Below are 1,032,495 nucleotides of genomic sequence, written 5' to 3' on the forward strand. Positions count from 1 at the left end.
AACATAATAGATTGAGTGGCACTGATAAAAAGAAGGCTCTAGCCAAATACTGAGATGTGGGGAAACTAGAAGTTGGAGTGAGGAGCCTGTAGACAAAATATTCACAAGTATTGGACAAGTAACTGAAATCAGAAGGATAGCTACAATTAAAGATAATGACAGAATACAAAAATTTTGAATATATCTAAGCAGGTATAAAGAGAAATGGATAAGATCAGTGATAAAATATTAGAAGAGGAATAACTCATAAACTGGGGGGTGGGTAAAGATGAGAGATACTAGTATGATTTAAATTGAAAGTAGAGATGTAAAATGGTAAAACTAATGTAAAGATTTAAGAACTGTATTGTTTCTCTCATATGTCTGATGGTTAGTGTGTGGGAATCTTAATACTTGTATGATGCCTTAAATACAGAAAACTTCAGAGTCTGAAGAAACTGTAAACTTCATTTATATGGTAATGAAAGTTTAATGTGCTGTTTTAAATAAATTATTTCTGAAAAGTAGACAGTAAATATTTAAGCAGTTTCATTATAGGGTTTTAGTTAGTTATTTTAAAATTTGTCCATGGTCTTTGCTGTCTGTGCATCTCTACACCAAAGTAACACAAATAATTTCATTTAAAATATATTAAATTGTCATCATCATCATGTGATTTTTCCAGGCCACAGGAACTCGAATTGGAGTAATCTTACAGTCAACTTCAACCCTCATAATTGGAATTACAATGTCACTGGTATACTCTTGGAAAGTGACCCTTGTGTCTGCAGTAATGGTTCCAGTTGTGTTTGCAGGAGTATATTTGGAAGCAAAATTCACACTTACGCATGGACTACAAGAGAAAGCTGCAGTTGAGGCAGCAACAAAGGTATTACCAACTTAATTAGATATGGAATTGTTTTTCTATACTTGATAAGAAAGCAAAAATTATGATCATGGTACATGTACCAGCAATATTTTTATTGTTATTATGTTTAATGCTGGTGAAAATGGTAATAATAAACTTAATACTGTTATTATATTATTATTATATGGTATTATATTAGTCATTGTATTGATCAAATGTTTGCAGAATTCATCCAAGCAGGAGGTGAAACATCCATGAAATTGTTAATTCTGTTTGGAATAAGGAAAAATTGTCAGACCAATGGAAGGAATCTGTTATTGTACCTCTTCATAAGAAGGGCAGTTGTAAAGGAATATGACTGTTGTCAACTACATACAAAATTTTGTACAACATTCATCTGTGGAGTTTAACTTCAGTTGGTTTCAGATAATTGGGCACTGAAAGGATCAAATTTTATGAACAGTAACATATAAGAGTTCTTTTTTAAGGCTCTGGGGTGGAAAATTATTTTTTTGTTTGGCTGGTAGGATTTCACATAATTTTTAAAGCCCGCATAATAACTCTTACTACTACTACATTAAACATTTTATATATGTAATTAACTAATAATATTAATAACAACACTAATATTATAATTGTAGTAATGTTGGGGGTCATTTCTGGGTTCTTTAAATAAAAATTGTATTCTTAGCCCAGAATGACTTCATTCCTTTAGAAAACATCAGTTTACATGCTTAAGATGACAAATGGAGATTATGTTCAGATTGCAGTGGAAGCCATTGGGAACATCCGAACAGTGGCAAGCCTGTGTGGTGAGCAGCTCTTCTTAGATAGGTACATGGTTGAACTGCGTTTGGCACAGCAGGCTGCCCGACGTAAGACAGGACTCCGCGGTGCTGTTTTCTCTCTTGGACAAACAGCATGGTTCTTTGGTTACGGACTGAGTCTCTACTATGGTGGATACTTGGTAGCCACTGACAGTCTGCCTTACAAGGATATAATCAAGCAAGTATATACCATTTAAAGGATAGATGACCATCGACTGTAAAAGGCATTGGGCATAATGACCTCATTGCACTACAAAGGAATTTAGACACAGTGAAGAAATTAAATATAAAACCAGTCAAAAAATTAATAAAAAATTGCAGACCTAACTGGAAAAAGCACATTACTCCAGTGCCTTGCTCAGAATTCCATTCCACACTCTCTGTTACCAATCAAATGGTTGAAAATCTTTGGAGAGAGCATACAAACAGTGGCACGAAACCATTATTGGTCTATGATGTGGAAGGCTTATGATGCTGGACTCACTTGTAGATCTGACAATATGATTATTAGTTACAGGCCGCTAATACACCACGTTAGTTACATTTCAGTAACAGGCAATATAATACAATTAATTTCTTCTGTTAATGGTATAAAAACTTTTTCCAGTTCTTCAAAAGGAGCACTATTATGTCAACTCTGACTGAACACTTTTGGTATTTAAAAAGAAACACTTTTATCCATAAATAGGATATCAGAAGCCCTCATATTTGGTGCTTGGATGTTGGGCCAAACACTTGCATTTGCTCCGAACTATAATGCTGCCAAGATGGCAGCTGGACGACTGTTTTATCTTGTGGACAGGAAACCTCGTATTCCATCACCAGATGAGAATGCAAATGAATGGGTAAGTATATTTGTATCAACATTCATATAGATTATAGGTAAGCATCTTGTTATGGTTTCACGTATAAATACGAATAATTCTTTTCATCTAGACACAACATTTCCTTGCCTATAGCCAGAAAATGACAGCTTTCTGCTTATTGTCATTGGTTTAAAATTGCTTATCAGCCAAGTGTTCCTTCAGGGATCCAAAAATATGGAAATCTCTTGACATTTGTTCACATCTGCATGACAGGTGGTCCAGAATCTCCTACTCATGTGACATGCAATGTGCTGTTACATTAGTTTTTTTAAACACCTTCATAACAGTACTACTGGTGTTACTGTAAGAAATAGTTTTGTTTAGATGGAAGGTATTGTCCATATAAATAATATTTGTATTATTTATTGACATTGTTCTTCTGCGTTGTGATACCATGTGAATTTGTAGGTAGATGCCAATATTTCAGAGAAATGTGATAATGTGTTATCTATCTATAAGGCCACATGTCTTCATAACCCAGAAAAACATTGGTATATTCAATGTCATGAGAAACTAAATTCTCACATTTATATTATCATATGTGTATAAATAAATACAGTTGCCATATAGCATTTGTGCTTAAGAATTTCAGTAATAATTGAAAGGACATACTTTTCACTTTCAAACCAATTGTATGTAGTATAATATTATAGAATTCAGGTGGTGGGCTTTAGTGTTGTCAATCTTGGACCTGCAGGTTCTGCTACCAGGGAGTTACTTATAATATTATAGAATATGTCTCTATGTTGTTCATCCAGGAAGCTGCAGGCAGCATAGAATATTCAAAAGTCAAGTTCCAATATCCAACAAGACCTGAAGTGTCAGTCTTGCGAGGACTGGACCTCCTGATACATCCAGGACAGATGGTTGCTCTTGTGGGACCAAGTGGATGTGGCAAGTCAACTTGCATTCAGTTGCTACAGAGATTTTATGAACCATCCCGTGGAACTGTGGTGTGTAATCAGCTATTTCTAAAGAGCATTTGAGTTTGATTGTGAAGTATAGGAAACATCTAAGAGTGTATTCATGATAATTTGGGTCTGTGATGTCTATAGTTATTGTAAGATGTTATCCCCCATAAGACAACACATTGCATACTGCTGAATTGTTTTCAAGTTTGTTATTGGGTGAATTATATTGTTGCGGGAAAGCTAATACATTTAAGTATGAGGGAAGAGTATGGATTCAGGGTATCTCAGAAAAAAGTTGAGTAACCTATTTGGGCCTTGGAGTGATGAAGTAACAAAACAGACAAAATTACAAAATATTGAGCTTTATAATTTACTCTCTTTGTACAGATTAGGTTCATTAAATCAGAAAGGAGATGATGGGTGGTTATGTGGTATGCACGGGGATTATGCAAAATGTATATCAGATTTCTTTATAAGAATCTTTAAAGTAAGAACCTGTATGAAAGATGCATGGAATATAATACATTCCTCAAAAACTTTGGTAACCACCAACAAGAACATAATGGATTCTACCAGCTGATGTAAGGAGATGCCGTGTCACAGAACTGGTAAATTCTTTTAGCAATGATGAGATAAATCATTGCCTTTTAACATATTTTATTGGTTTCAATCAATATCCTGTATCTAAAATTGTTTGAAGATGTGATTCATGTACATTTTTAGAATATTCATGAGAAGAATATAGACTCAGTACCACCCGATCTTCTGCGGGCAGAAATGGGTATTGTGTCACAGGAACCAGTTCTCTTTGATCGCACAGTTGCTGAGAATATTTCTTATGGAGACAACAGCCGTGAGGTTCCAATGGAAGAGATCATTGAGGCTGCTAAGAAAGCCAACATTCATAGCTTTATTTCTTCCCTTCCCTTGGTAAGACATGTTACTCAGTGATGTTTCAGAATAGGATTAAACAAAAACATAAATTTAATGTTAATAATGGCAAGTGAGATGTAACTGCTGAATATTATAATTTAATTAACATCATAAAGTTTATCATAATTTATATTAAATTCTTTGTACTTCCAATTCTTTATGATTATCCTTCAGATAGTTATGAGATTTCTTTCTTTTAAGGGATATGAAACAAGGTTGGGCTCAAAGGGCACACAGTTGTCTGGAGGCCAGAAACAGAGGATTGCCATTGCAAGGGCACTGGTGAGGAACCCCAGAGTGTTGCTGCTGGATGAGGCAACATCTGCACTAGACACTCACAGTGAAAAGGTAAAAAGAGGATTTCAGGAACTCAGAAAATATCCACATTGGCTTTGCCACGGACTAGGTCCCTGATGTACTTCACCCTGACTAGCCTTCTCCTATTTGGATATTTTCCTCCTCCTGCAATGTAGACCTAAAGTTGGACTTGAGGAGACAAATAGACAAACAATAATATGATGATGTCAAGGGCATTATGCTGGAAAGGCATATCAACAAAATTACTGGCTCAATTTTGAAGACTGAAGGTGGAGATTCAGTATTTTGCCTCTATTACAATGTAAAATTAGATTTTCTTTAGAAAACCTTCACCCCTCTGGTTAACATCAGCACCTCCTATAAGCATTTATGAGGTAGTTATAGAGCACAGAGGGTACATTTACCTTTTTTAGAATATTGACATCACTGGAACAACTTGGTGTGTTTAAACCTTTTGATAAATGAGACATCCCTTACATGATCAAACACTTGATGTACAATGTTAATAGGTGGTGCAGGCAGCTCTAGACCAGGCAAGAGAGGGACGCACCTGCATCACTATTGCACACCGCCTGGCAACCGTTCAGCAAGCGGATGTTATCTGTGTGTTGAATCAGGGAGTTGTAGCAGAGATGGGATCTCATTCTGAGCTGCTAGAGAAGCAGGGACTGTATTGCCAACTGTTGCGACAAGCAGCCAGCAACAGTGAACAGTAATCATCATAATTACCTGTCAAATACTATCTGAACAAACACAGTTGTTCCCTAGGAACTAAGGCTACCTTCCTTGGAAGCTGCAAAGGACTTTTTGGAGGGCATTGGGCCACTATAAAAGAACTGTGTTTCTGATAGTTTTGTGACATGTCACAAATAACTTTATGATCAGTCACTCATATGACCAAGATATTATGCCAAATATGTATACATACATATGTTGTTTCAGGATTAATTCTGAATCGGATCAGAGGGCCTAATCCATGACAGCTAAATAAGTATAAGATAACTTTCAAAATTAGTAATTATTGACTGTTATTAGACTGATAAACATGTCACACAAGTTTTTAAAAGTTTTTGTTAGTATTACTGTTTTGTTTTTGTTTGCTTTTTTATTTTGCTAAATTAGTTGGAAAATGTATGCCATTTCTGACATAGGATTAAGGTCACTTATTCTATGTTTACAGTTATGTAAAATTAATTAACCATCTCCACGATCCTCAAAACATAAGTGTGGGATATTAAATTACAGTAACAGATAATGAAACCGCATATAGCATTCTGCTGTTCTGTATTGTCATGTATCTTAAGACTAGCTTACATTTATCAGTATTAGAGTGAATAGAATTCTTAAATTTTCTTTTTATAAAATTCACATTACAACTAAATCATTCTTATACAAATATTCTGTAAAATATTGTGCCTTTCAACCAAGTTCAGCAGTTGTAAATTGTAAGAATAAAATCATACTGCTTTGAAATTGTCCATGATCAAAAATGCACATATAGGCACATAAACAAAGCTTTCATAACATAATTTTTGTTTCTTTTATAAGCTTTGTATTAAAGGAACTGTTGCTAATTACTAAAACAACATAAGCTCCAGCTTTATTTAAGTAATAAAATGTGACAATAATTAGTATATGCAGGATTCAAGTTTTTTGGGGTGGTCTGAATATAGATGATGTTCTTCTGGGTTGTTGCCTCATGCCCCATGTACTCTTTTGGCTGTATCATAATATTTCAGAAGAATATACTGCCTCCACCTCTGTCATCTTCATGCATCTGTTGTTGCCCTGCTGGCTGGTGGTGTGAAGAACACCATAGATATTTCAGTGTACTCCATAGAGTGCATCTGTCCAGTCTTGAAAAGTTTGAAGCAGCAAGTCAGTATCTGAATGCATCATTGGACCTCTAGTACCAATTTATGCAATCACCAATCAAAATATTTTTGCTGATGTCAACATTAGTACTTACAGACTGGAATTAAATATTTTAATAATTTAATTCTTAATAGACATCCCTGAAATATTAATTTTATAGAATCTTAATTTTGGTATAGTTTTCAGTTGATCATAAAAATCTAAACTCTTAAGAGATGTTCACATAATCTATGCATCTCTTAAAATCATAATTGAAAAACACTAAGCATATTAATGGATTGTAGGTGTAAATTTGCTTTTTGATCATTCTGCATCATACAAGGTTAAAGATACATTAGTAAACCTAGTCATGTTTCAATCTGCTCATTTAATTATTCATATAGAAGCACATTAAGTCTTATAATAAAATATGGTTCATAGTGTTCCAAATGTTTTATAATTGTGACTAAGAATTCTTATATATCTTTAGAATTACAGTAATTTTTTTAGCTCCAAACAAGTTGTTTTGTAATGAGGATATACATTGTCATTTTTGTGATTGAGCATGAAAAGTTTCTTTGCAGTTGACTGTGGTAATTTGTAGTCTGTTATATTAGATTTGATTTAATTTTAATTCTTTTGTGTACATTAAATCTGCTAATACATTTACATATGTGTAAAGGACTGAATAGAATGCATCCAAGTATAATTGTGATATTTTTTCTTAATTCCATTTATCCTAATTGAAACAGTACATCTAAGTGCCCAACAATCATGCTTAAGTGACTGTAGAACTGCAGAACTAAGACTACCATAACAGGATTTAGAGGTCTAAAATGGGAAGGAATAGTGATTCATAAGTACATGAACATAAGGTAAAAGAAGGTTATCCTGTTTCTAGAGGATGAGTGATGAAGATGAAAACAGTGATGATTAAGAATTTGTCATTCATATTGCACACTACTTTGAGAGTGAATGAAGTGTTCTACATATTTTATATAGTTTTTACAATTCTTCACTGTGTTTGTATAGATGATGATGAGGATGATAGAGTAGTGGAATTCAACGGCAGAATATGTACAGTATATTATAAAGGTCACATTTATTTTTCCATTGGGGTTATTTTGACCCCATACTACTACCTATGAACATATTTCATCCCACTATTTGGGGGTTGATTTCAAAATTTAACTGTGGACATATGGATCTCCCTGTCATGCGTTTATTTTATTCTCCTTGTGAAAATATTGCATCACAAACATTAAAGATGTCATGCAAACGAGCATCATGGAAACAATTTTTTAAACTTGGCAAAGTCCTTATCATTCACAGAAGTTTCACACAGCTAATGGTTCCGCCGATTTTGGACCTGCGGAAGAGCACCCATGTGGCAGTATTTCACGAGCAGCAAATGGTTATTACATCCACAAAGACGGAAAAGTGAAGCTCTGACATATATAACCTATAATCTAATGCATAGTTTCGCCATTTTGCGAAAACATCTTGCGAGACTTCTACACCTGAACATATGATGTGATCGATAGATCGATTCTCGTTTCGAAATATGTAATGTGAGTTTGGAAGAGAGTGAACTGCAATTATATGTTTAATGTTGGCGATAGGTGTAAGTAATACCGTGCATTTTAATTTCGTTGTATGAGTTTGAAGAAAGAAGATGCCCAAAAAGAAGACAGGTCAGCGTAAAAAGGCTGAGAAGCAGAAGCTACGACAAAAGGAGATTAGAACGGCCAAGGATAATTTGACCTTAGCCAAGTACCCGTGCAATGCACCTATGGTATAAAATATCTTAAATGACTCTAATATTGTTACTGTTGTTACAATTAACTAAGTAATAATAAAATGCTATTTTGTTTGTTTTCAGGAATGTGAAAAATGTCGTAGGTACGTATGTATCAGGTAGTAAATTAAGAGATTGATCGTTGCAATATGTCTTCCAGAAGTAATTTGATTATGTAGCAGAATTGGCCTTTACTGTCAGTAAGCATTGTTTTGACTCCGCGACACCTATTTATTAGTAGAATTTTTACATATTCTACAGAAGTGCTAAATAACTAACCAAGCTGTACAATATGCCCTTAGTCCTACATTTGAATGTGCGTCTCCAATGTAGCACTTCGTTGGTCTTAGAGAAAAGGTTGGGTAGTTTTAATCCTAGAAAAATGGGTGATTCTTCTTCATATTTCAACACTCTTATGTATATTGACACCATAATTTTTACTTGCTGCCTTTTTTTAACAAAAAATTACCTGAAATTTGATTATAGTAATTGTATTGTTTGGGGACCTGTTTCATTTCCACTTCATTTCATTCATTAATTCAGAAGCTATATTGTAAACTAGTTGAGACAGCTCCGTTTTGAGAGTGCTGGATATCCAGTATGAACTGAAATATAAAACTGCTCAAAGTATAACTTTGTTTTATGCTGCCTGTAAGTACAGAAGTGCTAATGTGTTTGATTTTACAGGAAGCAAAAGAATCGTGCATTCTGTTACTTTTGCCAAAGTGTCCAGCGACTTCCTCAGTGTGCACATTGTGGGAAAATTAAGTGTATGCTAAAGACTGGAGACTGTGTGATAAGGCATCCAGGTATTTTCACAACAGGCTTTGGCATGGTGGTAAGATATTGTTAAAGTCAAATTAATTGTCTTAGTTCCTGCAGACCACAAAATAGACCATGCTCACTTCCTTCCACAGCTTTTGAATTCATTATTTACAATCGTTTATTTACTACTGTATAACTTGTGAAGATGAGAAACCGCTATAAACCCATTTGCATATACATGCACACACACACACACACACATTCCCTTTTGCTCCAGGCTAATGTCAGCACAGTTGTACTTGTATAAAATGCAGATTGCTTGAAGTGGTTAATTCTGCAATCTGTGAATGATATAGTATTACTTTGTGGTTTAATGATATTTTTTAGCCTGCAAGTGGCATCTGTATATCAGAGAAAATGAGAAATCTTGATAACAGTTCTTGTTTAACTTACAATACCAATTTTGTCTGTTGAAAATAAAGTATGCTTTAATGAGACTGATCTCTGCAGGGAGCCATTTGTGACTACTGTGAAGCATGGGTGTGTCATGGTCGTCGGTGCCTCACCACACATGCTTGCACATGCCCTCTGCAGGATGCCATATGTGCTGAATGTGAGCGCCAAGTGTGGGATCATGGTGGGCGCATCTTTCGTTGTTCATTTTGTACAAGCTTCTTGTGTGAAGATGATCAGTTTGAACATCAGGCATCTTGTCAGGTCTTGGAATCTGAAACTTTTAAATGTAAGTGATGATTTATTATGATGAAATGAATGGTATGGTGTGGCCTAGTTATAATGTGAATATCAGAGTCTCTATTACAGTATGGCAATGTAATGAGAACCTTTGATAAGAGTTTAATCAGACAGATTTTGCAGTCCAGTCCATGTTATGCAGAGGTCTGTGAGGTGTGTATTTTTTTGAGCCATGCCAACTGGGTGCTATTGCCACAGCATGATGCATCCTTAGGTTGTGAGTGGAGAAGAAGGCTTCCAGATGTGGAGGATAGCTGCAAATATTTGGAATAATCAGTCATGAACAGCCAACAAAAGGTAGTGCTCAAGGTTTGGGGTTGGGTGGGTGGCATGTTATAAATTTTCAGTCAGAAAAGCATGAATACAATATTCAATAAGTTAACCTACTGCTTTACTTCTGATTTTTGTATTATATAAAAACAACAGTACTCGTATGTCCTTACAGTATTGGATTTATGTATTGTATTGGTATTCTGTCAGTATTGGAAGCTGAAAGGATTGCACATTGTAAACTGTAGGAAACATTGATGTCTGTATAACTGTCAAATTTCAGATGTATTTGTGAATTATAATGATAAATGTTAACATTTCAGGTCAGTCATGTAACAAATTAGGACAGTATTCTTGTCTACGCTGCAAGACTTGTTACTGTGAAGATCATGTTCGCCGACGGGGTTTTAAGTATGAAAAGAACAAACCGATTCCCTGTCCGAAGTGTGGATATGAGACTTCACAAACAAAGGATCTTAGCATGTCCAGTATGTTATATAATATATGTTGAATTTCTTTCATGTTTTTCTTCAAAGTCATGTTTTGTTGCTGATCATGGTAAAGCTATGAGAATATAAATATGAATATCTGTGTAATTATTTTATGGACATAAAAATATAATTTGTAAATGTGCACCTCTGTGAAACCTATTTATAAGATTTATTTCCTGTATGTTCCTACTTATAAATTATTTACTTACTTCAGCTCGAAGCCACAAATTTGGTCGTCAGGGTCAGGCAGACTTGGATGAAGATGACGGTGATGATGATGATGGAGGAGGAGGGTTCTCTGGAGGGTACAATGGATATGCAGAAGGAACAGGAGACCTGGCAGGTAAGAATGTTTTTGACGTAAATACGTCTATATTTTAGGGTCAGTGTCATTCGGCAAAAAGTGGAACGAAAAAGTGTAACTTCATTGTTATGTTACCTAGAAAACGTCCAACTTCATTGTTATGTTACCTTGGAAACATCATCAGTTTACTCAGCATTGTTGTTACCTAGCAAACATCATTTGTTTACTCGGCATTATTGTTACCTAGGAAACGTAATCTGTTTACTTGGCATTATTGTTACCTAGGAAACGTCATCTGTTTACTTAGTATTGTTGTTACCTATAAAACATTACCTTACCTTACATTACATTCAGCTACTACAGACCCATTTCAAGCGTAACTAATTCAAGTTAAATAAGCAATGTCTTAATCAAACTTACCTCAATTGTAAAGCATGTATAAAGGAAATATTTAGATTAATGCCAATATATAAACTTCCTTTCCGTATAGACATATTTACGTCAAATTCTCCGGAACCATGGTTCCACTATCACTTTTTTTGATATACATCAATCAAAGATATGATTTTAAGTGGATTAACCAGCAATATGATAATTCAGGGCAAATTAAGAATTGAAGATTCATGCTTATATTGTGGTTCAGTGCTAATTAGATTCAGAGTTATCTTCCATTTAGATGAATATATAGCCTACTAAGTGAAAAAAAAACCCAAAAAATTGGAAATCTTTAGAAGTCAATAATATAATGCATAATTCTCCACATTTGTTTTTAATCAGATTCTGGTTCTGACGATGATGATGATGATGATGATTATGAGGAGTCTGAAGAAGAGTCGGATGAAGAAGGTGATGCGGCTGAAGAAGAAACAGCAACATAGTACAGAGTTTTGCCAGAGAACTTTCACAGTGACTTTCTGCACTTGAGTTTTGTGCTCAGCAAGTGGGCTGGCTTTTCTGTTTATGCTTTTATGTACTGCTCTCTTGCTTGTTTGGCTTATGGGGAGAATAGTGAACATAGGCTTTGGTTCACACACAGCAGCTGTGACCACTTAATACCAAGAAAAATAATAATACTTGTGAATTATGAGCATGGTTAAACCCCACATTTCACAAAACTGAAGGCTTATTTCTTGTCTGTTCAATTGGTTGTATTTCTTAAGTTAAAAATTGAACTATAGAAATTAGTTTGAAGCTCTGTGATGTCTAAATTACTCATATTTTTGTTGCTTATATTATGTTGTTTATTTTCAGAGTTTGTATATAGCAGAAGCATTGACAAGAAAAGTTCTGATGTTGCTGAAATTGAAGGATTGAGCAAAAAATAATTAAATAAATACAATTTATTATATCATATTGATGTGACTTTTTTGAACACTGTCTCCTTCCTTTCATGATCTTTCTTCTTCTTAAGATGTTTCCACTTTGTGTGGATCATCTAACAGTCGATCCTTTCTGTCTGTCTCTCTCCACTCCTTCCTTTACTCTTCTATCCTGTTTGACACCTTTCCTAATCTGTTCTTCCCATCTTGATTGCAGTCTCCCCTATTGGGTGTGTTCCACCTTGTGAGATTTGAGGTTCTCACAGCTGGCTTCTAGGTTGTTGTGTTGTGTAAACTGGTAGAAGTTTACCAACGTTTCAGCATTATTTGCTGCATCCATCATCGGGTAAATGAGTGGAATGTAAGACTTTGTGTTGGTCACTGCATCATAGTAGGAAGGAGGCTTTTTTCAATTGAAGGCTTTTGAATCTTAGAATATGGCAAAGAGTACTCTTGCCATTGATGTAATATACAGAGAAAGCACAATTGGTATATGCACAGTGAGGTACAAAGTGGTGAATGAACAGTTTCTTTTGGTCCAGTTACTTGAGTTGGGATATAGTTTCATTTTCATAAACTTACAGCTGCACTGGATACAATATCAGATTGCAAACTTCTTACATTTTTTGCCCTGTCACACAGCAAAACTTCTATTGTATCCCACTGTGTTGTATCTTAACCATCTATGCTGACAGTAAAAATAATACCGATTATTATTATTACTGCTACTGTAATGTTATTCTATAACACTATGGCATAGCAGCATACCTTTCACTAAAATAATATAAAACAAGAATCCAATAAAAGTGAGGGAATAACAGAAAATGAAATAAGGTTAAAGTTTTGTTTTCATTCAAGTTTATAGGTCATTTTTTTTCCCTCAGAAAACGAAATATAGTACTTCGGAGTACCAATCCTATGATGTAGATTATGTGATGCATATAGATCTGGCTTTGCACTCCATGACATAGTACATGTACAGTAAGAAGTTTAAAATACAAATTTATTAAGAAATAGTGAAACGTCTTCAGAATTCAATAATTTTCCCCTTATAAAGAATAAACAGTCATGTTAAACTTCATTCTATTTTGAAAACGGAGTAAAACTTTTCACACAAATTTCCCGATAACCTTTAAGTTGGTCATCCCGAATAAAACGCCTTACGATAGTGTTTTGTTTCATTCTGCACTACACATGTTTCGGGATTTGTTGCATTAACGTAAAGAATAGGTAGTCATTTAGAAAAGTTTTGCAATGGAATCTTCATTATCAAGTGGACAGTTATCAGGCCAACAGAAAGATGATTTAATGGATCAAGTAAAACAGCAAATTGCAGTTGCTAACGCACAAGAGCTACTTACGGTATATTGTCTGATTTAGAATTTGTGGTATTCGGTGCTCATGGGGATGGTGTCTAGACAAACCATATTCAACGTTTGTATTATCTATTAAAGTAAAAATATTTTTTCAGAAAATGACGGAAAAATGTTTCAAGAAATGTATAATTAAACCTGGCACATCGCTGGATAGTTCAGAACAGGTATTATGTTTAATGTAGATAGTACGTTTAAGGATAATGTTTACAAATCGTTTGTAACCTAAAGCCTTGAAAATTGTGGAAACCTTATTAAGCTTCCTTTCCTCAAAATCCTTAGTGATATTGTGACATTTTTTGTGGGGGTTTCACTGTTATATTTACATTATTAGAGCTACAGATACTATTTCTTATGTTTTTAATTGATTTGCTATTTAATGTTGAATAGTTACTTTTAATAGTTGACTATTCAATTATATATCCTTACATTTTGTAATGAAACTCATGGTATGATGTAATGATTTTTATCATCCTGTATGTGTACTATCATGTAGGAGGTGGCACCAAGCTGCACAACACTTTCAAAATTATATGTCCAAATTGAAAAGTGAACCAACTATGTAGGATATCCTCAGCATTAGTACACTTTTTACACTTCAACATCTGGGTCTAACTATTTATCTGTTTACATAAGGTTTGCCACTGAAATGTGTGGTCCATTCATTTCTCCTGTGTGTTTAATGTTAGCTCCTTAATTTAAAAACTGTTACAGTACTTGCTGAATAGTGCAGTCCATAAAACTCATTCCATAATGTTCTCCATTCTTGTTTGTTCACCTTTGTTAGATCTATATATTTTCCTTATTCCGTTTCTCATACATGCACCCTTTGTGTTCAGAAATAAACTTCAGATCTAACCTGTTTCAAGTTTTATATGGTAATTTAAATGTTCGGTTATATAATTTTTAAAAATTACATTATTTCTGCAATCAACATATTTAATTTGTTTTCCTTGCAGAAATGTGTTGCGATGTGTATGGATCGGTATATGGATGCTTGGAATTTAGTTTCAAAAGCATACAGTAACAGGCTGCAACGAGAAAGACATCGCATGTAGAAGGATATAAGTGTTACTAGTGCTGTTTAGTGATTCAGACATTCAGGTGATGTACTGTGACAAGCTACAGCTTAAAATACAGTTTACCATATTCTTTTGTACAAGCTGAAATTGCTGGGAAAAAGTGTAACCTTTTACAGTGATTAGTTTTACATTTCAAATTAAAAGTTGTGTATAAAATATTGTAAAATTAATTTCATTGGCAGAAAGAAATTATATTTTAATTAATCTTAAAAATACAAACATTTTCACAAAAGTAAGAACATTAATTACATAGTCAAACTGTAATTATTGGTTACAAAGTTCAGAAATATAGGCAACAACTTTTGGTACAGCACATTAAAATATATAATTGAATATCTTGATGTTAAACTATGCACACATAGTTTCAGCAAGAAAACATTATATCATCAGACATCCAATCTTACATAACATCTTCCATGTAATCTGCAACACCGGTCAGGTTTGAGAGTGTAGCATCTGCCGTCATGTCATCCAGCTGTAGAAGAAGGAAAGTGGTGTTAACTTTGGTCCATTTGAAGTTTATGATGGCTTAAGTTTTGTTTGTAAATATAAATTAAATCAAAGCTTAACTGACTAGTTCGTGTAACTCAGACCTATTCTATGTGCACAGCTTACTCATCACCCTCGTGACAGAGGCACCATGGACCTCTGATATGTCACTAACTTTTCTACCAGATTACATGGCACTACAACCCAGAAGACAGCCATCCCATTCAGAATGGCTGTTTTGTGTGTGTGAAGGGGAGAGATTTCTCTCCTACTCCCCTCCCTTTAAACTAATGTCACGGTAGTAGTTGATGAAAACTTACCACCACCCATTTTCTGTCATATCAGACCAATTTTCAATTCACGGCTGTCTCTTGTTTCTCTTTTAGCAGTACATAACCGAATAATGTTGGAATGCGCCTTTAGGAAACATGATGTGGATTGGATTCATATAGCTCTGGATAAAGACCAGTGGTAAACTCTCGTAAACACAGTAATAAACCTCCTGGTTCCATGAAAGGTGAGACATTTTTAATGAGCTGAGTGACTATAAGCTTGGACGATTTGAGGTTTTCATGGCGGTGAGTCTGAAGATTGCCATCTTTTGGGTTGTTGCACCATGGACATTACCAGACTACATGGCGCATCAACCCAGAAGACAGCAATCTTCTGACTATAAGCTTCTCAAGATAAACTATGAAGTTAATAGTATATAACCTCTACAGCACTGTTAAATAAACCAAGGAACATATAATGATTCATAAATTATAAATACTGAATTGCAGTTTTAAAAACCAGTGTGATACAATTTTCATATAAGATTCAAAATGTTCATATATTCATGCATGTGTGTGTTATGACTAAACCCTGCAGGATGAATACAAGTTTCTGACTGCAGGTGTTGTCAGAGCATCATGTGAAAATAAACAGGAAGATCACTATTCTTTCTAAAGAAGGTGTAGTCCCTTTATCTGACAAGAAATTGGGAAAACCAAGAAACATTCATACACAGGATAGCTTGAACCACCAAAGATTTGGACCGGATACCTCTCGAATACAAGTGCTTTACTGGACAGCTGTGTGCTAGTAAATTATATTAAATTATCCTCAAGATAACGTTGCATGGTGTGTGTATATGAACTCACCACTGAATTTGAACTTAGTATATCTTCAACCCCAGATCCTAATTCTTCTTCAATTTCGGTGTCTGTAGCTTGATTGGCAGGATCGTCCTTAGCACTAACACTCGCTGATGAGTTGAAGTCTTCATCATAATTATCTTGAGATTCTGAATAGCAGATAACAAAAACATCATTCACATTTAAACTTCATGCTAAATCAGCATTAAACAGGACGTAACAATGGCCTTAGACACATTTTTAAATAGGCATCACTAATGTTATTGCCAACTTGGGGTGGTAGAAATGCATACATCATTTGTACAATTTACTACAGAGACATTATCCTTCCTATACAAATCAAAAATGTCTACAATGACTTCATTATAAACTGGATAGATCATGCACTGAATTCATGTGGCATACATACCCAATCCTAAATCAATCATTGATTTAATTTTATGCATGTCCTTTGAGTGACTGATCCCAGGAAGGGATCCGGTGGTTTGTTTCATGGGAAGATTAACTCCAAATAAAGGTGGTAAATTACTTAAAGATGACAGTGTAGTGGTTCCAGCTCTTGTGATGCATTCCACATTTGACTTATTGATTTGCTGAGGCTTGTTCTTCTTACTATCAGACTTGCTACTACTCTTTTGTATAGAGTCAGAATTTGGAGCAGCCTGTGGATACAAATTCAAGAATATGAATTGTCATTTATCCAGGTTTTTAAATGTCAGATATAAGAAAAAATTTACATATCCATTGCACGGAATGTACTTAAAGGTTTCTCAATACAACTGCCATATCCCTTTAGTTGGTGGAGAAGAGGTGTCCCCACAATCTGACCATCTGATATTTACACCAGGATATACACAAAGATTTCTACAGGTGAAACTATAATACTATACTAATAACTGGAATTTACCAGTCCTAATTTTGAATATTTATATATTATTTTTTGTCTCTGTTAAGATACATATATAAAATATCATTCTCAAGTACATAACGTTATATCAAAGTAAGCATTTCATTCAGACTTACTAATCCCGATATTTTTTCATTCTTGTTACAACACACAATAAGAACTAGTAAAACATGGCACCAAAGAGGACATATAAAGTGCAGTAAATTTTCTTCCAGAATCACTTTATCCATACCTGTGTCTCAGGTTTACTTTGGGTCAGTGACTGCTCTAGAGTTGGGGAGTTATGAGGTGTGGTTTCTGATGACACTGTCTTGCTTTTACTTGCATTTTTACTGCTGTGATTTGCATGTTCAGAATCTGAAACTGAGGTTGATCTCGGAGACATCTGCTCTAATACTGCAGGCAGTGGAATATCCTTCAATCTGAGGACTTTATATATGTCTGTTGATAGTTTTGATGTTTCTGCTGTGAAAGTAATAGATTTAGTTTCAGCTGACACATTACTAGAACTAGCTTTGGTTGTTGTAACTTCACTTTGTGACAAACCAACGTTTCGCTGGGCTGAGGTTCTCTCCCCAATAGCGCTGTTTGGAGTGTTACTATCCAATAAGGCACCACTATGAGCTATTTGATTACCCAATGCAGAGGATATGTTCATACCAATGTTTGGTTCAGTTCCTTCCTGAAAGAAAAAGTGCAATATGTCTTTCATTCTTCCAAATAAATACTTTCATAAATTCAAAACAAGCATTAATCAGTACATGCCAATGTAACGATTATGTGGTCCCAAAGACTGCCTTAATATTCAGCATTACAGGTGCAAGAGCATATATTTATACCATGTCACAATGTTTTGCCAAAATATTTCATTTTGTTACCTTGGTGTTATATTGCTCACATTTCAAACTACAGTCAGGAAATGACATAACTGGATATAATCAAAGGACCACTTTGGTTTACTCTGAATCTGTGGTTTCCCAACCAATTTTGAATTTTCTCATTTTATGTACAAAAAACTCAAAGTAATGTACAGTATAAGTTACCTGCTTGACACCAGAATAATCCACATTTTGGCTAAGGGCAATATGTAGTAACTGGACTAATAATGGTCCCTTTTTACCTGTAAATAAATATATTTGGAACAATGGAAAAGAATTTTTAAACATGCCAATTTATAACATTCACATTTTAGCAAAAAGTGTCATACATACCATTAAGATTCTGTATCTGTAAATCATTAATTAATTTTGATCTGCCACCATAATTATAATATTTTCCTTGAGCTGTTTCTGGGTCAAATACAGATAAAGTAAAGTCCAACTGAAAGAATTCCAGAAATTCGCGAACCAAACATGCAACAAGTGAACCTTCATCAGTGCTCAGAAACGTTCTTAGAGGTTTGTTTGTAAACTGAGGAGTATCCTGAAAAGAAAACTAAATTCACTAACTGCTCCAAAATTAATGTGGTTTACAATAGACGTCAACCTATGGTGCTCACTTACCGTAAGAGATTCCTGTTCTTCTAGTGCTAAAAACACACTTGCTCGTAATTCAGCCTGTAAACCGTACATTTAGCATCAGTAGTTTTCATAATTTTCAGAGGTTAGGGATAATGTAAACACGCAATACAAAAGCAGCATTTATATTTCAAATCTAAGGACATAATTGGTTAAGGATTATTATTGTATGTTTAATATATCGGATTTATGTTCACGATAAAACACCTTGGAAGACAACAAATACAAGTTTCAGATACTTTAAAACTTTCCCTCTTGAAAGTTCCTCTGAATGAAATACCACACTTTTAACATAACAGAAATTACAGTGAACTGTTTGATACTTCATTGCATTATTACATATAAATACTACGTAATATCATAAAACTCTTCTTATATACCCTAATTTTTGATAATACTCCATTATTTTCTAAAGTCTGTGCCACTAAATCCCGTAATTCAGTTTCTTCCTCAGACATTTCTCTAAATGTTTACTCTACTCACAATTGTTGGTACCACTGAAAGAATTGACTACACACATCAACATCCTGTATGAGAAATTCAGTCAGAAGGTGGTGAAGTACAAATTTTAAAGCCTATGCTGAACATTTCATTTATTGCATTTTACATGCATTACAATTATTTCATGTCAATATTAATATCATAGTTTGCATAACAGTAAAACTCGTTAGCTAAATTGTTTTTGTGGCGTGGCTCAAATTTACATTTTCTGACATTCAACAACCTCTGGGCCAACTCTTCCATTTTTGCACCTGGAAAATAAAGTATTAAAATTGTAGTAATTACCTTTCCCTTTGCCACTAATATATTTATATAATCGATAATACATTTTTGAGTTCTTGTTCATTAAAAGATTTTCATATATAAAAAGCAGAGAAATCTACCACTTCCATTTACCCTCTTCAAACTAAGTATTACAGCTATTAAAATTGATATTTGGTATCTGATAAAAATTATGAACATTAAATGCCACAGAAATACACACCTGTGCACAAAATAATTTTGTGCTTCGCAAGATACTTTACAGTCACTGCAGTTTTAGTTAGACATTCCTCAGACAGAAATGGAGGATCTGCTACTACAACATCGAAGTTTCCAGTGAAGTGGTGAGGAATATCTAAAGGAGCATTATAATCATATAAAATGAAGTCTTCTCCATAAACAGCAAACCTCTTGTCAAATTCAAAGAGAGTCACTGAAAAAAGATGTGTTTAATTTAAGAGATGAACATCCAACCACAAACAATTAACTAAACATAAATTCCAAACTGTTAATTACCCTGGCGATTATGTGCCTCTGGTTTCAGTTTCTTATAAAGTGTTGGACAGGATACCAACGCTATCCTTCCTGCAGGACCCGCAGCACTAAGTGCTTCTCTTGAAAGATAAGCTGCTGTTTCATCATCATACCAAAACTGGCTGAGTTGCTGAAATTAATCATTTATATATATTTATTTACTTTTTATGCATTATTTTAACCATGTGGGGTTATTTCAACTTAACAGAACACCACTTTGCTGTTAATATGAAGTTTAGTGGGTTTCCATCTTTGGGAAGTATTTTCGAATATAGAATTTGTTTCATTCTAAACCTAGGAGCCCCATGGTATGCACAGTTCTGAAAACAGTAGCAGACTATAAAAGTGAACTATATGAAAAAATTATATGATTAATAACATTTTTTATGAAAATGCTTTAAAAAACAGTTTATTAAAGCTGATTGTACTGTTTGCAACTTACTACACAGTGAGTTTTACAAGACAATTTTCAGGATAGTCACAAAATACTATAAACATACCCAGTCTTCCTCAAACTCGATATTTTGCTGTGAAATTTCTTTTCCTTCAAGGATCCAACAACATTTTTCGTCCTTTTCGGCTTGCTGAGCGTAAAATTCTTGAAGGGCTACCAATGCCTCAGTTGATAATCGTGGAGAATCATCTTCACTATCAGACATGTGTCTTTTGTCAATACCGCATAAGAACCAAATGTTATCATTCACACTGTACCAACATTAGGTGACATCAGCCCGTTTGTATAGTTAAATTCTCATACAATCGACAAATGAAAATCGAGACCGTATGTAAAGAAACACCGCGTTGCAGACGATAGCTTCATAGTCAAAATTTTAAAAATGGCAGATTTTAGTTTTGTACCTTAGGATGGGTGCGGCTTAATATACTATTTTTAACTGGAATGTCCATGGTACTGCAAGGTTCTGAGATAGCCTGCTGGACCATTGGTCTGGCTTACCATGGGAACGTGTTTAAGCCACTGCTTTAACATCAAAAACACCAAGTAAGAACTGTGATACACCTATTCTCCCGTCGTTGATGCCAATTAGTAGTGTGTGCATGGTATAATGTGAATGTTTATCGTAGACGATAGAACTGAAGTATCATTATTGATGGAGTTCATTTTTTTGCAGACCGTATCGCTCACAGCGAACTATGTACTCTCAAGGAGATGATAATGTTGAGGTAATAGTTTAATTTGTTATTTCCTGAAGCCCGTTAAACTTTATTAGTGTTTACCACTCTTTGTCACAGTTGAATTTATAATAACGCAGTAAATCAAACTTAAAATAGAGTTGTCTTCCACAAAATCTGGTAGTTATATTTCCTTCCTGCTAAATCTAATGGATGTATTGCAGGATTTTAGATGGTTGATAAGAAATGCTAAATTTGGTAGAAATTGTGTTTGATTTTATCCTTTCTTACTGAGCACTGAAAATATCTCACTTTGTATGTGGGAATATGAGGATAATGTACAAGTATAGGAATTGAGAGGTATAGGCAATTCCTTGCATTCCTATTAGATTAGAATTTACAGCTGTTGTATGTGAGCTGCCTGCCTGTTATGAAAACAATTTTGGGCAAACTAAAGACCTCAGGCTTCAATCACAAAATGTATTCGTATAGTATGATGGCTTTGTTTCTTGTGATAAAAATGCCAGATTCTGGTCTCTTTATTGGTGTCATTGATTTTAGTATCTAAAAGTACTATAACTTGTAAGATATGTACATGACGATGTTATTCTTGGTTTTGATACCATATGGACCTGTAGGTATATACCAACATTTCAGAGAAACACATGGTTGAAGATGGAGACAGTTTGTTTCTCTGAAATGTTGATATCTGCCTACAGGTTCACATGGTTTCACAACCCAGAAGAAAGACATTGTCATTTTTACCACCCTGAGAACCTCAAATCTTATATATTTTGTGAAACTATAAAAGTAAAACAGTATAATTTGTAACTAGTGTATGTCAGTGTTGAGTATGTGGAACTGTCTGTGGCACTGCCACTGAACTGCATAAGATTAATGAGAATGAGAATTCCAAGTTTGAATTCTTTATTGAATGTTTTATTAGTTTCATTTTTTGAGTGGGTATATTCAAAACAAATACATTTATCAGTATTATTTAACATATTCCATGGTTGTATGTTGTTTAAGGGTTGTAGTCCTACGTATAATTAGTGCTCTTCTGAACTATGTATCAGGAATTAAATCTCATGGAACCTGTGTGGGAAGTGCTAATCTACATAATATAATATAACGAAATACAATATGTATGCATCAGCATTGAGTTTTTATTATCAGTAAAACTTAAAGTTGTAAGTAGAAAGTAGCATATAAATAATTCCTCCTTTTCAGTGGATCACTTAATATATTCACTCCTAATGTTACAACTTTGTTTTTTCAGTTTGACTTCCTAGTGGATGACATTGTGGTAAGGTTTCACAGTTGTACCAAGGTTCTAACTTTTATTTTCATTTTTGATGGGTTGAAGTAAATGTATTCTATTGGTTGTAACCGAATCAGTATGTTTAAATGCTTTGGGCAAGTGTGAGTGCAGTATGAGGCCAGTTACTTTCTGTAAAATGAAACATTCACTTTTCCCATATTAGGTCATTTTCATAGTGGTAAAAAACTGTAATAGTAAAGTCCAGTATGGCAGATAAATATCAGAAAATAGATATTTGTTAAAGCTTCTATTTGCTGTTTTGTGAACAATATTATTTGTGATAAACACACAGGGAAATTTGGATGAAGAAATCTGAACCAAATATACACCAAAAAATTAAATGTGAAATTAGGCAAGTTAAATGTAAATGCAAGTAGCTTGACTAAGTTAACTGCTGATAGCAGTGTTTTGGGGTTACCCCAGCCAACCTTCTCCGTGCACAAGGGTTCATGACAGTGTGATACAGTGTTCGAGTATGTTTTATTTTATTTTTGTCAGAGTAGCAATCATAACTGAAGTTTTGTTCAGATAATAATTCAGAGAACAGTTTATGCAGATGCACTGGTTTGAGACTATCTCAACCAACCCAACTCAGCATAGGTTTTTGTGTTTTCCCTTTTTACATAGTATCCAACTTCCAAAACAGCAATCATATAATATCTAGATGATTGACAAAGTCCAAATGAATAATTTAATAATAAGATTTATTTGTAAATCTCATTTAAATCTTAGACAAATAGGTGTCACAAAATAAATTTTTCAGTATACTGGAACAATTAATGAAAATTCCATATCTCAAATTCTGGGACATCTGGTCATTGTAATCTACTTATTAATTAAAAATAATGTATAATGAAGTTTTTTATGTTTCAGCAATCACCGTCTGAAGGATTTAGATCATCAAGAGGGTAAGATAATTAATTTTTCATCACTCATTTTCTGAAATTTTCCTTCTATGTTGTTAATAACAATTCCATTAAGTATGACCAATAATATGTAACTTCATGTACAATGTCATGTACGACTGAGTGAGCTAAGATTGATGAACATTTTCGCGTGCTTTAAAATGAATTTTAAGTGTGTTTTCTCTTGTTTTAATGCTTTCATGGACCATAGCATATCATATTTATTTTCTTTGAGAAGGAAGAAGGTTGGTAAAAGCTTTGTCTTTACAGCGCATGTATGTGAAAGGTATCCTTAGTTTAAATGTGTATATAAAAATGTATGTGTTAGTTCTCTGTAATAAGATTTAGTTATTTGCAAATTTTTGAGAATTTCACGTCTAGGGAAGAAACTTTATGTCAGTTAAGAGAACTGTCGATGATTTTATTTCTTGTACAGATCATTTATGTATTACAGACTCCCCAAGAGGTGACACTGGACCTGACAGATGATACTTGGCCAAGAAGGGATGAAAATTCACAGACAGTGGCCATGAAACATCAGTTATCTGGGTACATGCTCATTTAGATAAAAGTGATATACTGTGTTAGGTTTAATATATTGATATATTTTAATTGGCATTATTGCCCATGTTACAGTCCAGCAGTTGTAGATGTACCACTGCAGCCTTTGGATGCTCGCTCCTTATTGGCTGCTCGAGCTGTGTTACAAACAACCAATCAAAGAGAGAAAAGTATTGCTTCTTCCACGCCACCCAGTTCACTTGACCTTGAATGGGAACATGAAGGTTTGCTTCCATTTTTGTTTCCATCATATCAGGCTGTTTGGTGAAGTGGTAATGCTCTGGACCTATCAGGATTACAACCCAGTAGACCAACTTCACCATACTAAGTTTATCATCTTTATTTTCATGATTTACACATACACTCAAATGAGAAGTAAGTAACTCACCAGTAGGGGGTCTTTTGCAAGCACTTAATAATTATGTGGCTTTCAAGAAATTTTTTCAGTTATTATGAAACCTGAAGGTTCATCACCTTCACCAAACAAGCCTGTCACAGAACTGCATGTTTTATACAAAGCAGCAGGAAAGTGCCATATCATGCTTCGATACTTGTCACATGTTAATGCTTCCAACATTTTAAAATGAATTCCTTGGCTAATATAAAGGATATTTATTACTTTCCCATTCCTATATGGCATTATTGGTAGAAATGACTGCTTGTCACATTTAATACCAGCAATTTGAAGATGCTAATAAATCGCTAAGAAAATAAGACTCGGTGTTTTGCGTTTAGGACTTACATCTACACAAATGTTATTGGCTAAGGCAGTTTGTTTAAACATGAAACTAAATGTCATAAATAGGTTGTCTTCCCATTCAACCACTACATTATGCTGGAGTAACAGAAGATGATGGCTGTGAGTCTGCAGCAACTAATGGTCAGAATGGTGTCAGTGCAGCTGGTAGCACAGCTTGGTCACGTGTCTCTACTCCTGATTCTCTAGAGTGGGATCCTGCAGAAGCACCCCTTACTGCAGCCAGTGAGAGGTCAGTCGAAGAGCTGGATGCAGAGACTGAACAGTTACTTAGCGAGATTGAACGTCTCACCTCTAGAGCTTTAAGAGAAACTGGAGACTGGAGCAGCTGATCTCCATTACTGCCCTCAGTTACTATTGGGTGGGTGCCCAGATATGAGCTTTAAAGATTTGAATAACGTGTGTTGAATTTGTAATTTTAAAGTTGTTGAGCAGATGTTGTGAGCTAATAGGCAAGTGTGATATTGCAAGGAACAGATGTCCAGCAGTTTTTCCAAATATTCATAAACAAGATTGTTTTGTTCATATTTTAATTCATGGAAAAAAGATAACTTCACCAGTACAGGTACATCCAGGTTTGTTCTTTTTTCTCCTTTGCAGATATCAGTTTGACCTTTTCTATCCAAGTGCCCCATTACATGGTGTTTCACAACTGATATGCCTCTGTAAAGAAAGGAAGGTGGTGCAGCTATGCATTCCAACAAAATTGAAACAGACTTCAAAAATATAATTTTTCTACAAGTAAATAGAATGCCACTACCTGAAAGGCTGTATATATAGTTATAACAAATAATTTGCCATCATGCATTTATTTTTTGGTAAAATACCCCCTAAACATTTCTTGAACCCATAAGGTATATCCAGAACATAGTTTGGAGACCAGTTCCTTGGGTTGCTTTGTATTCAACAGGAATTTATGACTTTCTATAATCACATCCAAAGTTGGCCTACTGTGACAGATTCAGTGCGCTGGTAGCATAATTATAGTTGTATTTTCATTTTCTTAAAATTGGTTAACATGATTTTGGCACCGTGTCTTTATAACTGCTTTGACTATCTGCTTATTCCATTGAATTATACATACATCATATTTTCTGTATTGTGTTCTAACATATCAACAGGGTAGCTTAAGATGAAGTTGATCACCCATTGAACTAGAAGGTATAAGCCTTCAGGTAGCAGTACTGATATGATGTATGATAGAATTAAGTTGAATTATGTAGCATTTGTTTAATATCCAAGAACTTAATTAATTGCAGAATGTAATCTGAATTGTTGTCTCCTGGATTATGTCACCTTTTAATCTTTTGGATGGTTACCAAAGTTTTTAATTAACATATTACCTCCATCTCCTACATGACAGTGAAGGTGCTATGTTCCACCAAAATGTTGGTAACAATCTACAAGAGAACACAGCATCATATACTAGAAGACCACAATCCAAATTTGTACTGCCCAGAAAAACCTCATGTCTTATACAAAATAAGTAATTGTTGGCAATATTGTTAGTATGATGAGAAGTCAATAAACTGAATATATTTGGATCTACCATATTATATAAATAAAAAGTTGCCAATTTACTTATGGCAGTATGTTAGAAATTTATATGTAGCCACACTTGAAGTTGATATATTATGGTTGTGAATAAATAAGAGCAAGAGTAGATGTTAGTATGCATGTGGGTAAAAGTAGCATTAACATGAACGGCACTAGGTTAAATGAAGGACAATACTAATGAAATAAAATATAGACTGATTGCTTGCTAATGTACTGAAAACTCCAAATACAGTAACACTTGATTATTGTGCTATCGAAGTAGTGTTTATTGTTAATCTTGATTAGTAAAATCTTGATTACTTGACTCCTTATATTTGAAACCTCTTCACAGTCACAGTACAACTGTTTTCATCTTGGTAGGTGTTTCCCACGGGTAACAGAACTTGTATTTGAAAAAATTCCAGGTGTCAGTACATATTTGGAAGAAAATAAGTCTGGAAATGTATGTGAGACATAAATTCTGGCATGTTTTAAAAATTTTACCTTTGTGAACGATCAAGGAAACGCTGGGTGGCATTCCCTGCTAAATAACTTTTGTAAGAAAAATGTAGGTCTTCATGTAAAATGCCTGTTCTTGTTGTCCAGTTCTTAACCTAAATTGGTATGTATTGACATAGTTTTAGGAAAAATCCCCAATATAAAACTTCCCAAGTTGTGACGTATATACAGATGAATGGAGAGAGCAGTTTTAATAGGCACTCAGTGGAGTTATGAATGCACCTAAACACTGCTGTAACATAGTTACTGAGTGAAGGATCTGAACAGGAATGTATAGTTATGAGAGTACCGAATGTGATGATAGAACATATCCTGAACAATATTACTTATGAATATCATTAATCTTTTTTTCCAAACTGAACCACATGATCGTGAGAAATTTGACAGACAGATATACTATTATGCTAGGTTTTGATGAAAATTTAGATGTTTTTTGGACAAAGATTGTGCTCATAGTGCACTGAGAAATATTTAAAAAGTGCCATATACAATTTCGCTGTTGGTTTTGTACCCAGAAGACTACAAGGAACATGAATCACGTTGGAAGTCTCATGTCTTGCTGATATTGATGTGGTTTGAAATTTGTATTGTGATGTAATTTAAAATAGTATATCTGACTTATTTCCTCATAAGACAGTAAAGAAATTTTGGGCATTGATGCTCCTTCATGATGTTATGGTGTAGAATTAACCCTCTTACCTATTTTAAAGTTTTTCTGTGTTACATCATGTAAGTTGTTTAGAGTGTGTTGTCTATGTATATCAAAAGTTTGTTCATTCCAACAACCACTAAACAAAAAGCACTGTTAAGTTTTATGTGATAATAGGGTATAAATATAAAAGGTGGAGAATTTCTTGACTCTGCGGATGACAGCTTCTAAATAAAGATGGGCTTTGCTCCATGGAATTTAATAGAATATAAATATACACATGCCTGTTATTGTTTTAATTACTGGTGTATGAGAACTGGTGACAACTGGGACCTCAGGTCTCAGGTTAAAGTGCCATCATATTTTGGCTTTTTAATAAATGAATATGATATGCTTTCCATTTATTTTTGCATATTCAGTGAGAGGTGGTGCACTTTGCATTCAGTAGTTTACATTTGTTATTTATATATGTATATATATATATATAGGTCTTTAATATTTAAGTACTTATGTCTCATAGTTGTAGTGAGTATTTGAATCTTCCAGGTCTCTTGACTGCCATTTGTGCCTGACCAAAAGATGGCCATTTGTTTATTTATATTTATCATCAGTCTTTTAAACAGTACCTTTATTGGTAGTATGAAAATCTCCAAACACAAAACATTTTAATTTTTTTGAACTTAGATTATAAGCTCAGGGTGTGCCTTACAATTGAGTAATAGAATGAAATACACTAACATTAGTTGCATCAAGTCATTCATATTCCTAACAGAATGTATTGAAAGCGGGTTCAGTTCTTTTTCACGCTGCTTCAGCTCATTATGTTAGATACTGACTCATCCACTCAAAAATTCCTGGTTGCATTTTGTTTCAGAATAGATTAGAACAGAGTAACTTTTGACACACTATGTCTGTATGGAAGTAAAATCAAGCCAATGTTTGTATGGAGTTGCTTTCACCCTGTGTTTGTGTAAACATGTATGTGTATGTTTTTCGTATTAATTGTGTTATGTTTTAATTGCATTAAATGCCAAATTATTAATATCTCTGAAGGTCATGTTTCTTACCATGCTATGATGCATTGAGGAGAATTGGTATCTAATAGATCAGTAAAATATGTATCTGACACATTTTTGTGGGATAAGTCAGAAAGACACACAGTAGAGTAAGTCTTACATAATAAACTCCAAAATAGTTTGAGTCATATGGTTAGAGGGTTAATCAGCATTTCATAACATGTATTATATGTATAAAAGAGTTTATCGAATGCTACTGTATATTAAGAAAGCATAATTAGTAGAACATAAACCAAACAAGATGCCTTCTTGAGAGACAGGAATATCTGTTTGATTAACTATTCAATTTTATATTTTGTCTCAGGTTGTGAGTGGTGTTATGAATTTTTAAAAGCTGGTGGGTACTACTTAAATAAATTACATTTTATCAAGTTGGCTTTTGTGAGAATGCTAAAAGAAATTTAAAAATTTTTAAAATGATGTTGGGACCAAGTTGTGAGAAGTTTATTGATAAAAATGCTAATGCATTAAAGATATGTAGTTTTTTGTTACACTTATTTTAATGTAAGAAGAGAAGAATGGTTCATACATAATACTTCGGTAAGAAATTGGAAAGTGTATAAATTTTATTTTTTCCTAGATATCTGGTATTGCTGAATATGACATTGTGCAGTATGGGAATCAGTATTAAAGAGTGCCTGAAAGGGATAATATGATGTGAATGAAATCCACCTACTGAGAAATTAATATACATAGCTTCTTATCAAGGACCTTATATCAGAAGTGTTCTGTGTTACAGAGACTCCAAAGATGCAAGTGTTTTGATTTTAAGTTTGTGATGGAATAATGTTCAATTTATATATGATTGCACATATAAAATATAAATGTTCGTGGAGAAGGTAAATAATTTACACTAATTGAAAACTCAAAAGTTTTCAAAGTGTTTAAAAGTTATATGAACACTGAAGACAGCTTTTCATGTAATTTATATTGTGGTATGGCAAATTAAAAGGATGAAAAGATTTACCTAATATTTACTATTTGTGGTATATGTCTTTCCCAGTAATACATATTGCGATTCTAGGACATTCTTTCTTTGTAACATGATTCAACCATGATAATGAATTGGTGAGTTTGAAAGTTTAGTTTGATAAAAATACCTGTTTTTAGTAGTTTTCCATTATATTTGTGTAATGAGTAAAGTCCTGGTAAGTCAAAGTCAAAAGCACTTAGTTCTTGTTATATACTGTAGTTGTTGTCTTACAGAATTCATTAAGTAGTAAGGAAAAATAATTTATCCATGTTTACTGTTAAAAATAATTTTTGTTCCATTTGTCATGAGAAATTCATTTTTATGGGACTTGCATGAGTTCAGTTGGGATTACCTGCTCCAAATGGTACAATGAGTAGTTAATTGAGCTTGGGGGGAAGGGGTGAGAGGAATGTTAGTACTATTCTATATAGGTTCCTGAAATGTGTATGACAGAGTATAACTTAAAATTGTGCATCGTTTATTGAGGTCAGTTTTGTGTAAAATGGAAGGTAGTAATTAATGCCTGCACAAAATGTTTGCAGTTATTATGACTAATTAATCAGTTGGCCAAATATGTGTAATTTGGTGCAAAGAGTAATAACAAATGTGTCCACAAATTTATATGTAACATCTTTTATGTGCTGAAAAGTCCCAACATGATAAGAGTGCAGTTTATGATATTACATTTTATGTTAGGTTGTGTTACATTTGATCTGTCTTTAGCCATCTCTTTATATAAGTATAAAATGAGTGATAATACAGGATGGACATTGTGAATATTATTTTCCTTATTAATGTTTTAGTCTTTCCCAGATGAATTATAGGACTGTAATTTGATCATATCATAAAGTGATGAGCAGATAAAATTCAGGAATGCTTACTGCCATTCACTTCAAATTCTCTCTGCTTCCTTTCTCCTATCCAGTAATGTAAACATCAAACTATACAACTCTATAATTTTACCTTAAACATGATATTCTGGACTTTGTCCATTGTCATAAGTTCTTTCAGATGCAACACTTTGGGAGCTGTATGTTTCCATCAGTGTAATGAATATGAACCTTTCTCCCCTGATAGCAGATTTTGAAAACAATTTTAAAAAACACCATGATTAGAGAATCTTATGGTGGACAAAGTGCAAAAAAATTATGTTTTTGACAACACTACATTATCAGAAACCATTTCATCTTTGCAGTAATTGCACTTATGGTTTTGTATGGGTCAGTGTCATACTACGGGATGAATATAAATTGGGAATATTTGAGATTACGATGCTTAATCTGAGAAGTAACAGGAGAGTGGAAGAAAAACTACATAATGAGCTTCGTAATTCATACTTTTTGCCAAATAATATGGTGATGAAATCATGAAAATGAGAATTTTTGTCAAATGCTGACGGAAGACCACTTGGGAGAGTTAGATGTAGATTGGAGGACTATTAAAATTTATCATAAACAGGATTTGAGGATGAATACCCGTCTTCAATTGATGTCAGAATTATTTTATATTTGTGTAGATTTTTCAGTAAATTTGATTTGTAAGGACTTCTGAATATTGCTTCGTTTCCTGAGTATTAAAATTTGCGATATTCTGTATGAAATTATATTGACAAGGTTTTGATAAGCCTGTACTCCTGTGCTTTGTACCGCACCTGGTGGCAATATTTGGAACAAGGGCTTGTAACATCTGCTCCAGCCGGAGACAGGGAAAAAGGTGTTATCTCGTTGTGCTATTCGTTGCAGTTGATGTTTGTGTGAATAGTGTTGCGTATTACACCTTCAGTTTGTTTTATTCGTACATTTTACTTCTTTATTTAAAGCTAGAATCATACAAAATGCCTCGTATAATGATAAAAGGTGGAGTGTGGAGGAACACGGAGGTGAGTAGATATGCACACTCCGAGTTGTTTTGAGTTGAGGTTATGCATATTTTGATTGAATTGAATTTTTTTGCATTTTCTTATATGAAATGTCATTATATACACCAGGATGAGATCTTGAAGGCAGCAGTAATGAAATATGGGAAGAACCAATGGTCCCGTATTGCATCTCTGCTACATAGGAAATCAGCAAAGCAATGCAAAGCTCGTTGGTATGAGTGGTTGGATCCAAGTATCAAGAAAACAGAATGGAGTCGTGAAGAAGATGAAAAACTATTACATCTAGCCAAACTGATGCCAACCCAGTGGCGAACCATTGCACCTATTATTGGACGGACAGCAGCACAGTGTTTGGAGCGTTATGAATACCTGCTGTAAGTCTTTGTGAAAAGTAGAGTTGGTGTTTAGAATGTAGTAATTTGAGCTGAAGTTTAGACCATAACTTCCACAAGGTTGGTTCAGAAAGTTCCAGTTATGATAAGGGATTTGTCATCAGCTGATGATGCAAATTTGGGGTTGCACAACACTGCTGTCAGAATATTGCCCCAGGACAACTACACACTTTTTCCCAATGCCTATAGAGTTCTTAGAAGCACTGCTGGAAATTATTTTCCAGAATACCCTTCAGAGCATCCTGATGGAGGTAGCATGCATCTCTGAAGGGAAGGTGCTTCAGCAGAATGGATGAGATTAAAGATATAACAACAGAGATGCATGCTACCTCCATCAGGATGATTGAGGCAGTAAGTGCCTCTGAAATTTTGGTAAACATCTTCCAGACTATACAGTGTAACAGCCCAGAAGACAGTTATTTTCATACGTTTCGCTATGAGAACCTCAAATCTCACAAAAGTTACCATGTACCCATTTATCGACTATCACAGCTGTAACTTAGTTCCTTTTTTTGAAATTTTTACAGAGATCAGGCACAGAAAAAGGAGGATGGAGAAGATACTGCAGATGACCCACGCAAGTTGAAGCCAGGGGAAATTGACCCCAATCCAGAGACAAAACCTGCTCGTCCTGATCCTAAGGATATGGATGAAGATGGTAAAAAATAGCAATATTACACCACGTTTCTTCATTTCTCTGTGGTTTAATAGTACAGAAAAGTAAAACGTTTTTTGTACGTATTATACGAGGTGCGATCGGAAAGTTTCCAAACTGCGCGTATAAAAACCCATACACTTATCTCAGGTATTAAATTCATCCATCACCCTCGAAGTAGTTCCCCTGGGAGTGAACACAACGATCCCAGCACCGCTGCCAAGCCTGGAAGCATCCCTGGAAATCTTTCTTTGTCAGCCTGTCAAGCACCACCTGCGATTCTGCCTGAATCTCTTCTATCGTCTCAAATCTCCTTCCCTTTAGCTGAATTTTCATCTTTGGGAAGAGGAAGAAGTCACACGGAGCTAAATCCGGCGATCCGGCAAGATCTTTGAGCTCCTGACAAACGAGAATTCGATTCTGCTTCTGGTCCTCAGACAGGAGCCTTGGCACAAACTTGGCTGCGATGCGTCGCATGTGGAGTTCTTCCTTTAGAATCAGCTGACAGGTCCCATAGCCTATCCCAACAATGTCGCACAAGTCGTTGATGGTACGACGTCGATCTTCGTGAATGGCCTGCCGAATCTTCGTAACATTTTCGGGCGTTGTGCTCGAAGATGGTCGTCCAGAACGCTCGTCATCATCGACAGAGGTTCAGCCATTTTTAAAACGTGAATGCCACACAAAAGTTTGTGCACGACCCATTGCGGACTCCCCAAATGCTTGCTTTAGCATTTCATAGGTTTCCGTAGCCGTTTTGGCGAGTCTTTGGCAGAAGCTCGTACTACATCCGGTTCGCCCTCTATTGACACAGTCTAGAAACTTTCCGATCGCACCTCGTATATTATATAAACCAAAGACATTATCGACATTGGAAATGAGACAGCGAGCTACAAAATACTGCCGCTGGGAAATAATAATGTTTATTGTGTGGACAGTATATGCTTTCTTATATCCTAACCCATCTACCCCTTAATCCCTGTGCCTTTCACTTCAAACGGATCTGGAACGCAAAGCTTCGTCCCGACTACAGCACGTAAGAGCACAATTAATTTTTCCTGCAAAATATATGTTGAAAAAAAAATTACAAGCAGCTGACGAACTTAAATAACATATTCCAAACGGCTGTCCAAAGGAACTTACCTCCTCCACAGGAATGTAGCTGCTGGGGCCATGGATGGTCGGATGTGGGATGGGCATTCCTCTCTCCTGCCAACAGAAACGATAAGGTTTGTTACAAAACCGCTTAGGCCAATCTCCACATCACATTTCGATTAAAACATTTTAACGTCATGATCTATTTTGGACAAACCAATTATACAACATACGTAGCCAACGACGTTGAAAGTCAACCTGTAACAGGGGTTTATAAACCATTCCCTTTCCAAACGATATAGTCGTTGGATTTCGCCAGGTACCAAAGTCAACAACGACTTTTAATTCTATAGAAAGACACATTAACTAACTAACTTCATGGAGCGGATCAGACAGTAACAGAATCCACTTCACATCCCAAACCCAACTTACCACAGACCAATTTTAATATTATTTTCCTATCTACGCCTAGCTCATCCGAATTGTGTCTTTCCATCAGGAGTGTGTTAGATTCGTCTTTCACGTGTACCTTTAATAAAATGCACAAATAATGCGAACAAAATAATAAAACACTAAATTAAATACGAACTCGTTACGTTCCCATTGAAACAGATTCAATACCTGTTACTGACATTCTCACTTCACCATGCTCGTGTGTTGCTGACAGTAAAGAGAACTACTCAAATGGCACTGTCGAGTGTCATAAAATACCATCGAAGGCTTTCACACTGGTTTCTTCAGTAATGTATCCGATAAATTTAAATGAAAATGTTTATAAAGGAAAGCAGGCACCATAAGCACCTCGTATATGCATTTGTCGAAAAGAGGTTGTGTCAGATGTAAATAATTGCTTTTGTTACAGAACTGGAAATGTTGTCTGAAGCACGCGCCCGACTTGCCAATACTCAGGGAAAGAAAGCAAAGCGTAAAGCTAGGGAGAAGCAGCTAGAAGAAGCACGCAGGTTGGCAGCTCTGCAGAAACGGAGGGAGTTGCGAGCAGCTGGAATTGAGTTAGCACCTAGGAAGAAAAAGAAGCGTGGAGTAGACTATAATGCAGAAATACCATTCGAAAAACGCCCTCAACCAGGATTTCATGATACTAGCAAAGAGATACTTGATCCTTCAGCACCTGATTTTAGCCGACTCAGGCAGCAGCACCTTGATGGAGAACTGCGAACAGAGAAGGAAGAGGTTGGTTTCCAAACATTTTCTTGTTTTTTATCCATAGAGATGTTTTGATATTATTATTATTGCTTACTTTAATTTTTGTGGCTGTCAAAGTTAACTGTAATTAGATGCCACATAGGTTCTTTTCATTGCCTCTTTGTCTGATATCACATTTTTGTTTTATTTTTGTCATATGTGTGGATGAAATGAAAATACCTCTTGCTCTACAGTATTGAAGAAAGGAAGATAAAGTCAAACCAGTAACTTACGAACTTATGAGACGTATTTCCATGACTGTTGTACTAACATATTGTCAATTTTCTGATTGAGAAAAACAAGAAGTTGATGGAATATGCATTTTTCCTTCAATATCAATATAGGACTTGTTATAGTTACATAATTTATTATGTAAGGATTTGCCTTGAAGATCTGCTCTAGATAACTGTTTGTAATAATGTGCATTTGCTGTACTTGTTGTAGCGTGAGCGTCGTAAGGACAAGCTGAAACTGAAGCAGCGCAAGGAGAATGATATTCCCATGGCTATGCTGCAGAATCAAGAGCCGGCAAAGAAGCGCAGCAAGTTGGTGCTACCAGAACCTCAGATTTCAGACCAGGTAATTGTGGAGTCAGTAAATATACTAAGTATTGATTTCTGTCAATTTTTGTAAACAGTGTGTTTATCAAAACCTTAAATGTTCCCGAAATATGAGATGTTTAAGAATGAAAGAAAAGGAGAATTACTCTCTTTCTCCAAATACCATGTTCATGTTTGTAGCTTCCTAAACAGAAGACATGTGTCAGATGATAAAAATTATTAAAACTACTTTTTGTTTGTCTCTTTTTCTTTGGTTTTAGGTGCTGTGATGTGATAAGAAATAAATATTTCTTAGTTTTAAAGGGACTTGTCTGAGAGTTAAGCTCATTTTGGATGATTTGCCATACAGGAGCTGCAGCAGGTGGTGAAACTGGGACGTGCAAGTGAGGCAGCCAGAGAAGTTGCGACTGAGGGTGGACAGCAACCTTCAGATACACTCTTGGCTGATTATTCTCTGACCACTACTGGAGGCATTCGAACGCCTCGTACTCCAGCACCCACAACTGACAGGATCCTGCAGGAGGCCCAGAATATGATGGCTCTCACTCATGTAGACACACCCCTGAAAGGAGGATTGAACACACCTTTGCAAAACTCAGATTTTTCTGGCATGACTCCACAACGGGATATTGTCACCACACCAAATACTGTACTTGCAACTCCATTCAGAAGCCAGCGTAGTGATGGTTGGTATTTCACTGCATATTTTTTTCTTCACAAGTGTTATAACTTTTAAGAGACAGTTTTCAAAATTCCTCTACAAAGGACAGTCTTTGCTTACTAAAAGTGAAGAATCAATTGGTTAGTTTTGGAAATGTAACTTACAGGCCAAAATATTGCCGTCTTCTGGGTTTTTGCACCGTGTAGTCTGGTAGTCATCACCCTAATGATGGAGGCAGCATGGACCTCGGAAATGGAATTTTAAGCATGTTCGCGACTGAAAGTTGTGAAAATTGCTTATTAATTCTGCCATGGGTGTCTGTTCTCATAAAAAATCCATACATGCGCATGAAGGTCCCCTACACCCCCTCACCGGAGGACACCTCCCGTGCTTCATTTGTTTGCGTGGGAAAAATTAAAGTCCAATACATTTTGAACAGACCTCATACATTTCTGGACATAAAAGTGATTGGATGAGAAATTATTAGGCTACTGTAGTTAGCATTGTTACCTTATTTCTTGTGTGTAGGATTTTGCATTATTTATAGCTGAAAGTAAATATTGCTGTAGCCAAACGTTTTTTGTTAACTTTTCTCCAGCACCTCGTACTCCAGCAGGTGGAGGTTTCCATACACCAAGCCTAGATGGCAGCAGGGGAGCTGTCACTCCTACTCCTATTCGTGACAAACTAAGCATTAATCCAGAGGAGGGACTAGATGTGGGAGACACCCCTCAAGCTATGCATAATTATCAGCGCCAGGTAAATATGGTACAATTATGTAACATCAACATGACAACTGCAGAATTGGGAAGTGGGGTTGACATGATTTCTGCTACTAGCATAATGTCATGAAATCTTCAAAATATTTATGGGTTTGTGACTGCATTTTGCCCAGAACTTCTTGTTTTTGTATGCGTTAACAAGTAATTTCATGCATATTTGATACACAGTAAAGGTATAAAATATTTCATGTCAGAAGATTTTTGTTTTATTTTAAACAAAATCTTTTAATCAGTTAGTTGTATGCTAATGTTATTTTCCAGTTAAAAGAGCAGCTTCGTTCTGGGCTGAACTCTTTACCTGCCCCAAGGAATGATTATGAGATAGTTGTCCCAGATTCTGAGGATGAGACGATGGCACCAGTAGAAGCGGCGAACAATACAGAGGACCAAGCAGATGTGGACGCTAGATACCTTGCTGAATTGAAGGCCAAACGTAAGCAAACCCATTTAGTATTATAATTTTGTCATAATGAAGATGCATGTTAATTTCTTACATTAGAGTGTTTTTAAGAGTATTTAATGAGGATACTGGGAACAACCCATTCTTCAAGTGCCTGAGCACTGCTGGTCCCAACTTTTCGTTGGCTTGATCTGTAGACGTTCGGTAGGACTCCTTGGACGAGGGATAGGCCCGTCGCAAGGCCTCTACCTGTACACAGGACAGCACAACACAGAAAAACGCGGACAAACATCCATGGCTTGAGTGGGATTCGAACCCATGGTCCCAGCGACCAAGCGGCACAAGGCCAACGCCTCAGACCACGCGGCCACTGCGGGTAACAAAAAATGGATTCCGGGGAAGTGTTACATAATGGCCATTGCAGCAATTTGATATGTTTATAATGTTACAGTTGATGTTATATCTTGTGTCAGGCGAATTGGAGATGCGAAGTCGTTCGCAGCCAGTTCAGCGGGACTTGCCTCGACCAGTAGAGGTCAACATGGCAGTATTGCGTCCACCACACACAGACCCCCCACTCACAGAACTGCAGAAGGTCAGTTATCAGTTCTAAAGAATTGGTATATTACATTTAGATTAGATCACTATAATACAAAATGACATTAATGCAAAAATGACATTCAGAAATACTGGTAAATATGAAAAATATAACATTACTTCTTCTTTTTCTCCCCCCCCCCTCCCACCCGCAAATGTTCTCCCCAGTGGCCTCCATAAGTATTTTACTAGAGCGTTGAACCACTCTGTATATGAAGAGATATTACAGTTATTTGAAGTAGGCTATGCCTGATTTACTTTTCATCCTTCTTAATTTAATGCTATATAAAGTGAGAAAGCAAAATTAGACAAATAAGCCTCAGTCCAGAATCCATTAAATGTAATGTGATGCAGAGATAGTGACTAGGAATTAGGATTGGAGAAATAAGGTTGCAGTGACTGGATTGAATCTGGGAATTTACTGGAATGAAATAGAGGTTTGCAGATTTCTACATGATTGCAAGATCTCGGAATTATTCTTTCAGGCTGAAGAATTGATCAAAAAGGAAATGGTAACAATGCTTCATTATGATGCAGTCTATTCACCGCCCATTATACCAGCTGATACTAAGAAGCGTGGTCAAGTGACGAGCCAGGCGCAGCATTTAGCATACCTTGAGCAACATCCATATGAATCCTACGGCCAGGAACAGTTAGCACAGGTTTGTAATGTCTTCTCTGAAACCATACAACATAGTTACACTGTGAATTCTCCTTTGTTTTAGATATTTTTAATGGACATGGTATTTCGTGAGTTGGATCTGCTCTCTAATAATGTAATTCTCTGTTATTTCATTATAATGATACATCAATATACTGTACTTTCTTCATGTTCAAGCTACCCTGAAGATCATGATCTTGTTTGTTACACAACTGATATGCTGGGACTTGACTCTGGTAACTGGTTTGGCCATGAGTTATTGCAGGTTAGAGGTAGGAAAGTTAGTGTTACTAATGCTTCATAGAGGGCACTGTTATTTTTTTGCAGGCACATGCAGTGTTGCGGCAAGAGATGGAAGTGGTAAAGCAAGGCATGGGTCATGGAGACTTGTCCCTTGACTCTTACACCCAAGTGTGGGAGGAGTGTCTTGCACAGGTTCTTATCATTTAATAATTTTCATGTGATGTGGAACATTTAGAGCCATTCTGTTGGTATAATTTTGGCAGGACTGAACTGATTAATGTTGGATTATTTTCTTTTGGTTGGTAACCCAGCATTACATCAGCTTTAAGATATATTTTCAGTAATAGACTCAGAAACAGTAATTTATAGTTGGCAGAGGTAAATTACTTTTCCATTTAATATATGTATTTCCAACATAAATTAAAAAGATCAGTTTTTATTTTAAACTTCAGGGTACTTGATACAGGATGCTCTGGATAATGTTTGGACCTAAGAGAGAGGAAGTAATAGGAGGATGGAGGAAATGCTAGTACCTGGAAGATATAAGTTATCAGAGTGAGTGTGGTGGACAGTTATAGTCTGAGGTGACTAATATGTTATTTGTTTATTCATGAACATAGGTGCTGTTTCTGCCAAGTCAAAATCGGTACACACGTGCCAACCTGGCCAGCAAGAAGGATCGTCTTGAGTCACAAGAAAAGCGCTTGGAACAGAACAGAGGGCATATGACACGTGAGGCAAAGAGAGCTGCCAAGATGGAAAAGAAACTGAAAATCCTTACAGGAGGATACCAGGTTCTCTTTAATTTTAGATTTATAATGCTGTGGTAGGAGCCAGGATAGCATAATCAGTATGGGGATTTTTTACCCAGAAATGGCAAGGAATTGCTCATGGCAATTGAAATTACACTTTGTATCCTGTTAGTCAGAATAGGAATGGATAGAAAGGTTTCATACCATTAGTCAGCATAATGTTAAAATGAGTTCACATCACTATGATGATGGAGCAGCAAGCACCTCTGAAATGTTGATAAACTTCTGCCAGACTACATGGTGAAAGAACTCAGAAAACAATCTTAAAAAGTAATGATTCGTCCAAGTATTGGCATAAATATGTATTGATATATAACCAGTGAATGTATTATCTGGTTTCAGTCACGAGCACAGGCACTTATGAAGCAGCTGCATGACTTATATGAGCAGATAGAACAAGCACAGCTAGAACTATCAACATTCAACTTCCTTCAGCGCCAAGAAATGGCTGCGATACCCCGAAGACTTGAGGTATGTTGTGCACATCTTTCATAGGCACTCATATCAACATCCAGGTTTAATGCTCTACCATTATGTGGTGCTTGAGTGTTTATGTGTCACTCCCGCAGAACATTCTAGCAGATGCAGGTCAAAACTGTTTTTCTTGCTTGGTTAAATAAAACACTTGTAACTAATATGTGGAGTGCGCCGTTTCATGATAATTTGTATCTGTGCAACAAATTATCATACGAGGGTCGCTCATTAAGTAATGCCCCACATTTTTTTCCTCAGAATATATTTATTCAAGATGGCTGAAATTTAGTGACAATATAAATCAATGTTTCCTTTACACATACTATTTTTCCACATAGTCCCCATGAACTTGTACGGTTTTACGCCAGCGTGGAACAAGTGCATGCATGCCTTGCCGGTACCAGCTCTTGTCCTGTGCACGTAGCCATGTCCTCACTGCTTGAATCACGCTCTCGTCATCTTCAAACCTTGTTCCGCGGATAGCATCTTTAAGTGGCCCAAAGAGATGGAGTCGGAGGGTGGATGGGGCAGCACCGTTCAACCAAATTTGGTGATTTCTTTCCGGGTTCTCGGACTTGTGTAAGGGCGTGCATTGTCATGCAGGAGCAAAATTTCTGCTGGATGCTTGTGAGGCCGAACTCGTCGGAAACGCTTCTTGAGGGTTTCCAGGGTCATAATGTACGCGTCTGAATTGATGGTCGCACCTCTTGGCATCACATCCACAAGAATGACCCCATCACTGTCCCAAAAGACAGTCATCATGACTTTTCCGGCGGAGGGAGTTGACTTGAATTTCTTCTTTCTCGGTGATAGAGGATGATGCCACTCCATTGACTGCCTTTTTGTCTCCGGCTCAAAGTGGTGTATCCAGGTTTCGTCACCTGTAATGATCCGGGACAGAAAGATCTCTCCCTCAGCATCAAAACGCTCCAACAATTCAGAAGAAATCATTTTCCTTTGAATCCTGTGGTCTGCTGTGAGACTTCGTGGAACCCATCTTGCGCACACCTTCGAATATGCAAGAGCCCGGATAATTGCAATTACACTTCCATTACTGACTGAAAGCTGTTGGGCCAATTGTCGAGTTGTGATGCGCCGATCCTCACGAATAATGGCATCCGCGCGGTTCAACATGTCTGGAGTGGTGGCTGTGGCAGGACGCCCAGAGCGCGGCAGATCACGGAGCTCGGTTTCTTCACTTCCTGAAGCTTTAACTCTCTTAGCCCAGCGACCAACGGTGCTCCTATCGACTGCACAGCTTCCATACACAGCACACAAACGTTTATGAATGTTCACCACCGTTTCTTTTTCAGCAACAAGGAATTCAATTACAGCTCGTTGCTTGTAACGAGAGTCGTTCACAGACGCCATTTTAACAGTTCACTACAGCTCCGCTATCGGTTGGAATCATTTGAAACTCCGTACACGAACGCGGGAAACATCAAATCTCAAGCATGTAAAAGTACACTTTTCTATCTTCATTATTGGCTGAGAAAAAAAATGTGGGGCATTACTTAATGAGCGACCCTCGTATGTTTGGCGTTTGTATGACCCATGTGTTATGGCAAACCATATTCCTGTAAAAACAATATTTCCATCAGGCTATCATCTTAGCTTTGTTAAGTAGCATACTTTGTTGATATATGAGCCGGGATAGCTCAGTCAGTATAGTGACTAGCTACGGGCTGGACGGCCGGGGTTTGATCCCTGATGGGGGCAGAGGATTTTCCCTCTAGCCTCTGCGTCCAGACCGGCTCTGGGGCCCACCCAGCCTCCTCTACAATGGGTACCGGGGTCCTTTCCTGGGAGTAAAAGCATGGCTGGGGCATGATGCTGACCACTCACCCCTATGTAGTGCCGAGGTCAAGAAAGAGAGGAGCTATATCTCCACTCACCCCAAGCGCCTGTACGGCACGTAGCGGGACAAACTTTACTTTACTTATTCTTTGTTGATACATATTAAAATATCAGTGCTGCAATGGGATTTGTTGTACATGTTTCTTAAATCTTTTTCTCTATCTATAACTGTGCACTCTGATAGCCATCTAAATCTGTTATAAACTAACTGAAAAAATTATAGTCCCTGGACCATACTGGAAATTTCAGTCTGCAGGCATTTAATAAAGGAGAAGTCACATAAAAAGATTCAGATGTGGGTCTGAATGTGTTGAAATAGGTGCAACATTTTATTGTGTTTTTTCTAGTCACTCACAGAGGATGTTACTAGGCAGACTGAACGAGAGAAGACGTTACAGGCCAAGTTCGCAGAGCTTCAAGAAACAGCAGAACAGTTACAGCACTGAATGCTCTCGCTAGGAAGCAGCAAGATTTGTATTTGAGGCACCTAACTGTGCTTCTCCCTTCCCAAACAGCATTATGTATGTGGCCACTGCAAAGTTTATCTTTGTACCTACCTACATTTTAAAGTAACCTTGGCCTAGCCAGTAACATGCCTTGAAATATTATAATTGGATGTGCTTGTTAATTTGCTTGTAAGTGTGTGTATTTCCAAGTTCTGATCTGTCACGCTTTATGCAGTGTTCTTCAATACAGGATTTTATATTATTCATTGTGTAATTTCTCAATATTACATTCCCTCCATACTTTTAATTCTTGAATCTATTGTTCTATAGAGAAACAATGAATGGGAATTTCACTGTATATGTGAAAGTAATAGAATTAAAAGGTAATTTTAATTAACTCATTCCTCCAATACCATTCACTCCATGACATTATGAACTACTTCTTTAAGTAATCTTTTCTGTAGGGGGACAAATTGTGATGTAAGTAAGGAAGCTGTTTGTGCCGTGAAATTGGAGGGAGATGTTTTGAATTGTGTATTAATAATTTTTGCATGTTTGTCATGAGTGAAAATAAATAAAAATTCCATTATTTATGAAAAATAAATCACTAACACATATAGGAAAGCAGTGTAGTGTTATTTTGGAGAGGGTTATTGGTTGATTTACCAGTTATCTTAATTACTGTAATTGTAAGTTTAAGACAGTATCTCCTTTTTTCAGAAAATTATAAGGGTATTTTCTTTTTCAGTTACTCTCTTGTTGAACTTCTTAATATCACAATAGGGCAACTTTTCATAGATTGCCATTATAAGCTCTGGCTTATCTTTTTAAAATAATTTCCATGAACATGACTGTGAAGTATAGGATTTGAGGTTTTCACAGTGGTGAATACAAAGATGAAGATGGCTGTCTTCTGGGTTGTACTGCCATGTAGCCTTTTAGAAGTTTACCAACATTTTATAGGTCTACTATCTCCATCATCAGAGTGATGTGTATGCTGCATGCAGAGAATTTGTTCTGCTGGCCAGACTGTGACATCCCCCCCCCCCCCCTGGTTCCCTGGCATGGTGTAGTCATTCAGGTGTACCATATGCAAGATTATGAGGTGTCACAACCCAGAAGACCACAATCATTATGAATATAAAGGAAAATGGCAAATCCAGTAATTTTTTGACGTAAATACGTCTATACAGAAGGGTCATTTGGCAAAACAGCGTTAGGAAAATGTGTAAGATCCATACCAATAATGTGTAAATATGGACTGACAATGGTCAGCTTTTATATGAACCCCTGCATGCATAACAGTGCTTTACTCCTTTACCTAAGAAACTAATTGTTATGTCATCTGTTTATTCGGCATTGTAGTGTTACATATATTTTTTTATTGAAGTGTATGGATGACTTGAATGTGTACAAAAAGTTGAGAGAAATACACAACATAAACTACAATGAAATTTCATTATATTTTTCTTTGCATTTCCAAATATTTCCTGAAAGAATGTGATTTAAGGCAAAAAAAAATTGTTCTTGTGAGGATTGTGTTTTCATGTAGACATGTATTGTAATACCCAGCTGAAACCCACATATGTAATGTTATGATCTATCAATTGTAAATACTTCATTGTGTCATGTAGTTCACTATCATATGCATCATTTTCTGTGTTTGTAGAATAAATAAAAAACATTTAATTCAGAATAATTATATATTACATATTTTATGAAATGTAGAGCGTAAATCTGTTTTTTATTCCAAGCACTTTGTGTTATGTTCTTATGTACAAGAAATGTTGTTTTTCTTGCCTGATTATGTATATTTGCATCACCATGATGTTATCTACAACCTGTATTTAATATAGAATGTTTCTGGTCATGATATTTGTGAAGGATCAAAGTACAATTGTGCAAATAAAATGGTTGATACTGAGAAACAATTCATCTAACTGGATGACATGATTATGCATGCAGAGGATCATGAGTAATGGCATCCTCATTGGCCCACTTAATGACTTTGAGTATTACTGATGGGAGGAATCTAAAAAGTATGAGTTTTGAGTAGTGCCCAGTGGTATAACATACAGAAGCATGATTTGTTTGGGTGAATTATACAATAGACAGACATGAATGCTCCCATAAGGTGTTCTTTGCTTAAGTTAACATGTAAAGAACACCTAAAAGTATAATAGTCTAACAAAACATAACTCAGCCAATCATAAATGAAGGATCCTGCCCCAATCTCCCTCTCCAGTAACTCTAGTTTTCTGTTATCATAGGTATCAGTGGAAGTGGCAATTTCTATCCAAGATTGGGTAATGCCTATGCAATATAAATGTAAGTCTAAATGTTTCTGTTGATGGTGCATTACAGGGAGCTTGACTTATTTTGGACATCATCATTCATATTAGTTATTGGAGACTGCATCTGCCTCCATCATCAAGTGAAGGTAAGAGAGATGTGTGCATATTCGGGTGGGTCCCTTGAAAAGAGCAAACCCAGTGATAGGGGCTTTGTAGAACTTTTGACCTCACCCATGGGCAACACTAATGGAGTTGTTACTGGTAGTAGAATTTAAGAATAGTAGTTTCTGTTGGGTGTGTTGTAATATTGTGAACTTTAAGCAATGAATCACATTATAATGTAAGTTTACGTTTCCAGCATATCTATACTATAAAAATTTGTGATTCCTCGTTGTCTTCAATAAATTACGTCATCAACAATGTCAACAGATATTTGTTTACTCGGCATTGTTGTGGACCACAACAATGCCGATTACAACACAACAATGCCGAGTAAACAAATAACGCTTCACTACCAAGCCAGTCGCATTATCACTGCTCCAGAAGCAGCACGTTGCATTATTAAAAATTGACTGACAGTTGGCCTAAAACATCAGAAAAGTGAAAAAAGAAGTTACCAACTATTTGAAGTACCAAATCCAACAACTGCAACAAGGTAAAGTGATACTAATAATACTACTCATATACTCTATATATTACGATTACGAAAACTATTATGATCGATTTTAAGACGAAGATTTGCAAGGGTGGGGCTGGACGTAGAAAGTTTACTGACCAAGAACAGTTGGCCTCTGAACAGCGACGTAAAGAACTACTACATCAGACCTATTTAAGAAAGAATACTTACAATGATAGACGAGACCATATTAACGACACACGTAGAAAAACTTATTCGGTAAGAACAGAGGAGAAAAAAAAACAAGACGCTGAAAAAGAAGGGGAGGTTGGTCAAGTGTTTTAACCCCCATTGGGGGGGGTAGCTTAGTTTCTTACTCAAGGGTTAAAACACTTGAATGAGACACTAAACTAACCCCCCCAAAGGTGGGGTTGGTTTAGTGTGTTACTTAAGATTTTAAAACGCAGCGAACTTTTAGAACACTTGAAACTAACCCCCCCGAAGGGGGGGTTGCTTGCGTTTTAAACACTTGACCAACCCAACGGAAGGGAGGGTTGGTCAAGTGTTTTAACCCTCCATTCGGGGGGTTAATTTAGTTTCTTACACAAGGTTGGTTGCATTTTACAAACTTGACCAACCCCCCCTTGGAGCTCCGAAAGGAGCGCTCTGCTCTATCTTATTACTATAAAAATTTGTGATTCCTCGTTGTCATCAATAAATTACGTCATCAACAATGTCAACTATAAACAAACTCGGCATTGTTGTGGAACACAACAATGCCGAGTACAACACAACAATGCCGAGTAAACAAATAACGCTTCACTACCGAGCCAGTCGCATTATCACTGCTCCAGAAGAAGCACGTGGAATCGCATTATTGATAATTTTCTGACAGTTGTCCTAAAACATCAGGAAAGTGAAAGAAGACGTTATCAAGTATTTGAAGTACCTACTCCAACAAGGTAAAGTGGTTAACTGATACGCATTCGATATATTACGATTACGAAAACTATTATGAAAACTGACTTTATGATCGATTTTAAGACGAAGATTTGCTAGGGTGGGGCTGGACGTAAAAAGTGGACTGAACAAGAACTGTTGACTTCTGAACAGCGACGTAAAGAACTACAACATCAGACATATTTAAGAAATAAAGAAAAGCGAAAAAAGACTTACGTTGATAAACGAGACCATATTAACGACACACGTAGAAAAACAGACGAAGATTTGCAAGGGTGGGATTGGACGTAGAAAGTTGTCTGACCAAAAACAGTTTGCCTCTGAACAGCGACGTAAAAACTCAAACATCAGACATATTTAACAAATTTAACAAATAAAGAAAAGCGAAGGAAGACTTACATTGATAAACTTAGAAAAACGTATTCAATAAGAACAGAAGAGCAGAAGAAAACAAAAGAAGACTTGCAAGGGTGGGATTGGGCGTAGAAAGTTGACTGACCAAGAACAGTTGACCTCTGAATAACGACGTAAAGAATTAAAACATCAGACCTACTTAACGAGTAAAGAAAAGCGAAGGGAGATTTACATTGATAAACATAGAAAAACTTATTTAACAAGAACATAAGAGCAGAAGTAAACAAAAGAAGACTTGCAAGGGTGGGGTTGGACGTAAAACGTTGTCTGACCAAAAACAGTTGGCCTCTGAACATCGATGTAAAGAATTAAAACATCAGAACTACTTAACGAGTAAAGAAAAGCGAAGGGAGATTTACATTGATAAACGCAGAAAAACTTATTCAACAAAAACAGAAGAGCAGAAGAAAACAAAAGAAGACTTGGAAGGGTGGGATTGGAAGTAGATAGTTGACTAACCATGAACAGGTGGCCTCTGAAAAGCGATGTAAAGAACTAAGACATCAGATCTATTTAACAAATAAAGAAAGACGAAAGAAGACTTATATTGTTAAACGAGACCATATTAACAACACACGTAGAAAAACAGACGAAGATTTGCTAGGGTGTTGTTGGACGTAGAAAGTTGACTAACCAAGAACTGTTGGCCTCTGATCAGCGACGTAAAGAACTAATCCATCAGACCTATTTAACAAATAAAGAAAGACGAAGGGAGAGTTACATTGATAAATATAGAAAAAAGTATACAACAAGAACAGAAGAGAAAAAGAAAGAAAAAGAAAAAAAACAGACGAAGATTAGCAATGGAGTTGCTGGACGTAGAATGTTGACTGATCAAGAACAGATGGCCTCTGAACAGCGACGTAAAGAACTAAAACATCAGAACTATTCAACAAAAAACAGAAGAGGAAATAAAAAAGAAGACTTGCAAGGGTGGGGTTGGACGTAGAAAGTTGACTAACCAAGAACTGTTGGCCTCTGATCAGCGACGTATAGAAGTAAAATATCAGATTACAGGAAGCGCTTCGAAAGGATTTGTAGTCGTTGTCGTCAAAAAATGACGTCATCAACAATATAACCTTATATTTGTTTATACACGGGGGTTAGTTTAGCGTCTTACTCAAGATTTTAAAACGCAAAAAACCCACTTCGGGTTGTTGGTCAAGTGTTTAAACCCCCCATGAGGTGGTTAGTTTAGTTTCTTACTCAGGGGTTAAAACACTTGAATGAGACACTAAACTAACTCCCCTTCGGGACTAACCAAGGTTGGTTGCGTTTTACAAACTTGACACACACACCCCTAGGAGCTCCGAAAGGAGCGCCTTGCCCTAGTATGCTTAAAATCTAATAACATGAATGATTCAATTTTCCCGGAATATGTACGAAATCGAAGTTGGAAACTATAAATATGAAGTGCATGTCGATAGCTTATATATTACTACTAAATTATATATTTACATTTTATGTACTCTATAACAAGTTCCTAATTTCTAATAATTCTTACTTTTTGTAGGATGACCTATTAATAACATCAGCAGCTAGATTGACTCTTTATGGGTGTCTCCTTCCGTTTGGTATGACAGAAATTTTTCTGCCGTTTTCACTGAAAAGCATCTTTGCCTGTGTAATTGTATTGGAAAGTAACTAGTAAAGACCTCTGAGAGATGCCAAAAAATAAAGGTAAGTTGTGTACGTGAATGCTAGATAGAAATTTTAAAAGGGACTGAACATATTTTGTGCCCGTGATGATCACAGATTTCATGACGGCCATTTCGCCTGTGAACGTTTTGCATAAGAACAGTATGAAAAATGGCAACATTTCATGTCCGTGAACGACGAAAAGTAATTGCCTTCAGTTTTATTTTAATAACGACGAAATTATACAATATATGTAGCTACAGAAAAAGAGGCGGACAGTAGCATCTTGTCTTATAACCTATCAAAGGCAGCATGTTTCATTTCCAGGAAAGGGAGGTAAAAATAGAAGGAGAGGAAAGAATGAAAATGAAACGGAGAAGAGAGAACTGGTCTTCAAAGAAGATGGTCAAGGTACGTGGTAAATTTATTAATAAAGTTATTTCGATTTGGCTTTTGACTAAATGGTGGACATTCATGAATGTGTTGGATTGTTGCCTAAATGGTCGAGACAGCAAGGACCTCTGAAACTTTGGTAAACTTATACCAAACTACGGCACTACGTCAGGAACTACGTATATAGTGGATTCAGTTCTTGACAGGGATGGAGGGTTTTTCTCTTTTCCACCATATCCAGATGGAACTGTGGCCTGTCCTCTCAGTGACAGAAGCCATTTTCTTGGGGATAAAGTGGGTGAAGCTAATCATTCACATCAAGCTGTTGTTAAGGTTGAGAATTCATTGATCTAAACCTATGCTCTGCTATGTGTCTTCATGGTGTGATGCTTCATTAAGCAGCAGGGACAATTTTCTGATTTTACTGAGAACCCATTATGAATCTTTGTTCTTATACTGACTTTTGACTGAGGTTTTCTCGTGTATTTCAGTCCCTCCATATTCATTCCACTTCACTGTTCATAATCAACCTCTATCTCATAATAATACACAACTTCTTGTTAGTCATGTTGCCTGTATTTTCACAGGTATACCATAGGTTTGTGCATCTGGTATCTCTCATGTTTACATAAAAACAGTATGTTAGTCTGTTGTGGAATATGGTAAAGGTGACAGTTATAGCAGAAGTAGTAGCTTGATCTTCACGAAGACCTACAACAGTAAATCATAGTAGTGGGGTGGTGACAGCCTTCAACTGAAGTCTGGGTAGAAATTCTTTTGTGGTTCCCAGGGGAATTCCCACCTTGTCATGAAACCACATGGGGAATCCCTGTGAAGACAACATCTCAGTTTCTGATACTCTACCCAAGCAAAGGTCATTGACTCCAGAGAACTTTGATGTCACTGGTGTCATTTGAAAATGTCAAATTGTGGTGAATGTACCAGAATTGTTATATTTTGTGTCCATTGCCTAACTTGCTTATATCCTATGAAAACTGTGGGAAGGAACCTGTTTAGTAAGACACCTGACTGTGAAAGGGATACTTAAACTACCTGTGAATAAAAACTTGATCAACTAAACAGAACTCGTTAGTTTGATACTTTGCAATATTAATTGTGTCACTTATGTTTCAGAATATGCTCAAGTAACTAAGATGCTAGGAAATGGTAGGCTTGAAGCAATGTGTTTTGATGGTGTGAAGAGATTGTGTCACATCCGTGGCAAGTTACGAAAGAAGGTAAGTGCAGTAGTGAATTCTCTATATTGATAATATGGATTTAGCAGATCTCTGTCAAGTTTTTTGATTTGTTTAACCATGTAGCCTTAATATAACTACTGTTTACTGTTTTAAAGGTGTGGATTAATCAGGGGGATATCATACTTATTGGGTTACGTGATTACCAAGATGCAAAAGCAGATGTTATCTTGAAATATACTCCAGATGAGGCTAGGAACTTGAAGACATATGGAGAATTCCCAGAAACAGGTAAGAGCCATGTGAATTTTAGTTATGATTTTGATACAGTGATCGCCCATTCTTCATATTTGAAAGATACAGTCCCTGAAGCTAGCTTTCAGGATTGAAAATGGTTCTAGTGTTACAAAAGCTTTGAAACTTTTGTAAGAATAGCAGAAAATGGAGATAATGTAGAATAGTATGAGAAAATAGTTCCCGGAATGTATACAAAATTGTTTATGTTACAGTTCGTATTAATGACACTGTCACATTTGTGGAGGATGGCTTTGATGAAGATATTGAATTTGGTGATGAGGTGAGCGACGAAGGTGAAGGTGATCCTGTGGATAATGTAAGTATCGTACTGCAGAGCTTTGTACCTTGTGTTGGTTTGGTCATTTAATTTATTATTGGAAAGTTTGCCAATCCTGCACACCATTTTCTTTGTTACAAATTAGTATTGTTAAAGATACTGATGTGGAATATGAATGTGTGTGTGTGGCCTGAGGATGGATATTAATTGAATTTTTCTGAGATTTTTATGTGCATTCATATTGTTTATATAGTGTAGTAATCTTTGTTAGTCTGCAGTATTTATAACTTTGTTGTTATGTCTTACACATGCACACTTATACATACACTCTTTTCCACAAACTGTATCATATATTCTCAACACTTCTTGAAAAATCTAAGATAGATCCCATTTTAAGCGGTGGCTTATCTACTTCTCCCACCAGAATATTGTGTGCTGTTTCTCCACCACAATTTTATGTGCGTTTCTTGTCTCTATCTTCATAGGTAGAGACAAGAAACACGCATTATGGGCAGGTGAATTTTACCTTCTACACAATATAGTATAATTTTTTTCATGAAATTGTGTAAGTTTAATACTGTATGGAGAGGAAAAAAATATTTAACACCCAAGAATAAATCATGTAATGGCCTGATCATGATTGACTCTGGTTTTTCAGATCTGATGTTGGGAGCAGACAGCTGTTTGTTTTCATTACTCCACTACAAGGGAGAAACAACTCTCCGGAATGAGTAGACAGTGTATAATGCACTTACTCCATAGATTCTTGTTACTAAAATTCATACAGTCCTTAAACATTCTTCCTCCCATCATATACCTAACTTGATGTATATTATACTGGTTTATGTCTGTTTTATTCGTAATAAACAGGACTTCCTAGACTGTGTCATCTAACTGCTAAGAGTTTCGGTTCTTTTAACCGTAACCTATGCAATGGATTTATTGTATAGTGGGAATGTTGATTGTTTTAAATCTTAAATTATTAACCATTCCGGAAGGTATCCAAACTCTTCTTGGCTAGTTGACATAGCTCTACACTTTAGAATAAGAAATGTTTGTTGTGAAAGTAATTCCAAATGTTTTCAGTAACAAAAGCTAGTTCATATTTATACCTCAGTAAAAAAAATTTTTATTGCAGTGTAATCCAAACATGGTTTATTTTATATAGGGAATAATTAAATTGTATCATTATATCCAGAATTACATTAATTGAAGTAGGGTAAAATAAATTTAATATAATGTTAATATTGACATTTGTAAGATCTTGAGCTTGCTGTGGAAAGATAGTGACCTGTGTGTGACTTCCTCTGCTTTTGTTTTTATTACTCATATTGTTTACAGATATTTAGCATCAGACAGTAAATGTAATTTGCACATAATTTATTTTTATGTAATTTGTGTATATATTGCATTTTGTATTGTTTTTCAGAAGATGCTGCAAATAAAGGTAAAGGGTTATACTGTTTATATGAATATTTTTTTAGTTTTCTTTTTATTAGGAATTTTCATGTAATCTGTGAAAAACAAAAATAAATCAGTCCTACAATATTTATATTTCACTACTGCCATTTGTGAAGCCTGTTACAAATTTGTGGACTTTGGAATCTGAATATTTAAAATTGGTATACTTCAAGAGATGAATCCTGAGGGGAATCATTTTGTAAATTAAATTCCAAATGCAATCAAATATAAATTTAATTCCTGCATATTCAGTCTCTTCTGCACTGCTTCAAATATGGTGATGCTTATAACAAGATCTTTCTTGAATGTATGTACTATAATTAAGACAAAGCAGGGAAGCATACCCATTCAGAGCAGCACGAAGGTGCATGGCATGTTTTTTTAACAAAAATGAGTTGTCAGTAATGTACATATATGCAGATAAGAATGGAAAATCCCTGCATTCTAGTATTTGTTTTGTATTGACTTTGAAACTTAGTTCTGAATGAGAGATGTAAAGCTTGTATTCAACTGTTCTGATTAATCATACTTTGTGAAAACTAATGAGAAGTTCTGGGGGAAAAAATTGTTTTGTCTGCTTTCTTTCAAGTGTGTATATTAGAGCTAGCATTGGCTGGGTAATTTTGTCTCGGAGGAATTCACACACATAGTTAGGTGTCTAGCTGAGAGTTCTTCACCAGTCACTTCCACATGCAGATATGTTATTGTTAATCATTTTTAACCAGAATTGTAATGTGTCAAAATAAAATTGTAAAAAAATCACTTTTTAGTTGTTACATATGAACAGGCAGACAGCCATATCATTTTTATAACTTTTATTTATGAACAAGTCTAAGCAGACAAGTGAAGTAATTTATTTCAGCTTACTAAATTGTGAGAAATTTGACATACCTATACTAGTTTAAGGCTACCTTTCTTGAATAACTCATATGAAAACCTTTTCAAGTGCGTAATGGCATCTTTGACTATGTTATTGCTGAAAAATGAATTTGTTTTTTTCATATCTCAGAAGACTTAAAGACACTACAGTGGTTTCATAGCAATAGTATGGCTACTATAAGCTTGTAGACTAGCTAATTTAGTTTTCATCGTCCAAGCTACAAAGGCATTGATCAAATAAAGTTATTCAGCAATTTAATAGTTCTTGCCTTCACTTCATTCAAAGTCAGATAAGATTTGAGTCATTTGTTACCAGTAAAGCCGTGGTTGCAGATTTTAAAAATATGGAATCTCATTATTCCTTAAGTATTTTGTTTGAAGTTGCCACCATTTAAATGGGAAGAAAGGCATTATGACTTTGACTATTACGTTTGCAAAATAAGTACCATCCAATCTGCGAAATATATAATTAAGTGGATAGGAACGATAGTGAAATTACGAAATTATCCGATTTTGTTTCGTAAATCTGATTTTGAAAACGCGCGTAAACACCATTTTAGTTTGGGAACTATCTGGTAGGGCAATGTGTAACATCGGTTGGTAATAACCTACAATTATGACGGACGCTTGAACGAAGTGCGAAAGTAATTTTAATACCCGTGTTTTTAGACGCTGAAAGAGATGTATTAATGCTTGCTTTTCTTCTGATTATATGTGAGTGAGTTGTGATTTCAAAAAATGTAATACGGTTTCTTTTGGTTCTGTGCACAGTAACTTTAAAGCGCAAATTGTAAATTGTACTTCACTGCAGTGACGTTAGGGTTACTGGGATAGCCGAAACTAATGTAATTGACAGTTCCTGAAATTCAGAAAACAATAACGTGGACCATGAAAATGGAGCATTCACGCCTGGCCCCACCAGATGATCTCTATTCTGGTTACAATGAGTATCCCTCAGTTCTCAGCACTAAAGATTTATTAGAAGACGAAATATTCCAAGAAGCCATTCGGACCAGTTATGGGAGGAGACCAGTGGTAAGTTTCAGACCTTCTTAAAACAGTTCTTCTGAGTAGTTACAGAATTTTATTGTAGTGTATAGTTACTGCAGTACGAATGCAAGAGTGTTGTTTTTGTAATACCTTACTTTTACTTTATAGCGCACATCAAAACCCGGCACAGCCATACGATTAGGTACAGCAACAAGGGTTAGTAATTTTTATTCTTTAATTACATATTATCTTTCTGTGCCTTGGAGATATGGAACATAAGTTATCTTCAATGTTGAATGATAGTGTGCACTTCTGTTTCCATTTCCAGCACCGTGAAGATGAAGTTGAAAGGCTAATGACAGCAAGGCCAATGACAGCTGTGAGAGGTGCAGGGTACACTTCATCTGCAGGTCAGCGCCAGTTTGACCCTCTAAATCAAGCTGCAAAAGTTCCCACAACACCACAGCTGGAAGCAAAACGAGAAGATTCGTAAGTTTTTTAATCATAATTTTTAATGTGTTGTAAATTAACATGTGGAAAAGTAGTAAAGTTCAGCCATAAAGAGACCTGTCAGTTGAAATGAGGTTAAAAATGTATAGTCAACAAGGTAAAATATCATCCATATCACACCAGGGTGGTAAGCTAAAATGTAATATTAATATTAAAAGAAACAGCAATGACACAGCAGTCTGTCGGTACAATGATTTGACAGCAGGTCTGGGGTTAGAAATGTACACAATGCACATATATTATCTTATTATTGTTGTTACATTTTAGCCTGCCATCCTTGTGGGCTAAATATGAATGTGTGTGTTGGGGTATAGTTCTTTTTTAACTTTTAGTGGATACAAGTGCAAAAAACCTATGTATTATTCATGTTTGGAAAGTAACATATTATTTTAAATTGGCATTTGGACGGTGAACTCTTAGTTAATTGATCGTATATTCTAGTATTTTTTCAATCATATTAATAAGTATGATTCAGTGATATTGCATTATTAATTACCTCTTTTCAATTTTGATTTATATTATTTCAGACCAGAAGAGAAGATACGAAAATTAGAGCACAGAATTACAGAGCTGATTGAAGAATCTTGTTTGGCAAGTAGTCGAGGAGAACAGAAGTTGGCACTGGATAGAGCTAAGGATGCCTCTAGCAAAGAACGCAGTCTCATTCGCATGCAGGAACAAGCAGGCCTCAGTGAAACACACAATCTCGATCTCACGTTCTCGGTACTTCAGGATTTTACATCATCTGTTAGAAATGTGGCAAATCTTTACATTATTTTTTATTCTAATAGCACATGAATAAATAATTGTAAGTAATTGTATGTTACATGATGTATGATTTGAGGTTTTCACAGCGGTGAGTATGAAGATTTCTGTCTTCTGGGTTGTTGCGCTGTGTAGTATGGTAGATGTTAACTAACGTTTCAGAGGTCATACTGCCCCCTGTCATCAGCACAGTTTCATCAGTTTTCCTTGTAGGGTTTATTCTTTTATATGGGTGCACAGCAAATTTCCATTCCAGTTTCAAATCTGTCAAATATGAGAATAAAACAGTTGATGTGGTGGTATGTGGTAAATAATATTCTCATTTGCAGGTACTCTTCAACCTGGCAAACCAGTATGCCAACAGTGAGATGTACTCTGAAGCTCTTAACACTTACCAAGTCATCACAAGGAACAGGATGTTTAACAACGCAGACAGACTCAAAATAAATATGGGGAACATTTATCTGAAGCTGGGACAGTTCAGTCGTGCACTTAAGATGTATAACATGGCTCTGGATCATGTTCCTGCAATACACAAAGATCTCAGGTTGGTTATTCTAAGATGAAACCTGTCATTATTCAGGTGTGCCTGCTAGAAAGTGTTAAATTCATGGGAATCAAATAGTTTAATTTTGTTTTTTATTAGTATACATAATATTATTTATGGGCGCATGTTACAGCATAAACGTGTGCATTTGTTTGTGTGTTGGCAGCATAAAAAAACGTGGTATTACTGTTGTTGTTGTTGTTCTTCTTCTTCTATGGCTCTCTGGTCCTTATTCAGTACATGGCCTCCTCAATTCTCCTCTTCTATTCAGTCCTTTGTTAGGTCTGTCTGTCCGAGACTTTGATTGAGGTTTTGAAACATCTTCCTTTTTACGGTGCAAGGTTGTTAGCCTTGCGACAAACCCCCAATCTGGAGGACCAGGGTACCTGTCTTAGTCTGACCTCTCCCCCACGACCAATCTAGCTAGGGAGGCCCTACCAGTAGCTATGCTACCGCCTAGCTCTTGGGGTCACTGAAGTACTCAAGCCCCACCACCACGACAAGGTGCAGGTACCATTAAGTGGGGGTGGTATTACTGTTAGAAAGGTATTTTTCTCTAGTGAGGTTCAAGTTTTGTGTACACTATGCTCATGTCTTTATCAATCTTCAGAATGTTACACCTTTATATTGCAGATTGAAGATAAAACACAACATAGGCATTGCATTTGTGAAGATGGGACAGTTTAGTGAAGCGTGTTCCAAATTTGAGGACATTATGCAAGAAAGGCCAGATTATGCCTCAGGTAAGGTCCCCAATTCTTTGTACAGTCAAACCTTGGTTCACGAACTTAATTCGTTCCTGAAGGTCGTTCGTAAACCGAAACTATTTTCCCCATAGGAATTAATGTAAAATGGATTAATCCGTTAATGGATTCCAGATGATTGCTTATTTCAAATTTTACAACAGTACTTTGTGCACAAGTTCTTAACACAAAATCAATGGAAACCATTAAATCTATCACAAAAAAGATAAACACAACACTAAGCAGATCAAATATAGACGAAAACTTAATTTAGTTTTACCGTACCTGTATGGAGGAGAGTTGACGGCGTAAGTGGAAGGTGGTGAGGAAGTAGAATGTCATTGTTTGGAAGGGAATTCTTTTTCTTTTTTCTGTCTCTTGCCACCACTCGACTCTGCATCAGACTCACTGGGCCTCTGTCTCACTAAAATGTTGTCCAGCGTGATTTGTTTTTGTCTACATTTTAAAATGTTTCTAAAGTGACACATGGCATTATCATTGAAAATGTTTATGCTGCGGCTTGCTACTGCTTTATCGGGGTGATATCGTTCCACAAAACTTTGCACCTCACCCCATTTTGCACAAATTTCACGGATCAAAGAAGTAGCAAGATCAGAGACACGAACACCATTTTCATGTTTGGCTATGATTTCTTTCTTAACATCTATTATGATATTGGTATTTTTTCTTTTCACTTTGCTTCTATCATCGTCTTTCTTTGGCCCCATGCTGGATCATTCTTCTACGAATACTGCCGACGCTGATACTCCCAGCTTATCGCTCCACGATGTTGACGGCTTGCGTGTTCGTAACTCGAGACACAGTACGTAATCCGAGACGCTTTGTGTTTGGAAAATTTGTTCGTAAACTGAATTGTTTGTGATCCGAGGCGTTCGTGAACCGAGGTTTGACTGTATTTCTTTTCTTCGCAGAAATTTTGTTTACGTGTGTTAACTGTAAAATAAAAATATACCTTTGTTACAGGTCTTCACATGATCTTATGCTACTATGCACTGGGCGAAAGAGATAAGATGAAACGCGGATTTCAAATGCTGCTGGAGTGTCCCCTTAACATTGATGATGATGAAAAATACAATGCTACATCAGTAAGTACTCCGTAAAACTTTTATAATCTCTACCATGAGAACCTGAACTCTCAAATTAGAGAAACTTTACCTATACCATATGGAGCTGCCAAAGGATGAATATAATACAGTATATATATATGCCAAATTGGGTTGTTTGACTGAAGTAGCTGTTGTATTTTCTTGTAATTGGTTGATCCAGGATGACCCTGCATCTAACCTCATTCTGGAGGCGATAAAGACGGACTCTTTACGGAAGCTGGAGCAAAGCATGAGGCAGGAGGCAGAACGGAGCATCCTGACAGCAGCAAAACTCATCTCACCTGTCATAGAACATTCTTTTACTGCGGGTATAACCACTAGATGTGCTTAGTCTAAAAATATTATATTAGTTCTTAATAGAGGTAACTTATAGTTCTGCAGTACAAATTTCTAAGTTTATTAAGTGCTGTAATGAAACCAAGAGGTTTAAATGCTTTTTCTGGCCTATTTCTAAATAACTTAATGGAGCAGAGCCCTTATTCAGAAGCTGATTGTCACTCGGTTACTCAAGAAATTCCGTCACTTTGGGAATCTATTAGGGAGTGGCCTGGGGTGGACTATACCACTGCTACCCACCGGTTTGTTATGGAATGGGTAGATGACAGAGTTTGAACCCTGCCACTTGTCCACACTTGTAGTGTCGTGGCCAGTTGCATGAGTCTCACTGCTGCCACTTCTACATTTACATGACCGGTTGAGGGAGAGTCAAACTCTGCAGTTCCAGCTTCCGAGCTTCCCATCATGGGTAGCACTACCAACTCGGGAGGGGAAATCTTTATGAAAAATACTTTACTAATGATAGCATCACCTGTCTTCAGGCTTGGGTAAGGCTAGGGAAAGATCACAGGATTTTTCTTCTTCTATGGCTCTCCGGTCCGTATTCGGTCCATGGCCTCCTCAATTCTCCTCTTCCACTCAGTCATCTGTTAGGTCCGTCTGCCCGAGGCTTTGATTGAGGTTTCAAAACATCTTCCTTTTTATGGTGCAAGGATGTTAGCCTTGCAACCTGGAGGACCAGGGTACCTGTATTACTGAATGAAATTCCTGACTTTATTATAGAACTGAATTTCTACATCTTTGCCGTGTGAGTATCGTGTGGCTTATTTCCCATGGTTTCCTACCCAGTTTTAAATCCTTAACATGGGTATTTTGTAACTATTTTTCATTGGATTATGCTTCTTAGTGAACTGGCTCTGACAACTAAAGAAACCTCATTTTGGTTAGGAAGTTGGGTCTCAAACAGAGTACATTTTAAATGTGACTGCTGTGTTGACCAGTTCAGAAACAATGATGTAGTTTAAATGGAGGAAAATTTTATATCATGAAGGATTTCATAACTAATCATGTCTTTTTGTAGGGTATAACTGGTGTGTGGAAGCAATCAAGGTCTCCAGTCATTCGTTGCTTGCTAGTGATCTTGAAATAAACAAGGCTGTAATGTACCTCAAACAGAAGGAATTCTCTCAAGCTGTTGATACTCTTCGAGCATTTGAGAAGAAAGAGAGTAAAGTAGCTAGTGCAGCTGCTACCAATCTTGCCTTCATCTATTTCCTGGTAAGTTAGGAACTGAGGAAAAACCCTGTCTCATTTAAGCCATTTGATTTGATTCATGATTCAACATGTATTTGTGTTATTTTTTAAGGACAAAATTTATTTTTGTTGCATGAACTGAAATACATTGCTAAGGTAGAACCTGAAATAAGTCTTTAAATATTTGAGGAAAAAGGAAATTCACAGTAACACATTGTGGATTTGTAGTCATGAAAATGGGACTTGTGTGCAAGAAAGGTTGGCATTTTGGTTTAGTGAAAAGATGCTCTTTGATGAAGGTAGAGATATTATTCTGTTCCTAGATAACATGAAATTTTTGATTTGAACCAAATGATATCACTTAGCACTTAAACGACCCATTCTTCAACTCGATTTGCCCAGGTCCCAGCATCTCCTGCATTCCTCTCTATCCCGTGCTTGGGTGGACCAGTGTCTGGTGGTATGGCCACGTAAATTCCTGATGTTATACTCGACGGCAAGAGAGTCTGCCCAATGAGCAGGGGTCTGACTCAGCGGACGCTTCCTTTCTCGTGATATCACAACATGAAGAATACATTTCTATTACATTATGCAATTTTTAATTATGGACTTGTTGCAGCAAGGTGATATAAATCAGGCAGAAAAATATGGAGAAATGGCTCGGCAAGCAGACGGCTACAATTCTGCTGCATTTGTCAACTTGGGAAACTGCAGCCTAGCCCGAAATGATGTTGAGAAAGCCAAGGAACTGTTTGCTTGTGCTCTGGATAGTGATGCCTCATGTGTGGAGGCTCTTTACAATCTAGGTTAGGATGTGCTAAATTTTTATCAAATCAAGGAGGATTAGGTATAGTACACATCTGAGGTACAAGAATTGCCTTCATCTTCAGGACTGATGTGATACAGTATATGGATCTGCCCTTTTAAAGTATGGTTCTTTTATGCATAGATAATAAATTGACGTTGAATTGTGTTTTATGTTAGGTATTGTGAACAAACGACTGGGGCTATATGAGGAAGCCTTGGAATGCTTTCTAAAGCTGCACGCTATTGTGCGCCATCATCCAGAGGTGCACTACCAATTGGCAAACATCTATGAGCTGCTTGGGGATGTGGACCAGGCATCAGAATGGTGATTATATATATTTATGATTATCTTGGTAGCAGTATAGTGTATCCACAAAGTCCTTTCGGGGTTTTGAAAAATTGTGGCGCGCAAACAAATTGAGCTAGCCACATGTGGTTTGTGGCTGATTACAATTTTTTTACTGACCTCAGTAGACCTTGTTGTGAGCTCCCTTGTTTGTGCCAGCTTCTTTCATATTTGTTATGAGTCTCTGGATTGGTGAATGATCGCCTTGTAACAAGGTCTCTACCTGCACAGAACAGCATAACATGAATGCAGACACACATTCATGCCATGAGTAGGATTTCAATACACAGTCCCCATGTTACAGTGACAAAGACCTGCACCTTAGATCACATGGCCATTGCAATTGGCTATATTAAAAATTGACATAAGTTGGAAAACTGTACGAAATTTATTTTTACATGTGTAGAAGATTACAAGTACACTTCCCCAGATATTTTCTCTGAGGTCAGACATATTTTGTCTGAATTCAGATTGATAATTTTCATTTATAAAATCTGTGTTTAATGCTGTCCATTCTAGAAGATGCTTTAAAAAAGTTTTTTCTCTTGTTGTTGTTTTGTGTACAGTAATTGATTCTTCCCATTTCTGTAGCAAATCTTCCACGTTCAGTAATAACTGTTTTTCTTTCAGGTACCTTCAGCTTCTTGGACTTGTGCCTACTGACCCAGAAGTTCTGCATAAGATGGCAGAAATATATGATAATGATGGAGACAAACAGCAGGCATATCAGTATCATTGTGACGTAAGTGCTTCAGAAAACTAAAAACTGGTTCTTTTATTATTACCTGTTGCCTCACAGTTTTATTTTTTCCTGAGAGAAGTCCGTAGTAATCCTTCTGTTTGTAAATTTCATCTCTGAAACTTCTGAATTGATGTGAACAAAATTTTATTTTTATGTAAGTAGTGTCTCTGCTAATAATTTTTGAGTGACCCTTTCACATTTAAACCTTCCACCACCATCTTTTTTCTTCCATGTCATGATTGTATTTGTTACGTACTTTCTTTGACTTCTCTTGTAGTAGTCCTTATACGGGAGTAACAGTTGGCAGGAGTGTATTATAGTACTTCAAAATATTTTTTGTCATAGTGCATAATTATGTATTGGATTTGAAGCTAAATTGTTATGAAAACCTAGCTTTGTTAGATTTAATAAGACCCTTGAACTAAGTAAATGCGTTAATTTCAGTCATTCCGGTATTACCCTTCGAACTTGACGGTGTTGGACTGGTTAGGGTCCTATTTCATTGAGCATCAAGTGCCTGAAAAGGCATTAGACTACTTTGAACGGGCGGCTCTTATGCAGCCCAATGAGGTGAAGTGGCAACTGATGGGTGCTTCCTGTCATCGAAGAAGTGGAAATTATCACCAGGCACTACAAGCTTATAAAGACATTCATGCCCGTTTCCCAGAGAATATAGAATGTGAGTATTATTTCACATCAGATATGACACATTCTGATATTAGATTTATATTCAGTCCCTGTAGGAAAATTTTAGTGAAGTACCTTAAAATAGGCCACAGCTACTTCCACAGCATTCTGAATTTGTAATTCATTATATTTCTCCCTGTGTAATTTAAAAATTATTGTTATATAATGGAGAAATAAAGCAAATGGTAATCTTTATTTAATCCTCTGATTGCCACACTGGGTAGGTTGGGATGTCCTGGGTTGTGATCTATACAGTTCTCTGTCTCCTGATTTTCATATGAAGTCTGTACAGTCAGTGACATATTATGCATACTTTGCTACAGACTTCTTCCAACATACGAGAGTCAAGAGGTAAGGAATACTCAGCAATCTCTCGTATTTTATTATCCAGTTTCTTATTAAGGATTTTAAAATACAGAATATTTGCTTGAAATCATTATGCTAATTTGTGTGGAATCTTGCTGTACAAAAAACTTCAGTCTGATTATTTAATTCTCAAAGTAGAACTTACGTGAGGGTTGAAAAGAATTGAGAAGACTTTATCATAAGGTGACCCAAATATGTTGATAATGTTTGTGGATGAGGATGATGTTGCATATCTGAAAAGTTTTAAAGTGAAAATTTAGATTACGTATTGTTGTAATAACCATCCATACAATGTTGGTGTTACATTTGCATATATGTAGAATGTGTGTACATAAGCTATGTCATGTCTGTTCTGGGGTGAGAGAATTGTATTAAAATGGATCGTAAGCAAACAGGTTTTTATTGTCAGGATTGGACTGCGATATCATAGGTCACATCCAGAGGAGGGCTTTGACTGTTTCTGTGGCAAATTGTAATATTCTTGATAGGGATTAGCTCTATCTAGTGGGCCCAACTGTGTAGGAACCTGAAGACGGAGATAGAGTCCCATCTCCGAAACGTCGTTTTACGTTTTATATTTACTATACGATGGATAATATCCAAGAAAATTTTTATTCAATTGACTCTTCACCATCGTCAAGAAGTTTTAGATTTGATATGTAATATTCTTAATACCCTCAGGGAAATTATTAAGTAGACATATGTAGACAGGTACTGTTTTCTTTCTGACAGGTTTGAAGTTTCTTATCCGTCTCTGCAGTGATTTAGGTCTTAAGGAGGCAACAGAATATGCACTTGAGTTGAAAAAAGCAGAGAAAGCCAAGGAAGTTCGTGAGAGAATTGGTAGCAGCAGGCCAGGTGAGTTTAATGCACCGTTACCTGTTTTTTCTTTGGTGGAAAGACACAGGTTCTAAATGGGTGAATGAACCATGATGTATTATTTGATGTATTAGTTACTGAATGTTGCTTCATATTTTGTCGTTCCATGAATTAGGAATGAGTATATTGTTTAATTTTTAATATAAAAGTGAAGCTATTATTGATGAGAGAAGCCTCATATTATGATAGATGCTTGTTTATTTCATCCTCAAACTGTGTGCAAGGTTGTTCTAGCACTTTTATTTTTTAAATTATGCCCTTGGCCATATTCTATACTTTTTAAGTATGCAGGTGGATATCATATAAGAATTTTAAAGACAGACAAATAAGTATCTTTATAAATTAAGATTTCGCTGATACAGAATTTACATATTGGTATGAATCTTCTGTACAGGATCACTGCGGAGTGGAAGTGGTCGCTCATCTCGTGGAGGACTCAACAGCCCTCTGAGTGACTCATCCCAGCTGTCTGCAGGTACTCATCGTAGTCCACCTGTGCCTTCTCAAGTTTCACGGCTGCATAAGATGGCACTCCTTGAGACCAATGAATCTTATAGCGTCACCATTCAGCATAGAGATATTGGTGAGTTTATTGTTTTCTTTTGGAATATGTAGCTGGTTTCTAGTATAATGTACAAGGAATTACATCACCATCACCACATTGTCATCATAATTAACATAATATACTGTTGTGTTATATAGTAAAACATTTCTTTTACATTTCTCTAGTTTTAGTGGTTTGACAGTGCATTATTAGCCAGGCTAGAGCATTTACCGCTGTAAGTCAGTCTGTCATTTAATGTGTTTGGAACAGTACAATTTATGCAAGAGTCAAATGATTATTCTATTAACATTCCTTAAAATTTGCCAGCCGTGCACTACGTTAAATCCCCTTTTCCCGTATGATAAAGGTTAATGTGACATGTTCACAGATGCTAGCTACAGTGATCCATTGGGTCCTCTTGCAGAGAGACCTCGCACATCAGCGGGCCGCAAACCTCTGAACCAGCTTGAGGATGAGTTTGGTGATGAGGAGTTAGGAGAGGATCTACTGCCTGAATAGGATCCCTGTCCTATAACTGTACTGATTCATCTGACTCGCACCTGTCCGTCAGGAACCGCAACATTCGCACTCTGCATGCCGTGTGTCGCACTTGCACCTGTGTATGTATTAAACACTCCTACTTACTTTAAGCTTGTGTAATTGTATCCAGTCATTGTCATCGCGTGTGCACTCGAGAGTAGAACATTTACGCTAGTTTATAAAACATCAAAATATTCTAACACTGACATGCTCAAGGATTATGGTTAAATTTTATGTTGACAAATCTAGTTAAAATTTCTGACGTTGGATAAAACCAGACTTATGTCCTGTTGCCGAAACATTTGTTTGTTATTGCAAGAATTTTGATAAGAAAAAGTATTCACTTTTTAGTTCACAGCACATATCTGGATTTTTTGAAGTATAACTAAATTCTACAGCACATCATGGGCTTTTCATTGCTGGAACTTATTCTAGATCTGCAGACACATTTTGCCATTGAAAGCATAATTAAATTCATTGATCACATTAAAAAGTAGAGGCTGAAATCAATTATATGAATATATTACATTTGTTTCCTAAGTACCTTCACAGACCCACTGGTTTTAGTTTAAAAAATATATGGTTTCCGTCACACAGAAGTAATTCTACTCCATGTTGTACTTAAGTCTCATGAAACCAAAACACCTCATTCCAGATTACTTTTTGGATCTACGTACAGATCGTTTTACCATCTAGCATTGCTACTGAGAATTTTTCATGTCAGCTGTATTATATTTTAAATTATATGCCATGTCTTTTCTGCTTTGTCCACATCAATTTAAATATCTTCTGTGGGTACATGATTTGAAAACGTCGAAGCAAACCAAATTTGCATTTATCTATCCGTGGCTTTATTTTGATTATCATACGCATCCGTATATGGTTTAACAATAATAATAATATCCTTATTATTAAATGTCATGGCGAAATTGTTGCAAGAGATTGGCTATCCTGAGGTTTCTCCTCAGTGTCTACAGGCCGTCACGAGGATAGTCCCTTAAATTACATCATGATTTCTTCCTTCCATCTCATTTGCAATTCATTACTCATTAATTATCTTATCATTTAACACTATATAGTCTTAGGTATTGGCAGGATTGTTAAATCGTAAAGTAATTGCCATATTCAAAATTCACAATTATAAGAGAGTTTGACTAGTTTGAAGCTGTGGACCTTTTCTACTTAATTGAACAAAAACTCAAATATACATTTCTTGAGGCAAGTATGAAAGATCCCATTATGTTAAGGTAAATATTTACAAATATATTTCTTGGAAATGAAATGCGGCACCACACTTTGAGAAAGTTGTCGATGTCAGCTTCTGTCTAGTATTGTTGCAACTTGATTACTTCAATCACATTCTTATCCCCTCTTATATTTTAGGGCATAAAATTTTAAATAACATTGCACAAAGATGTCTGACACAATTCTTGTCTTCATATTTGTGTGTTGTCCGTCCGCGTCTGCGTACCGGATGTCGTCTGAATCCGCCTCTCCCCAAATGTATGTTTGAATTGAAGTCGTTATGCAAAAACATAATACTTCTTGTATCATGTGTTGTTGTCATTGGCACTTCTAATTGATTTGCGCGCGTATCGTGGATTTGCCGTCTGTCTTTGTGGTATCACATTCCCACATCACTCTTTTCCTCTCCCACTGCTGCAGCTCTGGCTCATGCAACTCAACAGAACCTTGTTAAAGGTAAGTGTCTACATCCTTCCCTCGCAGCTGTCTGCCTCTGTCCCTTCATGTCTGGTCTGGCCCAGTGTAAGTGATACAACCTCTACGGAATGTTTAACGAGCTTCACGTATGTGGATTTTTAGGCGTGTTTCGTACCAAAACTAACATGTTCATTTTGCTGTCATCGTCCGTTCCGTTCTTACATAGGTGACATTGACATTCGTTTTCACATACTTTTGTCAATGCGTCAGGAAATATCCAAAATTGGTACTCAAAATAATTCTTTGGACCATTATAGAGCTGATAATTTTTACTTTTTTTTAAATATTGTTCTAAATATTTATGTATGTTGAAAATTATTTAAACAATTATTTTTAATAGTATAAATTCTATCAAAAAATTCCCATATATATACTAAGAGTTTTATATCGTCATCGCGTTTGTAATTGTTGACATACGAAATAAGTTTTATATAAAATTTGTTTGGATATTTATGATCTGTTAACGCAGAACATTAATTTGTGTAGCCAAGTGTATATTTTCTGTCGCAACTTTTTTTTTACGTAGTGTTCAAAAAAATTCTTTTTTTAGTACCAATGTCAAGATCCTTCTGTAGATGACTTTATTGTTTGCGTTGTATAAATTAAAATTTAATAGCTTTGTGTTTAGTCTAGTGAAAGGTTCTTATTTTGATTACAATAAAATGTGACATCCCGTTCTCAGTGAAGGGATTCGGCTCCTAACAAGGGTTAACTGAGAAGAAGAGCCGTCCAATCATTAACCTTGTTACAAGCTGACTGACGGGTTCAGCGTTACACCATGCTTAGGAATGTGAAACATGATTTAATATGGCTTGGTCATGTACGGCTGATTCCCGAGGCTGGAGGACGTTGGTACGTCTGTGGTCGACAGAGTTGCCAAAATGTTTTGCAGAAAAAGTGAAATGTCTCGCTGGATACTGGAAATTATCTCCCCTTGAGGAAACTGAGTGAAGTGATGTATCTGATAATTGTTGTTAGAAGTACTTCACATTGTAGTTGTACAGTTAAATGTTGCGGGTGTTTTGTAGCGTATTATTTTATTTGTCGAGTTACAAATATAATTATTTTTAAAGTAATGCTGTTTTTAAGATTCATGTATTTATTATCGTGAAAAATTGAAATATAGGTGAGTGAACGTGTTGTAGTAGTTACAGAGAATTTGATTGTGTGGATGTGAACTAGTTGCAGTTACTGTTATACTAGCGTTTATTTAAAAGTTATTTTCCCAGACGTGTTTCAGCCCCATGGGTCTGTTCTCGTCGGCTAAGACAGCCATCATCAGTATTATAGGCTCACTCTACTTTGTGTCCTGTTGTGTACATAAATATTAGTACACACATTAAAAGTTTAATTATGTGCATCAACATTAGGCCTGTACGAACTAATTAACATTAAGTGCATTGTTCTGGTCATTGAAAAGTACGCACCTTTTATCGGAAGATATAATGAAAAGTTAAAACATGGTGACTGCATAATAATGATAATTAATTAACACGTTAATTGAAACTCGGCACGTAAAATACATTTCACTACCGGTTATCGATACCAGAAACAGCGATATTAGTGGTATTGAATCTCGTATTTGTTATATTGTTTACTTGTAGGTTAAAGGTTTAGTGGCGTAGATTAAAGCCTACAAGTTTTTATGCGTTGCAACACCAAAATCGACACATCAACGACGAACGAATTAAGACTGATAATCGAAGCTGATTTGTGTAAACAAGTAGGTCCTAGTGTGTACTCTGTGTGCGGCCTTCAGACCGTTGGCCCACGAACGACCTCGAAACGGACGTAATTGAATGTAACATCGGGAATACACACGTTAATGGCATTGGACATTTTTTTTTTCTCCTTCGACGCTACGTGCCAGCCAATGAAATTGCAGATTTTAAAGGCGTGGACAACCGAGCCTTCTGGTTCTGTGAAGGCAAGGACCAGAACTACAAGTGGCTGTCCAGGGAATCGGGTCCGGTCATTTTGTACTCGGAGCGGAAAGTTACGTTTTCATTCGCGCATTTCGGGTTTTTTTCTTCTTACACTTTTAAGCCAAAGATTATTTTGCTGCATTTCATCGGTAATTTTAAGAAGTCGTTAATACATGGACACGTTTTTAACCCAGTACCTGTCGTATAGAACCGAAAAATAATTTTGAAAAATACCAGGACACTGGTTTCTGTCTTGAAATCCACGCCCAGAACATCGTCGACATAGAATTCGCCTGTTTTTCGTACTGCAGAATTTAAATTTGTGGTCACCACAAGCTGTTTCCGAGGCTCGGCCTCTTATTACGAATGGCCTTGATTCAATCCATAATGCCTATCGTGATGCATGTGGCCTCTGACCTATACTTTGGACGGCCCTTCTGCATTGCAACACGCGTTACGTGTGAAGGGGGTCTTCCTGTAGTGAGACGAGGAGAAATGTCAACTTTGCTAATGATTATATTTTGCGCCATGTTTTCATTTGTATCGATCTGAATAAAGTAGCTTATGTTTAGGTTATGTTGTTTAGCGTAGAATAGGATAAGAGGATGTTTAACTGGACAGAGTATCTAGCAGTCACTCAGATGGTGTTTTACGGAACATGATGGCTGCCTTGTTGGATGTTGCGCCGTGTAGTCTCGTAGAAGTTGACCGACGTTTCAGAGGTGCTTATTCCCTCCACCATCAGATCGATGAGGCAGGAAATATCTCGGATTAACTTTCTTTTGTGGATTGTGTCCCGAATAAACCTATGATGATTTGGTCGAGAGAGCAGTCACATGTTTCGATTACTAGCTCCTCGTTTGCCTGCCAGACTGGAGAATACTTTTCTCTCTTGCCAATTTCGGTGTTTTTCTGTAACGTAACTCCCACGATTGCAGAAATTTTATTATGAAATACAACGCATTAACTGCCATATCTTGCAGGATTATGTATAATATTCGACCTCTGTACTATAATTATTTTGAATAACATTGACCGAATGGGTTACAATGCGACCGTCTTATCGAGTATCTCCCGGGTCACTTGGGTTTTATCCAGATAACCGAGTCAAAGGTCATAGTTAAGTAACCATGGAATAATAACCATGATACCAGTGATAAACACATTTACCCTTTGTATATTCCTTACGAAAATAACCTAACACTATATTAACATTTTATGGCTCGTGTACCTATTTTTAACGTCGAACTCTTCTGTTAGTGTTAAAAGTTCGATTTTTGTGTGCAAGAGTATCTCGTAGTGCACCAATATGGACCAAATTTGAAGTTGGCAGACGACGCTTGTCAGATTTAATTGACATCAATCAAGCGATTTTGAATGTGAGTGATTTGTTCTATAAAAGGCGAGGCATTTCTGGAATAGTTACGTAGTTATGAACTTGCCTAGGGTTTCCTTCCATAGAGATGGTTAGGCAAAGAGATAATGTATAATTTCAGTGTACCAAAACTGAATTCAGATTTAAATTTTAGTAACTTGTCACGTCGTTTTTTTCTAGAACTTAATATCAGTGAACCAATGAATTAATTTTTGAACTGTCGATTAGAAGAGATGCTCAAATTTCTCCATACTTGGGACCACATTCACCCAGTCGGGCCGCAAGATTGTGAAGACTTGCAAATCTATGGAAATTTGTTGAAAATGCTACTAATCTGGGTATTTTACATTGATTTAGATTCAACACTGCGATTCGCCTGTGAGACGAGTCCTACTTCTGGATTTGACGTCGTTAAACTGAACACTTGCGCACAGCGACAGAGACTGTCGAATGCTGACCACATGTTTTATAACAGTTACAAATAATGTAGCTGTGGGTCGCGAGTTCAGAATCCCGAGCCTAGATTCTTTTTCGCGGGTGCGCATTTCGTCTGTTCGGTGTTCATTTAAGTCTAGAAGGCGCTAGAGGAACGCGTCCAGTAGTACAACATTGACCTTAGCTGGCGGTTCGTTCGTTCCATTGCGACCGGCGTGTGCGTGTGTTTGTCCAACGTCTGCTGAATGGCTTCCTACTAGCGACTATAATTGCTCTAGTCAAGTGTAGCCAAGAAGACAGCGAGTGGAAAGGAAACAATTAAAAGACGTCTTACGAACGTCGAATACGAGAAATCTCACATCAGGTTCGTTTTATCGCAGTTAGAATTTTTCCTTTATTTTTACGAATTTGAGTGTGAGTGTATGTTCCACATCAGTACACGTGCGTTTGGGTAATGTTTTTTTTTTTTTTGTATAATATTAAGCATATCTAAAGGAGACATATGCCAGTCATGCTGTTTTATACCTGTGGCGGTGTGTAATTTTATTCATAATATTCTTTGGTTTATTTTATATTCTGTTACGTAATTATAATTTTTGTGAACTTTTAAAAGTGGTGAATGATATTAAGTCGATGGTTTTTGAGAACTGAGATGTGATGACCATAAATTGTGCCGTAGTATCAGGGGCTTAGGCATTTTCTACCCTTTAATCCACATATTATATCGATCCAAAAAAACCTTACGCGAGTCGCATTACGATTTTGATGTCGCGCGGGGGGGGGGAGTAGGATTGTTTTTTTCTAATGTTTGTAATTTGTAAACCAGGGGCTTTGTCCTGCGGCCCATTCCTCCCCTGCATTGACCACCGGCCCTGCCCTGGACAGCCCTGTGTTTCCACCATCCTGGTTTCAGAATGTCATAGGTCATAGTTGGCACACATTTTTGCGTAACTGTGGCCTCGGATCACATTAGTGAAACAATGACCTATGAGATGTGATATGAAAAACACATTTTGAATGTTAGTGTAATCCAGAGTTCGTCTCTTCATTTATATTATTATTATAATTATTAAATTAGTAAGAGTGACAACACAATTTTAGGAAGATAACACTTTATAAATTTTAAACGTGTTTTCTGGAAGCTGCTGTGCAATAAGTCTTGGGAAATGTTATATAATAAATCACGGACAAGTACCCTAATAATAATAGCGCCTGACATAGTGCAGTTTAGCGACTAGGGTACGGGCTGAGCAACTGAGGTTCAGTTCCCGGCAGACGCAGACAATCCTTATTTTAGGTACCGTGTCCGGACTGGCTCTGAGACCTATCCAGCCTCCTACCCAACGCGTACCGCAATTGGAAAGATATTTACATTTTATAGAAAGAAACCGAATAACGAATACTGTATTATATAAACCAACTCATTACTATTTTTCCCGCCATAAGTCCCGCATTGAATGCCTTGGGATTGAACCCGGGCCTCTGCGATGGAAAGCTATCGACTGAAACTTTCCGAAATCCATTAGAGGCTTCCTTTATACATTGGTGTCGCTTTTCACGATAAAATCTGTAAATTAACGAGTGAGGTACTCTAATGGAACCCTGGATGCAAAAGCTGGAATTTGTGCTTTAGTTTTGTTGGTTGGATACCTGATTTAATGAAACGTTTATAGACGACAATGATTGTGAAGTTACAGTCAACAGTTTTGTAAAATCGTAGAGAAATTTCGCCGGAGTGACTGGAGGAAGTATAAAATCAGTGTAGTTTCAGATCTAGGACGTTCTGGATGCGCATCTGAATCATACACGTAGATTCAAATGATTATTTGCGATGGGGATGAGCATTGAATGATTGAATAATGAGTTTCAAGTCGTCTCATTTTCACTCGTCACTATTACCACCACCGTCCAATAGTCTAATGCAGCGTTTCCTAAAGTGGGGGTCGCGAGTATCATGAGGCCTTAAAATTACCCTGAGGAGCCTAATAATCTAATTATAATACATGTCAATTTATGAGAGGCAAGGCAACATTAAATCTTGAGCATATAATTTAGTAGAAAAAAGGTTACGGTGGTCTAGCGGTTAGAACGCTGACCTTGTAATCCTGGGGTCTCGGGTTCGATTCCCGGCGTTGCCCGAATTTATAACTTGTGTTGGGCAAGGCCGTGGTCTAGGCAACACGGAGTTTTCCTCCGTGGCATCCAAACAATTACTCCATTCACACACAGAAGAAGGCAATGGCAAACCACTTCTGGATCATCTGCCAAGAACGTATATGAACAGGTCCCAGTCCGAGAAAAGGATGGAAGGATCCTGTTCATATGGACCTGTCGTCAGACAGAACACTAATAATAATAATAATAATAATAATAATGAAAAGGCGAAGTTGTGTTTCGTAAAATGAGTTTCGAAGTACGAGTAGTTAACTGTAGGGCAAACCTCTGGAGCTGAGTTTTCGAAATAAATAAGGCCTTCAGTGCATCGGGTCCCTTGTTGTCCTGGAGGCATCTGAAAGTATGTAAGCACTGTTATTGCTGTCGGAAAAACCCGCACCGAAGCTTCGGTACGTCTCGCTTTTCCTGTAACTAACTGACAAGTAACTCAAGGTCGAATACTGTCAGGAAGTTACCACTCACCTAATAACCGAAGTGAATGTCGGTTAATACCTACATAGCAGCGAATGAAAATAATTAACTTATTGGAGCAGAATCCTACTTGAGTATCTCGTGGTTACCCGGATACTTAAGAATATTCGTGTTTGTAAGATTCGTTATCATGTTCAGAATCCCTCATCTCTGGTCCAGATCTTCAGAGAGGGAATTAAACCTTCTTTCAGCTTGGTAAGATTTCAGATTACCATGGTGACGAGTAATTGTCTTCTGTGATCTAGAGCTATGCCGACATTTCAGAAGTACTAACTGCCTCAGTCCTGATGATGGAGGCAGTACACAGTTCAATATCCAAGAAGACAACCAGCTTCTTATTTCCAACTTACTGCTTTAAAAGTTCCTGGACTACGTTTCTTCTAATTGGCCTTCACATCCTTAACTGTCCTTTCTCTTCTCCTGAGGTTGGTGTTTGCATTTTGAAGTGTTTGTGGATGTGTGCGCGGTAGTAATAGTTTTATACTTGGAACTCAGTGTCAGAATTACAAGATACTTTTAGCAGCGACGGATTTTGTGGACAGAAAAAGCAGCTGAGATGATAATCTTTTTTTTCAATGAAGTCTTCACGGGTCAGATGTCCGTAAAAAGAAATCGGCTTTTCGAGAGTCGTCTCGATCGCCATCAGATCCCTCATGACGAGAATCGAGACGGTCTTATGCGTTTTAAACCACCGGGGCTTCATATCTGTTTAGCGATACTTGAATAGCTATACGTCTCGTTTAATTGTGATAGGCAATGCGACAGATGTCCTTTAGTAGAAGGCCGTTTGTTAATCACTTGATGTCTATCAGCGGCAGGTTAGATGACATGGGCTGCCAGTTCATATGAAGGCTTAAATTAGTTATTAGATATACCGCTATTTAAAAAAATATTTAGCGTATCGAAAAATGTATCAGATGGAAACTATAACCACTGATAGTATTAATATTTAATGGTGTGTACAGTTACTTCTTAGTCGTCGCCTTTATCAAATTGTCTTTTGTTCCGCCGATCCGGCCACATTTCTCTAGTAGACTCTTCAAACATTCGTCCTTGGTTCCAACTCTTTTGTCCCTCAGTTTCTCCCCCTTCAAGTTTATTGATAAGTAGCGTGCTTATGAAACCTGTGTCTTCAAGCCTCCCATATTCGCTTGTGCTTAGAATTTTCTTTATTGCTTATGCAATGGTTATACAGCCACGACTAGGTTTCCAGAGCATCATCTGTAAAAAAAGGTGTTGATTTAAAGAAGAAGCTTAATTTTGGAAATCCTGCCCCCTTTCTTTCATAAGATAGTGTATTTTGTTTAATTTTAACCGTCTAATCACAATAAAATATTTTATTAAATATTAGAATATTATTATTACAATTAACATTTAATATTTAAAATATATTAAAATGATGCTCTTTCTATCGAAATGTTCGATTTACAATTAGAGCATCATCTTTTTCACGACATGTTTCGGTTTTCAATGAACCATCTTCAGGTGTATAATCGATATAAATTTAAATGTAATATTCTAAATGCAATCCTTCGTCAGATGTCCATTAAATATCGGAAAGTTATCCTCTTCTAGATCAATTGCACTTTGTTATCACATTCAATGTTGTTTCGTAAATGTATGTCGCGTATAGCGTGATCTTGCGTGGGTGAAATGTTTGTAGTGGTTTTTTATAATCGGCTTGTAAATTAAATAATATTATAAAGATTAAATGGATATTAGAGATAGAAAACAAAATAATATATTGAGGAATTTTAATTTTAAAAACATACCAGATATGAAGAGTGGAGGAGGTCCGTCTAGAAGTAATGTAATATATTTTAATTTATTTTAAATATTTTAAATATTAAATGTTAATTATAATAATAATATTTTAATATTTAATAAAATATTTTATTGTGATTAGACGGTTAAAATTAAACAATTATAATCATCACAATATGACGCAACATTATCATCTCATAGTGTATTTTATACAAAAAGAAATTCCGTGTATTCGAGGCCACGGTGGAAGCTGCCCCAAACGCCCACTGAGTTGCTAGCAGATTTTTACTGACTCCTCCCATATTTTTGACTCCCGAGGACTACAAATAAAGGCCTATCACGGTGTATCAGTCGTAAAATCCACGGGTACTTACATGTTTCCTGTTTTACGCGATTTCGATTTGCAGGAACGCGGCTCCCGCTTATAACGAGAGTCATCTGTATAATTTTAGCATATGAGAATGAATGTAGGTAGCATATTTGTGGCAGGCTGTATGTTTAGCTCAACGCCCCACTTTTTCTTAATACGCCTATACGGAGGAGGAGGAGAGCCTGTTTAAAGTTTAAATTGTGTTCAGCCGAATCCTCGTTAATTATAAACAACTTTTTTATTATTGAGACTGCAATAATGTCGGAATCCAGAATAGTTCACTTGTTTTCAGTTATCTGATGATTCTATTAATTTGGAAATTCCTGCCATAAACTCATTTTTCGACTCTCAGTAACTTCGTTAGATGACACATGGCCATATGATCACAACTTTTTACTTAAACCCCGTGTTTAAGATTCTCCCATCTATGCGTGGGTCTTCCGAGACGTTTCCCGACAAAAATTTCTTTATAAATTTCTTATCTTTCATGATTCGATAAACCTAACAACATTTGACAAAGAGTGTAAATTATGAAGCTCCTTTCTCAGAAACTACGCCTTAAAATGTTCTTTGTGTCTGCAGTTGTACGGAGTGAGGGGATAAAATGGCATGTCCCACTTCGCGCCCAGAGCACGCCCTTTCTTGGCTGGACAATGCTATCCGTGTGGGACCTTTGCAACTCTCCAACACCTGGAGGAGGCAGCAGGTACGAATACTGAATAAACCTTAGTTTGTGTGTCTTCGTAACCACGTTTTTCTGTTGTAGATAAGCTCTTCTGTATAAACCCAAAACTTTCAAAACTGTTGAACCCATATTTCCAACTAGAAATACTGTCATATACTTTTAAAAGTATTTATTTATCCATTGGTTTCTTTACTTACTCTGTTTTAATTAGAATCCAGATTCCCTGAATAGAAAAGGATTTCTTTCGTAACATCAATTTTTCAGAGAGGAACCACGAATATAAGACAGCAGATTTTTTTTTCGCATGGCTAACGCGGCTAATATAGACGCTCCACCCTTTGCAAACAAACACGATCATATGTTCTTGAAGTAATTACATTTACAGACGCATTTTTAGTCTGGAATGTGAGGCAGACCGGGAACTGGTCCGTACGCGGATTACCGCTGCTATTTTACAGGTCCTTGAATCAACGAAGGCTGCCAACCGCTGTAATTGTAAGATGAATGGATAATCAATTTTCTTTCGTGCAGTGTCTGTGATGACAAGTATATTTTGTGTAAACATCTGAAGCACGTCATACGACCTTGTGTACGCTTGGTTGTCTTTAGTGGGGCAGTCCACGAGATTAGCTCTACTCTTTAGGCCTTTGTGTAACGTAGCGAGTAGCCGGATTAAAGATGATATACCCATAGAACACAGACAGAACTTGGAATTTCTCACAGGTCTTTTAAAATAATTTATTTTGTAGTTTTACTTAGAATGCCGGAATATTATCTACGTATAGGTCATGATGGACTCCTTTTAAATATGCCAACTACTCACTGTTTTATTATTTATTATTTATTTAGTGTTCTGTCTGACGACAGGTCCAGGTCCATATGAACAGGATCCTTCCATCCTTTTCTCGGACTGGGACCTGTTCATATACGTTCTTGGCAGATGATCCAGAAGTGGTTTGCCATTGCCTTCTTCTGTGTGTGAATGGAGTAATTGTTGGGATGCCACGGAGGAAAACTCCGTGTTGCCTAGACCACGGCCTTGCCCAACACAAGTTATAAATTTCGGGCACCGCCGGGAATCGAACCCGAGACCCCAGGATTACAAGGCCAGCGTTCTAACCGATAGACCACCGTGGCTATCACTGTTTTATATCTCATTTTAAGCTGAGTCACTTCTGCGGTTTATTTAGAGAAGTTTAATAACAAAAGAAGTAAAATAAAATAAACAGGCGAGTTTCGTATTTGTACAAAAACAAAATTTTTAAAAATGTAGGTTTTTTAATGTTCGATTTCCTGGGCAGAATTTACGATACGTAAACTTTACAACTTAAAAGATGTGTAGCGTTTACAGTAGTTTAGGGTGTTTGAGCACAGGGTGCAGAGGAGAGTATTTGGATCTTTGAGGGGTGGAGTGACAGGGGAGCGGGAGAAAGTGCGCTTCTAAGTTTCACTAAATTTTATTAGGATCAAATCAAGTCGTTGAGGGGAGAAATTTGTGCACAAACAAATATAACTCCGTTGTTTTCTACAAGTTATTTTTATCCAAAAGTAATCGATATTCGAGATGTTGTTGTTGAAACACCGAGTTGCTTGCATACCCAGCCGTATGAAACTCTGGCCGTCGAATACGATATTTTTGATATTATAATACTATTAAGTACAGCAAGGGTACAAACTTGGGTTATCGATTTCTCAGCCTTTCGTTACTCAAACATCGTTATTATTGCGAGTAAATTTGGGTTCCTTAATTGCAAAATTAATGTGAAAGTGGGAAATTTCGTCAAATTCTATCCACTTCGTTCGATACGCCTTTTATCTTACCTCTGAGACAGAAGTAACGCTTTTGAATCTCACTTATGAGCTATCCGGCCGTAATTCGCTGTACTGACTGCAGTAAGTCCCTGGAAGTAAATTGCGTGATTTTACCAGGTCAGTACAACCGGTAATGCAGAGAATACTGGAACCGAGTATTTCACATGTTAGGATTCTACTAGTTGCGTAGTTAATTAATGGTTTAACTTTGTTTTGTATGAAGTAGGATCTTCAACACGTTTAATCCAAAGTACAGCGTCCAATCAATTTTTAATTAAATCCTAAATGATGATTTTATGAAGCGAGCTATGCTATGCGTTTTGAAATTTTCAATTAATATTTATGGATGTCAGGACTGGTCAGTGTATGTGGAGGCGATATATAGACCTTTCATGTCACAAAAAATAAATTAGATGGGCCTAACTCCGTGATGACAGTCCTTTTGATAAGCTGATAGCCGCTTTGCTAGTCAGTAAATCCCCCGGCGTCCATAGAATCTTAGATGTCCATAACTGCGTTCAGAAGTAACTAAGTACGTAATAAGTTCTTCCCAGCGAATAAAAACGAAAAATTATTAGTTTTCTCTTGTTACATTTATGTCACCAAAGCTTACAAATACTGTTGTAGTTGGGATTGCTTTTCAAATGAAACACTGTTTTTTTTTTCCTTAATATGTAACCTTTGTGAAGATAATTCTTCCACAAAATTTAAAATATATTTTTTAATTGTGCGAAACATTAACTGAAAAAAAATAGTGTATTAAATTTAGTATAATAGAAACATGTAATTGTATTCAGAAATCTTGAATGGAACGTAATATATGAGTTGAAAAGTTATAAGTTTTGCAGCTGATATAATTCGAATAATTTAGGTTGTAAAAATAGTATTAAAATATATTAAAATTGTCCGTCAATCACAATAAAGTATTATAAGATAATTATGTTTCATATGTAAATCGAGTACTCGATACGGAACAAAGGATAATATTTTAACCATTTAATTATCTTATAATACTTTATTGTGATTGACGGACAATTTTAATATATTTTAATACTATTTTTAAATAAAATCACAATATGACGCACCTACAATATCTTATAATTTAGGTTGTACTTTCATGGTCTAATACATCAGTTTTCCTGGCTGGATCTGTTAATCAACACTAATTTAAAATATTATTACTTAAAATATAAAATACAATTTTCATCTCATGCTGCCATTATGTTTGTACAATTCTTATTGTATTTATCAAAGTTTATTTCTGTGTTCTGTTTGTCTCGCGTTACTTAAATAACAGCTATTGCGTTTTGCCTTTTGTGATCTGCTTGTCAACGATCTATTGAACGTCAAAGTTACTATTAGTTTGTTTTCTGTTTTTCGCTGTGTTATTGCACTTTTGTTTTGTCTTTATTGTTATTCTCCTGCGTCCTTGGCTGCCGTTGGGCCGTAATATGCTTTGTTATTGATGTATGTAGGCTATACGAGCAGACGTTCGGTAGTTCAACAGTGAGAAGAATTATGCGCCGTGCAAGTACAGCAACTTCTCCGACACTACTATGCTGCATGTAGTCGAATTGCAATACTGCAGGCGTTACGTAATCAGGGCGTATACAGAGTAGTTGAGATCGTAAAATCCGTAGTCCTCACGACTCTGAAGACTTCTGTAACACCACATGGCCATGTAAATGGGTACCAGCATTCTGAGGAACATACGAGGTGCGATCGGAAGGTTTCCAGACTGCGCGTATAAAAACCCGTACACTTATCTCAGGTATTAAATTCATCCATCACCCTCTTAGTAGTTCCCCTGGGAGTGAACACAACGATCCCAGCGCCGCTGCCAAGCCTGGAAGCATCCCTGGAAATCTTTCTTTGTCAGCCTGTCAAGCACCATCTGCGATTCTGCCTGAATCTCTTGCCAAAGACTCGCCAAAACGGCTACGGAAACCTATGAAATGCTAAAGCAAGCATTTGGGGAGTCCGCAATGGGTCGTGCACAAACTTTTGTGTGGCATTCACGTTTTAAAAATGGCCGAACCTCTGTCGATGATGACGAGCGTTCTGGACGACCATCTTCGAGCACAACGCCCGAAAATGTTACGAAGATTCGGCAGGCCATTCACGAAGATCGACGTCGTACCATCAACGACTTGTGCGACATTGTTGGGATAGGCTATGGGACCTGTCAGCTGATTCTAAAGGAAGAACTCCACATGCGACGCATCATGACAACGCGCCAGCGCACACCGCCCTCAAAGTTCGCCAGTTTTTGGCCTCAAACACCATGGCCGTCATCCCGCACCCTCCTTATTCGCCGTGTGACTTCTTCCTCTTCCCAAAGATGAAAATTCAGCTAAAGGGAAGGAGATTTGAGACGATAGAAGAGATTCAGGCAGAATCGCAGATGGTGCTTGACAGGCTGACAAAGAAAGATTTCCAGGGATGCTTCCAGGCTTGGCAGCGGCGCTGGGATCGTTGTGTTCACTCCCAGGGGAACTACTTCGAGGGTGATGGATGAATTAATTTAATACCTGAGATAAGTGTACGGGTTTTTATACACGCAGTCTTGAAACTTTCCGATCGCACCTCGTACTACCTTCTTCTTCAGGGATGTGTAGCTTCTTCAAGCAGAAAAGACGCTAATTTACTACGAATATTTAAGCATCTTGTCCAATTAGAATTCGTACAATGGCGGCTCGTGACATTCTCCAATAATAAGAAGTATCGTTAAGATATACAAAGCGTTACTTAACGTTACTTAATCATTCGGTAAAAGCTGTTTCTAGCGCTTGTTTCTTTTCTGCTGTATTTTACTTACTGTTAATGATGCATTTCATAGTACTCTGTGGTGGGTGGATAGACCCATCGCGAGACTTGTGCTTACACAGGGCATCAAAGAAAAGCTCAGGACTCCCCCCCCCCCCCTAATATTAAGATTCATGCCTCTTATCTGTCCAAGATCTCCACGACATAGACCGGAATTAGATCAATTACATTTTTATATAGAAGTTTATTTCTTTGTTAGTTCTTTGGTTTTTATATTTCGCTGTTATATCGAAGTCGATCACACCTTTTGGTTACCCCTGCCACACTGACACTTTTATGACGAGTTACCTCCGCGTTTAAACACTTTTTCCGCAAGAACATTCTAACATGAATTATTTGCTTTAGACTTCAACATGGAGGCAGTATGTTTCACCGAAACGTTAGCTTCTACGTAATGTTTACGCGGCGTTTAACCCAACAGGCATTCTCTGACTAAACACGTACTTCGTCGTTCTCCTCAAAATAATGAGAGAGGAAATGACTTTCAGCGTTCAGTAACAACAGCAATGTGGTTAAAATCCGTGGTAGTTGGTACTTAACACTGTTTTGCAACACGCTGGACCATCGTTTCTCAGACACGTCGTGTGTATTTTGTGTGATATAAATGTATGCACGTCAACTAACTTTGCAGTAAACGATTTTAAAGTTGTGAAATTTGAGGTTCTCGCTGCGATAAAAATGTCAATATTGTTGCTCTGGGTTTCGACGTCGTATAGATACCAACGTTTCAGAGAAACATACAGCCTCCATCTTTATCTCCATTGTCGATTTTAAACTCCGCTCCTACATACAATTCCGCCATTAGATTATATCCCAAGGGCGAATCACCAGAGAATCGAGCGCTCACACGAGCTACGTAACCATTGGCTCAACTGCAAACGGACCCTTGTGTCGTTGTCGCAGTACAAAAATGTGAAATAGAAGGTCAGGCAATGTCCTTGCCTTTAGGATGAACATCGGGTGGGACAAGGTCAGTTGAGACATCAGCGGAAAACGGGCTATAGACACCGGGGGGGGGGGGGGGGGGGAGGACATAAGCCAACGTCATAGCAAGACTACAGAGGACAGATTGTTTCGAAAATATATTTGCCTGAATATCTCAGTTTTCATAAAGGTTTCTTCATCTAATTGGAGTATAGTTTGTATTAATCTGTAAGATAGTCAAACAGTATTTGGCAGTATAATACGCGAGCAATAAATATATTTTAATTAGAAAAACCAACACTAATAACATAACTCGGTATATTCAACTCTACTGACACCGAAGCACACCATTAGAAATACGAGGTGCGATCGGAAAGTTTCAAGACTGCGCGTATAAAAACCCGTACACTTATCTCAGGTATTAAATTCATCCATCACCCTCGAAGTAGTTCCCCTGGGAGTGAACACAACGATCCCAGCGCCGCTGCCAAGCCTGGAAGCATCCCTGAAAATCTTTCTTTGTCAGTCAGGGTGATGGATGAATTTAATACCTGAGATAAGTGTACGGGTTTTTATACGCACAGTCTGGAAACTTTACGATCGCACCTCGTATCCTCAGAACATCTTAATGTTGTATCCCATCTCTTTCTTGGCTCTGCAAATGACCTTCGTCAAAATTAAGGAAACTTATTAATCATAATTATATGTAACAGAAGTATTTTGACATTGATGTTTTCTTGTTCAACCACTGTGAGGACATGTCTATATGCTCATTGCAGCCTAGAGATTGATTTTGTATTCTGGTAATCTCACAGGCGGAGGAGGCAGTGCATAAGATACAGCTGACTGGAGCCAAAGTTTTGCGCATCAAGGATGTATTCCACAGTGAGATGGAGCGCGGCATCCACGAGCAGCCGTCATCTTTACAGATGGAGAACACGTATATTCCAGAATTGCCTGATGGAACAGGTAAATGTACATTTTAAATAATAATTAAAAACAGGAAGATAATCACATGAAGAACAGGTTATTGAGACATCAACATATATCACGGATAAAATATGAATATTTATCCGTGAAACTTCCAAGTAGTCTTGTATAACCATTGGCAAATTACTTGGCACGTGAGCAATTGTCATGTATGGGTTGTGAGTTTGTGGTGGAAATCTTGGCTACCCGTTGCTGCAAATATTTGTCTCAGGATTTATTTATGAATAGAAGTTCAAATCATGCATTTGAGTCCACATTTACAGTTTTCAGTTACTTGTAGAATAGCTATCAATTTCCTAGAACTGTGATGTCACCCACAATCCAACTACGTTAATAATTATTTAATTTTGTTACTGACAAATTGATGTCAAGTGAATTCACTACATCCTGACGCTGTCAAGCGAGTCATATTAAATTGTCTGTATATATTTTTTTTAAATATAAAATTTAACATGGGATAATTCATTTTACTATGTTCAGTATGAAAAGGAGTTACATGTTTCTTTGGAGATTTGAAGTTCTCGCTGCGGTGACGACGTCGATGGTAGTCTTCTGGGTTGTGATGTTGTGTGGTATTGTAGGTGGTTAGCAACACAGCAGGGGAACATATCACCTCTGTCTTCAGCCTGAAGATTGAAGCTATATAATTCTCACAAATCTTTGTAACGACCTAAAATATCTTATGGTGTTACAATCCAGAAGCCCACCATCATACGAGGGTGAGTCAAATGAAAACCGTAATTTTTTTTTTAAATTTAATTTATTGAGTGAAAGCGGTACACAACTATATCATTTTTCTACATAGTCTCCATTTCGTTCAATACAGGCCCTCCAGCGTTTACGAAGTGTATGGATTCCTCTAGAAAAAAATTCTTGTGGTTGTCTGCGCAACCACTCATGCACCGCCTGCTGTACCTCTTCGTCAGAACGGAACTTCTTTCCTCCCATCGCCTCTTTGAGTGGCCCAAACATGTGGTAATCACTTGGGGCTAGGTCTAGTGAGTATGGCGGATGTGGAAGACACTCAAAGTGCAAGTCTTGGATTGTTGCAACTGTTGCACGGGCAATATGGGGCCGAGCATTGTCATGTCGCAAAAGGACACCTCTAGTCAAAAGTCCACGTCGCTTTGATCTGACTGCAGGTCGAAGATGATTCTTTAAGATTCTTCACTGATCAAAAAACGAATTACAGAACGTTGTTCTTCTTTCGTGCACATAACTAGTGGAGCAGCCATTTTCAAATTGGCACTGTGATGGCGATATGTTTGTCTGCATTATACTACCACCTATAGGATACTCTTTATAGCATTGGTAACATGTCTGCCAACTTATAGGACAATGGCGCGATATTTCGAATTTTTATCTCAGTTTTACGGTTTTCATTTGACTCACCCTCGTACTTACGTCTACGTCAATAGTTATGCGGTATTTCTGTTGGTACAAAATGATGTTCTGTGTGCCTAGAGGAAGGTATGTTCCTTGCATTGGATTTGGGTGGGACCAACTTCCGAGTGATCCTTTTGGAGCTGTCAAATGGCGCCCTTATCCGAGAAAAGGTTAAACACTACCACATAGGAGAGGAGTTGAGGCTCGGCTGTGGAGAGAGACTCTTCGATTTTTTGGCAGAATGTGTCAGTGATTTTGTACGAAGTCATGATCTCACTGGCATTAGGTTGCCATTAGGTAAGGATTGTTCCAGAAGCACGAATAAGGTATTTGATCTGATGGTAACTTTAGACATGTTTGCTTAAGTATAATAACAGTTTGTGAGCTTAGTGGCTTAAGAGTAATTTTTTGATACATATAAAAAGCATATGGGGGTCATGTTTATGCTCTGTATGTCAAAATTTCTTTGAAACTTTTCTGTGTTGTCCACATTGAATGACAGTAATGATAAGAATTCACTCACAAGCGGAAGTAAATTAAATTCCTTAAATAGTTGTCTACAAGAGAGACTTTTTAACACCTGCCATTATTCTATTGATTTTCTTTTGGGTGTGAAATACTTGTTAGATGTCTGTCAGTTTCTGCCAGAAGATAACTGCATATGACATGATGAAATAGAAATAAGAAAAGTAAACTAAATTGAATTACTTGAATGAGTAGAAAATTATACCGAACTTAATATGTCAATTGTTTTATTACCATAACCTATATTTAAATTAATAGATGTTTTGTAATTAGTAGTCAGTTTTATGAAGTTTGTTTTGTTAAACTTTAATGCACGTTTGTTGGCATTAAACCATTTGTTCAAGCTAGCAAAAATATCATTAACAGAATTTTGAACGTAATCACTTTCAGATGATAAATAATAATACTAGTATAATCAGTGAACAACCATCTCACTGTTTGGAACAGTTCTTCAGAATCCTGTTTTGTTTTTGTTTTTGTTTTTTTCCCCTCACAGATGTCTGAATTACACAATGTTGTTCTGCTCCAGGTTTTACCTTCTCATTTCCTATGATCCAGAAAGGTCTGGATGTTGGTATTCTTGTGACATGGACCAAGTCGTTCAACTGCCCATCTGTTGTTGGTCGTGATGCAGTTCAGATGTTAAGAGAAGCCATCAACAGACGTGGTGACACACACGTAGAAGTTCTGGCAGTGCTCAATGATACTACTGGTAAATATATCTTGGTTTATGAATCAGGATATTAAAATTAAATTAAGATGGCTGTCTTCTGGGATGTTGTGCCACGCAGTCTCATAGAAACTAACCAGCGTTTTAGAGATTCTTACTGTCTCAGTCATCATTGCTCTGATGAAATGGCAATCAGTTTGTACACCATGGATCAAACTATGTGTGTAATTATACGCACATACTGTGTAAAAACAGCATTGCACGAAGTTGGAGTAAATCGCTGTCGATACATATTTCACTGCAAAATCAGATGTGCAAACTTGTCTGTATTTTTGTCAGGCACACTGATACAGGGCGCTGTGCTTGACAGGAGGACTGTAATTGGACTGATACTGGGAACAGGAAGCAATGCCTGCTACATGGAACGGGCTGACAGAGTGCAGCACTGGGAAGGGCAACGGCATGGGGAGAAACAGGTGATTCGTGGCAGTTCCCCTGTAAATTATTATATACATCTAACACTAGCTTTTTTGCAGTTTGAACCTCTTATATAATTATTTAAAATCTGCAGTTTTTCATTGCATGTTTTACAGTGGCAACACAAATTTTAGTTAGTAATTTCAGTAATAATTATGCCACTACAATGTTCAGTGAAGTCAATCTTCAGATCTACTGATCCAAGAAAGTCAGATTTATCTCCGCTGTCAGTTAATTTACATGAAGCCTTTCATTTTCTTTTAAAGATTACCGTCTAAAATAGTGTGTTAATGAAAGGTAAGTTAAGAATGATGATGTTTACTTGATTACAGGTTATAATTGACATTGAATGGGGAGCATTTGGAGATAATGGTGTTCTGGATTTTATCAAAACAGACTATGATCGCAAGGTTGATGATAACTCCCTCATTACAAACTCCTTTACGTGAGTTCTCTTGAATTACTGATTCTTGTAGTTAAAATTATCATAAAACTATTTTATGTTAGAACAAAATATTTGGTTTCCTTTACTGTTTTAAATACTGATTATGTACTACCAATATAAAAAGGTATGAGATTTCTTATTAGGCAAAATTTATATTACAACTTTCCAAAGAAGAATGTAATATGTGATTTATTTACATTGTTTTTCATCCTTCATTATGCTGCTTGCGATTGAAAAACTTAAACATGTAGGTGCATCAAGAAGAAAATAGTTGTAGCTTACAAGTATTTCTATAATATAACAAATTTGTGTGGATTATAAAAACACTGAAATTTAGTAAAATCTATCTGTGATCTATGATTCCAAAAGAAATGATACTGAAATCTGAGATTTTGAAATGCAAGACAGACAGACATACCAAGTAGGTTGTTGCACCCTACAGAATTTGTTTTTTGTAGCGTGTCTGTTGTTTTTCGGAGATCTGAAGACATCTGGCTAGTATTTTATATTTATTCAATAATTTTTCTGTTCATTATATTTTCACATCTCTTTTGTAATCAGAAAAATAATGATCAAAATGTAGAAGAAGCACTTGCAAAGGAAATAAATATCAGATTACTGTGCAGAGGTTATGCGTACAAATCCTAGCTTGTTTTACATAGGTACAGTATGTATAAATGCATGTTTATTAAGACAGCGAAGAATAGACATTAAATATTGCAAAGAGTTTGTGATGTTTACTTAACCTCAAAAGCTTCAACTTTGATGTCATATATTTTGCAGATTCGAAAAATATATCAGCGGTAAGTATCTGGGCGAAATTGTTCGTGTGATTCTTGTGAAGCTTGTTGAAGACTGCGTTCTGTTTGGAGGTACAGCATCCGACATGCTTCTTACTTCTGGAGCCTTCACCACTAGCTTTGTATCACTCGTAGAACAGTAAGTTCTTACAAACTCTGTAATGTGACAGTAGTAATGGTGTGTCGAATATTTAGTCTATTTTACAAATGAGAAGAAAGTGCTTGCAGTTTGAACTTTATCATACAGAAATAGACCGATGAAGGTTAAGCAAGGTTTGCAAATGTGTTTATTACATATGTATAATTTTATGCTGCTTAATTCTAGATTATTGTCTGAGTCAGTGCAGGAATCTTTATGAACTGTTATGTGGCCGCGCGGTCTGAGGCGTGGGTCTTGTGCCGCTTGGTCGCAGGGACCGTGGGTTCGAATCCCACTCAAGCCATGGATGTTTTTCTGTGTTGTGCTGTCCTGTGTACAGGTAGAGGCCTTGCGACGGACCGATCCCTCGTCCAAGGAGTCCTACCGAATTTCCATAGATCAAGCCAACGAAAAGTTGGGACCCGCAGTGCTCAGGCACTTGAACGGGTCGTTCCCAGTATCCCCAGTATTTTCATACATTGATAAACTTGTTAACAGGGACACAGTGGATGACAGTTGTGACAGCACATCAGAGATTTTTGATAAGCTGGGCCTTTCATATGATCCTGATGATATTACTATTGTCAAGTATGTTTGTGAAACGGTGTCAAACCGAGCTGCATTGTTAGTGTCAATATGTAAGTTGTTATTACTTCTTTTATGATTTATCTCACTTATAATTATTATCATAATTTGTAATAATATGTTATTGGTAAGTAAAAGAAGGGCTGTCAGAAGTGGAGAGTGTGAACAGAGGGGGCAAGTACCCCCTAAATTAAAGTTAGGTTGAATTAACACGTTGACATGTGTGCGTACTAGGTACAGCAACATTGCTGGAGAGGTTAGATTGCCCAGACACCACTATTGCTGTAGATGGCTCTCTATACAAGTATCATCCTCGCCTCAAAAGTTGGATGAACAAGTATATTCGTCTGCTCGCTCCAGGGAAAAAGGTATTTATACAGTCCCAGTTCATTTGTATGTAACACTTTACATTACAAAGTGTAGCCAGCCAGATATTTTTTGTTACATAAATCTTGTCTCTTTCATGGTAACTGCATTTAAATGTTATGAAATATTAATTTCACCAAGACTTAACAGGAAATGTGACTGTCAGAATTTAAAAATGGACTGTGCTCCATGGAGTTAGTCAGTCGGTCAGTAAGTGAGTTAGTTGTGTAATATAACTTCATCCTACATATGCATTCATATGCAGCAACAAGATATCTGATAAGTCACAACTACGCTGCATTTCTTATTGCCCAGAAGTGTGTAGCGTGCTGCCACAGCCTTGGGTCTCATTTGGGGCTACACCTCTGACTTGTCACTTGGCTCATCATAGTAAATAAATTAACTTCAACTTTCATTGTCTGACAGTGGATAAGATAAACCATAAAATGGCTTCCATATTCAATGTTTTTTTGAGAATGGTACTTAGATATACGATTTTTTTCAGTTCCGGCTCTTATTAGCGGAGGATGGGAGCGGTAAAGGGGCAGGACTTGTTGCAGCTATTGCTCTCAGATTAAAGCAGCGTTTCTCAGATACATGACCTTCCATCCACCGATTAGCTGTACAAGTGATGTGACTTTTGCTGTACTCAGTAACAACAGCATTCAAAATTATGGCCGTATTATCTAAGCAGATGTTATCATAACCTCCGTAAAGTCAACGTGTTTTTAAGGAACTGATAAAGTAAAATTTAAATGTGTCTGACTGCAGTTCAGGGATAAATCTGTATCCATCATCTCTCTTTCAGAAACATTTTTTAAACAAAATCTGTAAGGGACTGGGTGTTGCATTTTATCCTCCAGGTAGGAAAATGGAAAACCTTATTTTGTTCAGACATAAAAGCTATATCCATCATATAATTTATTTCATGTGCATTTTTTAAACAAGTGAAAGGAGCTAGGTGTGTATTTTAGTTTATTCTTTTGGATAGATAAAATTAAATCCTTTTTCTGCATCTTTTCTTACTTAAAACTATAAATTATAAGAAATATTTGTGGGTCATTATGTATGGGTTTAATACTTTCCTGAGCAAAGGCAAGAGTATCATAAAAGCCCAATTAAACCAGTTTAGAAATGTGTATGCTGGGATACTGGGAACGACCCGTTCTTCAAGTGCCTGATCACTTCGGGTCCCAACTTTTCGTTGGCTTTGATCTATAGCAGGTTGGGCCAACCCAAATGATCTTTCGGGCCACTTTGGAAATGCATCATAACTCCGCGGGCCACATATAAAATTATATATCCCCATATTAGATTTAGATACACTATAGACATTTTTTTGGAGTGAAAAATTGAAACATAATGAGTTATTATTATTGTGTTTACTATTATTTTTACATGTAAACATAGATAATATAATAATAATGATACTAAGCGTACATTGTAAAGAAATATATAGCACTAAAAATTAAATATAAATATATTTTGTAAAAGTGTGATGAATCTCGCGGGTCGGAAAAATGTTCAAGGCGGGCCACATGCGGGCCGCGGGTTGGCCACCCCTGATCTATAGACATTCGGTAGGACTCCTTGGACGAGGGATCGGCTTGTTGCAAGGCCTCTATCTGTACACAGGACAGCACAACACAGAAGAACGCGGACAGACATCTATGGCTTAAATGGGATTCGAACCCACGGTCCCAGCGACTAAGCGGCACAAGGCCCACACCTGTGTACAGGTAGAGGCCTTGCGACGGGCCGATCCCTCGTCCAAGGAGTCCTACCAAATGTCTATAGATCGAGCCAACGAAAAGTTGGGACCTGCAGTGCTCAGGCACTTGAAGAATGGGTTGTTCCCAGTAACCCAGTATCCCAGTTTGTAAATATGTAACAAATAATGAAAGAATATATTTTACAAGGTCTATTAGAATATACATATAGTGTAAGGTGCTAGAATAACACCATTAACTAGTTTGATATGAGCAGTCTAAAAACAGATGTTTTAAACATTGTTTTTCATGAACATCACTAAGATGGAAAGGAAGATAATACGGATAAAAATGTATATTTTTATACTTACAAGATTGCTCCATGTGGAAAAAAATGTATCTTCTAAAACATGAAAATGGCAGGGAACAAATATGCCTACCTCTACATGCAGTTACATAAAAGGTAGGAAATTGGGTGAATTCATATTAGAATCAGTTTGCTTCAGATTTGTTTACATTGTGCATTCACAAGAAATTTGTCTTCTAAAATGTAAGGGATAAAAATATATACAAGAAATTTGAAGTTTAACAAGCTGTTTATTAGTGTTAAACTATCTGAGTAAGAATGCTGTAAAAGTTTATGGCCATTGTCTTCAACTACAAACTGACATTTTGTGAACTATATCAACAGTATGGAAAATATTATACTCAGAAATTGTTTGTCTTTCAATATTGCCTTGGTATGTCTGATTCTAATATTTTGAGGTTATGTTCTTGGAATGACTTTGCTCATTACGATTATATTTCTCAGTCCGTAAGTGATGTGGGCACTTGTAAATGGGATATGACATTTACACTGACTGTACAAAATGATTATTGCTGTAAAATTGTTTGTATTTTCTTATATAAATACAAGAACATTGTCATTTCATAACTTCTTCAGCTGCACTACTGTCAGAAACAATGCTTTAACCAGAGATTAAGCTGTTTTTGGATTCACTAGGGTAGGTCATTGCACTGTATGGCATTTTAATTGTGTAATAAGCCTGTTTAAAACTATAAGATGCCTGTCTGACATGTAATATGCATCCAAGAAGATTTCGGTTAATTTTGTTTTAACTTACCTTTGATAATCACGAAAATAACAATGCACTTATGCTGGTTCAGAAAATAAGTATACCATCCCGGAAGTGATATATAACTGCTTGAAGCATAGGTTCAGTTGTATTGGTGCTACTTGGTGCAGGGTTCAAAACTAGAGGGTATGGCTTACCTAAGAGTTTCAGAAAAGATAAAACTTGAGTAGCAAGGAACCATTTCTCCCTTAGCCCTGATTTTAAGTACTTTAAAAAGTCTGCTACATTTATTTTTCTTCGCAAAATACAAGAGCCATTGAAAGGGTGCATTTATTAAAATTTCATTTTGGCACAAAACTGAATAAGCCACTGTGTAAAAAGTAAAGTTGCCATTGTGTGCGTGCATCTAGCTGTGGATGCACATATGGAGGAATGGAGGTAAAGCTCTAAGTATTCTTAATCTCAGTAATAGGTTCAGGTGAGTGGTCAGCTTCATCCTTCAATTTCCCTGTATTTCGTACCGGAATATACGTAATATCTTTGTGTATGAGGTGCTGCATTCTGGTGGCCAAAGTGGAACCTATCGAACATGACATTTAATACCTTCAAATGCACTTTGCAAAGAAATACTTCCCCCATTCGAATTTTATGATCACCACTCGTAGAGTATTCAAGATACGATTTTGAGACCGTGCAGAATAGCACAATCTCCGCATCAAATTTCGCGAGTTAATCGCATGGACGGATGAGCGGACAGGTAGGAGCAGCCCATAATGAGTTCTCGCGATGCAAAGAACACATATTAACCAGAGGGAACTTTTGGCGAAGAAGTTTCTTAAAGAAATTAATTCAAGAGATATTGGCATTTAAGCATACTTATTATGCAAATGTTGGCCTTTCCACAAAAAAGCGCGAAAAGTTTAATAATGCTACATATTCATAGTAAGGAAATTGAAATGAGGGAACAGGAAACTCGAACGTTATTTTTATGGATTTTAGTTAAGTGGAATAATTTTATTTTGGCTCTAATACCTCGAAGTTTTTTGCAAGGCCCAATGAGTTAACAGAAAATGCAGTATGTGACGGGTTCCTTGACCAGAAACGAATTGAAAATAACTGCCATAGCGGGAATAATATCAAAAGCGCAAAATTAATTAATTTAAACAATTGGTACCAATGGCATTTCAGATAAGATAACATCTGTTCAGTTTTGTAGGCAATCTTTATAACACGGTGACGAGATGCGTTACGTTTGAATGGTTTGTACTAGTCAGGGCCGGATTAAGGCTTGATAGCTATCACCTCTGATAAAGGAGGCAATGTGTTTCTCCACACGATGCCAGAACCCAAAATCAAGATCAACATTGATTTTTTATTGTATATGAGGTTGACATTTTAATAACATTGACTTTAAAAATTGTAACCCGTATCTAGATTATTTGTTCTTCTTCAATCCAGAACAAACCATGCATCTGACATTTCCACGTCAAAATGTGCTTTTGTGTTTTGTGGGCATATTTCTGCATAAAGAAATATAATCTTGCAATAGTACGACTGTAAGTACCGCCACGCGATGAGCGCTGTTGTCGCATTGTTCATGAATTTGCCGCTAGGGAGCATGGACATCACTCATCTGTCAAACGATTTGAGCACAGACGAGATATGTGGTTTGTAAAAATTCATTAATATACTTAATATTGCAAGTGTATAGTGCAATGCGTGAGTAAAACGAGTGTTATTACATATATTAACTTTCATCTTCAACAAGTAGGTGATTATTTTAGTCTATTTTTAAACGTAAAGTGACTTAACAAAAGTCTATTTGGGGAAAGGGAACGCTCGATAAGGGGCCGCTAGCAACAGAACGCACCTACCGGCCCGAAACCAGCTGACAGGACGGCAGCTGGAAGTTTCCACGGACTGTGGGTAGGAAGCCGGTGAGTAGCTGTCAAATGCCTTTTTAAAATGTGTATAATAAAATTAATGCTTTATGACTGTTATGTAATTCGTATTCTGAAGTGGATGCAAATGACTTGTTGAAACTGCTATTTTATAATTTTTCTTAGAATGACAAGTTTTTAGAATATTTCTTTGTATGTGAAATCAGTGTAGGCCTGTATGATTTTTCGATTTATTTTTATTCTTGTAACTACCGTTTATTACAAACTATGGTGTCTCTGTTTTTCATTTCAGGTGCAGCTTGCTGAAAACAGGATGGACACTTATTAGCTGTATAAACTTCATTTATTAATTTGTTACAGTATTTACACAGTATTATAGTGAAACGTTAATAAAATTATATCGTGTAGGTCTGATAAAGTATTTCCAAGTTCAGTGCAAATTAAATTCTTCATAGTTCGGGAGTGAAACCTTTTTTCCTACTCACATCCTCAGCATATCATGTTTCTGCAAACTCCAGAACTGAAGAGGGCAACAAATAACAGTGTTACCAATAACAATGCAACTCCAACCATCGCTATTGATATTGAAAGTCGCTTCCATGGCCAAAGTAACGAGGTATGTGGAAATGACGTTGCTGAAGAAGTGGACCTCATTAACCGTTTCTGTATGCCAGTGTGTACCAGGGACCATGCCGCTCGTTCGATGGGACTTGAAGTCATCGAGAAAACAGTCATGGGTTGGTTGGATGGTTATGGTAGTCCTAAGCATTCGAGATTGCCCTCTAATGTCACCCCAGTTGGTAACAATGTTGGTATTAATAACGCTGCTACCAATGGTCATTGTTGCGCAGACAAGAACAATGCAGAGTACATATCTCTCGTGACCCTGCACATGCCTACCATCCTGAGACTCTCTGTCAACTGCCCCTTCATGGATGTTCGTCAAAGTTTTGCCAGCATCCTGGATCTTGTACAGGTAAGTTGACGACTAACTTGTGCTATTGTAGTTTAAATACTTGTAAAATTTTGAACGTTAACTGATGTATTCCTTATTTTCTAGTTTACTGTGTCAGTTGTAGTCACAGTGATGGAGGCAATTGTGATGTTGGTACACAAATTAATTGTTACATGGAAAAGATGCATTTGTGTTATTAATTTAAGATAGTCTTATGATTTACCTGGGTTCACTGAATAAAACCATGAAGGACCTTACTCAGGCCTAGGTTTAGCAGGACCAAATAGGAGTCGAAGGAGGCTGGATTTTGTTGGCCCAGGACAGGGACCGGTGGAGGGCTTTGGTTAATTCGGTCATGAACCTTCAGGTTTGGTAAGCCATCTAGTTAGTTAGTTAGTACATGCCTGGCCATAATGTTTAGTAGGAAAGTTTAAGTAGTCTTAAACTGGGGATTTGAAGTTCTTGTGGTGGTCAAGATTTTGATTTTGGTCTTGTGGATTATGATGCCAGGAAGTCTTGCAGATGGATGTCAACATTTTGGAGGAACCCCAGAAACAACAATAAAGATTAAGATTCTCTCTTCTTGGCAGCAATGAGGAGAACCGTGAAAGAACATGAACTCTGTGGATGTGAGACCTTGAGGGGCTTGTAGTCACTCAGGCAGTGAAGGAATGCCCTGCCTTTTATGAAATCTGAATGTGCTTTATCATCGCCTTCACAGAAGCCTGCGACTGGACCCTGGCCTAAGCCAGCTGAATCCAGTCCAGATGTTTACATAATATTTATTTAAGACTTAGTACAGTGGAGATAGGATATGTGCCTAATGATATTTATAAAATTTAATCCCTTTGAGTTTTCTAACCAAAATGTTGTATGTATTTCTGACTTCATGTGTTGGGTGCCACACCCATGTCACTGTTCTTGATTTGATTACCCTAATAATGATTTTCATCTTTTATGGAACCTGAGGGTGCATTAATGTGTTCACAAGGGTCAGATGATTCCAATCCACAACCCCTCACCCTGTGTCCCTAACATACATTTTAATATTATCTTTCCACGTGTGCCTAGGTCTCCCAAGTGGTTTCTTCCTTTCAGGTTTTCTGACTAAAATTTTGCATGTGTATTATGTAACTGGATAAACAAATTTTTAAATTTGTTGGCTTGAAGAGAAACTTTTTGTCTACTGTTGTTTCATAGGACTGGTTGTTTGTTGTGGTAGTATCACTTTCTGCATTACCATATTTTCTCTCAGTTCCTATGAAACAGTCTGGTTAAGAATTCTTGACTAGGCGTGAAGGTGTTTGAACTAAAGCTGTGACAAATGGCAAGAGGGCGTGGGGTCAGTACTTTAAAAGTTTCTTTGATAACCATATTCCTTTTTTTAGAAACGTGAACAAAGAAATTACAAAGAAGATGGCTGTCTTCTAGGTTATAACTACAACCCAGAAGACAGCCATCTTTGTACTAACTTCTGTAAGAACCTCAAATCATACAAAGAAACTGCATTTCATAAGAAATCAACATCTATCTAGATTTGTGAGCCTCTTTTTTGTGTTTTGGGAATTGATATGATATAGCCTTTCTGTCAATAAGCAGTTTCCAGTTTTTTCTGTTTTTGAATGCTGAAAATAGTGTGTCTGATTTGTGGCTTTGAAAGTGTCGTTATAATTCGAACGTGACTAGCTCAAAATCCTTATACCTCATCTGTAATTTAACAAGTTTTCGTGTAATTTATGATGTTCTAAGCCTCACTTGAGCTTGCCATAATTGGGTTTGACATTGCCCTGTGCGCTAAAAATGTTGTATTTCCTTTTATCTGAAAAATTTGAGTTTTAATTTGCGTACGTTTATTTATTTTGTTGCAAGTGTGTCGAAAGGAGAATTTAAAAATCATTCTGACAGGTAATTTTTATTATAATGACACGTGGTGGTGGTATGTTTGAAGTCTCGTAGAACTTGGTGAAATTTCAACTGCTCACAGCAGCTAGTGTGAAGATGATTGTCTTCTGGGATGTTTCAGTGTGTAGTCTGGCAGAAGTTTATTGGCATTTCTGAGGTACTTAATTGCCACCATCATCAGGGCTGAAGATAAAGATAGTATATTTATCTGAAACAGCGGTATCTACCTATGAATCCACGTGACATCATTGACGTTCTCACTGCAGTGAGAACCTCACATCTCACAATTTGCTGCTTTGTCCAGGGTTTTTTTTTTTTAGTTTTGGGCTCGTGTTTCACCTTGTGTGAATATGTTATTGTAAGATATAAATGTACTTTGCAATTTCAATTGTAAGCTAACTGATTAGGTTTGAAACATTTCAACATTTTTATCAATGTTGATTGTGTTTCAGGTTTTTTCTTTACTGTGCCTCTGTTTCGTTTATAGCACATTCATGTATGTTTTGCTGTTTTCGTGAATTTTCTTTTAGAGGCTGTAATTCTGGTTTGACTTTTGTTTTCGTTGGCCAGTTTTAAGTTCCGTATAGAAGTCGTTAAAGCTTGGGTATTGTAAATCTTTATTTTAGTGACTCTTTGGCCCTTTGATGGTTGTTAACATTTTTTTCCACGTATTTGGCTTCAGAAAACCTGACCATGAACAATACAGGCCATTTCTTTTCCAGCACGATATTTTAAAAATCATAGGTTTATCATCAGAATCCAACTCGTTATTCCAGGCCTTTCTAGAATGTATGTTGCTTGTCTGATGTTTAATATTTTGCAAATCATTCTTAGCAGTGATGTGTGGATGGGTCACTATCTGCTCAGAACTTTGCAAGTCATCGTCTATTACGTAGTTGATTGGCAACCTCATACAGAAGAACTGATTCAAATTAGCCAAATTCATGTGACATGCCATGTTTATAACGGATATGCGCTTGGAACTTTTACATATAATGATAGCAATAATAATATTTAATTATCCAGTGGTTTTGTTCTGACGTATTGGTTTTGATTTCAAAATACAGCTAAGCCAATTAACCGACCTAATAGGGACAGATTGTCATTTTTTGTTGTTAATCAGACAATATTGCAATCGAATAATTAATTAATTATGTACACAGTACAGTGGAAACATGCATTACAGCTTCCATAGGCGTTTTTAACTGTGAAATAAAGCTTTAGTGGTTTACGAAAAAACATCTTATAAAAAATGCTTTCATGAAGCCTCCTATAGTGCGTATAGTTTTTATTGTCATTACTAGGAAACAGACCGTCAAAGATGACGGGAAAACCTAAGTAGTATCTAAAACGTATTTTAATTGTAATAAAGTGGTGCATAAAAATTGAAATCATTACTTATCTATGCTTAATTACGAAAACTGCAAATCATTTATACGTAAACATCTGTTTTTGCTACGTTGTGTAGCTAGTCTCGTAAATCAAATCTTGTGCCTAGTGACAATAAGACTGCCCCCCCGACCAATTAAAAATTGATATGAAGTATTTGATATCACATCCATCATCACGATGATTATTACATTATTTTATGATATTGATTGTTATGATTTTAGAAAAAAAATATGATTAAGTACTTGATACCACACCCATAGGATATGGCGTAAAGAACGCCTTTTGAACGTATGTGTACTCCACGGAGTACACCTTTCCTTTGTAATGCAGCCCGCAACGTGCGAAGTAGGCAGTGGCTTCTAACAGACTTTATTACTGTTTTTTTTATTTTATTGATTTCTAGATGGCAGCAGTGTCATTAGTTTATTATCTAGCATTTGCTGTGTGTTTCTTGGTCGGTGTTCTTTTCAACTACGGCGTTTATGCTATTTTTGATTCCAATTCCCCCCCCCCCTTTCAAATTCCGCCAAATCCTACAGGCCTCTAAAAATGAGAGCCCACTTTGTCCGCCATTTATGATATTTGGCTACACTCGCCCATTTGCAAGGAAGAAGGGGCTTATCACCGTGGACGTATGTGATCGGAGACTGAAATTTCACGACTTTTTTCAGTTTCTGAAGTCACGATCACCGGAGATAACGTATACGTTCAATCGACTTGTTTGTTTTCCATCATAGGTGTTCTGAATGTAAAAAGAAAATGTGACGTCAGTATTATTACCCGAGTTACGACTTTGTATTTTCCACTCAGCATCATAGGAACTCCAGACAAAAGGAGATTTAATACGCTCTTAAATTTGTATAAACTGTGTGACATGCTACGACGTCATCAAATAAGAAATGTTCTTGTTTCTCCTCCGATCTTTACGAGAATATTATTTCCGTTTTAAATCCATTCGTCCATTATTCCCGATACTTTTGGGCATAGCAGGGATATTATTTCGGTTGTCCGTAATTTGGTATTGGTGGAAATGATTTACGTCACTCATAGGCGGCAGAACGTATGTCTTCTTTTATTTCCCCAAGCGTTCAGCGTGAAAGCTTTAATTTATATATTTGTTAAATTTTATCAGTCTAATCACAATAAAATATTATTATTAAATATTAAAATATTACTACAATTAACATTTAAATATTTAAAAATATATTAAAATGATGCTCTCTATCGAAATGTTCGATTTACATTAGAGCATCATCTTTTACACTACATGTTTCGGTTCTAAATGAACCATCCTCAGGTGTATAATCCATATAAACTCAAATGTAATATCCTAAGTGCAATCCTTCGTCAGATGTCCATCAAATATGGATTATACACCTGAGGATGGTTCATTTAGAACCGAAACATGTAGTGTAAAAGATGATGCTCTAATGTAAATCGAACATTTCGATAGAGAGCATCATTTTAATATATTTTTAAATATTTAAATGTTAATTGTAGTAATATTTTAATATTTAATAATAATATTTTATTGTGATTAGACTGATAAAATTGAACAAGTGTATATTCAACACAATATGACGCAACATTATCATCTCAGCTTTAATTTAATTAATGAAACTTGATCTTAGAGTGTGAAGATGTAGGTAGACTGGAATCGTGTTGCTCGGAATGACTGCGGGATCTGGTTAACACGGTAGTGAATCTTTCGTTTCTATAAAAGTTTGGTAATCTCTTGAATAACTGAGCTACTGTTGACTTAGTAGGATTTGAGGTTTTCACGGCGATGAGATGGCTGTCTTCTGGGTTGTAGCGTCGTATAATCTGGTAGAAGTTTACCGACGTTTCAGAGGTCCTTGCTGCGGCAGACAGGAAGGACAACGCGGTGCAACCCAGAGGACAGCCATCTACTGTTTGGTTTGTTACGAAGGACAGTCCACGGAGTTATTTGTTGGAATTTCTCTATAAAACTGTAACATGCGCGACTCTTATGTCGACTGACGGGCATGTATCGCGTTCTAATGAAGTGGGAGAGGTGGAGGTCCTGCTGTGTGCGGTGCTTCCACACATTTATTTCAATTGCATTTATTGAAACGGATGAATTACAACTTGTGTGGACTTCTGCCTGTGGTTTTTATTACGTGCCCTGATGTTGACGAGGTGGGAGGGAAATTCTGTTGCATCCAGTGGCTCTATAAACAGAATAGGCAAACAGGGTGGCTTTGTCTTGGGGATGTGTGAGGGTGGTAAAGCTCAGAGGCTCTACCTCGTTAGTGTTGATGTGATGTAACGTGTACGCGCTATCTCTTGTGATTTTAGATCGGAAGGTTATGTATCAAAGAGCATTGGGATGGGATAAACTGTAACGTACGTAGTCAATTGAATAAAAATTTACTTGGATATTATCCATCGTCTAGTAAATATAAAACGTAAAACGACGTTTCGGAGATGGGACTCTATCTCCGTCTTCAGGTTCCTACACAGTTGGGCCCACTAGATAGAGCTAAACGTCGTTTTACGTTTTATATTTACTAGACGATGGATAATATCCAAGTAAATTTTTATTCAATTGACTCTTCACCATCGTCAAGAAGTTTTAGATTTGATATGTATCGTACGTAGCTTTTAAACTGATTTTGTGTTATAAAAATATCTGAGTATAAATATATGATTTATAACTATATAACCTTTCTCTAAGAAATGAATAGTAACTTGGTCCACCAGAGATCACACCTAGACTGCCATAGTTTTGGACCGTGGCCATTTTGGATATAAAATGAACTCGATATTTTTCTAGCAGTGCAAAGTTTTTCTTCATGTTTAAATTCTACATTAATGATGTCCTAGCTGTGGCTCCCATGAGGGTCAATTATATGTCACCTGAGAATAGATGTCGGTACCGCGAAAGGCACAGGACAGCGTCGTTTGTTGGTGGCTCGGTATTCGTGGAGTGAAATAATGTTTTTCTAACACCACAGCTGGGACACGAAAGAGCATGAGATTTGTGAGCGTCTCTGGAGTGTCACGCCCTTCATGCAGTAAAGGTTCTGAATATTCTTCACCAGTGTAGGTTAAGGGTTGCCGGAACGAAATTTATCCCCGGCAAACATCTCTTGGGAACAAACGTGTTAAATCTCTCACAGACGCAGGATATGTATAATTGAAATGGAGGAAACAACAGATACATAATTTTTTTTTTACTTAAAATCTCCTTGGAAGGATATCACTTGAGAGACGTAGGTATTTATACCAGAATAATATTAAAACGGATATGAAATTAGTAGACTTGTGAACTATATTGAATTTCATTGCTAATTCCGTCAGTTGTCATCACCATTGTGATATATTATACCCATTTAACTTAATCACCCTCAAAGGAGAGTAAATTAACGTTCCCTTGGATCTGTCAGTGGGAGGCGGCAAGTGTGTTTCGTATCAGCGATGCGCTGTATTCCCATGATATTAATAAAACAGGTTTTTGGGAAGACTGATACAAGTACGGTCCGTTTTAGGCGGTGCTAACACTGGGATTGTATTTCGAGTCCCGCCTGGGGCATCCGTCTCATCACCCTCTGCCAAAGGCCACTTCCTCCTTCGAGGAGGTGCAGTAGACTTACGCGTCCTTATAAAATATTCCAAGAACTGTTACGGTCTGGATGTAGGGCCTCAGTCCCTCATGCGATTGTCGGGTATAAAAGAAATGAGGTCAGTATCTTGGCACTTTCCTAAATTGCTTATGAAATCCGCAGTCAGGAATAATCTTTTTCAGAGATTACAAATATAATTGGGCCGCCTTATCGCTGAGCTAGCTTGATTGGTACGTTTATTAATAAAGAAATAAGAGTGATGGAGAAAACGGATCTGGTCCATCAGAGTGATCTTTTGACATTCGCTTGAAATGACTAAGGTTGAAACTCGTTTAATTCGGTACGTGATTTATAATACCTTGGATCTCTGTATTCTTGTTCTTCGAGTTGTCTTATTCCCACGATTTCCGGATTTATATTTTTCTGTGGCTTTCACGATTCCTTCCGTCTTTACAGTGAAATCAATATCTGTGATCTGAGAGAAAGAATTTTCCATTGGTTGACCTTTACCGTTGGTTTCGCTGTGTTCCTTTCGTCGTCGCGTTATGCTATTTAATCAACCATTTCCATCGTTGTAGGTGGGTTCTCGTTACACCGTGTCCAGAGGCTGGTTCATTAAGCACCCCCGCTACCAACTAAGCACCACCCAGCATTCACTTTCCTTCATTTACCATCTCTCCCCCAGGGCATTAAAACCGTTCTGAGGAGTCATGCCCGGGCCCTGTTAACAATCTTTTTACAATCCTTCCTACGTTGTCGCCAGTCAATGTTGGCAAACAGTTTGCAGACGTAGGATTTGAGGTCCTCACTGCAGTGAAGACGAAGCTGGCGGTCTTCTGGGTTGTAGCGTCGTGTAGTCTAGTAGCAGCTTACCAAAGTTTCAGAGGTCCTTGCGACCTCCATTATCAGGGCTATCATCGCCCTGGTGATGGATTCAGCAAGGGCCTCTGAAACGTTGGTACACTTCTGACAGTGTACACAACTCTACAGCCCAGAAGATAGCCATCTTACTTTGCAGACGAGTTTCGTCTATGTTTGCAAACAGTCCACAAACAAATGTTCAGTCAATCTGACAAAATTTCTGCAGCCAGCTCCCATCTTGTATTTTCAAATCTGCAGGAAGATTATCTCCATACCTCGTTCCGTTTTTGAGGAAGTGCCTAGTCTACCAGAGCGTACAATTTCTTCGTTTCGCAGAATCCAAAGTAAAATTCCATCCTGTCGAAATGTTATATTGCCGATGTTTCGGAAATGCAGTCGTGGAACTGTCTGCAAATGTTGTTTGCCGATAGGTACGATATCTATAAGCCACACTTAATATCTTTTTTATTGAAGATCACTTTTATTTTGTATTGCCTTGTTTATGTCTTAGCTATCTTATCTTTAATTCGGTCATCCTAAAGGCTTGTACACGAATGGACAACAGATTCAGATGTGTGTTACTTTGGGATTGGTTTTGAAAGTTTGAGACAGGTCAGGTCGGTCATCAGGTTGTGGCCAAGGCCGAAGGGGTGTATTCTCTTTCCCAGGGTCTCAGCTGGTGGAGGCGTCCCGCAGTGTCACGGCCAGGCAGTGAGCCACGTGACGCAATAATGAGGGGTGTCACCCCCTTCGCCCGATCAATAGACTGCGGGTGGTGGTGGGCGAAATGTTTCGATGGTGGTGGAACTTCAGCTGATTTCCCACGCGGTTCTAATTATGGGATGGAATGGGCAGACATCAACACTCTCTAGCTATTTCTGGATGTATAACCTTGCTTTACTTATATCTCCTTTTTCTAAAGAAGATTCAGTCGATAATGCATGAGCTTGTCTGCAAAACTCTCTTTTCATGCGGCGTGCGCTGTGAATAAAAGGGAGTGGAGGTCTCATCTTGGCGTTTGTGGATTTCCAATACTTTGCATTGATTTAAATCTTGCCCTGTGACTGGAACATCTTCTAAATTTACTTCGTGGGCAGACGGAACAGACGCAGTGGACCTTTTTTTTTGTGTGCATTTCTACATTCGACCTGTTTCAATGTGGTATAATTTCGTTAAACATTAATTTATTTATTATTCATATTTTCGAAAAACCTAAATGTTAAAACATGGTAAAAAATTTGCGTACGAGGGAATTTGTCTAGTATTACAAGGGTGAACAAATGAAGGAAGACGAAATTGGTAGGGAATGTAGCATGCGTGGATACATAAAGAAATGCATTTTTTTAAATCTAAATGGAAGAGGTAATATTAATGCGGATCTTGGAGAAATATGGTGTGAAATTAATTTAGTGGCTGACTTTGGTGAACGCTGTAATGGATCTTAGGATTATGTAAAAGCGGTGTATATCTTGATCAGATAACGGAGAGGAAGTTCGTTTTCATTGAATACAGAACTGCTGAATCGATCAACAGTTTAAAACTTGATCTTAGTAAGATTTGAAGTTTTCGCTGCGACGAGTATGATGATGGCTGTCTCTTCTGGGTTGTAGCGCCTTGTAATCTGGCAGAAGATGTTTACCGACGTTGCAGAGGTGCTTGTGTAAGGTGGAAGCCACAAATATCTCTGAAACACCGTTAAACTTTTACCAGACTACAGTGCTCTGTATACTTAGAGTGATTCAGTGGTTCAGTTTTAAGTTTATAGAGTTCCAGTATGTAGTGTCTCACGTTACTCTGGCCGACAGGGTGATGATACGTGAACCAGTAGAGAACATGACCTGTGTCATAGGTCAATGAGATTATTATTGTTCTGGATCATTGGGCAAAGGGCTGGGGGAGTGCAGTAATTGAGTGTAAAGGGGAATCTCATTTAAGAGGGTGTACTACTCATCATGCTAGGTTAAGTGGGCCCCTTTCCACAGCCGAATGGCTCGTCGTGCGTGAGGCTACCTACGGATGAGACGATCTTCAGATATGTAGGGTAGCTGTAAATATAACCGACAAAGGTTGGTCTTACTTCTTGGGAGTTATGCAGAGGAGGTGAATCTGCATTTTCGAAAAGTTACACAGGTTTTTTTAAATAAAAATTTGTGATTATCTCGTCTGTTGCTTTACGTACAATGGTAATAAGTCCTACTGACTTATTACCATCCCGTAAAATGTAATTTTTTTCAGGTAAAAATTGTGTCTGATGCAAACTGTTGCAGGTTAACTTCGAAATAATATGTAACTCCATAGTAGTTTGTGCGTATTTCAGTATAATTTATATTTAAGCATTTGTACTATGGTAATTTGTCATTTCTGAATAAGTATTTTAATGATAACAAAATTGGTTGTTAGTTCTAAAAAAATAGTGCCAGAAGGATTTTTAATATATATATATATGGGTGAATGAGCAGAGATGCACGAGGACCTTACCTCTGTTTTAAAGATGAATAAAAATATCAACTCGTCAAAACTTTAACTAGGGATCAGACCGATGAGATGAGAAAACATAGCTGAGCAATATCTCACTGCTATTACCATACTTTGCGCATTTTTCTTAAATGACGTTGCGACGGTACTCTCATTGAGAACCAATGTCCACCGTCACTAAGCCCGAGATTGCGTTTTCCTCCCACCACATGCATCCATACCGCGATGTAGTCACTGATTCGTGCTGCATAGACAATGATGCTTCTACTGAAGACGATACCTATCACAAAAGGTCTTAACCCACGCAACAACTGGCAAAGGCCTTTGTTTCAGTACTTTGATGGCAATATTAAAAAAAAAAAAGCTTTGCTGTATGAACATTTCAGTCATTTGGAGCTTCCACATTATTATATTCAGATATAATTTGTTTATGTGGTCGTGTCCTCAGAGTTGTCCCTCAGAAAGGTTTGTAATCCTCTTAGACGAGCTACAGAGCTGAGAATATACAGATTGTATTATGTCTACTTTGCAACAGTTCTGTTAGTTTGAATATCCATTGTCTCACAATTTGCTTTGTTGTCTGTTCGTAATTAATGGGCAGTTTGTTTCACAAAGACATGTTTATTCTGATGACGGGTATAATTAGGGAATACGAAGACGAACCTCGCCTTGGTATAGACGACGCTTTCATATCCAAGGCAGGTCTGAGGTTAGATCAACCAGAGGTCAACAGTAGGTTCGATGTTCTTCTCTCCCCATGTTTACCTGATGACGAAAGCAGAATCCGGCTTTCGAAACGTCGTCATTTTATAATTGTATCTTAGTAGTATTGGCGAAGGAAGAGGAGGAATTACAGAACATGATGGACAAGTTAGTGGAAACAGGTAGAGAGTATGGAATGGAAATCAACATTGAAAAATCAAAGGTAATGAGGATAGCACCGAGAGCAGAACCATTGAACGTTGTAATTGGAAACCAACAGCTGGAGAATGTGGAGCATTTCAAGTACTTGGGAAGCATATTCACGGCGGACGCCCTATGCACCAAGGAAGTAAAAGCAAGGATAGCCATGGCCAAGGCAGCTTTCGTCAAGAAGAGGATACTTCTCACTAGCAAGTTGGGCTTGGAGATGAAGAAGAAACTAGTGAAGTGTTACGTATGGAGCAGAGACTTGGACACTCAGGAAGAAGGAACGGAAATACCTGGAGAGTTTCGAAATGTGGTGTTGGAGAATAATAGAGAAGATCAGGTGGACGGATCGAGTGACCAACGAAGAAGTATTGAGGAGAGTCAACGAGCAAAGAAGCATTCTGCAGGCGATTACACGAAGGAAAGCTAACTGGCTGGGACATATTATGAGAAGGAATGGGTTACTGAGTTATATCACCGAAGGCCAGGTTGAAGGAAAGAGAGGACTAGGAAGAAGATTGATACAGCTAACCGACGACCTTAAACAAGGAAAGAAGATGACGTTCCAGGAATTAAAGCGAGAAGCCGAGAATAGGGACAACTGGAGAGCTCTTTTTGGGCAGAGCAATGGACCTGTCGTAAGACAGAACACTTAATAATAATAATAATTGAAATGAAGGACAAGTCGAAGAGAGCAGTTTAACACAAGGTTTTCTTCTTTTGTTGGGAGCCTGGGTGATTGTAATGGGTGTAACGTTAGTTAAAAGGGGTTATTCTAGCTCCAGAAGAATTGGTATGTGCGGTGATCAACAACATGTTTAACCGCGAACGTTTATTACACACATGGCCGACGCTAAAGTGATTAGTTAGGGGTGGTAAAGCGTATTACTAGGGGGTTTATCGAACTGTAGAGAAAGAATTGCTAGCTGGTTTTAGCCTTTATTGAACGGGGAGTTTGTATTTTTGGTAGATTATTTTTAATAGATCCTTCAGCTTAGTTATGCATTAACCGGCGCTCCTCTGCGTCTTAGATGAGAGGGTTCGAGGGTTTTTGAGAAACGATTAACTAAGATTTTTCTCGCTTGCAACTGTAATCAGGTCGACGTGGCCATGTTACATAACTCGTAGTGTTAATTTTTTTTAGTATAAAACAAAACGTTTACTAATACAGTCGACGACTGTAATCTTGAGACTCGCAAGGAATGCAGGAAGTCCGTGGCGTTAAAGTCCTTCCTCCTTCACCCCGCAAGTCTCAAGATTACAGTCGTGGACTGTAATCATATTTGTTTACAAACCTATTCGAAATGATACTTTCTAACTTGTAAGTATTTCTCAACAGTAAACTAGTGTCATAAATTCGTGTTACATACCTAGGCAAAAAATTACCATATTGCCAATCTCTGCATGTTGTAGACTTTCAACTACGTTTGAAATGTTTAGAGACTTTTTAACAGCATGTACAATGAAAATGTGTGTGTACATATGCGTATATAGACCCATGTGTGTTGTGTTAACCTCGAGTGTGATGCACCTGTCTTTAGAGTGATTTTTCTGGCATTCAGCATTGAAAGTGTTGAATCACAAGGATCTGTAGAACTCAAAGCCCGCAAGGCGCACTATTGTAATTGTATTTCAAGCTTTATTTTCGCGAACCGTTGAGGTGGAACGCCTTGCAGGCTCTCGCTGCCATGTTTGTGTTTCTCTCCTTCATTTATCTATTATCAGGGCTGCCAATGCTGTGTAATTATTTGCTATTCTTTTCACGTAATAACGTAATTTAATTAAGGGTTTAAAAGTTGCGAGAAAATCGGACTGTCACTTTTATTTTCAATGAGTTTCTCTTGTTCACCTGAAACTGCAGCCTAGAACTTCTTAAAATGAAACAGACCTATGTGAACGTTGTAAATGAACATTTATCGTATCTTGTTCTGTACTGATTACAATAACATGTTTTGATCTGAGGTTTCTTCCAGAAGTTGCTTACTGAACGTAGTTCTTACATGAAAATATTTACCTTTTATGTTTAAACAAAACTTGTGTGTAAGAATGGGCCTACGTATACGAGGTGCGATCGGAAAGTTTCCAGACTGCGCGTATTAAAAAAAAAAACCGTACACTTATCTCAGGTATTAAATTCATCCATCACCCTCGAAGTAGTTCCCCTGGGAGTGAACACAACGATCCCAGCGCTGCTGCCAAGCCTGGAACCATCCCTGGAAATCTTTCTTTGTCAGCCTGTCAAGCACCAATCTGCGATTTCCAGGGATGCTTCCAGGCTTGGCAGTGGCGCTGGGATCGTTGTGTTCACTCCCAGGGGAACTACTTCGAGGGTGATGGATGAATTTAATACCTGAGATAAGTGTACGGGTTTTTATACGCGCAGTCTGGAAACCTTCCGATCGCACCTCGTATACGGCATATAGACGTAAACACTTGTTAGCTCGATTTGGTTCCATACGCCGGACATAGATGTTCTCTGCAGAAGTCGATGTTCTGTAACGCCACATAGAATTTCTGAGAAACATACTGTTTCCATTTTCAGGGCAGTGTCTATGTTTCCATTCCTCCATAATTTTCAGTGTTAATCCTTTCGTCTGTACTGTAGTTCAGTGTTCCTCAGAATTTTCAACGCCACGGGACCCCTCCCAAAAATTCTTCATAAATTCTGATTAAATTAAATATAGACTAAGCAACAAATAAAGAAAGAATTGTAAGTTTTTTTGTTTTGTTCTTACTTCAGTGTGGAAGTAACAAATTGGATGGAAAAATCTCAAAAAGTTTCAGAAATACACTCAACTCGCGAACCTCTGAGGCACAACTTACGGACCCCCTGTTGAGAAACACTGCTGCAGTTGTTACATGCAGATAGAAACAAGGTAAATGAGATAGTATAGTTGCGTCATATTGTGATATTAATTAAAATAATTATTATATTTGTTTACCGTCAAATCACAATAAAATAGTAAGATAAGATGATTAAAATGATTAAAATATCATCATCAAATATAATAATTATTTTAAACATGGTAAAGTTAAAATGCGAATTTTTGCAACTTGTAGTTACGAAACTCATTCAAGTCGACATTCACAGTCCCTCAGTGTGTGAAGTGTCTTCTGTTACGTTACGCGGTCCTTCTGAAACATGCTGATTTTATGTCTTGCACTCCGTCAGAATCCTATCCGTCGTATTAACATGCGGTATGTCAGCAATGTGGTTCATATTTAGACCACGTGCTTCTGAATAACTTCAAGTAAACATCGGACTACTTCAATCCTGCACAAGAAGGTCTCCTGCAAGCTGAGAGATTATTGTGTTTGGTTTTTTTCCTATGTCTGACGAAGCTGTTCTTAGCTTGGAATACGAGTTGGTAATAAAAGATCACATTGCAAACTACCAACGGATGTAATGAACTCCAGGGCAAGTACCTGATGCATTGACTGGCACGTTTTTCTCTGACTTAGCATCTTTGATCTTGATCGTGGTGGAAAAGATTTACACAGAAAAATTATTGGCAACAGTCAGCATTTAACTAATTATAAACTATTCAGAGGACTTGATCAGAAAAGTAGGTCTATGTATAATGCGTTTTATGGCAGGCTAGCGAACAGAAGTGTAACGTCGCAGATTTGACAAACGAATGTGCAGGTTAGGTTAGGTTAGGTACGAGGTGCGATCGGAAAGTTTCCAGACTGCGCGTATAAAAACCCGTACACTTATCTCAGGTATTAAATTCATCCATCACCCTCTTAGTAGTTCCCCTGGGAGTGAACACAACGATCCCAGCGCCGCTGCCAAGCCTGGAAGCATCCCTGGAAATCTTTCTTTGTCAGCCTGTCAAGCACCATCTGCGATTCTGCCTGAATCTCTTGCCAAAGACTCGCCAAAACGGCTACGGAAACCTATGAAATGCTAAAGCAAGCATTTGGGGAGTCCGCAATGGGTCGTGCACAAACTTTTGTGTGGCATTCACGTTTTAAAAATGGCCGAACCTCTGTCGATGATGACGAGCGTTCTGGACGACCATCTTCGAGCACAACGCCCGAAAATGTTACGAAGATTCGGCAGGCCATTCACGAAGATCGACGTCGTACCATCAACGACTTGTGCGACATTGTTGGGATAGGCTATGGGACCTGTCAGCTGATTCTAAAGGAAGAACTCCACATGCGACGCATCATGACAACGCGCCAGCGCACACCGCCCTCAAAGTTCGCCAGTTTTTGGCCTCAAACACCATGGCCATCATCCCGCACCCTCCTTATTCGCCGTGTGACTTCTTCCTCTTCCCAAAGATGAAAATTCAGCTAAAGGGAAGGAGATTTGAGACGATAGAAGAGATTCAGGCAGAATCGCAGGTGGTGCTTGACAGGCTGACAAAGAAAGATTTCCAGGAATGCTTCCAGGCTTGGCAGCGGCGCTGGGATCGTTGTGTTCACTCCCAGGGGAACTACTTCGAGGGTGATGGATGAATTAATTTAATACCTGAGATAAGTGTACGGGTTTTTATACGCGCAGTCTGGAAACTTTCCGATCGCACCTCGTATAGAACAATCAGTATCCGAGCGCTATATAAGGAAATGATCGTTGTTTACTCTGAGAATCATGCAAACTTCATAAATACACTGTGTGCAAAATGCATAATTTATTCATATTAAAGCATGCGATGCATATAGCTCTAAAGTGTTTAAATGGATTAAGAATTAGGAACGCAGGTGTTTCGTTGTCGTGTGTAATGGCGCTGAGATAATCAGGGCGAACCTTGAAATGTGCCTTACAGATCCTTGCCAGTGTAGGCCTATCATTCACGATCATCTTGTTATTCGGCAGTTGATGAAGCGATGTTAAATAAAGAACCAAACGCAAGTGTTCAGCAGGCTGATGAGCTTTTTGAGATTAACATAGATTTTGAGAAGTTATATAAAAATGTGATAGTGTTGGTCCTTGAGATGTGGAATTTCGAAGCATTACATGAACATTTTGATACACGAGGGTGGTACTTATTTTTTTTCTTAATCTTAATATTAGTAGTTATATAGCAAAACAGTATTACGGTCTGTTTTTGAGGTATTTTTCTGCTTCGTTCAAAACATTTGTTCCAGTGTTTTGAACATTTTTGTTTTCTAATTCCTGGCAACACCCACTCCCGCCCGGACTTCATTTCTTGTGTCCTGGGTACTTCTGTATTACTAACTGGAGGGTTCATCATATTCGCTCAGATTTCCCATATGTGGACAGGCATTGATTGTTGTGTATAAAACCACGTTTGAACATTAAACCTGGTTGCTTCTTCCTTAGAACTGGTTTCAGATGGTTTTCGTACCAAGCTGGGGTACTAGTCAAGCATTACATATTGTTCATGTTCCTAGAAATCTTAATGAATTATGCGTTTACCATCCAGAAATAAGGTGGTCATCACTTTGCTGACGTCACGGTCCTTAATTTTTTGTTGTATGAACCCATGTGTCATTCCGAGTTTCGATACTGCGATGCGAATCATAATGTCGTTCCAATTTCTTGTCGTATCATCGAGACAGAAGTTATTGAAAATTGAACATGTCTCCTTTATTTCTGGCGATAAATGTTTGGACACCCATGCTGCTTTGGCTGTACCGAATTCCAAATTATTATTAATAGATTATTAGTAGGCCTATCAGTGCTACCAACGGTAAAGATTAGACTCTAATTTGCACACCATTATTCTTCTTTTCGTAACCTCGCGGTTGTCACATCATTAATTCAGTTGCTGGAATTGACTGTGTGCTTTGTTATTCACTCTCTGGCGGCCCTCCTTGAATGAATTGCGCCAATCAGACAGTAAGGATCGTGACAGGCAATATTTATCACACTGTGCTGAAGTCCCTAATGGATTTGAGATCTTTTAACACCTTCGTTACAGACAAATTTAGTAATAACAGTTTGTTCCACTGAACTAGAAGCGCGCAGATTCCTTCTTGTCTCTTACTTAAATGGGTTGCTGTGGCAGACTTAAAGCCGATACAGTTTGCGGGAGATAACACTTAGTAGATGTGGGCTGTGTTGCTGACGTTTCGGAGATCCACCCTGTCTTCATCTTCTCCGAAACTTTGGCATCACGTCCTGTATTCTTACAATGCCATCACCCAGAAACAGGAACCACAGAGAAAAATGGTCTTTTTACAATTATTCATTACAGAGCTTACGTCGTAAAAAAGTAAAGTTTGTCCCACTATACGCCATACAGGCGCTTGGGGGGAGAGGAGGTATAGCTCCTCTCTTCCTTGACCTCGGCACTAGATGGGGGTGAGTGGTCAGCATCACGCCCCGGCCGGCTTTACCCCCGGGAAAGGACCCCGGTACCCATTGTAGAGGAGGCTGGGTGGGCCCCAGAGCCGGTCTGGACGCAGAGGCTAGAGGAAAAATCCTCTGTCCCCGTCGGGGATCGAACCCCGGTCGTCCAGCCAGAGCTTACGTCGTACCAGTAATAAATAAGACAGTCGAATCGAAACATTTTGGTTGGAAGACCTGAAATATCGAGACAGTTTGGAGCACATAGGCATAGATGGGAAGTGGGAGGGTGTGGATGGGATTAATATGGCTCAGGATAGGGACCATTGGCTGACTATTGTGAAAGCAGTAATGGACCTTCAGTTTCCAGAAAAAGGTTTAGAATTTATTGATTGGCTGAGTGACTATTGGAAATCAAATCGAGAAAATCAAATATGTCCAGGTCAAATTTAAACACTGTTTTTGTTTCAGGAATTCTTTGGTGTCCTAAATGTTGTTCACCACTGATTTGTTCTCCCCAACTTCCTATTCTGTTACATGACAGTCTGTTTCGTTTTGATTAAAATATAGCATATTCAGTTTACCTCTCTGAAAATACATCCTGTTAAGAGTCATTTTAAAATATTTCTCCCCCTGCGTTGTTGAGAGTGTCAGCATGTTTTTTGGAGGTGGTGGGTTGTTTGTTATGTCCTTTGTTTACTCTGGCCTCCCACTTTTTACGCGAGGTTATAACTGAGAGTGCGGACTATTACTCAGGACATCCAGTGTTGGTGTTTCTCCCATGTGGAGCCTGTGTATTAGGAAAGAAGTAAGCTGTTTGCGTAGACTTGGTCAACAGGATCATGTGTATTAACACACACCACAATAACCTTAGTGAAATTCGTTAGTTTGCATTCTGTTTAGATCGTGTTTCCTGGGAAATGTTACTGTTTGTAGTTTTTCACGTGGTTCTCTAACTTATTTCCATACGCCACTGTTCAAGGCCAATTTATTATCTTCCACTTTCTTCTGGGTTGTTGCGCCCTGTAGTCTGGTAGAAGTCCAGAAGTCAGAGGTCCATGCTGCTTTCATCATCAGGGCGATCCGGTAAACATCTACCAGACTACACGGCGCAACAACCCAGAAGACAGAAATCTTCATACTCTGATGACGGAGGCAGTATGACCTCTGAAACGTTGGTTAACATCGACCAGACTACACAGCGCAACAACCCAGAAGACAGAAATCTTCATACTCTGATGACGGAGGCAGTATGACCTCTGAAACGTTGGTTAACATCGACCAGACTACACAGCGCAACAACCCAGAAGACAGAAATCTTCATACTCATCGCCCTGATGACGGAGGCAGTATGACCTCTGAAACGTTGGTAAACATCAACCAGACTACACAGCGCAACAACCCAGAAGACAGAAATCTTCATACTCACCGCCGTGAAAACCTCAAATGCTACAGACATGGAGTTTGCATATGCATTTTTTCGTGCACATTGTATGAAGAACGGATAATAATAACTCGGAAGAAGTGTCTTGCGTATGAAGTCGTGACGTTTATATCGATACCCAACCTCGGTGTTGGTAGTAACCATGGTAACGGTTCAACGTTTAATTCCATCAAGTGTACAAAGCAGAACGAGGGGTTTTCTACTACCCTCCAACAAGCAGTCAATGAAAAGTAAGCTGATGGGTTCGGCGTGTCATGCCCGAGAGACAAGGGAAGCTGCCATGTAGAAAATGATCTTAAAAACAGTCACTTATTTCTGACTCTGCGGTGGAAATGCGAAAATGGAGTAGTGTTCAATGCCAGTTTCATTTGCTGTGAGAATATCGCTACAAGAAATACAAAAAAAAAAAAAAAGATAAATGTTATTAGGATGATCAGTGGTGAATAGTTGTTGCACAAAATGAGTATATTTTTTAACTGAAGACTGGAACACAGTCTCCGAAGCTTAGCAAATTTTAGAATTGTATTATAAACACAAAAATTTAATATTGTCCTACCAGAGCAATGCTAGTTTACCACTGTAAAGTATCTTTAAAATTAGGACACACAGAATGCTTTCCATATATTTGTGGATTAGACTCTGTTATAACCTTAAGATGGTTGTCTTCTGGATTGTCTGGTAAACTTTTGCCGACGTTTCAGAGGTCCTTGCTGCTTCCATCTTTAAGATCAACTACCCCGATGATGGACTACTTCTGAAATGTCTGTAAACCCAGGGCTCACCGCCGTGAAGGCATGATATGTCACCATTTCCAGAAACCTTTAGAGAATTATATGCCTTCATATCGTGCTTAGAGCTGCATAAAGTGCGCTGTGCTATGTACTGGTCGGTATTGTATCTTCCTTCCTGTGCCTACAGCAGACGTGCACTTAGTATTCGTGTACTGGGTTGGGTCATCAAGGTGACCTGTGTGTGTGTCTCCACCCAAGGGCGATCTGAATTGAAAATACCTGCCGGTGAAATGGTGCCTCCACCCACGTCATGCTGTGCCGATTCTTGATTGCTTCAGTATTGTCTTTGCAATGCGGGAAAGGTGGAGGTTTAAGCTTCTTTAAAAGAGGTATACTGTTTTATTACCGTGCCACGGTGGTCTAGCGGTTAGAACGCTGGCCTTGGAATCCTGGGGTCTGGGGTTCGATTCCCAACGGTGCCCGAATTTATAACTTGTGTTGGGCAAGGCCGTGGTCTAGGCAACACGGAGTTTTCGTCCGGGGGCTTCTTCCCCGGTTTCTCCGTGGCATCCCAACAATTACTCCATTCACACACAGAAGAAGGCAATGGCAAACCACTTCTGGATCATCTGCCAAGAACGTATATGAACAGGTCCCAGTCCGAGAAAAGGATGGAAGGATCCTGTTCATATGGACCTGTCGTCAGACAGAACACTACAAATAAAAAAATCCGTTTTATTGAACTGTTAAATTTACATTGCTACTCTGTGTGTCAGCATATTCGGAAACCTGAATCAGTTCATTATCAAAAGTTGGACTTTGGTTCATTTTGTTAGAATAAGATTTATTATGACAGTTTCCTACTTAATCTTTAAGATATTTGCTCCTGCATTTTCTTACAGCTGATAATCTGTTATTTATAATATATTAAGTTTTTAGTTTAATTAATCAAATGGCTAATTAGTGAGAATTAACGCTGTCTTGTCACGAAATATAGTAATCAATAATACTTTTAATATTATCGATTGTCACTACAGCAAGGCCTGTACCGGTCCATCCGACCACCCACCTCATAAAGGATCGAATGTTAAATTCATGTACATTTTAGTACTGCATAAGTATCGCGTTTTCTTTGCCGTCCGGACTGAATTGAAACTTTAACTCACATGATTTTCTCTAAAGTGGCCCTAATGATTTTTTTTGGTTATTTACAGTAGATTTTCTTGATATCTGGTACGAAAAGTGTTTATATGCCACTCAGATACCTCATGAAATGTATTTAATAAATTAAGAATTATTTATTTACACTGATGTTGATACACGATGCGTTCTCTCCAAAGCTGCTATAGCCACTGAAGGTGATTTACTTATAGAACAGCTCTGTTGAAGCAGCTTATAGCCAGACCTCTACAGGCCTCTGGTATTCAAAAGCCTTCACTTCCCGACTGTATTGAGAAGAGTCGATTGTATTGCACTGATCAACTGAATTACTTGGATTCCATGAACATTGCCCTTGCTAATTGGTTACCGCGAGACCAATATTGGATTAGCATTCATAACTGAATAGGTTGTTAATTTAGGGACAATGACTAAACACAAATCAAAAACAGAAACGACTGTGGAAAGTCGACAGTCGCTCAGCTGATCAAACATTTCCCTGCTTTTAACGAGTTCTAATGTTTCTTCTCGCCTTCGCAAAAGGTCGCCATTGAAATCATTTATGATCCATAGGCTTATCCAACAATTTCTTTCTTCACGACCTAGTTCTGTGTTGGGATCAGTTTTAATATTATCCCCACAGGCATTAAGCACTTCCTGAAACGTAGGTTAACATCTAGGAGACTACAAGGCGCAATTTCTAAGAAGGCTGTGATCTTCATATATAATCTTACCAAAATTTGGCTCGTTTATTTTGTTACAACGGGAGCCAGACGAAATGGTTTTTTATACAAAACTAATTTGGCGGGATTGCAGTGAATGGGTTTTACTGCTTAGCCGAACCAGAGTTTGGTAAACTGTATCGCCGATTAGTATCAGCAGGAAATGTGACGTTCATTTGTAAAAGCAAAAGAACTTGATACTTCTGGCGACCGTCAGTCACTCTGTTTGGAAACTTCTAGGCGCCATCTCAGAGACTTGGAATATAGGGCACTGTTTTTTATCCTCTGCTGGAAGTCTGTTTTTCCCACTACGCGTACTTATATTCCTAGTGCAGTGTAGCTCGTAACAGTAAAGCCAGTCACTGTTAAGAGCACTTTCAGATCAATTCTTCCCTGGCTTTTGATGGTCGCACAGAAACATCCTCATATAGGGGACAAACGACAGTTTTACCAGGCACTTTTGTGTGTTTGGGACGTCCTGGGTTAAAATCTTGAATATGTTTTCCTCGGTCTACACAAGCAAATACATAGATTGTATCTTAAATTAGGCCACAACCACTTCCTTCCATATTCGTTCCAATTAATTTTCTTGTTCATTAATCGTCGTATTATTCTTCTACGCTAAGTAGTTTGAGCTCCTTTGTTGAATTAATGACAAAGGCAGAAAATACGGCAAACTTTTGTCTTATTTTGAGGTTTTCACGGCGGTAAATAGGCTGTATCAATTGTGGCCTTCCGCGATAAGTCACCGTGCACTAGGGATATTTTGGAATTCAATAAAATTAATTGAAAACATCTATTCCTTAGAGAAATAATGTAACGTGATATCTGATCCCCTATCAACTTCTAATGTCTAACATTCTGTATTTGGAAACTAAATAGTACGAAATGGCCGCTTGGTCGCTGGGACCGTGGGTTCGAATCCCACTCAAGCCATGAATGTCTGTCCTCTACCATTTTCTGTGTTGTGCTGTCCTGTGTACAGGTAGAGGCCTTGCGACGGGCCGATCCCTCATCCAAGGAGTGCTACCAAAATGTCTATAGATCGAATCAACGAAAAGTTGGGACCCGCAGTGCTCAGGCACTTGAAGAACGGGTCGTTCCGAGTATCCAAGTAATTATAGTACGAAATACAGTGGAATTTCACAAGGTAAACTGGTGATTACACGATAATGCATAACTAGAATTTACTTATCTATAAACCTCGCGATATATTGTTAGGGCGGTTAAATAATTTACGGTGAATTGGACGTGTAGAACCTACGGGAGAAATAAGAAATATGTAAAGAATTTTGAGGAAGAAAGTTTTTGTATTTCATTAATGGTTTGAATCCTTTAATTCACAGACCAATATACGCAGCATTAACATCACTCCGACAATACGATTGTATCAATGATATATAATACAACAACAAATGTTGATACAATGTGAAAAATTGAAGAAATGATACGAAAATTAAAAATTAGTAATTGAATTAAGAGTTTATAACATACACCTGATGACGGCTCTATGAAAGCCGAAACATGTCGAGAATGTTCCATATGTAAATCGAGTACTCGATACGGAACAAAGGATAATATTTTAACCATTTAATTATCTTATATTACTTTATTGTGATTGACGAACAATTTTAATATATTTTAATAATATTTTTAAATAAAATCACAATATGACGCACCTACAATATCTTAAAATTACCACTTCGAAGACCTAGTAGAAGATGGTCTGATATTAAAATTGCTCTTATTCTCGTAGGGCTTGATGTCATGAATTGAATTGTAGTGTCTCAATTTAGATCTTATGTCTTAGCTATGTTGACACTCCGGTTTCTTTTATAAAGAGAAGAATTTAGTTACGGCCTGTTATTAATATAAATTTTATTCGGATGATAATCAGAGTGGTGATAAACAATGACCGAACCAGTGATTGTAATGCCAGTAAGTTCAAGAACGGAGTGCGTACATCCATGGAGTTGCATCTCCCTGTTACCGAGGCATTGTATGGAATACAAAATTGAATGTAACCGCACCTAAGTGGCCTTGGATTCACATGAGACGTCAATGCGCGAATGTATGATGATGCTTTTTTTTTTTGCGAATTTTTCATTAGAAATTCTGTTGCTTGCCGATAACAGAACTGGCCGATATTTAATCGCTTGAACTCTTATCGTGGCTTCGATAGTCGCTTATGGCATGGGCGTGTATATGCTATCGATGGACCCTTGTGCATAGAATCTTGGCAAATGTTCAGAAAGATGAAATTAAAAATATAAATCTGAATGGACAACTATGGGTTCAACAACGGAATATCTAGTTCCATTTTTGCAGAAAATCGACAGGAAGACAGACTTGGATGCGCCCAGAAGATGTTGCTCGTTCTGGCAATTAGCGTGAAGAACACGTAATAAACATTTAAAGGAGTAAATACATAAATCGATGTTGAATGAATAAACAGTAATTTGCATAGCCTCAGTATCGCGTTCTGTTTCGTGAACTCTGGATTACAAATAACTCCTGTATCTTCGTCCAAAATCCTCAACTTCTTTTAATCTAGTAACAGTTGGAGATATTACAGCAAGATAACTTCATCTCCCTCTTGGCTGTTGCCAGCGCAGTCTCTGGCTGCTGGAATGGAGGCCATAACTTTAACATCGACTTGACAGCAGCAACGGGGCTGATCGTACGCCGTGAAACAGCTGGCTTGGGCGTCGGAAGTCAAGTTGAGAGGTTCATTTTCTGTAACTCATATCTGAAGCAAAGGAATCACGACAAGCCTGTAATAATGGCGGGTTCGTGATTATGGTTATTTGAGTTGATTTACTAGAAGGTGGAAGGAGTTGGGAGAACTGATTAATGGTCTAATGAGGCGACTGCACTACCCACACTTTTCTGTCCTCCTCGTTCGCTGAATTAAGAAGCCACTTGTTTCATGATGAGACTAATTTTAAACCTCTAGCTGAAGTTCGGAGGAAAGTGGGTGGAAGGAGAAACACCGCCATAGACGATGCAAAAAGAAGAAGAAGAAGAAGAGACGTCACCTGTTTTATTTTTAACGGTGGACTCTGTTATCGGGATTTAGGTTATGTAACTGCTCTTGGAAATTGGTCAGGTCGCAGAGTGTTTTATAACGGCTTTATCAGTTCAAAATCGCTAGACGTCATCGTAATTTTGTCCCGGTATTGATGGAGCACAAAACTGATTCGATTTACGAATTTTTACTACAACGAAAAATATTGGGTGATTTTTCCTGGGAGTCCTGAATCAGTCAGAATTTTATACATTGAAATTAACGAGAATTAAATTTTCGATTTACGCGTTTTTTACCTTATGAACAGTTTTTATCGAACGAATTACGTTCGTAATACGAAGGATGGGCATATGAAATTATCAACTGTACCTTCACTGAATTGGTAAAACATCTGGTTGAATGAATGTTTGATTTGTTGAAATTTAATATAATCAAGAATCATCGTTTTGTGGTTAGCATTTTTGATGCTTCTCTTATGATGTCATATACGAACATTTGCTGTGATTTATTCCGTGTTTTGTTTATATTTAAGGATTCAACTACACAATAGTTGAAGTGAATCAGTTTTGCTTCTTAGGAATAAGTTATCTATTTAAAAAAAAACGACTTATTCGTTGCTAGTGCCAGGATAAGGAGTGTATAAGTCTCAAATTTCGAGAAATAATATTTAGAAGAGTCTTCAGAAATTTTTATTGATTTGGTCAAAGATTTATGGAAACATGGTAATACAGTGTCGATATTAAATTAAGACTGAACCTTAAGATGGCTTTCGTTCACCGAAGCTCGAACTCAGGGCCTCTTTTACGGAGTTTTGATCCCCTGGTCCCAGCGAACAAGAATGACACGTTTGGTACAAATTGGTTTATGCTTCAATTTTATATACAAGCCTTAGCGTATTTCTTGCTGGTTGTTAAGCGATGTGCTACCGAAAAGTTCAGGGAATTTGCCCATAAAAAATTGCTTATCATAACTCGTAGTTTCAACCGTCTCCTTCGAAGTAGTCCCCTTGGGCATGGATACAGCGATCCCATGCATCCCTGGAAGTCTTCAAGTGTGAGTGTTTAAAAGCACCTCTGCGATTCTGACTGGAACTCCTCAATTGTGTCAAAACGACGGCCTTTCAATCGAAATTTCATTTTGGGGATCAGGAAAACGTCGCAGGCGGCGAGGTCAGGCGAATAGGGTGGGTGGGGAATCACTGTCGTGTTTTCGGAAGCCAAAAACTGCCGAACAACGAGCGATGTGTGGACGGGCGCGTTGTCGTGGTGGAGAACCCAGCATGCTGTGGGTTTGTACAGCAGTTCGAGTGTTCCAAGACCTTATACACCTCAGGATTATACACTCATCTTGATTTATTCACCCAAATAACAGGTGAAGAATAAAATACTTTATAAGGAATAACCATGTTTATGTCATAGAATTACTTAGGTCTCCTTGGAATTGATATTTTATAAGCCCACAAATAGAATAATTCGACCTAAATTTTAAAATAGAAATATTGGCGCAACACATCATCTAAAATTGGCCCGATTAATACTTTGAATCGAAACGTGTAGCCGGCAATGAGATAGAAGTTTTATAGTTGTGTTGAGAATAATAAAAAAAGTACATCGATAAAATTCATGAAGCTCATCATTGTGCAATGTTATTTATTCTTTCTCAGGACCACACATTGTAGTCAGCACTTCAGTTTTAAACACACTCACTGAACAGAAAATGTGTGCGTCGAATTTATAAAGTGGGATGTCGTAATAATGTATACCACGTATATGCGTATTCTACGTTCCCTTTACACGATGAGAAATTAGGCAATACGTGTTACTAGCATTCTATAAGCTAACACCTTTTGCTCGATTCGAAGGAACGGTAACTCCGTCCCTCTGATTTATTTTATTATTTATTATTTATTTAGTGTTCTGTCTGACGACAGGTCCATATGAACAGGATCCTTCCATCCTTTTCTCGGACTGGGACCTGTTCATATACGTTCTTGGCAGATGATCCAGAAGTGGTTTGCCATTGCCTTCTTCTGTGTGTGAATGGAGTAATTGTTGTGATGCCACGGAGAAACCGGGGAAGCCCCCGGAGGAAACCTCCGTGTTGCCTAGACCATGGCCTTGCCCAACACAAGTTATAAATTCGGGCACCGCCGGGAATCGAACCCGAGACCCCAGGATTCCAAGGCCAGCGTTCTAACCGCTAGACCACCTCATCTTATTATTATTTAGTGTTCTGTCTGACGACAGGTCCATATGAACAGGATCCTTCCATCCTTTTCTCGGACTGGGACCTGTTCATATACGTTCTTGGCAGATGATCCAGAAGTGGTTTGCCATTGCCTTCTTCTGTGTGTGAATGGAGTAATTTTTGGGATGCCACGGAGGAAAACTCCGTGTTGCCTAGACCACGGCCTTGCCCAACACAAGTTATAAATTCGGGCACCGCCGGAAATCGAACCCGAGACCCCAGGATTACAAGGCCAGCGTTCTAACCGCTAGACCACCGTGGCGGTAATCCCTCTGATTTATGCAGACTTTATAAGATTATTTCAGTTATACAACAGTTGAAATAATACAATGAGTTCACTGATAAAGTTGAACGCGACGGTCACTTCCCGGCTCCCGGCAGGAACGGCTGTGATGGAGGTTACTTGATTTTATTATTATGGCGCGATACTTGTATCGGGGAAAGCGTTGTAGCGCTTGGCGATGAGTCATACAGTTCCGGCCGGGAGCCCGTAAGTGGAATTTGCGTTCAACTTTATCAGTGAACTCACTATATGAACAGTAAGCAAACATTTCTGGAATATTTGGCAAACTTTGTGGTTTGGGCGTTTTGTTATGATCCTCGTTTTTGTAACACGTGGGTCTGTTTGGAATTTAAGAGGACGAGCTCCATGCAGGGAAATGCCTCCGTGCTTGGTGGCACCTCTCCAGTTTGTGTGTTGAAACTTGTCACTGTGGACTGTTTCTCTCTGCCCTTCGATGTATTTTTTTTTTTTTACCGTGTGTAGTGGCCTGGTAATGTTGACTTCGTTTTAAAGGGGAAGGCGATTTGTGAGGTGCTTCTGCCCATAGGCATTTTGCCCAGTACCTTGACAGAAACTAAAAAAAAGAAGAAGAAGAAGACAAACATCGCCATAGTTCCCTTTCCCCTTCTCTCACAGTCACAACCCTCCTTTAAATCTTTCCTCCTCATCTCATTCCACCTAGATCTTTCCCAAAGTAGTTCGTGGTACATGGTTCCAAGTTGCTTCAGTGCGTGTCTCGTTTTGAAGCGTTAATTGTTACTGCCCACTTGCCCGTGTAGTGTGATGTTTTAATGAATTTCTGCAGTTTAGAATACTCGATGTTTATATATTCAGTGTAATCCTGTGTTAAATTTAAATGAACTGTCCGCTGTTATTCTTTTATATGTTGCCCGGAGACGTGTTTAGTTTGTGAGTGGATGTTTTTATTACATTTATGTGGAGTTGCTCATAATATATGCGTTTCATTCTGGCGAGCTGAGTTCTAAACTTTGTCGTGAAAATATGAAGAGTCCTTAAAAAAAAAAAAGGTAGTGTGGAGTGAGCAACCATTGTGATATTCCTAGGCGGACAGAGTTCAGTGAATTACTTTCCTAACACGTGGAGTTGGTCATTGACATGTTGTTACGCTGAACTATGTTTGCTATGTCATCGGCCATCTTATTGAAACCGGATTCAAAGGGGCTTCCTCACAGTTTTTTATTGCTAAATCCTTACCTGTTTCCCATTTACATAACTAAATTCATTCTTTTGTATCACCTCCAACCAATTGCGTACCGTCCTGAAAATATAATTCCGCATTCTTCATATTGTCATGTCAGTTGACATGTGCAGACCCATATACATACGGGTTCACGTACTTTAATGGTTTGTGGCTCGTTATTTCCTCGGACTTTATACCATTTACGCGTACATTTTTATTATATAATACATTCTTATAGAAGGGTGACGTCAGTTTTTAAAAGAGTTGTTACTGTCTTCATATAGAAAATTATCCTCGGTTTCTCTGCTCATATTTTACGAGACATTCATCATTCTTTTATTTTTTAACTTCTCATACTGCCGTGGTCCCAAACAGCTACTCCTACTGCGCAACGTGTGTTATTTCTATCTCTTCAGCCATTCGACAAGAATCTTAACATACAGCCGGGTCGAGCCTTTCTGTTAGCGGAGGTGACTGTCATTCTGGCACCGCGGAAGGCAGATCCTGTCTCCTGTATCTCTTCTGGCGGACATGTCAATGCCACCTGTCATTCAGGACGTAACTTTACCTTCCATAAAAGGCGATATCAACATGTTTCCTGTGACGATAAGTAGCGTCGTAGACACCTTCGAGGGTCAACTACCTCATCCACACGATTCTCCACCACGTAAAGATTTACATCTAAAGGGAAGTAACCCCTTTGTCGATTCATCTTCAGACGATGGTACACAGCCTTTCCATCACCTTCACACCAAAGACAACAGAAATGCATCAACAGATTCCCATGTAGAACATTCTAAATCACCCCACAGTGACAATGTTCGTTCTGATTCGCGCAAAGAGGCTCTCAGTGGTAATAACCGAACTTCTTGTCCGGATATCAGTAATCTCGCCGCAGTACCTCAATTGGCTACACCCAGGTGGAGGAAAAGGCATCACAGGGGACGTCATCGTCGCCATCATTCTGATAACGTAATGGTTACTCAGTCGTCGCCCGAAGACCTCAGACTTTACTCCCCGTCTCCCAGGACGACTGCCATTGGCTCTAGTGCCATGCCTTCCGCTTCGTCATTACAATGTTCATATTTTGACGATGTCTCCAAGTCTGCTCCATGTGATACCTGGGACTTTATGAGTATTGTCAATGACTCCATGTCAGGGGACCCTGAATTTAGTTGCACAGAAAATGCCACACCGACGTCCCACGGGACTTTCGATTCCCCTCCCTTCAGGGTTGGTTCCTCTTCCTCTCCAGACCCAACCCCTTCAAAGGACCAACGCAGATCGACAAATAGATCGTGGTACAGTCAAGCACTTCCCTTCTTCTCGGTCAGCCTCGGTGGAGACGATGACATCACAGAGGTACTTGATTTCTTTTGTTTTATCTGTCGGCATTAAGGTGTTCTCTGCGCAGTATAGTTCGGATTTCGATAGTCTGATGTTTTCCACACTTCTTCGGGCGGATGTCGGATTAGTACGTCGAAGCGCGCCGAGACAGCTCCGTACCCAATCCTTTCCATTTCGTCAGACAATCCTCTGTTCGTTGCAACGTCTTTAACCAATCAATATATGCAGTAAATTAATGCATTTGTGTGTCGTTTTGAGTAAATTTTGTTATAAACTACGGCATAAATATAACACTCCCTCGGTTTTCGCGAGGGTTACGGTCTTTAATCCCCCCCCTCTCCCCGCAAAATCTAAAACTGTCATGCCCGAAGTTAAGACCTTGCGGGAAAAATGGGGTTAGGGGACAAAGTCACGCGAAATGAGATGTTTAATATGTATAATCAATAATCATGGAAAACATTAATATTGGTGTTTATTGTGACCACGTCGGCATTCACAGAGTGTGACCTAAACGCTTTTTCGTGGAAAGGAGCTGTTTATGACGTGAAGACTCTGGTTCTGAATTGTTATCGAAACCTCGGAAATTGCAAAGTAATGTATCGATTCAGAGATACAAACTTAAAGCTTCAAGTGTTCTTCGTGAGGTTTTCACAAATATGAATTATGTTAAGCCTTGAAGCGGGAGTTACGAAGTGTGCTTGGTTTTGGAATCAAGCCAGAATATTTGATAGCGAACTTTCAAGTTATGGGAGGTTAAGGCTGACAACAGGTGTCCAGTGGCGTGCTCTATCGGTGCGAGCAGTACACTCCACAACTGTGTATGATGGAATAATGTTATGCCAGCTTCATAAATAAAATTTCAGATACGGAATATTTTCTTGTCAGTCTTATGAGTGGGATTCCAGATTCGTCGTAGCCTTTTGAAAGGGGTTTGGAACATCCGGTGAACCTTGTGAGTAGGATTTTAGATTTGGAATGTCGTTTCTGCATTATGAATGAAATTCCGTATTTGGAATACCCTGTCAGCTTTGTGAACGGGCATTTTTTTTTAAATATTTTGTCAGCCGCGTGAATGTGACTTAGATTTGGAATATCCTGTTTCTTATTTTTGTGAATTTGGCTGCATATTTTGAGTATTCTATCAGTTGAGTGAATGAGATATAAAATTGTAATATTTTCTCAGCCTTGTGAATGGGATTTTAGATTAGGGATATACTTTTTGGGGCCTAGCCCTCATCGATTGTTGCTCCAGGGGCTTTGCCCCACGGGGGCATCTGTCTACCTCCTTAACACAACAATGTCCTTAGATCACATTTGTTCAAAACCCACGTGATGTGGAATTGAAAGCCCGGTTGGAATATCAGTGTACTCCAAACAGTACACCTTTCTAATCTTTTGGATGAGTATTGATTGTTCAGTAAAGACAATCTGCCGTGATTAGTTGTCATTCTTCTGCTTAATTCATAACTTCGAAAGTTTCAGCTCAGAATATTATTTATACCAACACCGAGTGACCTTATTATTTTATACTAAGTTTATACGAATATATTCCGAAAACGTTCCAGGGTACAATGAATGTCAATTAATCTTTATAGACAGTGCACACTTTAGCTAGCTAATTGACAGAATTCATATGGCGACCGAATGTTTAATGTAGAGACGATAATTTGTTTCAGAAACAGCTGGCTCCTTGAGGTTTTTTTACATCTTTTGTCCTGTCAGTTTATGCGCTCGTCCTAACTCTTTAAACCAGTGGTATCAACCTTTTTTGTTCGCGTACCCCCAGATATAATTTCTCTTCAACTTTGTACCCCCCAAAGTTGTTGGTGTATAATTCAAGTTATACACAGTATATAATCTACATCCAAAATAAATTAAATAAATTACATTACTGATTATTCAGTGTTTATCATAAAATAATTTTTTTTTAAATTTCACGTACCCCATAAGATGTCTTCGCGTACCCCCAGATATAATTTATCTACAACTTTGTACCCCCAAAGTTGTTGGTGTATAATTCAAGTTATACGTAGTATATAATCTACATCTAAAATAAATTAAATAAATTACATTACCGATTATTCAGTGTTTATCATAAAATAATATTTTTTTTTTAAATTTCACGTACCCCCTAAGATGTCTTCGCGTACCCCCAGATATAATTTATCTTCAACTTTGTACCCCCAAAGTTGTTGGTGTATAATTCAAGTTATACGTAGTATATAATCTACATCTAAAATAATTTAAATAAATTACATTACTGATTATTCAGTGTTTATCATAAAATAATACTTTTTTTTAAATTTCACGTACCCCCTAAGATGTCTTCGCGTACCCCCGGGGGTACGCGTACCCCAGGTTGAATACCAATGCTTTAAACGATGCAAGCCACAACATACATACGTACGTCACAGAGGCCTTGGTTCTTCTTAAGACGATTTTTAGAATGATTTGATGGTCTGAAAATATTTATATTAAGAGGTTGCCAAGGGAAAAATAATTGAAATCAGTTTCTTAGAATGTGGTGCAGGTTTTCAGGTACCGGCTTCGTGCTAGCGTTGCTATGGTTTAGGCGTATAGCAACGGCAGACTGTAGTGTATTTACCAATTTTGTTCTTTATTGGTAAAGTTTGATATAACTTCGAGGGCAATGACATTTCGGCTTCTTGCTTATTTCCCCATATTTCGTAATGCAATTTGTATGAGGAGCTTATGGTGCCTGCTTTCCTTTATAAACATTTTCATTTAAATTTATCGGATACATTACTGAAGAAACCAGTGTGAAAGGCTTCGATGGTATTTTATGACACTCGACAGTGCCATTTGAGTAGTTCTCTTTACTGTCAGCAACACACGAGCATGGTGAAGTGAGAATGTCAGTAACAGGTATTGAATCTGTTTCAATGGGAACGTAACGAGTTCGTATTTAATTTAGTGTTTTATTATTTTGTTCGCATTATTTGTGCATTTTATTAAAGGTACACGTGAAAGACGAATCTAACACACTCCTGATGGAAAGACACAATTCGGATGAGCTAGGCGTAGATAGGAAAATAATATTAAAATTGGTCTGTGGTAAGTTGGGTTTGGATGTGAAGTGGATTCTATTACTGTCTGATCCGCTCCATGAAGTTAGTTAGTTAGTGTGTCTTTCTATAGAATTAAAAGTCGTTGTTGACTTTGGTACCTGGCGAAATCCAACGACTATATCGTTTGGAAAGGGAGTGGTTTATAAACCCCTGTTACAGGTTGACTTTCAACGTCGTTGGCTACGTATGTTGTATAATTGGTTTGTCCAAAATAGATCATGACGTTAAAATGTTTTAATCGAAATGTGATGTGGAGATTGGCCTAAGCGGTTTTGTAACAAACCTTATCGTTTCTGTTGGCAGGAGAGAGGAATGCCCATCCCACATCCGACCATCCATGGCCCCAGCAGCTACATTCCTGTGGAGGAGGTAAGTTCCTTTGGACAGCCGTTTGGAATATGTTATTTAAGTTCGTCAGCTGCTTGTAATTTTTTTTTCAACATATATTTTGCAGGAAAAATTAATTGTGCTCTTACGTGCTGTAGTCGGGACGAAGCTTTGCGTTCCAGATCCGTTTGAAGTGAAAGGCACAGGGATTAAGGGGTGGATGGGTTAGGATATAAGAAAGCATATACTGTTCACACAATAAACATTATTATTTCCCAGCGGCAGTATTTTGTAGCTCGCTGTCTCATTTCCATTGTCGATAATGTCTTTGGTTTATATAATATACGAGGTGCGATCGGAAAGTTTCAAGACTGTGTCAATAGAGGGCGAACCGGATGTAGTACGAGCTTCTGCCGCTAGGGGGTGCGGCCTACATTCATAGTGAATCAGTGTGCCAGCCGGCATCATCGAATTAGCATTTGTTTCTTAGTTACGGGCGTTTTGGTAGTGCATTACACCGACCCTCCTGCGATTTCGGAATGGCGGATTTTCATGAACAAATCAAATTTTGCCAAAGACTCGCCAAAACGGCTACTGATACCTATGAAATGCTAAAGCAAGCATTTGGGGAGTCCACAATGGGTCGTGCGCAAACTTTTGTGTGGCATTCACGTTTTAAAAATGGCCGAACCTCTGTCGATGATGACGAGCGTTCTGGACGACCATCTTCGAGCACAACGCCCGAAAATGTTACGAAGATTCGGCAGGCCATTCACGAAGATCGACGTCGTACCATCAACGACTTGTGCGACATTGTTTGGATAGGCTATGGGACCTGTCAGCTGATTCTAAAGGAAGAACTCCACATGCGACGCATCATGACAACGCGCCAGCGCACACCGCCCTCAAAGTTCGGCAGTTTTTGGCCTCAAACACCATGGCCGTCATCCCGCACCCTCCTTATTCGCCGTGTGACTTCTTCCTCTTCCCAAAGATGAAAATTCAGCTAAAGGGAAGGAGATTTGAGACGATAGAAGAGATTCAGGCAGAATCGCAGATGGTGCTTGACAGGCTGACAAAGAAGTATTTCCAGGGATGCTTCCAGGCTTGGCAGCGGCGCTGGGATTTTGTGTTCACTCCCAGGGGAACTACTTCGAGGGTGATGGATGAATTTAATACCTGAGATAAGTGTACGGGTTTTTATAGGCGCAGTCTAGAAACTTTCCGATCTCACCTCGTATGTGTTTGTTTTTATTCTACTCACAAACTAGTGACGTAGGCAAAACGCACGGATTCGCTAAGCCTTTTTATGAATAGCGCAGTTTTTATTGAGGCACTTTAAATACAGCGTAATGAGCTTCATTTCGAGCATATTCATTGCTGTTGTTGGGTGTACTTCAAGCTTTACCTTAGAGCCAGTCCACGTCGTTGGGCTTTTGTCACATTGTTACAACAATGACTATTATTTACTTTGATAGTGTTCTTGCACTTGTTATTTGCTTCGTTGTACTGCTGACGTCATCGCCCGTAATGTGCTACAAAGAACGCCTTTGGAATGTTAGTGTACGCCAAAGAGAACACATTTTGAGATTTTGTTTATTTTCATTTTTTTTTTTTTAAACAGGAGAAGAGTCTTTAGCTCTCTGCTGTTGATTCTTTCCGATTTCTGTTTTGCGTTTTTAAACGCTCAAATATTATAGTTGTACGACTGTTTATTTTAACATCATTTGACTCATTAAGAGAAGGTTGCACTGATAATGTCCTGATAGCGGCTGAAACGTGTCTTCTTATATATTTCGGCAACTAGTGTGAATAAAAGTTTGTCGGTATATGAGAAATATATTTTTATCAGAAATTTGCACAGTATAAAAGGATATAAGATCCTCTTTAAGGGATTTATATTAGTGTAACCTATTATTTTACCACATTGCATCGTCTCCAGAGATTGTTTAGTAATAGTTGATGCTATATTTGTTTATACGAGGCGCGTCCTCAAAGTAAGTTTCCCACTCGTCCCACAGCTAGCAAACCTTATATTGCGCGAAGCGACTGTGCGTACGTGATAGAGCAATGACGTAGCATGGCGCATGCACTAACGGCACCTCCCGCGTTCTCACAGTAGCATCGTTGCAGCTGTTGAAGATGGAGGTTCTTATTCCAGCTCCCGCCGACTGTGAAGTGCGGTCACACACGGCTCGACGGACAGCAAGTCTCCTGCAGGAGTTCAGCTGGGAGGTGTTTAATCATTCACCCTACAGCCCGGACCTCGCTCCCAGTGATTTCCATCTTTTCCTACACCTCAAGAAATTCCTGTCCGGTCAGCGTCAGCGTTTTGAGAATGACAGAGAGGCGGAGATGGTTGTCACACAGTGGTTCCAATCCCAGGCGGCAGACTTCTACGACACAGGTATTCAAAAGTTGGTCCCACGGTATGACCAATGTCTCAATTCCGGTGGCGAATATGTTGAAAAATAGCTGGACACTTGCTGTATCTGTTGCAATAAATATTTCCATGAAATTGTGTTTTGTTTCTGTAAACGGCCCCAGGGAAACTTACTTTGAGGACGCGCCTCGTATGAATGTGACTGATTGAATATTAAGATACGTGGAAGCTTCAGTAGACGAAAGGAGATCCATCCTTTTACACGTTTTTTTTAGATTAAACTGATGATAGATAAAATCGAGAAGAAAATATAAAAAAATTATTATCTTTCTGATGTTAAGTTAAACAGTGTTCAAAATTCAACCCTATTTTCTGTCTGTTTTGTGCGTGCAGTTATTTGATTTTAAATTTTTTAGAATGTCCTACTTTTTACACCAAGAATTCTCTGTTGCGTAAAAACTCTTGAAATTAGTTGCCCGGGCGTTAATCTCTTAGCGAGTTTTTGTTCTCTCCCTTTTTATGGGTCGTTAACATTCTTCATTGCGTTTGGAGAGCACCCATGAGTCATTGGGGAGAGCATTTTCTTCCCACCAATAATATGGAGTGCTTGGCAATGTTTACTGGTCTCTATTTGTGTCGAGTGTGAGGATTCTTGGTTTGCAAATAACGTTACAAGTGCTGGAAAATACATTTCTGGCAGTGGAAATTAATCTATTTTTTTACGTGCAGTTTTTGCAGTTTTGTAGTCAGAAGACAGATTATGACAGTCAGATATATTCTTTTAACTTTGTGTTTAAACTGTTATGGAATTAGAAACAGTTTTCCATTTTTAAACACGCCTTATACTGATTTCATCTATATAAAGATATTTCAGATAATAGACTCCCAAATTACAAATTAATTTATAAAATCTGTTGTAAAGGTTAGAACGTTTGGAATGATACACTACGAAACTTATTAAGATAAATCAGTTGTTCCTAAAACCTGAAATATATGACAACAGATCGTTATTACTATCTGATGGAATCCTTTTTTAAAGAATAGTTGGCGTGTATTTTATTAAATTTTGTATAAAATCCTTTCTGTCGTTAGTAAATCTTTAAAAATGTAAGTAATGCATGTTTGTAAATAAACTTACGTATTTGTTGCAAATTTTCTCATTTTTTCTTAGAATTATCCGGGAAAATATATTTCCCAACCAGCAATGATAATCGGGAGTCCACTGTATTGTAAATTGATCTGTTTGTCTAATGTAGCCGAATATTTATTCCCTCTACTAGAAGGACATAACCACGAAATGTTTCTCGTTTATTTTCTATTTGTTGTATTGCAAAATTTGTAGTTACGGCTGTAACCGGCCTTCGTATTAAATTCCTCATTCTTTGGTGCATCGATTTATTATTTAATGTCATGAAGCGGGTAGAAGGGAGAGTACGAAGGAGTAAGGAAACTTACGAAGCATTGGTAAAGCTCACCTGGGTAATTAATGACAGTGGTCTTAATGTTCACGTTAGTTATAAACCCGTGGGGAACGCTGGATATTCACTGAAAGCAGACTATGCGGAATAATTAATTATGTACGTAAAGACTATTTTAAAGCTTTTTAAACTGCTGTAGAAGTAATTTGCAGTGATAGATGGAACGTTACCATTTTAACCTTGCCACGTATTTAGGTCTAAATAATTTGCATTGGACGTAAATTTTGATTTGTAAGATATCAAGACGTTAGCGCGTTACAGAATGAATCTAACTGTTGCGAAGAAATTTTTTGTTCCATTAAAGCGAGTTTCGTAATGCGGGTGGCTGTATTTGATATCCTCCATCGGCGAGATATTTCAATGGTAAAATTCTGCTACTTTTTGAGTCTCCTTGTTTGTGCTGTGTGAAATAACACGGACCGCAATAGTATCGAGGTAGATGTTATGTCATAGCTCGAAACAAATTGACTTTCTGAACGATGAGTTGTGTTTTAGCTCTTTGCCTAGCTCTCAGCCGTGTTGTTGACCCCTTCTTTATCCGCTGTCAGCAGCTCAGTCAGCGTGTTCTCAGGTGTCCTCCGTACCTTTGGTCCGTCTCTTTTATCCGCAGTCGAAGGTCGCGTCCCTGCCGTAGTGGCAAGGGATCTGCTATCATTATCATCATCATCAGGACATGAAAAATTTGGTCGCTCGTTCGCGCAAGGTGTGAGAATCTCTGAGACATAAAATGTCTGACAACGAAAATCATAATTATATTCTTTATTGTCAGGTATTAATTTTTTTTGTATTAGATATCGTGAAGTTCATTGATAACAGAATACCCATTCAGTATTTGCACAGAATTGTTACACTGTGCTTGCATTGCCTAAATTTGTTCCCACGTGGTGCAAATATCAACGAAATACGTGTAATTTTTGACAGTGCATTGTGGAATTTGATACAGCTTTTCGTGGTGACATTAATCGAACACGAACGTGATAAACTCAAAGAGCCCCTTTTATGTATACTAAAAATCTGGGTGCGCCATTCAACTTTTATTGTTGCATAACGTGTATTATTAAGTCTTTTTTTCGAGCTTTCTATTTTCCATTATTACGAGAGAGAATAGAAATTTTTCAGAATCGCCGCTAGTGAATACAATATCGTATTATTAATAATGTCGATGAATGTAAACTTCAGCAGTTCGCCTGGTGGTTCTTTGTAGAATTGGTATTTCGATAATGGTATGAAATCCAATAGCCCAGCACGTAAAACCGTCTATTATGTCGTCTACTCATGTAACAAACATTATTTGAATCAATTTTAATCACAATTTTTGTTGTTGTTGTTGTTGTAGAAATGGTATAACGTTGCTAGTGGGTTAGAGATCTCGATGATCCGTTGGGTTGTGATTTGTATTTTCGTCATAGCACACACTGCATTTGCATCAAATATACCAGTGGTATTCAACCTTTTTTTGTTCGCGTACCCCCAGATATAATTTCTCTTCAACTTCGTACCCCCAAAGTTGTTGGTGTATAATTCAAGTTATACATAGTATATAATCTACATCTAAAATAAATTAAATAAATTACATTACTGATTATTCAGTGTTTATCATAAAATAATTTTTTTTAAATTTCACGTACCCCTTAAGATGTCTTCGCGTACCCCCAGATATAATTTCTCTTCAACTTCGTACCCCCAAAGTTGTTGGTGTATAATTCAAGTTATACATAGTATATAATCTACATCTAAAATAAATTAAATACATTAAATTACTGATTATTCAGTGTTTATCATAAAATAATATATTTTTTAAAATTTCACGTACCCCCTAAGATGTCTTCGCGTACCCCCGGGGGTACGCGTACCCCAGATTTAATACCACTGAAATATACGATATATTCAACTTTGTGCCTTTTCAGTGCTTGGCTGTAACTGATTTTTTGTTTTGCTGTTGTCGAACACGTTAGTAAAGAAATTAAGTTATCTATAGGATTGTCGGTAATTACGACGAGTCGCTTCTAAGCTTGCATTAATCCGTGTTCTCTTGATACATCCACACTTGCCGATTTAATACGCCAAGGCATCGTAGTTCATAATGAAAACATTTGATAAAGACAGACTCAGCTGACACACCGCATCTGAGAGGCTTAGTCTTCTGTGATTTTTATTCGGAGTGGAAGGGTTGTTGTTTGACGTATTTGTCACTGTAGACTTCTGTAGTTTTGTAGACTAAATTGATTACGAGCAGTTGGTTTACTGATGTTGGGATAATTCGCGTGTCCTAAGAGACTGCCTCTCTCCCTCGTGCGAGGCTTGAAGGTCTGTCTCGTAATTGCCCCAATAAAAGTCTCGCTAAATGGGATCGACCTTGTGGACCATTACTGCTAATCATTGTGATCCAAGAACAGCTTCTCTTTCTCGCTTTCGTTACCGCGGTAACCAAATACATTGGGGGGGGGGCTTCCAGTGACTCCCCCTGTTTACCGGCTAGGTTTGAGGGACAAAACGAAAGCGTTTGATATTTGAATGTTGAATTTTAATCATTTGAATTCAGGCCGGAGATGAGGTGAACAGGATCGTTTTTGTTGTTTGATCCTAGGCTGTGGGAAATTATTATCTCAGGACTTCCGGGAGCCTGTAAGCTCGATCTTCCCACCCCTGTTTTCATTTCGACTCTTGTGCCCGCCGTCCTCCAGCGTATATCGGATTCAAACGCTACTGGCGTCGCTTTCAGTCTTCTCGAACAGACTCTACGCTTTATTGCAACAGGAAATTGAAAGGCTTTGTTGATGTTTCCATGTGAACCAGTGAGTTCTTTTATGTGACTGTTCGCATTTAATTAATTTGGTCCATAATCGTGCGTGTACGCTTTCCCTGTTTAAAATGAGAGACTACCATAAACAATTAAAATAGTCGTAATGTGTTTGTTATCAACTTTCTTTTACCCTCTTAAGCCCAAACTCTTCTAAATAATACATATTAATTAAGTCCGTACCTCAAACAAAACACGAAGTGGATTAACTTGTTAACGCAGTTTAACGAAATAATTCATTTTTGCAATCAGAATCATATGAAACCCATGAAAACAAAATGAAGAGTTATCAGTTGTTAAAATAGGCGGTATAGGCCATAGCGCCACGGTGGTCTAGCGGTTAGAACGCTGGCCTTGTAATCCTGGGGTCTCGGGTTCGATTCCCAGCGGTGCCCGAATTTATAACTTGTGTTGGGCAAGGCCGTGGTCTAGGCAACACGGAGTTTTCCTACGGGCATCCCAACAATTACTCCATTCACACACAGAAGAAGGCAATGGCAAACCACTTCTGGATCATCTGCCAAGAACGTATATGAACAGGTCCCAGTCCGAGAAAAGGATGGAAGTATCCTGTTCATATGGACCTGTCTTCAGACAGAACACTAAATAAATAATTGATGGCCACGGTGATCTAGCGGTTAGAACGCTGGCCTTGTAATCCTGGGGTCTCGGGTTCGATTCCCGGCGGTGCCCGAATTTATAACTTGTGTTGGGCAAGGCCGTGGTCTAGGCAACACGGAGTTTTCCTCCGGGGGCTTCCCCGGTTTCTCCGTGGCATCCCATTCACACACAGAAGAAGGCAATGGCAAACCACTTCTGGATCATCTGCCAAGAACGTATATGAACAGGTCCCAGTCCGAGAAAAGGATCGAAGGATCCTGTTCATATGGACCTGTCGTCAGACAGAACACTAAATAAATAAATAAATACAGGCCTATATTATTACCACTTGGATTTGAAGGGTTAATCGAGGAGCTACATGAATTGTATGGGTCACCTAGCATAGTGAGGATAGTGAAATCTAGGAGTCTTCTGTGGGCTGGACATGTAGGGGTGGCGAGAGGTGCATACAGGATTTTGGTAGGGAATCCTTCTGGAAAACGACCACTGGGCAGACCAAGAAGGAGGTGGGAGGATAACATCAAGATGGATCTTAGGGAGGGGGGCTGTGAGGATGGCAAATGGATGGAGTTGGCTCAGGATCGTGGCCGGTGGCGGACTTTGGTGTTGTCCCTGCGGGTTCTGCTACCAGGGAGTTAGTTTGTTTGAAGGGCTAATATTCGTTACCATAAATCGTCCATGATTTTCAAGTGAGCTGTTAAGGCAGTTAGTCGCCGGCTGTGGTTCGGTTCACTTCAGGATTAGTCCTCGTGGGATTTTTGGTGGACAGAGTGGCACTGGGAAAGGTTTCTCTCAGAATCCTTCGGCTTTCTTCTGTCAGAATCATTCCACCGCTGTTCTGTATTCAGTCTGGAGGATGGACAATGGATCCGTTAGCGGCCGCAGTTCGTAGAGACACAGACTCATCTCATTGTGACAAGGAAAGTACTTACAAGACCTGTTGTTGCCTGTACTTTGAGGGGATTTTGGTCTGTTCCGAATTGCCACGCGAAGTGACAGAACAGACAGTCTGCATGTTGGAATTCGCCCCTGTCCCGAGATGAATTTAAACTTGCGATTTCATCGGTTTCCCAGTCCAAGATGGTTTATGTGAAATATATGAAGAAGTCTCTTAATTTTAATTAACTCCTACTTACCAGATGTCATGATTCTATCATTTTATGTGCATCGCATTAGGACTCTGCATGCCACGGTGGTCTGGTTAGAACGCTGGCCTTGTAATCCTGGGGTCTCGGCTTCGATTCCCGGCGGTGCCCGAATTTATAACTTGTGTTGGGCAAGGCCGTGGTCTAGGCAACACGGAGTTTTCCTCCGTGGCATCCCAACAATTACTCCATTCACACACAGAAGAAGGCAATGGCAAACCACTTCTGGATCATCTGCCAAGAACGTATAGGAACAGGTCCCAGTCCGAGAAAAGGATGGAAGGATCCTGTTCATATGGACCTGTCGTCAGACAGAACACTAAATAAATATATAATATAAAATGCATTATTAAGCCTGTCGGTCACTGATAATTGAGTAGTCTTCCTACTAATTGTTTATTTTCCTGTGTCAAAATAATATTAATAGTCGGAAACCCTACTCAATAGATGAGCTGGGATGCCTTGACACTGGATGAATTGATTGCCCGTGCATTGTTCTGAGTGATAAGTTATGACGCAACCAGTTACTGCTTTACTGTACCATTGTGGTATGGCTTGGTTGTTATGTATGAAGATAGAAAGGAGACGATAAGATATGCTCTAGTCATGAATTGATGTGTTTCGAGCACATTTCCTGTTGCTAACCGATTTCCTATTCAAAATGTGGTCAGGTAATTGCTTTTTGTGACTCATGTTTTGTGCTCATAATACACATTTATAATACAGTAGAAATTTTACCGTCAAGAGTGACGGTAAAATCTAAAATAATTCTTAAAAAGTACATTTTCAATTAAAAGTGTTCCAAAGCAGCGTTTAAAAATTAAAATTAAGTAATGTTTTATAACAATAGAGTGAAAATCATTACTAATCTTTGCTTAATTCTATAATAATATAATAATACTGCAATGCAGAACATTATCCTATATCGATGTCAGAACTGTGGTACGTTGTAGGACGTGTAAATAGTAGGCGATCGCCCTGATGATGGATACTGCAAGGACCACTGAAACGTCGGTAAACTTCTACTGGACTACGCGTCTCAACATCCCAGAAGACCGTTGTCTTTATATATTATCAGATTTTAATTACGAGTTAAAATTTATTGGTGTCTGATTTCTTTTCTCTCTACTTATTCGACCAACGCAAAAGCCGGTCACAGAATCTTCATTTACTTAACTACGCGGTTGTCAGCTGTATAATTCTTGTTCTAATGCTCATGTTTCAGTCTACGAAGATAGGCCATCACCCTGAAATTGTCGTGTTTCTTCAGTATCGAAGGCAAACACCAGATTCAGATTCCTCAAAAAGTAGAATAAAAGTTATGCTCGTGTCTGTTGATAAATGCAAGAAATAAACATTGAGAATTAATGATTGGAAGAGATCTGCTTCATATGCTCACAGCTGTGTGGTATTCTTTCAGCAAAACATAAAAAGAGATAGGAAAGCAGACATCTCTGCTGCCAGATGTAGAGTCTCGTACGTCCTCGGGAGAATGCTTTTGAACATATCCCATAAATACACTTCTCTGTGCTGCTAAATTTGAAAGGCTCATGGTCATGGCAAACTGTTCCATCTCGTCTTCGGCGATGCATATGGACACTTCATTATTCTTATCAAGACAGATGATCTTGATCTCTGACCATCTTTGTCAAGGAGTTGCCTGATTCTAGACCAGGGATCTCAAGACATGGTTTCCAAGGCTTTGAGGCGGTGTCCAGGAAAATCTCATGGCCCATACGTCTTATATAAACGAATATAATTTTGACGTTTTCTTAAAAGACGAACTTGATTATTGACTATCCAGGTCGTTGTCTTATTTCTAAAAACCTGAAGATTAAAATATACAAAGCAATAATTTTGCCTGTTGTTTTGTATGGGTGCGAAACATGGTCTCTCACTCTGTGGGAGGAACACAGATTGCAGGTGTTTGAGAATCGGGTGTTGAGGAGGATATTTGGGCCTAGGAGAGAAGACGATGGGGCGTGGAGAAAACTGTATAATGATGAGCTTAAAAATCTGTACTCCTCCCCCAATATTGTCAGGGTGATTAAGTCGAGAAGAATGAGATGGACTGGGCATGTAGCGCGCATGGATGGGACAAGAGGTGTGCACCGGGTATTGGTCAGGAGGCCTGAGGGTAAGAGACCTCTGGGGAGATCTAGACGTAGATGGGAGGATAATCTCAGACGTGATCTATGGGAGATAGGAGTTGAAGGAGACTGGATTTTGTTGGCCCAGGACAGGGTCCGGTGGAGGGCTTTGGTTAATTCGGTGATGAACCTTCGGGTTCTGCAAGCCATCTTGTTAGTTAGTTAGTTTGGTGACAGAGAAATCAGCAATTCTGTGGAGCCATTGTTGACTTCTAAGTCAACGCAGTAATTTTTAGTTCATAGTATTTTCAGGACACTCCCACAAATGAAACCTTGTACAAGGCACTGTCAACAGTTAACACTTGTTGGACAGTGTCACGAGTTTTGAGACCCCTGCACTAACCTTTCCATGACGAGAGTTGCAGCCAAATCTCGCGGATCAGGTGACGACATGCCGACGAGGACAGTGTCCTGGTGCGATGCAGGGTTTCAAACTCTTGTCCGGAATTGTATTTGAAGGGCAGATTTCCTTGATGTGCCAAAACAACTCCCTTCTTTGAAAAGGTAAAAAAGGGACTTTTGCGCTCCACCATAGACTCGGGGCTGTCTTGACACGTTTGTAATCGTTCAGCTTTTGTCGATGTTCTGCCGTTTGCCCTGTTCGTGGTTTCAATAATTACTGTCTTAATATTTTGAAACTTGGCGATTTAAACAGATCTTCAGGTAATTCAGTCTGGGAAACTATGATAGGTTGGTCGTGTAGCTTGGATATTGTGGACAGGAAATGCATTCAGGTTGTTGTTGGGTAAACCTATTGAAAAATAGCCACTTAGACCAACCCCTGCAGCCTATAAATATTCTCAGAAGCGCAAAACTTGTCTCTCCTACCCCCTTAACTAGTTAAAATCTTAAGATAGTGTAGTTGCGTCATATTGTGATTTATAAAATTAAATTATTTGGTTATTCCGTCAAATCACAATGTATTTAAAATAAGATAATTAAAATAATTAAAATATCATTCTGTGTTCCATATCGAATAATCGATTTACAATTGGAACAGTTACAGCATGTTTCGGTTTTATTAAACCATCATCGATATGGAACACAGAATGATATTTTAATTATTTTAATTATCTTATTTTAAATAAATTGTGATTTGACGGAATAACCAAATAATTTAATTTTAGTTAAAATCTGTTTGTCCCCAAGAAACACCACTTCAGATAAGCAAAGCACTGGTTGCATTCAAGTAAATAATTTAATAAAACAATACTGAAGATGGAGACGGTTTGTATTACCGAAACGTTGGCACCTACCGAGGAGTCTACACGACGCCAGAACCCATAACATCTCCTACTCGTCTCGTCGTTGTTTGCAAATAGCCTTGAAGTAAGACAACGAGACTTTGCGCTGTTTAAATAAGCGATGTTATTTGAGGTCCTGAACCTGTCATAAAAGTCATACGATTTTTTACGTATCGACACGTTCGTTTGTTAGTTGAATCGCTGAAGGATCGTATCAGGATAGACCGCAGACACTCGTGCTTCGTACTGTTGTACGACGCTTTTTGAGCGATTTCCAAGTATCTAAAAAGCCTCTGATGATACTGTGGTTGTTGAGGCTAGAATAAAACGCTTTTGTTAAATTCTAAATCGATTGTTAGTAACAAAACCAGGTCAGAAACACTTTCCACTTAAAAAGACAGAAATGTATAATGAAATTACTGTGTTAATTGGCTATCGGAGCGACCGGAGGTCATTTTCGTTTCAAGCACTTCTATGTTTATAAACACCACTGTGGCTGCTTCAGTATCCACAGAGACACGAGAGTGAAATATGACGATGATACAAGCTTATGAGATGGTAAAGTTGCGTCATATTGTGATATAATAAATATATATTAAATCTTGTCCGTCTAATCACAATAAATTCTTATTAAATATTAAAATATTACAATAATTAACATTTAAAATATTTAAAATATCAAAATCTGATAAAAATGTACGCTAAAATAATATGATAAAAATGTGATAAAAATGTACGCTAAAATAATATATAGAAATTGTATTTAAGTTATTATTGATTTGAATCTTTATATAATTATATACACCTGAAGATAGTTCTTTTAGGAACTGAAACATGTCGTGAAAAATGATGGTCTAATGTAAATCGAATATTTCGATAAAGAACATCATTTGATATTTTAAATATTTTAAATGTTAATTATTGTAATATTTTAATATTTAATAAGAATTTATTGTGATTAGACGGACAAGATTTAATATATAGATACTACCTTAATCAATTTAAATCCAGGTCTTGACAGAACAGCATCGCTAATCTAGCTTCTGTTCATTACACTGCCGTCACTATCTTCGGCTTACTAATTCAGCGATTGACAAGCTGAAGTGACACTACTGTATTATATACATAGTTGGTTTCCCATAAACAGATTGTACCTACCTGATAAATAGAATTCTCTGTCATGAAACAACAGAAAGTAATTCATTTTCGACGTTTATCAAGTTGGAAGCCACTTCAGTCAATTTCACTTTTTCTCAAATTATATAAATCCGTTTTAATATTATACTTTCGTTTGTACGCAAACTATATAATTGGCCTCAGCCGTTCTGGGTTTCGGAATGAAAATTATAAATTATTTGTATTGTAATAGTTTTATTGTCCAAGTTGAAAGGATTCTGAAGGCAGTGTAAAGGGCTCATATTTTTTCGTTTCGGAAATTGATGTAACTTCCTTCATCCGGTGATAGGATGAGATGCTGGGCTGGGCTCCAAGGTAGAACTAGTCTCAGACTGTCAAACCCTAGCAATGCAGCTGCGCCTAGGAGCCGATTGGAATAGTATTTTCTCCTTATCGTGTCACCTGATGAAGGAAATCGAGCCAATTTCCTATGCGTTGGACTTCAAAAAACTGGAACGATAAACCTAATCCGAAAGATTAGCCATAAATTGTATACATTTTTTCCACACATACATTTCTGACAAACTGTAGATGTTATATTTGAACGTGTGCAAAGTGTAACGGGAGGTATACGCTTCAACGTTCCCACTCAGGGTCTTATTTTCAAAACGCAAGTCTGTAAAAGCTCAGGAAAGTTTTGATGGTTATGTATCGTGTTCCGTCTTTTATCCTTTTCGTTGTTTGCCGCATTGTAACGTGATCTGATATCGAAGGATAAATATATTTGCGGTATACGTAGCCTGTAGCACACGACCGCTTCTGTCCTAACACTTTTCAAATTGCATAGTTGCAAAAGCTTTAATAAAATAAGGATCAATTTCTTGCAAAGACTGTGATAAACCCTTTTAGAAGGAAATGTGATTTCGGACCGATCTGAAGATGAGTTATGGTACGACATGAACATTTCTGGGAAACACGCCCTTCTCTATCAGTAGAGAACAGTGGCTGGTTTTTTTCCGCTGCAAAGATTATTCAGTGACTGAATTACCTGTCATTTCAGTTCTCATTCCAACATGATAACCGTGTTTATTCCTAGAAAAAGTTTTTCCTGTATGTCGTGTCTCGGCCATAATTCAATTCCTGAGAATCGTAAATGATCAAGTCTGTTACAAGTAAATGAACATTTGAGACAAGAAGCACAAATTATTCTTCGGGTGCAATTTCGTAATTGCAAGGAGCGTGATGTATTCTAATAAGTCTTTCCACTTAGGGCATAGGGCGTACTTTCTCGTCAGAGAGATCCATTGACTCTAAAGCAAGAAAGCACATCATGGGAATGATTGATGGGATTTATTTGGTAGTTATTTCGAGTATGGAAATCTGTTGCAGACTTTGTATTCATGATTAATCTTCACGTCACTGAACGAACGAGGGAAGAAGAAAGGTTTATACGTAGTACAAGAGGACTCCCCCGCTCTCTTAACCTCCTTTGTACTGGGAATTCCCGTATTTCGAACAAAAAATAATTATTTATAAACCCGACATATTTAGTTAGTACTGTTTCAGACCAAGCCACGGTGGTCTAACGGTTAGAACGTTGGACTTGTAATCCTGGGGTCTCGGGTTCGATTCCCGGCGGTGCCCGAATTTATAACTTGTGTTGGGCAAGGCCGTGGTCTAGGCAACACGGAGTTTTCCTCCGTGGCATCCCAACAATTACTCCATTCACACACAGAAGAAGGCAATGGCAAACCACTTCTGGATCATCTGCCAAGAACGTATATGAACAGGTCCAGTCCGAGAAAAGGATGGAAGGATCCTGTTCATATGGACCTGTCGTCAGACAGAACACTAAATAAATAATAATAATAATAATAATACTGTTTCAGACAGCCACCATTGTACTTCGTTTTCGGGTTGTGTAGTTAATGTTTAATTTTTAAGGTATTCTCTGCATCTCTGCCATATTCATTTAACCCTTTAATTGACAAAAATAATTCGTATAATTTTTAAATGTGTGGTTCTTACGTACGAGAAAACACACTACATCATCGTTACAATTTAAAAGTATATTAATGATCTTCATAAAATTAGCGTTATTCATTCTAGGAACAAAGTGAAACCTAAATAAACTCCATAAACGCAAGTGGTGTGCATCCTTACCATTGACCTATAAAGAGAGTTGCCTCGAATCGTTCTGTCGTAATTCCATGGTTCACCTTGAAGAGGTAGTACTCACTCGCTTGGCCAAGAAGCATTTTTTTTATTGAAACCCGAGGTCCAGTACCGTCTTTAAAAAGACCTTCTACTGGGTCGTGTCATGAGGTAACTAAATGCAGTCACCACCTCCAGATCTCGTTTCTCAAAAAACCTTTTTAATATTATCCTTGCACTTAAGAATGTTTTCCAGTGGGTCTCCTCTGATAAGGTTTTCCAATAAAAATGTGTGTACATATCTCGCCCAGGTGTTTCTCTTTTGTTTAAGTATTTAAATTCCATTTTTGTTTGACGTTTTGTATGGTTCTCAGAATAAACCGCGGTATTTTCCTAAACATTTACCTATCAGTCTGTTAGTTTTAGGTGAAGTGTATGAATTGTTAGCTCTTTATTACACCGGCCAAGTGGTTTCGATCCACTTGTTACATATTTCCAAACATTCTCCGTAACACGCACGTATTTTAATCTGGTGTTCGCTTCTAACAATCCTTGTTTTGAAATATGCATCGTACCAGACTTTTAGTCTCACTGACATTACTTTGTATCGATCAACCACCACAACTTCACCTTGCCTCGATCTGTCATTCATTTCGTGAAATATTTACCGAAAATAAACATTAAATTTACTATACAGCACATAAAAGATACAGTCTGTGGCGAAATTTGTGCCAGCCTTTGACTAAATTAACCCTTTTAAAGCCTAGTGGAAAATGTATGTACATGGAGAGACTAAATAATCCCACGAAACCCGTCAGTCAAAATAGACTGTACTTGAACCTGGAACTTCCGGTTGCTACGTTTTATACGTGCTAATTCACTGGACACAAACACAAATACCATTAAGAGGTCAGATTTACACTCCAGCTGCTTTACTCCCGACTCTGAGTTTGGCCCAGGGTCAGTATTTATGTCGAATCTTAGTCTCCCACTCTGTTTATTCATTAGTCTAAAGCAGTGGTATTCAACCTGGGGTACGCGTACCCCTGGGGGTACGTGAAATTTTAAAAAAAATTGTTTTATGACAAACACTGAATAATCAGTAATGTAATTTATTTAATTTATTTTAGATGTAGATTATATACTACGTATAACTTGAATTATACACCAACAACTTTGGGGGTACAAAGTTGAAGAGAAATTATATCAGGGGGTACGCGAAGACATCTTAGGGGGTACGTGAAATTTAAAAAAAAATGTTTAATGATAAACACTGAATAATCAGTAATGTAATTTATTTAATTTATTTTAGATGTAGATTATATACTACGTATAACTTGAATTATACACCAAAAACTTTGGGGGTACAAAGTTGGAAGAGAAATTATATCAGGGGGTACGCGAAGACATCTTAAGGGGTACGTGAAATTTAAAAAATATATTATTTTATGATAAACACTGAATAATCAGTAATGTAATTTATTTAATGAATTTTAGATGTAGATTATATACTACGTATAACTTGAATTATACACCAACAACTTTGGGGGTACAAAGTTGAAGAGAAATTATATCAGGGGGTACGCGAAGACATCTTAGGGGGTACGTGAAATTTAAAAAAAAATGTTTTATGATAAACACTGAATAATCAGTAATGTAATGTAATTTAATTTATTTTAGATGTAGATTATATACTACGTATAACTTGAATTATACACCAACAACTTTGGGGGTACGAAGTTGAAGAGAAATTATATCAGGGGGTACGCGAAGACATCTTAGGGGGTACGTGAAATTTAAAAAAAAATGTTTTATGATAAACACTGAATAATCAGTACTGTAATGTAATTTAATTTATTTTAGATGTAGATTATATACTACGTATAACTTGAATTATACACCAACAACTTTGGGGGTACAAAGTTGAAGAGAAATTATATCAGGGGGTACGTGAAATTTAAAAAAAAATGTTTTATGATAAACACTGAATAATCAGTAATGTAATGTAATTTAATTTATTTTAGATGTAGATTATATACTACGTATAACTTGAATTATACACCAACAACTTTGGGGGTACAAAGTTGGAAGAGAAATTATATCTGGGGGTAGGCGAACAAAAAAGGTTGAATACCACTGGTCTAAAGGACATGCTGAATGTACTATACTTAAGTCCATATTAAATCCATGTGCTCTGTGTTTGCTGAGCAGGGAACAGATGTCTCAAGAATCTGCAATAGCAGCGCCATCTGTGAATAGATTTATGTATTAATAACCGTGAATATATTAATCTGACTCTCGCCGATAACCTTTCGCATATGCGCCGGCTGTCATCGGACTAGACGAGGTTATTTGAGGCGGATGACGCATTCTAGATGGAATTCGTAGATAATTTAAGTACGATTGGAAAGGTGTATGAAGAACACGAACATTCAGTCGCGTTTATTGCAGATTTTCATTGCTCCGTGGTCGTTATGTTTGTTTATAAGAGACGCATATCATCGTGACGATCAAAGATCCTGTTGTTGGAATATTATTGGGCGACGCTGGGAACAGTGGGTCATTGTGGAACAACAGCATTGAAGTCGGGTGACATTAGTGCAACAGTGGCCTGCGTGTGTGGTATCAAGAACGCCTTTGGAATGTTAGAAAACTCCAAAGGGCACACATTTCCAATCTTATTCTTTTCGCTTTCTTGATTTTATACTTTTGTATGAATATGCAAGGCGGCTTCATTAGAATCGGATTGGAATCATTTGGGTGTGTGTGTTTATATATGGCCACGCACAACCTAATGTTCAGCATCCGATGTGTCTGACTTCGGTAACATGAAATGTGTAACTCACTGGTACTGAGAACGCCATATTGATCTGAGCAGAGTGCATCATCTGCCGTTGGTGGTGGCGCGACCATCGGGGTCATCCGCGATCCGGAGGGAAATTTCCACTCTCGCTGTTCACTCTCTCTCTCTTCTCTCCCTGATTTTCCCTTCTCTACTTTCACCTCTCGTTCTCCACCATTTTCCCTCTTTCATTTTCACTCTTTTCTGCGTCCTTTGTTTCCGTATTCTCACTCTCTCGTTCTATCCCCGTTTCTGATTTACGTACGTCGGTTTATGCCTCTTCCATGTTCTGCCCCCTCCCCCGCCAGCAAGCGTTCTGCCTCTGTTCACATTCCTCCCCTTTTCTGTTCGTTTATCCACAACTCTGCCTGTATATTTGCATATTCTCTCCGATCGGATTCGATGTTGTCATCGTCCGTGTTCCCAGCTGGTTCCTCCTAACTCATGGAGTACTTTTGTCGTCCGGAAACAACCCATCTCTCGTGTTCCGTTCTACCCCGTTCCACCCCCTCGTTCTTCTTCAGTACCCTGGTGTTCCTTAGTGATCTCGAATCCCCCATTTTACTTATTGAGTTTTTCTGTTAGACATTCGATGTATGCAGAATTAACCGTATTTAATGTATGTGGCTGAATGTTTTAATCCTTCGGAATCCTTTGTTTATTGCATTGCACCCCGGTTTGTCCATCACAATTGATAATGACCTTTCCAGAATTGGTTTTATATAAAATATATATTAAATTTTGCCCGTCTAATCAGAATAAATTCTTATTAAATATTAAAATATTACAATAATTAACATTTAAAATATTTAAAATATTAAATGATGTTCTTTATCGAAATATTCGATTTACATTAGACCATCATTTTTCATGTTTCACGACATGTTTCAGTTCCTAAAAGAACCATCTTTATATAATTATATACACCTGAGGATGGTTCTTTTAGGAACTGAAACATGTCTTGAAACATGAAAAATGATGGTCTAATGTAAATCGAATATTTCGATAAAGAACATCATTTAATATTTTAAATATTTTAAATGTTAATTATTGTAATATTTTAATATTAATAAGAATTTATTGTTATTAGACGGACAAGATTTAATATATATTTAATATATCACAATATGACGCAACTTTACCATCTTAAGAATTGGTTTTGCGTAGTATTTTACACCGAACATCGTAGGCGAGTGGTTATCACTTCGTGTTTGCGAGGTTCCGGCTTCAAATCTGTCTGGAGACCTCGCCGACCTCAGGGTTATGGTAACGTCACGCCAGTTTATTAAGCTTCGCACTGCCTTGGTATACTCGATTATATCCGGTTGTCGTGCTCGTATGACAGTTATAAGCCAAACGTTCATCTCGGTTAACGCGTCTCATTCGTTTCGAATATTGGAATAATAATTTGAAATAAATCAAGGCCTTTTTCTTCTAGTATAGTTTATAACTCGTTATGTTTTTGTTCTTTGGTATGTTTTTCGTGTACCTTAGCGTCTCATACGTCTTTGCTTTCTTTCTACAATTTCCCATTTTAAAGCTCCTGTGAGGAATCTGTAGTTATTTCGATGTAAAATACAGAATGCCCCCATTTAAAACCCATCGCAACAAACACTTGCTATGGAACACAGATGAAAGGAATTGCGAATGAGACAAAACACCGACTGGTAACAACATTTCGGGACACGGGACAAGATTTCGAGTATGAAGGTGAATTTAAAATGTGGCGACGAAACCGCTTTGAAAACGGTTACTGGGAAGACGATTACAAATATGTAATGTAGCTTGGAAAAAATAAGTTATGGGGATTAGAATCCGATTAAACTGAACTGGTCAGTGTCCAGAACGTGCTGTAGTCTTACTTACGTTCCTTATACACCTTCATTTACATGTATTTTGATATCGTTGTACGTCATTGCATAGGCGTGTCTTGACACAAGCCAGGCATTCGATATCAGTAATCGTGAAGTGTCCACTACTCGTCCCTTTTGTATCGCGTACCAATCAGTCTCTAATTTAGCCAATTCACGGTTAAGCGTGTGGTCTGGGGTTTAACGCAGTTTAGTCTGTTAGAAGTTAATCGACGTTTCAGATAACTTGTTGCTTCTGTCGTTCTGAATATGGAGGCAGTAGGTCCTCTGAAACGTAGGTAACGTTTTTTTTTCCAGACTACACAGTGCTACAACCCGCAAGAAATTATATCACGTTTGCAAATTTGTCTAGGTTACTTAACGAGTTATGTTGTTGAAGTATCGTCAAATTTTAAATCGGATTGTATTCATCTACAGATAGGGTATATAGCATGAGTAATTTTTTAGAATTCTTTGTTGGTTTTGACACGATTAGTCACAAAACAAATTTTTGTCCTCGAATTACAACTACGTTTTCCTCCTTGCACATGCTGCTAACGCGAGCCGTGATTCGCGGTCTGTCGGATGTTCTGGGGCGGGTTCTCACTTTCCCCGTCATCTACAGAATGTGCCATTTAAAACACGTTAGCTACAAAAAAAATTACATAATTACTACTATACAAAAGTGAGGTCAGGAGGAGGTCTACCGCCGCGTAATGTATGATATTATGGCCGTACCGATTTCGAGCAGTGCATCAGCAATAACTCGATATTGTCTTTGGTTTCGTCGTTTTGCGTGTGAAGGGGTCTATGTGTAAAAGCTGGGGTTGCGTCTTAGATGGAACGTGATGTAGTTTTTCGACCAAGCGATATTTTCCGTGGCTTGTTAAGACCGTCCGGTTTGATCCATGCATCCCCCAAGGGAAGCATGGCTCCAGACTCTGGGGTACATATCCCATTGATACCACGACAATATTGTAGTTTAATGCATAAGAAACTACGTTGGTAAAGGCGTCTCTCATCCTTGACAGTCGCAGAATCTCGAAATGTGATTACAAGTATTTTCGGAAAACCCCGAACGAACGCTGAACGCTGGATGTGGTACGGCATTGAAGATAATTTGAGTGGGTTGCTCAAACTGCCAACTGTTCCGTATAGATCTCTCAACTGATGTGTGAACAGGATATTCAACGCATGGAGTGCAATGTGTTATTTACTTACGTCAACATCAGGGAACGTCAAGTTAGTTTTGTTTCCTGGCCTCCGAGTGTGGTTTGATGACAACTCATATGATAGTGAGTCGTCCTTCGTTACAGCTGTATCGCTAACACTGACGTATTGTGTGTGATGTTTCTCAATATGTGATTCGCTCTTTCCTTCCTGGTGTTGACACATTTTAAAGATGAGGTTTGAAAATAGATAAAGCCGCTCTGACCTTAACAGCCACGTCATCAGTCGTACTGAAGTCAGCGAAGTGAAATGTTGCAGCAACAATTAGAAGAGAACATTACAGATCAAGGTAAGGACTTAATTGTGAAACTAAGTTGCATGCTTTTTCGCTTAAGGTTCTTAAAGTATGTAGAAACAATGCAATGCAACACAATTTCTTTTCTTTTTATTAATAACCCGACTGGTTTCAATCAATCCGGTCCACTTCAGGGGTTTAATTCTTCTGTTCTGAAGAAAATGTGTTACCAAAGTAATAATACTGCAATATTTCAGATTATAAAACTCGTAATTATATAAATCCGATCCTGATATGATAAACAAATGAGATGATTAAGCTAACAAGTGAACAGATTAAATTTGAACGGGTCACTAAAGTTTCCGGTAATTAATAAATTGAATCTCGTTTAAGACACGTCTTTCCCTTATGTTCGTGAGGTTGCTGGTATATTTTCATCTTTCGGAGTGGTACAGTCGGCCCCCTGATTTGCGAAAGTTTCCGTGACGAAATTTCACTCTTACAAACTTCCTTAATGACGTTTATACCCTTCGCGTGGCTCGTGAAATTTTCTAACGAAAACGCGAACATGTTGCTTGTATGTTTCGTTCCAGACAATACAATTGATTTATAATTTATTTTGATGCATTGCGCTTGTAGGAGTGATTCGCTTTACGAACTCTCAGGAACCCAAAGTGTTTCTAGGAGCGGGGTCTACTTGTACGGGATTGTTTTCTTAGAGGTAGGGACTGAATTCCTAAATATTATTTAGACGAGCTTCGGTTTCAGAGACTTGATATTCCTTTAACACAAGTCTTGTGCAAAGAAGATGGCTGTCTCTTGGATTGTTGCACCATGTAGTGTTTTTGTTTACAAACGTTTCATAGGCACTTATCGCCATGATGACTCAGACAGTAAACATCCACCAGACTACAAGGCGCAACAACCCAGAAGACAGTGATATTCATGCTCGTGAGGACCTGAAATCTCAATTGGTCTTGTGATACACACGAAGTCCGCCCAAACTAGTTTGTCCTAGGCAAAACTATCGAAACCTAACCAAACTCCTAATAGGGACAGGAGTTTCTAGTTTACCTTAGGAAGAATCAGTTTGAACGGATTTCGGGTGTAACAGGAAAAACATACGTGAACCAGTTTGGTTGCTGTAATACCTGTTGACTATCTCTGCTTGGCTGCTCGTATGCATTGCCAACTTGTATTACCCTTATCACCCAGAAACCCAGTTTCACCTGAAATTTTAGGTGTAGTTTTGAAATAAGTCGTGTGGTGAAGATAAGTCTTCCATATCTTAGCTTTTAAAATGTGCTGCTGTGTCGGAATATTGCCTTGTACGGTTACACCTTTGGCCTTAGTGGAACTTGGTTCTAGTGACTGAGGTGGAGTTGGCCTACGAGAGTGATCGAACCAACACGCTTTTAATTCAGTCTTCTCACTGAACAAGGTACTGTATTCGGGAAGAATCTGTGCGCCCAAGGACCGTTAAATGTAAATGATAGGTTTGACAGAGGGGTGCCATAAGAGGAATCGTGTACTGTCCGTGCTATTAACATTGTTTCCCAGCGGCAGTATTTTGTAGCTCGTTGTCTTATTTCCATTGTCGATAATGTCTTTGGTTTATATAGTATATGTGTTTGTTTTCATTCTACTCACAAACTTGTATCGAATGCAAAGCCCACATTTGGCCATGAGTGCAAAGGCCACGTTGTCCTTTTCAGTGGCTGTTGGCAGGAAGTGGGCCAAGTTTAGTGTAAATCAGTATTTTCTAAACTAATTTGGCCACGGAGCCCTTTTGGGCTCTTATATATTTCATATAATTTTGTCTCGAAACAAGAGAACGGAAAGAATGTGAGATGTGGTTTGTATTTTTGTAGGAGAAATTTACCGGGCCGTTGTGACAAGCTGTTAATTTTTGCATATTCTTTAAGTGTATGACTGATACATAGTTTAAAGGAGTAATGCAAACATTAGAACCTAACTTACTCCGTGGAACAGAGTAATCCTTGTTATTCTTGGCTACGGCTTTGTGGGTTCTTCTTTGCCTGCTTGTTCGGTGCTGAAGTCCTTAGCTCTTTGTTTTCCTCGTCATGTACGTATTTTCTTCGCAGTAATATCTGAGTTGTAATCGTATACTGAGTATGAAGTTCAAAGTTTAAACGTTTGTGCACTTTGAATCGGAGTACAATTTTGCAATCCACAGACGCAGAAAGAGTTAAGTATGTCGAGAAAATCTCGTACGTCGACCTCGCCCTTCTGAATAATTGCCACTAAATTTGATAATTGGCAGTGATTAGGTCGTTGCACTTGCCTATTGTCCATTAACATATATACAGTACTGTTAAAAGTAATGTGTACATAATTTATTTGTATATTGTTTGGTAACGCCACGGTGGTATAGCGGTCAGAACCCTGGCCTTGTAATCCTGGGGTCTCGGGTTCGATTCCCGGCGGTGCCCGAATTTGTAACTTGTGTTGGGCAAGGCCGTGGTCTAGGCAACACGGAGTTTTCCTCCGTGGCATCCCAACAATTACTCCATTCACACACAGAAGAAGGCAATGGCAAACCACTTCTGGATCATCTGCCAAGAACGTATATGAACAGGTCCCAGTCCGAGAAAAGGATGGAAGGATCCTGTTTATATGGACCTGTCGTCAGACAGAACACTAAATAATAATAAGATGAGGTGGTCTATCGGTTAGAACGCTGGCCTTGTAATCCTGGGGTCTCGGGTTCGATTCCCGGCGGTGCCCGAATTTATAACTTGTGTTGGGCAAGGCCGTGGTCTAGGCAACACGGAGTTTTCCTCCGTGGCATCCCAACAATTACTCCATTCACACACAGAAGAAGGCAATGGCAAACCACTTCTGGATCATCTGTCAAGAACGTATATGAACAGGTCCCAGTCCGAGAAAAGGATGGAAGGATCCTGTTCATATGGACCTGTCGTCAGACAGAACACTAAATAATAATAAGATGAGGTGGTCTATCGGTTAGAACGCTGGCATTGTAATCCTGGGGTCTCGGGTTCGATTCCCGGCGGTGCCCGAATTTATAACTTGTGTTGGGCAAGGCCGTGGTCTAGGCAACACGGATTTTTCCTCCGTGGCATCCCAACAATTACTCCATTCACACACAGAAGAAGGCAATGGCAAACCACTTCTGGATCATCTGTCAAGAACGTATATGAACAGGTCCCAGTCCGAGAAAAGGATGGAAGGATCCTGTTCATATGGACCTGTCGTCAGACAGAACACTAATAATAAAAAAAATTGCTTGGTACTTATGGTTAAACCCTCAGTGGTTTCAAAGGATCAGATAAAATGTTTCGGTATCTTCTTGAAATTCGCCAATCCTCATATACTTCCATACAGAATGAGTTTTAAAACGTAAATACATTATTTAATATATATATATATATATATATATATATATATATATAAAAAGTCATTGACTAGGAAGTAAATGGTTTAGTTTTTCTGCCTGCACTGCATATCTGTAATTCTCTCTCCCGTAATCCAATCTGTTATATTCAGAACGGTTCTACTAAATTCCCATGTCGATGTACGGAGAGATTTTTCAGTGTCTTCTAATTTTTTCATGTTATTTAGTCCCGAACAACCTATTAAAGTATTCTTGTGGTGCTGCTGTTTCAAGCGCTTGGTATGATGGAAATAAAGATGTACTTTAATGTACGCTGTGCGTTAACCAAGTAAGAGCCAGTTGATGGTTTGATAGTATATAGCCTTTGTAAAAAAAAGTATGGAATACAGTCACGTTCAGAAAAGAAAGGATGGAATAATGTACATACCGAAGCAAATAAATTAAAAAAAGAGAAGAAATAACACGTGCTGTAATGGGAAATAAGAATTGATGTTTTAATGTACGAGTGTATAACGGTTGTGCGGGATTGCATAACAGGCATTCTAAGGTATTGGACATTCATCCTGTATAAAATGACGCAATAAATATTCGTAAAAATGTAGAAGGCCGTGCCGAGTAGTTGCGTGTAATTATGTCAGCGAGCTTAGGTATAGAGTTTGTGGCCTGAGTTAAGTGTCGGAAAATTGAAATATTTCGGATTGTCTATCTAAATCCAAACTAAAATTGAAGAAAAAAAGTGATAGTGGAACCACGGTTCCGGAGAATTTGACGTAAATACGTCTATACGGAAAGGAAGTTTATATATTGGCTTTATTCTAAATATTTCCTTTATACATGCTTTACAATTGAGTAAAGTTTGATTAAGACTTTGCTTATTCAACTTGAATTAGTTACGCTTAAGATGGGTCTGTGGTAGCTGAATGTAATGAAAAGTAATGTAATGTATTATAGGTAACAACAATGCCGAGTAAACAGATGACGTTTCCTACGTAATAACGAAAGCGGATTGTTGACGGCAGTAATGTAACACAACAATGTCGAGTAAACAGATGACGTTTCCTACGTAATAACGAAAGCGGATTGTTGACGGCAGTAATGTAACACAACAATGTCGAGTAAACAGATGACGTTTCCCTGGTAACATAACAATGAAGTTACACTTTTTCGTAACACTTTTTCATAACACATTTTTGCCGAATGACCCTTCCTTATAGACGTATTTACGTCAAAAACTACTTCAGTCTGTATCATTCTTACACATTTTATGTTGTCAATCTCGGCTGTAGGCCTCGTGTTCCTTTGACAGCAGTTCAGCTGCTCACAAAAGCACGTCACTGTACCATATCCTAAGCCAGATGAATCAAGTCTAGTCATCATTGTCTGATTTCCCTCCTTCGTACATCGAAGTCACCTAGCCCAATCCTTTCTGTAATTGACAAGACGAAATTTGGCCTCTTTAACCAATTTTTTTTGGGGGGGTTGCAATGAAAGAAGCAATTTTGTTACAAATAAGATTTCAGGTTCTCACGGCGACTAGTATGAAGATGACTGCTGTACTATAGTGTGATAGAAGTTTACCGACGTTTCAGAGGTGCTTGCTACTTCTGTCATCAGTAAACGTCTGTCAAACTACACGGCTCGACAACCCAGACGACAGCCATGTTTAATTTTTGACGTAAATACGTCTATATTTTCGGGTCAGTGTCATTCGGCAAAAAGTGTAACGAAAAAGTGTAACTGCATTGTTATGTTACCTTGGAAACATCAATTGTTTACTCGGCATTGTTGTTACCAAGGAAACGTCATCTGTTTACTCGGCATTATTGTTACCTAGGAAACGTCAATTGTTTACTCGGCATTGTTGTTACCTAAGAAACTAATTGTTATGTTACCTGTTTATTCGACATTGTTGTGTTTCATTACTTCCGTCAACAATCCCCTTTTCGTTATTGCGGAAAGAGCTGAGCTGTGAATCGCTTGTAGAAAAAGTGCATCGTAGAGTAGATAATATTGTGCTGTTAAAAACGTTTTAGAATATCACAGGTACTTATCTTATATAAGAATTATTACATTACATTTCATTACAGAGACGTATTTACGTCCAATTCTCCGGAACCGTGGTTCCACTGTAACTTTTTTGACGTAAATACGTCTATACGGAAGTGTCATTGGGCAAAAAAGTGAAAGGAAAACGTGTAAGATCCATATCAACAATGTGTAAATATGGACCGACAACAATGGTCAGCTTTTATATGAACTGCTGCGTGCATTATTATGTTACCTAAGAAACTAATTGTTATGTCATCTGTTTATTCGACATTGTCGTGTTGCATTACTGCCGTCAACAATCCCCTTTTCGTTATTGCGGAAAGAGCTGAGCTGTGAATCGCTTGTAGAAAAAGTGCGTCGTAGAGTAGATACATTTGTGCTGTTAAAAACGCTTTAGAATATCACAGGTACTTATCTTATATAAGAATTATTACATTACATTTCATTACAGAGACGTATTTACGTCAGATTCACCGGAACCGTGGTTCCACTGTCAACTTTTTATTACCATTTATAACTGGTTAAAGTCCTAGCTTCCCATTTGAAAGACTCTTGAAGTATTATTAACAACTTCTGTTTTTTTCTAACGTTGTTGCTGGTAGCGCGTAGTTGTGGTGAAAGGATTATTATTATAGAGGCTTTCAGGAACTTGCAGTTCAGGTTTCAGTCGTTGGGTAGAGGTCGCGCGCTAGCCATGTTCTTTTTGTTTTCTCGGTGGAAGTACAAGCAGCGCTAGGAGGAGGTGTGGAGTCGCTGGCGAGTAACTAACTACATGACTGAACGGCGAACCACAACGACTTACCCAGTCATGCTCAGTTGTAATAGTTCCTGCCAAGTAGTGGAACTCACTTCTGTGGCTTCTTAATTATTAAGTTTTGGTGACAAGATCTGTCGTATGGGTGTGAATTACTTAGTCAGCTATTGTGTAAAAATATAAATATTTGTTACGTGTGGTTACGTTGATTATCGCTGCATTAATTCGTGATTCCAACATGACGCGCTAAAAGGTGAGATGGTTTGTAAAAAAAAAATGATTGTTATTAGTAAAAACTGCACAGATATTGTTTGAGATCAGAACTTTTATGCATTAGCTTGTGATCTTTGATCTAATGACAGTTAAGACGGTTGTCTGTGACGTGTCAGAATGGATAGTGACGTAACACTTAAAAAACACTGCTGATAGGAGTATTCTGTAAGTACGAATCTAGAATTCGCCTGAGGGGATGAAGAAACGTGAGAAATTCCAAGATAATTTGCTCCATCCTTGTTTAAAATGCGATTAAATTATAACTGCATGGAGTTGGACCTGACTTATTAACAGCCCGTTTGCGTTTTGGAAACGTTACCGTAGATTTGAGATTTGAAGTTCTCACGGTGGCGAGTAAGATGATTTGTTTTCATCGCCCTGATGATAGGGGTAGCAGGTACCTCTGAGACGTCGGTCATCTTGTACCAAACTACGCAGCGAAACAACCCAGAAGGCAGCCATCTTAATTACATAAGATTTTGGCTTATTCGCTGTTTGAATTCATATGTGTATTTGCCAACAGCAGTCCTCGTCTCAAATTTGGGTTTCGATTGAGGGAAGTAGATTTGTGAGTGATGTTAAGAATGTTATTTTACATCAAATCGTTTAATGCTGAATAGTGCCTGTAAGTCGAGATGGCGCTTTACGGTAAATTTAGTGTGAACACCGAAAATGGCTGGGGACCATTGACACAGATTCATCTGATCGGAGCGAGTGGGGGGAAGCCATTAACCTGCATTCCATACATTCAATGTTCTGAACTTCATTTCTTTTACTTAGAACGTGTTTCTCGTAATCTTAAGTGTTAATGGGATGTTGTGTATTGTAATCAGAAGAGTTTGCCAAGTGATTTGTTTTTCATGTTAGCATATTATTGTCAATAACCTACGGCATGAGAATTCAAAATCTACATCTCTCTTTAGCTCTGTTAGCTACAGCGTGTCTATGGGTTTAACTGTAGTTGAGAAACCATAAACGAAGAATGAAAAGGTGAGCTTTGAGGTTCTCACGGCGTTGAAGATGTCGATGTTGGTCTTCTGGGTTGTGACGCTGTGTGCACTTGTAGAAAGATATCTACATTTATGAGAAACGATACTGCCTGCCTCAGTTTATTAAGAAGGGCTCTGCTTCGTGGAGTTAGTTTATTTGCGTTTGTAACTCCTATATTGAACATGAAACTCAAATCTAACGTGATCTGTTTTTTTGACAGAAAAGCTCATCATACAAATAGATAAAATGTGGACTAATTAAAATATAAAACTCTTAGAGCATCTGTAACATTTTTCAATGTGATTGGGCCAAATAATTAAATACATTTATGGAACAATACTTACGATTTCTGACAGCGTGCATATTTGTATCTGTATTTGCTTTGAATGAAATTGAGGCCAATGGAGGCATTCGATATTTAAAAAGCAATCTTTTTCGATAACTTTACGTATGTACACATTCTCATTCTGATAGTACTGGCCGCTGTCGGTATGTATCAATGTGCCCTGATCCTTGCAGAATAAGTTAAGTGTGCTAGTACCTTGTGGCATTGATGTTTTATAAAGGAAGTCCCCTGTGTCACCTTCAGATATTCTTCCAACTATCACGTCTAACATGGAAAGTCCTGGAAACTAGCCAGCTCATTGGTAAAGTAAAGACATTCTTTCTTTACCCTTACAGACTTTGCCAAATCAGGAACAGAATTGCCACTTGCTTATTCTGTACTGTCATGGCATCTTCCATTGTTTCTTATTTCATATATCGACGCTTTATCGGCTGTGAATTTTATTTAAGACTTGGATGGGAAACGATTATTAACGATGAAAAGTATTTGAGCTTGTCTGAGAACAAAATTCTCGTTGAAGAATTTACGTGGTTTTACTCGGTCCTAGAGTAAATTCTGAGTTCTTACCCAAATCTGACATTGCACTGCATGCTTCACATCCAGCATTCCCTATATTTATGTCGAAATGTTATCCTGAACTAGCCAACCCTCCCAATGTTAAGATGAAAATTTCATCAAATTCTGCCCTTTCAAGGTTGATGTAACATTTAAAAATTCCGATTGAATCCAGTTAGATCCTCTTCAACTCCTCTACCTTACTCCACTTCTCATTACTTCACTTCTACTTCTAAACGCCTTACCGTCTTTTTAAACCCGTCTTTATCAGCTGGACGAGCGGGCACTGCCTGGGAACCTTCATAGCCGGAAATTTTTTCCTTTTCCTTCGTTAAATGTATCAATTCACTGTTCTCTCTCTGTTTTAAGTTCTCTCTTATATATCATTTATTAGGCTTCAAATTCTTAATCTCGTGTTATGTAGCTGTGTACTTAATTAAACTTGATCGCTAAATCTGAGGATTTAACCATTGGAACCCGAAGAGAGAGAGAGCGAGAGAGAGAGAGAGAGAGAGAGAGAAGGAGGAAATTGGTGGGGGAGAAGTGAGAGACACTTCGATATCTGGGGGGGAGAAAGAGCATCTTATAGCTAGAAGGTCCCCAGGCAATGCCCGCTCGTCCTTCTGTTAAGGATAAAGTAAGAGTGAAGGCGTTAGTGTGATGATTGGCATAAAAGACGGAATTTTGAAATTTTGTATTAGCGAAAGCTGAGACTATTAATTTGGAAGTTTAATACGTAATTTAGAAGTTCCTACTGAGGGGAGGGGGGTAAATTTTGATTAATTTAAATCGGGAGGGCTGCATGAGAAGCTTGCAGAGGCAACTTGGAACTTGGGAACCATCTCAGCATTTGCTTGAAGACAGAGGAAAACCTGTGTCGAGATGGCTTGGAACCCGAAGCTCATCTAAATAACACTTCACAATTCGGCGCGTACTGCGAAGAAAACACCACATTTCACCATTCTGAAGGTCACTTGGTTTGCTTTTTGAGAAAATAATCGCTGTTTATAGTGAGAATCGTACGAAAACACACACAGAATGAGGATTTACTGATTGCTGAAGTAGGTGGGACATACAGTTAGAATTGGGCTCTAAAGGATATAGTGACAGAGGTCGGTAATCAGATATTAGTGATTATGCTTTTGTTCTCTTTTAGTGCTCTGAAATGTGCGTGTCAGTTTAATATCGACTCACGACTTCAGGCAATGCCAGTCAAAGTTACACGATATGGGTGAAATACTTCATACTGCGTGGGTATGTTATGCGGGCAGAGTCTCATACTGACCTACAATTTTCAAGGCCTACTCACTGACCAATATCACGTGAATGTCAGCACAAAATTTCATAAAAATAACTACAGACTAGAGATGAGAAGCTACAGAAGTTGGTGTTCTGATGCCCTGGGGATAAGTTCTTATTATTTTAATCTACCTTACTATTAGCGGACAGAACGCTGGCCTTGTAATCCTGGGGTCTCGGGTTCGATTCCCGGCGGTGCCCGAATTTATAACTTGTGTTGGGCAAGGCCGTGGTCTAGGCAACACGGAGTTTTCCTCCGTGACATCCCAACAATTACTCCATTCACACACAGAAGAAGGCAATGGCAAACCACTTCTGGATCATCTGCCAAGAACGTATATGAACAGGTCCCAGTCCGAGAAAAGGATGGAAGGATCCTGTTCATATGGACCTGTCGTCAGACAGAACACTAAATAATAATAATATAATAATACCTTACTATATGAACTTCGTATCTATAGCAAGTTAGAGCGTTTTGCTGGTACTTGAAAGAGATGGACCGATGAAACAATATAATAGATGATATGTGTGTGTTGCATTGTTTGTAAATAATATTATAGATCAAAGTCCATGTATCTGCTCTTCTTTAGCAATAGTTTCATGTTGGCATCATCTAAGACAACTCTTTTAGTACAGCGCTTTGTACTGTACCATATTTTCATGCTAGTAATAATTTACGTCACTAATATAATTATCGCTGTTCGTAGTCACTGCATAATATGTACAGTGATATGTTTCCAGAACGAAATAAATTAGTCAGTTACAGCATGTAGCGTTTTTGTTCTCAAGATTATATTAAGACAGTTGTTTCTAATATGTTTATTTTGACATATATTCCAACATCGTTCATGTATTTCCTTGGAAATTGTATATACGGAAGTTCTTTATGATTATTCTGAGGTTAATTGAATCAGCTGCCAGATAGGAGGCTGCGGTTAATTGCAAATCTCACGACTGTTTTAATTTTTCAGGTTACATCTCAGATTACCATTGACAATTCCGACCTCGAGAAACATTAATGCTCATTGAATGAATAAAGATGTCGTCAAAGGACATGATATTGAAGCAGTTGGACCTCGTTCGGTCTGAGACCGTGTCTCACCACCTCCAAAGACCCGTCGATAAAATTAGCAGTTCTTCCATAACACTGACCCTGAAGTCAGAAGAATACTCCGTCGAAGACTCTGACCTTTTCATTAATGGAACAACCGAAACTCAACGCAAAGACAACGTGCTTCGGAATGGAACTATCGATAACTGCAAATTGGAACGCGCCGTTAGGACGATAGAGGCTGTAAGCTTCCTCAGTGATTTCGATGCTCCTGCAGACCTGGAAGCAACTTCTTGCACGTCACACAAGCATTTGCACGATGAACCTATCAAAGTGCTTGGTACATCGTCAGATTGTCACATGTCATCGGATCCCATCCAAAGTTCCTGTCCGCTAGGCACGTCATCAGACAAGCTTCGTTCTACGAGTGGACCAAATGTGTCCCGTGTACTCCATGTGGCGGACGAACCTTCGGACATACCCACGTCGCTTGATCAAGATGGTCTGTTAGACCCTGTTCCTGTCCAATCCCAACTTATTCCGTGTGCTCCCACTCATAACAGAAGTTTGTCACAAACGACATCTCAGTTGACGAACCTGAAAGAAAGCACCAAATCTGAGAATTTTGAAGACATCTGCGTGAGTAATTTGTTGCAAGGGTCGCGTGATACATACCCTGTAAATATATCAGGAAATAAGAATCTGTCCGATGCTCCCAGTTTGGGGAGCTTAGTTGTAGACAAGCCACAGATCAGTTTATCTGACATTTGTGACTTGAAGACCGTGCAGGACCCCAGAAGCCCGACTGAAGAAAGTGTTGGGTCAGATGGCTCACACGCGAGTGAGGAAACTGACCTTGAGAGTTTTCCCGACCAATCCCAGTGTCCCAGCTTGGAATCTGAAGTTGATTTACCACATTTAACACACTCGCCTTATCCTGACTGGAAGTTGGATCGTCGTGAATCAGGCCACCTCTACTGGCGTAGAGATTCTGCAACATTAAACGGCACTGATCCAAGTAGTCGTGTCAAATTTCGTTATGACATTGAAATACACGAGTTCGAATCTCGTAGTAGTGGAGCTGAGGATTTCGCTGAGGAAGATGATGACGCATGTTATGATAGTTATGATGATTATGATGACGATGACATTGGAGTCCGGAAGGTAGACAAGCTTTGTGAACCAAAATCGCAGACTCCCGCCTGCAGGAAAGATGAATCCTCGTCACTAGGTTCGACAGCAGTCTTGTGTGTTGTTGCTGTTACTGGAATAATTGTGATGGCTTCATACCGGTGGTTTTTGGGCATTCTGTCGCTCATTTGATTGTGTAACACCAGAAGACGTAAGGAAATAACTTTAAGAACATGTATTGTAACAGTTGTTAATTTTTAAACCACTCTATTTGTTCCATATTTGTTACCTGGTTGAGAAAATTTTGTGTATATATCGTGCAAGTATGTAACAAACCCTGTCTTGATGTTGATAACGACTGCTTTAATTATTTCTTACTAGCTTAAACCAGGGATGTGCTACAGGGGACTCGGAGGGGATCCTCGGAGCCCATTTTTAATTGGTATCTAATTGTCCTAGCCCTTTGTTTCGGCACACAAAATACACGGGTGACACACCAATATCGAAATATCGATGTACACACTTCCATTTTTCGATAGATCATGCCCATCTCTAATTTCAAGTTCTGGAACGAAATATAAACCCGAACTTTCTCACGCGAGCTCTTGCTAACAAATTGACAGCACGCCTCTGTTTTAAACAGCTGTCAATACATCACATAATATCAGTATATATTTATTTATTATTTCAGTCTATACACAAACTTAATTTTAATTTTTAAATGTTGTTGTTAAAATTAAAATTTAGCGCTTTTCATCGTTATTACGATGTTACATTTCAGCGCTTATTATTTTACGACATGTTTCGATGCTATTGCATCATCCTCAGGTTTTTTATTGTTATTGTTATTTAATTTTAACAACAACATTTAAAAATTAAAATTAAGTTTGTGTATAGACTGAAATAATAAATAAATATATACTGAATTTCAACACAAACATGACGCATCTAAACTACAAACATCACATAATACATATGGGACATTTTGACATCTGTGTTTCTTTTACCATGCTTCTTAACTCCATTGAAAGCTGCTTTCTTAATAATCTGATAATCACTGACTGGGCTAATCAAGAAATCACACGTCTTGTGTGGAACCCGGAGGTTGACCGCCATGCTCTGTCTTGAGCGAGATGAATGCAGTCAAATCCACCCTCAATATTCTCCATGCAGCAGCATCCCTTCAGATTATTCGACTGAAGGTTTCTTGTACGCGTATCTCTGAACTGCTCATAGCTGCTACATACCTCATAGCCCATTCTCCTGAATTTGATTGTCCTAATGTTTGTTATTTGGCAAAGAATGCCAATTGTGAAGCTCATTACGCAGTATCCCCCCCCCCCCCCCCAGATTGAACTGTTCTTACTTCGTGGTGATTTTAGTGGAATCAAATACTTAACAACACTATATAAGCTATTTGACGGATTGTATTAGCAGAGTTGGATCAAGTAATGCTAATGACGAGATGTTTACTGATCTCGATTACTGATGATTTTTGATACTTGCTAGGATGTTAGTAGCTCATAATTATCGGATAATCGTTAAAATGTAGACCTCCAAATTCACAGACTTGTTTCCATGTCAGTAGCTTAAGAAACCGCTAGAATCAATAATATTAAAATGAATCTTAAAATTAGTATGAGGATGTGTACTGGATTTATCAGCTCAGGACGGGGGCTAGTGGCTGGTCCAGTGTGAATACGGTGAAGGAAATTTTGGGTTTCATAAAAGACGTATTGTTAGCTTCTGAACGAAGACTATTGTTGAAATAGGAACTAAAAAGTCCGATACGAAATCTTTTAAGTCGTGTGGTCGGTACTTACTATGCAAATTTAGCTTTCGTCTGATTGCTTACTCTGTCAATTGGCCACGGCATCAGGATTCTCTCTAGTAGCGCGTTGCGTACGTTCTTCACTTTTCACAGAAGAAGATACAAATGGGTTCTGGTCCATGGCTACATTTATAACATTGTAAGAATTAATTTTTATATAAATAACTGCACAGAGGTAAGTCCTTTTTGAGAAGTTAACAACCCTTCAGGTGATACAGATATTACATGCGCACTTATGGAACCTGACGACTTATCTCGGTCTTCACAAGAGCCTGCCACTGTAACGTGTCCGAACCCCATGGAACATAGTCGTCCTTGAGAAAATAAAAATCCCTCAGGAAAGAAATTCCCTACTATTTGTGGAACCTGAGGGTTCATTATTGTGTCCACAAGGTTCCACCACTGGATCTATTCTATCCATGGAGCAGAGTCCTTGTTGAGAAGACAATATTATTTCATCCGGTCAAAAATTCCTTGCATATTTATGGGACCTCGAAATTTATTCCTGTGTTCACAAGAGCCCACCACCTGTCCTTATCCTAAGCTAATTGGATCCAGTCCAAATTCTAATACCCTGTTTCTTAAGTCTGAAAGTGTCAATATATTGAAATTCGAGACGCATTTCCACCACTGAACGTGTAAAGGAAAAAATGGATTCTTCTACTGTACAAACATTTCACGTTCGTGCTGTTACCTCATCGCTTCGTTCTGTTGCTAGGCTGTTTTTTTTTGTGAAGGTAAATGCAGCATATTAGAAATAATATCACGAAACTTGCTGCATCCATTTGACGCTTTGCATTCATGTTGCCGTGGCTTACGGTAATTTCGTATTCTAAACGTAAGACTTTACGTAATCGATAGAATTGCTTGAATTTGTTTGGAACGTAAGTGTCAGCCATATTATTTTCATTAATCTTGTTAAGTCGTCAATGATGTATGTTTCATCGATTAACAATTTCAGTTTAATACTTCTGTCCTTCACTTCAGAATTTTGTATTTTGTATTGCAAACGTATTTTTATTTGAGCTTTTCATGAAAAAACGACTTTGTTAATTTTGAAAATTAGGTGAAGGTCCCACCAATATGGGCAGAGACGAAAAAGTTGTCTGTAAAGTTAACTGGTAGCATTTTTACGTGTTTCTGCACGGAATACAGAAAATGAACTCGGTATATAAAGGTTATGTCCCTCCTATGGAATGACATTTCAGAACATTTTTGATTAAATTTGATATTGAAGGTATGCACTAAGTATTTTAAGACTCATATAATTTTAGGTAGTACCAGTTTAATTTAACATCCGTCTTGCATTAAATGAAAAATCATTGTTAATGAGTATTTTCTAGAACTGCTCATCACTCAAACATTGGTACACCACATAAAACGAATCTCAGTATGTGAGTTACTTTTCAATGTAGTGCACCCGATTTTTTAACTAAAACAAGACTAAAATAATTCCCGACTGTGCAGAGTGGAATCTTTAGTATTAATATGGATTTGCTTCTATAGTAAATTAATTTTTAACCACTGAGATATGTAATATTACATATAATACATTTGGAATGTGTGAATTAGTCTCGAAGAGTTTGGTGTGAATGTTTCTTATGTGATCGTCTTGTCAGTCTGTCCGTTTTTGGCCTGGTGTTGACTTCGATATTAAGGCTTTGACCGGGATGTTCTTTTGATAAATCTTATGTGGTACCGCCTGATTCGACTTCTAATGGTTAAGTGAAGTGTTTTCTTCGCGGTACGGTCTGGATTCGTAAATAATATTCAGACGAGCTTCGGCTTCAAAGGGTTAATCAGCTGATTTTCGTAATGGTGAGGTGTAGTGTTTTCTTCGCGGTACGGACTGAATTCATAAAAAATATTCAGACGATCTTCGGCTTCAAAGGGTTAATAGAATAGTTATTGTATTTTGCTGAGAACTCGCTGAAATGGAAGTGTAGTCTGAAATACTTTCGGTTCGTTAAGTTTGCTGTTTGAGTGTGTAAATAAACAGTTGTTTATTGTCTTAAACATTTAAACTGTTTCACGAAACTTATCGCTGTTACCAGTGAATTTCCTGACGTAATTTTCAACTGAAACTGATTACATAATACAAATAATACACGGAAGTGTATATGAGTGTGTACACACATTCATATACGGTATTATGCAGTTCCTCACAGCCTGTTAAAAGTCCCTTGTGTTGGTCTTCTTCCAAGCGCTTGGTAATATCAGAAATTTTAAGGTAGTGAACATTCAGTATGTGTGTATGTTTTATATAAACAGTAAAATGTTTGTATTTTGTCTGGGCAATGGGGGTTATCTTGTACTCATTATGGCTGAATAATTGTAGTCTGATCTGCTAGTAACTAAATTTTCTGAATTTTAAATGAATCTATAATTGTTTGAGATGTTAATATTTATTTAATACTAAAAGAAACTGTACACATTTTTCTTCCGTTTTGATATAATAACTGAAATATATGCAGTATGATTTTAATAGTAAAGAGTGTTTATATATGAATGTTTTTCCGAGTCAGTTGTCACATAGAACTTAATAGAGGTTATTTGACCTTGAAACGGTTTATTTAGTAATTTCAACATTATACGTGAAAAGTCAAGGTAGGTTCTGTAAATATCAACGTTTCATATTATTGGCTCCTGAACATACATTTGTTCAAGTCCTTACTGTACAAATTAATTTTTCATCACACCGTAGTACCAAGCTGTTTGAATTATACTGAACAAATATGCCGATCTCTGAGTTTGAGTCTAAGCCTAAGCCTAAGATAATTCTTTTTAGAATTTTATTTTTTCCACAAGAAAGAGACGCGTCTCCAAGAAAAGTGCATGGAGGAAGAAATAGGAGGAAAACTAAGTTTAATATTAAATACATCCCATTTTTATTTCTTCAGGTATCCATCAGTCCGTATAGTTGTAGTTGTTTAAAAGAGAAATCTCTGTTTGAAAATGAGTGGTCGTTGTCTCTGTTCGGTGTACTCACAGATTTTAAAAACCTTATGCTGTTTTATAATATGCTAATCTACATTATCCTTTTAATATTAATAAGGCTGTAGACGTCTTGGTTGTAATCTGGATGATCTACTTTGCCAGTAAATGCGTACTTTCACAAATTTGTGTGATGTTTTACAAGAACCGTTTTTCTGCCCAGTAACTGCTATGATGTGTTCTGATCCAACGACCGGCCAGGTCTGCCCTCGGTTTCAGTTGTTTTTCCTCACACTTTGATTAGGCCGACACACCAAGAACCAGTATGTCGATTAATGTGATTAAGTAGGTCTAGTTAGTTGCGGTGTACCGGAATTGGAGCACACACGTGTACACCACCTGTTGAAGCTCTATACATCTATATGTTTACCAACGTTTCAGAGGTCATACTGCCTCCGTCATCAGGGCGATTCTTAGTATGAAGATTTCTGTCTTCTGGGTTGTTGCGCTGTGTAGTCTGGTCGATGTTTACCAACGTTTCAGAGGTCGTACTGCCTCCATCATCAGGGCGATGAGTATGAAGATTTCTGTCTTCTGGGTTGTTGCGCCGTGTAGTCTGGTCGATGTTTACCAACGTTTCAGAGGTCATACTGCCTCCGTCATCAGAGTATGAAGATTTCTGTCTTCTGGGTTGTTGCGCTGTGTAGTCTGGTCGATGTTAACCAACGTTTCAGAGGTCATACTGCCTCCATCATCAGGACGATGAGTATGAAGATTTCTGTCTTCTGGGTTGTTGCGCCGTGTAGTCTGGTCGATGTTTACCAACGTTTCAGAGGTCATACTGCCTCCGTCATCAGGGCGATGAAGATTTCTGTCTTCTGGGTTGTTGTGCTGTGTAGTCTGGTTGATGTTTACCGACGTTTCAGAGGTCACACTGTCTCCGTCATCAGGACGATGAGTATGAAGATTTCTGTCTTCTGAGTTGTTGAGCTGTGTAGTCTGGTAGATGTTAACCAACGTTCCAGAGGTCATACTGCCTCCGTAATCAGAGTATGAAGATTTCTGTCTTCTGGGTTGTAGCTCTGTTTAGTCTGGTCGATGTTTACCAACGTTTCAGAGGTCATACTGCCTCCGTCATCAGGGCTTTTATTTTTCCTTATTTTACCAAATTTTAGATTTCTCCTGTGGTCCTGGATTTATGGGACACTGCATATATGGTACAAATATGAATTAGAGTTACACTTATTATTTGTATAGATTTTTAGGAGGTACAAGAAATATTTATGTATTCTCTTACGTAATGTCTCATTACGAAGCAGAATTCATTTCATCCCATAAATTTACTTATTAAGACGTGTATAGAATTTGGCATTGATATTTTTGCTTTCTGCGCACATCTGTGACTGATGCAATCATGTATGCTTTGTCAAGTCTACAGTACTTTGGAATCCGAAGGAAACTTTTATACCACGTGTTGGAATAATTTTCAAAGGCTGCATTCCGATCCCGATGAACCATATCCACACATAAACTTGTTTGTGTGCCTGTTTCATGAGGTAATCAATCAACTGGGCATTTTTTGAGTTTCAAGGTCACTCATTCTTATATGGTATTATACTGGTTTAGTACACTGATTATAAGAAGTAAGTTAGTTGCTTACGTATTACGAGTTTAACAAAATTAGTATATGACGTGAACATTTCGCTCTGCCGCCATGTTTTAAGTTTAAACATCTACGTGTCATACACAACTGCGTATGTATACGAAATTTAACTGGCGTATTTGTGATGGTTCATAACCCTTCATCGTGAATTCACCTGTAATTTTCCTTTTTCCCTTCACACTACATGAAAGACTTCCACACGTTTCTGTAAGTATCTCGAGCGAAATTGGTTAAATATTTGTCCGGGACGAAATATACTCGTATTCAGAACAAAGGTTTTATAGGAAAATTAAAGACATTTTATACTTAAGATGCTTTTCCCATAAGTCGTACTGTTTCCTGTATTTTTGAACAAAATGGGTTTTTATACTGTGCTGTGCTTACATATTTATTTTTATATTAATTCATCCCTTGCCAGTCTTTTTTATTCAATATCCTGACCTGCACAATAGTGCATTGGGGTCCAAAGGCGATGGACTTTGTCAGACATAAATCTGTCATGAGTCAACTGCAGATGTTCAGATGTTATTTCCCGCGTTTTGTGACCGATCGGAAACACAAAATAAATAAATAAATTAAATGACCTATCGATGTAATGATTGCCAATTAAGGCCGCCTGCACACAAAAGTGGATCCAGCCACTGAAACGCTCCGCCGAAATACGTCAAACTTTTGACGGTGTCTGTAATCGTGTCGTGCGGAGATGATGCTGTCATTTCCCGGAAACTACCTTACAAGCTAGTCTTACGACCAGGACAGTTTCCCCTCGTCTCCTCAAGTCTGCAGTCCTCAGAGGGTTAACAGCCCTGCACGCGAAGTGAATTTTCGCCCTTGCCCCAAGAACGAAACATCATTTTATGCTTCCAGTTTCTGAGCATGTAGGTCGAAGTCAGTTGCCTGTGAGTTTCGTAAAAGCATGAAAATCTTAGACTGATGTATTTCGTCATTTATGTAGTCATTTAAGGCGTAGCACTGTCTACAGTTTGTGGTATTTTCTCTTTTCTTGAATTCACTAAATTAGTGAGTGTTAGATGTCCAGAATTGGAAAGAATTGCATATTTCCCATGGTTTTTTTTACAAGATTACATCCCAAAATCGGGTTCTGTCCTGTATGATATTTGAACAGAATGTCTGCAATACAAGCATTGCTGTTCATTCTCGATCAGAGATGAAAGAATTCTTCGATGCTAATGCAGGAGTGTTTATGCCGACAAATTCACGACGATTACAAACCATATAAGAAAGGCATCTGTCAAGTTTATACCGACAAATTTACGACGATTACAAAGCATATAAGAAAGGCATCTGTCAAGTTTATGCCGACAAATTCACGACGATTACAAACCATATAAGAAAGGCATCTGTCAAGTTTATGCCGACAAATTCACGACGATTACAAACCATATAAGAAAGGCATCTGTCAAGTTTATGCCGACAAATTCACGACGATTACAAAGCATATAAGAAAGGCATCTGTCAAGTTTATGCCGACAAATTCACGACGATTACAAACCATATAAGAAAGGCATCTGTCAAGTTTATGCCGACAAATTCACGACGATTACAAAGCATATAAGAAAGGCATCTGTCAAGTTTATGCCGACAAATTCACGACGATTACAAAGCATATAAGAAATGCATCTGTCAAGTTTATGCCGACAAATTCACGACGATTACAAAGCATATAAGAAAGGCATCTGTCAAGTTTATGCCGACAAATTCACGACGATTACAAAGCATATAAGAAATGCATCTGTCAAGTTTATGCCGACAAATTCACGACGATTACAAACCATATAAGAAAGGCATCTGTCAAGTTTATGCCGACAAATTCACGACGATTACAAACCATATAAGAAAGGCATCTGTCAAGTTGGTCCACACGCGAGTAACTGTTACAAATATAATTCACCGAAACCTTTGAAATATATGTATTTGTCTCATACACACACTGAATAAACACTGCTGTAGAAAAATAAGTAATCTTACTCGGTTGTTATCATTTGTTTGTTTCCTCGTTTTATTTCTCTCTCTCTACACACCATTCGCCTGTTATCTGTTTAGTTAACTTGGGCGACGAAAACAGGAAACAAGTCTTCTGCGTATCAGCAGGCGATTGGTTATTTTTATTTTCTTGTCCTTCGTCACTTGAAGCATTTTCATTGTCGTTTCTAGAGCGTCATTCCAGTGGTTTGACATCGGATCTGCCACTAAAAATGTTAAACGTTCTGTAGGGGCATTTCTGTAATGAAAGTCTTTCATGTAAAAATTATATAAAAACAACAACAAAAACAATACAAATATGTTGGTATGTCATGTTTGCAGTTAAAGCAACTTCAGAAATGTTGTGGTTGAAAAACACCTGTACGATGGATAAAATCCAAAAAGAATAGTTTAAAATAAGATCTTAAGTACTTAGCGTTACTATCATATATCACGTCTAATTTATTAGAAGTGAGGAGATACTTAAATACATTAATGAAAAAAATGGGATTAACATTTGAAGATACGGTTGAACTTAGACAGTGCTTAAACACGATGGTGACACATTGGGTGGGCTTAGTTACACGACTTCTAACTTAAATATTTATTACTAGTCAAACAAAGAAGGCAAGGAATGCAGGAAGTGGCGAAACAGTCCACATGCGACAGAAACGCTTAAACATTTTCTTTTTAAATTCGAATTAATGGTTAAACTTGGCCGTGGAATGATTTAGTGGTAAGAGATTAATCTTGTCACATGAGTCATTTTGTCTTTCTAGTGGGCATCATTAGTTACGGAATAATAGTGTGGGTACAAATAGATTTCAGTCTTGGCAGCGTAAAATGAATAAAAATGTAACCCTATTTTAAAATACTCTTGAAATTTTACATGAGTCCGCACTTTGACAGATTTATGTTTGTATGTTGAGATGCATGTGTTGTTAAGATCCGTGTGATGAAGTGTAAGGAAGAGGCCATCTGCTCTTTATTCGTCCAGTTTTCAAAAGAATAAGAAGAAAACTTTGTCAACTTAAATTGTCACCACGAATGTTCTACGAAGTCGCCATAAGCTTTGAATTGTTTGCCACTTCCGGTTTATAACCAGGTTTTTGGAATGGTTGTTATTGTTAGTATTCCAAATGTAAAAACTAGCAATAACTCAATTTTGTCATCTTACGAGTTAATGACCGCCACGGTGGTCTAGCGGTTAGAACGCTGGCCTTGTAATCCTGGGGTCTCGGGTTCGATTCCCGGCGGTGCCCGAATTTATAACTTGTGTTGGGCAAGGCCGTGGTCTAGGCAACACGGAGTTTTCCTCCGTGGCATCCCAACAATTACTCCATTCACACACAGAAGAAGGCAATGGCAAAGCACTTCTGGATCATCTGCCAAGAACGTATATGAACAGGTCCCAGTCCGAGAAAAGGATGGAAGGATCCTGTTCATATGGACCTGTCGTCAGACAGAACACTAAATAAATAAATAAATAAATGATGGCCACGGTGGTCTAGCGGTTAGAACGCTGGCCTTGTAATCCTGGTGTCTCGGGTTCGATTCCCGGCGGTGCCCGAATTTATAACTTGTGTTGGGCAAGGCCGTGGTCTAGACAACACGGAGTTTTCCTCCGGGGGCTTCCCCGGTTTCTCCGTGGCATCCCAACAATTACTCCATTCACACACAGAAGAAGGCAATGGCAAACCACTTCTGGATCATCTGCCAAGAACGTATATGAACAGGTCCCAGTCCAAGAAAAGGATGGAAGGATCCTGTTCATATGGACCTGTCCTCAGACAGAACACTACAAATAAAAAAAAAACGAGTTAATGCTGGGGAAGAACTGAAGAATACAGGTTTATTGCCGTGTTTACGTGGGCAGTAGATTGCTTTATAAGTGTTGTACATAATGAAAGAGAATTTTAAAGGAACGGTTTTACATTAGTCCTTTCGATGCTTTTGTTAAGAGTACTTAAATTATATTTAAGTTTACATAATTTTATACACCTGAAGATGGTTCTTTTAGAACTGAAACATGTCGTGTAAAAAAGTGATGATCTAATGTAAATCGAACATTTCGATAGAGAACATCATTTAATATATTTTAAATATTTATATGTTAATTATTGTAATATTTTAATATTTAATAGGAATTTTATTGTGATTAGACTGACAAGACTTAAACAAATACTTATACTCTCTTATTTTAATACTTGTCTTTACAAAGCGGCCTGGTGTACCGACAGTGTTTTAGACATGCGTGCCAAGGATGGACGATTAGAATCTCGAGAGAATTGCCGATTATTCTGAATTTTTGTTGTTGTTTTTTCCTCAGTATTTCGGGATGAATGCTAGGATTATACACAGATTCTGGACGCTAATTCTGCTTTCCGCTTCTTGGTCGTTTTTCATTATCTACCGATCTCATTTGGCACTGTTTAATTCTAACCTCTGTTGTAGATACAGAGTCGTTACATACCCAAGAATGGAATTCTTTCGTTAAATGTGGTTTTATGTTTCTGCATTATTTTTAAAACTTTCCTAAAACCTACGGATTTTGTACATTACTGGTACGTATTTTGATGTTAAGTGAGATTACATAGTGTGATCTACTGAAAGTGTCGTTTAGTAAATAAAAAATTAAAATAATTATATGTATAAGAATAGAAGTATGTTTTATACGAGGCGCGTCCTCAAAGTAAGTTTCCCTGGGGCCGTTTACAGAAACAAAACACAATTTCATGGAAATATTTATTGCAACAGATACAGCAAGTGTCCAGCTATTTTTCAACATATTCGCCACCGGAATTGAGACATTGGTCATACCGTGGGACCAACTTTTGAATACCTGTGTCGTAGAAGTCTGCCGCCTGGGATTGGAACCACTGTGTGACAACCATCTCCGCCTCTCTGTCATTCTCAAAACGCTGACGCTGACCGGACAGGAATTTCTTGAGGTGTAGGAAAAGATGGAAATCACTGGGAGCGAGGTCCGGGCTGTAGGGTGAATGATTAAACACCTCCCAGCTGAACTCCTGCAGGAGACTTGCTGTCCGTCGAGCCGTGTGCGGCCTAGCGTTATCACTGACCGCACTTCACAGTCGGCGGGAGCTGGAATAAGAACCTCCATCTTCAACAGCTGCAACGATGCTACTGTGAGAACGCGGGAAGTGCCGTTAGTGCATGCGCCATGCTACGTCATTGCTCTATCACGTACGCACAGTCGCTTCGCGCAATATAAGGTTTGCTAGCTGTGGGACGAGTGGGAAACTTACTTTGAGGACGCGCCTCGTATATGAAATTCAGTAGTTTTGTGTTTTAACGACACATTTCGTACGCTTATAACCGTGTTCTGTTTTATTTCGGTATCATGTACGAGATTGTTTGTCTTTTTGCTGTCAGCGTTTTTCAAATTTGAGGAACGCTGGTTTCATTAATAGACAACCATAGTCCATGGCATAAACCCGTGTATATGGTTAGCCACCGAGATCCAAGACCAGATTTATGTTTTGTTTGCTTAAGATGGATTTATTTCTAAACGAGAATAGAAACGTTCTTAAGTTGGCGCTGGTGTATGATGCTGCTTTAGTGTGTATCTCTCGTCTGAAATACAGCTCCAGGATTAATATTTTAAAATGTTTATTTTCTGAACTTATTTCCAAGTCTGTAATTTATCATGTGAAGGTACCGTAATCTAGAAACACATTTTAAATGGCCCGTACTTTATGTTTGGTGACTGAACGTCACGGCTTAGTGGTTAAAATTCCAGCTTCGCATTGAGGAGGTTCCGGGTTTAAATCTCGGCTTAGAAATTAGGTACTCTGACTGAGGCTTTTCGTGGTTTCTCTCAGTCCCTTTAGGTAAATACTGGAATAGTAGCCCTGTCTTAAATTAGGCCACGACTGCTTCTTTCCAACTGGTTTCTAAATCATCATTCATTTTTTATTATTAATCTCCCCTTCATTTGACTCTATATAGTCTCAACTGCCTACAGCGTCGTTAAATAACCCACAGACGAATACATAAATAAAAATTAGGTTTTATAGTTCATAAAAGTTTTACATAAAATAATTTCAGTAATTCAAATGTTAATGTCTTTTGAATGTGGTAAGTTGATTACTAATAACTGTGTTGTCTTATATTTTAATGGACAGCCTTTTTTCGATGCGTAAATAAAGATGCAATGATATAAAACGAATTAATTTGTTTGAAAATATAATATAATAATATTGTATTGTGATAGGAAATTGGAGTGAGCTAGGAAAGAATACACACGCTAAATCTGTAAAACTCGTGTCAATTGGTGAGACTGTCTCCACGAACTGCGGTCGCTAACGGGTTCATTGTCCATCCTCCAGAGTAGCGGCGGAACGATTCTGGCAGAGAAAAGCCGAAGGACTCGGTGAGAAACCTCTCCCAGTGCCTGTCCTCCAAAAATCCCACATGGACTGACCCTGAAGTGAATCGAACCTCGGTCGTTAGTATCCGGCGACTAACCGCCTGTCTTATGGCACGGCCCATATGAGAATCATGCAGAATCCATAAACGAATTCTGTGGTTAAGAACCAGTTATTTTATTTATTTATTTTTATTTAGTGTTCTGTCTGACGACAGGTCCATATAAACAGGATCCTTCCATCCTTTTCTCGGACTGGGACCTGTTCATATACGTTCTTGGCAGATGATCCAGAAGTGGTTTGCCATTGCCTTCTTCTGTGTGTGAATGGAGTAATTGTTGGGATGCCACGGAGGAAAACTCCGTGTTGCCTAGACCACGGCCTTGCCCAACACAAGTTATAAATTCGGGCACCGCCGGGAATCGAACCCGAGACCCCAGGATTACAAGGCCAGCCTTCTAACCGCTAGACCAGTGTTAAAAGGGATGGTACATGTATGTTACCACTTGTATCACAGAGTTAGCGGGGTCTGATAGATTAGGAATTTACTCTACTTCCTTAATTTTCTCCCTGAAGAAGGAGCCTCTAAATGCTGTAGACATAATCGTCATATCATTGGACTAGAATTGATTTGTGATAATAGAGTCTACAGGTTGCCACGTTCCGTCCTCTGCTTTCAGCCTGTGCAAACAACGAATACAGTTCTTATGGCTTGTCCATTCGCTGTATAAAGGTCGAAAGTGTTGGGTTTTTGCTTGTATTTGGCGGTCGGCGATAAGATTTTCCTTCTGGCCTCGCCGCTTGTTTGTAACGCCTCATAACCGGAATTTTTTCCAGCCTAATTATCAGTCAGTTAGAAATAATTTGGCAGCTAATTAATTTTATACGTCCTTGAACAATGTTTGTTTTTTCCTGTTGTTATATCGCTAAGTGTTTTATATACAATGTTCGCATGATGGCAGTATAAGGCATACGATTATGGTCACATATTAGTGTTAGCTGTTGCCGCTAGATGGTGCATGGATGTGAATTAAAATATTTTGGTATATTTTCGTTTTCCTGCGATGTATGAAACTGCTTCATGGAACCGATTTCAACATTGATTTTTTTCTCTTGTTACAGCTCCCGTCGCTGGGGACTTTCAACGAACAGGTAGGGAAATTTTGCAAAGCAATTAACGGACATTGTACATAAATTAGCAATGTCTGCCTCACCTCCAAACTCTGGTACAATTCGCCATTTTCCACGGAACTTTCCATATTGCCGTTTCTCCTATCGTAATTCTTAGGTCGGTCCATCGAAATTTTGATTTCGAGAATATAAAGTGAAAACTAATACAGACTGTTATCAAAAAGAAGGACAAATAAAGATTTCACTGATAAATTTCTTTTGAATATTTAGTTCTTTGTTTAGTAAATTTGGTCAATATTGGCCTTTCTCGAATTTGTCTGACAGGGAACATTCATATGACAAATGGGACGTTGACTAATCATTTCCAATACATCTACGAAGGAAAGGAAGTAAAACAGACAGGGAAATATTAAAAGAAAATGAAAAACAGAAAATAATTGGCGAAAAATAAATAAAAATGTTGGAATTAATGAAAAAGATAAGAAAACAGCAAATCGGTACTGTTCTGATTTGTGATTTAGGTTATAAATTCATGTGATTTACTGTGCATTGAGAAGTAAAATATATTCAGCTATTTGTGTTTCGTGAAGATCTGCCTGAAACATAAGTATGTACAGTTCCCTTCATATTTTGTGTACACAGGTTTTTGTAAATTACGATCTGGAGTCAGAGTCGTATGTCCTGTTATCTGTGAGACGATTTCCGAAGTACCTTTTTGCTAGTTTTCTGTTTCTCGTTGTTTGTACGAATAACACAATCAACCAGCGTGTTCGCAACGGAAATATACAAAAATGGCCATATTAAACGACGTCGTACCTATTTATCCTTCCGTCTGTCTGCAAGTAACAACTCCAAAACCGCTGAACGAATTATTATTTTTATTTTTATTGGGAGTGTTATTAAAATTCGTCAACATATTCCAGTTTTGGTTAAATTCGGTTACCAATAACGATCACAGACCTACGTGAACTCTTAATTGTCGAAATGTTTATCGGAAATACAAATGTTTCGAACAAATTTAGAAAACACTTTTAAGAAACGCTTTCTGTACAGCGTATCATCAGATATTTCGGATTAGACCTTTTGACCTGTTCCAATTTATAATTGTTTTTGAAATTATGGATCAGTTTAGACAGTTTGACGGCCATAAGTCCGTCGCTCGGACTGTACCTGCACAGTACAACACAAATACCAGGACAAACATCCATGCCCTGAGCGGAACTCGAACCCGCGATCCAATTTATTCAATATATGTAAAATGAAAATTAAGTCGTTAGAAATCCATAGAATAGATTATTCAATTCATCCAGGGACTTGATAAACCGCGTAATGTTCCATGTGTGGACATTGTGATTTGGAAGTGCATTTTGGAAACCTGTTACCGTAGGCGTAGATTTCCTTTTCCATCTAAGCGTTGGTCTTGCCTTTAAGCTTTTAAGAATGTGCCAATTTTGTTTTATTATTTTTGTAAGGGAGTTGTTTGCCAGGACGAGCCACGAAGGCCCTCTGGGTCGTACGTGGAGTGAGAGTTTCTTCCATGACCTACGACGACCTCTGTTCAACGCCGCGCCCCTCCACACAAATGCTCTTCTCAATTCCTGAAGGTCAGGGTGTGTATCAGAGGTGTTAAAACAGTGAGATCCGTGATTGCTTGATTATTTTTCGAAGCTTTGGTTGTCTAACGACGCTTTTTCAAATACATCGGTTAAATCGTTGAATGGATAGATGATTGTAAAGAATAAAATTGAGACAACTCTAAGACTGATCGAGATGTATTTCAAGGTGCTTTCCTGCAAATTTTCTGAAGGAACTGAGGAAAATTACGAAAAACCTCCGGATATCCGGTCTGAGTGCTGAGATTCGAACCTCAGTCCTCCCAAATACGAAGTGATAGTGCGACGTCCAGACCCTAGACACCCACAGGACACTCGGTTTGAGGTTCAGACTGCTTTGAAGATGTCGGTGTTGGGTCTTCTGGGTTGTAACGTCATGTGGACTTGTCGTTATATACAAGCGGAAACACATACTGCCTTCATCTTCAGGGCTGAAGGCATCCACCTACAAAATGGTACCGGGGAATTTTTACCCCCCCTCCAAATCTTTGTGTCGTAGGGCTTAATTAAGCATCGGGAAAAACTTCACCATTTTCCTCATATCTTTTATAAGTAATTCTGAAAGTTGCCTAATAGAAACAGCACTTGCCGTCGTCTAGCGCCGTTACTGAGAACTTGGTCGGTCGTGCGTGACGTACACATTGTCCTGTCATATGCTGCAAACACTCGACGTGTTTCCGAGCATTAGCAGAGAAATCGTAAATAGTCTTTGTTCGAGCGGGTGCGTGGTGTGATAGGTTTTTGTTTCATCTGAGCTCTAACCAGGCTTTACCTATTTCGGTGTTGTGCCAATAGAATATTTCACCGCCCAAACTATTCAGTGTTGACATCCGATTCTTTCGTTTCGAAAGGCAGCTTTTATTGTGAATGGTTATGCGCGTTGTTCAATACGTCTTCTGTACTTATAGACGCTACTTGCTTGCAAAATTTCTACTAAAACCTGTATCCTGAACAATTAGAAGAAAAATATCGTTCTTTGTGCCACCCACGTATGATGAAAAAATTTATATTCTTGAATTAACCCATTTCTTGGAAACACGTTTCCTTTGTTGAGATCTTCTGTTTTCTTGCGAAATGTTGACAAAGGACCGTGACAACATAAACCTCATTTCTGAAGTTTCCGAAAACAGTCTCTTTTTTTGTTTTCTTAGTTTCTTGAAATTTCGGAACTTGTACGTCTTTACCCTTTATTGTTGTTAACCACCGTTGCATGTGGAGGATTTTCGACGATATATTTCAGGGCGAGTGTCTGAACACATGTCCAAGGTTCACAGAATCCACACGTAATAATTCAGCTTCAGATAAGCAGAATTATTTATTTAAATACGACGTTTGAAATTTTCGTTAACATTTCAGCAGGGATAGCTCAGTCGGTATAGTGACTAGCTACGGGCTGGACGACCGGGGTTCGATCCCCGACGGGGGCAGAGGATTTTTCCTCTAGCCTCTGCGTCCAGACCGGCTCTGGGACCCACCCAGCCTCCTCTACAATGGGTACCGGGGTCCTTTCCCGGGGGTAAAGCCGGCCGGGGCGTGATGCTGACCACTCACCCCCATCTAGTGCCGAGGTCAAGGAAGAGAGGAGCTATAACTCCTCTCACCCCAAACGCCTACATGGCGTATAGTGGGACAAACTTTACTTTACTTCAGCAAAAGATTGTATAGAACTAAGAAACGGATTACCATGTGAATTAACCGATTTAGCTCAGTGTTCTCGTGCTAGATTCTGGACATATATTTCCACTTTTTACACGGGTTCTCGATACAATTCGTGAGGCTAGTCTTGAAGTTGATCGCGTTTAAGCCAACACTTCACAGTAATCCTGTCATCGACTTGTAGTAATTTTAAGCTTTTCACGCGAAGTCGGTAAATAAACCAGTCACGTCATTAACATGTGAGATATTGATGGAAATAACAGTGACCTTCTTCAGTGATATTTTAATTAGGAATGCTAATATATATGGAATTCAGTATCTGTATTGCATACTTTTATATCGATATCGAATTATATTATCGGTATTGTATTTCTGAATCGATAAAGTATCTTATTAGTCCGGTGTTGAAAATTGTATTGCTTCAATTTTCATTTACGCAACTGTCATGGCTGACACGTGAATTGGATCGTGTGGTACATTTCTATCTTCTTAGCATCTAACTGAAATATCTGCAGTGTGTGAAGTTCCGTATAATTTTTTTTATAATTTTCGAATGCTTAAAAGTATTTTATGATGCCAAGAAATAACGAAATATATCGATATCAAATATGTACTTATCTCGTATCATATCGATTTATCGTTGTTAACTGTCATCACTGATTCTTTTGTATCATGGCAAATATCGAGGCCGAGAGGAGACGCGAGTGATAATATGCATTGGCAAAGAAAGGAACAGCCTGAGTTAGTAGAGTGGGGATACATTGTGGCATTATAAAGTTCTGGTAAAGCGTTGTGGACTCGTGTAACAAAATCTGGCAAGGATAACGGCGTCGTGGGATGAACAGGGCCATAAGTATTTCGTAACAGATCTGTATCGATGATGAAATGGAATAGGATGGAAATTCGAAAGTATGCTGAAACAATTATGTACCGGGCTCTGTTTTTCGCAGAGTTCATTTTAGCTGCAGTGGTTGGTGTAACAGCCAAGTATTCACAGGGCTCTTGCCATTAATATTATTATTATTTATTATTATTTAGTGTTCTGTCTGACGACAGGTCCATATGAACAGGATCCTTCCATCCTTTTCTCGGACTGGGACCTGTTCATATACGTTCTTGGCAGATGATCCAGAAGTGGTTTGCCATTGCCTTCTTCTGTGTGTGAATGGAGTAATTGTTGGGATGCCACGGAGGAAAACTCCGTGTTGCCTAGACCACGGCCTTGCCCAACACAAGTTATAAATTCGGGCACCGCCGGGAATCGAACCCGAGACCCCAGGATTAGAAGGCCAGCGTTCTAACCGCTAGACCACCGTGGCTTATCCATTAATATTATTAGAACAAAATTAATTATATAAAAATGGTTAGTATGATAACCAGTCCAATAAAGCTGACTCTCAAAAATGTTGTAAGCGCCTGTATCAGATATACCTCAGATAAAACACAATGTCCATTATAATCTATCTACTTCGAAAATTATAGCCAATGTTCGTCACGCTTGACTGGATCAGTCCGCCTTTAGTGCGATGCGAAAAAATAGTTCTGACGGCGGCAACTCTGGTAGCAAGAAGTGCGAACGAGGCTGTGGTGGCGCTCGCGTAACGGAATCAGAACCATCGTCTGGAAATATGATGCCGCAGCAAATCGTATTTCTGGCCCCAAAAAAAGTTTTGTTCTCGTGAACTTTCAACGGGCCATACGTACGACTTGTATTGGTACAGTGACGTAACCATTGTCACAGAATTTTAGATTGCTGTATGTAAAATAGCGTGTGATGGATTAACCGGGTTCATTTCTCGGTTCGGATTTATCTTCATCTCTGTAAATAACTTCTCCTGTAAGAAAAGCAATAGACGGGTGTGGGCATTTGTATGGAGATACTAAAAACTGGTGTTATCCTTTGTTAATAATGCCTATACGACCGCAGTTCACTTTTCTCGGACGTTTTCAGTTACTGGGTGAGTGTCTTACAGCTTCGCCTATTCTTCTAGAGCATATTTAACGCTGGCCTTGTAATCCTGGGGTCTCGGGTTCGATTCCCGGCGGTGCCCGAATTTATAACTTGTGTTGGGCAAGGCCGTGGTCTAGGCAACACGGGGGCTTCCCCGGTTTTTCCGTGGCATCCCAACAATTACTCCATTCACACACAGAAGAAGGCAATGGCAAACCACTTCTGGATCATCTGCCAAGAACGTATATGAACAGGTCCCAGTCCGAGAAAAGGATGGAAGGATCCTGTTCATATGGACCTGTTGTCAGACAGAACACTAAATAATAATAAGATGAGGTGGTCTAGCGGTTTGAACGCTGGCCTTGTAATCCTGGGGTCTCGGGTTCGATTCCCGGCGGTGCCCGAATTTATAACTTGTATTGGGCAAGGCCGTGGTCTAGGCAACACGGAGTTTTCCTCCGTGGCATCCCAACAAATTCCTCCATTCACACACAGAAGAAGGCAATGGCAAACCACTTCTGGATCATCTGCCAAGAACGTATATGAACAGGTCCCAGTCCGAGAAAAGGATGCAAGGATCCTGTTCATATGGACCTGTTGTCAGACAGAACACTAAATAATAATAAGATGAGGTGGTCTAGCGGTTTGAACGCTGGCCTTGTAATCCTGGGGTCAAGGGTTCGATTCCCGGCGGTGCCCGAATTTATAACTTGTGTTGGGCAAGGCCGTGGTCTAGGCAACACGGAGTTTTCCTCCGTGGCATCCCCGGTTTCTCCGTGGCATCCCCGGTTTCTCCGTGGCATCCCAACAAATTCCTCCATTCACACTCACACAGAAGAAGGCAATGGCAAACCACTTCTGGATCATCTGCCAAGAACGTATATGAACAGGTCCCAGTCCGAGAAAAGGATGGAAGGATCCTGTTCATATGGACCTGTTGTCAGACAGAACACTAAATAATAATAAGATGAGGTGGTCTAGCGGTTTGAACGCTGGCCTTGTAATCCTGGGGTCTCGGGTTCGATTCCCGGCGGTGCCCGAATTTATAACTTGTATTGGGCAAGGCCGTGGTCTAGGCAACACGGAGTTTTCCTCCGTGGCATCCCCGGTTTCTCCGTGGCATCCCAAAAAATTCCTCCATTCACACACAGAAGAAGGCAATGGCAAACCACTTCTGGATCATCTGCCAAGAACGTATATGAACAGGTCCCAGTCCGAGAAAAGGATGCAAGGATCCTGTTCATATGTCGCCAACCTCCTGTAAAGGAGACGGCGTAATCAAGAAGAATATTTAATGGATTCTTATTTAGACAGTTAGTGAGTCTCCGCTTCTGTCGGTCATGTTCCTTGACCATTATTTTGCTGCCACACTCTGGCTGGAATTTGAAAGTATCTCTTTGCTTATACTCTTAATTTTAATCTAATTTTCTTTGAACTTGTGAACAATTTATCCCATTTTTGATAAAATTTTGTTATAAACGTCATGCCACCGGCGGTCACCCAAACCTTGTACTTTTTAACTTCCTTTAGTCAAGAATTAACGTGATTGCATGAATTAGTGAGGTCGAAACGACACCAACACCACTTCATATATGTCATAACAACATTTAAGAAGCTTAAAATGACCATTTCGGCTTTATAGCCGAATAATTTGTGTGTTTGGTCTCACTTAAACGGTTCCCGTGCGTTCGAGCGATCTGCCCTCTCTGTTATTTTGCAATTCATTGCTGAGGGTGAACAGAAAAGACGATTCTGGGGTGTCCCAAGCCCGTGTTACTTCTGTGAGACTGCAGGTAGCTGCATTGACGACGCTGCTGCTGCGTTGTCACGGTTGGAAGCTCTCGTTCCCCTCTCCCCTCTTAACCCACTCTGCTAGATAATGAGGGAGGTGAAGGCTAGATGTATAATGGAGTGGACCCACCGTCTGAGTGCAGAATGGAAATTGTTGTTCTGCAAGCAATAACACAACACGTAGGAAAAGGTCACTGGGCGATGGTCGGATAGTCAGTCAGATACTATCTCTTGCAAATTGGGTCACTGGATCTCAGTGACAACACGCTTGATGATATGGTGATGGTGGTGCTAAACACTGTCGGCCTGAGGCAAATTAATTTCTCCTGAGGTAAAAATTTAAACTTAAAAACGGAGCAGAGCACAGCGGTAATGTGTCTGATTTCATTGTCCCACAGTCACGTGTTCCCCAGGCGCGTCACATGTCGATGTTTTGACGTAAAATGTACCTGATGATTTTGTAGTAGAGAAAAATATCATTCGATATTAAAGACCCTTTGCAAAGGGTTGTATATGCGCCGTACAATTTTATTTCGAAAGATCCGAATACATTTGATATGCAAATTACATTGATTGCATAATTCTTATGTGACTTCATGAAGGATTTCTGTAGTCCATTCAGTATTACCTGCTGTTAGCTACGAAAAACACTGAAATAGCCAGCCAGCGAAGCGTGCAAATAGGTTAAACTACCGGCGAAACTGACAAGGAAATCTAGTGTTGACCTTCGGTTAAGTTGGACTTTCTGTTCCAGCGTTGTTAACTTTAGAATCTGTCACGAATGTGGGACGAATGCCATGTCTTTAGCCTCCATTCAGCACTTCACAAGAGAAGTGACATCGTCCGAGCAGGTCCCTGTTTGCGTGTGTCCTTTAAATAATACCGTATATTTTGAACTGCGGGTTGCCCAAAATTTAATAAATATGGGACGTATCTGTTTATGTTGAGTAGCCAGGCTGTGGGCAGTCGGGCTTCAAGAATCAGATACTTGTTAGTATCCTTTCGCAGCAGAAATAAGTTCGTTTGCGAATCTGATTGAATTCCGGTACTACCAAATGAGCGCATCCAATGAGATGTCCAATTCAATTAATTTATTTACGTGTTTGCCAACAGCAAGAAGCCAATAACAGGCAAACACTGATAATTCAATTCAATTCAATTCATAATACATACAATAATAATGAAATAATAATAAAAAATATTTTACAAACAAATTAACTAAACTTATACAGTATTAAATATACTGCAAATAATAATAATAATAATAATAATAAATCATTCGAAAGACACTGATGTAAAATATATAGTCATGCATCACAATATATCTATATAATACATGTAATACATATTAAAAACAAAAAGTATTTCAGAAATAGCTGTTGCACTAAGTACCTTAGGGTCAAGGTTTGTCTCGGGTACATAGAAGTAAATACCCTGTAAAACAGTGAGTAGATGTAATAATAATAAATTGTTTAAATTTTATAACACTTTATTCCAAACGTCGACGTCTGGGTGCTCTTCACTTCTTATGAATGCTTTAAGGACAAAATAAATTGTCATTTGATCAGGGACTCTGTTAGTCTGTGTGCCTTCAATAGAATTATCTACTTTGAGCGTGTGCAGTGCGCTACGACATAGTCCTTCAGCTAGGTGACTAGTTAGTGCAGATTTTTGGACATGTTTAACAAAAAAATGTGTCTCTTTAGAGGACACTTTCTCTGGAAGGGAAAGTGTCTAGACTGTTTTAGTTTTAATTTTGTTTTATCCTGCGTCGTTTTATTGTATTTTTATTAGTGTTTGCCTGTTATAGGCTCTTTGCTGTTGGCAAGCACTCTAATAAATGAATTGAATTGAAGAATTGAATTGAATTGAATTATTCGAGACGAAAATTGTCACACTTCTTCACATTTTATAATAGTATAATTTACTTAATTGAATTAAAGTAGTTTTACAAATATCCTAATATAGTTAGTAGTAATTTTTAGTATATTTATTTTTTCCGTATCAATGTATTTTATATATTGCTTGTTTTATCTTTTATGTTTTTATTGTGTTCGTGAGCTCATCTCTGTGCTGTATCTGTAATTGGCCATCAGGCTGTTGATACAGCACACAAATAATAAAGAATTGAATTGAAGAATTGAATTATTCTTACAAGTTTTTTCTGTTTTGTTTTATTTAGTATTTTTAATTGAATTATATTACTTAGGTATATTTAGTTCATTTACTTATTATTATTTTGTAATAAATTAACACTGTACATTTATATATTTTAGTTTATTGTTTGTTTGTTTTTGTATTGTAATGTTTGTATTGTTAGTGCTTGGCTGTTATTGGCCTTTTTGGCTGTTGTTAAGCACTTTAATAAATGAATTGAATTGAATTGAATTGAATTACTTTAACAACTCCAAGGAATCTTTTATGGAAGCAGAATCAATTTTAATATTCTTGTTACTGTTAGGTTAATCATTCAATACAGTCTAAAGATGAATATTATAATCGATGGTGACTGTCTTCTGAGTTGTTGCGTATAAATTGTAGAGTTTTATTTCTGCCTCAATGATCAGGGCAATGATCATCTTTTGTGTTGCCGTGAGAACGTGGTATCTCACCATGATTAAAATCCACATACGTGAGACTACATATATCCGTGCATCATTTAACCTAGTAGGCCACATAAGGTTTATTGTACGTTGATATGGCATTCAGATGCTTTTACTCAATAGTGGAACGTGTTACTGCTATTTAATTTGTTCAAACCGTATCCTACTAATGTATTCTAGTTTTGTAATGCGGTGCTTCACACAGCGTTAAATTACAACCATTGTATTGTCCGCCTCTGAGTGGGGTGGCGTAATGTCATGATTGTGTCACGACTGTCACTCAGCTGGTCGAGACACAGAACAGGGTCAGAGACCCCTTTACACGTTTGTATCTATGGTTAGATGGAGTCTCAGGTCCACAACAAAGCATGACTCTCGAAGGGCCTTCAGTGTTCCACTAGCTTTAACATTCAGTAACACTGCGTGGTTTGTAGAATGAACGGTCTGGACACGAAGGCGAAGATAAGTGTACCTGCCGCTACCAGGAATCGAACCCCAGTAGTTCAGCGCATGCAGTCTGAGAAAAATGGCTGAACAGATGAAACTTTTGAAACATCTGTTGCTCTCGTGTTACGTAAGTGATGTCCTTAACGTGATGAAACTGCTATTTTATTCCACAGTCTCACAATTAAAGAACCGAAACAACACAGCACATTCAGATGGCCTTGCTTGTAATGGGATACATAAATTTGTCGCCAGTATTATTGCTTTCATTTTTCCTATTCCTTTGTCTGTATACTGTACACTGAGGTTTTAGCTTAGATGTGTAGGCCTGCCTGTGACCCTTATATACGTCCATGTCAGCATGTATTCGCCTGCTGCGTAATTCGGAATCCATGTCAAACCCAGAGAATCATAAAACGCTGTAATTAAACCGACAATTTAAACGCAGAGGTAAAATACAGTCCTAAAACATTAACAAAAGCCTTCTAGACGTGCGCATTCCGTAAGGTTCGCAATACTAGTTAGTAACATGTTACAGTGAGAGGTTAGGTTAGAAAAGTCCTTCCATAAATTGCACGCCAATTGGTTAAAAGCTTTGGGATGGAGGGGAATGAAACATTCAGTACAGTTCTGTGAGATGTCGGTGTTCTGCAATCTTGCGCCATGTAGTCTCGTATAAGTCTTTCAGTGGTACTTGCTGCCTCCATCATCAGGGCGACTCGTTGCGGGTCTCTTTTGCAGGTAATTTGCGATTTTGTAAACTTTTCGGTCTTTGGGTTCATTGCTTAGGTAAAAGTCTATTGTAAAAATGACACTGAACACAGCCAGACATGTTTTAATGAATATCGGGATGTGTGCAATCAGGATTTGGATTTCCGCGATTTATATGGAGCAGAATTCTTCCCGAGTCGCTCAGATAGTAGGAAAAAAACACTCATCTACTTTCATGCAACCGAAAGGTGCTTTATCGTTCGAGGTTCGGAAACTTTTTTATTCACGCTAATGTTATGCCCCATTCTGTATCTACTTCCTGCAAGTATATCCTTTTGGGTTTCCGACTAAAATGTTTGCATGCATTTCTAAAATCTCCGATGCGTGCTGCTTGTAAGACTAAGTCAAACGTGGTTTAAATATTGTGGAGTGGATTGAAATGGAACAGAATAGCATCCATAGACACTTAATTTCGGTGATGTAATGAAACTACCTTTAAAAGACAAGATAAACCATTATTTCCCCAGTTTATTGATTCTTCCTCCAGATTTGTGTTTTTTATTTTATTTAGTGTTCTGTCTGACGGCAGGTCCATATGAACAGGATCTTTCCATCCTTTTCTCGGACTGGGACCTGTTCATATACGTTCTTGGCAGATGATCCAGAAGTGGTTTGCCATTGCCTTCTTCTGTGTGTGAATGGAGTAATTGTTGGGATGCCACGGAGGAAAACTCCGTGTTGCCTAGACCACGGCCTTGCCCAACACAAGTTATAAATTCGGGCACCGCCGGGAATCGAACCCGAGACCCCAGGATTACAAGGCCAGCTTTCTAACCGCTAGACCACCGTGGCGGTTCAGATTTGTGTATCGAGGAAAAAATATAGATTACTAAGCAGCAGTCTGTGTGTAACAATTGATTTTGGGAGTTCCGGGGTGACGTTAGTTCTGTGTGTCGATGTTCTTCTGGGCAGTAACGCCGTGCGGACTTGTAGATGGATACCAACGTTTCCGATAAACACACTTCATCCATCTTCTGCAAGACTTACAACAACAGCCTTTGATTCTGGTAACCCTGAACACCGAACAAACAATGAATGGTGCAATCACAAGTGAGGTGATCTGATTGTTATCACCAATAGACTCCATCATTCACAAAGCCAACAGCAGTTCCCCTGCCTTTCTGCAGCGTGTCGAAGGCCAATCGTGTCGTTTTACACAATGTCTAATTGTTTTGAATTCTTCATTCTTTTATTTTTAATCGTGAATGGACACTTGCTGTACGCAACGTCCTCTGGGGTTCCGCTGTTCTGTTTATCGATAGTAATACGATAATACAGAATGGTTTTCAAATTGTAAGACGCGTACCCCACAAGCGTTTTCCGCTTGGTCAGATGAATCTAAACAAGGGCGGATTTGGTGTGTCGTCATTACTTATATTGAGGATGTTTGAGAAGACTGTACTGAGGGGAATTTATGGACTTTTAAGAATGGAGTGTCACAAGAGTGGGGATAATTGTGAAGCTCTTCTGGACAATATTTTAAATCCACTTCCTACTCAAAAAAAAAAAAAACAACAACAAAACTCCGTTACACAGTTGACTAATTCTGTTTAGGCAAATATTCGCTGTTTACTCTCAGGAGAATCATATGAAATTCAAATACACTCAGTGGGTAAAATTTAGAGTTATTGAATGTTAAATTGTAATGGAAACAGTTTGAAAGTTTCTGCCCGAAGATACTGAAGATAAGTACGAAAACATCTGTCAGTATAACGATGGCAGTATTCTGGGTTGCTGTTGAGCCATATAGTCTGTTAGAACTTTACCATAGTTTCATGGATGTTGTTACCTCCGTCATCATTGTCCAGATGAAACGTCGGTAGACATCTACCAGGCTGTAGGCTACAACAAACCAGAAGACAAACATCTTCAAACCTCCATGGTAGGCGTTGCCCTGACGAGATGTGAACCGAGTACTACAGAACACAGGACAAGATCATTACCACGAGGTCTACGCGGATCTGCTACGTGATATTTCTCAGAGGCATCGGTCGCTTTGTGTACCCCTGTCGTGTAAATACGATACGGAGTTTTCGTATATCCCTGCTGCCTCGTTCGGAGAGAAAGCTGTCGCGGTCGAGCCAGTCAGTGACACTGGATTCTGACCACTCTGAATGCACGTAATGTTTCCAACAAACTATGTCACGTATCAAATTTGTAGGTAGATTCACTCCTTTGGCTGACCGTGAGACGCTTACAGAACAGTCCGATGTTTGTCGCCGTCTATAGACTTGTTACAAAAGTTGTCTTGAACGCTTTCCACGCTTCCACGTTGTGCCACTGCCGTAGTTATAATTTATAGACGCTAACCTGATTTACTCCTCCGTTGCGTGAGCAACTGATAAGTAACTGTCTTTTAAAAAAACTTGACCTGACATTTTGAAACCGTGAGGATGCAGGAGTTGAGTCTACCTTACTTTGAGCGTGTCGATGTGCCTCGGTATCGCAAATGGTCTTTTTATAAGGTTTCAAATATAAATTGCGTGTGCTTAACTTGTTTCTTCGGCCGTGCTACATATTTATTGATTTTTAAATTTAATTATTATAAGTCTATATCTTAAATTTAATTTGTTTTTAATTGAGTATTTACATTTTACGTTGCCACTAACGGAGATAAGCAGTAAGGGACGTGTGGTAATACAAATAGGCGATCAGTCTAGGATTATGAATGAGTTACGTTTTATTTTTCCCGTACAGTAAGCACAACCATTTAACATTTCGTGACATGCTGATTCTTTTACGGTGGGAAGTTGTTAGTTCCCCGCCCAGCACACAACTTGGATGACCACCCTTTGTCGGGTGTCCTGGAATGTTCAAGAAATCCTGGATGACTCAACAGCTACTAGAGCTAGTTTCAGTAAATAAAATAAAAAACAAGGAATAGAAAGAACAAAATTATAAATAATAATAATAATAATAATGTGTGTCAATATAATGATAGTAATTAAAATTAATTATTTGGTTTTTCCGTCAAATCACAATGTATTTAAAATAAGATAATTAAAATAATTAAAATATCATTCTGTGTTCCATATCGAATAATCGATTTACAATTGGAACAGTTACAACACAACACTACGAAAAAATTGTAAAAAATTGTAATTGAGTTTTAAATTTAATATAATTTTACACCTGATGATGGTTTAATAAAACCGAAACATGTTGTAACTGTTCCAATTGTAAATCGATTTTTCGATATGGAACACAGAATGATATTTTAATTATCTTATTTTAAATACATTGTGATTTGACGGAAAAATTAAATAATTAATTTTAATTAATAAGTCACAATATGACGCAACTACACTATCTTATAATGATAGTAATTCACCCAAAATCGGGAGTGGAGCCAAGTCCTGGAACGTGTTTATCAGATACACCCATATCTGAGGCAGCAGGCAGTGTGATATAATTACTTTAGTATATTATGTTTCTATTCCAACAGCTGTGTTTTATAATGAACCTATCATGTTCCATGTCCTAAATACAAGGTCTATCAGAACGTCCATTCTGTCTCTCTGATTTGAAGCTTTGCGCAACAGTATTTGGCACACTGACTTTGTGCATTCACACCCACCTGTTACCGACAGAAGGCGGATTTTAACAACTGTTTCCTTTTGCCAGTTGGCGTATTCCTTGCAGCTTACTTTGCAGTATAGTCGCTTTTCTAACTGAAGACAGAACTCACCACACGCCATAGGATTTATTGTCGCCATTAGTGTCAATAATATTTCTGTACAAATTTGAAGCTAAAATTCGCGTTCTAAGTTCCAATACGAATGGAAACGCGTAGTCCACACCAATGAAATACACATATATTTCAATTACATTCTTTTATAATAGTTAATGTTTCATTTATTCCCAGTTACAGCAAGTAACAAACTATGGGTTTTTATATTTGAATCTTTACGTTTTGTTTGTATTTTGTCGTTTGTTTCTACCGGATATGCACCTGTTGCTGCAAACTTGTACGTATAACAGGTCACATTGCAAGAGAAGGAAATTTCTCTGTGTATTTTCCTAAACATTCAGCATATCGGCTTAAAATTTGAAGACCGTAATAACATATTTTTTATGTTGTGTTCGGTGCCAGTTGTTTTTACGATGAACTGTTATGGAGAAATGTATAAATTTTTATTTGAACCACGCTGTGTAGGGAAAATTTTGTTTTATTTGGACCATACAAATAGGTTTACTAGGGTTGTGCGTTTCCATGACGCCTGTAAACCCTTGTATCGGCTACATGCATAACAGGCGTGTTGGAGAAGTTGCCGCAGGATACAGTTGTGTCTTATAAACTGTAAACAGAGCATGAAGATAGCTGTCTTTTCGGTTGTTGCGTCATATAGTATGGTGGAAGGAAACCGACGTTTCAGAGGTGCTTGCTGCCTGTATCATCAGGGCAGATTCCGGGGGTTAAGGAACATCAATACTAAATTCTGCTTGTAATAAGGATGTGTTCGAAGGTACATTCTAGTCCAGAATACCAGAAGAAAATGGGCGGAAATGAAGTTATATACGATTGAATGTTTTTGTTTTCGCATAAATGTTTTGTTATAGCCTTTAAATTTTTATAGATTTTTCAACCATAACGTGAAAGGTATTTGGTGTTTTCGCTGCGGTTACGGAAATCAGAAATTGATATAATTTGTGGACATGTTGAGAATCTCCTTTCATGTAATGTTTCTTTGTCTCGCTTTAATGACAGCTAGCAAGTTAATGTAGCAAACGCGTTAGACTTGTATTCTGGAGGTACCCGGTTGGAATACACGCCAGGCCACTGAGTATCCTGATTTTTTGTTGTTGTGATTTTTCAGTCTGTGCAGGCGACTGGTGTGATAATACCTTCAGATGGACCCAAGCAATTCATTTCAAATGGTTCATTGCCAGTTTTATATCAGTAACGACTGAAGTATAAATGGCATCGTTAAAGAATTTAATAACCTAGTAACGCCCTCGGTAACAATATAGAAGATGCAGGAAAATCGGTTTGGAGAAATGTCAAAATGTGCCAGAGAAAGTGTTATGGAACAGAACGAATTAAAGTGTTTTTAACAACTTGCGAAGTCTGTCGGTTCAGGCATACGAGGTGCGATCGGAACGTTTCCAGACTGCGCGTATAAAAACCCGTACACTTATCTCAGGTATTAAATTCATCCATCACCCTCGAAGTAGTTCCCCTGGGAGTGAACACAACGATCCCAGCGCCGCTGCCAAGCCTGGAAGCATCCCTGGAAATCTTTCTTTGTCAGCCTGTCAAGCACCATCTGCGATTCTGCCTGAATCTCTTCTATCGTCTCAAATCTCCTTCCCTTTAGCTGAATTTTCATCTTTGGGAAGAGGAAGAAGTCACACGGAGCTTAGAAAGGAAGTTGGGGTCGGTTCTTGCAGAGACAGAGGTTCGGCCATTTTTAAAACGTGAATGCCACACAAAAGTTTGTGCACGACCCATTGCGGACTCCCCAAATGCTTGCTTTAGCATTTCATAGGTTTCCGTAGCCGTTTTGGCGAGTCTTTGGCAAAATTTGATGCACACGCCATTCCGAAATCGCAGGAGGGTCGGTGTAATGCACTACCAAAACGCCCGTAACTAAGAAACAAATGCTAATTCGATGATGCCGGCTGGCACACTGATTCACTATGAATGTAGGCCGCACCCCCTAGCGGCAGAAGCTCGTACTACATCCGGTTCGCCCTCTATTGACACAGTCTGGAAACTTTCCGATCGCACCTCGTATATCAGATTCCTCTGAATCTGGAATTAGGTTTTGTATTTGTTACTCGATGCGGGTGCGGGCGGACATTCTGTAGGGCTATTTTTGCGTGTTTGTTTGAGCGGCAGCAGGTGGTAACAACTTATCAAGAACGTACTTTAGTCATTTGCCATTACGTAACACCCCCCCCCCCCCCGCCCTCCAGTTCTGTGAAGGTCGAGATTCACTGATACGGAACGCTGTTATGTAATATGGCCGTCGCAGTCTCTTGAGACTGCTTGGTGATATGTGTTGACTGACATCCTGACATATAAGCCAACTTCCGGTCTTCGGATCGAGTCCCTGTTAATAGCGTATGCCGGATTTAATTTCGCGAGGAAGAATCAGTAAGTTTCCACTAGTCATTACACAGTCACACATCTACTGTTCTGTTAAGTAGATGTCGTTGTGGACTCGTATTTGGATGTACCCGGTTCGAATCTCGGCCGGTATTGACTGACCTGTAGTTTTCTCCGTGCATATCCTGTTTCCGACGTCTCTGTAAAGATAGTACTTTGAACTAGATCACGCCCATTTTTACAAATCCTGCCTTCGCATCATCCACGATCATCACAACAACTTGAAATTAGAACTGTTTAAAAGCTAACAAACAAATTTACAATGAACTGAATTGTGTGGAGAAATGTGGTTATTTTTTTTCATGTGAACGCCAGCTGTAACCTTTTGATTTAAAGAAATACGCTTACTGTCCACGATTTTGTTAATTCTTACTGAAGCTGTCGACAAAGATATGAATAACCAATGCAGCCCCGCGGTAACGCAAAGGTTACTGACCCCTGGTTCCGATAACCTCACAGAGGGTCAGTAGAAGTGGTCCAAGAATGACAGAGACGTTGCCATAACTGTACATTGGCTCAGGCGGCCAGAAGCAGGTTTCTTACCGCAGAGACCTGGATTCAATGCCAGGCGACTTCACTTCAAGTGGACGAAGTGGCACTGAAGCTGATTTCTCTCTCGAGTTCTTCTGTTTTCTCTTGTTCATCATCACTTCACCATTGCCCCACGAGGTGTGCGAGGCTCTGACCAAACAGTATATTATCACACCCTCGGTGTGAACTTAGGGGCTTCGTCTCTTGGCTTCTCCGACAGAAAGTAGTTCGTATGACTTACAAGAGGGAAAAAAGAACTCTTGCCAATGTAGAAACGTTTTATTGAGATATCGCATAGAATCTGATAATTTCCAAGACGGAGAAAGAAGTTAAATATTATTTGAATGTAACTGGGTTTTGGCAAAATGTCTTTTGGTGAAGTGTGTTCAGCTTCTGAACATCAGGATCAAGGACAGTGGAATTTTTGTTTTGGTTTATGGGTGTTGAATTTTCGTATTCGGTAGCAGAACATTGTCCCCATGTTAAGGCTTTCATTTTACACCCTTCGTTCTGATTAGAAGGTTCGCAAAAATAAATAGGCCTACTGCATAATTGCATCTTCATCTGTAACTGCCGAAACATTCAACCTTTCTCGTCCACGATTGAACTCCGGCCGCGAGAATCTGAGGACAGAGCTGTTGCAAATTTGTTTTTTTCGTTTTTTGTTTTTTCGAAGTATAAGCCAATGAAACAAATTTAATTGTCTTTTAACTCCTGAAATATGTCTCATTAAACTAAGAAAATAAACTTCTGTTTCCGTCGTCACCAATCACTGACACCATTAACTTGTTTAAACACAGAGTTTCTAGAAATAAACTCGGGCCTTCGCTGTTGTATGCCATAAAGACAATGATGGAGCACGGTCTGGCATCTTTTCTTACGTCAGACGCAGAGGGGAATGTATATGTATATATGTTTATGAAAGGCCTTGAGAGTGTTATAGACGAAGGAAAACACCTTGGAATTTGCATTGTGAATATCTTGCTTCTAAACAGGTTAAGACAACACAGATTGTCATCACTATAACACTGCCGTAATGACGGGTCGCAAAACCATCCAGTGTTACTTTGAGGACATCCAGCATTTCGCATGATTAACATATTATTTTTGTTTAGAGAGTGACTGGTATCACGCAGTTTCGATAATTGTAGTTCACTTCTTACTTTCATCCTAAAATGTTGCTAGTTCGATGCTCGGCAGATTTATCGACTGCCTTGTATGAGTTTCTCATGATTTTTGTTGGTGTTTCCAAGGGATTGCCGGTACATTCAAGCAGAAGGGAGGCGTTCTTTGCGGTAACGTCTCTGATTCGTATTCAGTAGGTACTGAGTGAATCTCAACAAATGTAGAAAACATTTTAAGTTGTTTAATTTTAACCGTCTAATCACATTAAAATATTTTATTAAATATTAAAATATTATTACTATAATTAACATTTAAAATATTTAAAATATATTAAAATGATGCTCTGATGTTAATTGTAGTAATAATATTTTAATATTTAATAAAATATTTTATTGTGATTAGACGGTTAAAATTAAACAATTATAATCATCACAATATGACGCAACATTATCATCTCACATTTTAAGTTGTTTGGCCATGATTTTCATAATTTCGCCTTTCCCCGTGATGGACGAGTGATAATTCAATTCAATTCAATTAATTTATTTACGTGTTTGCCAATAGCAAGAAGCCAATAACAGGCAAACACTGATAATACATACAATAATAATGAAATAATAATGAAAAATAGTACACAAACAGATTAACTAAACTTATACATGTACAGTTGAATAGCTGATGACCGTCTGTAAAGGCCTATTCAGTAAAATAAAATCAGAGACAGTTTTAAACCCAACATAACCTAAAGAAATTAAAAAAAATACATTTTAATTTTGTCGGTATAGTTAATTTGTAACTAAAAAATTGTCTCTTTTCTTAATAATCCTAATGTACGTTTCTAGGGGCTAAGAAATTCCACGTTTTTGTTGTCACTGTAACAGTTTGCCATGCCACCCGTTCTTTTGTTAATTCCTAGCGTCATGCTCATATATCTTCCTTACAAACAATGCAGTCTCAATATTTAATCCCACCGTAACAGTTCTTGTTGCGTGCGCTGTACTACAATACCACAGGCAAGAGCCAAGTTCATGATTAAAATACCAAGTCCTGCTTTAACTTGAACCTAAATAGAATTTAACAAGACTAGAATAGTGTATTCCTTACCTGAGTACACACATGGGTTCTTTGCAGATGCTGAATTGTCATTACAAAATTGTAAATTACCTAACTTTGGACAAATTTAATTTCTAACTTTCCAAATCACGTAGATGGATGTCTTCTGAGTTGTTGTGCTGTGTAGTCTGGTCGATCTTAACCAACGTTTCAGAGGTCATACTGCCTCCGTCATCAGGGCGATGAGTATGAAGATTTCTGTCTTCTGGGTTGTTGCGCTGTGTAGTCTGGTCGATGTTAACCAACGTTTCAGAGGTCATACTGCCTCCATCATCAGGGCGATGAAGATTTCTGTCTTCTGGGTTGTTGCGCTGTGTAGTCTGGTCGATGTTAACCAACGTTTCAGAGGTCATACTGCCTCCGTCATCAGAGTATGAAGATTTCTGTCTTCTGGGTTGTTGCGCTGTGTAGTCTGGTCGATGTTAACCAACGTTTCAGAGGTCATACTGCCTCCGTCATCAGAGTATGAAGATTTCTGTCTTCTGGGTTGTTGCGCTGTGTAGTCTGGTCGATGTTTACCAACGTTGCAGAGGTCATACTGCCTCCGTCATCAGAGTATGAAGATTTCTGTCTTCTGGGTTGTTGCGCTGTGTAGTCTGGTCGATGTTAACCAACGTTTCAGAGGTCATACTGCCTCCGTCATCAGAGTATGAAGATTTCTGTCTTCTGGGTTGTTGCGCTGTGTAGTCTGGTCGATGTTAACCAACGTTTCAGAGGTCATACTGCCTCCATCATCAGGGCGATGAAGATTTCTGTCTTCTGGGTTGTTGCGCTGTGTAGTCTGGTCGATGTTAACCAACGTTTCAGAGGTCATACTGCCTCCGTCATCAGAGTATGAAGATTTCTGTCTTCTGGGTTGTTGCGCTGTGTAGTCTGGTCGATGTTTACCAACGTTTCAGAGGTCATACTGCCTCCGTCATCAGGGCGATGAAGATTTCTGCCTTCTGGGTTGTTGCGCCGTGAAGTCTGATAGATGTTTACCAACGTTTCAGAGGTCACTGCTGCCTCCATTATCAGGGCGATGAGTTGTTGGTAAAGTTCTACCATACTACGCAGATCTTCGTACTCGCTGCCGTGAGGACCTGAAATATCACTTTTAAGACAAACTGAAATATGTCTTTGATTTTGAATTTCCCTCCTACTTGTAGATTGTAAGGGTCCGTGACTTTACCGAATTACTTTCTAAGGGGCAGAGTGTATCGGCGGATTGTAGGCAGTGGAAAGCCAGTCGTTCGACTCCACCTGGAAGTGCATTGAACTGTGGATACGGGATAATAAGATAATTACTTTAACCTCGTCTTCTCATCAAACTGTGTGGGTGCTGACCTGTGTTACCGCTTTGTGCTTAAAGTATCCGGAAGACAATGTGGTAACCCACATTTTCCTAAGAATGTCCGTACTCTGTACAAACAATGTTTTGAATTATTTGGTTAGCAGATGTTTAACCAGGCTGTTTTATGAGTAACTTTGATAATATAGTTCCGCACCTTGAGACAAAAATGTCGTCATGACCTGTAAGAATGATTGCAAAATTCTCGAGCAATTCCACTGAATAATGCAGACATCAAAGCCCTCCGATCCACTGATATCGAACGATCACTACAGAAAAACGTTCTGTGAGAGATGTGTTCTCCTTTAAACATTTACGATCACAGTATCTTTACTGTGTAGATCGTGGGTGTTGGCCACTTCGAAACTGGGGTCTCGGGTTTGAATCCTGCTCAAATTGTGTATATTTCTCTTCTTCTTATTCTTATTTTGTGTGTTGTGCTGTCGTGTGTGGGCAAAGACCTTACGTCGAGCTCATATGTCTAAGCTGATTCAGAATTCCAGAAGTAATCCTGAGTCTGAACTGATCACAGGGCCCATTCCGCAAGAATTTATGGTGATGGTGTACGCGGTGTATGAAGAGATTGTCTGAAATTACAGGCTGTAATTAACATTTTAACAAATTAGTGGACGTGAAACCTGATCTCTCGCGTTAAGGGAAGAACACAGATTAATAGTATTTGAGAACAGGGTGGTGTGGAGAATATTTGGACCTAAGACGGATGAAATGACCGCGTGTTATAAGGGTCATCAGATCAAGGATAGGATGGATGGAGCATGTAGCATGCATGAATAAAGTATAAATGGGTACAGAATTTTTAGTTGAGCGAGACTGCTTGGAATTGGATGATCGAGGGAGTAATATTAAAATTAATTTTAAGGAAGTTTTGGTGTTTGCTAGGGACGCTAAATATTTATTATAAATTGCCTTCATATGTTTCTAGTTGTTCCAGTAATTGTCATTGTCACTCTCGCCTTCGTGTATCACATGCGCTGCATTTCGATCGGTATATATTGTTGTCGTCCTTATTTTTATAATATGCAGGACAGATATCAGCGCCCGACTCCCATCAATCAGGGCGTGTCCAGAAACCGCCACTGTAGGCTACTTGACAAGTGATTAATTGCTTAAAGTCAAGAACTGACGTTTCTTTAGCGCTCATTTAAATGGCACGCTTGCAGAATCATCCACATCATTGAGGACGGTAGCGGTCGGAATTACTATCGCTTAAAACGAAAAAAAAAAAACCTAAATACGCAGAGTAAATTAGTGACTCAGAAATAAATTATTGATGTCATATATAGGCTAAGAGTTCCTGGCAGTTTCATGTCTCTTTAAACACGGCAGCACTGTCGCATTTCGAACATACGGAGTGTTCAAAACACGGACTGGGAGATGCATACGACAGCCTCTGATTGTAGATTTGCCAGGCTACTAAAGAATTTCCTAATTATTTACATAATCATCCAGGTTCTTAAAACGTGTGTTGTGGGATCCGATGTTAATTACCATCATTGCCATGAATGTTTTCTTGGATTCTGTCCTAAGCTAGTTTAACCCAGTTCGCAAATCCAGGACATATTTAAGTAAGTTTCTATTTTAAAACAGCTGCATGTTTATGTCTTGGTCTCTCGAATGGCATTTTCTTCGGAATATACAAACTTTGTGCGCGTGTCTTGTTCTTTCATGAGCGTCTCACGTCCTCCCGATATTCTGCTATTTTGATACGACAATATTAAATATAAGTGAATATATTCCGCTACTTCTTCCTATATTGTGCCGGTCAGATTCAATCCACGTCCTCATTTCTTGCAGTCGCACGGAGCAGCATCGAAAATTGCTGATGTAATTCCCAGCCTGAAAAGGATTCGAACTTGCGACTCGGGTGTTTTAAAACTGCCGGCTCCATACATGTCACGTCCACTTTGGCGGCCTGGTCGTGTTCTGCAACCTGTGTGCCGCGAACATTTATAAGAAACTGTATATTCACACGATATTTTATCTTTCGTAATTGGAATTTGTAACACACAGTTTTTTATCATTTATAGTTTTATTAAATGTGTTTTGTTTCCATATGTCTGCTTTCTTAGAGGTCAAGGTGTTATATGTAGATACATACGAGGTGACTGTGTCAATAGAGGGTGAACCGGATGTAGTACGAGCTTCTGCCGCTAGGGGGTGCGGCCTACATTCATAGTGAATCAGTGTGCCAGCCGGCATCATCGAATTAGCATTTGTTTCTTAGTTACGGGCGTTTTGGTAGTGCATTACACCGACCCTCCTGCGATTTCGGAATGGCGTGTGCATCAAATTTTGCCAAAGACTCGCCAAAACGGCTACGGAAACCTATGAAATGCTAAAGCAAGCATTTGGGGAGTCCGCAATGGGTCGTGCACAAACTTTTGTGTGGCATTCACGTTTTAAAAATGGCCGAACCTCTGTCGATGATGACGAGCGTTCTGGACGACCATCTTCGAGCACAACGCCCGAAAATGTTACGAAGATTCGGCAAGCCATTCACGAAGATCGACGTCGTACCATCAACGACTTGTGCGACATTGTTGGGATAGGCTATGGGACCTGTCAGCTGATTCTAAAGGAAGAACTCCACATGCGACGCATCATGACAACGCGCCAGCGCACACCGCCCTCAAAGTTCGGCAGTTTTTGGCCTCAAACATCATGGCCGTCATCCCGCACCCTCCTTATTCGCCGTGTGACTTCTTCCTCTTCCCAAAGATGAAAATTCAGCTAAAGGGAAGGAGATTTGAGACGATAGAAGAGATTCAGGCAGAATCGCAGGTGGTGCTTGACAGGCTGACAAAGAAAGATTTCCAGGGATGCTTCCAGGCTTGGCAGCGGCGCTGGGATCGTTGTGTTCACTCCCAGGGGAACTACTTCGAGGGTGATGGATGAATTTAATACCTGAGATAAGTGTACGGGTTTTTATACGCGCAGTCTTGAAACTTTCCAATCGCACCTCGTATAATGGACATGTATAGTTTCGTACGTCCTTTTCGTGAGGCGAAATTCTGTGGTGTGACAAATTAGGATGCCCCGCGATGAGGAACAGGAAAATATAAAGACAAACATGTGCCCTCGGCGTGTCAGAAAGAGAATATAACGCCGTTGTATTAAATTTTGACCTGACTCCGTGGTATAATGGAAAAGATAGCTTATTTGTATACTAGGCCTGTCTTGTTACAAGATGAATAGTCGGTCGGTGGGAGACAGATATTTGCAGTCGTAAATATAAGTGTAGGGTTCACTAGTGTAATCTCGACTCAGTATTGCATCAGCTTTGCTGCACAGAGCAACCGAGTAGCTGGAAATCGATGTTTCTAAAGCGTGGCTTTGCTCTAAACGAAGAAGTAAGTAGTTCTTCTGGTTTAAATTTTAATTAATTTCACATATCACTTTAAGTGATCTTTTGACCTCGCCTTGCCGACTGGAGACATACTGTAAGCCGGCAGTGTTATGCTAGATAGTTATTCAGATTATGCTGTAGTCAGATAATGCTTCAGTGCGTTAGTACGAATACATGAAGGAAATAGACCACTTGGGAGACCTAGATGTAGGTGGGACAGGAGAATAGGGTGTGGACCGAATTTATCTGGCTCAGGTTAGGTTTCAGTGGCGGGCTGTTGTGAACAAGGTAATGAACTTTCGTTTTGCGTAAAAGGTTGAAAATTTCTTTATCAACGGAGGTACTGTGAGATTCTTAATAATTGTTCTGCTGTGTGGACGTGTCAGTGGTTGAGTTAGTAACAGCGATCGTTAACGGAATGGACGATCGGGTATCGATATCCGATGCCACGAGTCCGACACTGGGATTGAAACACGTTCTTAACCAACGCATACCGTGGATAAAGGAGTCGGCCAGAGTGTGAAACTGATCGTTCACCTCCGTCCGGCAAGTGCCGAGGTTGAGAATGTGTCTTGCTTTGTTTCCACCGCGGAAGGCCCGCTGTGAACTCAAGCGTGCCCTAGAACCTAATGTCCGTAGGCCTCCTGTCTCCTCACTGTTCCTATTTTTGTCGCAGAGGTCACCGAACTATTTGGTGATTCTGTTCCATTCTTTGTTCTGCGAGTGCATCACAAGTTCCTGTGTGTTGACAGAGCATGACTGATTCGTACACAGTGCCGCTGTTTCACAAAGAAAATGTGTCATTTCCTGCAAACAGCACGCGCTCTGGAGCGCTTCCTACTAATTTGTAACACATGCGTTATCTTCCTATTCACTAAGTTCAGCTGGTTTAGTTTAATTTAGTTTAACTTGCTATTTTAAGTCTATATCCATGTGATCTATTCAAAAAGTGTTAAATGCGGAAGGTTTCGGCTCTAGGTAATCTCTACAGTTGATAGATCGTCGTAAATAACTTAAAAATAATCATACAATGCGACAGGTTATGAGGTTGGTGGTACTGGAACTTATGATTTAATAAAATATCCCCTGTTGTAGCTTTAGGCTTTTCTGTCTGTCCGTCCGTCTGAATGTAACAGAGAACGGCCGAATAGATTTTCACGAAATCTGATGTTGGCCGAACTTTACCTGAAATGTGTCGACATTCAAGTTTTGCTTAAAATTGGACAAAATCTGTCGCTTTCCTGGGGGCCTTTTTTTTTTAGTGTTCTGTCTGACGACAGGTCCATATGAACAGGATCCTTCGATCCTTTTCTCGGACTGGGACCTGTTCATATACGTTCTTGGCAGATGATCCAGAAGTGGTTTGCCATTGCCTTCTTCTGTGTGTGAATGGATGCGACGGAGAAACCGGGGAAGCCCCCGGAGGAAAACTCCGTGTTGCGTAGACCACGGCCTTGCCCAACACAAGTTATAAATTCGGGCACCGCCGGGAATCGAACCCGAGACCCCCAGGATTGCAAGGCCAGCGTTCTAACCGCTAGACCACCGTGGCTATATCCTGGGGGCCTACACGCGTTAAACTCTCCGAACAGACTGAGTGAGGAATTTGCAACCAACATAACGTAACCATGTGAGGGTATCCTTAGGGGAATCCTCCGCTGTTACGTTTTCGCCCAGGTAGACAGTCGCGTGACACCCAGCCCACGCAGAGGTCACTGACCCCATTCACAAAGGTCGACGTTGCACCTGTATTAGTCGATTATACTATGCGCACATTTCTGAACTTGTTTGATCTTATCGAGTTTTTAAGCCACGCCAAACCACAAAGTCGTGGTCGTTTCTTAGATCTGAAGCAAATCAGTTGTGACTGAGTGAATCGATTCGGATCATCGAGTCATATGAGTGAATAGCTCGGGTCTTTGAATACCTACGTATATGTAGCGAACTGAATGAAATGACATTATTTAAAAATGTTTGCGTCTCATCTCATGCTGGTTATCAGGTCTTCCACTCCTTGCGCATTGTCCTGCTGTAGAGTCTAGACGTAGCTCGCAGCCTAAAGCGTTCAGTTTTCTCTGTGGTTGACCAGTTAGCGGTTCTATAGGATTTCAAATCCATTGGAATTTTGTGACAGCTGACCAGATAAGATACACGATTTTTTAATTCTTTGGAGCAGAGAAAATAAATAAGCTAATACTGTTTTAATAAGAAATTTTAAAAAAAAATAATTTCATAGGCATTTTTACAAGTGGTCTAGGGTTTGACGTGACCCGCAGAGTTTCACCACGCTGATGTATGGTAAAATGAAATTATTGCATTTTAGTGTAGGTGGTATTGTAAGCCACGGTGGTCTAGCGGTTAGAACGCTGGCCTTGTAATCCTGGGGTCTCGGGTTCGATTCCCGGCGGTGCCCGAATTTATAACTTGTGTTGGGCAAGGCCGTGGTCTAGGCAACACGGAGTTTTCCTCCGTGGCATCCCAACAATTACTCCATTCACACACAGAAGAAGGCAATGGCAAACCACTTCTGGATCATCTGCCAAGAACGTATATGAACAGGTCCCAGTCCGAGAAAAGGATGGAAGGATCCTGTTCATATGGACCTGTCGTCAGACAGAACACTAAATAAATAAATAAATAGTGTAGGTGGTACATGTGGTTACCACTTCGCGATATAGAATAAATACATACGTAATGATGTCCGAAACGAATATCCTGACACTCCGTTGATCGATCGGTCGATTACCTGTGAATTGTTAGTTATTTTCATTCCAGTATCGGGTATATCAAGGTATTGGCAAGCCTGCCTTGTACCATTGTGTGTCTGCATTCATTGTGCGATGCTCCAATTATAAGCAGTGTATTGACATGCAGAAGTTCGCTGTTGAGAGAACAATGTGTTGTTATGTATTCGACCTAAATTCTTTAACAACAAAAGATGAATCGATTTTTGTGATATTATGAGGAAAGAAGTGAGATGATGTGTTCCCCATTTGTCCCATCGTCGCGTGACTAGCTGTAGCCGGTTCCTGACGTCTCAATCACCTATTCTATTGCTATTCTCCTTTTCTCCTACGCCCACCTGTTTACATATGAATGCGTGCTAAAACGACACATGTCACGTCAGGGTTTAAAGTAACACGGTGTAACCTGTTCCATTTCGGTGGAGTGTGGCAATGTCAATGCGACCTGTCCAACTGGTTCATTGACCACTTTTAGACATTCAGTGATTTTCTTAATTTGTACGTGTTGTTTGCGGGAAATGTGTCATGTGAACGCATAATAGGGACGTATACCCGCGTACCATCTCCGAAACTATTCATCGGGTTTTTATGGCGTTTAGGAAAAGTGGAAAAATTATCTGATGGAATTTTAGTTTATATCAGCAAAATGTAAGTTCAGCTTTTCACGAGGTTGGAACGGAACTTCTGTAACTAAGAAAAATTGCCCATGGTATTGAAAGAAAGCTAGAGAGCAGAGTTTTGAATTTGTGTAGTATTAACACAGGAATAGCTAAGAGTAATTTTGATTTTGAAATCAACGAAGCTGTGTGATTCCTAAATGGGACGTCCAGAAACGAAGCTATAACAAGGCGTAGTCTTGCTTATGGCAATTTATTTACCACTCCTGTTAGGTGTATGAGTCGAATCGATTCTTAAAGATTTTTTTATTTACTCGATCAAGTAATTCACATTAAGGCGTATGATAATTCAGCGGGTTTTGGATTTATTACGTGCATAATGGGCACATGTTCACTGTTTCGCAGTCTGCGTCTGCCAATAGAATAGAAAGTATGATTACAAATAGATTAATATTTGCAATTAATTGTTTGATCTTTCTGTAGAAGGATAATTTGCCATGGAATTAATGAAGTGTACAGTTTAATCTCGGCCTGCGAGTGAACGCGAAGTTAATACTTCGTTATCAGGTTGAATGAAGTGTGTCCCATACAAGATGTTGTCAAAATCCACTGAGGTTTTGTGTCTGATGTTGCTCGAAGTCATGCGCATAATTTTGTGTGTTTCAGAAATTGTTTAAATGATTCCAACTAAATTTGGGAACAGGATTGAACATTAGAGGTTGTCGAGTGAATTGAATTTTTGTTTAAAACTTTAAAATGTCTTCCCGTGTAAAAATGTATACATGCCATGATATTTAAGACTTAGTTAGGATTTATAATTCTTATTTGAAGCATTTTAGATTGTGCCTCCGAAACGTCGATATTCAACCACAACGGTACACTTCTTTTACCTGTTAGGTCTTAAGTAAGGTCCTTTGTCATAATGTTGTAGAATTTCTCTGACTACCCTAGATTTGTTTATAGCTTCACACTTATTATACGTTTTGTTTAATGTTGTTTAACCGCGGCTGTTTTGTTGGCACATTGACCTAACACTCTGAATAAAATAGAGTGCATTATACAAGACTGATGTCCCCAGAATTCGCACCTTAAACCCCTTTTCTTCAGACGTACTTTACTTGCATCTGTCATGGCCCCTGGTGGTGCCTGCAGAAACATGTGCCAACAGTACAAAGTTCAACGGCCTCCTTATTCCTCCAACACCCCTCCCCTTTACAAATAAATCCTTCTTATTGGATCCTTTGTTGGAGTCGCGCCTTTTCTTATCTTTTGATCTGTTTTCTAGATTACACACTGTTCCAATTGTCTATCATTAAGAAGCTGAAAAGATCCCTACAAGTTGCACAAAAACGTGGTCCTCAACATCAGAAAGCCACACGGTTCCCATTACAGTTCTTTATTTTTTCCACAATTCATAAATGATTTGTGACTTCTTTGGTTTTTATTCTGTTTTACGCTGCCCATGATGGACCCGTGGTAGCTCAGGGTAGGTTACAAGTTGGATGACCAGGCTTAGCTTCCCGGAAGAGCATGATTTTTCTTTTCGTCACCACGTCCAGTCCGTCTCTGGGATCCACCCAGCGTTGTATACGAGGTGCGATCGGAAAGTTTCAAGACTGTGTCAATAGAGGGCGAACCGGATGTAGTACGAGCTTCTGCCGCTAGGGGGTGCGGCCTACATTCATAGTGAATCAGTGTGCCAGCCGGCATCATCGAATTAGCATTTGTTTCTTAGTTACGGGCGTTTTGGTAGTGCATTACACCGACCCTCCTGCGATTTCGGAATGGCGTGTGCATCAAATTGTGCCAAAGACTCGCCAAAACGGCTACGGAAAGCTATGAAATGCTAAAGCAAGCATTTTGGGAGTCCGCAGTGGGTTGTGCACACACTTTTGTGTGGCATTCACGTTTTAAAAATGGCCGAACCTCTGTCGATGATGACGAGCGTTCTGGACGACCATCTTCGAGCACAACGCCCGAAAATGTTACGAAGATTCGGCAGGCTATTCACGAAGATCGACGTCGTACCATCAACGACTTGTGCGACATTGTTGGGATAGGCTATGGGACCTGACAGCTGATTCTAAAGGAAGAACTCCACATGCGACGCATCGTGTCTGAGGACCAGCGCACACCGCCCTCAAAGTTCGGCAGTTTTTGGCCTCAAACACCATGGCCGTCATCCCGCACCCTCCTTATTCGCCGGATTTAACTCCGTGTGACTTCTTCCTCTTCCCAAAGATGAAAATTCAGCTAAAGGGAAGGAGATTTGAGACGATAGAAGAGATTCAGGCAGAATCGCAGATGGTGCTTGACAGGCTGACAAAGAAAGATTTCCAGGGATGCTTCCAGGCTTGGCAGCGGCGCTGGGATCGTTGTGTTCACTCCCAGGGGAACTACTTCGAGGGTGATGGGTGAATTTAATACCTGAGATAAGTGTACGAGTTTTTATAGGCGCAGTCTAGAAACTTTCCGATCGCACCTCGTACAATGGGTTCTGAGATCTCTTTCCCAAGGGTTAATGTGACCAACCGTGAAGATAATCTCTTGTACGTTGCTAGGTTAGGTTCTGTATTACGTATGACTGGCCGTTTTTGAAAGAATTTGGATACGTATTTGTTTTGAATTCCATTTATGCCAAAAAAAAAAGTTTAACCGACAAAACTCATAACCCCGAATCTTTTCTTGTCGATTACCAGTACAGAATTTAGTCAAGATCCGTTAAGTATTTTTGGGTATAAAGCATACTTCAGACATTTATTTTACGTGTTATAAATGCACGTGATTACAATAAAAATATATCGTAAAACATTCATACTTTGCCTATACGCTCTTTAAAACTCATTGGTAATTATATGTACCACCGACTTTAACTCTTAATTTTTCCCACACAATGTATTTAAAGTTTCGTATGATACTGAGAATAAACGAACAAAAACCGTTTTATGTTTGTAATGGTTACGCACTGACTTTTCTACGAGGTAGAAACTTAAATTTTAAATGAGATAGTATAGTTGCGTCATATTGTGATATTAATTAAAATAATTATTATATTTGTTTACCGTCAAATCACAATAAAATAGTAAGTTAAGATAATTAAAATGATTAAAATATCATCTTATGTTCCATATCGAGCATTCGATTTACATCGGAACAAATATAATAATTATTTTAAATTTTAAATGTTATTTTACGTGGGTATCGTGCCTCAGAGTGTTAAGATAAACACGCAACATAGAAATAATAAATAACTTAATCCTTCACGTTGTGTGACATAATTTGAGGCACCCAGTTGGACCAGCTTAATGTCCGTGGCAGTTACTTGCACTAACAGAGCGTTTCCGGAGATAATGATGAGGGTGGAGGACCTGTCTTTTGTCATCAGCTGCCAAATGAACTGTTTTTATTACCTTCCAACTTCTCGCTACGCTTATTTTAATGGAAATAGGTCAAGCGTGGACATTGTGTTCAGACACCATCACCACCGTCATCTGACTGTTGGCATTCAGTGTCCAATTTGCTTGTATAAATTTGACGGTCGTACATCGATGGTGCTCAACTGTTCGCAGGCCAAAAATATATTGTGCCACTGAGTCGTGTAAAAATTATTCTCAAAATATGAGAAAACAGATTTTGTTTTGTCTTGAAAAGTATTCATTTCCCATTTTTAAATCACGATGTGTCATGCTTTGGTCTACATTCATTTATAAATGACAGTGAAGTATGTCTTGATGATTGTGAGTGTGAATTGTATGAGGTGGTGACGCATTTTTCGTCTGACCGTCCACGTATAAAGAAAGCAGGAGAAGTTCATCTCATACTGAAATAACATCGAATGTCGGAAGCTCCTAACGAAAGATACAGCGTTAATATTATTGTCTTTTAGGTGTAAATGTAGACTTTAAAGGTAAATTTATTCTCCAGTCTTCAGAATCACGCCATAACTGCTTGTGAGAGAAAAGTACACACGTTTTTAACCTGTGGTCAACCTCGAATACAAAAGTATAAAACGTAAAACGACGTTTCGGAGATGGGACTCTATCTCCGTCTTCAGGTTCCTACACAGTTGGGCCCACTAGATAGAGCTAATCCCTATCTCCTGCGATTTCGGAATGGCGTGTGCATCAAATTTTGCCAAAGACTCGCCAAAACGGCTACGGAAACCTATGAAATGCTAAAGCAAGCATTTGGGGAGTCCGCAATGGGTCTTGCACAAACTTTTGTGTGGCATTCACGTTTTAAAAATGGCCGAACCTCTTCCAGGCTTGGCAGCGGCGCTGGGATCGTTGTGTTCACTCCCAGGGGAACTACTTCGAGGGTGATGGATGAATTTAATACCTGAGATAAGTGTACGGGTTTTTATACGCGCAGTCTGTAAACCTTTCGATCGCACCTCGTACTCAAATATTAATTCATTGTTTGGGCCGGTTTATTTATTAATACGTACGCATTTGAAGGAAAGTAAATGTTCGTATCTTTTTGTTTGTGGTTGCTTCAGGTCACATGTTTCAGCAAGTGATTGTCAGCTTACATTTGCACCGCAGGAAACGTAGTCTACTACTCAGACGCATGGTATTTTTTTGTATGGGTGACGGGTCCATTGTATTGATATCGGGCAAACAAGTTGAAATGGGGTCAGATACCCCATACCCCCCTCCTCATCATCTTTAAGTTGATTGTGTCTTCCGGGTCCAAGTTTCATTCTGACTCGTTTTCAGCTCCAGTTGATATCCCATATCTGCTCTGAACGCCCTTCCTAAATCCTTATGCAACACACTGATGTAACTCGGGGGGACAGAGTTCATTTGACCAGTGGCGTACCGAATATTGACGTGTGGGTTAGTGTTCCAGAGGTGCACGGTTCGAACCTTGTCTAAAATTCTGTCAGCCTATATCTTCTTCATATCTGTTTTTTTTCATCAAACTTCTGACTTGAAAGGAAACTGGAGAATTGTGCTCTGATGAAGTATGTATTATTTTTAAAAGCGTCATTTCGTATTTTACATACATACGAGGTGCGATCGGAAAGTTTCAAGACTGCGCATATAAAAACCCGTACACTTATCTCAGGTATTAAATTCATCCATCACCCTCGAAGTAGTTCCCCTGGGAGTGAACACAACGATCCCAGCGCCGCTACCAAGCCTGGAAGCATCCCTGGAAATCTTTCTTTGTCAGCCTGTCAAGCACCATCTGCGATTCTGCCTGAATCTCTTCTATCGTCTCAAATCTCCTTCCCTTTAGCTGAATTTTCATCTTTGGGAAGAGGAAGAAGTCACATGGAGCTAAGGAGGGTGCGGGATGACGGCCATGGTGTTTGAGGCCAAAAAATGCCGAACATCAAAGCTATGTACGTAATGTTTGAGATTTGAGAATATAACGGCTCTGAGGATGACGATTAACATTGTTCATTGTCCGGATAATACAAATGTACTACGTTTATTAGGCTGGCTGTCACCCAGACCCCAAACACAGAGACAGCAGGCCTTCGAAACGTCGAAAATTGTTATGTTTATTCAGACAGAGGACAGTGACCGAATAAAATGTAAGTAGTATTTTTTGTGTGATGTTATTTGTTCTGTTTGTTGCAGGTAGGAGTTAAATCTTCTCGCGCTGCAGTTTACGAGTGGCGAAGTGGTCATCCAAATCACGTTCTGAAGGCAAGGTTATTTATTTTATGTAAAGATATTCCTCTTCTTCATGTACCAAAGCACAGTACCATTTCTGCGACGGTAACTATCTATAATGGGAGTGATTCTGGTTGTCAAAACACAGGTTTCCGGATTACTGAAGGAGCATGAAAATGAAATCAGCCCACCTTTTAACTGTATTCTGTAATTTACATTTTGAACAGTTTCCAAATACCTCGGGTTACTCTGTGTTTGCAGTAGGATTCTGTAATCGTATTGGAGAGAAATATTGGTTGGAGGTCAATACATGTCTGGAGGTTGGTAGAACTGAAGGTGAACTGGCGTCCCTACCGTCGCGACGATGGTATTTACTGGCGTCTCGCGATCCGCTGTTTGTGTGTCAACTGTTGTTCCTACTGCACTGGTGTCCGTGGATGAGCTCCTCCTTATGGTGAAATTTTATTTTTATTTGTAGTGTTCTGTCTGACGACAGGTCCATATGAACAGGATCCTTCCATCCTTTTCTCGGACTGGGACCTGTTCATATACGTTCTTGGCAGATGATCCAGAAGTGGTTTGCCATTGCCTTCTTCTGTGTGTGAGTGGAGTAATTGTTGGGATACCACGGAGAAACCGGGGAAGCCCCCGGAGGAAAACTCCGTGATGCCTAGACCACGGCCTTGCCCAACACAAGTTATAAATTCGAGCACCGCCGGGAATCGAACCCGAGACCCCAGGATTACAAGGCCAGCCTTCTAACCGCTAGACCACCGTGGCGGTTATGGTGGAATACCATCTCTTAATGAAGTCGACTGTCTTCCGGGTTGTTGCACGGTGTAATCTTTAAGAAATTCTCCGCGTTTTAAACCCGACGGTTCATTACCGTTCTCACAACAGCCCGCCACTGGTCCCCGCCTTTAGCTAGATGAATACAATCCACACCCTCCAATCTTTTTGCCTCATCTATTTTAATATTGTCCTTCATTTACTCCTAGGTTTTCCGAATGGTCTCTCGTCATCTAGCTTTCGAACCCAAACTTGTTAAGCATTTCTCATGTCCCTTGCGTGCTACATGCGCCGCTCATCTCCTCGATTCGATTATCTTAATAATATTTGGTGAATTGTGTAAATTACAGAGAGCTCTCACTTCATCTCTCTCGGGTCAAAATACTCTCCTGAAACATGTGTAAGCAAATCCATGGATCATATGTAAATACGCTGTTAACTGAGTGGTACATATTGACAGTCTTCTTTATTTCCTTACTTAGTTTTTTTGTGGGGGGGGGGGTATCGTATTCCATTTAAGTATTTTGTCCATATTTGGGTTTAATTCTTTCCTGTTTGTGACAGGAATGTTCTGTGTCACCAACCATATAATTCTCGGAAACAACAGTACCGTTTAAACGTATATGAACAGAATAACAAATATTCAAACATATGAGTACTGTTTTCCGTGAAATTATTATTCTGCCACCCACCCCAGTCCTTTTGGCGTGAAAAACGTTTTACGTGATAGGCCCCTAGATACAGAATTACATTTTTTTTTTTTTTTTTTTTTTTTTTCCGTTTTTGATTCTCAGAACTGTATAAATAATCCCATAAATGTAGTTTCCGATACTTTCATCCGTATACCAGGAACTTGATAAGGTGAAATCACAAACCCGCACAATTCATTATTCACTTTTCATTCACCTGTGCCAGCTGTGTTCAGCTATTTCATCATATCTTACACTTATTTACACTTGTGTCAACATTGCGTTGTCAGTTCTGTGTGTAACTGTAAGGATCTTCTGGTGGTTACTCGATGTGAGGGTCGAAATGATAGAACATGAGAGAGAATGAGAAAAAAAAAACAGTAAGAAAAAGTCTCCTGTGTCTAAGCACAACACCATGGCGGTATATAGGAGACGTGGTGACAAAGCCCCTTTGATTCTAGACATCGGCAAGCAACTTCGCGGATGAAAGGCACACAAACGATGTTTAAATTTTTCGAGGAATATCAGATGGGCGGAATATGTGGTAGTGTTGGGGAGATGAGAAATGCGCACAAAATTTTGTTTTGTACATCTGAAGGGAAAGTCCTACTCGTGAGACCTAGCTTATCCAGGGGATTCCCCGTCCTGTTATTTATTCCCTTAAAGTGTTTGTTATTGTCTGGTTTTAACCAAAATTGGAATCTGTCGACAAACCTTAGTAAAACTCCCCAAAATCAACTTTTATGAAAATCCGTTCGGATGTTTTCGAGTTGGTACAGACATTTGGAACTTACTTGGATACGAAAGGACATTTCGAAATTATGGCTTCTGTTCAGATATATTCCGACATGTGTGTACGTTACGAATATTTTGGTACTCCTTTGAGTGCGCTGCGAACCGCGTTTAAGCTTCCCGTTGTATGCTATTACTCACGAACCCCACAGTGCAGTGACAGCATGAACGAGGTGAGGTTTTATTTTCAGAACCATTATTATTCTGTATTTGTTTTCTTTCTTCGTAACATGACGGTCCTCCTCATGCGTGGGTTATAGCAAAGATAGCTGGCATTAGACCATAAGGTCATCGAACTAACTTCGTTCGCAAAGTTCCGCGTTCAGTCCCTCTTTCTGACAAACATAAACAAAATTCCAGAAATAAGCTATCGGCGCCTTCTTCTGTTTACGTGTTTTAGTCTGAATAAAGAAAGCAGTCGACGTAATAAATTATAATTGTATAGGCATATCTCATCCATAGAATCTATGTAGCTAAATAGATGTTCTCTTTTTCTAGAGGTTTTTGACGAAGACGTCGTCAAACTGAAGCATATTTTCGTACATTTCCCTTGTCTATATTTAAAAGTTACATTACGTTTCGGAAGCTGTGTTTGCTTCCTTCATCAGGTGAGCAACCTAATACGAGGTGCGATCGGAAAGTTTAAAGTCTGTGTCAATAGAGGGCGAACCGGATGTAGTACGAGCTTCTGCTGCTAGGGGGTGCGGCCTACATTCATAGTGAATCAGTGTGCCAGCCGGCATCATCGAATTAGCATTTGTTTCTTAGTTACGGGCGTTTTGGTAGTGCATTACACCGACCCTCCTGCGATTTCGGAATGGCGTGTGCATCAAATTTTGCCAAAGACTCGCCAAAACGGCTACGGAAACCTATGAAATGCTAAAGCAAGCATTTGGGGAGTCCGCAATGGGTCGTGCACAAACTTTTGTGTGGCATTCACGTTTTAAAAATGGCCGAACCTCTGTCGATGATGACGAGCGTTCTGGACGACCATCTTCGAGCACAACGCCCGAAAATGTTACGAAGATTCGGCAGGCCATTCACGAAGATCGACGTCGTACCATCAACGACTTGTGCGACATTGTTGGGATAGGCTATGGGACCTGTCAGCTGATTCTAAAGGAAGAACTCCACATGCGACGCATCCTGTCTGAGGACCAGAAGCAGAATCGACTTCTCGTTTGTCAGGAGCTCAAAGATCTTGCAAGAACCGACCCCAACTTTCTTTCTAAGCTCCGTGCGACTTCTTCCTCTTCCCAAAGATGAAAATTCAGCTAAAGGGAAGGAGATTTGAGACGATAGAAGAGATTCAGGCAGAATCGCAGATGGTGCTTGACAGGCTGACAAAGAAAGATTTCCAGGGATTTTTCCAGGCTTGGCAGCGGCGCTGGGATCGTTGTGTTCACTCCCAGGGGAACTACTTCGAGGGTGATGGATGAATTTAATACCTGAGATAAGTGTACGGGTTTTTATACGCGCAGTCTGGAAACGTTTCGAACGCACCTCGTATGTATCAGTTGGTCCGGGGATTGAGCTTGGCGCTTACCAGTGGACCTAACTGGTACGTTTCCTACCGAGTGACGAAACCAGAACCAGATTTTAATAGACTTTTATTGTGTGGTTTATAGAAGAAGATAAATGTCCTGATGTGAATCAATTTTACGTCTGTTCGAATTTACCTCAGATATCGGCACTTAAATTACGCACACAGCTGCAAGAAATATGCTTTATACGAGGTTTGTGTTTAGGTTATGATCGTCACCCTGATGATGGAGGCAATAAGTGCCTCTGAAACGTCTCAGTCCGTACCATACTCCATGGCGCAACATCTCATACATTCATCAAATATGTCTGTGTCATCTACATTGTTTGTTGGTTGATTTAATGACGTTTTGGCAACTGTGTTGGTTGTTTGGTGTCAAATGATGATTTGACAAGGATTTAATAGAGTGACGTCGACTATTTTAAGCTACTATCTCAGCATTAGGTTGGCGAAGTTTCGTATGAAAACAATTAAAACTTCCCTTTCGAGGTTCGAACCGAAGATCTCCGGATTATAAAGCAGAATTTTAACCGTTAGTCTGATACTTTCTGACTTCAAAATTTCCCAATTTGCGTACTCTTATTTTCCTTCATTATGCTTCCCTGTCCTCTAGGATATAAAAGAGCTATTTTAATAGTTATTTCGCCCGCCTCGAGTAAATATTTATAATTTTTGTTATTGTAAACGCGCTCAGTGTAAAAAGTTCGTTTTTGCGGTTGAATAAAAAGAAAGGCGATTTTTTTGGTCTTGTTATTTAACAGGTACGGGTTCTGAGAAATGAAAATGTGGTCTGAAATTATAAAAGTTTCTACTGAATGGCTTTAATGTATGTTGCACAAGGAGAACAGCATTGCTTCTTTGTTTTGAATTATACTCCTTCATGCTCCATACTCGTAGTGTGTTTGAAGTACCACCTACTGACGCTTGGGATAGAGCATTACAGTTGCAGTTGTCCTTCTGAACAGTTTAATTATAAGAGTGTTTATGTTCTCAGTGATTACAAATTGAGCTTTGAAAATCTCGAAGGACATCACATATTTAATGTAAATCCTTACTTTTATATCCAAACATAAATCTGGTTGTTTTAAGAGAAGTCGTCGCTGATATTTGTAAATCTTTATATATATATATATATATATATATATATTCGTTGAGAACCGGTCCTTCCAGCCTATCTATATTCATAGACTGCAGCAAAGACTCAGAAGCGTTTTCCAAACTAACGAGTTGTTATGCATCTTACGTAATCATTTACCTTCAAACTCTCCCTCCACTCGCCTCTGCAGCCTTCGCTTGTTCGTACAACGTGAAATTTGTAAACAACATGCCGTTGGCTTGTGTTTGTTTCACATTTATCATCAGATTGCAGCACCTGAGACGTACAAGGACATTATTATTGTTAATATTAATATTATTATTATTATTGTAAAGAATTGAATTGTAGCGTGGTGAATTGGAAAGGATTTAGAAGGAAGAGTTCGTGGTATGTTTAAGCTATCCCAAGATTTGACTGTAGGGACTTCAGAAAATCAAGGAAACGTATTATGATTCTTCTCCGGCATTCGAACCTGAGCCTATCCCAACACGAAACATCGGTTTTAATAGTTCAGCCGGTGAAATTTGGAGTAATAATCGTGAACTGAGAAAATTACGTACCTGTACTGTAAATGTTCAACTATTTCAACAAGTATTTTAGGATGAATAAAACGAAGGAGGTTTTGGCGTGGTGGAAACAGTAAGTGCTCATAAAATTGTTATTGAATTCCAAGGAAATGGACCTCTTTGGACACCAAAACATAGGTAGAGAATAATATTAAAATCGGGTTTAGGGAAAATATATTTTGTGAATCGGATTCGAGGTTATACCTGTCCAAAAACTGTTTTTTTTTTGTAAACCTTGTTTATTATCCGCATTGAATGTCTTGAATATCTTCATAACAATTTGCTGCTTGGGAAGTTAGTAATTCAGTCAAAATCATTTATTGAATTAAATTATAAACGGAGTAATCGATGCGAGTTGCATAAAAGTACAGAGTAAGAGGTAAGGATTAAAAAGTGACTAAAAATTCACAAAAATAAAACGATAAATCTAAATAACAGGAGAACAGTAAAGAAATTTTAGATTTTGACCAAAAGAAAAGTTGTAGTAAGTAATTAGTTAAATTCCAACTAGAAAATTCGGTGTTCCTGAAAGTTTTTTTATCAACCGAAGCACGCCAGAATGAGGGACAGAACTTCAAATGATGATGTACAAATAAGTACATAAAAAACTGACTCGTTCACCTTGTGTCTGTTCATGCACTAATAGAATCCGGTAGGAGCAACCAATTTTGTTAGCTGAGCGCGGAGGGGGAATGAAGATGCCTTCTCTGGTAATGAAGTTTTGAAATATTTCATCGAAAATTTCTTAATAATATTAAAATAATAATACATTTCCGTAATTAGAGTGCCAGTGGCAACGGCCAAACAGTAATGAAATATACATTAAACGAAGTAAAAGCCAAAACTTTAAAACGAGAAGTAACAATTATGGGTCTTATTATTCCTGCCCTGTTTATCTTAATTAAAGTGATATTGTCAATTTCTCGGCCTACGACCTGATGAGCGTAGCATCCGTTCGGTCCAGAACTCATCTCTTACGTGTTCCGATGTTATTTTCTTGCACGACGTGCTGCTATAAATGGATAGGATGAAGATCTTACATCCATCTCTGACGCAACAAGTAACACGCATACACCTCGTGCCGCCATTACCTGTTGGTCGCCGTGATGATTGTGATGATAGCCCACCTCGGTAAACACGTACTGCAGGAGACATTGCCGCAGAATTTCAATATGTTACTTGATAAGGACAGTGTCCGATTACGGACTGGACAGGGTTCGAACTCCGGCAGGGGCAAAGGATTTTTCCTTCTGACATCCGCGTTTACATTGGCTCTGGGGCACACCGAGTCTCCTGTCCAGTTGGTACGGGGGGTCCTCCCCCCCCCGGGGGGGGGGGGGGTAAAGGACGGCCGAGGGTAATGTTTTAAATGTTGAACTCGTTACAATTTTATAGTACTCTTTTTTATTTCCCATTATTTGTCAGACTGTTGCTTTAAAAGAAATTATGTACGAGGTGCGATCAGAAAGTTTCAAGACTGTGTCAATAGGGAGCGAACCGGATGTAGTACGAGCTTCTGCCGCTAAGTGGTTGGGCCTACATTCATAGTGAATCAGTGTGCCAGCCGGCATCATCGAATTAGCATTTGTTTCTTAGTTACGGGCGTTTTGGTAGTGCATTACACCGACCCTCCTGCGATTTCGGAATGGCGTGTGCATCAAATTCCTTTCCTTTCCTTTCTAAGCTCCGTATGGGACCTGTCAGCTGATTCTAAAGGAAGAACTCCACATGCGACGCATCCTGTCTGAGGACCAGAAGCAGAATCGACTTCTCGTTTGTCAGGAGCTCAAAGATCTTGCAAGAACCGACCCCAACTTCCTTTCTAAGCTCCGTGTGACTTCTTCCTCTTCCCAAAGATGAAAATTCAGCTAAAGGGAAGGAGATTTGAGACAATAGAAGAGATTCAGGCAGAATCGCAGATGGTGCTTGACAGGCTGACAAAGAAAGATTTCCAGGGATGCTTCCAGGCTTGGCAGCGGCGCTGGGATCGTTGTGTTCACTCCCAGGGGAACTACTTCGAGGGTGATGGATGAATTTAATACCTGAGATAAGTGTACGGGTTTTTATACGCGCAGTCTGGAAACTTTCTGATCGCACCTCGTATATGTAAGGGCGTGTTTTGGTCTCCTTCAGCAAATTGCACGTTGCTTTTACAGCGCAGGTTTGTAATGTTGCATGGTTCGCGCATTGCAAATAAACGATGCTGATAATAAAAATCTATGGCTTGACAGACATGTAAGACCTGTAAAAACACGCGTCTTGTGACAGGACGAGGTTTGTTTTCACTACAGAAATTAGAGTGTTTATGTATATTATGTGGATGATTTTCAGTTTATTTTACGACACTATATCGACTGATGAAGAGTTTTGCAAGGTGGATGTTGACAGTGATTATAAATGGCGAACCGGATTTGTTGAGGCGTTTGCTCTCTCCTCGCCCTGATGATGGTGGCAGCAGGAACCATTGGCACATTGTAAATTTCTACCAGAATACACAGCGTTACAACCAAGAAACACCGCCATGAAAACTTCAAATCTTTTATTAAAATTAAATTATTTGGTTATTCCGTCAAATCACAATGTATTTAAATAAGATAATTAAAATAATTAAAATATCATTCTGTGTTCCATATCGAATAATCGATTTACAATTGGAACAGTATTTTAATTATCTTATTTAAATACATTATGATTTTACGGAATAACCAAATAATTTAATTTTAATTTAATAAGTCACAATATTACGCAACTACACTATCTTTCAAATCTTTCTTAAAATACGATTTGCTAGCTTCGCCATATCTGCCTGTCTGTCTGTCTGTGTCTAACAGCTTGCAACATTTAGTAAGTGACTGAAAGGATTTTAATGAAATTTAATATTGAGGTGGAAACATCTTTGGCAGTTATAGAAACCGGATCTTTTCAGTCAGTCATAAGCAACAAACATTTTATTTGTGCAATATCTTAAATTGCTCACTTACGTCATTCTTATTAAGTCCAAATACTTTCATGGACATTGTTTCTTTCGCTCGTAATCCACATTCTTTCCCCAAAGTAAGAGACCATGTTTCACACCCACACGCAAGGAAATAGCGAAGTTGTTTCGTACATCCTGGATCTTCAACTTTATATTTTGACATGTCTGAACAAGAACTGTGAGTTTCAACTCCAAGTCAAGGACAGTCGGAAACAGTTTCTGCCAAATTTTGACATAATTTTTTTAATTCAGGACCACGTGTTTCGTTCGAATTTCCTTTTCGAAAAGTTCGATTTGTTATCGTTCAATATTCACTGCTGGTCGTTTTCCACGAAATTTTCTTTCGGCTCGGCGTGCCCCATGCTGCTAGTTCACCCCCCCCCCCCCCCCCCCCAGCAGCTATTTAACCCATACGAGAAGTTCACAGGTACTCCTCAATATTTATACGTGTGTGAGACGTTGGCTTCTGTGTAAACCTACAGGAAAAAAAGTCAAGCGTCTGCAGAAGAATTGGAGACTTAGTTTCGGGCCGACGCCTTGCTTTGCTGGAGGGTTTGGCTTTCCAGATTTCAGCCTTCTGGTAACTCGTAAAGCGCGCGGATGGTTACCACAGTCTTCCCGGGCGCAGGCTGGCGTAGTACCAGCGTCTTATAACAGGTTGCGCGGTTTTTTCAGCGTTCTTTTTGTTTTACGACATTCAAAGGTCACAGCTTTGGATAACAATTGCAATTGTTACTATAGTTAAACGATTATTTTTTTATTATTAGTGTTCTGTCTGACGACAGGTCCATATGAACAGGATCCTTCCATCCTTTTCTCGGACTGGGACCTGTTCTTATACGTTCTTGGCAGATGATCCAGAAGTGGTTTGCCATTGCCTTCTTCTGTGTGTGAATGGAGTAATTATTGGGATGCCACGGAGAAACCGGGGAAGCCTCCGGAGGAAAACTCCGTGTTTCCTAGACCACGGCCTTGCCCAACACAAGTTATAAATTCGGGCACCGCCGGGAATCGAACCCGAGACCCCAGGATTACAATGCCAGCGTTCTAACCGATAGACCACCTCATCTTATTATTATTATTTAGTGTTCTGTCTGACGACAGGTCCATATGAACAGGATCCTTCCATCCTTTTCTCGGACTGGGACCTGTTCATATACATTCTTGGCAGATGATCCAGAAGTGGTTTGCCATTGCCTTCTTCTGTGTGTGAATGGAGTAATTGTTGGGATGCCACGGAGGAAAACTCCGTGTTGCCTAGACCACGGCCTTGCCGAACACAAGTTATAAATTCGGGCACCGCCGGGAATCGAACCCGAGACCCCAGGATTACAAGGCCAGCGTTCTAACCGCTAGACAACCTCATCTTATTTATTTTTAGTGTTCTGTCTGCCGACAGGTCCATATGAACAGGATCCTTCCCTCCTTTTCTCGGACTGGGACTGGGACTGGGACCTGTTCATATACGTTCTTGGCAGATGATCCAGAAGTGGTTTGCCATTGCCTTCTTCTGTGTGTTAATGGAGTAATTGTTGGGATGCCACGGAGGAAAACTCCGTGTTGCCTAGACCACGGCCTTGCCGAACACAAGTTATAAATTCGGGCACCGCCGGGAATCGAACCCGAGACCCCCAGGATTACAAGGCCTGCGTTCTAACCGCTAGACCACCGTGGCTCTAGTTAAACGAGTAGTCTCTTAATCATTAAAGTTAACAGAGGATTAAGTGGTTTCTTGTTCGGTACTTTCCCTTTTCTAGAAACGAATCCCTGACGTAAATTAGAATCAGTGCCGATGTTTACGTGTTCTAACCTTGGAAGCAAACAATACTTCTCTGTGCTTCAAACGAAAACAAAGTTTAATCATGTTTTGTGATATTTATTTTCCAATTTAACTTTTGTTTTATTCAAAAGAAACCCATGATTAACAAATAGTTTAGTTTTATTTGTGTTGAGGTGAAGTAAATAGTGTGGTTTGAACCGAGTGATAACGTCAAATGTAGTTCTCTCCCAACACCAGTAAATTGGCCTTTAAAAATGTATTCGTTTGGCCAAGATGAAGAAATTTAGGGCAGAACAAATCTGATCAATGTTTGGTTCTACACACAGTTCAGATTATTTTGCGTTTCTCTGTGGTGTCTAAAATCGTAAATATTAAAACATGATTTATCTCTTGTATTGGTCTGAAACTTGGACATGACTACGTCAGTAGTAATACAGGTGACTCTCGTTATACGCGGGGGTTGCGTTCTTGCTATTCGCCACGAAAATATAAAACTCGTAAAACGAGAATCGTATAAATGCCCGTAAATTTTCTGAGTGATACTCCAAAACAGGCCATTATTTTTAATCTCCGGTGTGAAAATGGTGGTGCGAGTCTGTGAAACCGCGCGCGCATTTCAGTGGGACTACGCCACAACTTCTACCGTGGCCACTGATAGGATACTGATGTTCTTCATCGCGCTGAAATAAAACCGCGGATAACGACAGAGTGTTCTTTGATACCAGAAAGCATCTTCCACTCTTTCGAGCTCAGTCATTAATTCTCGGAGGTGGAGGGGTTCTGGTTGTATTCAGAATAGAAACTTCTTCGATATGGCCATTCACGTGTCACGGTATTCATAGTACACTGCCCTGTTTTATAAATATAACATTTACTTCTGAACGATTTTACCAGGAAAGAATTAGAGCGTGCTGTCTAAATTTCTAATAAAGTTCATTGCACCATTTACTTATATAACTTTATGGCCTCAATAATGAATGATTAACTCCACATATAAGTTTATTTGCCTTGGAACAAGTTAGTTGCCATAACATGAAGTTGGCAGGCCTGTCTAGTGTACTGGAGGCTGCAGGAGGAGGGTTGCAAGTCAAAGATTGTTTCCCTAAATATTAATATGTCGTTTATTGATGTATTGCCCTAAGACACAGCTTTTTAGCCTTGTTTATGTACATCAGAAGGGAAGAGAGGCTTAATGAGACATAAGTTTCTCACTGCGGTGTAGATTACGACGTTGGTGTTCATTTGAGGAACATACTGCTTCCATATTGAGTCCTGAAGATGGACATATTTCTCTGAAACGTTGGTATCCACCGATGAGTCCACGCGTCGTCATAAAACAGAATAACAACTTCGTAAATTAAAAGTATTTCATTGACTAGACGAATTCCGTCAAACTCCGTTGAGATTTGAGGTTATGAGAGAATCGATAGTGAAGATGATCGTCTTTTGTCAGTTGCGCCGTGTAGTCTGATAACTTGTATGCATTTACATGAGAGAGTGCACGTCATCACGACCCAGAACAGCAAACAACGTCAGTTTTTAAGACACGTTACGACACATGCCTTGAGTGATTTTCTGATTTGAGAGTTTATTTTAATACAGCTGTGATAAAAAGAGACTGCATTGCTAAACAGACATTTCCAGATGAAACCAGTTTAGTTCTTGATAAACCTTGTTAGGAGTTCTTCGGTGTATGTGTTATTAGAGACAGAGTGATACGGATGGAGTGGGAACAATAACATTCATGATTAGGAAAGCTGAGTATCAGGTTGTGAAACTGGATTTATCCGCTTGTGGTTCCCAGGGATAAACAGCAGGTGTCGCGTGTGGCGCCAGCCACTACAGCGCAGTTGGCTTCACCCGAGGCTACAAATTATTGTTACCCAGAAACATCAGTAGAACTCGATTAGGGGCCCACTTCCTATTTTTAGCCTGAAAAATTTGATCTTGTCATTTCCGAGGAAAAGTATGTTTTCGACACTTTAGTTCGAAAAAAAAGTTAATCTAATTAGATCTAATATCGTGTGTTTTTGTTAACTTATGTACCGAGACGTGTTTGTGTAGGCTGTAAGTAATGTGTTTATGTACGGAAATGGGGTTGGGTGATATGGATTGGAATTTCTTAACAAATCGTTCAGCTAGTCATCTGAAGAAGCATAGCTCCATGACTTGGTAGGTTAGAAACTGCGTGATCTATGAGGGCAGAGTCTAAGGCAATGTCCTACGTAAGCGATAAGAGGCGTGTCGCGCCAGTGGGTCCCTAGCCCAAGAGAAAAAAATGTACAAAATTCGTCATCACCCGATTGTATGCTTCAAAGTCGTAAGACGTCACTTCTCGACCAGCGTTGCGCAGGCGAGTGAAGACAGCTCAGGACTCGCAGCAAAGCAATTCTGCTTAGCAGCGCAGTATTGGCGAGTTAGAACTGCGCGGAGTGGGGGGAGGAAGTTCTTCTGTCGCCTTGAAGCACGCTGTTTGGTGACGGCTACTGTAGGAGGCTGGAGATTAGAAACAAGATGAATATCTAATAATTTCTGCTCTTCGCCAAGTGTTATTTTCAAGTCAAAAATGATGAGATGGACGGGGTAGGTACTCGTGGTGGGGATGAAAATTGCATGCAAATGTTGGATCGTAAATCGTTAACGGAGGACAACTTGGAAGAGTTAAATGCGGATGAGAGGATCATATTAAAATATAAAAGTAAAGTTTGTCCCACTATACGCCATGTAGGCGTTTGGGGGGAGTGGAGGTATAGCTCCTCTCTTCCTTGACCTCGGCACTAGATGGGGGTGAGTGGTCAGCATCACGCCCCGGCCGGCTTTACCCCCGGGAAAGGACCCCGGTACCCATTGCCACACAGAGCCGGTCTGGACGCAAAGGATAGAGGAAAAATCCTCTGCCCCCGTCGGGGATCGAACCCCGGTCGTCCACTATACTGACTGAGCTATCCCGGCTCATACATATTAAAATATATCTTTAAGAAGTAGGGTTTGAGGGTGTGGATTCGATCCACTGCTTGATGTCGATGTTCATCGTCTGGGTGGTAACACCTGCAGGCCCACTCGGCGTTACTACCAGGAAGACAAACATGGTTCGAGTAGCAAAGATTAGTGTTCATATTTTGGATCTTTTGACCTAGATAACGAAATTTCGGAGTCGAGAGAAGGCAGGGGTCCCTTAATGCCGGCTTCTCAAGGATGTAGCTCCGTAGCGAAGATAAGTTTGTTAAAGAGTATGGATGATTATGTGTGTGAAGATGTACATGTGCTTTCGTGAGAATGTTCGTTTGTATGTATATTTGTTATTACGTTAGTAAAGGACGCTGTATCGTCAGTATGGCTGCATTGCGTGGTATAAAATTATTTCCTCCGAACTTGTCTTTTGATAGGAAATGCTGTTGGTGATGACTGTCTTCTGGGATGTTTACGCCATGTAGTCTGGTAGGAACTGGTGGGCGTTTCAGAGGTTTTCACTGCCTCCATCATAGCCCTGATGATGGAGGCAGCAAACACCTCCGAACCGTCCTTCATGGCGCATCATCGCAGAAGACAGACGTCTTTGTATTTGCCAGATCTCACGAAATGCTATTTGTTTGTTTGTTAATTAAGTGTGAAGAAGAGTAACAAATCTTTCATGAACTGTTTGGCAGATAATTCTTATCGATGAGTGACAGTTTGCGTGGATAGCCATTGACAACCTGTCAGGCCGAAAACCTGTTCCTCTCTATTTTGGTAAGTTTTATTTTAAGGGTCTAACGGTATCAGGTAACTTCGCTCACACCCCAGACCGCTTTCAAGACAGACATGTCCAGTTACATTTTCCGAGTTCTAACATTAACTTGTTTTAGACATAAAATTGACTTTAACCCTTTTGGAACCCAAATGAGGGGTGAAGAGAATGTGGTCAGAGTAGTGAGAGACACTGCATTTTCGACTATGAAGGTTCCCAGGCAGTGCCCGCTCGTCCATGTTGTGAAGTGATGTTTGTAATATTTAACAGATGCAGTCCTTGCGTCTTTGTTATAAAGGCCACTTGGTTAATGTTTTTTGAGGAGATAATCGCTATTTATTGTGGGACCCGTGCGAAGCGTGTACATTCCACGGACAAAATGCAGAATTACTGACAATTGAAGGTTTCCGATTAACAGTTTTATTCATGCCTACAGTGTTGAATTCTATTGAAATTTCTACTTCCAGAGATGATTCTTGCAAAGTCGGTCTGACTAAGACAATATCCATGTTGTGTGTTAGTTTTGTTTAAGTTACTCTGCTCAAACTGCACACGAAAAATACTTGCTCTATGCCACAGGAAATATTTCTTGAGAGTGGGGACAAACAATGGAGAACTTGAAGAATTCCGTCTTCTGGGTTGTTGCGCTGTGTAGTCTGGTCGATGTTAACCAACGTTTCAGAGGTCATCGCCCTGATGACGGAGGCAGTATGACCTCTGAAACGTTGGTTAACATCGACCAGACTACACAGCGCAACAACAGAGAAGACAGAAATCTTCATACTCATCGCCCTGATGACGGAGGCAGTATGACCTCTGAAACGTTGGTTAACATCGACCAGACTACACAGCGCAACAACCCAGAAGACAGAAATCTTCATACTCATCGCCCTGATGACGGAGGCAGTATGACCTCTGAAACGTTGGTTAACATCGACCAGACTACACAGCGCAACAACCCAGAAGACAGAAATCTTCATACTCATCGCCCTGATGACGGAGGCAGTATGACCTCTGAAACGTTGGTTAACATCGACCAGACTACACAGCGCAACAACAGAGAAGACAGAAATCTTCATACTCATCGCCCTGATGACGGAGGCAGTATGACCTCTGAAACGTTGGTTAACATCGACCAGACTACACAGCGCAACAACCCAGAAGACAGAAATCTTCATACTCATCGCCCTGATGACGGAGGCAGTATGACCTCTGAAACGTTGGTTAACATCGACCAGACTACACAGCGCAACAACCCAGAAGACAGAAATCTTCATACTCATCGCCCTGATGACGGAGGCAGTATGACCTCTGAAACGTTGGTTAACATCGACCAGACTACACAGCGCAACAACCCAGAAGACAGAAATCTTCATACTCATCGCCCTGATGACGGAGGCAGTATGACCTCTGAAACGTTGGTTAACATCGACCAGACTACACAGCGCAACAACAGAGAAGACAGAAATCTTCATACTCATCGCCCTGATGACGGAGGCAGTATGACCTCTGAAACGTTGGTAAACATCTACCAGACTACACAGCGCAAGAACCCAGAAGACGGAAATCTTCATACTCATAGCCCTGATGATGGAGGCAGTACGACCTCTGAAACGTTGGTAAACATCTACCAGACTACACAGCGCAACAACCCAGAAGACAGAAATCTTCATACTCACCGCTGTGAAAACCTCAAATCTTGTAAATGGAGAACTTGACTTTTTCCGACTGAATTTCAGTACAATGTTCCACTGCACTAATACGATTAAATAAAGGCGGTCACAGCCCTTTTAAAGGGGGGTCAAAATGTCCCGAATTCGCTTTCACAACCAACCACAGTTACTTTAAATGGTCAATGGACATTGCTGCAAAAATATAATAAAAAGAGCCGGTGAGATTTTAGGTTCTCACGGCGAAGAGCAGAAGTGTATCACAGTCAGGAAGACTCTTAACAGACGTTTCAGAGACGCTTGCGGTCTGCGTCAGACATCATTAGTTCTTACTCGACTAGCCAATGTGATGTGATGGCGACTTGAACATCTTTTGTTTTGTTTTGTTTCACCTAAATGCTTATATTAGCGCGCTTTATCTTTCAACCATTTCTCTTCTCCACGTTAATTAATTCTTTCTTGTGAGCGAAATTCGTGTTTTTGTCTGATTTCCTGAAAGGTCTGCACGTGTTAGTTCCCCGCCTCACTTGTTTGTCGTCTCCCGCCATCTCTTAGACACAGGACAGTCCAGAAATAAACAAGTTCGTAGCTTAGCTCTTGGCTCACGTACTTATTTTTCGGTCAGATGTTAATACTGATTGTTTTCAAGCTAACAAGGCAATGGTCCGTTGCCTATTTTTCATAATCACCGTCTTATCATGTATCTTATTAAGCTGCTTCAGTTACATGAGTCATCTCGCATTTGTGAGCTGAGATGTTCACGTAAGTGGAATAGGTAGAGATTTGGAAGGACGCGGGTTTGGCGTGTTTGAAGGCCTTGAAGAGATTGAAATTCTGCTTTCGAATACTCGGCTGCTTAACCGAGATCGACCAACGTGTTCCATTATACCATAGGTTAGGTTAGGTTAGGTTAGGTTAGGTTAGGTTAGGATAGGTTAGGTTAGGTTATGTTAGGATAGGTTAGGTTAGGATAGGATAGGTTAGGTTAGGTTAGGATAGGTTAGGTTGCGATAGGTTAGGTTAGGATAGGTTAGATTAGGTTAGGTTAGGCTACGTTAGGTTAGGTTAGGTTAGGCTACGTTAGGTTAGGTTAGGTTAGGTTAGATATGTAGCGTCAACAAGTGAGTGAAAATAAAAGGTTTTGGGTGTTATGAGTCTTCATTTATGTGATGCGTATAAGCCCTTGGATGGAAAACAGCTGTCAGCATCGAAGTTAAAATGACTGGCGTGTAATTCTATGAATTCGTCGTTAAATTAAAACTTGTGGGGTAGAAAAATTGTAATTCCATTTCTACATCTCGGATTAAAAGCTCGCAGGGGGTTATTTTGGTCATTGACAAAAAAAAAGTACACTGTTCTTTTTTACGCAATTCGAAGCATGCCATTCCAAATTATTTTCCAATATTTACATCCTGACCAAATGAGAATTTTAGTCTTTTTTCCAGAAATTGCCTGGGCAACAATTTTACCCATTTCTGCTTTAGATGATGGCTTAGTGTTTTCAGTTGAAATTCCCCTGGGATCATTCAGTACGTATGTACATTACACGAACTCTCTCGTGTAGGCGTACTTGAATGCAATTGACATGCCTGTATTTAAAATCACAGAATCGGAATAAAACATTTAGATAATGCGAGTACTCAACCTTTTTAAACGTGTTAATTAGTGGCACTGTTTTCGAAAATGTTAAGCGAAGTGTGTCATTTGCCGACGTTTCGGTCAATTAAGGCCATCCTATTGTGACATGATGTAGATGAGAAGCTTCGACGCAGGTATAAGTGTCTCGTAGTAAACAGGCAGACTGAGTCTGCAGAAATAGTACACAGAACGAAAATAAAATAACTTGCCTGTGTGCAAGAGCGACCTTAGTGTATCGTCTTTTTGAGAAGGTCGGGACAAACAGCTGCGTCTACTTCTGTACATTCGTAGCCCATAATTTACATTGATCAGTTTTTCACATAGGTTTTTCTGCAATTAATTAATAATTAATTAAAATATTTGCATCTAAGTGAGGTATCATTAAGGCCCCGAAGGAAACGGCGTCTTAAATCTTAAGCCTAGGTTTAACAAAATATTATAAGGGTGATCAAAGTAAGGGAACTAATAAAGATTCGATCGGAGGTTCATGTAGCACGAATAGGAGAGACGGCATTCTAAAAAATGGATTGTGAGAATGCGTTCATCTGGCTAAGGGTAGAATCCAGTGGCGGGCTGTTGTGAGCATTGTAAATGTTCCATAACAGGCAGCGATTTCCTTGATAAGCTAAGCGACTGTTAGATTTTCAACTGGTGCTTCTCATTTTCGTTTAACAAACGTCTTTTAATAAGGTTATTTTCTTAAGCTGAGGAGTGTTGGTCCATCACAGTATCTTATATAGTACGTGGCGCTTTGATGTTCAGAAGCACTTTTCAATTCTGGTACATCTCCTCCTACAATTCAAGGCGATCTTCCTTTGGTGTTTACAGTCGTAGACAATTTAATGTTATCGCCGTTTGACACGATATGTGGTTTGAATCAATTAAAGAAAAAAAAAATAATTTGAAAATTATCTAGATTGTTCTCTGTCATTGTAATTCTATTCATGAGGCCAGCATGTTCAAGGCAAGTTCCAAGGTTTAGGACAGGAAGCAAACAGAAAGGCTTTTGTTGTGTGTGTGAACAGTTTTTTTCGTTTCATGTTGCTACACTTGTAAAAATGTGAGTATTTTAACTGAACTATGTGAAACTAACGGTTGATCAGCTGATTAAGAGATACCTCGCCTTTTATGGAACCAGAAGGTTCATTACATTGTTCTGAAAGGCCATTGACGGGACTGTATTCTGAGCCATTTGAATTCTGTCCACATAGCCGTACTCCATCTTAAAATCCGTTTTAATATTGTCCTCCGTTCGGCAGAAAAATAAGACTTCTCCCATACTCGCCTTATAGCCTCAAAAGAGTGTTTTGTACGAAAGCTGGTTTATCTGATCCTCTGCTACTCTCGTGCTGTGTTCTGATATTGAAGTGCCTATCGCTACTACATCCTAGTCTGGACGTCCTGGGTTCGATTTTCAAACCACAGGCTAGCTGCTGCAACTGGTCTTTTTCTCTCTCGTGGTTTACCGCAGTTCGATAATGGGCTGTCTTAAATGTAGGTCACGAACGCGTCTTTCGAAGATCTTCTTCAATCATTCTTCCACTGCAGGGACCGTCAGAAAAGTTTTATCTTCATATAATTTCAGTTAGTCTGTCAGAAAACTGTCACGGTGGTCTAGCGGTTAGAACGCTGGACTTGTAATCCTGGGGTCTCGGCTTCGATTCCCGGCGGTGCCCGAATTTATAACTTGTGTTGGGCAAGGCCGTGGTCTAGGCAACACGGAGTTTTCCTCCGTGGCATCCCAACAATTACTCCATTCACACACAGAAGAAGGCAATGGCAAACCACTTCTGGATCATCTGCCAAGAACGTATATGAACAGGTCCCAGTCCGAGAAAAGGATGGAAGGATCCTGTTCATATGGACCTGTCGTCAGACAGAACACTAAATAATAATAATAAGATGAGGTGGTCTAGCGGTTAGAACGCAGGCCTTGTAATCCTGGGGTCTCGGGTTCGATTCCCGGCGGTGCCCGAATTTATAACTTGTGTTGGGCAAGGCCGTGGTCTAGGCAACACGGAGTTTTCCTCCGTGGCATCCCAACAATTACTCCATTCACACACAGAAGAAGGCAATGGCAAACCACTTCTGGATCATCTGCCAAGAACGTATATGAACAGGTCCCAGTCCGAGAAAAGGATGGAAGGATCCTGTTCATATGGACCTGTCGTCAGACAGAACACTAAATAAAAAACAAAAAAAAAGTCTGTCAGAGTAAGAAAATGTTTTACCTTGGGAGGGACGTTGGGGGTGGTTGCTCCAGGTACAGAAAAGGCCTAGGACCTGTCGACCAAGGTTTAAAAACTCCCTTAGACTAATAAGCACAACTGTATGCTGTCAGTGCAAAAACGGAGTATGAAACGCTGCCTTCGGACTGGGCGAACCGAGTATGATGCTCGCTGCTTGGTTGAATATCTAAAAAGCGCATACAAATGACGAAGATTTGCTCTCACAATTGTTCGGTCGCTGGGTAGAATTGTTTTAAGAGCAGTCGTAAAACCCGTAAAGCAAAGTAGAGGATTGCTATTTCTCAGTAGTCAGTTGAAATGTGTCTCGTGCTATATGTTCGCAGTGATCGAGTTTCTCTGGAGCCAAGTTTGCACTTTTATTATCTCTGACTTTGTAGTAAGCACTTGTTTTGACTGTGTGTAGAACAGGGGTGGTCAGAATACGATCCGTGATTGCCGGATGCATGAAGAAGGCGTTATTTTTAATGAAGTGGAATTTGTAGAGTTATAATTACTCAATTTGTTTTTTGGATGTGAAAAAATCTCCTGGGTTCGTCTTAATTCATGTTCTTGAAGTATATTAAAATGACAATGATGTAATGTTTTCGTTGTACAATCAGCAACACTTCTGAGAGCTTGTCGTGCTGTAGCTCAAAGTCAGACAGTGACGTGCTGCGAGTGTGGTTCAGTTGTAGTTCATTCTTGCCGAGTATGCAGTATGACCTTGGGCTGCAGTATGATCACGCCTCGGCACTGCTGCCAATTATACAATGAAAATATCCCAATATTACCATTGTTTTTAATTTGCCTCGTATACGAGGTGCGATCAGAAAGTTTCCAGACTGTGTCAATAGAGGGCGAACCGGAAGTAGGACGAGCTTCTGCCGCTAGGGGGTGCGGCCTACATTCATAGCGAATCAGTGTGCCAACCGGTATCATCTAATTAGCATTTGTTTCTTAGTTACGGGCGTTTTGGTAGTGCATTACACCGACCCTCCTGCGATTTCGGAATGGCGTGTGCATCAAATTTTGCCAAAGACTCGCCAAAACGGCTACGGAAACCTATGAAATGCTAAAGCAAGCATTTGGGGAGTCCGCAATGGGTCGTGCACAAACTTTTGTGTGGCATTCACGTTTTAAAAATGGCCGAACCTCTGTCGATGATGACGAGCGTTCTGGACGACCATCTTCGAGCACAACGCCCGAAAATGTTACGAAGATTCGGCAGGCCATTCACGAAGATCGACGTCGTACAATCAACGACTTGTGCGACATTGTTGGGATAGGCTATGGGACCTGTCAGCTGATTCTAAAGGAAGAACTCCACATGCGACGCATCCTGTCTGAGGACCAGAAGCAGAATCGACTTCTGGTTTGTCAGGAGCTCAAAGATCTTGCAAGAACCGACCCCAACTTCCTTTCTAAGCTCCGTGTGACTTCTTCCTCTTCCCAAAGATGAAAATTCAGCTAAAGGGAAGGAGATTTGAGACGATAGAAGAGATTCAGGCAGAATCGCAGATGGTGCTTGACAGGCTGACAAAGAAAGATTTTCAGGGATGCTTCCAGGATTGGCAGCGGCGCTGGGATCGTTGTGTTCACTCCCAGGGGAACTACTTCGAGGGTGATGGATGAATTTAATACCTGAGATAAGTGTACGGGTTTTTATAGGCGCAGTCTTGAAACTTTCTGATCGCACCTCGTATGTAGTTACGTCTTTTAATAAAATTCCATTATTCTTCTCACAAGTCTGTAGCCAACTCGCTATAATTCAACCCGTTATTAAAAATAATTATCAGCCCTGGTTAACCAAATTCTCTTCTTGACCTTTCCATGCCTGGATAAGAACAGTCTTTGCTCTTAAACAACTAGTGTGTTCCCCTGTTCAAAATGTCCTGAGTCAGCGCAGTTTTGTTGATTATGTGTCTTCAGCCTTCGGTAATTAATCATCGCCCCACAGTGAAACAACTAAACAACAGTGTTCCCCCTGAATTGTTTGTTTAGGCAATACGTCCTGCACTTATGTGACATAAAGCAGTCTCAGCAGTTGGTTGCTATGCCGTGGTGATAATTTTGATCACAGCGTGACCTCAATTTATACAGCGAAGCTAATAATTTCATTATTTTCTTAGATCTGACGTCACTTATTACTCCAATGAATAACTCCTCATGGCTTTTTAATAACTTGTCTACAGCTTGTATCACGCACACGGCAAACTTCTAGGCAGAAAAATTCAGGAAATCAGATCACACAATGAGCAAATAAAAAAAATGACATCATCTCAAACGTCACAGGTGACGTCAGCAATGTTTTTGTGCTCATGTTACGTATGCTAATATTTGTAACTTCTTTGTAGATGATACTTCTGTGGGGTACAATGAACGCACGTGTTCAACTGTATTGTAATTTTGGTGGGTCTCTTTGAAATTTTTATACAAATGTTTTTCGTGATTATTATTTCCCTCCCTCGGGAACGTTTCCCAACTTGTGTTAATTTAATTATTTGGTTTTGTCCGTCTAATCACAATTATATTTAAAATTTAAAATTTACAAATAAGATAATTAAAATATCATTTTATGTTCCACATCGAATAATCGATTTATATTTGGAACATTTTTACAACATGTTTCGGTTTCATCGAACCATCTTCAGGTGTAAAATCATATCAATAAACTTAAAACTCAATTACAATTTCTGTTGTGTAGCTTCTAGACATCTCCAGACACATCAACGTGTCTACTCTCTCATCTTTGACCGATGTAGAACATCAAAAGCATTCACTCCAAACAATACATTCGCTCCAATATGTGAAAATAATATGGATATGAACATCACCAAAAAAAGCTACACAACAGAAATTGTAGTTGAGTTTTAAGTTTATTGATATAATTTTACACCTGAAGATGGTTCGATGAAACCGAAACATTTTGTAAAAATGTTCCAAATGTAAATCAATTATTCGATATGGAACATAAAATGATAATTTAATTATCTTATTTGTAAATTTTAAATTTTAAATATAATTGTGATTAGACGGACAAAACCGAATAATTAATTTAATATTTGATTCACAATATGACGCAATTATACTATCTTGTGTTAATTTATTTGTCGATTCCCGTCAATACCAACTGGAAATAAAAATTAAGAACTTTCTCTTTTTAAAATTTTTTCAGTTCCATTACTTTCTCTCTCTCTCTCTCATGAGAAATATTTCTTCCGCTCTTAGATATAAAATTCCATTCATTTTATATCTGTTCTTATCTCGATAAGAGACCGGTCCACGTTCATACGAAACAAGATGGTGCCACAACCCGAAAGCAGGCTCAAAATCACACTTGCAGTAGCCGGGGACAAACTATGCGCTTCGCTTACGTCACCACGTTTCGTGTACAAGAAAAACAGACGCGTATACAGCGTAATCCAACGCCATTACTAATACAGGAACTGAGACAGCGATCTACAAAGATAATGCCACTGGGAATTAATGTTTGCAGGATGGACTTATATGCTTCCTTATCTGATTCCCCCCCCCCCCCCGGCTCTTAAATTCTTCTCAATTCAGGCGTCATTAAATGAACCAATAATCAGTTGTTCAGTTAGAGAAATTAGTGTTTTGGAGTTCGTGCCTGCGATCTGCATGGAACACTGATTTCTTTCAAATAGGATTTGAGGTTTTCACGGCGATGAGATGGCTGTCTTCTGGGTTGTAGTGTCGTATAGTCTGGTAGATACTTACCGACGTTTCAGAGGCCCTTGCTGCCTGGCAGCCATCTTATGATTTGAAGATTTCCGTCTTCTGGGTTTTTGCGCTGTGTAGTCTGGTCGATGTTAACCAACGTTTTAGAGGTCATACTGCCTCCGTCATCAGAGTATGAAGATATCCGTCTTCTGGGTTGTTGCGCTGTGTAGTCTGGTCGATGTTTACCAATGTTTCGGAGGCCATACTGCCTCCGTCATCAGGGCGATGAGTATGAAGATTTCTGTCTTCTGGGTTGTTGCGCTGTGTAGTCTGGTCGATGTTAACCAACGTTTCAGAGGTCATACTGCCTCCGTCATCAGAGTATGAAGATATCCGTCTTCTGGGTTGTTGCGCTGTGTAGTCTGGTCGATGTTAACCAACGTTTCAGAGGTCATACTGCCTCCGTCATCAGGGCGATGAGTATGAAGATTTCTGTCTTCTCTGTTGTTGCGCTGTGTAGTCTGGTCGATGTTAACCAACGTTTCAGAGGTCATACTGCCTCCGTCATCAGGGCGATGAGTATGAAGATTTCTGTCTTCTGGGTTGTTGCGCTGTGTAGTCTGGTCGATGTTAACCAACGTTTCAGAGGTCATACTGCCTCCGTCATCAGAGTATGAAGATATCCGTCTTCTGGGTTGTTGCGCTGTGTAGTCTGGTCGATGTTTACCAATGTTTCGGAGGCCATACTGCCTCCGTCATCAGGGCGATGAGTATGAAGATTTCTGTCTTCTGGGTTGTTGCGCTGTGTAGTCTGGTCGATGTTAACCAACGTTTCAGAGGTCATACTGCCTCCGTCATCAGAGTATGAAGATATCCGTCTTCTGGGTTGTTGCGCTGTGTAGTCTGGTCGATGTTTACCAATGTTTCGGAGGCCATACTGCCTCCGTCATCAGGGCGATGAGTATGAAGATTTCTGTCTTCTGGGTTGTTGCGCTGTGTAGTCTGGTCGATGTTAACCAACGTTTCAGAGGTCATACTGCCTCCGTCATCAGGGCCCTGATGACGGAAATCTTCATACTCACCGCTGTGAGAACCTCAGTCTTACATCTTATGATTTGTTCTGTTCTGAACCGATGCGTGCTGGGACATAAGAACAGTCTAGCTAAACCACTTTCAATTACTTCTCTAATTATAAATTTTTTTAGACTTGAGTTGATTGGTGGGTGTACAGGAGTGTGACGGCGTAGATGATGTAACATATAACGGGACAATGACGCCATCTGCTAAGTGAGTGTATCTATGTGATCGGACGAAACGTGACTTAAGAGAGTGAGCAGTGCCTACAATAATGTTGTGTAGAAATAAATTTAATTACAGGCAGCCTTGAAGTTCTTTTCACACTGAAAGACTCTAATTTAATATACCTAAAGTTTAACATATTAGGTTTACAAATGTAATCTACCGTGAACAATCAGCTGTAAAGAAATTTTTGAAACTCATGATGCCAACGTCATGTGAAATTCTTTCATCACTATCCTGAGGCTAATAAGCTTTCTGTTTGCTCAGCGTTGAGATTTCCCTCTGTGTGTTTTTCGCTAGTAAATGTTTCCGGTACCTGAAAGTTACCAGATTCTATATCAAAGTTTTGCGTAACTCTTTTGCTTGTAATATCTAACACACGAACTTAGTTTCAGGCAACCTTTTTGGAAAGATACGGTTATACATAAAAACAACGAATACGACGACATTAACAATAACAAAAGTTGCCATTGTGGTGCTGTTGGGGGGGGGGGGGGTTGATAAACGAAATTGCGTTTCCGCGCGACCTGGCTTTTCTTGTAGACCGGGAGTCGCCACTGTGTGTTGTGGGTCTGACATGTTGATCATCCCTAGTTTTGGGAAACCCTCAGTGAAGTTATCACGAGAGGGGGACAGTGGCGGTTGATGGATTATCCACCTCTCTAAAGTAAAGTAAGGTTTGTCCCACTATACGCCATGTAGACGCTTGGGGTGAGTGGAGGTATAGCTCCTTGACCTCGGCACTAGATTGGGGTGAGTGGTCAGCATCACGCCCCGGCCGGCTTTACCCCCGGGAAAGGACCCCGTTACCCATTGTAGAGGAGGCTGGGTGGGCCCCAGAGCCGGTCTGGACGCAGAGGCTAGAGAAAAAAATCCTCTGCCCCCGTCGGGGATCGAACCCCGGTCGTCCACTATACTGACTGAGCTATCCCGGCTCTCTAGCAGAAGAAATGGCGTTCGTACTTTCCTCCGTCTGCTTGGACAAAGCAATTTGCAAGCTCGTTAAATTAGGAATTAAGAAGCGTTCATCTGACTTACTTTCCCAATGACCAGAGGCTCTCGACCTATTACAGTCCTGGTATCACTTTCAGCCTTTTTTTGTAGACTTACGAGCATCAAGGTTTTACATGACATGTGGCGACAGCTTTCTTCATAACGCCATGGCAATTAATTTAAATGCGGCCAAATTAGACACACTGTTGCAAACAGGTTTACACATTGCTTTAATGATTTTCTTTTTAAAAAATCTGTCATTTTCGATATCTGACACAGCTTTTTGCTTGAATAATCTTTCAAGATATCAGATTTAATTTCTGTTGTTTTGATTTCTATGTTAATCGGTAAAACGCGTCATAGTTCTTGATTTGACGTTCGTAATTATGGTTGAACAGTTTCTCACACTGACATTTAGTGCCAAACACTTTGGATATTAACAAACGTGTTTTTTGAAGGCAGGTTCCGAAATTTTGTCATAAAATGTGGCACAGTAGCACAAAAGAATATATGCGGGCCGCACATACTAGCCGGCAACAGGTTAATAACCTTTTTACAGATTCTTTACTATGTAACTGGCATCTGCAACTCCCGGCCCGCGGACCGAATATGGCCCGCCGTCTCATTTATTCCGGCCCCTGTAAAGTTCAGTAATTTTTAAACAATTGTTTAATTCACGTCTGTAACCTCCTTGATGCGTAAAAGATAGATTTGTTTTTATGATTCTAACATTAACAAGTCATTGTTTGTAATCATTACACAGGCCTTGATTTTGGATTCAATTTCTTCAGTTACTGGCGCTAACTTAATACCAATGCTTAATGCTAATGCCATGGTCTGCGGCCACAATGTGAAAACTAAATCTGACTCAAGGCTACCTAAAGGTTGCAGTGCCTCCTGTATGACCGTCAGAATTCAAACCCGGTGGGTCAGGTATAAAGACAGATAAAAACTCTTCTTGAATACAGGGTGATTCATTTATTATCTAATGTTATAAAATTATCATGCTCATGCTATTACTGAAAGCTAAAACATGAAAATTCCACAAATATTTGTGCACACAAGATAAAATTATATCGTAAAATAAAACACGTTCAGTATGACGTCTTTGAAACTCAATATATTTATAGAAACAATGAAATTGGGCATAATTGTAGGAATACGTTAAAATTAAGAAAATTCAAGTTCTAGTGTTCTTCGCCACCGCAATTCACCTGGTGCCAGACCGAAGAATGCGTAAAGGTGTGACGTTACACCCCCATACATTTTTGTGGTATAATATATTGATACGTAACCCGCCGCTGTCACTTATATTACCACTTACAAGAAGGAACAACTTTCATAGTGTTCAATGCGACCTCTAATTATGCTATCCGACATGTAATTTAATTACGATACAGTAATCCATCCCCGCTTATTACAGAAATCCAATCATCTAATATGTATATATATATATATATATATATGAAACCTGCCACTCCAACATATAATCGATAAGTAGTGAACAGATAATAATACACTCCGAAACAAAAAAGCGTTAATCATTACAACATGGCAAAGGTACTTGCTAAACTACAATTTGTATGTGTTGGCAAATAGTCCGTCCGCATATTTGATATCCAAAACTACTCACTGGATTTCTATTAAATTTCGTATTGTGTTAAACTCTAAAGCATACAGAATTTTGGTGGAAAATCCTTCTGGAAAAGACTACTGGGCAGACCAAGGAGGAGATGGGATGGTAATATCAACATGGATCTTGGGGAGGTGGGCTGTGGCCCTACGATACGCCACTGAAGAAGAATACGAAGTAAACTCCATTTTTACTCACCTCTGGTTAGCAACATTATTAGTTTCCAGATCGTTGGCTCCAGATAGTTGTTAAAAATACTTTCGGATTGTTTTCGGAAACAATAAGATAATTGTTATCATGTCTTCTGGTAGGTCCTGTCATTTCTTAACTCTCCATATCTGACGGCAGTTCCTCAGTATTGGAGCAGTTTATTTTGAGAGAAAATACACATTGAGCAGAATGCAATTATTGAATGTTAAAATTGGTGGTACATGTATGCCATTACACTTTGAAGAATCGCGCGTATGCTTTGGTCGACTGTCTGTATCTGAAATTCAATCGCAGGACGACGGACACATGAAAGCTCCACAAATTTGGTTTCGAAGAAAGAATCCCGTTCCTTCGGAACACTAAAACTCGGAGCTTTGAACCGCACTCTTGACTGGTTTGTTGGCGTGAGGACGTCGGTTTGTGGTCCTTGGGTTTCAGGGCCATGTCACGTTCCTTCCTGCAGGCGAGTTGCCAGCCAGGAGATTCCATTTCGGGAGCTGTCGTACGGACATATTGCGCATGTGTAGTCTCGCCAGCACTTATGTCTGTATTATGCGTCTGCATTATGTAACACTCACCTGGGACGTTCACGAATCTGATCCTGAAGGCAAATTGAAGATGAAATGTGTCATTCGCGTGGCGCTGAAATTTAATAATAATTTTATACGAGAGATCGTCAGATCGTTACTATAGCAACCGATGATTTATTTTTATTTTACCTAAGTTATGACGTACGGTAGGTTACCACCGGAAGATCCCTGAGGAACGAACAAATTTTTAACAAGTGATCATGAATAGTTTTATTCTTGTGAATGCCAATTTAGGTTCATTATCTTATCGGTGAAGATGTGTTGAGTTGAAAAAAGTGTAGCTGTTATCACCATCCGTCTTTCAGTGCTTTGTGAAGTGCAATTAGCCTTCTGATTGGTAATGAAGGGATCCAAATTTGTGTCCTTTAGTACACGTGTCTTTTTATCATGACGGAAGCAGATATCTGCAGCGACACGAAATTCCTTAACTACGACACTGCAATTCAAATAAAAACGCCTGCCTTAGGCAGGGTACGAGGTGCGATCGGAAAGTTTCAAGACTGTGTCAATAGAGGGCGATCCGGATGTAGTACGAGCTTCTGCCGCTAGGGGGTGCGGCCTACATTCATAATGAATCAGTGTGCCAGCCGGCATCATCGAATTAGCATTTGTTTCTTAGTTACGGGCGTTTTGGTAGTGCATTACACCGAACCTCCTGCGATTTCGGAATGGCATGTGCATCAAATTTTGCCAAAGACTCGCCAAAACGGCTACGGAAACCTATGAAATGCTAAAGCAAGCATTTGGGGAGTCCGCAATGGGTCGTGCACAAACTTTTGTGTGACATTCACGTTTTAAAAATGGCCGAACCTCTGTCTCTGCAAGAACCGACCCCAACTTCCTTTCTAAGCTCCGTGTGACTTCTTCCCCTTCCCAAAGATGAAAATTCAGCTAAAGGGAAGAAGATTTGAGACGATAGAAGATATTCAGGCAGAATCGCAGATGGTGCTTGACAGGCTGACAAAGAAAGATTTCCAGGGATGCTTCCAGGCTTGGCAGCGGCGCTGGGATCGTTGTGTTCACTCCCAGGGGAACTACTTCGAGGGTGATGGATGAATTTAATACGTGAGATAAGTGTACGGGTTTTTTTTAATTAAATAGGCGCAGTCTTGAAACTTTCCGATCGCACCTCGTATATCAGGAGAAGCTGATGACGTTAATTTTTATGACGAAAACATTAGTTGTATAAGTAAGGCAGGAATTATTTATAACCCAGGAAATAAATTATTCTGGAAGTAAATAGGTAAAAACTATGTGAATATATCACGAAAGCAAAATCTGTTACGGAGTCTTAACGATAGATTGCAAATCATTTTAAAATGTGTGAGACATTAAGTACTGGTACCCAAAACGACAATAACTTATAGACTTGAAGTTTGTTGTGAAAGTTAAAGAAGAATACATTTTGTAAAGGTTACTAGAAGTTAAGTCTCAGTTCAGAAACTGTATGTACAATAACTTTGTGCAAATGCATGGGGAAATCGTGCATTGATGGCGAAGGACTTCTTCGTCGGTGTAAAATGTCCATAGCATGAAAGAAATTGACCACTCGTCTCGATCTTGTTCCGAGGTCTAGGATGCGTGGATCTTTACCTCACAATCCATTCGTGATGTGGAACTTAGGCTCAAATTCAATTTTCAAGGGAAGTCGCAATTAAAATTTGCAAAAATAAACCTATTAGGAAGATGGCCGTCTTCTGGGTTGTAGCGCCGTGTAGTGTAGTAGAACTTTACCGACGTTTCAGAGGTCGTTGTTGCCTCCATTATGACCTTGACGGACTGACCTTCTTATTAACCTCTGCGGTCATTTTATTTTGTATCCAAAGAACGCATAGAAAATGTATGCAGACGTACGAGGTGCGATCGGAAAGTTTCAAGTCTGTGTCAATAGAGGGCGAACCGGATGTAGTACGAGCTTCTGCCGCTAGGGGGTGCGGCCTACATTCATAGTGAATCAGTGTGCCAGCCGGCATCATCGAATTAGCATTTATTTCTTAGTTACGGGCGTTTTGGTAGTGCATTACACCGGCCCTCCTGCGATTTCGGAATGGCGTGTGCATCAAATTGTGCCAAAGACTCGCCAAAACGGCTACGGAAACCTATGAAATGCTAAAGAAAGCGTTTGGGGAGTCCGCAATGGGTCGTGCACAAACTTTTGTGTGGCATTCACGTTTTAAAAATGGCCGAACCTCTGTCGATGATGACGAGCGTTCTGGACGACCATCTTCGAGCATAACGCCCGAAAATGTTACGAAGATTCGGCAGGCCATTCACGAAGATCGACGTCGTACCATCAACGACTTGTGCGACATTGTTGGGATAGGCTATGGGACCTGTCAGCTGATTCTAAAGGAAGAACTCCACATGCGACGCATCATGACAACGTGCCAGCGCACACCGCCCTCAAAGTTCGGCAGTTTTTGGCCTCAAACACCATGGCCGTCATCCCGCACCCTCCTTATTCGCCGTGTGACTTCTTCCTCTTCCCAAAGATGAAAATTCAGCTAAAGGGAAGGATATTTGAGACGATAGAAGAGATTCAGGCAGAATCGCAGATGGTGCTTGACAGGCTGACAAAGAAAGATTTCCAGGGATGCTTCCAGGCTTGGCAGCGGCGCTGGGATCGTTGTGTTCACTCCCATGGGAACTACTTCGAGGGTGATAGATGAATTTAATACCTGAGATAAGTGTACGGGTTTTTATAGGCGCAGTCTTTAAACTTTCCGATCGCACCTCGTATTTTATGCCAGTTTATTTTATTGCTGAAAGTTGTATCAGACAGCACCAACTTTCGTCTCTTGCCACGCCAAAGTTAAACGTGTACGCTTGGCATTTTCTTTAAATTGATATACTTAAGAAATGCTTATTCACTTAACTTCTGACCTTCGCTGTATTACTAAGCACGTTTCACCATTTCAATTATGATTCATGACCTATTTTTTATGCTTCCTACAGTTGACCTGCTGCAGATTTGAATAGGCCTTCTATAAAAGCATCACAATGTTTTATTATCTTGTTTGTTCGCAATGTGAAAGGATGTTTCAATGTCTGTGGGAAGCTTTCGTATTCATTGAAAATGTATTTATGTCGTCTGTGAATATTTACTCTTATCACGCCACAAGAAATAGAAGTTGGAAGGAAAAGACGTTTAACTTCGCGCTGGGTCGTACCGATTTGCATTCCTACTTTGTTTTTCTAAGATTCTTACTCGTTCGAATCCTTTCTACTGTCTTACTGAATTTCCTTAGTATATTTTGGTAACCAGAAATGGAAACTTAGATGGGTGTGCCTTTGTGCATAGGAAAATCGCTGTTAGTTTGAACGTAGCCTTGAACTTGTGCGCACGCAAGGTCGCGTGTTTTCCTACGCCGATATTCCTCTACATTTAAATGGAATTACAAAGGCTTTCCACCATATTAAGTTTTCTGCGGTCAACTGCGTGAAGCAGAGTTCACGAGAATACTTTGTTCTGTGTCCTGAGGCAGGTGAATCCGTCGACTCTCATCCTGTTTAATTATTTTTCGATTTGACATTATCCTTCCATCTTTTCCTAGGTCTTTCAGGTGGTTTCTTCCCTTCACGCTTTCGAACCAGAATGATTGTGTATTTTGTTCTCTCTTCCATAAATAATGCATGCACCGCTCTTTAAATTTTTTCCGCATTACAAAATGACAAGATTATTGAATACATTTCGAATTTTAAATAAATTTGGCTTAGAATATGTAAACAATTAAATGTAATATAAAATAAATAAGTTTCTCTTCAGTCATTACTCTGCGTCTGGAAACAAGATGAAAACAGTTCGATTGTCAGCCTCGAAAATGTCTAGTCTCGACTGTGATATTGCGAGATTAATTTCGCTTTCGTATCTGGCGTCCTCAGTGCCCGCTCATAACCCGATCGCCTTGGTAGAATTCACTGAATGTAGGAAGACGTCACGCGATGGGACTTCCTCCTGTGAACAGACGTTCAGTACAAAGCAAACAATTCAAATTCTGTGGTACTGCAGTAAAGGAGGTTGTGTTAACAAAATTAGGCAAAATGACAAGTGAATCACGTAAAATTCCCCTTATTAAAACAATCAAATGCAAGCCGAGTTACGCCATTAAAGCACTCTATTTCCCATTCAGCGACATAATGAAATGTTGAGTTAAGTAAATTACTGCATAGACGTCGGAGTTGTTTCTTATTATCCCGAAGCCGATATTTAGTGACTTAATCCACTTTTCTATAACACCACAGAATTAAGCCGTGAGTCCCATTGTTATTAGTATGTAATTGACTGTCGTCGAGGTCATAATATGAGTGTTAGTCACATTTAAGCATGTGTTTGGCATAGCAAAGCCTGGAGACTTGATATTCAGATGATAAGAGTACGTATAATTTTTTTTTTGTTTTAAATTGAGACCACAAGAGAAAAGAATACACCTTTCAGAACCTGTGATATGTTCTGTATGCCGTAAAACCTTGCTTCGTATAAAGGATTCCCGAAGAACTGGATTTTTTTCCTGTTTTAGACGTGTTTGCGCTTAACACAGGCACTTGTGTGATGATGGAAAGAAAATTTCACATTACGCCAACATGCTGCCTGAAATTCTGGTTAAAAGAATTCCCCACTATCAGAATTAACATAACTCGTCAATACGAAGTTTTGCTAAAATTTCCCAGGATCTATTTTTTTACGTAACTCCCCAGTATAAAATTTAACTAAATATTCCCTATATAGAATTTTAGTAAAACTCTCCAATATCAAATATATGCGGACAGACAATATTTTCGCACTATCAGTGAACAGTAAAATATTAACTGCTATTCAAAATTACTTCTGGGAAGAAGAAAAAAACATTTAGACATCGGTAATCCTGGGGTCTCGGGTTCGATTCCCGGCGGTGCCCGAATTTATAACTTGTGTTGGGCAAGGCCGTGGTCTAGGCAACACGGAGTTTTCCTCCGGGGGCTTCCCCGGTTTCTCCGTGGCATCCCAACAATTACTCCATTAACACACAGAAGAAGGCAATGGCAAACCACTTCTGGATCATCTGCCAAGAACGTATATGAACAGGTCCCAGTCCGAGAAAAGGATGGAAGGATCCTGTTCATATGGACCTGTCGTCAGACAGAACACTAAATAATAATAAGATGAGGTGGTCTAGCGGTTAGAACGCTGGCCTTGTAATCCTGGGGTCTCTGGTTCGATTCCCGGCGGTGCCGGAATTTATAACTTGTGTTGGGCAAGGCCGTGGTCTAGGCAACACGGAGTTTTCCTCCTGGGGCTTCGCCGGTTTCTCCGTGGCATCCCAACAATTACTCCATTCACACACAGAAGAAGGCAATGGCAAACCACTTCTGGATCATCTGCCAAGAACGTGTATGAACAGGTCCCAGTCCGAGAAAAGGATGGAAGGATCCTGTTCATATGGACCTGTCGTCAGACAGAACACTCAAATAAAATAAAATAGTAACTCTTACGACCGAGGGATCCACCTACATAGAACACAAAATAACACTGTAAACGACAACGTACAGGCATGCCCCAGAGCTGATTTGAATCAATGTCGCAGCTACGCAAAACCATACGCATATTAGACCACTTGGTCCCTGTAATAACATTACTTGTTGTCAGTATTTGAATTCTCGTCCTATCATGCGGAAATTTCATTTGCGAATACCTGTACGGTCAAACATGATATTACACGTAAAATATTTACTTCATAAGAGATGTCATGTTAACGTTCACGCGTGGTATGACGTAGAAAGTGTGTGCGGACCTTTACGTTTCAAAATTTTTACTAACGAGGCCATTCGTACCAACACGTGGCATGTTGTAACCTTTGGTGTTAAACACGAGTTATTGCCTGGTTTGAATGCAGGTTAGCAACGCTCATATTCGTGTTGACACTTCTCATATACTGTTCTTGCATAAAACAAGTGGTCAGATAATAACAGGTATCTCACAGTTTGTGAAATCTTAATGGACACACGAGGTCGTCTTCATTTGCACCTTATTTTACATTGAATAATTTTAAATGTTATTTTCTGCGATATTTAAGCTGTTGGAAAATGGGATCGTCAGTTGCACTATGTAGTATTCTATTGTCCTCAGAAACAATAGTGGGAAGATATATTTCACGTTAGATAGAATACATAATATATTTTTTCAGCTGTATTTTTATTTGCGGTATTGCATACCTTACTGACCTATTTGCTCATTATAGTAACAGATATACATTTTTCAAAGCTAATCACGTTACTAATATTGTTGGCGTCAGATTACTTGCCAACTTTTCTGGCTCGATTCGTCACGGCTTGGTTTGTGCAACGGGACGGCACGCTTTGATATTTTGTGCACAACCGAGACAATTTGTTCTGAATACAATTTTGTACAAACTATGCCCAGGGCATGTTATGGCGTCCTGTTAGAAGTCATGATAAATGACGTGGAAAGTGTCACATTGCACGCTCAGAAATTATATTTTCATGGTTCCAATGGAAAGTTGACCATGTGCAAACATTTTTGAAATTAACGTTGTGGACCGTAATGTGCCAATATTTTTACCGCGAGCTGTTTTTGAGAAGGTTATATAGGGCGATTTAATAGTCTATTACAGCAATATTCTACGAACTAAAATTAAATTCTCTTTGTATATTATAGTGTTGCCTTCACATTACCAGATTTCATTCAAAATGTGCATCGAGATGAAAATACAGCGTGTTTTCCACATTTTGAATAAAAAAAATACTGAATATAAAATTAATTGAATGTAGGCGAACTTCAGAACTATGTTCCAAGTAACAATATTGATACAACTGCGTTTCAAAGAACCTCGAGATTCACAGGAATTTTTCTGCTATTGATCGTATGGGTTGTAACAGTGAACAAACACTCACATTTTTATAACGTAAGGTCTTCAATTCGACGACGTTACTGAGAGGATAATATTAAAGCCACGTATATCACGATTAATATATTATTTATGTATCTCTATAACTGATCGTTTTTAACGCCGATGTCAGGGTAAACACGTGTAACTCATAAGAGATCAGGATACGAAAAACATTTTTCGGAAACTTCTCACAAATTACGTTCATAGATTTTTCGAAAAATGTACATGAATGTGGTTATACAATTCACATATAAACTGAAGTTATAGCTGTGCTAAATTGCTTATATCAAATCTAAAACTTCTTGACGATGGTGAAGAGTCAATTGAATAAAAATTTTCTTGGATATTATCCATCGTCTAGTAAATATAAAACGTAAAACGACGTTTCGGAGATGGGACTCTATCTCCGTCTTCAGGTTCTGAAGAGTCATTTGAATAAAAATTTCCTTGGATATTATCCATCGTCTAGTAAATATAAAACGTAAAACGACGTTTCGGAGATGGGACTCTATCTCCGTCTTCAGGTTCTGAAGAGTCATTTGAATAAAAATTTCCTTGGATATTATCCATCGTCTAGTAAATATAAAACGTAAAACGACGTTTCGGAGATGGGACTCTATCTCCGTCTTCAGGTTCTGAAGAGTCATTTGAATAAAAATTTCCTTGGATATTATCCATCGTCTAGTAAATATAAAACGTAAAACGACGTTTCGGAGATGGGACTCTATCTCCGTCTTCAGGTTCCTACTCAGTTGGGCCCACTAGATAGAGCTAATCCCTATCTCCGGACCAGCTTATGTTTTGAAATATAGGCTGTAAAGTATTGTTTGGAGTTATAATTTCTGTAAAAAGTTGTCTTATGTGTAGTGATTCCAAAAACATCAGCGGAACCCGTGAGAATCCCCCACTGAAGACAGTAGATCAGTGGAGAAGCGTTTGTTAACCCTGTTTAATATCATAGGCGATCTTCCATTAGCAGTTTGATTAACTCTGAAGGACGCTATTAGTTTGTATAACATCGTTAAGTAACATGTTAATTTCTGCTCTAGTCGTGCTTTCTCCTATCCGATATCTGCAGCTTTTCAGCAAGCGCTTGACTCAGCGCGGAAGTATGTCTGCCAACCATAAATCACTCAAATAGGAAGTAAACAGATGCCTGTCATGCGCTTGATGTTGCTTAGTAGCTGTTTTTCTGGCAGACCAAATGATATCGAGGCTGGATGTCATGTTCGTGTACAAGGTCTCTCTTAAACTAGATGAAAGGATAAATTAGCAGATTCCCTCCCTTTTTCCAAATTCCTGGTCTTTACTAACCGCCTCTCCGAGTCTAGATAAATTCCGGGTCAAAGGCGAAATCCAAATAAGGGCAGAGTTCGTTTGGTATATCGCAGAAGCCAGATCCGTTCATAGGTTAGTTGGGACATTGAAGAAATTATGACATACAACGAGAAACAAATGATCTGGAAAAAACGTGTATAACTGAACACGTCGTATGTAGTAAAACTCATTAATTCTGATTTATTTGGCGATGTTATCATTGAAAATCGCGTCACAGGTCCCAGGTTCAAACTTCAGTTGGAGGCCGGTTATCCTAAATAACGTTCTTCGTGATTTTTCTCACTTAATGAACTAAGTCTACTTTTTTCCAAATTTAAACTATTTATATAATTTTATTAGACGTTATTTTATTCTCTATTATTTATCCTGTGATGCATTCATCTTTACGAAAGCGTAACATAACCAGCAGCACACCGAAGTAATAGAATTTAAACCAAGATTAATTAATGATTCTCTTAACTGCGATGATCCAGATAATCAGTGAAAGGTATATTTCAGGGAGCAGGTCATATGGAAGCCACAACAAGATCGGCCCAATAGTTTTCGAAATACAGGTTTTTAAAATTTCTCAAGGTCATATATTTTCACGCTCATTTCTGCCAAACCGTAAATACCTGGTTGACCATACTCATGTCAATATGAGGCCACGCATAGGTCAAGGTCATATGAAAGTCACAACAAGATCGGCCCAATAATTTGCTACATATCGGTTTTTAAAATTCTCAAGGTCATATCTTTTCACGCTTATTTCTGCCAAACCGTAAATACCTGGTTGACCATACTCATGTCAAAATGAGGCCACGTAGAGGACAAGGTCATATGGATGTCACAACAAGATCGGCCGAATAGTTTGTCAGATACAGGTCTTTAAAATTTTCAAGGTCATATATTTTCACGCCTATTTCACCCAAACCGAAAATACCTGGTTGACTATACTCATCATGTTAAAATGAGGTCACGGATAGGTCAAGTTCATGTCAAGACCACGACAAGATCACGCAAACTGTTTAAGAATAAGAGACGCACAAAATAGACCACTGAGAAATTTAGTTGTGTCGTCTTATCCATTACAAATTTATAAACGCTGTGGAGTGTCTCTGAACTCAACTGTTGTCGTACTTGATGGTCCTTGAAAAGCCACCAACGACGTTGCCAGAATTTTGCCTTGTAATCCAGAACGAGTGTTCCAAATTTCTGTTATCGGGTCATACTGCGTTTCCAGAGCATTGACCAGTTTAAATAAGATTTTTTGTAAGATTTTTTTTACATACAAAGTGCACATTAGAGTTAGCCTAGCTTTATTTTATTATAAATCGATTTGCTTTCATTATATTTCTTGACTCTAATCAGATCACGAATGTCCGCTTTCGTGTTAGAGGACGTAATTCTGATTTTATTTTGCAAATGTCTGCCCTGCAGTTTAATCCACAGTTTTGATTCCGAATGATTTTTAATGTCGATATCTCAGTAAAATGATGTAACACCACCTTCTTTCGTAAAGGTCGAATTTGCATACGCATTAATGAAATCCCTAACCTCTGGTTTATATCTATCAAGAGATTCAGCATGAACACAAGAACTGAGGCTGTTCAAACAATTCTTAAAGATCGCCAGGGATCGCTTTATAAACACGATTCGTGATTCGTGGGATGCACGTCGAGAGATTATCTCTGCTGATAGAGTGGTTTTTGTGGAAGGTTTTCTGCGATAGTAAGAATATCTTTCAAGTATTGTGACTGCCCACAAACATTGATAACACTGATGAATCTGATACGACAATTCGTCTGATTTTTAAAAGAAAACTATTGATTCCCAAAGAGATGTATCATCGAGGTCGTCGTAATTACAGCCCGATTTATGGTCCACTACGTGACGAATTTCATTTTAAAAACGTGTTTTACTCAAATGCTGTTTGTACGCTTATTTAAATGAATCTGAGTTTTCCAAAATAAAACTGCATGATGACTACGTGCCTTCTAGTAGCAGCCTAAAGCCTAACTCAAACCGCCTGGTTAGAGTTTGAAGTTTTCTGACGTGTTTTTCTTTATTTTGCGCTCACAGGCGCGTAAAAGTTTTGAAAGTGTTGCAAACATTAGGCAGCTTTTAGAAGCAATTCTAACATGAGTGACGAAAATGTTGAAATAATGTAATCCGATCTAAAACTTCTTGACGATGGTGAAGAGTCAATTGAATAAAATGTTTTTTGGATATTATCCATCGTCTAGTAATATAAAACGTAAAAAACGACGTTTCGGAGATGGGACTCTATCTCCGTCTTCAGGTTCCTACTCAGTTGGGCCCACTAGATAGAGCTAATCCCTATCTCCGGAGATAGGGACCTGAAGACGGAGATAGAGTCCCATCTCCGAAACGTCGTTTTACGTTTTATATTTACTAGACGATGGATAATATCCAAAAAAAAATTTATTCAATTAATGTAATCTGATTGATAATTTTTCATTGTTGTTTACGATTTGAGAAGGATGGGAAGACGATTGCATGAGAAAAGCGGGAAGGAGATAAAGATACGAAAGAGATAATGGAATTGGTGATGGCTCAAGAAACTAAATAAATCTTTCCTCGTGGAATTTCAACGGGGCTTGGCCAGGTGTCGTTGTTTATCTGTTGATTTGTAGTGTTTTATGAACTGACGTGTTTACGTAGCGTCCAAAGAGAGACGATATAAATATTTTGAATGATGATTCATAAATTAGTATTTTAAGGTAAGCACTATTCCTCTGTTTCTTAATTTGTTTGAGGAGCATCGCCAAATGATTCAGTCGTGATAGCCGGTCTCTGACGGAGGTTCAAACCGTGTTCCCATTAATACGTCACTGCTGTTTCAAACCGCATCGATCAGGAAAAAGCCACTTTAAATGAGTGACTAGTTTGTCATTGTAATTAGTCTTCCACCAGACATGTGCGACATTGCATTACAGAATTACAGAGTCATCTTATCCAAGTCGGTCCTTTCTCCGATCTCGTATATGCAGAAGAAAGAAGTATTAGTGTTTTATTTTTGTTTTTGGGCAGATCTGTACTTTTGACGTACAAACTTGTTGTGTCTATTGAGGTTAGTCTATTTCTGAAACGTCTGTAATCTGTGTGAGGGACTCGTAGTAGGTAACACAAATTCCAAACAAGCGACTATTTTTATCCATCGTTTCCTCTTGAATCCGTTCTGTTTCCTTTTAGTTAACATTACTTTATTTCTATAAGTCAAGAATATAAGCAGAACCGACATATTTCTGCATCAAAAATGGGAAATTGAGTTTAGTCCATGTTCCATTATTTGCAACTTTTGATTTGCATATTCCATGTTGTTTTGATCCATAAACAGTTGAATGATTCAGGAGCGAGGATGTTATTTTGGCACCACGTCTCTTCCACGGTTCCCCTGTAACAGGGGTGGACAAAATACTGGCCACCAAAGAATCTTAAATGACTCTTGGCTGTGGTCAGATTTATGACACCGCCTTTTATAAGACTCTTGTCTTCAGATACGTTTTGTGAAGCATTTTGTTAATAAATAAATAAATCAGAATCTAGTTAAAGTTTCAAGGTCCCTGATTGGAATTTACTGAATCTGCCTGAATCGGATTATGATAAATCTATTAGAGATCACTGGCGATTTGGTTTAATGCACATGCTAACGCCGTGGACAACATCGCTTGGGATTTAAAATTCCCTGTTTGAATCTATTTTATGCAAATTTTTATTCATCTCGGTCAAGCACCGAGGTTTAATGTCATATACCTACCTGTTCATGGCGTTGATCATAACTTAGCATTAGAGATTATTTTACCAGTGCATTTAAACTCTGTGCCACGGTGGTCTAGCGGTTAGAACGCTGGACTTGTAATCCTGGGGTCTCGGGTTCGATTCCCGGCGGTGCCCGAATTTATAACTTGTGTTGGGCAAGGCCGTGGTCTAGGCAACACGGAGTTTTCCTCCGGGGGCTTACCCGGTTTCTCCGTGGCCTCCCCACAATTACTCCATTCACACACAGAAGAAGGCAATGGCAAACCACTTCTGGATCATCTGCCAAGAACGTATATGAACAGGTCCCAGTCCGAGAAAAGGATGGAAGGATCCTGTTCATATGGACCTGTCCTCAGACAGAACACTAAATAATAATAATAATTTAAACTCTACAGCGGATAGTGATTTCAGCTGAGAAATTATAGTTATAAATGAACCATAATAATGTTTAACCGCCTTCAGAATGAATGCCTTTTCCAATATAGAATTTTCTTACATCCTTTGAGAATGTTGTTATCACGTTTTAAGATTATGTGTGTTTTTGTGGCATCTCTGATATCTATAATTCGTAGTATAAAAATAGCCTTATTATTATTTTGGGTCACAGAGTATTCCTCACCCTGAAAACATTTCTTTGAAAAATTACCGTTAGCTAGCTGATACATCACTCACTATAAGTACAATTAATCAGAAGATTTTAATCATCCGATGTTTGACGTCACTCGAAATGTTTTCTGCAAGAATTACAAAGTACGATTTTTCTGCAATTGGCTATTAATAGAAAACTGTTCTTGAAGGTCTTGTTGATGTTATTGGGATGACGATAATAATTATGTGATTTATTTTACGTATCAGCCGCTAGCCTGTTACGTCAGAGGGATTTTATAATGTTGTTTTTATAACAACTTAAGTGGGGAGGAAGGGACTATTTTCAAACATTACATTAACTCCAGCGGATTTATATTGTCTTCGCTCGCGTCTACCATAAACGTAGCACAGTTCAGAGTTTATACAAATCACAGTGATTCCCAATTGAATGTAACAAATGAAAGGCAACTTGGATGATCTAGACATCGATGGGAGAGTATTAAGATGGATCGGAACGGAAATAGTGTGGGAGGATGTGGGCTGAAACTGTGATAACTACAGTTTTAAAAACATTAAAAGTATTGTTTCCAGTAATACTTCTAGATGTCTTCCGCCAGACACGTCATGTCTCTATCAACTCATCACCGACTAATATTGAACATCAGATGAACCACGCCATATAAAAAACAATACCTTCGTTCTAATATATAAGAGTAATCTGATAAGAACATTTCAATAAACTGCATAACATTGTAAAGGAATGTAATTCGAGTTTTAAATTTTACTAATCTAATTTATACCTGAGGACGGTTAAATATAACCGAAACATGTCGTAAGAGACGTTCCAATTTGTAAATCGATCATTCGATGCAGAACGTGAAATGATATTTTAAATATTTTATATTTTATTATCTTATTAAAATTGTGATTTGACGGAAAATATTAAAATATTAACCTAATTCACAATATGACGCAAATATACTACCTTAAGTAAATCCGTGGGGGCAGAGTTCTTCTTGAGAACGTGGTTGAGCTGTTTCACCGTAAGAAAACACATGATTTTGTGCGCGCGAAATTCAAGGTCATGTGTCTTACGTGTATTCGCTCAGGTCAAGAAATGCCTTGTCTTGTATGAAACCCGAAGGCTCGTTGCTATTTTCACAAGAGCCTGTCACTAGTCTATATCGTTAACCTGATGAATCCAATCAGAACACTGACTCCATATTTATTGAAGATCACGTTGACTTGTCAATTCTTCTGCCACTCAAGCAGTCTCTTCTCTTCAGATGTTCCGAATAAAACCTAGTATTAATATCGTATTTCCCTGATGTGTGCTACATGTTTCACCCATCGTATCCTTCTTTAAGCTATTCTAATAGCAAGTGATAAAGTATGGAGCTCCTGAAGATGGTTGTCTTCTGGGTTGTTGCTGGTGGAAGTTTGCCGACGTTTCAGAGGTGCGTACTGCCTCCGTCATCAATGCGATGAAACGACGGTGAATTTCAGATTGCACGGGGCAGCAATCAATAAAACAACCATCTTCATACGCGCCGCTGTGAGAACCTGAAATCTCTTCTAAGGAGCTCCTCATCGTGTAATGTACTCAAGACTCTGTACTTCCTGTCCCTCGGGTCATAAAACTAATACTCAGACAGGATATAGCAGAGTTCCGCGTTTAATTTTCTTATTTAAGTGCTGATTAGATCTTGTGCTCACTATCGGATCTTGGAAGGTCGGATGGTTCATTCGAACGGACTCACTATATACGGAAGTGGTTAAATGTTATTGCCTCTTACCGACCGTAAGCTCTAGTCTGTGACGTCATTGTGGTTTGTAGGTGGTTACCAACGAACCTCAAATTTCAAATCCTTATTGCACGTTATTAATTCGTTTTCCTTTGGAATCGTTCGGAGACTTTTGGGTTGGTATATATTTTCTGAAATCCTACATATTTTCTTGTTATTCAATGTTAAAGGACGATATTTTTTTCTGAAAAAATGATAACGTTCTTGGTGTTGAATATCTTAAATAATTAATACTTTTCTATTTATTTATTCAAATTCATTGTCAGATCCGATTCTCAAATGATGAATTTACAGTGATCTGGAAGGAAGGTTGATTTCTTGGAGATACGGAGGAAAACCACGAATATGACTCGTCGTCAGAGACGAGAACCAATCTTTGAACCTCCAAAACATGAAACAGGGCTTTTAAAGACTATCTTTGAGGGTATAAAAAGAAACCTTCAGCATCTTATCCGTTGCTGTACCGATTATCCCTTTAAGGCCCAGTAGTAGATCTTCGTGTGTCTCTTCCTAAGTGCGAAGTCCATCACATGGACGCAGCGTCCGAACGGGCTGTTAGTCAGTCGTAACGTGCGCCCTGTGGCTTTGCTGCTGTCTTGAGATCAAGGTCAAACTGGTTACTGGGAGAGGTTGTAGTAGTCTTCGGCACGTGTGCGTCGTGAGGCCAGTGTGTGTTTACCTTTTGACGTTTTGCACAGTGGGGCTCTGTTGGGATACTGCCCGTTCCCCTCAAACACGACAACTTCTTCAACACGTCAGTAGGGCGTGTAATCTAAACGATATTCTGCAGGCGCACATTCCGGAAATATAAACATGCAGTACACAGAAGATGGACATATTTTGAATGGTTTCTAAAAAAAAAAAAAAAACCGTTTTTGTCTAATAACTTTTGAAAATCCTGACCGATTTGTATTAAACTTGCTAAGAAATCTTTGAAGGCCATTCATTCGTTCTGTTTTGCGTTGGGGAGAGACAGCGTCTCTGTGGAACTGAGGCCGTTAACGGGTCCATTGTCCACGCCCCAGATGATATATGAGTGAATATAGAACAGGGGTGGAATGATAATGACGCTATAAAACGGAAGGTTTTGAGGTAAAACCTGTCCCAGTGACAATTTGTCCATAGCATATACCAGTTGCACTGACCTGGATGGCACCCACGGACCTTAACGGTGAGAGACTACACACCTGAGATATAGCATGTTTATCCGTAAAGGTCACGCTAAACTGATTTTGGACACCCCTGTTTTAATTTTTTTAATGGCACATTGGAGTGAGAAGGCACTGACTGACTGCAAGACCGGCCTCTGAAAGCAGGTGTATTTATTTTCATCATCACATCTAGAAGTGCTGTGGGACCCACCTAGTGGGTAGATTCTAGAATCTATCCCCCCCCCCCCTCTAAGGAATAGCCATCATCAATGAACTCCATTACGTACAAAGATAGCCCTTTTCCTTCGAGCCTTCAAAAATCAAATAAAAATATTTCCATTTAGGATAAACTTTATTGAATTTTAATTATTTAGGAATGAGTTACGACCTTCTCTGGTGTGTGGTTTGGCCCCAACCACCAAGGGGCAGGTGCGTGTACAAATGCATCTCTGGACACGGACCCAGATCGATGTGTCTCGCGCTCTTCATGTACGAGTAGCTGTAGAAAGTAACAAGATTTTCATTTGTTTTACGTAGCGACGTTTGTATGACGAGACACCTTAGGAATGACAATTCAGTTTGAGTCCTTCCGTTAACATGAAGGACAACGTTCCATAATAGTACAGGACGTCAGGTAACATTTTAGTTCCTGTGCGTCTTAGCTTCATCTTTTTTAAGTAGCAGGCAAGGAGATAAAAGATAGTGATCTGCATGCGAGAAAGCATTTATCGAATTAATTTTGTTCAGAGAACTCGTAAGATGGATTTGCAAACCAGAAAACATCTGAACGTGGTGTATTTAAAAGTCTTGAACCTCCAGCTTAAAATGTATGCAACATTTGGCTCTAGAATTTATAATTTTGATATATAAAGTTTCTTTTTAATGACCGTTCACAATGAGTTCGTCCTTAAAATATTAATCCGCGGAACGTAAAAGCCGTTTGCAGAAGTCTTCATGTTCCACTGAATATAATTTGTAAACCTCATTTTGAAATTAAAATAACCCGCGTTTATAGTGACGGATAAATCTTAAAATATCTGAGAACCTACCTTGTCTACTTCTGTAATTTTTCCATCAGTATCAGGAACATAATCCTTGTTTGATTCGTTGTGTATCCGTCCTCATATTTGTCCCACAAAATAATGTTTGTTTAGCATTCTGTTAACGGAACAATGAAACAGCAATGAACAATTGCAGGTGATTTTTATGTGTAACTGATATGCATTTGTTTGTTCCCTTTGTGTGTGACACGCTTATTGTGTAGAGGAAGTCTTGTTTGACGCCTTATCTTCCTTTGCAAAGGACTGAAGGAGCTATCTTTAGATACGCCAATTATGTGTATTTGTATATGCAAGGCCATCCGCCGAGTCCCTCTAACACGTAACGACGTTAACAGGGAGTGTTTTTATGTTTATTTTCAGTTAATTTTGCCACTACAATTTAAAAAAGAATATATATGTATTGGCGAAAGTTATGGGGAGGGAGGGGGGGGGGTTGCGAAATGTTCATAGGAATCTTAATGTTAGGTGAAGATACTATCTTAGATTTGAATTTTTCACAGCGGTGAGTATGCTGATTATGATGATGATGTCGTGGGTTGTGGCGTCGTGTAGACACGTCGGTAGGTGCCATCTTTTCGGAGGAACACACTGTCTCCATGTTTAGGCTTGTAGATGGCTGCAGTAACTTCTCCTAAACGTTGGCATCTACTGATGAGTCTACACGGCGCTAACTTCCCCCACCCCTCCCAGAAAAAAGAACGCCATCGAAGATAATACTTGCTCGGTGAATGCTTTATGTAACGTAGTTACACACTCACCAAAATGTTATTTACAAGCGAACGACGCTTAACATGTCACAGAATGCTTTGTCATTCGATTCAAATTTGATAAAACAATCAACCACGTCATGTTTTTGCAAGTAGAACGCGTTTAATGAGCTATGAAGGTTGACTACGTGATACATTAAGTAGTTAGTAGGCATTTAATTAGTTAAAATGAAATTCAGTATCAAAGGAATAAGTCGTGTCACTCAAGTTCATCTGCCACTGTTCCTGGAACCGCAAATGAATAACACAGCTCATAACTTTTCACTCAACTCGTTATTGTCCCCCCTCCCCTCCACTCCACTCCCCGCCCGGTAAATAACTGTTCTTCATTCGTGGAGTTTGCCAGGGTTGCTCTGAGGTTATACATCGCTCTGCGCATGGCAGGAAAGCAGGTTGCACTGTTGCTAGGCGCCAGCTGTAATGCACATGGAGCAGTGGAAAATCCCCAACATCCCTTAGCTTCAACCCCCATTTACTCTCTTCATCCCTCGTCTTCTGGATGATGGTGTATTCCCTCGGGGAATGAATCCCAGAGCATTCTCTTAAATACAGCCAAGAAACTGTTAGAATATCGTCCTTTTTTTAAACATTTTGTTTTAACTCTTTGAAGCCAGAAGCTCATCTGAATTATATGTAAAAACTTCAGTGAAAATGCACTCCTCCATTACGAAGATTAGTTAGTCAATGATTTTTAAGGAAATAATCACCATTTACTTTGTGATACGTATGAAATCAATAAATACACTCTGTGGACAAAGCGCAGAATTTCTGAGTATTGATACAGTTTGTATTTGTAGTCACCACTCGGAATTAAGTATGAAGTGGATTTGCTAGGGGGTCATAGAGAGTTGAATTAAATTTTATTTTCGTACAGACAGATTTATTGGTACGCTGTGATCAGAATTCCGGTTAAAATTTAAACCACCTTTATAGGTCCATAAAAAATGATGTTATATCTGGATATCCCATGTAAAGTAGATTTTCTTTTCTGCTTTGACACATACTCCTTGAAGGTCTAAGTAATCAGGAGTATATGTGGGTTGTTTCGCCGACGTTTCAGAGCTGCTTGCTTCCTCTATCATCAGAGTGATGCGTGGAGTGATTAATACAGCAAGAACCATTGAAACGTCTGTAAATGTCTACCAAACCACACGGCGAAACAACCCACAAGACAGCCATCTTCAGACTCACCACCGTGAAAACCTGAAATATCACGAAAAATAAAGTCTCCTGCCTTGCTCTCTTGGATCCTTTGGTCTTCATATCGTGAGTGGAACACACCGTAATCGATTATATAAAAGGCATCGTTAACCATCTGCAGCCACGTGCTGTTAGCCAGCTGGTTGAGGCTTGTTGGATGAAGCTGGCTAACGAAGCATTTGATCTTTTTGTTTCTACTGTGTTTCAGTGTATGTAGTGCCATTGAACCACGAAAATAAGGCAGAAAACTTCTTCTCAGTGTCTTGTGTAATTGATGTGACAGTTTAATGAATATCACGATTCAAGTTTCCTCGCATCAGTTAATATTCAGCTTAGAACTCTGGGCCCTGCTTCATTTATCAAACATTACAGTAGTCGGAAGTAAAACAAACCAGCTGAGTTACGGACCGGATGTTTATGATCAAATGTGCCTCTATTTTCTCCCCTACGAAATGAAATAGAGGAGTGTATTAAAATATAGGGCCTTGATGGTGTCTGAAATCCGATTGTATGTTTAATATGGCACGTGGCAACAATTATTTTTGTACTTACCGCAGACTCCAGTAATGCAGCATATTAAAAGCATCGAGAATGGGGATTTGCAAATCTTCTCCCCCTAAAAGTCTTCGTTTCCAAGTAAACAACACACAATTAAAACAGACATTCAACATGAGAACAATTAAAATAATTATTATATTTGTTTACCGTCAAATCAGAATAACGAACCTCGTTCCGAGATGGTAACACTTCTGGATCTCTCTCCTCTGAACACATCTGAACCGATTGCTATTTCATATATGACTGATATAAACATCAAAAACACCACCTCAACAATAATGTTATATTAATAATATCTAGACACAATTCCGGTAAATATACTGAGAAAGATGATAAAATTATAAAATTGTAAAAAACTATAAATAATTGTAATTTGAGTTTAAAAGTTTATAATTTACACCTGATGACGGTTTGATAAACCGAAACATGTTGTGAATGTTCCGATGTAAATCGAATGCTCGATATGGAACATAAGATGATATTTTAATCATTTTAATTATCTTAACTTACTATTTTATTGTGATTTGACGGTAAACAAATATAATAATTATTTTAATTAATATCACAATATGACGCAGCTATACTATCTCATGAGAACAATTTTAAAAAAATACGTCATTTACAAAACTGTATTATTTGCTTTAAAAACTCTTACCTTTAAAGCGACTTAATATATTTTACTTACTGTTAAGAATACATTTCTGGATTCATTTAAATCCGCTGCCCTCTAACGCTGTCTAAGTAATGTTCTGTAGCCAATGTATTTTATTACATTAAGCGCGGCAGGGGATACTTATTTTCACTACGTTCTAGAGCTTTAGCCCCCGCAGGACGTCAAAGGATGAAGATTTCTTGATTGAAGGACAAACACACGTCAGTTCCATAATTTCCATTCTTTGTAATAAAGAATTCTTTCTGTTCTGTGATATTCCATTCCTTACGCGCAGGTTCAACATGGAATCCCTTGGACAATCAACGACTAGAGTCATTCTGTTATTGATGACTCCTGTCACTTATTCTGTTCGATGATTCGTGTGTGTGAATTGATCCACTCACCAGCGTCCCTAACCTTTAGTGTAGCCACAGTAGCAGATGGTCCTGACCATCAGATTCGTGTTTGCCGTGGTAAGCCTTCGTCTGCCTGATACAGATTTGTAGGCGCAATGGTCATTCGCTAAGGTAGTAGGTTTGGTTGGGTTAGGGTAGGTCGAGTCGAATTAGGTTATGTTAATTCATGTGAATCCATATCAGTCCACGTTAATCGAGCTTAATCCGCTTTGATCCACGTTAAACTATGTAGGTTGGGTTAGGTTAGGTAGGGTTAGGTTAGGTTAGGTAAGGTTAGGTTAGGTTATGTAAGGTTAGGTTAGGTAAGGTTAGGTTAGGTTAGGTAGGGTTAGGTTAGGTTAGGTTAATATCGCACATGAGCAGACGATTATGCGCAGTGATCCGTCACGCTCTAAAAGAGGGCACACATTTTGCTGTCGTCTCCACTTAGACGGAGGCGTTTAAAATATGAAACTGCTGGTACTTGGCCAGCTGTGAAGTGCATTGTGATTGATGGCAGGAATAACAACTAATTTCTGCACGCTGAGCTGGCAGTGGAGGTATTGTTCAGTTGTCCGAGGTCGCGCCAGCAGTTTCCCGAGGTCAACACTTCGTTTTGCCCCTGACTAGTATCCTTTCATCTGGATATTTTCCAACAGGAACGCGCATCGAAGTAGTTGACACCAATGGTCATTAGTATTTTCGTTATAATTATAGAAGTTTATTGTCTGTGTAAATTTAAAGTCAGAAGTGGGAAATAACTTTTATTCGCAGTTTGGATGGAGCTGTTTCGTACTGACTGAACGTACTTTATATAAAATTTTAACAAATGACATAAAGGTAAACATGTCTGTAGTTATTTCGGATACGATATCCTTAATTATTGATTAGTGTTATGAAGGTGATAAGATGTCTGTCTTCTGGGATATTTTCTCCACTTACACTCTGCTGGTGGAAGTAGTAAGCTGCTCTGAAACGTCGATAGGTGCAACGTCAAAGAAGACAAATCATCTTTGTATTGGCTGCAGTGAAGAATCTTAAGTCCTACCGAGTTAAGTCTTTCATTAAATCGAAACTGTAGTCAGTCCCATTAGATTTTATCATAGACATTTGTAAGTACGGTTATGTTTATAGTAAATAACTTGTATTACGTAGATACACCAAACTTGCATTTCGCGATCTCATTTTTATTTTATTCATAACATATATCGGGAATTTTTTTTAATATTTTATTATCTTTAATGCGACACTTCGTTAATTTTACGTTCATGAAGTGAGGTGGTAATATTATTAGTGATCCCTTTATTGTGTATTCAAGGGAAGGGAAGAGGAAATGGAGCCTAAAGGAATTTTGTTGGCAAGTTCTCTTGTTTATTTCAATTCGCGTGCGAGGTTAAGTTGGAAACTAAAGATGACCTCTCTTTCTCTCTTATTGAGTGGTTTAGTGGGACAGATTGTATTCGTACTTCAACTTTATATGAGACTGTCAGTGCAAATGAACATACATGCGTGATTAATGCAGGGCGCAGAGTGTGGAGGTTCGTATAAACACTGAGTAGGCTGGTTTTAAAATTGGCTTTCCTGTGACCTCCAGATTGTTTTAAACCAGGAATGTCCAACGTTTTTAGAGCTCGAGCCATTTTCAAATATTCATTCCGAGTGCCAAGCGACATTCGATCAAATAGTTGTGTAATTTATTTGAAGTCGATTAATTTATCTCCCTTCTTGAGAGGCAAACACCAATAAATATATTAATAAAACAAAAACAAATGAGGAACAAAGATTAAAAAAACAAAAATCTCGTAATTTTAAGGAAGGATGGAAGGACAAAATTGAAAACCATTTTAAAAAACAAACAAAAGGATCTAAGTGGTGTCTCCTGGTGGCAGAGATATGGAATTTACCACTCTACACAAACCGTCTCTGTTACTACATAATTCACCTATTACAATGCGTACTGAAAGACCAGCCCATAGTTGCGATTTTAAGAAATATCCCTATGCGTTCAAATAACGCTGTCCTCTCTTCAAGGACACTCAAATTTGACTGACTAAACTAACTAAAATCCATATGAGTCACAGTGCAGTTAGTACAATTAGCTAGTGTATGTCTGTATCTGACGACATTGAGAAAGTTGTGTACTTATATTTAGTTCAGGTTAGAGCCAGTTCATTGTAACGGTGCCCAGCCCCTAATCTGCAATTAAATTTCGTACGAATGAGTATTCATCATTGGCGGGGCGTGACTTGTACAAAAATATTAACCAAATTCCGAAGTAGAGGTCGTCAAAATATTGGCAATTGAGTAAACACATGGAACGTTATCTTATGTGATACGCAATCAAGTCACAAAACCTTACACAAAATTAAATTCTTGAGAATGAGATGCTTTAAATATGCTGTACAAATTGTGGTGAAAACCAGGGGAAAAGAATTCTCTTTCGTATCCCGAACGAGGCTCGAACCAGAGACATTTCCAGTATGAAGCAGTAGTAACCACTGCAATTAGGCATTTCGTTCAATACAGTCACATAAATGATTTTAAAACATTACTCTCTAATTGATTTGGACAGAAACTTCACTTAGTTGAATATAAACGTTTTAATCCTTTCAAATTGTGTGTTTCCTGGCGTTTTCTCTAGGGAACACTAAATAAGATCTAGGTCTAATTTAAGACCATCTGGACTTGAGTGTGTTTGGCTTTCTAGAATAGTATAATCAACATGTCATTTCGGTAAAATATATTTAAGTGACGGATCGAGGCCACGAGATCAAATTAACTTTTCGGAACAAGAAGTATCTCAAGATACACGTGAACACGTACTTAGGTACACGCGAATGAAGAGAGGCATTTGCTGTCACGTATAATTTGTGGCCACCTAATTATATACATAGGATGAAATGTGTAACGACTAGAATTTGTAACACAGGTTTTGGATAAGTTGAACAGATCAGTTAAACTACCGTATTCTTTATAAGTTTTTGGTTTTTTTGTGATGGACTTCCAAATCATCAGCCTGTTGCAGCTTTGATTATACAAATGCAAAACTCGATCGAAATGATAACTTTAGTACGAAGGCAGTAGAGATATAATTGTAAAGCCACAAAGCTGAATGTAAAAGAACGGATAGGATTAGAAATTTCAAAACACTAATACCCTAAAATGAATTAACATCATAGAAGGTCCTCTGATAATTGGGAATCTGTTTTGTAAAGGAAGAATGTTAGTTGGTTTATTGGTTTAGAAGTTACTGCTGAATGTGGGGAACATAGACACTTGTTTGTGTGGATGATATCATACGAGGTGCGATCGGAAAGTTTCCAGACTGCGCGTATAAAAACCCGTACACTTATCTCAGGTATTAAATTCATCCATCACCCTCGAAGTAGTTCCCCTGGGAGTGAACACAACGATCCCAGCGCCGCTGCCAAGCCTGGAAGCATCCTTGGAAATCTTTCTTTGTCAGCCTGTCAAGCACCATCTGCGATTCTGCCTGAATCTCTTCTATCGTCTCAAATCTCCTTCCCTTTAGCTGAATTTTCATCTTTGGGAAGAGGAAGAAGTCACACAGCGAATAAGGAGGGTGCGGGATGACAGCCATGGTGTTTGAGGCCAAAAACTGCCGAACTTTGAGGGCGGTGTGCGCTGGCGCGTTGTCATGATGCGTCGCATGTGGAGTTCTTCCTTTAGAATCAGCTGACAGGTCCCATAGCCTATCCCAACAATGTCGCACAAGTCGTTGATGGTACGACGTCGATCTTCGTGAATGGCCTACCGAATCTTCGTAACATTTTTGGGCGTTGTGCTCGAAGATGGTCGTCCAGAACGCTCATCATCATCGACAGAGGTTCGGCCATTTTTAAAACGTGAATGCCACACAAAGGTTTGTGCACGACCCATTGCGGACTCTCCAAATTCTTGCTTTAGCATTTCATAGGTTTCCGTAGCCGTTTTGGCGAGTCTTTGGCAAGAGATTCAGGCAGAATCGCAGATGGTGCTTGACAGGCTGACAAAGAAAGATTTCCAGGGATGCTTCCAGGCTTGGCAGCGGCGCTGGGATTGTTGTGTTCACTCCCAGGGGAACTACTTCGAGGGTGATGGATGAATTTAATACCTGATATAAGTGTACGGGTTTTTATACGCGCAGTCTGGAAACCTTCCGATCGCACCTCGTATAAGCCGTAGTTTCTATATCACATGCGACAATCTGGATGAAAGCTTTCTAATACATGCATGGATCTAATTCCATACAGAACGTTCCGCACAGCTTGCCCCAACTCGTTATGTCACAAAGGATTTGTTGGTTCTTAGCCTGTTTGACGACACTGTAAAGGTATCAAAGGTTTTTATTATCGTCGAATTAGATGAGTGTGTGCTTTAACTTACGTGCGGTAAAGTATTAAGAATCATGGAGGAAGATAGTGCTGTTTCGGCCTTCGCCCAGGCTGAGGAAAACCAAGAGATGCATAAAGTTCAGGATAACCGGTGTTTCGGCCATATTTAGAACCGACTTGGGCTAATAGTGTTTCGATTTTTAGTCAGAGAAGCATTGTCACTTGAGATAACTTTCTCGGCTGTTATGAAAGTGTATTAGCTTTGTTTTTTCAGATTCTAGAATCCTATGCAAATATGTAATGAGTTATAAAATTACAAACAACCGCTACAAGTGTGACAAAGTACATTCAAGTAAGTAGCTCATGTAAATGCTGTTATTTTGCAATTGTTTGTACAGGACTAAAGGACCTTGGGAACGTTTGAGGTGTCGTTAAGTTAGCGGCAGAGGTGTATTTGACTTCACGGCATATAAATTAGAAATGCACTGTGCCCTCAGGTATTACAGTCTGTTATGAAAATTAATTGGTATGTGTGCGAGTGATGTAGTATAGTGATATTATTTATATGTCCATTTAATGTGTGTTTATAAGAATATGGATAAGTACATGTTAGCATCTCGTCATCAGAAGACAGGCGGGCAAAATTATCTTAGGGTGGCCAATAAATCCTTTGAAAGGGTTACAAAGTTAAAATATTTGGGAACAACAATAACAAATCAAAATGATACTCGTGAGGAAGTTAGGAGGAGACTAAATTCTGGAAACGCTTGCTACTTCTCAGTTCAAAATATTTTGTCTTCCCGTCTGATTTCTAGGAACCTGAAAATTAAAGTATACAAAACAATAATCTTGCCTGTTGTTTTGTATGGGTGCGAAACATGGTCTCTCACTCAGAGGGAGGAACACAGATTGCAGGTGTTTGAGAATCGGGTGTTGAGGAGGATATTTGGGTCTAAGAGGGAAGACGATGGGGCGTGGAGAAAACTGCACAATGACGAGCTTAAAAATCTGTACTGCTCCCCCAATATTGTCAGGGTGATTAAGTCGAGAAGATTGAGATGGGCCGGGCATGTAGCGCGCATGGATGGGACAAGAGGTGTTCACCGGGTACTGGTTGGGAAACCTGAAGGGAAGAGACCGCTGGGGAGACCTAGACGTAGATGGGAGGATAATCTCAGGCGGGATCTATGGGAGATAGGAGTTGAAGGAGACTGGATTTCGTTGGCTCAGGACAGGGTCCGGTGGAGGGCTTTGGTTAATTCGGTGATGAACCTTAAGGTTCCGTAAGCCATCTAGTTAGTTAGTTATAAGAATATGGATCCCTCAGTAATGTCTGAACTATAGTGGGCGCACTAGTTTTTGGCCGGTGGAGAAGCTGGCGGACGGGCCTAGTCCGTGTACCTGAGATGGCACTGTCAGTGCGTTTCTTTTGTTTGGGCATTCAGTCCGATAAGCTCCTCGGTGCAGTCAGCACAAGAGACTCGCTCCTTGCCTTCCCCTTGAAAATTCAACCGGCCAAAAACTACTGCGCCGACTGTAGCTGTTGGGAACATGAAACACCCAGCCTCGATACAGCGCCCAATAACCAAAATTTCGTTGCTTTGTTTCCGGTTCAGCTTGTATTGATATTGCTTATTGACTCAATTCGCAGAGTGTGACATCATATTCAAGGACTCTTTTTCATACCACGTTGCTTGAATAATTACCACCAGACGGCCTCACTAGAAATTCCGCATTTGTTTTTACTCGTTATTTTTATCTCTTAGTTGTTGTCTTCTTCTTCTTCTTCTTCTTCGTGCATGCTTGGGACAGCCATTTCCCATCCTCACATTGAACCTCGCCAAGTGTTGTGCAGTTGTTTTTGCAACTTTCGGCCATTTTGTTGCTCGTTCGGGATCAGACAACATTTTATTTTATTTCTTACAGCTGCTTCTTACTTTCTTCCCCTCTCTTTTTCATGGAAACTGCGGTACAGTACGCGGAAGTCAAAGATGTGACTTTGTTCTGTTTTAAAGACTATAGATTATTCTATGTCATAAGTTAATTTCCGGTAATTTCTTCTTAATTTGTATTTAATTATTATTATGACTGTGGACTGGATTTTTTACCCCTGGATAGGGACTGGTCAATTATTATTATTATTATTCAGTGTTCTGTCTTACGACAGGTCCATTGCTCTGCCCCAAAAGAGCTCTCCAGTTGTCCCTATTCTCGGCTTCTCGCTTTAATTCCTGGAACGTCATCTTGTTTCCTTGTTTAAGGTCGTCGGTTAGCTGTATCAGTCTTCTTCCCAGTCCTCTCTCTCCTTCAACCTGGCCTTCGGTGATATCACTCAGTAACCCATTCCTTCTCATAATATGTCCCAGCCAGTTAGCTTTCCTTCGTGTAATCGCCTGCAGAATGCTTCTTTGCTCGTTGACTCTCCTCAATACTTCTTCGTTGGTCACTCGATCCGTCCACCTGATCTTCTCTATTCTTCTCCAACACCACATTTCGAAACTCTCCAGGTATTTCCGTTCCTTCTTCCTGAGTGTCCAAGTCTCTGCTCCATACAGCGCGACACTCCATACGTAACACTTGGAAATTAATTATCAGGTTCCATAAAAGACTGGTAAACTTTTTGGTTAGATAAACGACTGTTAGCTTTAGATGTTAGATGGGCATTATACCATGTAGTCGGTCAGTTAGCTTAAACACAGGAATCTGTATATAATCTTTTGTTTTATGTTGGGTGAGAATTTCTTTTCCTTTGTGATGTACGAAGCAAGTCCGTGTGTATTACTGGTTTGTCTAGACTTGTCCTTGAGATATGCAGAACGCATTGTAAACAACAATAAGTGACAAGTGGAACTTCATCGCCTGAATAATGAGTGGGGGGGGGGCGCTCAAATATAATGCTCGTAAATTACCCTTGAAGGTCACACCACTCCTAAGCCGTCCGTCCGAACATGTCAATTAAGATGGCACCGAGCCGTGTCCATGTGACGTTCCCACTCCTCAGACTGCGATATAAATAAGATATCCCAGAGGGACCCTCCTGATGGAATCTTTCGCAGTATCGCCATATGCAATCCCTTCTGCTTCGGAAATTGACGAATTGGAATGTATCTGCATTGTGTTCGATACTCAGACACACATCGGCAAAGTTTTAAGGCGTGTGACTCGTATAATCGGAAGATACTTGGGTTCGAATCTCGTAAAGGAAAACTCTGTTATATTAGAGATTTTCTTCGGTTACTCCAAATTATTGCAGTGGTAGTGCCTTTTAAAAAGGGCCGCGACGGTTTCCTGCACAATCTTTGCTTGTTCTCGTATGTATCTTACACATGGGCCCATGTGTTTGAAAAAATGTTGAATTTGGGTTATTTGAACCTATCGCTTTAATGTACCTTATTTGAAATGTGCATCGTGTATTTTGTTGTTGCAGTATTTACATGTTAATTGGCATAGTCCACTATTGTCGTTGTCTTGCGCAAATGGTCTGTGGACTATTTTCATATCGATGGGTTTTAAAAAGTTCAGTTATTCGCGTTTCTTTTCACGTGAACTTGAAGGTGGCCATCTTTTTTATTTGTCTTGCTTTCGGCTTTTGTATCTTAATTTTTAGCTGTATTATTGTTGATGTTATTACGAAGTATCTGTTATTTATATTGAAGGCTCGTTAAGAAGTGGAAAATCCGAAGTAAACACACTTAGTTATAAATAGTATCCCATAAGGCCACTAGTTCTTTAATAGGAAATGATTACCGAGGTTCTGACATTAAAGGTGCATTTGGACTGACAGACACGGCTTCTTCGTTATGCGTTTCGTGCAGAGAACGCACGTTTCGTGCATCAGAAGAGAACAATAGTTCTAGCTGTGCGTTGGTGTTACGCAACTTCTGTGTCCGCTTCGAAGACGGTGCTACATCGAGCGTGGAAGAGATAACAGTATCGTCTGTCCACTGCTGGAAACATCCGTTTAGCTACTCCCTACTTCTTATGCAATTCAGTTTCCACTTATCTTTTCTCGCAGTTTTCGTTAAATTTTCCGCCATCATCTACCGTACATGAAACATTCCCGATTTCTTTTTCGAGGAAGCTTTGCATTTCTAACCGAAATATGCTTATTCCTTCTCCTGCCTTACGCACGGTCCGTAATATCCTCTGTTTCTCCGTATCTGGTCGCTTTATATTTGTAGTTTATTCATTAACGGTGACAGTAATGTACTCTGTGTAGCGCCAAATGATAGGCTGATGATTGCATTATGAGTTTGAAAGGATATGGAAGGAAGCGGTCATGGCTTAATCTGAGGTACCGATTACTATCCCTGTATTTTTCTGTAAATACTGACGAAACTCATGAAAGTATTCGACCAAGATAGACGGCCTCCGGGCGCGGATTTGACCCTGGATCTCACGAATTGGAAGTGTTCCGTTGCTTCGAAACCGTTTAATGCATTAAGAGATCACTTTGGGTACCGTTGGCTGTAAATATTAGAATTATGATCAACAGTAATGTTCATAAATATGTGACGATATATATAAAAAAATTCATTATTTCAGTGCACTTTAATGTAAGAAAACCCCGGGCTTGGAACAAGCGGTTTTGCATGCGAAATATATACTAAGAAGCATTGTTCTTTATTTATAATTCCGTAGCGGTGATGTCTCGCAAGATATCTGCAGTACAGTGCTCCAGTGACAAAATAATTGAATTTTTGTTCACTCTGTGGAACCCGTTCCGTGTCGTAACTCGCTCATGAAAATTAATTTTATTTCTTTTTCTGTACATGTCCGAAAGTATTACACTTATAATTGCATTACATTTGCATATAACATCAAGATATTTGCTAGGGTAATGTCTGGCATTTGCGTGAGATTCGTTGGCCTCTGTACAAGTTTCTTCTGCCTGTCATATATTTCCATCGGTGATCAGTCTCGTCTGTCCTATCCCCTGCAGGGATAGACAGGACCTCTGTCTAGTTACTATGTTAATCACAGCCTCTCGAATCCTTAGCCATGATTCGGAACTTTTCCTCGTCTCAGTACCTTGAAATGTGACTTGTCTCTTTCATTGGCCCCTTAGACATTTAATTACAATTTTCACATTCATTATCCCACATTTTGTAACCTGAGTAACTGGTACGGTGTCATTAAATACTGTACAAATCTGGGAAGATTCCGCAACGCTCAGTTGGCTTACGTGACCGTAATGCAGTCGTCATTATATTTCTATAAAGTATATGAAGTTTATGGACAATAGAAAACAAAGTTTAAAAAGTGCACAGAACTTAATTAATTGGTACAGTTATTAAATATCTTTAGACATGCAAGCAAATCGTAAGATTGAATTAGCTCATTTGACATAAGAACGACTTGAAAATATTCCCACGAATCCCATGTGTTTAGAGCTACCGAAAAAAGTGGAACGTTACCATTAATTTTGATTGTAAACTAAAACAAGATTTTTAATTATCCATTGTACACTTAACAGGCACGTATGGCAGTGGGAATTATAAATGCGGTTATGACTGTTTGGTTGTTTGAAGGTACCGTCCTGGTGAGACAGAAAAGTACGTCAAATCCGTCATGGTTCCCTGTCTTCTGGTCGAGAATCGAGTTCGAAACATTTCGATTACACAGTGCTAACCATTCAGTCGTTACGTTCTGTTTTTCACGTATTAAGATGTGCTGAATAATAGAAAGAAATTTCTACAAAATGAACCGAAGTCCGGACCTCTGCTCTCTTGCCCCTGTTGTGGAGAGAGGCTGTTTGTACTCAGTTACATTTGAAATTAGCTTAGTCAGGACTGAAAAACAAAACAAAAGAACAAGAGTATAATTGCTGTGTTCCGGCCGTGGACCTATTAGCATAAGAAGAAACACCACAAAACATCGCGACAGGTGGTAGCTTTCATGATTTAAGAATGAAGATGGATAAGTTGTTCTGAATTACCCTAAATTTAAAGTCTTTTGTCATATTTCTGAGTAGCTTTATACACCAGATGAACTCAGGCGAGAACCATTGATAAGGACTGCAGTTTAAATAACCAGCAAAATTTCTTATTTTTAAACTATCTAACTCGGAAAAAAATGTTTAAGAATTTAGTCCGTACCTCAAAGAAAACATTGCACTTCGCCATTACAAAGATCAACTGGCTAACGTGAGAATCATAAATAAAAAATTGAGAGTTACTGATTGTTAAAGTAGGTGGTGCATGTAGTTCGCATTGGGCTTTTAAAGGGTTAAAATACAGGAAAAAGTCCATTAATGTATGATTTGAGGTTTTCACACTGGTGGGTATGAAGATTTCTGTCTTCTGGGTTGTTGCGCTGTGTAGTCTGGTCGATGTTAACCAACGTTTCAGAGGTCAAACTGCCTCCATCATCAGGGCGATGAGTATGAATATTTCCGTCTTCTGGGTTGTTGCGCTGTGTAGTCTGGTCGATGTTAACCAACGTTTCAGAGGTCATACTGCCTCCGTCATCAGGGCGATGAGTATGAAGACTTCTGTCTTCTGGGTTGTTGCGCTGTGTAGTCTGGTTGATGTTTACCAACGTTTCAGAGGTCATACTGCCTCCATCATCAGGGCGATGAGTATGAAGATTTCTGTCTTCTGGGTTGTTGCGCTGTGTAGTCTGGTCGATGTTTACCAACGTTTCAGAGGTCATGCTGCCTCCGTCATCAGGGCGATGAGTATGAAGATTTCTGTCTTCTGGGTTGTTGCGCTGTGTAGTCTGGTCGATGTTAACCAACGTTTCAGAGGTCATACTGCCTCCGTCATCAGGGCGATGAGTATAAAGATTTCTGTCTTCTGGGTTGTTGCGCTGTGTAGTCTGGTCGATGTTTACCAACGTTTCAGAGGTCAAACTGCCTCCATCATCAGGGCGATGAATATTCATTGACTACAAAGCGCAACAACCGAGAAGACGGAAATCTTCATACTCTGATGACGGAGGCAGTATGACCTCTGAAACGTTGGTAAACATCGACCAGACTACACAGCGCAACAACCCAGAAGACGGATATCTTCATACTCATCGCCCTGATGATGGAGGCAGTATGACCTCTGAAACGTTGGTTAACATCGACCAGACTACACAGCGCAACAACCCAGAAGACAGAAATCTTCAAATCCATTAATTTTTCCTGTTTTAATTTACACACGGCTAATGTGTGTTGCTGGCAAATAACAGTCAAAGGTTTTATGGCGTATTCTTATGTTACTCGCTGTACTACTTCGCCCACTACCGCATTACGTGATCCATCAAGTAAATGTACACTGCTTCTACCTGTTGTATTCAAGACAACACATCGGGACTTCATAGTGATAGGTTACACCCTGAAGACCTTTCTCACTCCTCGTCTCCCGTGTTACCGCTGCTTCTAAAATAAGACAAGAATTGTAAAAAAAGTAGTACATCTTACTCCAAAGAAATTTGTACAAATGAGATTTTGAGGTTCTCACGGCGGCGAGTATAAAGATGGCTGGCTGTCTTCAGGGTTGTTGCACCGTGTTGTCTGGTAGACAGACATTTGCTGTTTTCATCATCAGGGCGATGAGTCATCACCCTGATGATGGAGGCAGCACGCACCTGTGAAAGATCAGTAAACGTTTCTCAGACTACAACGGACAAAAGATGGCAACGTACAAATGTTGTGAAAACTATTAAATTGAAGCTTATCTAAATAATATTTAAAAATCTCGCCTCAACGAACTATTTGATGCTATTCAGGAAAATAATCGTAGTTTTATCTTAGAATAATACAAAACCCATAACGCAGAGTTACGTAATGTTGAGGTGATGATGTTCGTTTACTTTATATACACATCCGGGGTCTGACAGCTATCACACTACACTGGAGATCGAGAAGTTATGTATTCTTGGATTATTTGTTTTTTTTTAAGGCTCGTATTCGTCTGTGATTATTTTACCCGAAGACATTTTAATTTTCAAACAATGCTTGTCTTGTAGTCTTGTTACAGATCGCTCTGATATGAATATAGTAAACACCTCTGAAACGTCGACCAGTTTCTACCATACTACAACTCAGAAGATAGTCGTCTTCATGATTTCATAGATGCTATCACAGAGTACTGTAATTTCCACTGGCAATAATATCCCATGCTAGAGAAATTTAACAGTTTTGTACAGACGCTAGGAGACGTCGGCGGCTACAATATTTTTGTTCTTATTTTCCTTTGAAGACCTCGTTGTCTTTCGAGACTGCGGTTAATATTTAAAAAACAGCGCTGCGGAGTTAATCCAGAAATAATTTTTTTACGAATAGTACGTCTATGTATGATTTTACTGTGGTGAGAAATAATTTTTCTCTCTCTTGGTTCAAGGTCCCGCCCATGGGTGTTAATAAATCTTCAAATATTTGTTGTGTGCAGTGTTGCATTCGTGACATCTGGGAGAGACGAAGGTGCGGGAGACGGGAATGTGACCTTGAAGATATGATAATATATAGGCCTATTTGCCGCTCTGGAACAGAGAGTGAAAAATTGTTCGTGTGCTTTGAGTATCCTGTGGTTGAGCATTGTAGTCTTGTGGTTGTATGCCAGGGGTGGGAAATTGTTTTATCGTGGGTCGAATGGGGCTATTTCAAAATGACCGCGGGCCGGAAGGCTTCACGAGAAAATTTAGAACAGTAATAAGTCTTCAAGAGCGTATGGGTTGTACGTGCCGATGGAACACATCTGTGTATTAAACAAATTTTGATTGGTAGTTTGGTTCGTTATTATTTGCAGTTATGGGATTTTGGCCCTTATGGCATAATACTCTTATTTATGAATGCGTGTGTTATATTTAGATATATTACATTATTTCAATGGATATATTCATATTTTCGTTCTAGAATCTCAAAGGGAATGAAAATATTTTGTTTGGAAATTGAAAATTGTTCATTAAGCTAACGACGTTATTCGTAGAGTACGTTTCGATTCATGTAGTCTCTTATCCAAAGATTTGATTTGAAAATATTGGGATAAGTGATAGAGAGGTTATCGAGAATATGGGTTAAGGAATTTTTTGTTTTCCCTAATAGGCAGTTATCAGTAACGCTGTAAATGATCATCGGAAACGCTGGGATTTTATGAGTGATTGTTAGCTCTTAAAGAAGTTAGAATTACTCGGTTGGAACGGCATTTCGTCAGTTCTTAACTTCTTTTATCCATTTTTGGGTAGGTGTATGCCCCTCCCTCATTTTGATAACTCCTGCATCTGAAAGAGGAACGATGGGTACATCTGTTTTACTTAGTGATGAGTGAATATGCAGCTGGATCTTAAGCTGCATTTACACATCCGAGGACAATGAATACAGTGTTGTCTTCCGCTGATATGGTGTGATATCACGCTGTTTGCAGGGCACGAAAGCTATAACAGTACATTTTCATCTCTGCAGATACCGATGGGCCCACTCATGTAAAATACAGACATTTATTTTTTATTTATTATTTATTTGACTGCAAATGGGTTTTTACCCGGTGGCAGTGGTCCTACAATAAGACACAAAACAATAAGACACAACAAAACATAAGACAACAAAAACAATGAGACAGAACAAAACAGTAAGACACAACAAAACATAAGACAACAAAAACAATAAGAAACAACAGAACAATGAGACAGAACAAAACAGTAAGACACAACAAAACATAAGACAACAAAAACAATAAGAAACAACAGAACAATGAGACAGAACAAAACAGTAAGACACAACAAAACATAAGACAACAAAAACGATAAGAAACAACAGAACAATGAGACAGAACAAAACAGTAAGACACAACAAAACATAAGACAACAAAAACAATAAGAAACAACAGAACAATGAGACAGAACAAAACAGTAAAACACAACAAAACATAAGACAACAAAAACGATAAGAAACAACAGAACAATGAGACAGAACAAAACAGTAAGACACAACAAAACATAAGACAACAAAAACAATAAGAAACAACAGAACAATGAGACAGAACAAAACAGTAAAACACAACAAAACATAAGACAACAAAAACAATAAGACACAACAAAACAATGAGATACAACAAAACAGTAAGACACAACAAAACATAACAAAAACAATAAGAAACAACAGAACAATGAGACAGAACAAAACAGTAAAACACAACAAAACATAAGACAACAAAAACAATAAGACACAACAAAAGAATGAGATACAACAAAACAGTAAGACACAACAAAACATAACAAAAACAATAAGAAACAACAGAACAATGAGACAGAACAAAACAGTAAAACACAACAAAACATAAGACAACAAAAACAATAAGACACAACAAAACAATGAGATACAACAAAACAACACACCACACTCAAAATAAAACAACTCATAATATTACAAAACCATATAACCTAAAGTACATAACTTAAAAATTAATACCAACTAGACATAAGACAGTAACAGTAATGAATCACACGTTTCATCAGGACCTTCTCTCCACTTCACTACACTTATGAAGCCTTCCCATTCTCACCCCAATTTACCCCCCTTCACTGCACCCACCCATCAGGTATGCGTGTCGCAAGATATCTCCCGAGCTTCGTTAATCGTTACAAATACACGCGTTAGTGGCCAGCTAGCCGAAGTGCGTCATACTTGCGTCTTTCACAGAACAAGTTAGGAAACGTATGCATCATTTGACAGTTGTAGTGCGTTCACCAAGATTTTGATCTCTTCACATGATGTACTGGAAAATCAATGTTCGTGGCTTAGTTGTTTTGACTTCTTTTGCGATAATCAGCTTGAAGAATTGAAGCATTGCAAATGAAGCAGGCGACGTCAGGGTTGTCTGATGTCGAGATTATGGTGCGTGTCTGGTTAGTTTCTGACGCCTTTATCCGCGATGACGTCATCGAGGAGGTTCACGGATGATGATGATGCAAAATCCTCAGAGATGTCGTCGTCACTGAACCCAAACCGCAGAAACGCTTGATGTGAAATTTCCGTTGCTGTTGTACAAATGCAGCCAAAATTGAAATGGCTCTGCAGTTTTTCGGAAGTTTAAAAGAAAACATGAAAATCCTTCCAGCCGTTCTTGGGTTTTCGTACACGTAGAGACGGGCGGACAAGGCGAGGTTAATAGTCTCTTCGCAGATTTCTGGGAAAGCGCGTGTACTCTGGAACAAATATAATCGACGGCGTACTCCTGTGATGTCGCTTATCTTTTAAAATAGACAACTGAAAGCAGATATATCTGGTAACCTTGAAGTAGTGGTGACATTGTAACGTGCTCCGAAATACGAGGTGCGATCGGAAAGTTTCAAGACTGTGTCAATAGAGGGCGAACCGGATGTAGTACGAGCTTCTGCCTTTAGGGGGTGCGGCCTACATTCATAGTGAATCAGTGTGCCAGCCGGCATCATCGAATTAGCATTTGTTTCTTAGTTACGGGCGTTTTGGTAGTGCATTACACCGACCCTCCTGCGATTTCGGAATGGCGTGTGCATCAAATTTTGCCAAAGACTCGCCAAAACTGCTACGGAAACCTATGAAATGCTAAAGCAAGCATTTGGGGAGTCCGCAATGGGTCGTGCACAAAGTTTTGTGTGGCATTCACGTTTTAAAAATGGCCGAACCTCTGTCGATGATGACGAGCGTTCTGGACGACCATCTTCGAGCACAACGCCCGAAAATGTTACGAAGATTCGGCAGGCCATTCACGAAGATCGACGTCGTACCATGAACGACTTGTGCGACATTGTTGGGATAGGCTATGGGACCTGTCAGCTGATTCTAAAGGAAGAACTCCACATGCGACGCATCATGACAACGCGCCAGCGCACACCGCCCTCAAAGTTCGGCAGTTTTTGGCCTCAAACAGCATGGCCGTCATCCCGCACCCTCCTTATTCGCCGCATTTAGCTCCGTGTGACTTCTTCCTCTTCCCAAAGATGAAAATTCAGCTAAAGGGAAGGAGATTTGAGACGATAGAAGAGATTCAGGCAGAATCGCAGATGGTGCTTGACAGGCTGACAAAGAAAGATTTCCAGGGATGCTTCCAGGTTTGGCAGCGGCGCTGGGATCGTTGTGTTCACTCCCAGGGGAACTACTTCGAGGGTGATGGATGAATATAATACCTGAGATAAGTGTACGGGTTTTTATATGCGCAGTCTTGAAACTTTCCGATCGCACCTCGTAAAATATGCTTTTTTGTGTCGATATTTTTTTAAAGTGTGTTTAAAACATGTAATTAACGAACAAGAAATGCATTATCGTATTTTGGCATTGAATGTATCTAAATCACAGTGAGATAAACCCCGTTGAAGCTTCTATACTACTTACATTTCTGTCACAAAATAACTTCTTAAAAATTAAATACCACCGAAATCGAATACTTTACTTATCACGATGAGGTGAATTGCAAAATGTTCTCCAGAAACGAAATATATTTTGTCAAAATGTCGCAGGTACCCACTTAAAGTCGCAAGGATCCGTTACATAATCACACATAAATTGGAATGTGTTCTGTGATGTGCGGGTGTAGGCTCACGAGTGACTCCCGAAGGTAAACGTGGCGGGTCGTATCAACCGGTTTGGTGCGGGGAGACCAGCTCCTGACGAGCGTTACAAACGCCGTTACACTACATAGATAGGCATATCTCACGTCCAAACATGCATCAGCACGGCAGTTCGTCTCGCATCCAGAGAATGTAGCCACCGTGGAACAATAAACGAATATAAACCAGAAAATCTGGTTAGGGTCCAAGTTTGGAGGGTCCCGTTGCAAGAGGTTATTTCCAGTGGCGTGTTCTGGGAAATCAACTGTATGTGACAGTGGACTGATCTCCAGACAAAGACTTCATTGCATTCAGTCACCGTGAAAGCTTCGATTCAATTCGTATGTGAGATCTGAAAGGCTGCAATGAAGATGTTGGTTTTCGAGGTTTTAATGCCGTGTGGACTCGTAGGTATATACCAACGCTTCGGAGGCTTGAAGATGGAGACAGTGTGTTCTTCCGAAACATTGGTATCTACTTGAAAGTCCACATGTCGTTGAAACTAGGAAGACCAACATCGACATCTTAATCGCGGTGAGAATCTCAAATCTCGTATGGAACGATTTGGTTCAGGATAGATGCCGTTAGAGGGCTGTTCTGAACACGAAATGTTTTGACCGGCTGAACGTCGTTGAACTTTTCAAAAAAGTCTGTGATGAATTTGGATGGCGAGTTCCGAAACGTTATCTACTAGAACCCAACGACTGAATCATTGAAACGTTTCGCCTTCTTAACTGCCGTCTCACTACGAAGTTGTTAGTTATTTCATATGCCTTGTTGCTTCTCAAGGCCCCTTATATCTCGCGTCCAGCCTTGGAATCTCTCCTTCTGCTCTGCTCGTGACAGCATGAAGGTCTTAACTCCATTTGCTTTGTGTTCATTCAAAAACAGATTATGTTCCTTCTTCCGGTAATCCTTAAGACATTATTATGAAAGGTCTCTAATGTTGACTTATTAATACTTTCGTATATATTTTTTTAACGCAGGGGAATGAATATTTATTTAATAAAGTATGCTTATTTGTATTTTAGCCACGGTGGTCTAGCGGTTAGAACGCTGGCCGGCCTTGTAATCCTGGGGTCTCGAGTTCGAATCCCGGCGGTGCCCGAATTTATAACTTGTGTTGGGCAAGACCGTGGTCTAGGCAACACGGAGTTTTCCTCCGGGGGCTTCCCCGGTTTCTCCGTGGCATCCCATTCACAGAAGAAGGCAATGGCAAACCACTTCTGGATCATCTGCCAAAAACGTATATGAACAGGTCCCAGTCCGAGAAAAGGATGGAAGGATCCTGTTCATATGGACCTGTCGTCAGACAGAAAACTAAATAATAATAAGATGAGGTGGTCTAGCGGTTAGAACGCTGGCTTTGTAATCCTGGGGTCTCGGGTTCGATTTCCGGCGGTGCCCGAATTTATAACTTGTGTTGGACAAGGCCGTGGTCTAGGCAACACGGAGGTTTCCTCCGGGGGCTTCCCCGGTTTCTCCGTGGCATCCCATTCACACACAGAAGGCAATGGCAAACCACTTCTGGATCATCTGCCAAGAACGTATATGAACAGGTCACAGTCCGAGAAAAGGATTGGACCTGTATTTTGTGTCATCACATGTGATGATTAGGCTAACTTACTTTTGTAGTAAGAGATTTGCGCTGCATGAAGCACTCATAGGTGAGGTGAGTAGTGCTTACCAAATTCTTTGTCGGAGTACCACTTGGGTGACCTAGGCATAGATGGGGGATCATGTTAGAAGTGATCTTAAAAGAGATACGGGGTAGGGGGTGGACTGGATTCATCTGGTTCTTGTGAACACAGCAATAGTTGTATAAAGGAGGGAAATTTGTTGACCAGGTGAGTGACTGCTCGCTTCTCAAGAGGAACTGTGCTCAATGGTGTTAATGTGGTTGTCCTTTGTGCACCGGGATCGTGTCCTTGAGATCGTTATCAGAGAAAAAGAGTAGAATTTGAGGTTCTCACGGCGGTTAAGGACGATGATAGTTGAAGAAAAGTGGTCACAATTACGTGTTCTTAGTAAATTTATATACAGTACTACTATTTTGTGGTAGCCCTTGGGCAGCGCAATAGGGGAAGGGGGGGTAGTGACAGAGTAGCTACAGATCTTATGGAAAATGTTGGCCTTTATTTACCGTAACACACAGTACTATTACGCGGAATTTTTTTTTCGCTTTTCCATCAGACTTTTGAGTGCAGCAATTATTTATATTTCAATTGTATTTATTGTACGTAAAAGGCCATATCAATAATTGATATTTTTATACTTTGTAATATGACTGTGCTAAATCTCGAAAACTCGATTTCTTTTACCTGCAAACTGACGATACACGTACCAAGTTCACGGCCCAGCCCAGTAGGCATCATAAGGTGACGATAGATATGCAGTTACGTTTGATTGTTTGGTTACATTCTGTTGCGTTCAAGTGGCTGGAAAGGTGGTTCAGGCAGTTAATTCAGACGTTTCGTGGTCTCGTTTAAATATAATTTCTGATTTTTCACACATCGCCTGAGTCATGGCCACAACCGCGTTATTGCAAACCATATAATACGCTGATTAAATTTTTCTTCGTATAAAAAACGAAATGAATTATTATCTCATATCTTTAAAATATTATTAATATTTATTCTTTTGATAATTTGATGAAAGTATGAGGTTTTAAGTGAACGGTTACAAATACTTCCTTGGTTTAGTATTCCATTAATTTAATCGCTGGCCTCATGTGTCCTCCGTTTTCAGATATGAAAGTTTAAAGTTACCTTTTTGTCTATACATCGCGTCATGATACTCTCCAATATTTCTAGATGGTGGATGGTCAGGTTCTACCCCTGGGGGAAAAATCATCTGGTGAGCCCCAGAGCCAGTCTGAACTTAATGTTGTAAGTTGTAATGGTAAAAGTGTGAAGGAAATGTATCTGGTGCTTAGCAATACTATCGCCGCGATCTGCAGACCTGCCGAGTGCTCCAAGCTTGCGACTGTGCCTTTCGACGTTTCGAGTTCGAATGAGCTGATAGCAACGCCAGCGCTATATTCTTCCGTCAGGACCTTTAAGGACCACGCTATGCAGGCTTAAAAGAGGATGGAGGTTTTGCTCTAAGTATTCTCAATTCTTAACCTAGACACTAGAGGATGGTGAGCTCTCAGCTTCACGTCCCCCGAGATAATTCGCTGACCCTTCTGTGGAATTGCACTGTTATTATTGAAAACTGTTCCAAGTCACTTTATTAAACTGATGATAACTGGTTTGTAAGTGTTGGCGAAATGTTAAATTTCCTTGTGTGCTTAAAGGATAATATGACCGATAACAGGTCACTGGTACCTGTTGGGAAGGAGTTGTGCAATCACATGCAGCAACTGTTGAAAGAGAATCTCATTTGGCCGATAAATAACGGTCTATAAATAGAATCACCTGATAAAGGAATAATAAGGATTTCAGTCACCGCGTTCCTCCTGAAGTCAACAGGATTTGAAAAGAATTTCCGGATGTGGAGAAACAATGGCAGAAATATGATCGTACAATTATCTTCTCCCTCCCTTGTGTCCTACATTCGTATATGAATAGTCGACGAGGAACGGCCAAATTTAAAATGTCAGCTGTTCAGTTTATCGTCTACGCTGCTACGTGATTATATTCAATATCAGCTGCGAAGAAGTTTGGAATCTTGATTGTGCATGTTGTATTCTCACCACTATGGAGGTAATTACTTGTTTCTGAACATACAAGGCTGTAATTTGTATATACAGGTATCTGAGTGGGAACATAGGAACTAAAATGACACGTCCTGGGATCGAATGGCGCGTACTTCAGATGTTTTTGTATGGCGATGCTAGAAAGAACTGTAAATTAATCGGCCTGGTACAATTTTATCGTTTCCACTGGTGACATTCAGACTGTGTTAATTTTGTCAAATATAATCTCATGTATATGAGATAAACTTTATTCTTGATAGCAACGTCAGTGGAAGTCTTTCAAACGCTCCCCGGGCACCTGTTCCGACAGGGACTTCCAAGGTTTCTTTCAGGCTTTGGTGTCGCAGTGGATAATGTGGTAAGACTCTGTTACAGTCAGGGGAGTGAATTCCAGTTTCAGGGATTACTTTACAGCTTTGCTGTCCGGTTGCTTTTATCCTGAGTGGGAGGTCTGTGGTACGTGTTGCTTAGGAAGCTGATTGGGTTCCAGGCCCTTTCTTGTTATTATTGTGAAGAAAAACTTCCCAATTCCTATGACAGGAATCGAGCTTGGAGACAATTGTTAATCTGCATAGTTTTAGACCGTACATTAGTTTAAAAGTCGTTTAGTATGGAGTGGCCCATTTGTTTTGAAACTCGCATTTCTATATTAGCCGGTTAGCGGGTCATCGCATTATCGCTGACTCGTTTTTCAGCATGACTTGCCACTTCCGTGCTGTCGAGCTCGGTGTCACGATAAAACGGACAATCAGTATATTTACCTTAATTCGTTTATTCATTCTCTCTTAGAGAAATTAGATATAATTTTAGATGTACTTTAAAGCAGAGTTTCGTAGTTCACTTTTGTTTCCAAGATAACATAAACCTAATGTGTACGGTAGCAGAATTCTATTGACTGCGTCATTGCGTAGCGATGTGCAAGTGTTTCATTGGCCGAGAAGCGACCAAGGATATACGCATTCAGCTTCTAGATCAAGAAATCTGCGGAAGGGGCATTTGGGATTCCAGTCAGGTGTCGACTGGTCCATTGTGCCTGTTTTGTGGTCAGATCAACATCACTTCCGTATTCCGTCACTGTACACTTCCCGTTCTGGAATGTGGTGTTTCTCTTATTTATAGGACGTCTTCAGAAAAAAAAAGTGTTTTGCTGGACTACTGCTGTTTGTGTTTTAGGCTGTGTCCTATTTTGGTAACGCGTGTGAACGCTGTTACCCCTGACACATTTAATTTAAAATGGGTGGCTCTTTTTTATATCAAATTCTACAGCTCGGCCATTGAAATAATTGGCTGCGGACTTAGGAATTGCATTCCGAGAAAGAGAATCCTGATTTTTCTCCTTACCACATTGGTCTATAGGACTGCTAAATATTTGTAACGAGAGAAAGGTTTTGGGTGATTTTTTTTGGGGGGGGGGATAGGCGAATGCTTGTTTAAACACACCCCCTCTCTCCCCAACAAATGTATGGTACGACTTGGATTCCTGGGCCCCTTTCCCTGCCCCCCGGCAAGATTTATTTTGAAAAGAGTTGGTGTTAAAATCCCCAACATTTGTTTCAACGACAGAGTTAATTTTGAATGCAGACCTGTGAGGTAAAAAGTGGCTTATATTTTTAAAATACCGTTGTAAATTAATCCCTGTCTACGCTATTCAAACTGGACTCTATTTTTAAAAAAAATTAATGTGAGAATACAGGATAGCCATTTTGAAACAATGAAGGATGAGACAAATATCAACATGCAAACATTCTTACAATATAGAACTCTTTCATTTTTACCATTTATCAGTGGGGGTTATGGTGAATGTTTAACGAAACACAATGCAAATAATTTTGATTCTCTTTCCCCATATATATTGTAGAGTAAACTTTGTGAAATCGCAAAGAATGCGATTGTAAAACACGTGTAACGCTTCTCAATAGACCTCTACTATTGTTACATAAAGCAGCTTCTTTATTGCGCGAAGACGATTTAGTGATGAATCACCGGTTGCAAATGTTTTCTTTTCGGTCCGCTTCGAAATTGTTGCTGTGTACCATAACAAAGAGGTGACGCAAATGAGGCCAAAGACTGAAATTTCATATTGGTAAGGTTTTCTCATCTGTTCTGTTTGTAATTTGTTTTAAGTCTTGCTTTGTATAATGCGGTAAAATAATCTCAGTACATACAATTCCGGTTTGGGCCGGTTTGGGCCTTACCTTATGCGTTCCGCGACCACTCACATTCTTTGGTTGAAAAGAGGGTGGTACTGTTGTTGACTCTAATCAGGATAGCCACTCAGCTTTGATTTCACCGCGTTCAGTGACCTTTCTGGATATCTCTTCATATTAAGCACTTTAGATACTTTCTTCTAGATAAGTCACACTGCAGCTGATCTTGGGCTTTGCTTAGAACTGTGGGAGGCTGAATTTGAAGCCGGCCCAAATGTCATAGACAGACAATAGAACTCACAATTTAAGTAAGGGTTAAAATATAAAAGTAAAGTTTGTCTCACTATACGCCATGTAGGCGCTTGGGGGGAGTGGAGGTATAGCTCCTCTCTTCCTTGACCTCGGCACTAGATGGGGGTGAGTGGTCAGCATCACGCTCCGGCCGGCTTTACCCCCGGGAAAGGACCCCGGTACCCATTGTAGAGGAGGCTGCGTGGGCCCCAGAGCCGGTCTGGACGCAGAGGCTAGAGGAAAAATCCTCTGCCCCCGTCGGGGATCGAACCCCGTAGCTAGTCACTATACTGACTGAGCTATCCCGGCTCATTTAAGTAAGGGTTACTTTATTATAATTATAATCTCCGGACCGGAGATAGGGATTAGCTCTATCTAGTGGGCCCAACTGAGTAGGAACCTGAAGACGGAGATAGAGTCCCATCTCCGAAACGTCGTTTTACGTTTTATATTTACTAGACGATGGATAATATCCAAGAAAAATTTTATTCAATTGACTCTTCACCATCGTCAAGAAGTTTTAGATTTGATATTTAAATTTTTAGCTTAACGCATTATGATTAATAACCGTAAATTTGCAATCTAAGCAATTAATTCTGCAGCCATATTAAAATTAAGTACCATCCAAATGTGTAAGAACAGGTGGACCTATGTTTCTGTGTTTTGGTAAGAGATATTTAAAGATTCCCTGCAAAAATATAAGACTTTTGAAGTTTGTTTAAAAAATAAAAAAATTTCATGGACTAAAGACTGTGTAGAATGACCAAAACCGAACATTTTGTAAGAAGAGAAATATATTATTGGTACCATAAATTTTAATGTTGTTCAGCTCATAACATTTGTCTTTTCCTTGCTCTGTTGTTCTCCCCTGTCCCCCCCCACTGTTCTGTTATGATGGAATGTTACTTTGTTTGTGTGTGCTGGCAAAGTGTGTGGTGTGCGCGTGTATTTTTAACAAAAACTGAGGCTAAAGGGAGTGATGGTTGAATGGCTTCGAAGCCAACACATGTATTTTGGACTCATGATTAGACAGACGTAGTTACTTGGAGCCACATGCTGTGTACGGGCGTCTGTCCAAATATTTCTAATGTTCGTTCACGCGAAGACAGCTTCTGCGTGTCTCCTGTTTATGCTTCTTTAATTATTGCGGAAGTTTCAGATTTGGTCAGCGATGAGCGTACGATCTTCTTAGTCTCTGCTGCCGAAGCTAATAGTCGCTCATGCAGTCAAATTTCACACGATTATGGAAGCCAAGGGTTCATTATCTTGTACATAATATCCCACTACTGAACCTTATCTCCTGCCACATCTCATTCTGTAAGTTTCGTGTTTGGCTTTCAGGTAAAAAAATATCTGGGGGCGTTTCTGTGTCGCTTTGTATTCTACGTATCTTGAAAATCTTCTCGTTTACGTTGTCATAAAATAATGTTTGGTGAAACGTAGTTCCTCATTATGAATTTTTCGTAATTCTCCCCTTGGTTGCAAATAATATTCTCAATACGATACAAAATATTAGTCTTGAAAATGTTAAATTTTTTTAAAGACGTTGAGATTTACAGGTATCTTTCGTAAGGAATCTACTTCTTCTTCTTCTTCTTCTTATAGCGTTATAACCCTGTGTGGGTCTTAGCTTGTTCGATGAACTTTTTCCATTCAGTCCTATCATTCACGATTCTTCTCCATCCCCCTAACTCCCATCGTCCTCACATCCTCCTCCACGTCGTCTATCCATCGTTTCCGTGGTCTCCCTCTCATCCTTCTTCCCATCGGTCTCCATTCCATCACTCTTCTAATTACCCTATTTCCTTCCATTCTTCCAACATGGCCAAGCCTCACGATATCTGCTCCCTGTATGATACAATCTAGTTCATGATTCATCCTAATTCTCCAGGAGCCATCACTATTCTGTATTGGACCATAGATTTTCCGTAATATTTTGCTTTCAAATATTCTAAGTTGTTGCTCATCAAAGCTAGTTAATGTCCAGGCTTCACATCCATATGTGACTACTGGTCTTATCAGAACTTTATAGATTCTCAGTTTAAGTTCCCTCCCCAATATTCTAGACTTCATTAAATTCTGATAGGCATAATAACATCTATTACCATTCACAATACGTGCTTTAATTTCATTAGTTACTGAATTTATAATATTAATCTGTGAACCCAGGTAATTAAAATTCTGCACCTGTTCAAAATTATAATGTCCTATTCTCAATTTATTTGTAACTTTCATATATTTTGTTTTCGATTCATTTACTTTTAGCCCCCTTAATTGTGTTTCTTCTATCAATTTTATTCCTGCTAATAATAGCTATATCATCTGCATACGCACTCACTTGTATTGATTTTATGTCTATATGTCCTGAGATCTCCAGTTTTCAAATAGATGCTTCCAGCGTCAGGTTAAAAAGAATTGTTGAGAGAGCATCTCCTTGTCTAACTCCCATATTGACATTAAATGGTTTAGTTAGCTCACCATCTACTCTTACTACTGCCTTGGAGTTTGTAAGGAATCATTTCCCTTAATTCATTGTGTTTTTAAGTCGACTTTCTAGATAATCTATCAGCCTCCAGCGCTCAACTTCACCCGAGCAAGTAGGTGACCGGTGGGTGAGAGGCTCTCGTTGAAACGTGCTTTAAGATACCGATGCCTAGCTGAGGGTATTATATTTGTCATGGTCCAAGTAATGCATCTAGAACAGCCGTGAGCTATGAACGTCCTACTCTTATGGTTGTGTTGCTGGTTAGTAACCGCCTCGAGTGAAATAGAAGTGGAACGCTCTGCTTTTAAACCATCTTAATTTTGTACTGATCTTGTAAGATAACAATGAGGTTTAATTCCCATGACTACCAACTACTGTAGCTCTAATTTTATGTGCATTTCAGTTTACAAAGCTATCTCCGGGGAGATGGATAAACACTGTATTCTCTACACTGGTCATCGCCCACGGGTAAAATGCTAAAACCGCAGACTCTTTAAGAATTCGTAACCGGAGAGAAATTGTAGTTTAACAAAAGAATTATATGTGGATAGATTTATTTCGCTTGGAGTGTCGGTAATTTTCCACGATGCAGTGTGGTTCTTCCATCGCCCTCCTCGGCTACAAGAAAACTCCCGTTTCTTTGTCAGTGTGACCTGTTCAGAGTAACAGATGTTAAGAAAAAGAGTCCAATGGCTGTCTCGATACGTTAGTCATTACGAAGAAGTGAATCACTTTATATGCTCCGGTAATCGAATCTGAACCGATTCAGTACAGGAAAATGAATTGATTAAGTGGATTGACGGACTCGCTACTCTAGAACGAGGCTTCCCTGTAAAGTAAAGTTTGTCCCACTATACGCCATGTAGGCGCTTGGGGGGAGTGGAGGTATAGCTCCTCTCTTCCTTGACCTCGGCACTAGATGGGGGTGAGTGGTCGGCATCACGCCCCGGCCGGCTTTACCCCCGGGAAAGGACCCCGGTACCCATTGTAGAGGAGGCTGGGTGGGCCCCAGAGCCGGTCTGGACGCAGAGGCTAGAGGAAAAATCCTCTGCCCCCGTCGGGGATCGAACCCCGGTCGTCCACTATACTGACTGAGCTATCCCGGCTAGGTTTTTCGATTAAAACATCAATGATTATCTACGACAGGCCCTGCCTGTCCGATAAGTTGAATCCATTTACTTCAAAAGAAAGGAAGGGAGAGCAACGAGTCATAACTTGTTCTGGCCCTGCTCCGATGTTCATGTTTCGAAATATTAAAAATCTTTTTCATGTTGCCAGCGCGCACTTCCGCCTTGCTTCTGGTAATCCTGTGATTGTCTGAAAGTTGATTAATGCCCTTCCAGAACTCCGGTATGGCCAAAGGTCACGTTATTTGTTTCATTTTCTGCGGCGAGGTGGTCATGTGAGGAACCTAAAGCAAGTAGAACATTTGCCTGTCTCCCTGCGTTTTCTTACGAGATGGAAATTCTTTTCGTCAGAACCTGACCCAGCCAGCGGCCGAAAGAGCAGTTGCTGCACTAACCTGTTCTAATTGCATTGTTTTTGTGCGTGCAGTTGAAATCGTCTTTTCTCTCCCCCCCCCCCCCCCCCCCCAATTTATATTATGCCCATCAGCAAGTCGCTAACGTTCGGTTTTTGCTTCGAGGTTGTAAAAGGCGTTCTCTGATCTCGTATTCAAGAAGTTGAGAACTTGTGAAAAGTGGCTTAACTCGTATTTAACCGCGTTGCTAGTGGTGTCTTCGTGGCTGCAGTGTTTTAAATTTTAAAAATGTGTTAATAAAAGAACTGTAGAATATGAATATGGCTATCTTCTGGGTTGTGGCGTCATCTTCATTAATGTGCTCAGTTAAGAACTGGGGACAACTTTGTTTATACGCATTAGTAGCGATGTGCCGGTTCACAGATTCTAGTTTGCATTGTGTTTTTACGCTTTGCCACAGACGGAAATAAACGTGCTCTTTTACAACTTGCTATTTATTCTTTGTTTTATTTTAGGGGCTAAATATTTTGTGATAACATTAATATTTTTTCTCTGTGTTAATGTTATGACTGGATTCCTATCACTTGGGAGGTCAGGGCGTAGATGGAAATATGCTACTGAAGTTTATTATAGAAATGTGATGTTATAAGCTGAATTATTTGATTCAAGATAGTAACCAGTAGCCAATTGTGAACTCACTGATGACCCTTTGAGTACCATGAGAGGCAAATCCATCTTGTCCCGCTTCGGCGGCTGTCAGCTTGTCAAAAATGTTTCTGTTCCGTGGAGAAAGTTGTGTTTTATTTCATTACTGAAAATATTTATATTATTATTATTATCGACCTCGACCTTTTGGCTTTTGCAATGCAATTGTCGAAACATACTGAGTTGCGCAGCTGTAGATACTCCTGACTCTGACGAAGGTCATGGATGGAAGGCCTTGTGACCTAGCCCTGTCTGATAAAACAATGTTATTATTATTATTGTTGTAATTATTATTTGTCTATTTTTGGGCCGACCTACAAATTACCCTGTTCCGTTAAGTTCTTATGTAACATACGTTTCATGAAATTTTTAGAGCCCTCTAGTAGTCTGACACGTGTAACCTGGAAAGGTTATTCTTATTTGATGCGATGTATACCTACTAGTAACATCGAAACTTACAAACTTACGTCGTGCTTCGAGTGATTGAAATAAATTTTGTTTATGACAGTCGCTGGTTCTTCTGGATGTAATTCTTTGACCACATTCGTTTTATTTCATTTTTGTTATTTTTTTATTTATTTAGTGTTCTGTCTGGCGACAGGTCCATATGAACAGGATCCTTCCATCCTTTTCTCGGACTGGGACCTGTTCATATACGTTCTTGGCAGATGATCCAGAAGTGGTTTGCCATTGCCTTCTTCTGTGTGTGAATGGAGTAATTGTTGGGATGCCACGGAGGAAAACTCCGTGTTGCCTAGACCACGGCCTTGCCCAACACAAGTTATAAATTCGGGCACCGCCGGGAATCGAACCCGAGACCCCAGGATTAGAAGGCCAGCGTTCTAACCGCTTGTGTGCTTTAGGCCTGTATTTTACCCATCTGCAAGTTGTTGTACGCGACGTTCAACACAAAACAAATACCCCATTAAAGAACCTTAACGTTTGTCATTTGTTTTACTCCAATGTCATGATTAAACCGCCATGGCTCGATGGTCGGTGTCTCGTTTATAAAAGGCGGGAGAACCGTATCGATGTTTTATCATGCGCAGACTTAATTGCGATTGGGGTTTTTATGTTTTTATTCATTAAATTTTCATCATTATTATTAGCTCCTTTGGAAGGCCATATTTGGCCTCGCCAATTTGAAAGCCCTGAATCAAAGTGTTACGTTTGCTTTAAGAAGCCATATGGCTGCTTAGAGAGAGCCATCTTTGTTGTTTGTCTCCTTATCATGGAATAAATAGTAAAATGTAAAAATAGTGTTGACTCTACAGCATCGCATGGCTCTGTGGTACTTTGCTCGCAATCGCTACGAGAGAGCCAATATTTTATCTGCTTCGTATAGCATATTTATCTGCACAAGAGAATCCACAGCTTCTTGCAAGCTAGTTATATGATGTTTACACATTGACCTAGTTCTTTTATGGGGGCTATGAAATGAGACCGCACTTCTGATACAGTTGCTAGCGGGAAACAGCGAACTTAGGTAAGGTTAGTGTCTCGGTTCATCCATCCTTATTTGGTTTAACCTCCCTTGATTAACCTTTCAACAAAAGTTCATTGTATCCCACGTGAAAGGTGTAGGCTGGTTTCTGAGAAAATCTTCTGAAGGCGAAATACTACTACAAAATTTCATTCAGTTTCGATTAGGATGTACCAAATTGTGTCAGATTCTGTCCGTTATTTTTTGAGATTAAACGTGTAGGCGGACGTCTGCATTGACTTCGTACGAAAGTATGTATTATTATTATTATTATTATTTTGTTACAGAACTCGGTCGTTTGACGTCTTGAACACAAACCTCGTTTTGCACTCCGCTGACCTCTGTCCGCGTTCAGGCGTCAGCCTAAAACAATGCCGATGCCAGTGGCCCCTAGTCCGAGATCACAGGAATGCGATGAGACGCTGGGGCTTTGACCTCAGTTGCTTTGCGCTCGTTTGCTTAAAATATTTAAAGCGTTACTTCTTTGTGCTCGTAGGCCTGCATCTGGTCCACTAGTCTATTCCCAGCGCACTTAAAGCAAAGGCATCGTAAATTATTCCCAAAACCTTTTTTTTTCTTTTGATGTGATAACAGCTCCTTGTAAGTAATGAAGTTAAATATTCGAAACCCGTTGGTAATTATAGGTCTATGTATCACATACTTTGACATTCAGTAACATTTAGCCCACATAGTGTATTCATGGGTTTCTTATGATTCTCAGAGTGATGGAGGTATGTGTTTTCTTGGGGTAAAAACTGAATCCTTAAATATTGTTTAGACAATCTGACATAACCCCACTGCGTGTCGTGATCCACTGGTTGAGGAACAGTAGCTACAACAGAGAGTGACGTTTTAATTCCAAATAGAAAGTGGCAGGGGAAATCTCTCTTCACTCTTCCACGGCGGTAGCAAGGATTGTCTCAGTTGAACCACTCTCGCAACAAAAGTAAGATGAATTTAATTATTTCAGCTGGAAGCATGAACTTAAAACTGTTTTCTACTAGCTGCCGCCGAGTGCCTCGGCCCATCGAGGTTTTGTTTCCTATCTGAGCGTGCAGTCACTGCACAGAGGCCAGAGCTGTTGGCTGGTCCTCGTGTTCTTTGTGCACACCCGCTAGAAATCTTAAGTGCGAGTTTATGTCTGTCGCGATAATGAGGCTGACTGCTCTTCAGATAATTACAGATTAAGTAACTTCAAGGAGCAGAGTACATTGGGAGCTAACAGTCGATCAGATGTTCAACAATTTTATATCATTTTTTTTGGAAATCGGAGGTTCATTGTCGTGTTCACAGGAGGTAGCCACTGGTCCCTGTTCAGAGCCAGATTAATTTAGTCCATGCCCTCAAAATATTTTCTTTAAGATTCATTTTAATATTATCGTACCGTCTGCGCCTTAGTCTTCCAAGTGTCTCGTCCCTTTAGGCTTTCCAACCAAAATTTTCTGTTTTACTCTAATTTGTTTTGTAAGTGCTACATGCCTCGTCTGTCATCTGTGTCTGGACATCGAAATCATATTTCGAGATTACAAATTGTGGAGCTCTTCATCATGAAATTTGTATTAGCCTCTCATCACTTCTAAACCAAAAGTAGACAACTATTTAAAACATCAAATAAAATCATCACTCAGTGGGACAAAACGTAATGGATTTTGAGAATTATAAATAAATTTGCTAAGAATTTATTAACCACTGTTTTATTATGATTTTGTCCTGTAGTCTGGTGACGAGACGTGAATATATATACAGTTTTCTCTTCATATATTTCTCGACCAACTTCCTTACTGTGAGATATTTGTTTTTTCACAGATGGTAAACATCTTGAGCTTAAACCAGAAGTCGGCGTGCCCCATCCAATGTAATACTGTATTACGGATTAGGCGGTCTAATCCGTTCCTACTCTAAATTAATTCTAGATCACCTCGACACGCTCTTAGTGTCTTAGGAAGGAGAATCAAACAGTAGCAATGCCTCTGTTGTCACAAGACGACACAAAACACGCTGATTAGACGCTTCGGTCTGTCCCTACACCGAATTAATTCTGACATCCCGTTATCGAATCTTTACGCCATAGCAAGACCTACTATTCCTTTTCAACACAAAATACGCTGATGGACTTCTATTCCCCTCCCAGCGGGCATGTCAAATGTTTTTCAGTGTAGCATGAGACCTCGCGATGGATAGATTATTTTCAAAAACCGTACAGAATGCTTAAGAAACATTCACCTAGAATTCTGAATCAGAAGAGGTCAGAGGATGGCGTCTCGTTGGGTCCTTGTGACTCTGTGGAAGTTACGAGGTGCGATCGGAAAGTTTCAAGACTGTGTCAATAGAGGGCGAACCGGATGTAGTACGAGCTTCTGCCGCTAGGGGGTGCGGCCTACATTCATAGTGAATCAGTGTGCCAGCCGGCATCATCGAATTAGCATTTGTTTCTTAGTTACGGGCGTTTTGGTAGTTCATTACACCGACCCTCCTGCGATTTCGGAATGGCGTGTGCATCAAATTTTGCCAAAGACTCGCCAAAACGGCTACGGAAACCTATGAAATGCTAAAGCAAGCATTTGGGGAGTCCGCAATGGGTCGTGCACAAACTTTTGTGTGGCATTCACGTTTTAAAAATGGCCGAACCTCTGTCGATGATGACGAGCGTTCTGGACGACCATCTTCGAGCACAACGCCCGAAAATGTTACGAAGATCGACGTCGTACCATCAACGACTTGTGCGACATTGTTGGGATAGGCTATGGGACCTGTCAGCTGATTCTAAAGGAAGAACTCCACATGCGACGCATCCTGTCTGAGGACCAGAAGCAGAATCGACTTCTCGTTTGTCAGGAGCTCAAAGATCTTGCAAGAACCGACCCCAACTTCCTTTCTAAGCTCCGTGTGACTTCTTCCTCTTCCCAAAGATGAAAATTCAGCTAAAGGGAAGGAGATTTGAGACGATAGAAGAGATTCAGGCAGAATCGCAGATGGTGCTTGACAGGCTGACAAAGAAAGATTTCCAGGGATGCTTCCAGGCTTGGCAGCGGCGCTGGGATCGTTGTGTTCACTCCCAGGGGAACTACTTAGAGGGTGATGGATGAATTTAATACCTGAGATAAGTGTACGGGTTTTTATACGCGCAGTATTGAAACTTTCCGATCGCACCTCGTATATTCCTTGTCGTCGGCCCCATCTAAACCTGGTGATTCTACCAGGATCTGTAAGTTATCCAGGGAATGTGAGTGGATGTTGATTGATTATCATCCCCTTTGTGAAGATCCAGGGTTAAAGGCTGTTGGCGGCTGGGATTTGACTTGTGACATAGCCCAGAAATGAAGGCAGCTATGAAACTACAAAGAAACTAGTTTCGTCCCTCCTCCAAACTGTCTTTATCAGGCAAGCTGTCGTGACAAGACCTCAGTCCAACTGTGGCATTCTGTTTCTTGCTATTTCGTGATTAATATTTATTATTTTCACGTCGTGTTGCAAAGTGTCTATCAGTGAGCCAGGTCAATCCTTGTCACTGAGACTCATCACGCAGTGGCTGCTGGAAACTTTCAAATTAATACATAGTTAATGAAATTCTACTTTAAGATCCTCATAATGACGTGTACTGTTCCCAGAAGGGCGTTCGTCGTTTTATGTGTATCCACGCTCCACTGCTCATCAGGGATGTAATCTGAATGTATTTTAAATGATAGTGATAAGCTTCGAGTAATTACAGACATCTTTTTTAACGTAACTTTCCTCATACGACGTAAGTCAAAAGGTCTTTGTATTCTGATGACTGTTGTGCTTCTTATTATTATTAAGTGTTCTGTCTTACGACAGGTCCATTGCTCTGCCCAAAAAGAGCTCTCCAGTTGTCCCTATTCTCGGCTTCTCGCTTTAATTCCTGGAACGTCATCTTCTTTCCTTGTTTAAGGTCGTCGGTTAGCTGTATCAATCTTCTTCCTAGTCCTCGCTTTCCTTCAACCTGGCCTTCGGTGATATCACTCAGTAACCCATTCCTTCTCATAATATGTCCCAGCCAGTTAGCTTTCCTTCGTGTAATCGCCTGCAGAATGCTTCTTTGCTCGTTGACTCTCCTCAATACTTCTTCGTTGGTCACTCGATCCGTCCACCTGATCTTCTCTATTCTCCTCCAACACCACATTTCAAAACTCTCCAGGTATTTCCGTTCCTTCTTCCTGAGTGTCCAAGTCTCTGCTCCATACGTAACACTTCACTAGTCTCTTCTTCATCTCCAAGCCCAACTTGCTAGTGAGAAGTATCCTCTTCTTGACGAAAGCTGCCTTGGCCATGGGTTGTGCTTCTACGCTACGTTTTTTATCAGTTGGTAGAGCAACGGGAATTTGTAAAAATTTTAATTTTCCGTCTCGAAGTATGATGTCGGTTTTGTCTATTGTAATTTGTTTGTTCCATTATGGGGAAAGGTAATTTGAATTAACTTGAATTTTCTGAGTTGGTTTTTGGTACGTGTTCTTAGAGTTTGTTCTTGTAGCTTTAAATCTCACTCGAATATATGTTGTTATATGTTCTTGTTATTGTCACATAAAATTGGTTAATTACTGTTTTTTTTATAAAGAAAATTCTTTGCGTTAATCGCCCAATCGTAAATAGTTACCATATTAAAATAATTATCACGTGTAACATTTGTGTTTATTCGTACATATTTGATGTTATAATTATTGTAACACATTAAGTACGGCTTGAGGTTCTCAAGGCGGTGATTAAAAAGAGGATTGTGTACACGTTCTTTTCGAAAATGTATGTGTCTGAACCTGACTCCATCTAGCAGAGTACTTTTATAGATGCTGACAGTGTCCTAGCTGGTTAAGAATTTTCCACCTTGTATGTCTATGTTTATTATATATAAAAGCTGTTTAACCTGTTACTTTTCTCTTGTTCCAGGTAAGCCTTCCTCTACTTACGTGACTCCATAATTTCTCAGACTACAGTTATTGAAGAAGATGGATTGCCAGCTTCACGTTCTGTTTGCCTTTACTTTGGCTGAGTGCAGCGCTTGGTAAAGGGATGCTGCCAGGCCTATACCGAGGATGAAACGTTGTTTCAGGTACAGAATCTGTAATCATCGGTTCTGTCCATTTGTAGTGACTTTTGAAAATTTATGTGGTGTGTGTAATAAGGAAATTTCAGAAATGATGCGGTTTGCTGAAAAGAACTGAATGCTGTCTGTCTGCAGCATCGAGATGATGCAGCAAATTTAATTTTTTACGCAGTGATTTATGCCTCATTATCGCAGTTAATCAATTAGCGATGACTGAACGAAAGTTCACTTCTGACTCTCCAGTCCCGATAAACAGAGTTTGTTTGCTAACAAATTAGGCTTCTGTGCCAGTATCAGGCCGGAAACATATTTTTACGCCTACTCTTCTTAGGATATTAACTTCCGCGTCTTATTTTGACTGTAAAAATTAGGTCATGAGATACTGCAATTTCCTTTCAATGCAACGTCACATTTCATTCGAAAGCCTTCTTGTAATAAGTAGATGACTGTTTTCTGAGGCATTGCGCAGTGTTTCAGGGTAGCTTACTGCCTCCATCATCAGGGCTTCGAAGATGGAAGTGATATGTTTCTTCAGGGCTGAAATTGGAGGGTAAATGTTTCTTTGAAACGTTTGAATCCATGTATACATTTATTTTAATTCCTTAAGATGGAGTCAGTTTCTCTAAAACGTTGGAAACTACAACCTAGAAGTCCATCATCGCCACGAAGAAATATGTTTCTATTACGGTGAAGTTGTCTTTAAATTTTGGGTTGTAACGCCATGTGGGCACGTTGGTAGATACCACGGAGATGGAGAAAGTATGTTTGTCCGAAACGTTAAAATGTACCAAAAAGTCCACACGACGTCACAACCGAGAAGAACGATGTTGACAGGTTTCGAGAAGAGCTTTCGGTTGTTTCATCAGATAATGCGTCAGAACTTAAAGTAAATTATTTTTTTTACTATTGTCATGAACCGTTGTCTGAATCACAAACCGTTTTCGTGTAATTTTGTCAGTTGCTATTATTCCGCTAGACGACAGATTAAACTGTGGGAATCGAAACATCCTAAGTGGATTCTAAATGGAGCGGACACAATCGAAAGACAAAAACTTTAAAGCGAACGCTAAGTAGCGGTCCTGTCATTTACCATGCCCTGCTTAGGGTACAGAATAAAAATATATTGAATTTATTTTTATTTAATCCTCTAGGATTTTGCGGAATTCTGTGGTGTATTGACTGACACCCGAGGACCATGAACCTGCTCGAGTTATTTTCCTGAATTACTTTATTATGTTTCCTTAAAATACTCCATAAACTGATCTTCTATAATTAAAAACTGTGTTATTTTAACAACATAACCTAATTTCATGCAGCAAAGTTATTGGGAAGCTAATAGTCGCTCAGCTATCCAATAAATTCCTCGCTTTTGTGTGACCCAAAAGTCTGATACTATCCAAATTTCTCTTCAGGTTTTGCAGCTAAAATTTTGTACCAAGTTCCAGTCTTCCTTTTGCGTGCTACATGTTCCTCCATCTCATTCTCATTTATTTTATAATCCTCTTCGTATGAGGTGAAGAATATAAATTACGGAGCTGCTTATTGTGTAGTTTTGTCTGGATGGTTTCATCTGACAGCTTCCGTGCCACTAGGAGCAGCAATGCATTGAATTCCGCGTCCTTTCTCCATAATAAATTACAGTTCTAAAAGTACGTTTATATTTTTCATCCATTATCTTTTCTTATGTAGTGTCTGAGACTGCAGCTCAGTGAATATGTAGATAGTTAGCAGTTCCAATGTAAAATAATGCAGTGATTTATTTAGTGTGTTTCCGTAACGTTTTCCCACGAGTGTGTCCGAATAATCGAAACGAATTATCCTATTATCGTAATCAGATACATCTAATTGGTTAAGGGACTTGTTATTATTTGTTTTTCCTATTAACTTGCAGTGGCGTTACGGGTTTATACATTTGTTTAGATATTTTTCTGAAGTTCTCAAACGTCATAATTGTTATTTTGTATGTGATTTATAGTGAAATAGGTTTAGATACACATTATGAAATTTATCCGCAGACCCAACATCATTTTTATGGGGGAAAAAAACATTTACAAAAACGTGTACTTGTAAGACAAGCAACGAAACGTGACAATAATACTGGGTTAAGACGAATCTTAGGTAGGTATGATGGTTGGAGATGCAGTATACTGTTTCAGACTTGTGCCCAGTGAGATTACAATTACGGATTTAGTACTGCAGAGAATTATTCCTCGAGAAACGTTTATCGTTTATACCTAAAAATGTCACGGCTGCGTCTTAGCGTATCTTTTCCAATTCATTAATCAGCTTGTCATTCGACGCTGTTATTCTGAGCTACTGAACGTGTCGTTAAATAACCCACAGTTTACATATTAACATTTGAACGGTGTACTCTGGGAGAGTTCTCAAGATATCATATAGTTTACATGGCCATTACCAGATGGCAGCGCTAATAGTTCTATTGTAACTGGTAGATAGCAGCACGATCTATTGGCTGAAAAAATATGAAAGATACGGACAGGACACACGCACAATGGGTTCTTCGCAAGCACTAAAGCGTAAAGAACGCCTGAATCACTGTCGATAAAATTATGAATGTTTTGTCACATGTATATTCAAACTTCCTCTAGTACTGACTCGGTCTGTGGAAATAAAATTATTAATTTTTTAGCAGTCAATAAGTAACTCATGCAGTCGGCCTAAGCTTGAGGAGGGGAGAAAATTAGTTCAGATGACGTGACGCGGTTACCGTTTCTTGATATGTGGGACAGAAAGCCGGCAGTGAAATGTGAGTTTCTCTATTATAAATTGCCGTCATGTCACATGGGTTGTGGTTTCTGTACACTCCTGACTCCCCTCGCAACTATACCCCGCGGGATGAAAATACCACGAGAATTTTATCTGTCTGGCTATTTCCTCGCATTCGCAAACTTGAAAGCGACGATTTATGGTGGAGTTTCTGTATTTTCTTTCTCCTTTATCCCCATATAGCAGAGCCCTTTAGAAAATAAAATCACTTTGCTTTTCAAGAGTTTCCCCCGCATAAGATCCCGACAGGTTACGCTGTAACAACCTGTTTATCGAAGATCCGTTTTAATATTGTCGTCCCATTTACATCTAGGTCTACCAAGTAGTCTATTACATTCGGGTTTTCCTGTCTGTTTTTGTTTGCATTTACCTTCGTCATTCACATATCCTCGACACCCTCTGACCTTATCGTCGCTGGTTTAAAATCTAATGATTTTAAGTGATGAGGACAAACTATGAAGCTCCTCATTGCGAAGTTAAGCATTTAAGATGGCTCTTTCAGTACAGTGACAGAGGTTACCATTTGGGTGACCGGGGTTCGATTCTCGGTAGGATACAATTTACCTCGTTGCCACTACGTCTGTACCGGGTCTGAGGCCCATGGGCTCTGGAACAAAGCGGCAAGGATACTTAGGTAGAGAATTCCTGGAGTTATACGTCCACTCCCCCCATACGTCTTTCAGTTTTGGTGCTTCGTTGGCCGCCAGAGACGACTTTACTGTTCGCTTCCCGTTGGGTGGAAATATTCTCGAGCAAAGTTCATTCGTCGTGAGATCGTGTATGTCGCAAGGCAGCACAGCGAAAAACGTGTTCATATCCCGCGGACAATAGATTGGAGAGCCGTTGAATGCCACTGGTATTCATTTTGCATTGACTTATTCCTTTCAGTTGTGAAGACGTGTTTTTATCGAATCTCTGCGTCGCTTTGAACCCCGTTAAATCCACCTGTGCCCTCGTTGTTACGTCGTGCGCGTAATTTTTTTTTTTTTTAAGTAACGAAAGTTGAGGATATTTTGTTTTGTTCTGTTTCTTATATCACCGCGTTAAAATTTGAGTGGAACTCCGTAATTGGAGGAAAAGGAAATTGTTCGTCCCGTCTTAAGAAGATAAGAAATGAGTCGATTCTCTGCGCTTCCTTCATCCGTTCTTGGAAAGCCGTTTGTTGAGTCTTCACGCCCGCTTTGTCAGATGGCGGTGGTAATTTTCCGCTGAGCGCCAAGCAGTCTCTCCCTGTACTGATCCCACCAACTCCAGTCAAATACAAACCCTGCAGTCATATTTCAAGGATATGACATAACGTGTAATTAACTTGGCTTGTACCACTGACAACCCTCTTTTTTGTATGTGTGTGTTGTACCTCATTATTCCGGGCAACGTGACTGGTTGGTAACTCCTGTTGCAGGTAATTGCTCACCACTGGAGTCAATTATATTCCCCCTGTCCCCTCCTTCCTGTACCCCACCCGTTTAGTTGTCTTCATGCCGCATAGCAACAGTGATCATGCTTACTACTCGTCAGTGGCGGTTTTGTATTACGTGTAGTTGGAATCAGTGCTGGTCGCTCGTGCTATCTTTGTAAATGATGGTATAGTACAATGGTATTCAACCTGGGATACGCGTACCCCCGGGGGTACGTGAAATTTAAAAAAAATATTATTTTATGATAAACACTGAATAATCAGTAATGTAATTTATTTAATTTATTTTAGATGTAGATTATATAGTATGTATAACTTGAATTATACACCAAAAACGTTGGGGGTACGAAGTTGAAGAGAAATTATATCAGGGGGTACGCGAAGACATCTTAGGGGGTACGTGAAATTTAAAAAAATATACATATTATTTTATAAGATGGTAAAGTTGCGTCATATTGTGATATAATAAGTATATATTAAATCTTGTCCGTCTAATCACAATAAATTCTTATTAAATATTAAAATATTATAATAATTAACATTTAAAATATTTAAAATATTAAATGATGTTCTTTATCGAAATATTCGATTTACATTAGACCATCATTTTTCATGTTTCACGACATGTTTCAGTTCCTAAAAGAACCATCTTTATGTAATTATATAAAGCTTCAAAACAATAAATAATTCAAATACAATTTTTATATATTATGCTAGCGTGCATTTTTATCAGATTTTTACCAGTTATCAAACGATGTTCTTTTTCAGATTTTTATTCTATTTTTAATAACACACTCGATGTTGTTCTGTATATATACATCATGCTCAATGTGACTTTAGTGTGGGTGAACGTTTTGTTGTTTTTTGTATCAGTCAGATATTTTATGATAAACACTGAATAATCAGTAATGTAATTTATTTTAGATGTAGATTATATATTATGTATAACGAATTATACACCAACAACTTTGGGGGTACAAAGTTGAAGATAAATTATATCTGGGGGTACACGAACAAAAACGTTTGAATACCACTGGTATAGTAGACTTCCGGTACCCAAACAAAGCCGAATGACGGTCGGATAATCGAAAATATCAGATAATACGGAAAACTAATGAAAAACACGAGGTTAAATATCAACACAATTTATGATAATGATAATTACGAAGGAAATGTAAATTTCGCAAACAGAAACAGTATAATAATATATTTGTAAATGGAAGAGTTTGTTTTAAAAAAAGTTGAAAATGGGTAAGTTGACCGTTGATAAAATGGTTCGTTCCGACACGGCACGTAGACTAAGGTCGTATAATCGGGACTCTACTCGAATTCAATTTTACGAAAGTGACATAACACGCGGTGACACGCCACTGGTCCTGTGGGTGGTAGAATACAATGGACCGCTACATTTATTACGGGGATTGAGGTAATGACCCACAGACGTGTCATATATATATTTCAATGACCGTGAACTGCGTGACTCAAACTAGCATTAGTTTAAAATCACCTTAAAGGGCATTACATACACTTACACGTACAAGAAATAGAGAGTTTTAAAATATGATGCATGCAAATCTGTGAAGGTGCGTTCATAGCAGGATTAAGTAGAGTTTTGTCATAAGAAGACGGCACAGTCGGTAGCAAATTCTTTGATCTGGCTAACCAAGCGCTATCAAACCATTAAATTTGGCGGAATGTAAAAGAGAAAAAATACATATTTCTATTCGATTTAACTCAGTTCTTTATTTTAAAGTTCTAACTCGAAGAGCTTGCTATAGAGTCAGCACAAATAATAATTGCTTGTGTGCAATAATTTCCCGTAACCACGGAGGTTTCATCACGACGTCCTGTTCTATTCTGTTCATAAGGTTTGCGCCGGAAATCAATGTTTTAGAAGATTTCCGTCTTCTGGGTTGTTGCGCTGTGTAGTCTGGTAGATGTTTACCAACGTTTCAGAGGTCATACTGCCTCCATCATCAGGGCGATGAGTATGAAGATTTCTGTCTTCTGGGTTGTTGCGCTGTGTAGTCTGGTCGATGTTAACCAACGTTTCAGAGGTCATACTGCCTCCGTCATCAGGGCGATGAGTATGAAGATTTCTGTCTTCTGGGTTGTTGCGCTGTGTAGTCTGGTCGATGTTAACCAACGATTCAGAGGTCATACTGCCTCCGTCATCAGGGCGATGAGTATGAAGATTTCTGTCTTCTGGGTTGTTGCGCTGTGTAGTCTGGTCGATGTTAACCAACGATTCAGAGGTCATACTGCCTCCGTCATCAGGGCGATGAGTATGAAGATTTCTGTCTTCTGGGTTGTTGCGCTGTGTAGTCTGGTCGATGTGTACCAACGTTTCAGAGGTCATACTGCCTCCGTCATCAGGGCGATGAGTATGAAGATTTCTGTCTTCTGGGTTGTTGCGCTGTGTAGTCTGGTCGATGTTAACCAACGTTTCAGAGGTCATACTGCCTCCATCATCAGGGCGATGAGTATGAAGATTTCTGTCTTCTGGGTTGTTGCGCTGTGTAGTCTGGTCGATGTGTACCAACGTTTCAGAGGTCATACTGCCTCCGTCATCAGGGCGATGAGTATGAAGATTTCTGTCTTCTGGGTTGTTGCGCCGTGTATTCTGGTAGAAGGTTATCGACCTGATGATGGAGGCAGCAAGGATTTCTGAAACATTTGTAAACTTCTACCAGACTACACGGTGCAGCATCCCAAAAGATAGTAATTTTCATTATACGTAGATCATGTTTGGGGGGGGGGGGGGAGTTCTGTTTTAAACATTTTTCGATATGGCGAAATTTAACGAAATAAAAATAATTACTTTCGGTTATTCTTCTATCATGAGCCCGCTATCAGCAACGTGGTCATCTGTTAACCCAATGTACTACGTGCTTAATATTCTGTCTGTACTTAAAATACCTCAGTCTCTTCTTTTATCCGGTCAAATTACTGAAATGGCTACGTTTTAATGACCCCTGACCCCCTGATTACCCTGGCATAATTCATGCAACTGAAGCAAGCTGAATTACTATACGCAGGCTTCAGTTAATCAAAGTGATGAATATCTAGAATTTGAGGTTTTCACGGGGTGAGTCTGAAAATGGCGTTGTTGAAGTTTGCCGACGTTTCAGGCGTCCTTGCTGCCTCCATCATCATCAGTATGTAATATGGTAGTTTTTAATTTTTGAACAAGTGTTGTCAAAGATAAAGCACGTTGGGCCATTCGTCTTAAGACGTAGTACCGGGAGGAGTTTCTTGGATCTTGGCCCGAGGGAAGAAGAACGATGGACCACTCTGCTGTACAGCGTGAGATCGCCTCTCGTAAGCTTGGGGATACCGATGATGATGACCAGAGCTTTCCGGGAGCGAGAACATTTAATATATGTCTACTCTCAAATGGAAACCGGTTGTGACCTTCATTAGTGTAATTTAAGGTAGTTCTTCCGTGTGTGTTTTTCTTTATTTATTTAATTCTTCGTCTATTTTCTATCTTTGTTTGCCTCCTCTGATATTCCTGTAAAGGCCACACATTTGCCCAACCCAGCGTCTACACATTCATTCAACTGGTTTGTGTCTTCGTTTATTTACTGACGCTGTCTCAACTACGTAGACCTATAGATGGATAAAATAAGTAAGGGGGTGGTCCTCGTTATTTACAACAGACCTGATATAATTTATCTGTTGTTTTGTATGGACACAGAACTTGATCCGTCGTCGTAACGGAATAACACAGAATGAGATTGTCTGAGAACGAGGCGCTGTGGAGGTATTAAACTGCGTAATAAGGAACTTTGTAATTTCTGATATTCAACAGATAAACCTATTGTTAACATCGGTGACATCAAGGAGGATGATGAACGGGCGAGACAGAGAAGTGTTACTCAAGAAACCGGCTGGATGATGCCACCTATTTATTTATTTAGTGTTCTGTCTGACGACAGGTCCATATGAACAGGATCCTTCCATCCTTTTCTCGGACTGGGACCTGTTCATATACGTTCTTGGCAGATGATCCAGAAGTGGTTTGCCATTGCCTTCTTCTGTGTGTGTGAATGGAGTAATTGTTGGGATGCCACGGAGGAAAACTCCGTGTTGCCTAGACCACGGCCTTGCCCAACACAAGTTACAAATTCGGGCACCGCCGGGAATCGAACCCGAGACCCCAGGATTACAATGCCAGCGTTCTAACCGCTAGACCACCGTGGCTAAAACAGATTTTTATTATTTATTTAGTGTTCTGTCTGACGACAGGTCCATATGAACAGGATCCTTCCATCCTTTTCTCGGACTGGGACCTGTTCATATACGTTCTTGGCAGATGATCCAGAAGTGGTTTGCCATTGCCTTCTTCTGTGTGTGAATGGAGTAATTGTTGGGATGCCACGGAGAAACCGGGGAAGCCCCCGGTGGAAAACTCCGTGTTGCCTAGACCACGGCCTTGCCCAAGACAAGTTATAAATTCGGGCACCGCCGGGAATCGAACCCGAGACCCCAGGATTACAAGGCCAGCGTTCTAACCGCTAGACGTAATATATGACGTTTTGTACTGGACTTGTCCGGCAGATGTCTCTTGTGAACACGATAAGTGAACTTTGTGTTTTATAAAAAGGCGGGGAATTTATTGACCAACTGAGCGACTGTTAGCGTCTTAAGAATAACTCCGTTCCATGGGTTTGTTTCATTACTCGCCATTGATTTAATTTTTATCTTAGTTAGTATCTCTTATTCGTTCCGTTTTCTCTTTACTTCGCCTGTAACTTACGTTTATCCTTCGTGTTATGGGATTTTAGTTCGGAGTTACTCAAAAGTAGTAAAGTACAGTATTTATTCTAGACTTATTTTATGTACTGCACGTTACCTTCAGCTTATAGCCGTGTTAGTGAGGACGTCTTGTTAGTCATACTCATTTATCTACAGTAATACCGCTTAGAGTATTGTGTCGTGCGATATTTGTTCCCATCAAAATCGTGCGCAATCACTTCGTGAGTCATTTCTGTGTCATTGACAGCCTTTGTTCACCTACATTTATATTTGCTATTGTGTGTTTATGTGCTGTACATATCTGCATTAACGAAGCGTAGGTAATGTGGTGTTAGCCTTTCTGATTCATACTCCAGAGGTCAGAAGTTCGAAAGTCAGCAGAATTACTGGAAGTTCTGACTTATTATTCTCGTCCTCCTCAGTTCCGTCGGGAAAATACTTTAATATTAATTTAAAAACTTTAGTAACTTCATTATTTTTACTTTTTGAACTCAGGACATTTTCTGTTCCTGACTTCCCGATTCTACGCTACTCAATCTGCTCAGTTCAGAAAGCGTCTTTGAATAAATCAGTACTGAAGTAACGTAAAAGTAAGCAATAAGCTGTTAAACTGAGAAACGTTTACTTATCACAGTTTTCTTTGTATCTACTCAGGACAACTTTTCTGTTGTTTCTTTACAGATTCTTAGTTTATTTACTAATACTTCTTTAATTATATACGTTACGTACCTTTTAATTAAATTGGAGAAAAGATTATGAAGAATGAGTACTGTACGTACAAAATTAGAAGGAAGCAGCCATTACCTATTTTAAACTACACTGAAGGTATTCACCGAGATCTTATCCGGTACATAAATGCAATAAATATAGATACAAATATAAATGTATAATTACAAGTTAAAATTCGATCACTAGTGACCGTAAGATATTAATTTCCAACTGTTCTTTTCCCTGTCCCAAAAATTTTTGTGTTAGAATATTGAAAAATATGCTTGCAAACGTTGATAACCAACCACCTGGAAGATTACGCCGGACAGAAAAGTAGGTGGGCGTTTGAGCAAGTCTGAACGTGGTTTAAAATCTTTTGCCCACATAATACATCCCATCCAAGGCAAATGGTTATGTGGTTGGAAATGGAAATGTTGATTCGTGGCATCTGTCTTCTATTTGCCACAGAATTCAGGGTCATCTCAGTCTGGACAGCCAATGGTCTTTACCGTAGTGTATCTGTTTCAGTAAATGACTGCACTTCTAATTGGGCTTCTGTTCAATTGTAATAGAAGTATAGCCATAGTTCTTAGAAGTTTCGCTTTAAAATGCTTGTAGGAAGTAATGAATTTCTGTAATCCCCCCCCCCCCCCCCCCCCCCCGGAGTGGTCTGAGGAAGTTCATGGAAATCCTTGTCAGGTTCCGATGGTTGTTTCGCTAACCTTGGCGTGTCACTCCAGATAACCATTGCGTCATATGGAGGACCGCACCTGGTAGATATGTGTAACGCGGTGAAGAATTGCTTTCCTTAATGATATTGCGTTTAGTTTCTTGAGCTTACACATTTTTCAGCCAACATTTCGTCATAGCGTTCTTCCCCATTCTGTACGTCACTTATAAATCATCCAGGGACGGATATGATACGATACTTGAATCATAATTCCACTGAAAAATGCATTGCTTTTTTCGTCTCGTCTGCCTTATGCTTGGACTATATGATACATGAACCAACGTTTTACCAGTTGGTTGGTTGTTATGACCCTAAATAGGAGCTTCCACTTTATAACACTTTATTCGTCTTGCGAGTTATGAAGTGTAGCATTAAGGCTCCAGACTTGTGCCTGTATTGTTTTTCCGTAGTTTTCCTCGCACCTCACAGGCGAGTGTAGGACAGCTTCTTAAAATAGGCTACGCCCACTTCCTTTCTCGTGAATTATTCAAAATACTCTCTCTAAGGCATTCAACTCCAAACATGTTCAGATTACATCTCGTTAAATAACCTAAGAATAAGATGGTAAAGTTGCGTCATATTGTGATATAATAAATATATATTGTTTAAATCTTGTCCGTCTAATCACAATAAATTCATATTAAATATTAAAATATTACATTAATTAACATTTAAAATATTTAAAATATTATTAAATGATGTTCTTTATCGAAATATTCGATGGTCTAATGTAAATCGAATATTTCGATAAAGAACATCATTTAATAATATTTTAAATATTTTAAATGTTAATTAATGTAATATTTTAATATTTAATAAGAATTTATTGTGATTAGACGGACATGATTTAAACAATATAAACCTAAGAATAAATCAAAAATCAGTTTTATTTTATTTTTGATGATGATGATGGTAATGATGATGATAATAATAATAATAACAATAATAATAATAATGTTCAAGCAAAAATAATTCCAATAATTATAGGAGCGACAGGAACTGTCTCCAGGTCGCTCAGGAAATATTTGGCCTATATCCCAGGCGAACACGACATCAGGGAACTGCAGAAGACCGGCATTTTGGGAACTTCAAACATCCGAAAGACGCTTTCATAAAATAAAATTATATAATACATGTAGCACTTGCTAAAAACAATATGGATCCCGGAAATAGCTGCTGCCCTATGTACCTTAGGGACAAGGTCTGTCTCGGGTACATGGAAGTACATACCCTATAAAGTGGTGAAGAGATGGGATAATAATGTTACTTACATTGTATCTGAAAATGGAAGCAATGAGTTTTCCCAAAGCATTTTGAAGTTCATACGTATAATATTTGTTTATTTCTCGTTGGTTGTTGTCAGTGAGGGGCGTATTAAACCGGTTGATAATTCTAGTGCTATTCTTGAAGACATCGCATGATTTCTTGTCAAAACATGTGACACTGTTTGACAAGATCCGACTTGCTCATTTGTGGTTAAAAAAACTTAAGAAATAGTGGTTTTTCTTTGTTACATTTATCATAAACATATAAATACAGGATTTCCAGGCCGCAAGATGGTGGAGTGGGGGGGGGGGGGCCTTATCAGTACACAGAGCGGTTCGTTGTCTTTCTCATGATGACTTTCCAGACACGTGGCATCCAGACACCCGCCCACTTCTGTGATAATGTAAGCCACGAAAGCTTCAAGGACTTTCTAAGTAAACCTGATCCGACAATGTCTACAGCAGTGAAATCGGTCTCCCAGCTTTATGTCACATGATTTTGTGATCTGAACTTCCAGGTATTAGTTTTTGTTCCAACTTCATGCTCTGGAGCTCATCTTGGATAAATTATTATACAAAAAAAAAAAAAATGACATCGCACTTTAACTTGGAGAGGCGAAGCCCACTGACAGCGACTTGTTTTCTTTGCATAACAGTAGTGATGAATCATTTACCGACCTGTTTTAACTGCTTAAATTATAGCTTTGAATGAGTTGAAGAAATTACAGTGAACGCTGTGTAGATAAGAATGTTAGTCCTATTTGAAGGTTGAGTCTTGGCTGACAATTTTGACAGAGAAAAATTACGAAAATTATCAAGATCGTTCTTTGCTTTTCTTACGGTGGGGTAAAACTATGTCTTCGTGAAAACTTGGCTTCCAAAGGGCTCTATGTCCATCAGCCGGATAAATACTTCAGGATAAGCCGTAGCCGGATTGAGATTCAAACTGGATACCTCTCATAACACAAGCCCAGACGTCGCTGTCAGCACTGTTTCATCGAATGCAGACGGTACGGGGCTCAAATCTCGGCCCGGAGGAGCTTTTCAGTCTGTTCCTGAGGTCATAAAATTACCGGAACAGTATTAAGTAGGCTTCGGCCAGTTTCCTTCACGTCTTTTCCACTTCGTCAGCCATAAATGATTCGTATTTTCGAGAGCTATATCAACATACAAAACTTTGTCGCTGCTTACTTAGCGTATCCAGTTGATAGGGCGTTGTTAAATAGACTAAGAACAGACCAACTCAGAACTAAGAATTGTGTTTCAGTGATGGGTGTCCATGATGTGGTGTTGATTAATGAAGATTTCCTGTATGCACATATCTTATTATCAGTAGAGAAAACATAATTTCCTGTTTATTATCTGCAGGGTAGACGAACTCTAATTGAATTGGGTCTTGGAAGAATCTGATTTAATTTCACTTATAGCTCACACCTGCCGTTGATGTCGAAAGTCGCTTTGTTCTGTATTATTTTACGATCTAGCAGCGATACATTTTTCGGTTTTTGAAAACTGCAACATACCCTCGTCTCCATAAGCCTTTTCGGAAAAAAATAAGTCGCGGAATGTAACAAAGAATGTTGCAAGTATTTTAAGTCTGGTAAGAAAAGAAAATGAAAGGTAACTCTGTGTGTTACCTGGGGGTGAAAAATTACCAACCCCTACTTATATCCGTTGACATGGCAATTTTTCATTAACCTGTTTCTTCTGCTCTGCCGAAAGTGAGTGATGAAAAGAATGTCGGATGCAACGACATCATAAAGCCATTTTGTGTAAAGTGGGTTTGTGTGTCTCCAGATTCGCCATGTCTTCTCTGGGGGTTCTCGCTTCTCATTGGTTCAACAGGCCCTGTCCCCTCTTGCTGTTAAGGCGAAATGCGAAGACTGTTATTTTCTATTACCCACGTATCTTCATTCTGTTTTTTTAATTATCTCTTCCCCTCCCTTTGTTATTATTTTATTTTGTATCTCCTCGCTTTCTTATGTTATTTCTTTATTCCTGTGTTTAATAATAACAATACTGCATCTATTACAATTTTTTGACGTAAATACGTCTATATTTTAGGGTCAGTGTCATTCGGCAAAAAAGTGTTACGAAAAATTGTTACGAAAAAGTAAAACGAAAAAGTGTAACTTCATTGTTATGTTACCTTGGAAACGTCATCTGTTTATCAACAAATAAACAACAATGGTTACCTACATAGTTACCTTACATTACCTTACCTTACATTACATTTATAATAATATTTAGATTAAAGCCAATATATAAACTTCCTTTCCGTATAGACATATTTACGTCAAATTCTCCGGAACCTTGGTTCCACTGACAACTTTTTCATAATGTTTGTAACTAATTCTTCTTCTTCTTCGTCTGTTTGCGCTACAGTCGTTGGTGGACTCTGGCCTCCTTGACAAAGGAATGATTCCAACTTGAAATTGGCATTGTAATATTTATTTATCCTTTCTATGTCTTTCATTTGGAACCCTAAATAGCACCATGTCAATGGCATTAATTTTTTATTTTTTATTTAGTGTTCTGTCTGACGCCAGGTCCATATGAACAGGATCCTTCCATCCTTTTCTCGGACTGGGACCTGTTCATATAAGTTCTTGGCAGATGATCCAGAAGTGGTTTGCCATTGCCTTCTTCTGTGTGTGAATGGAGTAATTGTTGGGATGCCACGGAGGAAAACTCCGTGTTGCCTAGACCACGGTCTTGCCCAATACAAGTTATAAATTCGGGCACCGCCGGGAATCGAACCCGAGACCCCAGGATTACAAGGCAGGATTATTAATGCACTCCGTGTGGATTCAGTGACCAGAGGCGGATTCTTGTGAACACAGTAATGATCGTTCGGGTTCCATAAAAGCCAGATCTTCTCAAGAATAGGGCTTCGCTTTTCGTGAACGGGTTTGCAAGGTTGAAGGTCACATCCTGGTAGCATAGTTGTTGTATTCAACGTTTATTGTCGTGTTTCGTCGTTGTCATGTGCTCCTTTTCAGTGCAATCACGAGCATCATTGCCCTGACACAAACTCTCTGCTGAGAACTCAGAAGACCGGTCGATCAGTGGCAACGGCTTGTATTCAGGTTTCTGGTTCGAAGCCCTACGGTCCGAGGTTTGTTTCCTCCCAGATCGTATGTCACCGTTCCTAGGTTCCTATTGACAATTCTCTGTTCGATTACTTAGTTATTTCTTGTAGTGCCTGTGTCTGATTCACTACTGATTCTACTCTGAAAAGACATCCTTCTTTCGCTTTCATTTCAGAGTGGCAAGATGGCCGTAACTTTTTATTGAATATAATATAAAGAGTGTAGCGCCTTAACGGCTCGACATAGGCAACAAATTGTAACATTTGAGAGTGGAAACGCGTGATTTGCAACATTTCCCTTGTTACATTTTTACGTATTTTGTCAAATAACAGCGTTCTCCTGTGGTGTCGAACTTCTGGGACACTCTGTATAGCCTGTGTTTCTAGGAACATAACTGAATTCGATGTACATGTTGTTTCCATTTTTAAGCAGTGTCTTTATATTTGTAGTATTTATTATGCAACTTATTTCTTCATTATGTAATGTGTCTCAAGGTTACTCACATTGACGATAAAAGAAGTTTAATGTTCAGTTCCTGTTCTTTTGTCATTTATTCATTCCTCAATTCCTCCTTGTATCTCGTGGTTCACTTCTAAAACACAAAATCCATTTGAATATCCTTAAAATTAGACACGAAGTACGACTACAAATATTCTCATATATTTATTTTAAGGGACTTCTAAATGTTACTAATAAAAAAATTAAAGAATTCAGACATATAATAAAAGAACGCTTTATCCTTGGAGAATTTTGTTTGATAAGTATTTGGGAAAACGGTTACTTGTAAAATCGAGAAATTTGTCGATTGTCTGATACGATATTCGTTTCATTAAAACTGTTCACATTTATCCTTCATTTGATTTCATGCAAATTTATCCTAGCTGAGATACGAAATGCTAACGAAATTTTTATTTGAAAGCTAGACGGGAAAGAAACAGCTTAGATGGGAGGATAATATTAAAGAATTGTGGGAAAATAGGTTTGGACGGTATGGATTGGATTCATCTAACTCATGACAGAGACCAATTGCGTGCTGTTGTGAACGCGGTAATGAACCGTCATGCTCTATTAAAGAGGAGGATTTATTGACTAGCTGGGCGACTATCAGCTTATTAAGAAGGACTTTGCTGTAACGTAGTCAGTTATTTTCTCTTGAATTTCACGTGGTCCGTAGTGGTTTTCTTCTCTCACTTATCTTGTGTCACTGTGTTTTTCGTACCCATGTAGAAGATGTTAGTACATTATCACTTCATTCTGACCCTGATTATGTAAGTGGTCTTCTCGATGCAAATGACAAACCCGTTTTTCGTGTGCTTTAGGTGTAGGCGTAAAAATAATAATTATTTAGACACGTGTTTTTTTGTATGGGCGGAGTGACCTTGAGGCGTTGATATACATATATTATATTGTCATTAGTGAATGCTAATTGAACCACCATCCCTGTGAGAAACTAGGGTCTCTTCAAGGACACTAGAAGGAGAATTTAATGAATATAGGATAATATGTTTTTTTATAGGATATATTGTAAGTCTATAAATGCCATGTATTACATGTATTATCCTGTCCGCTCAGAAGTTTATTGCACTTTTGCGTTTACGGACACGGTTATTTTAGGTTGATTTATTTTACGATGCTTCACCAATTGCTGTGATTACGTGGTGTCTGATGAGATGTGGCAGAATGGTTGTGAATGAATCGGGAGGGATGTGGAAGGCATTGTGCTTCGTTTTTATTCGAGAAATCGAAAGATTAATACAACAAAATTATTATTTTTTAAAAAAAAAGACTCTTGTGTTTAGTATTAATGCGCACCGAAGCTGGAATAATTCATGCACTAGGCTTGTATATGAACTACTAGACCAAGTGTATTCTATTCCGAGGTTTGAAGGAGGGACTTTCTGAAGTGGATTAGACTGATTGTGCCAGTCCGCCGCGTCAAAGGTTTCCTTACAAGATTATTGCCTTCAGGTATGTTGAGTCGTGTAGTCTGGTATAAATTGACCGGTCGTCCTGATGATGTAGGCAGTAAGTTCCTCCGAAATTTCGGTCAGACTACACGGCTGGACATTCGAGAAGGCAGTCTTCTTCATATTCGTTGCCGTGAGCCCCTGGAAGCTCAGGTTTATTTAGCTTGAAATTTAACGTCATAAGGGTTTCCAGATTTTATATGATCGTCGGTAATGATTTTCGGTTGTAATCACTCTTATAGAAGCCCTGTCATTCTTGGTTATGTAAATATGCAGTTGATACAGCTTCTTTAAATAATCCCAAAATTAATTATTTAAACCATCGCATCTTTGCTTTGTAGAAAATTATCATTCCATGTGCCCGAATTTATAACTTGTGTTGGGCAAGGCCGTGGTCTAGGCAACACGGAGTTTTCCTCCGTGGCATCCCAACAATTACTCCATTCACACACACAGAAGAAGGCAATGGCAAACCACTTCTGGATCATCTGCCAAGAACGTATATGAACAGGTCCCAGTCCGAGAAAAGGACGGAACGATCCTGTTCATATGGACCTGTCGCCAGACAGAACACTAAATAAAATAAATAGTTTCTCGTTGCTATACTTTAGCTCACAATAATAATAACATTATCAAAGTTGGTCTTGTGGGTTTCAGTATGAACTTCATATCCCAATTACAGACGTTTTTGTGACATTTTCTTTGTTTAACATTCCAGTTTTAACGTACACAGTTTACTGACGAAATGCTATCATCAATTTGAAATGGCGCCTAAGAACGCCATCTCTATGACTGACACTTTTACAAGGAAACAATGCTTCACGTGAATTATGAAGCCTCCCAGATAAAGAGAACCTTATTGTAACCTGAAGATGAAAGCTGTACTTGCCTTTGAAACGTTTTTACCACCAATAAATTTTCATGGAGACGCAACCCAACTGTCCTTGTTTTACTTCAGTGAAAACCTCAAACCTCGTACATTATGACGTGACTTCCTTCTGGGTTCTGGCGCCGTGTAGACTCGCCAGTAGATGCCAACGTTTCGAGGAAGCTTTCCGTCTCCATCTTCATATTCTCTGACGACTTACAAACAGAAAATAAAACTTTTATCGATTAATTGCCTGTCATATTTCCCATGCGTGTTACATGTCCGTTTCATCTCATTCTCCTAGACGTAATAACCTCGGCAATAAAGGTGAATAGTACAAATTATGAATTAATTATTCGGTTTTGTCCGTCTAATCACAATTATATTTAAAATTTAAAATTTACAAATAAGATAATTAAATTATCATTTTATGTTCCATATCGAATAATCGATTTACATTTGGAACATTTTTACAACATGTTTCGGTTTCATCGAACCATCTTCAGGTGTAAAATCATATCAATAAACTTAAAACTCAACTACAATTTCTGTTGTGTAGCTTCTAGACATCTCCAGACACATCAACGTGTATACTCTCTCATCTTTGACCGATGTAGAACATCAAAAGCATTCACTCCAAACAATACATTCGCTCCAATATATGAAAATAATATGGATATGAACATCACCAAAAAAAGCTACACAACAGAAATTGTAGTTGAGTTTTAAGTTTATTGATATAATTTTACACCTGAAGATGGTTCGATGAAACCGAAACATGTTGTAAAAATGTTCCAAATGTAAATCGATTATTCGATATGGAACATAAAATGATAATTTAATTATCTTATTTGTAAATTTTAAATTTTAAATATAATTGTGATTAGACGGACAAAACCGAATAATTAATTTAATATTTGATTCACAATATGACGCAATTATACTATCTTACAAATTATGAAGCTCATTACTGTGTAATTTCTTCCGTGCCCCTGTTATGTCCTTTTTTTGGGGGGGGGGGGGGCTCGAGTTTTTTTTTCTCTTATGAGGCAAAGAAACATATGGGACGAGAGAATTGTGGCATATGACACAACGTGGTGTAATTCAGTAATCTGATAAAGCGGTGACTCGTAGTTGAGGAAGTCTCGGGAAAAACGTCCTTGCAGAGACCTTTTTCGTCTATTTACGGATCATTACCACACAGTTCGCCTTGCTGCCATGTTTATCCTTCGGTGTTGCACTGTCCTGCCGTTTAAGGGCGAACTCTTGAATGGATGTTAAGCGCGAAAAACGTCATGCCATTGTGTGTGCTTAATTCTGGGTCCCATTTTGTTCCCGCCTCGTTTCTTGATCCTTTGCGTGGACAAAATAAGTATGCAGACTGTAAGCTGTTGCAAGAATGGTTCCTCATCACGGTCATAGTGATGACAAGAAGGTAGTATGGCACGCTCTGCGTGTCCGCTGCTAAGTATTACGGTCTAAAAATAATATTCTTTCGTTGTATGCACTCTGTGAGCAGTGGAGCGAACACCACCGCACAGAATGTTATTTGATCGGTTAATACATGCCTTGCCGTCCCGTTGCATAAACCGAGCCGTGACGAGCCAAGCACAAAATCAATAGTGTGGAGAACAGACGCCAAGTAAACTGACGCGTACAATAATACACGCCAACGTCGATATTACTGTTTCTACAAACATTGTTGTAGAATGAATATTTCTGGGTTGTTGCGTCGTGTTGTCTGATAGAAGTTTGCCGACGTTTCAGAGGCGCTGCATCCATAATCTACGGTGGAGGTAGCAAGTATTAGGTAATCATTTTCATACTCGCTGCCGTGAGAATCTCAAATCTTAATTGTTTTAGAATATTTAACGAATTACAAGGAAAATAATTTCAGATTCCATGCAGTGATAAGCCCGTGTGTGTGTGTGCATATCTTTGGTGTTTTGATGTCCGTGAAAATAGATTTTTCTGTCTGCTATTGACACTTGAACTGTAGTTTTGCTAAATGAAGTTATAAACTACCACTGAAACCACTCATAAACGAAGGCATTTATTTTACAAATCTAACTCAGACTTGTTTGCCAATGTATTTGTGTAGTAACGTACAATTTCTGTTCTTGAAAATACATTTAAATTGTTTTAATTATTGGCTCATGGCGAGAGCCTTTTCTGGTATACTTAATTATCTGAAATATCAAACAAAGTCAAATCGGACGACCGCCATGTTTTTATGTAGGTAGTTATCTAGTACGTGGTTGAAAGTAATTGCATTGTCTTCCTACCGTCTTCTTAATTGTCATTTTATTAAAACTTTTAGCGGGTAGATAGACACGTGAACATCGTATATTTCCTTAAGGAAACCTGCATAAAGTAGCTTAGGATTTCTTGCAAACCGCAGGGATTTGTGTATTATTGCACCAAAGAAATTCCCTCTGAAAGAAAGCCTCAGTTAACAAAAGATTCATTGTTTCCTTTTCAAGAACCCCTTAAAAAAAAGAAATGTCCCCTCAGATGCGAATGTTACAGCTAGGAGGATGGATTTTTCCGTCTTTGACGTTTTATAAACTCATTTTTCACCTCAAAACCGTTATAACGAAGTAAAATTCTTTGCAGGATGTGAACATCGCGTTTTATTCTAGCGGTTTGACGTGCGTAAAAGATTAGTCAGAATAAGTTGATCTCTTTTGTCTGCCGAATTTGAATTTTGCTTTGGATATCGTAATGTTTTTGCTCTGTCAAAGAAAACTTATGTCATATGTTGATTTCTATTCATGAAGGCCTGTGCAGAACAAAAATAAATGTTATGGAATGTAGATTGTTGAATATGAAATTTTATTTGAATAGAATCACCATTAAGACAAATTTACGGTTTTTAAAATAATGTACTTCATTTTTCAAAGCTTGTATCAGGCCTATCCTGACGTATCTTCTGTTTGAAGATATCCGTCTTCTGGGTTGTTGCGCTGTGTAGTCTGGTCGATGTTAACCAACGTTTCAGAGGTCATACTGCCTCCGTCATCAGGGCGATGAGTATGAAGATTTCTGTCTTCTGGGTTGTTGCGCTGTGTAGTCTGGTCGATGTTAACCAACGTTTCAGAGGTCATACTGCCTCCATCATCAGGGCGATGAGTATGAAGATTTCTGTCTTCTGGGTTGTTGCGCTCTGTAGTCTGGTCGATGTGTACCAACGTTTCAGAGGTCATACTGCCTCCGTCATCAGGGCGATGAGTATGAAGATTTCTGTCTTCTGGGTTGTTGCGCTGTGTAGTCTGGTCGATGTGTACCAACGTTTCAGAGGTCATACTGCCTCCGTCATCAGGGCGATGAGTATGAAGATTTCCGTCTTCTCGGTTGTTGCGCTTTGTAGTCAATGAATATTCATCGCCCTGATGACGGAGGCAGTATGACCTCTGAAACGTTGGTAAACATCTACCAGACTACACAGCGCAACAACCCAGAAGACGGATATCTTCATACTCACCGCTGTGAGAACCTCAAGTCTTACGTATCTTCTGTTTGTCTGTGTTAATACGAGTCGAAGGTTTAGCGCCTCTGTGAAGAGTGTCTTTGGATTCTAGAGTCATATAAATTCAGTTTACTTCCCAATAAATTGTTCATCTCATCTTACTTTCCCGAGAGATCTCATTTATTTACCATTTCTTAAGAAACGTTGCATTTATTTTCATCATCCACTCAGAGTCTTCTGTTACGTTGGCAGTGTTCTGGTGCATGTAGTGAAGACTTTTTCAGTGCAGTTTTATCAGTACTTATATAGAAAATGTGTATCAAAGTTCCATACTTCGTCTTCCTCTTGATGAGATAAGAGGATTTCACAGTAATCTTTACCTGATACCTGGAACTCTCCATCCCAACAGCTTTCTCTATCAGACCTGTCTGTTGAAGGGGCTTAACTCCAAGGTTGTTCTGTTATTATTTGTTTCTTTGCATCTCGCCTCAATTTTCTGATAATGCTGCGTTGAAATATTGATTTCACGAAAGAAAGACATTCCGGTATTATTCTGAAAGGACTTGGGTTTGTTATCCGGTCTGTGCAGAGGAAACACGCGTTCTCTGACCGCCAAATCAACGAATTGTGTCTGTTCGAGTTCTCGCGGTGATGAAGATTTAGGTTATGGACTTCTCTGTGTTGTGGCACCATGTTGTCTTAATGGTAGTTACCGTCATTTTGGAGGAACTTTGTACCTCACCTTGAAGATGGAGGATATACGCCCTTCCGAAACGTTATTAACCACTTATAAGGACGCACGGCGTTACAGCTCAGAAATTCACGATCGATAAATGTAATGTTGGTCATATCGATTAAATAAATCCTTACTATAAGTTGAAGTTGAAGTCAAATTTTATTAACTTTCTGTACATCGTACAAAATGTGCCTGGTGGAAAATGTGTTTGTCGTTAAGGTCTACAACTTTTTATTTGAAAATGTTTTCGATATTGTGTATTTTGTAGTGCGCTTTGCCATAGTAGTTCACTAGAAAATGGACAGACTAAATAAACAGTGCACGAGGAATCCGAATCCACAAATAAGGCATTCGAAATAATGTTTGTTACTCACGAGAAAATATTTGACCTTGGCATTGCAGACCTATGTAGACTTTTGATGGCGATAAATCTGTGGTTATAACGTCATTTGTTCATCCACTCTGCCAATATTTAAGATTTTCTCGTGAGTAACATTAATTTATTCTTATCTGGAAGGCACTTTTCTATCTTGCAATCTGCAGTTAGTTGGCCGCTCGTGAACCAGGTATGTTCATGGGTCGCAGGAGAAAACTATGAGTTTGTATTATTCAATTCTTCAATTCAATTCAATTCTTTATTATTTGTGTGCTGTATCAACAGCCTGATGGCCATTTACAGATACAGCACAGAGATGAGCTCACAAACACAATAAAACATAAAAGATAAAACAAGCAGAATATAAAATACATTGATACGGAGGACATAAATACACAAGAAAATTGCAACTAATATATCAGGATATTTGTAAACATAATTTGAATCAATTAAGTAAATTATACTATTATAGAATGTGAAGAAGTGTGACAGTTTTCGTCTCGAATATGTCCAAATCCCTGCAGACAACATTAGCAGCTGATGCGCATCTAGCAGAAGGACTGTTTTTGATCAAAGGGCTAACACTGAACATAGAAAAATCTCTCAGATTCCGAGCAGGGATGCGGAGACCGACAGCTTCCAGAAGGGAAGGACAGCGTTTAAAACCGCGATAAACCTGCACAAGGATCAGTGCATCACTACACTGCCCTCTCTTACGCAGGGTCTGGAGTTTTAAATACTCTAAAGCATCAGCGTAGTTGTAATGCACTTGGGGGAGGAGACGATATTAGCAAAGGGCTGCAAACTTCTGCTGGATACGTTCCAGTTTGTTGGCATCAGTAGTCGTAATAGAATTCCAAACGACCGAGGCGTACTCGAGCTTGGATCTAACTAAGGTTACATATAACATAAAGGCAATCGAGAGAAGAGAGCTAAAAGGTTAATGTGCGAACAAGACCCAGTAACTTAATACAATGTGAAAATATGTGGTCAACATGGTTATGAAATCGGAGCTTGGAGTCGAAAAATATTCCCAGGTCTTTAATGGTATCGGTACGTGTTATGGAGGACTGAAAAAGTTTGTAATCAAAGATCAAAGTAGTGGTTTTCCTGGAGAAGGGAATTACTGTAGTTTTACTAATATTGAGTTTCATGAAGTTAGCAGTGCACCAACCTTGTACCGAGTCAATGTCAGTTTGAAGTTCATTGCAGTCGTTGGGAGATTTAATGGCACGAAAAAGTTTGATGTCATCAGCGAAAAGAAGGCATTTAGAATGATTAATTACTTGGCATATGTCATCAATAAACAAGTTTAAAAGTAAAGGACCCAAAACAGATCCCTGTGGAACACCAGAGAGGACCACAAAAGGAGACGAAAGAGTTTCAGAGACACGAACCTGGGATTGTCTGTTGGTTAAGTAACTACGAAACCAGTTTACGTAACCATCAGAGAGTACAAAAGCACTGAGCTTGTTGAATAATAGATTATGATGGACAAGATCAAATGCACTGCTAAGATCAAAATAAACAGTATCAGCTTGACCCTGATGATAATATTAAAATGGATTTTCTAAAAATTCGTTAAATTTAGAAAATGTGACCTGGAGTGAACTCGCTAAGGAAAGCTTTTGTAATGACAACGTTGAACTTTGGGATTTGTTGAGTAAAGCGTTGTATCAATTACTGAAGGTTTAGTCAGATAAGGCGACATTAATATTTGAATGATAGCTGGGAATTCTGGTAGGACGATGAGTTATGTAGAGGCGCTGCGAGCAAGCTTTCTGTTATGAATGACGACAGTCTTTGTCATTAGCGTCTAATGACTACAATATGCGATACCATAACGTAGATAAGATGATAGTTGCAAGTCAGTTTTTCGAAAGCCAGGTGCACGGAACGTTTGTGAAAAAAAAAAAAAGATGGAAACGAACGGAACTACACGTATTTCGAAACGCTTTCTTTACCTGTTTGCTTTCTTGTAAGACGACGATTAGAATCAGCGAAGAATTACTAAATACACGAATCTGCTCTATTCCTCTGCAGCATAATTAAAAGAGAAAGGTATTGACCTTGGACAGACAGTGAAGTGCTTCATACTGCGGTCTAGATTTGTTCTGTCTGTACATCGGAATTATGACGAGGGGGGGGGGGCTTAAGAAATTTGACTTACGCGTGTCCTGCCTACGTATCCATTATGGTACAGTGTACAGCTTGTTTAGATGAGACCCCGCTTGGTAATTATGTTTAACAGGGCCCTGTTAATAGCGTCATTGTATTCGCGGGGAGGACGGAGTTGATGTCCGCTTGTCAACAGCGAGAAAAAGCCAGAGACTCAAGTTCCTACCGTCCATCGCAGTGAGACTGACAGACTTTCTTGGTCCATTTGTAAGCCGCTTGGCCTCTGGCTACGGTGAGTCTTTTTAATGATAATTCTTTTTTAAAAGTTAATTTAACTTCTTAACTTGATATATCTAGTTCTTATCCCATTTCTTTACTTAATATGTTTCCGACTTCATTGTGTTCTTTTTGTTATACACTGTAATTGATCTGACCCAATCCTTTTTATTGTTAAAAACCATAAAAACTTTTGAAACGTTCCAGACTTTTGGTTTTATCACTTTCCTTTTTATTGGAGTCGTGCGCTCTCTTTCTCCTAATTAGGGTGTCCAAACACAGCACAACGATTTGCGTCACTAGCTTCTAAATGTCCTGTCACCGCACCAGACCCCTACTGCTCAGATCCTACTTCTTCATTGTTCGTTATATCCCTTATAGTGTTTGTCTTTAATATAATATTTACAGCTTAACTATCAACTTAAATTCATGTAATAAGTTTAAACTACATAACACCCGTTGATGGCTAAATTATAGCCGAAACTAGTCGTGTAAGTTTCCAATGTAATCGAGTACTCGATAGGAAACGTTAAATGATGTTTTAATCTTTTAACAATATTATATTTGTGATTGACGGCAAAAGTTTTTAATAAATATTTTAATAATTAACTATCTTTATAAAATCGTTAAACAATCGATCAATTTACGTGGCCCATTTGCGCCTCTATAAATCTTCACATTCAACGCCACAAAACATTTTCAGTTTTAATTTGGAAGATTCTGGTTGAATACGTATCTCAGCCGTGCGATTGGAACAGAAACTCCCGACAACCGCATATCAGCACTTGTGTTCGTGAGTGCTCGCCAAGCGAATTTACCTTAAGATAATAATTATTTTAAAATTTGAGTTTTTTCTCAGTAAATTCTTTTAACCACAAAGCTCAGAGCAGTTAATGAACGAAATTTGTGTACTTAATTCGATGTTTCTGATAAGACTGAAATTTTTCTCGAGTTACGACTCTCTATGAGAGTATTTTGGACCCAACATGGCGGCATAGCGTCATATCATACAAGAAGACTTCGGGTAGATCGGCTATGAACTTCGTGCATTTGGGAGGAAACTTGTAAGCTGCAGTATCCTGACGTCGCAAGATATTTAAACCAAAGTACTTTACAGTAATACTTGTTGAATAACACCCAGGAGTTTGAAATATTAGCAGACGTAGCTGACAGAGCCGTCCAATGGGATTCAGAGAGCTGCTTTAAATACTCCAGCACACAAAGGAGTCCCAACAGCATTGCATACAGAAACGAATTCCCGAACCTGCATTATATCAGTTTATTTATATTATGTATTGGTAGTTCGTCCGTAACTGCCTAGTTCTGAAAAGCCATTTTCCACCCCTGAACAAAATCAAGAAGACTGCATTTGCGACTTATAATTTTTCTTAAAACCTTATCGCGTTATTGGACTAAAATTTCAGTAGTTTCCGGTTGAGTGAACGTTTTGCTTCAGGCTTCTAAACACAATGATGTCCTATAAAAAAATGAAGGTACGTGTATACAAAAGTGTTTTATACTTTATGCTCAGTCGGTACTTTCATGTTACGGTATTCAATGGCGTCCATATGTTCGTGCGAATGGAGAGCACTAAAATAAACGAACTGGAAAATGTCTGAACCACTGAATGTAATTGCTACCGTTTCTACTTTCAAAATGACAGGCGCCCGTGTAAGGTCTGATTTTTGTGGATGTGTCTCGTATCCTGTCAAGACAGCGTTTCTATTACGAAGATCAGTTGGTTAATGCTGTTTGTTCTGAGAATCGTACGAAACCCATATTCTTTGAACACAATTCAGAGTTATTGATCGTTAAAGCAGGTGGTACAAGTGGTTACCATTGAGTTTGAAGACGTCAAACAGCGAAACCAGCTATTTGTATTTTTGTACCGCCACGGTGGTCTAGCGGTTAGAACGCTGGCCTTGTAATCCTGGGGTCTCGGGTTCGATTCCCGGCGGTGCCCGAATTTATAACTTGTGTTGGGCAAGGCCGTGGTCTAGGCAACACGGAGTTTTCCTCCGTGGCATCCCAACAATTACTCTATTCACACACAGAAGAAGGCAATGGCAAACCACTTCTGGATCATCTGTCAAGAACGTATATGAACAGGTCCCAGTCCGAGAAAAGGATGGAAGGATCCTGTTCATATGGACCTGTCGTCAGACAGAACACTAAATAAAAATAAAAATTTGTATTTTATACAGATCGAGCGTTGTTATTAGCATAATTGTAATTATTTAATCTTTATGAGTTTATCTTGGTGGACTGATTTGGCGTGCGAACTCTCCTGGAAGACAATTGTACCCGAAAGAGCGTCCTACATTTTGGCTAGTTTCTCGCAGTGGGTTTCCTAAGTTTAAGAATGATCTAATGTTTATTATAATGTTCTTTTTTCTCGTGATTGCAGTATTTAACATGACCCGTCGAATTCAACGGGATCTTCTTGTAACACCTGGGCGTTGAATAATACCGGAAGATGGTAAAATGAGATCATGCAACCTTTGCGATGAACGTCCTGACTGAAAATCTAATAAACATTTCAGGTTTGCGAGTGGATGGACTTGATGAATATGTTTAAAAGCCGTATGGGCAAAGAGTAATATTAAATTAGCACGTAATGGACCCGTATTTCATCTGTTCGGTCAGAGAAAGGAAACAGGTATTGCAACACACGTAATAAGGATGTATTGCCCCGGGCACCCAGACGGAGGTGGGGGGGGGGTCATGCACCTGATGTTTCCTCTAGTCAGCGCCCACACCCAGACAAAAACCAGTGGTTAGCCTCGTTTCACGCAAGAAAGAAGACCCACCAAACATTTTCCAGATTTCTATGGAAAGTCTTAGAAACGAACTGAATTATATGAGGATGTTGTTTATGGATTGTATTCACTTCCTCCTGAGCCAATGAAGTTCGCTGAACGCCTGCTCAAATGTTAACGGGCATGTGGTTTCTGGAACATGTTCTTTGTATGACGTCTGTAATGACCAATCATTGAACGGAAGGTAGTTTCTTTGACTCATTCTGTGCACATCTGTAGACTTGAGTTTACTTAGCACCGTACGTCGCAGTTTTCAGTTCAAAGGTCCCTGATTTTTGTGAGTCAACACCAGTACAGTTATATTAGAACATCATACAGTCGGCAATTCTTTGTGACAGGAAGCAGGGTGCATTACCATCTGTTCATTATGGAGCTAACAGTGCTTGTCTAAATCATTCTGCTAAAAGGAAAACCTTGCATCTATTTGCTTAATGGGAAGGGGGAATTTCAACCGACATCCAAAAAGACAGTAAGTAGTTCTTCATTTGTTAGAAATTCTTTGCAGAAACTGAATGAGTACGTTTAGTAATGGCGTGCATTGTGTCTGCGTGTCTCTTGCAGTGTGATTAAACCAACTCCATGAAGTCCTTCTTTAGAATCTTGTAGTCACTCAGCTGGTCAGATTTTTCCTTATCCCCTTTAATGAAACCCGAATGTTCATTACCGTGTTCACAACAGCCCGCCACGTCATCATTAAAAATAATCAAAATGCTTGTCAGCATGCCGACAGTGACAACTAATTTGCTGAAGACGGGATTAGATGAAAGTATTGAATCTACAGTTGACAGTTTTTAGCATTATTTCAGTTCTCTGAATCAGCTGCTGTCTTCAGAGAACTGTTTCGGAAACGAAAATCCCTTCATCATGTCCAGTCACATCCGATCTGCTTGTATCCTCGTAATTATGCGGTGAAGCGATGAGGAACGCGTGGTACTGGGGACTTGGAGTTGACCGCCATCGTCATCATCATTGAGTGTCATCGAGAGGAAATAGGGTAACTGTTACGAACACATGAGTGCTGGCACGGCACTTGCGTGATGTAGGGGAAATCTGTGTACTTCATGAAAGATATCCGGTCAAATGTGACGGTAGAATTACGACATACAGAATTCTAATAGTCCTGCGTTTTGTCGCTCATTGCAGGAAGTTGATGTGAGATAGGAAATGCAGACACCTGCTTTGCCATCCACAGATCCTTTCCTGTGACACAACTACGATCCGCTCTGTATTGTTTGAAATGGTTCCGTTTGAAGAATGTCTTTATTCGAAGATTTAACATTTTAACTCTCGTACGTATGAAAACGTAACTCACACTGGAAAAAAAAAAAAAAACACCACATACAACAGAATCATTGCAGAAATGCTGATAGTTTCTCATATTATAAACAGATTTATCATCTTGTATCATTAACGTTATCATAAGATCTCTCCAACGATCCATGTCACGAGGCCACAACCTAATACCATATTTCTTTTAAACCCATTTTAATATTATCCTCGCATATACGCCTAATTCCCCGACATGGTTTCCTTCCTTCAGGATTACCGATTAAATCCATGTGCGTATTCCTTATGGACACGTTGTTTGGATAATTTTAGAAAATTGCTTATTCAAATAAATGCAGTTGTAATAATATGATTGGCTGTTTCCAGCGAGCTCTGCTCTGCTTTCTCATCGAATGTTAAGCACAAAACTCCTCACAAGAAAAGGACGATATTGATTTATGGGCACAATAGATAACGCATTAATGCATTAAAGCAAAGTGGTAACTGTTGTAACCTATTTTAAAATTCAGCGACTCTTTACTGTACGTTGCCCGTCGAGTGCATTGATGTTTCACGTGTTTCTCAGAATAAACAACAATTATTTCCCTGAATTAACCAATTGATCTTTGTATTGGAGAATCGTGTTTTCTTTGAGGTAGGAACTGAGTTTTTTTAAATATTATATAGACTGGTTTCGGTGTCACGGGGTTAGTACCATGGAGAGATAGAGATTTGTTAATGTAACGCATTTCAAGAAAATTTGTGAAATGTAATCTTTCATCGTGTGATCTGAACCTTTCACGGCGACTAAGTATAATGATTTCTTCTGGGGCCACCAGCCGTGTCAGGTGCTTGAGAGGCGAAGACACGAACTTTTCGAGAACCGTCTTCGTCCTCTCTCCATTCTTTTGCTGTGAGACGAACGCAGATTCTGAACGTCTTTGGCTTTCATACTTCTGTATATCCCAAGAGCGTTCTTTCGTGTCCATGGGTTGTGTTGTGGTGCGCGGGGGAGAGCCGAGGTCGTGATGTAACACTCACCCTAGTGCTTCGAGTTGAGGGGCGGAGGGGGGTGACAATCAGAGGTCTTATTTTTATTTCTTTCATTGCATCTCTTCTCTTTCATTGTGTTTCCTTTTTGTTCTTCTCTGTTGTTAACTGCCTTCACAGTGTAATTCCACCAGTCGCCTCTGCAGACGATGTTGGTCTTTTCCTTCGTATTGACGACTTCAGGAACCTATTTTATTTTCGCTGCATAAGAACCATATTCTTTCTTATCGCCGGAGGTATCGAGTTTTTTGTTGGAAATAATTAATATGGAATATGCTCGAAATTATTATGGAAAATGTTATATTATGTAGGTCGTAGTGGACTAGGGCCATGTTTGGCCCGAGGAACTAATCGTTGAAAACTCCTTGTTTTAGATAAGTTCTCGAAACATATTCCTTTATTGAAAACTTACTTGTGTCGTTCTTATCGTGTTTCAAACCTTATTCCCTTCTGCATAAGAAATATACTGTGACAGATGGCGTATCATTTCCATTCTCTGTTAAACTTTCCCTACGTCCAAACGTTATACCTACCATCTTCAGTTTCACATCTCAAGATGGAAGTCTGCACATGATTTATACATGTTCGTAAACTGAGTGTTAAGAATTCCAATTCAAATGCTCTGACTGCAGCAGAGATATTCGGTTGTCACCAAGGGCGTAATTTTCGTGTTAACCGTGTTAGCCTGGCTAACACTTTGAACGGCCGAATATAAAGTTATATAATTCAGCGGTATTCCATACACTAGAACAGTGGTATTCAACCTTTTTTGTTCGCGTACCCCCAGATATAATCTCTCTTCAACTTTGTACCCCCAAAGTTGTTGGTGTATAATTCAAGTTATACATAGTATATAATCTACATCCAAAATAAATTAAATAAGTATATATTAAATTTTGTGCGTCTAATCACAATAATTCTTATTAAATATTCGATAAAGAACATCATTTAATATTTTAAATATTTTAAATGTTAATTATTGTAATATTTTAATATTTAATAAGAATTATTGTGATTAGACGGACAAAATTCAATATATACTTATTATATCACAATATGACGCAACTTTACCATCTTATAAATTAAATAAATTACATTACTGATTATTCAATGTTTATCATAAAATAATATGTATATTTTTTTAAATTTCACGTACCCCTTAAGATGTCTTCGCGTACCCCACGTTGAATACCACTGCACTAGACCACACCATAAAATGCATCTTTAGCCAGCTCAAACCAGCCAGGCATTATTAGCCAGATATAAGAGGAATTATATTTCAATAAGAAACTACTTGATTCTGACAAAATAAATGGTCACTTTGTTCAAAGGACGTTCATTTACAGAGTAAAACGTTTCTTGTCAGTTGGAAAATAAAGTGAAATTTATAATTGCTCATTTATTATTACATATTGATAATTTAGTTTAATTAGTGTCCGGCCTGACTGAGCATCTGTCAGGGTAATTAACAAACCAAACAAGCAACATTGTTTCAACTGCGCATGTTACATAGTTGACCCATACCTGCGTCCATGATGTAATCATTGTCTAACATTATTACTCGAAGATTATGCTCCAGCATGTAATGGAACAATGTACGTGAAGGTTAAATGTGAAACTTTACAGTTCTTTCTTATACGTCCAATCAACGCGTAGACTGTGCTGCTTAGAACGTGAAACGACGTTTCGGAGATGAGACTTCAGGTTCTGAAGAGTCATTTGAATAAAAATTTCCTTGGCTATTATCCGTCGTATAGTAAATATAAAACGTAAAACGACGTTTCGGAGATGTTACTCTATCTTCGTCTTCAGGTTCTGAAGAGTCATTTGAATAAAAATTTCCTTGGATATTATCTGTCTTCTAGTAAATATAAAACGTAAAACGACGTTTCGGAGATGGGACTCTATCTCCGTCTTCAGGTTCTGAAGAGTCATTTGAATAAAAATTTCCTTGGATATTATCCATCGTCTAGTAAATATAAAACGTAAAACGACGTTTCGGAGATGTTACTCTATCTTCGTCTTCAGGTTCTGAAGAGTCATTTGAATAAAAATTTCCTTGGATATTATCTGTCTTCTAGTAAATATAAAACGTAAAACGACGTTTCGGAGATGGGACTCTATCTCCGTCTTCAGGTTCTGAAGAGTCATTTGAATAAAAATTTCCTTGGATATTATCCATCGTCTAGTAAATATAAAACGTAAAACGACTTTTCGGAGATGGGACTCTATCTCCGTCTTCAGGTTCTGAAGAGTCATTTGAATAAAAATTTCCTTGGCTATTATCCGTCGTATAGTAAATATAAAACGTAAAACGACGTTTCGGAGATGTTACTCTATCTTCGTCTTCAGGTTCTGAAGAGTCATTTGAATAAAAATTTCCTTGGATATTATCTGTCTTCTAGTAAATATAAAACGTAAAACGACGTTTCGGAGATGGGACTCTATCTCCGTCTTCAGGTTCTGAAGAGTCATTTGAATAAAAATTTCCTTGGATATTATCCATCGTCTAGTAAATATAAAACGTAAAACGACTTTTCGGAGATGTTACTCTATCTTCGTCTTCAGGTTCTGAAGAGTCATTTGAATAAAAATTTCCTTGGATATTATCCATCGTCTAGTAAATATAAAACGTAAAACGACGTTTCGGAGATGTTACTCTATCTTCGTCTTCAGGTTCTGAAGAGTCATTTGAATAAAAATTTCCTTGGATATTATCTGTCTTCTAGTAAATATAAAACGTAAAACGACGTTTCGGAGATGGGACTCTATCTCCGTCTTCAGGTTCTGAAGAGTCATTTGAATAAAAATTTCCTTGGATATTATCCATCGTCTAGTAAATATAAAACGTAAAACGACTTTTCGGAGATGGGACTCTATCTCCGTCTTCAGGTTCTGAAGAGTCATTTGAATAAAAATTTCCTTGGATATTATCCGTCGTATAGTAAATATAAAACGTAAAACGACGTTTCGGAGATGTTACTCTATCTTCGTCTTCAGGTTCTGAAGAGTCATTTGAATAAAAATTTCCTTGGATATTATCTGTCTTCTAGTAAATATAAAACGTAAAACGACGTTTCGGAGATGGGACTCTATCTCCGTCTTCAGGTTCTGAAGAGTCATTTGAATAAAAATTTCCTTGGATATTATCCATCGTCTAGTAAATATAAAACGTAAAACGACGTTTCGGAGATGTTACTCTATCTTCGTCTTCAGGTTCTGAAGAGTCATTTGAATAAAAATTTCCTTGGATATTATCTGTCTTCTAGTAAATATAAAACGTAAAACGACGTTTCGGAGATGGGACTCTATCTCCGTCTTCAGGTTCTGAAGAGTCATTTGAATAAAAATTTCCTTGGATATTATCCATCGTCTAGTAAATATAAAACGTAAAACGACGTTTCGGAGATGTTACTCTATCTTCGTCTTCAGGTTCTGAAGAGTCATTTGAATAAAAATTTCCTTGGATATTATCTGTCTTCTAGTAAATATAAAACGTAAAACGACGTTTCGGAGATGGGACTCTATCTCCGTCTTCAGGTTCTGAAGAGTCATTTGAATAAAAATTTCCTTGGATATTATCCATCGTCTAGTAAATATAAAACGTAAAACGACGTTTCGGAGATGGGACTCTATCTCCGTCTTCAGGTTCTGAAGAGTCATTTGAATAAAAATTTCCTTGGATATTATCCGTCGTCTAGTAAATATAAAATGTAAAACGACGTTTCGGAGATGGGACTCTATCTCCGTCTTCAGGTTCTGAAGAGTCATTTGAATAAAAATTTCCTTGGATATTATCCATCGTCTAGTAAATATAAAACGTAAAATGACGTTTCGGAGATGGGACTCTATCTCCGTCTTCAGGTTCTGAAGAGTCATTTGAATAAAAATTTCCTTAGATATTATCCATCGTATAGTAAATATAAAACGTAAAACGACGTTTCGGAGATGGGACTCTATCTCCGTCTTCAGGTTCTGAAGAGTCATTTGAATAAAAATTTCCTTGGATATTATCCATCGTCTAGTAAATATAAAACGTAAAACGACGTTTCGGAGATGGGACTCTATCTCCGTCTTCAGGTTCTGAAGAGTCATTTGAATAAAAATTTCCTTGGATATTATCCATCGTCTAGTAAATATAAAACGTAAAATGACGTTTCGGAGATGGGACTCTATCTCCGTCTTCAGGTTCTGAAGAGTCATTTGAATAAAAATTTCCTTAGATATTATCCATCGTATAGTAAATATAAAACGTAAAACGACGTTTCGGAGATGGGACTCTATCTCCGTCTTCAGGTTCTGAAGAGTCATTTGAATAAAAATTTCCTTGGATATTATCCATCGTCTAGTAAATATAAAACGTAAAACGACGTTTCGGAGATGGGACTCTATCTCCGTCTTCAGGTTCTGAAGAGTCATTCGAATAAAAATTTCCTTGGATATTATCCATCGTCTAGTAAATATAAAACGTAAAATGACGTTTCGGAGATGGGACTCTATCTCCGTCTTCAGGTTCTGAAGAGTCATTTGAATAAAAATTTCCTTAGATATTATCCATCGTATAGTAAATATAAAACGTAAAACGACGTTTCGGAGATGGGACTCTATCTCCGTCTTCAGGTTCTGAAGAGTCATTTGAATAAAAATTTCCTTGGATATTATCCATCGTCTAGTAAATATAAAACGTAAAACGACGTTTCGGAGATGGGACTCTATCTCCGTCTTCAGGTTCTGAAGAGTCATTTGAATAAAAATTTCCTTGGATATTATCCATCGTCTAGTAAATATAAAACGTAAAACGACGTTTCGGAGATGGGACTCTATCTCCATCTTCAGACGATGAATAATATCCAAGGAAATTTTTATTCAAATGACTCTTCACCATCGTCAAGAAGTTTTAGATTTGATGTTTAAATGATTGTTCTCACAGTGCACATTGATTTTGTTAAGTTATATTTAGAGTCTGCGTTATGGTTGCTGGAATGATCGCTGGTCTACTCAGCAGTAGCGTTTTGAAAGTTAGGTCTCAGCCTTGGTGCTGGGCGAGACCTTTCTAACTTAACACAGCAGGTTACGATATTCTGAAACAATCTATATTTATACCATTAATTACTGTTTACAGGTAATAATGGAATGGACACGTTTAATTTTATTGTTGATGTTTTAAATTCGAGTTGGGTGTGGAAATGAATGTCATGTGGGATGTTGCGTCATATAGTCTCGTAGAAATAGACCGATGTTTCAGAAGTGTTTACTGCCTCCATTGTCAGGGTGATATATAAGTCGCCTTATGCTGATCGCCTTGGTCTTTGAGACAGTAAGCACCTCTGGAAGGCCGGTCAGTTTCTATCACACTGCATGGTTTAACATCCTAGAAGAAAATCTTAATTAAATTGAGTTTTCAGTTAAAACGACAGTACGTGTGGATAATCGCGGTTCGATTCCCGGCCAGGGCAGTTGATTTCGTCTTCCTTATCACTTCCAGTCTTGCGTGGGTTACTCCAAGTTAATTGATACTGGAGCCAGAATCTCCGAATGTGTGGCGCTGACCCTCCACGTTTCCCTACACCCCTTTATGGCGTGTTGTGTAAACAAAAGACTGGCTTTATTTTTGTCTGTTGTTATTCCGCTTAATTTGACGAGAAAATTGGTAAGCACGGGTTAGACGACCGTGTTTCGTTTTCCGGAAAAGGGATGAACTTCTCTCTCCATAACCGTGTGCACACCGGATCTGTGGTACCTGGGGTTGACACCCCGCGTTTAAAACTGTCGAAGCGTCGCCCTAGAGCCGAGGTTAAGATTACGTATTTGGATCAGTTATTATTCTTTCCCATACGTTTTCATGTCGTGATACTTGAGCTAAGGGACAAGTTTAATTTAATATTTTTGTTCTTAGAACAAGTTAATTTTACGATTATCCCTTTCAATCAACCCTCTTTTAAAAGCTGGCTTATCACTTTCTTGGAAGACTTGTAGCCTTATGTATTTTGTCAGTGGGTTTATGTACAACACTGTCTTTGTTAATCTTTTGATTTCCTTGAGAAGCTGATAGTCACACAACTGGTAAAGAAATTTTGCGTCTGTTATAAAACCCGGAAGGTTCATTACCGTATTCAAAATAGACCGCCAATCGAAGAAGAGTCTACAAACCACACTTTCTACATTTTAATATCATCCCAACGAAAATGTATTTCTGTTCTAACCCATCCATGCTACTAGTCCTGCTAAAATTACCCCTCATCGTTTCGCCATCTTTATTTTTTCTAAGATGATAGAGTTGCGTCATATTGTGAAAATATATATTTAATTAATTAATCTTGTCCGTCTAATCACAATTTAAAATTTAATTAAGATAAGTAAAATACCATGGAAGTGAACAAAACTAATAACTGATAAACAACTACAAAAAAGTTGCATATAAGAAATTATGATTAAGTTTTAAGTTTATATAATTGTAATTTTTACACACCTGAAGATGGTTCATCTAAGAACCGAAACATGTAGTGAGAAAGTGATGTTCTAAATGTAAATCGAATGTTTCGATGCATCACATGGTATTTTAACTATCTTAATTTTAAATTTTAAATTGTGATTAGGCGGACAAGATTAATTAATTAAATATATATTTTTTCTTATAAATTTCTTCTTACTTCGTCGTGTTGAAACATTCTCATCGGTCCTCTGTTCTTAAATCCTGATTTTTAGTTATATTTCAGCACATCTGGATGAATGTTAATTGCCCGTTAGTTAATTAAACTTACGTGCATAGATTGTAAAGTTAGCTCAACAAACGATGCTCACAAGTAATGACTTGGAGTTCAAAGTCCATCACTGTGTGTAGGGGGCTGGGACTGGTGTGTGTAGGTAGGAACAGAGTGGAAAATTACCAGAGTTGCTGTTCCAGCATCATCATCTGTAGTAACCGTACCCCACCCCTGACTGGACCAGTCGCAGCATCAGCTGAGTTGCCTCGGAGGAGGAGGAGGAGGGGGGGCGGGGGAATGGAGGCCCCAACAGGTTTTTAAATATATATACTCACACACAGACAAAAAATATGTAGGCAGGGTTGGTGGACGGGAAAGGATGGAAATGCTGTTTTATCCTACGCTGTTCGCTCTTACATTTCTTTACTGGTTTCTTTCAACTATGAAGATTGTGTCTTGTAAATCTCAGCGGGGTTTTGTACAAGTGGATTCATAAAGAATAACATAAGGTTATTCTTACCCCAGCAGTCATCCCATCTCATTAAATCAGCTGTTTTCATGTTCAAAGGCCAGTGCACAAAAACCAGTAAAACAAAATAGGAGGTAACGGAAAGTAAATCAAAGATGGCGAACGCTCACTTGTTCTTTACATGTGCGACTACTCAGCTTTCTTTGAAGGTGACCGAGTCTGATTCGCATTCGTCCCGCGTTCGAACCTCGTGAGTCGGCAATTGTGATTTCATGGTTGTCGATACGGAACTTGTGGTCAAGTCTGTGTCGGATTCGGCTCTGGAAGCGAAACTGACCTTTCCCTCGAAGGTAATGCAGCATCTGAAAATGGTAGCCGGGTTTCGAACATTGGTCTTGTAACACCGTAGATACCAACGTTTCGGGGGGTGGGGGGAATTTTGGTGGGGCTGAAGTTGGCTATTAGTACAGAAATCGTAAATAGTGGCCGGAATCCCTCAGTTGTCTGCAGAAATGTTTTGGTCAGGTCTAAACCAGGTAAAGGGGGACTCTTTTTTGATGGAACAAATTCTGAATTTATGTTTTGGAATAATTTTTAAAGTTTTTTTCTCCATTTTCTATTCCCTGCAACAAAATAAAAAAATCTCATCCTTTAGGGGCATCAAGCAGGGGCGGATGAACCTCCTCATTCCCTCAAACCTAAATTTGGCCTTTCTTTGCGTTACTGATAGTTAGGCACTGACACACCCAAAGCATGCATTTTTATTACCTTGCCTTCTCTCTTATTGTGCCTCAGTCTTTATAGTAAGTTTCTGCTGTCAAAGGAACCAGTATCTGATGGAAAGGCAAACAGCCTTGGAGCTGGACCCTTTTAACACATCCCACCATTAGAATCTCTTTTAACTTCTTTGGCTTGAAAGACCCATGATTTTTTGTGACCAACACTGAGCCATCATCTTCTTCATTCTGACAGGTATTAGGGTCTGTACATATTCTGAAATCTGTACACAAAGCTTTGGCCTTTAACCTGTATACAAATCAAATGGTTTGAGACATGCCGGCAACTCGAATTGCGTTCTGACTTTTACTGCAAAGTACAGACTAAAATATGTGTGAAACGTGGTTCCTTAACTTAAGGGAAGAACGTAGGTTGAAGAGGGATTACGAACAGGGTGCTTGGGAGTATTTTTGGACCTAAGAAAGACGATGTAACAGGACCCTGGAGGAAATTTCACATGAGGAGCTGAAGAATTTGCACTCTTGAAGAATATGATTTAGGCTCTCAAAGACTGAAGACGGTTGAATCGGACATGTGTAGCAGATATGAAAAATCCATGAAAAATTTTAGTGTACACCTCAAAGGAAGTGTCCACTTGGGAGAACTAGGCGTAGATGGGGGATAAAATTAAAATTAATCTTTAGAATATAGAGTGGGAGAGTGTACACTAATTTCAGCTGGGTCAGGATATGGACCATGGTAGGATCTTGAGAACGCCATCATGAATCTGTGGGTTCAGTAATAGGCATTTAATTTAGAAGAATGACGAGATTCTTCTGCTGATGTGAATATATATACATATATATCAATATATTTTTATGCTACCAGTAAAAAAAGTATTATTATTTTCACAAGTGAGAATTGGCAGTTGTGATGGAAACTTTCAAGAAGAGTGGAAATCTATGCGTTACTGTATATTTTGCGTACCTCATTATACGTTACATATAAAATATATTATTAAAAAGTATAAGGGTCAAATTATTTTCCGCACATTTTCTTCAATATTAATAATATCATCATCAACATCAGCTCTTAGGTGTTGAACCTTGTGACATGCTCCAATTCGGAATTACTTCGTAAAGCCTGTATTAAGCGTATTAAATACTTAAACATTGCGTCCTAAAAATGGCCCGTGTTTCCTTTAATGCACAATTTTTTTTCCCGACGAGCTGTCTTTTAAAAGCATTGCTTCGATATCGATTTGAACTTGGAGCCAATACGATCCACAATAAAATTGTCTCTACAAGTTTTAGTTTAGACACATAATACGAAGTTAATTCAAGCCTGTTCATTGTTTAGGAGATGAAATGTATATTGACGGACGAATGCGGCCGATGTTAAAATATTTTCGGATCTGTGCCGTCGCGTATAATGAAGGTAGATCTCTGCTTATGGACCTATTTTAGAGCATAGGTATATGGGGTGACCAATTCTGTTACAGAGCAGCTTTTTGCGGAAGTCCGCGTCTGCATTTGACCGATGCGTCATCAAAGAACAAAGACGTTCCTCGGCACATCCAGGGCCTGTCGTGACCTGGACTCGTTCGGAAATGTCGCTCGCGGTGAACAGGGTGATGCTAGAGACAGCGTGCACTCCGGCATCTCCCCGATGTGGCACGTAACCTCGTACACAGCTTCGGAGATGCATGCGTCCTGATCTCGCCACAGCTGTTTTTGGAACACCTACTGACCAACTTCTTAGTTTATTTAATGGTGGCTTCCAAATCTCGTCACTGGATTGAGACGAGTGGTTACTTTAACGTTTCGGCTGCTTTACCTCAGATCAAGTTTTGGAATCGAGGTTGGAGCGGTCCAGAAACGGAAGTTCCAGCTTCCAGTATATATCCTTCCACTCTGCTCACTTATCCTGGCGTATGTATATTTACATAATGCCGTATGAGTAGAGGTCATCTTGGTTGGCCAGGCCTCTGCGCATGCCAGTTGCGCAAAAGCTGTGTAAGTGCGATCATGGTGTATTCACAAGCAGATCGTGTGTTCGTTCTCGAAATCGTTTACTGCTGTTCATGAAGCATTTAGAAGAGCGTAGACCCTATCCTGACGTGGATGCTTGTGTATATTTAGTGATAACTGTTGTGTAGGCTGATGTCTTATACTTCGTCTTATGCATTCGTCTCCGTTAATCGAACATTTCAAAGGCCTGCAAAAGGAACTTCTGTCGTTTTTGCGTAGGCCTTAAGTAGATGTGCTCATACGGAGTACCGAAGGGCTTTTAAGGCACTGTCCTGACACATGTCTTCTGTATTTGAGTCGTATGTCGAATCCGTTCTCTTTTAATATTATAAACCTTCAAGTTTAAATTGCATAAAGGATTGTTGCTTTCCGAGTTGGACGCTGTGAAAATTAGGGTCGCATTGAGTTAGAAAATTCGTAACTTACTCGATTCGAGAAGGTTCCCCGGGTCCAGTCGACAGTTCCTGGTATGAAAAATGTTTATTTGATTTATCTTGGTTCTTCGTCCTTATGTTACTAAGAAACGGACCCCCTCCGTTGGGAGGATTTCCTCATTCCGGGGGGTCTGAGCCCCTTCCCCCCAACTTCTTGGTAACTCAGCCACTTTTTTGTAGTTACTCAACAAGCTGTCACTTTGTGCGAGTTGTGAATCTGAAAGCAATGGTTCACAATTTCCCCACCCCATCCCATCCCACTTTCTGACGTCTTGAATCCCGTTTATTTCCATTTTGTTCAAGAACCGTTACACTACTGCATAATCTATTCCAAGAGCAAACCGTTTCACTCACTCACGAATAAACTTCGTAGGCTATAGAATTGTGGAATATTCCATTATATCTTGAACCCCTTTCTAGGATCAACCTCTCCGTATACACATTCGTTAATACTGGATGTTGAGGTTCTACTTTTCATTCCAGTGATCACAACTGGCATGTGGTTTTCCGCAGAATTCACACTGACATCACAAAGCACTTTTACAGTAGACTGCTGAAAACCTGATAGTCGCTTAGTTCGTCAAATGCCACGTATCTTATGGAACCCGATGTCTCATTATTGTGTCCACAGGAGCCCGCCATCTGTCACATGAACCAGATGACACTTCTTCACTCTTAAGCCCAAATATTCTGTTCAAAACCCTGTTGTCAAACACCCAATAAAACAGCACTTATTTGTTTTATTTGTAGTGTTCTGTCTGACGACAGGTCCATATGAACAGGATCCTTCCATCCTTTTCTCGGACTGGGACCTGTTCATATACGTTCTTGGCAGATGATCCAGAAGTGGTTTGCCATTGCCTTCTTCTGTGTGTGAATGGAGTAATTGTTGGGATGCCACGGAGAAACCGGGGAAGAAGCCCCCGGACGAAAACTCCGTGTTGCCTAGACCACGGCCTTGCCCAACACAAGTTATAAATTTGAGCACCACCGGGAATTGAACCCGGGACCCCAGGCTTACAAGGCCAGCGTTCTAACCGCTAGACCAACGTGGCGGTAAAACAGCACTAGAATATGAAATTTTTAAAACGTACATTATGTTGCATGTATTCAAACAAAGTGTAGTTGGAAATGGCTGTCGTCTGGGACGGTGAACCATCTGGTAGGTATTGACCGACGTTTCAGATGACCTTACTGTCTCCATCATCAAGGCGCCCTGATGCTGTAGGCGGTAAGGTGCTGTGAAACGTCGGCCATTGTTTAGCAGACTACGTGGCGGAACACCCCATAAGAAAGCCATCTTCATAATCGTCGGCGTGAGATTCTGAAATCTCACGAAATGCAGCTGATACATAACTACATAGTTTTAAAATTGTAGTGAATACAAATGACGTCAATGGTGGTCTTTAATCTTAAGAACTCGGGTCATAATTTAGCACAATATGAAGGTCAATTTTTTTTTATTCCCATAGTTTTGCTGCGATAAAGACAACATGAAAAAGAAACAAAAGATGGTGCCCTATGAATTTACATGGATGAATATTGCTTGCCAGGTTGTAAGGTTTCGACATGCCCAAATATCGACATTTTTAAACCTCGACAGATGTTAATGCTGTCGAATTTTGACAGCGTCTGAAATTGATTACACTTTCTTGTGTGTTTCTTCTGTATTACCGTATTCATAAGCTATTACGTACGTGCAAGTTGTGGATTGTGTAATAATATCCGAAGAAACAACACTGACAATGAGCGAACCAAAACCGAGGTTGATTTGTTAGAATCATACTTCATATTTTAGTGGTTTCGGGTTTGATTCTCTGCTCGAGGGTCGAAAATCTTGATTTTTCATATGAATAATTCAGGATCATGCTTACATTTGACATTATAGACTGAAGGTAGACTTTCCAACCAAAATTTTGTTCCATCCATCTCATTTTCCATGATTTAATTATCTTAATAATAACTATTGAAGAGTGCAGTTCTGAAGCTCCACCCTGCTGTCACTAAATCCCTCTTGAATCCAAACTTTCCCCTCAGCACCCTGATCTCAGATGGCTTGGCAATTTCGAGACACAGGTACAGTCGATAAATTAGCGACAGATTTTTGGTCAACGATATTTTTATATTACACAGCCCCACATTTTAGCCAGTTGGAAGCGCTCTTAGGTTGATTCAGCAAGTCAGCGATCTTAACTGCTTGCCTCTCGGTGTTTGATGTGCGTTGTTTATCTTGGAACGAAGGAACCCTTTAAATTGTATTTCCCATAATCGATTAACAGTCATTTCAGTTAACGATGGTTTTCGCCCAAGCAATTAATATCGTTAACTTAGGGACCACTTTAGAGAAAGTTGTGGACACGGTGAGGTTTGTATCAGGTTAACCTGTTTCCCAGAGGTTTTTAATGGAAAAGTACAGGGTAACGGTCACGTCAGCTACCAGGCCATTATGATAGGGGAGGAACATACATTCTTTGAGGCAACACTCATCCATGAACCATGGTTCAACCTTGGTAACCTTCTTGGACAATGTACATAATCCTATACAGAGTGAGTCATTGCCAGCCTAACAATCAGTCCTTGGTGCACAATTGAATTCTCTGAAATCTTGCTGCAGGTGTGCGGTGTTTCAATGAGGAATCTATAACAAGGATTTTGCTCAGGAAGCAATTTCTTTCCTTTCCTGTCTACTCTTTTCTCTTATGTATTTTGTCCGCGTCACTTGGCAGTCACTTCTGTTAGGTCCGCATGTTTTACCATTTACTGTTTTTCAAACACGGAAGGTTTATATGAAGTCATGCGATGTCGAATGAGACACAAGAAAATAAATGTTCTGAACTTGAAAAAACATTTTTGTTACTTGTGGTCTCTGGCTTCGCCACATACATACATTCTAGGAAGAATTTCGCTTCGTATGTTTAAAATCAGTGTTTTTAAATCTCGAGGTAATTAACTCATGAGTACATTTCAGGGGTTAATGAGCTGGTGAGCTATTTAATTCTGATAAAAAGAGTAAAATCAAAAGTGGCTTTTGACCTCTTTGGCATATAAACATTTGTTTGAAAAGGGGGCGGGGGTATTTTTTTTATTAAGCTTCAGGGGTAACATTGACAAAGAGGTTATGAACCACTGCTTCTCTTTTAAGAAAGAGATAATGAACGTGTGTACTCATTTCAAGTTCCACGCCATTATTATAATGAACAGTTTGCGAAATTGTCTGGGAAGTATTACTCAGACAATGTATTAACCAATTCAATTCCAAATGCTTCTGACGATGGTCGATTACACTAAAATTATTCACTATCTGGAATTTTTCCATCGTCCTTGATTAAAAAGAAGAAATCACGATATTTCGGAAACTGACTCTGTTTCCGTCTTCAGGGGAAAGGTACCAACTTAATTGGGTCCATCAGATAGAGCTAGTCTCCATCACTGATGGACCCAGCTGAGTAGGCACCTCTCGCCTGAAGACGGAAACAGAGACAAGGAAGCTGTGTTCTTATTCTTCCCAGTTTATGTGGTGATATTCACATTTATAAATGTCTTAAATTTTACTAAAAATGTAGTTAAGGAACTAACTATTACCGTAGAGTAAAATCCTTACTGGGAAGTTAAGAGTCGCTTAGCTGGAAAAAATTCCCCGCACTTTATTAAATCAGAAGGTTCATTACCGTGTTCCCAAAAGTCCGTCAGCGATTATTATGAAAACTGACTTTATGATCGATTTTAAGACGAAGATTTGCAAGGGTGGCGGGGGGGGGGGGTAGTTTAGTTTCTTACTCAAGGGTTAAAACACTTGAATGAGACACTAAACCCGAAGGGGGGGGTTAGTTTAGTGTGTTACTTAAGATTTTAAAACGCAACCAACCCCACCGAAGGGCGGTTGGTCAGTTGTTTTAACCCCAATTCGGGGGGGTAGTTTAGTTTTTTACTCAAGGTTTAAAGCACTTAATGAGACACTAAACTAACCCCACCGAAGGGGGGTTGGTCAATTGTTTTAAGCCTCCATTCGGGGGGGGGGGGTTGTTTAGTTTCTTACACAAGGTTGGTTGCGTTTTAAAAATTTGACCCCCCCCCCCCCCCCCCAGGAGCTCCGAAAGGAGCGTTCTGCTCTAGTACAGTCTAAAATTCTGTATGCGTTTCTGACGAAATATATACTAAAGTCTAAATGTTAAGTCGTTTAGGGAAGACAGATGTTTCTCTTTATGAACTGTAGACGGTGGTTAATGGCCAGTATCTCGCCGTGGTAGTTTTCTAAATGTAAATTTATACTTGACAATAAATGAACATGATTACCAGTGAATTACGGAAAATCCCACGTGTTTATTGCCCTGTGTATACTCCATTTGAGTACTTTACCTTCCCACTCATGTCTCAGTCATTGACGTCATCCCGGTTAGATCTGTGGGTCAAACATCACATACTTGCCTTCCTCTTTTTCTACTTCCGTATTGTTCGTGCCAATTTTATTACATTCTATGTGAAATTTATTATCAAATACAAGGAGATGGGTGAGTTTCGTTTTAACTTTTATTGTCCTGAAGTCCCTGAACACGTCGTTTAGACGAGACTGAAATTAAGGAAGTACAACACGCGAAGGAATTTATTTCTTCAAAATGGTCCAAAGTCCAAAGTTCATATGATTTTTGTCTCCACCTCAGACACAACGACAAACATTCGTGTCTGCTTGCTCTTTTCGTATCGGATTGAAAAAGTCTTACATTGGCTGCCTGTGTATTTGTATCTGTATGGATATGAGTTTCATGAGTGATCTGTTGTTACAGACATCATAAATGGTCCAGTGTCGGGTGTATAATAAGTACATGATATTCCATTTAAAACTCAACCCTACTAAAATATTATTTTTAAACTCTGATGACATTAATGTAACAAGACAAACGACTTTTTTTAAAAAATATATCAGTTTTGAAGAACGTACAGAACACCTTTACAGCAGATGTTGAAAATGTCCACCGCCTTCTCGAAGACAAGCTATGCGTCTAAAATGTTATCTGTCAACGTACAATTGCCTTATTCCGTGCTTCACGTCTGAATACGCGTTGGTAAATGCTTCACGAACATCAGCAAACGATTTCGATGCGAAGTAATGGAAATGGAAATTGTACGTTATAGTGCGATGTTAAACTGGGAGATTCAAAAGACTTTCCATTTCGTCGAAACAACTGTCCTTTCCCGCAACTCGGGACACTAAATATTAAAAAAAATATATATATAACTGTTGCGTCAGTCAAAACTTTTCCTGCAACCATGACGAAACTTAGTAGATCGAGCACAAACACGTTTTGTACGTAAGAGAAAATACTTTCAAATGGAAGAAAGTCCATTTTGTTTTCTACGTTCTTGTCAACACTTATATGCTATACTTCCTTGCTTCAGGTTCAAGTTGTGGTGATTTTAGTTTAACAAAATATTTGCCAAGGTTTTTCCTTATGTTAAACTCAATATGCTTCGTGGTAGAAGTAATTGAAGATTTTATTAATGTTGCTACATTTGTTTGTTTACAGGATGTTACCTAAAATTAGACCATGACCGCTTCCTGCCATATCCTTTCTCTAATTCATTAATCGTCCTATCATACGACTCTTTACAAGTTTACTCTGAGTTAGACACAGCGTTGTTAAGTAGCCATTAAATAAACACAAAAGTCGATGGTGATGACCTTTCAGACGTCATTTATGTTTGTGATGTCAACTGCAGTAACTTGTCCAAATAATTGTCCATATTTTTTGGCATATGCAAACCGCTTACTAGTCTTGTAGTAGTACGAAGCACAATCTGATATAATGTTTACGTAGTGTCAACAATCTTCTGCCAGCCATAATGTTTTTCTTACGTACACTTGAAATAACAGTCAACCGTGAGTTAACCGACGGACAGTACTTTAACGACCTCGTCTGAGTTGCTTAGTTGAAGGCCCCATCCACTGTGCTTATAAAAGGAAATGTTCTCTTTTACCCTGTTGCAGTGTTTTTAGGACCTGCTGCTAGCGATAACCGTGATTTGTAACGGGTCTGAACCTGCTCTGACGTTAAAGAAGAATGTAAAACTTTGTAGTCTCTAGTGGAAAATATTTTTCAAATGACATATTAGGTTCTCACGTCGACGACAGTGAAGATGAATGTCTTCTTGGATTTTTTTTGCATTATCGCTCTGACGATGGAGGCAGTAAGCACCTCTGAAATGTCGGTAGATTTCTATCATACTACACGGCTCAATATTTGTGTTTCTATGTTAGCAGATATTAGTTTGTCGCTTGTCATATGTAAGGAAGATACGTACTGTATTTATTTTATTTATTTAGTGTTCTGTCTGACGACAGGTCCATATGAACAGGATCCTTCCATCCTTTTCTCGGACTGGGACCTGTTCATATACGTTCTTGGCAGATGATCCAGAAGTGGTTTGCCATTGCCTTCTTCTGTGTGTGAATGCCACGGAGAAACCGGGGAAGCCCCCGGAGGAAAACTCCGTGTTGCCTAAACCACGGCCTTGCCCAACACAAGTTATAAATTCGGGCACCGCCGGCAATCGAACCCGAGACCCCAGGATTACAGGGCCAGCGTTCTAACCGCTAGACCACCGTACGCGACAGTTAATACGTGTAACAGGCGACCTGTTGTGCGCATGCGCAACCCTCTTATACCAGAATGGAGAACATTGGTCTTCAGTACAAAGAAATTTCGTATACGTCTTCTCCGCTGTTCGTAGTATCGTTATTCATTTATTTGTTTTGTCATTGCTGAATATCTTATAACTTCCAGGGTCATAAAGTATTGCCGGTAAAGTTTACATAATATTAGTAGCTAATGACTTTATTTTGTGTAAAAATAAAAGTCGATGTTATTTCAAACCTTTTATTGAACCTGTCAGTATAGTAGGTCATGAGTTAACCTTATTAGATTAGGACGGTACCAGAAAATTCCAGTAGGGTGGAGATTAATAGAGATCCGAAACTCGGGTTCTAAGCGTCATTTGGCCATTGTGTCTATTTGATAATGACCTTGATAAACTCTGCGAAGTACGTACTAATAATAAGTAAAGAATAATCTGTCTTTTAACCCCTCTTGGATGTGCAGGTAGGATCTCCGTTCTTTGAGTATCTGATAGGAATATGGTTAAAAGATTGCCGTGGTTACTGAGGTTGGTATATGCTTCGTAGAGATGAAGGGGCAGGTCGTATTTAGAGCAAAGGTGTGAAATTTGGGGTAGAGGAGGTTTGTGTAGCGCGGATGCCCTAGATTCGCATTGAAATCTTTGATCGGTTACCGAATATCCCGACAACTGATGTTTTGTGGTTAAATAACTCCTCCCGAGTTTTTTTCCAAGAACCCATCCACTGTGGAAGTCAGCAATAGGTGTGTGTGAGCATGTAATTTCAGAAACCAGTGTTAAAATAATAAACATTTTTATGATTTGTGAGGTCAGATTCACCAAGAAGTATGTTTTTGTTACAATTTCAGTTGATTTCACATGTGTCTGTACACATAATATATTGTCTCGAAGTGGCGTGACGTGTTTGAACGTAATATACCGCATCATTTGTGTGACTTAAATCATCATTAGCATAGGCTGTGTCGAATACGTGCCTTAAACCACGTCTAGAACAGGAACGCTAAACCTGTCTGACTCGATACGTGTTTTGTTCGTACTGTATTCAGGTTTATTATCAACATAAATTTATCGGTTTAAGCCCTATAATCACAAGAGAGGATTATATTATACGGATTTTAAATGGGAGGGATGGTCAGGACTTGTAGCACGCAAGGGGAGATGCATGTAACATTTTGATATGGAGATTCCAAAGGAAGAGACCGTTTGATAGATCTAGGCGTAGTGGGAAGTACGAGGTGTAATCGGAAAGTTTAAAGACTGTGTCAATAGAGGGCGAACCGGATGTAGTACGAGCTTCTGCCGCTAGGGGGTGCGGCCTACATTCATAGTGAATCAGTGTGCCAGCCGGCATCATCGAATTAGCATTTGTTTCTTAGTTACGGGCGTTTTGGTAGTGCATTACAACACCGACCCTCCTGCGATTTCGGAATGGCGTGTGCATCAAATTTTGCCAAAGACTCGCCAAAACGGCTACGGAAACCTATGAAATGCTAAAGCAAGCATTTGGGGAGTCCGCAATGGGTCGTGCACAAACTTTTGTGTGGCATTCACGTTTTAAAAATGGCCGAACCTCTGTCGATGATGACGAGCGTTCTGGACGACCATCTTCGAGCACAACGCCCGAAAATGTTACGAAGATTCGGCAGGCCATTCACGAAGATCGACGTCGTACCATCAACGACTTGTGCGACATTGTTGGGATAGGCTATGGGACCTGTCAGCTGATTCTAAAGGAAGAACTCCACATGCGACGCATCATGACAACGCGCCAGCGCACACCGCCCTCAAAGTTCGGCAGTTTTTGGCCTCAAACACAATGGCCGTCATCCCGCACCCTCCTTATTCGCCGTGTGACTTCTTCCTCTTCCCAAAGATGAAAATTCAGCTAAAGGGAAGGAGATTTGAGACGATAGAAGAGATTCAGGCAGAATCGCAGATGGTGCTTGACAGGCTGACAAAGAAAGATTTCCAGGGATGCTTCCAGGCTTGGCAGCGGCGCTGGGATCGTTGTGGTCACTCCCAGGGGAACTACTTCGAGGGTGATGGATGAATTTAATACCTGAGATAAGTGTACGGGTTTTTATAGGCGCAGTCTTGAAACTTTCCGATCGCACCTCGTATGTCATAAGATCTAAAATTATGGACTCCATTCATCTGTCCTAGGATAGCGACAAGAGTGAATTATTGTGAACATGGTCATAAAAGGCGTGTAGTGTCTTGTTTGTCTGAGAGACTTTTGGTTTCTCAAGACGAATCTGGACGGTCATTTCCAGGAGGTTTTCCAACAAAACGTTCTCTTGTATTTCAGTTTCTCCCGTGCGGTACGTGACTGACCTATTTTCATTATCCTTTGATTTAATGACAGTCTAAAGACGGAATAAATAACACCTTCTCGTTGTGTGGCCTATCCACTTTTTGGTCAACCCTTCGTATTTTAAAATCTGAAATATTTTTTGCTAAGAATGAGACTGCATGTTTGGAATTGATTCGAGATTTACATGAAAAGAAAGCTGACGGATGACGGAGATTCAACAGTAACAACGCACTACTTCGTCTGTTACGGAGATAAACCAGATTTAAGTTAAACTTGTGTTATAAAGCAATTCCCTTCTTCGTTATTCCTGAGCTGTATCTGTTGACTAAACCTTTATTGTCTTGTTTATGGGTTTTTTTATTTGTTTCAAAACTGTGTTTGTTTAATTTTCATAAGTTGATATAATTGCGTCATATTGTGAATTAAAATTTAATTATTCGTGTTTTTTTTCCGTCTAATCACAATTGTATATAAATAAAATTTATACGTAAGATATTAAAATATCATTTACATATCAACATATCTTTTATTTTTATTTTTACCTTATTACATTTAGTCTTCTATACTCGTTCTTTCAAGTTCAGTAATATTAAAAAATATTTTAAATTATTTACGTTACAGGCCAATGTTGAACCACTTCAAAATATACCCTCACTCCAATGAATTTGGATGTAAACATCATCAGAAGTTACACAACAACAGTAATTAAGTTTTAGTTTATAAGATTATAATTTTTAACTTTTAACTTTACACCTGAAGGTTGTTCAATGTAACCGAAACAGTTAGTAAAAATATGTACCAAATATGTAAATGATATTTTAATATCTTATGTATAAATTTTATTTATATACAATTGTGATTAGACGGAAAAAACACGAATAATTAATTTTCATATTAGATTAATAGTAATTGACAGAAAAAAATACGTGATCGTAATTTATTTTATTTAAATTGAAATCCCGTTATTTTGCGCCTCGCCTTGAGCTGGCACCTAAGATAAACGTTACGAGGCGTACCTTGATTGTTACACCAATAGTTCAGTAAATCATAACTAATTGCTTGGAGCAGAGTCCTGCTTGAGAAACAAACAGACTTCCAGCTGATCAGGAACTTACTACCGTTGTCACAAGAGCCCACCATTAGTTCCATTCATGTGTCAGATTAATCCACTCTACGCTCACATGGCATTTGAGACCCTTTTCATACATTATACTCTCATTTAAGTCTACATATCCCAAGTCTTTATTTCCCTTCGTATTTTCGAGCTAAAACTTTGAAGCTAATAATATTTGGTGTGGAGCACAAATTATGAATTGAATTGAATTCAGTTATGCAGTTATATCCTGTCTTGTGTTCCTTCTTCTTTAAATCCAGACATTCTCCTCTGACGGGAGAAAATACAGTTAGACTCCCGATACCCATTTGAGGATTAACCGGGGTCTATCTGGTTTAAACGAAAAGTAGAAATTGATTGGGGAAATCTGTTGTGAAGTTAGAACGTTTAGAAATAAAGGAATAAATACAGTAATCACATATTATTTATCGTATGGGTATAAATAAATCGTTGCTAAAACCTGAAGTTTACAATGCAACGTTATTACTATTTGTTGGTATCCTTTAAAAAAATAGTTGTTATGTACTGTATTAAATTTTATTTGAATTCGTTTCTGTTTTCGTAAATCCTTAAAAATGTAAGTAGTCTGTAAATAAACTTACGTGTTTTTATTTTATTTTTGCGGATTATCCGGGAAATATATTTCCCAACAAACCCGTATAATCGGGAGTCCATTGCAGATTGAGGATTTCCTACAAGATGCTGTCAATATTTTGAATCTAGAAGCTCGTTTAATTTTTTTTTTTTAAAAATTCAGTCCATACCGCAAAGATAACACAGAACTCAAACAATTGGATAACGCTGGTTAAAGAAATAATCACTGTTTCATTTGAGAATCATATGAATCCTATAAATGTACTGTATGTTCAAAATGCAGTAAAGTTAAACACTAATTTTGGTGGTGTACGTTGAACAGATGTTGAGGACTTAGCAGTTACTCGGTGTGAATCCTATTTATTTAGTGTAATTATATGTCGATGAAGAAGTGTCCTTGTGAGGTTGCATCAGACCTTGGGGCTCTGTTACAAGTGTTTCAGAGGGCTTCACCTTTCGCTACGCCTTGGGAAGCACGTCTTCAGCTCAAAGTAAATATTTTCTATTTTGGCGTTCGGGTACATTAAGATATTATTATCACCTTTTATGTACGAATAATATATGACATTTGCCCTACATATAGAGACATTTTACATGAATTATGGTATATAAATATTGACTTCTTTACGTGTTTTTGACAATATTTATTGTTATTACAGATTATTATATTAAAAATTTTCTTTAATTTTTGGATCATCTGCCAAGAACGTATATGAACAGGTCCCAGTCCGAGAAAAGGATCGAAGGATCCTGTTCATATGGACCTGTCGTCAGAGAGAACACTACAAATAAAATAAATAAAAATAGGTGTGAAACAGTAATAAATAGTGCAAATTGTATTATTTTAGATTGGAGTTTTAAAATAACCGAGTAAATTAATGTAACAGCTGATAGTTGCTCAGCTTTCAACAAGTTCCTTGCCGTTCTTGCTGAGTCTTTCACCCTTCTCTGCTCAGAGGGGTAGAACAGACATGAAATAGTGATGGGAAAACTTTTGTAAAAAATTTATAAATGGGAGAAGAAATGACTTCAGGATGGAAACATGAAATTGATATGAGGAAAAGTGGGGAAGAATAAATTATGGATTAAGATACGAAAGAAAAATTGTTTATTTTCCACTCCTGTTCGTTTCGGAACCAGCCTCAAAATTGTGACGTGCCCAACATGAAGATTACCCAATCTGTGTATCTTTGGTTCCTACTCACCAGGGTTATTTAGCGCGTACCTCACAAACTGAGTTGTTCAAATGCTGATGCTGGCTGGGACATTAGCAGCATCTTAACCTCTTCCTTACATTCCAAGTAGGTCTACAGAGAACATGTTAAAGTGTAGACCATCTCATTTTCGTATACGTGGGAGATGACAAAAAGGTTATAACCAATTTGAGGTGAGTTGTGGACCGAGAAACGGTACTGTTCGTTCATCAAAGCGTCCTGTGTGACGTCACCGTTCTGTTTACTAGCCAGTGACTTCAGCTCTCTCTCACAGGTTGGACAACCACTGGTCCTTGTCGGATTATACCTGCCAAATGTGACTTGTTGATTATGTCATTTCATTGTCATCGAATTTTGGTTTGATTGTTAATTTTTACCACTAATATTGTTTCTGAAACAGATATTTTACATGACATTTGATTAAAAATTTTCGTGGGTGGGTTTAAGTCCCTGTCGATATAGTTTAACCCTTTGCAGCCTAATTAATATTTAAGAACTCAGTACGTACCGCAGAGAAAACACTTCATATTCCAGTTTTGTTTTCGTGCAAGTAATGTGGCGTTATTTTTTTATTGAAATTCGCAAAATTGTATACTTGGTTAATTTAATTGGAAACTTTAGCAGCTGCATTTAGTGGTCTGTGAAAAACCACAGTGACGCAGTGCACAGTTATGAATTAGGTAATTGGCTTTAGTTTCCTTTGGTTACCACCGTAAATTCTCTGCTGTTTCCGGAAATTGCAGTAAAAATAATAGGTTTGTGACGGGACTTGGTTTATTGGGCATAACAAACCCTGTCAGGGAGAGCAGAAATGCCCATATAATTTGCATTATTTAGTGAAACGAGTTGTGTTGCCTGTACATTTAAATCAGCTGCGGAAATTTGAATGTTACAGATTCATGCATTCACTTTTAAACGGTCCTTGGTTTTACAAAATGGTACATGGTTCTTGCTGTCCTACTGAAATGAAGAGTGTAATTATTACGGAGGGTGAATTATAGTGTCATTATTCTGCTCACATTCATCAGAAACGTATGAAAATATTAATATTATCCTTCCATCTCTGTCTAGGTTTTCCGAGTGGTCTCTTCTCTTCAGTTTTCCAACATTTTTAATTCATTCCTTATCTACATTCGGCAATGAACGAACATAAGGAACACGATCCCTCGCGAAGGACTCGTGTGAAATGTTTAATGTTTCAGAATACAATTTTCAATTGTTGCAGATCATTTGATCTAATGTGTAACTGAATAAAAGTGAGTGATTATGTTCATCTATCAACATATCAGGAAATTCTTACAGAATAGCCTACGAAATTTGATTACAGTTATGTGATTCCATTGGATTTTAAATATTTTTACCACAATTTTAATAAAATTTCGCGTTCATCCGGTTTGCGAATTAGTGCCTTTAAAGAAGCCTGAGTATTAATACTTTGCTTTTCTTCTAAGGTTGAGAATTTCTACGGTAGTTTAATACCTTTTAACTTCTCGATGATTCCACTCCATGGAATTGGTTAACAATGGATCTAACCCAGTATTACAAAAACATCAGGAAACTTCAGCCAGCTGTTTGCGTGTTCATTTCAGTCGGCCATTAAATGCGAAAGGAAATACTTTCAAGTCGAGACAAAGATCGATATAAATAAGGAAATAGCTTCCCTTGTGAAGAGTAATGTCGACGGATGAAGGTTATAGCGACCTCTGCTTCTGTGTTGTGCCTTCAAGGTTCAGTGACCCTTCAAGGGGAACACGATCTGATCTGTCACTAGCAAGGAGGTTGCCAATTGTATGACGATTATATTCTTCAGCTATCAAGGATTCGGCCCTCGATTCAGAATTTTTTTCATGGTTACTTACAGGCGTAGGCTGCTTGAGATGTGGAGGTTCAGTTGACCCTGTGTTACCGACTCGCGGGCCGCCGGGTTATAAACGAGGACAACTTTGCTCTTCTGGGTTATGGCGCCATGTAGACTCGTAAGTAAATACCTTCGTTTCGGAGAAGTACGAGGTGCGATCGGAAGGTTTCCAGACTGCGCGTATAAAAACCCGTACACTTATCTCAGGTATTAAATTCATCCATCACCCTCGAAGTAGTTCCCCTGGGAGTGAACACAACGATCCCAGCGCCGCTGCCAAGCCTGGAAGCATCCCTGGAAATCTTTCTTTGTCAGCCTGTCAAGCACCATCTGCGATTCTGCCTGAATCTCTTGCCAAAGACTCGCCAAAACGGCTACGGAAACCTATGAAATGCTAAAGCAAGCATTTGGGGAGTCCGCAATGGGTCGTGCACAAACTTTTGTGTGGCATTCACGTTTTAAAAATGGCCGAACCTCTGTCGATGATGACGAGCGTTCTGGACGACCATCTTCGAGCACAACGCCCGAAAATGTTACGAAGATTCGGCAGGCCATTCACGAAGATCGACGTCGTACCATCAACGACTTGTGCGACATTGTTGGGATAGGCTATGGGACCTGTCAGCTGATTCTAAAGGAAGAACTCCACATGCGACGCATCATGACAACGCGCCAGCGCACACCGCCCTCGAAGTTCGGCAGTTTTTGGCCCCAAACACCATGGCCGTCATCCCGCACCCTCCTTATTCGCCGTGTGACTTCTTCCTCTTCCCAAAGATGAAAATTCAGCTAAAGGGAAGGAGATTTGAGACGATAGAAGAGATTCAGGCAGAATCTCAGATGGTGCTTGACAGGCTGACAAAGAAAGATTTCCAGGGATGCTTCCAGGCTTGGCAGCGGCGCTGGGATCGTTGTGTTCACTCCCAGGGGAACTACTTCGAGGGTGATGGATGAATTTAATACCTGAGATAAGTGTACGGGTTTTTATACGCGCAGTCTGGAATCTTTCCGATCGCACCTCGTATAGTGTCTACATCTTCAGAACTAAATTAAGTTGCTCGCAGCGATAAGCAGACCTACTGTCTCGAACGGCGATCGGCGAGGGTGTATCGCATTGAAAATCTCATCACGGCAGAAAAGGATTTGCGTGAATTGTGGTCGTTGTACCGATGTTCGGCGACAAATTTCAATTCGCGTTTGATATGAGTCGTAGATGTGCGTGGAAGTTCCGGAAACGATTATCGATATTAGTGGAAGATGTGGGTTTCGTCACTGCCCTGAGGACAGAATTTGTAACTGATCTCCGATTTCAATAAATTCTGAAATCAGCCTCTGTCTGCAGACGGTCATCTACCCCAAGTTCTGACCCCGGTCATGGACATCACACGTTCCTGAAAAGTAGACGTGGCGCCGAGATGTGTCAGGTCAAATGAATATTACAAAAAGAATCTGTTCTCGCGTAAAAGAAATCTCTCATACGTCCGATTTCTGATCTGTAAGAGATAAGTTTGGCAGTTTGACGCACGTTCTGTTTTCATATGCACATCCATTCCTTGCTATGGGATTTTTATATTTAATAATATAAAACTGATGCATTGGTTTGTTCGTTTCACTCATGTTAAATGTAAGCATTTTCTCTCTGACGGCAGTGATATTCTGTACATGGCAAACAACGCACTCCGATTTTCGTTGATTCATCAAACAGTATGACCATTTATGTAACCAGTCATTTTACTGATGATTACATATGAAGTCTGTAAATGAATTATTTGTATATTTTTATTTTAAACAAGATACAGGCACGAAGGCAAGAACCCCCAAAATGTCGAAAAGTCTGTTTTTGTAATAGGGTACTTCAGATGGCTTTCAAGATGTGTGTTGGCCGTGTTAGAAGATTGAGCTAGTTAAGATGGAGAATAATGATGCTTAAAAGTGATTAACCCTCAAAGCCCACTGGTAACTATGTATACCACGTATTTCAAAGTTCAATAACTCTTCATTTTCCCACGTAGTTCATGTATGTATTTCGTATATTTCTTAGGATTACATAGCGATTATTTATTGAACATTAAGAAATTTATCTATGTAATGGGATTGAGTTGTGTTTTGTTTATCGTAAAATCTGAACTTTTAAATGTTATTCAGATGAATTTCATCTTCGAAGGTTTGACCAAAGCTGCGCTGTTTTTCTCCCCTCCACCGGAAGATATGTAGCCTAAACGTATGTTCCAATCCTAATTTCACGTTGTGACGGGTGTTGACGGGCGTTGTGGAATGGAAACCTCATCACACAAGGGGAGCCATGGTTTAGTTTACCACTTCCTGTTACATTCTCTGTAATCTCTGGAATATTTGCCAGACACACGAACGGCGAAGAATTCAATTAGTATTACTTTTTCTGAGATTCTGTATACTGCAACTCACGTACATATACATTAATATGCATTCGGAACGGTATTGTATTCGTTCATCAAACTTTGCGTTTTCTGACTTGTCTCAGGTGGCCAGGAAATTTTTTTCCCTAAACCTGAAGATCATTACACGAAGATTCATTCGTCGTTGCCGTGTTCACAAGCATATAATAAACTTCTAATAAGTAACTCAATGTTGTTCTGAAACCTTCTTAAAGTGTGAAATAACGTTGTTTATGAAGCTTCTTTAAAATAATGAACATGTTTTCTGAAACATCGATTCATCTCTTGTTACTGATGTGTTAAGAAGTAAATAATCACTTGAGTTAGCATGTATTATGTAACTGGTGCTGCAAATCAACATACAAATATACATATGGAAGGTCTCTTCACGACAGTTTAGCTTTAACATGCTATAGGGAGTAGGATTTATTCTTTCGTATCATTATGAAGCGACATACCAGATCTCTTCATTCCATTGATTGACTGTCAGTTCCATCACGTTTTGTAATCTGACCATTTCACATTCTAGTTGGTTCCAAGTTATAATGCGAAGAACTGGCAGTTTTTATTGGTCTGCTTAAATGTAAATCGAATATTTCGATAAAGAACATCATTTAATATTTTAAATATTTTAAATGTTAATTATTGTGATATTTTAATATTTAATAAGAATTTATTGTGATTAGACGGACAAGATTTAATATATACTTATTATATCACAATATGACGCAACTTTACCATCTTACTAATAACTTATTTTTAAATACTTAGTGCAAGTTTAATTTGGTTCATACGAATTCAATAGAACCTCACATTTATATATAAATTAAGTCGAAGTTTATCGATGTTTTTGAGGTGGTACATTAAAGAATCGTGGCATTGAAATAACGTAGCTCTTGTAATTGGCAGGCAACCTGTCTGTCGTAAATTAGAATATCTGTGGTGTAATCCTTCAGAATCCTAAAGTGCACTATTTCAGAAGCAAATATTTTCAGTAGTGCTGTTTTTATTGAACTGAAGAGTTGTGAAATGTTCGCTTCTTCTTTGCTTGTGTTGCAAGTCTAATTATTTGTTATTATTCCTACATATTAACCATTTTCAAAGCAGTGGTATATGTGGATCTTAATTTTGTAAGTTCTGCGTGATTTCTCACATGTAGATGCGTGGAACACGTGTTATGCTTCAAATAGCAACACAAATAATGGATATATAGGAAGCGTAAATAATGGCACAGCATCCACTGAGGTGAGTAATTTTCAGTAAATATGCTTCTAAAAGTATCACGTCCGAACAGTAAGCTTGACGTACAATGTTTGTTTATTAAGTTTGTGTTTAAAATACTTTTTTTTTCTTCAAAATTCTGATAAGGTCCACAACAACTATATCGTATTTGGGTGTTAATCGACTGACGGAGATCGACTCACGTGGCCGAGACTTGGTTTCTTACAGGTAATTACTGGGTTATTACTTTAAGACAAGTCTCGACAGCTCCCTTCTGTGTGCCTGTCAATAGACCATCAATACTAATCCCGTTAAATAATTTAAGAAACATAAGGAAAATAAGAACTTTAATCAGGCTAATAATTTGGTAACATAATTCGTAAGTGTCACTGTGCGCTTAGTAAAGTATAAAACAGGGTTCTTTTTGCAAGGACAGTCCAAAAAGAATATTATGAAATGTTAATTATGTATATTATTATATTGGTGTTGCTATGTTACGCTACGTATCTTTTGAACTTTGTGTTGGAAACTGATTATCAAATTATGTTTTATAACTTGTGTTGGGCAAGGCCGTGGTCTAGGCAACACGGAGTTTTCCTCCGTGGCATCCCAACAATTACTCCATTTACACACAGAAGAAGGCAATGGCAAACCACTTCTGGATCATCTGCCAAGAACGTATATGAACAGGTCCCAGTCCGAGAAAAGGATGGAAGGATCCTGTTCATATGGACCTGTCGTCAGACAGAACACTAAATAAATAAATAAAAATAAATCCATTATATTCATTATTTTATTTTATAAATTTTATTAAATTTTGGTTTCCGTTATTTACGGTGTCTATCATAAATCGGAAAATAATAGGATTTGTTTAAGCACACTGAATATGATAAATTATATAAGATATACCAGTATAATTATTTAATATTATTACAGGATTTATTATAATCTTTTTATGAAACATATTTGATCAATAAAAGATGTATTGAAATTAATTAAAATGTGTTTATATCTACTTTACTCCATTAAAATTTAGTTATGTCGCTAATGTTATTAAGTGACACTCATGTTTATGAAAATGATAACTGCTTTATGCGAATCCCTGCTAATGTGGACGGACAGACACAGTGAGACAGCTCGAGGAAAAATAGAAACAGATGCATGGATACAGTGTTTAAGGACGCCGTGACGTTAAGCTAGTAGTACGGTTAGAGGTACAGTGGTAATCTTATTAGCACATTGCGTTAGTTATATCTAATTGATAGTTTTGATCTCGCATACAAAAACAAGTTACCTCGCTGTTGGAAAGACAGCAGCAAGCATATATTTAATTATTTTTTTTATTTATTTGTAATTTATTTAACAACGATGTCAGTAGCTCATACTAAATGGCATCCTCCATGTGTGTACTGTGTTTCGATTTATGTTAAAATATGTGACAGATTTCTCTTTAAAACTATTTTATTCGTGAGCAAAATTGAAATTAAGTAACTCGAATAGGCAGAGTCCTTCTTGAGATATAGCAGCTCGGCAAGTTAAGAAATTTTTTGCCTTTTATGGAATCAGATGGTTTATTACCTTGTTCACAAGAGCCCGCCACCAGTCCCTGTCCAGAGTCGGATGGATTAAGTCTACATCGTCACGTTTCTTAAAGATTCATTTCAATGTTAATCTTCCGTGTACATCTGGGTATTGGTCTCCTTCCATCACGTGTATAAAGCAGAATTAGTAAAACAGGCGAGAGTCGAACACGGTGGGAAAAGGTAAAATTCAAACTTTCATTTATGTAAGATTTGAAGTTAGGTTAGGTTATGTTAGGTTATGTTAGGTTAGGTTAGGTTATGTTAGGTTAGGTTAGGTTAGGTTAGATTAGGTTAGGTTAGGTTGGTTCTATTCCGCTTAATCTGGCGTTAGTAGAATTGACGTATCTGCATTGAATACATTTTAAGTTGTTTTTGTTTTGATATTTTTTTCCACATTGTAACCACCTTGGAGATCATAATCCATCCATCTTTGATGTGATCGTTAAGGCACAACCTCTCATTTTCTTTTTTGAAGAAGGTTAATCTTTTTCGAAACACAAGACTTAAGGAAGATGGCTGTGAAGGAAGAAAGATTTTATATTTCCAAATATTTTTTTTTAAAAATCGAGTCCCAGAAATTTTGTTTGCATCAAATCATAATAAAAACTACTGCAGATTATAATTCAAACATAGATCATAACAAATAGTTTATTCATGTAACATTCCTGTAGATTTGCGGTTTCAGTGCGCTATTATTGCAGGCAATCATGATGGGATCGCTGTGCTTAGTTCAGAAGTACGTAATATAACTTCTTTTTCCTTTCTTTTTCCAATTACTGGAACAGGCCATTTCTGTTACTTACTGATGAGTCATTGTCGATATGCTAGTTCCAGTGGCTAAGAGCATTAAGTTTACAGCCTGAACATGAAAAGGTACGTGCAGAATGAATGTATTGAAACAGTTGAAAGCGTTACAAATGACGTATGATCTCTCGACTGGCGTTTTCTCTTCGAGTGAAACAATTCATCTGAAACAAAGCAGCTTATGGTTGTGGAGAGCTTTGCTACTGTTTCATATGTTTCTGCTGTTGCAACAGGTAGCCCTCTATTATTTACACTTTCAGAAGAATCACGTATTCGTAAAATGCGCTTACGAAGGTTTTCTTGTCTTACGTCATAAAGAAGGCGAAGGACCGATTATATGTGATTAAATTTGTATTTATTAACGTTAAATATATTAAAACGTATTGCTTAAAATCGTGTTATATTCTTGTTATGTTAGATTTGAATTCTTTTGTATAATTTTATTTTGAATTATTTTCATAAAACTTTCTTTTTCTTATATTTGTTTAAATCTTGTCAGTCTAATCACAATAAAATTCCTATCAAGTATTAAAATATTACCATAATTAACATTTAAATATTTAAAATATATTAAATGATGTTCTCTATCGAAATGTTCGATTTACATTAGAACATCACTTTTTACACGACATGTTTCAGTTATAAAAGAACCATCTTCAGGTGTATAAAATTATATAAACTTAAATATAATTTCTTAAATGCAACTTTTAGTCAGATGTTTATCAGATTTCAAATGATGTTTTTCTTCCAGATTTTATTGTATTTTTAATATCGTATTCGAAGTTGTTCTGGATATGTACGTCGTGCTTAACATGTTTTGGACTTAACGCTAAGTTAACATTTGCTGCTGGATTATGAAGATTCACTTTGCTTCTTGAAATGAACTGATTATAAAATATTTACGTAAAGTTATGTTCTGTAATTTAGGTTTTCCACTGCTTAAGTCTACTATTAGTTCGAATTAGTGACGTCTGACTGTTGTAACAGTTTTCTCAATATCACATTCTTAGTAAGCAGCGATACGTTACGTTAATGTAGAAATGAAATGAGGAGAAATGCACGTTACGATAATAGTCAGATGAAATATGGTAGCCCATTAGAAATATCTGTTCTGGTTATCAGTAAAATTAGCATTTCGTTAGATTCTCACCTGTCAGCGTTAATATCTCTCAGTCGTAAACAAACACATTTCTTTTCTTTGGTATCGCAAAGGGTTAGCCATACCCTGCAATTTTTAAGTGTGCCTATTTCCTGAAACGTCGTAAATATCGTTCAGCGTCTATCAGGAAGTTGAAACATATGGGGACTATTCTTCCTTCCACTTTTGTCTTCATTTCCCGTGGTTCATTGAACTGAAGTGAGTGCATTTCAATTTTTGTTTGTTTGTTTCTTGTTTTGTTAAAAACCTTGGTGGCATCAGACCATAATTATATGCCGATTTATCAGTCAATGCAGAGACGTCGACTGTCGCTTTGAGAGACCAGAATTATTTACCTGTGGCACGTACTCATCCAGTCGGCCAGTCTGCATCAGAACGTTGGCTGACGAGTGGGACGATATATTTCATTTGCGAGTTGTACTTTTCAGGCATAATGACACTGGCTAAAGGGAGGAGCTGTGGCTATGAGGTTTGTAAGGAGTGCCCAACGTTTGAAAACTGAGGCCATAAGTAACCTTTCCTGTTCACTAAGATATTTATGATTGAACTGTGGTTCAGATTTTACACTACAAACTACCGGGTATTGGGAAGTCGAAGACGATATTTATTGGGAATTAACCCAGTCACATGCATTGGGCACCTTTTTTAAATATAAAACTAGCTGGATTTTACATTTGATTAGATAGAGGGGTACACTTATCATGCTTTTTATTTTTTTATTTGTAGTGTTCTGTCTGGCGACAGGTCCATATGAACAGGATCCTTCCATCCTTTTCTCGGACTGGGACCTGTTCATATACGTTCTTGGCAGATGATCCAGAAGTGGTTTGCCATTGCCTTCTTCTGTGTGTGAATGGAGTAATTGTTGGGATGCCACGGAGAAACCGGGGAAGCCCCCGGAGGAAAACTCCGTGATTCCTAGACGACGGCCTTGCCCAACACAAGTTATAAATTCGGGCACCGCCGGGAATTGAACCCGGGACCCCAGGCTTACAAGGCTAGTGTTCTGACCGCTAGACCACCGTGGCGGTCATCATGCTATATGAAATTATAAATCATTGGGGGTGATGATAATTAACCTAATCGCTAAGTAATTAGATTCTATTATTTAACTTCAGAAATTGTTTGTTAAGTTTTAGGTTCTTACTTTGGTGAAGAAGTCGACGTTTTGTCTTCTGGGTTGTAACTCCATGTAAACTTGAAGGTAGGTACCAGCTTTTCAGAGGAACATACCACCTCAATCTCCCTGAAGAAGGGACAGTAGTTTCTGAAACGACAGTAATTACCTTAACGTCCACAGGCATTAAAAACCAAGAAGACGAGTATCGACCCTAAAAAAATCTTTGTTACATTCATCCACTTCACGTCAATATAAGAACACTTGAATTGTAAACGTTGGCGCCCAGAATATTCTTTCATTTACGTCACTGCAAAGTGGGCTCGTAGCTTAGCATCGAACTTCAGTGTCCCATCTGACCTCTTTTACTCCAGACTGTGAAGGCAAAACTTTCAGCTTGGCCTTCCAGCGTCCAGCCGGTGAGATTACAGATTACTTACCTAAGGTTGTTTGTGGTTGCAGAGGCTTAAGATAAAACGTTTGCTAGGAGCAAATGATTGATTCTATGGAGGCTTCTCTGGACAGCAATGATCAGGTTCATCTTCTGTCACATGGCTGTCGAGAGCATTCACCTGGTTCATGATACAAGGGGTCGTAGCCTTGGACGGGGCATCGGTTTGGGGCAGAAAAAAAAAGTCAGGTCGCAGACAGGAAGTGGATGGGGAGTTTGAACTTTTGAACCTGCGTTCGTCTCGGAATATGACTGTGTCGACTGTTCCTGAGTTTGATATTTAATTTCTGTTTCATTCCATAGTTCAACGCCCCAAAAGTTGAGAGCACTAACAATATAATACATAATATTATTTGCGATCGGTTTCTTTCGTAATGATATGTCGGAATTTTTAATAGTTTATTCAGTGATTCTGCCTCAACCAAAGTTAGAATATATTATACTGACGATTACATATGTATATATGAGGGGCACTCGCATTTTTACGAGGGGGGGATATGAGTTGAAAGGTGTATTGCAGTTCAAAATACCCGATTTTCAAATGTCTTCGTAGTGACTTTGTAAGTTATCAGCCATTGATCTAGACGTAGTCATAAGTTTCGTAGTCATAAGTTATTTTGACTTGAAGCTTTCGCAACGACTAAATGCGGGCAACCGGACGCATAAGTTATGAACAAAAAATTCAAATATAGGCTGCTGGTCGCCTGACAAGATTCTATAACGCAAGTTATTTTGTTGACGAAGTTAATGACCAAAAGTCCTGATTGAGGTTACAACCTCTTCCTTCAGATCCACCGAAGTACATTATTGAAAGTGACCCTTCCATTCGACTCTGTTAATTGGTTATGGAGTTGAGAAACTGTCATTAAATAAACAGAAAACAATGATACAACTAATTATTGCAAAATATGATATCTGTCTATACAATAAGCAAGTCTTGATTGGTTGCTTAGAAGGCGCCGTCTTGTGCATTAGTGACTTGGTGGTGTTCAAGAACATTGATCTTTTGAACCCACCTGTCCAGTGGGTACCGGGAGTCCCTTCCCCGTGGGGACATGATACTGGGTAGGAGCTGTACGACTCTCCCCCCCAAGCGCCTACATGGCGTATGGCGGGACAGATTTACTTTTTTTCACTCTTAGATTCCTAATATGTGAACAGTTTCAAATATTCGGAATGTGATAAACTGCTCAACATTCCGATATCTGTTTATCTTTTTTATAATTTTAAATATGGGTTTGACGCAATCCTTTGCTGCAAGACAAATATGCTGGCAGATTGAAGATAATGAGCTTCAAAATGTGAGAATGATTGATTCTGATTTGTTCTGATTGGAGATGCTGCATTGGGAGGTGATAGATTACACGATGGCGGTGCTTTGGGAACAGAAAGTAAGGTAGAAGCAATCACTTTAACGGGCCTGGGCCTGAATATTCTCGCTACAAGAAATGGTCTTGTGTCGTCGTGGGGAGTTCCGGGGGGGGGGGGGGGGTTTACTGAGGAATGAAAACTGTTTTTTTGGTGCTGATTTTTGATCCCGAATCTGGGAAAATAGGAAATAATTTTTGTATCACACATCTTCCCAGCATTTATTAAACCAACGGAGCGACACGGTGTGTGAGCTCGCGGGTTCGAGCAGAGCGGCAGGAACCAACCCCTGAGGCAACTTCCGAAACAGCATATTTCTTGGAGGCGTCGTTCATCTGTCGTGCATAGTTTCCCAATTACAGAAACCACACTCACTGGGATTTGAAACCCTGCACAATTTTTGCCTTCGATTCTTTCTAAAATCTCTTAATGGTTTTAAGAAAAGAGCTTACCGAGTTCTGGGCAAGTTCGTTTATCCTTCATGAGCTGTCAGTTCAATTGGATTTTCTTTGTATATTGTTAAATTAGAGGCTACTGATGGCTCGTTGGAAGCCTACGGGTCTTCCTGAGGCCGTTCGCAGGGAAACTATAGACGGTTTTGTCTAAACGGCACAAACCTATAATATCTTGGAAACTAGATGCAAGTATATGGCACATTTCGAACTATATAATGTAAAGGAATGCTTAATTACTCTCTTTATGTCCAGCGGTAGGCGTACTTGAAAGTCGAGGACAGGATTGAAACGTTTAGGTCAACGAGATTTTATCTAGAACCGATAGAATGTAAACATTTTCCTGTTAATATTATAATAAAGTCTTTACCTCTTTCACATTTTTATCGTCTGATTCCTCTACGTGTGTTTTAACATATAACAACGCCATAGATAATAAAGAAACGTGTCCAAGACAGGAAATTTGCTTAAATTAAAGAGGATATAATCTTTAAATGTTTCCAGTGTAAAATGAACCACGAAAATCAGAACGAAGTAAGAGGGTTAACTCTTAATGGTCTGTACGCGTCTCTCTTAATTATAATGTCTTTAAATATTGTAACTTTTTCTTTCTGGTAGCGTATTTGTTTCTTGACTTTACTTAAGCGCTGGAGTGGCATAATTATTTTTAATTTCCCAGGCTCAGAAGTGAGGGATTCCGATTTTAGAGAAGATGGTACGTCCAATACGACCGGAAAGCAGTTTCGTGTCTTCAGCGAAATGTCTCCAGCACACGCTCATTCGAAATATATATAAACGCCGGTCTCAGATAAGATTATCGCCGCATTGATAGGAAACCATGTGTAAAGTTTGTTTAGACATATTTCATGATTCACTGCGGGTTCAATAGGTCATCGAGATGTTGGTCAATTTTGGGGGCCCCTGGACATTGTTTGTTGTATAACCATTACCCGAGTCTGAGAGGGAATAATGTAGATAAAAGTGGAGGACACTGCATGAAGACGAACTTCGTGGTGAGATTTCTGATTCTCACGGCGGCCAGTAGTTTGGTAGAAGTTTACTGACGTTTCAGATGTGGATGTTTCTTCCGTTATCAAGGCGATGATAATCGAGACAGCAAACACCTCTGAAACGTCTGTCAGCTTGAGCGAGACTACGTAGGATTAAAGAAGAAAGTTATCCTCATTTGGAAATGGCAAGTATGTTCCATATCTGCATTCGAAAGTTTTTAAAATTTTAGTTTTTTTTTAAATGTGTAAGAGACGTTCTAGGAGAAAAATTCGTGTCGATATTTCTGCATGTAATGTAATATGAAGACCAGTAATTAGTGAAATTAAATTCAAACCATTGTGTCTAATTGTATATAATTTATTGATTTGACTTCATAGCCCTACGTTAATATAAAATAAATGTTTTAAATTAACCAAACTGATATCACGTTGGAACCTCGTCACAAACCTTTTACATTGCTGCTTTTTTGATTTTAGCTTTTCCAAATTTTGTACACTCTCGTTCATGCGAAAATTGATAATAGTGAATTAATGTTTAATTCTTTTCCGACATTACTTAGTCAACGAGGCTTTTGGCAGACCCACAATATGAGTTGGGACGCCGTGTAAGTGGTTTTTAACTATTCTTGGACCTGAACATGGAGGCGATATTTGCCTCCGAACATGTAGGCTGCGTACTCCAGTGGAGTACAGTTTTCCACTCCTGTAATGGATTGTTTAGTTGATTCTTTTTTTGGTCATTACCATGTTATGCGTGGCCTTGTAGCTGAGTAGTCAACCTAACACTCAGCACCCTATAATGCAGGTGAGTGTTTCTGCAACTCTGTCATATGTCCCCTCCCATAAGCTTAAAGATAAAAAGAGATAGACGAACTGGAATCGATATTTCCTTCGGTGTACCCTGATAAACGTAATGTAGTTCAAGTGTTCATTCAATGAGTACATACGCGCTAGCAATCGAGAACGTCAATGAGACAATCCACAGCACAAGGTCACCATGAGTCCCAGTTTTCATGTAAGTACAGAGGCAAGTGTTCCTGTTTCAGATTCTGGAGACGCCCGGTTAAAATCGTAGTTTCGTTCCCGAATACTTATCTAAGATTTTCGTGGATTTCCTCATTCTCTGTAGTTTTCTGGCCAGAGAGTATCAGAGTCTTTCCTCATGGAGTGGACTTTGCTGCGTTGAGTTGTCTTTTACTGGGCCCTGGCCTGTCTGTTAGGCTTGTATGGTTTAATTGGACTCAGAAGGGTACTTAAATACATTAAGTGATCTCCCGTGTAGTGAATATAATTGTCGCTTTCTCCCACACACTCTTTATGTGACCTGCTGTAGTAGTGTCTGGACGCCACGGTGGTCTAGCGGTTAGAACGCTGGCCTTGTAATCCTGGGGTCTCGGGTTCGATTCCCGGCGGTGCCCGAATTTATAACTTGTGTTGGGCAAGACCGTGGTCTAGGCAACACGGAGTTTTCCTCCGTGGCATCCCAACAATTACTCCATTCACACACAGAAGAAGGCAATGGCAAACCACTTCTGGATCATCTGCCAAGAACGTATATGAACAGGTCCCAGTCCGAGAAAAGGATGGAAGGATCCTGTTCATATGGACCTGTCGTCAGGCAGAACACTAAATAAATATAAATAATAGTATTGCCTGAGCCTGACGCTCTAGTAGGTTAATTTATTACCATTTTTCTCACGTCTTGTGCCAAGGTTAAGAATATATGGAGTTATACCTCAACCCCTCCCCATTTATCTTCATGGTGTGGTGCTTAGTTAAATATCAGGGACTAATTTCCGTTTTACTTCATCCACTACTTTTTTATTTTACCTCAAGATGAAGACAGAAACCACCGAAACGTCGTATATCATTTTTATGTTAAAAAACGTACACCTGTTTGATGATGTTTGACGGTCATTTTAAATGAGAGTTTTTGTGATCGGTTTAAAAGTGGAAACCGATTAAAAACTGTTATACCTCAGTGTACCTAGGATTTAATTTCGGGCTATGCATTGAAAAATCTATTGGTGATGACTGCATTCTATTATATTTACAAAATAATTGTTTGTTAACGTAGGTGTTGATTCCCGGGCACACAGCTGAGCGTTTTTACTATTTTAACTCAGACTGCAGAAATTGTACTACATTACAGTAAAGGTAATCTGTTCTTCCATTAACTGTTTGCGTTGCATCTCTCTTTTACGCATTAGAAAGCGATGGTGGTGTTTTACGCCACCAGTACTATGAAGAGGAGAGCAGGCCTGATTAATTCTGTCGTGGTTTGGAAGATGTAAATGTCGATACCGCATTCAAGTATTTGACAACCTTCCAACTGCCACCCTCCAGTGGAAGCCGTTAACCAATTGTCTGGCGACCCATTCTCACCGGTTGCAAATTCGTCCTATGGCTTTATAGCCTTCGTTGTAAAACGGAATGCCTGTCGTGAAACGAGAATTCTCACAGTTTTTTATGGCAAGATACTGCGTGGTTTTATCCTGGTCGCACCGCAGTATGAAACTCGTCGTCTCAGTTTCTGGAACTTGGAGGAAGAGGGCGCTTTTCTTTGAACTTGTATCGGAAGATAAATGATTGTTTCCTCCCCTGCGCGTATGTTAGAGAATCACGTTACGTCTTTCATTAAAGTCACTGGCTACCGACTAGACCTCTTTTGTTGATTTAAGAACGCTGTAACTGATGTAGAGGAGATGAAATGTCAAAATTATTTTGAATGCGGAATCCGGAAGAACAATGGGCACAGTAGACCTTTTTAAAGTCGCGTGATTCTGCGTGTACCGCATTCAGAGTTAAAAACACTGGCTCGTCTCGTGTATTGAGAATAAAAATTAGAAGATAAGAATTTGGCCAATTGGCAGTAGATGCTCCATTACTGGGATCGTGGGTTCGAATACCACTCTACGTGTGGATATGTGTCCGCGTCTTTCTTTGTGATGCTTTCGTGTGTTGATAGAAGCCTTGCGACTGTCGTCCACCAGTTAAAGTAGTAGTACCAACTGTCGTAAAGATGTGAGAAACCTGGAAGATAAACTCTCCGGAAGAGGCGAAGACTTCTAAGTTGGTAAAAGTGGATAAAAACACAGTTAAAAAACATTAATTTTCGTGAAGATTTCTGTCTTCTGGGTTGTGGCGCCGTGTAGTCTGGTCGATGTTTACCAACGTTTCAGAGGTCATACTGCCTCCGTCATCAGAGTATGAAGATTTCTGTCTTCTGAGTTGTTGCGCTGTGTAGTATGGTCGATATTAACCAACGTTTCAGAGGTCATACTGCCTCCGTCATCAGGGCGATGAGTATGAAGATTTCTGTCTTCTGGGTTGTTGCGCTGTGTAGTCTGGTCGATGTTAACCAACGTTCCAGAGGTCATACTGCCTCCGTCATCAGGGCGATGAGTATGAAGATTTCTGTCTTCTGGGTTGTGGCGCTGTGTAGTATGGTCGATATTAACCAACGTTTCAGAGGTCATACTGCCTCCGTCATCAGGGCGATGAGTATGAAGATTTCTGTCTTCTGGGTTGTTGCGCTGTGTAGTCTGGTCGATGTTAACCAACGTTCCAGAGGTCATACTGCCTCCGTCATCAGGGCGATGAGTATGAATATTTCTGTCTTCTGGGTTGTGGCGCTGTGTAGTCTGGTCGATGTTAAACCCAGAAGACAGAAATCTTCATTCTCACCGCTGTGAAAACCTCAAATCTTACATTAATTTTCGTGTTTTTTTTTCGGAATTCATTGCGTCCCTCACCATTCCTACCTACCCTTGGCAGTACGTGGTACAGATGTCCCGGAGGAAATCAATAGTGGGACCTACCACACCGGTCGCGGTAGGAGCGTTGCCTCGACCGACAACGGGTGCTTGTATTCCTGTGTGGTCCGTACTACACCCAGAAGTGGAGCGCGTCTCCTTCCCGTTCAACTTTCACAACTTAAATTAATGGCCTATAAGCTGGAAGCTAACCTTCGCTCCAACTTCTTGGAAAGCTCAAAGTTCATGATCATTCCCTTCTTAATTCAACGCTTCGTTGAATAACACAAGACTCCATCAATAATTATCTGTTTTTTTTGTAATCCTTATCTTTTTGATTTATTATTTTTATTTTGTTGTCTTATATTTCTTCCTTGTTCGTTTCCTCTATTTCCATTCTATTCCTTCTACTTATCTCTCTGTTTATTTGTTTCTTCGTTGCCATCTTTCTTATAGGGGTCGCGGTCTGAGGCGTGGGTCTTGTGTCGCTTGGTCACTGGGACCGTGGGTTCGAATCCCACTCAAGCCATGAATGTCTGTCCTCTACCATTTTCTGTGTTGTGCTGTCCTGTGTACAGGTAGAGGCCTTGCGACGGGCCGATCCCTCATCCAAGGAGTCCTACCGATTGTCTATAGATCGAACCAACGAAGAGTTGGGACCCGCAGTGCTCAGGCACTTGAAGAACGGGTCGTCCAAGTATCCCAGTATCTTTCTTATGCTCCTTCCTCGTTTACTTATATTCTCTCTTCCTTCCATCTTGAACTTCTCTGTTTCCAGTCAGTTATTTCTGTGTCTCTGAGAATGGTTTGTGCAGTCTCGTCTCGTTATGAGCTGCTTCGCGTTTTGTGGGACTGACTGGTGCTTGTTTTTAAGGCAACATGTTTCTTGGGTGGGATAATGACGGAGCTGTGGCTTGGGTCAACTCAGCTCAGCTCCATCTTACGTCACTGTCTGCCTCACCTTCGTATAGAACTGGTCAGACGGGAAGAAGTCCATCCGGCTTCCTTTATCTCATTTCGATCATGTGTGGTGTAAGCTGGAAATTGAAGTGTTTCGTCTGATTTGAGAAGACATTTCTGTTCATGATGTAGCAAAGCTGACCGCATGACGACTTAATGTTCGGTTATGGAAGAATTAATAAAATTTTATGAAATTACAGGAAACGTTGTAAATAACTAGGATTTCCTCTCCTTATTCAGCTATTGACAGTCGGACATGATAATAAATATTGCCCACAAATTATTTTATTTATATTGTTTCAGTATTGTAATTAACGTGATAGACGTAGAAACGCTGTCAAGTTCCACCAGAGCGTGTCTTCTGTGTGCGTGTAATCCTGTTTATTTTAAATCGAACTCGACATGTAACACATGTGATTTTTGTAGGTTTGTCGCCTGCACATTTGGTTTACAACTGAAAAGGGCGCGTTATTCGAAACAGAGCTTCCGGCCTTGAAAGGAGCGTTTGGTTTTATCGCCAGACTTCAGTTCCATTAACTGTTTACGAGCACAAAAGTTCTTGTTGGTTCGTAAGTGCTGAAGAGTGTATTTTCTTATCATCTCTTTGACATTTTCTTTACTCAAGAATCACGAAAAGAGATATCTCACGTTTCGGTAACGCTAATGGTAGAGACTGTTAAAAATGTTAATAAAGTCTAATAAATGCCGCGTTTTAGTTACCGGTATGTGGAAATTTCTCACGAGACATAGGGAGAAATCGATTAGTCATTACTTTGGGACTGATGATGTCATTTCATGATTTCTGGCTTTTCTTGATGGATTGTTTTGTACAGTTTTCAGTTAACGGCGAAGACAAACAAAGGAAGAAAGCAATGATGGAACGAGAAAAGGAAATGATGAATTAAGAAATGAAACCGGCGAAGAAAGGCACAAAGAGAAATGGATATATGAAAAAGAAGGACTCAAGTAAGAAATAAAACAAGAAAATATTTCGTATTTGTATAATTTATCAGTTAAAGTGTAAGTGCAACACAAACATTTCTCCTTGTGTGTGAACTTCTGTGATATCAAGAGTGAACATGATCGTAGAGTCAGGCTGTATTCGACTTTTCCACTCGACTTCTGAGTTAGGTACGTACGAGGCGCGTCCTTAAAGTAAGTTTCCCTGGGGCCGTTTACAGAAACAAAACACAATTTCATGGAAATATTTATTGCAACAGATACAGCAAGTGTCCAGCTATTTTTCAACATATTCGCCACCGGAATTGAGACATTTGTCATACCGTGGGACCAACTTTTGAATACCTGTGTCGTAGAAGTCTGCCGCCTGGGATTGGAACCACTGTGTGACAACCATCTCCGCCTCTCTGTCATTCTCAAAACGCTGACGCTGACCGGACAGGAATTTCTTGAGGTGTAGGAAAAGATGGAAATCACTGGGAGCGAGGTCCGGGCTGTAGGGTGAATGATTAAACACCTGCCAGCTGAACTCCTGCAGGAGACTTGCTGTCCGTCGAGCCGTGTGCGGCCTAGCGTTATCACTGACCGCACTTCACAGTCGGCGGGAGCTGGAATAAGAACCTCCATCTTCAACAGCTGCAACGATGCTACTGTGAGAACGCGGGAAGTACCGTTAGTGCATGCGCCATGCTACGTCATTGCTCTATCACGTACGCACAGTCGCTTCGCGCAATATAAGGTCTGCTAGCTGTGGGACGAGTGGGAAACTTACTTTTGGGACGCGCCTCGTATTTCCTTAATAAAATCTTCTCGGACTATCAGCCGTGTTAGACGTTGATTAATCGCCGACGTTTCGAGGACCATCTCTGTCCTCATACAGATAATTTAGATTTGTCTGTGATGGTTACTTCCTATTCGAATCGCAAAGATATTCTTTTATTCTAGCCGTGATCTGGATAGTCTGAAAACGATACATTTCAGCATTACAAACATCAACTGGCTACACTGTTTAAGTGATTAATGGCTGTTTACATTGAGAAACATACGAAGACGCTCTGCAGACAGAATTCAGAGGTGCTAAATCTTAAAAGTATGTGGTACGTAACGTTACCACTGAGCTTTTTAGGGTTTCCTGAACATCTTTCAGTTTCTTCGAAAGCCGTGTGCAGTGGAAGTGCGGACTGGTTTTCAGCCCTCTGGGGCTATGGTGAACGAGGTCTGAGGGCAACTACCTTGTTAACTCTCCGAAATTGAAATAATGGCACACATAAATAAGCTTGGTGCCTGTACAGAATTGTATTTCGTTACAGTGTGTTCGTATAATCGCGTTCAGCTGTTGGTAGAATCTCTGGTCCAACTACAGAGGGTATAAATAAGATGAAATGGTTGTGCTGGAATTGTCAGAAGAGCGATATTATGAGTGGGTAGGTACGTGGGGGGGGGGGATAGAGAGAGGATAGGCACATCACTCACGTCAAATTTCCCTTCCCCTCTCGAGGCCAACATGCGTGAGTGCGTTTCTTTGTTCCTGATTCCTGCAGAGATGCGTACGCTTGTCATTATGTACTACACGATCTGATAACATTTACTGCGTGGTACTGATCTTCGTGAAAACTTAAAACCCGTAATTGTATGTAAAGTTTTAAATAGAACTAATGTTTAAAGCACATTTTCCTGGTTTGGTGTGGTTAGGGATTCAAAAGGAAAATGACTTGTAGTTGTAATTTTTAAGATGGACGATATTAAAATGCATAAGTGTCACTGTCGATTGTATCATTCTTTTCGAAATGGCCGCTACAGCTTTCTGGTAGTATAGACGGAAATTATATCGGCAGTAGTGGGAAATATACACGTTTCATTCCTGAACAGTTAATGAAAAATAAAAGAAAGGAGGGAAAATAAAAAAAAATCCAGTGAAAATTATTGAACACATTGTGTAAGGACTAACGAGCAATTAATCAACACGCGAATTTCGCTAGGTCCATTTTCAGATCCGTTAAAAGATCGGACGACATGATATTGGGTTCCACCAAAGCGGTGTTATCCCAGCCATGTAAATGACATGGCGGTATTCACAAAAGGAAGTCTTGTTCCTGTCAGTGATGAATAAATCCTGGAAAGAAATCGAGAAAATTAGAGATCCCGATAACACTCATTCCACTGCTGCCAACTTCTGTCAGTTTGCTGTGCAGTGCCTTGAACCCGGATCCGTTTGGCGAGAGGACTAAAACTGTTGTGACCTATTTTAAGCATGTGTGATGCGGAAATGCATAGGTGAAATTGAGTTTGACTGAACTGCATCTCATATTGCATTGCCGTCTTTTGTTGCGTCATATATCTCTCTCTCTTTAGATCTGCACAGCCACAGACGAGTCTGTGTGCGGCCAGAGATAGATTAATTTTCAATCTATTCATTGCCTTATACGGAAACAGGGTAGTATGGTTCAATGACTACCTGAATGAGATAAGCTTTAGGCTACTTTACTTAAATTTATGGCATTATTAGGCCAATGTCCTTGGCTGTGTGTGTGTGTGTCCCCCTAATAAAGTTTGCCCGAATAGATTTCCATTAAACTTGGTTTGGACGTTGTGCTGTTAGAGAGCAAGGTACCTACGTATTTTATAATCTCACATCATCAATAGTGTCCATGTGAACTTCTGAGGTGTGAGCTATTTGATATTTTGAAGCATACGAGGTGCGATCGGAAAGTTTCAAGACTGTGTTAATAGAGGGCGAACCGGATGTAGTACGAGCTTCTGCCGCTAGGGGGTGCGGCCTACATTCATAGTGAATCAGTGTGCCAGCCGGCATCATCGAATTAGCATTTGTTTCTTAGTTACGGGCGTTTTGGTAGTGCATTACATCACCGACCCTCCTGCGATTTCGGAATGGCGTGTGCATCAAATTTTGCCAAAGACTCGCCAAAACGGCTACGGAAACCTATGAAATGCTAAAGCAAGCATTTGGGGAGTCCGCAATGGGTCGTGCACAAACTTTTGTGTGGCATTCACGTTTTAAAAATGGCCGAACCTCTGTCGATGATGACGAGCGTTCTGGACGACCATCTTCGAGCACAACGCCCGAAAATGTTACGAAGATTCGGCAGGCCATTCACGAAGATCGACGTCGTACCATCAACGACTTGTGCGACATTGTTGGGATAGGCTATGGGACCTGTCAGCTGATTCTAAAGGAAGAACTCCACATGCGACGCATCCTGTCTGAGGACCAGAAGCAGAATCGACTTCTCGTTTGTCAGGAGCTCAAAGATCTTGCAAGAACCGACCCCAACTTCCTTCCTAAGCTCCGTGTGACTTCTTCCTCTTCCCAAAGATGAAAATTCAGCTAAAGGGAAGGAGATTTGAGACGATAGAAGAGATTCAGGCAGAATCGCAGATGGTGCTTGACAGGCTGACAAAGAAAGATTTCCAGGGATGCTTCCAGGCTTGGCAGCGGCGCTGGGATCGTTGTGTTCACTCCCAGGGGAACTACTTCGAGGGTGATGGATGAATTTAATACCTGAGATAAGTGTACGGGTTTTTATACGCGCAGTCTAGAAACTTTCCGATCGCACCTCGTATGTTTTCTTTGACGTAGGAACTGAAACTTAATGTCACGTAGAAAAACTTCGTGTCTCGATTACAAAGCTCAGATGGTTCATGCTATTTGAGTAAATGATATTTGCGTTAAAGTAGCTACCTTTTCCTGCCTTCTCTATTAATGGGTCCTTGTGTTTGTTCTTTAAGTAAGTGGTTGGCAGTCCTGTTACGTATTTAGGTAGGAGGCCCCTAGTTCAAATCTCAGCCCAGAGACCGGTGACTTGTGGTTTGCTTAGTCCTTCCAGACAAATGCGAGGATTAATACTTTAATTTACGTCACTAACTCTTCCTTGTGTATCCTTTCCACTTAATTAATCATTAATCATTCTGTTATCCAGCGCTGTATAGTGTGATTTACTGATAGCGTTGTTACGTTAACTATATAAAGCGTCAGTGTTTGTTAGTTTGGCGGGATTTTTACCCCTGTCCACAGACGGGTTACTTGTGGAAGGTTTATGAGGTTTTCCTGCAGCCTTCCAGGCAAATACCGAGATAATACCTTAAAATAGGCCACGGTATCTTGCTTCCTCCTTCCGAATTCATATATGTGATTGAGCGTCATTGAAGAACATATGAATGTTTTTGCCTTCTGAGGTCTTGCGTGATATCGGCCTTATAATTGTCACTAAGTTTCCCGTTTGTCCTCCTCCCTTCCTTTCAGCTACGTGATGTCTTATCTAAAATCATAAGTGCCTTTTCCTAGCTGACGACATAAAGCGTCATGTAACATGTCTTATTAAATGTCATATTATAAATCTAATGGCTGACTACAGAAACCTATATTACACACCTAACTAATAACATTCTCTCATATTGTGTGTGATGGGGACAGTTTGTTCCCGAAACGTCGGTTTACTACGATAACCAGTTAACGCGGATGTTTGGCAGAGAAGATTTTATTGAATGTACTCGCCGCGAAAGTCTCAAATCCTGTATTAATTATCACCTTTATCTATATACTAGCCATTTGCCTAACCTCGTTCATTTTAAGTTCGTACTGTGTGGGATCGTTTTTGGTAGGGTGGAGTGGAAGAGGAACTACGGTGCATAACAAAGTAGCTACTCTACAATCAAGATGACCGGAAGATAATGTGTACTGAAGCGTTTATTCCATCGTCTTTTCCCTTAGTACGTACGAAACATAAGCTGTGGTTAGTATGAGATAAAGTTCTCCATGTACTTATTAAGGGTTCCCTAACCTCGGGTTCTGTGTATTTAATGTTGAAAGGTACTTATTTATTCTGGGAAACGTCTTGAAGGGAATAAATTACGGATAGGTTTTCTTTGAATTTGGGTAGCCAACGTAATGTAGAGCCACTGCTGTTTAGATGCTGTTATGTTACTGTATATAATTATAAAAATAGAACATATTTCTAAACAAGATGTCTTGCTACAATAAACTAAGTTTCATGTTCCCATTTTGATAATAATGAAAGGAAAACAAAGAATTCTGTGATCCTCAGGGTACGAAGAAATGAATGGAACGGCATTAAATGTAATGGTCTTCTTAAAGGTTTGCTACGGTGCTGTTAATATTACCTAATAGTGCAGATGCTTCAATAGTCATTATTTTTGTCTATTGTCGACGTATGGCCACGGTGGTCTAGCGGTTAGAACGCTGGCCTTGTAATCCAGGGATCTCGGGTTCGATTCCCGGCGGTGCCCGAATTTATAACTTGTGTTGGGCAAGGCCGTGGTCTAGGCAACACGGAGTTTTCCTCCGGGGCTTCCCCGGGTTCTGCGTGGCATCCCAACAATTACTCCATTCACACACAGAAGAAGGCAATGGCAAACCACTTCTGGATCATCTGCCAAGAACGTATATGAACAGGTCCCAGTCCGAGAAAAGGATGGAAGGATCCTGTTCATATGGACCTGTCGTCAGACAGAACACTAAATAAATAAATAGTCTAGCGGTTAGAACGCTGGCCTTGTAATCCTGGGCTCTCGGGTTCGATTCCCGGCGGTGCCCAGATTTATAACTTGTGTTGGGCAAGGCCGTGGTCTAGGCAACACGGAGTTTTCCTCCGGGAGCTTCCCCGGTTTCTCCGTGGCATCCCAACAATTACTCCACTCACACACAGAAGAAGGCAATAGCAAACCACTTCTGGATCATCTGCCAAGAACGTATATGAACAGGTCCCAGTCCGAGAAAAGGATGGAAGGATCCTGTTTATATGGACCTGTCCTCAGACAGAACACTACAAATAAATAATAATATTTAAATAATATTGTCGACGTAACGGCACTGCTGTGAAGTATTACTTCGCAGATCAGGGGAGATTTCTCTGGCTTGGGTTGTGCATCAAATATGCCATCTGCAGTCAATGATAAGTGTTAACAGGGTTTAGAGATCTCTTTTGTGTCCTGTACATGTCTTTGAGTCTAGACTTCGTTGGCTGTTGTCAATCAGGAAGGCTGATGAGAAGATGGTTGTGAATTTTGTAAAAAATATTTTCGTGGGACTAGTCAGTTAAGATATTTATAAGATATTGTAGGTGCGTCATATTGTGATTTTATTTAAAAATAGTATTAAAATATATTAAAATTGTCCGTCAATCACAATAAAGTAATATAAGATAATTAGATGGCTAAAATATTATCCTTTGTTCCGCATCGAGTACTCGATTTACATATGGAACATTTTCGACATGTTTCGGCTTTCATAGAGCCGTCATCAGGTGTATGTTATAAACTCTTAATTCAATTACTAATTTAATTGATGAAAAGACAGAACCTCATGATAATTGCCTTCGAGCCCTGAACCTCTGATCTTCCGTGGACGTTGATAGCCTACCAGCCGTGGTACGGGGTCATGCTCCTTCCTTTACCATCTACTGTGATGTTGCTCAGGCTCGTAGATATTTTGAGTCAGTTTTTTTTTAATTGAGAGCGGAATTAGCGGAGAATGATAAAATATTCTTGTCTTTCTTGAAACAATTGTTATTGCTGCCTGCTATCACAATTGCACGTGAAGTAAAGTAATTGGCTACAGAAAAAGTTCTGAAAGCGATAGACAGTTAACTTTTTCCCATGCAGTATAATCCTCTAGCCTGTCAATCAATCACAATGCACTTTATGAAAGGATAATTTCTTATCATATCGAGGCCAAGATACTACGTGATGAATGATTTGTTTTTCTTCCGTGCTTGGTGACTCACACCCGTTTCTCTTTCAGAAGGTCTCGGATCGACCACCGAGACTAACTTTCCATGGTTCCACGAGAGAGTTTAATTCTAAATCAGAAAAATGTTTATGCCGGAGAGACTCGGATGAATTTTGACCGCTGTATCGAACTGCTCTGTCACGTGGTTCCAGTTAATCGTGCTCGCGAAACCGTTCACACTTACTGACGAACACGAGACCGAGCACGAACAGTTTGGCGGAATCTTAAAAATGACAAGATCGCCTGATGCTAGGTCGTCATCAGTAAAGTCGATCTATGAGTCTTGCGGTAACGCGAACCCGAACTCGATGTTGGCCTTGTGGCTCGTAATGCCGTGCCGACGTTTAGGTAGATACCAGAGCCTCATTGCCGCTTTGTCCTGCACGAGGATATCGGGGGGTTGAACCCGCGTCTCTCGTGTAAGAAGTCAGCGTCTAGCAGTCAGAGTTATGGTACGGTCTTGTATAGAACTAGTCAAAAAAAAACAAACATTGACTATGAAATTAAATCCGAGAACTTAGTCTGCGACATGACTTTTTAATAAATTGTAAAATTTTGACTAGAATTTAAAACGTTTCAAGAAGGTTAAAACAAGTTTTATTTGTGTCGGTAAACAAAAATTGTAACTGGTTTTACAGACTTGATACAGTATGACAACAAAGTGAGTTGCATTGTTTGCCCTCTGCGTGCTGTTGAATACACAATTCTAGAACTAGGAAAACGAGAAACTCGCACCGTAACACATATTTGATGGCTAATGGGGAAAAGACTATTTGTGCAAAACCGTGCATGGCTATTATAAACCTCATATTAATATAAAGTAAATGTATTACTGATCGGAACCATGATTTAATTACGCGAGTCGCCAGCTTCGAATATTGCGACTTCCGAGTTCAGCTTCCGGAGTGCGTGCGTGTGTGCATTGTTTAATTAATATTTTAGTAGAGTCTGCCCCCCATAGGTCGCCGTTTACTTGGTGATATGAAGCTGTAATTTTATCGTGTTGCTAGCCAGAGTCAAGCTTCCCCTCTACCAGAGGATCAGCTGATGCAACCAGCTCTATGGTTGCCTCAGGAGCCAATCAGAAGCCGAGAAACTCCCCTCCCTACACTCGACCTCAAACAGATGATCGCCAGCGTTGTCTCTTTGCTCTTTTTCCTTTGTTCTGTGTAGTTTTTGTCAGTGTGGTTTTGGGAACGGTACGGAGTAGATGTGAAGTGAAAGCTCCATCGTGTTGCAAGGGACGATGTGTATTGGTGATTGTTACCGTTGCCAGACCAACAACGAGTTGTTGTGCAGTGCCAGTTAAAGACGGGCGCAAATAAAAATATCTAAGTTATTTTTGTGTGATGAACAGTTATTATAATATAATTTATAATAATACTAACGGTATAACTTGCATATTACGGGCACTCAGTTGTTGCGGGTGTTGTGGAGATTGCTATTGCTGTGAGGACGTTTCGTTAGGACGTCAAGATTCCCGTCGCAGAGCCCACTGTAGGCGGAGCTGCTGCCAGCGTCACAGCGGCTGCAGCGACTAGTACACCGGAAAGCATGGGGCAAATTGGACGAGACGTGAGTTTAATCAGTGCATGGTGGTATTTTTTTATTGAATTTTGGACTGTGTTAATATTGCTCATGATTTGTTTTCGCCCGAGTGACCAAATTTAATAATGTGGCTTTAAACATCTTGTGTTACCGTTCGTAGTTTCTTTTTAAATAATTTTTGGTTAATTTGCTTGGCACCGTTTTCGTATCGCACGAAAATAAAACTTCACAAAAAATTATTCAGTAACAGTTATTGAATGTGTGGCCATTTTAATGCTGATACAGCAATCTTTCTTGATTTTGGATACTTTGGATGTATATGTAATCGAAAACTGAAGTATTTGTCACATGTTTCGTACCGGCAGCAAGTATAAGCATGATGTAAGCCCCATTGGAATGTCTGCAAGAACATGCTCGAACATGTTTCATGCCGGCCGGCTTCCAAGCCTCGTGGGTATGACGCGTTCACGGCGAGACGTTCCTACGAGTTCCGTCATGTAGTATCTGAATAAGTTGACCTCGTAAAAGGCTTAAGTCATCGTCAACACGGATCACCTACAGTGCTAAGCTTTATCGCACTCCGCCATGACAGCGGTGACTATGATGATAATGGTTATCGCTTCACGTACGAGTAGGAGATGACTAAGAATGAATTCTTGATAATAATGAATGCCCTTTGAAGACAGAACCTTTGAGCAGTTGAGAAACAGAAGTGTGACATGCACGAGATAATTCAGCAGGAAGAGACGGAAGGAAGAATTTTGTTGTTGTTCAAAGATGGCCCATTGCGAAAACAATCCTCGTATTTTGTGGGAGGTGTGTTTCTCACTGTTTCTTGGCTTCAGATTATTTCTCAGTGTTTTAATACCCTGTCTAATACAGAATACTTCTATTCCTGAACAACGGTGAAGAGGCAAGTCGATACAAAATTATTTCAGTAATACGGAAGTGTAATGCCTGTGAACTATATTTTGTTTTAGTTATGGAGAGACGGTAATTGTATAAGTCCGCCGGATTGTTTGATAACTTCAGGTCTGTGGAACATCCATTTATCAGAATGTGACTGTCGTTTAGCTGGTTAAGAATTCCCCAACATTTTATGGGCTCCGGTAATACATTATTGTTTTCACAGGAAGTCGTTGATGGATCCTTAGATGAATCGAGTTTACACCCTTTCGCCCATCGACTATTTCATGCGAGGCAAAAGTAATCGATTAGTTCATCCCAAGCGAAACTTGGAGAAATTCAATTATTTCAAACGAGTCGAAATTAATCGATTATTTCATAAGAGCTTCTTGGCTGGAATTTGGAAACTTACATGGCTCATTAATAAATTCTTCATTTTATAGAGCCAACAAACGTATATTAAATGCTCCAACTGATGAAGTTAAAGGTCCATTAAGCATTGTTTGGTTATTTATAGCATATTCTATCTTCCTTCATCTGATTATGGGTATTAACACCTAAAGATGACCTCTCCACTCACTCGAGCTGCCCTCACGGTCGCCAAGTTTTATTCGTTTCTCAGAATTAAATATGTTATATTTAGCTGCTGTTATTTTAAGTCAGATGACAGACCACGTGCGTGTTGAAAGGATTGATAACATATAACAACTTGCAGTGTAATTTGTGGTTTTACGTAATCTGTTAAATCGCCATTTGTCTGAGTGTACACGTGTCTCAAGTAATTGCATACTCTTGTAAATGTACGTAGCATAGAGTGGATGTTGATTTGGCTTAAGTTATGAAGTCAGAACGCATCTTGTAAAAGTGTTTCTGAGTTGAAATAGCCCACGGTCAGTTGATCAGTCAAGTATTTGATCGTTCATTTAACCAGCTCGTCGGTCCTTGTTAAAATGAATTTTAATGTATTTTTGTTGAGGTGGCATCATCTTGGCAATTTCTTACATGGTGCCAAATGCTCTTCTCCTCCCGTTCTTGAAATTCTGGCTGACGTCCATGCTTTTAAGATATTTTTTTTCAGCGCAAGAGAGTAGCAAGATGTGCGCTGAATTCCATTTCTACAGCGGGTAAAGAAACCTTGAAGAGTTTAAAAATTACATTGCAAGGTTAAGTTAAAATGGCAGAGTCTTGTTATGAGAACGACATACCAACTAAGTTCGTGGAGTGAAAGAGTTCTTGAGAGGCTCATCTCATCTAAAGTGTCCGGCATGAGGACGTGTGGCGCAGGGATACATATAAAAATGCCATTGAAGTAATTGAATACTTTATACACCAACTCTCAGAAGCTGATTGGCTCCCGAGGGCACGTGACAGGGGATGCGCGGAAAAAGCCCAAATCCGAGCCGACACCGTCTCGGTCACCTTAGACACCTCCCCGCTAAAGAACCCGAAGGTTCATAACGTGCTCACAAGAGCACGCCACTAGCTAGTCTCTGTTCTGAACCGCATGAATTCAGGCCGCTGTCTTCTCAGATGTTGCGCCACGTAGTCTGGAATTTTACCGACGTTTCAGAAGTCAGGGCATGAATTCAGTCCACAACTTACCACCCTGTTTTTATGATGTGCTTTAGTTCTCGAAGCTTCCGTGCGTTTCACCCATGCTGTCCTGTACCAACCTTCTTTATTTCATCACGATAATTAGTAAACAGTACAAGTTGTGAAACTTCTTATCGTGTGACTTTCTCCATTCTTCTGTTACTTCATTTCAAGTACAAACATTCCCCTAAACACCCTCTTCTCACCTCCGTGTGTCCTTCCCATAATGTGAGAGACCAAATTTCACGCACATTCAAAACAACGTGTAAAATTACAGTTTGGTATATTTTAATATTTAGGTCATTGGTCGGCAGACAGGAAGGCGAGAATTTCGGCCAAAGTTAAAGCCCAGTTCACGTAAGGATTTTCAAATCTAATGATAGTTAGCGTCCCCAAAATTTTATCTGCTTTAAATTTCTTTACGAGTGTATTGTAATTTTAAATTATTATTTTTAATTTCAAAATATTTTAACTCTCTCACATTTTCGAAGGATTTATAAGCCGTCTTTTGAAATGAGTCTGTCCTGATGACAGGGCATGAACATCTAATTAGTAGAAAAATACCTTCCGGTGTAAATTATTTATGATTATGTAGTGAAAGAAATCAACAGAAGGGCGTGGAGGTCATTGACTATAGCAGTAGCCTTTATTCTTGTTTGTTAACTGGATGTAGTTTTATTATCGCTCGATCTGATAGGCCTTAGGAATTCTTTCATTGATTTCATTTGTGGGGTGTTTACTATTTTGAAACTGAAGGTCATTTGAAGTAATACCTGAAAAATCAATTTACCCTTAAATAAAACCGCGTATCAATTATAAAGATGTTGAGGGAGTAATGCTCTCTGTGGGCGAACGGAAGAGTTATTGACGATTTAAGGTCCAAACTGTTAAGAACAAAAAGTAACAGGCGTTGACGGTTAATTTGGAGCAGGAAGCGATGGCGATCGTGAGTTGAGTTGCAGTTGTTGTTTTTTTTTTGGCTGAGTCAGCTGATGGAACTTCCTATGCTCAAGGACACGCATAGCCCATGGGCGCTCTTCTGCTTGTTAAAGTCTCTTGAAGCCCCGAAGGCATTCGCTGTTTACACAGCCACGTCTCCATCACTGGTGTACCGTGCTCTGAAGGTACATAGTAAGTTGTGAGGTTTAACACGAGAACCATTCTGACCTCTTTTTAAATCAGCCGCGGTACTTAAATGACTGATTAACAACTGGATGACCGGGATTAAAAATTCCCTTGAGGTATTTTCATTTTCGACACCTCGTCTGTCCAATGGTGTAGTTCCATTTCCGCGTTTGTAGGTCGTAGATTGATGGAAACACTGAATTTGTTTCATGAATCTGTCTTTTTTTTTTGTGAAGCTAATTCAGGATGTGCCATTGTTCGTTGCTAAATACTTCACGAACAGCAGCAAACGATTTCGAGAATGAGCACACGACCTGCTCGTGGCCGCGCCGTGTTAGCACCTTTGCGCAACTGGTGTCGGCAGCGGCCTAGTAACCAGGGCGACCTTAACTCGAAGATGACGGGGGGATTGAACCACTGCTCTTCGTGATTGTTGTTGGGTTGATTTTTAAACGTTGCTCTCTGTATATTAATATTTTAGTTTCTTAAGAAGGATTTTCCTTCCTGAGTTACTTGGTAAGTTGCTGTGTGTCTAGTGACTTGCAGATTTTCCGGATAAACTCAGAATCATTGTCAGTGTATTTGCTTTGTACTGCTTCGAAGTGATCTGAATGTGTCACGTTTTTCAGCACGGGGATCATGAGTTGCGAAATATGTGGAAATGAATCCGGTTCGTACGACAGATTTTCGTGAATGATACTAAAAACGATTTCCTAATAATTATTTTAACATTTTATTTTATATACCTGATATTTTAAAAAAATTTCTTGCGATATTGTTGTTACTGATTAAAGAAGTCTAGATGAATCTGGTTGTTGTTCAAAGAGGTACTTAAGATTGGCAGTAGGGAAGTGGATTGTGAGGTCACTTGGACTCGAACTGGTTCTGAAGAGCCATGAAGACCGCTTGTTTTGCTGGCGGTGACGAAACTTCTGCCAGATGGTTTAGCACGTAATCTTCAGAGGGCAAAGAAAAATGATTTCATTCAACAGCTGAAAATGCAGCATATGAAATGTAACATTGTAACTGATCTGTGGCAGAAATGATGATAAACTACGAATTTTAGCCTTTGAGTCGGATGTTTTAATGACTTAAGTTGTCGTCATTGCGAATTGATGGTTACTAGTCTACACGAATAAAAAGATAAACTTGTTTTTTTTTATATTCATTCGATAAAATTATTACGAGTCATTATATAAGACGGAAGGATGACTTGTTATAAAATGAATGGTAACTTTGCGGTTAACTAGGCGAATTCTAGATTCTCGTCCTTTAAAATACAACGCATAGAAGAAATATGAAGCGTTTTGAAACGAGTACGTTCACAAAACGCTATCCATAGAGCTAGGTCACGTCTAGCTGTCGGTGTTTTACTGTGTCCTTCGGAGTGACGTACGTCATGGCTTCAGGTGAGGTGATTGACACTTCAAGAAGCTTTCAGTACCGGTGTTTTGCAACATTGTCAAAACAAAAACGTGTAAGTAATGATTGAAGGACAGGCCACGCATCCGCTAAAGGATGCCACATTTAATCGAAATCCGTTCAGTAGTTTCGCACATAAAACTTTCATCCAAATGGTTGGACACAACCACCAAATTGTGCGTAGGTTTTATGAAGTCCTTAACTCGTTGTCATATACGACACACGTAAAACTCTTTCGTATTCGTCTCGTAAACCGGGGGTTCTCAACGTTCTCAAGATCTGAATCCACATTCATTTATCAACTAGCGGGCCGCAAGTTTATAAATGAGTGATCTTTATTGAAACGCCATCATAGTTTGTCAAAAATGATAAATAGATCGGGTACACTGTTTCAAACGTCTTACTCAGTTGTGTCTAACGAAGTCAGTTATTAATGAGATACTTGGTACTGGGTTCGTACCAAGTTTAATTTCTGTCGCAGTTCTCATGTATCCCTCGTAATTGTTCGTTAGTGAGACGCATCTTAATTCTTGATTTGACTTTCTTAATTAAACTTAACATTTTCTTAGGTTATAGCACCGAGACAGTCTACACCGCCCTGAAAACTAAATTTATTGTTGTGAGATTTGGAAAAGGAAATGGGAAATTTCGTGTGCATATGTTTGGGTGCCTGCAACGAACGTTCCCAGGGATCATAGCGCTGCACGTGTCTTACAGCCAACTGAAAATTAAAGAAAGAGAAATGTTTTATGGAAAAAAAGTAGGGTTAAGTAACAAGTTATGTCGATAGTGACATGGACTGTGATGTTTTATGGCGTCCGGCACTATGTAACTGTTAAATGATGTGACTGCAGTGGGCAACAGCGATGTATAAAGGCCCTCCATCTCTTCCAGATGTGATATCTTTTATCTGTTGACCCACTAGATCTCGTTTCTCGGAGGGGAAATGAACAATGTTGTTGTGATACAAAGCTGCAGCTGATAACTTGTGTTTAAAGTACAAGCATACAACCATAGTATGATATGTTATGAATGATATTTTCATAACAAATTCCTTGGCACCAAAACCCGGAGAGACTGTGTGTTTGAAATTGATTGGCAACACGTCTTATTCTTAAGCACGGGGAGGGGTCTTCGATTCCAGACATGGCTTTTACAACGCTTAGTTTTTCGTCGATTTTCAGAGGACCTCCAAGAAAATACAGTTATGGTGTCTTGACTTAGGGTCCCGACTCCTCTTTTCAAACATTAATTACTCCGCCATTGCTGCCTGCTTAATCCTTAGGATTTCTGGAACCAGAATGTTTATTGCTGTGTTCACTAAGTCCCTTGTTTGGTTTCTTATTCAGAACAAATTGAATTCCGTCCGGAATCTTATACCTTGTTTCCAAAGATTTATTTTAATATCATGTTCCAAGTGGCCGCTTCATTTTGAGTTGAAATTTTGTGAGCATTTCTCGTCCCATGTTTGCCAGTCCAAATCCAATCTGAACGTAAAGCTTCAATAACAAGGGAAGAGTGTGAAACTTAGTTATGTAAAATATTCCACCCTCTTGTTATTTCGTGTTTATTCTGCAGTTTGTTCTAAAACTGCGTCATTCTCAGTAACGTGAACGTCATAATAAGGCTTCTGGATGCCTACCTGTCGTGCTGGAGCTGTTTGTACCACTGTTGCGTTCAAGGACATCCTTTAGCCTGTCCGGTCGAGTAACCAATTGCTGCTGTTATTTATGGTAGTGCCGGAAATGTAATGGCTCTCTGGGGGTAGTGTATGCATATGAATGAGCAGTCCGTAAGTGTGAGAATGCTGTCGAAACCATTATAACAGCTCAAAGAACCTAGCGCCTACTTTGTCAATCCGACGTCCTGCAGTGTCTTTTATTGACGTATGGATAAGACGGTCGATTTAATCCTAATGTCTGAAGAAAAATGGGATCTCTGTTCCTCACTTCAAAGAATACGTTAGAATATTGATCTGTATTCAAATCTGTCATTGATTAGGTTTGTTTTTCAAGTCAGCCACAAGCGATAGCATTTGACTGATAGTCACCCACACTGTTATCCATCAAATTACTAATCATGTGTCGTTCAGTTCGTTGTAAGTTAAGTTATTCTGTTGTAATATTCGTTTCTTAATGATCACACAGAAGTTGGGTAATGCCTTAGAGTTCGATGACCATTTTTCGCAGTTCATCTGCCATCAGTCTTAAGCTAATGTGTAATTTAGTTTTATACTAATAAGAATAACCGCCACGGTGGTCTAGCGGTTAGAACGCTGGCCTTGTAATCCTGGGGTCTCGGGTTCGATTCCCGGCGGTGCCCGAATTTATAACTTGTGTTGGGTAAGGCCGTGGTCTAGGCAACACGGAGTTTTCCTCCGTGGCACCTCAACAATTACTCCATTCACACACAGAAGAAGGCAATGGCAAACCACTTCTGGATCATCTGCCAAGAACGTATATGAACAGGTCCCAGTCCGAGAAAAGGATGGAAGGATCCTGTTCATATGGACCTGTCGTCAGACAGAACACTAAATAATAAATACCTTACCTTACCTTACATTACATTCAGCTACCACAAACCCATCTTAGCGTAACTAATTCAAGTTAAATAAGCAATGTCTTAATCAAATTTATCTCAATTGTAAAGCATGTATAAAGGAAATATTTAGAATAAAGCCAATATATAAACTTCCTTTCCGTATAGACGCATTTACGTCAAATTCTCCGGAACCTTGGTTCCACTGACAACTTTTTATTTTGATACAGTGGCAACGGTTTGTATCGAACACCGGATCTTTTGTATACCGGTACTACACTAGTACGTTACCCACTAGACCGTTGACAATACTAACAAAAGAAAAGTTATAGAAATTCTGTCAGCTGAATACGGGAGTAGAATCTGCTCCCGAAACATCACGTCAAGCAATGGATAATGCCCAGCGTGGCTTTATAAAAGGAATTAATTAACCATTGTCATAAACCTACACTTAAAAGAATCAAGACAACTCTAAGTAATACGGAATCCTGTAGGTAGATTGTGAACCGATTTCCAGATTAGATTACAGCGCATAATGGCAAGCTAGTAAACATAATTACGAGTATAATCAGTAAGATTATCTCATTTATCAGACATAAACATACAAATTTACTTGGTATAAAGAACATTTTCATGAGCATTATAAAATCTTGCGTTTTCTTAGAAGACATGGAGGTCCAATAAGGACGCGTATAGATTGCTCGTTCTAATGCTTGTGTCTTCGTAAATGTGGACGGTTTCACTAGCACGAATCCATGCAGCGCGATTAAATGTAGCCGTATGCTCGAGCTGTTTGCCATTGCCGGTACACACCGGCAACATTCTCTCCGAGTCTGTGGAACACAAACGAGTGACGTATTTTTAACAGAACCAGAAAAGGAGAAGGGGAATATTGCTTGCTTTCGGTTAGATTACAGTGTTTCAGCTCTACACTGAATCTTAAAATCTACTAGCATGTTGTATACATGACAGCGACTGATCTTATGTCTCGAGTTTCATTTTTGAAACAACACATCCGAGGAACCCCTAGTTTCGCCACAGGAACTGTTTTGCGAATGAACCCCCTTGTAAGTAGTCAATACTCGAGGCTTATATTGCTGTTGTGATGGAAAAGTCGTAAAAGATAGGTTTTTCCAGGAAACGAAGTGCAGATTTCGAAGAATATGGATGTCTTCCGGGTTCCTGCGTCATGTGGTCTGACCGACGTTTCTGAGGTGCTTGTTGTATCATCATCACGGTGATTTTCCTTAACTACACTACATGACGCAATAACCCAGAAGACAGCTTCGCCGTCCTGAGAACCTGAAATCTCAATCTTCGAAGAATTCCCACAAACCAGTTTATTTTCTTCTTCAAACATTTATGCAGACTTGATTTCGAAGTTTAGGTGTCTACTAAAGTTTGAAGTGCTACCTGTTTTGCCAGTTTACCGGTAGAAAAATATGAAGCAGCTGTCATAATTCGGTTTTTTTCTCTGGTACCTACATTTAATCCAACATCTTTCAAGTCTTGTTACGATCTCAAGAGTTGGTGAATGACGTTTGCTGACAATTATTAATAAGTACGGGAAAAGGTGTGGTCTTGTATGTGCGTTGCACAATTTCATCGTTTCTGTCTTAACGATCCTTTCGCTTTTGTCATTTCACTCTCTCTTCAAAAGCCAGGGAACTCTCCCCTCCTCCGGTGATAACTGGGAAGGCGGACTTCTCAGAGAACCACTTCATTTATTGACGATGGTGGTGTTCTAGGTTATGACATCGTCGTGTGGACACGTAACTTTATAATTTCATTATTGCTTTCTCTAGAATTCTTATAACGAATCCACAAAATGTAATGTTTGATTTACTAGTGTAATAAACGTTGGGCTCCCTAGAGAGATTCTTGTGTGTCTGTGTGAAAGTGTGTTGATCTGCTGTCAACTTTTTATAATTGTTCCAGCAGTGTTTACTATTGTTGATTGGTTAATCGACTACTTCTGTACTAAGATATCGAAATTGGGAGTAGGTTTCTCATCAAGGTGTCCAATGTTTATCTTAGTCCATTTGGTCAGCTTTGCTGAGGGATGTTTTAAAGTACTGTACTCACGTGTCATGTAATTATTTTATATAATATTACAAATATTTTATGAATTTTCAAAACTGATTTTAATTCTGAAATGGGTGAGTTGGTTTTTTTTTTACTATTTTTCTTTGAAAGATATAAAGAAATAAAAAAAAACAGCCATAAATAGGGAGTACTGCAGGAAGGAAAGGTATAATTTAAAATACGGCAACCAGTCATCTTTGGTAAATTGTTTTCTTCTGTTGGCGTAATAACCGTAAATTAATCCCAAATCCAGGTTGCGTGGCTTAAAATAGTTGTTTATGGTTAGTAACCGCAGGGTCTGTCCGAACTCGAAACCGTTGAATCGCATTCTAAAGCTGTTCCGAAAAAAACCCAATAATAATAACAAAGCCATAAGGTAGAAAGATAGAAATAAATAAATAAATAGGATAACTCCAAAGAAGGAAAAAGAAAATGACGCAGTAGAAGAATGCAGAGAGAGTGGTAGGTGTGAAAACTTGTTTTATTTAGCAATTATTTATTTCAATCCGTCTTATCACAATATTTAAAATTTCTTATAATTAAGATAATAAAATATCATTGATGTTCCATATCGATTGATCGATTTACATTTTGGAACATCCTTTACACAACATGTTTCAGTTTTTATAAAACCATCATGAGGTGTAAATTATTTACGAACTTAAAACTAAATAATTTACACCTGATGATGGTTTTATAAAAACTGAAACATGTTGTGTAAAGGATGTTCCAAAATGTAAATCGATCAATCGTTATGGAACATCAATGATATTTTATTATCTTAATTATAAGAAATTTTAAATATTGTGATAAGACGGATTGAAATAAATAATTGTTAGAATATTCACAATATGACGCAATTACACTATCTTATGTTTTATTTAGCAAATCGTGTATTTTGAAATAGACGAGGAGCCAGCAAGCCCTATGTTAACTGTGCTAATACATTTTGATCTCACAAGTGTTCAGAGGATGTCACGACATAAGTTTACTGAAGACGTATTACTTAAAAGTCGAAAACATCCGGCCCATTGCAATTTGCAGTAACCGGTAACAAGAGACGCTATAGAAACTTCAAATTCCCATGTTAAGCCTTTTAACGGACGCGAACGCACCTGGAAGCCAGCTGTTTCCTTATTCGGTTCCATGTGATAGAATCAGCTGTTCGAGAGGATCGATACCGCTCTCGATACATGACCTACGTGAACAATAGATCCTACAATTTTTGGCACGCGAACCAAAGCCTCTACGTAGCAAAGTTGTCCCTGTGCCTTACCACGGCATCATTAACGTGCATTTGGACTTGGAAGAAGCTAGTTGTAATGGACGATGGTGATGTTCTGATATCAAGATGTTCAAGTTTATTTTGTCCCAGATATTATGGCTGAAATGTATTACAAAGTTTGCTGTTAAAAATCGTTTGTTTGTTAGATATAAAACTGAAACTTTTGTTAGTGGAAATCAGATTCTCTGTTTTGGCTGTCAGTATCTTGTGACTATACGAGGTGCGATCGGAAAGTATCAAGACTGCGCGTATAAAAACCCGTACACTTATCTCAGGTATTAAATTCATCCATCACCCTCGAAGTAGTTCCCCTGGGAGTGAACACAACGATCCCAGCGCCGCTGCCAAGCCTGGAAGCATCCCTGGAAATCTTTCTTTGTCAGCCTGTCAAGCACCATCTGCAATTCTGCCTGAATCTCTTCTATCGTCTCAAATCTCCTTCCCTTTAGCTGAATTTTCATCTTTGGGAAGAGGAAGAAGTCACACGGAGCTTAGAAAGGAAGTTGGGGTCGGTTCTTGCAAGATCTTTGAGCTCCTGACAAACGAGAAGTCGATTCTGCTTCTGGTCCTCAGACAGGATGCGTCGCATGTGGAGTTCTTCCTTTAGAATCAGCTGACAGGTCCCATAGCCTATCCCAACAATGTCGCACAAGTCGTTGATGGTACGACGTCGATCTTCATGAATGGCCTGCCGAATCTTCGTAACATTTTCGGGCGTTATGCTCGAAGATGGTCGTCCAGAACGCTCGTCATCATCGACAGAGGTTCGGCCATTTTTAAAACGTGAATGCCACACAAAAGTTTGTGCACGACCCATTGCGGACACCCCAAATACTTGCTTTAGCATTTCATAGGTTTCCGTAGCCGTTTTGGCGAGTCTTTGGCAAAATTTGATGCACACGCCATTCCGAAATCTCAGGAGGGTCGGTGTAATGCACTACCAAAACGCCCGTAACTAAGAAACAAATGCTAATTCGATGATGCCGGCTGGCACACTGATTCACTATGAATGTAGGCCGCACCCCCTAGCGGCAGAAGCTCGTACTACATCCGGTTCGCCCTCTATTGACACAGTCTTGAAACTTTCCGATCGCACCTCGTAAAGTGGCACATTCTCAGGCTGCAGATGTCAGAGGCGGCCTCCAGAGTGGAAGGTATCTGAGAACGTATTGAATATGCCGTGCAAACAAAGAGTGGTCCAGCTTTGGGGTTGGGCAGGGGAATGACAATTCTTTATCGTAAAACACCAGCATGTTATGACATAACACGCAGGGTCTTGGATTACGTAAAGTTCTTTGTGGGGGAATTTATTATTCTGTTGTTAACCATATTGTGCTTTACAGTTGGCTACATTTCCACCCTTTGCACCATATGTGCCCCCACCAACCCCTCACTCCACAAGGGTTTGGGGTATCCCGTGTTTTGAAGGTCCTTTGTCGGATTGTGTAAAATGTTAATTTGTGTGTGGTGGCGGCAGTGCTGATCGTCGTCATATTGCCAAAACAAAGTATGTACGCACGAAATAAATTCTGGACTCAATCCCTACTCATTTGTTAAAATATTATTGTTACATATGCCGTTTCTTAACCTTAGTGAAATTGTAATTGGGAAAACAGGACTTTTACAAACTTATAAATCCATGTTCTCTGTTACAGACTGTGGTATTTTTAACATTTTGATATCCAGCACAGATTAATACTTGTTTCTGCTTTGTATGTTTCCAGACGCATATGCTGTTTATTGATGCGTTCCTCCAGAACAATCGTCTAGATCACGTGACCCAGGTGATGGGTTATCACCCAACCTACTTAGACATCTTTCTGCGTACGCAGAACTTCATCCTACGCGGTGATGGGCCCCTGCCTTATGATTACCGTCACTTCATTGCAATCATGGTAAGGCTCTTCTGACAGTAAAGATACCTTCGTAAATCTCTAAATCTCTTATGTTTCAACAGAAGTAGCATTGTTCCTCATCAGTGTTGGTCTTTCTGATTGTGACACTGTGTGGACTTGTCAGTCATTCAAGAAGATGGAGGAGGTGTGTTCTTTCAAAACATTGGTATATGCCAAAACAAGTTTATTCAGCATTACAATCTGGAAGACCAACATCAAAATTTTCACTGCTCTGAAAGACGCCTAGGCATAATAAATAGGAGGCTAATATATACAATATCTTAAAGAAATAGGGTCCAAGGATGTGGAATGGATTCGTATGGCTCAGGATAAGAATGCATCTTGAAGGCGATGAATTTCTTGACCAGCCGAGTGACTGTCAATTTCTCACGGCTTTGATGATTGTGGGTGGTTTTAATTCTCTCTGTAATTATCACCAAAGTGGTGGTTACATCCTGGAACATTCTACTGTATAAAATAATTTTAATAATTCTATTTGTGGTTAATAAAATGTAATACGTACAGTGACTCATTGCAAATGGAGAGATCAAAAAGGCAGATTTTGCGCTTATGATTACATTTGAGCGGGTCTTGTTATAGGCGGCAGGACGTCATCAGTGCAGCTACTTGATCAATCTGCAGAAGCAGGAGTTTCTGCTGCAAGGTGGCGACAACACTTGGCTCAAGGGGCTGTCGCGTATCCCCCAGAAGTTACGAGACTTGTACGAGATAAACAAGATCCTTGCGCACAGGCCTTGGCTTCTCAATAAGTCACACATTGAGGTATGTACAATATGTTTAATTCGGTCAGAAACAGACGGTGAATGGTTGGTAGAAAGCCGTGGTGAAGGTGCGTGTCTCTCGAAGGTGTAAAAAATATTTTAAAACAATCAGTTGGTTAAGGCGAGCCACTTGCTCAGACTTCTCAGTTCCCTGACCTAATGCTGATGGACTTTTTATGGGATTTATTAAAGATAAAGATTCAAGCCACCTTTAGAAAGAAATGTGAATGACCTAAAGAATAAGATTATTCAAGTCATAAGACACAATGCATGACATACGCTGCTTGTGTATTCTTATTCTTCTTCTATGGCTCTCGGTATTCGGTCCACGGCCTCCTCAATTCTCCTCTTCCATTCAGTCCTCTGTTAGGTCTGTCTGTCCGAGGCTTTGATCGAGGTTTCGAAACATCTTCCTTTTTACGGTGTAAGGTTGTTAGCCTTGCGACGAACCCCCAACCTGGAGGACCAGGGTACCTGTCTTAGTCTGACCTCTCCTCCGAGGGAGGCCCTACCAGTAGCTATGCTACCGCCAGCATAGCTCTTGGAATATAATAATGGTCGAATATATTATAACTGCATAGCAATTGTTAACATAAATTTAGATAAATTTAAAAACTCCTTACTTAGTGTACTGTCATAAGAACAATAAAAATTGCATGAGTCACTGCCATTGTCATGGAATATATATAAGCAAGGTCAAATTCTGTTACCAGTAGAAGTTTGACCTTGAATTTGAACTGATATATATTGTTTGTGACATGTTTGGTTATGGCCAGTACAGTGTCCTTGAATTACCAACTGAAATTGGTGATAACACCAATATCGGGATACTAGCAGTTCTACTTAACTAATAATAATTCATTTATTTAAGTGCGTGACAACAGCCAATAACAGCCATGCACTAAGAACAATACAATAAATAATAAAAGTAAACATTACAATATAAAAACAAACAAACAATGAACTAAATATATAGTAACAACAATAATAATTTTGTTTATAATATAATAATTATTGTACTGAGTACCATAAAAAATTTTCTCTGATGAGAAATCGTACAGAAGTATGAGAATCACAAAGAGAGTATTTGTACGGAGGAGCGATAGCTCTGAACCAATTCCCTGGATTCTGGTTTTTGCTACAGGTGTTTGCCATCATAATATTCTATCTTTCCCACAGTCTTCTTGTATTTGTCTCCCAAGATGTTTTTGTTCTCTGACTGCTTCTTCCACTTTGTTTTTGGTTTCCTAGTAATTTGCTTTCTTTTCTGAATGTGAGTGCATGATTGTATTAATTGATGTTGCACTTGGAAGAATAAGGATATTTCCATTTTGTGCAGAAGCTGACTAAAGGAAAGGATAGCTGGTCTCTTGCTGAGGTGGTTCACGCCATTGTTCTGTTGGCTCACTTCCATTCACTCTCAAGCTTTGTGTTTGGCTGTGGAGTGAATGAGGAATTGGACCAAGATGGAGGCCACCATAATGGCTCATCTGATTCTGCTCCACCTCTTGGTTCATCACCACGATCTGTACCTAGCCCTACTCCTCCACTTAGCACTGCCCCATCTAGTAGAGATGGTAAGTAATCATGCCTAAATGCAGAGCAGTATGATCTTCTCTTTAAGTTGCGTTATGAACTTGAATTGATTTTTCTGGCAGAAGTTAATGTGTGGAATGAAGATTGATGTATATTCTATGTCGTAGCTGAACCATGGCTAGCCTCAATGTCTCCAGTGGAGCAAGAGGTTGGCGTCGACATGTTGATGCAGCGCATGAAGAGTTTATCGGAGAGGGCAGAGGAATTCTCGCAGGAGGAAAAGACTAAAAGGTTTGAACACGTTGAGAACCAGAGCGTAGAACTGTCGCCAGGTCTTGAGCCTCTAACGCAGCTCAAGGCAGATATTGGCCACTTTGTCGATGACCCCACCTTCTTATACCAAGACTTTGCTCGACGTGGTGAAGTTTCAGACATCCCCACCTTCAGGGTGCAGGTTAGTAACTGCTGCTGTTTCTTTTAATTTTTGTTGCTGTATGGAATAGCGTGGTGTTTGCAAAATGTGTATATGCAGAAAAGATAACGAACCAGTGTAATTCAGTATTAGTGTCTGACTACAGACTGGATGCCCACAGTTTGATCCCTGGCAGGGACAGAGGATTCTATACATTTATTTCATATTAAAAGGCTACAAATGGATATTTGATCTAGAAGATGTCTTTTTTGACTCTTTATGTGTGAAGTATACTCTAGCTACATCATGTTTTATTCAAATGTGGAATATAAAGTATAAAAATATTGAAGATATCCGTCTTCTGGGTTATTGCGCTGTGTAGTCTGGTCGATGTTAACCAACGTTTCAGAGGACATACTGCCACCGTCATCATCGCCCTGATGACGGAGGCAGTATGACCTCTGAAACGTTGGTTAACATCGACCAGACTACACAGCGCAATAACCCAGAAGACGGATATCTTCATACTCACCGCTGTGAGAACCTCAAGTCTTATATAAAAATATTCTCACATGTTTATCAAAATATATGAAAAGGTATTTTTATGTAATTTAACATCTGATGAATGAGTGATCACTTTATGATTATAAATGGGCAAAATGCTTCATTAGGATTAATCATCATACAGGTTCTCCGCTCTTAGTATAGATAGAATTGCTGTCCATAATATGAACAAAGAATGTTGGTAATTTAATTTAAATGCAGCACTACAATAGATAATAATAGTTTTTCTGTAACTTTAATTTTCAAGAAGGGGAGGATCATCTTGTATTTTGGTAAATTTGTATGTGCTGATAATTTTAATATTACAGAAGATAATAACTTTGTTGCCAGTGTACTTTACTGGCTGTAAATGGTCGGTTTATTGCGTGTAACCCAGTTATGTTATTTTTATGACGAGATACAACTATTTGAAATTTCTGTGACTTCTTCTGACTGCTACTTTCTCGTGTTTTCAGGATTACTCATGGGATGACCATGGATACTCACTAGTCAATAGGTTATATACTGATGTTGGTAACTTACTGGATGAAAAATTCAAGACTGCTTTTAACCTTACATATTACACTATGGGCGGACGCAAAGATGTGGATACATCACGTTTTCGACGTGCCATATGGAACTATATCCAGTGCATGTTTGGCATCAGGTATGAGTATGCTTTATTCTCCAGTAGAGTGTTTACCATTCCGTCTTTTCTCTCTGTAATGACAGTGCAGTCGCCACAGAATTATATGTACAATATAATATGATTGTTTCTTGAAGGCATGATGATTATGACTACGGCGAAGTGAACCAGTTGCTGGAACGTTCGCTGAAAGCATTTATCAAGTCTGCGTGCTGTTACCCAGAGAGAGTAACGAAAAAAGACTACGATCGTGTTCTGCGCGAGTTCAGGCACAGCGAGAAGGTAAGGATATGTGTAACATGTTAGTAATTATTATGCAGGCTGAATGGCATGCGAAGATACTGATTATGCAATGTAGTCTGGTAGAAGTTCACTGAAATTTTAGGGCACCGAGACCTGATGATAGAGGCAGCATGCACCTTTGAACTGTTGGTAAACTTTTTCCAGACTGCACATCACAGTGTCCCAAAGGAGCCATTTTTTATTCTTACTGGCTGAGAACCTGATATATCACTCGATTAACATATGGTTTTTACGAAGCAGAACTGTAGCGACATAGAGACTTTGATTCCTCTTCATATTACAGAAACCTGTTACCTGCCAGAAATATGTTAAGCACGGTTCATTTAAAAATAAGAGCAAAGTAGTTTTTTTTGATGAGAGGAAACATGAAGGACGAGAAATGTTCTTGGTATTTATATGGAATCCATGTTTGTAGCCAAGTGATCATACTGATCAAGTAAAGGGATTACCAGGTTATTGAACTGAATAAGTTACATTTCATTATTTTATGTTCCGAGGTTTGAATTATTACAGAAGAAAAACTTTTTGTGAGTCAGTATATTTATTTATTCTTCTGAAGAGGAGCATTTGCTATTGCCAAGGCTTTACTTGGGAATTAATTACACCTGTATAACTGTTTTCCATCGTACCAACCTTCCAAAATTTCTTGTAGTAGCGCTGTTCCCTCATTTTTATTATTTTTTTACCGACAGTCTGCTGTTTTTTTACGAGTACGTTCAGAAGTACCATAATTTATTCCACATTTGCAGGTACATGTTAATCTTATGGTACTGGAGGCACGCATGCAAGCTGAACTTCTCTATGCGCTGCGTGCCATAATGCGCTACATGACGTAGGTGAACCACCAGTGCAGCCAGTGTGGTGCAACCAAAACTTATACTTGCTGGTGTTGATGCAATCATTCTGAATGAGGTGCTCTGGAGGTTTAAGGAGACAAGACAGGCAGAGAGAAACGAGAAACTGAGATGACTCAAAAGATGGAGTAAACAGTTCTACTATCACAATAATAATTAATCAAATTATCATATATAAAATTATTTAGTAAGATGAAAAATGTACATGTTTTATGAAGAGAAAGAGTAAGTATAAAAGCAAAATGTCATCTAGCCACTTAATGTATTCTCCTTTGTCCCATGTAGTTTTGTTAAGGATGGATGCTGAAGCATTGTTAATTGGGGCAGTTGTGTACATAGTAACTCCCCACACAAACCCGCCCACCCACCCCTCTTTCCCAATTACCGTAACTTTTCTCCCGTTTCCCCTTTCTCCTCTCATTCTCATCATATTTACTGCACTGCACAAAAGAAATACATAAATATACACGTGATTGACTGTGATCCGTTCTCAGTAGATGAACTAATTACTTGTGCGTAACTGTTGCACATCCCATTTGAGCCCAGATCTCTCGTTTTTCAGGCACTTTCGAAAAGCTCCCACTGTTTTAGCTCGGGTAGTTTTCTCCAAAAATTGTAGGTATTTATGACTGTACCTATTGGTTACAGGTGCTCTGCAGTGCCGTACTAGCCGATATATTTCTATAGGTGTCAAGAGGTGTTACTTAATGTTAAAGTCAAGTAGTCTTAGATGAGCAGTAAACTTGTATCATTGTATGACTGTATCTGGAATAATCTATGAACTAGAAATTTGGGCTCATATTGGGATAGTTTTGTTTTTGTGAGAAAAAAAATAATTTTTTTTTGTGGATCTGCCAAGTTTTTCAAGGCTTTTTAGGTTAAAGTGGTCTAGCTATTAAGTAATCTTTAAATAACAAAGTTAAAAAGCAAAAGAATTGCGTATAATAGCATCTTGAATGGAAAATAAATTGATTTACATAACACCGTGTTATATTGGAGATAGTAACAATTTAAATATGTAATATTATTGCTTCAGTGAAGCTTTGTATTTGAATATAGTTGAGAGCATTACTACATTGATTAGTACTGTAGCTGGAAAGTGTGAGGGCTTGCTTCTTCTGTCCTAGGAATGCTTGAATCTGAAAGAATGAACAGGAAGTGGACAGAGATGTCATTTCCTTGATTGTTGCGAGCGTTCCGTAGATGGACATGAGATGCATTGAATGTTGAGATTTGATTGCGTTGATGATGATACTGATGATGATGGGTGAATGGATAGATGGAAATGTCTCCTCCCATTTTGGTTCGACATGGAGGAATTTTTATGTAGACTAACCACCAGCTTGTTTTATCTAAGATCTCTGTTGTATGAGTTTTCTTAACCACTCTTACTGTGAAACAAAACCTTAGCTGCATTGTTTCAGTTCTTCTTCACTGTCTAATTTTATGTTGTTAAAATTTTTGAATAATATGTGGGATAATGGATCTCTGTGAAAAAAAAATTCCTGTGAACTTGTTGTAATTGATATATCCTTAGAAGTCTTGAAGTACTATTGCTCTGTCTGATTTCTGTTTGAAGAGTGAGGCTTTTTAGAACATGTTAACAGTAAGATCTTGTTGACCGCGGTTTAGACGACTACCGCTTTCAAAGAATAAACATTCTTTTAAGACTTGTCAGTGTATGTATCTGATATGCATGACTGCGTTAAACACCGTGTGTGTTGTATGTGGTCAAAATTGGATCTCGTATTGCCAGTAAGTTTTACTATTTGATATATGCAGAACTTGTTCATTTACTCCGAAGGCTTAATGATCACTGAGAATATGAAGTTTGTGGCCAAATAAGTTGCTTCATCTCAGAACCTTGGAAGAATTTTGGCTGTATGTTTCAAACATTATTCACATGTAAGAATAATACTTTTAGAAGCAAGTGTTAGAAGATCCTTTTTTGGGAGCGGTAGTATACTTGTTAGCTCTCTATAGTGTTCTTCTCCTTACCCCTTGTGTGATCTCAGTATTACCTTTGGATTCAAATATGATTTATACTATGTAATAATGAAAAATTGTTTTTTTATTATTAACACTGTTTCTTTGATGAATTGTGTAGGCTTAAAATGTGCATGGATATGTTCAATATCAAATTACCTTGGTCACACTAAAACAAAATGTTTGTTACATTTAATTTTTCAACTTTTATTAAGATGCATTTTGAGAATGTATATTAACTTTCTTTATGAGATTTTACACAGGAAATGTTTTCTTTAATTATCTGGCCTACTTGTTTGGAACAGTAATGAGAAAATATTAAATTACTGCATGTGTATATTTTAATACTTCCCAGTTTTAGTGCTGATAAAGGGAAGTGCATACAGTAGGCCCATTGAAAGCTCTTTGGGTGTCTGACAGACTGAATTGCTATATAAGACAAGAACAGGAAAATTGTGATTGTAGTGAGTTTACGAATAATTCATAAAGGTTATTTAATAATCTTTATGCAGTATTCTTGGTTAGTCCTAAGTCACACAAATGATGCTCTTAATTTTATAAAAATTCACTAGAAACCAAGATGTAAAATAATTCACTTAAGAAACTGAGATAAAGGATGGTAAAAAGAAATATTCCTTGAATTACAGGAACAGTGCTTTTAGTGTTGTTTCTAAAAAAGGAAAACTCATAAGCCCATCCCAATATTCAGTGTTGCTATGTTATCTTGCATTTAGTTCTATTTATTTGGGTTCATGTATCAGCTTAGCCCAGGGCCAGCAAGTTGCATTATCATTATTAACATAGCAATGTATGTGTTTCAAGAATAGGTCAATTAACAAGTAAACAATAAAGTTGAAAATTCATTGGGGCTTTTGTTCCTTATCTGCAGGCTTTAATGTTGAAATTATTTAAAAATTCTTAAAAGGTTAAAAAAATACAAAAAAAATCCAGAACAATTTATCGAGCCCACTTTGTGTGGTCATGTATCATTGCTTATATGTTCTGAGCAAGATTGGTACATTTCAAGGTAAGAAGAAGAAGAAAAATTGGGCAGTTTTTGATGCTGCTGATGGTGATGATGAGGCATTCAGTCTTTTTCATTAAGATACGTGTAGTTTTTTGGTATCTGTGATGTTTTCTTATTATAATAGACATTTAGTGAGATATTTTAATTATATGAAAAGAATTATTGCATGCATGCACTTCATGTTTTGTGGTAGAGTCCAGGGACAGATAATCCCATACTGTTGTGTCTTGTCTGGTAATACAGGCAGTGATACTCATTACTGTATGAAGATTTATGTCCTTGTTTGAATGCCCATAATTTCATATGCAAGAAGTACATAAAGGAGTCTGATGCTTGTGTTTAAGCCTGACTAGTCTCATGAAGGCAGAAATAGCAGGTTTGTCATCTGTAAGATAGTAGACAAGGATTTGACATGGTTCAAATTCATGCTTCTTGTGATTTTTGGAAATGTGGAGCATGTGGAGTGCTTCAGAGGAGGAAGGTAGTTATCAAATTATGTGTAATAAATGATGAAAAAAGTCAAGACTTTTTTATGAATAGGCTATTAAAATTATTTTAAATTCATATTTCTGAAGTTTTTAATTGAAAAAGATTCCTTTCTATCATTTCCTTAGCCCAGATCCATAAATATTGACATAACATAACTCACAGGGATGATTGTGATTTCCTATCTGGACATTGCATGTGGACATTTGAGAACTCTTGTTTTAATAATCCTGCAATGTCACACTAATACACCATACATAATAAAGTTCATATTCCTGCAAAATGTCTTCCTATTTGATATTCATTCACAATAAGAAACCTCACTTTAAGAAACAGTACTAGACAGTGTTCAGTAGTCTACAAAAATGTATGGGCTCAGTATATCTCTTCAGAGAGTTTAGCAATAAGTGTGTGTTGTGAATTACACTAATGCAGTTCATGGTGAAAAATTATGTACCCCATTTCATTCCTGCATAGACATTTTGATCTGTTTTGGGTTTTACTAGGTGCATCTGTTTAGTAATTTGATGGTTGTCCAATGATATGAAATTAGCACCGGGGATAATATAAAGATGTGGGTGTGATTATAAATGATGAGTTAGGAAGAATGATATGGTATATTTTATGGTTCTAACCTAGCATTTTGCCCGATGGGAAATTTGGAAGCCATAAAGGCAAAACTTTAAGAACATTTTACCTGTACCTTAACCCCTCCACACACACAAATACAGAAGGTCCTTTAATGAGCAAGAGCATTCTTGCCAGCCATTTCTACAGAATGCTGTGTTTGATTGGAGTACCCATTCTTTCTGGTGGCAGAGAACATTTACTTAGCATAAATGAACTGTGCTTTGCAGTATACTTCGTTCATCAAACAAAACTGTATTGCTGAATTTTGAGGTTGTTACAATGGTAAAGATGTCAATGCTGGTATTTAGCCCAAAAGATGGAGGAAGCAAGTTCTTCAAGAACACTGGTAACCATCACATCCACATGATGTAACAACCCAGAAGACCAATATAATCATAAAATTTGGTTTCACGGTATTGTATGAATGTGGAATGGCGATGTGGAGAGGCCATGAATTGTATGTACACTCAGTGCTACATGAATGGAAAGAGTGATGCTAAATCAGGAAGAGTAATCGTATGCAACAGAAAGAGAAATACAATGCATACCTCTGAGAGGATCCGCAAAAAGGTACCGCTGCACAACAATACACCATATTTCGTAGAATTTCCAAAATCTATTTTGTCTCCCACAATGGTAATAACAAATTTAAACAGTGTTCAACATGGGGATATTTCATGGCAGGATATATTGGCGGCACTGAATGGATGGAAGAGCTATACCGACAAGGCGGTTGAGAGCTGTTAACGCTAGATAATTATAGAAGGATTTGGATAGTTGTGTTTAAACATAATGGAATCGTGGTTTATTTCTCTCCGAAATACTTATTGCAATTATAGTCAATAATTTTATACTTCAGTTCGTGTATTTATTACAAAGATAGAAGTGAAAACGTTTGTTCTCCAGTGTGTATAGAATTTAGGTTAAGTGTAACATGTCGGATAGAGATATTCTCAGGTAAAGAACATTTTAAGAGGTGACATGAAACAGAGATTACAATAATGTTGGAGCATGTCCAGAGACTGTGAACATGGGCGCTATACAGTATTATGAATACGTACAACGAAGCTTATGCAATTAAAATTGTAAAAAATCGTCTTTCAAAGGTTTTGCCAGGCTAACATGGCTATCATCAATGCTCTGCTGCTGTTTCTAATCTTAAGAACTTATTTTGCCATAGCAGTGAATTAAACTTTGGAAAAAATACCAGGAGACAGTGCCTGTGTGTTGAGCAAGACAAGATAACAACGCCACTTCCATAACCTGGGTCTCAATGTGCACCTTGGTCTGTTGTATGCTTCCTATACTAAGTAAAATACAAGGTAAAATTTTGCACAACCAGACAAGAGAGGTAGTGATTAGTTACAGTTCTAGTGGTGCAACAGCAGAAATCCTCCAGCCAGGGTAGTTCAGTCCATATAGTGACTGACTACGGATTAGACGAACGGGGTTTGATCCCCAGCAAGGGCAGAGGATATTTCCTGTAGCCTCTTTGTCTAGACTGTCTCTGGGGCCTACCCACCTCCTGTCTATTGGGTACTGGGGTCATTTCCTGGGGTAACGTGCAGCCAGGACATGATGCTGACCATTCTTCCCGTCTAGTGCTGAACTTAAGAATGGGGAGGAGCTATTCTGCTTCTTCCCCCAAGTGCCTACTTGGCATGTAATTGGACAGCATTATTTTAATAGTAAAAATTATGTGAGTTACTGCATTTAATTTAGTTATAATTAATGGTTAATATTCATTACCAGTTCTGTAGTAATGCTGTCACTATGTCCCTTCTGCTCCAGATATCTTTGCTCATGGCCTTGCATTTCCCATCATTCTTCTCTTTGCTTAAATCTGGCTGTGAACATGCTTTTGGTGAGCGCATTTGTTCTGATGCAATATACATCTGGCACTGAAGATCTTCCTTGTATTTACGAAAACATAAATTTTCCCTGCTGTGTCATGGTTTACTGGTTAATATTGTCTCTGGTAATTACAGGAAATTTTAGGTGTGCAGTTTAAATTTGTGGTCATTTACTTGTTGACAGAAGTGACTCTGAGGCTTCAGCCAAACAAGCAGTTCAGAGTGTTGTTTCAGAAGATCAGAAATCAGATTTTAAAGCTACTGAAATGCAATCAGAAGGTTCCAAAATAGTAGTGCTTGATGACAAGAAGCAAATTAGCAGCAGCAACAACAACAACAACAATAGTAACATTAACAATGGGGCATCAAAACATCAAGTTGAAAGAGAAGGCAATTGTTACTGGTAAGCTGTTGAATGTTTGTTGTTTTGGAATCTATGAAGGCAGTTAGAACATACTATTTTATTTGTAAGAGGTTCTACTGGTACTGAAGTGTTTTATTTCAGAATCTTTACTTTATTATCTTCATATTTTATTCTTAGTTATTCAAACACTTAAATGAGAAGGCAGTCTTAATATTGGTGGAGTCCTTTGACAAAGAAGTATGTTTCTCTTGAGTTAACTATTTGCTGGCAATTTTACATGTGTGTTACAGCTTGAGGTATGTTGAACGTATTAATATAATTTCCAAAATGTGTCCATGTTATGGCATGTCTAATGGTAAGACTACTCTGTTGCTTGTATAGAAACGGCATTGCAACGTGTAGTGGTGTAATTGTGGGTGGTCCAGGTACATTACAGATCATGTGTAGCAAATGTGCAGTCATATTTGGAAACAGACCTATGTCATTGTGTTCTAGATGTAGTATTATATAAACAGACATAAGTAACTTATGTGAACAGTTTATTGCAAGGTCGTTACTTTTTTCATACATCTGAAGCTTTCAGTATGCCTATATCTTCAGCAGTTTTATTCACAATCAGAATTAATATATTTTTCTCAAATTATAGTTTTAGTAACTAAACACTTTCTAAACAGTTTGTTCTCTTCTTTTAATATTATCTTGATCTCTTGCCATTTATTATGGCAAGATGAGTAACATAAACATAAAATTCACTCTGCTGTCTTCAAATTTGGGGAAATTAAAGTGAAAAATAATTGCCCGTGTTGGATCAAGATTGTTGGATAATGCTGTATTCTTGTTGAACACATTATTTGTTATGATAACGATTGTTTCTTGTTTACATACAGTGGCAAGGATCGTAACTTGAACATTGTAGAACTTCTGTGTGCCAGCTGTTTTCGCTGGTACCATGAATCCTGCATTGGCTATCAGCTGGGAAAATTGGTTCCATTTATGATGAATTATTTTTTTGTTTGCAAAAATTGTTCGCCTACTGGCCTCGAAAGCTTCAAAAAGAATCAAGCACGTGAGTATAAATACTTTAATATACTGTATAAAGCTTCCTAAACCAAGCTTTTCATGTAACAAAGAAAACCTCGGGTTGTGCCAAGATACTACACAATGCATTAATATACACTGCTGTTTTGAAGAATGACATTTTTGGCCTTGTAAATTACTCTTCATAGTCCTTGGTCACCCATTTGTCATTTATTTGACATTTTGATGTTTGGTGCTGTTTAAGGAATTAGTGGCCACGCGGTCTGAGGCATGGACCTCGTGCGCCTGGCCGCTGGGACCGTGGGTTCGAGTCCCACTCGAGGCATGGATGTTTGTCTGCGTCCTTTCTCTTCCAGTCTGATGGATAAAGACTGGCCACGGAAGGCAAGTTGAAACGACCGTGGCATCTTCGCAAGTAACAGTCCCGTAATGGGGCTGCAAACCAATCCTAGGATTGCTGACGACGACAAAGAGAGAGAGAGAATCTTATTGTCATTCATGCAAGACAGATGTACATACTGTTGTATGTTTAATTTGACTATTTTCTTTTGTCAAGTGTTTAGTTTGTTGTTTATTGTAGTTCTTTATTTTGTTCACAGCATTCCCCCAAATGTGTGTAACAGCGATTGGAAACTTGATGCAAGCCAGTGTAAAAGAAGGCTCGCCACGCGTCATGTTTTCCAAGGAACGAGATATCATTCCATTCATTGACTCACATTGGGAGGGAATGACCACAATGCCTCGTAGGGTGACTCAGTCATGGCACTCAACAGTGAGTTGTTTGCTGTTTTTTCAGTCTACCTTCTTAAGGGGAAAAAATGTCTAATAAGAATGTGATTATTGATATAATATTTTGCGCTGTTGGTGTTTGGGGAAAAAGGATATAGCAACTGTGACTGCAATCTTGTAATTCAGCTTTATTTACAAAAAAATATCATACTGTTACAAGCATTTTGTTTTTCAGATTCATCGAGCTCTGACAAAGGACGTCGGGACATTATTTGTCTGTGAAGAAGTTGCTAGTGATGGGAACCATCCTTTATTTGGGCTGTTGGCTCCTGACCTAACTCAAATCAAACCAAACTATGAGGCAATGATCCGCGGGGGCCACCTTAAAGTTACCGATATGGGCATTCAGCATGGTATGTGTCATCTGTCATTCATTTAGATTCTAACACCTGAAAATTATGTATACTGGATCCTTTTATGAGAATGAGTGACTCTTATCTCGTCTTAATTGACAATTTATTTTGCCGGAATGGCTACAAACATACACAGTCATATTTTCAAATTAATTTATGTCAAATTACAGTCTGTCTTTGGTGTAATTATACAAGTCTTGTACTTAAAAGTGGAAGATTCGTAGTGTGATGGAGGATGTCAATAACAATTTTATGTATGCAGTAAATTAACACCAAGTCCGTTAGCATGAAAACAGAAGCATTTGGAAAATGTGTATCTCATTGGAATTCATATGTATTATGTTGACTAAAATTAACTGCCATGTAATCAGTCTTCATTTTTTGTACCATTGCTTTTAACATTAATGTATTGATACCATACAAGAAAGATAAGATAGTGTGAATCATACAGATTAAAATCAGAACCAAATATTTTACATAGTGAACTTTGCCAGTTAGAAAATGATATCAGGCAGGTTGTGAAACGAGATATTTTATGCATCTCTTAGAATAAGATGGTTTTTGAAAGCATAAGGATTTTTGAGTAGGATCTGAGGTTTTCACGGCAGCGTGTCCGAAGATGGCCGTCTTCTGGGTTGTAGCACGATGTAGTCTGGCAGAAGTTTATCATCATTTCAGAGGTCTTTGCTGTCTCCGTCTTCAGGGCGACAATTTTGTTGCTACATGGTGCTACAACCCAGAAGACAGTCATCTTATGGATTTTTCTCTGAATTTATTATTTTTTGTCAGGTGGTGTTAAGGGTCGCAGTACTAAGAGAAAGCTGCCGGGTGGTGATCAGGGTCCAGGGGCAGGAAAAAAGGGTCGAGGTGGTGGTGAGGTTACTGCCCCTAAGCTTCCTGCTCATGGGTACCCATTGGAGCATCCTTACAACAAGGATGGTTACCGTTACATCCTGGCTGAACCAGACCCGCACGCACCATTTCGACAAGTGAGCAAACAATCGAGCGTTCAAATGAAATGTTTTCTGATGCTTTGTTGCTATGTCACACTGTTTTCTGTCTGTTCTTCTTATGTGCTTATTACATGACGTGCTCAAAATTAATGTATATGGGGATGATTGTATCTGTTTGTTAATCTGTTTGTGTGCTTGTTTCATCAATGGACAGATCTTGACAAAATTTGGTATGGACACTGTGTCAGTGGAGGCTACCCAAAACTCATACGTCTTAATTTCCTACAATTGGTTATCCCAACATGGTGATGCATGAACATGTGAGGTGGCCATTTTAAGGGAGGGCACAAATGAGCTACTGTGCAGATCACCAGAATATTTTGACGTACTTTGGTAAAAATTGATTGTTTTAGGTGAATGTTACTTGGTGTAAGTTTAATTCTCATTAATGAATAAATATATAAAAACATTTGTATGAGTAAGATTTGAGGTTTTCACAGCGGTGAGTATGAAGATTTCTGTCTTCTGGGTTGTTGCGCTGTGTAGTCTGGTCGATGTTTACCAACGTTTCAGAGGTCAGACTGCCTCCGTCATCAGGGCGGTGAATACGTTGGTTAACATCGACCAGACTACACAGCGTAACAACCCAGAAGACAGAAATCTTCATTTGTATGAGTGTTCTGCGGTGCTGTGTTCAGTTGAATTTTCGTATATGATTAGCGTATTTCTGGAGCCCTGCTTTTTTATGTCTAATGTATCTTAATCACCGTGATTTACTGTGCCTCCGAAAGAAACTGTTGAGACGACTATTTTACGCATACTTTTGTAAATATAATAAAGCACTGTTTCCAACAGGAATTTGATGAAAGTAGTGACTGGGCTGGGAAACCAATACCAGGCTGGCTGTATCGCACCCTGAGTCCGAGCTCGGTCCTCCTGGCCTTGCATGATCGGGCTCCACAACTGCGAATCTCAGAGGACCGCCTTGCTGTGACTGGAGATAAGGGTTACTGTATGGTCAGAGCAACACACGGTGAGCTAAAATGTAAACCACGTGATGTGACAGTAATTTTAAGCATAGTATTGACAATGTTTCAACTTCTGAATGAAGATAAAGATGGCTGTCTTGTGAGTTGTTGTGCTGTTGAGTCTGGTAGAAGTTTATCAATGTTTCAGAGATGCTTGCTGCCTCCATCATCAGGGTGATCCAAAATAAAAAGATGCTTGTGTATGCATGTAATTCCAAGCAGGCAGTGGGTTTTGTAAGAATTCTTTGTAGCATATTACCAGTTTGACACACAGCATGTTGTAAAATTTAAATTTTAGAAACTCTTTTATTTCTCTCTGATCTAATTATAGCAGCTAAAACATGTATACAGGACAGATGGTATGATGACTGGAAAGAATGACTTTTTTGCTGGATTACATTTGGTTCTGTTACTTGTACAAACATTTGAAGAGAAAACTTGTTTGTCGTTACAGCCGTAAGCCGAGGTTCTTGGTACTGGGAGGCCACTGTGGAAGAAATGCCAGAGTCCTCTGCAACACGACTTGGCTGGGCACAGGAATATGCTAATCTGCAAGCCCCTCTTGGTTATGATAAATTTGGATATTCTTGGAGATCTAGGTCAGTTAGTCAACCTCCTCACATGTTCATGCACTCGTGCAATGAATGAATATAATCATTACACTCACTGCAACTGAAACAGCTGCTTATTTTCTTACTTTCTAAGAAGAAAAGTGCTTTATATGAAAATATAAGTTCTCCAAACAGATAAGTTATATTTATTGTAGAACTCATCCACTGGGGATATTATATTTTAATACGACATGTTATTACTTCTAAACCACTATTTACATTTTGTTTAAATTTTGTGTTAGGGTTCTACACTAAATGTTCTTGGGCAGATTTAATATTTGATGATGTTCTCCTGGGGTTTGGTGCCATGTAGAATTGTAGGCGGATGCCAGCATTTTGGAGAAACGTACTGTCTCCATCATCTTTATTATTCTCAGTGACATGACCATATAAATCACTATTTTAATTTATTGGTACATTTAGATTACTGTGGCTATCTGCCCTTCCAGGTGGTATTAATCATTTTGATAGCTGCAAAACATTGCTGGATGTAATTAAAAAATATTTTATTTATAGTGCAAGAAGTATTGTTTGCTTATTGCGAAGTTTAGTCATGATTCTAAGGTATTTATTTTGAATTTTTTTTATTTAATCTCATGTAGATATTTTGATAAGAAATTAAATAAGATGTATACAGTTATATATAAGAGAACTTCTGTTTTTATGTGTCAGGAAGGGCACGCGGTTCCATGAATGTCGAGGAAAGCGTTATAATGCTGGCTATGGAGAAGGGGACACATTGGGCTTTCTCATTATGCTTCCAGAATCACCTCATATTAATTACATCCCTCACACGTATAAAGATAGGGTAAGTTATTTCTTTTTTCACCCTAGTTCCAACACAAAAGGCAGTAAATATGGCAGGGTGGTTGTTAATTTTTTACTTTTGTCAAACTGTATCTATTTGAAGGGGACTGCAGGTCAGAATGCTTAGAAATTGTTAAATGGCTATTGATTATTCCTACTGACAACATATTTTTCATTGCACGATGATGGAATATATTTTGTAAGATGGATGTTTGTCATACTACGGCCTGGTTTGTGGTACTCAGTAGATGGAGCCCCATGCTTCCTCCTCCTCTGTAGTCATGTCAGGGACATCGGTACACTCGTACCCAGTGTTCCATTAGACCAGTGGCTAGTACTTTTTTAGCCTCAATCTAAATGTATTAAAAATGTTTTAAATAAATGATTTCAGATATGAATAGATAATCTGCATTACTTTAGGAGAGAGCAAATTAAAAATATATTATTTTTGTACTTTGATCTTTGCACTTGTCTTAATATCTTTCTGTGCGGTAAAGATATGCTGTGTGAATTGTGGTAATACAAAGCCCCTGCTGGAAGGTGGGTCTGCCAACGGTACAATAAAACATTTATTCTTATCTGAGATTATGGTAGGAATTAGTACAATAAGTATGAATATGGTAGAAGAGAGGTGATAAGAACAATGTCAATATCACTGGTGGTACCAAGAACAGAATACAGCATGCGGAAAATACGAGTTGTAAATTTCTGATTGACTTTTTTCTTTCTTGCAGCCACTAGTGAAGTTCAAAAGCCATTTGTATTATGAAGAGAAAGATCGAGTTGCAGAAAGTCTTAAGGCATTGAAAGTTCTTTCGGGTAGTAAGCTGATTTTCTTCAAGAATGGAGTATGTCAAGGGGTTGCCTTCACTGACATGTATGGTGGACATTACTTCCCTACCCTCTCATTACACAAAAGTGCCACAGTGTCTGTCAATTTTGGCCCCAACTTCAAGTATCCGCCGTCGAACATGTCATTCCGAGGGGTGAGAAAGAAATTGATCACTTAGAATTTAACTTATTTTTAACTCTTTTAAAGAGCTTTACACACTTCTATACCTATCAGTTTTGTTTGTTTTCCTTCTGTTTGCATTTTGGAACTTCTTCTGTGCATGATGTAGATAACTGACTCTACTCTACTAACTAATAAAAATACTGCATGCAGTCTTCTCCCATGGAGAAAAGAATCGAAGCATTCGAAATGTCTTTATATCGACTTATACTATGAATACCCTGGGTGCAAAAAGTCGCTAACATCGAAGTTCTCAATTGCATGAATTAGCAAAAAGAACTACTGCTTGCCGTTAAGGAAAGAAAGGTCCGGTATTTGGGCCACATCATGAGAGGAGTACGCTATGAGATCCTAAGAATGTTCATCGAGGGCAAAATCCAAGGAAAAAGATTCGTCGGTAGACCCCAAAACTCCTGAAGATGGTTCGGATGCACCACAATAGACATCTTTCGAGCGGCAGTCTCGAGGACAATGTTCGCCATGTGGATCACCAACTTTTGTTCGGATGGCGCAATAAGAAGAAGATGCAGTCTTCTTAATTCTTTTTCTTATTTCCTCCTGAATTTTTCTGTTCCTGTCATTGCAAATTAAATAGCAGAAGCATTTACTTTTTCATGTTTTGATTTTCACAGTATACGTGTGTCTGTCTCATTTAACGTACTTTCCGTCTGTTCCAATTATGACACTTCCCTCCAGTCCTATTTTATATATTACTTACTCCTTCTGTTTGTTTGCATGTTTAACATTCTCTTACATCTGCTACAAAGTATAATGTCACATATTAAAACTATTGTTCATTTTATTATAAGGAAAGAAAGTGAAATGAAATGTCTTTTTGTAATTGCTAGATGTGTGAGAAGGCAGAGGAAGCTATCTGTGAGCAGACTATGGCTGACCTTCTGTACCTGACTGAAAACGAGGGAAAGTTACGTCTGGACACATACTGCATGTAGCACTCAGTCTGAATATTACAGGATCTTCAGCCTTGCTGTTTCTTGTACGTATTGATATGTAACACTTTCCGTAGAATATAAGAGTGAAGGAATATGGGGAATCAACAATATCATTCCAAAACTCAGGAATGATTTGAATAGTTTTAAGGGAATATGGCTTCCAGATATGGAGGGTAGCTGCAAATATATTGACTAAGCAGTAGTATATGTTCTTAAACCCTAGAAGAATTTGACCAATTCCTTCATGACTATACAGGTAGCCCTCGATTTGCACCGATTCAGAATAACGCCGATTCTGAAACCAGCAAGTCAAAAAGTGAAGAAAAAAAAATTGACCATTATTTATAACGTTTTACAATGTTTCTCGTACTGATTCTTATACTAAATCGCAATTCTTACGTTGCTGATTTTGAATAAAAATTATAAATACAGTCATCTCTGCAATTAGTATGTTTCGTTAACGCGAATTTGCTCCAATGAGATTGACGAATCGGTAAAAGCTGGTTATGAAATCCAAAACTTTTGCATATGCGAGTTTGCTCTTATGCAATTTCATTCCTGGCGATTTAAACTTTCAAAGGACTAATTTAATCTCTGCGGAGGTACCGGGGTTATTTTTACTACTTGATTTACTATAGGTTGGCGTCTTACATGAATGCGACTATCGCGTAACAGCAGAGATGACTATACACATCAGTCACGTGAAAGAATCGCAGTCAATCGCGGAGACCAACGAATTGCCGATTGTAAGTGTATAAAATATATTTTTTAAATTCCATTTATTTTATTTACATTATTTCAGAGCTTTAAATATAATGCCATTATATTACTCGTCAATGTTTGGGTGCTGGGAACGCATGTTATTGACTTCCCATTGATTTACATTATAAAAGAGTTTCAGTTTATGCCGGTTCATCCAGGAATGCATCCCTGGCGTAAATTGAGGGCTACCTGTATATATTATGAAACCTATTATTACTCAAACTCCATTAGCCAAGATACATGAACTTTGACACACTTTCAAAGGATTTATTAGTCACCCTAATATGATTTTGCCCTGCTGTCTGCTGACTGGACACTAACATGTACTTTGATTTTCTGAATTTACTTCTAGCCCCACCTTTCTACTAGCTTCAAGTAAAACTTGTGTGCTCCTCTTTATTGTATTTATATCATCATCAGCGTATGCCAATAGCTGATGTGTCCCATTCAATTGCAAACCCTCCTGCCTATCTTGGACTTTCCTGATGGCATATTCTAGCGCAAAGTTAAAGAGGAATGGGGACAAAGCATCTCTTTGTGTTAGACCATTCTTCATGGAAGATGAGTACCTATATGAATTTTGCTACAGGTTTCATTTAAGCACATCAATATACTAACCAGAGAAGCATGATTTCCAGCATTTCAGCAAACTTAGCAACTACAAGTTTGTTGAAGTGTTGCCATCTTCATATTCATATTTATAAGAAAGAAAATGAAAACGTGATTTAATACATGTCAGTAGTCAGAATGTAAATAACCTGTCCGCTGTTGCCTACGTTGCAGACTAGTGTCCAGTGTGGAGCTGCAATGTGCAAACAGTGGGTAAGTTGGTACAAACTACAGGGCTACTCAACATACATCTAACCTCTGCTGAATTTCTGTGCGCATCTGAGTTCTGCCTTGTCTAGACATCAACAGGGTGGCATGATATGCAAGATACAAGAAGAAAAAAACCTCCAGCAATTTATAGATACACAAAATGTATGTAAAGAATATAAAATAAAACAAATGCACTGATGTGTTATAAGAAGTGAAGTACCTGTTGTCAGAACAGTAACCGGGTTTATGGTACCAGTGGACCTCCAAATCCCAAATTTTTCCTAATGCAGATACCCATTATTTATTTCTACAACTGGTTAGCGATGATCTGAACATTTATTTCTGTCTAGTGCTGAGATCAAGAAGGTGTGGGTGGATCTTTCCCAATTTCATGAAATGGTGCTCTGGTACAGAGGTAATTTTATAACCACTAAAAGTTTCATAAATGCTATTAGCTTTTGCCACGACTGTCTGTCTATCATACTGGCTTCTATGAGGGTCACTGGTGGGTGTCTTGAGAATAGATTTCAGTACTGCAAAAGGCATTAGTCAGTCACAGGACTAATCTTTTATATGGAGGCCCGGTCATTGTGGAGTGAAATAATATATTTATAACACCACAATAGTGAGAGGAAAGACGAATGAGGTTTGTGGGAGCACTGCAGTACAGGATAAGGGCCACAGCTCACAATCATAGGAACAATAGGATAACTTTTCTGCACTTCCTAATTCCGAAGTTTATAGCATTTCAACAGATAAATTGTGAGCAAGGAATCATTACCAGTACATAGTTTCTATATACATAAGAAAAACTAACTGGAATCACTGTGTACAATGTGGGATTTGCCATTCATTTATTTGTAACTGTAACGTAACCATTAAATCCGATGATACAAATCGCCTGGGACACACAACGGGATTCTTTGTTTGTTTATTTTTTTAAAAAAACCCTTTGCAATGAAGCAAGCACATAGAAGTTGGAATCACAAAGTGGATTGCCTCATCAAGGAAGGAAAAACAACAAGAAAACAATTTGTATAATTTAACAGATCAGTGATGCGGCTATCATTAGTTAATAGTAATGACATCAATTGCTTGGGTTTTATTGAATGTTTAGGTTGCCATGACGTGATTCTTTTTCCATTTATATATTTTTAATTACGAATGTAGCATGAAGCACATTCTGTGGGTAGTTGCGTGTATCATGTCAGACAGTAGTGCCAATCCACCACAAATACACGTTATCCTACAGGTTTATTATTTTGTTTTTATAAATTAATGACTACTATTTATATGTGAGAAATATTAATAGGTATATTTTATTATACTTGAGTATTAGTATTTATAAACAAATTTATTAGTTTTATTTAGTTTGTTTTATTTATGTTAGAGCCTCTGCACGAAGAAAGTGCATTTATCCGCGAGGCATTGGCAGTTCTACAGTACTACGCGAGCTGTATCCGGTGCTTGTGATTGGCTAGCGAGAGTATTGATCCCCTCCCTTTTCCACTTCACCATTCGGTTTGCGGCGGCCAATGTAACAAGACACATTTACGGATGGAGCTTCACTGCAGAGCAAATTGCAAAATCAACTCTCTTATTCATGTGCACTTCATGTCATTGAGGTGAAAGTGGGTGGAAAAATAATACATCTCAGCAGTGTACAAAGTGAAAATAAAACATGCGTGGATGAAGCTGATGCGAGGACGATCGAGGTGATATTAAAAATCTTTCACCACCCCCACAACCCCACATTCGACTAAACGAGAACACGCATTGACATGTCAAACTGCGAGGAGATTACATCGGTGTCTCCACCGGAAGACGACTGCCTTAAGGTCCGGAAATGGTGGTGTTTCCTTTTGTCGAGTATCTTCACATTCTTTGCTGGTCTCACCATCGTCTTACTGTGGAGAGCCTTTGCGTTCCTCTGCTGTCGGAAGGAGCCCGAATTCTCACCAAATGACCCGAAACAGAAGGAGCAGAAAGCTGCCCGGCAGGGCAAACAGGAGTTCGAAGGCACGTTCATGACTGAGGCCAAGGACTGGGCCGGCGAACTCATCTCCGGGCAAACTACCACCGGCAGAATTCTGGTAAGTCCCACTTGACACCTGCCACTTATTTGAAGTTCGTACCGACTTGATATTTTCGCGATTCTTTGGCGTACGTGAGGTCCCACGTTCGAATTCGTGCCCGGAGACCAGTTTTTATTCCAAATTCTTCCCAGTCCTTCCACGTCGATTCTAGAACAGATACTAAAATAGGCTACGTCCGCATTCTTAAACAATAATTCTCAAAGAAAATGCTATTCTAATTCGAGTGTGTGGATAATTTACGATCTTGACGTTAAATAAAACGAATAAAGAAACAAATAGTTACATTATCGTGTTTCTAATCGGGATTAAAGTTACGTATGACTTACACGGAACATGTTTATTACAAAATGTTCTCAGGCGATCAGCGTCGATGGTGAATCAAATAGCAACATTTTGGAGACTCGGTCTGTCTCCATCTTGAGGGTAAGTAAAGATGGAGACAGAGCTAGTCTCTGAAATGTTGGCTTTTGACTCAACATCGACGCTGATCGCCTGAGAACATTTTATACCACAGTTAAGTTGCACTACAAAATAATTGTTTCAGTCGTTCAAAATTTTAAAAAAAAAATCTTATCCGAAAGATTTCTCATAAAAAAGATCGAACATTTCGTTACGATTCGTAACATTTATATTTAATATTTTACATTAACTTTATTATTTATTTGAATAAAAATTTCCTTGGATATCATCCATCGTCTAATAAAATATAAAACGTAAAAAGACGTTTCGGAGATGGGACTCTATCTCCGTCTTGAGGTTCCTACACAGTTGGGCCCACTAGATAGAGCTAATCCCTATATTATTTATCATTCGAAATGGAATTACGAGTGACAGGAAAGATCAACAACAAAATATTTAATAACTTAACTTACTTTACCCCATAATTTGTCACTGACTTAAGGTTTTTTAAGTCACGTATTACACGTAACAAATTTGTAACTAGAACATTCAACTACGTAACTAGTTCTGCTTAACTTAATTAACATTTATTTAATTACAACCAGCGCATAAAGGTTCTGACCCGTAAAATAGCGTTCTTGGACTTATAACGTGATTAAAAATACTATTCAAGATTCAGTCTGTCAGTATGTGATGTTGCATGACAGTTTTTATGACAAACGTAATGTAATAACTTTGAGGAGGTGAGATTGCTAACTTAAGTCGTCACTTGGAAGATGCTGTCTCGAAAATTGGACAGTCGATTGCAAAGTGTTTCACAGTTTTTTTTTACAGGTGATCTGATGTCGATTCTTTAAAATAACACTATATTTGGCTTGATAAAAATTCTCACGCTTTGGTTCCAGAATTTGCATTTATGAAGTTCAGATACACTTGTAAATTTGATTTCCCTCGTATTCGTCCAGCCTCGAAGTTTGTCTACGATTTGAGAGAGGACTATTCAGACGTCTGCGTCAAGGTGGGAGCTTTTGACGTCTCATTACACGACTTTCGTAAGATGTCACAAAAATTAAGCAATTTTTCTTAAATTTTCGTATCAGCGATATCTTTTCTGTTCCCTAAAAGATCGTAAGAGATGAATTTGTCCGACGTGCGATATAAAATACGGCCAGTTTTAAGTCTCTCCTCTGCTTTGACAATATCTTAACAGGTCGTGACTGATTTCTTTCACATTTCATGCAATTGATAATTGTAAAGTAATTTTCCGACCTCTCAGTGATATACGTAGACTTTGTATACTGTACAGTAGTTGAGAAAGCGTTGTTAAATAATTTAAGCTTTTGTTCTACGTTCTTCAGGTGTGCAAATTCTTTGAAACTTAGCCGATTTAACTCTTTCTTGCCGCCAGCAGACTTGTTGGAGTCATAGACGGCCTCTAGCCCCGTCTTTTTCGAGGCCTAGTTTGAATTTTATTAATCGATTTACGCTGTTACAAAGGACAGAAGTTGATGAAAATTAATTTTAGTTAGAATTTACAAATCGAAAAATCATGTTCTCATTATTACGTCTGCGGTCTGAAAGTTCAGGTTAAATGCATCAACAATATGATTTCTCTATTTATATTACGAGAACGGGCCTATATTAACTAATAAAATCCAGTGGTAACTATAAGTACCACCTGATTTAACTGTGCATTCTGATCACGGTGCTTATTTAAATGTTTACGATCCTTTGAATAAATAAAATATTTTCATAAACAACATTAATTAATTGATGTTTATTATGAATAAGCGTTTCTTTTGTGGTGGGAACTGAATAATTAAATGTCCCTTCGACGACCTTCGATTATTTTATTATTTATTTATTTTATTTAGTGTTCTGTCTGAGGACAGGTCCATATGAACAGGATCCTTCCATCCTTTTCTCGGACTGGGACCTGTTCATATACGTTCTTGGCAGATGATCCAGAAGTGGTTTGCCATTGCCTTCTTCTGTGTGTGAATGGAGTAATTGTTGGGATGCCACGGAGGAAAACTCCGTGATTATAACAAAATAAAATAAAAATCAATATGATGTTTCGTGTCTTCTTGGCTATCGCACATTTTCTTCTCGTAAAGTAAGTGCCCACTAGACCTAATAACTGAAACTATCGCTGAATCAGAAATGTCTTACTTTAAAAAAATGTAATCATGAACATTAAAGTTCAAATATATTAAGAAGAAAAGATAAATTTAAACCTGAAATAGATCTACTATGCTATTTACAGAATTTAACCCTTTGGAGCGGAAAGAATGAAAAGAGAAAGTGGACACTTTATTTAAAGGTGGAAAACAAAAACTGGTCTCGTTAATGCGTCTCTCCCGAAATTCATTTATTGATTTGGCTTCACGGCGTATGGCACAGTAGGTCAATTGAATGTACGGAGTGCATGAAGAGAAATGTCCATAGTAGTCCTTGCACTTGATAAAGGAAGCATCAGAATTATTTACGATGATCATACAATATTTAGATGTTCAGTTGTTAACACCGCCACCCACGCAGGTTTAAATCTAGACTTTCTGCATGTGTTGTTGAACTGTAATGTTTATGATTAAGGATTTTGGAGTATAACTCTTCCTGTTTCAGAGATATTTTTAGTTACTACAACTAATGGGCTGTTTCTTTAAGAGACGAAAATGTTTGATGGCAAAGCAGACACGAAGTGTCGTATTTATACACTCTCCAATTTTATATCCGTATTAGAATCATGGATATAGTAACATTTTATAATTCTGAAAGACATAAATTAGTGCGTCATATTCTCGGGCCCGGGAGGGGTGGGGGGGGGGTGGGGGGGCTGAGGAGAAGAACACGTCAGTAGAGTGTCCGGCAGGTTTGTTGTTAGGAGACGGGAGTTCGATTCCAGGCCAGTTACGCTGCATAATTTTCCGTAGTCTCCGTCCGAACGTCGTGGTTGAGTTGGCTAAAAGTACGTTCAGTTATTCAAAAAAATCTCCTTCTGTTACTTCGTTCTGTGTTCGTTAGAGCCGACCACCGGTACCTCTGGATTTTGGGACAGGAAGTTGTCAGCTCTTCGCCCAAAAACCCCCAAGCTGGATCACCCATTTTTATTTGTCCGCGACCGCTTATATTCGCATCTATTAATACCTTTCATATCTGGAAGCTTTCTAATCCATTCGAAACGGAATACATGGCTCCATTCTGGACATAAATCTCAAAATGTGGATTTCGATTATTATTTTATCTATTTATGTACTAGAATTACATCATTTTACCTGTTATTATGTTTGAGAAAGTATTATTAATACCTTAACACTTCCGTGGGCCAGCCTGAGTCGTTTTGCGAGCCTTATTTTGCTTATTTGTAGTCAGAGAAACGAAGATAAGGGAAAACAGAGGAGTCTCGAGGGAAATCACGAAACTAAGAGAAACGTGCTGGCCTTAAAACAGATCTTTTCTGCTGCTAACAGAAAAACAGCCAATATTTACTCTTAATTTTAGGTAGCTTATATTACTACAGAATGAATCAAAAGACCTTGTGCGTCTGTAAGAATAAAAGAGTATTTCTAGTGGTCCAAAGAGTTCACCGTCAACGGTAAAACTTGTTGGCGGAAGGTAGTGGTCAAGACATACAGCCTCATGCAATACCTAGGGCGTGTATATAAAAAGGGACTTTTGAATCACCCTGTATCTCGTATTATTTGCTTATGTCCTGTGACGTCGAATGATGCATCTGGATTAATGTGAATTATGAATTGGTGTTAGGGACGTGACAGGAACTTTTCGTGGCCTGTTTTTTTAGATGTTAGACAAATGTGCTGAGAAATAATCTTTAAATGTCAGTGAATAGAGTAACCTTAGCCGGGTTTCGAACCGGATACCTCATAAATACGAGTCAGGATTTAATTAAACATGATGAAAGGGTTTGAACTGAATACTAGCAAGAACTATAGGTTACGTTTGGCCTAATTAAGGCGCTGGCATAAAGTCAGATGTATCCTTAACCAAGCTGTAGGCTACTCTTCTAACAAAAATGTTTATATGTTGTGGATATTCGTATGAAAATATTCTTTCTGAACGGATTGTAGTCGATTTCTTTCCAATTCCTTGCTTATTTCATTGTTTGATGACCGTGGAACTTATATTTAAAAATTCGTTTCGTACTTCAAAGACAGTATCACACTTCTTCACTATATGGATAACTGGTTAACGCTGTTTTAGAAAATAATCTTCGCTTATTTCGAGAATCATGTGAAACCCAAACGCTGTGGGTTATCTGCAGAATTATACAAGACTGAAGTAGGTGGTACATAGTTACAGGTGTCGCTGAGTTTAGCAGTGTTAAAGAATGTATGTAGGTGATGGTGTACTCCATTGAATAAAATTTTTGGATATTATCCATCGTCTAGTAAATATAAAACGTAAAACGACGTTTCGGAGATGGGACTCTATCTCCGTCTTCAGGTTCTGAAGAGTCATTTGAATAAAAATTTCCTTGGATATTATCCGTCTTCTAGTAAATATAAAACGTAAAACGACGTTTCGGAGATGGGACTCTATCTCCGTCTTCAGGTTCTGAAGAGTCAATTGAATAAAAATTTTCTTGGATATTATCCATCGTCTAGTAAATATAAAACGTAAAACGACGTTTCGGAGATGGGACTCTATCTCCGAAACGTCGTTTTACGTTTTATATTTACTAGACGATGGATAATATCCAAAAATTTTATTAAATTGACTCTTCACCATCGTCAAGAAGTTTTAGATTTGGTGTACTCCATTGTTTTAATAGGACAGTTTAGGTGGTGACTAATACCAGCAAGTACTTGAGCGACGTCGTGCTTGGTGGTGTCCGTAATTCGCCATAGGAATCCTGCCAACATCAGTTGGTTATAGCTCCAAGGTCAGAATCACGAATGCCTAAGCCTGTCTGACATAGGACCTATCCCGAACCAGTTTTATCCACTTTTCAATCTTATAGCCTCTCTCCTTAAGATACGTCCCATCTCTTTAGTGATCTTCAGTTTTCGCCATCTCTCTAACAAAATTTTCCCAGCATTTCTTTGGTTTAAAATCAACGTAACTGTCATGTTTATTCGCAGCTTTTAGCATAGTAACTCAACAGGGCCGGATTCATTTTTGAGAAGCTGGTAGACGGTCAGCTAATCAAAACATCATTCTGCCATTTATGGAACCCTAAGATTTATCAGTGTTTGAACGCGCCAATTGTTACTGTCTTTAGCCAAATGAATCCAGTCCACACCCTTCCTTATGGGCTGTATTTTTGAGTGATACGTTCTTTTGACGATTCACAACAAAAATTTTATAGGAATTTCTCAACTGCTGTGAGTGCTAAATAGAGTGGACAGACAGATGCATGGAAATGCAAACACAGCATTATAAGTCTATTTTTCCTTTGAAATGGCTGTCTTCTGTGTTCTCGCGTGTGGCTTGGTGGAAGTTTACAGACGTTTCAGAGGTACTTGAGTCCTGATGACGCAACAACCCAGAAGACGGCTATATTCATATTCGCCCCCGCGAAAACATGAAATCTCACTATCTTTGTACAAAGGTGTGAAAAGTTTTGTAGTTTATTTTTACTCGACGTCTAACGTCCTAATGTCAGTTACCGAAATGAAAATGTTTCTCATATATTTTAATCATGTACTCGCTCCACCACCCAAACCAGAGTCCTACCTCTCGTGAGAAAGCCCACATGATCGATGCAACCCTTGTTTTTAAGCCACGAAGCCACCCAGCAGACTGGAAGGAAGAAATAAAAGCTTTCAGCTCTGGTAACGTCTTCACTACTTTGGTTCGATGCGTCATCACTCAGAGTACATTGTTTGGAAACAACAGAGTACTCGTTTTAAAAAACACAGTACCTGTTTATAACACAGAAATAGATTTACATTTACGTGTCTCCCGATAGTGATTCGAAACTGAAGGAATTACTCTTCGTGATGTAAGTTCTTAAAAAAAATGTAAGTTTGAACATCATTAAATTTTTTGTAAGTAATACTGATCGATTTACAACACAACAAACAACAGTTGTACTAGATGATATTTAAAAATTTTCACTGTGGTTTAGTGCTATCGTGCATGTTCAAATTTAAAATGAACCTCCGAAATGTCGGCAGTCAGCTCATATCTATACAGTCAGACCATATAAAAGCAGGATCCACATTTTTATTTTATTTATTTAGTGTTCTGTCTGACGACAGGTCCATATGAACAGGATCCTTCCATCCTTTTCTCGGACTGGGACCTGTTCATACGCGTTCTTGGCAGATGATCCAGAAGTGGTTTGCCATTGCCTTCTTCTGTGTAATTGTTGGGATGCCACGGAGAAACCGGGGAAGCCCCTGGAGGAAAATTCCGTGTTGCCTAGACCACGGCCTTGCCCAACACAAGTTATAAATTCGGGCACCGCCGGGAATCGAACCCGAGACCCCAGGATTACAAGGCCAGCGTTCTAACCGCTAGACCACCTCATCTTATTATTATTTAGTGTTCTGTCTTACGACAGGTCCATATGAACAAGATCCTTCCATCCTTTTCTCGGACTGGGACCTGTTCATATACGTTCTTGGCAGATGATCCAGAAGTGGTTTGCCATTGCCTTCTTCTGTGTGTGAATGGGATGCCACGGAGAAACCGGGCAAGCCCCCGGAGGAAAACTCCGTGTTGCCTAGACCACGGCCTTGCCCAACACAAGTTATAAATTTGGGCACCGCCGGGAATCGAACCCGAGACCCCAGGATTACAAGGCCAGCATTCTAGCCGCTAGACCACCGTGGCGTTGATCCATATTATATATTTTATTTGAAGCTTGTACTTCCACAAAACTCTGAATCTGCTCTGGCCACTAACAGTTACGTATCTGCCGAAACATCCGTTTCCTTTAACCCTACTTGAAACTGTTGGTGGCTCGAGGTGATTGTATTTAGGATCTACATTGTTCAGGAAGACACTCTTTACCTCATCCGCTTAGTTTCCGTAGTTCAGTATTCGAACGATCCTAGGCGTACCGGTGCGTGGAAGGTTTATGCAGCGCGTTCACTGAAAAAGTTGAACGCAATTGTCACTTTCCGGCTCCCGGCAGAAACTGCTGTGATGTAGGTAAGATGATTTTATTGATTTTATCGAGCGATGTAGGAAAAACCTTGCAGCGCCTGGGGATGTTACGCGGTTCCAGCCGGGAGCCAGGAAGTGACAGTTGCGTTCAACTTTGTCAGTGAACGCGCCGAATTCAGATACATATTAAATAAATATGATATTGAAGGTAAGGATTGGATTCGTCTGGTTTAGGATAGTGATCAGTGGCAGGTTCAAGTCGTTATTCTACCAAATATTGAGGTTCCGTAAAAGACTGAAAATTGTTGACCATCTGACCGGCTGTCAGCTTATGAAATGGACTGTTTGGTGGAATTAACTTTTATATTTTAATTTTTAAGTTATCTAATTTTCACAGTTCATACTATCAACGAAGAGCACGATATTATCAATTAAGTTTTCTTCTAACCAGTTCACGCGACTTAGTTTTGTGCGTGGGATACTTAAAGAAACGAAAGACGATACCAGAGCCACGGATTAATTTATACAAAGATACGGCAAGTTCATTAGTCGTGGAAATAAGATAAACGTTTGCGATGGAAAAACAAACGATAAGAATTTAGGCAACAGAAATTCAATTTCTCCGGGGAATATAAAATTACTTAATACACATGTTCACCACATGTATTGAGACTTTCAAACCAATCTGAATTAGGCGGGACATGTAGCATGCATTCAAAGTTCGAGCCGGAAAAACTGGAGGAGGGAGACCATTAAATGACCTAGGCGTTGATGGAAGGATGTTAGAGTGGATCTTAATGGTTTTGGACTAGATTCATTTAATGCAGGCAGTCAGGATGGGGTCTATTAACTGACCCTTTTGAAAGCGGTAATGAACCTTTGGGGGTCCATAAAAGGTGGGGGACTTCTAGCTTCTGAAGGACTCTGCTCCACGGAACCAATTATGAGGTATGTGACCGAAGTATTATCGTCAGCTTCCGTTTCCTGGAGCTGTTTCCTCTGCTGCATAGCAAAATGGAAGAAAAACAAATTCTGTTCCTTAAACCGCGTTACCGCCACGGTGGTCTAGCGGTTAGAACGCTGGCCTTGTAATCCTGGGGTCTCGGGTTCGATTCCCGGCGGTGCCCGAATTTATAACTTGTGTTGGGCAAGGCCGTGGTCTAGGCAACACGGAGTTTTCCTCCGTGGCATTCCAACAATTACTCCATTCACACACAGAAGAAGGCAATGGCAAACCACTTCTGGATCATCTGCCAATAACGTATATGAACAGGTCCCAGTCCGAGAAAAGGATGGAAGGATCCTGTTCATATGGACCTGTCGTCAGACAAAATACTAAATAAATAATAAACCGCGTTACTGCTTTGAAGCTAGCGTCTCTTTGTTGCTGAAGCGCAGATCAGATGCACGCAGTGATTTTGGCAAAGCGCGGGTACTGGAACCGTGCCCTTTAGTTCTGTATAACCCACGAAAAGCATCCTAACAAGTAAATGAGAGCATCATGTCAAGGGCGTAATGATGATGCTGCTGTACACAGAGATACAAGCAGTTAAATTTTGGCGTATGAACACTAATAATGAACATTTATCAAAAGAAATAAGGGTAAGAATTTAGTTGTCTTTCTGGCACGGTGCCTTTGATTATAATAATAAAATGATACTTTTTTCACGTTACAGTTTGACCTAATTTCTTTCAACATTATAAGTATGTCACGTTTTAAGGCTGGTTTTCATATAATACGAGGTGCGATCGGAAAATTTCAAGACTGTGTCAATAGAGGGCGAACCGGATGTAGTACGAGCTTCTGCCGCTAGGGGGTGCGGCCTACATTCATAGTGAATCAGTGTGCCAGCCGGCATCATCGAATTAGCATTTGTTTCTTAGTTACGGGCGTTTTGGTAGTGCATTACAACACCGACCCTCCTGCGATTTCGGAATGGCGTGTGCATCAAATTTTGCCAAAGACTCGCCAAAACGGCTACGGAAACCTATGAAATACTAAAGCAAGCATTTGGGGAGTCCGCAATGGGTCGTGCACAAACTTTTGTGTGGCATTCACGTTTTAAAAATGGCCGAACCTCTGTCGATGATGACGAGCGTTCTGGACGACCATCTTCGAGCACAACGCCCGAAAATGTTACGAAGATTCGGCAGGCCATTCACGAAGATCGACGTCGTACCATCAACGACTTGTGCGACATTGTTGGGATAGGCTATGGGACCTGTCAGCTGATTCTAAAGGAAGAACTCCACATGCGACGCATCATGACAACGCGCCAGCGCACACCGCCCTCAAAGTTCGGCAGTTTTTGGCCTCAAACACCATGGCCGTCATCCCGCACCCTCCTTAGCTCCGTGTGACTTCTTCGTCTTCCCAAAGATGAAAATTCAGCTAAAGGGAAGGAGATTTGAGACGATAGAAGAGATTCAGGCAGAATCGCAGATGGTGCTTGACAGGCTGACAAAGAAAGATTTCCAGGGATGCTTCCAGGCTTGGCAGCGGCGCTGGGATCGTTGTGTTCACTCCCAGGGGAACTACTTCGAGGGTGATTGATGAACTTAATACCTGAGATAAGTGTAGGTTTTTTTTTAATAGGCGCAGTCTGGAAACTTTCCGATCGCACCTCGTATATATTCTTAACCTTATTTCTATTGTAATATTTTTCCACAAGGATTCTCTAATGAATTCATTTAGTTTTATTTTTGGGCATTTAATTTAATCCAGCAGTGGTATCCTGTCTGCAAGCCAGTGTACAGACACTTCCTTGTAGCTCTCGGACGCAGATGTCTGAGGGAATTATAGGTGCCGAGGGAAAATTTATTCCTTGTTACAGGGCGAACAGTGGACAAAGTTAGAAACTGTTGTGAGCACTTCAGGCAATTTGGTGGATGGAGTGGTAACGCCACGTCCTTCTAATCAAAGGGACTAACCTGGTACACGTATATTAAACACCGTGTCAACGTTAACTCTGCTGTTATGTAAAGTGAAAGGTTTATTGTCGTGAAACAAGATGAGTGGAAATGTAAACTTCAATTTGAAGTACGAAAGTTTTTCTATCGTCTTATGTGTGATTTTGCTTTCTTTACTGGAACTGCTGTTATCCGCTGCAGTTAAAATTATATTGATTACTGTGGATAGGTGATCTTGTGTTAAACAACATAGAGATATAATATATTTATTTTGTACAGTCTATACACAAACGTTTGAAGTTTATTGGTGTTGTAAAAATTATATAATATTAAAACATTTTGTTTTAATATTATATATTTTTTACAACACCAATAAACTTCAAACGTTTGTGTATAGACTGTACAAAATAAATATATTTAATCAAACACAAACATGACGCATATAAGATACAAATAGAGATATAAGTTATATCTTTTCCTTGCATTTCATTAAATACAAAGAGCTAAAATTAGAAAAAGTTTTGAATAGAATTTTTGGACTCTATTAAGATCAAGGAAATTGAGATGGAGGGGGCATGTAACACGTCAGGGGGAAATGAGAAATGCTTAAAAAAAATTGGTTGGGATGTACGAATGAAACAGCCAAGCGGAAGAAGAAGGATAACATTGAAATGGATATCGAGGAAAAGTGGAGGAATGCGGACTGAATTAATTTGGTTTAGGATAGTGACCAGTGATGGGCTTTTGTGAACACAGTGATGAACCTCCGGGTTTCTAAAAGCGGGGAATTTAATAATAAGCCTCTGTATAAGGTCTATGTGCTGAATGGAGCTGTTTGTCAGTGAGATGGAACATAGTAGTGAAAATCGAGACGCTTGCATTGCCTGCGAAGTGTTTTCCATACAGTTGAGGATTTTCTTATGTGTGCCCCGTGCCTTCGCGGCAACTTCTCCGACTTACTTGTAATGCGAATAGTATCACATCCAGCTGGCGCAACCGGCACAATTCAATCAGCTCGGCTGTTTAAATGCGCGTTCACAGATCTGCTTAGCGTCTATTAAAATTGATTTTCACGTAATAATTCGTGGCTGGACGCTGAAATGAAGGAGGATAATGCAGGCTGGGGTTGTAGTACGAGTCGGTACCAACAACGTAAACATGTAAAAATTAGTCTGGAAAATCATAAGGTTACATGCCATTTTTAAGACTTATGCGTAAAGAGGAGGATAATATTGAAAAGGATCTTAGAAAAATAAGAGTTTGATGGTGTGGGATTGATTCGTCTGCCTCAGGATGTGAAATTGTCCGGATTTTGTGGACAGGATAATGAATGTTTCGGTTCCAGAAGGGTTGTTATGTATTGAGTAGCTGAGAATATATAATTTTTCCAAGAAGTATGTATGATTTTAATAAGTGACATGGTGTCAGTTATACCGTGTAGTGCAGTGGCTATGCACTGTCTCCTACTGTGAATGATTTTTCTCGTGTTCATTTCCATTAGTAGTGAGGATAGATAATTATCTGTTTGTATAAACCAAGGGTTTAATGTCACTAATAACAGACCCTGCATTCGATACTATCTTGAATCAGTTCTGACAGTCTTACTTTCTAACAACTCAGTCTTTGTTATTATGTAATCTCCTTCTCTGTATTATAACTGGGCGTTTTCAAGATGTTATGTAACCAATATTCTGTATGCACTTCGTGTTTCCCCCAATGATATTCACAGGCCCCGCTCATTTAAACCTTCAATGTTAGATGACCCGTATAAATGTAGTGGCTTTTATCCTTGTTTCGGTAATCACGATAACAAAAGACAACATTTCCGTGAGTTGTATTATTATTATTCAGTGTTCTGTCTTACGACAGGTCCATTGCTCTGCCCAAAAAGAGCTCTCCAGTTGTCCCTATTCTCGGCTTCTCGCTTTAATTCCTGGAACGTCATCTTCTTTCCTTGTTTAAGGTCGTCGGTTAGCTGTATCAATCTTCTTCCCAGTCCTCGCTTTCCTTCAACCTGGCCTTCGGTGATATAACTCAGTAACCCATTCCTTCTCATAATATGTCCCAGCCAGTTAGCTTTCCTTCGTGTAATCGCCTGCAGAATGTTTCTTTGCTCGTTGACTCTCCTCAATACTTCTTCGTTGGTCACTCGATCCGTCCACCTGATCTTCTCTATTCTTCTCCAACACCACATTTCGAAACTCTCCAGGTATTTCCGTTCCTTCTTCCTGAGTGTCCAAGTCTCTGCTCCATACGTAACACTTCACTAGTTTCTCCTTCATCTCCAAGCCCAACTTGCTAGTGAGAAGTATCCTCTTCTTGACGAAAGCTGCCTTGGCCATGGCTATCCTTGCTTTTACTTCCTTGGTGCATAGGGCGTCCGCCGTGAATATGCTTCCCAAGTACTTGAAATGCTCCACATTCTCCATCTGTTGGTTTCCAATTACAACGTTCAATGGTTCTGCTCTCGGTGCTATCCTCATTACCTTTGATTTTTCAATGTTGATTTCCATTCCATACTCTCTACCTGTTTCCACTAACTTGTCCATCATGTTCTGTAATTTCTCCTCTTCCTTCGCCAATACTACTAAGTCGTCTGCATACTTTACAGTCTTTATCACTCTTCCGTGAGTTGTAGAAGTTAATTTCTTTTGGAGGTGAGTGTACTGATTCCCACGTCATAGCCGCCCCAATTTATTTTTCATGCCGTCGGTAATCTGATTTATACACAGAAAGCGTTAGTTCATCCCTGCACTTCAAGTCTTGTCAGCGTCGTGAAATCTGACGCTCGGGGTTGCTGAATAGTTGCCACACGTCTGCTTCGCCTTACACCCGAAAGTGAAGCGACACTTGTCACAAAAGGAAATGTCTCTCCCCTGTTTTACTGTAATTGAAAAACAAAACTGAGCGCGTTATAGCCGAAAAGAATTTGATTAGCACTTTTAAGGAATTCGGTTAGAACGACTCCCAGGTTCATTATTATAGTGCCTTTGTATGGGGTCGTGGTTTTACTCGGTTTCTCCAGGAAAGTAGAGATTTAAGTACGAGTCCACCGCAGGCCACGATTAATATTTTACGTAGTATTTTGAGATTCATCATTTTCCAATATAATTTCAATGAAAATGGGTTTACCGGTTTTATAATTGTTTTAGTCGTTCGGGCGGAATAATTTTAATGGCCGCTGTGTTGGGCAGGAAATTCGAACGAAGTCTTTACGATGCAGTAATGGCTGCTTGGATAACAGGGATAAAACTTTGTTATAGATGATAACAAAATGAGCTCAAAAAGTATTTACGCTTTCATGAAAAGTTGTAAGAATTGTCCGTTCTAACGGAAACTGAAATGTAAAATTTACAATACAACATTTAATAAAAGTCAAGTTTTCCTTTTCCGAATTATTTAAAACATATGGTCGGACGGATAGACGGAGTGATTTTATTTAACGTTTAGGATTCTTGCTAACGCATCTGACGAGGAAGATAAGTCAAAACATTTCCCTCGTTTTAAGAGATTAAGTTTCTGTTGATATCTGTGAGTGAATTGGTAGCTTTCTGTAACGTTTCTGAACTTTGAAGTGACTAATGCTTTCAGAACTGAATGCACGACAAAAACTTTCTCGGGAGTGTTATTTAGGAACCGAGGCTACTTCTGTTGTTGTGACAGTCGGTTGTTTTCTCTTCGCAATCAATCATCAAATTCGTGTTCCTGGCTCTCTCGTTATGTCATTAAGCTACTAACAAGTAATGGGCAGAAATATTACTTCAGTGCTTCAGCTCCGAGCTGACTTGCGGCTGTGAGTTCGATCCTCGACACCCGATTACTGGGCATATTATTACTCCTTCTACTGGAATGCCCCAAGAAATTAGTGGGAGAAGGAAAATTAAACCATTTTATTTCTCGATAGAAAAATGACACTTCTGGAAATACTGCATCAAGGCCAGTATATTAATTTGCTTTATTCTCTAACCTACTTTACTTTTACGGATTTATCTTGCTCAAGATAGGGTTCAACGAAGGCTTTTATGAACATGGTAATGAACATTTAGGTTTCACAAAGGGCCTGGAGTTTACTGACAGCTGGATGGCTGCCAACATCTTAACAAAGTCTGTTCTTTATGGACTTAGTTAGTTTGTTTTACCTTTTTTTTGTTCGTGACGTCAGAACAAATACGCATATTATATACGGTACATTGCTACTACAACTCTTTAAGTAATCATATGTTTAATGGCATTTAAAATGCTGTTCTTTAGTACAGGAAACTGTTCGTCTAAAGTCGGTGAACCCTGTTTGAAAATCTTTACTTTAGATCAACACCAAACATTCAAACACGAGCGGATATATTTCTGATTTGGCAATGTAATTTGTCAGAGGGCAGATAAGAGCCTTTTAGTGTGATGATAATAAAATTCCCCAGTCTGCCTCTTTGTTTTATAAACAGTGGGCAGAGCCAGCAGCTTCTCGAATAAACGAAGGCTGCTAAGTGGCAAAGCGCATCTAAACGTCTCATTTTGGGAGTTTTACTTCACTTCTCTCCTCTCTTGATTGTTTCAACAACTCAGGTACTGACGTATAGGATAATGACGTTCGCGTGAAGTCGTCCACTAAATTCCTTGCGCTGCAGAGGTTATAAATACGTGGAGTCATAACTCTGCTCGACCATACGCCTTCATGGCTTGAGGTGGGTAATTAAGTACAGGGATAACTTAACCTTTATAGGGTATTTTACACAGAAAAGAAAACACAAATTGGAAATGTCAGTGATGTATTTGCATTACGTTGCTCAATACACTTGCAGATTTTGCCTAAATTTGACCGCATTACATGCAGTTTGTTGTGCGTTCAATGGTTCTAATGGAATCAGATAGTTCATTGCCGTGTTAACATGATTCAACCACTGGACACTGTCCATGGAATCAGCTGGTTAATTCCTAATGTTAGATTCTGTTGTCAATAATACCAACGTCGCTGTCAAAACAGCAAAGAACTTATTTTAAAAATACAGGCTACATAAAATTAGAATATTTCCAATATTCTTTTTATGTTCGGGCCACTCAAGTTTTAATATTGAGCCTGCAGTGAGATGAACGACGGAAAAGTTTTGATGGTGTACAGTTGAATTATTTAAACGTGGTTGCTAAGCAGTGGGTAAAGGGGAGAGTAGTAGGAGTTGAAATTCTAAATGCAGTGGGTTAGCTAAGTAATTAAATTATTATTATTATTATTATTATTTAGTGTTCTGTCTGACGACAGGTCCATATGAACAGGATCCTTCCATCCTTTTCTCGGACTGGGACCTGTTCATATACGTTCTTGGCAGATGATCTAGAAGTGGTTTGCCATTGCCTTCTTCTGTGTGTGAATGGAGTAATTGTTGGGATGCCACGGAGTAACCGGTGAAGCCCCCGGAGGAAAACTCCGTGTTGCCTAGACCACGGTCTTGCCCAACACAAGTTATAAATTCGGGCACCGCAGGGAATCGAACCCGAGACCCCAGGATTACAAGGCCAGCGTTCTAACCGCTAGACCACCGTGGCGTGTAATTAAATTATAGCTAAACTAATCCACACTCCCCTTTAATTTCTTACAGCTGTTAACTGGACTCGTTCGTGTATCAAGCGGCCACGTCTAAGAAACTGAAATGTACTCTGCATGTAGACCAGCTGGACAGCTGTTCAGATTGGATACGTGTCTGCAATTAACTCTCTCTCTCTCTCTCTCTCTCTCTTTTGGCAATGGAGATCGCCCAGTGCCTTCCTTACCCTGGCTACAGTCTATGAATGGGGCCCTGTAATCTTGCTGGCACTTGCAGAGGTACGACCTGCTCAAGAACCAAGTTGCTTCCCCTATTTCATATTGCCAAATCGCTGTGGTGCTTGCCAAGATCATTCCGAATGGAAGCATTTTATTTTATAAATGTTAAGGAAACCCGGCCTACACTTCTGCTATTTATCATCATCATCGTAAATAACATTAACGAATTATGATTTTCGCCTGTTAAATAATAAGAATTAAAATATATTTATTTTGTACAGTCTATACACAAACGTTTGAAGTTTATTGGTGTTGTAAAAACTATATAATATTAAAACATTTTGTTGTGTAAAATATTATATTAGCGCTATTAATCGTAAATACGATTTTACATTATATTTTTTAGAGCTTTATTAAATAATTAAACATTAATTCCACAGATAAATATAACGTCTGACTACAATAAGCAACTTGCCATGAAAATGGAAAGCTACAAACAGAACTACGGATCATTATAATATATTGCATCAAATATCTAATAGTTTTTAAAATATTTTAAACTGATAAAAACCTGAAGACGACGGTATTACCCGTCGAAACATGTCGTTTTAATAAAAGCGCTAAAAAATATAATGTAAAATCGTATTTACGATTAAGAGCGCTAATGTAATATTTTACACAACAAAATGTTTTAATATTATATAGTTTTTACAACACCAATAAACTTCAAACGTTTGTGTATAGACTGTACAAAATAAATATATTTAATCAAACACAAACATGACGCGTATAAGATACAAAGAATTAAAATGTACCGGACGCCCCTGACATGTTCTGTCTTTTGGTTTACAGAGCGGCTTTTCCCATCAGGCTTTGCAATTGAAATTATATGCGCAATTATTGTTTCTCCCTTTAGTGCCCATACCACGCCCATGGCGTCCTATATGATTTGATTATATTACTACACTGGGTTCAGTATAACTAGAAACATGAGCACAGTTAAAAAACCTCGTATGAGTGAGCGGAGAAATGTGTTCCGCCATTTTAGAAAAATACATATTCAGTTCGTCATGATTTGTGGAGTTAACAGGTAAGTGATAAATATTTTTAGTTCAGGTCATAAACATGCGACCATAGCCAGTAAGCACATTTGCTGTGACGTCACACATGCTTCTAGTTACAGTGAACAAGGTTAGAAAAACCCAAATACATGTACTATGCAAACCAAAGGCATTACCGACGCTTGGAATAAGACAGCGAGAAACAAAGCACTGCCGCTGGGAAATGTTTGTAGTATGGACATTATGATTCCTCTTGCCTTGTAATTCTAAAGGATGTCGAGCGCACAGGTTCGTCCCGACTACAGTATATTCTTAGAAATTAACAGGTAAACTTAGTTTGTGAATTAAAACCTTTTTTTCAGAAATAATTTTTTTTAAATAATTGAATTAATTCAATACGGGCTGGACGGCCGGGGTTCGATCCCCGACGGGGGCAGAGGATTTTTCCTCTAGCCTCTGCGTCCAGACCGGCTCTGGGGCCCACCCAGCCTCCTCTACAATGGGTACCGGGGTCCTTTCCCGGGGGTAAAGCCGGCCGGGGCGTGATGCTGACCACTCACCCCCATCTAGTGCCGAGGTCAAGGAAGAGAGGAGCTATACCTCCAGTCCCCCCAAACGCCTACATGGCGTATAGTGAGACAAACTAAACGCTTAAAATTGATTATCCATAACCATCTAACTGTATAACTCTAGCAGCTGAAAAGCGTTGTTAAATAAAACGGGAATTAGATGAGCCCTGTCAAAAGCTGCTTGTAGCTGAGTGAGATGTTGCTGTTAAGTGTGCTATTACAGGAACGCCATGTTGGATTTAAACCACGGAACAGGTAATTTCCGTTTCCGGAGTGAGTGTCGCGTGCTAGTTGATCACGTGATATGGAAGCAGGTGTTCAGATTGGTCGTGTGATACGACACGTCGTTCATTCTATTGGCATTTTCAGTGCCCAACCCATTGTCAGCTTTGTCGGAATTTTATCAGCAACAACTAGAAATCAAAGGGCGTTAGCGGAATTTGTTATCGTAATGCGTCAGTATTCCTGATTGTTTTAACCAGACGAAGTGCCCAGTTCTCAGCAGCGATCTATGCTGTATATCGTTTTCAGGTCGTAAACAGCACGCCACTTTTTGAATAATCTTTTTTTATTCTGTGCTCCACCTGAAGCCAAAAGGATTTAAATATAGGTCCTGTAAAACTGTCAGTGTACAGTTTCCTGGCAAGTATTGATTTGCTCCCTGCAGTCTGTAGACTTACCATGTTTTCTTTTTGTTTCAGGTAAGTGACGTCATCTGCTTCCTTTGACGCTGTGGTAAGCCACGATTCAAAATACAACGCCATCTCTCTTTTTTATTATTTGCGTCCGAATTTCAAAATATTTTAATTAGAGTCCACGTATCGAAAATTATTTATATGTCCATAAACCTTAGGGTATATACTTTGGAAATGCTGAAACTTTTGATAAATATTAAAAACGGTATGACTACGTCACTCACTCACAAATTCAGTCTCTTTTTCATAAGATGATATAGTTGCGTCATATTGTGAAATTTAATTAATTATTCGGTTTTTGTCCGTCTAATCACAATTCATATTAAATTTACAATTAAGATAATTAAAATATAATTTTATGTTCCTCATCGAATAATCGATTTACAATTGGAACATCTTTTTACAACATGTTTCGGTTTCTATATAAACCATCTTCAGGTGTAAAAGTTAAAATTATAAACTTAAAACTTAATTACAATTTCTAATATGCAACTTTTGGTAATGTTCACTTCCAGATTAATTTTTATATTGGAGTGAATGTTTTGGAGTGAATGTTTTTTGATGTTCTATATCGGCCTGTAATACAAATGATTTAAAGAAATATTAATGAATATGAAAGAATATGAAAGAATATGAAAGAATATAGAAACAAAATAATATATTGGAAAGTAAAATTGAACATACCAAAGATGAGAGTGTAGATACATCTTAATGTGTCCGGAAGCACTAACGTATCTGAACAGATTATCTTAATTGTAAATTTATATATGAATTGTGATTAGACGGACAAAAACCGAATAATCAGTCTCTTTTATAATTTATTTCATATTTCTGGACCCAGTCAAACACTATGCTCCTATGTTACACGAAAACCAAATTTCACATTAATATAAAAGCAGGTAAAATTATAATTGTAATGTTTTTAAACACGACATGTCAAGATAAAACGTTTTTTGACCGAAGTGTAAGACTAAACTTCATTTCTCAATGTCTTATTTATTTAATAAAGAATGTGATTTACATTCGTTATTGAACGCCTTATGAATGCGAATTAAATTTGTAAACACACTGTCGGAGTCGAACCGCATTTATAGATATTTCATAGGCGCGGGGTATTCGGTGGATCTTTGTTTTAGATTTTATTGCATAAAGTCGTGAAGCTACGTTTGCTACCCCTTGGTTGCTATTTTATAAAAGTCAACTACATTGTGCGTTTCAGTCAATTCATGACACTCATTTTGTAGACACGGTCATTATTTTCAGTCTCCCTACACCTGGGTTTAAACAGGAAATATGGATGGATTAAATGTAACTGGTGGCATCCCAATAATTCTTTGCGACTTTATACATTTGGTACCAATACGTAAGTAGACCACTACACTGATAGCCTTGCCTAATATGTTTTTGCGTTTGAGGTAAAGTAAACCGCGTAAGTTCTTCCCAAATTAGTCTCAGTAAATTTCAAATGCCATCATATTTTGACATCATTAATAGAAGTTATTAACGAGTTTGAGTTGAATTTTAGACACGAAATGGGAATAATTATTGTCTCCGAATACATTTCGATTACTTTGTCTTGTAAAAGTATTTTGCTGAACGAATGTAGAACATTTAATGCTTTTCTGAAGCATGTTATTACGTGGTCTTGTGGGGAAATTTGTTTTACGACGTAGGCTTCTACGTTTTCTCCAGTTTCTGTGATTGATACACAATACAATTTATTCTTTTCATGTAAGACTTGAGGTTCTCACAGCGGTGAGTATGAAGATTTCCGTCTTCTGGGTTGTTGCGCTGTGTAGTCTGGTCGATTCATCGCCCTGATGGCGGGGGCAGTATTGTAGTCGACCGACCCTTCGGTCCGACCAACTGTTATATGAAGGTCTCCTTTGTTCACTTGTTTGAGTGTATAACTGTTTAAACTGCGAAAGCCTCTTTGTGTAACCTTTTGGCTTAACTACGAGGTGCTGCAGGTACCCGGGGTTTTTTCGGGAGCCAGGGGTCCCTTGCGTGGGAAGACTTCACTTGACGCTCGTTCTTTGGACACCAAACAAATCGGTGGCAACTGCTCCGCCACAATTTAGTTTTAATATTGGAAATTCTACTAAATTATAAACCCACAAAATTAAAAACAAGCCGTATGCACTAGAAAGTGACACCAATCAAGCGTCCACTGAATCATTGTTAGTCCGGCCGTTACACCAACCTGGGTGTACAGACTGCGTGTTCTGCTGGCTGGAGCTACCCTGGACAACCATCTCTCGTGGACAAGAGGTCCACTGGCGCCCAATAACCAACAAAAATAAAAAAAAGTAAAGGGAGATCGGTTACAGTATGACCTCTGAAACGTTGGTTAACATCGACCAGACTACACAGCGCAACAACCCAGAAGACAGAAACCTTCATACTCATCGCCCTGATGATGGAGGCAGTATGACCTCTGAAACGTTGGTTAACATCGACCAGACTACACAGCGCAACAACCCAGAAGACAGAAATCTTCATACTCATCGCCCTGATGACGGAGGCAGTATGACCTCTGAAACGTTGGTTAACATCGACCAGACTACACAGCGCAACAACCCAGAAGACAGAAATCTTCATACTCATCGCCCTGATGATGGAGGCAGTATGACCTCTGAAACGTTGGTTAACATCGACCAGACTACACAGCGCAACAACCCAGAAGACAGAAATCTTCATATTCATCGCCCTGATGACGGAGGCAGTATGACCTCTGAAACGTTGGTTAACATCGACCAGACTACACAGCGCAACAACCCAGAAGACAGAAATCTTCATATTCATCGCCCTGATGACGGAGGCAGTATGACCTCTGAAACGTTGGTTAACATCGACCAGACTACACAGCGCAACAACCCAGAAGACAGAAATCTTCATATTCATCGCCCTGATGACGGAGGCAGTATGACCTCTGAAACGTTGGTTAACATCGACCAGACTACACAGCGCAACAACCCAGAAGACAGAAATCTTCATATTCATCGCCCTGATGACGGAGGCAGTATGACCTCTGAAACGTTGGTTAACATCGACCAGACTACACAGCGCAACAACCCAGAAGACAGAAATCTTCATATTCATCGCCCTGATGACGGAGGCAGTATGACCTCTGAAACGTTGGTTAACATCGACCAGACTACACAGCGCAACAACCCAGAAGACAGAAATCTTCATACTCATCGCCCTGATGACGGAGGCAGTATGACCTCTGAAACGTTGGTTAGCATCGACCAGACTAAACAGAGCAACAACCCAGAAGACAGAAGTCTTCATACTAAGAATCGCCCTGATGACGGAGGCTGTATGACCTCTGAAACGTTGGTTAACATCGACCAGACTACACAGCGCAACAACCCAGAAGACAGAAATATTCATACTCATCGCCCTGATGACGGAGGCAGTATGACCTCTGAAACGTTGGTTAGCATCGACCAGACTAAACAGAGCAACAACCCAGAAGACAGAAGTCTTCATACTAAGAATCGCCCTGATGACGGAGGCTGTATGACCTCTGAAACGTTGGTTAACATCGACCAGACTACACAGCGCAACAACCCAGAAGACAGAAATATTCATACTCATCGCCCTGATGACGGAGGCAGTATGACCTCTGAAACATTGGTAAAGATCGACCAGACTACACAGCACAACAACCCAGAAGACAGAAATCTTCATACTCATCGCCCTGATGACGGAGGCAGTATGACCTCTGAAACGTTGGTTAACATCGACCAGACTACACAGCGCAACAACCCAGAAGACAGAAATCTTCATATTCATCGCCCTGATGACGGAGGCAGTATGACCTCTGAAACGTTGGTTAACATCGACCAGACTACACAGCGCAACAACCCAGAAGACAGAAATCTTCATACTCATCGCCCTGATGACGGAGGCAGTATGACCTCTGAAACGTTGGTTAGCATCGACCAGACTAAACAGAGCAACAACCCAGAAGACAGAAGTCTTCATACTAAGAATCGCCCTGATGACGGAGGCTGTATGACCTCTGAAACGTTGGTTAACATCGACCAGACTACACAGCGCAACAACCCAGAAGACAGAAATCTTCATACTCATCGCCCTGATGACGGAGGCAGTATGACCTCTGAAACGTTGGTTAGCATCGACCAGACTAAACAGAGCAACAACCCAGAAGACAGAAGTCTTCATACTAAGAATCGCCCTGATGACGGAGGCTGTATGACCTCTGAAACGTTGGTTAACATCGACCAGACTACACAGCGCAACAACCCAGAAGACAGAAATATTCATACTCATCGCCCTGATGACGGAGGCAGTATGACCTCTGAAACATTGGTAAAGATCGACCAGACTACACAGCACAACAACCCAGAAGACAGAAATCTTCATACTCATCGCCCTGATGACGGAGGCAGTATGACCTCTGAAACGTTGGTTAACATCGACCAGACTACACAGCGCAACAACCCAGAAGACAGAAATCTTCATACTCATCGCCCTGATGACGGAGGCAGTATGACCTCTGAAACGTTGGTTAACATCGACCAGACTACACAGCGCAACAACCCAGAAGACAGAAATCTTCATATTCATCGCCCTGATGACGGAGGCAGTATGACCTCTGAAACGTTGGTTAACATCGACCAGACTACACAGCGGAACAACCCAGAAGACTGAAATCTTCATACTCATCGCCCTGATGATGGAGGCAGTATGACCTCTGAAACGTTGGTTAACATCGACCAGACTACACAGCGCAACAACCCAGAAGACAGAAATCTTCATATTCATCGCCCTGATGACGGAGGCAGTATGACCTCTGAAACGTTGGTTAACATCGACCAGACTACACAGCGCAACAACCCAGAAGACAGAAATCTTCATACTCATCGCCCTGATGATGGAGGCAGTATGACCTCTGAAACGTTGGTTAACATCGACCAGACTACACAGCGCAACAACCCAGAAGACAGAAATCTTCATATTCATCGCCCTGATGACGGAGGCAGTATGACCTCTGAAACGTTGGTTAACATCGACCAGACTACACAGCGGAACAACCCAGAAGACTGAAATCTTCATACTCATCGCCCTGATGATGGAGGCAGTATGACCTCTGAAACGTTGGTTAACATCGACCAGACTACACAGCGCAACAACCCAGAAGACAGAAATCTTCATACTCATCGCCCTGATGACGGAGGCAGTATGACCTCTGAAACGTTGGTTAACATCGACCAGACTACACAGCGCAACAACCCAGAAGACAGAAATCTTCATATTCATCGCCCTGATGACGGAGGCAGTATGACCTCTGAAACGTTGGTTAACATCGACCAGACTACACAGCGGAACAACCCAGAAGACTGAAATCTTCATACTCATCGCCCTGATGATGGAGGCAGTATGACCTCTGAAACGTTGGTTAACATCGACCAGACTACACAGCGCAACAACCCAGAAGACGGAAATCTTCTTATTCTTTTCATCTCTGTTACCGGGCGGTCTCTCTCTCCGTTTGTCCCCCGATTCAATTATGTTACTGTCATTATCTGGTTTTCCTAAAATTCTGCATCTCTTTGCACCAAATAGGGACATCCCCTCTCTCAGTATTGTGAACAGCTGATTTCAATTCAAGTCCTGCCTTCCCTGTCGTGTTGACATTGCCACAACTTTTAATTAGTGTTAAATTAAGAACGTAGAGCCATAACGGCTTGTTCTAGGTAAAAATCCCAACTCTTAACGTTGGAAACATCATTTTACAACAACTTTTACGTCTTTATATTTTTCAGAATTTTGCCAAATACCAGTGTTCTCGAATTGCCCCTGGCCTTGTGGACACAGTAGTCTTCTTGTGTTTTTGTGGAGTCACTGCTACTTTATTTCCGAAGCTATACAAACACAAAACAGCAATCCGTAAATCTGACGACTTTTGATCTGTCTCAGATTATTTACACTGCATGTATACTTACAAAACTGCAGGGGTCAGCAACCATAATGATCACAATCTGAACTCGCACGGCCATGAACTTCAATCTTGCTTTGGTCTTCTGTTCTACACGGAAACCATGTTTATATCTACATACAATTATAAATAAAACGATTTAATTTGGAGATTTGTTTAATGTTAATATTTGCATTCTGAATTACCCGAACACTGCTGTATTTTGAAGTAATTTATTTTGAACTTGTATTTTGATTTTTATCTCCGATTCTTACTTACGTGGATACTTTGACGCCCCGTTCTTCAAGTGCCTGAGCACTGCGGGTCCCAACTTTTCGTTGGCTCGATCTATAGACAATCGGTAGGACCCCTTGGATGAGGGATCGGCCCGTCGCAAGGCCTCTACCTGTACATAGGACAGCACAACACAACATCCATGCCTTGAGTGGGATTCGAACCCACAGTCCCAGTGACCAAGCGACCACTGTGACATCTCTCATTCAGGTCATCTTAAATGAATACGTATGTTTTGTCATCACGGGCTTTCAGAGGTATTTTCATAATAACCTGTCTTTCCGCCGATGAATTATTTTTAACACAGTAGAATTACTGGTTAGTATTTCGACGAAGATGTTTATACAATTTTCAAATATCCAGAAGGTAACTCGTAGACTTTATTTACCTGCACACAACGTAAACCTCGTTTTAACGTTGCACTGTTTCTAGAACAAGGGTTTAGGCAAACAGGTTTCTGTGTAGTGAGCCCATAGACAAAGGCGCGTGCGTCTGTGAGTAGAAGCAGGAACTGAAAAGAGCTTTTATATGGATCAATAGCCTGCCCTACAGTTCAGAGTTGAATTGTTAATACCTGCGAAACAAGAGTTCCTGCTGGCTGGGTTACTTTGTGTTTCGGTAAACGCCAGTTTTGATGCTGTACACACAATGTCCTAGTAGCAGTGTAAACTTTAAAAAACGGGATCAATTACGCAGTTAAATTTGTTAACGGAAGAAGTCTGTTCATAAGAATGATGAACATGACTTGTGGTTTATAGTAATTTATTTTTATATTCTGCCAATTTTCGTTCCTGTAAATTCGGCGTCATCAGAAGCAACAGAGATATGATTGGAAAGAATGAAAGGTGAAAAATACTTGAAATTAAACATTAACCTAATACCCACGTATGACCTGATTAAACAATCAATAATTTTGCTTTTTGATCGTAAAATATATTTGTGGATTTCACATGATTTTCATTACAAACAGGGATTATTTCTTTAAAAATCATTACCTGACTAGTATTTGTAATGGCGAATTGTTGTTTTCTTTGCGGTACGGATTGGACTCTTAAATATTATTTACAGTAGCTTAGTCGCAAATGTAAATTTGTTCTCCCGCCCCGTTAAAAAAAGTAATTCCTGTCGCTACTCCCCACTTTATCTCCTTCTCTCGTTCTCTGTCTCGGATTGAAATTGTTCAGTGTATGAACTTAAAATACGAAATTCTTTAATTATTGTAGGTCTCTTCTTTTTCCGTTTTAACAATGTTTGTACATTTTCCGGTATCCTTTACGGGTCCCCAACGTTTTCAGTTGGCTTGATCTATGGACATTCGGTAGGACTCCTTGGACGAGGGATCGGCCAGTCGCAAGGCCTCTACCTGCACACAGGACAACACGACACAGAAAAACATCCATGGCTCGAGTGGGATTCGAACCCACGGTCCCTGCGACCAAGCGGTACAAGATCCACGCCTAAGACCGCGCGTCTCCCCCTCTCTTAAAATAAATTACAATCATTCTTCAAGCTTACGTGCATTTTAGGAAATTTTCCTTAGTGACCCCCAGGGACAAACTAAAGCTACAACCTTTCATTACTTCACTACTTCAGGGAATTAATTGTTATGTCTGCCTAAAATGGAGCTTCATGTGGGCCCAATCAGGCGACTGAGAAAACTTAATTACCTTTAATGACAATTACAATTTGCAGATTTTATAATGGTTTCTAATCACGACTTTTACTTCTGCAATTATTAATAGATTTAACTCAGTCTGTGTGGGAAAGGCTGTCATGTTGATTCCCGACTTTCTATTTCTACGATTAATTAAAATGACCTCATTTCCGAGAAGGCAGTGGACTCATTGATTTTCTACACAATTATTATTATAAGGCAGAGAGAGTGTTGTTTGTGACAGTTCTGTAGATTTTTTCGGTGTGGTACTTCATGTTAATAATAATGCAGTTAACTCGTTAGTACGATAGAGGAAAGTTTCATCCAGCTTGAAGAATAGGTTTATTTTTTCAGCAATAAGAATCTGACGTTCCGAATACACGAGGCTTGATTTAAGTCGCAGATAGCATACACGGGATCTTCCTTGGACCATGGCTAACAATTTCGTAGGGCGTTGGGCTTGGATGAATCTTGGTAAAGATCTGGATCAGTATGTGGACATTTGTGAACATCATGATGCATTTTCTTATTCCATAAACGACGCGGATTCTGGTCTCTGTAGTTAGACAACACAATAGTAATTTATCTGTTTCCTTGAACTAGACAATTGATATTGTCATGTATAATAATTCGTATTTATTGTTTTGTTTGTTAGCTGGAACATATTTCAAATACACGCAAAATAATTAGTGTACCGAACATTAATGTCAATTGTTTACACGAGAATTTTAACAAGCCTTAATTCAACACATGGTGGATGGTTATGTAATGTTTACGTAACTTTTAATTATGAAGCGAAATACATAACGCTCGTCTGTAGCGTCGCGGCCGCTAGAAATGTAGCAGACAGCCATTACGTTATTGGGAAAAGTCATTAAGGGGTCGTGTATGTTCGTCACTGGCGCCATCTGTTAAAGACACAACGTCACAAATATACAAATAGAGAGATATGACACAAAAAATAGATTGTAAACAGGGTTTAAGATGTAAGATTTGAGGTATTCACAGCGGTGAGTATGAAGATTTATGTCTTCTGCGTTGTTGGGCCGTGTAGTCTGGTCGATGTTAACCAACGTTTAAGAGGTCATACTGCCTCCGTCATCAGTGCGATGAGTATGAAGATTTCTGTCTTCTGGGTTGTTGCGCTGTGTAGTCTGGTCGATGTTAACCAACGTTTAAGAGGTCATACTGCCTCCGTCATCAGGGCGATGAGTCTGAAGATTTCTGTCTTCTGGGTTGTTGCGCTGTGTAGTCTGGTCGATGTTAACCAACGTTTCAGAGGTCATACTGCCTCCGTCATCAGGGCGATGAGTATTAAGATTTCTGTCTTCTGGGTTGTTGCGCTGTGTAGTCTGGTCGATGTTAACCAACGTTTCAGAGGTCATACTGCCTCCGTCATCAGGGCGATGAGTATGAAGATTTCTGTCTTCTGGGTTGTTGCGCTGTGTAGTCTGGTCGATGTTAACCAACGTTTCAGAGGTCATACTGCCTCCATCATCAGGGCGATGAGTATGAAGATTTCTGTCTTCTGGGTTGTTGCGCTGTGTAGTCTGGTCGATGTTAACCAACATTTCAGAGGTCATACTGCCTCCGTCATCAGGGCGATGAGTATGAAGATTTCTGTCTTCTGGGTTGTTGCGCTGTGTAGTCTGGTCGATGTTAACCAACATTTCAGAGGTCATACTGCCTCCGTCATCAGGGCGATGAGTATGAAGATTTCTGTCTTCTGGGTTGTTGCGCCGTGTTGTCTGGTCGATGTTTACCAACGTTTCAGAGGTCATACTGCCTCCGTCATCAGAGTATGAAGATTTCTGTCTTCTGGGTTGTTGCGCTGTGTAGTCTGGTCGATGTTAACCAACGTTTCAGAGGTCATACTGCCTCCGTCATCAGAGTATGAAGATTTCTGTCTTCTGAGTTGTTGTGCTGTGTAGTCTACACAGCGCAACAACCCAGAAGACGGAAATCTTCAGCTTTTAAGATATAAGAAACGACCAGTGTTCTTGTATTTGCATTTGTAAATCCTGTTTACACTCCTTGTTTATGGAGGTCATGGGGACATGTTCGCTTTCCTGATGCTGTTATTTTGAAATGACGGAAGTGAAAATTTTGTTGTAATTGAATTGCTCTACAGTTGAAGTTAGTTGTTAACAGAAGTCTATTAAATGCAAGAATTCCCCAATTTATGCTGCAGGTATTTATGTAACACAAACATCCATGTGTCTATTTCATCAAGACTTTTAGAAAAATCTTGAAGAAGACAAAAGACAAGGATAATTTAGTTAGGTAAGTGAAGAAAATAAAATTTTGCTTAGTTAAAAGTTGCAAATGCATTATGCTCATTTGTCGAACGCTGCAGTTATGCTCCAAGATGAAAGCATTGTACAAATGTATCTCAATTGTCTTATACCACTGCATGGTTTAATTTTTTTTGTTATAAATACAATCATCAAGCCACGGTGGTCTAGCGGTTAGAACGCTGGCCTTGTAATCCTGGGGGTTTCGGGTTCGATTCCCGGCGGTGCCTGAATTTATAACTTGTGTTGGGCAAGGCCGTGGTCTAGGCAACACGGAGTTTTCCTCCGGGGGCTTCCCCAGTTTCTCCGTGGCATCCCAACAATTACTCCATTCACACACAGAAGAAGGCAATGGCAAACCACTTCTGGATCATCTGCCAAGAACGTATATGAACAGGTCCCAGTCCCAGTCCGAGAAAAGGATGGAAGGATCCTGTTCATATGGACCTGTCGTCAGACAGAACACTAAATAATAATAATAATAATAAATACAATCATGTATATGTATATTATGTATACACGCCATTTGAAGACCTTCCAGTCCAATTTGTTAATAAAATTTCTATCAAATTTGTTATATATAATCAGTTATTGGACCGATATGAATCTAAATCAAACACTATCACAAATTATTGGTGTACATTTCATAATGAAAATTTTTATGATTTTCCACTCAACAATTTCAGTGCTGTAACATGCTCAGAGAGACTGCATTTCGACAATGAAACGTCTTGCAGAGAACGTACAAAGTGCGTCCAAGTGATTTATGCTCTGATGTGAGGACAATGATCTTCCGGGTTCGACAGTGTGAACGACTCTGTAAGTTAGTGAGCAATGCATGTTTACCATCGCCGTCGTTTATACAGTTTAATTTATATCTCTGCGTTTTATTAGCGGGGGGGGGCACACTGAATCTTTCAGAAGTGTTCCACAACTTTATTGATGTATTGTTACGAGATTTCTTTCTTATACAATTTTTACCTTTAATTGTACGAAGTCGAAGAGAGAAATGAGATACTTTATTTCTGAGTAAGATAGTTATTTTGTCAGAAGCTTCCCCACGAAAAAAAGCTCAGTACATACTACAAATAAAATTCGTCTTTTGCACTGTAATGCTATTTAAGGAAATATTTGATGAAGATTTCTGTCTTCTGGGTTATTGCGCTGTGTAGTCTGGTCGATGTTAACCAACGTTTCAGAGGTCATACTGCCTCCGTCATCAGGGCCCTGATGACGGAGGCAGTATGACCTCTGAAACGTTGGTTAACATCGACCAGACTACACAGCGCAATAACCCAGAAGACAGAAATCTTCATATTCACCGCTGTGAGAACCTCAAGTCGAAATATTTGATATTCATACAGAGAATAATACGAAACCCATACATACACTATATGGACTAAACGAGATGGTACATATTGTTACGACTAAACTTTGAAGTTTTAATACGTTTTACATGACAAAAATGATGAAGATGAACAATATTAGGTGCGTCATTAACATCTTACATTAGTCAGAGTATCTGAATATTGTGTATGATTACGGATTACTGGACGGTATGGGTTCAATCCACGGCAGTGGCAAAGGACTTTTTTTCTGGGTTCTGCGTCCAGACCGGCTCTGGGATCCACGAGTGCCGAACTTGAACGCGGTTTCTTCTGTGACCGAGGTGTATGTGTGTTTTTTGAGTGTGTGTGACGCAAATAGATTTCTGTTTCCTGTAGGTCACTGGTCGCCAAAGCCTGGCATCGTACCAGAACTGTTTTCTGGGGGCCACCGACCAACTGATGACAAGTTTGTATGGTCCAGGTCATTAGAATCCTTTTATCTGTCAGTCCTCTTCTGTTTAGCCTCCTCTTTGAGGCTAATGACAGCGGTGAAAATGCGACGAATCTGAAGAGCTTGAAAATGTGGTCTAGTACCATTAAATTTGGTCGATTTGATAATTCAATTCAATTCAATTCATTTATTTGAGTGCTTGGCAACAGCCAAAAAGGCCAATAACAGCCAAGCACTAACAATACAAAAAATAATAAAAGTAAACATAGCAATACAAAAACAAATAATGAACTAAATATATAAATGTACAATATAATAATGATAATAAATCAATTCATTAATTTATTGAAAAATAATGAACAGTAAATGAGCTAAATAATATGCCTAAAAGTGAAACATTAAAATAAAAAGTCACTCTTAATAATTGCGCTTCAAACGATCATTAGCGATCTGTACTCTGAAATAGAATTTAAAAACTTACATAGTCTTTGTTACGATCGCTCTGTTCAGTTATTGTTGAGAATTGTTTGATTTCTCCCGGATCAAACTTACATTAATTTTAACAAGTTTCCTGTGGAACAAAGCATTGCATTAATACTTCCCGGTCGACTTTGATTTTATTGTTGTTATGTACTTATTAATTATTAAAGCTAGGAGAGATGAAATGAGAAAAACTCTTTTACAAGTTTCTCAGTGACTTTAAAAGTCGTTATGCATTTGTCCGTCTTGCTCTGAATGTTTATGCTTCGTGTAATGAGATCACGACGCTAAGCACATATTAGTCCGTAGTAAAACTGTAGGGCAACTTAAAATGCAAGACATCTCTGAATTACGATGAATAAATTGTTCTTACGAGGAGCGTTAAGTGTAGGAATGGAACTTACAGGCACTGGTAATTAATTTTGTTTAAAGCTGAAGGAATAACAGGGAAAATAATTTACGTTGTCGAACTCTACCAGTGCTAGGCTTTTACCCCACAAAAGACAGCCAGAGGGACAATCAGAATTATGTAACATGGCTCAGTTAATTACTGCTCCTGGAGCAATGCTGCAAGTGGTCGTCTTCCGAACTGGGTATCCCAGATTTCCAGGGATTCATGAAAATTTTCTCCGGGGACTAAAGGCCAAATTATATTGCATATGAATTCTTTGCTATTTTACTTCTTGCGTTCAACGTCTGCAGAAATAAAGTCTTTTCTAAAAGTTTAGTATATTTTTCGGTCATAGAAAGTCACTGATAAAGATGTAATTATTATTCATTTTATACATTGTTAAAATCTCTTTAAGTATAACAACCAATTAGTGTTCCTGAAGAATCCCGTTTTATCGCATAACATTTTCATTCGTAATAAATACGAAATTATGTTTTAAATAATTAATTTCAGTGCTTTATTACGGATATCTTACCTTATAGAATTTTTATTTTATAACAAATAGGCTATTTTACACATTTATTGCATTTTGAGATGGATGAATAAGGACTGAAATATATGTTAAAATATTGGGTACTGGAAGTAGGAGTGTTGAAAAACTTAATACTGAATCGAAATCTGAAAGTACAAAACAAATAGTATTTGTTGCGCATATGGAATGCAACTAGGCATGCTGATAAAATTCATAAGCACAGACTTAGCTGAGCAAGGATCAAGGATAATCCCCAAGGAATCTGTTCGACTTCTTTGTTGCTATGTGATGATGATGATGATAACGTTACGGTGATACTGAGATACGTTTTTGCAGTACCCGTATGTAACATACGACACGACTGAATATGTGCTTGTGATCGTGGGTTGGAAGAATATGTGTGGTAGGAAGGAAAGTTATTAACCTACTTATATCCGGACGTGTACGTATATATTACTGATAGAGCCAGGAATACTCATGTAAAATTTATGGCTCTCTCCATTATCCTGCGTTAAATATTTATATTCTACCAGAAGCACTAAAAAAATATACGTAGGACACCTCCCTTCCCCCGCTCTTAATGTACTATGGACCAACTTTAAGGATGCATATAAGAAGAGTATTTATGTGAAGTTGACACCTCACATGGATAGTGCTCTTGAGAAGTCTTAATCGCCACAGTGTTACATTAGTCAAGCATATTTATTTATTTTATATCAAAGTAGCATAGGTTTGTTATCGTTCTTAAAAAGAGTCCGCTTATCTGTCTGTCCTGAAACACACGTATCGGGTCCATATATTTATATTCTATTACGTTGAGTTACACTTTAATATCATCCTTACATCTATGAATAGGTCTTTCAAGTGATATGTGCTCTTCGGGTTTTCAACCAAATTTTTTTGGACGCATTAATGAATCTCTCATGCGTCCTACATGTCCTGCCCATTGTATTCTTATTGATATTCTTGATAATATTGAGTGAATAACAGAAATTACTTACTTGGGATATATTGGGGCGTCTTCGTTGTGTCTTTTACTCAGAATTAATATAATTTTTCATATACGCAAGAGTTTATTTATGACATTATAACACGCATACTGTAAGAAACCTTAAAATATACAGCACTACATAATCACATTAAGAAATGGATGACGGAGGCAGTGTGACCTCTGAAACGTTGGTTAACATCGACCAGACTACACAGCGCAACAACCCAGAAGACAGAAATCTTCATACTCACCGCTGTGAATACCTCAAATCTTACAATGAGTAACATATTTTGAGGCTCTTCGTTATAAAATCTTTTTATTTTGTTTTAAAATGTTGTCACCATAAACCGATGGGTTGATATCTGCACCACGCATGGCAGAGACCGAAAATGTCAGCACGGCGTTGTGGTAGGTAGGATGTAGGATCCTTTATGCAGAAATAGAAATCGAAAGGAAGACTGACTGTGGAACCTCTGCTTTGTTTGTGATCAGAGTGATGAAGCCAGTGAACTGGAAGAGTGATTTTCTAGTGTAGGCCAGCATACGTAAATAATGGATGGACGTGTTTTGAACACGCCGATCGATCTATCGATCGATATCAAACGCTACCACTTTCTTCCTGAATACTCTCCAACCGATCAAATACATTTAATAAGTAGATATAAATGAATATAAGAGATAAAAAAACCCACGAGAAAGTTAGGTTAGGTTAGCATGTTCTTCATGTTCCTGTAAGACATCAATGGCTTCCATATTATTCATTATTTATCCAGTGAAAATTTCTGATGAGATTAATAGCAGGTTAAAGGCAGAATTTTATCGTTTAGTTCATTACATTATTTTATTATTCTTGAAAAAAAAATTAAAGATTAAATTAGGTGATTGGTGAATTAGATTAGTTGAATAGGCAATACCTTTACATTTTCTTCTTTAATTTTATATGCTCTTGTTTCGAAGAGCGTGTTCCCCTTCAAGCGGATAAATATTAACACTCCGAGCCAATAAGAGTAAACAGGACGGAAACTTATTCATTAGCCTACCTCTGTTACTTGACGTTATTTTCAGACCAGTGTTTTCGGCACATAATCAGCCAGCTGTAATGGGGTTTTCGTCATAGTTTCGTGTTTTCGGCTTCCGATGTCACGGTTGGAAGTTCGTCACTATCAGGTCTTAAAAATTATACGTTCATTTCATTATCTTATTATCATAATCTGTCCCTTCTCGAATTGCTGGATCCGATTTGAGTCTCTGCTGGAGGAGTATCGAGGTAGGCTTCTGTTTTCGTTTCTTTCCTCAGTATCATTTTGTAGCGCAACAACCCAGAAGACGGAAATCTTCATACTCATCGCCCTGATGCCGGAGGAAGTATGACCTCTGAAACGTTGGTTAACATCGACCAGACTACACAGCGCAACAACCCAGAAGACAGAAATCTTCATACTAAGAATCGCCCTGATGACGGAGGCAGTATGACCTCTGAAACGTTGGTAAAAATCTACCAGACTACACAGCGCAACAACCCAGAAGACAGAAATCTTCATACTCATCGCCCTGATGCCGGAGGAAGTATGACCTCTGAAACGTTGGTTAACATCGACCAGACTACACAGCGCAACAACCCAGAAGACAGAAATCTTCATACTAAGAATCGCCCTGATGACGGAGGCAGTATGACCTCTGAAACGTTGGTAAAAATCTACCAGACTACACAGCGCAACAACCCAGAAGACAGAAATCTTCATACTCATCGCCCTGATGATGGAGGCAGTGTGACCTCTGAAACGTTGGTTAACATCGACCAGACTACACAGCGCAACAACCCAGAAGACAGAAATCTTCATACTAAGAATCGCCCTGATGACGGAGGCAGTATGACCTCTGAAACGTTGGTAAAAATCTACCAGACTACACAGCGCAACAACCCAGAAGACAGAAATCTTCATACTCATCGCCCTGATGATGGAGGCAGTGTGACCTCTGAAACGTTGGTTAACATCGACCAGACTACACAGCGCAACAACCCAGAAGACGGAAATCTTCATACTCATCGCCCTGATGCCGGAGGCAGTATGACCTCTAAAACGTTGGTTAACATCGACCAGACTACACAGCGCAACAACCCAGAAGACAGAAATCTTCATACTCATCGCCCTGATGACGGAGGCAGTATGACCTCTGAAACGTTGGTTAACATCGACCAGACTACACAGCGCAACAACCCAGAAGACAGAAATCTTCATACTCATCGCCCTGATGATGGAGGCAGTATGACCTCTGAAACGTTGGTTAACATCGACCAGACTACACAGCGCAACAACCCAGAAGACAGAAATCTTCATACTCATCGCCCTGATGATGGAGGCAGTATGACCTCTGAAACGTTGGTAAACATCAACCAGACTACACAGCACAACAACCCAGAAGACAGAAATCTTCATACTCATCGCCCTGATGACGGAGGCAGTATGACCTCTGAAACATTGGTAAAGATCGACCAGACTACACAGCACAACAACCCAGAAGACGGAAATCTTCATTTTGTATTGCTTGATTCAATATAAAACTGTTATATTTAACATGGGTTTAGACTACTGGAGAATCCATTGTAGTAAAGCTTTCGACCTTGGTGTTCGCACGATTTGAGGCTTGCAGTCTTCGAAACACGAGAAGGGAATTTTTCGCATTTTATGCTCGTTGCCTTTGAATGTAGGGGCTTTGCGGTAGATTGATTCCCCATGTCAGGAGATCTACCGCCCGTCTGAACAGAATTTATAAAACGTATTGATTATATTGGAGAATTGTAACGCTAGATAAAGCATACGAAATGGAGGATGAAGAAAAGGGAATGAAGAAAGAGAGAAAGTTAGGAAAAAGAATAGTCAAAATAATGAGAAGAGATGGAAAAAGACATATGACTATCATTATTATCTCCCGAAAATGTTATTGAACACGTCATGTGGTAAATGCACACTTATTCTCGAAAGTTTACTCAAGAATGATTGAACTACGTAATGTGGTGATCCATAGTAAACGCCAAGCTTGCTTGTTTGTTTACTACATTTTACCCAAGCTATAAAATTGTTTTATTGCTTGGTTAATTTTATGTTCATTTGTGCTCTCAACATGATGGCGCTCGTTGTACACTGCGATGTGATTGAGTTGGCTCGCTTGTCTCAACTTACATATTGAAAAAGAAATTGCTTTAAGCTCTAGTTTAATGTTACAATCGCTGTATTCTTGAAGTCTGTATTGTACTAAAACTTACACGAAGGGCAATGCTGAATTTACAAGTAGGGTTTGCATCCTACGAAGTGAGAGCTTCAAGTCTTACAAATACAAATTAAAATAGTGCGAAGGCGTAAAAATCACGAAAGATAATTTCCCAAAACTTTTGTACTGACGAAACCGCGGGTTCGATTCCCGGCGGTGCCCGAATTTATAACTTGTGTTGGGCGAGGCCGTGGTCTAGGCAACACGGAGTTTTCCTCCGGGGGCTTCCCAACAATTACTCCATTCACACACAGAAGAAGGCAATGGCAAACCACTTCTGGATCATCTGCCAAGAACGTATATGAACAGGTCCCAGTCCGAGAAAAGGATTGAAAGATCCTGTTCATATGGACCTGTCGTCAGACAGAACACTAAATAAATATAAATATACACATAATTCGAAGTATCTGAAAGGAAACGTAGAAAAACTTTTCGAAAAAAAGAAAACTGTAAGAATATCATAGTTTGTGCTCAGCAAACAGTTGTCCTCGTGTTTGAACTGTGGTATTTTGGGTTTAGGCCGAGTAATCTTGTTTGGTGGTTACGGACGTTTTGGAGGAACTTGTGGCCTCCATATTCATGGTGCATGAAAGTTGGACAACTCCGAACAAGGCTACACAGTGCTGTAACCCAGAATACCACATTGAAAATGTTCACTGCCTTGAATATGTCGAATCTTATATTTTTATAATTTCACCCAGCGACGATTAACAGCTATAAAATTAGTGAAGATGACTGTATTATAATATATTGCGCTATGCAGTGTCGTAGAAACTGACCGACGTTTTAGTGGTACTTACTGCCTCCATCATCAGGGCACAGGATTTAAGAAGACGATCATTTTCGTATTCGTCCCCGTGAGAACCTGAATTAGCGTTACCAGAAACAGAAATTCTACAGTCGTCAGAATTTGCCAGTGTGTCATTCTTCGGTATTGGATGTCTTTGATTTTTATGTTTTTTTTAATCTAATAATAAGTTTCTAGACTGCGCCTATAAAAACCCGTACACTTATCTCAGGTATTAAATTCATCCATCACCCTCGAAGTAGTTCCCCTGGGAGTGAACACAACGATCCCAGCGCCGCTGCCAAGCCTGGAAGCATCCCTGGAAATCTTTCTTTGTCAGCCTGTCAAGCACCACCTGCGATTCTGCCTGAATCTCTTCTATCGTCTCAAATCTCCTTCCCTTTAGCTGAATTTTCATCTTTGGGAAGAGGAAGAAGTCACACGGAGCTAAATTCAGCGAATAAGGAGGGTGCGGGATGAAGGCCATGGTGTTTGAAGCCAAAAACTGGCGAACTTTGAGGGCGGTGTGCGCTGGCGCGTTGTCATGATGCGTCGCATGTGGAGTTCTTCCTTTAGAATCAGCTGACAGGTCCCATAGCCTATCCCAACAATGTCGCACAAGTCGTTGATGGTACGACGTCGATCTTCGTGGATGGCCTGCCGAATCTTCGTAACATTTTCGGGCGTTGTGCTCGAAGATGGTCGTCCAGAACGCTCGTCATCATCGACAGAGGTTAGGTCATTTTTAAAACGTGAATGCCACACAAAAGTTTGTGCACGACCCATTGCGGACTCCCCAAATGCTTGCTTTAGCATTTCATAGGTTTCCGTAGCCGTTTTGGCGAGTCTTTGGCAAAATTTGATGCACACGCCATTCCGAAATCGGAGGAGGGTCGGTCTAATGCACTAGCAAAACGCCCGTAACTAAGAAACAAATGCTAATTCGATGATGCCGGCTAGCAAACTGATTCACTATGATGTAGGCCGCACCCCCTAAAGGCAGAAGCTCGTACTACGTCCGGTTCGCCCGCTATTGACACAGTCTTGAAACTTTCCGATCGCACCTCGTATGCTGCTTGTTAAAGGATATATGTGGTTGGTTAAGGGTTCGTTACAGTTTCTTTGTTGCCTACACCCTCAATAATTTTGAGCTTACAACCCACGTAGAAGATATGTGCGGAAATGTTTTTAACCCATCACATCGTCTGTTTTTCAAGCTGTCATTTCCAATAATTGAACTAAATTGTAGAATCTCGTAGTAATGCATTTTGTGTGTAGATATTTGTGTATACTTTGAGTGACATAACACCGTTGGAGCGCACGTGTTATGTACCCAAACATTCTGCAGTAGATGCGTCATTGCTGCATAAGCAGTGGATGGATCAATGGACAATAACTGAAGAAGGAATTGTAGTTTCTTTACAGGAAAGAAAAGAGATCATTATCGGTTTACGTAAATGTAAACTAGTCTTCAGGGAGTCGAAATTATTTTGACTGTGTATAGGCTGAGTTATTTTAGTTTTGTCTAAATGAAATTATATATTTTTTAATTTGAAGTTTGCTTATCGGAACGCGATGTTTCTACGTTATGCTGATATTTTTGAATTCGATTCGAAGAACCCAGATTGTTTGGTGCAAGAATAACAAATAGCTGTAAAGTGGTTCTAGCTAAGAAAGTCTGGCTTCTGTGGAAGCATCTTATTTGAAAATAAACATTGCTCTTCGTTTTGTTATCATGAAATCTAGACTACTTTTATCGACACAAAAATAGTTTCTACAACGCTTTTTTTGAAAGAGAACATGTAAAACTGATTAGAAGTAAGTATGTTAATATTTTGTGTGACGTTAATATATTGGAGAAATGAGAAATGAATAGAGAATTCTAGCTGGGAACCTTAAGAGAAAGTACAACTTGTAAGATCTGGGCTTAAATGTATTGATTACATTAAAACTTGTTTGAGAATGTGGATCTGATTCATCTCGAAGTGGTGATTAGCTTGTGTGAAAAAGTGAGTGAACTTCTGCGTTCTATAAATAACAGGGAATTTCTTGACTAACTGATCGAGCATCAGCAAACGCCTCTGAAACGTCGGTAAACTTCTGCCAGACTACACGGCGCTGTAACCCAGAAGACAGTCATCTTTATAACGCTCGCTTGTGTACGCTCTATTTTAGAAATTGTCCATTCAGTTGTTCGACAAACATTTGCAAAGATAAGTCGGTGGATAGACAGATAGGAGACCGGATAGGGCTGTCACTTGGACTGTTTACGTGTTTTGTGTGGCGTGTTGAAATATCCCACAGCTGTAGTAAGTACGGGGCACTGGTCCTGCCTGGTATCTCTGGTATGGAAGCGGACGCCAGGCGTTGGTATCCGATCCTGACAACGTCGTTTCTGGCAAACAATAAGAACGAAACTAAGCGACCGATGTTTGTGATCCTAAAATTCTTCCAGTAAACGTGTATGAGGGGAAACGTTATAAAACTTTTAAGTGTTCTTTGGGATTGTGTTGAAAACTATTATCCGCAGTGGTGTAGTGATTTGCTTTTGTTGTTATCGGCTAGAATTCCAGCGACTACGACGCCAGTGCCAAGATTTGTCGCCTTAGTCGATTGTTCTGTAGCCTGCGCATACTTGGTGGATCCTTTATTCAGTTCTGCAGATAGTATAAAGGATTTCAGTTGTTTGAAAGTATGAGAAATGTATGTGAACAGGTAACGAGACGAGCTTGCGGCTTCGGTTTGCGAGGCGTCGCTTGGTTATCGATCTATGTTTGCTCGGAGCTCATGTCTGAATTTTTATTGATTTATTTATTTTATTTTTATTTATTATTAAATGAAAATGGGTTTATACCCGGTGGCAATTGTGCTACAATAAGACACAACAAAAAAATGAGACACAACAAAACTATAAGTCACAAAAAACCATACGACACAACAAAACAATGAGACACAACAAAACTATAAGTCACAAAAAACCATAAGACACAACAAAACAATGAGACACAACAAAACTATAAGTCACAAAAAACCATACGACACAACAAAACAATGAGACACAACAAAACTATAAGTCACAAAAAACCATAAGACACAACAAAACAATGAGACACAACAAAACTATAAGTCACAAAAACCATAAGACACAACAAAACCATAGGACACAACAAAACAATACACACCATACTCAAAATAAAACAACTCATAAGATTACAAAACCATAATGCACGAGTATTTAAACACAACAGATAACCTAAAGTAGATAAGTTAAAAATTAATATCAACTATACATAAGACAGTAACAGTAAGTGTGTGTATGTTTGTAGATTTGATGTGGGAAATTACTTTTCAGTCGAATACTTGCAAGTGAATAGATGGGGAATCCCCCCGACTGGGAATTCTTATACCATTTCACAAAGGTCGAATTCTGGCCAACACGCCATAATTGCTAGGTTGTGCGAAAGTTTCCCAGCTTGACGTTATTAAGCCCTGAAGATGGAGAGGGTATGTTTCTTCAAAAGGCTGGAATCCACATACGAGTTTACATGGCTTTAAAACCCAGAATGTCATCATTCTCACTGCCATAAGGAACGTTGAATTTCACATATTTCCTAACTTGTTAAAATTCTATGATGGGCTAAACTGTCATAAGGAGTGGGTTCGTGTTATATTCCAACGTCTGGTACAGACGCCACGTTAACTCGCATGACAGTGGCGTAGAGGCGTCGTGTGACGTTTTGACTTTTGAACGTGAATTATTCGTGTGAAGTTTGAACAAACTTGATTAATGTGTCTCACATTGTTTGTGTCTTTGCCATATTGTTCATACGTTCGGAGACTTGTGACTGTTTTCATCTTACGATGTGTTTGGAACGGAATTCGCTAGAGGCCAGTAATTGAATTGGACAGACGTCTTGTTTGTCTATATCTCTTCTACAATCTAGCTTTAAGGAGGTCTTCTGTTTTATGGGTCTGGAACTCGGAGGGGATATCGAATTGATCTACACTTTGCTGTTTTCAGACTATTCTTGATTTCCTTGTTTATTTAACGATGATATGTCGATTTCGTATATTATATAGTCTCATGTGAAATGCCAAATGCTCTTGCTTAATATAACAGATAGTTTGATTGATGCTCGATTTATTTACTATAGCATATAAGAGACCATTCTTAATTTTTTAAATACCCCTACGTTGTACTTGTCGATTTTTTTTTAAATTCGTAAGCCAGTAGTAGTGTTACAGTATTTAGATGAATATAGTGTAATTGGGGTCAGGCATTCTACACCTTGCCAAATAATGTTCTATTTTTCTTTGAATATAATTAGCTGAAAGCTATTTTAGACGTATTCTTCCAAAGGGCTCTTAATCAAAACAGAAGCTGTATGTCTGAGGAAAACATAGTCTGCATTGTTTACGACGCCCAGTATACAATTGTTTTTTTGCTCATAATTTAATTACATAAACCCGACTTCATGTTTGTCATTATTTAAAATCGTAACTTGGAAAGATTATAAATTTATTTTTATTTTATACTAATTTTAATATGGATTAAGCTGCCTGTGGATTGTTCTGTTGTGAACACAGTAATGAATTTTCGGGTTTCATAGAACGCGGGACATATATTTACCAGGTGATCCAAGAAGCGGTGTCTGCATGCCTCTGTGTTTTACGCTGGTTGTGTTCTGGACACTGCGTCAGCCATGTTGGTATTCTGGAAGCGTCTGTCAGTGCCGTGTTGCCGCCTAACAGAGGTTTGTTTGGTAGTCCGAGCGGAACAACTTGATAAATCAATCCGAGCTGGTGGTGTTGCATGTGGATATTTCGCTTCGAGCTGCTGTTTCCTGATTTTAAAGACGTCCTGTGTTTTCCCGAGAGTTTGTGTCTCCTGAACTGAGATTCGTCAGAATCCGGCGATGGCATATGTGTAAATTTCATCGGTAAAATAACACGTAAATAAGTTGAGATGTAAAAAATTATGATGGAAGTTTAATTATTGGCGTCATTGTGTTAGATTTAAGAGGGTAATTAAAATGTTAGTAATTGTAAGGACGTTTTCATGTTTATCAAAGTACCCACTCTTTTTTTTCAGATTTTAACCAAAACTTTAATGTGTCTGTACATTTTAGTACAACTGCCCAATATCAAATTTGATTAAAATTCGTTCAGGGGTTCTCGAGTTTTTGCGCGAGGATGGTTGGTCATGGCGAAGCCCATTTTTGCAATTTTTATTTGATGAAAATTTTATTGCAAGTCGTTAATTACACATTGGTTAAATATAAGCCTGCCTATTCCTATATGCAATTTCTCTGATTTTTAATGCATTTGTTACAACGGACCACATTTTTTTTTATTGTTATTCAATCATGTTAAAATGTTTACAGTTGAAACTTACTCTGACAATATTTATTGCAGTAATAATTAAAACTGTTGTATGATATCAAACATGACGTCATTTACAATTCAAGTTCTGTCCTCTCTTGTCACGTCCCAATTGGGTTTATTGTCAGCATCAATACTTTTGGGACAGGACTGAAGGTTTACGATGTAGTATCTGAGTTAATTAGTGAGATATGACGATTTTGTGGCGACTAAGTACAGCGAAGACATTCTTAGGCGATCAGCATTGTGATTATGGAAAGACTTTATCTATCTTTATCAGTATTTATTATGTGTAACCTTTCTTCCTTATCTTAGTTATTTTCCTTCCATATCATTTATTTGAAGTGAAGGCTTTCTTACTCCGTAACACATGATTTTGACTGAACTAACTCATTTAGTGCATATATAGTTATAGGTTTATGACTTGATAAATTAATCTTGTCATCGATTTAAGTGTCATCAGTCTATTGTGCAAAGCAGGTCGGAACAAACCCGGACTAAAGTGTAATTTCTTCATTGTTTGATGTAGACGGTGTGAGGATCATTTAAAAGCCCAGATATCAGTGGATCATAGCGTAGAGTTCAACTGAAGCCGACACTCGACTAGTTGTTATTTAAGAATTTATGTCGAATCGCAGAGAAAACGCAACACCTGACTTTTACAAAGATCAACCGGTTAATTTTGTTCATGGAAATAATCTCTCTCTTGATAAAAAAAACCCCTCAGCGTAACTGATTGTTAAATGAGATGATGACACATATAGATGTGCTTGGATTTAAAGAATTAAATTAAATTTCATGTTCTCATGGCGGCGGTGAAGATGAGTGTATTTTGGGATGTTTCGCTACGTACTCTGATAGTTTCACGACGTTTCAGAGGTTTTCACTGCCTCAATCATTAAGGCCCTGGTGTTGGAGGCTGTAAACGCCTCTGAAACGTCGGTAAACTTCTGCCAGACTACACGGCGTGGCATCCCAAAAGACAGTCAACTTGATGTATGTTCTGTCCTAGTTACGTTGACGTTGTGATTGTGAGGAAGGTTTAACGGTCTTATGTATGGTCAAGGGAGTACTCGATCTGATAGCTGTGCAGTACATGAGCTACGGGCTAATGACTTCCTAAAGAGTCTCCCTGTGTCTATACTGAATGAGCGGTGCATAAGTAATACACACGATTTACACAAGCCACATCACCAGGCTATAATTTTGTCTGTTTTTTTGTATGGCTATAAAGCTTAGTCTCTTACAATAAGTGAGGAATGGGATTCTGTGGAGAACGTTTAGACCCGAGAGGAACAAAGTAAGACGGATTAGCGAAAAATACATGGCGAGGACGTTAATAATTCGAATTCGTCATAAAATATTGTTAAGGAGGTAAAATAAAGGTATGCAGCACGCATGGGAAAGACGTGAAATGCTTTCAGAATTATAGTCGGAATATCTGAAAGAAAGAGACAACTTGGGAGACGTACCTGTAGATGGGAGAATAATAATAAAATGGGTCTAAATGTGATATGAAGATGTGGACTGGATTCACGTGGCTTAGTCTAGGGATCAGTGATGAGATCTTTTTAATTACTCTGCTCCGTGAAGTTATTTCTTGGCATGTTTTAAATCTGTAGTAAATGAGTTCGTTCACGGGAAACAGGATTCGACCCTTGGACCCTTCTTAGTGGAATCTTAAACGTTCTTGGAGAAATCTTCTTTCTGAGGATGCGATGCTGTACATAGACCCTTCGCGTTCATTTCAGCGTAAGTTACTTTTTACTGTTCACTGTACTACGACTTTATAATCGTATTTTAACGGAGATTCTGTCAGGAAGACGTCTCTGCTATTTCCGTTCTTGTTCTAAAATTCAAGCAGCGTTTTGTGGAGGGTCGAGAGTCGTTTATACGCTTCATTTATCTTAATCGAAGTTTTGTGAGGTTAGGTTTCTAACTCAGCAGTTTACAGCTCACTGTGGCGTGCAGCCTGTGTAGAAGTTTTATGGTTGCAAAATTTCTGATATTTTCCAATTGCTTTATAGTGAACGCCATATCTGAACAACTCGTAGACGCAGGTATTTAATACAGTTTGTTCTTATTTAAGACTTTGATCAAATTGAATAGAACAAAAACTTAAAAAGTTTAAATCTCATATGGCTGTATTCTGTGTTCTTGTGCCGTGTAGTCTGGTAGAAGTTTATCAACGTTTCAGATGTACTTGCTGCTTCCATCATCAGGGCGATCGCCTTGATGATCGCAACAATCAAGACAGCCATTTTTATATTCGCCACCGCGAGGACATGAAATCTTACTGTATTAACCTAATCTGAAGTCCTACAGTGGCATTTCTTACACGCTAGAAATAATTTATTTACGCCAAGATTCCGTCTTCCTTAATTATAAAGTAAAATTTCTTCCATATCGTGCGATACAGAATTGTAAAGCAATCGAATACATTATTCACAATGCCAAGAATAACATAATTATTTTCCGTTTCGTCTGAGAGATACGCGTAAAGATGACTTGTGAAATTTGTTCAAACCATGAAACCACGAATCAGCGGCAATCAACATACAATTTTTGGTTATGTTCTGTCGTTTTCTAAACCGAAAAGAGACAGGTAAACGCCATATTGAATGTAATGCTTGGCGTTTGCTGTCTTTTTACAGGAAAACTACTAAATAATTTATCGATTGATATTACTGTATACGCCGTAACGTACGTCTAGTACGTACTGTTGTTCACGAAATTTCTCACTCGGAGAAATCTCACGCTGTCTTTTGACCTTAAGAAAGCGAGCCAAATGCAACAGCGATTTCACTCAGTCTCGGTTTATCATAAATACATTAAATGTTAGGTTTATAGCCGATTAAATTGAAATAGTTATTATTCATTGTCAACTTGAGAAACAATTCAAATGAGAAACTTTAACTGTGCTTAAAACAAACCTACTTTCCCATTGTATCTTTATCGCCACTACAGATTTAATTCCTATATCTTAGTCACCGTCTTAAAATTATCTATTTTTATCGAAGATGACTGTCTTAACGGGTTGATGATCGGCCTGATGATGGATGCGGCTAGGACCACTGAAACGTCGGTAAACTTTTACCAGATTACACGTCGCTACAACCCAGAAGATAGCCATCTCCGGACTCACCGTCGTGAAATCCTCAAATCATACAAAGTATTTTTATTCTATAACGCCATTAACGCGTACTCCCTAAGAAGTTAATATTAACAAAGCTAAGACATTCTCCTCTATTTATTCAACCAGAATGTTCATCACCGTGTTAATTAGAATGCGCCAGTAGGCCTCTTGTTGAGGCAGATGAACTTAGTCCACACCTTCAAACCCTGTTTTTTTAATATCCATTTTAATATTATCTACTTAATTATGCTAACGTTCCTCAATGGGTATTTTTCCTTTTTGTATTCCTCGCTCAGTTCTGTATTAATTCCTCATTTGTACCGTGCGTGCTACAGATCCTATCTCGTCCATCTCGATTTAATTGTCATTCTAATATTTGGCGAAGAATAAAAATTATGACTTTCTTCGTCTCGTATTCTTTCCGAATCCTGTTTCCTTTTCCCTCTTAGATAAAAATTTCCCCTCAGGGTCCTGTTTTGAAACATTTGCAACCCATCATCATCCCTTAATGTGAGAGAAAACAGATTAAATTGGAAAAATCTGTATCTGGTGACTGAACATTAATTGAATGCCATATCAAATGCAGTTAACCCATTCCCTGGAGAAATGGTCATTAGCGTGATCTGTTAATGACTCTCACAGACCACGAAGCTGCCCGTTACGGCAAATGGAAGCGTTGAATTCTGTTGATTTGTTTGGCGGGGTGCAGGGGAGGTTAGGAGTTATGTTGACAAGGCGAGATTACGAGATCGATCTATTTAAACAAGCACAGATAACATTACTTTGAGTTACGTAGGTTCTGGGTTCGAGTCGTGGCCAACCGATCGAATGTCCTCGGTGAGGTTTTCTATTGATTTCCTCAACATATCTCAGCATCCAGGGAGAACATTAATACAGGCCACGTTAATGTCAATTCGTGTCCTGACAGGATTTTATCACAGTTTTATTATATTATTCTTAATAAAGAAAATAAATAAGCTTTTAACAAGTAATAACAAAGTAACAAATCATTTCACAAGTCTGGTTATAAGTGGTCTTGATGGTGTGAAATGTAAAGCAAGAGTGTAACTCAAGATTACGTTATCATTATATTACATTCAGTGACCTGATTTCAGATTTTCAGAAAAATAGATATTTTTACTTCAATCCAGGACAGTTAATCCCATGAAAGAACCAAGAACATTTCCAGTGCTTACTCAGCTCGTATCTGCGATATTGAATAGCTAGAAGCCTGGCTACATTTTTATGTGTTCTTATGAAGGAAGTCCATAAAATGAACGCGTTATGGGTAGATTCCGTCCGGCCGCATGTTTCATATAAAATGCAAACTTATTTCTTTTAAATGTTGTAATGGAATCCTGCATTGAAATTTGTCACGCGAATTTATGTTCAAATATGGAACGTACTTATAACGAAGCTCAAATTTAACTTTTATAATGTGAGATTGGTGGTTCTAGCAAAATCGAATAATAAAAATAGAGGAATTCGTTTAAAAATAAGTGTGCTTTATTTTGTGTAAAGAGTTCATAGGTCATTAAAGCAGTCCTTCAAATTACATTCAGAAATAAACAAAACATCTAAATTAAAAGTATATGAATACGATTTTATATGGCTTTAATGTCTAGCTTTGGTTCCAGTCCTTGTGGATATCTTTTGAACGAATTGGCCATATTTAATGGAAGTTTATGTAATACATTTCCTAAATCTTACATATCAAACATGTCTTTAATGTGAACTTAGAGGGTTCGTGAACATTTTTCTAAAGAGGAATTTGAAAATATATGATGTAAGACTTGAGGTTCTCACAGCGGTGAGTATGACGATTTCCGTCTTCTGGGTTGTTGCGCTGTGTAGTCTGGTCGATGTTAACCAATGTTTCAGAGGTCTGCCTCCGTCATCAGGGCGATCGCCCTGATGACGGAGGCAGTATGACCTCTGAAACGTTGGTTAACATCGACCAGACTACACAGCGCAACAACCCAGAAGACGGAAATCTTCAAAATATATGATGTTTGTTGAGTTTATTTCGCCTCAATCTAAAAATAACATGGCAACCACGCGAAGTATGATTTGGTTTCGTGACTTTGATAAAAGAAATCAACGCAGAGAGGCGTGTGGTATGTTGACACGTGTTTATAATTATTGCTATAAGTTTGTGTAGTTTTATCTTTACATTTGAAATTAGAAATGTGTTGACAAACTTTTATCTTTTTATGTCTTATTGTGTAATAAGAAGGGTCATACTTTTTAGCTTTCACGAAATATTATTGGGATGGCCAAATAAAAGCGAATGATATTTGCTAGGAATGTAACTTATGTAAAATTTGATAAATTCTTGCAGAATTTTAGTCAGAAAACCTGAAGGGAAGGGGCACCTTGGGAGACACTGGCGTAGATGGGAGTATACTATTAAAATGGATCTAAAAGATATAGTGTATGAAGATTTGGACTCGGGATAAGGTTTAGTGACTTGATAATGTGGACATGGTAATAAACCTATTAGATTTTTAAAAAGAACTTTACTGTAGGAGATGTTTTACTCAGTAACTGTGAATTAATCATATTTATAATACCATTGATACAATTGCTAAAGAACGAAAATTATTCAATTGTAGTGAATATGTGCTATTTACATTCTAAACGGAATGTGGAGGTTAAGAGATAATATTATTATTATTTATTATTATTTATTATCAACTGCAAATGGGTTTTTACCCGGTTAGACCAGGACTTCCTATAAGGAGTTATAACTACGTAGGCCTATAGAACGCCTAAAAGTTAAGATGGTAAAGTTGCGTCATATTGTGATATAATAAGTATATATTAAATCTTGTCCGTCTAATCACAATGAATTCTTATTAAATATTAAAATATCACAATAATTAACATTTAAAATATTTAAAATATTAAATGATGTTCTTTATCGAAATATTCGATTTACATTAGACCATCATTTTTCATGTTTCACATGATGGTCTAATGAAAAATAAAAAATGATGGTCTAATGTAAATCGAATATTTCGATAAAGAACATCATTTAATATTTTAAATGTTAATTATTGTAATATTTTAATATTTAATAAGAATTTATTGTGATTAGACGGACAAGATTTAATATATGTCTAAAAGTTAAACAAAATTTAGCTTGGTGCTTTGTAAGTCTGGTTGGCTGTATCACATAACCTCACATTGATTTGGAAATGGTAGAACAACTACGTACAAAGCTGTTCGTACGGGTAATCGATGCAACGTATAACCAACGAACTCCGCAACCAACCATTCCGTACTACACAAGCAAGTACCAATGGCGCACTTCGTTTCAGTAATCGCATATATGATTGGAAAACGAGAACCAACAATAACGTGCGAGACAAACCGTCATGAAAACTATTATCAATACACACTCGTGTTTGTCTATGGCTGTGAAACTTTTGTTTTTCCTTTCCTAATCACCATGGCCGTAGAATATAGAGAGTTATATTTACACAGTCTTTGTAATGTCAGATTACACGTTTTCAAATGCGAAAAAGTAAAACAACGCGGACTTTCGCTCAATTGTTATTCTGTAGTTCGACTTACCCTTACGGAACTAACATGGAATGATGTTTTTTTAACTCGTAAAACAATACGATTTAAACTATTTAAAATATTGTTAATACGAACACACGTGTGTAAAATATCGATACTTAATTTTGTTAGTATAATTAAGTGTTTTGTTTCTGGGTGGATGTTTTATGAACGTGAATACGGATGAATGAACAATAAACGGACATTAGGTGTGCAACAGATGCCAGAAATTTATTTTGCTGTTGCAGGAGATGAAATCTTTTACTTCCGTGTAATTTTCTTAACAAAATGTTTTTTTTTTAAATTATAAATATTACTTATGTTATAACCATGATAACGTAATGTAACATACCTCTATCTTATGCTGAAGTCAAAATTACGTGGAGTTTAATCTGCACTCACCTGTAAGTAGACTTATTCATGGTAGTGTGTTTAAAAACGAGAATAACTTGTTCTTATCAGGTGGAAAAATATATGATTCTGAATTGAAAGTTAGAAAGTACTTAATCTGTTGTTAATGTCTACTGTTTTCATTTATTATCGCTGCGTCATTCTCAAATTATCTAACTTTGCCATATTTTTTAAGCTACAATTATTTTATGATCGAACATTTTTAGTATTTCAGTTTATTGCATTGTATTGTACAATCTGACATAAAACAATAATTATTATGGGCGCGCTTTCACACAACAGATTGTTCATAATTAAATACACGCGCAGACTATGACAAGGCCTATGTTTATTTATAAAGAATCTATTGCTTGACGACGGACCAATAATAATTATTATATAATACTGCCGTCATATGCCGTTTCAGTACAATCGTGTATAAAAGAATACGAGGTGCGATCGGAAAGTTTCAAGACTGCGCGTATAAAAACCCGTATACTTATCTCAGGTATTAAATTCATCCATCACACTCGAAGTAGTTCCCCTGGGAGTGCACACAACGATCCCAGCGCCGCTGCCAAGCCTGGAAGCATCCCTGGAAATCTTTCTTTGTCAGCCTGTCAAGCACCATCTGCGATTCTGCCTGAATCTCTTCTATTGTCTCAAATCTCCTTCCCTTTAGCTGAATTTTCATCTTTGGGAAGAGGAAGAAGTCACACGGAGCTTAGAAAGGAAGTTGGGGTCGGTTCTTGCAAGATCTTTGAGCTCCTGACAAACGAGAAGTCGATTCTGCTTCTGGTCCTCAGACAGGATGCGTCGCATGTGGAGTTCTTCCTTTAGAATCAGCTGACAGGTCCCATAGCCTATCCCAACAATGTCGCACAAGTCGTTGATGGTACGACGTCGATCTTCGTGAATGGCCTGCCGAATCTTCGTAACATTTTCGGGCGTTGTGCTCGAAGATGGTCGTCCAGAACGCTCGTCATCATCGACAGAGGTTCGGCCATTTTTAAAACGTGAATACCACACAAACGTTTGTGCACGACCCATTGCAGCCTCCCCAAATGCTTGCTTTAGCATTTCATAGGTTTCCGTAGCCGTTTTGGCGAGTCTTTGGCAAAATTTGATGCACACGCCATTCCGAAATCGCAGGAGGGTCGGTGTAATGCACTACCAAAACGAACGTAACTAAGAAACAAATGCTAATTCGATGATGCCGGCTGGCACACTGATTAACTATGAATGTAGGCCGCACCCCCTAGCGGCAGAAGCTCGTAATACATCCGGTTCGCCCTCTATTGACACAGTCTTGAAACTTTCCGATCGCACCTCGTATAATACTGCTGTCATATGACGATTCAGTACAATCGTGTATAAAAGAATATGCCGTGGGTTCAGACTGGAGAAGTAGATCACACTGATTCAAGGCTCATTGAATTGCTGGTTGATTGTCTGGCGCTGAAGAACGTATGACATACGTAACAACGGGGTTTTCTGAACGGTTGGGCTGGAACACAGAAGCACAGATAAGGACGTTCGTATTCTGATGTCGAGTTATAGGTAAGGGTCTCGTACGAATAAGGTTAACTTATGAAGACAACTGATTGTCTTCTGGGATGTTGTGCCGTGTAGTCTGGTAGAAGTTTACCGACGTATCAGAGGCAGCAAAACTATTATTTTACGACACTGTTTCAGTTAGTATTGTCTAATGCTGCTGTATTGTCTAATCAGGCAGTTTAAAAGGTTTTTATAAACAAAGCATAAGCAGGAATGTTATGGCCTGTTTTGAGATCAGTCTTCTCTAGAATTTGTCTAGAAAGACAAAGGCAAAGGAAAGAAACAACTTAGACTCCGTTTTCGTGTACGTAAGCATTTTAAAGTTATGATACGTTTTCAACAACATCGTATTTGAACAACCTTATTTAGATTCACAGCAGAAACATTCCAAGAAATGAAAATGTAGCTGGGAAATATTCTTATTCTCCCTTTACTGAGAATCTTGTCATTTTATGTCTTGCAGAGAATAATCTTGCTGTGTCGCAGTGGGTCATACTTCGTAGCAGTTCTGAGAATCCCTGGATTAGGTCCTTACTAGCTGTACTTTGTTTGCAGTCTTTCCTTTTTAAATCCCTAGAATTTCTTTAGTACCTTTATGTTATTTTTTACTTAGATATTTTTCTATTTTTGTCTACTGTATAGTACTTTGTAGAGAAACATGGTCTGGTGTTTCAACTGCTTATACGATATATCGCACCTCAGCATGTGCACAAGGAGAACTGATATTCCAATATCGTCGATTAAGTTTTGATTTTACGTAATTAATTTTAAGAAAGCTGTAATTTTCATAAAATATTTGCAAGGTGAATAATTCAAGAACGAGAAAAAAAGAATATGTAACATGCATTGGGAAATAAGAAATGAATACAAATTTTTTTATGGAAACCTGAAGAGAATATTGAGTAACTTTGACGTAGATGAGAAAATAATATACAGTATGTTCTTGTAGAAGTAGAATGTGAGAGTGAGCATTGAATTAGTTTGGCTGGGGGTAGGGTACAATGACTGGATATTTTGAACACGGGATTAAAACCCAAGGTTTCATAAAAAAAGGAATTACATGTAGATTTGAGGTTTCTGAGGTAATGAAGATGTTGACTGTGGTCTTCTGAGTTGTGACATACGCATTTTTAAACATGGTTGCCAGCTTTTCAAGGGAACGTAACTTCTGTATCTTCAGCGTTGAACCGTCAGTAAGACTTAACTTGCACGGTGTCACAACCTAGAAGACCTCGCCGCTTCTGAGGCATTTTGAGGTTATGTCTGGTGAATCTGCTGCAAGGGAAATTATGAACAAAATTACGAATTTACAGTTGCCGCTAGTCTCAGAATATTGATTGAAGAATTGAAAATAAAGTAGTCGCCAGTTCCTAGTAGATTTTCTCGTTTCTTCGAAAGTTCTGTAACTTCTTGACTTTATCGGAGGTACCGTTCTTTAAATAGGCCTGAGACCTCCCAAGGACAGGCACGCAATATCCGGTCGTAATTTAGCAGGCTCATTTGGGCTTCAGATCTGCACAGTAGGAACATGATTACAGTAGTTTTCTTTATCAGACCGAGCGGGCGGCTTTCAGACAAGGAAATGAGGTGTTTCTTTAACCCGTTGACTTAATGTATGCTTTCGTTGTAGTCTTTAAATTTAACTAAGTGCTGGCATGTCGATTATTGACGTTTTACGTTTTAGAATCATATTACTTACAGAACATTGAAGTGTTTGTACGTAATTGATTTGTGTATGAAGTTTCATGTTAAGTACACTTCATAAGGAGAGGAGGATAGGTAAAAGGGATACAAAAAGACAAAGGAGAGAACACACAGGATCATTGGAAGGGAGGACGAAAGAAAAAGGATAAATCCAGACCGGAAGATGTATGTAAAATGTTTTATGATTTTTGTTTATGAAGATAAATGTCTTCCGGGTTGTTCCGCCATGTAGTCTGGTAGATCTTCACCGACGTTTCAGAGGTAATTGCCGCATATACCATCAGTCCGTGCGAGACTTAATCATAGCCCTGATGACTGAGGCAGCAAGCACCTCTGAAACGTCAGAAACTTCTACTACACTACATTGGAGTATAACACAGAAGACAGCCATCTTCATGCTCACCTTCGTAAGAATTCGAAATCTCAATTAATTTTATTATGGATTGGGAAGGCAGTCGTTGCCTAATTTAAGATCTTGTCGACATTTACGTGGAGGAACTGAGGAAAACAATTAGTTCAGTAAGGAAAGCCAGTCTTACAGTTGAAACTTGAACCGGGAATGTTAAGCCCTCGGCTGCGACGTTCTATAATTTTCTGTAAGCCTATTACACGGCTTTTGCGTGACGCTCAGGTGTTGAGCATTGGGATTGTGTTGCCAAGGAGTTTTATGTCCTTTTGGACAGAGTTGGAGACTTCGGTTGACAGCTGTGTGATACGACGTGGTTTCGTCTTTGTGGGTTGGAGTCCCTGTTGTATGGACGTGCTGTTACCTCTCCTCCGGATGCAGTTTCATCTTCCAAAATAGCTTCCGTTCCTTCTGATGCCTGCTCTCCGTTATAACTGCAGCCACTTTGGACTTGACGGTGCATTTGTTCCCAAATGGAACGGCGTAAGTTAGTCGTTTGGTTCAGACGCCAAGAGCTAAACCTCTGCTCTTTTTATAGATTGTGACTACCAAGAACTTGAAGTGAAAGTTATGTCTAGGCTTTCGACAAAACACAAGACGCCAGCGAGAATTTATTGTCAGCTTGTCTTATGTAGTAGAAAGTATTAGGTTGAGGAATAAGAAATTTACATCAGGATGTGTCTCTGAAACGGGAATTATTATCGAGCCAGGGCTAGAATGTGGAGATTGCGAGAGATATCGATCAATCGATTCTGCTTCTGTTTCTTACACTGCAAAAAAATTGAATTGTTTAAAATCGAAATAATTGGTATAAATACAGATAAAATGGCAGATAGGTAAGTAGGTACGTGGGGTATTTGGGCAAATGCAATAAATATAAGGATTCGCAGGTGTGTAGCTGAGTAGGTTAGTAGCAGCTGTTCCCAGACTTGGGCTGTGCATTTATTTGTTGTGTCTGAGAACGAAACTTCTTAAGAGAAGCTAAGAGAATGTCTACCAGGAATTTGTCAGATGCATCCACGAGGGGACAGAGATAAAAATAGCTGTAAGTCCTCAGCTGCGTCAAAATTCTTCCGCAGAAGATTCGCTGGAGTTAGGCTCTGAACGCTAAAATTGTAATTACTGCAAAACGGCTTTTAGTCAACATATTTAAAGTCGGCAAGACTCAGATCCGGGCCATTTATACTAATTTAAAGAAATATGTTACAATATAATGACAGTATTCTGAAGACGGGCGTAGGGTTAATTTCCCGAAACGTCGTGGATAAAATGTACTACAGACGATAGACAGTGTCCAAACTTATTATTGTAAAGTAAAATGTGCATTCACATTAGTTCATAAAGTAACCCAATAATTAACAGTAATTAATATAATACACATCACATCCCATTTGATCGCTTAGTCCAATTTTCTTACACAGATGATTTGAAGAGGTTTTAATTTCGTCGTATATAATGTGAGCGGTTGGCAAACGGTGCTTTTGTACGACATTCTAATATTGCCTTTTAGCAGAAGTGAATGCCGTCGTTTGTTGAAAGTGATATAAGTTCTTCGCTGAGACAGGAAGACTTTTACGTAGCGTCTCGACTCCCGTATGTAAGAAATCCATATAAAAACCTTTCTTTCTTTTTTATTGTGATTTTTATGGGAAGAAGGTAGTTGTGAGCTTTTGTATGTTCATGAAGACGTACTACACACCACTGGAGATTTCCGAGGACGGAGAAGCAGAGAGGTCTCATATAACTTGCCTCACGTCGTCCTCGAATTCCAGGCCATCATAAATATTTCAACGACATTTCTACTTCGTCTGTGATCAGAACAGAATAAGGAGATTGCTCTGTTGGTATGAAATCGAATATATTCAGGCTGATTTTTTTTTTCGCTTGTCTGATGTAGATGAAGAATTCAATGCTTAGCTTGAAGATGGCTGTTTCGCTGTAGTGTCACCGACGTTTCAGAGAAGCTCTCTGTCTCCATTATCAGGGCGATGAGCAAGCAAGCTCCGAGCGAAAATATTCGATTAGGTATAGGAGTATGTTGGACAAAGCGGAGCCCTGGCCGAACCAATGGGAGAGAGGCAGAGAACCCAAGTGGGGGTGGAAGCAAGAGAGAACCAATGGAAAAAGGGCTATGTCGGAAAGGTCACACGGTAGAAAGAGAGCGAGATACATGGAAACAGACAAGAAATACACTATGAAGGATGAAGATAGAGAAGGACAAATCAATATAAGGAAAATAAAAGAATGAAAGCAAATAAGTATAATAAATTAAATTACATTAACTCAAATTATTCCTTTTGGTTCGGCGACGTCTCTGGATTGTATTTCCACGACTTTCTTTTGTAATAAAATTTTTCTGAAGTTTATGATACAAAATAACAACGCTATTTGATAAATTGGCTTCATTTGTAAATTTAAACTGCAGTTTTTCAAGAAAAGGTATTACATTTGCATGAAATACGCATACACTTTTAATTTACTAGGCGGGTGGTATGGCAGTGGTGAAATTAGAAAAGCTTCCATGCGTGCTAAATGTCCTTAATATTCGTTAGTTTGGTCATCCTCATATACGACCCTCATAAAATCTTACGGATTATGCTTTATGGCTTGTTTCAGTTCAGAATTGCTTGTGAAAATTATTAATCACTTTAAACATTTGGAGGGGCTCCTTTGACGAGCCTAACATACGGCAAACATTACCAATTATGAAGCTCCCTATTATGTATTTTTCGCGGTTACTTTTACTTACTCCTTAAATCCAAATAATTTTCTCAGTCTCTTCAATCCGTGTCCATTGGCCTTGTTTCGCTGTTGCGCAACCAATCACCTGCATATGGGAATAAACTCAACTTCAAACATTGTGTTTCTATAACGAATCAGTTGTCACAAAAATTTAGACGATTACTATGACATTTATCTCAATGTTCTATTGAATTCGCAAGTCTGAGTTCGTCTGAATCCATGGAATGTTTGTCAGCTTATGCCGAGTGTTGGAGCGGCGTCGGTTACCTGGGACGCCGTTCCTGGCACCGCGTGTGTCGGTACGACCCTGACCCCATCATAGTACTTCCAGGTGCCTGTCGCATCGGCTCTCTTCCTGATACGCTTGTTCCACTGCGCCAAAGAACAAGAATTCACTTCCGTCTGTGGACGGCAGACTTATTTTTTGGTTCTTTAATAAGTAGCTGAAATGTTCTTTAAAGTTAACATAATTTCGTGTGTCATATTCCGTTATAAGAACGTGATAGTCTCTCGCCTCGCCAGTTCTCAGATTTCTACGCAAGCGGAAGATTTATAAGCTTGTTTACGACAGCCAGCCTTTGGACCTGATGAGTCCAATCCACACTCGATCTCTGATCTAAATCAGTGGATCCAGAACTCTTCTAGTTTCAGGTTTACTTAGTGTGAACAAAACAAGTTTGAGGCCTTTAACCCATAAAATTATCAAAAATTTGTCGCCATTTTCACAAAATAATAAGGAATGCACCTGAATGAAATAACTTTTATTTTAAATTGCGTGCTTGTAATTTAATGTGACTTTGTAATAAAAATGTATATTGTAATTAGACCATAGACCCCGGGGGAATCTTCATAAACCCCTAGAGGAAAGCGGCGTCTACTCGGGGAAACGCCGATGGAAATTGCCGAGCTTTGCGGCATTGAAAACGGAAAGAGAATTAGTTGCTAATTCGGTGCAATGGTTTTTCAATTTTTACGCTCTATAAATCAACACACATTTGTGTGGGCTGCGGGTTTCCACATGGCTGGTAAGAACGGTTTTTGCCTTCACGTCGAGACACCCTCGTGTTCAACTGGTTGCATCTTTGTGACCTACTCCACTACAATTTGTCAAAGACTATTGGGCCATCAGATAAATTGCTGTCCGTAGCAGCTTCAGTCCACCCACTGTACTATACATTAGATGTCCGTCAATTTCCACCTTCCAATGATTTCACAGAAGAAGCAATGATCACCACTTCGTTCGTGTATTGTTTTCTCTGTGTTTGACTAAAGCCGGGGTTTTGCGGACCACAGTCTAACACATTATTTCTAATGGCTTTACACAGGTACACAAAAAGTATTGTTATTATAATTATAAAAAGAGTACCCGTTATCAAATTATATACTGAGCATCAAGACCCTTAAAATATTTTTTTAAAAAACAGCAAATAAAATATTTGGATAATACAGTGCGTTTTATAGACAGCGCAACCGTGAAGCGAACTTACGCGTTATGGGATATGACGGGGGAGTGCTTGACTCCTCTACTTAAGCCTTCGCTCCCAAAGAAAGCTTACTATTCTGGTATTTTTACACCAAACTCGGGTAGAGTCTATGGTTGTTCAGTCTTCTGTCTGTTCATAATTCTTAATTTCGTTCACAGTTTGCCGTACAAAATAATCCTCCAATTTTATTCGATATTGTCCACGCTCTAAAATTAATATATAGTTTAGTAGGGTTAATTTTAATATGTAATAATCCAGATTTTGTTTTGCTCGTCCTAAGTTCTGCATTCAGTCTTAATATGCAAGGCAAGATAGATCCTAACACGTGATTGTGAACTAAGTTTGTGTAGATATAATAAATTGGTATAAGCCGATGCTCGTATCTTATGCAGGGTGCTGTACTGTTTGAATATTGCTTGCACATGCATAGGGATAAAGCATCGTTACCGCCGAAACTTGTTAAAATTCCATTTGCTTTAAACACGAACATTGTACAGATACAACTAACAAATAGCCTTCGTTATCATCAATTATTATTCAAGGCCAGAATTTTTATCTCAAAACCACAAAGTCGACACAGTGTTTGTATCTTGAATAATGCAGAATGATACATCTTGCAGTTAAAGTTTTTTCATCCAGAGTTTGATGCACGAAAAATAACCAATATTTGGAATTAACATTTATAAATATAACGCAGTGGTGCAGAGAATTATTTTAGAAGTTGATAATGATGAAATTGTCGAAGAATTATCTGCCTTTAATGGAATTTGAAGACCCGTTACCATGTTCGTAGATGCTCTCGTGAACCAGATTATATTATTGTTCTTCTTAGATCTATGCTTAGGTCTGACAGGTGGTTTTCTCTTCTTCATAGTTTCGACTAAATTTCTGTGTACATTTCTCATTTCCATTTTTGTTACATGTCCGTCGATTTAATTGTTCTTATAATATTTGACGATGAACACAAATTATGTACCTCATTAAGTATACCTAATGGCAGTTGTCAAGAGTTATTATTATTTAGTGTTCTGTCTGACGACAGGTCCATATGAACAGGATCCTTCCATCCTTTTCTCGGACTGGGACCTGTTCATATACGTTCTTGGCAGATGATCCAGAAGTGGTTTGCCATTGCCTTCTTCTGTGTGTGAATGGAGTAATTGTTGGGATGCCACGGAGGAAAACTCCGTGTTGCCTAGACCACGGCCTTGCCCAACACAAGTTATAAATTCGGGCACCGCCGGGAATCGAACCCGAGACCTCAGGATTACAAGGCCAGCGTTCTAGCCGCTAGACCACCGTGGTTCTCTTGTCAAGAGTAAAAAGAAAGAACACTATCCTCATTATAAAACACTAATGATGTTTAAATTATTGTTGCTTTTTCTGAGAGAAGATTGAAGCATCAAATTACACCATCATCTTGATTACGAGTTAATTACTGTTGAATGAAGCAAGTGATATACAATTACTATAGTGGTTTTAATTCCCACAGACAAATTAATTTAATCCAAATACTTCGGGTAAACTATGCGTGTAGATTGATTTAATATCCAGGTCATATACAAATGTACCAAAATTCATGAAGGAATTTCAGTTGAAACATCACGCAGTCTGCACCAGATAAAAATCACGACAGAAAGATAAACACGCGATTTGTAGCGTTTACATACGGCAGTCTTGGGTGAGGAAACTCCGTACGCTGTTATTACTTTAAATGAGCGATTATTTCCTGACAAAGCCGGCGGATGGCTATGTGGCGAGAGAAGGAACCATTAATTGAAACGAGCGCTTTACTACGCCGTCTCAGCCAGAGACTCCAGCGCCCTCACGCACTAAATAACCACTGGCCTTTGTCGGATTGTAATAACTGTTCTACTTAAAAGACTGTTTGCCTTGTGGTCATGCCTTCCTGCTTTATTTCCTTTCGAAACGATGTCATAGCACAAAACAGAAAACGGTTATTATGAAATTACAGTAAAAAATGTATTAATGCAACAAAACCATTTTTGATGATGTATAAATTTAGAGGGTCTGATTTGTCACATTAACAGTAATTGTATTTTTATTTAGTTATTGTATGAGATGGTAAAGTTGCGTCATATTGTGATATAATAAATATATATTTTAAATCTTGTCCGTCTAATCACAATAAATTCTTATTAAATATTAAAATATTACAATAATTAACATTTAAAATATTTGAAATATATCAAATGATGTTCTTTATCGAAATATTCGATTTACATTAGACCATCATTTTTTCACTATAAAATATTTCGATAAAGAACATCATTTGATATATTTTAAATATTTTAAATGTTAATTATTGTAATATTATAATATTTAATAAGAATTTATTGTGATTAGACGGACAAGATTTAAAATATATATTAGTTATTGTAATATGAGGGATGGCACATCTTAGACTCATCGTGCATATTATTAGTCTGTCTTTAGAATTTGTCAATCACATTTTTGTTTCTTATTAAAACTATTATATTGAATTTCATGTTCTGTTTGTTTTGTAAACGCATTTCGAATCATACCACATTCTACGCCGAAGTTATTACGTGCCTCATTGAAAGAACTTTTCTGGAAGGGACTCATAATTAGATACGGGTATCACTCGTAGCTGAGGTTTAATTAAGTATAAGAAAGAGAAAATAAGAAGCAGACACAATTACTAATTTAGAAGCATGACGTCAGAGAATTATTTTGGGTTCTGGCAATAAAATTTGCATCAAAATGGATCAGAGAGGGAGTCTGATGACCATTCTAGTCATTTGAAGCTAACGGCCATAATTACGTCTTGCAGAATTGAATGAAAACAAGCGAGCTGTCTGGTAAGTATATTAATGCATTCAGCGGGCAGCTACAGTCTGGTTAGCATTCTCCTTCTTGTTTTGCCTCTGTTCCTACTTCTAATTATTCTACTGAGATTGATCGTTATAAAATTCCTTGCATGTCTGTGAGAGATCCCTAATTTAGATTGTTAATACTCTCAGTACGCAAATTAACGTATGCCTACTACAGGAATAATTTTATGGCCGGTCAAGTTCATTGCCTTACTTATTGGTCCATGGGTAAATCTCCCTTATGAAGATGGCAACATTGGAAACAACAGCCCGCAAATTGTGTTAGACCCTTCCTTGAATGCGGATGTTCTAAAGCCTGAAGAGGCTAAACTCGTAGGGAGTACGAAGTCGTATGATATTGAAAAGACAAGAAAGTTACTCCGTACAAGAAGGGGCCATGATAACTGATTCGATGGACGAGATGTGTTTTGGGTCATTCGATTTCCTGTGTGCGGGATTTTGTTGTTGTTGTTGTTGTTGTTGTTGTGTTTTAGGTGTTTTTGCATGTTACATATTTTATTTTGAAAACCGCTCTTCGAATTCAGATTAAAATTGAAATTCGAAGCCGAACAAAAATTGTTCGTCAAATTTAAATGTATAAATTTGCTCGCAAATGGCTCGATCGTGTGATTGAGTGGTTAGAAATCCTGTTTATGAAGTCAAGGGTCCAAGTCCTGAAGGAAACGGGAAAAAAGGTAATTTCTGTGCGAAGTAGTATCTATAGTTTGTTTAGCTTTTTAATAGTATATATTTCTTTGTCTGCGATAATAAAATTTGTTGTCTGTAAGAAATAAATTTAAATACAAGGTAGAAAGCCCCTTCGGCGCTCTAAAGCTTATGGTGGATTTTAGAATCAGTAAGTAAAAATAGCAAACAGCTCGTGTGGAAACTGCACTAATCCCAGTGGTATGCTTTTCAATTATCTTTCTGTTTTGATATAGGAGCTTATAATGTTTCCTATCTCTGTACTTTGATGTTTTAATAATCCTTACAGATACACATTCGTTTACCCACGTGTACACAGCTACACTTCTTATTCAAGCCCGGTTAAAGACAGTACAGTTCTCTACAAAATTCGATGTTACTGTTTCTTTGTCACGTACGTCCATGGCCCCTGGGTATTCGAGCCGTTAATTAAAGTCTTCAGGTGGTGATTGCTATTTGTGACTGTCTTGATGTCTTCGTTTCCGTTGAATCGATTTCAAGGAGGTAGTTGCTACTGGGTCATTGGTCCACGTGTGCAACTCGAAAGCCTCGCTTGCCCTTGTTCGAGTTTCGATCTTCTTCAGAGCGTTACCATGGCAACAGAACTCCCTGCTCTTTTGCCTGTGTATGAATGGGCGCTAACCAAGTATCAGTTAAGCAGAAATGTAGATTCTGGTATGAGTAAAACCCAATTCCATTGAGCGGTGTCCATTTTGATAAACTGGTAGTCACTTACCTAGTCAAAATAGTCATTTATGTAAACACATGGAAGATTATCGCGTTCAAAAGTCACATCTATCTACTAATATATTCAAGACTCAGGTAGATATCAACAAATTATAATATTTTATTATAGTATATTTGTAGGTTTGTGCCACGGTGGTCTAGCGGTTAGAAGGCTGGCCTTGTAATCCTGGGGTCTCGGGTTCGATTCCCGGCGGTGCCCGAATTTATAACTTGTGTTGGGCAAGGCCGTGGTCTAGGCAACACGGAGTTTTCCTCCGGGGGCTTCCCCGGTTTCTCCGTGGCATCCATTCACACACAGAAGAAGGCAATGGCAAACCACTTCTGGATCATCTGCCAAGAACGTATATGAACAGGTTCCAGTCCGAGAAAAGGATGGAAGGATCCTGTTCATATGGACCTGTCGTCAGACAGAACACTACAAATAAAATAAAATATTTGTAGGTTTTGTTTGGTAGCATTTTAAATTATAGATGTTGAAGCGTAATGGAAGTTTCTGAAATCATACGTAACATTATTGTGTAAGAAATCAGATTCTCAAGGCGACAAGTGTGAAGATTACTTACTGTCTTCTGGGAGGTTGTGCCTTATAGTTTGGTAAAAATTGAACGACGTTTAATAGGCTCTTATCAGGACGATGATTCATAGTCCTGATGACGGAGGCAGTAAGCACCTCCGAAACGGGCAAATTTATGTTATAACTTAGGTGCTCTCTTTACTGCTAATGCTCTCTGAGCGCTGGAATGTCAGTTGGTCGTGGGACGATATTATTTTATTTTGTAAAGCCCAGTGGTAAATATATGTACCACTTGATTTAACAATCATTAACGCTGTGTTTGTGGATTTTGTATGATTTATAGTATAAACATAGGCTGTCTCTAAAACGTAGTAGAGGCTTTTCAAAAAAGGCATCCAATCCAAAGTTTGTAAATAATTCGTTAGTGCAAAGGGGAAATTTTAGTTTGCTGTGCATTGTGGTAACACTCCTGCCACTAAGAAAAGTTTCTGGTTCGACACAGTTTCTTTGTATACGTCGCTCATTAGTCAGTTGTTTGTGGAACAGCCATCATTCCGTTTTCAACAGCTCAGTGTGTTTGCTTTTGAACGTTATTTTTGAATTCAGTTGTATGGAGAGTTTAAAAGGGCACATCAGGTTAACGTCAATGATGCTGCTATACAAAATAAGTATATAATTTTTCGATTTGTTAATAAACGGGGCTGCTTTCCACGGACATAACGAAAAGGGTTGAATTTTATTTATACGAAAGGGGGGGAGGTATTTAACGTATTTTGTAATTATTATTATTTAATATTATCTAATATGTGTAATAAATATGGAATTCAACTTTTGTTCGAGCGACTTTTGGGGCATTCCGTATAATCCCAGCCATCCAGAGAATTTTGGAACGTTGCCGACTTATAAACTAAGCTTCTGTACTAAAACAGCTACTGTACAGCGCTTGGTAATCGAAGCAAAGCCCTCATTACACGAAGTGGTCTATAACTACGTTAGTTGGATCAAAAAATCTTTACTGTATCGAAAATATTTTAATGATGTTTTTTTGATAATTGTAGTAACAATTCGTTGGTGCCGGAATAAAATGGATGAAAATTGTTATTAATATTTTATGGTGTATATTTTTGTTACCTGTAATACAACAGGACAATTTTAATGTTTAAATTTGTGTGTAAATTTTGTAAAAATTTTATGTAAACGTTTGGAGAAATTAAAAACTGTGATGTGAGAAAATTTCGAAAAAGTTTTCTTCGTTTTTCGGACTTTCAGGACTTATACTCATTTATCCTCGTAGCGGAGAATCAGTCCTGTGAGTTCTTACATATGTTATATTTGCGAAATGGCATGCATCCATTGATCAAGCGTAGTCGGAATTTTAGATATGTGTAGAATGCTGTTCTGAACGGTCATTGGTTACCTAGTTACAAAACTCACAGCCTGTTATATATAATTTGTAATGTACAGTGAAATATTTAAGGCGGATACGTAACTAGATAAATTGATATTAATACCAGTAGGGTGCAATATAGCTTAAATAAATCTAATTAAACTTGTTAATGTTACTAACAAATATAAATTGCAGTAAAACCTGTCCTCTTTCTGTATGTTTGTTGTGCTGCCATCTCTTGGTATTTTAAGTTAACGATACACGGAAGTTGCTTTCCTGTAAATCGCAGCAAAAACTGCAATGCGTAAAACGCGAAATGTATAACAATCGCCATTTTGATGATAAACTGGTGCCAGAATTCTTTACTACTAAGCCTATGATCTGCATCACATTCCGTTATAAGTCTGGAGAGGGTTCAACGGAGGTAATGGCCTTTAAAATGTGGCCGCGGATAGGATACTGATGCTCTTCATAATGCTCAAATGAAACCATGGACATGCGAAAACGAAGATGGCGAAAGCGCGTATAACTAGAGTCGCCCCTATGTACATTTTAAAGTAATTGATATGTCTAAATTCTTCTGTTTTTTATGTTTCCATCGGTTCTGGCTTCATTCTTACAAGTTGAACAATTATAATCGTGAAGATTTCTGTCTTCTGGGTTGTTGCGCTGTGTAGTCTGGTCGATGTTAACCAACGTTTCAGAGGTCATACTGCCTCCATCATCAGGGCGATGAGTATGAAGATTTCTGTCTTCTGGGTTGTTGCGCTGTGTAGTCTGGTCGATGTTAACCAACGTTTCAGAGGTCATACTGCCTCCGTCATCAGGGCGATGAGTATGAAGATTTCTGTCTTCTGGGTTGTTGCGCTGTGTAGTCTGGTCGATGTTAACCAACGTTTCAGAGGTCATACTGCCTCCATCATTAGGGCAATGAGCATTAAGATTTCTGTCTTCTGGGTTGTTGCGCTGTTTAGTCTGGTCGATGTTAACCAACGTTTCAGAGATCATACTGCCTCCATCATCAGGGCGATGAGTATGAAGATTTCTGTCTTCTGGGTTGTTGCGCTGTGTAGTCTGGTCGATGTTAACCAACGTTTCAGAGGTCATACTGCCTCCATCATTAGGGCAATGAGCATTAAGATTTCTGTCTTCTGGGTTGTTGCGCTGTGTAGTCTGGTCGATGTTAACCAACGTTTCAGAGGTCATACTGCCTCCGTCATCAGGGCGATGAGTATGAAGATTTCTGTCTTCTGGGTTGTTGCGCTGTGTAGTCTGGTCGATGTTAACCAACGTTTCAGAGGTCATACTGCCTCCATCATTAGGGCAATGAGCATTAAGATTTCTGTCTTCTGGGTTGTTGCGCTGTTTAGTCTGGTCGATGTTAACCAACGTTTCAGAGATCATACTGCCTCCATCATCAGGGCGATGAGTATGAAGATTTCTGTCTTCTGGGTTGTTGCGCTGTGTAGTCTGGTCGATGTTAACCAACGTTTCAGAGGTCATACTGCCTCCATCATTAGGGCAATGAGCATTAAGATTTCTGTCTTCTGGGTTGTTGCGCTGTTTAGTCTGGTCGATGTTAACCAACGTTTCAGAGGTCATACTGCCTCCATCATCAGGGCGATGAGTATGAAGATTTCTGTCTTCTGGGTTGTTGCGCTGTGTAGTCTGGTCGATGTTAACCAACGTTTCAGAGGTCATACTGCCTCCATCATTAGGGCAATGAGCATTAAGATTTCTGTCTTCTGGGTTGTTGCGCTGTTTAGTCTGGTCGATGTTAACCAACGTTTCAGAGGTCATACTGCCTCCATCATCAGGGCGATGAGTATGAAGATTTCTGTCTTCTGGGTTGTTGCGCTGTGTAGTCTGGTCGATGTTAACCAACGTTTCAGAGGTCATACTGCCTCCATCATTAGGGCAATGAGCATTAAGATTTCTGTCTTCTGGGTTGTTGCGCTGTTTAGTCTGGTCGATGTTAACCAACGTTTCAGAGGTCATACTGCCTCCGTCATCAGGGCGATGAGTATGAAGATTTCTGTCTTCTGGGTTGTTGCGCTGTTTAGTCTGGTCGATGTTAACCAACGTTTCAGAGATCATACTGCCTCCATCATCAGGGCGATGAGTATGAAGATTTCTGTCTTCTGGGTTGTTGCGCTGTGTAGTCTGGTCGATGTTAACCAACGTTTCAGAGGTCATACTGCCTCCATCATTAGGGCAATGAGCATTAAGATTTCTGTCTTCTGGGTTGTTGCGCTGTTTAGTCTGGTCGATGTTAACCAACGTTTCAGAGGTCATACTGCCTCCATCATCAGGGCGATGAGTATGAAGATTTCTGTCTTCTGGGTTGTTGCGCTGTGTAGTCTGGTCGATGTTAACCAACGTTTCAGAGGTCATACTGCCTCCGTCATCAGGGCGATGAGTATGAAGATTTCTGTCTTCTGGGTTGTTGCGCTGTGTAGTCTGGTCGATGTTAACCAACGTTTCAGAGGTCATACTGCCTCCATCATCAGGGCGATGAGTATGAAGATTTCTGTCTTCTGGGTTGTTGCGCTGTGTAGTCTGGTCGATGTTAACCAACGTTTCAGAGGTCATACTGCCTCCATCATCAGGGCGATGAGTATGAAGATTTCTGTCTTCTGGGTTGTTGCGCTGTTTAGTCTGGTCGATGTTAACCAACGTTTCAGAGGTCATACTGCCTCCATCATCAGGGCGATGAGTATGAAGATTTCTGTCTTCTGGGTTGTTGCGCTGTGTAGTCTGGTCGATGTTAACCAACGTTTCAGAGGTCATACTGCCTCCATCATCAGGGCGATGAGTATGAAGATTTCTGTCTTCTGGGTTGTTGCGCTGTGTAGTCTGGTCGATGTTAACCAACGTTTCAGAGGTCATACTGCCTCCGTCATCAGGGCGATGAGTATGAAGATTTCTGTCTTCTGGGTTGTTGCGCTGTGTAGTCTGGTCGATGTTAACCAACGTTTCAGAGGTCATACTGCCTCCATCATTAGGGCAATGAGCATTAAGATTTCTGTCTTCTGGGTTGTTGCGCTGTTTAGTCTGGTCGATGTTAACCAACGTTTCAGAGATCATACTGCCTCCATCATCAGGGCGATGAGTATGAAGATTTCTGTCTTCTGGGTTGTTGCGCTGTGTAGTCTGGTCGATGTTAACCAACGTTTCAGAGGTCATACTGCCTCCATCATCAGGGCGATGAGTATGAAGATTTCTGTCTTCTGGGTTGTTGCGCTGTTTAGTCTGGTCGATGTTAACCAACGTTTCAGAGGTCATACTGCCTCCGTCATTAGGGCGATGAGTATGAAGATTTCTGTCTTCTGGGTTGTTGCGCTGTGTAGTCTGGTCGATGTTAACCAACGTTTCAGAGGTCATACTGCCTCCGTCATCAGGGCGATGAGTATGAAGATTTCTGTCTTCTGGGTTGTTGCGCTGTGTAGTCTGGTCGATGTTAACCAACGTTTCAGAGGTCATACTGCCTCCATCATTAGGGCAATGAGCATTAAGATTTCTGTCTTCTGGGTTGTTGCGCTGTTTAGTCTGGTCGATGTTAACCAACGTTTCAGAGGTCATACTGCCTCCGTCATCAGGGCGATGAGTATGAAGATTTCTGTCTTCTGGGTTGTTGCGCTGTGTAGTCTGGTCGATGTTAACCAACGTTTCAGAGGTCATACTGCCTCCATCATTAGGGCAATGAGCATTAAGATTTCTGTCTTCTGGGTTGTTGCGCTGTTTAGTCTGGTCGATGTTAACCAACGTTTCAGAGATCATACTGCCTCCATCATCAGGGCGATGAGTATGAAGATTTCTGTCTTCTGGGTTGTTGCGCTGTGTAGTCTGGTCGATGTTAACCAACGTTTCAGAGGTCATACTGCCTCCATCATCAGGGCGATGAGTATGAAGATTTCTGTCTTCTGGGTTGTTGCACTGTGTAGTCTGGTCGATGTTAACCAACGTTTCAGAGGTCATACTGCCTCCATCATCAGGGCGATGAGTATGAAGATTTCTGTCTTCTGGGTTGTTGCGCTGTGTAGTCTGGTCGATGTTAACCAACGTTTCAGAGGTCATACTGCCTCCATCATTAGGGCAATGAGCATTAAGATTTCTGTCTTCTGGGTTGTTGCGCTGTTTAGTCTGGTCGATGTTAACCAACGTTTCAGAGGTCATACTGCCTCCATCATTAGGGCGATGAGTATGAAGATTTCTGTCTTCTGGGTTGTTGCGCTGTTTAGTCTGGTCGATGTTAACCAACGTTTCAGAGGTCATACTGCCTCCGTCATCAGGGCGATGAGTATGAAGATTTCTGTCTTCTGGGTTGTTGCGCTGTGTAGTCTGGTCGATGTTAACCAACGTTTCAGAGGTCATACTGCCTCCATCATTAGGGCAATGAGCATTAAGATTTCTGTCTTCTGGGTTGTTGCGCTGTTTAGTCTGGTCGATGTTAACCAACGTTTCAGAGGTCATACTGCCTCCGTCATTAGGGCGATGAGTATGAAGATTTCTGTCTTCTGGGTTGTTGCGCTGTGTAGTCTGGTCGATGTTAACCAACGTTTCAGAGGTCATACTGCCTCCGTCATCAGGGCGATGAGTATGAAGATTTCTGTCTTCTGGGTTGTTGCGCTGTGTAGTCTGGTCGATGTTAACCAACGTTTCAGAGGTCATACTGCCTCCATCATTAGGGCAATGAGCATTAAGATTTCTGTCTTCTGGGTTGTTGCGCTGTGTAGTCTGGTCGATGTTAACCAACGTTTCAGAGGTCATACTGCCTCCGTCATCAGGGCGATGAGTATGAAGATTTCTGTGTTCTGGGTTGTTGCGCTGTGTAGTCTGGTCGATGTTAACCAACGTTTCAGAGGTCATACTGCCTCCATCATCAGGGCGATTCTTAATATTAAGATTTCTGTCTTCTGGGTTGTTGCGCTGTGTAGTCTGGTCGATGTTAACCAACGTTTCAGAGGTCATACTGCCTCCGTCATCAGGGCGATGAATATTAACATCGACCAGACTACACAGCGCAACAACCCAGAAGACAGAAATCTTCATGTTTACCACTGTGAAAACCTCAAATCTTACAATTATAATCGTTCTAATAATATAATTTTTTCAGGAAATACGACTTAAAACAGAGTCAAGTTTGTTAGATTACTAATTGTAACCTCGAGTGTGTTTCTTCCTCTGTAGTAATGGAACACAAAGTACTAAATTTAGTTTTGTTTTAATTTAAATGTAAACTGAGAGCGTACGTAACGTTGGTATGCGTGTTGCCTGCGAACGAAAATAAGGAGAGAGAATGAGGATAAAGCCTACAAAGGAGAGAGTAAGTAGTTTAACAATTTAGGAAGGGAAGAGAATCACAAAGTAAGGAAGATGTCTGACATCAAAGCGACCCCTAAGAGATACTTAATGTATTCATTAGCTTGAATCGATTTTCTCTGTTGTTCGTTTACAACTCTGCCTTTTTGGTGGAAATTAATATTTAAATTATCTTCTGAAACTCTCTTATCATGATACCGTGAAGTTACCAGATCTCGGCGACTCAAGCTGTAAAGAAGACTTTGAAAGTCTCAGAGATGGAACATAATGTTAACGGAACGATATCGGTTGAAGATTACTATGTGTTTTCATTTCTCTCGACAGTGAATTAGTCTTATAAAATTGCAATGATAATCGTGTATTATCATTGCAATAGTTTATTTGGATATTACATGATCTGTGTTTGCAAATGTTACAATTCAAATTACGGACAATGTGTGTGCCCTAATATTCTTCTTCTGTAACGCCGTGTATAATTTAATTAGACTCTCTGCACTACTCACGTGCCGGAGAAGTTGCCGCATGTGCACGGGGAAGGAACAACTAAAGACCTGATACAAATATCTACCTCGTCCATACTGATTGACTGACTGACTGATTTGGATGACTGTAGGAGCAGAGATATTTCTTTCCGTCACGACGTACAGATCGGCTCTGGAGCCTAAGAAGCCTCGTATCCAGTGAGTACCGTGTTTGTTCCCTGTTGGTAAAGAAGTCGATCATTTACATTGAATCTGATATCGAGATTAGAAATATGTGGAGCTTTTATTCCATTACAAAATATATCCTTCCGGCGTGATGACTCTTGTTTTATCGTAGTACAAGATTCTTACATTAATCAGGTGTTGAAGAAATTTTTTTATCCAATGAAAAATTTAAAACAAAAATTCCGCCATTGTAACCAATCCTTAACTACAGGATTTGAGACTTTCACGGCGAGTGCAATCAATAAAATCTTCTCGGGCAATCAACCGCGTTAACTGGTTACCGTAATAAACCGACGTTTCGGGAACCAACTCTGTCCTCATCATCAGGGTTCTGATGTGACTGGATACCTCAGAAGTCGCCTGTGAGTTACAGTAACCAACAACAGCAAATATTAAAAGCGACGTAATTTGGTGCGATATGCGTATATCTCTGGATTTTTTTTGGGGGGGGGGGGAGGGAAATTATTTCTCCCGTTTTTCTGTATGTCTGAATAAATAAATCCTACGCACAGCTCAACCGGACCCGGGTCGTTATTAAATTTCCGTTCCGAGTTCCACCATGAACGGAACTCGAACTACGTGTGATTTTGTTTTGTATTCGTTAACAAAATGATTTCTGAAAATATAAGTCAGGATGGACATATGAAGCGAAGTCGAGGGATGAGAATGGAAATGATTCATATCTACGCGATGAAACTTGACTGTATAAATGATTCCTAAAGAGCGAATAAAATTGTTTTAATTTGTATCTTATATGCGTCATGTTTGTGTTTGATTAAATATATTTTATTTTGTACAGTCTATACACAAACGTTTGAAGTTTATTGGTGTTGTAAAAAATTATATGATATTAAAACATTTTGTTGTGTAAAATATTATATTAGCGCTCTTAATCGTAAATACGATTTTACATTATATATTTTTTAGCGCTTTTATTAAAACGACATGTTTCGACGGGTAATACCGTCGTCTTCAGGTTTTTATCAATTTAAAATATTTTAAAAACTATTAGATATTTGATGCAATATATTATAATGATCCGTAGTTCTGTTTGTAGCTTTCCATTTTCATGGTAAGTTGCTTATTGTAGTCAGACGTTATATTTATCTGTGGAATTAATGTTTAATTATTTTCTTGGAATGAGTATGAATTGACATAGGAAATAAATAAATAATCGTATAAATATATATTAAAATAGTAAACGAGGAACATACCAAGAGGTGTTGTGTAGAGTAACGTGCATCTGACGGCTGGTGAAGAGAATCTGTGTCTGGTGTATGTATGTTGTTTGAGGGTTATTTATATAACATTTTAAATTGATAAAAACCTGAAGACGACGGTATTACCCGTCGAAACATGTCGTTTTAATAAAAAGCGCTAAAAATATAATGTAAAATCGTATTTACGATTAAGAGCGCTAATATAATATTTTACACAACAAAATGTTTTAATATTATATACTTTTTACAACACCAATAAACTTCAAACGTTTGTGTATAGACTGTACAAAATAAATATATATAAAATTGTTTTATTTAATTAATTGTTTTATTAGGATAGTTGAGAGGTCGAAGGCGTACAGTAGGGTCGTGGTTCCGAATGAAATTACGTGCATTTTAATGTGCCTTTGTTTCTCTGTATTATTTTTTATTGTCTTGTGTAGGCAGACGAATTACGATGATCCGACCCCTTGTTAAAGGAGGTCTACCGGACATGTGAAACGTTTATACCTTCAAAAATAAATTTTAAACGGACCAGTACATTGGAACTAATCCATGACTGAAGAAAAATAAGTTTGGTGTAGATGATCCTCATAGCGAGAAGCGAAAACTTTTATCTGAACCGAAATTAGGCATTCACGTACAGAACTGGCAAATACAGTAACTTGGACTGAAAACATTCCACAAATCAGTACAAACATCCAGGCCTAGTTATCACGTAAGAAGAGCTATTTTAACATTAATATAAACAACACGTCTTTTGAACCATTTGTAAAAGACATTTTTTATATTTTAATGACTGTGAAGTTCTAGTAAGTATTTTTGTTTGTCTTTATCTTTCCATGAAGCAGATTTTATTAATATTCAAATGAGGAAATTGATATGAAGCAATGTGAAGAAGTTTCCTGGTGGAATTCGATTTCCTACACGTCCATAACAGTTTGGGTTCTACCCAGCCTTCTATTCAGTATATTCAGAAGGCTATTTCCCCTTAGTAATGATACCGAAGCATGAAACTGACTATATGTCGACAAAGGCTAGTGGTTATCTACATTAGGGCGCTGATGTCTGTGTCTGTCTATTAAATAGAATGGCGAAGTCACTAGTCCTCCTTCTTGCCACATATCCATTCGACTTGGTTGCGATATACCTGTCAAACTTTCGGCCTAAGTTTAAAAATATATTTTTATTAACGTCCTTTATACTAATAACGACCGCCACGGTGGTCTAGCGGTTAGAACGCTGGCCTTGTAATCCTGGGGTCTCGGGTTCGATTCCCGGCGGTGCCCGAATTTATAACTTGTGTTGGGCAAGGCCGTGGTCTAGGCAACACGGAGTTTCCCCGGTTTCTCCGTGGCATCCCAACAATTACTCCATTCACACATAGAAGAAGGCAATGGCAAACCACTTCTGGATCATCTGCCAAGAACGTATATGAACAGGTCCCAGTCCGAGAAAAGGATGGAAGGATCCTGTTCATATGGACCTGTCGTAAGACAGAACACTAAATAATAATAATAATACTAATAACACATGTAGCTTTTTTGTGTATTTGCGATAATACGAAAATAAACGACTTAAGATGAACCAGTCTTAATTAGCTGAAATGCTTCAAAATTCGTTGTTAAGACAGCATTTGCACACTTTATTTCTCGTAATATGATGACAACTTCTGGGCACCTCTGAAACGTCTATAAACTTCTACCATATTTCTCGGTGCAACATCCCAGAAGAAATATTTGCTGCGATGTAAAAGTGTTTAATAATTTTTGTAAAGCTTGTGTGTATTTTTTGAAATTTAATATTTTTCTAATTGGTGTATGCATTATATTCAGAGGGGCAAACACACGACTCTGTAGATCAAAATCGGCTAAGTGTTGGAGGCTGAGTCAGACACACAGACTTCGACAGACAAAACAAGCCGGACCGGCTCTTAGATGGGTTGGAAGAATATTGGGGAAACAGACGCCCAGGCGTTCTTTGTTGCAGTCATGAGAAGTGCATTGCACTGCGATCAAGCACAGATATGAATAGGCCACGTGGGAACTGTTAGCACGGCTGGCTGGATACACTTTGGCATAGTTCCACATGGGCATGAGTGCTCGTGCACTCGAGTGGTCCAAACGAGGATGCCCAAAGTATTTGTCCCTTGACAGATGTGGCCGTTGGAAACTGTCATCAGCCCATGATCTCCTTACATGACATTTTAGTGGAGCTACAATTAATTTTTATGCATGATTTGTATGCATAAAGTGGACTTGTAATGTGGAAGTATCACCAACATGTAGATGAAGTATAGAGATGGCGGATCTACAACAAAAATTATGAAGTTAATTTTATTTTTATTTGTACTTCTTTTCTAATATAATGCCTGTTTCAAATGGAATTTATTTTGAATATTAACCTTAAAGAAACACGTAGTATAAAATATTTGTGTGACATCCTCTTGTATGAGATCCTCAGATATCGTATGCATTCTAATTAAATATTAATCAGGGATGTAGTGTCCAATTATTAAATGTGAAGCCAGTATTGGTAATATTACTGGCATTTTAATAAATAAATGAATAAATATAAACATATATTCACGGGAGTGTGTGTTTGCGTGTGTATGACATTAGCAACTGGGACATTAGAACAAAGCTGTATATATGTATCATATACTGAATTGCACTTAATTGTTTGCTTTTAATCTTCCAGGTGGTGCTGGTGTTCATTCTCAGTATCGCATCGCTAATCATCTACTTCATCGATGCCTCCAGGTTAGTAGTACATTGGATCACTTGTTTTAAGTATCCTGTTGAAATGCGTAGTCATAATGAAACTTCACTAACAAAGAGCTGCTCTTGAAATGTGTATGCAAGGAGTGTTCACATTTGACCCAGACATTTTTCTTTTTGTACTGTATAGCTGACACAGTTTATTAATATGATGTCTTGTAATGTAGGCTCTATAAAACCATAATCGATTCACTGCCAGTGAAACACTTATCAGTACAAAAGACGACGTCTACACTTCTTTCTAGTGCAGTGGAACAAGGCATTATTACTAAATCTGTCAGGATGCATAACAGACTTAAAGCACATAATACAGAATGGGAAAAGGAGGGTCACTAGTACGTAGTAAATAAAATGAAGCAGGTCAGTAATTGAAGTCAACAATGAATAAGTAAGATCTGAGGTTTTCACAGCGGTGAGTATGAAGATTTCTGTCTTCTGGGTTGTTACGCTGTGTAGTCTGGTAGATGTTTACCAACGTTTCAGAGGTCATACATCGACCAGACTACACAGTGCAACAACCCAGAAGACAGAAATCTTCAACAATGAATAATCTCCCACGTTAATGAGCTCAAAGAAATGACAGAAGAAAATTGCCGAGTGAATTAGTATCGAAACTTATCACAGTGCAGACACCACACACTGTGATAACCTGGACTTTGGTAAAGTTAAAATATGACAGACACCCAAACAGTCATTCTGCAATAAAAACACTAAAAATTAAATTTTAGTAGCTGTGAATCAGTGATGTCGTTGGAAAGGGTTAATTTTTAATATAATATTGTAGGTCACGTACATTATTCTTGTAAGCAAATGCTACAATATGAATTGTATGCACAAAAAATACAACTGTACTAGAAAATTAAAGATTGTTACCAGCAAAGAAGGTGAGGAAAGCTATTTCTTGGGAAGTTAAATTTGTTATTCATATAGATATCCTGGAACAAGGCTGTAAAATTAATTACCAATTTCAAATTTTTTGAAAATTAATGTTGGTTATTACTGTGATCTTAAAAAAAGTCTCTGAAACCACCTCTAAGGAAAAAGGAACAAGGTATTCTGTCCAAAGCAGTTCGTGTTCATCACATCATTCATGACTCATGTGAATGAACACAGTAAATCAGGAAGAACATCCCTGCTTATCCACCCCATGACTACTGCATTTTTGCATCCCTGAAAGGGTGCTTAAGAGAAAACAAATTTATATCAAAATATAAAGCGAAGACTTTAGTCCTGAATGATATCAGCATCAACTGAAAGATAGGAAGTTTTTAAAATGTTCAGTTAATTTTAATCTGAAGAAGAGAAACTACTTAAAATTTGACTGTAATATTTTTTCTGTGTTAACTGTGTGTTTCTTAAAGAGCTAAATTCCAGGTCAAATTTGAACACTTACCACCCCCCCTCGCCCCCCAATTCTGAATCTAAACAGGAGCTTGACATTTTTTTGCTACAAATAATAATTTCTATTTCATGGCACATGTTCATTACTCCTTGATCAGATAATGGTACAGCTCTGAAACTTAATAATGTTAAGAATTAAATTTATGCTATGTGCTGTTCAAAACACATTAAGTTCAAACAGTTTAAAATTATGTTTGAGGTTATGTAATTAGTGCTTTCATATTCAATTCACAGAGAAATTGTTTCTGCCATGAAACTCTTAATATGAATAAATTATAGTAATAGATATGGCACAATATACTGTATACAAGTAATTTTAAATATGATACAATTATTGAAGACTTCTTCTGAAGAAATAAATATCCTGCTTGGATTTCTGTGCAGCTCCACAAATAAAATAAACTACTTTTGTAGACAGAATGGAATCAAATAACATTATTGCAACCAGGGCAGACAGAATTAAAATTTAAATCTTGTCTTAACAAAACCTACTCATATATAGCCTCTCTGCATGCTAAAAGAATATTTTTCAATAGGCATTGAAATTCTCAAAATTAAAAGTCAAACATTAAAATCAAGGAACAAAAATAACATATTCTTCAGTTTTCTGTCCACACGTTACTGCGTGTGAATAACTGTGTAGTTGAAGCACCTTTGAACCTACTGCCAACTAACTGAACCTTACACATGAAAATAAATAATCTGTTCATTAAGTTTTTAATATATTTAGACAGAATCCTTCTTAATCGACCCATTATGAATGACAATGCATACTTATATAGCTCTGGTTGTAACAATGTAAGTCGACTCAGGTTTTCATAATTGGAAACTCTTATTTATATTTAGTTATTTTAAATGTTATGCTTCCAAGAATTTTGCTACATTACCTATTTTTATGTGGGTAAACACAATACGGTTTCCTCTTCATTATAAAAATTTAATTACAGTTAATAATAAAATTGTATTCTCCTCTCTTTTCCTTTAATGTAAATTACACATGTAGGAGAGGCTTGGGACTTACGAAACATCTAAAATATGAAATAAAGCATATATTTTTCTCATTGTGTATTCTCCAATCCCAAAACAATTTAAACCACTCATCCATAGAAGCCCACCATCAATGTTTTATTTTATTCCATTCAAAAGTGTGGTGTGGATTCTAGTGTTTTTAACTTTAACTGGAGAAATGCTGGGTGAATAGTAGGAATGATAGAATGATTATAAGTAAAAACTAATGAAATTTTCTGAAAAATTTGTAATGGAGTGATAGCATCTTTTTTCCTAGCAATAAAAGAATGAATTATTGTTAATTTCAGTTTGTGTTGCAACAAATGTATAGATTGATATACTATATGACAGAATAAATTATAAAAACAGATAAATATTTTCTTATGAAACCCTGCTAAGAACTCTGATTTGGCTGTATAAATATAATGAAAATATTGATTTTAACTTGACTTTAATCCTAGTAATGTACTTCTCATATTATGCAGCATATCGGGCGGGAGTGGTAACTCACATAAAAGGTGTGTATTTTCAAATAGATTCCAGTGCACTGAATTACAACACTAAACAGCACTGTCTTGTGTGACTAGGGTTCAGTTCACACCCGAACTTCCATATGTACAGTTCCACTCTTTGTTGTTTAGCATTTGAAATTGGCAAATATATTTTATACTGTGTAAGACTTGAGGTTCTCACAGCGGTGAGTATGAAGATTTCCATCTTCTGGGTTGTTGCGCTGTGTAGTCTGGTCAATGTTAACCAGCGTTTCAGAGGTCATACTGCCTCCGTCATCAGGGCGATGAAGATTTCTGTCTTTTGGGTTGTTGCGCTGTTGCGCTGTGTAGTCTGGTCAACACTGTGCAACAACCCAGAAAACAGAAATCTTCATAATCATCGCCCTGATGACGGAGGCAGTATGACCTCTGAAACGTTGGTTAACATCGACCATACTACACAGCGCAACAACCCAGAAGACGGAAATCTTCATATTTTATACTGTTATAAATTAAAAAAATTATACAATGCAATTTAGAATGTGTGGTAATAAAGCAGATAATTTGTAAACAAAATTACAGTGCCATCTGTTCCTTACATATGTGTTGTCTGTCCTTGAATTGTTTGCACATATAGATTTACTTCTTGTTTTGGACAATGGTTGAAGAAATATTAATTATTTTGCACAGACTTATGTACAGTCTGTCATATTCAATTTCTGTGAACAGAATTTAGTGGTATATTAAGGGACTGTTTAATTTTGATATGGAGAGGTAGTAACTATAAGTGATAGTTAATTATATCAGTTACAGAAGAAACAGACTGGTAGTTATGAAAGTCCAAGAACTGTCAATTTACATGACATCTTTCTAGGCCTAATAAACACAAGCCTAGACTGTGGTTCATATTATAGTGAGAAATTTGTTATTGGCTTTTAAAATTGGTCTAATGAAATTTGTGTTTATTCTTATAATCACTTCAATTTATATTTTCCTACAGTTTTAATAGTTTAACATCCACTTCATGATCTTAAGTTTTCTAATTCACAATTATTTTGAAAATTAATTAACTGGGTACAAGATGGGAAGGCTGGAATTTGTCATCACAGCCTAACTAATTTAATTGACAGATTAGAGAATTGGATTGGTATTTGACATGTGAAGGGAAAAATGGAATACATTGTAGGTGTTTGTCTCTCTCCACTTCCCTTTGTTTTATCTTTAGATAAATATTTTATAAAATATGCAAGTTTTTATGCCAACAGTTGCCTGTATTTACAAAAGATGCCATTTTGAATCCCCAAAATTAGAGACAGCTGGCTGCAGTCATAAGTGTGTATTTGTTTTCTGTCATTAGTCACCAATCACTTGTTACTAATTAATTAAATAGTCTGATATCAACAGTGATCTTGTTTGAAGAAGTTATAGACAAAAGTCTTCCAAAGATCTGCATATTTTTTTAGTTGCATAAAAAAATTAAAGAATAACTCAGGCCAATTTAACACATCTACAAATTTGTTTTCAGATCCTTATTAGAAAGGAATTTAGTTTAGGTGATTCTAGGATACTGTTAAGTCTTTCTTGTGTAGATGAGTACTGAAGTCAGGAGTAGCTTTTGATATCATAGTTTGTCATATGCATATTTGAGATACACATTTTCTAAGTATAGTAATGTACCCTTTGGAAATTTTGTGCACTGATGCTCCATACTTTTCCATGTATATTAAAATGGGATTTAGTTACAAGAAATCCTCAATTTAATTTTATACAAAACATATATAATTATGTCTAACATATCTGGAAGAGGAAGGTAAGAAGTATTTATCCAAATAATGAAGTAACTAAATAATTAAAATGTTATGTGGCAACATTAAATGTCTCAACACTGTCATGGTTTGAACTGTCATCTTGAAGAATTCTCTACACTGTGTTCTGCTTTCCAATACAAAGCACTGTAAATAGTGTTTCTTTGTTTGATGTAAAAATAGCTACAGTAGACTTGTGTTTGCTTATTGCTGCTGTGTTTAATGTTGGCCACACTGATGCTGACATTTTTCACTATGACATACTCAAAGACAATTTTGCAAAGAGACAAGGCTGCAAGTGTGAGGATGTTTTTGTGCAAGGAATTAATGTCTTTCTTGCAACTAGTGGATGACAAGAGTTTTTCATTCTTAAACACAATTTCACATGCCAGCAAGGTATAGTAATGATACTTATTTTAACTCTTATGTTTTATTTTGAAGCATATTTTTACTTATGTCTCATCTTAAATCTTCAAAATCAGTTGTGTTGCAATGTTCTTTAGGCATCTTTGTGTTAGCAGAGGGAAAGAACATCTTGTAGGTTCATTAAATCTGCCTTTCTCTCTGTCTTGGTTTTCTTCTCATCAGCTTTATGTCAGATTTTGAGAAACTTTTGTTTGGGAGAACATTTCTAAAATGTAGTTATTTAAAATATGAATTTGGGCTAATTAATACTTCAAGGTGGGAGAAACTTGCGTTCAGATTATTTCTGTTGAAACTCAGAAAATACTTAATGCTAATTGAAACTTTGTACTTGTTTTCTTTAACACTATATAGTAACTATTACAATTAATCTAGTCAAATTTGGTATTCCAAAGTAATTAATATATATATATGTATATATATGCACACACACACACAAAAATATGTATGGTGATGGTAGGAACATTTGATATTATGTTTTCTATTTCATGACATGATTCATAGGAGTAGATGATACGGAAAGTTATATTTACAAGTTAATATGTACTTGTGATGCTCGATATATAAAGGATTTACATTCCTTTGAGTTGCTTCATATATCAAAAACACATAGAATATTAAATGTATAAATACCCATAGACTTTCTGAGTGATACACCATGAGAGGGTTTAATTTGTAGTCCCTGGAGTCAAAATTGTGGAGTAGGCCAGTAAAACTTCATGTGAAGCTCAGTGGTCCTGTACAGCTGCTTCTATCTTGGCAATGGATAGGATATTTATGTTCCTCATGATACTGAAATAAAACTGTGGATATGCAAAAATGCAGATAGTGGAAGCGTGTATACCAAGTCACCTATGTCACTATTACTATTCTATTAAAATTTAAAATTTTAGTAGACAGCATAAGAGGAGAGAATGTTGTTCAAAGACTTCTTGGTCATTTCTCAGTCCTAATACCTAAACTAACAGATTGTGAATTATTTATCAGGTATTTCAAACACTAAAAGAGCCAGAGCCTTTTCCCAGGATATTAAGCTGGGAAATCAAAATGTACAACTGGAAAGGAATAACTGTAATGATTTGTAATGAAGGGGTTTAAAGCACAGTTAAGGTGCATGGATAGTGTAGCAAAAGCCTTGAAGCATTCTATGCTATATTAGAACATATAGTTGGTGTAGTTTCTTTTTGTTTTGCTTCTAATTAAAGAGTTCCCATATCAATTTTCTGTTAGAAGCCTTGTGACAGAATCTATATATAACACAGACTACCATTGAAGAATTATTTTTGTAATTAATAGGTTATTAAACAGATTATCAAGTTCCATTTGTACTTTGAATTCCTACCTTGGTAACTCCAATTAAAAATTTTCATTTCTAGAACTCATTTAATTAATATAATATTTGAAACGTGAAATATTATGTCTTAATATTGAAGTCTGTGTTTCTTGACCTTATAGACCATATGAAAGCAAGCTATTGTCATTACTTTGGGATCCCGGAATTCTCTTGCTGCTGAAATTGAATTTATCTGGTTTTAAACATGAACAGTGGAAATAAACCTTTCTCCACCACTTGAAATACTTCATTTCATCACTGAAAATGTTAAAATTAACGTTTTGTCTAAACGCTGCACTTTTTGTGTATTTTTTCTTGTCATCTATTGAAATGTTACAGGACTTAAGAGCACAAATGTAAACTCAGGATAGTGGTTTTTCTTTGTGAAATGACTACTTTATAATTGGTACTGTTTAGGACTATTCAGCAATAATTAACAATGCAATGAAAAGATTAATTAGGCTGTTGCAGTGTATATATTTTGCACTTGAGGATGTAGGACAAGTGTGAAGCAGTCAAATTATCTGCTCAGAATATGACATAAAATTAATTTTTATTAAACATGCAAATTTTGTTTGGTAACAGATAAATTTGCATAATTTCCAGGGTTTTGTTTTAATAAATATATTGAGGACTTTCATTGTTGATGAAAACTAACCTTTATTGTACTATGGGGTGGCTGGCTGGACTTGACTCTGGGGTTAATGGTTTAGCTGTATGCCAATGTGGTGCATGGCTGATGGAGTTTAATACAGTCTGTTGCTGCTATCTTAACCAACAAAGTGAGAATGCCTGTAGCTTGAATGGTTACCTGTTGATGGCAGAGTGTACTTATTTTTCACAATTATTACAAAGCTTTCTTGGAGAGAGAGGGGGGGGGGGAACTAATATTTTAGTTTGTAGGGAGATGCAGTCTTGCAACTTTGCCTTTGGTGTAAAAGTCCATAGGCTCAACACTGACTGTAAACAAGACAGAAAGCTTGGCAAAATAAACTAATCTGAGGATTATCCTGTTCAATTGTAAATACTTATAAACATTCTGAACATTGTCCTGTGACACAGTCAAATGTTGCAACACACGGAATCGTTTGATATGTGATTTAGTGTTCATGGAATTTAGATGTAAATGTCTTCATTTGCCTTCTCAGCACTTGGTATTGACAATTATTTGCACCTCATATGATGTGTTGGAGTGTGAATTAAATTTTAAGTGTAGCACGTCTCTTTCACAAGTTTTGTCAGCACTAAATTGTTCAGTGGCGTGTGAATGAGTATATGATTAATTTCATAAACATATCTTCTTTTTTCATTGAAACAGAGGTACTTTCACTTTGATAATTGTAATTGGTAAACTATTGCAGACCTTCTTAAATTAAAATCAATTTAAAACTTTTTACTCCATTCCATTAACCTTCACTGTTATGAATTGAACAGTTTCACTTGCATAGGAAAGCAGTGATAGACCTTATCTGCCAAGGACAAAGATTACAGAATGCTCAAATATATTTTTTTTTTGAAATTGTAAACATTAATTTTTGAAATCTAAATGATACAAAGTCATGATAAAGACAAAGTGTATTTGTATTTGAAGCAGTGTACTATTGTACAGATATAAGAGTGTTGTAATAGGTGAATACTGATAAAAATATTCCAATGTGACAGTATTTTTTCATGAACAGTGAACTGTGTTACTGTCATGCATTAAGAATAACTTGAATCAAAAAATGATTATTTCATTTGAACTTGTGCAATAGTCATTCAGTCAATGTAAATATGATGCATGATACCTGAAGGTCTTATAACTAGCTGAATGGTCACTGAAATTTCAGTCGAAGGTCTGGCCAGTGGAAGAGTAGACTGTAAAGAAAGATGGTGATGTAATGGACACATGCTGATACACATGAGGGCGGAGATAACATTTTAGAAATGATTTAAAGTAGTATCCTGAATTAATAGATTGATTATAACAGCTTTACCACTTCTTAAAGCTCTTCTGGTAATTTTATTTTGGAATGTGTGAGTGTGTGTGTGTGTGTGTATGTTTCTTTCTCAAACATGGCCCACGAAACTAATTTTGCATTTTCTGAAGTTCTACAACTCCTCTTACTTTGTTCAAATTTTGAATCATGAAGGTACATTGGATTAATCTTCATTACTAGTTATTTCAGCCCAGTAATGAAAATGGTGTTTTATACTTCCATATTGAAATTTTTCATTTATGTTTGTGGTACATGGTGACACAAAAGTAAAGTGCTGTGCTCACATGCCAAAGATTATGGTTCTGAGACTAGATGGATCTAGCATGAAGTTTCCTTGTCATTTCTTCTATCCTCACTGTTAAAATTCTCTGGTGACTGTCATGGCCTTACTTTAGTTCAGAGTCTATTCCAAGCTGTCCATTTCCTTTGCCAAGAGTTGTCTCCTTCATTAACTGAATTGGAGCTGAGGTGTTCTTGAGAAGCTGATAGTCGCTCAGCTAGTCAATAATAAGTTGTCTGTGAAATTCCTTTTATATAAATGCGTAAGTATAATAAAATCTTTGGCACCATCTTAGTAAATTACAAGCCAAAATGTTTATTTTGTATAAACAATAGTAGACATATAAGGAGGTGTATGCTGGCAAAGGTATGTATGTAAAATGTGTGTCAATAAGATCTGAAACTTTCATGCTGTAAAAAAGTAAGTTTTGGGAATTTAAATTTTGGACCTCCCATACATAAGGAACACTCTGTTTTGTAGACATTTCTATCTTGAAGCAATAATCACACTCTGCTTAGAGTCACAGTATGGTCTTTTAGCTAGATGTGCATAACACCTTGTCAGGAAAGCATAAAACTCTGGGTTGAGCTTTTATGATGTTTGTTGAAGACTCTCTGAACAGAGAGTACTGTTTGCTTGTGTAGCTGACAGCAGTTTGCTGTTCCTCCTGCCAACACAGTGGTGGAAAGAGATGGGATAAGTTTCTTGATGTTGCTAATGTCAACAACTCTGTGTGTTACAGTCTGAACCTAAATCACGTATGTTAGAATTTTGATTCTGAAATGTGCGCTTTTATGAAATGTAATTGAAAATTATTTGAACATAAATTAAATTTATTTTGCACGGTCAGAAGGTAGTGAGAAAATTGAGATACGTTTGGTGTGCATTGAATTGGAAGAGTAAGAGGCAGTTTATTTTGTTTCAATTGTGAGAAGAATGAATGAGATGTGGAAGAAATAAACAATTTAAGTTTTATCACTAATTCTTTCTTGTATCTATACTCTCTGTAAACGAATGATTTGTAATGACAATTTTAGGAACTATTTGAATAAAATTACCAATTGTATTTAACTGTGTCTTTGCATAACCATAAGGATAGTACATTAAGTGATGGTGTGTTGGTCTGGAGCACATAATGAGCTGAGAATGCAGTTTACATTTTGGCCTGCTATGAAAAGGAAGGCACTTTCATTTGCAGCCTTGTTGTTTCTTTGTGCCATCAGTTGAGGAGGAAGTAATTTATAAGCACAAAAAGTGGTGAGGTCAGGAAGGGGACTGTAGAGGGAAAGTGTGTGAGATGGGGCACTCTTGGCTGGGATTCTACCTACCTGTCTTAAAAAGAAAGATGTCAGACTAACAGGAAGGAAATAACGTTCAGCCAGTTAGGTACATAAGCACTTCATTAATTCCATTCATTTATAAAAAGTGTTCTGCTATTTTTTAGCATTCATTAAGACCCCTATTAATGTTTATAAATATGCTAGATAACAATTTTAGAAAAGAAAAGTACTTTTAGAATTCACATATTAAAATTGCTTAAAAGTTCTTAGTGATATCAATGATGCTGGAATCCCTAATACTTACATTTGATGATATTAAAAAGTACTAGAATTTGGCAGTTTTATTTTAAATTGTGGTGTATAGATGCCCAACAGAAAATAAGGGCATTAGTATCCACTGTATTTCTTTCATTCTTTCTTGTTTTTCTGTGGTTACTTGTTTTTGTCAAATTATATCATAATATTAAAGATTACATCAAGGTCTTTCAGTGTGATCTAAGCATATCAGTGACAGAGTACACAAATAAAGCAAACCATTTTTATACAACAATTACTTCAAAGCACCGAGCTTGCTATTTTTCTTAATTCAGTCATAAGTTTGTATCCTGCCAAGTTATAAAGGTTATGGATTTCCAGTATCATCTCTGCACTTATTCTATTCCTTTCATACAAAAAATTCTGCTCAGCAACTGGCTACTGGAGAGGACATGTTCAAGTTGTAATCCAGTCAATTGGGAGTCCTATTTAATGTTTGTCTTGGTGAAAAAGGGACTGATTTATAGATAAAATGCCTATTTTTAACATTAAAATGGATTACATTTTTCTGTTGAATGAATCGACCAAAGTGATGAAATATTTTTTCATACATACTTGGGTATGATTTAACAACTTATATGAGCTTCATTTAATCCATAGATGTGTTGAATTTTGCAAGGTTTTTAAATCACTATATTTTGAAACATTCAGATAAGTTTAATTATGAGTACACTTTATTATTTTTTGTTCTTTTTCACTGTTCTAATATATCAGAAGTTTCTCTGTAATCTTTTTGGTTAATTGTGGAGATCTGGCTCACATTTCTGCTCCTATTATTTTTTTGTCTCAGCTTCCCAGAGTCCTTGTCTTACTACTGTACTACAGATTTAATTCCACAAATTAATCTAATATTCAACCAGTGCTACAAATCACTTAATAGATCAGGAAATATTTTTTATGCATTGAATGCATCATACTGAGTGAAGAAATTCAGAAATTAGTGTAAGATTTGTTATGACACTTTGCCCTGCATTATTATTATTTAGAAATTAACATCAGTTTCTGTTGTGTTACAGTGAGGAAGTGGAACGGTGTCAGAAGTGGAGCAGCAACATCACCCAGCAGATAGATTTAGCCTTCAATATATTTTTTATGGTGTACTTTTTTATACGAGTAAGTACAACTAAAATTTATTGCTGTATGGATATATTATTGGTATTTAGAATAATTTAATTTTTATAATATGTTTTACTTTCAGTTTCCTTGACTAAAATCTTTATAATTACAATGATTTCTTGTTAATGAAAATATATTACAAATGCATTAATATAAATTTTAAAAAAATATTTTTTTTTAATTTTCAGTTCCTGTAATCACTATTTTTCTTCAATTGTTGGTTTTTTTATCTTATCAATTATCTGATGTTATAAGACACAATGTTTCAAGGACTGAATCTGTCCTTGTCCTCGGGTTTAGTGAAGGGGGTTCCTACTCTGTATAATATTTCACACTGTTTCTTGTTGCAGTTTATAGCAGCAAGTGACAAACTGTGGTTTATGCTGGAGATGTATTCGTTTGTAGACTACTTCACGATTCCTCCTTCCTTTGTCTCAATATACTTGGATAGAACATGGATAGGTATGCATATTCCCAACATATATGTCATATTGTTATGCATAATTACACCTATTACATTCATTAGTATCAAACGAAGTAACATGAAAGTTTACATATTTGTGCCCTTCTGACAAGGAATTTATTAAAATAAAATATATCCAATCTTTTTGGTGGGGGGGGGGGGGGTCAATTGATACCAGTGTTCAGAGAAACATACTGTCTGTATCTTCTGGGCTGAAGACAGCATATTTACCAATAACATTGGTACCTACCTGTGAATCTATAGGAATTCACAACCTAGGGCAACATTGACATCTTGATTGCAGTGAGAACCTCAAATGTTGTATGGACAAGGTGATACCATAAGTTTGCCTTTGCATATAAAGTAAAGTAGCAGACTGAAAATGCTTTATTGACATACAAATATATGCACCGTACTTACATGAAAATCAGATTATAAAAAGATGCAGTATTTATCCTTTTACATCTCTTGCTCCAAGAATGTATAAAAAGGATTAGCTGTGATACCATTGCAGGCAGTGTTTTTTCACTATTTTTATATCCTTAAAATTGTCATAGAAATGGGATTTAGTGACTAGTTGAACTGAAGAATAAAATTGATTTTTATATCTTAAATTATAAAGATTCTTGCTACTGTACGAAACCAATCCTGAAATAATGTGGAATCATGTTTACCAAATGTTTGTAAGAAAAGCCCAAAATAGAAACAAATGCGTGCTTATATGATTGTTATGTTCTATAAGGCAAAACTTTTAGTAGGTGGAAAGAATTCCTTGAATTTTTTTGGTAGGATTCATGACTGAGAAATTGAATTAATTGTGAACGGTAGTTATCGACATCTACATAAGACTGCTATATAAATTGTTTGCAGTCCTATTGAATGTCCTGATTCTGTCTGAGATCAGCAAGTAATAAAATTCTTATTGTTGCCAGGTTTAAGATTTCTGAGAGCATTACGTTTGATGACAGTGCCAGACATTCTGCAGTACCTCAACATCCTCAAGACTTCGAGCTCAATCCGTCTCGCTCAGCTGGTGTCCATATTCATCTCTGTATGGCTTACAGCTGCTGGTATTATCCATTTAGTAAGTATTTAATAGAAACAGATCAGTCAGAGATGGTGGTCTGTTGGTACATTATACACTTTGATTAACATTGCACTAAAAGAAGTTTTATTCTATTTGTTTAAAATGTGGATACAATAAATTTTAACAATAGAAATTACTTTTTAAGAACTTGTATAGTTTGTGTCAGTAAAATACTTAGCATACAAAGTACTCTTTATTTAAAGGTTTTTGATGGTGTGTCATTAAACTGATGCCAATTCTTGGACACTTTCCTTTATCGTAGTGTAAATGGCACCACAATGTTTTGGAAGATGGCTTTTCTGAAATTGCCAAATGAATAACTTAACCTTTTGGTTCTGCTGAAAGCAGCTACTCCCCAGGGTTTGAGATTAGGTTTTCCAAAATCTTGAGACTGAGAATTATGCTACAGATGTCAGAATGAAAGTGGCTGTCTTCTGGATTGTAGCACTGTGTAGTCTGAGTTGAAAAGGATCTGGAAGATATTATGTGGTGGTCAATCTTAAAGGTATTAATCCCACGTTTTCCTGTATGTTGTGAGGAATATTATGAAAAGCCTCAGTCATGCTAGCGAATGCCCTTCTAAACATAAAACAGTACTCAGTGACATTCAGTCCCACTTCTGGTGTTCAGAATTGTGTGTTCTCTTCCAAAACACACTTTAGTGATTTACTCTTAAGTGAAGTGAAAATGGATAAACTTTTTCTTGCAGCTAGAGAATTCTGGAGATCCATTAGAATTTCAGAATCCACAGCAGTTATCATACTGGACTTGTGTATATTTCCTCATCGTGACTATGTCAACAGTGGGTTATGGTGATGTCTACTGTCAGACTGTTCTAGGACGTACATTCCTTGTATTTTTCCTCCTTGTCGGCTTGGTAAGTACACAAGACTTCTGGTTTTTTATATTATCTTTTTTAATCAGTTTGATTATTCAGTTTTATAACCTATTATCTGTTTAACAGTGATGTGTCAATAAGTAACTTATTTTATATGTACAATATATTACTTAAAATAGATCATAATTGTTATTAAGAAATAGAAGTTCTTGAAAATAAAGATCATAATTATCTTCTGAGTTTTTTGAAAACAGAAAACCATTGCAATAATATGGTAACTGTACCAGCTGGTTGAAACGCTGCATCACATGTAACACTGTTACTCTTAATTCTTCCTTGGTCACAAATTTAGAAACATATCATATCAATGTTCATTGATTAATGTAATTTTTATTACATTGTGTAGTGTAGTAATCTTTATTTTAATAGGATAATACTTAATTGGCACATCACAACCTGTGTAATATATTATGAGCCATTGAAATAGTGAATAAAAGTGTTCATATTGAGACATCTTAGAACAAAAGTTCTGTTCAAGAAATATCTAGTTTTCTGTATAGTTTGAATAGATAAGTCTGGTGCTAGAAATTGGAAATCATAAAAAAAATCTTGCTTAATAAACTAATGCCATAAAATAGTGGACAAGAAAGTATAGACAGGAAATGTAAAATCATTTGTTTGGAGGGAAGAAAATACAATACTAATGTATTAGAAAAAATTTTGTTTATGAAATTTGTGTAACTGATGTCTTCCAGGACTGATTGACTCTTGCTTTCCTGTAACGCAGTTGTAACTATGTTTTTTGTATGCTTGGCCATCACAGCAGGTCACTTCTGGACTGCTGCAATTTTTGTTATTGCCTCTACTTACTTTCCTTCAATGATTTGTATGTGATGGTGTGTTTCTGTGTCTCTAATACTAATCATACTATTCTCACCCAGCATAATGGAATGGCTGCTCTGATTAGAATAATCATGGTTTTTGAGGCTAACTCATTTTGCCATCACTACTGAGAACTTGTGTTTTTAAGTGTGACTGAAAGTATGGATTTGTATGTTCATGATGAGGTTCCACAATCCTGACAGGATATGCAAGAAACATGAAACAAAATTTTATGTTATCTGTTGGTCTGTATGTAAGGAAAGCAATTAATTTAGGTCTGAGCCATGCTTTTTTAACTGAATATGAAGTTCAAGGAATACAAAAGGTTGTGAATTTGAGAAAATGTATGTGTCCTGAAGCAACATAAATCACATCTTGTGAGTTGTTGGTCCTCTGAATAGAAAGTGTGTGTGAGTGCGCATGTGACAAACTAAAAGCATGACTGACTGTGAGAGGAAGTAACTGTGTTAATTATTGTTTGCTTGTTGGCGAAAAGAGGGAGAAGCAGCAACTTCATCAACATTGTTAATCCCTATTCTGTATACATGGTCTGGTAACGATGCTGACATTGATGCAGAGTGTGAAAAACCGTTGATCAACCATTGTGTGTTTGTGTTCATGTCTATTTGTTATGGTAACCCTGTGAAATATCACTCCCTGACAGATATAATAGCAATTCCGAAAGAGCTTGGTCTCTATGAATTTTTTAGATATTCTTTTACTAGGGATGTGTGGACAGTTCACTTTTCAAGTGTGAGTTTGAAATTTAAATTTATTTCTGATTTATTTATTAATGATGTTAGTAACTCAGATTATATAGCGTCAGTTTTAAATTTAAAGAAAACTACTATTATTGCCTGTCTTCATATACACAAAAGATTGGGGAAACTGGTTTTAATGCAATTTAATGTTGGCAGACTTTTTAAAAATACATTGATGAAATTTAGTTTTTGGTTATGTTGGGGAATTTTGTTTTTTTCACTTTACATAAAATTCATAATAAATTAAATTAAAACACAATGATACTTTTGAACCATATTTTAGATTATTTCCCATGTTTATTGCATTTAACAATATAATATGATATTCATAAAAATCTGTACTGGTCTTTTACATGGCATTTCAGAAGTTTCAGAGACATGTATAAACTATTTATTTCATGGGAGGGGGGTTTGTTGCATTAATTTGGTTACCTGCACAGCAAACTTCATATATTTCAATTGAAGTACAGGATAACCATGATTTAAATTAGAAGCAATATTAAAAAAATCAGTAATCAAGGTTCTTATTTACATCTGTCCTGCAAAGGGCAGTTAGCACAGTTTCATTCCATGCTAAATATAACTTGGCATATGCCAAGACACAGAGTTTTAAGGCATTCCCCCCAAAAGTACTTAAATAATTGCACAAAATTGTATAATTTGGTGGTATGCAGATTCAGTTACATTCATATCCATCACAAAGTGGTTTTCAGTTATTTTAATATGATAGGGGCATTATCTATACTTGGAAACAAATGTGTCTTGGCTTTTTAAGATGAAGAGTGCTTGCGGTCAAAATTAAGAGATATGCAAATTTTTTGAACTTTACTGAAAAAAATATTAATTTCAGAATTTTATGTGTAAATATCAGTGGCGTGCCATGCATGTAAGTAAGGGGAGCGTTGCTTTCACAGTTGAGAAACGATAAGAAAATAATTCATACAAGAATAATTCAAGTTGAATCTTCGTAAGAGTTCGTCCCACCCGAAGTATCTATAGGAAGCAATTTCAGGATTGTATTTGTGATCGTATTTTGAAGCATGTTAAACTCCAGAAAGTAAACGATCCGCGTGCAAGGGAACTATTTCCAATCTCGTGGTACAAGTGGCAGGGGAGTGATTAGACTACACGCAAAGCTAAAATGAACGTTGATAGAGAATCTTAATGGACTGTGCAATTGAACGCCTTTTAAAACGGGGCTTTAATAGTAGGGACTTTTCTGAAAAGAAAATAATTTCGAATGAGGACGACCGACATGCGAGTTGCCAGAACTTGAAGCACAAACCAAATCATGTGTGAGGAAATTTAGGTGAGTGCTATGAGGTTATGTTTATTAGATACCACTGTTTCCCTTACCGAAAATAGTGCCGCACGCCACTGGTAAGTATAACATAAAATGTAATTAACACAAATTGATCAATATTAAAATATATTAGTATTGGCACAAACATTTACAGAAGATTGAAAAATTGTATCATAACTAAAGCATAGCCTTACATTTGGTCCCATTACAATTTCAGGACCCTTTAAATAAAAGATGTCTGATTATTTGTCACAATAAAAATTACTTTGACAGTGTGGTATAAAACTGAAAAATAATATGCAGTGAAGGGCATAGGTAACCATTTCATTTTGTGTTATTGTTTCTTGTTTTCTTGTCCATATTTTCTATTTTTAAAATTCTTTGTATTGTTTAAGTAACATATAATTGTGTTACAATATATACAAGCAGATCAGTTTTGTATATAGTTCAATTAGACCCAATAGAGATAAGACTGTCTGTTTTATGTAACAACAGCCCAGACAGCAGAAGAACAGTTATTTTTACCTTGCACTGACATATATTAATTTTTTAAAGTAGTCATATTTTTACTGGACTTTATCATTGAAAGCGTTGGTTTTTAGTCTTTTTGGATTTGTGCAGTAACAAACTTCAATTCTCAGTTTGGAACAAATTTAACTGATCATTGGCAGTTACCTCTGGATTACCTGTGGAGAAACAATGCTTCAAATGACTGTTTAAAAAGCACTATTATAAAATGTAACTCATGGAATTAATATAAAAACTGACAGTTTGAAATTTATAAGCAGTATACTAAAAACGAATTCAAATGATTTACTTTTTTTTCTTTAATCATACATTGTGTGTTTATTTTTTACTTGAGAGAGAATTAGGAAGGGAAATTAATGTATTTAATTTGAGGCTAGTTAGGCCATTCGCCTTGACTTTATCGTAACATTTCCTTATTGCACAGTGTGCAGCATTTTTGAAGCAGCTGTTGTTAGGAGGTGCGGAGTATTCCTCTACATGCCTATAGAGTTAAAGTGATAGTAAAATTTTTATTTTCTTTGTGAAATTTCAGGGTCTCACAGCAATGAGTATGATGATGGCTGATGGCTGTCTTCTGGGATTTTACTCCATGTAGTATAGTAAATGATGACTGATGTTTTCAGAGTAGCTTACTGCTTTCATCATCAAGCTGCTCTGAAATATCAGTCAAAATATACTGGACTACACAGTGGAACTTTCCAGAAAACAGCCATCTTACTTTCCTTCAATTATATTTTTATTATCTTGTAAGAAGATCAGGATGAACAACCTTGGTTCATCTGATACATATATGTGTATATATGAATTTGTTTATTTGTTTATTTATTTATTTACACTGACAAGGAAGTTAGGAAGAGAGTGAGATGAGAGCTAGACATATCTTTCACAAGTTGGGTTATGATATTACCTTGCCTTTGTTTGTGGAGTTGAAAACACAACCAGAAATTGTTGCTGTCTTACGCATTTTCCTCTTTGTGTTTCCCGCTTGTTATTGCGTCGTCAGTATCTTTGTTATTGCTTATTTCCTGCTGCCACTGCTACAGTTACTGCTGTTGAAGCTTGGTATATGCTAAATGGGCCTAGAGATGGGCTGTGGGCCTGATGGGGAGTCACAGCTATGTTCATGACTTGCTTGAAGTTAATTGTAGTTTTCCATTGGCCTGATGTATTGGATTTTGCCTTCTTCCTTTCATGACTGAAGAAAACTTTGAGCCTTGTTATACATATTGTATTTGTATATATTGATATCTGTTAATATCTTTACATTTGTGAATCCAGATTTTTTTAAATTCATCTACTCTAAAATAATAATGTATCAGAATATTTTGCGGTCATGCTGAATCACATGAACCTTGGCGAGCATAATAATTTGGATGTTGTAAAATGTAATCAGTATCTAAATTTTAACTTATTCTAAATATAAATGGCAAAATTTAATGTATGTATCCAACATTTTAAAGGATGAGGGTTTAGTCGTGTCTTTTGCCTTCTACTCCTTACATCCCTGAGAAATGTTTGTTTGGAGAAACTATTTGCCAAATATGGAAACATGGCTCATTGTTATTGCTTTTGTGGAAGTAAGTTAGCTTCTCTTTGCTTACTTTGATTAATTGCTGCAAAGGGCCATATTCAGGGACATTCTTATCAGTCTCAACATCTGTACAATTAATGTTTGCAGCTTTTATTTACACAAGTAGTGAAGTTCATAAACTGTTTGAAAACAATATCATGGGGTACATTTTACTAGTATGAAGTTCCTGAATTTGTCCCCAGAACATTAAAGGGTAAAATGATTGTTTATGGAGGCATCAAACAGTGCCCCCTCTCCTTTCACACACTTTTCCCCTTCAATTCAGATATGGTGAGACTGACACCAGAAAATAGAGATTTGCAGGGGCATGTTAAGCAGTGGACAGAAACATAAATATATTATTTTTCCCTTAGCATAACCCAAGTTCATCTAACCTGTGGTAAAGTATTTTTATTCAAGGGTTGATAGTTGCTTAACCATATGCTTGCATGGCTGTTGGATTTGACATTATTGTCCATCACAGCACATTGGGAGAGGAAATATGTGATGTGAAGGAAGATGATACAGGGTGCCTCTGTAAACTAAAGTTTTACCCATTAAAGAGCTTAAAGGGTATTTTAAATATTCATACAATTAGATAATTGTTAGCACTCTACTGACATTATGAGATAATGTTAATTTATAAAATTGATGAATCAGATTTAGTGTAATAAATGTCTAAAATGAGCACATTTTTATCCTTGCTTAGAGAGCTGAATTTAAACATTTTGCATTAATAAATATATGATTTCACAAATTTTGGACACAAAGTTTTGATATTACTGGAAGATAATAATACTTGTAGTAGAGTATATGGCATTGATCTGTTGGACTAAGAAGATGAGTGGTTTGATTCTCAGCCGTTATACTAATTTTTTGTTGTAGAAAACATGCTAAATAGTTTAAAGGAGTATCACCTTGGTTTTACTTTTATAGATACTTTCTTAAAAGCATACACCTAAATAAATAAATTTATATATTATATATGGCATATACCTCTTATGGAAATAGTGTTTGATATCCAGTATTAACATTGTTGCACAGTAAACAAGAAGGTTATCATTGTGTAAGTTTTAACTTAGTTTTGTGTCATCTTTGGAGCTAATCACTATCTTTCTTCTACTGCTGACATTTGAAATTTAGGGAGTTTATTTCTGTTTTTCCTAAAGGCTGTCATGTTATGTAACATCTCAGTCAAAACTAAGTAACCTTTTTTGAACATATGATTTCACAGTGTGAATAGTTAGAAATTGTAATATGTCAGTAATTTGATGTTTTAACATTAAACTTCAGTTTAATATTTTACTTTTCCTTTGTGATATAAAACAATTCTATCATGTTAGGCACTTTTATTTGGACTGGTAAAAATGCCATGTGATTTTCAAACCTCTAAACATGTTTTTGATAAATGTGCTCATATTTAGTACTGATATATGGATCACTGCTTAGTTGTAGCTTTTAATTCTGTAATATAATTATTTTATTAGTGAATGTAGTTGTAGTATTATAACTTATTTTTAAATAAATTTTGTATGGTATATAATACAAAGCATGTGTTTAAGTTGCTTGAAATATTTTGGTAGTTGGTATGGATATTGGAACTAGCTTAAATTTGTTCACAATATAAAATAGTAGCCACTGTAGCAGACCTTTAACAAAACATATCATCATATATTAAACTAGTGGATAGGATCACAATTTTTATCTGATTTCTCCTGTCAATCATATAACAAATTCCTCCATTTTAACTATCATTATTGCTGATATCATAGTTTGTTAGGCTAGATAACTATACAGAATTATAAGTTTCATTAAACATTAGGAAATGTATACCAGGATGCAAATCTTGCCGTAAGTACTACATAATAAATTTAATCAAACCAATTTCGTAGCTTGTATTAAATATATTATAATCTGCATTTAAAAATTCTTCATCAAGATGTAGGTTTGAGAGGGATTTCTTCTTTGAATTTTTTTTCAGTTAGATAAATCCTTTAACAAATGCACTGAAATAACAGTCATATTGGATTTACCCACATTCACATTCATGCACACACATTTGAAAACACACACACACATGCACATGCATGCATACGTGCACATGCACATTATCATACACATATACAAAGAAGTACAATGTGTGGAGGCTCCATTTGTGTATGCTATATGGACTATCTCACATTTTCATTTCTTCTTTGTACATTGTAATGAAATAAAATGGGATATGAATGCAGCAGACAATTTGACTAATCAGTGCATATTCATTTTTATATCCAGTGTCTCATTACTGTGCTGTAAAATGTTTTGATTTGTTTGTAGTCATTTTGTTTTCCCAACAAACTGGATTGATACATTTTGCTATAAATACAGGATCTCTCATTTATATTAAATGATAAATTCCCTATGTTAATGGATAATAAATTAATGGAAGTGCAAGGTGTATTGATGGAACCTTTTGTGTTTTGTATGGTTATAACTTACATTCATTAGAAATTTGTTACTTTAGTATCTTGTTGACACTAGGACATCCATTAAATGATCGACACTTGAAACTACAAAACCCGTTTTCTACTTTTTTACATTTTGTTCAGTATCATAGGATGAATAGGTGACTTATTAAATTATTGAAAAAGGATATAATCCATTATTGAGCATAGTACAGTATCATACCCTGTTAGTAATGTAGCCACTTTGCTGCTGTGTGGATTGCGATATAACCAGTTGTTCCATATGGAGCCTTTGCATATTCCATTACCCTTAGTAGAGTTATGAATATTGGTGTCCACAAGTAAGTATCGTTGACTAATTTCCATTCACATACAGTGAGTACCATCTAAAGTAAAGCTCCAAGATCATATGTTAAATGAAAAGAGAAAAATCTGTGTGGCACATATAAGATATTCTTTCTCAATATATAAAAATATCTATCTAAAGTGTTTTGTGCTATTTGATTTTCTTCTGGTGTGACTGAAAGTTCATTTGTACTAAAATTAATAGGTACTATTTTGATGAAGGGAATGTAAAGGAGGAATCCACAATTATCTTTCATACGTTAAATCAACTAAGTTGATCTGTTACTATTGGCATTATGCAAAGTTGGAACGTCAGCCATCAGCTTTTTCAACTTCTTAATAGTGTTTCTGTTAGAATTAGGTGAATTTAACCCCCTACCAAAAGATTTGAAGGAAATTGGGTTGCAAATTGCATGCAGTAAAGAACACAAATATGAACACACTCATGTGAGCCAGTATACACTTTTCAACACTGTTTGAAGAATGGTTAGTATTAATGAGATTAAGTGCCTTTCTTTGAACATGTTACTGGACACTCTATGGTGTTGCTAATTTCCTGTGAGCATTTAGAGTATCAACTTGATTTGTAATATGTTTAGTAAGGATCTCGTATTGTTGACTGATAAGTGTGTTTTAAATTAATAAGCAATCAATAACCTTATATTAAATGATAGTTATGTTAAAGCTTTAATTTCTCGAGAATTATTAGTTGCATAACATTGTATAATTTAGTTGTGTAAAATAAATTGTAATCAGTTTAATTCATTGAGCATAATTTAAATTAGATAACTTTACTTCTGTGCAGTGTGATTTTAAGGGTGGGGATGGGTTATTTACCTAACTTTAAAAAGCAGGGCAGTAGAGTTTTCTAACAGTGATGATGATTCAATTCAATTCAATTCATTTATTAAAGTGCTTAACAACAGCCAAAAATGCCAATAAATAATAATAATAATTTGTAAGAATTCAGTTTAATAGAACAATGTAAAGTTGATGTTAAAATTAGAGAGATGCTTTACTATATCAAAATGATTATTGATACAGTTTGCTGGGTGCTTGATGGTAGTTTTGTAATGTTTGTTTTGACCTGTTACCTTTTAGGCAATTTTTGCCAGTAGCATCCCTGAGATAATAGAGCTGGTAGGTACTAGATCCAAGTACGGGGGCGAGTACAAGCGTGAGCATGGAAAGAGGTACATACTGACACAGTGGTAACCACTAGTTGCCATTCGTCACACATTACATACTCATGTATCCTGTAATTATGGGAACACCTTGATAGTGTTGCAGAATCTTGCTTTAAAAATTTACAGACTTGTGAAAATTGTTGAGGTGCTTATTAATGATCAGAATAATAGGTTGTGATGTACAGTTGAAAAAACTGAGTTATTAGGCGAATAATTGTACTCAAGGAATACCAGAACACATAAATAAGTGAACATGTCTATTATTTTTTGTTTCTTTCATCTGTTTACATTTTGGTACCCATGTGTTACATGAATTGTGTTTTAGTTGCGAATAAATGAAAATATAATTTCAACATAAATGAGGTGTATAACCATATAAAATTACACTAACTTTAAGTGATGTGAAATTAAAATTAATTAAACACCTTTATAACACATTATGCAGTACTAACAAAGTCCGATTCCGGATGCTGCTTTGGAGAATATTATTACCAAAATATTACAATGTCTCACTTTATGCTAAAGAAAATATTTCATTGTTTGTTGTGTTTTCAGTACCTTCATTTGGAAGATGAGTGCATGTTATGTGACATTTTATGGATAATGGTACATTAGACTTCATAAAATATTTGATAGACAATTTTTTTGTATGCATTGCGGTATATCTTTAGAACCAAAAGTCTTGTTCCAGATTTTGCTAATAATGTACAAATACAGATCGATAAAGGTAGTGGGTCTTTTGGAACAGTGAATTATGCAAGATTCTGAACATTCAAGGTTTTCAAGCATGGTTTTTTATTATGTTAATGCTGGTGGAAATATTGTGTTAAGTATTATATTAAACAATTTCCATTTTCTTCTAAAAGATAAAATAAAGGAACATTGACAAAATTATGAAAGAATAGGATGATATGGAAGAGAAAATGTCAAGAAGTGTAAATTTTTGTTACTGGCATATCTCATACTTGATATGGAATATATATTTACTTTACATTTACTTTAGATTTGATTTTGTATCTACAGAAATGTGTGTTTATTCATTGATTCTTGACTGAATGATGGTAAGATAAGAATTATAAATTTTTATAAATTAGAATAAGTGTTAAAGTAATATCTTTTAATTTTGTAGTAAAGACAAACACAAGGTAAACACATGGTTTATAAATCAAGTGGACTTACAAGTGGTGAGATGTAGGACAGAAATTCTTGTGTATAATTCATATCTGACACAATTCATAGTTCAGTTTATGACTTCAGCTTTTGGGAATAAGCCACCTCAAATGTTAAAGCTATATATTAAACACAGTTGCAAAACCATAACCCTTAATTCATTTATCATATTTTCAGAAACTTGATGAAATACTAAAAAATAAATAAAAATGATTCCTTTTAATAGGAATGGTCAGCAATAATAGTAGTCCCTATAAAAATGTCAGAACATAACATGTTCACTGCCAGCATTTAAATTTATTCAAGTGTTACAGTCTTGGTCCTTCATTAGTATACTGTTCAGAAAGTAAGTTCAGTGAACATCATACAGTAACTGTAATAATTACAGGGGTGATATAGAGGAAAAATATGCTTTCTGGTAATTTTGGTTTGATAGCCATACTTAATAGAGGCATTTACTACACACATTTGGAATTCATATAGAGAAGAAGTCTTGAAATATAAGGCTTATCAGGTCTCAGGGGACTGCTGATGGCATGGAATTAGATATGATATATTCATGAAGTCCTTTACTAATTGTAAATGGTTTAGCATATAGGGAATTACTACATAGCTGTGACATGACACTTTTGGAATGTAACAGAGCAGAAAAATTATTGATTGAACAGAAGATACATGTGGGGTAAAAAAAAAGATGAGTGTCTTATAAACTATTTTTTAAACGCTGTGCAAAGCATAAATTTAATGGAGCCATATATGCTAGGCAACTGAAATTGGTTTCTCACAACAGTGCTTATTTTGTACCATTTAAAGATATAGATGCCTTTGGATTGTGTTTGTGATTGTCTTCCTTGTGACTCAAGAAGCCAATATTTCCACCACTAACATTTCAATTGATCATAATTAATAAATTGTATTGAACAGCCAATTCTGTTCTTTGTTTAAGATATGTCTGCATATTCAAAATAATTAATTTTTGCTTTCATGCTGAAACTGTAGCACTGTATACACAGCACAGGAATGACAGGCAGGCTTAACTATGGAAAGAATGAATTGGCTGGCTTTATCTTGTTTTGTTTGAAATTCACTCATTTAGATACTAATGACATTGCACCTGAATGGTTAGTTTTTGTGTTATCATTAACATATAATACCATTTTTTAACCACATAACTGTCGGCTGCTCTTTTCTCACAAGACTCTATCTTTCTCTATGTTGTAGAGAAGAATGCAAGTTTATGTATTGAAACAATTTACATTTTTTATTATTTAACAATAATTTGTGCAAGTTCTGTGTTTAAGAATTTAGTCATAGATATATTTCTTATAAATAAAATGTCCAATAATAAAACTGATATAATAGCACAGCATACATCATCACACACTGACACAATAACTAGTAAGTCTGCTGGGGATAATATAAAGACAATAAAATCCATAAAAATCAACATGCTGTTGAATATCTTTTTTATATTAAAAGTAGTTAATAGATAAGTTAATGTTAATAAAACATGTTATGAATTATGGAACTTGCATAATATTTATATTATCAGCAGTTTATCTAAATTAAGCTATGTGATAGTATACTTGATATTTGGAGGTATTTCTGGGAAGTAATAGCTTTACTTGCATAAGAACATCCAGCGTTATGTATATAATACACAAATTTAAAAAATGTATTTTAACAAGTTAAGATATAATCTTTTACTTTATATCTATTTAAATTTACCATTGACCGGTACAATGACATACACATTAACACAAAGTCTAAAAGCAGTAAAAGCTTTGAATTTGTTCAGGCGATATGAACATGTTTCTCTGTGGAGCAAACATGATATATAAACAAAAATAACTATTGGTGTTAAAGCCCCTATAAAATAAATACTAATTCTGTTTTTAATATGCACATTTTAACATACCAACAAAGTGAGATAAGGAATGTGTTGGGTCTGTAGGTCAGAGACTTTCCAGGTTTTAACTTTTTATTAAATAGAATAAGAAGTGATATTTGGTGGTGATTTCCTCTCTTATTTTTAGACAGGTTGGGTAATTAATTTAAAATTAATTTATCCTTCAGACTGTAGACAACACTGAGTTGTGGTCATAAGTAACTATCCTTGATGGATAAAAATAAAACTTTCATCCTGAGACCACCCAGTTTAATAAGTATGAGTCTTGAAACGTGTCTGTTCTGATTATCAGGTAGTGTGTACTCTTCTTGAAATATGTTTTGGTCAATGATTTGTAAATCGATCATTTGATGCGGAACGTGAAATGATATTTTAAATATTTTATATTTTATTATCTTATTAAAATTGTGATTTGACGGAAAATATTAAAATATTAACCTAATTCACAATATGACGCAAATATACTACCCAATGATTTGCAGTCCATTTTTGTTTGTGTATAGCAAATAGTATCAAACAACAGTAATGACACCGATTACCATTACTGCTTACCTTCCTGCAGGTGTAACTAAACTAATAATGGACTGGGTTTGTGTAATTAAAAATGTAGCTAATTTGTGTGGATTGGCTTATGTTTTCTGTGTGGTAGAGTGTGGTAATGGTGTTATTTTCATATCCCATGCTGAAGTTAACCTCTTGTCATCCATGTGACTTGCTCTTGCCAGCAACTATTTAGAGATTTGTTAATATGGTTATTTGTTCCTGCCATTAATTTGTGTCAATCTTAAATTGTGAAATAATTGCTGACAAATATGACAATGTTAACTTCTTTTATTTTCTAAAAATATGAAACACAAAGTATATTACATATTTTGCTGATAAAACCATCTAGTAACCAGATTAAACCAGTGTAAAAGAGAATTTTGTATGTTTAGTATGAGTTCTTATTCTGAAGATTATTTACAGAATCAAGAAATTATATCTTTACCAAATTTCAGCCGCTAATTAATACTTGCAATTACACAGTAAAGACACACAATTTGTCCTGTAATATATACAGTCATGATAATAGCTAGAATTGTAAAATTCTGGTGGTTTTCAGATGCTTTGAATATGAATAGATAATTTTCTTATTTTCGCATTATAATGTGATCCACAAGACTTTTGCACTGTAACCTTGGAATATACCTATCTTGAGGAACTTAATCCAATCCATAAAACCCTTTTAAACTTAACCTGCATCTAGTAACCACATAAAAGACACTTATGGGAGTATAAAGGGAATAGATGGTCTTCTAGCTAGTTTATGTCACAAGGAGCAAGCACATGGCATGCTTCAGTTGTGGAGAATCCAGAGCACCGAATAGTGTTTTTAAAATTAAACTGAAATTAAAAATGTTTTAACATCAGAAATATTACAGAATGTTTGCTGTGATTCAGAAGAATGTTATATTGTGCTCTTGTAAATTGATGGATAATTTTATATTGCTTCAGTATCAGAACAGAGGCGGATATGAGTTTGCATCTCATATCATATACTCAATATCTAATATGTATAGTGCCATATATCTCATTTACGATTCTTAACTGTTTTGATTTCATTCAGATTCAGTCCTACCTATTACTTATCTTCAACAGATCTATATCTTCTATATCTTTCTGCCTTATGATATAAGTGGCTAAGTTGTATAGCAATCTAAGACGTCATTTGTCTGATATATATAAAACACTTGTACAAGTATAAGTGATATAAAGAGGGAGAATAAGAATCTAGTGACTCTTAAGATTTTCTAGTTTATTATTGTGGTGTGATGTAATTTATATAACCAGGTTTTGGTGTCGGATACCTGTTGGTCCTCAAGTTGATAAGCAGAAGTTTAATGCAATGGTTGTATTTTGTTAGTTCTTTTCTTCCATAATCTCATACAGAAGCCTGCTATATTTTCTTCTAAATTTAAAGTCAATGAAGTAATTAGTATAAAGCAGAGAAGAAAGAAAACAATGGCATATAATTAAATATTCATAGATAAAATTATGAGCTATCTACCTCTTTGGATTCAACACATTTAATGTCAAAACCTGTCAGTGAATGCTGTTTTGATCTAGTTCAGTCAATCTGCTTAACCATGACACAGTTTTCTATGATCCTGTACATCATCATCTGTGTCTACTTAGTGTCAATTTCCAAGGGGTTTCCTTACCCTAATTATCTATTCATAGATTCTTTGTTTTCTGCTTCCATTTTTTTTCAGTTAGCACACTATAACTAATATCATGGTGAAGGATATTATTTGAAAAATTTGTAGTTGCTCATTAATTCAAGATATTCCCTGCTGTATTGAAACCGAAGTTTAATTATAATATTATCATGTTCACAAAATCCCACCATTAGACCCCAGAATGAGCCATTTTAATCCAGTGCACATCCTCTCATCAAGTTTCTGTAAGGTTACTTGTAATATTACAAAATACTATACAGCTTTTCAGTTTGGTGCTTTCAAAGTTCATAAGCATATATTGGGAGTATAAGGTATAATCGGCTAAAACTTATAGTAGCTTCGCCTTTTACTTTCTGTCATAATTATTTTAAAAAAATGTTACTCATGCACCGTACACCATTGATCTGGAATGTGTCATTCTTTTCCTTGTCTTCAAAAGGCTTACTTACTATAATTTCTGAAATAAAACTGAATAATAATGTGGCAGTGTCACAATACTTTTGATGTGCTTTGACAGAGTTGCCATGCTGTTTAATCACATTTTTGGTTTCTAATTCCACCCTTTCTGGTAATTATATAAGCTAATATTGTATGACTACATGTTTACAGTAACAACTGAATAATATTATACCTAGTATAACATTTATTCCAGCATACAGAATTTGTACACATCATTGTAGTAGTTTAATCATTAATTTGTCCATGTATGATATGCTTTTACAAGTACAGTCTTGGCAATTAGTGTGTTTATCTGGTTTAATAGTGAAAGCCTGCAATAGTACTGTGTGCTTGGCTGACTGTACTTTAAACAATAGTGTAATTTATATTAAGTAAAGCCAGTGGAAAACTTTCTTGGACATTTGCCACTGTCTCACATAACAATTAATAAGTAACATGATTGGTAGCAGAGATGTTGTTTCTGGTTGATGACATAATATTGTTGTGTGGTATATTTCGATGTTTTTGACATCCCTGGTGTCTCTGTTCTCTGGACGAAGTGGTTACCAAATGGTCCCTGCTGATGTTTAATGTACATATCTACAAGTTGGTGAAAGTTACTAAATCTGATTCATTAAGTGGAAATTGAGACACAAAAGTCTAACTTTGATCTGGTGCTTTCTGGGGCCATCCAAGGAAATATAATCCCACAATCCATGCCCCTTATCTTATATTTTTCCCTTTATTTCCTCTCTGTTTTCTCCTTTTATCCGTATATTACTTCCACTTTCCCCCAAGTTGCAACTTATGTGCATGCTTTCCACTGAGACATCGTACTCATACAACCCCATCCACTCCTTCCTCAAGAAAGGTCTAATTATTGTCTTTCTTTCCTGTGCCTATTATAACTTTACACAGATCAAATAGATAAGTTACTGACAACCTGTGTATCTGTACAGTATGATCAGGGATAATTTGGTAGTTACTTTATCTTGAGAATGGTTACAGTAAGGATCTTCATAACGTCTGCAATAAAGCGTGCATCTACATAATGCCATCACACAGTAACAAGCTCCACATTAGCATTGAATTTCTGTGAAATCCTGAAATTTAAAATTTTCTGAATGTTTAAAGTATTCTTAAGCACAACAGTCCAGCTAGGTAATATTTATTATGTTAATTTATCTCTTTAATTAATGTCACTGTGATGTGCATTTAGACAAACTATATTGCAGTGTTGTAGAATCGATAATAGCTTTGTTCTTACTCTTAGCATAGTCTGGATTGACTACCTTAAATTTGAACTGCAAATCAGCAAAGTAAGGTGCAGAATTGCTTTCACTAGAGGTCTCACAGTCATGACTCTGATGTGATTTATATTATATTGTTTTTAATCATATTAGATTTTAATGTAAGAAAATGTCATTGATTGTAGATATGGAAGTGCCATTTACCTTTCCTCTTTGTTTTTGTTTGAATAATATTTTGCTTAAAGGGCTCTGTATCAAGCCAGTTTTAATAATTCTTGCATTATTTTGAACAATGTATTGGGATGGTAGGCTGCCCAAGTTTTGTCTATGCTAGATGTACAATTACAAAGTCATATTTATTGATCTTTGAACAACAGCATTATAGCATTTAAAGCAACTGACTTCGACAAGGAGAGAGCAAAAAATGTGAATTACACTTACTACAGTGTGATGAATGATAAAAGAATATTTGGGAATTTTTAGAGACTCCAGACATGCTTCAGAGTAAGAATAAGGCTTTTGATGATGTTAGGTTCCATGTTGGTATTTTTACAGTCACGGTTTGATAGCTAAGCTAAGAGTCTGGTTGGTGGTTTGCTGGTTCTTGTACCCTATATAGGCGGTGTTTGCCAGCTGGATTCCTGAGATTACCGAGCTTGCAGGAAACCGGTGCAAATATGGCGGGCAATACAAGCGGGAACGTGGACGGAGGTACATAAGTGCTCGATGATGATAGTACTGCTCACTCTGACTTGCCAGTTACTAGCCAATTTGACATCTCTCTCTCTTACTGTATTTATATCCCTTTCACTTGTCATGACACATAACTTTAGTATTGGTATTACTGTTATATTTTGCAGCTGATGAAAATCTTCCCAGTCTTTTTAGTATGGAATTTTTGTTTATTAACAACTTAGTTCCCATTGGCTAGTTGTATGAGCAGATGCAGAGAATTTCAAGCTGTGTTACATTTAAATGAGAGAAGAATCACTCCACGAACTTTTTGCTGTTGGTAGACACCACAGTATTAATATATATCATATGCAGCTGGCATTCAATTTTTCAAAACATTTGGTCCTGACTGGTAATCCTTGCACTGCTTGAGCATCTTGACCACATGATTAATTTTCTAAACATTTGTGGGACGTGGGTTGACATTCCATTGCATCCAGCTGTGCAACTAGATTACTAAGAACTTTAGATTCTTTTTGGGTTTATGGCACTGTTGGTACCACTATCTGCTTCTCATTTAGTTGGTCTGGCTGGCCAAGTAGTAAGGTAGGTTAGGTTGCAGTTGTTGAACTTCTTGCAATGTTGAGATGGGCCAGCACAGAAAGTCATTTGTGTCATAAACCTGAACAGAACATCTTAAAAGGAACTAACTGACTATGTAGAGGAGGTTTGTTTGAGAGTGGTTTGGTTATGTTTTAGGCTAGGTTTTTTTAATTGTTGCGTAAGGGTATGTATGAGAATGTCCATCTACCACTGTAGCCAATGCCATTAGATTTCTTGGTGGCATGCCTTAATGAATTGATACAATAAGAATGTGTTAATTACGCTTTTCTATATTACTTCTCTAATTAACACAAGCTCTGCTCGGATTTGCTACTTCTAGAGTAGAATTTTTACATATATATTTATATTCATACTAGTTCAATCCACTGGTTGACTTGACATGAGAACCTGTAACCCTAACCTTTGTAGTAGAAATGCATTTCACATGCCTTATTGATTGATTGCTTTAGAGTCTCAGACAAAAGAATCCCTCCCTCTGCCCTTTTCACTTGTTCACAAGTTTTCTCTGCACTTACATAAGTGACAGTGTATGCTGTTATATGAAGAACACATTGGTATTTCTAGTGTGTTAGTTTAGATCACATCAAATCAAGAGTTTGGTAGGAAACAGGTTACAGATCAGTTATAATGGATTCTGATGATGGTATATTAAAAATGGTATTATTGGATTTCTGAACTTTGTCCATCATCATATAGTCTGGACAGAACGCAGGATTTCAGAAACTGTATCTGTTTCTGTCCTCAGGTGGGAAGTTACATGCTCGTTGGATCTGTTAGAAACATCAGATTTTAGTAACTGGCCAAACATATTCAGTTAACTGAAGTTATATAAGCCACAATGATTACATTTTGTAATGGAAAGTATTAACAAAATTTACAGTAATTGTGGAAATATTAATGAAAAAGTATAGCTTCAGTTGACTAACGATGGTTTTCCAGTGATTGATTCGTCCTAATGGACCATACTGAATAGCTACTCCCTGTGTTTTTAGCTGAAGGTGGAAACAGGTCCAATTACCAAAACACTGTGTTCTGTTCAGAAGAATGCTAGATGATTGACAAACTTCAGAAACCCAGTAATACCAACAGATTATGTCTTGAATTCACTAACAGTATGGCAATAAACTAGGAGATTGCTTATTTACTGTATTTGGCTTTTATCCATACTTGGCTGGAGTTATTAAGGAGGAAGAATTTGTTCCATTTGGCTTTTCATGAGCCACTGTTTGCAGTCAGTCATCTGAGGGTTTTCTGAATGAAATGCATGTTGGCTATACACCAAGAAACATTGGCTCGTTGGTTGGTGGATGTTTATTGTTGTTTGAATATTCTCACCATAGTTACCTGAATAACATTAGTTGGAAAATAATATTAATGAAAATACTTAGTGAGAAATTCTAAATTTGTATTTTTTAAATATATCAGTTGCTATTTTAAATGTATTAGACAATTATCCCCCTCCTTTATATGATGATTTTGGAGAACTTGATATTGATGCTGAGCTTGGAGAACTTGTCCTGGGAGGAAATAATATTGGGGTAATTATGGTGAATCAGTGTGTAGCATAACAACATTTGAATTTGAAAGCTTGGTTTGTGACTTGTGGTTTAATAGACTAAAAATGAATATGTGTACCAGGAATCTAACAAGCCAGGGTTTCTCTGTGTGTGTGCGCCTCATTTTCTGCATTTTATTAACAACATTTCTTTTTTCACTGAAATGAAAAATTCAATGACATGTTTATTTTAATTTTTTCCTTTTTGCGAATAGCTGGGTGCCTTCTCTCAAACAGTCAGTTGCATAAGGGCCTGCAAAATCAAAAGCAAATTGTAATTCCACTGAATCTTTCTTTCCTAGTTCCTGCAACTGAGTATTTTCCAGAAAGCATGAGTTTCATCATACATGTTTAAAATATATGACAAACTTGCAGTTTCTTATATTTTTTTTTAATTCTCTCAGAAGGAAATTAAATGTATACCACCAGACTCTGGTGTAAAATAGAGGCAGTGAGCTAGGCTTAATTTTTTATCCCCTTACTTAACACAAGTAATGACATTATAGCCAATTTTACCTGTAAGTTTTGTAAATCACTATAGCAAAAATTTGATATGACATGAAATATTGAAGAATTAAAATTCCTTTGAGATAGATGAAGAATATAATTTACCTGCCACATAGGAATTAACAGCTAACTGTAGAGTACAATAACAAAAACGTCTATTGTATGTTATTTTAAGAAAATTGAAAATATAGGTACAGCACTAATTTACTATGTGAGCAACAAATAAATGGTGTTGGTCATTTTAATGAAATTCTTTAAAAAGTGTAGCATTGCACAGAATTTTAGGTGTAGAGCTCATTACAGTCTGAAAGAAAATGTGTAGGATGAATCTGATGCTCTTAGTTAATACTCCAATATCCATGTCTTCTCCTAATACCACTTACATATTCATCTGCAAGATTTGAATTTCAGTGTTTTCTTGTGTCTCTGTTTTTCTCCTTTCCCTCAACCATCATCCATTGTGGTGCCCTTTATCCATGTGGCTTCTTCTTCATCATCCATTGTTCGCATCTTCTCTTCTCTTGTGTGTAGGCCATTTTCGCAAGTTGTATTCCTGAGATAATTGATCTGATTGGGACTAGACCCAAGTATGGAGGGACTCTCAAGAATGAACGCGGCAGAAGGTGAGATCTGACCCAAAAAAACAAATAAACAAATAAACCTCTAGCTGTTATGTACACATGTCATCACAACCACTAACCACACGTTTCTCTTCCACTTGGGAGATGTCAGTAACTTCTGCCTGAGAAGGAGAAGTCAAAGAGGAAGAGAGCAATCATTGTACAAGACATTACAATTTTATGATAAATTTTCTTTGTTTTTTATCTGTTGATTTAACCTTATCTCTGTCTCTTTTCTTGACAACACAAGAAGGAATCCAAGTAGATGATGAATTTTGTAAGATAGCTGAAGAAATGTAGAGCAAAGCCAGTTTAAAATGGTGAGGTGCTGGCAGCTTTCTGATGCATGTAATTGCTCAGTGTCAGTAAATAATACCCCAGGAAGTCCATAGAAAACCAGTGCAAAGTCTGAAGTTTGAGGGCTCAGACATGTTGCAGGTACTCCAAGTACCCGTTTTCTTATTTTTCTTCCTTCTTTGTTGTTCTTGCACATATGTCACAAACAGTACAAGGAAGTTTAAAATTAATTTAAAGTGAAATTGGAATAAAATGTGAAATTTAAAAATTATGGAGTTTTTAAGTCAGCATTTGCTACTGAATCCTGCTCCAACATATTTTGATCAGGTCAAGGTTATAAAGTTACCACTCACTTTGATGAAGAACAGTCTGATTTAAATTTCCATGAAAGTTGTAGAGTTATTAAAAACATATTTATAAGTCAGCTATCTAGCTTTGATTTTCCCCTCAGATATTAAACCTATTGTAATACATAGTGAGAAATATTAAGTGATCTGAAGTGTGAAATTCTGAGAAATGACTTGTGGACTGAATCCTTCCCACTATCCTGGAATTTGTAGGCAGTTACCACTTGCTCACAATTGTACCAAATTTGTGCATGAATTTGTTTAGTGTAGGATATAATTTAAAATCAACCAATTTTCTGAATAAACGTCTGCTAAAGTTAATTTTTATCTGTTCAAAATGTTGAAGCATAAAGACATATTCTATTTAACAGAAAAGCAGTTCCAATTCTCTATGTATTATTTTAATACTTCATATTTAAATTACTAGCTCTTACTTTTGAAAGAAATTATAATTAAATGATGTCATGATGTTTGTAGGTATAAATATAGCTTTTGTGAAAGTTATATTCTTGGGAGAAAGTCAATTGGAAATGCTTGTGTTTTTCCAAACTGGTCTGTTGGTTTCTTTTGTGTTGGACAACTACTACTACTACTACTACTACTACTACTACTACTACTATTATATACACTGCATTTAAAATTTAAATAAAATGAAAAGTAGCAGTGAGTGAGCAAGCAGTAGCTTATTTAGCTATAGTTGGCTCTTATAATTTAATGAATGATGTTAGATATTAGTCTTTGACATTTCCATTCTGTTGGCATCTGTCACAACAGCAGCAATAGCACCGTGGTGCAGCCCACTTACAACGAACCGCTTGCACAGAAAATTGTTCCCCACTCATTGTGTTCTCATTTTGTGCTTTGTCAGAAACTTGAAGCAGTTTCCTTTATACGGAACTTGTGTTTATTTCGTGCAGGTAGGCAAGGTGGAGAACTTCTGTATGAATTTGAAGATATGTAGCTTTAGGTGAAATGGAGATTATATTGCATTCTGAACTAATAGGGATAAGGAGGAAAGCAGTTCAAGCTTATTTTTAGAAATTTTTATGGAGGGATTAAGGAAAATCACAAAAGCCCTTGAACAATGTAGCCATTCCTAACCAGGATTTTAACTAGATAGCTCAAAAATACAGGTCTCTCAAAGTATTGTTTACCTAAACCTGTCAAGTTGTTGATATTTTTGTTTATTTTCCCACAGCTTTACTGCTGGAGATTTTGGAACAGATTAGAGTAATTGTTGTGATGTAACGAGAAGCAATGAGAAAGTGATTATTGTATTGTGGAATCTCTAGGTCCATATTGTAAGACAATCCTTTTAAAGCATCAACTCAGTAGTCACATTTCGTGTTATATTTTGTACTAAGAGAATACTGTCTTCTGGAAGGACTGAGAAAACCTGGAAAATATATCTGATAAAGTTAAGCAGTCTTGGATAAGAATTTGTTGCACTTAACGTTCCTTCCTGTTCTGAATAATTTGCAGCATGTCTCCCTGCTTAAGGAAGAATTGGATTATTTGCTTATGTATGTTTTATAATTTACCTTTTGAAAATAAGTTTCAGTTTGTTAACTGTGATTATTTGTGCCATGTATAAATTAGCTTTGATTTCTGTAAGTTACTGTTTTATTAAGAGAATATGTATTTTCTTTAACTCTTGTTCCTTTTATTTATTTGCAAAGAAAATTTTCTTATAATTCAGTTTTGCTGGGTTTTGTATATACAGTCTTTCAAGGAAAATAATATGTTCACAGTGTAGAAGCAGGAAGAAGAAAAAAAACTGTGAAAATAAGGATTTATAGATTTTAATATTAATTATTTGTAGATACATTACGAACATAGTTCTAGAACAACATTCAGTGTTTAGATCTTGAGGTTATAGACAGTATTTGTGTAAACAAGCCTGTCTTCAGAAAATCTATATCACTGATGGTTATTATACAGATTTCCTTTACAGTTTATGCCTGTATTCCCGTTTTTGCTTGCGTCAGATTCCCCAAAATTTAAAAATACCTGAGTGCATGTAAGCCAGGTAAGAGGTCTTTCTCTTAAGAGCAAAGATCCATTGTAAGTGGGCTGCACTAAGTGTAGTTATTTATCACTCTCTTGCATGTATATCTTTCTAATAATATTAACCACCACTTGCTTAGCTAATAGGTAGCTTATTTTAGGCTGTAAATAGGTGATTGTACTGGAATATCTCTTACTGTCATAAATGAATTAATATGTATTGTGGGTAAGCATGCAGAGTGTGACAATTTTAATTTCTTTCTATCTCTGTAGGAGTTTTCCAGTGCAGTCTCATAATTAGCTCATGTTGGAGTAGATTGATTTTTTTGTACTTGTAGATTAAGGTAGAACTAGTTCACTTGCATTTTGGAAGCATGTATATTTGTATTGATTGTGATTTCTTGGATTGTGGCACCATGCAGTCATGTAGGTGGTTACCAACCTTTCTTCTGAAGGTGAAGGCAGTTTGTTCCTCCAAAACATTTGTAGTGACCTTCATGGTTTCACAATCCAGCAGATCACAATTGACATCTTCACTGCCATAAGAGACCAAGATGTTTTGAGGTAGTGTTTAATTTTATGTATGCAGATAAAAAAGAAAGTTTGATGATAAAATGGATTTTTAAAAAGCCTTGTTCTATATATTATACTCTTAATTGAATAACTTTCTTACTGTATCTTATATTCTGTAATTTTTATAAACTTTCCGGTTTTTGGAAAAGGGCAGCTGACAGGGATAAAGTGATTCAACTTACATAAAATTGTCTATTTGACTAGGATTTGAATCATACACAGTTGATTTATTTTGGATGTTGTTCTTACAATCATAATGGTGCACCTTTAATTTTTAAATATAATGAAATGCTTATACAGGTAGCCCTCGATTTGCGCCGGTTCAATTTTCTCCGATTCAGAATAACGCCGATTTTGAAACCAGCAGGTCAAAAAGTGAAGAAAAAAATATATTTGACCATTATTTATAAAGTTTTATAATGTTTCTCGTACTGATTCTTATACTAAATCGTAATTCTTACATCGCTGATTTTGAATACAAATTATAAATGCAGTCATCTCTGCAATTACGTATATTTCGTTAACGCGAATTTGCTCCAATGAGATCGATGAATCGGCAAACTAATTTAATCTCTGCGGAGGTACCGGGGTTATTTTTACTACGCGATTTTCGATAGGTCGGCGTCTTACAGGAATGCGACTATCGCGTAACAGCAGAGATGACTATACACATCAATCACATGAAAGAATCGCAGTCAATCGCGGGGACCAACGAATTGCCGATTGTAAGTGTATAAAATATATTTTTTAAATTCCATTTATTTTATTTACGTTATTTCAGAGCTTTAAATATAATGTCATTATATTACTCGTCAATGTTTGGGTGCTGGGAACGCATGTCATTGACTTCCCATTGATTTACATTATAAAAGAGTTTCAATTTACGTCGATTCCGTTTACGCCGGTTCGTCCAGGAACGCATATCCGGCGTAAATCGAGGGCTACCTGTATTTAAATGTATTAAAGATGCTGAAGTGTCTACTATAAAAATTCAAGCAATATAGAGATTTCATCATGAAATTCACATCCAATAAGTGTTTTGTTAAGTGAAATATTTCAGTGAAGGCAAAAGAGAATAATTATCAAATATATGAAACTATTATTTAATTTTTTATGTGGCAGACTTTCAATTGGTATTCTTGTCTGAACTGATGCTTCTGTTATCAATTTGTCATATTACTGAAAAAATATTGACTGCAACTAATTAAGTTGTACATTTGCAGTGCTGTATTTTGAAACATTATTGTTTTTAATATGCTAATTAATTTCATTTTGAAAATTAGACATTTGTCATATTTTTCACTCCATAGTGATGTACAGAAAGGAAAATATGCTTAATTATGTATTAGTATATCTTACATGGGCTGCAGAAATGGAAAATTTATTTATATTGCTTTTAAACTAAATATTGTAAAACATTTATAAATTATTTATCATGAAATATCTTTATCAGTGATTTCTAACTTATTCCGATTTAGAATAAGAGCTAAATTTCTTCTGGTTCATCTGCCAATGGAGCAGTAGTGGATTTTCTGAGGAGCAGCCCATATTTTTATTTTATGAGAAGTGTTTATTTTATATCTGAAATGTCCATAAATTTTTACACAAAGGCAGAGATATGACAAGTGTCACAAAAGTTGGAATGATGTGTTACAACCTCAAAACTAATGAAAGTCTGCCACAAGAGGAGTTTGAAGATTTTGATGAGACAGTTCAACTCTAGCTTGTGAATATTTGTGTGTGTGTGTGTATGATTTCCATAGGCACATCGTGGTATGTGGACACATCACCTATGAGTCAGTATCACACTTCCTCAAGGATTTTCTCCATGAGGACCGCGAAGATGTCGATGTGGAGGTGGTATTTCTGCACAGGTATGGCCACATTATGTAAAGCTTTTTGCCCAACAGCTTGTATTTAATTTTGGATAACAAACTTTAACATGCTTGACTTGATATTTATAATAATATGCTGCTAGTTACATAATATCTCTTAGCACCACGTAACAATGTTAACATGCAGGCTGCTGGCCGAGGAGCCACATCCCAGAAGATGGATGCACAAGTATACTATTTTTTAATGTGCTGCTAAAACCTTTTACACCACTAGTAAAAAATTAGCATAAATGATGGCCATTCAGTACATCAGTTGTCAAAATTTGTCAAATTCTTGCTCCAGAATTGCACAAATTTTCAGCAGTTTATGCATGTTGTCCATCATGAATGTGCACATTTTTATACACATTACAAATAGTATTTTGCTGTGTTCATTTTTTTGTTCTTCTATCTCCAGTGTTAATGCATTTGTAGTTTTATATTTGGACTACAGATAATTGCCTTAATAATAATAATAATAATTTGAAGGCAGTTATTTAAGTGATAGTACATACTATAATTTGTGCTATCTCATGGAAATTCATACACTGAATGATATAATGTGAATATATTAAGTAAACATGGAGATGAAGTCTAGTGATTCTCAGCTGATGATTAGTATTTGTAGGCATTCAAGCTACTTGCAGTCAGTGATGGTTCATAGTACGATGTTTGTATGTGTGGGGATGGCTCCACAAATCCAGAAGGAAAGTGGATGCTGAACAGTTTAAAATAAATTGAAAGTAAATGTGATAACATTTATGAAGTTTTAATGTTTAATTTGTGATCTTATTGTAATTCTTTTCCTGAGTTTGTCATTTTGAAACGAGAGAGTGTGGTTTACTCTGGATTTCTAATGTAATTGATGGACAGGCAAGGGATTTATAACTGAGGAATGTGTTGCTATGATGTCCTTGATAGTATTCACTGTTTCCTCCTGGTACACTGGTCCACACTGACTGCAAGGAAGAATTCTGCAGGTGTGCTAGTGGTTCTGTCCATGCACATGTCAGCTCGTGGCCTAAAAAGGAATTAAAAGAGGGGTGACGTCCTTGTTCTTTCATTCTAGTTTTCTTTCAGGGTCATGCACAAGTCACATCCCAGGAGAAGTTTATAATTTGTACATGAAATATTCAGGGTTATTCAAAACTCCTTGTGCACCTGTAAGAACAAATGTTGGAAGTGGGTAGTGATTCATTCAGTAATCCCTGTGCATGCATGTTATAGATTTGTGTTACAAGACGTGTTCCACCTAGGGTGTGTGCACATAGGGACTTTTGAGTCACTACCTATTTCCAGCATTATTTGTTTCTACAGGCACACAAGAACTTTTCAATCATCACTCTGTATTTATATTTCTTGTTGCAGGTGGTGTTTTAGAAACATGGTACATAAAATATTAATAAATATTAAGTGTTCTGATTATAGTCTATTACAATTAATAATATTAGGTTCCTGGGCTTTATCCATTGTCTGTATTTGGAATACAAGATGATGGAGAAAGTCCAGAAACCCTGTAATACACATTATAAAATATTAACTTAGTCTTAATCAAGTGTAGTTACTAAGGTTTTGTTTTCTTGATTGAAATTGATATAAGAGCAGTGTTTGGCAGCAGCTTGTCAGATGTTGGAATAGATTTATGGCACTAAACATTGAAAATTTATTTTATACGTATGACTATATGAGAACAGAACATGTACTTGGTTGGCATTTGTGGAACATGATAACAGAGTTAAAAACAGACTTTTACTGTAGGAGATAGTGAACCTTTAAATGTTACTATTTGTGATTGTGTTGCACTGTGATAGTTTGACACATATGAAGTAGTGTAGAGTAATTTAAATTGCCCATTTAAACAGGTTGACCTGTCATAATTTATAATAGTCAACCAAAATTAAATAACAGTTTACTCCTGCTTGTCATTGTCAATTTTGCAACTCAAAAATGTTTTAGTAATACTTTTGTTCAGTTTAACCAAAATAACTTCTATCTAACTAACCTACTAAATAACGAACTAACTAATTAACTTGAAGGAGTAGGGTCCTCTTTGAAAAGCTAATATTTGTTTAGCTTGTCAGGAAATTAAACCATCTTCTATAGAACTCAAATATTCATTACAGTGTACAAAAGAATTCACCACTGGACCCTATCCTGAGCCACATGAATTTAGTACACTTGTTTATATCCTGTATTTTTAAATCCATTTTAATATCACTCTTTCATCTTTAGTGGTTTCTTCCTTTCAGATTTTCCTACAAAATCTTTATAAGCATTTATAATGTCTCATGCATGATACATGTCCCTTTGATCTCATTCTTCTTGATAATATGATCCTGTTAATATGATCCTGTTAATATTTGGTGAAGCTCCTCATTATGAATTTATCCACAGTTGTCTGTTTTGTTCAAACACTCTCAACCCATATTCTTCCTTTAATTTTATAGTTAGCAGCAACAATTATTTTAGAATCTTTGATTAAATAACACAACAGAACTGACAAAATATAAAATATGCATGTATATATTTATTGTTCTGGCTTCTTTTAAACGAAATAGTTTCAGTACAGTCTTCTTGTAATACTACCTGTGACATGATATATAAATGTATTTAATGTAGAAAATTATTCTCCATATTGGGAAGTGTCATTGAGTGACTGTGTGTTGACTCCATTTATGCTGTTCTGAGGGTTGGTGTATTAATATTAAGTGACAGTTTCATGTAATTTTACTTTTATATGAGGAAATCTGATTTATACATTAAGTTTCTTATAATTCAAGGTTATATTTTATTTTCGTGACAAATATGATCATAATAACAACTGTTTACTCAGACTGCACAAGAAATGGACTTAACAAGGTTAGGTATTAAAACTTAACCTTTTATAATTTACAGATTAAATGGAAATGGGATTTATTGATGAGAAAATGGTTTTATTTTTTGTTTATTGAATAATACCCAGCTAGCTATATTAATTATAAACAAAACTTTGACATTTATAGGTAAGTAGGAGTGTTTGCTTGGCAGGGGATTTGAAGGTTATTTTTGTCTTGTAGATTTCATTACCACCTTTTTGTCTGAAATAATATTTTATTTAAATGATTGCACAGTTCTAATGGATCAATGAAATGTATGTCATTATAATTATGTGTCAACACTTATTGTTTAATGAAAAATGCTTGGTATACCCATAAAGATAGTAGATATATGTTTCAAAAGTGAGTGTGGTGGTTGCTATGTCTGACATTAAATCTTGGTTGTCAGTGTGTGCATAATATTCCATTGTTTTAGTACAGGTATTATGTGCATGATAGAGTCTATCTCTTATATATAATATCTCAGTAAAAAGTAGAAAATTGTGTTCTGTTTAATTAAAGCACAGTACATTCACAAGCCATGTACAATTTTTGCATGCAGAGTTAAATAAAATTTGGATCTGAATCCAATGAATTTAAATATCTTGCACAACTAATATGCACCTAATGTAACCTATTAGTATGAGTAAAATTAAAATGATACCTGCTATTTATTCGCTGAAATTACAGTGGATGTAAACATAGAAGAGTGCATTGTCATCACATGATCCATTCTTATGTGGGTTCTTGTAGGTGCTTTAACCCTCAGATAATGTGATTTATGCTAAAGCAGCTGCAGGAACCCACATAATAAGTGATCACATGATGATAATGCACTCTTCTGTATTTACATCCATTGTTTTGTCTCTGTGACTAGACAGTAGGAAAGGGAAAATATAACCAAATACACTGGTGCAGTATCATCAGTACCTGTATATGAAATTTGAGGTTCTCAAAGCAATGAAGATGTCATTGTTGGTCTTTGGGGTTATAATGCTATGTGGACGTATAAGTAGATACCATCGTTTCATAGGAACTTATTTCCTTCATCTTCTGTGCTGAAGTATACAAAATGTTACAACCCAAGGGACTTTAATATTAATGCTGGAAGATATTTGAAAGAATAAATTTATAATAATGTTAAAAAATTGACTTTGTTTAGCATTGGGGTTGAGAGCTGTACATAGTAAACTCTTTTAATGTTTACCACAAAGGAAGTGTAGAGTGAAAGCACTAACTTTATTGGAATGATAGATAACTTATGTAGTTATATGGCATCACCAACTTTTTGAAGTATGAAAATTCATTTTATTTTTCATAAACAAATTTATCCCCTGTAATTTTCTTGGGGGCTTAATCACATAATATGAAAATTAAGGTGGCACTTAAAAAGAAAACTTACATGAAATGGGTGCAGGAATGGAACAATGGAATATTGTTAGAGCAGTGTTAAAGACCACAATCTGACAACCAAGATTGCAAATTCTGTTGTGTGTTTATGTTGTGCCATCCAAGGTTTAGCAGCTGTTGCATCATTGAGTCATGTTTTGTTTTTTCCATTACCCTCGTGCATCATGATTGATGAATTCAGGTACAGATTTCAGATTTCGAGAGACTGTAGAAGAGTTGAATTTATAGTTGTAATATATAGAATTGTTGACATTGATATTAATTTAATAGTGTAGGCTCAGTCAAAGGTATGAGGGATAATGGACCATTAAAGTAACATCTATGGGGATATAACAATGGAAAATGATTGGGAGGGGATGTTTAATACTGTTAGGTTAGTGGTGCACTCAGGTCTGAAATACACAGTTCAGTGATTTGTGTGTAAATACTAACAATTTTGAATGATTAATTTTATTGTGAATAAATAAAATCAGAATTGATCATATTGTTTTTATTTGAAAAGTGCCACATGTATCTGGGCAGTTCAAACAGCTTCTTGACACATAATAATTGTTAATATCTGCTTGTCACTTTGAGACAATGTAACATTGGTCATGTGGGCCTGAGTGCACAAGTGGGGTTGACCCTCGCCTTGTATTGCAGGAAAGAGCCTGACCTGGAGCTGGAAGGGCTGCTCAAGCGTCACTACACAACTGTGGAGTTTTTTCAGGGAACAATGATGAATGCTGTAGACTTAGAGAGAGTGAAGGTAAACCTAACCTAACCTTAACACCGTACACTTGCGGTGGCACATCTGGGACCGTGGCATCGTGCGTTGGGCTCTAGGCCCCTTTCCTTGTCAACGTTTGTTTTTTGGCTGCTTCGATTTTGATTGGCTAGCTGGAATGCTGAGACTGCATCAGTTGGCAATTGTGTATATATATATAGAATTTGGCTCTTTGTCAAAGTGATTATTATTATTGCTTGCATATCTTAGTTTCCCCTTTCTTCTCCCTTCCAAATAAAGCATATGTTGAATAAGTTGTATCACTTCGCATTTCTGTCAATATCATGCTTTACAAGTTGATAACTAACATCCTGATTGAGATTTGAGGCTCTCATAGTGGTGAGTATGAGGATGGCTCTCTTGGTTGTTTCACCATGCAGTCTAGGAGAAGTTTACCTGTGTTTCAGAGGTGCTTGTTGCCTCCATTATCAGGGTGATGATTGAGGCAACAAGCACCTCTGAAATGTCAGTAAACTCCTACCAGACTACATAGCACATTAACCCAGAAGACAGCCATCATAAACATACTGTTTTCTCATAATGTCTCCAAAATAATTAATTGATTTGATTTGCGTGTAGAAACTCAGGAAGTACTACCATCCTATAATGGTTGCTGCAATATAAGTATTGTCGTAGTGTATCACATCACAGACTGAACTTTGAAAGACACTGGTACTTTGGTTATATATAGGTTTTGTCACAAGTCAAGATTTAAAGTCCTGTTGAGTTGAGACTAAATAATTGAATTTAAACTTTTGATTGAAATTGGAACTAAATATTAAATTGTTCAACATAGATATACCAGAATAATTACTTTGGAAATACTAATACATATACAGCATAAAATAAACTATCTGATTCATTTAAATATTTAACAAAAACTAAATGGAATACAGAAATGAAACATTGTTGGAGGAACTTTCAAAATGTTTAGTAACATATGGGAGAAATGATGTAACTGTAATGATGGCCACTATATGTGCAACTGTTAACATGGCAGTAAAGTGATGACTCAGCTCTAGAAAGTGAAATGAATTTCCTCAAAAAGCTGTTTTGAACAGTGGTCACAAATTTTGTGAAATGGAACTTGAGCACACAAATCTTTTTCTCATGTTGAATCACCATTTTACTGCCATGCCAACAGTTGCACTCCAAGTGGCCATTAGAATTTCAACACTTTTGCCACATGCTACAAAAAATTCTTGAAGTTTCTCGTCCAGTGGTTAAATTTCATTTTTTATTCCATTTAATTTTTGTCAAATGTCTGAAACTGCTCAGATAATTTAATGTTTACCCTATATTTACAAAATTTCATAGAAACAGAAATATGCTTGATATACTGTTGTCAAACTTGTATGTGAGTGATAGATTTTACAGAAAACTGGCTTGTACTTGTACTTTATTTGGGCATAATTTCATGTTGCAATATAGTTTAGTTCCTTATCCCTTGATTTGTATTCTCAACACACAAATTTTGCATGACATTTATTAATGCATTTGTTCCTTCCTGAAGAAATGTTCAAAGAGATGTTCTGAAATATAGTGTGTGAAGGTGGAGTTTGATTCTTTTACATTGATGAAACTATTTATGTTGATTTTGATCCCATTCATGATTATAAAATTCTTTATAATCTGAAACATTTTGCGTTTTGGATAAGGCATGACAGTTTGAAAAGATGAGTAATGGAAGTATTACATTTAGCTAAGTTTTAACATGGATCAAATACTGTTGAAACATAACATAGATGGTGGTTTATGGTAAACATTAGGACTATCTTGGCTAATAGGTGCTTTAGTTGTAGCTGGCCAAAGTACAGAAGCTGTTTCATGTAACCCAAGTTAATCTTCATAATAAAAAATGAAAAGACTACTGTTCATCTCAGTCATTCACACCATTCTAACTGGTTAACATCACCATATCTGAACATCTCTTACATTTCAGTAGCTGTTTTTTTCTATTTCTGCAAGGTGGTCAAGTCCTTTTTCCTAGGAACAGCTCATGGTATGCAATGAGTCATGCTGAGGAAGGAAAACATTCTCTTCATTGCATAAACATGATCAGTTAGCATCCTTCAGTTGTTTGTTGGTTAGTAGCTCACATTAATTACTTTTTCTTTTCCTTGTTTGTTGTTATTGGTCGGTGGTGTACTGTGATTGGCTGGTTGGGTTTCGTCGTATGGTATGATTGGCAGAAAACCACCGGACCTGGAGCTGGAAGGCTTGTTCAAGAGGCATTTTACTACAGTTGAATTCTTCCAGGGGTCTATTATGAACCCCATCGACCTTCAGAGGGTCAAGGTAAGCTGGATACAAACAGCGGTGTCAGTGGAAATTTGGGTGTGATGCAATGTGATGTGTGTGTGGTGTGGTGTAATTGAAAAGGGTGTGTTTTCCAGGAATGGGTCTGCAGAACTGTTGTGTATTGAAGTTTTGCTTCAGATGAGAGATGACTGTTATTTTATTGTACTTTATCACAGACTGATATGAATGACTGCCTGTTGTTTCTACATCCTCACTCTTTCTTCAGGTGTGAGCTTCTGTTATCCTTATGTACTCATTCTCATTTCATAATATCCTGGCATTATTATTTTTTAATTTTTGCAGTTATTAAATTAAATATAATGACATTTCAGGTTTTGTATATATTAAATGTTTCCAGGATGCAGCTGGCCTCATTAATTGATGCAGATTTTGAAAAGAAAGCTTGTTTAATGTGTTCTGATCATTGGTGATGGTTTAGCAGGCCACTTATTACATCCATGAAAAGTGACATACATGTAACAAACTGTAGAATTATAAGTAAGTTTTGATAAACCGTTATTATTGGGAAAGCAAGATTGTTTCAGACAAACAGGAATTGTCTGCAGTGTATTAAACGTGATATTTTTTAAATGGGTTACTTAAAGAATTGTTCGTATATTTAATTGATATTTTTGACATACAAGATAGATCAATATAAACATTTTCCCAAGTTTTCAGGACAGAAAACAGATATGCTCAAATAACTGTACAGTGTTATTAATGTTACATACTGTGACAGAGAATTCAAAAGTAAATTATGTATAAATTTAATTAGAGGGCAGGAGAGGCTATCTTTAATTTTTTTATTATGCAGTTATATCATTGGTGCAAGTATGTCACTTTCATACAACATGTGCTCTTGATATAGATGTCAATAGCATATATAATTTGAATGGAAATTTTTCTTTCACCTAACTAAATTACATCCATTACAGCTGAGTTGAACAATTACTTATCTTTAATTTCTTTCACTGATACTTATAGGGTGTGAACAAAACCTCCTGAGTACTCATATTCATGTCACTTTCTAGAATCTTCATCAATAACTTACTAGAGCTGTCCTGTTTTAATGTTTTACTTTGTTGTGAGATCCGTGGTGTTGGCTGTATTGTCTGTGTATATCAGATGTCTGTTTTACCACAGGGAACTTCAGTGTGAGGTTCATCGTGAACTGAATGATAATCAAGCAGTTGCACAAAAATTTTCTTCTAAGTAGGAATTTTATTGCATGTATATGTTGATGCAATTTAAAATTGAATTACAGTGAAAACATTTGGTGAATTAGATATTGCAATGGATCCTTGCTTTACCATTGTTTGTTATAATGATTTTTGTAGTGGATAAATTGAATGAGCTGCATTCTGGGGACCAGTGATAGAATACTAATAACATTTTCTGGCTTCATAAATAAATTTTACCTCAGATTTAGTTTTTCATTGCATTTTGTGTTACATAAACATACTCATTTACACACTGATTAGTGTTTATCTTCAATGAATCTTGCACATAGTATTTACAGATTATTCTGACCATATAAATTTATTTCTACATAATGTGGATTTGGTTGCTTAATATATTATTTTTGCTATTTTATTAGTGGGGACTTTATGTAGTATTTTATAAAGATGCAGGCAGATGATATGAGTCAATATGTGGTTTACTGTTGTAGATTTAAACATACAGATGGACAGAACTTCCTTTTCATCAATAATAAAGTAACTTTTAATTCAGTATTAATTAATGGTACAGGAAGGGTTCATTCTATGTAGATCTCAGTCTGCATTCTTAGTAAATAGATTCTCAAACTTTAAATTTCAGTCAAGAAATTGATGGATGTCTGTTTATATGGCAGTTGCATCAATATTTCCTTCAAATAAAACTCAAACAAGAAATGATTTTGAATGAACTTATTAGTGTTCTTAAATTTGTTCCTTGTGGTCATGCCAGTCTTATGGCACAGGTCAAGCTAAGACAAAGATTATATTTCATTAAGCATTTTAAAATAATTTATTCCATAATACAGACCACTGCTGTTTTAGAAAGAATATAAATTTTGGAAAGCTTCAAAACTTGTTTTTATTTTTCTAATGTAGTTATGTTAGGTCTGGTTTGTATTTATGCTTGCTAGTGATGAAACATTGGCTTCAAAAGACTTATCCTAGGGGTCATGTGGTACTTCAGTTAATTTGAAGCCATGTGTTATAGCTTTAGAGTACTTAAATTAATTATACAAGACTAAAAACTAGTAACAAGTACGATATTTCACTTTTAATGAAAAATGCACTCATTATTTTAGTAATTTTGCAAATTTAAGAGTACTGAATATTCATGTTCATATTAAATTATGAATTATAGTAATTACAATAGCAGGTAAGTAAGTGAAACTATTATTTTGCACATTTTGTCAAGATCATGAATTTTCACTTTCTTCTTACAATAATATCTGTTGACACCATGTAGTCTGAGCTACTGACAGTGTTGTAACATAAAATTGAAGTGATAACTACAGTAACTTCTAAAATAAAATGAACAGCCAGGTCTGTAGTCAGTTATTAAAACTTACGCCATCACAGAATTAAAGCGTTAAGGGAAGTATAGCTAATATATTAACGGCATTATAGTTTAAAATTAGAAGTTAATGAAAACGTGGATAATACAACAACAGCATTGCAATTCTGATTAAAATTTTTCAGTTTTTATTTTAAAGGATGTGTGAGTTCCACACTTCGCAGTAGTAGTGGAGTCCCATTTAAGTATATGCTTTGTCTGGTCAAGAATCTTTATAGTTGATTTGATACATCAGTTGCTGACCAGTTATCTGATAACATAATTTCAACATGTGCAGGTCAATCTTCAAGTTAAGTGATTGGCAACATCTCTGTCTTAAGTTTCCTTTATAGCTGAAAATATTGTAGTTTTCTGTCTTCAAAATTAGCTAGAGTAAAACCAGTGATGTGCTGATAATAACTGAGGTACAAAACTTTGTAAACCCATAATGTTAACATTTGTGAGAAAAGCCTTTTTATTTAAAACAAAGACACATTTATCTGTGTTATATTGATTTCAGCACATCACTGGTAATATCAGTGACTGTTAAAAAATCCACATTCTAAGGTTACTTATGTCTTGTCAGTGGTCTAGTGAATGAAATAAGAAACATCATTATATTATTTCTGAGGTATTATACTGTGGTGTAGGTAAATATTACAGACAGTTCTGCCAAATAGTTGCCACTATGGCTTTCTGTATCATGCAGCACATTGATTTGTGATAGTATATTCTGAAAAATAACCATCTTGGCGAGTTAATCACTATGAATTTCATACCTAACAACTAAAAATATTTATTATATTAATATATTTCGCATCTGTGGATTATAAAAGTCAAATTCCCTATTCCAAAATGTTTAATGCTATGCTTCTTGAAATGTTAAACTCATCAAAAACATTTTTTTAAACTGACTTCTGCATAGTGACTTCAGTCTTCTTGTGGGGCATCAGAAAATTATCTGATGTAGTTTCTGAGAATATTTATCAAAATGTGAACCCTTATGTACCACTGAAATGAACTTAGTTCCTTGTTACCATTTGTCTGTGCAGGGCTGTATCTCCTTTCAATATTTTCTGGCTCTGATTGGCTAATATTCTTTTACTTACTGGTTGGGCTTTTCAAGAAGATTTTCATTTCAGAATTAATGGTACAAGTTTGATTGCTCTGTGGAAGTGAATTATATCACCACCAGTGTGTGGGACTGATAATTTCAACAACAGTAATTTATTTGGATATTTATTGATTCTTAATCAGTGATAGATATTAAAAGAAAGCTTGGAATCAGTTCATAAAGGTTGCTGTTTGCCATACATATTTACATTATGTTGTGAGTCTTATGTTCAAGTTGTCAGATATATTAAATTACTCTGGTATGGAATTTCTATTAAAATGCCACAGACAAAAAGAGTGACCTCAGAATTAGAGAATGAATGTTGAGTAAATGGATGTGAGAACAATCATATAGGTGGTCAACATTTGCTTAAAAATTATCTAGGCTGCTTACATGTGTGTTGGTTCTGTTACAAATACCAACCCCTCGATTCACCACGGTAAGTGGCATTACTTCTTTCTTACAATCTGTCCTGTTGTCTCTTGTCTTTGTACTTCTTGCCTGTCTATCTTTCTTCTTTGGGAATGTTAGCATGCTATATTTTTCGTGTATTTAGGTTAGAAACGTTAACTGCTACCCTATTTCATATTGACAATATGTAAGCTGTTTGTAATTTGAGGAACACTGATAACCACTTTATACAAAGTTGAACTAATATATTAATATTTTTAAAATTCTGGTTTATGTTAACATTGGGTTCAATGCAATGTTGCACATCAAGTTTCTGAAATCTCCGAATATTTGTAGTTTACTTATATTTATTTATTTTCTGTTTAGAGATGTATTGGAATTACAAAAGTTGCTGTTACATAATTATTTTATCTTAGAGATTTAAGTCAGCTTTGAGTTTTTGTGAGGATATTTTGTGGAGGTGACATTTTCTTAAAACGTATGAAGTGCTATCATTGCCTATGAGTTACATTTTAATTTATCAAATATACAGATTTCAAGTATAGTATTTCTTTATGCATGAATATCCTGAAACTATTTTAATTATGCATAATAATGGATTTCAGTTTAAGGTTCTCAATTTTGTTATAAAGTGATGACAGAAAGAGTGAAGAAGCTGTATAGTAGCATAGACATATGCACTTTGATACTGTTTAATTTGAGCATCCTTTGAAATGTTTTTACACTCTAGCTTCATAGAATTGATAGTACATTATTTAGATGAATATGTCATATGGTGCATTATTATGTTCATTTGTGCTTAAGCATCATATGCAGACAAATTAAATGATAACTTTAATTTATTTATAGTAAAAGCTGTTCATGACATGCCCTTATAGTAGGCCAGTCTTTGTTCCTATTGCTTCCAGTAGTTTAGCTGTAATCACTTGCTAAAATAATGCAAGTTATACAAAACATTTTTAAATTACATAAATGCTGTTGTCTGTTTAAAGTGATATCAGATGGGTACTCATTCATATCTAAATATGTTAAGAAATAACTTAAATAATTGTAATGTTGTATATATATTTTTAAAGAAAATATGTTTCTGTATCATGTTATTAATGCTCACTAATTTTAAATATTTGTGTGTTATGGGTATAGCCAACATTGCTTGACGACTATAGCCCATATGATGTCTTCTCATTTTGAGAATCTGGTTCCAGGTTTCTCACCCTTTGCTATAAGATGATAGGTTTCATCTTTTAAAAAATGTAGTCGGGTTCATCGGAATAAAATATAGCATATTGTGTGTCTTTTACCTGTCTGTACTGAAAACTGATAACAGTCTGGATTAAGTTAATCCTATAACTTCACCACTGAAACCCCTTTTAGTTGTGATTCTCAGGTGAGAAACCCTGGTTGGTTTGTCCCAGAACTTTCTGGAAATGTTACTGTGGCTTGAATATGAATGATACCAGTGAGTGTAAATATTATACAGAGACTTGATGTCTTCTAGATCAGTATCATTAAGAGGGAATAAAGGAGAGTTTACAGTTTTTCTTTGCCTTGCTTTAGTGGAAGAAATCAGTTTAGTGCTTAGCTATAAGTGGGCAAGCAGACTGAAGGGATGCTTCTGAGTTGGTTGGTGGCAGGTAGTTATTGATGTGCTTGTAGTATGCACTAAATATATTTTTTTAGCAAGCTCCACCAAAATGATAGAAATTTTAGACCATCTTGCAACTTAAACTAAACATCAGTATTTAATACCAAAGAAACTGCCATGATTCAGAACAAAGAAATTTAGTATGTGGCAATAGATTCGGTAAATTGTAATTGTGGATAATTAACATATTATTATGATTTGATATGGAGAACTTTAATGTTTTCTGAAGTTGTATGGGTTGTGAAATGAAACAGTCATTGTTATGCACGTAATTAATACACAAAGACCTGCAATTCTACACCATGATAATATTCGTTTTCTACTTCGTAAGATATTTTCACTTTGTGTTATTTATCTGTATAACCAATAATAATAATCACAATAAACTATAAAACATGTGAAGATGTAAATAAATGCTTTTAAAATTAAAAAAAAAACAAATTGTTAATTTATGTTCAGCATTATTATTATTTTTTTATTTTTGTGAGCTTGATGGAAGGAGGACAGGAAACCTTTCTTTTCCATTTTTTACCTGATTACAAAATTAGAATCCAGGTTTTGAAATGTTGTAATTTTACAATTTGGAAGGTCACTAAAGTTAAAAAACAATTTAACACTTAGATGTTATATGGAAGTACGTTTGAACTTTCACTTTAAATGCAGTTTATCTCCCTTATGTTTCCCTCCTTATTGTATTGATCTAGGAGTGATTGAGACCTCGCATAACTTTATTTATGCCCACTTATGCTACTTTTGAACAAATACTGGGAATCTTGAGTGTTTAGTGGTGGCTACGTCCTATCCCAAATGCGACAGGTTTTATTGTGGGACTCTTAAATTTGGCACAGGTGCATGAGGCAGATGCATGCCTGGTGTTGGCCAATAAGTACTGCCAAGACCCTGATGCTGAGGATGCAGCCAACATCATGAGGGTCATCTCCATCAAGAACTACTCAGATGACATTCGAGTCATCATCCAGCTCATGCAATATCATAACAAGGTACACGTGACTACATGAATCTTGTCAGTTATTTCTGTCTTATTTTCAAGATGACAATGATGATAGTGATAGTAATGGCAATGGTAATGATGATGATGATGATTTTCATAATTAGGAATCAGTAAATTTGTGTTTCATTGACACCTATATATTCATTGAAATTTTTATTTGTTTTTAACACATTGCATACCAATATGTAATAAGGCACACAGAAGTGATTGCTTGCCAACTGTACTCAATGAAACTGACTTCACTACTGAGAATTTTAAGTAATTTTAATGACACATAAATGCTTAACATGTACTTTTTTCACATTTTTATCACAAGATTTTCATGAATATTGATCTTTATTAAAAATGAAGAATAGCAAAATGGTGTAAATGCATTGAATGTTACTTCATTTACATTGTTTTGGCACCTTCCTGTTTAGAGATATGGGATGATAGTGAAAAGCATCCCATTTTGTAAGCTTTTTTACTATAAATCCTTCTCTTGCCTTGGTGATTTCCTCACCTACAAGCCACCTACATAACTGGGATAATTCTTCATTGATGGGATAGCATAATGACAAGGTTGCAATGTTATATGTTATATTTTTCACATTTTGGATATGGAAAAGGTTGAAATAAAAATATGTTCTGCAAATGACCTGTCATTTATAAATTACTTTCAAAAATATATGAGTGTATATGCTTTTGACATATATAAACTACATTAATATTTTAGACTGAACATTTTGGCTAAGTGGCTAACATTCCTGCTTTGGATATCCTGGATTCAAATCTTGGCCTGGAGACAAGCTATCCTGACTCATGTTTTTCATAGTTTTCCTCATTCCCTCCAGAAAAATGCCAGGATAATACCTTAAATTAGGCCATGACAGCTTCATTCCATATTCAGTCCAGTCATTGTATACGAATTATATCTTCAAATACTATGTAGTATGAGCTACTGACAGTGCCAGTAAATAAACTATAAATAAATATAATTGATGGGTGGATAAAATTCCTGATAATTATAATTTGAGGATAAAAGTTGCTGTTGACAGGCCTACCTTCTGAACATCCCGTCTTGGGACTGGAAGCAGGGAGATGATGTGATATGTCTGGCTGAGCTGAAGCTGGGGTTCATTGCACAGAGCTGTTTAGCACCGGGGTTTTCTACCATGATGGCTAACCTGTTTGCCATGCGTTCCTTCAAAACGGTAAGCTTATAAGTCAGTGTCAAAGAAATACATTTTAAGGTTTTATACTTCTACATTACTTGCAGTTTCCTTATTCTTTCTAGCCTGTTATCTGTCGCTAGCTGCAGACACCATTGGCTGGATGACATACAACGGTGATGCTGTAACTGTTTTTTCTTTCTTCCTTTCTTCATAAATCTGTTACTTTATGTTCCATAATCACGTTTAATCTGGCTGTATTAATGTCAAAGCGTTTTGTGCAGAATAAGAGAAGTTCTACTATTTATGATGATAATGATAATAATATTAGAGGGAAACTGTATATCTGTGTTTAATGCATACTAATGCAACATTAATATTTTTCAGTACTACAGTAACATTGCCGTAAATATTCCATTTCATGTTTCAGAATTACTGTTCAGTAATTTTACAGCCAAATAATTTGGAAGACAATAAATAGTGGCACTTTAAAATGATAGATAGAAAAATATTGCCAGTGATAAATGGTGCATTATAGAAAAAGAATTATATACAGTAGCTAAATATACATTAATATTAATATAAACTATGTATTTCTTCTTGATGTATAATATATGTGTAAAATGTCTTTACTTGGTTAATACATGCCCTGACTTTCAGACATATAGATTTATGTGTAGTAGGACCTGCAGGGGATGTCAGTAGCACAGTAGCATAGTGCTGTAGTGTGTGTTGTTCATTATCCCTGGCATATGATGATGATGATGATGATGATGATGATGATGATGATGCAGTCACCAGATATGCAGTCCTGGCAGAATGACTATTTGCGCGGGACGGGAATGGAAATGTACACGGAAACACTCAGCCCCACGTTTATAGGCATGCCGTTTGCGCAGGCCACAGAGTAAGTGTGAAGATTTTCTCCGCCAGCTGTATCCAGTGTTATCGACAGGAGCACCATACTTATTTATCCTCTTCAAGTGCTGTCAAGTTGGTAATACAAATAACACAGGAAGTATAGATGAGATGTGACATTAAGTTTGGAAAAAAAAACGTATATCAAAAGACTATAACATTCTGAATATAAGATAATACAGTAACAAGGCTTCATCAGAAATAACCTGAGAAGAGGCAGTAAAATGATTCCCATAGCATGATATTTGTTCTGCTGTATAAAATTCCAGTTCTGTCTGTCTAAATTTTTCTGTAGCTCTGTATTCTGTTAAGTATGTATCATTTCAAATACTGAAAAGATAAGAATCATTCTAAATATGTAATGGATTTTTATCATAAGCCTTTGATGATGATAAAGACGTCATGTTGGTATCATTTATATGCAGCCTGTGTTGTTTGATGAACCATGACCTGATACTTTTCTGTTTCTAGGTGTGTATGTTTGCCTGTATGCCTGTCCATCTTTCTCTATGTATCTTGTTTTCCTAGGAAACCTCAGCTTCTTCCCTTGTTTGCTGATGTATGATCAGTGCTGGATTCAACACACCTGACTGTCCCTTCCCTTAACCTCATATTTTGTACCCTGATGTATGCTAGACTGTTCCTATCCCCTGGGGAGTTATGTCACACCCAGCCCAATGTTGGTTTTTTCAGTCCCCAGACACTCAGGCCTGGCAGAACGATTACCTCCAAGGAACTGGCTGTGAGATGTACACAGAAACTTTGTCCCCCTCTTTCACTGGGATGACATTTCCACAAGCCAGCGAGTAAGTTGCCAGCTGTTGGCAATTTAAGTATTCCCCCAGAATAAACCCAGACTAATGTATTACTCCAGTTAGTTGAATATAGTAGATTTAACTCACTATTCTTAGTTGTTCATCCCTTGAAAGTACAAATAGTGTGAGGTCAGGTAGATTTGTGTCAAAAAGGGAGTCGATTGATTAGTTGGTTGTATATATTTGGGTTGTTGTTGGATGGGGTTTGTATTTGTAGTAGCACATTTATTTTGTGCATCACTGTTACAGAACTATTCAAATCTGTGACAGGTCTTTATTTATTTCAAGGACTTTTTTTGTAAATTTTTATGATTGGTTTTTTAAAGTACTGTGAACTAAAAAATTTAATGAATTGGATAGAATTTGCTGAAATTTTAAAATGTGATAAATTGTAATATTGCTACACACTGTTGTTAATATAATTATTAAGTAGCAGCACAAAAGTAGAAATTTTTCCTTACTTAATACTGCCAGTCTTAAATTTATAAGACAGAAACATATTCCTTTATACTTTTTTATTAGCTGTAATGAAGTTAAGAATTTTCATCTGGAATGAGTTGCTTAAGTCTGGAAGTAATATAACTGACTTCATACTGTATGCACTTGAAAGGCTAACCATGTCACTGACACTAGGTTGGAATGACTTTGAATTATGACAAAAGCCAATAACAAGATAGCTCGTGTGTGGAATTGATTTTTGTTTTTTGTTCTGAGTGCCAGCTTGTTACACAGCAGTGAATTGTGAGTCCCTTCCATTCCTCATAACTCTGCTTGAACAGGCACAAGCATTGTCTAGCCTAGAATGTAGCTGGCTCAGAGGTTTAGAGTGTATGCTGGTTTCCCCTGCATGGCTCAAACACTCCTCATAATCCACCCCATTTTAATACAAAAAATAATAACCTGGAAAATACAGAATCATATTTTTATTGGTGTTATTTATTGTAACTTGAAGATGACCTCACAAGTTTAATGTTGGCTGCATTTTAAAACATTGGTGATAATGTTCTTAATTGCATTATCCAGATACGATGTAACTGAGGCTTGCGGTTTTTAATGCAATACTTGGATGTTCTATGCAGTTTCCATAAAATGCTGTGAAGAAGTTTGCTGTTTCTTTCTGTATTAATACCCTGTCAAAGTTTAAGTAACACTGTTATCTTGTACTTAGTTTTATCTACATTTTTAAAAATTAACTTCTTATTCTTCATTGACAATTGAGGAAGCAATTTGTACTCATTATGAAATATTTGTTTATATTTTGTGAGTATTTCACAAGTTCTGCAGCAATGAATAATGTTAATGTCTGGTTTATTTAAAAAATTACTATTGAATATCAGTTAAATTAAATTAAATTTATTACCTTTTAATTTCGTAATCTGGTTATGTTACCTTTCTAACCTATCCTGTCATTTTTACACTGTTTGTTTTAAGTTATTCTCTCTGCAAGCACTTACTGCCACTAGTAGGTTGATTGCAAATAGCATGACTGTAGATTCAGTGTTGAGGGTATCTCTGTAGTTATAGGCCACAGACTGCTCAGGGAAAAAGCAATTTGCCCTCATGTGACCATTCATGATTAATTGTTTCACAGATATTAGATTTATCACAGAGACCCTGTGGAGAACTTAACCTTGTACTATTCCAGACACAGTGATATGTTTCTGTTTTAATTTTACCGAGTTATTTTTATGAACAGGAGGATAATCTCAGGTCATATAAGTTCAAAATCTTATGGAGACATATAGATTGTAGATAAATATTCTGTATAAAGTAGCTGTCTTATTTTCTTGTGGATATTAAGTCTATTTGTTGCAAACAATGGAAGATAATGGAATTAAAGTGATAGCTTTGCTTTTGGATTTTTAAGACTTATGAATTTTTACTTCACTCTGGAACAATGTCCTTAGCTTAAGAAAGGAATCTTCAGTTCTTTTTAAAAAATGTAGAATGTATTGTCACACAGTTGCTGCAGTCTGAGTGGGATAAGGATATTATTTATATAATTATGAATCTGTAATAGGAAATGGCTGGTATTGTTTGTCATGTTCCAACACTAAATTGTGTTGGTACTCTTTGCTTTATAGAAAATATAATAATGTTACTATATGAAACTCCTCATTTCTTACATTGGGTGATGGAAGAGTTTTTTTACCCCTCCAGGTTTTAAGTTTTCAGTGTGTCCTGCTGAATTTTTCCATAGTGATTCTTGACCTGTGTTTCTTACATCCTCACCTGAGAAAGCATAAGTAGTTCCAATCTGTTTAATTCTCTTGTGTTTACTACTGAGAGCTCTCTATTTTCTATTGAAACATCCAATAAAAAGAACAACACATTGAGAAACAGAGATGTTATTTGTTTGCTTTGAGCCTAAAGTCAGCAAAGGCAGATAAATCCTGTAGAAAAGAAACAAAGGTGTTCAGATCTGTAACACTCATTTTATTAATATTTGAGGTATGTGTTCACAGTATTTCATGACTCTGATATACTCCCATTTCAGACGTTGGTCTTTTGTGGACTTTTCTATATTTAATTTATTTTAATTCCTGAATAAAACAGCCTTAGTAAAAACATCTTCTTAATCTAGCTGTTACCATGTTTGGATTAAAATGAAAGTAATTAAATAAAAAAGACATATTAAAATCACTTGTCACTTGCATAATTTTAATATAATTCATACTGCTATCAAATGCCTTTGTAACATTTTACACAAATTTAACAGGTCAGACTGAAATCATATATGCAGTCATATTGTTATGTTAAATTAATTTTTATTGTATGTAGATTTTCTATACAAGTTAGTGTACATAATTATAAAAGTATTATAACAAGAGCAAGGTAGGGCCACAAACATAACCTGCAGAGACTGGATCAGAATATGTCCTCCGGTTCTTTCTTCCTGGTTATTTTGAGTCCATACAGTACGCAATGTTAAATAAGTAGAAAAAATTATCAACCACCACAGTTTTTAGCTCATTAGGAATGTGAAAGGTTGTGTTTCCTTGAATTTCTTTTTGTTGTTCTTGTAGCAGGTATGTATATTTGGATGTTTTAAAATGTTATTGCTTTAATTATTAGATGTTGTGTGGCTATACTGTGCATGGCATAATGTAACTTTAGTAAGTATATCTGTGCATGAAGATGGTTCTGGTTATTAACCATCATAATTTAATATTAATATGTTAGATTCACCTACTTGATACTAAGAATATTACATATTTTCTGGAAAGTAGACCAGTTTTATTAAAACTGTGTACCTGGGCTGAATTTTTACAGTATTCTATTTATTTATGGTTTACTTAACTTGGCTTATATTATATAGCACCTAATGATTACTGAATAGGCATTTCCCTGGAGGGTCTGACAAAATACAAAAAACCTTGGCCATGATAGCCATTCTCCAGGCAAGAGTTTGAACCTGGGACATCCAATATATGAAGCAGAAATGCTAACCATTTGACCACAATGTTTGTTACATTGAATTTTAGTTTGGTTTATAACTTGCTCGTATGTTCGTTTATGCAATTCTGTGGTTTTGTTTGCACTACACCTGGTAGTAACCAGTGTTCATACGTTTGACTGAGTCACATGTCTTTGCATTTGTTTACTGTATAATATAAAGTTAGAGGCCACGATAGGTCTACCAGGATACAAACTGGATCGCTGGGGTTTGTTTCCTGGCGGGGATGTTGAAATTCTCTCTTCTCTGCCATATTTGGAACGATTCTAGGGCCCACCTAACCATCTGTAAATTCATAACCGGAGGTCATTCTGCTTGAGTAAAGATGACCAAAGCACAAAAATGGCCACTTGGCTCTATCTGGTGTATGTGGTTAGAAAAACATGATTTCTTTTTGGTAACAGTAAAGGAAAATGTTAAGTAGGGCTCATTCAGATTAAATGTTCATGTAAAAGTACTTAAAAAGTACTTTCTTTGCTTATTAGAACAGTTGTAATATAAATGTTATTGACAGGACAATATTTTGAAGAATATGTTAGATATAGTTGAAAAATCATTTGATTCTTTTTCATAATGGCAGACAAACATTAATTCAGTTTGCAAGGTATTTATATAAGTGATAAGATGCAATTAAAAGTGAACTTTAGGTGATGGGAAAATCAGGTAGTTATATTGTGGATTTCAACAGGTTATGCTTCACAATACTGAAGTTGTTACTTCTGGCCATCGAGATCAAGGGTCAAGATGGCAATGATAGCAAGATATCCATCAATCCACGAGGTGCCAAGATACAGGCCAACACACAAGGATTCTTCATAGCACAGTCAGCTGATGAGGTCAAGAGGTGCTTGTCATGTCATCTTTGCTTCAGATTACTCTTTCTATCTAACTTCACCATGGATAGGGTGTTTTGCTAAATATGAAATTGTAAGGTGTGAGATGCTTGATTGCACAGCAGTGCAAGTTCCACTTATGTAAAAATTAATGAAATTTGTATCCTTTGTATGATGGGTATTTATCTGTTTGCAATCTACTCTATATTAATTTATATTCATCATATTCAAGGATTTTGTTAGAGGTGTACAGAATAATTTTACAAAACCTGTGGGAAGGTGATACTGTCAGAGTGTCATATACACAATATACCACAGACAGAGTTTTCATACTTGGGAATAATGATAGCACTGCAAAAATATTCAGAGATGTTTATACCTGGAAAGGGCGATAGCATTGATGAAATGTTGTGAGCCCATCACACCTAAGGACAGTAATGCTGACTAAATGTTAATGAGTTAATCAAACGTTGGAAGGGAAATAGCACTTAATATTTAATCATATTTGTATTTTAAGATTATAACTTCACTTTTAACTAAGTGGCTCAAATATTGCCCTGATGATGGAGGCAGCAAGGACCTCCGAAATGTTGGTAAACTTATACCAGACTATACGGCACAACAACCCAGAAGATAGCTGTCTTCAAATATTTCTTACTTCACTGAATGTTTATTTCCCAAAAGTTTTAAACATTGATACTTTTTTATCTGTGAAGCTCAAAGGGCTAACTCAAATTGTATTTACTCTTTGAGAAAATCTTGTCATAGCTTATTTTCTACACAATAAAGTATTTCATGCCACTGTTACTGTTGATATTTTTATAAAGTAAAAATCTGCAGGAAGAAAGTTGATGTCTGTGCAAGTCCTTGGTTTAATGTTGCTGAGGAAATTTTTTTGATGTTAGAGTAGAGCTAAGTGGGAATAGACATGGCTGTCTTCTGGTTTGTATTAACATATAGTCTGGTAGAAATTTATCAATGTTTCATAGGTATTTTCTGCATCTGAAATGTTGGTAAACTTCTACCAGACTACATGATGCTACAAACCAGAAAACAGCAGTATTCATATTCACTGCCATGAGAATCTCAAATCCTGCCATGTAGAAATGAAAAATTAAATTGGATCATAAAGAAGTAGGATGTAAATGGGTGGAATGGATTCAGTTGGTTCAAGATATGATCTGAAGACAAGGTTTTGTGAACACTGTGTTAACCTTTAGATTCTGAACAGATGGAGAATATATTGTGTCTAAGAGTCTATACATTTTTTCAAGTAAGAATATGTAACATGGGGTTACCATGGAGATAAAAATTAAGTTACAGAAATTTGATTTGACTTTGTTTTGCCTCTTTTCATAGGGCATGGTTCTACTGCAAGGTCTGCCATGAAGACATCAAGGATGAAACTCTCATCAAGAAATGCAAGTGCAAAAACTGTGAGTAACCATTCTAGTCTTTGATCTTGCTTCATTACTGAAATTTAGAACAGATTCTTATATACATATATCTGTTAATGTTATGTGAGAACTCTCCTTCTGTATCATTAAAATGCCTTTTACTCTTGTCTCGCTATGCAGCTCAGAGTTTATTTTGTCTCTTATATTTGACTGTCTTACCTTTATCACTCTCTGGGCTTGCAGTATCAAAGATGGCCTTATTTTGTTGGTGTATTTTTAACATGTGTATATTGGAAATGATGTCTTCCTTCTTGGTCACATGTTTGTTTTCTTTGATTGTTTGCTCTGTTGCATTGATCGGCTGTTACTGGTTGATCCATTGGATGGGAAGTGGTTTGCATACATAGCTCTCTCTACTCTTATATCTTTCTCTATCTCTGATTCATGTTGTTGCCCATTAGTCAATAAAATCTTAAGTACCCAGTCCTCTGCCCTGCCTTTTGATTGTGGATTGCTCTGGTAAAGCAAGCATACATATGTTTGTGGCATGGTTTTGTTAGTTTAGGATTCTTGGACGTCTTTTTGCCCAGTAGGACATGGAATATACAAAAGGGGGAGAGAAATTGAGTTTTAGCCTGGATAGGATTCCTATATTATGGGTTTTGACCATCAGTAGATAGGGCAGACACATTATCTCCTTCCTAGCAAAGAAAATCAAAATATAAGGAAAAAAAAGATAGGCTTTAAAATGTTTTATGTAGAAGTCTGTGAATGCCGCATATCTTAATTCCGAATGGAAATGTTAAGTAATTGTTATAGTTAAATTTATTTTTCAATTTGTACTCGATATGTTTCAGCACACAAAAGTTAGCAAAATAGTTTGTACAGAACTGAATTCCTAGCTGAGGTATGATTTTCATTTGGTTGTAACCTCTGGTAAATATGATTGTGTGTGTGGTGTTTTTTACATGATACATACTAGGAGGCACAATTATAGCAGTTCAGTTTTAAGTCAGGTTGTGAGTTGCCATGGGAAGGCATCTTTTATGGGTTTGTGAGACTGTTATCAGGTGAATAAGGAGTTTTATTACCTTAATATCATGCAGAGAAAGCCAATTTTGTGATCAGAAAAACACTTATGCATGTGCTAACAGCCTTCAGACCCATAAAAACACTTGTCATGGCAATTTATAACATGACATAGGACTGTAGTTCTACTACTGAACCATTTTGTGGTTTATTCAGACCCAAAGATGTGAACATTTGTTACTATAAAATAAGAAATTTTGTATCTAAATTATGGACTTCAGAATAGGTGGCAACTTTAAAATTAATAGGATTTGAGTTTTTCTTTGTAATTTATATAAAGAGTGCGAAATGCATAGTTCTTCAAAAATACACTCATATAAAAAATCAAAGAAATCAAAGACAGCCGTATATTTGTTTCTTTACTAAACTGCAGTAATAAACTTACTGCTTTATCTGAGTTGAATTGGTAGAAATTGTATGTCATAAATTTGAGCCCAACTTGGGAAGTTGGCTCCTTGAGATTGCTTTCATGCATAGTTCTTCCTTTTGATTTATCTTATCTCGAGTATCTTTAGTAGGTTTATAATTAAAGTGCACCTATTTCATGGAAGTAACCAGCAATTAAATTGTTCCATCAGTTTATCACTAATACTGAATGCTTAGATATTTTGTATGTGTGCATTTGTGCAGTGGTTACTCCACTTTTGTTAATATAAGATATGGCATAATATGTCATGAAATACTGTATGGTTTGTCAAATAGTACTACTAACTTCCAGTTTCTTATCCTGTAACATTTGTAGGATTTTCCCATGATTTGAACATGTTTCACGTTTCTTGAGTTTGCATGAGGCTACAGCAGGAATGAGGTATATGATCGTAGGTCTTTAACTTCCTATCAGTAAATTTTGTCTGGTATTGGGTGAACAAGGAAAATTTCTTTCATGTTAATCTGAAATTTATAATTGATTGAAACTCTGTAGTTATATTATTTTAATTATAATTTTTCTTGAAGCTGCTCTTTTCACATTCTTGAAACTTCTGAGAAAGTATAATACGCAGCATCACATTAATTATTTTGTAGACTGTTTTGTGTCACATTTATGGATGTGCAGTAACAACTGAAAATAATTAAATATTCTGTTTTGATGAAGAAAAGTTACATTTGCATTGTTGATGAATGTAACCTTCATCTTAATAAATAAATTTCTTCATCATCTTCTCCAGAAGGATATATGTTTGACTCTTGAAAGATTAATAATCTGAGATAAAAAACATACTACATGATCCAGCACTGATATTTTTCAATGATGTTGGATTTTTTCTTACTTATTATTTATTTAATGATGCTGTCAGTTGCTCATATAATTGCATATGACTGTTGATATTTATGTAGTATCATGTAATAGTAAATTTACTGGCAACATGTTATAAGTTAAGGGTAGGTTATATAAGGTTGTTGTTTTACAATGGTTTGGCTTGTCCTGGAGAATTTCTATCGTGTTCATCGGGTGGTCGTGGGGGTGTCCTGGAGAAGTGCTGGAGAATCCTGGGGAATACCAGAAAAATTCCTGGGAAAATCCCGGAGAAGTCCTAGATTAGTGTTGGAGAAGTCCTGGAGATGTAATGCGCAAATTTTTGTCATGGCGAATTGCTGGAGGAATCCTGGAGAAGTCCTGGAAGGTCATTTGGATGTCCTGAAGCAGTGGTGGGTTTGACACTATGCGGGTCGGTTATTTTGGATTCGTTTATGTTTGATTCGTATAAGTTACATTGGATTAGGTTGCATTGTATTGACTTAGGTTGGGTTGGGTTAGGTTAGGTTAGGTTTAGCTAGGTTAGCTAAGGTAATGTTAGATTTCTTAGGTTAGGTAGTGTATCATTGTTACAGCAAATTACTTTTTCTAAATTGTCTGTAAGTGAAAAATGATGTAAAAAATCATGGCCGCCCTCTTCCGGACTTACAAGTAGCTAAAAAATCGTCGATCAAGTATGGATTTTCTCCTGATGTAAATTTACTTTTCCATTTATTTATATTGTTATGTGTTGAAATACTATTCTGAGTTTTCCCCCTTCTGCAGCACTACCACTGCTCAGAATCACGAGCTGCCATTGCTTTCTGTGCTTGTAAATTTTGCACAGTTCTTAGTTGTATTGTTTGAAATGGAATCTACATTATCTTACTGAAAAGATGGAGAAAGATTTTCTTAATATGACATTGAAAGTTTTTATAAAATGAGACACAAATGCACACACATGCATACGTATGCACGCGCACACACAAGAAACAGAGGTTGCAATAAACACATGTTCATTGAAGTAAACTTTAAAGCATAATATTATTAATTTATAAAGGGGGTGTTAGATTTCCTTCAGTTGATAGTTCATTCCTAAGATACTTGCCTTATTTCTACAACACTTAGTTTTCACTGCTAGTCATTCCTAGCACTGTACTGCTTAAAATATTTTAGAAAAAATTTCAATTCTGTTTAGGATGTGTTTATATACAGTTTCTCAGGTAGAAAATATTTAATGTTTTAAATACTATTGGTGTTTGAAATTTTAGCAGCAGTAGTTTGTAATTTCAAATACCTGTTAAATGTCTGATCATGTCTCAAATTATATGAGTTTGTAGGTATGAATATAAATGTAGATTAATAACTTGGTATCTGAGAACTACAAATCTCTATGGTTTAGGATATTCACTTCAGGCCTATTATGTTACACATCTGCCTAATATATCTGACAGACATCTATAAATTATGGGGAAAATGAAAGGCTAGTTTCATTCTTTATTAATTATTGACAGTTTGCTTAGTGAGATGTTTTTATCAGAAAGTGGTACATAATTAATGACTTCAGACTAGTTTATTGTGATTATGATTTTCTCAGGGCTCCAATAACCTATTTAAGTCTTTTAATGAGTTCATGTCACTGACATTTACATGGTCTTAAAATCTTTTACAAGCTCTGGTTGCTGTTTGTAATCTTTGTATAGGTCTTTGTATCTCATTCACATATTTATAGATGGCTCACAACTACACATTTATATAGAACATCAGAAACACAGACTTAGAAATCCTGTAGTTCTGATGCTGACTCATGTATGCTGTGAAACCATTTTATTACATGGAATGTATAAGGAAAGGGCAGTTGGGCATATTACTGCATATGTAGAAGGACATTTAAATTAGAGAGAATTGAGATAATGAGAAATGGTTCGTTGGCTTGGGCCCAAAGCATGATACATAAGGAGGAGGACCTGCTACTACAACAGTAACTCCAAATATTGCCACTTAGACAATTATTTTCCTAATATCCCTCTTCTCTACTCATTATCAGGCTCTTTAAAAGTAGAATATGGAAACAGATAAAAGTGCAAGTTGGAATTGATGATGAATGCATCCCCCCAACCTACCCAGGTAGAACACAAACGTATTACATTTTTGTTTGCGTTGTTTCTGTTTGTTGTTTGCGTTGTTGTCCTTGCTGTTACAGATGTGGGGATGATGATGATGCAGACAGGCATGATGAAGGGTGGCTTCAGTAATACTACTGCAACCTCCTACCAGAGCTATCTGGAGGGTAGGCCTTGCCCGCGTTACGTTATGTTACAGTTAGGGTTGCTCGAACCATCTCTCTGTCTGACAGTTGGTTGACAGTTTGAACTCTCTCACTCACTCACTCACATTTACTCTCTGTTTCTTCTTTTCTCTTCTCTTCCCATTTTCCTTTGCCTGTATTTTCTCTCTTCTGTCCCTGGACTGAGCACATTCTGAGCACATCCTGTGTTAGTAGACTCAAACATGACTGCTAGCTAAAGGCTTATAGTCATGGTGGAGGTTCAAAACTAAAATTGGATCTCTTTGGAATGTGGGTGGGATAACATGGAAGTTGTGAAAGTATGCTTTTTTTTGCAGTCAAGAATTTTAAAAATTGAAATTCCTATCTTCATTATCAGTTACATTGTTGTGTCCTGTGTTTGGGAATTTGTCTATAGTGAAATTTGCCTTGCTATGCCAGGCTTTAGCCTGTGATCGTAACTGTTCTGTACTGGTTTAAATTTATATAATCATAGTATCAGGAAAGAAACAGTAGTGAGTATGTAAACAATGCAACTGTGTAAGAGAAAGTTGCAATTCATCATAAATGATTTATCTGAAAAAAGTCTGAAAGTGTATTCATTCATTCATTCACTTTTAGTAGGTGGCAAGAATATTTTTTTGTGAAGTTGTATGTACTGGATGCAGCATATGCTTACAGCTGTCTTGACCAGTTACAATTAAGTGGGAGCTCTATGTATAAGTATTTCAAGTAGTACATTTATGAGAAGCATCTACTGTATCTTTAATATATGCTTATTTCTACCTTAGAAGAAATAACTCAACCACAAAATTGCTAAGAAGTCCCAGTTTTAAATTGCTATCATGTTAAATGTAACAAATAAGGACTGAAGTGGGGAAATTATTGAAATCTGCCTTCCCCTCTTTAAGTTTTCAATTTATATAATTTTTATAGAACATTACAGTTAATTTTAGAATTTGTAAATATTTTTCACAAGTTCTATGTTATCTTAGTTCAGTGTATGCCTCTGTCTCTTGTTTATGCTTCTGTTTCTATCTGTCCTCTTGTCTTGCTAGTATACTGCCCCCCTTGCAGGAGAATGCTGAGTGCTTGGCTTCGGTTTGTTGCAGGAATCTTGTGTAATGTGAGGGAGAATGTGTCCGTCTATTCAGTTGGATGCATGAATTAGTGATGACACCAGCTTGATTTTTGTTACATAGTACAATGGCATTTTGTTGCATATGTAAATCAAGTAGCATTTTGAATCTACTAACTCTGTGGTGAAGGGGGATCAACTTCGGAAGCATTTTTTATACTGAGGGGGTTGTAAGAAGTGAACAACTGACTGTCAAAAGTAAGTCAGTATCTGTACATGAATACTTCCTCACACATTTAAAAAATCCTTGAAGTGGCAATGAAAGAATGTCAGGAGTTGATGATGTTCCAAATTGGAAAAGCAATTTAAAGGGTGGTGGTAAGCAGTGAATATAATAAATAAGATTTGCTATTCTCACAGACCCAAGAATTTAGTTTGCTGTCTTCTGGGTTGTGACACCATATAAGTCTCATAACCTAGAAGATTACAGTAAATCCAAATTGACATAACTTACTTTGTTAATAAAGTATACTATTAGATCACAAAGCTGAGACAGGTATTTTGGTGTAGTCTTCATATATTGATATCTAATTTAATTTAATGCTGATTGGTTAATTTATAGATTATTAATAGTGCTTATCTTACATGGCATCAAATGCAGGATAGTTGTAAATGATGAATTGTGAAGGATGTGGAAGGAAGCAGTCATAAGCTGTTTTAAAGTTTTATTCGTAATTTCCTCAGTCTAAGTAGCTAGTCTCCAGACCAAGATACAGCATAAGATCTTGCAGATAAAAAGCAGGAGTGCTGTACCACTTGTCTGTAGTATGTGGTTGGTTCAGTGTTACAGCCACTAGATTGGCTATAAAGTTTAACGAGAATGTGTTGATCCCTAATTCAGTAAATCACTTTGGTATTTTTGTATTTACATTGTAGTGTGATGTACTTGTAATTTAACATACTGTTGAAGAAAGCTGTGCAGTTATTCTTACATATCAAGCGTTTTCTTGATTGATGATAACAAACTTGAAAAATCTTTTTCTAAAGAGTATTTCAGAAGTATGTGTTGGTTAAGTTAGTTTTGTTTCATGTGAAACAAACTGTATCCAACGTTCAATACAGAAAATGATTTTGCACAATGAAAAGTAATACACTTTGTTATAAAATCTGACCCAATAACATAAGCCATGTGCGTGGTTTTATAGAGTATGTTGTTAACAATACAGTGTATTTACTTTTCTTTGTCAAATAAACTTCATGCATGCTTGTTAGGATCTGATACTGATCACCTGAAATATTGTGTAATTATTAAAACACCTAATGTTTTAGTATTCGGTTATTTTTTTCTAACACGAGTTTTGTTGTGGAATAAAGTGGGATGTAGTTTTGCTCATTTTTGCATAATTCTTTACCAGTTCTGCTATACTATATAGAATATTTCAAACTTTACATTATCTCTTTGTCATTCAAAATATAACATTGAGGTTACTTAAATTACTTTTGTTTATATTATTTTATTCTTCAGTGGAATGTGTTCATATAAAGACACATTGATATGAAAGTTCTGTTAAGAGAAATGACTTGTAGGAAAGCTGCACACTACTGTTCCAGTTGCTAATCTCCCACCAGTAACGTTCGTCGGCCTTTCTGTCCAGTTTATAGAAACTGATGTGGACACACATTCTCCCTCACCCCACTTGAGCAAGTGAGCAGTATGGAGCAGGTTGTTTCGTACTAGGTTGCTTGTGTCGGTCGCCCACTATTGTTGCTGTTGCTGCTGGTTGCTGGTGCTGCTGATACTGCTACCATTATTGCTGATGTTGTTGTTATTGTCACACTATTACATTTTATAATACAGTATAATAGAATGTTGCTCTCTTTTAGGTGAGGTTGGTAGCCTGTTGCCTTCATACATACTTTGCATTGTAGCTGGCTGCGGAATCACGAATGACATCTGGGAATGTTTGTTTTCAAAATCTACCATCTCCATTCCTTAACTCATAAATACAAAATCTTATCTCGTCTTTTCAAAATAAATAATGCACTTTTGTCACAGAACTTCCTTGTGGGTGTTCCATGTCTCCAGTCCAGGAAATAAATTACTTTGAGGTTCATTCACTTCAAGCTTTCATTGTGTAAAAACAAAATCAAGCATTGTATAATTTTTTTCTATATGTTAACCACAAACACATTTATTTAGTGAAATTCGCTAACAATATTAAATTCTTCCAAATTTTAACAGATGTCACTTGCAATGTGAGTAAAAATGAGTGTCACATTTTCCAAATGGATTATATGTGACTTTCCATATATTTCATTCACCTTGTTGTTTATATGCAGCTGATGCATATTTGTCATTGAAAACTATCACACAGCACGTGGAGTTAGAAATTATTTTTGCTTGTATTTAATTATCATAACTAAAAATGTTCCAAATAAAATTTGTAGATTATAATCAGTTCAGCATTTTATACTCGGTATTTTTTTTCCTTCATAGGAAATGGGTAAAATCTGGTTTGATTTTAAATATGAAGCAGAATTTTACTCACTAGATAAGTTATAATTTAGGCATCCAAACCCAGATTTTGTTCAGATCTGTTCAGTAGTTAAGGTGATGTAATATATTGCTTTAATTTGGATTCTGTTAATCACAGAATCTATTTAAAAGAATTTCAGTGTTTGCTATTGGTCAATTAATTTCTATATATTCTTGTCAATGTCAGATATCAAGTGGTTCTAAGTGTTGATTATCAGAGTTGGTAGCTTATGGAAACAAATTTCTCCTGGTAGTACCGCAGCTTGAGATTCACTCTTGGTCTCCTTTATCACTTTGCATCCAAACGAGGCATCACTCTGTTTCTGTAAGAAACAGTTTTTGCCCCTGAATTCCCTTTAACCCAACAGCAGACTGCTGCAGCTGCTTTCACCCTCTTATCCTGCAATGCTTAGTTGAAAGGCCTCCCAAATTGTGCCTGTTTGCATGTGTTGTTATTTGATATAAGTTTATTCTGATGTGAAGTTTTTGACAGGTGAATCAAAATATACTTTTCAAAAAGGGGAAAACCGGTAAGTTGAACTTCTTCAAATTATGGTAAGAAACTGAAGAGCATGTGCACAAACTACAAAATAAACATATTTTTATGTGGTTTTGAGTCATTAGTTCATTGATAGCTCTCATTTCTTTCCTACCATAATTTGATAACAGTAAGTATGCAGATTTAAACAACAGAAATGCAAATATGAAGTACACTCTCTGCCCCTCTTCTGCAATGTTTCCACATTGATTTTCATAGCAATAATAGGAGCTACAAAAATATTAATTTGTTACCTAGATTGGAATTGGAACAAGAATCCTGATTAGACTAATGCATGCCTAAATAATGAAGATAAAGCAGAACTGTATCTGCTTATAAAAGCAAGTGCTGTCTGTGACAGTCAACAGAAAAAAGAGACAGTTTGTTTACATTGATGTTTCTCATTGAACAGACTGGTGTCCCTTCATTGACCTCTCATCTCATTGCTGAATTTTGTAGTGACTGCATTTGTGGCACAGCTTATGGTTGCACATCAGTTGCATAACACTGTGTTAAGAGTGACAGACAGACATCTAATATGGTACTGATAAATATGAAAATCTAAAATTCAGATAATGATTGTTGTAAATTAACTAGTAATTTGAAGATGTTTTGGATTTTGGTGCCATGTTGACTCATCAGCAGATGCCATTCTTTTGTAGAAACATACTCTCTTCATCTTCTGAAGATATTTCTCTGAATGTTTGGTATTTCAGGTGATGGAGACAGTATGTTTCTCCAAAATGCTGGCATCTACCTACAAGCCTGCTTAGCACCAAAACCCATATTGTCATTGTTGTCATCATCATCCTCACCATGATCACCTCAAATTTCACAACTAGTAATTTATTATTAATAGCTACTGTTTTGAAATTTTAGAAGTTAGGCTCGGCAGAGTTTGGGTAGGCCTTGCAGTAGATTCTTTGTACCCTGCCCCTCCCTCATGTCACTTGGCATCGCACCTCCTCCTGTCTGATGTTTTGTTTCCACTGCAGCTGCTGTATTCATATGCATCCCCTTGCCTTTCTTCAATCCCTCAAAGTTAGGTTACAATTTTTATTATCAATTTCTTGTGAATAATTTTACTGACTTTATTTACTATGATTTACTATATTGAGTGAAATTTTATCTTCATATATCATAGCAGGGTCATCAGGTATACTCTCTGCATCATGAGCAGTTACATAGTATTTCTGCCCATCTGTTCCTACTACCACCCTGTAACAGGAATGGATCTCCAGCATTCTTCAAACCCTTTAGTGGATATGAGTATTATGCTCGGGTATGATAACCTTCCAGACTTACCCAGCCCACCTCAGACGTGTGTAATGCCTTTGGTACATGCCCTAACACCTGAACTAACACAAAACTTGTCTCTCTCTGACACGCTGGGGCTGAAACACACAGTGGCTACGTTCCGGAAGGGAGTTCGTGTCGTGCAGATGGTGGGCAGAGCAAGTATGTACTTAGCCTGCTTGCTCAGGACATAAACATGCATATAGACACAAGCATACACACACACACACACACACACACACACACATACATTCTTACATTTGTTTATATACATTTAATAAAGTCTCATATTCCTTAGAACCTAGAAGGATGTATGAAGGTTGGAAGATAGATGGTGTGGGCATTTGCAAATTTACCAATTGAACATAAATATACTGCACTGATATGAGTTATTTAAGTATATTAGTAAGTTCTGTTAAGTTGTAATGTGGGTTGTCACATGTGGTAAGTTTACAGTTTAGTGTCTTGCTGAATTTATGTTAAACTTGTGTGTTTGTTAGTGACTAGTGGAAATGATTTTGGGGTAGGATTGCTTTTAAATTATTCTTACTTGAATTTTGGTAAATTACAATGAGCCCATCACATGTATTTCTGCACAACCTCATTACATATTCATGGTTAGGTTTGAACTTTGTTGGGTTTTAGTTCATTAACACAAGTACATGAGGAGAAGAGTGTATGAGTTCAGATCTTAAACCCATCTGGCTGTAAATATCAAAATACTTTTCCTTTGTTCACTAAACTAGAAAGGTTTCCAAATAATTTTGTTTTATTTTTTATAAATGACCAATATAGAATAAAGCTTCACTGTGAAGAATTCTTAGTACCTAATGTGGTTCTATAACTGCAACTGTTCATTATCATTGCTTTTGATAAAACCTCCTATTTTCATGTTTCAGAGGTACCAAATTAATTTTCTTGCTGAGACCAACTATGTGAAACCTCTCCTGACCTTATTTAGACTGTAATCCCACATTTTACTCTGTTATTTCAGAAAAATATTTAATTTTATATTATGTCATATGAAGCCAATATATCAAAATTACTCAGTACTCAATTATTATATGATCAGCTGGAGCATAAGGAATTTAGTCAACAGTCTAATTGTATGTAACTTTGAGACAGAAAAATGGCACAAATGCTTATGAGTAATAAAGAACAGTAACAACAGTTTACATAGGAGTGTAATTCCTTTCCATGTGATCAGGTTATCATTTAAATGCTCATTCAGAAATTATTATTCTTTAATGTTGGGATGAACCTTCTCCAGTGTACATGTGGGTAATGAACAGTGTCCAGTAGTTCATACCTCAGAAGCAACATTGCTTACTGCAACTGTACTTCAGACAGATGGGATTTTAACACAATATATGACTGCTATTACAGAAAATAATCACTTCAGTTTGTGTACAGGTTTGATATGCTTTATAACAAAATTCTACCTTTCTGTTGCTATTTGATTGTGGTTAAAATTAATACATGAGTAGGCCATATTCTTTGTTAAACCAAAAACTTCCCCTTACATAGGGATATATGTGTCCCTACAGAGGGCATGAAGGGAGATTAAAATACATCCAGTAAGCCCATTAGAATTTTCTCTGTTTGGAATTGTAAATATTAAAATTATTTTTCATATTTTGCTATAAATCATTTAAAACTTATTGTTGATAGTTATTATTTATTGCCTGATCCATTATTTAATACAGTTTTATTTGGTTAAGACGGAACAGGATGTGGCATTACTATTCAATAACTTTCCTAAATCATAGTGGTTTGGTATATTTGATTAAGATCCATTTTCCTCAATATAAATCTTCAGTTGCAAACGTTTGTCATGCTACAAAGGTGTCATGTTAATTTATATGAGAATCTTCTCACTTATTTGAAGTTAACAAATATGAAACTGATTCTGTTATACCACATTTCTAACTGCAGTCAAGGTCTTTAAGGTGTAGTAGTGTAAATGGTAATGTACACAAACAGAATTGTGGATGAATGTCTTATACACACACAAGCATACACACACATACATACATTATGCTCTGTGGGTAGCCCAGCAATTAGACACTAACACTTGATAAATGACAAGGCTAGCTTACATAATTTAACACAGTGTGTGAGTGTTGTAGTATTTTCATTGTTCTGTGTCCCCTTACCCCAGCAGTGATTGTTGTGATATGTGTCAGTAACACTGTTGACTGTGTCAGTTGTCGCCACTCTCACTACTTATTACTATTATTAATACAGTGGTGCATGAGGCATCGACCATCATTGGCCCCTCCTTGTATAGCTATTTTGACTACTAAATGGTGATGCTGGTTGTCATTAGTTAACCTGCCAGAATTGTTACTTATTTTCACCATTGGGAATTGTTTCTCAGATAAATGTTATGAATATTTAGGTGTTTTGATGATAATGATGTTAATAATTAACAAGCTATGTCACAGTGGCTGCGCTGTCTGGGGCGTGGGCCTTGATTGTTCAGACACTAGGAACGTGGGTTCAAATCTCACTCAGAGTATGGATGTTTGTCTGTGTCTTGCTGTCCTGTCTAGTTGTTGGCTAATGACAGGCTGGTTACTCATCCAAGGAGTTCTACCAAATGTCTAAATAGGTTAAAAAACCTCCCATATATGAGGAGGCCAAGGTCCTACAAGGACTGTAGAGCCATTAAAAATCTCTATAAAATTATTTTGTGGTCATAATTAATGTATTCCTAGGCTGGTAATTTTTCACATGATTAAAAAATGTTTGGACATACCAAATCAAGAATATATGTAGCAAATTTGGCAGTGACATCTGTGTATTGGAGTCTCATAATGTTAGTGGGAAAGTATATAGGTACAATGTGTTTTGTGGATTCTCTTATGATTTAATACAATAACTCCAAGAGTTGTCTTCTGTTAATAATTTGGAAAGTTCTTTAAAACTGAATTGGCTGTGTTTCTTGGAGCTAGAATGTAGTGTTGACAACTTGTCAATAGAAACTCTGCTTAGAAACTGTTTTATACTGCTGCTGTCTTGTTATTAAGAGGGAATTATTTTTTTCTCTTCTTTAGTTTATTAAGAAATCAGTTATCTTTTCCTCATTATTTTTCTCTCTTTTCTCCTCACTATCTCTCCTGTTCTCCCATTGGCTGATAGCTGACGAGGACTACCTGTACACAAGTAAGTTAGGCCAATCAGCCAACTTGCTTGCTCACTGAGGATTTGAATTTCACTATTTCTCTGCGTGCACACAACTTTTCCCAGTCTTGTGCTGATCTTATTTTACTTTCTTTACTTCCTTATGTCTGTCTCTAACTTATTCTATCCATCTCTTTCATGAGGACATGCATTCTCATATCTATCTCTGTTCTATGTTACATATGGACCTTATATTTCGTTGAGAGCCACATGATATAAAATTGCAAAATGACACTTGTTCAAAAGAAATTAAACTTTATTTCTTAGATTATTCACTTACATACGCTAGTGATAAACTCAATATTCAGTATCATCGTACCTATTCTAAAAGTCTCACCTTATTTGAACTAGCCTGTTCTGAAACTGTATATGATTAAGAGTCTACAGTGTAACTCACTTTTCTTTACAGTCCAGTTTAATATTATTCTACCATCTTTCCCTCTCTCCAAAGTCTTGCTTTTCCTTTTGGTTTTCTGGCTTACTTTTTTACATTAATTCTCACAATAAATTAGAAATTAGTATGCTAAAGTAAAATGGTGACAATGCGTATACATTTTCAAATGGAAATATTTAATAAATAAATAAATAAATTTATATTCAGTTATATCTGTGGTCGATAAATGGGACTTGAGAAATGATTAGAAATGTTACTTGAAACTTTTGAAACATGATTGTAGTATCCAAATTAAAATTGTTTAGTACAAAAGTATAAAGCCTATTTGTACTGAAGTAATTCTGAGAAGCAAAGCCCTTCTTCAGAAGCTAACAGTCACTCAGCTGGACAGGAAATTCTCCACCTTTTATTGGACATATATTAAAATATAATCTAACTCAATAAATCAATGCTGTGTGTTATAGGTGTCATTACAGTTTCAGAAACATGTTATATCAGTGGTTCTTGTCCATATTAGGTCACATTGCAACATGACAGTATCTGTTACTACTCTCTTGTACCTTTTTCTAAAAGTATTTTTCTAATTTATCCTCACCTTCTTTAATCCTTTAATTCTATTGATTTAAATTAGATTTTTATTTATTCTTCAGTTGTTTTTATTAATGTCTTGGTACCACCATTGAATGGGACATGTGATCTACTACTAACCCAATTCTTCTTCTTCTTCCTTTGCCTTTAATTGCAGAGCTGAGTAGTGTTTGTGGCATGCTCGTAACCTCTCTATTTCCTGTATGCTCTAGATTGTACCGTCTTCATTCTGGACAAAGTTAGAGCCCTGTTGCCTACTTGAATTCTATCAATGCTATGTGAACTTTAGTAATGACAGCATTATTCAATAAAACATTGGTATCTACCTGCATGTCCACACGATGTTATAACCCATATGACTGACACAGACATCTTCACTGCTGTGAGAACCTCAGAACTCTGTTATAATTGATTTCATACTATACATTGCACTTCAAACAATCTCTCATGCCTTTTACAATTACCATGTAATGCATTCCACATGACATATATAATAGAACAATGAACTACAAGTTTAATTTGTTTTTGATTCTGTGCATAGTTCTGTTGAACTAATTGATAGCTATTAGCATGTTTTACGCTCAACTGAATTAATTTTGTTTTTTGAACTGCTTTTACATTATTGCTAGAACAACAATGTATGCACTGTTAGGAGTATCAGTGTACCTCTTAGTGAAATTGTGAGATATTCAGGAATTGAGATGGAGGTTCTGTTGTTAAATGCAAGTAGAATTCTAGGAGGCATATTGGGTTTTTAATATTGTCCAGGAGAGGGACATGATAAAATACACTTGTCAGAGCATGCTTCTGGAAAATGCTTAGAAATTGTAGCAGTCTACAGATTGTTCAGAATTGGTAATACTGACTGTATTATATTTTATTATGTTGAAAGAAGTATTTTGTGATAGGCTTATCTGAAGACAGACAGTGATGCAACTGTGACAAGTGTTTGCAGCTTGAGGCATGATTACACATGTGTGTTGTAGAGTGTGACTAGTTGTCTTTTGCAGGCCCTCTTATGTACCACATTGTGTCTTGTTCGTAATTCAGAGTTGTGTTGCAGAAGATGGTGGTAATTGTTATTTGATCTAAATTGCATATACCTGCACCTGGTTGGAATCATCGTTAATATGTATGTAATTGTAACTAGTTAGATGTAGTATAGTCTATTAACCTAGCATATCCTGCAGAACTGTATTAGCTTGCTTGTGGGATTTCTCATATGATTGGTATATTCCTAAGTCCTGCAAATGTCTCAGAAAGCATGCATGCTTCATAACAAAGAACATTTTGCAGAAATTGGAAATGTGGTTGACACCAAAGATGTGAGAATTCTTCAACTAGTCATGAATATTTCTGTAGGATGTGGTTGTATATATTAATAAGATGGACCTTTTTTTTTAGGTTGTTTTGGAGCTTGTGGTTGGTAAGGAGTTGCAAATCTGACATTACTAATTTTCAGTAGATTTCTGATTTATTATTCAAGTTACATGTTACCTCACATTCATCCACACAAAGCTTAACATTCTGTAACATGTCCACTGATTTTAATTGCAATGTGAAAATAATAATTTTGTGTGGAAGTATAGGTTTTCTATTTTGTGTCGTTGAATGTGAAAATGTAACTGTTATAATTTCTCACTCATGAAGGAAAGACACATTTAATGAAAGATGATGTATATGGTAGGTTTTGCATGAGATACTTTTTACACAAGGAATTCTTCACTTAGCTGTCAGCATCATGTGCCTGTGATGGTTTCCATAAAACAATTGTGAATCTAAGATTGAATGTGTGTCCTTTTCTAATTACATGATTTGCTGAATTTCTCATCCTGTTTTATTTTATCCTCTTTTATTTAAAGACAGTATATAATGTATTTCTTTTGCATTAAAGCTGTAGGATTGGGCAGTTTCATGTAACATAAGATTGATCTTTCTATATATATTAGTTTTAGAGATGGCATTAAATGCTTTTGATTATAATTGTTAATTAAATATATGTTTTTGCTTTTACTAGATTATTGTGATAAAAGCTTTTAATTTAATTATATCCTTCAAGAGTTCCTGTAAAATTATTTTTTCTGTTCTTTTGTCTATCACTCTTCTTAGAACTGTTGAAGTTTCTGTCATTTTATATCAAACGTCTGTCACAGAACTGAGGCCTTCAGCTAAGTGTTGGATTGTCCTTAAAAATAAATGAATGGCAACTATCTAGATGAAATAAGGGAACTTTTAATTTGTGTAAAGTTCAATTTTATAACATGGGAGTTGCCTCCATGCTTTGTGTGTTACATGAAAGAGTCTGGTTGACGTGTTTTGAGGGTGGTTTTGTTCTTACAGATGACCACCACCCTCCCCCTACGTTTACGCCACCAGAACTACCCAAGAAGGTGCACTTACGAGGTATTTCCTAAATGACAGAGACTTAAAGGGAAAAATAAAAAGCAATTTTGAAAGCAATGAAGAAAGTTTTAAGCCTGATTTAATATCAGATACAAATTTATTTATTTGTTTGTTTCTGCAATCTCTCAAACACACTGAACACACATGTGTGGACCAGACCAACAGAGCAGTTCAGACTGATGGGCTGTGAGGTTGTCTTTGTCTGTCTGTATAGCTATTTTTCTGTATATCTGACTTTCTGATTCTTGGCTGCCCTGAACAGGTTTATTTTTACCTTGGTACTGATATGTGTCTTTCAGGTTAATAGATGAATATATATAGAAATCTACATTTTTTCTCTAGATCATTATTATGGTGTATTTCAATACATAAAATCTGTTTTTCCTGATAATATTGCTAACCCCTTGCTGTTAGAACATCAGGAAACTATCTTTGTCAGTTACTTGCTATATTTACATTATTTATCAAAACCCCTTTAGAGAAATACATAATATTTAAATAATGTGTAAACAAGGGAACTTATTCAACATGTGTTTATTTAATAGTTTATTGATGTTGGTTATACTTTGTTATTTGTATATTTATCACAATCAAATTTAACGAAAACAGGCATTATATGAGCATGGCAGAACACTCATATGAACATTATCTATTTCAGCAAAAGTAAATAGTATTTTTATTTCGAGAATTAAAGTTTTGCACACATTCTAGGCCTATAATTTAATATCATGTGTGCCTTTAAAATAATTTTTAAATGACTTCTCTGAAATGGCTACTGAAAAAGTTACTTTTATGTGATTACAATATTATCAATGAAACATAGTGATAAAGCAGATTTAAAATAAAAAAAATATGTTAAAAACGTTATTTATATATGTATTGACAAATCAGATACATTAGAGAAGGAAGTCTGAATTTCATACTTGTTCCCATCTTGATTATTTGGGTATTTGTTCAATAAGTAGTGCTTTCTGGCCCATATTTTTAATTTCTCCGTTACGTCCATGTTCCACATAATCTTGCACAGGAGATAATTTTGTTCTCAAGCACAAACATATCTTATTATTATCTTAATATAAAATACATTTTAATTCCTCTGTATTGTAAGCCTGGAATTTGAACCTGAAACACAAGCCAACAAATTTTGACATGAAATGTAAATATGGCCATTCTTCATCATAATATAAGATTTATTTTGAAAAATAAAAAATGCTGTCAGCAGTGGGCCTGATGAACTCCTGGTGTCTATAACTCTCATAACACTGAAGGAAATATTGAGGATGTCAGCCGGCAGTAGCATACAATATGTTATTTAGAGTATTTAATGCCTAATGATATTTTTCCTATAAGTTCATTCTGATAGTGTGATGTTCTATAAGATAAACAGGTTCAGATTTCTTAAGTAGACAACAAAAATTGTAAGAAAATATGGCTTGCATGGGAAAAATTTAAATATTAAACAATATATTTAAATGTAATGCTGGATAAGAGGCAAAATACAGTGTGGGTAGAAGGAATAAAAAAAAAGAGTTAAATTCATATATATTTCCTGAAATATAGCCCCTGATGAGGGTGAAGCTAATGGAAGGTATGATTTAAGCAAGGATTTAGAGACATGTCATGGTGTTTGAAGAAATGCCAGTTCCTCTGTTCCCGTGTATATGTCAGATACTCTTGATGTGATAAATACTCGAATTTTAATCTTCTCCTGTTTTTGTGAGATACATATTATTTTTAATATAAAACATGCATACAAACGGTATGCAAGGTTTTAAGATTATTGTTTTTAAGTTATCAGTTTCTGAGACAGACCATAATTGTCATATTTTACTGTAACAATTTTTCAACTTCCACTTTTAATTAAGGAAAATGTATGACAAAATTAAAATTTCTACTTGTTGAATATGTTAGGGGATGTGGGAGGAGTGTTGGAAGCCCTGGTCTACAGTCTGGGCTCCTCTGTTTGTGCTGTACTGAACTTCCTCTGAATGCTGCTAATGCTGCTGCTTCTTGATACCCCTTGTTTTATACCCTCTCTTCGTCTTTCCTCCACAGCTTGCTAGCTGCTATCATAACTTTCACACCAAACACTGCATAGGGACAATTCCCACACATAAAACTTTCTAATGTGCATGTCATTGTTGATCTTCTGAGTAATAATGCTGAGTGGACTAATAAGGAAATGCCTACATGTCAGAGGAAGATACTTTTGAAGAGCATTATTTTCAATTTTGCTTATCTGTTTGGAATTGAAATTCATTCATTACAGTTATAGAACATTTTTGTTGCAACACACACAAAATTAACTCACTGGTTCCAAGGTAAAGCAGTACAAATCCAAAAATTACAACCAAAGTTTGATTGATTCTCTACAGTATGTGTTTTCAGTTTTTAAAACAGATTAGTAAACCTGATTTGTAAAGATCTGGAAATTGTTTATTTTTTAAACTTTTAGGAATTGTAGTATATAGCCCTTTACTCTAACACTGGTAAATTATGTTTGTATTTTATTAAATATTTATCAAATCAAAATAATATTAATATTTTGTTAAAAAAAATTATTTCCTCAGTGAGCATGATAAAGTTTTACTATATGGAGACTGTTCCTTCAACTGAATGAAAAGTGATTTCCTTAGAGAGGTGTATAAAACCAATTGTTTTGTAAACAAATGGATTTAGACCTCTGATTGAAACCTCTTTTGTGAAGATGAAAGCCACATTGTTTCCTCTGGTAGGCTGCTTCTTAATATTCAAGCCTTGTTTTGTCTTCATTGTCCAGCACAGCTTTAAAATTCTTTTCCAGTTCACACTCTTCCACACACTTCAAAAATAAACAGAATTTTATGAATCTCGTATTATCATCATCATTGCTTGGTACGAAGTTAATGCTGTTTTACCTGAATATTGTTTGTTACTTATTCCCTTTATTAGCTAGTTTTGCAGTTTGTTGGTAGCTTTGGTTCATGTTAGAGAATTGTTACAAAACTAATATTGTTTGTATGTATAGATTGAAGCAATTTATTTCTTTATATATAGTGTTATGTTCTGTTTGATCTGTTACTTATGTTTGTTGTATTGATTGAATGGTATGGTATGTGGGTGTGCATGTAGGACTTGTGTTTTGTTGTAAATTGGACCAAAATTGCTACAAACATCTGTTGCATATCAGATAACATTATTCAGGTAAGAAGGTTGAGATTTTAAAAACAAATTTATTAATCTGGGATAGTTCTTAAGCTGGAGAAGAATGCTATAATATATATTCTTGTACCAAAGAAACTGTTTTTCATATCTTGATGGTTAGTGGATTTTTACCTATGGATTTTGGGATACCGTATTAAAGAAGAAGTTTTATATGACATTTATATGTACAAAATGTTCTTTACCAAATACTGACATACCATATGCACATGATGGCTTAGCCTGACTGACATTTGTTAGTCAGCCAAGTCTGTCTGTCTGTCTGTCTGTCTGTGAGGTTGAAGCCTCTGTCTTTGTTTAATTATGACCTCTTAACTACAACTGGAAAGTAACATTTCTTATTCACGTTTCAACCAATTCCTTAGAAAGCTGGTGTTGGAAAACAAATTTTTAAAAGTTTGAGCTAAGTAATAATATTTGTGTATGCAATTTCCATTTTCATTTTTGTGCACGAAATGAATGCATATAGGGGAGGTCATGTCTGTCCATCTGTTCACACATTTAATTTTCAGAACTACTCAATGGATTTTGATAATGATGGTGTGAAGATGACTGTTTTCTGTTTACATCATGTAGTCTGGTGGGAGTTTACCAGTGTTTCAGAGCCCAATGATGGAGGCAGCAATTACCCCTGAAACGTTTGTGAACTTCTACCAGACTACATGACACAACAACCCAGAAGACAGCTAACTTTATACTTGCTGCTGTGACAAACTCAAATCCTACATGTTGGCCTTGTGTTCTACACTAAAATGTGTGGAACAAATTTGATTTATGATTTTTTTTTTTGGAATTGCAATTACAGCATTACATAAGTATATGAGATATGTATAGATGTTTGTAGCAGCTACCTGTACTAGCAGAAATAAGTTCAAGTGGCTTTCACAGCCTTGGGTTGTAGGGGAGCATATCCTGAGAGTGGTGGTGGTAACTGCTGCCCACAGATGGTAAGTCATGCTGTGGAGAGATAAATGTTTGTTAAGAATATTATATTATCTTTAAATTTAAGGTCTGAGTTATTTAAATCAGCATTTGCAATCAAGGTATCTTGTGGGATATTGCACATTATAGTCTTGTAGAAATTAACAGATGTTTCAGAGGCAATCATTGCCCTGATGATGGAGGCAGTAAGCTCCTCTGAAATGTCAGTCATTGTGTATAAGACTACATGCTGCAGTATTCCAGAAGTCACTCACCTTCATACTCATTGCCATGAGAATTTGAAAAGTAACATTTTTAATATTTTTGCTTGTGTATAAGAGAGATCCCCAACCTAAGTTTACATAGCCACTTTGAAATAAAGAGTTCATTGTTAGGTTAGGTTTGATCTTCTTTACTTTTTCTTCTTATACTGGATAAAATAGTCTGTGATTTTCTCTTGAAATGAAGAACTGTGTATGTCATGTAGTTTGAACCTGAAACCTAGCAAGTTTAAATGGATAATGGAGAATGTGATTTGTGCAGGAAATTGTTTCTTGACTCTATTTTAATGGAACTTTCTCCTGATCATCCTTACAAATGCCAGAATGAGTTTTAAAAATAGGCTTTAATCTTTTTATTCTACATTTGTTTTAAAGAACCGTTCATAATCATTCTACCATGTCTGGTAGTTGCATTTAATAAATTAACAGGGAACAAAAAAAATACCCTGAAATTCAAATGAAGAGTGGGTATGTTTCAAAATGTTTTCATGTGTGCGTAAAATTGTTATTGTGTATATTTAGAAAGTCCATACTTATTCTTTCATGGTTATTTTTTGTGGCAGATTTGTGATTTTTCCTTCTAATGCTTGTCTTGCAGTGATTATAAATGCTAATTCATAAGAAATAGAGCAATAGATTGTGTCTAAAAGCCCAGTGGCTCTAAGGTTGGGGATCCAAAATTAGAGTAATTGTTATCCCCATTGTTAATTATGGTTTTCTGAATTGTGATGCCATTTATTCTTGCTGGGGATTACCAGTGTTTTGGAGGAACTTTTCACCTCACATTTTCAAGGGAAAGACAGGCTGTGTGCTCCTTCAAAATATTGGTAACCACCTACATGGCAATTGATATTTTTACTGCCATAAGAATCTCAAATATCATTTTTGTCCAAATTATTCCTGCCAGTACATTATGTGGGCATGTCATCACCCACACTCTTCCTTTATAGTGGGCTAGATTCTAGTAAATCTTTTTGTCTGTTCTTAGAAATAATGTGGCTTTACCAACAGTTCTTACTGGTATTAGTGAATCCTTGTTGTTTATAGAGGATAGTAATTTTGCCACCTACTATGGAGCCTCTTGGTTGTATTAGGCAGTGAATTATTTTCAAAGATGTTTTACATACCTGTAAGAATGAGGGGCTACTTAGTATGTGGTAACTGATGTTAGTTTATTCCCTCTAAAAAGAAAAAGGAAGTTCAAAGCACGCATTATGAATAAGATTATAACACTTGATCAGCTGTTGCTATTGTTCACAGTAGTCTCTTGACATTGGGAAGCCCACGTGGGTGCGATGCTAACAGAGTTTTATTAATACATTATACTAATACTGTGTACTGTGTTGCCTATGTTCACAGATGAGGCAGGTCATGGGAAAGGGGATCCATGTAAGTATGTCTCTTGTTAAGTTGTTGCTCTGAACCTTTACATAAATGAAATTGTTTCCCATTATACATGGTTAGGGTGATGACCATTCGCCATGTCACTTAAATTCTTAGTATTCTGATGCTATCATATTAAATTACACTGTTATATAAAATGTTAGGTAAGAACACAGATTGGGTGGTCAGGAGAATATTTGGTCTTAAGAGGGAAGAAATAACAGGTAACAGGGAGCTACAGAATGGCATAGTTTGTACTCTTTCACTGAATATTATTAGGGTAATTTAATCAAGGAATATGTTATGGGTAGGGCTGTAGTACATATGTGAGCAATTATAAATGTATGTGGAATTTTGGTAAAAGAAATCTGAAGGTGAGATACCTAGGCATGGGTGGAAATATGAGAACAGCTCTTTGTAGTGGTGTATTTTGTTATTTACAGCACTTCAAAATCACAGGAGTACACCAACAACAATGGTGAACTTCATGAGTGGTAGCAAGCAGGTGAACAAGGTGAAGCCAACAGTGAATCGCTCAACACCTGACAACATGGCTGTCTCCCCTAACCAACAGTCAGGAGGTGGAGGGTACAACAGGTAGGCAACAAATAAAAAACTATCTATTGTTTCTCCTTTCTCTGCATCTGTGCATTGGTGTATGTATGAGTGTGTGGTGTTCATTGTCATGACTTCTGCCTAGATTATTGCAGATCATTCAGTAATCTACAGCATAATACAAGTTATAACATTGACTACTTTATAAATTTGTAATTTTTAAATATGAAGATTTTTAACTTGTTCAACTCCTTTAACAAATTCAGGTTGCAGAGATTTACATGGCCTTAAAATATTTTAATGAGCTTTGATCAGTGTATGTGATCATACATATAGGTGCTTGTATTTCATTTAGTCATCTGTAGATGGCTCCTAACTACATATTTATGAACAGCAGAGACACATGACTTTGAAATCTACTGACTCATGGATGCTGTTAAACCATTTGATTGTATAAACTGTATGATGAAAAGGAAGCAGGTAACATTTCTTTGTATGCAGAGGGAATTTAAATTGAGCATGATTTGGTTAATGTGTTTAACTATATTTTGGGTATTAAGTTTTGGGATTACCTTAATAGAATATAATAGAAAACATTGGTTTAATGGGATAGAATTAAAGACTTGTTAGTACAAAATATAAAACTCATAGACATACAGTTAAAAATTGCTTTAGTAGTGTTTTCCAAACGTTTTGTCTGTGGAAGCTTTTCCAGTGTCAAGAAATAATGAAATCCAAAACTAGAAACTGCAGGTATACAAAAGGATAACAAGAAAACTGGTTGAGTGATTTATAGAACATAAAAGAGAAATAACAACATAAAATAATGTAACATATCAGTTACTTGTTCTCTTACCTTACTGTGCCTTTTCCAAGTGTCCAGAATAAGGCTTACTGTAAGCCAAAATTTTTGTACCTTATATTATGACAAAGTGTTATGAAAATAAAATTTTACATAGGCTTGTTGTGCTGAAGGCATTGTAATGTTTAACAATGGTTCTTTTGAAAAAAACTGTCTAGAAATAAATAATTAAAAATTATCTGAATTACCAAGTGGGAAGATAATATTAAAATGGATCTCAGAGACATAGGGTGGGAGGGTGTAGATTGGTATCATGTGGTGGCCCTTGTGACCTTGTGTAACGATTTTTTTGGAACAAGAAAATGGCAGACTGTTCTTCCAAGATGTTGGTATTTACCTACAAGTTTACATGGAATAATACAACACAGAAAACCTATATTGATATTTTTACTACTTCAAGAATTACAGATTTCATTACTGTATTCACAAGAACTTGTCACTATTCCCTATACTGAGCCACATTAATTCACTCTCACCCTTTCTTCCTGTTTCCTTACAACCAATTCTTTTTTTATCATAAATTAATTCAGAGAAAACTAAATTCACTAATACAATTTTAATGTTTTTCTATAAATTAAGGTTTTGTATTGGGACTGTGAAGTACACTTTACATGATATGGAAATAATCCCAATCCACCCATCTTTATGCAGGTTTTGACTTTATATTTTAGGTAGCTGCACTTTTCATTACACATTATGTTCTTACTTTTCCTTTTAATTATATTATGGAAGTATAGATATAATCATATTGCATATTGCTTGGTATAGCTTTTACAAGGAGTTCTTAACCAAATACTTATAAATCCAATGGAGTCTGAGAACTCTGAAATAAGTTTGTTAATAAGTTGCTGGTTGATATGTCTGATGTACTAGTCTTTTTCCATCTTGGCATACATCTTCTATATAATAAGCAGTAATATCTTAATTTAAATAATATATAAACAAGAATATTTCATTTAAAGCTAATTATGTCACATAGATGGACTGCACTAATGCTTCCTCCACTTGTGTTTTTTATTCATTCAGTGCATGCAAGTACACAGCGATAAAGACATTGCTGTTGAAAACATGTCATGGCTTCTTGAGGTCATTTTATTAACTTGTAATGTTGCATAACCAAAGGTCAGTCTCTATGTGTCTGACTAAAGACTAGACAACTGGGGTTTGATCCCTGGCAGGGACAAAGGATTTTTCTCTAGTCTCTACATCCAAACTGGCTCTGGGGCCCACTCAGCCTCTGATCCAGTGGGTTTGGGTGGGTCCTTTCCGTGGGGTAAAATGTGGCTGTGGTGTGATGCTGGCCACTCACCCCCATCTAGTGCCAAGGTCAAGAATGAGTAGGAGCTATGCATAATCTCCCCCAAAGTGCCTCCATGGTGTGTAGTGGGACAGATTTACTGTATAATGTGGAATAAATCTGCCACATAGTTCAGTAAAGTGGCATGCACATACTGAATTTTGTAGCAACAAATGCATTTAAATGTACATTTGCAACAAGAGTACAATGCAGTGCAAAAATGTATTTTTACTAAATAAAGGAAATCATGTCAAACAATGCTATATACAGTAAAATTTATAAATATGAAGGCAGTATTTTATTAAAAACTTATTTATAGTTTGTTTTATAATGCTGGGGATAAAAATTATATCCTTTCTTATATGATTTTGGCTCAACAATTGAGTAGATATGAGTGAAAGTTGTTGTTGTAGAACAATTAAGTCCAAAATTTTGAATGTGAAAAAACTGTGACTCTTCACTCTTCTTTCTCCTCGTAGTTTACATACCTTCTTCAGGGCAGCAGAATCCACTTAATTTATTTCCTACATCAAAACTAGATACCAGTGGGCAAATTGGTGTAGTATTAAGACTTTAAACTCATATTTAATAGGCATCGATTTAGATCTCTCTGACTGAGATTTATTGTGGTTTTCCTCAGTTTCTCTAGGCCATGCTAACTTCAAGTAGGATGTAATTGCTTCCTTCTAAGTCTTTGTATGTTCACTCTTCTTCTCTGTTTCACACTGATTAACTTTTGCAGTTGAAACAGTATCAGAAATAATGCCTTTGACTCATAGGACAAACAGAGGCATTGAACTTCAAAAGAGGCATGTAATTGGAGGCAAGTTCCAGATACAGAGAACGTACATATTTTGTGCATTGACTTAATAATGTTTTGTCATTACAAACCACCTTATGCCTTTTATATTCCTTAAAAATTTGAACACAAATACAGCAAAATATATGTTGCACCCTTAAACACATGCTCTTGTTCATTTGTGTTGTTGCATGTAATAGAAATGCAAGGAAAGGAAATAGAGAAAATGTTTTATTCTAAATGTGCACCTCTTAGGTGACAAACACATTTTTTAAAAGAGAACATTATCTCCATAGCTTCCTGGTGACCATACTGAAATACAAGTCGCTGAAAAATGTATCTTCTTTAATCTGGTATAAATATAAATGTAAATTGCTGTTAAGACAAATGGAGTTATGAGAAATTAGTATTTTACTGATATTTAATAATTGGCATTATGTGAGACCTGGTTCCCAAGGCAGTGAATATAAACATGACTGTTTTGGGATGTTGCATTGTATAGTCTGGTAAGAAGTTTTCCAACATTTCAGAGGTGCTTACTGCCTCCATGAGTCATCCTGATGATGGAAACAGTAAGGACCTCAGAAACTGTAGTACACTTCTACCAGACTCGACCAGACACAGTGCAACATCCCTGAAGACAGCCATCTTCAGTTGGCATTACGGTTTCATTTTATCAGTGCCATTGCAAGTAATAAGAATAATATCTTCTGCTCCTCCATTCAGTAACTAAATATAATTTGTAGGGTTTTTAACTGCAATTTTATACACACTTACATTACAATAGTGTGTATTCTGAGTTGTGTATCTGTGATTGTAATGATGATGTTCCTGATAATAAATAATTTTGTTGGTTTTTTTTCAGAATGGAATATTGTTAAGAAATTAAAAATTGTCCAAGATAAATGTTTTTGTATGATTTTCGTATTGAGAGTAAGATATAAATTAAACAGCACTGCAGGGCCATTGTAAATTGACTATGAATGATGATTTAGAACATAAATCTTGATATAAATGTACTCCAGTAACCAACATTATCCATCTGACTATTACATGCAATATTGTGATGTCACATATCATTCAACATGATTTTATGACATTGATACATGGAGTGAAATAGTCCATGAAACTTTTTAATTTATGTTATTTAATATAAAGTTTAGTGGCAGTAAAGAATGTTCAAGTTAAGTAAAGGACAGGAAATTTCTTGATCGCATTACCAGTAGTTTCTCAAGGGATTTGCTCCATTGAGTCACTTCATTAGTTATTAAAATGAAGGAAATTCATAACTTATAATACTGTGTCATTTAGTCATGCTCGTTTTGTTTTCAGTAGGTTTGCTTCAGAATATCTTCATATTCTTCCACTACTTTGCTTGTAGAAATGTTGTGGCACTTGCAGGATTACATATGTATCAATGTTTCGTGAAACTTACGGACTTCATGCACCTTTCCTTTCTGTCTTTCAGGAGTGCCTGCCAGTTGCTTCAGCTATGATGATAAGAGGCACTAAAATTTTATAGACTATTGAATAGTGAGACTATCTTGGGAATAATACTGTTGATAAAAATTAGTGAACAGGGGACATGGTATAGTGTTAAGGCACCGATCTTCCATGTAGAGTGGATTTTTTTCCACACGCCTTCCCCTTTTATTAGGAGCCAGGGTATCTTTGTCAGTATAGTGTCTGACTGCAGACTGGATGGCTGAAGTCTGATCCCTCTTAGGGACAGAGGATTTTTTTAAGCATCTGCATCCAGATTGGCTGTGGAGCCCACCCAATCTCCTGTTCAATGGGTACTAGGCATTTCTTCCCCAAGGCAAAGCATGGCCAGGGCATGATAGTGGCAGCTCACCCACATGCAGTGCCAAGGTCAACAATGAAAAAGAACTATAACTCTTCCACCCTGCCAAGCACGGCCATGGAGTATAATGTGTCAACTTTACAGCTTTACTTTTCCCATTTCCTTACAGAGTCAGAACTCTTTTAATATGAGTAATGCTAAATTCCCACTGTAGTTTAAATCCCAGGTTTAGATATAGGTTCCATCTACAAACAATTTTCATCATTACCGTTTTTCTATATTTGGGAGAAAAATGTTTTATTTATTTTTAATTTATTGAACAGTACTTTAAGTGGCTCAGATAATGTAATGTTCAATGATAGGATGATTAGTGAATAATGAATTGGGAAGGATGTTTAAGAAAGCTATTGTGGCCTGAGTACTGTATGGAATTTGCATGGTGGGAATGGGGAATACCACAAAAAACTTCAGTCAATATAGGCAGTCTTTTGGCTGAGATTTTAACCCAGGACCTCCCAAATATGAAGCAGAAGTCCTACGCATTAAGCTGCAACATTCAATTGCTCATATCTAAAAATATGGTTGCTTGCCTACCTTCACCTTAGAATGGTTAACAGAAGCGAAGATGGGTAATACCAAATCCAGAGACATGGGATGTAAAAAAAATTAGTGGACTAGGAGTCAGATGGGCCATGTTGGGGTTTTATAAATACATGTTTCAAAGTGTGATGATTGAATGGAATAATATATCCAAGTGTAGAAAAGCCTCCAAAGGTTTTAAATGAGTCTTACTTCATAATGTAATATAAAGTTACTCATTTTTGTGCCAAGTTAGCTCTGAAAGGAAAGGAACGGATTTGTTCAGTCATGTTGGAACTGTGTGCTGTTACAATCAAAAGACTGAACTAATCAGGAGTCATGTTGCTGACCTGATACACAATCTGTGTCATTGTATTAGATTTCAAGTTCTCACAGCAAAGATGTTGATGTTGTTCTTCTGGATTGTAATACTGTGTCAAATCATAGGTAGTTAGCAAGTCTTGGAGAAACATACTGTTTCAGTCTTTAATAACTGGGAATAGTATTTTTTACCAAAATGTTTGTAACTACCTACAAGTCAATATGGTGTTACAACTCAAAACAACTGAACAGTTTGTATCATTATTTGTCATACCAACAGCTGAAATTTATTGTTTTATGGATTGAATGTAATAACTACATATATCTTTGCAGAATGAAAAGTTTATGATAAAGGAAATTGGAAAATTATAGAGACAAACAAAGTAGCAATAGTGAATGTTTAATGTGATTACAGGCCTCAAGAGGATTCAACATATGCTGGTTATCACCTTGCCTATGAAGTCAAAAAACTCATGTATGCTTTCCATACAAGCTCTCTCTATTCAATAGAAAACTTCTTTTAGTAATCTGTTAGCTGAAAATGCTCTCTCTGTCTTTGTGCGGCATTATCTCTGTTTGTTACCTGTCTGTCTCTGTGGCTGTAGATCTTTCTGTTTGCTGGCTTGCTTGCCCGGTGGCAGTCTGCTGGCTGCCACAGTAGTTTTACTAGAATGTGCATGTAAATATATATATATATATATATATATATGTGTGTGGTTGATTCTCTTTGTTATTTACTTTTGTCTGTGTGGCTTTGTGATATGAGAAAAGCTGATTCCAGCCTTCAGAATTTTAAAAACCTAAGTTATCTTGGCTTACTGACACCTTTTATAGGAAATATAATCTAATACACGGTGTTGTCATGTTCAAATGTAGCATTAAAATGTGTTTGCCAAGTTAAGATGAGCAGAATTATAAACTTAGCTGGGCCTTGTTATTTCATTGGGGTTTGTTTGGTAGTACTTAAACAGCTGCTGACTCTGTCTTGATCTCTCTCAAAGATGTGAATACGTACAAAGATTACTAAATACTTCTGTAAGAATGTTTTGGATAGTGATGAAAAGTACACTTCGCCTGTTCTTTTATTTTGTCTATGTGTTGTTAAGGTATTTTAAGTTTGCCTTGAAGACAACATTTTTTATGAAAATATGATACCTTAATATTATTTATTATGTTTTAAAAATGATAATAAATAATTATTATGTCAGAAGGACTTCAGTATTTTCACACGTATTCCTCATCTAATGGACTGCATCTGTCATAAGTTACTGTTTACATCAAGGCTATGATTTCTTTAGTTCTGTAGCTTGCAACTGCATATGAAATTTTGTTGGTCCTCTCTCAATAGGATCTTATCGTCATTGCATGTTCTCCTGATGTGTGTGAAGGTGGCTGAAGTTTTGAAGATACCCTGAAGTACAATTGTCAATACAATATTAAACACAAGTATCTAGCTTGAACTTTGCACAGTAACTGTTGTATCTAATATCTTACGAAATCATTAAAATAAATGTGACAAGTCACATTCATCTGTATCACATTATGACTTGCAATGGTGTACCCATTTATTTGCATATTAAGAAAAAGCATGTGACCTCAGGGAACTAGAGACAATAGAGTCTGATCAATAATAATCAAGAAATAATTGTCTTTATTAGGTCTACTTAAAGAACTAAAGTCTATTGAACTTTATAATATTAGCCATCTAAATTGCATTCCTTAAGAATATTATTTCATTTTAATTATGTTTTATTTTTGTTTTTAAAGTACAAATAATATAGCCCCATACATGTGTATAATTTGTGACACACCCTGAGAATCACTTAAATTTATTTCCATCATGGCTGATACACTAATGTGGCTATTTTACATGATCCAGAAATTTTTTTGCAAGAAAGTATGGGGATGGGTGATACAGATTTGAATGAGGAATTAAGAATAATTTAACTGTGGATTGCAGTCTGTGAGGTCAGAGTTTTCAGTTTAAAGTATATATTTACTGAAAATTAAATATTCAGACACTTGTTACTTTGATCAGCTACATTTACAGTTGCTGATAAACAAAATGTTAACAGTTTTGATTACTTTTTAGACTGAGTCTTTCCTTCATGGAATTAGAATATTTTGTACAGTGGAATTGTAATTATGATTGGAGATACATTCTATTATGTGATAAGCATGATAAGAATTTATAGTAACCTTTATTCCATTTTACAGTATTTACCTCAATGATTTGGTTATAAATCAAAGTTATTTTCCAGCTTTCTATGTAATAAATTCAGAGTATTACATTTACTTTACAAGTTCTTTTCTATACAATTTTTAGTTTATAACACATGCAGTTTGATTGAATTTACAAGATATGTTCTTGTTCATACAAACGTGAATAATATGATCAAAATAATAGTAGACTAGACATGTGATCCTAATGGAGTTTGAGACCTTTAATGGATGATAAATCCAAGAAGTCACCACATGCTGGTTAGTTTCTGCTTTTTGATATGGATGGAATGTTTTAATCTGTCCATCCACACATATGTCATTCTTAAAGTTACAATACAATATAACTGCATGTTTTTTATATTCATTTATAATATTATTCAAAGACTGAAAGTTGATTGTAAACTTTTTAAGTTTCCGGTATTTATTTATTTGAACAACATTTACTGCATAATCATGGATTCATTCTGAATATGATCATATACAGATATTAAAAATGTCAGCTTTCAGCAGCTGAATTTTGCAGCTAAAAGGAAAGTCTCTGTTGATCTCATCTATGAAGTTCTCATCTATATTACTGCTTATTCGAAAGAAGAAAAGTTGCTCATCTTCATACTTCCTTCCTGAAAAAGGAAGATTTCTGGTGTGATTCAAGCCAGATTTCTCTGTAGTAGATATAGGGATGTTTGTCTTCTGATATAAGTCTGAAAAAATCCATATTACCTTCAGAGTAAGTCATATATCACTAATTGTATCTTTAACAGTTTGAGTGATATTCGCTATACCTTCTCACCCCAAATAATTGTGTGCAAATTGATTTCAGTGTGTATTATTCAGGGCTCGATTATTTATTCATTAAGGAATTAAAAATTTGCTGTTGTAGTAAATTGTAGACTATGTATAAGCCTTCTTTTGAGTTTGATTGCACTGATCTAGTTACAATAGTGCATTATTTCAGCTTTCAGAGGTAAGCTGTGTCTGTCGTTACTGTAGTCTTTTAACAAGTGATATGATATTTCTTAAATTATCAAAACTTTCCTTTTAATATGTTGTAGTAGATCAAGTCTCCTTCATTATGTACTTTCCTTATGAGTTGTTCATTAACCACACTAAAAGCAAGTATATACATTGTCTAAACACAAATATGCTGGTTTCTAATGTGCACATACTGAAGGGAATGCAAAGCGATGAAAGCTGGGGCGGAAGCAATTCTACTATACTTAACAACAGGAAATGCATGTCATTGAAGCTGACACATCATGACAGCAATCATAGTATTGTTATTTTTGTTTTGTTGCCTGACTCCACTGCACCTCATTCACTCTCACTTCTGAGCTACTGCCACCTGTTGCCAATTGCTCTTACTGCTGTTCTTTGCTCTTTCTGCTGATGCTGTTCTGTGCTTCTATACTGCATTTGTCATTTCTTCAGACCTTCCAGACACAAACATTTTCATTAACACTTGTGTTCCTACATGGGAGATATACAGATATTATATGGAATCTGAATAACACATTGAGATTTTAATAATTGTTTTCATCAGTTGTCATTTTTATTGAGAGTTGATCATTTTAGCAAAGAACACAATCTTATGCAAGTTCTGATAACCATGACATATGAATATTGATTTACAAAATTTATCACAATATTTTAGAGTTCTTATTTATTGTAACAAATATGGTTTATTTAGTTTTTGCAGGATGTTAAAGCATCAATCTATACAGTTTAGCAAAATTAGCAATATTTTAATTTAGGTTAACTGTAGGATTTATTGCAGGACTTTAACACCTATTAACTACAATGCAAATATAAAAGAATAGCACTTCATTAAAAACAACCATAATTGTGTTTTGCACTAAAATATTGTAGCAGCTGTTCATCTCAAATGGCATAACTGATGCAAAATAGAATTTCACGTGTGAGTCTCTTGTGTACTGGCCTATGATGTGAGACATCCATCCCTTTGATTCAACACTTTCCCACAGAAGTACAAGAAAACAAAAGAATAGTAACTTTTTATGTGATGATAGACTGACCCACTGCCCTTCAACCCCTAAAAATGTGCACGGTCAGGTGACTTCATGTTTTGAATCAATTATTCTAAAAACCGTTGAATGTGAAAGTGTTCATGTATGTCAGTTTATAATTTTTATTTTAACTTGTTTATTTTTTTAGTGCTGCGAATGATTTTTTCCAGCTCTATATAATACTAATAATAAAATAACTTGTTTTAGACTAATGGTTTACATGTATAAAATAAGAACTATGCGTTCATCCAGTAATATATTGTACACTGTCAGCACATAAATGAATGCATAACTTCTAGGTAATGTTTTTACATTTAAAAATTTAAATTTTGGTTTGCCTGTCATTACAAAACTTCAATCTTGAACGGAACAGCATTTGAGAAACACCAATCTATAGAATTATTGAGATTATTTTTATTGCGATTACACTGTTTATTTGTAAAAAGCTGGTGATTTGTTTATAATACAGCAGAATTTTAAATGTTTGCTTCCAGTTGCTGAATATTTTTTAGCTAGTAAATTGACAATTAAAAGTAATATTCTAGGCCATCAGAACTTGTTCTATTTGTGGCAATATCAATACTGTGCTTTATTAGGAATGACAACAAACAAAAGTTGTAAATTCATTATGAAACTGGTGTCTTTCTTTTTAACCTAAGAATGAATGAAGAGCCATCTTAAAAACATAATTTTTTAAGGCTTTTGAAAAGAACTTTCAGCAGATGATGGATAAAGTCCGAAACAAAGAAATTGCTAATATATTTTTCATTTTGTGTACTTATGGAAAATGTGGTTGTGAAATAACCAAACAGTGATTATAAAATGGCACTGTCATGAAACCACTAAATAAAGGGAACATTTTTTAAGTTATCTGTTACATATCATAAAGCCATATGAAGTTATTTTGTAAAATGTGCAGATTGTTTGCAGTTGCTGATGTACATTTTAATATATATATCAAAGTCAAGTCAGCCCATGTATTACTGAAAAAGTTGTCCAAGTTATTTAATCCTTTTGTGCAATTTAAGTGCACTTTATGTATATACTAGCTGGGTTTTTAATTTAAGTGACGTATAAAGGTTAACAGTTTACTGTCTGAATTTGTCTGTTGAAATTTACTGGAACTGTTTTGTAAGGTGCTGGAAAGTGTTAAACCACAGGCTTCATAAATTGAAGTGACTTGCCGCATATTAGGTAATTTTTCAGGCAGTGAAATTATATATAAGATTTGAGGTTTTCACAGCAGTGAGTATGAAGATTTCTGTCTTCTGGGTTGTTGCGCCGTGTAGTCTGGTCGACGTTAACCAACGTTTCAGAGGTCATACTGCCTCCATCATCAGGGCGATTAGTATGAAGATTTCCGTCTTCTGGGTTGTTGCGCTGTGTAGTCTGGTCGATGTTAACCAACGTTTCAGGGGTCATACTGCCTCCATCATCAGGCGATGAAGATTTCTGTCTTCTGGGTTGTTGCGCTGTGTAGTCTGGTCGATGTTAACCAACGTTTCAGATGTCATACTGCCTCCGTCATCAGGGTGATTCATCGCCCTGATGACAGAGGCAGTATGACCTCTGAAACGTTGGTTAGCATCGACCAGACTACACGGCGCAACAACTCAGAAGACAGAAATCTTCAATGAAATTATAGACCCTGTCTTCAGTAATAGTTGTAGCTCGTACTGAAGCATTTTACAAGTTTACTGGCTTCTACCACCTCTGGAAACTTTTCTAATAAAACATGTGGACATATTGTTTTACGTAGTGAACAATATTTTGTTCTGGCATTGATATTTTCACGGAGATCACTTTTCATTGTGTCATTTTTAGGTGTACTATGTCAGTTACTTTTATGATGAGGATGGAGACAGCAGGTTCCTACAAAACTTTGGTTGTTTTCGATTCTGAATGTTTTTAATTTTGTTTGGTATGGTGCTTTCCCCATAAAATGACACAATGAACTTATCTCTTCAAATTTCTCAGTCATAGTCTTACAAATTTCTAGTTACGTGTAGAGTGTCAGCTGTGAATATTGCCATTTGTAGTGACAGCACATTTGAATGACTGTTATGCTTCAGAAATTTACATTTTAATTTCAGTTATGAAAGATATGTATTTTATCAACCAGTTTAAATATTATACTAATCTTAATGTTTTAGGTGCATGTAAGGACAACTGAAACAATCCTCCGGTACTCATATAAGAAATAATTAATAATGTACTATTAGTTTGATATAGGTATTGGGGTAATATAGGGTAGTAGTAAGTGTTTGTTAAAATAAGTTTATTACAAATAATACTGGCCTTCCTGTAGGCTGTTTGGCAGCTTCCATTTGGCAGATTTAGATGTTGGTCCCTTGAAGGTAGTGTGCTTGTGTAGTTTTGTCAAGGTTTCAATAGGATGCAAATTCTGTGAAAAACAGAATCTGCACCAGTGTTTCTTTTGGAGGCTTAACACTCTAAACATTATCCCTCTCCCTACTTAAGGTTGTATTATATTTGGTGTTCCTTTTCCTGTATGTGTTTTATCTAAATATTTGTTGGTGTAATTTGTGAATGTATTTGTTAAGACTCAGTGCATTCAAAGTCATTAACAAAATCATTTCTTTTACTTTCTCAGCTATTTGACTGATACTTATCTGACCCATATAAAATATTTCTATTTGATTGTCTATGTTTCTGAGTTAAATAAATTTGTTTGTATTTGGTGTACAATAAATTACATGTGTACACACACTGCCAAATGACACTCATTGCAGACTTAATCAACATAGAAAATGTATACTCTTTTTTTTATGGTGGGAAAATACATTATACAGGAACTCACTGTAATAAATATTTTATTATGAGAGCTTCAGTAATGTGTGAAGTAGTAGTACATGTCTTTTATAATTATTGAGGAAGAACACACAGTGATAGTGAACTTGGAATTCCTGTTTGATAACAAGCAATGTCTTAGTATAGGACATCACACTTTCCTAGAATGACAAAATTTCTTTTGATGTCATTTTAACTTTATGCTAATAATTACATAGTTTTTCCTTGCTCTGATTTCCAAATTATGAGGATGCTTACATCTCATATGTGCTTAATCCTTTCATTGATGAAGTGTGGGGAAAAGTATTCCTTGAGAAGATAAAGTAAATATTCTGCCATAAAGCAAGCAGTGTTGGAATTATGGTTGAATTTAAATAATTTTGTTAACTTGCTATCAGCTTTATTACATTCAGTAACTTTTAACTTGTATTAAATGAATTGTAGTGATTGATGAGACACGGATGAGGTCAGATAAGTATATCTCAAATAAAAGTGCCTGTTGGTACAACAAATAGAATGTTTTCTTATTAACAGCACAAATCACGTGCATGCTGTGTGAAGGATTTGATGATATAACATTTATCATAAAAAATTTCTTATAATGTTCTTAAATATAAATGTTACAGCACAATTTAAGTGTGAGTGTAAAATCTGCAGAACTTGTTTGTAGGTGGTATCCATCAACACTATTACCTTAGTATTTGTAACAGAACTTACCCATTGATAACAAGTGGACAAAAGATGGTTCATTTCATTATTAATATTTTAAGACTGTGATTGAAAGATGTCAGATAAAATTCAGAATTGTTCACTAAGCAAAAGACTACATGAGTAAAGGATTGTGAATTTTCCACCCAAATTTTCATCCACATAAATGCGTATAATAAATGAACATTCTGTGTGTAATATTCATACTCGCTCAGCAGTGTCTAACATAGCTTGATGTATCTCTCAATCAATCAGTCAGTCAGTCAAAAAACTTTCACAGAAGCTGCAGCAGTAATCCTATTCACTTTATATGCAGTGCAGTGATTTGCCATCAAGCCTTTGCAGACAGTAGTGTTCATTGTGTTGTTCTCAAGTATAGTTGTCAGGTGCAATGTACATTCATTTACTATAAGGCAGTGTCTAATGGGCAGTGAATTGATCTGTTGCAGGCCAACATCTCGAGGGTCGGGTGGAAATAACATGAACAACAATGGAGGTTTGCAAGTGGGCATAGCAGATGATCAGGCCAAGGACTTTGACTTTGAGAAGACAGAGATGAAGTATGACTCAACAGGAATGTTTCACTGGGGTCCCGCAAAGAACCTTGAAGAATGCATACTGGTAAGCTGGAAGCTGGTGACGTCACAATATTTTATAAGAAACGTTGTCTCTTTTATTCAATACCTGATAGTGATCTGTCATTGAATGTTGCAGTGTAGTGGTAAGTATTGTTGCTTATTATTTGGAAGGTCCTAGATTCAAGTATTGGCTTGAAGGCAAGATCAGGAATTTCATTTTGGTTTCTTTGCTTTCCTTTATCTTACTAAGTCTGTCCAGGTAAACACTGAAAGCCTCAAAATAGGTCTGGTCACTACAAAGTCTCTTAGTTCAGACTTTGTGCTGCTGGGTATTTTGCTCAGTGTGCAAAAGTGGAAGTGATGAATTTGAATCTCACAGTTTTGCAGGTTAGTCTAAAACAGGGTTCCACATTTTGCTACCATTTTGTATGTCAGTCCATATTCTAATTGTAAGTATGACACTGTGAATTTAGATTCGGTGTCTATGTTAATTTATGTTTGAATGCAGGATCGAAATCAGGCGGCTATGACAGTACTGAATGGTCACGTAGTGGTGTGCCTCTTTGCGGATCCAGATTCTCCACTCATAGGTCTTCGGAATCTAGTGATGCCCCTACGAGCTTCTAACTTTCATTATCATGAACTGAAACACGTGGTGATAGTGGGTTCAGTGGACTACATTCGTCGTGAGTGGAAGATGCTGCAGAACCTTCCTAAGATTTCAGTCCTCAATGTGAGTAGTGAGGGATTCAGTAGGAACCTGTTCATGGGGTGGCCAGTTGTATAACTTATTGCCACTGTTGTGAACAAGGGTTGAACAAATCCTACATGCTGCATAAACATGGAATTGTTTTAGAGACCGTCTCTATCTCCATCTTCAGAGGTTTTTAGAAATGATGGAGACTAATTCCTTGCTGACATGATGATTCACCCAAGGAGGCTTGATTTCATTCAGTCACAGTGAAAGATTCTAATAACATTTCAGTGAACTTTGGTTTTTCAGTTTAGTTTTTGTCTTTTGAATATTTCAGGGCAATATCTCATGCAAGCATGTTATTTTAGGTAGTGTCAAAAGTGTTTGGTTTACAGTTCCTTTGAGGAAAATGATTTTAATAGCTTTGTCAACATTCTTTATCTGATGAACTTACCTAGGGAAATTTAAGATGACATATTGAAAGGACGATGTATACATGAAAATAGGTTATGAGAATTATGTTGTGGATCATGTAGTGATTCAGCTACTACAAGAATTGTGGAGATCTTAGCTTCCATGGGTTATTCTTACATTGGTACTGGGTGTTTAGAATGAAATCATTTATATTAGAATTTCATTAAATAATTCTGTAAAGAAACAAAGGGATTTACTTGAGCTTCTTATACATACCATCTAAAGTTTAGAGAGTGTCAGTTACATGTGGCATTTATCGCTTCTATGTTTGTTGTGCTGGAAGCATTATTTTCATAATTTGTAATAATACTGTTATTTCCCAGGGTTCACCACTGAGTCGGGCAGATCTGCGGGCTGTGAATGTAAATCTCTGCGATATGTGTGTCATACTTTCAGCAAAGGTCCCAAGTAATGATGATCCAACGCTAGCAGATAAGGAAGCCATCCTTGCATCACTCAATATCAAGGCAATGACCTTTGATGACACCATTGGGGTTCTCAGTAAAAGTTAGTGTCATAATTCCAATTCTTAAAAATACTTAGTCATATTACAGCTTGAGCATTAGACCAGGTTTACAAATTTCATTTGGATAAATACAACACACTACATATTCTGCTGTTACTGCAAAGAATTGACTTAATATTAACTTTTATTATATGGTTGTATGAACTAAGGGGCTTCTAGCTGATCTTTAACTGCAGTGTTTAATGGTCTAGTGGTATGCTGCTACAGTGCACAGGAAGGCATAGCCAACTAAATTCCATATAAGGAGTGATAGTTGATAAATGTTAAAGAGAGATAACTATTTCTAAGCCTTTTTAGTGAAGGCTTAATGAGGAGACCACGTTTCTTCAGTTATATGCTTCATTAAGGAGTTGTGATTAAATCTGGTATGGAGAATCTAAACGAAAAGTAATGGTGTAACTTTCATTTTGGTCTGCATTGGTTTTGTAAGGGTATGAAAGGAATTTAGAAATGAAAGAAAATATTCCTGATTGAATTTAATTGGGATTTTGAGCTGATTCCTAAGTATGTAGTATATTATTTTACCTACTGAATAGTTGTGTCAATGACAGATTTTTATATGCAACAAATTAACTTGAAAAAATTACAAGGAATGTGTTAGGAAGATCAGTCTCCTATTCAAAACAAAAGTTCACACACTTGTATTAAATGTGTTTCTAACAATTCTGCCTCTTAAACTATTACTAATAAGGAGTGAACCCCAACAGAGGTATAACTAAAGTGCAAGTTGAGAGATGTGTTATATATGGGACTAGAATTCCACAGATATTGATAATTCCTTCATTACATGCATTTGCTGTTACATCTAACTTTTATGTTTACTTACCCTGTAATTTCATGTAGTATATTTATTAATCTGAAAATCTTTTTTTGGGTACTTGTATAGAGATTTGTCATGCCCTCAGCTGTTGCAGGAGAGCAGGACAATCTATCACCAGTTGGGAGTCCTATAGTACTGCAGCGTAGAGGTTCAGTGTATGGAGCCAATGTGCCTATGATCACAGGTATGTGAAATTATAGTTCATTTGAAGATGACTGTCTTCTGGGATGTTGTACTGTGTAGAACAATAACCCTGATGAATAAGGCAGTATGTACATCTGAAATGCTGGTCAATTTCCGCCAGATTATATTCCACAACACCCCAGAAGACATTCACCTTCATACTATTTGCTGTGAGAACCTCAAATCTTGTATAGTTTGTCTCGTACAAGTAGAATTTGATTATAAAATTTGTGCAAGTAAGAGACTGGCTAATGGAGGTGTAATACAAGTTCCTCACCTCATATTTCTTTATATTAGCCATCTAAAAGCAGATGCTAAGAATTTATGTTCCCCTGACTGTAAGTGAGGCTTTTGTTTATTAAGACTTGAAGCTGTGGTTACAACAGACATAGACACCATATACTGAAAACAGAGTTTATTATCACATATGCTTACCATATTTGTTGTGTGAAATACTGTTTTAATATTTATATTGTAAGGAATACCTCTTTTTCTGACCATCTCTTGGCTGTAACTTATAACTACAATGAACTGGAACTGATAAAAACAGAGGTCTGCAATTTCTGTGTGAGTTGTCAGATGCTAGTATAGATGGTCCATTGGAATGACAGAACAATAAACAAATATATTTTCTTATTGTATATTCTGAATTCATCACTAATAATACGAGAGCCTGCCCTCAGACATTTTATTATTATACATATATCTTTTCTGTTCATGCTGCAAAGCCACAGTATTCATTAAGTAAAGAATAAAATAAAATAAAATGAAGGGTCCCTTAATGAGAAGAAGGTTTCCCCATTATATAAATAGTCTATCCAGTTGACCATACAGTAACCAAACTTTAATGGTTGGCATATAGATCCTAATTGCAGGAAATGGATCTTAGGGATGCAGGTAGGTTTTGAGGATGAAACGGTATCAACAACTTGGCTCTGAATATACCCAGCGGCAGGCTTTAGTATTAGCAGAGTTGAATGTTAAAATTCTCTTACCAGTGTGTTGGTTACTTTGATAAACAATACAGGAAACTGTGATACAGGTGTTCTGTTTATTCAGAGTTGGTGAATGACAGCAATGTTCAGTTCTTGGATCAGGATGATGATGACGACCCAGATACAGAGCTGTACCTGACCCAGCCTTTTGCTTGTGGTACAGCATTTGCTGTCAGTGTGCTGGACTCACTCATGTCCACAGTAAGTCAATGGCGTACAGTATTTGGGGGATTTTTTTTTTTAAAGTTTTAAATGTGTATATCATACACCAAATTTTGTTACAGTGTTTGAGCAATCCATTAATTCTACATTGTGGTGCAATATGATTTTAAACAGCCCTCACTGTGGAGTGAAACTTTACACAAACCATTTGTTGAAGACTACGTGGTCACACTATTGGTTGTATGTATCAATGTAGATAAAACAATGAAAAATAGAAGCAAACTTTGTCAAAACATAATGTTATGGTTTCAGGCATCAGAACATGGTTATGTGTATTGTAATATTATGGTTTCTGGCATCAGAGTGTTAACATTGAATATTTTGACATATTAGAAATATGATGCCAGCCAAACTAATTATGCCTAATTAATGAAAGGTATTTCTTTATTTGTGGCAATGTGTGGGGCATATAGAAATGCTAAAAGTGGTACTGCATTATATTAGTGAAGTAATATGATTGTCTTGAATGCAGGATATTGATGTGCATACGTTTCTCTTATGTTTTAGACATATTTTAATCAGAATGCACTGACACTGATACGTTCATTAATCACTGGTGGAGCAACACCTGAGCTAGAACTAATTTTGGCAGAAGGGGCTGGACTCCGTGGGGGTTACAGGTATGTTCTGTTATGTTATAGTATCATATAATGTTCTAGTTTGATATTGATAGATATTCTAGGTTATGAAATGCTTCTAAATGTGGAGTTATATTTATTTTCAAATATTTATCAAAATATATGCTTGAAATTTACCACATTATTGTCAGTATCTTTAAAAATAAACCCCAATCGCTGGAATAATATGCTTAGAAATTTTGTTGATGGCCATTTTTTGAAAAGAAGTTTGTGACATCGGTGATATATGTCTAATTCTTCTTTATTATGGCCTATTACAGCTTCAGAATGTCGATTGTTTTCTTGGTCTGTGTGTGACACAAAATGTTTTCCTTGAATTGTACATATTCTGTCTTTGGTAATGTTTGATTTGCTGAATTTTTAGTGGAATAGTTTTAAGTATAATTTCGCCCAGATTTAAAGTATAAACGTGATTGAGCTTTGTGATGTGATAGTGATATTTTAATTCTGAGAATTTTGTTAATAAGTTAAAATTTAAATTTTATTAAAATCTGAAAATGTGATGAAAAGTGTAACAGCTTTCACATTTTTAAGATTAAGTCTTATAAATTGGAAGTGTTCTGAAATATATTTGTCTGATTTCAGAACATCGTTTAGAGTATTTTGTAGTCGGTGTATTTTTAACACTTTTGTGTAATGTTGACAGCACTGCAGATAGCTTGTCAAATCGTGACCGTTGTCGAGTGGGACAGATCTCACTATATGATGGACCACTGGCACAGTTTGGTGAGGCAGGAAAATATGGAGACCTGTTTGTTGCAGCCCTTAAGTCTTATGGCATGTTATGCATTGGTCTTTATAGGTAATTACCTCCTCTAGCCTAGTATTGTTTACATGCTTCAAGCAACACAGAAGTTCAGCAGGATCAGAGTAGGAAATTAATAACCTTCTGCAGATCCTGACTGTACACTGTTGTCATTTACTGCACCTTATTTAATGAACAATAATTAAATTACAAAACTGCAAAGTCCATTGAAATTAACTATAAACAAGGCTGTCCTACTGTATGCCACAGAGGCATTTGCGGGAGAGGGGGGAAATATAGCTCCTACACATTCATGACCTCAGGACTAGATGGGGGTGAACGGTCAGCATCATGCCCCAGCTGTACTTTACCCCCGGGAAAAGGACTCCCACTACCTATTAGATAGGTGACTGGGTAAGCCCCAGAGCTGGTCTGGATACAGAGACTAGAAGAAATATCCTTTGCTTCTACCAGCAGTCAGTAATAATATCATCTTGGCCATGCAAACAAGTGAGTGGTCACACCAGTGTTACTATTTATTATGAACTGTTGGAGGTAGCATTTGAAACCTTGTTTGGAGTTAAATGATGATAATATCTATACAAATTTTATACTAAATTTCTTTGTATTTAACAGTTGCAAATATGGTAATGCAGGAAAACTGTAAGGTTATACCTGGCAAATTTAACATACTTGGAATCTGTACTAGAGAAAATTATGCAGATGAGTAGAGTACTGAATTTTGTAATTATTAATTTTATTTATTGCTGGTCTGACTATTTATTTGAAGCATTTGAATGAAAGTATGTCATACTTTTTTTCAAGAGCTTGTTGTTCATTTGTATATTTGAGGCCCTCTAAATTGATAACTTTTCATATCTTACATAGCACAGTTTTTAAACATTTTATGTGTATAAAATTAATTTAATTGAAACTTTTGTTAAATCCATGATAATGAAATCTGGATTTGACTGTAAGTATTGAATTTATGGTTAAATTATTGTGCAGTGTAGAATATTTGCATATGCTCAGTTGCTTAATTTCTAATTAATTTATTTAATGTCTGATTATGCATTATGTTAATATGATTAAAGATCAGAGGAACATAATAATATTAAATGAATCCATGTATGACACTTGAATGAATTGAGTAAATTCTGCTATTTTAAAAGCATGTTTATATGTGAATGGCAAACACAGATTTTATTTTGTCAGATAAGCATGCTGAAGATTTTGTTGGCTTCATGCTGTGGCTGGCGTATGTTATTGCTTCTGTAGTCAATTCATACTTATGGTGTGTGCCATATATTGGCTTAGGTTTCGGGACACAAGTTCCTCTTGTGATGCCTCGTCGAAGCGGTACGTCATAACAAACCCTCCAGATGACTTCTCACTGCTGCCAACAGATCAGGTGAGCTACTCCTGTAATTATAATCTGTATACATCGGCATTTTAACATGTTGGATTGCCTTATAACAAAAGCACCTCCATTTTGTCTTTGCTTTTGTATGAATTAATCCTGTTTCTACATTATCTATTTCCCTATTGTATTTCTTGTTATCCTCACTTGATATTTATATCAAGTTGCTGGCCTCCTCAGAACTGTTTAATTTCATCTTTGATAATGTAAAAGAAATCACAAACTTCTCTTGTAGTACTGATCCTGTTTCTGAATAATGACAATGATGTGTTGCGTACATTTTGGAGATCCTTGCTGTTTCCATATTTAAGGTAAATTTCCTATTTGTTGTTTGTACCAGTACTTACAGTGCAGGTCCACAGGTCGTGGAAACTGCTCTGTTTTGTTTCTTTCTGCCAACCTGTACTGTAATATCAATATTGGCCATTGCTTTGTCACTTCTTTTTGTAGACAGAGGCAGTAAGGATCATCACAGTGTTGGCAATGCAGTCTAAATTTACACAGTTTTCATCTGGAAACAGGATTTACATGAACATTGAACCAACTTTAAAGCCTGGCATTTTTTATTTTATTGTTTCTGTTGCCAAAAATCTTGGTTTCAGACTTCACTTTTTTTATTTCTTAATACTCAGTCTATGTTTGTTGCTGGCAGTCTTCAAGGTTGTTGCATTGTATAGTATTTTTAGTATTACCCGTGTTTAGGAGGAACATTCTGCTTCTGCATTGTTGGCATACAGCCAGAACAACATGGTGCGACAACCAAGTAGGTCACCATCTGTACTCGCATTTGCCACAAAAACCTTAAATTCTTTACCACTCTATAGGGAGGCAACACCACTGAATATGGAAGCAGTATGTCCTTCTGAAATGTTGGTGCACAGCCAAAAGACTACATGACTCAACAACTCAGAAGATCGTACTCTATACTGACACTATTATAATAAATTCTTCTCAGTTACCAGCTGTATTAGATAGATGAAAGGAAAAAACCAGTGTTTTGAGAACCGTCTTCATCCTCGTCCTCAGGATACTGAAAACTTCAGACTTCAGACGTTTTCCTTTCAACAACCTGACGCAGGTGGTAGCCCTAGAAGAATATATTATTCTTATCTATTGTTGATAGCACTGTACATGAGCCATGTTTTTGAAAGATGTCTCAGATGCTATAAATCAGTCCAGGATGTAATAATCTCTGTGCCAATCCCAGGTTAGAATTTTGAGATCTGTTCACTGTTTACAGGTTTTATGCAAATACCCAGCAAACTTGGTAAATATTTGTTAGCTCTATACTTGTACCTGAATACTGTTTCAGATCTTGTCACTATTTGTAAGTTCTGTGCTTTGCCACAGTTTGAGCCTATGTTACTACTTCAATTGAACACTGATGATATCCTATTTAAATTTGCTTCTTATATCTTAGCCACTTGACACTGATACTTAATGTTGTCTTTTTTCAGGTTTTTGTCTTGATGCAGTTTGATCCAGGGTTAGAGTATAAACCCAACAGAGGAACACGAGGAAAAGATGACAACTCCTGACTATTGCTCTGTAGCGCCCTCACTGACGGACCTTACTCCTACATCTAGGCCACCTGCTCAATGCCTATGTTGAACTGCTGCCATCGAGTCTGTCAAGTAACCCATCTGCATCAGGGAGGGAACATTGCAAGCCACTTGAAATAATAGCAGTCACATGTTTATGTTAACTAGGTTGACTGCAGAATACAGGGATACATATTGTACTTTTATCCTTGCTGGCTTCACAGTCGGATATGGCATAACATTGAACTTACTCTTGACCTTGTTTGTACAGGAAGAGAGAGAATAATTTCTACGCAGTTGTGTATTTTTAATACAATGCAAGATTAGTGCTTTTTCTTCTATTGCCATCCAGTCAGATAGTAACTGAGTTTCATTTCATGGCTTCAGGACCTCTGAAGTTTAATTGTTTTTTGTTGTAGTGCCTATATTCAACATCATTTCAACCCAACAACAAACGATTAAATTGACCATTGCTTGGTTTAAAGCAGTGGTTGGTTTATTGTGAGTAATATATCCAAAACTTTCAAACTCCAAAGATACCATAAGAGTGACATGACATTTTTCTTCACCCAGAATATCTCTGAGTGTAAAAACATTTACAGTCAACATCAACGTAATAGTTGTGTACACATACATCAAATTATTCTTTGGAGTTTGTACATTTTTGGAATGCTAGTGACACTGTTGGGTGTTGTATGTTGTTTTTGTGAGATTCCATTCAAGTGGGAGCTGAAAACATTGCAAGTTCTTTTACTTAAGTGGAAGAAGAGCCTGACTGTCGATGGCAGGGTCTCATCACCGGAGTAAAGGTCTTTGTTGGGTCATGGGGGTTCCATTTGGTGATCCCTTTGACCAGTGTGTAATATGGGGGTTGCTACAAAATAAGACCATAAATAGAAGACTCTTTATAGGGAGAAGAGAATACAATTGAACTTTTTCTAACCTAAATGCCCACTAAAATCAATGGACTTTTGAAGCACAAGACTTTGTCCTACCCTCATTGCAATTCATTTCAGATGTAAGCAAGATGGTGAAAAGATTGTGCTTGTTCAGAACTCCCGTTTGCCAGGAGGAGATGAATCTAAGAGTAGCAAGTTTGCATCAGTGGAAAGTCAGCTGTATTCCTTTATACTTAAATTTTTGTGCTAAATTTGCAATTCTTACCATTGTTCACTCACCCATTTCCTACGTGATGGAATGTGCTTATGATGGAACAGACATATAAATGTAGTGTAATTATTCATTGTTTGAAAAACGAATTTCTTTGTGTGATTCAAATAGTCCCTTCTACAGAAAAGCCTGACAGTTTTGCTGTAAAGTAGGGTAGATTGGCAAGATCAGTATAATATTATGGAAGATATTCAGGAGAACTGACTTTCCAGTAACAAACTTTATAATGCCTGGGGTTAACTTGATGTGTTGGCAGCCAATCCCATGTACAGAGAAGAGAGACTAGTGCCTGTTTGCCTGTCGATTGTACCATGCCTGAGTTGACCCCAGATGTAACATACATAAACACAAGCAAGGTGGCTGGCCCACTCAAAAGAAGTTGAAAACTTGAAAAGTGAACTTCTTATTCTATTACAATCATCTCTAATCTTCTGGAGGAAAAGAACTTTAATTTCTTTTTCCTTGATGTTCCAGAAGATTCTTTTGTTGTTTCAGTGAAATCAATGACACAGACATTTCCTACATCCTCGTGTGAATGTGACATTTTTATATTTCTCATAATCCTTTTACAGGTGTTTTATTATACCTACTGTTCTAAAGATGCATGTCAGTTGGCTGAGGTTTTCACATTCTGCTTCTTCTGTGACAAGTGGAGCCATCTATTTCAGAAAAATGTAGAATGAAGTTTAGATGGCATCGTAATACAGTAAAACCTCTCTAAGTTGGACACTTGGGGTTCCATGAAAATGTGTCCAACTTTCAGAGGTGTCCAAGATAGAGGGAAAGAGAAAAATCATATTGTGGTCTAATGACATTATAATCTATTTACTTACATACACTAACTACTGTAGGCTTACTTGAATTAAGAATTAATGACAATAGTATTAATAATAATCTTTTGAAGCCCACTCCCATGCATTGCACATTACTCCCCAGCCTCAATAACATTTTCTAAAGTTAATTACACCAATTTTCGCTTCCCCATCGCAAAAAGAAAAATTCCATTTCTGTTAACACAGTCTGAACTCAAATGCAAGCACAGTACTGATGGAGTTAAAACTGTGTCTTCTGCAATACTGTAGTCCAGTTAAGGATTCAGCAAAAGAATAGTTAACCTTTAAAGACGGGGATTTAAATGGCAATGTGGTAGCAGCCCTACAGAGTTTTTTTTGCGGTTTTTTAAACTTTAATATTATCTAAAGTAAACATGATAAATTGACGAAATAAAAGCCATATTTATTGGAATAGAACAGAGAATACATAGAGTTTTTAAAAATTGCTGTTAATATCTTAATTGCCTATATAGGCCTTGGTAACATTACTTTCTTCTTTGGAAGCTCATTCGATATGGCAGAAGCCATGGTTGTGAACTAATGACCACACAGAAAAATTTGTTTCCCCTACTTCAGTGGATACACATTCTTTTCACAGATCATGCCGAGGAATGTGAGTAGCTTAGATTAGGGGGTCTGAAAACAAAGCCGAAACCCACTTGACAATAACAATGTTTATTGCTGTTTATGGTTATAGTTCCGGGGTTGACAGCTCATGTTGAACTTGTCAGAACCCTTGAGAAAGTGATTCAATATTTGCAGCCCCTAAAAGAGGCCAAAAGACGTAGCCATGTCTACTTACAATGTTGCAAGTTTTGAGTTCCGCACCGGGAACGTTCGTAGGGCTGAGTACACAACTTACGTTCCAGACAGGGAACGCTAGTAAGATAAAGGTTAAACTCTTGCAATGCATTCCAATGATGGGTTCAATGTCCATAAGGTAATCCTCCAGAGAGGAGGCATTCATCAGTCAGAAATTCAAAATAACAAAATATGTAACTGAAAAAGTTTCCCTGAAAAGCATCGAAGTTAAGTGCATGAACCTGTCCAACTTACAACAAAAGGGGTGTTCAAGTTCCAGGATAAAGGGGTGTCCAAGATATAGGGTATTGTGGACATGTAAAATTATAGGATATTCACCGGTTCCAATTAAAAGTGTCCAATATAAAGGGGTGTCCAGGATATAGAGATGTCCAACTTGAGGGGTTTTACTGTAGTATGTTACAGTTTGCTGCAGATATGGGCTTCATATCTAAATATTGTTATATCTTTGTGTTTACTGCACTCTTCTGTTGTTCCATTTATGTTTCCTGTGTGAGGACTTCTTGTTTACCTAGTTGTCAGTGGATGAATGGGGGTTTCTGAGCCAACTGCCATATGTTTGTAGAATGTGGCTTCTTTGTCCACTTGTATGTGGATGCAGTGTGGATCCCATCCTACCGCACAGTGCACAGTGTGAGTTCATTTCTACATTTGCGTGTGATTATCATCTTTGGAATTTGCAGCGGTGGACATAGTCTTCTTGTTTTGAAGTAAGTGCTATGTCGTCTTGTTTTTAAGGAAGTGTTTATGGTAGCAGAAGAGAGAAAAATGGAAACATGTTATAAATAAACCTGAAGTTGAAGGTACGTTTTGCATCAAATCACATTTCTTGCACCTTGATGTGCAGAAAATATTAAACAGTTTTTTCACCTGTGTGTCTTGTTCAATTTATCAATGGAGTCGCTCGATTGCAAATAATTTTTTTTTATTATTATGAATTATAAATTCATGCGCATTCATTGAAATTAAGAAAGAAAAAAGAAAAAAATAATAATAATTGTTTTGTATATTTTTGTGCAAAGAAAGCTCAGAATATTTGTTACTGGAGTAATGTGACTACTCTTCATTGTTAAGCAGTCCTATTGGTCTAAAACAGTTTTAGTAGAATTATATAAACCATTTCAGTACTACTGTAAGTGCTGATAATCCTGAAGACTTATTCACATGGTGGTCCCACTGTGTGAATTGGGTCACATGTATGGTTGTACACTTCCTGTAGACTTGGCAGTCATTTATCTCAGGTTAGGCATGTCAGTTGTATGGCAACTTGAAATAACATGAAATATGTCACATGCTAGAATTCCTATTAATGTTGCACAACCTCAGTTTCTCCTTCAGTCAAATTAATTTTATTTTGTCTCTACACAATTGCATGTGTTATTTTGGTCTTCAGGTAGTGTAGTAGACTGACTTTGGATTTCTTGTTCAATCTTGAATGAATTAATTGACTAACTTCACTCATTCTGTACTCATTACTGCTTCATCAAAAAATATTAACAGATAAATGATAATCTGTACATACTTCTGTAAATTTGTTACGTTTATTTAATTTAGTAAACAGATGACTGATCATATGACATATAAACAGTAAACGTTTCATTAAATGTAGAATATACAGTATCAGAAGTTGAGTTTAAATTTTTTGGTTGTGTCTGACAGATTCACATTAACTGTTGTGTGTTCTGCTGTATTATCTGGTAACATAAGAAGACACACATGCATGATATGAGGCATTTTTACTTGTATATATATTTATATGTTTATTAAAATAATTTATGTCTTCTGATTTGCATTTATAATTTTTCTCTATCTGTGCAATAGGCCAGCTGCCTGCAGATTAGACAAAAAACAAAATCCTTCTAAACCCATTTGAAATTATACTTATGTCGATGTTTGAACTTTTATTTTTGTAAATTTTTAAACAAAATAATCCCTTTAAGAAAGAAAAGACTGAATAAAAATTGGTAAACATATTGTTAAAATTTGTGTTGTTGATGGCTGCCAAGTCAACAGCTAGCAGACAGTTTTCCTAACAGCTTTAAAATAAAATTTGGCTACCAAAGATTTTAAATCACTCCACCTCGTTTGTAATGGTGGTGAATTTGATGAATGTTTGTTTCAAGTGGTGATTGCAGTATTTGCTGTAAAATTAGCCAAACATCGTGCTTGAACAAGGAATCAGAGTGAGATCATTCATTTTAGATTAAGATCACTTAAAAAATATGCAAGATGTGGATACATTACATAGATTTTAATTCTATATTATTAGGAATATGCTTGCTGCATTATTGAAACCTAGTTAAAAATGTCAGGTACTGTGAGATTCCTTGTTTTAACACAATTTGTCTTCTTGATTGCAGTAAGTATTACGACCCCTGTGGAGGTCACAAGGAAGTACCTATTTGGGGGGGTGCAAAAAATAAAGTTGCAAAAGTGAATGCTTAGACATTGGAAGAGATAGTACAAGTATATAATAAAATAAAAATTGAATATTTGAATATGTATATTGACATCAGTTGTTGAATATTGTTAGTTATTTTTCATTAGTCAAGAATTTTGCACCTGCCCAGTGAATGGGTCTTATAAAAGGTAAATGGCTGAGATAGCGTAATGTTGATGTATGAATATAAAGTGATTATTGTGATATAACTGGCCAAAATATTGAGTATCAACCCATATATTTCTCTTTTATCTGGAGTATTTTGTTTATGAAAAATATTTGAATTCATACAGTGGTCCTTATGTGTTCTATGGCTCAAATTCATAAAATGTTTATCTGCAGTTAAATGGAAATTTGACAGAGTTTAATTTCGGTTCTTAAATTGCTGTCTTCTGAGAAGATTAATCTTTTCGTATGGTTTAACTTCACATGCATGAAAATAACAGTTGCTTTTGAGCTATTACATTTGCTTCCATTATACTCTGTACATAAATAGATCCATTCCTGAAATGTAATTTCAGTTTGTTTCTTGATATCACAGAGTTCCTGAAGTTAAGCTTTGTCAATGCAGTCTGTAGCAGCACTGTCAGCATGTGGTTACCATTTTGTTTATTGTCTCCTAACTATGGAAAGGAACTGTAAAAACACTTCTTTGTTCACATTTTATCTGGATACTTAAACAGCAATACATCACAAAGCACAGTTACATTCCTTGTCTTATATATTTGTTAGAATTTTTTCCAGTTGAATTCAAAAGTAATTATTGTTTTTTTGTAGCTGGTTCTATAATTTACATTTCATTAGCCTTTCTGCATTAATTTCTACCTTCCTGGTAATGTTGGTCCATAACCTTTATTGTCCATGCATTAAGGCTTATGCATCACACTAGGGTATCACTGAACCATTTACCTCAAACTTAAAGTCTGGCTGGCAGCCCGTGGTTTGTGGTTTTAAATCCCAATTTCCTATACAATAAAGATTGATGTAAAAATAGGAATATGATTTAAGCATCATTTAAGATGAAAATATTGAACATGTTGAATAAAATGGAAACATGGGAACAGAATGAAAGTTTAATACTGATGACAAATTGGTTACAGCCCTGTATTAGTAATTTTAGGTTGCAGTTTTAGCTGGTGGATTAATTGGTCCATGCATGAAAATTACAGAAGGTTAACATTCCTTTCCTCATAGTGCTTCATCTTAATGATCTTAGATTACCTCACAGTTTTGTGAATGACCTCCTTGATGGCCTGTTGCATAGCTCAGCACAAGGGAATGATGGTGATGGGCAAATAGTTTATCGGTGACAAACAGTACATATAATATTCAACCCTGGGGTCCAGTGGCAAATCCTGATCTCCAAGTAAGATTGTGTGGAAATGCAATACCATGGAATTACTATATTGTCATCAGAGGCTTGTTCTAGTGGTTGAAGCTTGAATTGCAAGCCATTGATGTGCTTTACAATGGTAAGTATTAATAAACACAAAGTTCTTTGACAGATCAGAGTCGTGTCATTATTTCATAGAAACTGTCGAGTTTTTTTTTTGTACAGGAAATTTAACAAATGTACCTTTACAGAGATGGGTCAGCTTGCTGATAGCTGAGTGGAGGAAAAATAGAATGCTAGAGTTAGCATGGTAGTACTGGCAAGTGTAAAGGGATGGACTCGGCATGCCACCTATACTAAGTTAACCTTCTTGCTGCAGTGGTTGAACCATCTTAATTAGCCTTCATTTTTATTGTAATCTTTTAAAGGTATAAAAATTATCAGGGTTAGGAGTATGCAATATGAAATTTGAAGCTGTACTTTAAATGTAGCTTATATCATAAAATGTTACACATTTTTTCTACTGAAATGGAGAAAGAATAGTCATTAATTGAATATCCTCAATTAGGTGTTTTATCTCATTGCTACTAGAGATCTTTAATGTAGAAAATCCATTTTAGTCTCTGACATTAATTTTCTAAGAACCAAATTAATCAAATGTGTATGCCAAAATATTTATTTCATTGAATTATGTGAATTTCCTCAGAAACATATTTTGACTTGTTGAAGGTAAAAACAAAACATTCCCACAATAAAATGTCTTCAAAGAATGTATCTGCCCTGTAATAAAACCATAAGTTCAAGTGCAAAAATGTCGTCAAAACAATATGATATAAAATTAATATTTCTCAGAGTCAAAAAATAATTTTTTATGGAGGTGAAAATCCACAGTATCTGATATTAATCACCTAACAAGAGAAACTGAATTTAAAATAAAACAACCGTTTCCAATCCCAATAAGTAGCCTTATACAGGGGAGGTTGTATCCATTTGTCTGTTTATCAACAAAACTACTGAATGGATTTCAGTGATTTCTAGTATTGGTATCTACACCAAAATCTGTAGGCAAATTTAACCCTTTGAGTGCTACACACTTCTACAGAAGTGCATCCATGTTACAGAAATGTTGAACATATGGGCTTTGCATTAATATTCAGTTCAACTGCTTGGACTACTGAGGTAACAGAATCTGACATCTATGGGATAGATTTAAGAATCATTTAGTGGCATAGTAGCCTGGTATCCTGTGACAGCGAGTGCGAACACTTGACCTTGTCTTCCAGTTCCTATTGGTCAGCATGAAACAAAGCAACAGACGTGTCACCAGTTACCATCAGTGAGCGCGCTACATAGGATGTTTCATTTCGCAGTTACCCTGAGGATGAGAGCAGAGATGGCTCTCGAAACGGAGGAAGAAATGGTTCATTCACCATTCAGCCACCTGATGCGGCTTGTTGCCTGAGTCTTTCATCAACATTGGAAGGGTAAATTTTGTGTATGAAAACCAAGCTTATAGTAAGTGGGCTAATGTTGAGTATACAATCAAATTTTCAAAGAATACCCTGCACCACAGTGTATGTGAGTGCATATAGTGACAGTGATGGTAAAAGATGTCTATGGGCCTTCTCAATCAGATTTGCAATCTTAAGATAAAATAATGCATGTATTAAAAATACAGCAATATGAAAAACCTAAAGCAACAAAAACTAATCAGGGCATTAATGAAGCCTGTAAAAACATAGTAACAATAACCCTTAACTTGTAAGACTTGAGGTTCTCACAGCGGTGAGTATGAAGATTTCTGTCTTCTGGGTTGTTGCGCTGTGTAGTCTGGTCGATGTTAACCAACGTTTCAGAGGTCAATCTTCATACTCATCGCCCTGATGACAGAAGCAGTATGACCTCTGAAACGTTGGTTAACATCGACCAGACTACACAGCGCAACAACCCAAAGACAGAAATCTTCATACTCATCGCCCTGATGATGGAGGCAGTATGACCTCTGAAACGTTGGTTAACATCGACCAGACTACACAGCGCAACAACCCAGAAGACGGAAATCTTCAACCCTTAACTTACTTAAGCTCAAATTAATCATAATTACTTTTCTCAAAAAACAGTTCAACATAAAAAATTGGTGCATGACACAAAATAAAGATCATATTAGAAACTAAAATTTTTATTTGAGATGTTTTATATAGTGAATACTTGACAAAATACAAAGAATAATAATTTCTTTCTGACTCTTATACAGTGTCAGTACTTTTGAAATGTAACTGTATAAAATTAGCATGAATGTGGACATGGTATGCAATCATAATGAACTATATATTCTTGTATCACTATTGGTGATAAAATGATATGAGCTTACAGAAAGACAATAACATCAAATATACTTTATTATGTGAAGAACGAAATCACAGACTGAATTGACATAATTCACAGAATCAGAATATGAACATTTTCTCTTAACAATTCTTTACATGTAATTGACATAAGTATATATAATTGGACACCATTTCCCATTGAAATACTCATACTATCAATACAATTTTTGTGTTAAAAACACATATAAGGGGTCAAAGTCAACTTTCCATAATCCACAGCATAGCATGGGTGACAAATTTTTGTATAAATAATTTTTCTTTCTTACTCTTAATATTTGCAGTTGAAGCGCGTCATTTCACTTCAAGAGCACCTGCAAGGTAATAAACATGTTAATACCGGGTTCAAATCTTGTCTGGGTTACTGGCTATGCTTTTATGATTTTCCCCCAAGTCATCCAGGTGAGTCAGATAATACACTGAAACAAACCATGACCATCTTGTTCCAAATCCCTAATTACTATTTATGATCATCTTCCCATCTCACTGAACATTACAATCAGTACTACTGCTTCATATTCTTAAGGTCTTGGATTCAAACCTCAGGACAGAGGCAAAACGAAAGTCCGAGTTGTAGGATGTCCACCTTCTGGGTTATATAGCAACATGTAGTCTGGTAGAAGTTTGCCAATGATTCATAGCCCTGATGATGGAGGCAACAAGGACCTCTGAAATGTTGGTAAACTTCTACCAGACTACATGACACTGCAATCCAGAGGACGGCCATTTTAGTTCTCAGTGCTGTGAGAACCTGATATCCTACCTAAAGAGAAATTGGTTCTAGTTTAAATCTTTGGACAATGCAATTCATCCCAAAAAACAGCCAGTAAATGTGACAGATTACATTAAAACCTAGACAGAATTCAGTTGGAAAGTCAACCTGTTTTTATAACAAATTATATTATGTTTAATACAATGTAATACATGTGCTAAGAAACATACTACTTTTGAAAATATTTTAATGACAGACAGACCTTTTATTTTGGTTTCCTAAATTACTATGTATTGTATTAGTGGCACAAACTTTTAAAATATCATTTCTGAAAGATATGCATCCATATAAGACACTGATTACAAAGATCATTCACATTTTCAAATTTGTAATAAAATAACCATTATATTTCTATAAACAGACCAATATAAAGAAAATTGTTTCACCTGTCAGAGTTTCTTATATTGAAAAGACTGATATGGCAATTCATGAAAGGTATACAAAACCTTGACAGCCTATGATTCTGATACCTTCTTACAGTTTTTCACACCATACAGGTGATGCAACATCATCGTGGACAATTAATATTCTAAAGAAACCAGTTGTTGTGTGCCAGACAGAACTATAAATTATAACATTGTATTACCTTTTCATATTAAAATATACAAACAGCATATGGTATGCCACATGTATATACTGTAAATTATTTGACAGTCATATAATTTTTATTTTTATCAATAATGACATCGTTGATGAGTAACTACTTAATAATTTGGCAGACCACAAGTTGTTAAAAAACAGCAAGTATGTTCCTAGGTCTTGAAGGGTTGGTAATCCCTGGGATTTTTAAAATTAAATGACAGTTTAATTTACACATATTTAGGCAGATATGCCATTACTTTTGCACAACAAATCACAAGCACTGCTTCACTTATTATGGAATGTATGCCAAAGAAATAATAATGTCCACTATATCAGTGAAGAAGTTCTTAACAATTTTTGATAGGTCAAAACTTATGTAAATGTATATTAGACTGTGAAGATGAGGGGGGACATTTTATATTACAGTCTCAAACATACCTAATATGTCTTAGTACCAATGATGTGACTGATGCCACTATATAAACACATGACAATCAATCATATTTTATTTGCAACATGTTTCTAATAAACAGGTGGCATACATGAATAGTTTGAACACAATTTTCATGCAGTTGCCTGTTTTTAAAGGAAAAAATCTTTAAAATAATCACATTCCACACTAGGCCATAACTTCAACACTTACACACCCAACCATATTATCAATATTCACAGAAATATTACATCAAAACAGAAGACTGTTTGCTCATACATGGCCTACTATGTACACATACTGCTATACAATGCAGAAAAATAGATTTTTGTGTATTGATGCTCAACAATGATTATATAAATTAGTGTAATTTCACAGCTTTCACATATCTGATCACAAAACTTTAACTTTTCTGGATATCTGGGTGATGTTAGCTTTCAAATGAGTGATCATACATTTCTGTAAATGTTTCCATTTGCTCACAATTTCTATTACCTTACAGAATTTTATATATAAATTCCTTGCATTTGTTTATTGACTGCTTTGAACTTTGTTATACATTTTATGATGGACTCACCATTTTCTGGTTTCTGTTGTCTGCAGTTCAATCTAGTAAAAATGACAAATGGCAATTACAGATATGAGCATAGAAAGAATTATTGGGAAGACATTAAGTACACACATATTTATGCTATACCACAATCATAACCATTCTACCACACCATGTCCTGTACATACAGGAAATCACTTTTTAAATTTATATTATTTCATTCAACAATGATAAATTGCTGTACAACACAAGATTTTCACAAAATATACTTTAAATGCTTCTGTGGTTAAATTATTTCTTAAAAAAGTATATTTGAGCTTACTTTTGAGGTGGGATATGTGCTTCCCATTAATGAAGAGTAGGAAAGTTATGTTATATATTCTGTTACCCAAATATAATTTCATTTAATGTTGTTGACAATTTTAATTCACAAATGCCATATTCAAACATCAAGAGAAACTCATTAACATACATTCATATCAATCATGAACATACATTTTAGTGTCACAAATTAGCTGAAATTTACTATAAAAGACATACCACACATTCATCTTAAAGATACTATTCCATCACAGCAAACAATGTAAACTCCAGAAACCAAATTTGTATGATATCATATATCAATCTGAAGCCCTGGTTTAAGGCACAAAATACTAGTCTAATACATCACATATAGAGGACCTGATTCCAACAACTGCAGGAAGAATTCTGATAGGAACACAACATCTGGTATGAACCTGAACAAAGATAACCACAGTTTATAGTTACAGCATTAGCAATTATTGACATTTCTCCCAACCAACAGCTTCAACAGTATTTTTGTAGTGAGCTGCCTTTGTCAGTAGTGTAGTTCAGATGTTCTATTTTAGGTAACGCATGCAGACACAGTCTTCTTGACAGCATCACGAGCATAGGGAATATATGACAGGGAGTACCATGTCATTGCTAGGGACTGGATGATCACAAACACCAGAGCTAGGCCAGCTTTATGGAGCTGCAAATACATGGAGTAGCAAGTAATTAAACAAAATCAGAAATCAGATCAAGTACCTAAAAAGTAATTTAATACCTGAGAAAGAAGTATATTCCAAGAAATCACTTATGTACTATATTCTGTCCCTAGTTTGTACTGGGGCAATCTGTTAACGTTTATATTTCAAGTTATGCATGGAAAAGACAGAGAAAAATAATTAAGACTCCATTAAAAATTGTTATAATCTTGTCTGCTTTCCAAAACTGTACATATAGAAATTTCTGAAGATGTAAAAATATAACAAGTGGTTTATGGTAGACTAACTAGGATGATGTCACTGACAAGGGATAGCCTGAAAACTCTGTCTTACACTCATCTCCCAGACAGCTACTAAGTGAAAGTGATGACACAGGCTACCAAAGAAAGTGGTTCCTGCAACAACTGTTCTAAACAAATTTGGTTAGCCTGAATCTCATATACTTACCCCAACAGCTGCAAATAGTGTGAGCCCGAACATCACAATGACAATAATGGTGGCTATTACTCGTGTCGGAGCAAACATTTTTTTTAATTGATTCACTGGACCCATGAGGAAACACGTACTGGAAATAAATATGTAACAAGCAGTTTAAAAACTATATAAAAAATAAATAATTATGGATCAATAAGTAGTTATTAAACATTTCCTCTCCAGTTGTTTACATCAGATATGATTATTCCCTCTAGAACTATAAAAACCCCAATAAAGACAAGGCTTCGCAAGGGATCTAACTTATACTCTACAGTTTTCCTAAAGTGTGTATCAATAAGATGCTTAATGGGTTTAAATTACTTGACAATGAAGCACAACTTAACACTCTGTAAACAACTTGGCACATTTTAGAAATGAAAGCTCACCTTAGTATGGTTATAATGTTGCCTAATGTGTAGAATACTGCGAACACTGCCATGCCTGTAGGCATGAACAAGAACAACGATCCAAGAATAGAACACAAAATACCGATGACAAAACAGATAATGAATCCTTTTATTCTTGTTTCCCAGCTTAGTGTTGTTGAGTCTAACAACTGAAATGATAAGCATAATTTATTATGACACCTCATAGCACTGGTTCATGTACCTCACACATTGGGAATTCAAATTATTTATTTACTTATATTTTACCTGAGGCATAATACCACTTTCTTCATCAGGTTGGCTGTCATCACCACTAAGAGCTCTTCTCAGTTTATCCATATCTTTTAAATAAAAAGTTTCTGGTACAGTACGGATGCTCACTGTTTAATGAAATGTCAAATAACGCTATGTAACAGGAAACACCTCGTTATTTATGATCTGCAACACGACGAATTATGTATATATTACATCAAATAGACACCAAGAAGAGCTTAAGTACTCTTATGGATAGTTTGCCATTTCATAAACCATCGAAATATGCAACAAGTGGACTTTCTTTGAACAAACGCCCCCAACTCACCATACAAAACAAGATTTCTTCTTCATTCCCTGTGGATGGGACCACAGAGGTTTTGACAGCCACAATTCAGCGGGCCTGCTGTTAAAAAACTGCAACGCCATATTATTTCACAAAGTACATAAATGTATACTCAGTAGTGTTACCGCATTAATTTGTGCCCGGAAATTATGCGAATATTTTAATTAAGTCGATTCTTAACTCAAGAAAATATGTTTTATAACTTAATTCGTGAAACAAAATGTTTCTTTTGCCATAAAATGGCACTGTAACCTAGATTACAAAGAAGTACCATAGAAAGTAATCTGTGAATTGTGGAGAGAGAGAGAGAGAGAGAGAATTTATGTGAGTTTGTGGTGTGCGGGTTTGTTTTTGGAAGAATTTTTACATTTAATGAATCAGTATTAATTGTATTTGAGTTATGGAGACAATTCTAGAGCAACAACGAAGATATCATGAAGAGAGAGAACGACTTATGGATGCAATGGTAAAGGAAATGCTTCACAAAAAGTCTGGTGTAAGTAGCTCTTAACCAATTTTTGTTTACTATGGCCGAGAATCAGTTATAGATTTTAGTGTCTTTAATGTAATGTAGCAGTGTTGTCAGTCGGTTTGTTTTGTGCAAGGATTTAGACTAATCACAAGATACAGGAAATGGATTCACAAAAATTTGGATTTTGTTACAAGAAAATGTCAAAAACTACTAGAAATTTCAATGGCTTGTGTGAGAGATGGATTTTGCACCTTTATTCTTCACAATAAAAGTGATGCTGTCATACACATTAAACCTGAATTCCAAATAGTGGTTGCTAAACAGTCCCAAAACCAGTGGTGAATGCCCCAATCTGGCTGGTAGTGTGCTACCAGACCACTAAAATTAGAGGAATATACTAGTTTTTGCTGCTATTGTTATCATCATTATCATCAAAATACCTTTGCATTGTAGTGTACTTGTTAGAGGGATCTAAAAACAATTTTCATTCTTATTAGATATAATTTCTCTTACAGGTTTCTTGCTTGTTTTGTTTCCACTAGAAATTTTGCACATTACAATGTTATCATTCTCTCTTCTTGTTTTCTCTCAACTGGATTTTTCAGTTCATCTAGATGTAAGAGACAGGACAAAGTCTAATAAATATAAGTCTATTCATAATTTAATTGTAGAAAGTAATTTTAACTAATGATATATGTGTAAATAATATTTTCTTTTATTTCAGTATCGTGAAGTAATAAACTCTGATCATCGGCTGAAAATGCTGCTTGATGTAAGCTGTAAAATTAATTTGATCATTCTGATAGTAAATGATTGTGGTGTCATGGAGTATAGGTTTCTCAATACAGTGGAAAGTGTTTTACAAGATATCACTCTCTCAAACACTTGACATTTTTATGATGAGCACTGAAATTTTAAGAAGAAGTATTATATAGATTGCATGTTTTGTTGTAATATGAATTGCAGAATGTACTAGTGAAGAATGGTTTGCTGCTGCATATAGACAGGTGCCAACCATACAGTATGTTGTTGTACTGATTATAATGTGGGTTAATATTTAATTTTGGTGACATTTATATCATCATCTCATTAGTGTATGGGAGATATATAAGTTGTCACTCTTGTAATCTGTTACTGTCGTTAGTTTCTGTTTTCATAAACGGGCATTGTGGCTCTCAGTAAGTACAATACAGTCTATGCAATTATATAAATTTGCATCAATTTCTTTCTGCACTAAAATTTGTTCACCAAATTCTTTAGAAAGGAAACGTCTTACAAAATATGGACAAATGCCATAAAATATAAATGTCTTTAATATCTACAGTTCATAATTCTGACATTTATTGATATGTTTAATCTTTTTCCTTTTTCTTTTCTTAGTTGTTTAATATTTAAGAAGAAAAGTAGAAGATTAGGTCAGATTTGAAGGTCTAACCCCAATGAGTGTGAAGATGACTGTTATCTGGGATGTAACACTTAATAGTGTGACAGACATTAACTGACATTTCAGAGGACCGCACTGCCCCCCCCCCCCCATTATCAGGGTTCCAGAAGACAGTGATCTTCAAGTAGATGATTAGGAAAATATAGGATGGGAAAGGGTTTTTGTGTTTGCAAAGTGGGCAGTTCTGATTGCCCAAAGTAGTCAGAAAGTCTCCTTTTTGTATTTCTGTTGAATTCTGGTGAATTGTTACCAAAATCCATTTGCCGAAAGTACTGTTAATGCTAAGTTAGAGATAAAATTACCTCTCCATGTGGTACTTGTGCGCTGTTCGCTTTGATTTTGCAAAGTAGCAGATCTGTTACATATCTGACCCTCAGTCTGACTTATTGATTTGAATGCCTGGGTTTGGTTATTCTGAGAGAGGTTTTCATAATTTCCTCAAGCTGAATAGTGGGTTAGACCCTTAAAAATTGGTCATAGCCACTTTCTTTTCCATCCTATTTTATCACAGATACCATAATTAATTACTCATTATTTGATACTAAATAAACTGTACCATTGATAAATGCTAATATGTAAAGAACTGATAAATTAACTAGAGAAATTTTTCAGCTTTTTTAGTCAGTGCAGCATGTGTTATACTTATTTAATCTTATAATGCCATACTCAGTTCAGTGCTAAAATGAAATGTGACAGAGAGATCAGTCCCATATATTAAACTTGTCCAACGTTGGGTATTGCTTGTATTCAACTGTCTCATGGTGGCAGATGTGAACATTATGCCAGTGGTGACAGAAAATATAAATTTTGGTACTTCTGATCAGTAAAATTTGAAGAAACAAGTAACTGCATGGGGCAGGGTCTGTCATGTGAAGCTAATATTGAGTCAAGAGATTCTCAGCTCTTTATTGAACCAAAAGGTTCATTACTATGTTCATACAAATCCAACACTGGATCGTGTCCTGAGCCAAATGAGTCTAGTCTGTTTCCTTAAGTCCAAAAGAACAGTTTTACAAATTAAAATTTTCCATTTGTGAAGTATTGTGTTCAATACACAGCTTGCTTTTATGTTATTCACAACTTTCATAACATTGACATATTTATTTTAGCATTTCATGGATAGCACTAACAATTTGAAGGAGTTATATGAAGATAAAGATGGTCTGCGGAAGGAAGAAGTGGCAGCACTGTCTGGACCAAATGAATTTGCAGAATTTTACACAAGGTTGAAGGGTATCAAGGATTTTTACCGACGTTTGCCAAATGAGGTAAGAAGTGATGATTACTTTTCTTAATTTGAGATGAGATACTTGGTTACATGATTTATGAAAGTATGGATTAAAATTATCCATCATAAAAGATATCTGAAAAAGTGAAATATTTTCTGCGAAATACCATATATTCATGAGTTTATTAACTGATTCTTTGTGTAATTATGGTCATGTTTATTTCACACAGCAAAACATCTGTATAGATTATTGCCACATTTGCGTGATTGTAAGGCCACAGTAAAGATGATGTTAAGTATAATAATGATATAGTACATTTCTGCCCAAGCTTTGCCAAGTATGATGTCGTCCTTCCTAGGGTAATATTCCAGTTGGTATCCATTTAGACAGAATATTTCATTGTTTTCTTTTATATTTAAAAATATAATGCATAAAATACGTGGATCAGTTTTTATAAATTTCACAAAAGGATGTGTGAATTACACAGTGGTGTGATTTGTACAATGAAATGTGGTGATACATATTCACGTGTTGTTCGAGTCTGAATCATATTTTGTTTTTCAGGTCAGTGTTCCTATGTCCGTAGAGTTTGAAGAGCTGGCCAAGCTAAGAGATAATCCTTCTGATGAACAAGCTAGTAAGTATTGTGTACAAGGAAAGTGTTAAATTTAATTGGACACAGTGGGACAATTAGGTGTTCATATTTAACTAGTCTGATTTTTAGTTATAGAAATGCATGTTGATATTCTGTGTTGCAGATATGGTAGAGTTTACAGATGAGGAAGGGTATGGCAAGTACTTGGACCTTCATGAGTGTTACGAGAAGTATGTGAATCTGAAGGGCATAGAGGTATGCAACAGTTCTTATAGCCATAGCTGTACAAACTGCAATTTGTCAAGTCACTGGTAATTTGGTAAAGTTGTGTGCAGTCCAGTTAATTATAGAAAAGAAGCAATTCCTAATAGAAAAAAGGCAAAGTCTAGTTGAACATATGTGAAAGTTGTTATATTTTAGTTAAATAATTTAAGAATGAATGTCAGTATGTTGAAGTTTATACTGAAAATTTGTTAAATTAAAAATATACGCAACTCAGAGAAAAGAAGGAATTTTTAATAGGCAAACTATTCTTAGAAGACAGAACAAATATTATGTGTGAATTCTAGCTTTTGTAAGAAAATCTTTGGGCCTTCTGGCATTGCTTTTTGTGACAATTATTTGAAGTCGTGTTCCTTTTTTATAAGGTGTGCAGTGCTACTCGAGACATTTATTGCATAGTGTTCCTACAGCAGTCCCTCCTGTTAAGATACACATCTAAAACTCCACTTATCAATTAAATTAATAATTATCATAGAACAATAAATAGGTGTTTGGTAGGTTGAAGTAGTGTGGGATTTTTGTATATAACTTTCATGACACGTGTGACATTATGAATTACAGAAGGTGGATTACATCACATATCTGACAACATTTGATCACTTGTTTGACATCCCTAAAGATCGTAAAAACTCAGAGTACCGCAAGTATCTGGATGTTCTGTTGGATTACCTTCACATGTACTTGACACGAGTCCGCCCACTGTTAGACCTGAACGCTGAACTGGAGAATGTGCAACGACAGTTTCAAACCCAGTGGGAAGCTGGCACCTTCCCTGGCTGGCCCGTAAGATATATGATTATAATTAACTCCATAGTACTAAGTCTTCAGTAGGATGATTTATCAAGAAATTTCCTGCTTGTATTAAACTTGATTTTCAATTCTGTGTTTATGAAAGTCTTCCATTGGACCCTGTCCTGAGCAGCATAAATCGAATCCACAGCTTTCACACTGTTTCTTTATGACCTACTTTAATATTATTACCCTGCCTGCATCTAAATCTTTTGAAATAGCCTCTGTACTTGTAGTTCTCTAACCACAGTTTTATTTTTATTTTTCACCTCCCTCATGTACACTAAATGTTTTACATATCTCATCCTGCATTTAATCATTGTAATATATTAGGTGAAGATTGCAAATTTGAATTTGTCATGATGTAATTTGTATTATATATTTTATACACATAGAATCTCATTACAACAGAGTCTGATGGACAATATATTTTACTCAGTGTAGCAAAGATTGATTCTGTTAAAAATGTGAAAGTCATTCTTGAAGACATAAATTGCATTATTATAGTACTAAGGAATTACAAAGTAATTTGTTCATTACACATGAGTCTTCCCTCACTTAGTATCTCCATCTGTTTCTTGCTTTCCCCAGTATATATATTAATTAAACACATTCTTTTCTTAAACTCTGAAAGGAGTTGTGTTTTTGCCTGTAGCACATGGCCATACCACTATAGCATTAATTTCACCAACATTGCCTGTAGTGTTTCTTCTGTTAGATTTCTCCTGATGGTGTCATTTTGCATTTTGTCCCATGTTTGTTGATTAATACTCTGTATAAACTTAATTTCTGTTACGTGTAATATACTTTCATCTCTTGCAATTCCAACTTTCTCCTCCATATATCAAAATAGTCGGGTAATTAAATTGTGTAATACAACTTTAAACTTTTCTGAAAGTTCTGTATAACAGATGATAATCACTAATTGTTTATAAAATTTTCTGGCTTTAAAAATTCTCTCTTAATTTTTTCTCATATTTTTACCATTTGATGAAATTGTGCTACTCAAATAAAAAAATATATTTTGTTTATTTTTTTGTGTATAATGTCATTTACAATCCTACCACATGTAAGAAATAAAATATGAGCAGATTTAGTTTAAATTGGAGCCTTTGTTTGCTGTTAGATCATGTGACTGTTTAAATCATATATATATTTTGCAGAAAGAAACTGGCAGTGCACTGACACATGTAGGTGCACATTTGGACCTTTCCGCCTTTTCATCGTGGGAGGAATTGGCTTCCCTCGGACTTGATCGTCTCAAATCTGCTCTCATGGCTCTTGGACTTAAATGTGGAGGGTAAGTTTCATTGTATTCACCATTTTATGGTATAATATGTATTACTCCTATTTTGTATTTTCAAGGTACTTGGTATAAATCGAATTGCTATTTCAATCTGATACAAGATTGAAATAAAACCTTTTCCATTCTCAGAACTCTAAAAAAGCAATGTCAAAAAATGTTGCTCAGTAACAGGGGACATAGACTAGGTGTGTAAGTTTGCATGAACTCACGCCAACTGCCTTCTACCTAACTTCTCACAGGGCAAATTTCTCATAAAAACAAGAATTTATATCTGTTCTGAACCTATGCCCTACATAAATTAACCAACTATCCCTATTTATGAACAAAATTAATTTTTATAAAACCTGAAATTTGTAACTGTAAATTTTATGTCTTCTCAGCTCTGAAATTTAATGCCCCCTTGAAATCATTATCTTCTTCGATACTGTCACCCACTGACTGCCTCTTCTAGCTAACCAGAAAATACAATTTGAATTGATGGATAGTGTAATTGCAGGGTATCTAGTTTTATAACCATTCCGTGGCTTATTGTAGGACTTTGGAGGAGCGAGCCCAGCGGTTGTTTGGCACAAAGGGCAAGAAGTCATTAGATCCATCACTGTTTGCAAAGAACAAGCCAGGCAAAGTGGGACGAGGCAAGGAGAGTGAACGCCAGCGTGAGATTTCTTCCCTTGAGGCTCAAGTATACAGGTGACTTTACATTTTTATTCATGTTCAACACTAATATGGTAGTCACTCTCCATGGCTTGTCAGACTGGTTACTGTCCTGTGGGACTAAGTGATGCTGCCCGCGGCCCTTCCCACGACGCTGTGGCGCCAAATCGGCCACATGACCGTCAAGGTCAACACTCGGATTACACCAAGGCAGCGGACTGCTGCCACCTGCCGGGTCGAAATCGTAGCTCCAGTCTAAGTCATTTGTGTACACCCCTCGTATATAGTCTGAACAACTGACAGCATCATAAAGCAAATAACAGACAGCAACAACAACAACATCATCATAATGATGGAGCAGAGTTTGTCTTTAGAAGCTAATATTTGCTCAGCTGGTCAAGAAATTCCATGCCTGGAACCTATATTCATAATAGCTGGCTACAGGTTCTTATCCTCAGCGAAATAAATGTAGTCTGTACTTACATACCGATTTGTTTTAGGTCTATGCTAATATCATTAGGGGTCTGCAGTGGCCGCGCGGTCTGAGGCGTGGGCCTTCTGCCGCTTGGTCGCTGGGACCGTGGGTTCGAATCCCACTCAAGCCGTGGATGTTTGTCCGCGTTTTTCTGTGTTGTGCTGTCCTGTAAATAGGTAGAGGCCTTGCGACGGGCCGATCCCTCGTCCAATGTGTCCTACCGAATGTCCATAGATCAAAGCCAACGAAAAGTTGGGACCTGCAGTGCTCAGACACTTGAAGAACGGGGCATTCCCAGTATCCAGTAATATCATTCATTTATCCTTGTAGAAGAGATGAGTCATAATTAGGTGATATTTGTGTGTAAATCCTGTATTAGTAGCCAATAAAATAATATTTGCTCAGAATTTGCCACTTATAGTCATGTAATTACTATACTGTGTCAAAGTTTATTAGTTAATTATAATGTAACATTGTTTGAACAGATTCACAGAGCTCTTGTCAGAACAGAGGAATGCCACAAAAGAAAATGTTCAGAGGAAACAAGCTCGTACTGAAGGGGAGCGTGACGACTCTGATGCTGAAGCCAGTGCAAGTGAATCAGATGATGAAGATGATAGTGATGTCCCATACAATCCAAAGAACTTGCCCCTAGGTTGGGATGGCAAGGTTTGTTTTTATGTCAAGTTTTTTTTCTTACTGAAACTGCAGTGCTTTATAATTTAATAAGACAAATTTTGCTCACACTGTAGGACGTTAGCATCTCATTGCAGACATTCAGGTTCAGTCCAAGCTATTGTGGATAAAGTAGCAGTATGGTGTTTTTCAGTAGAATTGGCTGAGTAAAGTTTTGCTGTTTGTAAGTGACCAATTAGCACAGAGGAGGTCTGCTGATAAGCAGAAGTAGTTCAGTGTATTCAAGAACCATGTGATAGAAGCGTAGACAGCCAAACTGCATTGTCGCAAGTTCATACCTGTTCTATGCGTACTTCTTTAACCTTGTTTTTTGAATGAGGAAAAAAGGCGTGTGTTTGTATAACTAAAGTATTCATGATCACTTGATTCTTCACATTCAGATAACAGTTTATCAAACCAATTTGCCTTTACTGCAGACAAATGTTTCACATTGCTACCTTTCGCACCACTGTGTGCTCTATGTATTCTTGCTCCCTCCCTCCTTTATTTTCTTCAAAGCGAAAGTATGTGTGATACGAGGCGCGTCCTCAAAGTAAGTTTCCCACTCGTCCCACAGCTAGCAAACCTTATATTGCGCGAAGCGACTGTGCGTACGTGATAGAGCAATGACGTAGCATGGCGCATGCACTAACGGAACTTCCCGCGTTCTCACATTAGCATCGTTGCAGCTGTTGAAGATGGAGGTTCTTATTCCAGCTCTCGCCGACTGTGAAGTGCGGTCAGTGATAACGCTAGGCCGCACACGGCTCGACGGACAGCAAGTCTCCTGCAGGAGTTCAGCTGGGAGGTGTTTAATCATCCACCCTACAGCCCGGACCTCGCTCCCAGTGATTTCCATCTTTTCCTACACCTCAAGAAATTCCTGTCCGGTCAGCGTCAGCGTTTTGAGAATGACAGAGAGGCGGAGATGGTTGTCACACAGTGGTTCCAATCCCAGGCGGCAGACTTCTACGACATAGGTATTCAAAAGTTGGTCCTACGGTATGACAATTGTCTCAATTCCGGTGGCGAATATGTTGAAAAATAGCTGGACACTTGCTGTATCTGTTGCAATAAATATTTCCATGAAATTGTGTTTTGTTTCTGTAAACGGCCCCAGGGAAACTTACTTTAAGGACACGCCTCGTAGTTGTACTTTCCAGCTGCCAGTTATGCTGAAAAATGCTTAATAGTCGTCCGTTTCCACTCTTGACCTTATAATTTTACTCCTGACTCGTAAACTGTATTGCTGGCTTCCATTGTTTCAGCCAATCCCCTACTGGCTTTACAAACTGCATGGACTTAACATCAGCTATAATTGTGAGATCTGTGGCAACTTTACTTACAAGGGCCCCAAGGCTTTCCAGAGGCACTTTGCTGTAAGTTATTTTTTGCATATATATTTTTTATTTTAGGCTAGCTGTGTATATAAATCTGATATATTTTAATGCCCTACTTTCAGACCATAAGACCCACCTGTTTTCCTTGTAAATCTACATAAATTTTACTTTATCATGTCGTGCTGAAGGTACAGCTAATTATTACACATTCATGTTTACCCTCTTAGTGTCACACACTTATGTCGTAGTGTTGTACATTTTTAATATCCTTATCCTTGCAGCTGATAGATGGCATGGAGTGTTTTATATATTGGGGGGGGGAAGTTGGAAAAGACATTTAGACTTAAGACTTGAAGGTGTAAATGATACAAATTATTTCTTATTTTGGCAGATAAAAATAGGAGGTTCACAAAACTTAAATGACGCTAATGGTTATAAATGTGTTGGTTGTGCTAGAAATATTTGTGATGTGAGAAGAGCCACAATGTATTTTTATGGTTTATTACAGTAATATATGTTAATTTTGTCCATAGTTGATTATTGCTTATGGCATATGATTTAAGATGTAAAAAACTGAAAAGGCAATAAAAATAATTTTTCATAATTTGTGTTACACTTCCTTTTTGCAATTCAAATGTGAAATACAGTTTTCTTGAAATCCGAAAGATTGCTGTGTTGTTTGTAAAAACAATTATATCTCTTGCTTAAAATAAAAATTTCTGTGAAAATTTTTCTACCAGTTTGCGTTTATAAATGAAATGCCTTGGCAGTCGTAGATAGCTGCTTCAGGTAATGGCTTGGCACTTAGAGAATTAGGGGTCTTTGCCAGTACAGAGTGTTCATCTGACGTTTAATTTTATGTTCATTTGCAGGAATGGCGTCATGCTCACGGGATGAGATGTCTGGGAATCCCAAACACAGCTCACTTTGCCAATGTTACGCAGATTGAAGATGCCCTTGCATGTAAGTGTTACAGTTTTTCTTTCATTTTTGTCTTAAAGTTGTCAGTCTTGTGAGAAATTCCGGAAAAATGTTTTGGTTTGTATTGTGTTTTTGACCATAGTAGGAGAAGTACAGTATACGCTGTTTGTCATTATTGTGACTAATTTTCTTGTTATTAGTTGATAAATGGAAATTTATGCTAATGAAAATGTCAATCCCTTATATCGAAAGGCAGGAAATGTTTTTAGTTGCTTTATGGTTTTGACGTGGTGAAAGAATTAGTAACACTGCATGGTACCTCATAATTTTCTGAGGTAAGACAGGTCAGTGTCCATGCTGTAGCAATTAACATACTATGGCTTAGAATTTTATCTAATTTAATAGCCCCTACTTCCTCAGATTTAATGTTTTCATGGCAGTGAAAATGCCATTCGCAGTCTAGTGAGTTGTGACAGTATATGGTTATCAGTGATTTAGGGGAATGCATTGCCTCCATCTTCAGTGTTGAATTTTAAGCAGTATATTGATTTCCACCTACAAAGCTATATAGTGTCACAACTCAGACTGCAACTGATGGTCCCAATTTTTTTTACCCCCTGTTCAGTTCCTCTTCTTTTTGCTAAGATTCCTAAGATGTCTATACTTTATGTGGCACAAACAACCAAGTCTCTCCGTCTGTCTCTGCCTTCCCATACTCCTCTTCCACCTCTTTTGTTTCTTCCCTTGGTCTTACCATTGTTTTAACATTTCAGATTGTGGTCTTCTTGGTTATGAAACCATATAGTCTTGTCATCAGTTACCAACATTTCAGAGGAACATGCTGCTTCCATATTCTACTCTGAAGATGGAGGCAGAATGTTTCTGGGAGAATGTATGTTAACACCTACTAGACTACACAGTAGCACAACCCATAAGGTCACAATCCAAACTTTACAATAAAAACCTTAGGTTTCTTATTTTAACATTTGTGTGACTTGAAAGAAATTTTGAACATTTTTCAATATCCACCCATGAGTCTGCAAGAAATAAGATCCAAAGTATGAGACTAATTTTGTTCAAGCTCAGTATTATAGGTTAACACAAATTTTGACTAGGGTATTTTGATTCTTGTTTAGGTTTGTTTAGTTTTTTAAGAACCATTACATGTAAAGGTCTAAATTAAATTTTATGTTTATCTTTGAAATTTGTTGAGGCCTGATAATGATGATCATTGACCCTGTAAAGGAGCGTTTCATGTCTTACCTCTCTACAGACATTGCACATATTTCATGTTCTTACAGTATGGGAGAAGTTGAAGAATCAGAAGCATGGAGAGCGCTGGCAACCAGAACAGGAGGAAGAGTATGAAGATTCACAAGGAAATGTTGTTAATCGTAAGACTTTTGAAGATCTTAAGAGGCAGGGGCTCTTGTGATTTACTCTTGACGTGTGAAGTGGAAACTACTGACTTGTCTGGATATTTGTGGCATCTTTATTTCAGAAGGTGAAATTACTATGGACTATTTATTCTGGAAGATACTGGTGAGGTTTCTCCTATGCTTAGTTATGTCATGAGGGTGACAGTCAAATTTAGTGCATTTTCATGCAGCACTTTCCTTACAACAGATGCTCTTTCCAGACAGACATTGAGACCATAAACTCCCCCTGAACTGTTCTTCTATCCTCTTAATTTTTTGCTTTCTGCTAGAGTACCTCGTTTCGTGTTTCTGGTCTGTCGGGTTATGACATTTAAACTGCCTTTCTGCAATGTTCTCATGGAGAAAGTTGGGGGCTGGCCACAGGTGGAATGATCAGCACATCTGCAGTGTTGAAAGCAAAATTCAGATGTTACAGTCTTCATTGTCAGCTCCAGTATACATTTCAAACGCACAGACCTACCATCACTTATTTTATTTTATGCCAGGTATCAAATATTTTATGGTTTCCTTTTATATATTTTCAAAAATTTACATACACTCTGAACTTACCTTTGTCAATGGTAATTTTTCATTTTAGACTGTAGTGTTATCAATAATTTGTGATTAATTTAATATAGATTTCACTTTGCACAATGCATCATAACTGTGGTATTTTCTAGTGATAATATTTAATGCTGTCATTGAGAAGATACATGGTCAAGATGGTGGATAGTTGGAATTGGAATTGTAAAAGGAGTTTTTCCGTGGTATTCACATAATCTTGGTTAGGGTGTTCCAACTGCTTTCTTCCCTCAGGCTAGAAGGACAAAGAAACCTTTTCTGCAACTACTTTTTAAAACTTATCCAGTTCTTGTCATCTTCAACAATATTCATTCAAGAAATGACAAATTACTGTAGAGTTACATATACAGTGTATACACAAAAGAATGGTGCGGTTTCAAAAGTTAATAAAAAATTTATTTCTCACCTTACTCGGGCAAAACATACACCGTCAGTGGCAGCAACTGTCCAAGTTTCTCATGCGTTAATTACAGTCCTTCAATGTGTGCACCCTGGGTCACATGACACATCCACACGGTAATCAAACTCATCCCATCCAGCGCTGTGGAAAAACACGATTGAGAAGCACTCGTACATTCCTGTGAAAATGGGGGGGAGCTCTGTCCAGTTATAGAATGTAATCATCATAATTGGTATTCAGTTGGGGTAACAACCAGCTTTCCAACATATCCAAAAATGAGTCGCCAGTCACAGTTGCACCATTCTTTTGTGTATACCCTGTATTTTAAACTTGATCCTGCTACAGCTTGCTGTTATTTTGACTTAGAAAACATACATTTTACAGTAAGATTATAAAATCAGTAGCATGTGTGGTACTCGGTCTCTGCCTCACCCGGTCAGTGTCTTACCCAGCCAGTCGAACACAGTCTTTGCACAGACGGCTAGTCAGAGACCTAGTCACAGATACAGCATTGTGCAGACGGGCTCCAGCAGAGACCGGCTCCGTCATAGACGCTACGGCAGAGAACAATATCTGTGGACACTGTCTCTGATGGACACCGCCCTTGCCAGTCACGATCTCTGCCTCACCTGTTGTCTGCCGGACTCGGTCTTTGCCTCACCCGGTGTCTGTTGTACACGGTCTTTGCAGAGACGCTCAGTCAGGTACAAGGTCATGTGGAGATCGTATCGTGCAGAGACAGAGACCGGGTCCATCAGAGACGGTACGGCAGAGGCCTGGTGTGCAGAGATCGGTTCTGGCAGGGATCGGGTGAGGAGAATTTTGAAGAACATTTTCAAAACACGAAAAAATGCTGGAAATTGACCAAAAAGTGCACAAAACTAAAAAAAATTCAAACTTCAAAATATCTTCAAGTATTTCGAAAACTTTTGGTTTTGTGCACTTTTTAGAGGATTTTAAGCAATTTTTGATTTTTTGAAATTTTGAATTTTTTTTTATATTTTAACCCACCCGATCCCTGCCTGAACCGCTCTCTGCGGACAATGTCTGACGGTCGCGGCCTCTGCCAGACTCGGTCTCTGACTCACACGGTGAGTGTCTTACCCAGCCAGTCGAACACGATCTTTGCAGAGACAGCCAATCAGAGACATAGTCACAGAAACCGGGTCGTGCAGAGGCTACAGCAGAGACCATCTCCGTCATAGACACTACGGCAGCGAGTGATGTCTGTGGACACTGTCTCCGACGGACCCGGCACTTGCCAGTCTCGATTTCCGCCTCACCTGTTCTCTGCCAGACTCGATATTTGCCTCACATAGTGTCTGTTGTACATGGTCTTTGCAGAGACGCTCGGTCAGATGCTGGATCATGTAGAGATCGTATCGTGCTGACACAGTCCGGCCGAGATCGCGTCCATCAGAGACGGTACGGCAGAGACCTGGTGTGGAGAGATCGGTTCTGGCAGGGATCAGGTGGGGAGAATGTTGGAAAATGTCCCAAAATCGCACATAAGTAAAAATTTTTGAAAAATTTCGAGTTCAAATATTCTTTGGAAAATTTCGCAAATTTTTGGTTATTTTCGCTCTTAACATTTATAACAATTTTTAAAATTTCGAATATTTTGAAAATTTTCAAAATTTACGGTAAATCAAAAATGCAGGAAAATGTCCAAAATGCTCACAAAACTAAAAAAATGGAAAAATGCTACTTAAATTTTTTTCGCATTTTTCACAATTTTTTGCTTTAGTGCGCTGTTCAGGTCCTTTGCAGCATTTTTTGATTTTTGCAAAATTTTGAAAAATTGGATTTTTTTTTTCAAAATAATCCTCATTGAATCGCTATAAGAACTGCTTTCGGCAGAATAAAGTCTCTACCAGACTAGTTCTCTGTGTCACCCAGGCTCTGCTTGACACCGTCTGTGCTTCACCCAGACTCTGCTGGACTTGGGGTGTGCCTCACACTCAATCTACACTGTCTGTGCTTCAACGTGTCTCTGCTTGGCACGGTCTGTGCCTAACCCGGACTCCGAAGGATTCGGTATCTGAAGCACCCGAGCTTTGCTTGACACGGTCTATGCTAATACAGGACTGCTGGAATCGGTATCTGAAGCACCCGGGCTGTGCTTCACACGGCCTGCTCTTCAACGTGTCTCTGCTGGACAGAGTCTGTTCTTGAGCCGTTATCTGATTTACACGGTCTCTGCTTAACACGGTCTGTGTTAGACCCGGTCTCAGCCTTATCCGTTGTCTGCTTGACTCGTGTGCCACACCCGGTGTCTGTCGACCGAGGACTTTTTACAGACGGCATAGCAGAGATCGGTTCATATGGAGAACGGATGGAGCAGACACCGAGTCCGGCAGTACCGCATCCATCAGAGACAATGTGCGGACAGAAACCGGACATGCAGAGACATGTACTGGCAGGGATTGTGTGGGGAGAATTTTTTTAAAAAAATCAAAATTTTCGAAGCATCATAACATGTTGGAAAATGTCCAAAAAGTGCACATAAGTAAATTTTTTTAAACATTTCAAGTTCAAAAATTATTTAGAAAATTTTGAAAATTTTGGATTATTTTCGCTCTTAATGACATTTATAAAAAAAATTAAAATTTTGTTTTGAAAATTTTCAATTTTTTTTTAAATTTTCAAAATTTACGAAAAATCAAAAATGCACGAAAATGTCCAAAATGCTCATGAAACTAAAAAATCAACAATTTCTAATTCAACGTTTTACGAATTTTTCAAATTTCTTCAGTTATGTGCTCTTTTTAGTCCCATTGCAGCATTTTTTGATTTTATTAAATTTTGAAAATCCCCATATTTTCCAAATCACACCCACCAGTCCTTTGTGAGAACGGGTCGCTGCCGCACATGTTCACTGTAGTTCCCTGTCTCTGACACACCAGTATCAGCTCGAATTGTTCTCTGCACCATCCGGTCTCGATATAACACTATCTCACGAGGCGTCTTGTGTAAAGCCCGGGTGAGAGGAGAGACCGTGTCCGGCAGAGACATGGCGACGCACAGACCGAGTCCATCATATACTGATGAGCCATAAATCCAGTCCTCTAGAGACCTGGTGCCGGAGAGACGGAGGCTAGCCGTAGCCGAGTCTGGCAGAGTTCCATTGTTCAGTAGTTATTATTAAGTGTTCTGTCTTACGACAGGTCCATTGCTCTGCCCAAAAAGAGCTCTCCAGTTGTCCCTATTCTCGGCTTCTCGCTTTAATTCCTGGAACGTCATCTTCTTTCCTTGTTTAAGGTCGTCGGTTAGCTGTATCAGTCTTCTTCCCAGTCCTCGCTTTCCTTCAACCTAGCCTTCGATGATATCACTCAGTAACCCATTCCTTCTCATAATATGTCCCAGCCAGTTAGCTTTCCTTCGTGTAATCGCCTGCAGAATGTTTCTTTGTTCGTTGACTCTCCTCAATACTTCTTCGTTGGTCACTCGATCCGTCCACCTGATCTCTATTCTTCGGTTCAGTAGTAGTCAGAGAAAATTTTACAAAAATAAAAAAATGCTGCAAATTGTCTAAAAAGCTCATAAAACCAAATTTTTTTGAAAAATATTGAATGTGAAATTTTTCAAATTTGTTTGGTTTTGTGCGCTTTTTGAACAACTTCCAGCATATTTTGATTTTTTGAAATTCCTCCACTTGATGCCATGCAGAACCGTTCTCTCACGGACAGTTTCTCATGTACAGTGTCTGTCGAATGCGGTCTTTGCCTGACTTGGTCTCTGCTGGGACCGATCTCTATGACACGGCTGTAGTCTTGAGAAGTCACTTGTCCCAAGTCTTGAAAGGTTACTTGTCCCAAGTCTTGAGAAGTCACTTGTCCCAAGTCTTGAAAAGTCTCTTGTCCCATGTCTTGAGAAGTCACTTGTCCCAAGTCATGAGAAGTCACTTGTCCCAAGTCTTGAGAAGTCACTTGTCCCAAGTCTTGAGAAGTTCTTCTCCCAAGCCTTGAGAACTCACTTGTCCCAGTCTTGAGAAGTTCTTGTCCCAAGTCTTGAGAAGTCACTTGTCCCAAGTCTTGAGAAGTTCTTGTCCCAAGTCTTGAGAAGTCACTTGTCCCAAGTCTTGAGAAGTTCTTGTCCCAAGTCTTGAGAAGTCACTTGTCCCAAGTCTTGAGAAGTCACTTGTCCCAAGTCTTGAGAAGTTATTGTCCCAAGTCTTGAGACGTTCTTGTCCCAAGTCTTGAGAAGTCACTTGTCCCAAGTCTTGAAAAGTCTCTTGTCCCATGTCTTGAGAAGTCACTTGTCCCAAGTCATGAGAAGTCACTTGTCCCAAGTCTTGAGAAGTTCTTGTCCCAAGCCTTGAGGACTCACTTGTCCCAGTCTTGAGAAGTTCTTGTCCCAAGTCTTGAGAAGTCACTTGTCCCAAGTCTTGAGAAGTCACTTGTCCCAAGTCTTGAGAAGTTCTTGTCCCAAGTCTTGAGAAGTCACTTGTCCCAAGTCTTGAGAAGTTCTTGTCCCAAGTCTTGAGAAGTCACTTGTCCCAAGTCTTGAGAAGTCACTTGTCCCAAGTCTTGAGAAGTTATTGTCCCAAGTCTTGAGACGTTCTTGTCCCTAGTCTTGAGAAGTCACTTGTCCCAAGTCTTGAGAAGTTCTTGTCCCAAGCCTTGAGAAGTCACTTGTCCCAAGTCTTAAGAAGTTCTTGTCCCAAGCCTGAGAAGTTCTTGTCCCAAGCCTTGAGAAGTCACTCGTCCCAAGTCTTGAGAAGTTCTTGTCCCAAGCCTTGAGAAGTCACTTGTCCCCTGTCTTGTGAAGTTCTTGTCCCAAGTCTTGAGAAGTCACTTGCCCCAAGTCTTGAGAAGTTCTTGTCCCAAGCCTTGAGAAGTAACTTGTCCCAAGTCTTGAGAAGTAACTTGTCCCAAGTCTTGAGAAGTTCTTGTCCCAAGCCTTGAGAAGTTCTTGTCCCAAGCCTTGAGAAGTCACTTGTCCCAAGTCTTGAGAAGTTCTTGTCCCAAGTCTTGAGACGTCACTTGTCCCAAGTCTTGAGAAGGTCTTGTCCCAAGCCTTGAGAATTCACTTATCCAAAGTCTTGAGAGAACCTTTTCCCAAGTCTTGAGAAGTCACTTGTCCCAAGTCTTGAGGAGTCACTTGTCCCAAGTCTTGAGAAGTTCTTGTCCCAAGTCTTGAGACGTCACTTGTCCCAAAACTTGAGAAGTTCTTGTCCCAAGTCTTGAGACGTCACTTGTCCCAAGTCTTGAGAAGTTCTTGTCCCAAGCCTTGAGAAGTTTTTGGCCCAAGCCTTGAGAAGTCACTTGTCCCAAGTCTTGAGAAGTTCTTGTCCCAGGTCTTGAGAAGTCCCTTGTCCCAAGTCTTGAGAAGTTCTTGTCCCAAGACTTGAGATGTCACTTGTCCCAAATCTTGAGAAGTTCTTGTACCAAATCTTGAGAAGTCACTTGTCCCAAGTCTTGAGAAGTGCTTGTCCCAAGTCTTGAGAAGTGCGTGTCCCAAGTCTTGAGAAGTCACTTGCAAAAAACTTGAGAAGTACGTGTCCCAAGTCTTGAGAAGTCACTTGTCCCAAGTCTTGAGAAGTCACTTGTCCCAAGTCTTGAGAAGTGCATGTCCTAAGTCTTGATAAGTCACTTGTCCAAAGTCTTGAGAAGTTCGTGTCCGAAGTCTTGAGAAGTCACTTGTCCCAAGTCTTGATAAGTTCTTGTCCAAAGTCTTGAGAAATCACTTGTCCCAAGTCTTGAGAAGTTCTTGTCCCAAGCCTTGAGAAGTCACTTGTCCGAAGTCTTGAGAAGTTCTTGTCACAAGTCTTGAGAAGTCACTTGTCCCAAGTCTTGAGAAGTTCTTGTCCCAAGTCTTGAGATGTCACTTGTCCCAAGTCTTGAGAAGTTCTTGTACCAAGTCTTGAGAAGTGCTTGTCCCAAGTCATGAGAAGTGCGTGACCCAAGTCTTGAGAAGTCACCTGTCCGAAGCCTTGAGAAGTCACCTGTCCCAAGCATTGAAAAGTCACCTGTCCCTAGCCTTGAAAAGTCACCTGTCCCAAGCTTTGAGAATTCACGTATCCCAAGCCTTGACAAGTCACCTGTCCCAAGCCTTCAGAATTTACCTCTCCCAAGCCTTGAGAAGTCACCTGTCCCAAGCCTTGAGAAGTCACCTGTCCCAAGCCTTGAGAAGTCACATGTCCCAAGCCTTGAGAAGTCACCTGTCCCAAGCCTTGAGAAGTCACCTGTCCCAAGCCTTAGGAAGTCACCTGTCCCAAGCCTTGAGAAGGTACCTGTCCAAAGCCCTGAGAAGTCACCTGTCCCAAGCCTTGAGAAGTCACCTGACCGAAGCCTTGAGAAGTTACCTGTCCCAAGCCTTGAGAAGTCACCTGTCCCAAGCCTTGAGAAGTCACCTGTCCCAAGTCTTGAGAAGTCACCTGTCCCAAGTCTTGAGAAGTCACCTGTCCCAAGCCTTGAGAAGTCACCTGTCCCAAGCCTTGAGAAGTCACCTGTCCCAAGCCTTGAAAAATCACTTGTCCCAAGCCTTGAGAAGTCACTTGTCCCAAGCCTTGAGAAGTCACTTGACCCAAGCCTTGAGAATTCACATGTCCCAAGCTTTGAGAAGTCAGTTGTCCCAAGCCTTGAGAAGTCACTTGTCCCAAGCCTTGAGAAGTCACCTGTCCCAAGCCTTCAGAAGTCACGTCTCCCAAGCCTTGAGAAGTCACCTGTCCCAAGCCTTGAGAAGTCACCTGTCCCAAGCCTTGAGAAGTCACCTGTCCCAAGCCTTGAGAAGTCACCTGTCCCAAGCCTTGAGAAGTCACCTGTCCCAAGCCTTGAGAAGCCACCTGTCCCAAGCTTTGAGATGTCACCTGTCCCAAGCCTTGGAAAGTCAGCTGTCCCAAGCCTTGAGAAGTCACCTGTCCCAAGCCTTGAGAAGTCACTTGTCCCAAGCCTTGAGAAGTCACCTGTCCCAAGCCTTGAGAAGTCACTTGCCCCAAGCCTTGAGAAATCACTTGTCCCAAGCCTTGAGAAGTCACTTGTCCCAAGCCTTGAGAAGTCACTTGTCCCAAGCCTTGAGAGTCACTTGTCCCAAGCCTTGAGAAATCAATTGTCCCAAGCCTTGAGAAGACACCTGTTCCAAGCCTTGAGAAGTCACCTGTCCCAAGCCTTGAGAAGTCACCTGTCCCTAGCCTTCAGAAGTCACCTGTCCCAAGCCTTGAGAAGTCAACTGTCCCAAGCCCTGAGAATTCACCTGTCCCAAGCCTTGAGAAGTCACCTGTCCCAAGCCTTGAGAAGTCACCTGTCCCAAGCCTTGAGAAGTCACTTGTCCCAAGCCTTGAGAAGTCACTTGTCCCAAGCCTTGAGAAGTCATTTGTCCCAAGCCTTGAGAAGTCACTTGTCCCAAGCCTTGAGAAATCACCTGTCCCAAGCCTCGAGAAGTCACCTGTCCCAAACCTCGAGAAGTCACGTGTCCCAAGCCTCGAGAAGTCACTTGTCCCAAGCCTCGAGAAGTCACTTGTCCCAAGCCTCGGAGAAGTCACTTGTCCCAAGCCTCGAGAAGTCACTTGTCCCAAGCCTCGAGAAGACACTTGTCCCAAGCCTCGAGAAGTCACTTGTCCCAAGCCTCGAGAAGACACTTGTCCCAAGCCTTGAGAAGTCACTTGTCCCAAGCCTTGAGAAGTCACTTGTCCCAAGCCTTGAGAAGTCACTTGTCCCAAGCCTTGAGAAGTCACCTGTCCCAAGCCTTGAGAAGTCACCTGTCGCAAGCCTTGAGAAGTCACCAGTCCCAAGCCTTAAGAAGTCACTTGTCCCAAGCCTTGAGAAGTCACTTGTCCCAAGCCTTGAAAAGTCGCTTGTCCCAAGCCTTGAGAAGTCACGTGTCCCAAGCTTCGAGAAGACACTTGTCCCAAGCCTTGAGAAGTCACTTGTCCCAAGCCTTGAGAAGTCACTTGTCCCAAGCCTTGAGAGGTCACTTGTCCCAAGTCTTGAGACTTCACTTGTCCCAAAACTTGAGAAGTTCTTGTCCCAAGTCTTGAGACGTCACTTGTCCCAAGTCTTGAGAAGTTCTTGTCCCAAGCCTTGAGAAGTTCTTGGCCCAAGCCTTGAGAAGTCACTTGTCCCAAGTCTTGAGAAGTTCTTGTCCCAGGACTTGAGAAGTCCCTTGTCCCAAGTCTTGAGAAGTTCTTGTCCCAAAACTGGAGATGTCACTTGTCCCAAATCTTGAGAAGTTCTTGTACCAAATCTTGAGAAGTCACTTGTCCCAAGTCTTGAGAAGTCACTTGTCCCAAGTCTTGAGAAGTGCTTGTCCCAAGTCTTGAGAAGTGCGTGTCCCAAGTCTTGAGAAGTCACTTGCAAAAAACTTGAGAAGTACGTGTCCCAAGTCTTGAGAAGTCACTTGTCCCAAGTCTTGAGAAGTCACTTGTCCCAAGTCTTGAGAAGTGCATGTCCTAAGTCTTGATAAGTCACTTGTCCAAAGTCTTGAGAAGTTCGTGTCCGAAGTCTTGAGAAAGCACTTGTCCCAAGTCTTGATAAGTTCTTGTCCAAAGTCTTGAGAAATCACTTGTCCCAAGTCTTGAGAAGTTCTTGTCCCAAGACTTGAGATGTCACTTGTCCCAAATCTTGAGAAGTTCTTGTACCAAATCTTGAGAAGTCACTTGTCCCAAGTCTTGAGAAGTGCTTGTCCCAAGTCTTGAGAAGTGCGTGTCCCAAGTCTTGAGAAGTCACTTGCAAAAAACTTGAGAAGTACGTGTCCCAAGTCTTGAGAAGTCACTTGTCCCAAGTCTTGAGAAGTCACTTGTCCCAAGTCTTGAGAAGTGCATGTCCTAAGTCTTGATAAGTCACTTGTCCAAAGTCTTGAGAAGTTCGTGTCCGAAGTCTTGAGAAGTCACTTGTCCCAAGTCTTGATAAGTTCTTGTCCAAAGTCTTGAGAAATCACTTCTCCCAAGTCTTGAGAAGTTCTTGTCCCAAGCCTTGAGAAGTCACTTGTCCGAAGTCTTGAGAAGTTCTTGTCACAAGTCTTGAGAAGTCACTTGTCCCAAGTCTTGAGAAGTTCTTGTCCCAAGTCTTGAGATGTCACTTGTCCCAAGTCTTGAGAAGTTCTTGTACCAAGTCTTGAGAAGTGCTTGTCCCAAGTCATGAGAAGTGCGTGACCCAAGTCTTGAGAAGTCACCTGTCCGAAGCCTTGAGAAGTCACCTGTCCCAAGCATTGAAAAGTCACCTGTCCCTAGCCTTGAAAAGTCACCTGTCCCAAGCTTTGAGAATTCACGTATCCCAAGCCTTGACAAGTCACCTGTCCCAAGCCTTCAGAATTTACCTCTCCCAAGCCTTGAGAAGTCACCTGTCCCAAGCCTTGAGAAGTCACCTGTCCCAAGCCTTGAGAAGTCACATGTCCCAAGCCTTGAGAAGTCACCTGTCCCAAGCCTTGAGAAGTCACCTGTCCCAAGCCTTAGGAAGTCACCTGTCCCAAGCCTTGAGAAGGTACCTGTCCAAAGCCCTGAGAAGTCACCTGTCCCAAGCCTTGAGAAGTCACCTGACCGAAGCCTTGAGAAGTTACCTGTCCCAAGCCTTGAGAAGTCACCTGTCCCAAGCCTTGAGAAGTCACCTGTCCCAAGTCTTGAGAAGTCACCTGTCCCAAGTCTTGAGAAGTCACCTGTCCCAAGCCTTGAGAAGTCACCTGTCCCAAGCCTTGAGAAGTCACCTGTCCCAAGCCTTGAAAAATCACTTGTCCCAAGCCTTGAGAAGTCACTTGTCCCAAGCCTTGAGAAGTCACTTGACCCAAGCCTTGAGAATTCACATGTCCCAAGCTTTGAGAAGTCAGTTGTCCCAAGCCTTGAGAAGTCACTTGTCCCAAGCCTTGAGAAGTCACCTGTCCCAAGCCTTCAGAAGTCACGTCTCCCAAGCCTTGAGAAGTCACCTGTCCCAAGCCTTGAGAAGTCACCTGTCCCAAGCCTTGAGAAGTCACCTGTCCCAAGCCTTGAGAAGTCACCTGTCCCAAGCCTTGAGAAGTCACCTGTCCCAAGCCTTGAGAAGCCACCTGTCCCAAGCTTTGAGATGTCACCTGTCCCAAGCCTTGGAAAGTCAGCTGTCCCAAGCCTTGAGAAGTCACCTGTCCCAAGCCTTGAGAAGTCACTTGTCCCAAGCCTTGAGAAGTCACCTGTCCCAAGCCTTGAGAAGTCACTTGCCCCAAGCCTTGAGAAATCACTTGTCCCAAGCCTTGAGAAGTCACTTGTCCCAAGCCTTGAGAAGTCACTTGTCCCAAGCCTTGAGAGTCACTTGTCCCAAGCCTTGAGAAATCAATTGTCCCAAGCCTTGAGAAGACACCTGTTCCAAGCCTTGAGAAGTCACCTGTCCCAAGCCTTGAGAAGTCACCTGTCCCTAGCCTTCAGAAGTCACCTGTCCCAAGCCTTGAGAAGTCAACTGTCCCAAGCCCTGAGAATTCACCTGTCCCAAGCCTTGAGAAGTCACCTGTCCCAAGCCTTGAGAAGTCACCTGTCCCAAGCCTTGAGAAGTCACTTGTCCCAAGCCTTGAGAAGTCACTTGTCCCAAGCCTTGAGAAGTCATTTGTCCCAAGCCTTGAGAAGTCACTTGTCCCAAGCCTTGAGAAATCACCTGTCCCAAGCCTCGAGAAGTCACCTGTCCCAAACCTCGAGAAGTCACGTGTCCCAAGCCTCGAGAAGTCACTTGTCCCAAGCCTCGAGAAGTCACTTGTCCCAAGCCTCGGAGAAGTCACTTGTCCCAAGCCTCGAGAAGTCACTTGTCCCAAGCCTCGAGAAGACACTTGTCCCAAGCCTCGAGAAGTCACTTGTCCCAAGCCTCGAGAAGACACTTGCCCCAAGCCTTGAGAAGTCACTTGTCCCAAGCCTTGAGAAGTCACTTGTCCCAAGCCTTGAGAAGTCACTTGTCCCAAGCCTTGAGAAGTCACCTGTCCCAAGCCTTGAGAAGTCACCTGTCGCAAGCCTTGAGAAGTCACCAGTCCCAAGCCTTAAGAAGTCACTTGTCCCAAGCCTTGAGAAGTCACTTGTCCCAAGCCTTGAAAAGTCGCTTGTCCCAAGCCTTGAGAAGTCACGTGTCCCAAGCTTCGAGAAGACACTTGTCCCAAGCCTTGAGAAGTCACTTGTCCCAAGCCTTGAGAAGTCACTTGTCCCAAGCCTTGAGAGGTCACTTGTCCCAAGTCTTGAGACTTCACTTGTCCCAAAACTTGAGAAGTTCTTGTCCCAAGTCTTGAGACGTCACTTGTCCCAAGTCTTGAGAAGTTCTTGTCCCAAGCCTTGAGAAGTTCTTGGCCCAAGCCTTGAGAAGTCACTTGTCCCAAGTCTTGAGAAGTTCTTGTCCCAGGACTTGAGAAGTCCCTTGTCCCAAGTCTTGAGAAGTTCTTGTCCCAAAACTGGAGATGTCACTTGTCCCAAATCTTGAGAAGTTCTTGTACCAAATCTTGAGAAGTCACTTGTCCCAAGTCTTGAGAAGTCACTTGTCCCAAGTCTTGAGAAGTGCTTGTCCCAAGTCTTGAGAAGTGCGTGTCCCAAGTCTTGAGAAGTCACTTGCAAAAAACTTGAGAAGTACGTGTCCCAAGTCTTGAGAAGTCACTTGTCCCAAGTCTTGAGAAGTCACTTGTCCCAAGTCTTGAGAAGTGCATGTCCTAAGTCTTGATAAGTCACTTGTCCAAAGTCTTGAGAAGTTCGTGTCCGAAGTCTTGAGAAAGCACTTGTCCCAAGTCTTGATAAGTTCTTGTCCAAAGTCTTGAGAAATCACTTGTCCCAAGTCTTGAGAAGTTCTTGTCCCAAGCCTTGAGAAGTCACTTGTCCGAAGTCTTGAGAAGTTCTTGTCACAAGTCTTGAGAAGTCACTTGTCCCAAGTCTTGAGAAGTTCTTGTCCCAAGTCTTGAGATGTCACCTGTCCCAAGTCTTGAGAAGTTCTCGTACCAAGTCTTGAGAAGTGCTTGTCCCAAGTCATGAGAAGTGCGTGTCCCAAGTCTTGAGAAGTCACCTGTCCGAAGCCTTGAGAAGTCACCTGTCCCAAGCATTGAAAAGTCACCTGTCCCTAGCCTTGAGAAGTCACCAGTCCCAAGCCCCGAGAAGTCACCTGTCCCAAGCCCCGAGAAGTCACCTGTCCCAAGCCTTGAGAAGTCACCTGTCCCAAGCCTTGAGAAGTCACTTGTCCCAAGTCTTGAGAAGTCACTTGTCCCAAGCCTTGAGAAGTCACTTGTTCCAAGCCTTGAGAAATCACTTGTCCCAAGACTTGAGAAGTCACTTGTCTCAAGCCTTGAGAAGTCACCTGTCCCAAGCCTTGAGAAGTCACCTGTCGCAAGCCTTGAGAAGTCACCAGTCCCAAGCCTTAAGAAGTCACTTGTCCCAAGCCTTGAGAAGTCACTTGTCCCAAGCCTTGAAAAGTCGCTTGTCCAAAGCCTTGAGAATTCACGTGTCCCAAGCCTCGAGAAGACACTTGTCCCAAGCCTTGAGAAGTCACTTGTCCGAAGCCTTGAGAAGTCACTTGTCCCAAGCCTTGAGAGGTCACTTGTCCCAAGCCTTGAGAAGTCACGTGTCCCAAGCCTTGAGAAGTCACTTGTGTCAAGCCTTGAGAAGTCACCTGTCGCAAGCCTTGAGAAGTCACCAGTCCCAAGCCTTAAGAAGTCACTTGTCCCAAGCCTTGAGAAGTCACTTGTCCCAAGCCTTGAAAAGTCGCTCGTCCCAAGCCTTGAGAAGTCACGTGTCCCAAGCCTCGAGAAGACACTTGTCCCAAGCCTTGAGAAGTCACTTGTCCCAAGCCTTGAAAAGTCACTTGTCCCAAGCCTTGAGAAGTCACTTGTCCCAAGCCTTGAGAAGTCACGTGTCCCAAGCCTCGAGAAGACACTTGTCCCATGCCTTGAGAAGTCACTTGTCCCAAGTCTTGAAAAGTCACTTGTCCCAAGCCTTGAGAAGTCACTTGTCCCAAGCCTTGAGAAGTCACCTGTCCCAAGCCTTCAGAAGTCACGTCTCCCAAGCCTTGAGAAGTCACCTGTCCCAAGCCTTGAGAAGTCACCTGTCCCAAGCCTTGAGAAGTCACCTGTCCCAAGCCTTGAGAAGTCACCTGTCCCAAGCCTTGAGAAGTCACCTGTCCCAAGCCTTGAGAAGCCACCTGTCCCAAGCTTTGAGATGTCACCTGTCCCAAGCCTTGGAAAGTCAGCTGTCCCAAGCCTTGAGAAGTCACCTGTCCCAAGCCTTGAGAAGTCACTTGTCCCAAGCCTTGAGAAGTCACCTGTCCCAAGCCTTGAGAAGTCACTTGCCCCAAGCCTTGAGAAATCACTTGTCCCAAGCCTTGAGAAGTCACTTGTCCCAAGCCTTGAGAAGTCACTTGTCCCAAGCCTTGAGAGTCACTTGTCCCAAGCCTTGAGAAATCAATTGTCCCAAGCCTTGAGAAGACACCTGTTCCAAGCCTTGAGAAGTCACCTGTCCCAAGCCTTGAGAAGTCACCTGTCCCAAGCCTTCAGAAGTCACCTGTCCCAAGCCTTGAGAAGTCACCTGTCCCAAGCCCTGAGAAGTCACCTGTCCCAAGCCTTGAGAAGTCACCTGTCCCAAGCCTTGAGAAGTCACCTGTCCCAAGCCTTGAGAAGTCACTTGTCCCAAGCCTTGAGAAGTCACTTGTCCCAAGCCTTGAGAAGTCATTTGTCCCAAGCCTTGAGAAGTCACTTGTCCCAAGCCTTGAGAAATCACCTGTCCCAAGCCTCGAGAAGTCACCTGTCCCAAACCTCGAGAAGTCACGTTTCCCAAGCCTCGAGAAGTCACTTGTCCCAAGCCTCGAGAAGTCACTTGTCCCAAGCCTCGGAGAAGTCACTTGTCCCAAGCCTCGAGAAGTCACTTGTCCCAAGCCTCGAGAAGACACTTGTCCCAAGCCTCGAGAAGTCACTTGTCCCAAGCCTCGAGAAGACACTTGTCCCAAGCCTTGAGAAGTCACTTGTCCCAAGCCTTGAGAAGTCACTTGTCCCAAGCCTTGAGAAGTCACTTGTTCCAAGCCTTGAGAAATCACTTGTCCCAAGCCTTGAGAAGTCACTTGTCCCAAGCCTTGAGACGTCACCTGTCCCAAGCCTTGAGAAGTCACCTGTCCCAAGCCTTAAGAAGTCACTTGTCCCAAGCCTTGAGAAGTCACTTGTCCCAAGCCTTGAAAAGTCGCTTGTCCCAAGCCTTGAGAAGTCACGTGTCCCAAGCCTCGAGAAGACACTTGTCCCAAGCCTTGAGAAGTCACTTGTCCCAAGCCTTGAGAAGTCACTTGTCCCAAGCCTTGAGAGGTCACTTGTCCCAAGTCTTGAGACGTCACTTGTCCCAAAACTTGAGAAGTTCTTGTCCCAAGTCTTGAGACGTCACTTGTCCCAAGTCTTGAGAAGTTCTTGTCCCAAGCCTTGAGAAGTTCTTGGCCCAAGCCTTGAGAAGTCACTTGTCCCAAGTCTTGAGAAGTTCTTGTCCCAGGACTTGAGAAGTCCCTTGTCCCAAGTCTTGGAAAGTTCTTGTCCCAAAACTTGAGATGTCACTTGTCCCAAATCTTGAGAAGTTCTTGTACCAAATCTTGAGAAGTCACTTGTCCCAAGTCTTGAGAAGTCACTTGTCCCAAGTCTTGAAAAGTGCTTGTCCCAAGTCTTGAGAAGTGCGTGTCCCAAGTCTTCAGAAGTCACTTGCAAAAAACTTGAGAAGTACGTGTCCCAAGTCTTGAGAAGTCACTTGTCCCAAGTCTTGAGAAGTCACTTGTCCCAAGTCTTGAGAAGTGCATGTCCTAAGTCTTGATAAGTCACTTGTCCAAAGTCTTGAGAAGTTCGTGTCCGAAGTCTTGAGAAAGCACTTGTCCCAAGTCTTGATAAGTTCTTGTCCAAAGTCTTGAGAAATCACTTGTCCCAAGTCTTGAGAAGTTCTTGTCCCAAGCCTTGAGAAGTCACTTGTCCGAAGTCTTGAAAAGTTCTTGTCACAAGTCTTGAGAAGTCACTTGTCCCAAGTCTTGAGAAGTTCTTGTCCCAAGTCTTGAGATGTCACTTGTCCCAAGTCTTGAGAAGTTCTTGTACCAAGTCTTGAGAAGTGCTTGTCCCAAGTCATGAGAAGTGCGTGTCCCAAGTCTTGAGAAGTCACCTGTCCGAAGCCTTGAGAAGTCACCTGTCCCAAGCATTGAAAAGTCACCTGTCCCTAGCCTTGAGAAGTCACCAGTCCCAAGCCTTGAGAAGTTACGTGTCCTAAGCCTTGAGAAGTCACCTGTCCCAAGCCCCGAGAAGTCACCTGTCCCAAGCCCCGAGAAGTCACCTGTCCCAAGCCTTGAGAAGTCACCTGTCCCAAGCCTTGAGAAGTCACTTGTCCCAAGCCTTGAGAAGTCACTTGTTCCAAGCCTTGAGAAATCACTTGTCCCAAGACTTGAGAAGTCACTTGTCCCAAGCCTTGAGAAGTCACCTGTCCCAAGCCTTGAGAAGTCACCTGTCGCAAGCCTTGAGAAGTCACCAGTCCCAAGCCTTAAGAAGTCACTTGTCCCAAGCCTTGAGAAGTCACTTGTCCCAAGCCTTGAAAAGTCGCTTGTCCAAAGCCTTGAGAATTCACGTGTCCCAAGCCTCGAGAAGACACTTGTCCCAAGCCTTGAGAAGTCACTTGTCCGAAGCCTTGAGAAGTCACTTGTCCCAAGCCTTGAGAGGTCACTTGTCCCAAGCCTTGAGAAGTCACGTGTCCCAAGCCTTGAGAAGTCAATTGTGTCAAGCCATGAGAAGTCACCTGTCGCAAGCCTTGAGAAGTCACCAGTCCCAAGCCTTAAGAAGTCACTTGTCCCAAGCTTTGAGAAGTCACTTGTCCCAATCCTTGAAAAGTCGCTTGTCCCAAGCCTTGAGAAGTCACGTGTCCCAAGCCTCGAGAAGAATCTTGTCCCAAGCCTTGAGAAGTCACTTGTCCCAAGCCTTGAAAAGTCACTTGTCCCAAGCCTTGAGAAGTCACTTGTCCCAAGCCTTGAGAAGTCACGTGTCCCAAGCCTCGAGAAGACACTTGTCCCATGCCTTGAGAAGTCACTTGTCCCAAGTCTTGAAAAGTCACTTGTCCCAAGCCTTGAGAAATCACTTGTCCCAATACTTGAGAGGTCACTTGTCCCAAGCCTTGAGAATTCACGTGTCCCAAACCTTGAGAAGTCACTTGTGTCAAGAATTGAGAAGTCACTTGTCCCAAGCCTTGAGAAGTCACTTGTCCCAAGCCTTTAGAAGTCACTTGTCCCAAGCCTTGAAAAGTCACTTGTCCCAAGCCTTGAGAAGTCACTTGTCCCAAGCCTTGAGAGGTCACTTGTCCCAAGCATTGTGAAGTCACTTGTCCCAAGCCTTGAGAAGTTACGTGTCCTAAGCCTTGAGTAGTCACCTGTCCCAAGCCCCGAGAAGTCACCTGTCCCAAGCCCCGAGAAGTCACCTGTCCCAAGCCTTGAGAAGTCACCTGTCCCAAGCCTTCAGAAGTCACTTGTCCCAAGCCCTGAGAAGTCACTTTTTCCAAGCCTTGAGAAGTCACGTGACCCAAGCCTTGAGAAATCACCTGTCCCAAGCCTTGAGAAGTAACTTGTCCCAAGTCTTGAGAAGTCACCTCTCCCAAGCCTTGAGAAGTCACCTGTCCCAAGCCTTGAGAAGTCACTTGTCCCAAGCCTTGAGAAGTCACTTGTTCCAAGCCTTGAGAAATCACTTGTCCCAAGCCTTGAGAAGTCACTTGTCCCAAGCCTTGGGAAGTAACTTGTCCCAAGCCTTGAGAAGTAATTTGTCCCAAGCCTTTATAAGACACTTGTCCCAAGTCTTTAGAAGTCACTTGTCCCAAGCTTTGAGAAGTCACTTGTCCCAAGGCTTGAGAATTCATTTGTCCCAAGCCTTGAGAAGTCACTTGTCCGAATCCTTCAGAAGTCACTTGTCCCAAGCCTTGAGAATTCACTTGTCCCAAGCCTTGAGAAGTCACTTGTCCCAAGCCTTGAGAAGTCACTTGTCCCAAGCCTTGAGAAATCACCTGTCCCAAGCCTTGAGAAGTCTCCTGTCCCAAGCCTCGAGAAGTCACCTGTCCCAAGCCTCGAGAATTCACTTGTCCCAAGCCTCGAGAAGTCACTTGTCCCAAGCCTCGGAGAGTTCACTTGTCCCAAGCCTCGAGAAGTCACCTGTCCCAAGCCTCGAGAAGACACTTGTCCCAAGCCTCGAGAAGTCACTTGTCCCAAGCCTCGAGAAGACACTTGTCCCAAGCCTTGAGAAGTCACTTGTCCCAAGACTTGAGAAGTCACTTGTCCCAAGCCTTGAGAAGTCACTTGTTCCAAGCCTTGAGAAATCACTTGTACCAAGCCTTGAGAAGTCACTTGTCCCAAGCCTTGAGAAGTCACCTGTCCGAAGCCTTGAGAAGTCACTTGTCCCAAGCCTTGAGAAGTCACTTGTCCCAAGCCTTCAGAAATCACCTGTCCCAAGCCTTGAGAAGTCACCTGTCCCAAGCCTCGAGAAGTCACCTGTCCCAAGCCTCGAGAATTCACTTGTCCCAAGCCTCGAGAAGTCACTTGTCCCAAGCCTCGGAGAGTTCACTTGTCCCAAGCCTCGAGAAGTCACTTGTCCCAAGCCTCGAGAAGACACTTGTCCCAAGCCTCGAGAAGTCACTTGTCCCAAGCCTTGAGAAATCACCTGTCCCAAGCCTTGAGAAGTCACCTGTCCCAAGCCTTGAGAAGTCAATTGTTCCAAGCCTTGAGAAGACACTTGTTCCAAGCCTTGAGAAATCACTTGTACCAAGCCTTGAGAAGTCACTTGTCCCAAGCCTTAAAAAGTCGCTTGTCCCAAGCCTTGAGAGGTCACTTTTCCCAAGCCTTGAGAGGTCACTTGACCCAAGCCTTGAGAAGTCACGTGTCCCAAGCCTTGAGAAGTCACTTGTGTCAAGAATTGAGAAGTCACTTGTACGAAGCCTTGAGAAGTCACGTGTCCGAAGCCTCGAGAAGTCACTTGTCCCAAGCCTCGAGAAGTCACTTGTCCCAAGCCTCGAGAAGTCACCTGTCCCAAGCCTTGAGAAGTCACCTGTCCCAAGGCTGGAGAAGTCAGCTGTCCCAAGCCTCGAGAAGTCCCCTGTCCCAAGCCTCGAGAAGTCATCTGTCCCAAGCCTCGAAAAGTCACTTGTCCTAAGCCTCGAGAACTCACTTGTCCCAATCCTAGAGAAGTCACTTGTCCCAAGCCTTGAGAAGTCACTTGTCCCAAATCTTGAGAAGATCTTGTCCCAAGTCTTAAGACGTCACTTGTCCCAAGTCTTGAAAAGTTCTTGTCCCAAGCCTTGAGAATTCACTTGTCCAAAGTTTTGAGAGAATCTTGTCCCAAGTCTTGAGAAGTCACTTGTCCCAAGTCTTGAGAAGTCACTTGTCCCAAGTCTTGAGAAGTTCTTGTCCCAAGTTTTGAGAAGTCACTTGTCCCAAGTCTTGAGAAGTCACTTGTCCCAAGTCTTGAGAAGTGCATGTCCTAAGTCTTGATAAGTCACTTGTCCAAAGTCTTGAGAATTTCGTGTCCGAAGTCTTGAGAAGTCACTTGTCCGAAGTCTTGGTAAGTTCTTGTCCAAAGTCTTGAGAAATCACTTGTCCCAAGTCTTGAGAAGTTCTTGTCCCAAGCCTTGAGAAGTCACTTGTCCGAAGTCTTGAGAAGTTCTTGTCACAAGTCTTGAGAAGTCACTTGTCCCAAGTCTTGAGAAGTTCTTGTCCCAAGTCTTGAGATGTCACTTGTCCCAAGTCTTGAGAAGTTCTTGTACCAAGTCTTGAGAAGTGCTTGTCCCAAGTCATGAGAAGTGCGTGTCCCAAGTCTTGAGAAGTCACCTGTCCCAAGCATTGAAAAGTCACCTGTCCCTAGCCTTGAGAAGTCACCAGTCCCAAGCCTTGAGAAGTTACGTGTCCTAAGCCTTGAGAAGTCACCTGTCCCAAGCCCCGAGAAGTCACCTGTCCCAAGCCCCGAGAAGTCACCTGTCCCAAGCCTTGAGAAGTCACCTGTCCCAAGCCTTGAGAAGTCACTTGTCCCAAGTCTTGAGAAGTCACTTGTCCCAAGCCTTGAGAAGTCACTTGTTCCAAGCCTTGAGAAATCACTTGTCCCAAGACTTGAGAAGTCACTTGTCCCAAGCCTTGAGAAGTCACCTGTCCCAAGCCTTGAGAAGTCACCTGTCGCAAGCCTTGAGAAGTCACCAGTCCCAAGCCTTAAGAAGTCACTTGTCCCAAGCCTTGAGAAGTCAATTGTCCCAAGCCTTGAAAAGTCGCTTGTCCAAAGCCTTGAGAATTCACGTGTCCCAATTTCGAGAAGACACTTGTCCCAAGCCTTGAGAAGTCACTTGTCCGAAGCCTTGAGAAGTCACTTGTCCCAAGCCTTGAGAGGTCACTTGTCCCAAGCCTTGAGAAGTCACATGTCCCAAGCCTTGAGAAGTCACTTGTGTCAAGCCTTGAGAAGTCACCTGTCGCAAGCCTTGAGAAGTCACCAGTCCCAAGCCTTAAGAAGTCACTTGTCCCAAGCCTTGAGAAGTCACTTGTCCCAAGCCTTGAAAAGTCGCTTGTCCCAAGCCTTGAGAAGTCACGTGTCCCAAGCCTCGAGAAGACACTTGTCCCAAGCCTTGAGAAGTCACTTGTCCCAAGCCTTGAAAAGTCACTTGTCCCAAGCCTTGAGAAGTCACTTGTCCCAAGCCTTGAGAAGTCACGTGTCCCAAGCCTCGAGAAGACACTTGTTTCATGCCTTGAGAAGTCACTTGTCCCAAGTATTGAAAAGTCACTTGTCCCAAGCCTTGAGAAGTCACTTGTCCCAATACTTGAGAGGTCACTTGTCCCAAGCCTTGAGAATTCACGTGTCCCAAACCTTGAGAAGTCACTTGTGTCAAGAATTGAGAAGTCATTTGTCCCAAGGCTTGAGAAGTCACTTGTCCCAAGCCTTGAGAAGTCACTTGTCCCAAGCCTTGAAAAGTCACTTGTCCCAAGCCTTAAGAAGTCACTTGTCCCAAGCCTTGAGAGGTCACTTGTCCCAAGCCTTGAGAAGTCACTTGTCCCAAGCCTTGAGAAGTTACGTGTCCTAAGCCTTGAGAAGTCACCTGTCCCAAGCCCCGAGAAGTCACCTGTCCCAAGCCCCGAGAAGTCACCTGTCCCAAGCCTTCAGAAGTCACTTGTCCCAAGCCCTGAGAAGTCACTTTTCCCAAGCCTTGAGAAGTCACGTGACTCAAGCCTTGAGAAATCACCTGTCCCAAGCCTTGAGAAGTAACTTGTCCCAAGTCTTGAGAAGTCACCTCTCCCAAGCCTTGAGAAGTCACCTGTCCCAAGCCTTGAGAAGTCACTTGTCCCAAGCCTTGAGAAGTCACTTGTTCCAAGCCTTGAGAAATCACTTGTCCCAAGCCTTGAGAAGTCGCTTGTCCCAAGCCTTGGGAAGTAACTTGTCCCAAGCCTTGAGAAGTAATTTGTCCCAAGCCTTTATAAGACACTTGTCCCAAGTCTTTAGAAGTCACTTGTCCCAAGCTTTGAGAAGTCACTTGTCCCAAGGCTTGAGAATTCATTTGTCCCAAGCCTTGAGAAGTAACTTGTCCGAATCCTTCAGAAGTCACTTGTCCCAAGCCTTGAGAATTCACTTGTCCCAAGCCTTGAGAAGTCACTTGTCCCAAGCCTTGAGAAGTCACTTGTCCCAAGCCTTGAGAAATCACCTGTCCCAAGCCTTGAGAAGTCACCTGTCCCAAGCCTCGAGAAGTCACCTGTCCCAAGCCTCGAGAATTCACTTGTCCCAAGCCTCGAGAAGTCACTTGTCCCAAGCCTCGGAGAGTTCACTTGTCCCAAGCCTCGAGAAGTCACTTGTCCCAAGCCTCGAGAAGACACTTGTCCCAAACCTCGAGAAGTCACTTGTCCCAAGCCTCGAGAAGACACTTGTCCCAAGCCTTGAGAAGTCACTTGTCCCAAGACTTGAGAAGTCACTTGTCCCAAGCCTTGAGAAGTCACTTGTTCCAAGCCTTGAGAAATCACTTGTACCAAGCCTTGAGAAGTCACTTGTCCCAAGCCTTGAGAAGTCACCTGTCCCAAGCCTTGAGAAGTCACTTGTCCCAAGCCTTGAGAAGTCACTTGTCCCAAGCCTTGAGAAATCACCTGTCCCAAGCCTTGAGAAGTCACCTGTCCCAAGCCTCGAGAAGTCACCTGTCCCAAGCCTCGAGAATTCACTTGTCCCAAGCCTCGAGAAGTCACTTGTCCCAAGCCTCGGAGAGTTCACTTGTCCCAAGCCTCGAGAAGTCACTTGTCCCAAGCCTCGAGAAGACACTTGTCCCAAGCCTCGAGAAGTCACTTGTCCCAAGCCTTGAGAAATCACCTGTCCCAAGCCTTGAGAAGTCACCTGTCCCAAGCCTTGAGAAGTCACTTGTTCCAAGCCTTGAGAAGTCACTTGTTCCAAGCCTTGAGAAATCACTTGTACCAAGCCTTGAGAAGTCACTTGTCCCAAGCCTTGAAAAGTCGCTTGTCCCAAGCCTTGAGAAGTCACTTTTCCCAAGCCTTGAGAGGTCACTTGACCCAAGCTTTGAGAAGTCACGTGTCCCAAGCCTTGAGAAGTCACTTGTGTCAAGAATTGAGAAGTCACTTGTACGAAGCCTTGAGAAGTCACGTGTCCGAAGCCTCGAGAAGTCACTTGTCCCAAGCCTCGAGAAGTCACTTGTCCCAAGCCTCGAGAAGTCACCTGTCCCAAGCCTTGAGAAGTCACCTGTCTCAAGGCTGGAGAAGTCAGCTGTCCCAAGCCTCGAGAAGTCACCTGTCCCAAGCCTCGAGAAGTCATCTGTCCCAAGCTTCGAAAAGTCACTTGTCCTAAGCCTCGAGAACTCACTTGTCCCAATCCTAGAGAAGTCACTTGCCCAAACCTTGAGAAGTCACTTGTCCCAAATCTTGAGAAGTTCTTGTCCCAAGTCTTAAGACGTCACTTGTCCCAAGTCTTGAGAAGTTCTTGTCCCAAGCCTTGAGAATTCACTTGTCCAAAGTTTTGAGAGAATCTTGTCCAAAGTCTTGAGAAGTCACTTGACCCAAGTCTTGAGAAGCCACTTGTCCCAAGTGTTGAGAAGTTCTTGTCCCAACTTTTGAGAAGTCACTTGTCCCAAGTCTTGAGAAGTCACTTGTCCCAAGTCTTGAGAAGTGCATGTCCTAAGTCTTGATAAGTCACTTGTCCAAAGTCTTGAGAATTTCGTGTCCGAAGTCTTGAGAAGTCACTTGTCCCAAGTCTTGATAAGTTCTTGTCCAAAGTCTTGAGAAATCACTTGTCCCAAGTCTTGAGAAGTTCTTGTCACAAACCTTGAGAAGTTACTTGTCCCAAGTCTTGAGAAGTACTTGTATCAAGTCTTGAGAAGTTCTTGTCCCAAGTCATAAGAAGTGCATGTCCCAAGTCTTGAGTAGTCACCTGTCCGAAGCCTTGAAAAGTCACCTGTCCCAAGCATTGAAAAGTCACCTGTTCCTAACCTTGAGAAGTCACCTGTCCCAAGCCTTGAGAATTCACGTATCCCAAGCCTTGACAAGTCACCTGTCCCACGCATTCAGAATTTAACTCTCCCAAGCATTGAGAAGTCACCTGTCCCAAGACTTGAGAAGTTACCTGTCAAAAGCCATGAGAAGTCACCTGTCCCAAGCCTTGAGAAATCACTTGTCCCAAGCCATAAGAAGTGCATGTCCCAAGTCTTGAGTAGTCACCTGTCCGAAGCCTTGAAAAGTCACCTGTCCCAAGCATTGAAAAGTCACCTGTCCCTAACCTTGAGAAGTCACCTGTCCCAAGCCTTGAGAATTCACGTATCCCAAGCCTTGACAAGTCACCTGTAGCACGCCTTCAGAATTTACCTCTCCCAAGCATTGAGAAGTCACCTGTCCCAAGACTTGAGAAGTCACCTGTTCCAAGCCATGAGAAGTCACCTGTCCCAAGCCTTGAGAAATCACTTGTCCCAAGCCTTGAGAAGTCACTTGTCTCAAGCTTTGGGAAGTCACTTGTCCCAAGCCTTGAGAAGTCTCTTGTCCCAAGCCTTGATAAGACACTTGTCCCAAGTCTTGAGAAGTCACTTGTCCCAAGCCTTGAGAAGTCACCTGTCCCAAGCCTTGAGAAGTCACTTGTCCGAAGCCTTCAGAAGTCACTTGTCCCAAGCCTTGAGAAGTCACTTGTCCAAAGCCTTGAGAAGTCACTTGTCCGAAGCCTTGAGAAGTCACTTGTCCCAAGCCTTGAGAAGTCACTTGTCACAAGCCTTGAGAAGTCACTTGTCCCAAGCCTTGAGAAGTCACTTGTCCCAAGCCTTGAGAAATCACCTGTCCCAAGCCTTGAGAAGTCACCTGTCCCAAGCCTCGAGAAGTCACCTGTCCCAAGCCTCGAGAATTCACTTGTCCCAAGCCTCGAGAAGTCACTTGTCCCAAGCCTCGGAGAGTTCACTTGTCCCAAGCCTCGAGAAGTCACTTGTCCCAAGCCTCGAGAAGACACTTGTCCCAAACCTCGAGAAGTCACTTGTCCCAAGCCTCGAGAAGACACTTGTCCCAAGCCTTGAGAAGTCACTTGCCCCAAGACTTGAGAAGTCACTTGTCCCAAGCCTTGAGAAGTCACTTGTTCCAAGCCTTGAGAAATCACTTGTACCAAGCCTTGAGAAGTCACTTGTCCCAAGCCTTGAGAAGTCACCTGTCCCAAGCCTTGAGAAGTCACTTGTCCCAAGCCTTGAGAAGTCACTTGTCCCAAGCCTTGAGAAATCACCTGTCCCAAGCCTTGAGAAGTCACCTGTCCCAAGCCTCGAGAAGTCACCTGTCCCAAGCCTCGAGAATTCACTTGTCCCAAGCCTCGAGAAGTCACTTGTCCCAAGCCTCGGAGAGTTCACTTGTCCCAAGCCTCGAGAAGTCACTTGTCCCAAGCCTCGAGAAGACACTTGTCCCAAGCCTCGAGAAGTCACTTGTCCCAAGCCTTGAGAAATCACCTGTCCCAAGCCTTGAGAAGTCACCTGTCCCAAGCCTTGAGAAGTCACTTGTTCCAAGCCTTGAGAAGTCACTTGTTCCAAGCCTTGAGAAATCACTTGTACCAAGCCTTGAGAAGTCACTTGTCCCAAGCCTTGAAAAGTCGCTTGTCCCAAGCCTTGAGAAGTCACTTTTCCCAAGCCTTGAGAGGTCACTTGACCCAAGCTTTGAGAAGTCACGTGTCCCAAGCCTTGAGAAGTCACTTGTGTCAAGAATTGAGAAGTCACTTGTACGAAGCCTTGAGAAGTCACGTGTCCGAAGCCTCGAGAAGTCACTTGTCCCAAGCCTCGAGAAGTCACTTGTCCCAAGCCTCGAGAAGTCACCTGTCCCAAGCCTTGAGAAGTCACCTGTCTCAAGGCTGGAGAAGTCAGCTGTCCCAAGCCTCGAGAAGTCACCTGTCCCAAGCCTCGAGAAGTCATCTGTCCCAAGCTTCGAAAAGTCACTTGTCCTAAGCCTCGAGAACTCACTTGTCCCAATCCTAGAGAAGTCACTTGCCCAAACCTTGAGAAGTCACTTGTCCCAAATCTTGAGAAGTTCTTGTCCCAAGTCTTAAGACGTCACTTGTCCCAAGTCTTGAGAAGTTCTTGTCCCAAGCCTTGAGAATTCACTTGTCCAAAGTTTTGAGAGAATCTTGTCCAAAGTCTTGAGAAGTCACTTGACCCAAGTCTTGAGAAGCCACTTGTCCCAAGTGTTGAGAAGTTCTTGTCCCAACTTTTGAGAAGTCACTTGTCCCAAGTCTTGAGAAGTCACTTGTCCCAAGTCTTGAGAAGTGCATGTCCTAAGTCTTGATAAGTCACTTGTCCAAAGTCTTGAGAATTTCGTGTCCGAAGTCTTGAGAAGTCACTTGTCCCAAGTCTTGATAAGTTCTTGTCCAAAGTCTTGAGAAATCACTTGTCCCAAGTCTTGAGAAGTTCTTGTCACAAACCTTGAGAAGTTACTTGTCCCAAGTCTTGAGAAGTACTTGTATCAAGTCTTGAGAAGTTCTTGTCCCAAGTCATAAGAAGTGCATGTCCCAAGTCTTGAGTAGTCACCTGTCCGAAGCCTTGAAAAGTCACCTGTCCCAAGCATTGAAAAGTCACCTGTTCCTAACCTTGAGAAGTCACCTGTCCCAAGCCTTGAGAATTCACGTATCCCAAGCCTTGACAAGTCACCTGTCCCACGCATTCAGAATTTAACTCTCCCAAGCATTGAGAAGTCACCTGTCCCAAGACTTGAGAAGTCACCTGTCAAAAGCCATGAGAAGTCACCTGTCCCAAGCCTTGAGAAATCACTTGTCCCAAGCCATAAGAAGTGCATGTCCCAAGTCTTGAGTAGTCACCTGTCCGAAGCCTTGAAAAGTCACCTGTTCCAAGCATTGAAAAGTCACCTGTCCCTAACCTTGAGAAGTCACCTGTCCCAAGCCTTGAGAATTCACGTATCCCAAGCCTTGACAAGTCACCTGTCCCACGCCTTCAGAATTTACCTCTCCCAAGCATTGAGAAGTCACCTGTCCCAAGACTTGAGAAGTCACCTGTTCCAAGCCATGAGAAGTCACCTGTCCCAAGCCTTGAGAAATCACTTGTCCCAAGCCTTGAGAAGTCACTTGTCTCAAGCTTTGGGAAGTCACTTGTCCCAAGCCTTGAGAAGTCTCTTGTCCCAAGCCTTGATAAGACACTTGTCCCAAGTCTTGAGAAGTCACTTGTCCCAAGCCTTGAGAAGTCACCTGTCCCAAGCCTTGAGAAGTCACTTGTCCGAAGCCTTCAGAAGTCACTTGTCCCAAGCCTTGAGAAGTCACTTGTCCCAAGCCTTGAGAAGTCACTTGTCCGAAGCCTTGAGAAGTCACTTGTCCCAAGCCTTGAGAAGTCACTTGTCACAAGCCTTGAGAAGTCACCTGTCCCAAGCTTTGAGAAGACACCTGTCCCAAGCTTTGAGAAGTCACTTGTCACAAGCCTTGAGATGTCACTTGTCCCAAGCCTTGAGAAGTCACTTGTCCCAAGATTTGAGAAGTCACTTGTCCCAAGCCTCGAGAAGACACTTGTCCCAAGCCTTGAGAAGTCACTTGTCCCAAGCCTTGAGAACTCACTTGTCCCAAGCCTTGAGAAATCACTTGTCCCAAGCCTTGAGAAGTCACGTGTCCCAAGCTTTGAGAAGTTCCTGTCCCAAGCCTTCAGATGTCACCTGTCGCAAGCTTTGTTAAGTCACCAGTCCCAAGTCTTAATAAGTCATTTTTCCCAAGCCTTAAGAAGTCACTTGTCCGAAGCCTTAAGAAGTCACTTGTCCCAAGCCTTGAGAACTCACGTGTCCCAAGCCTTGAGAAGTCACTTGTGTCAAGAATTGAGAAGTCACTTGTCCGAAGCCTTGAGAAGTCACGTGTCCCAAGCCTTGAGAAGTCACCTGTCCCAAGCCCCGAGAAGTCACCTGTCCCAAGCCTTGAGAAGTCACCTGTCCCAAGCCTTGAGAAGTCACTTGTCCCAAGCCCTGAGAAGTCACGTGTCTCAAGCCTTGAGAAGTCACATGACCCAAGTCTTGAGAAGTCATCTGTCCCAAGCCTTGAGAAGTGACCTCTCCCAAGCCTTGAGAAGTCACATGTCAATGCTTGGGACAAGTGACTTCTCAAGGCATGGCACAAGTGACTTCTCAAGACTTCGGACAAGTGACTTCTTAAGGCTTGGGACAAGTGACTTCTCAAGGCTTGGAACAAGTGACTTCTGAAGACTTGGGACAAGTGACATCTCAAGACTTGTGACAAGTGACTTCTCAAGGCTTGGAACAAGTGGCTTCTCAATGCTTGGGACAAGTTACTTCTCAATGCTTGGGACAAGTGACTTCTCAAGGCTTAGGAAAAGTGACTTCTCAAGGCTTGGAACAAGTGACTTCTCAAGACTTGGGACATGTGACATCTCAAGACTTGTGACAAGTTACTTCTCAAGACTTGGGACATGTGACTTCTCAAGGCTTGGGACAAGTGACTTCTCAAGGCTTGGGACATGTGACTTCTCAAGGCTTGGGACATGTGACTTCTCAAGGCTTGGGACAAGTGACTTCTCAAGGCTTGGGACAAGTGACTTCTCAAAGCTTGGGACAAGTGACTTTTCAAGGCTTGGGACAAGTTACTTCTCAAGGCTTGGGACAAGTGACTTCTCAAGGCTTGGGACAAGTGACTTCTCAAAGCTTGGGACAAGTGTCTTCTCAAGGCTTGGGATAAGTGACTTCTGAAGACTTGGGACAAGTGACTTCTCAAGGCTTGGGACAGGTGACTTCTCAAAGCTTGGGACAGGTGACTTGTCAAGGCTAGAGACAGGTGACTTTTCAAGGCTTGGGACAAGTTACTTCTCAAGGCTTGGGACAAGTGACTTCTCAAGGCTTGGGACAAGTGATTTCTCAAAGCTTGGGACAAGTGGCTTCTCAAGGCATGGGATAAGTGACTTCTGAAGACGTGGGACAAGTGACTTCTCAAGGCTTGGGACAGGTGACTTCTCAAGCTTGGGACAGGTGACTTCTCAAGGCTTGGGACAGGTGACTTCTTAAGGCTTGGGACAGTTGACTTTTCAAGGTTAGGGACACGTGACTTCTCAAGGCTTGGGACAAGTGACTTCTCAAGGCTTGGGACAGGTGACTTCTCAAGGCTTGGGACAAGTGACTTCTCAAGGCTTGGGACAAGTGACTTCTCAAAGCTTGGAACAAGTGACTTCTCAAGACTTGGGACAAGTGACATCTCAAGACTTCTGACAAGTGACTTCTCAAGGCTTGGGACAAATGACTTCTGAAGGCTTGGGACAAGTGACTTCTCAAGGCTTGGGACAAGTGACTTCTCAAGGCTTGGGACAAGTGACATCTCAAGGCTTGGGACAAGTGACTTCTCAATGCTTGGGACACGTGACTTCTCAAGGCTTGGGACAAGTGACTTCTCAAGGCTTCGGACAAGTGACTTCTTAAGGCTTGGGACAAGTGACTTCTCAAGGCTTGGAACAAGTGACTTCTCAAGACTTGGGACAAGTGACATCTCAAGACTTGTGACAAGTGACTACTCAAGGCTTGGAACAAGTTGCTTCTCAATGCTTGGGACAAGTGACTTCTCAATGCTTGGGACAAGTGACTTCTCAAGGCTTGGGAAAAGTGACTTCTCAAGGCTTGGAACAAGTGACTTCTCAAGACATGGGACAAGTGACATCTCAAGACTTGTGACAACTTACTTCTCAAGACTTGGGACATGTGACTTCTCAAGGCTTGGGACAATTGACTTCTCAAGGCTTGGGACATGTGACTTCTCAAGGCTTGGGACATGTGACTTCTCAAGGCTTGGGACAAGTGACTTCTCAAGGCTTGGGAAAAGTGACTTCTCAAGGCTTGGGACACGTGACTTCTCAAGGCTTGGGACAAATGACTTCTCAAGACTTTAGACAAGTGACTTCTCAAGTCTTGGGCAAGTGACTTCTAAAGGCTTGAGACAATTGACTTCTCAAGACTTGGGACAAATGACTTCTGAAGGCTTGGGACAAGTGACTTCTCAAGGCTTGGGTCAAGTGACTTCTCAATGCATGGGACAAGTGACTTCTCAAGGCTTGGGACAAGTGATTTCTCAAGGCTTGGGACAAGTGACTTTTCAAGGATTGGGACAAGTTACTTCTCAAGGCTTGGGACAGGTGACTTCTCAAGGCTTGGGACAAGTGACTTCTCAAAGCTTGGGACAAGTGGCTTCTCAATTCTTAGGATAAGTGACTTCTCAAGACTTGGGACAAGTGAATTCTCAAGGCTTTGGATAGGTGACTTCTCAAAGCTTGGGACAGGTGACTTCTCAAGGCTTGGGACAGGTAACTTCTTAAGGCTTGGGACTGGTGACTTCTCAAGGCTTGCGACAGGTGACTTTTCAAGGCTTGGGACAGTTGACTTCTCAAGGCTTGGGACACGTGACTTCTCAAGGCTTGGGACAAGTGACTTCTCAAGGCTTGGGACAGGTGACTTCTCAAGGCTTGGGAAAAGTGACTTCTCAAGGCTTGGGCAAGTGACTTCTCAAAGCCTGGAACAAGTGACTTCTCAAGACTTGGGACAAGTGACATCTCAAGACTTGTGACAAGTGACTTCTCAAGGCTTGGGACAAGTGACTTCTCAAGGCTTGGGACAAGTGACTTCTCAAGGCTTGGGACAAGTGACTTCTCAAGGCTTGGGACAAGTGACATCTCAAGGCTTGGGACATGTGACTTCTCAAGGCTTGGGACACGTGACTTCTCAAGGCTTGGGACAAGTGACTTCTCAAGACTTCGGACATGTGACTTCTTAAGGCTTGGGACAAGTGACTTCTCAAGGCTTGGAACAAGTGACTTCTCAAGACTTGGGACAAGTGACATCTCAAGACTTGTGACAAGTGACTTCTCAAGGCTTGGAACAAGTGGCTTCTCAATGCTTGGGACAAGTGACTTCTCAATGCTTGGGACAAGTAACTTCTCAAGGCTTGGTAAAAGTGACTTCTCAAGGCTTGGAACAAGTGTCTTCTCAAGACATGGGACAAGTGACATCTCAAGACTTGTGACAAGTTACTTCTCAAGACTTGGGACATGTGACTTCTCAAGGCTTGGGACAAGTGACTTCTCAAGGCTTGGGACATGTGACTTCTCAAGGCTTGGGACATGTGACTTCTCAAGGCTTGGGAAAAGTGACTTCTAAAGACAAGGGACAAGAGACTTCTCACGACATGGGACGAGTGACTTCTCAAGACTTGAGACGTGTAACTTCTGAAGACTTCGGACGAGTGACTTTTCAATATTTTGTACTATCGAATTCTCAAGACTTGGGACAAGTGACTTCTCAAGACTTGAGACAAGTGACTTCTCAAACTTGGGACAATTGACTTCTCCAGACTTGGGACAAGTGACTTCTCAAGACTTGGGACAAGAGGCTTCTCAAGAATTTGGACGAGTTTCTTCTCAATACTTGGGATGATTGACTTCTCAAGACTTCGGACGAGTGACTTCTCAAGACTCTAGGACAAGTGACTTCTCAAGACTTGGGACAAAAGCCTTATTAAGACTTGCGACTAGTAACTTCTCAAGACTTGGGACAAGTGACTTCTCAAGACTTGGAACAATTGACTTCTCAAGACTTGGGACAAGTGACTTCTCAAGGCTTGGGACAAGTGACTTCTCAAGGCTTGGGACAAATTACTTTTCAAGACTTGGAACAAGTGACTTCTCAAGGCTTGGGACAAGTGACTTTTCAAGGCTTGGGACAAGTGACTTCTCAAGGCTTGAGACAAGTGACTTCTCAACGCTTGGGACAGGTGACTACTCAAGGCTTGGGACAGGTGACTTCTCAAGGCTTGGGACAAGTGACTTCTCAAGGCTTGGGACTCTTGACTTCTCAAGGCTTGGGACAAGTGACTTCTCAAGGCTTGGGAAAAGTGACTTCTCAAGTCTTGGGACAAGTGACTTCTCAAGACTTGGGACAAGTGACTTCTCAAGGCTTGGGACACGTGACTTCTTAAGGCTTGGGACTGGTGACTTCTCAAGGCTTGGGACAAGTGACTTCTCAAGACTTGGGACAAGTGACTTCTCAAGGCTTGGGACAAGTGACTTCTCTTGGCTTGGGACAAGTGACTTCTCAAGGCTTGGGACAAGTGACTCCTCAAGGCTTGGGACAAGTTACTTCTCAAGACTTGGGACAGGTGACTTCTCAAAGCTTGGGACAGGTGACTTCTCAAGGCTTGGGACAGGTGACGTCTTAAGGCTTGGGACTGGTGACGTCTCAAGGCTTGCGACAGGTGACTTCTCAAGGCTTGGGACAGGTGACTTCTCAAGGCTTGGGACAGATGACATCTCAAGGCTTGGGACAAGTGACTTCTCAAGGCTTGGGACAACTGACTTCTCAAGGCTTGTGACAAGTAACTTCTCAAGGCTTGGGACAAGCGACATCTCAAGGCTTGGAACAAGTGACTTCGCAAGACTTGGGACAAGTGACATCTCAAGACTTGTGACAAGTGATTTCTCAAGGCTTGGGACAAGTGACTTCTCAAGGCTTGGGACAAGTGACTTTTCAAGGCTTGGGACAAGTGACTTCTCAAGGCTTGGGACAAGTGACTTCTCAAGGCTTGGGACAAGTGACTTCTCATGGCTTGGGACAAGTGACTTCTCAAGACTTGGGACAAGTGACATCTCAAGACTTGTGACAAGTGACTTAACAAGACTTGGGACATGTGACTTCTCGAGGCTTGGGACATGAGACTTCTCAAGGCTTGGGATAAGGGACTTCTCAAGGCTTGGGAAAAATGACTTCTCAAGGCTTGGCACAAGTGACTTCTCAAGGCTTGGAACAATTGACTTCTCAAGGCTTGGGACAAGTGACTTCTCAAGGCTTGGAACAAGTGACTTCTCAAGGCTTGGGACAAGTGACATCTCAAGGTTTGGGACAGGTGACTTCTCAAGGCTTGGGGCATGTGACTTCTCAAGGCTTTTGACAAGTGACTTCTCAAGGCTTGGGATAAGTGACTTCTCAAGGCTTGGGAAAAGAGACTTCTCAAGGGTTGGGACAAGTGACTTCTCAAGGCTTGGGACAAGTGACTTCTCAAGGCTTGGAACAAGTGATTTCTCAAGACTTGGGACAAGTGACATCTCAAGACTTGTGACAAGTGACTTAACAAGACTTGGGACATGTGACTTCTCGAGGCTTGGGACATGAGACTTCTCAAGGCTTGGGAAAAATGACTTCTCAAGGCTTTGCACAAGTGACTTCTCAAGGCTTGGGACAATTGACTTCTCAAGGCTTGGGACAAGTGACTTCTCAAGGCTTGGAACAAGTGACTTCTCAAGACATGGGACAAGTGACATCTCAAGACTTGTGACAAGTGACTTCTCAATACTTGGGACATGTGACTTCTCAAGGCTTGAGACAGGTGACTTCTCAAGGCTTGGGACACGTGACTTCTAAAGGCTTGGGACAAGTTACTTCTCAAGGCTTGGGACAGGTGACTTCTCAAGGCTTGGTAAAAGTGACATCTCAAGGCTTGGGACAAGTCACTTCTCAAGGCTTGGGACAAGTGACTTCTCAAGGCTTGGGAAAAGTGACTTCTCAAGGCTTGGTACAAGTGACTTCTCAAGGCTTGGGACAAGTGACATCTCAAGGCTTGAGACAGTTGATTTCTCAAGGCTTGGGACACGTGACTTCTCAAGGCTTGGGACAAGTGACTTCTCAAGGCTTGGGAGAAGTGACTTCTCAAGGCTTGGGACAAGTGATTTCTCAAGGGTTGGGACAAGTGACTTCTCAAGGCTTGGGACAAGTGACTTCTCAAGGCTTGGAACAAGTGATTTCTCAAGACTTGGGACAAGTGACATCTCAAGACTTGTGACAAGTCACTTAACAAGACTTGGGACATGTGACTTCTCGAGGCTTGGGACATGAGACTTCTCAAGGCTTGGGACAAGTGACTTCTCAAGGCTTGGGACAAGTGACATCTCAAGGCTTGAGACAAGTGACTTCTCAAGGCTTGGAACAAGTGACTTCTCAAGACATGGGACAAGTGACATCTCAAGACTTGTGACAAGTGACTTCTCAAGACTTGGGACATGTGACTTCTCAAGGCTTGGGACAAGTGACTTCTCAAGGCTTGGGACAAATGACTTCTCAAGGCTTGGCACAAGTGACTTCTCAAGGCTTGGGACAATTGACTTCTCAAGGCTTGGGAAAAGTGACTTCTCAAGACTTGGGACAAGTGACTTATCAAGACTTGGGACAAGAGACTTGTCAGGACATGGGATGAGTGACTTCTCAAGACTTGAGAAGTGTGACTTCTCAAGACTTGTTATAAGTGACTACTCATGACTTGGGACAAGTGACTTCTCAAGACTTGGGAAAATTGACTTCTCTAGACTTGGGACAAGTGACTTCTCAAGACTTGGGACAAGTGACTTCTCAAGGCTAGGGACAAGTGACTTCTCAAGGCTTGGGACAAGTCACTTCTCAAGGCTTGTGACAAGTCACTTCTCAAGGCTTGGGACAAGTGACTTCTCATGGCTTGGGACAAGTGACTTCTCAAGGCTTGGGACAAGTGACTTCTCAAGGCTTGGGGCAAGTGACTTCTCAAGGCTTGGGACAATTGACTGTTCAAGGCTTGGGACAGTTGACTTCTCAAGGCTTGGGACAAATGACTTCTCAAGGCTTGGGTCAAGTGACTTCTCAAAGCTTGCCACAAGTGACTTCTCAATGCTTGGGACAAGTACCTTCTTAATGCTTGGGACAAGTGATTTCTCAAGGCTTGGAACTAGTGACTTCTCAAGGCTTGGGACAAGTGACTTCTCAAGGCTTGGGAAAAGTGACTTCTCAAGGCTTGGGCCAAGTGACTTCTCAAGACTTGGGACAAGTGACTTCTCAAGACTTGGGACAAGTGACTATTACATCAGAAACAGTCCGAGAGAGTCCGGTTCCGCGACGCATGAGGTGGTGGAATTTTGAAAAATTTGAAATTTTTCTAATAATCGAAAAACGCTGCAAACGCTCAGAAATGCGCACAAAACCAAAAATTTTCAGAAAATTCGAAAGAAAATTAAAAGTTGAAAATTTTAAAAAATTCTTAGTTTTGTGCGCTTTTTGGGCGATTGCCCACGTTTTTCGATTTTTCGAAAATTTTCGGAAATATTGAAATTTCTCAAAGGGGTACCCCTTTGAAAATTTTCAAAAATTATCGAAATTTTAAAAAATTAAAAATGTCTGCAAATGGCGTGAAACGCGAAGAAAACTAAAAATTTTCGGAATTTTCGACAAAAATTCTGAATTCAGAATTTTTCAAAAAATTTTGGTTTTGTGCGATTTTCAGACAATTTCCAGCATTTTTTAATTTTTCGAAAATTTTGAAAATTTTCAATTTTCTTCAAACGTCTCCTCAAGAAATGCATGCCAGTCTCGGTGAATGCCACATGCTGTCTCTGCCGGAGAAGTCTCTATCTCACATTGTTGCTTCTTGCCTCGTTTTACCCACCAACCGGCCTCTGCAGCTTGGGACAAGATACTTCTCAAGACTTGGGACAAGTGACTTCTCAAGGCTTGGGACAAGTGACTTCTCAAGGCTTGGGACAAGTCACTTCTCAAGGCTTGGGAAAAGTGAGTTCTCAAGGCTTGGGACAAGTGACTTCTCAAAACTTGGGACAAGTGGCTTCTCAAAACTTAGGACTAGTACTTCTCAAGGCTTGGAACAAGTGACTTCTTAAGACTTGGGACAAGTGAAAACTCAAGACTTGTGACAAGTGACTTCTCAAGACTTGGGACATGTGACTTCTCAAGGCTTGGGACAAGTGAATTCTCAAGGCTTGGGACAAGTGACTTCTCAAGGCTTGGGACAAGTGATTTCTCAAGGCTTGGGACAAGTGACTTCTAAAGGCTTGGGACAATTGACTTCTCAAGGCTTGGGACAAGTGACTTCTCAAGGCTTGGGACAAGTGACTTCTAAAGGCTTGGGACAATTGACTTCTCAAGACTTGGGACAAGTGACTTCTCAAGGCTTGGGACAAGTGACTTCTCAAGGCTTGGGACAAGTGACTTCTCAATGCATGGGACAAGTGACTTCTGAAGGCTTGGGACAAGTGACTTCTCAAGCCTTGTGACAAGTGACTTCTCAAGGCTTGGGACAATTGACTTCTCAAGGCTTGGGAGAAGTGACTTCTCAAGGCTTGGGACAAATGACTTCACAAGGCTTGGGACAAGTGACTTCTCAAGACTTGGGAAAAGTTACTTCTCAAGGATTGGGACAGGTGACTTCCCAAGGCTTGGGACAGGTGACTTCTCAAAGGCTTGGGACAGGTGACTTCTTAAGGCTTGGAACTGGTGACTTCACAAGGCTTGCGCCAGGTGACTTCTCAAGGCTTGGACAGGTGACTTCTCAAGGCTTGGGACACGTGACTTCCCAAGGCTTGGGAAAAGTGACATCTCAAGGCTTGGGACAAGTGACTTCTCAAGGCTTGGGGCAAGTGACTTCTCAAGGCTTGGGACAAGTGACTTCTCAAGGCATGGAACAAGTGACTTCTCAAGACTTGGGACAAGTGACATCTCAAGACTTGTGACAAGTGACTTCTCAAGGCTTGGGACAAGTGACTTCTCAAGGCTTGGGACAAGTGACTTCTCAAGACTTGGGACAAGTTACTTCTCAAGACTTTTGACAGGTGACTTCTCAAAGCTTGGGACAGGTGACTTCTCAAGGCTTGGGACAGGTGACGTCTTAAGGCTTGGGACTGTTGACGTCTCAAGGCTTGCGACAGGTGACTTCTCAAGGCTTGGGACAGGTGACTTCTCAAGGCTTGGGACACGTGTCATCTCAAGGCTTGGGACAAGTGACTTCTCAAGGCTTGGGACAAGTGACTTCTCAAGGCTTGGGACAAGTGACTTCTCAAGGCTTGGGACAAGTGACATCTCAAGGCTTGGAACAAGTGACTTCTCAAGACTTGGGACAAGTGACATCTCAAGACTTGTGACAAGTGACTTCTCAAGGCTTGGGACAAGTGACTTCTCAAGGCTTGGGACAAGTGACTTCTCAAGGCTTGGGACAAGTGACTTCTCAAGGCTTGGGACAAGTGACATCTCAAGGCTTGGGACAGGTGACTTCTCAAGGCTTGAGACATGTGACTTCTCAAGGCTTGGGACAAGTGACTTCTCAAGGCTTGGGATAAGTGACTTCTCAAGGCTTGGGACAAGTGACTTCTCAAGGGTTGGGACAAGTGACTTCTCAAGGCTTGGGACAAGTGACTTCTCAAGGCTTGGAACAAGTGATTTCTCAAGACTTGGGACAAGTGACATCTCAAGACTTGTGACAAGTGACTTAACAAGACTTGGGACATGTGACTTCTCGAGGCTTGGGACATGAGACTTCTCAAGGCTTGGGACAAGTGACTTCTCAAGGCTTGGGACAAGTGACTTCTCAAGGCTTGGGACAAGTGACTTCTCAAGGCTTGGAACAAGTGACTTCTCAAGACATGGGACAAGTGACATCTCAAGACTTGTGACAAGTGACTTCTCAAGACTTGGGACATGTGACTTCTCAAGGCTTGGGACAGGTGACTTCTCAAGGCTTGGGACACGTGACTTCTCAAGGCTTGGGACAAGTGACTTCTCAAGGCTTGGGACAAGTGACTTCTCAAGGCTTGGGACAAGTGACTTATCAAGGCTTGGAACAAGTGACATCTCAAGGCTTGGGACAGGTGACTTCTCAAGGCTTGGGACACGTGACTTCTCAAGGCTTGGGATAAGTGACTTCTCAAGGCTTGGGATAAGTGACTTCTCAAGGCTTGGGACAAGTGACTTCTCAAGGGTTGGGACAAGTGACTTCTCAAGGCTTGGGACAAGTGACTTCTCAAGGCTTGGAACAAGTGATTTCTCAAGACTTGGGACAAGTGACATCTCAAGACTTGTGACAAGTGACTTAACAAGACTTGGGACATGTGACTTCTCGAGGCTTGGGACATGAGACTTCTCAAGGCTTGGGACAAGTGACTTCTCAAGGCTTGGGACAAGTGACTTCTCAAGGCTTGGGACAAGTGACTTCTCAAGGCTTGGGACAAGTGACTTCCCAAGGCTTGGAACAAGTGACTTCTCAAAACATGGGACAAGTGACATCTCAAGACTTGTGACAAGTGACTTCTCAAGACTTGGGACATGTGACTTCTCAAGGCTTGGGACAGGTGACTTCTCAAGGCTTGGGACACGTAACTTCTCAAGGCTTGGGACAAGTGACTTCTCAAGGCTTGGGACAAGTGACTTCTCTAGGCTTGGGAAAAGTGACTTCTCAAGACTTGGGACAAGTGACTTCTCAAGACTTGGGACAAGAGACTTCTCAGGACATGGGACGAGTGACTTCTCAAGACTTGAGACGTGTGACTTCTCAAGACTTGTTATAAGTGACTACTCAAGACTTGGGACAAGTGACTTTTCAAGACTTGGGACAATTGACTTCTCTAGTCTTGGGACAAGTGACTTCTCAAGGCTTGGGACAAGTCACTTCTCAAGGGTTGGGACTAGTGACTTCTCATGGCTTGGGACAATTGACTTCTCAAGGCTTGGGACAAGTGACTTCTCAAGGCTTGGGGCAAGTGACTTCTCAAGGCTTGGGACAATTGACTTCTCAAGGCTTGGGACAGTTGACTTCTCAAGGCTTGGGACAAGTGACTTCTCAAGGCTTGGGGCAAGGTACTTCTCAAAGCTTGCCACAAGTGACTTCTCAATGCTTGGGACAAGTACCTTCTCAATACTTGGGACACGTGACTTCTCAAGGCTTGGAACTAGTGACTTCTCAAGGCTTGGGACAAGTGACTTCTCAAGGCTTGGGACAAGTGACTTCTCAAGGCTTGGGACAAGTGACTTCTCAAGGCTTGGGACAGGTGACTTCTCAAGTCTTGGGACAGGTGACTTCTCAAGGCTTGGGACAGGTGACTTCTTAAGGCTTGGGACTGGTGACTTCTCAAGGCTTGCGACAGGTGACTTCTCAAGGCTTGGGACAGTTGACTTCTCAAGGCTTGGGACAAGTGACTTCTCAAGGCTTGGGAAAAGTGACTTCTCAAGACTTGGGACAAGTGACTTCTCAAGACTTGGGACAAGAGACTTCTCAGGACATGGACGAGTGACTTCTCAAGACTTGAGACGTGTGACTTCTCAAGACTTCGGACGAGTGACTTTTCAATATTTTGTACTATCGAATTCTCAAGACTTTGGACAAGTGACTTCTCAAGACTTGGGACAAGTGATTTCTTAAGACTTGGGACAAGTGACTTCTCCAGACTTGGGACAAGTGACTTCTCAAGACTTGGGACAAGAGGCTTCTCAAGAATTTGGACGAGTTTCTTCTCAATACTTGGGATGATTGACTTCTCAAGACTTCGGACGAGTGACTTCTCAAGACTCTAGGACAAGTGACTTCTCAAGACTTGGGACAAAAAAAACCTTCTTAAGACTTGCGACTAGTAACTTCTCAAGACTTGCGACAAGTGACTTCTCAAGACTTGGAACAATTGACTTCTCAAGGCTTGGGACAAGTGACTTTTCAAGGCTTGGGACAAGTGACTTCTCAAGGCTTGGGACAAGTGACTTCTCAAGGCTTGGGACAAGTGACTTCTCATGGCTTGGGACAAGTGACTTCTCAAGGCTTGGGACAAGTGACTTCTCAAGGCTTGGGGCGAGTGACTTCTCAAGGCTTGGGACAATTGACTTCTCAAGGCTTGGGACAGTTGACTTCTCAAGGCTTGGGAAAAGTGACTTCTCAAGTCTTGGGCCAAGTGACTTCTCAAGACTTGGGACAAGTGACTTCTCAAGACTTGGGACAAGTGACTATTACATCAGAAACAGTCCGAGAGAGTCCGGTTCCGCGACGCATGAGGTGGTGGAATTTTGAAAAATTTGAAATTTTTCTAATAATCGAAAAACGCTGCAAACGCTCAGAAATGCGCACAAAACCAAAAATTTTCAGAAAATTCGAAAGAAAATTAAAAGTTGAAAATTCTCAAAAATTCTTAGTTTTGTGCGCTTTTTGGGCGATTGCCCACGTTTTTCGATTTTTCGAAAATTTTCGGAAATATTGAAATTTCTCAAAGGGGTGACTTCTCAAGACTTGGGACAAGTGACTTCTCAAGGCTTGGGACAAGTGACTTCTCAAGGCTTGGGACAAGTCACTTCTCAAGGCTTTGGAAAAGTGAGTTCTCAAGGCTTGGGACAAGTGACTTCTCAAAACTTGGGACAAGTGGCTTCTCAAAACTTGGGACTAGTACTTCTCAAGGCTTGGAACAAGTGATTTCTTAAGACTTGGGACAAGTGAAAACTCAAGACTTGTGACAAGTGACTTCTCAAGACTTGGGACATGTGACTTCTCAAGGCTTGGTACAAGTGACTTCTCAAGGCTTGGGACAAGTGACTTCTCAAGGCTTGGGACAAGTGACTTCTCAAGGCTTGGGATAATTGACTTCTCAAGGCTTGGGACAAGTGACTTCTCAAGACTTGGGACAAGTGACTTCTAAAGGCTTGGGACAATTGACTTCTCAAGACTTGGGACAAATGACTTCTCAAGGCTTGGGACAAGTGACTTCTCAAGGCTTGGGACAAGTGACTTCTCAATGCATGGGACAAGTGACTTCTCAAGGCTTGGGACAAGTGACTTCTCAAGGCTTGGGACAAGTGACTTTTCAAGGCTTGGGACAAGTGACTTCTCAATTCTTGGGAGAAGTGACTTCTCAAGGCTTGGGACAAATGACTTCTCAAGGCTTGGAACAAGTGACTTCTCAAGACTTGGGACAAGTGACTTCTCAAGGCTTGGGACAGGTGACTTCTCAAGGCTTGGGACAGGTGACTTCTCAAGGCTTGGGACAGGTGACTTCTTAAGGCTTGGGACTGGTGACTTCTCAAGGCTTGCGCCAGGTGACTTCTCAAGGCTTGGGACAGGTGACTTCTCAAGGCTTGGGACACGTGACTTCTCAAGGCTTGGGACAAGTGACTTCTCAAGGCTTGGGACAAGTGACTTCTCAAGGCTTGGGACAAGTGACTTCTCAAGGCTTGGAACAAGTGACTTCTCAAGACTTGGGACAAGTGACATCTCAAGACTTGTGACAAGTGACTTCTCAAGGCTTGGGACAAGTGACTTCTCAAGGCTTGGGACAAGTGACTTCTCAAGACTTGGGACAAGTTACTTCTCAAGACTTGGGACAGGTGACTTCTCAAAGCTTGGGACAGGTGACTTCTCAAGGCTTGGGACAGGTGACTTCTTAAGGCTTGGGACTGGTGACGTCTCAAGGCTTGCGACAGGTGACTTCTCAAGGCTTGGGACAGGTGACTTCTCAAGGCTTGGGACACGTGACATCTCAAGGCTTGGGACAAGTGACTTCTCAAGGCTTGGGACAACTGACTTCTCAAGGCTTGGGACAAGTGACTTCTCAAGTCTTGGGACAAGTGACATCTCAAGGCTTGGAACAAGTGACTTCTCAAGACTTGGGACAAGTGACATCTCTAGACTTGTGACAAGTGACTTCTCAAAGCTTTGGACAAGTGACTTCTCAAGGCTTGGGACAAGTGACTTCTCAAGGCTTGGGACAAGTGACTTCTCAAGGCTTGGGACAAGTGACATCTCAAGGCTTGGGACAGGTGACTTCTCAAGGCTTGAGACACGTGACTTCTCAAGGCTTGGGACAAGTGACTTCTCAAGACTTGGTACAAGAGACTTCTCAAGACTTGGGGCGATTGTCTTCTCAAGACTTGGGATGTGTGACTTCCCAAGACTTCGGACGAGAGACTTCTCAAGAATTGGGACAATTTACTTCTCAAGACTTGTTACAAATTATTTCTCACGACTTCGGACTCAGACCTCTCATGACTTGGGATGAGTGACTCCTGAAGACTTGTACATGCGACTTCTCACGACGTGGGACATGCGACTGCTCAATACTTAGGATTTAGATCTTCTGAAGTCTTGTTACTTGCGACTTCTCAAGACTTGGGACATTCGACTACTCAAGACTTTGGACATGTAACTTCTCACGACTTGGGACATGCGACTTCTCAAGACTTGGGACATGTGACTTCTGAAGATTTGGGACATGCGACTTCTCAAGACTTGCTACGTGCGACTTTTCGTGACTTGTGACTTGCTACTTTTCGTCACTTGGGACAAAATTCTCCCCACCTGATGCCTTGCTGAACCGGTACCTGTCGGACTGTATCTGTTGTGCTGTGTCTCTGACGAAAGCGGTTTTTGCCTCACATGGCCAAATTGCCGCAGGCAGAGACTGAGACGGGCATTGACATGGTTGTTCACAAACCGAGTACTGCAGAGTCCTTCGGCGTGGAGTTGGGGGATTGTTCAAGCGTTTAAAACGATACCAACTCTCGAAGACTTAGAACATGCGACTTTTCGCGACTTGGGACTTGCTACATTTTGCGATTTGGGACTTGCGACTTTTCGAGACTTGGGTTTTGCGACTTTTCGCGACTTGGGACTTGCGACTTTTCGGGACTTGTCATTTAAGACTTTTCGCGACTTGGGAATTGTGACTTTTCGCGACTTGGGACTTGCGACGTTTCTCGACTTGGGATTTGTGACTTTTTGCGACTTGGGACTTTTCACGACTTGGGACTTGCGACTTTTCGCGACTTGGGACTTGCGACGTTTCTCGACTTGGGATTTGCGACTTGGGACTTGCGACTTTTCACGACTTGGGACTTGCGACTTTTCACGACTTGGGACTTGCGACGTTTCTCGACTTGGGATTTGCGACTTTTTGCGACTTGGGACTTGTGACGTTTCGCGACTTATGATTTGCGACTTTTCGAGACTTGGCAGTTGCGACTTTCCGCGACTTGGGACTTTCGAATTGGTACATGCGACTTTTCGAGACTTTGAACTTGCGACTTTTCGCGTCTTGGGACTTGTGACTTTTCGCGACTTGGGACTTGCGACTTTCCGCGACTTGGTACTTGCGAATTTTCGCGACTTGGGACATGCGACTTTTCGTGACTTGGGATTTGCTACTTTTCGTGACTTGGGACAAAATTCTCCCCACCTGATGCCTTGCAGAACCGGTCGCTCTCGAACTGTATCTGATGTACTGTGTCTTTCGGTAAATCAAAAAATGCTGGAAATTGGCTGAAAAGCGCACATAACAAAAAAATTGAAAAATTTGGAAGAAATTAGGTAGAATTTTTCAAAAAAATTCTGTATTGTGCGTATTTTGGACCATTTCCAGCATTTTTTGGTTTTTCGAAAATTTTAAATTTTTCAAAATTTCTTTCAAAATTCTCTCCACCTGAGGTTTTGCAGAACCGGTCGCTTTCGGACTGTATCTGATGTACTTTGTCTCTGTCGAACGCGGTCTGTGCCTCACTCAGTGTAACGTGCCGTCTCTAAAGAGCCCAGTTCCCGAAGACACCACGTAAGGCAGAGACCGAGACGGGCAGAGACACGGTTGTTCACACACAGAGTCCTGCAGAGGCTGGTTGCTGCAGACACCGAGGCAGACAGCAACCGGGTGAGAGAGAGGCCGAGTCCGGCAGACAGGGTGAGGCATTCACCGAGGCTGGAATGCATCTTTTGGGGAGAGTTTTGAAAACTTTCGAAAAATCAAAAAATGCTGGAAATTGTCTGAAAAGCGCACAAAACAAAAAATTGAAAAATTTGAAGAAAAAAAAATTGAAGTTGGCATTTTTCAAAAAAAATTGTTTTGTGCGTTATTTGGACCATTTCCAGAATTTTTTGATTTTTCGAAAAAATTTCAAAATTTCTTTCAAAATTCTCCCCACCTGATGCCTTGCAGAACCGGTCGCTGTCGGACTGTATCTGATGTACTGTGACTCTGACGAACCCAGTCTCTGACTCACACGGCCTGTGACGTGCCGTCTCTGAAAAGCCTAGTTGCGGCAGAGACCGAGACGGACAGAGACAGGATTGTTCACACACCGAGTCCTGCAGAGGCCGGTTGCTGCAGACACCGAGGCAGACAGCAACCGAGCGAGGCCGAGTCCGGCAGAGACAGGGTGAGGCATTCACCGAGGATGGCATGCATCTCTTGGGGAGAGTTTTGAATACCAAAATTTTTTTGGTTTTGGACAATTTCCTGCATTTTTGTTTTTTGAAATTTTTCAAAATTCCACCCACCTGATGCCTTGCAGAACCGGTCTCTTTCTATGTCGAGACCGGATGGTGCATACACCAATTCTAGCTAAGACAGGTGTCAGAGACATGGAACTACATTGAACACGTGCAGCAGAGAGCCCCGTTCTGACAAGGGACTGATGGGAGAGTTTTGGAAAATGTGAAAAAAATTTGAAAAATTTCTTACAAAAATTTCGAAAAATTTTGGTTTTGTGCGATTTTAAACAATTTGCAGCATTTTTTAATTTTTCGAAAATTTTAAAAATTTTCACTAACCCACTACTACCTGAATCGGTCTCTACCACAATGGAACTCTGCCAGACTCGGCCTAGTCTAGCCTCGGTCTCTCTCTCACCAGGTCTCGATTTCTGGCTCAATCCCTACTATGACGGTCTCGGTCTCTGCTTTCACCCGGGCTATGCACAGACGGCTCGTGAGAGATAAGAAATCTAGCAGTCAATCGGGAGACTTGGGTGAGAAAAGGCCGCTGAATTTTGCTTACGAAACATCTTGTTCATGATCGTAAGCTTCTACATGCCATAAATCTATGACTACGACACGCTACTGCCGGCTTTACTTCCCCTCCTAAGGAAGTTGTGGTATGGATTTTTATCACCCTTAAAAATCCATCGACCTTGGCCGGGTCCACTAGTCCACCAAGGGCGACCTTATTATATTATCACTATATTCAAATTCACAAGTTTTGTCATGCTATGTAAATGATAATTTTTTGAACAAGAGTTTTCATGAAGGCCATATGATTTTATTTCTTCTAATTACATTCAAAAACGTTTAGAACACATTCACATATGTAATCTCAACCTTGAAATATAAGAGTAACATCCCAACATAAAGTTTCTCTGAAGGACAAGTGGTTTGAAAGGTGAGATGCAAAACATGTAAACATATTCATATACATGTATCTTGCTTTCTATGATGTGTCACCACAAAGCATTCAATGTGCAATATCAAGAAATGTATCTGAAAGACCAAGTTACATTTTCAGTGTACTGTAATTACGGAGTGTCATATAATATAAATGCACAAGGGACTCAGTATCATGGATCTTGTTTTCAAATGTTGTTGAAGAAGATTTCTGTCTTCTGGGTTGTTGCGCTGTGTAGTCTGGTCGATGTTAACCAACGTTTCAGAGACGGAGGCAGTATGACCTCTGAAACGTTGGTTAACATCGACCAGACTACACAGCGCGACAACCCAGAAGACAGAAATCTTCATACTCATCGCCCTGATGACGGAGGCAGTATGACCTCTGAAACGTTGGTTAACATCGACCAGACTACACAGCGCGACAACCCAGAAGACAGAAATCTTCATACTCATCGCCCTGATGACGGAGGCAGTATGACCTCTGAAACGTTGGTAAACATCAACCAGACTACACAGCGCAACAACCCAGAAGACAGAAATCTTCATACTCATCGCCCTGATGACGGAGGCAGTATGACCTCTGAAACGTTGGTTAACATCGACCAGACTACACAGCGCGACAACCCAGAAATCTTCATACTCATCGCCCTGATGACGGAGGCAGTATGACCTCTGAAACGTTGGTAAACATCAACCAGACTACACAGCGCAACAACCCAGAAGACAGAAATCTTCATACTCATCGCCCTGATGACGGAGGCAGTATGACCTCTGAAACGTTGGTAAACATCAACCAGACTACACAGCGCAACAACCCAGAAGACAGAAATCTGCATACTCATCGCCCTGATAACGGAGGCAGTATGACCTCAGAAACGTTGTTAAACATCGACCAGACTACACAGCGCAAGAACCCAGAAGATAGAAATCTTCATACTCACCGCTGTGAAAATCTCAAATCTTACATTGTAGTAAGAAGTTTGGTAAAATACTTTTTTATAAAGTAACTGTAATATTCTTTGAAATAAAGCTTATGATATGAAACAAATACAATAACTGTCATGATTAAGAGTGTCACAATACAGCAGCAAATACTTTAACCATTTATTTTCAGAAAATTAATTCTCTAAAATCAACAAGCTACTGTGTGTAAGAAATTCCATCCATGTTCTGTTATCTTTTTCAACATATTCAAACCCACAGTATGAAAATTCCAATGCAACTTTTACTTCTTTAATGCATGCAGTCGGAAGTGAGGCATGGTTTAAAAATTGTTCTTGTCACAGGTGACACACAATTCTCATAAAAACCATACCATATCATCTGTACAGGGGCTAACATTTATATTTTAATATACTTTCCACTCTAGCAAAATGTTCAGGCTGCAGATATAAGCAGCTTAATTTCAAACTGGGTTTAAATGTGTTAAGATCTGCTTTCCATGTGAAGCTTCTGCTGTCACCAGACAATGATCATAATGTAAGAACTAACAAGATTAAATCTAAGTCACAAATTTGTCAAATAATTATACAACTTCTTAGGTTTTCTTCATTCTATGAAGTCAAGAACACCTTATGGACCTGTCCGAGTCTGTCTGTCGTGTTCTTCCTACAGATGTAGGAAACCTCACATTATCAGTACCAACAGCATGAGATACGCTATATTCCTTTTCCAGAGCTCCTCAAAGGATATAATCCTGCAGTGATTTAGTAATAATTTTAACTGCAACTGCAGAAGTTATAATGCCAAAGTGAGCAAATCTGGTTCATTTCTGCTAAACAAGAAACAAACCACACTCCTGCCAAAGGAATGGGGGGGGGGGGGGGAGGAGGACAACAAATGAACTGGGTGTTACTTGTGTGAAAATGGAAACCCCTGGTCCCCGCTGTGCAACACATAACTCAGATCTCATCAGTCCAACGATGACCTACGTGATTTGGCATCATTATTACCAATAAATTGACAGTGTACTCCAAAGAATTCACCTTTCCAGTCTTATTAACTCATCCTGAGATACAGTATCCCTCTCTGCTTCTATCTTATAAGTCCCATTAACTATGGGGAGTTCAAGGTTATAACTAACTAACTAGGTGGCTTAGGGAACCCGAAGGTTCATCACCGAATTAACCAAAGCCCTCCATCAGACCCTGTCCTGGGCCAACAAAATCCAGTCTCCTTCAACTCCTATCTCTCATAGATCCCGCCTGAGATTATCCATCCATCTACGTCTAGGTCTCCCCAGCAGTCTAGTTCAAGGTTATATGAGTTTCAAATCTGAGCATTTGTACACCCCTATTTTTAATTAAGAATTACTATTTCTGACTCCACTTAGCAGAGACTGGGATGGTTGTAAAACTATTTTTATTTACATTTCTACATGTTAGCAGCATCAATGTGAGCACCAAAGCCTGACATGTTATTATTCCACACTCAAGATGCCATTCTTGTATCCACTCATTTTACTAGGAATACACCAATAATGATTACTGGGCAAACCATTTCCAGTCTTAAAACTCATTTTCTATTAAGTTTATCTTTAAAATTTTTAATGCAGACTCACTTTGTTTCAAGGTCTAAATCATGGCCGACTCTTTCATGAAAAGAACAGAAAAGGGAAACATCAACTCATTCACAGTAAGGTAAAATCATATCCTTCAGTGATGAGCCAAAGATGACGAGGGGAGGGGAAGAAAAAGACCACCACCACCAATAAAAGGACAAACAGAAAGAATCAAAGTCTGTGTGTTTTTGATTGGTCTATCTAGAACCATCCCCGACAATAAGCTTAAGAAATTAAAATATATAATAAAATTCAGGTCAATACACAAACTTTATTTAGATGTTAAAATTTAAAATTTGCGCCATTCATCGCTACAACGATGTTACAATAGAGCGCTTTCTTCACTACATGTTTCGATGTGAAGCATCATCTTCAGGTATTATCCTTTAAAACTACTTTATATTACAATGCATGTCTTTCAATTTATTCGTCCGTTTTGTTCATTATTGTAGCATGTGTTCCGCTGATCCTCCCGTTTTATGCATCCTATGTTTGTTTTTGATTATTCTGTAAATAAAATTAATAAACTTGGGAGTTATTCATTTATATGTAAATAAGTTTGGAATATTGTTTTATATTTGTAACATGTAATACCTGAAGATGATGCTTCGCATCGAAACATGTAGTGAAGAAAGCGCTCTATTGTAACATCGTTGTAGCGATGAATGGCGCAAATTTTAAATTTAAAATTTTAACATCTAAATAAAGTTTGTGTATTGACCTGAATTTTATTATATATTTTAATTATAAAACACAAACATGACGCATTTAAACCTTAAGCTTAAGAAAGTTTAGATGTGATGCAAGAATTGACCACATGAGAGCTACATGCCAGGTTAACATTATTTTGAATGTCATAATTATGAGAAAGAATTTTCAGAGAGCAAATCGCTAAAAATAAACAAATGATAATTGGTAATATCTTGTAACAAGAGGTCAAATAACTTCTTGAAACTGTATATTATCTTCTTGTAAGTGAACTTCAAAAATACGAAATAAGCAACTGTGAATATTATTATGTACTGGTAATGCATGTGACTACATCCCACATGAGAGGTTGTCACAAAAAGCTCTCCTTTGAATATATTATACTATATGCTATACTATGTGTACTAGATGTTCATTAAAAGTACACTCAGATTCTTATGTCCCTTGCAGGCACTTACAAATACAGCAATGAACCTTTAGGTTCTATGAAAGGTTGAGAACTTCTTGACTACCTTTGCCTACTGTCAGCTTCTTAAGATGAAGTCTGCTATGAAGTTACTTATTATGTTCCTTAATATCAAGGAGTCTTGTCACAGACTCAGTTTCTAACCTACTACAACAAGTTAACCTCACTTAATGGTACCTGCACCTTGTCGTGGTGGTGGGGCTTGAGTACCTCAGTGACCCCAAGAGCTACTGGTAGGGCCTCCCTAGCCAGATTGGTCGAGGGGGAGAGCTCAGACTAAGACAGGTCCCTGGTCCTCCAGGTTGGGGGTTGGTCGCAAGGCTAACAACCTTGCACCGTAAAAAGGAAGATGTTTCAAAACCTCAATCAAAGCCTCAGATAGACGGACCTAACAGAGGACCGAATGGAAGAGGAGAATTGAGGAGGCCATGGACCGAATACGGAGCGGAGAGCCATAGAAGAAGAAGAAGACAACAAGTTAAACAAAACAATTAAATAGTAAGATATTTGACAACCAACCAAAATTTCCCCTACTGTGAACAGTTTTACTATAACACTTGTTGTATCAGTGAAACAATGGGACTGTTGGCATGGTGCGCAATTGTTTTTCTCTTCTGTTGAAAGACATGTTTAATTAATACTGAGAATATAAGTAGATGTTACTGAAAAGACAATGAAAGTTAACATGATTCTACACACATATAAGATTCATTAAACATTAAGTCATATGAACTATGCTAAAATATACTAACAGAAAGAAATTACTGAACTATTGATATTTCCTATAAAAGTTTTAAATGAATGAGATTAAACTTTTAATGTCATGAAGAAACAATAAATTGTCACACTACAAAATCTGCATCAACAATAAATGATGAAAACAAAATTTCAATAAAAATAATTGCACTCCAAATCTCAGTATACCTTTCTAGTCTTGTTTTATATACAGCAAGAGAAGTATCAAACTATAAAATTATTTAGAAGGATTTTGTTTTCAATATTGCTTAGAATAATATTATTTGTCATTAACTGCACATAAATTACAGACTAGGGTATGAACAAAGTAGCTTGTGAGCATAATAAATAAAGGTTAAAAATGTCAGAAAACAGCACACATTTACACATATTCTCACTGCCCAAATGGCAATCTCTAAAATATTTTGTACATCAATTCTCACTAACAGATAAATGAAGAATAAAATAAAAATTCTGAAACAAACTGCTTGTAAAATTTTACAATCTTTACCTTTCTTGTAGCAATTTCCCAATAAGAATCACTTCTGTATTTGGAAGTTCTTATAAAGGTGAGTCAAAACACCCGTTCTCTGCCAGATGCAGTCTATGAATCAATTGGTCTCTGCCTGTCAAGGTCTTTGCAAAGACACAGACAGGATCGTGCGGAGACCAAGTCCAGCAGAGACCGCATCCGTCAAGAAGGTGTGTGTCAGAGACCGTATCCCGGTTAACTCAGAAACCCATGTTCTGTATTCTAATTCATTTCCTGGTAGTTCACTCGCTGTCATCCTGTTTCATAACCAGTGAGAATATTCTCGTCTTGATAGGACCACCACATAAATCTAGTTTCATAAGCAGTGCATAACAAAAACAAGTTTTTTTAAGAACAATATCACCAGAGACATACAATGGACAAATACACAATTTTCTGTTTAAGAGATGAGAAGGAATATGCCGCATTCTTTCAGCAAGATGGTGCAATCATCCTTAGAGCCAATAATTCAACAGCCATCTTATGAAACATTTTTGGGAACTGAATGATTAGTTGTGGCTGCTGATTCACTTGATAACATGACTATTATTTGTGGAGAAGATTGAGAGACAAAGTTTATCAAAACAATCTCCACGGCGAATTAAATTAAAGAAAACTTCTGGGAAGCAGTAATGCCACTTTCTAGAAAACTTCATAAAGGTTCACCAGGTGTCAAGCACGCCTGAGAATTTAAGGAGGTAATTACCAAGATCTGTAGTGAAAATTGGTCACAAAACATGCCTTTAAGCATTACTTTCAACACCACTGTTCTGAACATAGCTACTGCTACTCCTAACAAACTGTACTAAACCTTCACTGTATGTAAATAAGGGATTTAAGCTCCCAGCCAGACTTTAACATACCAACTGAATATCTCTAAAGCCATAATGCAAGGCCAATGAAGATTAAAATGTGTAATAAATATGTAGTTGTCTTATTGCTGGCTGGAAGTGGATGTCAACTATCAATGTCATATTTTTACACCTTTATTTTTTAAGCTCACTTCACTACACCCAGAATTCACCTAAAACTGATGCGGTAGTTTAAACATAAAAGCAGATAATTTTAAAAAGTTAATGCCATTACATATATACTTATCAATAACCATCACAAAAGAAATGCTAACAAAATGACTACCTTTGCTTCCGTTCTGCACCTAAGTACAATTTCCTACTGCTGCTTTAAAAATAAGTTTATATGATTACTATATATCTTATTGTGTAAGTGGTTCTCAAATTGTCATTAATTGTGAAAATTCATGCTTCTGCAAGTGATTACAGATTCCCCATAACAAAAGGAGACAAAATAAGTTGTAAATGTAAACTCAGGACTAAAGAAATAGACAAAACATGCTAATGTTTGCACAGGTAGTCTTGAACCTTATGCATAAAAATATAAATATTACCATATCACAACGCTATAGCTGGGAAAACATGAGCTACTGATAAGTGATAATTCTAGATGAAGACTGTACTTTTTATGATGAAACGTGTAACACATATATAGTTGATTAATGAACCAAGATAATAATACTTATTTTCCATGCAAAATACAAAATATTTCAATGCAAATAAGGTTATCTTCAGGCTGTATGTATGTGTGTGTGTGTGAATGGAAAACTTTTTTGCAAATCAAATGGAATATATTTTATACAAGATTTTGCACTAAATTTGGTTAGAAAATGAAAAAATGACAACTTCACATATCAATTATCTCAATATACATACAAAATTTCTCATATATAATGAATAAAATTGGTTTCTATGGGAATAAGTTTTTAGGTCTTCTTGTTATGAAAACTTTTCAATTGTTTACATTCTTAATGGTGTAGTGCAGGTTAGTTTTCTCCTGTGCCTGTTACCATTGGGGTTGGGTTTTGTTGTGGCTAGCCTGCTGTAAATAGAATGGCTGATAACCCATAATCAGTACAGATTTCACTCCTCATTGACCAACATGTCAGTATATAAAAGAAAGTGTTTGTCTGCGTGTAAAAAAATTAACTAATCATCTATAGTTTCAACTCTGTGGCAGAAGAAAGAACAAATTTTATCTATATTTGAGATGAATCTCACAAGGTTGGGGGGGGGGGGGGGGGGGGGGGTGAAAATATGGGTTTGACAACATTGACAAAGTATTACTGGAATTGTTTAAGGTGTAAAGGGATGTTGATTTCCCAATCGATTGAGGCAGAAAAATTTGCAGTGCAATTAAAACATAAGAACTACAGTTGCAGCAATGGATGGTCCAAACGTTTTAATAATCGTCATAATAACATTTATTCTGAAATCGGTGGAGACAGACAGCAAGTGAAATGTGTGAAAAGTGTTTCAGGGGAGTGTAAGAAAGGATGCACTGAAGAAGAAATGTATAACACAGATGAAAATGGACTCTTTTACAACATGACCCTTAACACAACTTTAAAATTTAAAGGGAAAAAAATGGCAGAACCTAAAAACTTTTAACATTTGTTGTAATTTCATATGTGATTTTTGAACACATTTTTTTATGTTCCTGCATAGCGAATAACAATTATAATGAATAAAAATAATCTGTCCCACTGCACTCACTATAACCAAGTTTTACTTTACAGAAAGTTAAGAGTTTTTTCAAGAGGCATTGGTTAATTTCTTCAGAAAATTCAAAATTTCATGAAATATATTTTCAAGCTAAAATTTTAGTTGAGGTGTCAAAAACCACTTAAATTCCCCACAAAACTGTGTAAGAAACAGCAGACATGTGACAAGCCAGAAACCTAATGGTGTTCCAATTTATCAGTCCTTCCTCTATTAAATAATTTTCTTCATCAAAACAAAAAACGTAGACAAAATAACATACTGACAGAATGGTCCCAAGGCAGAAAACAGTTTAAGAACCACAATTATATACACCGACAACATACGGAACTAATACTGAGCCTACAGTTCCATATATTTTGATGTGTATCTCACTGGTTAACAGCATTTTACTTCAAAACATAGAAGGTTACAAATGTCTAAGTAATAAAAAATATATTAGTGTATAAAATTCATATTATCAATTTATGTAAAATATAAAAACAACAGATTAATGGCCCAAAGCAAAACCATGATGGTAATATCATCTTATCAGAAACTTTTATAAACATTAAATTAGATAGCCTGTACAGGAATTACCTATTGTGGGTATAAAATAATTAACCTGTTAAGGATCAGAAGCCAATATCATGACAATAATAATTTAATTTTTGTTTGTACTTATCTGTGATGCCATCCCTGAAAATTTTTGTATGGCTTTGATATTTCATATGCAGGTGACATGGTATGCAAATAGTGAATTCAACAATATTTTGAAACAAAACTATTCCTTTTATCCAAGAGTAAATTTTACAGACAAAATAATGGTACACACAAGGAATCACCTGTGTTAGGCAACAATGCTAAAATATTGTTGCATGAGCTGGAACAAGAGAATATTGAGAAAGTAATGAGAGTGGAGAGGAAACAATGGAACAAATAAATAAAAAATTTAACATCTGCAGCAACAACAAAACCTACATTAGTAAAAGAAGAAGATTGCAAAATAAATTACTTTGACCACACAGTACACAGTTTTAGAAAAAGAAACAGGAATAAAATTTTGAATATGTGAACCCTTCACTTATATTATGCAAAATCTTTATAACAGTATGAATTATACTTGTATATGTGTATTGTATTATTTTGACTTATTCCACATCATATTGTCATCTAGCTAATTTATGGATCCATGAAATGTAATGAAGATGAACATACATACAAACCCACATTCAGAGATATAACGATAAACAAGAACTCTTGTCATCCACATGATTATAAGAAAGCAGTACTCAAACACATGCTAGATAGAACACAAAGCATACCGCCTGAGAAAGCAGAGATGAACAAGAAATTAAACATAAAAAGAAAACAATACAAAACAACAATCACAATGACTATAAACCGAACCAACTCCCTGGTATCAGAACCTGCAGGTTCAACACCGACAACACCACAGCCTACCACAGTCCACAATCCTGAGCCAACTCCATCCATTTGCCATCCTCAAAGCCCACCTATCCAAGATCCATCTTGATGTTTCCTCCCATCTCTTTCTTGGTCTGACCAGTGGTCATTTTCCAGGATTTCTCATCAAAATTCTGTATGCACCCCTTGCCTCCCCCCTGCTTGTTACATGTCCAGCCCCTCATTATGTCATATTCTAAATTTCCCGCTTATTCATCCCTCCTATGTCAAAAAATATCTTCCTGAGCACCCTGTTTTCAAACACTTGTAATCCATGTTCCTCCTTCAAAGTAAGGGACCATACTTTACAACCATACAAGATAATATGCAAAATTGTTTTATATATCCTGATCTTCAATGTTTTGGATAGTAAATTAGATAATAACAGTTTTTGAATTGAATAAGAACAAGCATTCCCTGAATGTATTCTACTCTTAATTTCACCATGAACCTCATTTATGTTTGTTATTGTTGTTCCCAGCTGGTTAAAATTAAGATATTTTGGAAATAAAATCAGGACAGCACAAAGATATTCCAAAATGCCAATATAAAACCAATATGTAAAGCAAATAACATCTTATGAAGACAGGAATTTATAAAATAGGAAGAAGTTGACAAGTACAAGCAAAGTGTAACAAAATATACGCACAATCGACTGGGAAGGATTTCAAGGCCCGACACGAGGAGTGTATAAACAACAAAAACAAGAGGATAAACTCAAAACATGAAAAACACGTGAGCTGGAAACACAGCATAAATAGGTAAAACAGAAGAAAACATGGACATTCAAGAAGATAATACCAAAATGAAGGAACACTGATATCTGGAAACATATTTATATATACAAATTCAATACAGAAAGAACTACCCTAAACAATCAACGTACTAACAGAACAACATACTTTCCAAGTCTGCACAAAACAAGAGAAAGAGAAACACAATAAATCACAAATATGACAGAGATGAGAAAGATTCAGAATCAAAGTGGCACTAAAGGTCACTGACTAAGCTGAAATGCATCTACAAGTAAAATGTTGCAATAAAAGTGTTGTGATATCCATAGTTGAACAATTAGAAGAAACAAGCTTTCTGTGCACATTTCATCCTGCAAAGGTAAGTGTTCTGAACTGATCCTTCCTGAGAGGCAGACCAAAGTACAAACATCGTGTGAAACGTGGCACAACTGGGTATAAATAATTCTGAAGTTATTAAACAGTGTTTTGACTTCACGTTACACTGTATCAAATTAAATGGGAATGTCTTTAGGTGAATGGGTAGATTGGAAAGTCGGTGATTTTCAGCTATTTTTGAGGTGCTATCCCATTATTTTCCTAAAGAAAATAATGTAAACCCTATCGCTATGGTTAGTAATTCATCCAAGCCTCAAACAGAACCTTCCAAAAGCACAAAAGCAAAACTAGATGTTACTGTTACAAAGACTAAGATAAGACACACAACAGAACAACTAAATCTGAAAATATATCATAAAGAAAGATACAGTATATGAGCAATGAAGGATAAAAGCTGTGAAAATAAGAAGTGACAGTTTGGACGTGATGATTCAAATACCAAAACGCCTGTTCCTGGTAACAACACATTCTGTTTGGCTAATATATTTAGTTACAAATAATTCGCAAAATGTGACATAATTTTTCCATTCCCCTCTAGGCCATTAATCTGATCAATTAATCCTTCTAATAGCTCAATGTACAACTTTACTTACAGTCATGATTAATTGCAAAATGCCACATATTAAGTAGATTTACTAATGAATATAAAAATACAATATTTACAATCACATTCCTCTTTTTTTTTAAATTCAAGATATGATTAGATTTGGTTATTACCTTTCATTTCTTGATGTTAGACTAAAAATGTATTTGTGTTGATAAGAAAAAGCCTCTAAAACTTTAAAAAAAAAATACAGAGGTTTTTGTAATTACAAGAATGGTACACAATTCCTTTACTTCATAAGCAGTGTGATGCAAGAATAATCAGGATCAGCTAGTAAAGCATGGAGACTTAGTCTCAATATTCAGAGAGAACATTTGATAAGAAAAAGACACATTCCTCTAGATCATCTCAGGTACATTACAGAAAAGTTTCTAAATTTTAATTTGATCTTTTTAAATTTTCATTTGTGTAAAACGTAAACTTGTCCCTTTTCCAAACATTACACCACAAGAGACATATGAATGAATGGAGGTAAAGCCCTACACTATGGCCACTTTATCACTACGGAAAGAACCCCCAGAGGGTGGATGAGATAGTAAAGAGAAAAACCCTGCCCTTGCCAGGAGTAAAACTAATCATCCACCACACAGGTACTCATTTTACATACTGATCGACCTATCCTGCCTCATTTACTTTGATTATCATAAAAAAACTGGCATTTTTTTCTCATACGAAGATTATAATTCACAATTTTTGGCTTGTTTTGAGTACTTGTGTACCCCCTGTGAATCATTCCCCATTTTCACCATTTGTACGAGCCAACAGACACTTAAACATAGTTTTATAAACTGGCTGTAAATTAGTTTAAGATATAGACATTTTTATGAGGCATAAAGCTGTGATTTCTTGTGAAAACCCTGGAGGTATTCTGAACAATCTTGCTGCTATCTAAATCTTATAAAAAAACTATCACAAAATTTCACAAAAACATCTGTATCTCTTCCTTGGCACAGTCGAGCAATAGAATGAAAGACAAACAACAAAAAAGGTGTAATCTTGCTTAGCAGCACATTCTTGTCCGTTCTGCTTCTGCATGTACCACTGATGTCCCTTGCAAGGAATACTGATTTTGTACGCTTCCTTCCGATAAGGAGCCCTTTCCAACATTCGAAATGGGACTCGCTGGGTCAGACGAGTCATAGATCCTCAGACCGGGGCACACAGAGTCCCTGCTTAATCGAATGAGCCGTATGGCTGTACTGAGAAACACATCTTCTATTCCTGTAGACACAAACATGACATTAACATGGTCCAAACAATAAGTTGCTACTCATCACAAATCACATGTCAAAAATATTATTAATATGCAGAGTTCATATCATTATCTTCAGTGTCCATAAGACACATACACCTATTTGAAACTCTAGTTTCATCTTAATACAGGCCTGCCAATACCTCAAAAACAGTTCAGGCTCATATTTCAGTATCTGTTTTAGTACCAATTCAGTTATCATTCTGCCTGTATGCTGCTTCCACTTGTATTTAATATTATCACTTTTATCTTAGATTAAAATATATGATTATATATAATTTCATAAGAGCTCTGTACTGCATGTTGGTATTTAATGTCCCTGAATTTTACTCCACACACACACATATTTTGTATCCATGTTAACAGACCAAAGAACAAAACTGGAATTCCCACAACCTCATAAAATTAAAGTTTCCTTCATCACCTTATATTTAGAGCTGTTGTACACATTTAAATAAAGATTTATATTTTACAATGTTATTATTACCATAATTATCACATTCATAAGAATATCACAACCTATATGACATTTATTCCAGTATTTCTTCAACAAATTTTTACTCTAATATAGATCTTATGCCCAATGTTTTACATCTCGGTTATGTTTCTGGATGTCTCATAACTGATGACCTGGGAGCAACACTGGGCTGACATACACCTTTTAAATATGACAAAAATGGAGATTTGTTACATATGATTGCACTAATTCTACTTTGTAAGATTCTGAAAGACACACAGTTGAAGACAATAAATGTATATTGAAAATGCATAAAATGACATTGTGTACATCGCTCCCTGTTTTGGACTTGGAAAATTATGTTTGATTCTTTTTACACAGAGTGTACAACAATTTTATATCTGTTGAAAGTGGTGTCTCCAACACTCAAGCATCACACGAATGCAACAGATTTTGTGACATATACTTAAGTTCATTTTCTGTGATTTTATAGTTCCAGACTTAGATCTAAATGCATGCAAAAAATTGGGGCTACATCTATGAAGCTTTACGGTTCCAGTTTCCTCAGAGAATCTTAGGTCCAAATCTTTTATGACAGAGTTAACTAAGACAGTAGTATGTAAAAATACTATACAACTTCACTCTGAACAATTAATAATAGGATAAAAGACCTGCTGTATTTTCTGTAGAATATACTTGAACACACCTTAAAAAATAATCGCAAGAGGACTTCAGTCTTATGACCCGTAGATTTGAAAGTATGTAATTTTTATCGCTGGATAAGTTTAAGCAGAAAGTTTACAGAAATAATTCTCATGCTTTGAAAGCCTTGAAGGTATAAAATCAGGAACCATAATTTAGACACAAGCTCAGAATATACACAAATATCCTCATGCGTTCTTTGCGATGTGGCATTAAATCTGCCTTGTTCGATAGTTCCCACTTTGGCCACCAGATCACAGCACCTCAATGTCTACCTCATAACTTTCTTCACCTATCATTTTATCATCACTGCTTATACGATATTCAAAAGTATGACTTTGAGACTGTGCAGAATAACACAACCTCCACATCAAAGTTCATCCAAATCCATCCACTGGTTCTTGAATTGAATCGACTGGAAAGGCAGACAGACATGACAAGCCCATAATGTATTCTCGCTAAGCCCTTTGTGCAAAGAACACATAATAATGAAAGGTGAGCTTAACATGACATGTTATAAATGAGTTCAGAGGTTAAAGACATTACATGTTAACAAGTGTTGTCATATTACAATAAAGACAATGCATCTACTTAAAAACTTTACCGTCGCTAATGGATCACTCAGCCCACGTAGTACTATTTTTCTTATGCAGAACCTATCATTTATGTCATAAGTCCTTGTTGGCGACATCCAGTGCCCCATATCGAGCACAACTATGACTCGAACAAAATCAGACACTCAATTTAAAGTTGTAAATGTCCACTCTAAACAAAATACTACCTTCATCATGAAGAGCAGATGACTCAAAGTAACTCCCACCAATAGAAGCTGCATACTGTACAGCCTCTTCTGTTGGGACCTGCCGTTGAGACTCAAGGTCTGTCTTATTCCCAACAACACTCAGAACCAGACACTCCACAACATTGCGCTGCAGTTCTAACAAAGGCAATACAACGGCTTCATGATTATCATTAACATAAACATGATTGGTTCCAGGTCATTTAATCCTTTTCATGACAAATTTTATTTCTTCCGTTAGTATACCGTCAAGGTAACTTATAATTTTTAACGTCAAAAAGCCATGATGGGTTACTTTCAACTGCTGAGAAATGGCAGGACACATTTCACTGACTTATAAAGCCAACAATTAAATCCAGACCAAATGAACCAATGCTTTTAACCTTTACAGAATAGCAAACAAACAAACAAACAGGAGATGTAAAGCCCATAATACAGGTGTGCTGAACAGGCTTTTAAGTACATATGCTGTGACACATGGCGAATATAAGTGAAATAAAATATCTTTTATCATGGAAAATTTTAAAAATTTATCAAGTGCAGAGCTTATTCAGCAATAAATGAAATGAGACGATGATTATGAACAGTAACCACGAAAGGAGTGAGTACACAGTTGTCATGGTCTACTGCACTGTACTATACTGGAATTTTCCAGAAAAACCTGAGGAAAACCATAAGTAACATGACATGAGTGGTGAATAAATCTGCTTTGTAAAGATATGCTTTTTTCTCTCTTGGATGTTAGCAGAGCTACACAATATGCTTTAGAATATTTTATGTCACAGCAGGACAATGAATTCAAGGATCTAATAATATACTTCAGCCATGAATAGTGAGTAGGGTTTACAATGAGACAGTCATGGATTATTTCAAGATACTCTCCCTGCATTTACTGGAACAATTGAGAAAATCCATGAAAAATTTAAACTACGACTGCTTATAATCCAGCTGAGAATCAGACTTGGTGCTACTTGAGCACAAGAACAGTGGTACTGTTACAATAAACCACTCAGTCTTTCATTAGTGCATTAACAATATACTGTGCTGTGTTATAAACTGTAAAATCTTGTGGTCCTACAACATGAATATTCTGTGCCCAAAAACTAGGTAACATGCTTCACTAATCCTCATGCCAAGAAGATGTATGGCTGGGGTGGAGGTACAGCTAAGCGACGGGCGATGTGTACATACTTTAGAACCAAAATCACAAAAACAATCATCAAATAATTACAATCAAATCCAATTTCATGAAATAAATTTCAACAAACAATCCAAAAATTAATAACAACAGATTCCTAACCTCAACTGTGTACTTAATTAAGCATCGCACCATAAAGATATATGGAGCAGGGAGGCATAGCTTGACACATTCTTAACCTCAACCTTATGGTCAATTAACCCGTTTAAGACCAATGGCTCTTTAACATATTTAGATGCAATATAATTAGGCTTCTACAGTAAGATGGTAGTAAAAATATTCATAGTTCATTAATCTGTGCAACAATTATAAATTTGCTTAAAATAACTGCTTCCTTTCCAGATTATCTGAGCCCTTTTCAGCAGACACAACAACTGCTCCCTGGTTTCCTCTCTTAACACACATACTCTGCCCACTACAATACAAAAGGCTGTAAATAGTTTAAGCCCCTTGGTGTTCCCATGGTGAAGCAAGATGTGTGCAGTCTGAGAACAGCTAAGTTGCTCTGTTAAGCACACCAACTGGACACATTACAACACTGCTTCCATGACAGTAACAGACCTACTACTGCCAGAGATACCAGTAGCTAATTTACAGACCAATTAACCAGCCAATTAATTTACTGTTTGACTGTGTTGTAATAGAATAAAATTTTCAACATCAGTAAAACCAAGTGTTACCTTGCCAGTGGACCTTATCCTCAGCAAAGAACTTTTATTAAAACATTTCCACGTGAACTATTTTCAAAAGACCCGTGAGCTAAAGTCTATTAAAACATCAGAGAGACCACAGGAAAAGGCAAAGTGTACATGTGTACACGCAATGTCTAACATTATATTCTACTGAAGTTACTGACACAATCAATGTGCCCTCAAACACAAGAATTTCTATGAATTGCTGGAATATATTCCACAAGAATGTTACCTACAACAAAAGAGTTCAGGTACTTATTCCATTACCTCTACAAATATATTACACACTTCACACTACATTATAGTACTATTACTAATAGATCACTTCTTTAAGTATTTAACAACTCTATTTCAACTACAGAGGTTATGTAATGGAATGCCTGTGAATGACAAATTGTAAAGGATATGAAAGGAAACCAAAATGGCCACCTTATATCATTTTAGTATTTGCCTGAGAGCCCACACAAAAACATGAAAACCCCCCAATCAGAAAATGCAGTCTCTGGTATCAGAATCAAGCATTTAGTGGTATTAGTAGTGATTCTGGAAAATGTGTGATATAAATAAACTACATTAAATTCTACTTGTTGGGGGGGGGGGGAACTGTCTTTTACAAACCAAATAAGTCACTTTTGAAATTTAAATTGTGCCATGGCAGAATTTCAAACAGGTATATGTTAAACGAAGATGGCCTTCTGCTGTGTTGTAGCACCCTGTAGTCAGGTAGAAGTTTACCAACATTTCAGAGGGCCTTGCTGCCTCCATCATAAGGATTACCCTGATGATGGCAACAGCAAGGACCTCTGAAACATCGGTAAACTTCCACGAGACTACACAGCACTATGAACCTGAAGACAGCCATCTTTTTAATCACTAACACGAAAACCTCAAATCCTTCTTAGGTATGCTATAACCAATGTCAACACAACATAACAGCTACCAGAGCAAAGATTCATTATTTACATTACTGATTTAATTCTGCTACCATAAACATACCTTTCACCCAGACCTTCATGGCCTCAAATGTATAATATTGTGTGATATCAAATACTATGAGTGCAGCATTGGCATTCCGATAATACATGGGAGCCATGGAACGGAATCTTTCCTGTCCAGCTGTATCCCAAACCTTGCAACAAAAAATACTGCAATTAAATATATTTACAAGTATAAAACATGTCCCTACATATAAGTGTGACGATGAACATACCTGTAACTTAACACGCATATCTTCAACATTTAATTTGCAAGTGAAAAATGATGCACCAATTGTTGGGCTCATATGACGACTGAACATCTTGCCAACATACCTCACAACCAGGCTAGTTTTGCCAACACCTAGAATTATATAACACACTATAAGTCCTTGTGTTCTTAATCAACACTTTAATTGTATTTACATTGTATATGGTACTTACACAATAAATATAAAAACAAAAGGAAACATGCACCTGCTTTATACTAAGGAACTCTCTAATTTTATGTTGATATTGGTCTTCTGGGTAGTGACACCATATGAACTTATACGAGTACGAATCAGCTAACTAGACTCAATGCTAACTCCCATTAACCCATTCAAAAATGTTATGCATTCACAAACGTACATGGCATAACTACCCAGACTCAATGCTCCATTCAAAAATGTTATCTATCCACAAATGTATATGACGTAACTACTTAGAACACCACCGACATCGATATCTTCAACCTCAAATCTCGTACCAATTTCACGATAATCTTTGATTGTAAGATTTTATCATACCACTATCTCATTATATTATAGGTACATAGTACTGTTGTGTAGTATTGCCTACCTTGTGCTCCAAGTACCACAATTTTTCCTTCAATGGTTCTCATTTTATATCACGGCGATACAACCCTTTTGTAGATACTTAAAACATCTTATTTTACTACAAGCAGGCAAGAAATATTCCAAACTTCAATTCTATAACGTATTTTGACAGAACACTTACATAACAACTAACCAAAACGTGCGTAACTTTGTCACTGTGACGGAAACATCCTCCACTTTACTAACCAAGTAAATTTCCCCTTGTACGACAACAGTGCCATCTACAGGGGAAAGTCAGAAGTAATACCTACGACACCAGTGACACCTATATAATTATTTCATAGTATTTGTCGTCGTCAGACAGAACACTAAAATAAAATAAATAATTTGTCTTTAAACAATCATCTTCCGCAATTATTATCAATATTGAGAAAAAACATCATGGACGCAGACACAGATCCACAGCTTAAGCGAGACTGGACTGGACAATTTCATGATAAATCGTCGAGTCATCTCAATTCTGTAAAGACAGCACAAATTTTAACGCTCAGTTTTCATATCAGAACACGATATTTTTCATGTAAATTCATGACAATATGACATTTTACGCTAAAATAAATGCTTCAGTTGTTTCAAGGTTACAACAACTGAGGGGGAAAAAAACAATATAAAGCCTTGTGTTTGGACTGCGTGCAAACCACATATTTTATTATGTTCAGTGCCCTATTGCAACACGACATTTAAGCACAGGTCTATATTAAACAAATTACATAGATTTAATTTTGTTTTAGTGTGTAATAACAGTGAACAGTGAAGCCTTAATATTGATTGTTTAATTATTGTTTGTCTTTGACTTCTCACCAGTCTGATTATCAACTAAATGTGGGTCATACCAGTTCCATAAAGATTTCAGATTAAAACAGCACATTTCCATTAAACCACAGTTTCCAGTTTTATGAAACCGATTAATTTATTTGGCCCACATAATATTGAAGAGTTGTATGTTCGTTTTTTTTATAATAGAAGAGAGTTACATTTATTCTGCATCAGAAGAAATTTATTTTCATGAATTATCTCAAATGAAGAAGTTTTAAGGCAGATGTGAATTTAGAATCGAGTGACAGACAAATACTCCAGCTGAGGCGAAGGTAGAGCTGAACGAATGCTGACAACCTGTAGCCTAGGCTCAGCAAAGTCACATACCAGGGGGTCGGTTTATAAACCGAATCAAATTACATCGGTTCGTCTTCGAACGTCTTTGGTGACAGGCTTAAATTACTTCTTTCTTTCTTTCTTTCTTTCTTTTGGCTTTGTACATCGTCTACATTTTTTAAGAAATTTAAAGTCTCGAAACTTTAAAAACCGGATCCAACAGAATAAGTATCCTCCCCTTTTATAACTGAAGACAAATGGCGATATATCGAAACGCAGTCACTTTTAAGGTTTTAATACTGTTACGACTTTTGAAAAAAAAACAACAGACGATTAACTAAAAGAATCGAACCTGGTAGACAGACCTCAAAATGTTAAAAATCCTACATATGTATACACACAAGGTTAATATTCCGTTTCATGGTGTGTATACGACGTCTTTTTTGTACACTCGGTAAAAAAGTTGTCAGTGGAACCACGGTTCCGGAGAATTTGACGTAAATACGTCTATACGGAAACGAAGTTTATATATTGGCTTTATTCTAAATATTTCCTTTATACATACTTTACTTTTGAGATAAGTTTGATTAAGACTTTGCTTATTTAACTTGAATTAGTTACGCTTAAGATGGGTCTGTGGTAGCTGAATGTAATGAAAAGTAATGTAATGTAAGGTAAGGTAAGGTAAGGTTTATTTTTATTTATTTAGTGTTCTGTCTGACGACAGGTCCATATGAACAGGATCCTTCCATCCTTTTCTCGGACTGGGACCTGTTCATATACGTTCTTTGCAGATGATCCAGAAGTGGTTTGCCATTGCCTTCTTCTGTGTGTGAATGGAGTAATTGTTGGGAGGCCACGGAGGAAAACTCCGTGTTGCCTAGACCACGGCCTTGCCCAACACAAGTTATAAATTCGGGCACCGCCGGGAATCGAACCCGAGACCCCAGGATTACAGCGTTCTAACCGCTAGACCTAAGGTAAGGTAAGGTAATATAATGTAATGTTTTATAGGTAACAACAATGCCGAGTAAACAGATGACGTTTCCTAGGTAACAAAAATTCCGAGTAAATAGATGTTTCCTAGGCAACCATCTTACACATTTTTGTCACACTTTCTTGCGGAATGACACTGACCCTAAAATATAGACGTATTTACGTCAAAAAATAGACCTTATAGGTTGCAGTTTGAAAGATGTCATTATTCCAGTTGTTGGTCCTTAATTATGTTTGACTTAAGTAGATTGTAATTTTATCAGAACCATTTTAGCGATATCGCAGCTGAGACCAGATCATCACCTAAGAACGAACCAGAAAATAAAGAATATTGCCCCATAAAATGTAGCGTCAATTAGTGGCCCTTCCACATGTGACATAAATATCTTCAATATTGCTGGTATGTTAAGAATTTGTCGCAAGAGGGGGGGGGGTGTCTAATCACGGCTTTGGAATGATTTGTGGCCACTGCAGAACGGGGCACGGAAGTATCGGATGGTGGCGCCAACATCGCATCCTGGAAGTTGCCACGTCGCCCTGCAGACAGACTGAATGATCGGCTAACTGTCGCGTTAACGTTCCAAATACATTTTGTCCGACTTTCTAATCCCTCTGTGGTGATTACATTCGTTTACTGAAGACATAAGATCAATTATTTCGTCTTCTGTTAAAATGTGATGACAGAAAATGTCACTTAAAGTTCGTAACGCGGAGGACAACAATTAGGGTTATTGTTGATTGTTAAAATGGTTTCGATTTGGGGTATTTTAATGGCAGAAGCGAGGAAACAGGGACACTCGGGAGACCCTGATTGAGACTGAGATTGCGAGGGGCCTTAAGAGAGAAAAATTACGCGTAACATATTTTTGAAAATTTCAATTACTATAACTTTAATGGTTTTAAAACTACATCTCTGGAAGTGACTCAGACCATTCATGCAAGTTTCACATTTTACAGGTAATTATTGCATTGATTATATTACACATTGTCTTCAAAGGTGAGAAAGTTAGTTTATGTCATAATCGTAATTAAAAATTGTTTATTCTTTGTTGTAACTTAAATCTGACTTCTCTGAAAAGCTGTGGTGAATCTGGAAAACTACTAATTAGTATAAACAAAATTTTCACTCATCCTAAAAATATCTTTTTCTGCCTTTTCAGAAATTTAATGAACCCTAGATTCCTGTTTTGTCCTAAGCTGAAGTTTAATGGCCAATCCTGTGACTCACTCGTGTGCCATTGTTGTTCTGAGGCAGGTCATTGTTGATCGAGACTAATATAAGCTGCTAACAATTGACAACTACTCAGAAGCTTTATGAGATGGGTTAATAATGTGGCCGAACAATGCACAATCAATGTACCGTCAACAATAGCAATTTATGGAAGTCGTTTAAAATGTCGTTTATTTTCCTCAGTTCTTTCTGCATTGTTGTCGGTCTCTGGCGTATCTTGCAGACTGCAGTAACAATACGAGATAAGGCAATTCTGACCCACAGAAGCACGGGCGAGAGACCCTGGGAATACACAGAATCCCTGTTTAATGGCTCACGCTGTCCGAGAAAGTCGTCTGAACTGATTTGCTTTTAAACGGTATCGTCTATTCTAACAACCCACATCCTGGCACAAAGTTGGACCCACAGTTTGACTTCGTCGGGTGGCTTTTCGCTGCGTTCCGAGGTTCATCTCACGATTTAATTAGGTTGTCTCGTTAATCAAGGGTGACATGCGTATCAACCCCGAAGGCGTGGCCTGTCGCATCCAGCCACACAACTGGCATTAGTCCTGCAACAAGGGACTATGACGCTCACGAGGCTTCGTTACGTTGGCGAATCCTCGGTACTAGAACGTTTTACTGCGTTTAATTTATATAGGCCTGTGTAATTAGTACGTTAAAATAAAGAACTGGGCTGAATAAATGTTCTCTTGTGTTAAACAGTAAAACATTTCTTTTATATTCCTCCAATTTTAGTGGTCTGGTGGGAGCATTCGATTTTGACACTGAAGCTTCGATTTCCAAGAGTCCTTCAGAAGCGAACAATCGCTCAGTTGGTGAAGAAACTTTTATGGGACTCAGAGGTTCATTTACTGTCCGTCAGTGGTCTCTGTTCTCACCAACAGGATCACCGGTGTGTGCATTTAGATGCACAGCCGTGATTTCAATATTGCATTTATTTTAAAATTTCTTAAATCGGGCAGCGTCTACATTTGACGGCGTCTAAGATTCGATATAGCTCACTATTTTGTATGGTTATGGAACTTAATGCAAAGATAAATTAAGAAATCATTTTCAAAACAAAACAGGAGCGACATATCTGAATTCTAAAATAACACAGAGTGCAAAATCAAGAAGATTAGATTAAGGTTAAAGCTTCCATTGCACATGAGCACCACGTCTTGATAGTGTTAAGGGGCGTGGAGGCATCTCGCCAGATGGACTTAAAGGAAAGCGAGTAATATGGTAAGGATGTTCTGTGAACGTTTTCATGTGATTTTTCAGTTCATTTTCATTTGTCCATTGAAACCTACAACTTTGTATTTTTGAAGCTTTCTGAATATTCATCGCCCTAATGATGGAGGCAGTATGACCTCTGAAACGTTGGTAAACATCGACCAGACTACACAGCGCAACAACCCAGAAGAGAGAAATCTTCATACTCATCGCCCTGATGATGGAGGCAGTATGACCTCTGAAACGTTGGTAAACATCGACCAGACTACACAGCGCAACAACCCAGAAGAGAGAAATCTTCATACTAAGAATCGCCCTGATGATGGAGGCAGTATGACCTCTGAAACGTTGGTAAACATCGACCAGACTACACAGCGCAATAACTCAGAAGACAGAAATCTTCATACTCATCGCCCTGATGACGGAGGCAGTATGACCTCTGAAACGTTGGTTAACATCGACCAGACTACAGAGCGCAACAACCCAGAAGACAGAAATCTTCATACTCATCGCCCTGATGACGGAGGCAGTATGACCTCTGAAACGTTGGTAAACATCGACCAGACTACACAGCGCAACAACCCAGAAGACAGAAATCTTCATACTCATCGCCCTGATGATGGAGGCAGTATGACCTCTGAAACGTTGGTAAACATCGACCAGACTAAACAGCGCAACAACCCAGAAGACAGAAATCTTCATACTCATCGCCCTGATGATGGAGGCAGTATGACCTCTGAAACGTTGGTAAACATCGACCAGACTACACAGCGCAACAACCCAGAAGACAGAAATCTTCATACTCATCGCCCTGATGATGGAGGCAGTATGACCTCTGAAACGTTGGTAAACATCGACCAGACTACACAGCGCAACAACCCAGAAGACAGAAATCTTCATACTCATCGCCCTGATGATGGAGGCAGTATGACCTCTGAAACGTTGGTAAACATCGACCAGACTAAACAGCGCAACAACCCAGAAGACAGAAATCTTCATACTCATCGCCCTGATGATGGAGGCAGTATGACCTCTGAAACGTTGGTAAACATCGACCAGACTAAACAGCGCAACAACCCAGAAGACAGAAATCTTCATACTCATCGCCCTGATGATGGAGGCAGTATGACCTCTGAAACGTTGGTTAACATCGACCAGACTACAGAGCGCAACAACCCAGAAGACAGAAATCTTCATACTCATCGCCCTGATGACGGAGGCAGTATGACCTCTGAAACGTTGGTAAACATCGACCAGACTACACAGCGCAACAACCCAGAAGACAGAAATCTTCATACTCATCGCCCTGATGATGGAGGCAGTATGACCTCTGAAACGTTGGTAAACATCGACCAGACTAAACAGCGCAACAACCCAGAAGACAGAAATCTTCATACTCATCGCCCTGATGATGGAGGCAGTATGACCTCTGAAACGTTGGTAAACATCGACCAGACTAAACAGCGCAACAACCCAGAAGACAGAAATCTTCATACTCATCGCCCTGATGATGGAGGCAGTATGACCTCTGAAACGTTGGTAAACATCGACCAGACTACACAGCGCAACAACCCAGAAGACAGAAATCTTCATACTCATCGCCCTGATGATGGAGGCAGTATGACCTCTGAAACGTTGGTAAACATCGACCAGACTAAACAGCGCAACAACCCAGAAGACAGAAATCTTCATACTCATCGCCCTGATGATGGAGGCAGTATGACCTCTGAAACGTTGGTAAACATCGACCAGACTACACAGCGCAACAACCCAGAAGACAGAAATCTTCATACTCATCGCCCTGATGATGGAGGCAGTATGACCTCTGAAACGTTGGTAAACATCGACCATACTACACAGCGCAACAACCCAGAAGACGGAAATCTTCATACTCATCGCCCTGATGATGGAGGCAGTATGACCTCTGAAACGTTGGTAAACATCGACCAGACTACACAGCGCAACAACCCAGAAGACAGAAATCTTCATACTCACCGCTGTGAAAACCTCAAATCTTACTTTGTATTTTTGCTTCGTTAAATACAGTGCAGGAAATGAATCACAATCACAGAGCCTCGGTGCCCTCAGAGGGTCTCGTTTGTGCCAGCGAACGTTTGAAAATATTCGTAACAATTCACTGTTTCTTCACTGACGATCGCGTGCCCCAAAAAAATGTTAAAACTCCAGATTGTCATCAAATGTCAGATGCCATATTGACAGAGTATTTCTGGCTAAGATAATGACTACATTTTATAAGAAAATGGCTTACCATGTGTTATTTGCGTGATGTGTACGAAATAACCATCTATCGGATCGACCATGTCTTCTAAGCTATCCGGAAAAAAAAGGTTTCTGAACCAGTAACAGTGATTATTTATAATACAACGAAGACTGATAAACAATTTTAAAAACTCCCCGTGAAATGAAATCTTCAGGCAGGCCTGAGTTTAATGTTCACGATTCTTTGTCGTTGTGATGACAATTGCTACGCGGACCTTAATGTCACTTTTGCACGAGTACTTTTCAAGATAAATAATATGCAGAGACTGGAGAAAAATCCACCGACGTTCCCCATTGGCTATTCCGCGCGGTAAGTAAAGGGGAGACCCAGGCTCCTCCCCTCACTGTCCCGTCACCCAAACGCAAGTCCTCATCAAATTAGTTTCGAAGTACACGGTGGCTAAAGTGTCGCGTGTCCTGCGCTTGAAAGTGAGTTCAACTCCGCGGAGTGCGTGTGAATTTTTTATCTTACTGTTCACGGTAGCGATGACAGATTGAACCGCTTACTTTTATGGTGAATATAACATATCATAAGGTTGATTAGAGGTGGAGAGCTGAATTTATCTTACTTTATTTAATTATACACTGTTTGATGATCATATAAATGTATCACGTGAAAACATGTCATAAAAATAAGAGACCTAAACGAAATTATTACACGCCAATAAAGAGACTGATCTAGAAATAAAGCCAGAGATAAATAAGTAAGGATCTCTGTATATATTAAATCTTGTCCGTCTAATCACAATAATTCTTATTAAATATTAAAACATTACAATAATTAACATTTCAACATTTAAAACATTTAAAATATTTAAAATATTAAATGATGTTCTTTATCGAAATATTCGATTTACATTAGACCATCATTTTTCATGTTTCACGACATGTTTCAGTTCCTACAATAACCATCTTCAGGTGTATATAATTATATAAAGCTTCAAAACGATAAATAATTCAAATACAATTTTCATACATTATGCTAGCGTACATTTTTATCAGATTTTTACCAGATATCAAATGACGTTCTTTTTCAGATTTTTATTCCATTTTTAATAACAAGATTTAATATATACTTATTATATCACAATATGACGCAACTTTACCATTTTAAGGATCTCTGTGTTATGTCTCATCACCAGAATGCAGTACAAAATCATAGGTCTACAAAAAAGATTATAAGTTCTTCGAAAACGTGGTATAATCACAGATCCAACTTGGTAACATCAAAAAATAGAATTGTAGGCCCTATTTTTTTACAAAATTAAGAGCGTATTAAATATGGGAAATACATTATTTCAGTTTATTCATATCCATGTACGTAGATTCATAAATATCAAAATATAACCAATTATAATTTCAGTTGTTTCATATACGTCTGAAACTTCGTCTCTCATATAAAGCTACGAAAATATTTTTTTAAAAAAAAATTACATAGCTAAAGGCGAAAACTTGGACGTAATTGAAAGAAACTTAAAAATAGAGAAAATTAAACACTGGGACATTCGCATTCTTTAATAAGTCGCCAACTAACAAACAAATTCCATGGAGCAACGTCTTCTTCATAAACTAACAGCTACTCGAGAAGGTTCGCAAAATTACGCCTCATTTCAACAACGTCCTCACGTCTTCCAACTTCTCTCTTTTCTTCAGTCGTTTAACTTTTCCCAAAAAGTGCGTTCACAGTGCACGCAATTCTTTCGACACAAAATTCGCCCCTGTCAGAGAATCACTTCAGCATTTACAACTCCTCGAGTCTCACCCCTTACTATTCCTTCGTATTCACGCGTCCTAGAATCAAATCTCGATTCGGAGACCAACTATCTTGACTCATTTCGTGGTTTTCTTCAGCTCCTCAGACAATACCAGGACAGCAGGCCTACCTCCTTACATTAGAGCCACTATCGTTTCCTTCCATATCCATTCCAATTCACTATTCATGTATTGATGTACTGACACTTCGTTAAATAAACTAAAAACATGTAGTAAAACAAATTCATTCATTCCACCCAGAAGAGGCTTTCATTATCCAGGGCAATGTGCGCCAATAGCATATGGTAACTCGGCTTTCCATGTCTGTATAAATAATATTTAAGAATTAAGCCCGTACCTCAAAGAAAACAACTCTTTGCAGTTAAAAAAATGAACAAATTAATCGCTGTTTACAGCGAGAATCATACGAAACACACGAACACAACGTGAAGAGTAAATATCTTTTGAAGCGGGTGGTACATATAGGTACCACTGGGCTTTAATAACTTTAAGGGAGTTCTTCATTTATTTTCCGGTCTGATTTCTTCTGTTTTCCTTGCAGGCTCGTTACGCCATGGTCAGGAGGACAGCACAAATCCGTGAGACTGAAAGAAAACTACGCATTTGATTTTAAAAATCAAGAGCTCTTTTATTACTGCGTTGCGACAACATGGCCGAAAGCGAAACATCTTTAGTAAGTGGAACATGTGATTTTAACACTGATAACACTACATTACAAAGCAAACGTCCGTCACACGCATTTTCAATCGAGAAACTTCTGTCCGTGACATCAGCTGCGTCAGATGTATGCTCAGGAATAACCTCGGAAGATTCTCTGGAACCGATGACAGTCGGTCTAACCGGCAACAGTCAACAACCAGCGACAGACAATGCTCGGCAGAGAGTGCCTGAAGAAGACAGACATTGTTCGTATGGGAGAACTACGACGATCACTTCTATAGTGCGAGCGGATTCCTCGTCAGTGGGAGTCCGGCGAGGATGCTGCAGTGACTGCGAGGAACAGGACGTGTCGCTCGAGGAAGAGATGGACGATCTGACGGTCCAGGTGTCTCCAGGAGTGCTGGAGTGCGGTGGAGTAGTCTCCACTACACTGATCGACGCGGAGGGCTCGAATCACGGACAGCACAGCGGTGAGTGCAAATGTTTTATTCTGTTATTTTCTCGCCCCTTATATCAAAATATTGGAAATGTGTACTCTTTGGAGTACACTGACAATTCAAAGGCGTTCTTCACGCCACATCCGAGGTCCCTGTTCAACATTCTTGTACTAATGCGATCCAGACTTTATTAAAAGTACATGCAACGTGAAGATGGCTGTCTTCTGAGTTGTTGCGCCGTGTGTTCTGGTCGATGTTTACCAACGTTTCAGAGGTCATACTGCCTCCATCATCAGGGCGATGAGTATGAAGACTTCTGTCTTCTGGGTTGTTGCGCTGTGTAGTCTGGTCGATGTTAACCAACGTTTCAGAGGTCATACTGCCTCCATCATCAGGGCGATGAGTATGAAGACTTCTGTCTTCTGGGTTGTTGCGCTGTGTAGTCTGGTCGATGTTTACCAACGTTTCAGAGGTCATACTGCCTCCGTCATCAGGGTATGAAGATTTCTGTCTTCTGGGTTGTTGCGCTGTGTAGTCTGGTCGATGTTAACCAACGTTTCAGAGGTCATTGCTGCCTCCATCACCAGGGCGATGAAAACTTCTAATCCAGAGACGCTTGTTGTACCTGCAATGTTTTACATTTGCATTCGGGAGACAGCAATTTTGAACCTAGTCAGGGATTACCGGATGTCCTGGTAGGGAGGTCTTGTGATTTCCTCCATTCTCTCAAGGCGAATGTCGTAATGGTTGGTCACGATATAATCATTCCAAATCCTTGTCTATTCGGCATTCGTAATAATTTCCCCGTCTCGACGCTGTGTAACCTTCGAGGTTAAATAACACAAAATAAAGTTACATAGCTCAAAACATAAAGCGATTTACATCCACAGCATAAACGCTTAATGAAGCTAACCAACTTTGTCATAAACGTAGAATTCATAAGGTAACTCGCCTCCAGCCTTTTAAGCAGAATTGGTATTTTTCGTGTGCTAACACAGCGTGTTTGGCAGACCGCGTATAATAGATTTGTTTTGCATTCTGTAAATAATTCTTCGCATTTATTTTCACGCGTATCCGCGTTAGAGGAGGGTTTACTGAAAAACAATGACCAGTACGTAAAGAAAACTCCGTGATTCAACCTTGATAACAGAGCTTCCGGGTCACCACCGCTTATGTCAGCACTCTCAAGGAATCGATTTCAGAACCGCTGTTGAGGCTTACACATGTCATAAATTACAGGAAACAACATGAGTTGCATGAATCCACGATCCGAAAAATTAGTGAAAGAAAGCGTACAATTATAGGTCCACTAATCATGTTATTAATTCTCCACAATAATTCAGATATATATACAAAGCGCAGTGAGGGTGGTTTCATAAATACGAAAACAATGGCGAACACGCGAACGGAGGAAGTGGCTCGTAGCGATCAAACTATGACAACAGATGATCTTCGTAAACAGTAGAAACGCAGGTAAAAGTAGACAGCGTACACAAAGGATGTTCCGAAAAAGACAACGAAATCAAGGCCAAATTTAAAGTGGTCTTAAAATGAATTGATAATTACAAAACATAGGACGTTGTTTTGGGTGGTTAAAACTATTATTTCGTATTCGTCAGGTCACGCGTTCAAATCTCGACCCTGAGACCGGATATCCAGAGACTATTCACCATTTTCCTCAGACCCTCCAAGAAAATACTCGGACAGAACGTTAAAACCGACCACGACCGCTTTCCTCCAGCCTTTCCGATCAGTTATTGACTACAGGCGTTCACGTGGACCGTATCAGCCCGGCCAACGCTTAAAACATTGAATATAAAAAGTCTTCTGTCTTAATTTAAATGCTCAGTGATAACTTCACACACTGGAAAACAGCAAACCCGACCAGAAAAAAATGCATCGCCTAGATGATGGAGGCAGCAAGGACCTCTGAAACGTCTGTAAACTTCTACCAGACTACTCGGCCAAACAATCCAGAACACAGCCAACTGTCGGTAAATTATTATAAACATTTATAAATTCCAGCGGGCACAAGTAGAACCCCTGAGAGCGTACGGTTGGCCACCCCTGCGAGGGAGCTGGGCCTTAGGAATCTGATATGGAGACGGATATCTTTAAGTCGTGTTTGAACACATCTAACAAAGTATTTCTCCTGTTAACTACATTAACACGTTTCATATACAGGAATATTACGTAAAATTCCATTTGAAAATTCTGTTTTGGCATTCCATTTTTTAAGTTTTGTACTTAGGTAAGTTGTAACCTCTCTACCAAAACTGTTCAGAACTCTTTGTGGTGTGATTACCGCAATTATTCCTTCGGTATGAAATTACTTTATTAATTTAATCTGTAGAACGAATCGTGTCTTCCCACTAGGAAGCTCTGGAATTGATAAGACGTTGCTGCCTGAATATATACGAGCTAAATGGACATTTATTACACAGCCTCAAACTTTACTGTCTAGACTGAGTTCAAATGGTGGGTTCTTAACCATTCAAAACTTGGGGTCACTCCGACCCCTTTTAGCGATCTGTGGGATTCCGACTTATAAATGAGGCAAATTTATTAACACTTCACAGCAGCTACAAAAATCCTAGGCAAAGAAGTTCACATACTACTCGACTATTTTCTTTGATAAATCTTATTTATTTTCATTAATTATTCACTTCATAATTTTTGGTTGAAGTTGGGTGGTAAAATGGTGACAGATGCAATACAAATCTTACCCGGACCCCAGAAAAAACATCGTCTGGCAACAGGTGGTTTGCCTAAGCGAGTAATTTTAGAATAAGGAGTAATTTTGTCCGGAATTGAGATGCAAACTTCTACCAGACTACACGGAGACCTACAACCCAGGAGACAGCCATCTTTGTATTCGCCACTGTGAGAACCCCAAGTCCTTCACAGTATAATCAGAGGCTACCAGCAGACACTGCAAAGGCAAGATGCCAAGAAGGTGTCTCGTTTTAAATAAATTAGGAGGTGTAAATTATACAAACATTGTGGCAACACGCACAGAGACCACACTTCAAGAGGCATTCCATCTCAAGCGTGCATAAACCTTCAGCTGTTTAAACAAACAAGACTGGTAACGGATACTGAAATTATTTTCAGTTCTTTAATATGCCTTTGTGACTTTATCGATACGTGGTTACTCCGCGGTTGGAGGAATACGGTGAAACGATAAGTTACCTGTACTGGGATTGAAGCGAGGGTTACGGCAAGGTGAACAGAGGGGTTTAGTAACTGAAGGAGAGTAGGAGGAAATGCAAAATGTCAGCGTACACTTCTGTTCATTCAGACGACGATACACGCTGTCCTACACTTGTACTATTATCTACAATAACACAGAGACTCTGTTACAGACTAGCAAGGAGATTTTTCTAGAAATAAATGCTGAAAAAACTATATTTTTATGTCTTGTCGCCAGAAGTAAAATTAAGATGGCTAAAAAAATCCTTCGGAAATGTCGCATCAAAGGTGAAATATTTGTGGACGGCGGTAACAAATACAATTTACATTCACGAATAAGTTACGACCATATTTTGGGACTATATGGTTTTATCTACTGACAAGTGTCCTTAAACAGGACATAGGTAAATAAATGAATACATAAACCTTCGACTAAAAATGCTACTCCTTACCCACGGAGTCCTCCACTATTATAAAACTATAGACATTTACATGTACGTACGAGGTGCGATCGGAAAGTTTCCAGACTTCGCGTATTAAAAAAAACCCGTACACTTATCTGCGATTCTGCCTGAATCTCTTGCCAAAGACTCGCCTAAACGGCTACGGAAACCTAAGAAATGCTAAAGCAAGCATTTGGGGAGTCCGCAATTGGTCGTGCACAAACTTTTGTGTGGCATTCACGTTTTAAAAATGGCCGAACCTCTGTCGATGATGACGAGCGTTCTGGACGACCATCTTCGAGCACAACGCCCGAAAATGTTACGAAGATTCGGCAGGCCATTCACGAAGATCGACGTCGTACCATCAACGACTTTTGCGACATTGTTGGGATAGGCTATGGGACCTGTCTGCTGATTCTAAAGGAAGAACTCCACATGCGACGCATCATGACAACGCGCCAGCGCACACCGCCCTCAAAGTTCGGCAGTTTTTGGCCTCAAACACCATGGCCGTCATCCCGCACCCTCCTTATTCGCCGTGTGACTTCTTCCTCTTCCCAAAGATGAAAATTCATCCAAAGGGAAGGAGATTTGAGACGATAGAAGAGATTCAGGCAGAATCGCAGATGGTGCTTGACAGGCTGACAAAGAAAGATTTCCAGGGATGCTTCCAGGCTTGGCAGCGGCGCTGGGATCGTTGTGTTCACTCCCAGGGGAACTACTTCGAGGGTGATGGATGAATTTAGTACCTGAGATAAGTGTACGGGTTTTTATACGCGCAGTCTTGAAACTTTCCGATTGCACCTCGTACAATGCAGTCATTAACAGGAATTAAAAGTGTAGGCATGAAGCAATGGTTCGACTAATACATGGCTACCCAGGACGGGATGTCGGAGTTACTTCAGTAAGCCATGCAAAGAAACAGCACAGTCATTAATCAGTCGCGATTCCTTCGGCATGTCATTAAATGGGACCACAAGCGTTCGGTCAATTTCACAGCCCGGAGTTATTAGTGGCACTCACTATAAAAGTAGACACACGACGCGGATGCAAATTCAGTGTACACTGTTTTATCCCAGAAACCAAGATAAAAGAGAAGTTGGTTGTCTTCTGGTTTGTAGCGCCGTGTAGTCTTGTAGAAGTTTACCGACGTTCCAGACGTACTTGTTGTGTCCATCATAAGCGCTCTGTCTTTCTTGACTGACTGATACTTATATTTCAAACCGATTCAACACGCGCGGCTTAATCTCCGTCCTGATGATGGAGGCAGCAAGAACCTCTGAAACGTCGGCAAACTTCTACACGGCGCAACAACCCAGAAGACAACCATCTTCGGACTCACCGCCATGAAAACATCAAATCCTACAAGAAAAAGAACCCCCCCCCCGCGAATTTCGAAAAACGTAGTATCAAATTTGATTGGGATTAAATTTAATTGATTTATGCAAATAATCGGAGAGCTGACAACAGCACAGCGACAGTTAAAGGACTGGAAGATATATTCATTAAAAAAAACAGGTTTTTTTTATTTAAGAAGTCAGCCATCTTGCATAGTAACAACTTTAATTAGCCGCGCAGCTCCGAGAGAACTGCCTCCTCTAAGACAAACTGCGCGCTAAATGCTGTCTAATTACGAAGGAACGTCGTTCTTCATTGCCATTCAAAAATGTCTGCAGCCAGCGACTATCAGCGTCAAACATCCGAAGCTCTTAACACTCTTTTATGTTTGCTGCAAAAAGTAATCTCAGTGGAACAATGACATTAGTGAAATACTCCTTATTCGAAACATGTTAGTTACATTCATGCCCCCATGTTATTAACTAACTCCAAGGTGCAGGCTTTTCATGTAAAGCTCGATAATAATCGAATGTCGATGCGTACAAAAACTGATGGAAACAGAAAACTTCTGAGAGTAGAAATATATCGTACGGGAAGATAACGTAAACATGTTTCTTTAAAAGATTTGGTATGAGAATAGATTCTTCTGGCGTAAGACATAGTTTCATAAAACTCAAAATATATTTAGCCTATACATTAATTAGGAGTTTGGGGCAAGTCTTATAACTCTACTTACATTTCGTTCCAAATACTCATGCCACACTTAAATTAGAAGGTCAGAAACATTTAAACAATTTCTCGTTCAAAATATTATTTCCATGAAATCATTCACAACATGTTTCGACCGAGGTCATTGTCAGGTAGGAACTTTTAAATATGCTGTTCACGTAAATTAAAACTGGGATTATAAAATATACGCGTAGAGACACCTTGTTTTCCTAAAGTTAGTGACGTATTCACATTAAAGTACATGCAATTCTTAGACGTAATTTGCAACTCTGACATTAAAATGGACGTAACGTTCAGTTCACTTTAATCAATGACAGGACAACGCGACATAAATATGGAGTGTTAACAAACGAGGAATATATTTTTAACATATTTTAACCTATAGTAACTGTTATAACCTTCAGCGGATATACAAACATAAATATATTCTAACTTAATAAATATCGTAATTTAAGGCAAATAGGGAATTTCTGCATCCATGTTAGCTTCTAAATACTCCATTACACCTACTAAACTAATCATAATTTACCAACAGTCAATTGAATAGATTACAATTACAGTGCACATAACATAATAGTCTGAGACGATAGTGAAGTTTTAAGATGGACAATTTAGCCCGAAATATATCACTGTAAGGGCAGTATAAGATATGTAACGAATAACTGGTTATGTGCATAAATTTATTCATTTTAAAATTTATTGTTTGAAGAGGAACATTACAAGAACATGGCACTCCAATACAGAAATAAAAATTCGTATTACAACATACGGCCTTGTTTATGCATGAGGAGGTTTAAGATTTCGTAAATAACAGACGGACGGACAGGTATTTTGACTTAGATACGATGGAGAGGCATCCATTAGACCTACATCACGTAAAAGTTCCTCGTCTCATGACTTCCTACTGAGCTGTTTGGACCATTTATTTTATTTATTTAGTGTTCTGTCTGACGACAGGTCCATATGAACAGGATCCTTCCATCCTTTTCTCGGACTGGGACCTGATAATATACGTTCTTGGCAGATGATCCAGAAGTGGTTTGCCATTGCCTTCTTCTGTGTGTGAATGGAGTAATTGTTGGGATGCCACGGAGAAACCGGAGAAGCCACCGGAGGAAAACTCCGTGTTGCCTAGACCACGGCCTTGCCCAACACAAGTTATAAATTCGGGCACCGGCGGGAATCGAACCCGAGACCCCAGGATTACAAGTCCACACCATGCGAGTCCATAAATGAAAGACCCACTCACGCGCCAGTGAGTGACGCCTCTGTATCTAACAGCCTGTAAATATTATTCTGAAACTGTGAAATAGTTCTCGTAACGAGAAGATAATTACTTCAAATAAACTTGCACCCCTTTTCCACGAAACTAAACGCGTCCTCATCCTTCTGTACCAAATTACAATTTTAAAAGAAACGAAGTCACGACAGATTTAGTCTCAACGAGGTGCGACGGTGGCGAGCTCAGTGGCGGGCTAATGGACTTTCCTCTCGACAGTTGGCAGGACAACTTCCGTTCCACACAAAAACCGACAACCGCAATTAGACGAATCCTTTCCACGACGTGCGCTAGAGCCAACTAACGTCTATTTTATACAAAGCAGCCTCCTACAGTATCACTTCATAGTTACTCTGCTTCGAAAATGTGTACAGTGAAATCTCTCACAATAAATCTAAGTTGCATTCATGAAAAAGTCTCTTACGAATAAAATAAACCTAAATATTAAAATATACAAAATTATAATTTCTCTCGTAGTTTTGTATTATCTCCTGAGTGGAGAAAGCAGATTGAGAAGGTTCGAGAATGATTACAATTTGCTGTTCTCACGGTGGCGAGCATGAAGATGGCTGTCTTCGGGGTTGTAGCCTGGTAGAAGTTTACCGAATTTTCAGAGTACCGGCTACCTGCAACATCATCGCCCTGATGGTGAAGGCAGCAAGTAACAGTTCCCATGACAAACAAATTTGGCTCATTCGAGCTAAAGTGACATAAGTTAAATTATTTAAATTTTGACGAAAGATTCTCGGGTTATAAGCAACCTGACGCGACTTGTAACCCGAGAATCTTTCGTCAACTTCAGTCACCGCGAAAGCTTCGCTTTATATGTTTTGATTTTGTACAAAACGAGTTTTCTTGTTAATGCCAAATGAAAAAAACGTCTGATAATTTGGTTTCATTGCCAAGAAATTTTATAAACTGTAGTACAAACTTATTTTTATTGATTACAGTGAATAAATCAAATAAGAACTTATACCTACAACAATCTTTTTAATACCTTTGTTGATTTATACCACTTTAGCTCTTATCAGCTCAATTCCTGTTAAAAAGACATGAGTCCTTACGTGGGTTTTATTCATCGAGGTGGACAACAGCTATTCAGTTCATAACTTTTGAATATATTTAATTAAAAATAATGCGAGCAATATGATATATAATTGTATTCTAATTTAGATTTCCTGTACTTTTACGTCAAATAACATTGCTGCCTTTTGATAAAAAAAACAATCACACATGAGATTCCGTCTTGATCAATATAATTATTTCACAAAATGCAGGCCAACAAGCACCAATTACTTTCCCGTGAGTGAATTTTGAACAAATGCCGAGGTATCTAGTGGAACTACAAACTATAATATGGACTGTCTAATGCTAGGCCAACGTTTACGAAGTAAAACAAATTTTTTTAAGAGATGATAAAGTTGCGTCATATTGTGATAAATATATATTTGTTTAAATCTTGTCAGTCTAATCACAATAAAATTCTATTAAATATTAAAATATTACTGTAATTAACATTTAAATATTTAAAATATATTAAATGATGTTCTCTATCGAAATGTTCGATTTACATTAGAACATCACTTTTTACACGACAGGTTTCAGTTCTAAAAGAACCATCTTCAGGTGTATAAAATTATATAAACTTAAATATAATTTCTTAAATGCAACTTTTAGTCAGATGTTTATCAGATTTCAAATGATGTTTTCTTCCAGATTTTATTGTATTTTTTAATATCGTATTCGAAGTTGTTCTGTACTTCCAGACGGACGTAACTCCTCCACAACTTCATTTCTGGATGATACAAAAACAACAACAAAACGTTCACCCACACAAAATCATGTTAAGCACGACGTACATACGGAACAACTTCGAATACGATATTAAAAATACAATAAATCTAGAAGAAAACATCATTTAAAATCTGATAAACATCTGACTAAAAGTTGCATTTAAGAAATTATATTTAAGTTTATATAATTTTATACACCTGAAGATGGTTCTTTTAGAACTGAAATATGTCGTGTAAAAAGTGATATTCTAATGTAAATCGAACATTTCGATAGAGAACATCATTTAATATATTTTAAATATTTAAATGTTAATTATAATAATATTTTAATATTTAATAGAATTTTATTGTGATTAGACTGACAAGATTTAAACAAATACATTTTTTTAACAAAATGCTGTAAATAAATAAACAAACATTAAACTTCTTTAATAAATAATTTGATTTAATTTATTTGAAATTCAATTAAAATCACGGAAACTGTGTAGCCACACGCAGAAGGCAGTGATTTTACGGTCGTGAAACGCACGTAAACCCATTATCATGGCAACGATAAAATGATAAACTATATACCAATTTAAACACATCTATTCGGAAGCAAAAACAATGCTCCGAAACGTCATCTGTGCCATGTTTACTAATATCACGTCCAATTCTGACAGAAGCCAGTGACCTCTGAACGCTAATTATTTTCAAATAATTAGTGTAAGTGCAGCGTCTCGACTCCCTAAATAACTTTTTTTTTTAAAAAAAATCCTCTTGATAAATGATAGTAATTTATTGGTGTAGAAAAATAACCCACATGTATCTTGAATGCGCGTAAGATTTTCAGATTCCAACATCTCTTTTTTTTTTTTGAAATAAATCTCGGGGCCCAATCAGTCAGGTGAAACAAGATAACACATGTACACAGTTCTTGTTAAAAAGATCAGAATTCTCTCTTTTTTTAAACGTTACCAGATGTTGAAATACTTCTTAAGGGGAGAAGGAAGATTATAAGTCGAAGACCGCTGTTAGAAGACAAACGCTAAAATATAAAAAAACTGGAACGTAAATCTGCTGTTTCCTAACACGAACTGTCACCCTGTATACAGAAGAGGTTTTATGCACTAGAAGTAGCATTTGAGGAATTCCTTTGCAAGTTGGTCCAGACTCGTAAATTATAAAGCCACCTTTCATTTGATGTTCGTCTCATTTATTTTAATCTTCCTATGTTCTTTTTAAATTCTTTCTTCGCGTGTTTTCGCTTGATGCCAAAACAAACTAATTGTGGAACTTAAGAGCTTATGTACGGCCACGGGCTTTGTTAATGAGGCGGTGAGTCGGTGTACTACGCTAATCAGACGCCTTTGAATGATTCACTGACAGTTTCCGTCACTACGCTGCTTTTCCTGCCATCATCACCTAACGCCATCGTCTAGTCATCGCAGCTGGTAAGTTCGCAACAAGAGTTAATATTAATGGAGGAGATAGTATAGCTGCGTCATATTGTGATGTTAATTAAAATAATTATTATATTTGTTTACAGTCAAATCACAATAAAATAGTAAGTTAAGATAATTAAAATATCATCTTATGTTCCATATTGCTATTTCATATATGGTTATGTTTATTATTTATTATTTTAATTCATTTTGTTTTCTATATTCAATCATATTTCATTAATGTTTTCGAATCTTTTACTTAACAGACTGATATAAACATCAATAACACCGCCTCAACAATAATGTTATATTAATAATATCTAGACACAACTTTCATAAAATATACTGAGAAAGATGATAAAATTATAAAATTGTAAAAAACTATAATTAATTGTAATTTGAGTTTAAAAATTTATAATTTATATCTGATGACGGTTTGATAAACCGAAACATGTTGTGAATGTTCCGATGTAAATCGAATGCTCGATATGGAACATAAGATGATATTTTAATCATTTTAATTATCTTATCTTACTATTTTATTGTGATTTGACTGTAAACAAATATAATAATTATTTTAATTAATGGAGGATTCAAAAGTAAAGAGAGACGTTGGAAGAACAAGAAGGTGTGGGAAGTAATTATAATAGTAACATTTCCAAATGTTTCAATCTATACTATGATGAAAATATGTAAGAAACAGGTTAACATGAATGATCCGTCAATGTTTGCATTTCATTAAATATTAACTGTATCAAAAATGTTTGCAACGACAGTTGCAGGAGCTTAAGATTTTATAAGATGGTAAAGTTGCGTCATATTGTGATATAATAAGTATATATTAAATCTTGTTATTAAAAATGGAATAAAAATCTGAAAAAGAACATCATTTGATATCTGGTAAAAATCTGATAAAAATGTACGCTAGCATAATGTATGAAAATTGTATTTGAAATTATTTATCGTTTTGAAGCTTTATATAATTATATACACCTGAGGATGGTTCTTTTAGGAACTGAAACATGTCGTGAAACATGAAAAATTATGGTCTAATGTAAATCGAATATTTCGATAAAGAACATCATTTAATATTTTAAATATTTTAAATGTTAATTATTGTAATATTTTAATATTTAATAAGAATTTATTGTGATTAAACGGACAAGATTTAATATATACTTAAGATTTTATATTTTATTGCAGAATCTTGCATTAACTGTGTGAGTTACGGATGACTCGCCATGTTCTTAGTAATGACGCCAGATGGCAGAATGTTCAATTTTATAAGAGCTGCTACCAGTAAGCAGCTTTTAGAATTAGACCTAATTCTACAGAAAACGAAGTTACGAAACAGACATATAAAGCGAATAAAACTATATTTTCCAGTAGTATAAAACGCTGAAACAGGGGATTATGAACGCGAGTAATGGTAAGAGTATTAGAACAAACAATTCTCTGAATTATTCTTGCAAACATTAATCACCCTCATCTAATGAGCGGCGAAATAAACAGCTGTTTCTATTATGATTATTAAATTATGTAACGACGATACACCTACTTCTGAAGTCATTAGTGAATAATAATATAGGCTAAGTGACGTTGACAGCGATTTCAAAGTTGGAAGGAACAGGAGGAGATTCGAACACGGTACCTGCAGAATAGAAAGCACCACGGCCTGTCCCAAGATCTGGACTGCATCCAGGATACACGTGGGACGAAGGGCAGTAATAACAGAATGGAATAAATGCTCAGTTTTAGATTAACAATTAATTAGCACGTTAATGTATTCTCTAATTACGCTTGTGGTAATTTTGTTTATTTTTATGCATATATTAAATCTTGTCCGTCTAATCACAATAAATTCTTATTAAATATTAAAATATTACAATAATTAACATTTAAAATATTTAAAATATTAAATGATGTTCTTTATCGAAATATTCGATAAAGAACATCATTTAATATTTTAAATATTTTAAATGTTAATTATTGTAATATTTTAATATTTAATAAGAATTTATTGTGATTAGACGGACAATATTTAATATATACTTATTATATCACAATATAACGCATTTTTCGATAAAGAACATCATTTAATATTTTAAATATTTTAAATGTTAATTAATGTAATATTTTAATATTTAATAAGAATTTATTGTGATTAGACGGACAAGATTTAATATATACTTATTATATCACAATATGACGCATTTTTCGATAAAGAACATCATTTAATATTTTAAATATTTTAAATGTTAATTATTGTAATATTTTAATATTTAATAAGAATTTATTGTGATTAGACGGACAAGATTTAATATATACTTATTATATCACAATATGACGCATTTTTCGATAAAGAACACCATTTAATATTTTAAATGTTAATTATTGTAATATTTTAATATTTAATAAGAATTTATTGTGATTAGACGGACAAGATTTAATATATACTTATTATATCACAATATGACGCAACTTTACCATCTTATTTTTATGCGTCAAAACTCATTACCTTAACGACGATAATCCTCGCTGGCAAAGTCTACGAAGATTTTAATCCTCCTAAGTCGTAAGTTTACGTTAATACAACTTAGTTTCGTGAGTTCACGGTATATGTCGCCTGTAAACTATATGAAACATTTTAAAATACATCTTTCAAAATTATTGTTGGTTGTTGTTTCGTTCCACGGTCTTTGAGCCATCAAAAGCATGAAAATTGAAGCATAAATAAGCCCTAGTTAAAAATAACTCTTCTACGGCTCTTACTTATCACTTGGAATACAAGCTAATGAACTGCCACTAGCGAGTTTTATGAGAAATTACTTCCCTCTGCTGGATAATTTTTATGACTCTGCTTAGAGCTCCACAGATGTTAGGACGCCAAACTTATCTCGGCAGAACTGGCTCCTCATAGCGAGCAGGAAGATCTTTTTACGACTTGTTAAATGATGACGCGCCTACCAGAACATGTCCCTTCCACTAAAAACAGAGCCCAATTCTTTATTTTCAACTGTCACAAAAATCTCAACGTCACACACGAACAAAACAGAACAATCGACGCTTGAACAGTTACTTAATTATGACACTGACAAAGAAATCCCAGTTTTTGTCATCTGTCTTTCAACATCTACTCCTGAAACGCCATTAATTTACTTGTCATAAAAAAATAACGGATGAAACACAAATTAAAAAGAATTAATATAGTAAAAAAATACTTAATTATGGATTACCGTTTTCCGGCCAGGATTTAAACCTTGTACCTTCCCAATGGAGTCAAACGTGCCCCTGGTAGGTATACGACCTGCACTGCACCGATACACGATTTTTTGACGTGAATTTATAAATATATGTAGGTATTTATTTAACCAATAACCTGCAAAATGAAATTAACATCTCTTAACTTCTCAACTATTGATCATCCATCTATTCATACATCCATCAATAAAAGTATCTGTTCGTTGTCCATATTTCCAGTAACAATTTATTAATATATTCATACACAAACAAGCCACGGTGGTCTAGCGGTTAGAACGCTGGCCTTGTAATCCTGGGGTCTCGGGTGCCCGAATTTATAACTTGTGTTGGGCAAGGCCGTGGTCTAGGCAACACGGAGGTTTCCTCCGGGGGCTTCCCCGGTTTCTCCGTGGCATCCCAACAATTACTCCATTCACACACAGAAGAAGGCAATGGCAAACCACTTCTGGATCATCTGCCAAGAACGTATATGAACAGGTCCCAGTCCGAGAAAAGGATGGAAGGATCCTGTTCATATGGACCTGTCGTCAGACAGAACACTAAATAATAATAAGATGAGGTGGTCTAGCGGTTAGAACGCTGGCCTTGTAATCCTGGGGTCTCGGGTTCGATTCCCGGCGGTGCCCGAATTTATAACTTGTGTTGGGCAAGGCCGTGGTCTAGGCAACACGGAGTTTTCCTCCGTGGCATCCCAACAATTACTCCATTCACACACAGAAGAAGGCAATGGCAAACCACTTCTGGATCATCTGCCAAGAACGTATATGAACAGGTCCCAGTCCGAGAAAAGGATGGAAGGATCCTGTTCATATGGACCTGTCGTCAGACAGAACACTAAATAATAATAAGATGAGGTGGTCTAGCGGTTAGAAAGCTGGCCTTGTAATCCTGGGGTCTCGGGTTCGATTCCCGGCGGTGCCCGAATTTATAACTTGTGTTGGGCAAGGCCGTGGTCTTGGCAACACGGAGTTTTCCTCCGTGGCATCCCAACAATTACTTCATTCACACACAGAAGAAGGCAATGGCAAACCACTTCTGGATCATCTGCCAAGAACGTATATGAACAGGTCCCAGTCCGAGAAAAGGATGGAAGGATCCTGTTCATATGGACCTGTCGTCAGACAGAACACTAAATAAATAATAAAATATAAATAAATCCATACACACAATCGTCGAAAATTTTCGTATAGTGGTTATCACTCCTGGTCCATATTCGGGAGGTACAAATATCGATTTGACGACCTCAGGACGGGAATGTTCAAATCCATCCTTTTGCTCCTCCGTTGGGAAATTATTTTAGAACAGATTATTACAGTTTCTCCTCCCACGACATAGTTTACAGGCATCTACACATTCACGCTACAGTTAAGCGTATTTGTCCGGTTACCCATCTACCGGCGTTGATTTTCGGGGGTCAGCTCACATGAAAATGCCAACAGCAGTGCAAAGAACGCATCGCAACGGGCTATGAACCACGACCTCTCTCTAACAAGTACGTCGTTGTTGCAGACTGTTCTCGGAACGCGAGCCGAATATGCAGGACATCGAACGAGACGGACAAGTGCACTGGCGGTTCCAACAGTTCCTCGTCGTCGGCCTCGGGTCCCGACGAACGGAAAAAGCGGCCACGAACAGCGTTCACGGCTTCACAAATCAAATCACTGGAGGCCGAGTTTGAGAAGAACAAGTATCTGTCTGTTGCCAAACGACTGCAGCTTTCTAAGAGCCTAAAGCTTACGGAAACACAGGTACGAGTGCTAAAGCGAGTGGTACATATAGTTACCGCTGAGTTTTAAAAGAGTTAAGACATACCACTTTGTTTTCTAACACCTTTAATTTTTCTGTTTCGCTCAAATTAAGTCATAAAAGTTCTGGAAATTTAAAAAAAAAAAACAATTTTCGGTAAGTTCTCACAAATGGTGTTTACAGATTTTTCTAAAGATCTAAACAAATACGATTATAAAATTTGCGCACGGAATTCAGGCTAAAGTTACAGATAATATGAAATACAGGCTGCAAAGTAACACACATGCTTAGTTTTTAATTACTGGGCATTTATCCCCGTCCCCTGACACCGGAAAATTGCCAACCAGCAGCTCTGGTAAAAATTTAAATATATTTATTTTAATACGTTTTTTCCCCCCTTGAAAAGCCTGTGATTGCGATAAAATGTTCTACTACATTCATGCTATGAATTATGCTCCTAACAAGAGCCGAAGCCAACAGGTGTGCCTACTCCGTTAAAAACCAAATGCAGGGGCTGTGGGAAGCAAACTCACCCCCCCCCCTACATCAACCCCCAGCATGTGATACACACACGCGAGAAGCAACAATCTTTACAGTGAACTTCCGAGTCAGACGCCATAATTCACCCTTGTTAAGCGCACAAAATCGCAAGAGGACACTAAAACGGTTGCATCTTCCGCCTGGCGCCAGAGTGTCATCCCACATCCTTCAGACACCCCCTGGGATACTTCACAGATTCTGTTACAAGATCATCTCATGTAATGTGTTGCACGTGTGGACTTCGAGTGTCAAACATCAGCGGCTTTCCAACTCATCTGGCCTCCATCAACACCAAGTTGACAAAACGACCACTAGGGACCACCACTGGACATCACGCAGAAGCAGTTCAGTCTAGTACTCCTACGATTTACATTTAAGCCATTAAAGCGTAGAGGTAACTAAGTGTCCTACCAGCTTTAAAATCAATGTCTGCGTTTTCATTTGTTTCGTATGATCCTCACTGTAAACAGGGATAATTTCCTTAAACAGCATTAACCAGTTGATCTTTGTGACGGTAAAGTGCTGTTTTCTTTGCGGTACGGACCGAATTCTTAAATAATATTTAGATAGGCATGCCGAAATAGCTGTCAGCTCTTTCCTATAGGACGTTACAGTCCAAATGTGAATCTGCATTGTCCATACGTCTTCATGATTGTGATTATTTAAATGCAGAAACAATTATAAATTAAATTCTGTGGCGGGCCACGTTGTTTAAATTAACAGAAATAAATAATAAACATTTAGATTAGCATAATAGTACGTTAGAAGTGTCTCACTTAAAAATAAAGACATATCAGAATAAACTCCTATGACAGCGATGTTACGTCTACTGTCTACTTCGCAAACACGTCAAGAGTTCTGGTTCCACGATGAGAAACAAACTATTTGTCAACTCTGATGAACACGAAAATGGGTGTGAAGCTGTCGCCACCCCAGTAGTCCTCCTGATGCCTCATTAAGCAAATCGTCTCCTTATTCGTCCCCATGTTACAGACAGACAGAAACACTGTGGCATTTCGTGGACTCTCTTAGCTTCGCTACTGCGTGATGAAAGAATTGAAATGCGGATATGCAATTTAATCTCTACGCATACCATACTTTATTTCTTTGGAGGTTAAATTTGTAAACATTATGAAATACAATTCTAATCTGTACGAAGAAGGGAATAATATTCAAATTACAAATACATCTACTAATAACATCGGGGTTGTAAACATAAATTAGGCCTGATGTATTGGAATCCTAATTAACAAAGCCAGCGAACATGTATTTTAAACAATTTTTTAATGTTATTTTCAGATCAAGATATGGTTCCAGAATCGTCGAACCAAATGGAAGAGGAAATACACGAACGATTTGGAGCTTTTAGCACAACAATATTACAGCTCCATGGGAGTCATGGCGCCCAGACCGATATTCCTCGGAGACAGACTCTGGTGAGTCGAATTACCTGTCACTGCACACAACGCAAAACACTGCCTAACCCAACCACGGTAAAGCAGTGATTCAGATTGGTATACTGAAACGTGACCTTATCAGTCTACAGTAACTTCAGTAACACCAACTTCGTTTGGTTCCTTATTTGAGAACTTGTGGCTACGCAACGTTTGGGATATAACTCGATAAAAATTGTTAATGTTAGGGCGCTAACCACTAGAGAATCATATTTACAGAAAAATATAAAGTACCCTTTCTATAAAATGGGGCTTGTCGCAATAAAATTAACCAAAACAAATTCAACGATTTCACTTAGTTATACGGAACCTGCATTAAAGCTATCGATAAAATTTAATTTTGGTCAGTAACGATGCAATGTAACTGCTCAAATCGAATTTCTCGCAAGACGATCATCGTAAAGTACACTGGCACATAATACAAGATTTTGCATTAAATCGAGAATCATCAAGCAAACATATCGACTTACAGAGATTAGGTATCTGTACAGTGTTGAGACATAAACCTGGTACGTCGTTTGACCTAAGTGAACCATAACCTAACAAGAAACTTTGATCAAAGTAGTTAATAATAATAATTATGACTTACTTCCATAGTCTTCACTGAATATCTATTTCAATAAACAGATCACAAATTTTAACCTGCGAATGACTGTAAAACCGTAAGAAACGACAGATTAACATACTTTTGCACACAAACCTTGAAAACAACGCTCCAAACACACCATATTTCACTGGAGTTGAGTACCAGTATGACCAATCGAATGGTTCGAAATTTAAAATCACTAGAGGAATGCATCCATGCTAAACAACGTTATTTTAGGTTAATCTACCTTACGCCTGTACGGATTCTGGAACCTCAAGAAATTATTAAGTGAATCCTTTGTTTGAGCTAGTAATAGTTCAGTCAAATAATTTCTTGCCTTTTATGGAACCTGAAGGTTCATTGCTGTGTTCACAACAGCCCACCACCGAATCAACTACACATTCTATTGCTCTGCATTACATTTGAAAACATATCCTCCCATTTATACCTAATTTAATTAGCGTAATTACTGATAATTGCTGCAGTACGTTGTACATGGGAAGAATTTCACCCATTTTATTAAAAAATTGTTAATCGGCTTTGCTTTTTATTGCACTTAGAGGTGAAGTATATGTTGAAAATACACGTGAATCATTGATGTGCCTATTTTAAAGTGACAGTGTGACAGGAAGCCTCGTGAAAATAAATCTGTAATTACATTGTAAAATAGCTATTTTCACTGACTGAACACACTTGATAATAAATTCGATGGAGAAGAGTCCTTCCTGACAAGCTGATAGTCACTTGGCAGTTCAATAAACTATAAATAAATACATGATTCTGTGCATAATTACTCGAACCAACTCTTGACTACGGGGTCTGAGGCGTGGGCCTTGTGCCGCTTGGTCGCTGGGACCGTGGGTTCGAATCCAACTCAAGCCATGGATGTTTTTCTGTGTTGTGCTGTCCTGTGTACAGGTAGAGGCCTTGCGACGGGCCGATCCCTCGTCCGAGGAGTCCTACCAAAATGTCTATAGATCGAGACAACGAAAAGTTGGGACCCGTAGTGCTCAGGCACTTGAAGAACGGGTCGTTCCCAGTAACTCCAGACACATCAAAAGTTAGCATAAGTGCCAAGTTAGTTAACTGTTGACATCTAAATATTTCATTCAGACACTGTAGATGTATTTTAAGGACCTAAGGACGAATCTTCTGATATTTAGTTATCGCAATCAAATTGCTGTTCCACATTCCACAAAAAAAATTACGTCAGAACCTTACAGGATGAGGTGCTAGTTTCACAAGTGTACAGTGCTGCCATGTTGGTATTTTAAACAGTAGGATAATGAAATAATATAAAGATGGGGTATGCCCTACTTGCATTTTCATACAAAGTTTAATTAAAGTAGGCTCAAAAGTTAAATTATTGTGGGGGGAGGGGGAACATGGGAATATATTTCTTGATAAAATAAGAAAAGTGGGTTAGAAATTGTGTAGAAGAAATGGACAATATCTATTAAGGTCTATAAATTTTATTGGCATTAAATATTTTTCAATGTGGTGTATAACTAACAAAATAAATGCAAAAAACAGAATTTATAAAAGGCAATATCAATGCTGTTGATCGTATCTGCGAAGAGTTAACGTACAAAAAGAAAAAGAAAAATGAACTCCGAGTCTCTATGCACGGAGACGTAAAATTAAAAACAATGAGACCGGAAACTTCATACTCCAAAAGAATACAGCAGTACTGAAAATTATTTTTTGTACTTTTCAGGTTCTTCAACTACCCACACACAGCACCCCAGCATCAGGGTCTCCCTGAGCCCTCGCTCATCTCAGCACCGCCTAATTTCATGCCGCATCACGGACACACACTGTCACCCCTGCTCGGCCTGCCACAGCCTCATCCACCCCAACACTGCCAACCCTTACCAAGCAGCTTAGTCACCCCTCATCACGGTTACCAACACCCTACCAACATGGGATTGGCGATGCATCAACCCTCGTCAAGTCAATTTTCCAGCACTTCCAGTTCTGTTCAAGGTGTTCCAGAAAATTCGAATGGTTGATGACACAAGAAGTTGATATTTTAATGTTCCTACTAAAACAGTGCAACTTAAAAGGAGGTCCACGCCTCGCAAGCAAAGTAGCCGATTAAACTATAAGCGGAAATGTTAAAATTTGACGTTTTCGTGATATAATTCAGATTACGGTCTTACGGTTGTTACAGTCTTGTAGCTAGTTTCTTACATTTCAGAGCAATGTGCATTGCCCTGATGACGGAGGCAGTATGACCTCTGAAACGTTGGTAACCATCGACCAGACTACACAGTGCAACGACCCAGAAGACGGAAATCTTCTTATTCAAGATTGTGAATATAGTGTATGTACGCATACGCGTGTTTCCAGATCTACCACTGAAATTCAACATCAGCATCTTAGTAATTACAATTTTAATGACAGAATTTTCATAATGAAATTACAAATATAAAAATCTGTATGAATTCATTTATGTAAAAAATAAAAGATCCCCTTGTGCTTGTCTGGCTTTATTTCGTCTGTGGGCGCATACAAAAACAGGGTACACAAGTGGTTTCATTTACTATATTAGGAGAAACTCGTAAAAACACATAAAATATTTAGTAACATCGGCCATAAACGCATCTTCTTGTCTCTATGAATTATATGAAGATGCAAATGCTGAAATATGCAATTGTCTTTGGTGAAAAAAAATCATCTACATGGAGAACGCCTGCAAGTATGGGTAACTCCGACATAAACGACTCAATCTACAAGGTGTCACATGTTCGGAGATCACTATATAGGATGCCCTTCATCTCACTGGTAATACCGGGTGCGGCAGAGGAAACGAGTGTTTTTCAAATAACAATAACTCAGTTGATTTTCAAGTTAAAAAAATTTTAAGAAAGGTTTTACAATGCAGTTTTTGTTGAACATTTTTGAATTACTTCCGAAAAATAACGTCCATCAAGTGACGCCCTTCCTTCTGTACGCACTCTTGCAGCCTCTCCTCAAAATTCTGCATTGCTCTTCCCAACATTTCTTCCCGCACAGTAACAATTTCCTGGCGAATGGAATCTTTCAGTTCCTGGATGTTGCGTGGTTTTTCTGTAGACCTTTCATTTGAGGTAACCCCACAAAAAATAGTCACATACGGACAGGTCAGGGGAGCGAGGCGGCTGAGGGATATCACCGAAACGGGAAATGACATTTTGGGGAAACATGCCACAAACCACCTGCATCGATGCTCTCGCCGTGTGTGCCGTGGCACCATCCTGTTGGAACCACATTTGCCGCATACTGACCCTTCGTCTGCGCAGTTCTGGAAGCAGGAAATTGTTGAGCATTTCGACATAGCGCGCCTCGGGCTTCTGAGAACTGCTAATCTCACTCTCTCAACGTTTTCAGGGGTACGCACAGAAGCGGGAAGGCCAGGAGGTTTCCTCTTCATCGCAGACCCTGTTGTCCTAAACGCATCAACCCACCTGAGTATCGTGTTACGATCAGGGATGTTTCCACGGCGCTCCACATTGAACTGTTTACTGAAAAGGCACTAGAACGGCAATTACGGATTCACCACTTTTGATATAATTTTCAACGACAAACACCCGATGCTCGGGGGTCCACGGTGCCATGGCTACTGAAACTGCATCATCTAAGCTATCTACTAGCAAGGGGCGGAAATCCCCTACCCTTCTCCTTGCCGAGTACTAGCCATTCAAAAAACATGCGTTTCCTCTGCCGCACCCAGTACAAGCAAACTTCTTTGTAAGGACATGGGGGACCCTGCAAACCACACGTTAGAGTCGCATGTAAAATCTCATTGTCTATTATTTGTTTTGCACCATTTTAGTATAACGTTCCTACTTATCCTCCTAACTGTGTTAATTGGTATTTTGTGCGAAGGAGCCACGAGTACCTTTCTGTATATTTCTGAGCCTCTGTTTGAATTTCATTGGTGCTCTGTACTGTGATGGAGTCAGCCACCGTGGTACATTTTGAGATGATGGTTCTTCATATGCAGCCATTGCTACCTTTATCTGGGTCTTGCTGCTGTTGTTCACCTGTTTAAGACTAACAGAACATCAGTAATCAAAAAGGATGAAGATATTCTCCATGCTTGAAGATGCAATAGTTCAGTATCAACTTTAAAAAAAATGTAAAAAGTTAAAATATTTGAAAATGACAATAATAAATATAAATTATGGTCACTGAGAAATTAACAGCAAATTATATCTGGTAAATACGTGTTGCTACGTCAGTCATAATCTTTTATCTCCTACCTGAAAACTTATAGAATAAAACAAATAAAATTATAACTGAAGACCTGGGAATAAAAGTGGGCTAACGTACAAAACTGGAATAATAAAAAAAATTTAAACTCACTATCATCTTTAATTTTTACATACAAGAGGGTTAGGCTACATGTGGTTAAATTTGTGTCGTTCTGAATCTTAAAAAGTGGAATTACAGCATCCTTGCTTAACTTTATCCTCCGACCCCGTCGGGGATTGAACCCGGGTCGTCCAGAAGTAACCATTAGTATTAATTTATATTCGTTTCTTCCTGTTTCCTTTCCTTAACTTTATTTTTATTTCTCTGTTTTAATAGTGAGTGTTGCTCCCAGGTTCTCAGTTTTATCTGTTGCTTCATACGGCCGTGAAAAATTGCAGTGGCAGACTCGTGGAAGCTGAATGATGAAAATTTGAGTTTATAAAAGGCAAGACATTTCTTGACCGTGCGAGTGGTAGTGGAAACGATTCTGACTTGTATACAGGCGGTGCTCGGTTTTAATCTTAACCGTGGCACAAACTACACTGACTGATGGTTTCTGTGGATTCTCCCAGTCACTCCAAGTGATACCTTGAAATAACCGTAACTTCCTCCCCAACCCGTTGAAGTTTGCTGATGTCACTGGAGCATAACCAAAGATACAGTTCACAGTAGATGCATTTTTTTTGGTCCTGATGGTAATGTTACTAACAAAACTCACTTCTTAAAGCGGATGTTTCACTTACAAATTAATTTATGACAAACTACAAAACCTTAGAAGCATTTTCAACACATATCATGATGAAGCGAGACCACATATTCCTATTTGGCCAACCACATACAATATTTAACAAAACACATATCCCACAGACGTACAGGGTTAATACTTATGGATTTTATGGTAAATATCTTCTAAAAACAAATTATGTCATATCCCAGATAATTAAAATGTATAATATCTCCAAAAACTTTTATTTTAAAAAAAACCTTCATTCGGTTAAAATGTTTTCGTTGGAATACCATGACCTAGATATTACATTTCAATGTTTCATGACCAACTTTGAAGTACATATTTTTCCAGGCTGTCAGAATTCTGAAGCGATGCCTTCAGTATCTGCAGCAAAGGACATCTTATAACCCCTGCACTACAGCATACAAATGAAAGGTTCAACTCACATTTCTGTTCACGATGCCGAAGGTGACAAGACCCTAGATACGCCTAGTAATCTCTCTTCATCACTAGCTTGTTCCCTGGCCACCCGAGCATAAATCTCGCCGCTTTGTTCGTCTTCCTCGTCCAACATATCCTGCATTCGCTGTTTGTAACTGTGGGTAGAGCGGGGAGGAACAACGACAAAACCAGATATTTTGTTGTATTTGGTAATGTACTAATGTCACACCATAACACAAACATTCCAATTTATTTTAAAAAAAAACTACAGTAATATCTTCCCAAAATAGAATACTATTCTCAAATATGCATTTCTACCAACATCATCAAAGTATTTCACAACATAAACCTTTGGTAGCTTTACGATAGGTGGTACGCCAATTCAAACAACTTGAAGTTTCAACTATACACAGCCCATATCTTTGTTTAATTCAGTTCCAAACAAAGTTTGGGGGAAAAATATAGCTCATAAAATTCCACTCTGGACCAAAATATTTTTACGAAATATAAAACTGGAGGTCTGTTAGTAATATCTTTTCAGAGAGAATTACATCTGGATTAATTTACATGTGACAAAACTGAAATCCCAATCTGGACTTGAGGATGTATGAAAGTAACGTTTACAGAATGCGAGGAGATTTAACACTGCGGCTTCAAATTATCCAAGACCACGAGGAAGGAAAGTACTATCACTTAATGTCTGCAACGTGATGTTGTACAGCCATCGAGATGCCATGTATATTTCACAATATAAACTTTATTAAATTATAACTCCAGATTTTGAGATTTCAGAGTTGAGTCATAAGTGATAAAGGACGAAAATTTAGGAAAGGCCAGTTTTGATGACACCTGCAAGGCCTGATCCAGGAAGCAGGAACAATGTCTTAAATATACACAAATTATTAGAAACTTGCAACCAGAACTTCTAACTATCCAGCTTTGCCCACGTTTCATGAACGTTAAAAGGGTATCGGTACATACATTTTTCAGGGATGTCCGTGTGCGTGTAACCAAGAAAACAATGACAACCATTATAAACAAAGTAATCGTGAATTAAAATTTGAGTACTTACATCTGACTGTCTGGATTATTTTCCTGATTTCTGCATTTCTCTAATTTCTTTTCCAGCTGACGAACCGTTTCCCTTGATGGATTCTCTATAGATTTGACCAGCGAACGAATTTCTGAAAATCACAATATAATTTATATTTAATCACCTCACTATTTATTCACCACTGCCATTTCTCTTGTCCCTTTACAATAAACAGTACACTAGAGTTCTAAGCCACTTCACTGAATAGAAGTCAATTTCAAAAGCTCTGAACGCATGTTAAATATAATGAAGTTTATATTTTACTGAATAAATTGTTTTCAATTAACAAGCACAAATGCTTTTTATTGGTTGACACAAGCTGGATGGGGACATAATACAGTTACTGATCCAGCACTACAAAAAAGTCAATTGAATAAAAATTTTCTGGTAAATATAAAACGTAAAACGACGTTTCGGAGATGGGACTCTATCTCCGTCTTCAGGTTCTGAAGAGTCATTTGAATAAAAATTTCCTTGGATATTATCCATCGTCTAGTAAATATAAAACGTAAAACGACGTTTCGGAGATGGGACTCTATCTCCGTCTTCAGGTTCTGAAGAGTCATTTGAATAAAAATTTCCTTGGATATTATCCATCGTCTAGTAAATATAAAACGTAAAACGACGTTTCGGAGATGGGACTCTATCTCCGTCTTCAGGTTCTGAAGAGTCATTTGAATAAAAATTTCCTTGGATATTATCCATCGTCTAGTAAATATAAAACGTAAAACGACGTTTCGGAGATGGGACTCTATCTCCGTCTTCAGGTTCTGAAGAGTCATTTGAATAAAAATTTCCTTGGATATTATCCATCGTCTAGTAAATATAAAACGTAAAACGACGTTTCGGAGATGGGACTCTATCTCCGTCTTCAGGTTCTGAAGAGTCATTTGAATAAAAATTTCCTTGGATATTATCCATCGTCTAGTAAATATAAAACGTAAAACGACGTTTCGGAGATGGGACTCTATCTCCGTCTTCAGGTTCTGAAGAGTCATTTGAATAAAAATTTCCTTGGATATTATCCATCGTCTAGTAAATATAAAACGTAAAACGACGTTTCGGAGATGGGACTCTATCTCCGTCTTCAGGTTCTGAAGAGTCATTTGAATAAAAATTTCCTTGGATATTATCCATCGTCTAGTAAATATAAAACGTAAAACGACGTTTCGGAGATGGGACTCTATCTCCGTCTTCAGGTTCTGAAGAGTCATTTGAATAAAAATTTCCTTTTATATTATCCATCGTCTAGTAAATATAAAACGTAAAACGACGTTTCGGAGATGGGACTCTATCTCCGCCTTCAGGTTCCTCCAAGAAAATTTTTATTCAATTGACTCTTCACCATCGTCAAGAAGTTTTAGATTTGAACTACAAAAAAGGTTAAGTCTGTGTGATCAAGATTAAGAACAAAACCAGGATTCTGGTCCGTAGCAAAGACTGAGTCATTGGAATTCTCTACTTTGATCTCATTTTAAGACATTACTTCTATTTTTTTCAGACTGCAGAGAATTTTTTTTAAGTTGCCTTACAACATCTTATATAAGTCTACTCACTCCTGATGGCTTCGATAATGTTTGGCAATATATCGCTGGAAGGTCTTCCAAATAAGGTTTCTGTGACATAGGAATCCAGGTTTTCTTGTATCTTGCTGGCTGCATGTAATATGGCAGCCAAGGCAATCTGTGATGGTGCATACAGGAGACATGCATCTGTGAGGAATGAACGATCTAGCAATTCTTCAATCCCGGGAAGTAGGCGGTCTGGATCTTTCAATGAACATCTAGTCTATGGAAAAGAAATACCGAAGGAACATCGAGTGAAGTCATTCAAACCCAGGAAGTCCTTCTTACTTTTAAAAAATATAATTTCCATTTACATCTGGGAAATACATGGATAGATCAGAGGATAATATTAGAATGCATCTTTGAGAACTACGATGTGAAGGTGGAGACTGAATTAAAAAATCTAAGAATTTGATCTGTCAAAAGGCTCTTATTAAGATGATGATAAATCTTTGAAATATCATCTTTCTATTAGGACTCCTGTGCTAGGTAGTACTGTACATACCTTAATGTCTATAAGCAGACCCGCAACGGGTCGATACGGGTTATGTACCGTGAGATGGAAGTTCAGCTGTTGCATTAAAAGCAACTCGTCATTCAGAATTATGTCTGATGCTTTCTCTCGATCACCCTTAATGTTTGCTACAAACTGCTGTATTGAAATGTTAAATTCCTCCACTTTACATGCCAAATACACACATGTGACCCTGTGAAGGGACAAAAACAGTGTTTTGTAACATACTGCTATGAACATTGTTCATAATGAAACCGTTCTCATTTACCTTTCAATGCTGTAAGATATATAAGTATAAATATTGACAGGAGATAAAGACCATTTAATTATTAAAAACAAACAGTTCAGTATTTAACATAAATCACCATAAACCTAGATGAAATTATCAGGATTTGTTCAAAAGTTTAGATTATGTTCAGAGTATTATAATTATACTAACGATGCCACAGCCCTGACAAAAGATATCTATTGACAATTTAAACTATAAAATATTGCATTTTGTGAACAACTATTGAACATGCTACCATCTATGCAGTTTATGCTCGTGCGGTAATCCTCAAAATATTCAACGCAAAGGCTGTCTTAAAATTTCTCACAAACAAAGAACATCCTCTCTAGCAGCATGCTGTTGATACCGCCACCATTTTCTTGCTTACTTCTCGGACGGCTCCTGCCAAAATTGCTCAGCACTTCTGTTTCCTTACAAAAACAGACCTCATCTTGTAGCAGTTAAAAGAATCTTAATGAAAGTAGGATATACTGGATCATGCATATGATGTAGTAACACCCCTCAGAACTGGAGGATTTTATCAACCAAAGTTCAGAACCATCGACAGTTTAGCTCTGTTTTGATGTACATCAGTTTAGATTAATTTTGTTATTTAACACTACACAGGACTTAGAAATACTGTGGCTATGAAGTAACAACAACCTAGAGCATTTGGCATAATTTCAGATTCTCATGATGACAATGACTGTCTTCTGCAGGGCATTGGCCAGATGATCTTTTTCCATTATTAACAGCAATGGTACTACGCATCGACTTATCTTGTATGTACCACACACATGCATTAAACCTTATATAACTTCCTAGCAACAAAATATATCAATTTACACCTTATCTCATACATGGTCTCCTACCAACAACTAGACATAAACAAAGAAATGGAATTTTTTATTATAAACAGATTAAAGAGGATAAGAGAGCAACTTTCTGTTGAGCTCTGACATTCAGAATATAATTTTCTAATCTAATGTTGGGATATATAAGAAAATGCATGGCTTATTCAATGGGCTATGACTTACAGAATTTCTTTTGGATGATAATCCATCACAGAGTTGTGGAGGTAGAACCTCTTGAAGTAATGAAAAGCTGTTCCACTCACTGAACGTGGCATTGGTGGATTAAACCTCCGACAGAAGTCTCTCAACTGCAATTCATACTGTCGTAATAAGAGCCTCTCATCGGCTGCACTGAGGAATGTACGTTCACGTAGTTCTTCCTGAAACATATTATTAGTTTCTCATCCAAACTTTATTCATGGAAGCATCCAACTATATATCAACATACAAGGGCATTTCAACAGTATAGACTGTTATTCAAAAGAGAATGTCCAACTGTTGTTTGTCTGTAAAGTACACACAGTTGAGTCACATTCTATTAACAAGCAAAAAGTAATTGTTAGTATTGTAATTTACATCATAACTGTATTATCTGTGCTGCATTGATGAGACTCGAAGTGTGAGGAAAGCAGGTATTTGCTTTAGTTTTCTGTGATTTGTTAACTGGAATTCTGATTTAAAGTTTCTGTGAACAAATCAGACTGCAGACAAAACATGTTATTTGCCAAAAATGTATAATTAAAAAACATTCTTTTATAATGAACATCAATTACTTTTAGAAAATATGAATTAGTATGTTAGGCATTAAAGGGATTATTTCCAAGACCTGGAAACTTTAATAAGATGTCTAGAATCCCTGAGTCTCAACCATGGATCTCATTAGAGTTTTTCTATACAACTAAGTATTTCAACCCCTTCATCAGAGATTCTGTACCCAATAATAAAATAAATACAATGTAAGGCATTGCTCGGTTACCATTAAACATGCAGGGGAATTAAATACTTAATATTATATACACCGAGCATTAAAAGTTGTAGAATCCAAGTTATGGTAGAAGTACAATGACTCATTTATAGATTATAGCTAACTGGTACATTCTATTTTCTCATTAACGGAAAATTGAGTTACTCTGTAAAGATACTTTTTGAGCGGGCACTTCAGTAAATTGCAAAGTAAAGAACAGTATGAACACATACAGTCATATTTGCTCCATGCTTCAAAATAAATTTCCTGTTTGCTTCATGTCTTAAACGAATTAAATCTGTCTCATCAACAAATGTCCAGAATTTCTTTTGTGAACTCGCTGGAAACATACTTTAAATTACAATTATTTCACAATACTTAATGAAAACTATTAAATACAGGCACACATAAAACCTGCACTTCTAACAACCAAAACACGTTTCCACCATAGAACACAGTAATACCAACCACACGCAATACCAACACACGGACATAAATACCATGGTCATCCTCTCGAGCACAGACAATGAAATTATATGCATGAGCTAACTTACAAATAAACGTCATACATTTGAAACTGTGAGATAGAAGTGGTATGGCACCACTACCTTTTTAGGAAATTAAATAAGAATTAATTTGTCGTACAACTCATAAATGAATAACGTTAAAAGTACAAATTACAGCTCCGCGTAATGAAAATATAGTTCGAAATTAATATTCTGCCAGAAATGTATGAATGACAGAGTGTTTTTTGCCAAACTTTCGGGAATTTTCTTATTAATTGGTATAACTGTCTACTGCCAACTACGTTGTGCATATTGTGCCATCTGGGAAGAGGACTGCAAAACTTTTACAAAATTCCCGCGCGGTTCAAAACATGTGATGAGAGATGGAGGAAGTAGCCAAGTCGGTAACTACTGCCATCTTTAAGGCAAGGGAAAACCTACGCTGGGGCATCAGCAGTATAGAAAGGCACTTGTATTTCAGATAGTACCACCATAGTCATACGTAGTCGTATGTAAATCTTTATTGTTAGACAGTCGATACATCTGTTACGTATCAATTAAACATTTTTGTGTTGGAGAATTCAATTAAATTCAATTCTACTGATGCAACAGCCAGGGGCAAAAAATACAACAGACCAACTGCTGTTATTTTTTTTGGGGGGGGGGGAACCGGGGTGATAGCAATATTTCGGAACAACTCGTTGGAACAAAACTACGTATACTACTATGCCAGCAGATTTTGTTGGCTACAGCCGTCTTATATAATTTTGGACATAAATTAAACTGGAAGGTAAAATAAACCATTTATAAATTTATATTCTGAAAGGTTCTTAGGATGGATTTACTTTGCCCATCGTCTGGTGATACAGAACTACACAACATTTCGAGGAATGGATCCAGTAATCGAATCGTTGTGTAATTTTGTCCAGACAATCTATGTTTTGACTGGCGGAGGGGAAAATCCCAGGGCAAATTTACTATGGACAGTTTACAAATATTTAAAAAAAGCCCAACAATTTTTTATAGCGTTTGTTTCGAAGGTTACCACCAACTTCAGCCAGTAGTAATCAGATTTTCCCTCGATTCCGACATTTATAAAAATATCTTGGACGAGACTTGTATTCAACATATTTGATACCTGTTAGAGTTAATGATTATTTAACTACTTTACGGATAAATTAATTTATTTTTAACAACAAACAGACTTTAACATTTTAGAGAGTCTATAAACAAAGTTTACTTTATATATTATTTAAATCTTGTCCGTCTAATCACAATAAAGTCTTATTAAATATTAAAATATTACAATAATTAACATTTAATAATAATTAATCACTTTATTGTAATTAGACGGACAAGATTTAAATAATATATATTTATTATATCACAATATGACGCAACTTTACCATCTCATGAAAGTTTACTTTCTTTGTAAAATATTAATTTTTCAGAAAATCGAGATCGTTATTTAAACTTTGTTATACTCCCAAAAGACTGATAAAGCTAACCGACGATCTTAAACAAGGAAGGAAGATGAAGTTTCAGGATTTAAAACGAGAAGCTGAGAATAGGGAAAACTGGAGAGCTCTTTTTGGGCAGAGCAATGGACCTGTCGTAAGAGAGAACACTGAATAATAATAATATACTCCCAAAAGGAATTGCTAAATTAACGACCTAGGTTACAGCAGCGTGTACTCGATAACCTCAGTGTGCTTTCAGTTAAACTTCCTCACCTCAAAGCCCTTCACATCGAATGTGACAGTAGCCTACATATTCCAGGGTGTCGCTATGTCTTATACATTCCATAGCAGATTGCATTATAAACGTTAAACGTGTTTCTTTAATTTACATAAAGTTTTGAGGTTGTCGCTCTCGGCTCAGAAATCTATACGACTGCTCTTATGATGGCACACTTATCATTTAATCAGAAAGTATAAAATTGCAGTGGCCTTAAGCTGTTTGAGTTTTAAGATATTTCGTCAACTGTTTCAAACGTTAGGGCGTATTAGGTTTAAAGACACGTGGACATGATGACACCACAAGACTTCTTTTCCTTAGGTGCCCGAGTTTATAACTTGTGTTGGGCAAGGCCGTGGTCTAGGCGTCACGGAGTTTTCCTCCGGGGGCTTCCCCGGTTTCTCCGTGGCATCCCATTCACACACAGAAGAAGGCAATGGCAAACCACTTCTGGATCATCTGCCAAGAACGTATATGAACAGGTCCCAGTCCGAGAAAAGGATGGAAGGATCCTGTTCATATGGACCTGTCGTCAGACAGAACACTAAATAATAATAAGATGAGGTGGTCTAGCGGTTAGAACGCTGGCCTTGTAATCCTGGGGTCTCGGGTTCGATTCCCGGCGGTGCCCGAATTTATAACTTGTGTTGGGCAAGGCCGTGGTCTAGGCAACACGGAGTTTTCCTCCGTGGCATCCCAACAATTACTCCATTCACACACAGAAGAAGGCAATGGCAAACCACTTCTGGATCATCTGCCAAGAACGTATATGAACAGGTCCCAGTCCGAGAAAAAGATGGAAGGATCCTGTTTATATGGACCTGTCGTCAGACAGAACACTAAATAAATAAATAAATATGAAACGTCATATGTAGAATGTTTTTGTTTACATCAAATACAACATGGCGGGCGAGTTTTACCAACTACGTTCTCTGTACAAACTACAAGTTCAAGAACCAGATAAAGTCAGACAAATTTGCACGTAAGCTAACGCACTGAAGATTTAATGCTCAAAAACGAATAAATTAATGTACTAGACGTCGTTCAAGTAGCGTGTGACTGTTATCTCTCAGATTTATTACTGCAGATGGACATTTTAAACGGGATAGATATTTATGAGTTATATCTGCCAGATAATTTTGAATAATGCAGGGACAAGGATTGATTGTGTTATTCTTTGCTGCTGAATATGTGTTCCGGGCTGCTGAGTTGCAAGAGAGGTTTCCGATAAGCATTCTTAAAGTTCTTTGTTCGAGCTCTGAAACAAATACGAGTAACATGGTATTTTAATAATTCTAAACAGCCAGTGTCTTCGTTATTTCAATAAAATGGGAAGGTGGGGATTGGATTGAAGTCTTTCAAGTAGGGTATAATGGCGGTGGGATTATGTTATTACGATAGTGACATTTTGGGTTCTTTAAAACAGGAAACGTCTTGGATTATTAGTTCAAATTCTGAATGGGCCTAAACTGTTTGCTACATTAAGTTTGAAGTAAGTTAGGACGTAGTTAAAATATAATATTAAATTCGCTCTCAAATAAACATATTTTAAAGTTTTGGACTGGGTTTAATCAAACAGGTAGGAAAGAATGGATTTTAATGTGTCTTTCGGGCACAGTAATGGACCTCAGTTTTCCATAAAATATGTTAAATATCTCGACCAACTTCGTGATTGTCAACTTCTAGAGAAGGAACATGTTCCATGGAAGACCTCTGAAACTATGTAGGCATACATTTACAATGCTTAACCCTAGCGGAATAGCTGCTTATCTACACAAAGGTATTTTATTTATTCTTGGTTGTTTAACGATGTTTTCGATGACTGAGATGCGATCGGAAAGTTTCAAGACTGCGCGTATAAAAACCCGTACACTTATCTCAGGTATTAAATTCATCCATCACCCTCGAAGTAGTTCCCCTGGGAGTGAACACAACGATCCCAGCGCCGCTGCCAAGCCTGGAAGCATCCCTGGAAATCTTTCTTTGTCAGCCTGTCAAGCACCATCTGCGATTCTGCCTGAATCTCTTCTATCGTCTCAAATCTCCTTCCCTTTAGCTGAATTTTCATCTTTGGGAAGAGGAAGAAGTCACACGGCGAATAAGGAGGGTGCGGGATGACGGCCATGGTGTTTGAGGCCAAAAACTGCCGAACTTTGAGGGCGGTGTGCGCTGGCGCGTTGTCATGATGCGTCGCATGTGGAGTTCTTCCTTTAGAATCAGCTGACAGGTCCCATAGCCTATCCCAACAATGTCGCACAAGTCGTTGATGGTACGACGTCGATCTTCGTGAATGGACTGCCGAATCTTCGTAACATTTTCGGGCGTTGTGCTCGAAGATGGTCGTCCAGAACGCTCGTCATCATCGACAGAGGTTCGGCCATTTTTAAAACGTGAATGCCACACAAAACTTTGTGCACGACCCATTGCGGACTCCCCAAATGCTTGCTTTAGCATTTCATAGGTTTCCGTAGCCGTTTTGGCGAGTCTTTGGCAAGAGATTCAGGCAGAATCGCAGATGGTGCTTGACAGGCTGACAAAGAAAGATTTCCAGGGATGCTTCCAGGCTTGGAAGCGGCGCTGGGATCGTTGTGTTCACTCCCAGGGGAACTACTTCGAGGGTGATGGATGAATTTAATACCTGAGATAAGTGTACGGGTTTTTATACGCGCAGTCTGGAAACCTTTCGATCGCACCTCGTACGTCGTCATATGACAGAAGGATCATAGAATAATGAATGGTAAAGAATGTGAAAGGAAGTGGTTGTGACTTTAAGTATTATCGCGGCATATTCTCCAGAAAATGAAGAAAATCGTGAAAACCCTTCGGTAAAGATAATTGGTATCTGAGGCGAGGAATAAGAAGAAATTTGTAAAAACGAGTTCATTCGTCAGCAGCCCTAGGTGCTGCATACATTGAAGCTATAAATTTCGTACGAGAAAATTCAATTTGTGGGATGGTTGCTGCTGTCTAAACATTATAAGCGTGTCACAAATGTGTTAAGGGGTGAGGTCACGGAACCATAATTCTACCCCCGGCCACACCCTAGCGACCCCACCCCTAGCTATGGCCCTCCACAACAAGACCACACCTTCGAATTCATTTATTTGTTCCTGTACTGAAATGAGCCCACGCAACGAACCCCATGGGGTGGACCGTCACATCAGTGTTGCAAACATTACAACATGGCTGATACTGGTACTCCATGTGTAAGTACAAGGTAAAATACTCAGGGAAACGATTAAGGCTATCAGGTCTGTTAAGCTACTCTCACGGAGAGGCTAGAAACAAATGTGAGAATATGAACAACCATCTCTCGATTTACGAAAGTAATTCGTTTGATGAAAACTGCTACTAAGGTGAGAATTCGTAAATCAAAAATGAAATTCCCATTAATTTCAATGATTCCTGTTTTAAAAAAAATTCACTTGTTTTGGAATAATAAACATTCATGAAAATAAGAAAAATATTGCCTGATTATGATAGTTATTACATATTTAATCCTGTAAAACACTACTGAGTTATTAAATCAAATATTTACATTGTACATCAGTTACTATATTTACGATACAAATATAACAATTTATATAAATTAGGAACAAACAATTGTCTTCATTAAGACCTTAATTACTGTTCGTATGCCAATCATAAGAAATTAATGATGACAACATAACAGTGTTCTTCGTTGTAGCTAAAATATTGTTTTTTTAAATTGAAATACAAACATAAATTCACATTGTTTGTCACAGAAAAAACTTTTGAATCGTAAGTTCTTAAACCGAGGGAGCATACAGATTTTCTCAGAGATTATTTCATATGTCGAATTGTTGTTAATATAAATTAATTGGCGATACAAATTTTTATTGTGTCTTAAAAATAACAGGTACTTGTGGGTCGTTACCGACGTTTCGGTATCCGATGTAAGATGAAATATGGGGCGGACAGACGACCAGGACATGACCTCGTGTGATTTCAGATTCTCACGGCTGTTTTCTTGGCAATTGCCCCATTTAGTCTCGTAAAGTTTGCCTCAAATCATGCGTAAAGGTCGCATGAGAGCAGAGAGAACGTTGGTCTATTAGGCAGATAGACGTATATAAATATTTGTTTAATGAAATAAAGACAATGCAATACACTAAATCATTCTGACGATGTTATTATTCGGAATTACAATGCGAGCGTGTCTGTACTTTCATTAAACATGTCTAGGCCTATAGTCATAGTCACGGTGGTCTAGCGGTTAGAACGCTGGCCTTGTAATCATGGGGGTCTCGGGTTCGATTCCCGGCGGTGCCCGAATTTATAACTTGTGTTGGGCAAGGCCGTGGTCTAGGCAACACGGAGTTTTCCTCCGGGGGCTTCCCCGGTTTCTCCGTGGCATCCCAACAATTACTCCATTCACACACAGAAGAAGGCAATGGCAAACCACTTCTGGATCACCTGCCAAGAACGTATATGAACAGGTCCCAGTCCGAGAAAAGGATGGAAGGATCCTGTTCATATGGACCTGTCGTCAGACAGAACACTAAATAAATAAATAAAGGCCTATAGTCGATAGGTAAATATGTTTTTAGCGAAAGTACTTCAAAAACAAAATCAATAAATATTTGGGCTGGAAAACAAGTTCTTCGTTAAAAATCATGCGCGTCGAGTTTTTCTGAATTATTGGTCATTCGGACCAATAATTCAGAAAGTGGACGAGGGTAAGAGAGGGTCGATTCAGGCCAACTCTGCATTTGGTGCAGCCCTGCCTAACCCTCGAGTGTCTACAAAGCCATTTGGTTAATTTCGTCTTGGTATCGCCAAACTTCTTCTCAGGATGTGAATGTTCATGTCGTCATAAATTAACGTTGTAATTGATTAATTATTTACGTTTAAAGCCATCGTTCCAACTATAGAGGTTTTAGAGCTTTGATTGTGATGATAAGATGATAATGAATAGTGAATGCTTTATGTGGGAAATTGAAAATGGGTTGACGTAAACCATTTGAAGCTTTGTCCCGATATTCAGGTGGAAAAACCGAGGGAAACTGTGGAAAACTCAATCAGGGTTACCGACGTCCTGGTGACATGCAAACCGCGATGTTCTGAATAAAGGTGGAATGTTTATTAACCCCGTAAGTACAAAAGACGCTTATTATTATTTTTAATTTTTAAAGTGTTCTGTCTGACGACAGGTCCATATGAACAGGATCCTTCAATCCTTTTCTCGGACTGGGACCTGTTCATATACGTTCTTGGCAGATGATCCAGAAGTGGTTTGCCATTGCCTTCTTCTGTGTGTGAATGGAGTAATTGTTGGGATGCCACGGAGGAAAACTCCGTGTTGCCTAGACCACGGTCTTGCCCAACACAAGTTATAAAATCCGGCACCGCCGGGAATCGAACCCGAGACCCCAAGGATTACAAGGCCAGCGTTCTAACCGCTAGACCACCGTGAAAAGACGCTTATATCACTTAAATTTGACATATGTGTTTCTGGTTTCTTTCTGTCTTCAAGAAAATGCTAATAATTATTCACGGTTTATATAGAATTTGAGGTTTTCACGGCGAGGAGTCTGAAGATGGCGGTCTTCTGAGTTGTTGCGCTGTGTAGTCTGATAAAAGTTTACCGACGTTTCAGGGGCCCTTGTTGCCAGCGAGACTTAATTAATAATAAATTCCAAATGACCATGGCGTAATTTGAGGTAATATCCACATTTTGCCTGAAGGAACTCAGACAACCAGGATTGTCGATTTCCGCGCCCAGTTTTCAAACCGAGGCCTCTCAAGAGGAAAGAGGTTTACTAACCACTAGACCGCGACATTTGGTATCAAATCCTGAGATTGTTTCAAAGTTGCTACTTCTCGAATTATTACTGAATGATGTAGTTTGGTACGAGAACTTTTTAGTATTATCTGTCGTGTGTTTCTTGTTCGGGGGCGCTGTCGAGTTCCACACAGTATGGCTGACGCCAATGGACTTGTACTCAGTATATCATCGCGTTGCATGATGGGAAGAAGCAAGTTACGTATAGATATTTCTACTGTATAATTACAGAGCGAGCCAACACAGTATCCTGCGGGTACAAAACACTGCCATCTGCTGTCAAGGAGGGAAACATTGATCATCTCCTTTACGGTACTCCTACTGCCCGGATTTTTATCTCGAGGAGAAGCTGCATCGATACCAGCGCACGTTTATTCTGTGGCAGTTTTAGAAACTGCAGAACTTCGTCGTTAAGAGTTGGGGGTCGGTCTATCTACGGCAGTTTGTCTGACTGTATTTTATTTTATTTAACGATTCTATATCAGTTGTTAAAGATTAAGCAGATTAGAATGCTCAATAACAAAGTGACTGATGGTGAGGTTGGGAAGTTACGAAAAGGTGAAATGGTAACGCCGTGTAGACTCTCCAAAACCCCAATGAGAAATCTGAGAGGGCGAAAACTGAATGAGAGTGGACATACTTACAGGACAAGGGGCATAGTCCATCCACCTAGACATACGGTATATGGACACGCTGTCTTAGAATTTATTTTGTTTTCACAAAACAAAGCTGTATTCTGCTAAATGAACACTTCTCTCTCCCTTTTTAAATTTCAGAATTGTGGATGTACATTTAAAATGTACACTACAAGTTGTAATATTTCAGATTCTCACGGAATAAAGTTTAAATACGCCGATCATCTGCGTAATGCCTTGTCCTGATTATGGAAATAGGACGCATCTGCGAAACGTCGGAAAACTTCTACGAGACAACACGGCGGAATTTCCCAGGAGGCCGTCATCTTACACGCCTTTTTTCCAGAGGCACATTCTTTTACGAATTATTTTCTTCGTGAAGGTACGTACGACATTGTAAGTGGGAAAGGATGTGAATGAACGTCTGAGGTACGCGATTTTGAGGTTCTCTCGGCAGTAAAGATGTCGACGACAATCTTCTGGATCTTGGCATCGCGTGGCCTCTCAGGTAACGTCCGAAAAGTTGGTTACTACCATCACATGGCGTCACGCACATGGTCGTCATTTTTACCGCAGTGAGAACCTCAAATCTTATACCATCTATAAATTCTTACCAACATGAACATAAAAAAAGAAACACAAACCTACGAATAAAAATAAAGCAGTATTCGGCTTTAGAAGAGTTTCAGAATGAGGAATGTGGGAAACTCCAGTGTGTTCGCTGAAAAAGCCAAATGCAATTAACACTGTGCGGTTCCCTGAAGGATCTTCTTTCTTCAGGGCAGTTCATTTTATTGTTTAGTGTAGTTGTAGTTGACTAATGGGGAAAAAACCTTGTAGTATTTGGCGGTGAGTAATGCAGTTACTGTCGGAAGCTGGAAAGTGACAGTTGCTTTAAAATATCAGTAAATGCAATGCGTATGAAGATAAATTTATGATTTGAGATTTTCAAGACGGCGACAACGTTCATGATTTGAGTTCTGGCGACATGTGGAGGACAAATACACAATTTAGTTAGCATGGGGGGAATAATAAAGAGGTACGTAGACCTATTTCTCTGGGAAAGCTTTGTCGTAATGGACTCGTGACATTGACTTTGGTTAAGGAGGTTAATGAGGGGAATTTCTCGTGTTGATAATTAGCCGCCAGACTTTGTAATGCCTGTAAATACGAAGTATAGGAATTTGTTTTGTTCACAGATTCTGAGAAACTGCATTGACAAGTAACCTTTACAAACTCATTTTTAATTTCTTCTGAAAAGAAACTTTCAGGGTAGGTTCTCTCCAGTGGATTAGGTTTTGAAACACATTTATTCCATGTTCATGATATACACATTTATATTATTCAGGACCCGAGAAATGTTTTATTAACTAGACCCTTACTGGAACCACCTATGACGTAACAGCAACAACTTACTAATACGAAACAGTATGATAGCAAAGATTTGAATGACATCATTACCATTTATAGTTAAGCCATGTATTATTCAGCTGTTTGTAACATGTCTTTTGTTGTGGGTACTTGAACAGCCCTCTGAAGACTGGGACTCCTCCTCATGGACGCCATAGCCCTCGGCAATGCTGGTGTCTGCTTCATACATAAAACATGGCATACTATGTTCTGATGCCGCCATATCTCTTTCTGCCCGCCCCGGAACGGCTGCTGCATCGAAGAGGCCGTGGAAACTTCCCGATCGGGTCAAAGGAGCGTTTGTCTGAAACAGTCCAAGCTGCTGAGATACTTGTGTCTAACGTTTTATTTGATATTACTTCATTGCCCTAAAGTAGTCAAATAGACACCTGAGTGGAATTAACATTTGTCTGCTTGGAAAATTACGATTTATATATAAATAAAATCAAGAACTCGATCTCAGTCCATAAAGTGTCATTTTCCAGGAAGAAATGACGATGTTTCAACGTAGTTCTAAAGCACACTGATGCACTTGGAATTTTAAATAAAATCTTCAAATTAACACGAAATTGTTGAAATAAATTCTTTAAATTGTGATTATCTAGTCTTTAAACAAACGTGGCCTATTACAAAGAAAATAATTACTTGATTGTTATGGAATTACAGCAATTAACTAACTAGTTGTCTAGTTACATAACAGATTATTTAACCACATAACCATCTAACCAGAATCAAATGGTCCAGCAGTGCCCATGGTCCTGAGTAAAATCCACCCGTCTTCCACCCTCGAAACCTATGACCCTGAGACCTATTTCAATGTCACCTTCTTACGTCTGCTGTCACACAAATGACCATTTTTCATGATTTTTCCACAAATATTCTGTGTAGTCTGTTTCTATCCCATCACAGCATCTTAGATTTTAGGGTTATGACAATGTTAATTGACATATGTAAGCACAAAGCTCTTTATGCAAAATTTACTTAAACATCCTTGCATACGAATATCTTCAGCGAATAAATTTCATATCTTGTCGGTCACATGGAACCCTTATTGTACATGAAGCGTAAATCTAAATTTATCGATTTACTAAAAACAGTTCATGTTGTGATTTATAAAATTAATTAAGGATAATATTTTAATTTGAAATATTTCATCGAGATGGCGAGTATTTAGAATAATTTAGAACGAAAATCTTTACTAAAATGCTAAATATAAATACAGTTTCGTCGCTAATTTCGTTCATGCTTTGAAAAGGTTTTAATTCAAGCATGTGACAGATAAGTAGCTATATTTTTCTGCTTAAATGTTCATCTGAGTGTGAAAATACATAACAAATAATTGAAGATTAACACCAATGATGTATACATAGATAGAAATGCAATAACATTTTGCTGTGCCATATAAATAACTTCGCAAAACTTAATTTTACATCTCAGTCACTGGCAAAATCTGAATCCAGTTCCATCGTCAATTTAATGCACAGAATCTCGGGGTGGTTTTGAGTACAATATTTGTTGGTCAATATAAATGATTTCCCACATTGAATAGTTCAGTAGGAATGAGAACTTGCAAGAGTGAAAATATATTCATGCCAGTACTAAATAAATACAGGTATAATACACTTTTTAATATTGTTAAAATCGCATTTGGAGAATATGTATGGATATGCTTCAAATATTTTTATTCCTGTTTAAGGTAATACGTCAGTTCCTTTAGGAAGACAGAATTAACTAAAGAAAGGTAGGCCGAATATATTTGAGCAGAACGCAATGAATTATAAGTTTCGTTTCAGAAATTACATGAATTTTCATTTGAGAGTAGATCAAGAGTTGACCTGATTTATAATGTAAGCCGACTGAAAATCATAAGGTAGTTTGAGCGAGAGGTCGCTTTTCGACGGAAGGTCAAGGACAGGTTTAGGTTCCACGCAGTAGCTGGACAGGGACATTATTCATTTGATAAGAACGTGGCAGTCACGCCGACTGACCACCAAATCTCACAAAGATTCTTACATGAAATGAATAATATTCTCAGCACGCTATCACATGTACAATGCATTTAGTACTTACCAACTTACAAACACGACAATTTGAATCAATATTTTAAACTCCGATTATTTCGCCAAAAATCCTGAACAGCCGTCAACTTTATAAGCTTGTGGATGGGCATAAAGAGATATATTTATTCAACTTATATTTTTTAGATTTATTCCTAATACATTTATACTCGTCATTAAAAAAAATAGTAGCTCGCACGGAGGGAATCACAAATGCACAAAAGAATTCAGTTAACAAACCCAAAAGAATGAGAACGTTTGGAAGATCTAATTGTAGATAAGAGTTTCATATTTAAATTGATCTTGAAGCAGCACAGACTATGAACGTTGATTGAGATTACGTAGCTCAGGAAAGGGCCCGGTAGAATTATATTCCAGGCCAGTCTCTCGTATTTTAATCGAAATAAATTTTACACCTAATGAAGTAGGCAAATCTTGTGAAATATTATGAAATTCTGTAGCTCCTGCCTAGTGTTCTAAAGTCACGTTGAATGAGGGGCCGGCACTGGTACATCTGCAATTAGGAATTTGTAATCTGTTTAGTTCAATGGCATCCTAGTTATTTATTCTGGTTTCAAGCAAAACCAGTATTACTACAAATAAAGATGTTTCGTAAACGCAATAATAAACGATATTTCTCGGTTTCTGATTTTAGTAATCTGTTAATGTTTTGCTAGAAATTTTGCAATGTAAATTTTAAAATTTGAAGGGTCAAGCTAGAGACCTGGTGAAAATTCCGATTAAATAGCCAATTTAAAATGTTTAATATGAAAAACGTAATAATTAAACAAATAAGTATCTAAATAATACCCTCGAGGTTCGATAGCCTTGGCGGTTTGCTATGGGGCTCGACAGTTATCTGCAATATATTTCTTCATTCAGTGTCATGTGATACACTAAACTGAAAGCACAAATGTTATCGCTGTCTCCACACAGCAAAGTCCTTATTCAATAATTAATATTCGTTTGTCAACAAATTCGAAAACTTTTAAAACATAAAATGTCTCTGCTCTCTTTATCCTTGCAAACACAATTCCAATCCACACACACACAATCATATCTCATCCATTTAAAATCTGTTTTAATATCATTCTGCCATTCACGGCTAGGTCCCCATGTGGTCTTCTATTTATGATTTTCGACTAAAATTTTATGTGCAATTATGATTTATGTCGTAGTAAATCATGCCCCGATACGTCGTTAACCTAATAGTGTCCTACCTGGTGAAGAACAGAAGTTACAAAGCTTCTCACAAATAAATTTTCTCCATCCTCCGGATACTTAAGTCCAAATAGCCAATTTCTTCAGTAAACAGTTCATAATAAGTTTACCTTCGATCTATATTCTCCTATTAAAGTTCCTATTAAGTTCTGTATACAATACGTATTTTAATCCTTATTTGTATGTAGACATAAACTTCGTCTCATACTGCCAAATTGTAATTCTGCGGTGTACTAAAAGCACGTCTGACACTTGGAAGACACCATATAAACGACGACTTGAGTGCACTCGACATACAAATTAAGTTCCTTGCCCTGTCCGCTTGTCGTTATAAGCACAGGAAAATATATAGCTGTTAATTAGTCTTAAAATAATCTTGTCAGTAAGTCATTAAGCAGTTTGGCGTCGACCTCACGTTAAATTTTAAATAACGTAAGACGACACACGGAAAATACGCTAAGTGGATAGATAAAGGATGCAATTAGGAACGTTTCACTACGATGGCATCAGCGTTGGGATTCTGAACTAACTGCAAACAGAAGAAGGTCAACCAACAGTCTTCGCTCACTAACCCCTAGGCAGAAATGTGATGGTACTCTAAGAACATTCTGTTGAGCATGTGAAACAGAAACATTGCTATACGAGGTGCGATCGAAAGGTTTCCAGACTGCGCCTATAAAAACCCGTACACTTATCTCAGGTATTAAATTCATCCATCACCCTCGAAGTAGTTCCCCTGGGAGTGAACACAACGATCCCAGCGCCGCTACCAAGCCTGGAAGCATCCCTGGAAATCTTTATTTGTCAGCCTGTCAAGCACCATCTGCGATTCTGCCTGAATCTCTTCTATCGTCTCAAATCTCCTTCCCTTTAGCTGAAATTTCATCTTTGGGAAGAGGAAGAAGTCACACGGCGAATAAGGAGGGTGCGGGATGACGGCCATGGTGTTTGAGGCCAAAAACTGCCGAACCTTGAGGGCGGTGTGCGCTGGCGCGTTGTCATGATGCGTCGCATGTGGAGTTCTTCCTTTAGAATCAGCTGACAGGTCCCATAGCCTATCCCAACAATGTCGCACAAGTCGTTGATGGTACGACGTCGATCTTCGTGAATGGCCTGCCGAATCTTCGTAACATTTTTGGGCGTTGTGCTCGAAGATGGTCGTCCAGAACGCTCGTCATCATCGACAGAGGTTCGGCCATTTTTAAAACGTGAATGCCACACAAAAGTTTGTGCACGACCCATTGCGGACTCCCCAAATGCTTGCTTTAGCATTTCATAGGTTTCCGTAGCCGTTTTGGCGAGTCTTTGGCAAAATTTGATGCACACGCCATTCCGAAATCGCAGGAGGGTCGGTGTAATGCACTACCAAAACGCCTGTAACTAAGAAACAAATGCTAATTCGATGATGCCGGCTGGCACACTGATTCACTATGAATGTAGGCCGCACCCCCTAGCGGCAGAAGCTCGTACTACATCCGGTTCGCCCTCTATTGACACAGTCTTGAAACTTTCTGATCGCACCTCGTATGTGGGCCTATATGATACTCCACATTACGGCTTTAGTTGAAAAAAAGCATAAGTTTAGCCTGTAAGACTGTATTAATTTTGGGGTGTTAAATTTTACTCTATTTTTCTTACACTTTACGCTGTAGTGCATAAAACAAATGAATAATTGTGAGGTCGTGTCCTTATGAACCTTTGTCTGCGGAGCAAATTTAATGAAAATTGGAAACGCGGTTACGCATTTGTAATTTTTTTCAGTAAAGGTAAAATATAAACAACAGGATGTACATTACAAGACCTTTAATTTATAACATTTCTCAAAAATGGCTCAACTTACGAAACACTATTTAAAAAAATTACAGATCTCATTATCAATTAATTTATATGGCATTTAACTAAGTACAAAATAATGATATAATTTTATGAATCATTTTGTTATTATACCCGTATGTAGATATCATATTGCTTACTACGGTAAAGCTGATAACATTTAGGAAATTCTCATCACACCTTGAATAGTAGGAAGATTTTTGTGTGATTGGCTATAATGTGAAACTTATACAAAACCTTACTTTCAAATTCTACAGCTGTGAAGAAGCTACTTACTTCCCATCTAATTATCTGCTCGAAACGGCGTATTCAAAATATGCGTCAACAGAACCGAAATAAAGAACAAGATATGAGGTCACAGCTTCGCAAGAATATACCTGACTTTAACTCCCTTGCCCGTCCCAGTGCTCTGCAATACAAATGCTTATACTTTTCTAAATTAAAAATAATTAAGACTACTTGAAACAAGTTTATAATCCTGAGGTTCCCCGGAAATATTTTACCATCAAAATTATTTACAGTAGATGAAGTTTTGAAAAAAATTGAATTAACTAATTAATATTTGTCTTCGCACATGTTTTATAATCCCTCCGTTTCAAAGCCTTCAGCGTTCTTAGTGAATTATCTCAGAATTGTTTGTTGACATTATCATGGTGTCTACTTTCATTTTTAACTGAAGAATTACTTCTTTTTAGTTATGCTTTTATTGTTGTTTTGTGGACGAACAGAGCCAGTCGCTTGGTTAGCACGCAATGCTCGACCTAAACCCCCCTACCCCAACACCCTCCAGCGCTTCGATAATTATTATCATTAACATCTTTACCCGCCATGGCCAACTCAAAGTATATGGTAGCATTGGATGTTGTTGCTGCCGACTTCCCTACAGTCTTTTGTTACTCCAGTGGACTACATTGTGCAACAGAACAACAGTGATCTTTGAGACGATTAAAAAGTATCTGTTAAGTACAACTCAATAATTAAATGTTAAGACATTACAAAAATCTTTACCAATATTTTCCTGGTATTTCAACGTTTGTATAAAACTCTTCGAATATCTAAATAAAGAAGCATCAGCAGTTTGAGAAGAATTAATATCTGTAGCATTGACGAGAAATATTATGATAACCTGTGTGTGAATAAGTCATATACTGATATTTTTAATTTATTCACGAATAAATAAACAACCGAATGCAAAATTATAGATCTCAATAATCATTTGGGAGATCTGTTATAAAAATCTAATTATTAAAGCTATAATAATAATAATATAATTATACGATAATAAATCTCGAAATTTCAATACTGCTAATACCAGAGCACGCCACTGGACACGATCTTGAGCCAGTTAAATCCATCTCCCATTCCTATTTACTTAGATGCTGGTGGCAGCATGGATCTTTGAAACGTTAGTAAACTTTTACCAGACTACAAGGGGCTACAACCCAAAACACTCACCGACGGGGAAACCTCAGATTCTATTAAAAGTAATTTTAATGTTATTTATTCCGCCATAAATATTTTGTGAAATTCTTGTCTCCTAGTTAAGAGCTACATTACAAACCAATCTAATCATACATGTTGTTGTTATCCAGTGAAACATCCCTATTGATGGGGAATATTGCACATCTCAGAGATGGTGAAATATGCAATGGGGCTGTTTTATTAGGAGCATAACGTGATCTAGGGCCAATTTCTTCACCATAAATCTCGTAAATTGCCATGGGTTCGAATTAAACCAAATCTTCTAAGGACAGCGTCTAACAGCCAAAAAATGAACGTGAGATGTTTCAATCCATAACTTATGAGCGTGTTTGTTTCTTATATCGTTGTAGCTCGTAACGCCTTGGATCGTGATATTCTTCTATTTTTATTTATTCAGACGTGTGTTTTTATGACGTTTTAAAACTTTTATTCCGATGGCTTAGATTTGCTTTTATCTGTCTGTCTGCTCGTTGACTCATCCAGCAACTCTTCAAACGCTGTTGGCAGATTAGAATTTTATTTTGTTTCATTGTTTTTAAGACATTTATTTATATATGAAAGCACTGATAAATGTCCATTTGGAATTATCCTTAATATTACTGTCTTCTGGGATGTTGCGTTGTGAAGTCTGGTAAAATTTTACCATGATCGCCCTGATGATTGAGGCAGAAAGACCTCTGGCTACATACGACAAGGTCCTAATATATAACTACTTCATTGTTCCAATTATTTATTATCGACACAATCATGAAGAAAGTCTTTATTAACGAATAATTTAATCGTTGTGTCTTAAATTGATTCACTACAGAGTAGAAAATGACATTCAAAATATGACACAGTAACACGTATGATCTCTCAAACACCCCGTTACCACACAACAAATTTGCAAAGAGATGAATAATTTAGCCATAATTTCCTTGAAAAAATATCCCAAAAAACAGAGAAATATCTGCAAAAAAAAACATTTGATATGGCTTTTAGAATCAGAAGTATTATACATAAAAATGAGCATTGTTTAACGATAAAAATAATGTAACATTTACAAACAATTTCCACGCCATTCCCTTACTCAATTTTATGATCAGTTACTAGAAAAACAACTCGACAAATATAAAGTACATATAAATTATTGCCCAATACCCTACTTTGTCTCCCCACTACTGAAATGTATTCCTCCTCGTCTGGCCCCCCTAAAGTTTTACCCCCCCCCCCCACCACAATGTATAAAAATGATAATGACGGTGCGTTGCTACAACGGCCGACCGAAAATTGCGCGAGCCGCGATTTGGAAAATTACTTGTAATAGGGAGAAACGTCGCTAGGTTATAGGGGGTCGGGAGATTAAGGGAAAATTATATTCATTACACGCCATGAATAGTCCACTACTATCCGAGCAGAATACGTAAGCCTCTGACACACATGGACTCAAATTATTATTGCGAAACGAAATACGTCTTATTTTAAAATTTCTGTGACCTAACTAGCCTTCAACATAGGTTCCTCAATCACATATATTCATCGTTTTCAGATAACAAAATATTTTATTACTACCACATGTTGTAAAAATTGTTTATGATATTTATGAAATAATATTAATTTTAATTTCTTTTTTTTTGCATAATTATCTAAACCGTATTTCAGATCAAACAGTTACTATGAAATCATTGTGTTCTCTATCTCTAAAATATGTATCTCTAAATCACCTATTTAGCATGTCTCTCGTTTAGTAAAATAAATCGTAATGATAAATATAAGAAAAACTATTCATACAACCACAACTTTATACATTATGTGAATATTTCTAAAATTTTTACTAAAAACGCATTTTTATGATAAAAATTAGGCTACTATGAATATATTATTGTTATAAAATTTGTTTTATTAATTTGTTATTGTATTATCCTACTCTATATTATTTCATTATTCGCGAATTAATATTAATGTTTAATTGTTTCTTGTAATTATCTGCTCTGTATATTTCTTATCAAATAGCTGTTATGGAATCGTTCTAAAAAAAACTATACCTCTATTTCTTCCATTTTACTTTTCTCACATTCTGTCAACGTCCAGCATAGTAATTAATATTCGCCTAAATAACGATACTTGAATAATTTTAAGCATTGTAAGCAGTTGTTTCAATTTGTTCTGCCCATCGAATATATTTTTACTAAAACGTATTCTTACGATAACAAAGAAGCTTATTATTTTTATTTAGTGTTATGTCTGACGCCAGATCCATATGAACAGGATCCTTCCATCCTTTTCTCGGACTGGGACCTGAAGTGGTTTGCCATTGCCTTCTTCTGTGTGTGAATGGAGTAATTGTTGGGATGCCACGGAGAAACCGGGGAAGCCCCCGGAGGAAAACTCCGTGTTTCCTAGACCACGGCCTTGCCCAACACAAGTTATAAATTCGGGCACCGCCGGGAATCGAACCCGAGACCCCAGGATTACAAGGCCAGCGTTCTAACCGCTAGACCACCGTGGCTATAACAAAGAAGCTACTGCGAAATAATTATTGTAATACCAATTGTGTAATTCATTCTCCAAGACGATTTCGTGTTAAATATGGAAAGACGAACTTAATGTGACACAGACGCCTCGAGGCCAAGGCACCCGATATTTTTGTCTCAGGTAGTAGCTTCTAAAATTGCTTCCTATAATGTGAGGCAAAGCTTTTAAACGAACGTCGCACTGTAGTATGGCCAGCACATAGCTTATAGGATCTTTTCACCGTCATTATTATCATTATTATAGTTAGTTAAAGGTAGGTGATGGTGTACCTACTTTCTTTTTGTTGTTTAAAAAGTTATTTTATCATGATTGCCCCCTCAATTGCTTGTATGCAATAATAAGAGGGCAAGACTATAACACACAGGGAACAGATTAAACTCTATTATATGCACACGGTAGAAAGGGGGAAAATTATGTTTTCTAAAGTGAAAAAAAAAGTCTTTTTCGTCAGAATAGTTTTTAAAAGATTTCAGTCTTTGTGTTGTCAGTTTTGAAGCTTGTAGTGCAAGAGTTTGACGTGTTGACGATCCAGTGTGAGGTTCCACATATGCAAATGATTCGGGCTGTGTGTCTACAGAAATCTTTGGCCGATGTAGGAGTTTTGTTGTGTGGTTGAGCTAGTGTATTTTGTTTTGCATTATAAATATACCAACCTTGTTCTTCGGAAGACTTTAAAAATGAATTATTAACAATTTTTTTAACGACCTTAAAAGTTCAGTAATCCACCAAAAATTAATGTAAGTATATGAACTCGGTAAAGTGCTTTCGAGCGTCTAGAATATATTTGGAGAAATGCAATAATCATTTTATGTTATTTATTTAAAACAACTGAATAGCGTTTTATTCATACGACTTTGCGTATTTATTAGAAGTATTCTCTTGCAATAAAGTCTAATAAAAGATAAACTTGTGTAAAGACGTCATTGGAGTAAATAATTAATATCAATTAATAATAAATTTTAAAAGTAGCTAAAATAATGGAAATATAAATTCGCGAGTGATCTAGAAGAATGATTGGTATTTAAGGTGGTCAGGCCAGAAAGAATTATACTGTGGATAAAATACGTAAGTAAATACAACAAAGTCACATTTTAATATTATTTAAGTGTGTAACATGTAATTTATAAGAAAAATTTGTGTAATAATGTACCATTATGAGTACATTTACACTACTAATAGTAATAATACAAATACATGTAACATATTAAAAATAAAATGTATTTCTAAGATGATAGAGTTGCGTCATATTGTGAAAATATATATTTAATTAATTAATATTGTTCGTCTAATCAATTCATCTAATTAATTAATTAAAAATGTATTTCGAAAATAGATGCTGCACTAAGTAGCTGAGGGGCAAGGTTTATCTCCGGTATATAGACCCTATAAAGTGGTGAATAGATAGAATAATAATAATATTAACAGCGATATTTTAGGGATTATGTAATTGCGTAAATAAACTGTGGAACATGGAAAATGAGTTAGAATTCCGAATGAGAAATTAAGAAGCAGGAGTGCTAACCATTCTACCACGACTTTGGGTTAGATGCAATAAGTCACTTGAGGACGACAGTAGAATCAACTCCCGAAACGTCGTGTATATAGAATGTTTCTCAGACAGAGAACAAAGTCTAAAGAAATATCGGTATAATTAATAAGCTATTACCACTGACGTTTAGAAAATCGAAAGAATGAAATCTAATTACGTTATTTAATGGAATTTACGTAAGAATAAAATGTAGGATAATTGTAAATTTTTTGACGTCAGTGTAATAAAAGTGTTACGAGCAACACAGTGCATTTGAACGTCCTTACGTCTAAATACTGAAACGAGTGTGTGGTTATGAAATACAAGAGAGAGGGCATTGATGTAGAGTTAGACCTAGCCTACGGCCATTGCTGAGGTCCAGCAAAGGGGGCGTTGAGACAGTCTGAGGTAGCTGACGTCTTGGAGCCAACCAACCCGACCGAGATCCACTCATTTGTTAATTACTACTTACATACACATTTATGTTGACTGAAAATTCTTGTAGTATTTTACTGTTAGGCTTTTCATCTCTTCAAGATTTTTTCTGATAATAGGGACTGTAATTTCCTATCCAATACTGAAATTGGAATTACAGAATTATCAAGTGAAATTATCAAGGAAATTGAAATATAATTTAAGAAGATCTTGTTAATAATTAAATTATTATATCGTTATCTAAGAGATACGAAGAAAATAATGTTTTAAGACGCTCAAGTTGGCAGGACTGTTACTTAAGTGTCGACGAACCGTACGTTTATATAAGATATGCAATGATCGAATTGCGACACGATATTTCAGAATTTTTAGGCATGTCATGGTGAAACTGTAACTCAAGATTATGTTCTCTGAAAGGTTTGGTGACTTGCTAAGTGTGTCACCAACATCAGTAGGGTTATTCTTATTTGTGGTACACATTTGAAGCACAAATTATTTTTAGTTTTCATATTAAAACGTTTAGGCCTATACAAAGAGATGACATTATTATAACTGTGCCAATTTTTGTGGATTTCTAGTCTATTATTACCATTATTAATATTTAATATTTAATTTTGATATGAAACCTCTTTAACGAGGAGCGGCCTGACAAATTTTCTGGATGGTGTTTAAAACCTGTAGCACAGAATTGCAAAACTTACAAACAGAAAATTTTGTTTTTCGTAGATGATATTTTTCGAAAATAAAGGATTGAGTTCAATATAAACCATATCATTTCTTGAACAGTTGTACCACTATCAGCGTCTTAAATTTAACTCTGTTGCATGACGTTGTTATCACCGGATTAGACAAAGCAGTCGATTCCTTTGCAAGACATATTTCGTCGTCACACGTGTTCATTAGTCGATGCAGCTACGTTAAGTCTCCGGTCGACTGCATGTTCACACACGTGGGAACAGTTTAACATCGAGTTATCGACTGTAATTATCGATAGTTTAGACACGAAAGTGTTTAACATCAGACAACATTAGTATGATGCCTTCTTCTAAAAATATGTCAAAGAAATTCACATAAGATAAATTATTTTATGAACATTTCTTGGTGGGCTATATAAAATTCAGATTTCCATATCAGAATACGTATTTAAGAAGGTACAAATATATATTTTATTTAATTATTTATTTATCTGACTCTAGCAGTGAGATTCTCTCCATTTGCGACAGACGTACACAATATATAATATAAAACATGCAAGCTCTACAAAAAGAAATATAAATTAGACTGTATCGCATATATAACAGAATTGCGTGCCTTATTCAGTTCTATGGAAACTCTGATTGTCAAATCCATCACGTGTTATGTTCCTTAATTATATCATCCAGATATCGATCCGATATTTCTCGTTCAAAATTAAGTACAATGATTATTACTAAGAGGCGTTCTATAATGCTTGTTACAAAATACAAAAATAACAACTGGACAATCAACTACTGATTATTTAATTACGTGTCATTACTTTGGTGTATTTAGGTGAGATTGGCATTTACAAGTGTTCGGAATATTTCATAAGGCTTGGAAACGGTACTAGTTATGAATGTAATGATATTATACACGTCTGGATGAAAGTTAATAAAATATTGTACTCTACCTTTGTGACATGCAAGACATTACGAGCATATTAACTGATTTATATAATTAACTTTATATTTTGTTCTTTTCATCTAAAGAAATGAAAAAAGTGTAATACTGGTTTGGTGCAACCTGGATTAAATTAATATTTCTCTCGTAATTTCCTGGTTTACAAGGGAATATGGGCTTTTCATATTATGTCAATCACGACTTTTGAAATTGAAGTTAAACCTTTCATTAACACTACGTGTAACATAATACAGCACAAATAATTACTCAACTAAATTCTTTTATCAGCGTGCTTGAAAACAGCGAAGAGCCCACGAGAGGCAAAATCTGATAAACATGACAATAATTGTAATTTAGCTAACTGAAATATTTTATTAAACTGTTTCGCAACAACAAATAAAGTCAACCGAAAGCAAGATTTAGAAGGAAAGCGAAACTAATCGCTTGAAAAAGAGAATAATACAGTTAAGTAAGTGGAGATGGAAGACACCAATCTTCCTACTGACCGCCGTGTGAACCTCAAATACTATTACTACGCAGAGATAACTGTGAAGATAGGACTGCATTTAAAAAATAAAATCTAAAGTGCATGAGTAAAAGAAAGGATATTTTAAATATGGGCTAAGTAAGGGTCTAATGATATCAGTAGGCTAAAGCAGGCGAGCCTTAATGTTCCTTCTCACTACATTAGCAGCTGATTAACTGACCTTGAAGTCATGAAGTGGATTAAAAGTGTAGTCGTCTATGATTGAAGACATTAATTTTTTTATTAAAGTGTTTGTGAACTGTGAACAGCCTATGACAAACACAAATAGACCATACACGTTAAGAATAAATAAATAAAAAAAGAAATTAAACCAAAACACATAATCCATATTAAACGTAATTACTTAAATAAATCAGAAACCAAAAATCGTGGCTTTGCTTTTAGAAACATAGATCATGCGAACATCTGCGAAAAAATGAAACCCTGAAGTCAATATTTCATTACAAATTTCTAACGTGTAAGTGTGGTGACAATTTAACTCTAATAAATAATGTATCTCATAAGTGTATAACTCTGGCACTTAGATCAGTCTGGTTCTCACTTGGATGGGCCCTTGTTACCTCGACCACGTTCTAGGCTCCTAATTATAACCCCCACTACTTTCGTTTATTTCTTTTTATCCTCCATTTTATTGTTGTTATTATTACTCTTTCCTTACCTTTCTTGGTTCACCAGAAAATATATATATATATGCAATTACCCTTTCCCTTAGGGCGATTTCAGTCAAACTCTACAGAGCCCCTGCTCAGACAGGCGCCCTTCTGTACCGTTAAATAAGTTTTATATTTCCGCTTCTTACGACCCTTAAAATTACTTGACGGGAATTTAGTTTTGATTCCTAGTTATATTTTATTAGTCTTGAAGTCTGCACATTTGACCTTGAGATTCAAAGAAGCCAGATTTTTGTGGCATAATACTTGTAGCCACAAATTGTACCCTAAGTCTCTGGACCCTCAGTTACAAACAAGCTTATATATATATATATATATATACACGCGTATTTATTTTATTATTTATTTAGTGTTCTGTCTGACGACAGGTCCATATGAACAGGATCCTTCCATCCTATACTCGGACTGGGACCTGTTCATATACGTTCTTGGCAGATGATCCAGAAGTGGTTTGCCATTGCCTTCTTCTGTGTGTGAATGGGATGACACGGAGAAACCGGGGAAGCCCCCGGAGGAAAACTCCGTGTTGCCTAGACCACGGCCTTGCCCAACACAAGTTATAAATTCGGGCACCGCCGGGAATCGTACCCGAGACCCCAGGATTACAAGGTCAGCGTTCTAACCGCTAGACCACCTCATCTTATTATTATTTAGTGTTCTGTCTGACGACAGGTCCATATGAACAGGATCCTTCCATCCTTTTCTCGGACTGGGACCTGTTCATATACGTTCTTGGCAGATGATCCAGAAGTGGTTTGCCATTGCCTTCTTCTGTGTGTGAATGGGATGACACGGAGAAACCGGGGAAGCCCCCGGAGGAAAACTCCGTGTTGCCTAGACCACGGCCTTGCCCAACACAAGTTATAAATTCGGGCACCGCCGGGAATCGTACCCGAGACCCCAGGATTACAAGGTCAGCGTTCTAACCGCTAGACCACCTCATCTTATTATTATTTAGTGTTCTGTCTGACGACAGGTCCATATGAACAGGATCCTTCCATCCTTTTCTCGGACTGGGACCTGTTCATATACGTTCTTGGCAGATGATCCAGAAGTGGTTTGCCATTGCCTTCTTCTGTGTGTGAATGGAGTAATTGTTGGGATGCCACGGAGGAAAACTCCGTGTTGCCTAGGCCACGGCCTTGCCCAACACAAGTTATAAATTCGGGCACCGCCGGGAATCGAACCCGAGACCCCAGGATTACAAGGCCAGCGTCTGTTCGTGAAACAAATTCAGCTATTGTTTTAATTCTTGTACCAAGCTCGGGATGAAGGCTAACTTCCAGCTTGCCTGCATGGGAACCGAGACGGATCATTTAGGACAGCGACAGGATACAGGATGCGAAATCGGATTTCTATTGCAGACGAGGTAGGACTTTTCTCTTCGCAACAACGTCCAGACCGGTTGTGGGGCCCACCCAATTTCCAAAACCTTCGTTCTCGGGGGTAAATCAAACTACTCACTTACCTCTAGTGCTGAGGTTAAAAATGCGTGGATCTATACCTTTACTCCTCCATACGCCTGTATGGAGTGGTGCTTAGTTAAATCCCAGAGACAATTCTTCATTTACAACGTGTGACTTACGGATTTCTTTGAACGGTAACCCGCCTGCAGATTGTCAGGTTTCAGCCTCACTTTCTGAAAACAAAGTCGACTTCAATGAGTATGCGGACATACCACTCTCACAATTTCACAGTTAAATATATATACAGAGTATCACAAAAATATGTATACGCATTATAATAAGTAATATTAACCTCCGTATCGATCTCTCGTGTGTCGTGTTTACGAGGGGAAACTAGTGTGGTCTGTACTCAACAGATTGTTCCATAATTTAGACACTCAAAATGGAGGAGTATCGATCGAGAAACGTAAATTCATTGCATGTGTGTTTATATATTTCTTTTGGGACGCTGTGTATATGCATAAACATATAAATGATAAGCTTGAAGGAGTTTGATGATAATGTAATTTTTGGTTCTCAATCCAATATCGACTCTCAATTTGTCTCTTCTTGTGCATTAGCGTGTGGTAAGTACAGGAAAGGTTGGTATGAAGCCTGTACTTGATTATAAATAGGTACTAATATAATACTCGTATCAGGGAATTGTGCATATATATATATATATATATATATATATATATATATATATATATATGTACACCAGGGGTGGGGAAATTTTTCATGTTGGAAGTCCGCATTAATTTAGCTGTAATCAAATAAGGCTACTTTCAAGAAACATCAATTAGATATACTTAAAAATGTACATTATTTTGTAAAAATCTAACTACTATGTACTTAATAATTTCAAAAAATGAAAACTATTCGTTAATTTTAAAGTTAATTAATATTTTAATGACTTTGTTGTGTCTGCATTTTGTTGGAAAGCATTTGAATATTTGGTTGCAGCATGTATTAATAAAAATAAAATGATTCGTTCTGTAAAATTTGGATTCAGTCGAAAGGCCGCACTTAAGGACCTAGAAGGCCACAGGTTCCACACCCCTGATATACACCATACACATTCATAACAACTTAACAAATACGCTGTTCCAGTATCAAAGATTTTATAAATTATATTATATAAATTAAATATAACATATCAAAAATATTGTATGCATGTGAAAAATTCAGTTTTCCAATGTATTCATTCAATAATACAAATTAAAATAAATTAGTTTATATCGGGATGAAATAATGAAGAATTTTTGTTTATAAAAGCAGCTTACAAATCTTTCGACAATGAAACTGCTTAAGATATTTGGAACGACAACATCGAAATTAGATTCACTAAAAAATTAAGAACATTATATTCGGGACTTGATTACTCTCATTCATTTAAAACGTTCTGTCTTCTTGTTCGCCGTGTAAGGGCGTGAACATTATAATATAAGAAACTGTTTCACCTCTTATTTGGATGAGTGTACGACCAAAGAACAACTTTATATCAAGAATGTTTTAGAACAAATATTTAAACCTAAGATTGACGAAGTCACAGAAAGATTTGGAAAACTGCATAATGATGAGTTTCATTATTAATACTGTGGACAAAATATCGTGGTGATGAAATCAAAGATGTTCGTCGTACTCGTGGCACATATCAGTCATCAGAGAGACGAGAAGTACTTAAAACATTTTAGTCCAAAATGGGAAGGTAAGAAATCGATTGTTACCTGAACAGAAACTACAGGATATTATTAATATGGATCAGGAATACGTTGTGAGAATGTGGACTAGATTTCTTGTGAAAATGACAGCGAACCTTTGGGCCTTGTAAGAAACAGAGAATATCTTGGCTAATTGAGCAACTGACAACTTCTGAACGGGTTCGTCTTTGTTGCATGGAGTTATCGATAAGAGTTCATATAATATCGAAGTAGGACACATTATAACCTCTCTGTTAAAATCCTAATCATAAATAAATAATAGACCGAGGCGCGTCCACAAAGGAAGTTTCCCACTCGTCCCACAGCTAGCAAACCTTATATTGCGCGAAGCGACTGTGCTTACGTGATAGAGCAATAACGTAGCATGGCGCATGCACTAACGGTACTTTCCGCGTTCTCACAGTAGCATCGTTGCAGCTGTTGAAGATGGAGGTTCTTATTCCAGCTCCCGCCGACTGTGAAGTGCGGTCAGTGATAACGCTAGGCCGCACACGGCTCGACGGACAGCAAGTCTCCTGCAGGAGTTCAGCTGGGAGGTGTTTAATCATCCACCCTACAGCCCGGACCTCGCTCCCAGTGATTTCCATCTTTTCCTACACCTCAAGAAATTCCTGTCCGGTCAGCGTCAGCGTTTTGAGAATGACAGAGAGGCGGAGATGGTTGTCACACAGTGGTTCCAATCCCAGGCGGCAGACTTCTACGACACAGGTATTCAAAAGTTGGTCCCACGGTATGACAAATGTCTCAATTCCGGTGGCGAATATGTTGAAAAATAGCTGGACACTTGCTGTATCTGTTGCAATAAATATTTCCATGAAATTGTGTTTTGTTTCTGTAAACGGCCCCAGGGAAACTTACTTTGAGGACGAGCCTCGTATCACGCAAAGAAAGGGAAATCTATTTAGTGCTGTGATAAGTTTTAGTTCTATAATGCACGTAAAATAATACAGAAGCCACTATTCGTAAGAGCGCGGCGCCAGACCGTTCAAGTCGCCGGCCGAACCGCGCCCGCTGGCCGGCAACTTCCTCCCTCAGCGCCCAGCAAGAACGTTGATAATTACAGAGTTGGTCACAGCCGCCAGATCTCGATGTATGAAACCGCCTCGGGACAACAGCTTCTTGGCTGAGTCACGTAAATAAATAGTCGTTAAGGCGATGGAATTTGACATCATCTTCTTCTTATTCTTCTCATTAGATTTTCCTGTGGCCTGTACCAGTTCAGTCTTACGTGTGAGAAAATGTCTAGATCTTCCCTGCATGGGCAATCAGACGTCCAATCCCCTGGAGCAAAGTCCTTCTTGGGAAGCTGATAGTCACTCATTTAGTCAAGAAAATGAAACCCGATAGGTAATCACTGGTCCCTAACGTCAACCAGACAACCAATCCACATCCTCACACTTTTTGTGTCCATTTTAATATTATCTTACCATGTACTCCTATGTATATAAACAGAAAATTCATCACATGTTATCCAATACGATGTTTTATACAGATTTTACGGTTTTAACTAATGATTTCATGTACTTATCTTTTCCACCTCAAAACACAGGGGGGAAAAAAACTTATACAAAATTTTATACCAAAAAAGGCTGCAACATTTCCAGGTAAAACGCCATGAGTGTTTCTTACGGAGTTGAACAAATCGTAACGTTTGCGTGAAATTCATATTCACAATCGAAATTCTTTCATATTCATTCGTATTTATTGTTTACTAGTCATCCTATCGTTTGACTCTAAGCTCCGGGCAGCTTACCAGCGTCTTTCAAAAAACCACAGATAATTAAGATTGGAACTGGAGAAAATTGCTTAATCAGGAATATCGTAATTTGTATTCTCTGAGAAATTTTTATTTGGGTGATTAAAACATGGAAGATGGACAGAAAATCCACGAGTACCTCAGCAGAGACACGAAAATCATTAAACATCTTAATCGGATAACCCAGGTATAAATGGAGGGCACCGCTCGTGGTACCGCAGGGAAGATGGGAGGGTAAAGTTAAAATGGACCTTAAAGAAACAGGATGTGGGATGAATTCAAGTTGGTCAGAATGGTCTTGGGGGCTAGTTCCTTTGATGACGGTAATAAACCTTAGGGTTGAATAAAAGTAGCGAGATTTATGGACCAACAAAGCGAATACCAGCTTCTGAAAGTGTTGCTAATAATTATAATAACATTTTAAGATTCCTATCTTATTGAATGTTCCTTGATTTAGTCTCACAGAATTTAACCAAATCATCTCCCTGATGATGGAAGAAATAAGCACAACTGAAGCTTCTTTAAACTTCTATGAGATATCCCAGAAGGGCGTAATTTTCATAAAAACTATTATCCTATTTTTAAAAAAATGTTAATTCGTGACGAATTTACCAAATTCTGAAAGGAATAGGAAATTTGTACATCTTTATTACACAGATTTAATGATATTCCAAGAAGTTACACTGCGGGTGTATAGAGAAGTTATGCTTAATTAAATTATGCTGTGTTCATGTAATACGGATGACTACACAGACATTACATAAGCATAATATGAACTGTTCTGTTACCGGAATTTAACCGAGCCGTTGTGAGAACGTTCTCGGCAAGTGAAGGGGGTCCTTACAGGTTAACATGTCGATCGGCGTACGATTCAGTTGATAAAACAGACGGATGGTACGAATTCTTTTACGTTCGTCTAAAATAGTCTTATTTACATAAAAAGTTTGATAATTACAGTAGCAATTATGTGTTCTGTGTTCATCACAAGGAAATTTCTTTAAAAATCAGCATATTGGCTCAGAAATGAACTGTCTATATATGACCATAAATATGTACCTGCTTGTATATAATTGCCTAATGAGTGAACAGACATATGAAAACTAACACATAAACAAACACTGGGTTGTCATAAACTGGATAGCAACTGGAAGATGTGATAAAAGATGGCGAAAATGAAATTCTAATAAGAACACAAAACTTAGTGAATGTTACGCCAGAAATTTTCTCAAAATAAATGAAAACTCACCACGGTTTCTTTAATATATCATCAATATTTGATTGACACAAGTCTAATTTAATAACGTACATTATTCAACGATAATAAAGAAATTTCAGTGTGCGTCACTTATATATATTTTAAGTGCCTTGGTTTTTAACAGGAATGTTATCAAAACATTAATAAATTAAAAGCATAATAACTGTGAGCTGCAATGAATCTTTGATAACATAAAATTTATCAGAGATTTATATAATAGTTGCAACATAAAGATTTATAGATTATTTATTACATATATAATTAACTTCTCTAGAAAGATATTCCTTGAATACTGTCGTAACTATTATGACAAACTACTAGCTAAAAATTGAACAAAATATGAAAATATTTTAATATTTTCCGTCAAATCACAATTTTTAATAAGATAATAAAATATAAAATATTTAAAATATCATTTCACGTTCCGCATCGAATGATCGATTTACAAATTGGAACGTCTCTTACGACATGTCCTCAGGTATAAATTAGATTGGAAAAATTTAAAACTCGAATTACAATCATTTACAATGTTATGCAGTTTATTGAAATGTTCTTATCAGATTACTCTTATATATTAGAACGAAGGTATTGTTTTTTATATATGGCGTGGTTCATCTGATGTTCAATATTAGTCTGTGAAGCAATGATTTAAAGAAAATATTAATACATATGGAGTAATATAGAAAACAAAATGATGGAAGTAAATAAAATGTATAAGTAAAATAAAGTAAATTAATTTAAAAATACCTTCGTTCTAATATATAAGAGTAATCTGATAAGAACATCTTCAATAAATTGCATAACATTGTAAATGATTGTAATTCGAGTTTTAAATTTACCAATCTAATTTTATACCTGAGGACGGTTAAATATAACCGAAACATGTCGTAAGAGACGTTCCAATTTGTAAATCGATCATTCGATGCGGAACGTGAAATGATATTTTAAATATTTTATATTTTATTATCTTATTAAAAATTGTGATTTGACGGAAAATATTAAAATATTAACCTAATTCACAATATGACGCAAATATACTACCTTAAAAATATGAAAAATATGACCGGTCACTTGAGAAGTTTGTGTTACGCGGGAATTGTGGGTATAATTCTTTATGTTTGCTTCCGAGCTCTATAATTTTCATGACCAACAGATGGATAGAGGGCGAGGGTACAGAGGGGGGTACCTTTGTGTGAAAAGAGACCACGGCTGTCATCCTAAGTTTCTGGGAGTGCCATAAGTTTGAAATTTCCGGTATTCTTCCCCTCTCTGTATTTAAGTGCATACTCATAACAAACGTTTCCTACAGAAACCACAAAACTACAACACATCGGCTCTGTTGTCCGAATAAAGCAGAATGCAGTGCGCAGACAACTTCCTTACACGCAGCAACACAGGAATTGTCTCATTTTTCCGCTCTCCACACGAAAACAGATGACGAATATAAAGCACGAACGTGTGCGAACATGTATATCAGATGACCGTTATAATGAAGTAAACTTTATTCGTAAACAGGTATAATTTACGAAAATTTAACACTCTCAGGTAGTATCAAATTATTTTAACTGACAATATAGAGTCATATAATTTTTACAAACAAATATAAAGGAATAATGCTTATGTGTTAGCTTTACAAACCAACCCACTTCTGTAACAAAGAGAGACTGAATGCTTTTGTTTGTGAAAGCTGTTTATGAGCCAACTCCACGCTTGACCCAAGACAGAAGGAAATTTGTTAGATTTACGTTTAAAGAATTAGACACACTGGTTGAACAACAAGACGATAGGATCTTCATAATATTCTACGTGAAAAATTAATATTATTTACGATAATGAAAGAAACTATGGAAATAAATCAGAATGCAGAAAAGGATTTATAACTTGTGTTGGGCAAGGCCGTGGTCTAGGCAACACGGAGTTTTCCTCCGTGGCATCCCAACAATTACTCCATTCACACACAGAAGAAGGCAATGGCAAACCACTTCTGGATCATCTGCCAAGAACGTATATGAACAGGTCCCAGTCCGAGAAAAGGATGGAAGGATCCTGTTCATATGGACCTGTCGTCAGACAGAACACTAAATAAATATAAAGAAACATTAGAAATCAAATGTGTTTATAAGCCGTATACAGCTTTATGAAAAAGGATACATTAATTGAAACCATTGATTTCATATTTACATGTTAAAGTAAAATTAACAACTAGGCTATAAAATCTATAAAGGATTGGAGGACATGAACGAAGAAAGAGAATGAACCAAGAAAATAAACATTTCTGAAATGTTAAAATGACCCATGGACAAACGCATTTTTGAATTATACTGTCGTAGATGGAGAGACACGTAATTTCAAGCGGCGTCGGCAGGAGAGTCCCTTTCGTAATTTCAAGGTCATTACTCTACTAATTGCTCCCCAAGGGCATACAGCGTCAATCGAAGGCATCGATGTAATTATTTTGAAAGAATTCGTAATGCGGTGGTAAATCGTAAGGGAAATGATATCTCATGTCAGGAGGGGGGCTGACACTGAAACCTCTCCCGCCAAGCTTCGTTTGTGTTTGACTGCCATGTGTGACAAGCAGTTACACTTTTTTGTTCCTTGCTGCTGTTTCGGAACATCTTATATTTCAGCGGGCAGACACTTCCCTCCAGCAAAGGAGTCTACAGTGTTCACAAATCCGATTACGGCATTCAATCGCTCATATAAATCGATCTAGAACACCTTACGATGAAGCCAGTATCATCATCTAGAATAGATCTTACTTCAAACTGACTCATTTTTCCACGATCGATCTGTTCTCATTCCCATTCCATTTTTCCTGCATTTTATTTCATCTCCTAATAACGCGGTCCAAATTTTAATCATTTTCTGTTTCGTATTCTGGAGGTCCCCGGTTTCGAATCAAGCCCAGATATCATATTTCCAGATCACAGATTTTAATGTTTTTACACCGTCCTTGAAGACAAATAATTACCTAATTCCATACGTCTTACAGTTTAAGGAATGGATAGAAATATTTTTGCAACTGTTAGAAGCTTAAAAGATGAGAGATTAATTGCATTGTTTGGTCTCCACAGAAGTGTAATACGTGTCGAGATTCAGAAGATGTTGATCAGAGTATCCGAGACAACCGAATGTTCGGCACTGATAAAACTGCATCTGAAATATTACTCATGGAATGAAGTTGAAGAAAAATGACCTTAGACCGAAAAAGTCTGTGGATTTTTGAATACAATTAATTGCAAAATTAGCGTGACTCCATAGAAACCAAGTTATATCTACTGAATATTTTCTCAAACCGCATAAGTTCAGTTTAGAATTTAATAGAATTATAATGCATAAATAGTGATTGATATATCATCGTAAAATAAAGTAATGGTCCTGTTAATAGGACAGATAATAGAACATCTACTAAGAACGTATCTTAGCTTACCATCACCAACGATAATAATGAGATATAAGCTGCTCTGGGAAGCACACGTGTTATGGCCAAAGATTGTGCATATTAAATGACAGCGATGCGTCATATTTGTTCAAGTTTCTTACACGTTCCGGCATTAACTTCTTTTACATTGCAAATACAAACCTGCTGCTACGTATTGTCAGCATTATTCTTATCACAGTGTTATTCACAACATCTTACATCGTGCTGTTCAAGGCATTTCTTTTTAGATACAAAGAAATTGTACAGTAACTACCACAGATGGCTGATTTTAAAGGACTTTAAATTAAAACGTATGCCGTGGCGTAATATACGTCATGAAATGCGCACTATCAAGAATTTACTACTGCAAATCATGACACGTGCATGGAAACATTACCGAACGAATGCCATACAATTTTTATTTAAAAGAGATTTATATGACGCGGGCAGGAAAGTGTTGGCAACTTCTACAACTTATACTCAACAGTTGCGTGCTTATATCTGGACGTACTACTGTTAGCGACTGTAATCTTGAGACTAGCGGGGTGAAGCAGGAACATAACATTCTTTGTAAGTCTCAAGATTACAGTCGCAAACAGTACGTACATTGAAGATTTCTGTCTTCTGGGTTATTGCGCTGTGTAGTCTGGTCGATGTTAACCAACGTTTCAGAGGTCATACTGCCTCCGTCATCAGGGCGCCCTGATGAAGGAGGCAGTATGACCTCTGAAACGTTGGTTAACATCGACCAGACTACACAGCGCAATAACCCAGAAGACAGAAATCTTCATACTCACCGCCCTGATGACGGAGGCAGTATGGCCTCTGAAACGTTGGTTAACATCGACCAGACTACACAGCGCAACAACCCAGAAGACAGAAATCTTTATACTCATCGCCCTGATGACGGAGGCAGTATGACCTCTGAAACGTTGGTTAACATCGACCAGACTACACAGCGCAATAACCCAGAAGACAGAAATCTTCATACTCACCGCCCTGATGACGGAGGCAGTATGACCTCTGAAACGTTGGTAAACATCGACCAGACTACACGGCGCAACAACCCAGAAGACAGAAATCTTCATACTCACCGCCCTGATGACGGAGGCAGTATGGCCTCTGAAACGTTGGTAAACATCGACCAGACTACACAGCGCAACAACCCAGAAGACAGAAATCTTCATCGCCCTGATGATGGAGGCAGTATGACCTCTAAAACGTTGGTAAACATCGACCAGACTACACAGCGCAACAACCCAGAAGACAGAAATCTTCATACTCATCGCCCTGATGACGGAGGCAGTATGACCTCTGAAACGTTGGTAAACATCGACCAGACTACACAGCGCAATAACCCAGAAGACAGAAATCTTCATACTCATCGCCCTGATGACGGAGGCAGTATGACCTCTGAAACGTTGGTAAACATCGACCAGACTACACAGCGCAATAACCCAGAAGACAGAAATCTTCATACTCATCGCCCTGATGACGGAGGCAGTATGACCTCTGAAACGTTGGTAAACATCGACCAGACTACACAGCGCAATAACCCAGAAGACAGAAATCTTCATACTCATCGCCCTGATGACGGAGGCAGTATGACCTCCGAAACGTTGGTTAACATCGACCAGACTACACAGCGCAACAACCTAGAAGACAGAAATCTTCATACTCATCGCCCTGATGACGGAGGCAGTATGACCTCTGAAACGTTGGTAAACATCGACCAGACTACACAGCGCAATAACCCAGAAGACAGAAATCTTCATACTCATCGCCCTGATGACGGAGGCAGTATGACCTCCGAAACGTTGGTTAACATCGACCAGACTACACAGCGCAACAACCCAGAAGACAGAAATCTTCATCGCCCTGATGATGGAGGCAGTATGACCTCTAAAACGTTGGTAAACATCGACCAGACTACACAGCGCAACAACCCAGAAGACAGAAATCTTCATACTCATCGCCCTGATGACGGAGGCAGTATGACCTCTGAAACGTTGGTAAACATCGACCAGACTACACAGCGCAATAACCCAGAAGACAGAAATCTTCATACTCATCGCCCTAATGACGGAGGCAGTATGACCTCCGAAACGTTGGTTAACATCGACCAGACTACACAGCGCAACAACCCAGAAGACAGAAATCTTCAGACTCATCGCCCTGATGACGGAGGCAGTATGACCTCTGAAACGTTGGTTAACATCGACCAGACTACACAGCGCAATAACCCAGAAGACAGAAATCTTCATACTCATCGCCCTGATGACGGAGGCAGTATGACCTCCGAAACGTTGGTTAACATCGACCAGACTACACAGCGCAATAACCCAGAAGACAGAAATCTTCATACTCATCGCCCTGATGACGGAGGCAGTATGACCTCTGAAACGTTGGTTAACATCGACCAGACTACACAGCGCAATAACCCAGAAGACAGAAATCTTCATACTCATCGCCCTGATGACGGAGGCAGTATGACCTCCGAAACGTTGGTTAACATCGACCAGACTACACAGCGCAATAACCCAGAAGACAGAAATCTTCAGACTCATCGCCCTGATGACGGAGGCAGTATGACCTCCGAAACGTTGGTTAACATCGACCAGACTACACAGCGCAATAACCCAGAAGACAGAAATCTTCATACTCATCGCCCTGATGACGGAGGCAGTATGACCTCTGAAACGTTGGTTAACATCGACCAGACTACACAGCGCAATAACCCAGAAGACAGAAATCTTCATACTCATCGCCCTGATGACGGAGGCAGTATGACCTCCGAAACGTTGGTTAACATCGACCAGACTACACAGCGCAACAACCCAGAAGACAGAAATCTTCAGACTCATCGCCCTGATGACGGAGGCAGTATGACCTCTGAAACGTTGGTAAACATCGACCAGACTACACAGCGCAATAACCCAGAAGACAGAAATCTTCATACTCATCGCCCTGATGACGGAGGCAGTATGACCTCCGAAACGTTGGTTAACATCGACCAGACTACACAGCGCAACAACCCAGAAGACAGAAATCTTCATACTCATCGCCCTGATGACGAAGGCAGTATGACCTCTGAAACGTTGGTTAACATCGACCAGACTACACAGCGCAACAACCCAGAAGACAGAAATCTTCATACTCATCGCCCTGATGACGAAGGCAGTATGACCTCCGAAACGTTGGTTAACATCGACCAGACTACACAGCGCAACAACCCAGAAGACAGAAATCTTCATACTCATCGCCCTGATGACGGAGGCAGTATGACCTCCGAAACGTTGGTTAACATCGACCAGACTACACAGCGCAATAACCCAGAAGACAGAAATCTTCATACTCATCGCCCTGATGACGGAGGCAGTATGACCTCTGAAACGTTGGTTAACATCGACCAGACTACACAGCGCAATAACCCAGAAGACAGAAATCTTCATACTCATCGCCCTGATGACGGAGGCAGTATGACCTCCGAAACGTTGGTTAACATCGACCAGACTACACAGCGCAATAACCCAGAAGACAGAAATCTTCATACTCATCGCCCTGATGACGGAGGCAGTATGACCTCTGAAACGTTGGTTAACATCGACCAGACTACACAGCGCAATAACCCAGAAGACAGAAATCTTCATACTCATCGCCCTGATGACGGAGGCAGTATGACCTCCGAAACGTTGGTTAACATCGACCAGACTACACAGCGCAATAACCCAGAAGACAGAAATCTTCATACTCATCGCCCTGATGACGGAGGCAGTATGACCTCTGAAACGTTGGTTAACATCGACCAGACTACACAGCGCAACAACCCAGAAGACAGAAATCTTCATACTCATCGCCCTGATGACGGAGGCAGTATGACCTCTGAAACGTTGGTTAACATCGACCAGACTACACAGCGCAATAACCCAGAAGACAGAAATCTTCATACTCATCGCCCTGATGACGGAGGCAGTATGACCTCTGAAACGTTGGTTAACATCGACCAGACTACACAGCGCAATAACCCAGAAGACAGAAATCTTCATACTCATCGCCCTGATGACGGAGGCAGTATGACCTCCGAAACGTTGGTTAACATCGACCAGACTACACAGCGCAACAACCCAGAAGACAGAAATCTTCAGACTCATCGCCCTGATGACGGAGGCAGTATGACCTCTGAAACGTTGGTAAACATCGACCAGACTACACAGCGCAATAACCCAGAAGACAGAAATCTTCATACTCATCGCCCTGATGACGGAGGCAGTATGACCTCCGAAACGTTGGTTAACATCGACCAGACTACACAGCGCAACAACCCAGAAGACAGAAATCTTCATACTCATCGCCCTGATGACGAAGGCAGTATGACCTCCGAAACGTTGGTTAACATCGACCAGACTACACAGCGCAACAACCCAGAAGACAGAAATCTTCATACTCATCGCCCTGATGACGAAGGCAGTATGACCTCTGAAACGTTGGTTAACATCGACCAGACTACACAGCGCAACAACCCAGAAGACAGAAATCTTCATACTCATCGCCCTGATGACGGAGGCAGTATGACCTCTGAAACGTTGGTTAACATCGACCAGACTACACAGCGCAACAACCCAGAAGACAGAAATCTTCATACTCATCGCCCTGATGACGGAGGCAGTATGACCTCTGAAACGTTGGTTAACATCGACCAGACTACACAGCGCAACAACCCAGAAGACAGAAATCTTCATACTCATCGCCCTGATGACGAAGGCAGTATGACCTCCGAAACGTTGGTTAACATCGACCAGACTACACAGCGCAACAACCCAGAAGACAGAAATCTTCATACTCATCGCCCTGATGACGAAGGCAGTATGACCTCCGAAACGTTGGTTAACATCGACCAGACTACACAGCGCAACAACCCAGAAGACAGAAATCTTCATACTCATCGCCCTGATGACGAAGGCAGTATGACCTCTGAAACGTTGGTTAACATCGACCAGACTACACAGCGCAACAACCCAGAAGACAGAAATCTTCATACTCATCGCCCTGATGACGGAGGCAGTATGACCTCCGAAACGTTGGTTAACATCGACCAGACTACACAGCGCAACAACCCAGAAGACAGAAATCTTCATACTCATCGCCCTGATGACGGAGGCAGTATGACCTCCGAAACGTTGGTTAACATCGACCAGACTACACAGCGCAACAACCCAGAAGACAGAAATCTTCATACTCATCGCCCTGATGACGAAGGCAGTATGACCTCTGAAACGTTGGTTAACATCGACCAGACTACACAGCGCAACAACCCAGAAGACAGAAATCTTCATACTCATCGCCCTGATGACGGAGGCAGTATGACCTCTGAAACGTTGGTTAACATCGACCAGACTACACAGCGCAACAACCCAGAAGACAGAAATCTTCATACTCATCGCCCTGATGACGAAGGCAGTATGACCTCTGAAACGTTGGTTAACATCGACCAGACTACACAGCGCAACAACCCAGAAGACAGAAATCTTCATACTCATCGCCCTGATGACGAAGGCAGTATGACCTCTGAAACGTTGGTTAACATCGACCAGACTACACAGCGCAACAACCCAGAAGACAGAAATCTTCATACTCATCGCCCTGATGACGAAGGCAGTATGACCTCTGAAACGTTGGTTAACATCGACCAGACTACACAGCGCAACAACCCAGAAGACAGAAATCTTCATACTCATCGCCCTGATGACGGAGGCAGTATGACCTCTGAAACGTTGGTAAACATCGACCAGACTACACAGCGCAACAACCCAGAAGACAGAAATCTTCATACTCATCGCCCTGATGACGGAGGCAGTATGACCTCTGAAACGTTGGTTAACATCGACCAGACTACACAGCGCAACAACCCAGAAGACAGAAATCTTCATACTCATCGCCCTGATGACGAAGGCAGTATGACCTCTGAAACGTTGGTTAACATCGACCAGACTACACAGCGCAACAACCCAGAAGACAGAAATCTTCATACTCATCGCCCTGATGACGAAGGCAGTATGACCTCTGAAACGTTGGTTAACATCGACCAGACTACACAGCGCAACAACCCAGAAGACAGAAATCTTCATACTCATCGCCCTGATGACGGAGGCAGTATGACCTCTGAAACGTTGGTTAACATCGACCAGACTACACAGCGCAACAACCCAGAAGACAGAAATCTTCATACTCATCGCCCTGATGACGAAGGCAGTATGACCTCCGAAACGTTGGTTAACATCGACCAGACTACACAGCGCAACAACCCAGAAGACAGAAATCTTCATACTCATCGCCCTGATGACGAAGGCAGTATGACCTCTGAAACGTTGGTTAACATCGACCAGACTACACAGCGCAACAACCCAGAAGACAGAAATCTTCATACTCATCGCCCTGATGACGGAGGCAGTATGACCTCCGAAACGTTGGTTAACATCGACCAGACTACACAGCGCAACAACCCAGAAGACAGAAATCTTCATACTCATCGCCCTGATGACGAAGGCAGTATGACCTCTGAAACGTTGGTTAACATCGACCAGACTACACAGCGCAACAACCCAGAAGACAGAAATCTTCATACTCATCGCCCTGATGACGGAGGCAGTATGACCTCTGAAACGTTGGTAAACATCGACCAGACTACACAGCGCAACAACCCAGAAGACAGAAATCTTCATACTCATCGCCCTGATGACGGAGGCAGTATGACCTCTGAAACGTTGGTTAACATCGACCAGACTACACAGCGCAACAACCCAGAAGACAGAAATCTTCATACTCATCGCCCTGATGACGGAGGCAGTATGACCTCTGAAACGTTGGTTAACATCGACCAGACTACACAGCGCAACCACCCAGAAGACAGAAATCTTCATACTTATCGCCCTGATGACGGAGGCAGTATGACCTCTGAAACGTTGGTTAACATCGACCAGACTACACAGCGCAATAACCCAGAAGACAGAAATCTTCATACTCATCGCCCTGATGACGGAGGCAGTATGACCTCTGAAACGTTGGTAAACATCGACCAGACTACACAGCGCAACAACCCAGAAGACAGAAATCTTCATACTCATCGCCCTGATGACGGAGGCAGTATGACCTCTGAAACGTTGGTAAACATCGACCAGACTACACAGCGCAACAACCCAGAAGACAGAAATCTTCATACTCATCGCCCTGATGACGGAGGCAGTATGACCTCTGAAACGTTGGTAAACATCGACCAGACTACACAGCGCAACAACCCAGAAGACAGAAATCTTCATACTCATCGCCCTGATGACGGAGGCAGTATGACCTCTGAAACGTTGGTTAACATCGACCAGACTACACAGCGCAACAACCCAGAAGACAGAAATCTTCATACTCATCGCCCTGATGACGGAGGCAGTATGACCTCTGAAACGTTGGTTAACATCGACCAGACTACACAGCGCAACCACCCAGAAGACAGAAATCTTCATACTCATCGCCCTGATGACGGAGGCAGTATGACCTCTGAAACGTTGGTTAACATCGACCAGACTACACAGCGCAATAACCCAGAAGACAGAAATCTTCATACTCATCGCCCTGATGACGGAGGCAGTATGACCTCTGAAACGTTGGTTAACATCGACCAGACTACACAGCGCAACAACCTAGAAGACAGAAATCTTCATACTCATCGCCCTGATGACGGAGGCAGTATGACCTCTGAAACGTTGGTTAACATCGACCAGACTACACAGCGCAACCACCCAGAAGACAGAAATCTTCATACTCATCGCCCTGATGACGGAGGCAGTATGACCTCTGAAACGTTGGTTAACATCGACCAGACTACACAGCGCAATAACCCAGAAGACAGAAATCTTCATACTCATCGCCCTGATGACGGAGGCAGTATGACCTCTGAAACGTTGGTTAACATCGACCAGACTACACAGCGCAATAACCCAGAAGACAGAAATCTTCATACTCATCGCCCTGATGACGGAGGCAGTATGACCTCTGAAACGTTGGTTAACATCGACCAGACTACACAGCGCAACCACCCAGAAGACAGAAATCTTCATACTCATCGCCCTGATGACGGAGGCAGTATGACCTCTGAAACGTTGGTTAACATCGACCAGACTACACAGCGCAATAACCCAGAAGACAGAAATCTTCATACTCATCGCCCTGATGACGGAGGCAGTATGACCTCTGAAACGTTGGTTAACATCGACCAGACTACACAGCGCAACAACCCAGAAGACAGAAATCTTCATACTCATCGCCCTGATGACGGAGGCAGTATGACCTCTGAAACGTTGGTTAACATCGACCAGACTACACAGCGCAATAACCCAGAAGACAGAAATCTTCATACTCATCGCCCTGATGACGGAGGCAGTATGACCTCCGAAACGTTGGTTAACATCGACCAGACTACACAGCGCAACAACCCAGAAGACAGAAATCTTCAGACTCATCGCCCTGATGACGGAGGCAGTATGACCTCCGAAACGTTGGTTAACATCGACCAGACTACACAGCGCAATAACCCAGAAGACAGAAATCTTCATACTCATCGCCCTGATGACGGAGGCAGTATGACCTCCGAAACGTTGGTTAACATCGACCAGACTACACAGCGCAACAACCCAGAAGACAGAAATCTTCATACTCATCGCCCTGATGACGGAGGCAGTATGACCTCTGAAACGTTGGTAAACATCGACCAGACTACACAGCGCAACAACCCAGAAGACAGAAATCTTCATACTCATCGCCCTGATGACGGAGGCAGTATGACCTCTGAAACGTTGGTAAACATCGACCAGACTACACAGCGCAATAACCCAGAAGACAGAAATCTTCATACTCATCGCCCTGATGACGGAGGCAGTATGACCTCCGAAACGTTGGTTAACATCGACCAGACTACACAGCGCAACAACCTAGAAGACAGAAATCTTCATACTCATCGCCCTGATGACGAAGGCAGTATGACCTCCGAAACGTTGGTTAACATCGACCAGACTACACAGCGCAACAACCTAGAAGACAGAAATCTTCATACTCATCGCCCTGATGACGGAGGCAGTATGACCTCTGAAACGTTGGTAAACATCGACCAGACTACACAGCGCAACAACCTAGAAGACAGAAATCTTCATACTCATCGCCCTGATGACGGAGGCAGTATGACCTCTGAAACGTTGGTAAACATCGACCAGACTACACAGCGCAACAACCCAGAAGACAGAAATCTTCATACTCATCGCCCTGATGACGGAGGCAGTATGACCTCTGAAACGTTGGTAAACATCGACCAGACTACACAGCGCAATAACCCAGAAGACAGAAATCTTCATACTCATCGCCCTGATGACGGAGGCAGTATGACCTCCGAAACGTTGGTTAACATCGACCAGACTACACAGCGCAACAACCTAGAAGACAGAAATCTTCATACTCATCGCCCTGATGATGGAGGCAGTATGACCTCTGAAACGTTGGTAAACATCGACCAGACTACACAGCGCAACAACCCAGAAGAGAGAAATCTTCATACTCATCGCCCTGATGATGGAGGCAGTATGACCTCTGAAACGTTGGTAAACATCGACCAGACTACACAGCGCAACAACTCAGAAGACAGAAATCTTCATACTCATCGCCCTGATGATGGAGGCAGTATGACCTCTGAAACGTTGGTAAACATCGACCAGACTACACAGCGCAACAACCCAGAAGAGAGAAATCTTCATACTCATCGCCCTGATGATGGAGGCAGTATGACCTCTGAAACGTTGGTAAACATCGACCAGACTACACAGCGCAACAACCCAGAAGAGAGAAATCTTCATACTCATCGCCCTGATGATGGAGGCAGTATGACCTCTGAAACGTTGGTAAACATCGACCAGACTACACAGCGCAACAACCCAGAAGAGAGAAATCTTCATACTCATCGCCCTGATGAAGGAGGCAGTATGACCTCTGAAACGTTGGTAAACATCGACCAGACTACACAGCGCAACAACCCAGAAGAGAGAAATCTTCATACTAAGAATCGCCCTGATGATGGAGGCAGTATGACCTCTGAAACGTTGGTAAACATCGACCAGACTAGACAGCGCAACAACCCAGAAGAGAGAAATCTTCATACTCATCGCCCTGATGATGGAGGCAGTATGACCTCTGAAACGTTGGTAAACATCGACCAGACTACACAGCGCAACAACCCAGAAGAGAGAAATCTTCATACTCATCGCCCTGATGATGGAGGCAGTATGACCTCTGAAACGTTGGTAAACATCGACCAGACTACACAGCGCAATAACCCAGAAGACAGAAATCTTCATACTCATCGCCCTGATGACGGAGGCAGTATGACCTCTGAAACGTTGGTTAACATCGACCAGACTACACAGCGCAACAACCTAGAAGACAGAAATCTTCATACTCATCGCCCTGATGATGGAGGCAGTATGACCTCTGAAACGTTGGTAAACATCGACCAGACTACACAGCGCAACAACCCAGAAGAGAGAAATCTTCATACTCATCGCCCTGATGATGGAGGCAGTATGACCTCTGAAACGTTGGTAAACATCGACCAGACTACACAGCGCAACAACCCAGAAGAGAGAAATCTTCATACTCATCGCCCTGATGATGGAGGCAGTATGACCTCTGAAACGTTGGTTAACATCGACCAGACTACACAGCGCAACAACCCAGAAGACAGAAATCTTCATACTCATCGCCCTGATGATGGAGGCAGTATGACCTCTGAAACGTTGGTAAACATCGACCAGACTACACAGCGCAACAACCCAGAAGAGAGAAATCTTCATACTCATCGCCCTGATGATGGAGGCAGTATGACCTCTGAAACGTTGGTTAACATCGACCAGACTACACAGCGCAACAACCCAGAAGACAGTAATCTTCATACTCACCGCTGTGAGAATCTCAAGTCTTACACAGTACGTACATTCTTATAGGATTATTACAGCGCCGCGGCGTGATAAAAAAGAGAAGTAGATAGAGAGAGAGAGACATGTTTTCCATGGAATCGTTGCACACCAAGGCATGAGGGCGACATCGCTGACGTCTGTGAGCGACTAATGTCAGTAGCATGTGTGGCATTGAAGAGATAAGAATCAAGACCTTTTTCTAAATCCTTCGGAACAAAAAAAACATAATGAACTTGTAGGAACTGGTAGCAATTTAACAAATGGTTTCTTTGGCCTCGTTGCAAGTTATCTCGTGCCGTATTTAGGCCGCGGTTCGCTAGTTACAGCACACTAGGATATATAATGTAAATGACAGGTCCTATATTCTACGTATTATCTCCACAAGGAAAATACATGACTAAGAATTGTTTCACAGTCTACCAATTGATCCGAATAACTGTGTTTGTTATCAAACTGAAAATCACTTATTTTATACAGACTCGGGCTTGATTAGTTCCTCCTGAATTTTTTTCTATATCACGCGTTTAATTATCTTGTAATATGGTCTTTGCACGATGTGTATAAAATGAACGCAGATACGACTGGACATGTCTGTTGACTGTCAGCATGTTTCAAATTGAGAACGACTGAACAAATTTTGAAAAAAATTTCGTATGGACGTTGTGTCATTAGAGACTAACTTAAAACTATAATTTTCACTTTCATACAATCAGAAATACCAACATGTCGAACGAACAAACTTATGAGGTGGGACAGACAACAGCGTCACTTGCAATATTGCCATAAAATGGTGTATGGAATTTTCTCAAAATATAGAAGTTTGGCTGTTCCCCGCCAACCAGTTTATTTTCAACAGGCATTACGAACGTTGCGTGTTAAACGTGCAGATCGCACGCACATACATACGTACACAGACGACTACATGCAATTGACTTAGCATATAATCTATATGTTTTATATTAATTCAAACGTTCAGTGCCCAAATCATTCTTTCGGAAACTCAAAATCTCGAACGAGAAAATAATTCAAAAAACCGAGTCACGATTTGTCTGCGGGAAATATTTTATATCACACGCAAGAAGTCTGGAACACAATCATGTTTGGTCCAGCTACAGAGTGATCAAAAATTTATTCAACTCATATTAAAATATTTATTAACGAGTGCAATTCAGTAAAATTTAATTGTGTTAATAAACGCTGTGACTATAAAAGAGCACATTAAGTTGACTTGCTCGAACCAGTTCATAAGTTGTATTCAAACAGTCGAAGCACATACGAGGTGCGATCGGAAAGTTTCTAGACTGCGCCTATAAAAACCCGTACACCTATCTCAGGTATTAAATTCATCCATCACCCTCGAAGTAGTTCCCCTGGGAGTGAACACAACGATCCCAGCGCCGCTGCCAAGCCTGGAAGCATCCCTGGAAATCTTTCTTTGTCAGCCTGTCAAGCACCATCTGCGATTCTGCCTGAATCTCTTCTATCGTCTCAAATCTCCTTCCCTTTAGCTGAATTTTCATCTTTGGGAAGAGGAAGAAGTCACACGGAGCTAAGGAGGGTGCAGGATGATGGCTATGGTGTTTGAGGCCAAAAACTGCCGAACTTTGAGGGCGGTGTGCGCTGGCGCGTTGTCATGATGCGTCGCATGTGGAGTTCTTCCTTTAGAATCAGCTGACAGGTCCCATAGCCTATCCCAACAATGTCGCACAAGTCGTTGATGGTACGACGTCGATCTTCGTGAATGGCCTGCCGAATCTTCGTAACATTTTCGGGCGTTGTGCTCGAAGATGGTCGTCCAGAACGCTCGTCATCATCGACAGAGGTTCGGCCATTTTTAAAACGTGAATGCCACACAAAAGTTTGTGCACGACCCATTGCGGACTCCCCAAATGCTTGCTTTAGCATTTCATAGATTTCCGTAGCCGTTTTGGCGAGTCTTTGGCAAAATTTGATGCACACGCCATTCCGAAATCGCAGGAGGGTCGGTGTAATGCACTACCAAAACGCCCGTAACTAAGAAACAAATGCTAATTCGATGATGCCGTCTGGCACACTGATTCACTATGAATGTAGGCCGCACCCCCTAGCGGCAGAAGCTCGTACTACATCCGGTTCGCCCTCTATTGACACAGTCTTGAAACTTTCCGATCGCACCTCGTAGATGTCTTTTTCACAAGAACAACGAGTGTCCGTTGTCGTAAACTACGTGACGTGTCTCTTTTACGTAATTTGCCAGAATTAAGTTACAAATACATTTATTGAATCATTCTGTACCAACCAAATCGACAATATCTCGTCTTTCCATGACACAAGAATCCCTTGCCGGGTTTTATCAAACATGAAGGAAAGAGTAAATGTTTGCATTTCCGAACACGGGGAACATTTCCTACACGAAATATAACACTGTTTCCTTGTTGTCCAATTTTAATGTAATTTATTTTTCGATAAACAGAACACGTGTAAGGAATGGGTTGCGTGAATTTAAGATCAACCTGTATATCCCCCGAAATGCGAACAACCAGAGGAACTTCTAACCCCGGAGCTGACAGCAATTAAGTCCTCCTTTCACTTTTAAAATACATCCCCTGAGCGTCTGGCATTATTTCATTGATAATTATTAGCTATCAGAACTTCGTTCACGTACCACCAAACAATACCGAATTTCCCATAATTAGCCGGTCTCCTGCTTAATGTATAAAGTATAAATCTAGTCTTTAGCGCAATACAATTTGTATTGTATTATTGAAACATTCTAAAACAGCTTAGGATTGACGTATTGAATTTATATGGGAAAGGGTCTCCTTAAACGGGGTTTTGAATTCCGAGACGGCAGGTACATGTGTGAATTCTCACGCGAGAATTCGTCAGGCTATGTAAGTTGTGGTCTAGGACTAACAAAGGATCAGTTCGTTAAATGGATAGTACGTGAAGTAGACTAATATATTATTAAATTAGAAATAAAAAAATAATGCATATGTAACGGAAATACTATGTAGCAACATTTTAAAAACAGTCTCTTTTACGTAATTAATTTGACGGAGCAAAGTTCTTGAGTGGCCAATATTTTGCTTAGCAGATTAAGAAATTCTACTTATTTTATGGTACCGGAAGGTTTAGTTTTGTATTCACAAGAGCTCGCCACTGTTTCTATCCAGAACCAGACGATCCAAGTTCAAATACCAAGATTTGTTCTCATATTGTGCAAGCATCTCACTCCTGTGTGCTACAAATCCCGCATATCTCACGAAATTAGCAGATCAAAGTTTCAATAAACTTTAACCGTACAGAAGAAATTCCCTACTAAAAATCTAGATACAGGGAAAAACGTATGCTATTTAGTACAGGACTTGGTTGGAAGAACCTATTCTAAAACAATTATACGAATAAAAAGACTTCTGGAATAATTCACATGTGGCCCTATCGCATACTTCAAGCGGCCTGATTTAGTTTTCAAATTGTACTTAAACGTGTGCTCCCAAATGTCCCAGTTATAATAAATGTATAATTAATAAAATTAATATTATGCATTTAAAATTGTTACATATTATTAATTATTTAAAAATATTAATAAATAAGAATTTTATATTCACGTCAAATAGATACTTGTGCTATGCTTTATTATATTTTATTAAATAAAGTAAAGGTTTATTTAAATTTGATTAAAATATGTGTGTATAGGAAAACATAGGAATTAAAAATATATCTTAAGATTAAGTAAAACGAAGCTGTCATTATAAGGATATTTTGTAGTTTTGAAACCACTCTGAATGTGAAATAACATTATTAAAACTCTATTAAACGGTCCTCAATGATATGTACTCAAACTGGAGATTTTAGAATAGTCAAAATTATTACTAGTTTGTCCTCCAGTCTACTCACTGGATTCAGGCTAAAATGTAAAATAAATAATCTGTCAATGATAGGAACATTTCAGGCTCTTTTCTGTGTAGGAAAATAAAGTTTCCCCTATGCTTAGGCATTATTAGTATGTATGTCGCAGATGTAAATCTTCACACATTTTTAACATCAGTCCAACCACTGGCAAATGTTTTTTCTATAAAACTACCAAAATTTAAGGTATCTACAGTCACTTACGTACTTCAAACATACCGAGAGTTTTGTTTGCGAAGAATTTACAATTAATTTTATTGTTTAACTCTGACTTCTGTGCAGTAATATATTTCTTGGGTCCCGTTGATTTCCTTATCTGTTTACCACCTTCATTTCTTTGTTTATCTGTTCGGAACCTCATTTCTTTTATTTTCGCTTCCTTGTAGCGCCATCATGAATAACTACTATCCCCTCCCTACTTCACTCTCACGCCATTACAAAATAAAATAAATAAAATCTTACGTGTGTCTTTCATTTTATCCATCATCCTTCTCTCTTTTATGTTATTCTCGTTTTCCATTTCTGTTGGAAGAAGGCGTGGACTACCTGAACAATTGTTTCCGCCCACAAACAAAACCAAAAAAAGTTCTGTAGTTCCTTCTTCCAATAACAACTGCCACCTAGACAAATATATTCGGAACTAAGCACATGTAATTGTGAGGTAACTGTGAACAATTGTAACTCATGCGTATCTGCAAAAAATTTTGACGTAAATATTATGTTACTTGAATGTACAGGAACGTAAATTGTAGTTTTCTGTGATATTCTCTGCATTTCTGTCTGCTCTTTCAAACACCTGGAGCAAATGTTATAAAGTGTATTATTTTATATACCACACGGAACTTATAAGTAGATCTGAGTCATCCTTAAAGTGTATCGATATTTTAGAATTATATGCATTCAGAACATATAACGTTAAAAATGTATTTTTACTCTAGTACGTAGAAATAAATTACAAGTACATCTGTAGAAAGGAGTTTAGTCTTTAAATATATGAAGGATGTTATTTATCAGAAGATTCTGTTATTCAATTCAATTCAATTCAATTCATTTCTTTATTATTTGTGTGCTGTATCAACAGCCTGATGGCCAATTACAGATACAGCACAGAGATGAGCTCACAAATACAATAAAAGCATAAAAAATAAAACAAGCAATATATAAAATACATTGATACGGAAAAAATAAATACACAAAAAATTACTACTAACTATATTAGGATATTTGTAAAAATAACATGAATCATTTAAGTAAATTATACTATTATAGAATGTGAAGAAGTGTGACAATTTTCGTCTCGAATATGTCCAAATCCCTGCAGATGACATTAGCAGCTGATATAATATTTATTATAATTTAAAACACTCTTCGATTCATATCCGCAACATTTTTATTAACGTCTTATATTCATTAGACTGTCCTTGATCAAATCTCCACAATAATTACCATGCGTTTCGGAGACTAAGTTGTCTTCTTCACCGTCAATTCTTATTATACTGTAATTTATTTTGTTAACTGCTGGCGTCTTATTATCAGTAAATAAAATTCATTCTTCTTTCTGAAAGTTCCTTGGCTATCCCAGCATTGAAATCTCCCCATTTCAATATTTTTTTAATCAAAAGTCGTTTGTAACGTACAGTGGTTGGTGCTCACAGAGGGAAAGTGTTTGGCGATCTCACGTTCCATTTAGAGACAAGTGTAAATTTCGAAATAGAACAATTTCTATATAAATCCATTTAACAAAATATTACACACCAGTTTGAAGCAAATCACGTTTTGTGAGATGTTAGGACATCATGGCAATAAATATGAAAATTATTGTATTTTGAGATAAACCATTGTATAATTTATTGAAAGAAAGCTCCGTCGAAACGTCGATAAATATCTACAGAACGCTATAACATCCCAACAGACAACAATTTGAGGTTATGTTATGTTTCATTGTTAAAGGAATTTATTAATTGTTTTCCTTTACAGCAGAGCAGAATTATTTAGCGTTCAATTTCTAATATATAATATTTTTAAACAACGTAATAGCGTGTATTGCTTGTTTCATTTTAATAATTCTCGCAGTAACATCCTAAAATTCTTCACCGCACTGAGCCAGCTCCATTCAAGTCTCATCCTTACAACATATTTTCCTATGAACCATCATAATTTATGACTCAAAAATATAAAATTGTCCGGAGAATATACAAATCTGTTATTGCAATACAGTCAATGAAGACGTCGATTTTTGTCTCCTGAGATGCGACATCATGTTCACTTACATGTGAATACCTACATTTCGGAGAATCACATTGCTTCCATCTTCAGGGCTTCAGCGTCACAGCCCATAAAACCAACATGAACATGTTCACAGACACTAGAACCTCAAATCTCGTATTCTATGAATGCATCGACTCTACCTGATATTAATATTTATTACAAATGTATCATGAAATTTATTCAAAATTATCTCGCTGAGTTTGCTGGTAAGATCACACCGTACACTTGCAATATTTCCATCCGCCTCTAAAAGCGGCTTACCCACACATTGAAATCTTACCCTCACCCAAGCATTAACTCTTCACGCTGTAGGCCTATAATAACACTGAGATTTCTAGAATACTATATTATGGAAGAGTGTTAGCTTCTAGCAGGTTGTTAACATTATATTTGGATGCGCCCGACATAATTTCTTCCCTGACAGTAATACCTGCCTTCTTCTCTCAACTAATTGCACGGAACCCACTGACCCACAGATGCGATTATTATAGTAATTCAGTTTTCTTTATTTGTGTGCGACTAGAGTTCTTATCTGGCGTCTGGATATATCTTTTTCTTATGCTGTCTAGCATCGGTAACAATAAAGGTTTTGGCCCACATAAACCACTTACACGCTCATACAATACGGAAAAAAACATGTGTAATTCTTATCGAGATATTTTTGATATGATAAAAAATATAGATGTTTTGATTTCACACGATTGTAACATTGCTACGGAGTCAACATACTGGCTATGATACATACATAGTCTTCATATATAGTTTGTCTAAAAAAAATGTATACACATATACACTCTGATGGCCACTTGTGAGTTAGTTGCTACTGATTTTATCTGGGCCACGAAGCTAACGGTGGTCATTTTGGACACATTTCACTAAGTACCAATTCTGATGTATGAAATGGTTTAGTTTATTTAAATGTCAGTAATTTATTCATATGTGTATACATCTTTTTGGGACTACCTGTAGGTGTGTAACCTGCGATAAAAATAACTAGATGTGATACAATTATAAATAACACTTGGGTAATTGATATTATCTTAAATATATTTAGAGAATTATTGTTATTGTTACTGTTCCAATCGGGTAAAATTACGTCCCTATAAAAACTTAGCATCTAACATATCCGTTGTTCATCATGCAGATGGAACACGAGGAAAAAGGTGCTCATCAGCGGAATGATTCGGAGAAAACCGTGCCACAGTGCTATTTGCCTCCACAAATCTTAAATTTGTTAACCAGAGCGCGAAGCCGGGCGTCCGTGAAGAGAAACCGGCTTCTAATTGCCTGAGCTATGGCACGGATTTCGAGAATTCTTATAGAAATTATTGTTTTATAATTCTTTTCTTATACATTAAACACTTAAACACACAGAACCGTAACCTTGTATGTTGTTTGTGTGGGTGTTAAACATTACTTCTCGTCCTAAACAGAATAAAATACTTACATTTTCGGCATATAAAAAAGGTTTCTGAGAATACCCTTCGGGCCTAAAGGAAAGAAAGTGAACAGGATGACGTCTTTCGTCATCCTCTTCATAATGTGGATCTTAATAATTTGAAGTCTTTAGAAAAATATAATTATGTTGACAAAATCAATGATTATAAGGCAAACATACGTGTAATACAAATATATTATTCTTGACAAATATACTCATATTGATAGGGACTTTACATGATGACATAAATTTTCAAGATCATTACTTATGTTTACTGAGCTCCCTCTCCAACGTGAGAAACACGAAGTATATCAATAAATTTTGCACTGAAAATTGTCTCCATACGAAGGGCTCATAAGAGGCAATTTTCATCCAAATATTTTATCTGCCTGATGAGTTTGCCTCGATAGCAATTTTAGTTATTTGCTAATTATTAACAGCGCTTTCATATTGAGTGTTAATACCTATAGGAAAGTGATTCGTTATACAAAGGAACAGACGAATAAGAAAGACATTTCAGTCTGAAAAGTTCGGACCTCCAACACAAGTGGCCAGAGTGCCGTCTATTTTACAAGATATGCATATCTTTCACTGAACGATACTTTTTTCAAATTAAATAACAAAACGTTTAAAGAAAGTTTATTTGGCCTCAATGTGACGTATTTACGTTACAAATAAAACCTAGTAACTTCAGTTTCTTGGGAGACTTCAACGCCTGTATAACTAAAAGACCTTATTTTATATCATGAAGTTTTTACGCCACCTTGTAATTGTTTTTCCTAATAAATGAAGACATCACCACTATCACATAAAATTATTCAGATTCTTTCAAAGTAATCTTCTAAAAAATTTAACATTTGCCCTAAATGTTAATAAGGATGATGTGAGAAATATTTTCAAAGCCACACAATTCCTAAAGATAATGTAACATCCGTTAGAAATTAATTATTTCTGTGTGTTCATTTTTATAAGAGGATAATAGAAAAATTGTAGATTCAATATTTGATAATTTCTTCTTTGTGTCCTCCATAGTAACTACAAATCTTTATACGTCTTAATAACTTGCTGATAGAGCAGTGATTTTTTACATTATCACTAACAAATCACACACGGATCTGTCAAGGAAGCAGTTTGCATACTGCATCGTGATTAACAGGTTCTTTAATTGAACAAGCAACAAACTTTTTATTTTTTATTCCTGAATTTTTGCATAAAACACTTAATCTGCATAGAATACTGGACATGTGACACTCTGCAATATTTTATACTTACCAATTCCGGTACACTTTATGAAATCACCCTGGTATTTTATAATTAACAAGCAATGATCTTTTGAATACATCTTGCCTATTAAAAAGTAAAGTTATCTTTATAATTATCCTGTTCTACCTTGAGGGAACCTCATAATATGTACAATCAATGAAACTGCGTGTGATAACGAAGTTCTTGGCATGCAGAACTTCTCAGAAGCTTATATTTAATTATTTAGTCAAAAATCCTTGTCTCGCATGTTCTATGAGGTAAATTACTGCGTTGTCAAAAGTCGGCCACTGGACTCTATCATAAGCCAACTGAATCCAATTCAAATATTCGCAGTATCGCTTTCTCAGTTAATATTTATACCTAGATTTTGCAAGTGGTTGTATGTCTTTCAGTCAAACTTTGGGAACTAAGTTTTGTATTAGTTTTCATACTTTCCCTTGCGTGCTACATGTCTGGTTAATACATTATCGTTTTGTTCTGTTTTATAATAATATCATATTATGAACAGAAATTGAAAAACAAAATATCTTCAGTCTCCTGCTCCTTGCTCTCTCTTATTCAAAACAATCATCTGAATTTTTTTCTCAATTATTTAATTCAATAATATTTCCTGAGAGTAAAAGATCAAATGTCATAGCCACTTGAAAGAGAGCATGATATTACAACACAGCAGATTTATAATTTTGGTTAGGACATTGGGAAAGAGATTCCGAAACAAGTTGTAATATGCATTTCCATAACTGAACCAATTCTTAATTTTACCAAGATTACCTTCTAACTCGTAACTGTACGTATGCTGCATTTAAAGCAACTGAAATTGTGAATTATTCGTAAAAAATTCCAATCTTGATTCTGAGTAGTCACAAGGAAAAAAAGTGTTGATTTTTGGTGAACTGAAGAATTATTTTAAAAATTGCATTGTATATTTATGAAAGTTAGCTAGTAATATTAACGATTAAATACTAGAGGACGCCATGTTGAGAAAGTTCAGAACTTACGTGGCCTTGCCTGCAACACAAAACACTACTGATGATAACGATGATAATTATAATAATAATAATAATAATAATAAGAGGGTCTTATGTAAAATAAAGATTTGGTTACACCTCCTTTGGATGCTTATTGCAACTGGTCTCTAAAATAAAGAAAGGTAATACATGAATAAATAAATAACTGAAAAAATTAAACTAAACTTGAAAATACATGATAAAACAGAACGTCGGAACACAAAAGAAGAAGAAGAAGAAACATAACCCCGGAGGGAAACAAAACACGAACAACAGGCGTGTCCTGAAAAGAGTACAAAATTCTTCTGTGCAAGGCGTTCAGTAGAAAAAATAGCTATACAATAATTCGAACAGACTCGGAAGTGCTGGCAACAATGATTGATGGACGTTGCCCGGGCAGCTGCTGTAATTATAGTGATTGTTGCCTCGCAACACAGAGCTTCTCCCCCCCCGAGGCGAGCCCTCTACAACTTCGCGCCTTTCCCCTGCAGGCAGATTTCAACTGCCCGTGAGAACACCTCATTTCATGTCCACCATCTTCAGTATATTCCGTACACACCGAGAATTTTGCTTTATGGCAAAGATAAATCAGTACCTGTAGTTAAACACGTCATGGTGGTTTAAGAAGCAACAATTCCACGCTTTCTAAACCCTGGCACTAGATGAGGTTGATTAGTCAAATTCTGTTTCGACCACATTAACACCGTGGAAAGACATTAGGAAGGACTTTTGACACCTCGACTTGAATCAGTATAATCGAAATTAAAAACTAGTTACAATGGTTTAAAATTCATCGTCCAGCAGAGTCATAGAAGACATTTTTCGAACAGGTAGTCTACTATGACGATCTTAAACAAGAAAAGAAGATGACGTTCCAGAGATTAAAACGAGAAGCCGAGAATAGGGAAAACTGGAGAGCTCTTTTTGGGCAGAGCACTGGACCTGTCGTAAGACAGAACACTGAATAATAAGTCTACTATAACAAAAAATAAAATGTATTCAATTTGTTTCACTCAAACACACACCACAAAACGAAAATAAATTTTGGCAAATTAAATTATTTATTAGACACTGTAGTTCATAAATAATTGGTTCTTTATAAAATATTATTACATGTTATAGTTTTTCTAATTTTATTTAAAATGTCTTTATTTTTAGACTAGCCAAATATTGGGTCACAGGTGAAGTCCCTAACTTACGACTTAGGGTTAATAATAAGCTGATTGTTCAGAGCTACTGCACACGTCATGAGTATAGTGCAATAGCGAAATGATGATTACCACGAGAAAATCGAGAGAAATCCGCTCAAATGTCACTTTTTATACCACGAACGTAATTAAAGTAACGCGGGTCTGAACACGGATCTTCGTTGTGAGGAGTCAGCGTCTCTCCGCCTAAGGTTTGAGGCGACGTCTTCCTTTATTTGAACATAAAAACTTATAGATTTTAAAATTAATAATTTATCTTCAGAATTAGTTACAATAGAATATGTAATCATTGTGTAACTACTGCACAAGTTTAAAGTCCAGTAGTCCTGTGGCGCCGACAGATTTCTGTGGAGTTGCGTAAAACCGTAAGCTATCTCTGATCATGCCTACATCATCGTAATGGCCGTGATCATGTGACGAAATTGTTGCGTGTCCGAGCCACTTACGAAAATGCCCGGTGTTGTAATATGCCTTATGTACGTTAATTGAAGTAACGTTAACCGTGAATATCGGTTTAGCGGACAATCAACTATGCGAAATCACTCAAGTCAGGAATAACACTACAGAATATAAACAAGGTAATATAAATGCCATATTTACAAGAGAGATAAGTTCTTGAAAAAATTCTTTGATCATTTTAGGTAAAGTGTGTCTCTTTAGAAAATCAATGACAACATTAGAATCCCAGTTCCCAGTTTTTATTTCAATATGTAATTATAGATTATTACGTCCACCTTATTATCTTATATATGGATAATTTATAATATTGAATAACAACCCTTCATCCATGGCGAGTTTTTCTGTGTCTGCGAAATTCCAGATTGGAATTGTTGTTATTATTATTTATTATTATTTAGTGTTCTGTCTGACGACAGGTCCATATGAACAGGATCCTTCCATCCTTTTCTCGGACTGGGACCTGTTCATATACGTTCTTGGCAGATGATCCAGAAGTGGTTTGCCATTGCCTTCTTCTGTGTGTGAATGGGATGCCACGGAGAAACCGGGGAAGCCGCCGGAGGAAAACTCCGTGTTGCCTATACCACGGCCTTGCCCAACACAAGTTATAAATCTGAGCACCACCGGGAATCGAACCCGAGGGAATTGTTGTACTCTCCTAGAATTATTCTGGAGGGCCTGATGAAAACCATTGAAAGTCTTTGATAGTGCAGATGGGCTCCGAGCCGTGATTCGAATCAGAGGCCTCCCAGATACAAATAATTAGATGCTACCCAGTGTGTCATAGCTTAAAAACAGCTTCAATTATTTGTTGGTTTTAGTAATTTTATATTATAAGAATTACACCGCTCAGTGTGACTGCAAAGTCCAGATTTTTTTGACAGAACGTGTGCTCCATTCTATTTATAAAACTATAATAGACGTAATAATTGGAAATAAGATACAGTCGTCTATCTGGTCAAGAAATTCCAAATTTTGTAATAGATCGTGCTTACGTCGAGTACACAATTAAACACTGTCTTTTTGCAAAAAGGCGAATTCAGTTCACCAAGGTGCCATTTTTTCATGTATATATGTAAACATATATACAAGTATGTCATGTGTATGGCGTTTTTTTATTTTGTATGCTTAAGTGATTAAAAATGCATTGAAAGCGTTAAATAGTCTTATGAAGCTATAATAACGTAGCTTGCTAAGTTATTTGGAGGCGCATTTCTCACACCTCAGATGTTAATATCGTAAAAACATGGCATAATAATTACCTGCAATATTGTTTATACCGTTGAGTTACATTAAATTATTCTTGGGCTGCTAGTTTAAAATGTGGGCCCAATAGTCGATACAAAGGTAAATATTGGAATTCGATTTTTATTATAAAATCAGTGTAACTCGAGATTTAGTATGTTTAAAATCCATAAGCTGATAAATGCAACCATTCACAGAAAACTATTTTAAAATTTTGCAGATAATATAAAATGACGTTTACCAGATATGAAGTTAAATTTTGCACTGTTAGTGTACGTCATGTTTTACCTGGCAGAGAACACAACTAGATGTTTATTTGAACCCATATTCAAAACTGGTAAACGTGTGTGTATCAGCGTATAGCTTTCCACCAAGGAATTAATAATCTGCATAAAATTTTCGAGAGCAACGGATGAAATCCTGCTCTTCGAAGTATTGTTTTACACAAGTACGAGGCAAACGAAGCCAAGTTCATTTGGTTCATAACACGAATATTAAAATTTCACAATTTAAATTATATTTTTAAGACTTTTATTGTAGATTTGTCCTGATCTAAAATGTGTTTTCTCTTTATCAGTCGTCCAACATCAATTTCACTCTCAAGTTAAATTGCCATGACACAGTGACGGGACTCCGAAGTTACTTTAAACAGAATTTAAAGCTGTGCAGACGGGTAAATGCGATGTTATCCGCAATATGACATTTGTTATACTCGTAAACACATAGTTATTTCTTGAATACATTTAAAATGTAATGTAAAATTTACAAAAATGCACCCAAAGTTGATTGTTTCCGATAGAGTAATAATTTAACATCTCGCAGAATTTTATCTGCGAGGTAGATGTAGCGTTCCGGTAGAGGCCCTCCGAGGGTTCTGGTATCAGACAGTCTAAATATACTTAATTAGTGCATCCAGAAAACAACTGATGATCCCCACCACGTTATTTCCTGTGATATCACGATACTCGACTACCATAGCATCTCTTCTGTTTCTATTTTAAAATAAAATTCTAGTTTACTGTCTTGCGTCGGTGTAAAAATCCATAACTTATAGAAGGAACGTTGTCTAGACCGATCTTAAAAGCATAGTAATTGAAAATATCAGCTATTGTTTGTGTTCTTGCAGGTAACAGAGGTTTAATGCCTAGAAAGGCCACAAAATAATATTAAGATTTCAGAAATCTTCATTCTCACCGCTGTGAAAACCTCAAATCTTACATAAAATAATATTAATCCCGCAATATACTCAGTTACCTGTCTCCATCAATTATGTACGTGGTATAACAGGCTCTTCATGCATGTAAACATTTTATGTATTTTTAAGATCATATCGTGTTTACGCACTTCATTTTCGTAGGTCTACATGCAGCGGAAAGTATTAAATTTGTAATAGTTTAGCTCTAATCTTTTCTCTCTTAGTCACACTTACCCGTGCCTCATTGCCGTGTTTTATAACCACTTTATTCAGTATCAACTCTGTAAAGAGGTTTCCTTCAGTCACCGTGAAATTTTCATATATTTTACGGTAACTAAAGAATACAAGCCACGGTGGTCTAGCGGTTAGAACGCTGGCCTTGTAATCCTGGGGTCTCGGGTTCGATTCCCGGCGGTGCCCGAATTTATAACTTGTGTTGGGCAAGGCCGTGGTCTAGGCAACACGGAGTTTTCCTCCGTGGCATCCCAACAATTACTCCATTCACACACAGAAGAAGGCAATGGCAAACCACTTCTGGATCATCTGCCAAGAACGTATATGAACAGGTCCCAGTCCGAGAAAAGGATGGAAGGATCCTGTTCATATGGACCTGTCGTCAGACAGAACACTAAATAATAATAATAATAATAATAATAACTAAAGAATCTCTACCATTTGAAACATGTTTCCCTCAATTTTATTTTACCAAAGTTTCCTGTAAGTTACTTGAGTTTCAGCTATGCTTAAAGTCTAAATGTATTTGCGTTTTGTTTCCCTAATTTCTCTTACAATCATAAATTATTAAATTTCACAAATATTCAAATTCAAGTACTCCTAGCAGAATCTTACAATTGAAACTAGGCCTATAATTTTACGTATTATTCACCTTTAAAGACAGCTTTTGTCGTACTGAAGAATGTTGTATACAATTTTGTCATTGTTAATATAGATAAAAAACTACAACAAATGGACCATAACCTGTGAAAATCTGTGGTAATCTTACATTACTTGAAAGCGAGAGATCTCAGCAATCTATACTTCGATAATAGACTACAATAGCAACAGAATCTGAAACACTTAAAGAGAGAAAACAGAAAAAAATATAAGCTATTTAAATAAAATAATTTTAAAAATATTTGCTAATGAACCCTCAACAAATATTTACGGTATAAAATGTTACTAGCATTTGAAAAATATCTCGGTATAACCAAACACTTCTTTGTGCAATGAATTTGGAATTGTTCTCTGCCTTGAGGATGCAGAGAGGAGAAATACACAGCTAAAAGACAAAGAAATCTAATTAAAACTCTGCCCGTTTTAAACAACAATACCCTCCTATCCCTCTATCACCGTCATACCAACCCAAGTGCTCCATCAAAAGATTCTAACCAGTCATTAATTATTCACATCATGGCTGTGTTTGTGCCTTTTTTCTTAATAAATAACAGTGGAACGTACAGAGGGCTGGATAGAATATGGCTTTATAACTCTTGCATTTGCAATAAGGCCCATTATTCAACAATGTGATTGCGTACGTCAGATTAGCAAATAAATCATCCGGGGTTTACAGATGGCTGTCTGAGTGTAACATGGGCATAAGAGACTGCAAACCATGTGACCAGGTTCAAGAAAGTGCAGGAATGTACGAACCCATTGTCGTCCACGTCGAGAACATTTATTTTCGATCTGAAAACCAAAATAAGTGAAGTCCTGTTGGCAAAGACGTAATAGAGTAAGTTAGATTGATAAGTAAATTATCTCAAAGGAAATACAAAGACTATCTCGATTCTTAGGAGGTCTCGGAAAATACAAGTCATCGTAAAAACCACGAGGTTCAAGTCATCTACAAATTGTAATTCATTTTAATTGAAATTGAGTTAAAAATAACGACATAAAATAGTTATTCATGAAATGATAATGTTGCGTCATATTGTGATGATTATAATTGTTTAATTTTAACCGTCTAATCACAATAAAATATTTTATTAAATATTAAAATATAATATATATAATAAAATATATTTTAAATATTAAATGTTAATTGTAGTAATAATATTTTAATATTTTAATATTTAATAAAATATTTTATTGTGATTAGACGGTTAAAATTAAACAATTATAAACAATAAAATAGTTGCAAAAAGATATACTTTGCGAAACTTAAAATGCGTCTACTTCGTTTGAAATCCTTCAAGTAATATCGTGAAGCGAAAAACCCACAGATTTATAATTCTTCAAATCGTCATAATATTTGGAATAGTCAAAATTCCAAACATATTTCATGCATAATTTGTAGTTTGACATCGTGGTCGATTTCCGTACACAGCATCATATACATATCTCTACTGGTCGATTAGTAATCATTACACCAAAAATCAAAATATGAAACTCTCTTAGCCGCCATACTGTTTCCATTGTACAAAAAAAATGTTAGAATTTTTAAATGTTAATAGAAGAATAGGCTATTGAATGGAACCTCCATTCAATAGCCTATTCTTCTATTAACATTTCACAAGTTTAGAGCCCTGTGTATTTATTAGTCGTGGTAGAAAATTATTCGTGACCTCTAATGACATAGTTTTCAAACAGAATTTCATTTTAGCTTAGTTTGTTAGTTAGTTTGTCCAAATTCACTTTTGCCTGAATTTTATGTTTATAAGAACTCTATATTAAATATATGCTATTTTAATATGAACTACGCATTGGTGTTTTATGTATTATTTACACCCAGACTACAGTGACAAAGTAGCTTTACATTATTCATAAATATAACGTTTAATTCAATTCAATTAATTTATTTAGTAAGTAGAGTTGACTTTATTTCATTTTCAGAGTTCTTATCTGACTTAAGAGAATTGTCAATTGAATAAAAATTTACTTGGATATTATCCATCGTCTAGTAAATATAAAACGTAAAACGACGTTTCGGAGATGGGACTCTATCTCCGTCTTCAGGTTCCTACACAGTTGGGCCCTATAGAGGCCCATCTCCGAAACGTCGTTTTACGTTTTATATTTACTAGACGATGGATAATATCCAAGTAAATTTTTATTAAAATGACTCTTCAGAACCTGAAGACGGAGATAGAGTCCCATCTCCGAAACGTCGTTTTACGTTTTATATTTACTAGACGATGGATAATATCCAAGTAAATTTTTATTCAAATGACTCTTCAGAACCTGAAGACGGAGATAGAGTCCCATCTCCGAAACGTCGTTTTACGTTTTATATTTACTAGACGATGGATAATATCCAAGGAAATTTTTATTCAAATGACTCTTCAGAACCTGAAGACGGAGATAGAGTCCCATCTCCGAAACGTCGTTTTACGTTTTATATTTACTAGACGATGGATAATATCCAAGGAAATTTTTATTCAAATAACTCTTCAGAACCTGAAGACGGAGATAGAGTCCCATCTCCGAAACGTCGTTTTACGTTTTATATTTACTAGACGATGGATAATATCCAAGAAAATTTTTATTCAATTGACTCTTCACCATCGTCAAGAAGTTTTAGATTTGATAAGAGAATTGTATTGAAAATTTTTAAATATTTTGTGTTCCAATCTGTTTTCCTATTTAATTCATAGTGTTAAATATATATATCACGTGGTTCAACATTTATAACTTTGCCATTATGGCCTTCGAATGATTCTCAGAATAAACAGCGTTGATTTCGGTAAGGCGAAGCAGTCAACTACTAACCATCGAATTTTGAAGTAGAAACTGAACGCTTAGCTATAAAGTTCGTTTTCGCTTCGTACTTATATTTTCCTGGTGATGTTTGGCTATTGAAACATAAGCCCCTTCTGCATGAGGAAGCTTCCAGGTCTGAGGCACTTAGCCATCCATCTCAGCCAGCTGTATTAATATGTATTTGGCAGCTCAACCAACTCATCTACGGGGCGGTGGCTAGATGCTATCTGCAAGTCCATGGTTCGACTTCAGATCAGGATTTACAATGTCGGCAGTTAAAGTTAATTGAAATTCTGCTGCTTTCGTCAGAATATACTTATTTATTATATACCAAACGCTTCGATTGGCTTCCAGATTGAATTCTTGTTAGTTATGCATTTTCTGTGCAATTATTAAAAACAAATCCAAAAAAGACAGCCTATCTAGTTCATTAAGCTTTTGAAGTCAAATCTCGTGTTAATATTCAAACATTCAGTCTGCACCTCAAAGAAAACACAACCTATGATCATTACAAAAATCAATTGCTTAAAACTGTTAAAGGAAATGAACGCTGTTTACGCGGAGAATTATGCACAACCCTTAAATATACTCAGTGGGCGAAATTCAGGTCTGTTTATTGATAAAACAGTTGGGACACCTGGGACGAGCTTCTAAATCGATATTAAAACACTCAGTTAGGTTAGGTTAGGTTAGGTTAGGTTAGGTTAGGTTAGGTTAGGTTAGATGAGGTTAAATTAAGTTAGGTTAGGTTAGGTTGCAGGTCACGTGCCTATGAACATATTTATATTTCGTATATTCCCCAAATAAATAAAATGGTGGGAGGATTTTATGTTTTGCAAGATATAATAATATAATTTATTTCGGAATATTTCTGAGGCATGGGCGAAGCGTTTGTGTTAACCGTGTTAGTCCGGCTAACAATTTGAAACAAAAGAAAGTAAGAAAAAAGTATTCTGTCTTAAAATCGTATCTCATTGGTGCTTCATGCATTGGATCAGATAAAATGCATCGTTAGCTAGCTACAGCCAGCCAAGCGTTGTTAACTTTCCGGCTAGCGTAAGCCTCAACTAACTGGCTAACAAAACCAGTCCTAAGTGAAAGATGATATAATGTTAAAACTGCTGTTTCCACATCACTTCCTTACAGTTTACCGTGCACTCTCATCCTATCTATCGTATAGGATAATAAAATCTGCAGTTGATATAGCGTCACATATTTCATTCAGATATACATAATTCCTAAATATCTTTCGCCCGTTCTTTTAATATATTTTACGTGTGTGTATAAGCCTGTGTAAAGTATACATAAAATATAACTTAGTATACAAAATCCTTCCAAAATAAAATAAGAATTTATGCGTTATGTAGCAAAAATATTTGAAGTTAATTAAAATTTCGTAGGATTCGAGGTTTGACAGCTGTGAGTCTGAAGATGGCTGTTTTCTGGGCTGTTGCGCCGTGTAGTCTGTTTATGTAGGCAACCTCTGAAACGTCGGTGAACTTATACCAGATTACACGGCGCAACAACCCAGAAGACTACCAATCTAATAAAAATTTCAAGAACAAAAACAGGTATCAACACATCGTAAAGGACATGAACGTATCTCGAGAAAGAATAAAGAATTTTAAAAAAAATTCATTACCTTAAAGTGAATAACAGACGAGAATATCTTTTCCACGTAGCGAGGTCAGATTTTGATGCAATATTTTGTGACACGTTAACATTCAAAGAACCCCATCTCGAGTCCTGTATCAACGATTCCAATAAATAAACCTTAAATTTTTAATCCAGTTTCTTTAACTCGTAAGCCTATAACATTTTCTTATAATTGTTTAAGAAAATGTTTGCACAATGCATGAGGCCCACAGATTATAGATGAATTTTATCGACTTCGATGAAAGAATCTTGCTGGTATTTTGTAACAAAATGTCACTTTTTCCTTTTTCAGATGATAGAAACTTCTGAAAGCCAACATTTATAGTCACAGACGTCTGTGGCGTTTAGCTTCTAAAAATATTCCCAAGTATTTGTCAACAAAGGAGAGGAACATCGGGAAATAATGAAGAAAATCTTATTCAGAAAATCTACAGTTGAAGTTGTGGTTACAATGAAACCAAGACCACCCAGGAGAAGTGTTCTTGTAAAAATCATCTCTCTTCCTTTGTCTGTCTGAAAACTTGTATGTATCCAGTCGAATGTTCTCGAGTCAACTTCCTAAATGTCATGATCTGACAGTCAATCAGCAGCACAAATTTTTTTCTCACAAACCAATGACATTTTTCACTCCGCCATATTTCGGATTACGCTTGTGAGAATGTCACTGACTTCATAAATTCCGATAAAAGTAACTTCGAGATTGCAACTTTAATTTGTTACTGTGACTCAAACATAGGTTATTTGAAGTTCGCCACGCTTTCGACAAAGTTACTTTGACGATAATATTCTTCTTGATTTTGGCTTTGTGTAGACTCGTCTTGAGTTGCCAATGTTTCTAAAATGCACCTCCACCTTAAACTCTGAAGATGAAGACAGTACGAGTCTACAAGTCGCCAAAATCCATGACATTATCACACTCACCGCCGTGAAAAACCTAAAATTTCATAAGTTATTAACTACTTTTATATCGATAAATTTGTCCCTGTTGCTTAATTAAGCGTCTCATCGTGAGACGTATGAAGCAGAGGGAGACTACAGGTTCACGAAATCTTAACATCGTCAGCTTAGTGCCCCAGCTAGACGTAGCCGCCAGAGGGCTGAACGAGCCAGAAAAGCCAGTCTGAGGCGGACTGTCCCTGTCAGGATTCGAACCTCGGTTGTCCAAGCTGTAGCCTAAGCTTTGTAATAACTCAGTTATTCCAGCATCTCAGTCGGGTTTCTAAACAGACGTAATAGCGATGGCAGGGACCATAGATATTCAAAGGCAAGACAGGTGATCAGACTCGACGGCGTAGGCAGGTATTCGTAAATGCAGAATCTGATACTGTGAATCAGAGCTTTCAGTTTGAAGTACAGCCATCAATTCCCTCTCCCACGTGAACCTAGTCTCGATTAAGCCTCCAGATAATCACAACAATATTTCGTGTTAGCTGCCTGCCCACTTGTACAATCCGAGGCAAAAGTTTCTAAATTCAAAAAAATTATCTCCGTTTCTTACTGAACTTTCTCGACTTCTACAGTCATTTCTAGAATTATTTTACGCAGAAATGTTGACTTATGCGATAACTTCCAGTGTACTGGTATCTACAAAAATTCGATAAAAATAACTTTTAATCGTTTTGAGGAAGATAAGTCAAATTTAAATTGTATCCAAGCACTAAACCTAAGGCTTTCAACAACGACAGATTTAAGCACGGAACAATACAACTTTATAGACACAAGATGGTAAAGTTACGTCATATTGTGATATAATAAGTATATATTAAATCTTGTCCGTCTAATCACAATAAATATTTCGATAAAGAACATCATTTAATATTTTAAATATTTTAAATGTTAATTATTGTAATATTTTAATATTTAATAAGAATTTATTGTGATTAGACGGACAAGATTTAATAATATATACTTTATAGACACATTAAAATCTATACTGTCCTGGCCTCTTTAGAGCAACCTTTTTGAGACAAAATACGTAATACGTCTGAGTTTCCAAAACTTTTCTAGATGTTTGTACGCGTATAAGAAAAGATGAATAACTTTTTTGAGTTATTGCCTTTTTGTGAATGGTCCGCGTCGGATCACAATACAACAACATGAATTATTGTCTGAAGGTAAAGCAAGGTGTATGTTCTTTTTTATTCATGATTTTACATAAAACGCTGTCCTGTATTTATAACAACGTTCTTCTCCCCTCAACAATTTTGTTTTTGTGATAGTCGTCGCCACCTTGTTTTTGTTTACTGACCGGAAGAGCTGCCAACATTTAGGAATTAAATACGGATATTTAACCCTGTCAAGCACAACGCTTATAGGCCTACAGACTAAACTATTAACATTAGTTCCTGTCCCAAAGGAAACACAACTAGTCTTAATTACAAATATCACTTAGTTAATGCTGTTTGTATGATCGCTCAGATCATAAAACCCATTTCTGTAAAAATGCAGAGTTACTGATTGTTATAACAAGTGACATAGGTTATAGTTAACAGACAATTTTGGGCTTTAAACCATTAAAAACAGCCGATTAGTATCATAAACACTGAGTTTTCATTATGGGGCTTAATAGGCTTATGTGGCGAATATTTATTTAGCTAATTACAGATTACTTTTTTTATAAGTTATTGGAAGAAGAAAAAGGAGAAGATAGAAAGAAAGAAAGAAAGAAAGAAATAATTTTTTTATGATATAACGTACCCTAGAAACTTAAAATAAAAGAGACTTATTTTTAAATACACACGTAGCATATCCATAGATTTTAAACAAATAAACGAAAAAAACATTTATTTTATTAAATGTGAAAGGTTTTATAGAGTACGATAGCCTACAATAAAAAATACTGGTGTACGATTTAAGTCTCTTTACATAGGCCATAAGGGAATACAATTTTAAAGAAAGCTGTCACCTATTTAAAATTCTACTTATAATCGCGTTTTCATCTATCATATCGTTTCGTATTATTTAGGGTCTTACGTTCCATAGATGTTTCCATAGTGACCAACAAATCTCGAATCTACCACTGCCTAATATTTTAAGTTAGGCCCCCGTATGTTAAAGGCTACAACCTGTTAGTTGTATTCTACAAGTTTTGCGTAAATAAACGCTTTCGTTGACAAAGATGACTGCCTTTGACATATCTGTGTGGTTTTGTTTTACAGACGTTTCAGAGGTGATTACCGCCTCCATCATAAGGAAATTTTGGTAAATTTCTACGATGCAACTACCCAGAACAGGGCCATCTTCGTAATCTCCTCCATGAGAACCTGACATCTCACGTGTTTGATCTTGTCTGTTACAGGATTCTGAGAAGAACACGGACACTTCCGACCTGAGAGATGGAGTACCAACAGCACTGAATGAATACATAATCAGCAGCTTTATAATTTTAATCTTCACCAAGTTTTTAGAACGATTATCGAAGTAAGGACGACAAGACAAAACAAAATTCGTACAAAAGTTTGGTTCAGAAACGTCAAAAGAAGATAGTATTTGGGAAATATGTACTGTTTCCAGGTGCGAAGACAATATTAATGTAGAAGGGTTTAAAATAAACTCAGTTGGCTCAGAAGCTGATAAAAAGTTTGGATCTGTTTAATCCACATAAAAATATAGAGGGACGAAATTGTTATAGCAGATTTCGCGTTATCAAAGGTGAATTGACAGGTGTCTATCTGGCCTAAACGAAAATTTTAAATAAAATAATTTAGAGAATCTGTTGCAAATGTTAGAACGTCTAAAATAAAAGCAAGCCAAAAATTACATTATTTAATACATTAAAATAAATAAATTGTTGCTAAAATAGAACGTTATTACTATATGTTGGAATTATTTTGTAAAAATTGTTGGTTATGTACTGTATTACATTTTATATAAAATCTTTTCTACTTTTATTAAATCTTTAAAAACTTCAGTAGTGTAACCGATGTCTGTAAATAGACTTACGTCTATATAATATTTACGTATTTTTATTTTTATTTTTGTGGATTATCCGGAGTTTCGATTAACTTGAAAAATATATTTCAAAATGAACCCGGATGATAGAAAGTCTACTGTACACTTTTTGGTAGAAATACTACGTCTGAGCTCTTAAGATAGGCATGGCAGATGGTGCTTGACAGGCTGACAAAGAAAGATTTCCAGGGATGCTCCCAGGCTTGGCAGCGGCGCTGGGATCGTTGTGTTCACTCCCAGGGGAACTACTTCGAGGGTGATGGATGAATTTAATACCTGAGATAAGTGTACGGGTTTTTATACGCGCAGTCTTGAAACCTTCCGATCGCACCTCGTAGGCAATAACACGTGAAAATTGAGTTAGTGTATTTGAAGTAAGAAAAGATTATGGGAATGCCAGTCAAACAGACGTAGGCTACAAAATTTTCCACCAAATATTCCGAAGTAGGGCACTACATTCTCGTCTTTGCAAAAAACATACGTGTCCTGTTGTTTTCTACAGAACCGTCACCGAAATGTGGGTCTGACTTCAAAGTGGTTTTATGTTGAAGTCCGAACACCCTCGGGCTCCCTTGGTTACGTTTTGGTACACAATCAGTAAAAACGGCGGCCGCATTTCGCTTCGAGTCAGTTGGACAGGTCTAGCATTACCGCCTAGGAAATGTTCATGTCAGAATTTCCTTCAACGTTTGAATCTCTTACCTCGAGGCTGTTCGTTTTGACAAAGGCCAGGTACAAGACGTTCTGAGATCACGTGGACCTACAGAACACACGGAATAAGGGCCCAAGGACGGAACGTCGCTGTCTAGTGGTTGTGGCTACTTCGTATTCCAGAGGTCCTGGTTTTGAATCTTGGCCTGGAACTCTCCTATACTTACCAACTTCTCTATTTATCTTCATCCATTCGAGTTAAGTCCTAGGAGAGATAATTTGACCTATTTCACATTAATGTATGGGTTACCAAGTGTTTAGTACATTTCAGTTGAATTATATGACAGAACATCACTGGTCATCTGCGTATTCATTAAAACCCAGTTTAAAATAAGAGCGAGACAAAGTTATAGACTTAGGTCTAAAATAGTTGATAATATAATAGGAAAGATGTCGAAAATGGAATACGGTCATAATGTGTAATACCGCAAAATTTGATGGAAATGTGTGACAAGACTAATTAATTAATTTTGTGCATTCGGCGAGTGAAAGAGGGTGATCCATGTGTAGACAGTTATTACATGTTTTGTGTGAAGTTTGCAAATAAAATAACCGGGAGCGATATTTATTATTATTTTTTTTTAAAGTGTTCTGTCTGAGGACAGGTCCATATGAACAGGATCCTTCCATCCTTTTCTCGGACTGGGACTTGTTCATATACGTTCTTGGCAGATGATCCAGAAGTGGTTTGCCATTGCCTTCTTCTGTGTGTGAATGGAGTAATTGTTGGGATGCCACGGAGGAAAACTCCGTGTTGTCTAGACCACGGCCTTGTCCAACACAAGTTATAAATTCGGGCACAGCCGGGAATCGAACCCGAGACCCCAGGATTACAAGGCCAGCGTTCTAACCGCTAGACCACCGTGGCTAATGATTAATTATTATATCTCAATTTAAAGTGGCATTCGGTTTCTTAAAGAGACGATAAGAGTTCTATCTGTGACAGCATTCATTATTAGGAGCCATATTTTTCAAAGAAAGGAACTTTATCTGAAATAAATATTAAAAACAGAAAAAAAAACTAAACATCACATTAGAAAAATTGTTCTTGGGTTATGAAGTTTTGCAAATTAATTTCTTTTTCAAAGAAACGTTTATTTTCTAAAAAATATTCTGTCATCAGGGCGATCATGGAAGTAGTTAGGACCTCTTAAACGTCGATTAACATCTACCAGACTACACAGAACCCAGAAGACAGAATTCTTCATACTCACCGCTGTGAGAACCTGAGACCTTACACCTAAAATTGTATTCGGTACGTTCGCCTTGAAAACCGGTATTTGCTTTTATTGAAACATTACAGTCGCTAATCTGCTAAATCTATTGGATACGGTATTTAACGAAATCTGCAACCCCAGTCGGCCCCTTTGTTAACCCAACCTCCCATACTGATCCCTACCCTTAAATTAACATCCGAATACAATACCTACTCGTTCCTCCCCGTGACCTCGGTGTTGACCAATAAGAGCACTCGTACTCTTCAAGGCCACGCCCACTGAATGTAATCATAACGCCTGATCTGGTGGAGGGGAGAGGTGTGATCTCGTAACACGTGGACAGTTAGCAGTTCAATGAAAGAGTCTAATAATTACAAAGAAGGTCGTAATTGTTTTCATGCTTCGACAGACATCTTCCTAGGATTCATTCACACCCCTCAGTGCGCTTTAATGACGGGTTTGGAACTCTATAGCGACAAATGTTTAATTAAAATTAACGAGGTTCAAAAAGTGGATATCCTACACTAAATATGATTGTCGGAGGGCATGAGACCGACGTTTTGAGAGGCGCTTTGTCGCATCTCTGAGACGCCGGTCAACAAGACAACATGGCGAAACATCCCACAGGACTCGCAGAGCCTTGTGGATTTTTCCCGTCGTGTTTGTTTAAAAGCAAAGTAAATAATTTCCCTCTCGCCTGAAGACGGAAACAGAGTCAGTTGCCGAAACGATGTGACTTTCGTTTACTTGGGAAAAAGTCCACATAGCAAATACTTTTTCGTGTAAGAACCCTTTAGAACTGAAATACTTGCAGAGCCAATCACTTAGAACCCATTTTGTGTTGTATTCAGTTAACCTAGCCACGGTGGTCTAGCGATTAGAACGCTGGCCTTGTAATCCTGGGGTCTCGGGTTCGATTCCCGGCGGTGCCCGAATTTATAACTTGTGTTGGGCAAGGCCGTGGTCTAGGCAACACGGAGTTTTCCTCCGGGGGCTTCCCTGGTTTCTCCGTGGCATCCCAACAGTTACTCCATTCACACTCAGAAGAAGGCAATGGCAAACCACTTCTGGATCATCTGCCAAGAACGTATATGAACAGGTCTCAGTCCGAGAAAAGGATGGAAGGATCCTGTTCATATGGACCTGTCGTCATACAGAACACTAAATAATAATAATATGAGGTGGTCTAGCGGTTAGAACGCTGGCCTTGTAATCCTGGGGTCTCGGGTTCGATTTCCGGCGGTGCCCGAATTTATAACTTGTGTTGGGCAAGGCCGTGGTCTAGGCAACACGGAGTTTTCCTCCGTGGCATCCCAACAATTACTCCATTCACACACAGAAGAAGGCAATGGCAAACCACTTCTGGATCATCTGCCAAGAACGTATATGAACAGGTCCCAGTTCGAGAAAAGGATCGAAGGATCCTGTTCATATGGACCTGTCGTCAGACAGAACACTAAATAAAATAATAATATTTAGTTAATCATTCACATCATTGAAAACAGTTTCCAACAGAAATGTAGATACTAATAAGATGTTTATTTTAACAAATCGTATCTGAGCAGACGATTTTAATTTAAGCTGAATTTTAAGTTACCACAGATGACACAGTGAGCTGGTACGAACCCGTATGAAATGTTTCATTTTGGAATCGTGAATAGGTTTAAAATGTTTCGAACCAATGTGATCATCGTCAGGTTCACTTTCCTATCTCCTCCTCGATGTCCACAAGTAATGATAAAAGATGGTTTCAATGTAGTTCATTCAAATAGTTAATATTAAAATTATTATCAAACACGTTTTTCAACTGGTTTAGCACAGCCTGGTGAATTCCGGTGTACTGTTTACGAGTCGTAGACAATAATTCTTTTTTTGGAATTGTCAGGGGTCTGATAAGCTAAGTAGATTTCCAGATTTGAAAAGCAAATGAGAAACGATCTGTCGATTGACTCAATTTTCTGAAAACTTAGAACACCGTGAAATTAATTGCAAATATTTTAGAAGAGCAGTAGTGTCTAGATTAATATAAATTGTGGTGATGTGTAGCACAAATTGTAAGTGTTTCCCTTTGTGTGTCAAAATGTCAGTGAGCTGTGTATTGAGACATTAATTCTGAGTGAAGTTTGGTTTCTCTGCGAGATGGCGTGACAAGCGGTTGGGGCAGGGATGCAACACGCACAGCACGTCAATGATGACATAGGAAGCTAATTTAGAACATATTTAAAGTCATTAATGTTTGAGGAACGGCTGGCATCAGGTGAAAGCTTCGAGGAACGCTCTTTGTTTCTGTTTCCCAATCTAAAGAGAATTAGGCGTAAGTTATATTTAACCTAGACTAACAGGATACAACAGCGGCTAGAATTATTAGGGTTCACGTCCAAACCCGCGCCTACCCAATGTCCTATGCAGTGGGTCCTGGAAAGATTTTCTTCGGGACTAAAACGGCCGGGGCTTAAAGCTAACCACTCACCTCCACCCAATGACGAGATTACGAATACGTGGAGTTCTACACCCACGTTACATACTAGGCTCTGTATTTAAGCTACAATACGCAGATGTCAATTTCGAGTTCAGTGTCTAGGTCTAAAGTCTATTTGCAAGTACACTGAGAATACAATATTATCAGAAAACGCAATTATGTGCCAAAGTTTTGTAGTTTGATTACAACAAGAGCAGAGAAGTGAGACTTTGTTTGGGTTTTATTTACTGGTTAACTTTTGAATATCAGGCTGTTTGTTATTTCTTTAGTTAACCGCCAGGCCAAAATTAGGGGCTCCATTCGATATAACGTTTTGAGTAAGATGGACACTGACATTCATAATTTGTTTTGTGGTGGTGAAATTATTTTACGAAAGACAGAGGCTGGTTGTGTGGCTCAGTTAGCCTGATGGAGGCAGCAAGGACCTCTGAAACGTCGGTAAACTTCTACCAGACTACACAGCGCAACAACCCAGAAGACAGAAATCTTCATCGCCCTGATGACGGAGGCAGTATGATCTCTGAAACGTCGATAAACTGCTACCAGACTACACGGCGCAACAACCCAGAAGACAGAAATCTTCATACTCATCGCCCTGATGATGGAGGCAGTATGACCTCTGAAACGTTGGTTAACATCAACCAGACTACACAGCGCAACAACCCAGAAGACGGAAATCTTCATCGCCCTGATGACGGAGGCAGTATGACCTCTGAAACGTCGATAAACTGCTACCAGACTACACGGCGCAACAACCCAGAAGACAGAAATCTTCATATTCATCGCCCTGATGATGGAGGCAGTATGACCTCTGAAACGTCGATAAACTGCTACCAGACTACACAGCGCAACAACCCAGAAGACAGAAATCTTCAGACAAACGTAGTTTTCATTTTTAATTCTGAATCCAGTTTGAACCATTTGACTAAATGTATTAATTACCCTGATGCCACTGATGATGGACCTCTTGAGGTCGAAACGCGTATGGCAATAATGTCTTATTATAGTGTTAATAGTTGTTGGTTTGCTTACTCTATATAACATTAGTAAGAAATTTATGAATTTCTTATGTGTTCTGAATTATCAAATGCAGTTTCACGTTCGGGCCAGACTCCGTCTCGCGTCTTTGTGACTTCGTAGATGTGGACGGTTTCACGAATCCGAGCAGCGCGATCAACCGGAGAGTTCGCTCGGGAGGTTCGCTGGTGTTGACAGAGCAGTGTGAACGCGCCTTTACGAGAATTAATGACATAAATCCACTTTCCTGAAATAAAATAGAAAGGTTGTAATTGTAAGTAAGAGGGAGTCTCCCCGACTTGCGTTGTGCACTCGCGTGATACATGACTGATGCCTGGACATCATCCCAGACCCTGGCACGTCCAGCGGTTGGGAAACCACACAAATCATAGCCCACGTTCCGCACCGTCAATCTCCAGGCCTGAAGGCCTGTTTTAGTGTTTCAAGATCCGACTGTGACTCCGGGGCAAGGCAAGAGTTAAGAGAAAAATTTAAAATATGGCTTTGTTTCACTCCGTTAAAACTTATCACGTAGCCCCCTTAAGAGCTAAACACCTCTCCCTCCACATAAAAATATTTTTTTTTATATAAACCATTCTTCACCTTACATATTTCCGAATTCATAGGCCTTCTTTTGAAAATTATTTTCCTCATACCTTTAGCTAGTCATAGATTTCACACTACAGTTAAACGTAAAATTTAGGTACAACATTTTAATGTGAATTAAATAGCTTTCTAATGAGATCGAGCCCCTGAAGATGGTCCATAAAAGCCGAAACATGTAAGCTGATGAACAACTTATAACATGTATATAATTAATTTTTTATTTCGTGGTTTAACATTGAAATTAATAGAAAAGAAGATACACGTCTCAGTTGGTCGTTAAATTTCCCGGTGACTGAATGATAATTTGCAAAAATACCGACACTGACCATATTCTGAGCCAAATAAATATATTTCACGCTTTTTGATTCTGTCACCAAAATTCATTTTAATATTATCCTCTACCTACACTTACGTCTTCTCAGCAATTTCTTCCCTCCAGATTATCCGACAAATTACTATACTTATTTATTAATTTCCTTATTATTTATTATTACTTAGTGTTCTGTGTGACGACAGGTCCATATGAACAGGATCCTTCCATCCTTTTCTCGGACTGGGACCTGTTCATATACGTTCTTGGCAGATGAACCAGAAGTGGTTTGCCATTGCCTTCTTCTGTGTGTGAATGGAGTAATTGTTGGGATGCCACGGAGGAAAACTCCGTGTTGCCTAGACCACGGCCTTGCCCAACACAAGTTATAAATTCGGGCACCGCCGGGAATCGTACCCGAAACCCCAGGATTACAAGGCCAGCGTTCTAACCGCTAGACCACCTCATCTTATTATTATTTAGTGTTCTGTCTGACGACAGGTCCTTTTCTGGGACTGGGACCACCGTATCCTATGCGTGATAAATGCCCCATTTATTTTATTCGGTCCAACTATATTGGTTAAATGCAAACTACAAAGTTTTCTGCTTCTAAAGTCGGTAAAAGGACTTACAATTACTTATGAGCATATCAACACAGTCACATTTTGAGAAGGATGTCAGACACTTCTTTAAACTAAATATCCCACTGTCAGTTTAAGTATGTTATTGTAAACCAGCTGTAATGTTAAATGATATAAAACTTTGATAAAATTACAGAAATTATTAAACATCATACAATTATTTATTTTCATCCGTCTTATCACAATATTTAAAATTTCTTATAATTAAGATAATAAAATATTATTGATGTTCCATATCGATTGATCGATTTACACTTTGGAACATCCAACATTCCAAAGTGTAAATCGATCAATCGATATGGAACATCAATAATATTTTATTATCTTAATTATAAGAAATTTTAAATATTGTGATAAGACGGATGAAAATAAATAATTGTTAGACTATTCACAATATGACGCAATTACACTATCTTATAAACACCATACCATAATTTCTTTTAAATTACCAGCCTCTTTTGAAACACAGCTAATAAGTCTACTCGCAATCACTCAATTACATGGGCGATTCACGTATAAGCCCTGAAAGAGCCTATAAAACCTATGCTTTTATATACTAAGAAACCCATTCAATAATCTGAATAAAATTATCTAACATGGTATTATTAATGCCCATATAGAATTATTTATATAGTCTGTAGGTTGTTTGTCCGCGATAATGTTAAATCAGGTGTCAGTTATTTTGAATAATAGGTTTACGAACCTATACCATAATCTAGTACTTAGTACCATAACAGCCAATATAACAGCAATTTTGTAATAGGCCTAGAGAAATTCTGTGTACAGAGATACGTTAATCGCCCATTGTGATTATAACAGTTGTCTAGAGCTGAAGACGCGCCCGCGATCTGGCGGGAAACTCATAAAACTTGTACCGAGACAGCTTCCCTAGAAAGAAATTAGTGGTGGTAAGTCACGAGGCACAGAACGCAACGTGCAAAAATGACATCAGTGTAATAAAATGGCGGAATAAGATACACGCGCTTGTTCGTCAAACTTTACAAAATATGAAACAATTGAACTAAAGTGTTGATATTTTTTATCGTTGCGGAAAAGAGTGACAACTGAGGAACTACGTTTTGTTTGAAAGAGGTGAATGAATTTGCGATGTAATCATCCTTACATCATGTAAATATTAAGGAAGAGAATACACTTTACATGGAACAACTAAGATATTGAGGATTTCTGTCTTCTGGGTTGTTGCGCTGTGTAGTCTGGTTTCAGAGGTCATACTGCCTCCATCATCAGAGTATGAATATTTCTGTCTTCTGGGTTGTTGCGCTGTGTAGTCTGGTCGATGTTTACCAACGTTTCAGAGGTCATACTGCCTCCATCATCAGAGTATGAATATTTCTGTCTTCTGGGTTTTTGCGCTGTGTAGTCTGGTCGATGTTTACCAACGTTTCAGAGGTCATACTGCCTTTATCATCAGAGTATGAATATTTCTGTCTTCTGGGTTTTTGCGCTGTGTAGTCTGGTCGATGTTTACCGACGTTTCAGAGAGAAAAAATACCAAGTATAAATAATTTTAACGAAAAGAGTCTGTTTGGGAAATCTAGGTGCAGATAATAAAATAAAATGGGTATTCGATATTATGATATAGACCGTATTCAAATAGCTCCAGATAATACAAAATAATTTTATAAAATACAAGCGACTAAATTTCACTAATCCTAGGAAAATGAGAGGGATTTGGTTAATTCGGTGATGAAACTTTTTGGTTCCTTAAGCCAGTTAGTTATGAGCGACTATCAGCTTCTGAAGGAATACCCCCAGCTTAACGAAGGTAATTAAACCGTGAGAAAATTATCAGCGATTTATTACACGTGCCTAATAGAAGTTAAAAGAGTTGAATTAATATTTAAACCGTTTTTGCGCTGAGAAGTAGTTTGGAAGCCTTCTGAAATTCCCGTGGAATGAAAACTAAATTACCGTGGCTCAGAATCCATCTATCATTGCCATGCTTGCGAGTAACGTAAATGATTGCAGTTCCCATGTAAGATATTCTTCTTTTCGTACGAAGCTCCCCGTCACCTGATACACACTCCCAGTGCTGGAAGCTTTACAGTCGCTCTCACACACGTGAGTAATGATGGCAGGAGAACGTTCTTTCTGCTTTATCGGAAACTTTTAGTTTCGTGCAGTTCCCTTGGCCACATTTTCCTTCTGGTACCAGCCAACCTTAACTGATCCCAGTTGTTATGTTTCGATTTACGTTTTTAAATGTTTGTCTGCCCTGAAAAATAAAGAAATGTCACATTGAAAATGACGGCGTTTTCCTGGGTTTATGCGTCATTGAAACTCATCGATAGATGCCAACGTTTCGGAGAATCATAATGCCTCCAATATCAGCCCTGAAGTTGGAGACATTATTTTTCCGAAACATGTACCGTAATAAGATAGTGTAATTGCGTCATATTGTGAATATTATATCAATTATTTATTTTAATCCGTCTGATCACAATATAATTTTTATTTAAAATTTCTTATAATTAAGATAATAAAATATCATTCATGTTCCTTATCGATTGATCGATTTACATTTCGGAACATTTACACAACATGTTTCGGTTTTTATAATGAAACATCACCAAAAAACTACAGAAATCATAATTGAGTTTTAAGCTCTTAGATATATTTTACACCTGATGATGGTTTTATAAAAACCGAAACATGTTGTGTAAATGTTCCGAAATGTAAATCTATCAATCGATAAGGAACATGAATGATATTTTATTATCTTAATTATAAGAAATTTTAAATAAAAATTATATTGTGGTCAGACGGATTAAAATAAATAATTGATGTACCGAAATGTCAACACGACGCATGAACCCAGGAGAACGCCATAATCCTTCGTGGAAAATTCAGTTTCACAGGTGCCACATTACCGTAAATAAGAAAGTGGCTTCACAACTGGACAAATTCACAAATTACACAAACAAATTTTATGTCAACGATAGAAATAGTCGAGTAGAAATATCACCATCGCCATTTCCCCCACAGACAGAGTGTATTTGAGAAAAGTTTGCTGAGGAAAATGTTTAAATGCGAGATGGAGGACGTAGGCTTAACATGAGGATGGATACAAGTAAGTTGTAGACTGAAGAAGTTCGTAACTCGTTCTTTTCATCACATTATTATTCTCGTCAAGTGAATGGAGAGAGGACAGACCGGACATAAAATATACCTAAACCCTACTAAATTCACTCGGAAAATCTGAAGAAAATAACCACTTGAACAATTTAAGTTTATGTAAAATAACAATAAGTTTAAAATAGATGATAAATATGATATAAACATGTACTTAACTGCCTCGGAGTAAGGTCTTATGAACAGGATAATGAACTTTCGGGTTGCGTAAGAATCGAACAATTTCTTAATCATCATTCCAAGAAAAACCCTGAAGAAGGTTAATTATTTGTATCAAGAAACAGGCTTAAATAATCTGATGCCCGTTTAATATGTTGCGGGATTAACTGAGTGGTTTCTGAAACTCGCGACGGCAGCCAAACTTACTTGTATATTTGCAACACAAAGATGAACATGAAAACTTCACATCGTCACCCATTTACTTCTAATAAAGTGGACAATGACTGGGTGAGTTTTCCGTTCGTGAAATGCGGAAATATTTAAATTAAGTTTTCAAGATGGTGAGACTGATGAACCGTCTGTGGCGCCTATGGTGGGCCTTGGCGGAGGTGGTGGGAACCTGGCTTCAGTCGTCTTGAAGACGTTTCAACATTAGATTTAGTTAAAACAGAAATGCTCTAAAATTTTCCTCTCTAATACGATCTGTAAATATATAAATAAATTTAATTATTCTTCAACAAAGGACGTTCGTTCCCGTTGGTTTGACGGGCCTGCAGTCTGTTTACTTATGTTATAATATTTTTTGACTTGAATATTATAGATTCTTAAGTGTAAAGTGCGGAAGAATATAGGTTGACGGATCCACACATTGTGGACACTAATTTTAAGAGAACAGAATCTCATTTTTTGATTTTCTCATCATGAGCATAGTCCATGCAGTTCGAAGATTGTACGCATGGATTATAATCAACCACTTCATTCGCCACATTAACGTCAAACGATTTCATCGGAATTTACTTTCCAGATCACCCTATAGTAAAATGTCTGTGTCTGCGTTGTACTATGTTTCGTTTTAACGTACAGATCAGATTCAACGGTAGAATGTGTAACTATTTTACAGTGAAATTACTTTTTGTTTCGCATTAATATTTCCTAACAGCCTGTAGTACGATTAAATTGGCTAAGTTAAACTAATACGTTGGTATATAATAATAATAGACCGTAATATTAATATTGTGCTTCAGTCTTACAGATTGTTATCCGTGACGTAGGTTGGAGCGAATTGGCGTGAAATTTCGCATCTCGTGAAGTGAGACAGGTAGTCAGGCATTTTGTTGGACCAGCGTTTCCAAAATGTATTATGTGCCATAACTAATCTGGACATAGGAGTTGTTTTACTGACCGACTGAGAAAATCGTTAACGTTAACACAGTAAATCCTTGCTAACATCACGCTAGCAGATACGAATATTTTCCTATCTGAGGTGAGATGTTACAATCTCAATATTACAACTTATTTCAGTATTTTAGCCTCCATAAATCGATTTGGTCTTAATTAGTTTAGATAAAAATTTATTATTGACGGAACCGTGAACACAAAACAGAGGAGCGCCTGATTCGACCATCATCTACTCTTCATTTTGTATTTATAAGTTTCGTATGACTCTCACTGTAAACAACGATTATTTCCAAAAACAACATTAACCAGTTAATCTCTGTAATGGTGAAAAGTTATTTTTCCTTCAACAAAGTCACTTTTCCTATAAATATGTTACGACAAAAATTTTCAGAAAAAAATTGGTTAGCCTAGAATTCTAACACTAATCCAGCAGAATGTAACTGAAGTTAACTATATTACCCCTTTGAATCCGAACGAACGAGTGAGAGACAGAGCGGAAAATATGGCAGTATCGACGGGGATTATTTTTTCACGGAGGCAGTGCGTAAGATTCACTAAACGATATTTAATAATTCAATTTAATTTAATTTGTAACCAATCTTTAAAAAAATATAAAAAAAATTATTTACGAATTATTGTGACACGAAAAATGATACAGATAATTAAATTTACACCAAATTAAAGAACTCTATCTCTTGCAGTTGTTTAGAAAAATCTACCTTAATCTGTGAAAGAGTTAAGAAAATAAGCAGAATTATTTAGAGGCCTTACGTTTGGGTTGTTCGTGAGTAGTATACTTCCAGACAGGACTTTGATTAGACCGTACCGCTTCGTTACCCATTCACTCGCGCTGTTCACTGCCTCAAGATGCCTCACAGTAGAACAACAAACAAGATAAACGCGCTGCTTCTACAAGAGTTGCGTCATAGCAGCGACTGATGACCTGGTATCGTATTTAAAAGGTGGATGTTGTCCGGGAACCACGCCAATTACACTGGTGTCGTTGCTAAATAAGTTATTGAACCCTGATCCTTTTATTGAGACGTTCAACGAAAACTTCCCTTCCACTTAGATCATTTTCTGTCCTGATGTTGCATCCACCAACTGACAATCGATAGATCCACTTTTCTGCTAAATGATTTCATGGTTATTAGCGTTACTGTGGTAGTAATTAACTTCCATAATCAATTTTCTCACTTATTAATTCATTTCGTATACACGACAACGTAGTATTTCTCTTCCTAAGTCTACAATAATCAATTATAAGTTGGACTTACCGAAGTGTCATAACCCCAATACGAAATAATATGCTATAAACGTCAAATTACATGCCTGTGTGCATTAAAATGTGACGATTACCATTACAAAACGCACGGTTTAACAAGGATTGCAACAAAAACATACAAGACCATTTTTTCAAACACGTTTTAGACAAGCCCATAAGACACAACTGCATATGAACTGAATGTACTAGGCTGTAAAATAATATTTCACAGCGTCATGAATTATTTAAATTGCTTATAGCATACGACATACACAAATTTGTTATACAGCACACGTAATACGCCAATGCTGAATTACAATGTACGGATGTACATCCATCACAGAAAAATTCTAAAAACGCAAACTGCAGACGCAAACAGAAAGGTAAAACCTCAGGTTCTCATGGCGACGAGTGTGGTATATCGGCCGTATAGTCTGGTAAAACTCAGCCGATATTTTACAGTCATAAAGGCGATAATTCAGAACCTGTTTGTCGATAATCAATTTTAATTTTTATCTCATATACGCTCAGGTACTTCTGACTTCCTGAAGTATAAATGTCTATGCATTTTCTTAGCTATGTTTTCCACATCTATTTTTATTTTATTTATTTAGTGTTCTGTCTGAGGACAGGTCCATATGAACAGGATCCTTCCATCCTTTTCTCGGACAGGGATCTGTTCATATACGTTCTTGGCAGATGATCCAGAAGTGGTTTGCCATTGCCTTCTTCTGTGTGTGAATGGAGTAATTGTTGGAATGCCACGGAGGAAAACTCCGTGTTGCCTAGACCACGGCCTTGCCCAACACAAGTTATAAATTCAGGCATCGTCGGGAATCGAACCCGAGGTATAATGATCCTTATTTTAATCTTTGTAGAAAACATAAATCTTGAAATTATTTGTTAAACAACATTTTTATTTCTAATTGAATAAAAATTTACTTGGATATTATCCATCGTCTAGTAAAATATAAAACGTAAAACGACGTTTCGGAGATGGGACTCTATCTCCGTCTTCAGGTTCCTACACAGTTGGGCCCACTAGATAGAGCTAATCCCTATCTCCGGAGATAGGGATTAGATAGAGTCCCATCTCCGAAACGTCGTTTTACGTTTTATATTTACTAGACGATGGATAATATCCAAGGAAATTTTTATTCAATTGACTCTTCAGAACCTGAAGACGGAGATAGAGTCCCATCTCCGAAACGTCGTTATACGTTTTATATTTACTAGACGACGGATAATATCCAAGGAAATTTTTATTCAAATGACTCTTCAGAACCTGAAGACGGAGATAGAGTCCCATCTCCGAAACGTCGTTTTTACGTTTTATATTTACTAGACGACGGATAATATCCAAGGAAATTTTTATTTAAATGACTCTTCAGAACCTGAAGACGGAGATAGAGTCCCATCTCCGAAACGTCGTTTTTACGTTTTATATTTACTAGACGATGGATAATATCCAAGTAAATTTTTATTCAATTGACTCTTCACCATCGTCAAGAAGTTTTAGATTTGATATTTTTATTTCTGTTATGCAATCTTTCTGTTGAGTGGAAGAATTCTTGTCAACAGAATATTACTTCGGCAATCATCACGATATCTACAGCAAACAGTCACTCGAAATGACGGAGTAAAGCGAATAAAAGTAGTTTACCGACTGTTATTGAGAGCCAGTGTTTGAGAGCCAATAGTGCAGCCTGCGGAACTCGGCCGTGTAAACCCACTTTCACGTTCTTTGTGGGTCAGTTGCCTCCGAGTGGCCCCCTAGGGGCCGGAGTCTACTTAAAGACAGGGCAAAGCGACGAGGAAAGAAACAAAAGTGGTAATTTTTTCCGTTATTTTCTATGGAGCAAAAAGTTTGAAGTTTCAAGGCGCCTTCTGTTTGTTTTATTATACGAGGCGCGTCCCAAAAGTAAGTTTCCCACTCGTCCCACAGCTAGCAAACCTTATATTGCGCGAAGCGACTGTGCGTACGTGATAGAGCAATGACGTAGCATGGCTCATGCACTAACGGCACTTCCCGCGTTCTCACAGTAGCATCGTTGCAGCTGTTGAAGATGGAGGTTCTTATTCCAGCTCCCGCCGACTGTGAAGTGCGGTCAGTGATAACGCTAGGCCGCACACGGCTCGACGGACAGCAAGTCTCCTGCAGGAGTTCAGCTGGGAGGTGTTTAATCATCCACCCTACAGCCCGGACCTCGCTCCCAGTGATTTCCATCTTTTCCTACACCTCAAGAAATTCCTGTCCGGTCAGCGTCAGCGTTTTGAGAATGACAGAGAGGCGGAGATGGTTGTCACACAGTGGTTCCAATCCCAGGCGGCAGACTTCTACGACACAGGTATTCAAAAGTTGGTCCCACGGTATGACAAATGTCTCAATTCCGGTGGCGAATATGTTGAAAAATAGCTGGACACTTGCTGTATCTGTTGCAATAAATATTTCCATGAAATTGTGTTTTGTTTCTGTAAACGGCCCCAGGGAAACTTACTTTGAGGACGCGCCTCGTAGTTTAAGAGAAGTTTTGTCTCTTGCACAGAAATACACAATATTATGTTGTGCAAGGCATCGTATGTCATGGCACTTAGCAGTAAGTGGGAGGGGATATTTTCCTGGTAATGCCCGAAGTTAGAAACTCCATTTGCACCTAATTCTGACATTCCCAATTTAAACAGTTTCTAAGAAACTGTCGAGTTGTATCCTGTAGTCGCACACTGGTCTGTTTTGGTGTCGAGGATAAGAAACAGTGACCCTCTCACGTTCAGTTACGACATGCAAATGCAAATCATGCACTTGTTAAGACACGCAAGGCGGTGAGGTGGGGGGAGGGGGCCTTGATGGACCATGTCAAGGTTTACTGATGCATCTGTCTGCTCAAACGGGCTGTTTGGGCGTTGCTCTGTTTTGAATCTCTGAAGACAACGTCAATGGACCACCATGCAGTAGACAACTCAATATCTGTGGCTGAATAATTCTCGAACTATGAAATTAATAAAATAATTATATTTATACTTATTTACCTAACCAAGTAAGTGACTAAATTAGGTAATCCATTTGCATAAGCTACTAACTTCCCCGGGAAAAAAGCCCGTGGTGTTCAGTGTCTAATAGAAATTGAGACATTATAATGACTAGCGTCTAACGTACTATTACTGTATTTAACCAGCTTTAATAAAGCACTGATGTTGTTATTATTATGAAGGTGCTTCAGCTAGACAAACATTCAATACTGTATTTCAGTCTATTTCCTTTATTAATGCTTTTAAAAAGAACATTGCTGTTTTGTATTTGATTCCGTTAGTATACGGATATTTACTAACACAACTATTTATTTAGTGTTCTGTATTGATTTGACTGACAAAACATGATTTTGAAACACATTTGGCGTGCCTGATTAATTTATCGATCTGTAAAGGTCTGTATCGTAATTAGGTCCACAAATTAGACGGCTAATTCAAGATTCTAAGCGCGAAATAAAATAGTACTTGCTGTGTCACTTTAAAATAACCTAAATCTCTCCGTACCTGAAATAATAACTTACAATTGCTAAGCGTGAAATGAGTAGTCTTTACTGAAACATGCAATTTGTTTAGATTATTATAACTGGTGATCCTGACATTTTATTTCATATTTTTTTCAATGAAACATCCGCCTCACTTTGGTACTTAAAACACGCTTTTGGACATTGTTTTGTTTCTTATTCGCATTTGTTTCAAAATGGCTATTATATTCCTTCTCCCACACATCCAGCATATCTCTGACTGCGGGAGAACGTTACCTGATGAGGTAAGAGAGCATGAATGGCACAAGTGATATCCGGACTATTACGACGATTTAGACGAATTCAGAAAGCGTATTCATTACCGGAATACACACAATGTCCCCATGCGTCCTTTGCAGTGTGCGGTTTGAGGTGTTAAATCCGAATTGTTCAATACTTTGTCCACCAGATCGCAGAACCTCAATACATACCTCACGATTTTCCTCAGTCATTTCGTTACAACTACTCTTAAGATCAATAAAATCTTCTCGGGCAATCAGCCGCGTTAACTGGTTACCGTAGTAAACCGACGTTTCGGGAACAAACTCTGTCCCCATCCTCGGAAGTCGCCTGTAACAGGCGACTTCCAAAGATCCAGTTACATCACAACCCTTAAGATGGGGACAGAGTTTGTTCCCGAAACGTCGGTTTACTACGGTAACCAGTTAACGCGGCTGATTGCCCGAGAAGATTATAGTCTCTAATCCTATGCTCTTAGGATATTTAAAAGCATTATTTTTAAGTCGTGCAAAGTAGTATAAACTCCACATAAAATGTAATTCAAATCCGCCCCGTGGTTCTTGAGTTTAATTAGCTGGACAGACGGACGGACATATGCGACTAGCCCACAATGCTTTCTGGCTATACGCCTCGTGATGGAACATTTACGACAACCAACAACTTCGTAGTCAATAACGAACCTCGTTCTGAGATGGTAACACTTCTGGATCTCTCCTCTGAACACATCGGAACCGATTGCTATTTCATATATGACTGGTAAAACATCAAAACACCACCTCAACAATAATGTTATATTAATAATATCTAAACACAATTTCCAAAAAAATATACTGAGAAAGATGATAAAATTATAAAATTGTAAAAACTATAAATAATTGTAATTTGAGTTTAAAAGTTTATAATTTACACCTGATGACGGTTTGATAAACCGAAACATGTTGTGAATGTTCCGATGTAAATCGAATGCTCGATATGGAACATAAGATGATATTTTAATCATTTTAATTATCTTATCTTACTATTTTATTGTGATTTGACGGTAAACAAATATAATAATTATTTTATTGAAACATTTCTTCGATATGTGTTGAGCGGTGAGGCGTGTTATATATAATTCGCGTCTAATTGTTACAATTGTGATACTTAGGTGAATATGCAAGGGACTCGGAAAAAATCGTGTACAAATTATACTTCCTCAACCACAAATCCAAAATTCATTGCTCTGGGAACGAACTCGGACCTAAGTGATACGAAGCCAGGACAACTTAGATTTGCCTGCCTTCACCATCTCTGACTAGGATGGAATTTTAAGAAATGGAAAAACATCTATCTAATCGTCGCCCCGAAACGCAGGACAACGTTTACCAGACTACACGACGTTAAAACCTAGAAGACAGCGATCTTCCGAATGGAACATATTTGATGAATCGACTAATATTAAATTAATTATTCGGTTTTGTCCGTCTAATCACAATTATATTTAAAATTTAAAATTTACAAAAAAGATAATTAAAATATCATTTTATGTTCCACATCGAATAATCGATTTACATTTGGAACATTTTACAACATGTTTCGGTTTCATTGAACCATCTTCAGGTGTAAAATTATATCAACAAACTTAAAACTCAATTACAATATAATTATAATATATATTTATAACTTGTGTTGGGCAAGGCCGTGGTCTAGGCAACACGGAGTTTTCCTCCGTGTTATCCCAACAATTACTCCATTCACACACAGAAGAAGGCAATGGCAAACCACTTCTGGATCATCTGCCAAGAACGTATATGAACAGGTCCCAGTCCGAGAAAAGGATGAAAGGATCCTGTTCATATGGACCTGTCGTCAGACAGAACACTAAATAATAAATAATAATATATATATATATAATATTAAATATAATTGTGATTAGACGGACAAAACCGAATAATTAATTTAATATTTGATTCACAATATGACGCAATTATACTATCTTACGACTAATATTACGTTGATGATGTTCTTTTCTTTTCTGGCATCGCGTAGACTGGTCGGGAATCAGATTTTCTGCATTGTGACTTCAGCCCTGAAGATGGTATCAGTACGCTTCACCGAAACGTTGTCACCTACCGACCTCTCCTTGCGATGGGTCGACCCAGCGTCCAAGGAGTTGTATTATAAGTGTTTTAGAGAATTTTATTTTAAGAAGATGGTTCTGAATTGGAACGGGGCAGAGGGTCACTTACGTCATTGTTCCGCTCTATGAATTTTGTCTCTCCCCTGTTCTCGTAACCGGGGAAAGGTCTGAGGGGGGGAGGTACAAGAGATGGAAAGTTCTTTTTTTCATGTGAGCGTGGGAGGGTCAGTAGTTCACGGTGAGCTGCCAGGCAACCTATCATAAGCGAGGTCTTGCTACATTCCACTTGTGTGTTTCTTCATTTGTTTTATTGGCTTTGTTGTTTTTCTGTTTCTTGTGTCTAGTGGCTGCTATTGTCGGGCGGAGGAACGTCCATATTAAAAAAAAATATTTTAATTATAGTCCAATTTGCAGACAAGAACCATACTACACTCTCTTCAAGCCCTTTTCTGTAATCTGGCATCCAATTGGAACAGTGGGCGTACCTCAGAGAAAATGCTAAATACATACAAACAAATACAACCGAACCAGGTGGATGGCAGGCGACAGGCATGGTCGAAACCACAGACCAAATATTCCTCCGTCTTTTTGCTCAATCCACAAAGTTGCTGAAGTAACTTCACGCAGCAGAAATATTTTTGAGAAGCTGATAGTCGCTCAATTTGTCGAGAAACTTCTTGCTTTTATATAACCTGAAGTCCCGTTATCTACTGGAAACTCGTCTGAAGCACTTCAATCCAGCCCACGTCCCCAAATCCTGTTTTAATATCAATTTTAATATTATCCTCCCATCAACGCCTAATTCGTTTTAATATCAATTTTAATATTATCCTCCCATCAACTCCTAATTCGTTTTAATATCAATTTTAATATTATCCTCCCATCAACGCCTAATTCGTTTTAATATCAATTTTAATATTATCCTCCCATCAACTCCTAATTCGTTTTAATATCAATTTTAATATTATCCTCCCATCAACTCCTAATTCGTTTTAATATCAATTTTAATATTATCCTCCCATCAACGCATAATTCGTCTTAACATCAATTTTAATATTATCCTCCCATCAACGCCTAATTCGTTTTAATATCAATTTTAATATTATCCTCCCATCAACGCCTAATTCGTTTTAATATCAATTTTAATATTATCCTCCCATCAACGCCTAATTCGTTTTAACATCAATTTTAATATTATCCTCCCATCAACGCCTAATTCGTTTTAACATCAATTTTAATATTATCCTCCCATCAACGCCTAATTCGTTTTAACATCAATTTTAATATTATCCTCCCATCAACGCCTAATTCGTTTTAACATCAATTTTAATATTATCCTCCCATCAACGCCTAATTCGTTTTAATATCAATTTTAATATTATCCTCCCATCAACGCCTAATTCGTTTTAACGTCAATTTTAATATTATCCTCCCATCAACGCGTAATTCGTTTTAATATTAATTTTAATATTATCCTCCCATCAACGCATAATTCGTTTTAATATCAATTTTAATATTATCCTCCCATCAACGCCTAATTCGTTTTAATATCAATTTTAATATTATCCTCCCATCAACGTCTAATTCGTTTTAATATCAATTTTAATATTATCCTCCCATCAACGCCTAATTCGTTTTAATATCAATTTTAATATTATCCTCCCATCAACGCATAATTCGTTTTAACATCAATTTTAATATTATCCTCCCATCAACGCCTAATTCGTTTTAATATCAATTTTAATATTATCCTCCCATCAACGCATAATTCGTTTTAATATCAATTTTAATATTATCCTCCCATCAACGCCTAATTCGTCTTAACATCAATTTTAATATTATCCTCCCATCAACGCCTAATTCGTTTTAATATCAATTTTAATATTATCCTCCCATCAACGCATAATTCGTTTTAACATCAATTTTAATATTATCCTCCCATCAACGCCTAATTCGTTTTAATATCAATTTTAATATTATCCTCCCATCAACTCCTAATTCGTTTTAATATCAATTTTAATATTATCCTCCCATCAACGCCTAATTCGTTTTAATATCAATTTTAATATTATCCTCCCATCAACGCATAATTCGTTTTAACATCAATTTTAATATTATCCTCCCATCAACGCCTAATTCGTTTTAATATCAATTTTAATATTATCCTCCCATCAACGCCTAATTCGTTTTAATATCAATTTTAATATTATCCTCCCATCAACGCCTAATTCGTCTTAACATCAATTTTAATATTATCCTCCCATCAACGCCTAATTCGTTTTAATATCAATTTTAATATTATCCTCCCATCAACGCATAATTCGTTTTAACATCAATTTTAATATTATCCTCCCATCAACGCCTAATTCGTTTTAATATCAATTTTAATATTATCCTCCCATCAACGCATAATTCGTTTTAATATCAATTTTAATATTATCCTCCCATCAACGCGTAATTCGTTTTAATATTAATTTTAATATTATCCTCCCATCAACGCATAATTCGTTTTAATATCAATTTTAATATTATCCTCCCATCAACGCCTAATTCGTTTTAATATCAATTTTAATATTATCCTCCCATCAACGTCTAATTCGTTTTAATATCAATTTTAATATTATCCTCCCATCAACGTCTAATTCGTTTTAATATCAATTTTAATATTATCCTCCCATCAACGCATAATTCGTTTTAACATCAATTTTAATATTATCCTCCCATCAACGCCTAATTCGTTTTAATATCAATTTTAATATTATCCTCCCATCAACGCATAATTCGTTTTAATATCAATTTTAATATTATCCTCCCATCAACGCATAATTCGTTTTAATATCAATTTTAATATTATCCTCCCATCAACGCTTAATTCGTTTTAATATCAATTTTAATATTATCCTCCCATCAACGCCTAATTCGTCTTAACATCAATTTTAATATTATCCTCCCATCAACGCCTAATTCGTTTTAATATCAATTTTAATATTATCCTCCCATCAACGCATAATTCGTTTTAACATCAATTTTAATATTATCCTCCCATCAACGCCTAATTCGTTTTAATATCAATTTTAATATTATCCTCCCATCAACGCATAATTCGTTTTAATATCAATTTTAATATTATCCTCCCATCAACGCCTAATTCGTTTTAATATCATCTCCTCAGACTAGGCCCAAACTTTATGAAGCTTCTCAATTTGAGAGTATGAAATTGAGTAAATCACTGAAGCATTTGTCAGAAGTACAATATTCCAGCGATATTCGGAGTCGATTCGCGCACTCTGCAGTATGTGAACGTCTTTGCCCTTACACATGGGTCTCAGTCCATTCCGCTGTCTTCGTAGAAACACAGAACCTTACTGAAGTCCTTCATTTTCCAAGTAACAGTGAAGAATCATCGCGTTGCTTGCAGTCGAGGCCAACTAAAACACGTACAATAATTCATTTCAGCCCAGAGATAAATGATTAGCTATTACAAAAATAGGACAGAATTTCAATGACGTGAATTTTTTCTGACAGATTGCCCTCAAATATGTAAGGCATCGTTGGCATACTTTACGAAAACGGAACAATCATACAAATCAGCCAAAATCTAACAACGTGTTCACGCTTACCAGAGTGATATCAGGCATGACAGCCGGTGGCGTGCGAAGTGTTGGCAACTGGCGTTGTAGGAGACTTATTATGTTGTTTTTTTATTTCTGACGTTCGAGGACGCCATGTTAGTTACATATGCGACAGTTAGAAAAAACCAGTAATGGGCTGTGAAAGCGCGAAACATGACATGATCTCCTTTGCTGTTCATGCGCGTAGCTACAAGCCAAAGCCGAGGGCCGTGTGGGCTCAAGTTCGGTCATAAAGTTTGTAGCCCTGACGCATTACGTCCATTATTTTTTTGGTTTTTCCGTCAAATCACAATGTATTTAAAATAAGATGATTAAAATAATTAAAATATCATTCTGTGTTCCATATCGAATAATCGATTTACAATTGGAACATTTACAACATGTTTCGGTTTTATTAAACCATCATCAGGTGTAAAATTATATTAATAAATTTAAAACTCAATTACAATTTTTTCTTAGTGTAGTTTTGGAGGTCGTGTCCAGATATTTTCATATAATGGATCAACTTTATTGTTTGAAGTGATGCTTTTGATGTTTACATCGGTCTGTGAAGTATATCGATTCAAAGAAACATTAATGAACATGGATGAATATAGAAAACAAAATAAATTAAATAAATAATAATTAAATTTATTAATATAGTTTTACACCTGATGATGGTTTAATAAAACCGAAACATGTTGTAAATGTTCCAATTGTAAATCGATTATTCGATGTGGAACACAGAATGATATTTTAATTATTTTAATTATCTTATTTTAAATACATTGTGATTTGACGGAATAACCAAATAATTAATTTTAATTTAATAAGTCACAATATGACGCAACTACACCATCTTATGTCCATTATTTTGTTGTAGCATTATGTATGATCTTTTCCGAAACGTCGGTAATACGGAGTCGCAAAACATATGAAGAAACTCTGAAAATCCGCAACGACCCGAGGATCTCAAATTCCATATTTATGGATGCCTCTTTGCGTGTGTGTTCAACTCATCCTGAGGGAAGAACACGGACAGATTGAGGGCCCTTGAGAACCGAGCGCTGAGAAGAATATTTGGGCCTAACAGAGAGAAAGCAACAGGGAAATTGGGAAAATTTAAACAAAAACTGGGCTTAATTATTTGCACTGTTGACCAAATGTGCCTATTATTAGGACGTACCAATGAAGGTCTCGGGTTCGATTCCCGGCGGTGCCCGAATTTATAACTTGTGTTGGGCAAGGCCGTGGTCTAGGCAACACGGAGTTTTCCTCCGGAGGCTTCCCCGGTTTCTCCGTGGCATCCCAACAATTACTCCATTCACACACAGAAGAAGGCATTGGCAAACCACTTCTGTATCACCTGCCAAGAACGTATATGAACAGGTCCCAGTCCGAGAAAAGGATGGAAGGATCCTGTTCATATGGACCTGTCGTCAGACAGAACACTAAATAATAATAAGATGAGGTGGTCTAGCGGTTAGAACGCTGGCCTTGTAATCCTGGGGTCTCGAGTTCAATTCCCGGCGGTGCCCGAATTTATAACTTGTGTTGGGCAAGGCCGTGGTCTAGGCAACACGGAGTTTTCCTCCGTGGCATCCCAACAATTACTCCATTCACACACAGAAGAAGGCAATGGCAAACCACTTCTGGATCATCTGCCAAGAACGTATATGAACAGGTCTCAGTCCGAGAAAAGGATGGAAGGATCCTGTTCATATGGACCTGTCGTCAGACAGAACACTAAATAATAAATATACCAATGAAGTAAGATGAGATAACTTGGGTATATATACACATAAAAACGTTTGACATCAGAAGTATTATCTATTATTTATAACCACGACGCCTCAATGCGATAAATTTTGTTCATATCAAACAAATAGCTTTATTTTGCATTGTCTGTAGGGGTACCTAAGTCCGAAATAGCCGGGGGTATTGATCGTTTCATGCATTAAAAATTAGGACGATGTAATATCTTGGTAGGGATAAGATAGACAAGTTTTATAGATAGTTGCGTACGAAGAACCGGTTTTAAAAATGCAGAATAAAGTGTCTAGTATGCATCCTATTATAAACTATTTTCTTATGCGTCGTGAAAAGTGATTAGAATACAATTTTTTTTTTCAGTTTCAAGATCGAATCCAGATCTCGATAAAATACTGTTAGACGCTAAAAATTATATGAATGCCATTTCAATAACGCAGATTATATCCCAAAGTTTGCAATTCAGTTTTGATACACAATCAAACAGTGCTTTACACTGTAAATCGTCTCATGTTTAATTTAAAATTACTACCGTTCGAACTCAGATTTCCTTGGCATGGCCTACAATATAAAACCATATGAATGAATCTGATATTCCCACCAAGTTCTGGAGAGACCACAAGAAAACCTAACGGTGATTTGCAATTGTCTAGATTCCTAACGGCACTGGTACTTCATAAACGGACAGAAAGACATGTGAAGGCCAATTTGCAATTCATCGTTAATGAGTGAAAGATTTGCAGACCAAAGTGTGGAATATCTACACGTCACTCGTTAATTACCTCGGATATTAAATATTGTTTTTCTTCACAGAATTAAAATAAAGCCTCAGACACAATAAGATAAGCAGATTTATAGCCGCAATTAAATTTAAATGCCTGTTTTAATAACTATTTAATAACGCTTACTATTACATTACTTAGTTTACATTTTTTATTAGACATAAAATTACGTTTTCGTTAAACCACGCTGTGTTCATTGTAGAGGCTGTTATGGAAATAATCCGTATAAATCTCCCCTCCAAAGACCTCCCGAGTACGCATCTCATGTGCACTGTGGAACGTATCAATGTAACTCGAATAAACTGTTCGATTTTACTCATCACACATCAATGTCTATACAAATATTACATTAAAAGTGTGTATTCTGAGGTATGTAGGCCTGCAAAGTAACCATTGCTTTAAAGTCCAATGGTACTCACCGCCGTGATGAAGGAGGCATCAAACACCTCTGAAACGTCGGTAAACTTCTACCAGATTACTAGGCGCAACAGCCCAGAAGACTGTCAACTTCAATTAGCCTTCACTTTAAATAAATTGTTTTGAAATATTGGAATAACCGACCGAGCAACTGAGAATAATCCTATTAGTTTAAAATATCTCCGTTAAGAGACGCTAAGGTCACATGTACCAGGTTACGGCAACTCTGGCGGACAAACGAACTACTATGTACAGCCAGCCCCTTCAGTCCGATGACTGCTGCTGCTCGCAGGTGACACCTATCCAGAGCCTCACATAACACTTTATGCATATACTAAATTGCAACGATTTTGATCTGAGCATTTACAAGGTTGGATTTGACGTTTTCACGGCATTAAGTCTGAAGATGGCTGTTTTCTGGGTCGTTGTGCCGTGGAGTCTGATAAAAGTTTATCGATGTTTCAGATGTATTGTAATTCTTAACCAGATCTACATATTATGTAAAATGCCAAATTTTTGGAGAACAAACATTTTCAGTGTTTTGTATATCAGTGATATTTCTTTTCACGAACAGCAGGGACTGTACTAAACCGATAAGAACCATAATCGCGTATCTGCGATAACGTTCAGTGCTCAGAGAGAATGCTTCTTCTCGCGATGATGTAACCCGGTCCATAGCAATCAGAATCCGCTGACGGTAAGATCAAACGTACCGGTCGAGATTACATCACATGGACCATTTTTTCGACCTGATCCAACGGTGGCTTTGACAGTTCAGTCACTTGAAAACAAAATAATCTTTACGTGCCCCTGAGTAAAAACTGGTCTCTTAACGAAACTTTGCCGGCTTCTGAACGAGAGGAATAGAAACACAACAAAGCGATGAACAAAGAACATCGTATAACGGCTGTCGAAACAGAACAACGTCGCCATGCGTGAAAGAATCCACACGCCCCTCCCTAGCACGACAATAAAAACTCTAGACGGACAATGCATTTCGCGTTATCTTATTTCTAGTCGCATATAAATTTCAACAAAAATTACCGGAAATCCACAGTATTAAAGAGCAAATTACGATTATATTAAACTGAAAAGTAATAGAAATATCTCTTGTCGTAATAATAATAATAATTCCTGACATGCAACTCTGTATAAAGTCGGTGTTAACAATCTAATTATAATTTTGCAGTATATCCTGTAATAATGGCTGAATTTTTACAGCAGAAAGAGTTTCTTAATTAATTTAATTCGCCGTCAAAATGTTTGCTTTTATTCAGATAAGAATTTAATTGAAAATAAAAAACGTGGGGGCAAATTAATTTACGTAAGAATATGAAGTCAAGGCGACTTTACTAACAGGAATTAAGATGGACTGGGCATGATGAATAAATAACTCAAGGACGAGACAGTTGATGACAGAAAAGAATTAAGAAAATGTGAGAGGAAAGAAATAGCGAAAGAGTGAGTAGAATGAGCGAGAAACCTATGAAAATTAGACATTTTAATTTTCTCCTGTAGCAGCTCGTACCTGCCCTTTCCACATTATCTTCCCCTCTTTCAGTGACGCAGCTTAAGCTCGGAGTTATGTTGCGGCAACTGCACGGACGAAGCTTCTATTTTTGCACATTTCTTTCCACGATCTTGTTTCACGTGTCTCTTCAGTCTAATTATTGTCCTCAACACTAGACTGACCCCAAACACTCTCTTCAAGTGTCACGTCAGTTAGAACTGGATCCACCTATTATGGCCGCTGACCTTGGACGGAGTGCCTAGTATGCGGACCACTCAATGAAGGAAGGAAGGAGTTTCCGTCGGTCAGTACAGTCTGTGTCAGTGCAGAAGTGTAGAAGCCTGATAATTGTTGTCTTGTGACTGTGCTGTGTTAAGAACATGCCACCCGTTCGTTAAAGTCTCCTTTCTGATCATTAATAACGCCTCGTATCACAACACTTTTAGTTTAGGTTAGGTTAGGTTAGGTTTGGTTGGGTTAGGTTAGGTTTGGTTGGGTTAGGTTAGGTTAGGTTTGTTTAGTGAATCTTGTTAGGTTAGGTAACGTTTTGAAAATTGTTGTGACGTATTGACACTTATGGCCACAATTCGTCACGTCCTTACAGTACGTCACGCCTAGTCACGCTTTGCCACGCTAGGTCATACTTTGTAAATATTCGTCACTATTCGAAATTTCTGGCAACATCCCGTCACTCCGTTACAGTACATCACGCCTTGTCACACTTTGTCACGCTTGAGCACGCTTCGTCACTCTTAGACATACTTTTCAAATCTTCGTCGTATGGTGACCTCTCGTCACGGCTTTATAGCAGGTCACGCTTAGTCACGCTTGGGCACACGTGGTCAGTGAGTCACATTCCGGCACGCTTACGTCATATTACGTACAGCCCGGTTAATGTTTTGCTACTTTGCAATACGTTAGATGAAGTTACGACAGGGTAGGTTAGGTTAGGTTAGGTTAGGTTAAATTGTTAGGTTATATTAGGTTAGGGTGGGTTAAGTTAGGTCAGGTTTGGTTGAGTTGGGTTAAGTTAGGTCAGGTTTGGTTGAGTTGGGTTAAGTTAGTGTAGGTTAGGCTAGGTTTGGTTAAGTTGAGTTAGTTTAGGTTAGGTTTAGTTAGGTTAGGTTAGGTTAGGTAACGTTTTGTAAATATTCGTCACGCTTTGTCACGCTTTTAAAGCGTTGTTGATGTTTTATTTGGAGTTTACTGTACGCGGCCTACTGGCATCCCTTCCAGCAAACTTGTGTTAAGTGACTCGCTCCGAGGTTCCAATTCACAAAGTTCAGCGGCCCAAAACCCTGGAACGCATTATAATACACGCTAATAGCAGCGATGCCATTTCGCACTGGAGTGACCCACGTTTCCAGGCCGTCTCATGGAAACAAAAGACTGACAACAGGTAGCTGATGGTGAAAACATCTAAAAAAGAAATGACGGTCACCGGCCGCTGTATGAGGCCGGTTGTTGCTACAGCATTCTGACATCACCGAGAACAAATGAGTGTGCTGACGGGAAGATGGGTCCGGCAGGTGAGATTAACAGTGGCATATATGCATTTAGAATTATTGCAAATGTATTCACTTTCCATTAAAATATCTGTTTATATATTAATCAATTAATATTTTGAACTTGTTACAGCTACATGCGAGCCAGCTATTTTTAAAATTATAACTTAGCTATACCGGTAAATTCAAATCTAAAATTACAAAAATAATTACAATAACACATGGCGAATAAATATATGGTTTATTAATATAAAAAACAATATCTGACTAATCAAGTCCTTTCTATTAAGTGTGTTTTGACACACCAATCTACGTTCAACAATCAGAGTAAGAAACCAAGATTTTCTTTCAAACAAAACAGTGGGTAAATGGGTGTTTATTAACCATTTTAGCGGGGATATCTCGGACAATCTAGTGACTAGACTACAGAGCGGACGACCGGGCTTCTTCAAATTGTGGAAACTTGATTTGGGGCTCACCCAGTCGCCTACAAAGTATTACCGGGAGTTCTTTCCAGTGGGATATTGCGATCGGGGTGTGAAAATACTCTTCTCCATTTAATGCAAAGGTTACGAATGCGTGGAGTTATACCTCTGCTCTTCAAATCTGCATAGCGTGATGACACTTCGTTAAACATCAAGGTCATATTACTTTTAAATTTTATACTTTAATCGTCTCGTTCATAGACACGATACGGGGAAATAAAAGACGTATGAAAAGAAAGATAGGTAGAATTAAAATGAATTTAATCTGCTGTAGTAATTGTTTGATGTTGTTATGATTTCTTATTACCGATCATTGATATCTAAAGTCGATGACGTCTGCTAGGTTCTAGCGTAGTGAGGGTTCATAGACATACTATTGTTCGAAGATTTCTGTCTTCTGGGTTATTGCGCTGTGTAGTCTGGTCGATGTTAACCAACGTTTCAGAGGTCATACTGCCTCCGTCATCAGGGCGATGATGACGGAGGCAGTATGACCTCTGAAACGTTGGTTAACATCGACCAGACTACACAGCGCAATAACCCAGAAGACAGAAATCTTCATATTCACCGCTGTGAGAACCTCAAGTCTTACATACTATTGTTCGTCCGTAAAGTTGCTACTTGCTACCAAAATATTCAAAATACGTTACAGCTCAGGAGAGCTTGGACATTTTCACCGCTAAGACTGCGAGAAAACCAAAGGTTACCAGTATTTGAAATGTGGCACATTTTCAAAAGATTTATTAACTATAATCCCTCTGTGTTTTGTGGATTTCGAACTGATTCCATACGAATGCTATCCCAATGCGTGTGTCGTATGGTTTAAATTATGTGGCACGGCGCAAATATGTAAATAGTTTTTCGTTTAAAAAAAAACTATTTCGAAATTTCGGAACATTTTTGACAAGAATCGATGTTGTATAAAAATAACTGCAGCCATACTTTCACTGAATTGCTGTTGAACGTAAAATTTGAATTTTAGTCTGTGACATTAAGTCATGGTATTGTGAAAGAAACTGGAATAGATTTAAATAAAATGAATTATTTATTATTCTACAGTAATGCACAAAATAGGCTACCACGGTGGTCTAGCGGTTAGAACGCTGGCCTTGTAATCCTGGGGTCTCGGGTTCGATTGCCGGCGGTGCCCGAATTTATAACTTGTGTTGGGCAAGGCCGTGGTCTAGGCAACACGGAGTTTTCCTCCGGGGGCTTCCCCGGTTTCTCCGTGGCATCCCAATAATTACTCCATTCACACACAGAAGAAGGCAATGGCAAACCACTTCTGGATCATCTGCCAAGAATGTATATGAACAGGTCTCAGTCCGAGAAAAGGATGGAAGGATCCTGTTCATATGGACCTGTCGTCAGACAGAACACTAAATAATAATAAGATGAGGTGGTCTAGCGGTTAGAACGCTGGCCTTGTAATCCTGGGGTCTCGGGTTCGATTCCCGGCGGTGCCCAAATTTATAACTTGTGTTGGGCAAGGCCGTGGTCTAGGCAACACGGAGTTTTCCTCCGTGGCATCCCAACAATTACTCCATTCACACACAGAAGAAGGCAATGGCAAACCACTTCTGGATCATCTGCCAAGAACGTATATGAACAGGTCCTAGTCCGAGAAAAGGATGGAAGGATCCTGTTCATATGGACCTGTCGTCAGACAGAACACTAAATAAATAAATAAAATAATGCACAAAATAGAATGGGAATAATGTTACTAGTGAAGTAATAAGTTTGCGTGTCTTCACATCACGTCACGAAATCGATGAATAAGTGGAGTTAAATCCCCACTGATTCTTAGTCTGGGCTCTAGATGGTATTTAGTATGCATAACCAGGTTCTGTCGCTTTACCTTCTGGAAAGAACATCCTATATAAGTTTTACAGGAGACTAACTCGGCCCCGCTGTAAAGCAGAAGCCATGTCCCTACCGGAAATCAGTCCTTAGTCAACGAATCCGTAATTAAACACTTTACTAACTGATCTTTCTACCTCAGCATCAAAGCTTGGGGAGGGAAGAATAAAAATGAATACCAAATTTTAATAAGGAAACTTTGTTTTGGAGACATAGTCATAGGTCTAAACAAATGGATAATACTAAAATGGATGGACTGGATTCATCTGGGTCAGGGCGAAGACCAGAGGAGAGCTTCTACAAACACGATAATAAACATTCTGGTTCCATAAATGACGAGTAATTTACTGAGTACTTGTAAAGATATCAGCTTCTGTACAAGGACTCTGGTTCACTAGATTATATGTATTACTGACATTGAATTTATTATTTATAAAGGAAAACGTTTCCCTATTGACTGAAAATAATACAAAGAATGAAATTGTGTCTTAGCAGGGTTAACATTTTTAAACTATAAATTATATTAATATTTTACGTCAAATCACAATTTTAATAAGATAATAAAATATATAAAATATTTAAAATATCATTTTCACGTTCCGCATCGAATGATCGATTTACAAATTGGAACGTTCTCTTACGACATGTTTCGGTTATATTTAACCGTCCTCAGGTATAAAATAGATTGGTAAAATTTAAAACTCCAATTACAATCATTTACAATGTTATGCAGTTTATTGAAATGTTCTTATCAGATTACTCTTATGTATTAGAACGAAGGTATTGTTATTTATATGGTGTGGTTCATCTGATGTTCAATATTAGTCTGTAAAGCAATGACTGCAATTCGAATTTTAAATTTTACCAATCTAATTTATACCTGAGGACGGTTAAATATAACCGAAACATGTCGTAAGAGAACGTTCCAATTTGTAAATCGATCATTCGATGCGGAACGTGAAATTATATTTTAAATATTTTATATTTTATTATCTTATTAAAATTGTGATTTGACGGAAAATATTAAAATATTAACCTAATTCACAATATGACGCAAATATACTACCTTACTATAAATTATATATATGAGAATGTTTTAACAACAAACAACTCTTGTAATATTTCCAACATTCTGGATTTGTTTCATTTTTGCCCGCTGGAGGTGCGGTAATGAAGTGACCTGTTGACGCTACTGTGGCGCGGAGAACCCCACAGGGGGCTCACAATGGGAAGCCCACTGTGTTACACCAGCTCCCGTGCGACTTCCAAACATTCTTTCCTTCTATTGTTGATTCCTTTGTTTTATTTGATGAGCTGTCTGGAATTAAATTAGAACCGACAGGGCTCTGAGTTTTAATATCAGACTCGAACTAATCACATTGTTTCTTCTCAACTGTTGCGTCTGGTACAGAGAAGGATACAAGTTCGAAATGCGTTATGGCTCGTAACATATCTCGCGATTTGCTGCACAGTAGGTGGGAGTTAATGAAGTCATAAACTTGGACAAAAAAAAAGGATTAAATAAATTTCATTAATAAAGCAATGATTCCCTATTTTGGCGTAATTTAATGACATATATATTAAGTGCGCCAATATACATCTAACGCGAATAAATAACCAGCATTTACAATGCGCAAACAATAATATTTTTTAAGGTTTTTAAGAATATTTTTCTTGTTAAAAAAAGAAATTTAAGGATTTATTAATTGTCTTGATTTTGTTGTTGAAAAACACGGAGATTTTCTTAGACTGGAATATGTCCGGAGACAGGGACTACCTTTATTGATTGATCCCAACTGAGTAGGTGTTTACCTGAAGACGGAAACAGACTCCAGTTTCCGTAAGTATTGATATTTTAACAAAAGAAAGTCAAGACGATGGACAACGCTGATAAATACCGTTGTTTTAATAAAATATTTTCTCCAGGTCGTCTGGTTTACGGCAATTTCTTGATAGAACAAACACAACCCAAGTGCTGATGATAAGCTCCTAACACACAAATTACGATATCAGTGATTGAAGCGAAATAACAAAGAAAATACTTCTACACTTTTCCACTGTCGTTAATTCTGTGGAATGTCTTCACATCTCAGAAAAATCCTCTGAAATACCGAGCGGCGGAAGCCACATGCATGCTCCAGTTCTCTGCATCTCTGCTAACAACCTGTAAGAGGGATAAAATGTATTGGTACGTGAAAGCTCTCCATTCCATTCACAGCGCCCTCAACGAACACAACAGCACTAAAAGAATAAAACAACTGACGGTCGAGAATGCGTACTGGTGTCTGTCTGCGTGGAACCGGTCCATCAAAGAAGAAACAAACAAAAATTATAAGATAATTCTTGTATCAAGTCTCTTACATACCTATTGCCGCAGATTTTTTTATATTAGAAGAGTAAAATAAAGATTAGAGAAAAAAATTGAGAGGAAAATGTATTGGCGGCTTCATCAAAGACGCAGCACGATACGCTATTGTTTTCTCACAGGTTTCAGAAAGCTCCCACCAGGCTGCGTGCTGTGTTACACGGAATTAAGGCAACGGCGGGTTGAGGAAACACTCTCGCCTCCAGTGTAAGGACACCATTAATCTCCAACCCAGTCTCTGTTCGTAACAATGCTGTTTATCATGTCTCCGTGTCGGCAGACAATCAAGACGGCGGTGAAACCAATTTATGTGCTCCCAAAGGGTGTCGTTATACATGAGTATAAAGTCGTCCCTACCCGACGGATGCCCTGGCGAATTTAGTCGAGGTGAAATTTAACACGCGCGTTATACACATCTTTCCTTCTTCTTTTCTTTCTACATTTCTTCCTTTCCGCTTACTTTTTAAATTCTTTCCCTAGTTCTGATCTAAAATGGTACATTAAAAAACGGAACATGAAGATGACTGTCTTCTGCGTTGTTGAGCCGTGTTGTCTGTAAGACGTTGAAACGTCGATCAACTTACCCAAAAGACAAAAGACCATCGACATCCGTGATAGTTTCCAACGTGCCTGAAACTATTTCTGAAGCCATGCACATCAAACCTCGACCTCTTCTCAATTGTGTAATAGGTACTTTTCTCTGGATGTGTGTACACTTTTAGGTACCCTGTATACAGCCTATACAAAACACACACACAAACAAACAAACAAATAAAAAATTCTTGGACATGGAGACACAGAAACAAGCAGTCTGGGTTATGAAACATGACGAATTCCACTGAAGACAAGAAATTAACCTTTTCCAGCCGGCCCTGAATCGTATAACTGTCCTACCATGATTGGCTACTACTCCATCACCTGTTGTTCAGCCACGGAAATAAATCAAGATTATTTTTGCTATCAGTTCCACGAACAGAGAACAATACTGCATGTGTGTGTCTCTGCAAGCTTCGAGTGCACGTCAATGAACTTCAACGTCGACAGAGCAGCTACCTAGAGACCATCAATTTATATCGTTCTTAAGTATATTGGACTGTCTAACTTCTACCTAACTTACTCATTCGCAGATGGATTAACTAACTAAGTAACTAAGTAACTAACTAACTAACTAACTAACTAACTAACTAACTAACTAGCTAGCTAGCTGACTAACTAACTAACTAACTAGCTGACTAACTAACTAACTAACTAGCTGACTAGCTGACTAACTAACTAACCGACTGACTGAGTAACTAACTAACTAACCGACTGACTGAGTAACTAACTAACTAACTAACTAACTAGCTGACTAACTAACTAACTAACTAACTAGCTGACTAACTAACTAACTAACTAACTAACTAACTGACTAACTAACTAACTAACTAACTGACTAACTAACTAACCGACTGACTGAGTAACTAACTAACTAACTAACTAACTAACTAACTAACTAACTAACTAACTAGCTGACTAACTAACTAACTAACTAACTAACTAACTAGCTGACTAACTAACTAACTAACTAACTAACTAACTAACTAGCTGACTAACTAACTAACCGACTGACTGAGTAACTAACTAACTAACTAACTAACTAACTAGCTAGCTGACTAACTAACTAACTAACTAACTAACTGACTAACTAACTAACCGACTGACTGAGTAACTAACTAACTAACTAACTAACTAACTAACTAACTGACTAACTAACTAACCGACTGACTGAGTAACTAACTAACTAACTAACTAACTAACTAACTGACTAACTAACTAACTAACTAACTAGCTGACTAACTAACTAACCGACTGACTGAGTAACTAACTAACTAACTAACTAGCTGACTAACTAACTAACCGACTGACTGAGTAACTAACTAACTAACTAACTAACTGACTAACTAACTAACTAACTAACTAACTAACTAGCTGACTAACTAGATAACCGACTGACTGAGTAACTAACTAACTAACTAACTAACTAGCTGACTAACTAACTAACTAACTAGCTGACTAACTAACTAACCGACTGACTGAGTAACTAACTAACTAACTAACTAGCTGACTAACTAACTAACTAACTAACTAGCTGACTAACTAACTAACTAACTAGCTGACTAACTAACTAACCGACTGACTGAGTAACTAACTAACTAACTAACTAACTAACTGACTAACAAGCTGACTAACTAGATAACCGACTGACTGAGTAACTAACTAACTAACTAGCTGACTAACTAACTAACTAACTAACTAGCTGACTAACTAACTAACTAACTAACTAGCTGACTAACTAACTAACCGACTGACTGAGTAACTAACTAACTAACTAACTAACTAACTGACTAACTAACTAACTAACTAACTAGCTAGCTAGCTGACTAACTAACTAACTAACTAGCTGACTAACTAACTAACTAACTAGCTGACTAGCTGACTAACTAACTAACCGACTGACTGAGTAACTAACTAACTAACCGACTGACTGAGTAACTAACTAACTAACTAACTAACTAGCTGACTAACTAACTAACTAACTAACTAGCTGACTAACTAACTAACTAACTAACTAACTAACTGACTAACTAACTAACTAACTAACTGACTAACTAACTAACCGACTGACTGAGTAACTAACTAACTAACTAACTAACTAACTAACTAACTAACTAACTAGCTGACTAACTAACTAACTAACTAACTAACTAACTAGCTGACTAACTAACTAACTAACTAACTAACTAACTAACTAGCTGACTAACTAACTAACCGACTGACTGAGTAACTAACTAACTAACTAACTAACTAACTAGCTAGCTGACTAACTAACTAACTAACTAACTAACTGACTAACTAACTAACCGACTGACTGAGTAACTAACTAACTAACTAACTAACTAACTAACTAACTGACTAACTAACTAACCGACTGACTGAGTAACTAACTAACTAACTAACTAACTGACTAACTAACTAACTAACTAACTAGCTGACTAACTAACTAACCGACTGACTGAGTAACTAACTAACTAACTAACTAGCTGACTAACTAACTAACCGACTGACTGAGTAACTAACTAACTAACTAACTAACTGACTAACTAACTAACTAACTAACTAACTAACTAGCTGACTAACTAGATAACCGACTGACTGAGTAACTAACTAACTAACTAACTAACTAGCTGACTAACTAACTAACTAACTAGCTGACTAACTAACTAACCGACTGACTGAGTAACTAACTAACTAACTAACTAGCTGACTAACTAACTAACTAACTAACTAGCTGACTAACTAACTAACTAACTAGCTGACTAACTAACTAACCGACTGACTGAGTAACTAACTAACTAACTAACTAACTAACTAACTAACTGACTAACAAGCTGACTAACTAGATAACCGACTGACTGAGTAACTAACTAACTAACTAGCTGACTAACTAACTAACTAACTAACTAGCTGACTAACTAACTAACTAACTAACTAGCTGACTAACTAACTAACCGACTGACTGAGTAACTAACTAACTAACTAACTAACTAACTGACTAACTAACTAACTAACTAACTAACTAGCTGACTAACTAGATAACCGACTGACTGAGTAACTAACTAACTAACTGACTAACTAACTAACTAACTAACTAACTAGCTGACTAACTAACTAACCGACTGACTGAGTAACTAACTAAGTTAGAAACAAACAAACAAATTAACTAGCATGTGCCTTAAACAACATGTATCACGCATCTCGTAAATTTTGAAATTTAAAATACATTCCTGTCGTAACAAGAGGAATATTGTTTTTCGAAATAATAACACAAGAAATACCTGTAAAATCTATTTGTATGGATTATGACTTACTGACAAAGCCTGTACTGAATATACAGGCTGTCCCAGAAGGATGTACACACAGCAGCAAATTTAATCGCCACTTGACAGTCACTTCAATTGTGTTACGAAGCCAACGGTCGCCATTTTGAACACTTACGCAAGATTCGCTAATTCACTAAGTGCCAATGCTGACGTAAGTAAATATATAGTTTATTAAAAAAAAATCAATCATCGAATATGTTTTGGGGACAACTTGTGTGTTTCAACAAGAAATCACAGAACTGTAATTTTGATAAACTGTTAGATCATAAGACAAACATCAGAGAACACTATTTTGCACAAAAAGACTGAAAAATCATTCTTTTTTAATGCGCCATTTTTCACTGAATTCTTGTACCAAGAAGATCAACCTAACGACGCGAAGTTTAAAATCATTCGAGGAATATATTCGTCAATAACAAAGGCGTGTATGTGAGTCTACTCCACCCTACAACTTCATGTAGAAGACACGGTCCTTCTTTAGTGTAGAGATCAAATGAAAATTATATGCAAGGCTTAAAATTTATGCCAAATTCTGCTTGCTAAACTAAAAATTCATAAACAACCCCAGTGCTTTAGAAAATAAAATAACATATTATTAACATTTTATATTTCACAATGGTAAACAACGGTAGTTTACATACCGAGTTTAGAAAGTCCGTAGAACAATCTCTCTGTGTAAGATCAATAACAATACAGACGAATGACAAAACTGAAACAGCATTAGTTTATTTTTTTAAAGCAACATCATCAGATATTGTCCTTTGCTATCTTTGGTTCGCCTAACTATAGCCAAAATTTTGCGTTTTCAAGAATAATTTTGAGGTTTTAAATTCTATAAAAGTTCGGGAAATTGTTGTAACACAAACTTTCAAATGACAAACATTGGTCTAATTTTGGCACTAATAATTCCAGACGGCTGGCTCTTTACGTAAGTAGGAAACAGTAAATTTAAAACGAGGTTATCTGAAGGGAGACATTTGTACTCTACAGTTTGATGCAGGCTCAGGGGATATTCAAAAGACATTTATGAAATTCAAGAAGTTTTTAAACCATAAATGAATATTTAGGATAAATACGATTGGTTCTTGTGTTCACTACCAAAATTATTCAATAGTAGCAAAATTGTAAATGATAAACTTGAAGGATGTTGAAACAGTCGTGGCATATTTTAATGTTATTTCCATAATTTTCCCCGACAAACTTAAATAAAAAAGGACATGGAAAATATGAGTCAGGTTTCTCGGCTTAGTCTACATAAATTCCAAGACAGGGTCTTAAAAATATGAAATAAAAATGATAAGAGGAGAAGGAAATTGAAAGTTTGGTACTGCAGCTGCGTCAGGAAAACAATCAATCCTCTGCCGTACTCGTACGTGCCTCCGTGCCTGGTGTTAGTTTCCGCTACTGTTCAATTCGTGTAATTGATGTATCTGAGGTCCAGACGAGCAGTAGCGAGACTTTAACAAGGTGTTGAAAAGATGTCGAACGTAACAAGTGGTCAGGGACCGGAGACAGATCTGCAGCATCATCCCGGCGCACAACCCAACTTATCGGGCGGTGACAGAACTCAGGTGTACGCGAAGTGTCTGTTGCGCGTTGCAAGGAGCAGGGATGTCGCGTCTCAGCGTGAGCTCCGATGCTCTCAAATCTGTGAGGACGAAGATTGATGTGTTTTGATTTGCATCACCGCGTAGTCTGGCAAAAGTTTGTCGAGATTTGAAATGTGCTTGCTGCCTCCATCATCAGGTGATGATCATCACCCTGATGGGAAACGGGGTGAGGATACAATTAAATTATTCCTGCTGAATGTCAACTTTCCTGTCAACATAGAATATCAATTATACTTAATGACCATATTTAATATCAAATCTAAAACTTCTTGACGATGGTGAAGAGTCAATTGAATAAAATTTTTTTGGATGTTATCCATCGTCTAGTAAATATAAAACTTAAAACGACGTTTCGGAGATGGGACTCTATCTCCGTCTACAGGTTCCTACACAGTTAGGCCCACTAGATAGAGCTAAGATAGGGATTAGCTCTATCTAGTGGGCCCAACTGTGTAGGAACCTGAAGACGGAGATACAGTCCCATCTCCGAAACGTCGTTTTACGTTTTATATTTACTAGACGATGGATAATATCCAAGTAAATTTTTATTCAATTGACTCTTCAAAACCTGAAGACGGAGATAGAGTCCCATCTCCGAAACGTCGTTTTACGTTTTATATTTACTAGACGATGGATAATATCCAAGGAAATTTTTATTCAATTGACTCTTCAGAATCTGAAGACGGAGATAGAGTCCCATCTCCGAAACGTCGTTTTACGTTTTATATTTACTAGACGATGGATAATATCCAAGTAAATTTTTATTCAATTGACTCTTCAGAATCTGAAGACGGAGATAGAGTCCCATCTCCGAAACGTCGTTTTACGTTTTATATTTACTAGACGATGGATAATATCCAAAAAATTTATTCAATTGACCATATTTAAACTGAGTTGTTTATGTGCAATTATTTTAAAAAGATGAATTGTAAACGAATTTGGAGTAAAGGCTATTAATAGGCTTTTCGCAGCCAATCACGTGCTTAGAAGTACAGACGAAGAAACCAGGTACACTTCAAGCAGACTCCAATCCGAGATTAGAACCTGGGGCCTCCCAAATACAAAGCGATAATCATTTGGTATATCTTATTCTATAAACCTACATCTCCAGCAGAATTGCAAGTTGGACTCGCACCTCAACATGAGATTACAAGGCACTTCAGGACCTGTCTTTCAGTACTGCTTCTATCGTGGCGCTAGCCAAGAAACAGCCTCTAATAAGATAGACATCTGGATGTCATGAATCAGCAACTATCGGCCTCAAGCTTAAATCAATAGACCTTTTTCATTGCCTTTCTTTTCTCCGGCACAAGTTCTTCGCGGGATGCAGCCATAAAGAACTTCGGACAGACCTCAAGACGTATAAATCAGTTTCTTTGGGCCCTGCTTATCATACAATGAATAAATACGATTTGGGGATGTAATTGATTACACCAAGCTTCAACTTATGCAATAAAACTTACGAAATTCAAGCAAAGATTTTAATTATCTGTCTTTTATGAAACAAAATATATTGACGAAAGCACGAAACTACATCGTAACCTAAGCTGGCTGAATTCAGTGCAGTTCTTGATAATTTCCCCGCCCAACACTCAAGCTACAGGACCCCTCCTTTTCGGCTGTCTGCAACTGTTTATTCAATTATTTTATTTATTTATTTAGTGTTCTGTCTGACGACTGGTCCATATGAACAGGATCCTTCCATCCTTTTCTCGGACTGGGACCTGTTCATATACGTTCTTGGCAGATGATCCAGAAGTGGTTTGCCATTGCCTTCTTCTGTGTGTGAATGGAGTAATTGTTGGGATGCCACGGAGAAACCGGGGAAGCCCCCGGAGGAAAACTCCGTGTTACCTAGACCACGGCCTTGCCCAACACAAGTTATAAATTCGGGCACCGCCTGGAATCGAACCCGAGACCCCAGAATTACAAGGCCAGCTTTCTAACCGCTAGACCACTATTCAATATGCTGAGTAATTTCCGAATAACGGATAGTCAAATCCATACATAATGGATTCTAAGTTCTTTGCGTATGGCCTTGAAAGAATACATCCCAGTCCAGTCTCCTTTGATGATGTCATGACTGCAAATCAATCACAGCGTAGTGTGATAAGTGAAGGACCTGCCAGTCGTACTAATGAGGTTTCTGCAAGTACTTAGTCATAAGCAGTTTTTATAATGCCGGTTCCTGGGCACATAATAAACTATGGTGAGGCTTAATTATTACAAGTGAAATGGCTCGTAATTAGCAAAGGTCACATAACACTTTTTGTAAATTAATATAACTGTATTACAGAAGTAAAAAAACAGGTGTTTAAATAAGCCTTTTCCCCATCGCTCCCAGAATAATTATACTCGTAAGTAGACGGCTCAGTGTCAATCATAAAAAGGTACTCAACTACTCAAATCGTCTCGACTTTTATAGAACCCGAAAGTCAAATATTTTATAAAATAATTTACCCTGAAAACCTGAATCCAGCCGGCACACTCACATTAATTTCATAAGATCATTGTTTACGGATTCCCCACTCGGCGTGATCTCTGCAGAGTTATTATAGGTTTCTGAAGTATTTACATGAAGATATAAATTACACTGAATAATTTCGAAAGAAGATAAAAAGATACCAAAATTAGAAAAGACGCCGAATCAATGGCAGAAAACAGTGGCAATAATACGACTAACCAAATTCAAAGCATTCCGAAAATAATTTAGCACAGCCCTATACAAGCAAGATTTCTGACTTGAACTAAACTAATCTGACAAACGGTATAAATAAGATGGTATAGTTGCTTCATATTGTGAAAATATATATTTAATTAATTATTATTGTCCGTCTAATCACAATTTAAAATTTAAAATTAAAATTAAGATAATTAAAATATCATGTGATATTCCTATCGAAACATTCTAATTGTAAATCGAATGTTTCGATAGGAACATCACATGATATTTTAATTAATTTTAATTTTAAATTGTGATTAGACGGACAAGAATAATTAATTAAACGGTATAAAATTAAATTAACCAACGAAGCTGAACATAATGGAACATGAATTACCGACTATTAAATTAGCACAAATATCACAGAAAATTTCATACACTGCGCATGAGCAAGAACACCGGAAGAGATATATAAGCTGTTTGAACGTCGAGACATAAACAAACCATACCACAATTATTTGTTCTCCAAAATGTAAATAATAACAATTGTACAGAATTTAAACTTTAGTTATTATTTTGTATGGGTGTGTCAACTAGTTCTCTCGTGAAGAGAAGCTGAAAGACTGATTTACCCTGTTCTTTAGTTCAGTCGGAACAGAAGTGTTCTCTGTTACGTTGACGTTATGTATGGGAAATGAATCCACCCAACCTGATCAGAAGACAGTTCATCCACCAACAACTGTGAAACCAAAGTAGAGCGAGAAGTTGTCGGACACTATTTAATAAATTGTTGTGCAAATCCCTGGAAGGGCGCGGTGTATTAAACAGAGTATCCAAATGTTGGAGGTCAAACTGTTGATGGTACCTGCTGCAGAACATCAAATTAGTTTGGGGCGATTGGGGAGAGGTCGGTGTTGCTTTATTGTTATTAAGACAAGGAACTGTGTGAGGGGACAGCCAGCCATGACTGGGGACAGAAACAAATGAAGACTTCCGGTGTGAAACAATTGCACTCAGCAAAGCGTGGAAGATTCTGTCAGACCCCACCCTGGGGGCCTTAAAAAGGAACAAGCCTGTCTGTCTATCTGTTCATCTAACATTTAAAAACGAGGGGAAGTACAGATGACCTCATACGTAAACACATGACAGTGGAGGAATGGGACTGCAAGACTGCTCAGAAACGTGGCCAAAATGAATATCCGTCAATTTATCTGAGACACTGCTGTCACCTCGTAACAACTATACCACGTTCCTCAGCATCGTTCTCTTCACGTAGTTTCATTCAGTTGAAATTATGTCTACTTCAAGCTGAAGTTTTCTGCCAGAATTTTGACATTTTTGGAGTATTTACACTCAGTCCATAACTCAAAACGGTAAGAATTATCTATAAACTACACAACAGCTGGGTTAGCTCAGCCAGTTTAGAGATTAGGCCACGGGGTTTGATTTCCAGCAGGGGAAATTATTCCTGTACTTCCCACCACGTCCACAGAGGATCTGGTGTCCACCCAGTCTCCAATTCAATAAATAAGGTAAGTAAATTGAATGGGGCGTCTACATACAGTGCCGAGGTTAAGAAAGGTGGAGCTATACCTGCATCGCTGGTATGAATTCATGGCGTGGTACTCAATTAAAAAGTAAGTTTCATGTAGTACTTCGCCCTTTGATGTCAAAGCTCGCCTAAGTAATAGGTAAGACAAGTACGTACTGAAAGAAAACACAGCACTTACGAATTATACAGTTAAACTAGTTAATACTGATTAAGGAAAAAAATCCCTTTTTACACTGAGAATCACACAAAATCCATTGATACAGCAAACAGAGTTAATGAATGTTAAAACAAGTAGAATATATAGCTATAAAAGTTCAAGTACATTCATTTTATACTCACCGAAAATATTGGATCAGGGTCATATGACGGCCAAAATTTGTGGAATGACTTCCGATATACGTAACGTTAATTTTGTATTGTATCCTGCAAACTCCAATCGCCACACTAACAATGAAGACTAGGAATTCTAGTAATAATTTAAATAAAACATGTATTTCTAAATCGAACTTTTGAAACACAAGAATCACTGATTGATTCCTTTCAGTCCACTCTTTTTAAAACATGCATGCACAGTCAGAGATTATGGTTATGTCGTCCGGCCTATTAGTATGAAAACAGTGTCAGATTGAAATTGGTACGACTGGTCAGGCCGCAGATCAGCCCACCAGGAAAACACAGTAGACAGAAAGGTGAACATGCAAGGCCAAAAACGGATTTGAACCCTAATTTCACTTCAAGGCCTTATATAAATTACACTCAGTTCTCTTGTAAGTTTTGAAGGATTCTTCAGGACTAAAGTACGCAAAAACATACTTGGGGATTTTAATGCTGGAATAGAACAGAAACGTACAGTATTACAAAAAGCCTAGTTTCAGCACCAGAATAATTGAAAAAGATGCTGAAACCAGCAACAGCATATACTGATATCAGCGATGTTTTGGGCTCCTTCATTGCTTGAATTATAAGATGTCCCAGGAAAGTGTTTTGACCCCAAGTTGAATGTTCTGTTTTATGTGGCAGCAATACAGGGGCAGGTCCCCCCAACAACTTCAAGTGGCTGAGAAGAGCCATTACGAACAATGACACATCACAATAGCGGTAATGTTCTTCTGTTGTTTTTGCTTTTAACATCTGTGATTGATCGTCAGTGCAACAACGGTGTATGTGGAGAACTTGGTCTCAGCAAATTTCAGCGGTCAAATTTTTAATAGTTTTAGTACGATATTTTGGAACTATCTAAATACGTTACGTCTTATATTTGTTTAAATCTTGTCAGTCTAATCACAATAAAATTCCTATTAAATATTAAAATATTACTATAATTAACATTTAAATATTTAAAATATATTAAATGATGTTCTCTATCGAAATGTTCGATGATGATCTAATGTAAATCGAACATTTCGATAGAGAACATCATTTAATATATTTTAAATATTTAAATGTTAATTATAGTAATATTTTAATATTTAATAGGAATTTTATTGTGATTAGACTGACAATATTTAAACAAATATATATTTATCACAATATGTCGCAACTTTATCATCTCACGTTACGTCTTTTAACGAACAGAATGTTATGCCTAAATGTTCGCTTTATAAGGAAAACAAAACAGAACATAGACGTACTTACACGTACCAAAAACAACTAACTAAGTAGAAGAAACAACACATTTCCTTGACACACAGAATTTCTGCCAAAGTATTGATATTATTTCACACACAGCTATGATGAAACGACGTTCAACGAAGGCAGCGTCACGTCCCGATTCTCATTATAGTAAAACAATTTAATATGTGTTCACTAATTTGGTTCATTCTACTTCGAAACTTCAAATGCGCTCCTAAAATCTCATTTCTTGTCTACATGCGTAAATCATGATAACAAATATTATTTAAATTTATATCTCATTACAGGAAATATTCACACTTTTTAAATTTAGTCAATGCTTTGCTTTTATACTTAATTTTTCCCCCTGCTTTTATTAAGTTACAAAATAAAGGATCGAGACATACAATAAGCATGAGAACATGACAAATTTGAATAAGGTTTTATGCTGAAAATTTGATGAGAAGAGATAATTTAGAACAATAAGACATAGGAAAGAGGATTATATTAAAGGTGATATATAAGTTGAATTAAACTGATTTAGTATTACACAAAACAGAGAGCTTTAATATTAGTGATGTTAGTGAGGATTCTGCTACAAAGGAGATGTTAGGCAGGGCTTTAGCACGTGACGATCATAAAAAAATATTTGCCTTGGTAAAATATCTGCGCATTCCTGTGAATTAGACGAAAGCTTATTTGGCTAAATCCGTTCCTCCCGAAGCTCCTCGAGTCCTGTTTATGCCGCTCCTGCTCTCAGAATACGTGCTCCACCTACACGCACTGGGATTGTCATTCCAACACAAACAATTTAAACTGAACAATGCTGTACCTAAACGAGTTCCGGGATCGATCCTTTAGAATTGTGTAACTTCTCAAATTATTGGCTTCGTTCAAGCATGTTCCTTTGGAGGTTTTCAGGAATAAACTCGGAATCTCAACTTCTATATAACTGGCTAATATGACTGGTTGCAGAAGGAATATAACTAACTAACAAGATGGCTTGCAGAACCCGAAGGTTCATCACCGAATTAACCAAAGCCCTCCACCGGACCCTGTCCTGGGCCAACAAAATCCAGTCTCCTTCAACTCCTATCTCCCATAGATCCCGCCTGAGATTATCCTCCCATCTACGTCTAGGTCTCCCCAGAGGTCTCTTCCCCTCAGGCTTCCCAACCAGTACCCGGTGCACACCTCTTGTCCCATCCATGCGCGCTACATGCCCAGCCCATCTCATTCTTCTCAACTTAATTACCCTGACAATGTTGGGGGAGGAGTACAGATTTTTAAGCTCATCATTATGCAGTTTTCTCCATGCCCCATCGTCTTCTCTCTTAGGCCCAAATATCCTCCTCAACATCCTATTCTATGAATGTAAATTACACAATTTTAAAGTTTTTAATATTACACTGAATATGTCTACTTTGTGAGTCTGTCTCTCCTTATTTGTCCAATAAAAATATTTTAATTAAATATCTCAACTATAGCTAGGGCAGAGCTGAACAAAACATCATCAACCAATCGGTTTAATACATTTCATTACAGAAATAAAAGTAGCTAAGAGAAGGGGCACGAGGGGAAACTGGAGAAACAAAAATAAAATAGAAGAACATGAGAAAGAGTTGGATAAAACAAAGAATGAATAAAGAAGATAGAAATGATAATACACAAATAGAAAAATGAACGTAGAGAGGGCGCCTGAATCGAATTAGTTATTCCGCTAGATGAATATTCAATAGGTTGAGATAAATTAGTCCGACAATTTTCGTCTGGCTGTTAAACACGTGGCGCCCTACAGCGTACGGAAATTTTTCGACTTCTTAATACTTACTTTCTTACGACGTCTACGAGAGACTGAGGCCAACGGCTGTTACACATGCCGTCTCTTCCCCCACGGAGTGATAAATACGCTGTGTGACTTGTTCTGTACCGAAACAGGCGTTTCTGGTTGACTGCACGCTCAAACAAAGCACCATCGTAATTCTACGGCTTTATTATTCTGCACTATAAATAACAAACTTCGCATTTCCACGGTTTGTCATGTCTTATTATTCTAGAATTTCCATAGGGCTGCCCTGCATTCAACTAAGAACAAATGGATTTTCATACTCTGATTATGCATTATCCGAATAAAATACATTCGTAATTCCAAAACATTCTTGAATATCGTGTTTTATCATCAAACTCAACGTCAGCACTACGTGGTTAGAGTCGAATATCCGCAAAACCAGTCTCTAATCTATGATTAGTATTTTATGTTGCACTGCATTGAATACACAAATCTTCTTGTGAAAAATCAACCGAAACTATTGAATATCCGTGTTTTATGTTGCACTAAACCGAAACTCTATCAACCTTCCGCCTTATACACAGCAAAACTGTTTCTGAGTTTCAAGAATGTAGTCATGCCATTCTAAGTCTTTGACTCTGTGAAGAGAGAAGTTTTATATAATATTCTTATTGAATTTGGTATACCAAAGAAGCTACTGAGTCTAAAAAAATGTGCTTAATTGAAACCTGTAGCAAAATTCGAGTAGGTAAATATGTATCTGAGACATTCTTCATCAAGAACGGTCTAAAACAAGGAGATGCTTCGTCTCCCTTGCTCTTTAACTTTGCGCTAGAATATGCTATCAGGAAAGTCCAAGATAGGCAGGAGGGTTTGCAATTGAATGGGACACATCAGCTATTGGCATATGCTGATGATGTTAATTTATTGGGGGACGATATAAATACAATAAAGAGGAACGCAGAAGTTTTACTAGAGGCAAGTGGGGCTGGAAGTAAATTCAGAAAAAACTAAGTACGTGTTAGTATCTCGTCATCAGAAGACAGGCGGGCAGAATTATCTTAGGGTGGCTAATAAATCCTTTGAAAGTGTTACAGAGTTAAAATATCTGGGAACAACAATAACAAATCAAAATGACACTCACGAGGAAGCTAGGAAATGCTTGCTACTTCTCAGTTCAAAATATTTTGTCTTCCAGTCTGATTTCTAGGAACCTGAAAATTAAAGTATACAAAACAATAATCTTGCCTGTTGTTTTGTATGGGTGTGAAACATGATCGCTCACTCAGAGGGAGGAACACAGATTGCAGGTGTTTCAGAATTGGGTGTTGAGGAGGATATTTGGGCCTAAGAGGGAAGACGATGGGGCGTGGAGAAAACTGCATAAAGATGAGCTTAAAAATCTGTACTCCTCCCCCAATATTGTCAGGGTGATTAAGTCAAGAAGAATGAGATGGGCTGGGCATATAGCGCGCATGGATGGGGCAAGAGGTGTGCACCGGGTACTGGTTGGGAAACCTGAAGGGAAGAGACCGCTGGGGAGACCTAGACGTAGATGGGAGGATAATGTCAGGTGGGATCTATGGGAGATAGGAGTTGAAGGAGACTGGATTTTGTTGGCCCAGGACAGGGTCTGGTGGAGGGCTTTGGTTAATTCGGTGATGAACCTTCGGGTTCTGCAAGCCATCTTGTTAGTTAGTTAGTCATGTTATTCTAAACCAGAGCGAAACAGAACTTTTACGTTTATTCAAGGTACTCTGACTTCCCGACCAGTTATGTACGCGGTCTCTATTCTAGGGGTACAAATGGAATTTTACTAACCCGGAAGTAAAGCATGTTTGGATTTTCACATCAACTACCCCATAAGTCCTCACAGCGTGGTTCCTAATTAAGAATAAGGGAAAAACTGAATTTTTCAGCCACCAACAAAAAGACCTCGTAGCAAAGTTTTCTTTAATTAGGAGTTAGTAGTTTCGCTGTTCTAAGAATACTTTGCTGGAGTTATTTGAACCGTGACGTAGTAACGCTGTGAGAACATCGTCTTCAGTTAGCACACATTGCACAGTGGCGGATATTAATATTAATTTAACGACGCTTTGGCAACTATATAATTTAAAGGCGTACAGTTTCTGGTGGGAGAATGACTGGGAATTACGAAATGAAAAGAATGCAGAATTAGCTTAAATATTTATGATATTATCTAAGATGTTGTTGTTACTGGTCTAATTTCCTATCTAAGTAACAAAAGTAAGAAGTAACGAATGGATACCGAACACGGATTTATTGAACCTGCAGGAATTCTAAATGAACTGTAATTAAATTAACTTCAGTTCTCGCAGCGATCGGTTTGTAGGCAGGTTCATAATCTGTTATGTGTCTATTTCACCGCCACGTGAAGTCAAAAATAATTTCCCTTGCCATATCGCACTGGTCTACCAAATTCATCTTTGTGTTCACTTACTGCTTAAAAATCTGTTATTATAATCGCTTATTAAATCTATAATAATGTCGTGGAAGGGCTATAGACGATGATAAGGAGAAAATTATTTCATATACTAATATTCATAATCTATTCTTTTAATAAAAACTTACACTGCGTAGTGATTAATTATTTCTTGCGTGTATTTTGTTAAATATTAATGATATTCAAAAGCATTTAAAATGAAAATTGTAGAGCTCAATGATTGCATCGTAGAGACTTACAATCATTCTGTGTAAGGAGATTTTTATACAGTTGAAAAACTTTGTTGTAGACGTAATGCAAATTAAGGGGTTAAATCTTACCATTACAAGCAAATGATTAAATTATCTGGTATACTTTAATCGTAGGCTGCACGTCTCACCATAGAAATTTATTAAAATCTGGTGAGCATTAGCGGCGGATAGATACACGGACGATTGGCTGCACAATATTTTATAATTATGGGCTTTTTACTTGTCTTTTCTACTAAGTCCATTGCAAGAACGCATTTAGGGCCTCGTCGTAACTGTCCTCCCGTTCGTCTGTCTGGTCGATTCAACTAGAGACCCACTGGACGGATTTGGATAAAATTTGGTGGGGATATTGTGCTATTCTGCACGACCTCAAAATCGTATTTTGAATATCCTACGAACGATGATAACAAAATGACAGATGAGAAAAGTCATAAGGTAGACATTGAGGTGCTGTGATCTGATGGCCAAAGTGGGAAATGTCGAAGAACATGGATTCGTTACCTCTAAACGCACGCTGCAAAGAACTCATGAGGATCTTGTGTGTAGTCTGATAACGGAAAGCACTTTCCGAGATTTTTTGTGCAAGAGCTCATGGACGGCGTACAAATGCCAACCAGAAATGCCTTATCTTTTGGACTCGAGTGTAAAGTATTTTCGGTAATGGAATTAACTGAATTATTAAGATAGATTTATACTTATTGTTATTCTGCTATCTACTTCTGAAGAACAATTCTGCTACACCAAGTTATTGTTATTTGAAGACATTTTACCACAAAACATGAATTAAATAGTTATAAATTTATCAGCGTATGAAGATAACTGTAGGCAGGAAAGAAATATAAGTTGACGTAGGATTCGACAAAGTAAGAATAATCTTTTAAGTGGAATAAAATGTAGATCAGAGAAAATTTCATTATGTAAGACGAACACCAGAAATGAGTTTAAAAGGAGACTGAAAGAATAGATTGAAAGTGGATGAAAAACAAATATAAATTAAGGCTGAGTTAAAAAGTGAACTTGAAATTAAGTATTCTAGGGGTTAAATTGCTAGAAATAAATTCGAAATGTGCCACACTAAAAATTGGATGTTTTCGCGTTGATATTGGTGTTTTGGTATGCAGTGCCATGTCTACTTGCACGAACATACTGCCTCGACCTTCAGGTCTGGAAACAGGAGGCAGAATGTTATTTCGAAACGTCGGTATTTATCTCCGAAGTTACAACCCACAAAACTTTTGTCGTCAAACCTCTTAGATTCGATGTGTATATGTGCTCTGGCTGTGAATTCTAAGAACGAGCGATGAAGACATGAAAAGAAATTAATAAAATAGTCGGAGAGAAAATAACAGGAGAAGAAGGAGTATCAGAGAAGGCAAAATGTAACCCACGAAGCTGACGTCCGCAAGGGATGTTGACCCTGGAGTCAAGCAATCTATGCGAGACTCCTTTTAAGTTTTATAAAATAAGTCAAAGACTGTGACCTGTAAGTTCAATATTATTGGCGCTAAACCGTATATTTTTAAAGTGTGTAATCTTAACTGTGTTCTAGGATTACAAAGAATTTCTTAAATATCATGGTTTAAAATGATATTCACCGGAGAGTATCGTCACCAAGAGTCTGCAAATAACTGTTGGTACATTGTTTCAAAATATTCTGCAAAATGTCAACTTGTTTCTTACATTTCGTAGTGCTGGTCCCAATACTGTACCAGCCCATGAAGTTGCTAATTCCAGGTTTAACGAAACTTTTCATGGAAGACACAGAAAAGAGAAGAAAGTAGCATTGAATATAGAGAGGTGAAGGTTCTCGGACAGTGTCCTCACGTCCTAGTGGAAAAGTTAAGTCCACTCTCAATAATAATGTCACTAATATATAAATATTCAGTCCCTACCTCAAAGAAAACGTATCGCGTAAAATGTACAAAGGACCAACCGGTATACGTTTTTAAGGAAATAATTACTGTTTATTCTGAGAATGATACAGAACCCATGGATGTAATATGTGTGTGTGTGGGGGGGGGAGAGTAAAATTTCTGGGTATTTAAATGTGGTAAATATTAGTATAATTAATCATCTCTTTAGAAGAAATGCTTATTCTGTGCCAAATTATAAATTCATATTATGTTCTGAATTTACGTGTTAATAACTCGGAAACCGCCACTGACACACCCAACCTGACTGTGTACTTCCGGTCCGTGCAGCGACTGACATCGCACTTCCGCTGACAGCCGGTACATGGAACAATTCCTGTGTGAGCTGGCCGTATTAATCATATTCAAAACAAAGTCTTGTTTACATTGTCCAAACTTGTCTTGGGATTAGCTGATTCTTGTTTGTCGAGGAGAATTTCACACGTACTTGTGCGCGGTTCACAACAGCGCATAAATAAGCACTGAGAGCATCTGATAACAATAATACTGATTAAATATTTGTAATTGTTTTCGGAACTATTACTTCATGAAATTCCGTCGAACACATAAACCCTTTATCTGTTAGATAAAATGAGAAATATACAGCGTTTCCCGAAAGGTTTCTGCTGTTCCTTGAGTAAATTTGATGTATGCTGAGACGTACACCGAGTAATAAGGGGGATATTTTGAAGAGCTGCTGTGATTTAATAAATGTGTAAAAAAGAATTTTCTTTTAAAGATCTCTTGTCCTTATAACTTCAACTGTTAAACTTCGAACTGAGGTATATTTTATTATTTTGGCATTGAAACGAATCTTACTGAAATCTTAGTCGAGTTGTTGACTGCGTTCATGAGACTCAGAATACGATATTTTGAAGAGCTGCTGTGATTTAATAAATGTGTAAAAAAGAATTTCTTTTAAAGATCTCTTGTCCTTATAACTTCAACTGTTAAACTTCGAACTGAGGTATATTTTAATATTTTGGCATTGAAACGAATCTTACAGAAATCTTAGTCGAGTTGTTGACTGCGTTCATGAGACTCAGAATACGGCTCTTAAACATGACAGTGAGTCTTGTGGTTTATTAAAATACCGGCAATTTCTGACTGGTTTAGCGACTGCCATTTTCTCAATAAGGCCAATTCACTTTTACATCGAGACAATTTGTTATCTGTTGTTTTCCCGCTTACGAAAACGCTATCAAGTTTTTCATATAAATGATTTATATGCATTTTTCCATATGTGTACTACATATCTTACTCATCTCAAAATTCCAGGAATTATATTAGCAAGTCAGACGAGGGGTATTTTAAGAAGCCCCTGATTATGCAAGTTACATTTATTTTTCCCTGTGTTCCATGCCCAGACATCCTCCCAGTAATTTACATACGTATGCGCAAAGTTGAGACACATTTATTTCCACTTCGTCAAAGCAACGCCATCCAGCATTCATCTCGGGACGGACAATTGCCTCTTGGTGGGGTCGGAAGCAGTCAGGTTGGGGTAACAGCACGAGGCTGAGTAAATGAATGATAATTGTGGCCACGCGTTTCGAATGAACACGTGCCTACCCCCTGTTGACATGCATCCAGCCTCCCGCCATCACAGACGGCCTAAAAATTATGACATGTGGCTTAGAATTAGTATACAGCAAGCTTTATAGGGTCTGAATGTTCCAGATCTTCTGTTGACACGTGTCGTGGGTTAAATATTACGGACGAAAATATTGTCAGTTATATCTGAACACTTTAGAACGCACGGGGAAATGAGGAATGCACGCAAGATTTTTTATAGTAAATCTTCAGTGAAATGAAAATTTAGGAGACGTAGGCTTATGTAACATAATCAGAAAGAATTCTGAAGCTGGGTTTTAAGACGACTTTGATGGATTTTAGACTTTTCGAAAGAAGGATGTTTTTTTTTCCGTCTGAGAAGCAATAAATCCAACGAAGGTCGAGTTTCACTGAGTGAAAGATAGGCCAATTTTTCAACAATTATTATATTGCTTTGTTATTGTTCTTAAATACTACATAACAGTAACCCATGCAAAATACGATGATTGAGAATGCGGGGTTATATATCCAGTTTACCTACTGGACACTTAGCTGTCATGGAAGACTCGGGTATATAATGAAGGCCTAAACCTGTAGGGTGGACTGAGATGGGACACTACCGTTTCCAATAGTAATCTTCGGTGTAAGAGTTGCTGAAACTCTAGGTTCTGTTACCCAAAGTGTCACTCGCTTGTTTAGTTAGTTAGTTAGTTAGTCAGTCGGTGTGTTAGGTGAATATGCAGACCTCTACAACTTAAATCACACATGAACCACTACACGCAAAATCTTAACATATGGTGAGTAAATTATTCGTTGTAGTGAAGAATTTTTACCCATATAAGAAAAATATTCTGTCCGTTATTTGAATATGCGACGTTACACATTAAATTACATGGAAAGCAAGCATTCTGTAGTAATTGTTCCGCTACAAGATTTACATCTGCAATACTTATAAACTGAAATATGTCTATGAAAAATCAAATCTTGCTTATTCATAAGATAAAACTTATTTGAAATAATATTTACATATTACTATGTTGTCAAAGAGTTCTGCCAGCTAAACAAACAGCTTACCGCCTTTATATTCGTCATTCAATAATTATTTAATAATTTTGCCTTATCTTTTTATCTAAAGTATTTCTATACATTTTCTTTCAATAAATATAACTGTTAATTACACTTACAGAACGTGATCTTTAATGTAAAAAAATATTCATTTTATTAATTACAATAAGTTTTAAGATTATAACAAGTATTCTAAGACCTTGATAAAATTATTTGTAGGTTAAAATAAACTTAAGCATACGCTGCAAGTATTTGATCATACGAGGTGCTACCAAAAAGTTCAAAATTCCCCAAACTTTTGAGTAGCACCTGGTATTCAGTAATAACTTTCTGTTGTTCCACCTTAGTTCTCTGCTAACGCGTTCACGAGGCAATCACAGGGAAACAATCCGAAGAATGAAAAACCATAAAGTTTAATATGATTTATAAAAATATATTTTAACTTCCATACGCTGACTATGTAATACTTTACGTTTGACCTTTGAAGCTGTAATAACGCAAGAAATAGAATTAATATCTGAAATACATGTATACACACAAGATTTTAATACAGGAGGTCACAAAGCTTCAGTATGTCAAACACAATTCGTGGAACGTTTCTCCTTTAAAAGTATTCTCCATTTTCTCAATTCTCTTATTTTGTTCAATCTTTGTCTCTTCTCTCGGTCTTTACTCCCAAGTAAATCTTTTATTCTCCTGCACTCAAATGCTATGCACCATTAGCCTTAAATACCCAGCAAGTTCCCACCCGCCACAACTCTGTTATTTTAACAAAAAGTACTTCTTGATTAAACTTACTTAACAGAGAGACAGAGAGAAAGTTTACGTAGGCTGGCACTTCCTTCAATAGAAAGAAAATGTTTCTCTCAAACTTAGTTTTATTCTCTCTCAAGTAGGTTTACGTCAAAATAACTTAAAATATAAAGTGTATTAAGTTACACGTAAAACAAAACCCGAACCGGTTAGCGTACCCGGCAGTACTCTGAAGTTGTCTCCCACTCCCCCCGTCTTCTCATATCCGCGGTTTTATTGCAATGGTATAAACATCACCATTATCCAATCCTCAATTAAATTTTAAAGCCTGTTAAATACGAGGCGCGTCCCAAAAGTAAGTTTCCCACTCGTCCCACAGCTAGCAAACCTTATATTGCGCGAAGCGACTGTGCGTACGTGATAGAGCAATGACGTAGCATGGCTCATGCACTAACGGTACTTCCCGCGTTCTCACAGTAGCATCGTTGCAGCTGTTGAAGATGGAGATTCTTATTCCAGCTCCCGCCGACTGTGAAGTGCGGTCAGTGATAACGCTAGGCCGCACACGGCTCGACGGACAGCAAGTCTCCTGCAGGAGTTCAGCTGGGAGGTGTTTAATCATCCACCCTACAGCCCCGACCTCGCTCCCAGTGATTTCCATCTTTTCCTACACCTCAAGAAATTCCTGTCCGGTCAGCGTCAGCGTTTAGAGAATGACAGAGAGGCGGAGATGGTTGTCACACAGTGGTTCCAATCCCAGGCGGCAGACTTCTACGACACAGGTATTCAAAAGTTGGTCCCACGGTATGACAAATGTCTCAATTCCGGTGGCGAATATGTTGAAAAATAGCTGGACACTTGCTGTATCTGTTGCAATAAATATTTCCATGAAATTGTGTTTTGTTTCTGTAAACGGCCCCAGGGAAACTTACTTTGTAGACCAGCCTCGTATATCAAAACAATCTCCAGGCTTATAAAGAAATTCAATGCAAATGATAAGAAAATCGAAAACTCTGGATGAAGCATATAATTGAATGCATGGCACAGCTGATACGAGGTGCGATCGGAAAGTTTCAAGACTGCGCGTATAAAAACCCGTACACTTATCTCAGGTATTAAATTCATCCATCACCCTCGAAGTAGTTCCCCTGGGAGTGAACACAACGATCCCAGCGCCGCTGCTAAGCCTGGAAGCATCCCTGGAAATCTTTCTTTGTCAGCCTGTCAAGCACCATCTGCGATTCTGCCTGAATCTCTTCTATCGTCTCAAATCTCCTTCCCTTTAGCTGAATTTTCATCTTTGGGAAGAGGAAGAAGTCACACGGAGCTTAGAAAGGAAGTTGGGGTCGGTTCTTGCAAGATCTTGACAGGCTGACAAAGAAAGATTTCCAGGGATGCTTCCAGGCTTGGCAGCGGCGCTGGGATCGTTATATTCACTCCCAGGGGAACTACTTCGAGGGTGATGGATGAATTTAATACCTGAGATAAGTGTACGGGTTTTTATACGCGCAGTCTTGAAACTTTCCGATCGCACCTCGTATAAAGAAATGCAATGCAAATGATAAGAAAATCGAAAACTCTGGATGAAACATATAATTGAATGCATGGCACAGCTAATATATAGGAATTACTTATTTAACAACGCTGTATTGAAATAGCCTGTGCCTGAAAGTATGTAGCAACAAGTACAAATTCAATTATGATGGATATTGTCCACTGTCTGACGTATGCCTAATACACTTCAAGTTTCATGTGATTCGTTGTGATTACACTAACAATACGTAGTCATACCATAAAGTGGTCTGTATTATAGCCCTGTATGTATTAAGTGGTTGAAACGATGAACCCCTGTTACAGGAGGAGAGTGAATGGACATGGAATATGTTCACAACTCAATTTAAACTAATTACGATAATAAACTTCCTACAGTAAGGTGAGTACATTAGATTGCAATGTTCATTGTACGGCTGGAATACGATAGGTAAATGAGGATGACATAGAGGCTGTATTATGTTGATTACATACACAGAAATTACTGCTAAAGCTGTACACAGGGGTTGGTTGTAAATGGAGAAACATTGTAATAAAAGAATAGGCCTCTAAAATGTAGGGGCAGGCATTAAAATGAAACAAGGACATCAGTGGTTGCAAGCACCTGTGAGGGGTTGGGGATGAACATGGCAGGGGGCGACTTGATTGTTCATTGAAATCGGAGGTTAGGGGTGTAAGGTATACATCGGACAGAAGTGACATATGTCTCATTACGATTAACATGTATCCTACACGGATTACGATTGTAATAAGCCTTATGATTTAATGCAATTTATGATAACTACATTTTTAAAAAAGTAAAATTACACCTTGTTTTAATTTGTGTTAAAAATATACATAAAACTGAGTACTGTAGCCACGACAGCTCTGATTTCTAAAAATATTCACGAAAACTATCTTTGCAGTTTTATTAATATTTGGGAAAATATTAGAATTGTTATTAAATCAGACAATTATGCGAAGACCTTCATGAATTTTTGAGCACGAAAGTGACTGGGTGAGGAGGATTCCCCGCGTGAGAATCCTTCGTGATTACGTCACCACCAATCCAGAGAGGATCCAGACATCCCCCCCACGCAACTGTCTGTAACTCAGAAAGCTCTGATGTCACTGGCATTTTTCACAAATATTTATAAAATTCTGACAAAACCCATGAGGATTTTTAGGCACGTTCAAGTTTCATTATTCGTTCTGTGACAGTATGTGATAATAATAAATTCTTCTGAGTTCTACACCTTCCGTTCAAGTGGTTAATTGTTATCTGTATGAAAATATCCAGTAGCTATAAGCAGGCAGAACACGCGTAGACTCTCTAGTAGACGTTTCTTCAAATTACTGGCATATACCGACGACGTTTCGGAGATACAGACAGCAAGTTTGTCTGAAACCTTTCGCACTACGGACGAGTATACACGGCGCCAAAACCCAGAAGAGACTCATCTGAATAACACGTGTCGGAGAATCTACAGAAATATTGTAATTAAACTCCAGGATTATGGGAACATAAACGACTCGATTATTTTAACCATTATTCCGCCATGTTTAAATTTCTCGGAAGTCAATGGACCGGAATCATACCATAACGGCTGTTCCCTCCAGCGGAAACCCATCTCAAACTACATAGGGATACTCCTTGCAGATAAATTTTAGGCGATTCTCCGCTTACGCGTGGATTCCCTGCTAAAATTTGTGTGCATTTCACGTCAATGCGATGCGTACTGCATACCAAAGAACCATTCGTGTATTTTCATTTGGTCACCCGAGTTATTTCTGATAAAGTTTACGATTTATAAATCTTCTCATTGCGCTTACTTCCTTCCTCTCAGGTGAAAATGTCCTCAAACACGCTCAGTCTCAAGTTTCTTCCTTAACAAATAAGATTAGGCCTACATAATGCACATTTTTATACTTTGGTTTTTAGACAATAAATGTAATGTAAATATTTCCGAACAGAATTGTTACTGTTAAATTATCGACACTGAATATACATTTATAGACAGGAAAAAATTTCTCATATTTATTTTTAGACCATAGGCATAACAGAATTCATTTTTCTATGAAATACTATTTACTTGTGAGTAAATTCTGAACAATAATTTCACACAAAGATAGTTATGTTCTGAATGTTGCACCGTGTTGTCTGTTAGAAAATTACCGACGTTTCGGAGGTTCTTACCGCCTTCATCTTCAGGACGTGAGAACCTAAAATCCCACCTAATAATCACAGTACTCTACAAAAGAATCAGCAACATTCCCACAAAGACCACCTGTTCATTCTTATGGCAGAAGTCAGTAAAATTATAGCTATCTGGTTGACTATGCGCTTTAGCCCCATCTTGCTCATAAGGCGCACAGTGGGTTGCATATCGACTAGGGGACACAGAATGGCGGTAAATAGGTTTGAAATTAACGAAAAGTACCGTGCACAGAGAGAGGGGTGATATGATGGGAGGGGTGAATTGTATGGTTGGGGGGGAAGGGTGTTAGGTGAATCAAAAGCAGGAGGGGACCACCAAGAGGGGGTGAAGGGACGGGGAAGGAGGTGCCATTAGTGTCTCTACGCTTCTAGCGCAATGCGCAAGAATGTTCCAAGAGACACCTCAGTGCAGGAAGAGAATTCTTGTTGTTCATTCAATGGATTATATGTTGTGTGTTATATTAAAATGAATTTGTTACAGAATGAATAGTCCGAGTACTATTTAGTCGAAAAATAATGTTAGGAACCGTACCATTTAATTTAAGAAAAAATACATATTGCCTTTCTACACCCAGCAAACTTTCAAGTGTACCAGAAACCACCAGACGTTAAAAAATGTGGCAAAATCAATATAAGTTTGAATGAAAGTAACAAATTAAAAATATATCAATAATAAAGTCAAGAGAAAACAAGATTTTTTAGCAAATTCTTACTGTCATTAAAGTTAGAATCATTAGATTTTCCATCTTATATCTACAAACGCAAAAATACTTCTGTCTAATTTTGCCTATTGTTTTATGGGTGTAAAATTTGATTCGTCATGAGAGATAAATATTTTGTGTCTCAGAAGATCATTTGATTGTAAGAGAGAGGAAACAGCTGGAGGATGGACAAAATTGCGGGTTATCAAGGCGGTTAAGTTATCGATGTTTTAGGCTGTGAAGCTGCATGGGCTTGCAGATAGATACCAACGTGTCGGAGTTACATACAATTTTGTTTTTAGGTTTTCAGAGCTTCAAATAACTTAAAAGTACAATTTACAAAAAAAAAAAAAAAAAAAAAAAATCCGTGCCCAGTCTCCATGTGTAAGAGAAAATAAATGGGGAAGGGAAAATCCGTAAGATTAAAAGCAAAGAAACGCCACAGACACAGATCAAGGAACTGGTTCACAGCGTCTTCTCCTCTTTAAGAGTTTATGGCCTTACATGAATACTCTCTCGTTCCTGTCCGTCTAGTCCAGATTCTATAGAACAGCATCTGTAGCCATAAAACTCTGCATCGACGAAAGTTACGGCCGAGACATCATTTCGCAACGGCCCCCTCGTTCTCCGGATCTCAGACGCCAAGCTCATCAAACATAAATAGTTAGAGAAGACGCCGTGGCTCTGTTGACAAAGGTGCTAGAAAATTCTTGAAAACGTATTCCTCTTTTGTTCCAAAACAGTCTGGAACGTAGCACAGCAGTTTATAAACTCATTCGTAACATCAGTGACTTCTGCAGTCTTGGAGAAGCAATCGATTGTGATAAATCAGGCCAAAGAACGTAATCGAATCCCGGAACCTTCCGCAGGAACATTAAAAGTTTCATAAGTCGAGCACAAATGGCTTTGATTCATGCAATCTTTTTGGCAGAACCTCCAAATTGTGGGCTGGAATTATCTCTTTGGGCCTTTATTATTTAGCTTCATTTACGGATGAAGTTTTACCAACATAATTGACCACAGATGTTGCTACGAGTTTGATGTTAGCCAATAAACATAGTAGGCTATAGTGACAATCTAGAACATGTTTACATAAAATCATATTTTTGATAACAGCATTATATATGCATTTCAATTCCGACGACGTAATACTGATGATAAGAAAATAGCATGGCCTATCATCTAATTTAATAAAGTACTGAGGATTTTGTCTAATTATTACACTGGGATCTGATGCGAAATACATAACGACGCAAAACTATTATTTATTTATTCCCATTTAACCCTAAGTTATAGGCCTATCTTATTTATTTAAAACAATAATATTAAATTACATAAGACACAATTAAAATTAATTCTGATTTCTACCTGACATAATTTTGTTTGCGCTTCCTAAGAACATTTGAGAATAATTTTTAAAAATGATATAGTCATCTCGTTTCGGACTCTCAAAGGTCATTCATTCATCGTAGTAAAATTCTTAGATGTTTAGTTAACGTACAGAATAAATAAAACACGCTAAATATTTCGACGTGAAGTCACTTATTTTACTCTTGCTGGAATGTCATAATGAAGGAAATATACAGAGTAACATCTCCAATTATTTTATGATGGCTGAGTCTGTGGAAGGTCAGGGTTTTTTGGACTATGCAGTTGTGTTTCGAATATTCCCTCTCCATTTATACAGAACATATCATCAGAAAATGGAGGAGAAACAGGGCTAGAAATAAAAAAAAAAATAAAGTGTGGGGGGGGGGGGTGTTTCTGAGAAGAGAGACAGAAGTTTTCCGAAGAATGCCTGGAATGGACGTAAACACAGCTGCATACTTCGCGAGGAATAAACACAGACATGGCACTGTAAATCTGTATGTGTAATTTTGCGGGTTATACTTACGAGACGATTTAAAGTAATTTATGTGGTTAGAAGTGATCATCATCTCGGCCAGTCTTTCTGTCTGTGACCGCGAATGACATTAACCGTGAACCAACGGGTGCTTTGGGAACGGTAAATACACCAACAGAAATGATGATGAAGAGGGAGACAGAGAGGGAACAGAGGGGGGAGAGCAAATTGGTGTTACAGTACTTTTCATCACCAGCAGACACATACTCACAAACGTACTACATTCAGTGACATTTCAACTGTGGTGACGGCGCGGTGGAAGTATCCAAGTGGCTCTGGTTACAACAAAATTCAGAAATTGAATGCATTCATGTCTGTGATATTTCTGGTCATGCTTAAATGGACAACTGTGAAATCTGTCTATTTCGAAACGTATTACGTTCAGTGACATTTCAATTTTAGTGACGGTGGAATTATCCAAGTGGCACTGACTACAGCTAAGACGCACGAAATATACGAATTAAATTATTTCTTTTCTGTGTTATTTCTGATTAAACTTAAGTGGAAACAACTGTGAAATATAATGATTTTAGTACATTTTCATTAATATATTTGGTTGTGTTCAAGTGCTGGTATCTGGGAAGAAAGGAGAAACTTGGAGAAATGCGATAATGCTGGAGGAAATTTTGTTTTGTTAAGTTTGTACTTGTGGTTGTGTACATTATACATTACTGCTTTTTAACAAGTTTTATTACGACAACGCTGCTAACTGGACGAAACTTTATGCAATATAATAGTTAAAGTTTGTTGACAAAGAGATCCATTCTCTAATTACGTGTTTACTCCTTCCTATACGTGAATTGTATTAATAATTTCTATATATTTTAAAACTGTTTTCGGTGATAAACATAACCTAAAATACCCCCTTTCAAAACATTTGAAGAATAGAAATTTGTTATTGTAAGCTAGTAGTTTTGGAATACTGGCAATTGATTTTCATTCAGGAATTAAACTCGTACATGACATTAGTTTCAATGAGGCGTTTGCAGTGTTACTCAGACATTCTACGCGAATTCGGAGATATTACACGATCCCCGTCTTTTCAAAACATTTCAATTCACAATTAACTGTCCCTTAAATAAACAACACGAGGCCTGTAGGATTAGGGATCGTAAATTTAAACAATTTCAGTTTTTATAGCCGCTCACTGCACTGTGTTAATAATAAAATGCAAGTTTTATCTAATTTTTTACTTAAATACAATATTTTGTTAACAAATTCCTCTCATAGGTTTATATCAGATTTCCGCAACATTTTTTCATCCCTGGTACACCATTAACTTGCCAAAGACACACCACAAAGTTTTACCACACAAAGGGAGGAGTTACAAACCATACATGACTATAAATAATTCTCTAAATAAAAATCTGTGTTTTATAGAAATGCGGCCATATGAAAACAAAACGTGTTGAATAAAAGTATCGATGTTGAGCCAGTGTGGGTTTATTACGAATTACAATTACCAAGGCTAAGATATTGTCTTTTTCTAACTATAACGTGCTAATACACAATTTCATATACAAATTTTTGATACACTGATTGAGGAACACTTCTGTGTACATAATGTACGATTATTATTTAACACTTTTAGAGTCTACTACAAAACCACTCTAATTCCTCCGCGCATGCATGGTCACAGATTTTATATTTTGTACTTAAACACTTAGAAATTTCTTTCAGTGATACACAGGATATATTAAGTTTATAGGCCTATATTTATTACTACAAATACGTACTGGACTACAGTTTTCTTATATAATTTGTTTTCAGTGATATATATTTGTATTTTAATTTAATGTTTCCTTTCAAATACGTGTATTTGATAGGCGATCACAGTTCTATACCAATATTCAATTCAATTAATTCAATTCAATTAATTTATTTACGTGTTTGCCAACAGCAAGAAGCCAATTACAGGCAAACACTGATAATATATACAATAATAGTGAAATAATAATGGATAATAGTAAACAAACGGATTAACTAAACTTATACATGTACAGTATTAAATGTAACTGCCAAGTACAGGCAAACCCAAAATAGAAACAATATTAACACAGAGCAAAAAATGAAGAAATATAAATAAAAACAAATAATCCACCTAGGGAACACTAATATAATTGTAAGACTTTAAAAAATATAAAAAGACAGATAACGAAGCTAGATCATCTACAAGACAATCTATCTAGATCATTACCCTTGTTGAGAACGTGTCAATGAATATAAGTGTGTTGCACAATAATTATATTTAGACTGCCTAAAAATCACAGACATCGAAGTGTAGTTATTTTCTAATTACAGAAGAACCCACTACAGGTCTGTGGTAACAAAATACACCAAGACAGTGACCATCTTACACTTAATAAACAATGACAAAGATCGGCAGAAATCTCACTGTTTGTTTCAGTTGTTAAGGACAATTACAAACATGTCATTGGAGTAATAGCTTAGTCTCACGTTCCTACAACAGAATCAATCAACTCACAGTAACCACAGCAGCTATCATAACTAACAGAGTGAATGCATCAATTCTTTATGATGTACTATGCCATCACGAATTCTATTATGTATACAGGAATCTAACTGGCAGTGTATTCATTATTATGTTAGGAGTGAAAATAAATCAAGTCGTGTTTACATTTGCCATAAAGTATTTGATCGCTTGTTTTACTGGAAAATGATTGCTAGAATAAAGCCATCAAAGTGTAATAACGTTTGATGTTTTCGTGAGTACTCGTACATTTCTGGGTAATGGATCTGAGTGGTTCATTGATAACAACCACTTTGTTTAAATTGGGCATGAAATCTTTGTCAAGCACTGAATTATTGCTGAGATGTCAATCTGATATGTTAAAAGATGGATACGCTATGGACAAAGAAACTGAGACAGTGTGCTTGGTTTCATTCTGCAGTAGGTAGGTTGATCCTATTGTTTGCACTAAGATCGAATATAAAATTCACCCACGAAAGAGCCAACTGTCTTCGAAAGGGGCAATAATTATTTCTAACAGACTAAATAAAGATGTCTTCTGAAATGTTTCGCAGTGTCTAGAAAGAGTTTACCGACGTTTCAAAGTTTTTTGTTGCCTTCATCAAGGGTGATTGCTCATCGATCTGCTGAGGTAGTAAATACTTCTGAAACGTCGATAACTTCTACCAGAGATCATGGCGCAACTTTCCAGAAAACAACCAAATTTATATTAGTCGCCGTGATATCCTAAAATACCACCGAATATAGTTGTTTCATTGTAGACCGGTGAGATATCAGATACAGATTACAAGTTAACGTAAACATCAGATATCATACGATGGTCCTGTACTTAGTAACCACCGCCATTACAATCATCTACAAAGTTCTTGTGATAGCGTATGAGTTAATATCACATATTCCTATTATGAAAAATTAATTATTTCTTAAATAGAAAGAATGCGACTTTAACGTACATACTCTTATAACATCTCTGGACCAGTGATGTGATGACAATCGAAAGGTTATTTTTTCAAACAGGACGCCTGAAATGTGTTGGAACTTGTAATTTAAATTTTATACTTAATAAAGGAATATTTCTCTCTATTTTAACACTGTAATCGAAGTAACTAATATTTCGTATTAATATTACCAGAGCACAATTAGGCCTACCAGTTTCCATTTTAAAATAGCAGTCCCTCCTAGCATAAGGTTAATTTTTGAAGATGCCTGGATTTAGAATACTACCACTTACTTCTCTTATGCTAAATATTTAATGAAATAATATGTTCAAATTTGTGTAAAGATGTCTGAATGAACAAAATGCACGTACAAGTACTAACGTGTAAGAACCAAAAAGTCCTAAGACTTGAGGCTTTCGAGACGACAAAATGCAATTACATCCCTTCAATAACTTAAAGTGGCAATTCACATGTGGATTCTTTTATTTAGATTACGTTTTATTTGGAATAATTTAACTTATTGTATTGAGTGGGAGAAAAACTTTGATATTTTAAAATAATATGAACAGAAATGTAAACGAATTTTTAGCGCTGTGATAACGAGAGCGTAATTTTCATATGGCATTTACATTTTACTGGGGTTAATAGTATTCGGTTGGCCCATGTAAGAATCAAACTTCCTCCCTGATGGTCTACCACATGAGTAAGTTTTATTTTTAATACAGTTATAGATGGTGTACTTGAACTGTTAATTATTCGACGAAGTTGTCTGTGTAAACGGTGGATACAAACATTATACGGTACTGTATCGGACATGATAATAATGCTTAATGGTGCATCTGTGATGGCACAGATGTGTGCGGAAATTAGTTATTTGTGGATAGTTTTTTTTAATGGGATTTCCATGTGAAATTGCACAGGGAATATTTGCTTTGAGATTTATGTACAATGCAAGGCTGGCGGTAAACAGTGGGCGCTTTATCGGGTTTTAAAGAAACTTCCAGAAAGGCGATGTCAAGACTTATCATCAGATATTTGTGGTCACATTGTCATGGCGATCGAATTGTGTATTTCTTTAATAAAAACGTTGATATTAGTTATATGTAGCCAAATCTATGTTTTAAAATAAATTCAATTTTGTAGTTTTTTGGAGATGTCTTTAACGCGGCATTTGTCCGCCATTTTAGATAGGGCTAAAATGAACCAAAATTTAAAACACAATTGTAATCACAGTTAAAGCTTAGTTTACATTAAATGCAACGAGCGACCCATCTTTAGGGTTACAACTATTATATTACCGCTGTTACACAAAGATTTGACCGAATGAAAAAGTAATTTGACTTTTTTTCATTGTCTTCTGTAATCGGCAGATTGAGGCGACTACAGTTTCTATTCTAGTCCGTTTATTATTTTAACTTTACTAATTTACTGGTGCGTATGGCAGAAGAATTAATTAGGGGTACACGGAGCGAGTCTGACTGTAGACTAAGTGAGGAATAATACCAGTGCATCAGTAAAATGAAGACAAAGTAAAACCTTACAGACATTAGATACGAAATGGCAGCTTCTCAAACAATTCTGATTAAGAAGATTTCTGTCTTCTGGGTTGTTGCGCTGTGTAGTCTGGTCGATGTTAACCAACGTTTCAGAGGTCATACTGCCTCCGTCATCAGAGTATGAAGATTTCTGTCTTCTGGGTTGTTGCGCTGTGTAGTCTGGTTGATGTTTACCAACGTTTCAGAGGTCATACTGCCTCCGTCATCAGAGTATGAAGATTTCTGTCTTCTGGGTTGTTGCGCTGTGTAGTCTGGTTGATGTTTACCAACGTTTCAGAGGTCATACTGCCTCCGTCATCAGGGCGATGAGTATGAAGATTTCTGTCTTCTGGGTTGTTGCGCTGTGTAGTCTGGTCGATGTTTACAAACGTTTCAGAGGTCCTACTGCCTCCGTCATCAGGGCGATGAGTATGAAGGTTTCCGTCTTCTGGGTTGTTGCGCTGTGTAGTCTGGTCGATGTTTACAAACGTTTCAGAGGTCATACTGCCTCCGTCATCAGGGCGATGAAGATTTCTGTCTTCTGGGTTGTTGCGCTGTGTAGTCTGGTCGATGTTAACCAACGTTTCAGAGGTCATACTACCTCCGTCATCAGGGCGATGGTTAACATCGACCAGACTACACAGCGCAACAACCCAGAAGACAGAAATCTTCACACTCATCGCCCTGATGACGGAGGCAGTATGACCTCCGAAACGTTGGTTAACATCTACCAGATTACACAGCGCAACAACCCAGAAGACAGAAATCTTCATACTCACAGCTGCGAAAATCTCAAATCACACAATTCTGATTAAGATTAATTTTACGGTTATAACCAGAAATTTGTTGTAGTGAATTTAAGTAAGCGAATTAATCCTCGGAATAATATAGTACAAAGCAGGAGTTTAATTTGCTTTACCATAACTCTCATAAGAATTTCGTAAAAGTTGTGTATAATCTTCAACTCAAATCATGTATAAGAAGTGTTAGATGTTGAACTATTCAAACACAGGTTATAAACAACTATTAATATGTTGTCAATATTGGTCTTCTGGGGTGTAACACCACGAGGACTTCGATTCCAACATTTCGGAGGAACATACTACCTTCATTTGAAGAACTATTAATGAAGGTTATGTTTTCGTGAAATTTTATACTACCTACAAGTACACACGAAGTTACAAGAGCAACACCGCCCTGAAAAATAAATATATCACGTAAAAATGACTCTTTGAATAGAAAATACTAAGAAATTAAATAACTGTCTGTCGAAGCCTTGACGTTTCTTTTAATTTGAGTGATACAGTTTGGTGGATGAATCACGGCGCTTGTCTGTGACGGCAACGCAGGATACGTAAGCCTCCGAGTCAGGGACGCGAGTTCGCGGCGACTGGGGCGTCCCTTCCCGTTACTCAGAAGTCCCGAGCGTCGGAGTTGGAGAAGAGACGGGACCTGAGGTTTGAAGGTGTACTACAAGAACTCATAACGGGCCTTCTGTCTGTCGTCAACAAAAACTGGTGTGCTGGTGCATTTATATTCTCAACCAGATGAGAAGATATGATCCTTTAAAATAATTATCTATTTGCACGCAAGAATATTTATGTGACTTACAGCATTGGTGATAATTAAAGAGTGAGATAATTTTCTGAAACAGATTATAATGTTTTTATGGAACTTTTAAATGGAATTGAATTAAATAAAAGAACAATAACTTATAAAAAGACGCAAAAATTAAGTTTTGTAAGCTAAGAATGTAACAGATGGAGAAAATTGAAGAACTAATTTTTATTTTACTGTCATTTATAATAAAATGTGAGTGTGACAATCTGTATAACAAGAACATTTATAAATAATTTTATAACAAAACGAAATGAAACCACAAAACTTTCCCCTCTCAGAACAAAGTTTAAGAATGGATGAAATAAATTCAGTATCCTCTCTAATTTTTTTTACTTTAGAAAACTACGTCTTTGAAAACAGTAACATCATCTGACATCAGCGTACCTTAGTTTGTCCTGTCTAATCCCTGTACGTTAGGCCTTATAGTACAATGAATTGTAGTGTCATGAAGTTAGCAATTGTCGAGTACTTTAATGTAGAAGTGTGGAACTCACATGGAAGGACTCGGAAAAACAAAGAAATTTAAATAACTGGTGGTGCATCCCAAATTCAAACCGGGGGCCTCTAGAATGAGCACGTTAGCTCTAACCTTAAACATTCAGTAAATTTGTCTGTTATTAACGTTTAAGAGACGATGTAGTAATGAATATTTGGAATATCTGGTTTATCTCCTTCGAAACAGCAATGGACTATCAGGTCGAGACATAAAGACATTTTAAACCGTCTCATGATACTATTTTGTTTGTTTTAAACACAAAATTCCTCCAGCGAAATCAGTTTTTTTCAACGTAACACAGCAAATCTTTAAAGCCGAAACTCGAAGATAAAATATTTAAGAATATAGTCCACAGCTGATATAAAATACAACATTTTACCATTACAAAGACCAATCATTTAATTCTGTTTAAGATAATAATTAGTATTTACAATCAGAATTATACAAAACCCATCAATTTAAATACGGATTTGTTGACTGTTAATGCAGCTGGTAGATATAAATCTATTCGGCTTTAAAGGGTTAAAGATAGTTTTGTCATATTTTTACACATCCTGTAGGATAGGTTCTAGGCTTTAGTTTAATGTCTTACAACAAACAATATTTACAACTGAAAAAAAATTATAGATGCCATAAAATACTGTACTAACGCCGACTCTGAACTTAAATATTTACAAACAGAAGAGAGAAAAAAAATGAATAATGCGACATATATCGATTTATAGGCCCTGTACCTTCAATGTATATGAAGGGAAGGAATGAATACACAAGGTGGCGTTCAGCTTGCTACAGCGAGTAAATACAGACGCTCAGACATTTAATTGACACCTGAGAGGGCGGGCTGGCTGCTGGCTGTGGAAGGTTCAATAAACCATATTTCATTCTGACTTTTGCTTTGTGTTGCCTACACTCATATACGGGAATTGGCCACGTCCGTATGCATCACCTCACGTGTCACAACACATAATTTTAAAATTTCTAAAACATTTGAATAAGCGTGGAAATCTAAGTTCCAACTTTTAATATTAAGCAAACGTGCTCTTTGCAAATATTCGTTCCTAATTGGCTCTGATCTTTATTTACTTTGGTAGAATCTTAGCAAAAATTTGAGGAGTCTGAAAATGGCTGTCTTCTGGGTTATAGCGCAGTGTTGACTGGTAGAACTTCACCGACGTTTCAGAGGTACTTGCTGCGTCCTGTATTATTATATATTAAGTGGAATGAAGGAATACGATGAACACACCAATGAGACGAAATTCATTAAGCGCAAATTGTGTCGAAATTTGTTCATTACTTGAGCAAACGTGGACGGGAAGACAATACCTCCCTCTTATGCGTTCATGGCACGCAGTGTATGCAGATTGTGCGTGAGGGCTGTGACCTGTGTGCTGAGACCCAACACAACCGCAGTTGGCAGGTTTTTGTGGTTCTGAGTGGGGGCTGGCGAAATCTAACAAAAATTGCTGTCAATAGAATGTCCTGGACAGGGAACGAAACGGAACACAACTTGTTCTGAACGATTTAACTCGTGATATCCACGAGTGGAAATGAGTTGCTGCCACAGTGCGCTTTGGGAGCAACAGGGATATAAGTCTCGTCTCCTTTCGCAGGCCGTATAAGTGGAATATACAGGAAACTTTATTCCAAAACGGGGTTTTCCCAACGCGGCTTCGATTATACGCGTTAAAGGAAATGAGAAGAATTATTTGCCAAAGGAGAGATTTCCAACTACACACGCCAAACACTTTCTATTAGCACGCGAAAAATGCTATTGCTGTGTATAAAGCTAAAGATGGTTTAGTTCTGACTTTTACGTATTTACAACGAACTTCGATTATTTTGTTCAAAATATTTAAGAGTGAAAATGTTCAGCTGTCATCCAGCGATTGCTTCATCCCGCCTCACAAACTGCATGTAACCCCTTTTGCGCTGTTACCGTGTTAACTCGGGTCGTATTGCTCTTTCGTATTTTAATGTCTATGATCATGCTCTTTGCATTATGAAATCAAAATTTAAATAAAAATATGATAACGAATAAAAAAGAAACTGCGATTTTATGACATTAGACGAGAAAAGAATTTTCGCTGAATTATCAGCAGCAGTTGGTCTAACATTCTGTAGACATTTCCCGATAAATTTTTACAAAATTTATGCATAAATAAATATAATTACAGCGTATTGATGATTTGTTATTCATCTATTTATTTAACCGCGATCCCGTATCCCCATTATCACCAATAGAAATTAAATTCATTTAACGCGGATTTACTAAATCCGCTTTCGAGAAACGTACTCCCCCCCGGTGTTGGAAGAAGGTTTAACGTAAATTTAACGCAAATGAGCGCTTTTCTTGCTAATTCTGTCCTTCTTGTCTTCGCTGTTAATACAAGGTAACCTATAATTATTTCATGATCGTTTTCCAAAAAACGTTTTGTTGCACGTATTTATAATTTGGATGTATCCGAGAATGACGAAGAGATGATGACGGGGAGGAGGGGTGGGTGAAGAGAAATGAATGATTTTTGGAAAAATGGACAAGTAATTAAGTCGATACAAAGAACCAAAGCACACACAAAGTACGGGAAGTGGCTAAAAGTGATTAAATTTATTGTCTTCAGCTTAACTCTTAAATTTGTTTAATTTCTCTACTTTTATTTGTATTGCGTCAGAGTTTACCTTTCATAGGTTCTTTGCTGTTGGCAGAAATTCTAAAAAATAAAATAAATTAATTTAATTAATTGAGTTACTATAATTTTTATTTTTTCAAGCATGTAAGTCGGCAAAGTTCCATAAGCAGGGAAAATTTCAAATTTATCTGACGCTTGTCATGACGTGACGTGTCTCGTCACAACATTACAGCGAATAGGCATTCCACTCAAAACGCCAGCTAATCGCCATCTTGAGATTGATGACGTTGCGGGTCAGGTGACACGCCGGAAATGGCGTCACTTGATGGATGGCCTGTTAGTGAATTCAAGAATCGTGTGATTTATTTCGTAACCTGTCATTATGTTCATGCACTTTGTCTCATGTGAAATATGAAAAATAACAGCGTCCGGAAGAAAAATGGCTGTAACAATTTATGTGGAATCTTCAGGTGCATCTGGCAAGTGGAAAAATGACTTGGGTGAAATAACGATCTATGTACGGCTGCTTTACTATAGAAATTTTAAAACAGTAACATCACTGTATTACATGCATTAACTGAAATAAAATGGTAGCGGAAGATTGTAAAGTCTGTTTCATGCTAGAATACACAAGTTATCCACACCTAACCTAACCTAACCTAACCTAACCTAACCTAACCTAACCTAACCTAACCTATCCTAACTTAACCTAACCTAACCTAACCTATCCTAACCTATCCTAACCTAACCTAACCTAACCTAACCTAACCTATCCTAACCTAACCTAACCTAACCTAACCTATCCTAACCTAACCTATCCTAACCTAACCTAACCTAACCTAACCTAACCTAACCTAACCTAACATTACAGAATCTAATTTAGCCATATCTAATCAGGAACATGACTCATCGTCGTGATGAAAGAAGCACGTCTGAAACGTCGATAAACGTCTGATAGACGACACGGCGCAACTTCGCAGAAGACAGCCATCTTAATAGTCGTCAAAGTGAGAATATGAAATCTCACTAAATAAAAGGAAATTTTTAAAATGAATTTGTAATGTAAAGAAACTTACTGCTTGCAGAGGGGGGCATCGAAATGTTTGAAATTCATTCTATTCTGTCCGAGCTCGATAAGAGAACGTAAGAAATACAAATCTAAAGTAGGCGTATATAATGCGACAAACACAGGTAAGTAAGTAAGGTAAATTAGTAAAAATGGATACATTGATACTGAGGTAGGGTAAAGGGTAAAGGAATGAAAACAACGGAGCCACGGCGTAAATATGGCACAAGCCGCCCTAACATTCCGTGATTTAAAATGCTATACATTATATGAACGAGATTACACTTACTTTATGACAAAATCTGTAATCACTATGCAGTAAATCTCTGTGATGCTGATTAATTCTGTCGACAACAGAATTTATGACTCTGAACTTCTCCTGCTCAGTGGGCTATTAGCCTTATCTGCTTTCTATTAGCGTTATCAGTAAAAGTTTGATATCTTTACGTGTCACAAATGAACATCAAAAATAATAAAACACACACATCACAAAAACGGATTCGGAAACCTACGTAATGGCGAGGCACGTGTCATGCTAAGTTTTTTTTGCAATATTGAGATGGATGTGGTCACTTAGGGCACCTAGTGTTAATGGGCGGATAATATTAAAATGGGGGGTGTTCTGTGACAGTGTGTGGAACAGGTAACTGACTCATGAGAGAGTTCAGTGGTAATTAATGTGAAATGGTTAATAAATATTCTGATTCCATACAGGACGAGAAATATCTAAGTCTGAAGGTTTCTGACAACGCTGCTTTATTTTATGTAGAATTGTTCTTTCCGTACTTTTCCATTGTCTAAATTGCAAAAACATTTTAATACACAACATCCAAATCAGAGGCTCAACCAAGGGACCCAAAAGATATATTTATTTCGTACCTGAAGAAGGAAACATAATCTATTTCCTGAAAAGTTATAGTTCTATAATTTTACGATAAACAAAGTCCAACAGAACAATTTTACAGAGAAATTTCTAGCTGAGCGAGTATTAGATTTTCAAGAAAGAATTTTACTTCAATAAACACATTTTAATTGGAAATTACGTATTCCAATGTGGCGTACGAAAATAGCTACGCTCACCAAGAAATGACATCAAATGCCAATTTTAAGTGTCTTAAAGCTGAATAAACACGCGGTATTGATCATGTCCATCGACTTCTACCATCTGATTTAAAATCACGGATAAATCTTAGTTCCTTCATGCGCCCATAGAGAGTTCTGTCTCTCCCTCGCTCCTACTCTGACATTGCAATTTGCGAGATAATTGCGCCCTCATCTCGTGGTTCAATTGTTCGGCTACGTCCTACAACCAGGCTTCACCTTTCTACTGCTGCCATCTGGGCTACATCCCCTACACTCACGAAAGAGGTTAAAAAAAGAAAAGAACATCGGCCTGCGATGGTAAATCTCAGACCCCAGTTCTGATCCATTTAAAAATTAAATTATACTTCAATGATAATATCTAGAAATGCGTGTTTCTGGTAGATTATTGGAAGGACAATACACGAATTTTAGATTGGTAACTACCAGACGTTTCGAAAGAATTAACTCACTACTATGTTGAATTTGCAACTACGAAATGTTCTGAATAATCCTATCATTGCCATCACAAAATTATAACTAAAGACGTTTCGGAGGTACCCAATAATTACAGTGTTACAACGGTAACTGCAGACGCTTGGGAGGAACTCCATCATAATCACTGTCGTGGTGTCGTGGTAACTAAGGACGTCTGAGAACTAAAGTACTTGTCCTAACCTGAAGATTAGGAGAAAGGAGCTTCCTTGGACATGCCAGCAGTGTTTACCATTTGAAAATGATTCGAAAACCAAAACACCTTACAACGAAGTCTAATATTTACGTCGGGGACGAACGTCCTCGTGGTTGCAGTAGTTGTTGTATTTGTCCGGAGATCACGAGCCACAGAATGAGACACAGTTGTGCTCCAGTTTCAATTCATGCACTGAAGTTTGCACACCAAGCCTTGAGTTTCATCTTTTTAGAGTTAAGTTTCCCGTGTACCTTCTTCTGCATTTATGTCAGTACGTGCATGAGCGGTTTATAACCCACTTGTCTCTTTTTATCGACTGAAATCCTTCTTTCATTTACTTTAAACTTATGCTGACATTATTATTATTATTATTATTAACATGTAATATACCTAAAAGTGTTTAGAGATTTAGGGATATGATATTAAAATTGAATAACAGCAGTAATTTTGTGACTTACATTAGATAATTTTTAATTTCTACTACAGAAATTATACCAAGAGACAAAAAGGAAAACCTTTTATAATTTCCTTTAGATGCTCAAGAAAATATTAATTTTGTATTGTAGTAAGCAAATCTGTTAGTTAGTAAAGACGGGAGGCCTTATTTATCATAAATAGGCTAGAATTTGGTGTCTGTGTGTAGTTTTCCATATGACTGTAAGGTACCCATATTAAAGCACAGTACCTTTACACACAGAGTAAAACGTTAATTCCACAGAATTTCGAAATTGAAGTAGGCCTGTTTAGAGAATTTGCTCTGGTGTTACTCTGCCCATCACGTACACACATGGCAAATGACCCACCTGAGATCGCACCCGGGCCTTCGTCTCCACCCAACTGACTCGCAACTCGGCTACTAATTTGCATTCAGCTAATGGATGTCTGTTTATACCACAGGGACCTACATTACAGAATATGTGTAAAGTGTTTACTTTTTTGTTGTTATTATTGGCTACGAAACTTCGCAGTTTTCAGGTTTTTACCAACATTTCGGAGCTCCCATCTTCAGGGTAGAAGACAGAGGACACAGGATATTTCAAAACTTTGGCAACTACCTACAAGACCACACTGACTGGTAAATTAGAAGACCTTAATTAAAAAAGGTTCGCCATTGAACAAATCTTAAATCTTATAAGAAATATTCATCTTCAGTGATCAACTGACCTGTCCTTTCATGTACTTAAAAGACTAAAAACCGAATAACAAAGATTTATATATGACGCACGATATATCATCTTAGTATCTAACTTGTAAATCGAGGACAAACGTTTTACAGAAAAGGATATGACGATCGAGTCATGGTTGTACAACCGTTGAATCTTAAATAAAAAATTACCACTATTACTTTACAGGTTCGCGATGTCACGTAGGTGTAACCATTCGATATGCTGTGGGTTTAAATTCCGTTATTAACTTTGTTATACTAAGTTTTGTGGTTCCTACAAGAACCAACCTTTTTAATTGGCATGCGAACTACTTTTCCTCTGGGTGCGGGAATAATCCGATGCTGAGTTTGCAATCCTGCAAGAGTCATAATTACAGATAATCAACATGCAATGCAGTTAGTAGAGGGTACTTGTGTGAGCAGTGGAACTTACCGCAAGTAGGTTGGCAGCCCTATCTTTGCGCCGAGAATATTCGATTATTTTCACATCTCTCCGTCTGAAAAAGAAAACTTAGGTAAAAAAAAAATTACCCCAGAATATTTATTTAGAGATAATATTAACCAAGTTGTAATAATATTAGTTCTACGTTAGCAAACACTATTCTGGTAACTTATTATGAATCACGAAATAGATTAATTCTTTGGATACGAAATAAACAAAGACAATTTATTTATTAGGGACGAGAGAAATAGGATCTTGTTATCGGAAGGTTAACGGGCAATGACTAATTGTCCTTCAAGTAAGGATAATACACGAGTGAAGACAAGGGGACAAGTAATACGAATTTGTTAATAGTGATTATGAATTATTTTTACATTATTTCAAATCCTAGTAAACTTAATTAATTTACTTTATTCTACTGCAATCTTCAGTCACGACGTTACCAGTCAAACGGAATCTTGAAGACAACACGAAATGAAATAATTGCAATAAAAAAACTTGTAATGGAAAAATACTGCAAATTAATATAAACAGGACAATCGACGAACTGAAAGAGAACAACACTTATATTTGTCACCTGGCAGTTAGTTACAAAAGAGATACGACAATTAATACAATGATAGGACCAGCATTGCGTGCCATCTGCACGCCATCATCCCCTCAGACGTACTAACATTTCAACACGAATTTATCACACAAAAAGATACCCGACAATCATAGCATACAAGTCAGAAATAATTACAGGTAGAGAATATACTTTCCTCGTTTCAAAGTAAACCGTATTTAACCTGTCTAATTAGACATAATAACAGCAGAGGGCCTTGAAACGTACAATAATATGTCACATCTCTCTGAAATAGTAAAATTGAATTAGTTCAAGTTAAAAGAAATACTTCTGTAACAGTGTTCTTCAAAACAACCATTTCGTGAGCTACGAGCTAAAAATTGAAGGACAAAACACACCCACAGACAGAAACCAAACTCTTTGTTACCATTAACTGCAGAATACATGTACATTTAGAGTCCTTGCTTTCAAACCTCGTCTTTGTTAAGGAATCCTGTACCTTTAGAATGTTCTGACAAACCCATCCTTATATATTTTAAAGAGTAAACAAGAAATATTCTTCTCGTAAACAGTTGAACACATATTCCATCGTATTGCATTTTTATCTCTCACCTTCAATTTTTAAACTGCAGTTACTTTCTAACCTGAAATATTTTTATCTCAAAGCATCCATTTCATGGCTCAGCCTTTAGATATACGAATTCTGCTTTAACGCTGTTCCAAAATTCTCGGCGCTTGACTATAATCAAATTTACTTTTTCTTTCCGTGTTACAGGAGACACGGAATACATGCTTAAACTGGAATATATCCAATTGGTAGGTTTATTTACGATATATCTAGAAATATATAGTTAATCAGCAACTTTAAAATCACACTTTTATTTCCATGTCTACTGCATTTGGTCCCATAAACTGCACATTAACACAAGTGCTACACTTAGCCACGACATTTAATAACTCCGTTTTCCGCATTTATGGCTTTTGTACGACGCTCAGAACAGAGACAATTACCTTAAACATTAACTAATTCGCCTTCGGGCTCAATGGAGATGCGCTGTGTTCTATTTGAGTTACGAGCTAAATTTTTCGCACGCTATCCATAAAAACTTTCCCTATTGATTTAAATTAATTATAATTACCCCTTTTCTAAGGATACCACGGTCCGAAATTATCAGCGGTCAGAACGCTGGCCTTGTAATCCTGGGGTCTCGGGTTCGATTCCCGGCGGTGCCCGAATTTATAACTTGTGTTGGGCAAAGCCGTGGTCTAGGCAACACGGAGTTTTCCTCCGTGGCATCCCAACAATTACTCCATTCACACACAGAAGAAGGCAATGGCAAACCACTTCTGGATCATCTGCCAAGAACGTATATAAACAGGTCCCAGTCCGAGAAAAGGATGGAAGGATCCTGTTCATATGGACCTGTCATAAGACAGAACACTAAATAAAAATAATAATAATAATAATATGTTTATAATGGTGATGGCTGCAGTGAGTACTCAGAAACGTCGTTGAACTTCTACCAGACTACACAACGCTACGACCCAGAAGACAGCCATCTTCAGACTCAGCTTCGGGGAAACCTCAAACGTCACTAAATTTATCTGATTCTGGACAAGATATAACAGCGGGTTCTTATAAGAACGGCATTGACCTTACGGGTTCCAGAAAATTTCTGTAATATTTTGAGTTGATCCTCGAAGAGGACTCTTGCTTTGTAGCGTTTATTTAAGACGGCAGATTTAGGAACGCAAACTAGACGTGTGCAGACCGCAAGGCGCCATGTCTACACGTCACGAATTTAAAGTTTTAACGATGAATGAAAACAAAGTTGGAGAACATTTGCCCCGCACGGAAATTAACCATCATTTCAACGACTGCTTGTCACGGCAGAGCTTAGTAACCGGAACGACATCTCCTGTAATATGTTTACAAAGAAATCATTGGCAACACTGAACAGATACAAAAATAATTGAAACAAGTAAAAGAGTCTTTATTTCTAATAGATAAAATTAATGTTCTTTTTAAGTTTCAAAGGCTTCGTTCACTCGTCCTTATGATAAGAACAATGACAATTAAAGTCTTAGAATGGTAAGAAGTGATAATTTGGGACAATGGAATTTTAGGCTTCGAGTTAATTTGTGGTAAGACAGGTAATTTTTTTTTTATTTATTGTTCTGTCTGACGACAGGTCCATATGAACAGGATCCTTCCATCCTTTTCTCGGACTGGGACCTGTTCATATACGTTCTTGGCAGATGATCCAGAAGTGGTTTGCCATTGCCTTCTTCTGTGTGTGAATGGAGTAATTGTTGGGATGCCACGGAGGAAAACTCCGTGTTTCCTAGACCACGGCCTTGCCCAACACAAGTTATAAATTCGGTCACCGCCGGGAATCGAACACAAGACTCCAGGATTACAAGACCAGCGTTCTAACCGCTAGACCACCGTGGCTAATATTATCAACATAATCATCTTTATTGTGAGAAATTCGTGAAACATAATAGAAAGAACTGAGGAACATGAGTTGGGAATAGAAATTCAAGTGGTATACATAGTTACCACTGACCTATAAATAACAAAACAAGTTGAAGTGTCTTAATGCCCTTTGCAGTAATCTTCAGTTATTAGAACTTTAAAATATTTCGTACATTCTGCATTGCAGTAGCTAAAAATTAAAATTTCCAGCACTGGAAGATCATTGACTGTACTTCGGGACGTATATTCTTGTCTGTATTTGGCTTATAGCATTTTGTGTAAATGACGTCACCATCATTCTACGCCAATGAGAAAGCTCTAATAAATTAACTCACTCACCAGCCGGCACACCGAAACTACTCCGCGCAATAACGACGTAAGTGAAAATCTACGCGGCAGCTCAGAGAACGGTGGGATTTGAGGTTCTAATTGCATTGAGTACGAAAATAAAGAATAATTTTGGAGTTGCATAATTAAACAAGTTGGAACGCCATTGATGTGGTATTTAGATGAAGATTAATATAATTACATAATTTTATTACACATTTTTTGAAGAAAAAAAAATATAAATTGAAAGCATAATGTGGATTTAGCTATTATCTATATGTCCATATGATTTATCTCCGAAACTACGATACAGATTAAGAAGAAATTTGGTATCGGCGATAAGATAAAATCGATTACATCAGAATTAGAAGTACAAAGAATAAACACCAATGAAGATGGCTGTCCTCGCCGCTTTAAGAATCTGAAATCTAATACAGATATTATAACTGATCACAAACAAAACTTGCAGATAATTACAGCTTATGGACATGAGGACGACAAAAGATAATTTAAATACAGAGGAAATTCGTGATTTATGCAGGTCACCTAGTGTTTTCAGGAAAGTAAAATTCATGTGCCCAGAATGAAGGACACAGGGACTTCGCACAGAATTTGATGTTAGAAAATTCCCACTAGAAATACCAAGAAAGGTTGTGAGGACACTCTTAAGATACATTAATGAGACAAGGAGGTGTTTGGAACTGACTTAGGTCGTTCAAAATGTAGGATTCTTATATTCTTATTCTTGATTACGCCGTCTCCTTTACAGGAGGTTGGCGACAGGTCCATATGAACAGGATCCTTCCATCCTTTTCTCGGACTGGGACCTGTTCATATACGTTCTTGGCAGATGATCCAGAAGTGGTTTGCCATTGCCTTCTTCTGTGTGTGAATGGAGTAATTGTTGGGATGCCACGGAGGAAAACTCCGTGTTGCCTAGACCACGGCCTTGCCCAACACAAGTTATAAATTCGGGCACCGCCGGGAATCGAACCCGAGACCCCAGGATTACAAGGCCAGCGTTCTAACCGCGAAGTTATATCTTCCTTTCCCCCCGCAAACTTCGTTATGAGAAATTTCTGGCATTCAGTGACTTAAGCCACTTCAGCACGGACATGAGAAACCAGTTTATCGACATCGGAACAGCGTAAGCCAAGGCATAATTCGAACTGTGGAATAAAAACTCATTGTGTTCCGCCTATAAGCTGAGGCAAAGCTCCGTAATGTTTCGTCCTTCCTACCACCAGAGTCCCGGCCCACCTTATCTGCATGGAGCTCACACACCCACCAAGGAGGCCATGGCCGGCCATAATAAGCATATTGGAGCTCTCTGCACCCCCCCCTACCCACCTTGCATGATACCCGGTCACCATTGGCACCGCGGGTTTGATTTTTTAAATACGGGGAGGGGTGCGGTTTCAGGACATGAAATTTAAATTGCTTCTAAGTACCCGATTAAGATAAAAATAAGAGTCCGAGGCTTGCGGTTGGTTGGAATTTGTATTTGTTGTTTATTTGGACTGCGCTGTCAGTCGCTCAGAATGTACAGCGTCGATGAATAATGAATTGGAAAGGATGTGGAAGGAAGGGGTCGTAGCCTTATGTAAGGTAACATCCCGGAAATATGCTAGAGAGAATGAGAAAAACCACGAAGAACCTCGTACAGACTGGTTGTTCTATGAGCCCAGATTTGAATCAAAAATACCCAGAATACGAACGCCTGGTAATCGGGCAAGACTTGTAAAGGCAGAGACATGATTAATTTTTCAAATATAAAAAAAACATTTATTTATTTATTTGTCTGGGTGACTGTAACTTCCATTACGCTGTAGCCATTTAAAGTAAAATGGAATCGATATTTCAAGGTGGGGAACAGAAACTGACCCCATCACCCGACAGTTTTAGAGACCACATTTGGGTCTATTCTAAGTTCTCGCAAACTTTTCCTTCTATTCAGGTACTCCAACCAAACTTTTGTAGGCATTTCTGAACTCCCACATATGTGTTATAAATCCCACTCATCATAAATTATGAAGATTTTCCATATCCTACTCAGGTACAAACATTATATCAGCACTTCATTATCAAAATCCTAAATCGATGTTTCCCCATAACGTGAGATATCAAATTACACTAAATGCAAAATTATTATTGTAGTCATACGCTTATTAGCCTATCCTGTAATCGAAGCCTATTTCAATTAGGTCCCATTACATGATTCTCATTCCATTTTTCGGGACTCGGAGATAATTCCTTTCGTGATTTGCTTATTATCGATACTACAAAACTTAAGACGGAGCACGGAGTTTATTTACGCTAATTTTATTTGAATCAAAACTAAACTGCCGTTCGAAAAACGTCTTCTATCCCACTCTGACCCGACAGATGACTTTTCGCGTCGTAACAGCTCATTAGAGCTGAGGGTTTGAGGCTGCAGTGCTTGGGTTCGATCCTTGGCAGAATCATTAGTAACGTACTCTTCACCCAGATGCTCAAGGTCCATAAATATATAAAGCAGCTGGAGATTGAGGTTAAGAATGTGTGGAATTTTTCTAAATGTATTATTGACGTCAGAGGAAAACAAAACCAGTAGTCATACCCATATATTCTGTAATTGTAGTAATGGACATCTGCAGGTTCCACTCACTGTATCTTGTCCTTGACGTAGGTACATCCCATCATGCAGGACACAGGCATCACACATAATGATTATTATAATAATGAGCACGTTGTAAGGTTTGTTACAGGGCGCAACCTCGCAGTCATGTCTCGGCATTCCATGCGACAGTGGCGTATGTACACAGCGAAATGCTTATAGTGGTACTGTTCAGAATGATTAGGACCCCACACTACAGACTATTACTCCCGTAAACGTCTTTACTGCATTGTTTGTTTTGTACCCTAAATATCACATGTTTTATAAAAACTCTTAAACTTACATTAAATCATAAAAAGTCAGTACGTTTGAATGAATGGATCTTACTATCTCTCCATATAAAAAGATGGAGGACGCCTGAAGGGACATCATATTCTCTTGGCGTCGAATGTTAGTCTTTGGTTGAAGATTTCCGTCTTCTGGGTGGTCGCCCTGATGACGGAGGCAGTATGACCTCTGAAACGTCGGTAAACATCGACCATACTACACAGCGCAACAACCCAGAAGACAGAAATCTTCATACTCTGATGACGGAGGCAGTATGACCTCTGAAACGTCGGTAAACATCGACCATACTACACAGCGCAACAACCCAGAAGACAGAAATCTTCATACTCTGATGACGGAGGCAGTATGACCTCTGAAACGTCGGTTAACATCGACCAGACTACACAGCGGAACAACCCAGAAGACAGAAATCTTCATACTCTGATGACGGAGGCAGTATGACCTCTGAAACGTCGGTTAACATCGACCAGACTACACAGCGGAACAACCCAGAAGACGGAAATCTTCATACTCACCGCTGTGAGAATCTCAAGTCTTACATAGTCTTTGGTTCTTTTGTCGAGTTTTCAGAAATTCGTCTCTTCCATCATCATTCATTCATGATGGATATAGGAAACTGACAGTAGATTTCTTGTCAAAATTGTGCTGCTATAACCTTAATGATACAATAATTTACATTCCCGATAATAATTCTGAAATCAGAAGTAAATCGGATACAATAAATTGAAGATCGTGTATTTTTATTAATTACGAATAATGCAAAGAAACATACTTTATGAGCCTTCACTAACCCTTAAAATCACCTCCAATGTCCTGTTTTCAGCATAATAATCCAATAATATATAGACTTGTGCGAGCAATAATAGTTTTCAAGGTCATTGTCAGGAACATCATATCCTACCGCTTCCAGTGCCCCAGAGCTACTGAACTATCAAGCAAACATGCGCTGATTATCTTTTAAAAATCCTTAGACTTTCATAAGTTACTTTTTGAGGTAACTGAGGACATTTTGCTTAATGCAGATTAAATATTAATTTATATATTTCTGCCGACGTGACAATTTTTGAATTACTTATTTGGCTAAAGTAAACAGTAGCAACTTGTTAATAACTAGAAATGTACACCTATAAATTACTATATCCAGTCATGAAATCTGGAAGTCTTACAGATTATACAACACGTCAATTTGCAATTATTTCTGTCAGAAGATAAATTAGTGTAGAGTAATTATTATGAGCTGAAATTCATATGTATGACTAGTAGCATATATATAGCACTCTTGTTTATAATTAAATAAAAGTAATGTTGATCAATGTTGTAAATTAGTAGCCGGGACAGTTTAACTGTGCACAAATTATAAAGCAGAGATATTTTGATGAATTAATCTGATAAAGAGCATCAGACATTTCAAATCGTAATTTGGCTCGTCATTTATTTTAAAGTAGGATTTATTTATATAAAGGTCGTTGTAAACTGAAGCTTTCGTTTAAAATTCCCCGAAGCATTAAAAAACTGTCTAGACGAAATATATTTTTGGTAAAGTCCTCACAAATCAGGTATACGGTAATTACAAAAAATGTTTGTATATATTTCAAAATTTTGACTTGAATTTAAAGTTGTAGCGCTAGATTTTATAAATTGTAATTACCTTGAAGGGCAGATTCTAAGGCAGGTATCGTGATTATTTCGTAATTTTGGATATATATTCCTTTACCGTAGCACTGGCAAGTTAGCTAACTTATTTTAATGAATATGTTTCAAACGTAGTCATATTTCATGTAGGCTCTAATGAGTGTCTCACATTTAATTTCTGAAGTTGAAATCATGTTTTAGCCTAACAATAGAATTCTGGTACGTTAGTCCATCTTACATTCATAAAGCATCTTGAGAAAAAAGATGAAATTTTGCTTTTCCTTTACAATGTACAAAGATGATTTATTTCTGAAGATAAGCCAGTGAGAAAGGAGGATTACGTCACAATAAAACTAACTAACAAAGTATTAGAAGATCTAACACAACTAATGAATACATCTGTCACTACTCACAGTCCTGATTTAGTTGGGTCCATCTCTCATCCTCACAACTAGTCATCTGTAACGCTAACCCCATCTTTTTCTTGGTCTTCTAAGCATTATTAGAGTTGTATTTTATTCAAATTTATAAATTTAATGTTTTAGGACAGAAGCATATTTTTTAAATAAACATCTTAAAGATGTTCCTACGTTTTCACATCATATTATGGTAACCTTATTTTATAGGCATCATAAAAATGATTATAAATGCTGTGATGTTAGTTACTTGTCAGTTTTGACACAACTTATTTTCATATTTTAACGAACATAAGACCAAGTACAACAAAATATTTTCAAAACTTACGTCGTTTATCTACTGAAGTATAACTCTGTGTTCCATTCATGTTTGAATACAGTTGATGTTGTGCTGATATGACAATTTCTATGACATTTTACTCTGACAAGTCTCAATTCAAAGTTTCCTGTTGACGTTACATCTCACCGTGATTACTGAAGCTGTGCAGAAATAAGCACGTTTCCGACGTTTCTGATACCACACTGCATCTATCATCAGGCCGAAGTGAAAATAGAGACAGTATGGTCCGAAACGTCGGCAATAAGCCAACTTCTACAAGGTGCCAGAATCAACAAATAGGTTAATCATCAATAATTTGTGCGTCCTACAAAATTATTTTATTAATGGATTTGTTAAGTCAAGGAGTCTGAAGAGATTGAGACATGAAACATGAAAGGGACAGATGAAAAATTGGTTCAATCTGATTTATCTGCCTCAGAGTAGGAATTTTTTGCGTTTTATTTTGAACAGGGAAGTAAACTTTTCAGTCCCATAATAGTCTAATAAACTTCTCGTCATACTGAACGACTGTCAGTGGTTCAAAAAGGACACTTTTCCGTGGAGTTCGTTACGCATTAATTCATCGATTTTAGTCAAAGTATATATAAACGTGAGGCCATTGAATACATCCCTACATAGTTAATTTTTAACTTACGACTGTGTTAACTTCACAGTCGTGTAAATTTGGAAAATAATTGATTTTGGTGTAAAAAAAACAGAAAAGACCACAGCAGATTCGAACAAGGCATCAGCTAATAGCAATCGAAAAATTATTATTTTTATAAAAGAATTATATTAATGTAATTTCTTCAGGAAAATTTATAATCACTTCATATCATTAAGAAAATTAGAACTTAAAAATTTACATGCGGCGTCCATAGTGTGTATCTTCGATATTATAAGACCCATAGTAATATAAACAGAGCTTACACGAAGCCCCTCCCTCTGCTATGTTTCGCCCTATAGAATGAATTTCACAGCAGCAACAACAACAACAACAACAACAAAGTCGAAGGAAAAAAAAGAAGGGAAGCCAATTTGAAAATAACAATAAAAGATGGAAGATGCAGCTACAATCGATATGCGATGTTAATGATCCCCTGTCTTATAAATGTAAAGATTATCATCAGCATCAGACACACACACACACACACACACACAAACACGTGGCTAAAGTACCGGGTGTTCGCATGAGTTACGTCACAGTTAGAGACGTAGCTTTCTTCCACGCTGCACAAATTTGCTTTCGTGACTGCGTTAGCCGTGGTTGATATTATGTTTAATAGTTACTTGTTATATCAGGTTGGCAGAACTGATGATCGACAGATTATTTAATGAAGATTTCTGTCTTCTGGGTTGTTGCGCTGTGTAGTCTGGTCGATGTCAACCAACGTTTCAGAGGTCATACTGCCTCCGTCATCAGAGTATGAAGATTTCTGTCTTCTGGGTTGTTGCGCTGTGTAGTCTGGTCGATGTTTACCAACGTTTCAGAGGTCATACTGCCACCGTCATCAGGGCGGTGAGTATGAAGATTTCTGTCTTCTGGGTTGTTGCGCTGTGTAGTCTGGTCGATGTTTACCAACGTTTCAGAAGTCATACTGCCTCCATCATCAGAGTATGAAGATTTCTGTCTTCTGGGTTGTTGCGCTGTGTAGTCTGGTCGATGTTAACCAACGTTTCAGAGGTCATACTGCCACCGTCATCAGGGCGGTGAGTATGAAGATTTCTGTCTTCTGGGTTGTTGCGCTGTGTAGTCTGGTCGATGTTTACCAACGTTTCAGAAGTCATACTGCCTCCATCATCAGAGTATGAAGATTTCTGTCTTCTGGGTTGTTGCGCGGTGTAGTCAGGTCGATGTTAACCAACGTTTCAGAGGTCATACTGCCACCGTCATCAGGGCGATGAGTATGAAGATTTCTGTCTTCTGGGTTGTTCCGCTGTGTAGTCTGGTCGATGTTAACCAACGTTTCTGAGGTCATACTGCCTCCGTCATCAGAGTATGAAGATTTCTGTCTTCTGGGTTGTTGCGCTGTGTAGTCTGGTCGATGTTAACCAACGTTTCAGAGGTCATACTGCCTCCGTCATCAGGGCGATGAGTATGAAGATTTCTGTCTTCTGGGTTGTTGCGCTGTGTAGTCTGGTCGATGTTAACCAACTTTTCAGAGGTCATACTGCCTCCGTCATCAGGGCGATGAATAAAAAACTTCCGCATTTTGTAAAAGTCGGGGAACTTTTCACTAGCTGAGTGTCGCATCAACTTCTAAAGAATGAGTGTACTCCATGGATTTAGTTTACTTAGTTGGAGTATGAAATAAACACAGAATAGTACCTTTATGACAAGCATTTTCGTGAGATTCATTCTCTTTTTGAAGAATTTTTGCGTTTTCATGAATGTATAAATCAGATTTGATTTCAAGGACACACAACGCTTAGGCCCTGCTATCAATTCTGACTCCATTTAGAATTATAAAACAAGGAACATATGGGCCTACATTCTAAAGACACACACAGAAAATAAATATACACCGATTTACGCAAAAAGATTTATACACATTTTAATACAGAATAATAATTTTGTGTGAATACGTGTTTCTGGGATTCTCTGTACATATTCTATTGCATGAAATTCGAGTAGACAGAACGTAAATATTTTATGAAGCAAATTACAGATCAGTCTGTAGTTATACTGGAGCAGAATTTGTATCCACGGTGAAGGCTGTAATATTATTGAAGGCGTAATCATGAACATGCCAAGTGAATCGAGTATGAAGGCGGAACCTTGTCTTATTACGGATATAATAATAATCTCACAACCATGATTACATTCATCACACGCCGTACTTCCAACATATAGCAATAATCGCTCTAGACCCCCAAAAAAAGACCACTTAGATATGACCAGAATTTTAAATGTTTAACCCACTTTTAAAATAAACATAAAAAATAGCATTATTTTAAGCGCTATATTTTCATGAGAGCTGAAGCTTTCATGATGTACCTGTGCATAGCTCAACTGTTACGTACAAGTTTTTAGAAGTAGTCGTACTACTGATCGCCGAAAAGATACTTTCTCCAGATCTGAGCGCTATTTAAGCTTGGTTACGTCTTGAAACTACAAACTCACATCAGTTACTGATTAACTGGACGAATAATTATATACTTTACTCTACGCAGGAGTGTCCTCCTTAGGAAACTGGGCCAAATTTTCCTTCTGATAGTCAAAACATTTCTCGTCATTTGTTGGAAACGAAGTCTAACAACTGAGCTTACAAGAGTTCGCCTTTGGACATTATCTTAGGCCAGAAAAATCTAATCCATATCCCAACGTCCTATTGCAGAAATTATGGCAATGACATTTCAAGTATTAAGACAAACTGTAATCAATGTCTCGCTGTACAGATTAATGTAAATAGACAGTTAACTATATACTGAGGAACTGCGGATTTTGTGTAAACCAAAAAAGTGAGACGTGAGCGTCGTTTGTCAGACAATTCAGATCGTTGTTACCATAGCGACGGCAGCCAGCCCCACCCCAGCGACGAACAGCAAAGCATCGCTTTGCGAAATCAGCCATCTTGAATTCTTTACTTCAACGTAGATTAACGTAAGGGCTTGGAGTGATTCATAAAATTAAAATAAGTTTACTTTAAGCTACGTATTTTAATAATTTTCAATAGCGTGTGTAGATACAATTAGTTGGTATTCAATTTATGGAACTGACTGTCCATTACGTGTTTCGACACAAATGTGGCATCTTCGGATGAAAGTTTTATTTATCCAAACTAGTTGTTAATAGCATGATGTATGAAAAATAACTGGTTGCATTATTTAATAAATCTATACATAAGATTATTCTCTTATTAGCGTTCTCACCTTTAAAATAATTTTCATTATACTCTTATGGCTTGAAATGTTGCACGAAGTAATTTGCAGCAAATCTTTTCAATAATGTCATTATATTAGTCTGATGTCGCTACAAAGGAACAGATTTTTTACGCAGCAGCCCTGAGGATGACAGCAGAGAATGCTCTCGAAACTTTGGAAGAAGATATGGTCTATTCACCATTCAGCCATCTGACGCGGCTCGTAACCCGCGAGTCTTTCATCAGATTGTTAGTTGTCATAAATACGAAAACGTTGGAAGATGGCTGTCTTCTGAGGGCCTTTTCGCTGATGATGAGAAGCTAGCACCTCTGAAACGTCTGTTAACTCCTCCATGAACAAAGATTACAGCCACATTCATATTCTCCGTTGTAATAACCTGCAATCTCACGAATTAAAAGGTTGCTCTCGAACAAGTCAGGCGATTTTGATGGATGTTCCGACATTGGTACGTATAAATAGCTTTAACGATGGTGCTGTGTAAGAATATTTATTATTGTGATTAACAAGAAATTTGTCTATCAAGAGACTTGGTCCTCCTCGAAGAATACGTATCAATAAAGATGGTTTGATTGACTGCAGTTGCCATGATCCACCGAAAGTGGATGTTTAGCCCAGTAGTTCCATCTCGTAATCGGGAAGTCCCTGATGCGATCAATTATATTGACAAAATTGTTGCGGTTTTCCGCAGTCCCTCTAAGTTATTTGCTGGGGCAGTAAGCCAATTTTGAAACACGCTGAAACAGCTTCTTTCATTCATGTTACCTGTTTGCCATTCGACATAATACTATTACTAGGAGACAACATGCTGGGATGCCTAAGAACGTCGTAAAATATCAAATTAAAGATCATATAATAGATAATTTATCGTCCTGATGATTGGGACAATAAACACCTCTGAAACGTTGGTCAGTTTCTAGGAGACCACACGAAACAGTATCACAGAGTTGTGATCTTCAGAATCACTTACATTTCACCGTCGCATGCTTCGAAAGTTCGTTCGTTTAAAACTATATTTAGGATTACTCTTCGAAAACTACACAGAAAAACTTTCTAGTCTTAAAGAACTGTGTATTGCGCATCTAAAATGATATCAAATGGATATAATAAACAGTTGAAAATCACGAAGGTAATGACTGTATAATTAAAGCAGTTAGTCTAAGAATTTTTCCCTTTCTAAGTATTTGCTGGTACACTAAAAGGCGGTGTTGACATTTTTAAAATAATAATAGAATAAAAATTTCTTGCAATTTAGATTACTGTTGCTTGTTCTTAAACTGCATTAATATCGTAAGCTATTCATGTCATATTATCTTATTTCTAAAATACCTGTAATTTCAGTTCTTTTACCAAAATATTATTTACACATAAATCTGTTTTTCTCTTCTAAAACATTTATTGCTCATGCTAGTAGTTTACTGTTAATAAAATCATGATTAATTTGTTTAAAATTACAGTATAATGCGCTTTATACAGCGAAATAATAATGTCACAGGAATAAAACTTTGAAATCAGCCTCACCGTCCACTCGAACGAAATATTTCGTGTCGTCTACTTAATTGTTGATGTCGGAACTAAGACATCATCTTTAAAACATTTAGAGCAGGGGGAGGGGAGGGGGGGAAACTGGTTGTAGAGAAATCCACCAATGAACGTCAAGTGTTTGACAGCGCCAAGCGCTGTTATCCCAGTCCGTATTGATCCTCATGGAGCGGATACTTCCAGTCTCTTGTTTACCTCCAGCGTTCCCACGGTTGTTCGTCGAACCTTCGCTACGTTTGCAAAATGTCGACAGAAAATTGACATCAACATCAATTATTTACAAATATATTAATCACTTAACACTGTTTTCTAAAGTAGTGTTATCATATATTTTCTGAATTTCACGGATTTAAACTTATGGTGTAAAAACATTTGTCCATTTTTCATTACTATCTGTAATTGACGATTTGAGGTTATCTTGTAAATACTTAACAAAAAATTCTTCAAGACTAGATCAGAGATACAAACATTGATCTCGTAACTCAGACAAACACAAAAAATACTAATATCAAACAGTGAAAATGGACACATTTTGCCTAGAGCTTGATACAAGGGCTAAACGGAACGACAAACATCAAAACAAGTCAGTGCATGGCTTAAAATATACGTTTACCTCATTAAAATCTAAATATTCAATTTAAAAACGTTCTTTGACGATATGAATAAGCGACCTAACAAATTCTAACGAAAATAAACTACTTTTTTGACTTCCTAATAGTCGCCAATCCGTAATGTGTTAAATTCCGCAATTATATATTTGTATCTGCAAAACATTAAAACGATTTTAAATTATATATCACAAATCGCACTGTTTTCCCGCTAGAGTTCTCTTTTCTACCTTATATTTTTGCTCACAGGGGTCTCCAAAATCCTGAACTTTATTAAAATCTGTCCCTTCCATACTCGTACTTACCAACCCATAATTCATAATTACATACTGCTTTATATTCATTTTTCTTGGAGTGAATCTAAAATGTTAAACTAATCGTTAGGATATTTAACGAAACATCAAAAACAACAAATATGTAGCAACGAGAAATATTTCTAGGTTTTCTGTGTGTGAAGAACGACTAAACAAGATAGGACAAGAATGATCCTGGTCTGTATTAAGATATTCTTCTGTCGTCTGATTAAACAGAGACCCACAAAACAAACTTCATTGTCTACTACTGAGTCCGGTTGAATCGGATAACTCACAACGTTCATCCACACAATTACAGAGTTCAAATTTTAAGTGAAGTGACGTCAACAGCTGATTCATGTTGACCCCTTAAAGCAGGAGCTCGAATGAATGAAATTTATGAACTCAGTCCCTACCGCAAAGAAAACAGAACACTTCACCATTACAAAGATTATATATTTAGCGCTGTTTAAGAATATAAAACCTGTTTCCGCTGAAATTTACAAGAAACACACAAAAATAAAATGAAGACTTAGAGGCCTTTGAAAGAGGTGTGACATATAATTACCACTAAGATTTAACGAATTAAACAACTTAAGTTAGAATATGTTTTATATGTTTCGGAGTATTTGGCTAGAACAAAAGCAGATTTATTAGGTAATTTAAACGGCGTTAACCAGTGAATTTAATTCCATACATGAAAATTCTTTGTAAACTGAAGAAAGATATTTAACTTTTTCCCAAGTATTAGTTAATACAGTATGTGGAGAAAAATCCTGAACATTCTCTTTGTTTGTGAGATACAAATAATGGATTATAATAAAAATTAATGATCTTTGAAGGGGAGTGAATTTTAAAGATCTGTTATAATATGCTACACGTCTGTCCAATCTTGGTAAAGACGTTTCATGTAGTCGTAAAATTATTCTAAAATAACTGAATATTCTACAAACCTATTACGGAAACTGTCGGGTATAAACTGCCCTTCCAGTATCTTTAAAAATTACCAAAATTTCCACAAAAACTATCTTCTAAGTAGGCCATAGAGCGCATTAAATTTTCTTTCCAGAGAACGAAACCCTACTTTAAAAAAACAAAACGTCCCTTACCCTCATATATTAACATTAATGTTTATTTATGAGTAGTTCTACTATAATGTATTTAGAGGTGTTTTAAGTCTTAAAATCAAAAGACGATATAGCTACTTTACTACGTATGTTAATACAAAAAAGCTTCCGTAAAAGATGGGACTAAGTTAGAGTAGAATCGAAATTTAATATCTTCTACTGAAGTTCATAAACTCTTATATACACATGAAATGACACTAAGAGACTTTATATTATATGCGTTTACAGAGTAAGAATCCGAATGTTATAGGACCGGATATCAATTCGCGCACACACAGCCCTAATTTTGAATTCATAATGAAACAGGAGACGTGTCCGATATCCGATTAGAAACGTAGACAACGAAAAACGGGTATGTAGCACAATCTCGACGTATTTGTGTTTCCAAATAATAGTCGACCATGACAAAGCTACGTAACAAAATTTCATATTTAAATCGTATCAAAGGTAATAAGAGGAACTTAACGCCTCCATCTTCAGGATACCCTTATGGTGACAGAACGTTCCTCCGAAAAGTTGGGAATAATCACCATAATGATGGAAGCAGTATGCACCTCTGAAACGTCGGTAGACTTCTACCAGATTACATGGAGCAACGTCCCAGAAGAGTCATCTTCACACTTGTCGCGAGAACTTCAAATGTTACCAACAAACATTAAGTCCGTATTGTTCGCGAATTCTACAATGACCGAACTGCAGTAAACATCTCCACTGTTAATTGAATAAAAATTTCCTTGGATATTATTCATCGTCTAGTAAATATAAAACGTAAAACGACGTTTCGGAGATGGGACTCTATCTCCGTCTTCAGGTTCTGAAGAGCCATTTGAATAAAAATTTCCTTGGATATTATCCATCGTCTAGTAAATATAAAATATAGACGATGGATAATATCCAAGTAAATTTTTATTCAATTGACTCTTCACCATCGTCAAGAAGTTTCAGATTTGATCTCCACTGTTGTTTTAATTTATTTTACAAAACATCTCCTCTTATGCAAACGCTTCTCTTCAAAGGTAATTTCAAAGAAATTCACTTGTGACATTCTTGCACTTACAGAAGGCGCACTACCAGTGACAGGTAGCAGAAGGTATCTTGCTTCCTCGAAATAAATTTGAAAGAAAAAGCAATTTCAGAGAGGAACTGCTACTTAACAGCCTCTTAAAAAAAAGTCTAAGAAACGAATGCCGCCATCTATACAATAATTTCTGTTATTTGAAGATTCTTTTGTTTTGAGGTGAAATAATGGGCCACGGCTTCTTAATGTTTGTAGTGTAACTTATCCCTTGAGCCAAAGATCTAGGGAAACAGGCTGTTTTGCCATTAATATGTTTTAAATGATAATGTAACCCTTAAGGAAACGGATGGTGATTTCTGGAGTTTGCTGTGGCGATGTTAAATACAATCCGACCACGAAGCCCGAAATAAAGAGTTAAAAACTGACTAAGAACAAATCTCATAGAGTGAATTTGTCATTATTTCATTGCAATTAACTGTCTGTTAGTGGGAACCAAACCTACGCTACAGATTCCCGGTTAAAATCTCAGAATCTGAATCTCTCCCGCCTCAATTTACGCAAAGAGTGTCTTCGGTAATGTAAATTATTAATACTTTTTGTCCACCTTTCTGGCTGTACTGTTTACACTAATTCTGTTAGTCACTTAACGTCTTCTGGTTGTATACCGACTTCTCGGAGCAACATGCTGCTTCCCGTCTTTTAGGCTGGAGTCGTGAAGATGGAGGCAGAATGTTCCTCTCGCTCATCCATCCCCCGGTATCTGATCGTCCTAATATCACTTGGTAGAGCTTACAAATTATATTATAGTTTCCTGCATCCAGGTGTTGTTACAGTGGAAACAAAATAGTTCCTCTCCTTCGCTGGTAGTTTGCCTTCGCTTTAAATTCCCTCTCGTTTATGTGAATTTTCCTTCTATGCGTAATCATCCAGCTGGTCCGATTTCGAACCCAGTTCGACTGCATTCTCTGCATTGCTGTGGCTAATGCAATGGAACATTCCAAAAGGTACATTGACTAAATGTCCTCAGAGAACCTCATAACATCCATTTCGTGATACGAATACAGATGTTTGCTTTCAATTCGAATGCACAGTATTACATCCTTGATGGCTGATAGTACACTCTTTTATCTCACGTGTATTAACACATTTTCTTATTTTCAAGAGATACGGAGCATTTTACTTAAAAATTAAACAGCGATGAAACCAAAAAAATAAAAATTTTAGACCATACCACAAATATTTATTTTAAATTTAAACACAGATGGTTCAACCACAAATTGTTATACTATTACTGGTTGCCCCCCTCCCCCCCAAAAAAAAAAAAACAAACTAAACGCCATAATCCTTCCGCCCCGAAATTATCCACGGTATCAGACCGTATAATAGGGAACAAGGTTCGGTCAAACATATGCGAAGTTAATCACTTACAGGCTCAGGGATGTTTTGTCGCCTACAGATGACTCTCGTAGTCGGTCTGGCGAGCTAAAGAAAATTGGGGTACATTTATTTACAATTCATAAGGGTTTGATGGCATGGGATCTATTCTGGAATAATTTCTTGTTTCCCCAAACAAGCCTTATGACAAGATTTGAACAGTTAACAGTGCGTCGCTTAACAACTGTGGACTAACATAAATTGAGGTGGTCCTATTAGAGGGTTATTGAAGAAAGTATAACATCCGACAGTTATGCACTACTGTACTCGTCTCACAATTAGTACGTTGAAGAACCACGAGTCAGACCTCGCTGTGGTTAACCTTAATGATCCAGAATATTCAACAGACTTCATGCATATATAAATTTTCAGATCATAGGAAAAAAATATAAATTGTAAAAGCTTAATTCTAGCGGAAAGATAATAAATGAAATTTTTAAACAAAAGAAGACAATAATAATAAAAATGAATAAAATAATAGCAGGTTTAAAACTTTACAAAAGAGAATACTGAAAGTATAAAAAACCGATTAAAAATCACGTAATTTAATCAATGATAAATAAAAGAACAGAGTTACATTTATTTTAACATTTATTTCATTAACGTGCTACCAAGATAATTATTTATGGACGGCGTATTTGCAATTAACGTAAATAAATGCTAAAAAACTGAAATTGTCTAAATACCTAAGAAACTTACAAAAACTATGAGCATTTAAAAAGGATTCTGTAACAACTGAGGTCCCTAAGTAGTAGTCTGCATTAGACATAGGCATACCACATTTTGTTCTCGTTTCAGTAATTCTGATGATATGACGGCAAGTGATGATGAGTTTTGGTACCGGTCAGTGAATTTCTCAGAAATAAAGAGTCCCACGTGTTCGGAACGCAAACTTATGCTGTCATGATTCATCGCATAAACATTGGCTGTAACTAATTGTTCAACGTAGGATATTATGACGTTTCCGGATTATAATACTACGTAAAAAAATCAATTATGAAATACTAAATAAAAGCACTTAGACGCGTAGTAATAATTACATTTTGAGACTATTAATTTACGTTGCTTATAATGTGAAACAGAATATAGCTACGTACTTGTTAAATCTGCTCTTTTATTAGCCTGCGTTAATGAAAGTTTAAAAGAATGAATTTAAATTTACGGAAACATATCGACGCTTGCTTGTATGGGTATTTTGGAAACTTCTTCAATAAAATTGACAGTTAAATGCCGCAGGAATTAACAGTGTCATTTAATAATATATATCAACATCAACAATGCTGCATCAATATCGCATAGGCCGTTTATAACATACAATTTCGCTATCAAAATTTTATTTCTGCATAATAACGTCATTTTCCATTAACATTACACAATCGATTCATATTCAAGTAGGCCCGTACACTTTCCAAAACGCAGTCATCAATAATGGAAAGCCTTTGAATGTAAATATTTATACGAGACTGTTCCTGTTTTCTTCATTTCGTTACAAAAACATCTTCCCCTTCTTAATGTGCATGGACCCTCATTAATATGTATTTATGCTGGAATCGACGTTAGCTGTTTTCACGTGAGAATGATGTGATGCATCTAAAACTGATGTTAGCTCTCTCACAGAATACGTATTAATAAAAATGCTCTATAAAATTCTGTAATCTCAAGTGGTCAAATTTATAACAAAAAATATTTTACAGCATTACGATTAATTAACGATTAAAATACAACTGTACCCTCTTCTCAAAGAAAAATATTAAATTACGTTTTAAATTTACTTCCTGTAATTTATTTATAGTTTTTACTGGGAGTGGTTTGCTCTTTTCTGAAAGTAAATATAGCTCGCCGATCTTAAATTGCTTCTAAGTAGTAAGTTTTTAAATTAATATTTAAATTAGTAACATCAACGGTGACTCATTTATTGCTTATAGTCAGAATATAACAACATTTCGGATGGGTGATAGATGTTCAATCAAAGGAATAAGCTTCCTTTAAAATCATGCTTATGTTAATCGTAAGAAATTTGTAAGCAGGAAATTACTGGGGTATCACACAAAATAAATATATTAAAAAACAACACAACAAGCCTTAGTGTTGTTTAACTCCGCAACACAACTATAAGTAATATTTCCAATATTACACGATGCTAATATTGATTCAGCCACAGTTCTAATGCCTTGTAGCTATTTCATTTATTAATTTGTATATTTCCAATTTATTTCTGTAGTTATTACTCAAATAATGAATATTTTGTAAAACAGCTTAGACAATATAATTTCAGAAGTATCCAAATGATTTTGTAACACAAAGAATTTGAAAGAATTTATAAAAGAATTTAGAGAATAAAATGCAAAATATATAAATTATAGTTAGAAAGTATCAATAAAATAGAAATAGAAATAAAACATACCAAAGATGTAGGAGTGAGTGTCCCGATATGTCCATCTAATAACATTTAAGAAAATCAACACCTTCGCCCAAAAATGGAAAAACAAACGTAATGAAACATCACCAAAAAAACTACAGAAATCATAATTGAGTTTTAAGTTCTTAGATATATTTTACACCTGATGATGGTTTTATAAAAACCGAAACATGTTGTGTAAATGTTCCGAAATGTAAATCGATCAATCGATATGGAACATGAATGATATTTTATTATCTTAATTATAAGAAATTTTAAATAAAAATTATATTGTGGTCAGACGGATTAAAATAAATAATTTTTATAATATTCACAATATGACGCAATTACACTATCTTTGTAACACAAGTATACTAACTTTATAACTTTAATCCAGAGAGAAAATTATCGTTACCAACATATTTAGGGACAAATTTTTCTTACCTCTGTTACGTTTGTATTACTGTTATTGACCATGCATACTGCGTACCTGACGGGAAATAATATGTCCGAAAATGGAAATTATCAGCTAAAGAGAGTGCTTACAAAAACATGTAACGCTGAATTACTGTCTGAAAGACTGTTATTTTACGCTCTGAAATTTTTTTCTTAAAAGAGTAAAATAGCTTAGTCGAGAAAGCAATTAAGTTTATTTAGAGGCTAAAGCACCGGACTCTCTTCTTGGCTGACTGCTTTAGATTACGTCTGTTGTTTGTTTTAGAAGTCTAGGAAAAATTATCTTGAAAGATGGATGTCGTCTGGTTTACAGCGCCTTGTAGTCTAACCCTGAAGACACCGTGTTCACAGCAGTGAGAAAATCTTATTTTAAGTTAAATTTGAGTTCATATATCAGTGTCCTAAAAAATGGACTCACATCTACGCCTATGTCTTCCATTATTTATAGTTAAGTTTATGTGCGAAAATTTTGTTTACGTTCTTATGTCACCGACTGAGAAGTGTCAGAATACTCCAAACACAGATATTTGAGATACGTAAGAGATATTATTTGAATATCAGTCGGCAAGGCAGAGGAAACAGAATAAGATTAAAATTTGTACGAACATTACAAAATTATAATCTCTTAAATGGAGCCAAAAATCACCAAAATCTAATCGGCAAACTCATTGACTATCATTAACAGTCATATTTTGTAGCTTTCTAGTTTATTTCACAAAAGGTAAATACAAAACAAGGATTAATTTTGTGTTACATAAGAGGTTTGTTCCAGTTAGGAGCGGTGTTTAGAAATAAAATCCATTTAAAGTTGAGCTTTGTACCTTACAGAGGCGATCACATGCGATTAAAATATTAACGCCTATTTAAAATAGCCAAGAATAATTCACAGTGCACTCACATTCAAGGCTCAGATAATAAAAGTATAATAAACTACAAATTTAACATAATTCACGTGTATGTCGCGTGGAGGAGTTTAATTCAGTGAAATCTGTAAAGAGAAGTAACTAATATTGAAAAAAAAATACAAAAGAGACTATTTTCGACAAAGCGGAGGTTAGAACCTACCAACTGAGTGACAGGGAACACGTATCATCATCACGCGGCTGACTTAGCTCGCGTTATTAACATTATAGAATACCTGCATCACGTAGTTTTGCTACGGGGATCGGGTAAAAATTCATCCTTCAAATAACCAATTTTACTCTTCCAAAGTTTGTAGTTTAATTGCGTCATGTTTGTGTTTAATTCAGTAATATATCCTTTATTTCCGTCTATGCACAAACTTAGTTGTTAAAATTTAAATTTAAAACTTAAAATTTGGCGCTCTTCATCGCTATTACGATGTTACAATTCTAGCGCTCATTATCCTGGATAGTCTTCACCAAACCACAGACGCAAACACATCACAAATCACAACTATGACTACAGAACGACTGATCTAAAAACATAAAAACGACGAAGAATTAAAAAGAAACAACCTACAAAATGAAAACTACAAAACAAACAAATCAACGATAGTTGCATTATAAAATATACATTAGTTTTAAAGATAAAAATAACGATAAGAACCTGATGATGATACGATAGTATCGAAACATGTTGTGAAATAAAATAATGAGCGCTAAAATTGTAACATCGTAATGGCGATGAACAGCGCCAAATTTTAAGTTTTAAATTTAAACTTTATAACACCAATTTTAAGTTTTAAATTTAAATTTTAACAACTAAGTTTGTGCATAGACGAAAATAAAGGATATATTCTTCCAGAGTCATCAGGAACACGGATAATGTGATGGGAAATGAATTTAGAAAAAATTCCCTGACGAAACTGATCTGAAAAATTACGTTTTTCCTATTATCATTCGAATTCTTACAAAATCTTCTGTTTTTGAATGTTATTTTAAAATTTATATTTTTAAAACCAACAGAAACAGTTGGATGTAATGAAAATCTTTTCTATTCCTTATAACACAAAATTAATTACAGTTATAAATAAAATAATTATCTATAAGAGGAAAAATAGTAACTGGTTTGCGAGGAGATAAACTTTTAAAATTCAATCGGTAAATTTTATAATATTTTAAAAGACTCATGAAGAAAATTGAAGATGTTTAGTAAACACAGTGCAAAACTAGACGCTTTATTAACAGAGAAAATGCTTAAAAAACCTGGAATGTTGTAAATTCGTAATGCCAAATTGGCCTATTAATAATCTTTAATAAAATTGTGTAATTATGGCGACGAATATGCAAAGGAAAGGTACATCAGAATTCTTTCTACTTCTGTTTTTATTGTTTCCGTCAATATTATAAAAGGAACTTAACAAAAATAGGGTGTGACGATGTGAATTGGATTCAACTGGCTGAGAACCATTCGAGAATCTTGAAACTACAGTATGAAATATTCTGTGCCCACAAAAGGCGGGAAATAGCTTGCTAAGCGATTACTACCTTTTCAACAAGGAGTCAACTCCATGGAGTTAGCTAATTACCAAGATAAAGAATACAAAATTATATCGCAAAATGTTAACCATATACGAAACTGAACACGCGTTTTCATCGTCCAAGACTTAATACTAAATTATTAGGACGGAGTTTTTTTTATAAGTGCAACCCTAAACACGCAGATCATGGGGTCACCATAATTTCCACATCGCGTTTTATTACAGGGTTTTTCTGTTTACCTTTTCACCCACCTCTGCGTTCTCAGAAAAACTAGGACACAAAGAAATCTTTTCGTAAAAACTTATAATTTTCTAGATTGTTGTCATTAGGTTGACAGGCTTTCTTCCAGACGCACAGCGTGAGAGATTCATATGTAAGTGTTTAAACATACGCACTGGGCAAGATTATGGTAATCACATTCACAACATATGGACACCAGTAGACGGTCTGTGCATGGGGGAGGAAATTTCCTTTTATTCAAGAACAGAGTGCGGATTATAAAAACCACCCAGCTTCATACAGAGGCCTACGATATCTATCGTGCATCATATCTAAGTAAATTTAATATGCTTACAAAAGTTGAATTTCAGATTAATTTAAATAGTAGTTATTTCAAATAAAGTTACATTTTCACATCAGATTGCTACAATTTCCGTTTCGAAGCTTTAGGAATGTTTAATATTTAAATATATTTATTTTGTACAATCTATACACAAACGTTTGAAGTTTATTGGTGTTGTAAAAATTATATAATATTTTAAATATTTTAAATTGATAAAAACCTGAAGACGACGGTATTACCCGTCGAAACATGTCGTTTTAATAAAAGCGCTAAAAATATAATGTAAAATCGTATTTACGATTAAGAGCGCTAATATAATATTTTACACAATAAAATGTTTTAATATTATATAATTTTTACAACACCAATAAACTTCAAACGTTTGTATATAGACTGTACAAAATAAAAATATATTTAATCAAACACAAACATGACGCATATAAGATACAAGTTTAATATTTACTAAATTAGTAGTCAAACAAGAAAAACATATACTTCAATGCAGACACTCGTCTATTCGCAAGATTTATTTTATAGATCTCCTAACCGATACAAATTACACTTAGTATTGGATTTTGTATTATCATCCACTGTATGAAATATATTTAATAAAATGAATGCAGGAGTATGTCTAACTACCAAAACGTCATGTAGGCACTAAAATATATGCCTACGTCACACAAGGACATTATTCAAGATACTGGAATATGAATCAACCATTGTCGAATATATTTAGAGAATTATTAAATATCTTATTGTCAGTTTTAATTTAGAGCTCATTGGTGATACTGAATGAAGAATAAATGCGAAATTTAAAACTTATTCGAAACGGGACAGGGTTTTCAGTAAGGCAAAAATGGGGAATTTTTTGAAATACTATTTAAGAAATTGGTCTATTACAAATTAAATATATTTCCAACTCATCATTGCCTTAAGTATATTACACATGTTTTCGATATAAAATATATTTAAAGAAATATAAAAGAATAACTAATTACGCAAAGTAATATTCACACGCTCACTCTTTCCTCATACCTTTTGAGCAACAGAACTCGAAAGTTCTTGCGATCTGTTCATAATTACGTTAGGTTAGGTTAGGTTAGGTTAGGTTAGGTTAGGTTAGGTTAGGTTAGGTTAGGTTAAAAACAATAACACAGGTCTATATTCAACAAACGAACATCGAGAGCAAAATCTCCTGTAAAGCTGGAATATATTTTCTTACAGAACTGTCCAACTTATGTCACGATAAAGAAACCAAATAGACCAAATGTAGTTTTAAACACTGAAATTTGCGCGGACTAAAATAATTCATTAAATCATTCGGAGGGCCAACTGTTTCTACGAACAGCTTTCTTTAAAATCTTGATAACTGACGTGTTATTTCTGATTAGGTCTTCAAGCTCGGAAAAACTACCGTATATCTACTTTGGTGGAAGAATTGGAGTGGAAATCAAACTACACGACACTTTGTACAACTGAAGCCAGAAGGAGCCGACAAATGGTTCAATCCCTCGACTAGCATATGATGATGATGATGATGATAGATAGAAAAATATATGCGAAAACTTTCACACCAGTCTGGATGTAAGGATACCCCAAATCTGCCTCTTTATCTCAATATAACTGTTTAAGTGATTGCAGTGCGAATTTATTTGGGATAGAAATCTTTTATGGCAGGGCCGTTAAAACCACAGAACCACATTTCTTACAGATAGTTTTTCCTCGCATTTTGGTAAATAATAAACACAGACGTATCAAATACGATGAAACGCTTTCTGAGATATTCATAAACATCTCTGTGATTTTATTGGAAAGAAAGGATTGTACTGAACCCACGTTATTTAAACAACGTTCGAGTGACAACATTTATTTTCGGATTCCATGATACCAAATTTAATCCAAATCCATTAATTGTCTTTAGTGGTATGGCAGTCTTGTTTGAGATTTCTGTGGCTTGGCTGTCTCTCTAGCCAGAAGCTCCGACATTAAGCTACATTAAAATAGAAACCAAAACGGCAAACTTTTATGTACTTCCCAGTTCATAATTCTTACTTGGCGTTTTATAACGTAGTACGTAGTTTCATTAAGTAAGTTAGGGAACAATTATAAGATTGTGACCTTAGACTCTCACGGTGGAGAGTACAATGACTCTGCTCTGGCTTGCTGCGCCGTGAAGTCTGGTAGAAATTTATCGACGTTTCGGAGGAGCTATATCATGTATGATCGTCCTAATGATGTAAGCACAAAGCTCTTCTAGAACGTCGGCAAAACTTCTACCATACTACAAGGCGTAACAGCCCACAAGACAGCCATCTTCAAGCATAAGATTGAACAACACAAGTTCCAGTTGTATAAAGACCCAAGCGTACTTCTGGTGTTCGACATGACGATGAAACAGCTCTCCGTAAAAGAATGGGTCTCAGAAAAAAAAAAAAAGGTAAGCATAACTAAAATCTCTCGCAAGAGGCTAGTGACTATTGTACTCTCATTAAAATTAAGTGCGCTTTCGATAATGATGGACCTGAACTGAAAGAGAATCTAAAAAAAACATGGCAGCCTATCTGCCTTGCTTGCGGTCCGCGTTAGTGTAAAGGCGTTTGTGAAACATAAAATTCTTTTGATTTAATAACAACAATTTTATTGATAAGTTCGTAGTTCTGTTGACAGGTAAATGTTACGTGCAAATTCGCTGATGAATTGCCTCTGAAATGATAAATGGCGAATGTTCCAAATTAGTCTCACTTACAAAATTCTACAATAGCATTTCCAACTCTTTGAATTGAGAGCGACATATTCTGTCATCAGTATCAACTCTATTATCCTATCATTAATAGATTTAACAGGTAAAGTGTGAAAAATTATAGACTTTATTATTACGTAATTTTTTTCCGTACGGTGTCTTAAACCCAAATAAACCCAAGCAAAGAAGTAGGCCAGTTTTTAAAATCATGCAACTTTGAAATTGTAAACAGTTTTGTTTGCATGAATGAATTTATACGAAGATTTCTGTCAACCCAGAAGACATAAATCTTCATAGTCACCGCTGTGAAAATCTCAAATCAAACATTATTTTATATATCAATACACTGCACGGTACGCAAGGTTTTAAGTAAGCCAGTTTGAATCCACATATTATGGAAATCCAAGAGATGTCAAGGAAGATTTTTAAAATAAAAGACAGACATTCCTAAGCACGAATGGATTGATTTATAAATACTTTGGTGCAGGAATACTTAATTAAATTCCTGTTGATCATTTGATACTTTAGTGGCAAAATGTTGAACTAAATTGTAAGATATTGTAAATGCGTCATATTGTGATTATATATTATTAAAATATTTATTAAAAACTTTTGCCGTCAATCACAAATATAATATTGTTAAAAGATTAAAACATCATTTAACGTTCCTATCGAGTACTCGATTACATTGTAAGTTCCAATGTAATCGAGTACTCGATAGGAACGTTAAATGATGTTTTAATCTTTTAACAATATTATATTTGTGATTGACGGCAAAAGTTTTTAATAAATATTTTAATAAATTGTAAGTGTAATATAAATAAATTTGCCAGAGGAAACAATGATAAATGCAAGAGTATATCGTGATACAATTAACACAAGCAAAGAAATAGGGATATTCGTAAGAAATTAAACATGGATAATGCAGCAGAATGGAACATACAGAAATCCATACGGATGACCAAGAATAACGTGGAATTACTTATTTCTAGGAACTAAAATAAGGGAAGTTGATTTCGAAGCAGGTACATTAAGTTATCATGCACTAATACGCCCAAAGGACAATTATAACACAACTTAAAAAAAATATTTAAAAATAAAAATAATTAAATTTCAGAAAACCGAGTGGAGCCCAAAGCTATCTACTGAATTATAGAGACGTGTAGTCTTTCTTGTAGGTGGTTACGAACATTTCGGAACACCTGCAATCCAACACTTCATCCTTATCTGGCGACCACATTTTACATTTTCAACGCTGTGAGAACTTCAGGTCTGAGAGTGTTTTTATCCAGGAATAAGATTTTGGGTACCGATAAGGCTCGTAGCTTAACGTCTACAAAATATAAGACAAAAAAGTAATTTTGGAGAAGATAATACGTTGGACCAATCACGATGCAGTCTGGTCGGGATGTTGCCACGAATGAGACGCTATGATCTGATTGGATTTTTAAGAGGAAACATGTTGTACACAATGCTGTGTGATAGGCCGGTGCATTTTTATTAAAGTTCTCAGATGGGTGGAGTTGTAAGCCATGTTTTGGGACGGAAAGGGCATGAAAGGTCAGCAACTGGCAGAGACGAGGGGTGGGTTAGGACGCGGTCTGGCATCAGCTTAGGTCTTGGGGGTGGACGCTTCGGGGTTTGTTATAACAGTTTATCAGCACTAGCCAGAATGAAAACTCATTTATTTATAAGGACATAGAAGTACAGGCTTGCTAATTTATTATTTACATTTATTAATTAATATATATTTTGAGTAAATGTACGAATACTTTGCGTAAGACGTTGGCTAAGATGCGATTTGGTCAGCTTGTGTTCTAAAGGTTTTAATATATTCATGGGATGTGGTGCGGATAGAGAGGTTTTTCTTTTAAGGGGGCGTGTTTTATTCCTGTTTAAATTTTCATAATGTATGGGTATAAGAACTTTAACTTTGAACATGGTTGCGTAGGTACAATCACGGACAATAAATATAGTTCCCTAAGTTGTAGGCAAGCGATTCGTGACATTTGTCGTTTCGGATATCAAACATCAGTATCTGAGAAACGATTTAGAAAATGTACGTACAGCGTAACGGTAACAATCCGACTTATTCACCAGAATCTGACTTTGTCCTCTAACAAATGTAACAGTACCACCATCGTAAGCAAGCTGACACGAGGTTCCGAAACTACTCATTAGGGACCATAGAAACACGTTTAAGTCTGCATATAAAGCGTTCGTTAATGTTGACTGACCTTAACCAGAATTGTAATGTGTCGACAAATTTTAATAAAATACCCTAACATTAAACTTGATGAAAGTCTGTTAAGTCATTTCTTGTTTCATGCTTACAGAAGGAAGGACAGAGCGATTTGAACAGGCATTAAATTGAGATCTGAAATCTAAAAGAATACAAATTCGTTCTCACAAGAAGAAAATGAATGAAAATAATTCCGCCAAACTGAAACTACTGAACACACATTTTTATTTTCTCGCAAATTTGCAATCGGTAAAGCTGGGGAAAAGAATTCTCGTGCCAGATGGAACACAAAGTCAATCTGCAGTCTTTCCAAATTAATAGAACATTCATACAGAGCAGTCGGATAGTTTGTCAAAACATTATCTGACCCCGTATTGAATTCAACTGTTCATTACTGTGCTGGGTTACATTCTGAGCCAAACTGAATCCACTCCATTTCATGAAACCCCATCCATTCATTCTTACCCATCTATTTCTAAAAATCCATCCACGTACGTATAATATTCCCCTCATTACATTTTTAAAGAAAATGCGTACATTTATTATATTCTCACACGTTCTTCATGTCCTGCCCATCTCTCCCCTTTGATGGTATTACCTTAATAATATTTATTTAAGAGTGTACGGTGTGAAATGTATTTTTTAAAATTTTATTTACTTTCCTGTCAGTTTTTCTGTCTTGAACCTAGCTATTCTCCTTAGCACCTCATTTTCAAAAATACCCAATTTAAGATTTTAGAACAATTAATTATTTCTGACTGCAGATAATATAGACTAATTCAATTCTATCTAAAGAAGCCTACATAACAAGACATGAAAGAAATAGTGTATACTAAAAGTAATCACAAAGTATCCAATAACAAATACCAGTGAAACACATCATAGTCGAGTTAGAATAATTATAATATAAAGTACTTCATTATCCCTGAAGGTTCTACTTATTATTAAAAAGACAGAATGTGAGTTACGTAAAAATAAATAATGACAACAGCGAGTGTCAGTAAGAATGTAAAGAGATTAGAAAAAACAGTAGGAAGAAGTAACTATGCAAATTACTACGTGTTCAGTTCTTGTGTCCTAGACTGTCATTACACGTAAAATTACGCGTGCAAGCCAATTCTGTTCCTACATTGGCCTTGAGTGTATAGAGCACGTAATGGGATTTCTCTGTACGCTGTTTTCTATGTGGAAAGTATCAGCGATTGTGGGACACATGTGGTTCTATGCTACGCGTAATAAAAATGTTGTGGTCTTCGGTATCAGCTGTCATTTCAGCTGACTGAGGTTACGCGTGTCAGAGACGTTTCTGCGCGCATTTAGTCTGGAATTGCAGCTTTGAAGTTTTGTATAAACGCGATATTCTTGTCTACCCGATTACCATCAACCGACTTTGTATAAACTGCCGAGGTCAGAAGTTAAAATCCGATTCCATTACTACAAATAAATTAAAAATACGAAAGAGTTCCGCCCAAGTTTAAGGTACATTTATAATATTCAGTCAATAATTTATTGAACTGAGTTTTCTGTGCAGAAGATTTTGTCAATATAACACGAGGTTTTGCGGACCACTCCCTAAGATAAAACTATTTTCTCCTCAGATGCAGCCTTTGTTCCTATAATAAGAATAATTGTTTAAAGTATTAACATAATGTTCAGGGATGGAAAGCTCATGTTTGCTCAAGATTTTCATACGTTACCCTCGGCAAGGAAGGGTTCGTAAAACCGGGAATGATGATGGCCAAGCCGATCAAACCCGAACACAAGTAATATGGATTAACCAATTAGTAAGCTTTCTTTATTAATTACAAGTGACTGCATTTATTTACCGACGTAATGTGGATGACTGAGAAAAAGAATTATTATGTGAATAAATCCTGTTGTTATTAACAGGCCTAAACTGATTATAAATCCTTGTACATAATCTTCCAAAAGAGTAGAATAAGACACGGAACTGTCTTAATAAAATGACGATGATATACACATCACTTCATAAAAGCCCGAGGCTAATGACAAAGAGTGTGTGTTCGACATCACGGCCAGTTTGATTATAATCTCGGTTACATTACTGTAGGGACAGGGTTACCAACATCGCATGACCATTGATTGCAATTCCATGTAAAAGTAATAGGATAAAAACAAACATCCCAATTACTGTCGGACATCATTATCTGTGACGTCACAGGTATCATTACGAAAGATACTTATCGGCACATTTGTTAAGTAAATGAGAAGACAAGTCATTTGTAAATGCGTATTCGTGAAAGCTACAGGCTATGTATTCAAGACCCCCAAATATCACACAGATACTTGAAAACTCAGAATTACTACAAGGGACGTATCGACCATTTCGGTTTAAACGGGATTTGTGATCTTAAAAAAAAAACCCAGCATAATTCAAAAGCAGACACCAAAGAATTTTGTCCGCCTTAGACAAAGCCTTGCCCTTTGCATGCTACGTACGAGATAGTTCTCTCCCACATTCTTGGCTTATTTATTTAATATCTGGTACGATAACTGACTAAAACGAGCTAAATTTTTAATTGAAAATTCTATTTTACTAGGATAAATCACTAAGTTAGATATAAACATCACTATGAATGGTGAATAGCGAAGATTTAGGAGGCTTACGTAACATACTTCAAAGTTCTAACACTGAATTTCCTTGCGATTATATTATTTAATATTGTGCTTTTGGTTTGTATGTTTACACACAGATAAAAACTCACAAAGTAAAAATGTCTTAATACTTTTTATCATTAGAGCCATCTTCCAAATATTGAAGACTGCAATGACCTCTGAAACGTCGGTAAACTTCCACCAGACTACACGTCGCTACAGCCCAGAAGACTTAAATCATACTCTTCTATCTGTCACTGTGTTTGTAACACGCAATTCGAGAACGCGAAACGAATTTTATAAAATTTTATATTTGAATTTAATGAAAATTTGTAGTCAATTTCCAGTTTTTGATTCAAGTCAGACAGAAGAAACGGACACCCCATACAAGGCTCTGGATGCGTTTTTGCAGGGTTGGGAATTACCCTGTTAAAGGACACACCCTGCCCACCGCGCAAATGATATTACGCTAACCACCGGTTTGCGAACTCGGGTCGTAGAGGTTTTCTGAGCTGCGGTTACTAGCATTTATTCGTTTACTTAGCAATTACTTCGCGAATAATGTGTTATTGCAGTCAATACTTGATTAAACATACGTACAATTCTGCCACAATTTTCACGTGACGTGTTGTATTTTATAAACATTCAAAGCCATGGAGAGTAACTGTGTAAAAAAAAAAAACAGTAGTCTAGCTTCAGAATTCAATTTGACAAGACTTCAGAAATTACGTCATGAAATATGTAGAGGTAGAACATATTATGTTTTGTTTATGTGTAATGTGAATTGCCCTGATACAACTCGGCTATTTGCTGTATTACAAAGTGGACGTTTTGTGACACAGTTTAGAAACAAATGCTTTGTAAAAGAAGGAAAATAAGAGACATCTAGTGGAGTGACTTTTGGAAATCAATATGAAACGAAAGACAAGGGCTATTCTAAACGCGAAAGCACATGATTCAATATCTACCAATCAGAATAAGTTTACCTACTGAAATATTTTGATTCAAACTTCGTATTTCGTGGTTCTAAAAGATGAACAGAAGATACGTAACTCTCTGTTACTCTAAAAGACAGAAAAGAATATAAAAAATAGAGAAGGTTGACTTTAATAAAGAAATTATTCAGTCTCTTGCGGTTGAAATTAGGGTCGTGGGATTGCGTCCAGATGTCAGCACTATGACGTTGGTATGGTTCCTAAAGACACGCAATTTCAAACCCCAGTGGGACGTTCAGAAATCCCTCCTCTGCTTTATATTCACTATGTAGGAACGGACCGCTCTTATGTGCCTGTACACATCCAACTAAGACGGAAATGAATGTTTCATCTGTATCGAATTCTGTTTTGATTACACAGCATTGTTCAAAAGTCAAGACAAACTCCAGAAAAATAATTCTCAAACACGTGCCATTAGACGATTTAATGTCATACCCACGAATAGGAAGTGTACACCATTCTCGAATGAAATTGTTCTTTCAAACGCCATATTCACGATGTTACATCTGTCTTCGGTGTTTATTTATTGTTGAGAAAAACTGTGGCGTTACAATAACATTTCTTGTCATATCTCTTCTTATTCACGTGTAATGTCACTGAATTAAATCCCTTATTTCATTACTTAAAACACATCCTTTGTTGACCTCAGAGTTGTTATATCCTATTATCATCATTAATTCCACATAATTTTTAAATATTCTTAAATTATTAAATTGCATCACTTATATTTTATTTCCAAAAGAACTTACTTAAATTATATATTAAAAAACTGCATTTCAAATAGCATTATGTAACAACGGAGTTTTTTCAACAAAACAAACAAAAATTCCTTCACATATGAAACACACGTGAATTACGTTTCAAATTGATGATGAGATAATTAAACTTTTATACACGTCGTTATATTTACCTTGAAAAATACTTCCGAGAAAGCAGGAGGGACAGAGAAGGTAAGGCCCAATATAAAAAAGATGAGCATCTTTCTATACAAAATAATATGTAGAGAGACCATGGCGCCTCTCCCAGTTGAATAGCACCCGATTTTAAGATTTGATGTCCTGTCTTCTTCCATCCCGACCACCCCCCAGTAAATAAGGGCCTTCCAGGTTGTCGGGTATAGTAACCAGTCACAGTCGTATGTGGTCATTACACTAGACAGCTTGTCCGAAATGTGGTATAATACAAGGCTTGTAACTAACGCAATTTTCCCCACACAAATTATCATCGTCGGCAACATGTTAGGAGCAACTGCTCATTCTGTCCTATTCCCATCTGAACAGTAGGATTCAGTCGTCAATTTAGTGTTACAGTCTTGTTGCCTAGCAACAGCAGCCAGAAGGTCTAGGTCTGTGTGTTAGTAGTCAGAAGAACAGAAGTGTCGAGACGCTTGTGGACCAATTTAAACATTATTTTTATATTTAGCATGGAACACTACAATTTTCCACGAATAAATTGTTATGCTGTTGGTCAGTAGCCTCGGCGATTTTAAGAGCCTCATATAAGACAATTTTTGGGAACAACTGGTATAAAAAATTATCGGCTTCAGCCATGTAAGATGCAACCAATTTACTTCTCCGAAACTTTGTCATGTCACGACGAGACAACGCGACACCAAAATCCAGAAGGAAAATTGCCATCCGCACCGCAGTGAAAACATCAGATCCCATTTAGGAAAATAAATTTAATTAAATTAGGCAGTAGCCTAATCTTCAAGAGAATAATAATAATAATAATAATAATAAAATTAAAAAAGGGTTGTTTGAGATGTGCTTCAAAATGTATGTTTTTCTAAGGTTGAGTGACGTAACAACCTAGGACGACCACAGATACTTGATTTTTGGTAAGATCTATCGATTAAATAGTATTCCAGAACAATGTTTAATCGAATAATAAAGCCACCAAATTTGATAGTCCTCATACGTATACACTGGGTACCAGCAGCGCTTTTCTCGGGGGCAAAGCGGCCAAAGCGTGAAGCCATTCATCCACTAATTTGTTAAACAAGCAAATATTCGAGTAAGTTTTTACTTTCAGAGACGACTTAAAAACTGTTAACTGTTTAGAATGATGAAGGATATGGAAGGAAACTTCTGCGACATATTTGAGGTTAGTGCCTGCAAGGACTGATGAGATATTACAAAACAAACCTCAGACGTAATAGAAGTTTTCTGGTTAAGGATCGAACCTGAAACATTCCGATTAAGTATCAAGGATGTCAAAGCCTCGATTTTGGAAGTTCGTTATATTTCAACAAGATGCTGCAACCTACAGACGGCAGAAAGTTTCGTCACTGTTATATGAGTACAACTATTAACTGTCTGCATGGAACAATATCCTTCTTGAGGACCTAACAGTCTCTAATCTAGTTAAGAAGAAATTCCGTGTTTTTTCAAAAATTCATGAACATACTTATAAGAGCCAGTCACCAGACCCTGTCTTGGACCACAATAATTCAATACAGATTCCCACAAATTTAATACTATTATCTAATCCTGTTAAGCAAAACCGTGTATTCCCTTCATATTCTCTGATTTGTTGGGTCATGCCTTTCTGATCCGATGATTGCTGCAGGTCTCGTCAGTTCCAGCCGCTCTGATTTACGACTTAAAAACTAAGTGAGCTTTTGTGCAAGAACGCGTATGAAATTCACTTCATCTAGTTTTCCTATGAAAATATTTGGGACATACCGCACTGTTGCACGGTCATAAAAAGTGGCCTCTTCAGAAATCTTATGGACCGTGAAAATTGTAGTGCCTGTCAATCAGCAGGGCTACAAATTGGACATAAATTGCCTTAAAATGGATTTATGTGCTGAGCAGATAATAAGGAATTATATAAACCCGCTTCATATTTGTGGCTACCGGAATTCTGATTGGAGTTCTTTCAATACTTTGCTTGCCCACCTGTTACCAAACAGTACAATGTATTCTGCTTTGGCTGCTGTGGGGAAGATTATTTATAACGCCCTGTCACAAAGAAAACATGTATAACGTGCTCAGCATTGTCCGGATTAGTGGTTTTCAATTAATTCAACGAGAATTCAACATTTCCCTTCTTTAGATTACGTGGCACAGTTCCTCAGAAACTATTAGCGTTATCTACGCAAAGTGACTTTAACGAACGTATATATACGAGAATGTGTTCTTCGACCACTCTTATGGTAAGGACATTATGAAACTGATTAATTTATCCTGTAAAGTTGTTCAGTGCTTCACTGTTATTGTCCTTACCTGGCTGTTGTCAAGCACTTAAATAAATTAAGATGGTAAAGTTGCGTCATATTGTGATATAATAAGTATATATTAAATCTTGTCCGTCTAATCACAATAATTCTTATTAAATATTAAAATATCACAATAATTAACATTTTAACATTTAAAACATTTAAAATATAAAAAATATGAAAAAGAACATCATCTGGTAAAAATCTGATAAAAATGTACGCTAGCATAATGTATGAAAATTGTATTTGAATTATTTATCGTTTTGAAGCTTTATATAATTATATACACCTGAGGATGGTTCTTTTAGGACCTGAAACATGTCGTGAAACATGAAAAATGATAGTATTAAAAATATATTAAAATTGGCCGTCAATCACAATATAAGATAATTAAAAGATTAAAATATCATTTTTCGTTCCGTATCGAGTACTCGATTTACATATGGAACATTTACGACATGTTTCGGCTATCATAGAGCCGTCATCAGGTGTTATGTTATAAACTTTTTAACTGAATTACTGATTTTTAATAATTTTTAGTTTTCATTTTTCTGGTAACCAGCCACGATCTGATACAGTATACCTCCAATCTCTCCTAATACTGCTGCGATATTACTTCTCGGTCCAATATACACAACATTGGCATCACTACGACATGCAATTATATTAGTGACATGTGACACAACAACGGATGAAGATACAATATGAAGGACGAGAAAATGATAAAAAAAATGAAAACTAAAAAGTATTAAAAATCAGTAATTCAGTTAAAAAGTTTATAACATAACACCTGATGACGGCTCTATGATAGCCGAAACATGTCGTAAATGTTCCATATGTAAATCGAGTACCCGATACGGAACGAAAAATGATATTTTAATCTTTTAATTATCTTATATTGTGATTGACGGCCAATTTTAATATACTTTTAATACTATTTAAATAAATCACAATATGATTCACCTACAATATCTTATGAAAAATAATGGTCTAATGTAAATCGAATATTTCGATAAAGAACATCATTTAATATTTTAAATATTTTAAATGTTTTAAATGTTAAAATGTTAATTATTGTAATATTTTAATATTTAATAAGAATTATTGTGATTAGACGGACAAGATTTAATATATACTTAAATAAATTAATTTAATTAAATTGAATTGAATTTAAAATTTTATGTTAGGATATTTTCAAAAATGATAAAGAAACTACGGTGCGTATAGCCTACACACTACATGAAACTAGAATCATCCTACTGTTACAAAAAAATTACATAAAAAACATTTATACACAACGTAAATAAAGTCTTAATAAAACAAAGTTCTTCGATATGCCGAATATTTAACAGACTAAAAATTTTCTTGGCTGTAAATGTGACAATTTGCTTCGACTATATGCATCGTCATACTTTTAATTAAAAACGATATTTTACGATCTGCCTGCATCCTAAGTGAAATCTCTTGTGTTGCGTCCAGTCAGTAGAGTTAGTCTCTGTTTGAGATTACCTGAGATATATGGAGAAGAGAGATAAGCTTTGGCTTGAGAACAAGAACGTCATTTTTAACACAAAATTGTGTTTATGGGAAATAGACTTACGAGATACGAACGAACTTTTAAAAAGCGACCCGTTCGTATATTCGAAACCTCATATAAACGTTCAAAACATTATTTCTCGAGGAACCTACTTATATGGTAACATAAAGCAATGAATATGTTTTCAAAATTTCTAACTTATTACATATTTTTATCCAATAGGAAAATACGATGCACCAGATGGTAAATTATCTCTTTATAGCTCCTGGATATTTACTGTGGTCCGGTACCCAAAATGTTTACTCGCCACATGAAGTCATTTTTATTTTTATGATGTAACATTGAGCCACGGTGGTCTAGCGGTTAGAACGCTGGCCTTGTAATCCTGGGGTCTCGGGTTTGATTCCAGGCGGTGCCCGAATTTATAACTTGTGTTGGGCAAGGCCGTGGTCTAGGCAACACGGAGTTTTCCTCCGTGGCATCCCAACAATTACTCCATTCACACACAGAAGAAGGCAATGGCAAACCACTTCTGGATCATCTGCCAAGAACGTATATGAACAGGTCCCAGTCCGAGAAAAGGGTGGAAGGATCCTGTTCATATGGACCTGTCGTCAGACAGAACACTACAAATAAATAAACATTGAGGAATATAAATCAATTTTATAACAATTAAACAAGCATCTGAGCAAAAATTAATTTAATTTTGACTTTGTATTAAAATGAACCTGACATGACCCCATGTATCAGCACACATAAGTCAATTAGGATGCAATTTATTGCAAAACATTATAATAAACAACAATTTGTTCGCATCTAAAGTAAGGAATTATATATAAAATGTCTCCATCTGAGGTACAAAATAACCCCCTGAGAAGTAACATATGTGAAAATCTTGAAAGGAAGAGAAGATTTTGTCAAATGGGCAAGAAACTTTAAAATACAAAAAGGCGTAAAGATGGAAAAGCATTAGAAGTGGGGAAAGCGCTGGTGATATTTGTTCGTGACTGTAATATTGATGATTTGCGTAAAGATTTTTACTTTTCTACATTTCATTTGGGTTTCACCAAGTTTAGGGGAGTAAGCACACAACACCTTAAAATCCATCCTCTCACTTTTTGATCGACTACAGACGCATTTATTCCTGAATAAAATATGTCAATATCTTGATGAGTACTCCAGCAGAAGCAGCAATTTCCATCATCATACATTATTCAATAGAAAAGAAATTGACGACGTCGTACATTACAAAATATCGTAGTTATTTGGTGAGATTTTTATGTGGCTTATGATATGGATTTGCTTCGTCCAATTTTCTTCACCATTTCTTATTTTTGTGAAGTAATAGAGAGAACGAGAGAGAAAAGAAGGCACTTACTTCTTTGTGCTCCTCACCCTAGGAAGCAGTTACCTCGCCACTGACTTCCTATCATCCGTCTAAAGCCACGGAAGTGGGCAAAAATTGACGATGGAAAAATTCATCGTCGAGAGGTCAGCGTTCTCCATAAACACTTCTGTTCAGTTGGTTACACTTCACTATCACGGAAATGAATTCTAATAGCGTATTTTTCTTATTGCATATAAAAAACCATAGCCACGGTGGTCTAGCGTTTAGAACGCTGGCCTTGTAATCCTGGGGTCTCGGGTTCGATTCCCGGCGGTGCCCGAATTTATAACTTGTGTTGGGCAAGGCCGTGGTCTAGGCAACACGGAGTTTTCCTCCGTGGCATCCCAACAATTACTCCATTCACACACAGAAGAAGGCAATGGCAAACCACTTCTGGATCATCTGCCAAGAACGTATATGAACAGGTCCCAGTCCGAGAAAAGGATGGAAGGATCCTGTTCATATGGACCTGTCGTCAGACAGAACACTAAATAAATAAAATATATAAAAAACATAGCCAATTTGGTTTCATAATTCCCGGCGAATTAACCTCTTATTAATTACTGAACAAACTACAAGGGTTTCATAATTTATTTTCTGCCAGAAAAATAATTTCTGGCGAGATATCTCATTCATTCGAATAATACATAACACTTATACACAACAGCCTATAAATATATGACCGCAAACATTTGTTCATTGTTTTCTATGAATAAAGTATGAATTGTGCAATTGGTTTTAACTAATGGATCAAAAATCTTGATGGATATTTAATGTAAAACATTCATCCACGCGATCGATAAATAAAACCTAACTGGCTTTTATCACTGACTCATCACTCCCTAGAGGCATCATGTTTTTTATAAAATCGAAACCGACGTGTGAGAAGTTAGATCAAGACTGATTTGAGCGGAGGGTTACTGATATGGGTCAAGATGAATTTCTCCGGGCGTAGTGTGTCTTCCATACGAAATTATATCAAAATTCGTCAAGAGATTCATAGAATTCAAATGAATGTCAACTTTTCATTATATCTGCTTTGAATACTGAGTGCAAATATCCCATAAAATAATTCCAGTATGGACATGTGATTACGCATCTCAAGTTGTTACTCAGAAATCGTCCATCCTCTAACTGCGTTACGCAAAACTATCTTCAAATCGATCCCCTGATAGAACTATTTTGACATCGTAACAAGGCGGAAAAGTTCGCTAAAGATATTATAAAAAAATTTGGACAGGCAACATAATTCGCTTTGTAAAACATACTTTATAACTGGGTTTCTTGAAATCATTGATATACCACTGATAATAAGACATTCGAGTACTATATCCTCAACTTTTACCGCTAATCTCAAAGTGTTAAAATACTTGTTAAACCCAACCTGAAATAACCCCATTCAAGTTTACCATAGCCAGACACAGATACAGTGATTGAAAAATAGGGAAATTTGTGTTTCCGTTACGTTTTTTTAATACTTTATTAATTATTATAATTAAATTATTTTATCCAGCCTACGAACACCAAGAATATACATTTTTAACCTCAGGGTAAATTAAATGTTTGCTATTTCCATTTATAATTTCCTCAGTCCTGTTCTACAGCATCGCCGGTGTAATATAAAAAAGACTATATTTTGAATTTAAAGTGTCTCCTTGTCCAGACCACTATAATTGTAAGATATTTTTGCTTTCAAACCTCTTCATTTTCTGTTATGCAACCTCACTTTTTATATTTTATAAACTAAACTATCTTTACGCTTGGTTAATGTTTCACTAAAACTGCCGGCCTATGGAACGTAAGTGGTGAAGAGCAGACAGCAACGCGCTACTACGTGCTCAGAAAAAGAAAGAAATAATCCGGTACAACTTACGATTAAATATTTTATTCAAATTTTTACAACCTGACAATCTTACGAACAGTACTGCATATAGAATCATTTTGTGCTGTGATATAATAATTCACATAAACACGAGCGGAAACCCACAACTGGTACTTTAATGGACATCTGACGAAGGATTGCATTTAGAATATTACATTTAAATTTATATCGATTATACACCTGAAGATGGTTCATTGAAAACCGAAACATGTCGTGAAAAAGATGATGCTCTAATTGTAAATCGAACATTTCGATAGAAAGAGCATCATTTTAATATATTTTAATATATTTTAAATATTTTAAATATTAAATGTTAATTGTAGTAATAATATTTTAATATTTAATAAAATATTTTATTGTGATTAGACGGTTAAAATAAACAAAAACAATTAAACAAATTTAAAAATAGTTTGTGCTTTCGAAATTCGTGTATGTATTTAACGAACGCCGTGTTATTGTGAATACTAAAACAAACAAATTTATATTCATATATATTTTTGACGCAACTAATTTTTACTAGAATGTTAGAAAAGTTTTAATCACATTAAATTATTTCGTGAAACAAATTTAGGCCTGAAAGTAACTGTCCTCATGATCTCATATTTTAAATGAACTTTCAGTACACCTATTACTCAGGAAAGTGTTGACAAAAACCTTAATTCAATTACGTACTCACACAAAAAAATATATTATGTCTTAATGTTGTTGTCTGAAAGAGAATTAACGTTTATCCAAAATAAAATTCTTACGCCTACCGAGTCTATTGTCTTCAGATCCACTAAGGTTGCATAACGACCATAAGTGAAACGTGTGTGAAAAATATGCCTTTAAATGAAGATATTTTAATAGATTTGAAAAACGTCTGACATGGTTACACGTACAATGTAACTAAAATGTTTATGGAACTTAATGCAATATTATATAGGTTCTAAAATAAGGCCTATAGGAATGAGAGCGAAGTTGTTTATCAACTACCCCATACGTCTTTCTGGCATTTTGTTAAATAAATTTCAAAGACTTTACCTTTTACCTCTTGCAGTCTGTTGTCAAAACTTGACACAGAACTCAGTTTCTCAGACTAAATTAAACATCGCATTATTTAATTGTGCAGATATCTAGAGATCGCTAAAATCTATCTGTGACGACTAATTTTGAATTTGGACAATAGAATGTCCTTCTGAAGATAATGAGCAGACAGAATGTCTGAAGGGGACTCGGACGGCGGCGACAGAAATTTCTTCTCCGCCAGACAGCGCCTCGGGCGGCGTAGAGAGAGAAGAGAGACCGTCCACCGGGAACTCCCCTGCTAATTACAAGTCTCCACCATCGCAGTGCCTGGCGGGCGACTAACTCAAACTGTCTGCATCACCATGGCGACGTAGTTGTTTTATTCTGTACGCACTTAACCTGAACATTATATTTCTTTTTTATACGTGAAATATAAAACTAACTTCCAGTAGTTTCAAAACGGATATCATGCATTATGTATTTTCATCTCCTTAATTCACACAAATCCTGTTTCAGAGGTACGGTAGTTTAAGAAATAAATCGAGTCCTTTGAACTTAAGAAATGGCTTGTGGCAAGACAGGATCACTACGATTAAGGTTCTGTCGTTACTGTGTTGCTTTGGTAGTCATAAAAATCAAATTTGTAATTTTTATCCAAAAAATAATAAATAAATTCGAGAATAAGGGAGCGAAAAATACTAGAAACTATGTTAAATTAGGTAAGTGCTTGTATAAATATGTAAACAGGTCGATCATCTACTTATCTCGAAGTAAAAATAAGTGTAACTACGTCTTCAGACATTTAGAACAAACACAAATGACAAGCGTTAATATAGCCCACATAGCATAAACATTGTCTCCCTTGAGCGAACGTTCTCAACAAGGGAAATGATCTAGCTTCGTTATCTGTCTTTTTATATTTTTTAAAGTTTTACAATTATATTAGTGTTCCCTAGATGGATTATTTGTTTTTATTTATATTTCTTAACTTTTTGCTCTCTGTTAATATTGTTTCTATTTTGGGTTTGCCTGTACTTGGCAGTTATATTTAATACTGTACATGTATAAGTTTAGTTAATCCGTTTGTGTAATATTATCCATTATTATTTCACTATTATTGTATATATTATCAGTTTTTGCCTGTTATTGGCTTCTTGCTGTTGGCAAACACGTAAATAAATTAATTGAATTTAATAATCATAAACTTTCAGAGTCACTGACTGACTCAAATTTAAACTGAGATTTGAGGTTCTCACGGTGATTAAGATTCCCTTATATTGCCTTCTGGTTTGTGGTTTGTGACGCCGTGTGGACTTGTAAGTGGTTACCAACGTTTCGGACGAAGGCATCGGTTTCATCAATAGCGTTCGATGTAAGTTGCTTTTAAAAGTTTTTAGAGTATCAATCAATTACCGTCAGAAAAATTTCATTCAAAAAAAAACAGACATCCCACGAAACAGCGTCGACGAAGGTCTTCAAATTTAATTCTTGAGTTCATACGGGTTTTTCTAGCTCTTATATTTGTATCTTATGTATCGGTTTCCACGTCAAACTCATTAGTGGATTAAAATAATTCCGACGCCAACTGAGAAAAACCGAAGAATGATTAAGAACTTACTTTGCGAGAAGAATTTCCTGCTAGGGTCCTTCTTGTTTTCAGCGATTCTGAAACAAGGAAACATCTATTAGCATTGCATCTTTGTGAATTCTTGTTGTGGGACACACACTTATTGGCCTAATATTAAGCAAAATATTTTGTGGATGTTCTTGATACGAGTTCACACGGCAGATGACCCAGAAGTCCAATTGCAAATTTTTTATCATGGACTTCTGTCTTCTTTTTTGTATGTTAGAGGAAATAGTCGGCGTGGTGAAGGAAATAGACTTCTAGTCATTTTAAAACGAAGATAAAAAACTCTGTTGCAGGATCTCAAAACTCACGACAGAAAATGGACCGTCCGTTTCGAGCGTCCGTTGTCTTGAGGTCATTTTTGTAATTACTAAGTCGTGTTGAACAGACGCTTGGATATTAATTACTCCTCGCCGCTTGTAACACGTGCAAGTCCACTTCCTAATAAAGGAATGTTTGGTCTTCTGGGACTCCAGAGAAGAATATGAAAAACACATATAAATTCAAAACTTCTAAAACTTCACTAAATTTGAGATTCCCACGGCGTTGAAGATGTCGATGTTTATCCGCTAGACATTATTGCCGTGTGGACCTCTACGTAGATACCAACATTTTGGAGGAAAATACTGCCTCCATCGTCAGGTGAGATTTTAGATTTTCGAAATTTATGAAGGCTACAAGCACTTCTGAAACGTTAGAATTTACCATCTCTTCACTTGGTCCATGTCCTTGTGGTATTTACTTCAATATAAATTGTTATAAGGAACAATCGTCAGATTTTCCAGCTAACATAAAATTCCTTACGAATTTCTAGCGTCTCCATTCGTACACTTTTAATCAAATCTCATTCTTCTTGTTCGTCCAGCTTAATAAGCCTTGGATGTTAATAAAAAGTTCAAATTTTGAAGCAATTTATTATGATATTTTGTATTCAGTATTGATTTAAATGTGGAATAGCATCACTGCTGTATGGGATCTCTGCACAAAGATAGTTTCTGCTGAACATCATCATAAGAGGCTATGCAGTTTATAACACATATAAAACAAGTTGACTTAAATATATAATTTAATCAATAATAATACTTAGAAAATAATTTCCTCACGAATGCTGCAAAATATTTTGGAATATAACCCGAACCGAAATATACACGTAAACCCCAGTTTGTTATCTGTATGATTTCATAAATACTTTGTTCCTCTCGCGGTATCTAAGGGAGTTCTTAGTAATGAATTACGTATTTAAACAAATCCAAACTGATTTTTATATACAGCCTCGTACAGCAAGAAACTAACTAACTGACTGACTGTAACAAGGAAAAAATACTCAAATAGGAAATGATAATCTCCTCGGCTGTGAGATTAGAGCTGTTGCTTATTCGTTATTCATGATATCGATATTTATATATTCATATTTAAGCCCAAGAAGGTCACAGACTAAAATGGAGAAAAGCCTTAATTTAGGAGCAGAACTTACTAGTTTTTACAAGAATTCGACTATAATACGAAAAGGCAGAATTTTTTACACAATAAGCAGACAAACCACCTGTTTTCGTGTTCGGACGTTGGTTTAATTGGAAACATATCTGAACCCGACAATTCAGCTAAATACAGCAAAACGTTACACGGTTAATTACTTTAACTGCATGTACGTAGATGCCACTCATTAGCAGATTCTTGTACCGTGCAATTACATGATACATAATGAGAGAAAATATACACTGACATCAATGGAGAACGGACATGTCATTGTCAAGCCATTCCATGGTAAAACACGCGGGACTTCAGTAATCCCTGTGTTTAATTTCTTCTGTGTATTGTTTCATTTCACGAACATCAGTCTCTGCTAATACCGACAACTTCTGCATATGTCATTTAAAAACAGTAATTTTTATCTCGTTTCTGTTACGTATTACGACTTTCTATTATTTTTAAGTTCCCTTTCGTGCATAGTAATTTGTCCACAAGATATTTAATCTCCAAAACTTTTCCTTTTTCCGAACTTCCTCGTTTTCCTTTGTCCTGTACGGTGTTTCATTAGATTTAATTTCTACTTTTCGCTATAAAATTCTATTAATTCTGCCCCTTTGTTTCCCTCCCATATGGCAGATTAGATTTTTCCCTTTTATTTGCCCAGATTCGTATTAAGATTCTTGTTTACGAACATTTCGATCTTAAGATATTGTATGTGCGTCATATTGTGATTTATTTAAATAGTATTAAAAATATATTAAAATTGGCCGTCAATCACAATATAAGATAATTAAAAGATTAAAATATAATTTTACGTTCCGTATCGAGTACTCGATTTGGTTCGTAAATGTTCCACATGTAAATCGAGTACTCGATACGGAACGTAAAATGATATTTTAATTTTTAATTATCTTATATTGTGATTGACGGCCAATTTTAATATATTTTTAATACTATTTCGATCTTAGATTGCTATCATCATCAGTCAATTCATGAATTGTATGATTTAATATGAATTAATTTATTTGCCACTGATGATGACCTCCTGAGGTCTAAACGCGCTTGGCACTAAGTGTCTTTTCAAAGTGTAAACAGTTTCTTTTGTATGCATGATTTAATATATCAATACACTGCACGGTATACAAGGTTTTAAGACATCTTTGCGTAACTATTGTCAATTAATTCGGGATCCTAATTTCTATGTGGAAGCATATCATTAAAAATATGCAATTTTTGTTACGACACAATTTTTACAATGTTGGGCTCACTGGCGGAACTACGAAACCCGTATTAACCTTTCTGTCTTCCTTGAAGGCTATTTATCCAATGGAGCTTGGGTATTAAAATTTTGTAAAGACAAATTTTCGTACTTTAAAAACTTCTAATATGACGGCAGTGCGAATTTTTTTTTATTTTGCGTGACAAATTTATAGCAGCTAGAATATATAATAATAGGATTTACGCACAGAATTGGATCCCTCTCATAAAATATTCGTATACTGAAGAGTTTTATGGACCATAAATGCTTTAAATTCTTCCCATAATCTATTGTTTTATTACAAATACATTTTATCGCTCCTACGACTATGAGATTATTTATACAGAATTACATAAGCAATATATTTGAAATTAAAAATCGACTTTCGGTTAAGAGCAGCGTGAAATTTTTGGTGCTGATCAACGTTTACATAAAAATTTCAGTTGTCATTTTCGAGATGTGTGCCGCGTGCGCCTATGAACAAGAACAAATTTAAATAGTACATTTGTGTGCATCTTCAGTTCAGTTCAAATTCTAAATTAACAAGAGAATATTTAATGCAGAAGAAATATAGTGATAAAGCAAGATGAATTGGTGAGTAAATTACAAAATAAAATCCACACTTCACACGTTCAAGCTTGTAATCGGTATTTACACATTTTAAAAATTATATTAACAGTGGATGTAACTCAGAGAACCGACATACAATGAACATCGAAAACATTATCGTTTGGCCTATATCTACTCTACGTAAATTTGATTAATGTAGAGAGATGTAACATATACGCGCCTACGAAGAACACAAGTTAGGTCTACATCATACTGTTTGCAGTTAAATTATTAATTCAATCCACAGGCACTTCTGCATTGACCTTTCACGAATAAACACATTGCTACTGAGTTCGTACTTGGAGTCTTATAAATACACTACTTAAAGTTTTCTGTGCATAACAACTGTCTTAATTTCAATTCTACTTTCGTTTACACAGTCTATTTTTACAACGCTCACTAAAATAATTCCCCTAATAATATTCTAAATTATTTTAACTACTTTTATTTAATCTATTACCTGTTAATATTGTTATTAATAATATGCTGTGCTAAATGTCTATTTTCAAAACAGTATTGAATTAGAATGCAAATTATCTGTAGGCTTGTCGAACTTATAACCTGATAGGCAAAATGAATGAGACGGTTGTATGGAGCCTCTATTCTGATACATATTTTAATAATCTTCAAAATATTTATTGTTATAGGACGAGAATGTAATGACCATTACATAAATGCCAACTATTAATACCGATCATCTAAGAGTTAGAACGTATAGTTTCCCAACTTGGCTCTTTAATATCCAACCACAAATCAGCCTACAACTGTAGAATCACGTATGCTTCAATTTCGCCACAATTTTCAGGGATGATATTGGACGGATTGTATGAAGTATGACGTTCCACGTTATTTAAATGTGTACACTCTCCAATAAATTGATTTATCAGGCCAAGAAAAACTAATAATGAATTTAAATTTACTGCAGAATCACTAGAAAGAATTCTGAGTGGCATTTTTTAAACGCCGTCTGATGGTAAGAACAACATGTGAACATAACGTATTCATTTGCATTAATTTATTTACATTACATATACTCTTTATTTATTGTCAAAATAAGTCCCATAAATCATTTCTTACCCTCTGCATGTTGCAAAACACTCAAGCATATCTAAATAAAACGTAAAGTTAGTATTGATATTTTTACCTCAGTGGAATATTGATAAAACATTCACTTTTTCACTTAATGTTTAGCCGTCAGAAAAACAGAGAAAGAATGAGGACATTATTTGCAGAGCGAAGTATAATATCGGAAACCAAACGAGTTCCCAAAACAAACTTTACTCTTGGTGGAAGTTGTGATATATAGAATACAAAAACTTGAATGATGTTGAAGCTATTTTTGGGAAAAACTTTTATAGGCCTACATTATACTGTATTATGATAGCAACACGAAAGCTTAGAAATTGAAGGAAAATAAACAGTTTTTAAAATTGGTTCCTGGAATGCATTTTACTGAAATTTAAATTAACATGGTTCATTATGCATGTAGTAGGCCTGCTGATTAAATATTGAAATGCTATGCAAATGAAGTGATCGCTGTTTAAAAAGACACGTGGTGGTCTTACCACTTACGATTGTAGAGAAAACCCGATAAATTTAGCAAACATGGTTTTGATAATCTAAAGAGGAAGTACGTAGGCTATTATTAACTAAATTAAAAACTTTCGCCAAAAAACAGTTCTTTCACTACTGTCCTGCAGAAGGAACGTGAGGCTTAAGGTCTACAGGCAAACGTAGAAAACAGGAAAGTTTTGTGCAGATAAAGATAACAGGACATAATCTGTTCTCAATTCTGGAAACACCGTAGTACATTACATTTTTTGCTGTAAAATACGTATATAATTTTGAAATGTTAGATTCCTATAATTGACTACCTTATATTACAATCTGAAATTCATCACAGATAATTTTAGAACCCAAAATATTACGCCAGCCTGAACTATTTTCATCTACCACCAATCCACATCTACTTAAGATCCATCTGAATGTTATCTTCCAATTCACTTGCGATCCTTACATAATTCATGATAACTTTGAACGGAATATGTGGAAACAAAGTTTCAGAATTATATTAATGTTGACTCCAGCTTCACAGGAGAGATCAGAATTCAGACATAAGTACTAAGTAAATCAGAATAGACGGCAAATTAGTTTAATGTTTTTGAGATAAGCTGCTGAGAAATGAGCATTTTATCATATGAAAAGTTCACGTGTACTTTTTGTCTATATTCATAATTTGCATTGGAGAATTATCGTTGCGTATTGTTAATATTAATATTAGTATTATTACTCGGCATATCTTTTGCTCTATTTTCATATACGCAATATTTTACTACAAGCTGTATCAAGCAGCTACATGTTTCAACACTGGTCTGCCATCATCGTAAAATCATACGTCTCCATAATTTGTCAAGTGTACTTCTCATTGTATATAAGACTATACGTAGAACTAACCTCATTATAATTTGAAGTCACAATACTTGAAGGTTTAAAAGAGGCTGGATACAAGAAGATAAGATTATAAGTAAATATTTTGAACAACAGCGTACTTAACAAACTAAGTGATCGTATATGATTGTATGAAGGAGACATAGAAATATCGAAAGATGTGGTCACAAAATATAGCTTATGACAGAGTCCTATATACATAGAAAAGGTTTCAATATTGCGTAATAAATTTGTTCCAAACCGAGTTTAAATGTACAGATAATTAAATGGCTTAACTACTAAATTTATTTTCTTTATAACAGTATTAACAGTGTTCATTTAACGCATAAAAGTAAGCGAAAGTTCACGAAGGAGAATACATTTCTATCACACAGAATAAAGCAGTATATTACGTAATAATCTAATATAGACTGAACAGATATGTTGACATAACACTCTGTTTCACCCATATTTTACAAATAAAAGCAAGCTGAACATGCAGTACATTCACTGAGAAAGTTTAAAGCAACAGTACTTCCCGGATCTCGGAAAGAATTTATTTAATAAAAGGTTTGTTGGTTATGTTGATTTTTATGGAACGATACGTGACTTGTATCGGAGAAACCTCGTAGGGTTTGTCGGTGAATCATGTAGTTCAAGCCGGAAGCCGGGAAGTGACAGTTGCGTTCATTTCCATCAGTGAACGCAATGTTAAATTTTTTCAACTTCAAAATTGGTTAACGTTGAAATTTATCAATATTTCTGCTTCATTATTTTGAATTATTGGGTCGTATCAGATGTAAAAATATGATTTGATGATAAACGACATTCAGGAATCGAAAGTGATGAAAACAAAATTAATTTTGTGTCGAATTACCGTGTTTTATGACGCATACGAGGCAAGGGACAAAGACCCACACTTGAACATTGTTCTAGTTTTACAGTAAAGTAAGAAACGGAAATCATACTAGTCTGAAAAATACAAAATGCATAAATAAAAAGCTAAAACTCTTAATGCGCTTAAGATCCACGCCATAGATAGAAATTTCAAAATTGAGGCAAAAATCAGTAAGTTCTTCACCACAGGTCTATACTGAGATTAGCGGTTAGCTACACGATCCGCCCCTTTTAGAAACAGCCCCGGTGTACATCTCAAAGGGGACTGTGTGGACCCAGAATCGTCTGATGACGACGTCGGAAAATAAAATCCATGCCCTTGCCAGGAATCGAACAAGGGGTCCGGTTTACAGAATTTTATATCGGCTCATAAACAAATATAAATAAATTCTAAACCACAAATATTGCAATTTTACGTCACAACTTTTAGAGTGTTTGTTTTTAATTGTTAGTGATACGCGAGGAACGGCAAAATGATATCTCTTATTGAATTCGAATCAAAATCTCAAAAAGTTATTTTCTGTTCTTCTTATCAGAATAAAGGTCAGGGGGGGGTTTACGTGGCAAGAGGTCTCCACATTTAGCACGTAATTAACACAAAATATATAGTCTTATTTCACCACCGACAGAATATACAGAGTAATGTACAAATCTCTTCCGCACGTGTAATTAACTCTTCTTACTATACCTCGTTGGTCTTGGTGTTCGATTTGTAAATATTTGCATTACCGATATCACACAACACAAAATTATAAATTAAAAGACAACCCGTATTTCAGACGACACTAAAAAAAGCTAAATTTGAGGAGGTGTGTGAAAATATACAGATGTAAAAACAAATATAATGCTTTCATATCGCCAATACCAAATTTTACTTGGGGATGAATGTTGCAGAAATATGAACAGACACGTTACGTAAACAGAGCATAATAACGATATCTCAGACGTCTGCCTATGTTGTTGTTACACAAACCTGTCCAAAATCTTAACATCGATACCAACTTTCCACACTTAATTTACCTATTGCGAAACAAATTTCACTTTTCAGAAAAACATATGATAAACGTTTTAAACATACCTCTGATGTAAGAGAGAAACATCTTTAACCGCGATGTTTCCACAGTTAAACTAAAGTCACACGTCACACCACGACACTGGAAAGTGCTAACTAAGCCTTGGAACCACCGAACAGAGTGACGATTTGAAATGCAACTGACATGATAATCCGTCCAGCGTTTCAAGGTTCAAATAATATCTTCTAGAGCGACCAGCAAAACGAAGAGAGACCATTTATCTACAGTAATAGTAACTACTGAAAGACAAAAAATGAATAAAAATGTCTGTAAAAAAAACCAATAAAAAACCAAAACAACCCTTTCAAAAGAAAGAGAAATGCACGAAAATTGCGTATCTCAAAATAGACGGGGGCGGGTGGAGTAAATTTAGGGGGGAGAGGGGGGACAGACCCCCTACATAAGTACTATGGTAAAAAGAGTGAGAAGGGGGAGAAAGATATGTCCAAGAAATTTTCTGTTTCATAACGAACAATTTACAATAATTAAGGGCATACTTACAGTACGCTAATGATACTAGTTACTTGCTTCTTCGACTCTGTGGTTTAAAATGTGATATAAGAGGTTCTAGAGTCGACTATTGTCCACCCGAAGTCACTGTTTAACTTTTAAATACAACTATTATCCCCACATGAAAAAACAGTTATTCTCGAATAGGTCTATTTGCAATAATTCATATATTACTGTGCCCCACTGTGACTCCACCTCCTTATTAATCGTATTAATATACATTTCCTCTTTACCACTTGAGTTTATGAGATGCTGTAAGAGAAAAATAACAATACTAGGAGTTGGAGAAATGAAGGAGAGATTTTTTTAAAATAACAGAGTCGAAGGAATCACATAAGTTAAAGCATGATGAGGGGTGAGGAGGGGGCGAATAGGAGGCAAGAGAAGACGATGGAAGGGAAATGAAGACGGCGATAATTACGGAATAATATGTAATGGCAGATAATGAGTAGGAGAAACACGGTAATGATGATTACTTAAGAATATGGAGCTATTGGCACTGGTAATGGTCCTGAAGTTTTATGGGAGGGGGGATAATACGAATTATTATCAACCAAAATAAACTTTAGTGAAATTTAAATGCGTACGCAAAGAAGGGAGAGATAACCATTCGCAGACGTAAAGGTGATACAGAAAATTTTTGTAGAGAATTACGGGTACTCCTAAGTCGTGCAAGACTGTAAACAGCTGCAGGTAATAACGTGTATTTATTCAAATTTTATTATTTATTCCTGTCAGGCAGAACGTATATGGCCGATTTTCAAATCACTTACGGAATCATTATGTTGTCAGCAGTTTTACGATTATTTAACGACCATCCTTCATGTGTCGTACTTATGTGTTAACTGCGGACTCTGGACCGCCGCGTGGGGTACGTTCCACGGAAAGGCGCGTTCGGTGAATCCGCGTTGGACGAACTTAGTACTGCGTGATATTACTTGGTATAAGGGAACGCTGATGTAGAGAGTCAAAGCTTATTTATACTGTAATAATATTTATTTGCGAATAAACCGGGTAATATAATAAAGTTTTATCTGAAAGTTGTGCATTAACCGTAAAATATCAAAGCAAGGTTAAATTTTAAAATATATTATTCAACAGACTGTTTCTCATACCACCATGAAACTTATCTTTATTTTATCGTCTAATGTCATAAAATCGCAGTTTCATTTTGATTCGTTATTACTTTTTTATTTAAATTTTGATTTCATAATGCAAAGTGCATGATCAGAGACATTAAAATACGAAAGAGCAATACGACCCGAGTTAACACGGTAACAGCGCAAAAGGGGTTACATGCAGTTTGTGAGGCGGGATGAAGCAATCGTTGGATGACAGCTGAACATTTTCACTCTTAAATATTTTGAACAAAATGAACGAATTTCGTTGTAAATACGTAAAAGTCAGAACTAAACCGCTTTTAGCTTTATACACAGCAATAGCATTTTTCGCGTGCTAATAGAAAGTGTTTGGCGTGTGTAGTTGGAAATCTCTCCTTTGGCAAATAATTCTTCTCATTTCCTTTAACGCGTATAATCGAAGCCGCTTTGGACAAATCCGCTCTGGAGGAAAGTTTGTCGTATAATATAAGTCTGTATCATTTAATCTGAACTCGAATATAGGATTCTGTGAGTTATAAACTGCCATGTTCGAAGCAATAATTAATCTTAAAAATAGTATTAAAATATATTAAAATTGTCCGTCAATCACAATAAAGTAATATAAGATAATTAGATGGTTAAAATATTATCCTTTGTTCCGTATCGAGTACTCGATTTACATATGGAACATTCTCGACATGTTTCGGCTTTCATAGAGCCGTCATCAGGTGTATGTTATAAACTCTTAATTCAATTACTAATTTTTAATTTTTAATTTTCTTATCATATCTTCGTTTTTCACATTGTATCAACATTTGTTGTTGTGTTATATATCATTGATACAATCGTATTGTCGGAGTGATGTTAAAGCTGCGTATATTGGTCTGTGAATTAAAGGATTCAAACCATTAATGAAATTGAATATAGAAAACAAAATAAAAAATGTATAAACTTACCAGAGAAGTAATATCGAAGTTGTAAGAGGAGAGATCAGAAGTACATCGTATCGGAGCGAGGTTGGTTATTGACTGCGGTGTTAATGGGTGAAAGGTGGTTTGTCAGGGTTGGGGTCAAGGTACTGGAGTGCATTAAAAATGGGGTTGTTAAGCAAAATGTTATTATCATTAAGGCATATGTTTTGTTTATAAGTTTGATATATGTGATATTTTTCTATTGTATCTCTGTGTCTTTTGTTTTTTACTATTTTTAATATGTCCATTGTTTCATCAATTGTGTTGTAAGCATGTCCAGTATTGAGAATGTGTTTAGAGTATGCAGAACTATCTTTATCGTGTTTTATGGCTGCTATGTGTTCTTTGTATCTGTGTGTGAAAGTACGACCGGTTTGACCTATATATATTAGTGGATTAGAGTACTCGATGCGGAACAATGGATAATATTTTAACCATCTAATTATCTTATATTACTTTATTGTGATTGACGGACAATTTTAATATATATTTTAATACTTTTTTAAGTAAAATCACAATATGACGCACCTACAATATCTTAATAATTAATCTATAAAACAAAAATTTCTTTAATTTGTTTTATAGTTTATTTCATAGTACTTTTAAAACTCCACAGGCTACAGAGAGATGAGTGAATTTGATATATCATAAAATAATGCGATCATCATCTCTTTAAGTTATTCTGCCATAGTTCTTGTGGTGGTACTGAGGAAAAATCACTAAAACCTTACAGTATTAAATAAGGATGATAAACATTAAACCACAGAACTGTGGCGAACAATTATTACAAGAAATAAGTATATAGCGTATAATGAAATTTAAAGTATTTGACATTAAAACAACAAAGGAAATTATACGAAAAATTTCAAGCGTGCTTATGAATGATGTCTGCTACACAAAACATTTTATCTACCCGCTATTAGTACACTGTCTAGAGGAAATTCACAAGACACACTCGAAATCATCTTAGATGCACGAGATCTCTACGAATCTTACTATAAATGTAGTTTGAAGCATTACAAGAAGCCAACAGCGAGAGTTAAACGCATTCAAGAACAGGCTGGTTAGCGCCAGATATAAAGCAGCATGCACGTCATTTCTTTTTAAAACTACAATAAAAACTCAATTTTTGTTAATTTATGAAGAGTTTGCGAGCAGGGCAAAGGTTATATCTCACTGGTAACACGGTCACACATAATTCATTAGAACTTCAAACGTCTCTTTTTAATTGGTCTACATTTATCAAACAATGGACTGTTGGACTTTTTAAATTTATTCATTAGGAATCGAAGTGTGAAACTAATCTTTATTTCAAATCCTGAGTTTCGATTGCATTGAACTTCCAATATTCTTAAGGCAAGAAGTCACAGTTCGAATCTTACTTCTGACAAAATTTAGCCATAAATCATAAATAATTCTTAAGGAAAGTTTTTTTTAAAAGCAGCGAAATATATTCCTCATACAAAATAGATCTTATCCTTACATAGTTAATTCTATCTTTAAAAGATAACGTTATATGAGAAACAATAAGGAGTAAATTGTACCCCATTTTCTGCTCTCTCCTCAAAAATTGAGTCCCTCATATTCATACAAGCTTGTACGGCAGAACTGCTCGGAGTAATTTATGAAATACCAAAACAGGGAAAAGAACACCCAAATGAATTTGTATGCAGGAAGTGCATGCAGAGGGGGGTGGGGGTGGGGGGGGGGTGGAGGTAGTTTGCAGACTGAATTCTAACTGTGTAATAATATTAATTTCGTCGTGAATTTCATGTAAGTTGGGGAAAGATGCCTGTAATCTGTGGGAAGGAAAATCTTGTTTTTTATGAAATAAAATAATGATAATGGTGGAAGTATAGACTCACCGGACTTCATAACCACCTCAGCCATTATCATATTTTACTTTACAGCGGGATTTGTGTATGCGGCTATTAACTAAGAGTATCCTTCCCTTCCAGAGATGAGGATAAATTGCTGTCTCTCGTTTTAGCTTAGGTTCTCAAATCAAGGTAACTATTTTAAGACACTTTCTTATAAACCCGTTTATCTTTCATTCTTGTTTGTCTTCACGTCCGTCTTATACTGTACGGAATATCAAGAAATTTCGTATTTAAAATCGATTAACTAATAATCCAGCCAAAAATTATAGGCCCAGTACTGTATTGATTCTTATTAGTAAATAATTAACTCCGCCTGAAGAAAAATAAGCTTGCTCAATTTTATCAGTCAAATCACAATAAAATATTATTATTAAATGTTAAAATATTAAAATATTATTACAATTAACATTTAAATATTTAAAATATATTAAAATGATGCTCTCTATCGAATATTTCGATTTACATTAGAGCATCATCTTTTATACTACATGTTTCGGTTCTAAATGAACCATCTTCAAGATCACGTTAAGCGCAACATACATTACGAAACGACCTTGAATGCGATATTAAAGTACAATAGGTCTGGAAGAGGAAAACTTTCTGATATTTGATGGACATCTGACGAAGGATTGCACTTAGGATATTACATTTGAGTTTATATGGATCATACACCTGAAGATGGTTCATTTAGAACCGAAACATGTAGTGTAAAAGATGATGCTTTAATGTAAATCGAAATATTCGATAGAGAGCATCATTTTAATATATTTTAAATATTTAAATGTTAATTGTAATAATATTTTAATATTTTAACATTTAATAATAATATTTTATTGTGAATTGACTGATAAAATTGAACAAGTATATATTCAACACAATAATGACGCAACATTATCAGCTCAAAAATAAGCTTATAAGTCTACATTTTGTTGACAGTATTACACAATTTGCTTAAATCTTTTGTTTCGTAATGTTTGGTTCTTTGATCCTTCAACCTAAATCTATCAACTGTATAGGTTAGACTATTGTAACTTTAGTGTCGAATTAGAGAAAGAATTACCAGAATTGGTATGAATAACGACGGATTAAGAAGGATGCTTTTCTGGCTTATTCTAAGGAAATACCCAGGCATTCATTTGGAGAGACTGAGGAAATGCACGGGATGCCTTATTCAGAGTTTTGGCCTAACAGGGATTAAAACCACGTACCTCGTGAATGCAAGTTTATAAAATGCCGCTGAACCAGTCTGCTCGATATTTCGCACGAAAAACGAAGCTTAAACGTACTCATCATATAAATTATCTGAATGTTGAGCTGAACTAGTTCTAATTTACAGTGCCTGGAAGTTATGAAACGTACATTCTGCGAATTTCAGAGCCGCCATGTTGCTAGTAAATGTTTCCAAACAAACTATTTCGTCCAACATTTGTAACAGTATATTCATAATCCGTTATCACACAACTTTTAGTCTATATGTAGTAACGTCTAATGGATAATGTTTTTGAAATCGGCAGAATTCAAAATCGGGTTATAATAATCATAAACTATGAGGGATTAGGCTTTATTATAACTCCCTAAACATTTTAGATCTTGGCCTAGTTAATCTCCATATTTTCTTCAGGCGTTTAAATCTTTTAATCTTATTCTACTCTCCAGCAGTCGATCATTAATTATCGTCCTGATGACGGAGGCAGTATGACCTCTGAAACGTTGGTAAACTTCTATCAGGCTACACGGCGCTACAACCCAGAAGACAACCATCTTTGTACTCACAGCTGGGAGAATCTCAAATCCTTATTTTGAGGACTCTTTTATTTACCATGGCTAGTCAGTTGAAACTGAGCTGCCAAACGACTCTTAGAATAATTCCGAAAGTTGAGCACAAGCATTGTATGGGCTTCATGATTCTTATCGGCATTCCCAAGGCTCTAGGTGTGCCGCGAATTCTTATAAAAAATTAAATTTTCGCACGTAATTAGAAAAAAACAATAAAATGTCTTTTTTTAATTAAAATTCGTAACACACAAAAATACACGTTAATGTCAACGTGTGAATTTATGCTGGACTTACAAAGAATATCAAATTTATATGAGGAATCACTTCACGTTTCTTTCTACCATTCTGTCATTTTCACAAGAAACTATATTCTAGAACAATCGTACGAAGAGGAACTATTGTAAGATGCTTTTTTTGCCCAGTGCCGGATATTTGTCTCACAGCCACGCGCGGACCTCCCCCCTACCGTCCAATCCCCTCGGCATAATTTTCTGATAAAATTTTAAAAATTCTTCTCTCTTTATCTTACCTGCATTATGCATATAAGGCACACTTTTTGTGGTTAATATTGAGGAAGTATAGACTATAGCTAATGATACAACGTCATTTCCCATCATACAAGTACCCTTTATAACCCCCCCGCCCCCCTTCTCAAAAGCAGGACGCCCTTGCACCAGTACCAAGATAATTTAAACTCCTTCACAGCGCAATCTAGAAATTCAGTATTTTGATAACACTCAACAATTTTCAACTATCTTGTTATGGGCATTAATAATATACTTGTGAAATAGAATTTCTTTATATTCCTTTTTGTTTCTAACTTCTTCCTTCTACACCGTCAATTTTGTTTTTTTTATAACGTTTCAAACTAGAAAAAGGAGAGAAAAGCTGCCATTTTGATGTGGGCAAAAATTGATAATGTGAGGTTATGTATAGCTTTTGGGTGTTGGGGGGGCGGTTTTCAAAAGGGAGATTTGCATGTTGGCCGCTGAGTGGTGTGGGCGAGTCTATGCGAAAAAAAAGAAAGAAAGAGAGACAAGATGGCTGCCGTATAGCCACGCCATGGAATCATGATTATACATCAGTTAAAAGCTAAGTAGTAAAACCATGACTATGTGGTGGGATGGATCTCGCAGGAAATCACGGCATCTGAGATTATACTTGCCCGGTCAGGTCTCCTGCAACATTAGCCTAAGTTCATGATTCAAAACATTAAATATAACGAAAACCTTCTTCAATTTTGTGATGTTTGATGATATTGAATATTACACAAGCGCCGATGTTACGTAAGAGAGAATTCTCGTTCAAATATTTTTAAAAAATTTAGTCTATAAAGCAAATAAAACACGATACTTGTTGGTATTTGGGGAAATAATTTATGTTTACGTTGCGAATCTTCGGAAACCCATAAATACAAAATCAATAGTAGTTGAAGCAGGCAGTCCATATAGTCCCCAGTGGGTTTGAATAGGTTAAATGCAAGATTTACGCCTAAACAAATAACAATAAACTGCAGGTAAAATGTAACAGACGATAGATGTCGCTTACGTAAATATTATATATTAAAATGTGAAAAGTTCGCATCGGAACAATAACAACATTGCTTTTAAAATGATCCCTCAGTAAGACACATGTCGAGAACAACTCTTCTGTTCTATCACCACGTGGTACATAACGACTAACTCTGTGAAGAGTGGCTTGTACCATTCTGTGAGCAGCGCACAGTAGCAGACGGTGATAAGGCTGATAAAGAACAAGGAAATATGAGGTTATCGCAAGTTTTAGGCAACTTGAATGCTTCGGTACGAATGTACAGGCGATATGATATCGCGTATCGCTTGTTGCCTTGTTGGTTGTTGCTATTTACTTTGGTGTGAATTCTGCACAGATATTCTTTACTATTCTACTGGAAATTGAAAGGAAGGAAGAATGTAGTAAACGTCATATTTATTATTTAGTGTTCTGTCTGACTACAGGTCCATATGAACAGGATCCTTCCATCCTTTTCTCGGACTGGGACCTGTTCATATACGTTCTTGGCAGATGATCCAGAAGTGGTTTGCCATTGCCTTCTTCTGTGTGTGAATGGAGTAATTGTTGGGATGCCACGGAGAAACCGGGGAAGCCCCCGGAGGAAAACTCCGTGTTGCCTAGACCACGGTCTTGCCCAACACAAGTTATAAATTCGGGCACCGCCGGGAATCGAACCCGAGACCCCCAGGATTACAAGGCCAGCGTTCTAACCGCTAGACCACCTCATCTTATTATTATTTAGTGTTCTGTCTGACGACAGGTCCATATGAACAGGATCCTTCCATCCTTTTCTCGGACTGGGACCTGTTCATATACGTTCTTGGCAGATGATCCTGAAGTGGTTTGCCATTGCCTTCTTCTGTGTGTGAATGGAGTAATTGTCGGGATGCCACGGAGAAACCGGGGAAGCCCCCGGAGGAAAACTCCGTGTTGCCTAGACCACGGCCTTGCCCAACACAAGTTATAAATTCGGGCACCGCCGGGAATCGAACCCGAGACCCCAGGATTATAAGGCCAGCGTTCTAACCGCTAGACCACCAAAACGTCATATATGTAGAAATAAATTAAAAGTAGTACACTGTTGAAATCTGTTAGATCAAATGAGATTCTAACATTTGTGCACCTCTTGCTCTAACCTCTGCAATGGAACTTCCATGTGAACCAAATAAGCTACAGAAAGAGTCATGGCTTACTAAGTATAATAATATGAGCTGAGTGTACACATTGACAGCAGCGAAACAGCTTGTACCACCAACGTTTAAGTCTATTTGTTAGGACTAAAAAAACACGCAAGTTCCACGACAGAAGAATATCGCGTCCATTAGATTTTATTGAAACAAAATAATTTCATGGTGTTTACCTGCCATTACTAAGGGATCGTGTGCTTTTTAGGAAAATATTATAACAGATGTGGTGATGCTGTTAAGTGAAGTCTAATATGTACATGTGCTACATAGCAGCACTGTTATTTTAACCTCGATTTGAGATAGAAGTACGAGATATAAAATCATATTTTTTAAGAAAATATAAGTAAAAATAATTTTTTTTGTTAAGAAAATTGATTAAAATTAATTTTTGTATACTTCCTCGTGCAAAATCTGCGATGAAAAAAAATACCTTTAATCCCTGGCTTGCTTTATAACGCATTTATATACACTATACAGTTTTCATTCCTACCATGCAGTTTGAACTTATTCGAAGCGAAGTGATTGATTTATACGCAACTCAGAAACAAGACAAAGTCTCACAAACGCAACATTCGAGGTGATATTAGAAACGCGTGATTCGTTTACTTAAGTGTCTTTCTGCCCAATAAGTTTTCACGTATGCAATACCTTTAAAACAGAGCGTACAGTAACTAGATGGCACGGCGATCGCAGAAGACTGGAAAACTCCTTCGATGGCGCATGCTAAGATATCATTGTAACCATCCTACTGATTTTATAGAGATTAGTGAGTTCTATTTAAATATTGCATAAAATATTACTTTAGTATTTTATGGTTATTTACAAACATTATTGAATATATATTTATTTCAGGTAAACACACCCAACCCATACTTAAAACTACCAGAACGTAATATTAGATACTTAGCAAAAAGGGTCTTGAATTGAACTAATACGTGATAATACGCTTAGACTATAATGGAAGTTCCGAAAATCTATTTTCGTCAAAATCTGTCAAACGTTTCAATGAATGCCTTTTCACCAGTTCCCCAATATGACAAAAATGAAGCGAGGAATTCGACGTGTCATGTTAAGTTCAAATGTAAAAACGACTATATTACTTACTTTGGGATTTACGCCTTTATTCTGAAATCTGCATATAATGACACAGAAAAAATACTTCAAAACTCTTTTAACAAACTTAAATTTGGCAGATGAAGTACTCTGTAACATGTATTTTAGAGGCTGTACTAATTATTTTAATAACACACTTCACTCATAATTGATATAATTTGACGACCATAGTTTATGGTTGTGTTAATAGTGGTGTAACGGTGGAGTGCAATTGAACTTGTGTATTTTATACCACAAGTGTAAGAACGGTAAGAGACATAAATGTATTTAAACTGTGTGATTAGAAAAAATTAATAAAATTCAGATAACCGATGTAACGTTCTCAAAAGTCTCATACAGCGACATTAATTAAAAGAGAATTATAAACTGTGATAGAAATGACAGAAGTCTTATTATAGCTGTTAGTAATCAACACTTTAAAGAATACTGGTAACTACTAACCCACCTGCTTTAACAACCAACAAGCCTGAATATTTATTTATAATTTGTAAGATATCTGGACAAAATATGGGCACAGTAAACTTTGAAAATATTCCTAATGTTTTCTACTTAAGATGAAATGCTGAAATTCAGGAAAATATCTTCTTGACTGGATTCGGATTGAAAGCATACGACTGTTTTTAGTTAAACTAGTCGGAGAGACAGGACAAATATTAAAAATGCAAGGATTGAATGTTTTCGTATTAAGAATAATACTATCTAATTATGGGAAAATCTCAGAATTTAAAATTATAAGCTCATTTCACATGATAATATTATGAAACTGCATTTTATAAAATCCTAGAAGCACAGAAAAAATTTCATTTAATGAAATTTATAAACTCAAAATTAAAGAGTGCTCCTTTAATTGACACACTCTTTTCGACTGTAGTAACAGCTTTTTGAAGATTATTTTCTGAAATTTTTTCTCCCTAATTTGGTTCCATTTTCTGAAACAATTCCATCTCTTTTCATTAAAAACATTTCTGTAATAAGAATATATTCAGCAAAAGTGTCAAATATATGTACACCCCCTATATATCCCATATTTCGTACCCTGCAATTTAAATTATTATTCAAATAAACCCTTCAGATAAGAACAATTAAAACAGACTTGCATCTTTAACACGTACACTAAGTTACTGCTAATGTTATGAAATATAACACGTACTTCATTCACGTGTTATGGATCTAAGAGGTCAGTATTTATGCACAGTAATATTAGAAGCGCCTTCGTACTCATAAAATCTAATAGTCAATAACCAAGTCTCGAATTCACTGTCAGTGATCACAGCTGCCAAGTACGTTTTCTCCTACGAATCTTTAGTTTCGCGTTACGTCTATTTGACGGAAATAATCAGGAATACTACTTTATTCAAAATCCAGTAAAGAGGTAATTAACTTTATAGGCTTCGTTTGGTTCTCTGAATAAAAATAAAAATATTTTCTAAACGTCATTAATACATAGAGGAGATGGGAATTATTAAAAATTATTTAGATTAAATGTCCTCTAAATGGTTTAAAACGTTGTTTGCACTGTATCCTGAATACGGATCGTGTTACATTAATTTTTTATTAACGTCACCAAAATCATTCTCATAAAATATCTTATTTACAAATACCCCTTAAATTACAGCCATTACATCATCTCCAATAGAAGTTCCTCTCCCTTCCCGCATTTTCCCTGCTTTAACCGCCTAAAGATTAAAATCAACGTAACACGAGAGTTGTCATTTCATAATCATTATTTCACAAATCTATTAGCATCACGCAACAGAGTTCTTGTCGTAATGGTTCCGATCTTCCAAAAACACGGAAGAATACAAAACTTCGAGATAAATCGATACTTCGCTTTTATAATGTTTAACTTTCTTCCGTACATACACGGCACGCCTTAATTATTATTGGTGTTAAACTGTCTTTAACAATGTTGAGATTACATGGCTCGTAATTTACAATTCCTGTTTATCAGTCTGCCTGTTTGTCTGTCTGTCTACTTTAAAGTACAAAAACGAGATTTTTAGTCGGTATAGAGGCTACTTATCGGACAGAACCTTTAGCAACTATTATTTTTAAACAGCCACCATGACTCACAATAGAAAAGTGTCCTCACAACAACATCTGAAACGTAAATTATTTACACAAATTATATTCAGCGATTACAATTTTGTGAGTTACATGCGACATTCAGTAACACGAGGAAATAACTTATTGAAAAGTGTAAACAAACATCCCTAATTATCCTTCTCCGATTGCGCACCTGTCTGGAAGAAAATTTTCCTGTAATCTGGATGTCAGTAAGGAAATCTACTTGTGACAAAACACGAACACTGTTCCTTTCTAAAATCCATCACGTAAGTAGGCCGCACACAACACATCGGTGGGCAGCGGGTTGAGAAAGAATGATCTATAGCAAGTGATTATGTGACCACCAACGCGATACCGAGGAAAACTACGGAGATTCTAAGTCGCATAATGTCCGGCCACGAGATTTTCTGGCATGAGGTCAGGTTCACTCGACTTGATTGCTTGAACCTGCCGTTGTTAATGCAATGACAATGTCGTTTCGTGCAGAGTAATGTCTGATACACTTTCCTGTTTTAATTTAACCTCTGACTGTATTTACGATAACATCTGCTGACAAAGTCGTCGGAGTTAACCACGATTATTAAAATAGTTCGCCAAAGTTTTGTAATTGTTATAACCACAGAACCTTCAGAGTTTAATTTGCAGTAACATTTCTGGACTCGTCCCCCAATTTCATTCTACGTAATTGCCTCCATTTTGTTTCTCTTATCTGTTGCACCAATCACAACGTCGGTCCCATTATTGATGTTGTAATAATACTAATTAAAGTGACCAATAAATTATTTTAAAAATATTTATAAATTTTTGGCAAATTCGGAAGAAAAAAATATATACGCAGGCAGGAGCTATAATAGGACTTTGGAGTAAATAGTGAGCATGAATTAAGAATTTAATGTATACACTAGTCTCGGTGTTTGTTGACTTGTTTGTTGGTTATATTCATGTTTATTAGCCAATATAGAAATCGCCTGATAAGAAAAACAATCCCCTTTCTCATTTCCTTTCACATTAATACAAGTCGTAGGGATTATCCACAGCCATCTTTTATTAAGATCTATATTACAGTGAAGTTAATTATTCATCTGCATCGCTTTTCTTTCTAGACGGATTCCGAGGTCGACCTAGTGTCATATCCTATTGTTTCTAGAGTTTTTTTTTTTACCAAGACATGTAAACACAAACGAAATGTAACCAGTAATTTCTATTTGGTGCAGAGGTTTATAAGCGCCAATCTTCACCGTCATTCCATCAATATACCTTCTTTACGTAAAACGTTGGCGTCGTATTAACTTTGCGATATGACTGCAGAACGTACGACAAATCTATTTCAGTACGTGCCAACGTTTTAGAGATACCTACTGCCTTCCTTCATCTTTAACCTAAAGATGGAGGCAGCAAGTACTTCTAAAACATCGGTGAACTTCTACCAGACTACACGGCGCTACAACCCAGAAGACAGACATTTTAAAAGTCGCTGTCGTTAGATCCTCAAATCTTATTAGAGAAAAAAAAGATGGAGAGAGATCATTTGTGTTTTCTAATATTATTGGACTGGGTGTGTTGAATACATGGAATAAATTTACACGAAATATAACACGGAAAAGCTGAAAGGAGGAGACGATTTGGGAGACATTTCTGTAAATGAGAGTTTAATATTAATTTTTATTGAATAAATAAGATGTGAATTCTCTGATTGGATCGATTGGGCTGGAGACGAAGACCATGGAGTTGCATAAATCGTTTTGGATTTGTTAACACGCTGTGCCGTAGGATGAGCTCTAGGCCTACTCCGTGACGTAGGGTGCCTATTACGGCACTATTTGACGGACTGCAGGCGCCAGGTCCCCGGTTAAGAAGAACTGGTTTTTCGGCGGTGAGCAGAGGCTACAAAGTTATCGGTCTTTCCCCGTTCCACTTCAGCGATTTCTACAAATTTCACTTACTAAGATGATGTTCTTTGAAATTATTTCATGAAACCATGAACGGCTTTCTATACACTTAATTCATATTTACATAGTTACGTGGTTAGTTTTAGCACCAAGTCAATTATGAGGACTGTAAGAAAATTGTAATTTTCAGGACAACTGAATCACTAATAATCTGATGATTACCAAGTTTGTTTTGCTTTGTCCTAATAAACACAAAGCTAGCTGATGTAAACTTGATACTGGGACTTCAATTTTGCAGGTAACAGATTCAAATTCCAACTGGGCGACCGGCTGACATATCCGCGACTTCCTTTCAAGACAAATCCTTATTTCCAATTCTTCAAGTTCTCATTTAGAATTTATAAGACTTATGTCGAAATAATGTAAGTAACTTAAGAACGACCTATCCTATTTACATCTGTAAACTATGTATTTCTTATCCATAGTTTGCATGTACCTCGTAGTGAAAGTCTGCGACAGTTTTGCACTTGTTTATATGGGCAACAGAAATCCAGGTGAGAGACTACATTCTTTTCTCGCCCTGAAGCTTAACACGAAGTCACATGTGCCAAAACTATATTGCGAAAATTCGTTTCATATTCTTTATAGGACTTTCTCTTCGATAGGTCCATTTCACTTCAAGTTATGGTAACATGGACCGAATTGTTCCGACTACACTCAAAATTCACGTTCCTCGCAAGAAACATCATTTTTTTTATGTTATTCCTCTAAAAATCTGCCACGGTGGTCTAGCGGTTAGAACGCTGGCCTTGTAATCCTGGGGTCTCGGGTTCTATTCCCGGCGGTGCCCGAATTTATAACTTGTGCTGGGCAAGGCCGTGGTCTAGGCAACACGGAGTTTTCCTCCGTGGCATCCCAACAATTACTCCATTCACACACAGAAGAAGGCAATGGCAAACCACTTCTGGATCATCTGCCAAGAACGTATATGAACAGGTCCCAGTCCGAGAAAAGGATGGAAGGATCCTGTTCATATGGACCTGTCGTCGGACAGAACACTACAAAAAATAAATTCCTCTGAACTCCTGTTTTTTTTTTTATGTTCGTTAGTCAAAATCTTATGTGAATGACTTACATGACGACTTTACAAAGAAACTATGCATTTTTCAGGAGAACATGACAAATGAAATCGGCTTTCGAACAATTATTTATCTAAATTCGATAATTTTTACCTCTGATTAAGGCCTGTAGGTTGTAGTCTGCAGCTTATAGATACTACAGTAGATTTAAACTAAACTCTCGACGCAATTATCTGTAGCAGAGACCCAGATAAGACGCAGATACTGTCAAGTTGGTGAAGTGTCTGCCACAAAAACATTAATGAACGTCAATTTGTGACTCAAGAGTTTGGACTTTCATATTCCACGCAAAAGATTTTTATGACAAAAATTTGGGTTTTCCACGCTTCTGTGCAGATTATATACAAATATTTTGCAGATATCATTGACAATGTATTTCATATATGAAAGTTGCCCAGGTGTCCAATCAAAAGCCATTTTGTAAGGTTTAAACAACTTCGTGTTTTGTTACAAGTTACAAGTATTAATTTTTTTAAAAAAAATTACTAATATTCTTAGTAATGCATTCATATACTGGATTCCGGTTTACGTTATAGAAAGCAATTGGTGCGTAGTTAAATGATGGTTCCTCAGTAGGCCTTTTCTTAACAGTAAAGTTTATACATACATACACACTTACAAACAGAGATTTGAGGTCCTCAATGCAACGAAGTTGGCAACATTTAAACTTACACATACCAACATTTCGGAGAAAAATATACCCTATCGAAATGTTGGTATCTACCAACAAGTTCGGATGACGTTACAACCCAGCATGTCGACAAAGACAGATACACGAAGTGTACAAATATCACTATCTTAGTGGCCCTGACGTTATTTTAGGTACAAATTTACATGTGCTAAGACGATGAACAGAAGAAAAATATAAATTCGAATTATTACTACTTGCAAGATATCGCATTATTAAACACAAATTTCACAAATTCTTACACTGGACTCTGACCTGAGCCAAAACATCCTGTACAGCGCCATATTTCTTTAAAACTAACTTTATTATCCTTCGATTTATATCTGTCAGTCTGAACTGATGTTTTCCCTTCACCGATAAAATGTTCGTATATTCAATTCCCAAACAGATGGATTGGCCGTAGGTAACTCAAAGAGTTTTATCGCATGTTTATTTTGACGCAAAAGAATTACAGAAAACATATGAAGTTTTGTGTACAGATACTTGCCTTATTTACAAATACTATTTTCTACGAAAGTTAAAAGTGGTAGACGACAAACTTTAGCTGCTTTCTATAACTTTTTCTTGCACAAACAAAGCGAGACAAAACATTTTTGTGAACATAAACATAAAAATATAATTTCAACTTCTCGATTCTTACGTTTTAGATACATTTTCTCGCCCTGAGGAAAGCATAATGCCAACCCTGTCTTTCCTTACGATTAAAATTTTTTCCCCACAAAATGGCTTTAAACTTATAGAAAAGATCTGTAGACGTCGCCACCGAACTAGTCCGTCACTTATTATACCCTCAATCGGAATAAAAGTGAGATTTTCGTTACGTCTTGTTGTAGCAGAGATAGAGTGGTAATAATTATCATCATCATCATCATCCGAAGCCACACAACTTCACTGGCGAGACACGGTAAAGATTTCTCTTCTACTTTTGGGTATTATTTTTTGTTGTCAGATATCCTCTCTCTCTCTCCTTTAGAGTCGTACACAAAAATGTCTCCATTTTTTGTGATGTGGAATAACGAGTAGTAATAATAATAATCATCATTTTTAAGGTTTATGTAATATTTTTTTTGTGGTGCCTTCGTGATGTTCGGAGGGACTTAGTGGTGAGTACTAATATCTCCGTTACGTATCTTGTTTTATTTAATTTTCTTCTCTCCTTCTGTCTCATTCTGCCCTTTGCTTCTAAATTTAAAAATGATGACGCTCTCAAAAATTCTGAGACCTAGAAGATACAACATCATAAGAAGAAGACACGATAAAGACATTTAAGAAAAAATATTTTCCTGGATTATGAATTATATCCAATTTTTCACTTAATAAACAGTTGCGGACAGACGAAAAGGGGTGTCCTCTAGTTTCCGTATTAGGTAGGTACAAAGCAATTGCGTTAAAAAATTATTAGAATTGTATTATAACTTGGAGGAGCGAAGGAGTGGTTATTACTATGACAACAGGTGTACACTACAAGCATAACTCAGTGGTTCAATCTTACTAAGGTGGTAAAGAGAACGCCCGAGAGATGTCTCCAATATTTGAAAGCATACATCGTCATTAATTAAATGTGTGAGAAAATAAAATGAGCATATGTCAGTAAAACTAAATATTTTGGCAAAATGGAAGAAAATGTTTATGTTCACTGTCCATTTACTATAACAAAGTGTTTCGATCAATTGTGGCCATCATCAGGTTGTGGATAGTAAAGTGAGTACGCGCGACTTAAGAGAGAAAAATCAAGAATCAACCTAACACACCGAGATGCTGTAACGGACGCAAATTGCACAATTTTTGTACTGATATGTGTCTCTTTCACTCTTTTCGTACACGTAGACAAGCGATTAAAGGAAAGAAAAATTCACGATTATTTACATCTAAATTATTTATCAACAGTACTGGAAGAACGTTCCTAATTTACATTTCAGACCAATATTTTCGTTTTTATCTCAGTCCTTCTGGACCTATTTGCTGGGTGTCTCCCATGTTGGAGCAGAAGTCCAAATATCTTGGTGATGGTGACCTTTCAGATGCACGTATGTCTGAACATTTCACGGCGACTAAGTATAATGAATTATCGGACTCAGTACCCTGAGGACGAGGACGAAGAAGGTTCTCGAAACATTAATGTTTTCTTCATTAAACCACCTGAAACATCTGGTAGCCCGAGAAGAATTCATTAGACCTTTCTGATGTTAATATCCATTATGAAGATGGCTGCCTTCTAAGCTATAGCGCCTAGTAGTCTGATCTAACTCATTAAAACTCGTTAAAATCTTTCCTTTTTGTTTGACTGCTGAATTTGCGATACTCTCCTGGTGTATTCACCACAAGGCTTATACATTTTGTGCAGAACGTTTTAATAAGTAGGAAACCTCTGTTACAGGTTTCTCTGACAGGAAAGTACTGAAGGATTTTGTTGAATCTTCCGTTAACAGTTGCAAGGAATCGAAAACAAGTACGGTTAAAATTTTGGTCAGAGCAGCTTTTAGAAATTATATGCAATATTCCGACAGCTTCAGGTACGTGGGTAATTGTACAATCCAATAATAAAAAACATATTTCGTTGTGTCCGCTTTTAGACTGCCATTTATTATATAGGTAAAAATTCAACTTTATATTTTCGGAATTTTATTCCGGACACATGTGCCCAGAGCTCTGGAAATCAATACCTCTTGTTTAGGTATGTGAGGGAGCGGTAGATTTTGTGGTTTCTATTTGACATTAGTATTTCATGACTCCACCACCAGAACACAGCCATCGTTGTAGAAACTGCACAAGGCACATGTAACTTTCTCATACAATTTGCAAAAACAGTGACGAACTTTAATAAACTGTGAACGGGATATGTTTTCATACAAGTTCATGTGTCTATACTTACAAAAGGCCATTTTATAAAGTTTCTGTTATGTGCCGTCTTCATTCACACGCATTTAATTGGCGAGAAATTCGTAAGAGAGAAGCCACAGGGATGACATATCTAGGCAGATACAACAAATACGGAGAAGAACTCATTTCGTGCAAGAGTGGAATGCAGTTTCAATGAAAATCTTTTGCTAGAAACAATTTACTTTGTAAATAAACAGTTCTGGATTTCAGTGTACATGATTGCAATTATGCGATGATATTAATAGAGAGAAGACCTGAAGTCTAATTCATATATTTGAATGGGAGTTTTTTACACAGATAAAATCAGTTTCTAATAGTGATGTACTATAAACTTATTTTTAAGAACCACCTAAGATAAACATGTACGATAGCATTTCTAAGAAAGAGCAAACATTTTAAGGAGATAAATTCCATCAAGTTCTGACTGACTGTATACATCACAATCCTTATAAAGACTATAGTCGCTTAGGTGGTTAAGAAATACTTAACCTTTTATAAAATACATATGTCCATTACAGTTTTCAAGTATTCTGTCACGGGAAACTTATTTGGAGCAAATTAAATAATTTCTGCACAATCATACTACAACCTTAAGATACGTTTCATATTATCCTTCCATCTACGACTAGGTCTCCCAGAAGGTTTCTTTCTACATACACAATATACAAGACAAAGTTCGTCTTTCATGAAGATTTTCTCAAAAAAAAAATAGACAGTTATTTAATATCAGTGAGCATAAAAGCTATTCCTTACGGTTCACTACAAATACAAATCCTCTATATTTAAACATTTCAACCTAAAAGCAACATTCAATCCATTCACTGACTTGTGGATGTGGAATTATTTATTTAAAGCCAAATAGTAACCACAAGGACCACGTGTTCTAACAGTACACCAACGTTTCGTAAACAATAAGCCTGCTGTCTTCAACTTAAATTTTCCCTGAAGAGGCAGACATTTCTCTCCAAAATGTTAGCACGTTCCGACGAGTTAATATGGTGTCAAAACCCAGAACATCGTCATCCATTAACGATTTGGGTGTTGGGTCATCGTAATCTGTTTCAAGATTCTATCCTGGGTTTAGTTTGGAAAAACAGAAAAACCACAAAACTTATATGGGATATTCGACGATATAAAAGGGATAAATTCCTGTAGTTACCATTATACGAACTCGGTCAGTAAAAATAAAAATAATATTAAAAGTTTTGAAAATTGTATTCCAGTGTACACATGCATGCCGGCCAGAGGCGAATAATCACTATTAGTCAATTAATTATAAACAATTGTGTTGGATGGACGCTGATAAATGGCTGTAAGAAAGTTAAGCAAACAACGCAGAGAAACGTAAGTTAACGCTGTACGGTGTCTCCTCCTGGCAGCAGAATGTGGCACCATTGGTGGGTGTTGTCGGTGGCGTTTGATGATGGATGTGTCGCCAGGGGCGGGAGAGGGCGACGGACGTTTCGTAAGACAGACAGATGTCGAGCGTGAAGGATGAGTCAAATGTGGGACAGAATAAAATTCTCTGAGGGCATGAGTGTCACAAGCGTCTCGGTGAATAATGGACCGATCATTCCACATCAAAATTATTTTCTTATGTCTCCCGAGTTCTTCAGCTGAAATTTGCCTGGCGGTTCATGATTCGAATCCAGAGCTGAGTTAGCTAGAACATCATTTTTGTATTGTCCTTCTAGACGTGCCTTTAGATAATCAGGAACAGATGACACTTCCTGCCATCTGGTGGTCACGGATTAAGTCTGCTCTTCTCTGTGAGTCAAAGACTTTGAAGTATGTCACTCTTAATGTTGCGATGGGGTGAGACTTCATCTCTGTGGACCCGTGCCCAGATGATACGGAGCAAATGACATTGACGAGGAAACCCAGTTCCAGTGTACTCTGTCCACTAGAGATCCCACCCGGGCCTTCCTGGTGGCCGAACGCCCTAGCTGTGGGACAGTCACAACCTTTGAAGTACTTGTTGTCCGCGAATTAGCTACGGCAGTTAAGCCAAATGATTCGAAATGTAATCCCCCAAATGGAGTAGAAGATGTTTTGGTTCAAGTGTAACTTACCTTTCTCCCAACTGATGTAATTTTAATTTTCAATTTAACGTGTCATCAGCTTCAATTCGAGGATCATTACTCCTGAAAACTTTCCATCATTCCTGCTACGACTTTGAATCCGTCTTGCAAAGTAGCTTATGACCTATTGCCACTAAGATTTCGCAACGCGAATGTAATTACATATGGCAACTCGAAGGGGAAACTGATCCAAAGAAAATGTCGAAAAATTCGGTTCTCACCACAAAGATGAATCGACTAATGGCTCTCAGTCTTCCCAGAAGCAAATTAAAACCACAAGGGTCTTTTTACCTTTGGGCATAAGGTCTCTGAGGCAGTAGTGCACATGCCAAGTTAACTACTAGCTTTCATTATAAACTTCAACAACAAATTTTGAATTTATTTTCATGTTCGCATTTGAAAATTGCATGAGTAGTTTAATTTTATGTGTTATAAGTTTTGTAGATTGGAGTTTTCCTAGACCTAGTCCAAATGTTGGCAACCAACACTCTGATAATAACCCGGAACATTTGCACTTCTAATGCTAAAATCCGCCATTGGGCATGACCGTGAGTCACTTTCGTCTCGATGCCAACCTCGTAACTCCTTTTCCTTAGGGTGAGCTCACTGTTAACATTCCATTTCTTTCTTGGTCTTCCAAGTGGACTATTTTCAAGAACTTCAGAAGCAAAAGTCTGCAGATATTTCTCGTTTCCCTCATCCTCTTCTTCAACGTTTTCGTGTCCTTTTCATGTGTTGTCTTCTCCTATTTATGTTATTAGTTCCCATTTCCTTCATTTATTTTCTTTTCCTTCATTCTCGTCTGCATTGCAGTAAACATACCGCAAAGAAAACATAACACTTTAACATTATGAATATTGGATTTTTAACGCTGTTAAAATAAATAATTTCTTTTTGCAATGGGAGTCTTTTGAAACAAATAAAGAAATGCATTCAAACAGGTGTGACAGATATTTAAATAGTTAATCTTCTATTTGACACAGAGGTGATGAAGAAGACACACGTAGTTTCATTCTTAATGCATGACGATGAAATGTCAGTGTCCTCACTCACATTAAGATCCATTTTAATATTATCTATTACGTATGCCTAGGTCTAAAATGTGGTCCTTCGTTTTAGACAATTCGAATATAATTCAGTATACTTCTCTCATTATGCTAATTCCCAAATCAGTGTCTTTGAATTGATAATATCCAGAAAAAAACTAAGCAGATTTACTGAAGAGTAAGCCATTAGGTTTATTTTTATTTGTAGTGTTCTGTCTGCCGACAGGTCCATATGAACAGGATCCTTCCATCCTTTTCTCGGACTGGGACCTGTTCATATACGTTCTTGGCAGATGATCCAGAAGTGGTTTGCCATTGCCTTCTTCTGTGTGTGAATGGAGTAATTGTTGGGATGCCACGGAGGAAAACTCCGTGTTTCCTAGACCACGGCCTTGCCCAACACAAGTTATAAATTCGGGCACCGCCGGGAATCGAAACCGAGACACCAGGATTACAAGGCCAGCCTTCTAACCGCTAGACCACCTCATCTTATTATTATTTAGTGTTCTGTCTGACGACAGGTCCATATGAACAGGATCCTTCCATCCTTTTCTCTTCTCGGACTGGGACCTGTTCATATACGTTCTTGGCAGATGATCCAGAAGTGGTTTGCCATTGCCTTCTTCTGTGTGTGAATGGAGTAATTGTTGGGATGCCACGGAGGAAAACTCCGTGTTGCCTAGACCACGGCCTTGCCCAACACAAGTTATAAATTCGGGCACCGCCGGGAATCTAACCCGAGACCCCAGGATTACAAGGCCAGCGTTCTAACCGCTAGACCACCGTGGCACCATTAGGTTATGGACACATTTTTATTGAGCCATCCGTTACTTTGTTTCGCTCAGGCCCTGTTTGCTAAGAAAATTACTCGATCTCCGTCTTCTGTTATTCGATTTAAACTTGCTAGGTTCAAGAAACTCCGTGCCGATTACCGGAGTCCCTTTTCAAATTCACATTTCTGTAGTTGCTTCAACCGTCTGCTTAAGGATGTACTCGAAGAGAAATGTGACACTTAAACGAGAAATGTTGTGCTCAGTGATGATAAATCTCTATTTCCACGTCTGTCTGCTATTTTAAATGAATGCGTGGGACTGGAGTGATAAATTTTACAGAAAGTGTGTCAGTAGCGAGCAGTAACCCATGAACAAATGAACAACGACATTAATTCTAAATTTCTTAATACAGAAATGCATTCAGTAGTAAGAGGAACTGGATCTGGGATGTTTGCAACGATCCGGTTCAACGTTCAGCATAAAAACCGACACTATAAGGATGCTTCGACTATGGCCTTGTTCCTGAAAGAAAAGAATTTGAAAGCTACGCACTGCCTAGTAAGTAATTAGTGACGCCTTAACTCTTTAAAACCGAAGCTCGTACCTCAAAGAAAACACAACGCTTTTCCATTAATTAGATCAACTGGTTAATGGTGTTCAAATGATATAAAAACTGTAAATAACACGAAACCATAAATAAGAATCACAAAGTTCCTGATTATTAAAGCAATTAGTGACTACATTCACTTACCAATCGATTTTAAACGGTTAAAAATTCAGCAATGCAACGGTAGGCTGAAGTAACTCTCGGGGGGAAAAAAAATCATCCCACTTTTCAGGGCGATTAATATTAACAAAATATTTCTGGTTTTTCAGCTGTGACCGTTGGTTGAAAATCACTAAAGATACAAGGACCATATCTATCCCATGATCAGGGATGTGATGTGATATTAATAGCAGACCTAATGTTAACATTTAACATCTCACACATATTTTAAATATAATATAGAACTAAGATTAAAATTTACTCACATAAATGTGTATTTCATCTTCAATTATCAACTCGCGGGCAGAATAATTTTAACGAGGGATATTCATTGAAACTACTGGTAGATCAGTCATCATTGAGATGTATGACATCGGTCTAAATCGGTTAATCTTTAAGTAGTGGGATTAATTTCTGTTGTTGTAGTTAGCAAGCCTCCTTTAAATGTTTCAAATGGTTATTGACTCTGCGTTCTCCATTAAGACAAACAGTTGCTCACCTTGGCAACATTAACAAATCGTGTGTACTAATATCAGGCAACTATTTCATATAAAACAAGGTGGCGATATGTTTAAAAATGCCCGCGGGGCGCACAAACACACACGTGTTGGTAAAAGTAATTATTGTTCAGAGCATTATTAAATCAGCCTGTATCAGATCAGACTGATATAATTAATTCCGTAATATATCATATATTCTAAACAGAATTCCTTACCTAGATCTGTAACAAAGTAAGGAAAAGATAACAGTAGATGATTTTTTCAGAAGCTGATAGTCGCTCAGGTAGCAAATAAATTCCAAATATTTTATGGAAATCATAGGATCATTAACATATTTACAATAACCCGTCATTGGTCGTTATCCCGAGTGATACATTTGTAAATGCAGTAGTGCCCTGAAAACCTATTTATTTAAGTTTATAGTTTTGATGCGTCATGTTTGTGTTTATAATTCACATATATATTTATTATTCAAGTCATATACACAAACTTTTAAATTTTGATGTTAAAATTTAAAATTTAAAATTGATATTTTGCGCCATTCATCGTTATCTCGAGATAACGATGAATGGTGCAGAATATCAATTTTAAATTTTAAATTTTAACATCAAAATTTAAAAGTTTGTGTATATGACTTGAATAATAAATATATATGTGAGCTATTTATTTAAGATTCATTTTAACATTGTCTTCTGTCCACAAGAACAAATGCTCGTAATATAACAGGAAAGACACATGAGAATTTGTAGGTTTATATTAACAGTAGTCTCGTGTTTTTCTTATTCTGTCTGGAAGATTCCATCAAGTCAATTTGTGATGGTCCCTGAACTAGGGCGCGATGTTAGTTTTCAAGAAACATTTCTTCACATTGCGCTGGAATCGTATCTTGGAGGACAAACGCGAGTTTCCCCAGTAAATTTTAACGAATTCATGTGGAGTCCAGGGTCTTGCTAAATCCCAATCTATTTTCCTTTCTCGAAAGCACAATTGAGAGGTATTGAAAATGTATAAATTTTTTATTTAAAGCCTGAAGAACAGAAATAACTTACGAGACTTATGTGGGAGGACATCAATGTTAATTTGCGGAAAACAACTGAATTAACCTAACAACAACATTGAATTTATTTAAAAAAAATTCAGTTATAAAAACTTCCCTATAGCAGCAGGCAGAGAAGTTTAGCTGTCCAAATAAGTGAGAGATAAATATATTCCTGTATTCACTATTATATTTATTACCGTGTCACGTGACTGGAATTAATCGTGTGGTTAAGAAATTGCTTAACTTTTTTGTGCGATTAACATATATCTTATTTATATACTCGTGTTAAATAATTTTTCTCATATTTCATCAACTTGTACCATCATTTGTTTCCTCAATCACAGACGTAATTACTGTCAGTGGATTGAAAGTTCCAACAAGGCAGTAATTCCGTTGATAAAATTATTGTCCAGTGTTAACTGTGCACTGTGGTTCCAGTCTTCTGCTTTTAAGGCATGTGAAGTGATCGCTCATTTCTTATGGGAGAACTTGGAATAGAAATCTTCATCTTGAGTCGTTCTAACTACTGTCATTTATATTTAGTTCTATAAATGTTCTCTCTGTGACTGAGAAATAATATTTATCATATGATGTGAAGCTTTCACGACGGCTTTTATTAATAAAGTCTTCTCGAAACGTCGGAAATTGATCACCAACTAACACGGCTGATAGCCCGAGAAGACTTTATTAATATTTACCACGCTTTATGTTAATAAAATGACTGTGAATTATTACTAATATTTCCATTGTACATTAAATTCAGTGTCATTTTATTTTTTTCTGAAGGTTATTTGAAGATTATGACACAAATGTATCACTTAATTACATTGTGTAAAACGTTCACTTTGAAGAACGAGGAGTAGACGTGACCAAAACATGGATTTGGATCTTAGGGACAGTTTCTGATGCATAACACTTTTCTAATCACAGAATTAAGATGGAAGAATTATTCAAACTTGCCTTTAAGTTTCATCCAGAATTACCAAAAAAAAAAAACCTATTCAAACATACTCTTAAGATTATATTTCCATAACAGCTGACATTCTTAATTTCATACCTTGAATAAATTGTGCGCTTGATGGGGAGGTTTTTTAGAGCTATTCTTCTGCTCGTAACTTCATCTGACAGAAACGTCGGATTATTATTAATCGATATTAACGCTACTGATTATTCTACTAATAATTTGACTTTCTTTTCTCCTTGCTAGATGCGTTTAAAAATATTTTACATGTGTCAGTCAGTACTAGAATCTGTAGTACAATTTCTTAGTGACGGAGGGACAGACATATTGTGAAAGCCTGGAGCATGCTATAGCCTTGCAACGAGCTGGCGAATTGCGACTGTCGGCTTTCCTTTGTTTCATTTGCTGTTCTGTTGCCACAGCAACGCTCAGGCAACTCTAAAAAGCTCAGCGCAACAGCAGCCTAACTACTCAGTGCCTCTGTTAATAGCAACTTTGGCTGATTCTTCAGTTATTTTACGACATTTTTGATCTAATTATATTAAGCTGCGACGGATGGTAAGGATTTTAATTAAAAGTCTGAGGAAGGACGTGGTAGTTGCCTGCTTTAAGGTTCTGCAGGAATCCGGAGATTCAGGAAAACTGCGAACAATCTTATTAAGGATAATTACTCTAAGAGAGAAAATTCGAAACCAGGACTTCCCAAATAAGGAGGTGGAATAAAAATATATCGACAGCGTTCCTCATACTTTTGATAATGCTGTATCATGTATAGCTTTTTAGGGCATTGATATAAAAGGCAAAGAAAGTATAAGAAAGTGGGGAGTCTACACAAACAAGTTTTTGACGAATTTAATTTTGATTTAGATACAATTAGGCCCATAATCCCAACATCATATGAAACACACATCGAAAATTACCTGGTTATTCAGAAAACGTCACTTTATATTATAGCTACTGGTACCTGACATAATAAAGTCAAATAAATTACAGTTCACTGTTGAGAAAGACCTTTTGAAATATTTTATTTCGTATCTTCATTTCATATTTCTTTTATCCTCTCCTTTATCACTTTTCTACCATTACCAATTTCTCTTATTTCTCTAGCATTCCTTAACCATTTTTTAGAACTTAAAAGACCATGGAAACTTATGGAACAGCCATAAAGACTATAAGTATAATTAATTTGTGTAACTTTTATTTAAAAATGCTATTAAAATTAATATTAAATAACTGGATTAATACAAATATAACCTGTAATTATAAATCTAATACAACATTAAATGACTCAATGTCTATAATTAAGACAAGGTATTTGCAGATTATGAAAAAAAAACCTTATGACTTAATTAACAAGAAATGTACGTAAACAGGGAATACACAAGTAACACAAGATTACACAGAGGCTATTTATCGCAAATAGTTATGGTTGTACGAAGTTAAAGTGGCTTGCTCCTTGAAGCAAGGTCATCTTCATTAGACGAGTATTCCCGCAATGTAGCAGTGCACTACCGCCTTCATATATTACGAGAGACAATTTCACTAATTCACTACGTCTCCTTGCGACAGTACCATACTACAATGACGTGACGTCACTGATGTAGGCTCAGATACTGTGTGTAAAATTACACGCGACGTTTTTATGAAATTTCGATTCTAAATTTTCCGTTTAAAAAATCTCCCTTCAAAATCTCCACTAAGCTATATGTTATTGGTTTACGTGTGCCGGCGAGGCAAATAGGAGAATTTTCTACTTTTAATGTGAGCAGTGCGCTAAGACATAGTCCTTCAGCCAGGTGCGTCATCGCTGGAAATGACGTATGTAAATTTTTGGACGTATTTAGCGTAAACATTGTCCCCCTTGAGCGATCGTTCTCAACAAGGGAAATGATCTAGATAGGTTGTCTCGTAGATGATCTAGCTTCGTTATCTGTTTTTTTTATATTCTTTAAAGTTTTACACTTATATTAGTGTTCCCTAGATGGATTATTTGTTTTTATTTATATTTCTTCATTTTTTGCTCTGTGTTAATATTGTTTCTATTTTGGGTTTGCCTGTACTTGGCAGTTATATTTAATACTGTACATGTATAAGTTTAGTTAATCCGTTTGTTTACTATTATCCATTATTATTTCACTATTATTGTATGTATTATCAGTGTTTGCCTGTTATTGGCTTCTTGCTGTTGGCAAACACGTAAATAAATTAATTGAATTGAATTGAATTTCACATGTTTTACGGGCAGCCATTACACAGATTTTAAGTACAGATGACTCTGCGTAAATACCGCGTGTATGTAAAACGCGTAAACGGGAACTTGTGATATGCTGGTGTATTTTCTGTCTGATAAACCATGGGAAGCCATAATTTGTAGTCCCTGATGCCAAAATGGTGGAGCGACTCAGTGCGTCTGCGTAGCACCGTCTACCGTCGCCGCGGATGAGATATTATTGATGTTCCTAGTGGCACTGAACTAAAATTGCGGATACTGAAAGCGTTTAAGAAGAGTTACTTGGAGTTTATTTATTTTTTCTTTTCTAAAATTTCTATTTAAAACTGTCGAATTTAGAAGACGTCGAATGTTATGGAAAGGCAGTCATAAACTCTGGCTAGGTAGGTAGGGTTTCGAAGAAGGTGTCTGGAGCTGTTGTCTCAGAACACATACAAACACAAATTTGAGAAATAAATCAATATTAGTGTGTAAAATCCGCCTGTATAGAATTGTAAACTGTCACTTGGAAAACCTAGTCGTAGATGGCAATTCTGATGATCTACAACTGGGCGTGAGTGTCTGGATTGGATTCATCTGGTTCAGACGGACTCCTCTGAACCCGGACATAGACCTTCAGATTACATTAATCCATGACCAACTCTCAAGAACGTCTCTACTTCATAGAGTTACCCCACTTATTGTAAAACTCTCGGTAGTGGATTTCGTAAATAAAGAATAATAATGGTTACCGGAATATCGAATGTTACGCCGGAGTGTTTGGAAATAACTCCTGCTTTATATTCCATTAGTCTCAGAGGAAAATCCAAGCTCGGAGAGAGGCTATCGTTAAGACGTTCTGACGTTTTACATACTTTTGCTTTAAATTAGGCCACGACTGCTTTTTCCAAGTAATTTCCTATTTATTATACATTGTTCCGTTTGGCATTACGTAATTTATGGTGTTAACAGCATTGTAAAGTAAACCATATATAAATAATTATTTATCCGCAGGGACAAATATATACATTCATGTCAACATCGAACAATGCGGTCAAAAACCATACTCAATGTTAAACAAGTATTTTAATTATTTACTAACCGGGGATGTTTCATGTGTATCCATCCTCTGTTCCTGTCACTTGTATGGAGTTTCAACTTGAAATGATAACTGCCTTTTTTTTCAATAATTATACTTATCGATTATTGTTTATAATAAACACGACATGGACATATTACTGCAACATCATCTCAGTCGCTTGTCCTTCGTAACAAGATATAAACACTTAAACTGCGCTAGGAATAACAAATCGAACAAAATACGAGATTTATTTATGTATAAACTTGTCCAGTTACCATATATGAGATGATAATGTTGCGTCATATTGTGATGATTATAATTGTTTAATTTTAACCGTATAATCACAATAAAATATTTCATTAAATATTAAAATATTATTACTACAATTAACATTCAATATTTAAAATATATTAAAATGATGTTCCTTGTATCGAAATGTTCGATTTACAATTAGAGCATCATCTTTTTCACGACATGTTTCGGTTTTCAATGAACCATCTTCAGGTGTATAATCGATATAAATTCAAATGTAATATTCTAAATGCACCTGAAGATGGTTCATTGAAAACCGAAACATGTCGTGAAAAATATGATGCTCTAATTGTAAATCGAACATTTCGATACAAGGAACATCATTTTAATATATTTTAAATATTTTAAATATTCAATGTTAATTGTAGTAATAATATTTTAATATTTAATAAAATATTGTATTGTGATTAGACGGTTAAAATTAAACAATTACCTTATATAATCTAAACTACGGGTCGAAGAACATTATTCTTCCATGAACAGCACAAAAGCTCATTTCTTCAGGTGTGGACAGATCGCGCTGGAAAGCATCGGTTTCTCGAAATTACTTCGCTTAGGAACAAACTTGTGTAAGCTGACCATTTTCAGCACAAATGTGCGGGCCAGACTGCCGATGAAGTGTGTGGAGAAGGAGAAGGAAAAGACGAAGAAGTAGAGGAAACAAAGAAGATAACAGGAAATCAGTCCACAAAATAATATTTGTTCCCGGTAATGTATCTGAAGTGGCAATGGCAATATAAAAACTGATTTGAAAGTACTTATGTCTATTGAGCTATAGTTGATATTTCTTCAGGCTGATGCACGTGACTTGAACAGAGAAACAAGTCAGGGGCGCAACGTACACGTCGTAAGGCTCGGAGAAAATGTCTGAGCGGTAGAAAGTTATTGGGTCGTTACATTCATCATCGGAGACGTCGAACTCTGCGTTCACTTCCAGTCGTGCTTCTTGTTGTAACCAGGAAAGGAAATTTGAAAGATTAAAGTCGCGAGAGTTATTAAAGCTGCTGCTTTGAGCATATAAGAGAACCTGCCCACATTTTGGGGGTTGGAAACCCCAGGAAGAGCTACAGATAAAACCTACTAGTATCAAGAGAACGCCGAAAGTTCTAAACATTTAGGCTTCTTCAAAGCGGGAAATTTTGGCAATGGAATCTTATAAATGTCCAAAGAATACGTATTGTTTTATTTATATTTTATTTAGTGTTCTGTCTGAGGACAGGTCCATATGAACAGGATCCTTCCATCCTTTTCTCGGACTGGGACCAGTTCATATACGTTCTTGGCAGATGATCCAGAAGTGGTTTGCCATTGCCTTCTTCTGTGTGTGAATGGAGTAATTGTTGGGATGCCACGGAGGAAAACTCCGTGTTGCCTAGACCACGGCCTTGCCCAACACAAGTTATAAATTCGGGCACCGCCGGGAATCGAACCCGAGACCCCAGGATTACAAGGCCAGCGTTCTAAACTATCTGTTTAACGGAATATAGAATCATGTAATTTCTGATTTAGAAGCCGAGAACGTTCAGTCAGTAAGCTGAATAGGCTACGAACTGAATGATCGATGATCGATTACCAGAAAGAAAGGATTTTCTATCTGTCGCAATGTCCATACTGAACCTGAGACTCACTTTCCTTAACAAATGGTACAGGGGTTATTTCTTCTGAAACATAGCTGTTAGAGTCAGAAGATAACCACTGACCATTACTTCCCAATACTCCCGCATAACGCACTACTTAATTATGCACCGGGAACAAATTCACCTCCGCATTAGTTGATTTATAGTTCCCCTAGCCTCATTATAGACCGAATGATTAAAGAAACATTTTACTAAAAATATCCGAAATTAATGATGACGTGTTTCTGGGAAATGTTGCCTTGCGGGCTCGTCTGTAGATGTAAACGTTTCGGAGAAACATATTGTCTCCATCTTCGGGACCGAATATTGGGATTTACAGACGACTCTACACGGCGCTAAACACCCCAACATCATCATTATCATCCTCACCGCTGTGGAAACCTCAAATTTCACAGCCGTGACGAATATTACTTAGAGATATCTGTCTTTTAAATGTATTTACAACTATTGACTTCGTATGGTTAAGTGGTAACTAATGAGTTACCGATATAATAAACAAAATTTATACATGAGATGATATAGTTGCGTCATATTGTGATAAATATATATTTGTTTAATCTTGTCAGACAGATAATAAAAAATCTGGAAGAAAACATCATTTTGATATCTGATAAACATCTGACTAAAAGTTGCATTTCAGAAATTATATTTGAGTTTAAGTTTATATAAATTTATACACCTGAATATGGTTCATATATAACTGAAACATGTCGTGTGAAATATGATGTTCTAATTGTAAATCGAACATTTCGATAGAGAACATTATTTTAATATATTTTAAATATTTAAATGTTAATTATAGTAATATTTTAATATTTAATAGGAATTTTATTGTGATTAGACTGACAAGATTAAACAAAATTTATACACACAAAAAAGTAAAATGACACGAGCTTTGTTTACCTTACTTATTAAAACGACACTTCTGTGGTTGTTGCACAAAGAACAGTCTAAATTTTGCGAGATGATGAGTGAATGGTTGAGTTGAAAGTAGGACCTAGTTATCGATCTCGGCAAGAGACCTCCCAGCTGATATCAGGTACATTTTAGAGGTGAAATCTACGTACAATGGTCCCCTCGCGAGCCACTCCTTCCCGGAGCAAATTACAGACTGCAACGTGAGCAGTTCTGACTATAGGGACCAAGGCACCTCGCTGACTAGTCCATGGTACAATCTATAGTCCAAAGAAACTAAAGTTTCTCTTCATACGGAATGATGTCATATTAGGCTGAAACTCACGATAAAACAGTGGCGTGATTCTAAAATTACAATGTGTTCCGAGTGATATGTTAGCAAGATTTGAAACTTTCACATTAAACAAGGCTATAAGGATCTCTTGGGTGATCAACTTCGTTATAAACCGACGTTTCGTATACTTGTTTAGTCTCTATCAGGGTCATGTAAGGAATGACCGAAATTCGATGTTATCCTTAATCGGCGAACACCGGATACAAACAGCAGGAATCCTTTACGCTGTCCCACGTTAATTATGAACACAGCAACTGGACTATTTTATTATATTTTCCAACTATTTTACAATCGATAAAATTATATACCTGACGAACGTAGCAACAATTCTTTACATCAGAGGTGTTCAATAGTTTGATACTGTCCGAGTGAAATTGATGACGACCGTTTTGTGTTCAAATGAAGTGAATTCATATAAGGCCGATAATATCTGTCTGTATGTTTGTTGGTATGATTAAAATCTATAACTGCTGGACAGATTTGGATGAAATTTAGTACGGTTATCATTCAAATGATAAGTGCACTAAAATAACAGTTCACAATTTCCTACAATCGGTAATACCAACATGGCGGGCGAGCAAACTTTTCAGTTGGAATCGACACTACCACCACTTGCAATAAGTAAGAGTTCGTAAAAGAATATGTGGTTTAATTTTCGGAAAATATAAAATTGGGAAAGTAATTGCTTGTGTAAAATAACAACATGACGGTTCAAAAATATCAAATAAACTTTAGTTAACAACAAATATCATACTACAAAAAGGTACCACAACACGGATCAAAAACACACCGAGACTCTCCATGCTTTTTAATAAACATTTTTAAACTCCTATTAAAATTTCGACATTTTTATCAATTTAACCGTTTTAACATGAAATTTTGTCACTGTTTGTTGACATCGGGATGATAATATACGATCCCCAGTATAGTGACGTAAAAGTAGGGAATTGAACCTAATGATGGCCGAACTTTACTGAAACCTCTTCTAGTAAATGGGCAACAAACAATACAACTAAGAATCAACTATAATACACCGGAATGCTTCACTAGACAATAAAACTTTGAAGCCCAGTGGTTACTGCATATACCATTTGCTTTAAAGATAATTCTGAATTTTACTGAAAATTTTATGTAAACGTTTTATGTGATTCAAAGTCCAAAACGATTATTTCCTGAGACAGCATTAACGAACTAATTAGGATTTAAGGTACTCACGGCACTTCAATCCAGAAGACAGCCATCTTAGTATGAACCAACTGATTTCTGTAATGGTCAATCCAATAACAAATTTCATGATAATCCATCCAGCCGTTCTCGATTTAAAGACGTAAAAACGGACTGACGGAAAGATCGAAGGGAAAAAGTGTTCTGTAGATACGAGAACACATAAAAATACAATTTTATTCTATATCCTTGTCAGTTTTTAATTCACAACAATTTTAAATGACGGTATAGTTCTTATTCTGAAGACCAGTTTTTGAAGCTTCGTCCGAAAGTCGGTAATCGTAATTGACGTCCCTAGCTGTGTCAAAGCAAACTTAAATATTAATTTAAAATAGGCCACTGTGATTACTGGTTAACTGTCAGCAGCCTTCATATGTTTAAAGTTAATCACCATAAGTTCAAAATAAGAAACGCGTATAAAAATTTGGTTATCGTGAAGTGGGAAAAAAATTCTTCTTCTGCATTTCAGACGGTAAGGTTTAATTTATCATGAAATTTTTGTCCTCTCTGGAAGGGGTCTTCTTAGACGTCGAACATGTCTAAATAGTTTAAAGCAAGACAAGTCCCAAACGAAAAGACAGGGATTATTTGAACTATGTTGTGCCCGAGGTATAAGAACAGGGGTGAGGGGGGGTTAGGAGGATTGTTCCCAATAGATCCGTGACAATGAAAAAGATAGAAAATGAACAAGAATTTTTTTTAGAAAAAGTACACTCGTTTGAAATTAAATGCGATATTCGTACACACCTTGTAAATGAAATTCAGATTTACCTCGATTTAACAACACTTTAAACTGCTTACATTATAGGTCCACAGCATTGAATGATGGGATAATTAGCAATTAATGAATTGGAAATGATATACTACAGAAGGAATTAGTTGTGATATCATTTAACCTTTGAAAGCCTGGTGGAAATTGTATGTTCCACCTAGTTTGTCCCACTATACGCCATGTAGGCGTTTGGGGTGAGTGGAGGTATAGCTCCTCTCTTCCTTGACCTCGGCACTAGATGAAGGTAAGTGGTCAGCATCACGCCCCGGCCGGCTTTACCCCCGGGAAGCATTTAATCCGCTTTGTTCGATATTTTTCATTTTGGCCACCAGATCGCAGTATCTCAGTGTCTACCTCGCTGCTTCCCTGATCCATCATTTTGTTACCAGCACTCGTAGGATATTCAAAATATAATTTTGGGGTCGTGAAAAATACCACAACATCCACATCAAATTTAATCGAAATCCTTCCATCGGTTTTTAATTGGCCGGACGGACAGATATTACCAGCCAATAACGCTTTCTCGCTATGCTCTTCGTGAAAATAACGCATAATAACGAAAATGCTCACTAAGAATATTTGGTCACCGTGACGACGAACCCAGTACTTTTCAGTTGCGAAGCATCCGGGGCTCTGAGTATACAACCATGTTTCATGTGAAGAAAAGAGAAACTCCGGCTGCAGCCTACCGATCGGTGTTGTCTAAAATAGCTTTGTGATTTCACGAGTGTACTTACTGGTCCATAAACCAAGATACTTAAACTGAAGGAATCACAGGGAACCCAAATTTTGGTTTTTAATGTACACGTTACTGAAATTATTATAATAGTCGCGACTTCTCTGAACCACAATTTGTTCAACTTGACAACAGACCACTTTTTTTTTTCAATTCCTGCAATTAAGAGCTATGATTCTTTTATTTCGCTTTAACCTACTCTTTTAGGCCATTATATTAATCAAACACTTACATAAGTATCCAGAAATATTTTAATTTTTCAGTTTAAACTCCGCAAAACAGAAAAAAATACTCATTTCCGATTATGTAAAATTAATGAATTTGTCTTTAAAATTTAGTAGAGGCGGCATATAAGATATTATGTTTTCATCCTCAAAAGTATCAAAACTCAAAACACTCCTCGTCAGTAACCATCAGCCCCCAAACTAACATAACAGCTACTTTGAAATACTACGTTACAGTTCTATATGCCACGTTTGCACGTGACCCATAGGAGATAGTTGAGAAGTGTTCCACCAGGGGCGCTCTCAAATTACCAGGCCCTGGTAACCACAGAACCGGTGGTCTACAGGTGTTACATCTGATGTAAACAACTGGGGTTGGGAATATAAGGCCAGAGGCATCGCGACGAACACTGTTTCTTTTCTTAAGGGAAAAAGAAATATCAAAACCGAGGATTGGATACTGAATTTTGTAGTAAAGGACTTACAGAGATACAGACAGTTATATCTGGGCGCATGAACACTAATAATGATCATTTGTCAGAGTAAATAACAGTAAGAATTTTGTACCCTGTAAATTAATCACTTCGTTGATACCCCCTTCTGTCATATCTAGCGTAGATACTTTTAGCTTGGTGTGTAATTTGGATTCCAGATGATACTTCAACGATCTTATCAATTCATATTACTGACTTATTTTCTGCACACCGAAACGTGCTTCAGCTACAAGTTGTCATCCGTGACACAAAGATTTTAAGCACCAGAACAAACGTACTTCACTAAAGCAATTCCTTGTCCATAACAGTATGATTAAGATACGTGTAACCTACTTCTCCGAGGTAACATACATTTTCTATCTAAATCTTGTACGCCAAGAGACAATTTGCCACAGTGCCCGATGTTTTCCTTCCCTTTCACTAGATTTATAACTCTCTTCAGGCCATAAACGCTCACATTTTCTGGACCAGACAGTAGTATTTTGTTTCTTAACACATCGCATCTAGTTTGTCTCAACGTAAACAGTTTTCTGAGGTATCACTTAGATTCAATGTACAAATACATAGATAAAATAAACAGGAAAAATATATAATAAAATATTTTTCTAAAGTATGTTACTAGCTGTGTAGGTTTTGAAGTCTTCACGGCTGTGAGTCTGTAGATGGCTGTCTTCAGAGGTCCTTGCTGCCTCCATCGTCAGATGTTGGCTTAGAGCACTGACGTAGGAGACAGCAAGGATTTGTAAAACGTTGATAAACGTCTACCGAACTACAAGGCGATACAACCCAAGCCATCGTTAAACAAACGCAATCTGGCATAGATTCAAACTACATACCTCTCGAATACATTATATTTCTCGGATATATTTTGGACAGCTTTGTTTAGGCTGTTCTAAAGTGTCTATTATTTGTGCAGATAAATTGTTTTTACTCAAATTTTAATTACATATCCCTATCGATTTACAAACTTCCCATGTTAATTTTACCTGATTCTCAATTAACAAATATTATTTTGGCTACTTATTATTATTATTTAGTGTTCTGTCTGACAACAGGTCCATATGAACAGGATCCTTCCATCCTTTTCTCGGACTGGGACCTGTTCATAAACGTTCTTGGCAGATGATCCAGAAGTGGTTTGCCATTGCCTTCTGTGTGTGAATGGGATGCCACGGAGAAACCGGGGAAGCCCCCGGAGGAAAACTCCGTGTTGATTTTGGCTACACCTGAGAATAAATTAATTTCTTATGTTGCATATTTATGATTATCATATGTACAGTAACTGACGTTATATAATATTTTTTTATATTTATACTAAAATTAAAGCAACTCCTGTGAAATATTAATGTTTGATTGGACACTTCAGAAGTGATTTACAGGGTTAAATTAGTAATAACTAACATATAAAAGATATACTGTTTTTATTCTTATGATCGCATAGTATAATAAAAAATGTGGGGAATATATCCGGGTGATTTGTCTTGTAGTTAGATACTAGTAAGAATCTTATACATTAAAATTAATGGGAATTTCATTTTCGATTTTATAATTTTCAACTTAAGAACAGTTTTCATCGAACGAATTACTTTCGTAAATCAAGGAATTGATGAAGATTTCTGTCTTCTGGGTTATTGCGCTGTGTAGTCTGGTCGATGTTAACCAACGTTTCAGAGGTCATACTGCCTCCATCATCAGGGCGATGAGTATGAAGATTTCCGTCTTCTGGGTTGTCGCGCTGTGTAGTCTGGTCGATGTTAACCAACGTTTCAGAGGTCATACTGCCTCCGTCATCAGGGCCCTGATGACGGAGGCAGTATGACCTCTGAAACGTTGGTTAACATCGACCAGACTACACAGCGCAATAACCCAGAAGACAGAAATCTTCATACTCACCGCTGTGAGAACCTCAAGTCTTACAAGGAATTGATGTTTCTCATTTTATTAGACAAAATACCATATTTCTATTAGATTAAAATACTTTGCAAGTCTAAACACAACAGAAAACTGACATTTTGGAACAATATTCTTTTCGAGGCATTGGGATGACCATGTAAAACGGAAAGCAATCCATATTTCATAATCTAGTAAAGGGATGTGACCAGACAATGGAACCTTATTCATAATAGATAACTTCTTCCGCCATGTCAACATTATGACATCAGCATTCACTATGGCAACTCTGTAACAACACGTCGACAATAGCTTCACCGGCAAAGGCTCTGCTCTGTAATTTCTGATAAGCTAATGGCACGCGGTTGGGATGACAATTCTGACATGTATATTGTCATGTGCTACATTTGCTATCCCACGTAATGCGCCAATTGACAGTATTAAGAGGACACACTGCCATGAAGTGTGGTTTGAAATTGCAGTATTGTGTACAGACACGCTAGAACACGAGGGGAGAAGGTCTCCTTAAGGCCAAAGGAGACAGGCACCTCAGAAGGGCACGGCTCGTCATCTACAGACCTACAGGGGTTGATCCTCTAGCTTGAGGGTTGAGCGTAGGGGCATCTTGCCTTATAGGTGGCTACTAACTTTCTAGACAAAAATATTAACTCTGAGTTTTCTTCAGAAGTCATGTTATGTGATCCTCGTAAATGATGATTATCGCCTACACGTCCACATGGTATCACAACCAACAGGACCGCGTTCGATACCGTGAGAATGTCAAATCTCGGACATCTCTAATAGCACACGTGTTATTTATTACTCTGTACTTCTGGCATCCTAGACGTGACCTCTTTCTAGTTTTATCTCCAATAAATTCTATTTCTTACACCAAACTGCAACACAAAATACGTGAGGCTAGTTATTTTGAAGTTATGATAGCTATTGAAGAAAACTGAAAAGACATAAATCACCATGTGATTATAAAATTCTGACAGAACTGATCAAAGGAACAGGTAATAAATAATGTTTCGAGATCAGAAAATTTGTTATTTGCCAGAGAAGAAATCTATTCCTGTTGATATTAATATAAATAAATATAAAATTGGCAGAAATAATTATTAAGGAACATCACTGCATGCAAAGAAATGCATCAGTCTACTGTAAAGGTTAACAAACTAAAAACGTAGATAAAATTATTAGGGGGTTATCAAAAGATTTTGGCATAAATGATTGGCGGCTTATCAGATATTCTTCACTTGGCAGACAATGGACACAAACTAGATTACAATATAGCAGATCTAAAACTTCTTGACGATGGTGAAGAGTCAATTGAATAAAAATTTCCTTGGATATTATCCATCGTCTAGTAAATATAAAACGTAAAACGACGTTTCGGAGATGGGACTCTATCTAATCCCTATCTCCGGAGATAGGGATTAGCTCTATCTAGTGGGCCCAACTGTGTAGGAACCTGAAGACGGAGATAGAGTCCCATCTCCGAAACGTCGTTTTACGTTTTATATTTACTAGACGATGGATAATATCCAAGGAAATTTTTATTCAAATGACTCTTCAGAACCTGAAGACGGAGATAGAGTCCCATCTCCGAAACGTCGTTTTACGTTTTATATTTACTAGACGATGGATAATATCCAAGGAAATTTTTATTCAAATGACTCTTCAGAACCTGAAGACGGAGAGAGAGTCCCATCTCCGAAACGTCGTTTTACGTTTTATATTTACTAGACGATGGATAATATCCAAGGAAATTTTTATTCAAATGACTCTTCAGAACCTGAAGACGGAGATAGAGTCCCATCTCCGAAACGTCGTTTTACGTTTTATATTTACTAGACGATGGATAATATCCAAGGAAATTTTTATTCAAATGACTCTTCAGAACCTGAAGACGGAGATAGAGTCCCATCTCCGAAACGTCGTTTTACGTTTTATATTTACTAGACGATGGATAATATCCAAGGAAATTTTTATTCAAATGACTCTTCAGAACCTGAAGACGGAGATAGAGTCCCATCTCCGAAACGTCGTTTTACGTTTTATATTTACTAGACGATGGATAATATCCAAGGAAATTTTTATTCAAATGACTCTTCAGAACCTGAAGACGGAGATAGAGTCCCATCTCCGAAACGTCGTTTTACGTTTTATATTTACTAGACGATGGATAATATCCAAGGAAATTTTTATTCAAATGACTCTTCAGAACCTGAAGACGGAGATAGAGTCCCATCTCCGAAACGTCGTTTTACGTTTTATATTTACTAGACGATGGATAATATCCAAGGAAATTTTTATTCAAATGACTCTTCAGAACCTGAAGACGGAGATAGAGTCCCATCTCCGAAACGTCGTTTTACGTTTTATATTTACTAGACGATGGATAATATCCAAGGAAATTTTTATTCAAATGACTCTTCAGAACCTGAAGACGGAGATAGAGTCCCATCTCCGAAACGTCGTTTTACGTTTTATGTTTACTAGACGATGGATAATATCCAAGGAAATTTTTATTCAAATGACTCTTCAGAACCTGAAGACGGAGATAGAGTCCCATCTCCGAAACGTCGTTTTACGTTTTATATTTACTAGACGATGGATAATATCCAAGGAAATTTTTATTCAAATGACTCTTCAGAACCTGAAGACGGAGATAGAGTCCCATCTCCGAAACGTCGTTTTACGTTTTATGTTTACTAGACGATGGATAATATCCAAGGAAATTTTTATTCAAATGACTCTTCAGAACCTGAAGACGGAGATAGAGTCCCATCTCCGAAACGTCGTTTTACGTTTTATATTTACTAGACGATGGATAATATCCAAGGAAATTTTTATTCAATAGATTACAATAGTACAAGACATCAGCTACATACTTCAAGAAAGCGTATTACTCAAGAAAGAGTTGGTATTCATTTTCACTGAATTTTGTAAACCAAAGAAAGTAGTTGACACCAATATAATATTAATACAAAGTTGTCTGACGAAGGTGTGTCCTTAAACTGGCACATATTAATGGACATTCTCCTTTGCTTGTTAGTTAAAAAACACACAAAGTTCGAAAGCTGGCTCTGTGCCCGTCATCCGGTAATAGTACAAAACCTAACCTGTTTGGTCCGTTGAAAAAAGCTAGTCCCCAGATATTTTAAGTGAAGAAATTCGTGTGTTACTTCTCACGAAAGGCCTAAACGCGGGTGTCCCAGGTTGGCTATCAAAATTGGTTACTTTTGTTACGGTTACGTCAGATACCTTAGTTACTATGATTACTCTGGGAATCCCCGTGAGAATCCCCCGTAATTCTATCGGCCCACGCAATATACACAGGGCCTCAGATTTGATTATATTTTTAGGGTTTAAGAAACGCAAAACGGAAATAACATTTCGGACTTGGAATGTCAGGGCTGCGTATTCAGGATTCTCCCGAAACGTCAGTAACTACCTTCAGGACCACGCGGTGCCACACAGAAAAAACCTCAATCAACACGAAGACGTATCTCCGTCAGGTATAAAATTTCCACTGTTACAATTCGTGGTGATTAGGAACATTATTAGCCTAATTTATATTCAGACGTTTAAGGACATTTTAAAGAGTAAGGCATCAGTTTCAGGTACTCCAGGCAGGGAGAAGGAAAATGACTTGTCTTCTGGGGATGTTGTGTCATGTAGCAGAGGTCTACCGACATTTCAGGGTGTTTGCATCATTTAACAATAATGATGACGGTTGATGATGGAGGCGGTAAGCACCTGTGAAACGTCGGCAAGCTTATTCCAGACTACACGGCTGTCATTTCTGGTCACATGGCATGCAAGATAAATCCCTGGAAGTAAGAAACTTTCCGCTGAGATTACATTTCAGACACTCCTTCAATGGTTGCTACTTATAATATTTCAATACTTTTGAAACCTAAAGCACTGGAAATATTTTTATACCTATCGTTCAGTATTTTAACTCGAAGCAACAAAATTCAGAATACAAGGCAGAGAGCTCTCAGCGTACTCGATTTTATATCTCCGCCATCTTGGTTTACAGATGCAATGAAAATTTGATCGTGATTTTCAGGGATCAGGGAGGAACGTGTTCTGGCATGTGATACTGAGATCTGCATACAAGTTTAAGCCAGATATTCATCCAGTGACTTTTAGTATAAATCAGATATTTGTACATATCAATAAATGATATCTTCAGCGTTTATATCATACAGACACATTAATACGAAATAACACGTGTCCTGCCTTATAAATTTCTCATAATTATGTACCACTCTTGATTCTTATCAACGATCACAGAAAATGTCATTTGAAGTTTCAACATAGGCCTTAAACTAGGCTGTGCATTATTATTGATTTCTGGTTCCTAGCGTCAGATAGCAGCACGAGAGCAAACCGATATGACAGGAAGAACGTCATATGTCCAATAGTTGAGAATTTGAAACCTTATTGTTTCGTACTTATCTTCCAAACTGTGCGATCTTTATCCTAATAGTAACCACACGACGGCTCGTGATGTGTATTTTTGATTCCAAAATGTGGTAGCTGGACTTATATTTAGGAATCTTAACATCGATGCACGAAGGCAGGATTTAAAAATTATTTGAAAAACTTTAAAATTCCATAACATTGTGACTTAATCTGTTTATGAATTCGGTGATGAGGTTGGGATCCGAGGGGAAGGACATGGATGAGGTCCTCAGAGCGCATGTTTACAAAGCAATAACCAATCATAAGCCTAGAATTTCGTATGTCGAAGGGGTTGGGGGGGGGGATGGTTTGAAATACAGGGTTGGGAGGGACAATATTTCGGATACAGCTCTTTCTCGTCAAACAAGGGAAGTTGGGAAGGGTCAATCAATAAATCTGGGCAGGATGAAGGAACGAGCGAACTCTGAAGCGATCTCCACGAATTTGACAGCAGCACTAATGACCTGACTATAACCAGTTCAGCATCAGACTTAAACAACTCTGCTGGAAGATTTATCGAAACGATTTATTCTTTGTGTGTTTAACACCGTCTTATCAAATACCGAACCGTTTTATTTGAACGGTTCTACACGAGAAAAAGAATAAAAAGGTTATTTATCACGTACTTTGCATCGACGTTCAATTTAAATTCATAAGACCGGTGATAAATCTAACACCAATAACGGGCCATAAGAGTACGTACCGAGGACGTATTTCGAATCAAAACGGAGTCGCGATTGGTTAACTGAATTGCAATAGAAATAGAGGAATTAAATCGATTTACTTCTTACTGGAACATGTAGCAATATTCCATTTCTTACTAAAAATCCAGCTTTGCTTTCTTTAATTCATCTCGCTTTATTCATCCTTGGCAAAAATTTACGAACGTTACTGCAAATATCCTAAATCCCTCTAAAGCAGTTTGCCATGGGCAAAACTTAAAACCCCTGTCACTGTCAGGATTCTGATTAGGTTAGGTTATGTTAGGTTATGTTAGGTTATGTTAGGTTATATTAGGTTGGGTTAGGTTATGTTAGGTTATGTTAGGTTATGTTAGGTTATGTTAGGTTATGTTAGGTTGGGTTAGGTTATGTTAGGTTATGTTAGGTTATGTTAGGTTATGTTGGGTTATGTTAGGTTGGGTTAGGTTATGTTAGGTTATGTTAGGTTATGTTAGGTTATGTTAGGTTATGTTAGGTTATGTTAGGTTATGTTAGGTTAGGTTAGGTTATGTTAGGTTAGGTTAGGTTAGATTAGGTTAGGTTAGGTTAGACAAATTACCTAGACTTATTTCATGTATTACCAGTAACATTTACATACAAAAGTTCGCTTATGATATTATGGTTCGCAGTGTTAAATCTATATTCCGAAGCAGAATGACCAACACGTGTACCCTTCATTTCTGTGGAATAGAAGGCCTACTTTTCAAGTACTACCAGCAACCCATACTTAGCACAGCGACCCACTCAACTCCTTCCACCTCATAACTCTTTCACAAAGAGCCATAGAAATGAACACTTTCAGAAATGTAAGGACCACTTTCTGTCAGTCATTGTGGGTAACTGCGACATAAACAAGATTTGAGAAACTTTGAGCAGGATGTAAATAAATAGAGCATCCTAAGAACGTAACTTCTTATCAGTTTAATTTTAAGGTACGAAGATAATGTCCCGTCACTGTCTGTCTGTCTGTCTGTCCGCCTGATTATCTTCTATTGAATTACAGCCCGAAAGAGTACAGATACTGATTCATCTTGTCGTTTTGTCTTCGAAGGTCGCCTATTAGCTACTTCCAAATATCGTCTCATTAGGTTTAGCAAACAAGGATGACGCTGGTATAACCTGAGGCGAATCACTAAGCACATGCAACTCGTATTATCGGGGTTAGAAGTTTTATATTGTTATAACAACTCTTTGAAGAAAAGTCTATCTACGACTTCGTATAAAAGTTAAAATTGCATGGTTATTTATGTGTTCCCTAACAGCTCGAGACGGGATAAAGAAATATTCCCTAAACTTGGCAAGCTCTTTGACTGAAACGAGAAGGACATTTTAAAAAGGTAAAACTTTTGTTGAAAAAGTTGTTTGTTGGTGAAGACATTGCTAGAACAAAGGCCAAAATCAATCATTTCACCCATGGAAACGTTGTTTTTAAACAAGTTCTATGTTGAATTATCATCATACGAAATTCAAATCTCTTTCGCCATTGAAAACGAGGAAGGGATGTACCATCTGAATTCTGATTAAAAATCAGTGTCAATATTATTTGTGACAAACATCGTCATTAAAAGACTAATGTGTATTCCTATTAAAAATTCTTCAGTCTTTACAGAATTTAACAATTATTTTCAAAAATTAAACTACTGCCAGTTTTTAACAAATCATAAGTTTTAACACATATTTTAAAAACTAAAATATACATATTATTATTTTTTGTCAAAAATCGGACATTAAACGCAACACTTTATTTCCTGTGTAATCACTGCGAACCGGATGTTAACCGCATTTGACCAAATCATGTCGTTCAAGATAAAAACTAACTCTTTCAATTAGTGGAAATTTTTTTGGGTTTTAAAGAGACTGGAATCACAATAATCAAGAATTCGCCTGGAATCTGTACCAGCAGACTTAATGGCAATGAGTTGGACACAAAGCCCCTCTTAAGCGCGAATATTATGCAGTATTTGGCTTTCAGTTGCCACACACAGAAATACACTCCTGTAAGTTCATAGTAACTCCGAGTGGTGGCAGCACATGTACTCTTCACCGCGCGCTCGCTCCTGCAAACAATACCACTGACAAGTAGACACCGTCAATTGTCTTCAATGAAAAGACAAATTGCTGAATACAGAGTGGGGGAAAAAAAGAGTTGAATTGTGACCGACGAAAACATTTCGAGATAGAAATTTCTCTGAAAGGGAAACAAAAGAGAACGGAACAAGTGAAGGGATTGGAAATGAAGAGCTTCCACATGTTCACATGTAAAATGATTCATAATATCGACTTTCGAGTGTTGCCAGCCCTGTTCCATGCCTTGCATCTGTCACTGTCTTGGCACTTCACCAGAGCAAAAGTAACATAAGATAAAGGAAGGGACATTTTGCATCTGAAAACACTTTTGCCTTATCATTCTTCAAAATTACAAATTTGAAAAAAACGTACAAATTCCTGATCCTCCCTTTCAAAACTGAGTGGATACAATATATACCACCCGCTTTAACAATCAATAACTCTATATTTGTTTAAATCTTGTCAGTCTAATCACAATAAAATTCTTATTAAATATTACAATAAGTAACATTTAAAATATTTAAAATATTAAATGATGTTCTTTATCGAAATATTCGATTTACATTAAATGATGGTCTAATGTAAATCGAATATTTCGATAAAGAACATAATTTAATATTTTAAATGTTACTTATTGTAATATTTTAATATTTAATAAGAATTTTATTGTGATTAGACGGACAAGATTTAATATATATTTAAATTTGTCAATTTCAGTTATGAAATCTGACACTTTAACATTTGACACAGCTTCCATTTTGTCCATTCTGCAGTGTAGCATCACGGTCTATGTACCATTCCATATCGTACCATATACGTAGGTTCATACAAGATATGGCGCTAATATCAGAACTTAATACCACACATATCGTCTCCAGAGTTAACAAAGAAATACGAAACTCGCCACTGGCATCATCTTAATTAACTGCTGTTCGCAAATGAAATTGCGTGTGTGATAATGTATTTTAAGGATTTCAGTGGGAAAACTATTTATGTCGCATCTAATAGTAACAAAGATACTAGTCACAGACATGATGTGATAATTATTATGGAAACAAATAGTCTAAAAGACATTTCAGGATAGGGAAAAGTTTTTGAGAAGTAAAATGTGTGAAACCAAAGAGGTTTAAACAGTGACGAGTCTTCAATTTTTTTTTTATTCGTCTTACGCTAGGATTTTGTTTCTGAATTTCAATGTTTCGATAGGTGGAGTTGTTTAAACCAAATATTTGCATATGGATGGATTCTTATCTTGCACATATAATTTTTTTTGTATTTTTCTAAAACTCATACATTTAGGTCTATTTCATGTCCAAAATAATTGCTACCCTTTCATTATTTCATTTCTCCAATAGGCTCTCTGTGCCTATTAACCAAGGTCACCTCAGTCTACTAGATTCGTTTCAGCTTTAAATTTATGTCGTGTAAATCAGGAGGTGGGTAATGCAGAATGAAACAAACTTGAAGCGATCATTAGCAAAGGCATCGCTTTGGTTGTCATAGAAACAGTAGCCAATGTTTCCCTGGGGCTGTCGACAAGATGTTTGCAACTACACGATATAAGAGGATGGTATGTGTTTTTATTTTTATAGATTCATCTGCTATATAGAATAGTTTAAGCCGAAGAGATTCTAACAGAAATATTTATCTCAATGGATTCGTTTTTAATAAATTGTGTTATTTGGATTAAACGTCTTGACTGCAGATGCAATAAACATTAAACATTCTTTATTAATCTATAATAGGCTGTGTAAATTTTGTTCTTTCCGGCCAAGAATATTTCTCCGTTTGGACCCAAGGAAAGGAAAGCTCTCTTGGCATTATTTTTTTAAGAATTAACAGCCTATTTCCGATATTTTTAATAATATTTATTTAGAAATTACAGATTACCATAGTTTACGTTTAATTTTCTTTTTTAAATTTGCACAAATTACTATCGAGTTTCTTGTTAATTTAAATACAACCCTGAAATAACTTTTATCTGACACAAATTGTTTACGTATAAAATGCATCCTACGTTTTATGTTAGGATTTTAAAGTCAATAGCATATGTGACAATTACAAGTAAACCAGAAGACGAGATAAAATTCAGTTCTTTGTCGACTTTCAGCAGGGAAATTTCTTCCTTCTTAAGTATTCTTTGTATCTAATGTCTCATTCGTATTTAGAATGAATTCTATTTGAATATATGGGATAATTAATAACGTGTTATTTGCACGATGTGTATAAAATTAATTGGCAATGTCTGTCCGTCAGTCCAGCTTTATATGCTCATGATTCAACAGCAGAACCGATTTAAGTATTTTGATGAAATTTAGTATGGACGTTTAGACATTCGGGTGCATCCTATTATCGCACTTTTTAATTTCCTATAATCGATAACACCAATATGGCAGACGAATGAATATATGAGGTAGGTTTATGGTGGAGTGTAGATATGACGCCAAATTTTCTTAACTTTGATAGCAGATGGGTATGAATGATATACTTTAAGTTCCGGTAATTATCATTAAGGAAATTGGCGTGGCCAAGACATAAGTTCCACGGAACTGGATCAAAGTCTGTAGTTCAATCACTGAGCTAACCGCCTCGTAGGAATTAATAAATACAAGAAAGAAAATAACAAATGAAGATTGATCTTGAAAACAAATAACATACACACGGATCTAAATACTGTAGAGACACAGTAAACTGAACGCCAGATCATCCCGTGAGCAGCTAAATCTCTCTATCTGACTGGGTCGTATGTATATTAATTTAGGTTATGTGCACTCTGTATTAAGTGTGTTTTCCGGTGTTTGTCTTATGACTGATCCCGGCGAGGAAGATTCAGTGTCTGTTAATACTCATGCAAATTAGGATATGAACTTTGGCCTCTCGTCAGGATTTTATTTCTAGCAAAGAGATGAAGCTGACCCTTCAATTAGCGTAACTGGATCACAACTCCACTCTGCCCGTGACTACTCAGTTCATCAGATCTGCGGTGCGCAGAGCCCAGCTGTAATTTGTTCACTGAATTAACATCCCTTTAAGATTACTCAGTTTTAGTAACCTATAGTTTGCATCATTGCAAATAAACAAAATTAATTAACCCTTTGAAGACAGACGCTTTTCTAAAGAATATATGAGTTCGGTTCGTATTTCAAAGTAAGCACAACTCTTCGCCATTACAAAGATTAATTGGCTAACAACATTAAAGTAAATAGTTTCTGTTTACTGGGAAAGTCACATGTAATAAGTAAAATAATTAGCATAATTGATCGGCTTCATAGGGAAGTTAAAATTCATAAAGTATGTCATGGCATCGCACCAGTTTCAGAGTTAATAGCGTCGAATTGTTAATGGTTAATTTAACGACATTTTCAGCAGCTAGAATGATGGGATGATTACTAAATAATGAATGGGGAAAAATTAGATAGAATATAGTCGAGGTCTAACTGAATATACTAACCCGTCACATGACCTTGAAAAATATAAAGGCTTCTTTTCGGGAAACCCTTCGGATGGTATTATCGTGACCTTGGCATGACTGTCACCTAACCGTGACCTCAACTTGACGTAAGTATGGCCTTTCAGAAACCTACAGTTCGGCAGAAACGAGCTTGACAAAAATGACATTGAAGTGACTTGAAAATTTTAATGAGTTATATTCGCCATACCCTTGGGCTGATATTGGTCTTATCGTGTCATGTATTTGTCCTAAGCTAACACAACCTACACAAAGTTAACACACCCCTACCTGAACCTACCTACCCCTCACCCTATACAAGTAACATTAAAGTGGACACTTCTGTAGTAAATGTATTTGCCACACGCCGTGTGTAACCAGCACAGAGTTCTGAGATACACTTAAGGTTGAATACAATTTCTACGCTGGATAAGTAAGGGATTTTATGCAGATACGCGTATGTACTGTATAATCATAGACATTTGTGTTTGACGTGGGGAAAATGGCAGTGTTATTAAGAGTTGATAAAAAAATTGTTTCTACATAAAAAAATATCCCTATATAAGTCAGGAAACTATTGCCAAATATTATTTTCCCTTATATAGGATATTCGTGAAATGAAACTTTGTTGGGGAGATTTTAAAGTAGTAAATAATTAATTTACCGCCACCCCCGCTGTACCACCTCTATTTTCGTGCTTAAAGTTTGGCGTTCTAATGGAGCTTGACTGTATTACTATTTACACTTCTGTACATTTTTAATTTAACATGGGAAAATTTTATATTATAAATTCTGTGCGTTGATAACACACATGTTTTATAAGCCCGGGGGGGCCTTAAATTTTGAGACATACTATAGTGGGAAAGTCAAGCAGACAAGGCACTGTTCCGCGCTATGAGGCAGGCATTCTACAGTAGTAGATGAGGAAGTCCAATTGAGATCAATCAAACCCAATCACGTCTCGCCCCCCCCCCCTTCAGCGTGCTGCAACAAGCCATTCAAGTGACGAGGCCGTCGGGCTGTTGGTCCTGGCTTAGAATCTCTGTCAACAAATATCTGCAAATGAACATTGAAATCAGATTGAAAACAGTTTGGGCTCATAGTATTGTCTTTGTGCTAATTGGTTAATACAAATTAATTAGTTGTTTATATGTGGTTTTAAAATGTGTTAGGTTAACGTGAATGAAAAAGGGAGAGTTGATTAATTTAGCAACATAACACGCAAATTCACAGATAATAACAACATAACATAACATCGCTAAAACGTTATTTTAAAGATTTGCCACCATTGGATTGCTTTATTATGTTTTATCCTCTTTTTATAATTGACAAAATTAAATTCTTAATGCACTTGAGAATTGTTACTTGTAGAGAAAACGTATAGTAGCCTGGTACAATTGAAGTGTACCTTATGCTCATAGTTTTCTGTCAAAATATGCAGTTTAACGTTAAGAAACATTTTTAAATTGTTAACACTCTCGAAGAATGTTAAAGAATTAATTGAACAATTCTGACCTGTGATAGATGAGCTAAAAGAGATCAGTAGAGAAGAATGTTGAGTGTGCATTAGAGTCTGCCACTGTTATTTATCATCAACCAGGTGAATCATCCAGGCCACCTCTTCATACCCCAGTGTTTTAAACGTGTCATATTTTTCCATCTACGTCTAGCTCTCCACAATGGTCTCTTTCCTTCAAATGCATTAATAATGATTTTTCCATTAATTTCTGCTTTCTTCCAATTTGGTACACATCTTGTACCTCCAACGTCCTGTGGCCTGTTGTGACTTGCAGTCACATTGAACTCTGGGGCCTTACAAAACCTGTGTCATTACAAACCAAAGCAAAAACTTAATGCAAGGGCCAGGATTAATATTTGGGATTTAAGAATGTGAAGTTTTTCGCCGGAATTGTTAGTTTGATTAAATTAATAATGTTGAGCTTGGACGTGGATATAATAATACAAGAAATTGATATAGAATTTTGATGCGGAAATATATTAGAAAGTTTAAAATTAGTAATTCTACCGCTGCTATTTAACTCAGCCTGTACTTAAAGTTATTAGGCTTCAAAGTCTGAGTTCAATATACCAGTAATAATCCTATAAGAATATTAATAATCACGTGTTTTGGAACTCAGCAACAGTGTTAGGTAATAGTTGGTTTAACATGGTTTGTCCACACCTATCGGTGTTCTGTGCCTTTCTCTTACATTTAATTTTGATTAGTTACTGCCTTTCACGAATATTTAAACTTTTTATCTTATTAGCTACGAAGTTTATTTTGAATTAATTAGCTTGTATTTATATTATTTCATATTTCTCTACATTCTGATGACGACATATGAACCTGGTACACAATTATTTCAGCATTTACGTCACAGTCAGAAATAATTCTGAAGTTGGAGAACGTAACATGCAAATAATCTAGTAGTGAGCTTAATATTCCACTGAAAATGGGTAAATGTGATCTCAGATATTTAAAAGGTTGGAAAATGGGCACGTAGATAGAAGGTTAGAAGTGACCTTCGTATCATGCTCTCATTTCAATCACGATATGCTATAGACGCATAACATCGTGGCGTGGATCACAGGAATAATAAATCCGCGTGTACCTGATTTAGTAAAAGAAAACGGATACTTTCGACAATGGAATCTGTTGCTGCGAAATCGAGTCAGGCTTACGAGAATAATTCTATAGGACTAAATGAAGTTGAAGGAGCTCACGACGAGAGATTACATAAGGCGGACATTAACCTCTATTCAACTGTAACAGCTGATCCGTAATGACAATTTTAGTAATAACCCCCCTAGATGTTCTGCAATCGTTAGCACAGCATTGAAGGACACGTGGGTTCCCTTCAATGACATCATGACACGTGATGCAAGAATCCCTCAATGTGAACAGAGATTCTGATACTATTCAAGGGTTTCAATGAACTAGAAGTTAACATGCATTCTGAATAAGTAATAAGTTTACTTTTGAAAGGCGTTGCGTCTTTGTGAGGGGATAAGTTAACTGTTTACACTCAACTGGGTTTTTAACTGTTGGAGACGGTCCGGGGTTCATGCCCTAACTCACGCCTTCCCAAATGTGCGTCTTTTATTTTGTTCTTTGCGTTTTGAAGGTCGTATTTATGAAATTGGATTTATTTCTGTTAGACCACTCGACGGATTTTAATGAAATTTAGTACTTAAGTTTGTTCCATAAATTATCTGGGTTCTTTCATAATAGTTTGAATCAGCATCAGATCGGGATTTTTGTAAGACACTCTTTATAGAAGAAATAAAACTTAACATAATAGAAATCACTGATACTATTATACTATCACTTAAAACGTGAAAGAGATGTAAAAGTTTTGACAGGAATTGAACATACTTATTCCTTTTAACACATAAACCAAAATGTGCACATGAAATAATGTGATTTTCCATTGTTTTTTTTTTTTTTTTTAGCAGAGGTCCATTTGTGTTAATGAATGGGTTTAAATACTTGATAAATTTAATATTGATGATGGTCTAATTTACTGATTTTTAAAATGTAAAAATCTGACTTGTCGGGACCCAGGAGCTAATTACAACTTCTTCTGATTGTTAGGTCGATCACTATACGCACATGTTCGTTCCAGTAGATCCAATGATCAAGCCTTGATAGAAGAATAATCTAAATGCAGACTTCAAATACGAAAGTTATTTAGCAATGTAATAAAACTTGGTGTTGGTATTGGTTATAAAGATTTTGGACTTTGCACTCATTATACTCGCTTTCGCTATTCGCATATCCCCGGCTATTTTCAGTAACATAATGAACATGAATATCCTGTCTTCTACCACTGCATTGCGCGCGCAATTTTACATAACTCGTCCCATTATTTTGACTCCCCAAACCGTATATTATATAATTTTAGCTTAGCTACGCTGCGAAGTCTGAGCTGTCTTCAATCCCTAGCGCTCTGCTGTAACCGTGAAGCACGCACTTTCATGACGTCTATTACAAGCAGCGAAATTACTTTGTAGGATTTAAGGTTTACACAGCGGCGAGTCTTCTGGGTTGTAGAGTCGTTTAATCTGTTAGACGTTTACCAAGTGACAGGACAAACAGTGAATTAGGAAGAATATGATCATGGCCTAATTTAAGGTTCTATCAAGGAATTTGCTTCAAGAACAGAGAAATACAACAAGTAATTTCAGAGAAGAACGTCCAGCATGTAGTCCAATCACTATGCTGACAAGTATTCCGACTCCCAACGTAACAGAAGACTCAGAAAACAATTTAAAATATTACAGAAGATTTCAACTTCATTTTCAATCGATCCTTTGAAGCCCTTAGAGAAAGAATGAGATGTAGAAAGGATAGCAAGAGAGTAAAAGAAAAATAAATTTGGTTGGGGGGGGGAGGATAAACGTTATCTTATAGTTAGAAGGTTCCCAGGCAGTGCCCGCTCGTCTTTCTATTATGGATAATGTAAGAGTGAAGGCATTAGCGTGATATTAGTGACAAATTGATAACAGAGACGGTGGAATTTTGATTTGCTTGTTAATGCATGTTGAAGTTAAAATTTTAAAAGTTTAGTAAGTAATTTAATGGTCTCCAAAGGAATATTTAAGTAATTTATGAGAATACAGTCCGTACTGAAAAGAAAACACGACGACACATTTATGACGATTAATTTATTGATGATTTTTAAGGAAATAATATCTGTTTACTGTCTGTGGGCAAAACGTAGTAGAGTTAGTGATTATGAGATGATAAAGTTGCGTCATATTGTGATAAATATATATTTGTTTAAATCTTGTCAGTCAAATCACAATAAAATTCCTATTAAGTATTAAAATATTAATAAAATTAACATTTAAATATTTAAAATGATGTTCTCTATCGAAATGTTCGATGATGATCTAATCTTCAGGTGTATGATCGATATAAATCGATGTAATATTCTAAATGCAATCCTTCGTCAGATGTCCATTAAATATCGGAGAGTTATCCTCTTCTAGATCAATTGTACTTTGTTATCACATTCAATGTTGTTTCGTAAATGTATGTCGCGTATAGCGTGATCTTGCGTGGGTGAAATGTTTGTAATGGTTTTTTTATAATCGGCCTGTAAATTACATAATAATTTTATAAAGACTAAATGAATGAATGAATAAATGAAAACCGAAACATGTCGTGAAAAAGATAATGCTCTAATTGTAAATCGATCCCAGAATTGTATTTAACACTTTTATGCTACACATATGAAATTGCGCTTATCAAGATTCAAAACATTTTTTTTCCGAATTTATAGATGTTGTAAAATTGAAAGTGAAATAAACTGCTGATGTTATCTTTTGGCAGTTAACCTTTTAAATGTCAATGATAACTGTATGGTCCTCCTGCTCAAAAATTCAGTAATTAAGAATTTTCACCACGAATTCCATTTGTAATTTTCGTAAGGTGCTCAGAATAAACAGTGATTATTTCCATAACAACATTACACAATAAGATGACTGTGTTCTGGCTCGCAGAACCGTGTATTCTGGCAGAAATTTACCATCGATTCACAGTTACTTGGTGCTTCCATCATCAGGACGATACACACAACTGATATTTGAATTGAAGTTTGTTGTATTTTTAAGTCAGAAGGGGAGTTTTTAAAATGTTGTTGTAGCTGCCCCGAACAAAGTCCTATATTAACACTGATTAAAAAAATATTGTCTCGTTTTGACAAAAACTTATTATGTTAAAACGCATGTGTAACAATTTCTCTTTTTTGTTTAAAGTTTGAAAAACTACACAGACACACAGGCGTTCTATAAATCAGGAAACCTGACGTCACTCCTGGACCACTAACATAATATTCCGATGGCGTGTAAAAATCACCTGCAGACTAATGTCGTCCCACGGGGTGTATCTAATCGCTTTATTAGTTCCAATTCTCTCCACCACGAGCAGCCCCTGTGTCCACAACAACAACAATAAGTCTTCTTTTGTTGCCAGCGCGCGTGTTTCAGCGGGAACTCTTGCAACTGATGCAGCCGGATTCTTCTTCACGTGGAAAGAAATGAGGGCGACACACGGCTTCGGGCTCGGTGTTGTTTTACGACGCTCCGCAATATTATTATCAAAATATTTCTGTAGCAACGCTTATTAAGGGGACTTTTGTTACACTGATGCCAATATTCCATTAAACTCAGAAAATTAACATGAAGTTATTCTCGTACTTTGTATTAATTACTTATATATTTTTTTTATTTACTTATTATATTTTGTCGAAAGATAGAATGATTAATAATGAATGACTGTTGAAGGAAGAACTTTAAACTTAAGGTTCTATCCTGGCATTTGTCTTTTAGGGGCTCCGAGAGAACTACAAAATTCAGTCAGGACATTTGGTCTTCGATTCTATTGTAAACCCCGGACTTCCCAGATGCGTAAGTTATAAATAATCGATTATTTTTTATCATTAGACATGTCTTTAATAATACTGTGGTAGCAGAATCCAAAATTTAACAACACTAACGCCAAAGCCTGCCCTCGAACACTAATCTGAGCTAATTTTATCTCATTTCGTCCTCAAAATCTTTCTCCTTAAACGTCATGTTACTATCTCACTCTTGGTCTTCTAATTGGAGGTTTTCCAAAAAAGTTCAATACATAAAATAAATATGTGATCCATACTAAAATATACAATAAACGTAAACAATTATTGCTGTATTTTCGCTCTGCTGGGCGTTGCATTACATTTCTTGTTTAATGCGATAAAAAGGATTTACGTATAAACAGGATGAGCTATTTTGCACTCGAGAATTCGAACCTCTAACACAGCACAGAGCAAAGGCGAGGGAGTGAGAATGGAGGCTAATATTCCTGCTTTTATGTTGACCAGTGAGAAGAGCCCTGAGTGATGTGACAGGAGAACGGACAAGCATTAGCTATAGGATGAATAAAAATAAATAATCCTTCTGAGATGTTGCTCTCAAAACTATGAGGCATGTCAGTGCTCAAAATGACGCTCTCAGGGCACGGTCTACATTGGTATGTGCTTTATTCCTTGTAACTTTACAGAGAACACGTAGAGTTTTGTGAGACTCGCTAAGAAAATCGTACTCTTAAGGTAGCCTCTGCGCTCCAGTTTAAATATACTAACATGACGAACTTGCGGAGTTTTAAAGTAAATTCGACACCCTGGACCTTCAGTGTAAATCTGCTTAATTTATTGACCAGAAATTTTTTCAACGAATATAAGAAATTACGCTATAAATACATAAAATTGCTAAATGATATTTGCTTCGGTAAAGGGACAGTATATGATATCGCTGCTTGCAATGATAGCACGCAGGACTCTTATTTCGAAAGTAAATTAATTTATAATAGTATAAAAATAATTATTTGCGAACTTAGAAATTACAATTACAATGACGATGATGATGAAATTAATAATTATGATAATCACCTTCATAAAATTGCTACAAAATTATCTGAAGTCCTTAAGTTTAAAAACAATTTTGTAAATTTATCTGATATTTTTCTTTTACTATTTTCGTTCGAAATGGTATTTTTGCACATTTGAACATATTTCTGTAAGGGATAATTATAAAAAGTAACAAAACTTTGACCAGATAATTGCAGTAGACTGTAAAACTATTGGTAAATTGACAAAAGAAAGTGGTTGAGATTAAAGTAAGTAGAACGAATTTAATAATAAGGACTGTTTTTCCCTCGTTTCAGTGTTCCTCCAATACTTCATCTGATAAAAGTCAAATCCTGACTAACCTTCAAAAATAACGCTCATTTCCTAAGTTAAACAAAGAATATGTTCCAATGTTTTGCTATTGAATATTATTATTACATGTTCTTCGTGTTCAAACCTTCCAGGCTTTGACTTTCTCACGGCGTCGAGCATGAACATGGCTGGCTACTGGGTTGTTGCGTAGCAGATTTTTAATGATTACTCGCTAGCAGCTTAATGAACACACTGGTCACGGAGGCAGAAAGTACCTCTGAAACGTCGGTGAATTTCTACCAGACTACACGGCGCTACAACCAGGAATGCAGCCATCATATAATTTCCGTATTGCTTGATAAGATTTGCCGTCCACGTGCCTTCATCCTTGAGGTCCGTTGTCCCAATTTTATTACCGCCAATAATAAATGTACGTAAGGACTGGGATGAAGGAGAAAATTTTTTGTAGTTTTTCCGCGGGGCCTAGTTGGAGTAATCTTTCACTGTCTTCAACTCTGTCTGGCATTTCTTTTGTTTTTTATTGATACCTTTTTCATTTCTCTTTCGTTTTGTATTCTCTACCTTTGCTTGTAATCTTTCACACTCCCCTTTTGTGGTCGTAAAATTTATTTTTTATTATTTATTTTCGTCTTCAACTTGCTACTGTTTCATTTCGCGGTTCTCATTGTAATTTATTTTGGTTTAATTTTTATTTTTTTGTCTTTGTTTCTGAAGATGGAGTAATGTAACAATGAATAATATATTCATTCATCATTCTTATGTTTTTGTCCTGTTGTCAGATGTTTTATATCAAGGTTAGGATTTTTATATTGCTTTAAGTTGTCACGCATCAGAAGAATGTAGCTTTGGTCTCCGAATCGTAACGATCTGTTGCAACAAGCATTCTCCGACAATAAATTCCTTTTCAGCACAAGCTTGAGTACCAAAATATGAAAATAAACTCGTATCGATATCATAAACAGAATATTACCAGAGATTATGTTTAAAATTTTCACGAAATATTGAGCAAAAATCAGATCAGTCTATAAAGTTCTTGTTCACTAATTTTATCAACAACTGAGCACGTGTATAATCTGTATGACTTTTCTAATGTTTATTTATATGCTCTTTTTTATTTTGGTTTATCATATATTTTACTGCCCCACGATATCGCAAAAGAATATCCTGGTTTCAGTCCATCGTTTACTACAAGATGGAAGTCTTGTGGGATGTTACTCCTTGTAGTCTGGTAGACGTTTTCCGACGTTTTACAGGGCTTACTGCCTCCATCATCAGGACGACGACCAAGCCGTGCGAGGAATCTCTAAACATGTACCATACTACACGACGCAACAACCCAGACTACAGAATCTTCACACTCGTAGCCTTGAGAACCCGAAATATCACGGTTAATATGTCTCCTGAAATATCTTCTTTAATGCAGACGGTCATTCAAAACATACTTTTCCTTCCTCTGTCTTTGAATATAGTTTTACACTAATAAGCTCACAATAGTACAGTCAAAATCATAACAAAATTTGGTGAAGTTCTATCGGATCCTACTCTTCATTAAGAAAGTATAACTTTCGTTTTTATAAAGACAGATTGCATTTTAATAGGTTGTTTAACAATGCTGTTACAACAGCAGAGCTTAGACAAAATCAAATAAAACTGGAAAATAATCTTAAAGTGTAACCAAGGACCAAAGTGGCCTCTGCAGAATATGAAGCAGAGTTGATCCAACTGAAGCTGATGTTTGCGGTATATTTAACGATGATTTGGAAGACAGCGTCCGTGGCCTGACCATCCCGGAATTTGTCTTGAAGGACTGAGTAAACCCACGAAAACCGTAAGTTACGATTTCCAGTCTCAGAACTCCCGAGTGGAAAACCGGCGACGTCGTTCATGTAAACTGACGGCAAGACAGCAAAGGCGACCTTTTTTAAGGGTCAATTTCAGCATTGCAAGGAGTGTCTGAGGAAATCTAATGAAGCACTCACTCAGGACAGACTGTCTCCTGTCCGGGAATAAGAGTACTGATAATTGGAAACACCGTGCTTCACCGGACTGTACCCCAAACAAGGGGATTTCGGGGCACAAGGTGTCCGTCAGAGCGGAAATGATGCCCCACTGACTCCCACAATATTGAGCCAATGTATTTTTTTATCTTCTCATACTTCACTGCTTGCAAACAGCAGCAGCCTCTCTTACCAGAGTTCAAACTAAGAGTGGCATAACGGACTTCTTCGCCGAGCACAACCTACGAAGCAAGGATTCGGCCTACGTTTAAATGTAATGGCGACCATTACAACAGCATCATCCAGTTTTCTCAGCTGTGTTATTTGTGGTTTATTGCGAGTGTGATAGTCTTTGAGTAAGACACCGGTCTTTCGTGCATAAAGTCGAAGGCTATTTCACTGTCATATACTCTGCTTACCTCATCTACAAAACAGACCAAATTAATATTCAGGTTTTGGGCAAAATATAAGTTATCTCAACAAGATGAAGACCCAAAACCTCAGACACCATAATAAGCTTTTATATTTATTTATTTATTTAGTGTTCTGTCTGACGACAGGTCCATATGAACAGGATCCTTCCATCCTTTTCTCGGACTGGGACCAGTTCATATACGTTCTTGGCAGATGATCCAGAAGTGGTTTGCCATTGCCTTCTTCTGTGTGTGAATGGAGTAATTGTTGGGATGCCACGGAGGAAAACTCCGTGTTGCCTAGACCACAGCGTTGCCCAACACAAGTTATAAATTCGGGCACCGCCGGGAATCGAACCCGAGACCCCAGGATTACAAGGCCAGCGTTCTAACCGCTAGACCACCTCATCTTATTATTATTTAGTGTTCTGTCTGACGACAGGTCCATATGAACAGGATCCTTCCATCCTTTTCTCGGACTGGGACCAGTTCATATACGTTCTTGGCAGATGATCCAGAAGTGGTTTGCCATTGCCTTCTTCTGTGTGTGAATGGAGTAATTGTTGGGATGCCACGGAGGAAAACTCCGTGTTGCCTAGACCACGGCCTTGCCCAACACAAGTTATAAATTCGGGCACCGCCGGGAATCGAACCCAGGATTACAAGGCCAGCGTTCTAACCGCTAGACCACCGTGTCTTGTGATAATAAGGTACGAACGAATTAATTTTACTCTAATGGCACATCACACATTTATGACTTGAGTTCATTTTCGAATTTTATGTTAATTTATAAATAATTTACAAAATTAGTTAACATACTTAAATTACAGTGGAGATATTAAAATGCATAACATTTTTTATCGTAGTTAGAACAGACATTAAGAAAGAAAACGTTAAAAATTATCTGAAAAACTGCCGATCTTAATGTCTAAATTTACCTGTCAGATGCCATTTTTGTACAGAAGTTCTGCGAAGTCTGATTTGAAGTTAAAACGCGAGATGAGATGAACGGAAAAGAACCAAAATGTACAGTGCAGTCATTGTTAAACCGGAACGCAACTGTCAGTGTACCACAGTTTTCATCATCTCTTGTAATACAGTAAAGTCACAAGTATTATTTTATTTTAAGATTTGCACTTTCCATGGAGAGATACTTGACTGATACACGGCACCAGCTGGTGACAAACACGTGCCAGGTAGCCTAGCTCGTAGGCGATCCAATGACCGAACTTGACCGCGGTTTATAATCGCATAATATACTTTTTTTTTAATATTATTGGTTCTTGTGTAATTTGTTGTTACACAACCTTAAGTTTTAACTGTCACAGAATTTATATATACCGTAGTCATTGGAACTACGATTCGCTACGAGTCACTTGGTTGGAAGTCGATTTTATTTTCCAGACTCCGATTGTCTTGGCTGTCACATTAAGCCTAATGAAAAGGGATCAGACCGCCCCTTAGTCGGGCACAAGACGATCAGAACACCAACTCCACTCCAGGCGGAGAACGCGAGGCATTGCAGATAATGATGGCGATCTTCTGACTTGGTTTCGTGATTCCGCGTCGACTTACAGATGGATGTCAATGCTTCGGAGTAACGTACTGCCTCCATCTTCAGAGCTGTATATGGAAATAGTATGCTTCTCAGAAACCTTGTTACTATCGAACAAGTTCACATGACGTCACAACTTATAATACCTCCGCCGACAACTTCTGGTCTCACTCAATAGTGCAGGTTTAAACACATTAGTAAGGGTGTGTAAGAACCTTATTATCGCGTTAGACCACTCTTACACGACAAGAATGGATACACTTGGAGTGGAGTACATCAAAGTCTGTAGCCAACAAAAGTCTAAACCGATTTTTCGGTTTATAGGCCACCATTGACCGCACTCAACAATGTAACAATAGACTCACCCCTCTGGATGGTCTGCAGAGGGTGAGGATGCTTCTGAAACCTCTTTGGTGCCGACTGTGGGGTGGGGGAGGTTCAAAACACGGTGCGTATAAACAGGAGTCTCTGGGGGGCTGAGAACCTAGATAACGCCCTGACGAAGGTGGCACTACGCAGCTCCGAAATGTCGGTCAAATTTTACGAGACTACACGGTGCATGATCCCAGAAGACATTCATCTCAGCACTCTCAGGATAATTACCCTTCGAATTCCATAAAAGAAGGGGGGATTTATTTCTGCTATGGAAGAGCGTTTATACACTTCTAAAGTGGACTGTGTTCGATGGTGTTAATTGTAGAAGATTAAGAGGTGCCTACACGTATGCCTAATTATACTCATAAATTATTATTAAATAAATAGTGTAAATACCTTATTGAAGTTTATTTTAAAACAAGCGAAGAACAGATTCATTAATGAAATAATAAGGCATGAAAAATAAATAAATTATTACGTGTAGTAAATAAAAGATTAAAGATAAACTTAAATCAGATCCATTTCTGTTTTACAATGGCACAGAAAACTCCTTTAATGTTTATTTTTCTGATTAAGTTAAATTTCTTCACTTGACAAGTTTTTCCGATCGCCTATCGTTAACCAAATTGACTGTACGCACGTTCAAATAATATTTTCCTTACACAATCTTCTCTTGTCTAAGATGAGTGAGACCTCCTCCTTCGTCTTGACCTTCTGGGGGTACGAAGCAGACACAAAAGATAGTGACATAAGAGTACTTGAAGAATGGTACGGGAAGACAACAAAGGAAAGGCGTCTGTTCCGAGGATGAAAATATTTCAAGAGTCGAAGCAGGTATCTGCTTGTGCAGCTCAAGTCAGGTCACGTGAACAAATTCGAAAATCTATCTCATAAACAACTACAAAAAAGTTGCATATAAGAAATTATGATTAAGTTTTAAGTTTCTAAGATAGTGTAATTGCGTCATATTGTGAATATTCTAACAATTATTTATTTTAATCCGTCTTATCACAATATTTAAAATTTCTTATAATTAAGAAAATAAAATATCATTGATGTTCCATATCGATTGATCGATTTACATTTTGGAACATCCTTTACACAACATGTTTCAGTTTTATAAAACCATCATCAGGTGTAAAAGATTTACGAACTTAAAACTCAAATATGATTCCATTTGGTGATGTTTCATGCCATTTGTTTTTCAATTTTGGGCGAGGTGTTGTCTTTTCTTATATTTAAGTTTATATAATTGTAATTTTTACACACCTGAAGATGGTTCATCTAAGAACCGAAACATGTAGTGAGAAAGTGATGTTCCAAATGTAAATCGAATGTTTCGATGCATCACATGGTATTTTAACTAATCTTAATTTTAAATTTTAAATTGTGATTATACGGACAAGATTAATTAATTAAATAAGGAGGGAAAAGATTACGCTGATATCCGGTCGGCCTACAGATTTCACATGCGAGTTTCTTGCTGTTTCACGTATATTTACAATTAATGTTCGTATTAAATTACTGCAGATACAAATCCTGCTAGCAACTAAGATATTCAATCAACAGCGAATGAACGGAATAAGCGTTGTAGCGCCGTGTAGACTGGAGGAAGTTCGCTGGTATTTCAGGGTCCTGACTGCCTCCAACATCATGGAGATCCCAGAGTATGAAAACGGAGCACGTGACGCTGAGGATCGCAGTTGCCAGAAGGACTTTCAAAGACGTGTCTTATTTCTTACACAATGCAGGTTACTTTTGAGAAGTGAGGAACCAGTGTTAGGAACATACAGCTAATTAATCTCTTCTCTATCTTCTGTATTTGTTTTCAGTTTGTCTCTTTTCTAACTTCGTGTTTAGTTAATCTTCCTTTCTTTTAATTTTTCTTAATTCTTCCTCTATCTTTATCGTTCATTCTCATCCTTCTTACGCACATTCGTAACAAGATGAGTTAATTAGCTTATTAACTTCACAGATATCTGTCTCTCCTACGCGTGCACGTGACCACTGATGAGACATTAATGAAATATGACATTCGAGAGTTTAACTAAAATCTGTCGTTATAATACAATTTCAGTTTAAAATCTGACAAATTAACGTAAACTTTACCTGAAGATCTGGACGCGTTTCTGTGCATGTCTCGAGAGAAACTCCATAAAAAATTTGCTAAATATTTACCGGAGCGAAACATTTTTAAAAAATAACTTATAGAGAAAAATATACGACAATCTTGTCGGATGCTATTTTTCATAAATTCTTAAGATTTTCAAGAATATTTATCTTGAAATTTGTGCTGCGTTATCCACAAGTTAGCAAACTTCTGAACTTGTTTTCATAAAATGTAATATTGGAGGCACCTCGCCTATTTTAAGCTACTTATAGGACAGTAGGGCTATCAAAATTCAATATTCACAAATTAAAAATATAGATACAAAATCAGAGCGAACGACGCTGAACTGTTCAGCCGTGTGTGAGACACCAAATTTATTTATTTATTTCCCACCATCTGTTTCTACCTTAACTCGTTCCTGTCCATTCTTCCTTCCTTTCCACCAAGTGTCGTTCATTGAAATCGTTAATGTACAATTTTACTGGGGATGCAGGGAAGGCACGACGACTCATAACAGAGTCACCGCGTGAGCAGATCATCTCACATCACGTCACGTACATTTACTCCTCTCCACAAGACAACAGCAAAAGTAACGCCTATGTGGAGGGCCCAAATCTGAGCAGAGAATGAGCTGCCTTCTTGAATATTCACAGGAGTTAGACCTTCAGCGTCGAAACTGTCCAACGCTGCACCATCACCGACAAGTTGTTCGTTGTTCCCATTCTCCTATTCATCATCCTCTCTTCCATCTGCTCTTCATCCGATTACTTCAATTTCCCACAGTCTCAGAAAATTTCAAATGTTTCCCAACTTTCAATTATTCCCCTTTCTACAGTTCTAATTTCAATCAAAATACTTCGACTGTGTTTCTTTCCTGATGTATTCTTTAATCTCTGCAATTTCGCCATTTTCCCTTCCATTATCAAATTTTTTCAGCGTTTTCTTTTCCCAAAATTATTTTCAATTTGTCTCTTTTTCGTCATTTCCAGTTTCACATTTCTTAAAAAAAAAAAGGAGTAAACACAATGACGTAATATTTAACGTATCGACATAAATCGATTGTCGCTCAAACCGAAAGTTTGCGACAACAAAACGTTGTTACTTTCCGTTGGAATTATTTTTTTATAAATATATATAGATGCTAAGTACTGGGTTACATTTTATATAAAATATTTTCTTTAATCTGTAAATCTTACAAAAAAATAATTAGTGTGTACTAATAATAAACTTTCGTATTTCTTACTTTTACGTGTTTTTTCCATCACTTATTGCGGATTGTCCGGGAAAATATATTTCTCAAGCAACGTGCATAATACTGAGTCTACTGCACATCGTTCTAATTTCTGAAAGTTGTCATTCAACTCCAAAGCAGCCTGACTACAGTTCTCTAAGGACGCCATCCGACCTTCGCGTCAATTAGAAACAATTAAAGCTGTTATCCAGCTCCTTATTTCCCCCCCTCCCTCATTCCTGTGACTTCACACGCCACGTCATCATCAACAATCATCGCCAGTCATTATTTTGACCATTCCCTCCTCCCTCTCTTAAACCCCACGCTGAAAGGAAACTTGAAAAAAAAAATGACTGCAGAGTGACGTTCGTGAGGGCACCTGTACTCTGGTGAGAAATAACGGTATTCTGTCTGGACGCTTAAAGGAGAACACAAAGCCTGAGGCCTGAACGTAGATTTAAGTCTGTGTAAAAGAAGAGTGGAGGCATTTATTCACTTTCGGGATACTCGATTTTCGAACAAATCTTTCTTTCGTACATTGTAAATTAGCACCGTTAAATCGATCATGGTACTCGGTCTTCGGTCCTTCAGACGTCGGAGAACCGACAAAGAGTCTTCAACATCTACCTCTGCGTTAGTATACCCTGCAGAATCACTATCAGAGAGCCGTTTATCCGACCATTAAAACGTGTTTCTTTTGTTTAATGAACGCCTCCAGCGGTAGTCACAGACGAGTCGATTCTAAAGTATAACAAAACATTAATTAAGATGAATTTTACTGGATATATTTTATACCAAATATAGCTTTCAGATGGGTCAAAATTCACTGAATAACACTTATGAGTAAAATAAATAAATAAATAAAAATGTAGTGTGATCACAGATTTTTATATTTTTCACCTCTCTGAGCGCATAAGCATTATAACATGTAAGGCCATTACTCGACTTTCGGAAGCGATTTGAGGAAGACATCGTCTTTGAAAGTAAACATCTGTGATGTAGGCGATATTGTGCGCATGCATAATCCCATATTCCTGATCAGAGAACATTGATCTTTAGCGTAAAAACATTTCTCGCACGTGTTTGTTCCTTTGCGCCGCTCAACCGTTCGTAGAACCATCATCCACTTCGCTGTTATTGTTACTTCGTAATGCCTCCAGAGCGTTGCAACATATTACCAGTAAAGTTTACATCAAATCAGAACCAGCCCGACGTGTTTCGGTCTGCTAATAGTGCTGCACGTCACAGTGACTTAAATCTCGCGGATATAATTCCAGTTCCACCATCATTTGACCTAATCTCTAAAACAGGCATAACAGAGTTCTTCTTAAAATGGTTAGTTCAAAGATGGTTGTATTTTGTCTCCATCATCACGGCGAAACTCATCGCCCTGATGGAGTCAGCAAGGAACACCGAAACGTCGGTAAAGGCCTACTAGACTACACGGCGATACAAAGCAGAAGACAGCTATCTTAGAAATATTCTTCCCTTCGCTAACATCTCCAGGACACATACGGGATGACCAATTTCTTGTCAAAATTTACATCTTGTGGTGAAGAACGCACCAAATCTCTCGTAAAAACTTCCGAGGTATTGCCTTTTAGACACGCGTTGATCTTGTATCAAATCAGGGTCTAGCAAGATAAACCACTGCTTGATTCGACTGTACTTGCAGTTCGTGATGGAAGGACAGAGCAGAATTCTTACAGCTACTCCCTGCGTTACCCTGCCACTGGCTGCCAAAGAAAGTAGACCACAGGAATGTACACAGGCTGCTATGTGGAGACAGGGAACATTTCAAGTCCATGAAAAAATATAAATATATTGGATTAACGAGTGTGCTGGTATGTGTCGGAATGGTTTCTGTGAATGTCGGTATTTTAACATCGGCTGCAATGCACTACACTTACTATCAAAACATTACGATAAATACCTTTTAAACTGAAACGAATACACACGCCGTTGGACCTAAATTAACAAGAGAATTGAGAGAATTGTGTTAAAATCCAAGCAGCTTCGCAGTTTGTAACCTTCTCCCACTATTCAGTGTTCCTCGATATTCTTTTCCGCGTCGTAATGTAGGAAGTAGAATTTTTGCATAGAATTTCCGTTCCGTTATCTGTCTGGCCTTGCTTTCTTTTGGAGGTCTATGTACGTACTGAGTTAATTACTTCGTGGTGCATATATATATATATATATATATATAGGTTAATCTAATTAATTCGACACAACAGAGTTTGAGAACGAAAAACAAAATTAAACGAACGAGTAGCAAGAAATATAAACTAAATACAATGATAAAGTGTAAGTAGAAAAATATTTTATTTGGGTATAGATGACAGAATTGTATTAAAGGTATCTTTGGAAAATAGTTTTGGAGGGTGTGGATTGAATTCGTCTGGCTCTGGACTGGAACCGGGGACGGAGTTTTGTAAACAAAGCAATGAATATTTTGAATATTTCCGTCTTCTGGGTTGTTTACAAACGTTTCAGAGGTCATACTGCCCTGATGACGGAGGCAGTATGACCTCTGAAACGTTGGTTAACATCGACCAGACTACACAGCGCAACAACCCAGAAGACACAAATCTTCATACTCATCGCCCTGATGACGGAGGTAGTATGACCTCCGAAACGTTGGTTAACATCTACCAGACTACACAGCGCAACAACCCAGAAGACGGAAATATTCATACTCTGATGACGGAGGCAGTATGACCTCTGAAACGTTGGTTAACATCGACCAGACTACACAGCGCAACAACCCAGAAGACACAAATCTTCATACTCATCGCCCTGATGACGGAGGTAGTATGACCTCCGAAACGTTGGTTAACATCTACCAGACTACACAGCGCAACAACCCAGAAGACAGAAATATTCATACTCACCGCTGTGAGAACCTCAAGTCTTACAATGAATATTTTGGTTGCATAAAACACCGGGAAGTTCTTTATTAAATGAACTTACTAAAATTATTTTCAAGAAGGACTATGTTCCATTGAGTTAGATAGTTAGTCATTGAGGAAATATCGATAGATAACATATAAATATTTAATTTAGGTAAATCAGACTGATGTATGCGCAGAACTGCACTTGCTTTCAACAGCCCAGTCTAGATCAAGTTCTCGTGACTACGTTACCGGAAGGGACAATTTCATAACTTGTATAGTCATGCCACCATTTATTTCTCCTTATTATTTTAATACCGAATTTATTCGATTTTAAGGCGACATCGACAGGTTTTCAAAAAAAAACTTAAAATGTGTTGATTCTTAGACGCCATGAAATGTAAGACGTGTCTCAATCTCAAGAAATTTCAAAACCGAGGGTAAACGCTTTCCAGTTTTTAATTAGAGAGAATAAATGAACATCGAGAAAAATAGTCTAAGAAATTTATTATTAAGAAATTAGTAATTTTTTCTCACTTTTTTGAAACGAACAACTAAAATGTATTGGAGATTCTTTTGAAATAGACAACAGCTTTGTAATATCTGCAACGGAATGTTAACCGTTCTCGTTCTGTAGTGAGTATTCCAATATGCGGCCATACCTTCAAAGGCCTTCTTTAATTTATATCTTTGTTTAGTGTAAAAGTAAGAATAAATGCATGCCAAGAATTGAAATTCACAAACCCAACCATCTCGTGGATTAAATACATTCCTTTAACATCCCAGCAACGTGTGTAAATCTGCATAAAACACTGGTATACGTATAAGGGGCTTACATCGCACAATTCATTCTCCTATAACTAACTTCGCCATAATAGTGTTACAAATTCCGCTTTTAATTTCGCGAGATCTTCCTCCAAAGTTTTATACATGCTCTTCTAATTAATATTTCATGACTTTTATAAAATGTTAAGGATCATTATAGTATTCATAAAAGCCTGGCGTTAACCCCTATCCTTAATTACTGTAATCCAGTTACACCATCACATATTTAAACCAGATTCATTTTTATATTATATTATATTATACCTTCCTCGTGTAGCTCCTGCGTATGGAACTGTGTATACGTTTATACGCACACTGTATGTTTCTCTCATTTTAAATTCCTGGATGTTATCATCTTAATAATATTTGGTTAAGGATAGATACCCAATTTAAAGTTTTTCATTTTGCACTTTCGTGAAATTCGAATGCCAAAACCAATTTCAAAAGTTTATAAAACATTCATATTTGTCACAAACTATACATTTTCCAACATCGTAGACTAAATTTTACTTAAACATTAACTAAAATTAGCATTTGTGCAATTATAATTTAAGTAGTTTGATTTTTAAGTATTCTTATTAAATGCATAGGAGACTTTTGTTCGATATAGCTTATTTAAAATTAAATGGCTAATATTAATAGTTAGAAGCTCGTCACAGAAGTCTTTGATATAAAACAAGCCAGTCTGGGTAAGAATTACACAGCTCCAAGTTAGCAAAAATGACTAGAGAAAGGATAAATGGAGAATTTCTTAAATAGTTGTATAGAGACGGTAGCTATGCGTTTAAAATATGTGACATGGTACTTCTTCGCACTGTTCAATGAACTATGTGACTTGGCTCAAGAATCTTGTCTGAGACACAGAAATAAAATAGACCTTCATCTATGAACTTACAAATTCTGCCATCTACGTCATAAAAAGATTTTGATACAAACCCAAACTGGTGTCAAGTTTTAAATAAATACATTATTCAATTAAATTTTGTACGTGCTGTCTCAACAGCTGTACGAGCCAATTACTGAATCAGCAGAAGAACATTTAATATATCTATGGAGAAAATAAAAACACATGAACGAGTATGTTCATATTTCGACTACACAATACTTCTAAATTCTTTCCTTGCTGTTTTATAGACTTATAATTTTCAATTAGGTTATAATATTCGTAATATGCATTACAGTTCATAAAGATCACAGATTAAGAACATTTTAGACACAAATAATAGGTTTAAATGACAAGAATGACATAAATATAAAACATTAGTATTTCAAATGTCTCGTCTGAAAATATAATTATATGATATCCATGATGAAAGAAGGAAAATATTGAGGTAACAACTGAACAATAGCACCGCCGATAAGATAATAAAACGAGGATAAACAATAAGTCATTGTTTTTATCAACAGACGAAAAGGCGGGCAACGCGAAAAGCTCATCAGTGACACCAGTGAACTAGTTAAAAAACATCGCACTAAATAATTAGGGGGTCACCACCAACAAACAAAGCGAATGAAAATACATTTTTAGGACTGTAAATGCATCACAAGTCTGCATTTTATCTCTCTCCATGTGCGCATGTTCGCTCCGACAAACTTGTAGATACGTGTCGTCTGTCCAATAAGAACGACGCCCAATGCTTTGTGGGGGGGGGGGGGGGATGTAACATATACAACACAAAACGAAAATTAGATTTGCGTACAAAAAAAGTATAAATTTTAAGTAGTAGAACCTGCATGTTATTATTTACGTTAAATCAGTCGAACCAACTTTACAGATGGAAGCCTATTCGTCCTAACAACAAATTAATTTTAAATTTGTTTATCTACAGTTCATTTGACGGGACTCTATCAGTATTTCAGACTGTATAACGTCAAATATTAAATTTAAATTGATGCAAAATGAAGCGGTCGTGGTCTAATTTAAGGAATTATCCCAGAATTTTGTTGGAGGGACTGAGGAAAAGCACGAAATACCTTAGACAGTATAGCCGGTCTCCGGGCTGAGATTTGGACCCGGGACATGCCAGATCGAAGGAGGACGACGTTAGGTTTAATTTTAAATTACGAATTTTTTTTCATCCTAAATTTGCCGTACTGTAATTGTTTGTTTAAAATAAAATGTAACCAAATCATGAACAAAAATTTTCTTTTCATGTAAAGTGTGTAATAACAATCAGGCTAATAAAATAGCATCTGCAGCGTAGAATCCTCTGTCAAAGACAAAATTATGAAATCCTTGCGTTCTGCAGGCTCCTTGGAGTTTACGTGACGCAGATCAAACACACATGCGTAATAGCTAAACAGTTTATACCAAGGATCAAAGTTCCTGCGAAAATAACTGTTCTCTCAGATAAACCTATTCAATAACTCTCTCGAATTCTATGGAATCCAAACGTCCATGACACTATTAAAAACCGCTATCCTGAGCCACTTGAACCCAATCCACACACTTAAAATCAGTTTCCGCAAGATCCATTTTAATATTATGTTTATTCTACCGTCTGTATCCTGGTCTTCCGAGTGGTCTTTTCCCTTCACGTTTAGAAATTAAAAAAATTTATACACGTGTCTTCTCTTCCCGTGTATGTTCGCTAAATGCCTTGTACATTTCACCCTCCTTAATTCCATCATCCCAATAAAATTTGGTAAACAATACGAATTATGGGGGTCTTCATCATGCAATTTTATCCACCCTCATCTCACGTCATCCCTCTTATGTCCATGTACTTAAATGTCCTCATTCAGTGTTTTCCTCTTAATGTAATTGACTAGGTTTCTAAGCCATACAAAGACTGTTACCTAACCGTTTAAAACAAATGGAACATATCTTACCTTCATAAATAATCTATCAAAGTCTCCGCTGTCTGCCTGTCTGTCTGTCCTTGGCCATGGGAAGTGTCTGTTCACAATATGTCATCGCCATCCACCACGTCCGAGTAGCTTTTCTTTTCTAAAACTAGTGGAAACTTTTTGAAAAATTCTGCAGACACGATTGTTAAAACCATGACGACAGCTTCTTGACTGTCAACTGTTTTGTTGTTTTCTAAGGATTCTTCTCGTGTTTCCGTGCTTATAGCCTGTAGTATGCAAGGATTTCATAAGGACTTATGACAAGAGTTCAACATTTCTTCGTATAAAATTAATTTTCCTTTATAGTTTTCCTCAAACCAGCCACGGTGGTCTAGCGGTTAGAACGCTGGCCTTGTAATCCTGGGGTCTCGGGTTCGATTCCCGGCGGTGCCCGAATTTATAACTTGTGTTGGGCAAGGCCGTGGTCTAGGCAACACGGAGTTTTCCTCCGGGGGCTTCCCCGGTTTCTCCATGGCATTCACACACAGAAGAAGGCAATGGCAAAACACTTCTGGATCATCTGCCAAGAACGTATATGAACAGGTCCCAGTCCGAGAAAAGGATGGAAGGATCCTGTTCATATGGACCTGTCGTCAGACAGAACACTAAAAAAAAAAAAAAAAAAAAAGTTTTCCTCAAACAACTATCGTATTATGAATTATATCAAAGTGGTTTTCATTCCGTTGTATTCATGTCATCCGTCTTTACTTTGACATTCGCGTGGACTTTGAATGATTGGGAATTTCTTCGACAGTGCCGATATTTATGTTTTGCAATGCTGTGTTGTCTGAAACGAGGACAAGTAAGTTTGCTGAAATGGTATTGTTCCTTTGTCGCTTTCTAAATCCTTCTATTCATTACTTCTATTTCATTGCCGTGACTCTTGTAATGTGTTTTAACTTATATGAAGACATACATAAATTCTTCTTTTCAAAACCATAAATAAACAAATATCCGCTTTAGCAAGTGTTTATAAAGAAAGACCGCTGTCTTATTTATGCGTAATTGAATGTTTGCTACAACAAACACTCGAGAAGCCAAATGCTTGCAACTAACGCTGGCTGCATCTCTCCTAAACCTGACAGTGTAATAAGTTTTAGCAAGTTCAAGTTCCCCAATTGCGAGACGTCCACTTGTGGTCGCATGATATTACGAATATGAATTTTTATTCTTTACATACCCTATTACTAAAGAACAATTCTTTACCATACAATTAAGCGCTTAATTTATTAGTTAAGTGGTCAGCTGATTAATAAGATAAAAGATTAATCCCGCAGTTAATTGCCTGCTAATTAGTTGGTTAATTGGGTTAACAGTTTCTCTGCTAGCAAATAAAATTGGCTATCGTCTGGGTTGTCACGTCATGTAGTCTGATAAAATTTTATGAACGTTTTCGACGTACTCGCTGCCCCCAACATCAGGAGTGATGATGACTGAAGCAGTAAAAGGCCCCCGAAACGTCGACAAATTTCTATCAAATTACAGGGCATAACCTCAAATCTCACTTTTAGCAAAAAGTTCCTTAATTTGTCTGTTAATAAATTTGTTAATCAGTTTAATATGAAGCTACTCGGTGTATATAACAGTTGTTTCAGTTGCTAGGTATGGAATTGGCCAGCTAATTAGTTACTTAATTAACTAACTACTTTCAACATCAGTTATCTGATTAGTCTTTTTTTACATTTATGAGCTAATAAACTGATAAGCTAATTAGTTTTTCAGTCATTTACTTACATAGACTCATTTGGTTAATTATTACACTGATTATTACAGTGGTCAGCTGGATAGGTAGGCGGTTTGTCAACTGCTCACATAGGTTAATCGCTTCGCTGGTTGGTTAGTTCGATTTTTGATAGGAAATTAGTTGACAAGTAATTCGGTTAGCAGGAAATCTGATGCGTCATAAGTGTTCAGCAACTTCATTAATCTTCATGGCTTCCAGGTTCAACATCGCTGTGAAACGTTGCGAAACATCGAGACTCCTCGAGCGTTGCGGGGAAACGCGAGTTTTCCGTGAACTAATAAAAGTCACTGGTAACGCAACCTGTCGGAGAACAAAATAAGAATGCACAAGAAAATAAAAGGAATTTTACAATTACGCAAAGTTCTTCTTACTCCCGGAATTCCCTTTCTCTCATGTCATGTTTTTATCAACTATTTTTTTATAGCTTATATCTTAATTGCATCATGCTTGTGTTTCAATACAATACTTTTATTTTCCGTCGTTTACACAAGCTTATTGTTAAAATCATATAAAATTTCACATAAAATTGTTACATTTTAAAATTGACGACATGTTTCGATATACAATCTTATCATCGTCAGGTCTATCAAAATTAAAATTAAAATCTGGTGTATCTGTTGCTCTGCTTATATTGCTTTTTACGAGTAAAAACAAAAGCAATATAAGCAGAGCAACAGATACACCAGATTTTAATTTTAATTTTGATAGACCTGACGATGATAAGATTGTATATCGAAACATGTCGTCAATTTTAAAATGTAACAATTTTATGTGAAATTTTATATGATTTTAACAATAAGCTTGTGTAAACGACGGAAAATAAAAGTATTGTATTTTTTTATAATTTGTTAGGCATTTACGCTGTACTGTGAAAAACTAACAAGGGGTGTCTCGGGCTCTGCTTAAGAAATCACGCGGCAAATTCTTATAACATGTTCCTCTACTGTACACGAGATTTAAGTCAAGTCCCTGTGAAGTAAGGCGATCGGGGTGGTCACGTACCGCACTACTACCAGACCGAAGAACGTCGTGCATATTCCGAATAAATGTAAATTTTACTGTCATAACACTGTAACTTATATAACAGTTAGTCATGACAAAACAAATAAATGACTAATGATATTAAAACAACTTAAGAAACTAAGTCGTGTGAGAAATATCTTTGCACCGTAGACGAATTTTCTCTACTAAGGAATATGAGAGGTAAGGATGCGCACATCTCTTGCCCGTCCGCCTACGTTACAAATATTTACTTTTTTAGATTGAACAGGTAGTCTTACTTGGATGCCTCAAAACTTTCAGCTCTTGAAATATGTAATTTCAGTAATTCCACAGCTCAGCTACTGGTCTTAGCACACACAGGTTAACAGTAATCAGGAATAAACCGTGCGTTTCACATACGCGACTATTTTACGTGTTGAAGGAAAATAAATATGTGTAATAACAACCTAGGAACTGGCCTGAGGTAGCTCTCCTCTAGGAAATAATAATAAATAGATTTCCTTCTAGTGTCCTGTCCCTCCTACCTATCTGATCACTCTTGTCTATTATTTCTAACGGACATGTAATGCACGGTTTCGTCACGACTACTACACAATTAGCTAAGATATTAAGGTCAGTTTCGTTGTTGGCATCGGACTGGAGACCGAGGTTTAATTCCTGTAAGAATAATAAATATTTCCCTTCCCCAGGACGTCCAAAAGTCTACGCTCTCCACCAATTCTCCTCTCCAATTGGTTCCTAAAGCGCACATATTAAGTGACAATGACCGATTTTAAGTCATTAGTTCTATCAGTCACAAAATTTCATGCTTTTATAACAACTAATAATCATGACGACTATTTCTAAGTGGTAGGGCCACGTAGTATGCTGAAGTTTCATCAATTTTTCAACTTGATTTCTTCATCATCAGGGCGATGAATTGTACATCGCTCTGATGATGGATGCAGCAAGATCATCTGAAACGTTGGCAATCTTCTACCAGTCTACACGGCGTTACAACCTAGAAGATAGCCATCTTCGTACTCACAGCCAAGATAATCTCAAATTCTACTAAATACAAAATTATCGATTGGTTCAAGCTAAAACAGCATTGAGGATTGTAATCAAAGTTGCGGGTGATAAAATGTATCAGAGGATTACTCCTTAGAATGAAATAGGCCACATCGAAAATTATACTTGTCTTAGTAACCTCGTTCCCAGGATTTATTGAGCGTTGGCTGTCGTTACTAGTGGACACTTGAGGCTACGCTAAAAACAATAAACGCAAATGAGCGAGTCCTCACGGCATTGATCGTATACTTCACGCGACAAAGATTTACATGCAGTGACATATGCCACTGTTTAACGGACACTATCCTACATCCCCCGTATTCCACCCCACGCACGCGTACTTGTTTGAACCCGGAAGTAACGTCAACTTATTGTCCGGATTTCAAGTCGGGGTGCGTTGACGCTGTCAACGCACCTGGGTAATTATATTTCGTTCCTCATCCCCGTAAGACACTCAACTGCTTTGCGTTACCACCTACCAGAGGAGCTGTTTGCTGACGTCTTCTACAGCGGCTGGGTACATTCCTTTCTAGTTATTTCCCATAACGTAAAACTGAAAGTACGTTATGGCAAATGTTTATGCATTAGAAACAGTGTTAAGGATGTTTTGATAGAAAAATTAATTAGGTTTAAAATGCCATAGAAGTAGGAGGAACTGGGAGTGGTAATTGCGTCATAGGACCGATTGCTACTTGGAGAGAACTGAAATTGAACTGGGAAAAAATGGACTGCAAAAATAATATAATACTCTTAACAATAATGAAGACGCCTACTGACAAATTTTAACAAAATTCTCCAATATACAATTTCGCGAAAATACGTTTAGCCAGTCTCGAGTTGTCGCGTGTGGGTAGACGGGTAAGGGGAAAGAATTAAGGTCACTTTTGTGAACGTTAGCTGCAAACGCGGCGAAGAAAGACAATGATTTTTGACAGTTTAGAGAACTACAGTGTACTATAATTTTGTATCCTGTTACCGTCAATAACAGAAGAGAAGAAACATCTAAAATTCGAGCTTTGAACTCTATCGAAACAGTAAGTCAATATTCGATACACATTGCGAAAAACAGAACAATTTCGAAATAAAGTGTTCGTGCCTTAGGGCCAACATGTAACGTAATTTTCTCGAACATAATACAGAGTTTAATAAATGTTTCTAGAGAGGGGGAAAGATATTCATTACATTTAAATGTTTGTTATGTATTCTAAAAACTTAAAACTTGCCAAATTCTCTATCTTGGGAATCGAGCATTCGGTCTCTCGAAGACGACTCAGGATTGGTGAACAAAAATGTGAAGTAGATTAGGTTTAGTAGCAACACCAGACATTATTTAACAGGTACCAGGAATGAATATCGAGAAGGCTACCTGCTACAGTGACATGTTTCCGTGGGTTTCCTCAATCTCTCCAAGCCGAATGTTGGAACAGTAACAAGAAATCGGCCATTTCCATCTGTTCCCAAATCCTTGCCCATTCTCCACTGATAATCATCTTGCCACCTGAGCTGATAATGTATAAATAGCCAATGAACTCATAGTTTACGTGAATTTAGTGGAATATACAATTCTAGCCACTGGTAACACACCCCTGATATCAATTATGCGTGCAACTTCAACAGCGGGAACATTTTCAGTATGGGACAATGTTTCTAGAACAGTATTTAACATGACGTCACGGTTTCAAGGTCGAGTCAATTCTCCGCTCAGACGGACATCACAATATCTGCTTATTTCTTCGTGGGCGAACAAGACGAACCACGAAATCCCAGCCTGCTAGCACACAGATCCTAAAAAATGGAGAAGAAAAACTAACCGCCCAATAATCCTGTTACAAAATCCAAGTGCGCACGATAAGAGATGAAGAATGTGACGTCATAAACCTAATGAAATTGATCTCACACAGTTTCAGTGTTATAAATGATGATTTTACAACTTTATATTCCCAATCGTGTCTCAATATTTTTGGCCGAACATGATATGGGGGTGCGATGCTGCCGATGAAAACTGTCACCCTCAACATACACCCCCTTAACATTACTTCAACCCTCATATAATGGGTTCCAAAGTGTAATGACCATCATCTCTCAGACATTTGTACAATGGACCAAGTCTTTTAGTCAAGTAATTGTGGGGTTCTGAGAAATAAGAGGGGGTTGGACGCCTACAATTCTTTACTTTTTTAGCAGTTAAACGCGTATAAAAAAATCAGACCCTCCAAGAGAACGCAAGCTGCTGTCTGTTAACCCAGCCACTGTTTCTGATACAAAGACTCGCGCTGTGGTGACATCTGCAGCTTTATGACGAGAGCTCTGGGAGAAAGAGGCATCTTGCTTTAGGTTGTCCATTTAAATGTAGATAAAAATCCCTTGTTGAAACATTAAACAAATAATAACTACGGTTCATTGCATAACCTTAAAATAATCTGCCGTTCACTACGTTCAATGAATTCAGTGTTAGGTTATTTTATATCAAGAATTATGTTCTACCGGGTAGCAGGCTGTCTTCTGGATTCGGATTTTGACTTTTAGGCCCTTTCTCAGAAGTATCCATTCCAAATATAGGCTCGGATACTGTGGTGTTTCGTATTCTTCCTCAGCCACTCCAAACAATAGCCGGAATAAGTAGCTAAACACTTAGACCTCACACACTCTTTTCCTCAGGGCTTTGAAGGTCGCCGAAAGCAGTCATCATCTTACACTAATTAACACTATATTTGACGCATCGCATCGTCGTCATATAAACTACCATTCATTCATTCATTTGCATGTACAGATATCAACAAAATGTGATATGTAAACACGGAAGTGATCAAAAGTTATGGCAAAACGCCTGCTTCTTATATTTAGTAAAATTTGGATTAACTAGGACAAAAATATAGGTGAAGATTTCCGTCTTCTGGGTTGTTGCGCTGTGTAGTCTGGTCGATGATCGCCCTGATGACGGAGGCAGTATGACCTCTGAAACGTTGGTTAACATCGACCAGACTACACAGCGCAACAACCCAGAAGACGGAAATCTTCATACTCATCGCCCTGATGATGGAGGCAGTATGACCTCTGAAACGTTGGTTAACATCGACCAGACTACACGGCGCAACAACCCAGAAGACAGAAATCTTCATACTCTGATGACGGAGGCAGTATGACCTTTGAAACGTTGGTAAACATCGACCAGACTACACAGCGCAACAACCCAGAAGACAGAAATCTTCATACTCATCGCCCTGATGACGGAGGCAGTATGACCTTTGAAACGTTGGTTAACATCGACCAGACTACACAGCGCAACAACCCAGAAGACGGAAATCTTCATACTCATCGCCCTGATGACGGAGGCAGTATGACCTTTGAAACGTTGGTTAACATCGACCAGACTACACAGCGCAACAACCCAGAAGACGGAAATCTTCATACTCATCGCCCTGATGATGGAGGCAGTATGACCTCTGAAACGTTGGTTAACATCGACCAGACTACACGGCGCAACAACCCAGAAGACAGAAATCTTCATACTCTGATGACGGAGGCAGTATGACCTTTGAAACGTTGGTAAACATCGACCAGACTACACAGCGCAACAACCCAGAAGACAGAAATCTTCATACTCATCGCCCTGATGACGGAGGCAGTATGACCTTTGAAACGTTGGTTAACATCGACCAGACTACACAGCGCAACAACCCAGAAGACGGAAATCTTCATACTCATCGCCCTGATGATGGAGGCAGTATGACCTCTGAAACGTTGGTTAACATCGACCAGACTACACGGCGCAACAACCCAGAAGACAGAAATCTTCATACTCTGATGACGGAGGCAGTATGACCTTTGAAACGTTGGTAAACATCGACCAGACTACACAGCGCAACAACCCAGAAGACAGAAATCTTCATACTCTGATGACGGAGGCAGTATGACCTTTGAAACGTTGGTAAACATCGACCAGACTACACAGCGCAACAACCCAGAAGACAGAAATCTTCATACTCATCGCCCTGATGACGGAGGCAGTATGACCTTTGAAACGTTGGTAAACATCGACCAGACTACACAGCGCAACAACCCAGAAGACAGAAATCTTCATACTCATCGCCCTGATGACGGAGGCAGTATGACCTCTGAAACGTTGGTTAACATCGACCAGACTACACAGCGCAACAACCCAGAAGACAGAAATCTTCATACTCATCGCCCTGATGACGGAGGCAGTATGACCTCTGAAACGTTGGTAAACATCGACCAGACTACACAGCGCAACATCCCAGAAGACAGAAATCTTCATACTCTGATGACGGAGGCAGTATGACCTCTGAAACGTTGGTAAACATCGACCAGACTACACAGCGCAACATCCCAGAAGACAGAAATCTTCATACTCTGATGACGGAGGCAGTATGACCTTTGAAACGTTGGTAAACATCGACCAGACTACACAGCGCAACATCCCAGAAGACAGAAATCTTCATACTCTGATGACGGAGGCAGTATGACCTCTGAAACGTTGGTAAACATCGACCAGACTACACAGCGCAACATCCCAGAAGACAGAAATCTTCATACTCTGATGACGGAGGCAGTATGACCTCTGAAACGTTGGTAAACATCGACCAGACTACACAGCACAACAACCCAGAAGACGGATATCTTCATACTCACCGCTGTGAGAACCTCAAGTCTTACAAAAATATAGGTGTTTGTCTTCTGTGTTGTAACGCCGTGTGGATACCAACGTTTCGGTAGAAGATGTTGCCATGCATTGACGTATTCACCGCCGTGACAATTACAATCTCAATAATTTAAAAAAATGTTCTTAGAATTCAAGTATAGGAAATTATGACTTTTAATAAATTTTAAGGGGTGTACTAAATTTGAATTCGTCCCATAAAGGTTTGAATTCATTCCGAACCTACTACGTCAGATAAAATAAAATATAAACAAATTTATTGACACAATCGTTCAGTCAACGAGTCATCAGAATACTAAACGAAAACATATAATCTGGCAATCTGTTTAAACCTAATAGGCTACACTTCCTTTGCTTCTCAGACCTCAGGGATGCAGAAAAACCAAAAGACCCTTTAAGATATGCAACAGACTTAGATCTAACATGCGGACAGCACTAATAAAATGATATTAAATAACCTCTCTTGCTTGGTTCGGCAACCACACATTGAAAACCAACCCTACCAATAATCTTCCACGAATGCGTACATTTTCTGAAGTCTCATGCTTTAGAATCTGTTAAATTATTCAGCAATATCTATTCTTCCTTTTCCGTGCCATCTTTCACCGTTTTTAGGAGCTTCCTCTTAAACCCCTTCACCGTATTTTTCTCTCTCATTCCATCCGCCTTCCTCTCAGACCGGAAGTAAATCCAGAAAGTTCAGTGGTGGGAGAATAATTCGCTCGCTGAAGAGCGCCTGCCTGAATGAACTCTGTAGCTCTCGATTGACGTTCGCTTTGGCGGGGTTGGGGACGTTACAGCTTTCTACACAGATAAAGAGCATACAACGAGCGTGTGTAAAAGAAACCAAAGTCTCCTGTGTCTAATCAGCAAGCCATGAATAGTATATGGGGAGTGGTGGCAAACTCCACATATTTTTAATCTCAGGGCTACATTGAAAGAAATCACGTGACTGGACAGCTTTGAGCTCATAACATGGACGCTGCAGCTGTATGGACGGAGTTCAAGGCCATGCATACAGCGATTCAACTATAGCTTGTCATTTAGAGTATGATAAGATAGTATATAATGTTATACAAACAGTGGTAAAATTAGCAACAAAATTATACGCTTATGATTGCCTGAAATTGACATACGCGTGTGAAAACGTAAAACAAACAGGCATTAATTCTAGGCAACACGGAGTTTTCCTCCGGGGGCTTCCCCGGTTTCTCCGTGGCATCCCAACAATTACTTCATTCACACACAGAAGAAGGCAATGGCAAACCACTTCTGGATAATCTGCCAAGAACGTATATGAACAGGTCCCAGTCCAAGAAAAGGATGGAAGGATCCTGTTCATATGGACCTGTCGTCAGACAGAACACTAAATAAATAAAATATATAATAAACACAAAATAATATATAGGATCAAAGTGTTTAAACACGTGTATCACAGACGAAGTAATTTGTTGAAACTGTGTACAAATTTATCTGCAAATCAATGACGCACTTACCGACCCGAATAAAGGAATATAATGTCTTGAAAACGGCCTTATTTTGTAGTTTAAGAATGTTGTTAATAACTCACACTGTATATCGTCGGTTTGCATGATAACAGTGTTTCAGGCATAATTTATGTTTATTATCTATGCCCATATAAGATTTCACATGCCCAGTTTTAATATTCCATTACTTACTGATGATATACTAAAAGAAAAAGAAAATTATACCAAGGTCACCTTGTTATTTTGCTATAAATTACACTGACAAAAGTTACACGTGTTTCAATTATCTATTACGATACATCACTTCATAAATTCACACTGTCGTTCTCACTTTAACATGTTCGCGGGTCAGTCATGTTGCTTTTGTCAGCAGTAGTAAATTATAGTTCGAGGCGGCAGTGTCCTCTAACATAATTTCAGCAAAGTCCGTCCAGAGGTTATCGAGTTGAAATATGCAGACATGATCATTGCGCAAATAATACATAACAATAGCAAATTGCATTGCATTCAAAATTACTGACTATTTATTAAGTAATTTTTGCGACATAATGCACAATGCTCGGTGTAAGAACACAAGTTTCAAAGCTGTTATAAATCTAGTTATATCAATTTTCTCCGCAGATACATAAGGCGTCAACTTAATTATATGGACATAGGAATCTCCTATTTTCCAGACGTGCAAAAAACGTTAGCATTACCTAGTATAGAGTGGGAATAGTTTATGCTGAAATATGCTGTCAGTAGCACACCCCTATCAGCATTAAATTAACATCACTTTAAAATTCTTACACTCTTGCAGATCAGAGTCCTTTTCCTGCTCTATGATTTTAACTATTTGTTTCACAGGGGTTTCAAACTTCATTTGTGACAGTGACGAAATAAATATTTGAGAGTATTTGAGAACAAATAAATATAAAATTTGTGGTTTTCAAGACGATTAGGATTATCATAATGTTAGTCTTGATTTTAGCGTCGTGTAGACTCGTTGGTGGATGACAGCGTTTCAGAGAAACTGTAACCATCTTCAGGGCTAAAGATGGAGACAGTTTGCGCATGGCCAAAACCCAGAAGAATATCACCTTCAATGTGCAAAGAAACTTATTTGAATCCAATAAAAGGATACTTTAAAACTAAAAAAAAATTACATAAAGAACAGCTGTATAATGTGTAGTCCACTGTTCACATATTATTATTAGGTAATTATTTTTAAAAAAACATGAGATGGGGGGGGCATAAAACAGGCGTGAGAATTTGAGAAATTAGTCAAACATTTTAACAGGATGACGCAATGGGGAAAACCCTGAGTATAGACGAGAAAAATACTGAGAAAAGTCTTTCGGAATATTGTTTCAAGGTATGAAACAGATCGTATTAGTTCAGGATAAGGTTTTCTATGAACACGGTAAAATAACGAACATTCGAATTACATAAAATCTGTAAATTTGTTGACAGCTGAGATCTTTTAACAAAAGAACTTTCTAGAAACAGTAAAGTCTACGGATTGTATAGTCCATCGTACTTTATTTCTTCCTGCATATTTTGTTTAAATGAACTCGCATTGTAAATCAATACTAACCCAATTTAACGACTTGTAATTTCATAATTTAGAATAACATTTAAATTTAATTACCCAGTCCTTCAGTAACTTTAGGATTTCACCTCTCATCCTACACTCTTCTAGAAATTTAACTTATTCATTAACGTCTACGAGTCGCCATAGAAAATCCCCTTCCTTCTCTATTCGCGACTGGAGATTAAGTGCAACCAAACATGTACTTCGACTGTTAGCGCACATTTATAACACAAATGTGTTTCGGGGGGCCCCTCTGCCGGCATGTCTGTTATTAGATACTTATTACAACACCACATCTCATGACGGTTATTTTATTGAAAGCCGTCTTTCTATTATACATTGCGTCCCTTCCATGGCGTGGCTATTGCTAAAGTTTTTATGCGAGTGGCGTTGACAGAAATTTCAACTCGGCAGACATTTCCGAACACACCCACGTATCCCTCTTCTTTTTAAGGTAAAAGTACACAGTCTTCTGCTTTTTATTCTTCATTCAAAGGCAAGGAACACGACTTTGTTGTGTCCTTTGTAATACGCCTGTTTAATTCAATGCAACAGTGATATACAGACACCGTTCGTTCAATTACATAACTTTATGAGATGTTTCCTAATTATGCCAGCCCTTCACTACATCCCGTGTTCAAGTTAAAATTTTGCAACTGTCCGTGGAAAATGGATTTCTGCGTAAACGTCCGTAGCTATTACGCGTTCCTGGCTCAAAATGCATGGCGAGAACGTGTTGTAAAATTTGTGTGTCCGTCCGTCTGCCCAGTCAATATAACACGAGAACTACTGGACGGATTTGGATGAAATTTGATGTGAAGGTTATGCAACCTCCCACTTGAACATTTTCAATTTATTTAAAATATTTCATGCTCTGTAAGCTAAGCTATTATTCATTTCGAAAACATTTATCTTTTTTTTTTTGAATGCTAGAGAGCAGGGTACAGGCCTACAAAATAAAACTTCGAATATTTTTACGCATAAATGTGAAACTTAAGTCTATTACATTGACGAAACAATATGAATTATAAATACGGATAATATATGCATCTGAAGAGGATAACGAAGTTATTTTATTACAAAATTACTCATTCGGGCTGAGCGTCTAGCTTTGATGTAGACACAAAGAATGCATACAAAATTTTGTTGTGATAAGCTATTCGAAAACTCCTACTTTGAATACCCAAAATAGATGGAAGAATTTTCTTAGAAATCCAATGTGTGAGGATGGGAGTAAAGTCTCAGCATTGCTGCAAAGGATTTGGCGAAGAGTTTTAATAAAGCCTGGATGTATACCATGTTATTTCAAGTGTTCCATCTGAACACTTGAAATAAACGATTAATAGTTATTCATGCTTTACAGCTTTCTATTGGTTATTATTCCTAAATTAACTTCAGGGATACAAAAGCTTAAATTCGGACAGATTTGTTAAAAATAATTACATTTCTTTTTCAATCCGGAAGTGAAAATGTAAAAAGCATCTTTATTCTCGTATGTAAAATGCCTACCACTTATTTGCTTGGTCCGTTTAACTGAAACCTGCGAAGTGTTTTCACAACAAAGTGGGAATTCGTAGAGCCACTAAGTATACAGACCCCTGTTAATTATTACCCATCTTTTCCACTCGCTCAAAGTGTTTGCTAGGCAAACCTGCTTACAATGTTTTGCCCTCCCTAAGACTTTACGAGGATGTGGGCGTGTCACATGCAAATGAGGCCTGCCATCTACTTTGATTCAGAGTCCTCGTGAAATTATTAATATTCTTCTAGAGGAAGTTGAAATAAAGCAGGATTCTTTTTAAATCTATGAGTTGTAGAATGGAATTATTCAAAAATTTTGGAAAAAGAAGAGTCACTATGACTGAATGCAGCACTCTGTAGTCTGTTACACATTTATTGACGTTTCAGAGGAAATTACTGAATCCATTATCAGGGTTACATACTCAAAAACAGCCATCTTCATAACCGCCGCTGTGAGAACATCAAATTTCATAAACAACCACCTTAATTTAACTCCATATTCCAACTCCCAGCCGAGGTTTATAAAGTGAAAGAGAATTTCATAACATGCACATGACGTAATCCTTGCCAAAAAGAGATGTTTATGTAACGCTGAGGATTACACTGACGAGTACATTTCATTTACACATGAGACCATTTTTGCTTGCATCAACAAGATGGCAGGCAAAAAGTGGGAGATCCTATAAGCCTGCTCGGAATAGCTCAGTCAGTAGAGCGCAGTACTGGGCTCTAGGCAAGGTGGCCGGAGTTCGATTTGGAGCAGGGCAGGCGTCCTCTCTTCTCCGAAACCTCTAGACCGGCTGTTGGGCCTTCCCAGCCTCCTATTCAATGACACCGGAAGCACTTTAACAGAGGATTGGGTAGTATAGAGGCCGGGTTAATAATACGTGGAGCTATACCTCCACTCCTTCGTACGTCTGCACGGTATGGTGGGATACTTTTGCTTTTAACTTAAGTACGTTTGTGCATGTGAATTCGATTTCACATTTATCAGCAACTGACCGAGTGTAATGATTGGCAGATTGGTTAGCAATCTTGCTTCTTTTTCTGTGGGTACTTGGCCATCCACGGCGGGGGATAGAGTAGAACCGACAGCGCATTCCATTATTTTTAATACTGTCCCTCTTACTGTGACGTAGATTAGGCTCGCAGATATTTTGCATCCTGTATACAAAGTTCTTCAAGAGTGTTCTATATATGCAATGTTTCTTCCGATATTAACATCCAAAACACAGACTGCTTCTTCAAGAGTGAATTTGGATGTTGTTATGCAATGATAGGAACACATTCATCGCCCTGATGACGGAAGCAGTAATTACCTCCGAAACATTGGTAAACATCTACCATTCTACACAGCGGAACAACCCAGAAGACAGAAATATTCATACTAAGAATCGCCCTGATGACGGAGGCAGTATGACCTCTGAAACGTTGGTTAACATCGACCAGACTACACAGCGCAACAACGCAGAAGACATAAATGTTCATACTCATCGCCCTGATGACGGAGGCAGTATGACCTCTGAAACGTTGGTTAACATCGACCAGACTACACAGCGCAACAACCCAGAAGACAGAAATCTTCATACTCATCGCCCTGATGACGGAGGCAGCATGACCTCTGAAACGTTGGTAAACATCGACCAGACTACACAGCGCAACAACCCAGAAGACAGAAATCTTCATACTCATCGCCCTGATGATGGAGGCAGTATGACCTCTGAAACGTTGGTAAACATCAACCAGACTACACAGCGCAACAACACAGAAGACAGAAATCTTCATACTCATCGCCCTGATGAAGGAGGCAGTATGACCTCTGAAACGTTGGTTAACATCGACCAGACTACACAGCGCAACAACCCAGAAGACAGAAATCTTCATACTCATCGCCCTGATGATGGAGGCAGTATGACCTCTGAAACGTTGGTAAACATCGACCAGACAACACGGCGCAACAACCCAGAAGACAGAAATCTTCATACTCATCGCCCTGATGAAGGAGGCAGTATGACCTCTGAAACGTTGGTTAACATCGACCAGACTACACAGCGCAACAACCCAGAAGACAGAAATCTTCATACTCATCGCCCTGATGATGGAGGCAGTATGACCTCTGAAACGTTGGTAAACATCAACCAGACTACACAGCGTAAGAACCCAGAAGACAGAAATCTTCATATTCATCGCTCTGATGACGGAGGCAGTATGACCTCTGAAACGTTGTTTAACATCGACCAGACTACACAGCGCAACAACCCAGAAGACAGAAATCTTCATATTCATCGCTCTGATGACGGAGGCAGTATGACCTCTGAAACGTTGGTAAACATCGACCAGACTACACAGCGCAACAACCCAGAAGACAGAAATCTTCATACTCATCGCCCTGATGACGGAGGCAGTATGACCTCTGAAACGTTGTTTAACATCGACCAGACTACACAGCGCAACAACCCAGAAGACAGAAATCTTCATACTCTGATGACGGAGACAGTATGACCTTTGAAACGTTGATAAACATCGACCAGACTACACAGCGCAACAACGCAGAAGACATAAATGTTCATACTCATCGCCCTGATGACGGAGGCAGTATGACCTCTGAAACGTTGGTTAACATCGACCAGACTACACAGCGCAACAACCCAGAAGACAGAAATCTTCATACTCATTGCCCTGATGACGGAGGCAGTATGACCTCTGAAACGTTGGTTAACATCGACCAGACTACACAGCGCAACAACCCAGAAGACAGAAATCTTCATACTCATCGCCCTGATGATGGAGGCAGTATGACCTCTGAAACGTTGGTTAACATCGACCAGACTACACAGCGCAACAACCCAGAAGACAGAAATCTTCATACTCATCGCCCTGATGATGGAGGCAGTATGACCTCTGAAACGTTGGTTAACATCGACCAGACTACACAGCGCAACAACCCAGAAGACAGAAATCTTCATACTCATCGCCCTGATGATGGAGGCAGTATGACCTCTGAAACGTTGGTTAACATCGACCAGACTACACAGCGCAACAACCCAGAAGACAGAAATCTTCATACTCATCGCCCTGATGATGGAGGCAGTATGACCTCTGAAACGTTGGTAAACATCAACCAGACTACACAGCGCAACAACCCAGAAGACAGAAATCTTCATACTCATCGCCCTGATGAAGGAGGCAGTATGACCTCTGAAACGTTGGTTAACATCGACCAGACAACACGGCGCAACAACCCAGAAGACAGAAATCTTCATACTCATCGCCCTGATGATGGAGGCAGTATGACCTCTGAAACGTTGGTAAACATCGACCAGACTACACAGCGCAACAACCCAGAAGACAGAAATCTTCATACTCATCGCCCTGATGAAGGAGGCAGTATGACCTCTGAAACGTTGGTTAACATCGACCAGACAACACGGCGCAACAACCCAGAAGACAGAAATCTTCATACTCATCGCCCTGATGAAGGAGGCAGTATGACCTCTGAAACGTTGGTTAACATCGACCAGACTACACAGCGCAACAACCCAGAAGACAGAAATCTTCATACTCATCGCCCTGATGATGGAGGCAGTATGACCTCTGAAACGTTGGTAAACATCGACCAGACAACACGGCGCAACAACCCAGAAGACAGAAATCTTCATACTCATCGCCCTGATGAAGGAGGCAGTATGACCTCTGAAACGTTGGTTAACATCGACCAGACTACACAGCGCAACAACCCAGAAGACAGAAATCTTCATACTCATCGCCCTGATGATGGAGGCAGTATGACCTCTGAAACGTTGGTAAACATCAACCAGACTACACAGCGTAAGAACCCAGAAGACAGAAATCTTCATATTCATCGCTCTGATGACGGAGGCAGTATGACCTCTGAAACGTTGTTTAACATCGACCAGACTACACAGCGCAACAACCCAGAAGACAGAAATCTTCATACTCATCGCCCTGATGATGGAGGCAGTATGACCTCTGAAACGTTGGTAAACATCGACCAGACTACACAGCGCAACAACCCAGAAGACAGAAATCTTCATACTCATCGCCCTGATGACGGAGGCAGTATGACCTCTGAAACGTTGTTTAACATCGACCAGACTACACAGCGCAACAACCCAGAAGACAGAAATCTTCATACTCATCGCCCTGATGACGGAGGCAGTATGACCTCTGAAACGTTGTTTAACATCGACCAGACTACACAGCGCAACAACCCAGAAGACAGAAATCTTCATACTCATCGCCCTGATGATGGAGGCAGTATGACCTCTGAAACGTTGGTAAACATCGACCAGACTACACAGCGCAACAACCCAGAAGACAGAAATCTTCATACTCATCGCCCTGATGACGGAGGCAGTATGACCTCTGAAACGTTGTTTAACATCGACCAGACTACACAGCGCAACAACCCAGAAGACAGAAATCTTCATACTCATCGCCCTGATGACGGAGGCAGTATGACCTCTGAAACGTTGTTTAACATCGACCAGACTACACAGCGCAACAACCCAGAAGACAGAAATCTTCATACTCATCGCCCTGATGATGGAGGCAGTATGACCTCTGAAACGTTGGTAAACATCGACCAGACTACACAGCGCAACAACCCAGAAGACAGAAATCTTCATACTCATCGCCCTGATGACGGAGGCAGTATGACCTCTGAAACGTTGGTTAACATCGACCAGACTACACAGCGCAACAACCCAGAAGACGGAAATCTTCATACTCACCACTGTGAGAACCTCAAATCTTACATAGGAACACAAACATTGGGCATAAAATGGGGTACAGTTACGTCACGTTCGATCTTCTACCCTAGAACTTCTTGTTTTGGGAGCAGACATCGTTCAGCCGTAAAATAATATTAATTACGTAATCACAATCCTTTGAAGAAACGCAGTTGACGGGCGGACGGGAGGACAAACTGTTTTAACAAAGGTATTAGACGCTCACAGCGCCACGTAAAACATCCGTATCAAACCATGTAGTAATGACGTCACCAATATCTTTTCTGGGGAGGGGGACAACGTAGGGTTTATTATCCTTTATTTGTGCTTCAGTGGTTAACGTTTCAACAGACCCCAAGCTGAATGTGTTCCTGCGACACAAAGCATCAGCCCTTATTTGGGTACACCTACTGCCCTCTCGTCCTTCTTGGGTCACGTGCCTTTGCTAAGTGAATCATCTGCTGATACTCGTCATATCAAACGAGTATTTAAGTCTTCAAGAAACGGCCACTTGAAATGAAATATAAACATTCGTACGCAGCGTAAATTGTTTTGTACTAAAGAATTTGTATCTGTTATTCGCTACCGAAGTAATTTATCTGGGATCGGTCTCCTGACCAGAGTTCGAATCCGGCACCAACTGGATACATGTCAAGTGCCACAGCTGACTTGTTCTCCCTTTCTCTCTTCATCCGTTTCTTACCTACTTCCACCTTTCCTTCTTCTGCTTCATTTTCTATCTTTCAGTCCTGATTTATCATTTTATTTAATTTGTAAGTCGAGTTTTGCAACAAACGTTTGGAAAACTCACCCATTAGCACTGAAATGTCTGTATATATTTATTTATTATTTCAGTCCATACACAAACTTAATTTTTAAAATGTTGTTGTTAAAATTAAAATTAAAATTTAGCGCTTTTCATCGTTATTACGATGTTACATTTCAGCGCTTATTATTTTACGACATGTTTCGATGCTATTGCATCATCCTCAGGTTTTTATTATTATTTTCATCAAAAGGAATACCTACAAAAAGAAATCTACAAAACAAATAAATCAATAAATGCTTGCATTAATAAATATATATTAGTTTTAAAGATGAAAATAACAATAAAAACCTGAGGATGATGCAATAGCATCGAAACATGTCGTAAAATAATAAGCGCTGAAATGTAACATCGCTAAATTTTAATTTTAATTTTAACAACAACATTTAAAAATTAAAATTATGTTTGTGTATAGACTGAAATAATAAAATAAATATATACTGAATTTCAACACAAACATGACGCATCTAAACTACAAACTGAAATGTCTGTTTGTCAAGATTAACAGCTCAAGAGTTTCTGCACGTATTTTCAAAAAAAAATATTATATCAGGAAGTTTTACAAAAAAACTTTTTTTTAAAATATTAAGTACTTTCGTTAAGATCACATAGCAAAAGTGGGCACTTTACCAAAATATCTGCACTCACTTCTGCGTGTCGAATTTATTCGATGGGGAATCCCCCAGGTTACCCGGGAAATCCACAACCACATAGGGAAATCCTTCATAGTGACGTCATCACTCTATCAGCCAGGCAACAAGCATCCCACACACGCAAAATCCATTAGTCCAAGACAATTATCACTTCACTGATTCCATTCGCAAAAAGTAAAAATTTTATATCATTTCGAACGCATCGTAACATTTATGATATGCATAGAACAGTATGTCCAAACTTCAATCTGTCTTTTTCCTTGTGTTTTTCATTTCTATCTGACTTCCTTATAATCTTTATATATCTGTTTTCTCATTCTGTTCATGCATTTCACGATTAAGGTTCGGTTATCATCAAGAACATTCTTGACATCGACCGGACAAAACACCTGAGGGAGCTCGAGCGAACACATCTGCACTCGAAGCGAGTTCCTCGGAATAGTTACTTGGATCACGCTTCCGCGTAAATTGATGATAGATGACGGTATCATCATGTGATGTCTGGAAAGAGGGGTTAGCTTGAAGTACCCCCCACATCAGATAAATACGTCAAGGGCTATTGTTAAACAATTACTACGTCACATTTTAACTTATGGAGGCTGTTCGAGATGTTTGTTGTTGCATGAGGAGGAATGGGATTCGGACGTCCAGCGCACGTGTCCAACTAATGGTTCACCGTCGCTACAATTGTGAATATTAGTTCAGTGGAGATTTTAATCTGGATTTTGAAGTGCAGCGTAATACCGGGCGACCCTTGCCGTCAGGAGCTTTTATAGAAAAATGAAACCACTCGAAAAGTCAAGCGTGTGTTTTACAACTACGAGGTGCGATCGGAAAGTTTCAAGACTGTGTCAATAGCGGGCGAACCGGATGTAGTACGAGCTTCTGTCTTTGGGGGGTGCGGCCTACATTCATAGTGAATCAGTGTGCCAGCCGGCATCATCGAATTAGCATTTGTTTCTTAGTTACGGGCGTTTTGGTAGTGCATTACACCGACCCTCCTGCGATTTCGGAATGGCGTGTGCATCAAATTTTGCCAAAGACTCGCAAAAACGGCTACGGAAACCTATGAAATGCTAAAGCAAGCATTTGGGGAGTCCGCAATGGGTCGTGCACAAACTTTTGTGTGACTTTCACGTTTTAAAAATGGCCGAACCTCTGTCGATGATGACGAGCGTTCTGGACGACCATCTTCGAGCACAACGCCCGAAAATGTTACGAAGATTCGGCAGGCTATTCACGAAGATCGACGTCGTACCATCAACGACTTGTGCGACATTGTTGGGATAGGCTATGGGACCTGTCAGCTGATTCTAAAGGAAGAACTCCACATGCGACGCATCATGACAACGCGCCAGCGCACACCGCCCTCAAAGTTTGGCAGTTTTTGGCCTCAAACACTATGGCCGTCATCCCGCACCCTCCTTATTCGCCGTGTGACTTCTTCCTCTTCCCAAAGATGAAAATTCAGCTAAAGGGAAGGAGATTTGAGACGATAGAAGAGATTCAGGCAGAATCGCAGATGGTGCTTGACAGGCTGACAAAGAAAGATTTCCAGGGATGCTTCCAGGCTTGGCAGCGGCGCTGGGATCGTTGTGTTCACTCCCAGGGGAACTACTTCGAGGGTGATGGATGAATTTAATACCTGAGATAAGTGTACGGGTATTTTTGTTTTTTTATAGGCGCAGTCTGGAAACTTTCCTATCGCACCTCGTACGTCTATCGATTTTACAGAGTTATAGTTTATTTTAATTTATTTAGACCTATTTGTGGGTTATTAAACTACGTCAGTTGTTTATAATATAGACCTATAACGTCGAATAATATAATTAATAAATAATAAATTGGAAATTATATATAATACAGCGATCGTTACCCAATTTAAGAACTATAAAAAAATTAGTGGATAGACTGACGATACCCACGATAAACCTCAGGATAATTAACTTCCTGCCCGCGATTTGAACCTGGGATCTCTCAATTACGACCATTCGACCACGAGGTTATATGTAGTTTATTCTAATATAAACACGAGAGAACTAAGGCTTCTTTTGCTATTTTGAGGACAACCTGTTTTTAATCCCTCGAAGCCCAAATAAGTCTAAATTATATTTAAGTATTCAGTCCGTACCACAAAGTAAACACAACACTTCACTATTACAAAGATCGAGTGGTTAACGTAATTTAAGGTATATAATCGTTTTGTACACTGAGAATCAAACGAGATCCATAAATGAAAAAATAAATAATATTTACTGTTGAAGCAGGTGATAATTTTACGTCGCCTCGTGTCCAAAACTTATTCCATCAATGTCATCAACATATGCAAATAAAAGATTTAGTATACGGCGTTCATTTCCAGTTCTGATGCTGCGCTGAATACATCAGGCCACGCAATGAGATTTAACGGTACTCCCAGACCACTGTTTACCTACTTCCTGCTTCGAGTGAATTACTTTAACCTGGGGGGCATCTCGCAAGGTGAAGTCTGGGGAAATTCTTTTTGCTGTTTTGGCATTTCTCAAATTATCCGTACGTTTCCTCACCCCTTCGCCCGTCTGTCACGATTTCCTGCCCTCAACGCGCTTTGTTACACAGACAATGAGGAGTGAAGCAACTGGTGGTTACAGAAGGCCACGTATAGAAGTACCAGGCCTACTCTGTTAGGCGGACAGCAAGCGAGCAGTAGGGAGTTGGGTCATCAAAATACAATTAATCTTGGTCACTCCAAGTTCCTATGCCCTGCCATATTTGCCTTCTAGACTGCAACAATGCTCTATAGCACGTATTTTCAGTTGACACTCATTAATTGTTTTTACAAACCATTGTTGTTCTTTTGGGTGATGCTGTAGTTCAGTCCATCATATAGACAAAAGTCTGATTGGCTTTCTAATTTAAATACTTGTTGATATTACTATAGGTATACTAAGCTGACAGAAATTACTGTACCGACACGATTAATAATTATACTTAACTTAGATTAACTGAATTAACTAACTTTATGGAACAGTCATTCTTGTGCGTGTAGCTCACATAAAATTTTTGAAGTAATTTACAAATCAGATGAAGAAAGTCACGTTAAAATCTCGATTATAAATTATTCTAGAATTAAAATATATTACAAACAATCTGGATAATTTTTTACATAAAAATAGCAAGATTTTTTTTAAAATGGCAAACAAGTGGAATTATATCTACGGGTTCTAAAAATACGTGCAACCTGAACACAAGTCGGTCTCGTCCAAAAACAAAATGGATCCCCGAAAATTAATTTTGTGTGTACACTTTCTTCAATCCTGCGCAAGGATCCAATTATTAAGTGTTATTCACGCCCTAGCGTGTGTAAATAACATTCTATTGATCGGTCCACGTCTGTGTATCTATCCGCCTGTTATCCTTTCCTCACAATCGGAATATGGGACCTATTACCGGAACCCAAATTAGTGCAACAATAGTATCGAAGGTTTCCCATTGTTGAGCAACAGTAAACTGGACTAGCATTAGTTCAAGAGTGGCCAACGCTGGCCTCTGATCACGTAAATTTAACAACTACCTAAGTAATGCATCATTAAGAACGCATTTCTAATGTCAGTGTACTAGAAACTTGCAAGTCTACACTTCCACAGATAGTCTACAGGGATTGGCGTGTTGTTTTGCGAATATGCAGGTGCTCAGCTAGATATAAAGTTGAGACAAATGCTAACCTTAAAATTGTACTAATTGTATAGAGTATTTAGTGAAAAATGGCATGCTCTGACCATCAGATGTTTCTCGTTTCAGTTATTGTTGATTCTCCCCTCCCAAACAAAAGCAAATTTGCAGCCAGGTACACAAACAAAGTCATACAATATTAGGGAATACTGTTCGCGAAAGACGTGTCTCGTTATCGTTAACAATGCTGACCAAATATTTGTTTAAATCTTATCAGTCTGATCACAATAACATTCCTATTAAATATTAAAATATTACTATAATTAACATTTAAATACGAACAACTTCGAATACGATATTAAAATACAATAAAATCTGGAAGAGATCATCATTTGATATCCGATAAACATCTGACTAAAAGTTGCATTTAAGAAATTATATTTAAGTTTATATAATTTTTACACCTGAAGATGGTTCATTTAGAACTGAAACATGTCGTGTAAAAAAGTGATGTTCTAATGTAAATCGAACATTTCGATAGAGAACATCATTTTAATATATTTTAAATATTTAAATGTTAATTATAGTAATATTTTAATATTTAATAGGAATTTTATTGTGATCAGACTGACAAGATTTAAACAAATATATATTTATCGCAATATGACGCAACATTATCATATCATTATCATCTAACCAAATTTTTTTCAGAAACACTTTGTCTATGAAACAGTTTGATTTTTATAACTCTTGACGTGAAATTTCATAACCATTCCCGGAAATATTATTGCTCTATTTTATTTGACACAACTTATTTAGACTACTGGACATCCACGTCTAAATGAATACTAACATAGTTTCTCAACTGAAGACTAGAACTCTATTACATAATTAACTTATATAAGATATTAACTTAACTTATTAGTCATATACGCAGATTTATTTTAGATGTTTCAGTTGTCTTAAACGAAAAGCACGCACATGGTAAGTAGACGAATACAATTTGTTTTTAAGTTCGCCAGTTTGCTAAGGAACATCAAATGTTCGCAAGATCAATCTTCTCCAACTAGTAAGTATAAGCAAACTGTGACCTATTGTTTCCTAACGTTAAAACAAGACAGTGGATGTAAGACTTGAGGTTCTCACAGCGGTGAGTATGAAGATATCCGTCTTCTGGGTTGTTGCGCTGTGTAGTCTGGTCGATGTTAACCAACGTTTCAGAGGTCATACTGCCTCCGTCATCAGAGTATGAAGATATCCGTCTTCTGGGTTGTTGCGCTGTGTAGTCTGAGGTCATACTGCCTCCGTCATCAGGGCGATGAGTATGAAGATTTCCGTCTTCTGGGTTGTTGCGCTGTGTAGTCTGGTCGATGTTAACCAACGTTTCAGAGGTCATACTGCCTCCGTCATCAGAGTATGAAGATATCCGTCTTCTGGGTTGTTGCGCTGTGTAGTCTGAGGTCATACTGCCTCCGTCATCAGGGCGATGAGTATGAAGATTTCCGTCTTCTGGGTTGTTGCGCTGTGTAGTCTGGTCGATGTTAACCAACGTTTCAGAGGTCATACTGCCTCCGTCATCAGAGTATGAAGGTTTCTGTCTTCTGGGTTGTTGCGCTGTGTAGTCTGGTCGATGTTAACCAACGTTTCAGAGGTCATACTGCCTCCGTCATCAGGGCGATGAGTATGAAGACTCCATTTTCTTTCTAGAGTTTAAATTTTGTTAAGAAACTGATTGCGTAAATACATTCTTGCTGATCGTTGTTTACTTTCAGTCACGTTTTTATCCAAGGACAAGATTTTTCACAGATGAGCGAAACAATGCATAAAGAAAATGCGAGAACGAATGCCAATGTCAACTATTAAGATTTTTCTTTCGGTCCTGACAAGTAAATTATCGAATATTACCTAAAAATATTCGCACGATAATTAATTAATTATAGGTATAAAATTAAATTACATTAACCAGAGGATGACAGGTAACTTGAAAGAGCTAGGCTTAAATAAGAGAACAATTAAAATCGAATCTTAAGCAAACAGGTTTTGAGGGTGTGAAATGAATTAATATATCTCAGGTTAGGGGTCAGTGGCGGATTCATGAAAGACGGTGATGTACTTTCAAGTTCTATGAAAGAGGTAAAATTAACTGACCAGCTGAGAAGCTACTCGTTTCTGAATAAAATGAAGCTATGAAGTTAGATCAATTCATCTGGGTTTAAGTAACTAATTAACTCTGGGGAACAGTCTCCTAGTTTAAGAATGCGTTGCAATCAGTAATTGGGCCATCCTATTCACTACATTGTCAAATATAAGATCTCAATCTACCCCCATATTAAAATCTGTTTATGTCACGGGTAGAAAACCTAGGGACTGCGGGCCGCATGTCAAGTCTCGAAACATATTTATGCTGCCCGAAAGATGATTTGGGAATTTGCAGATTCGAAAATTACAAACTTTTCTGCCACTAATCAACGCTGATGTAAATACACGATGTAGCAAAGAAATATCTTAATGAAAACCACATTTTATACGTGTAAAACTACAACATTAAACTCGTTTTATCACGTAAAGATGTATAGTTCCAATGCTCAAACTCCATGAATTTAACAACATTATATGTAAATTATTGTGGTATTGATAACTGAAGTTTTATAAAATGAACACTGACTTGAAATCTAAACTGTCTTAAAGTTAACAAACCTCTTTATAATGAAAAATATTATAAGGAGAAATACAGTAATTATCCGTTTTAACGTTAATACCAGCTATAGTCTTGTAATTAAACATATTTCCATGATATTATTATTTTATTTTCGCTGTTCTAGACACAGATATTAATTGTCAAAGCGGGCCTCAGTAATGAAAAGGTTGCCGACCCCAGATTTAATCACAATGAAAGACCTTTCTCAGTATATTCTTACATAGAATACGGTTCTAAAAATTAATTTTTTTTAAAATTGACTTGGAGTTATTAATAAAGCAAATGTTTCCAAGAATGATATACACCACTTTTCCACTAACAGTTTCATATGGCACGGCCTTCCTACTCCACGTCCACACGGCCAGTTTACAAAGCGTGACATGTACATCAGGCCAGCCGTGGGATAAAAAGATTTAAAAATCGGGAGTGTACGGAGGGAGAGGGGACATCACAGAAGAATTCGTCTTGATATTTTTCTGTTTTTTTTTCTATCTTGACAGGATAGAGAGAAATGATGAGGATGAAAAACAGGGAGAGAGAATCTTATATAAAGAATGAGTAATGTTCTGAGACCGTGATGATGAAATTGGTTAAAATGTAATAAGGTAGTAGATTCCAGCACTGTAAATAGTTGAACTGAAACTGTAGCTTAAATTTTTATTTATTCATTAGAATTTTTGATCTTGCACAATCCTTTTTAATTTTATTATAAAATAATCTTGAAACAAGGGCGTTTATGAATTAAAAGAGTAAAAATAATTTGTATCCTTTTGCAGAGAGGTCGGGGTTCAACACCAATAAGAAATCAGGGACAAGGTTACCCGAGGGGCGGAGGTGATAATAGATAAGAGAGCATGCACCCTCCACACTGTAACATTATTTGTATTGCGAACAATTTGTAGTTGCTCCCTCAGATACTGTGTTAATAAAGTTCTTTGTTTACATAGTACATGCATACTGTATAAATTTCTGAACATTATGTTTCCAAAACCTAAAAATATTACTCATATTAATAAAGGTTTTGATGTTCTCGCATAAACACAAATACGTTTGGTGCGTAAACTGCAGATATCGCATAAAATCTTTTCATCTTTGTCCGCTCTCACATTAAATCCCTAGAATTATTAGTGGTCCATAAACAAACGTTTGTCAATTTTCCATTCAAAAACTAATATCCCACTCACTAGGCGAGAACTGCACACCAAAAATCTGACTGAAAGAAAACATAGAACTTACACAGCAGTGTTACCAACTGTTGCACACGAAAGGTAATAAAATAAAGGTACAAATTTCCGCTCGAAACTGTCTCGGTAAAGCGACTCAATGAGCCACTCTGTAATTCAATTAAAATTTGTCCTAAAATGTAGACGGATATAGTCGTGGCCTATCACAAAATAATTTCAAAGATACCATAGGAAACTATGATAACACAACCATCTTTCTGTGTCATGTCAACGTGGCAATATCTCAATCACTTATACCACTTCTGATTTAAAGAATACAGCGTCGTAACGGCTCGCCCCAGCCAAAACTTCTAGCAATTAATATAGGAAGAAATTGATCTGCAACAAATTTTCTGTCTTCATATTTTTCCGACATTTTGCTAAATAACAGAATTATCCTTCAAGTCAAGGTTTACGAGACATAGCAAACAGCAAAATCGACCAGAAATCGAAGGTTGTGGATCGATAACAAAATCTCACCAGCCACTCGAAACCAATTCTTCCTACTGTGAAATGCGTGGTGAAAACTTGTTTTTAACAAACTGATAGTCGCCCACCTTCTAAAGCATTCCCTTTTTTATGAAGGCTGAATATACATTATCATGTTTACACGAACCCTCCATTTGAAAATTTCCCATATCAATTAAATTCAGCCCTCACTTTCAATAAGCATTCTTTATGATTTAGGACGACACAGACAAACTTGCGGTCCGGGGGTCACATACGGCTCGCGACAACTTGTAACCAGGACCGCGAAATATTTTGCTAATTTGCTTCATATTATTACAGACTTATTTATTTTATTTGCACCGAAGAAATGAAATCGTGATTCTCTTCTCGTCTGCTGGTTTAAGTGCAAGTGGTACACGTTCTAAAGACTCGAAAAACCTAACGCAAGGCGTAAGTTTTCTGGTTGAAAACTGTCAGATACAAACTATTGACGAAACATATTTAAAATAACATATAACTGTTTAATTTTATAAACATTTCAATAAAAATTTTATTTGGACATAATCTTTCACTTCGTCATTTCTGGAAAAGTACTGTCAAAATTAAAAATTGGCTAATAATTTAAAGGAGACGTTTCTCGTTAGTCCCAGTGGTAAAATGATTCCTGCTACAAGTTAAGAAAATAATCAAACCTCCCTGCCATATGGCATATTCCAGTGTTACCCCTAGTGGTCCGTTCTTTTCAGGTTTTCCGATTAAAATTTTGTGTGTATTTCTGATCTTTTACCATACATTCAGTATGCAAAATTTACCTCATATTTCTCTACTTGATATTTGAAGAAGAATAAGAATTACAATGTTTTTATTTTATTAAGTGTTCTGTCTGACGACAGGTCCAGGTCCATATGAACAGGATCCTTCCATCCTTTTCTCTTCTCGGACTGGGACCTGTTCATATACGTTCTTGGCAGACGATCCAGAAGTGGTTTGCCATTGCCTTCTTCTGTGTGTGAATGGAGTAATTGTTGGGATGCCACGGAGGAAAACTCCGTGTTGCCTAGACCACGGCCTTGCCCAACACAAGTTATAAATTCGGGCACCGCCGGGAATCGAACCCGAGACCCCAGGATTACAAGGCCAGCGTTCTAACCGCTAGACCACCGTGGCAAAGAGTTACAATGCTACTCGTTAAAAAAAATTCCCAACCTCCTGTTACATCCTAAATTATGATGGCCCACGTCCCAGGCAGGGCTGAAGTAGGTCTACTTTCAATTTGACTTTGCGTGTTCACATGTGTTGATTTAAACTGGATGCAAACCAAAGAATAAAGAAACAGATCAACTACGGCACAAGAAGTTTGTGTGTACAGCAAGAATGGCACATCTCACACTTCTATTTTATCCGTCACAAGCTTGAGATAGCAAAAACATCTGCACAAACACCTGCTTCATTAATTGAGAGTTCTTCAGCTGAACAAACCACAGCTGATGGAGATCGACGGTATAGTCATTACAAACGTACGCTTCTATACCGTGTATGGAGCTGGTTTCATCTTATTCGTGTGTTTCTCGTTTACTTTTAAAACACTGATTTTAGTAATATCTTCATACCCTAGTTTCCGCCGCTAATTTCCTGTACATTTTTCAGTTTCCCATTGCTAATTTAAGAGCCAGTTTGTTAGTTCTTAACTTTACAACAAATATCATATAATATATACGAGGCTCGTCCTCAAAGTAAGTTTCCCTGGGGCCGTTTACAGAAACAAAACACAATTTCATGGAAATATTTATTGCAACAGATACAGCAAGTGTCCAGTTATTTTTCAACATATTCGCCACCGGAATTGAGACATTGGTCATACCGTGGGACCAACTTTTGAATACCTGTGTCGTAGAAGTCTGCCGCCTGGGATTGGAACCACTGTGTGACAACCATCTCCGCCTCTCTGTCATTCTCAAAACGCTGACGCTGACCGGACAGGAATTTCTTGAGGTGTAGGAAAAGATGGAAATCACTGGGAGCGAGGTCCGGGCTGTAGGGTGGATGATTAAACACCTCCCAGCTGAACTCCTGCAGGAGACTTGCTGTCCGTCGAACCGTGTGCGGCCTAGCGTTATCACTGACCGCACTTCACAGTCGGCGGGAGCTGGAATAAGAACCTCCATCTTCAACAGCTGCAACGATGATACTGTGAGAACGCGGGAGGTGAAGTTAGTGCATGCGCCATGCTACGTCATTGCTCTATCACGTACGCACAGTCGCTTCGCGCAATATAAGGTTTGCTAGCTGTGGGACGAGTGGGAAACTTACTTTTGGGACGCGCCTCGTATATAATTCCTTCCTATATTCCGTATTTTCATTTGCCTAAATAAAGTATCTATCCACCCCATTTTCTGTGATTGCCAAGCAAATTTTTCTCTTATATTCTGAAAGTTCTCTCAAACAGTTTTCTATTCTCCCAGTACTTCATTTTACTAATTTCATCCAGCATGCTTCATCAGACCACATTCGCCGTCTTCTACATTTTCCCACTGGTTGCCTCAATCTGGTTCCAGCTTTCTTAACGACAATGCATATAATCACTGAATTCTCATTTATCCACGACCTTCGAATATACGACATAGCAAAGCACGTTTGAGTGTTAACGCTTAACAGCTTTTGTAATTAAGCAAATATGAGCAATACCGCTTTGTTAAACTTTCAATAAAAATAAATTTTCTTAAACAATAGTCTTTCTACTTCATAATTACCTGTTACTATTGACAGGAAAACTTCAGGTAATAAGACTTCATTAAGAATTCGTAAAATAGTCTGAAAATTTTAATATAGATTGTTTTAATGCGCCAACTAGTGAAGACTATACTTTAGTTGGTTAGACATATAAGCGAAATCACCGAAAAGTAACCTAATATCACTTTAGCGCTCAGACCGTAGCTTGCACAAGTATGTATGTATCGAGTCTATTGCGATCTGAGGTCAAACCAATTGTGAAGTCTCGGACAGCACATGTTAACATCTGTTGGCTCAGAGTACTTGCCAGGACGGATTAAGCCCGCTGAAACAGTTCATTAGATGCGAATGAGCCAACTTACCCCTGGGATCACACTCTACATTAATATTAACAGGAAGAATAGATTGACATTAGACAATTATAGAAAAGATTAAATAAGTGTGTTCTACAGTTTTCCGATTTCAGGTTATCACAGCGGCGACTATGAGGATGGATGTCTTCCGGGTTACAGCGCCGCGTGTATTGGTGGAAGTTTACAGAAGTTTCAGATGTGCTTGTTGCCTCTATCATCGCCCTGATGATGGAGGCAGCAAGAAACTCTGAAAACGTCGGTAAACTTCTATCATATTACATTGCGTAATAACCCAGAGGGTAGTCATCTTCAGGTGTCACCCGAATTTTATCGATGTTTACAAATAAATATTCTGTGTTTCTTGGTTCCGGCTGGAAATGTAGAGCATGGTAAAATCTTTGTAAGTGTGGACGTATTTACGAACATCTCATCAGCCTGCAGAGGACGAATAATTTGAAGCTTGATATTCTGTAACAACTTACTTGTAGCAAAGCATTTCAAAATCCACCGGTAAAATTCTGGATATTTTTTTTTTAAATCTTCTACTTTAAGATCTTTAAAACGATTATCTTCATACTTCATTCCTTTTGTAAGGAGACCCCCAGTCCAGCAACGTATACATTGACATGTTTCATCTTACAGAAACACATATCCAGCTCAGATTACAGCCACAGAACAAAATGTTTTGAACTAACTGATCAATACGATGTCAGGACGCGAAAGAATGTTTACCGAAAGTCCACAAATACAGCCGATAAACTATTTACAATTTCGCTTTTCCGACAGTGTTAGTACGTGTTTATGAGACTTCAATACGTCAATGATAAGGACGTGCAACTTTTATACGATAGTTACCACGTTGCATAAAGCGAATTTGTGGGATTAAATTAATTCTCAGATTAAATGGCTATTTTTATACAAGCAACACATTTTTTTGTAAAAGATATGTTTGTCTCCTCGAGGTAGATACGTTTCAAAGTGTTAGGAAAGACAATTAAAATCGAACACATCCACCATATTTATTCCTAGTGGACGCGAAAATAATATTTCTGCGATACAAATTCCTATGTCGCAGATTTCCTCGTCATTAGCAGCGTCTTGAAATCGTGGTTAGGTTACTCGTTGACCCACTCCGACTTCAGTCACTATCTGTCATTAAATTTCCCAATTACTTAAATACAAAAACGTATCTTAATTATTTACATACCAGAGACTTCCATCTTACTAATCATTTCCCTTTGGATGCAAGTAGTTTCGCATTTTTAGCATAAATGTTTATATCAACTAAGTAATCCAATCCATTCCTTTAATATTAGTGTTCTGAATTTAAAGAGAAGAACACAATAACAAATATAGTAAGGTTACAACAAAAATATTTTAAATAATTAAATGAGTATAGAGGACATGAATACATAAAATCAACTTTCTATACATCAGTATCTTTGCAATGATAGTTTATTTAAATTTAGTCAATTAGATTATAAGGGCTAGAAATTAATGCAAAACAAAAAAGATACTAAATCTTATAATTTATATGATTAGAATAATAAGGCACAGTTTCTCAATGGTGAGTAGAGAGGAGAGTCCATGATTTTAGAATGTGATTAAGGGAAACATTTTTTTTCCAAATATATCGAGATTCTTACAGACAACATTAGCAGCCGATGGGCAAATAGCATCAAAATAATATTTAATTGAAGATCTGAAATTGAACATAAAAACGTTTGTCGGATACCGAGCCTAAATTATTAATAATAATATAATATTTAAAAACTCGGTAAATTTAGATAAGGAAAAATGCATCAATGCAACACCTCCTTTTCTGTAATGCTTGGATTTTTAAAAACTGTAAAACGTTAGCACAGATATAACGGGCTTAGGAGAGGAAGGGGTCAGACCAAAATTCTGCTGGATGCGTTCCAGTCTGTGGGCGTCTGTGGTAGTAACAGAATTTCAATCGACCGAGGCGTGCACACTGAAACCACATAATCGAAGTTCAGAATCAATAAATATTCCCATAATACAATAATAAACGAGTTTAATGACAATACAATTAATTCAAAGAAAATATGTCTAATTGACATGGATATCTCATTAAGAAGCAACGTTAATTGATTTACGCATAAATATTATGAAATATATAAATACGTCACAACATAATGCAGATATGTAAAAATACGAAGAGGGGACAATTAAGTCAACTGTGATATCAGCAACGCAATTATCTTGGAACATCTTCATTAATTAGAACTGGAGAAATGATTGTATCAATACTAAAACCTTTTTTGCTGGATACAAGAAACGTTTACCTTGAAAATGAAATAACTACCATGTTCATGTCGAAGTTTCGAATACACATAAATTCACATGTGTTTAAATATGCGGGGAACGTATGTAAACTCCAGAAAATTAATACAACAACCTCGATCATGATAATAATATCTGTGAAAATAAATTTAGATTCATAACAAAGGACTAATCACATAAAAATCAATGTGCGTGTTATAAGTCTCAATGAGACAAGTACGAGTAGTCTACCTAAGTTTTTGTAGGCTTAAGTAGGCCTGTATTCGTAAGTGTAAACGACGAATTAACACGTCTTCATGTGCCGAAACTGCCAATCCAGATGAGCGTAATTCTTAAATGAGTTGCATCAGCTCTGTCAATATCTTTTGTGTAAGAACCATTACAAAAATTAAGGCTTCTCAGACAACTATTTTACGTCTGCAATGTCGGTGTTCTCATAAGAGAGAACAAGTTAGGATATGAAAGCATGGCTTAGCAATTTTGGTACATTGAACAGAATGTTAACGCTGACCTTGGCGTTTAGTGCCCGTGACGTCAGAAGAGTCTGGCGTTAATGGCATTCGTGTGGATTGCTAGGTGATGGAGTCATCATGGAGGATCCCCCACTGGGAGATTTTCCACCCTCTGTTCTGTTCTCGGAATTTTATGAAGGCCTTTGTGTGAAGTGTCCCTTGTTCGTGTCCGATTTTCGATAAAACTCAAATGATTTTACACATTTAAGTAAAATTCTCCAATATCAAATTTCATAAAAATCCGTTCAATCCTCCTCGAGACTCAGACATCCACGATCAAATGGGAAAGGTGGTAGACGTATTTTTCAGTTTTCAGTTACGCATGCACGGAAGTACTGAACTGGCTCAAAGTATGAGGTGAGTTTATATTACGAATTGTATATATTTCAGATAGTTTACACAAAATGGTAAAAGATAGCCTTACCTTACATCGCTACTAGAAATTCCTTTATCCCTGCAATGTAGATCTGCCCATAACAGACGAGCAATACTGAGTACAGTCTGGTGGATAAAACAGATGATGACACTGGATGTTCTGTATCAGCGAATTAGAAGGCGATGAAAGGAGTGCGTTACTTGTTCAACCGGCTGTACAGATAAGCTTATTACAAACGTCACGCAGCACATGCATTGAACCCATTTATAGGGGGCAAGTGAACACGACCCTCAAATTGCTTGATGATAGCCAATAATGCAATAAGCAGTGAAGGTAAAGTAGTGTCACTTCTAACAAGATTAGTCCAATTTGAATATTTAAGAACTCGGCTTCCAGACCACATACACACACGGTCGCTGCTGATGTAAGGACAAAACAAAGGCCAGACAGATCGAAGTCTTCAATTGTTTGGAAGTTGTGTTTAGATTCTAAGACGTTTTCTAACGAAGCCATCTGCCGTATCGAATGCCACTATGTAGTGTCCCGTTGTCTATATTTCGAATCTCGCTCGGGGGCAGTGGCTATTGAAAAATATGCTGGCGAAATTTCTTCAATACATATATCAAATCTAAAACTTCTTGACGATAGTGAAGAGTCAATTGAATAAAAATTTTCTTGGATATTATCCATCGTCTAGTAAATATAAAACGTAAAAACGACGTTTCGGAGATGGGACTCTATCTCCGTCTTCAGGTTCCTACACAGTTGGGCCAACTAGATAGAGCTAATCAGTCCGGAGATAGGGATTAGCTCTATCTAGTGGGCCCAACTGTGTAGGAACCTGAAGACGGAGATAGAGTCCCATCTCCGAAACGTCGTTTTACGTTTTATATTTACTAGACGATGGATAATATCTAAGCAAATTTTTATTCAATTGACTCTTCAGAACCTGAAGACGGAGATAGAGTCCCATCTCCGAAACGTCGTTTTACGTTTTATATTTACTAGACGATGGATAATATCCAAGGAAATTTTTATTCAAATGACTCTTCAGAACCTGAAGACGGAGACAGAGTCCCATCTCCGAAACGTCGTTTTACGTTTTATATTTACTAGACGATGGATAATATCCAAGGAAATTTTTATTCAAATGACTCTTCAGAACCTGAAGACGGAGATAGAGTCCCATCTCCGAAACGTCGTTTTACGTTTTATATTTACTAGACGATGGATAATATCCAAGGAAATTTTTATTCAATTGATTCTTCAATACGTCTTCGAAAAGAGATTTGCATACAGGTAAAATACCAGAGGTGCTCGTGAGATATGAAGTTCAGATTTTGATCAAGTTACAAACTATCTTGGCTAAGGCTCGTTTCTTTTTTCTACGTACCATAATATTTATTTGTTATTAGTCCGTTTCTTTAACACACGGAAGCATCTTCAAAATCCGCACTTCATCGCAGGGCCTTGGAGTCGGAGTCGGAAGCAATTTTAGGTGGACAGAGTCGTTAAAAATCTACCGACACCGACCTCGATTTAAAATCTTAAAAACAATTTCTATAAGGTGTCAGCTGCCTGCGGCCTCACGCTAAGAGAGATTTTACAAATCAACCGATTTCTGCAATAACCATTAGACGTTTATTTAATTATAGGTTATAATTCTAAAAAGTAGGCTGATAATTCACGTGAGTGTATAAAATCTCTTGTGGTACCACTTACCATTTTAGTAGGTTTACACTTATTAATACATATTGAGATTTCATGAAGGAGTCGGTGTCAGTATCGAAGTCTGAGATTTTAGTACCGACTCCACAGCCCTTCTTAATCTTCCACTAACGAAATACCACGTTAAATTTACTTTTACAAAATATTAATAAAATTCACTTCTTTAAAATGTATTAAATTTCAAATAAACATCCCAGATCTTTACAGAAAACATATTTTTAACAACTGCAGAAGTATATAAATGAAATACATGCTAAGGCATCCCGAGAAATTTATTCAAATATAATTTTCTTAAGTACTGACATTAAGTCACAGGATATTCTGTAAAATATACCAAAAGAACTATTTGACCTGCGTCACGAAACGATTTCAATGCAATCTCAGACTAATTAAAGACAAATGCAGATGCGCCTTTCTTTCCTTTCTTTATCCACTTCGCTTCATTACAGATTTTCATACCACAGATTTTCCATCCGAGGAATCATTAGCGCCTCCTTCCCTGAATGAGACACGCACAGCGACTGACAACCCTTGACCGAGTAGCATTTAGTCGTCTTAGGGGCGGAATTTCCCGTCTCCTCAAGTCGCGACACACGTAATCAGGCTTCTAGATATTGACTACAGATGGATCTAAGTTACATAACAAGAATACTTTTAATTAATTCCGCGTTAAACGTCGAAGTTTCCATGAACTTTATGTAGTCTGTCACTCAAACCTATCTTAAGCCAAGTTAATCAAATCCGCATATTATGTTCTACGAGGCGCGTCCTCAAAGTAAGTTTCCCTGGGGCCGTTTACAGAAACAAAACATAATTTCATGGAAATATTTATTGCAACAGATACAGCAAGTGTCCAGCTATTTTTCAACATATTCGCCACCGGAATTGAGACATTTGTCATACCGTGGGACCAACTTTTGAATACCTGTGTCGTAGAAGTCTGCCGCCTGGGATTGGAACCACTGTGTGACAACCATCTCCGCCTCTCTGTCATTCTCAAAACGCTGACGCTGACCGGACAGGAATTTCTTGAGGTGTAGGAAAAGATGGAAATCACTGGGAGCGAGGTCCGGGCTGTAGGGTGAATGATTAAACACCTCCCAGCTGAACTCCTGCAGGAGACTTGCTGTCCGTCGAGCCGTGTGCGGCCTAGCGTTATCACTGACCGCACTTCACAGTCGGCGGGAGCTGGAATAAGAACCTCCATCTTCAACAGCTGAAACGATGCTACTGTGAGAACGCGGGAAGTACCGTTAGTGCATGCGCCATGCTACGTCATTGCTCTATCACGTACGCACAGTCGCTTCGCGCAATATAAGGTTTGCTAGCTGTGGGACGAGTGGGAAACTTACTTTGAGGACGCGCCTCGTATTTAATTTCAATTTTAATAATATCCTCCCATCTACTTTTCGATCTCCAAAAAATTTACTATGCCCTTTTGGTTTTATACTAAAAAAAAGCTATATGTCTCTCTTTCCATCTCCTCCATGGATGCCACAAGTTTCTTCCTTGAATTTATCGCCAAAATACTAACTTGTTTTGTGAAAAGTACAAATTATAAATCGTTTATTCTACGTTTACTCTTATTCACTTGTCACTTCACATAACCTCGGAAGAGTTCGTTCGTGAGACGTGAGTTTAAAATGGGTACCGTAGGATTTTACATTTCCAATTTTAAATGTCTTATAAACGAAATATTCCGAAACGAACACAGGTATACACAAATCGAATCCATGAACAAACCTAATATATTTTCATGACATATCTTGAGAAATTCACTGATGAAAGACATAATTCTTTTAATGATTTACAATTTGCATATTTATCAAGTTCTTAAAATAATTTTACTGCTTTGAAATATATGCTATTTCTTCTTTCCTTAAATTCGTAACTATGAAACGAGAAGGTTTCAACGGATCTGAAATCGATCATTCCTTTAGACAAATTCGTAATGTTTCCACCCCTTCTCTCCTCGTTCCTTTCATTTGTCTTTCGCAAGGGGTATACAATAACCATTCCCTGCCAGTTTCGCCATCACTTCAGGAGTGTACAAGAATCATTTAGCATCTACTAAACTAATATATTCGTGATTTTCCTCAGCCTGTCGAAGTAAACGTAAAGACAGAAACTTAAAATAGTTCACGACTTCCTTTCTTCAAATACTTAAATACCATTCTCGTCCATATTTTCAGCTAATTCGTAGCAATCCTCACAGTTTGAATTGCGTCATTAAATAACTTAACATTCAAGAAACAAAACTCTACAAACATCAATGTTGAGTACTGTAGCATTCATACGTCAGATGAGAAATGGATTACTGACATGCCATAAACGTAGATATGAGTACGCTATAAAATTGATCTCGAATAAATATGGCGTGGGGATGTAATATGGATTCAGCGGGCTCAGGTTAGAGTTCAAGGGTCCATTAACAAGTTCATATAAACACGACACTGAGTCTTGGAATTTTTAAAAAAAAATTAGAGAAACGCTCGACAAGATAAATTACTATCAGCTTTAAAAGGTTGATTTTACAAAATGAAGTTTGAAGCTACAAGTAAACTGAGTTTAGGTCTTGTCCTCACAAAAAGCACAAATATAAATTAAAATAAATTTTTGTACGGTTATCTCATTATCGCTGTCAACTTCCTGGAGAAGATCTCTTTACTCTGCTACGATGTAAGACTTGCAAACCATAGATTCTTTTGTTTACCTACGTCTCATGTAACGTAGGAGGTGTTAAAATACTTTCCCTTCTGAAGGCTTAATTTTTACCTCATGTCATGGCGGTTTCAACCTGCGATTTATAATCAAACAGTCAAGTCAAAGATCATTACAAACTGCAGCTTGCATTCCTGACGAAAAACATACTATTATTTATTTACATTTATTTATTTGTTATTATTGATATTGTCACTAACTCAGACTATCCTATACGTAGTTTCCCGTGAGTACAAGGAATTTTGAGAAAGGAGAGTTCTGCCCTATGGCCCTGAACTTATAGGACACGCTGTATAGTGTGAAATGGTAGGCTGGTTAATGAATAAGGAGATTTAACAATGTTGGAAAAGCTACTTAGCGCTACATAAGATGTCATTATGATTATAATCGGCGCTTTAAACAGAGCAAATAATCATCATAAACTTATCGCCTGACATAACACGCTTATTCTCTCAGATGCCAAATGTTAAAAAGATTATAAGGTTGACAGTCGCGTAACTTGTACAGCCCTGTGTCGGAACACACCGCCTTACTGGCAATGTTAACATATCTCACAAATTCAGACGGGGGAAGCAAGGTAAACCCTATAATTATACATACTACGTCATAGAGGCTATCATGTCGGCAGATCGTGTTTTCTGACCCCCGCCTCAAGTACAGCAGCGACCATGTGGAAATGTTACAGAATAGCATCGTTCTATTCCCAGATTCACCATTCCTCTCGCTTATTAATCATATTGTTCTGTCGATTTAAGATGATTTCCAAAAGTAAAAAGTTGTCACTGGAACCAAGGTTCCGGAGAATTTGATGTAAATACGTCTATACGGAAAGGAAGTTTATATATTGGCTTTATTCTAAATATTTTCTTTATACATGCTTTACAATTGAGTAAAGTTTGATTAAGACTTTGCTTAATCAACTTGAATTAGTTACGCTTAAGATGGGTCTGTGGTTTTTTTATTTATTTAGTGTTCTGTCTGACGACAGGTCCATATGAACAGGATCCTTCCATCCTTTTCTCGGACTGGGACCTGTTCATATACGTTATTGGCAGATGATCCAGAAGTGGTTTGCCATTGCCTTCTTCTGTGTGTGAATGGAGTAATTGTTGGGATGCCACGGAGGAAAACTCCGTGTTGCCTAGACCACGGCCTTGCCCAACACAAGTTATAAATTCGGGCTGAATGTAATGTAATGTAAGGTAAGGTAAGGTAATGAAATTTTTTATAGGTAACAACAATGCCGAGTAAACAATTGACGTTTCCAAGGTAACATAACAATGCAGTTACACTTTTTCGTTTCACTTTTTGCCGAATGACACTGACCCGAAAATATAGACGTATTTACGTCAAAAAAATAAATAAAGCAGAGATAGATTAATCAATAGCTTTTTTGACAGGCTACTAGCTGGACTCTCAGGGTTTGATTCCCGGCATGTACAATTTCTCTCTTCATCACAACGTCCAGACCGGCTCTGTAACCCGCCCAGTCTCCTACCCAATGTGTACCGTGGTTACTTACTAGGGATAAAGCGGCCGGGAAATGAAGCTAACCACTCACTTCCATCTAGTGCCGAGGTTAAGAATGCAGCGGGCTGTACCTACACTCCACCCATTCCTTATGAATAACAGGGCAGAAACTTACCTAAAGGAACACCTCGCATCTTCCATTGACACATCGTTGTTGGTTATTTCAAGAGAAAGCAGAAATATACTAAAGAAATCACTAACAATTTCGTAAGAGTACGCCACTGTTCCACGCATAAATTATACAATTTATTATGAAAGAAATATCAGGGTTCTTACGGTGTTAATGAGGCTAAATTAGACAAATACTGACATTTCAAACAAATCTTTCTTATCCGAAAATATACCACAGACTCCATCATTCGATAGCTGAATATCGTAGTAAAAATGATTATCCTTAAATGCAAGAGCATTTATTTTTGCACTACTCTACACAGCAATTATATTCTGCCATTTTTTCCAAAGTGAATGTAGATAACACTAGGGCCCTATTTTCTTCCTCAGGTTTAACGTAATTTTTTTAATTTAGTAAATACTATACAGCGGCAAACTGCAAAATGAAATTAAGATTCACGCAACTAGTTTATTTATAAGAACATATTTGAATTAGAATTAATATGTAAAAACTTTTAAGGGTTGTTCATAATATAAAATTAATTGTTTTTGATAACGGAGGTGTTGTACATCCTTACATTTAAATTCTAAAACAGAACTTCTTGAGAACATTAATGAAACCCAGTGGTAAATGTCCTTTAATTTAGAAATAACATTAAATTACGTACAGATAAAATATCTGTAGTTTCCACTAAAGCCTGAAATGGAACTATTAAACATGAGTCATAAAGCTGAGAATCCCTTAACAAGACTACCATTTCAACAGTATGAAAGGACCTTACAGTCCTTTAATCATTATCTCATAAGGTCAAAAATCGCTTGTCAGCATTACCACGGCAGCTGTTATAATAACAGTACACACAAACGTGACGGACATCGTTCATTATATTATTTTATAGATAATTAAAACTCAAACTCTTCCCTGTTGATATGTCGGATAGGTTACAAGCCATTGTGAACTGAGTTCAGTGACTGTGAAGGTGATATTCTGGCTTAATGTGCAGTGATTACTTGTAGGCAGATTCTATGGTTTCGGAGAAAGACAAGTCTCCCATCTTCAGCTCTGAAGATTGAGGCGGCATGTTCTTTTTTTTCAAATCTTTATCTACTTATCTACGCAACGTTACAACGGAGAAGACCAACATCGAAATCCTGACTTCCTTACCTCATTTGTCTTCATAAATATTTATTTATTATATTTTATATTCATGTTTATATGTTAAAATTATCCCGCTGTCCTAAGCTTACTTCATCCCTTTATTGATTCCTTGCAGATTGAACACAATTTTTTAAAACCCAGAAAAAAATAAAAAGTTTCACATATTTTGTATAAAATCAGCAGATTTTTGAAATTGTGCTTCAGGATTCTTCCCCCTTTGTAACAACATTTGCGAAAGCGGGGTTGTTGCTAAAAAATGAGGCACTGGCAATTAAAGGGTCCTATGTCACTATAACAAGTCTCGCATTTCGGTTATCTGATGACGCCTTCCTCCCTGAACAGGAGCTCCACAATTACGTTCGGGAACACTGCTCGTCGCATCGCTTCGCTTTGTTCTCAGCTGTCAAAAAATAACATTCTCTAAACTATAAACAACTTTTCCAGCTCAATTATCTTGCCGAGACAAACTACAGAATATATCTCGTGACCAAGTACCACTATTTTCATTTCTACATCAGCACTAAAATTCCATTTGTGTTATTCTTTTGGGTACATTCGCTCAGATTCTCAACATTAAAAATGGTTGCCGCGTATATTGCATTTCATGATTCTATCCGCTCACTATAACCACACACATGAAAATCAAATCGAAGTTCAGTTAACTGCACGAGCTCGAGTCCTTTCCATTGGCTAATAGTCGCCCAGCTGGTCAAGAAATTCTTAATCAGAGAAGTCAAGTTCACACACAAGCATAAATCCTACTTAATTATGGTCCACTTTAATATTATCCTTATATTAATCCTAAGTCTCTTCCCTTCAGTTTTCTCAATATAACTTTGTACTCATAGCTCATCTCCCACACGTATGCTACTATTATATATTTATTTAGTGTTCTGTCTGAGGACAGGTCCATATGAACAGGATCCTTCCATCCTTTTCTCGGACTGGGACCTGTTCATATACGTTCTTGGCAGATGACCCAGAAGTGGTTTGCCATTGCCTTCTTCTGTGTGTGAATGGAGTAATTGTTGGGATGCCACGGAGAAACCGGGGAAGAAGCCCCCGGAGGAAAACTCCGTGTTGCCTAGACCACAACCTTGCCCAACACAAGTTATAAATTCGGGCACCGCCGGGAATCGAACCCGAGACCCCAGGATTACAAGGCCAGCGTTCTAACCTAACCTAACCTACCCTATTATTTATTTATTTAGTGTTCTGTCTGACGACAGGTCCATATGAACAGGATCCTTCCATCCTTTTCTCGGACTGGGACCTGTTCATATACGTTCTTGGCAGATGATTCAGAAGTGGTTTGCCATTGCCTTCTTCTGTGTGTGAATGGAGTAATTGTTGGGATGCCACGGAGGAAAACTCCGTGTTGCCTAGACCACGGCCTTGCCCAACACAAGTTATAAATTCGGGCACCACCGGGAATCAAACCCCAGGATTACAAGGCCAGCGTTCTAACCGCTAGACCACCGATTATCGATTAACAAATTTTCTTACTGGAAATCGAACCCCTAACCAGCCGCAAGGCAGCCAAATGTGTTTAACTCTTGCGTAAAACATAAGAACGCTTCAGACTTAAAGCAGACGTGAAGAAAAGTGGAAAATAAAATACCTACGAAAAGACAGTAGTTGTTGACAAATAATACATTGGCCAGCAGGTCACATGACGGCCGACAGCCATATTGCAGAACCAGACCCAAATCAGATGTTGTCGGTCGACTGGGGCCCTTTGTTAGTTACGTTGCGAATGTTTACTCTGGGTTAAACTGGCTTACGATTAGGTTCCACGCAGAAAATATAACATGATGACTACGTTCGGGTTCCACTAACGTACTTTTCCCACAGACTATAACAGTAGACAAATACAAATACGATTTTGTGGTACTCCATCTATGAATGGAAGAATTTGGCAAACGCAAGACAAAGGCCCTACTTCCAACTAATGCTGAAAATTGTCATAAACACAGGTGCATTATAGAGCCGTATTATATTCAAATCCATGGAACATACCAAAATATACTTCTAACATTAGTTCATACAGAGTCAAATGTGGTCACTGAATGATGTAGCTCTTTCCAGAACAGAAAAGTATAAATTGCCTGATTCAGAACGCCTGGTCCAGGGTCAGATTATGTATAACTTTCCCATCTGAAAGATAAGACTTAAAGTAAAGAAAACATATTTTTACTTACCGGTTAGACCGCCACAGCACGTAAGCGTTGAACCTGTGTTCTTATGTTGACTGAAGCAAGGTTGTTATCTGAGGAGAATCGAAGAAATGTCCTACCCACATTCCATCTCATGTCTTCATACTCACAACCCACACGTTCAATGCACGAAAAGTAATAGAAACATTTTTGAAACACAGAACGATACTCTGCTTTATAAACACACTGTATCGTGTTCTTTTTTTACCACACGCTACGGAATCGACATTACAGTTGCAGAAAATTCCCGAAGGTATTACTTATTTTATCAGGCCTTAGTACATGTCCACTTCATTACCCTATATTAATAATGTATAAAGTTCGTAGACTTCAACACGAGATGATCTTTTTTGAGGTTATGATAGCACAAATTTCAAACAGAAAGTAAATACATGTTTCGATGTAACTTGCAGTAATGAGACGAATATTAAGCATTGTTAAAGATTAAAGTACAACAAAATATATATTTGTATTACCTTGAAATGCATTTCACAATTACATTTTACACAAACAAATTCTCTCACTAACAACCTATCCACTTGTACTTACAGCCACGCCACGAAAACAAGCAATTACGACACTACTTCCCTCTAGCGGACACCGGCAGTCAGCTGTTTCCGAGTGCGTTCTGTGCTGTTCCCATGATTCGTGAGAGAGAATAAAAAAAAAGACAGGCTATAAACCAAAACAAGACAGGGTGACTATTATTCAGCTTCTACGTCTTTTACATTGAACGGAACAGAAGTAGACCGAATATTTAATCTAAGTTTATTTTACGGTAACAGGTTCCAACAAATGTAGTATTACTTACCTTAAAACTTATAGCAATAATATGAGTAGTAATAACATGGCGGTTGTGCGAATTTCTCGAGCTGGGAGAGAAAATAGTGCCATTTAATGTAAGGACATGAATACTTGTATGATGATAGAACACCGATAAATATCCAAGGTTTTTAATGTTTTATGGCAAAATATCAAACAGCAATATGGCGAAACCTATAGGCCTCGCATATTATTGTTTGATATCCTAATGTGTTGTCCTCGCGTGTAATTCGAACTGTTTAGTCCTCACTGGAAGACCTAAATAAGGATGTAGATACTTATATAAAAACTAGGAAGAATTCTCTTTGAGACTTGTTACATTCATGCGGACTTAACATGGCACCGTAAACCAAGTAATTAAGCGGACATTAACAATAAGAGAACGGGAGAAATATTTTTCTTGGATTTATCGTGACTCATAGTTCCTTCTGTGAGAGTAATTATTGTCCAAGAGAATTTTACCCCTGTCGAAAGAAATTCCTTACAATCATCTTTCGGCGTGAAAGGTGGCGAGACCAATAGAAATAACCTTTTATTAATAACTATAATAATAATAATAATAAATTCGAAAGACGCTGTCGTAAAATAAAATTATATAATACATGTGGCACGTATTAAAAATATATATATATATATATATATATATATATATATATTCCGGAAATAGTTGCTACACTATGTACCTCAGGCGCAAGGTTTATCTCAGGTACATAGAAGTAAATACCCTGTAAAATGGTTAATATCTGCAAATAATAATTCGATTCAATTCAATTCATTTATATAAGTGTTATAATAATAATAATAATAATAATAATAATACGAAATAATATAAGCAGTGATTTTATAATTTAACTCTATGTAGGACTATGTTGCAGAATGTACCTGAAGGAAAATGTAAGAATAAAAATTAAGGTTTATGAAGAAATTAGGAGAGAAATTGATTTAGGAAATGGTTATTATAATCGTGTTCAGAAATATTCAAGATAAAGAAGATTAAGTTTACGAAATATTAGGCTCTGACGCTCGTTATTACGAAATGCTACGTAGGCTCAAATAACGTCATTCATTTTAGGTAAAATTTATCTTTTTACTATCTCATTCTCGTTCACCTTTGTCCTAATATTATTGCCAGATATAAAAGAAAGAATTTTAAGCTCCTACAAAATAACACGCAAAATTATAACAACGTATAAGCGTTTGATTTCAGCTGCCAGCAACAAATGCATATTAACCGATTGAAAAGACTTGATGGCTAATTTCTATGCTTCGTATTCGGCAAATCGTAGGTTCAGGCCAGGATACTGAGATTTTTCGTAGTTTTATTCACATCTTCCAAAGAAATTTCGGTATACGACCTTAAATTGTATCACGAAAATCTTTAAATAAATTAACCATTAATAATTCGAAACCTAGCAGTCCAGGCTACTGACAGAATTGTGATATATTATTATTATTTAGTGTTCTGTCTGACGACAGGTTCATTCTTCTGCCCAAAAAGATTTCACCAGTTTTCTCTATTCTCAGCTTCTCGTTTTAAATCCTGAAACTTTATCTTCTTTCCTTGTTTAAGATCGTCAGTTAGCTCTATCAGTCTTCTTTCCAGTCCTCACTTTCCTAATTGTTATATAAAGAACAACAAATTAAGATTATATCTGCAGCAAATGAACCTTTAAATCTATAAGAAACGTTGAGTTAAAATTTATCTAAATATTGTCAACTACAATAAGCATTTCCACACTTGTATCTTCAGAAAACTCTGGGAGAGATGAACGCAGATCGGTATCTCGCAGTATCCGTTACAGTCTACCGATTGCCATTATGATGTTGTCAAATCAAGTAGACCCTATCAGAGCTGAGGACCTGCTTCTGACACATTAATTTCCCAAAAGTTAACTTTGCATTTACTAAACTCAGTAGCACGCACAATGAAACCTGTAATATTACGTCTTCTTCACCGTTAGTGTAACTTGAAATTTTCTTTTAAATCGTCGCTTATGATTGGTGGTTGCAATATCCTCTTTATCCCTCCTATATTTTTCTAACAATGTCCACGTTTTCTATTCACAATTCGTGATTGGTGGTTGAAGTATCTCGCACCGATTCTGATGTCTGTATTTAACATCAAGGCGGTTTCCCAATCCCCTCTGGTCCTCAACGTGTGATCTTTGTACCATGTAAAACACGATGCCTTAGGTTGTAAGGTGACACTCCTCGGGGTGGGGTGGGGGGTAGCTACAAAGGGCCCCGAATAGGAGAAAAAGGGACCCTTAGGGACGATTCTAGCGATGAAAAGAGAGAGGTAAAAGGAATTTTTGTACTATATAAACGCGTATTATGTACTCCAGGTAGCCTTTGTTACGTCTATTTACAAGATAAGGTGTACAAGAGGATTAGGCTGAATGGGGATGGGATCTGTGCAGTGAGGGTTTGTTACCCCTGCTGAGATGAGCTGTTTTTGCAAAAGGACAACCACTAAGGGACACAGGGCACTGATAAAACCGGTAGGACTATATCGCCTATTCATAAAGAGATCTGAGAGAGAGTGAGAAGGAAATCGGCTTCCTCTCTCCTTCCTTTTGTTTGATTCTTCCGAAGAAAGAGATGCAAGGATTTGACAGAGTGTTGAAATATTATTCGTCTCTATTCCACATTCGTGTGTTCATAAAGAATAAGATTACGTACTATATCTTTACTATTAAATATTCCGCACCCCCTCAAAATAATTCTTTTTCCACAAAAATCATGGATCTATAGTATTAAGAGGTCATAAACACTGATATAAAATTTAAACAACACTGTCTCTTTCAGTCGTGATAAATTTTGGCTGTATTCCTTCTCAAAAAAAGCTTGCAGTTGCTCAGCTGATAATGATATTACCGTTATCTAATGTTATGGAACCCAAGTTTTAAATAACGTGTTCACAAAGAACAAACCACTGACCACATTCCAAAACACCTGAACTTACGCCACATTTTCATGTTTTATTTCATTCACGTCCATCTTAATGCATCACTCGCCTAATTCGCTCTTCTGATTTCTTTACACAAATTTTGTAAACCGTTCTCATTTCCCCATTCGTGCTACATGCCCCACCCATCTCATCCTCCAGTTCACCTGAATTAACCCTGCACAGCGTAAGCTCGCCCAAATTATATCAAAGAATTCAACTCGTAGTACCACAGAAAACATTATTTTACCATCAAAAAATTAATTTAATGTTCCTCAAGGAAATATCACATCCACATATCTATTTACATGGAAAATCGTACAAAATTCATCATTAATTACTGTTCAATTAGCTGGTATATATAGTTACAATTTTGTTTACAGCGTTAATAATTGATTTAAGAATATTGCAAAGTTTGTAACGAGTTCTATTCAACTATCTGTCCTCATAATTAATTTCTCCATCCAAAACTCATATAATCTCCTCTGACTGACGACGAGATACAAAGTTTCACACCCACGTATTAAAATGACAGGTAAAATTAAAGTTTACATATTTTCATTTTTAAATTTTAGTTTAGGAAGCGTGAAGATAAAATATTCTTTTATTATTCCCTGAACTCACTTTGCAGTATATAAAGTGTTATTAAGTGCTCTTGCTGAACGCGTGATACACACCGAGTGTGTGTCGCTCCGGCCGTCTTGTCAATCCCAGACACAAATTAACTTAAATTTCATTACACAGGAACTGAGTGCAAACCACGAAATATAGGAAATTGTTACTTTGCGTTGTCCATCCGAAATACGCAGTAGGTAAGTAGCCCTAGCAAACAGTAACATCGTATACTGTCAATATATTTTAACCTTAGAGAATACCTTCACGGACAGGGTGACTCTTTTGAAGAGATATGGAAGGATGAGAATTATACAAAATTTTAGGTTAGGTTACGTTAGGTTATGTTAGGTTAGGTTATGTTAGGTTAGGCTACGTTAGGTTAGGTTAGGTTACGTTAGGTTAGGTTAGGATAGGTTAGGTTAGGTTAGGTTAGGATAGGTTAGGTTAGGTTAGGTTAGGTTAGATTAGGTTAGGATAGGATGGGTTAGGTTAGATTAGGTTAGGTTAGGATAAGTTAGGTTAGGTTAAGTTAGATTAGGTTAGGATAGGATAGGTTAGGTTAGGTTAGGTTAGGTTAGGTTAGATTAGGTTAGGATAGGATAGGTTAGGTTAGGTTAGGTTAGGTTAAGCTTAAGAATGCGGGAAATTTCTTGTCCAACTCAACGACTGCCAGTTTCTCAGCAAAGACTTCACTGCGTGGTGTTAGTTATATAATAACTATGTATCAGAGATTTTGACAGACAATTTCTAAGCGTTCTTCTGTGTTCTGTAGCAAAGACAGAGTTACTGCAATGACGACACAAACAAAAGGAATGCTAACACACGTTTGAAAGTAGCAGTCTCAGACGTAACTGATTTCGAAATAAAACATAGTTTGAGCTATTCAATAAAGCAATTGATACAACTCGAATTTGTTGAGTTAATGACTAGGAAGATAAGTGAATTGAAATCCCAGTGAAACAGCCATAAGAACACAAAAAAACAAATACATGAGAGAGAATGGTTATCAGAATTATATAATACGACTGTTTTAGATAGCTGGACATGACATCAATCAGCGCTATCTGGTGAGAATATCTCATTCCTTCGAGAGTGCAGTAGACGTGGTTTCTACAGCTATCAGCCCGCACACGACAAGTCAAGGAAATTATACCATCGTCAAAAGACAGTTGCGTCTAACAATTCAGACAACAATATAATCATTTTCAATTAAAGTATTCTTTATGAGTTTAATGAAGGTTGCGCAGAATGTTTTGAAGTAGGTTGATTACAGATGTAAATTTTTTATCACATATTTCTGGAATTAGTAAATAACAGAATGAGTGCTACTGTGTAAATTTACTTAATAAATAATGCAGTTTACGGAGATGTATGTAATGTGTGATATTATAATTTAGTTTTAATCAATAATAAAAATAAGAACGTGTATGTCTTAAAAGCATAACTCCAAGAAAGTTAATCCTTAATAAAAAATAATAATCACTGATTTGGTCAGGACATTCTTCGTCTTTTATAAAATTGTAATGTTCATTGCAGTTTTCACAAGAGCTAGTTAATGGAACCTATTCTTAGCCAGACAAATCCAATCCACACACTCAAAGACTTTATCTACAACTTAATGTTACTGTTCCATCTACATCCACGTGTCCCAGGAGATCCTTTCTATTCAGGATCTACAAGTATGATTTTGTAAGTATTTGCCACCTCTCCTAAGCGTGTTAATGCATCGTCCATCTTTTACTTTTTGATTTGATCACTGCAATAACATTAGTTTAAAAGAACAAATTATGAAATAAGATGGTTGTCTTCTGGGTTGTAGCGCCGTGTAGTCTGGTAAAATTTGCCAACGTTTCAGAGGTCCCTGCTGCCTCCATCATCAGGGCTCTGAGTATGAGACGTTGGTAAACTTCTACCTGAAGACAGCCATCTTATATTTATTCATTAGCTGTGTTTATATCAAGAATTTATGTCTTAAAAATGAGTCTACAGAAAATTCAGACAGACAAATGACATTCCGTTGCCATAATGAGGCACAAGATGTTCTGTAACCCTGCAGACCGTGGTTAGACCATTAAAACTGCTTCCTGAAATGTCAACTTACATAATAATAACTGGTATTAGGAGAGCGAGATGTGATAGGATCACGTTGTGACAGTTTCTGTCACATCCAATCACATGGCTTGTGGCGGCAACGAAGGATTCCTATCACTACAACCGATCTCCTTTAGCAACTGTCATGGCTGCCTGAGTGAAGACAACTTCGCGCTTTTCAGAACGCTGAGACAAGGAAGACGACTTTCGTAAGACCGTTACAAATCCTGTCTGATTTAGTTCGAAGCCCCTAGAGCAAAACAAGGAAGCCAAGGGAGGGGCTGAAGAAATACTAAGGTATAGTTTACTTCAAAAAAACAACAAAGCAAATTTTCCGACTAAAGCCACCGGCAATCCTCGGTCAAAATGGGTACTATAATAAAAACAGGTGTGTTATGATGATAAGACGAATATTATTTCAGTGATGATAAGTAAGAGATGATTCCAGGGACAAAAGAATTTAATTAGGAACATCAGACAACGTCTGGTCGAAGTTTACTAACGTTCATCATCAGTGCGCTAAAATATTTTTCATACTAACTTTAATTATCCCTTTAAATCCTAATGATAACTAGTCTCCCTGGTTTTAATAACCAATATTTTTTGCATTTTTATTTATGAATTTCCTATGATTCCCCGTGTAAACAGCGATTATTTCAATAAACAGCGTTGACAAATTCATCTTTCTAGTAACGAGCTGTGATGTTCTCTTTGCGATACGGAATAAATTCTTAAATATTATTTAGGTGATCTGTTTTAAAAGCGTAATCTGATCGAGGAATCTTGAAACCGTGCAGTGTATTGTATTATAAAATTATGCATTTAAACAAAACTGTTTACACTTGAAAGGATACTAATGCCAAACACAACCACAGCTCACCGTAGACCAACAACGGGAATCAGGCTATTGGACATAAAATCTAATTATTCAATTTAATACACCAACTCCTGTGAAATTAACGTCCAGTGAGGTGTTACATAAGCATGGCTTTGTAAAGTGCATACTTTATATGCTCTGTAGAAAACCATAGTCTTTTGAATTGTATTATATGAATTAATTTGTTTCGCCACTGATGATGACCTCTTGAGGTCGAAACGCGTTTGGCATTTGTGTCCTTTCAAGTGTAAACAGTTTTGTTTAAATGCATGATTTAATATTATCGAGGAGATTATCCAATATATTTCAAATATTCTGAATGTACACTGCGCGAATCCAGGCCATTGACAGATTTTTCATGATTTTCTCAGTCACTACATAATATGTAGGGGTTAGCATCCAAATAGTTTTTGAAAAATATATGGCGTAATTAAATAAATTAGGAGTTTTTTATGTATAAGTTTATATGTTATCGCCCTGACGTTAGGGGCTAACTGTACTTCTGAAACGTCTGTAAACATCAATCAGATTACACGTTGCAATACCCTACATGAACATCTGGTCTATTTAACAATCAGGATGTGTCTTGACTACATGAGTGACTATGAGCTTGTATCGAGGAACATTTTACTTACAAACCCAGTGCATCTGCAGTCGTTCCTATCACGTGTTCTGCAGTACTGCAGCTGCCAACGCTGCCCTGTAATCTATGCAACCCCCTTCCACCCGTCGCCATCTTGTTCCCATTATCTGAACGAGATGCTATATTTCTAACCCCCTTCAACCACCCTCAGATGTAGTTTAGGCTGTCTCCAAATGTAAGGACAGTGCAGATGTTTACACTGAAACAGAACCTACATTTCTTAACTTTAATACGGACAATTTCGTGATCAGATCGAGTGAAGAAATTAAAGAATGTATACTTAAATAGAATATAATACAAGCCAAAACAACATTTAAAAATATGACGTGAATAAAAATACTCTTTCTTAATACGCGGTTCGATTCTGCACAGGAGAATCGTTATACGAGAGGTTTGCCTACGTGTGAATGACTTTGTATATCGAAAAAAGCGTAAAACGTTCTAATGTCCGCGTATTTTCTAAGTGCTACACCGTGAGGTACCCAAATTCCTCGTGCTTGGTGTCAACATTTTAGAGAGTCCGTGAAACTGCGCGCGCAACTCCCGCGGATAAGATATTGATTGCTCATGTGATATTTAAATAGAATCGCGGATGTACGAAAAGCATACAGCGAGGGTTATTTGTTTTAATTATGGGACAGTTGTCTCAGACTTGAGTTGTGATTGAAATCCTAGCCTGATGGATCGACACTTGGCGAGGCCTGTGTTTTTGAATAGCAACTGAAGACGATAGAAAATCAAAAGAAAAATACGACGTAATGATTCTCATCACATTTCGTAAACTAAAAGCTAAGGGGACAAATGAAAGAATATGAGATAGAGGTCAAATGACTTTCAGTAGAATGAAAGCCAGAACATGGAAGAATATTAAGAAGTTGCCTGTTAACTGCAGAAAATAAGAACGAGTTTTAAAATCCAGATCAGTACAGCTACATTAACTCAATGAGCCCAACATTCGTCCAAATAATATATAAAATTTCAGTGCGTACCTCAAAGAAAACACAACTCGTTCACCGTCACAAAATTCGATTTGTTAAATTTTTGCAAGGAAGTAATCCCTGCGAGAATTATAGCAGACCACGAACACAAATGCTTACTGATTTTTGAAGGAGGTGGTACGTATTGTTCTCACTAAACTTTTAATGCATCCTACAACACGTAATATGGTGCAATTATTTAAGATTTAAACGGGGTTTACACAGTATAAACACTTGGCCTCATTCTACCTTAAAGACCAGTTATGTGATGTCGGTTTTAAGATTAACAGAACCTTAAGGACCTCTGACATTTGTTAGTGGTTGACTATGACATTGGCTGAAACTGCCCAAAGAGTGACCTCTCCTACCAGACGTATTAATAAGTTAATATAACTAGTCTGTATAGTACATCGAGAATCAAAAAAGATTTAATTTTAAATTCAGACTGGAGGTCAAAAAGGAACATTTGAAACAGTCCTTTCTCCCCATTCTCAACCCCCTCCACTCTACGTCTGCAACAATACTTGCTAAATGAGGAGGAGGTAACTGGGGACTCCCCTCCCCCACACACACACACCCGTTACCATGACAACCGAACTTGTCTCATATGGACCTCTGGACGAAGTTGACAACATCTTATAACGAGATACAGAGAGAAATTGAAAGAGAAGGTTCCTGAAAACGTTTAATTATTCAACAAATAATAGTCTCCTGATAAATGCCGATAATTGTAACAAAAATGATAATTATGTTATTATTAGCTATAATAATAATAGCAACTTGCAGCGAATCGAGTTCAAATGTGAAAGTCAAATGTATGGGTCTTTCTGAATTTGCTATAGGGAACTTCTTAAAAATGTCGACTTACAAACTGAGAAGAAAATGGGAGAATATAATTAAGATATTTTTATTATTATTATTATTTAGTGTTCTGTCTGACGACAGGTCCATATGAACAGGATCCTTCCATCCTTTTCTCGGACTGGGACCTGTTCATATACGTTCTTGGCAGATGATCCAGAAGTAGTTTGCCATTGCCTTCTTCTGTGTGTGAATGGAGTAATTGTTGGGATGCCACGGAGGAAATCTCCGTGTTGCCTAGACCACGGCCTTGCCCAACACAAGTTATAAATTCAGGCACCGCCGGGAATCGAACCCGAGACCCCAGGATTACAAGGCCAGCGTTCTAATATCTAAAGGAAATTAGAATTAAAGATAAAACTGTATTCTGTAATAAGATTTGGTGTTTTTGAGTTAGATTCATAATAATTGCATTTGGTGTATTTTACAGACATTCTGGAAACGATGGTGAAGGGCACGGATATAGGATCTTATAGTCTGAGCCTAATTCTGCTTCATAACAGAACCTATGCGATTCACTTGAGAAGGCGAAAAGGATTCACAAGGTTGTCTTTGTGGTGATGATATCTACACTTTGAGGTTAAGGAACCAAAAAAAGATCACAGAAAAAGATGTTTAAATGTTAAAATCATTAAAAAAAACAGTTCACGTGACTTATTCATCCACTCGCTCGTAAATATATTGCAGATCCAACAAAATTCTTCATCAAATATTTAAATAACACAAGACGTTTCTTAGTATAAATAGTTATGGATTTTCGTCTTTTAAATATTAATAAATACAAAAATAAAACATTTAGTTTTAGTGTTTCTCCTTTGAAGTTTCTTCAGCAGGCGTATTGACATTTTTTAATAAAATGTTAGAACGTGTAAAATTGTAGCAAAATAGAATTCGCTGTAAGACTTGTACACATTCGTTTCTTGCAGCCAATATGAATTTTAAAGTTTTCGTGGCGGTGGAAATTTGTTATATTGTGGTCTAACCGCTACAAGACTGGAAGACGTTATGACGCAAATGAAAACAATCCAAGCAAATAAAGCCTGTTTACAATTCCACGTAATTTTCTCTCTTATACATACTTTAATATTGTTTTCCCACTTGCATTTACATCTTCCAATTTACATTTTCCTTTGAGGTTTTCTACTATTATTTGTAAATTTCTCATCGTTGTCGCAAGTGTTACATTTTATATCTCATTTCATCCATCCTGATTTTATAATCCTGATAATATTTAATCAGAGTCAGTTGGCTGGTCATTCACTGCTCACAAACGCATACTTCAATGACTAAGAAACCTCCGGGAGGAGGCCGCGAAGACCCGCACTGCGTTGTAGTGCCACAGGAAGAAGATTTCGTACAGTATAAGTTACGAAGAGACACAGTGGTCTAGCGTATAGAACGCTGGCCTTGTAATCCTGGGTTTCGATTCCCGGCGGTGCCCGAATTTATAACTTGTGTTGGGCAAGGCCGTGGTCTAGGCAACACGGAGTTTTCCTCCATGGCATCCCAACAATTACTCCATTCACACACAGAAGAAGGCAATGGCAAATCACTTCTGGATCATCTGCCAAGAACGTATATGAACAGGTCCCAGTCCGAGAAAAGGATGGAAGGATCCTGTTCATATGGACCTGTCGTCAGACAGAACACTAAATAAAATAAGTTACGAATCACCTTATTATGTACTTAATTCTGTCCTGTTTTTGTTTTCTCTCTCTCGGGTCCAAATATTCTCCAGTGCAATTTGTGTTCTCTCCCATTAAGATGAGGAACCAAATTATCTTTAATGACGTACGACGTGATGAGAAATCTTTAGTCTGTGTAATATCTTTACGAGATATTCGTCTTCCTTGCAACTGATTTGTTTGTGGATTAAATGAATGTTTGGATCTTATACATTGAGCTGTCAAACGGCGAAGCATCTGGAATTTTTTGGATACTTGGAAACTGAATACACGTTTCTGCCTTCTTTCTCTGTGCGTGTTGAAAACAGTGAGGGACCAAGTAGGCAAGACCGAGTGCTCAGAGAAAAGGCTCGTGTTACAACCCTAATACAATTGTAGGACAGAAGGACAACTGCAGGGTAACGGGACTGGAACAAGTAAGTTCGACAGCCCTTTGTACAGGGTTCAGTACCCTCATCGATTCTTGTGGCTGCATTCACTTTGCAAAAACATTTCCAATGTCTCTTGTGATGTAGGTCACATTTCAGCCAAGCGAGCTGTCGGCCAACTTCTGTGCAAATCTTTCAGGTTCACTGGTGTCAGCATCCGATCTACGATTTAGAGACAGCTCAATCAAACTACCAATACTCCGATATCGTTTCGAGGAAGAAATTACATTTAAGAATGTTTGTCACAGTGTCCACAAATTTCGACAACAGAACCACATCGTGACAACTCATCAATTAAGAATGTGACAATATTACGCGATCATCACCCTGATGGTGGAAGCAGCAAGTACCTATAAAATGTGTGTAAACTTCCACCACATTAAACGGTGTTACATCCCAGAACGCAGTCTCACACACCCGTGGCCGTGAAATCTAAAATATAAATCAGACCATCTAAGTTCTTATCACCAAATTTGGCCATTGACTTTGTGCTTTCATCTGTTTTATTCCTACTGCGTACAGTAATTTATAATTCAATTCAACAACTGGCGTCACACCGCAAATTTTCTGCATATAGAAATTTGGTACATTATCCTCTTCAGATATAAGATAGTGTAGTTGCGTCATATTGTGAATTATTAAATTAAAATTAAATTATTTGGTTATTCCGTCAAATCACAATGTATTTAAAATAAGATAATTAAAATAATTAAATTATCATTCTGTGTTCCATATCGAATAATCGATTGGAATTACTGAGATGGATATTCATGTTAGTTATGAAGTCTGTAAAGACAGATCCCAATCAGGTTTATACCCAATCATAAGCTATGGTAATAATGATTCAAATGAACTCAGATTAATAATTGCTTACAGTAAATCACGTTCAATTTTTAAAAGTTACAATAATAAACGAACTTTGTTAGCTTTCAAAAGCGTTCTTTCTTGTTAAAATATGATGGTAAAATGGAGGTCTGTTCACGAATTCTTGTACAAGAAAATTTTATACCTTTCTTATGGCATCAGTGATTGTGACCTGAAGGTGAAAGGTTGTGCTTACGCAAAATCCTAATTTCTTACAAAATTTTCATCTATGTTTAGAAACAGCAGTCGGTTCATTTGTCCCGACGCACAATGCTGGATTGTCTGATTTCTATTAGACATTGGTAAAAGGATATTGAATTGAATTTCAGAAATATTCGCTACAAGATTTGTTAATCGTCTCATGCACATTGAATGTAGTCCTACGACCTTATTAATGATAAAAACACTATCAGAAGTTATACAAGCACATTTTTAGAAAAAACTCAAAAACAAATGGAAGAAATTATTAAAAGATTTTAGTAAAACATTATTTGGTTAATAGCAATTAAGACGCACAGAATCTGTCTCAATCGAGATTTTTATTAATCGATTCTTCTCCTCTCATTACCATCAATATAAATGATTACTCCATTAATCAGTTTTACTTGGAAATTTCATTAACAAATGGTTTTATAAATGAGAATATCTATTACAGAATTACCATGATATACGACTGAATTTAAAATTACTGGACATTTACTGAAAGGGTAGTTACAGCATTATAATAATATTATTTTCAAGAAATATCATTCTTAAAACGACTAAAAAATTTTTAAACTAACAGCGACCCTCCATTACAGCATACGAAGCAACACAATAAGCTTCTGGGGGACTTAACCTAGTTACAGACTATCCACCCAGCAATAAAATTAACCATGACTGTTCGCTTATTGGCCGCTTTTACAATAGAGTTTTTATCGGAATCTCATTGGATGGCAACAACAAACAACTGACAGACAGACGGCGACTCATAAAGACTTTCTTTCAACAATTCGTGACGCTGCTGTCAAGTTCTTATTTCATTCCTGACCGCTAGTCCGCGCTACTTTAACCGTGAATGTTTTTGATACGTTAAACCCAACACAAGAGACCATTCTGTATGCTACATTTTTTTATTTTCATGATCCCCCTAAGTCATTAAAGTTTGTTCTCCAACCATCGTGCTTTCTTCAACTTCTTTTGTGTAAGTTGACGTAATTTTTCTTTCTTTAAGGGTACGTGTCCTATCCCTCTCCGTCTTCCGATCCTATTCTTGTCCACCATTACGTTTCATTCTTTTCCGTCGTTCTATCGTTGTGTCTTCCCTTCTCTTTGCCACTCATTTTCAATTTTTCCATGGTTCTCATTTCTTTTAGTAACTTCGTGGCTATTCTTGGTCCTTGTTTCACGTGCTGGGGCATTAGACTTATTCTACACTGGCTCCTTTCACTAACAAAATAGAACAAATGCCTTTAGAAATTGAGATTCACTCAGTTAATCAAGAAATTTATCTACCCATAAATTCATTATTTTGCCCACAACAGCTCACCACTGGTTCCTGCCCTAAGCCAGTTGATTACAGTCCAAAAAATTCTCAACCTCTTTAAAATATATTTTAATATTATCTTGAAATTCAAGCCTAGGTCTCTAAAATGGTCTCCTCCTTTCAAGGTTTTCCTTCCAAAATATTCATACACATACGTGCATTAATATATGCTATTACTAAATTTTACAAGTCTGTAGTTTTTAAATGAAATTAAATCAACTGGCAAGAAATAAAGTATAAAATATAAAATTTTAAGTGCCACTTAAGATTTCAACTTAAGGTAAATCTTCGGCCTTTTTTCAGAAAACGTGAAGTATTTACATGCAGTGTCCATAGGTTATTCAGAGAGTTGAATCTAACAAGTAAGTCCCTCGCTCAGCAAAACGTGAGTTGCAGCGAGGACTATGGAATTCTCCTCGGAGTTTTGTCGTGACTTCTATTATAGGTCTATTATCCATTGTTTCCACTCCTCCTTATGAAGTAGCTACTAACAGATTTGGATCCAACCAGTAATACTACGTATTGCTGTAATTCATCTTTACGTAAGAGTGATACAACTGACATGCAATTTATGTCAAGACCGCCTTATTTGTCTGTTCATTGCAAAGTGACTGCGATGGCGGAGATCAAGGTCCACACTCTGCACGAACACAATTCATTTCTTTTGTTCCACGGCTCTGTACCACATCCAGTTTACAACAGTCTGTTTTCCGGGGGGATAATGCAGACGGAGCGCGAAATTGAGCATAAATTTTGAACTAAATCTTAATAAATATTACTTGAACATAAACTGCTCCCAATTTCTTCCTAAAAGTGATTTAGATTTTTTAATAGAATCTATATTTATATTCCGTATATATTTCGTACTGCAATTTATTAATTTAACACAAATAATACTTTGTTTCCTGTGCACTTATTTGCAAATAATACATAATAACAGAATCTTTTTATGAAATTTAAATTTTTCGCCACATAAATATAATATCATGAACATAGACAGAAAGCTTACATGTTCTATTCAAGTTAAATATCTCACGTGTTTCTTAAATTTTACTGACGACGTCTGATAAAGCTAAATTTCTACCCAGCTCGTTCGCCCTACCTGTCGACTTACGATTTCTTTTTATGGGACTACATGAAAATCCAAGATTTTCATCCGGCAGTCTTAAATGATCTCAAATAGAGAATTTATGAATACATCAATTCCACACCGTCGCCCATGTTAATGCAGTTAATGGAAAGTGTTATGAATCGAGTGAATCAGTCTTGACAGACGACTTCGGACGGGTGTTATTTTTAAAAAGTAGCTTCGGTATAACGTTCTTCAACAAAAACAAACATTTTTCTTTAAGTTTAAAAATTAAATACCTTATGTCTGTATTTCTTTTATTTTTGAAGATTATAAAAAAAAATATCTCCCAACCAACCCGGATAATCGGGAGTAAAGTCACTTCAGTCCTGTGCCCGAGAAAAACAATTCGCCTTTAATTACAATTCCTTTGAAAAGTGGGAACGAAGAGGGAACACCTGGAGGAATACTGATGGTTTTATCACCTAATTTCTCCAAGCTGCTTTAATATATATAACATACTTTCAACCTTCATATTATCAGATCAGGCAGAATTTAATAATTTCAATCGTAGTTTTTATTATGCATGTAACACGAGTTCTACTGTTCATTTCCTCTCCAGTTTGACCACAAAGAAAATTTATGGTTTAATTATGACGCTCTATTAGATTGTAGCGCCGTGTGGTCTGGCAGAAGTTTATCGACGTTTCAGTGATACTTGCTGCCTCAGTCATCACCCTAATGTTGGCGGTAGCAAGGACCACCGAAACATTGGTAAACTTCTACCAGACTTCCACAAGGCGCTACTACCAAGAAGACAGAAATTTTCGTGGTCACAGATTTGATAACCTCAAATCCTAGTTTTTGGTTTTAGTATGATTCTGAGATTAAACAACCTTTGTTTGCATAAACAATATTAACCCACTGTTATTTTTAATATAGATGCGCTGTCTTTGATTTGGGAAGACATTTTCAAATAGACAATTATTTAGACGAACCTCGTATTTCAAAACATTGGTTGGTTATCAAAATACCATAAACATTGTACAGTAGCAATTTCTAATGTGTATATTACAAAATATATAAAATGTGTCACTAAAGTTTAGAAATAATTTTCGTCGCGAAAACTTGACATCCCGGGAACATAAGTAGCTACTACGAAGCTTGGTTTAGAGACTA

The 1,032,495-nt window shown here is 37.8% G+C and overlaps 20 protein-coding genes and 5 long non-coding RNA genes across 63 annotated transcripts in view; 16 read left to right on the plus strand and 9 right to left on the minus strand.

Moving 5' to 3' along the window:
• Positions 1–7,265, plus strand: part of LOC110830379 (multidrug resistance protein homolog 49-like) — a 27,508-nt gene extending 20,243 nt beyond the window's left edge. For all 5 annotated transcript variants that reach the window (XM_087360994.1, XM_087360993.1, XM_087360996.1 and 2 more), the window contains exons 19-25: positions 665–868; positions 1,611–1,852; positions 2,363–2,519; positions 3,299–3,493; positions 4,175–4,381; positions 4,586–4,732; positions 5,212–7,265. In XM_087360994.1, coding sequence (XP_087217120.1) covers positions 665–868; positions 1,611–1,852; positions 2,363–2,519; positions 3,299–3,493; positions 4,175–4,381; positions 4,586–4,732; positions 5,212–5,418 — 1,359 coding nt within the window. In that variant the 3' untranslated portion in view covers positions 5,419–7,265. The remainder of the gene's footprint in view (positions 1–664; positions 869–1,610; positions 1,853–2,362; positions 2,520–3,298; positions 3,494–4,174; positions 4,382–4,585; positions 4,733–5,211) is intronic.
• A 376-nt stretch (positions 7,266–7,641) lies between these two features.
• On the minus strand, positions 7,642–10,981 carry LOC110830388 (uncharacterized). Its single transcript, XR_002543236.2, has 3 exons — positions 10,843–10,981; positions 9,962–10,126; positions 7,642–9,852 (listed from the first exon to the last, which is right to left on the minus strand). It is a non-coding gene; the product is annotated as an uncharacterized LOC110830388 (long non-coding RNA).
• On the plus strand, positions 8,121–12,288 carry Noa36 (zinc finger protein 330 homolog Noa36). 2 transcript variants are annotated; one of them, XM_022065257.2, is made up of 7 exons: positions 8,121–8,180; positions 8,439–8,458; positions 9,042–9,192; positions 9,630–9,861; positions 10,466–10,630; positions 10,848–10,976; positions 11,715–12,288. In XM_022065257.2, the coding sequence occupies exons 1-7, from the start codon at positions 8,166–8,168 to the stop codon at positions 11,813–11,815; spliced, it is 813 nt and encodes a 270-aa protein (XP_021920949.1). In that variant the 5' UTR covers positions 8,121–8,165; the 3' UTR covers positions 11,816–12,288. The 2 variants fall into 2 exon arrangements, with proteins under 2 accessions (XP_021920949.1, XP_021920948.1); XM_022065256.2 differs by lacking the exon at positions 8,121–8,180 and adding an exon at positions 8,228–8,351.
• A 1,128-nt stretch (positions 12,289–13,416) lies between these two features.
• On the plus strand, positions 13,417–17,049 carry LOC110830386 (mitochondrial import inner membrane translocase subunit Tim13). 3 transcript variants are annotated; one of them, XM_087361002.1, is made up of 4 exons: positions 13,417–13,618; positions 13,728–13,796; positions 14,589–14,733; positions 15,587–17,049. In XM_087361002.1, exons 1-3 carry the CDS (start codon positions 13,511–13,513, stop codon positions 14,685–14,687), a joined length of 276 nt encoding a protein of 91 aa, XP_087217128.1. In that variant the 5' UTR covers positions 13,417–13,510; the 3' UTR covers positions 14,688–14,733; positions 15,587–17,049. The 3 variants fall into 3 exon arrangements, with proteins under 3 accessions (XP_087217128.1, XP_087217130.1, XP_021920956.1); XM_087361004.1 differs by having other exon boundaries at positions 15,590–17,049; XM_022065264.2 differs by lacking the exon at positions 15,587–17,049 and having other exon boundaries at positions 14,589–15,287.
• LOC110830381 (centrosomal protein 43) lies at positions 14,868–19,251 on the minus strand. 3 transcript variants are annotated; one of them, XM_022065255.2, is made up of 9 exons: positions 19,141–19,251; positions 18,746–18,799; positions 18,455–18,665; positions 18,287–18,363; positions 17,904–17,925; positions 17,476–17,708; positions 16,746–16,998; positions 16,343–16,485; positions 14,868–15,186 (listed from the first exon to the last, which is right to left on the minus strand). In XM_022065255.2, the coding sequence occupies exons 1-9, from the start codon at positions 19,216–19,218 to the stop codon at positions 15,112–15,114; spliced, it is 1,146 nt and encodes a 381-aa protein (XP_021920947.1). In that variant the 5' UTR covers positions 19,219–19,251; the 3' UTR covers positions 14,868–15,111. The 3 variants fall into 3 exon arrangements, with proteins under 3 accessions (XP_021920947.1, XP_021920946.1, XP_021920945.1); XM_022065254.2 differs by having other exon boundaries at positions 17,790–17,925; XM_022065253.2 differs by having other exon boundaries at positions 17,476–17,925.
• Positions 19,252–19,336: 85 nt separating this feature from the next.
• Positions 19,337–20,857, minus strand: LOC110830385 (EEF1A lysine methyltransferase 1). 2 transcript variants are annotated; one of them, XM_022065263.2, is made up of 4 exons: positions 20,557–20,857; positions 20,039–20,186; positions 19,746–19,877; positions 19,337–19,512 (listed from the first exon to the last, which is right to left on the minus strand). In XM_022065263.2, exons 1-4 carry the CDS (start codon positions 20,713–20,715, stop codon positions 19,379–19,381), a joined length of 573 nt encoding a protein of 190 aa, XP_021920955.2. In that variant the 5' UTR covers positions 20,716–20,857; the 3' UTR covers positions 19,337–19,378. The 2 variants fall into 2 exon arrangements, with proteins under 2 accessions (XP_021920955.2, XP_021920954.2); XM_022065262.2 differs by having other exon boundaries at positions 19,746–19,955.
• A 57-nt stretch (positions 20,858–20,914) lies between these two features.
• Positions 20,915–30,261, plus strand: LOC110830384 (uncharacterized). 2 transcript variants are annotated; one of them, XM_022065258.2, is made up of 8 exons: positions 20,915–21,056; positions 21,187–21,238; positions 22,467–22,493; positions 23,382–23,416; positions 23,625–23,658; positions 23,868–23,962; positions 24,050–24,198; positions 24,780–30,261. In XM_022065258.2, exons 1-8 carry the CDS (start codon positions 21,013–21,015, stop codon positions 25,061–25,063), a joined length of 720 nt encoding a protein of 239 aa, XP_021920950.1. In that variant the 5' UTR covers positions 20,915–21,012; the 3' UTR covers positions 25,064–30,261. The 2 variants fall into 2 exon arrangements, with proteins under 2 accessions (XP_021920950.1, XP_021920952.1); XM_022065260.2 differs by lacking the exon at positions 22,467–22,493.
• An 880-nt stretch (positions 30,262–31,141) lies between these two features.
• On the plus strand, positions 31,142–43,900 carry Cdc5 (cell division cycle protein 21). Its single transcript, XM_087361104.1, has 14 exons — positions 31,142–31,363; positions 31,472–31,737; positions 32,283–32,413; positions 34,368–34,696; positions 35,153–35,287; positions 35,618–35,954; positions 36,528–36,688; positions 36,973–37,144; positions 37,585–37,706; positions 38,194–38,370; positions 38,697–38,804; positions 39,233–39,406; positions 39,767–39,895; positions 42,103–43,900. The coding sequence occupies exons 1-14, from the start codon at positions 31,319–31,321 to the stop codon at positions 42,199–42,201; spliced, it is 2,385 nt and encodes a 794-aa protein (XP_087217230.1). The 5' UTR covers positions 31,142–31,318; the 3' UTR covers positions 42,202–43,900.
• Positions 43,901–48,014: 4,114 nt separating this feature from the next.
• Positions 48,015–52,509, plus strand: eIF1A (eukaryotic translation initiation factor 1A). The gene is made up of 6 exons (XM_022065274.1): positions 48,015–48,165; positions 48,451–48,534; positions 49,651–49,754; positions 49,871–50,003; positions 50,222–50,325; positions 50,945–52,509. Exons 1-6 carry the CDS (start codon positions 48,150–48,152, stop codon positions 50,948–50,950), a joined length of 447 nt encoding a protein of 148 aa, XP_021920966.1. The 5' UTR covers positions 48,015–48,149; the 3' UTR covers positions 50,951–52,509.
• A 694-nt stretch (positions 52,510–53,203) lies between these two features.
• Positions 53,204–66,618, plus strand: LOC110830393 (intraflagellar transport protein 88-like protein nompB). Of its 2 annotated transcripts, XM_022065268.2 has the most exons (17): positions 53,205–53,661; positions 53,785–53,832; positions 53,945–54,105; positions 54,654–54,849; positions 55,221–55,438; positions 56,072–56,181; positions 57,166–57,287; positions 57,469–57,616; positions 58,666–58,862; positions 59,458–59,644; positions 59,823–59,970; positions 60,622–60,733; positions 61,178–61,412; positions 62,519–62,644; positions 63,060–63,248; positions 63,598–63,829; positions 66,154–66,618. In XM_022065268.2, exons 1-16 carry the CDS (start codon positions 53,515–53,517, stop codon positions 63,726–63,728), a joined length of 2,475 nt encoding a protein of 824 aa, XP_021920960.1. In that variant the 5' UTR covers positions 53,205–53,514; the 3' UTR covers positions 63,729–63,829; positions 66,154–66,618. The 2 variants fall into 2 exon arrangements, with proteins under 2 accessions (XP_087217074.1, XP_021920960.1); XM_087360948.1 differs by lacking the exon at positions 66,154–66,618 and having other exon boundaries at positions 53,204–53,661; positions 63,634–63,755.
• Positions 62,984–67,172, minus strand: LOC147871521 (uncharacterized). Its single transcript, XR_015538722.1, has 2 exons — positions 66,899–67,172; positions 62,984–63,287 (listed from the first exon to the last, which is right to left on the minus strand). It is a non-coding gene; the product is annotated as an uncharacterized LOC147871521 (long non-coding RNA).
• Positions 63,693–89,259, plus strand: LOC110830394 (hexokinase-4). Of its 3 annotated transcripts, XM_022065270.2 has the most exons (12): positions 68,646–68,775; positions 69,129–69,570; positions 74,569–74,692; positions 81,049–81,202; positions 82,688–82,906; positions 83,664–83,846; positions 84,144–84,280; positions 84,614–84,726; positions 85,510–85,665; positions 86,164–86,303; positions 86,485–86,618; positions 87,122–89,259. In XM_022065270.2, exons 3-12 carry the CDS (start codon positions 74,591–74,593, stop codon positions 87,215–87,217), a joined length of 1,434 nt encoding a protein of 477 aa, XP_021920962.1. In that variant the 5' UTR covers positions 68,646–68,775; positions 69,129–69,570; positions 74,569–74,590; the 3' UTR covers positions 87,218–89,259. The 3 variants fall into 3 exon arrangements, with proteins under 3 accessions (XP_087217077.1, XP_087217078.1, XP_021920962.1); XM_087360951.1 differs by lacking the exons at positions 68,646–68,775; positions 69,129–69,570 and adding an exon at positions 63,693–63,829; XM_087360952.1 differs by lacking the exon at positions 69,129–69,570 and having other exon boundaries at positions 68,643–68,775.
• A 1,753-nt stretch (positions 89,260–91,012) lies between these two features.
• On the plus strand, positions 91,013–93,220 carry LOC147871522 (uncharacterized). The gene is made up of 3 exons (XM_087360959.1): positions 91,013–91,338; positions 91,595–92,278; positions 92,768–93,220. Exons 2-3 carry the CDS (start codon positions 91,802–91,804, stop codon positions 92,819–92,821), a joined length of 531 nt encoding a protein of 176 aa, XP_087217085.1. The 5' UTR covers positions 91,013–91,338; positions 91,595–91,801; the 3' UTR covers positions 92,822–93,220.
• A 26,994-nt stretch (positions 93,221–120,214) lies between these two features.
• Sesn (Sestrin) lies at positions 120,215–388,737 on the plus strand. 2 transcript variants are annotated; one of them, XM_022065278.2, is made up of 10 exons: positions 120,215–121,824; positions 125,202–125,267; positions 172,225–172,254; positions 379,914–380,084; positions 380,685–380,867; positions 382,206–382,443; positions 382,570–382,856; positions 383,834–384,024; positions 384,141–384,285; positions 385,056–388,737. In XM_022065278.2, exons 1-10 carry the CDS (start codon positions 120,994–120,996, stop codon positions 385,140–385,142), a joined length of 2,229 nt encoding a protein of 742 aa, XP_021920970.1. In that variant the 5' UTR covers positions 120,215–120,993; the 3' UTR covers positions 385,143–388,737. The 2 variants fall into 2 exon arrangements, with proteins under 2 accessions (XP_021920970.1, XP_087217076.1); XM_087360950.1 differs by lacking the exons at positions 120,215–121,824; positions 125,202–125,267; positions 172,225–172,254 and adding an exon at positions 366,847–367,262.
• LOC110830401 (uncharacterized) lies at positions 146,263–158,655 on the plus strand. Of its 6 annotated transcripts, XM_087360954.1 has the most exons (3): positions 152,205–152,308; positions 155,976–156,073; positions 157,090–158,655. In XM_087360954.1, exon 3 carries the CDS (start codon positions 157,158–157,160, stop codon positions 158,490–158,492), a length of 1,335 nt encoding a protein of 444 aa, XP_087217080.1. In that variant the 5' UTR covers positions 152,205–152,308; positions 155,976–156,073; positions 157,090–157,157; the 3' UTR covers positions 158,493–158,655. The 6 variants fall into 6 exon arrangements, with proteins under 6 accessions (XP_021920975.2, XP_021920978.2, XP_087217079.1 ...); XM_022065283.2 differs by lacking the exons at positions 152,205–152,308; positions 155,976–156,073 and adding an exon at positions 146,263–146,527; XM_022065286.2 differs by lacking the exons at positions 152,205–152,308; positions 155,976–156,073 and adding an exon at positions 147,833–147,914.
• Positions 388,738–389,724: 987 nt separating the features above from the next.
• Positions 389,725–400,847, plus strand: ash2 (Set1/Ash2 histone methyltransferase complex subunit ash2). 3 transcript variants are annotated; one of them, XM_022065276.2, is made up of 12 exons: positions 389,725–389,859; positions 391,327–391,545; positions 392,394–392,572; positions 393,144–393,316; positions 393,509–393,686; positions 394,476–394,675; positions 395,495–395,672; positions 396,122–396,266; positions 396,951–397,086; positions 397,820–398,071; positions 398,946–399,094; positions 400,596–400,847. In XM_022065276.2, the coding sequence occupies exons 2-11, from the start codon at positions 391,409–391,411 to the stop codon at positions 399,048–399,050; spliced, it is 1,683 nt and encodes a 560-aa protein (XP_021920968.1). In that variant the 5' UTR covers positions 389,725–389,859; positions 391,327–391,408; the 3' UTR covers positions 399,051–399,094; positions 400,596–400,847. The 3 variants fall into 3 exon arrangements, with proteins under 3 accessions (XP_021920968.1, XP_021920967.1, XP_021920969.1); XM_022065275.2 differs by lacking the exon at positions 389,725–389,859 and adding an exon at positions 389,989–390,246; XM_022065277.2 differs by lacking the exon at positions 389,725–389,859 and adding an exon at positions 390,278–390,611.
• Positions 400,848–402,122: 1,275 nt separating this feature from the next.
• slo (calcium-activated potassium channel slo) lies at positions 402,123–588,958 on the plus strand. 9 transcript variants are annotated; one of them, XM_022065186.2, is made up of 31 exons: positions 402,123–402,724; positions 476,138–476,199; positions 479,112–479,144; positions 487,549–487,645; positions 487,999–488,110; positions 489,044–489,195; positions 489,908–490,075; positions 509,935–510,026; positions 515,011–515,121; positions 522,345–522,450; positions 529,019–529,171; positions 530,220–530,375; positions 531,945–532,057; positions 536,212–536,367; positions 537,716–537,792; positions 542,280–542,366; positions 547,923–547,973; positions 550,956–550,979; positions 554,320–554,382; positions 560,145–560,174; positions 560,612–560,765; positions 566,801–566,860; positions 574,601–574,772; positions 575,238–575,462; positions 576,221–576,404; positions 577,329–577,427; positions 578,486–578,622; positions 579,151–579,263; positions 579,928–580,083; positions 581,344–581,437; positions 582,904–588,958. In XM_022065186.2, exons 1-31 carry the CDS (start codon positions 402,413–402,415, stop codon positions 582,982–582,984), a joined length of 3,630 nt encoding a protein of 1,209 aa, XP_021920878.1. In that variant the 5' UTR covers positions 402,123–402,412; the 3' UTR covers positions 582,985–588,958. The 9 variants fall into 9 exon arrangements, with proteins under 9 accessions (XP_021920878.1, XP_087217154.1, XP_021920891.1 ...); XM_087361028.1 differs by having other exon boundaries at positions 579,928–580,082; positions 581,337–581,437; XM_022065199.2 differs by lacking the exon at positions 566,801–566,860.
• LOC110830371 (uncharacterized) lies at positions 555,345–558,883 on the minus strand. The gene is made up of 3 exons (XR_002543234.2): positions 558,780–558,883; positions 558,435–558,540; positions 555,345–555,504 (listed from the first exon to the last, which is right to left on the minus strand). It is a non-coding gene; the product is annotated as an uncharacterized LOC110830371 (long non-coding RNA).
• A 2,790-nt stretch (positions 588,959–591,748) lies between the features above and the next one.
• On the minus strand, positions 591,749–596,833 carry LOC110830392 (vesicle transport protein SFT2A). Its single transcript, XM_022065267.2, has 5 exons — positions 596,754–596,833; positions 596,441–596,611; positions 596,174–596,343; positions 595,761–595,878; positions 591,749–595,297 (listed from the first exon to the last, which is right to left on the minus strand). Exons 2-5 carry the CDS (start codon positions 596,510–596,512, stop codon positions 595,169–595,171), a joined length of 489 nt encoding a protein of 162 aa, XP_021920959.1. The 5' UTR covers positions 596,513–596,611; positions 596,754–596,833; the 3' UTR covers positions 591,749–595,168.
• Positions 596,834–597,055: 222 nt separating this feature from the next.
• noi (splicing factor 3a subunit 3 noi) lies at positions 597,056–609,029 on the plus strand. The gene is made up of 12 exons (XM_022065266.2): positions 597,056–597,267; positions 597,968–598,015; positions 599,797–599,955; positions 600,481–600,553; positions 600,675–600,766; positions 601,355–601,576; positions 602,746–602,882; positions 603,423–603,578; positions 604,503–604,686; positions 605,961–606,071; positions 606,905–606,995; positions 608,255–609,029. The coding sequence occupies exons 1-12, from the start codon at positions 597,172–597,174 to the stop codon at positions 608,386–608,388; spliced, it is 1,503 nt and encodes a 500-aa protein (XP_021920958.1). The 5' UTR covers positions 597,056–597,171; the 3' UTR covers positions 608,389–609,029.
• Positions 609,030–652,514: 43,485 nt separating this feature from the next.
• RabX1 (RAS oncogene family member RabX1) lies at positions 652,515–697,998 on the minus strand. Of its 3 annotated transcripts, none has more exons than XM_087360958.1 (5): positions 697,953–697,998; positions 669,726–669,853; positions 669,512–669,644; positions 666,608–666,763; positions 652,515–664,636 (listed from the first exon to the last, which is right to left on the minus strand). In XM_087360958.1, exons 1-5 carry the CDS (start codon positions 697,978–697,980, stop codon positions 664,416–664,418), a joined length of 666 nt encoding a protein of 221 aa, XP_087217084.1. In that variant the 5' UTR covers positions 697,981–697,998; the 3' UTR covers positions 652,515–664,415. The 3 variants fall into 3 exon arrangements, with proteins under 3 accessions (XP_087217084.1, XP_021938344.1, XP_021938343.1); XM_022082652.2 differs by lacking the exon at positions 697,953–697,998 and adding an exon at positions 670,489–670,572; XM_022082651.2 differs by lacking the exon at positions 697,953–697,998 and adding an exon at positions 670,330–670,568.
• On the plus strand, positions 672,615–700,321 carry lms (lateral muscles scarcer). 2 transcript variants are annotated; one of them, XM_022082654.2, is made up of 5 exons: positions 672,615–673,412; positions 679,498–680,086; positions 695,022–695,260; positions 697,098–697,234; positions 699,556–700,321. In XM_022082654.2, exons 2-5 carry the CDS (start codon positions 679,606–679,608, stop codon positions 699,848–699,850), a joined length of 1,152 nt encoding a protein of 383 aa, XP_021938346.2. In that variant the 5' UTR covers positions 672,615–673,412; positions 679,498–679,605; the 3' UTR covers positions 699,851–700,321. The 2 variants fall into 2 exon arrangements, with proteins under 2 accessions (XP_021938346.2, XP_021938345.2); XM_022082653.2 differs by lacking the exon at positions 672,615–673,412 and adding an exon at positions 677,580–677,697.
• CycH (cyclin H) lies at positions 700,315–718,666 on the minus strand. 4 transcript variants are annotated; one of them, XM_087360956.1, is made up of 7 exons: positions 718,649–718,666; positions 707,723–707,919; positions 706,409–706,610; positions 705,895–706,126; positions 704,318–704,429; positions 703,251–703,400; positions 700,315–701,876 (listed from the first exon to the last, which is right to left on the minus strand). In XM_087360956.1, the coding sequence occupies exons 1-6, from the start codon at positions 718,649–718,651 to the stop codon at positions 703,259–703,261; spliced, it is 888 nt and encodes a 295-aa protein (XP_087217082.1). In that variant the 5' UTR covers positions 718,652–718,666; the 3' UTR covers positions 700,315–701,876; positions 703,251–703,258. The 4 variants fall into 4 exon arrangements, with proteins under 4 accessions (XP_087217082.1, XP_021938350.1, XP_021938347.1 ...); XM_022082658.2 differs by lacking the exon at positions 718,649–718,666 and adding an exon at positions 708,737–708,963 and having other exon boundaries at positions 700,315–701,866; XM_022082655.2 differs by lacking the exon at positions 718,649–718,666 and adding an exon at positions 708,737–708,962.
• Positions 718,667–728,125: 9,459 nt separating this feature from the next.
• LOC147871523 (uncharacterized) lies at positions 728,126–776,369 on the plus strand. 3 transcript variants are annotated; one of them, XR_015538720.1, is made up of 3 exons: positions 728,131–728,441; positions 772,752–772,982; positions 775,758–776,369. It is a non-coding gene; the product is annotated as an uncharacterized LOC147871523 (long non-coding RNA). The 3 variants fall into 3 exon arrangements; XR_015538718.1 differs by having other exon boundaries at positions 728,132–728,441; positions 772,752–772,943; XR_015538719.1 differs by lacking the exon at positions 772,752–772,982 and having other exon boundaries at positions 728,126–728,441.
• Positions 776,370–807,255: 30,886 nt separating this feature from the next.
• Positions 807,256–902,625, minus strand: LOC110838957 (uncharacterized). The gene is made up of 3 exons (XR_015538721.1): positions 902,448–902,625; positions 850,994–851,057; positions 807,256–809,157 (listed from the first exon to the last, which is right to left on the minus strand). It is a non-coding gene; the product is annotated as an uncharacterized LOC110838957 (long non-coding RNA).
• Positions 902,626–1,032,495: the final 129,870 nt, after the last annotated feature.

This window comes from Zootermopsis nevadensis, unplaced genomic scaffold, assembly GCF_977971745.1.
Source record: "Zootermopsis nevadensis isolate Lab colony 2312 unplaced genomic scaffold, Znev_1.0 Znev_ptg000050l, whole genome shotgun sequence".
In the NCBI taxonomy this organism is placed as follows: Eukaryota; Metazoa; Arthropoda; class Insecta; order Blattodea; family Termopsidae; genus Zootermopsis; species Zootermopsis nevadensis.

What these genes read in the sequence shown, in the direction of transcription:
- Noa36 (XM_022065256.2), top strand. Translation starts at nt 8,232, where the DNA reads ATGCCCAAAAAGAAGACAGGTCAGCGTAAAAAGGCTGAGAAGCAGAAG. An exon ending in GAATGTGAAAAATGTCGTAG is followed by an intron (nt 8,459 to 9,041) that starts GTACGTATGTAT and finishes TTGATTTTACAG; the next exon opens with GAAGCAAAAGAATCGTGCAT. An exon ending in GGAATCTGAAACTTTTAAAT is followed by an intron (nt 9,862 to 10,465) that starts GTAAGTGATGAT and finishes TTAACATTTCAG; the next exon opens with GTCAGTCATGTAACAAATTA.
- LOC110830386 (XM_087361002.1), top strand. Translation starts at nt 13,511, where the DNA reads ATGGAATCTTCATTATCAAGTGGACAGTTATCAGGCCAACAGAAAGAT. An exon ending in ACGCACAAGAGCTACTTACG is followed by an intron (nt 13,619 to 13,727) that starts GTATATTGTCTG and finishes ATATTTTTTCAG; the next exon opens with AAAATGACGGAAAAATGTTT. An exon ending in CGCTGGATAGTTCAGAACAG is followed by an intron (nt 13,797 to 14,588) that starts GTATTATGTTTA and finishes TTTTCCTTGCAG; the next exon opens with AAATGTGTTGCGATGTGTAT.
- LOC110830381 (XM_022065253.2), bottom strand. Translation starts at nt 19,218, where the DNA reads ATGTCTGAGGAAGAAACTGAATTACGGGATTTAGTGGCACAGACTTTA. An exon ending in AATGATTGATTTAGGATTGG is followed by an intron (nt 16,486 to 16,745) that starts GTATGTATGCCA and finishes TCTGCTATTCAG; the next exon opens with AATCTCAAGATAATTATGAT. An exon ending in TACTAAGTTCAAATTCAGTG is followed by an intron (nt 15,187 to 16,342) that starts GTGAGTTCATAT and finishes CTTCTTCTACAG; the next exon opens with CTGGATGACATGACGGCAGA.
- LOC110830385 (XM_022065262.2), bottom strand. Translation starts at nt 20,715, where the DNA reads ATGTCTGATAGTGAAGATGATTCTCCACGATTATCAACTGAGGCATTG. An exon ending in AGAGGCACATAATCGCCAGG is followed by an intron (nt 19,956 to 20,038) that starts GTAATTAACAGT and finishes ATCTTTTTTCAG; the next exon opens with TGACTCTCTTTGAATTTGAC. An exon ending in CAAAATTATTTTGTGCACAG is followed by an intron (nt 19,513 to 19,745) that starts GTGTGTATTTCT and finishes TTTATTTTCCAG; the next exon opens with GTGCAAAAATGGAAGAGTTG.
- LOC110830384 (XM_022065258.2), top strand. Translation starts at nt 21,013, where the DNA reads ATGGGAACGTGTTTAAGCCACTGCTTTAACATCAAAAACACCAA. An exon ending in GGATTTAGATCATCAAGAGG is followed by an intron (nt 23,417 to 23,624) that starts GTAAGATAATTA and finishes CATGGACCATAG; the next exon opens with CATATCATATTTATTTTCTT. An exon ending in TTTCTTTGAGAAGGAAGAAG is followed by an intron (nt 23,659 to 23,867) that starts GTTGGTAAAAGC and finishes TATGTATTACAG; the next exon opens with ACTCCCCAAGAGGTGACACT.
- Cdc5 (XM_087361104.1), top strand. Translation starts at nt 31,319, where the DNA reads ATGCCTCGTATAATGATAAAAGGTGGAGTGTGGAGGAACACGGAG. An exon ending in TAAGGATATGGATGAAGATG is followed by an intron (nt 32,414 to 34,367) that starts GTAAAAAATAGC and finishes CTTTTGTTACAG; the next exon opens with AACTGGAAATGTTGTCTGAA. An exon ending in TGCGAACAGAGAAGGAAGAG is followed by an intron (nt 34,697 to 35,152) that starts GTTGGTTTCCAA and finishes TACTTGTTGTAG; the next exon opens with CGTGAGCGTCGTAAGGACAA.
- eIF1A (XM_022065274.1), top strand. An exon ending in GTGGCAAGTTACGAAAGAAG is followed by an intron (nt 49,755 to 49,870) that starts GTAAGTGCAGTA and finishes ACTGTTTTAAAG; the next exon opens with GTGTGGATTAATCAGGGGGA. An exon ending in TGGAGAATTCCCAGAAACAG is followed by an intron (nt 50,004 to 50,221) that starts GTAAGAGCCATG and finishes TTTATGTTACAG; the next exon opens with TTCGTATTAATGACACTGTC.
- LOC110830393 (XM_022065268.2), top strand. Translation starts at nt 53,515, where the DNA reads ATGAAAATGGAGCATTCACGCCTGGCCCCACCAGATGATCTCTATTCT. An exon ending in GTTATGGGAGGAGACCAGTG is followed by an intron (nt 53,662 to 53,784) that starts GTAAGTTTCAGA and finishes TTTACTTTATAG; the next exon opens with CGCACATCAAAACCCGGCAC. An exon ending in GAAGCAAAACGAGAAGATTC is followed by an intron (nt 54,106 to 54,653) that starts GTAAGTTTTTTA and finishes ATATTATTTCAG; the next exon opens with ACCAGAAGAGAAGATACGAA.
- LOC110830394 (XM_087360951.1), top strand. Translation starts at nt 74,591, where the DNA reads ATGGCATGTCCCACTTCGCGCCCAGAGCACGCCCTTTCTTGGCTGGAC. An exon ending in AGTGCTCAATGATACTACTG is followed by an intron (nt 83,847 to 84,143) that starts GTAAATATATCT and finishes TATTTTTGTCAG; the next exon opens with GCACACTGATACAGGGCGCT. An exon ending in CTCATTACAAACTCCTTTAC is followed by an intron (nt 84,727 to 85,509) that starts GTGAGTTCTCTT and finishes TATATTTTGCAG; the next exon opens with ATTCGAAAAATATATCAGCG.
- LOC147871522 (XM_087360959.1), top strand. Translation starts at nt 91,802, where the DNA reads ATGTTTCTGCAAACTCCAGAACTGAAGAGGGCAACAAATAACAGTGTT. An exon ending in GCATCCTGGATCTTGTACAG is followed by an intron (nt 92,279 to 92,767) that starts GTAAGTTGACGA and finishes TTATGATGCCAG; the next exon opens with GAAGTCTTGCAGATGGATGT.
- Sesn (XM_022065278.2), top strand. Translation starts at nt 120,994, where the DNA reads ATGTCAATGCCACCTGTCATTCAGGACGTAACTTTACCTTCCATAAAA. An exon ending in TCCCCACCTTCAGGGTGCAG is followed by an intron (nt 382,857 to 383,833) that starts GTTAGTAACTGC and finishes TCGTGTTTTCAG; the next exon opens with GATTACTCATGGGATGACCA. An exon ending in CAGTGCATGTTTGGCATCAG is followed by an intron (nt 384,025 to 384,140) that starts GTATGAGTATGC and finishes TGTTTCTTGAAG; the next exon opens with GCATGATGATTATGACTACG.
- LOC110830401 (XM_022065283.2), top strand. Translation starts at nt 157,158, where the DNA reads ATGTCGTCAAAGGACATGATATTGAAGCAGTTGGACCTCGTTCGGTCT.
- ash2 (XM_022065275.2), top strand. Translation starts at nt 390,224, where the DNA reads ATGTCGGATAGAGATATTCTCAG. An exon ending in TATGGTCAGAGCAACACACG is followed by an intron (nt 395,673 to 396,121) that starts GTGAGCTAAAAT and finishes TTGTCGTTACAG; the next exon opens with CCGTAAGCCGAGGTTCTTGG. An exon ending in CGAACATGTCATTCCGAGGG is followed by an intron (nt 398,072 to 398,945) that starts GTGAGAAAGAAA and finishes TGTAATTGCTAG; the next exon opens with ATGTGTGAGAAGGCAGAGGA.
- slo (XM_087361028.1), top strand. Translation starts at nt 402,413, where the DNA reads ATGTCAAACTGCGAGGAGATTACATCGGTGTCTCCACCGGAAGACGAC. An exon ending in AGTGGTAACTCACATAAAAG is followed by an intron (nt 479,145 to 487,548) that starts GTGTGTATTTTC and finishes GTTGTGTTACAG; the next exon opens with TGAGGAAGTGGAACGGTGTC. An exon ending in GTTATGCATTGGTCTTTATA is followed by an intron (nt 580,083 to 581,336) that starts GGTAATTACCTC and finishes GTGCCATATATT; the next exon opens with GGCTTAGGTTTCGGGACACA.
- LOC110830392 (XM_022065267.2), bottom strand. Translation starts at nt 596,512, where the DNA reads ATGGATAAACTGAGAAGAGCTCTTAGTGGTGATGACAGCCAACCTGAT. An exon ending in AACATTATAACCATACTAAG is followed by an intron (nt 595,879 to 596,173) that starts GTGAGCTTTCAT and finishes ATTTATTTCCAG; the next exon opens with TACGTGTTTCCTCATGGGTC. An exon ending in CACTATTTGCAGCTGTTGGG is followed by an intron (nt 595,298 to 595,760) that starts GTAAGTATATGA and finishes ATGTATTTGCAG; the next exon opens with CTCCATAAAGCTGGCCTAGC.
- noi (XM_022065266.2), top strand. Translation starts at nt 597,172, where the DNA reads ATGGAGACAATTCTAGAGCAACAACGAAGATATCATGAAGAGAGAGAA. An exon ending in TCCTTCTGATGAACAAGCTA is followed by an intron (nt 600,554 to 600,674) that starts GTAAGTATTGTG and finishes TCTGTGTTGCAG; the next exon opens with ATATGGTAGAGTTTACAGAT. An exon ending in CTTGGACTTAAATGTGGAGG is followed by an intron (nt 602,883 to 603,422) that starts GTAAGTTTCATT and finishes GGCTTATTGTAG; the next exon opens with GACTTTGGAGGAGCGAGCCC.
- RabX1 (XM_022082651.2), bottom strand. Translation starts at nt 670,372, where the DNA reads ATGAGAACCATTGAAGGAAAAATTGTGGTACTTGGAGCACAAG. An exon ending in ATATGCGTGTTAAGTTACAG is followed by an intron (nt 669,645 to 669,725) that starts GTATGTTCATCG and finishes TTTTGTTGCAAG; the next exon opens with GTTTGGGATACAGCTGGACA. An exon ending in ATCTGCTCTTCATGATGAAG is followed by an intron (nt 664,637 to 666,607) that starts GTAGTATTTTGT and finishes TTGTGTCTACAG; the next exon opens with GAATAGAAGATGTGTTTCTC.
- lms (XM_022082654.2), top strand. Translation starts at nt 679,606, where the DNA reads ATGGCCGAAAGCGAAACATCTTTAGTAAGTGGAACATGTGATTTTAAC. An exon ending in TAAAGCTTACGGAAACACAG is followed by an intron (nt 695,261 to 697,097) that starts GTACGAGTGCTA and finishes TGTTATTTTCAG; the next exon opens with ATCAAGATATGGTTCCAGAA. An exon ending in TTCCTCGGAGACAGACTCTG is followed by an intron (nt 697,235 to 699,555) that starts GTGAGTCGAATT and finishes TGTACTTTTCAG; the next exon opens with GTTCTTCAACTACCCACACA.
- CycH (XM_022082658.2), bottom strand. Translation starts at nt 708,853, where the DNA reads ATGTTTCCAGCGAGTTCACAAAAGAAATTCTGGACATTTGTTGATGAG. An exon ending in GTCTGCTTATAGACATTAAG is followed by an intron (nt 706,127 to 706,408) that starts GTATGTACAGTA and finishes TCTTTTCCATAG; the next exon opens with ACTAGATGTTCATTGAAAGA. An exon ending in CATTATCGAAGCCATCAGGA is followed by an intron (nt 704,430 to 705,894) that starts GTGAGTAGACTT and finishes TGTGATTTTCAG; the next exon opens with AAATTCGTTCGCTGGTCAAA.